Genomic DNA, 930,383 nt, shown 5'->3' with positions numbered 1-930,383 from the left:
ATTTCGATATTTTATATATTTTTCCATATCATGAGCACGTAAGCATCCATAAATAGTAGGCACAGCAACGGAATTTTTACAAGCGTCTATCATGTATACATGTGTTCATAGGTCAAGAGAATGGATTCTGACGAATGCATATAGACATTCGTAGGGTCTTAACAATGAAAGATGAATATTATCGAGAGCGAATCGTCGCGATGGCAGGGGCAAATCCTAATTCGAAACTCGGACGAGTTTCACTGGTGGAAATTCAACGAATCCTTGCAGTTTCTAACGCTTCGCGCGATCTTCCACGAAAAGCAACGTCGATCGCCATGGAACTATCGCGAGGTGCGGAAGCAAGCCGAGTTTACGATCGCGACTTTTTCTTCGGCTTTATAGCATGGCATCCGAGTCTCGGTCAGTGGACTGGAGCCATCACGAGAGTAGAAGGAAGCCTGCCAAGGAGAACGAGAAAATTTTCCCTCAGCATCCGCGATCCTCTGTTCCCTATTTCCGATCTAATATGCTATCCGCGAGAAGAACGATCGCGTACAACAAGCGAATATTTTTTATCAGATCGGCAAGCAAATTCCTTCGTAATCTACGATACCTTAAACGTGCTCGTGGCAGAATGATCGACAATTCCTTCGATATCTTGCACGCTGGTATTCGCGTTACGTTAACGCTGCATTAAAGTGACGTAATATTTATGCAAGTTATTTGTCGGAATGATATTTTTAGTTACGAAGCGTTCGCTCGTGAAACGTCGACCTTTCCAGACAGTACGAACGCTTTGTAAACTACCGACATTAATCATCGCGCGTACAGGCTGTTTCAAAATAACAAGCGAGAACCGGCGATGAATCGGTCGATCTGTCAGTTGATACGTTCAATAGATTTCAAGCAAATTACTCGATGAATTAATTTGGGCACTTTGTCGAGTTTAGCGAATGCTTTTTATTCAGCGAATGCAACCTTTCATATTTTCATTCATAATAATGTTATAATCTTTCTCCAGTCTCGTCAAGTACACAGTGGAATTTAATATGAATTACTGAAAATTTGTTATGAACTGTTTTGAATAATTTAAAATATGTTCCTAGAAGAAAGTGGTTGCCTGCTACAGCCACGTTTGTTCAAAGCAAGCGTTCGAAGTGAAAATCGTTCGTTCCGATAAATTCGAACGCACCTTCTCACGATTTTTTCTCATTATTTTCTTCGCTCTCTACTGCCAAGAATGCAAAGGAAATTAATCGGCAAGCAGATATATTTATTCCATGATTAGTTATCGAGACACTGAACTCTTAAGATAATTAATATTGGGTTAGCAACTAAGTGATTGCGGATTTTGTCAATACCACCACTTTTTTCCGCGAGGAGGGGAAGATGTTATTACGCATATCCATTAATGTGTTACTGGGTTATATGGGAGTTGGTAGATGGCACTAAAAGTACCTCCTTTATCCGTCCTTTTAACCTTACAAGCTCCAACCCCGGAACTGCCTTATGGCATTACTTCAGAGTTAGCCTAATTTAGTAACGTTCCTGTACAAGAATGCCATCTAGTGACAAAATTCGTAATTTTGTTATTTCAATTCTTACATTAAAAGCGACAATTTGTTACATTTCTGCAGTGTCTGTCAATAATTATTTCTTTTTAAATAAATCATAACGGACGTGAATAGAAACTAGTTTTACGTAGTATCTGTTTTATAATAAATATACATATGAGATGGATTAAACGTGTGGGTTTGTTTGATAAAGAAACGAACGGTAGAATTTGTAATAGTCAGTTGTATTAAAATCAATACAAATACAAGAGATAGTGTATGTCAGTTATAATCGTCGTTCGCTTAACGCTATTATGCCGATCGAAAAAATAATAACAATAATATCCTAGGGAACACGTTTATACATCGGCGGACGTTACCACAAAAAGTTAACCTTCTTATGTAACTCCGGCTGAAGATTACAAGAAACGGCAATAACAATCTGTTCTGAATTCACTTGCCTTTAGACTTTTTAAACCAAAACAATCGTTAATATTCAAAGGTACAATAATATGATTCTCTCTCATTCCATTTAAACTTTTTTCGATATATAAAAAATAGCCACTTTTTGTTGTTTGTATCAATATTCGAAAGGCATCTGTGATTAAAGTTCGTATAGATCGTTTCATGTTCTTACTATTGTTCGTATATATTCGTACACTTGTATAATAACTTATATAAGTAAAAATAATTTATATAAATTTATAGGAAAATTAGTAGTTGGGTTACGACTCAGCCTTCTTACTACAATCCAAGTATCAACTTTACGTGACAGGTGCATGGAAAATTGTTTAAATCAAGAGTGGAGAAAATCTTTGCGCCTTGTAGCTTCCATATTTTACGATAGTCTACGCATAATCGCACTGGATCATTTCTCTTTTTAACTACAACTATCGGACTCGTATATTCGGACAAGGAGAGCTGAACGACCCCATCGCGCAGACACTCATCCAACTGTTTATTTACCTTACTCTTAAGATAATCGACGTGCTCGATAAACCAGTTCGTTACGTTTCGCTACAATCGATCTTTTGATTTTACATTCTTCGGTCATCAAAGAAGAAATTGGCAGGTACGCAAAAAAATACAAGGAAAGAACGGCAACACATCCAAACCAGCTGAAGCGAGCAAAACCCTCGTACAAAGAAGACTAAAAAGAAAACATCTCACTAATCTCACTAAAGAAATAAAATAGTCAAACTCGAAGATGGTATCCCGCTGGGGAGAGCCATCCACATGATATTCAGCAATTGAGTTAGAAAAATTTACCAAATGTCCAGCTGGACAAATTGTAAAGTATAAATTAAATGATAATAATAATAATTCTGCGATCCCTCAAACGATCGTTTTTAACCGTTGTACACTTATCATCGAGGCTAAACTGCCGCTGTTACGAGATATTTACAGAGTCTGCATTCGTCGCGTAAGTTCAACTTCGCGACGCACTAGTTTAAGTTCGCGTTGCATAGGTTACATATCGCGGTTCATTCCCGCAATCTTATTCTCAACGCTAGAATTGATTGTAATTTTAATAAATATTAAAAAAAAAAAATTCCCGCAATCTTTAGAATCGTGCACTCCCATCATATTTTAGTGTATATATTATACAACATTGTACAATGTACAATATTTGTTTCAGAGGGGATACGTTTTTCGTAACTCGTACTCGCGTTATCAACCTCGCTGCGACTTCGATACTTAAGCGACATAATCCGTGCAAATGAAATGCGTCACTATCCGTGTAAATTATATTTCTCATATCTGGAATATTTAGATTTCTGTTTCTTAAAACGTATGAATTCCTTAATTATTACAAACGTAATATATTTTTATACAGACGTTAATTCTTTTTTTTGTTTTAATTTTTCCATCGAGACAACGATCTACAGTGAGATCCGTTATAACGAGATGTAATAAAGTGCACGCGTACCGAGCGAAAATTCAATGTCGATTTTCTCGGAAACAAAGCCTCAAACGAAAAATTGTTATTCTATATTTTCGACTTCTTTTTTCACGTAGAATCACCCCCTTTCCGCTTGTACCACCAGTTACCAACCACCCTGTATAAGACTATTATTTCGATTTTGATTGTTATTTAGTTACGATCGTAGATATAATGTTAATGGATATACGCGATCCTAGATTCTACAATATTAGTTTCATGAAATCTTAGAGCTGAATCACCGATATTCGGCGTACCTGTGGCATCTCCAAATGTGGCAAAGGTCAGCTAAAGATGAGACGCTGTGGGCGTCTAATATTGAATTTTAATACATCACTGACAACGAATATCCCGGTAAATCTATGTCGCATCGATTTAGTAGAACACTTATTTTCCAGCTTGGTAAAAAAATTCGAAACGAGCGAACAACGTTCCAACATATAAAAATATTTCATGCGTCTTATATAATATTTCTTTTACATAATAACGTTCAAAAATTACCATCGATAATTCATTTACTTTAATAACGAATATTCAAATGCTTCTGCTATCTAAATTTAATGCAACTGGGAAAAAGGAATGGAATAATTATTTATCAGATATACGAATCGAACGATCTTTCGAAAGAATTGCGAAAGGTTAAAAGACGAAAGAAGTAAAAGAAAAAGCTATCAAATACTGTTTACATTTTCGACGACAACGAACTCGAAATAGCAAAGTCAACCTGTTTTTATTAAAAAACCATTGTCGATTAAAGAGCTGCTCGTTCATTCGTTTTTGCGGTCAACGTGTGTTTTCTCGCGTTTCACAGCACTTCGTTCTTTTCCACGTAGCATAAAATCTGCGCATGCGTGAAAAATAGATGAACGGTATCTAGCAATAAGTGTAATTCACGTCATATTTTATGTCAAGAACATATGACTGTAACAAATCTCACGTTATTGAAGACTACGAAACCTTTCTAATTTTCGTAACGAAACGTCCAAACCATGTCACATCAATTTAATTGTTATTCGATAGAAATATATTTTTTTTTTATTTATTTACATTTTACAATTTGTCCAGTAGGACATTTGGTAAAATATTATAGCTTAGTGGTATAATAATATAATATGTGGATGGCTATCCCCAGTGGAATACCATCTTCGAATTTGATTGATTTATTTCTTTAATGTGGTAAGTGTTTGTATGTTAGGTTATGTCCTTTGTGAGATCTGTTGGGTGTTTCCTTTTTAATCTTCTTTTAATCTTTTTTAATTTTCTTTCGATAGAAATGTGACACTAAAGGCCTAATTTTTTAACGATCCAACTATCAAACACAAAACGCTCGAAGGTAATTGCAACGACCACCAAAGATATTTGCATCTTTTCTTACCGTCCAACGAAGCGTTCCCTTAGGTTCCATACGTTTCGTTTGGACAGCGGCAAATTTTTGTCATCATACATGAAGCTATATATTATTAAATGATACGAAATTAAATATGTTTGGAATTGCAAAAGACGAGTTACGAGAAATGTAATCTAAGACCAGATAAAAAGTAGAAATAAACCTTAGAAGAGCAAACGAGTATAGTAAAATATTAACGATGGATTTGATATATATACAGGGTGGTTGGTAACTGGTGGTACAAGCGGAAAGGGGGTGATTCTACGCGAAAAAGGAAGTCGAAAATATAGAATAAAAATTTTTTTTAATTTTTTTTTTTTTTAATTTTTCCATCGAGACAACGATCTACATAACGAGACGTGATAAAGTGCACGCGTACCGAGCGAAAATTCAAAGTCGATTTTCTCGAAAACAAAGCGTCAAACGAAAAATTTTTATTCCATATTTTCGACTTCTTTTTTCGCGTAGAATCACCCCCTTTCCGCTTGTACCACCAGTTACCAATCACCCTGTATAATACAAATAATAAAAAAAGTACGAATAAATAAATTCACGTGGTCGAACGGTTGGCCTTATTTAAATTTCATTGGAATCGTTGGAATCATTTTACAAATATGAAGTGCGATGTCAGGTGAACTTGAAGCAATTTCACGGAGGATCCACTCCAAACATCTATCGATTTTATATTCAGCTGGAATGAAGAGGCACTACCCGCTAGACCTAAACGCTAGATTCAATTAGTTATCTAAACTAAGTAATATTCACTTATTTATAATACTTACTTATAAATTATACTTATCTATAATAAGTATTAACTTATTATAAATAATCAGCCATGTCACTGCGCCACGCCAGAAAAATTACTGAAAATTCTCAACGCGAGAATTGATTGTAATTTTAACAAATAAATACAAAAAAAAAAAATATTCAGCTGGAAAACGTGAAAATCGAGCGAGGAAGACGGGGATAAAGACGGTTGAGAATAATTAGAAAAGTCGTCGACTGACACGACCGTAGTTCATGATCTTGAGCGGCATTCTTGAGTCGTGGGAGTCCTTCGCATAATTAACGCAACAAAAGAATGCAACGGTGAAAGAGAAGCTTAGAAAAAGAAGAGCACAAAGGGGCGCGAGGGAGAAGGATGGAAACGACCGCGTCGGCAAAGAGACGCGAGATGAGGAAGGGAGCAGCCTTAAAGAGAAAAGGGAAAAAAAAAGAAATACGAAACGAAGACGGGATACGAGCGACATAATTAATGATTTCACCGTAATAATTAGCGTTTTCACTGATGTTGAATCGCTCGTACATCCTTCCTCGTACTATCGTGTTTACTCTCGCTTCGAGTATAACGGTACCTGCGAAAAATTTTGCTCATTGCCTCGACATAGATTGTATGTAACGTCAATTCATATTAAAGACAGGATGTGTGCAGGTCTTCAGTCCGTACCCTCAATTATCCCAGGGACCCACCATAAACCTAAACTTTGTAAATTTATTATTTCTGTTATCTGTTTATAAGTGGTCCTTGAAACAGCCCTTACTTCCGTCCTTTCTAATTACGGTGAAAGCAGGTAGTTACTTAATGAGGAAAACCCAATACTTGAATAACGAAAAAGCTGGCTTATCTCATAAACAATATTACCTACTAGCCGTATTGATACCCTCATTCTTCCTAACGGAAGGCGCGAACGAAGAATCTGCATTGTTAATTTAAAAGGGCACCGAACTTTCCTCCGTAATGAGACAGGAACACCTAGGGAAGAAATAGACAAAACCATCGAACAGTGAATATCTCTCCGATCTGTGTAAACCTGTGCTGTGAAATAAAGACAATAACTGTATTACGACTCAGATAGTTTTGTTTCATCAAACAACCCCTAAGTTTACGTGACACGTACGTCGTCCATATCTTCCGAAATCATTTTTCTTTCACGCAACAGTTTTCTACCACGTTACACTTACAGAATAGTAGGAAAAGGAAGCATACGTAGAAAATATAATTATGATGTTAATCAGTAGGTAATGTAAAAGAGACAGTTCAGCGAAATTTTTCTTATTATATTCGTAAAAACTGAATATCAATTGTATAGTAAGGATCGTCATCGAGCGACGATGAAACACGGGAAACGTTAAAAGGTTTGTCGTGTATCGTAAAATGTAAGAATGCGTAGAATGGTCGAAGATGCTTCGGGCTATGTGTAGTTTTGAATTGAATGGGCTGCCGGGTGTGAAACTTGCTGAGCACATGCACATTATCGGCAGGATCTTGGCCTCGCATTTTAATTATATCGAGAATGTGTCGCATAGTACTTTCTCTCGTCGTTTTAACAATCGTTAACTTCATGTATTAGACCTCCTATATAGATAGACCTTCTATGAATCACTTAGTTTTCATCGTCTAGCGATTTCAGAAATGAAATTTCACATCCTAAGAATCAACTGCAGGATCATCGTGAAATTCGATCTTTGAATGGCTCGTTAAAGCTCGAAGCTGCAAATATAAAATAGAAATTTGATGGAAACGAATAAATTTTAATCGACGAAGTTAGCGCGACTGAAAATTAAAATGTCACAAAAGGTAAAGTAAATTGGTATTTCAAGCAGCAGTTTCTTCTTATAACCGGAGGATACCGTGCGATCGGATCGCCTACTTCTACGTGAAATTTCCGGGAATTTAATGATATTTCTTTTACCTTCTATCCCGAACGTAACAAACTGTAGAAACTTATTTGGATAATAATATATCTTACTTCGTAAGCGTTTTACCATCGAACAATGGAAATTAACTTTCGAAGAACTGCGAAAGGAAACGGCTAAATTCGAAACAGCAGCGATTAAACCGTGGGTTAGAACAATTTTCTTAGAATGAAGAGTTACGTAAAACATCGTGCACTGTGTTCGATACACCGATGAGGCACACAGTACGAGACACTCGATGCGTGTAAAAGCGTTTTCCGCAACTGTGATCCACATTATAGAATAAAGGTGGGTGCAACGTCTAACGGAATGCCGTAGATACCACCCACGACCGAGATCACTAACATTTCACATATGGCCGTTATCCAAGGGTAATTTTCGCAACGTGGGAATCCGCGACCTTTTGGTTCTGCATTCGCCTCGATTGATCGCATCTGAATAGCGGGAAAAAGATATTTCGCAAAGGGGATTCCACGAGAAGAAAATCACGAGGATCAAGACGATTAAAGATCCGGTTGCTTAGACGAGTCTAAACAATTAAAATAATTTTAGGAGAACAAATTTAGAAATAACATGAAAATATTTAAAATGCAATGGAATACAGAGTGTTCAATGACGAATTTGTTTTAGAGATGAAAAAGCTCGCTGTTCTATTCGATAAAAGCGTTTTTCAGATATACTGTATATACTTTCACTCGTAAATGGATCATTTTTCATTTTCACTTGTAAATCATTTTTCCGGAGATATTCGCGTCTTGTATCACGGACTACCCTTTAACTCGAAACAGATTGAACATTAACTTGAAACAAAAATTGTTGTTTGAGTTTATTCATATAGATGTAAATTGAAAATATCGTACGTTAAATATCATAATATAATAGTCACCCTACTAACCTCACTAAAGAAATGAAATAGTCAAACTCGAAGATGCTATCCCTCTGAGGTTAGCTATCCACATGTTATTTTTTATTTATTTATTTATTTAAATTTTACAATTTGTCCAGTAGGAGATTTGGTAAAATATTATAGCGGTATATTAATATAACATGTGAGTGGCTACCCCCAGCGGGGTACCATCATCGTGTTTGTTAGGTTATGTCCTTTGTGAGATCTGTTGGGTGTTTCCTTTTTAATCTTCTTTTTATGCTTGATATGTCGACCGTTTCCGCTGCCAGCCGGTTCATGTTATTTAGCAATTAAGCTAGAAAAATTTACCGAATGTTCAGCTGGACAAATTGTAAAGTGCAAATTAAATAATTAAAAAAAAATAATAATAATATAATAGTAGTATTTTGCTGAGTGTATAGTGATTTGATTCTTTGATATTGAAGACGAAAGTGAAGAGAATTTTAATTTTTTTTTAAAAAAGATTATCTTCCCTGTTGTCGCGTTAGAGAACCAGTCTTTCAGCGAATGAACATATTCGCGATATACCGTTCCCACTTGGCATTTTCTCGATCGAAAAGAAAACGCAATAGAACGTTTTATATAAGAAAAAATACGTCTTAATGTCACATTTTATTGCTATGCACTTTCATCGTTCCGCGTATCTACTCTGCACGTAACAATCGCTTTAAACATGATCGATTGGGATTTCACTGTAACTCCATTTAAATTATACAAGAAACGACCACAATTTACGTAATGTTTTCCCCTTAAAGCGTGCAAAAGTAACGATTATCTTCTCACAGAAACGTGAGAATAAAAACGTAAACATTTACACTTATATCCGTAATTTTGTGACACAATCGTTTTCTATTCCAAATTACCAATAACGTTATTAACCTGTTCCTTGCCGTTTTATTTACTGTTTCCATATTTATCACAGTTTAGGTAATTTTCTACTTTCTCTTTCAATTTTAACGTTTTACTATTATCGTGTTCTCAAATATTCAATACTATTTTCTTTAGATCATATCTCTAACTCATTATTATTTTATCAATTTGTTCATCTCAAATTTTTAATCACAATCATACTATACGTATGTATTTTTTCTTTTCACGTTAAACATTTATTACTCTTATTTCTCGTTTGTTCGAGATTCTCTACTTTCGTCCTGTGCTTTTATTGGGTTGGCAATTAAGTAATTGCGGATTTTGTCAATACCACCTAGTGACAAAACCTACAATCACTTAGTTGCCAACCCAATAGTTTTCTCAAGTTATTTGACAAATAAACGGCTCGCTTAACGTTGACAGGATCGCTTCTTGTATTTTGCCATTTCGATCGGACGCGAATACGTTTGGGGGAGAGGTGGTGTAGCAATCACGAGGCTGTGCACAGCACTTTCTATTTGGAACGTTTCAACGCGATACAATTTCACTTGTTCCGCGGTATTTCGCCCGTGACTTGGTCGACGATCTTAACGATCGCCACATCGTCGCGGTCACGTCGATCGAATCTCACCGAACAAAGAAAGAAGAAAAAAACTCGACAGAAAATGGCAAAAAAAAAAGAAAGAAATCCTTTATGTAGGAAATATGCACGCCGTTCCGGGTTCACGGCTGTGGGACGACGCTGGTCACGCGATTCACGCGGTCGGATAATAATAATTAACCGTAAGAGAACGAACCTTCTTTGAAGGGCTGCAGGAAGTCGCGAGAGGAGTCGTTAACGAACCTACGTTTCTGATTACGCTTCTTACGCATACGCATTGTCCAAGCCGACCAGATAAGAAACACAAAGAAAGCGCAATAATAATTACGGTATTTAAAAATATCACGAATTGTATTGTACGTCTATACCGAATGTAGAAATGGACCGATGTTTATTCCTGACGTAAGTATCATGTGTATAATCGATGACTCGTATTTTGATGGACATTTAATTATGATTACTAATCATCGTTGAGCGTAGCAAGCAAGAATGAAATATAATTTATTGTTATTTCGCTCGCTCATTGTATGTAATTGAAATTAGACGTTCTTGATATTGATTTATCGTTGAAAACAATTTTTGTTATCGTCGTTAGCGAATAATCATCGATGCACACGAGTGACATTTTGCTGAGCGATCCCGCTGCGATCGCATGTCCGTCTGTATTGTTCTTAATAGGAAAACAAAGAAATGCATACAGGGTCGCAGCATTCAGAGTAATATCTTACATGAACACAACTGCGTTAATCCACTAATGAAATTAAATACGCAATTACATTTTAAAACATACATATGTATATAATAATAATATTTATTGTAGTTGCAGTCCCCAGAGATTCATAGAATGGACTTGATTTGCAAAAGCTCTTGCACTTACTCATCCCTCCACATTGCGATCATACCGCAATCCATTTATATCCTATATGTATAGCAATAGTCATTTAATTAAACAATTTCCGCTATTTACGAAATAATATGAACAGTGCTTTATATTCTTCGGCGAGAAATAAGACACGTTTACGATTAAATAACAACAGCTTACCTTAACAACAATGAAAATTTTCTTTCATTAATTATACATGCTGCATTGTGATAATTAAAAAGAATGCGATCTTGTTAACGGCCGTAAGAGATAAATAAATCTGTGTACACACGTACTGGAATCGCGTCTTTTTAAAAATATTCTTTTGTATGAAACGGCTTCGCACGCCAAGTAATTCAGTTTGTTATAAGAGAAAGTGATCACGAGTTTTATACATTACGGTAATGCCTAGCCTCTAATACAGGGCTCCGAACTTGGCGTCTATTCTATTCTATTGTCATAAATTATTGTTGCTACTTACTTCGGAAAAGGGAAGAAAAGAATTTATAAAAAGAATTTAGAGCGTTTTGTGTTAACTTTCCGCCACGTCTTGCGTTCGCTTTCATATCGTAAATTTGCTGAATTGCAAAGGCAGCCATGAATATGGTAACCTGTTACCAAAACAATAGAAAAATATACTTTCTTTATATGCGTTATTTTATATATATATATGTCAGATAAATTCTTTTATTCTTGCCAGACTTCTTGAAACAGCATTTGGTTCCATGTTTACCGATTTAAAGGAAAACGAGGCAAAATTTTTCAATTATTTGTTCAATATGCGTACTTAAAATATGTAAATATGCAGAAAACGTTTGGACGTAACATTCTATCAAAGCAGAGATTGCATATTAAGTATCAAAACAAAATAGATATTAACAGATTAAGTAATAGTTAGTTAGATCAAGTTAAGTTAGATCAAGTAACAAAACAAAATAAATATTGATTTATACAGTATTAGACCAGAAAATATATAATACAATATTAGTAATAGATAATATTTGAATCAATATTTCCATTAAATAAGGAAGGACAGACACAAATATCTCTATACCAGAAATATATTAGTAAATATTTAATGAACAAAATTGCATTACAAGAATGTGTAAATATACATATGCAATTGCATAGTTACAATTTGTCCTTTTTGATATTACACATTAATAAGTTTATAGAAGCAGTGCTAAATATGAAATAAGCATAAAAAAAAGTAAAGTAAAATAACTCTATCAATACTACCAATTTTACTAAACATTTCCGATAGATTGTACTCTTAAAATAGCTTGGAACTTCCTCCACGAAGTCTCAACACTAAATGGAGTGTGGACTCTTTCTGGATGTTATAATCTGAAAGAGTTCTTCCATCTTCTAGTTGTTTGCCAGCAAAGATCAAACGCTGCTGGTCTGGAGGAATACCCTCTTTGTCCTGAATTTTAGCCTTAACATTCTCTATTGTGTCAGATGCTTCAACTTCCAAGGTAATGGTTTTACCAGTAAGTGTTTTTACAAAGATCTGCATTCCTCCGCGAAGTCTCAACACTAAATGGAGTGTAGACTCCTTTTGGATGTTATAATCTGAAAGAGTTCTTCCATCTTCTAGTTGTTTGCCAGCAAAGATCAAACGCTGCTGGTCTGGAGGAATACCCTCTTTGTCTTGGATCTTAGCCTTCACATTCTCTATTGTGTCAGAAGCTTCTACTTCCAAGGTAATGGTTTTACCAGTAAGTGTTTTGACAAAGATCTGCATTCCTCCGCGAAGTCTCAACACTAAATGGAGCGTGGACTCTTTCTGGATGTTATAATCTGAAAGAGTTCTTCCATCTTCTAGTTGTTTGCCAGCAAAGATCAAACGCTGCTGGTCTGGAGGAATACCTTCTTTGTCTTGGATCTTAGCTTTCACATTCTCTATTGTGTCAGAAGCTTCAACTTCAAGAGTAATAGTTTTTCCTGTTAACGTTTTAACGAAGATCTGCATGTTGGTAGATCTGAAAACTATATAAAGAAACAATGAAGAAAATAGACATAAGCATCACAAGATTAATGACATGGGATGATAATGGTGTAACAGAAATTTAAATTCTTGTTTGTTAAAGGAAGATGGAAAGAATAAATATTTTTTGTATGATGTTACTCTATTGAAATATTGTTATTTTCTTGAAGAATTTGTATATTACTCTTCAAATATTGCCTTGTTTATATAATAATAACATATGATTTAAAATTAAACATTTGGTTAACACTAAGTAGTGGATTAATAATGTATCAAAATGGTGTCTTAATCGGAGTCGCAAAAAGATCGAACAATATACAAGAAGTGGAATGTCACTATGTAACTCTTAATTGGATGGAATTCTTGGAATAATATATATATATATATGTCATAAAAGGAACAAGCTTTTGCATTAGATTTGTAAATGAACTGTTTTTTGTAATGTAATGGAATGTAATCGATGTTACATGACGCAGTTGGAAGCCGATTTAGGAAAATGTTAATAAATTCAAATGCTGCAAATGCAAAATGAAGACTTAACAATAGAATTGAAAAATATTGATTATTTGACAACTTATTAAGATTCTTATGCACAATTACAAAAAAAAACTATGCAATATACTTACACGCTTCCAAATAATTCTTAAAGCAAGTTAAGTTCTTCAAAAAGTCAGATTCCGACGAACGTTGTCTTTGGTAGACAATATAGTAAAGTAAGCCAGAGAAAGGGACGTGAAATGACGTAAAACATACATATATGTAGATCCTAGGTATTTAATACCACATATGTCTCTGATATTACTAAACGTAAGTTTTAAATTCCCTAGCCTGAAGCGGTAGAAAACTATAAAAAAAATTTGAATATTGTAAAATTAATTATTCTTCTCTTAGAAAAATCTTGTATACAAGTTATTGCGAATGTAATAAATTTAAATGTTTAAGTAAGTTCCAAAGTTAACATTCATGAAAGCAATTAAATTTGATATATTTGTCATGAAACAAATATATTTGAGATATTTTTAAAATTTTCCAAATCTTACATATTGGGAACCTATCTCATACACACACATACAGACATACATATTTTCGAAAAATATCATTTCCAATTGTCCAAAATCATTACAAATGAAATATACAAACGCAAATTATACATTCCAATATACAATGGTAAATTGAAAAACTATAGACCAAAATTTGTTCACAACAAACAATATTCAAATATACTTTATGATACAGTAAATAAGAGGTGATACAGACAAACCATTTATGCCAAGGATGTATTTATAATTGTTTAATGAACATAAATGCGTTACAAGAACATGTAGTTACATATAATTGGGTCAATACAACTTGCTAATCTTGTCATTACACATGAATAAATAAAGAATATAGACTCATATAGTGATAGCAAGTAGTAGCGAATATGAAATATACATAAAGAAGTAATATAATGGAGCTGTCAATACTATCAATTTCACTAAACACAGCCGATCGACTTTTGTATCAAGGCAGATTAAGGACATAACTCTTTATCATTTTACTAACTGCAGCACAGGTTCACCTTGTTCTTAGAAAGATTAGCATCTTCAATGACAAATCGAAGTAACCAATCTTTATGTGAAATATGGTGCTCCATAGAGTAAATGTGGTTTCCCCCTCGAAGTCTTAAAACCAAATGTAATGTAGACTCCTTTTGGATGTTATAATCTGAAAGAGTTCTTCCATCTTCTAGTTGTTTGCCAGCAAAGATCAAACGCTGCTGGTCTGGAGGAATACCCTCTTTGTCTTGGATCTTAGCCTTCACATTCTCTATTGTGTCAGAAGCTTCTACTTCCAAGGTAATGGTTTTACCAGTAAGTGTTTTGACAAAGATCTGCATTCCTCCGCGAAGTCTCAACACTAAATGGAGCGTGGACTCTTTCTGGATGTTATAATCTGAAAGAGTTCTTCCATCTTCTAGTTGTTTGCCAGCAAAGATCAAACGCTGCTGGTCTGGAGGAATACCCTCTTTGTCTTGGATCTTAGCCTTCACATTCTCTATTGTGTCAGAAGCTTCTACTTCCAAGGTAATGGTTTTACCAGTAAGTGTTTTGACAAAGATCTGCATTCCTCCGCGAAGTCTCAACACTAAATGGAGCGTGGACTCTTTCTGGATGTTATAATCTGAAAGAGTTCTTCCATCTTCTAGTTGTTTGCCAGCAAAGATCAAACGCTGCTGGTCTGGAGGAATACCTTCTTTGTCTTGGATCTTAGCTTTCACATTCTCTATTGTGTCAGAAGCTTCAACTTCAAGAGTAATAGTTTTTCCTGTTAACGTTTTAACGAAGATCTGCATGTTGGTAGATCTGGGAAACTGTACAAAAAGACAAAAACAGTGTATTAATATACAATATTACAAAAAAATGTGCTGTGGTAGTAAATCCTAAAATAAACATTTTGTAAGCATAACATTTTGTATATCTTTTTAATTTATAAAAACATTAATCAAATTTTGTTAAACAAAATGATGGCATCACAGAATATCGATTATTTGAAAACTCACCTAATATTTTTTTACATAGATATGGAAGAAACAGCTGTTATATTTATACTTTTTGCAGTAATTTATAACACAAATTAGATAGATATTTGCAACACAAGTCGATTTAAGTTTCTTTGATAAACAACTATAGAAAAACATTCGAAGGGTGATTCACACTAAACAATGTTAAATAATGTACAACTTGTACATATATACATATTTGTCAAATTATAGATTCTAAATTCCCTACATTGAAACGTTGTAGTTAGGTATTACAGACGCATTTGGTGGGAAATAAAGATTTTGATGTGGGCTTGCGTGGATCAGGGCCGGCGCAAGACAGGTTCAGCGCTTTCGCCGGAACCCGGGCTCGCGTTTCGAAAGGCCCCGCGGTCTACGAAAAGTACCCAATTAAAAAACACCTATTTTGATTAACTTTTTACAGAATGATGATACCATTAACAGATGCAAAATATTTTTTTAGTAGCGATGATTCAGTTTAAAGGAGTGACAAAAATCATCAAAGTTCAGTGTAACTCCACAAAGTCCTCATATCCTGGAAACTACTTTAGATAAAAATCCAGGCGCTTTCAGAGAAATGTACTTTTAGAGAAATTAAACTACATCAATAGCTTTTGCAAAAGTCATATATAATTGCAGATTTTATACTTTCATTGAATATTTTGCCCCTCGAAAGCGAATTATGGATGTGAAAAAATATTACTTGGATTTGTTTATAAAACTGCTTATAAAAATATATAATATGTAACAGCATTTGTAAATAAATAATTCCTCGTTATAAAATTTAAATGTAGGATTTGAATGTGTATTCAAGCCCGCGAAATTTTTGAAGTTGGCCCCAGAGAAAGTCACGCCGGCCCTGGTATACATCATAGAATTCTAATAAGAGACAGTGAAAATAGAAGAGAGAGAGAGAGAAGAGGAACAATATTCCATGTATCTTTTACCGTACCGCGTACCGCGGCCACGTTCGGCGACTGATGGTCGTCTTGAGCTCAAGTTCATTATCACAAATCGCAAACAAGTACAATTGGGCAGGATGACGGCAAATTGTTTAATTACGACTGTAAACTTTAATTGCAATTTTACGGATTTTCCCGAAGTTCCAGAGGGACGGCTCCGGTGTCCTTTCATCTCCGACACGGCCATCCTGACTATCACACGTCCCCGTGTGTAACTAAAGTATTGAGTTCTTCCAATATTAGATTCGGTACAAATAACGTTATTTACAACTGAACTAAATCAAGGGTCCGGTTTAACAGCAAATTTTGTTCGGGGTTTGGTAACAAGAGGAATAAGAGAGACAAATTAATGGCGTCATGATTGGTATTCAAATGCCAGTTGTATCCTGCAGGTTGTTAGTCTGGTCGCAATGACATGATGCACCATTTTTCATTTCGCACCCACGTGAGTCTCGTTTTCTGGATCGCACGACCGCCCGATGGTACGTTTAACCCGTTGCTCGGCCTTCCTGGCCTTTCTTATGTTATTGCCCCGAGCTCGTGTGGAGTCCCTCACAAATGGGGTGTATCACACGGCCACCTTGAGCTTTCCTGTATTATTGCCCGGAGCTCGTGCGGGGTTCCTCGTAAATGGGGTGTACCACACGGCCACCAGGAGCTTTCCTGTGTTATTCTGCTAGGGGGGAGGGGGGCGGTGTCGTGCTTCTGATCCTCCGAGATCGGGGTACTCATATCGCCATGGTCACTGTTCTCGCCATCGGTACAGACGTCCAATTCCGCTGGGATACAGCTATCTGACATTTTTCGCAACCTGTCATGACTATATTTAGAGGATCGTTTACCACCTACCGTTTTCAACCCGTACCTATCCCCTTCCAAGATTTCTGTTATTACAAAAGGGCCCTTGAATTTTGGATTTAATTTAGTTTGATTTTATTTCCTCGTTTTCGCGTAATGCAGAATCACCAGGATTAAACCTAACTACTTTAGCTTTAGTTTTGTCAAATCCACCTTTATCGTACCTAGCACTAATTTCTAGGTTCTCTATTGCTTGTTGTCTTACATCAAAGATATCTACTTCTCTCTCTTCGATATTATCGGGTATCAATGAGTCTGTGGCGGATCGGTATCAACAGGACGCCGACAGGTCGAGGCATCAACGCGGCGCAACACCTCCCGGGCGATCCGCGGGTACCAACCGCCAACACTAGAGGGCTACGACGACAACGAGTCTGTCTGTCTCCCTCTACGTCTAAGGCAGGGACTACCGGGCACAGCCTTACTGACGAGTCCATCGGTAGTCCCGGGACGAAACACAACTCTCACTCTCTTTTCATCCGCCTCAAGTCATAAGGTCTTTGCTGTCCTATCAATAAATGGTTCCGATGGACTCGATTTAATCGCGCGGTTGGTGGTGCAATTCAAAGCCAACTGTATTTTGCCGATCGCGTCTAGCCACGATCGCCCAGTCGTTTCTACCGTTGTAAACATACTTTTTGGCGTGTGCATCATACGCTCTACCTGCCCATTGGCCCTACTCGCACCGGTTGCTATTAAGTGGAGTTTAATGTGTCTACCTTGACAAAAATTCTTGAAATTCTTTGCCCGTAAAACATCTTCCTTGATCCGTTATTATCCGGCAGGGACTGCCGAATAAAAATATAGCATACTTGGGTACTTTAACGGTACTAAGGGAATCTACTTTACGAGTATGATGCAGATGTGCGAATTTAGTGAAGCTGTCGACCAAAGCAATGACATATTCTTTCGAATCACTTTTACTACTTAGTTTGCCCGTTAGATCCACGCGAACGGAATGCCAAGATATGCTGGTCTTAGGAATAGGATGTAGTTCAGCTAGTATTTTACCTGAACTAGCCCTCGAAACTCGGCGAGCATGACAGTTCTCAACGAATTTACGAACATGTTTCGCCATTCCTTCGAACCAGTAATACTCGTACAGTTTCTCGAGCGTTTTATCCCAATCTAAGTGCATAGTTGACTGTTGCACATGGTTAATGACGGGCCACCTAAAACCTCACGGGGCAATGGGCAAGGAAAGAGTTCTGCCCTTTCTTTGTCCTTTACGATAAAGGGTACCAGATCGTAATTCATACGCATTTGCGACATCTTCCGCGAGCTCATCACTTTGTAGTTTAGTGACGATTTCTGAAATTTGAGGATCCCGACGTTATTCCGTTAACAGCCAATCTTCTGAGGTCTCGGTCAGATTAATTTCTTCTCCTTGACTTTGACTATGACTATGACTTTGATCAATGTCTATGGGATTCCGCGGGAAGAAATCTACGTGAGCCATTCATTCACCTCCTCGATACACAATGTCAACATTACTAGTTTGTAAGTAAGTTTCACCTTATTATCAGATGCCTTCACGGGACTGCAACCAGTGACAACAAGAAATTCTCTTTCATGTAATTAGTAGCGGAAATGTTTAATAGCGCTTAAAAATTGCTAACGTCTATAGTCCATATGAATGATACTTAGATCCCGCAGGGCTAGTTCTTATACGCTCATATTCTATTACTCTATTGTTACCTTCCGTCTTGTGCATTAAAATAGCCCCATATCCATCCGAACTAGCGTCTATCTGGAGTTCTCTCGGATCGTTCGGCTCAAATACCATTAACACCGGCGCGTCAGTCAGGACAGAAGTTACCTTTTGCCTTATTTTTCATGCCTATCCCTCCAAGTTCTGTTTTTCTTACCGGGGGTAAGTGCATACATGGGTTTCATTACCTGTGAAGATTTAGGGACGAATTTTCGGAAATAAAAAGGCTAGACCTAGGAGCTGTCTATGCTGTGTGACGGTCGTTGGTTCCGATAAAGAACTCAAGGTTTGTATTTTACCCGGATTGGGTCGAACTTCTCCGCTATGAATTGCATGTCCCAAATAGAGCACCGACGTGTTTGGAACGGAGCATTTAGAAAAATTAGAAGAAACTGCGGCATTTACGAGGGTATTTAATACGGTGTACGATCTTTCTAGAGCTTGATCCATGGAGTGGGCAATGATTAGAACGTCGTCCAAATAGACAACAACGTGCGAATGACACGTTGGCTGCCATACGTGTTCTCAAGGATCACCTCTCGTTTCGTTTATTCGCAACACCAAAACCACCAGCCGCTGCCGAATACAACGAAGGAAAGTGTGGTACAGATCACTTCGACCAAGTGGTTTCTTATGTCACCACAATTAGAAAAGGGTCAAATGGTATAGAAAACTTGGCATGCGACTCCTTCTGAGGATTTCTATGGTAAACGCTTTGATGGTTTAAAAAGAATGGCAACCAGGAAGAAATTAGAATATTCGGATAAGTATTAGTTGCAAAATTATTAGGGTTGTCAAAAATGCAAAATCCCTGTTTTCGATGGAGTCAGCGTAATATCGCCGTTCGGAACGACGATTCCGAAAGAAACACTAAGCGCGCACGCAACCATGTTATGCAAATAAAAGACGTCGAGTGGACCGAACAAAGACACAAAAGAATTTGAAGAAAACAACAATTTATTGTCCAAATCGTCCTACGAGGGTAGCCAATGCTGTATACTTCCTAGAATTAGAATGAATAAGGATTTGGCGAAACCCGCTGGCCATGTCCAGACCAATAAAACATCTTGCTTTCGCAATCTCGCGACTTGATCCGCAATAAGGGGTAAAGGATACCGGTCCGCGACCGTATTTTTATTTAGTTCTCGAAAATCTACCAATCATCTATCCGAACCGTCGTTCGTCTTCACGAGTAACATGGGGCTCGCGAACGGTGGATTACCAGGCCTCGTGATTTTTGGCTCTGGTTAATTCGCTTATCCTCTCACGTACTATTCTGTGCTCTTCCTCGCGAAGTCTATTAGGGTTCCTTGCACGGTGATGTTAGGATCAATTGATTGTATTTCTAACTGGCCTGTATTTACGCGAGTACGTAGGAAGCCCGTAACGAATGAATCTTTGGATCTTCTAAAAGGAAGATTAATCGACTTTTATCTCTACCACGTACGCCATTGTCAACTTCGTTAACATCGATCTCGTCTTCGGCGGTTTTATTACAGGCATTAATTATTTGTCTTACACATAGCGAGGCTATTTTGTGTAATATTACGTGAAAGCCTTGACTTAAAATTTCACGATCGATCGCGATATCATAATTTAAAATAACCGTCAGCGAGGACATGACGAATTTATCTCTAATGTAAAACCACTAACACCTGCAGCGGACAAGAGTTGAGATGTAGCAATGTTTCTCATTCCTCGCATTACTACTATATCGATCTGTAGCGGCACTCGACACAGCACAAATACGGCTACTCGACATAAACAACTAACGGACGACGGTAGCGCAGTGCTTAGCGCATTAGGTTACGAACGTTCGGAACGCGGGATCGAATCCCGGCGATCGAAGTCCGATTTTTATTCCACGGTTCTAAATAGGAAGAAAATATAGCAGTACCCCCAGCAGCGACATCTACAGCCACCAGCCGCGCAATCATCACGGACTCGACTCATCCTCTACAGATATCGTTCTTTTGCCAGAAAATCTCAAGACCACGGATTCTTTAATCAGCGAACACTCGGCTCCCAAAAATCGGGGTAAAATGGAAACGACTCAACCGGATGACTCGATCCACCAGTTGATGCTTCCACTATGTAGAAATCGATTCGACGCTCGTTATTGAGATTATATTCAGGGCACTGCTTTCTAAGGATTTTTCTCCGTAATCAAATTGACAGCTGCGCATCATGCAGCGAAATCGGTCGTAAGCTCTTGCAGTGTTATAACCAGCACTGATCCCACTTCTGATGTCGGAGTCAGGTTGACACTTTGGCACTTTCTATGAACCTTTACTTACTTTACCGTCGTGGATGTGGTTAGTATTTATCAGTACGAATACGGGCACTACAAGAGGTTATGAGTAACGGCAATAGGATGTCCGAGACGATGGTGACAACGAATCCAGGTTCGATAACGAATCCACGGTCCACGGGATGACCAGTATCGTCGTGACTTACTCGGCAATTCGCTCAACGACTAACTAAAAATTCTCTCAATCCAGATGAACCTACCCTTATATACTCCTGTCCCCGCTCCTCGGGTCAATCCTTGTTTTTAAGGAGTGTCATCAAATCATTCCGTACCTCTGTCAGGTACGCGGTCCTTCCGTGAACGTGGCTAGGTCTGGTGACCCGTTCTGTCACCTTAAACCTGAACCCATCGTCGTAACGCCAGGTTGGAACATTAAAAGTTGTTTTCCTTATTTTTATTGCTTAAACATTAAAATCTTGATTATGGTGATTGGAGGTTTTTCCCAGCATTCCCGACAGAAAGTCCCGCTGTCCTTCCATCTCCTTATATATATATATATATATATATATATTTTATATATCATATATATATATATATATATATATATATATATATATATATATATATATATATATATAATATGATATAATATGTATAATGTAATATAACATAATGCTACAGCGTTTTACTATTCGCATCGCGAGAGAACTTTATCACAAAATAAATTTATAAAATGTTACAAACGGTTGAATTTTCCTGCAGAAACCCTGTGTGAGTTGTTTCACATATTGAAGAACTGCGTACTTACTTGTAAAAATAATTTCATTATAATCCGCGAAGATTAATACCGGGGCAGGGTATACGCCACAAGGTGTAGGATGCCATAAAGTAACGGTTACTTAGGACTTTAGACTATACTGTTTACGACAGCAATTGTCCTTCTACCAAATATTATACCCATATCCATTTATTATACCCAGGAAGTAAATGTCGGATTAGGACTGTGGCCACTTGAACCGAAGTAATGAACGGATTAGGAGTTTCCGAATATTGCAAATCTGAAGCAGAACGTTATGGAAATTCCGGTAAGAATTGTAGGAAGACGATGTCGAGCTAGAGATATTACGAAAACTCGATTAGAACATCTTAGCAAGCATCTATTGTCATTTTCTCTTTTATTATATCTGTTAATAATATATTGTAATTTTTTGTCGTTCTCTTTGACTCTCTAGACTGCGCAGCAGTTTTTACTGATATTTTAAACAACGTGTTAATATTGCCAAGTAAAAAGGGATGAAATAAGAATTCCTTCAAAAGCGGCATAATTTTCGGAGCTGAGTAAATAAGAGATATATTTTCAGGCTGTACCTAGCGAGCGTCCTTTCTTTTACACAGTAAGGGACGGAGCATCGGTGAAATTTGATTGGTCGACAACATGCCCACTCTGCACAGTGGATGCCTTCTAGTGCATTGAAGGAGTATATTGCTGCCGGGTACTGTGGGTAGGGATAAGATTTGTAAAAAACAGGTAGTAACTTCCCGGTACGTACCAGCAGCAAGATTCAGTATTAGACTGACGGTCGAAGAGTTTGTGTGGCTCGTTCGTACGATTGCGCAGTTTTAGTAAATCTAAAAATATAAAATATACAAGACTAAGATATTAAATATTTGTCAAGATTCCATTTGAAGAGTTGGGGTGCTGTTGAAGCGGAACGTCAACATCTGATATTCGTAAGTTTTGTCTGTAATATATTTCTGTTTGATCAATTGTACACGTACAATATTTCTTAAGTCATTTACAATTAGTAGATATTTCAATTTCTTTTTCTTTTAAATGGGTTCGAAGGTGCATTAGATTACAATTTGGATAAAATGATTCCTGCAAATCACTTCCAACACTTAATGGAACATGATTCAGAATCTTCAGAAAATGAAGATTCACATTCATCGTTTGATTCAATTTCATCTATTGATTCAAATTCATCGATTGAATCAACTTCAACGATTGATTCAATTACATCAGATGATGGAATATCGGCGGATGAGTTTGCCGTACCATCGGGATCTTCAGCAAGTGTGATTGATTCAACATCACCGATACAGTCGACGGCATCAATGTCGCCGGTTCCATCCACTTCGCATGGCATCGAAGAAAATAACGATGATTATCGTTTTGAAGCAAGTAGACGTTGGAGTTTTCGAAGTTGGCCTAAATCTTTCATTGACCCTGTCAGTCTTGCAGCTGCAGGATTCTATTATACGGGTGAAATAGATAGAGTGAAATGCTTTGAATGTGAATTGGTGGTAAATGACTGGACAGACGGTGATATTCCAATGCAGATTCATGAGATGCGTTCTCCAGAGTGCAGATTTATCCGCAGTGAACATTGTGATAATGTACCAATTGGAGTAGATCCTGATAAAGTTCTACGGACAGAACGAAGAAATAGAAATATAACTTGTCGTTATGGTTTACAATATCATGAGTCATTTGATTTTAATGACCATCAATTTTTACGACATTTAAGGTACCCAACGGCATATGAACTTAGCCGTTTGGGACTACAATATGTTAAGAAAGCTAAAAATTTGAAATATGTTACTTACGAATCCAGACTAAATTCATTCGAATCATGGCCTACATATATGAAACAGACAAGTGAAGAATTAGCCGATGCAGGCTTCTACTACACCGGAGTACATGATTTCACTACCTGTTTCCATTGTGGAAATACTAAAGCTGGTTGGAGAGATGAAGTTCCATGGGAAGAGCATGCAATTTTGTCTCCCAGATGTTGTTATTTATTAATAGTACGGGGCTGGGAATATGTTAATAAAATAGCAGGCGAGAAGATATATGAAACTTGTGCAGAAGTAAGTACAAAAAATTAAACCCTGAACCATATGTATAATTAATAATTCAGATATATACTTATTGTTACGTCGCGTAACCCTCTACCTAGCCCAGGCCACACACCGCGGGCAAGATGGCAACCAGATCTCTTCGGATACTCACTACGTACCCTCAATAGTCTCAAGTACCTTCCTTAAATCTCAGGAATTTCCTAGTCGAGGTCCTTTAAACCAAACAAACGTCTGTTTCCGAAGCATTTCTAAAGACCATTGTCTACCACGGCTTGACAAGGGAAAGTTAGTTTTTCTCACACATGATGCAACTTTCCTCCCGCGAACCACTTTCTCTCGAGGGCAGTTAAGACCCTTCGTTTAACCAATTAACAACGAAGCCTATTTCCCTCACTCTCTTAACTAAAATCGTCACCAACAAATCCGATGGTCCCGTGCACTAGACACACCCATATTTAGCTTTCCTTCGCCACAGCATCGTCTCCGAACATCTCTGATTTTACATCTTTCGAACGGTCAACATCCTTTAACCGGGTATACACACCCGTAGATCAGTCACTCACTCATCTCGTACATACGCACCAGCGTAACTGTCTTCGTTATAAGTTGTTGGAATAAACGGTGAAATGTAACTTACTATGCTGTCATATGCATTTAACCACCTCTGTTATCTTAACCGAAACAGGGGAACGACTACTTCGCGGCGTCGATTAACCGAATCGTAGCGAGAATTTACGCCTCTCGCTGACGCGTTTTCCTCGCGACCGCGTCTCTCCGCGAACGGTTGTAACACTTATGTACATTATAATTATTTCAGGCACCGATAGAAATTGCAGATGAGAATCCGGAGAGATCCAATAGTGAAAATGATAGCAATGAAATGACCCTCCGAGAGAAACTTGGTAAGTAATTAAAATAAAAACATAGATTGATCACAAATTCGTCAATTTGTATGAAATCCGTATACATATAATCAATTTTATTATGTATTATATTTAAATATACTGTTTACTATTTTAGCTTCCCTGGAGAAACAAAATCAGGCATTGAAAGATGCTCGTTCGTGTAAAGTTTGCACGGAACGGGAATCGACGATTAGTTTTTTACCTTGTGGGCATTTAGCAACTTGCCAGTATTGTTCACTTGCTTTCAAAAAATGCATAATTTGCGGAAATAATATTAAAGCCATTAGACGTATATTTTTGGCATAATGCATGCACATGTGTAAATTAGCTTATTCATATCTCTCGAATAAATTATCTTTATAATTTTTTAAAAATGACATACACACATTAACATGTTTGGTATAATGTATCGTTAAACTAAATGTATATGTCAGGAAATGATAAAATATTTTATTTTTAGTACTATTTCTACAGTAATTAGTAAACAGAAACATAATATTAAACTAATCAACTTAATTGGTGTCTAAGACGCATCGAATGCAAGATGCTAGAGAACAATAAAGAAAAATTAGAAAAACTAATCAAATACATTTTTTCTGCATATTTTTGGATTTTTTTGTATTTTAAGTGTTACTTAGATAAACATTAATTTGTATTATGTATCTTATTTTATCCGAATATAGGTAACTTTTTCTGCATCTAATTAATTGTTCTTTGTTTTATTCTCCTTATTGTTAGTAAAAATATATATATATTTCAACTCATAAAAATCATAGCTTACTTTTTCTTTTATTTATACTTTCATTGTTTATGCTTTGCGTTCAATCTTCTTTATTTAAAAGTAGCTGCTGCAGGAAAAAGATCAAAGACAAAAGCATTTAACACTGAAGGAGAAACTATCAAAGGCTAAATCTGATAAAGATAGCAGCTCATATGCACTGGTATACACGCACTTATGTTCCTAAATTCCCTATGATTAAGTTAAAATTACATATAATTATTAAATAAGATCAAAACAATATTGTGCAGACAATGGTAAAAATGAATCAGTTGGATCAAATGTAGAATAGTGAATTAAGTACGTGGGAGAAAATATTTATATCGTCTTTCGGAAAAAAATGCGAATCGAATGAAAAGCGAGATTTTCGAACTGTAGAAATGAAAAAGAATGTAAATGTTGCAAACGAAAACGGAGAAAGTTGTTATATAGAATTATTCTATTATTGCATAGAAAATCATTGAAAAATGTTTAGAGTAATCTTTATATATTAATTTATAATAGAACCTTGAATTTTTCGATATACCACATTTTATTTTATTCGCAAGTTGTTTTCTTGGATGTTATAGTTTTTCAGATGCTGTTTAAAGCTGTTATTGCATTGGTTTGGCTTTTGAAATTCAATTGATTCATACAGATTAGTTTTATATGCTGTGTATTTCACCACCTTGTACAGCCATTTACAATACACGGGATACTTAGATGAAGAGGACGTGACGGACGGGGAAAAGAAGAAGAGGATCTCAAGGACCTGCACCAACGCTGGATGTAGGAACCAACATGACATTTATCTCAACAAAAGCCAGTTTAGATTTCCAGCTCAGAATATTTGGTGTCTAAGACGCATCGAATGCAAGATGCTAGAGAACAATAAAGAAAAATTAGAAAAACAAGCGAAATGAGAATAAACGGATACCGTAGACACGCCGCTACATTCTACACGAATATAAACAGCTGCTAGAAAATTCCATTATGAAAATGACGGACTCACTTTAGCAATTTCAGGATTGTTAGTAACAAAACATAGACATATCGTCAATTTTAATGGTTTTACTTCGTCGATACTTTTTTTGGCATTTGTTGTCAGACGAGAACGTTTCAATCGGTATTTTTCAAGATATTACTGCTTTTCAAGCTTAGTATATTGCGCTTTGCCCGAATATCTTTATTCTTCGTTTTTACTATCATCTAGTGCATACGCAATTAACACTTTTAATGCCAAACGATGGTATATTGTTGCAAGGAACATTTGCGAAAATGATTATATATATATATATAGTATGATATAATATGTATGATGTAATATAACATAATGCTACAGCGTTTTACTATTCGCATCGCGAGAGAACTTTATAACAAAGTAAATTTATAAAATGTTACAAACGGTTGAATTTTCCTGCAGAAACCCTGTGTGAGTTGTTTCACATATTGAAACACTGCGTACTTACTTGTAAAAATAATTTCATTATAATCCGCGATGACTAGTACCGGGGCAGGGTATACGCCACAAGGTGTAGGATGCCATAAAGTAACGGTTACCTAGGACTTTAGACTATACTGTTTACGACAGCAATTGTCCTTCTACCAAATATTATACCCATATCCATTTATTATACCCAGGAAGTAAATGTCGGATTAGGACTGTGGCCACTTGAACCGAAGTAATGAACGGATTAGGAGTTTCCGAATATTGCAAATATGAAGCAGAACGTTATGGAAATTCCGATAAGAATTGTAGGAAGACGATGTCGAGCTAGAGATATTACGAAAACTCGATTAGAACATCTTAGCAAGCATCTATTGTCATTTTCTCTTTTATTATATCTGTTAATAATATATTGTAATTTTTTGTCGTTCTCTTTGACTCTCTAGACTGCGCAGCAGTTTTTACTGATATTTTAAACAACGTGTTAATATTGCCAAGTAAAAGTGGATGAAATAAGAATTCCTTCAAAAGCGGCATAATTTTCGGAGGTGAGTGAATAAGAGATATACTTTCACGCTGTACCTAGGGAGCGTCCTTTACTTTACACAGTGCAGTACAGTTCAGTAAGGGGCGGAGCATCGGTGAAATTTGATTGGTCAACGACATGCCCACTCTGCACAGTGGATGCCTTGTAGTGCATTGGAGGAGTCTATTGCTGCCGGCTACTGTGGGTAGGGATAAGATTTGTAGCAAACAGGTAGTAGCTTCCCGGTACGTACCAGCAGCAAGATTCAGTATTAGACTGACGGTCGAAGAGTTTGTGTGGCTCGTTCGTACGATTGCGCAGTTTTAGTAAATTTAAAAATATAAAATATACAAGACTAAGATATTAAATATTTGTCAAGATTCCATTTGAAGAGTTGGGGTGCTGTTGAAGCGGAACGTCAACATCTGATATTCGTAAGTTTTGTCTGTAATATATTTCTGTTTGATCAATTGTACACGTACAATATTTCTTAAGTCATTTCCAATTAGTAGATATTTCAAATTCTTTTTCTTTTAAATAGGTTCGAAGGTGCATTAAGGTGCAATAAAATGCTTAATGTTAATTACTACCAATACTTAATGGGACATGGGCCAGAATCCGGCCCTAGTCAAGACGATCATTCAACTTTGCCGGTTGATTCAATATCGGCGGATCAGTTTGCCGTACCATCGGGACCTTCAGCAAGGGTGATTGATTCAACATCAGTGGTACAGTCGACGGCATCAACGTCGCCTATTTATTCATTGCAACAGATTTATTCAACTCCAATAGCTCATATATTGCCGCTGGTTGATCCAACGTCGCCGGATCGTCCAATGTCCCCGGCTCCATCCACGCCGCGTGTTATGGAATTTGAAGCAGTAAGACCTTGGAGTTCTGGATGTTGGCCTGAATCTTTCATTGACCCTGCCAGTCTTGCAACTGCAGGATTTCACCATACCGATCAAATAGATACGGTTCACTGTTTTGAATGTCACTTGGTAAATCCCCAAGCAGACGGTGCTACTCCCATGCATATTCATGTGAAGCGTTCTCCAGAGTGCAGATTTATCCGCAATGAACATTGTGATAATGTACCAGGCCAGGAGTTATATGAAATTTCTGAAGAAGTAAGTACAAAAACTTAAACCCTGAGCAATATATATAATTAACAATGTGTATAATTAATAATTCCAATATATACTTATGTACATTATAATTATTTCAGGCACCAGTGGAAATTACAGATGAGAATCCTGAGAGATCCAATAATGATAATGTTAGTAATGAAACGATTCTCCTTGAAAAACTTGGTAAGTAATAAAAATGAAAACATAGATTGATTACAAATTCGTTAATTTGTATGAAATCCGTATACATATAATAAATTTTATTATGTATTATATTTAAATATACTGTTTACTATTTTAGCTTCCCTGGAAGAAGAAAATCGGGCATTGAAAGATGCTCGTTCGTGTAAAGTTTGCACGAGACGAGAAGCTATAATTACTTTTTTACCGTGTGGGCATTTAGCAACTTGCCAGTATTGTGCGCCTGCCTTTCGAAGGTGCATAATTTGCCGAAAACGGATTAGAGTAATTAACCGTATAGTTTTGGCGTAATGCATGCACATGTGTAAATTAGCTTATTCATATCTCTCGAATAAATTATGTTTATAATTTTGTAAAAATGACATACACACATTAATATGTTTGGTATAATGTATCGTTAAACTAAGTGTATATGTCAGGAAATGATAAAATATTTTATTTTTAGTACTATTTCTACAGTAATTACTAAACAGAAACAGAATATTAAACTAGTCAAATACATTTTTTCTGTATATTTTTCGCTTTTTTTGTATTTTAACTTTTTTTGTTACTTAAGTAACATTAATTTGTATTATGTATTTTATTTTATCTGAATAAAGTTAACTCCTTTCGCATCTAACTAATTGTTCTTTGTTTTATTCCCCTTATTATTAGTGAAATGAAATTGTATTATATATATACACACACGCATATATATTACCAGTTACCTATTCAAATATTACGCTATGCATAGTGTTGAAATTTGAATTACGCGGCGTTTATTTCAAATGGCTTGAAGTTATGAATATACAATATAATTGAACATTACTGAACCGTTGTGTTACATATGAATCTGGCCTAATATTTAGCGATATCAATATGCAATTTAGAAGCGAAATTTGAAATCACGTTCACATACCTGAAATGTCAAATACATCTATATATTGGTCAAAAATTCGATGCGAGTACTATAGCAAGGAGTGAATAATTCAAGGCGTGAATTCAAATTACAGGAAATACGCTATTGGAAAACTTTAAGTTTAGTCGTTAAAAGTCACGATAAATTAAAAGGTTTTCATTCAGCCATGCGAGGTTATTAAAAAATGTTTTGTTTTCTAATTGAAAATTTCAAGCAGATCTCTATAAAAGAAGCTATGCTTACATCTTAATATGTAGTTATCTCGAATTTTTCGCGCACTTTATTGAACAAAGCGGTTCAGCGATCCGTACCAATATATATAATATAAACTCCTCAGTAACCGCTAAATAAGATAATATATTGATAATAGAAAAAGAGTCGTCTTTTTACTTAAGAAGATTTTAAATTTGTTTTAAATATAAAAAGTTTAGATATCTCACATACAAGTTTAATTTTGAGATAATTGAGAATAAAGCTTCTTCACAAAAATCATATTTAAAGTATTAGTACAACTTTTGAAATTTTAAATGTAAATTGTTAAATTTTAAATTTTAAATATTCATTCGAAAATACGTTTTCGAAAAATTGTTAGTGTAAATTGGATCTACAAGAACATAAAATAATTAAGAATAGCAAGCAATTATATATAATGGATGCTTGTAATCTTGTGAATAAGAAAAAAGAACAATCGGTTCTGTACGCTTCATTTCCGGAAATGAGTAACCTATGTTGTGCAATTTGCGAAATTGATTTTCTTGAAGTTCATGATGCATCGGCGAAATCAAATTTTCATTGGCAAACAATTAAGTGCCGGTAAGTCGAGGGCAAATTCTGCGAATCAAAAATTTTCTATTATATAATATTATCTTAATAATGATCTTTATATTTTACTAACAATAAAATTTTAGATTACTTATTCATTTAATATCTGACGTTATTGCTTCACCAGTAATGGGTACAGAAAGATATATATTTGTTATAACGCATAAACAATTTTCTCAAAATGGTAGATTGGAACAAATTTTAAGAAATTTTAAACTAGTGGTATGTTCATGACACAAATCTTTATTCACTCTAAATATATTATTTCAATAATAAACTGGTTTTTATTCCTGTCAGTATCAAGGATCAAGACCAGTTACTACAGAAGTTTATAAAAGTTGTCTTAGGTATACCATGCAAACTAAGATAGCTCCTTTGTGGAATAAAGTTGATGATTATTTTGTTCAAGGAAAAAATTTTTATAACTTTATAGAAGGAACTAGAGCATTAAAATTAGATGTACTTATAGAGGGTAATAAAAAATCTAATTTTGTTCTTCGTCTAACTAATATTAAAAAGTGTGAAATATATTAACATTAAAAAGTTTTTAGATAGAAAAATGTGTTTGCAACTTCATGCAGAAATACTTAAAATTCCATATATAAAACTTGAAGACTATCTTTCACCATCTATTATATCACATTTTTTAGCAGACCCTAAAGGATACGTCGATTTATCTCGTTATAATCTTCCATTTGTATATGTATTACCAAGGTAACAATAATTTATTTCATTTAGTGGAATATATATGGGATATACATGTATATTTGGTTTAAAATAAAATTTTTTCATTTTTGTAGTACAAAGAAAGCCAAACTATTATCTGTGTCTAAAGAACTTCCAGCAAAATGTGCTTTTAAAGATTATGACCAATTACGTAGACACTGGAAAAATATGGTATAAATGACAATACCTATGTTTATTCATCTTGCAATTTACTTTCAAATATATCTTTGTATAACGTTTTAGTATGGATATTATTTACCAAAAAATAAAGGTGGAATTTTATTTTATGAAATTAAATTTTTGATTTCCAAATCCAAGGTTTTTACATATCCTCATATGTGTGTAGCAAGTAGTCCATTAGAAATTATTCCAAATAGAGAGAAAGAATCTACAATTACACAGTTTTTATCTGATATACTTATGAAATTACCTGCAGTTTGTGGTAAACGGCTACAGATATCCAAGGATACCCCATTTGATACAGTGAGTTACACAGAATATTTAATAATTTCTATTCGATAGTCGTAAATAAAATCTATTCTCCATTATATATACAGAAATCTTTAAATATAAAGTCAAGTAATGCATCACCAAAGGACACAGGATTAAGTACACACCTTAAGGAAAAGGAGAATATCGTCTCACAATTAGAATTGTCTGATAAATATATAGATGGGTTGACAAAAGATGTAAATGCTGCTATATCATTAAGAACACAATTAACTAAAATTCATCAAATTCATCAAAAATTAAACAACAGGGATGCGAAAGAAAATCAAAGTGGTACTAAGATAATAATATACCTGTACAAATATACCTAAAAATTGTAATTACTTGAGTTATAAAATAAATTTCATAGGTTTTCAATGTTTAAATACTATTCAAAATTCATCTATAGAAAATGTGGAAAATAATTTGAACACAGTTAATACAGTTAATACATCAAGAAAACCAAATTTTAAGGTATCAGAGGAAAGATCAATTTCTACATACTTTAAAATTCAAAACATGAATTCTTATGCTAAGACAAAAGGGGCATCTTATTCTCCCTTTTCTATATAAAATATATTTTATCTTTCATTGTTTTTGCTTCACTTACAATCTTAAATTAGACATGTAATGTTTAGCAGTTATCCTTCTACAAAAATTATAACTACCTTGAAACAGAGATCGTATTGTCTTGTGCATAGAGTGTTTACTTAGGACAGTGGCCACCTAACAGAGTTATTGTACACATTAGGAATATTGCAAATCTGAAGCAGAACGTTATGGAAATTCCGGTAAGAATTGTAGGAAGACAATGTCGAGCTAGAGATATTACGAAAACTCGATTAGAACATCTTAGCAAGCATCTATTGTCATTTTCTCTTTTATTATATCTGTTAATAATATATTGTAATTTTTTGTCGTTCTCTTTGACTCTCTAGACTGCGCAGCAGTTTTTACTGGTATTTTAAACAACGTGTTAATATTGCCAAGTAAAAGTGGATGAAATAAGAATTCCTTCAAAAGCGGCATAATTTTCGGAGGTGAGTGAATAAGAGATATACTTTCACGCTGTACCTAGGGAGCATCCTTTACTTTACACAGTGCAGTACAGTTCAGTAAGGGGCGGAGCATCGGTGAAATTTGATTGGTCGACAACATGCCCACTCTGCACAGTGGATGCCTTGTAGTGCATTGGAGGAGTCTATTGCTGCCGGCTACTGTGGGTAGGGATAAGATTTGTAGCAAACAGGTAGTAGCTTCCCGGTACGTACCAGCAGCAAGATTCAGTATTAGACTGACGGTCGAAGAGTTTGTGTGGCTCGTTCGTACGATTGCGCAGTTTTAGTAAATTTAAAAATATAAAATATACAAGACTAAGATATTAAATATTTGTCAAGATTCCATTTGAAGAGTTGGGGTGCTGTTGAAGCGGAACGTCAACATCTGATATTCGTAAGTTTTGTTTGTAATATATTTCTGTTTGATCAATTGTACACGTACAATATTTCTTAAGTCATTTCCAATTAGTAGATATTTCAAATTCTTTTTCTTTTAAATAGGTTCGAAGGTGCATTAACGTGCAATAAAATGCTTAATGTTAATTACTACCAATACTTAATGGGACATGGGCCAGAATCCGGCCCTAGTCAAGACGATCATTCAACTTTGCCGGTTGATTCAATATCGGCGGATCAGGTTGCCGTAACATCGGGACCTTCAGCAAGGGTGATTGATTCAACATCAGTGGTACAGTCGACGGCATCAACGTCGCCTATTTATTCATTGCAACAGATTTATTCAACTCCAATAGCTCATATATTGCCGCTGGTTGATCCAACGTCGCCGGATCGTCCAATGTCCCCGGCTCCATCCACGCCGCGTGATATGGAATATTGTTTTGAAGCAGTAAGACCTTGGAGTTCTGGATGTTGGCCTGAATCTTTCATTGATCCTGCCAGTCTTGCAACTGCAGGATTTCACCATACCGATCAAAATGATACGGTTCACTGTTTTGAATGTCACTTGGTAAATCCCCAAGCAGACGATGCTACTCCCATGCATATTCATGTGAAGCGTTCTGCAGAGTGCAGATTTATCCGCAATGAACATTGTGATAATGTACCAGGCCAGGAGTTATATGAAATTTCTGAAGAAGTAAGTACAAAAACTTAAACCCTGAGCAATATATATAATTAACAATGTGTATAATTAATAATTCCAATATATACTTATGTACATTATAATTATTTCAGGCACCAGTGGAAATTACAGATGAGAATCCTGAGAGATCCAATAATGATAATGTTAGTAATGAAACGATTCTCCTTGAAGAACTTGGTAAGTAATAAAAATGAAAACATAGATTGATTACAAATTCGTTAATTTGTATGAAATCCGTATACATATAATAAATTTAATTGTGTATTATATTTAAATATACTGTTTACTATTTTAGCTTCCCTGGAAGAAGAAAATCGGGCATTGAAAGATGCTCGTTCGTGTAAAGTTTGTACGAGACGAGAAGCTGTAATTACTTTTTTACCGTGTGGGCATTTAGCAACTTGCCAGTATTGTGCGCCTGCCTTTCGAAGGTGCATAATTTGCCGAAAACGGATTACAGCAATTAACCGTATAGTTTTGGCGTAATGCATGCACATGTGTAAATTAGCTTATTCATATCTCTCGAATAAATTATGTTTATAATTTTGTAAAAATGACATACACACATTAATATGTTTGGTATAATGTATCGTTAAACTAAGTGTATATGTCAGGAAATGATAAAATATTTTATTTTTAGTACTATTTCTACAGTAATTACTAAACAGAAACAGAATATTAAACTAGTCAAATACATTTTTTCTGTATAATTTTGGCTTTTTTTGTATTTTAACTTTTTTTATTACTTAAGTAACATTAATTTGTATTATGTATTTTATTTTATCTGAATAAAGTTAACTCCTTTCGCATCTAACTAATTGTTCTTTGTTTTATTCCCCTTATTGTTAGTGAAATGAAATTGTATTATATATATACACACACACACGCACACACGCACGCACGCACGCACGTACGCACGCACGCACACACACACACGCACACACACGCACGCACGCACACGCACACGCTCATATGTGTGTAGCAAGTAATCCATTAGAAATTATTCCAAATAGAGAGAAAGAATCTACAATTACACAGTTTTTATCTGCTATACTTATGAAATTACCTGCAGTTTGTGGTAAACGGCTACAGATATCCAAGGATACCCCATTTGATACAGTGAGTTACACAGAATATTTAATAATTTCTATTCGATAGTCGTAAATAAAATCTATTCTCCATTATATATACAGAAATCTTTAAATATAAAGTCAAGTAATGCATCACCAAAGGACAGAGGATTAAGTACACACCTTAAGGAAAAGGAGAATATCGTCTCACAATTAGAATTGTCTGATAAATATATAGGTGGGTTGACAAAAGATGTAAATGCTGCTATATCATTAAGAACACGATTAACTAAAATTCATCAAATTCAACAAAAATTAAACAACAGGGATGTGAAAGAAAATCAAAGTGGTACTAAGATAATAATATACCTGTACAAATATACCTAAAAATTGTAATTACTTGAGTTATAAAATAAATTTCATAGGTTTTCAATGTTTAAATACTATTCAAAATTCATCTATACAAAATGTGGAAAATAATTTGAACACAGTTAATACAGTTAATACATCAAGAAAACCAAATTTTACGGTATCAGAGGAAAGATCAATTTCTACATACTTTAAAATTCAAAACATGAATTCTTATGCTAAGACAAAAGGGGCATCTTATTCTCCCTTTTCTATATAAAATATATTTTATCTTTCATTGTTTTTGCTTCACTTACAATCTTAAATTAGACATGTAATGTTTAGCAGTTATCCTTCTACAAAAATTATAACTACCTTGAAACAGAGATCGTATTGTCTTGTGCATAGTGTTTATTTAAGACGGTGGCCACCTAACAGAGTTATTGTACACATTAGGAATATTGCAAATCTGAAGCAGAACGTTATGGAAATTGCGGTAAGAATTGCAGGAAGACGATGTCGAGCTAGAGATATTACGAAAACTCGATTAGAACATCTTAGCAAGCCTCTATTGTCATTTTCTCTTTTATTATATCTGTTAATAATATATTGTAATTTTTTGTCGTTCTCTTTGACTCTCTAGACTGCGCAGCAGTTTTTACTGATATTTTAAACAAAGTGTTCATATTGCCAAGTAAAAATGGATGAAATAAGAATTCCTTCAAAAGCGGCATAATTTTCGGAGGTGAGTGAATAAGAGATATACTTTCACGCTGTACCTAGCGAGCGTCCTTTATTTTACACAGTGCAGTACAGTTCAGTAAGGGGCGGAGCATCGGTGAAATTTGATTGGTCGACGACATGCCCACTCTGCACAGTGGATGCCTTGTAGTGCATTCGAGGAGTCTATTGCTGCCGGCTACTGTGGGTAGGGATAAGATTTTGTAGCAAACAGGTAGTAGCTTCCCGGTACGTACCAGCAGCAAGATTCAGTATTAGACTGACGGTCGAAGAGTTTGTGTGGCTCGTTTGCTCGATTGCGCAGTTTTAGTAAATCTAAAAATATAAAATATACAAGACTAAGATATTAAATATTTGTCAAGATTCCATTTGAAGAGTTGGGGTGCTGTTGAAGCGGAACGTCAACATCTGATATTCGTAAGTTTTGTCTGTAATATATTTCTGTTTGATCAATTGTACATGTACAATATTTCTTAAGTCATTTCCAATTAGTAGATATTTCAAATTCTTTTTCTTTTAAATAGGTTCGAAGGTGCATTAAGGTGCAATAAAATGTCTACTATGAATTACTTCGAATACTTAATGAGATATGATGCAGAATCTCCTGTTGACCAAGATGATGATTCAACTTTGTCGGTTGATTCAATATCGGCGGATGAGTTTGCCGTACCATCGGGATCTTCAGCAAGTGTGATTGATTCAACATCACCGATACAGTCGACGTCATCAATGTCGCCGGTTCCATCCACTTCACATGGCATCGAAGAAAATAACGATGATTATCGTTTTGAAGCAAGTAGACGTTGGAGTTTTCGAAGTTGCCCTAAAATTTCCGTTGACCCTGTCAGTCTTGCAGCTGCTGGATTCTATTATACGGGTGAAATAGATATAGTGAGGTGCTTTGAATGTCAAGTGATGGTAAATGACTGGTCAGACGGTGATATTCCAATGCAGATTCATGAGATGTGTTCTCCAGAGTGCAGATTTATCCGGAATGAACATTGTGATAATGTACCAGTTGGAGTAGATCCTGATATAGTTCTACTGACAAAACGAAGAAATAGAAATATAACTTGTCGTTATGGTTTACAATATCTTGAGTCATTTGATTTTAATGACCATCAATTTTTACGATATTTAAGGTGCCCAACGGCGTATGAACTTAGTCGTTTGGGACTACAAGAAGTTAAAAAAGCAGAAAATGTGGAATATGCTACTTACGAATCCAGATTAAATTCATTCGAATCATGGCCTACATATATGAAACAGACAAGTGAAGATTTAGCCGATGCGGGATTCTACTACACCAAAATATATGATTTCACTACCTGTTACCATTGTGGGATTGGTATAGGAAATTGGAGACCAGAAGAAGTTCCATGGGAAGAGCATGCAATTTTGTCTCCCAGCTGTTGTTATTTATTAGCAGTACGGGGCTGGGAATATGTTAATAGCGTAATAGGCCATAAGATATATGAAACTCCTGGAGAAGTAAGTACAAAAACTTAAACCCTGAACAATATATATAATTAACAACAAATAATTAATAATTCCAATATATACTTATGTACATTATAATTATTTCAGGCACCGATAGAAATTGCAGATGGGAATCCGGAGAGATCCAATAGTGAAAATGATAGTAATGAAATGACCCTCCGAGAGAAAATTGGTAAGTAATTAAAATGAAAACATAGATTGATCACAAATTCGTTAATTTGTATGAAATCCGTATACATATAATCAATTTTATTATGTATTATATTTAAATATACTGTTTATTATTTTAGCTTCCCTGGAAGAAGAAAATCAGGCATTGAAGAATGCTCGTTCGTGTAAAGTTTGCATGGAACGGGAATCGACGATTAGTTTTTTGCCTTGTGGGCATTTAGCAACTTGCCAGTATTGTTCACTTGCTTTCAAAAAATGCATAATTTGCGGAAATAATATTAAAGCCATTAGACGTATATTTTGGACATAATGCATGCACATGTGTAAATTAGCTTATTCATATCTCTCGAATAAATTATCTTTATAATTTTGTAAAAATGACATACACACATTAATACGTTTGGTATAATGTATCGTTAAACTAAGTGTATATGTCAGGAAATGATAAAATATTTTATTTTTAGTACTATTTCTACAGTAATTACTAAACAGAAACATAATATTAAGCTAGTCAAATACATTTTTTCTGTATATTTTTGGCTTTTTTTGTATTTTAACTTTTTTTGTTACTTAGGTAAACATTAATTTGTATTATGTATTTTATTTTATCTGAATAAAGTTAACTCCTTCCGCATCTAAGTAATTGTTCTTTGTTTTATTTCCCTTATTGTTAGTAAAATATATATATATATATATAAATTGTTACGTTTTGTCTGGCTCGTTTTGGTTGCGTTGCCGTTAATTTTTGAATTTAGACTAAATTGTAGTATTGTCTGTTATTTAATGCGATTTGAAATTAAACTCCACGTTTCGGCTAACCTGCTATGCGCCGGAATACTAGCACGGGAGGGGGGGGGGGGGGGGATTAAAGTCGGTGAAAATAAATGTTCGCTTAATCCTGCTATATTATTAGACAAATATTCTTCACAAAAATGTTTATTCGTATTCTAATTGGATATTGACAGAATAGTCGTTGAAATTTCGAATGCTCGGAGTTACAATCGTTCGCAATACGTTTCGCTCTTATTAATTACAAGATTTTAATTTCGATAGATTTTCGATAGTTACAAAGTGACAAATACAAACACGTCGATTTACAAGACTAACAAGAATTAGAAACTAATAAAAAAAAGAACTAAAAGCTAAAGAACTAAAGGACTAATGAACCTAAAAGCTGAGAGCAAAACTAAGAGCTAAAGGAATTAAGAGCTGAAAACTAAGGAACTGAAGAATTAAAAAACAAGGAATTGAGAAATTAAGAGCTAGAGGAATTAAGAATTAATCGCTATGAACAAGAAATTACTTGCCAGGAAATGGCAACTGATCGCCAAGAACCAAGGAGTTAATCACCCAAAACTGAGGAATTAACTACTCTAAAACTAAGCAATTATTACCGCTTCTTCTATGCCGCTACGCTTATTTATATTTAGATCTACCGTGGAGGGGTTGTCATATGACGGGTTATTCCGTAGGGGTTGCGAGATTCGAATTTGGTTTATATACAAATTGTTAAAATTTATTTAAATTTCAAATTGGAACGCTCACTCGCGCTATTGGTAGTTTTAGCCTACGTTGCGGCGCGTGCGCAGAGCGGGACGTGACAATATATATATATGTCGGAGATGAAATGAAAAGCCGGAGCCTTCCCTATGCAATTTTGAGGAAGCCTTTTAATGCTTTAGTTTAGATTTTATTGTAACTGTAATTAAGTAATTGTCATCTGTAATTGTTTGACATTTGTGAAAAGTGAAAGTGGGTTCGAGGTGACAACTGGTCGCTGAACGTAGCCACGGTCACGGGATAAACGTTTTGCTTCATGAAGACAGAAATTGCCTAGTATCGGCGTTTGGATCTTTCTCGATGTTTCCAAAGAGTATACAACAAACTTTTGACAGATATTGCTTAGCAACAACGTTTGGAACCTTCTCGATGTTTCCAGCGAGAACATAACAAACAAATGCAGTCGTATAACGAAAAAGATTTTAATCAGATATTCATTCGTGAGATTGCCTTGGAAAGTGATACATCGAGTAATTTACCGAGTGATTCAGCAAACGTATTTTTGTGTTATAAAATTGTTTAAAGTTTTCCCGTTGACCGTGGATTCGTTTGAACCCCGAATCTTTGTTTAAAGCATAAATTAAATTTAATATTTGTAAATTTATCAATCGTTAATTTTCATTATTCGTTAAATTAGTAATTCGTAAGATATATTATTCGTTCCTATTATTGTTCGATAAAACTTATTATTCTTTAATATAATTACTAATTAATTTATCATTTGTTAATTAATCATATCATTTACAAAAATTCATTATTCATAATATTTTGTAAAACCCTGTTTGTTCGTGTAAATATATTCTCTGTTTTGTAAAACGATGGCTAATTCAAATGAAGAAACATTTCGTAATACAAATTCTAATGATAACCCGACATATATATATGCCGAAGATGAAAGGAAAACCGGAGCCTTCCCTTTGCAATTTTGAGGAAGCCTTCTAATGCTTTAGCCTAAATTTTATCATAACTGTAATTAAGCAATTGTCATTTGTAATTGTTTGATACTTGTGAAAGCGAAAGTGGGCTCGAGGTGACAACTGGTCGCCGAACGTAGTCACGGTCACGAGATAAACGTTTTGCCTGACGAAGGTGTGAATCGGTTGTATTGTTCTCTCTAGAAATCACATAGAATTGTACTTTAGAGATGTCGATATAATGGGACACACGTTGTATTAGGAATCAATCTCTAGACAGAAACTGCCTAGCAACGACGATTGGAACCTTCTCGATGCCTCCAGCGAGCATATAACAAACAAATGCAGTCGTATAGCGAAAAAGATTTTCATCGGATATTCATTCGTGCGATCGCCTTGGAAAGTGATACATCGAGCAATTTACCGAGTGTCTCGGCAATCGTATTTTTGTGTTTAAAATTATTCTACGCATAGTAAAGAGTTATCCCGTTGATCGTGGATTCGTTTGAACCCCGGAACATTGTTAATAGCGTTAATTAAATTCATTATTCGTAAAACCTATCAATCGTTAATCTCATTATTCGTTCCTCTTATTGTTCGTTAAACTTATTATTCTTTAATCTAATTATTAGTTAAACTTATCGTTTGTTAATCTTATCATTTATTAAACTCATTATTCATAATATTTTGTAAAATCTTGTTTATTCGCGTAAATATATTCTCTGTTTCGTAAAACAATGGCTAATTCAAACGAAGAATCATTACGCGCCTTAAATTCTAATGATAACCCGACATATATATATATATATATATATTTCAACTCATAAAAATCATAGCTTACTTTTTCTTTTATTTATACTTTCATTGTTTATGCTTTGCGTTCAATCTTCTTTATTTAAAAGTAGCTGCTGCAGGAAAAAGATCAAAGACAAAAGCATTTAACACTGAAGGAGAAACTATCAAAGGCTAAATCTGATAAAGATAGCAGCTCATATGCACTGGTATACACGCACTTATGTTCCGAAATTCCGTATGATTAAGTTAAAATTACATATAATTATTAAATAAGATCAAAACAATATTGTGCAGACAATGGTAAAAATGAATCAGTTGGATCAAATGTAGAACAGTGAATTAAGTACGTGGGAGAAAATATTTATATCGTCCTTCGGAAAAAAATGCGAATCGAATGAAAAGCGAGATTTTCGAACTGTAGAAATGAAAAAGAATGTAAATGTTGCAAACGAAAACGGAGAAAGTTGTTATATAGAATTATTCTATTATTGCATAGAAAATCATTGAAAAATGTTTAGAGTAATCTTTATATATTAATTTATAATAGAACCTTGAATTTTTCGATATACCACATTTTATTTTATTCGCAAGTTGTTTTCTTGGATGTTATAGTTTTTCAGATGCTGTTTAAAGCTGTTATTGCATTGGTTTGGCTTTTGAAATTCAATTGATTCATACAGATTAGTTTTATATGCTGTGTATTTCACCACCTTGTACAGCCATTTGCAACACACGGGATACTTAGATGAAGAGGACGTGACGGACGGGGAAAAGAAGAAGAGGATCTCAAGGACCTGCACCAACGCTGGATGTAGGAACCAACATGACATTTATCTCAACAAAAGCCAGTTTAGATTTCCAGCTCAGAATATTTGGTGTCTAAGACGCATCGAATGCAAGATGCTAGAGAACAATAAAGAAAAATTAGAAAAACAAGCGAAATGAGAATAAACGGATACCGTAGACACGCCGCTACATTCTACACGAATATAAACAGCTGCTAGAAAATTCCATTATGAAAATGACGGACTCACTTTAGCAATTTCAGGATTGTTAGTAACAAAACATAGACATATCGTCAATTTTAATGGTTTTACTTCGTCGATACTTTTTTTGGCATTTGTTGTCAGACGAGAACGTTTCAATCGGTATTTTTCAAGATATTACTGCTTTTCAAGCTTAGTATATTGCGCTTTGCCCGAATATCTTTATTCTTCGTTTTTACTATCATCTAGTGCATACGCAATTAACACTTTTAATGCCAAACGATGGTATATTGTTGCAAGGAACATTTGCGAAAATGATTACATATATGTCGGAGAAGCGTCAGGAATAGGGTTGGGGGCGTTCGATAAACCTTCAGGGGAATTGGCCATCGTTGTGGTGTCACAAGGGTACGGTCTGCTAATACGAGAATGAACACTACTGACGCGACAATCAACAGCAGTGGCTGGGCACTTGCGATGCTAGTAACGTTGGTCTTAGGCTCGATAACGAATCCACGGTTAACGGGGTGATAGATATACTTGCTCTAACTCAAACGTGTACTACTCACTGATCGTAAGGCGCTACTCCCTTCGTCGATCAGATCTCAAAAAAGAATGAATGTATCCAAGGACACAAGATCATCGGACTCGTCGAGTATAGCCCTCGTCCCGAAAGTAAGGGAAATTGACGTCTCTATCAATTGGTCAATTTGGGACAATTTGGGCTGCCTGCCCATTTGGAAAATCTTAATTACCGAAAAAACCCAGGTTTTGTACCGGGTCCTCAGGCTAGCTGTACTCGTGCCGTGCAAGTGCCTCAACCTCTGGTATTCATTGTCCGAAAGACCCGTTAGAATGTTTTACTGTCAGGAACCTCTATGGTTATTTCTCTTAATGAGGGTCATACTTTCGCTCTATATCTTTGTTTGACGAAGCACCCGTCCCGTTGACCACAGCTACGTTCGGCGGCTGATGATCGCCTTGAGCCCAAGTTTATTATCCCAAACCGCGAACAAGTACCATTGGGCAAAATGACGACAAATTGTTTAATTACAACTGTAAGCTTTAATTACAATTCTACGGATTTTCCCGAAGTTCCAGAGGGGAGGTTTCGGTGTCCTTTCATCTCCGACATATGATATAATATGTATGATGTAATATAACATAATGCTACAGCGTTTTACTATTCGCATCGCGAGAGAACTTTATAACAAAATAAATTTATAAAATGTTACAAACGGTTGAATTTTCCTGCAGAAACCCTGTGTGAGTAGTTTCACATATTGAAGAACTGCGTACTTACTTGTAAAAATAATTTCATTATAATCCGCGATGACTAGTACCGGGGCAGGGTATACGCCACAAGGTGTAGGATGCCATTAAGTAACGGTTACCTAAGACTTTAGACTATACTGTTTACAACAGCAATTGTCCTTCTACCAAATATTACACCCATATCCATTTATTATACCCAGGAAGTAAATGTCGGATTAGGACTGTGGCCACTTGAACCGAAGTAATGAACGGATTAGGAGTTTCCGAATATTGCAAATATGAAGCAGAACGTTATGGAAATTCCGGTAAGAATTGTAGGAAGACGATGTCGAGCTAGAGATATTACGAAAACTCGATTAGAACATCTTAGCAAGCATCTATTGTCATTTTCTCTTTTATTATATCTGTTAATAATATATTGTAATTCTTTGTCGTTCTCTTTGACTCTCTAGACTGCGCAGCAGTTTTTACTGGTATTTTAAACAACGTGTTAATATTGCCAAGTAAAAGTGGATGAAATAAGAATTCCTTCAAAAGCGGCATAATTTTCGGAGCTGAGTAAATAAGAGATATATTTTCACGCTGTACCTAGCGAGCGTCCTTTCTTTTACACAGTAAGGGACGGAGCATCGGTGAAATTTGATTGGTCGACAACATGCCCACTCTGCACAGTGGATGCCTTATAAATAAATAACAATTCCTTCAGAAGCGGCATAATTTTCGGAGGTGAGTAAGTAAGAAATATTATCTGTGTCTAAAGAACTTCCAGCAAAATGTGCTTTTAAAGATTATATGACCAATTAGGTAGACATTGGAAAAATATGGTATAAATGATAATACCTATGTTTATTCATCTTGCAATTTACTTTCAAATATATCTTTGTATATATATGTATGTATAACGTTTTAGTATGGATATTATTTACCAAAAAATAAAGGTGGAATTTTATTTTATGAAATTAAATTTTTGATTTCCAAATCCAAGGTTTTTACATATCCTCATATGTGTGTAGCAAGTAGTCCATTAGAAATTATTCCAAATAGAGAGAAAGAATCTACAATTACACATTTTTTATCTGCTATACTTATGAAATTACCTGCAGTTTGTGGTAAACGGCTACAGATATCCAAGGATACCCCATTTGATACAGTGAGTTACACAGAATATTTAATAATTTCTATTCGATAGTCGTAAATAAAATCTATTCTCCATTATATATACAGAAATCTTTAAATATAAAGTCAAGTAATGCATCACCAAAGGACACAGGATTAAGTACACACCTTAAGGAAAAGGAGAATATCGTCTCACAATTAGAATTGTCTGATAAATATATAGATGGGTTGACAAAAGATGTAAATGCTGCTATATCATTAAGAACACGATTAACTAAAATTCATCAAATTCATCAAAAATTAAACAACAGGGATGTGAAAGAAAATCAAAGTGGTACTAAGATAATAATATACCTGTACAAATATACCTAAAAATTGTAATTACTTGAGTTATAAAATAAATTTCATAGGTATTCAATGTTTAAATACTATGCAAAATTCATGTATACAAAATGTGGAAAATAATTTGAACACAGTTAATACAGTTAATACATCAAGAAACCCAAATTTTACGGTATCAGAGGAAAGATCAATTTCTACATACTTTAAAATTCAAAACATGAATTCTTATGCTAAGACAAAAGGGGCATCTTATTCTCCCTTTTCTATGTAAAATATATTTTATCTTTCATTGTTTTTGCTTCACTTACAATCTTAAATTAGACATGTAATGTTTAGCAGTTATCCTTCTACAAAAATTATAACTACCTTGAAACAGAGATCGTATTGTCTTGTGCATAGAGTGTTTACTTAGGACGGTGGCCACCTAACAGAGTTATTGTACACATTAGGAATATTGCAAATCTGAAGCAGAACGTTATGGAAATTCCGGTAAGAATTGTAGGAAGACGATGTCGAGCTAGAGATATTACGAAAACTCGATTAGAACATCTTAGCAAGCATCTATTGTCATTTTCTCTTTTATTATATCTGTTAATAATATATTGTAATTTTTTGTCGTTCTCTTTGACTCTCTAGACTGCGCAGCAGTTTTTACTGATATTTTAAACAACGTGTTAATATTGCCAAGTAAAAGTGGATGAAATAAGAATTCCTTCAAAAGCGGCATAATTTTCGGAGGTGAGTGAATAAGAGATATACTTTCACGCTGTACCTAGGGAGCGTCCTTTACTTTACACAGTGCAGTACAGTTCAGTAAGGGGCGGAGCATCGGTGAAATTTGATTGGTCGACGACATGCCCACTCTGCACAGTGGATGCCTTGTAGTGCATTGGAGGAGTCTATTGCTGCCGGCTACTGTGGGTAGGGATAAGATTTGTAGCAAACAGGTAGTAGCTTCCCGGTACGTACCAGCAGCAAGATTCAGTATTAGACTGACGGTCGAAGAGTTTGTGTGGCTCGTTCGTACGATTGCGCAGTTTTAGTAAATTTAAAAATATAAAATATACAAGACTAAGATATTAAATATTTGTCAAGATTCCATTTGAAGAGTTGGGGTGCTGTTGAAGCGGAACGTCAACATCTGATATTCGTAAGTTTTGTCTGTAATATATTTCTGTTTGATCAATTGTACACGTACAATATTTCTTAAGTCATTTCCAATTAGTAGATATTTCAAATTCTTTTTCTTTTAAATAGGTTCGAAGGTGCATTAAGGTGCAATAAAATGCTTAATGTTAATTACTACCAATACTTAATGGGACATGGGCCAGAATCCGGCCCTAGTCAAGACGATCATTCAACTTTGCCGGTTGATTCAATATCGGCGGATCAGTTTGCCGTACCATCGGGACCTTCAGCAAGGGTGATTGATTCAACATCAGTGGTACAGTCGACGGCATCAACGTCGCCTATTTATTCATTGCAACAGATTTATTCAACTCCAATAGCTCATATATTGCCGCTGGTTGATCCAACGTCGCCGGATCGTCCAATGTCCCCGGCTCCATCCACGCCGCGTGTTATGGAATTTGAAGCAGTAAGACCTTGGAGTTCTGGATGTTGGCCTGAATCTTTCATTGACCCTGCCAGTCTTGCAACTGCAGGATTTCACCATACCGATCAAATAGATACGGTTCACTGTTTTGAATGTCACTTGGTAAATCCCCAAGCAGACGATGCTACTCCCATGCATATTCATGTGAAGCGTTCTGCAGAGTGCAGATTTATCCGCAATGAACATTGTGATAATGTACCAGGCCAGGAGTTATATGAAATTTCTGAAGAAGTAAGTACAAAAACTTAAACCCTGAGCAATATATATAATTAACAATGTGTATAATTAATAATTCCAATATATACTTATGTACATTATAATTATTTCAGGCACCAGTGGAAATTACAGATGAGAATCCTGAGAGATCCAATAATGATAATGTTAGTAATGAAACGATTCTCCTTGAAAAACTTGGTAAGTAATAAAAATGAAAACATAGATTGATTACAAATTCGTTAATTTGTATGAAATCCGTATACATATAATAAATTTAATTATGTATTATATTTAAATATACTGTTTACTATTTTAGCTTCCCTGGAAGAAGAAAATCGGGCATTGAAAGATGCTCGTTCGTGTAAAGTTTGCACGAGACGAGAAGCTATAATTACTTTTTTACCGTGTGGGCATTTAGCAACTTGCCAGTATTGTGCGCCTGCCTTTCGAAGGTGCATAATTTGCCGAAAACGGATTAGAGTAATTAACCGTATAGTTTTGGCGTAATGCATGCACATGTGTAAATTAGCTTATTCATATCTCTCGAATAAATTATGTTTATAATTTTGTAAAAATGACATACACACATTAATATGTTTGGTATAATGTATCGTTAAACTAAGTGTATATGTCAGGAAATGATAAAATATTTTATTTTTAGTACTATTTCTACAGTAATTACTAAACAGAAACAGAATATTAAACTAGTCAAATACATTTTTTCTGTATATTTTTGTTTTTTTTTTGTATTTTAACTTTTTTTGTTACTTAAGTAACATTAATTTGTATTATGTATTTTATTTTATCTGAATAAAGTTAACTCCTTTCGCATCTAACTAATTGTTCTTTGTTTTATTCCCCTTATTATTAGTGAAATGAAATTGTATTATATATATACACACACGCATATATATTACCAGTTACCTATTCAAATATTACGCTATGCATAGTGTTGAAATTTGAATTACGCGGCGTTTATTTCAAATGGCTTGAAGTTATGAATATACAATATAATTGAACATTACTGAACCGTTGTGTTACATATGAATCTGGCCTAATATTTAGCGATATCAATATGCAATTTAGAAGCGAAATTTGAAATCACGTTCACATACCTGAAATGTCAAATACATCTATATATTGGTCAAAAATTCGATGCGAGTACTATAGCAAGGAGTGAATAATTCAAGGCGTGAATTCAAATTACAGGAAATACGCTATTGGAAAACTTTAAGTTTAGTCGTTAAAAGTCACGATAAATTAAAAGGTTTTCATTCAGCCATGCGAGGTTATTAAAAAATGTTTTGTTTTCTAATTGAAAATTTCAAGCAGATCTCTATAAAAGAAGCTATGCTTACATCTTAATATGTAGTTATCTCGAATTTTTCGCGCACTTTATTGAACAAAGCGGTTCAGCGATCCGTACCAATATATATAATATAAACTCCTCAGTAACCGCTAAATAAGATAATATATTGATAATAGAAAAAGAGTCGTCTTTTTACTTAAGAAGATTTTAAATTTGTTTTAAATATAAAAAGTTTAGATATCTCACATACAAGTTTAATTTTGAGATAATTGAGAATAAAGCTTCTTCACAAAAATCATATTTAAAGTATTAGTACAACTTTTGAAATTTTAAATGTAAATTGTTAAATTTTAAATTTTAAATATTCATTCGAAAATACGTTTTCGAAAAATTGTTAGTGTAAATTGGATCTACAAGAACATAAAATAATTAAGAATAGCAAGCAATTATATATAATGGATGCTTGTAATCTTGTGAATAAGAAAAAAGAACAATCGGTTCTGTACGCTTCATTTCCGGAAATGAGTAACCTATGTTGTGCAATTTGCGAAATTGATTTTCTTGAAGTTCATGATGCATCGGCGAAATCAAATTTTCATTGGCAAACAATTAAGTGCCGGTAAGTCGAGGGCAAATTCTGCGAATCAAAAATTTTCTATTATATAATATTATCTTAATAATGATCTTTATATTTTACTAACAATAAAATTTTAGATTACTTATTCATTTAATATCTGACGTTATTGCTTCACCAGTAATGGGTACAGAAAGATATATATTTGTTATAACGCATAAACAATTTTCTCAAAATGGTAGATTGGAACAAATTTTAAGAAATTTTAAACTAGTGGTATGTTCATGACACAAATCTTTATTCACTCTAAATATATTATTTCAATAATAAACTGGTTTTTATTCCTGTCAGTATCAAGGATCAAGACCAGTTACTACAGAAGTTTATAAAAGTTGTCTTAGGTATACCATGCAAACTAAGATAGCTCCTTTGTGGAATAAAGTTGATGATTATTTTGTTCAAGGAAAAAATTTTTATAACTTTATAGAAGGAACTAGAGCATTAAAATTAGATGTACTTATAGAGGGTAATAAAAAATCTAATTTTGTTCTTCGTCTAACTAATATTAAAAAGTGTGAAATATATTAACATTAAAAAGTTTTTAGATAGAAAAATGTGTTTGCAACTTCATGCAGAAATACTTAAAATTCCATATATAAAACTTGAAGACTATCTTTCACCATCTATTATATCACATTTTTTAGCAGACCCTAAAGGATACGTCGATTTATCTCGTTATAATCTTCCATTTGTATATGTATTACCAAGGTAACAATAATTTATTTCATTTAGTGGAATATATATGGGATATACATGTATATTTGGTTTAAAATAAAATTTTTTCATTTTTGTAGTACAAAGAAAGCCAAACTATTATCTGTGTCTAAAGAACTTCCAGCAAAATGTGCTTTTAAAGATTATGACCAATTACGTAGACACTGGAAAAATATGGTATAAATGACAATACCTATGTTTATTCATCTTGCAATTTACTTTCAAATATATCTTTGTATAACGTTTTAGTATGGATATTATTTACCAAAAAATAAAGGTGGAATTTTATTTTATGAAATTAAATTTTTGATTTCCAAATCCAAGGTTTTTACATATCCTCATATGTGTGTAGCAAGTAGTCCATTAGAAATTATTCCAAATAGAGAGAAAGAATCTACAATTACACAGTTTTTATCTGATATACTTATGAAATTACCTGCAGTTTGTGGTAAACGGCTACAGATATCCAAGGATACCCCATTTGATACAGTGAGTTACACAGAATATTTAATAATTTCTATTCGATAGTCGTAAATAAAATCTATTCTCCATTATATATACAGAAATCTTTAAATATAAAGTCAAGTAATGCATCACCAAAGGACACAGGATTAAGTACACACCTTAAGGAAAAGGAGAATATCGTCTCACAATTAGAATTGTCTGATAAATATATAGATGGGTTGACAAAAGATGTAAATGCTGCTATATCATTAAGAACACGATTAACTAAAATTCATCAAATTCATCAAAAATTAAACAACAGGGATGTGAAAGAAAATCAAAGTGGTACTAAGATAATAATATACCTGTACAAATATACCTAAAAATTGTAATTACTTGAGTTATAAAATAAATTTCATAGGTATTCAATGTTTAAATACTATGCAAAATTCATGTATACAAAATGTGGAAAATAATTTGAACACAGTTAACACAGTTAACACATCAAGAAACCCAAATTTTACGGTATCAGAGGAAAGAACAATTTCTACATACTTTAAAATTCAAAACATGAATTCTTATGCTAAGACAAAAGGGGTATCTTACTCTCCATTTTCTATGTAAAATATATTTTATCTTTCATTGTTTATGCTTCGCTTATAATCTTCCCTTTTTAAAAATAGCTACCGCAGGAAAAAGATCAAAGACAAAAACATTTAACACTGAAGGAGAAACTATCAAAAGCTAAATCTGATAAAGATAGCAGCTCATCTGCACTGGTATACACGCACTTATGTTCCTAAATTCCGTATGATTAAGTTAAAATTACATATAATTATTAAATAAGATCAAAACAATATTGTGCAGACAATGGTAAAAATGAATCAGTTGGATCAAATGAAGAATAGTGAATTGAGCGATTGGCTAAAAGAGCGTTCAATTCCACATAATTCTAAAGGAAAGAAAAGTGTACTTATTAATAAAGTATTATCGCACATCAAGAATACAACAATTTTACAGCCATTCCGTATGTAAATGTATCTTTATAAGCAAAAATAGAAATGTATCATATGTGTTCTTAAGGGTACTAAGTTAGTATAAAAAATAATACTAATATGCTATAACATAACATATTATATTTTTACATTTATACATTAAAGCAGCTTTAGTATATAACAAATAAAATGATAATATGTAATTAGATATAATTAATAAAAGGTAATAAATTCGTTTTGTATCACAGATTTTTTATGATCTGTTTATCACTTCTAATATAGCTTTTCTGTCAGCTTCATTTTTTATACCAATTTCAATTAAATCTTCATTAGTTAAAGTCATAAACAAATCAATGTCAACCTGAAATAAATGTACAATATTAATTTATAATAAAATTTTATACATATATATATATAACACATAATTTAATAATATATTTACTTCTTGTTCGAGAAATATAGGCACGTATTGACCTAATCCGTAATGTTTTAATAAAACGAACATTTTTGCTTCTTCTGAATTTAAAATCATTCCTCTTGGAGGTGTCTTGTAACGTGGTGGTGTTGGTGTATTTTCCCCAAATACATTTTCATCATTCATATTTGGAGGAATATTTTGTTGGCGCAATGGACTAAATTCAGGCACATATTCAAGAGTAGTATCAAGATCTTCTTTGTATTGAATATTTAAATCTTGTGGCCGAATGGACTGTAATCTTTGCAAACAATACAGTTAAATTAAAGTATCATATTTATTTTCTACATAATGTAGAGCAATAACTAATATACCTCTGCAAAGGTAGTTCGCTTACATTCTTTCCACTTCTCGAACAAGTTAGCATTATTTCATCTTCATTTACAAATAACTGTTTATCTTTTGTTTCATCTTTTATATTGAAATTAATTTCCTCATTATGTTTATTTTGTGTAAAATATATATTTGGAGATGTAGGTAACAGTTCGTTCAGATTGCAAGTCAAAGTGGGTGAAATTAAACTAGTCTGAACGCTTTCTGAATGATTTGTCTCTAAACTTAATGCACAAGGTTTTGAAAGCTTATTTGGATCTTTTATGACATTGTTGTTACAGTTGACATTATTGCACATTGTAGTATCAAATGTAACTAACGGTATCTTATGAACATTTAAAGGAGACTTATTACTATTATTTTTGTTCACTAGTTTGGAAAGACTTAAACAGTCCTTGTTATCTGGTTCATTTTCTATAAGAATGTTATCTGAGTTATCATTCCAATAATCTTCTGTGTCAAAATATTTTGCCAAATTTTTTATTTCTGGCACTATCGACTGCTTCATCGTACTATAAGTATAGTCATCTATTTGAAAATTAATGGTAAAACTGAATAAAAACTCTACCAGCAATATTATGCATCGTTATCGTATCAATTTTAAACAAAATGTAATATCTTACTACTTTTTGAAACATTAAATCCTAATTCTATTAATCTAAAAAATAAATTTTTATCATTTTTCATAGCTGCAATGCAAAGTGGTGTAACATCATCATTTAGAGAATTCAATAGTGCTGATGGGCATGCTTCATATATAGTTTCAAACATATCTCTATTTATTGCAGCTGCCAATCCAAAAACAGACATGCCTACAAACGAACAGAAATAAGGAATTTACTGATATAACAATATTATATATTTTCACACAATACATTAATTGTTTACCTAAATCAGTTGATTCATTCACATTAGCATTTTTTTGTAAAAGATATTTAACCATTTTAATTTTTCTATTGCGTATTGCTAGCATTAATGGTGTCCAACCAAATTTATTTTTTCTATCAATAATATGACAGCAATCATGTTTTCGAAAAATTTCTTTTGTGATATCAATACAACCATTTGCTGCACTAATGTGTAATAAATTTTCTCCGTAACTGTTCACCTTATTCAGCGTGTATTCTGAAAATCGAAAACTAAATGTCGAAATGTGTCTTTCTTAATTAATTGTATGAAACTAAAGAAAATAGCATAATAGCATTAAATATTCATGAGGATAAATTATTGCATAATATGTAGTTATATAATTATACACATAATTTAATACCCCCTTTTTGTAACGCTTTTATGACTTCCCACTCCATAGTTTTTTTCAAATAAAAATTTCCTCTTTTATGATAACTTGTTTGTAATTTGATCTTCCGTAACTATTATTGATACTATTATATATTACCCGATTCTTAATTTACGCCAATTTGTACAAAAACACAGTATTTAACAATATATCTTTAACATATTATTGTATTCATTTATCAAATTAAACATTGAAAGTGACCTACAAATATGGTTTTATATTTTGTTTGATTTGTTTGTAAGTTCCTGTACTTGAATGTATTGTCTACTATGAATTAGATAATTCAATTATATAATATAAAAATAGTTTTAAATGAAATAACAAAAGTGCTTGTATTTAAAAATTGTATTACAATCGAAAGTCTGTTTCATTTGTCTGCGATGTTGTTTCATTTTTGATAATTTTCGCCAAAACTCTTTTAGTTTTGTCCCGAAACAAAAGTGTCTTTTTTACTAGTAATATGGTGGCAGCACGGTCTCATAAAATGTGACGTGCATGATAATTTCTGACAGTATTTGAATTTCATTTTTCAAATCATATGTCTATTCGGCTCAAAAAGCCAATTATTTCATAAAATTACAAAGCACCACAGTCATTCTTGTTCCTATAACCTGTGAGCAACGAATTAAACGTGGTTTGTTGTAATATAACGTGCAATTTACAGCGATAAACTTTTACCGAATGTGAGTTATTCTTTGTTATGTACATTTCCAAAGTTTAGTTTTTTTTGTTTCTAATCAAAATAAAAGGAATTCGGTCCGCATTATCAATTTGTAATTGCATGATTTTGTCTAAAATTTCAATCATTTTTTCGCGGTGTAAGTTTTTGCTAGGTTAACTTTCAGACGACGCCGAGATTATATTTTTCGGGGTGGGGGCACTAATTAAGAGAATGTGGTTGGGGGAGATGAGTACGTATCGTTACCGTTAGTGGTCAATTTTCCCGAATCTTTATTAACTTTGGATCTACACGTTGTACTTTCAATTAAATGCGCGTATGTTGAATTCTCCTTTACTTTTTTTATAAAAAACCACGGTTTAGTCAATTTCATTATAGCAATATGGAAACACTGATTTCCTGTCACTGTATCATAAATTCTTTCATATACAATATCATTTACAAGTTTTGTTCGAATCATATATAATTTATTGTTTAGAATGGGAAGCAGTGGTCAATTGTATAGCCTGTCTTGGGGAGAGTTTAGTTCATCACTTGCTTCTGCGGTACAATTATTAAGAGGTCATGGAGATCTGGTTGATGTTACATTAGCTGCTGGTGGACGCAGTTTCCCTGCACATAAAATTGTTCTTTGTGCAGCTAGTCCTTTTTTATTGGATTTATTAAAGGTTCTAATATTATTAGTACATTGAACGTTTTATAGAATGTCATCTATAACTTTGAAATATTATAATTTGCTTTTAAATTTATTTTCCATAAACAGAGCACACCATGTCAACATCCAGTAGTTATGTTAGCTGGTATAGGAGCAGATGATTTGGAATCATTGTTGGAGTTTGTGTATCGTGGTGAAGTGAGCGTAGAACCTTCTCAATTACCCTCACTCCTTCAAGCTGCTCATTGTCTTTGTATTCATGGATTAACACCTCCTACTATATTGACTGAGGTATGTGTTATAATCAAAATATAATAATATAATAATAGTATTTTATTGAAGTATTCATATCGTATAATTTTTATATTATATAATTATCAATTTTTATATATTTGTCTATGTTTTAATTAAGTATATATTTATTAATCGATAGTAATTCTTATGCATTTATGTAAAAGGATGATTCATATCTTTATTCATTTAGAATGGGGAAGAGGTGCCTGTATCAGCAATACCAACAGCAAATGAAACTTTATCAAAAGAAAGCATTAGTCCATATTTTCCATTGAAACGAAGAAAGAAAAGAAGAAAGTCATCTTCATCTTCTGGAAAATGGCCACGTAATGCCAATACTGCTGATAATGAAAATAGGACTATAGATGGAAGTGATAATAGCCGTTCAGCTAATTATGAGCATAAAGATGAAGATAATACAGAACATGGTGATGATACAGGTAAGAAATATTTAGCTTTTTATATTGCAATGTATTTTGTAATTATTGTATTTCTTAAACTTATTGAAAATATATATTTAAATTCTCATTTTGTATTTAATATTCACTTAGAATAATAAGAAATATCATTTTATTACTATATATTTTACACAGTTTTCTTTTTCTCATCACATTGAACTGAGTTGATCATTATATTATTGTGTATATTTAATGATCAGTTTAGTGATAAATTTTAACAAGAATGGATATGCGATATTTACTTGTGTTCTGTGTCCGGTATATTATTTTCATTATTTATTAATGTATTTTTGGAGTATGATCCATAAATGTTTAAAGCTTCTTTTAAGCTTTTCTATATTAGAACGGACACAAGCACAACCATCAATCGGGTTGAACTGCGTCTAATCAATCATGTTACATGTTATAACGATTCAAAAATTTCAGATACAAAAATCAGTTCAGCCCTGCATGGTAATATTGTGTTTGTGTCTGTTAACAGCAAACGATCGGTTGGAATATTCGAATCACCGAAGTTGTCACTCGCCACGTGCTCAAGAAGCGCAGCCGGTATCGACAGAAAATTCTCAGACAGGAACACATCAGGATCAAATATCGGACAATGAATCGCACCTTCACACTTTAATGCCAATGCAGCCATATTCTCCACTACATATACCGCAATTTCCTGGTCCCTTAAATATGGGCTTTCCTCCTGGTATACCACTCCCACTAGTTACTCAGGGTACAACTGCTGGAACAGCGTCTTGTGGGCTGACAGGCAATATGAATTTGTCTAAAATACGTGGTGCATCCGACTGTCCAGGCGTTTGTCCATTATGTGGTGCTACGTTACGGCAAGCGAGAAATTTACGTAGACACCTATTATCCTCTTGCAAATATCGATTTAGTAGTAATCCGGTTCAGAGTTCCCCAGCTGATACAATGATGATAGAAGTAAAGCCTGAAGTCGAGTTATCGAGTTACAATGAGCAGTCAATGACGTATGGAACTGATAGTGGAAGTAGTACCTGTGAGCAAATAATTTGTAAGCCCAGCCCACTTCCTTCGCCAACATCACAGGGACCGAATGTTGTTTCCCCTCGAAGCAATGTTCCGTCTCCAACTATCGCTAGATGAATGTACAGAAAGAAATTGGAAGCGAAGATATAATGCGAACAGGATGTTTCCACTCTGTTATTGTGATTTAGGAACTGTTCTGTTTCTTGTCGCTAATTCGTCTTATAACGTATGTTACAAATTTACTTTAAGCAAGCGTATTCTTTTTTTACTTATCGCTTTAATGTACTTATGCGAATTTATGTTCAAACTATTGTTTGCGTTGTTTAAGGAAAGAAATAACGAATTGATATCGTTTTGTAAAATTCATCAGAATGAATTGATTGTTATATTATACGAATAATTTATTTCATACTCTTATTTTATTATTTTTTTATCGAATCTTTCTTGTTACGATTGGTACGAAATTAACTTGAAACAGGACGTTTAAAACGAAGTTAAAGTATGCAAAAATCTTCCACGTTAGTAAGTAAGAACAGTATCTTTAGGGTTAATGGGAATAGTCGATGAAAAATTATGCCTAGTGAAAGCGGTGGTATAAGAATATTGCAAAATACTTCTAAATTTTCGATATCCTTCAAATATTCACTCACGCAATAACTATGTGTGATCAGTTTTATATAAACTTATTGAATTACAAATCTATCTTCGAAGCTTATTTTTCTCATTTCTTTTGCCAATAAAATATCAAATTAATATTTTAACATATGCGCAAGTAGAATTCGGATTTCTGTTGTTGTACGTATGTGTTTGAAAAGAAGTGGTGTCAATAATCAAACACAGTATCAATAATAATATTGAGGTTTAAACGAAATCTCACTTTTATTCACTTTTGTAATAAGGACATTAATGAACAGAAATTCCGGTTTCTACTTAAATAACTTATATATGTGTACATTTTTTATGTTTTTAAAATATTGGCATGCGTTTTATTTAGAATATCAGAATCGATTATTAGGTATAAAAAAACTCGACAACATGAATTATACTTAACTAATAAATAACGGACTCATTTGACAGGATAGCAAAGGGTTATTTTATCATAGACTGTATACTTTTAAATAAAAGAATCTCTACAGGTCATAGTCTTTCGAGCTGTTTTTGCAAATATTTTCTGTACATGGCCTTTTTGTACGTACTGTACGTAATTATTTATTTATGACTATTAACCCATTTTTATGGAATCGCAATATGATCGTCTTAGCGGTAAATAAAACAAATGATCAGAACAATAAACATACAGATTAATATCCAGGATATAAACTTGTTTAATTACTGCCTATTGTTATGGTGATCTTTTTCAGGTGTCTTTGAATGTGTATAGATTTGACGGAATTAATTTTAGGAGATGGATTGTCCAAAGCACGAAGCATGTCAGATCAGCCGGCGTCGTGTCCACTTTGCGGGGCGATTTTGCGTCAATCACGAAATTTAAGAAGGCATTTAGAACTTCTACACTTTGGATTCGGTAGCAATAACAAATCAGGTGTCCACATGAGACACCGGAGGGCCGATAGAAATAGCGATCTTGTACGATCGACGCTTGCATCTATTTGTCCACCCCATATAACAAGAACGGATTACTCAAGAGTTGTAGAGAATACCGATTTGTCGACGTTAACGTCTTTATCCATTGCTTCGACAGCCAATTCCAGCGCATCGAATGCCAGCCTTGCAGGTGAATGCTTAGCAGCTTGAGATAGAAAAGAGGAGGAACGATTGATACAATTACTTTCGATAGTTGATCACATAAGGGATAATAACAGCTACTTTGCAAGTAAATTGAAGGAAATAATGGAATACGGGAACAAAGCAGCATGAGGTTAAGAATGTTAAGAGGAAGACAGAAAGTAATATTGTATCGATCTTCCTATGGTGTCAAGTTTCCTGTAACTGTAGAATGTTTTCTTACGATTAATTTACTTGTATGTATAGTAGGGTAAAGCGTACAACCTCTGTATATTTCAATTTATTTGTCATTATGTGTTGAGAGATTGTAAGTTATTTTTTAGTTATTATATTGTAAATGTAATTGAACAAGAAACAAAATACAAGTATTTATGTTAAAAATGTTGTTAATTATTTTGTTTCATTTCTTTTATAATACTATGTTTACTTAAAATGATTGTTATGTATAACGTACTACTATATCATTAAATGCATATATTAAGTAACATTTATAAAACTAATACATAATTTACATAATGAAAGAAACATTATTCTTAAATATGTAAATCTTATTTCAATTTTTTTATATTAAGTTACGAATAATGAAGAAGCATGCAAGTAGCTGGTAGAAGCGAAGGATTTTAATTAAACACTAAGATGGTTTATAATATAACAATTTCATGAGAATGTAATTCAAATTTAATTCAAATTTTAATTAATTTGTCTTTTGATCTTTCTTAAATCGCAAAGATTCCACGATAATATATGTACGTATTTATAATATACCGTAATGATAGAAAAATTGTGAAATCGTGAAATTTGTTTAGAAAATAAGCTTTCTACAATTGTATATTATCAATCAATGGAATACAACTTCCAGAAAAAGATGTACGGTTTCGGTTTCTTGTTTTTTCTGTTCGAAGTATGTTTCGTATGAATTATATAAATGTAAAATCATCAAGCGACATATAAGAAAAACTGATATTCTTATGTTTTTGTAAACAGGAGGTTTGATGGGATCAGGTGTACTGGGAAGCGGTGATCAAAGTGCTAACTCTACTCTGGTCTCGGTGTCAAGCTCAAGCACAGCTTGTATTGCCTCTGCCAATAATGGAATTTACTCATCAGACGGTAGTGCCAGTATGCTAAATTGCTTATTACCATCGTTACCATCTTTGCCTTCTCTATCATCTCCGCACGACGTGTTTCGACACGGTGAAATGTTGCGAGTTGGTATTGCGTATCACGATTCCTCGAGGCAACATCCGAAGCAATCACAGCGCACTGATGTCACTTAACTTTCTTCAACGTACAGTGTTCTTTCGCCTTAAATATCAATTCGAATTAGAAGTTATCTTATTATCGCAAAGCTGACTATGTCAAATCTCGTCGCGTTTCAGTAATGAAGGATATATTAAAAATTGTACAAGTACTTAATGTGAGAAATGTAAAGAACGAAGGAAAACTTGGAAACTCCGTGCTTCGCTGTTATACATTTTTTGCTGTTGCTTTAGAATTTTGTAAATTATTATATTTTACAGCGATATACGGAAGATTAAAATTGTACGACACGTGAGTCGCAGAACTGTATCAATGTATCTTTGAAAGTTTAGTACGTGATGTTATTTATTTAAGAAATAAAACTTACAGTCGATATTGAATTTTGTTAAATTTTTACAACGAATGTTTATATTCGATGGAAATAATTACAGCCGTCCAATCCAAGAAGTTATATTTTCCCGTTCTACTATTGCTATCGTGACGCACGTTACGGTTTATGTTTTTGGTGTTTGAACAGATAATTGGATTGTTAGCCAGAAAAGCAGGACTTTTAAAAATTAACAAAGACGAAATAGTGTTACTTCGATTGGGTTTAATTCTTGTAAATATAAATAGGACGCAATGTAAGTATGCATAATAAAAGTATAATGATACATTAAAAATACAGGATTTTTGGATAAATAAATATTATTAAGTTTAAGGTATCAAAAAGTGAATTAATTTTGTTTTCCTCGGTTAACAGTCTAACGTTAATTACATATTTATAAATGTTTGGCTATAGATAGAAAGGTTCGTAAAATGCAAGAAAAAGATAAAATAAGGTAGCATACTAATTGTATCTAATGTTAGAGCAACGATACATGTACCAAATGAAACTTAGACTCCATACAACGTCTGTTCTAAGTATTAATTTTGAGTAAACACCTGCCTGCGGTATATCGTGTAATTAAATACTAATACTAATACTGGCAACAGTTCAATAGCAACAAATATGAGGATTTTGAACAAGTTATTAAATGAAGAAATTATAAAAGGAAAGAGAATTATCGATTGTATACATATAAAAATACATTGTACATTTTCTATACAAATACATTTTTCAGAAGGGAAAAAATCTATCTAAGTAATATACGAGTATGAAATTCTATTCCCTAATTTCTATTTGCGCGCGCGATTCAAATCTCGTGCACTCGTATTACGATTATTTTATTTCGATGACAACGTTATAGAATAATTTCTCTTGTAGACGGACAACCAATTATAGAGAGAGAGAAAGAGAGAGAGAGAGAGAGAGAGAGAGAGAGAGAGAGAAAGAGAGAGAGAGACTACGAATTTATTATATAAATCTATGTTGTAAGTTCACGTCGTTGTGAATAACAGTAACAATGGCAGTGAAACGCTCTTAGCGTGCTTGTGTCTTCTAAAAATATTCAGCCGTGTCTCTAAGTATCGAGCTATTATCTCGCAATTTTACAAAAGTTCTTGTAAAATCTTCCGTTAAATCAACGATATAATGGAAGTAATTTGTATCGTTCACACGATGAGATTCATTTCCTCCGTATGATGTCCTATACGTCCTATAACAAATGGCCAATTTCTTTTCGAGATCCTTTCCAATTCTCCCCGTAAGAGATTCAGAAGATCGTCGAGATATCGCAGATCATGTACGTCCTGTCGTAGTTTGCTGGTATCGGACGAGATGTCTGCCATTTTCTGTTCGTCACACTGAAAAATACAGTAACAAGAAAATTTATGCTTCCAATTTTGATCTTATGTACTTTCCAAGGATTTTCGAGTGACATATATTTTCAAAAACAATTACTTGAAAGTTCTTTCGAAGATTAGATATGTCTCGACAAATGTCTTTGTTGCTAGCTTGAAGTTTCCTTATTTTGTTTTGAAGATGAATTAAATGTTCTTTCTCGAGAACTCCCGGCATATTCTCATCCGTTTCAATGGTCAAGGCCAGCCTGGTCAATTGATCGTGTGAGGACGTGCTGTCGTGAAAACTATCTTCCTCAAGAAGAACCATAGCTTTCTCGGGATTTGTGTCGAGTACTTCAAGAATCGATACCACCTCATTGGTAGTAGAACGTTGTCCCTGTAGAAAAGTAAACAAAAAAAAAAAAAAAGAAAAAAACAAATGAATAAATAAACGAACAAACAGAAGAGAAAAATAATTGTTCATTGATACAGTCTATAAGGAAAAGAAATTAAAGTAGCAAATTAGATTTTTGAAAAACTAATTTTCACTATAGCTAGTAATTTCTGAATCAAAGTTTTTAAATTGACAAAAAATCAATTATTTTCAGATGAAATTTATGGAAAATCAACATATACATGTTAGTGATATACATCTTTCGTTTGATAGGAAATTAACAGAAAAAGACATTACTTCTTCTTCTTTCTTCTTCTTTCAATTCTTCTTGAAATTATTTTCTACGCTTGTTAGTACATTATTTAATAAATATCGTATTTTCCCATTCTTCTTTTAGAAAATTACTTTTCATACAAAATTCACGAGTAATTGAACATTAGGAAACGAGAAGAGGCATAGTTACGATCCAAAAATTTCTACCATATTTCCAAAAAATGTCCACTTTTTTTCAACAAATTAGTATCTACTTTCACCAACTGAATAACTTTCTCTACTTAATATAGCAAAAAATAGAACCTGTGTGTTATCGAGTTTGTAATTCGTCGTTGCCAACTCGTCACTGAGACAGAGAGGAGGAGTGCTTTGCATATTCGAGGTGTGGGTATTGGAGCTCGAATCGTTGCTCTGGATACCGGAAGTGTCTTCGAACGGAGTCGTTTCAGAGCAACCGCTAAAAGAGTCGCGTGTCTCCATCTTGCCACTGTTCTCCCATGTGTCATTCAATCTCTCGCAACTGGATCTCTTGCTGAACGAATAATCGGACACGTTCAGACTGCTTGAATAATCGGACATGTCTTCCGTTTTCGTTTCGTTTTTATCGTTTATCGTCCCGTTGTCCCCGTTATAGATTCGTTCATATTTTTTCCAACGATGCAAGTCAATTATCGGTACCACTATTTCCTTCGGATTGGGATTCGTGAAAGTTTTCATTTGCATTCCACCTGACGAAATGTTTTAAGATAGAATATACATTCCATTTACATGAACTCACTTTAACTTATACGTACATTAACTTTGAATTCCAATTTTAATTTAATCTACTTACTGTTTAACTCTTGCAATTTCTGTTATATACATATATTACATACATATGTTATGTTTTACGTATGTTTCATACGTGCGACCAGCGAAAATTTATCTCTAGTGATCTCGATATTTAGATTAGAATTCGAGACAATAAGTCTCATTACGCGGACATGAAATTACCGACGAGGAGCCGCGCTAGTATATCGAGCGAACGAAATGAATTATTTTCCTAACTTGATTTTCCTAACGAAGACAAATGTTCGAGAATGCAGATAATTCTAATCGCCCTAACGTCTCCATAATCGTACAAAAATTCATTCGTTACGACCATATCCAGATACTATACGAAGGCTATTCAAAATTTACAAATCGAAAATAAGCGATCATTTATACGTCAATGATCGATCGAGCGGAAGATTACAGAAAAGATATTTTATTAGGAATAATCAGAAGCGTTTCACGGGATGTCCAAGTTTCATCGAGAATACGAACGTATTTGACAAACGATCGAGGGCATTGCGGAACAAGTTTAAGAGCACAGCCGTTCGAACGAAAGTACGTCTAACGAGCATGAAGCGAACCGATTTCACATATTGGTAAACCGCGAAACTTTATTAGGTCAGACACAATAGCCGGGTTATATTCAAGTTAGCTGATGGCGGGTCCGCATTGGAACAAGTTTGTTGCGCGATCCGCTGTTGCACGCTCTGCGAATGTCGAACCGGCACGAGCACTCTTTCTCTCTCTCTCTCTCTCTTTCTTTCTTGTTGTTTCCCGCATTCTTCTGAACAGCAAGATACATACCATCTTGGTTGGAGTCGATAAGACAGTCCAACTGGTGGCGGTAGTGAGACGTCTTCCATGGATTATTTGTCACGTCTCTCATTTGAGAGATCGACAAGTAGCGGGGCGACGGCGCTAGTATTCGGTACTTCTGAGATCTGACCAGCCTTTCCGGTGTGTAGCACGTGCCGTGCGAGTCCTGCGACTTCGGGTTCGAATCGTCCGAATATCGTGTCTCGTCTTCCGCTAGAAATGGCGCGATGTCCTACAATTTCATCGATCTGCTTAAATTTGATCGTTCTCCGCGAGAAGGATTGTCATCGGTTACGTGTAAACGTACATATTTAGAAAGAAATATCGAAGTTCGCAAGAGAAAGCGCTGATAGCGCCAACTCGGAAGCTGTTATAGACACTCGCGACACCACGGGGTAGATATTATAATAGAAAACGATCTGTGTTTTGAGTTATTGTATCGTCGGATGAAAATTTCTCGATTCTATCAAGAGGCTTTGTTCATTTGTTGCGTAATTACTTGTAACGATAGTTGCGACAATTACTCGGGAATAAAACATCTCTGAAGAAGTGAAATGATGTCAACTTACCGCTTTTTTCTTAATCGCATCTAGCTCGATAAGATTCACGTCCCAATCTTCGTTAATTAACGACGTAAGTTCTATTTTCTCGTAATTACCGTTGCATTCTTGTTTGAATTCCTGCGCAAGGACATAACTTTCGCTGTCGTCAGAATCTATGCAGGAAAACATCGATTCCGACGATCCCACCGATCGACGATCTTTGCTACGAGTTGATCTAGGCGATTTTAGATCGTCCTCGTTGCTCAACCACCATCCAAAATCATCCTGTCTCAACATCTCTCTAAGCTTCGTATCGCCACTGTTTCTTCCTTTTAGACAAAACATCGTTAGACGAGCTATGTTTGATGGGATTTCTCTTCGCCGATTTTCCGATACTTTACGATACAGCGAAGATACGTTACATTAAATCTGGAATGGACAAGATTATCGAACGTTAATTCAAATTTATCGAAAAAAAAGTACGATTCCTCGATGATTTACGTTTCATATGAACACATAGCCAATTTTCTAGGCAGTCCTTATTTTAATAACGTTACTTAATAATAATTTAATAATGTACTTTTATACGATATTCAATGGGTTTTTAATTTTTACGTAATACGTAGGTTCATACGTAATACGAGTTATTAAGGTGCTGTCTCTCTGCTTTAGAAAAAGAATGACTCTTTACTACGACTATTGCTGCAATTACTACGATATACGTATATGAAACATCTTTTCGTAAGTTCAGATATAATTTTCATCTCGTACTTTGCTCGGATATTATTCAAGAATAAAACGCGGCTATCTACGAAATGACATCATTATTACATTATGTTAATGGCGTTTTACTAATGAAGAACTTCACTTCACTCTCCTATCTTCTTTCAAACGTATCTCTCTCAAAGTAAGTTATGTCCTTTATTTCAGTAGTCTTATCAACACCGAATTACGTACACATGTACATTATCTGTCTGGGTCAGCGTATTCATCGACGCATTTACAGAGAGAATTTCAGCCAATAATTTCTATTCGCTTTATCTAGCTTCCATGATGTAATCAGAGAACAAATTCCTCCATCCAATTTATACTTGACGCTTCGCATCGAGCAACTTTACAGGAAACGACGTTTCTCGCTTGTTTTTCCTATTTACCATTGCAAACGTTATCGGGCCGACGAACGACGAACAGTTGGTCAAAGATTAAAACCGTGTCTTAAACTGTCTTGATAATTCTAGCACTAATCGAACGATAAAGTAGAATTCTCTATTTCTCCGAATCTCTGTCAGAGGACAAATAGTTCGTTTTATAATTCGCCGATTCTTTCCACTGTAATTTCTCAACCAAATAAGACAACTTCGTGTCCAAGCGGACAAACCAAATAGATAAAGAGGTTAGGTTAACGGGTCACTAACTGAAATTTCGTTTCGATAAATCAAGTTCTACCATAAGCTCGCAACGCGGAGAAGGGAAATTGCGTAGATTCGAACTAGAAACTTAGACGAGAGAATCCATCAACGAGTGAGCCATTATACGTACACTTGCTCGGCTTCTGTATCGGCGACTCGAACACTCGACGTACAACCGGGAACGTCAAACCATCGATAAGTCGAGCGTTCTATGGCCAAGTTTCGCATGAATCGTGTCGAATTGAACCACGTTGCTCGAGACTTCGAACTGTACCAGCCGCGCGAGAATTATACGCGAGTTAGAGCCATCGCAGCCGCGTGCCTCGATCACGACTCTGATCTCGTAATCTAAAACGCGTTGCTTTGACAGCCGTACGAAGCGCCGTTTCAGTTCGACTGTCTCTATGAAACACCGATTTTCTTGACCACTGGTCGCCATGGGGACGCTAATTTAATAACCCAACGGTTCTCGTTTCGTGTCGTCGCGTTCGCCAGCGTTTAGAGCGACCGCGCGTCGATTAACGTCGCATGTTCGTTGGTATCTCGCTCGTTCCCGTGATTCATTTATGCAGACCGATGACTAGATTCAGTCGCGAGAGCAGAGACACCGGCGATGTGAGATTTGTGCACGCGTATGGTTAGATAGTTGGGTTTTTGTACGGAGTATTCGATGACTCGGTTGGTAAATCGACAGGGATCGAACGTGCAGCGAATTAGTGGAGAGCAGTGGCGTGGATGTTGCGAGTTGGTGTCGCGAGTGGAATACGCGTAGCTGTGTTCGACGAAACGTTTCTTATTATAATCGGTCGAGTTTATGTTTCAATTTAGAAATTCTAACGTTTTTTACGGCATTTTGCGTAACATAGTGTTGCATATTTCGACTTGTCCTTTCATTAATCTTTACTTGTTAACGTTATTTTCTTTTTAAATTATACAACGTTGCATAAAAGCATTCTTTGATCAATAACTAAGCTGATGTACGAACGACGAAGAATTTCTTATCACGATCAAGGAAGCAGCAACATAAGTGTATCTCTAATTCTCAGCATGTCTTCTATTTTATATAATGTTTGACATTAGTATAGAGAAACCGAAGTTTTTCACTGGTTATTATCCGTAACTTATACAGCCAGTTGATTTATCGAGAAACAGATTATATTTGCAATTCTAATCTTATCGTCGCCTATTTATTTCGCACTATGTAAATGAACGTAATCCAGATATGTTCTACATATAAAAGAGACATTAATCGTCTTAACGTTTTACGTAAACGGCACATACGTATATATATATATATCTCTGTTTATTTAATCAGATTCATTTGAATTCATCCTTATCTTGAGCTTCCAATTCACATTTCCTCATGGACGCGTGCACAGGCATAAAAAAGCACTGATCAGGCATCGTAAAACACTGATCTTCATCTTTCGTCTTGCGATTTTTCCACTCGGCGATTAGTTTGTATTATTAACTACGCTCATTATTTACGTTACGCTGGCCAAGGAGAAGTTGTCACGTGCGAATTCAATGGCACGAAAGTACACACACGAAACGGCGTTCGCGTCCGATCATCATAAAATTAATCAAAGAAACTTATATCGATGCAATCACAGTTCGTACGTATTCGTCTGAATGAGGCTTCATCGTCTTCGACGAGCAACGATCGCCAGCAACCGTAAAATCTTCGGTTCATGCACTGACCCATACCACGTTTTTCCTCGAGTTATAACATAGTTCAGCCAATGGTGAATGTCGGTATTTGTTTTCGATATGGCCTAAATAAATATTGCGATAGCGAGAAATTATTTTTTACTGTTACTCACCTATCAATTCGTATTTGCGGGAGTACATTTTCTTGCGATAACACGATGACCCGGCTCTCGCGATACGAGTTTCCTGTCGACAATAAGTCAAAGCAGTGGTAATTCGAACTTCGTAGATACGAGCGTGAGCAGCAGTTACCCTTCAGATGGTCAGATCTGTTTTGTAAACACACATTTTATCTTCACAAGCTATTCTATGTACTGGACACGTCTTTAATTCACGTGAGATACGACGAGTGAAAACTTTAAAGTTGCTCGTGGCAGAAATACGACGATGTACTGGGAGAAATCTAGTCAGACAATATTCAAGCGTTAGAGATATTTTGCTAATGATCGTATTTGTGAATAACATCGTGCGACATGTAATTATATTATTTGCGATATAATCGTATCTCAATTGCATATTTCAATTTACATTCTATTTAATTAATTATATATTTATATACAGGATGATCCATAACATGTGGAACAATTGGGCACGGGGTAATTCTATGTGAAAAAATAAGTTGAAAATATGGAATAAAAAGGTTTTCATACGACGCTTTGTTTCTGAGAAAATTGCCATACATTCGAAAATAAATAAAAATTGCGAAATAACATTTTTCCGTCTAAGCCTCCACTTTCAAGCAAATAATGTTTCAACATGTTTGTTTAGTTAAGAATTGTTCTGTTACACTTTAACGAATTTTTAAAATGAAAAGAATATAATAAAAATATAATAAGTATTCGTACAGTTACCGTTCTATGCGATGAAACGTACGTAGATGCTTTAAAAAATAATCTACATCAAAGTGCATAAAAAGAATGGGTTTGACAGACAATGTTATCGTGACGTAAGATAACGATACAAAGCATAATGCTGCTAATATGCGAGTGTGGTACTTGTATAATGTTTACAAACACTTAAAAACACGTCCACAACAACCAGATGTAAATATCATTGAAAATATTTGGGACCACCTGAAACGAAAAGATACAGAGTTACCATATTTCAGCAAGAAATGATTTAAAGAAGGTTCTTGTAGAAGAATGGAAAAATATTTCAAGCAAAGTACTCATCTGTTTGATAAATTCACTACCACGACGGCTTCAAGCCATAATAAAATCAAAAGGAAACCCCATTGAGTATTAAAATGATCAAACCTAGCGATTTCCTCTCTTAGATATTAGGCGAGTCTTACTCTTTTCCTACTATACTATAACTGTATGAATATTAATCACGCATATATTTTTGCCATTTGTTAGATACTTGTTAATATCTCCGCAAAGAATATAGGTTTCCCCTTTTTTTTATGAAAATTATTTTGCGGCTTGGTAAGAATATATACGTATTTTTTATTTGCTAAAATTTCGCTGATAGACGATGTTCTACAATATTTTTGTTGAAATTAATTACTGTACGAATACATTTTACACCGACTGTACCATTTTTACATATGAAAAAATATTATTTACATTTTTCGAGTTGCTTTCACAGGTAGTTTAACATCCTGTTGATTATTTTTCTTGTTCGATTCGGAATTAGCTAATCAAAATTTCGAACTTGATTTTCTCGGAAATGTCACGTGAAAAAATGTTATTTTTTCTCGCAGAACCGCCTTGCACCAACTTGTACCATTAGTTACGGACCAATTTGCAAATATGATTACTCGTTATTAGTTGTTATACATTACATTATATGTATATTTTATTTTATATTTTATATCATATTCAATAAATACACACCTTTCATCAACATTTGCACAGATTTCGTTCTGCTATCACTACGCTTTATCTTTTCGGACGGATGTGACATTTCTTCGTCGCGCGCAACATTTTTGTTACGAAATTACAAACGAACGACACTGCGACACAAAATTGTGATGTACATCGAACAACAATAAGAGCGAACGACTCATGCGTTGATTGAGTCGTGATATATATCAGTGGATATATACAATTGAACAACAGGTTGTAAGGTTCTCGTGTTTCGAAATTTTATCGTGTCACCGTGACGTGAGTTTTCATAATAAACAATGCGATTAATTAGAGACATTTATCTAATAACTATTACCACGAGGAGAACTCTAATCGTACTGGCTCGCGTATATCTGCAATGGCGAAGAGATATACTTACTCTTTCACGCGATAGCATCGAGTTTCATGATTGAAACTAGTATACTTAAAAAAAAAAAAGAAACGACTAGGTAATTGTTGTGTAGATTGTTTCAGAACAGTGAGTGTGAGATATGTCCATTAGTATCATCGATAGCAAAGCTTAAAAATGTTTAACCGAAAGGAAAAATTAATACTCGATGAAGCATACACGTATTTGAGATGATTTCGCACGCGTTGAATTTTTATGTATGCATAAATATTAATGTTTCATTAAAAACGGTAGTCACAGTCGTTATAAAGCTTTCTAATATTAAGACCTGAAATGAACATATAATCAATTTTTTATTTCTAAAGTAGCTCTTGTGTAAGAAATATAATTTATGCACATATCCTTATTTTGCAATTTTCGTTAGGTTCTACATTTCATTTTCGTAGTACCAGTAGTTTTTGCAGTCATATGGAAATATTATTAGATGGTACGAAATTTGATGTAACAAGATTAACACGGACCTGATCAGGCCCAGTCTTCGGCTTCAAAATTTAATTTAAAGTAAATTTTTATATCATCTGACTTTATGTAAATTCTTATATTATCCGATTAATCAGTTTCTCAATTTTTGTTAATATAAGAATTTACGTAAAGTTAGACGGGCAAAAGTAACAACAATGAACGTGTAACTTTAAATTAAATTTTGAAACCGGTCATTTGATCGGGCCTGTTAAGGTTAGTGTTAATCTATGTATTAATGTACAAAATAAAAAATTGTATTAAAAAATTTGCACAACGATTCTAGCTTTTCAATCGAATGATATGTCGTAACGAATTTCTAAATAACTACGACGATAATTATACATCTCTCTGGTTCCAAATCAGATCATATTACAATCTTATAACGTAATGGAATTCCGGTTTCTAAAATTTTTTCTCTGGTCACGAAACACTATGCACTAGTTCGTTTTGTAAATCAAACAGACGTTGATTAATAACTTAGATAATGTCGCCCGAAATGTTATTACACGTATTGCAATCCCTTTGTATTCATCCTCACAGTCGAAGTAATTTTCTTAACAAATAATTTCCTCCACGTTTCTACGCTACTTAATTTCTATTTCCTATCGAAACACGCCTGCTGCTACTTACTGCTTTGATAATAAAAACACAATTACGCAAATTCACTTTTCCACAGCACAGACCAGTTGAAATTTCAATGAAATACGCCAGGATACCACGGAGTTATGCAAAGCTGACATGGCGCGCGCGAGGCGCGAAGCGCGAGTGATAACGCGAGGTAGATTGTCTTTCCAATTTTACCGTTTTCTAACAGTCAGCTTGTGGTCTAGGGGTACGAATCACCACCGTAGATCCGACATGTGGATACAAACGGGTATTCGAGACTACACGCTGATTTTCGTTTTTTTCCGGGGGACTTTTTCGGTCAAAGGTTGACCTGTATCGATGGGCAAGAAGTTGCGCTAAACAGTTGAATTTTAATTCGCTTTTTAGGACGAATATTCATAAGCGTGACGTCAAAAGGCCTTGATCAGTAATAAAAAGGTGCATCAGCGATAACGTTATCGATACTGTCGTTGCAATTCGATATAACGGGTGTTTCGTGAAATTCAACCGCATGCTCCTTTTATTCTTCCAGCGTGTAGAAATGGACCTGGTCTTATTTAAATATACGTGCTTGCTAATTAATGTTTCCGCACTTAACGTATTACGTGTCACTTGTACCGTCTTTGGCCGACAAAACCGTTGAAGTTTCTCCATTGAAACGTTCTCATCTCAGTGTACGTAAAGCAAGGGATGATATGCATCGTGGTTTACATGGAAAGTTCGTGTGGTATAGAATGGGTCAGATGTAACTATTCCACTGTAACTAATTAATTAAAACTGTGGATGAAACGAAAGGAAGTTACATTATTGGTTTTATATATACTACCTACATAGAAATTGTATTATAATGAAGAGAAGCGATACATTGATCATTTCTATACTTCCTAAGTAGTCGCGATTATCCAAATATGTATCATCTATTTGTTGTTGCAGTTTCACGACGATTATACTTCTAGAAGTAAATATTTTACTTTAGGCACCTTATGCACAAGCAATCTTTCTATAAAATCATGATTAGTTGACTTTGCCCTATCATAATATCGAAGCGATTATCTTCTGCACGATAAGGGGGATTAAATCAAGTGTGATTCATGGAACGTGTCGAGAAGCCACGTGGTTGCATGTTGCGGTTTGGTATAAAATGTAGAATGTTATTCTCTGGTGCAAAATGAAACTCAATCAGAGGACGTAATTACTTACATAAGAAAATCGTTCGCACCAGTTTCATTCTTGTATCAAGATAATATCGACGGTGATATGTTAGTTCTTGATTTTTAAAACAATTGGTTTGACGCACTAGATGTATCTTTAATTCCGATTTATTTAATAAAATATACATGCTTGTAGGTAGCGTAATATATGTAAAGTTTGAAAGGGAGGTTACTATGCTAAAGTTTTAATAAAGGAAAATATGTATCTAATAAAGTTCCGAATTTAAGTTAAGAATCTCGAGTTTAGAATAATAACCGAGTACTCGCTATGTATGTATTTTCATATTATCTCGTATTATTAGAAATTGAATGCGTTTTCTAATATGAGCATCCGAAGAATTTAATATAATATGAGCGATATTTAAGTTTATAACTATGTACGTATAGCGTTGCATCTTATGCAGCTTTTCACGTTAAATTCCAATATAATAGTAAAGATATTGTAATTACTAATCTAATCCTCCAACAGCTAATGTTAGGAATATTACGAAGATTTACTATATTATTGGCTCATCATACAACTCTCAAAATGCAAGTCTGAATGTATTTTTATTTTTTACAGTGTATTTCGTTTCTTTAAAACTGAATAGATTCGATTTATTAAAATGTTATAATATTATAATATTATCGATTTTGCTTCTTGCGTAAAAAATTTAAATTTTAAATGTCGTCATAAAAAAGAAGTTCAAAGGATTCAGGTTAAAAGACCAAATAGCCCATGCTATCGGATTTTCTCGTCCTCATTTTTCATAGAGAATTTGATATAAATGCAGTCTAATATTAGCCAAAAAGGAAAACAGAACTCTGTCGTATTAAAATTTCACATTTTGCTCTTTATCAAAGAATAAAACACACAAATGAATGTATGACGTTAAAAACGCATTTCTTATTCTAATAAGGTTAGTTTTCAAATTAATGTTTATTCATTTGTCTCTGTTTATTTGTCAAATTCGCTAATTGTATTTTGATATTTCGTATTTCGATATCCTACAATTTTGTATAATTTGGAAGGTATAACATTTAAATAAAAAACTGTATCGTTTTATTTTCAAAATTTTTTGGAAGTCTTCGTAAAAAATAAAGTTTTATGATTATATTGTATCCTGTAATTTCGTTAAACAAATTTTATTGGAATTTTTATAGTTTTCAAAACAAAGAGTGACGGTGATTACTGAAAAATTTTTTCGTAAAAAGAATATTCGTTCTAATTTATGGAAACGTGTATTTAATCATGTTTTATAGACAACATAAATATTTCAGTGTTATTCTGACTTTTAGAGAACATTTTTATTACACGGAAGAAAATATATGTGTCCATTACCATTATTACGCATTTTACTGTCTTTTTCATATAAAATAGAATAAAGCACAAAACATATGTATGTCATATATTTAATGAAATAAAAAATTTTCGGTTTATCTATCCATATACTACTAATTCAAATAACAATAACCTACCTGTAACAATATCATACCTGTTATGTGGTAGTACGTAAAAATTCAATTTCACAACGGTCGAAATACGATAGCGTTCTATTTCACAATACTAAAAACGTTTCTTAAATCCTGGCGCCACTTCACACTACGAAAGATTTAAAATGCAAACTGACATAAAAGTTGAAATCAAAACATAAAAGATAAGCAGTGATAAATAAGAAGTAACCTGTCTTCCTTCCGGCATACTTTGCACCAAATGGGTCCATTAAAACACTTAAAATCTTGCGATATGGGAACACAATAAATCCACGTTTAGCAATGACACGGTTTAAAGATGCTGCTGCACGGTGAAGTCGATAACGGGTCACGCGAATGCTACACGATCGATACATCGAAACGATGATTGCACAAGTCGCGAAATTCCGACGCGAAGGGTTAAACGTTGTAGGAAAATCGAAAGATCGACGAACTTTCGAACGAACGATGAAGAAATCGCTTGGTAAGGAGCGCACTTCCGGCTTCTTAAGGCGCATGTACACAAATATGGCGTCTTGGTGGAGGACGGTGGTGAGTGTACGCGACGACGTGGGGTTTGGCGGGGTTTGTCGGATCGATAGCGCGCATGAGAGTGCGCGAACACCTACGTCGGTGATCGTCGCGACCTGGCCGCCACCGTGAGTCGAGTATCCGGCGAGTATTTCCCGATGTCAATAGCGTACGTGCGTCCGAGTGACGAGCACCGGAGCCGGTAGCTCGTCGACGAGATTCCAGTCGGTCGTGTGTGCCCATTTCGCGCGTTTCTTCGCTTAAGTACCCGTCGGTTTCCTTCATTTGGATCGTGCTTCGATAGAGAGCCGATCATCCGGACCTGTTCGCCGCGAGTGTATAAGGTTATGTTCACGGTGGTTACGCGCGGAAGTATCGCGGAAGCCGGTATGGAGTCTCGTTGAAAGTGATATGTCCGTGATGTCACGAGGCTCGCCCTGGTGCCTCGACGCACCAGGGACGAGAAAATCCATGCTTTTTCTAACCATCGCCATCCTCTTCGGCTTGTTGTCGCGAGGCGTCGTTGCCGAGAAGAGTAAAAAATGTAAGTAACTGTTCACGCTATATCGACTGCTTTTCTTCACTTTTTTCTTTTTACCGGTTTCCCCGCCTGTAATTATTTTGCGTGTATCATATCGTCAGGACAAGTGGGATTAGTATTGTTTTAGAGCCGAGATGCAGTTTGAATGTTCCGTGTCATGCGCTTCGGAACTCACTCTCTGAAGTTGTCGCGATTTATCACAGATTTCCATCACGTTTTTGAATGACAATACGATTTATTCCAAACCGTTTTATTGTTACCATAACTGATGTATTTTTTAATTGCATTTTAATTTCATTTTTTATCAATGCTTTGCATTCATTTGATTTAAGTGATTATAGGTTAGAAATTTCGATACAAATTGGATGTTTTTGTTAGCAAGTTGTTTAAAAAAATCTTTTTCGTTAAAAAAGTGTCGCGTTCTATCTGATTCACTTCGTTCAGTAAATGCCAGACCACTTTGCTCTTGAACATAATCGTTCTGATATATTACTTGGTAATTAATGCAAATAATACGCTTATCGTGAAAAGTTTAGATTAGAAAGTTGCGGGTATTCATAGATACAGTCAGAGAAAAGAAGTTAAATTATTCTCGAACTTTGATTAAAATAGTGCAATTGAAAGAAAGTATTTAGTTTTATCCTATCTCGAACTTGTTTATTTTGATACTGATTGAATAGATATCTTTTTACTCTGTATAAATCTTTTGCAAGAGGACAATGCTCATGAAATAAATCTGTTCATTCACCTTGTGCAAAATTCTTTTTCTTTCTTATTGTATTCAACGGTTGCTCCCGTTGTTTCTGTGCTATCACCAAAACCACGTGGGAAGAGGCTATGTATACTTTGTATGTCGTTCGCGTTTCTTTATATACTATCACCATTTAATACAATTTTACAATATGAAGAACGCGTGCTTTAAATTGGTATGTAATTATTTATTTGTATTAATTAAAAGAAGGATGCCTATTAATTAATTTAGAAATACTTTATTTATTACGTCGTATTATTATGCTAAAATTTATTTGAAAATTGATTTTATATACGAACGTGCACTTTTGATAATTAAAAACTGGCTGATTGTAATATTATGAATGTTTTTACGAGATGAAAATAATTATGACCACATAAAATCACATGATGCATGATTTATGAAAAATCAAACCTGTTGCTAATGAGTAGAAAAGCAAATTTTACTATGTTATATGTCAAAGGGTTGGCTAAAAGTGGGTTTCCAGTCTAAAAGAACTTTGACTTCTTTATTGAACTGGTTGCGTGCAACGTATATCGATCAGTTGCACGTTTGTTCAGCCGTTACTATTATACTTCGCTTTACGACTGTTCGACCATTGTAATTGCCGAAGCTTGCTATTATGTTGCTTATTGAATGTTAACAACCTAAGTTATAATTTTTAATTCTCCATTGATTTAATTCATAACTATTCGCATGAATGGATTGTTAGAGTTCCATGAATGAAAATATTACAAGCTATGAGAAGCTTGATCTATTTGCTTTTATAGACTTTATTTTTATGAAAAAGTGCAAAATTTATATTTATGATAATATAAAATCTATGATTTAACTAAAACTTGTCATTCGTAGTATAAATTTTCCATATCGTTAATAACAAATCTAACATATTAAAGAGATTTTAATAAATTCGATTCTAACTATATCCGTGATATTATCAGTAGACTTTATTACCTCTGCTTATATTTCATGAAGCGAAGCGGATTAAGTACCGACGAAGATTGTAGATGTTATCGAAAGGGGATGATAGGTACATTGTGCGTGATCTTAATATAGGTAATCTTGATTTATTAATACGATTGCCAATGCAGGATGAAAAAAGGTGATTAGACGCAATGGAAGCGGGCAAAAAGAAAGCTATTTAATGGGTGACTCTAATGCGAGTCTTGAATATTAATGTTGCATAAGCATTATCCAAAGTTGCACTTTACTTCTTTGTAGAACATTTAGTGCTTACTTTACATGCATTTAGTCGACGTAACCTGTGGTAAAATTTCATGTTAATTTTAAGTTTCTCGAGCGTTTGCTACCATGAAGCATTATGCAAAATAAATAGGCATTACACCGAAGACGTATTGCGATGATAATCTTATTTAATCTAACGTTTCTTGGTACTATCCTTCTTTCCATTTGTATTTAGTTTGCTTTAGTAAAACAACGTAGGAAAACTTTGTGGTAAATGTGCGTATAATGTTCCAACGTGGGTTAATATTTTTAACGTTTCTATTGTTAAATATGAAATGTCTAACGAACGTCAATATTCACCAATTATTATAGAAATACGATAGTTATGTTTCCTAATATTATCTTTTATAATTATATTCCCTCTCTTTATTATTTTCTATTTAATTACATATGTCAAACTGAGAAGTCTTCTTAATGGAAGAATATTGAAGTCAATAAGTTTTCATACATATCGTTTGACTTATATAAGTACAATATCTTCTGACGTTTCAACGTACAATTGATGTATTGGAAAAATCAGTTGTTAAAATGTAATATCTCCCAATCATATCGGATAATTGAAAGTACGTTGTGACAGAGCTTAAAGATCGATGAGGAAGTCAATCATATTCTTCTTCCGCTAACTTATTATGTGTTCGGTACTAAGTGCAGATTTGTCTTGGTATCTTTATTTAGGAACGCTTCGAGATTAAAGAGCGTGGAACAGCGAAATGAGAAGGAAAGCATTCAAATAGCAATTTCATTCTGGTAATCATTTCAACCTTACTTATACAGATATACCGAACGAAATTTTTATATGAGAATTTTTTCCATCGTTTTGATGTCTATGATCGACCGTGTAAATATCCTCGCATATTCCTCATTCAAAAATACTGAACATTGTTCTGTATCTATATAATCGTTTTAAAGAAGAATAGTTTTCAAATTTGTTATATCATTGAGCTAAATGAATAAGCAAATACAATAGCGCTTGACAGTTTAAAATTGGAAAAATTGTAGATACGAAGAAGCATTATAAACTTTACAAAACAAAATTGTACTTTGCAAAACCAACGAATAAATATAACGTATATTCTAGCGTAGGTATGGGACGTAATAAATATGTCTAGTACAAAAGTTACTGACTTAAATAAGTATGTAGCAATTTAAAATATCCTTTTAGCCGCTACTGTATTTATTTCAGAATCATAGCGTATATACATATGTACGTAACCGTATTTTCTTCTACGCTTCATGTTAAACTCAATTCCTTCCCTTCATTTCCTTTGTTATTAACTGTTCAATTGCTCGTTGGGTTCAATTGCTTCTAGTATATCACTCGGTTTGCTCTCCTTTGTTTCAGTTGTTTCGTTAATTTCAGCCCTCATCTCGAGGATTCCCCCTTTCCGGACCGTAATAAACTTTCGTCTGTTTCCTCCAGCTTTCCTTATACATTTTATGCATGCTCAAAGCTTTTCCGTCCGCCGAAATCCTACGCGTCGCTTATCATTTTCGTCCCCTGTGGCCGGAATAATAAAGGAAATGATAAAATCTTCTTCTCATTATTCGAAGAATTATTTATTAATCGACCAACACGAAATTTCCATAAACATACTCGAGTACGATCGTTTTAGTTTCATCGTTTCCGGCCTCTATTCGATTTTTTAATCGTTTCATTCGATTAAGCCTTTACGCTTTGTCTGATCATAGTGTACTTTGAAATTTATACGCATTTTATTTACTGGGAGTTCACAGCGAAACAAAGCACTGTGTACGCGTTAAGTTTGAATGAAAATTTATTTCGAAGAACGACAACGCTATATATTATAGATCGCTTTGAAAGACGTGATATATTGTTTTCGTGTGCATGAACAGAGGTATTCTCTCGTTCGATGTTTTATTATTTCTGTAGGATGCGAGCGAGTTAAACCAAACGTCATTGCAAATGATCACTCGTAGGATTAATCGTTGTTTCGTATTTAGTTATTTAATAAAATACATTCGTTTGTTCAATTCTTCGATATATCTATACCGGAATTGTAAGTAATTTGTATTGATAATGCATTTTCGTAGCGAAAACTGAAGGCTCTTGATAGCTTTTACCAGATACCAATGTACTACAATATCGGTAAATAATCAGCTGTAAGAATCCTCTCTCGATGAAGCAAAACGAATTCAGCGGAAACATCGTTAAATCGGAACTGTGTGACTCGATTGGATAAAAATGCGCTAGAAAAACTGGTCGATTAGCAGAATTCCTACACGGAATAATTGATTGAAACGTACAATTAGCTATCTCACGGATAGAAGTCTCCGGTGAATCATCGATCTTTCATCCGACGAAAGACTTCTCTGATGAATAAAATTGCAAAGAAGGGAACAAATCTTACTCGTTTACCTTCTGTCTATCCATCGAGTTTATCTGCACTGCCATAACTCTGCACTATCCTGTAGACTGCAGACTAGTGTAGACCAAAGGGAAACTTGGTTTCTTCCAACAGAAGGGAAAACTGTACCCGCCCCTCGTATATTTTCGGAGACGCTGGTGTGAAATTATAGTGGCTTTGCTATAGGTCTTGGTAAACGAGCGAGCTGTCATGCGAAAATTGCTGTAATCACGCCAAAGTTGCCGGAACAACGTTAATTGTTTGCTCCAACGGTAGCAGGAAGATTACTGCGTTGCCGCGGCCAGTATACGACGAACGTGACACGGACCGATAAACGAAGCTAATTACGACAGTCAAATTAGCTCGGACGAACAGCCATACCGCACTGATTTGGCGGTCATGTATGATCGATCAATGTCCATATACTGTCGATCGAAACGTACGCCTATCATAATTACTAATATCCCTTGTTATTGCTTCCTACGAAGGACCATAGTTTTCGGTGCATCGGTGATCAAATATTACTCTCGAATATACTCATAATGCTGTTTCAACTTGTCTTATGGTAAATTGGATATCTTTTAATCCGATATTATATAATAATGAATACACAAACGATATCTCCGTTTGAAGTTATTCAAGGAGTTTGTTAAAGGTACTGCTAACGTAATTGAATAAAAAGGAAATTGTTTCCAAGTTATCTGTAACTTGGTAAAATAGGTACTTAGGGGCTGTTGTAGTTCTTAATGAGAGTATAAGAGCATAAATTTAATTTAGTAGGTACACGGTACACTGGCTCATGAAAGTACTTGAATACTTATCGTGGCAAACTTTATGTCCATACTGTATTTGTTATATTTCGAAACATTTTGAAAGTTCATTAGTACTGTAATCAGATGCATCGTGATTATATCAATAACATTTGAAATTAATCCGGAAATAGATTGCAAGATGTTTGTGGCATACGTGTAATTAGTAAAAAATTGTTGCAGCGTGAATAACCATCCTAAGAATATCATACGCGTTAAGTACGGTCCCACTGAATATCGAGGATTATTTAATAAAACGAATAGAGTTGACTGTTCAAATACTTTTTTGTGAACTCTGCGAGATACATATACAGGGTGGTTGGTAACTGATGGTACAAGCGGAAAGGGGATGATTCTACGCGAAAAAGGAGGTCGAAAATATAGAATAAAAATTAAAAAAAAATTTTTTTTTTTTAATTTTTCCATCGAGACAACGATCTACAGTGAGATCCGTTATAACGAGACGAGATAAAGTGCACGCGTACCGAGCGAAAATTCAAAGTCGATTTTCTCGAAAACAAAGCCTCAAACGAAAAATGTTTATTCTATATTTTCGACTTTTTTTTTCGCGTAGAATCACCGCCTTTCCGCTTGTACCACCAGTTACTAACCACCCTGTATACTTGTACTAAATGCTTATAATTCCTGCACATTGGTTATATTTGTATAATGTTGTGTTGGCAATTAAGTGATTGCGGATTTTGTCATTACCACCTAATGGTAAAAAAATATAATCGCTAATAAACATATAGTGGATGTGACTTTAAATAAATGAACAAATAAATGAATAGAAATGGATACAAAAGGACGATAGAACCTTCGAACAGATTTAATATTTCTTCGGTAAACGTATATGTTTGCTATTACGATCGTGTCAACATTTTACGGAAATAATCCTGTCAGTTTTCTTTAAATTTCTCCTATGCAACCAATTTTCAACAAGAATTTCCAGATCTTAGAATAGAATCAGGGTTTCTTTCGAAAAAAAACTAAGCGAACGTGACATAGTTTTCAGTATCTCGGACATAAATCGGAAGAAAGCCTTTCGTTTCATCTAAAAGAACTCGATCAGCTTTGATCGGTAGACGTTCAGTCTAAAGCATAGCTTTTTGTGCGACCGCTCTCTCCCATGTGGCATCGATTTTCCTGCGGTCCGCATAGATTTTCACCTTTGTAGAAAGTGTCGTGCACTCAACGGCGAGGCCACTGCTTTTCTCTTCGTCCGAAGCACTCTTGCTCCATATTTGCACGCGGTCTTCAAGTGTTCATCCTTCTGTCTTACATCTACCTGCTCCTGTGTCTGTACTTGTTCAAGTACCAAAACCTCGAACCTAGAGCTCTCCTTTGGTGCACGTTGATCATAGATTTATCGATCGCGAAAGTCGTTTCTCTCATCGATGAGATGCTGTGACGAAATAGTGTTAAATAGCATTTTTCTGTATAAATAGACTTGATAGTGTATATTGTTCTTTATATGTGCAATTTCTTTTTTATTTTAGGATGCTTTTTAAAAGTTTCTTGACTCTCAATCTTAATTACAATTTCCTAGTCTATGATTATTCAATCTTTGTTTTTAAATTGGAATGTTATTGTTTAAAATCGATGATTGAAGCGATTATATTTTTCCAACTTTTAACTTTCTTTCGCAGAAGCGTTTTTACGGATGTTTTATCAAAGTTGTCTACATAAGCAGCATAATTTATACAAGTAACTATTAATTATTAATTTCAAAATTCTTTATACATATTTAGTATGTATTTGAAAAGGTATTTTTAAAGAGATACATATTACGATGGAAGATTGAAGTATCGCGATACTCGCAAATTGATAGATCTATCAGTCGTTGTAAATAATTATCGATACCTGTATGTATCTCTTTCCTATATCCGACAGGTGTTACGTTTCTCGCGTTTCGTTCCATAGATAGTTAATAAATACAGGATTTATTTCTTAAGTACTGTAACGAGTTAAATTCTCCGTTGTTCGTGATATCGTAAGTGTCGTGTAAAGCCAAAGTGGGCTTTTAAACTCTAGTTGAGATTAAACTACCTATCGTGATGCCGCCTTTAAGCTTGGCTTAAACTTTAAGCTTTGGCAGAGAACCTCTATGTAAATAGTTTTGATTGATAATGGACTAAGAGAAACATCGTGATAGATTTAGTATAAAGGAGAAACTAGCCACGTTCAAGTTTCCGCGAACTATGATAAACAAGCGATGCGATCGAATTGTTAGATTATTATCGTTGCGCTATATTCGATAAGGGAATAGATAATAGTTATGAATTTGTATTATATCGGAAGAAGACTAAACGGACAAAGAAATTTTTATCCTCAAAAATTACGACTCTGTCGATGATTGAGAAAATTTTAAGACCAGAACGCCAAATTCGCTCGATTGAAAAATGTTCCGGGCAATAAAGTCGCAAGCGTCGTTTTTTCGAACACAGACAATTTCTCTTTCGCACGGCGAACATCGGTGGCAGAACCGTATACTCCTGTTTCTTACTCTCTCTTTCTCTCTTTCTGTAGCCTTTCCGTGGTTACCCTTGTCACTGTCTGGCGGCTTGATTTCTTGCTAAACTCTGCCGGCAAGAAACTTCGCATCCGGGAAGGAGTGACTCGCTCTTTCCCCATTTACTTATCCCCTGGGATAGTCGCGGTGGTCCAGACTGTGCATCACCGGCGACAACGGTCCTTCGACTTGGCAAAATTCCACTCAATTTCCGTGGAATTCACGTGCGACCGACAGACCGCGAAATTCTACGTAAGATGATGGTCGTTGAGTTATGAGCGATCGCGGTTGTCATTTTTCTTCTTCCTCTTTTTAACCGTTTTTGCTTCGACCGAGTGATGTTTTGCATGATTCCGATTCACCAAAGATAAATTCGGTCGTAATAGATCGCCGATGTTCCTATTCGTAGAATACGGACAAAATTTCTTGAAATTTAAATGTAAAATGTAACCTGCAAAGTTCTGCTATTCTTCTAAATCTTATATCTAACTTTTTCACGAATCTTTAACGCCCTTTCATCTTTAATTAATTTCCAATTAAATCAACTACAATTATGTCTACCTTATTTTATTTTCGACCATCTGCTTGGGCCACGCCAGATTACTCGAGGAAAGTAGTCTCGATCGACAAACGTAGTTTCATGTTTTTATCATTCAACTGCTCAATTCCTATATCGTAAATATTTTAGTCTCTCCTAATGGTTTGAGCAAAGAGTGTAGAAAATTTCTCCAACTTTAAATAAACGATCTAAATTTTATGTGATATATACTACAAGAAGTTAATTCTGCTCATCAATTCCAACACCATCGACTCGTATGTGCTTTGGTAACATTTGTATATTGTTAATAAAAATCGATCAAAGTGTCTATGAGCGCCAGTATGTCACTTTCAGTTCGAAAATAACAAGGAACGGGTTTCGCTCGTACGCATGGTAGCGATGTTTTTCTCTCTGGTAAAACACTTTGCTCGCATTAAAAATGAAACGATTCTTGTGTGCGACGTTGAAAGAAAGCGGGTCGCTCGCAACAGTCACGACAGTCGATGATTCCCACAAGCCGCGTTCCGAAATGGATTTAAGCCTGCCGGTAGTGTGGTGAGTTTCGTCAAATTGAAAGCCACCAAGTTGTAACTCGAAGTAGCGGCTTCTCCAATCGTTATAACGAAATGTAGTGCGGGAATTACTAACAGCAACGGCCGATTGCTAGCAGCACTGCGGTACCTCACCTGTCGCTTTCTCGGTTTCCTCTCTTTGTGCGGCAGCCACCTCAATTACCGAGGCTGTTCGTATCGGTAACTTCGAGACGGCCAATCTGCCTCGACGCGACGAATCAATTGAGAGGTTGCTAGAGCCCGCAGAATGTTTGGACCCTCACCAAAGTTCAAGGGAATTCCGTACCTATCTCGTTAGTTGTTATTTTTCAGCCTATGAGTGATTCTGTCAATTAATCAGATTTTTCCAATCTCTTGTATCGAATATCATTTATATCGTATGTTACAAATCGTGTAGTTAAAAATTAAGAAACTTTGATCCACGAACGTTCAATTAACGATGATTGCCATGCGAACGTAGGAATGTTATACGGAATATCGATCAGAAGCTTTTTTTCCTGTATCAGGAATATTCTCCTAACGTTAATGTTACGAAGTATTTACAGGAAATAATTGCAGAATAAAATAAGTTGAACCGCCTTTAAGGGTAAATTGATAGAATTCGTGGACGTTCGTGTCTATCGGTAATTTTCTGTTTTAGAAATAAAACTGTTGTTGCAAAAATCCAGCTTTCTCACGTTGGTTCGTCTAAATCGAATAGCACGCCGAGATAGTTAAATTGGTAGCTACTTTGTTCGTATTTTGCGAATTAATTCGTTTACTTCGGAACGAAGGAATAGTAATTAGATCAACTACTTGTTGAAAGTACATAGAAATAATGGAAAGCCACGGGAAAGGAAATTAAATTTATAATTTAATTGAGTTCAACGTTCTATTCGTATTATCTTTTAAAATTTTTCAAATGTTCAAAGGCTGAAAAAACCTTTGTACACATCAAAATGTACGCTATTAGAAGTATTTAACTAATGGAAATGTTCTCCTGCATTGCATTTACTTAGTTTAATACAACTATACATAATAATCCGAGCTTTATGTATAACTACGATCCGTAGCCTGATGGTAACGTCGGATGAAACTTCGTACCATAGAAAAATACAGTGAAAAGTTGCCGGTTTTTATCCTGAAAAAAAAGTAGAACGGAATACCTATATAATCTTTACGTATTAAACCATTATATTTTTTCCTTTTCTCTTCGCTTTGCTCTTCCTTCTTTATATGCACTGGCGCGTACCGGTGCATTGTGAGCTCTGGCATAGTTATTCTTTTGGGAGCGATATTCCTACTTGCAAGGGAAATATGAAAAAGATTTTATATTTTTTCGATCTATCATTGAAATATATTTTATGCACCGTTGCAGCTAGCTTCTTCGCATTGTAAATAATGCTGTAAAATTTCAGATAAACATTTGTTTCTCCTAACGATACGATATTATTTATTCAAAAGTTTCTACTTTGCTAATAATAGTAACGAAATTTTCATCATCCTGAAATTCTGTTTGATAATTACGTCTCATAATGGGGCAAATGGTATCGCATTGTATGTGTGCAAGTTCTACAGATTCGTCGTAGTAATTTTATATTCTACTCTCTATATTTTTAGAGATAGAATGAGGTTATTTCGTAAGAATTTTTCCACTGCTTAAGTGAAATATTTTAAGATTATAAATTAAATTACAGAATGTTAGCTTTTATCGTATAATTGTTATTCCTTTTGTTCATAAATGAAAGCATCTTTTTTTTACGAATGGATCAGATTTAAAAGTAAAAATAAAAATGGCTTGTAAATTACGGGAGATTCTTAAAGAACCCCAACGTGTACTACACTTTATGAAATTTTAATTTAAATACTTGAGGTTGAAATTCCCAGCAACGTCACGTATACACACATTCCTAGCATAGATGCGTATGGATGCTCTGGACGGGTTACGCAATTCACATCTCCCTGACCTAGTATATTGGCATACAAGCGTAGCAAATATTAAAGGAATTTGTCCCCTTTTACGTAAATAGATTCTTATGTACATACTTATCAAATGTTTGACATTTTCTCATTTTGCTGTTTCTAATTTTACCTTTATGTCAATCCGCTGATTTCTTCGGAATAAAAATGTCTTTAATCGCATGTTTTTTCTCCTCAATTAATTAGCAGAACATTCTTGAATGGTCTAAGATATATTTAATAATGAAATTCAAAGGAAAAGCTTCCCCTCTTTTCGAATGCGTAATAAACTTAATTACGAAGCGAGATTAACCACGTGTTCATGAACATAAAATTCTAAAGATGAATACTCTCGAGAAATATTAAAACTGAAAGCGGCAACGATACATTGTCTCATTTGATGTGTTTGCAAAAATATATTACGTCACGCTGGAGTAATGTTTTAATAAAATCGAAAGTACCAGACAACAGCCGAATATACGTGCCGTAGTGTTTTCAAACTACCAGTTTATCTCAGCTTATCCTCTTTATTTAACTAGATTAACGATCCGCTATGAAAGAGAAGTATGATCGACAGAGTCTTGCGAAGTATGTATCGCGTGAATAACTTAGGCCGAGTTACTCATCCGTGCGAACATTCTCGAAAAGTGTATTGACGTCATTACTAAGCAAGTATTTACTTCGTTTCATTCACGTTTCATTCGGTATTCATAGAAAGCTGTGGATCTGACGTTCGTAGCGGCGCAAAGAGAGCGCAGAACGTTTTCCTCAACAGGCGGCAGAAAGTTAAGAGGGTCGAAGAGTGGTTTGAGGGAGGGGGCAAGGTTGGAAATTGAGACTGCATCTATCATCCTGAAGCTACCTCAAAGAAACCGAGACGTCTCGGTCGAAGGAGGTAGCTCGGCTAAGGTAAATGTTGTCTCACCTTGCCTACTGGGCGTACGAGGGCAATGCAAACAGATCCTACGGCCATATTTAACGTTTCCTCGGTGCTACCAGGACTGAGTACTCAACAGGACAGCGCCAAGGTACCGAAAGATTTCGCTCATGATTTTTTGCGCTGTCGAATCTTGACTAGCACCTCCGTACAACCTGTCAGTTCGTTACAATCTTCCGGAAGCCCGTCAATCAATTTCTCGGCTACGCCCTAGGTCGACGTACAGAGAGAAGATAGGAGATGGATTTTAAATAAAAGCATCTGCATGTTTCAAAGAACGTTTAATAATGTATGGCTTTCACCATATGTATCTTACGTGTTCACGTCATAGGTTTCTAGCGTTCATGGTTATAGGAGAAGCGAAATATTGTTTACTCTTAACCATGAAAATTTCATCGTTTTCCTGTTGCTAATATTATTTAACGAGCAGCTCGAATGGCATGGACGCGAGGAACGAAGTCTAGCGAATTAAGCAGGAGAATGAAACGAGTTGATTTCGACGATTCTTCAGTTTGGGTTTTAAATTGTCTGGTTTTTAAAGATCTTTCGTACGCTTTCGTTAAACTTTCTTTTGTTTAAACCTTCGCTTAAACATGTCGACCGTTTATCAAGTTATTTGATATTGTACGTACATTTTGTTAGAAAAGTTTTGGAAGTATGAAAATACAGGCGATTAGTTTAAATTAATTCTAAAAGTTTCACTTCCTCTACTTTGGACTATTTGTCTTGTGAAATCGAGTTTTTTGTCCTGTTTCAAATGTTCACTGTACCATATATATATATATATATATATATATATATATATATATAGAATATCGTGGAGGTTAACCGTGATCCATTTATATTTTCCATGTGAACAATCTCGACTAAATGCCATCTTAATTCTTTCTATCTCTCTGTACCTGTTCGATACATCTCGCCATATATTTCAAGTGTCTTTCTCACGAACGAAGAGACCAACGGTTAAGTATCTTCAGATGTGGAACAGTGACAAGAAAAACCAGGGTCCACAGACAAATGGTTCATGGACTCGAAATGGGTTTCCAATGTTAGTAGATACGACTCTATTTCACGTTTCAATGAGAACATAATTTTGTCTCAAAGTATAACCAATCAATTGGTTTCGCTTTTATTTATAGAATCGTTTATTTTTTTTTTCTTTTTTACTGGATATAATTCTAAATAATTGTTTGTTTGCTTAAATTTTCGATGGTCAGTAAAATATTTACTACGTGCAACGCGTCCACGTCGCAGGATTATTATAAACAGCGTTAATTTTCTGACGATGCCGCAGTAATTAAGAATTTAATTATTAAAATTACCGTATTATCGTAACATTACATTTATTTATTTATTTAGATTTATTACTTTGTTGAGCAATAGTATGTATCGAGTCGTATTAAAATTTATTTGGACGTATGAATAATTTGAACCGATTTACCGGGATATTTTTTACAACGATGTTTTCTCTGTACTTATAATTCATTTGAATATTCAAATTAAAGCACAACAAATACGCAGAGACCTTTTTCGCGATCAGTAGCAGCCAAATGTAAAATTTAATTTGTTTAAGTAATTCAAGAAACTTGTAAAACGTATTGATGTTTAAAATACTGCGAACTAGGACATTCATAAAACTCTGCTTATTTGATGAGCCAATTAATTATGCATTTGAAGCGAAGTATGGATATTTTAATATAATACGTTACAATTGCAAAGGTGAAATTGTACAAATATTATAGAATTGTAAAAATATATTTCTCCAAAATTAGAGAAAGATTCTAACGAAAAATCAACGGTGCTTCAAATAGTTTTGCGTTTTAAATTATATGAAACGAGGAAATTACGCTTTTAGTTTATTGGAGATATGGTCGTCTATTAATAATTAATTACAATAATACGATGGATCTTGCATATTATGTATTGGAATTACTATTGATAATACTATCAATTAATTCGTGATATCAATCTCATTAAAATGTAACGTATATTAAGTGCTGAAATTAATAGTGGCGTAGGTTCAGCTCATTGTTATTTGCCATGAAATAGCGTTTTCACTTCATCGTATTAAAAAGCTCTCTATATACCTTTTAAAACTACGAAATTTATGAATATTATTATCGCACACAATTACACACCACGTAAACGTTAGACAACTATAATTTTATTTCTCGATTTTGTGATCTTCAATTCCCACTTAATCCGTATATCGAACATCAATAACTCCGGTCATTCCCATCCACTCAATCGGACGTTTCGTATCAGCGTTTAAGCTGCAAGATCTAAAAATATACAAAAGCGAGTTACGGAGTTATCGATTTCTCTTTCTTCATTTGCGTGCTCCCGCCGTCTGTGCTTTTGTCTTTTTGAGCTGTTTGTCCTTTTCGAACCTTCCGGCAATTCGGAACAGTGCGCGTCAGAAGCAGACCCTTTCATCCGTGCCGTGGGTATTATCGCGCACGCCATCTGCACCTACAACCCTTTCCCGGTTGGTTTGTACCCTCTCTTTCTCTCTCTCTCTCTCTCCTTCTCTCCCTTTCTCTCATGCGAGCTTCCAACCACCTACACACTTCCGTTTTTCCGGCGCAACCCTTCTACCACCCCTTTCCTCGTTCCGTGGCTGTACTCGAAACGATGTAGCCTTGTGCACGAGCAGCACGTTCAATAGATATCAAATGATCAATGAGACACTCGTCGAAAATATACGAGAAAGTTATGTCCCACCGAATTCGTGATCCAGCAAGGACGCACGACGCGAGTACGAGATTAGAAATATTGAATAATGAAACGGGCGTGAGAAGATCAGGTTCTTTTGATCCTTGTCACGCAGTGATATCCGTATAATGAACTCTGAATACTGATTGCGAGTCAATTGGATAGTGGATCACGTCATTATTCTTTTGCAGTCTGTGAGAAAGTTTGCTATATTTGAATCATATTTGGCTACGCGTGCTATTCTCCCCTTTTTAAAGTTTGACTGGTCGATTTGGATAATTTATGAATGACTCGCTTGTATTTTAATTTTTGTATGATTTAAATGACAGCCGCAAGTAGAGAGCGTACACATTTCGTGCATCTGGAGTCTTTTATTTTCTTTATTTTCTGGTTTTGTTTTTTTTTTTTTTTTTGTTGGGTATTGTCACTGAAATTTGTATCATTTTTTATATATGCACGTGTAGTTATAATATATCTGTATCTGCTTTTCAACATTGACAAACACAACAGGTACTTCTTCATTCAACGTGTAGAATTTCTAGACGAAACTCGGGATTCATAAGTATTTGCGTCATTCATTTTCACTTCAATTATCTCCTGTTGGATTTGGAAAATGTCTCGAACTCTTATCTGATCGCGGCCGTAGTATCAAGACGCGAAGAAACAAATCGAATAACTGTAATGCCATTTACTGGAATGGCAAGGACGAAGGAAGAGGCAGAGAGGTCTATGGGAAAATTCATCCTCCTGGAACGGTCCTACGATCTTGCTATATCCTGTCGAGCGATAAATTCAATATGTCTTCTCCGATACCCCTTGAGAACCAGCCATTCGTACGTAGAAGATACGGCACTGCTGACACGCATCAAACATTTATCTGTGTGTATGCGATCACACATTTCCCGTGCCTATGTTATTCCAAAATAGTCAAAAAAATCCGTCCTTGTATTTTATGTACACATACGTATATTTTTTTGTAATGGATCAAATTTATTGAGGCCATTATTATATATTCATATAAAATTTATATCAAATAATCATAAATTAAGTCGAACTAGTTAGTTTGTAACGTAACTTTAACGTAACTATAATTATCTGAAATATTATGAAATATGTAATGGTATATTTCATATTTTGAAACAATTATAATATACGTAATAATTTTTATAAATGTTCGTTCTAACTTAAGAAACATCTTTTGTAACTTAATGCTAATCGAACGAATATAATGCTAAAAGAGAGTCAAGAGAAGGCAGTTGGTAAAGTTTTCAGTTATTTCTCTCACAGCCTTTTACATTTATCGTGATATATATATGTATATATAAAACACATAAATTATGAGGATATTTATAAATTAATAAAAGATTAAATAAGGGAAATGAAAAGTGAAAAGCAAATGAAGTTAAAAATAAAACGTTGCAATTGTTAGATAATTACCGTATATACCTATGTTCGTGCTTCATATCCTAACAGTGACGGTGGCCGTGCGAGCTAAACTCAATGCTCGTACGGTTACCGGGAATTATTCTGAGGTTCGTGAGTTCGAAACCAAAGTTGGGTTCGAATTCTCGTAACGAAAAAGACGATGATGGATTTTCCTTCCACAGGTTTTTTCCGGAGTCTTGTTTAGTACCCAGAAAATTCCCTTCAATCTGTTTATCTTGTAACCACAGTCTTGCCCATAGTCTAGGTGTTTATATAAATAACGCCCTGAGCAGAAAGGCTGTGAGAATAAAGTCCGGCTTTACCGCCTTCTGCGACTTTCGCGGCGCTATCAATCGCTGTAGAAATGCAGATTGCGAAGTCACAACTTCTTTTTTTGTTTAACAACATTTTTAATAACTATTCCCGTTGCTACTCTCAAGTTCGTATGACCCGAATTTCTAAATATTTGGTTTTAGTATTCCATACAATTTTACTACATTCTGAGTATTCCATGCTTTCCGCGAATAAAGTATTCCAAAATGAAAAAAAAGAGAAAGAAAAATTTTTAAAGAGGTGTAGAAGTGAAGAAGAGATGAGAAGAAGCAGAGTTAATAACTATTCCGATTTATGCCGATGATAATTAACAATTAAAGTCTGATTTGTACAAAAACGATTTTTACAGAAAAGAAGGGACAGAGGATATGTAAAAAAAAATGTTAGACTTAATAAAATATGTATGCAACTTGTTGCTAATGATAACTGTGTCATTGTAACTTTTATTATTATTACTATTAGGCGTTATTGGTGTAATGCATATTGCATTATAATAATATAGTATATTGTGACGATATAAATATTATTTTATACAAAAAAATAAAATAAAATATAATTTATATATTCGGTAGATGCTTAGCAGCGGTATGTACGTTAAAACTTATGTGTGATAGGTGGTAGCGCAGGTTAAGTCGCTGTCTGCAATTCGTAGGACGACGGTTCGATTCCTCGGTCTTCGTGTTTTAGGTTTTCTTAGGTGTTTAAGGTTTTTTCAGGGGTTTTCTCAGTTCTGTTCTTTCTCCTTCATTCACTTTCGTAAATAAACCCACAGCTAAGCTCCATACATACGTTATCAGTTGTATGTATAGGCGTTCCCTATCTGTGGAGATAAATCAGCTGGTAATATTCGCTATATTTGCAGAGTTATTTCAATTATTCTGGGAATACGCAAAGCCAGTTACATTTTTTTTCTTTTTTTCTACATGGATCATTCAAAATTAATTTGGCATATTTTAAACTTGTTTTCGATGAATTAAATTTTTTTTCTATTTTAATTCTCTAAAAAATAAAATTATTTGCGTTATGGTCTCGTAACACATATCCATATCGCTCAGTTTGTTACGTTTCATTAATTACGTAAATTAAAGCGAGTAAATAGGAATTTATTTGAAAGAAGCAGGGTCGTGTAAAACACGAATTGCCAGAACTCTACCTAAAAATGATGATTAAATTATTGCAGTTAAATTTAGTAAATCAAAATTGATTTAAGAGCAAAGTGTATATCTTCAACAAAGTACTTGCAATCTCTAATATGAACAAATATAATAAAACATTACTCAAGTTCAATATATTTCAAGTTCATCTTATAGAATGTTCAACAGATCGTCAGTTATGAAATCCTAAAAAATTATTTCAATAATTGAATACTCGATTGGGACCTTAAAAAGCACGCGTCTCTTAACAAACCGTTATTTGATGCCGAATCGAGCTGCGAGCGTTGTTAACCATCTGGCGAGATTGAATAAACTATTTTTCCTCTGCCGTATAAATTACTCGTTCCATCATAGCAACAGTTAGATCGGTCTAGCCTCGGTATGCAGAAATATGCCGGTGCGCGGAATAAGGCAATTAATGTTGAACCAGTTTGAAGTTACCCGGAATGAAATAGGATTACCCAGCAATTGTACCCGATCTACAAATACATTTCTCTCTATTTGCGTTGCCGCTCTCGGTGCTACAACGCGCACAGGCTACCTACTATTTCTACTTTCTCCGTGGATCTTAGAAATATGCGTAATTAAGACACTCAAATGGTTGTGCGCTCGAGAGATACTCGTGCGGTCACTGGGACTATACACGCGCGTACACTACGCCGACAAGTTTTCGTTGTGCAACAAACACAGCGTAAGGTTTTACCACCGACACAATTAATTACGAGCAGAACACTTTAATTACATAGAAATTATTCAAGAGATCCTGTTCGCCGAGCGTGCATCTCATTTTTATCGCGATGAAAATCATTTGAAACGCTGTTCGACCGACCAGCTGTAATTTCAACCGTATTACAAGAGATTTAGTATTTTATTGTTTCATTAGTTAATTGTGTAGACACATACGCGAATTTTTCGCAACTTGATTGGAAAGTGTTATATACCTGTATTGTTTTAATGGATCCGTTAGAAGTAGTGTAGTATAGTGACCGTCAAAAGTATTCGGTTTAACGTTGAAATATCGTTGATATAACGATTTTGGAAACGATGATTCGTTGCACAATATGGCACGATGGTTTGCAAAACCGCAAACCGTTATCAGATTTTTCGTAAAAAGAAATTATGCTAATGTATTATTTAAATCGACACAGAAATATCTAATTAAGGATTAGTAGAAGACTATAGAAAGCTATTCTGCTATAATTGCGTTATGTAATAAATAAGATCGCTCTTCTCTTTATGAAAATAATTGAACTGGAATTTCGATGCAAAGATGCTTCCAATTTTCTTCGACAGTTGCTAGCTATTTAAAATACATCACATCTTCATATACGTTGCATTTAGATGGGAATAAAATTGCTCAGATTCGCCGTGCGCTGTCTAAAAATCTGGAAAACTTTATCGCGAAACATTTGAAAACAGATTGCATAAGTACGAGTAGATGGAATCTTGAGTTTTCCGATTTCATCGCGCCTTTCTCCGTCGCGTTTCCTGAAAATGCCCGTCGTCTACGTTGCCTCTACGGCGAGATATTTGCAAACTTTGTTTAACCGTTTTATCGAAAATTGAAGTTACACAGAGAAACACAGTTCTGTCCGGCAAGTTCGCACGCCGCGGCCACGAAAACCGTTTTGTAATATGTGTTACATAAATTTGAGGTAAACCGTATACAATAGCAGAAACTCAGTAACAACATGAATACTAAATTTACGGTTTGCTACAGTTTTCACTGGGAATTGTATTACGCGTTACGCTTTCGACGAACTTCACTAATATTCCCTGCTGAACTGTAGTCCATTCCTGAGACTAATTGCTTCGGTTTCAACGGCTACCGTTAATCCTGCTTAGAAGGAACGTATTCTGCTATATATTTCGTTCTTCCATCGTAAATATGTTATTGTTATTTATTCTACTTAAGATCGCGACAAACATTTTTCATCGCCATTAGCGATCGCGCTATAAGAATATAAAAAAAAATACGGAAAGTGTAAAATAATGGCAAGGCTGGTTACAAACTTAAGTAATGCTATCTATGCGTTTTGAAGAACATGTATCATGTGTAGTACAATTACTATACGATACAGTATAATTAACCTAAACTTAAATTAATACGATACAATGTGTGTTAGAGCTAAGTCGCTAGCTCACAGTATCGCAATTGATGATACAGATTAATATGTTTGAGGAAATAAAGAAGATTCTCACGGATTGTACATATGTGTTTGCACAAACGGGTGGTCGTCTCGTAGATCTTTCACATTTTAATGGCTTTACGCGCAGGCATTTTTACGACGCTGATGCTTTAGCCGACGATATCTATGGTGCTGCTATTTTAATCGTACTTTATGATTACTTTTTTTTTACCATGACATCGGCATCTAGATGGTATTGGAAATGTTTTTATGAATTACGAAGATATTGCAGATATTAATCTAACACATCTAAAGCTACGATATATTCAAATTCTCTAGCGGTTTGGTGTTTTATTGATTTTTGAATGTTTTAGGATTGCTGAGTATTTTTTGCATAAATAAAAATGATATGATTTTGTATGTATAATATGTAATAATAAATATGCCTACTATATTAATATTTGGTTAATAAAACAGATTAACTAGCAAGTGTTCCAAAGGATTATGCATATCACGGTTCTGCTTATCTATTTTTATTCTTCGTCGCACATATTTGAATCTACTATACAATTTCACCTATATACATAGATAGAATACGAGAAGATTCCATACGATATTTCTACGATATGTTGCATAATCGTACTTTTATTTTTATAATTGAAAATAATTACCCCTACGCTTCTACGTACAATTCCTACATTTCTTACGATTTATTAAAAATGTACACCGTCACCATTCTACAATTTGTACATTAAAATTATTCAAACAGTGAATTACCCAAGCAATCTTCTGCCAGCCAATTTTTCTCTTCTCAAACTGTTTGAAATGGATTCCTCCTGCGCTCGTACAGTGAGAGGTATTCAGTCGAAGAACAATCGCGGTATGTGGTATGTGGTCGTGGTAGAAAATGTGAAGGAATTCGTCAAGTCGGCAGAGGGAATCCGCGAAAATTTCCTGTGAGAAGCGATAAGATGTAATAATCGCTTCTTCCGTGAAGGCGGCAGGCACATACACGTAGTCGGTTATAGAACATCGGCGGTGTAATAACCTCCGTGGCCCAGATACGAGAGAAAAATCGAAGTCGACGACAGACATATTGGATGCTCGAAAGATACTTCCGTTTCGGTGTTTTTGTCCTACTTCTTACATCGGTGGCTCGATCCCGACATCCAAATATCAATTCTTTCGGGACACACGTGCGCCGTACCGCCGGGATCGATACGATTCGAGGCTGCATAATCTCTCGCGCGACAATGCACCTTTTCTCTGGTCGACGCTGTTCGAACCAACCCCCCGGATAACGTGGAAATGCGACGTATACCGCCGTTCTTCAATCTATCTCGTCCCGCTTTCGGGATAGAATAAATGGCGATGGAATCGGTGAATGTGGAGCGCTTAGGACGCCTGTGATCTGCAATCTTTTGGTGTCTCTTGTTTCGATGATATGTTTCTATGTTTATAGATCGTAATCGTGGCATGTTGATGTCTAGTAGAATTTCTATTATTATTTCTAATAATACGTGTATAAACACGGTGATAAAATCTGCTCCTAATATTATTTTCGAGACGTTGAACTCGTAGTCAAGGTGGGAAATTTAGATCAGAAGATGAGTCAGAGAGAAAATAAATGAATCAACAAGTTATCAACGACGATTAATTATATCGTAGCAACAATATTCGTAGCAACGATCGCAAACTTGTTTCACGACGATTTCAAATATATCGTGTCAAATATATCATATTTTTTTATTAATATAAATTTCGATAAAATCATAGAAATTGAAAGTTTCATTAAGCATTCAGCCATTTCGTTAACTTCCGTTCGTTCTATGCTCTCGCTTTTTCTATCCTTATTTCTTTACATCTTCGATAACAGCGGATCTTTCATTCTCGTAAGGAAACTAATCATAGTTCAATTAAAATCGATATCGAATACCCGGAAAATTTGTCGTACGAAGAAAACGAAGCCGGAGAAATCGTTATTGGCCTCGGATATTCTCGTATCGATGCCCCCACGCCAACGTATTTCCGTTTCGATTTTACCAAACTTTTTACCGTTCGATTCGATCGGTGTGTACGTGTACACAGCACACCGTTACAACGTGGAAAAGAGCAGTATCGTTTTGTTTCATCGTGCACGATTAGTCCGCACCCCAAACCCCGTTGTCTGCGACTTGCATTCATTGGGTTTATCGGATCGTAAGCCTGACATCCATGCGCCTAAATTAGCGTTACACAATAATTTAGCCGTTTCGAAAGCTCATGCTCATTCTCGTGCTCGTTGTTCGTTAATTCTTTACGCATTTATTTATCTCGATCGCATTCACCGCGTTTATCCTGGGATTACCTGTGCCATTTGTTCGCGGCTTGTCCTATTCCTGGCTGTGCTTTCTAGTGCATGGCTTTGTAGAAAATAGAATCTAATTTTGCGCGGGCACGGCAGTGCCTCGCAGTTATTGTTTATCGTTGTAATTCAATTCGCGCGTTCGTAGGTTCAAAACACGATAATCTCCCGTGTTTGCACTTTATTCAACTGTCGAGAAGATTAAACTCGTAGGAGATTGAGATCGATATTTTTGTTTTTTATCGTGCGATAATTGTGCGCAAAGACAGTACAAAGAATTAAATATTACATGCTAACGATAAATAAAATGAAGCGAAGCAAAATAAAATTGAAATAGAAAGAGTGAAAATTTAGTTATCGATTCATATTTAATCGCCCGTAAACAAACCTGTTTTTTTAATAGTTTGAAGTATTTATTAAGAAATAAGATTGTTTCTTGCAAGCTAAAAAAGAATCATATTTAAAGTATAAAATTATTCAAATTTATAAATTCGAATAAACATGACGTAGATGATCTAGATTAAAGCGCCATTATTCGAAACTCTTACGATAATCCTATCGCTCTTTGAATATATTTTTCCATGTATTTATCACTCAGTTGACCAATATAGCATTAATTTGCAGCTTTATATCGACCACGTTAATTATGCAACGATCAACAAATTTAGATTCATCTCTTTGACGAATTATTTAATTCGTTGTTCAAAATTCCCGCACAATTTTCCACGGTTTCGCCATGTATCATAATTGGTGTCAGTGACATTTAAAAATTTACACTTTGGCTTAGTGAAATTGCCTTATTCTTCTTTCTTTTGTCCTTCTCTTTTTTTGACTAAAAGTTGAAGACCGCGCGATCATTAAAAACTGCTACGGCTGCCATTTAAAACGTCGGTCTGGTTGTAATTGTCGGAATAAGGGGGATAGAGTAACGGCAGATAAATGAATTAGAGGTTGAATGAATAATCTTCAGGGTGCCTACGAAAGTAGTCTATACTCTAGCTGTGCGGCACTTAGTTGCATGTTCCTTTTTTTTACTTTCTCTAACTCTACTTCCTTCTTTATTTTACACTTTCTCTCTCTTTGTCTCTCCCTCTCTGTTTCTCCCTTCTTCTTCTTCTGTATCGTCCAACTACTCTCGAATAAGTTAGCGGACACCATTGTCTGAAAAGTTGCATTGAATTGCAAACTCGGTTGAGGCTTCCTTATCAGAATTAACTCATACGAAACTTTCGTTTCGTCGTGAAATCAATGTCTTGTAAATATCGTGCAGCCTGTATCCTCGCAGTTCGCTCGTCGACGTACGATTATGAAAATCTTTAATATCAAAGTTAGCAAGATGGTCCAGCCTGATATGTTAAAAAACACTTGATATATTCTAAACTTCGTCGAATAACATTTTTTATAATTCCGCTGTATCTTCTCCTACAGGAACTTAGAATTATCTTGCTATCACTCAACTTTCAAGAAATAATTCTCTTTCGATCGGCGAATTAACCTTTTACGCTCCTTTTCCCCCCGCTTCCTTTTCGTTACCAAACAAGTGTTTTATGGAGAGCACGTCCGTTTCACTCTCGTGTCTCGTCTCTTTTCCCCTCAACACGATCGTATTCTCGCACGAATAAGCGTGATTGCCTGAACGTTTAATTCTAATTAAACAATCGTCAGCCGGACGGTTAATGACCGAAATTGGCCGCTATTCGCTTAAAATACAACACCGGTGTCCATCAACGAGCAACGTGGATTCTGTTCGAAGAGCTTTCTCCTTTTCTCTACGAGAAATATATTCATTCTCTTTCTTCCTATCCGTTGGCAAATTCATTTCGCGCTGTCCTCTTTTCGCGTACTTCGATAGGATACTAAGTGTGTTTTGGAAATTTAAACGCTGCTACTATGATCATTAAATGGTTGTTCCAACATTCGATATCAGAATGTGGCGACCTGTTCGCTGAAATGAATCGAAGCTTGACGATCGTCGTAATTGGTGCTATCATCAATTTCATTATTGAAAATATAATTTGCAAGATAAAAAGTCAGAGCATAGGTTAATTATCTATCGACTATCGGGAAGGTTACTGGACATCTTTCAATCATATTTATATATCGCAAATATAATCTATAATTATAACACACAATTATAAAAATAGAAGCAGAAATTTATTTCGCTTAAGTATTAAATATTATAGCAAGCATTTTACCTGGGATATTCTTTACATTTCACCGCGTTATGCTCATTCCGCGAATTTCTCTGCTTCTACGTTTCCCATAATTGCATAAGGATCCGCGATCTAATGATTACTCGTAGAAGAAGAAAGGGTACATTTGATAAACCTGGTAGACGCGAAGAACGTCTGCCTTGCCGAAGAATACGTCATGTTGACGAATCCTCCGAGCAAGTACATTAATATTACGACGCTTTTACGGTTCATAAATTCCTTGATTCAACCTCGAAATGAAGATGAAGGATAGTTATTCGGATAGTTCCACCGCTTCCATAGTTTCATCCTCGTTGAAACACGTTACCATTAACTAAGCATTTCCAGCAAACTTGGAGTAGTGCTTTCGTGTTAATGTACAGCTGGATAATTCAATCGCGTTTCGCAGGGAAAATTTCCAGCTATCGTCGATCTCGCAGGGTAAAATTATACAACGTCTTATCTCCACCCTTTTATTAATTCTAATTCCACGTGAAATGCTCCTCCCTTACATTTACCTTTTTTATTCCACGTATTTACGTTTGCAGCGTGTACGATTCGTTCGAAGATGCCGATGGTGTAGGATTTTCGATTGGTTTCGAATCGACCATTGTGGGAATATATCGATAGGAAGGAGGTGGTCTGTTGGGTTAACCTGATTGGTATATTGCTCCTGTGGGATATTCGCTCGGGTCAATCGATGTAGGTACCGTGTCTAAAAGCACAATACCACTTTGCTTGCTTGCTGCTATTTCTCTCCCTTTTTTCTCCACTTTTCCATCCTCGCGATGCCTCTTCACAGGGTATATCATCGAGGTTTTCCAGGAAGTTTTCGCAGAGAATGATTTCCGCGCGAACTTTTCGCCTGATTACGCTCCGCCGAAACATACGTACGCGCATATTTTGTAATCCTGATTTATGCAGAAGTCGTATTTACGGTTAGTCTCGTGAGAAAGTTAGACGTTTATGAGAATATTTGATACTTGCAGCATGGTAGAGTTTGTTCGAATGTCGTTTAATTTACGGACGTTGATCATTATGGATAATTACCGTGGAGAAATATGGAAGAAAAAATGTATTATTACGTTACTACACGAGGAATGAACACTCGACAGTATTAGTCGAGTATCTTTTATGTGAAACATTTTCAACTTGATAAAAGAATATGTAAGTTACTTTGTTTATATTTATGTACCTAACGTTATTACATTTACGTAATCTTCGCACGTTGTTTCACTGTTTGATTCGCTAGGAAGTATAGGAATTAGAAAACGAATCAACGAATTAAGAATCTCAATTACAATTTTAAATACAATTTTTTGATATCAAGATAGAACGACGTTAATATTTCGAACGCCTATTGCAAATTCATAGGGAAATTAATGGAAACCTGGATATAAGTATATAAGTAGGCTAAACAATGTCTGAGCTTTTAGGCAAGCCATTATGTACATACATATAGCATCTAAAGAAAGTATGAAAAGAAAATAAAAGTAAAGACGAAGAAAGTACACGTAAAAGAAAAATCTTTCGTCGTTGAGAAAGAAGAAAACCATTAAATCCTGTTCCGAGACACGCGTTTCAGAAAGTCAGTAACACTCAGCAACAGAGAAATAAAGTGGCGCTTTTGAGCACAGTAAGATCGATACGTACGGCAATATGTGCCGACACTTTGTCGGTACACTCGAGGCGAAGTAGCGTCACGAATTGGCGGGAAAGTGGTAGAAACCGATTTATCGTGCTTCGAAACGTCAGTGCATTAAGTAATATCCTGAAGAGATTTATAGCTGCAGGTGCACCGGCTCGATTCGTAAGGGTACGTCTCTGGGGTAACAACTCTGCATCTCCGCTTCCGTCTTACCCCAGGAAATAAAGTTCCTGTTCAGGAGATGAACCGAGGAAATCTGAAGAAGTTTTCCTTATCGTGTACCGACGCCGCTGCAACCGGATTCCTCGCCAACTCCCCTTACTCCTCACACGCATATATTATGAAACACGCGAAATCAAATCTCTCCACCTCTCCTCCGTCTTCGATTTTCTATATGTTGTTGCCAAATTTTTTTTGTTTTCTTACTTTTCTATTCTCGGTGTGTTTCTGAGAAATTGCGTATGTCACATAAGATGCAAAGGGAAGCAAAGATGGCACTTGAAATAAAATCGATAAAGATACTGCGAAGTTTAAGCGAAGACCAGAGAGAGAGGGAGAGAGAGAGAGAGAGAGAATGAAGTTTTGGTAAGAAATAACAAAATCGTATAAATTCGTTGGATATAATATGAAGGTTGCATACATCCATATTTGTGCCATGACTTCTTACTGTTCTTGTCTCTGTGAGTTGACAACTTGACAGTTTATATTTTCGAGTAACTATTATTAAAGAGGTACTATGGGAAAGTTGGGTTAATTGCTTATTTGAACCGTCAATGTTGAACATATAATTTATTCATCTAACGAGTGTTATGTGCTATTAGAAGAAATTAAAGCTTGTTCCTTTCAAAGAAGATTCTGATTAAAAATATGATCAAGTTAATTAGTTAAATATACGACGGAAATAATATTCTCGTAAAAACGGTATTCGAGAGATTATTGCTCTGTATATTTGTTTCTAAATGTTGGTTATCAAATAATTGTTTTTTGATATATTAAAACACCTACTGGAGTTAGTACAATCATCAATTTGGTTTATTTAATGCACACAATCTTTTTTATAATAAGCGATAAGCCAAGTAATGGGGAAAATTAAGACCATAAAAGAATCTAAAGTTAGTTACATGCTACGTGTCACAAGTTACATGCTACGTGTCACAAGTTACATTAATTCCGTGTAAAACACACGTATATTTGAATTTCATACGATCGTATTACAGTCATAGTAACATAGAATTAGTTCATAACATACTGTATCTTAGAAACTGGTGTTCAGCGAAAAATGGAAAATACCAGATTCTCGCTTTACGAAATTCACGTACCGCAGAATTTGAAGTTAAAATAAGTTGGCGCTTAATATAAACACGATAGAGGATATTTCAATAAATTGAAATCGTCGATATTCTTGCGGCGGACGTTTTTCACGGCGTGCGAGGCTGTGAAAATCGTGAATTCCGTTCTTGTGCATGATTCAAACCTCCTCACGTCACATGGAAAAGTTGCGGAAGTGGCTAAATTTGCCGGTGACCCCGTATCCGTTCCTTTTACGCATACGTAAGTATTTCCACTTCCACGGCTCCAGCTCTTCTTTCACCGTGTTTCCAGGCAAAATTCACGGAGTTTAAAAAGTTGCGATAGTTTAACGAGATCAGGAACACTTGCAGCAAGACCTGGGTATTAAGATAATCCGATAACTCCTGATACAGTTTTAGCTGACAACGTTGGCCGATATCTAAATTTAGTTTTATTTCGATTCTTTTTTTTTTTTTCTTTTCGAGAGCGATCGTTTTATCTTCACGGGATAGAAGTTATTTCGAAGAAGGATATGTACAATAAGTTTGCGTATCGAACAGTTCGGTCGAACTTCTTGCGGCGGTTTAGGAGTTAGTATCGAAACGTTTCAAAAGAAGTTGAAATATATTGAAATTAGATGTCAAAGAGATGTTAAATATTATTTTCTTTGTTCCGCATTTAACTATCTTTATTTATTTAACTATCTTATACCGCATTTGAATATCTGTGCGATTTTAAATTTCCTCGTTATTCAATCTATCGCTTACGATGTACGAAATTGTGCGCACTGAATAAATAAAATTTATGTTTCTACTAGCTACGGTAAACGTTGTAATATATTAACCAGTTGCTGTTACGACCTCTTTGAAAAGCGAGCTAAAATGTGTCGTAAGAAGTAAGCGATGTCGAGTATATTCGTCAAGCACAAAGTACGTGTGGCTGTTATGATATATTTCCTTAATTTTCATGTTCTATTCTTTAATTTTTCTAGAGACAGGGCTCGTCATAACACAAAATATTGCCATTTCTTCGTGACGAGTATATTCGTCAAAAACACTAACTGTTTAAAAGAAACAAACGTACGAAGGAATAATTTTTCGAATATTGATAATTAATTCACAATTCAATATTTTGCGCAATGAAACGCTTTGTTTTATCACTGTCAAAAATGGTAGACAGAATCGTGATCTTGTGTATCGAATTTCATAAATCCGTGACTGGAACGTATCAGGTGTCGTAAGAAATGTATGAAGCTATTTTTCTACTAGAATCAATACCGTTGAAACGGCACAAATATTTTAATGCTGAAAGATCGTGAGATGATACAATAAATAGCTGTTCGTGCACGTTGCATCTGCACATTTCATCAGGAAGCTTGCATGGTTCAAGACGGGATATTGAAGTTTCGAATGTTCGTAGAATTAATAGGAAGCAATAGAGAGAAATAGGCGTTCCCTGTAAATCGTATAAATTTCAGCCAGTAATAATATTTCTCGTATCATTTAAAAAGTTACTTGGAATCTCTCCAAATTTCTAAACGAGATTGAACTGGACTTTTATACATGTACAAAGAAATGATAGCATAGCATATATAAATTAATAAATTAACAGAATTAATCGATAGACAACATCGAGGAGAAAATAAAAAAATTCTTCTGAAATTGACTGCGTGTCATTAAAGTCTATGGCGCATTTAGCGTGACTGTTTCCACAGGTCTAATGTAATTAATAATTCATCGATGCAGTCTGGCACAAAGACAATGAACTTTCTTCCGATGGTTTAATTCGTTTGCAGAGAAAGGGTAATTAAGTTGGCGGGATAAAAAAATCTGCCCCTCTTTCTTCTTCTCCTTGCTTTTTCTCTCTCCTCTCATCGTTATTCCTCAGCCACGATGTTCACGGCTTCCCGTAGAATTATGTCGTTAGCCGTTGTAACGCAAGAAGCACTATATTTCACTTTTTATTGTCTAAAGAACCGGCGGTTTTGTTGTTCTCAAGCGTTCGCGTCAATTAATGGCAAAGGTGGCATTTTTAACGTTTCCTGCGCCACAATGGTTAGTACGTCAAGCTGTCTGCTTTCCCTTTCTCTCATGAACATTCATAAAGCGCAAAAAATCCCGGACGAACTGGAACTCTTTCGTTTTCCATCGAATCAAAAGCTAGTGCATGGAAGTAAGCTTAAATATGGTTCGAACGAGCTTGTAAAATAACGAATCAATCGTTACTCTCAAGTACGATATTAATACGGTTGCTAGATCGTATTTTTATAACGTGATTATATTAATTTCTCTGAACCTTCGACCGATGATTACCGTATAAAGATCTGTCTATAAATTTTGACGAATTTAAAGAAACATTTACAGTACGTTAAAGATATGGATTTTCATAAACGTCATTTGTATCCGCAAACTATACACTACACGCTGTATATAATACATACGTATGTAAGTTAATTGCACATAACGATGTTTGTCTGAAAGAAACAGTATCGTTACGCTGTACGTGTCTGTACATCCATTATACATACATACGTACGTGTAAAGCAACCTTTAGACACAGTAGTCTTGCTATCTATATTGTATCTTAACACAACTCAGATATCACCGTATATATACGCATCTTATACGCCAGTCACACAGGATTAATTTACCGCGTAACGTGTACATTATTGTAATCTACGCGGCGGCAGCTTCATTGTCACAGTAATACGGTCACGTCAACAGTCTGTGTCTCTCCTTCGTGATGCTCCGTTCCCTTTCTCTGTTCCCTGTACACCGCGACAATTTACATAGAACGTTTTCACCGACGTTAAAATAATCCAAGCGATCCAAGATGGGCAACACGGCAAGCTGCGTCCGAATCGGAGAATCTTCGACCGATAGCAAACTGTCAGATAGCAAACTCAAATCGGAACGAACGAAGATGACGCTGTCTGACGTAGATGGAACACAGTCGCGATGAAACGACGCCTGGCTGCGAAACAATTCCTATCACAGATCGTCGAGTCAGCGGCAAAACGCGGGTCGCCCGAGGGGTTTCGAATGAGAACGGGGGGATGGAAGGAGTCCTTCAGGACTTCGACAAGCCGGTACCGGCGCAGCAGCCAGAGTTATGATCCCACAATATCCTCCTATGATTGGATCCTCGCAACTTTCTTGGTCGGCCTTTTTTCTCTTGATACCCCCACTCGTCCTTGTTCGCCCGCAGAACTTACTTACCTTCCCTTCCTCGTTCTTATCTGCCTTTCTCCCGTACTCCTCTTCTTCTTGGTCCTCGCAACGAAGGAAGGCCTCTTTACCAACCACTTCACGTTCAACCTCCCAGCGATGACGTTTCCTCTCTGTTCTTTCTTTCTTTTTGTTCCTTTTTCTTTTTTTTTTTTTTTTTTTGATCCCGCGGTTCGTTCCAGCGGAAAGTTCGCAAGCGGCGAACAGAGTCGCGAGCTTCCTGGTTCTTGCATAAATCTGCCCTATCGCGACCACGGTAACTCCTGCTCGTTTTTGTAATCTTGTATACGCGAAGAGAGGACCATATTCTCCAGCCAGCCGGCTGAAAGTTGGCTGAAGTAGATTCACCGCGATTTAAGGCCGGCTCGAATGGCTCCTGGAAAACAGACCATCGACCCCGGCGAGCTTGAATTTTGTTATAACGCGCGAACATATTTTTTCAAGTGGTTGACCGTACGTTTTGTTCAAGAGGAAGAAGGAGTTTGAAGATCGGATCCTGCTTTGAAGCGAGATATCGTATTTTTTGAAACGTATAATAAAGCAATGAATCATTAGCGCTACAGATTTCAAGGATATATTAGGAATAAATTTTATAAAAATCGCTAAGCGAATACAATTGACAATCGTCATTTGGTCTCTTTTACTTATATCGAAAGTTAAATAATAGTGACGCGTATATTGATAATTATAGAATTTTAATATATGTTTGAACACGGTGACACGCGCTGTTCTAAGTATCTGAATAATTTATTTTAGCTTTCAAGTCTATCGTAAAATGCAGTTACATTAAAATAACATATTCATGTCTTATTTGTACTAATATTTCTATGATTCTATTTACCATTTTAATTTCTTTGCTTATTTATTCAAAAGATTACGACGTTATATTGGATTAAGAAAGTTCTGAAAAATCTTATTATTCTTCAAGTTTCGTCGATCCAATGATTCAGTGTCGATACACATGGAAATGGCTATTAGCTTCAAATTAATCATTACCTAATCGCCAATCTTTTCCCAAAAAAATAACTCGACAAATGATCGAACATTATTGGAGAATAGTGCGTGAATTGTTAGACGATTATGTCCAATCGAGGGGGTTGTCTGCGTCGATATAAGAGGACTGTTTGGCCCTTTCGAACAGAGCCAGCACATGGAGTAGAAAATTAAACAAAAAAAAAAAAAAAACCGTCATGATCCCTTTCAACGAGAGGCAATCACGAAGGCTTAGGCCAACGGCTCGGTCTTTCATAACTGGTCTGGGTCTAAGGACCAGCAGCTGGTCTGCGAGTTCCTTTTCATCGAGGATTTAATATCACCTTATAGACACCGAATTCTCTTATTCCATTCCAAACTTCTTCGTCAATTTCTCCTTACAAGTTGCCACTTTGTTCTTTCTCAATATCCTGTTCTATCGATCCTTTGCATTCTGTCCTATTGTTTATCGAATTCCAGAGAAAATAAATTGACAAATGTTTTCTCGCCTCAGCTTAAATTTCGTGTCCCTTATCTTTCGAAATAATTATAGTCGATATGCTTTTTATGTAAAACGAATCGACGGTGCTATGTACGTAGTTCTATGTATTTTTACACATTTATGGCAAATCATTTTTTCACCTACGATCATAGAAATATATTGTGACGTATAAACGAAAATAAAACTTTGAAATTGATTTTGCAAGTATCGCTTTTCTTCTGTTTTTTTAATATAATTGCGAGTCTTAGAAGGAAAGTAATATATTTGACAAACCTTTCCCATCCGCACAGGATCAGTGATATTGTCAATATTTATCGATATTGTCACTGAAGAGTTCGCGTTGAACATCGACGAAGACTTAAATATCGTAGAAAGCATTGGGAATACGGACAATGTTATTAACAGAATTATTATTCGCGGATTGCTTAACGACGAATATTCCAAAATTCAGCATTGCTCCTTCAGATTCACCGTTGAAGCATCAAATTCCCCGGGAGAATTCGTTACGAGAGTTGGTTAACAACCCGAGCTGGTTATCACGTTTCCAATAAAATCGTCGGTCCGTGATTCATAAAACATTTTATCGCAGAAACCATGGAGCCCATCGAATCGATGTCGCTTGCCTTCGTATTTAAATAACGAAGTTTCTTCGACCACCTTAGCCGTAGTTCGTTCGACGCTGGAATACAAAGGGAAATCGTGCAGAAAAGGACCACGTTGGAAGTTAACGGCCTTGCCGAAACAACGCGAATTAAACGAACTACCCCACGAAACGCGCGAGCGTAAGGAACTCGATAAACACGCCGGAAGTTTCGCGGCTGCGTTTCCGAACCGATCGGCCTTTTGCCTCGTCGTAATCTCGTTTCTATACCGACATCGTCGGCAAATTGTTTCCGCCAGTTCGACGGATAACGGATCGAGCTACAGCTTCTGCGTACTTCGTGGCAACTGGCGGAAGTTTCACCGGTGCAGCTTTTACGCTGCAACGATGCTTGTTCGTTCTCCACTCTGGATAAATTGGATATGGTGCCTCGTGTCGTTGCGGTTTACTGCCGCGATTTAGGATTTTCGATATCACAGTGTATGTTGAATAACGACGCGAGTGCAATATCAGCAAAGGGTACTGTGGGTAGCGAGGACAATATTCAACAAGATTTATATTTTTACGAATTTGATTAGAAAGATGGGACGTAAGTGGGAAATTCTCTTTCCCATTGAATATCGCGCAGAGAGAATTATAGTTCAGGAGATTTATATCTTGTCGGCAACTAAGTGATTGCGGATTTTGTCATTAGGTGGTATTGACAGAATCCGCAATCACTTAGTTGCCAACCCAGTATATCTTTATATCGCGTGTATCCCGTGAAATTTTGAATTTTTGAGAATTTTAGAATTGAGAATATCGTGAATTGAGAAATATTTAGCGGGTAATTTGAATTTTGTAAAAATTTGTATATTCGGCTTTATACGTTGAATTTTATCGAGTCGGAGATCGTTCTATTTCTTTTCTTTTTTTCTTTTGCTAATCGAAAGATTCTTTCTTGTATATAATACCATCGGAGCAATGTAAATATTCTACGAAGTAGATCTGTACGAACCGTAGAAGAGACGATGAATGGAACGAATGGAAGATGAAAAGTTCAAGATAACGCACTGTGGTAGAAAGATTCGCAAGGTAATAAATTTTAAATTTCGAAACGAAATCAGGTTTTATCAAGATTGTCGTGTGTCGCTCAACAATGTGCAGGCAATTTCGCGAGTTATTGGCCTACTATTTCTCATCCAAGAGCGACGTACTGACGCCAAACCAGCAACTTTGTCTTGCTCGGAAACTTTATTTGTTCCACTATCAAACTTGTTACTGTTACTTAAGGAAATTTATTATCCTGGAATCCTGTAACTTGTAAAATTTCATTAATTAATGTTACTTTAATTGCGCAAGGTGAATCAGGTGTGGCAATATTTTCCGAACATAAACGTACGGTATGCTACCGCTGAAGAAGATCTGGCTGACGAGATGTACTTAAATTGCAAAATTACGTATAAATAAAAGATTGCAATGTCTTTATCCTTTATAATAATCGTAGCTACGTATGAACAAATATCGTATCGTTACAGTTCAATGAATTTTTACAAGCCAACATATAACAATAAATCTAATCGTTAAATCTTAGTCGACGAGCTTTCTATCTCCGGATACGTTAATTCTTTAATTACAAATTTTTTTTTTCAAATTTATATTCGAATTTTACAATACCCGGTTCACCTCTTCGCCAAATTAAAATAATCAGACGCGAGTGAAATCGGACGCGAAAGTAAATAGGAAGATTCGCCGATATAGAAACTATACAATCCCGAAAATCCTTAATTTCCTCGTGAGCATGTTTTCTTTCCTCGTACTTGTAAAATGATGGCATACTTTCAGGAGCATCATCGACACGTGTTTTCGTCCTTTTACCAATCCGTACGCGAGTTTACCGCGCGTTCGATCGTAAAATCGTGGCGTCTTCCCTCGTAAACGTTACTATGGAAAGGGCTTCCTTTCCATAGCGGCTGGAGAAAAGAGAAAAAAAGATAGAGTCAAGGGTTAACAGCCACGTTCGTAAGATGATCGGTACACTTTTTATCGTGGCTGGTCGGCGTTAACCGGCGTACGCTCCTTAAACAACTTCCGCGAATAGTAGTTGTAATTAGCAATAAAGCAGCAATTGCTTCCGTGTTTTCAGCGAAGTGTAACGCGTACAACCCCTTGGTGAAAGTATTCACCGTGGCGCGATAATGCTGTAGCTGCATCGTGAACGCGATAAAGAAATTCTAGGGGATGATGTATAGGAGAAAAATTTTGTCGAAGGTAGCTAAAGCCTCTAGACGAGTAATTCGAGCCTTTCTCGAAGTAAAGCAGCGACTAAGTGGTAACTTGCAGCGCTAAAGCACGAGAAACACGAGAAAAGTGGAACGCCAAGGGTACGGTGTTGAAATAACCGCGTGCGAGGGCGGTTGGCCGTGGGTAATATCTTAATGTCGGTAAGTGTAACGTTATATTTCCGTGAAACGCACGCTGTCTCTGTGTTCAGGTCGGTTTATAAGAGCGAAAGAACATTTTCTGTTATTTCTATTGTTGTTCGCGTTGCGGATGGAACGGGAATGGAAAAAATGTTTCTACGATCGACTGTTTGCTATGCAAACACCTTTAACTTGTGTTTTTCATCTTTTAAAAGTTCGAAAGCGTTCAGCCCTTTGTCATAATAGAAACGATTGTCCTTTCCTTCTTTCTAAATTTACGGTACATTCTGTCATTTGTGTTCTTCTTTTTTAGAATTTCCTTCATAAACGGAAGGAATCGTATTCCGTCGTACATAGCTCGTCGCTACGCTCTGATATTTAGGAAATTGTAGAGATAGCTGTTCGGAATTTTAGTTGGCCGTCCGTTTATGTGGCGGACAGGCCCATTTCTCTCATTAGAAAATTCCGAATTACCGGTCCTCCCAGGGCTGTAATTCGGAATTTGAGTGGGTGTCCGTTTATGACACGGACAGGCCCATTCCTGTCGTCAGGAAATTCCAAATTACATGTCCTCCCAGGGCGGTAAACGTAATGACTGGAGGCCAGGAAAAACCCAGGAAAGGACCAGCCGGAAGGGCACGGTGGGGAGAAGAAATCCAATGGCGGGAGGAGAGAATCAGGAACGGGGGAGTTGAGTTCATCTGCAACCATCGGACAGTACAGACTCAGGACGATAGTAGTCCTCACTTAGTTCGGTTAAGTGCTACAACTAGTAGAAATAAAGTGCCGTCTAAATCTAACACTCGAGTTATTTCATCTCCTGCACCTTGAACGTTAAGTCATTCGAGGTATGCGATATCGACCGATCGGTTTGACCTGACCGGTTGCTCTTTAGTCGATAATACGCAACAACAGCTGCTATGAGAAAATGGCATATTAACGAAGCATAACAGGTTCATAAATTGATACGTATTAGACGTAGTAGTAAATAAACTGACGAAGATTAAACAGCAACGATCGATCGATTCGTCGTTTTGTTATAGTTAAATACATGCGACAAATTTATAGAGTCGAATATAAAGAATTTGAATGTTAGAACTGCGCACTGTCAAACAGCAGTTAATAAAAAGTGTGATAAAGTTTAACGAATGTTCTAGACTGATCTTTTACTAACTCGTATGAAATATTCACACTGTTTTAATTCAAATATTTTTTATGAATACCGGTTCGATTAAATATTCAGAGAGCTTAAAAGAGTTGCAATATCACTTTTCGACCTGGTTCTACGATTCCGTTTAATATTTCACGCTTCTAACAGCAGCGACGCCGAACAACCCCAGTGAACCAATTACTTTTTAAAGCACATTGAACACGTTTTAGCCAAGCTTTTCATATTCTTCCTACCGATTCTATTCTTCCTTCAGTCGTATCTATAAACAAAATTTATATCTCCATTTACATTCCGTTTACACTTTTGATCGTATTCATAAAACGAATTGGATTATTAGTTAGCAAAATACAAAGATCAAGAGAGTGAAATATCCTTTATCCGTGTGTTTCGCACGAGCTGCGTCAACAACGAGAGAAATTCCGGCCGTTTCTTTGTGACAAAGCTCATTATTGCAACGCGATAGTTATCTCTATTTTCGCCTGGATTAATTACCAACGGCGACCAAAACGTCAGTTAAGGGAAAATTATTCAGATAAGAAAGCGCATTCGGCGGGGGCGCAGAGTGCAAGCTCGTTAATCAAAATTGCCTTGTGGCGCGTTCGCTATTATTCGCGAGGTGGTACGACACCGGATGTAACTGACACGCAGAGTAAGGTCTCCGTTTTCCGGATCGAAACGAAATTACATTATACCCGTTCTGTAGCCGGCCTGTCATTGCGCGATTATGCGACCTTTCCACCTTCCCAGTGTCAGCCCCTTTCTCTTTCGTTCTATGCGGCGCAAAATCGACGACGAAATGCCGTGTTTCCACGTGCCCCAGCCACGGTGTGCTTCAGACAGCTCGCTGCGTGTATTAATCATGTCGTGGCGGAAGTATGGCGCTCATCCGGATCGCGCCTCTTCTCTGTTAATCCCGCTTCAAGTTATCGAAGAGTATTTGGACTCTTATCAGCGTGCCTCGCAGTCGTCTTAAGCGCCTGCTCGCTGCTCTTAGTCTGCAAGTCTTTGCTTTGGATTTCGCTACGACAGGGGTTTAATAATCTCTGGTGAAATAAATTTGCTGGAAGGGCGACGCCGGTATCACCAAGCGGTCTTATAGAATTTTGAATCAAGAAAATAGCAAGGAGAACGTCTTAAGTAGCTTTTAGTTTCAAATTGCAATTATAAACGAGAAGCTAATTAAAGAGATCGCTTATTTCAAGCGAGATACAATTCAAAGGAATGATCTTAGAAGTACGTAGGATTATAGTAGAATTTCGAGATGATAATAGCGATGATAATACTAAATCGACTTTGTCGCGTGTCCAAATAATTGTTTATATGTATATCAGATAGAATATGACTTAAAGAGATACGAAAAATTCGTATTATGTTCCGTGACAGGCGATTAATTCACATTAACGTGTATTATATCGCTACGCTATATTAACCAAACATAACGTTTAAACAGTTTCTTTTTTACTGCCAAAGCTAAAAGATTCTTTGAGCATGGCTTTCTTTCTCTCTTTTCTCCAGACCGAGCTATCGTAATACCCTCTCTGGGAGAGAGCAACGTTTTCTTGGGACCCGCGCTTTCCGGCTAAGAATCGTATAGATATAGACGAAAAATATGTACGCAATACAGGCTGTTATCGAATTTTTTATCAAGATGCCCCGGTTCCCAGGAGCCAGAGTGAATTCGGGAGAAACGTTGTTACATAGATCACTGTGACTGGATTTCCTCTCGCGAGAGTACGTCTCGTATCCTTGGGCGTGGCATCGGGAATTCCGCTACACGATGTGCATAATGCATGCCTGATACGTGCCGGTGTTATGATATTTTTCATGACAGAGCCGGGAAAACGATGTTACTCGCACGTGCATTGAAACCCTTGACGGATCGCTCCACCTCGTGCTTCCGCTGCTGCTCTGATCCTTTCGTCGCGGCGAATAACCGGCTCTGCTTTGGATCTTATCCGTAGTTAAACGGTTTTACTGGACTTTCGGTGGCAGAATACGCTGTACGCGATTATACCTTTCGATTCGACGTGGAACGCTAAGAATCTTCTTCGCGAACATATTCCATTTACATCTTGTTAGAGTTTCGAATTTTTTATTTGTTTTAATATATCGTGGGGTTGATTTACGAATTTCTTGTTCTATGGATCTGTCTATGGCTGAGGTAGCTATCATATTGTTTCTCTTATTCAGTTTTCGAAAGCTCGTGCAAACTAGACCAGAGTAGAACAACAGATTTGCATGGACAATTCTTCTAACAGTGTCTTAAATTTGATTGCTGTTTTTACTTTGATATTCGTTGCTGGTTATATCGCATAAGCGGTATACAGCGTTAGATAATATGATTTGGGAGTTAGGACCTCGAACTGCAATTTTACATCAGCATTTTCGCAATCGTCGATAATCGGCCCTGTATCGATCGATAGTAACGAAAAGACGAAGCGAAAGAAAGCAAAAAGAACAAGTTCAGAAACTAAAAATGTTGTAAAAACGTAGGAACTCTCTAAAGTCGTCTTTACATTTGCATCAAAATATCGTATGTATTTAACGTTTATTTACGTACAATTTGCCTGCACGATCGTTTCATGATTAAACGCGATTTAGTATGTCGAGTCTGCAGCAAAAAACCAATATTATTAACAAACTAGGTAGAAGTGGAACAAACGTTTCTTATCTTTTTGGCTTCGTTAATATCAACGAATTCTGGACTATGGTCTCGTGTTTGTAGAAATCAACACACTGTAATCCGATTTACAATGCAGCTTCATGAACTTCAAAGCAAACAGAACTGAAATTCTAATTGGTGTTACGGTTTAATACCTTTGTAAGCTGACCGGTAGAAATAACAATATCGTTCTAAACTGCCCATTAGGAGAAAACTGCAACTATCTTAACAAGATCATGCGACAAATATTTTATAGTTTTTCTAAACGATGTATACATTCCCCTAGAATTTTATAGAAAAATCACGAGAGCATTTTCAACGTTCAGTATGTTGCGAATCGACGTTGCATTATTAATATTATTCGCCTGTGGTTTAAAAATATGCTTGTGCGTGAAATATTGAACGAGGTAAAAGGAGGATGTTAAAAAATGGCTATTTGTGGCATCGCCCGGAGTTGAAAAATTCATACAGGATCTTCAAGAGCATCTCCGAAACAACAAAAAGTGTCCGCGTCACTTTCCTGAAAAACGATGCGAAATTTGTTAAAAATGAATCCAAACATGCGATTATGATAGTGACCGAACTCGCCTAACCATAATCGTTACAATTCATCTTCGTCTTCTTCGGCTATGGACCTGTTTTCAAAGTACTAGGATATTAGCAGTTGAATCAATGGAAGGTTGGAATCGAGCAAAACCAAAATACCATAATATCATTGCTACGTGCGAACATCGATTTTGCATGGACATGTCTGTGCAAGAATTTCTGCTAATCCGATTTTACTTTTATCCATCTGTATGAAGGATCACCTCCTATACGAAGTACTGTGAGATGGTGTGACGTTAGTGAAAAACGTGGCTGATTGTTTGTAAACGTTGTTAAGATATGTTAATGTTGTCAAAGAGTGTTGTGAGCGTTACCAAGGTTTGTTAAGGGAAAAATGAGCTTAGTAATGCTGTCAGAGTTGAATTAATCGTGGTCGAGAGAAGTTTATCGTGTTGCTGTGACGTAGAAATAGTGATAAGCGAATTCGTGAAACGCGATATTATATTCGATTTTGTGAGAGTGTAACGATATTGTGTTTATCATACTGTCTTTTCTGTTAATTTATAATAAACATTCCTACAGTACTTTTAAACTACCAGTGTATCGATAATGTGATTTTGTTTTTGATAAAATGCTATTATTTCATTCCACATCGGTCTGATGCTCTTGACAATTAGTGCAACGAAGAGAATCTCTTGTTACGGATTCAATACTAATTGTAACATAAGATCGTTTACATGATACGTATAACCATTTCTCCGATTGTAAGAAGACGAACTAACGTTACAGTGACAAACATCACAGTTCTCATAGCAACATCCCGACGTTTTCCAGCGAAGCAATGATATTAAATGTATCGCATGAATTTCTCAGTTTCAGACGATCCCAGAAACGTCCATTCTTCAACGTCCTCCTTCGTTAAGATTTTCCAATAAACGTAAATAAGTAGTTGATATCGTAATATTAGGTTGTCCAAAAAGTTTCTTATAACGAAATAATAGACGCATGTTTTTTGTTTTATATTAGTTTATTGAATTATGCACGAACGTAATAATAGAAACAGAACGAAATGGATCATACCTAATTCAATAAAACAATATAAAACAGAAATTGTTGTTCATCTATTATCACCTATTATGAAACGACAAAAACTTTTCGGACAACCTAATACTTGGCCAACGTATGTGGCTAAGGAGCTGCTCGAAGCGTCGCTAATCCCCGCAAACCGAACGATTCCGATCGGCCATTCAATTTGATTCGGATCGGCCGCAACTAGCACGGATATCGCGATCCCAGGCTGCGAGGAATTCACGCCCGGAGCGAGGTTCGTCCCAGAATGTCGCCGACTAATTATCGATTATCTATCGCGAACTGTTAGATCCGTTGAACCGACCAGGTGTAATCTTCGCAGTATCCGGCCACCGACCATCGGCGTGACTATCCACGGCTGGATCCTTTATCTGGCGAATGGAAATCATTTCCGTTCTTGTCCTCTCTGCTCCTTGTCGCGCTCGTGCTACCGATTCATGTGCGCGAGTGTTTCCGCTCCGACTGAACGCCTCGTTGTGGAAAACTGTCCCTTTGGGACAGTTGTAAATCGCGATCGTTGGGAACCGCTTCTTGATTGCGCGCCGTTTGCCAGCTCTGTTAAACGACCTCGATTCTCTATATCGAACAACCGAGGAATACGAGAATCGGCGTGTGTGTGCAGCAGCGTGTTTCGACTGGCAGAGAATGTTCTCCGTTCGAACGAGAGTTTGTTGCATGTAATTGATTAAGCTGATACAACGACGGAGACAAGGGAGGAAATTTATTTGTGGCACCGTCTCGGTAGGTGCGGCCTAATGTTTGCGAGATTACGTTGGATTTATTCGAGGCATGTTGGTGTTTGCGAGGGATGCATACGGTTGTTTCGTGAATTTCTCGCCTGCGTGATAAACCGCGTAGCTGTCCTTCGACTTTGAAAATGCGGCTTGAACGAAAGTGTTCCAACGTTTAATTAGGTTTCTCAGCGCGATATCGTTAGTTACGTAGACTCTTACGTACTGATTAGTATCGATCATTCAGTTGTTAAATCGTTGAATGCTAATTATTCCTATTCTCTCGGTAGCAAGACTCTATAATTCGCAAGAACAAACATGTTGTAATTCGTCGTCTGGTGCTGATCATTTGGTTAGTACAATTGTTAAGTAGCAGAAGTTAAGAATCCTTAAATTTTTTAATCATTTAGGTTCACTTAACTCTAAATAGCAGAATTGTTCGTCCTCTACAAATTGCAACATGTTCTTGCGAATTATCAAAGTCTTGCTACCAAGAGAATAGAAATAACGGAGAGTTCGCCAAAGATCGATATAAAAGTGATATAAAGGGAAAAGATAAATTGATAATTCGTGGAATAAATAATCCGCCGTATTCCGCATGGGATATACAACATACATCCTTTTTAACTAAAACAATTGCTTCTTGCTTTTTAAACATTTACGTCGTTCGCCGCTCCAACTTCTCAATTATCCAGTTATCTTCCGTGTACAGTTGTAGGGGCCTGCATGTCGTCGACTACTTAATTTCCTCACCTGGATCCCTTCATCCCCTAGAGACTCGTCGACAGGCTGCAGTTGCATCGCGGACGCGTAGTAGTTGCGCGCCACGGTAGGTCGGCCACGGAAAAACTGAGAAACTACGAGAACGAACTATTAAACGCTCGACCTAGCCCCAATCGAAGTTGTGTGCACGCGTGGCCGGTTATAAAGTTTGCTGTTCGTCGCTGTGCATACGAACGAGAATCCTAGAAATACGATTATTCCTGATCGCTATACAGGTGCTTTTCCATTGGACGCTGGGATAACGTGTACTCACGGACGTGAGCGAACACGCGTGTACCTCGTCTACTTGATTACCTTTCTCGCGTACAGAATGCAAATTCGTTAGATCAAGGGTTCTGCGTTTTAAATGATGAAAGTACACGATAGACTGGTTTATTTCGCTAGCGTCGATTGTTTTCTCGCGTACGCTAACGCACGTAAGTATCCGGCCATTTTAGTCGATTTATGGCAACAGTACATGAACGTTAGTAAACTGTATGAAACTGATAACACTGTGAATATTTATTGGAATTCGTTCTTTTACGATGATAATCAGAATACGAAAGTTAAGCAGAATATCGTATTGTCTGGTCGTGTTTCAGGTTTTCTTGTATTTAAGATAAATGTACAAATTAAATAATTTTGGTATTAGGTTGTCCGAGAAGCGTCTTTCTTTCGCAAACGTGTTTTTTACAACAGTGCACCTTTGTACAAACGTGAAACTAGGTCCGTGAAATGTCGCGGTGTTTATCTCAACGGAACAAAATGTACGTAATTCGACAAAATAATACAAAATAAAAAACGTCTATCATTTGCTCATAAAACGAAAGAGACTTATCGCACAACCTAATGCATTTTACGTAGCAACGTCCTAATATATTATTTTAGAATGTACGAGAATTAAGATTGCAATTCGATTTAATTTATAACGTTGATGTATTATATTATGTAACTACTTTTAATACATTTAATGCTTTCGATTAAATGTTATGACAAAAATAGCAAATTTATCCGACGTAAGTCTTCCGATATCTTATGCTTATAAATGTTTCTTCTTTGTTACAGGTGAGTCTATTATTTTGCAAATGTTCATAATTAAGTTGAAGCTCAGCGTGTAAGTACGAGAATGCAAATTACTATAATAGACAGATATTGATAATACGTTGAGAAATGCGTTCTTCGGGAAACTATAACATACAGTGACGAGTTTATAAATAATAACGAGTGTATAAATATTTTTGATAATTTAATTGAAATTATTCTGTGTTTATGCACGTCGAGTTTGTTCCCTTATCTTCGAATACATATCACAGTTTCGCCAATATTTTATTCTACGTTATAATAATTTACAGATAATCAATACGTATTTTAGCAAAATATTTCTATTTATTTTTATCTTAAAAAATGCGAATTTTATTTAATACTCGTTCTTAGACCTAATCAACCATTCTATACGCGGTACAGATTATTTATTCTTATCTTCTATAACAGATTATTTGTAAATTTTCGACAATGAACCCCTTGCTTCTTAACTTCGAATTAATGCACGAAATATTCGAGGCGGTAAAAACTTCCGAGGTGTTAGTTTCCTCTGATTTCACGAGAGCATTAGCGCGCAGTTGGCTGCAAAAAGCTGCGGCAACGTGTCCGGCCTCTTCTTTTTCCTTTCGCGTTTAAGCTGCCGTTAAACAGGGTTTGCACCTTCGTTAGGGTTTACAGAGAACTCAGAGTTGCAATTGACGCCTTCGCCCCTCTACAAAGCCGAGGTGTCGCCGTTCAAAGAACCATTTTTGACTTGGCGAACTAAACTGGCCACAATTTACGTTAAAACAGCTAATTATTTCGTTCGTATGAAAAAACACGCAGGGCAGAATCGCGAAACTGTAGCGAACTGGGTCGAGCGTTTGTTTAAAGTTCGAGTGTTTAGGTGGACGAACAACAGGAAGATCGGGAAAAACGAAGAGAGAGAAACTATTTGTTCGATCATCATCGAGTTACGTTCTTTCGTTTAATGTTGTTTTCAATTGTGTAGGATCGAGCATCGTTATAACGAGAGAGGAAGAAATAAAACTCTTTGCCCATTCATTAGCGTTGATTTTTATCGACGTAGCTCTCTACAGTCTTCGAAATTTCATTACAGTTACAACGAAACACGACCGTATCGATTATGAATTTGAAACCAATCTGAAAATTGTAAGATATTTATTGCAAGCTTAAATAGTATAATCAAAGTATTTGAACAATTATCAATTGCATCAAACAAACCGTAATATTTAGTAAGACTATCATTAGCGTTAATTAAAGTTAATTAATAAGATGGTATTAAACGTGTTAGTTTGTTTAATAAAGAGACGCGTGATAACGTTGTAATAATCAATTATATTAAAAAGTCACTTCAAGTACAAGTACAGAGATAGCGTAAGTCGATTATAACTGTCGTCCGTATGATAATTCGCTACACTGTCTCGCTTTCTAAACTGGTCTTACAGAGAATGTTCGTCGTCTATTTATATTGATCGGTGGAGCAACAGAAAGCTCAAATTTGATTCCGGTTGACGATTACAAATAACGGCGATATTGTTTTGTCCGGAGTTGTTGTTTACCTTTAAATCTCGTAAATCGAAACGGTGTTGATATTCCTCCGAGGCACAACAACTCTCAGTTCCAATCGTCCTATGACTCATGTGCCGCTACAACCATACTGCAACTGATCTCCTATTACGCGTATCTTTAAACAACAAATATCTTGCAACTTCTCGTCGTGTCTCGTTACAACGTTAACGAAACTTCGTATAATTACAACAATAATATAATCATCGTGAAAATACTCTACGTTAATCGTTGCAATATTTTCGCCAACAGTTGTCACTTTTACTCGCGATTTTGTAATTACGTTGCATCTTCACCAAGAGACAAATGCCCAGGAACTGATCAAATGTATATTTTGTTCAAACGACCCAGAGACATCGAACGGGGAAAATTCGATCTTTCGAACCATCGATTCTTATCAAACTTAATGATCGTTCGAAGAGATCGTCGGAAATTCTCAACGAACAGGAGCAAAACATGAAAATGAAACGCGTCTATGCGTCTATACGTACACAATGACCGTATAGGTGTGTAATTTTCTGGCGTTATCGCAAACCAACAGCCACGTGAGTCGACGTTGAAATAGCGGATACCAGCACGCTCGTCTACCGTTGTGACAATGGCAATTCCGTGTTAAATCGCGATTCACCCTCCATAAATCGCGAGAAAGTTCTCGAAGCTACGAATTCGCGCTAAATAACGTTTCATCGGCTGGGTGGGAATAAAACGGCGCGGGAAACGTCGCGACGAGCTACGTACGGCTTGCCATCAAACCGGTCAGGCTTGCCATCTATCTATGGTTTGAGAGTTTCCCGTTGGATAATTATTTCATGTAATTGGAGACGAGGGAATTTCATACTTGTTAGTTATGCCGTTGCGCTGATATTTACCCTGTTGTGATTCACGCGGTTACGTGGCTGACGCGTCCGTTCGCGATGAAACGCTCGGAACAGACAGAAATTTCGACGACACGTAGTTCGACATTAAGAGCCCGATGCAATTACGAGATTCAACTTTGATTTGTATTACGCGTTTGTCTATTTATTTCTCAAATGTATTAATATTTCCTCGTCTATTTATCATGCCAAATCGTGCTTTCAAAGGTCTTTCATGTTTTCAACACGTAAGTTACTTTACGTACAGTGATTCGCTAATTCGTGTATTTTTGGCCAGAAGTTGCGGTGTTTGCCAGACTTCGCGGCTGGTAAACGTTTAAGCCCGGAAGCTTTTAACGATAAAACGCATTTACCTTAACTGCGTCGATCTACGACTAATTTATTCGTATCTCATTTGCGTTGCGAAATTTCATTGAGAATGTTGCGGCTTAAATTATTAAAGTCAATCGAAGTAGCGTATAAAGTAGCTTTTAGATCCACGTTACTTACCTAAGCATTCGTCGCGATACAGTCGTTTCGTTTTAGTCTTGCCTTTACAGCTTGTAGCAGAGTCTCGTAAATTCTTTTCCAGTCGTTCAAGTATTATCGGGAATCCGATCGATTTTATACCATAGATATCGCGATTTGCGCTACTTCAAATTCGTTTCCTTCTTTTCTTACTTTCGATCTTCCGTAAACGCATAAAAATCCGCAATCCGATTATCTGTTCCAATCGAGACGTTACATTTGCTCGGTTCTTTCAATTTTTATCGACAAAGAACTTATATCTCGATTTTATTCTTCCGGTTCACTGATAAGGAACACCAGAACGCGATAAACACGAACATCGTGAATTATTCGTATTATCACGAGTATCATTCGTCTACGAATTCCTTGGAATACAGATTTTGTTCGTGAAACCCCTATTAACGAAGAGGAGGGTTGCCCAGCGCGCGTTTCACCTCGCGGGGGAGTCACTGGCCACATTTCCGAGACGCGTTTACAAAGTCCGCCATTAATTCTCGTGCTCGAGATCAGCGTACGGTTACGCGAGTCACGCGATGCGGATTCTGTCTTCGGGAAGAGAAGGAAACATTTACGACACGCGGAAAATCAACGATATGCTGTACGTCTCGGAGAAGTATGTTAACGCGGTGATAAAGGCCAAGCTAGGAATAGTTCGCGTAGATTTTCGCCAGAACGAAGATCGATCAAGGCTACTTGCGAAACGCGTTCGAAGAAACAGTTCGCTCGTTTGTTACTGCACCGAGGCAGAGTTTATAGGAAGAAATTTTTACCATGATAATTATTCGAATTAATCAACTATTCGAAATATCTGGTTGGCGAATAAATTTGTTCGCGGAATATGTTCATCGTCGGTTCGTTACGGCATTACAACGAAAATCAAAGAGACAGAGAGTTTAAATAGTCGTCACGTGGTTCAATATTTTTCCGAAAGGAAATATTTTTCTGCTCGTAATAGAAATAAAAATATTTTCACCATTCGATTGTTTCTACGCTGGAATTTATTTTTATCTGCGACGCGTATGCAAAAACTCGAACATTCAAAGTCTTCGTTCCCCTTTCGTCATCGTTTTCCTCGCTAATTTTACACGATACCTGGCTACGTATTTTACACGCCTGTATCTCTTCACTACCGTCACGTGCTTATGGAACAACATCGAAACTCCAACGCCAGGAATATTGCGATAGAATGCAGGTCAAATGCGACCACGATGGCGTTTCAGCGTTTTTTGACCCGCGAGAAGAGGTCGGATACACGAACAACATCCAGGATTAGCTGTTCCGATAAATCGCACATCGAAACGGGCCAAACTGCGATTTGGGTTTCGGCTTAACGACGAGAACCGCGATAATGCGTGAAAGCCTACAGAATTCTGACTGCTCGTTTTTCTAATTGAATTTTAGAATTCCTCGCACCGTGTTCGTATCGGTGAACGATCGATGTCACGTACATCTGAGGAATTTTTGCAAAATAATGAATATAACGTTCCTCTTTCACGCCCAATTGCCGTTTCATCGGTCGTGGGATTTGGTTTGGTAGAAGAGTTCCGTTACGATGGCACAGATCGGTCCTTCCTTCGGTTTTTGTATTTTTATTTCGTTTTTTCATGGCTTTCGATAAATCCTACGAACAGAATTATAAGAAGGATCAACGATAAGTCGTGAAAATTTGACAGCCAAAAGACTGGGATGTTTAAGAAATGAAAAAAAGTTGAAATATGAGAAAGTTGTGAAAAAATTGATTGATTTGTTTATTACTTATTTCGAGGTCATATGAACTCGAATATTTATTATTGCGTCGCTTGTTAGTCAAATTACATTAATTTATAAGAATTAAAAGTCACAAATTGAAAGGAATAAAGGCAATTTGCATGGACCAGCAAAAAGGTGATAATCGAATAAAATTTGATTAACGATAGATTTTATTTAAATGGGTTTAATAACTTTGGAAAGACGATGTAACTGCAAATTTACTTTTATGAATAAAGCAGTGCAATCAAATTTTAGATTGCACTATGAAGCAATAGAAATATTCTCATAGGTAACGCATAGGTAACGGTATTTAAGAAACATAAATATTCATGAAGCGAGGCAATAAATGTTAATGAAATAGGAATATTCTAAAGATCGTGTTTTACAATTTTCTATAGCTGGAAAATTGCAAGAAGGTAAAATAAGTAAAAACGATATTTCTCTTCAAGCCACGTTTCTGTTCATTATCTTGTTTCATGTATGTATGGTTTGAAAGAGTAATATGTAAAAATTGTTGAACACAGAAAGGATTGAAGCATCTGTACGTAACGATAAAACAAAGATTTTATATATATATATGTGTGTGTGTGTATAGGACAAAGAGAGAATTTTACGTGGTAGTTGTATTTTATCGCAGTAGAAATGTTTGCATTTGACGTACGTGTATCGAACATTGTGAATATTGAAAAAGAAAGATACCGGGGAGCTTACTGTAAAAGAAATGATACATATTTCAAAAGTGTTCAATATCTGATCGAATACTTTTTCCGAACGTTGCACTTTGCCATCAGTTTCTTTCTATTTCTATTAAACAAGAATTTATTTTGCAAAGCTTAAGCGTTTAACAATTAAAGCTTTCTGCTCGAGAAAAGATCGGAAGAGATATTACGGTCTTTTCTTTTTTTACCGTGTCGGCGTTATTTCCATCCACGAGAACGCGTAATTTATATCCACGAGAATATTTTCAGCAAGCATTTCGTAAATAATAGGATCGAAGTAAACGATAACAATTACCCAGGAAATATTTGCAAGTGTAATAAATACGTTTCTCATCCAGCCGTATCCTCTGAAAAATCAAAATCCATTCGACTGTCAAAACGACGTATAAAACAAGTAGCAGGAATTTTGTTTGCCGTGGACTCGATGCTATTTATGCACACGGGGGGTCTGTATCATGGCTAGACAGGGAATAACGCGAGCTCGGCACACGTACGCGCAGCGAAGCTTCTACGTATGTGGTGCGCATCCGGCCAGGAACTACCTTCGCCATTTCCGGACGATGCATCATTGGAGCCCGATAAAGTTTGCGAGTCGGCGAAACTCGTGGCGGTAACTGGAAACCGAGGCCTCGGCTTTAGGCGAAACAAAAAGGACACGACCGATATCTGGGCTCCGGAGGGTGAAAATTTCGGCCCGGCTCCATGACCCGACGCTTCCGGCGACACCGCGACACGATTTATGGATAATTTTCCTCGCTATATCATCTTCTAGATCAAAGTATTATTTTTCGTCGCTTCCGTTTCTCTCCCTGTCCTCCTCTCCCTCTCTCTGTCTCTTTCTAACAAACTTTACACGCGATGAATATCGATGCGAGTTGCGGGATGCTTTGCCATCGTTTGGAACAGCAGCTCGAGCGTAGCGAGATTCGTCGTAGACCGAAGGCATCACACGGCGAGTGTCAATCGCTTAGGATTATCTGTATTTTTGTAGTTTCGAGCGGTTCACGAAATACGGATCATCGATTGTCTATTGCTCCTTCTCTCGTCCTTACGTATATTCGACGATTTTCGTTCAGCTATTAGCTACCACGCAAGTACAAAAGCATCTTGCTGTAACATTCTCTTCATGAATTCTTTTCTCCTCGGACGATAGAATAATTTCGAAAGTACGGGCAAATCATCGATGAAACTGACGTACGAGGAAAAAGGAGAATTCATCGCGGTGCTGTGTTCCAACTTTATCCTCTGCTCTGAACATGTAGAAACAAACTTTTTCACGAATTAACTAGCAGCGGAGCCGCGCTCGAAAGTTGTGTGAAATGGAGCGTCTCAAGGCCTGGCATCGGTCGTTCGTTTCTCTGAACGGGACGCCGAGTGGCCCGGACAAAAAGCGACGGTTCAAGCAGGATTCCACCGGGACGAAAATTCGCGTAGGTCGAGCTGCAACGAGACGAAACAGAATAGAAAAGGGATCTCCCCGGAAAAACGAGCGAAAAGGGACAAAGACAGCTTGTTACACGGTCCGACTGGTTTTCGCAAACAGGAACACGAGCGCAGGGCAGTTTCGACTAGCCGGGCCGATCCTTTCTCGAATCTCCTCTCTTTAAACTGCCTCTTAACGAGTGGGAAGAAGCACGTTGAAAGACGAACGTTGCAGTCACACGTGGCTCGGTGGTCTGATCGATAATCCCCAAGTAGCTGGCCCAGAAGCGAAATAAAGAAAGGCTAAGGGAGGAAGAGGCTTTCTTGACTAACGATCGTTTCTCGTGACGGAGCGCGATACAAGGATGCGCGAAATAGCTGGACGTGAAACAGAGAAGAAAGAGGAAAGGGGTGGAGAGTGAGTTAACGGGGGTTAGACAGTGGAGGATAAAGGGTGGGTCGACCGAGTGAGATTGGATGAGCCTGGATAATTAGCAAAACAGCGGAACTCGGTCGTTAGTGGCTCCTTCCTGCGATGTTCCTCTGTCGTCTGCAGACTGCCGATGATTGAGCACAATACGCGGCTGATTTCAGCTCCCTGTCCTTTTGCCCGATGTTTTCGCCGCTTTGTCCTCTCCTCTTATACGTTTATCGTTCAACGTGCCGCAGCTGTTATGCTTGTAATTCGTCGATCTGTAGAGCAGCCTTTCGTTTCCGACTGTCAAGGATTAGAAATTTCGTCTCTGGAAGCAGAGAAAATTTATTCCGAATCAAAGAAATCTTCCTCGAGACACCGCCAGGTCTCGCAAAAGTCGGCTATGATTTCGTATATTTCACATGCAGAAATTATTCGGCCGTAGCACAAAGAGACTTTTGAAAGACGAGGAAATTGGCGCGCTATTCGCAGATGCGAACAGGCCAGGAATAATCCCGAAATGAACCATTAAACGTTAAAGGGACAATGGAAAGCACGTAAATCGCGTTCCGCGAGTAATATCCTCGAAACTTTAAATTCAAATTATACTTGAGAAAACGCGTCACAAACGGGATTCGTTTCGACGATGAACCGCGTGCGAGGGATGGATTTAATTGCGTATTCCTGTCATAACGCGAAATTAGCATTCCTGTTTCTCGCGTCCGCTCTAGAAACACCGAATCTACGAGTACGTACACATACGCGCGTCAGTTTCGATAACGCAGCCATCGATTGGTCGTGTCGGCGAGCGTAACCTCGATTTATTCATCGTTTCACTTCGGAAACGTCGTTTATCTTCGCGCTGCTTTTAATTCCTATTCACTGTTTCGTATTCCTCGTTTAAAACGACCTAGTTCTTCCTTTCTTTCCGCGTTTTCCTTCTCTTTATCGTTGCTCGACGAGACAAAGGTCGAGCATACTTGTAATACAGTTTCTGGCCATCGAATCGGAGCCAGCAATTAGGATTTCCTTTTAACGAAAAGAGTCTTTCTTTTTACGAAGAAAAGTAAAAGAAAAACGTAGAAGAAAAGAATTTGAATTTGTTGTTCTTTCAGTGACGACCAGGTCAGACAGATAAGACTTCGTTGCGATAAGATTAAGGAAGATTCGCTTATTTTATTAGTAACAGTCTTCGAAGTGAATTTTCTTAACATCCAAATCTTAAGGATTTAATTGTTGAATTTTATCCGTTTCACAAGATCTATCGTACTAATTCGTTGATTAGGGTTTTCTACGGTTTTAGGGTAATTACATTTCTCTAGTCGGGGTCATCTTTATTCCGGCGATTCCATCTGCGCAAACAATCGCTCCGTTGAAGGATTTAAGGGATTACAGGAGAAGGACGACACGCGAAAGAGGCGGTCCACCGTTGACCAGCCTTTTCTCTGTAGATCTATCAAGAAAAATCTCAGTAGAATATCCACGTTCCGTCTTCACGGCGATAGTCGTTTCATAGACACCGTGTATTTTACGAGAACCATGAAACTTGTAGGAATACGAAGAACACACGTGTTCCATGCATATTTCTATGTGTCTGATTTTTTGGATGAACTTTCTTGGTTGTGTTCTTCATAATGAGATTCTTACAATGATTAGTTATACTATGTAAGTTACGTTTATCGTTACGTTCATATTGTCTGATAAAATATCGTTTTACATTTGATTTTTTGGAGGTTTGTTGCTACTTTAGATTTTAAAGCTTGAAACGCGTAGCTTCGAAGAACGCAGACACACTTGCTGGCTTAGGAAACTCGAGAATATAATTATCGATAATGTGAAAATTGTCTTTTCTATTATTTTCACAGATAAAAGTTGGATCACGTTCACATACAATGTACACATGCAATATTCACATGCGATGTAGAAAGAAATACACAGCATAAGTCGCGATAGTTTCCCTAAAATGTAATGTCCGATCTTGAATGCTTGATTTCGATGGAACAGTGACTTCTGACTATGACAGTACCAAAATTTTATCCTACAACTTACCATTCCAGATAAATCTCACTGTTATTCTCATTATGAAACTACGTACAGCTTGCATACGCTGCATACAAGCTGCAGCTCGTGTGTCGTTCTGATTGAGAATCACTGTGCGCCCCGCTGCTTAGGCTAACCTCCTTTCGCTCGTGTAAGGAGGTTTGCTCGCGTGCAGGGGTATCTTGGCGGATATTTAATTATCAATAACTAAAGAACAAAGCCGAAAACGCAATTTTTGTATTCCTGATTTTCGTCTTATTTCGACGTCAAGAATAATCCCTTAAATTATGTAAAATCAGTAGCCGAGTAGTACTCTGTACAAGTAGTTAACCCAATGTACGCGTGTACATATATTAGGTTGTCTGAAAAGTTTCTTTCGTTCTATGAGGAAATAATAGACGCACAACGTTTTTTGTTTTATATTATTTTGTCGAATTACGTACGATCCATTTTGTTCTGTTGAGATAAACACCGCGACATTTCATAGACTTGGTTTCACGTTTCTATGAAGCTGCACTGTTGTAAAAAACACGTTCGCGAAAGAAAGACACTTTCCCGACAACCTAATATCTCAAACGCTCATGTCTCAAACGCTCGATAAAAAGATATCTGTCTTTGAAAACAGATTAGACAGAAAGGAGATGAAAATGAAAGACGAATGTCCAGGAAATAGAAAAGCAACGTATTTTTCCAGCAGTCACGGACAGGAGTGAAAAGAAACGCTCGGTTGAACGGACCACGAGCAACTTAATCCGACGTGGAGACGAAAAAGCGTTTCCACGCGGTTAACAATCTCTGGTAAGCGGAATCATATCTCGGAGGATGCTATTTCAAATGCAAACCGGGTTTCCGTGCTTCGGTTCGTAAGGGCTATTGCGATTCTGGATGCGCCACGACCCGGTTGATTTCAGATCCCTGTCGGATCGATGGTACGAGCAGGAATGGCGCGAACGAGATATTAATTTGCAGCATTCGAGCGTCCTCCCATTCTAGTGGCCCAGACTTAATTATTCTGCCAATCTGTCTGCATATTGGACCGAGCGAAGACGAGGATTCGACGATACGTAATTATCGAGGATTGTTCACGGTGGTGTGCCGCTGTAACGTTAATTGCTAACGTGCCCGCCACCATGCCAAGATGTTGATTGGAAATTTCCGTTCTACTGGATTTTCCATTTTTTTTTGCCTGGGCCATGTTTACCATGTTCCAAGGTTTCTTTCGATTTACAGCACAGGAAGAAATTCACGCGAAACTTGAGATCCGAATTGCAATGTTTAAACGCGATTCTACCGTATAGAGTTGGATCGTATCGATATGAAAAAATTACTTTACTCGATGTGGCATGGAATGTTACGGGGAAATCTAAATCGTACAGTCCCTTTGATCGCCGATATCTGGTTAAATTAATTTCAGTAATTTTATATGGGAATTATTTCGCGCTTATCGAAATTTCGTGATTATGTATGTAACAATGGGATAGCAGGGACAGCGACAATAATTTTCTGCATTAGCGACAAAGCTATCGTCGACAATTCCCAAACGGAGATAAATTAAACGCAAACGACATTTAGTCTGTATTGCTATTGTTACAGTTACGATTTTATTGGACCTGATGATGGTAATAAACGTTATATTAATTCCATATACTAACCTAAGAGTATTTTGATAAACGAAGAATTCGTGGTTATCGAATTTCTGTACAACGTTTCCTTTCTAGCGTCCTTCGTATTCGATACTATCCGAAAACTATTTCATTATTTTCCTATTTTAACGGAGGAATTCTGAAATATCTCGACATTACATTCATAACTGTACAGTACATGTTATTAGTTTGCAAATCATACGAGGATTTCTTGTTCATACATATTCAATATTTATTGCTTGAAAACCTAAATCTTGCAATAATATCTTAATTAGAATATCACGTTGTATCTAATACTATTAGATTGGCGAGAAACGAATCGTTGATCGATATTCAGATCTTTCAGTCGTTACGATCGAGATATGTTTTAATCTCTTTACATGTATAGACCTTTTTTATATGACAAACTCAATGACAAAATCCAACGCGCCTCTTACTTTATCTTTGCTCGAACTCGAATGAAACGATTCAGCCTCCGCTGGGCGAAGATTAATCGGCGGTTCGTCTAATCGCGTTTAATCGATTAGCCTCTGTCACCTTCTTACAAATTTGCACGCCAGACAATAAATAAATCAGACGCAAGTATCAATCAGCGGAATTCATGGCTGTTCCCCTTTCGTTTTCCACGAGGTTGCATAGATTCCCAAGTTGGGCAGAGAGTTATCCGGTGCGCGAGGCACATGGTTTTCGGGTTTTACGTGGAAACGTAATGCCGAAGCTGGTCGTTACTAGAAATCACCGTTTGTCGTTGGTTTGCTGCAATCCGGTTCATCGTGTAAACGTGTAACACGCTCGATTAATCCATTCCATACTGTGCCCTGTTAACAACGTTGACGCTGCGGTCGTCACGATTTGTCGATTCTGTAATCGAATAATTCCGATCGTGTAGTTCTACCTCTTTCTGAACGTACTCCCTCGATTTTCTCTTTCTTTCTTTCGCGTTTATTTATTGTTACGCGCGCACGACGTTAGACACGTACAGAATGGGCGGAAAACCAGCGAATGCTTTAAAACGACAATACTTTTTATTCACTTTACACGCTACGAAACGATATATTTGTACAACGTGGTGGAGAATAGCTGGCCAGAAGACCTTCAAGCGTCTATTTTTACTGCAACTAATTTTAACAAAATTCCTTTGAATAATTAGGAGGACGAGAGGATAGTGAATTTATAAGACACCTTCAAACTAACTACGTTATCGAGCGTGTGGCGAGCGATGCAGTTTAGGAAAACAAGTTAGTCAACGTGGTGATAAGTTTGGAACTTTCTTGAAAATCATAAGTTACGAGTCGCTCCCTGTTCTCAATCGATTAACTTTATCCTGACACAACTTTTTTTTATTGATAAAACTAACTGAGATAAATGAAATATCCTCTGTACGTATTAACAAGATACCTTGTTTCGCATAAAACGACGGAATTTTCGAAATTTCCTCGTCAATTGCTTCGTTCGCTGTAAATAAACGCTCGAAGGAACAGACGATAGACAGTCAACGTCAGCAACTAACGTTTCGTCTTTACTTGGAAGGTTTGACGGTCAGATCGAAGAAAATTGAACGACGTCAGCGACATGGAGCCTGTGGCGGATTTCAAGTTTGAAGAAGCTTTCCTCCAGACTACTTGCGCTGGCCGTCCTTCTTCCGGCCACTCCTGAAACAATTTAAGTACCGTTCCACAGTGTTCGTCCGAGAGTTTCTTAACTGTCGAACCTAAAGTGCAAATAGACATCTCGAAAAGTTGGCGAGCACCGGCTCTCAGTGTGTAATCCGAGAATAAAATCATTTTTGCCACCGTGTCGATTAGTCGTTGATTAATCGACGAATGATTCGAACGTGATCGCTCGTTTTTTGCCCGATTAAATGTTTATTGAATTTACGGACGGCGGAATTTACGAGGAAAAATCTGTGCAAATTTCATATAGCTTTCGGATTCGGCCAATGCATTTATCAAAAAGATGATTAAATTTGTAGTAGCCTCTGAATTATCGGATATCGTTATTTCTTTTTAATAGTAGACTGGAAAATTGAAAAAATTGCTGTTCGCTAAAAAGAATTAAACGATCGAATATCTATTTAGTTGACAGAACGGTATTGTTATCAAAATGAGTGGAACATATTCGAGTATATTACGGATGATTTTTATAACCGGTATACTTCTTGCTAATGTCGAACATGACGTTCTATAAAATACTATGAAAGTTGCCTTCGTGGCTAAATGGCTTATTTTCGCTAGCTTCCGCGTAATCCATGTTCTCTTTTCCGTGCATATATTTCGTTAAAAAATATTGAAATCCATTGAATAAAAGAACGCTAGCCCGTTGTTTCGTCTTCCCTGTACAACACAGAAATTGGCAAAGTTTGTATTTGTTACGAGCTCCTTAATTTCGATAGGAAGTCCAACATTTCCATGAAAGAGGAATTGATAAATTACCATTGTCATACACGAGTACGTATAACTATATCGAGGTACTAACATAAGCTGAGAAAGAAACGTAAGCAACATAAGCCATATATAATACAAATATAAGCATAACGTTTTAACAAACTTAGTACAACTTTTCCGCAAATTTCAATGCCTGTCTATCGACGTTAAATAGTCGATTCTTTCAATTTCGACGAATTAAATTCCACACACACACACAAACAGGCGTGCCTTCAAACACCGTTATAAAATTCCCAGCGAAACGTAATTTCCAACGAATCCATTGATCCAGCAGTGTGGCGTAGTTGCCGCCAATTATAAACTCGCAGTCGACAAACAGATTCATGCGACAATGACGTTATACAGCTACGAAGCAGCAGCAAAAAAGCTGTGGCTCGCTAAAGCGTAATTAAAACACGGTCAACTTCCAAACAATAGAATTTTCCCTGCCGCGGATTCGTTTCACCGACGAGAGCGTCACTTCGTCAAGTATTCGTTCATTTTCTCCTGGACTCGCTGATCAGCTGAAAACGTGTTGGGCTGTCGCGTCTCGCGCAAGACGAGAATTGTGCTAACGAAATTTCTTTCTCCTCCCGTGTCGCTTCGTTGCATTCCCTTTTTTTTTTTTTTTTTTTTTTTTTTTCATTTAATTCCCAGCATCACGAAGATACGAGCGTAGCCAGCGAGCGAAGCGGTTCTCACTGCCGGTGTAATTTGTCGCATAATCGTACCGATGTACAAATCCCGTTGTTCCTCTCGCTTTCTGCTGCTCTTCGCCAGCCCACAACCACCTAGCTGTATATTAATTACGCGCTCTTCCGAACACGGCCGACTGGACACGCTGTACGCGCTCGCCCGTATTTTCGGTCAAATCGTAAAACAACGCCAGCGTGCAACAATGGCCCTGATTTATTTCAGTAATTTAACTAACGCACCAAAACCGGTGGCCTGTCTCGGCCGTCGTTTCACGACCCATCGGATACACACGTTCTTTTTTTTTTGTTTTCAACCCTCTACGATCCTCCTTCTGTTACGCGTTCCGCCTTCGCACCGAGTCGAAACCAGGTCGAATATTACAGTCTGTCGGCGAATTAAAAGTGTATTTTACGACTGGACACGTGCTGTATGAAACGCCGATGTCGACAACCTCGCCGGTACCATCGGGATCGTACAATACGATATAAACAGCACCCTGTTCGTGACTAAGATTTCGATGCGTTGGACAGAGAATAGCGGAGAGTAGTGTCGCGTGTTTGTTTACTACCTTCGTATAAATACGTGTAAAGGGTATTTGTGGTGAATATCGGGAAGATTTGTGGAGTGATTTTATGACGGGTAATGGTAGGATGGTATCGCAGCATTGTTGCTGGCATGTTTACGATAAAATCGTGACACGTTTGGATATTGTGGTGTCGCGTGTTTGTTTCATAGGTTCGTATAAATACGCGTAAAGGGTGTTTGTAGCGAATACCGGGAAGATTTGTGGAGTGATTTTAAGATGTGTAATGGTAGAATGGTATCGCAGCATTGTCTTTGGGATGTTTACGATCGAATCGTGAGAAGTTTGGATATCGTTGATGTGAGTATCGAGCGTCGTTAAAACGACGAATCGTACAGCTTCCGTTCTTGCTGGTGTTTCCGATCAGCTTATTGACAGAAACGTTCTTAACCAATTAATCGGATTGTTTATTAATTGGAAACTTCTGTAGTCGTATAATTAAAAGTTATATCGTGATATTTGAGAGCTATCGGATTATTACGAAAGCCAATATTGAGTGAACGCATCAGTGGCTGGCAAGGGAGGAACCATTACAAGCAACAGAAGCGGAACAGCAAATGTTTAACTTTCAAACATCATCGTAAAGTAGTTTTTCAAGAGGAAATCTTTCCTCCTAATAGTTATGTAAGTTTCATTACGTGCAACGTGATGCGAAACTCAGCTGTTGAAGAATTCATCTAATTCGTTACCTAATATCGTTTGGTAATTACGAAAGTACTCCAAGTCAAAGATTTAAAAGTGACAAATTTATCGTTTATGGCTTACATTTACGTAACAACGACGGGAAACTATTTTTCCAAAGTAGTGCACATCGAACCGTTAGATGGAGCTGGTAGTTGCGAACGTCGTTAAGCAGAATTCAATTGATGCGCGAAACTCGAAACTTCGAATATCTCGGAACGAAAAATACACCACTTGAACAACTTTCACGATCACAGGAACATTCCTTATCGACGAGTACCAAGTTCGATGGAACACACATTCGAACAAACGTTACGATACCCTACGCGAAACGTCAGGAAATATGTGGCCGATTGACAACCAGGTATAATCTTAAATTAACGTAAGAAATGTCAGAAAGAAACGTTTAATCGTTGGAGGAGGATGTTTTCGCAAATTGAAGCGCCTATTTCGAATTGACTAACGAGCGAAGCTACTTTATACAGCTGCTCTATATCTATAGAGTAATTTCTTTCATTCGGTTGCTCGAAAAGCTCCGGCCAGTCTTCAGAGATGGCAATCTACGGACGCTTTTTTCCCAGCGTCGGCAATTAGTCGTTGATATGACTGGTTAGAGGACGAAGGCACGACCCTTGAGAACGTCCTCCGTGTTCTCTCCGAGGATCGAATTATCTGCTTAATGGCTGGTAATTGCTGCGGAGCTGCACTTACCGCAGCTACTGCTACTCGCGTTTGCAATTCGAACCTTCGTTCGAGGGACAGCCGCTCTTCTGTCTCGTCGTTAGAACGGTCTAACCAAATTTTCGAACTTTCCAGAAGCCCCGACTCGTCCTCTTTTATTTCGTAATTACCGTTCTTTTTGTTTTTTGTTCCTTTTTTTTTTTACATCTCCGCGCGTGTATTATTACTTTCACTAAGGTCGACAAGAAAGTCGTGGAACAGACTTACACGCTACCGCCTGGAAAGCATCCGGACACTTTGATAAATTTGTTGTAATATATTTTTACGGAATTTCATATTTTTACTAATATAACTATTTGTGTAATATAATAACAAAGATATAAAGATAATCCGTGTAAAGATTGATTTCACTTAGGGGAGATCGTAACAGCTGCTCCGCTTTCGATATTCTTTATATTTCTCTGTATCACGTGTATTTTATATATTCTCGAATTTTTCAATCTTTCATAAAATGTTCAAAATCCGACAAAATTGCAAGAGTTTCTATACAGACTCGCGAAACTATTCAAACACTTGTAGATACCTTTGATGACCTATTGCGCGTGTAATACGAAACATTTTGAAATTAGCATTCGTACGAGACTGGACAGCTGAAATCTGAAACTGCAGGTCTTCTCGAGCAAGTGAAATACACGTAACGAAAAACCAAAAGCACGACGTCCATCGATCATCGTGAAAGCTTAAGATCCAGATAAGCAATTCGACGATCCTCGATTAATTGAAAATTAACATCGAACACCTCGATAACGATAAAATATATTAAATCCGACGAAACAGGAAAACTCCACGAGAAAGAAAACAAATTTTTTTTCAATTTTTCCGGTTGTTTTAAAACGATTGACAGGATATCTCAACTAAGGAGAGTAGAACCGTTAATCGCAAAGTCCACCTATACTATCGTAAAATGCAAAGCGTTGGACCGATTCGCTTGCTATCCAAACGATCGGAGTTTAGACAGGCCGATCGTGGCACTCGCTGTTCGTGTATGCAATCCGTTGCAGGTAAAGGAGCGTCTGTGTTCGTTAATTCCACGGTGGCGAGGTTCGTTCGTTAATCTCGACCGCCTTTTCCAGGTTCAGCTCAGTGGCCCACGGCATAGGACAATAACGCGGTTGATTGTAATAGGAGCCTCTGATGCTGGTATTAGAGGCTCATTGTTCCGCATAAGCGGCCTCCCCATCCGCGTCTTCTCCTTCAACTTATTCCCATTTCTAACGTCGATCTATGTTTCTTTTTAGCTCACTATATATAACAGAAATTTTGTTTACTCGTGGGAATGAAATTATAGTTTATTACGGTTTCTCATGTTTTTTATTTGAACAGCGAGAATCTATAATTGCCGTGAATAAACTGTGTACGATGGGTGTGCGATGGAAGAGTAATAAAATACTGCAGTGATAAATAAATAAAATAAAATATGAAAAAGCGTAGCTACACGTGTGTAATGTAAAAATCAATTCGGCATGTCGGCTTTTTAATTGCACCGGTCGGAATTCGTACTTTTAATAATAAAACACCGATATCACTATTAACGACTTTCCTCGATTTTAATTACTTGGTCCTAGTTCGACAGATCACTTGTTATTTCAACTTATTGTTAGAATTATTATTATTCTTTTCTGTTTTGTAAAAATTGATAAAGGTATAATATCTCTTTAATTGAGTTCGCTTAATTATCAAAATAGGTAAATCGATAAGACCAAAAACGTGTAAAAACGAAAGTACTTGTACGGTTTAAAATATTGTTCGTCCTGAAAACAACCGATTATTTTTCCTATTATTAAAACCAAACTCAAATCAAGAAAGACGAAAATGGAGACAAATATCTAAAATTGGAAGAAGCCACGAAACTGCATAATTGTTTTAGTCACCTCAATCGTTTACCCTTCCGCATTCATAAAACACATTATAAATTATATAATTATATATTTATAAATTACACATTAGAGAGAGTATGGACTTATGGCGGGACCAACTTATTCAACATCCTAATACGAATCGAACACTTGGAACCAAAAATTGGTGGTTCGAAACTCGCTTTAAAATCCCAGGTCTGCATGCAATTTGTATACTTCTCGTTTTTACGATACTTTCGTATATGATTCTCTGTTTACAAAATCCACTGTTTTCAATTCTCATAATGGGTTTTTTGAAAAAATATACAACAACAAAAATCAATATCTTTCTATATTAATTTTTCAATACATCATAAATATGAGCAAATTGGTAGCAAAATATAAATAAACAGTATTTATCTATAACATAATCCAGCTCTAAAAAAAGTATAAATTTTACTATACGTGACTTTGGCAAACGTGACATTGAGTCAAGACAAATGCATCACAGTCGTCCGAGGGTTAAACTGTAGGTCCAAAGGTAATTCCTGCAACTGTACCAAGATCATTGTTTCCCGCTGCAAGGCATTAGGATACTAACTTTCAGATGCCGAAAACGTAGCTTTCCATGTGCCTCAAAGTACCAGAGCCTTTGTTCGTGCGTGTTGTTCGACGCAAAGTAGTCGCAGCTAATCAACCAGCAGTCGATGCGATCGTAAATGACAAATGCAAAGGAAATAAACTCGCAACCAAACACGTCTGGTTCGCAAGATTTCAACGTAAGTATACGCTGCAATTACAGAAAAGGGGGAGATCTCAGTCGGGGTTTTCCCACGGTAAGAAAATCGCAGCAGCGTCGCTCTATTCATCGCGTTGCGCACGCTCTGCCGCTTTCGCCGATAATCCATTGTGCGAAGCCACGCGAGTATTTCGCGATGAATCGCGTTTTATGTTCGTGTATTCATACCGTCTCTCAGCGGCAGTCGAGGAAGAGGATACTTATCAAGATAGCGTGATATAGACGAGAAGAAGGAAGCGGAGAGATCGCTGCAGCCTGTTGACCCGTATTCGCCGCCTCTTAAACGGAATCTCCTGTTTCGTCGACCCGCCAGCCAACCTCCAACCCCTCGAACTTGATTCTACGCTGTGCCGACTCGTTCTTACCAAATGTTTCCACTCCTTCGAATGTCGTAGCAATGTCGTTCGCATATTTCGGGTGCTTTGGTTTCTACGACGCCAGGCATCCTTTTTGTGTACATCTCACGCGGACCTTGACCTTCCTTCCTGCTTTGGAAGTCTGCCACCTTCGAGTTAAATATCATATAGCCTCGCGCTTCTTCGAACGATGTCTCGAGACTCCCTGAGGCGAGATTTATAAACATTTTATTTACGATTTACCGGAAGATTGATACAAGAAAAGTATCTATTTCGAGGTATCTGCTGAAATTGATATTGAAAGTGAGATATTTACTGGGAATGACGTGGATTCACACGTTAGCGATAATCGGAAAGGGAATCTAAAACGACGCGAATTCAGGTGAGCGGCAGCGAATGTGTTAATATCGAAATACAAATCGTAAATTCTCCCTGTATCACGCTAATTTTCATAAAATCGTAACCCGACAAAAAGTTTCTTCGTATCGCGTGTAGAACATACCGCGGGATCTATATAATTGTCAATTGCCTTATATGAAATGAAATTATGATCCACATCAATATTCATGCAGCGATCGACTGTAATGTCGTATAATGAGATAGTTGTAACGCGATAAATATTCCATTACCATTGTCTCATCCATTGTATTCTGACTGTTCTATTGTTATCTGTCTATTCGAAAGATATGGGTTCCGATAATTACTGTCGTCGATGTATACTTTACATTGAATTTCATTAAGCGCAGGAAATATCAAATATTGATCGATCAATATATGTATGTATAATCTGACGGATTTGATTCTCATCTGACATAATATTACATGATCGTACGTTAAATTTTATTCGACAATCGGAAGCTGACATTTCAGCTTGGATCGTTCAAATTGTCGCGATTATCGAAACTCTGACGTTCTCGTTGTTTGTTTATATGCGATTAAAGGAGCATCTCATATTTGTGTTGCCTTACAAAAACACATTTGCGAAGATATTTCTAAGAGTAACGCAGAAAATAACATTCAGACTTTTATTCAAAATTTTATTGTATCAAGGTTGTCCGAAAAGTTTCTTTCGTTTTATGGGGAAATAATAAACGCACAAATGTTTGTTGGTTTATATTATTTTGTCGAATTACGTACGATTCATTTTATTCTGTCGAGATAAACACCGCGACATTTCACAGACTTGGTTTCACGTTTGTACGAAGATGCACCTTTTGGACAACCTAATATTATATTTTTTTACATTATTACGTATAACAAGCTGATATATCAACGAGAGCTTATCTTATTACAGATGATATCAGTATGCGATCATATAAGTTTTATTTAATTCTGTTATTCTTTGAATTACGAGCGATCACTTTGTCAATTCGATAAAATTTACCGTCTTAATTTCTTATTTCAAAATCAATTTCGCGAAGATAGACACTTTGCCATTTGATTTGATAACGGAGCTGAATCTAACAAGCCTTTGTGGTCCATTTTAGCGTTAGGACGATATTTCCGATATTATTTCCAGGAGTTTTGATTTTTCTTTGCCTTTGAGATTCCTAAGCTGTCAAACGTGCCTGAAATTCCAACTGTATGAAACTGGATTCCTTATGCTCCCATGATTGCTATTCCTCGTGCTATTATTATTATTATTATTATTACTATTATCATCATTATCATTACCATTATCACTATTATTATTATTATTATTACTACTATTATTATTATTATTATTATTATTCGGGCCACACGCTCAAGGTATGTACACTTGCAATATTCTTCGGTAGTGTCAAGTCTTCGGATAAAAGTATTTTTTTTAATTGCACGCTGTGATATTTTCTGTTTATTAAAACTTCGTCCCTCAGCCATAATAGTTTCATTCTATTTACGTAAATATCAGTCGTGGGTTTAAATAATGTCACTGTTGACAAACACAGAATTTATGAAATACAGCTTAATATTAACAATGTATACAAAAGTGTAGTATACGCACGAAAAAAGATTACGTTGCTGTAGCTTAATCCATTTGCCAGGGGAACGAAGCCGCAAGGAGTTAAACGAGAACACAGTTCATTATCATATCGTCAGTGGAAATACGTGCGTTTTCACGAGTAACGAGCAACACGAGCACCTAACGATTTAACGAAAGTCGCGATAACGAACCGAATGTCAACAGAGCGATTGGATTTTTTCCACAGTTCGAACGAAATCCTAAAATCTTAAAATCCCAAAGAAAGAAACTCTGAAACCGATTCCTCCGCTGTCTCTTGCTCTGATACACGTTTCGTTATCGTATTTTAAATACGATCCATACAAAAAGTGAACTAATCGAAGCCGGTGAATCGGGAAACGTTAACGCGAATCCAAGAACATAATCGGGTCTGATTGTGTCTGAGAGAGAGAGAGAGAGAGAGAGCGGATCGTTTGTGAAACATTCATTAAATCGAAGCTACACAATGGCCAAGTTGCAAACGCGCAGTACGCTTTACAATCTTACATGTAACAGTTTCGCAAAGTGCCTTTAAGCGTTTCCATTACCCGACTGTATTCAATCCAACTCGATTCTCAAAGCGTATTTATCAAATAAGTGTTATCGCGCACTTTGTGCGACTTAGCGTGGAACAGGAATATCGAATTGAACCCTTGAAATCAGTGAAACGCAAGGTTCTCTTCCAAACGTTTCTCATAGGTAACGTTCTCCTGTGGTTATCTCACTGATTGAAAATTCCTAATGTTTTCTCCTGTGATTCGCTTATGCAAAGTGATTTAATATATAAATACTGTAGGATCTTCACTACATTTAGTTTATTTGCAGTAAATGGATTAAACAGATGTTGGTGGAACAGGAAACGATGGTTGTTTAACGCGAACTAATTACAATAACGTATTACAATTAAGACAACTAGATAGTTAATTTGCATCTCTCGTCACCACGCATCCAACGCTCTCTCACGCGGACCACACTCTCTCGACAACGCAATTCGTACCCTCTGACTTCTCGATTCACAATGACTGTTAATTCGTTTCTGTCCCTCAGCAACCCCTTGTCTTTTGTCTCAGCTTCACGTCTTTTGTCCTAGCCCCACCGCGCACGTGTTCCGTACCCGCTTGTTTATAATTTTCCCGACACCCCCAGGCTCCTCGTCCACGATACTGCAATGCTATAAAAACTTCTCTGTCGTCACGGCGATAAATCAATAACGATTTATAGAATGGGAATAACATGGCACTCCCGTTTTAGAAAAAAGATAAAGAGCACAGCAACTTCGAGTACAGCAACACGCTATCTTGTTAATCAAATTTATCGCAATCTTTGTTTAACGCGTTCTGTTTACTGCTTTCTGTTTACGTCTCGTCTCGCATCGGTGATCGACGCGCGACAAATGTTTTCAGCAGCAAATGTATAGCACGTAACCGCTCATGCGATCATTATTATTCTTCGATAGCGCAGATATTAAGAAAGAATAATAAAAAAAATGCATCTGCGGAAAAAATGTAGCATCTTCGTTGACGAGAATTTAAAAAATGATTATGATCGTATTAGGACGAGTGATATTGAAGCATGGCAAGCGATAGTAAGCTCAGTCGTTAGTATAATCTTCACGAAGCGTCGTTATCATTTTTTGTACCTTTGATCTTCGTAAATTCTCGATCAACTTCCTTCACATCTTCTTCGTAGCATGTTCCACGTTGTCGGCCAGGTCATCGTGCGTTGCTTTTCTTTCTTCTCATTTCTCTTTACTTTTGCATGTGGAAAAGTCACGATCGTGACACGCATTCCCACAGATTCGATTTCACACACACCATCTCAAGCCATTTCACCGAAAGAGTTCAATTTTACCATCGTGCACCGAGTTGCCTTTCGCCAGACGATAAACATACGCATCAGATCTTTTCTCAAACCAAACAAAACGTCGAAAGCACAGCTAAATACGCTTTTAAACATCGAGAACCGGATGATGAAACGAAATACTACGATACACCAGCATCGAAACTTGGAAACTCGGTGTGGCAAGAACGAAACACCGAATCCAATTCGGCTCGCAAACAGTTAACCCGCGTACAAGCAAAAACAATCGTTCAACTCGCGGCCTGGTTCTTTCGACCTATCTACCGGCCGAAGGTTCGCTTTAATCCGCTAACTTTGTTCTCGGCGAATCCTCTTCTCGCCACTTGCGCTTTCCGCGTTTCATTGGATTAGGTCTCCGTACACCGTTTCAAGATTACCCGCGTGCGAGAGTTTTCAGAATTTTACTCTACACCGTATCCTCGGCTACGAGCTCCCATCGAAACAATTGCCAGCGAGAGCGAGATCAAGAGAAGGAGAAGGAGAGAGAGAGAGAGAAAGAGATGTTTTTGTTACAGTTGAACGTTTGCAATAACGCTAGGCGGCTTGCTTAAACTACACGTGTGTACACGGAGTGTGGCGATGCGTGTCTCGTTGCCAGCGTGATCTCACGAAACCGAGCCGACAATCTCATCTCTGCAGGAACACACGCCACTCCTTCTCTGCACACAAGGTAGAAGGGCCGATACTTGAAGCTCCTTAATTAACGTCTCTAACAACGTTGCACGTCCTTGCAGCGTAACTGGCTCGGTTACTGGAGCGAACACGAGCCAAGAGTTTGGATATCGAGCGTGTTCGAGTGGAGTTGTTAGGGTGGCGCGAAACTTCCCTTAAACCTTTCGTTACGTGATCGCTCGGCTGACGATCTTTCTGGTTGGCGTCGCGTCGCGTCGTACACGCCGTTGTCTTTTTCCTTCGCCGTTTTCTTCTCGCCTTTTTCTTCTTCCGCCTTGTATTCGCACGAAGCTTCAGGTCTGCCGAGCGAGCGCAATAGGAGCGATGTTTCTAGCGGTTGTTGGTCGAAGAAGGACTCGCTACACGGCGCAGCGAGAAACCAACGGTGGGATTGAATGTTATTTCCTGGCGAGATTGGAAAGAATTAAGCGAGGAACAAGCGTGGTCTGAGTTTACTTGCAGGTTGATGGATCGGATCCGAATTCGACGAGTTTCTCGTTACTTGGTCGGGGAAGAAAGTTTTAGTCGAACGTTTGGTAGCGTGTTGGTGTTCAACGATGGAATTATTTATTTGTATATTTCGTGTTCGCCAGAGAACTACCATTAAGCTACGTGTAATCAGCGTGTAAAACATAAGGACGCGCCGCAAGGAGAGAAGAATAAACGACGCACCTGGCAGGTTTATGTAAACGAAGGCAGCGTCGCGTTTTGTTTTCTTTTTTATTTCTTTTTTTTTTTTTAAGAGAGTTCAATCCATGAATTTTGGACAACGGGTGTCGTAACGTTAGCAGAGCTGTCGAATTTTTATCGACGATTGTTCACTGGCTGGATGGTAACTCGCCTGAATAAATTAACAGAAACTGGCGGGGGTAGTTGGAAGGTGCGAGTCGTGAACGAAATTTATCGCCGTGGCTCGGGTCTCGCGTGCATCGTAAAGAAAAATTCTATGCATTCGCAATGAATGACCGTGAAACGGAGTAATAACAACGTTCTATCCTTTCTCTCATTTCCGCCTTGTCCATCGTTTAGATCGTTCGCGGAAATTGAAAGAGATGTGTCGTTGATCGGCTCTGCATACGTTTCGCCGTTCCTCGAACAAAGATCATTTTTTATTAGATCTTCATGAGAAGTTGTTCCGACTTTTTATTAATTCATCAGAATTTTATTGGCCAGAGTAAATAGTCTTTTTTATTTTCATCTGAATTTTGATTTCTATGTGATTGATAATCGTTGCAAATAAATTGTTTAGTCCTGCAACTTATAAAGTTATAATTGAACAATGTAAATATATAGTGTACATGGTATAAAGATGAAAAGATAAAATGTAAAAATCGAAGGGATTCTTCAAGGTTGGATAACAGAAGGAGAATAAACGAAGAATTGGTTAAATCTCTTATTTGAAGAATATTCGTTTTTATGAAAAATGGTGCATAGAAACAGTAGCATTCATTTATGAAATTGAAATTCAAGCAATGATACGTTCAAAATTTCATCTAACAGTATCAAAGATGAAAGTAAGATCTCGCTTTTTAAGATATTTCGTATTATCCTGTGTATCGTATTATCTTGTACTGCCATAAATCTATCGTTTCTACATTACATTATAAATATTAATTCCTTTTTTATAAAAGGTAACATACAAACAATTCTAATCGAACGTTACAGCTGTTAAAATGTCCAAGACAAAAATCCATCTTTTTTTAAAAACGATATGCAAAATTTGCCAGAAATTAAGAGAACTGATACTCAGAACTTGGAAAAAAGATGTGTATCTGGATTCGAATAATTTTCCTTCCGACATTTTCACGTGTATTAGCTGTTATTAAAAAGCAATTGGAGCATAAGCGTTCGTTCATCGAAATGTATTTCCGGTCAAATTGCACAAACGATACGCGTACGTTAAATAGCCTGTGTCGGTGGAATATGTAAAATTGCACACGAAATTTGTCGAGCGAACAGTTACAGTTCCGCATTATTCAAAGGGGCGGCGTTCACATTGTGAATTTCGCAGTGATTAAAACGGTCGGCAGCGGCGCGTTGCTCGCTTTTTCGAAATTATTAACGAGGAAATTTGACAGGAAAAATCTTGGCCGGACGACATGTACGAAAGCTCGGCCAATAATTTAACTCCGCTTGGCCGCGCCGCGTCGCATAATTCAGATAATCTGACGCGATTATTCATCGTCCCTTCGGATACCTTCCATCTAGTACGTCCCGTGTAATTTCTCTTTCCTTCTCACGAGCCTCCTTCCTTCGCCATATTTCCTTTCCTCGTGTCTACTCCCACCAGATTATCCTTTTTCTTTCAACTTTCTTCGTTACGTCTCTTTGTTTCTCATCTGTCTCGCGTTACGTCTTTTACTCTACGTCTTCTCCCCTTCCTTCTTATATCTACATCGGTTTTCCTTCGTTTTCCAACATTTATTGCTAAAAGATCGTCCGTTTTCTCTCTTCTTACCTGAATCGCCCGGAAATTAATTGCGATTTTCAAAAATTTACCTTCGTACACCGGATATTATCGACTCATTTGATGTGCCATTTCAAAGCAGAGATGTCACTGTATCATTTATTGGTCACGCTTTTGCTTTTGTCATTCATCTCTTATCGGCTCTGTTTGTCAACGCAACCATAGACAATGTGCAGATTTGCATAACTTTTTTATGCGAGTCGAAGCGCAGCTAAAATAGCACGAAATATTAATTTTCCGTTTGGCTTGTAATTTGGGCGTAGTTTTGGTTCTAAATGTTCCAACGTGACGACAAAAGTAAGATAACGAAAAGATCGTGGAAAAGTTTCGGCGGTCGATGACGACGCGTTAAAAGAAATTGTCGAGGAGAATTCTCGTTCGTCGGTTCGTGAAATTGGGAAAAGTGCATTAAGTCTAATGGATCTTGTTTTGATTAAATAAATTTATTTTGAAGAACACAAACCGGAATACCATGATGTAAAAACCGCAACTTATTTCCGGACCACCCGACGCTAAAATATACATCGATGAAATGTGGCTCCTTTGCAAAGCGAAAAGAAAAAAACAGTAGAAGGAAAATTTCCGTCGCAAGAAAAACTCTCGTTTGTTACACTTGAATATCACAGTCGTTAACATCACAAAATAAAGGATCAACGATAAATTTATCATTTTGTTATTCCCACAGCGTATCTTCTCTGTTTTCCATTGCTCCCTTTCACAACATTTCTCCTGCTTTCCGAACTTGACTAAAACTTACTCTTTTCTCTTATCTTACTTCTTTTTTTTTTTAAGATTCCAGCAGTCGAATTCTTTCGAAAGACTTCCTTTTCCCTGGAACAGTTCTCTCTTCGATTCTGTACTTCTTTAGCTTTTTATCTGCCACTTTTCTTACGTCAACTTCTTTTTTACTTTTATCCCAGCTTTTTACTAAATTCTTCGCTTCTACTTCTTCTTCGTACTTTTTCCTCGTCGTTTGTTCCAACCAATCGTTCCTTCTCGCCTTACTTTCCTTCTTTTGCTTTGTGTTGCGCAATGTCTGACGCGACCGTCTCAGAATGCCTTCCCTCGCACATATGCGAAAGTGCATTCGATCATGCCATTACGGTCGCATTTATGCGAAAATGTGATTTTACGATGTACAACGATTGAAAGAACACGTTAGTGCCTTTCTGCACGCGGTTGCCTACGTCGTAAAGTAAAATTACATCGATAATCAATTTTCTATTAAGATGGAAAATTCTGTTGAATACGTTAGCTGGATAAATTAATTCCGTGCCATTTTTACGCGAACCTAATCGCATTTATTTACGAACATGATCAATTTGTATGAGATTGCTTGCAGCGGCGTTATCGACGCGTTGCAAGTTATAGGTTTTAAATTTTTACCTGGAGTTTTACAATTTCATGGCAAACAGGATCGGCTGCTTTGCAATCTTCAAAATTTACCGAAATTCATCGAAGAGAGTAAATTCTGTCTTCTAAACGCTACGTTCCTAATTTTCCATGTTTTTACAGCTTCGATAAGCTATTAAACTATCTAACTTTGCGAAAATTACTCAACTTTTGCTACTTGCTCACTCTGACAGATGCTACGCTCCACACGAACACTCGAAATACACGAACATTCGAAATACGACAAACAAGACGCATTGAAATAAACAAAATTACGTTTTTGAAGATTATCTACGTTTACGTTCTAAAAAGATCCGGTCCCATACAATCGCCAACTAGTTTAAAAAAAGAAAAAAAAAATTCATAAAAATCGTTTACTGTCATTGTTGTTACACGAGAATCCTTAAGAAAGTTAAAGTTAAGCAAAGTTAACAAGAAAAGAGTATTTGCCCGTAGATTTCATTATCTCGCAGTGGTTGATAATGAAAGAGCACGAGATTTGCCAACAACTCAATGTACATGCACTCACGATCCGTTCGTAACAAGAAAAACCGATCGTAGGGACGATCGAAAATTTCCATATGCGCCTGTCGAGCTTATTCCTGGAGACCAACGGGAACGATCTCGGGGCCACTTTTCCCCCGCAGCGACAGGAGAAAGAGGAGCACGGCGTTTGAAAATGTCTCGTAACGCTGCGTATGGCAGGCGTTTGCGTGTGCTATCTCGAAGGCGAATTTCTTCGTGATAAAATCCAGGGAAACACGAATCCGCTCGTCGGGGAGCCAGCCCGCCTGGAAAATGCGATTCTCTGTGAAAAATCTTCTTGGAAAACTTCCGCTGCCGGCGTGGCTTTGCGCATTTTTGGACGAGATTCGCAACCGGCTCTGCTGCTCAACCGACTTATTCCACGAAATCGCAGATCAAAACGTTCTTTCTTTTTCCAGCGATCCTTGGATTCAGCTTTACGAAAATTCGTCGACGATCGTTGAAATTTCGAGGGATTTTTCGCGCTTCTTATCATCTACGTTTAATATCAATTAATGCCAACAGCGCATAATGTCCATTAAATTACTCTACTACTAAATCACCGCACGTAATTGATTAATCGTTACAGCTAATTTGCATATTAATTTTGATATACAGGGAGGGGTGTTTGAACCTCCACTACTCTACTACCTGCGATATCTGCGCGTATGGCAGCAGCGTAAACTATTGTAATTCCTCGTTCTCTTCGCTAAACGATCAATCGAGTACACAAAAATTGTATTGTTAGCCGAGTCGTGGTTTTTATTGCAAAATATCTTGCTGTGTCTGTGACACGTTCGCCCGCAAAGAAAACTTTTATCACACTGTCAATCCTTTGTACGATATTGTAAATGGCGATCGTTTTTCATTTTTATTTGAGTAACAGAAAAATCGACAAAGGAAAACGTTGACATACGAACTGCATTATTCGCGCTATTATATCATTTGCAAGTTTTAAACAGCTAACAATGCATCTGTTTCGATTAAGAATTTTTTATCTATCACACTGTGTCACGACTTATGGCGAAAAGATTGTTTCGAGCAGATTTTAGTAGACAGTTGCGATATAAAATAAATGAAAAAACACAGTTTTTGTTAAACGACCAGCCAGTCGATAGCGCCGTGCGATGTAGTTTGGTTGGCGAAGTACGAAGTTTACAGTAGTCGTTAGAGTATCTCTAAGGCGATTACGAAACTATTCCCGGACGAAAAATGTTACCAGAAAATCCCTCTCTGTTTTAGAGTAGCGCTTGCAAAAATTTGCCGCGCTCTACACGGCCATTAAAAATGAACCTGTCATTCGAGATAGGGGGGAATTTTTTGCAGATATAAATGTTCCAGATGAAGAAGCGTATCATGCGAACGAGATGGATTATTTTATGCATGATTCCTTAATGAACAGCATTTATTGCAGTCGGTGCTCTGGCTGCAATTCAAAGTAGTCTGTGTAAAGTATGAAAATTTTTAACGACCGACCCGTTGGAAAATGCCAGTATCATGGAATATTCTGAATGTATTTGAATTTAAGCAGCATTTTAATTATATTTCATATATACGAAGTTATATCAATAATCTTCCTTCATATTTGCTGGCTTTCGGTCGTCTGGAAAAGCTCGTTTCGTTTCTGATAATTAGACTGTGAACTTTTACGCATTTATGGAAGGAAATTTCAAAGTTCAAAATTACACGAAATATACGTAATATGAAAAAAAAAATACAAAAGTACAATGCTTTCTGTGATACTTGTTGGATAAAGTAATTTTCTACCCGACTTTCTACTTTTTTAATTATATTCTCAGAAATATGAATTTTCATAAAAATCCGCGGTCTACTGATAATCGATATTTAAATTCTGTTATACGCTCCATAAGATAAATGTCCTTTCCTGTTAATAACTTCACTTTATTCTCAATTTTCTATTCGCATATTCGCAATCTGATCATGTCCTTGTCGTTGATTATACTTGAAACAGACATTGCTGGACAGAGTTTCATTCTTGAATTCAAAGGCTAAAGATGGCTTGCTATATAAATGTTTAACAGGAGAATGGCAAATAAAGTCGCGTCGCTTGAACAACAGATGGAAATTACTCGATCTACGAGGTAATTGTTAGTTGTTAGTCGTCAATGAAACATCAAACTCTGCGAAAGCAATTAGATTTCCAATCAGAGTTAGTCAATATCTGAAGCGTTCTGGCTTCGTTCAGTCCAGTGAACAATTAGGTTCAACTTACAGTTCCAGGAGACAAACAATTGTTAATCGATTAATGGTTGGTAGTCAATTACTCTGTGCCAAATCGAAAGGAGGACTGATCTTTTATAGAGCTCGTTATATCGAACATTCATCGAGTACGCGTGCAATTTTATTTATTAAAAAATACTTTCAACCAAGTGGAGACAAATCGCACGTAACACAAAATTTTGTATATACATCAATTTTTAGCAATTTAATTTACAAATAAAATGTATCAATTTTTCACAAATAAACGGTACTGGAACGTCTCTTTTATTGTATAATAAAGTCACATATTTCTATCCTTGTTACTCACACGTCGACGAACGAAGTTATTTTGCATAAATATCCGCCGTCTAGTTGTGACTTTAGTAGTAGACTTTAAACTACAAGTAGAGTACCGATGTTCATGCAAATTTGCATCTTTATCAACACACGACTAATGAAATGGGGCCAGTGTAGAAATCATTGAATCGTTCACTAAGTAAAATAACGAGTATTACATTTTGAATATTTCGTGTATCTTTTCGTATTATGTGCATCTTATGCAATTCTGCATTTTTTAATTTTCTATAAATAAAAATCCTCAGTCTAGTTATAAGTTACATTTACACGTTAGATTTAATATCTTTTAAATGTTTATTCAGCGATTTCTCATTTTTGTAATTACATCGTTATCATAGCTAAGAAACAATATATATATTGTTTATTGCTCGTGTAACGCAATAATAACGTGTACAGAAGAAAAATATATAATGGTGTCGCGGTTAGTTCCTTAGTAAATTGAAGTTGAAATTTATACTGTAATTTGGAGAGCGGAACAGGTTTCCCTGGCGCATAGAGATTCTCAAAGTATTGTAAACAAACAAAGTTCGTAAGCACTTGGAATCGACTTGCTAGTTCTCAGTTGTGTGTTGCCAGGCACAAGAGACGGTCAGATTTCGAAAATATATAACACGATAGTACAATAAATGTCGTAGAAGATACATTGCTGGTAGAAAGTTCCCAACGAACTCGATATTTATTGCTGGTTTCTAGATTAATGATAATGAAGCGACAAGTTTCTGTAATTTCCAACATTTGCAGGTGAGTTATATTTAAAGATCGTAATTGTGATTAAGAGGGAAATATTTATGTTTGGTATTTATGTTCAATTAACAAATTCGACTAAGTGAGAATTATGGAAAGTATCTCTATTTCTTCCGTAATGTATTAGGTCGTCCGAAAAGTTTCTATCGTTTTATAAGGAAATAATGGATGCACAATATTTTTCGTCTTATATTATTTTCTCGAATTACGTATGATCCATTTTGTTCTATCAAAATAAAGATCACAACGTTCGACAGATTAGGTCTCATGTTTGTATAAAGATGCATCGTTGTAAAAGACGTGTCTGTAAAAGAAAGACACTTTTCGAACAACCTAATACTACAATTTTCAAATTTTATTTCGACTGTTAATTAGAAACTAAGCTAAATTGAATTTTTAGAGTATAAACTTACGCGTGAGCTTTTTTCAATGTAGAAGTTTCTTATGTTTTTTTACAAGCTGTAACCAGACTACGGATATTTATACAAATTCATATTCTTACGAATAGAAGTAGAGAAATAGAACCTAAGCGGAGACTTGCTTACTAAATATTATTTTATATTACAACTCTACTTTGAATATTTTATGTAGATACTTCTGTATGTCGCATACATTCTTGAATTTTAGATTTCCCATAAATGCATAAAAATTCACATTCTACTCGCGACAAAAGAACGATCGCTTGGAAAATGTCCAAAGGTCTTCGGCAAAGGTGAAACTGCTTATTATCCGAGACCAACGGAACACATACCAAACGTTTCTTATTGCTTCGTTCTTTTTTTGTGTTTTTATCTTCCTCGAGACAATTTACAATTTGTTCGTGAGAACATTCGAGAAACTGGTATAACGAATTGGAATAATAGATAGGTATATTCCTGATGTTTCATGTCTTAGTGTTACATTTGTCTCTCGAAAATTGTGTCGTATTGTAACTCCTGTAGTACTATGCGTATAATTAACCATCGATTCGTGCATTTATTTTACCATTAATATTATTATTTATCATAATATAGAAAAAATAGTTGGATACATTCGTTCGTAGATCATCGAGTTCGTAGATCTCAGTTGATCGGATCATTGGGACTTTTCTCACATTGAGTTTCCTCGCGATAAATGTAGAATATAAGTTGTTTATTAATAGATTTGAATAATCTTCTAATCTTCTTTTTATCTCGCAGCAAAACGTGTTGCTGTATGTTCAACTGATTCCACTTGAATCATTTAGATCCTCGTTCTTAACGTATCAAGGAGTATTAATTACCATAAGACAAATTATTGATTGCAAAGCTTCTATTTTTTTAAACGTTGCTCCTGCTCTGCTGTACCCAGAGTTCGATTCCGTAGGTTCAGTTAGGTTCGATAATGATTTTGTGTAACAGAAAATTATTCATTATATTCGTTTTTCAGTTTCTTCTTAAATTCGATAGCCGATGCTTCTTGATTTTATATTAATCCGCTCTTTTATTTTCTGCACGTCGTTGTTTCATAAATTAGCGATCTAACCGATCAGGGAAAAAGAACGTCGAGAGTGGAGGAAAATTTCTTTGGACGTTGGCGACGTAATTTCCTTGTCTTTGGTGGAAATAAAATAGGAGAAAGTAGGTATACCGGGAAGGTAACCGGTGACATTTTAGAGCACGTGGAGGGTGGAAAAAGTTTCGAGTGTTCTTGCACGGAATATCTTCTCGGGCCAGCGTGATGAGAATAGGAGCAATAAGAGAAGATCGTTGAACTCGTTCCAAAAGTTCGTCGCGCCTCGATTTTGTTTTCCACTCGGGCCGACATTAAATTTTCAATTATCAGAGGACCGCGTCTGCTTATTCTCTCAATTACGAGCTCGCGGCGATGTCTGAAATCGTATTGCCGTCTGCTACAAGATCTGCTGGTAGAAAGAGTTATCCATGGCCTGCAAAGTGCTTCGGTGCTCTCAGCTGGAAACCATGGTTTCAACAAGCCTCGTAATTTCCCCTGATTGCATTTTCGAAGGCCATGAAGAAATTAATATCGGTGGAAATTCGTATAAAGGTTCCTTCTTCGTTTGCCAGCTGCTAGTTGTTTACGTGTATCGACGTAACTCGATCTTTCTTACAAAATATCTCTTCTACGAATAGTATTTTACTGATTTATTTTATTTACTTTATTTTTTTATTTACTCGAAGACGTTAGTTTGAGGTAAAATGGGCGGAATTTTGCGAAATTTTCGTTCCAATTGCGATCGTTCCAGCCTTAATTTATTCATTTTATCTTAATAAAAATATCGTTTCGCAAGTTTCCATCGGACCACGTCGAGTCGTAAAAATCATGAAAATCGAAGTTGACCTGCCGGTCTCCAATGGACTGATTGACCAAAGAAAAGGGTCATTTACTAAAAGATAGCCTTGCAAAGCGCATCGTTCTACAGTTAAAGTTATCTTTGTACTCATTTTGAAAAGTAAAGCGAACTTGAAGCGCTTTTACATTATGCGTTATGTTGCTTTTCGATATCAATATCCTCCGAAAAATATTCCTCATTCTGTGAATTCTAAATAATCTCTAGAATATGTTCACAAGTAATCCCCGATTGATTATTTTAAATAATGTGTGAAAACTACGACGTATCAAATATTCGCTCTCGAGTTCAACAAAAATATGTACATTTCTCTCTGTTGTTTCGGAGAAACAATGGAACCGTGGAAACGAGATGTCAAATTTAAGGCGAGGCACAAAGACAGGCAGAAGAATGCAACAAATGGAACGGAGGGCCATCACTTTGAAGTTCGCTGTTGCATCGTTCATTTCACTTTATGCGCTGACTGAAATCCAGATAAACGATAAATCTGCCTTGGCTTTCCAGCTTCTCCGTATTTTATCCCTTTGTCACGATATTCTATTCTCTTCTCCCGGAACATTGGAAATCAACCGGAAGGATTACTTCGTCTTCAAGTTCTTCTATTTTTCCTACTCCAACGGTCGATTTCTTCGAATTCCTATGAATGAATCCCTGTCTCTCCATTCACGTCTAAGTATAAAGGTCGGATGGAAAAATCTATTCTATTTCGTAAAATGTGGCTTACAGGATCTCCATACATTGTCTCTGCTCGACCCAACTTCCTAATTTTCTACTCAAATAATCGAACAAATTTAATCGAAGTATATTTTCTCTCGCTCTAATCCAAATAGAAATTTCTCGATTGTCGATTGGATTGTTAAACGTTCGCAGAAGCGAAATTAGCTAATAGCGTGTGTCCATCTGGCAATATGAAAGCCTATTTAAATCAAGCAGAATTTATCAGAGTACAGTGTGAGTCGGTTTATCCGAACCGCGTTTTATGCGATCCAGCCTTTGTTTGTCGTTAGCTGTACGAACTCGTAACTGACCCCCTATTGTCCGAACTACGCTCAACCGTGCTTTCAATTACACGCGCGCGTATTCAGAAGTGGCGCGTGTCCACGCGTTTTGTCCGAGCTGACATATAATTTAACGCAGTGTGCGTCGAAATTATTATTCAATCTCAGATATCGAAACACGTGACAACAACTGGTGGCGGTAGCAAGAGAGTCTCTGTTATCCGAGCTAATCGGTTACACGAAATACTTTCACTCTCAACCGGTTTCTTATAAACGAAACATCTACCGTGTTCCAATGAACATATCACTGAGAAGCGAATTGGCGATAACAGTTCTTTAATTTTCGTGTCAAATTCGATTGCATTTCAACTGTTCAGAAATCAGACGAAATTTACCCGGTTCAACATGCTCGAATCTCTAACGATTAGATACCGCGAAATTTATCATCGACCAGTGTATACGTACACAGAGGCAAATCGCAAAGTCAGATGTTCGAATCACGAACGTCATACGCGTGAGACGCTTTTCCTACCTAAAAATGACTGCATTGAAGTTGAACGATGCTGCGAGTACACGACGTGAACGTATCAAGGACCGTTATCAGATCGCGGACGCGTAATAACTTCGAGAAAGAAAGGAAAAGCAAGGGGAATAAAAAAAAAAAAGAGCGAAGAGAAAAAAAGAAGAAACTGATTTCAGGATAGCGATGCCGTTTCATTCCGGCAGGAGATCCTTGGCGGAATCGGGCCAGCCCAGGGGGGATCCAGGCGGATGAATAGCCAGCCAGATAAAATCGCCGGGATTAAAGTGTCGCTCTCGTTGCAGTCGATCGCAATCTGTAACGATGCAGCGGCTCTGTTCGACGCCGTGGAGAACAGGGTTGCATCGTTCCGGAAGAGGGCAGTATCGGTGGAGCGTACGGGCACGTTCCACTGCTGGGAGTCGCGTCGATTGCGAATTCGAGCGTCGAACACTCGTAACTAACGATCCGGCACGGGATAAACGCCGTTAAAGCACGCGTTCCACGACTTTATTATCGGATCCTTTAGATACGAGACTGGAAATCCGGCGTTAACGACTCCTCGAATAGATACGAGCGAGTTACCGTGCACGCGAGACCCGATGTTTCTACGTGGCTGGAAAAACGTCGCGTCGATGAGAATATTTCGGCGGATCGATGGCATGCGATTCGAAAGTGTAACGCGACACGCGAAGATAAGCGTTCGACAGGGATATACGCGACAGGCTTTAGGTTTCTGCCGGATGAGAGATGGCTTCGGATAGGGACAAATTCATGCGACAGGTTTTATGATGAGATTCGCAACGCCGAGTCTGTCTACGTAGTTTCTTTTCTACTTCGGACAGACTACGTACAGTCACGGACTGACTGTAAAAGTACGTTTCTTTTTATCGGTGACAATTCTCAGGGCTTCAGTGGCGAACGACGAACGAGCTTAGTTTTGCTGAAAATTAATTTGCAGTCGTATATTTAATATTATAATTAAATATGCGGGCGTAATTATATCGATGGAATAAAAACGTACAATCGAACATGAGGTGATTCCGTACGATAAAATAGAAAGAAAATATAGAATGCAATTTTCTCGTCTCAGATTTGTTTCCGAGAAAACCGATTTTGGAAATATCTTTGACGTACGCGAACTTGGCTGGTTACCGACTATGCACGAGCAAACGATCGCAAGAAGGTTATGCGAAAATAAATGAAAAATGTGGAATACAATTTTTACGTCTGACGCTTCATTTTCAAAAATGTGGTGTTCGTTCGTGTTCAATTAACGATCGGTCTAGTACACGCGTACGATAGATTTTCGAATTTACTTTGCTCGGAAACAAAGCGGATTATGAAAAACACTTATCCTACGTGTTTTACTTACTTTCACACGTAGAATAATATTCTACCGATTATTTTCTCTCATTTAGCCCGGAATTAGCAAAGTTCAAGTACATACGCTCGATAAACTGTTAAACTCGTTTTTCCCGAAAACTAGGGCCACTGGTCGAAGAAGTTTTATTCTAAACATATGTTCCTTCTTGTTTTTTAATACGAGATCGCCTCACGATCTGTATATCTCTTTCGCGAGTGGGACAAAAACAACGGAAAGGAATCAGATAAACGCGTTTTTGACCGACTTGTTGTTATTTTATTATTCACGTATATTATTTTATTACTATTCGAGAACTACTCGGCGATTTTGCCATCACGTTTCCGACTGCGAGAGACTTTTCGTTTCGAGAGGGAAAAGGAGACGTGGAAACGGAAGGGCGATGACGCGAGACGTGAAAAGCACTTGGAATTTTCACATCAGCCCGGTGAATCCCGTTTTGAACCAACCAGTTATCGTATAATAAAGCAGCGACATTACGCTGGAACGATTTTATGCAAAAATATGCTGAAAAGCGATAACTTTTAGTCGACGTTTCAAGGTACTGCGATGCAGATTCGGCATTCCAAAATTAGAATAATTTCGAAACTTTCTTAATGAAAAATGCATAAAGATCTTTTAGTTCGATTGCCAGTTATCGTACAGTTAAATCTGTAAATCATATTATCTAACAATCAGGTATTAAAGATATTCTAGGTATCAAGTATTAAAGTCTACAAAGAAACTTTGTTATATTGAAAAGGGCTAACTTAAGAAGGTGAAATATCATTTAAAAAAGGTATGGGAAGCATAGAATTCCAAGTACCTTAAATCTTACATTAGGTTGTCCGAAAAGTTTCTTTCATTTTACAAGACGATAATAGATAAACAATAATTTCTGTTTTATATTACTTTATCGAATTAGGTATGATCCATTTCGTTCTGCTTCTAATATTACGTTCGTGCATAATTCAATAAACTAATATAAAACAAAAAACATTGTGCGTCTATTATTTCCTTATAAAACGAAAGAAACTTTTCAGACGACCTAATACTCAAGCTAAACCTAAAGCTAACGTAAAACTCACGTTGAACTCTCTCATTTCTGTTTAAAACTGTAATTATTATTTTTCTTATTTTAACCATCTCTCTTGCCTTCTCCAATGATCCCTCTCGATATATCGAAGTTTAAAAAAGATCGCAGATACCTACAAATCTTGCAACGTTACCAAAGCTTTGCGAATGTCTTGCACTCTCCGCACACGCAATCTACGATCACGTTCGCCAGCGAGTACAAACCTTCAGATGAACCAACGAAGATCGGCGCTGCTTTGTGCCCAAAGAAACGCGTTTGGGTGAAATTCATCCAGCTCTCTCAACGTACCGACCAACTATCGTACTCGTTTCTTCAATCGCACACGATTCGATTGCGTTTCGCACGCCCCTGGGCGCCACGTCGTTGCTTTCGCCAACGGATATCCGGACGAGGTGGCTCGAGCATCGGCCTGCGTTTCGAGATTTCGTTACGCGCCTTCTTCCTTCTATGTACCGAAGTGTGGGCGAAAAGCAGGGAGAAACGAGTCAGAGGATTGTTTGCGGTTTCGAGGGAAGACGCTCGTAAGGGTTGCAACGCGCAGTGGCTTCTCGTCTTTAATTCGATGGCCGTAGGGAAGATTCGAGATTCGATTAGCAGCGAGGGAACATATGGTCGCGCTCTCTGTTCGACGAACGATGATTGGCGTATTGTTCACATTTTGATTGCCACGCCGAAATCACATGTTTCGCTGAGCACACCGCGGGAGTATTTTTATTATTCAAAGCATATAATGGCAAAATAATAATAAATTGATGATGTAAGACAACATTCTTCCCCAATGGACCAATGGATAGCGACATATTATAACAAGGCTTCGTTTATTTCAACAGACCATTCGCATTCGTTATTTCGTCATAAGCAAAACCTGCAGAATATATTGTTGAAACGTGTAGAAGATATTAGCAAACGGTATTTGCTCATTCTATATACAGGGTGGTTGGTAACTGGTGGTACAAGCGGAAAGGGGGTGATTCTACGCGAAAAAAGAAGTCGAAAATATAGAATAAAAATTGTTCGTTTGAGGTACGCGTGCACTTTATCTCATCTCTTTATAACGGATCTCACTGTAGATCGTTGTCTCGATGGAAAAATTAAAAAAAAAGATTTTTATTCTTCTTTTTCGCGTAGAATCACCCTCTTTCCGCTTGTACCACCAGTTACCAACCACCCTGTATAATAGTGTAGTATCGCAAACTATTATGATTAGTTTATTAATAATAAATGAATTAGACAGATGTTAATTAAGCAGAAACAATGGTTATCTAACATGAATTAATCGTAACGACGTATTATAATTAAGACAATTAGATAATTAATTAACAACTCTCGTCAACGTAAATTCAACTCCCTCTTAACAACGCTAACAACCCTATCTCGACAACGCAATCCGCATTCTCTGACTTCTCAACTCATACTGCTGTTAATTCGTTTATCGTCCGCTAGCAACCCCTTGTCTTTTGTCTCAACCTCACATCTCTTGTCTTAGCTCTACTATGCACATGCTCAGCAACCGCTTGTTTATAATTCGCACCTCAGCAACCGCTTGTTTACAATCCCCCCAGGCCCCTCGTCCACGATACTACAATAGTAAGGTATGTGCACATTTCTAACTTCAATTATCTAAGGTTTGTTTATAATAATATTCGTAGATTACCGCTCAAACGTATGGACGCAAAGACAGTGCACTGTTAGATGCAAGACTTGTTCTCATTTTCTTTTATTGATGTTCTAATAAAAATGTTTAATTGTTCGATGGGGCACTTTTTATTTCAAAGTATCTTCTATTTATCGGTTGTATTCAAAATGCCCTGACTGTCTATTTTCATTCAATTTTTACAATTGTAAGAAGTTCAAGCGCTCCGGTCACCAATGACCCACGTGGCAGTCAAAGTGTTAACGCGTAATAACACGTTGCTCACGAAAGTATTCGTACAGCTGTCGTTAAGTTCGATGAATCGTTATTATCATTGGAGGGAACGTTTAGAAATTTCCTCAGCAATATAGTGACACTCAAGTAACGTGATCGTATTTTTCAACTTCACAGAATTCACAAGTATAGAAATTATATATATCGTTCAGACAAGTATTGCTTGTATATGTACAATTTTGTAAAAGTTTATGATACCATCGAGAAAATCGATGTACTCTTTGTCTATACAAAATCCTAGTTACGTGCTTCTTGCATCTGGGAATATCGCAGATATTTGAACAACTGAAATACGTCTTGCAGCAAGTTCCGAACGATGAATAAGAAAAGGCGATATAATTGTAGCACAAGTATTACATTGTAAATGGTTTAAGGGAACAGAACCAACAGCCGATAGTTTCCTGTTTAGTTTTAAGATCAGCAGACGATGCCGAGCTGGTAATCACGCGCAGCGAACGTTTCTTTTTATCTAACAATAAAATAATAATTCGATCTCCCGTAATAGTCATCCGCTCTGTCATCTCTATACAACGAAACAGTTCCAAGAAGAAGAACAGAGGGGACCCACAGAGACTGTCTAAATTGTTTATACGAGGATGGATGTAATTTATCAATTAATTTGGTAGAAAGTGTGTCTTGGTCAGAGCTCTGGAAATTACGCGGCTGTTCGCGGTAAGCGTTTTCGTTGCCGCACTCTGACCATGTAAGGTGTATTACGTGTGAATTACTGACATCAATTTAGGGGACGTGCTGCGAGAAGATGAACGGCGGAGGAGGTGGTTGGATTACGGATACACGTACCCTGAGAAAGTCACTGCGTATCGTGCAATTTACATGCGCCACGCGGTCTAATCCAGCTGCTGCTGGGTTTACACTTGATTGAATCATAACCAGCCAAGTGGTTTACAGCCGGCTAGGGTGCATTTTGCCCTGGGTGCAACAAATTAGCTTCTGCCTCAGTTCCACGGAGCTACACCACCTTTAACGACAACATATTTTCGGGATGTAGGATGCAAACGAATTTCAACGTTAATCGTTGCGCGAATTTTACGATGCAGGTTTAAAACTACAAAAATATGCAGAATACGTATATGTAAAAATATTGTATGAAATATTCAGAGTGAAATATTCAAAGTACTCGTTTAATACACCAGCGTGAAAAATTAAAGGATCATTAAATTCTCGACGAAAAATTCTCCACGTTCAAACTGTTGTAACTTCGTGAACAAAAAGTCCCACGACAATCTGGCTGAGCTCGTTTTAAAGCTTCCAGCTTGCTTCTTCGCGATCCCGTGTTTCCTTCTTTTTACGTTATGTTTGTACATGATGTAACGACTGGCAAGGCGAAAGTATATTCTTTTCGGCAATTTTACATCTTCCAATGATCGCTTCTTCCAATGATGGGATGTAAAAAGTTTCCTTCGGGGTTCGTTTCGAAATGCCTTTGTAAAGCTAAATTTCCCCTTTTCTTCGCAAACTAAAAAGTTTCATGCAACTATGATCCTTTTCTGTCATTATATCATATTTTAAGTGAAAAGTGAACTGTCGGATTTGTATCTCGTGTGTCGTATGCGTGTGTGTATGTGTGCGTGTAATGCAATGAAATATCTTTGCCCAATTCTGTCGGAATTTTTCTTGTATTACTACACGCACAGTATACGTACTAAATACGCACACAATACATGCACTAAACATACGCGCTACACACGCACGAGGTACAAGTCCGACTCCTGGTGTACTTTGGGTTCGCTTTTCATTGAAAGCGCGATAAATTGGCGAAAAGGAATCGTATCTCGAGCTACTCGAGGCTGTTTTAGAGAGAAAGACGTTGCTTTACGAAGGTATCTTAAAACGAATCCCGCAGAAAATTTGTCAAACGCCGTGCAATTGGAATTCGAAGAAAAAGTACCTTCGCTTTTCCACCCGCTGTATGACGCAAAAACATAATCCGAAAAGATACGAACACATAGCCGCGAAACAGTAAGCTTCAAGCTTTAAAATGAGTCCAGCCAGATCGCCGTGTGATATTTTTGCGCTAAGTTACAACTGTTCGTTCGTCGACAACTTTTCGTCGAGAATTTAATGGTCCTTTAATTTTGCACGTTCTGGCGTACTTGTAATATCGGTCGATATTGTTGATGTTTTCGTGAATATCATGTAACTTCGCACCGTAAATTTGCAGTTCGTTGAAGACGTGGGGATATCGAAGGTGCGTTTGGTACGAACAGAAAATTGCATGTCAAAGACGTCAAGGCGATGACATAACCTTTCAGTTTTTCTATTGCGACATACGCGCATCGATCCGACAGATGTCTGTCCCTTTTGATAAGAGTCAGTTCATTTGGCTTGACAGTTTGGAGTACGTACGTCGAGAAATGGGACCACCTACATCACGTCATAAACGCGGCAAATCATAGTAGAAATTGCACTGTGTTTGTTAGGCTGAATTCTCTTCTCGTTATGAAACGTTCAGCGCTCGTAAAAATTGGAATAAAAGAAAGGCGTTTTAATAATTCGATCGATGTTCGAAATTGATAAGCAGTGTAACAAAATGATTTAATAGCTTTCTATAATTATTTTCTCTAGAGCAGATCTTCTAAGAAGATAAAGTCGACGATGTTTTTCGTTATCTTTGTAAACGGCCATTATTTTCTGAAGCTAACAGGGAATATTCCATACTGAAATCAAATGGACGTGAGTTGAGGGAAAAGACGATATGTTGAAAGTAAACATCATTTTCTTATGGTTCAGTGGAGTCTTTTATCAATATTGATCGAGAGCACTCTAGTTTCTAAAGATATGTTTTTTAAATCTAACGACAATCTTGCAAAGTAAATGAACCAGTTCGGTATAAGTGTGTTATCTCGTCCATAGATACCATCGCGATAACATAAATACGAGTTAATGAAAATTATATAATTATTTCTTTAGCACTTCGCAAGTGTTCTACTTCGAAATTCAACAGTTTGTTCACCTTCTATCGTAATTTTCTAATTTTTCAAGTATTTGAATACTTGTTTCTAGGATATAACAATTTATATAAAATTCAATTAAATATGTCCATGTTCGTATACAAATTCTATATCGTTGTCGTTGTCTTTATTTTGTCGGTGTAGTCTCGTTTCTTTATTTCGCTAAATTTATGTGAAAACCTGAGTACGTATATACCCACAATATATAATATTTCTTTTATGCTTTCACAAACGTAAGCGTAGAGAAGACAACGACATAGCTTTTCCGCTTTTATTTCACCTTTCTAGTCATACATATCTAAAATATTTTCACCGTCACACATAAAATCGAACCGCAACAAGTCGTTTGCGAAACACGCGTGCACAATCCATCGAAATAACAATTCGTGTTTCAAAAATACCGGCTTTGGCACTCGTAACGCTGTTCGAAACCGTTTCAGTTTGCCGCGAAGGCATTCTCTAAATTTCAATCCACCAGCGTCAGGTACGACGACGCCCGTTGGCCCCCGGAAAATCGTCAAGCAATATTCAAGCAATATCTCTGCCTGTTCCGAACAATGAATCCAGAATTCGTGAAACGTTCACCCATCGGCTAGGACAAACCATCGATCACGTTCCCTCAGGCTATCCAGAGAAAAACCGCCCGATCGAACTATTAAGAGTCAATAGAAGCTCGACGAATTATGCTCTTCAAGCGTGACTGCTTTATTTTTCGCAGTGGATGGGAGATTGGACGACGTGAAAGATCGAGTTCTCGTTAATCGGGATTTACGAAGAATCTTTAAAGAACACGAACTGCATTTACCGTACGTTAAAAAGGGCTGATCAACTCTTAGACAGAGTTAATACGATTAGCGGATCTTTTGTCAAATACTCCTATTTATTTCCCTTAATAGAAATTATAGATTAATTCTTCGCGTTTGTCCATTCTCAGCTATTGCAACAGAGAATTATTCTGATTATACGTTAGATATTTTAGCTTCATAATAGAGCACACAAATTGTGGCTGTGGATATAACGCGTAAGATCTTAATCACGTTATTTGGTAATGACCTATGTATAACCACCGAAAGAGGAAATTTAATAAGTAGGTTATTAAAATGTAAGCGATAATCAGCCCTTAGACGTTAGAGGCTTGTGTGTGATTTTTTACAGAAATACAATCTCCATGGTTAAGTAGATATCTTCATAAGTACAATAATTATTATGTAATCCAATATAATATGCTAATGTAATCCAAAATGTGCTCAGAGAGAGAGGGAGAGAGAGAGTGTGAGGTTTGTACAGCTGTATAAACCTCACCTGAAGCTCTGGGTAAGCTTAAATAAAAGAAAGATATTTTAACCTGAATTTCGTAAAATTTGGCGTATGAAAGACGCGAAGTATAGTACTCCTGTGTCTATGTTTTTCTTATCTTTTGCACGTTGAATTTGATGAAAACTAAAACTGAAGTATTTTTTAAACCAAGTATTTTCCCACACGAGTACTTCGGATTACGTTCGGGATTTCGCGAGGAGAATTAAAAATCACATCCATTGGTGTATAAAAACATATAGAGTTCCATGTAAAAAAATATCGATGGTTATGGAATCGCGTAAAATAATTTTCTTGAGAAAAAGTTCTTTCGCCGTTGCACGTGCGCCGTAAAGTAGCGTAACTTTGTCCTGAGAAGATTTTCATGCAACAATAAGTAAGGCACATACTTAGGATTATTACTTTCAAATAATTTTCTATATATTACCTAAATAATCGTTCGTATTACAACAATTTGAAATTATTCCGTGACAATGATTCCGGATGGCGAATGGTACGTTTTAAATGGGAAACTCGAATTCGTTTGGAATCAATGACAGAACTACAAGTAGGTTAGACGATCGAACAGTTCGTAGCTTTGTTCGAACGATGTATAAAGGGAGATAAAGTTACGAAACGCTCGTGATCGCACTGGCCAGAGGATTTTTAATTAAATCGTGCAAACACGGGAAAATTATCGGGCAAACACGATGAAAATAAGCATAAAGTTGGAGGGAGAGAGATGAAAATGGTAGACGTAGGAAGGTAAACGATTCTGCTTTCTTTCTCGCTCTCATGGAGTGAATGAAAGTCACGTTTTCCATTTTATAGCAATTGTAAGCTTACGATACACGTTTGCAATATACATGTTTGTTTTCTGTTATACGCGAAAGAATTGCACCGGCTTTGGAAATTTCTTTTGGTATTACGTGCAAATTGCAGAAAAATATTGCAGTGGACGTGTACTAATGGTCATTTTTATAACGCTCTGTGAAGTTGATCAAAAGGCGAAAGAAGAAACATAACACGAAGCCGTATGCAAATCTGCTGCTACAATTTATACAGACGTATCTTTACTTTACAAAATACGAAGAAGTTTATTAAATACAATGTTTAAGTTGGGATTGTTCAAAGTTCCTACGTTTCACAGTAATTCCGACCTTTGCTACATTCTATCGAATTTCTACAATTATTATTCAGCGAATTATTTAAACAATTTTAATTACTTCCACGCGTACACAGTTGTACGCGATGTATTTGGCTTGCACTCCAATTTTTCAATTAAACATTTTTATTGCGTCGTGAGAAATTGTATGAAATATCAAATGTTTGTACGCGGTATTCAGTTATTATCCGCGCTATGTTTCTGTATATATTTGCATTTACAAAATTGTACCCCATCGTTTATTCTGTTTTTTACAATCACAGCGAACAACGATCGTAGAAAACCGGCGTACAATCTAAATTCTCTCTCGAATTTCAAGCTTTATACAAAACTTCTGCTATGATAATAGTACGCGGTTCGTTTTCATTCTCAACTAACTCACAGTTAAATCCACTGTTTTACTTACCAAGCGATATATTAAAAATTAAAAAACGAATAAACATAGACATATCGTATTTTTCCACGTGATCCCTCCAATGACAGAAATAACGGAACACTTCGTGACGGATAAACCAAATTTCCCTATCGGTCTAATAATTCGAATAACCAACGTTCTACCGCAATCAGTGTCTGAATAAACACGAACAGCTCCATACGCGTTCCTCGCCGTTTCTTCTCTCACCACACGCCCTAAGAACCCTCGTTATCGATCAGTCAACGAAATGGCGAGCCATCGATCGGGTCCTTTTTCTTATGTTCTACTACTTGCGGTTGCCGTTCCAAGACGAAGTATAACGCGGCCTTAACTGCGGAGCCCAAGTGGAAGGAACTGAGAGCAAGTGTCGTCGAAGAAGGAAGTCCGCAGCCCGTCCTTTTGTACGATCGCAGGAAGAAGTTTGCGATCGAAGAACGTCAATCGACTCGAGTTGCCGCGCGGCAACTTTTCGAAACTTTTACGAGCAGGAGGAGCTGCGACCACTTGATGCCCGTACCAAAGTGGTTACACACTTTCAGGAAGCTATTATCGAAGAGTCGACGTTGTCGAGCGATTCCGAACCCGAAACCACGACACGTTTTCCCTTTCCCTGTGGGCCCTGTCTTTCTTATTGTATCTTTCTTGTAAAATTATTTCGTCGATCGATCGTACGTTACCGCCTGAGCGAAGGAAGATTCCGAATCGATCGTTTCTGCCTTTCAACGCTTTCGACTCGTTTATCTTTGACTTCGGCGTGGGTAGATTAATTTTGAGCAGCGAAGTTCTCAGCGCTAATATCAGTAGGAATTTCGAAATCGAAGATAGAGATTTGTGTTTCGGTATAGTGGGCAACGCGTAGCGAGAAAGTGGTGAGTCGAAACGGAAAGGTTTTTCATGGAAAAACTTACGTTAATGTTTGATTCGTAATGTTTGACTCGATCTTTTTTTATTTAAGATCGCACGAACCGCTGTTTCTGGTCATTGGCGATTAATAAAATACGTAACAGGAATATAGGAGAAACGAAGTGTAAGATGCAACGAGGCAAGATGGAAATTTAAATAACAAATATCTATACGTTTGAACGTATGTGTATCATGCACAGTGCAATTACAGATATAGTTATACGGAACAATACAGTGCGATTAACCCAAATTTCAATTAATATCATACAGTGTATGTTAGAACTAAGCGGTAGCTTATATCATTTAATACAAATACGAATGATACAAATTAATACGCACGAGAAAATAGGGAAGATTTTCGCAATGCTTTTTATGATTTATGCTTGGATCTTATTTGGGAGGCTAAATTTAATTTTGTGTTGGGAACGTTAGTGCAATTGAAACGATGATTTACAGATAGAATATAGTTAGAGTGATTGCTTATTTCGCTCATTTTTGGTTGCAAGGCGAAAGCGTTCTTATTTAAACTTCTACGTAAGAAACTTATAGAAATGTTAGTTTCTTTATTCTTTGTGGAAAAATCGATTAAAAATATTCGTTGCTAATGTTTATCGATAGGTATAAATTAGTTTTACATATCGTAACTGTGATATTGATTTGTATACTTGTATGTATTGTAATTACGTATCTTTTTTAATGAATCTTTATCAATTTTATATTTATCTACACGTGGGTATTAAATTAGCATAAACTAGCAAATTAATTTATTACGTGCTACAAAATCAAGCATAAACGTTTTTCATGATTTTATCGAGTAGTATAACAGTTGTATGTTTTGTTAGTTTCAAAATTTTTCATCGATGAAAATGTTATAGATAATGAACGTCATTAAAGAATTGTTAAGAAATGTACGTCATCTTCACTCATCATCATACACACTAATATATATTTTTATTATATTTCGAAGCATTTTACTAGATTTTTCATTTACTTCGTTTCGGAACAGATTGTTTTATACATTTTGAAACTATGTACGTCCTATTCGTTCCTGCGATGCGAAACTTGAAAAATGTGTTCCAACTATCCGCAATAAATCGTTTCCTCTTATCCCCATAAATTCGTGCCCTCCTAAATCCTATCCGAATGAATTCGATACATGGAACACGGTCGAGTTACAGTCTAATAAAATAAAACGGCGATGCAAGCAGATTAAGACGAATGAATTATTAAACGATGCGCGGATTTCCTTATACGTGGTAATTATGAAAGATCGCTGATCACGATCGAATTTCAAACCGAGTTTTATGAAAAGCAGTTGGAGAAATTATGCGAAATTAAGACGTCCATGCGAGAAGAAAATTTTGCTAAGTTGTTTTGTATCGACGCAGATAAAACGGAGAAAAGTTTATGCGTTGCGATATTAAACTGTTTAACGTTTTCAACGCAGCATTTCGATATAGCTTCTACCTATTATCTTGATATCTGCATTCTACCGCTACTTTGCGAAACCGAGTCTAACGATAAACAGTCTTTCGTACTTGTTATAACGAATACACAAAACAATTTACTATGAGGCAGTATGTGTATTCATTATATACGTAATAAAGTACATAAAACACATAAAAATATAAAACGATACAATACATAAAAATAAATACATAAAATAAAATACATAAAACGATTTATTACTGGACTGCGGATGTTTGTGCAATCACGACGAATTCAACGTTGCAAAAATTCGCGGAGTACACGTAATATAAAAAAACACGGAAAATATCCAAATCGCAGTCAATCTCATTACTATTCCTAATATTTATTTTTATGCCCGAAGCAAATCCTTGTTAAGCTTTGTTTCTTAAAAAAATATGAATTTGTATAAATATCCGTAGTCTAGTTTTTATTATAAAAGCAAAATTAATTTATATCTGTAATTTTCCAGCTATGGTAATTTTATTCGAATTTCTTTCCACGAAAAATCTGCTTCTTTTCTATCTTCGTGTAAGCAATCTTGCCTGAATCATGGTTGACGTTTTCCATCGTGGAAAGTGTATGACGTCGGTGTTTTTCGCCAGCAGAGTGTGCAGGTGACGCGTGTACATTTTTGTAGGGAGACGGTTGAGATGAAAGTGAGGGCTACATCATGTTCGTAGAGGGTGACCTACCCTTAACAAGCGTAATTGGAGCAGGTGGTCGGCCGTGGCTGCGGTTTCTCTGCATACGTAACTACCCAAAGGTATTCTACCCCCTGCAGCGGCTGGCCACCCTTGTTGACCATCCGCCCCGCCTTTACACCCCTGCGATCTTTCGCGGCTTAACAAATCGAGTCATCATAATTTCATCGCGCGAGTATCAAAAATGAGCCGCGATCGTTGTCAATCAATTAAACATTTGGAAATCACCACGTTTGGACTGAACCAGCTATCGAAATAGTCTTATGCTAATAACGTCTTTTCATAGTGTTCGGTATTAAGAATTGAACCTATAGCATGCTGCATTTAGCGTCATCTAAACAACTAAATCACTAAACAATAAAGTAAAGTGCAATTGTTCAATTGTAACAGCTTTGGGTACATAAATATGTATTAATTAATTAGAAGCTACGAGATTCGTTTTGAACAGTGTCAAAGACACGTGACATGAGGATATATTAGGATACGATGTACCAAAAAGAATGGGTCGAAGATTATGCTTATGTTTATGTTTAATATGCTTTAATCCAAGTTGAGGTTTATATTAAGTTTACTTTTGATTTTAATTCCAATTCGGTCAAATTATAAGGGTAGCAAGGTAGTAAGATTAGCATATAAGATAATGTAAGATAAAATAAATAGAGATATAACTGGAAACTATTTGAGGTGAGATAACATGGATCACGAATAAGTAAATAATAATAAATAATAATAAAGTGGTATAAAATGTCGATTTATTTTACATCCATAAATTTACTTTTTAACTGTAGAGGTAAAGAATATTTACTTTAATAGTCCTTTACTCGACTAATTTTTTACATTGAAGATGTAGACAAATTTAATTAGAATGTTTCATGGTTTAATTCGATTTTTATACTCTATACGAAATAATAGCGGTACTTGTGATACTAAATTCATACATTATAACGCGTTTTGCATTGTGGCCGTTCATTTCGCTTCTCACGGTCTCTTCCCTTTTCATCAGTATCACCCCTGATCGGAACATTTGTAACGTGAAAATTTCAATAACGCATTTGTGCACGTTGAGTTTGTATTATTGCAGCGTTCATCGTAGCTTCGTGCAAATCCGTGGTTGCTTTGATCGCAACTGAGAAAGGAAAGGGTGTATCCATGAGGAAATCGAACTTTGTTAATAAATGGATAGTGTCGGATCCAAGCCCAATGAACAAGTTTCCCTCTTTTCCATTCCATATTACCTTTTTAACGTGCTTTTTTATGCCCCTTATCAACAAGTTCCTCTAACTGGTTCCTCTTCCGATTTAACAACGATACGATGTGGTATAGGTATTTTAAGATGAATATCATTTGTTCTTTTTCATGTGTATGTATGTTGTGTACATATTCTAGACTTATGATGGATAATACTTAAAAAATGATTTCTATTACTTCTTTTGGGTTTCTAATTTTATTAAATGATAAATGCTATTAAACGACATTTAATGCAATACTTTGTATACTTGTTTAAAATTGAGAGAGTTATATATTCTATTCGGTGGAAAATATATTTATCTCTATTTATAATCTAAAATAAACGTTCAGAATTTTGAATAATAGGATCTGTTGTATTTTGCATTTATCTTTATTAAAATAGTTTCATCAAATCAAAATTTGTCTCTCACAAATAAATGCTTAATAAAATAGAATTTGTTAGAGTTCTGCGATAAAAGTATCAAGCAGGTGTTCTAATACGCATGACAAGCAATGTATGCTATATGAGTTTAAAAAATAGTGAAACATTTAGAAACGAGAAGCGAGTGAAACTGAACATTGAACCGACCGAGCTTTTGTATTCGCATGTTAATGTTAATGTTAATGTATAGACCTGTCATTTAAAAATGGCAAAATAATACAAATATAAATGTCTGAAATTCCTAATTCATTTTATTCTTTGTTACAATCAAGCATTGTCGCATAGTATAGGTTTACAGACGAGCTAGAATATTAATACGGAATCGCACAGTACACGGTATGTGCGTAACGTTGGAAGCAAAAGGAAAAGCAAACGTGACGTCCAATGGTACACGATCATTGGGAGCCACAAGGTAAGCTTTCGTGGACGAATCAATGTATGGTTAACACCAAGGAAAGCGTGGACGAACCAATCCCATACGATCACTGGAAGCCACTCGGGTCAGGATGGTAAATCTCATAACTTGCTATCGCATGATAACCACTCCGAGTGGTAAAGGTACTTCGATATAGAACACCCGTTAGTTCAACAACTTTAGGACAGATGTATGAAACGGACTACATGAATGATGAAACATAACGAATTAGAGAAACGAATGAAGAAATAAGGACAAGCGACATCACGTCACAAGTCACATTATATTTCAAATATAATTCTAATTTTAATTACTGATAGATAAATAGGTAGATTACTGTCACTTCCTAGTGTATATCTATGGATATGAATATATTAATTACAGGTAGATATCATTGCTAGAAAAATGATATAATTGAGAAAATTATTACTAATTATTATTAAGAAGAATCTTATTATCTAACGATGAAACAATTTCTTTCTCTGATAATTAAGATGGTAGTCTGTAATAAAACATTGTTTATATGTGTTTCTTAGTATCAAGAAAATGAGTAAAATAATTTCGTGATACTGTGAGATTCCTTTCGACGATACGTTTACAGCTGTCGCAGAGGAAACATCGAAAATTTATACATTTAGATAATTATATTTCTGATACCTCTATCGACAGTGAAATGCATATATTAAATATTGGAACCTTCGAAAGTAGCAAATATCTTCGTCCGTATCGTAAACTGTAGCACGTTCTGTTCGAAACAAATATATTCCTCGATTTTACGTATCGAGACACGAGTTGAATAGTCTTGCACGGAAGTGTCTGACAGTATATATCGAACAATATTAGCAAAGTTGTTTCGAAGAGGAATTGAACTACATCTTGCTGAATATCAGAGTAACGACTAAACCTGGCTAAAACTTTCGACTGAAGCACAGAAGCTCCAGATTTCACCATCTTATATACTCCAAATACTCAGTGAAATTAGTAGCAGAGTAAGCTCGGATATGTCGAGATCTTACTATGATATATCGCAGAGATTGCACTCATTTTTTTTTTCTTTAAAGAACACGCTAACCTGAACATTACACATTTCAGCTCCGTCGTTTTCCAATTACGTTCTTTTCTAACCGCTTTGCAATCACGGACGAGATATCTCGTCAGTCTGTTTCTCTGTAATTACAACTCGCGCCCTAATAACCGAACACGCGGGATATCTCGTCCGTGTCGTCGCACGAACGATATTGCGTCGCGGAATAATTCGTCAGTGGCCATCGTACGAACAATATCGTGTCGCGAGATATCTTGCTGGCGAAACGGCTGAATTTGCAGTGTTTTTAGATTGTCGTTTTACGTAATATATTAATTGATTGAATAATAATTATGCTTAATGTCATAATGATGACAACGACGAATTAATTATATCCGATTATTATATCGGCGTATTGGATTACGTTACTTGCTGTGCTCAACTAAATTATACATTTTTAGATACATATATATAAATTTATTATATATAGATAGAATCATATACAAAAATACAAATTTACGCTTTTACAATTTTCACAGGGGAAGAACGACTTGAATTTTTCGATTGGTTTTCGACTTCGATGGTATACAGGTCTCTAATGATACGTATAAAATGTTAGATGTAGTTATTTGGCAACTTTAAAGATATAAATAATTAGACCTATATATATAAGAAAAAAATTCACTTGGAGAGACACACGGAACGGTAGGTGATATTTTTCCGGAAGAAATTCTTCTAACGAGGTTTCAACGTAATTCTCATTATTTTTAATGGAATCATGTATTTTTCATACTTTAGTCCATTCGTGCCGGCATTCTCTACGAAAGAGTAATTAACCTATTCGTGTCGAAAAATTGTTAATTTAGCAGATATTTGAACTTCAATTTGCGAAATTTAACGAGTAGAAGACAAAGAGAACGCAAACACAGAAACAAGGCTTCCTATCATTCCTCGGCTTCCATATATTAAATTTAACGAATTAAAGAACATCAATTTCAAACATCAATACATTCAAAAATATTAAACTATGCATGGTATGCTGCTGAATTAGTTGCCTGTCGCGAAACATTTTTTAACGCCAATCAATTAATTTTCCCGCATGATGTACAAGAGGAAGAGAAAGTTCACGTGTAATAAATAATCGTTTATTGCGTGTTCATGGTGCCGAACTTATTTGTATTTTAATCGAATGTACGATAATCATCGCCGCCATCATCATCACGATCATGCACGCTGTTACCGCGATAAAATTGCACCGAGAGAAAAACGCCAGGGAACAGGGAATTGACCCGAAGCCCTTCGTATTACCAGCCGCGTACTTACCATACTTTCCAACAACACTGATTCGAATGTTGCTCGTGCTTAAGCTACACATAGAAATTTACATCATATCGCGTACAACTTGAATTACTTGCATCTTTAAAGTTACCAGATAACTACATCTAATATTTTATACGTATCGTTAGAAAGATCTATATGCTAAGAGCATGCGAAAGCTCGTCGAAAACGAAGCCTACGAAGGCCGTGCTGGAGGCAAGCCAGTTTTACCGAACGAAGAAACACTTCTTACTCTTCTATGACGTTAAGGTCGGCGTAATTTAAAAGCGAACAGCTTCGCTTTTCCGACATCGGTCCATGATTCTCGTTCTGTTCGATTAACTAACTGTAATCTCTCACTTGCAATCGGAAACTGCTACGTTCGTCGGTATCACCAAGCAATTCCCCGAAACAATCAAACAACGAAGTATACACAGACCCGCGTCCACGAATCGATCCTGTTGAAACTGTCCAAGCGACATCGGGACACAAACAGCGATACACGTCGACCGTCGGGTTTCCGGAAACGTAGTTGCCAGTGACACGCTCGAGTCACGTGTTTTCCCAGGTGGTTGTATACCTGTCGGGGCAGATTCAACCGAGCAAACGAGTCGAGGAAACTCCTTAACGCAGCCAGGACAAAAGCAATTAGAGTCGACTGTCCAGAAAGAGAGAGAGAGAGAGAGAGAGAGAGAGAGAGAGAGAGAGGAGCTGGGAACGATTCCCAGCGACTTCGAATTCAGCGTGAACCACCGGTGAGTTCCCCTCTCGCGACGTTCGTACCGACGAAAGGGAACTCTAGACGGCGAGGCTCGATAATGTCTCGGAAAGTGAGTGGGTAATTTGATTGCACCCTAAGATACCGGAACAGGAAGCTGATGGAGTTTCGGAGCAGTCCCTCCACTCTGTCATCCCCTACCACTTCTGTCTCTTTCTGCTTGTCCTCTTCTGCCTCTCGCTGTTCGCCCTTTCCTCGACCTCTGTCAGTCACCGTTAACTTTAAATCAACTCTTCCGCGCTGATAAACGCGCACATCTCGTAAAAATCGTTCAACCACCGATGAAATCGCGCCAGACTTATGGCGGTCGGAAGTATTCTTGGATAAGGGATGAGATGGGATAAGATGGGTAGTTTGCGGCTCTAACGAAATTGTTAAGTGATTGTGAGTCTGTTTTCTTCTCGCGCCCTCTGTAATGAGTTTCGCGAGCTTCAGAGGAGCTTCCGTTTTCCGGCTTTCTTGGTCCTTTTTTCGTTTCTTTGTTTCGTCGTTGTTAGACGATCGGAGGAGATATGGAGGGGAAAGTCACTGGGATTTTCTATTTCGCCAAATTGTTTGTTTATTTATTTGCCAGTTGACTGTAATTTAACGTTTCGCTTTATTTCTACTGAAAATAAATTGTTTCGTATTTTACGCTTGGGAGAACTAAAATCGACCTGTTTGCGAAATTGATTTGTCTTTGTCAACTTTTAATCTGAGACTCGTAGTCTGATTAAAGGATGAAACGTTCATTAAATTAAGCTCCTTTCTATTATAACATTCGCGGTTACTGATATTTGTAATCAGACTGCGGATCTTTATGTAGTTCTATGTTTGAACATAATTAAAGAAATGGAATTTAAATAGAAATTTGTTTCGTTTACTGAATATCATACTAAGTGGTCTACCTTAATTTTGTATATATCTTTGCAATCTGTTTATAGTATACACTATTTACATAAATTCATGTACATATGAAAAATGAAAAACTACGAAAGTATAGGAAATGTATGTAATATATAAAAATATGTCAAATCTTCGTAACATTTTGTAAGTGAAACAGATCTCTGTTAGGCTTCCATTCCTTTAGTTCTGTTTTTGAAAATATGAATATACACCGACACTGTGACAATCGTTTGTTATTTAAAACACGCGGAACACACAGATACCGTGATAATGACATTAAACTTACAAAAGACTGAAGTTGGCATCTGCATAAATTCCGTGCTTTGACGTGCTGCATAATCATCATTATGTTAATAACTTATGACATTATTCCTCATTAAGAATTGATTGCTATAATCTAATAGTAATTTCCCTATTAAGTATTATCTCCTCTAATAATAAATGTTGATAATTAATTGGTCGCTCGTTATTCTGCATAGCATCATGATTATTACTTTACGCTGACAAGCAATCACGGCTGGTTATTTATAGACTCGTACTACTTACCGCGCAAATGAATTCGTAAACGAAGCATTGGATATAATCTATATGGAAAATTGTTAATATTATTAATTATTCATCCTCTTTGTTGTTTCGCACGTATATTACAATTAAAACGATATATTATATCTAAATGAAATTAAAGTTATCATCAGACAGTTAGACCGAGATTTAGTGACTATGAGGTTTTTGTTAAACACGTTCGCAGGAAAGTTCTGTTTCTGAAAAAGAAATTGATATAATTTACGTTTGCAAAGACTAGACCATCCAACTGAAATTAATTTGTTCTTACCAATTTCTAATTTCCTAACTATCGTGTACACTGATTGGGAGAGGACCAGTTTGAAAGGTTAATCATCTTCGAGCTGAATATTTTCCACCCACGAAACATACAATTTCTCGTGCATAATTCTATCGTAGTAAGTGAGAAATAATCTATCTATATATCAGCGCGTATCAAATAAGAAAGCCGTGTCCGCACTCAAGATATAGCAGTTTATATCTCCGAATCTATGTGAGATTGATGCCTGTTGATATCTTTAAATACTAAAAGTCATGTTTCTCAAAGCCTCATACGCCTGTTCGAATTAACGCGGCAGCATTGCAATTCGCAATAATTGGCGTGTCCACTATTCATCACCAACAGCCCACACATACGTTTCTCGACCTGCCACCAATTCGACACGTTTCTAAACCGTGAAAGCTTTAGGAGTCAGCGCGGAACCGCGAAAAGCACGATCGTAGCCGCAACCCTTTCGAATTCCTTGCTCACTACGACGATAATTTGTACGCTACGGCGTCGCAGTTTGCCTCTTTGGTCCTTTGAACTTTTGGCTCATCGATCCACCAGCTATTCCCATCGGGGACGTGTATTCGTTGAGATGAGAAGATCACGAACGAAAGGCTTGAAAACGTTGCTCGTCGTGATGGAACGTATAAAGGAAAACGGGCCACGGCCGCGCCATAGAAAACTGATTCGACCGCCGCCCAAGCGATTTCCTCTTCACGACCAACTCTTCGTAAACACTTAAGAGGCCCGCGTTCCGAACTATTTGCCCGCAACGGTCGAGCACGCGGCGAAATTCCCGTGGATTTCGAGGCTTATATACAGCGTTCGACCCGCGCGATTGCTTCTCGTTCCTCGCCGTTACCCCCGATCGATGCTCCGAAGCTCTGCTGTCGCTTTTGCCGGAGAAAGATGTTGTTCCTCTTGCACCAGCTTCGTGAAATTGATTGTACACCAAACAGAGGAGAATACGAATTTGTATTTCGTGTGATTTGCAATTTTACGCCGTCTTTCCTTGGGATAAATTTTTACCAAGTTTCATAGCGATTTGCTTTTAATATTCCGACGTCGAGTATTTCTGTGATATAAAATTCTAGCATTGTACGTACGTGTACGGGTTGTTTCGTTTAACTGGAAACGGTAGAATGCGAGGGATTACAGCTATAAAAGAAGAAAACGTTTTAACAAAAGCTATTTGGATCGAAAGGGGATATCATATGTAGTAAATTATTATTTTTTCGTTTTTCGTAGATACAGCAGCTGGGGAGATTTTTAGGTCAATTTCAATTTTTCGAATAGAACGACGCTTCTCTATAAGAAAGATATTAACTTATAATATGTATATCGAGAAATTATTAATTTAACAGATATTTTAACTTTAATTCGTCAAAGTGTAACGTATGAAGAATAAGGACAACGTGAACGTAAAAATACAACTTTGTTCTCTCTTTGTCTTTCATATTGTACATTTGGCAAGTTAGAGTCGAAATATTTGCTAGATTAATATTTACTTTACCTTTTTTTCATAGTGAATGATATGATGGATCGATGGATTCCATTTGAACGAATGAATTTAACCTTAAAATATTCCCCAATGTTGGACATGAAAAAAGATAATTTTCGCCATACGATGTGGCTGTACGAATCGAACAGTTTTTGTTAAAACATTTTTTTTGATAACTTTGTCCCCTCGTGAGATATTTTAGCGTTTCCATTTAAACAGAACATCCTGTATATTCATTTATCGTTACTTACTTAAAGAGAGTTTATTTATTGTACAAATCGGACCACTGTAGAGTACCTTTCCGGGAATTCATGAACTTTTCTGGAGACGGATACAGTGCATTTTTCCACTTACTTAAACTTCAATAAGGGAACACCTAAAGTACCGTGGAGAATTTTTCCTGCTGTACTTTCAACACTTCTTCTATCGGTCCTGAAAGGAATTTTTGTTGGTCTTTGATGAATTTTTCTTCGGATTAAACTAACTTCTCCGTACTTTGCGAAACTTCTTGGAACTTGGGATTTGGAAACATTGAATTCTGAATCGAACTATTTCTCACAAATTGCGATCGATTCATCGTGCTGGAAATTTATGTTATCTTTCGAATTCTATATGTTACTCTTTTTTTTTTAAGAATATCGCAGTTCATTTCGCGGTAAAATTTTAAGAGCGTGGAGAATAAGAATCGTAGAATAATCTCATTCTTAATCTTATCGTTAACGGGACACGTGGGTAATTTTCGATCAAATTGTATTATTTTTCTGTCATTGGGATATTTTTTAAATTTAGTTTTTACACGTGAGAAACGAAGATGAAACAGGCACATGTATCGTTAATCTATTAATGAATTAATAACACTTTATTTGAATTTTAATACGTTTTAATCCGCTGAACTCAATATTTATGCAGTTGACATTTTCAAGTAACCGTGTGTTATTTATATGTTTCAGGTAAGTCGTCATTATTAAAAATATTCATGGTCCGGATGTTGGTGTTAGTAGCAGCTTGCAAAACTTTTGCAATTAGTCCATCGTATATACAGGCGTATGTATAAGCTTTTAACATGTTACTTTCATTACGAAATTACGTATCGAACACGAATTTTAATTTAATTTCGTTATACAAACTTCATTATACTTTAGTAAAAAATATCGCGGAGAACAGGTGCAACGTAGGATATAATATACATACTAACATATTTTTACAGAAATTACGTATCGGACACGAATTTTAATTTAATTTCGTTATGCTAACTTCATTACATTCGGGTAAAAAATATTCCAGAAAACAGAAGCTGTAATTTAGAATATAATATATAGTAACAAATTTTCACAGAAATTACGTATCGGACACGAATTTTAATTTAATTTCGTTGTATCAATTTCATCACGCTTCGGTAAAAAATATTCAAGAAAATAAAAGGTACAATGTAAAATACAACAGTAACATCAAATTTTCTCGTTCGTACGTTTTTAACAAGTATTTTCTTCCCTTTCTCCCCTGCAATCTTCGTAGTTAACATCCTCCTTTCAATTTTTACGATTTCATATTACATTCTCCTTTCGAAACTCTTTCTCGATCGCGTGCCTGTTTCTTTGCGCCTCTTATCGCCAAAGCTTCGTCTCGGTAGTTCAATTGTCGCATCACAATAACTCGGGCAAAAACGTTCATCGGAAACTCGGCACTTTGAAAGGTTTTTAACATACCCGATACGTTAGAGCGTAATATTTCGTTGAAGAAACGAAATGGCTTCTAAAAAGTAGCTACACATTATCGGTGACGGTGAATTAAATTTGTTCTCATAGAGAAAGCATTTGCATTCTATAGGTATGCGAGACGAAATGAGAAAAAGAACCGACAAAGCTACGAATAAAGAGTAAAATGTTTTATTGGTGAAACTGTACGACAATTTTCTGCGCGCTATATTTTGCCATCGCTCATCATGATTTCACGCTTTTCCTTCGTTATTTCAAATCAAATAAAAGGCTAATTTTGTTAGTTAACTGACAATGTACTAAATTTTAACACTGCCTCCCCGTAAAAAATAGAAACCACGGTGTATCCTGCTCTTCTCCTGTATCTTCGTAAAAGAATTGAGATAGAGAAAGATCGCGTAAAATAATTGAAGAATACAAGTAACGACATGATGAAATGATACTAGTACGCCAACTATGTAATAACATCACAGTATTTCTGCGAGGAAAAGATATTTACAAAGAAAATATAATGCTTGCTCCGTGCTGCTGCAATTCTACAGCGCGACCATTCTACATTCTAATCTCGTGAAAGGTAACTGTAATTACTCTTACCCTTCTGTGTTTCGCTTCCTTAACAATAATGAAATTTAGACGCGTAGGTAACCTCGTTCTAAGTCTGACGTTTCCATTGAAAGCAACGAAACACAAGTCTTAAAGAACCAAGGAGAAAAATTAATTAACGCCCGCGAGTGAACGCGCTTTCCTCGCATTTGTTCCTTTCCGTTGCATTCCACGAAGGCCGGGCAAAAGCGAGAAAAAGCGGAAGAAAGAAAAAGAAGGGAAATTGTTGGAAATTCGAAAGGACGAGTAACTGGAAGAAAACACCGGCCATCTGTTTGACATGAGCGAGGGAGGGAAAACGTTTCCCCTATCCTTTTCTTCGCGTTTTTTCGCTCGGTTGCATGCTTTTGACAAATACGAATGCGAATTTCTCTCCTTGATCGCTGATCTCGTGGAATACACCGTTCGTAAATATTTCACAGTTAAAGGAAATCCTCTCGGGACGACGACGCTTTTGTCTTCTTTTCATTCGGCCCTGTTTCTACTGGTAACTGTCCCTTTAACGATCGAAATCTTTGTACTCGCGAATTTCTCTTTTTTTCCTTCGTTCCCTTCGTGTCCACGAATTTCCTTTCACGTTTCCGGATTGGCTGTCCGTTTCAATGCTTCTCCACGCTCGTAAATCGAATGAAAGGCGTATTCCGGATATTCAGATGCTTACACGTAACGAGGAAAAGTTCGTATCTTGCTGTAATCCTTGAACGAACGAATCTTCTTTCGATGGTAGGGTTACATAGAGTATAGTTCTAGCAACGTGGAAAAAAAATTGGAAAATGTTTGGCGAGATTAGAATTAGCATTTAGAGAGATTAGAGAATGCATAACCGAATCTTTCATTTCTATGTTACGTCTGTTACACGGAGTTCAAGATTTAGATATATCCGTAACGTATGCATGTACGGTGACTGGCGAAAAATATTTAAATATTTATAGAGATTTCTTATGAACGTTTTGGACGCGTTGTAGAAAACATTTTGAAATTTAATGAACGCCGTAACGAGACACGACTCTCGTGATTACGCTCGCAAAATTCTAAATAAATTTTAGAACGTTCGCGGAATTTGCTAGATTTTGTACAAACAATTTCATGGTAGATGTCCAATTATTTTGTTTTTAGTGGTAACATAGGTACCTATGCGCGTATATTGTACGATACAAGAACAATTTTCACGCTACTGTGAATAATAATTTAAACATTATCGTCAGTTCTTAATATTAAAATTATCGACAGTTAAAACGGTTTATATCAAAACCAGTCAAAATGACTGGTCTTTAAAAAATACGCAACAATAGAATATTTTTCTATTCATTGGTTTATTACTTTCTTACAGAAGGATGCTTCCCATGCTAAGTAGTACATTTTTCACATTATTAACTGATCTAGGACCATGATCCTTAAACGAGGGTTGGTACGTTTATAAAATTGTGACAACAGTCATTTCAACATACATTTGTTATGGTAGTCCTAGTGTTAATTAAATTTCCGTGCCAAGGCAAGAACCATCCATATTCAGTTTGCTTTTAAAACATTTCACTTTGTGTGCGCGTCCAATTTATCAGAAAGGAAGCGAGTAATTACGCATTGAAATAATCTGGAGAAGAAGAAAAATGCAAGTAACGAGAGAGAAATCAGAAGGTGTTTGTTTCGCGTAACAGAGATTTTATGTTCAATTATTCTTATCACCGTTGTAGTCGAGAAAGACGGGGGTAGTTTCCGCACAGTGTCAGGAACAAATGGCGGCAGCGTTCTTGAAGCTCGTTACAAGTTCGAGTCAGTTAATTTGTTATTTGCGCTTTGCTTCTTTCCCCATTCAGGTATACGCATTCGCCTCGCTGTGAAGCCCGCATTGAACCTCCAACCAGTGATTTAATTTATCGCATCCAGCTACAGCCGTTATAACGTTATTTAATGAAAATTCTATCGTCTCTTCTTATTTATCTTTGAACGTCGCACCTGATCACCTGGACGCGTCAAAATCAAATTCCTGGTATTTTTTAGTTTTCCTTCCTTTTCTTTTTTTTTTTTTTGCTTTTTTAACGTTTCAAGTAATACGACTTTGGCAATTTTTTCCTACGATGCTACGAACAGATTGATATTTAACATAGAAAGCTTCAGAAACTTCATGAATCGTCTACGATTACTCTTTTCATAGCGAGCTTCTAAGAACGCACGTGTATGACTAATAGGAGGAAGAAAAACGGCGATAGATTTTGCGTAAATCTTTTTTCCCCGAGATTTCGTGACCACGCAAATTAAAACGCACTCTATTGATTTCTACTTGGCGTGATTCATAAATTAAGAGGCATAAATAAACGCTTTGCTGGCAAAAGATCGTAAGCTCGATAAGCGGAGACAATTTAAAAGACTCGACGCCACTGTTGCAAGCTTTTATTCATCAGTATTCATGAATTTAACAAGGCCGAGAATTTGAATTACACATTGTATGCATACTTTTATCCTTGAAAAAGAAAAAAAGTTGATTAAGTATACATGTTTCGCGAAGCTGATAAGCGTAACGACCAAGCAGGTCAAAGTGGCGTACATGACATAGAAAATGTGTAAAAGGTTGCGTTCTTTCACTTTATAAATTTCATTACAGAGGGTTCATTAAATCAAAGGCCTCTTTGAACGTAATGAAAAGCAGAGGAGAGCGTGAGTCGCAATTAACAGCTAATAAATCGAAGTTAACGAAGGCGAAATCGTAGAACGCTCGAGAGAAAAGCGTCTGAATGTCCTTTCCTCGCATCTTAATGAATATCGAAGCGGAAACTACTAGATGTAAAGGCAGCTAATTAGTTTTCGCATAACGATAATTTCTGTTGCGTAGAACGCGTACATCTGTACATATATTACGTCGGCCAGGTGGAAATAATCGATCTGTAACATTGTTCAAAAAGGCGTTTTATTACCAGCAGCGAAAATGCAGAACAAATATAGAGCAAAATGTTTTTACGAGTAATTTATGTACACAATTTGAAGATTTTCGGAGTTGAAAAAAGCATATATGAAAAAATGTATATTAGTCTCTTTGATCTTTGAAAAATATAAGTGCGATTGTTCAATTCCCAATACAATCGTATTTATATGAATACGTATAAACACAATCGTATTATACACCAATATTATGGAATATTTATTATATGAATATTTATTTACGAATACAGTCATATTTGCATTTATATGATTGTATAACGGCATAGTCAGTGAAAACAGACAGTACAATAAACACACACTGATACATAGCTATGTGTATAATATTAATTGAAATTCTTTAAAATATCGTTTTTGGAATACAAAATGAAAAATCTACTGGGTTGGCAACTAAGTGATTGTGGATTTTGTCAATAGGTGGTATCGATAAAATCCGCAATCACTTAGTTGCCAACCCAATAATTTTCCAGTCACTTTAACGACTCGGTGTAAATACTGAAAACTTGATAAAACGCTTCGGTTGCTCTCAATTTGAGAATAATTGATCGTAGCAAATAGAGATGGCAGCAGATTAAGAAATTCGGCTGACAAGTAAGAGCGACGTTAATTCGAATTAAAGGAAAAATGGTAAACGTAAGCGATTCGCTGGCATAACAAACCAATTACTATACGTATTTATTTTCTTTGTTCGTACGATAAGATGCCGACGAACGAATAAAGTAACGACGAAACAATTAAACGAATTTTGGATTGCACAAGTCGGTCGACTGGAAGCCTGGTTACCAAGAATAGGCGCGATAACATCGGAAAATATAATCGTTTCCTTAATGGCAGAAAAATAATTAAAACACCTTTCGGTTAGCCGCGAGATCGTTTTAAAATTCGTTCTTTTTAAGCGGAAAATTGGATTAGCGAAAGCGGAGAATATCGTGAAGAGGTGACGAGATTAAGAAGTCGGCCGTGCAGGGGGTGGCAAAGGGGTGGAAGTCCGCGGTAAATCTCGTTTCAAGAGCGTCACGAACGAGTCACACTTTCCGCCGTTCTACTCCATTGTGGCTTAATCTTTCTCCAAGGCCCTTATGCGTTTGCCCCATTTAATTGTGTAGCGTATTCTGGTACCCGCATTCAGTGCGGTTTCACGTTTAAGAAAAGCTAATGGGATACTTAAGGAAAACTATAGTGAGATTGGTAAATGACGAGGTAAAATGGAATGGTAACAGAGCGACGTTTTGATCAGTAGTCCATTCGGATCAAATTGGCGAAAGCAACAATCGGTATATTTACACGGATACAATAAAACGCTAATGGTACTGTTTTTCCGGATTCGCTAAACTTTTATTTATTGGGTTGTCCGAAAAGTTTCTTTCGTTTGATAAAGTGATAATATGACGATGAACGACAATTTCTGTTTTATATTATTTTATTGAATTAGGTATGATCCATTTCGTTGTATTTCTATTATCATGTTCGTGCATAATTCAATAAACTAACATAAAACAAAAAACATTGTGCGTCTATTGTTTCCTTATAAAACGAAAGAACTTTTCGGACAACCAATAGTTGTATGGGCGATGGATTGTAAGACGGTGGAACACGCAAGTAACGTATAAATAAATAGGTAGCGTTAAAATATTTAAATATAAACAATCCAAGAAATATCCAAAATATCCTATTTTATTTACAATTTCGTGTATCACAAATTTCTACTTAAATGTTCCGTTGCTCTCCAATTGTTTTTCTAAAAATATGAATTTGAATAAACATCGGCAGTCTGTTCGTAAGAATTACAGCGTCTAACGCCTGTAAATCTTTCGTCGACAGATTGCGTGCTACGAAGACGGCAGAACTTAATCTCCGTCCCTTCGAGTTTCGAAGAATACTCTAAGACAGAGGAAGATTAACAATACTCTGCTCGCACATCCATTTTAATCGTTTTCGACACAGCGTGCCGGGAGAACGCGACGAACATCAAATATTGATAGCACAATAACCCGACTGCTAACAGTGTAAAGCCGTGGTTCTTTGCATTCCGGAGGGTTAACACCCCTTTCGTCGTAAATTTTGAATGCGCCAGGCGTAAATCTTGCCGCCCGGTTTCTCGCGTATTATGAGAATAACGAAAGAGAGGTACAGTCGAGGAGGGTAGCATCGAAAAGAGCCGTTTCGGCGCGCATCTTGCTTGGGATATAAAGAACGCTTAGAATTCACGATGTACATTACCATTTAAGCTTGGAGGTGCTAGTTCGCCAACAGCTTCCTCGCATGCACGAGAATTAATATTTACCATGATGTTACCGGGCTGCTGTTTTCGTTGTTCGTGGTTCGATCGTTAATCCCTGTTTGGGCTTAACGTTGCTCGTCGAACTGCTCGCAGTTTGTTCACGAATCGTTCGAGAGTTTCCAGAACCTGCTTATCTTTCTGTGCTTTCGTACAGCGAATGAAAGGTTCTAAGGAATAAGGAGGTTTCAGGCAAAGTTGTGTTTCGAGATAGCCGATCCCGATGCTTTGTTTCGTTAATAATAGTCGAGTACCAATAGAATACCTCTCGAAACTATTGAGATATGTATAATTTTGTGTGCTAGACTAGATTAGCCGCGTAGTAGTGACACACGTTTGTGAGTATGAGTGTGTACAGCGTCTCGAAAAACAGATGAATGTAGCTGTTCCATTGGCAGCGTGGTATAGAAGATGGTGAGACAAAGAGAGTGCTGAGACGCGTGCAGATGTATATCGACGAAGATCCTGGAAATCATTTATTAAATAAATCTAAAACTATTTTAATATGAATTCTAAGTGTAACCTTAGCGTTTCTTTACTTTTATTTCGGCAATTAAGATCCACAATTCTCAACAGAAACAATGGCGAGAGAGGTTCATTGTTAGCGAGGAACGAATGACGACAAAATATTTATTAATTTTAGTCTGAAAGAAAAATGACGTAATAGTAAAAAAAAAATTCTGGCGTCCTTTTTCTATTTATCGGGTTTCCTCTTGACAGAGAGTATTGAAAGAAATACATTAAACATATAGAGAAACTTACACGTTATAAGGAAAGATCGTAAGAAAATTGTTGCAAAATTTGTGCAAAAATATGTGTATATATATGTTTTAACGTATCTTCGAATTTTTATACAAAACAATTATTCTCGATAATTTTCCTCAGTTTTATGGCGTGTTTTTTTTTTGTGCATATATAGTATATAAAGACTATCAATAGCTTTCAGCTTTGTTCTTATTTTCAAAAACGAAAGATTTATGAGCCTCGCTGTATTTTTTTAACGCATACGAATAACCATTGAACGTGTATTTTAACATTTTGTACGATTGAATTTAAAACTCTGAATTCGTTGTTGTTGATTTTGAAATGGAAAATCCAGCGATTTTGAATGCATTTTGCCAGTTATAAATGAAGGGCGCACCACGTTTCGCTTGAAAAGGAACGGGTCATATTTAACAAGCAATTAAACGAGGAAAGAGCGTTTGAATAGAAATGCTCTATTTCCGTTTAATTTTTCCTTCGTTCTATCCAATTATTGCGGCACGAGGTTGGTAATTTATTGACATAAACAGTCCAGTCTATAGATTTTAAAACCCCAATGAAACCTTTTAATTTGTCTGTTACGAATAAAGTCTAAATAAAACTTATTTTCTCATTTTTCTAGAAAAAAAAAAGAAAAAAAGAAAAAAGAAAATAACTGGCAGGGCTAGTTTTCGATACGAGTTCTCCAATCTATCGTATTAAAAGCTAGCGCCAATAATGTTTCACTTTGATTCGTAAGATATAACAACAAACGAACTACGTCCGCTCGTTACAGCAATCAGCGTCTTTTTCTACTGTCTGCGACCATCAGCTCAACCAGACGTCCTTTTTCTCGCGTATCGAAGGATCCATTAAGCGCAAAGACCGCAGACTGCGCAACAATTTCCCTGATTGAACAAGCTCAGTCTCATTGGCCAGGCAAAAAGTTCGGCAGCAGCTTAATCGATGACGGTGCGAGCACTGAAAAACAATTCCTAAGATAAATTCTTGTATGTTCCGTGGGTTCTGCGTGTATCAGCCAGCGGGTTTTTCCTTCATCGTGGACGGTATAATAGAGGGCTCTCTTAACAGGCAGCCATTTAAATAATTGCAAGCTTGCAAAGACTATGGACGTTTCTCCCCGATGTCATCGACGTTCGATGCGTCGCTTCGCCGTGGCTATTACACACGATTAATTCGCCAAGGCTTCTTCTCGGACGTGAAATTGCGGTCAATGAACGGCGCGTTGAAATTCGATTTGGTGAAACCACATCGTCACCTTCTGTCGCGTTTGCTTAGGGCTTTCCTTCGTTCAGTATCGTCCGATAGGAATTTAAAGGGAATGTAAGACGATGAAGAAATGACAAGTTAGCTTGGAAATTGTTGCTAAAATAGCGTATCGAATTCACAGGGAAAGAACATGATAAGAGTTCGTTTCAGCTGACTGTTTTATTTTAGTGTTACTTTATCAGCAAAGAGAATTATTGTAATGTGAAACAGCTGAAAATGGGAGGTTCAGTCAGGTCTGAAGATATAGTTCGTGAAGCTTTTTAAACTTGCAGTCACGCCTTTAACACTGGAACTACCGATAGTTAACACGACGCTATTTCTACCGAAACCAGTCAAAATGACTGGTCTTTAAGAAATACGTAATAATAGAATATTTTTATATTTATTGATTTATTACTTTCTTACAGAAGGAATTCCATTTTATGTAGTACATTTTTCGTATTATTAATGGTCCACCTGAGACCATCATCCCGAAACGAGGGTTGACAAATTTGTAAAATTGTAGAACCAGTCGTTTTGACTGGTGTGATATCTCTGGCGTTAGCATCTAGCGATCTAGCGATCGATCCGGAATTTTCCTGATAACTGGTATCATCACATCGAATAATACGCAGTACAAATTTTAAAAACGCGTGGCAAGTTGTAGAAAACGAAGAAACTGGTTAATTGGGGTTCGATAAACAGATCGCAGGGTCCTTTTACACTTTGACATGTACCAGTCATTTTGACTGGTATCGGTATAAATAGTCTCTATACGAACTTATTTTCAATTTGAATATATAAAAGACAAAATAAAATTCGTCATATTATTCTTTTAGTTATCGTTGCGAAAGTCATCAGATCACAGCGGAAAAAAGTATAACATGAAGTAGAAATTTTAAAATAAAATTTGACTGGTGTGGTAGTTTTAATGTTAACAGTCGTTGAGACGAACAATAGTCTTTGAATTACGAGGGTGAAGTACGTATTTAGCCCTAAACGTAAATAGCATAAATACAACGTTAGCAAATAAATATACGAAAAAACAAAATGATACTATCGTCTACGTATTTCAAATTATAGTAAATTCTCCCTTGTCCGAGCTAAGAGCGAAACAAAACTGTTCAAATTTCATTTATTCAAATATGGATTAAGATTAATTGACAGATTCTGTAACTGTCTCTGGAGCGTACATCTTCTTGGCTGCTGAATGCCACAATTTTTCCAATATAAGTAACTGCTGTTACATTCTTTTTGTACTTCGAACCATTTCGAAGCTCTTTCTCGAATGCCGCGAATACTTCGGCAGAAAAAGGCAGGTCCCATTATTGCTTTTGTGTGCTGTTTCCATTTGTATAAAATCGTCATTATTACCGTCTTTATCGCAATGAAACCATTTCATTGCATTAGTATATTTAAGGTTTTCCTACCGTTGCCAGCATCTCAGGTATCTACGTGCTTTAGATAATATTCACTATGGCGTTTTTGTTTTTTAATACTTCGACCATGGCTTTTCCAGCATCGCGTATTTTTGCTAATTCACGTTGCACTTACATCGCTTCTCAGTTTTTTAATTATATCGTATTTCGTTCCTACAGCGTTACAACGCTGTTAGTTTCATACTAAATTCATATAATTAGAATTCACTGGATAGAATAAAGAATAAAGAATATATTGCATACGAACACTAACAAAATACATAAATATTTGAAACTTGAAATATTTGAGATATATACTTCAAAATATTCGAAAAATGTCCAGCGTAAAAGCAGCTTGCAAAGAAGGAAAAGAGAAAATTCCATATATCGTTGGCCGATCTAAAAAATAACAACGCTTATCGTGATTATTGTTACGCTTTGGCGAGTAATGAATTTCCACTGACATTTTTACTAACAGTGACCAATATTACGCGCCATTTACTGTTCGATTCTGAAACGAGATTTCCAGCGACGATACGTGTTCCGTGTATCAAGAGAACTGGAAAAACTAGGCACGCGTGTATTTCTGTTTCGGCGAGTGCAATTTAATCGCACGACCACGTCCCGTATTACGCGAAGAAAACAAATTAGCGAGCCGATTTTACGTTCGACAGAAAGGGGTGGTGAACACGCGCGCGAGAACGAATGGCGCGAGCTGCATTCGAAAGTGACAAGTTGTTGATTGAAATTATTTGGTTACGAAGATGGTTAACAGAGAGCTAGAAGGATTTGAACGTTAATAGCTTCGAAAGTTTTGAGCGAATTTCGTTTGAGTTGGCAGAATTACAAATTTTAGTTGATTGGAGTCGAGTTGAAATTTTGGTTGACTGAGGGGAAGTTGAAACGGGACGCTTTAAAGTTGGCAGGTAGTTCGCGAGATGAAGAAATTGACGTTGGAAATACATTATCGGCAAAATTCGCATATTCGTCGATAACACGAAATAGCTAAATAAATGACACAACCATCTTTAGAATTCTAAAGACATTCATTTTTAAGTAATCAATGAAAAGCATAAGTTTCCGAAGTATATCGACAACGAAGAGCTACGAATTTTAAAAAATATTTCATTAAAGTAACTTGTTAATCTTACTCTTTCAATCGTCGAGGGCTATCGAAAAATCTTCGCTATCTCACATACTTCTTACGCTAGAAAACATCGTAAGAATTTTCTATCATTTTTCGAACTGGCTTGAAATATAATTGTAAGACGTTTAAAAGAATCAGAGATAATTCAGACATAAATAATAAATGGTTTGTTTATCAATTTCGAATAAATTTCAAGTAACATATATTACTAGACTAAATAAATTATTTATATTAGCAATTAAATTACCGAAATTTTGTTTTCACGAAAATTGTTACGTTCTTTCCTTTACCATAGCTGTAACTCTTACATGTAGCATACTTATTTGCATACCAGACGTACTTACGTGCTACAGTTTCTGTGTTCGCGTAATACTTGATTGCAATAAGTTAAAAAAATTCATATGAACAAGTGCGAACAATGTGTTAAAAGTTGTCGACGTTACGAAGAAAATGTGAGGCTGTTGAAGGTTTTGTTACAACTCATCGTACGCCACGTACCATTTTTAGAAACTGGCTGTCGTCGCCACGTCACCTGAGACCGCCGTTCTGAAACTTACATCAGCGTTACACGTGCAAGTTAGAAATTAAAAATCGCACGATTCGCGTATACCGCCACGCTCACCCGACCCGTGTTCATTTTCTAATTAACGTAGTTCCGAAGTTTCAGCCCGTAACTTTTTACAAAATGTAACTGGCCGTTGTAATAAATTCAGACGTGATCCAGCTCTCTGTCGCCAACTTCATGAATAAAATTTCAATATTACATTCAACGCTGTCGATGTTCATACCTTCGTGCACGGCAAATCATGCTGCCTGCTACGAACGAAAATACGAAAGACTGGAAAAGGAGCTGTCGGAATTTCGTCGCAAGCGCAAAGCGAATGGGGATTATTTTGCATCCACAACATTTCATTTACATGCGTCGTAAGTAGACTGCGAATGTTTATGCATTTATGGAAAACTTTTGGCTGCAAAATTTTATAGAATTTCCGCGTAATATGCGATAGGTGTATGAAATATGCGCACGGTAAGATACACTGTATAATGTGTAATACGCGAAACGATTTTCTATTTGGGTGATTCAAAATATACAGGGTGGTTGGTAACTGGTCGTACAAGCGGACAGGGGGTGATTCTATGCGAAAAAAGAAGTGGAAAATATAGAATACAAATTTTTCGTTTGAGGCTTTGTTTTCGAGAAAATCGACTTTGAATTTTCGCTCGGTACGCGTGCGGTTGTCTCTTTTTAAATTTTTATTCTATATTTTCGACTTCTTTTTCGCGTAGAATCACCCCCTTTCCGATTGTACCACCAGTTACCAACCTAACCCCGTATATCGTATCCTCTTGATCACTTTGATAAAAATATGAATTTGCATCAACGTCCGTGGTCTGTTCACAAGACATCGCTCTCACGTATCACGCGTATATCGGAAAATCGAATGAAAACTATATTCATCGCGAAGCCAACTTGAAACCAATTATAAAACAGATTATAGAACGCCTATGTGACAGAACGCATTTTCCCACGGCGAGGTGTTAAAGAAAGTAAACTCGTTTCGCGCTTCCTCGAAAGTTTCCGGAACGACTGCAAAGTCGTCTGGCGAATTCATCTAAAATCTATTGGTATCATTAGCCGTGAATGTTCGCGGGTACACGCGGATATTAATTAAAAGAGGGTGCGAATGGAGAGAGAGAAAGGGTTCTTTTTCTTTTTTCCTTCTTTCCGGCGAAAGTACACGTGTCCGTGTGCAGGGGTGACGAAGAATAAAAGGAGAGAGCAATGGAAGGGGCGAAATGTACGAGTAGTTCGTGCCCGACTCTTCACCGGTTCTCGTCACTCTACATTTTCCTCTTTGAACTAAATTCTTTGTTAATTATACGGTCGACTGCTTCGTCGTTAAATTCAAGCCTCGAATTGCGCCCGGCTTCCACGACCTGGCCCTGCTCAAATCCCGTTATGGAGACCGACTTTTTATCCAACTAACGATGACGGGCGAGAAATTTGCAATTTCAAACCTACCATCTATCCATTGATCAAAAATCCTTTGCCGGAGTTTAACGCCCGTAATTTCAGCCATTCTGTCAGCGAGATCATCCAAAAATACAATTATAGGTCGACTTATATTTTATACGGCACGGCGGCTCGTCACGTAACGATAACGTCACGTGCCGGTCGCTGACGGATAAGCGTGAACGGTCTGGTTTAACTCTTCAAGTGTTCGCACATTTCCATAAAACGTGTCCCCAGGCGTAAAAAAAGAGAAGAAAATGGCAAAGTTAAATAAAACACAGTTATCGTTACATCGCGTCGCACGTCGAACACAGAGCCCGTGTTTCACGAATTTTTCGTTTCGACGACATTTGTATCGACGACAGCCGTATTTAGGATCAGTGCAGACGCGTAACGAGAAATACGACAGCGTCATATGTCTTTCTTTGTTTTCTTCAATTAAAAACAACGAAGACAAACGCGTGACGTAGCAGGAACGTAGGATCAAAAAGTCGCTCGTCTGTAAGGGTTCAAGGGTACCCTTAAGAGGTTAAAACGCGTGTTTCAACGTCCTGCCGTGGATGTGTCGGCACCGTTGCGTACGTAACGTTCCGGCACGAATACGCTAGATTATAACAGTATCTTATAAGAATGGTCGTCAAAAGGGAACCGTGCTATAGCCGCGCAATACCGATACGGATAATGTAAATTATAAATCGACGTTATTTCGTCGAAAAATATTGGTTTCGTCGTTGGTTACACCGTTTTCTGTTATCTTTTAGCGGGAAACATCGGATAAATTAGCAGTTTTCTCTTCTATCGAAATCTTTTGTAAGCGTGTCGAAAATATTGAGCGAATATTTGCATATAAATTCTATATGTATCAGAAGAAAAGAAAAATTCGTGCAAACATACTCGTTTGGGATGCTACGTCGAACTGAACTTCATGTTCTATGTTACATCGTTCGAAATTATTTTTACCGATTTTTTTACAGGATGTAGTTTAATTAACGATGCAATTTCGTGTAATTTCATTTGAATAAAACGAGAGCAAGAAGGACAGCTAGCCGACAGCCGTTCGTCTTCGTTTTTAATAAACTTTCTTCAGAGCTTGCATTTAAATTTAAATTCAAATTTCCTTGCAACCTTAAGCGCCGCCATACTTTTACCCTACGAGCTGCTTTCTCCTCCTCGACGAAGATGCAACCGTATCGATGCTTTTTTCTCGCCAGTAAACCACTACAATCGCGCTCGATGGATTAATCGTAGTTGAATGATCCGATCACGGATCGAGAAAAGTTTATGCCAATCTTCGTCTCACTGCCCATCGTGTGTTATATTAGGTTGTCCGAAAAGTTTGTTTCGTTTCATAAGGTGGTAATGGGTGAACAACAATTTCTGTTTTATATTATTTTATTGAATTAGGTATAATTCATTTCGTTATATTTCTATTATGATGTTCGTGCATAATTCAATAAACTAATATAAAACAAAAAACATTGTGCGTCTATTATTTCCTTATAAAACGAAAGAATCTTTTCGGACAACCTGATATTATCGACGAGTTATCTGGAATGATGGCGTATGTATCAAAATTCTGTTTCGAAATATTCCAAGTTGAAACTCTCTTTTGTTTGTAGAATCGTGATACTTATGAAGAGACTGTAAAATCGATAGCGTACAAACTTCATTTCTGATATGGAATAAAGTGATATCGTAAGAAACGATTATTTTACGTGCAGTAAAAGATGACGAAAACGATTTAAAACATGATTCTGAACGCCTGTTGTTGCGAATAGCGGGATTTCGCATTACGTTGCAACATTGAAAGTAACCATATCTGTGCAATATTTCGTCAGAAGTACGTTTAAGTAGACGTAAAGCAATGAAACAGGTGTAGAAGTTTTTAAAAATATTTATTGAACGAAAGACAGATACGAGAATAAGATTACGTTCGTAGTTTAATTTGATGCCAAATTATATTTTTTTTTTTTTAATTTTTCATATTTTTACTAAAATTTAATTGGCAATTTTTCCTAACTGTACGACATTTTCTGTCTCCAGAAACGATAATAAGCTTTCAAAATCCCGAATCTTGCCACTTTTTAACGTAATTACAGGAGCAAGCTCGTACGAGTATTCGAAGCACAAAGTTGACTTCCGGTGAAAGTTAAAATTCCCTTAAAAATATTTCCATCTGTAATTTAGGATATGTTAAATCGAGAATGTACGTTTCTCGAGAAATGGCGAGATAAATCAATAGCATCCGGTGATGGTAGGATCACTAGACGCGGCTGAAACATTGATGATCCGATGATGAGTCGAAGTAATAGAAGATCGATATCCGTTCTGAGTTGGTGCGAGGGAATTCTTCGCGACATCGAAACAAGTTGGTAAATTAACACATCGGATTTCTGCACACGCGGGGACCGTGTGGCCTGCGGAACTTCCGATCGGCCCAGAACTGTGTACCATCCGCCACGAGTTTCCCTGTGGCAAAGTTTCTTACCGCGGTAGCCTTCGGCGCTGGTACCAGAGAAAAAGAGAACACGCGGAAAATGGAAGGAGAGACGCGCGATAATCGATGTACCGTGACAAGGTTTTAACGCGCGCAACTGTCTATTAGAAGTGAGAAACTCAATTTTGGATTGTCACGGTGATTCGTTAGTTCGTTGACAAATATACAGTTCAGAGAAAAATCAGCGAAGGCAACAACATTTTTAATTTAGTTTCGTTCGGTTTGAAACAACAGAAATGGGATCGGATTGGAATGGAGCGACAGAAAAAGAAGTACGCAAATCTTATGTAAATGTCGTATGTAAAAAGCAAGTACAAATGTGATAGTTTGAAGACAACGCTCATTGTTAATAATCTATAATTGTCTCTGTAATTCCCAGTTCGTTTGTACATCTGCAATTTGTTTATTTTGTTGGTTTGAATCGAATATCAGTCAAGTGGAGGGCTAGTCACGCTTTTTTCTAAAAATGTTAAAAAATAAAAGGAAAATTGATAAAATATTCTGAAAGAAATTCCTAGCAACTACGTTCGTTGTCGTAGACCGTTTGATGAAGTTGCAATAAGTATGAAATAACGCTCTAGATAACCGTGCGTCATGATCGTATTATTGGTTGAATTATCGGGCATTCAATGTAAGAGACTTGAAAACGTGAGAATCACGTTTGGTAAAGTGAAGATATTATTCTTACTAAGCACCCTGAGGAAGAAGTTATGGAGCAAGTCCTAATACTTGGTCGTGCTTCTACCCGTGGAGGTTGTAGAACTGGTAAAATATGAGGAGATTATTTGGCAATCAAAGAACAGTCTACTTAAGAGATTCATAAAAGTGTGCCAGAGAAAAACGACAAAGAAAGTGTAGAAAAGATGTGGCAACTTCTGAAAAATAGTTATTACCATTCTCGGTTCAACAACGCTACGAACCAAGAAATATATGTACGCTCATAAATTGTCATTTTCAAGCAGTACTTATAAAAAGATCGTTAGTCGCGATTGAGAAAAGATCGAAGTCGAAATTTGCTGTTTCAAAAGCACGGCTTATCGAAATTAAATTCCGAAAGTAATACAAAGGGATGGACGAAAATTGTACAATTGTTAAAAACAGAATTGATAAACAAAGAGGATCGCTTGTTGATTACGTACAAATATTGAAACTCTGGTATACGGTGTTAATATGAAATAATAATAAATTCGCTTACACACGTGAAATTACTAATTTTTGCAAACGACAATGTAAAGTTACCATTGCGACGAACAGATAAATTCGAATAATTAAAAAGATTTTCAAACTCTGTGTTTGCGCGAAAGTGTTTATTTGAATTTGAAAAAGGGATATCATTATAGTAAATCCCGTGCTAAACTCCAGGTACATTGGTCGCGTCTGAAATTAAAGCTATAAAGTTGTAACACATGTGTAACATTGCGTGACGCAAACATCGCATCGTGCGACTAATACAGACTTTATTATTTCAGCGTAAGAGCGGGTCTGACAGAGTATGACTCATTCTACTGTCGCCAGGCATAAAATCTTTAACGCGCTTGAATAATTAAAACACGAATTTAATCCTACTCTTTTCCCATGCGGAAATAATGTTGCAGCTTCCATAGAACGAGTTCGTTACATTGTATAATAAAACACGGCGTTGTTATTTCTTCTTTAATTTTTCAGTTTTCCTATTCCTGATAAACTCGATGGTAAAACGAAAGTAAACTTAAACGAAGGAATATTTACGAAAGAGAAAGCGTGAAACGTTTCATTTTAATGAAAGAAATCGAAAAACTTGCTACGCTGATAACTCGATTACCGTAACTGTTCATCGACAATATTCTTATCTTTCACACAGCTTCAAAATTATGCAACTTGAAGGTAAAGAACGTATCGAATAACAAAACACTGCGTAAAATTGACAATTTCGCTATCGCGTGCGAACGTTTAAAAACAGTGACTCTATTACCTCGATTATACGATAAAGGACTTTTATTCGTAGTTTAATAATGAAATTATATTTAAAATAGGCAAACGAGGGAGATCTTCCGAGAGGTGGTTTATTTCCTCTAACAATCGTATTAATCCTATCGAACCGGCTTACGTAACAGCTACACCAATTAATTGCTTCCACGATATTTCATATCCATTGATTTAATACTTTCCCGAGTCGGTGGAGTGTATTATTTATAGCGGAGGTTGCAGAGTAACCCGGTTATTTTTAGGGAAATTTATGCCGCTGTATTCATGAATTTATTTAAATTCATTTGTAACGGCGTACAATAAATTGAACCGGTTAATCGAGCGCTCTCGCGATTCAGAACGTCAAAGGACGAAATTTCAATATTATCTCTGAGATACGTAGCCTGATACAACGTGAACCGTTTGTATGCCAGTATTTTCAAGTACACTCGGCCGTGTCTTATCATGAAATCCTGTGGAACCAACGTGACGTATGTTTTCATTGACGTGGCCGTTTCGATTCATCAGCTTTTGACCCAGAGAAGATGGCCACTTCATGCACCGCGTTCATTTCGCGAACTCGAATCAATGCGCGGCTGCTTCTTCTTTCGGTCTAACTTTAAGCCAAGAACTACCATTCAATGCGGTTTTTCAAGATATCTTGAGATTTCGTTGAAACTTGTTCGCGAAAAGTCGTTAATTGTACAACGTGAATATTTTAACAATGTACAACGTTATTGAATATTTTTATTGTTAGTACTATTGTTATTATTGTTAACATTACTACTATTGTTATTTTTATTATTGAAGAAATTGAAATCTTCACGAAGAGAAACTATTTTGCAACACGCTGTGTGTTCGATACTACAGGACGAATTATAAATATATTATTCTTTTTATTTATATTGAGCAGAAATCAGAACGTCTCAAATATATTAAGTAATTTAGTAGAAATCTGATTAAATTATAATTTATTTAACTGTACTTTAAATATCGGTATTATAAATTCTAGGAATTAAGATAGACAATGTCAATACCTAAGGCATTCATTATCAATAAAATATTTATACCAGTGATCAGATTGCAGATTTTGAGAAATGATTAAATAACTTAACTATGCACAATAGCTTGAAGATTCAAGAGTAAAATGTTATCGAATAATGGAAGAAGAAAACTTATTTACAGCATCTTTTTCAATTAATTTAGCTGTTCGCAGATATTTGCCCCACTGTATGGTCAGTACTTTAAATTTATGACTCCTAACTGTTCAATTCCATAAAACTTATTCTGTATCTGTTAGTCGTTGTTGTAATTTCACGTTGCCAACTTCTACTACTCACATCTTGCTTTTGCTTTTCAATTATGAAACTTTTAAAATAGTTAACTCCTCTTGTTTTATACGTCTTTTTTGCGATCGATTAGTTTGGTTAGTAAAATTAATTAGTCGAGGCATTTTTAACTTTTTCTGATAGAGTAGCAAAAGAAATTGTTCTTTGATTATTAGCATTAAAATGTTTATATTTAAAAAGAATGTTGTACAACCTTTGTTTGCAAATGAGAATTTCCAAATTTTAAGACAAATTACCAGCCTCGGACGTATCTAATTTTTCTGCTATAAAAATTTAATAATTTTTCTAACATCTCTAGTCTCTAGATGGAGGTAGGAAAATACAAACAAGCGTTGTTTATCCCAGCACCATACAACGGTTCCTTCCTTATTTAATCGCAAGTGTTACTAAGTGAAATTGATTTTCTTCGTCTGAAAAGTTACTTTTCTTCAGTTGCGCCATTGTTGCACTGGAACGGCAATATGTATTATTGGAGAGAAAACATCACATACAATAGGCTTCCATTTATCTGGACTTGTCAGGGAACAAACAGTTTATATAATTGAAGCTGATATAATACACAGAAGTTCACATTCAGATAAATGAATTGGTCCAAGAAACTTACGAACCTGTAAAATAACAAAAAATTAGTCGAACACAGTGTGGATCCCACGATGTTGATCTTTATTTTGCAAAAAATTGCCAATCTTAGAATAGAACTATTCTTACATTATAAAATTATTGAAAGTACCAATGTCACACTTCCGTTTTGGGCTTGTAGTTATTTTCCAAGGAATTTCCAAACCGCTTGACTAAAAAAAAAAAAAAAAAAAAAAAAAACAATAGAGCTGAAAAATAATAAATCAAAATAAATCTCTTGAAATAATAAATCTAAAGAAAGTTACTCGTGACAAATATACTAACGTTATAAATACTTTTGCCAGAAACAACACGAAGAAATAGATGTTCCTGATAGAAATGAAGCTAGCTTTTTCTTTTTAAATGAAATGGCACGACATGGCTCAATTTCATCAGCAGAATTCGGTGAATCGGACATCAACTGCAGTTTCTTTCCAACAAATGTAGTTATACAAATAAGACGACAATAGCAACGCGTGACGATGCGAGAGAGCTGTGCTCGCCTCTATGCCGTTTCGCTAGTCGTGTTTCCAATTCTGCAGCACGGAAAAGCGTATTAGGGTTACTCTCTGCAGTCGAATCCGCAACATTTCTTTGAAGCATTTCCTGCAGGGAGGACGGCAAGTTCCGCGACGAAGATTTGCAATTCCGCTCGTCTCGTGGGCTACACGGTCGTCTTCGATGTCGCTTCGTCAGTGGCCGTGAAGAATTTAAAATCCTCTGGCCGATGGACACGAAGTTTCGCGTTAGGCAGAGAGACACTTCGTTCACCGGGTTTTTTCGTCACCACGTCCACTATTATACACGGGCTGTATGAGGTTGACGGGTGACCGGCCACGGCGTTAGCAGATTTCTGTCCACGAAATTAGGTGTTCGCTGAGTGAAAAGCGCCGTTGATGACGGTTGCAATTGTCTCGCAAATTGGCTAACCAACCCTCTTAATTTGCGTACTGAATTCTGGCTGCACAATGTTAGGCGTTTATGTCTAATAACTTAATGCAACGCCCGCATAACGAGCTTTCATTCAAGTTCATTCGCTCGTAGTTGTACGATATTGCGTGTCGTTATAATACACGTGGTGTGAAAATTATAATTAGGTAGGACTTCGAAATTTGTAGGAAGTTACGTTTCTGAAGTATAACGAGTTACAGCGGTGATAAACGCCCATTACTATATCATGGATAAGGAAATATTTGAAAAGGTACATATAGTACAATATGGAAAAGGTACAAGGGGAAAGGTAAAAGTAGTTGAAAATTAACAATGCGCCTTCGACCACGAAAGAATTACTACCGGTGCGTATGTGTGTTAGTATTTTCTGCATATATCGTATAATTTACATAAATACATTTATGGAAGAAAGTGGAGATATTTTACGAAGACAATGTTATTGCCCCATTTTCTACTGTTTTAAAATATTTATATACCGGATGAAGAATGAACTAAATAGAAAAAAGGATGGTTTCCTGCGTAGCTATGCGAAGTAATGTTCGTTTCGTTTCATTTTTCAATTTCTAAAATTTCAACATCTCCTTGATTAAACAGTTACTTTTGCGTGTTTCCAACGTTATTTACCGTCCGGTGCGCCCAGAAAGTTTTCCATTGCGACGTTATATTCTCGGAGATTATTTCACGTTGGTAATACAATACTTCGAGATTCATTTTGTTTCAGTTAGATCGCGGTTAATGCGCGTCTCGTTACGAACGTAATGTTCAACGTTACTGTCGCACGTGTTTATGCGATTGTACGTCGTCGAAAAATATAGCATCGTAGAACATTTTCGTATAGCAGTTTTTTTTTACGACATCATCGTAATTACTTTTGTCGTCCGTTATTTTTCAACGATATTGTCCCACATTTTTATTTTCCTCTCATTCGCACGCAAACTGCGGATGCAGTTACACACAGGCAGCGAAACCAACGCAAATGTCAAACTCACGCAGAAAAAAGTTTTTTCAAACAACTATCGTTTTTTAAATGTTCGTGCAAGTTCGTGCAAGTACGAGCGTTACACATATTTTTTTTTTGCCAATTCTATCTATTTATTTCTGTTTTGTATTCGGTTATCGGGGAAAAATTGCGATCGGAATGGACAGGACCGTAGCAAAGGATGTCCCTTAATTCCCGTGTATTTTTATTAAATCGATTTCACGCTCTATTCTGTTGAAATTTCACGCAGTTTCTGACAGGTTGATGACGGTTTGAAAAATAAATTGCTGTCGTGAGATACGCAATAATTAAAATAATTATTGGAAAAAATTATCGTTCTTGCTGTTTTGTATATTTTGCTATTTTGTCGATGTTTTATGAACTCTTACAGTTACGTTTCATCATGATGCTTCTCAAAGATGACTAGAGAGATGACTAGTTTCAAATGACAAAAAGAAGATGACTAGAAAAGATGACTAGTTTCGAGCAAATAATGATTACAAGTTATATTTTATTCTTCCCAATTATATGTCTATATTATGTACATATATTCGCCATATTTACACACATATTTACGCACGCTTAAACGTTAATGTTACTATTATTTATTCTTCCTAATGAAATAAATATCGTAAGCTCGTACAATTTTTCAGAAGATAAATGATAGAAGACAGATGTTTCAATGAAATTCTCGTTAGGATAATTACTATTTATCATGGTAAGGCAAATTATACATTATGGAACTCTCGGGAAAATAGGTGAACAAAACGCAATTAAAAATTGAATCAAATTTACATTATTATTCCCATGTTTCATCGCGGTTTGTAGTTTCAACAGTTGTAATACGAATGTATTCATCAAAATCCTATTATCTGTTGTATTTATTCTATTCTATTTTCTGTTTTATTTATTTCATTATTCGCTACACAACAAAGTTAACATCTCCTTGCTCCGCAAATGATCAGTATCTATTAGTGTAAACTTCCTAAGAATCTCGAAAACTCCCGATACTAACGAACAGAGATGTGAACCAACAAGTACCTAATTAAAGTAACGCTGACGCGTACAATGGCCACAGAAGGCATTTGTACGTACCTCTGCTCTCCAACGAAGAGTTTTTTCTATTAGATTCTACATTTTATTTCCGTAGTATCAAATTTTGTGAACGTATGAGTTGTTCTACTACTAAACGATACGAATGTAAATAATATTTTATTATACTTGTATCTAATTAATTATTGTACAAAGTCAGTGTGAAAAGTATTCGTACAGTAATTAATATCAACAGAAATATCGCAAGACATTGTTTCTGAACAAAATTTTAATAAAATAAAAAATATGTACATATTCTTACGAGCGCGCGGAATAATTTTCATAAAAAAGAAGATGAAATATGTATACCCTTTGTGAAGATATTAACAAATATCTAAAAAATGGCAAAAATATATGCGTAATAAGTATTCACACAGTTACAGTTTGCTAAGAACAAATAATAAGACTTCTACTTTATATCTAAGAGGAAATCGTTAGTTTTAATTGTATTAATGCTTAATGGGGTTTCCTTCTGATTTTATTATGGCTCGAAGCCGTAGTGGCATTGAATTTATCAAATCGATGAGAATTCTGCTTGAAATATTTGTCCATTCTTCTAAAAGAGTCCTCTTCAAATTATTTCTCGAGAAAACATGTTGATTCCGTATTTTTCGTTTCAAATGGTCTCGTATATTTTCGATAATGTTAATGAGATTGCGAAGTTGTTTTTAAGTGTTCCCGAACATTATACAAGAACCACTCTCGCGTATTACTATCATTATACTTTGGATCTCCTATCTTTCATCAGGTCGGAGTTGCCTTTCAAACCCATTTCCTTCTGCACTTTGACGCAGATTATTTTTTAAAACATCCGTGTACATTTTATCTCACGAAGCGGTAACTATACGGATTCTATCTTTACCATTTGCCAGATATTTATTAATATTACATTCTTTTTCTCTGAAAATTAATCCGGACGCTCCAATGTATATGTTATACATCTCTTATTCCTCAGAATGTTGTTACTAAACGATGTTCTACAATAAGAGGACTGTTTTACACGAAGAATCGTCTTTACCTTAACTGTAAATACGATAAATAAATGCAACAGTATACGAATGCCTCTTGTAGCCACTGTACTGGAAGCTTTCAACAAAGACAAAAGCACACGCGCCGAAAATTCCGCCCTTTCATCCACGAAAAAGCATCGACGTTTGCATAGGAAAAGAGCGTGATAAAAGGGCGTGCTAGGCCGTCCGCGTATCGAGCCCTTCCGGCGGCCATAAAAGGCCAAGACAATCATGAGGAACAGCACGACGATTCCATTTAACGGGCGAAGCGGCCAGACCCGGTTATGCACACAGAAACGCGTATCCCCCTTGCACATACTGTGCGTGGCGCGAGCTGCCTCACGGACACACCCTGTATTGCGATACTCTCGTAAAACCAGCCTGTATCTTTTCCCTCATTAACTTGCCTCTACAATGAGCGTGGGTGTCGGCGTAGTACGTCGTGATCCTTTCAACCCCCGTCTATCCACACCCTTCTAGTGATGGCAGCGCGCATGCGCGTCGTCCGACCGCGGAGTCGGTTCGCGCGTAAAATCGCGCCGACCGGTGGCGATCAGTCGCGCGTAATACAGCGCGGGGTGCGGTTCGTCGTGTTCGTTTCACATCGAAAGGTTACGTCCGCGTATTCGTATCTCATTCTCGTACGGCGTTTAACCTTCGCGCTTGTTTCCCCTCGACTTTCTCGGGTCGTTCGTGATCGTGCGTCGTTGCCGCGCGACTTTGGTCGCGTTTCGGATTCATGGCTTCGATTTCTTCGCTCGTATGTATCTGCTGCGCGTGACGAAAAATAAGAAGAAGAATGTGGTTGACGGGAGGCTCGTGCGCCTTCCTGCTTCTGGCACTGACATTGTGCCAGGGCCTGGTCCAGGCGAAGAACGACAACTGTGAGTAACTTTTTAATATCTGTGTTGTATGAGACGATTTTATGTTTGCCGGTACTCTATGGTTACACAAAGGGGCAACGAAGGGAGAGCGTTTCTCGTTGGACGTTTGGTCGACAAGTGGTTGCAAGAGGGACGAGGATAGGGGTTGTCAGGGTTGCGAAGGTGTATAGGTTGTCGTAAGGGTTGTACGAGGGATTAGAGACTGAGGTGTGGTTTGTTGGGTAAGCGGGCAGTTTTTCACCAGCTAAAATAGGAAAAGAGTAACGAGGGTGAACGACCGTGAATATATCTTTGGATAGGTATGCGATAATACACTTAGAATTCTTTAATCTTCTCATGCGCTTCGTACATATTTCTATCTGGATATCTTTGGATAATCACAATTTTTAGTCAGATGCCGATATGGGTGTAGTGTTAAAGGAAATATCTGTAAACGAGTAAAGTCGGTGCTTTTGGATTTGTATCTACGGTAATTGCGCATGGCTGGCTGCAATGAACTATATAACTTTGGAACATAAAGGTTGATAATTTTCGTGACTGGCGAAAATTTCATTTGCCGCAGATAATATGTCATTTAGTTATCGATTATCTGCTGAATAATATATTATGTTGTTAATTTCGAATTATCGATATTTTGGAACATACAAGTTATGAAAATGAATTTTTCTTTTTTATTTCGAACGTGTACGTTCAAATTATTTTCGGTGTTACCGAGTTTCGTTTGTTTCTACGTATGATGTGTTTATCAACAAAATTTAGCCTGCGAAGTATAATACGCAGTTTTTGTTAGGATTGGCTGAGTAGTAAAGATCCGAATGATAAGTATCCACTGTTTACTAAGCATTTATTTTACTAAATGCGACGCGTAAATGATACGGTCGTGTTATTGTAACGTATCTATTCAATATCTGTCAAATGAAAAGTACTGTGTGAAACGTATCGCTTGTATACGTACTACTTGTATCATTGATTGACATTTTTGTTTATTTACCGATAATTTCAAAACAGTAAAATATGATAAATTCTCATATAGTCGCAAATATCAAGTAACCGTACCAAAAAGAGGTAAACGCAGTACCGTGAAAGATAAGAAAGCAACACACACATTTGATATAATCGTAATTAAAATAAAAGGTTTCATGCATTTCGAATTAAAGTCATTTAACAATACCCACTGCGAAATTTTTGCGGAAAAAACTAAAGAATTACAGTAAAAAAAAAAAAGTAAAGAGTTACAGTTGCGTACAAGGATGGATCCTTGTAAAATTTTGTCCATATTTGAAATTAGAAAATATACATTTCAAATTATTCGTCTAAATACGAAACGAGACATATTTTTAGTATATTTTTGTCATTATAATCTGTAAGTTTCTCATTATACAACTTACAAAAGAAAATGTTTTCTTTCTAAATACATATTTCTCTTGATTATCTCGCAAAAATTTTGAATTCGATACGAGATAACCAGCGCAAGATCACGTTATTTTTTGTGTCAACAATAAAACTGATGTATGCAAATATACGCAAGAAATTACAACGTTCTCGCACCGCTGTTGAACGAACTTCTATTAACTTAGAAAGGAGGGAAGTTTTTGTTTCGAGCAGATACAAGTTTACGTCCCAAAAGTTGTCCGGCAAGTCTGAAACAGATCGCACTCTTTACGTAACGCAGCTTTCGCTTCTCTGCGCTTGTTGTCCTGGATCCAGCATGTTTAGAACAAAACATCAGAATTTATGTCTGTCTATTCTAGTACAGAAACTTTCTCGTAAGATTATTTCAGAAATTCTACGACTATACGTATAAACTTATGTTAGCTGTTCGATGCAGATCTTTTATCTTTATTGCTATACTATTCGCATATCTTCATTATATATTTATATATTATATTATTCTGTTTATATATATTTGTGTGTAAAATAAGCTGTAGTATTAGGTTGTCCGAAATGTTTCTTTCATTTTATGAGGAAATAATAGACGTACAATGTTTTTTGTTTTATATTATTTTGTTGAATTACGTACATTTTTATTCTGTTGAGATAAACACCGCGACATTTCACAGACTTGGTTTTACGTTTGTTGTAAAAAATACGTTTGCGAAAGAAGGACACTTTCCGGACAACCTAATACTTTCGAAGCATTGCATGTTGTGAATAATTATTTTAGGACATTTTTATTAAAATGGCATTTATAATCGATATTCTAACGTTCTTTTGATTAATTGCACCAGGCTTGGCCATTATTTAAGTAACATCTGAAAGAAGTAAGTTGATTATGTAATCGATTTTCCGAGACTTTGCTATCAAGTATCTTTTTCATTCTTTTTTATCATGACATAGCACTTAATAGTTGACTTATCAGCTGATATATCGCGAAAAAAGAATAGACTTAGAATAGTGGCCAAAGAAATAACGAGATGATTTTCGCATCTCCTAAACTAGTCCACCAACAAAAAGGTCGGTATGATCTTTGAGTCTTTTCACGCTACAATCTTTTATTCAAAGAATTTTACTCTTATTAAATCACTCTGTATACTACCTCATTACCTTATTCGATTACTTTCATAAATAAACTTGTACACATAGGACGTCTCATTTAATTTCGTCATTCGAAGTCTTCTTGTTATATTTCAAATTCTGATCTTTTTACGTGCCGTTTCCTTCACTGTACCATACGATAGTGCAAGAACGCAGACAAAATATTTCATACGATCTTAATAACTTGGAAGAATTTATTGTTATACATATATATAATACACGTATATCAAATAAGCACTCTGTAATATATCCAATTATTTTAAATATACTTATACAATGTTACATTTTTCGATCGTGTCGTACTTAGCCTCCTTCCAATGCTTTAATCGCTTTTAAATAACTCACGTCTACCAGACGACGGAATATATCCCGAAACGTTATTTCCGTAATTTAAAACACCACTTTAAATCACCAACAAAGCATTGCTGAATGCGATCGCCTTGTGGTCAGACACGAAACCACGTTTCCTCAGCAGGATAGATTTCGCTGGATTTAGCGAAGGAAAAGCTTCTTGCTATTATACTTATCTGAAAACAAAGCCGGTCCAAGCGATCTTCTTTCCATCCAACGTGATTAAATCCATGGTATCTGCCGCGTGGCACCCGCGTGTTGTCGTGTAATTCCGCGAAGCCGCTTTAACCGCGGCAACAGTCGTCCGAGAATAGATTAACGGCTGACGATCCGTTGTTCGGGCAAATTTTCCTCGCGCATTGCACCCGAGATTACGGTATTTCATCGTCGACAAAGCGTTTTGGCCATACGTAGAGAGAGAAAGGGGGGGGGGAGAGAGAGAGAGAGATAAACCAATCCTGGCGCGATCTATTCAGCAAGATTTACGCCGGTATCTACAACGAACACGGAACCTCAACGAGATATTTGCAGCCACATTTGCATGAATGATTAGGCTCGATGCAGTGACCCGGCTTTGTCGCGCCGCAATTTCCCGCGCGTTTTACCCGCAAACCGAATTATTTGAGAAGGCGCAGACGAGCGGATCGAGTCGCGACGATGCCTGGACTCGGTGCAGATGAGCGAGTTCTGTCACACGATATCGCGTCGGCGTTTTTCGCCACCCGTTATCAGTTCTCTTTCGAATGTCACGAGGTATTCGCGGGTAGGAAAGATCCGGGACGACGAATTTTTGCGAGCTTACGACTCGTCGCATCGAGTACGCCACGCGGTGGACAAGAATCGAAATGATCGTTGCTCGATCATCAGATCATCAGAAGTGTGTAAGTAATGTAAACGTGGACGATAATTCCCTGCAAGATTGATAGAGGATTAGTAGAAATCATTCGTACGTCGGAATCTGATCAATCGAAAGTTAGTTCACTTATTCGTCATACAGTCCTGTTTGTTAATTCTTGTCAAACAGTGTTTCGTTACACATTAGATATTTTTTTTTCTTTTTTGAGAATTTGAGCAAAAATATGTATAATTTTAATTCGTTATGTGTAATTAATTTTCGATTTAAAAGTCTCGTTCTTTCTGCAAGAAACAATTAGAAAGAGAAAAGCGATTTGAAACATTTCTGTAACTTTGATCGTCCTGTGTCAAGGAGATAAAGAATTTTTTTCTCCTACGAACTGCTACATTGGATGTTGTATATTTTTTTCACGAAATCTATTCGTAATCTCGACTTGGTCGAAGAGAGAATTTCTGACTACATTTATTCCAAGAACATTTTTAAACTTACGCAAAACTCTGTTCTTTATTAAATATCAGCACAAAGTGGAAAGGAGAATAAATGATTTTTGCATGACACGTATGAAAGGATGAAAAGATCGTTCCCGGCATCGACACTGTTTGCTTAAACGTCACCGTGTGTGGTTAGACAAAGAAATAAATATTCAAGATATCTCAGCCGAGCCATGCAGTAGGGAAAATATCAACAAAGATCCGACAAGCAGACTTTTACTCACGTCGGATCCCCTGATATCAAGTTTCAGAAAAACTGCGTATTATATGCATTTTTGTATGTTTGACCCGAATCCTCGTTTAGATGCCGCACTGTGCATCGTCGCGATTCTAAACGTTCGTTTGAACTTCCTGTCAGTGTATAATTGATTGCTGTAAACTGAGCATACAGTGCAAAAGCGTGAAGTGCTTAGGTATCTGATAATCAATACGGAATTTTAATCCTTCAACGCAGTGACGTTTACCTGAAAATGATTTTTGAACATGACCAAATACTGGGTCAGATTTTCTCTCATTTCTCGAACGATCGTGTTCGAGTATTTTATAAATAATTTTGTCACTGCTGTATTCTTTTATAAAATATTCAACCGGCTATAAAGCGATATCGGAAACATCTCGAGGAAACAGTTTGCCCTACATTCTGAACACTATACATTCATACTCTAGGATTATTATGAAATACATATGTAGGTTAAAAGTTATTTATAAAAGATACAATGGAAGTTGTCTGCTTTCGCACGACTAAACGTCGATTCCTGTCCATTGGAGCTCTTAGTTCTCGCATAATATATTTCCATAGAATCTTTATCATATTCCTTTCACCGGAAAGAAAACTGAAACGAACTTAAGAAAGATTTTCTTTCTTTTTCGCGCTCCTCCGATAAACCCAAATTCTCCGCTAACGTTGTACTATATATCCCCAAGCAACTCCTTCGAACTGAGTATTACACTTCAAAGCGAGTACGCCGTAAAACGCGCAGCGAAAAGAAACTCGAACAATATCGAGAGTCTCCTTCGAGCGATCCCCGTTGAGGTTCGTCGTTGAATCAGGTTGTGAGTTGCTCTCGAGTCGATATCTTAGTACATAGCGCGGAGCGTCGATCACGAGTCTCGAGGAATCATCTCGGTCCCCTTTCTCGCAGCGATAACATTGTTTCCGGTCGTAGTCGCGTGGCCAACGTCTTCAGGATCAGATAAAAGGCAGACTCTATCGCGAAACTCGGTGCCAGACAGAAAAATTTGTTGGCGCGAGCAACGATCGGTCGAGACCGGTCTTCGCTCGCAGCCAAAGTGCTCCTCGCGGCTTAATATGATAGCGCTCGGTTGCCGCTCAGACGAGCCGTGCCGCGCTCGAAGAGAGAGTAATATTGATCGACGGAGTAGCGGACTTACATCGTCCCAAGAGGGAGCGAGTAGAGAGAAGGGAAGGGTGGTGGTGAGCATGCGAGGGTGGGTCGCGCTCGAGGGTGCCACGGCAAGGGTGCGACAGAGAAGAGGAACAGCGGTGAGAGAGCGGGAAGAGTTGGGGTAAAAGGGGTGGGGATTGGTGGTTGCTGAAGGGTCGAAGGGCCAACGCGCACGACCATGGCCAAAGGGTGCTCTCTCTATCTGCCTTTCTTTCCCCTTCTTCGTCTCTCATTCTCGGTTCTTCTCCTTCTCTCTTTCTCCTCCTACGCGTCCCGTTTTTGCCCCCTTTTTTTCGCTCGTTCTCTCTATTTCCCATTCCCTTGCTGTTCCTCCACGTCCCTCACCTGGTTTGTTTTGCACGCGACTTTTCGTGGAACCTGAAGTTCTTTGTAGTTAGGTCTCAAAGTTCCCTTTTGGGAGGCCGTTTCTTCATACCGGTGTACGAGCGATTTAATTTTTTTCTTCCTTCTGTCTCTGTCTTTATCTACCGTTTCTCTTTTTTCCTCTCTTTCCGTTGTCCTTCCGATTGCCAGAGCCTTTACGTGTCTCCCTCCCGCTTCTCGTTCGGTTTTATTACACCGGAACTTTCGTCATCTTTATTTGCCTCCTGGAAATTTGATAGTCTCGCAGCGAGGGTGGTTTGCTGCGTCGGAAGGGCCGAAGGAACGCGAGATTCTCCTCCGGGAAATGTTTCGTAGATTCCCCGTTGCCACGGGCCGGAAGGCGACTTTCGTCGGGGAAGCTTTTTCCCTTGGCCAGAGAGATTTATGAGCGTGGAGGTCGGGCCGACGTTTCGGGAGCGGCCGTGCGAATTTACGCGTCGAAGCCGCGTCGTTAATACCCGCCACGGTACTTCTGCGTCGATTATGCGACGCCCATGCTTCACTACACGTGAATTATGGCTGGCCACGCGTGTCCATCGGCTGTTTGAATTAAACGTATGAAAGCTGCGCGATTAATAACCGTGATTAATCTCGTCGAAGTCGTTTAATAGCGTTGCGAGAGCTTCGTCGTGCGATACGTAAAGTCTCTCTATAGGAATCGCCGAACCGTGAAATTCGAAAGTCAATGTTGGTTTCACGATTTGTGGCAGCGATCGTTGATTTTGCCTGAAGCTCTTCCAAGTTCAATCGCTTTTTCTTCCATGTAGAATACGCGACGCGTGATTCACATTGAACCCAGCAATTCGCTGGAATGTCTATTGTAATAATATATTCAACGGAATCTTTGAATATGTAATAGTTGAAAATTAAATGAAAAAAGGAAGTGCAATGAACCAAGTCCGTAATTTAGTGTCGCGTATATCGATACTCTCCTTCGTTTCATACTTCCGCCTTTAACAAATTAATTCTGAATATTCAATTAATATATACGTATTTGAATAGCATCAGAATCGATTAAGCTTTGTACGAATAATTAGAATCTAATGGAATACATGTAATACATACGTATAGGTAATAATATGTTGTTGATTAAAGTTATTTAATATAGGCACACGATTAATTTATTAATTGATAAATCGTTCGGAATACTATACTTATGTATTAAAATTAAAAGAGGAACTACGCGTATGAACTGTATGCTAATGAATATCGTATAGAGTAAAATATTAATATAATTTACCTATTACATTTAATGAATTTGGAGTATTTAGAATTATTTTAGAATATCTCATACCGACGATACTTTGTTGTTGAAAATCGTAATTTTATAGCATAAATAATTTTATTACGTATCAGGTACTTCGTTCAAAAATGAACAAATAATTTCGACATGATTATTACGCGGATGAGATTAATATGGCCGAGTAACGCATTCACGAGGATAATTTTAAAATGATACTTCTTAGTGTTCTCGTTGGAATTGTACCAGCAACGGAGGATAAAAGATAATTTTTGGAGCGACGAACGTTTTCTAGGACACGAACAGAGTTTCTCTATAGAACGAGAGAGAATTCTTTTCTCTATCTAAATATTTGCCTTTTCCGCTCGTTTTCTTTTATATTAGAACTCTGTAATTCCGCCGGTCAACTTCAATTGGAGATAAAACGTTTGAGATAATAAATATCTCTTAAATATGAAATTAATTAATTATTAAATGACTGTTTATTTGCGCAGATAACGTTGTTTGTGGGAAATACTATATTTTTGATCGAGATAAATTTCATTTGTATATCAAGCGTTATATAATGTATGATTAATGATACATTCTGACGTAATGATTGATATTTGACGTTGTTACTTATCAAATGTTCAACAGTGTCGAACATATACCGAATACTTCTACTTATTCGCTCGAACTTATTGGACCAAAGACAACATACGTATAATGCGAAGAAACTGTAAAACGAATTGGGTTGTTAAGATTATTTCAAAATTATTATAATGCCATATTGTTACATCTTTATATAATCTACGTAATAATGGAGTTAAAATTGTGGTTTATAAAATACCTAACTGTAGCAAAAATATTCAATTTATTAGAAAGAGCATAGCCTTCGTAACTACACAAATTACGACAAACAATTTTCCAATATACCTTCCTTAACTATTAAATTCCAGCAAGCAATTTTCCGATACCTCGTTTTATTTAGGAAATATTGATTTTTATCTAGAAAATTTTGAATGTGTATTTTATAGCAAATATCAAGAAACAATTTTTCGGTTTCGGTTTTCGCGAACGTTTCGTAACACGATATGATTGAGAATATAGTGCAATTGAATTCTAAAATTAGCGATCTGCTCGTATGTATCGTATGCATCGTTAACAGAGTCTAATATCGTTATGATGTAATACAGTCAATTTTTAATTCGTCATCGTTGTGAATCAACGAACTATAAATACTAGGACATATTATAATCATTTCAGAATGGAGAATAATCATCTGAACGCTCTCTGGTATGTCAAATCGTGCTAAGCTTGCTTAAAATATAAATAAAATGTAGTGCTGCATTCTGGAAATGGATAAACCGTGTAACACGAATGAATAATACGAAGCATTTTCTCATACGATTGCATTCGCGGCAGAAGTAAATTCGAATGAACGGGTGATAGAATCGCCGTAGAATCGATATTTCCTGAAAAACGATAGCTTTATTTATATCAGAGGTTATCAAGGTATTGGGAATATCGACGTTAAAGAATTGCGCAAAGATGTTTGCACAATACGAACAACTATTTGCATAACTGGTTCGGACAGCACAGATTTAGAGGCACGCTTGTCCTTTTACATTCATCAAATAATTAACGAAAGATATATTTGCGGTATCTTCGAATATAAAGCGAGTAATAAATTTTCTCACCTTTCATCGCTTAACACATGTTTCTCGAAGCATGTCGTAAAAGTGTTACAGGTAAACATAATTAAAAAAACATCATCAGACTTTCGAACAATTCACGCAGTTCGGTTTCCTCTCGCATAAATAAGCTAAAAAATGCAAAACCAATATATTATAACGTTTAATGTCACGTGTAGCGTACAGATTTATTATTGAAATATTTTTCCACGTAAAAACATTTTTACATTCGTTTAGCAAGAGAAACAAGCAACGTAATTTTAACCATATCTTATTAGCTTCGAAGAACTGAGCTGCTATACGAATACGTGACATGTTGGTTTGATAAAATCCTTCGTAAGGTATTTTGCTCTAACATATTCTGCAATGGATATTGATATCACGATTATTGGCGCGCGTCGTATATTTTCCTCTCGATCTCCCTCGCGAATCTTCGCGTTCACGAATTCGGATCGACCTAGTCGCAAAACGAAGCGTCCCATTGCGAATAATCGCGTGGAGACGGTTAACCATCTGTTGCTCTAATTCCACCGTTCTTCCTCGATTCATCTCATTTGCGAAACCTTCGAAATTGTCGCGAAATCCAGCGATCTGCAACAGAAGTCAGGCTCGTTTCCTTCTTGAGCGGAGCGACGCACCCTTTTATCGCCAATCTTGCTCGGAGTTCCCCCGAGAATGTTCTCGGCCCACATTCGAGCACGAGCTCGCAGCTGCAACCACGCCATGCGGAAAACTATCTCGCGCCTTTGGCCCCGATAGCCCCGAGCGACACGAGCGAAAACTTTTCAATCGAGTTTCTTCGCGGCCCATCCCCAACGCCCAATGCTGGTCGCCATTCTTCTTTTTTTTTTTTTCTTATTTTTACGCCCGTCCAGCCGAAACGAACGCTCTGCGACACCGACTTCCAGCCGTGAAATTGCCGCGCGAGCGAGTTTTATCGAATTCGCGAATTAATTCGCTCCCCTGTGCGCGTTACGATTCATTTGTTCCGTAAGTTGGATCTGGCTGTAACGAAATTGGGGTGGAAAATGGCACGATAGGCCGAGGAAGATTCTTCCGAGTGTTGGAACTTAAGGCGAATGGTTGTGGGTGGCTAGGAATTGGAAATAGTTTCGAAGCAGAAGGAATTTAAGTTGCTTTGTACGGTGTGTAACTTCGTTTTGTAGCTTAATCTTGTGTTTTGGATTTATTGGAAATAGCTGCGCGTGCCGAGCGCTGCTCGAGTTTCTTTTCTCTCTTTTAATTAATATTTCAACAATAAATTTGAAAACCATCCAGGAAACGTTCACGTTGTTGCGAAAAGAAATTGATTCTTCGCGTGTTCCCCGTTAAAATTGTTAAAAATTATTGAACTACCAGGCAAAAAAATTCCTTAAGTTAAGAGGAGGTGGCAAGTGGATGATTGAGTTTATGGGTGTTTGAGAAGTGGGCAGCCTCACGTTATTTTCTCTAGGATGTTGAAGAATATGCAAAATTTGCTCCACGTACTATGAGACTTTCTTTTATACATATGTATATTTTTTTACATGTATGTATAGACAGTAATGGAAACCAGCCTTTTAAATAAATCCAGAACAAGCGTAGTTATGTAAAAATATCGATTGTTTCAATAAATTGTAGAAATTGAATCATTTGGAAACTACTTCAGTAGTTACTCTATTTATGGTTCAAGTCTTTTCTACAATTATTTATTTTTCCTTTAGTTTTGTACCGAATTTTGCAATGCTTGCATGATCGCTGCGAAACAATTATTATTACAGTCTCCTTATCTAATCTTTTAGAATTTATATCTCAACATAATTGATAAATTGTTCAGAATGCTTTTACGATTCTGAAGTATCAAATCTCAACATAGGCGATTGAGTTATTTAAAGAACGTGCACGTTAAAATAGATATATTTTAAAAGCTATCGTAATGGTAATAACAAATTTTCAATTTACACAGAGCAAGTTCCTATCTCACGATACGTTCAGACTGAAGCTAATATCAATAATTTTACAATACGAACGAAGAGAATATTAATGTAATATCGTGATATAATGTGTTTAAAAAGAGTGGACAATAGAGATGTTAATCAGACAGAAAAAGACGATTGTTGTTCAACCTGAACTATTCACGCCAAACGCACAGAAAACAGCGCAATCCACACTCTCTCGGCAACGCCACTCGCAACCTCTGCTTTTCGACTCGCACGCTGCTTTTCGACTCGCACGCTGCTTTTCGACTCACTCTCTGGTCGTTGCCGCATTCTGTTGTCTTTTTCCTAGGCCCAACGCACACGTGTTTTGCAGACGCTCGTGGCCAGGGTCACGTAGGTCTTTTCCACGAAACTATGCACTTGAAAAGACCGATGACACATTGATGGGCCCGACGGCGCCTCGGCTCTCGCGACATTGTTCATAGTTCGCCCGATATTTCTTAGGCCTTTCGTCCACGATACTACATTAATTTCTCAAAAATTTATCATTTAAGTACTGGCAGATAACATTCAACCCTCGAAAAGTCATTTTCAAATAAACACATCAAATAATAAAAAAAAGTATCAGAAGTGAAAACACAGTCGTACGTACCTATTTGTTAAAATAGCGCTACTTAGTGCCATAATTCGACAAGACTGAAATCGATTTTGCATATCGTCCTCGTTTGTCGACTGGTAGAACATTTTAAGCCACTTCACTCGATACTCGTTGTACTACTTTTTTCTACATACTTTTCGACATCATATAATGTTCATGCACGTAACCACTGTTAGAAATTCTTTCCTTTTCCTTTTGTACGTTTTATCGCATCGGATCCGGTAGACCGTAGTTAATCGCAGATGCATCGAAATCGAATTCGAGCTATTATCCTAGCGATGCGCGAATCAATCGGTCGTCAATCGATTGGATAATTCGACCTAGCTTGCCAACAGCCAGGACAGACATCAGGCCCCGATGTCTGGTGCACTTGAGTGGATTTAAAAGTCGATAAAATCGTTTCTTATCGATGCAACCCGTTTACGAGCAACGAAACGGCAAAAACTTTTACAGTCGATTTTAACTGTAATCTGTTCCCTGGAAAAGTTTTAAGGAACGAGTGAAATATTCGAGCTAATTCTCTGGATGCAACTCGTTTACATATAATGAACAAATTTATTCGCACATGCACATTACGTTTCATTGCATTATGCTTTAAATTCGCAAGGTTTAAAGGTTTCATATAATCCGAAAGAATTTTCATTCTGTTCGATGTAAAGTATAAAATTGACTACAATTGAGTGCGAAATAATATCGATATAGTTATGAAATATTACGTATATTTAATTATTTATTTGTAGTATATGATGCGATGTAACGATTAAGAAGACTTCTTTTTCTTTTTTTAAATGGGGGAAACCTTCATGGCTACCCGCGTCCTCTGGGGGGAGGACGCAGGGTGGCGCCGAATTTTTACCGGCTAAAATTCCCATGATGGCTGCTTGAACAATTAGGAAGACTGTAATTTAATTAACCCTCTATAATGCAAATTCTTCTTGTGAAAATTTACAACTATCAAAAATGTTATTATGCAGGAAACGGTTATTAACCTTGAAGCTACAGTGGAGTACAAATGCACCTAAAAACGAAATTAAATTGAGAGGATGTCGATATCGGTATGTCACTTCAAAATTACACGGCGTTATAGAAGGTTAAAATTAAGATTGAATTTTAACATTGATTTTAATGTCTGCCTGGTACAATATTAGCTGCCATAGGTCAACGACTCGTGTGACGAACCTTTCTTCCTGTTTCATTTGCGCTTCTCTTGCTCTCTCTCTCTTTTTTTTTTAAATATCTCTCTTACATATGCCAGACAGTTAATTTTTTATTAAGTCTGCCATTTTTCTCAAAGTTAAGATCTCGTTTAATAAAACCAACGGTGTGTCCGAATAGAAAGAAACTAAAAAAAAAAAAAAAAGAAAAAAAGATATCTTCTGTACAATTATCAATCTCGTTTTAATCCGTCGGTTATCTCATTTTACAATCATTTTCTTCTTTCAGACCAAATAAGCGACGTGTGCAAGAAGAATTATATGCGAGATCTCTACAGGAAAATAGACGGGGCTGTCCTGATGTCACAGCTCGAGAAGGATCTGGACTGTACCATCACCTTCCAAACGCATAGTATCCTTCAGCGGTTCATGCTACGCTTCGACCAACTGCAATTGGACTGCAACGATCACCTCTACATCTACGATGGTGCACATGCGGTCAGCAGTTACAAGGTAAGTCCCAGCGTTCCATTTCAAAGCGGTATTCTATGAGCTACTGGTTACTCGGACTTCATAGTCGATCCGTCGTGGCGAAACGTAATTCCGATCTGCATCCAAATTGGTATGCCAAAGCTGGATGTATGTAATATCGGCGCTTAGTTGTGAATTTGCATCCGCAGGAAACAGTTTTCGGACGTACAGCCGAATAGTTATTGTTTGTTGTTCGTTTCCTGTGAAATGTCTATGCTTTCCGGGGGAATGGATAATTATTTGAGGACGAGTTTAGGAAATACTCGTCCACAAGTACGAATTCGTTTCATAAATAATTGTAGTAAACTATTTTAGCAGCAGTTTGTTTCGAAAGAATTAGATTCAGGTTGATGAACGACCACGATCATCGAATTTATTGCCATCCTTGTACGTATGAGAAAAGATGGAAGAAGCGAAGGTTACGAAGAAAAAGATTGATGCTACCGTTTTCTAAAATTTGACACGCAATTCGGATTGATAAAAGAAGAAAATCTAGCAACCGAATTATTTTGCTAATTCTACCCGACTTAATTATTATCTCTAAATTAATAAAATAGTATGCTCAATTGGGAAATATTATTCAGAATGTTAATGAATTCCAAACGAAGAAAACAAAAGGAGACGTTCACGCGCGTCTCTCTACCAATTACTTTCGACTTGGTAAACAACGATGAAAAGGTTCATTCACGTAAATAGCACTTCCTCTAATCAGTGTACGATGGTCGCCGCTAATAATGACTAATGCGAAGTCAGAGGATGAAACGTGACTTTTTGTCCCCGATTAACGTTTCCAAGCATAATTGCCTTCATCGATCAAAAGATAAAGCGGTAATTGCAGTAAGGAACGACGTTATTTTTCCATGATTGCCGTCAGGGATAATGGCATCCTACCGGTAGGGACCAAGTTTCAGATGTGAGGGCTATTTTAATATACTCCCATTCCATTATAAATTCCGAGCATGGCCTAAGCCGTAGAGACGCTGGAAACTTACACCATTAATCAAGATTCGTCCCTTGATGGAAGGAAAGTATGCTTCGTTTGCTTGTTCCTTTGTTCGGCATTTTCCTTTCTTGATCGACATTTTCGTTTCATGATCGACAGGCAATTTGATTTGATATTATTCATGGATAACGCCGAGGTTCGTGATTCGACGAACAATCGTACAACGCTTTTTACAGATTTGTCGGTGATGTTCTTCGAATCGATTTTGGGAATTGATGTAAATCAAGCGCCCTAGATATTTTAACCACCGCTAATGTCTTAAATGTGACACGCGTTCTAAATATTTTAGGAATCTCAGGTAACCTAAATGTCAAGTGATATAGCTATGTATCTGAGCTACCTCGGTTATCCTCGATATTTCAGAAATACTAGATATCCTTGTTATTTTAGAAAGCAATATAGGTCTCTTAGCTATCTGTATGGTCATATTTGCAAAAGCTTTCCGAACTAATGGGAGCTGAGAAGAGATGGAGCGGCGAGAACACGATGAGATATTTAACCTAACCGAAGGTGTAGATTCCTTTCAGGTTAAAAATCACTTTCCAGGGAAGTTTGTTTCACGGTTCTTAGCGCAATCAGTTCTCGATGAATCGTCCCGGAATCGTGTTCAGTTTCCCAAGAAATGCATTATTGTTTCAATCTGATGGTTTTATCAAACGTGGCGTGAAATACAAGCGGAGAAAGGCGATAATGAGTTTCGGCTTGAAAAATAGAAGCTCCGTCGGGTAAATGAGAAATGAGCGCAACAACCGTGAGCATTGTTTTCTTTTTCTTTCTTTTCTTTTTTCTTTTCTCTATCGTGGGTTTGAACTCTCACAAAGGAGGACATTTTGTGAGTTGGTCACGCGATATCGCAATTTCCTGTGGATTAAAAACTGTAATGTTGAGAATTGTTTTAGTTGTACCTTTGGATCGACCCAAATATTTAATAGTAGGTTTTGTGTCCTACGTTTATTTGTTTCTCGTGCATATTTTCCTATTTAACATGAAATTACGATTAACGATGCGATGTAATCAGTAATAATAATCATGCTATTTTTATACCTAAATTCTAACAATAATTCCTTTCAATACCAACTAATAGTACATAGAAAAAAAGAAAATTGGTTTTAATTAACAGCTGATAAGGAAGCTCTCGACGATCATAAGATGGTAACTCCAAACATTTGAACGGTATAGTGCATGTACCTGCGTACGTACATGAAAAGTATGCATAGAAACGCGTATAATAACGAAACGGGAGAGAAGCGAGAGAGCAACACAATTTTGCATAATGGCAGATTAACTTTAATCTTTTTTATGATCTACTCAGTATCCTGTTAGGCGTACTATTTATTACTATCTCTGGCTTTTTCTCTCATTTTCTTCTTCTATTTTCTTAAGCGCGTCGGTCTTTGTCCACCGTAAACTTTCCGCGTTTTTCGCCTTAATTTCTCGTACAACACTCGTCTCTCTCGGCGATTGAATCGAGACCGCGACTCGCGAGAGGATTTCGCTGGAAAACTCCCGAAATGTGGCGCGTAAATGAGAACGAGTTACCGAGGTAATGTGGCCAATTGGATCTTCGTGGCGCGCTTTTATTTCGAAAGGAGGCCAACAACCTCCGGTGATTTGCAGTATGCGATGGAATTTGGATCGGTGCTCGTTTATACCCAATGTGCAGTATCACCGAAGAACATTCGAACGTTTGCTCATGTTTAGCACGACATAGGCTAATTCCGAAAAAGACGAACCTCGTTTTCGTAAACGTTTGGAACTTAGACTTAGAAACTTGGTCCTTAGACTTTAGATTCGTGAAACTGGAATCCCCGAAACTTCGTGAAATCTTGAAAATTTGCAAACTTGAAATGATTAATTGTCTTAATCTTTTTCTCTGCTTATTTTCTCAGAAACTGGGATCTAAACAAATTCTTTTCAGAACATCGGATTATTTTTTCTCATTGTAAACGATCGTAATGGACCGATGATACCGTTTGAAATAGATAAATTGACTCGATAAGTCTTCGGTTAATTAAAGTATGAAATACACGAAATCTCTTACCAACATTTGTTTATGATACTCATTATTTAAATCTTCACTTATCCCCTCAATATTTCCCAGCCCTACGGTGAACTACCCCAAATTGTCCTGAAATTTCCCCTGTGGCTGACAGTGGGTTTAATACATGGGGGAATTATTCTTTCATGAGGCGATCGATTGTCGGAGAGTTTTCCGTTTGAATCAAATATTCCGAACTGTGCACGAATCTTCGAATTCTTTCACAGTTCATCTGTAATTTCATATTATTTACTTCTTTAGTTTCATTGTATCGTACCATTTTATAATGCGTTTCTTTGTATTCGAATCAAGATATTAAATCTGATAAAATATTCAGTTAGTTGTAAACTTCCTAATATCGTAAGTAATTGTATTTAAAAATCCCGTATACCCTCGTATTGTTTTATTTCCCTTCCTATCTTCTCGTTTTTTTTTTAAATATAATGGAATTCCTAAATTCGATACAATCAAAATATACCTTGAATATATACACTGATAATAATAAGAATGTCCCCAGGGTTTCACAAACTTTGTCATTCTATTCTATAGATATAATCAAGCGAAAACATTATTCCATATACATAAATATTCCGAAAGCATATATATTATATTAGCATTACTTTTACCACAATTCGTAATATCTTTTTACTTCATTTTTTAATTAAACGACAACTATGCAACTTATTATTCCTAAAGTAGTACTGTAATTATCTTATTGTTTGACCATTCCACTTGTACTATAATTAATTACGAAAATCTAACAATCGCGATATGAAGATAATTTTCAAAAATTATTCTCGAATTATTCATTAATCATTAAATAAAAAAAGTCTTAAAATCATCCACGAAACATATGTTATTTGTCCCATTCATCTTACACGCGAGAATAAACAACATCGATGTGTTCAATTAAATAAAAGAATCGCTTTACTGTTCGTCATACAGATCGATCGCAAGCATCCGGACAAATCCTTTTCCGACACGGGACACTTGCGACAGAATTCCACGATGAATTATCGACCAAAATCGGGACAAAAATACGAAGGGATGTTTCTCTTAAGAACGCCTGCGCGATGTTCAAGCCACGACATATCGACTTTTCGTGTGTTCCATCTTTCATAGATAGCAGGGACACGATAAACGTCGAAAACTGGACCGTATGATTATTTCTATTCTATTGAAATGTCTCTTTATTTGTAAATAGAACGAAAATCCTATTACAATCGATGGAATCACGAAAACGATAATCGTTTCAAAAAATGAGATAAGTATAGGCTGCAAGTAAATATACAAACAGCATGCAACCTATATATAACATATTCAACTACACCATAACATGTACAAGCGATTATGGTTCCTTATGAAAATGTAAGAAGAAAATATAAAGTGAAAGTTTATTACGTGATGCTTCGCTTTCGAGACAATTGCATTTGAAAATTTCTCAAGCATATTTGATCGTGGCTAATTATCACTTGGATGCGAGCAAACAATCAACAGGAAGCAAGCAGCAGGGAAAATGTCGAGTATGATCTCCATTTTCATGAAAATAGAACTTGAACGTGTTTAGTTAAGAATTGGCCTATACACACGCGTCATAGATTTACAAATTTATTTTTCTCAAAAGCAGATTGTCTTCCGATAAAATTTTATTCTACACTTTCGATTTATTTTCACACGTAGAACAACGTTCTGTCGGTTATTTATCCTTGCCCAGTCCGGGATTAACCAGGTTCAAGTATACTTGATAAATTGTCAAACTCGATTTTCTCGAAATAGAAGCGTCGTATGAAAAAATGTTACTCTATAATTTCGCCTTATTTTTTCGTAAGGAATCACTTCATGTCTACTTGTACATTGTATTCGATCGTATCTTGTATGGCATTTGTATTTACCCAGAAAAATTTTGTTTTTAAGGTTTCACCAGTACGTTTATCGACGCGTTTTAATGTCTGGATACAAATTCTTTTGTTGAACTCTACCTTTACTCATAGTTTTTTAAAAGTGTACGTGTTAATGGAGAATTTTATTACACTTCGGTTAACATTTCAAACAAGTTGTCGGTGAAAAGCGACTGTTTACGATATCGTTTCAACTCTTAGGTTTTGATAAATAACAATGGTACGATGTCGTTCGAAAAAGTAACGGTAACCATGATTTCTTATCGAATAGAATATCGTTTATAGCTATTTTCGTTCTTACAATTTATTACCAAACCAGGATAAGTATCGACTGATTTTTGTCCAAATATTTTTTGCCTGGAAAAGTCGTAGCGACTGTTACGTTGAGAAGACCGCTCAAGACTATGAAGGAAAAAAGAGGAACACGATTAGACAGAAGGCACAAAGCACGTTGCGAGACAAAATATTCTCGCGTTGCACGTGTCTTTTGCGTTGTAACGCTGAGCGCGAACGAAATCCGCTTGCGAAAAGAGACGCGAGCTGTCGCCGCGGAGACGGCCGGATTTAGCAGCTATTTGGACAGCACAATGGGACATCATAGAGACGTTTTACGCGCGGTAATATCCTGGCTGTCACCATGACGACAGAGCTTGCGTAATGGCTGTATTCTTGTTACCTACGGGGTTCCTGATGGAAAAATATGCGTGCGACCGTCGATTTGGTTCGCAGGGTTTCGCGACATCCATTGCCTTTCGATTGCTGTTGTTTAAGGAAAATTACCTCAAGGCCTTTCAAGTTTCATAAATAGATGTTCCTGTAAATATCAAGTAGGATATCTAGAATATACAGGATGACTCAGTGAAAATTATCACTTGATATAATTCGTTATCTGTGACATTTGTCAAAAAATATTTGGCCTGAAATTTATTGGATTTGTGGAATCTGGACAGAGGAGTACATTTTGACTTTTTAATACTTCATTAGTTTGGCGGATATCGTAACTTTAATTTGTCAAATTTAACGTTTAAAAGAGGAGCCAACGCGCGAGGTGGTATTTTTATGTTCACGTTGTCTTTGTTTTTCGTACGTTAAATTTGGCAAATTAAAGTTAAAGTATCTGCTAAACTACTGACTTTCCAGCGTAAGCAGGTTAATACTTTTTTGTAGAGAATATTCAGTTGGATAGACTAATGTTATACAAAATATACGGTGCCATTTAAAAAACTCAGTTACTTGAATGAATAATAAAAAGTACATATAAAGTATTGAAAAATCAAAGTATACTCATCTAACCAGGTTTCTTAAATGCAATAAATTTCACTTCAAAAGCCTTAAAAATTTAAACTAAGTATTCCTCGACTCAAATGTCTAAATACTTTTTTTTTATAGAGAGTGAGAAAGTACACCGAGAGTGATTTATGAAAAATTATAAAGTTCAATTTAAAAAAGGAGTACAATTGCACTTTGCAAATAGACTGTTGCATCTCAAAAAAAGCTAATACGGTAATATGATAGAGCCTGTTAAATAATGCAAATCTCCTCTTCTATGATTTTTCTCTAACTTGGAATAGAGTTGTAGCCTGTCCCAATTACTAGAAACATCCTGTATACGTATAACGTGACTCATTTAATATTAGAGCCGAAAGTTACGCTATTGATGTTAGAGATACGAAGAAACGTCAAGCTAAATGACGCATTTGTTGAAACGAAACAAATGTTATGACTAAAAAAAGAAAATCTTTTTTTCGCCCCTCATTTTAAATCATCGTCTCTTCTTTCTAAACGAGATACATTTTTATTACTATAATTTACATATTTCAAATTACCATACGAAAGATGTTTATATCTATATATAGTTTATCACTGTAAGATTGCAGCCGTTAAATTTCATTTGCGTGTAATCTTGCCTGAATAATTTTGTATCGTATTTATATACCGCGAGGATTATCAAAAATGTATTTCTTCCTATCTAGAAATGGGAAGAAGATAGTTCCACAAGCACAAAACTTTCTCTAAGGCCGTTGATAATATAAATCATGAACTGCTAAATCCGTACAAGTCAATACAAGTACTTGACCATTATTACTCTCAAAGAAGAATCAACAAGTTTCCTTCAAATTATAGTGGACACGCCTATTCGGCGTGCTTTTAGAGTTCATCTTCTTGCAATTAACTATATATACGCGTGTCCAGCACACGTGTACATACTCTCGAAATAATGATCCGTGGGCCATTATTGCGCCACATATGACCTCTGCTTAAATCTCCGTGCATTTTAATGAAGCATAAGCGATCTCGTTTCTTGCCGAGATATACTACGATGCTACGACGAATATTCAGTTGCATTCGCTAGGTGATCTTATCAACACGAACGACGCGAGTCTGCTACATTTCTGCTAGTTATATTTTCGAATTTATCGTGATATCCGATTTACATATCGTTATCACGAATTCCTATATCACGAAGGAATCTGGTCGTTGAATTCTTGCCCCCTTCGCGACAAACGTAAAGCCTTCAGTATTACAGACGTCGGAATCTTGTTGGAAGTTCTATACGAGTACATTTGTGGCAAGATTCTATTTACATAGATTTAAAATTCTCTATATACTGTATATATATGTATATAGATTAATTAATTTATTTTCAAGTTTACCAAAGAATTATTTTAAATCACGATAAATATAATTATGGTGAAAATATTATTTTTCTCATTTCTTAGCTTCATCCCTTGAAATTCTTCTCTCGATGTTCTTTCAACATACGAATAAACTATTTTGCGTTCTGACATTTTTGCAGTGAGCATATATATGTACATATAATTAATTATAGAGATATTCGTGTATGCAAATAATGAAATTCGAAATTGTAGGCTGTCGTGCTGGTAGAAAAACTTCACCGATAAGCATCGTTAGTATCGATTATGTTTCTGAATTATCATCGTCATTATCTTGAAAGCTAGTCGAAAAATACGTACATAAATCGAACGAAGATTAACGTTTCGATCGAAACATTAATTTTCTTCCACCGCACAAAGCGATGGGAGTTTCAAGAAGAAAGTAAATGAAGTTAGCTTTTCATCTCTATTTCTGTCTCATATTCTACGTTACGAGTTACGTCGGAATTATGTTGAAAGAAACTTTACGTTATCGGTTTCGTTTCTCATTCGGTCGGACAAAAGGAGTCTTTGAGGGTTTCTTTTTCATTCCGCTTCTATTCATATATGACAAGACTTCGTCGGTGGCCGGCTTTGCGACTTTTCACGAGGTTACATATTGCATTTGCCGAGAGTATCCGTCAATCTTGTCGTTTTAACGATCCGGACGCTGTCAATAAATCAAGCATCGTGTAAGTACGAGATTGAACCATTAGTTAGAATTATGAAATTAATTGATCGAATCCTTCGTAAGCCATTTGTACTTAGAGTTCAGAAGGATATTTGTTTTTGTCACGAACTTTATAATTTAGCGTGGCAAGACGATGAAATTTATTACGAATTCTCTTCTGATAGAAAATTTTCTATTAGAAGAGAAGACCATGATAGTACGAATAATTCAAATTCGATGGATTTCCTTGTTTTATTCGCAGCATCTATTTTTAATTATTCACTGAACCCTATAGTATCTTAATACGAAGTTATGGTTCTTGCGATTGCTATGAATTTCAGGTTATTCCTTTCAAGAGCTATTTATACGCTCGATAATTTGATTCGCAAGAAGAATAAATTTAAAATTATTTTTAAAATAGTATTTAAAAACAGGTAAAAGTATGTAAAAATCGTATTTACGAAACATATTGCTTACTTTGCAAGCAACTTATTGAATCTTCTTCATTATTTTTCGAATCTTTAACGCTTGGATCAGTCGTTTAATCGCTTGCTTTTTACGTTGAAGATCAATTATCCATTCTAGGAAATTACAAGCGCGACTGGGAATTTCCAATTCCAACAGTTACTTCCTGCAGGACACTAAGCTACATAAAAAATAAAATTCTGTTCGTATCAAACGTTTGAATTTATAAAGAGGAAAACACATGAAAATTGCGCAACGTATTATTCGTTGAATGTTAAGTGAACCTGTACTATCCCACTTGTGTACAGTTTACACTATATACATCGACTATTAATGACCACTGAGGCATAGCATATTATTTGCTTGGAATTGAATTACGTGCGCTTTATGAAATACCGTCTTCGTCGAGTAAATAAAACATTAAATACAGTGACATTAACTGTCGGTACAGCAACTAGATATTTTAATGTTATCGATATACATATTATTGATCGAGCTTATATCGAGCTATTTTATCGACTAATCGTATAAATTAGGTTATCATTAAATGATGATTAAATTTCGATGTGTATACTTCTATATATATATATAAGTTACACAGATCGTAGAAATGTATCGAAGAAGAAACTCGTAACTTATTCTAATAAGATTCGTACGGTAGCACTGCATGAAGCAAATATGAAAATGTTTTATTTAAGCATTAGTGAACTGTGTTACGAATAAAAAGGCGTCCGATTGAATACATCAGAGGGAAAACTTGATACTTTATTCACGGAGATAGGATCAAACAAGTGGTTTTCCTTGAATAAACAGCTATTCCTTAAGGAATACGCAGTTTTTTCAACTAACATATCTATCACGAGCAATACAAAATATACATTGTATTGTATTCAAGAGCTTAATATTTTATTCAAAGCTTAATAATAATTACAATAATTGCGATAGTAAGGCGGATTCTAACTGTATGCCAGTAGTTAGCGTATTACATGCATTTTGAAACTATATCAGCAGCTAATTTCACTTCTATTTCTGCTGTTGTTGTTTTATTATTTAAAGTCGTAACAACTGCCTTGTTACAGACTATTATCTGCGTTAAAACAACGCACCTGTACGTTCTCGTTTTTGCTGCAGGTCCTGCTATACCCTAAGGCTGCTGGCGATGTGTTGTTCTTAAGGCAAACATGGCATTACATACTCGTATTAATAGCGAAATAATTAATGGATATTAAAGGAAACGCGGAACTATAACTACCGCTTTTATTCATTTTCATAAAGAAAGATTAAAATTGAAATGTTATTAAACCGTAAAGGTATACGCATAGATTATTAAAGGATAGCAAATTAATAGCCACATAAAGCCGAGCTGCATCATTTTCTCATTTTCGTCTAAAGTTAATCACGTCGTATTAAATATGCGATAATCGCATCAAATTTGGATGGTAAAAGGGGGAGAATAATTAAAGTTGATTTTTACTTTCTCGCCGGCAGGCTGAGTCGCAAAGTTCCACAGGGGTGTTGGGAAGGGGGCAGGGAGCATTATCGGAAATTGCTTAAGAAACTTCTTAATAACAACTTTCTCAGGTATTAACACAAATTATTTTCAACTTTTTAGTATTAGGTTACTTAGCACGAAATCTTTTTAAAGCCTCTATACGATGTAACGCTTATATCAAGTTCGTCTTAACGTCTGCCAGTAAACAAAGTGGAAACAATAGAAAAAGCAGATTGACGAGATCGAAGATCATGTCGTGACGTTATTCGAAGCAAAACAGATATTTCAAATAAGCGATAGGCCGATTCGATGATCGTGGAATATCGACAAAAACCCGATTAATGGAACGTTCCAAAAAATTTGCAAAAAAATGTCAACAATAAGTTTGAAGTATAAAGAGAAGTATCAATGAAGAGATATTAATAATTTCTAACACTAAATCTAACACTGATGATTTCACAATATAATTGAAATCATCGCGGAATCTAAAAGAGATATTAAAATATTGTGTAACCAGGAAAACAACTATAACGATTCAAACATCGTCTTTTTCTCCGTCATACTTCTGTCCTATTCTATAGCGATATACGTTCGATGCTTACTGACTTTATTATTCTGCGCATCACGTTTCTCATTCTCTTCCCGTGTTGGTATTTATACGTCCATCGAGAGGAACACTGACCTACGTAATCCCCACTGCCTTCCACGTTCCGACCTATTCTCGGTATTCGTTCACGGTCAAAAGTATAAAAGATGAGAGGCGATAGCGACACGAGAATACACTTGAACAGTTTACGATTTGACGATGGCTGGACGCGGTAATTCTCGTTCGGCTGCTCAGAAATGTGCTCTTCTGATGTTCCTTGTCGTCAGTCAGGTAACAGGAAGAGGTAAGAGATTTGGTTTACGCGAAATTGTTTGGTGATGTGTTTGGTATCAATAGTTATCGTTGTGACTTAAGTATGTATAAGTGGTAAAATGTATAAGTGGAGACATTTTTGGGACCTACGTCGCGCTACTGTGAAATCGTTTATGCGAAACGATCGAGGATTGTTACGGGACGATTATTGCAAACACGGCGACCACGGCGATTATTCATACCGCAATTTTTTAACTTCAGCTTCGCTCTGACTTTTAATCTTCTATTAAGTTCAAGTTAAAGTGAAGCTGAAGTTAAAAAATTGCGGTGTGAATAATCACCGTGATCATACGATCAGTGCTATAGGAGTGGTCTCACTAAATACATGTACATACATATAGGCTTACTAATGTAATGGATAATTGGTTATGTAAACAATACTTAGGAAAATGTACGTTTGCAATAAATGTCGTGTAACTTCCATATACATTTTCACATTTGTCTGAAACTCTGTAACAATGTAATGACGATAGACTTACCATGTCGAGGTTAAACAAAATCATTTACACAACGCACATAATATACTCAGAAGTTGTCAAATATTGTCGAACATTATCAAACAAAGTTTTTAGATATTCTCGTGAGTCACTGTACGTTCAACGTTAAAGAATTTGAAACGTGAATCGTACTTGAAGCTCGAAGGTCACGTTCTGCTTGTCTCACTGCTCTCCGCCTCCGCAAATCAACGAGTTTCACGCAATCATTTCACTCACTTTGACCACCTTTCGTTCCCAAAGAGGTTTGCGATAAAACCAAGTGTCCTGGTCCACTGAGATACTATGAGGCAATCGGCTGTACTCCCGTCTACGCGAATTCTGGCGATTGTTGTGCGGAATCGTACAACTGCAGTCATCTGGATAATTTGTCACGCGATAAATGTTACGCGAATGGAAACGAATACAGCCTTGGGGAGAAGCTGAAGCCCGAGGACGCTAATCCTTGCGACATTGGTTGTACATGTAGATCTTACCGTGATGTGTAAGTATATTTACGTTGGCCGCCATAATTGCGAATGTAGTTAACTTCTGTAACGTTTTGACGAGGTGAAATATGACAGATTCTGTTGAAACATTTCGAGTTATCGGTATATTTTACGACTTGTGAATCTAAACGTTTAATAATAAGATTCACGACAGAAAAAACCCAAAGCCAGTGAAAATGACAGAGTTTAGATATTGTGTAATGACAAGGTTCTTGCGGATGCCGATTTAATACGAAGAAATAAGAAGAAAATAAAAAGAAGATTTTTTTCATATGATTCTTTTATTAAATTTATATCAAAATTAAAATTACATCAAATTTATTAAGCATGCTTGAACATGGCTAATTCCAGACTGGACAAGGATAAATAACCGACAGGACGTTGATCTACATGTGAAGATAAATCGAAAGAGTGGAATAAAGTTTTATCGGAAGACAGGGTGTCTTTTGAGAAAAATAAATTTTTAAATTTATCATACGCGTATAATTTACATCTAACCATATTCAGGATCCATTTTCTTGAAAATCTGCCCTTAAACAGAAATATTATTTGACATTTCTTACTTATTTTCGCATGTACAATAATTTCCTGTCGATTGTTTACTCATAACCAGCTGATAATCAACCAAATTCAAGTATAATTTACAAAATTTCAAACTCGATTTTCTCGAGAACGAAGAATCACATGCAGAAGCTTTATTCTGACATTTTTCTTTCTATTTTCTACACGTTATTCGGCAACACCTTGTACAATCTGATATAGTTCAGTTTTGCAACCAAAGTGTTTCGTTCCTTCGACGCTAATAAGGGGAAATAGTTTCGGCAAATCTGTCATGTACACTACCACTGTTAAGCTTTTAAGGAGCATTAAAGCAATTTTATTTCATTTTATTTCATAAACAGTGCGGACTTCATATGCGCGGCCGTAGATTGTGCATTTATTACGCCGAAAGAAAACTGTTTCTTTAGACACGATCGCGATAAATGTTGTCCAGATACGACGCCGACGTGTTGTGAGTAAACAAAGTAAATTAAGATTAAATTTAGATAATCATATTCTTTAATCAAAATTTGACTATTTAGACTCGAAAGAAGACGAAATAGCGACTTGTGTGGTTGATGGTGTAACTTACCGCGAGGGACAACATTTTAGTTCAATATCTAATCCGGACCTGAGTTGCATCTGCATGCCGGGATATACAGGTACAAAACAATAATTGACACCCAGATTTAATTCTTACCATGTAAATTTGATATTTCTTTAATTCTACCTTCTAAACTAGCCTTACAATCTGTGACAGAGAGAGAGAGAGAGAGAGAGAGAGAGAGATTGGAGTGTTGTTACATCGTTTTAATATTAGAATCTCTGCAATTTCGATGAGTAGATTAAAACTTCCAACAAAAAAGCTGGTTAGAAAATTACGCCTCGAATTTATAACATAAATTCAACGTTTAGGTGAAGACGTCGAGCCCTTCTGTAAGAAACCGAATCGTGACTATTGCTCCCCTCTGTTCCGAAACGCCGAAAGTATTCATGAGAAATGTGCACCAATGTTTTACGCAGATCAAAATCCACAAAAGGATTGCAGCTATGCTTTTAGATGTCGTAAGTTTAAAAAAGAAATATTATGTAGAAATTATTTTTTTCAACTGATTAATGTGTACATACACATACAAGAAAAGGCTATACTTTATAAAATTACTTCGTTTTCGCAGAAGATACAGGCGACACTGTTATTCATAATCATGCTAAGTCGGCGGATGTTTCTGACGAAGGTACGTGTATTCGTTAAAATTACAGTCTTATTCGCAACATAGTCTTTTGGATGAAATCCTTGAAAACTCTAATACACTAACGTGTAACTTTATTCGCAATTGCATCAATTAACGTACTAACAATTGCGTAAGCATGTCTAATATCTTCGAATTATAAGGACAATATTTTTATGCTATGAACCTGAAAAAGTTTTAAACAACAACATATCTGCAGTTCGGACACCACATAAAATTTAGGCGACGTTCTTTCAGATCTACTAATATCAAACTCTTTAGATCGAGATTTAACAGATTTAGGGGGACCATAGATATTAACTGCGGTATTCGAAAATTAAAATTTAATTGCTACATTTTTACGTTTTACTTTCACTTAATTACTTCTCAACATGGGATATTATACATTAATAGAGGGTTTTTCTTAAATCACGTAATGAAAATTTTATAAACAAGGAAGTGAAAGTTGTTTTAACGTCATTCTCCAGTGTTACACCGTCAGTATCTTTCTCTATGCCGATGATTAAGTTGAGATTAATTTTTAGAAAGACGTCGCTTAACTTAACCAGTTGAGACAAAAATGTATGAATAATTAAAACAATTTCATCGACTAACCTAATATTAATAATTGGGCGATTGATCGGTCAAGTATGGTGCATGCGTGTAACAACAAGATAGTTACCAGTGATAATTTGATATTACAGAGCACAAGATTTGTCGATTTGGTAATATGACGATGCACTTAGGCGACGAGTTGAGTCAAGGAACCAGCTATAGTTCCAATTGCGTAAAATGCGTGTGCGAGGTGCCTCCGTTCCCGACGTGCCGAAGACTTGCGGACAATGATTGTCCGTCGCAATTTGGAGGTATATTGATTTCGGCACCAAACGTGTAACGTCTCATATTCAGGGATGTGAACGGTTACCACCAGTTATAATAATAGTACAAATAAAGCTATAATCATCCAGACATTGTAATCGAAATGCAATTAATAATTCCAAGTTGGAAAAAATGAAAAAATATATAAAATAAATAATTTTGAAATTGAAGAGTAATTCATTAGTCGACGTAAGATTGCCAGACATCTTCAGAAACCCGATTAATACCAGAACCGTATGTAAATCTTACAAAGAAATGTCAATAATATGAAATTCATATTTTAACGAAACTCGTCAGTGAGACGCTCTTGATTATTTTCAAAGCAAAGCGTTAGCGAGGTCATCGTAGAATCTAATGAAAGTGTTTACGAAACAAGCCGAAAGTATGTGACACCGAGGAAGAAGATACTACAATTCACACATCGTGCTTTTCCTCTGTCATAGTCTATGACGACACTTGCAGACTTTACTATTCTACGTATCACGTTTCTCATTCCCCTCTCGTGTCCCTGTTTTCATGTCCATCGTGAAGAACACTAATCAACGGAACCCCTACCTTACTCCGCAGACCGAATTATCCTCGGTGCTCGTTCACGGTCAATAGTATAAAAGAGAGACAATTGCGACACGGGAACACATTTGCACAGTTTGCGATTTGACGATGGTTAGACAGTGTAATTCCAGTTTGATCGTTCAGAAATGTGTTCTTCTGATGACCGTAGTCGTCATTCATGGAACCGGAGGAGGTAGGAAGTTGACTTACGAGAAATTGTTTGACACGATATGCTTGACATCGGTAGTTCTGATCCAATCTGATTCGACGTTTTCCTGTGAATTACGTTTGCAATAAATATCTTATATCTTCGATATATCTTTTCAGGTTTCATTCACATTTCTCCAATCTAGTCACGATGGTCGTATCATGTTGCATGTCATACAGAATCATATATTCGTGTATCGCTGTAGAGGAGTTCATGACATTATTTGCCATGGCTTCGTAGGGTGATTCTACGCCTGTATATCGGTAGAGGTCTACAAAATTGATTCTGACCTGCATTGGCCGAGCATAGAATTCAAGGCTTCTTTTTATTGCATTCTACCCTACTCGTCGTGGGAATCAAATAATTGTATATAATCGAAATTATAGATCGTAAATGAACCGTTCTTTTGGAAATAGAACTGATGATAATTGCAATAGTGTTGTTTGTATATTATAATGGTGGATCTGGACTATCTACGTACCACTGCAGATTCCATTTTCCCTACATAAGACAACAAGATGTGAGTACGTTACAAATAAAGCGAGCTCTGAAACTTTGCTTCGAAGCATCTTTTTCCAAGGTAGCTCGATTGAGTTGCGACCGATGTTTCCATTAAAACTTTTGTTCTTTCTGTATATAAGTAAAATACACATGCAATAAAATCAATTTTACTTTGAATTTCAAGTTCAAGGTCAATTTTGTAACTACTACCTTTTACACATGTCCACCGATTCAGAGATGTAGAATTAGCTCCCAAAACCATGACAAATAATTCGGTTACTCGGTTACGGTTAATCGCACGTGAAACTGAAAGGTTACGTTCTGCTTGTCTTATTGCGTTCCACCTCCGCAACTAAACCAGTTTCCTGGTAATCGTCTCGCTCAAATTGGCCACATTTTGTTCCAAAGAGATCTGCGATAAAAGAAAGTGTCGCGGTCCACTGAGAGTCTATGAGAGCCTCGGTTGTACTCCTGTCTACGCGAAACCCAACGATTGTTGCGCGGAATCCTACGATTGCAGTCACCTGGACAATTTGCCACGGGATAAATGTTACGCTAACGGTCACGAATACAGCATTGGGCAGATGCTGAGGAGCGAGGACTCTAATCCTTGCGACATAGGTTGTGTATGTAATACGACTCTCGATGGCCTGTAAGTATATTTGCGATGTTAGTCGTATTTACGAATATAGTTCACTTCCGTGACGTTTCGCCGGAATAAGTTATGACAAATCCAATTAAAACAGTTCGAGCAATTAAGTATTTGAATATTTTTGCACGTTCGTGGAGGAAGCACGATTCCACTGTGATCTCGTTTAATAAAAGGAATTATAATTAATTAATGTTTGGCATTAAACACTTATTAACAACTTCATAACTTAACTCAGTTCGAAGTAACTGTACGTAATCTTTATGTCATTCGATGTAATTTAATGTCACATAGAAAATCTTTACATAATTCTGTCAATCTGAATGATAGAAATTAATTCCCGTAAATTTATCGTGTGTACTGGTACTTTTATGTTTCTAGGGATTATTCAAGCGATATAACACGTCATTTTATTTTGTGAACAGCGCGGCGTTTGTATGTAAACCTGTATATTGTGAACATTTACCGGCGGAAGGAAATTATTACTTCAGATACACACATGATAGTTGCTGTCGGAATGCAACACAGATTTGTCGTAAGTGAATCGGTTAAATTAAGATTAAATGTAGGTGATCTCGGTTTCAGTGAATACGTACATCTCAAATGGAATTTAAATCTTAATTTAATCACTTTTAAGATTATCGCTTTTGATCAAAAGTGAAATAATTCTCCAAATATCTGTACTTGTTTAATTTGACTGTCTTAAAATACATTTCACTTTGCGCTTATCATCGTTCCGATTAAGAAGAGGAAACTGTCTTCTCTGAATGATTCACTGGTAGTATTGTCTATCCCAAAAGTATTCTGCTATTTTATTCCTAAGTTGAAATCATTTTTTAACAAAACAACGACAGTTTATATACTTGCTTTAGTCAAAGACGGAGAAGAAAGGCCAACGTGTGAAGTGGACGATAATACTTATTACGATGGAGATCTCTTTGAAACAAAATGCAATCGGGACCTGCGGTGTATCTGTATGCCTGGATACATAGGTATGAAACAAACAGTAACATTTTTTCCTCATGTCCCCGGAAAAATTGACTTCATACGGATTTATGGTTTCAAGTTATACAGCTTTACGTTAACTTTCACACGAAGCTCTCACGTTGTAAATTTTCCACCTAGGGAAACTTCGTAATTTCAGAAAACTAGAGAGATTGAAATTTATATGTCTTTAATATCAGAACCACTTCGATCTTCAAGTACAAACAGGACTTGCATCGAAAGCCGTTTAAATTAAGTACAAATTGCTTGTTTAGGCGAAAATGTCGAGCCCTTTTGTAAGAAACGCAATCGCAGAGGTTGTTCCATTCTGTTCGGAAGTCCTTTCCTAGTTCGCCGGATGTGCGCACCTATGTTCGTCCACGGCCAGAATCCACATAGAGATTGCAGCAACTTTTTCAGATGTCGTAAGTTTATAAGAGAAATATCGTCTGTAAATTGTTTCTTCCTACCGATGGAAGTATATATATAGCAACTATGCTGGGGAAAAATGCACCTTATAACGTTACTTCCTTTTCGCAGCGAGCAGAAAGGATATCGTTATTCGTAACTATAGCAACATTGAGTTCGCAAAAGTTGCAAAGGAAGGTACTTACGTGTGTTCGTAAAAGATGCATTCTTACCTGTATTACATAATTTTTCATACATTCTTACCAGTAGTTGCTTTTTCTGTACTTGCAATTAAATAATTGGCATCGATTTCTAAGGAAGAGATGTTGCTTAACTTAATAGCATGTAATCTGAAAGCACTAATTTAAAAATTAGCTCTTGGCACGCACTAAAAGCGACTTTTAATCAGGACCACCTGATAGCTACCAATTAAAACAATTTTATCATCGACTAACCCGATACTTATCATTAGGCAATTTGATCAGTCAGGTGAGGTGCATCTTTGTACAAACAGGATAACTATCGACAGTAATTTCATTGTGATATTACAGAAGGCAAGGTTTGTCGATTTGGTAACATGACAATGCGCATAAACGACGAATTGAGTCGAAGAGCCATCCATGATCGCGATTGCATGCAGTGCGTGTGCGAGGTGCCTCCGTTCCTGACGTGTCAACGACTTCGGGACGAAAAACGTTGTCAGATACAGTACCAAGATGTAGTGATCTCGGTATCGAACCATATGGTGTAACGTCCCATGTATTGCCACGTAAACAATTATCGTCAGTTGTAACAGTGCTACAAATAAAGCTTTAGCCATTGATATAATTCTGTCCGGCAGCGCTCAAGTCCAATTTAATCAGCAAGTTTGATGATTAGTCTTTCGTAGTCGGATGTCGCTACAGTGACAGCGTTAAAAATTTGTTTTCAAATATTTATTAACTCAAACTTGCTTCGACTAGATCGGCTAGTTTGAAAAATACAAAAATATATAACACGAAGAATTTTTAATTCAGAGAGAAAGTAAAAGTAGCTGACAGACGATTGTGGAGCATCGTCGAAAAGCCGATTAATCAAACGATATAAAAATCTTTCATAGAAATATCAATAATGTAAGTTTGAAGTCTAAAGAAAGCAAATTATTGATTAAATCATTGCGGAATCTAAAGGAAATCAACCAAACATCGTCCCTTTTTTCTGTTACATTCGTCAACGATATGCATATCGCTGTTCCGGTGCACCAATGACCGTAGAAAAGGTAACTTTTTTAAGAACCAAAGGAAGCCAATTTCATTTAGGAAAGCTCCTAATTAAATAATGACGGGAATGTTTTAGAATGTTGCGATAAATAAGATTGTTTGCACTCTCTAGTTACTTTTAAGTATGTCTGCGACGCAATTAGCACTTACGTTATCGTTGCTACGAACGTCTCAATATTGCGACGCCTAAATTTTCCCGCGTAAAGAACGATGGCTTGCATTTTCAGTTCTCGTATTTTACGCTGGAAGTTTGAGACGATTTTTACGCCACCTTTCTTAAGAGTTTTCCACTTTGAGACGCACGCCCAGAAACTTTGAAAAGCCCTCAGTCTGGAGTGAACAGTGGAGCGTGCGGTAATTAGGAAAAAATATCAAGGTCGCGAATACTATAGTAGCTACTATACACTATCTACTAGTTACTAGTAGATTATATATCAGTTGTTACTGAACGTAGTAGCGTTTTGAAGATTTACCTTTACCTTTTGCCTATCACGTCGGTAAAATAGCACGCGATAGTAATCAAAACGTTGTATCAATTATTGTGCATGCACTCATGTTTCCCCCTCTCTTGTGCATCCCTACCACTGGCGGTAGTTCGACTAGCAAAAAGCTCGAGGGGCGAACAGTTGAGTTCGAGCTACGAATGCGCACAGTTGTGAACGAAGATATCAAAGTGGCAGACTTTTGTTGTCTCTGCGAGTAAGCTTCGCGCAATAACGACGTTACTGCGATCTAGAGATGTTGTAATTGTAAAATTGTAAAATTTGTACGTACAGTGAAAATATTAGTAGTCCGAGACTAGTAACGAATTTATCTCAACATCTGCAAATTTCCATTTTTTACGTCATTATTGCATTGGAAGCTTGCATACGATGCTTCCAGATTTTAGTATTTTACATTATACGCATCACGTTTCTCGTTCCCCTCCTGCACTCTATGGCCATCGAGAAGAACACCGACCTAGAGAATCTCCACCTCCTTCCAGGATTTGAATATCCTCGGTATTCGTTCGTAATCGATAATGTAAAAGAGTCAAAGAGAAATAGTTGTCTAACTTGCAATTGTCTAGTTTGCAATTTGACGATGGCTAGACACGGTAATTCTCGTTTCGTCTACGTTTGCTATAAATATCTTCCTTTATATGTACATGCTTTCAAATTTGATTCACACTCTGCTAGTTTAACCACGTATCATCGTTAATCATATCACGGCACTGAATCATTTGCACATAATACACATAATACACATATTCACAGAACGTTTTCAAATATTTTCGTCGACCACCGCGCATAATACACACACCCTTCAATGTACAAAAATGAAATCGAAACGTCGTATCGTACGTGAAACTCGAAGGTTACGTTCTGTCTGTCTCATTCTGCTTGTTTTCCACCTCCACAAATCGACGAGTTTCGTGTCATCGTCTCACTCGCTTTGGCCGAGTTCTGTTCCAAAGAGATCTGCGATAAAACAGAGTGTAGCGGTCCACTGAGAGTCTACGACTCTTCTCAGCTGTGTACACCTATCTACGTGAATTCCAATGATCGTTGTGTGCAGGCAACAACTGTAATCACTTGAACAATTTATCACGCGATAAATGTTAGCCGAACGGCCACGAACACAGCATTGGTAAGAAGCTGAGACCCCAGGACTCTGATTCTTGACGCAGGTTGTAAATGTGGTAAATCTTTCAATGGTTTGTAAGTGTATTTGCGCTGCTAGACGTAATAGACGAATTTTGCGAGAGGAATTATGACAGAGTCAATAAAACAGTTCGGGTGATCAACCATTGGAATATTTTTAGCACAAGTCGTTGGGGCATGATTATATGATGACCTCGTTTGCTTTCAAGGAAAGAAATTATAGTTAATTACCGTTTGACAGTGAACGTGTATTAATAGCTTAACAATCTAACTAACTTTATGTGATCTTTATGTCATTTGATATAATTTAATTTTGTATAGGAAATCTTTACACAATTGTGTCAATCTTAACAACAGAAAATACTTTCCACAGATTTATCGTGTATTCTTTCATTTTTAAGTTCTTAGGGCATATCGAAACAACATAACACGACATATTATTTTCTTAGCAATGCTGCCTTTTCATGTAAACCTGTAGATTGTGGACTTTCTTCATTGAAAGAAAATTGTTTCTTCAAATATGTATTATACATGGTAATTGCTGTACATGGAAACGGTATTGTCTCGAGTGAATTAGTTAAATTAAATCCACAAAGTAATTGCTCCTATGATTTCAAACGTCGTAGGTTTCTAAGGAAAATATCGTCTAGAAATTATTTCTTCCTACGTAACAACTACTCCGGCAAAAGGATGTACTTTATAAAGTTACCTTTATTTCGCAGAAAGCACAACCGATATTGTTATTCATAACTATGGCAACGCTGAGTCCGCAGAAGTTCCAGAGGAACGTACTTACGCGTGTTCGTCACAAAAGCATTTTAACTTCTTCATATATTTTTACCAGTAGTTCCTTTTTCTCTAAATGCAATTCAATTGAGGTCGACTCTCAAAGCAAATGTTTAACTTCGCTAATGAAAGGGGTTTTAATCAGTATGATCATCAGGCATCTATCAAACTGCCAATCAAATCAAATATAGTTTGGTAATTAAAACAATTTTATCGACTAACCTAATATTACCTAATCATTACGCAATCGATCAGTCAGTAATGATCGACGGTAATTTCATCGTGATATTGCAGAACACAAAATTTGTCAATTTGTAACATGGTGATGCACTTAGGCAACGGATTGTGTCAGAACACATTCAATTGCATGAAATGCTTGTGCGAGCTACCTCCATTCCCGACGTGCCAGACTTCCGAGCAACGAACGCGGTATAAATCAGTACGCAAGTGTACAAGCTTCGTCTATGAACCAGTAATGTACACAATTATCGTCAGTTGTAACAGTTCCACAAATAAGGCTGTATACTATCTGAAATATTCCAGCCTGAAAGTACTTAAGTCTACTTAATTATCAAATTAAATTTTAGAATTCCTATGAAAATGTTGAGCGTAGCGTCTGTATTAAGTTTCTTATCTAGCACGTATCTCAATTTATTACCTCGTTTAATTCTGTGAGTTGAAATAAGAACTATAAGCAAGTTAAAATAAGAAAACCTTGGTAATTCTATAGTAACCGTGGCTGAATTACGTCAACCGAGCAGTGTGTAACTGTGAAATCTTTAACGTAACAGTAACCGCTAATGAATTATAAGTCGAAGAGACTATAAATAAATAAATAAGTAAGAAGAAGAAGAAGAAGAAGAAGGAACGATACGTTTCTCTAGAATTTTATCTGCGAATCAAGAAAACTTGAAAACGGCATGAAGATATTTGTAGACTTCTATTCCCTCTTGAAAATTTCTACCTTAAGATATAAAATACCGGGACCTTTGTCGCGTTGAAAGAAGCATCGTTGAGGCTTCGATATAGCCATCGATGATGCGAGCGATGATAACACCGATCGAAAGTTTCGACGATATCGTTTTCACGAAATTGCTCCACGCTCGCCATAAGATCTCGTAAGTTTGCCGGAAGTGGTGTATGGCGCGTGAGGACGTGTGACCAAAATGGCGGAAGAAGTGAAGCTATGAGGGAGCGAAAGTTGCTGGCTACGCCATCGTTGTCACGTTAGGTCGATCGAATTTATGTTAGTTGGTCCCGAGTATTATGAGCATCGGTTCGATTACCAACGTAGTCGATATGTATGTATATCACGAACCGTGGCAAAGTAACATTTCCAAGTCATGCTATTATCCTTGTTGTTGCTTGTTCAGCAACATTGTCCACGCGGCGTTCGTGATAAAATTGATTATTGACGATAACTAGACCAAGTTTCTTTGTTGGATAATGCAAAATAATACGAAAATTATTTCATGTGCCGCTTTTGTTATAATATATCGGTAATGGATATGAGCGTTGCTAAAAGTTTCCGGCCGAGTTATAATTCTGTTTCAGTTGAAATTATGTATTAATCAAACTTTTTTCGCAAGCAATTTAACTTCTCGCAAGTTTCAGCTCAGCTATTGGATACATGACAAATTTTTCCATGAATAGCAGCACATGATGCACGTGGACCAGGAAAAAATTCCATGTACTTGCTAACGCATTGAAACGATACGTTTCTTAAAATATTTCTGTAAATCTTTTTATAAGCATTTACGTGTCGAATGTGTAAGAAGTATCAGACACTCATGGTTCGTAATATTCAAACTATTATGAAAATTTGTTTTGTGCACAACGCTGTATGAATACTAAAACGAAATAGTAACTTTTATACATAATTTTATACGGAACAAAAATTTGTCCCACTCTCTTACTTTTCAAATATCAGAAACAAATTTTCAAGGCAATTCGCATATGTGCGAAGCTTCTTCGAGGCGGAACGACAACGTTGCCTTTTGTATCTTATCCCTTCATGCATATTTCAGTCTTGCTCCGCGTAGTGTTCGTATTTTCCCTTCCTTCTCTTTCCTTTTTTCTTGCATTTTTTTTTTTTTTTTTTTTTTTTTTTTTAGATACCTGAACACACGGTCGAACCTTTGCACATCTTATCTGATTCGAACCTTTTTCGTCTGCGTTATTCGATTTGCTTATTCCTCTTTTCCAGTGCTTCTTTGCTTTCTCACCCTTGTCATATTCTTGGTCTTTTTATCGTTACACGGTTGATAAAATTCCAATAGGGACTTTCCTTAACAAAAGCCGGAAAATGTCTTCGAAGTATATTTGATTTTACAATCAATCAATCTCATCTACATCCAACAACCAGTGGCAACAACGAAATATATATTTGAGATAATATTTAATTCTTTATTCCACGGGTGTTTGTATAATTTGTCAAAGTGGGTCTTTGAAAATCTAATCAAATTAACTAAAATTTAGATTTATATTCGGCAACATAATTGAGAGGATTATTCCTAGAATTATTTCTACTCGACGATATTATTATTCTATGTTAGAGTTTCAAATTCGATAATAGACGAAACTATTTCGCTCGATGCTTAACAAATTATGAAAAACGAGAATCGACGAATCAATTTATTTGTACACCGTTGAACGTATCGTAGTTTAAAATGTCTCATCTCTGTCGATCATTGATGCAATTCGAAGAATTATTCAGTAACGTTTGGAAAATCTTCTAGAATAAAACTCAAGTGCGACGAAACAATTAACTAGAAAAAAAATCAACGATTAATCACCGATCAATACCGACGAACATTATTTCGCCGCTACGAGCCAATCAGCGTCATCAACGAAAATGTATTAATGACCGATGCCTGTGGTCGCATTAGCTCGTCGAGTACGCGTGTTTCCGATCGACAAGCTTGTGTACACGCGAGCACACGCTGCCATCCAGTTCTCTTTCGGGTATAAATTAACCGCGACAATAGCAGGATTAGTCTGGTGCTCGTTGCACGGACTCTATTATCCAACTTCGGTCAAATCTGTTTCTGGCTAGCACGATCTAAATGTGAATCGGCCGATCCATCAACTAATCAATTCGGCTGACGCGTTTCTTACGACGTGTTTCGATTCGCGTTACGAGTTGGCTACCTCGATCGACGCGGAACGAGCAAACGTTGCCATGAACATTTCAATCGGAACAATGTTTCCGTCAGTTCAAGCTATGAATTAACGTCCACGCAGATACAAATGACGGGCCGGATATCCCTTGGGGAACCTCCGTGGCCAATAAAGCGAAAGGAACTCTCGCCTCTATTGAGACAATCGCGTTTCTGTCAGTCAGATGGTCGCTGCTAAAATGATCATCCGAATCTGCAGCGCAACGATGGCTGCATATAAATAAAGGAGTGATTGATTCGGATTAATTACGATGGCTACCTACAGACACGATGATCTCGCGTATGTGACATTTCGCTACTAGCATCGTTGCTTGCACGAGGAAATTCGTTTATTCGTGTATTTGCAGAATTTATCGAGTTAGCTAAAGATATCATAGCTGAAATGTTCTGATTTATATATTTTTCTTTTTCCTTTTTCCATTTGTTTTAACGACTTACAGTAATGGCATTTTGCGCTTTGTAGTAAATATTGAAAAGTAAGTAAATTAGTCGATATTAAATTAGTTAGCGAGATTTAATTTTCCAAATTTGAAGTTAGAGATGAGAAACGAGATTATACCAATTTATCCAGAGAGATTTTGATATATTTTCAGAATTTCAGCCAATTAAAACATGTTTTGTAATTGCCAACAGCTGCGAATCCCTCGTGTGTTTAATGATGCCCGTCCGTTCATCATCTGTTTTTCCTAATCTCTTTTATGCGTGTATTTATTCATCATTGGAGATATCTTATAGCGCGAGCCATCTCTTAATTCTCCTCGTTCGTACGCTTAAGCTTCCGCCAAGTTGGCAGGCCTCGCCGACTCGAAGAAGATCGGGTCTCGAGATGCAATTATGATAAACCTGAAAGCTTCTTTCGAGAGCTTTTCAACGGTATCGCGGTCTCACAAAAGAGATGACCGTGCCGAGACCGTTTTGACTCGGCCGCGTTTTAATCTATATCGCTCTCTATTTCCTGTTCCCTTTATTCCCCGGCTGCCACGCCGCGTGATGAGCTTTCGACTCTCGAGAACACTCGCGTGAAAAACGCTCTCCATTCCTGTTACGACAGATTTGTCGAATCCATACGAGAAAAGGCGGAAATTTATTCGAACTTGCTCTAACGAGATCAATATGATCGAACTTTATCCACAAAATTTTGAGTAGATATACGTACATCGATCATCGATGTATCGAAACTGCATTACAAATTAAAATTATCTTGAAACATTTAATCAGTACCATGGTAACCAAGCTCCATGTCGATTAATAATTCCATTTACATATTATCGTTCTATTCGATTCCTTTCCTTTTATAATAAATTTGGATACAATCCTAAAAATAATTTAAATTTATCCGTTCTTACCAAATTTTCAAGTAAACATTACAACCTTTTGTTTTATTCTACATGCATCTTCACTTGTTTATTAGTCAACGTAACTAAAATACGTAGCATAAAATACAACTTGTCCAAATGTTTTTACAGTTTTTTTAATTGAAAATGTATTGTAACGTATTACGTCGATATCAATCATCTTTTATTTTTAATCGGAAATTGCTTGAAAATTTTACACGTGAATATTCGCTATCGATTAAATCTGTCATCATCACGTGGATGACAAGGTTTTCTCGTTGGCATAATTTCGTCGGTGACGTATAAGCACGATGGTGTTCTGCGTTGCTTGTGCAACGGGTCGCTTTTATCTAAAGCAGTGGCAAACCGCATTCTCCCTGTATTTCGAGCATATAATACGATTCTTATGCGCATATGGTATCGCGGAGCTTATATTGGAGAAATGTGTCCCCGGACACCGATCACTCGGGGCTGAAGAATGAAACTCCCATACTTCAAAAGAGAATATTATTTCCTTGCAATCAACTTATAGACCAAGTGGGTATTACATAAATGCAGAGAAGTGGGAAGGAGAATTTTGTTTCGAAAATAAATGCTCCAAGATATCATACCTGTACGACGAATTTATATTTTCACAAAAGCTCGTGTCAGGAGTACAATAGAATTACACTTTGGCTAGAAACTTTTGGCACATATTCTTCACAATTAATCCATCGTCACTAGTAATCAAATTTGTATACTTCAAACAATCGCATGTTATTTTTCGATAACAATTTAAAGCTTCTTTGTCTTTTCGCTCTATGGTTCATGGTATTTCAATTTCTATTCGATACGTCGTTACGATTCGTTAATTTATGACATAATTCAACTGCACTTATACCAGAAATAAAATGGGAATTATCTGAAACCGTCACACTATCGCTATATTTGACTCGACCGTATCTGAAAAGTTATCTGAGTGGCGTCGTTTCCCAAGTTGGATCGATATTCGGCTGGACACGAATATCGTCAGGGTATTGTTCCGGCTGAAAAATCGATTAATGCTACACGCCTGTTTCCCTAAAGAAATATCTCACGTGACCTACATGCGTTCCAGCGAAAGAAGGATTCCACTGTTTGCGCGCGCTCTACAATACATCCTCGTCCCCGACAGGCTTCACCCTGCTTTCGAACCTCCTCGAAGCCGGCTTAAGGCGGCATTGTCGTAAGCTCGAGGCTCTTTTGCCCATCTTCTTCCGCGCAAAGAACAGAGAGAAGAGGCCCTCTCCTTCGACGCTCCAGTGCTATTCTATTTGCCTGGAATACATTGGATGCTATGTAAATGCAGATTAGGCGGTCCAGTTTTGGCTCGAGGCTCTTCATCGCTGGCACCCGATTTCCCTTCGTTCTGTGCTTTCACGTCGTTCAGCCCACCGCCCCTGTCGAGATGTATCGAATCTCTTGGCTTCTTTTCGCCCTGATCCGACTTTTCGCGCGGTCACATGGACCCCTTAGCCTTTGTCCGCAAGGATCCGGAATCGTAGTGGCGGACAGTCACTTTGTGCGAACTTTCTTGTTGCGAAGCGACCACGCTTCGGGTGTCGCTGCCTTTGCTACAGACCTTTGTTCCACACCTTTGTTCGACATCTGTAATTAGAGGACAAATGAAATGGGATAAAAGCGACGCTAACTTTCGTCGCTGCTTGCAACGTCTGCCCTCTGAACATAGCAAGGTGAGAGGATTGGATGCTGACAAGCGATTTGTTGTTTGACATATTCGTGGTTCTTCTGGTTTCCCACGTTTCGCGCACCTTTCAGTCCACTTTAGTCACAAAATAGAAATCAATCGGAGCGATGTGTACACTACTAACAAGATTGATGGAACGTAATATCATTCGCCAAGGAGAGATCACTGTACCAATTGCGCCTAGTTGCAAATGGTTAGCTGATGCCTGGCGATCTTTGTTTTTCATATACATAAACTGTTTTTATATAAATACTACAGTTGTTTTGGCTCTAACTGAGATGACTTTTGTGTGACTTGTATGACAAATGAACCGCGATACTGTCATTTTGAAAGACATTGACGCTTTGTGGCGGCTCTCTATTCTATCGGTTCTTATTATTAGCGAGATCTATAGCTACGTTGAATTTTCAAAATTGTCTAATCGTTCCATTTATACAAGTACAGTGGCTGACGAAAGTATTCGAACAGTCGTAGAAATCGTTTACGAATGTATCATACGTGTTATGTGTTCCACATATGGAAGCTGCAAGCCTAGCTACGATACAGTTTCCTGCGTTTTTAAAAGTCCCTGAAACCGGACGATTTATTAGAAAGGAAAAGTGCAATTTGAATTTTCGTTAGACAGAAGTCGGGCATAAAGAAAAAATTGGCCTTCCAAGCGATTGTCGGTGCAACAGCTTGTCAAAACCTGTTACGCGCAAATTATCTTATGAAATTTACAGGTCATCATTGTTCGGATTAGCATTTACGTGGGTTTCGATATTATTCGTACTTGAAAGCAGAAAAAAACTGGACCTTTAAAAACTAATTTGAATATCGTGTTCTCCTTGACACGAATCTGAAATCTTTCAACTACAGAAGGTCGATCGCATCTATTTATTCCTTTATTAATAGAACGAAGAAATCGAGGATTACTGTAAGTTTCTAAAAACTAATTAAGTGTTGAAACATTTAAGTGCGTATTGTGTAACTAATTATACAGATACTTATGGTATAATTTATTATACATAAGTTAGTTTCATTTCTATGTTACGATGAGATTTCTAATGATTGTCGTATTAGCGTAGAAAATAATTGGAATTCTAATAAATGAAAAATAGTTCACCCTAATCGCCGTGGTGGTTTTGTCATGTTTTACGTTAAATAAATATTTAAGATATTAACATCAAAAACGCGTTATCCGCTCTTGCTGAAACTCGTAAGTACTAGGTTGTCCGAAAAGTTTCTTCTGTTTCATAAGATGATAACAGATAATTTCTGTTTTATATTATTTTATTGAATTAGGTATGATCTATTTCGTTATATTTCTATTATTATGTTCGTGCATAATTCAATAAAGTAATATAAAACAAAAAGCTATTATTTCCTTATAAAACGAAAGAAATTTTTCGGACGACCTAACATATGATATCGATCTAATTATCAAATTGGCGAAACTAACATTTTATATAACATACGATAGAAAAACATGGAGCAATTTCTTAGTCATCTGTTACCGATCTTCAACAGGTAACCTAAATCAACTGGAATCAAACATTTTCTTTACAAATATCCAACGTTCCAAATAGTGGAAAACTCTCTCCTCCGCAAGATTTCCACACGAGTCAAAGTACTTAGAAGCTGAAATCTCTTTTTAATTAAAGTTCTGCATACTTTACGACCGTGCATTTACTTATTAGCAAAGCAAAGCCCATTGACGAGGATGCGGTGAAGACCGGAATGAAATCCGAATTCCGCGTCCTTTTATAAAATTTGGAAGTTCCCTGGTATACTCCGGAAGACTGAATGGCGGCTTCGCGACTCGAAAACTTGAAAGACTTGAAAAGGGAGCGGATGGATTACTCTGACGATGCGGAATTTTCAGAAAATCGATATTTCCACCATGGGTCTGACTGCTTGAAATCATCGAAAATGCGCGAGGAGAGAGCGCAGCGTTGTCGAAAACTCGTGGAAACGTGGCCATGGTTGAAGAAACGAATTGCTCGGGAATTTTTGAAAATTGAACGACGAGAAGGAAAGAAACAAGAGGTTCTCTTTGGTGAAATGGACGAGGCCCTCCACGACCAGACACGTTGAGGACCATCGAGAATATTGCTGGCGGAGTAACGTTGCAATTAGACGGCAAACCAGAGGTAGCAATGGAAGAAACGATACCGTAACTCGCGATAAAGTCGCTCGTAACGTCGAGATCGTTGTTCTGATTGCCGAGCGAAAATTTTCGATTGGTCTACGTCGACGTTCCACGCCAGCCTAGCGAGCGTTTCGTGGTCCTGAAAATCTTGCTAGATTTTAGATTTTGTTGGATTCTAGGAAAACGATACGCATTTTTCCTTAAAATCTCACCATTAAATGATTAGAAACGTATCCTGGTGAAACAGGCTCTCTCGTATCCGGCCCTACTGTAAACCGCCTGTGTTTGAACAATGAAATCCAAAAGTGACTTTACACCTTACAAATAAGAGGTTCGTGTGATATTCACTTAGCTGCAGGTTCTCTTGCCTATGTTTGTTATGTTACCTGTTTCGTATACATATCGCGTTGGCAACTAAATGATTGCGGTTTTTGTCATTACCACCTAATGACAAAAATATTTTGTATTCCATTTGGACTTACGCCAACATCTTCGAAGCTCCGCCTGATAAACTAACATGGATGGAAAAATAGCATCAGCTGAAAGTCTCATACTTAGACGAATTTTGAATTTGTGCAAGATACGCGCGAAAGGCTGTGAATAAATTTCGCGCCTTGAAATACAAATTTAACGATTCAAAGTTTACTACGTATATATTTTTAATCTGTTCATATTTATATAGATATTGGAAGGAAATAGGGCAGACGGAAATTGTCGGGAGAACTTATTTCAGGGAATGAAATTGACATTCATTTAGAAGAGGGCGAAGAGAGACAACCAGCTTTCGGTTAATCAATTAACGTTCAGAGTGCTTCCGTCGAATTACCGAGCAATTAAACCTAAGATGCACAGTTTCAAGATGCAGAAAATTATTAATAAACTGTCGTATTATCTGTCTGTTACTCGTTAAAACAAGATAATTCGCAACTACTTCGATCTTGTAAGACTGTTTTTACTAGTTCTGTAAATGACTTCGAGGGTATTGAACTTGTGCGATATTTAAAATTCTAGCTGAAACTTCGCACAATCCGGTAAAATGACTGTGAAAATCCAGTCCTATGATAAAACCATACGTTTTTCAAAATGATTTTATTACAGCGACGTGTACCGTAACAACAGATATATGAAATTTTGCTGCTTTGACAAATGGAAAATTGTAATTAAAGTTTTTGCATCGGAAGCAGTGTTCGAGAGCAGTGGCATTAATCTGGAAAATATTCCGCGAGCCACGTTATGCAATTTCGTGCTGTGGGAGCTTTCAATTTGAAAAATTAATCTTAGGACGAAAGCACTCGTACAGAGACGCGCTATAGAGAAGCGCTGGCGAATACGGAAAATTTAATTTGCTCGCGAAATACTCGAAAGATCTTCGTACGGCAGATTAAACCACGGAAAGGTAGTCAAAGGATGCTTGAAAGCGGTTAAAAGGGTTCGCGACATCCGACTTTCTTGCGTATGCTGCATCTAATCTGTACGAAAAACACGGACAACCTCCGGCCTGTTTATTTTTAATTACGACGAAAGCTGTTATCTTTCGCGTTGAAAGACTTTGTCGCGGAAGAGTCGATGCTACATTATTACAATATTCCTCTAATGAGTTATATTAGCACCAAAGTTCATACATAGTCTGCGACTGCAATCTTTTTCGATATTAAAGGTTTTAGATTTGAGGTTCTGCAGTCTACATTTTCTCTCGTAGTTTTCCGAGATTTATGGTTAACTCGACTTTTGTATCTTTATCGTGTTAAAGTATTATGCATTTCATATTTTTATTCTTATCGTACGCAGCTTTAACGTCCAAAGGACATTATTTTACAAAATTTGTTACAAACATGGCGATACAATTATTTATAATTTCCTTAAACCATTAGGTTGCATTCTTTTAGATGCGAATACACTGGATTGTATGTAGCTTCTGTGAGCTCGTAGAGTAGCACATAACACGACAATAAAAGGAAAAAACCTGCGTAATCGCAGTCCAACGATTAGTTCGGCTCTTTGCTCGTCAAATAAAGGACATTGCCATTTCAGGCATATTATACATTTTACTATGAAGTTGTTCTTTAGTCGATATTAAAATACTCGGATGATAGATGCAAGAATACTATCAAATAATCCAAAAAATAATCAAATGTCCAGATACTGTTAAGCGGCAGCGTAAGTGAAACTATGAAATTGTGTATGCGTAATATTACAACAAAAAGATGAAAATTCATCGAGCATCAAAGTCCTAACGTTAACGATACCAAAACAACGACAAAGAGAAAACAGGAACAGTCGAAATGACCACACCCAATCAACAGGGTCTAGCGCTAACCTATTAAAAGTGGTAGGAACTCGTTCAAGCTGCCTCAAACATAACAGCTTCATTTTCAACACAGAACAATCTCACTGAATGTTTCATGTACACAGTTAGAGCGGTTGGCACGGATTTAATGTTCGTTAGTTTAATTCGTTAGCCGAATAGCTTAGCGTTAATAGCGGTGGAAGCGTCAGAAGATAACAGGCCGATCTCAAACTGTTTCAACGTGGCTATAAAGCGGCAAACATCGTGGTAGATGTCCAATTTTAAGCGAGTCCGTCGAGTTGGCGTGACTTCAACTTTTCTCCGGTAAAACTCTTATCTAAGGCACGTCTAGGAAATGGCCTATATTCCGCTGTGTTTCGTGCACGGCATAAATTGTTTCATCGCCATGAATATATCCTCGAAGTTCGTCGTTAAGTGACGAACCGCGTTAGAACTACAGATGGTGGGAATATTGAAAAAATTTCGGCATGCGGGCGCCGTCTATGTTTGAACGTGCAATCGATCGGAGAATCTAGAACGAACAGTTTAATCGGCTTACTGGATATTGGAAATCGAGTAGATTTTTACCGTCTCATGTTTATTTTAATCTAGTAATTCTCCTGTTACTTCGCTCGCTATATTGAGTTCTCAATGAGTTTCAAACAAAAGGATATGAAAATATTAGAAATAAGGCAGTTCTCGTCGCTTTCTTCCGTCTCGTTTCTGGTCATCTCTCTATATTTCAGCTGCTATCTTGAGTTTTCAATGTTACTTCATTCGTGGTATAAAATTTGATGTAACATTTTAAACGATATAGGGATATTGGAAATCGAACAGATTTTAATAGTCTTATGTTTGCTTTAATCGTGTAATTCTCTTCTATGTCGTTCACCATATCGAGTACTCGATTTTCATTTATCGTTGGTAAAGTTTACCAACTCGTAATAAAAACGTTTAGCTCTCGTAATAAAAACGTATAACGATGTATAACGTATATTGCGCGTATGAAGAAATAGAAATTGATTACAGGGTATAAAAACATGATTGAATGCGAAACGCGTGCGTAGGAGGATCGCAATCACAGTACGCGTAGGAGATAATGATATTTTATAAAGAAATATCGATCGAAACGGTACACAAAACATTGTATGATGAAGAATATTGTGCTGGAATGATATATTTCAGAAAGAAAATAAACACAATTAGCAGGAGATTGTTAAAACAAATATAAATCTCGATGGGAAATTAATCCTGTATTTCTTATTATACAATTCTATTTTTCTTATTATTGTGATAAATATTATTATCACTAATAGTAAATATTCTCATGCATCCTTTATATTTCTCAAAAATTTATTTCACATATCGTAGAATGCAATTGCTGCAATGAAAATCAACGGCAATTATTATTTGGTAATGTTGAAGTGGTCACCACTTCTAAGAGAACTCTACATCTGTTTTTTTTTCTTTTTTTTGTTTTTCTCAAGCACTGAAACCATCGATAGCGTATAGACAATAGACTGGAACGAAGGCAGACTATAGACAGTAGACAGGCGACGATGGCTTCGGGGTTTTCAGTTATAGGGTAACGCTGCTGATCTGGACCAGCTCAAATTATGTTCCTGCTTGTACTTACATTTCTGTATTAAAATATATTTTCTACTTTACAATTAATCCACGCGTTCCTCTGTTCATACATCTAATAACCTCAACAGGTAAATTTGTTATTCGCATAAAATTGTATTTTACGAAACGCGTATAACTTATCGATATAAAAACGTATTTATTTTTTGATATTCGCAAGAATTTGATTAGGGTAAAAATTTGTCATTCTCCTACAATTTTTTTGTCTTTCATAAATTTGCTATTCCATGAAAACTGGAACTTTCACAGAGATGTATGTATTTTTCGCTACTCTGGAAATTCATCATACTCTCCAAAATTCCGTAGTCACGCCATGTACAGGGTGTCAGTTTAAAAATTGAATACGTTCCCCGAAATTTTGCTTCAGTAGATATTCCAATTCATCAATCCAGAAATCTACGATTCCACGGAAGATCTACGCTCGTAGGGAATACAATTGTGCGAAAGTTCAACTTCTTCTGAATCGTGATTTTACGGTCGTACGAAAATTTGTCGTTAAAACAATTCATCATCGTGGCGATATTTTATTTCCCATGGCGATACGAATTACCATTTTGCAATCTTCTCTTTATACTTTCCGTTATCCGCGAATTTCAAAGCCGACACTCGTATCAATAATTCTAACCAACGATAGGTACGTTTCATCGTTTCAAAAGTTCATTGCCTTCACATTTTTTACCGATTGCTTTTCAAATTGTACGAAACTTCCTTTCCTTAGACATTCAAATTGCGAATTATCCGTCAATAATCACCTTAACCCTTTGCACTCCGAGTTTTATTTCAATTTCGTTACCAACGCCTTTAAGCGTTTTATTTGAAACTTACTTTAACTAAAAAGTAAGACAATTTAAATAAACAAAGGAAGAAACAAATTCCTGGAAGAATGTCGAGTAGGACTCGACAAAGGATCTTGTAAAATAAAAACTGATGTCGAGTCACACCCGACGTAGGACTGCAAAGGATTAAAACCCCAATAAACTCACCGTTGCTTCCAACTTTCACTTTCTAACGATCCACAAATTATTATTCTAAAAAATCAGCTCTCGAACGAGCGATAGTAAATCCTTGCATCGGCAATTCGAAGTTGCGAGAATGAACATTGGCGATGAAGGGCACTCGTCAGCCGTCGATTTCCAAAGTTTCCCCGAGTTTTCGAGAGGAATGTGTTCGTAAGAGCGCGAATGCGCGGTGCTTACCGCTTCGTGTCGCATGATCGATGACGCTTGTCATCGAAGTTGGCAGGTGGCGGCGCAGTGACATGCGGTCCAATTGCGGCCACATTATTAAACCACCGGCCATCAATGCACGTAGCCTTAATACGCCGGAATGTACAGTTTGTACCCTGCAAATAGACCGTTTAGATCGGTTGCAGCGTGGCTTTGGCGGGAATTCGCGACGTACGACGATCCCTTTGCAATAACGTAATTGCAAATTGAGTCGAGTATCCCCCTCCACTCGCACCAGCAACAGCTGCAAGCCGCGTTTAATCGTCACGGTTGTTCCGCACCTGATTGAAACTGCTTGCACAGCGAATCCGTGTAACTTCCGTCGATTATCCTTAGATAGAGAATCGTTAGATCGTTGAAATGCTACCGCGTTAAATATTCTATGCAAACGCGACAGTTGTTTCAGAAACTTCTCCCAGAAAGATCATCGAGGGCGGGGAGGGAATTTTCTGGCGAATAGAAATTTTACGAAGCGATATGCAAAATAGCAGAGACAACGGACGAATGTCCGTGTACGACGTGATACGAGTAATTGAAAAAATTGCTGAATATTCGCAACTATCGCAATCGGTAATTATCAATCTGTGGATGTTAATGAAAATTCGTATTTTTATAAGAGCTAATTGAAAGAATAGTTCGTTGTCCGTTAAACGTCGAATGGAATATCGCACGTTGAATATTTCGCGTATTTTCGCCTGTTATGTGTATTCTATATTCGTTTTTGCGTCTTGAGATTCTCCATAAAAATTCGCAGCCTATCGATTGTAAATTTGAAAAAGATATCCGTCCGTTGTATCGATAAATAAATAATTTATTTCGTTGAAAGAATATTTTGTTTTGTTTGCCTGCTTACGGAGAAACGATTAATCTTAGTTTAAATGGAAGACAATTATCATCGGATCATTTAAAATAATCACAGGACGAAACGTTTTAGACTTCATCGATATCTTCATTTAAACGACGAAATTGAAGTGACAAATCTTGTCGTTGCCACAACGAAGTTTTGATGCTTTCAAGTTAATTAAGTTCTACGTTTTATCTCGAAGGTAGGAGAGGAAAAAAAGTTAAACGAGTTCGCGTGTAGTGATCTGCAAACAAGCGAGGCTCGTAGAGGCGCAAAAGTTACTTAAACAGATCAGAACCATGATGCCATTACTTTGTAACTTAAGTTACAAGCCATATGAAGTTTGCTCATGCTTCTTGAACGTAGTCACAGTTTGAGATTGCTTGATATTCTTAGTATGCAAGCTCGTTTAATTCACTTTTTCCTTTTTCTCGGTTCTCTCGTTTCTGCGTCGAAACGAAGGCGTACAAATTTGTTTAAAATACAAACGCATATACGAAATCGTTCTAATGTTATAAATGACAAAGTTATGGAACGTATTACGCATAGATTTACAAACTGAAAAAAGTCCAGATAAAATTCAATACATAGCCGTGAAAAATTCAATCTTCGTCAAGTTTAGGTACGAAAATGTAGATATTCAATAAGAAGGATGTGATTTATCTTGATCAAACATAATTAAGAATTATGCTGTTCATAAGTATCCAGATATTTTGGTCGATTTGTAAAAGAGAAATTGGCTTCACTTTGATTCTTATTTATTACCTATTTCTATCGTTTATATAAGTCACAAAAGAAGGAAGATACGGTAATGGTAAAATTTACACGACGAATAAACACTTTCCATAAGAATTTCATGATGAAAAACACGAAGGATTCCAAGAAACATTTTTTAAAGAACTTACTTTGTAAAGTTGATGGTCGGTATGCTAAGGGTTGTATATCATTTCCAGTTAATTGCATAGATACACATACGCTAACTTCAAGTTAGCAGCAACTATAGACCTTTGCACGAAAATGAAAGATTTACAGATCCCTTCCATGTTCATTTTCATCGCACGCCACTAAGGAATAAAACTTGTTTCTCTTTTCAGCGTACGTACGCAACATGAAATTCTGAAACTAATCGCACGTAAAACCTTATGGCAATTAAAATCGACTTTTCGCCAGACTTTGCGAAAAATTGAAACATATTTTCTGTTCATTCGTGGAACGTTTGCCGGGGAATCGGTGTTAAATCGCTTCCGAGAGGATCGGCACGCGCGCGGTCGACCACCAACAACAGGATTCCGCAATGTTCGAAACAGAATAAAACCTTCAGGATTGAAAGCGATAAATTCGAGATACGTGCAGTCGCTGGCTGCATATTTCCCGTGGAAAACGGCCGGCAATAATTTTAAGTTTTGTCGCGACCGCATTTGTTACAGTCAACCGTACGAACCAAGCAATTTGTAACGGGTTGTAACGTAACGGAGGCGTCATTACACGTTGTTTTCGCGTCGTTTCGTGAGATTTAATGAACGAGATGGACGATATGAACCTTCCTTCTCCTCCTCTTCCTCCATAACCATAATAACGTGGTTACGACGATCAAATTAAGTTTATCGATTTTGGCAGCATTCAGTGCTAACAATTTATAGAACCCTGTCAATAAGCATTATCGAAATAGCCAGATGAAAGCGTTAACATACTAACTTACCAGTAGATGTTCCTCTTACTTGGTTAATTTTCGTCGCGATGGATATTGATAAGCGTGAGCGAAACGTATTGATTATTTTTCAATCGTCATATATATCGTTAAGCTGAGATATACGAAGTATAAATTGCATATGTACAAATGCACTTACGTACATCATCTGAAGTAAAACGTTACCTACGTGTCTTTCTTTTTTTTTTTTTTTTTTTTTAGAGCATTATATGTACGGGAGAAACGTCGATATCGTATATCGCTTAAAATATTTCCTGTTGTATTAGCTGTTATATTTCGTCCACGTAGAACTGGGAGAAAGCTTCTCTCTTTTTCTTTTTTCTACTTATTTAATGAATCAAGTGACTCAAATTGGTGAGAATGAATTCTGATTACGTAACGAAATACGTTCGTGGGCGAGTCTCGTTTTAAATATACGTGATCGCGAGGGAAACGAGAATTCTGCGAGCAATTGTTCGTGACTAATCGCAAGCGATAACAGAGAATTACTCTTCCAACCACTTTTTTACTAATCGTCGGTCAAGATTTAGTGGCTGAATTTCGCAGTTAGCGACTTGTGAAGCGGTATCGGCGTTGGGGTATCAGTTTCCGGTGTTTCGCGTGAAAAAACCGCGTTCTATCCGGCATCGACGATTCAACGCGATTCTCGATTGGACGCGTAAGTCGGCGCACTTGAGGCGAGAATATATAAATCTGGAATTCGACTCGAGCTTCCACCGTGCTTTGCAGCGAAGAAAATATGGACACTTTCGTGGCGATGATACGAGTATCGAGTGAAAATTCGGCCGCTGTCAACCAAAGACGCTACCCTATCTCTCAGACTGTCGCTTCAAACGGTTGTTTCCGAGACGATGGAACAGGGCGCGACAAAATTTATTGCAACAGAAAAGAAGGCGACGACTGTGTCACGTGGCTGTTGTGATTCCATTTCGTATCGATTTCATGGCTCGACGATAGTTATATCACGAGAAATAAATAAAATACGACGAGGAAGAAATAAAAATTGATCCTTAGTAGGTTAAAATGATACAAATCTGTCGACATGATAGCAGTTTCGTAAAAGAAAAGCAGAAAGTTGATGAAAGATCGTAGAGAATTGTAAGAACAATACGTACAGAACGATTGTTTATTTCCATTTCATATATTCACGTATCGTATCGTATTATTTACAGTACGGCTTGATAGTTGCCTGAGTCAGTTCTCCTGCGAGAAAATTTTATAAGATCAGCGCAAAATCTCTAGCAAAATCCGTTTCGCTGGAAGCTCACGATAGTTCTGGTAATATTGTAGGTCTCAGCCACTCTGAATCAGAGATAGTGAGCGTTAATTACTTTAGTAATTAGTAACTGCTGCCGAGGATGGTGACGAAGCTACCTCGCGAAAGAACGAATAAATCTAATAATATCAGGAACTCCCTCGCCAACCATCTTTTCGTTTCACGTTAGCGAGTTGATCCTAATCGGAGAAATTTTGTTACGACATTGCCAGGCTTAGAGAGATACCGTTTATCACATCCCTTCGTTATTCGCTTATCTCGTACATATATTGTATATGCCTCGTTAAACGTTGACATATTTGCATTTTTTTTATAGTTTACGCAGCAATCTTAAACTAAAATCTTGAAAAAATTGAATCTCTCGGTGAAACTCGTGTTATTTGCGATAAAGTGAAATTAAAACTTTTACACAGTTTTTTTTTTTTTTTTGATTAGATATTCTGTATTGCGTTTGTTTTAATAGCTTGAGAAAAAGAAGTAGAATTTAATATCTTGAAAATGAAGTAGATTACAGAAATGTGAGTACACGCGTATTGCATGGGACTATTTTAAGCGGAGGAGTATGTTAATTTTAGTGGAAAGTGTTCAGCATACGAAACACATTCTAAAGTGAAATAGCCGTAAGAAGGGAAGGAGTTGAAGGTATTTTCTTTTTATCAGGCTCGCATCTTCGCTTTGAAGAAGTGGAATTCTATCTAATTTAAATTCTTCTTTGATTCTTAATCTAAATGTAAATTATTTCGACGTGCAAGAAACACTTACAAAGGGAAGGCTAATTTTAAAACACTTGTCTCTTACAGAAACGTAGTGTACTTGTTTTTAAGTAACGTTTCTATACCAAGAAATTATAGCGTCAAATGAAGTGATAAAGGGCTACTTTCTATTCTTTTGAATTACATTTTGTCGTCCGAATAAAAGAAGGTTTTCAATTGATTTCTCTATTTTGCTAGGGCAAATTTAGTTTCTTTATTTCGTATATCTATCGTTCACATTATCATTCAAAGTATGCGCCATTCAAACATTCTTTTCCAACATTTTCAACATTCTAACCCAGATATTCAACTCTTTTTATACCAATTTCTTAAAGGGTTTGATACAAATTTTTAGATAATTTATTTTCATAAAATTAACATCCTACGAGACAATACAAGTATACGTATCATATTCTTCAATGAACGTTTAACTCCAAATCTGACAATATTAATTGACTCGGTTGCAAAGAATGGTAGACGTGATTTATCGTGTTCAACGTCTGAAGCTTCCAAATTCTTACTGCTTCGAATAAAAAAGGAGAATTTCACTCTGCAAGCGAGTGGTCGTAAAAATTTCACGCGGAAAAGCCACTCGAGTAAACAACGGTATCGTAAATAAAGAGACAAACATTCGTTACACAAACATTTTTCCTTTCCTCCAATTACCACTTCCGATTTATGTTTCGCGCGGTCAGTTCCAAAGTTACCGGTAGTGTACGTTGTAAACGCTTTCTGCTGTTTACAGCGCAATAAAAAAAGAAAAGAAAAAAGAGCAGCTGAATGGGAGAAAGGGTGGAAGAAAGAAAAACGAAAAAATCAGTCGTGGACGATTTGCTAAAAGTTTTACGATGCCGCGTGGAACATTTAGCCGGTTTGCACGATTCTCGGCTTGCCGCTTCGCGAACATTCATCGTAGCCGCTGGAATTATTCATGAATGATACCGTAACTTTCGTTTTAAGATTAAATTTATGCCTCGCTGCCACGCTTCGCTGAGAAACTCGCGCGCAAAGTAATCGCTCATAGATTCAATATTAAATACCGACGCGGAAATAGCTGCATAATGTCTTTAAGGATGGTTTATACCTACGAATGGCTGTACTAACCGGAGGAAAATACGAGCTTACTGGCCAACGACAATAACTCTGTGCTCTTATAAAGCGTGCGCATGTAATGGAAGAATGCGTTGCAAGATAGCGAACCGATAAGCTTACGCTTGTTTCTGTATATCCGTGATTTTCGTTTTACGGTTATTCCTACAGTGAACGCAATATAAAGTAGCTACTGCTAATCTTTTTCGAATCGCAACACTTCGACATCGACACTTTTAACTTTTTCCCTACAAATTTCTACTTTTGCTGGGAATTTATATTTGCATATTTACGATTAGAAGTGTCGCAAAATTTAAAAAACCTAAATAAAATATACGACGTATATTATGATTTGCTATTACTATTTAAGTATTCGGAGAGCTGTCGTTTTAAATGGATATTTTACCATGCAACGATATGTGGGATAAGCTCGCGGTGATTTGTTTGTCGGTATATTCCTTTTGCTAAAATTCGTTTATTGCCAAAAAGTTGACATATTAGATTTATGAAAATGATGATTTTAACGCTGCTAGACGCATACAGATTTTTTAATAAAGCGAGGGCTCTGGTATAAACATATACAGGGTGGTTGGTAACTGGTGGTACAAGCGGAAAGGGGGTGATTCTACGCGAAAAAAGAAGTCGAAAATATGGAATAAAAATTTTTTTTTAATTTTTCTATCGAGACAACGATCTACAGTGAGATCCGTTATAACGTACCGCACGCGTACCGAGCGAAAATTCAAAGTCGATTTTCTCGAAAACAAAGCCTCGAACGAAAAATTTTTATTCTATATTTTCGACTTCTTTTTTCGCGTAGAGTCACCCCCTTTCCGCTTGTACCACCAGTTACCAACCACCCTGTATAGGTCATTATTGTCAATAGTTATTATAATCTTCCTATGTCTAAATAGTAGTATGTAATATAACAATAAATAATTGTATCAACTTGGCAAAATGATGCAATTTTTTAGACGTGATTTGTTGCTCATACATAATAATATATAAAAAAAAAAAAGGAAGGAGGTATACGCTTGGTCTATCATATATTTAAGTTCGGGTTTTCTCGGGATAGTATAAGTTGTAAATTTAAGGTATAAACTAAGAATCGTAAGAGTGCTGGGGAAGAGAGAAAGAGACAGAGAGAGTGTAAGTAAGAGTGTATGCCTTGGTGACGTCAAAACTAAATGAGTAAAGGAGTGGGAGAAGGGTGCGAAGGTTGAGGGTCAGCATTTTTGTGATCTGGGAAGACCGAAGTTGTGAGCCGAGTGTTAGAATAAGACGTACGAAGATATAACTTCAAATAAAACTAAACTTCACTTCAAATAGAACATCTTTTTTTGTCCTTACTCTAGACTATTTAGATACTACGTACATAGTAAAATTTCTATTCGTTAGGAAGCAAACAGAACTATCGGAACAACCTAATCGTAAAAGGCTCTCAGATTAGAAACTTTAATAGAAAATTCCTCCCACACTTCGTAGTATTTATGCAGATCTTTCAGTTATCTCAACAGCTGTATTTTAACGTCGTGTTTGAAAGGTTAAAAAAAGGGAGCAAAAAAAAAAAAAAGAAAGAAAAGAGCAAAAGGAAAAACGAAACGAAAAAAAGAATATTCCGAACGTACGAGCCATCCATAGCAGCAATCCCATAGAAAATCCCGGCTGTCTGGGTTACAGTGCAACTCGTAAAAGTCTGGATGCAACGCGTGGTACAACAAGCCCGTTTTTCGCGGCAATTTCGCGCTGGAATACTCGCGGCAATATTTTTATTGCTTTCCACGTTAACAGCGAACGATGGTAGCCAGCAACAGCCGAAGTATAGAATGCATGCATGACGCCATTGCCAATAATAAAAGGATCATTATTGACGATCGACTGCGAGAGAGCAGAGTTGCAATTTTCCACTGTACGAAGTACGGTTAATTTTTCCTGGTGTCCGGAAATTTGGCACCATTGACGCGACTGTATAACACGTGATTTTTCGCTCTTGACGCGCCACAGGGCACTGCGTGGAACGTGGTACGTGGCCCGATTTTTGCTGATGAATCCATTCGTCAGAATTAGCGGAGATTTGTCGGCTAATTTAGCTGCGGTGTTTGTATTCAATAAGAAGTGCAGTAGTTAATTTGAATTTGGAAACTTGACTCTTTCTAAACGGATCTTTCATTTAGCAATAAACACGATGATACGATAGTAATATATGCTGCATCGAGTAGAGGCTACGTTTGCATCGAATGTTTACTGGAAACAAAAAAAAGAACAAAGACACCAAACCTTGGAAAGTAACAGGTTTTTCGAAGAGAAATTTGTCGTAACCAAAGGAACAAAATATGAGAGTCTAGAAAATTTGTTATACAGGAAACTGTAATATTTTCCAGTCAAGATATCAGCGTCTTGTCAACAATGCTGTCATCGTTTGCGATTATTGTTTTTAGATCACTATCCAGTAGAAACACGCCAGGACGATAAAATATATATTTCGAAATTACCGTGTATTTCAACTTACTTCTACTCTTGATAAGCCGAATAAAACGAAAGCAACATTCACTCTGCGAAATTTGAATGAGCGGAACGTGGTGCACGCGCGATCTTCATAATTCGATCGCGTAATAATATTTCCAATTAAAGTCACTTTAGCCGTGAAAATTCGTTTCGTTTAAGCCGATGCAACAACAGTGCAGGAACATCGTGAGAATTTCAACGCATACATATATGCGCGTATGCGCGTGAATTTTAATTATTTTGGTTTGGTGGACGCGAGGAAGTGTTTATTCCCGCGTCTCGAAACGAGCTAGCACCAGAGATAATTAAATATGGATTATCTGACGCACGTTCGAGCACTCGCTCGTCGCGCTAATTGGACCAGAAAGAAGACAGTTATCGTACGATGGACAAAACGATATTTCACGATAACGAAGCCATGGAAATAACGTATCAGAAGCGAATTGTTAGCACGGTGATCTCTAATTTTATTGTTAGAACGGTGGCTTCATTGAACGTAAAATAGCTATTATTATAACTTGTGGTATATTAAATAGATATTAATTCCCAAAATTAATTTTTGAATTTGCATTAAGAATTTTCTAGAACTAGCGAGATTAGTAAAAGATAAAATATATCGTCGTACAATGAAAATAAGGAAATAAAAACTTCCTTTATTTCCTTTCAGGTAGTCTCCAAGGGACAACTCTTTGGAGCAAAGGATTGTAAAATAAAGAAGGACTCTGCGCGTAGAAAAATTTTATTTAATATCACGATCGCTCTATATATATCTTTCCCTGTGCGATTATTAAAAACACCTGTTTGTCGTATCTGCGACGAAATAAAATCGACGTTCTTATGTTCTTTTATTTTTTTTTTCTTTTTTTGTATATATAATAATACGCTGCAAGTAGATCACGGAATTCTATGCATTTATACGAAGTTTGAAAATGCGAAATTGCACAGAATGCACATAACGCGAAGAAATTTATTACGATATTCAAAGTATAGTGCTTTTTGCAATACTCGGCGGGTAAAACAATTTTTCACCAAGCTTCTACGTTATTAATTGTGTTGTCAAAAATATGAATTCGCATAAAAAGTCGCCACCTACTATCGCGTTCTACCATCCGAAAATTCGCACTCCAGAACTGTCGTGTCTCTCTCCATCGATTTCGCTGTGTAAAGTCTTTTTTTTCTGCTATCCTGGGTTCCGCACCGGCTGTTTCCGCGTTTTCTCGTTAAGTCGTAAGACGCAACAAGTGTTGGACGGATTATGTCTTGAGGCAAACAAACGAGATCACCGTGCCAGGATAATTCTTCGTCCGAGTTAATTAATTAACTCGGGAATTGGTTGGTGCAAGCGGTGCGTTGCGCGGTCTCGCCATCCCATGGGGTTTGCTTTCTCGTATCGGATCGAGTGCGTTGAACGCTCACGAGATTGTTCGTCGGATTAATTGCGGCTTTATTTCGCCGCGAGATCCTTTTTCCGATTCGTCGAATGGCGCGGGTTTAAACTGGTTTTTAGCGAGGTCGCGGATATATAAATCATTTTTAAACATGTTTGCGTTAAATTCGTTTACGACTGTGTTTTTTTCTTTTTTTTTATTTAACCTTCTGTGTCTTGTTGGCGAGGGTGAAAAATTTACATGGAAACTCACTACGGGGGAAGAACATTGCAAGTCGTATTTTCTGCTTCTTCCAGGAGAGCGATTTTAAAATTCATTTCACACAAACGCTGTTTTGCTTAAATTTACCTTGCAACGTACTGTTATTTCTGCCGTTTCCTTGTGGCGAGTAAACTCATCTCGAAGTTAAATCGCCTGTTTCTTGAAAATCAAACGTCAAGTGTATTGCAGGAAGACTTCCGTATAACGCGCCGAAGATATTACAACTGCTGTTTTCATATAACGCGATTCTTCGTACAACGCGTGAAACACACGTAATAAAACCAGATAATAGATTCATTGGAAAGATCGAGTCTGTGAACTGGTCGAAACTGCGAAACTGATCCAAAAATTGAAAATGAATATTTACTTCCGCCAAAACGAAGACGTTGGAATGTGATGTTGGAAGTAAAAGTATTTTTCTATTTAAAAAATCTTAAAAAACACAATACATAAATTCGTATAATTATATCTTTATTAAATTCCAACAAAATAAAAGATTTTTTACATACATTAATAATATCTTCTTCCTAATCAACTTCGTATAAATGTCGTTTAATTTTTAAAACACAGTCCTACTTGATAAAACATAGAAAATAAAAGTTTGCATGACAGCAATCATCTTAAACATGTTACCTTAAATTATGCGCGTTATAGTAGAAAAATTCTTATACAACACGATTTCATATAGCGCGTAACGTTACACGGCAGTGTACTGTATATACGTAGACAATGAAATTAAAAAATTTAGAGAAAGTCAGTCAGTTTGGCTTCGCGAAATTTCGTACGTTCATTTACTTTGATATTCTACGAATATGAGATACAAAGGCTGATAAAAGAAAAACGCGTCATTGGATAATAAAGGTGTGATTTTTACAGTCACTGTATTCAAATACTTCCATCCGCATTTCAACGAATGAAAACAATTGCTCTCTTGACTCGTGGCAACCTGATGATTGTCGACAGTTTACACGAATCGCTCAAATGCGACAGTTTCGAGCCGGTTTGTCACGTTGGTCGTCGCGACACGTCCAATCGCGTTCTAACAAGCGTGAAACGAGAACGTTGTTCTTCTTTGAACGTATTTCTGTGTATGCAAGTGTGCGAAGACCGTCGCATTCAACGGCTGGCGTTTCTTTTGTTTTCCAGGCAGACCTGTCCTGCCAGAACACGAAGCAGTCCGTGGGCGCGATTTATACGCGCACGAACTTCGTGACACTGAAATACGTCACCGACTCGTGGGGCACCATCTCGAACGGCTTCCGTCTCGTTATCACCGCCGTCAAGGATCCAAGTGAGTACATTTCTCCATGTGATAATTCCTTCGTTCTTTTGTGTCTCGGGCGCCTGTCTTGCCTCCGCGTTATCTGATACGCGCGCAAAAGTTTTCTTCGCTCGCAGTTTTCGTCGTTCTACGCGTTATCGTGGAAATGGTAGACGCGCGACGACGCGTTAGTTGCGTTTTAAACGTCACGGAATTGTTTTATTTAGCAGAGCCAAGTAATGAAAATCACGTCGCTGCTCGACAATGATTGAGTGTCACGACTCGACAAATTTCAAATTTGCTTTTACTAATTTAGACGTCCACGTTATTTTTCTATTTCAGTAATTTCAGTCGTCGGGCCTTAAATCAGTTTTGCGTGAGAAGGCAGAGTTGTTACTTTTTCCCCTGTCAACCAATGTTTTATAACAACAGCGGCTTGTCTTCGGTTGTTTCGCGGAAGTTCGTAGCGCTTTCGCAAGTAGTGTGTCTCGTACTATGTCAGCCGTACAATGTCGTTGAAATGACTGGCGAAGATTTCTTTGTAAAATTTGGGAAGCCTCTTCCCTAAAATGTAGATTTTTCAAGTTATGCCATTGTCGTTGGCAAACAGCGACGTGTAAAAATTGCACGGACGCAACATTATCGAGGAAACGTAAATGGAGCAAGTTATCGTTTTTCCAAAGTACAAGAAATGTATTGGGATAATAAATTCGAGGCATAAGAAGAAGTTCTAGAAGAGAAAGTAGTTTATTAAAGCAGCATGGGATACTTCTGTCTTTTGAATTTCGTAAAACTGTAGGTTCCACATCGAGGAAGAAATAAAAACGAAAAAGATATGAACTAAATTCTTGAAATTCTTGTTCACGATTGCAATGTGAATTTAATGGAATTTAGCGATGTAAATGGACCAGGAAGAATCAGAAATAAAATGTTGCGTTAATGGACGTTTCCTTCCGTCATTTATAAATAATGGTTTACGTCATTTCACGCATGGAGTTATCGCTATAAAATTATCTGTTGAATAAAAATATCAGTTTGAAGCTATGGTGTCCGTTTTGACTATTCAAGTTTTACCGGTTTATTCCACGCTAAATTCGTATTAAAATCCTACAGGAAGAGAGATGAAATGAGAAATTATGGAACAAACCCTTCATGACGAGTTCTGCTCATTAAAAATTCCTGAGCTCCTTATTAAAGTCTATTTATCTGTAGTTACAAGTATTACGTCTCAATTTTTGTCATTTACAGCGAACAAAAGAAATTACGCAGAGAAGAAATAATAATGTCTTGCGAATTCAAGCCGAACCGAGGGAAAGATGTCTGATTAAAGAACGAAATGAACCACGAAGCTTTCGTTTCGAATGACTTTCTGAAAGGAAATTAAACGACCGTTTCTCTCTTTCTTCGCTCCGTGACAGCTTTTTTCGAGTGTGTTCTACTTCAGTTGGTTCGACTTAATGAAGTGCTTAATGCACCGTGATTAAGCGAAAGAGCGAAGTACGAATGAAGAAAGGAGAAACACGTTATAAAATACTCTCCATTCCTTCGATAATAACGGGATATTGTCGACTTCGTTTGTCGTACCGTTTGCTAAAGAGACGTTCTTGAAAATCGTAATCTATATAATGGCTTTTATTAGTAACGATATGGCGATAATTTTCACGTTTGACTATTAAACTGAATGGAAAATGTAAGAAATGTGGGAACTAGTAAGCAAGATATAAAATGCCCTGCACTATTTTTCAAAGTTGAAGAATACTTCACGTTACAGTCTCCGAGACGTTTCTTTAAATTTAATATCGTTACACTACCTGTATCGATTTATCCGCAATATCTACTCTTAAAATTAAAAATTAAAAATAATTAAAAAATCGTAAAATTCGATTAAAAAGACAGTATTTCGTGTATAAGTTGCATTGTGCGTTGCATTATTATTATTAATCTGGTTCCGTTTCATGATAGTGCAGTGGCTCGTCATGGGGCGACTGTAGCTGTTTTTCTCGAAAACAAACGAAATAAAGTGTCGCACCAGCCACTCTGTTCGCCAGATTTAGCACCGCGCAATTACTCTCCGTCTCCGCGGCTTCAAGTAACAACGAAGGGCAAACGTTATGACAGCATTTAAGACATCAAGAAGATCGTGACGAGTATTCTCAAAGTAAATGCACAAAAAGACACGCAAGAATTATTTGGCGCGTTAGATAACAGCGCAGATGGTTGTATCGCCTCAGGAAGAGAGCGTTTTGAACAAAATAAAATATTTTCCTCAAAACGATAGCTCTGTTATTTTTAGAAATTTCTACTATCTTCGGAACAGACCCGTTAGAGTCTTCCGGCGATAAAACAGATCTTTGTCTCACCTGGTTTTCCTTATACATTTTCCATAGACGTATCGCTGGAACAAAAGAGCCAATTACACAAGCAGAGACAAACTTCGGTGAATAAATAAACCGGCGCACAATTATAATTCAACGGGATGAGAATAAATGAAACAGTAAATTAACGACGCTTCCTATTAACGGTCCTCAAATTACCGGCCACTCGTTATTTCGTGCCATGGTCTCAATGCTGCTCTCGGTAATTTTAAATTAACAGCAACGCCATGGCGAAAGATAATACCGTCATCCGGCTGTGTAAAATTCCCCCCTTTTCTCTCTCTGGCCACCGTGGAAACGCTAAGATCTCCTGAAATTGCCGCGGAAATTCTGATGCTCTGTAGCACTGCGATAAATTAAGGTCGCAAGGCTGGCTATCCGCGAATTTTCCTCTATATACGCGCTTGAAAAGTGCCAGCCGAAATGATAGAGAAAAGAAAACTGCTTGCTACGCTGCGTCTGGCCAACGTGTGTTCTCTTCTACGGATTAGCTGCTGTGCGTGCTTCCTCTACTAATCTTCGTGTTCTTGCTCATTTTCGCCGACTGTCGACTTTATAAAGTAATATCAAGTCACACTCGTGACATGGATTAAGGATCAAGTGCTTGAAACGAGTGCAGCTTGTACTTGCATTCGAAATTAAGGTTAACATCGAACTTTCATTCCAAACTGTAGTCATTCCACACCACCCCTTTATTTTCTTAACTTTAACAGAGTTAACCGTATCTCGTAGACAGATTATTGCAGATATTCAAATAGAAATATTTAAAATCGTTGGACACGTGGACGAATGGTGTATATAATTCTATTATACTTACTGTTGCCAGATCTCTAAATAAATAATATAAACGTGCAATCTATTGATTTTATAATATTGTTTTCATATTGGTTAATATTGTTTTCAATTTATAATTCGTTATTAATCTATACGCATTGTGTACTGTAATTGCAAATGGAGCAAGTGCCTGGATATTTGCTAGGAATGACATTAAAGTTATCAATTTCGTAATGAGCATACAAGCGTATCAAAAATTCCATTCATTTTCATTTTTTTTTTCTTTTCGTTCCTTTTGTTTAATACCGAAAAATATCCTGTAACGTTCTCTCGATTCGATAATTTTAATAGCAATTATATAATTCAACATAGCATTATGTTATATGCAGTTGACAAGCAGCTATAACATGGATTAGTATAACTTATGCAATAAATTGCGTATTTAGTGAAATTAATGGGAACACGCGACATTTAGATGACAGAATATTCAGCGCAAATATTGCACATTATATCGAATAATATTCTGAAAACAGATAATTATTATTTACATATCGCGAGAAATTTCGACGTCCGCTAGCTGTACGTTAAACTATTAATAAATAAGTATAATTGAATAGATAAATGACTAAGATAAACGATGTTATTAGTCAGAATATTCGAGTTATGGTATTTTAGAAACTTGCCAGTTTTTTCTTTTTTAATTATTAGACGCGTAAAATAAAATTTCTTAAACATTGAACAAATTCTCGAAATCTTCGTAAAATTAAACAAAACTTGGTCAAGACCATCTGCGTCGTGGAACGAAATTTTTGAAAATACGGTACGTAGGTGGGATAGTATTTATTATGCGTAACGCCTCGAAAAATGCTGAATTTATACAAGGTATAGCAATATATTACGAATTCAGGATACGCGTTTTAACACATACTCTTTAAAATTCACATGTTGCTTGAATAATTCATTATATGACACAGTGAAAACTCAACGATCGTTATTTAGTTGAAATCATTCATTGATATAGACCGTGTCAAAGAATAAACGTTTCAGCGAGCGAAACAAATGTTTTAACAGGTGAAGCCAACAGAGGTGGAATTTAAATACTTCAGTAACAACAAGAATTACTTCCAAGTTTACTATACGAAGCGAACATCTATCGTTTGCCAGAACTTGAATATTTCGATTTGACGCGTTATTATTTTTACAATCGGAAGCAGCATCGAAAACTTGCATTTCCAATATTCTCGCATTTCCTGTCCAATAATAATTAACGTAGCATAATTTTATACTCCTGGCTGTGAACTAAATGTAGAAAACTGAATTAATGAATACTTTAGAACGCGTAGACAACTGAATGAACAAATACCCTGATTGTTATACTACTAATTAAGGCTCACGGTGTACATAAATAGATAGTGTTTCGTCGAAAAGACAATAACAGGTCAGTGTGAAGTATTTAAAAGCTCCATATAGCTATCAAAACGATGTTCACGAATGTAGACAAGCGGCAGGCCCATTGTCCGATTCGCGTTTGGCATAACGCGATGCTCTGTACGATGTGCAATTCGAGAAATTCCAAACTGTCCGGAATCACGAAAGCTTCCTGCTCAGACATGACGGGCTGTGTTGCAGCGCGAGCAAGGAATTGTTGCTGATAATATTAGCGCGATTCAACGCGTCGCGTTTTGCGGTTTGTACCGTGTCGGAATCACACGATATTCACGTGATTAATGTTGTTACTATTATTGCAACTCGTTATAAGTTTTTTCACTATTCTCTTAAACGGAAATATACAGCTCTTTCTGTACAGGTAGGCGATCTTATCGTATAAAAAACAAAGAGAAAGGTGACGTGGTATTTTTGTGTTTATATTTTATTCTTTTCTTCCGTCTTTCGACTGACTTTTCGGTGATATGAAATAGTATAGTGTTAGAAAAATAATAATTCAAATCCACTCGGAGCTAAATGTGCGACTTTAAAGTTATTCCATCAAAGGCAAAAAAACTTTCTACGTCGTCACGTCTTCTTATTTTCCTTGCCACTTTTAAGGAAAATAGGATCATATACGATCGTTAGTCAGTCAAGACACACACACACACACAGAAAAAAGCACGTGAATCATTAAGAGGCACGATGCATTTTCGGTTCAGCGCTGTTTTAATTGAAAAATCAATCCAGAGCTCAACCGGACCCCGTTAAGCCGGCCGGCATCGATTACCTATTTTTCACGTAAAGCTTTTCATACGATGTCTATAAAACACTGCATTAACGGAGTAATTTGTCGGACGCCAGACGAAAGCCGGGGGTTTTTAGTCTTTCATGATCGAAAGGTTCCGAGCGCGTATCCCCTTCGAAATTCGGTTCGAAACGTTGAAGTCGCTCACGGAATTCCGCGGGTATCGTGAAATTATTAACAAGCTTCGTCGTTGAAATTACGGCGTGTCGTTAATTTTATTCCATTTTGCATGCAAATGAGCCATAGCGAGAGGAATATCGGCGAACTTCGTTCACTATTCGTCCACGAGTTTCGCTCGTCTCGAAGCTCGGTTAGCTGAAGCTTTAGAAAGCGTGACACGCCGCATTATTTCCCGGTTTATCACTTGCTCTTGTTGTTGCTCCCTTCGACTCGACTCGCGTATCCATCTTTTTCAATATGTATATTCGTTTTTAGAATGATTAATGTCGAGAATGGAAACACGCGCGCAACCGTAGATAGTTTATATGGGAATCAAAGATGAAAGCAGTGGGCGCGAGTTGGCCGGACATTAGCAAAATTGATACGAGGAGATATTTGATGAAAAGATACAAAGACGACCAGCTAGAGTTGAAATGAAAATGCTGTGAGGAAAAAATAGTTTCACACGTGTGTGTAGAGCGTAGGCGATGAATGATATTGTAGATAAGTGAGATAATATTTTACTAAAATATTAACTAAATAAAAATATTAAATAAATAGAAATTTAAATATATATATATAGAATATAAATATTTAAGACATTACAATGGCATAGTGCCCAGATTTAATGTTAGAATGATGTGTTAATTCGTCTTTTTTGCGGACCCACAAACACGTTAATATCAACTTGCGTAACCTATGCGTAACGCATGTTCCCTTCCGAACTACTTGTATTTTCCATCGAGCGAAGGCTTTTGTTTTCGTTCTGTACGTTCGATATTATTTTAGAACGAAATCGCCCGTTTACTATACTAAATAAATAAATTACTATACATGAAACTAGCTTCTGTCCGCAATTTTGTTCGTAATATCAATATACGGAACAATTTTTGAGCAGATGAATTTCTATAAATGAGATACCTACATATTTTTTATATCAACAACTAGGTTATTCTCCGTTGTAAAAATAGAAAGAGAAAAATCATAAAGAGATTCGATTTCAGAAGAAGCACGATGTAAACAGTAACCATCGTTATTTCATCTGTATGAAACATGGGAGCGTATGATGCCAGCTCAGATACCAGGCTATTTCTCAGGTTCTACGAAATGGAACGAGATGAAACGTAGCCTATTTTCTTATCTAACTCCAAACTCCGTTCCATAGATTTCACGCGATGCGAGTACAAACAGACAAACAAACGGTCGGACAAAAATTCCAAAACTTAGTATTCTCCACTACATAGCTCATAAGATGTTTCTCGATAACAATCTTCTCTATCTTTTTATATTCAACGCACAGACACAAACCTTCTACCGCTTTATCACATACATTTTCCATCGTATACATCTAACAAATTCTATCTGCAAACAAATCAATCTCGATAACGAACAACCACCTGCGTTTTAAAAGAAACATTTCTCAAACACCTCATTATGATCTCCTCCGAGTGCCATAACTCATCTAAAACGACGCGCTCTCACGATCGAATTTAAAGTTACCAGGTACAAACCTTCTTAACTATGTCCGCAACGAACTTTTCCTCGTGCCATCGGAACGCGTTAAACGGATCATGAAGCCATCGACGCTGTACTTTCGAAATTGTTAAGATGGATCGCAGCCAGTTTAGACGGTCTCATCCTATTATTCAAAAGCGGGCCCGGCGCCGAGCGCCATGCATTTTCGTAACAGATGATCGCGCGGATAAGCGTCGAAACGGCGCCATTAAAACGCCACCATCAATCAGAAAACTAGCGTGTCGAGAAGGTGGCCGCGCCGCTGCCAACGACTTGGCTCGATAAGATGCGGCGACATGTTCGATAAGTTGCCTCTATCCGCGCCGAAGACAAACGACGAATCTTAATCCTCGCGCCCTGCCGCGACTTCAATCGACGAGGACGATTCAACGCGTGCCGACGCGTTTCACTTCCGCTCCTCTGTTTCTCTCGCGTTTCCTCTGTCTGTCCTCGATCGGTTCTTTCCACTTCTCCTCCTTTCTTCAAGGATTCAATTCTTGGACACACTTTCAATCTTCTCCGCTTCTATCGGCAAGTCGCGTATCGATTTCGTCGCCTTGCTTTCAATATTACCCGCTCGTGACATTCTTGCATTCGCTTTTACCTGTTCTTCACGCCTACACAGTTACCGGGTCAAATAGAATTATTTGTCGAACTTTTGCCGCGTGAATTTCCGTGTATTTCTATATGGAGCTTGTTAAACCTTTTTCATTCGCGACCCGAGTTACGTACACAAAAAGGTACATAAAATGGATGTACATCGAAAGATTGATCGATAATAGATGAAAGAAGTTAAATTTTAAACGATTCTTTGCTGTATTTATGATTTGATTACTCGTTATCACTTGTTGGGACAAACCTAAGGTATTTCGATGAGAGAAATATGCTTCTTTATCTTTGCGTAAAGAATTAAATCGTAAACGATGAAGACGTTGTTTTGTAATATTTAGATACGTAGTGTAAAATGTTATAAGCGTGTTTATGGCCATTTTAGAAATTGCTGAAAATTCTGTCTCAATTGCTAGAAAAAACCCGTTGAAACGATCTTTTAAGAAGCTGGTGTTCTACGCCGATGTTGATGAGTAACTCGGCGAATTTTGTATGATCTTTTAATGACAAATGATTGACATTTCTTGTTTCATTGGTGCGTGGCAGTTGCAAAGATTTTCACGACCCTGTAGTTTTGAAAACACTGATACAGAATGTAGGAGGTGCATGTTCGGAAAATTAACGCTCAATATCGCTGCATCCTTTCGGTCATTTTCAACTGAAGAAATTTCTCAAATTAGAAATATGAAAGAACGTTGAAAAATCGTTTGATTTAGTGGGAGAAATCTAATAAAATACTTGATTTTTCTTGAAATTGTCCGTTATGGAGATTTTAATACTAATAAGTATCTTAGTCGATTTTAGTTAAAATGAGCTCGAAACTGAAATATCGTTGAGATGGCAAATGATAAAGATGAGAGATAAATTATTTAGTAGAGTATTAAAATATGTCAGAGTCAACGTTATTTTTTGCCCGAAAATATCACGAAGTAGAATGGATCCAGAAACAACAATACGATAGCCAGGCTTTACAAATATTGAGTGTACGGAAAGACAAAGATCAATAGTCACAAACCAATTAATCTCTCGACCTCCTCTGGCTGATTCTTTTATTTCGCTGTCAATCAATCTCTGTGGTGTTATTCCGTGGTTATTGAATCGATCTTTTCTTTTGTCGAACAAATACGAACAAATATATAATAAATATACGAATTTCCTTTATTTGAAAAAATAGAAGTAAGAAAGTAGTATTCGAATAATCAAGTTTATCAATAAAAATTATATTCGTATTATTGATCTCGTTCATCGTATTGTTTGTATAAAATGATACGACACGAACAAATAAATTAGACAAATTTTTCCATCGTATTTTTACCAAATGCATATACAGTATCAAAATCGTTTTCCTACAAATCGAGTTCCAAATTCTGGTCTTTTTATATATTTAATATTATGATATGCTAATAAATATGCTACCATAGTGACTGATATTATTAGCAGGGAATTTTATAAGTCACTAGTTGTTGCAAGTTACTAATTATTATCACTGCTCATAAATTTGTCTTGTATTACAGTAACAAGGCACAGTTTGTTAACAAAATACATGAAGTTCAAAGAGTAAAGTTTTCAAAACTAGAAGTAAGCCGATTGTCCTACTTCATTGTGCCCTTATTTGACGGAACTTTGTAACTGAAAATTTATTACTTGTCGATTCATTAGTACTATCACACCCAGTTCTATTTTTATATGATTTTGATTTAATACCACTCTAAAAAAAACACACACACAATTCATTTCTCTTTTTATACGATTTAATTCGATCTAACGCAGTTCAAATAGCGCTTCTCCAAAAATGTCCATTTGAATTCAACACTGTACATTCGAAACTTTTTTCGATATATTTTTTTTCCTCGGTTTACACTCTGATTTTAGTTTATGTTTCTCTTGGAATTCAATCACCGACTGGCGGCGATTTTTTACCATTTTATTTTCCACGTTATTGGAAAAAGCATATAACCTACTGCATCCGCTACAAAATGACAACATTGAGTCCCAGTAAGTAACCTGAAAATTCCCAATTTTCTTTTCAATACATACATCAGTTCTGGTTTCTTATTTCGTGCTTGAAGTTACTGTCGATCGAGAAAAATTGAAATCCCGAACGTTCATCTAAATATAATTGTCTTAAAAGTTCACATAATAAAAAGTATGTTTCGGTGGATAAAAATTGAATAAAGAGGTAAATAAAGGTCTTTTTACTATTTTTTCGTATGTATTCTATGCTTCTTACACGTTTTTCTCGTGAAAAACAAGACCGAAATAGTATTATTAATATGATTATTTTACACGCAAGAGAATCTTAGTGCCATTTAAGCTATGTTACACGTATCCAATACTTTTCAGGAAATATTTAACTCAAGAATATTAAGACTTTGAATGTCTTATCTGTGATAACAAACAGTATGAGTATGATCTTTATGATTAAAAGCGTTTCAAAGTTTTGAGTATGTGTGTGCTGAAATCGAATCACTTTGAGGCAAAAATCTACGAAGTAACGAAGAGAGATTGCTTGCTCTGTTCAATTATTCTCTCTCGCGCTTTACTTTCTCCCGGGAATATTATAGATTCGTGTAAATATTTGAAATTAAATTTCTGGTGAATTGAATTGTTTGATCAGAAAATATGAACTGATAAGTGAAGAACCAACATACACACGGACCGGAGTATCGTAATCACATTATAGAATTTTCTGATAAAAGTGTAAAAGGAAATAAAATTTAATACGTGCGTGTCTTCTTACTGAATAATGAATTAATAACAATAATAACAATGCAATATATCGTTTCTTTTGATGAAACTATTCTCGATTACGCGTGTTCGATCAATTTAACTAAATTTCATTTCTAATTGACGATTTGAAAAACATTTTTTCTTTTTTTCTGATAATTCACAATTTGAATCGTACTTTTTATATTAGTTTCACGTACATTTTTCATTTATATAAGGAACAGTTGTTCAAAAGGAATAAGCGATATTTTTCTCCGAGTTTCGCGATAAAACTTTGAAGGGACATTGAATATTCTATGGGATTAAGCTCATAGTTAAGAAGCTTAGCCTTTTCATTGCTCTTATTACTCTGTTGCCAGTTATTTCGTTTTTAAAATTTTATCTTCTTGCGAAAGCTCTCTGATCTTCAATGAATATTGTCATATTCACGATATTTTTTCGAAAGATATTTCGTTTCGTCCGACTTTAATCTTACCAACGTTTCATTTCTGTTTATGAATATATTTCTTTTTCAATGAACCTTCACGTGTATAATGATAAATTTCAAATATTCGTATTTTTCCCTCCACAATATCAAGCATTGCATAGTTGTGTGTTAAATAAATAATTATCCGATATGAAATATACTTTTCAGTGCGGTAATTCTGCAATCTATTAATAATACAGTAACAAATTAACTTTATGTAAGTTATATAGGAGCTTCAGAATATAGAAAGTTTTCAAGGAAGGTAGTGCTTATTCAAAAAGCTTTAAAATAAAATATTGAAGAAGTAATATTAATAATAGTTATTTGTAAATATTTTTCAGCTAAGAAGCACAACACATTATTTAACAAATATTTAAAGGAAAGCAAAAGCTCATTAAAGAGTTAAATCCTCAGGCTCCTCAAAATTCTCTTAAGCGGTGAAACGTCCAATTAATTATCTCATAGAAGATTCGTTAAATGAATTGTTAATGAACTGCTAAATCCAGCCTGAAGCCATTAACAGCTCTACATTTTCTCTCGTATTCGTCTTACTTTTACAATTTCTTACGTTAAAACAGATAACCGTTTTACTGCATTTCTTTTTGCATCGTTGAAAGAGAATAATCTAATGTACATACATCGCGTAAAAAGAACATTACAATCACAAAAAACGAATAATTTTCTTACCAATTCGATTTATGTTACTGCAAATGTTGTAATAGATCTTTTTGCAAATAATTATTCCAATCTTTTTCTTATCTCTAGTACGAGTCAGTTGTTGTTCGAAGGAATAAGTTGCTATAATTAACTACAGTTCATAATCTACAAATATGCAATGCGACAGACTACTAATTCTATCGTGATCTTTAGTTTTATTAATCGTAATTCGCACTTTTCTTACGTTATTATTTCTGATGGAATAAAAGTAAGAAAATTTAATGAAATTTCCCAAATACTTTATGAGGTAGTACATGAAAAATATATGCAGAATTTTTATGGCTGAAGTGGTAGGTGGTTTACATCGATATACACGAAATGTCGACGGAACCATAAAATTGTCGCGATAGCTTTAAAGCTCTTGGAGATTACTTGTTCCATGCTCTCCGTATTTTCAGCGTTATCTTGCAGTCTATGTATATGACATAATCTATGATTTACTAAATACGTTCTGTTAATATCCTGCAAGAAAATTCACAGTGGCACATGAAATTATTACGGAACTTTTTACGACCTTCCTGGCCACATTTTACGAACTGTTTTTACCTTACGATCTTCTTTGCGTACGCATTAAGGGATAATGAAGAACGTTCAAAAACTAACGTGTATTACGATACAAACAAACTGCATAAACCTGATGTTTCTTGGATTTTTTTATACCTCCGTATCGATATTATCTCAAACGCATTCGATGATCTTTAATAAAAATTGTAGATGCAATCAACTCACCGATGGATAAAGAAGTAAAAGGTACGAACAACCCTATAAAATACGTGCACCCCTGGGTGGAAATAGAGAATAGAAGCTAGTCGAGGTATCCGATCGTGGTATCAGACTTGGATACGATGCGAGTTATCGATGAATGAAATTCTTAGCGCTTCCCCGAGACTATCGGAGAAAGCAATTCCCGACGATCTCTTGAGGATACGTCGGCTATACTTCATCCGCTGTTTTATACCGCATAAACTACAAGCAGTCGCGTTGGATCGTCGAATTCTTTCGAGATCCATTAAAGGATACGTGGATCCTTATATCTCGTTCCGGCATCAAATTACGGGTTACCTTTTTCGAGTATCTTTGAATGCTTCGTTGACATCGTGTGCTTCTCTTTTTGTCAGAGTAACAGAAGTAGAAAAGATTGTGGAGGGGTGGAGGGCGGAAGAAGACACAAGACGTTTCGTTGTAATTTCGATAAGGTAGATAATGAGAAGAGCGATCCAAAGGATTCGAAGAGGAGTCTCTCGTACCGTATACCGTGGCCTGCTTCGACTTAATTGACTCAAACCCCTGGAGGATTATCTATGAGTTTCGCCTTCCTAGCCTTAATCCTTTGGTTAGAGCCAATTCGCTTGGTCTCCTGTACACATCGCCAACAGGATAGGCACAGACTGGCTAATCTCGAAGGGATGTTGCGGAAGACGCGTGAGGAATTAATGATGTTGATGGATGGTGGAGGATTAAGCGGTGAAATGTACAAGAATCGATGCGAATGGAGCTAGTCTCAGGCTCTTGCACAGTTTACGTGCAAAGTTTATGTATCATATTCTATACAAATTTGTATAAAGTAGAGCCATCGTTAAACGTTCTATTATTTCAATCTACCAGTTATCGAAGAACATAATGCCTGCTGTATGTCTGTTATAACGTGTTGTTATATGTATTTGAGCAAATGAAACAGCAAATGAAAAATGACCAGCGTGTATCATTCTCCCATGTCAAAGATTTAGATAGCACAGCGATCAATAAATATGGCTTTCTTAGATATTAATTAGATATTAGCCGCAGCAATCGTAACGAATAAAATGAATTTTCGTCATTATACCTGTGAATGCTAGTATAGGTTGTCCGAAAGCTTCCTTTCGTTTTATGAGGAAATAATAGACGCGCAACGTTTTTTGTTTTATATTATTTTGTCCAATTACGTACGATGCATTTTGTTCTGTTGAGATAAACACCGCGATATTTCACACATTTGGTTTCACGTTCGTATGAAGGTGCATTGTTGGAACAAACATGTTTGCGAAAGAAAGACACTTTCCGGACAACCTACTATCATCTGACCTACGATAACGGAAAGAAATAACGTTCGTCGGCTCGATGACTCGACAAGAATAATCGAAGACTCTGAATATTTCAGAAATTACACGTCAAATTTTGTCGATACCTCGGGATCTTATTGAGATATTCGATCCGCGGTAACGAAGGCCATTTTCTTGAGAATACACGTTGTTCGTTGTCGTCGCCTTATTATTTATCCAACGATGTTGCGCTTCACGGTGTCTATACAAATTGCGAGATCAGTAATTCAATTACGAAAATCGTGGAAGATAAACCTCCTGCGCGAATACCGGTTCCGATCTCTTTGAAATCGATACCGCTAATGCAATATTAATCTGACCTGGCGCTGTACCGGCCGAATACAGATCCGTTGGGAAATAATTACAATGGAATCCGGTGGTTAACAGAAAAGGGACGTCAGGACGGTCGCCGGCATAACGGCGGTAATTAATTTTATACTTGCCCGTTATCTGTCTATTGTGGCCTGTAATGGGACTGCCGACAAACGGCGTAATGTGTGCGCTTCAGCTGACACACGGTCGATTAATTGGACTTTACATACCACCGGGTTTACCTGCGTACATGGAAACGTCTTGAATTCCACAAAGCGCTTCGCGTGTTTGACTCTGCATCCCTTGTAACGTAAGCGTAGGCAGCCGTGCACTATGAAGTAGAAATACTTCATTTCATGCCGTAATTCGTTGAAACGTTTCTTTTCGTTGCATCGAGTCTATGTTTTCTAATAGATTTATTACACAGGGTAGCCCAGTTTCATCGGTTCATACGTTATCGATATATTCTATAGGTTGAGATAAGAAACAAATTTTGTACGAAGATATGTCATTGGAATCATCGTTAATAGTTGTAACAGCAAACGACGGTATATTAAAATGTGCAGGCGTAATAACGAACGCGTATGAATAGACGAGAAATATTTACACGTAATATTAATCAGACGGTATGATAATTCTAACCAGTAATAAACGAGAACTTCAAAGAGTAATAAATCCAATTTTTTTGCTGATTTTGCGTTGATAGGATTGGTGAAACGAAACCGTGGTTGGAGTTGTAGAAGTACTATGACACCTTTTGATTACTACCTGGTATAAATGTTCCTCATCTATTCATACTCTGCGTCGTGATAACGCTCGTTGCCGCTCGTTTCGTAGATTTTTCTTTGTTGTAACTCTGAAACGATGTTTCCAATGACGTATATTTATATGACATTTTGTTTCTTATTTTAACCTATAGAATATACTGGCAACGTATGAGCGGAGAAACTTCATAATCGATATTTAATTAAAGCAGCATATATTCATATTTAAATATTTCTTTTTCCTAAAAAAGATATCAGATCCTATAGGTATCAAATACTATGTTCAATACTTTTATACATTCAATACTTTTCTGCAGCACCGTGGAAATGAACGAAGTATAGAAGAATAGCTGGAAGTCTTACTTTCCAATATTACTAAGAACGCAGAATGGGGTCGGATAAAATTTGCTTTGCGTTGTATGAAAAGATATCGCCCTTTATCTTCAACCTAATCGCAGGCAAAGATTTGGAAAATAGCGTTTATAAAATGTAACGAATCCTATATGCGTTCTAATCCAATCTCTTCATTTCCAACTTTCCTTTCTTCATTACCAATAAACGATAGAATACGCTACGTTCGCTCCACTCGTTTCATACTCTCCACTCACGATATCGCGATAAATACAAAAATCGGCGCGATCGAGTATGAGTTTCGCTCTTCGAACATAGAAACGTCGCAAATGATGCGAAAGGCCAGCAGTTTTCGAAAGAAACGACAAGCCATTTTCGATATCGATACGAAAGATACTCGATATTCGCGATCGTAAAAAGAAAGAGCGTGATTCTGTCGTCCCGGGCGAATGGGAATTATCGTGCCTTGGTTTAAAGGACGATTCCGGGCATAAACGAATCACGGTTCATTCATGAAAACGAGTCGCGTGCTTGCGCATCGCGTGAATTTGAAAAAATGGACAGAGCATCGGGAATATTCGAAACATACTTGTACAACACGATAGCGTGTTCGAGCGTCGTTTCGATAAACTTTTGATGTAGGCGCTCTCGCGAGAAAAGGGAACAGCCCATCCATTTTAACGTCGAGTCATGGCGAAAGACGACACGATACAAATTCCTGTCGATGCGATGACAAGCTGCATCAAAGCTCGGTTCCGTTCCCCTCTGTAGTAAATTGGACTTCTCTGTCGAGCTTTTCTCCTTTGACTTTCGTCAACCGAATGAGCGCGGCGAAGTTATTTTACGTCTAAGAACGAACGACACTGTTGCTTTCTTCGCTTGATTTTAAACAATTCGATTTACTTCTTCCATCAAGCCGTGGACGTGTCTGCGACTTTTGTTTCACTAACGCGTCGCGATATTTCCAAAGGAAGGAAAATGTTTTATCGCGATAAATTAAAAATATTTGTCACGAAATTATTTGTATTTATATACGTATCAATACAATTATTATTAATGAATTTCTAAAAGGAATTAAAAATATCAAAACATTTAGCTGGCAAAAATATCGCGATAGAATTACATCGTGAATTACGAAATTTTTCATTTAATTTTCCCAACGCCAAGAAGATAGTAGGACAGTATCGATGCTTACGAAGAAGAGGAGATTTTCCAGATATTAATATAATACAGTAGAATCTCGATTATCCGACGTGATGTGCACCGAACTTGCCTCGGGTAATCGAATACTCCGATAATATGGAACGGTGCATGGCTGTTAATAACAATCCCTGCAATAAAATTGTACGAATCATTTCGATAATATATTATTGTACGTGTATCTAAGCTTAATTAACTATTTAATTGATCAAAAGCTTGATTACCCTTTATGCAAAACTTTGGAAAAAGATTATGGTAAAGATATGGCAAAGTTCAAAACACCTCGGAACAATACAAAACTTTGACTAAAGGGGACTCGCATAATCAAGATTTTACGTAGATATGTAACTTTTGTAACATTGTATTTGTTCGCGTTGTTTTATTTTCTCGCGTCGATTCTAATCTAAATTTATTATTTTTTTTTTATTTGAATGAATTTTCCAATCAATTCTCATTGAGAATTATAAGTAAATTATTCTGGCGTGGTACTATGTCGTGTTTAATAAGTGTTTATCGTGTGTTTGATTCTAAATATCTTCCCATTGAACGGAATTTAAATTGCGCGTAAATACGTATATTCAAGGAACAGAGTAAAATCTTCGGAGAAAAGGTGCATCAAAATTAAATCATTTTTAGGAATAGAGAACAGGAAGAACATGAACAGTTCTTGGTAAACTGCCGCAGTGTAATTTAACATGCGCGACAGGGGGTTCGCTGGAAAAACGACACGAGCATTGCACACACTCGTGCTGATTCAGGGTTAAGCAGAAAGCCGGTGGAACAAGGCACGGTGATTCGATTACCACGTCGTCGATCCGAAACGCGCTTTTGCACGCAACGTTTGTCTTAAATCGCCTGGCGACGCGATGCACCCTCATTCGATAAGCGGGCACAACCCTTCCATCATGGCCGCAGAGTCACCCCACGTCAACTAGCGTAGCTAATGGCCGAACGAGGGAAAGAAACGAGTGTTTCGAGCATGTTTGCGATATTTTGCGTGAAAAATGTCGGACAGAAATGTAAACGCCTGATTCTTACCGTAAATTAGATATACCTTTTCATTTTTAAATCGTTAAAGAACGCGAATGCCAGTCGCTTCAGGATTGTAAATAACAGGGGAAAATATTGGATAGTATTAGTATTATGCTGTTATATAATACACGAGATTAATGAAGCTTTTACGCGTAATATTGGCGTAACGATAGTACGTGAAATATGAATATAAACATGAACGATAGAAACGTTTATATTTGTATTATTAATGCATTGACGTTGGGAATTTCATTGAAATTACAATATGCGCCGCGCCGAGCTATTTTGTCACTTTGACGTGTCAGGATTCACAATGAAACGGATAGTGTACGAAGTGCTAAAAACAAGATATTTCGTTTTCTATCGACTAGAATATTTTATAGAGCGATATATCTCGTTTCTCGACGTCATCGCGTTAACGGATATAAATAATAAATTATTAAATATCAAACTTTCACGATAGCAAACATACCACGAGTCATTTTTCCGCACTAACGTTTTATAAATATTGCAACGTCTCGGAGCGCACCTGAAACTATGAGTAAATTTTCAGGCAAACTTGAAACTGAAAATAAATCAGTCGTAGTTAAAGGAAAGGAAAGTGATTTCTCTATTTCTCTGTCGCATTGCGCGCGTTGCACCCTTTGCACGCGAGTGCGCGCTGTTCAACGATTCACGGTCCCGTGCACGTGCTTTGCAAGGCGATGATGGGCCAACCTAGACGCAGAATTAGGCTGAAGAGCGGAGGGATGATTTCCATAGGGATGCCTCCCATACGTATCCATCAAGCCGGCACTCTGGCGCAACCTTTGTGCCCGGGTTTCAGAGTTCTCGGTGGTCGTGCACGGTTTCCGGCGCAGCCTGTACGCGTCAGAATTCCACCACCGTTGCCCCGTTACGAGCAACTAATGTGTTTATGCATTTGCCCAACGCTTCGGTAGCACGGAGCAGCGACGTGTACGCGCGAGAGCCTCGACACGCGTCTCTGCGTCTCGCGATTCGTGTAAACGTCAGGATTCTAATGTATCGTTGATGAATTACCCCGGTCAACCATGCGCCTCGCAAAATCAGAAAAAGAGACGATGTATCTTACTTCCGGTGGATGTTTCGACACGATTGTCCATTCGTTGGTTATTTCGCTTTTCTTCCTCCGTCTTTTTATTTCGTATTATGAATTTATTTGATAAAAGAGTTAACTGTAACACGGAAACAGAATACAAAGAATACAACGTATGCCGGTGAATACAAAGTAAGAGCGTACGTATGAACATGACGGGGTGGCTCTCGTTAGAATAACTCAATGGTGAAACAAAGAAACAAAAGACAAATTCATCTCGTCCTCGATGGCAAAGCAACATGCATACGACGAAACCCATCGTTGAATGTGATCGTTGAATAACGATACTGTTAGAATTCGTCTATTGTTTTGCATGATTTTGGTTGAGAAATAGCCGTCATAAATGGTTAAAATTTTATTGATTACTGGTAGCCATTGTCGATAACACAGATCGCTTTTCATTATAAATAAGCGTTATCGGCAATGAAAAGATTTTTTGGCTATTGATAACCAGTATTGATGGAGATTTTTGTTGGTTACCATTATCGACGACGGCAGTTGCTTTTGATTAGCGATAACATTCGTTATTCGATCAGTCCGATTGAAACTTGCTCAACACTGCTGATCAGTATCGGTTTGCACATCCTTTATGAATGTGCACTGTGCACGAATCATACAGGAGCGACGAACATGACGCGAGCATTAACGTTCATAGTGTTCATTGTTAGTCGGTTTTGCAATTCGTGAACACGATGGACCACGCTCCGGCTGGTACTCACCTCGAAAATGGATTTTATGTGCCGAAACGCGGCATGTTGCGTCGTTTGAAAGTTAACAGCCGTATCTCTGACACGATTGTTCCGACTATTTTTATTTGTTCACGCTGGATGCTTATATTCTCTATGTTTCTTTCCATTACCGCTGTTATCGTTATTAAAACAAATTTGAAAACGCCAGATGTCTGTTGAAAAAGGTAAATTAAATTTCTCAAACAGTCCTTGCTTTTTAATAATAAATAAAATCCAATTACGATTGTTTGTTTCATTTCGAAAAACATTTATTTGAAAATAAACGTGAAATAGATTGTATCGAATTCATCGCATCGTAATTTACGTGTAGATCGATTAAATAGATAGAGGAAAATTATCTTTGAATAATTACTTTGTACTCAATGATTTTCATTGATTTTATTTAAATGTATCCACGAAATTATTACAAACTTGTTTGCGATCATCGATTCCTTATCGTATCGTCCATTGTCCCGTTCTACTTGTAAAAATTGTGAAACACGTCAGATAAGATTTCGCCGGATTCTAGAACTTGAAAATTCAATTTTCTTCGGACGTCCAAGAAACTGGATTCCGCAAACACTTTTCTAGTTGCTAGTTTTAAGCTTATGAAGAAACCATTCTCTTCAAACGAATATTATTCAGATTGATCCTTCGCGAAAATAAGTTTTCAAGGAGCGAAAAATTGAATTTTCTTTGGACTTCTCGAGTAACTAGATTCTGCGAACATATTTCTATTCGCAAATGGAAAGATTTTGATGTTTATGAGAAAACTGTTGCTTGAAATGAACGGTTGTGTGTATGTGTGTGTGTGTGTGTGTGTTCCCAGTACGAAATTCTACTCGGAAGTTATAAATGGCGGTCGATAAACGAAAGAGAGGGTTTTCGGTGAAAAGAACAGTGAGCAAAGAGCATGGAGGAACGAGGGCATAGTTGGAATACCTCGGAAAATGCGAATTGTTGAATTCGCACAACAACAAGCTACGTTTGTTGGTGTTCTCAAATAATTCGAAGAATGCGCGGAATCCACAATGCCAGGCATTCCTAGCTAACGCGACGAAGATCAGTCTTTTTATGGAAGCATAAAAGATTTATAGAAACTGAATCTCGTAAATTTACGTGCCTCTTCAAATCACTATTCAACGTGCAATAATTATATTGTTTGCGCTTTATGATTATTTACATTAATGTCTCTATACGAATAAATATTTTTTTATATCAGAATGAATAAGTACGTTCGTGGTATACTTGTTTAGTATATTACAAGAATTTCAAATAATACTTGTATTCAACAAGCTTTAAAGCCATCTTCCAACTAATTTGTTAATAAATTAATTGCAAGGGAAATTTGGCAACCCGGAAATTCAAAAAGCTACGAAACATCAGTGTACAAGTATGCGAATCTATTTTTCGTTGGTGTCGTGATGTGAAATAGGATTAATTATACAATATATTAGCGTTTTTTTTTAAGGAATTATTCAGGGATACTTTGATAGTTTTTATCGTTATCAAACAATGAGATATCGTACTTTAAGAAAAACTGAATTTTCATTCCAACCTGGATTATTTCATTATTTGTGAAATTTAGGAATTTAGGAACACGCGGAAGAAAATAACGCGTCTATATAGAATACGAAGTTTTGTTTTAGTTTCACCGGAGTTCAGATGGATTTGGGCAGTATAAACGTGAAGTGTTGTGCTATACTAGGATATGCGTGACATGATGAGGGTATCGCGCGGAAATGAAGAGCCAGTTTAGTCGAGTTAGTTAACATTCAGTTGCGTAGGAGTCGCGCAGTTGGAAAATCTGACAGTTAATTAAGTGCTAAATATAAAATTAGTTGTTTTAAACTTCAACAAAGTGAAACTCAACTGCACGTATTCATTGTTAATGCTGTTTAAAGTACAGTTATGAAGCCGGCAGTTAAATTGCAGTTGAATAGTTTAGCAGGGATCATCCAGTTTATCTGTCATCTACACCGTTCTAATTTTCTAACTTAAAAAGTTAGAATCTTCATTTTCTTAGTTTTCCAGATGAAAACGAAAGATCGTTTTGCCAAAATTTACGGTTTAATCGTTGGTCGATTTATTACAAGGAAAAAATACAACGCAACGTAATTTTTTCCTAAGACCCAAATCGAGTAGATTATTTCCTTAACGCCATTATTTACGTTGTTATCGTGATTCGTTTGACGGTTCGTTATATCCATTCACACGCAAGGTTGTTCCCTGATTATCACGAATATAGCCAGAAAGCGATGGTTGCACGTATACGTAGGAAGAAAGTTCCTAATCGAGGCGATGAACAGATCTTGCCCGGCCTGTGGTGGCCCTTGATTTCGCGTTTAATTCTACTCGAATATACCGTGGACCAGAAAGGGAGGAAGAGCCGTAGCTGCGATGGGAGCGTATCTCGGATCTCGTCGAGGAAACGCGGCTGCGTTCTTTCATTATGGCGCGTTGTTCTTTTGTCGGGGACAATCGGAGCCAGACGAGGGATTCTGACGGCTCGTTGTCGGGGAAACTTGCGACTACGAATCGGTGAAGCGAGAAATTGGGACACGCTGCAGGACGCGGAATGGACTCGCAGATTACGCGCCGCGCACCGAGAACGAAACTCCAGTTCGTTCGCTTTCTCAACGTGATTTTTAATTTTAAAAAATCAGCAACGTTAGAAATACAGATTTACAATAAATTTACAGGCGGATTATATCTTTCTTGGTCATACCGAATACTAAAAGAAGAGGATTTACAATTTCAAAAGTTTAGGATATTTGGAAAGCGGATGTTTCACTATTTCTAATGGAATAGAATATCGTAATCATCTACGGCTTCGTAGAGTTACTTAATAAGCTTAACTTATTTGTAACAAATAACGTGGTTGAATCACATTAAATTATTTATTATTATTACGCTCACGTTCATGCTGTATATATACAACGTTTGATATTAGAATCAAAAGTCTCAAGTATTGACACGAAACTACGTACCAAGTATACTTCTACAAACATACTGGTGTACGACTAAATAAACCTTACAATCAACTACATCACGTGTCATTAAACAAGACGAAACATCGACTTCCACAGATTGCAATAAAAAGAAAAAAGAAAACTATCTGTGTGAAAACAGTGCGAATGAAATCAGAGCAACGATGTCAAAATTTCATTTGTTGTCGAAACATCGATTGGAATATGGATCGTTAAATGGCAACGAGGAATTGAAATTGTGGCAGCCTTTAAAATGACTGTATTTTACAACGATGCCGATGACGCTTTCAATCCGTCGGACAAATACACGTCGAATATTCGGTGTTTCTCTATAAGCGTGATTAGAAACGGGAGCATCGATCCGCGTGTAATATTCACGCGTTATAATATCAACGAAATCACGTACCTACATTAGGCGAACAATATTTCGTCGTTATGAGCTCCATTGATCCATTAGCCGTTTCAGTTTACCACGACGCGCAAATAGGAAAATAATGACTTGTATACTGTGTACAAGTATATAGTGTGTTAAAATGTCGTACAATTGCTTTATTTAATGCCATAAAAGTAACACTGTCAACTGTTTGCATTCGAAATCACAAATTGACGAAAGTAACTGGCTGTAATTTCTGAACTGGATGCATCACAGTTTCGTATTTGAAGTAAAAACAAATTAATTTTGAACAAGTATTCTCGAAGTATAGAAAACTATGCTCGGGTTAACCAAATGGATTCTTCGGTACTTTTAAATGTTCAGAAAAGTGACAATACATTAGAACGTAGAATTATCTGTCACTAGACTGCGTATTTTTATTTATTTGCGCGAAACGTACATGATACGAAAAAATACATATAATGTCCGAAATACAGTGCTTTCTACGATACTTGCTAGGTAAAACTATTTTCCACTGAGATTCTACCTTTTTTAATTAAATATTGAAAAACATGAATTTACATAAAAATTCGTGGTCTACCTATGACATTATAAGATTTGAAAAAAGAAGAAGCATATTTTGATTGTACATAACAAACAGTAAAATTTGTTATAATAAATGACTACGTTAGTACGAAATGTCGAAAGATTTATATACCTATTCTACTCGTCTAAAATAAAGAATATATCCCGCGCTCTGACGCTCAAACGCGTATTTTCAAACTTTTTTTCGTATCACACGTAAGATATTTTTCGAAAATAAATGAAACAACTAAAAACGACAGTATCACATTTGTTTTAACTTTAACGCGTCCAGCTGTCGTGAATACGAGACCAAACCAGGAATAACGTCTCCTGGGGACATAATTTTAAACCGTCAGGCAGAAATTTTCTGCCCTTCTATAGGGCAATATTTTATAATCTACAGTAGGACGAATCTGATCATCGATACGTCGAAAACATTCGCTGCCATTTCGTTTACAGCGAAAATACGATCATGAAGTAAAGATAGAGTGTAAAAGATTTTATGATATTAAGATTTTACCAAAACCGAAGATAATTCGAAACTTTGAATTTTTATGTTAACTTCTTTATATTGGATATTTAAAAATTGCGGAAATTAAATACTGCGATATTAAAATGCGAAATCTTTGCTATTCATCACATGCCGGTGTTTCTCCGAATTTCACGAAAGAATTTCAGACTTTTTCAATTCTGGTTTTCTGAGATGCTTCTGGGAAAGGAATACCGTGAAAGTTTCCATTTTTTCGGAGGGCAATAAACGTGGTCGCAAAATTTGTATCTTTCATTGTCTTTTTTTTTTTTTATTATGAATTATTGTTTTTATGTGAATGAGGGAGGCAAGAAAGTGGTTGTACAAAAATGACTTCTAAGAGCAAATGCAAATTGAGTTACTCTTCGGAAGTAAAATATTCAGTAGATAAAGTTACGTGAATTATTCGTAATAAGACTCGAAATTCCTAACTGCTCTGTACAGTGTTGAAATTACATGATATACCATTATGCAGACGACTCGTACGTTTCACATTGTTTCATAATCCGGAGAATATAATTGGACGTGAGAAGTAGCGTGCAGAGGTCACTTCTCCATTTAGAAACGGTATGATGTGCGATTAATTAATTCAATTAGCTTAAGCCGCGACACAAGCGTCAAGATAGAGGTCCGTTGCCGAAGATATACCAAAATGGCTTTACAAATTTCTTATACGTTACCTGGTATTAGATATTGTTTAAACATTTTCATTCAGATAGTTATGTAAATGGAGAGTGACTTGTTATTTGAGGGTATAAATAAAAAACATCAGAAATAAGTTATTCGTTATTTGCACAAGGCTGAATATATTATTTAAAATAACGAAATTAATTATTATTCATAAACACAATTTTATTTTGTGCTCATTATTTCTTATTTACCGATCGTCGAGCAAAAATTATTTCTACGCAAATATAACATTTCAATCAGAGAGATTACTGCAGATTGCAATTTGTAATTTTCACATTCCGGCAACTTGTTCGAAAAGCGAATAAATTTAAAAGCAAGTGTGAACTGCGATGTCTATTGAAAAATTAGCATATAAATTTCACAAATTTTACATTACACAAAATAAAATAGATAAGGCAAAACTTAAAACTATTTATTTATATATTATCTGTCCTCCAAGTAAATTCATAGAAAAAATAAAATTTCATTTGCGATAAGGAAAATGGAAATAAATTATATTTGGCATTGTGCAAATATTTAAATATGAAATCTAATTCCTATTCTCTATTAAAATATTATTTATCATTTAATAGATAAATACAATTTTGTCCAATATTAACGTTACCGTGTTATCGCGACAAATTATCATCAAATTACTTCATTTCTGAAACAAAATTTCTGAAATGGAAGATTAATTGAATAATATTTTTTAGCTGGTAATTTATAAAAAAGCCGTACGATTTTTTCACGATCATTTCACATTTACACTTACACATAATATCGTATAGAAATAATAAGTAAGCAGTATAAAATTAATTATTAAAATTTTGTATCATATATTCCACAAGAGATATAATACAAAAAGATAAAAATTTTATATTAATTAGCGCTTAATTAATTATTATTGTGGTATCGATATTTTAGATAGTCTCCGCTGCTCGTTAACGTATTTTGATGTTAGTCGACCAAGAGGTTTAACCGCAATACAAGTAGATAATAACCAATGGGACTGTAATTAAATCCAGTAAGCGGATTTGTAGACGGTATATCAATAAATGCAGAATGGCCATAGTAAGTCACTACACGATTGTTAATAGTAGAATGCTTGAATCGTTTTACGAGCTATATACGTACGATTGTTTATGAAATGCGAAATGTAATATACCTGTACATCGAATTCGATACTGTTCTTACAAATTTTATTATATACCTGTATGTTATCTCAATATTTATTTCTATTATCCTTTTTTGCTTTATTGAAGATGCAAAGGCTATACGTATAAACACGAATGACAATATGATTTATAAGGATTTCTTATTGCTTCGCATTTCATTTTGTATTTAAGTATATCTTAGTGGTAAAACACATTCTAGACACTTTCCCCATTTTATAACAATTTCCCCAATTGAACATAATATATCTTATCAACGTATAAATTAATATAAATGAACATCATCACGAAGCTTTAAAATTAACTGTCTAAAGTCGCGTAATTTTTTTTTCTTTCTTTTCTTTAAATAGACAGAGTATTCAATCCTCACAGAGAATTTCTAGCAATTATGATGTTTTATTTCAGTTTAAATTGTATCTTCGTTTGATCTAGAATTCTATGTTAGTTGAGTCTGTCGCGTAGATCCAATGTATTTTAATGTCTTCTTAGTTTTCGAAGATGATCTGATTTGTTAAGAAGCTGGGTGATTAGAGGATTGGAACTGAAATTTCTTCTTTGATTATTGTTATTTCTAAATTCCTATGCGCGCTTTCGTTCATTACGTATCAACAGGCATCGCCTGTTGTGCTAAGTCGACTGCAAATGTTTGTGCATTTTTCGATAATTTAAGACTCTAAAAATCTACAGAATGCATATAATATACAAAAATATATATATGACATTCAATAAACAAAACAAATTTCTATTTAGATTTCATTCCTCCAATTATGATGGTGAAAATATAAAATTGCACAAACCTGCGCAGTGTATAATAAATAAGCCTTAGCGTCTCAGACTAAAATCGTCGAAGGGTCTCTCAACGTTAGTGATGCTGACTCTGTCCCACAGTCGAATCCTACAAATCCATTTTAGCATGACACTCTACGTGTAAGATAAACTTAGACTTATACGTTTACCTACGAGTCAATAGAACCGCTGCATTCTTCCTTTAAATCGAAAGAAAAATCACAATCATCTACTATGAAAGTGAAAGAGAAAAGGTAAAAAGATGAGAAAGAGGAATGCCATAGCCTACAACTCACTCTCTACCCAAAACAAGACATCAATCCCCAATTTCATATGCCTTTCCCGACACACGTTCGACGGCTGGATGAAACGACCCGAAATTCCCTCACGATCCAGCCACTACGTGCATCGTCGTTAATTAACCATCGAAACGATCGACGAGGCTCGCTAATCCCGCGAAAGAAAATGACGCCCCGATCGGTCGTTTATGTAGGGAGATCATGAGATTCTCGTTTCGCGGAGGGGAAAACAGGAAATGAATAAAACATAGGATATTAGTCGACGATCAATTCGTTGGTAGATTATACCGTTTCCAGCCATTTCCACGGCGTAATGGCGTCGGAACGACGCGAAGCTATTGGAATGTTAGCGTTGTAAGAGCGGCATTCGCGGTGGCCCGTTAGCAGGCATTAGTATCGCGGCATCGGATGCTAATCGATGAAAACAACGCGAACGACAGGGGAGGTTGGCCGTGGCAGCGGTGGAAACGGCGCTGTTTAACTTTCCCGATTGCCTAATAATTTAACGCTGGGCAACGGGCGAATGCGATGCAATTTGCTCGACACACTGAATGAAATTAACAGTAGTCGCAGTTGAGCAAATCGGCTCGCGTACGAACGTTCCGTTCTGTAATGACGCGGACTTGGCTGCGATTGTATTATACGCGAGTGTATGCGTGTGTGTGTGTTGTTCGCGCAACGAACAGTCGATTCGATGCGGCTAGCGTTAACAATCGAATCCCACGATCGATTAACGCTTTTCATCGCGAAGAAGCTCGCGTAAACGTATCGTTGGCCGATTGAATGGAACATCGTTGTTCTCTTTGGGCCGTGAAGGTGCATGTTAAAGTGATTTTCAGTGAAAGTGATAGATATTGCATTGTGTGACTTTCAAATAATTTTTCTGTGAATGGTTTCAGATTTTTTGCAGGTTTTTGAAAGCTTCCCTTGAGCGTTTTTTTATTAGAGCGAGTCAAACGTATTTCCATTTGTTGTCAATCAAATTTGTTAGAAATATCTTTCGGGTAAACTGAAAACAAATTCCAAATAATTCAAATACCGTAGGCCTGATTTATGGACCACCCAGTATACCTGCGTGCAACACGTTCCAATCGAGCTGAAAGTTTCGCGCGTTCAACGATATACGAGATCATACTTCTAACAAACATCTAATTTGACTTATAGTTTCTAAGAGATACGCGTAATGCATCTGCTGAACAATTGATAATATTCTAGCGTTATTTATCGAACAATTTATTTATTATAAATTCGCGCTATTTTTTGACAGGAAATACGTCGGACAGAAGAAAGCAGATAATATAACGAGAATTTGGTGATATTTGTTAAGATCGCAGTGTGTACCAAAGCTATAGTTATTGCTGACGATATTCCATGAGAGTGATAAGGCTTTGGTCCTGTCATAGAAACTACGATATTGACATTGAAGATGAATCGCCGTATTTTCGCCCTATTCTCAACGATACGGTGATACCGTCTTTTCAGCTTTAGCTCGGATGCACTTTATATTTCGACTTTCCTTTATGCTTGGATCAGAGCAGACGCGTCGTATGTCACCCTGCTTTGTCCTTAAACTGGCAGCCCCTTCAGTATAATACGAGCAAAATTGAATGAACGAAATTAAAATGTAGTTTATCTTGGAGAATATGCAACTATTTTTCCTGTCTATGTAATTACATAAGTATACTTTGAAGGAGGTTTTATCATAACCGATTCCCTTGATCTTCAGAGAAATTAAAAAAAATTAGAACGTATAAGGAACGTATCAAAATCTTTAACAAGTAGCCTAAGTGGAATTTACTGAAAAATAAATTTTCTATGATGTTCATATTAGAAATGGCAGACAAATTTTAATATGCTCTGCTAGAAAGAAAGTGTACTTTGTTATCTTATCTTTTTCATATAAAGACGTAGGATACTTTAATACGAATTTTAACGTCGTTGAAATCATAAATTCACAAGTGAGATCAATCTAAAATATTAGATAACTATTTTTTGAAATAATTTTTCGTTAAATGCGTAACATACATTTCGTCGTTTTATGGATTTTATGCATGACGTAATAAATAATAATATTTATACTGTATAGTAGGTCATCTTATTGTATGTATAAGTATACAAATTATCTTTGTATATAACAAACATTAAACATTAAAAATTCTGAATCTATTCATCTTGAACGAAAACGTGTTACATATTCGCTTACGAATTTGATAAGCTGGTCCAGTCGTTAATTGTAATTCTAAAACAAGCTGGTTAATGTTTAAGAGATGGATGCAGCAATTCACGATCGCCTAACGTAAAATCAGAGTCTGCGATCTATCTAATTTATTTACAAAATTTATGAGGTTCGAAACTTAAACCCTGCTAGACTTTTAAGTGGGGTAGTTCCGGAGTCCATAATACCCCATAGAAAGTCAACGAGCCCCAAGCGAATCCTCGTTGGTCGAATCGCAATCGCAGTGAAATATATATAGTCTTGCTGAAAACTCCATTCACGTTCCAAGTTTGAGAGTTCTATTTGATGGGAAATATATTTCAGATTTTTGTCAATTTCCGTTTAGATCGATAGATATTTTTACATACGATATTGACTAATCGTACATTCTAATAATGATTTAGTTTCTCTTCGATTTGATTTATTCTTATTTGTACTTACTTCTTTCTTTTAACAAAAAAAAACTGTTTTGTTCTTTGATTTATTCTTTTTTACTTGGTTTCGATTAAAGTCTGTAAAATTTGTAAGACGTTTATTGAAGCGGTGCTTAAGTTAAGATCTCACTAAATATCGAGATTTACTAACGTAATTGATAAATAATAAGTTTCAATAATCTTGCGTATAATCTATATGTATTTGGTCGTCCAGAAAGTGTCTTTCTTTTACAGACACGTCTTTTACAACGATGTATCTTTATACAAACATGAAACCTAATCTGTCGAACGTTGTGATCTTTATTTTAATAGATCAAAATGTATCATACGTAATTCGATAAAATAATATAAAACGGAAAATGTTGTGCATCCATTATTTCCTTATAAAACGAAAGAAACTTTTTGGACGACCTACTATTATTAAATTCGTTTTAAACGACCTATCGTGTCGTATGGCATACGAAGAACAGTAATATATTAAGAAAAATTTTCTACTTCTACTTAAATACTTTCGTGTCAGACGCTGCAGGTATAATTGAGATACTCAAAGAGAAATATCATTTGGGAAAAAGCTTGAATGTTAAAAATCTTGTGAAGGAAGAAAGTCCATAACGAACCTCATTTTACATTCGCTTTATTCTGATGTTCGAGGGCTACTAATGCGACATCGTACATCAGAGTAATTTTCATACAGTCTGTTCTTTTAATGCAGAAAGTGGCTGTACTTCGTCATCGGTTAAATATTATTTCATAAAGGTACAGGAGAAATCGGTTGAAAGTGAAATACGAAAGAACATTCTCCAACTCGAATTGGACATATTTTCGATTCATTTACGATTCTATAATTCGAATTAACTGAGAAACATCGTCGTCATAATGGCAGCCTAATTAATAATCGAACGATCTAACGCAAACATTCGCGTTTTTTCCCAAAGTGCTTTCAGCACGTCGCGTTGCGTTGCGTCGCGTCGCACAAAGCCATTATCGAGCAAAGCGTTGTAAAAACTTCGATAGAGTCGGCTGGATCGATTGCTCGCACGAACGACGAATAATTGACGCGCCAAGTTAAACAGAGGGAGGTTTAGAAACGCCGAAAGTACGATTGCTGGCACGCGAGCATTTGTTTCATGTTCGTGACGAAAGTATTTAATTAGCCTTCAATGGAAACTAATGTAATCTTCGCGAATAAATGCGATAAAAATTCGAACGTAAAGTTGTTTCATCAAAAACTTTTCGTTCTTGAAATTTAAATAGCATTGTCATACAAGTAAGAAATATTTGGATACGAGTTATTTATCGATTTATTTCGATACGAGTTCATGACTCGTGTAATCTTGCTATAAGAAGAGAAAAATGCAGGAGAAATTAACTCCATGTCGAACTGATCTTTTTTCTTTCACTTTTAGGATGCGAATCACACTGTTTTTGCTTTTGAAATTTAAACTTTTGAAATTTAGTTTAATGGAAGATAATTTTCAATTACGAATTAATGCGACGATCTAATGAAATTACGAACAATTTCAGAAAAGGACTCGTCAATTGTGAATCGGTTGAGGCGAAGCGTCAAATTAGTATTTTCGTAAGTGCAACAGCGGATACAAGTTGCGTATAATAATTATCGGAGAAATTGGACAGTTAGACTATAGAATTGGCTAGATAATTAGTAAAAAATAAATATCGCTATAACCGATGAAACGGTTGGACTAGAAATTTTCCTTGAAAAATTGTCAGTTGATAGAGATGAAGCGAAATTGACTAGATTAACTGGCTTTTAACTTTCGAATATTTCTCTCACACTGTCCATCGACGAAACAATATTTACAAATGACATTTAAACTGTTCTTCCAAATGACATCGAGCGATCGATTTTTATTGGAGAAGTAAATTTGAAAACATTACGCATAGTATAAGATGTACAAGAAACATATAAATCGTTGCAACAATTACGAAAATTCGGTTCTCATTCGCCATACTTATTCCATGTTACAAACATCTCTGAACTTTAGAATTTGACAAATGAAAGTTTCAGCAAACGAACGACTAACGTACTTTGCACCTTTAGTAATCATTCGCTGAGAATTGCTCTTCGCGACAAATAAATTCGTTCCGTCGAAGGGTATATCGCGCAAGATTTGTAGACGAATGTTCGTCCCTTTTTAATCACGATGAAACACGCCGCGCTCTGCCATCTTCTTCTTCTTCTACTACTTCTTCTTCTTCTTCTTCTTCTCTGCCCCCGCTCCTTCTTCTTATCCTATGAAACGATTCGAATCTGACCGAACGGAAGAGCGAAAGAGCAAGATAAAAGCGAAAAGAATTTCAACTATTAAATTATAGAAAATTACGCTTCCCTGGACGTCGCGATGTCGGACCCTGCTTTTTCTTCCAGTCGTTTCTCTCGCGCCAATCCTTTAACCCTCCGTTTCTCCTTTTATTACCTTTGATTCCGGACCAACTCCACCCCTTCCCGCAGGGGGTTATAATTGCGAACGGGGACCAAAGCGATCGTTACCCCCTTCCTATCCCCCCTCCAGCCCTCCATTCCTTCGACGACCGCTTTGTTATGATCGGTCCAAGTTATAGCTCCCTTCGTCGGCGCGTTTCTCGATCGGGAATAACTGACCACCGCGTATTTTTCGTTTTATCTTCACCTGCCGACGCTCGTCGGAGGCTAAATTTATTTTCTTGTTGCTTCCATTCGATCGTAATTTTAACTGGTACCATTAAGTGGCAGTTATCGTGCTGCTCTGATTTATACTTGGAAATTAGTTTTTCTTTTCTTTCTTTTTTTTTTTTTCAAATGAAGCTATTAGCTTCTTAATGAATTCTTAATGAACGTACAGGACTCGTTTCTTTGGCAAAGTGAATTTAATTCGTCGAAGGGTTCAGATTGGGCCCACTGATCGCAACTGGATATTTGTAAAGTTAGATATACTTGGATGAAAGTTAACTGGTCACTCTAGACAGTGTTATTCGGCGTTGAGTGATAACAGGAAGAGATTAGTTATTTTTTGTTGTAATAAAACGAAGCAATATTTTTCCAGTCGCTGCTCCTTCTCCAATCTTCTCTATTTTGTCATATTGTCATGCACGATACACACAGAGAAGTCTCGTTTACGTATTCTTTGGATGTTCATCTTTTTCGAAAGTTTAATATGAAGAGGTGAAAAGTACAAATAGTGAGATATTAATGAGACAGTTGATCAAACCTTCGGTCGATTAAATATTAGGTTGTTCGAAAAGTTTCTTTCCTTTTATAAGGAAATAATACACGCACAATGTTTTTGTTTTATATTAGTGTATTGAATTATGCACGAACATAATAATAGAAATATAACGAAATGGATCGTATCATACCTAATTCATTGAAATAATATAAAACAGAAATTGTTGTTCATCTATTGTCACCTTATGAAAGAAACTTTTCGGACAACCCAATAGTTGACGAAAAATGTTTCTTATAATTTTAACATTGAACATTGAACATCCATCAATCCTTTCGTGTTATCCGAGTTTTGGATCATTCTAATGCTGTACCCCTAACTCTATCATTACGATATTATATTACAATTATTATGCTACGAAAGGATGAAAAAGTAACAGAAAAATAATCGTAGAATTCATAAATCAGAGTAAACATGATTTACCGATTCCTTCTGGATCGTGCGCGTGCTTCTTCGACAATTTGACATTTTTTCAACTGGTTAGAATTTTCATTTTGCAATCTCGTTCTCTCTGAAATCCAAATTTTCATAATAACGAAATGTAGTGTAGCAGCAATCGATCAACAGTATCATCGGGCTGCTTGTTAAAACAACCCAGTCATCGGTGATTGGGATATCAAAGCAATTATTCAAATCGCGCGTTAATATCAACGTTGGCCCCTAATATTCTCGTTAATATTAACGCGTCGAACTAATTATAGCGGGCCACGTCGTGGCGATCAATTCATTTTGCCTAATCGCGTTAGATCGACAGAAACATTATACGAAATGAGTCGGAACCAGACGCAAGACAGACGTTGAATATCAAAATGCAAGTTCGTGTAATTAGTCGATCCGCGGCGTGCTCCCGCTTTGCGTTTCACTCGAATTCGTTCTTTATTGTTCAATCGCGTGTGTCGCTCGACTAATGATTCGTTGCAATTCGGCTAATTAGTTCGAATTTCCTGTCAACGTGGATAGAACAGTTACAATTTACGCGTAATCGCATCGCATACTTCGATAGATGACGAAGCAACTTTTCTAAACTGTCTCTTTCTGATCGTTAGACTGCGGTCCCTTACGCATTTTTATATTTTCATGAACGTAAATAAAGAAAGAGAATCTAAATGTCCTTTAGTCGTGAAACTTCGCTTTCCAAGCAAATCTTTCATTTTACGTACAATTTATCCGCGAAAATAACTCAGGATCGCGAAATATCGAACGTATACGGTGGATAAGAAAAACGTGGCAAAAATTATACAATAAATTTTAAAGCCAACACGAAAGTCTTCGATGAAAATTTATTTACAGTGCTTCGTATTAATATTCCGATATTTCGAGAATTTTCAATGTGATTTATCTCGTTCTTTCTTTGTTAGCAAAAGTACGTATATTAAATAAATAGAACATATGTTGTATGGTTAATTCTTAAGTATATTTCTCTATATTCAACAACGATATTTGTTTCAATTTATTAAAAAAACAGTCAGCTAGTTAACTATTATAGACAAACGCGTACAACAATAGCGTGTGGCACATGACAATGTCCGGATATTAATAGGAATCGCTGTATTTACATCAGAATTTCACCGCAACGCTCGTTTATTTCTATCCGAAACTTTTTCAATTTTCATTTTCTCGTCAACGATGTTTTCAACGATGAATATTTTCTTCATTCCCAGAGCACACCTGCAAGGACTTCCGATGCACCCAGAACGAATTTTGCATCGAGACGGACCTCCTTTGTGACGGCGTGAATCATTGCGGCGATGGCTCCGATGAGGCTACCTCCACCCTCTGTGCCAGTAAGTTCTAATTACCAGCGATTCATTCTAGAGACCCTCCCCAGCCCGGCGGCAGACTGCGGCTCTTTCATATTTCAAATGAAATACGCCACCGGCAAATTGATTTGTAATCGAACCGCGATCGGGCGCGGCGACGAGGAAACGCCGAATTCTTCCCCGAAATGCTCAAATTAATTTTCCACCGGTGTCTTTCTTAAGATTGTAACGATCGGCGACGCCACAATGGCATCTTGTGATTTTCAGCGATTATTCGCGTTTTGGAAACTCTTCGCAGAATTATTAGCTCCCGGTGCAAGTTGCTCAAGTTACAGAAATTGCCGGTCGTTACAATGTTATTCGGATTCGTAAACTCGAATTTTCCATGCACATAATATTAGGTTCTCCTTTTACTTTCAAATGAAATCTAAGAACGCGGCAACGCTACCTTTTCAGGTAGAAGCTTGTACAGAGTGTATATTGCTATCACGAAAATTATTCGTAGAATCATAATGTTCTCAAGCTCTACTAGTATTTATAATAGGACAAATACATTTGTTTTGTCGTAGACAAGTTTAATGATCACGAGCTTGCACGTTAGATGGAACTACGAATAAGATGATATCACGTTGAAGGTTTTCTTAATTGCAATTGATTCCTGGTCTGAACGATCGTCGTAGTAATATCCACAATAAACTGATAATTTGTTGTGGTTGCGTACAACGGGAATTTCAAAGAAAAACAAAATATAGGAAAACGATAAAACAGCGAATTGTCCAGGTCAGCGTTCGCCTTTTCACGGCAAGCATTTTAATCAATTTCTGTTCCCGTCAATCGACGGCATTTCATTCCTTTTGCGTGGCAAATCTATTTTAACATGAACCCTATCGATTATGGTTCACGTTTCAGACGATTGATTGAAACAGCCTCGTGTTAATCCTACAGTCGAGTGGTAGTTTATTCGAAAGTATTAAAGGAATTTAATACGCAAGTTAATTATTTTATGTTGATTAAGTATTATAACAGCAATTGTTGTATATTGTACAATTCGTATTATTTTCAGAGGAAAATTCCATGTTCGATTATTATTATTAGTTTGCTCTTTCGAATCATTTTTTATTTGGCGAAAAAAATCGATTCTTCTTTGACATATTCAATCTTTTTCTTATATTACAAAAATTCCATCTATTCGAATATTTCGTTACGGAGCGTAGAACGTCAGTGTGGTTTCACGTGAAATTTCCTTTTCTTTTTTTTTATCGTTTTCACGATGGTAATAGCATGTCGCCCGATCCCTAATGATAAAAAGTATACAGTACACGCTATCGATCTCTCAATTCAACGAAACTGCGTGTACTTTTCGTTGTCAGAGGGCGGTTTCTCTGCCGCCTGTTCTCTTGAACACATTGTACAACGCCCAAGGGAATTAATTCTCTTCCGTTGTCAGTTGACTTGGCACCTGGCAGCAAGATGAACTGCCATTGCTGTTTTAATCGGGAAAAGGGAACATCCCCGCGCGTAAATGGCTATTTTGATGGTGAACTTGATGTTTGAAAATTAAAAGAATGAGAAATTGAAATATTCGTCTGTAGATACGTTACTAACTATACAGTGCACAGTTACGTCTTTTATCACTTGTTCGCTAAGATACCTGGGCTTACGGATTTTTATTGTAATAATGGTAAATAACAATAAGAAAGATCGAAGATAGATTTTGTCAAGTTAAAAATTGTATTACGTTAAAAGTAAAAATATAAAGCAATTTGATACGATATATGTAGATTATTATTCAAAATTTTCTTTTTAATATCATCTTACAGAGCAGCAATTGAATGGAAGATGAAGTTACACTAAGGAGAAAATATATCGTCAGCAATTGTACGAAATAAATTGTGTTTTTACTCAGTTAGGTGAATGCTACATACTTTTTGCAGAAATTACGTATTTTAACATAATCTATTATGTTACTGATTATTTTTCACACATTTTCATTTTTCTGTACAGAGCTTAGATATATATGTTTATAGACCATTTAGAATTATTATATGAAACATAGAGAATTATCACAAAATTAATTGCTGTAAGACCAATATTATTTATAAATAAAAACGATATGGTAATCTATCTTTAATTCACCATTGTATACAGGGTGTCCTAAAATCTTGGGGACAAACTTTAGAAGCGTGTACTCATGAAAACAAGCAAAAAAGTCTTAACAAACATGGCTCGAAGAACCATTTGTTTCGGATTTACGTTTCCTACTTCAAGTCTCTAAGACAATATTTAAACACAAGGTTTCCCTGAACGTGGATTGGACGTGCTTGGCCTGTGACATGGCAGCCTCGTTCACCCGATTTAAATCCCTTGTACTTCCATCTGTGGACACTTAAAAACCTGGCGTATAACAATCCAGTTGTTTTGTCAAATTAGTCGATACAACGCATCAAAAACTGCTGTCAAGAAGTAAAAGAAATTCCAGGTATTTTATTACTTTTTTATTATATTATTATTGATATCGTTGGAATATGTGTTACGTTCTGAGAAAACGTATCCAAGTGTGTGCGTTGAAATGCGTGCGTGTATTGAAAAATAAACAAACATTCATTTCAACATTTTCCGAAATTCATTTTCATTCATTCATTTATGTTTTATCTTTTCTCAAACGACAACCATATCTCTGCATCCACTAAAGTTTCACACTCGAGATTCGGCATATAAATTTCTCATTAAAAATAAACAAACACGTGTTTGAGCGTTTTTCGAAATTCAGCATCTGAACGGTGCTCAAACAGAGGACAATAAACATAAATTCGAACACTGTGCGGGCGAAGCCATGAACGGTCAGCTGGTTAGAAACAAATCTGTTAATAGATTATGTTGTGCAGTTTCGTAGTAAACAACATCGGTTTCTCTTTTCTGTATTTCAGACTCCGAGGCATCGACGATCCTGGGCATGCAGACGATCTGGTTCGTGGTCGCGCTCGTTTTTCTGATCCTGAGCGTGGCAGGCCTGGTCACAGTGGCGGTCCTCTGCTTCTGCAGGCAACGCGCCGCAACCCCGAGGCATCCCCATAACGCGCACAACGCCCAGACTCATCCTCCAGTCAGCTTCCCATGTGAGTCACAAAAAGCACACTCGTTCGCGTCTCCACGCGGCCCATTCTCCTTCTTGTGTCGTTGCTTGGTCGTTGCTTGGTCGTTGCTCGATGTGCATTCACCCTTCCGTTCGACCATCAGGCAGTCCGCTGGATTATTCACCCTCTCCCCTTTCATTCTCAGTTTTTCGTCCCTTCGACAATGAAATTCTCTGCGTTTCACGAGTCGTGCGGGAAAGTCGTCGAGAAGAGAGGTTGGGCAAGCTCCAAAACGATTTTCCTCGATCCTCTAAACTACAAGAGAATTGAAAACGCAGGTGGCGGAGGCCAGGCTTTCGTGTATTTTCTTTTTTCGAGGTTTTTCGTTCCAGTTCGTTTGCGTTTGTTAGAGAAGCAAGGAAATCGCGAGTTGCTGGTGGGTAAATCGAGATGCCTTTTATCTAAGGAATTGCAGATCGCGCGGAGAAAATTGAGTAAGGTGAAGTCAGCGAAAACGTAGATAGAGAATACGAGACTTGATATTTGATTTGATTTTTAAAGGGAACAAGTAGCGAATGTACAACTTAAGAAGATAAATTGTTTTCAGTTGGTTTTTAGTTTTCTTCACGTTGAAATTAAACTACGTGGTTACTCTATGATTTAGCAAACGGTTGTGTTTGTTTTGTTCCCGCTGGGTAACCATTTTTATACCTTTCACGTTGTTCCTGCTGTTTTGAAGGATCTATAAAGAATCAGATTTGATAAATTGCCTGGTAGTTGGGAGTCGTGTGAAAGAAAAGCCATACATTACTCCTCGACAAAAGTACCACGACATTTCTTAACCATCTATTACGTTATACTTATAGCTTGCAAATTGCATACTAATGTCTCTATGTTTTTTAAACGTAATTTTATTTCCTTTCCATTGTGCCATTATGCCTCGTACATTGTTAGCCCATCATCCTAGCTCCACTCGATTCACGTAAGTACCATTGTTAATTTTCAAATTTTAGATCAAAGTAGGAAACTGATAACTGCGAGGAGAAATCTTTTCCTCTAAGTCGAGAAAATTTTGTTTATGGATGTGCAAATTTTTCGGAGAAAATCTGTTGAATTTTCTCGAACGAACTTGAACTTTGACAGACTTTTTGATATTTGCAAAAATACACCAGTTCTTCTTTTACCAAATTTCCCCGCGGAAGAAAAATCAAGGAACCAGATTTTTATTTCATTGCGGCGTACCATTCTAGTTTTATTTTTTATAATAATTGGAAGTAGGAGGGAGAATGGAGCCACGTTCTGGGGTATTAATTTAATCTCTGACCGGTTGAGCGAGATTACGTTTAATTAGCTTCTAAGACATGCCTTGAGACGGGTCGAGCCAATAAATGAAGGATGCACGGCCGCGTTTGTAGCTCGTAAACTGTGTATAATTCGACACGGTGAACGTGATACAGAAATAGCATGCACAGTTTTAATGGTGCATCCCGTATTAATTCATCAAAGGGGCGACTAATTAGTTTGGCGCAAGATTAATTTATCAGGCACGAGGAGCTAAACTCGATGAAAGGTCACGCATGAAAGCTGTTCGTAATTCACGTGGAATATTTAATTTTTTCGATGAAAGGACTAAATTGAAAGGATCAAGGGAACCTATTATACATTTTGTTTCGGTAATTTATCTTGGGTGTGATTTCAAAATAAAATTACCTTCGAATTTAAAGTTATTATTAATTTACCATGTATTTGACGTTGAGCGAATGAAAAATACTCTTTAAGATTGATAATAAATAATAATATTTAATATTAAAGAATAAAGAGACTGTCGATCATTTTTACATATATATTTTAATCTTCTGTTATTTATTCGATCAAGTTTCATTAATCGAATTTCTTTCACAGTATTATCGAAGAAACGAGAGTGTACAAATAATAATGGAGACAAAATGAAAAGCGATACTTTGAAATTGATTTCCATAAATCAAATGTTCATCGTAGAATACACACAATGCTCGTCGTCATTAACGAGCCAAGTGAAATATTTGTCTCTATGTTTTTTCTTATTTCTATGCCTGTCACCGCGCTATAGTTTCAATTTTACCTATATGAATTTTATCTACGGTATTCTCTGACTTGGAAAGTGGCGTTTGAGATCTGAAAATCACCATCACGAATGATAAGAAACTAAATCTCTTCGAAACGTCAAACATAAATCGAGCGATGTATTTCTAATTGAAACGTCGAATCGTCTTAAACTGGTCTAATTACATCAAGGAAGTTAATCAATTTGCGCTTCTGAGAATTACATGGTCCCTTAGATCCCGTATAAGTTTGGTTGGTAGTTTCAGTTACATTTCCTTGTCTCTCCTAATTGTTTATTACCCGACTCCGCTTCTGCAGTCGTAGTATGCTTTAGAATTTAGTGCAACGGAGTTGGTAATGCAGTGCAGAAATTGGTGCACCTGAGGCTACACTACACAGCATTTAATAATAGGTTTCCTTGAGTTGAGAATACAGAACCGTCGTACGTATTAGATTAGGTTCTCGCGTTGTGTTTCATTGTTACTTCGAGAAAGTGCTTCATTTTCACTGATAGGAACATCGCGATGGATTATTTTTTAGTTAACATCGACTATACTATTTTCCACGTTCGTCTACACTTGCGTGCAATTTGCTGTTTAAAGCAGACACCTGACGTATGATTTATATTTCTTTATTCTACGGAAATATTATATTCGAAAGATTCGAATTTGTAGTTTAAAACAAATAAAACAAATGTATATCTCAGAAGGAAAATGTAATTGTACAGGAACTTTCTTTTCTCAGCAATTTTCGCTACAATTTCCATTCACGTATTTGAATTTCGTTTGAGAAAATTTCGAATCGCATCGACGTTCTTCGAGATCATGATAAGTCACATTTCATTTAAATATTACATTCGATAACCAAACGATAAATTAGTCGACGATCCACGAGAAAGCAATTGAAGTGAAGCGAGAGTTAAAGTCATCTCGGTAAGGAATAAATCTTTTCTTGACTTTGTAAAAGCGGTAATTTAAGAGGTTGCAGAGCTTCACTTCTCCATTTACTTTGACTACGAATTCGCCAGAACGTGTATTTCATTTGGTAATACAGACGAACGCGAAACCGCCGCTGCTTCCTTGAAAATTTATCCTTACCGTTGCGTGCAAATACAAAGCAAACGAACGTCTGAGCGATAAATATGTTTGCAACCGATCATAAATTTGAACATTCACTCTCCCCGCTTTCTACCTTGTATTTTGATTATCTGCTTACTTTTTTCTTCCTCTGTTTCTTTCGCCCTCCTGTAATCTCTGTATTAACCTCGCGAGTTTCTTGGCCAAATTTATTATTTCTCGTATCCTTCGAACGGAAATTACAGCAGTGGGAAAAGCAACGTGTGCCGAGTAATATATTACGGGGACATATTTTATGGGTTCGTGTAAAATGGCCGGCGATACGTGTCTAATAGATTCCCGACGCGACAAAGCGTTCTTTATTTCGCCACTGGTGAAATACCAGGCGACTGGCAAATAATAGCAGTGGAATCACGTGAAATTGATGCTACGCGGCTGTATTATTCGGAAGGTGGCCGCGTGACGCTCAATAAGAGGAAAATATTAGTAGCCGAGGGATAATAAAAGAATAAGCTGCGAACAACTATTAGGTTGTCCGAAAAGTTTCTTTCGTTTTATAAGAAAATAACAGACGCATAATGTTTTTTGTTTTATATTAGTTTATTGAATTATGCACGAACGTAATAATAGAAATAGATCGACCTAGTTCAATAAAATAATATAAAACAGAAATTGTTGTTCATCTATTATCGCCTTATGAAACGAAAGAGACTTTCCGGACAACCTAATACATATAAAAACAATTCCGCGATAATTCTGTGTTTTCTACACTTTGTGCCCGGTGAAAGACGTTTTAGTTAGAGGAAGCGTAAGTAGGAAAAGGAAAATTAAGTCGACTTGCTATGTTTGTTAAAACTGTAAAGACAATAGATGGTAGAATAAAACATGAAACACACGGAATTTTTAAATTATGTGTTGTTGTATACGACGAACGTGGAAATTTTTGCCAGGACAATTGGAAAGAAAGGAATCTTTCCCTGCACGCAATATCCAACAGTAATCGTTTTAAACGATCTATGAACTAGGTGAGCAAATTTATTAAAGTCACGTATTTATATAGGTTGATTGTTGTAACTTTATTTTCTCTACTATTTATTATTCTCTATTATTTTCTCTTTTATTTTACGATTGCAGTAAGTAATAGAAATATACAACAGCGAAATAGTAAAGTATGAATGAAAGAAATAAGATAAGAAAGTAGTAATAACATAAACTCGTAACAAATTCCGAGCATGAAGTTTTAAAAAAATTACGAAAGTATCAAGCCGATTCATCACATCGAACATCAATCAAAGGGGCAATTAAAGTCCCATTGTTCTACATCTTGGTGTGGTAGTTCTGACAACTTGCTATACTTTTATATACTTCGGATACTTTTCAAAAATAAAAAATGTTTGAAAGAAAATGTTCGAAACAGATCAATCTTATAGATGTCGAATTGATTTTTGAAAACTTATTTATTATTCCTGCATTCTCTTTTCTCAACTTAAGTATACCTGATGGATCAGATTTAATTCTGCTTTTATAAACTCGAAGTGAATATCTATCGAAAAGCGCAGAAAACAAAGAAAAAAGATAATCAGATCGACAGTTAAATTAATGGATGTTGTAAAAAGTATTATGGTAATATGATTGTTTAATTCAATGGGAATATTGAATGCCAATATTCTATAATTTGGTGCATCGATTATCACAATTCTATTAATACAGTATCGATGTTATTTTCATTGATACTGATTATAACGGACATGATTGTACCTAATCTTATCATGGCATTGGAAACATATTACGCATAGCTATCGTAATCACATTTGATTGCCTATTGCTGTATTTATATGCATTAAACCATTGTTACGCGAACAGAGACTGCCTGATGGATTATAAATATTTCTGCATCCGCTAAGCTTTCGCTAATTTTATTCCCACTGCGCTCAAAATGTCATTATTGACGATATTGAATGACTAACGATATATTGTGTATCGCTAATTAGCTTTACGCTTCGAATATCAGCAAAATGTTGAATGGATTCTAACAAATACGACATAACGTTAAGTATAATTTTGAATACTTTGAATACTATCGTTAATGACGTAAAATTATTTTCATAATAAAGGATCTTCAAGTTACTAAAATATTTAATTTTCAAATGACCTACCACGGTTTTTAATAATATTCTACTCGTACGAAATTTATATATTTAATATATGTTGGGAGAATATTATTAGTGTCACATAAGTAAATTAAGAATTATAATTAGAATTTAATATTGCTCGATATAAATTATCTCTAAAAGTCGTACTTTTGCTTCTTCGAAGCAAATCGCATTTTGGAAAGTATTTATTGGTGTCCATTATCTGTTATTAAACTTATGATTCAAGAATTTAACTCTAAAGTCTTTAAACACATTTTGAGCATGAAATCTTCAAAACGCACTACCTTTCATAAATTTCTAATAATCTTTAAAATTATAAGTTACGATTCATGAGCTTTGCTTCAAGAACGTACCATCGTTCTTAGACTCGTCAATCGTTGCTTATATTTATTTATTTCTACATATTATTACCTATTGTACGTATATTTATATTAAACGTGCTGTGTTTCGTGAATTCGCAATAACCTGTCATAAATATTTTTCTGTGCTTCGTTGTTTTATTACAGCACAATGTATAACATGTTAACGTTATACCTACACGGGTACAGTATGAAATATCGATATTTATACACAATTTATGTACAAAAGGAACGAAGCGGAAGAAAAGAAATTTGCATGATCAAAAAAACTTACAGTCGAGTAGATAAAGTAAAACAAAAGAATAAACGATCTTCCATCTATATAATCGAGATCAGATATACAGGGTGGTTGGTAACTGGTGGTACAAGCGGAAAGGGGGTGATTCTACGAATCACGAACAAAGAAGTCGAAAATATAGAATAAAAATCTTTTTTTTAATTTTTTTTTTTAATTTTTCCATCGAGATCCGTTATAACGAGACGTGATAAAGTGCACGCGTACCGAGCGAAAATTCAAAGTCGATTTTCTCGAAAACAAAGCCTCGAACGAAAAATTTTTATTCTATATTTTCGACTTCTTTTTTCACGTAGAATCACCCCCTTTCCGCTCGTATCACCCTGTATAAATATTGTATTCATTATTTCAGAAGACAGACCAATAGAATAAAGTACAAAATACATGTACGCGTGAATAGCGTTATTTTCTCATGAAATTCCGCAATATGCGATTGAAACCACAGAAACGATATCATCGGCGATCCACCATCGACCGTACGTTTGCAATTTTGCAAAAAATTACACCACCTTATAAATCTCATTGCCGCCTACTCTTTCTCTTTCTCTTTCTTCTTCTCTTCTTTTTTATTACAATCTGAATCGATCGAAATTGCAAATGGCGAGTGTCGGTGTTTCACGGAGTAAATAATCGGCGGTTATTACGGCGAACCTGCGGCATGCATCATTTCGTAAACGGCGCGACATAACGGCCGAACTGGCCAGTGCATTTTAAGTTCGTGGCAATTAATAACGCATTGTCGTGTATTGTAATGCATATTGCACGGAGTTAAGCGTAACGTATGATCGACCGCAAATTCATTTTTCACTGTGATATGCGATCGCTCGGATACGTACACACGCGGAGGTGGCAATATCGTGACGGTAAATATTAACCGGTTATATGTATCGAGCGAGCAATCGGCATTAATTCGAAGATCGGTGCCTGTTGGCAAAGAGTTACGACGAAGTCGTGTGTATCGCGACGTTTGCGATTCGTTGCGCGAAAATCCATCTATCGCTAGATACGATTGCAGGTTTCCATTAGAAGTTTGCGCAGTTAATTGCATAAATTTGAACTTGTTTAAATCCTTCGCCTCGAACGACCAGTCTGATTCAATATATTGCAAGTGTCCAAACGATGGCAATAACGTTGTATATAAAATATACAACAAATCTGAATTGAATCGTACGTGAAGATTTCGAGGGACATTTTGAGGCTTTTTTGTAAGAAATGTTACATCAGAATGAGATTTTTTGTATTTTATTATTCAGTCGTAAAACTAAAATACGTAGAATTCAACGAGATATTAGGTTGTCCGGAAAGTTTCTTTCGTTTCATACGGTGATAATAGATAAACAACGATCTCTGTTTTATATTATTTTATTGAATTAGGTATCATCCATTTCGTTATATTTCTATTATTATGTTCGTGAATAATTCAGTAAACTAATATAAAACAAAAAACATGGTGCGTCTGTTATTTCCTTATAAAACGAAAGAAACTTTTCGGACAACCTAATACATAGAGATGTGTACGTGCATATATACGCTTCTTAATGCAAGACTAGAAGTTGAAATGGAGAATAAGGCAAGTGACGAGAATGAAGGAATCCGCGACATTGGCTTGGAAATAAAGTGGAAAGAAAGGAATATGAAGGTATAACAAATTTAATAATATCTCGGTATTTTCATAAATACTATAGCATACTTTATAAAGAAATAATACTATGGAACTTGCGAACCAAGCACGAAGAACTTTTCCACAGATAGAAATTACATTTTATACCGCGACGAAGAATTTCGATAAAACTTTGATCCCAAATTAATGACTCGGCTTCGGACGCTTAATTGCCAATAAAACCTGCTTAATCCTCGACGCTTTGATTTTCTTTCACACGCAGCAACCTTGATCAATGGATCGAATGAAGTAGCTTTGTTCGTTTAATGAAAGTTTCACCTTTACTAACCAGCGCAGGTAACCATTGACCCACACCGCAACGATGGAGCGTGGAGGAACGTGATCAACGAACTCGATCGCCATATTTTCAGTGCTAACCTCGGCTCTTTATTTACCGAGAATGCAGTTATTTGGGTCGGCACCGCGAACTACCGGGTCAGGAAAGCCGTGCAACGAAATTAAAGAACCTGTAGAACGGAATAAAGGGTGGTCGTTGCAGAAGGTTCCCGGAGCAATAAAACGTACGGCGGCGTTTTCATTAAATGATCGATCGCGATGTATCCGCGCCAGTGCTCTCAGTTTGTGATATCGTTAGCCGCGTTGTTCCCAGTCCTTTCGAAACGTTCTCCTTCCATCTAGTCGTTTGCTTCGTCGTCGCGCATTACAATGTTCGTTTGTCAGAATAATTGAGGATTCTAAGCAGAACTGAAACATTCTATGAGCAATACGTTGCGATTGTTTCGGCAAATCTCCTCGAGCTTCTGATCAATAGCGCGTATTGTAGAGGACCTGTACAGGGCATCCCGAATTTAAATGTGAAAAATTCGGGAACGCGGAGGCAACCGATTAATTAAGAAAAAGAATCCTTTTGAGATTTGCATCGTTTCTACTGCATTTTGAAGAAAATCGCGAGAAAGGAAACGAAAACGTTTACGTTTCTTCGCTTGTTTATTTGTATTTATTTATTCGTGTTATCATCTGTTTAACGAAGGTTTAATATCAAATATTATCAAAGCAACATGCAACTGCGATTAGAACGGTTGTCGTTAGAAGTAATGATTGCATTGCTGCACCAGCATTTTGAATTGATAGATAAGAGTAATAAATGAAAAAACGAGAACGTTTTTGTTTCTTCTGTAGCGAGTTTGTCCAAAATAGAGGAAAAAACGAGTGGATCTCCAAAGAACTTTCTCTTTGTTTACCGGTCCTCTACGCTCTACCGAAATTTTGACATTTAAATTTGAGACACCCTATATAAGAAAGATAGTCGGCAGCGAATACTTTCTAATTTCTTTCATTGATTTACTAGTACAATAATACTGTATATCGTTATGGTAATAATTATGAAAGTTTTTATTGTTTATCGATCGTTTACGATATTCATGCACTAGAACCGAAGAAAGTTTAACAACGGAATAGGATCAAGTTTTACATCTTCTCTTGAAAAAAGTTTAGCAACTCACGATGGAACTTTTGTAGCAAACAAACTTTTCATCCTGCCGCGGAAATATTAAAAGGGGAACGAGGAAAGGGAGGAGTGGAAAATCAACGTTTCGTTTCTTTGTCATTGTTTTAGTTCGGTTGGTTATCGTTCGGTTTGAGCAGAAGAACTTGGAAAATGGGCGGAACTTGTTAAAAGTTTCTTTTGTAAAACAGCGCAAAAAAGTCGGGAATAATAGAAACAGGGAAAAAACTGGGTAAATAAAAGTTCGTAACAACGAGAGAAAGCGGACCAATCGACAATGGATGATTAATTAATTCAGCCTCTATTCTGGACAAAGCTGCTTCTATTTAAAAAATAAGCGAAACATTTAGAACAGCAACTTCGGAAATTATTTATATCACGAATCCAGAGAAATTCATACGTATGCAAATTAAGTATATTCTACTCAAATCTCTAATAAAATTTCTGATAAACGAATTTCACATTTTTCTTATATATTTTCCGATAAAATTTCAGACGCTATAAAATCTGTACTCGAATATTATATACGATGATGGTTCAACGATTGAAAGAAGAACGCATCGTGTATCACTAGTTCCATCTCTCTCCAGCAAAACTCAATTTTCTCCATTTTCTACGATTCTAATCAACAAGTTCCATTCGCATATTACTTGCTTCTTCACTCGAGTTCTCTCGCTACGATATCCTCGATACTTGCAATCAAAAACATACACACGCGCGCACACACACTTACCACTCAATATCGCTCCGGTTCAACAAGTTTGATATTCTTCCAACCAAAACACCCACGCTCTTCAACCGCCATCGTTCGTACTGTTTGTTCGTTAAACGTATTCGGGACAACGAGTGTGTGTATCCCCTCGAAAAAGAACTTCCGTGATTCGTGCGTGCATAGAGCCTGTGTATCATTGAATTTCCTGACGGTCTATCGATCGGACAGGCTGTCGGTCCGGCGAAAGGACCGTGGAAGACCGTGGCGAAAGCGGCGAAGGCGGCACGAAACGAAGGAAACGTTTGTCGGAGATTAAAAGACAGCCGGCCTCGAGCCTTAATTTCCGTCCCGCGAATAATTCAGCCCGACTATAGTCTGCTTCCCCGGTCGGCGAATAGGTGAGACATTATCCGGCGTCGCGAGACGTTAATAAATCTTGCAATGGCCCGTTGCCCGTTATCAACTCGCTGCGCTCCATTAAATCGGAACGTTGCGTTGCAACGAACCTCTTCCCACCGAACCTGGCCCATTGCGAACCCTTCTCCGCGGTTCCTCGTATTTCTCTGTCTTTCGCCGCCGATTCTTCTTCCCTCTTCATCGCGCCGTCGCTTCGATCTGCGCGATCAGCGGCCGGCAAACGCGAGGAAAATGTAAATAACCCTTCGACCGCCTACCGAAATGAAATGTAAATGGACCGCGCCCATCAAGGCCACGGGATGGGAGTGAATTATTATACTGGGATATAAGCGCGGAGAAATGGTAAGATGTCTCGTATCGATCATTTTTGACCGATGGTACTCGACGACGTCTTAATCGGCCGTTTTGTATCATTGTGACGAAGGTTTATAGGGAGAGACGGATGGGATGAAATTGTTTGGTTCAGGTTGTTTCCATTGGATAGTCCGATAGAGTGATAGATACGGATTGAACAGGTCTTTACAATATATTTTATTTGTTGTATTTTTGTTATCATTCGTAAGATATCGAGAATGAAATTTTAATGGCAATGGTATCTGGACTTGATAGAAATCGATACTTCGACATCTGCGACTTATCCGCGCTGACTTCATTTTCTGATTAACTAAGTTTGTCAGATGGAGATATATTTACTCGAGATTTGCTATATTTTCAATATTTCAATAATAAACGTACAAATAATGTTATTTATAAAACTAAGGAATAATTTGTAAGTTATTTCTAAAAAAAAAGTAATTATTTTATAATTAATGTCTAGATGGGGGCTAGGTATTGTACTAATTAAATTGTACTAATATCAATTACGTCTAATTCTAACATTAATTACATTTTAAAAGGATCGAATCATTCGGGAACATTGTTCGTTAATTTCATTCGATTGTAGCGTTCTCTTTTGTAGTGTTCAGGCGTAGAAGCAAATCGACCCGGTAATGGCCGGGTTACTGGGTCGTGTTCTTGTTTGTTTATCAGCCGTCTCTTGGCCGCTCGAAATCTCGTGGATTCCAGCTCAGTAGAATTTACAGAGTCGCTGGCTGCTGTGCCGCTTTCAGCTTAACCTAAATTTTTCGTCACCGTTGAAAAAGCTTGCTATCGCTACTATCAATGATATTGTTTGTGGAAACGGAACGAAGAATTAAGAGCCGAGACAGCATCCGCTCCAAGTAGGCTGACCTTAATACTATCTTTTCGCAGGAAGTTGTTTCTCGTAGAAATGTAGATTTTTATGTCGATGCATTTCACATCTATCAGAATATATATGTGAAAATAAACAATAATAAAATACGTGAAACAATGATTTTCATTGCGATTAATCATTATAAATAACCATAACTTCTTCGGTTACTGATAAACGGTATTATAAAGCTAATTTCCTTCGTCCGTAACATTTACTAGTAACCAAAACAATTTCCATCGTTTATATTGGTTAACGTGAACACTCAAAAATTAATATTTTTTAATTACATCATATTTTTACCAATCTCTTTAACATCGCTGACTTTCATTTAAATAAAAGGTAGTTTTTACTCAATGATCTTCTAAATTAAAATCCCAAAGAATGCTACTTGTAGTCTATAAACAGTACATAGATAAATAATATATTTGTTATCCTTACGAACTACAAGAAACTTTTATTTTTCCTCCGAATACAAGAAAATATCAATATCCATCGACAGATCACAGTGAAAACGCTTGAAACTCCTGAAAACCAGCATCACAGCCGAAAAGTAAAATGATTATTAAAGATTATGCCGTGAGGCATTAGCCCGCGATCCATAAAGAGGAAACGAACGTTCGAATGAGAATTTCGTACGTAAAATCACGCGATCGACGGTCCGCCGTGTCTAGACGGATTGCGTGCAAATTATCGACCGATAATCGCGTCGCATTATGCCTTATTACAAGAGATCGGACACGAGTATGCGACCGCGAGCGCAATTTGTTTGCGGCTGTTTCACGATAACCGGCTGGCCCAACGAGCTTTCATTTATAACAGGCAACCGGTTGTACGGTGGTCCGTGAGGGTACGTTCGCTGTTTGAGGCCGACCAACCAAACGAAACGACCTCGCGCTTTTTCGCGTTCGCCGTCGACCGACGTTGTTTCCGCTGAACGATCGCCTCTACCGTCACAGCGACGTGCGGTCGCGTCCCATCGTATCGCTGAACCGTGAACGCATTTATTCGCCGGATGACGCGCACTTTCCTACCATTTCGTCCCATTTCGTCGAATCTCGCATTCCACCGCCTCGTTTTACCCGGCAAACGTTTGTAAAACGTCATACGAGGCAAGGTGGATATGCTCGTTTTCTAACGGAGATACGAGGAGGGGAGGAGAAAGGAGGTTGTTGCTTGTGGAGAAATTATTATTGCGCGGGTAATAGAGGGCGAAGAGGAGACGTCGGGCTTCTGGAAGCCGGAAAATAGTGAAACTGAGTATTTAGTAGAATAGTGAAATTAAGATAAATAGAGAATTTGATCGCTCAGCGATATTGTTCGATGTAAATTAAATGTAACTGTATTTGCTAAGGTTAGAACTAAATACGGTTTTTTTTTTTTTTGAATTTGATATTATCGGAGTTTGAAAAGATTTAAATAGGGAAACTTAATAGAAGAAGATAGCGAATTGTAAAGTGTAGATGAGAAAATAAGATATCTCGTTATATCGTAAAATGTAATAAGAAAAGATATCACTGATCGATTGCCGAAAGGTAATTGTTTATTTTTGTCTAAATCTTTGTCTAAATCTAATTCGTCTAATTTGTCTAAATTATTTTGTCTAAATGAAAGATGGATAGTGTAATAAGCTTGTTCGCATTTTTTTAAAGTCGCATCTGAGATCGTCGTGTAACATTTATTTAATCAACGATGTACGTGTTATTTCGTGCCATTTAAGTAATTTATTATCATTAAGCAATTTATCCACTCTATCTCTTGAAAGTTTTTAAAGAAAATAATTATGCGAATAATTGTTTCTTTTTCATTCGACATTGTATTGTTTTTATCGGTTTATAGTTTGTAATTCTTAAATCCTAGGGAAGTTGACTTTTTGTTTGCCACTCAATTTGATTAACAGTTCGCTTGTTATTTGCGACATAGCCAGTGGCGAAATTCTGTGTTTGTTCGTGAAATAGCGTTATTGGTGGACGCACGAGAGTGAAATCCAATTCGTATTTAATTTTATCGCCATACCCAATAACGTGTTATTTGATTACCCTTCGTGTTTAACGCGAACTGCTTGCTCGTGCCTGATCACCACATCTGATTCCACTTCGTAGTCGTGTAATTCATATAATTCGATCATGTAATTCGATTTGCTCATGAAACCTATAAACTAGTCAAAAAAGCTACACAGAATTTGTACAAGTTTCACCTAAAAACAAAAGAATATTTATGTAAATATACGTAGTTGCAGTATTATCAGACTTTTGTTATATTCGAAAATATTGATATGTAAAATATTGACAATAAATACATACTACTACTATGCATACAGGTATATTTACATAAATTCAAACAAAATGTTACGAAAAATACGATCTTGCTTAATTTACTTTATTTGAACCTGAGAAATGGTATATAGTATAGAGTATAGTATAGAGAAATACCTGAGAAATAGTATAGTAGTATAGGCACATTTTGTGACACCATTTTCAGTTTAACCGAATAACATTTGCAAAGTTCTGTTTCGTACACTTTGCTTTTGAAATTTCGTAATGTAGAATTATAAGCAATTAATATGCATTGCACGTAATTTTCAGCAAAGTTGCGAAATCTGATTAGATAGCTTTCAAGCTACACAGAGTGCGGTCGAATATCATGTACATGTTACGAACAAAAATAAGAAGAAAATATAGAATACAGTTTTTTCGTATGATGTTTCGTTCTCCAGAATTTTCAGTTTGGCAATTTTATCAAATATACGTGAGCTAATTCTGGACTGAACAACTGATGAGCGAATAATCGACAGGACGTTGTTCTACATGTGAAAATAAGTCGAAAGTGTAGAATAAAATTTGTCTGCAAGATGATTTATTTAAGAAAAGGAAACTCGAAAATTTACTAAACAAACAAACCTTTTTCACATTTTTTCCTTATTCTTGCGTCTAGGATAATCTTCTATTGATCGTTTACTCATCTCCAGCCGGTTGTTAGCCAAGTTTAAGCGTGCTTGACAAATTTTCAAACTTGATTTTCTAGAAAACGAAGCGTCATATGAGAAAGTGATATTCTACGTTTCTTTTTCTTATTTTCCATAAGGAATCGCCTGTTTGTACATGTTATTCGATCGCACCCTGTATATATGTAGGGCCCGATGAATATAAAACAAGCTATAAAACGTAAAAGTAATAAGAGTCAATCGAAAACGTTCGTGATATCGTTACTGGCCTTCTTTTAATTTTATCTGACTCAGCAGCTGAGATATAAAATCGAATAAATACAATAAAAAATTATGAAAACGCATCCAAGGATGGTAGTAATTTTTGTAATCAAAAGAATGTCAGAAAGTGCACGCAAATGATTCCCAAGGCACAAAGTGTCAACATGCGACCGTCAATCCAGGTCAAAAGTAAATTCAGCCCCTGAAAGTTTCTCCAGGAACGAAACTCCCTTGCGATGACTAGCAACCACGCTGCCATTGCCTACCGTTGCCACAGCAGCAATCCGCATGGTTGGAAAAATGCGAAGAAGCTGGCTAATAGGCCGGAGGAAGTCGGAAGAAACTGGGAATGAAAGAAGCGTTGCTTGACAAGCAATGCCGGACACTGAGCTCTGGCCTCGTTCCAGCAGAGCATCGACCGTTTGCAACCCTGTTTCTTCGTTCGTTCGAACTGGGTAGACAGGCCAGAGATCTCTTTGTTTTCTTCCTCATTTTAAATTTAAAAACTTCCTTTCTATTACCTTAAGATCTGCTTCCCTTCTTTCCTACTTCTGTCAAGGGATTTGTTGATAAAGCTTCGTTTAACCTTTAAGAAATAACGAGTGCCGGCGATCTTTGGTAAATTAGAGGATTTTCAGCCATTAATTAAGTATTCACAATCAACACTTATTACGTTCTTCTCTTTAGGGAAGAATTACTTTCTTCAACAACGAATTTTTTTCTTTTTTTGCTATGTAAGTCGTCCTAATTAATAATTAATAATAGTAGGTAATATGTGAATCAATTTTAGGATTAATTTTTAAAGGTAATATATGCTGAAAGTTAAACAACATAATTTTTTAGACGGGAAAAGGATTTGTTCGATGAGCTTAAAAAGACGAGGCGCTCGGAAAGATTAAACACTGATTCGCGGCAGTTCTTGTATCGTAACGAATCGTCAAATTAAAAAGCTGTCCGACTATCGACGTTTAATTGGAAAAGTAACGCGATATAGATTAATTCGAAGACTCTTTTGTCTATGGTGATATTGTCGAAAATAACGAGGTGGTGGAGTCTGGTCGGTTAATTGGCAATTTAATGTTTTATTTATTTATAACGATGGAGCCTGGCAATGGAGAAATTTTCAACCGAAATTCGTTGATCCTGGTACTAGTTAGACGTGTTATGTCGGGACGATTTGCACAGACAGAATTGCGAAATAGAATTCCGGGATATTCCGGGGAAATCTGCAATTTCCTATTTGTGATGTTTGGCGGAGAGAACGAGATTATGCTTTCCTTTCCTGTTATGAATTTTGAAACAGCTAAAACGGGCGAGAACGGGTAATGTTACATCAATCTTCATACGATATTTTTCACGATATTCGACTTTCACCCGAATAAAGACATAGAGAGGAATATATATAAGGTAACGAAAAGCATAATTCTGTTCAGGGAACGTAATAATATTTATTGAAAGGATAATTTTATTTATTTAAAACGTAGAGAATATTCGAATAAATAAAATTGTTTTGTTAACAGAAACAAAAAGATTAATAGGATATATAAATAAAATGTATATTACGCGAAACTACGTATCCTATTGTAATAAAATGCCGGAGATATGAGAAATGTTATTTAGTATAATAAACAAAGTAAAACAAGATAGCATAAAATAAAATTTCATATTTAAAGGGAAGAAAGTGAACGTTTCAGATTTCATTCTATTCATTTCGATGGAATTGGTATTTTTTAAAATGCGGTAAGAAGGGTATTTTTCCAGCATTCAGTATCTTCCTCCGCATATTTTTAACAAGCTATGTAATTCTTTTTGCGCCGTTTCGATATTGGACAAAGCATTATCCCCTCTGTTTCCATGTTATATAAGCGGTTTCTTCTGGAAAATTCAAACAACCGATAGAAACTGTATTTATTATTCCTCCTTTGAATGGATTTAAATTGCAGAAACTGTCGCGTATATTTCAACTATATAATTTACATACGCATTTACGAATGACGATCGTCTTTTATTATATAATACATTTCTGAGTTTCCGAAAAATGTCTACTATCTCAATATCATTGGTTGCATTGACGTCGATAATTCTTTTATCAGTTTAGAATTCGTCTTAATCTAACTCATAATTCAGAAATTAAAGAATCAAAAGGTAAGGACTTATCGTCTTTGCAAATACTTCTGCATGGTGTAACGATTGTACAAGTCAGTTTTATCATAACGTACATATTAATTTTTAAAAATCAATTTAATCGCGACAAAATATTCAATCGTACGTGAATACATGGTACTATTCTAGTAGCACTAGAAGGCATAAAGTCTTCGCGAGATCTACAATTTTTCTAGAATTTTGTAATTAAATTACATTTTGTATGAAACGATCAAGTATTCGGATATTTTCGAACTGTAGTACGCGCGCGTTTCGTAAAAGGAAAATTCCTCTTTTTTTGACGAATTTGCAAGAAACTTGTTGATGTAACTACTTCAAGAAAAACTCTACATCTTTATTTATGTACATCCGTGACCTGTAGACTGCTATTACGCAGAAATATTCTAAAAAGATACGGTACATATTATTGTACTCTTAAGTATACATTATGTTTTGGTTTGCAAGGTCTAGGAACAAAGGAACTAATAAAATCTATTTCTATTTATGTTTTCTGTAGCCTCAAGGTAAAACTATAAGCTTAACTTTTTTTGGTAATGTCTTTTGCTATAAATAACACTATAACACAATAACACTAAGAAAGTAAGGATCTGAATCAGCATAAATTTATACATTATACTTATACCTTTAATTATTTCAATATACATTTCTATTACAAATTCATCCATTAGTTTTTCAATCAGTCAACCTCAAGCTCAACAAAACTAATTACAATAATCACACTTATCTAAGATTTTGACAAATTCTTTACAACCGATCTTTCACTTCATTTCCGCTATTAAAATTCCCACGACGTCACATTAAGATCATCGAGACACGGTTTATCACGTACAGTTATTCTTTATTATACATTTACATCACGCCATTAGTAAACCCGTTTATTTTCATTTTTATTGCATCTTGATGCATCGAGAAAGGGCTGGAAAGCGGACCGTCATTACATCGGCTCGTTTATCACAAAAATTATCCCTCTATCGTTTCCCTCTTGGCATGTCGTGGTTTCAACCCTTCATTTTTGTCCAAGCAAGCATTTTCTGGCTGTGTTTTCAGTGCTTGAAATTTCGGCATATAAAGTCAGCGGTTACCTTGGCCAGCAATTGGTAGATGACGATAATTGAGCACACAACGCGTAATTGGAACAGACAAAGCCATTTCTCGAAACGAACGTAAAAGTGTTTTTGGCAATTGACATTCAACGTACGTTCTACACTCTACGGGAAAGTACGTGTCTACGAGCCGCATACTAAGCGAGAATTTCACCTTCTAGCGGCGGAAACACGCGTCCACTTTCACGGCCACATCCGAAACTAATATTTCCAGGCATCATTTTTATCGTCATACGCCACTTTCGGCTGTTTTATATTCTAACAACTGTTTGATTTCTAATTAATTATTATTTATAAATCGCTTTTATGTAATATTGTACGTTATAACGATTGTGATCTGTAAATAATTAATCTGATCTCTCGAACCAAAAATTCCATCAGAAGGTAAAATGTGTTCTTTTTTTTTTTAACGAGAATACAAGAACAAAAAGTTAAAATTTTTTAAATATCCAGAAACTTAAAATATTTGTTTTGATATTTCAAATGAAATATGAATTGTTGCTGGATATAATGTTCGAGTAACTGACATACCATGCGACATACCATGTCAATTAGAGCAATTATAAGTTGATGTATGTATTTGTCGTGTATGTACTAGGATCGGGAGAACATGGTAGGTTCACGTGATTAACTTCAATGACACTGAAGATTGCCTTCAGTGGCGCGCAAACTTCCTCTTATGTATTGTGAACAATAATTAACTAGATTTTATCAAGTAGATATGAACGTGAATCCAAAATTGTTTCCTTTCGCTGAAAACAATTGCTGCAATCCTAACAATTATTTCTTTGATATACGCTACTAAAGTAATGGATCTATTACTAAAAATTATTGAAGTAGGAAAGATAATTAAGAAAAAAACAAGATAAATGGACGACAAATTATAAGATTACACGCAGTCACGATAATAGATAACATAAAATAAAAAATAGGATTACGCCTAAATTAGGCTAAACGATTTTCTAATCATTCATACAATAAATAAATTCATAAAAAGTTACTTCTTACAAGTAACGAATTTTATAAAAATATAATAAATTCTTCCTATTGGTTATATTTTCGTACAACTAATTATAATTTAACAATTTTATAACAACTTCGATGAAAATCGAAGAAAGTTCGAAGAACGATCGCTGAAAGCGCTGTCTGACTCATCGATTCACGGTTTCCATAACAACACTACGTTATCTACGAAATCACACGCGAGTGTCATCATCGATTTCCGTCGGCTGCGCTCCGCTTTCGGTCGCGCGCCTGCGCCAGTCATATCGACAGACTCGCGATTTGTTCACGTCGAATCTTCCGGCGTTGTTTCTACACCGTTACAGATTCCAGCTCGTAGACAATAGTCCCATTGAACACTGGGGCGTCGTTTCCCGTTATCGTTCTTTCCGCTGATCAATTTCGCGAATCGGCAGTCAGTGACGCTTCCAAAAAGCGCGAACACTAGCGTAGACTAATATCGGCAACAGCGTGCTTCAATTCGTCATCGGCTCGACCTTTGTCGAGGCAGTCGCGATCGAGCGGTGGCGGCGCGTCTATCGATCGTCACGTGCATACGTCGTCACAGCCAGGTAATTAGACGAGTCGGGTCTGGCATGCCCCTCTTTAAGAATTCAGAGCTCGTGCGGCCAGTGGTACGTGCTGATCGAGCGGAAAGTTTCCCTTGCGACTGGCTGACGCACGAACCGCTTACTAGTTTCGTCTCGGCAGTCGAGTGAAACCGGCCCTAACGGCCGTCAGTCTTCAGTCTTGCCGGTGGAGGACCACTGGACCAGTCAACAGACTCAACATGGAACACCTGACAACGTGGAAAATGTTTTACGTTTGTGTATTGGCCATCTCTCTGATGGTTCGTCCGTCCACTGGCTCGCAAATGCAGCCGCTCGTCGTCAGCAACTCGTTGGACGAAGGTGTCGCCAAGGACTACTTTATAGGACCGTGTCTGGTGAACACGAATCAAACTTGCCCTGATAAAGAGGTGACGTTCTTCTTATACACGCAAAGAAATCCCGATGCGGGTCAGCAGATCATGGTCGACGAGAAGCGCTCGAATTTGAAACGAATCCATTTCGAACCTTCGAACCCTACCAAGATCCTGATACACGGTTACGATTCTGACATGGCACTGTCTTACCTAGTGGACGTGCGAAACGAATATCTGAAAACCTATGACTACAATGTGATAGCCATGGATTGGCATCGTCTAGCTACGGCACCCTGCTATCCCATCGTTGTGCAAAACGTGCCACACGTGGGCGATTGTTTGGCCCAGCTGGTGCAGAGATTGAGGGACGTGGGTGCGGACGATATCCACGTGATCGGCTTTAGTCTGGGTGCTCACGTGCCCGCGTTCGCGGCTAGAGCTCTCAGACCGTACAAGATGTCAAGGATAACGGGTTTAGATCCTGCCATGCCGTTGTTTGTCACCGTGGAGAATGACTACAAATTAGACCCGTCGGACGCGGTCTTCGTCGATGTCTTTCATACGAACGCGTTCATTCAGGGCAAGGTGGAGATGAGCGGGCACATAGATTTCTATATGAACGGTGGGATCAACCAGCCAGGTTGTTGGGACAATTGGAAGCCTTTCGAGTGTGATCATCACAGATCCGTGATGTATTTCGCCGAGTCCATCAATTCGGATGTAGGTTTCTGGGGCTGGAAATGCGGAGGATTTTCTTTTTATCTGCTTGGCCTGTGTCCTCCCAGGTACCCGGCCGTTTTGGCTGGCGACAAGGTGGATAAGAAGAGCAGAGGCTTTCATCTGGTGAGAACGAACGGGCACAAACCGTACGCCATGGGAAATTTCAGCGTGAACCGGTTAGATATGTATACGTAAGGTCGACGAAGTGTCGAGCGTTACTGTCGCGAGATACAACTCGTACGATAAATCGAAGAATGTACGACGTGAGACTTTCGGATGCGATTCTGCTCTCTGATTGCGGAGCATAAAGAGGACACGTGCGTGAGACGAAGCGGTTGCTGCTGCAAGCGGGCACCAACGATGTGTCCCTCCGGCAAATTGTCACGGTGAGCGTGAGAGTTGACTGAAAAACGTGTTCCGTGTCAAGGTCAGGGTATCTCGAGCACCTGGTGCTCCGCTAATCGATACTGTGTTCGGCGTAGAGAAAGAAATGGGGCTAACCGGCTATAAGCCCGTTTAGGAGTTGATTCGTATCGATGACGCGCGCGAAACGGATGAACAAACTATCGGCTCGAAAGTTTCGATAAAACGAAATCTTCTCTGGGAAGATTAAACTTGGACATTTCGAAGCATTTCTCGGGCAAATTTTTGTGTGAAATACATTAATATCAAACATCTTTTTACTTTCGCCAAAGTGATTAGGATCGTGGATTTGAACTTATATATCGTGGTTAGGGGATATCGGTTCGTTGCATCGGTTTGACGAATAAAAATCAGTGGTTTGATTGGAATTGTGAACATCGTTGTAAGCTTTTTACGTAACAATGTGCATCGAATGGATCTTTACGAGATATTATCCAACTTATATCTAATCTTACGTGTAACACGCGCATAAGTTACAGCTACATTAGTGAGATTTATCGAAGAAACTTGATTTCGAAAATATATGCAAAATATATATTGAATATATGCAAATATAAAAGAATTTAATTTCAGCGTAACATATGTAAAGGATTACATATTTATGTAAAAATTACATATGTAAATTGTAACATTACATATGTAATTACATATAAAAATTACATATGTAAAGGATTATAAATAAGCTGAATTTTATTAATATCGTTTGAAATATTGATAAACGAGTTGCACGTAATCTGTTATTTGTTGATAGAGGCGTAGTCATTTAGCGAGATTTTGTATCTATATTTATGGATTGTCGTCGAAATAATGATACAAAAATATTATTTTGTATAAAATAAGAGAGGTTATTTATTCCTTATATCATTTACTTTGGATTCTCATATTTCAGTCATTTATTGTATTTATCATATCGAAAATTCTTTATTTTCATCCAGTGTTATTAATTGCTATCAATTTACTAAAATATTTAAAGCGATTAATAATATACGATTTATATTTATTTATTTGTTACATTTAACTTAGATCGTAAAATTACGTTATCATCGGAGATATTATTTTTGATACCAGAAAATTCCAAGGCAAACATTACGTCCGATAGTAATGATATGGCTGTTACTACAAAAAAATACGTATCGATTAAATGTAACTCGCATGAAACATAAAAATGATTTATTTGTTTATCTATTTACTGAATTTTCCTATGATCCTCTAAACTTTTCCAACGTAGTTCCACTCTCACCTTTATGAACAATTTTTCAAATTCTGTGAACAACGCACCTTTGATATAAAATTGAAGTATGGAAATACACGTGTTAATGAAAATTTGTTTATAATTGTCTAGAATTTTTGAAAACAGACAAATATGTGTGAGTGGAAAACGACTACGGGCTTTAGTAATATTTAAAGCGTTTGTGAATGTAATAATGCCTTAAGTGTATTGTAAATATATTATATTGTTTGCAATGCCTTCCTATAGTTCTGAATAATATCATAGGAAAAAATATAGGTGTAGATTACATGATTTTATACATTTCAGTACTTTTGTATTAACACGTAAAATTATAATTATTATTCTTCTAGAATATTTCAAATTGATTTCTCAATAAAAAAAAAAGGCAAATGATAAGAGATTACACAATTAAGAAGTTAATCTTATCAATAACCTGTTTTCATCTTTTCTACGGTAAAAAGTCTGTCTAGATGTAATTATATATCTGTGATCAGATTAATGATTAAATATCTATTTGATTCGGGAATTAGAGCAACATAGATTGCAATCTAATTAATTAGTGGTATTCTATATTGATTACGATTCTTCATATTGATATTACATTAATTCGAAAGTTCTCAAAAGGAATAGAAATACACCTAAAATGAAAAGATATTACCAAAGCTACTCGATAATCTATATAAATAATATTTGTAATAACGTTTAACATGTAATATCTATTTAAATTATGCGTAGCGTAATATTATATAAGTTTCATCGAAAATAAATGATGAATCAGAATTCAGCCACGTTTGATTTTTCAACAACTCCACTATTAAAAAATTAAAAATTCATTAGAATCGATACATTTTCAGTAAAGATTCTTCGCCAATGAAATATAAAATCATTTATCCATATCTAAAAAAATACTGCAATCTTCTCGAATTAATAAATTGCTGTGTTATAAACATATTTTTTTATCTTCGAAAACTGTCTGGATATTCGAAAACACACTAATCGATAGACGACACAAAAAGCGGGACAAGATAAGATTTCTATATTAGGAATATTCCAATTGTGACAATGCTTTAGTGAAGTCTAATTCCCACGATATAAAATCCATTAATAACAAATGACAATTGTTATCTTAGTCGAGTGACAAATCCAGACACGTTCTACTCGGTCATTTATTTCCTATCTACGTAACGTTGTACGGGGTGTCCCATTGTTTTTTCTGCAAAACCGTTCAAAAATATTTTCCTAATAATAAGAATTTTAAAAATGTCATATAAAACAAAAATTGATAAATGCGTTATTAACCTGTTAACTGGATCATCCCTTAACCAGAAACTTTTACTAACTTTTTACTAATTATAAAAATGTATTAATTAATCAAGACACGAAAAAGTCAACTCCAGTTATATTAATTATAACATAATTTATCATTAACGCGAATGAATTGACACGTAAAAGGATAGGAAATCCCCAAATGTAGTATTGTTTTTGAAAAAAAAATAATCCGTATATTTAACTCGTTTTCCCTCTTTAAACAGTTAAACAATTATTAACAGCAACACGAGTTATTGATCATTTTTCCTGCAATGTTTTATAATGTGGCGAATATCGAACGTTCGTACGATTCTAAAAAGAATTTATTACTTGAACAGAGTCCGGTGCAAAGACCTTAGAAGATCTAAAGGACCAGAAGCCTTACTGCATGATCCTGTTAGTTTCTTTAAAGCCGACTTTAAGACAAAACGGTTCGTCATGCTCTATAAGTCGCAGGTGAAACGTTTCAAGAGTCAAAGGCTGTGCGAGAGAGGCTTCGATTAATTTTGTCGCTTACATACCGGGGTCAGATTTCCTGATTATATTATGTTTATTAATGCCATTTTATGTAAATCAACGATAAGTATAATGCTCACTATCTTAACTTTAATAAGTTTTATATCGCGTGTTCTACAGCAAATTTATTACTACGATTAAATTAATGAAATTTGCTATTGCATATTAAAATAATTGAAACGAATGAATAAATTCCAATTTAATCGTACTATTTGCAAACGCAGTAATAGTAACAATAGCGATAATTAACATACGTGTAATCTTAGAGTAGATTACAAGAATTAATATATTTAGCAAGTAAATGTATTTACCAAGTTTTTAGAACGATTTTAAAATATAAGTATGTCATAAAAGTAAAATCAAATTTTATAGTAATAAACAAAAAGTGTATGGTGTCGAGTGCCAATTATGACTTTCCTTTAAATAATCTAATTGAAAATTTAACAATTTTTCTCTCTAAAGTAACATAAACCATTTCATTTGTACAGTGTTAGAACATTCAAATTGAATCATCACCAATTCGAATATTAAACAAACGGAAAGCACGTTTTGGAAGTTGGATTGTATCCAAACAATTCGTTAGTAACTAACGAGGCTCTCGTTAGCCGGTACGTGATGGCAAAGACTATAAGAACCGGCTCGAAAAAAAAAAGAGAAAGAATTCAGGACACCGACTAATTCATTAAAAAATCCGATTGTTACAAATTGAAATTACATAACATAGTTTAAGCAACAGGTAAAGGATTTTCATTTATTCTAAAACGAAAATAATTTAAAACTAGAAACTCTTTTTCTAAGGAAAATAATCCTAATTAGTTTTGAGTAATATTTCAGCAACTAAAATTATAAAGTTTACAAACAAAAATTGTATAAAGTATACAAATTCTAATATTCAATTCTAATATTATATCTTAAATTAACGTTGTAATCTTCTACTTCTCGAATTTTTAACATTCATTGGTAACATCTCAAAAAATGTTGTTTCATACGTAAACTGTATACAGTTCGGGAAAATGGGATTAATCGATTAATTGTAGCTTGATAATAATAGTTGTTTAAGGATGAATTATTAAGTAACCTACTTATTAAACGAGCTCAAGAATTAGATCGTGTATCTCTCGTCTATTTACAGTTATTTTTTCAAATTTTATCTTCATTTTCTGCAATCGTGACACACATCTGTATTACATCTCACATATCTATCTAGAAAATCTAGGTTATTTTCTCTTTTCAGTATATCTTTAAATGGAGCAAGATCCATCTACATATTGAAATCTCTCTGAATATTTTCTTCTGTAAAATACGCGATCGTTTGATCGAAAACTTACGGTATAACATTTTATATCAAAATGACGCACTCTGCAGTTTAAATTCACGTGGAAGATATCAGAATAGCATTGAAACTAGAAACAACGCGATGCAAGAATAGATTATGTAATCAAAAAGTTCGCGCGCGCACGTAAATAGCTGGTAAAAACGTCAGTTTGTACGTAGAAGGTATTGTAATGTATTCAAATGCATGCAAATGCTGGCTTTGCTTGAAACGTGAATATCACTAAAAGTAGGTATAACAACATAATTACTTAAAGAGTGCACACATCGTGATGAAAAGAACTCGTATTAGGTGAAATTTCAGATATTTAAACGTAGTTATTCGCCAAAGCGGAGTGTAATCTATGCATTTGGATCTTGCTTTTCATCGGAAATGGTAAATTGTTAATTCAATCTTTGGGTAGTCGATCGGTTCAGATTCCTTTTTTTTTTTTTTTTTTTATGAGAAATACAATTTTTCAACAGAAACAAAATTATTAAATCGACATACAATGTGGGTTTTTGTGGATTGTCGAGGAAAGTTTTCAAATTTTAGTTGACATTTGTGAAACACCCTGTTTAATCCAGTTACATATAAAATATACAAAAATGCACAGAATAAAATAGTACGACAAACGTTCCAATATTTACTCCCGAGGAATGTGCACATTTCGTATCATTAATGCAACGTTTTTAGATCTGTTTATTTTTTCTAGTAACGTCATGTTACACGAGATCGTGCGACTCGAAATAAGCATACTTCTGGTTCATTTAAATGAATGGGAAATTAGTAGGTCTGGAAAAGTGATAAAACGTTGTGTGTACCGCAGCGTAAGCTGCGAATTAAATTTTTTAAATGAACCACGATACGTTCGCAGGTTTGTTCCTGGTATATCTGAGAATATTTGAAACGTTCTTATCAATGTGTTCAAACCGACTATTAGGTTTATGTATGCAAGATTTTTGTTACTTCTTGCGATTTGTTTATTTGTTTATTTCCTTTCCTGCTTATTTCCTTGTTAATTTCTATGAACATATAATTTATTTTTATCAGAGCACGATAGATAAAATATCGATAGCGACATACAAACAAGAAGAAAGAAAAAAGAAAACTAAAATTGGAAGTTCGTTTTCTCTTTCTTCGCAATAAAATGGTTTGTACCATGCTTTCGCGGATTATAAATTGAGAATCGTAAAATTTGACGGAGACACGAAAAATCTCGGTATTCAGTGCGATGTACCGCAATCTTCGGTAAATTATGACAGATTTATGAAACGCATAGTTGTCCGATATTCACTAAGATACTCGAAATTCCTTAAATTTTCTTCGATCGAGAAACTCGCCCAAGGTATTCGATGAATAACGTTCTTGGATTAAAAGTTGGGTGAATTATTTATATTGTAAGAGGTATATATATATATATATCTTTCTCTCTTATCTATGATTTAAAACTTCGTTCGAATGCGCGCGCAATACAAAGACTTAAGAAGCTTAAGAACTTTCTGAAATATGGTTTTCAAGATATAACACAGATTGATAGAAGGTGTTTCTCCAGGATGAAAAGATGGCTCCTTTAAAGAACAGAAAGTTTTTCAATTTCGAGCAATGAAATACCGGATAATCATATTAATTATGCAAACATTACAAGTTTATATCAAAGCTGGCACGTCGCGTCGTAAAACGAGTCTCATTCTATCGTTTATTATCCTTTCGTTGTCAAAGATTGGTTGATAAACTATATCATTAATAGACATAGTTAGGATAATAAAGAAATGCAAATTTAATAAAGAAAGCAATTTATCACCAAATGCCACACGTTCCTTTCTTTCAGTAACAAAGTGTATTTAAAAAATTTCAACTGCTACGATTTAGTAAAATACAAATATAGCTTCTGGTAGATTATATCGATTTACGAGCTATTCTACTAATTATTGAAACGTTCTAATTTTTTAACTTACTAATGTATTTTATTTCACATCATAAAATCAACAAATTATTTAATCGCGATAGCTTTCCAAAATTAGTCAGATAACGATAACATGTTCAAGAACTAAAGCAGTTAGATGGATAGTTTACGTTTAAAAATTCTCTCCACTTCCATCATCTACTGGCACTGCCATTGACCTCTGACACGTTATAAATGGAGGCACCTCGCATTTACATTTCAAGTCAACCGTCCACATATCGACCGGTTCCGGTTCAAATTCCTCACCTACGCGCTTCGTATCATTATAAAATCGGCACGTTTTGGTTTCTGTAAAAACCAATATAATAAAATTAACATCATTGATTGCATTCACATAATAACTTCACAGTAAAATAAGTGAGACGAGTACCAAATGCCAAGAAAGTGTCAACGAGCTGCGTTTAATTCTTTGATTTTTGCCAACAGCATTAAATAATCGTATTAAATGATCACCTCATGTCTATGCTATGAAATTCTACATCAGATCTGTCTCATATGAAAACTGAATGATAAACAGATTGGTCAAGTTCAAATTTCTATGATGATGATGAAATACGGAATCGATGAATCCTATTTGAATATCATTTCGAGAAATGCAGGTAGGGAGACATTAGAAATGACGTTACAGGTTGAAACACATTCTCAAAGCCACTTACCTCCCGCAGAAACCGACATAACGTTGTTAAATTCCTCGATATCGACGTTCTTTAAGTCCGCTGCAAAAACAAAATTAATTCTGTAACATAGATTTCTCTTACGAGGAAGTTTTCGAAATGAATAATTACTTGAGAAAGATAACTGTTGGAAGTTACAGTACTTTACCTCTTAATAACTGAAATAAGTACTATTCGTTCGGAAAATTTGGTATCGACCAGAAAAATGACGTCGAAGTCTGCCCATAAGCAGCTTTGAAAATGGGTACAAATGATACTTTTTTCTAATTATTTGTACATTTTGGCTTTTTTCTAAGTACATATAAGTGAAATAATTTTTGTTCACCATATACGATTTTATGTATCCACGCACGCTAATGTTTTTCTAATTTTTCTACTAATCTGGAAAATCTTACTTAATAGAAATTTTAATTAATAGAATGTTTCTCACTGTTTCAAATTTCAGTTCATAACATACTTTCTCAATCTGCGTAATGATTCTAAAGCTTTATTTTTTAATTATAATTATTTTTTAATTACCCAAACGCAATTTCAGCATGTGGTAGGATAGAAAAATAAAAAAATGTTTCACGTCCACCATCGTAATTGAAACCCGAGCATTATCCCAATTCTAGTTATTACATTTGTTTGCATTTATCTTGAGAATTCCGAAAAGTAAACAAAAATTACGAAAATATATCATTCGTAACCATTTTCGGAGCTGCTTATGACGGACTTGGACGCTATCTCCCAAATTTTCCCAGTAAATGGCACTCAGTTCAGTTATTAGGCGGTAGCTAGTATTGTAACTTCCAAAATTCATTTTTTTTTTTTTTACAACTAATTAGTCGTCTAGGAAACATTTTATAGAAAATTAATACTTCTGATGCAGAGAACGGATTAAAGGATTAAACACGTGTTTCCAATTGTGAACTTACGGCCCATATATACAGGTTGATAGCAATGATATCTTGGTAACATAAGAAACAGAGGTAACCACTTGTCATGAACTTGGGCAGCAGCACTCGTGAACAGAGCAGAGCACGGATCACGGTTCAATTGCTGACAGTAAGGCTCGATATTCTCACCTAAAAGAACATTTAATTATGTTTCATTTTTTTACTGATAAATTAGATACCAATTACTTCGTTGCACACATTTCAGCTTTTCTTTCATGTTATACCTGTGTATCCCTCCATGCAGAGACACAACAACTTTGGATTAGCGTTTGGATAGAAAAACTCCCCGGCCTCGTAAACTTTACCGTCAACGGTACAAGTTGTATTATCTGTTTCTTCCATATCTAAAAAACACAATCAAAATCAGAGATCTTTACATTCCGTCTTTTCAGTGATATTCATAAGAATATGAATTTGCATAAGTATCCGCAGTGCAACTATTCTACTGCTGCAGCGGTTCGTAACCTTTTGTTTATCATTGACCCCCTGTAAATGATTCTTTGTTATCAAAATCTCAATCCGTAACGTGCCAAATGCACATGTATATTTAAAACACTCGTCAATTGCACATTAACAACTATCAAATTCATAGAGAAGAGTTCTATTACGAGTAAATGCACATGCCAAATACTTTTCATTCGAATAAAACAGCAATAATTTGCATGTGTGAGAACTTCATGGCCACGAGTTGAGAACCGCTGTCCTGCTTCATTATTCAAAGAAAATAGAATTTGCTTTTAAACAACGACCAGCATAAAATGGATTACAAATTATGTTAATATCGATACTTCTGAACATATTTGATCTTTCTTATTACAATCTTAATTTATTGTATTTAGTTTACTCACCGCAAAATGGATCTCCGCAACAAAGACCATGCGTTCTTCTGTACAAACAACCCTTTTCCTCGGTACTATTACAATCGTTTAATCTCTCGCATTCGAAAAAGGCACTGCTCACACAATAAAAGTATTCTTTTAGTTCCAGTAATGCGTGTTCATGGATTTTCAAATGATAATATATTCACAAACAATTTTTGTCATAGTTCGAATACTCTCATAACTTGCGGTATGTAACCATTAAAAGTACTAATACATATACAGATCCCAACAGAATATATTTATAGTGTGAATAACATCGTGGATTTTCCGAATAACCCAATACAAAGATCGAATTATTATATCTGATAAACAGGATTATGAAGGATTAGATTCGATTCAGATTTATTTGATGTACATTGAACTTGAACCAATCACTGATCGTTAGGATCGCCAAAGCTAATGTACTTACGTATCTCTGAACATCGTACATGTGCAATTCCTGTCGCAAGGATTGCTATCCTCAGGTCTCAACGTCTCTCCGACACTGTATTCGTTGCCATTCACATAGCATTTATCCCGTGACAAATTGTTCAGATGACTGCAATTGTATGCTTCCGCACAACAGTCGTTGGGATTCGCGTAAATAGGAGTACAGCCAATCCCCTTGTAATATCTCACAATCAGTTCACCGGGACAATTTACTTCATTGCAGTTCTCTTTATCAATGAAACATGAAGAAAGTGAACGAAATAATTAGAAGAAGTTCACTGATTTGCGCAGCGAAACAAGCAGAATAAAAGTAATACGTATAAAATATACTTAGCATAGGAATTTAATAGCTTCTTACATTTTTTACAAAACGATACAATTAGATCGATGAAAATTTGTCGTTTTACTCGAACGAAATACACAAATACGCAAAATCGTATCATCTATGCAGACGTGTTATGTGAAACTTTTCGCACAGTGCGCTATATATAAGTTTCAATTCACATTTCAAGTATTTACACGAACCTCCTGTATATTTTCATCGGACGATGTAAAGTAACGATTTATATAACACGATAAAAAAAGCGTAAAACTATCTTGCGCAGAAATCACACATTTTTCAAACAATATTCCTGTGCGCAAGAATAAATTATCGTTCTATATTTTGCATATGAGAAGAATACCGTACAAGAACCAAGATACACCGTTGCTGGCCGACATAAGAATCAAACCATTATAATAACCATCGGTACGAAGTATATCGCTAAGATACATTTCGTAAATAAATTTCTCACCTTCTCCTGTCACTTGAACAGCTACTAGGAACATCAGAAGAACGCATTTTCCAATGATTGAACGCGAATTATTACCGAGCCCGGCCATCTTCAGATCGTGAACTCTACACGCGTATTCTCCTGGCACCATCGCCGCCCGCCTTTTATATGCAGCTTCGACGTGAATAAATAGCTGAAATAGCTGGTACTATGGAAGGGAGTGGATATTACCTAAGTCAGCATTCTTCTTAATGAGCTGAAGAACTTGTTATTACTGTTAATCAACTGAATTACGTCACAAAATATTAGATAAATGAAAATAAAACGTTTATCATCGAAGAAAGTAATGCAGACTTACACAGAAATTTTTAGTCACAGTCAGAATAGGATAGTGGTGGTAATTATGCCTGTAGAGCGTTGCGCACTTCACGGATGTCAAGGATTTTCGAGTGTATTGTTAATGTCGGAGTCCAAAGTAAATGTGTCGATCGCACGCTTCAACTTGTTACGGACTTAGTTGTTCTTCGTTAATATTCATACACATTACGTACATCATGACAACACTGATGAAGGAATATATTAAAAATTCTTCGACGAATGACCTGAAATATTCACGCATGTGTATTGATAATTTTTTATCAATTTTTAAGAAGTGGTCTTGTGTATCAACAACGAGGGTAACTTGCACACGTTTTCTACATTACCAAACCAAGTCAACATAGTTGTTCCAAGTTCCCTACGTTGTCTATATTCATCGTCCGATTAGCGTGTCGTCACATTTTGTCTTCTCTGTGATGGAATTACCATCGTTAAATGTGTCGTTAGTAAAGTACATTAAGCGCGTGTCTAATAAACGAGGAAGAAAATTGGTAAGAACCAATCGAATTTCATTCTATATCTGGATTTTTGCCGAAAAGAGTATTAATTTCATTGATGATACGAATTTGATTGGCAAGATTATACGAAAAGATTCGCTATGAAATTTTACTTGAAACATCTATCTAATATGAAAATTGTACGGTAAACAGATTCTTCAGTAAACGGATTTGTCAGTAAACAAATTGCGTAACATAGACCATGCGTTCTTCCGTATAGATTTTTCTCCAGTAGATTTGTTCTTATGGGTATATTTTCAAGCCATTGTTTACGACAAAACAGCAAACTTTATGGAAGAACTTCGAGATAAAATAATACGTACATGTAGAGAAGTAAATCCATCAAGTTTATTTGCTTCTACACATCGAAATCATTTTATTTACTGAAAGGCGCGAGAAGCGTCGTGTTATTTAAACACTTATTATAAACACAAATAAACGTACGACGGATACGAGATCCAATGTACAATTCCATGTAAAAATGTTGAAGTGACTCTTTGATAATTTCTACTATTACAATTTGTTGACAACGCTAACGTTATGATAAACATCTGACTTAACGTCGTATTACATCAAATTTCCTTGATATTCGCGTAAATAGAAATTCTGACAATCGGATGGCTTATAATGTCTGACAATCAGTGGATCGGGACATTTTGTTTCATTGCGATCCTCTTTATGAACGAAACGTGTCCGAAGTGGACGATACGATTAGAAATTCACAAAAAAGATGAAACAAAGAGAATAAAAATCTTTGTGTATCTGTTAAACAATAGCGTATATAAAAGATACTTAGAAGAAAGATTCATGAAAATTACTTGTTTAGGTAAAACAATACCACGCTACCATTTCAAAGTCATTTGAAATTTCCGTCACGTTGCAAATACTTGTAAAATCTTGTTATAAATGGAAGCACGTAAATGTGTACGTGAAACTTATCGCGCAGTGTAACATTTTCCATTTCATCAAACAACGCCTTATCAATTATCAAATATTTACACGAACCTCGTGTCTATTTTCATGAAACGATGTATTAAAATAACATGGTAATCAAGTATGTACAATCGTGTGGAAAAACCTAGCAAATTCGTTATTTGTGTATATTACGTATACGCAATTATAATCATAAACAGTCTGTTCAATTTATTTGGAAATGTTCGAATATCTCGGAAGGAGAGATTAAAAATATCTTATTATCTTACGACAAGCAGAAATTTCGTAGTAAAATCCGTTTGCAGCGAATTCAATTTTCATAACTCGTATCAGTGAGAATTACTTTCAGGATCGACGTGCATCGATATATTGTTCTTTCATATAATATTTTGACACGAATTCTTTATAACTGTATGAGTTACAGAACAGATGAGTTACAGAAATGAAAAACAAGAAAAGTATGAAACTAATTATCATATTATATTATATTATTTAATGTATGGAAAGAACATGCTCAATGTACCTAGGTACCTCGCTGCTGCACAACTTGAGGGTTAAGTCATTAAGGTAATCGATGGTACCAAGTATATCAGCGAGATAATTTTCCTAAATAAACTTCTTACTTCGTGAATTATTTTCGAGCCCAGCCATCGTTAGATCATGCACTCTGCACACGTATTCTCTTATCGCGATCGTCTTTCGTCTTTTGTATGGAGCTTCGACAGTGGATGAATATCACGAATAGATGGAACCGTGGAACAGAGATATTACCTAGACCAGTATATTTTTTATGAGCTAAAGGACTGTTTAGTCTAGTTATTCAACTAAAATATGTTATAGAATATTGTGTTAAATGAATGCTTATCAGTGGATAAAATGTTTATCAGTGAAGGAAATAGCGCATGCTTGTATAGAAATGTTTAATCACTATCAGGCTGGGATTGTGTTGGTAATTATGCAGAGTATGGCGCACCACGCGGATTTCTACGATTTTGGAGTCTCTGTTTGAGGTAATGGATTTATTACGTGCGTTGTTGTCCTTTGGCGACATTAATACAGATTAGATACCATTAATGAATTAAAAATTCTTGAGTGAATGAGTATGAAGCATCTATATCGGTAATTTATTAAGAAAAAAAAATTTCAGCTGCTACGATTTAGTAAAATCAACAGCTTTTGGTAGATTATATCGATTTACCAGCTATTCTACTAATCACTGAAACGTTCTAATTTTTTAACTTACTAATGCGTTTTATTTCACATCATAAAATCAACAAATTATTTAAACGCGATAGCTTTCGAAAATTAGCCAGATAACGATAACATGTCCAAGAACTAAAGCAGTTAGATAGATAGTTTAAGTTTAAAAATGATCTCGACTTTAGTCTTCTTCTGACGATGGCGTTGTCATGTAGCACGTCAAATATGGAGGCACCTCGCAAACGCATTTCATGTCGGCAGACCAAACCTCGATTGGTTGTTCATTGCTCAATTCCTCGCCTATGTGCAGCATCAGATTACCGTGCCGGCACATTACCTTTCCTGTAAGATCAATATGATGGAATTGGTATCGTTAATTGTCTTGTTAGTAAAGTAAATTAGGCGAGTATCTAAATGATCATGGAAGGATACTGAATAGGATAGATTGAGTTTTCTTCTTTTCCTGGATTTTCGCCGACGATGGTATTAAACGTTCGTACTGAATGATCAGCTGATTATTTTACAATGATGACTTTATTGACGAGATTACGCGAAAAGATTAGCTATGAACTCCTATATAGAACTTGCTTCACATTGAAACTGAAAGGTAGATAGATCAGTGAAATTAAAACTTTTATAATGATAAACTAGAGAATTAGTGAATCTTATTATGTAATGTTATTTTGAGAATTTCAAATAAGGAAGCATGAAAGATAATGTTACACGTTGAAGCACATTATTTTCAACGTCGCGTACCTTCTGCAGGGACTGATGTAGTGCTGTCATGTTTAGAAATAACGGAGTCGTTTGGACTTGCTGCAAAAACAAAATTAATTCTAGAAATACATTTATCATAGGGAAAATTGATGTTTCTTTCAGAAAATAACGATTTAACTCTGTCGTGGTACTTGAATTTTTGCATCTTAATTTAGGTTTCCTATGAATCGATAAAAAGACTTTTCGTTTCACATCAATTTGATTTAAAACGTTCTCTAACGATAGAGAGATAAGACTCGGTCGAAAATGAAATTAAAAGGAGACTTTAAAAATATGCTTGTTAAGGAGACTTTTAAATAATGCTTTAAAAATATTGTTAATTTACTCTAGCTTAAGATTTATGAAATTTTCTAACATTACAAAGACATGATTCGGTAAAAAATAATCGACCAAAACGTAGAAGGCTGAAAAACACGTGACCACTTACGATATCTATAAAAGGTTATAGGACAAAAATGATTAAACAGGAAAAACACAGGTATTGACTTGTCATGAACTTGGACAGCAGCTACATCGAACAGAGCAGAGCACGGATCACGGTTCAGTTGCTGACAGAAAGGCTCGATATTCTGACCTAAACGAAAATTTAATTATATCTCATTTTTTTACTGATAAATTAGATACCAATTACTTCGTTACATACATTTCAGCTTTTCTTTCATATTATACCTGTGTATCCCTCCATGCAAAGACACAACAACTTTGGATTAGCGTTTGGATAGAAGAATTCCCCGGCCTTATAAACTTTACCATCGACGTTACAAGTTGTATTATCTCCTTCTTCATCTAGAAAACGCAATCAGAACCATAGATCTTTATATTCCATCTTTTCAGTGATATTCATAAGAATATGAATTTACATGAATATTCACAGTCTAACAATCATATTACTGAATTACTTAAAGAAAATTGGGCGTGCTTTTAAATGTAGATATTTTCCTTATCGCAATCGTAATTTATTGTGTTTAATTTACTCACTGCAAAATGGAAATCCACAACAAAGACCATGTATCCTCCTGTATGAACATCTTTCCTCTATACCAAAACAACTTCTTAATTGCTCGCATTGGAAAAAGGCACTGTTCACACAATAAAAATATTCTTTTAGTTAATCTTATTTAGTTCCAGTAATACGTGTTCATGAAATTTCAAATGATTCCCACAAGACATATCAAATATATTCATAAATGATTTTTGTCATAATTCGAATGCTCTCATGACTTGCGGTATGTAACCATTAAAAGTACTAATACATATACAGATCCCAACAGAATATATTGATAGTGTGAATAACGTTGTGAATTGTCCGAATCACTCGATACAAAAGTTGAACTACTATGTCTTATGAGCAAAGCCGTATGAAGGATTAGATTTGATTTGGATCTGTCTGCGCGTATTGAACTTGCACCCAATAGTAATTGTTACGATCGTCAAAGCTAATGTACTTACGTATTTTCGAACTGTGTACACATACAATTCCTGTCGCAAGGATTGCTGTCCTCGGGATTCAGCATCTCCCCGACACTGTATTCGTGGCCATTCACATAGCATTTATCCCGTGACAAATTGTCCAGGTGACTACAATCGTATGCTTCCGCGCAACAGTCGTTAGGATTCGCGTAAATAGGAGTACAGCCAATCCCCTTGTAATGTCTCACAATCAATTGACCAGGACAATTTGCTTCATTGCAGTCCTCTTTATTAACGAACCATGACCAGAGTAAGCGAAATAATTACCAGGAATTCATTGATTCGCGCAGGTGAAAAATGTTGCAGCAAACAAAATAAAACTCCTTATACATATATATCTTTTAAACAATAATATACAAGTAAAACACTAAGAATAAAAATTTACTGGGTTTCCGTGTTGTATAGAGTGGTAAAATTAAAATAAAAAATAAAATTAGATTAAATTAACAGAAATCTCTGTCACGCCAAAGAGCGTAGAATCTTACTGTAAATGTATACATATATATGTACTCATATGTTAGCTTTATGGCACAATGCGATAGAATGGAACTTCGTTTATGTGAACTTTATTTATGTAATCGAAATTTTAGTAGTGCCTGATTAATTGAACTTTATCTGAGATCCTATTATCTGAATTGCCGTAAATGAAAATTCGCTTATTTGAACGTCTAACAATAAGATGAAAAACAAGGAAAGAAGATATACTACGTTCCTTATTTTTGTTTTCCTTGTCTTATATACTGCAGTTTTAATTAAAAACTGCATCGGTTAATGTATAAAAAGATCACCTTGAAATCTAAGGTACGTCCACTGAGATAAAATTTTCAACCATCGAAAGATAGAGCTCTTGAAACGAAGTAAATTGTACTTGAAATGTTTTGTCGAATAATGAATAGTTTACGAGATAATAATGCGTGGGTAGATTTAAACGAGGCACTCTGCATTTGAGAGTAAATGTTCCGTGGAATCCTCATGTATGAACATGAACTGCTGCTATTAATTGAACGAAAAATCGTAGGTGGTGAGGACGTACTTCTTCGACAAGTTCGTATATCTACTGTATCAAACTTATTTTAATTTACACATGCATTTTGACCGTTCTCTGAACGACATGTTATCAGTTATCGAGTATTTATGCGAACCTCTTGTATATTTTCATCGAATGATGTAAGATAACATGATAATCAAGTGCAAACGATCATGTGCTAAAGTCTCGTAAATTCGTTATTTCTACGTATTATGCGTACGCGATTATAACGAAGTACAAGCGTGTTCGTTTTATTTACAAATATGCGAATCTCTTGGAAACTACGAGTGAAATGATCAACATCTTTTGCTACATAACGACAAGATAAATCGTAGTCAAATTTGATTGCAATGAAATTCATAACAGTAGCAATTAATTTCAAAATTGATCTACTACATCGATTTACTACAAAATAGAAAACTACCAGTTTCGGAGAAATATGATATTAAAATTATCGTTCTATATTTCGTGTGTGGAAAGAACTCGCTCAAAGTATCCCGTTGCTAGGCAATATATAAGGCTTAAATCATTATGACAATCAGTGGTACGAAGTGTATCAGATTATTTTTTATAAATAAACTTCTTACCTTGTCCTGTCACTTGAACAATTATTAGGAACATCAGAAGAACGCATTTTCCAATGATTGAACTTGAATTATTATCGAATACAGCCATCGTCAGATCGTGAACTCCGTACGCGTATTCTCCCGTCACCACCGCCTTCCGTCTTTTATATGTAGCTTTGGCCGTGAATGTATACCAGGAATAGCTCGAACTATGGAAGGGAGTGGATATTACCGCGGTCGACGTTCTTTTCCATAAACTTAAGAAGTAGTTGTTATAGTTAATCAACTGAAACGCGTCACTGAATATTAGATAAAGAAAAATAAAATGTTTATCAGCGAAAGTAGTAAGGCAGTCTTACACAGAAATTTGTAATCACAGCCAGGTAAGAATTGTGTTGGTAAATACATGTATAGAATGTGACGCACCTCATGAATTTCAATGATTTTGGAGTCTGTTTTCGAGGTCGACGTCCAAAATAATTACGTCGATCGCACGCTTGAACTTGTTACGTACGTTGTTGTTCTTTGGCAACGTTAATACACATTACATTATCACGCTACCAATAGCGGAGTGCATTGAACATTCTTGAATAATTGATCTCAAGTATTTGTATTGGTAATTTATTACCAAACACCGTACACTCATTGTGGAGGGAAGAGATTTTTAAAAATGTCAGTTTCCTTGATTTATTCAAATACACAAGCCTTTGATAAAGTATGTCGATCTATGAATCATTCCAATAAACCATTGGAACGTCCTAATTTTCTACTAAACTAAAGCATCTTACTTCACGTTATAACATCTGCACGTTATTCAAATGCGATTCATTACAGAATATTGGCCGAATGACAGTAAAAAATAATTCAGTGATTAAAATAATAATACGTACATACATACGTATATGCATATATACATATATATTTATTTTTCGTTTGGAAATTCTATAGATCACTAACAAAATGAAACACTTGCTCTTGAACTTTCTTACACGTCACAACTGGAGGCACCTCGCACACGCATGTTACAAGGGGATGATTAACCATGTGATTTGATGGTTGGTCCAAGCTCAATTCGTCGCCTATGTGCATCATAACATTACCATGCCGGCACATTCTGTTTCCTGTGAGAGTAATATGATAGAATTACTATCGTTAACTATCTTGTTTATCGCAGGTTTTACGATAGTAAGTTAGCTGTTGAACTGTTTTAATTATTAAACGTTTTCTGTTTCAATCGTTAGCTGTCAGATTAACAAATTATAATTGCACATAGAACAGTATATTTATTGATATGTATTTTTGTATTTTCTGTCCGCGAAACTAATTAATCCAAATAAATAATTTAGTAAATAATAAAAATTTGTCCCTTCGTTTATTACGTTTCAGTTCAAATAGTTCTATTTCGATAAGCCCAAAAACATCTTCGATTATGTCTCGTACAGAATTCGAAGTAAATTTAACATATTCTGATCAGTATTCAGAACCTCTGGAATTGTTATGTTACAAGTTAAAACACATTACTCTCAACGTCACGTACCTTTCTCAGAAACGGACGAAGTGCTGTCGTGTTTACGAATAATGGCGTCGCTTGATTCCGCTACGAAAACACAGTTAATACTATAAAGTACATTTCTTTTAAAGGAAATTAATACTTCCTCCCGAAAATAACGATTTAACTCTGGCGCGATATTTGAATTTTTCTATCTGAGTCTCAGGTCTCGTGTCAATCGAGACTTGAAGAAAATTTGATAAAAATGAATTTGAAAAAAGATTGTTAATGTTATCAATTGATTTTAATCAAACGTTCACCATGTTATCCTCAGACTTGTGAAATCTTCTATCTTTAGGAAAACATAATTCGATAAAAAATCCAAAAACCGTCGAAGGGTTAAACACGTGTTTCTTATTGTGAACTTACGGTATCTGTAAAAGGGTATTGGACAAATAAAATTTGCACGCGTAAACCAGATGGGTGTATATTTGTCATGAACTTTGTCAGCATCGTCCGCGAACATAGGAGAGCAAGGATCATGCTTCATTTCTTGACAGAAGGGCTCGATATTTTCACCTAAAACAGAATATAAATAAATTCAATTTCTGAATTATACAGCAAATATCAATTACTTTATCATAGACATTTTAATTTCTCGTTCATATTATACCTGTGTATCCATCCAAGCAGACACACATCAGTTCCGGATTAGAGTTTGGATTGAAAAACTGTCCGGCCCGATATACTTTTCCGTCAACATTACAAATCGCATCTGATTTTCCTATATCTATGATAAAAAAATACAGTCAAAGCTACATAATAACTCCGTAGCTTCCATCTTGTCAATTATATTCGTGATAATATAAATTTGCATAAATATTTGTATTATATCCGACATGTTATACTATTAAATTATCCAAAGAAAACAGGGCTTGCTTCTAACATTAAACAATAATTTGTGGAAAACGAATTATACTTTTGAGATAATGTAAAGTACCCAACACTCTCAAAATTGTTTAATCTCTCTCATCACAATCCTGATTTATTGAATTTTCTTTACTCACCACAAAATGGATCATCGCAACAAATACCATGGATCCTTCTGTACAAACAACTTTCTTCTTCTGCACGATCGCAAGTTTTTCTCTTAACACATGCGAAATTGGCACTGTTCACGCAATAAAAATAACCTTTTTGTTAATTTCAACGCGTGTTGACAAAGAGAATAATTCGTATAAGGCACATAGCATATTCATAAAGGACTTCTGTAAAAGTTTGAATCCTTTCACGCGCTACTACGTATAATTTATACGTAGTACTATATAGTCGTCGAATACTAATACATAGAAAGATTCCAACAGAATATACCGATATCGATATTGTGAAAAACATTACGGGTTTTGTCAATCACCCAGTACAAAGATTGAAATACTATATCTTGTGAGAACGACTATGCTAAGTTAGATGCGATTCGGATTTATCGCTACATATTCAACTTTAATCCATCACTAATTGCTACGATCGTCGAAGCTAAAATGTAAGTATTTACTCATTGTTGGAGTGTGTACACGTGCAATTCCTGTCGCAAGGATTGCTATCCTCAGGTCTCAACGTCTCTCCGACACTGTATTCGTGGCCATTCACATAGCATTTATCCCGTGACCAATTGTCCAGGTGACTGCAATCGTACGCTTCCGCGCAATTGTCGTTGGGATTCACGTAAATAGGAGTGCAACCAAGCGCCTTGTAATATCTCAGAGGACCGGGACACTTTATCTCGCTGCTGTTCTCTTCGGAAACTAAACTTCGCCAAGATGAACGATACGATTACGAGAAACTCGCCGGTTCACTATGGTAAAAACTAGTGAAATGAGCAGAGTAAAAATCCCAACATACCATTCCGAGCAATAATAAATATAGAAGAATCGCATATTTAATAAAAATTTCATCTTTTGCGCTGTATAAATCGATCCGATGAAATTAATGGAAATTTCTTATTTAAATAAAAAGACGCTTTAAAAGACTTTTAATTCCCTGTTGCGTGGAACAGGTATCTCGTTGCTTGACAGCGTAAGGGTTAATGATAACCAAGTTAATGATAACTACTTAAGTTATAATGGAGATCAATAGTTTAAGCGTATTACCAAGCAACTCTTTGCAAGTGCTATGTAACCCTCTGTGAAGAGCGTTTAGGGCTTAATAAATGTACTTAATAAAAGAGCCTTTGAAGATAAACTCCTTACCTTGTCCTGTTACTTGAACGGCGATTAAGAACGTCAGAAGAACACATGTTTGAATGATCGAATACCGTTTATTACCGAGCCCTGCCATCGTCAAATCGTGAACTTTGCACAAAGTCTAATGCGATCGTCTTTCGTCTTTTATATGTAGTTCTGATCGCGAATGTATAGCAGGAATAGCTGGAACTCTGGAAGGGAGTGGGGTTACCTAGGTCAGCGTTCTTCTCAATGGACTTAAGAACTAATCATTATGGTTTATCAACTGAAATACGTCGTTGTATTTATATTCGAAATGAAAATAAAATTGTTTATCAATGAAAAGTGTCAGGCAGACTTGTACAAAAATTGTTAATCGCTATCAGGTTAAGATTGTATTGGTAATTACGTAGGATGTGGTGGAAATCGGAAATCGAAACAGTTTCGGATTAGATCGTGGGTTGAAGTACTGTCCGGCAACATAAACTCGTCGTCGATGCTACAAATCGCACGTGGTTCTATCTCTAGAAACACAATGAAAACCAGGAAACTTTCTAAGTTTCGTCTTTTCAATTACATTCGTGAAAGTATTAGGTTGTCCGAAAAGCTTCTTTCGTTTTATAAGGAAATAATAGACGCACAATGTTTTTTGTTTTATACTAGTTTCTTGAATTATGCACGAACATAATAATAGAAATATAACGAAATGGATCATACCTAATTCAATAAAATAATATAAAACAGAAATTGTTGTTCATCTATTATCACCTTATGAAACGAAAGAAACTTTCCCGACAACCTAATATAAATTCACATAAATACCCGTAACCTAACAGTCATGTAGTATCAGTCATGTAGTAGTCATGTGTATGTAGTAGAAAGCCTAAATGCCGACAAGCCCATCAATGTATCGTCACTCCTTCAATCGAATAGTTACGTGGAAAAAGACCTACGTGGCCCTGGCCACGAACGGTTACGGAACACGTGCGTGATGGGGCTATGAGAAAAGACAAAGGGATGCTAAGGAAGAAAAACGAATTAGCAGTCAGTGTGAGTTGAGAAATCAGGGAGTCTGAATTGCATTGTCGAGAGAGTGTGGTCCGCGTGAAAGAGAGCGTTGGAACCGCGGTGACGAGAGTTGTGAATTATCTATTTAGTTGTTTTACTTATAGCACGTTATTGTATTTAGTTCACGTTAAATAACCATCGTTTCCTGCTTAATCCATTTTAAATAAACTAATAAATAAAATCCTATAGTCATAGATGCCACTCTTAATCAGGTCTTAACACATTTTCAGTTTCCAACAGAATATATTGATATTACGTGAAGAACGTAAACAAAATTGAATTAATTCTATCTCACGAGCAAGACTATGAAGGATTAGATTTGATTCGGATCTGTTTGTACGTATCAAACGTCAACCCATCACTAATTGTTACGATCATCGAAGTTGATGTACTTACGTATCTCTGTGCTGCGTACACGTACAATTTCTATCGCAACCGTTTGTTGTTTTCCAACGATTTAACATCTCCCCGATGCTATACTCGTTGCCATTCACATAGCATTTATCCCGTGATAAATTGTCCAGGTGACAGCAATCGCATGATTGCGCGCATCTGTCGTTGAGATTCGCTCGGACAGCAGTACAACCGACCGCCTTGTACCATCCCAGAGGAGAAGAACATTTTGTTTCACTGTAGTTCTCTGTCGAAACGGAACGTGGCTAAAATATATCAAACGATTTCGACAAATTCACAATTCGTAAAAAGTACTAAGCAGAATAAAAATGCCGATATACCATTGAAACAAGGATACATACATATAAGAATATTTACAATTAAAATGTAATTTTCTATTCTGGACAAAATGATGCAATAAAATAGATGAAAATTGTTTTGCGTAAATCGAAATTGATGAAAATACTCGTTTAAATAAAAGATATTTTTATTTAAAAGGCCATCGGTGTTAAGAGATTTTGGATTTCTTCTTGCGTCAAAAATACGTACAACTTTATGGTCAATACTGTAGTTTCACCGCAAATGAGCTCTGTTGCAAGAAATAATTCTCATTTCCTTACATACGTGTTATCTCGAAGGTTACAAAGTCTCTGTTATCTTGTGAAAACGAAACTCGTTGTGAAATCCGCTTGCAATGTATTTAATATTCATAATTAATGTCAGTGAGAATCAACTGCGATATTATTAGACCATACCCTACTTTTATATCATTTCCTCGCATGACTTGTTTATAATAGTAACTGATGGAGTATAAAAATGGCACAGAAATAGTTTTGCCACGGTATGAAACCGAAATTATTGTTCTATGTTTCGTGTATGGAAAGAGTACCCTCGATGTATCCAGATACGGCATTGACAGGCAGCGTAAGGGTTGAGTTATAATGATGAGCAGTAGTTCAAGCGTATCATCAAGTAAGTCTTTGTAAATAAACTTCTTACCTTCTCCTGTCACTTGAACAGCTGCTAAGGGCATCAGAAGAACGCGTTTTTCAATGATTGAATTATTACCGAGTTCGGTCATCGTCAAATCGTGTATGAATACTAAGAATAGCACGAAGAAAGTAAAGATTCAGCATTCTTTCTGATAGCCTTAAGAACTTGTTATTATAGTTATCTAATAATAAATAGGAGGTAGAATATTAGACGAATGAAAATAATACGTTTATGTGCGAAAAAAGCAAGACAGACTGATACAGAAATTTTTAATTACTATCGAGCCAGAATTTTATTGCTAATTATGTTGATTAATTACATATATCAAAAATTTTAAAATATCGTCGTATAAATTGAAATTTCATTGAATCTTGCATCTTCTACCTACATACAAACTAAAACTTGTGATGTGGTTTTCTAATTATGAGATGCAGTATAGCACCGAATTTATGACTGTGAAAGCTTCACCGCTGCGCTACGAATATCTTACGTTAGTCAGACGAATCCTAATTTATTTTTCTTCCAAAACCGTAAGCTGACTAAATTAATTCAGTGTATCATTACTTACGTGATTTTCCAAATGGCAACGATCGTCGGTTCATTTTCTTAACTACAGGATCGGCTTGCTGCCGACTCGGCAACGACACCTTGCACAAGGTGGTTATTTTCTGGTCGGTCGCGTTTGGAAACGTAATCCGCCAGCAGATAGTTATGAAAATTTAATAGAGTAACGAGGAGCAAGTACAAAGCTGATGATGGATATCGGGCAATCGGATAATGAGCGCTTCGCCGTTAATGAGCTTACTCGTAATTGCGCGTCGGCCCTCTCACCGCTTCAAATAATTGTTATTCGCTGTTCGTACACACGTGGACAATAACGATAATCGATCGCGGGCTACTGCCTTGGATGGCGATTGTTTCGCTTGAAATTTATTTATCCACCAAAGACGTCCACGGTTAATTAACACAGATGGCCTTAAGGAAAGGCACGTCCGTGAAATTATGGTAATTAGCACGACAAACAACCGATCTGGCGCCGCTGTTGCTCTCTCATTCCGAGCCAATCTTGTCTCTCTCAACATATTTATGTCGCGTAAACCGCTCCTACACGATTATTATCGACGATTATGACAAATGTATAGTCTATGGGACCTTTGGATCGGACCTTCTAATCTACGAAACGTTCGCAAATTAATAAATAAATTAAAGAGTTGCGGCAATAAGAAGGCGACGTTATTTTATGCTTCGTACAGAGCTATGACCGACGATGGATTGCCTCGTATATCTTATGCCTTAGGAAATTTCATATAATATATCCTTGAAGGACAACAACCAAAAGCAGGAAGTAACGTGTATCGTGCTTCTTGTTCGAAAATTTAGCGCGTCGACCGCAAAATGAGCCGCTCTTTACACGGCCTCTTATCATCGAGTCGTTTTTCGCGTCTGTCAGCCATTCACACGGTTTCGAGATACACGTTCTCGGGAGTTGTCGAATTCTAAAGGAAAATTAAACGAACACGTCTGCATGTTTGCAAACTTCAGAGAATGCTGGACTTAGCCGGCGCCTCTCTGCGCTATATGAACGCGTTGTATTTCACGTCTGGTCTCAGACAGTTTATCCCGACTAATAACTTCCGCGAACGCAACTATGCCGGTTTCCTTTCAGCTCTCTGGTTAACTACTAGGTGGCATTTTTAATTTAACGCTACCAGCAGCTGCACAAAGCCGCTTTAAAGCTGGAAATCGCGTGATAACTCTGAGAAGCAGTAGAAATATGCGAAATCCGAGCGGCCCAACTTTCCAGAATCTTGCTTTATTACGCCACTGTTCTCTGATGCGTCAAATAAACATTGCGATAGTATGATCTCAACGATGCATGTTACACAGACAAGTAATTTACTGTCACTAGTTTCGCGTGGCAAATTAATGTGCAGAAACTTACGCGTATCTAACGGTTTGCAACTATAGCAAAAGCGAACAAATAACTGCGATTTATCGAATAATTGTAGAGATCGTTAAACTGATATTTGAATTTTTATATTTTATATTTTCTATCTTGTATTTTACCTATCGATTCTCTTGTTAATCATTGATATATTTGCTTTTATGCTGTGAGCTTTTAAAATTTCGCATAAACACGCTCGTTATTTCCTAAGATAGTCGACGTTGCAAATTAAAAGAGAAAGGGTTTCAAGAGAATCGTGTTCCAAGTTCACAGTGTGTATCTCTTGTTCGCATGTGTAACGGAGAATTTGAAACAGCCGCGGCGAATCAACGATTTCGGAATCGTATGAAAAATCATCTGCTTTTTCACGCTGATGCACAAATCCGAAAGTTCTGAGCAGATAACTTTGAAATAGGGTACAGCATATTGGAACAAAAAACTTGCAACGCAAATAACCCATGCCAGAACTTTCAAACGTATTTTACGTCAAATCGGTTTTCATTTTCCGAACACGTTTTCTCCGGGTAAGCCAAAAACAAAAAAACAGAGAGGGGAAAAAAAACAGGGAAAACGGAACGAGAAAAAATGTACTCCGACGAAGAAGCGATGCAATGAAACGCTCGTCGATCATCGACCTTTCGATGGTGTATTCATACGAACCATCCCAGTGAACATTTACAACGGACCGTACCCATCGAAATAAAAATCGAGGGCTGACGGAAACGCGAAAGTAATTAGTTCTCCGTGTCACCGCGCTCGTGCAAATCGATACTCGGTATTTCGAGGACGGCTGCTAAATTTACTCGGTCAATTCGGCTTGAACGCGACCCGGTCGAGTCGCGACTCATTTTCCCTATTTCTATCACCACCTTTTTTCCCTTCTTCGTTCCTGCCGATCACTTGTTTTATTCCTTTCTTTTTTTCCTGATAGGGGGAAAGAGGGTGGTGAAATTGATTTGCCGATTTTGCAACCGATTCTAGCGTTTAAAAAATAGTCAGTTTGAAACACGAGAGAACATGCTAGTGAAAAAGCTCGATCCACCGTGCACGCTGGCTTTTAGCATTTTATTTTGGATTTTCATTGTAAAAACATGCTCCTGAAGAGTAGTAGGGTGGCTTTTTTTTTGGTTTTCGATAAATCAGAAATAAATGCATGGTTCCTTTATCGTTGCTACAGGTGGAGAAAAGAAATTTTTTTTTTTTTTTTTTGGAAAGATCGTAATAATTTTATAAATAGAAAATTACGAAAGTATCTATACAGAAGCGTAGAAAATTGAGAGAAGCTTTTATCGTGTTTCATATTATTGGTGTCACGCAAAATGAACGTTTCCGATAAATGAAGTTTACCTAGTTTAACGACGTTCACGCCAACACGTTGCACGCGTATCCTGACGTGTACTTGGTCTTTTTTAATAGCTTCCTTCCGTTAAACGAGAACATGCACTTAGTTTGTCGATAACATTCCACTTCGGGGTTGGGTTCCCATGTCAATAGCAAGCAATCTCGCGTAGTGTAGTCCGGGATAAATCCAGAATAGTTTCACGCTTATCGAGTTAGCCGGTGTCTTTGTTTTCAAAAGAAAGCTGGGAGTTTGTATGATGGCGATACGACGGAAGTTTGTACACGAATGTGGTACACTAACTGTGATTAGAATTTCAAAATGAAAATATTCTTTTATCGTGAATTTTATTGGAGAAAAAGAAAACCCATTTGAATCGATGATTTGGCAAAATCGTTCCTCTCATTTCTCTTTTATTAATTAATTATTCAGTACCGTAATCAGCCGCTTCTCATTTTTCTCTTTCGATCCAGATCACTTTCCCATTTCACGGCTAAAAATTCAATAGTTGTTCATACGAACACAGCTAGTCATTCGCGTTATTGCTTCTGCTGGAATTTTCAGATTTCCACGCTGTCTGAAAAAAGATACGAGACGAGACGAGAAACGTTATTCTTTAATCAATCGCTTGATCTTTTTCATTCTATTTTCCCTTCGATGGCTTTTATTCTCACCTTTATGTATATCGAATTTACAAAAATTTAAAAAGACTCATTTCGATTTTATAATACCGATCGCCCGAGTGTTTTCGAAAACTAACTTACTTTTAAAACAAACACGAAGAAAGATGCTGAAATAATATTAAATTCTCTGTTATGACGTGTTTTTTCATGCAACGTAATTTCAAGTTGGGAGATTATTCGGATATAATAGGGAACATTGTTAATTGTACGATAACAATATTAAATTCTCTTCTCTGTATGTTTGCCCAATTATTTAAAACTCCATTATTCTCTGCATATTGTTTCGAGTATCTGAAAACGCTTTTCGTTCTCTCCACCCCCGACAATTCGATTTCACGAGAATTATGATGCGGAGGTCGTACGTTCAATGCTTTGAATCACGTTTCGCAGGTCGCTGTGCCATCTTGAAACGGCGGTTTGCACGGAGCAGACCGCGCGACGCCTGCTATAAAAATGGCAGATGCGTTCCGTGCCGACTAAACAAAAGCAATGAACGCCGGAGACATGACAAATACGCGTCTAAAACTTGTATGAACTCGCGCAAGTTCGCCAGTCCTCTTCCTCGTCACGTTCAACGCATATATCCGATCGCCAGACGTTTCCTCCACCGTTCGCAAGTCATGGCACGTTAAACGCATTCTTGTCGAAAGGGCTTTGCCTCGAAAAATTATGCTCGACCCGCTTTTGCTTAGCGATGGAACCAAATTCGACCAGATTCGAATATTTGTATTTGTAAATTCGAATCAGATCCAATTCGAAAGTTCAATTTCTTAAGATTCGAGTAGTATGCGACAGACTTCGTTGCTCAGGGAATTCATAAAAGTTGATAGAATTCGTTGTATTTGTGAAGTATTCCATGGTATTTGCAAAGTTTCGAGAATTTATTTTCGACTACTCCGATACTTGAACGAATCGAACATTTTTACGAAGAGCTATCGAATCGCGAGAGTGAGAAACGTATTGTGGATCGTTTCTTCTTCTTCTAAGAAATTTAGGAAAATTACGCGGAATTATAAACGATGAAAGGGATTCCCATAAATTTTATTTTTCAAATCAAATGAAATTTTTTACGCTTGTAATTATTTGAGAACGATAGCGGTGAAAGATAATTTCAATCGAACAGAATGTTTCTGATAAGGTGCTCGTCAAGTTTCGAGTCTGTTCGATTAGCATTCGATTCTACTTGCGATCTATCTTTTTTTATATCGTGAGATACTTACAGATCGGTTCCGATCGCGTTTAGGTTTTTTATACATATGCATCTCAAATATGAATTAACATTAAAACAATATAAAAAGACCAGAGAATATTTAAAAAATCAAACTTGGTGCAACATAGAAACTAACAAAATAATTCAAGTCATCACGTTGAACCAATTGGTCAAATACTTTACCTTCATACATACTCAAACACAAGTTAATATATTTATCAATGCGTTAATTCTATGACAATTTAATATGTACAGGGTGTCACAGTTTTTTCCAACAGGTGTATCACCATATTTCATTTGCAAAATTACGAAACAAAACTGTTTGTAAACATAGGCTCTTAGATGTTTTATTATAACAAAAATATGAAATGATAACTGGCTGACATTTTATCGATACAGCATAAGAACACATTGTCGACTCGATATGATATCGGTTATTATTATTATGACATCATATCGATCTGATATGTTTACACCAACTGCAATGTTTACTCGCTGAGGTTGTTGCTTTGGTCAACAAGTACGATAATGGTTATGCGATCTCAGCGATGCGCAGTTCAAGGAGGATCAATTCCTTCGCTCCTAAGAGCGCCAGTAATCAATGGATTTTCACTTGTTGACAACTGTGAAAGAGAAAGTTTATCGAATACGAGTTACGTAAGACGCGTGAGAAATTAATTCTGAGAATCCGTAACGTGTTTGTAGCAATTGAAAGGGAAAAACTACCAAAATAAAAACATTAGCAATACAATAGATCCTATTTTCCGTAGATATCAGTCCTGCATAATAATGGACAATTTGAAACGGAATTATAACGAGATCCGATGATCTGTTCTTCTTGTATTTCTATTATAATTTTTTAATAAAACGTTTGAGAGTCTGCGTTAATGTACTGTTTTTTCGACCATTCGCGGAGAGACGCGATCGCGAGAAAGCACGTCAAATGATCGATCCCCTGATTTCTGTTACGATAATAGGGGTGGTTCAATCGAGGTTACACTGAATTAACAGGTATAAATTAATGTTTATTCCAACAACTTTGTAAAGAAGATAATTACACAGATACGTATGTACAAGTTAAGTAAGCGATTGATTTAATAAACCTGGCAATCACATGTTGACTATTCTAACGATGAAGAATAAGTGAGGTACAGTGACGATGCTGTGTCGGAGGAAAGCTAGTCGTAGGTGGGTCTAATCTACAAGAAAGAGCTGATTTGTCAAGAGCAAGGTTTCATTGGGAGAGTGAGGGAAATACTTAGCTGTCAATTGATTAATTTTCTAGGTTGGTTGGTGAGGAAGGAAAGAGTTGCTAGTGGGAAGCATCATACGTGAGAAAACTAATTTTCCCGTAGTAACAATAAGCTTTAGAAACGATTCAGTAAAGAGATGTTTGTTCGGTCTGAAGGACCTTAGCTAGCAAATTCCTGAGATTTATGATGGGTCCTTAAGACTATTGAGGGTACGCAGCAAGGATGGGCGGACATCTGGTTCCCATCTTGCCCGCGGTGTCTGGCCTGGTCCAGGTAGTGTCGCCCGACGTAACATATACCGTGTTTCCTTATTTTACCTCATATGATATGCTGGTAAAGTATTGCGTAAAAAGACTAGTACACCTTGTACACTTAATAAGCTTAATAATAATAACAGGATAACGTTAAATATATTAACAACAATACGTACATTTAATATCTATAATCAACAAATAAATATACCATAATTATAATCAGAGTTACTTATAACGAATTAAATTCTAGAATACACCTGAGAAGGTAGACTTTACTTTGAGAAAAGAAAAGGGAAACAAAAAAAAACACAGGAATATTTAACGTGATAATAGAAAGAGAATACAAAATGAGAAATAAACGCATTTCGAACCGAAATCGGAAGAGATGCAGGTGCTATGGCGGGACTGATGTGTTTTACGGAATTCCAGTGCAACAGATGTACGGATCGAACGGAGCGAGCGCAGGCCTACCGGTGGGCATGACCACGTTGAAGGGCACCACGGGCACGCTGGGAGCGCTGGGGACCTACGGCTCGGCCCTCGGATCGGGGGTAACGGGTGCCACGACCCTGCCGCGGCCGGGAAACTGGCTGCGCCCTGCGGGCCTCAGGCACGGGCACAGCGCGGCCCGGGTCCGCCTCTACTGCCAGGCAAAGTGAGGAGCCACGGTTCCGACAGGTAACTAAATCAAACCGTAAATCAGTAATTACAGTAGAATCATCCATAACGCGCCAGATATATCGCTGCTTGACACTGATAATACGACTTAAAAAATGTAAATTTTGGAGGAGAGGAGACAAAGCGTTGTTCTGAAACTAGAGACAGATTGATAGCGACATATGAAAAACTGATGGCACTATGAATATGTTGTTTTACGTGATAAAAATAGGAATATAACGTAGCCATTGTATCGAATAAACGAAGCAAATTTGAGATTTTTGGAGTTGTACCATTATCAATGTCGAACAGCGATGTACAGGCTGACGAAAATATTTGAACAAAAATACACTAGGAGCGGCGATACGTAATACGATATATCGTAACAAAATATTTCGGAAATCGTTTTATATAATATGATATAATTTTTGTTTTGTGCTGTTGTTTCTTTCTTTAAACCATTGTCAGAGCGAGTTGATTGCTTGGATAAAGAAAGCGTGTGTCAATGACTGCAGTCGACTCGCAGACCGTAGGACGCGGATACAACGTTTGAAAATCGCTTTTACGCTAAACAAAAGTCTATGGATATCCATTGCATCAGTACAGCCTCTTCATTATCTTCTTTTTTTATTTTTTATCTTTCTTCAGCCTCGCACACATTTTTCCTTCGTTCAAGACGTTCTATTCCGCGCTGCAGCCAGTGTCGCGCGTCCTACTCGTTTCTGCAATTGCTGCGAACGTTTAGAATTCCTTTTCTTCACTGCGTTCATTTAATTCGAGTCGATAATTTAATACGCGAGTATATCGATCCTTAAAAATGAATGCCGTGGATGGTTTGTCGGAGACGACTGTTTTCTCCGCGATCTTTCGAAGATAAAATTCTAATTAAAAGACTGAGAAGGACTGCTCTTGGTTTGATCATCAAGAGAACTTTCAAAGGACCAAGGGAAGAAAAGTCCTCCACAACATTCACAACATCATGGTTACTGATATGTTCGCAGCCGAACAAATCGCCGAGCCGATTTAACAATTTGAAACTATTTATGATTACATGTACACCTAACACGTTAAGCGTAAAATCCACCAGCTACTGGCACACACCCTTTATGGATGTATTATAAATATTGACGTTATGTATACGAAATATTCTGAAATTTCAGTAGCACTGTTGCGAGACACTGCGGATTTGTATGCATTTGTAGATGAAATTTCATGGTGTACAGCATATACACGTGATGTGTAAAAATATGTAAATATCCAAAATATAATATTTTCTATGATATTCAGTCAGGTAAAACAATATTCTACGCAGGTTTCATTTTTTCAATTATATTCATAAAAATATGAATTTGTATAAACGTCTGCAGTATAGTAACCATCCTGTTCAGAATAGAAAGTTATCAATGAAATTACTTAATCCTTTTTCTTCGAAGAAAAATATGACGAAAAATTTCGAGGAAATATGAAAACAATTAGAAGGGGTCGTAACTAATGTTCTGTCACGCAAGGTTTATTGAAGAGTATAAACATAGTGTACATTAATTTTCAAAGTCGATGTAAAGGAATGCGTTGAATCTCAAAGTAATGCACTTCGTGTGCGTTTAGATTGAAATTCATACATTGTACAATGGTACCTAAAAAATTCTGCTCAGAACACAGTAACAAGATTAAAATTGTTTTAGCTTTCGGATCCTGCTCGCTTTTTAAATGAATGTTTGCGTTAATGTCAGTCATACTTCACAGTCTCGTGACGTTTAATTAAATTTTTAATTTAATTTCGTTTCGCAGCTTATCACATAAGTATTATGTGATATTGCTTAAGCGATCCATCAATGGTTATGATGCAATACATAAAACGAAGAAATTGCTTATAAAACAATATTGACATTTTATTAGCCGATAACAACACCCTGACACTAATATAAGTCTATAAAACATTGATAACGTAATGTTGCAATATCTTAACTAGAAATTTCTCCATATCTATTTGAATTAAATAATACCTTTCTTTTTTAAATCAAAATTACTTCAGCATCAATTATATTCTTAGCAGAGTTTTATTATATTTTAAAATATACATATGTACATTTCTAATCTATAAATATACATATATAAACTAATTCAACTTGGAGAAATGTAATTCAATTAATAAAATGTTTTTGTAGCGACATCTCCTCCAGCCAAAAAGACGAATGGTTTGTGTAGGTAAGTCGATCAAATTGTTATTAAAACTACTCTTCGTACTATAAATAACTTCAACGTCTAAACGTACAGAAACCTGAAATAGTGCTGCCTTTTCAACTCTCCGGCCTCTCGCGCAAAACCAAAAAGCATGTACCGCGAAAAATAAACTCGCAATTTACACCGGCAATAAAAAATTTCCCCCATTGTCCATCCCCGCGGACATCTTGTTCGATTTCGTCCTTCCAATACAAGCGGCATCGACGAACAAAGCCAGCGTATAGAAACCACCAGCTATCATAAAACGATAAAAACACGAGCCAAACAACTTCGTTCCTCCCTTCCCTATCACACGTCCACTTTGTACAATCGCGCCGTACAAACGCACTTATTCATCCACTCCGTTCCCAATCTGGCTCGCGAAAAGAAAATAACACCTTTTTCCTCCCTCTCGCGTCTTCCACGAGCACATCCACCCAGCCGCACGTACAATCTCGATCGGCACGATTACACCGAGCGGAAAGCATGAAACCGCGTTAAAGAATTTTACAAAACGTAGAGTTCGCTGGCACATTCCCTTCGAAAAAGGCAGCACGAGCTTTAAGAGCCCCCGCGCAATAGCGACAATTCGTCGCGCGCCAGTTTCGGTCGTTGTCGTTCGCGTAATGCAACGAAACAATTTTATCTCTGTACCTACGCGCACTTGGCAAGAAAACCGCTTACATAGGTCGGTGCGGCCGAATAACACGTACAGGCGAATATAGGGTGATTTCTTATGAAAAAAGTAAGAGAAAGAGATAGAACAAGATCTTTTCATATGACGCTTTGTTTTCGAGAAGATCGAGCTTGAAAGTTTGCCAGGTTTACACGAACTTGGCCAATCACCGATCCAGTTAGCAGGAAATTGTTCTACGCGCGAAAACGAATGAAAAATGTGAAATAAAATTTCCGTTTAAGATTTCGTTCGTAAAAAGATAGAGTCTGATCGTGTTCAGTTAACAATTAGTCTTCTAAACGCGTATGATAAATTTTCAAAAGAAACAACAAATTTCAAAGAGACAAAACATTCTGTGGATAAATTTTAGTCCACATTCTGAATTTATTTCCGCGTAGAATATCGTCCTGTCGACTATTTGTTATCCACTAGTGCGCGGATAGGCTCAATTTCATAAGGCCGATGACAAAATGAAAACAGATCGCTCGTTATCCAGTTGCCACACCTCGAAAACGAAACAATCGTGCAGCAGTCGCGTGGTCAAATACGCGCACGTACCCGTACAGGCAAATGTCTCTTTCGCGAGCGACTAGTCGTCGATAGTGTGCGGAGGGCTCTAAAGGCAATTTTCGCAATTGACCGTGTGCGTGTTGATTGTTGTTGGTACGAACAGAGGCAGGCCTGGACCAGAGCCCGCAGGGTGAACCGGTGCGGTGGTGCCCTCACCGCCCCCTCCCCCCGGGGACGTGACGACGCCATGCGTCGCATCGTTCCTATTCACATCGGTCGCGTGTTACCGGCGAACATCTTGGCATGCCACGCAACTCCCCAACCACCCTTTCACCTCCACCGAACGGATCGGCGAGCTTCCCGCCTCGATCAGCCCCGGATCGAGCCCTACGAAGCCGACCAGCAAGCAGAAATCACGCGGTGCGTGTACGCGGCTGAAAGTCGCTGCTGCAGATCGTCGAACGTTGCACGTAGGTCTGAACGGACACCGAGTTCATCGATGGAACTCGTGCCTTCCGACCTGTCTGATTCTACGCGTTTCGCCGCGCGTTCTTTGAGTCGCTACCGAGTTGAGTGGAAACTCGCTTGGAGATGGAGACGAACGGGGCGAATGGCATCGGCACGATGCGAGGCGTGGACACGTGATCCGACGGATAATTGGACAAAAATTTCGTTTCAGCGCGAATATACGTTGTACGTGTGCGTGTAGTTATTGGAGAGGGAAGAAAGTATGCTGAGAGTGCAAATACGTCGAGAGTAAGTATGCTGAGAGTGAGACTAGGAAAGGGGAAAGGAGTCATCGATGCACAGCCAGGGAACAACCGGAGATTCGTTCTCGCGGTACACGTGTGCGTAGTCGTTTGTTCTTTTATTTAACCGATCGTTGAGTTTTACGTAATCTAGTCACGTGAATAGCCGGCTGTCTCCTCGGTACCGATTTTATGAAAACGGTACTCTGGATACACGTGCATTCTCTCGTGAGTGGTGGAAATTTTGCGATGGGAGCGACGTGTTTTCAATTCCGGCGATTATCGCGATCTAATACGTAAATTCGATGTTTTCTATTGAAAATTGAAACACGCCCGTTACGTACCAGTTAGCTCCGGGGATATCGAAATTTGCAGAAGAGAAATAATTCGTGGAAAAATTGTCATTGCAAAATAGTACGTGTATCATAAGAGAAAATTGAATGCACGCTCGAGGAGATTTTTTTAATTTTTCACGCTCCCAAGCGCAAAGTTTCCGCGCTGCAATCTCCGCGACAAAATCCACTGTCAACGTTTGATCAACGTCGACGCCGGAAAGCGATATGGCCCCTGAACCGCGTTTTCCATCGGCCGCCGTTACTTCGGATTGACGTCAGCCATGTGCACGCGGCAAAGGGTGAATTACATAGGTAATATTGATCGGGCCGAAAGGCAGAGGAAACGTTTCACGGAAAATCGTTACCGTGGGACACGCTGATGTGTGCATGCGGGTGCAGTACGTGTGTTACGTGTCGCGCGTTATGTGTGTGTGGTTAAATTGCGTCGATGCGTGAGTGTCGCGGGGCGAAAAATCGCGAGCACAAGCCGCGGCTGAAATTATCACAACGGGCCTCGGACACGGAGGGGAAAGATTGATAAAAAATTACGTTCTGCACGCTGGCATTTCTCTTCGCGTAAATGAAAAAAGAAAAAGAGAAAAGGTAAGAAATCGAAAGAAACGAAGAGAATAGAAAGAAACTGTAGCTAGTCGGGAGAAATCTAAATGGATGGAAATTAATTAGTCAACTGTGGTTTATCGTTTGAGATTCGTTATTCGTGCGTGTAGTTTTCATCGTTCTCAGTTTTCCGTCGCAATCGCGTCGTTGATTTCACGACATCTGTCGATCGAACGACATTAGTTCCTACAATGTTTCTTAGCTCGTAGACGAACGATAGGGTAAGAGCCGAGGCACGCTTTACGAAGAATGATTGCGACAAGACTGCTAGCACCTCGCGCGGTGTGAATTGCACAGGAGTTATAGTAAACGATAAAAGCAGATTTACGAGACACGAAATGATAAACGGCGCAGAGAGCGGGAACGTGTGAAGGAACGTGGGTTTTTTTTAACCGAATATTTAAAGAGCTTCTGCATCGAAACATTCGGATTTGAGAGCTTATTTTGGCAGTTGGATATTCTCTATTTTCAAGCTGACAGAAAAATATGACGTAAATCTTTCTCGGCTTTGCTTTTTTTAACATCTTCGCTGTTATAGAAAATGTTCAAAATAGTTTCAATTGATAAAAATGTAACTTCGCTACGTTCTTCGTTGGGATTCCAAAAATATAGAGATTTGAAAAATAATTTTTGTCGAATGATCGACTACGCTTCGATTAAATGGTTACTAACGAAAATAACGGATTTGGGAAATTGGCGAGAAAAAAAGTATTTCAGAAATTGAAATTGAAATTATTTTCACTTTCTGACTGAGACGAATGAAACGTACTTCGGAAATCGTACGATATGCGTTCGATATACCGACAAGTTCGAAGACCAATAATTGGAAAATCGATTATCTTGTAATTACACGTGATTTATGTTATAGCGCGTATTATTGGATTAATTGACAGGAAACTGAGGTGACGCGTGTTAAAGATTTATTCGGCATCGGTGTAGCTTCGCTGTACAAAGAGAAATATTAATTCGACGCGCGTGTTTGCTACACGAACTTTGATATTGCTATTACTTTAGTATGCAGAGTAAATCTCCGTACATTTGAAATGACAATCGCTGTAGCGCATATTTAGCAATGTTATCGCTCAGAGTATACTAAATGACAAGAACAACGATGTTGTTATAAACTTTTCCGATACGTCAATTATTCGTAGATCGGAATAGACCAACCGTACCATAGAAAAATAATTGAACATTGGACGATCACGACGAGAACCATCCACAAATAACGACTGAATCCCTATTTTATACTACGATAACGATAACAATTTTCTTGAATTGCTTAATTTATTGCACAAATGTAAATTAATCGCACAAAATTTTTATACCAATCGCGACGATTAACGAGTAAGAAAACGTAACGAGCGTACCCAGAGGCGACATAGAAAAATCATTCTTGTAGTTGAAACGGAAAATAATTTCTATGGTATGATTTCATTCCGTCAACTTTTCGAAGTATTTTTACACTATACAAATCAGAACGAGATCCTTTCACTGCCTTTTACGGGGACAATAAATAAAATTCGTCGTAAAGTGTCGAACCAGCAAGGGATGCCTTCTCTATCGTTTCGTCGTGCGGCCGTTTTAATTTTACAATCAACGCTATACGGAGCGAAATGCAAGCGTGAGAAATCGTACTCGTATACATGTAACATATTTGTATCTATTAAATAGCCGTTCAGCTTTGTGCCGTCTCCATAGATTACAGATACAAAAAGCATATATAGTTATAGAAGTTATAGTTGCGAGAGAAAGATGGTAGTCGAATGAATGGGAGTGCGAACAATAGAAATATGGCGTGTGTACGAAAGAACGAGTATATAAATAATACAAGAGAGTTTTTAAATATCGACATTAGCACGAAATCTATATCACAAGAATTAAAGTAAATCACCGATCAATGGGATTGCCAGTTTATGTTTGACGCGATCGACAACACGTCGATCGATAAGAAACGAATTGTAAGTACTTGAAAGGGTAAGATTCGTCGATGCTATCTGCTAAACTGGAACGTACGAAAAATGACGATCAGGATTATGTGGGATTAATTATTGTCGAATCTTTTTACTTGGATTATTCAAAGATTCTCGGCTATTGTTTCACGTAAAATAGAAATTAGCTGGAAAATTAGTTCGAAAAGGCGTTCTTATATCGAATCAAGAATATTCAAAGATAATAAAATAAATACTTGATATTTTTGTATTGAAGTTCGAACATTCCTTGAAACATTTGATTACCGTCGATGTGATCTGTCGAGCTGAGAAGAGATTACATAAAATTGAAAGGATTTAAAGCGCCACATAATCCTGACGTATAGTATCGACGAACAAAGAAAAGAAGAAAAGTATCCACTGTTTCTCGTAGCCAGACTGATCCTTCCGGCTCTAATCTTAGCTACTTTCTCACTTGTACGCTTAACGAGATGCGCCGATATGGTTCAACAGCGCGAGACGATATCGATTTCCAGGAAACGAAAGGGGAAAAATGTGGCGAAGGACGAGAAGAAAGTGCGTGCGGTCGTGAGAGATGAAAAATTCCAAAGAGCGAGGGAAAAAACAGATTGACGAAGAATGAGGAGAGCGTGGAATAAAGAAATGAGAGAATGAATGTCGGGCAGAAAGATGTGAGTGGATGAATTCGCAGTCCTTTGCGGCTGATGGCCGCGATTAGGCTAAGCGAGTAGGTAAGACGTTCCGATTAGTTGGATTCGGACACACGGAAGCTAGCTAAAACTGCCATGAGGGAAATGATGTAGAGAAATGGACGTAAGTGAATTTTAGTGAAAAATCGACCACTGCCTTGATGCATTTCTTACTTCGCCGAAACTGATACATCTTCGATCGAGTTTCCGATCTAAATTGGAATTTCTTTGAAAACGTCATTTGTAAATATATTTTGATCTTTTTCATCATATCGTGTTTCGTGCAAATACGATGTATTTTTCCTTTAATTAATTAACAAACCTTTATTTCTAAAAGTATTGTAGAAAATGAACCTAAAAGATTGAAATTTAAAGCACAATTTTAGGGGGAAACAATTTTCTGCTCTCGCTATAGTACTATTTTAAACATAATCGTACGGACAGTACAAAGAAAATCTTTCCATGTTCATTTTTATATTGATTTTAAAACTATTAATGTTAAATACATATTTATACATAATTCTTATTATAAATACGTTTGATTAGATTGAATTTAAAAATGTGTCAGGGAAGTGGTTTAGTTTGCATGTATAAAGGGGTAATTTTGAGTCTGTGCCCTAAACAAAAGAATGTCTCGAAATCTTTTCTTGATTTCTCTTCTCGAAGAAACGAACTCAATTAACACGTTAATCACGTTCTTTGTCGTTTTATCGTATATGAAATTTTTAAATCAATTGAAACAGCTCCCTAATTGAGCTCCAATGATTCGGATATGTTCGCGTCGTCGAGCTACATGTGTTTTCGCAAAAATTTCTAAAACGAAAATTCACAGCAAACTTATACCTTTATATTTCGATAACAGTCTCGATGTATCAATGAAATATTCAATTTGTCGTAAATCGTGCTGTCATTTCAAATCTTCCAGCTATCATTCAAAATTCCTCGAATCGTTACAACTCATTATTATCTCATTATTACTTGGCGATCGTGATCGTCGACATGTCCCGACAACATTATTTCCTCTTTATGCCTGACGATCACGCACCGCCAGGCTTCGCACAATTTAAAAGCAAACAACCGCAAGAACATTTACCACGTGTAATATCGCAGGAAATAAAGGGTTATTAAAGCACCAAAGCTCTATTATCCGTATATTTCAAAGCGATATCATCGGCAACATGAAGGACTAAGGGCTATCATAAATATAATTCGACCGCGAATAAGCGACGGGTAAATGCTTCTTTCTACAAAGAAAACACGCGTCAAAGCAATGTATCTTCCTGTAAATTGAAATTCGAAATCGTGTCAGAGGACTTTTTTATTGCAAATATCTACGAAGATGGTAAATATACTTTCGAATATGTTTCACGAATGCTGTGAATTCAAGTTTTAAAGATTTTTGTAAAATCCATCCGAATAAACATTCACTTTAGATTAGAACAATTTTCTCGCGTATTCTGCGCTTGCTTTCATTCGCTATGCGATTGCTTTAATTCTGAGTTGAATATATTGAGTCGTCCCATAGGTAACATGGCTTTCTCACGGTTATGCTCGAAACGATGAGAATTGGAATAGAAAGCTCCATGGAAAAAGATAGGGAATTATAAAAAATACGAGAAAATTCAACGCTGTTCGATTGCCAATATTTTTTATTTCCTAATAAATTTGATTTTTATTTAATAGTAATACGAGAACCAACGACCGTATTATTTATGGGATGACCCAATGCATCTGTCATGGTGTCATGTTAGGCGAATGTATATACAGTTATAATGGTACGTGGAACGTTTTTCGTTTTATATTTTTCTATTGCGTTTTTATCATTGTAACAATGTAAGTTAGCATTTCTTGAATTCATTTGGATACAAGCGAAATTTCGCTTTTGAAGAATCCTTTTTTATTCGTTTTTAAAGAATCCTTTTAACAACTGTCGTAAAAATCAATTTGGGAGAAAGACTACGACATTAAGGAAATTTAAGACGAAGAAAATAGATCCAAAGATACTACAAAGATATAATTAATTTTATTTTTTAATAAAATGATTTATACTATTTAATACTATATAATGCTATTAAAGAGAAAAGGAATGAAAAATTTGTTAGATGCGCCAAATAAATGAAATGGGCATTTAATCGTTTAAATTGGCGTGTTATCAGGTTCGTATTCATTCGCCTAACGATACCTGGATAAAATCGTAGAAAAGACTGTACGTCTTAATGAATATTGGGTATTAGTGAAATTTCTCAACTATCGAAAACAAGGGAAACGTTAAAAATCTTTAGAATAAATTGGTTGCTACGAATCTAGATGATTTGTTGTAACGTAACTTCTCTTAGGATATTCAAGAAGGTACGAGGTAACCGTAAAAATGAGCGACGTCGATTTGTAAAATCTGTCGATAGCTCTTAGAGCGAATCATTCGATTGCTTCGAGCGCAATCCTAGTAAAAATGCAACAATACACGCGTTCTTTCAAAACTACAAATCAATGTAGTTGTAGAAAATTATGGCTCTGAACAATGAAATTTCATACCAGAGTATACGCGACGCTAATATCGTTCCGTTTAACTAAATAACAATTTTAATTAGATAATATTGGAAAAGATTGAAACGTCACCAGAAAAGGGCTAATATTAAGAATTCGTGGTGAGAAAACAGTGACAACGTTAGCACATTTGAAATACGCGCTATGAACTTATGGCATGCGGAGAAAATCAGATGAGAACTTATCGATAGGACCAAATGTCACATTGATTCGAACTCGAATCTTTTTATCAATCTTCGTATCCAAACATAGTAAATATTAATTTCCATACTTTAAATTTGTTAGTCGTTGACGTAAAAGGAAGTATGTACAGATTATTTCGATCGATTGGAATCGAGTGGATGGTGTCCGAAGTTAGTCGGCAAAGGTGGTTTCTGTAAATTTCGCTTTGTGAATTGACCAGAAATCCACGTAACTATCGTCGGTAACATAGAATTTGTAGGCTATATTGTATTCTGTTCTTCATTTATTTAAAAATATTGCATGCTATAAAATCGAGCCTTGTCTTTAAGGAGAATGGAAATACTCGATAACGAAGTCATCGAGACGCTGCACCCGATTATCAATAAATAACGTTCAAATTTGTTTTTTAATACTTACAATGAACATCTGGAATGCATCAAATAGATTGAAAATGCATTTTGAGAAACGTGATGCATCTAAAATAAGCGTTGCGAAAATATTTTCAATGTGATCAATTTTCAAAAAGCCGCACAATACAAAAGTGCTGCGAAACTTTTGATAGATGTAATTGTACCAAAAGAAAAAAATTTTCCTGCATTTCGTAGAACAATGCTTGGTGCAATTAAATATCTCTGTGTTACAATTCTTCGTGTCCCTTTCCGTAGTTTCTCACAGGCGAAAGAACGATCATTAATTAAAAAGAATGTTTCGTCGCTACTTTTGCCGTAAAGAAATATCGTTCGTCGGATTGCCGAATAAATTGGAAAATTGTTGTTCATGAAAGGCATGTGTGCGTGTTTAAACGAATGCTGCTATTAGTGGAGTAAAGGGCGTATTTTCACGAGTTGGGGTAACGTCTAATATTTATTTCTTTAAGAAAAGAATAAGCGGACAATAATAATCCATCGTTTACGAGCGATTATACTTATGCAGAAATCAGCATCATCCACTATTACAAACGTTTCATTCAAAACATCATGGTTATTGTAACATAAAAACATTGCCATTAAAAAAATTATCATATTCATTGATTGTCATATGCACTTTGTTCCAATGATATGCATTTCACAACAGAACAAATTAATGCGAATGATCTTTGTTAAAATCGTATGCCCTTTGAAGAGAATTTTACATATGCGAAAATGAAATGCAATGGCAGACATGATCAATGTATATCTTCTTAGATGAACGTTTTACGATGTATAATTCCACATTTTTCCGATATTTTCGCCATTTAAATGTAACTATTTCATCGTTGAACGTTTACCCTTTTATCGTAAAAATGTACACAAACAGACTTCCAGCTGTATTCGGAGGAGACAATATGAATCATTTCGACTCTGAAGGAAACTACGGAGTTCTGTACTTAAAGATAACATCATTCGTAAACTTATTCTTATCTAGCCTAGCATTGTCATATCTTCACCACGAGAAAGCATTGGCCGTCATCAATGTCATCCTACGCATAATGCGATATTTTGAACATTTGTATTTGTATGGTTATTCCATGTTCGAAGCTCACCGAACGCAAAATTTGAGATTATAACAGTCCCATGAATGTTTGTTAAACCAAAGAATTGCTTGTAATTTGTAGGCCGTCTGTCACGTTTTTCGACTAAAGTGTATTTACCATTTAATTGTAAAACGAGCAAACATCATATACTGTTAACCGAAAGAATGTTGTTTCTTATATTAAAGCCATTGGGGCTAGGCATTGGGCCAATCTTTGACTTAAGTCAATGTTTCCCAACCTTTGTCGAGTCCGAGACTATCTTTCATAATAGAAATGAATCGTACAAACAATGTCTAACCTTCGATCTCGTTAGACATGCACGAGAGGGAATTTTTAAATACGATAAGAAACTAACATTAAGTTTTGCCATAATTTCAAAATTAGATATTAAGTCTGTTCTTTTCATATACCAAGAATCAGTGTTACGAGTATTAATATAATATTGCGATATAATTGTATTAAAACAAATAAATGTGAAAATTTTCATAATAAAATATTTTATAAGGACAAACAGGTTGGGAATCCGGAGCTTAGGCAAACTACGCGTCGCCTAGTGGTGCCCTCTAAATCTTGACGCCTTCGTTAGTTTCTGTAATTGATTCGATCTATCATATTCGATGTCTATCGTAACAACTGTAAAGGCGACAAAATACAATCTCTTCGAGGGCACCAAAACGCCTATCGTCGGTCCAGCTCGTATACTTTAACTGTTTCTCAACTATACACATAGTAATATGTATGTTATTTGTTCGTTGATGGCTGTTCGTACGAAAAAGATACAATATTCGCGTTTACAGTGCAACAACGTGGAGCAATGACCTAATAATAAGTAACGGGAAACAATACAATAATTTTTCATACTGTTTTTACTTTTTACTACTATGATTACGTACGACTGTGTAATGTTATTCTTATCATGTATTATACGATATATCGAGCTGCATGCGTATCAGATACGCACATTCTGAGGAACATCTGAGAATACACGCGTACCGACGTACATATTACGCTCTACTACGTACTAAATAGTTTATATCTATAGCTGTTGCAAAGGATTCGCTACATTACGACGTAACTATTATGCGTGAGAGATAGGACATTTCGTCTGTGCATATGTATGTACGAGTATATGTGCGTGTGCTGTGTATCCGCTGGTGTAAAGTTGAAGCAAGGGGAAAGGAATGAACGAGTCACACGAAAACGAACAACCAATTTCTCGTGGTAACCTGTGCGCGTATAAGTATTCCAAGCGATTCGCTCGATGAACGTAGAACGACTGAGAGAAGCGATAAAACGCATATTATTTCCCGATTAAACGAGAAACGGCGATAATCATACTTGATACCGATTTCCTTTTCTGACCTGGCCCACGGACCGACTTGGAATCAAAAAAATCATCGATCTTAAATAACAAACGCGAAAGATGAATTTGCCTCGGAGCAGTGTTTCATGTGACGTTTGTTCCATGCAGGATGTAAACGTTGATAATGATCGCGATTTTTGAATGTCTGTTCCGCTGACATGCGATATAAAAGGTTACTTCCGTGCGAAAGGATCTCATAAAATTCGTGTCGCGTCCTACGATGAAACCAAAGGTCGCCACCCTGTATCGCGTAACATGCTTTCAGTGTAAATCGTTTTATAGGTTAGGTTTGAAATCTCCTCTTGGCGTGAAACGAAAAGAGCTCGGACTGACGACTTCTCATTGCTGCAATTTGCGCGGGTTTGCAAGGCTCAAGTTGTACATTATAATTGCACCGAGGAGATTTACGGGTTAAGAGAACATTAACGAATTCAATTGTCTTCTAGAAATCTTCGGTCGTTGATTCAAATCGATTTACATATCTCTCCGAACACTGCGTACATATCAAAACGATATTTATCGAATGTATCGCGTTCGTACAAATTAGAAATAACATCGTAGCGCCGTGAACACGTCGAAATAAAATAACATGGAAATATAGTATATCCCGTGATGTACAAGAGATGCAAAACCTTGTAGAACTGCCAAAACCGGCACGCGACAGTCTTTAAAGTATCGAACCTTCCATTTGACATCGTACGGGTTGATGTAACTGCCGAACGAAAGCGCCTACGTATAAACAGGTAAGTCGAACCGAAGAAATATAAAGTGCATAAACGAGGCGCACGATCACCAGATATTGTACGTAGTTTCTAAGTACGTGCGTGTTGCAACGATATCTAAATGCCATATCAATACCTGTCTGCACGTATCACCGTGTGACAGTAATTAATTGCAGGTCACCGAACTGCGATAAGAGTGATGCGACACTTGCATTTTCATATTATTTTGTCAATCACTGATTACGTATCCCCCAGAGGTCGAGAGTCGAATCTTCGTCTCTTGGCTCTTTACTCGGCAAAGAATGCAAGAGTTCGTTCGTCGCTTTCTCAAAACGTGTGAATTTTGATGTAACGTCGTTGTAATAAAGACATAATGGAAATTGGGGTGGACGCATCGTATGTTTAACTTTAAATGCGAAGCAATAGATGGCTCCTTGATACGCGTGATTATGGTCGGAATTTTGACGAGGCGAGTCGATAGCTCATAGCAATTATTGTATAACGATAGTAGTACTATGTGTCAGATCGATCACGCGATCGAGCAGCCAAGGCGATTGAGAGCGAACTGGGAACTTTGAGCCGCTTGGTAATTTCAGTGCTAAAAAACAAAAAAAAAGCAAAAAAAATACAAGAAAGAACACTAATTATATCCATAACTATCCTATATACCTAAAACCAAAAAAAAAGATAACCAAAGCATTGTAACCTTCTAGAGGCAAAGAAGAAATAGAGAAGTACCTAATCTTGTATGGTTTAGTTCGACCACTGATTTGTCCGTGTGTGTTCGTTATTGAAATATGTTTCTTTAGTAAAAAAATGCTTAAAAATCTAAATCTGACTATTTACTACTTTCCATATCCTTTACACCTACGTTAATCCTTCGAGGTGTAGGAAGTGAAATAATGAACAAGGCAGATATGAAATGAACCAACTGAATATGTCAAAGGAATATTTGCTATGGTCATGTGCCCGGAATATAAATCAAAATATACTACGGTGCTTAATAGATATAAAAGATATAATATATATAATAGATATTTAAAAAAAATCAATTTCCAATTTTGGGGCAAAAAGTATTGAAATACTATACAATTGTTACAGGATATATGTAAAATATATTCTATCTTGGAACAATAGGTATATTGGAATATCTTAATAGTTTTATATAAAACATCTTTAATCCTTTATGAATATTACAAAATTGTTTACACTTCCAATATTCAATATCATCCATGCATAAAATTGATTTTCCACCAGACTGTTGATCGTGTTGTCGATCAAAAACTATATCGCTAATATATTAAAGAGAAGGGAAAGTTTGAGTAATATAAATGTGCGATTTAATCTGACATATAGCCGCGAAAAGGTAAACGTGTATTGATCGTAGATAATAATGCATAAATTCCACGTCCCTTTCAGAAATCACGAATTGTAAGGGCAACGCCTGTAGGCGATTGCCGGTAAGATACCTATACCAGATAAAGCTAAATCTGGTATCTCACAACACTATGAAATTCGATATTTGGCCACTGCGAATATCCTTTAACGCTGTTTTAACGCTATATTTGATGAAATCGATACTTTTGCCAAAGTAGATAAAATCACGAAAATATATCATACTATCCGCATAAATGTTTTTCTTCATTTCAATAATACGTTCGCAAGAATGGAAGTAGAAATAATTTATATCTCTCGCGATATTATCTATCGTAATTTGTAATACTACACTGTTTTGGAGAAGCTAGTATCGATAATACGTTGATAAACAAAATACTATAACAAACTGAACGATTAAAATACGTATAATACGTAATTAACATTGCAAATTAAAATTTACTTTACTAATACATTAATATAAATTACTGTTTTATAATCTTCATAAACCTACTAGTAAAGAACCAAAAAAATTATATTACATTTATAAAGTCGCGCAGAGGAAGATAACACGAATATGAATGTTGAAAGTGCGAATGGTCAGAGACGAACGTCGTAACATTTTCACGTTTATCGTAAAAATCTAACATCTGTGAAACTTCTGATTTACTTGGCATAACGAGTAGAGGAAATTTATGAAAATTACGACAGACAATATGTACCAGATATTCCTTCTATCTGTCAAAGCTTAGGGTAGCGTAACCGCTAAGTGTGAGGGTAAATGGTGAGGGGTGGGAGGTGAGCAAAGAGTCGTACTCGGTGGTGGCTCGACACTTCGGTTCAGTTCGCTCGCGGCGCTCACACCGTTCGTGTTTCTCGTCGGTCGTCCTGGTTTCCTTTTGGAACGGTTTTATCGTCACGACCGTCACTCGAAAGGGACCCGTTTTCGTACATACGTAGGTGAATAAGCGCGTGTAAAACGTGGACAACCACGCAGAAAACAAATACGAAGAAAACGACGGAAGTGATACTAACGCAGCGAGGCGTCTTTGTTTACGAGCGACCGGTACAACATCGAAATTGGCGGGAGTGAGATAGAAAGAGAAAGAGAGAGAGGAGAGAGAGAGAGCGCGCGCGAAAGGACTTTATCCTGCGACGGTGCAACAAGTGAACGTTGACACGTGGAAAAATCGCAAACGAATCTGATATTTCGACGGTCGTTGAAAGTCTCGCGTACGATGTGTCAGTTCGATAAAGGGTGAACGTGGTTGTGTTTCTCGATTTCGATACGTTCGTTTCATTTTCCGACACGCGAATCGGTTCCGTTTGAGCGCCCGGCGTGTTTCGATAATCGAATAATCGAATCTATCGATCGACTGTATTCGGTGTGCGTATTCGCGACGTTTCCCTCGCGGTGTGTAATCGCGGTCGGATTTTTTGGTTACGTTTCGCGCGGCAAACGGCGGGAAAAATGAACGTCGATTCGAACGACTGGAGCTCGCGAGTGGCCGACACGCGCGATTCGAAATGATATCCGCGGCGTCGATGGAAACAGAAGACACCAGGATAAAAGTGCAAACCACGAGCGAACCGTGGCGGTTCACCAACGAATGTCGAGCGTTGTGATCGGCGTGAAATCGTCCCACGATTCGTTCAGTGCCGAAGACTAGTTAAGAATTTTGCTGTTTCCCCTTTGATTTACGAACCGCGTGTGCGTGAATGGTCGCCTTTGTTCGACGATATCGCGAATTGCGAATATTCTCGTGAATCATGGCTGTTCGAATGCTCCGCTCTTCTTTAATGTTACGAAGCCTCTTCTTCCTCTTGTTGCTCCTGTGGAACCTGAATGCCGCGCATGCTGCTCGTGGATTTAGACACAACACGAGGCATGGTAAGTCCTTTTGTTTGTTTTTGTCGGTATTTTCTTTCTCTCTTTTTTTACTTTACTGGAACTGGGTAAACAGAGCGCTGACGACGCAGCTAAAGTTTTTTCTCGGGATACATATGTATACCATCCAGAATTGTTTATGTGATGGATGGTAAGGTTTAGAGCATATTACGTATTATAATTTCTTTCGTATTTAATAATGTATGAATCGAACATTATTGTCATTATAATTTATATTTTCTATATTTCTTCTTGTTTTTCTTTTTAACTCTCTAATGAGTATTTTACTTATTTATACAAATAAATATTGTACTTGATCACAGTTTATCATTTTGATTAAAAAATTAGCAATCGATAACTGCACTAAATAGACTATTTTGGGTACATATGTATATTATTTCGCTATAATTACCCCTTGCACATTTATGTCCAGTTATCTTCCCATTCAATGTCAATAATAGTCTGAAATTGCATTATAAATTGCCACCAAGCATTCATTAAATATCGCAAAGTATTCTGCAATTTCGTCTTACGGATCTTATATCAACATCGTCACGTACGTTATACATAAGCAATAAAAAGATAATACTTCATTGCCGTTTCTTTTTATTAGTCATATTACTTTCGATAACGATGACATTGTTCCGATTCCCGCATAATGACCGCTTTATTTTTTAATACGATTCATCACCAGTGTCACGAACTTTCCCGCGTAACAATGAATGATTACAGTTCTTTTCCTCTTATTTCGCGTTAGACATTTTTAGGAATTTTTTACGAATTAGGAAATTTTTTAGCGAATTTTTCTCGATCAATCCGCGCGAAATTTAAACTTCACACTGTTTCACTTTGTTTTCGCTGAACACGAAGGATGAAAGCATCGTTCATCCTCTGTGTTGCTCCAAAGTGAAACAGAGCAAATTCGGCTTTAAACATTATATATCATTTCTTCTCTCTCTCTCTCTTCCCTATTATAAACTTATATTGCTCGAACGTAAAGAAATTGAATTCTACGAATTATTTTCGATATCTTGCTTTCGAGCAGGCTTGTCAATTATAAATGCCATAAGTACCATTTTCCTCACATTCCTAAAAAAGCTTTGTCGCTATTTTGGCATCGATAGCGGCACAGCTTGAAAAAATGTGAATTCGAGAGGAGATGCTCCGTAAAATTTACGAAGAAATCTTCACGAGTTACTGTTTACGAAAGCAGTACAGTACAATACCTTCCATTCGTAGCATCACACTACAATTGATGAGTCAGTATTGTTAAACTAAGGCCAGGTTGATAACGATATAAATAATAATTTTGCCGTCTAACGCCAAATTGACGGAATTATAAATATACCTATCGTTTTACGCGATAAAGATAGAAACATAATGTAGATCTCCTATCCGACAAAAGCAAATTTGAAACTTCTTTGTAGTCGTGCCACTGTTGTTGCCAGGTAGCGATATTATTACTAGCGAAAGAGGTGAACGAACTCATTACCCGGTTTAATACATTTTTGACAGATTACGATTTAGACTAGTGACGTGATACAGTGTTATTTGCATAACGTAGATTTGCACAACACGCTAAGCATAATGCACATGAATCGCCGTTTATCCGTAATGTCTCAGATGTTATGTAGACAGGCGAGTGCAACGGCACTCGACGAGATCAAGATAGAAGCTTTTTATTGCCGCGGTACAAAATCATTCCTTCGAAACGTATTTGCGCCCGTTCCTTCCAGCTCAAGCGTGCGCCTCGTTACGCGAATAATTTTTTACAGTTATTGTGACAGTTTTACGGGCTTTTTTCCGAAGCGCGCACGCGTGTAGGCTTTTATTTCATCCTGCTGCAATTTCTGCGTAAATTCCATTTTAAACGTACGTTTTCCTATTTTTCAAATGTCGCAGGCGAAAGGATAGGTAATATCGTAACGATGGACTTTCGTTTGTTTTACATTTTGAAATAGGTATGATCTTATGCGTTATAAGCTACATTACGTAATTTTACAATTTCTTTTTTTTTTTTATATATATATATGGATAGGTAGATGCGAAAGATTTTAAATAGCTCCATTTTCTAATAGGCCGTTTCCTTTTTCATCTCACACTATAGTCATATCCTACGGTAATCAATTCCGTGAAACCTTGAACCTTTAATCTTCTAAACATCCACCGAATGGTTTCTGCGTAATATCCGTAATAACTTCCGCAGCACCTAACCTCCCGCCTTTAATTGAAGCCTTCAACGTCTCGTCTGTACCAACATCTGCCTTGTTTGAACTAGAGCTCCCCTGTAGCTCCTTTTTAACGGCCCAGTTTTCAAGGTGTACAGGCTTCTCTTAGGTTAAAAACACGAGGCAATTAAGGACTCGAGAAAGGAAGAAAATCGTACATTGGCAGTTTTATAGAAATTTGTTAGATTCGTAGTCGATGAATTATTAGAAACTCGATTTGGACGAAGAATTTTTAACCATTTCAGCCATGTTATATAAAGAAAGAAGCAAACTATCGATTAAATCATTTTGCAGTATCCAATACGAATACCTATATATTGCATTACAAATCAAGCAAGTTGGTATGCCGATTATCATCATAAATTCTTCAAAGATTGAAAGAATTATGTCAGAAGCGAAGCATGTAGATTGGTATTTTCGTGTAGCATGAAAAATATTTCATGACCGCGTACACTTTCGTTGGAAAAGTATATCTGGTACGAGAAACGATACTGAGAACGTCAAACATATTTTTCCAAATTATGTCGATTGGTCGCCAAGTTTTAACGTCATTCCCATCTCAGTGATGATAATTTCGCAGTTTAATATAAAGTAAAAAATATGTAAAAATCAATCGTCAATTCATAGAAATTCTGAGACTGACGCGTGTACTTAACTCAAACTCGTTCTAAAAATTTGTGGACGAATGCTCGCGGTGTGGTCTTTTAAAATATGGGTGAAAATTTAGACGAATCACAACGACTGCGACCTCGTAAAACACACGTCTGCTCCAAGAATATTAAGTGTCAGGACATTCCGTGCCTCCCGCCTCTTTGCTCTATATTTAGCAGCAACTACATCGAATCGGTATAGGGTGGAACGCGAGCGCATCCTTTGCGCGATATCTAGCGCGATCGAAGACGAAGGTTATCGATTATTTTTCACACCGATGCTCGGTAATACGAGACTGGTAAAATAGACATGTTGGACACCTTGATCGTGAACTTGGACGTACACTGAGTCATGGTAAATATTTAGTTACTATATAAAACCGTTTTGTGTATATATTGCGCGGCTTGTAACGAAATATGTAAAGAATATGAAAAATATAAAAAATGTAAAATTTGATAATTACTCCAATGACTATAATGTTTATATTGGTACAATTTGAGACAAATTTGGAAATTCGTATAGGGATTATAATATATTTATTACCAGTAAGAAAAATAGTAATGATAAGCATTAGTATAATGAGTGATAAAGATCGTCTCGGCGAATACACATCGAGGTTGATTAATATAGCGGATAATCGACTATTTAAATACTTCTATGAGTATGGAAATTCTTCCCAAAAATATCGTGTATTAAACATTTGTAAGAAATTTATATCGAACCTTATTGTTTAAATATTATTTTCGATAATCAAAAATTTGAATATTGTAGTATTTTAAATATTCGTTGGAATGCATTAGGAAATGATTAATTATTAATTATTGTTACAATTATTAATTCGACACGTATAAAAGCACATAAGAGGTAATTTTAATAGAAATGTTGTAGAATTAAAACTACGCGCGTTGCAATTATCAAGAAACTACCGTAATAAAATTTGCTGTTCTTGGAACTACTTTCTTTTCATCTCTCGAAAAACTTGATCGAAAGTTGCAGTTTTAATAGCTCGGATGCAAACTGGCAATTATCGCGCTACTTCGAAAAGCAATAAATACGAATAACGTTCAATAATTAGCCATTTGACGTTCATAAAGCTTCCTACACAGCGATCCTAATCAACTTCCAATCTTCCTATCGATGAATACGTGAAATACGAACTGAATGCATAATATCATTACTTTTGTCAGCCTGTATATAGCCCTTTTTGTACTACAAAAATGATCATATAAGTTCATCAAATGTTCATATATACTACAAAGATTCTCTACTATTTACTACTTCGATCATCCAATTCTAATAATTTCCTCTTATTATTAAAATAATAGTCAAAAGTTTAAACACTACCAAATACGAAATAAAATCGAAGATAATATCAAACTTGGAGATATAACAAACGAACTGTTAATTAGCATCACTACGTTCTCGTAATCATCTTCTTTTCTCGTGGTTTCCCGAAAAATGTGCTCTAGAGTGGCATTTTTAGTGGGTCAGACGCAACCGCGTAACTATCATTGCTTCGTGAAACGATAAATAAGAGTAACACGCGATAATTAACGTTCACGGAGGGTTAGTCAAGCGAGATCGATCGATCGTATACACACAGATAGCGGTTGCTCTGGCAAGCCGCTGCCGCCGCCGCCGCCGCGATCGAATCTTCAAGATATCGAAAGATCGAGCTGGCACTCGTCGGCCCGCCCATGTATCGCTTCCTGTTTCTCTAATCGGGCTGATCGTTTCTCTTTACACCCGATATTAATGTCTATGCAATAGCCGACGTAAAACCGTAACTGCATATCTTCCAAGCTGTTATTATCATTACTATTATTACTATTATTATTCACGCGACAGACGATTGCCGAGGTGCAAGCTGTCCAGGAAACCAGATTCTTCTTCATGGTAAGTAAGATGATTGAGAGATATACATAAAATGCGATGAGTTTAATGAAATAATGAAACGAGGCAATTGTTGTTGTGACTGTAAAACACTAATGTTATTCGATATTCATGTAATACAAACGTTTAGAAGATTTACGACGTTTTCTTACGTTTGTAATACAATTTTGCATATTTTACGTTTGGTTAATAGTTTAATGGCCATCGAGTTTATTCTATTCGATATATTTGAATCAGTACTTCGGTCGTTAGAATTGTAACAGTAACTTGTGAGTTATCAAGCTGTCCTTATCATTGAGAACAAGACTATTGATTTATAAACTCTCGTAATTAATTACGCTACAGCCTGCATTACCCGAGCTAACGGGAACACAAAATTGTACGAATGATAGAATTTTTGGAATAATAGAACAATCACATTTCTGATATGAAATTTTATTTGTTCAAGTACAGATTGAGCACAATTGATAGTTTCCTTAAATATTTATGCATCCCATATCCTGTTTCCTGCCACGTAATTTTTCCAACATGAGTAACTGTATAGAGTCACGTTCTTTTTGTACTTTGAACTATCGAATATCCTCAAATGCCACGAATACTTCGGCATAAGAAGATATTTATTGTCACTTTCGTTTCCATTTTTGTGCACAATCGTCGTTATTATCGTCCTTTTCGCAATGCAATCATTTCATTAGGTCAGTGTATTTAAAGTTTTTCTACCGCTGCCAGCATCTGAGGAATCTACGCGGCTTAGATAATTTTTAATATCATTTTTTCTCTTTGTAATGTCTGTGATCTTACCTTTCCCAACACAGTAAATTTTTGCTAGTTCTGTCGTAATTACACAGTTTCGAGTTTTGTAATTTTGTCGCACTTTGTTTCCATAGTTAGAACGCTATTAGTTTCATACTAAATTCTTATAATCGGAATTCGCTCGATCGAATAAAGGGAAGTTTACGTTATATTTGAACATTGATAAAATATAAAAAGAAGGCATCTATTATTGGCAAGTATTATGTTCGGATGATAGAACGTTTGGATATTAGGAAATTCGAATAAGGGAGACTACTGTATATAAATCTATAATAATCTAGTAATGTAAAAAGTTATGAACGTATGTGTTTGATAGTGGAAAATTTGGGACTTTCAGTAATTTCTTCTCGATTAAACACTTAATTGCGGTTTAATGTGAACATAGTATCTAATGCACTTATGGATGGATGTGGGTTAATTGCGCGGCATTGCATCGTATATCATTGCGGTTTTCGTCGTTTTATTACGCTTGCATTGTATAACGTTGTCATTACGATGCTTATAAGGAAGCTCGTAATTTTCTCCTTTTTGATTCGAAGTCTAATTATCTTCCGTGCGTTACTCAAACATCGTAAAATGATAATTGAAATTTCTCGATACGTATTTTGCTTGAATTAATACGACCAGTATGTAAATTACACCTATAATATTAAACTCGCATTTTTATGATACTTTGAAGCCATTTTAACGACATTCTTAATTATTTAATTCGCCGACTTACCGGCAAGAACAAATAATTTACAGTTAATCGATTCCTATATTACTCGATTATTACTTTAGAAGTTTGTTTAACATATGACTTCAGTTTACCACAGAAACGATCAAATATATAGTAAATGAAACTCATTCGTCATTTAAACAGTAACATATATTATTGCTATGTTTCTTAACGAGGTAATTTACTACAATACGTTTCACAACGAGGTTGTGTACCTTGTAATTGCTAATTTGTACCCTTTGACAAAATTCACATACCGTTACTATAAATCTATCAATGTGTCGACAGCCTGGATGCCTATGAACGATAGTATCGTACATATACGTATTCAGAAATCCGCGAAATACACTTTCCCTGACATAAATAACGGTTGAAATACAGTGAATGAGGCATGCAAGCCATTGGAAGCGTGGCTAACAGAGAATGGATTGAAACGAATTTTAAACTCGAGTGAAATCATTGGTTCGTCTTTAAACGCGCGGTACGATAACAGTTTTACAACAGGATACGGTCTCTCCTCGTCTGAAACGGCGCTGTTTCGCGAACAACCGGGCGTTTACGTCGATTCGCCGGAGCGAACGATTAAATTCGCCCTTTCGCCGAAACTAATTAAATTAATGATCCCTCTGCGAGAACACCGACTGCCCGTTTAGATATCGTGCAATACACTTGGTATATACACGTCCCGATCGCTAACCAAGACATGGGCTGGAGCCGCGAGTTTTTCGTTTCAACTATGTCCGTACAAACGGCGCTATTCTACTGACTCGTGCTATAAATTCGCTCATATCTCCTGATATTGGTTCTCGCGCCCATTCGGCGTTAGTTAATTGTTATTCGTTGCACTGGTTGCTCGATCGCGATGTTTTAATTTCATTTGACGATGAATATGATCTCTGATAGGCGTGCGTCTGGTGAAAAGCTTGGTGGTTTGATAAATACCAAAGTATTGGTAGGATGTGAATAAACGAGCTAATAAGGGGATAAAGATCGAATGGAAGCTTGGTTCAGTGTGTATATGTTTGTTGCAAAATGTTCTCTTTGCTGTCAGGTTGTTTAACTGGTCGTTTAGAAGGGGAAGAAAAATAAATCTGATAGATATGTTCTGCTCGTAATTGCGATAGTAGCGAAAGAATCTTCGAATACGATATCTAGTACATTGAGAGTACGCAGTTCAGAAAGTGTACGCAAGTTCTCTACAGAATTCATTTTGTGGCAAGGTTCATCGTGTGGCACATAAACGTTCGACGAAGAAGCATCGTGACTTTCTTCAATATTCGCTGTAACAATCATAATGAGATCGTCGATAGTATGATTGTAAAAAATTTTATAAGGTGCAATTTTAATAAGAGATAATTCTAATGTTCTAGCCACTTGTAACACAATTTTTTGCAAAGTCTTTCTTTCAGTCAAAAGAACAGTGCTCTTAGTTAATACAGGAATACTTGGTAAAGAAGAATTTTTCCTAAACATTAACCGTTACAATCGAAGGATTCGTAATAAAAATGATTCTCGGCCATGTCTATCTATTTCCATTTCTTTTTCTTTTTCCCGTCAGTGTCACAACTATCATAGAAAATCTTTAAAAGAGGTCTTACTAAATTCATCTTTGTCTCTATTATTATTTCAACGAAAGATCTACTCCGTAGAACACAATTTATCACTTCAGTCTTCGCTTATTCCTAGTCGGTCTCTTATTTGCGGTCAAACAGCTTCTAGGCAGAAATAAGATAAAATGTTCATAGAAATCTATCTTGGTGATCCTGGTTCGCTAAACGGGCGGCTTAGAAGTGTATCTCAGAAGATTACCAGCGTCTCGGTTCGCTTGTATTATCGTGTGCGGTTGTGGGAAAAAGGAGCGAGAAATTATGAGCGCCATATCTAACGGTGATTAAAATATTCCGCGTAAAGCACCGGCACTCGCGTATCCAGCGTTTTTGCCGGGTCGCGAGCAAGCAAATCACCGCTGGTCGCTCGAAATAATTTCATTCTCGTCTTGCGTATATCGCTCTCGTTTTGTTCCTGTTTAAATGCCGTCGCGCTGGGCATGCAAAGTAACACTGCCGACGTGTATGTACGTGCCCGGCGTGCTGGAGGGTTCAGGGAGAAACTCTGCCTCGTGCCCTTCCTTGGTGTATTTAAGGGAATGCCAGGCTTGACCGTGACAAGGGCGATCGCCTTGAACTTTGCCCTCTTAGAACCTCGGACATCCCGATCAAATCGAATTCGCCTTCTGTGGGAAGATTCGTCAAAACGTGTTCACTCTTCCGAGATTTATTTGTCGTCGAGCAAGCGTGTACGTATTTGGAATAAAATTGAACACGGTACAGGAACTATCAGATATGCGAAAGATTCTTTTTTTTCAATTCTCTTTTATTTATACGTGATACATATATGCGTTATAGATTAATTAAACGAAATATATTTCCTCCATTTTGTAAAGAAAAAATTACACCGGCACATTTTTGGATTTCTCCAATGTTTCGAAAGTGCTGTCCGGTTAAAGAGTGCTGCATCGATCGTCGTGCAGTCGGTGTCAAATCTGCGGAAGAACTTTCCAGCTGAGGTTAAGGACAGTGATTCGAGCCACATACGGTCTAGCGTCGTCGATGTCGTTCATCGCGGTCACTGTTTCCCTTACGAGATTATTGTCGCAATCGATCATGAAGTTGGCGTTTCAGATAGATCAATAGACATAAAAAAGGCGGGAAGCGATGTCGATTAAAAATAATTGCACGTGAACGCTTGGAAAAAAGCTTAAGGTAGACAATGAAGACCATTTTCCATAGAAATGAAGGATTTTGCATTTGGCCGTTAACGGTGGAGTAAAACAAGTGGCGGCACAGTCATTGCCAATGCTCCAAATGCCAATTTCACCGCTTTCTGTACGATCATGGCCTAACGAATAGGAAATAACCCAAACCAATTGAAATGCATACACAGTAAGCCACGGCAATAGGTTAAGAGTACCAAATTTTAAAGAAGGTATCGTCGAAATCCAGGAAAATGTTACATGTCAACAGGATGAATTTTTTTTATACCTTATTTGCGTGAAAAATGATCCTTACCTCGGCTCAACGAGTTCACAAATCACTAAAAAAGTGTGTTTCTAGCCAAGTATTTTATGGTTCAGATACTATAGCAGAGTCAAAGTTTTAATGTAACTTCGATGACTGTGCTGTGTCTTTTTATTGTGCTCGAAACTATAGAAAGCGTGTAGTTTGGAACTTAGTATTTGCGCAAACTGCCATATCCTGCAGCAGTGCTGTTTATACAGCAGCAACTTTGCCACCGCTGTACACGCAACTGTTCTTTGATCATTATTTGCACGCGGTTGCCTCTATGGTAGATACGCTATACCTGCAATCTTACGTTCTTTATGCGGAACGATGAAATATTTGAAAAAATGCTGTAAAGGTATTTCAGTTTGCTCAAACAAATTCTTCCAGCGTGAAATATGATAGCTGAGAATTATTTTTTAGAATAATCATTGCAGATAGTATACTTATGATCGTATTCTGTTGAGCGTTTGTAATTGTATGCATCTGGTGGTTATTTGAAGCTACATGTATGAATACAGATTTTTGTTAATTCGAATATTATTATTCGTGTGATTTCGTATAAATTTAACTTGAAGTTAATGAATGGATATTTGATTATCAAAAATATGAAAATATTTTATGAATAGAAATTTGTGGGCTATTTATAATTAATTATCTTTATGAAAGATTTAGAATGATCTTGTAGAAATAGAGATACTATGAATATTAATATAAATATTATGAGATACAACTTTTGGGTTTTTCGTTTAATTCAACTACGAGTTTGTAGCTTCGTCTAAATATTCAAACAGGACGTCAAATTTTGAAGGGAATGCGGCTGCACGAGATATTTCTAAACAGAAATCCATCGACTGCGCAAGTTGGGAATTGTAAACTTACAGAACATGCCACTGTATCCTAAGTATACAATGTACTTACCTACAGGCACCCTATTGCAGTTGACAAAGAGTAAACTTCCTTTTTTAAGAAAATTACCTTGAAGAACTGTACGTAAAAGATCACTCTAAATTCCTTGTAAAAAATATACTGACAATGTATTGATAATATAAATAACACAATGGTATGAATAAATTGATAGTAAAAGATTAAAAAGTCCATGCATTTAAAAAATTTACGATTATTTAGATAAAAGGTGTATTTGAAATAGAAAACGAAATATTAAGAATTTTGTTATTTTTTGACATTCGAGTGTTATCAGAAATATCAAACTGAAAATTGAAATTACATTTTGCGATTGAAAGACGAATTTTTTTTTTTTAAGGAATGTTATTGTTACTTTAGGAATACATACTCGCAGTGAAATAAGAGAGAAATGTTTTATATTCCAGCTGTACCATAAAATTCCCATTTCCGACGTAATTGTTTGATGAAAAGAACCAGTTTCACGGACAAGGTTCGATGAAATTGCTTTTCGATGCAGTCGACTATGGAATCACGTTTATTATGAGCATAGCAAGGGCACGCCCACGCTTATGATAAAATGAATGTTCAAGCAAGATCGTATAGTTCCTTGCTCAAACGTGACCCTTTTACCAATTTAAATATTCCTGAATTAAACGAATGCGGATTTTCGATTCAGTTTGATTATTCGACACGAAAAGAATTCACTTCGTTCGATTTAAAGTGTTTAATCAGTGAACCCATCCTTATTTAATTCTTCGGAATATTATAAGATACATGATCTTAAGCAAATAAGGAAACTCAATTAAAAACGAAATTAAGAAAAATTAAGGGAATGAAAGAATTTAATAGCACTTGCAGCGTGAATTTAGTAAAATATGAGAGCATAGAAGGGTCGGCAACAGTGATTGTCTCGATTATTTCATTTCCTTTTGTTCTTGCTCAGCCTTTATTGTACAGCCAAGAAACGTGATATGCATTCGCAAGAAATGAATGTTCGTACATTTACATTTCTTATTTGAGTTGTTGTTTGGTATAATCAGTGAATGTTAAATTTAATTTCTTGCGGATTTTTTATAGAATCAGTTGTCATAAAGTTATAAAGCTTCTGAGGTATGATTAACAAATTTTTAATTACATATTCTTCTTAAGATTCGATAATTCAGATAACTTGGATTTTTATTCAACTTAAATTCTTATTAAATTCGCTTTGTTTCTGACTTTTAGTTGAACAAAGATCTTTTATTATAAATTTATAATTGAACGTCCGTGATAAAAGAAAGGATCGTTTTCGTTGAAATTAACCTTTTCTCTGAATAATTTATTTAATTACTTTTTTACATATATACATACTCGTATAGTAAAATACTTTTATTTATAAGTAATAGTTTACTAAATGAGACTTTTATATTTCGATGAAATATTTCATTTCACTTATTATAATTTTCCGTAATAAATCTTTGCCACCATTTTATCGGTTATTATGTGGCAAAATAAAATACGTTTCAATTTTAATGTTGTGTGTCTTTTCTCTACGTTGTATACTCCTTTAATCTGTTTCATTAATTAAATTCATTAAGAGTTATTTACGAGGGGTGAAACATTGATTACAAAAGACAATCTATAAAATAAAGGATTAAAAAGAAATATGACATACTTGATCATGTACGAAGCGATAGCTTGAAAAAAGCAATAGTTAAAATAAAGAGAACATTACAGTTCTTTCTAGTTCAAAGGTTATCAGTCGCTCTGTTGACCCTTGCACTCGCATTTTATGTTATTTGGATATGTAATATCGATTAACATAAATTTTTACTTTTCAATTAACTGTGATAGGCGATTCTGACATTTCAATATAAAGTGTCGTAATTTAAATTTTTCTTTAATTATTTGATATTTTGTGGTGAACATTTTATATCAATTTTGATAGTTTCTAATTTGTGAAAGAAAAATCTCAGATACTATTTTTGTGTAACGAGACATTTTTCCATTCTTTGCTGAAAATATACAAAAATAACGTTACGTAAAATATAGAGTATTAAGCATTTTAGAGATACCATCATCAAATAAAAATATCTAGAAAAGTGCAAATACAATGCATGGTTAGATTAATGCGGTAAAAAGAGAAAGTATACTATTATATAATAGTACGCGATATGCTTAAATAGGATTAGATATGCTTAGGCTCGTCGATTACAGGAGCTGTGCAGCATGCAAAATTCCATGTTGTATGTTAACATTTTTATGATACGAAGCGGAACATGCATATTGTAATTATATTTACGTGCATGCAGAAGTAGAAGAAAAATTGAAATATCTATTATGTACTTTATTTGTAAGTACACGTGAATATTAATAATTTCAAACGGAACGAATGTTATAAACAAATCTTACAGTGATATCGGTATCCCATCGTGCTGTTTTGATTAAATATCCCATTCCTGTATTAATCAACCGGTTTTCTTAGTTAGCGAGAATTGTAGATGACAGCCGATGAAAACTATATCCTTTCTATTCTCGTTATTCATAAATGGAAAAATTGCCGAAGAAGAAGAAAAGTTATCCATATCGAAATATTGAATATATAATGTATTATTCAATAGTTATTAGTCTCATTGGAACGGATAATTAATTTCAGTAAGCAAAAGATTGTCTGTAAAAATTTGAGAAAGTTTAATGTTCGTTTAAACAAATATTTGTGTTCCATCGATATATTTATTAACAATGAAGTTATTAAAATTCTTTAGTATTAGAAAAATTAAAATGTTTCTTTAAACAATTTAATTATTCATTTAATATTCTATAATTAATATGATTGTTTTTAAAGATAGACGTTTACAAATAGATAGTAACGTTTACAAATGGAATCTTTTCTAACAATTATTCAGACCTCTTGTGAGGATCAAATTTGAAGCACAGATTTCTCTTCGTTATCAATTACTGTAAGTTTAACCTGATCTTCATGCTATTTCGTTACGTCCAAGCCTAAATGATTTATGAGATTTGCCACCCTCTGGCACAGTTCATGGCACTATAATCCCCGTTTGCTGTTGTGGCTATAACATCTTCATTTTTCTCGATTCACAATGCACTTGACTAATGGATTTCATCCAGCAATTTTATTGTTCGTTGAAAGATAAGCAATCCTCAAAACGCGCGTGTAATTTTGGTTATTTCTTGACAGACTGCTGTTTCAGGGGTATAACAAATGAATTCGGTATAAAAGTAGATAGTTCGCAAATTACAATGCATTTCGACAAGACAGAAATATAATTTTAAACAGACGTATACCGATAGTTTCGTTTAAACGAATTTAATTATTCATTTTTATTTGATACTTCACTGATATTTTTAAACAGTGTAAATATTATCTAATTTCTCACAGAATAAAAGAACTCCTTTTATTGTCAATAATTAATATTAATATTTTAATATTTTTCATTATTCATAACCGTATCCTAATCTCTTGGCGTTTCATATTATTCAAATTGATCTGTTCACTTTAATGATACCGTACATGTACTCGTTTTTACGTAAATCGTACCTCAACGCTTTAATGTTTCTCCAATTTGCAACACTCTCGAAACGTGTTAAATTTTGTACGCTCATAAGATAGTAAACGTAGGTATATCGTAACCGAATCATCACAGACGAGGCACAGAACGAATCAATCGGAATATTCCTCGGTTCGTTTCGCTCGTCGTTTCACGCTGCTCGCCTCGTAAACTTTGTTAAACCGTCTATTTCACGCAGCATCGTTAGCAGCATCGTAGGGCAAGACGGAGAGAGAAAAGATCAGCCCCTAACATCCGGCAAGTTGTCGATCTTTTCCCCTAACGCCTTTATTCGTCACACCTCCGCTTTTGTATATGGAACGTCGCGAGACCGGGTATTTTTGTCTCTTCTCTCCTACTAAATCGTGATACCTACGCGTGTGTTCTGTGACCAGGTCTAGCTGCCCGTTTCACGTATCCAGAGGCTGTCGTGTCGAGTTTCACCAGACCATTAATCGTTCGGTCTTTCGAACAATATGGATATTTTCGTTTGCGCGGAGCGTAATAACTCGGCATTAGTCTAATTACCATTCTAAATCGATCGGCGAGTCTAGATAGCGTTCATTGTTCTACTCTACGCCATGAAGATTTATTCGCTGGATGACATTCGTCGTACACCTTGCCACCCTGATCGTGGTCGAGATATCATTAAAGTGTCGTTTGTAAACGTCAGATTTATGTTAGATCGAGCTCGAGCGGCCGGATTGCCTTCTTTGAAATTGAGATTAATTTTCATGCTGGCCTTTGTAGACCTCTCCGTCAGGCGATGATTGCATTTTGTCCCTTAAGATTTCCAGGCTAAAAATAACTGCAGTCGTTCACTAGTTTTTTGCTCTGTTAAACGCGCTCTAATTGCAGTTGGAATAATTTGCAATGTGAAAAACAAATATTACGCGATGATAAGTATTATATTATATTTCTTGTGCTGAAATCTTCCTTCCGATACTCTCAAATTCCACCTATACGTATTTAATCTGACTTCGCAATTCATTTCCCTAACTTACTATTTTTTAGCCACAGACTATTTCGAAGTTCGTTGAAACATTGAAATTCTTCCAGGAAATTTTTAATTCCAACGACGTATGAAAATTTCCGCAGGCGAAACGTCTAAAGACTTGCAATTACGACAGTTTATACCAAAACTATCTCTGAAAGTTCCAATCAGTATCTACGTCCTGTGTTACTACATCAATTTCCTCATCTGGCAATTTTTCCTTGCCAACGCCAATTTCCTCCCACGATCTACCGTGGAAACGCATTGAAAAGCAGGCAATTTCCTCAAGTCCCGCAATAGCTTCCCTAACGCAGAAACACCCAGCGCGTTTGCCAGCATGCGTTCGTGGAAAATTAGAAGCAGTTAGTTTCCCGGTAGGGAGTCCGTGATCGAGACATCTCGAAACGCGGTAGAACCGTGGCTCGCCTGTTATTATTTATGGTTTAAAGTCGGAATAGTAATAGCCGTGATTCATAGCGCTTGAAGCCGACAGCTTCGTCCGGCGACTGTCACCGATTGCAATGTCGCATTAAGCGGGCAAAATCCGGGCCCGTAAGTAGAAGCTATTTATACCGATCCACGATGAGCCCAGTGCCGTATACACTTATTTCTTAGCTACCTTCCTCTTATCTCTGCTTCTCTTCGTTCCGTTGTCGTTGTCTTTTGAAAAGCACGAGTACTCTCTCCACGCTTCCTCTTTATCTGTCTAGCTTGAAAACGGTTCATGGTGAATCGGATGGGTCCAACAGCAAACAGGTAACTCGAGATAGTATTTAAGTGCTTCTGGAAAAGCGTTTTGTAGATTTCTCCCTTTTCTTTCCCTTTATTTTTTTCTTTTTTCACTAAGAATTCCAGTGCTTTGAAATTTAGTTTAACAGTGTAAATTTTGTTTCTTTACGACCCATATTTTATTGCAAGTCGAGTGTAATAGGATAACGTATCCTGTTCATTTTTCTGCTTGAATTTCCTTTATGACGCTGCAATACAAGACGATAGTGTCTCAAAGGGTGGGCAAAAAGACGACGCTACAACCCGGAAGTGAAACACGTTTCTGACAACTACCTGTGAGTGTCATCAAGGTGTACCATGAGAGTACCGCGCAATTAACACGAGATATGCCTCCAACGTGTATCCTCGTGCCGAGTAGTGTTATATCAGAGTCCCTGGCTTATATCGTCGTATAAAGTGTTGCGAGCCTCTCTGGTTTTCCAGCGTTCCACTTCTCCATACACCGTTATCATATGATTCCGCTCAACTTCAGAGAAAAATTGCTTGGAAATTATTTGAAATTATAGAAAATAAGCACTGCGTGGAAACATTTTTTAATCAGGCTGAAGCAAGGATGTCACTGATTGCTTTCAAACAACTGTATCGTTCATTTTATCTTAACTCGTAATTAGTCGTATCAGAACACGTAATCGTAGCAGATGTATTTCTTAATGGAATTTATTGTATTTACATGCCTATATACCGACCTTCTAGCGTATGACAAAGTTTCATTCGATTTATATACCGCGAGATCAAAAATAAAAGTTAATAAAGAATAACAAAATCATATGTTTTTAAAGATTTACGTTCTTGAATTACATAGTAACTAATGTAAAAAGGAATTCGTAGGTATAAAGTTACGTAGTAGTAGTAGATTTGCGAACAAAAATATACACGCATACGGAAAAATAAATTCATCATACGAAAATGATGTGTAGGAGCAAATTCTAAAACGTTCGTTTTTTTCTCTCCTTGGCTTTGGCTTGCGAGTAAATAGGGCGACCGTTCGTTTGAGATGAAATCACGCTCAGCTTTTTATTTGAATCTACCGGAAGTTGAAGGTGGGCGAGCAATGAAGGGGAATCCTTGCCCGTAAAACTTGTAGAGGCGCGCTTCGTAAATAGGCATCTTACCGAGACAGGAAGTCTTGCCAGATGCTGATCGTCTTTCTCGCACGATGCCATTGCAATCGCGTTCATTGCCTGAACAATACTCTATCGAATTTTAATTGATAAAATGTTAATTTCTAAAAAATTATTCTAATAGTTGATAAAAGATTATTTAATAATTTTATTCAAATAAATTCGCTTATTGCGATTTCTATAAATTACCTTTCTTTGCCATAACAAGAATTAGCTGTTCTGACGATCACCCTTATTCTATGTGCCTATTCGTAAATCGAGACTCGGTAATAGTAACATCATCGACCGAATATGCAAAATAACCGACCAATTCGTCTTCTTTGATGATCCGAATTCAAAATGTACGAAAGTTGTACTCGTGAACTGAGACAAAAATTTGTCTGTCTTTGTACGACACTATTATATATTACATGTTATACATTTATTGTTGTCATATCGTACTCTCGTTTGCGTGAAATTTTATGGAACTTTTATCGTTTTTACCGTTACGGAACGTTTATCTTGCTATGCTTCTAATATTTTATTCCGAAAAAGAGATTTTTACCCGCCGATAAAGTTTACTGTTATAACATAGAGAATATTCGAATTCTACGTTTAATCCGAGCATGAAATTCTCAAATTATAAAACTTATTAGAAACGAAATGGTAAAAGAAGGTAGAAAAGTAGCGCTGTGAATGAAACGCAAGGGAAAGCAGCGCAAAGCAGTAAATTAGCGTATAAGGGAAATCTATCTATCGCTTTATTCTCGAAACGACTATAAATGCACGACGCAGCATCTGATACGAAGTGACGAGTACCTCAATTGTCGGTAATTTCTGTCTGGATTTATGCGAGATGCGTGCGGTCTGCACGCGTTCTCGCGTCCTCGCGCGCATCCTTTTTAGGGATATCGCTCGCGCGATTCTCCAGGAAGATTACCAGCCCTGTTACCTGCGTGTTGCCGATCGTTATCGGGCTTCATCGGAATTCCGCTACGCGTCCGTGGCACAATTTGTACGTTCCGACAAAGCTGGACGGCGTTTTGTTAACGATAAGATCTCCTAACGATAGTAGCTCATCCTTGCCGTCGTTCCTCTCTTATCGTCCTTGGTATATCGACGACAAAATTGTTTAGAATGTAAAATATGGGGTAGATTCCCCTCCGAGGACCTGTACGTGCTTCAGAAGCACGTTGTTTCTCTCGGAAGAATTATGGAAATCGGTAGACAGATTCGGTAGCTCTTTGTAGAATTTTATTAGGTGTGGCATGCAGTTCATAAATATTTTGTAGATTTTCTCAGCGAGGAATATTAATATCGAGAAGAAGGTACTTTAAATTCAAATACATGCTGCTTCTTATGATTAATGTCTTCGTTGCTTTTTTTTCGGAAATCATGGTTTTTTTAATTTCTCACAAGTTCTATGTGTGTAAGTAATTATATAATATGTCTGTACGATGTTTACACTATTTGTATGCCAAGTTTACTATTTCTACCCAATTTAAATCTTTATCTCCCGCCATTCCGCATCTTTCTATCGCGTGTTCCAAAGATTCATCTTCCTCACTACGTAACCTACATTTCCTTTCTGTGTATTCTGCCCTTATATCTACATATCCTAGATTCATTGGCCATTCTAAAACTCGCTCTCAGTTTTAACTCATTTTCATGTTTTCTTACGTTTTTTCTTAAATATTCAGGCGAGTCCTCGTTATTGTTTCTCCGATTTTCTTTGCATACTTTGTCCATCTTAAATATTATATCTACTTCTCTTTCTTGTTACTTCATATCGCCGCTTCTTTGCCCTAATTTTCTTCAAGCTTCTCCTCCTAATTGTTTCTACACACAACCATCCTCTTAGCGAACTGGCAAGATTTAAATTCGAGTATTTATTCTTCAATTACACCGATCACCACATTTTCCGCTTAAACGTTATAACGTTTCCATAGAAGACGAGAGATGTTGCGTAGTTTATCAGAAATAATTGAACTCTTGCATAACCGTACTTACAACTTTAAAATCGCATGCTGACATCAAAACCGTAATCGTGCACGAAAATCACCAGCATGTCTCTGCTGTAAAGGTAAGCCACAAAGGAAACATTACAACATCATCGTGTCAGCAAACATTCGTAAAACGGTGTATACGTGTAATGTCACGCAGATAGTCTGCTATAAATCTACTTTAACATTCATCAGTCACGATAGACTCGACAGGATATAGACACGTCGCTGAATAGCGAGTAACACGATTCTCCCTTGAAGAAACGTGTAAAATTGATGTTGTTAACGAGGCTTATCGTCTCCTTTTCCACTAGTTTAGTGGCAATTCAAACGACATTAACGAATGCTCTCGATATGGTAAATCATCGTACAACGTTGTTAAAGGTCTCGTAGCCTTAGCGATTGAATTTCGAAAGGCAAGCGAAAAGTTGAAAGATGTACGAAGATTTGCTTTTAAAATATTCGAAGTAACTGCTACTAATAACATTTGAACCAGAGAATCGTGAACTATTTTTCTTAATGGTAGTACCAACTATTCGTCTTTATCATTATCATATTGTTCTTACCGTATTAGGGATAGCCTAAAAATAATTAATAAACAATTCAGATAAAGAACCATTTTCTATTAAACTAAGAGAAAAGAGAGAAAAATTAAAAAGATCGATGCTCGATGATTTCGATCGAATTAGATGCAATCCTCGATACATGATACCAACATGTACATTACAACTTATTTTCTGAAGATTGAAAGCCAAGGACTTTCGTCCTCCAACTCTTTAAGAAGCATGTACTTACGTATTACTTGCAGGTTTTCCTTATACGGGGAAAACGAAATATTAAAGAAACGCAACTATAGTCCCTTTAGAAAAAGCTGCTTCGAATATAAAACAGTATCTCCAACGGACAGATATTTTAATATTTATCGAAGCTCAAACAGAATTTCTAGGTAATTGGAGTTCTACCAAAGATCACGACCCTAAACGAGTTAAAGAATCGTCGAACGTCAGTAGGGAGGAGCAGCTCTGAAAGTGAAGGCTGTCAGTTCGGAATGTAACACCTTCTCGCGTGACTGGAAGGTATCGAGGTGATGGTACGCGAGCAGCAGAATAAAAATGTCCATTCGGACGTTCGATTGCCCGGTCGTTCAACTTCTTTCATTTCTATTCTTCTTCGTCGCCTTCACTGACGCCCACTCATCCGAAATTGCACCTTGAAGATCACGGGCGCCTACTCGCTCTCCTTTCTCCCCCTTTTCGTTTCTTTTTTCTCCCATAGTTTCTTCTTTTGACGTTTCGCTTCCCTGAGGCGCCACTCGCGAGAGAACCGGAAACGTCGGCGAAAGATAACTGGTCCTAATTTTACAGCACACGCAGAAATCATACGGCCTGTTGCTCGTCCAAAGCGCCGTTATTAGTTGCTTGGTGACGACTCTCTTCGTGCTTCATAAATAATGCGATTCACGCGGTACAATTGTTCTTTCACGAAACGTTTGTCTTTCGCGTGCTTGATGCTAAACGTTGCGCTTCTTAAGCGTTTTTCAGGGCATCTGAGTGTCTGTGATTTGCATGAAAGTACCGGGTTTGAAAGCTGCGTACCCCGAACAAATGGCCACGAGGTTTCTTTCAAAATTCCTTATCAAGTTCAACAACGTTCGAAATTCTTTTCACGTACCGAATTCTTGATTTATGAAAACATAGAGAACAGAACAGATAGAATGTTCATTTAAAAAATAGAAACTATTCAATTAGCGCAGATTAGATCAGTTTTAATGAACTTACCTGTGTTTTAACTTTCTGTAAAGTACATACGTTTGAAATACTTAATGAACGAAGAAAATGAATAATTGCTTTGATCTTACACATTCTTTTTAATTCTCAAGCGTTATAATCAGTTTACTACTTATCCTCGTTCTTTCAACTTTAGTCGTTTCACGACTGCCCTACGAGTCTTCATATAATTCCAGGAATCTGCTGAAAATCCTCCAAACGTATAAATTACAAATGCAAACCAAATGTTAACTCGTTATCACCCCGCATACAAAGCATTTCGTTCAGAAACGCGTAATGCATCTTCCCACGCGATGCCTCGTACTAGCGCATCAATCAACAAATAATTGCACGCGTAATTGTAGCTGTACGTGTAACATCGTATCCTCAGTGCTCGATCAACGTTAGTCGTCCGACTCATTCTCCCCTTTATAGCAATTTCGTCAGTTTATCCTCTTCTTTCTGCAATGCAATTAATAGCGTACACTTATTAGCGCCGGCACGCGCTCTTTACTTCGTATGGTTCGCCGGTCGTGAGTCGGATAAAACATATAGTCGGTTTTTGTATTGGGTCAGAAACGCATCGAGGGCTACGATAACTAAAGTCGAGGCTAAGGCCAAGGCTCTTTAAGGCAACATGTTCCTCTCTTCCACATGCCAACTACGGTCAGAGAACCGAAGATATTCCCTTCTTTTCTTCCCCCGACTGGATCGTCGACGACGCGAAAACAAAAAGCGGTCGATCTTCCTTTTGCCGCTTGGGGAAACGACAGGCAATTATTAATTAACACTGGCCTCGGAACCGGTAAACCTACACCAAGTAGATACTAATTTATGGCTACTTAATTTTTCAGCGTTTCCTTGCTCGGTTTAATGAAATTGTTTGGAAGGATTGATGACGAACGCTCGGTTTGTTGATGACGGCGCGCGAAAACCTTGTCGTGGCGATGTGCTTCGCGTTTCGATGAATTATAAGTTTGGATTATAATACACGGAGGTTTGTGTAACTGATCGAGTGGCCGGAAAGATTAAGGGAATGAGAAGGTTTGTTTGTTCGCTGCTGGGGTCTTTTGAACTGCTAACTCCAGTGTCGATGATCTATTTAAAGGCGCGTAGTTCGTGCTTAAACAAGCAGAGATGAAACGAAATTCGGCTGCAATTAGTCTCTACCGTTGCTAGATGAATTTTATTAGTTTTGCACGAAACTGGTACGATTTAGTTGGGAAGAAAAGAAAGGTAATTGATCTGTGTTGAAAATCGAATTTAAAAGATTGCAATTTATAATTGAGTAGGCTCTTTTGAATATTATTTTTGATAATTGAATTATGAAGAGAGCAAATAAGATTGTTTTATTATTCTTTGAGCGGTGTCATTAAGAAACTAGCGAGAAAATAAAAACTTTGGTTAATAGAAATCACAGAGAAAACTATAGTTTCATAATTACACAAGCATTGGTACAGCTTATTTGCTTTCTTTCACAAATATCTTACGATCTGATTAATATTCGCTGCTTCTGGAAATGAACTATTTGTTTCAAGTTGAAAAGTACAAATTTCTCTCCTCGAAGAGTTATCAGACTTTATTTAATTTCATAAACTTGAAACCGGATGTTCACCGGTGTAAAAATTCCAGCAATCCATAAAGATACGATGTTCTTTTATGAAAATAGTTGTTCGTAATTTCCTGGTAGCGGTGTTAATTAATAGAGTCTGCCGTGTCAGCGAATGTAAATAAGATCGAAGTGATCGCTACGATAAGATCTCGCTATACAGGCTAGTTACAACTTTGCTTATGTTGCTCCTATTGCAAGCGTAAAAGGATCGACATGTGTTTAATGCAGTATTAAAGCATTGTGAACGTTTGTAAAGCGCGTCCAATTTGCTCGTGTAAAAGCAATAAGAACTTAATGACGAATATAGATATCAATGGATACGAAGTATATGAACTAAAATATAATTTTTATGTAGAGTTAAAAATTTAGCTTCTTAGTTATATTAAAAAAAAATAACTTATTTTTTTAGTATAGTTACTTTCTTAAATTACTGATTTTAATACAGACGAGGCATTTTTACATATAGGGAGATTTAAATTTCTCAGCCTTTCAATAGTAGAATTTATTATAAAATATAGTGTTGATAAATTATTTCTATTTTTAATTATAATTTCTATTTTCAACAAAAATTCATTAGAATTCGTTTAATACGCAACATAATATGAAATGCAAAGGAATACGTAAATGAACGTAAAACGGCAGAAAGTACCTACTTAAATCTCAATATGTGTCTGATTTTTATCCATAATATCCGATTGCTGGTGATGGGAAAAATTCATGTTTGGAATATTTTACGATTGATGCAAAGTGGTTGAGAACTTGTAAATCTGGTTTAAGCGAGTACTTTCACGCAAAAATGATGCAGAAGTTCGATGAGCGGCAGTCATATCGCATTCCTGACCGATACTTTACACAGCAAATCTGAATCGTTGGAAAACATTCGAACGAGGTTAATAACTGTCGTGAAATGAATTTTTTATGTAACTCGTGTCTTTCATAAAAACGACGAGATACATAAAATCAGAAAACTATAAGACAACTGCGGTAAAGTCGTTGAGTAAGTTTTTAAGTGCGCGAGAACCTTTTATCTGCTCTTTCCACGTTCTCAGGAACTTTAATAAGTTGTTACGTTCCAGCTGTAACTAGTTTTAATCGCTTTATTTACAAGTTTGTCGAGATTCAATGTTAGGTGTACGGAGTATCAATTCTGGAACAGCTTTGATAGCATTTCAACATAAAATCTTAGACGTACAATTATGAGGATAATTTTGTCACTTACGAACGCATATATGTAAATATACGAAACCAAATATAATAGCAGACATTACAAATATGTAATAATGTAACTAAATATAATATTAAAAGTAAAACATATCGATAGAATGTGATACAGGAACTTTGAGGAATATAATATTCTACGTTGTCCAAGGATTATTCTTATTCTATTCGTAACGTCACATTCAGAATGAAAATTGAATCGTGCAATATGTTTTTTTTTTCTTTGTCAATTCGTCACGTGCGTGTGGAATGAGCGCAACTCATAAAAAATGTTGCAATTCCCACGTAGTCCGGATTTCACGTAGGATGAGGGTAAGAAATAAAATTTAAAAATAAGTAAGGAATCGTAGTAAGTTTTCGAAAGGAAGCACATAAAGGATAACGTAAATGCTACTCCCAGTTCCAATATCTCCTGTACGTTGTTCAACTAGAAAGATAAAACAAGAAAGCCACGCAGTCTTTTCACCGAAATACCACTTTTCAAAATACGTATTGCTTTCACATGGTAGCTGTCAAGTTGGGACATATTTCTATCTACGAGAAATTTGAAACTTCTCTTGCAACTTTGACGTACAAATGGCCCATAAATACGATAAGCTGGCTTTTTGCTGTGAATTATGTCCCCGAGATAAGCGTTCTGACGATACGTTCATCGTTTCGATGTTTCTAATACAGAATTTGTGAAACTAGGAATACATATAGCTGAAACCCAAGATTTTCTCCACAAATGTATTTTATTTATCTTTGCGATATCGTAATCTATATCGGAAAAGAAAAAAGAATTAAATATTTATTTTTCCCTTTACTTTGATTAATTTAATCTGATGTATTTAAAATTTGTCAGATAGTCGTAGATTAAAATCAGAACTTAAGCAATGAAATTTCTAAATTAGACACATGAGAGTATAATTAAAATTTTATAGAAATTGTATTTATTAGTTTGATATAACATTGTCGTTAAATATCTCTTTTTTTTTAATTTCGAAAATTTTCAAAAATTCAAGCAAGAACCTGTATCTAATTTCAATAAGATTCTAAATGAAAAGCTTCAAAATTAATTCAAAGATCGGCAATCGTTATTTATTATTCCAATAGAATCATTACCGGAGATTTTCTTTGAAGTTCGTAAGATCATTTAATTAGTTATCAATCACAAAATAATTTATTACAGCACCGCAGCGCGTTAATTTCGCGGTCGCTTTTCAATTCTCGCGGCTCGACAAGAGGTTCGCGTGCAAAAGCCGCGCAAGTTAAAGCAGTCGACACTTGAAATATTAATGTACCCGCTGCATAATTAATTATCCGTTCGACTTGGTGAACTGTGGCTGGTTTTGTAAAAATAATAATACCGGCGAAAAATTATTGCCCATGTTCGGCATAAATATTATCTGTCAGGATAATTCTTTGATTCGTCCAAAGGGAAACTGTGCGTAGTGGTGTCGATGAGGTAATTAAGAGTGAACAAACTGCTGCTAAGCATGCAATTAAGAGCATTAAGTGACGTTGGGGGACTCCTCAAAGAGAAAGACTTCTTTTTCCTCCGCTAAATTGAGCAGTGCGCAATAATCTTTCTTCTACCATAGATTATATTAAATTACAATCGAATTATAGTTTATACAACGCAATATAAATTTTGGTATTGTTCCTTGCTTCTAGAAAATGATAATATCAACGTTATTGTCAGAATCTTTTAAAAATAGAAATAAGCAGAACCTTCATTCTAGTCGAAGCTCTTTCGAATCTTCGTATTTTAATTCCAATCTCGTTGGAACTAGCGAAACGATTCACGTTTTAAGAAAAAACAAAAGACGAAGGCAGATGAAATATTTAATTTTTTCGTAGGCGATCGCTTTCTCGCGGGAAGATGCCATAATTGAAAATGTTTATTCGCGCTGATGGTCAATTACGTTACATTGTGTACATGCGACTACAGCTTATCCGGAAACTGGCTGCAAAACCGTGGAACGACGAGGTTTAAACTGGCGATTTACAACGTGTCTCCTCCGGCATTGAATGTTACATTGTAGTGAAGGCGTCAGCGGTTTGATAAGTGTGTGACGGTTGAAAAGAAATCGCGATTCACGGCGGAGGATCGAATCCTTTGTCGGGTCCATGATTAAAGTGCTGGTTCGATGAAAGGGATGTTCCACCCTGATCGAACCTGTCACGCCGTGACGCCATTTATCGAAGACACGACTTTAAAGAAACTATCAGGAGGCTACTTCCTTCTACCGAGGCAAAGAATAATGCATTATGTTATCGATAGCTTCACAGAAAATAAATGCATATAACGTGGAGTTGGAAGGAAGATGTAGCTTAAGGAATGCGGATCTGATTGGTTATTTCTTATAGATCCGACACAATCATAAAGATAAGCACACGTGTTGGCTGAAAGTATCACATATTACAAATAAAACAATGTAACAATGTTTGACAGTGAACTATATAGAACAGTACCTGTCTTACTCCTGTGTCATCCTGCTAGTCATCTTTCCGACTCCGCAGTATATTAATCTTATGGTATTGCCGTTATACACTTAACAGAGGTTGTTCTACTCTGTAAAACATGTCTGTTTAAGTAGTTTATTCGTGAAAAACAACTTGATTAGTAATTCTAGAATTATTTATAAGAGATACTATTTATACTTATTTCCCTTTGGTAATAAATTTTGACGTATACCTGTCCAATAACATTGTAGACAGATTCGAAAAATCAGCTATTGATCTTATGTAAGTTGTGTCTGAAGTTTCCAATCCGTTAAGATGCACGTGCAATGTCGAGCAATGTGTGAGGTCCGGTTCAGGTTATATAATCGGAGTGAAATGATACACCGAATCGAGATCTATATCCGCCGATCAATCTGTCTGCCGTACCATCTGAAATATTAACGTGTCACGGGCATACGAATTGAATTAAAACAGTTGTCGAAGGAATCGACAGAGTGATCAATAATGGGTCGATGTATGAACGATCGCGTCACTACAGCTTGAATGAAGTGGCACATACCGATCCAGTACTTGGATGGAAAGATCTGTTGGGCACAATGATCGATTGTACAGTTAAGAGTTGGGATAGTCGAAGAATTCTTAGAAATTTTTTGTAATAATAATTTTTCAATACTTATCTAAATATTTTGTTTAATTGTTATTTAAATTATTTAGAAAAATAGTATTTTCTCCAGTGCAGTAAAATTAGTTCATTTCGGTTAGTTTTATCCCTTTCTATCATCATGTCTATCATCATATCATGTCTATCAAATAACCAATTAATTAGTATGAGATTTTTAGAGAGTTCCATCCTAATTAGAAGTGTGAACATCTCGTTAAAACTTCCATGTATCTCATTAAAACTCCCATAGACTCTCAAGAGGTCACTACCCTTATCACTGTACGAACCAATCTTCTCATAGAAAAATGTACGAGTGTTTGATTTATCAGCCTGGGAAACACTCGACATGGGGAAAAACAGGTCCCCATTTCTCATATCGATTATAAAAATTTCACACACACACGGGCACAGAAACCTGTAAAAAATACAAGCATACGATGATTGTCACACGGTGCACGTAATCGATTACCCGTGGAATGCAATTACCGGGGATGAATTTTTGTTTTGCGATCTTTTTCTCTTGTTCCTAAGTTATGTCGTACGTTCAGCTTTTGTCTATGATATTCTGCTGTTAGCGGCGCAAGAAATTTAGAATATTTCAAAGAACTTGAAGAATTTCATTAACATGGAATTTTATAGAATTTCATTAATAAAAAATTCCGTAGAATTTCAGAAATTCTTTATAGGAACCTAATGATATTTATGTCGCCATTGTTGGAAACTTTTATTTTCATATTTCAATTAATAGAGTATAGATGTTTATATAGAAATGATATAAAACGTATCGTCATAGTAAGAAATAATTGCGAGTAGTTTGTTTCATAGCTTTATAGTCGCCATTACTTTTATTATCAGTCCACTGAAAATGTAATTTATACGTGGTCGTAATCCTCTTCACAGTTTACTGCGATTGGGCGTGGAGACACGTGGATACGTCTGCGTTGCGGTATATAAACTGAGCTATAGATTTCATACGATCTTTCGTCTGCCATAAAGAAAGAAGAAACAGAGTCCTCAAAATTCTACGATGTTCAACTTGAAAATGTATTAGTGACTGCAATTAACGTGTATTCTATAAATCTACAAATATTTAAATAGTATATACATGCTTAATTTCCCATAGTTACATTAGTTAGCGCTGGTAATTAGTAGGAAACCAGTTAAATATTTATTAGCGAATTAATACACTTTTGTATAATTCTACAGTCTATTTCTTTTAGAAAACTTGGACATTTCTTACATTGCTTTTTTATTAGTTAGAAGCGATTGTATATTGTTGAATATTTCCAAGTTGCCTCTTGTATCTTTGAATTTGGTGTAGTAGCAAGGTAGATTCAGCGATGTGTTTTTCCATAAGATGCGAATGTACAACGTTGGAGTGACCTATCGTGTTACTTCCAGTTCTTTTCTTGTGAAAGCTACTATTGGCCTTACTTTGTATGTGTTTCTCCTGGATTTACGTAAGAAGATGTTGTGGTTTTGCCAGAAGTTATCCCATTCTTCGCTCATTATTTTTACGAGGCGTTTGTCTTTGTTGCCAGTTAGCTACGAACAATATAGTTAAATTCTAACTAAAGTGCTCCGAAATCGTTGATTTTCTCAACAAACCTATTGTTACGCGATTCGTTGTTCTTTCCTCTCAGCTTTCAACCAAAGAATCACCCTAACCGATTGTGTAACTAGAAATGACCCCAACGAATCGTTCGCAGGAGCCACAGTTTCGTCCTTCTCGACGAATAGAAAGCAATCTTTGTCGACGCTGGCCAGCATCGATGGTTCCATCGGTTCTCGTTCTTATAGCGGCCGTGGATCCCCAAACGGCTGCTAAGAACGGCGCGACCATTAATATTGCGCCTCGTTAATCTTGCGGAGAGCGAGGCTGATTAATCGAAAGAACGGTTCGCCGACTGGCCGGCATTAATTATCCTTCACGGACAGCTTTTCATTTTCGGCCCGATATTCGCCGCGGGACGCCACTTATACGACTTCCCGGCTACGATAATCGATTTCTCGCGGCACAGGGACGCACCTGTAACTCGGCCGGCCGCGTAAATCAGCGCCGCGGCGTCAGAACCCGTATATAAATAACCGTAATCGCGGCAGCAACCTTTGACGACAATATTGATGGCGATGATCATCCACTCGCGGCTGGTAAAAGTTGCGTGATATTTTAATGATTTAATTAGGTGAAATTCCGAGCTGCGTGCGGAGAAATGCGGGTGTCGTTTATGAAAGAGACGTGTTACAAGTTGCTCGCGAATGAGAGGATAAAGTCGTGGATTGTTGCTCGAGGCAACAAAGGTTTTCGAGAATTCATTGGTGTTTTGTAATTGTAAAAAATTTGTTACGTAATTGGCAGAGTATTTTAATGTGCTTTTGGTAATTATGATAATTATTTCACACGTTTACGTTATTGGTTTCTTTCTTAAAGATCTCGTCAATACGCAGATAATTTAATCATACGTATGGTAGAAAATTTGATGAATCGTCACGGAAATAAAATCTTTAATGTCGACCAAGAAATAACTAATGATTCTGAAATAAAGCTAGTAATTTTTTAATTAAACTTTTTCCCTTATACTACTTGCAGAATAATCTTAAGGAAATAAAATGTACAACTTTCTCTCATAAAGAAAACGCGTTTTTAAAAGTAACTTACGCGCCATTTTCATGTGCAAGTACAAAGTGCTATTACCTTAAATCGCCATCGTAATGACGTACCACGTAACATCGATATCAAACGAAATTTGCGAAGCTGGATAAGCGACATATGCGTGCACTTACCCCGACAAATTACCTTTAATAAACACGGGGATACATTAACGCGACACCGCGTACAAAAGCGTTTGAAGCTGCCCGATGACAGTGTGCAGCTCCCAGCAGTTTGAATGCAGGAAATTGACTTTGTCAGTCTCGAGTGGTCGCGACCGCTTCTTTTCAGTGTCAATAGAGTGCCTGTAAAAACGAGCCAGTCGCGGCCAGGATCTCACAGCCAATACTTAAGAATCAGCGAGAAAAACTTTGTCAATCAAACTGTTTGCTAAGGTGAAATTTGTCACCGTTAACAAAAATCATTGATACGAGTGTACCAATTTTTTATCGCAATATGTATAGAATTCAAACAATTTATGTAACTTTCATATAATTTTGTGAATTTTGTATTTACACCGTTATATCCTTTTTAAGGCGAACAGAAAGGTAGGACGATCGATAGGTGTTCCATAATTTCTATGGGTTTTGTTATCAAACAGTTGTCACTGAAGAATAAAAATTGAGTCCCTCAAAAATGAGCCTAAAGATTCTATTTCTTTCACGAACAATTTTCAACAATCCGTAAACGCATCAGAATGATACGATAGTCGAAAAGTTATTTTCAGCGACATTCACGTTCAATCTTTCGAGATCGGTTACATAGATATTCGATAGTAGGATGTCTTCGTTGGGGGCAAGTCCGCGGTTCAGGCGTTCGAGATAGTTGGTATGTCGCTGGCGGCGGCGCCATTGTCTGATAATTAACATAGCAGACAGCTGTGGGTAGGCATACGCGAGATTTTGCATCCGTGCGGATCGACTATGCGCGCGAACTACGCCTCGTTTGGAATTTACGAACGCGTGACAGTCGCGTCGCGGAATCGCGTTTACGAGATTGCGTTTTCATTGACGCCACTCATTCACGGGACAAACACGCCTGCACGAACTGGAACGTCGCTTTAACTGCTGAATGAAACGTTTCGCAACAGGCGGTAGACTCAGCTCGACATCGCAATAACGTACGGCGAATTATTTATGTATTTTGGCTCGAACGACCGGAGGCGGTACGTAGGTTCCACCGAGAAAGAGAATAGATCGTTGTTAATGGTATTTTTTAATAGCTGCGTTTCGGTTTATGTCTATTTGAGGCGAGGAAATACGGAGGTTGGGACGATAAATGATGTTACGCGTAACTGACACGTGGTATTGAAGATGTGAAAATTAAATGACGGATGATATTTCTGCGAGTAGGATGGATGCCAAACTAGCAATCAGATTCGATAATTAGAGGCGGATTCAGAGATTGTCTTGTAGAGATTGGTTGTATTGTTTTATGCCGTTTAAAAGGGACGTTAATTTGAAGTTTCTCAAGATTAATACGTATTTTATAGCTGTATGAATTACGATTACCACCTGTGTTCAAGAAGAATTCGTTTCAAACATCGACTGTCGGATCTGTGACTTACGATTCAGCTGATCGTGAATAGCTAAATAGATAAATCCCACGAGGAAGGATACGCGTTTAAACACTTTCTCCAATCTTGCTAACAGGAAGAAAGTCCCGAAACCGATCTCCATTAGGATCAACAGGTACTTTCAAGAACTCAACATTCTTCTTCCATTCCTCCCATTCCAATCCATTCTCCATTCCTCTATGGACTTAGAAACTCATTCTGAAACTATTTGTGAAACCGCAATAATATACGAAATCGCAAGTAATAGCTTTATTGTAGACTTTAGTGTTAATCTTAAAGTAAATAAAAGTCGTATTAACTCAGCAACTCATAAATAAACTCATAAATAAAAGAAGAAAGAAATAACTATTAGAATCGAACAAGTAGTTAAAAATGATATGTAGAAGTTTCTAAAATCAAAGGAACTTGCTATAACGTATATGCAGAATGTACACGCGCATTTTAGATGTACAACATGCTAGAAATAGGTTTATCGTTCTATTCACTACTTCTTTTGCCGCGTAAGCGCCGGATTGATTTGGTTATGTATGTATCATACGTACATACGTTGCGATATTATCGCGAGCCGACGAAACGGGTTCACGTGCTGACTTACGCACATCCCCGGTCGTACTTTCGTGACTTTCATTCATATAAATGCATGGGAGCGGCGATAGCTAAAAGCGAGTGGGTTTTACAGTAGCTAGAGAGGATGACGTGTGGCATAGCGAAACAATAAAGTATCGCTCTGTCTCGGCTCACTATGCATATCCTTATGCGGCAACATGTTATTCCAGAGACGATGGTGTTTTATTACCTGTGATTTATTGCAATATTTACCAACGATTACGATTGCAACATTGTCTTTCATATCGTTCTTCTTTCTTTCGTTGACCGGCTCTATCATCGAATAACAGAACTCTCTCTATTGATTTATTCGTTCATTGATCCGCGATCCGGTTGAAGAGAAGTTACGAAATGTTTACGTTTCCTTTGCACAGTTGATTGTACTCTAACTTCAATCAATACAATTTTTAAACTCGTCCAAAAAATACCTACTTTCTCATAAGTTAGTTAGGTACTCTAATCTTAAAGAGGTGTCAATGAGAACAAATAATAATTTGTTACACTGATATATTTACGTATAAGTGGTAATAATAATAACAATAATAATAATAAGGTTCGGAAATATAATGCGACACGAGACGCTACAATATGCCGCTATTCTGTTCACCTGTCCATTTACGACAAGAGACTATCGAATACCAAAAAGTGTCGATAAATTGTTTTACGAAAGTTTGTAAGAGAACGAAATTTCTTCTACCTGGCAAGGAGACAGTTCCATGTTGCAAAGTTTTCCCTTATCGCGACGGCCAAAAGAAGAGAGTGAAAGAGCGGAAACGCGATAACATCCATACATTCATCATTCCTGGTAACCGGGACTAGACCGTCGTCCCAACGCACATGACGTGATAACGGTCGTAGCCCCTGGCTCTAGGTACGATAAGTTAATATACAAACACCGAGTCCCTCAGCATCCTCGTTTCCTGATCTACATCTCTAAGCTAACTTATTAGAACGACCCAGGGTTCGGATCCTAGGGTTCGGTCGGTACGAGAGATTACGTCAGAGATGCAGGAGCTTCGAACGTATGTCGGTCAGTGGCTCGAGATCTTATTTTTCTTTCGATTCTCCATGGTTCCCCTTCCGTGGAGGAGACCCAACGGTAGAACACGAATGAAACAAGCCACGGGCACCGGGACCATTAGTCATAAGGACCACCGTGCGAGACCATTCGTGGCCCATCGTCATATGGGCCAAACCTCTGCAGGATATTTTGTAAACGCGTTATCGTGAACACGAAAATCTGGCTTCCCCTTTGACAGACCCTTCGAAGATGACCCATCTCTCGAGCTTTCCCTTTTTTTCGTACAAGAGATCGGTGAGGTTTGGGAAGATTCCTTTTCGCTTTCAGCTTTGCTCATTTAGCGGGCCATAAATCGCACGACAGTGTCATGTGACAGTCGGAGTATTCTTGAAAAATAGCGAAGCATCCTCTTGATATTTTTAACCGTACTGCGACCTTCGCCGTCCGATAGTATTCTCTTTTCTTTGTTGAACTTTCTCATATCTGAAGAATTAGGTACACGTATATTGTAAATAGTTATACAGAGTACTGGAGTCTTTAGATTTTGTTTAAACAATTATGTTTAATAAAGATTAGATACATTTTTTAAGAAACAATAGAATGGGAAATTACGATTGCATAGAAAAGATGCATTTTATGTTATTAATTTTTTATTATCAAACTATTTTTATTATGCACTTTCTTCTTTGCTACTGGAATATGATTTCCTGAAATTCAACCTCGCTCGACTTCAAACGTAATACAGTCGTAGCACATACAACAACCCCTGGGAGTTTTTTCCTCTTGTTGGCTATACGCGATCGGTTTGATCGTGAATAGAACAATTTAGCATAGGACAATGAGCTCGTAACCAGCTAAACGAACCGTAAACGTGAGTCATAGTATCCTCGATCTCCTACTCTACGCCCGTGCGCCGGTATATTTTAGTGCCATTAGTATTTTTGATGATTCAGTTCACCGTGTTCCGCGGTAATTCATGGTACAGGGAACGCGAGGTTTGATGTCATCAGGTTGCTGTTTTCGATGAAAATAGGCTAGTTTTCTGGTCTACATAAATTTATAGTCTCTCGCGGCATAATTTAGTGGCATCGTTTTTCGACTACATGTGTTACTTCATCTTTGCTTTTTCCGTTAAATGATGCGTGAAATTTTGAGTTTAATATATTGCGATCTTTTTCACCTTCACCGTTAAAAATAATTGAGTTTCAAACAAATTGTTCCGAAGCCAGAGAATACGATAAAATATACAAGATTTAGTTATGTTTCTTATTGATGTTCTCTGTTATTTAATGAAGTGTATATTAATGTTATTTGATAGTATGTAAGTTCCTAGTTTGTAGCAACCTGTTGAACAAGTTCAATCGCTCCTTAATCTACTCATCATACGACTCACAACGTTGCAGACATATACAGAGTGTCCACGAGGAACACAGTTCTTTCATAGTCGTAAAGAAATTAAAAATATAATTAAGTATATATTAAAGCTATATATGTGAAATATGAAAACCAAATATATATAGTAATAGGAAAAAAAATCTATACGATATACGCGGGTCGAATACAATATTTTACATTATAATTCATCAAAAATTGTGAAAGAATCATAAAAGGTACAAAAATTATTTGTAATATATTGTTTGATTAATAAGATCATCAGTAAAATTTGGAATCAATCAGTGTTTCATGAGCGCCATGTACCTTGTAAAAGATTGTTCAGCCGGTTTCGAACGCACTGTAAAACTTGTTTTCACACTGCATCCACATCAGTTTCTATTATGAATTATGTTCACGTCAAACAAATCCGATTATAGCTTTCGTATACGTAACTGCGTAATGAATCAGAGAAAATCCAATATACTTGGCAGTTTATGATACTTGCTACGGTTATATAGAATATGATATTATCCACATCTTATTCTCGCCATTTTTCACCTTAATAAGCATAATCTTCGTTATATTATAAAAATCTCCGCTCGTAAATTACGTTTTCCATTATCAAATTGGTGGAGAGTAACCCGATGTCGGATAAATGGAGTTTCACCGTACGAAGAACTAAAATCTTACTCGTCTCTAACGATTCGTTGAACCTACCCTTGAACAGAATCTAACCTCGTCCATTTCAAGTGTTTCGGCTATCCATCGGTATCTTCCTCTCCGCGTCTTCCGGACTTGCATGCAAATCACGCGGTCTGCCCAATAGACGCTCGTCTCCTTCTGTTTTCATCGTGTTGGTCGCCGTGGTTGCGTAGGTTTGTTCACGAACGTGGACACGTGCGCCGCCGGAAAGATGGAACAGGGTTATTTCTGTCGTCATCAGTCACTCGTGCCGGGCTTAAGTCCCTGGCGCACGGGCTCACCAGGAGAAAGGGAGTAAAACAGGCCTGTTCACCGGCAAGACACAACACAATGCCGCTACCACGGATTTGTTTCTTTTCCAGAGCTTTTGTACACGCGCACGGTCCGCTCGCGAGTCGTTCGTGCAGAAGCGAGTCTCAATTCGACAAAGCTATTAGGTTTAGCGGAAAATTCCGTCTAATTTAGGCCGGAGCCACACGAGATTTGAAACGCCGTCCGTTACGTGACGTCCGTTGTAGAAATATGTATATTGTCGACGCACGTTCTTAGCGTGTGGGCTGGGAATATACAACAATATTCCACAACGGACGTCACGCAACGAACAGCGTTCCAACGCTCGTGTTCAATGTCTCGGTCTTAAGGCAAAAGTAGAATAAAAAATACGTTTCGTATTGCGTTATCATAGCACATTGGTATGTATCAAATATTATAAGATATTCTATAGAAATAATTTTCTGTAAAAATATCGGAACACCAACAATTCAATCAAAGCGAAATCTCTCGTTCCTTTCATAGGAACGTTGCGATTGAGATACACGAAATCCAACATACAAGTGAAAAATCATACGAATAACGGCTCCTTCGCATTCTCCAGAAATTTAGGAAATTTTCTAGCAGAAAAATAAGATTCGGTCAAAAATGACACACTTGATTCAATAGGGATAAATATCGAAAATTACAAATATCGAATGTTCCAGTACGCTCTAGTACGAATATCGCATTGGTACGGCAAAGTCATCGTAACTCTACCCTGTTACAATTTATCGGTGTAGTCGAAAGCAAAAAGATTCATTCAATGAGCGTGATTAATACCGGACGTTCGATAAATGACGCGTCGGAAGCGAGCACGAGATTTCGATAACGGTTGCGAATCAAGCAACATACGCCTAACTACCGCTGAGATCGTGAGCGAGATCATCGTTGTCTCGGAGGCATTCATCGATTATCGTGAATCGCGGTTGCGTTCTCCAGCTACGATTTCATCCCGATAGGCCTGTTTCTTTGTGGTAACCACGGCGGTTGAGAATTCTATGGGAGAAGGGAGAAACTGACCTGACTGTTCTTTTCAGATAAGATCGAACGAAAGCGGGAAGCGTCGAACGTAGGCGTGACTCCCGTTGACACGGGAAAAGAGGCAACGGGACCAGGAAATCGAGCGTAGCTCCGATCGAAATCGTTGATTCGCGTGGTCGTTCTCGGTGAATCAGCACTACGCTTGCTTGTTAGTGAGAAAATGCGTCCGCGAAGCAACGATTAGGAAATTTTATTGATCGAGATACGTGACATTGCTGAAGTGGCTTTAAAACACAATCTCTTTTTTTTTTTTTTAGTGGAACTTTAAAGTATTAGATTAAGTTTTTATTTCAGTGTAATTTAGGTCATTGTTCGTATGAAGAGAGAGTAAATATTGTATGGAGGGAAGAAGCAGATGTTAAAAGAAATTGTAAGCTACGTTGTAATCACGTATTGCTTAACATCTTGCATTAATGAGAAAATGAAATCCCAATAACAATCAAAATTTCTTTAAGTCGCTAAGTATTATAAAGAGTATGTAGGTTTACTTTGGATATCTCTCTTTCTTTGTGTATAAGTTTTAAAATCGCATCAACTGCGTCTATGTAGTTATCGGCGACGATAATGTGAGCAGAAAGAGATTTACTAGTTAGATTTTGCTAAATAACGAGACGTCTTTCAGAGAGGAGAAAACGTTTCAGACTTAATTTCTATCGCAGAGACTTTCACATGAAGTTCCTTTGATCTGCTATTTGTTGGGAGAGTAATTGGATTTAGGGCAATTCGACAATTGTAGATGTCGCAGATTGGCGGGTTAGCTTTGGATGTTTTATATGAAGACTGTAAGGAAAAAACATAATAAGTTTGTCTTAATTTTCTGATATTTTTTGGCTATGAAGAGAAAGTATCTTAGTATGAAATTGAAATAGAAACATTCAAATCTTCCATAAACACATGAATATCGGCAATCTAATAATGACATATCCGTGACATCCTTTCGCAAAGATACGAATCTTCGGTATTCTTCATTTTCTACATCGCACGTACCTTCCGTAATTCGCGAATTACAAAAGATGCGTGGAGCTTTGGCGCGCGATTCGTATATTCTCCAGCGGGTAACACGTGAAACGGCACATTTGCATTTCAAAGCGACTCGTTTCACTCTCCGATTCCTTCTCGTCGTTCGATCGGGTCGATACACGGCGCGCGCAGTGCGCGCTGCATAATTTACACCCGGCAGAATCATTAACCAGCAACCGCAAAAATTCGCTCTCTCTCATCTGATATCATAGAATAGTCGCTGCTAAGTCGAGAAAGCAATAACTTCACTCGTGGGTGTTGGCTTTAAATTAAACGGCTGTCACTGTATGAAGATCGATCGCGTCGGACAATTTCTCTGCACAAAGAGAATCTCAGCTATAGTGTATATAAAAGTTACAATAAGAGGCAATAAATTAATACTATTCGTAAGTGAAAATGTAGATCCTAGATTAAATTTCTTCAGACATAATAAAGCATCTTTCTATTCCTTTCTGTGTGAAAAACGAGTTTACTGTCAAGTGTTGCACTACAATATGCGACAATATTGGCTATGAACATAATAAAAAAAGAAATATAATACATTACTTAGCATAGTTTCTTTTTTTTTTTTTATTTTAACGTGGAGGAAATCCGCACGGACACCAGGTCGCTTCTGGGAAAAAGCGGCGTGGTAGTGCCGGACTCCAACCGACAAAACCTCCACGATGACCGTCCCGGCTGCGATCGAAAGGGACCCGGGAACCGGACTTAGCATAGTTTCTACGATATTTTCAATTTTGATCTAATAATACTCTAAATATCAAAGAAGACAAAGCTAGAAATAAGATTGCGTGATCCTATCATAGCATGATAAAACGTAGTTTATTTGCAAACAGACCCTGAAATAAGATGAATGCAAAATATTTATAAGTTCAGATTAGTACTAGAATCCAAATTATCTGTTATCTCATTTGAGGCACTTAATTATGGTACAGAATTCTTTAAGAATTATTTATTTGATCTTAGCACAAGATAAACTGTCCTTGTGGCATTCTTAAAATGAACACGATTCTTTCTTTCAATTTGTTATTTTTTATCTTTATTTCAAATAAAATTCGCTCGCAAGCCTATCCAATATAAACGAAAAACATGTCGAAGTGAAAAGTAGGATAAAATAGAATGAGTTAAAGCGTTACGTAAATACTTACGCATAAGCCATTCGAAGAACACCGAGGGACACCCAAGATGTGTATAATGATAACCACGGTATCATACAACGTTCTACGATTGTCAATTAGAAACGTAGAGACTGAAACAAAACCAAGAGACTTGACAGTTCTGACAGAATTTTAGGATCCTTATCCTCTCGGGTTTTATCTAGACGTTCGAACGTGTACGCTTTGATGCCTAATCGCCTTTATGACATATACTTCTTTCGTCGATTGCGCCATGGGTTCCACGTAGAATAGCTTTCGTTTCGTCTTTGGTCGTTCAAGGCGACGATCGCTCGTCACGTTGCTTTGACACGGTACAAGCTCGCGTGTCGATTATTATTTACGCGCGTTTAACCTGTTCAGCCGTCCAGGATAGTCAGGAACCTGTTCACCGATGCACGTTGTCACTCCCGACGCTGCATCTGTCCGCGGTAACTTGTTCGCTCGTGTGCAACTGGTTCCGTGCTGTGAGCTCTGTCATAACCTGTCACTATATACCTACAGCATCCACTATACCATATATCCTAAGGAAATTACGAGATAGATTGTCCGCTTGTATCCTCGATATCGAGGAATTTCTTCAAATGTCATTCGTGTAGCAAGTTTCTCTTCATCTGCGTGAAATTTCACGTTTAATGCTACAGCTGATTGGAAGCTGCATTCATGGCGAGGAATATACTTAGGATCGATTAATTAATGATTGTCGATAATGTTGCAAAGAATTTGTTAGTGACAGGGTAGTCATGACATTCGCATAGAGCATTAGCGGCCACCGACACTTTCGGGATCAGGCAGTCGAAGTCCACTGGCTGTCGATGACGAGACCCAGGTATTTCATTTGCGATCCCACCTGGACGGTTTCGCCTGCCATGTTTATGCATAGGCCGGGCGGTGGGGTCCCTCGCCGCTTCTTGTCGAAGAACCAGATGGCCTCTGACTTCGCAGGGGAGATCCTCAGGCCCAGTCCTGATTGCGCACGGCACGGATTGCGCAGGCCGTTGCAATTTCGCCGATGCGCAGTGTCTCGTGCCAGCCACGACCCCCGACCAGGACCAGGGTGTCGTTCGCGTAGCACACCATGGCCGCGCCTGGGGGCAGCGCAGTACCTCGTCGTATGCAATGTTCCATAGTATCGGTCCCAGCACCGAGCCCTGCGGGACTCCGCGTTCGACAGGTCGCCTTTCCTCTCCCTCCTTGCTGATGTAGCAAATCCACCTATCGTCGAGATAGGCCCGGATCGGCCGGACGAGGTAGCTGGGAACCTCGAAGTGCTCCAGGGTCGTCAGTATCCTGTTCCGCGGCATGGAGTTAAACGCGTTGACGATGTCCAGGGAAACCGCCAGCGCCACGTTGTTTCGGAAAACTCTGCCAGGCACGGTCCTCCGCGTTTTTTATTTCCTTCTGCAGCGAGCGCCGTAGCACGCGGTACGCCCGGTAGCGCGAGGAGACTTCTTCTTCGTCGCGTCGTCGCCAGCGGCGGGCCCTTAGGTACTGTCTTCGGGCCCGGACGCATCTCGTCCTCAGCTCCGCGATGTCAGGGTTCCACCAGTAGACTGCCCTGCTTCCTTTAACGTTTCCTCCTGCGTACTCTTGAGGTTGCGAGATGTCTCGACAACCTTGGTCATCTCTGCGGCCCGACGGATCAGTTCCGCTCCTATGTCTGCTGTAGTAACGGTTCTCATCTCTTGGGCTAGATCGTCTCTCGTTCCTTCGGTCCGCGGGTTCTCCGCGCCCAGTGTGGGGTGGGAGGGCCCCTCTTTTGTCAGGGCCGCCCTCGTCATGCTCCTGATGCTGACGTGTGACGGCTCGGTTTCGCCCCCTCCTCCGACGGTTTCCCCTACCTCCTTATCTTCCGCCACCGTTGCGTCCTTTTTCGCCATTGGGCGCAAATGTGGCCGCTTCCTTCGCGCTTGCTGCTCCGCTAGTCGCGGCGCGCTTTGACACATGTGTCAATATGGCTGCATCTGTGTGGTTCCTCGGGTAGCCCGTGTGGCGGCTCTGTTGTCACGCGTCCCAATGTGGTTACCCCTCCGTCATAACCTCGCACTCGGTTTACCTCCGCCTTTAGCGCCTTTCTACACCAGATTTCGTGGGTTCCTACACCCGCTTTGCATTCACGGACGCTAGTTCTTCACTCTGGTTACTTTCCTTGCCTGAATTCTCCAGTTTTCCGGAGATTTCGGGTAAGCTCACGGCTCCGTCCTCTCTGTGTCTGCTCCACTACACAGTCACCCTCGAACTCCCAGGGTAGTCATGACATGGCAGACGAGTAAAATTTATCGTGTAAGTTAGCACCGTACAAGTAATATAAATTACAAATGCAACTTGCATACGTTGAGCAAATCTTCAAAATAATTTATTTCAAATAACAAACGCAAAAATTTCTTGTTCTAAACATTTACATTATTTCTTTCACGAAGAATTTAACTACATATTCTCTCAATCGTAGTAATTATGCTGATAATAATAGATTACTTAGTACACTGTATTTTGCCTGCTGACTTTAGATGTCACGTTTATCATATGTTTATCAGTTCGAGGTTTCGCAATTTATTTTATTTTATTTATTATTTAATTTCTAGGACAATCCGCGCTGTATGGAACAAATAAGAGCCTAAAAAATAGCGGCCTCTTCCCATCGACATTCAATGTGGCCGCAAAGGCTGACATCTTCGTCAACGCAACTTGCGGTGAAGAAGGGCCAGAAACATTTTGCAAACCTTCCGAATCGTCGAGATGCGCGGTTTGCGATGCCAGGAGTCCGGATCCAGGCAAGAAACATAATATTAGCAACATACTGGACTCGAGTCCTGGAAAGTGGTGGCAGAGTCCAACCCTTGCCAGAGGAGAACACTACGAATACGTGACGATAGCTTTGGATCTTAAACAGGTAAGATGGCTTTAAGATGATAAACAGTGATTTTTGTTCTATAGTTTCGTAAGGCATTTTTATAAATTTTCTATGTTCAAACCGATTGGCATTGAAATTTTTAATTCAAAGTAATCTTCGTGACGAATTGGTCATCAGTTCTCTAGAAATCTGAACATTAGTTCTTTGTTTATTAACATTACAATATCTGTTTGTTTGTATCTTTGACAAATTTTGTTATCATCTTTTATTTTGTCTTCGAAACGTTTGAAAAATAGTTTATTATCATAGCATGTTCAGGTGTGGACAGGAGGCATAAAAGCAATGGATAAGATTTGTACGAACATGCGTTCTATTTGACGTTGCCTCAAATTTATAGCCACTTTGTATCCCGATAATCTGCAACTGCTTACCTTCGTAGAAGTTGTTCGACATGTCCTCGCTCTGTATTACACGGCACACACACGCAATTTTTGAAAAATCGCGAAATTCTTTGATACGACGACTGCAAACTTTCATACAGACCGATCATTTCGAGCACCTTTTACACAGGTAAGCAATCACGGATTACCGAAGCACAAGAACGGCTGTAACTATGGAGCAAGGTTAGGGCACGTGTTCGTACGAACCTTTTTCATTGTTTGCGTGCTTGCTGTTCACTGCTAAAGTGGGTCCCACGTGTTATGGTACAACTTGTATATCAAAACGAGTCTGAATGTGATTACGTACCAATCTTTTCTCTTTTAATTGAAATTTAATATCCACGCAAGTTGCGATTTAAAGTTCAGTACACGATTGCAGCAGCAACGAAATTGAGATCTAAATCGCGTTGAAAAAAAAAAGAAAAAGCGGACATGGAAACAGTTCGTTCAGTTATCTACAACGTGTAAATCGTCTGGCCAACTTCTATATAGCCTTCTGTTAAGGCGCGCCGCAGGATTAAAATACCCCTCTCAATCTCATCACTACCACCAACGCGTAAACTTAACTCCGTAGCAACGTTGCTTGTTTCGAAGGTAGGAAAGGAAAGACAATGCCGGGCTACCCCAGCCGCCGCGTGATCCCGTGAGAAAAGCGAGTTTCATTATTCAAACAAGCCTGTATTCCAAACGATTTATTCCCCTCGCGTCGCCTCTTCGGCTTTCGGCGAGCAAAACTCAAGCGGCCGCCTTACATTACGCCGCCATTAAAGGGTCGTGTAGCGGACGCTGAAGAGAGGTTCCTTGTCCCTTCCGAAAAATCGTAAAGTCGCTTTTTCCCTGTTCGTTAGGCTCGTTTCTCGGATTGTGCCCGATCCTCTACGAATTTATGTTCCCTACGAACCGCGTGGCGGCGGCGGCTCGGCTGAAAAGAGAGCTCCGGGGAAAGGAGGTTAGAGAAGAACGTCAACTCTGGGAAAAAGAGAAGGTGGAGGCTATGCCGATTACGCGAAGCAGAGCGAACGAAGATAGACAGATAGGATGACTGGATAGAGAAGGGCAATGGTTACTTTCTGGTCCCTTTCTTGGAATTTCGCATGCAGCGAGCAACGGGTATACCTGGGGAGCGGGTCCCGCAGCAAATTGCGGGCGGCGCTGGCGAAAAACGCTTTAACGAGCAACACGGCCCTTCTTAGATTCCCTTGGTAATAAGGACGCGACGCAATCGAGAAAGTGGGAGGGTCGGATATTCTAGGACAAACAACTTTTCCGTTAACTACAGTCGGTTAGAAAAGTCTACGTACATTCCTTAAGTGGAAAATATTATGGTAAAAATCGTTGGCTCTACGAACTTTTTTGGTAAATTACAGTATACATATCGTTAAACCGTAACACGATTTATTCACTTTCGTTTTTATTGAGGGAGAGGAAGTAAAAGAATGTGACATGTGTCGTTGCGAAAATTACATACACCTGTTATACTTGCATAAAATCATAAAAATAGTAGACTTAATATTATACTAATATCTTATGGATCTTCTGTAAGCACCAAGAATAGCCTGCTGTTTCCTTGCCATTGATAGAATTAGGCCTCGTAATTAGTGTAACTTCATGTCAAGAGTTTTACGAGTTAAATATTTGAATCCTTCAAATTCCTTTTAGAAATATAAATATTCTATTTTATTGTAAACAGGTTAGCCCCTTTTTCATGTATAAGCGAAATGTCGCAAGGTACAAAATTAATGCCAATATGATAATTATCTAAATATCTAATCCGCTTCGGAGAACTTTCTCTACGTTTAATATAAAGGAAGATATAGAGTCGCGGAAGAAGTTTATGCTTCCAGTAAATTGGTTTGTTAAATTTGACAATCTGGTGATAACATCGGTACGTTCGTAACGAGAAGTACACAATTGAGTGTGAACGTATGAGAATGCCTGACCTTTCTAACAGGCACATTGATATTAATTCTCTCAAGAATTCTCTCGAGAAGTTGCAATGTTCAGTAAACACGTAATATCTAAATGGTTTATATGATCAAGTTTATACGCATAATATGCTAATATGAATAATATTTTCTCCTAATAATTTCTCAGCTTTACTTAAATTTTCCCGAGTGTTCCAATGCTTACGAGCGGGGGTGTAGCTGTAGCTGCTACTTGTTTTTGCTTTTCCCTTTTCGATTAGGCTGCGCGATCGCGCATGCATACAATACGTATATATATCGAGTAATTTATTCTTGTTGTTGGTGTTGTCGGTACTGGGAGTCACAAATGATGCTCGTTAGAGGTGAAACCGTTCGCGACCGACATAATCGCCACCGCCGTTTTAACGCGATATTAATCACAGTAATCAGCCCAGTCTTGGTCAACGTATAATCATCCCAGACGCTCGGGCGTGCTAGAGAACTTTTTAAAAATGTAATCTGCAACGCCTCATCTCGTTCTCGGATCCTCCATCTTCTAAAATATTTCGAAATAGCCACGTGTAGAAATTTGGATCGTGAACACATTGATTTTCGTTCATATGTTCCTTGATTTATGTCGTAAAGGTATTGGATTACAAACGGTCCGGCAGGGACGCTGGGATTAATACATTTGAATTGTAAATTAGCTTCTTAACCAAGCAAATGAGACTTCTTGTAGGTCAATCTTTTTCATCAGATCTAATTTCTGCGATAAAAAAGATTGGATTTCGTGCGCTCAACGATGAATTAATTTAATCTAGATCGTGGATCGGATAGTTGTTTCTAAAATCTTGATAATAAAATAATGAAAATGTTGCGACAAAGTGATTGCTCGCTTAGCCTTTGGCCACGTACAAGTCACATAGCGAACTAGGTAAAATGTTATGAACCATTTTCTTCGAAATTACTGCTGAAAGAAATCTACGGATTTCTTCTTTTTTAGATTAAATAGAATAAGGGAGCTAGCTATTTTAGGCGTAATAAATTTTACGATGGAATTTCCAAGCGAACAAAGCTCCGCCTAATTTTTCTTTTAAATGGTCAGTCCCCGTTTCGTATATAATTTACTACACGACTTCTCGACTTTTACTTATAATATAATTTATTCTAACTTATTAATTCTCCAACTATTAACCTTCGTTATTCATTAATTATTTATTTCCCTACAAAATGTCTGCACGAACAGACAGTCGTCTCAATACACACTTAATCATAGCAAAGTTTCCTAACTTAATTATTCAAGCATAAAATGCAAATATTGAAATGCAGTAGTGAAGAGGGATCGTTTAATAATTATAATGGTCATCGTTCAGAGTATTACGACCATCTAGTCAAATTAACGAGTACCTAATTATCGTACAGCAGTCCTATCTGAGAAACAACTATTACGTTAATATCAAAATAAAAATTCAACAGCATTGAGATGGAGTAACGTACGCGTTAAGATATGTAGACGAAATCTTGGCGTGTAATTAGAGGATGGTTCGGAGTATTCGTCTCTAATTGGATACTGATTGCGAAGCTAATCCTTCCTGGGCAAGATATCTTTGACGAATAATCGTGGAATGTCGTATCGGCTGTAGGTGATTTCTCTGTAATAATTAATTAAAAGGCTTCGTTAACGAATGTCTTTAATACGATGTTTGCGAAGATCGAGCTGTTATTAATAGTCACAGAGAATGTGCTGAGAAAAATATATCGATGATTGATGAAGCATTTGCAAGCATCTAGCTCTTCAACGACGCATTAATTAAATTTTTTATCTGGAAATTACGGTGAGAAATGGATGGTAGATAGTTTATGAGAAGGATGAAAAGAATAATTGCGTTAGACAGCAGAGGATAAGTGTTTTAGATTTTCTTATGTATTCTATTTATCATGTTACTGTAAATGAAATTTATTTCAGTCAAATATTTCCATTATAGCTACTTTTCTTAGCTAGTTTTCTTCAGGGAGGTCTTAGATATTGATTTACTTTATTAAAGTACTAGTTACACAGTATACATATCTCTTAAGTAAATGAAATTTTATTCAGATTTGTAATTATTAAACTATATAATTTCTACCATTCTATCGATACGTGTCTCATAGACTTACGTCTTTTATCCGAAGAAGAAAATAGTAAAATTTTTCTCATATTATATTAAATATTAAGAAGATCAAAATTATTAATCCAACGAATTCGTAACGAGTCGTCAATTACCCGAATATTTCAACCTGAACTGCGATCATGTAACTACAATTACATCTTTCACAAATTACATCTTTCACAAGGGTACAGATATTAAATATTAAAAGGTACGCCACGGAAAGGGTGAGTTACCATACATCATCGAACCGTCGAACTTTCGAGCTCGCCTCTAGTCCCTGCCAGGCTCTCTATAAAATGACCATGTACACCGAGGTTCGTCGTGATATTTTTAAATTACGGTCCACGTGTATCAGGAGTGATTATGCTAATCGGTGGATAAGCAGGCCGCGGCGGTCATATTTATGATCCTCGTTAACGTTCATTGCGCTTATTAATTTTACGAGCGGTCGTCGTTTGTTCACGATTGTTTTCTTTCGTCTGGTAACCAGCCAACATCCCGAATCAATGTTGTATCATTGTACTCCACGAACGTTGCGATTATTACCTGTAACGATTGGCAATCATGATATCCAGCTATGGATATTTTTATCGATCCAATTAAACTTTCATTAGCATAACGGTGTAATTAACGAAACCCGAAGGGGATAGGGAAGCTTACGAAACTCTGTTTGTCGAAATGTTGGAATTAAGACATCCGCTACCGGACTATAAGAAATTTCGTTTCAATTTCCCACGAGAAAAATAGAAGAAACCTCGTTCGATTTCATCGGAGATGCTTCTGTACAGCAACTACAATGACAGACTTTATACGTCTGGTCCGCTGTTCCAACACGTTTTTCTAGTTATTTTAACTGTTCAGTATTCAGTGAAATGTGATCAGTTCTTTGCTCGAGCAGTATTTCATTATTATATTAATATATCTCATATCGATTTCAATGATCTTGGAATATATCGTCAGGGTCAGCATTCTGAATATTTTGGATAATTTTCAGCTTGTAAATTAGAAGATAATAAAGCAACGGGCTTGTACCTAGATGAATGTTTCGAAAAGTACCATTCTAATAAATTATAATGACATAGTTTCAAAAATATTTTTATCTTCATCGCCTCTTCAAAGCGTGACAGTTTGGAGAACGCATATAGATCTTGGGTGAGTGGAGAGGAAAAGAGTTTATTTTGTAAAACCAGCGGAAGGACATTTGAACATGAAACATTTGGAACATTTGAGAGAAATGTACGAAGAAATTGATGGAACAAGCCTGGTGGAAAGAATACTAGAGCGAGAAGGAAAAGCGGAAGCAGCCGAATGGCTAAAAAAGATAGAAAGGAAAAAAAAGAAAAGAGGCGGACGAAAGATGATGAAAGAGGGCTGTGCAAAGTGTGAAATACAAGTAGCAACCAACGAAATATACTTTAAGGTAGTTTTAAGGAACAAGGGCGCTTTATAGCAAACCAAAGACAGTTTTGCAATACAAAAAGCGATTGGATCACCAAAGAAATAATTACATAGGGCAAGTTCGACAACAAGTGGGATAAAGATAACGTATGCATTGTCATCTATGTAATCAAGTTCAATCTCTGCGCTAATAAGTTGAAGTTGAACAAACTATATATAACTTTATCGCCATTTTATTATTTCAACAGCTTTTGCAAGAAATCTACTCACAGTCTAGTGTCATATACATGCGTGTAACGTAAAGACGTTTGCAACATTACGTGAAATTATTTTTACTTCTTCCTTAAATGGCGGTAACGAACTTGTTAAAAACGCCGGTGGTCGTAATAAAATAGATTTTACTCGCACATATATTTTTCTCAACTACAAACTCCTTCTCCAGATTCCTGCAATTAGTATCACCCTCGGGATTCACGTTAACCGATGCGACACCGTTTTCCTTCGTGAATACAGCGACAAACGACGCTTAATATATTCGCGGAGTTGCGGGAGCCTGACATTCCGTGCATTTCTTTCGAGTCGCTGGCTCATTTTAAATTTAACTTCTGTTTGCGCTACTGATTGGCATGACAGCACACCGAGAGATCAGAGCTCGACCCGGCCGCCCACGCGGACACGCTCGGCAAAATAAATTAATTTGTTCCTACCTAAAATGGTCCTGTTGATGGACTACCTATTATCTCGTCGTGGATGGCCCGGTTGGTGGAACATGTTGCACAATTACTAGACGGATACAAATGATCGTCGAAAGATCGAGAAAGAAAGGAGCGTCGGTTATTTCGGTGACAGAAAAATGTGGTATGTTTCTTACCAAGAATTCAATACTGCATACTATATCCAGACATTTGTTTAATCTTTACAAGATGCAACTTATATTACAAGATGCCTGCACTAAGTTTATCGTTTAATTTATTATTATATTTAGCGTATTACATTTATTTCATTGTTGCAGTATAATTGTAATTTTCAATATAATTACATTTAACCAGTTGCTCGATACTGGAGAATTTGAGAAAAGGCAAATCTTATGTTTGAATTTACCAGCAAGTGATGTCGTTTGTTTCTTCTTAGAAATACAACAACATCAATAATTTGTACATTTATCTAGCTGCACGTTTTTTAAATTATGTTCTTCGATTCGTGGTGCATCGAATGTCGGAATTTTATCGAGTTTGGGAATCATAATGTGTAAGGTTAGGTATCTTATTACAGCTTATGTGAAAGTATGAAAAATTGATGAAACTTTCTTTGTTATACAACTGGGTAGCGCGTTTCACCTGTATAGATGATATTAAAGAAATTGTAAGAAATACGTATGTAGAAAGTGCGTGTTTGGTAGAGTGATTTTACAATAAAACACGATGAGTAATTGTCTTGAGAGTAACTGTCGAGAAATGAGAAAGTATTTATATCGTAATTTAAAAAAATGCGACTGGCCATGTGATCATTTCAAACTTTCAATTCAGGATATGATGTTAGAGGTTACAAAATGCTAAATGTTACGATGGTTGAAAAATATGCTGGAGAGAATAAAAGATACCAATTATAAATGTCCTTGTAATACTGTGTGTCTATTTCGATGTGTAATTATTAATTCATTAATTTTGTAACTCTTAAATTACAACAATTAAATGACGATAACTATCTTTTCTTATAATTAGACTCTTCATATCATCATACTAATATTGATAAACAGAAAAGTTAATTATTTTCTCCCGACAATCTTACCAATATAATCCCTAAATTCACTTCGAGGAACATCTCTCTTCCCATTAAAACTGACTCACGCCGACCCATAAAACGCTCCGAACATCTCTGAAACACTCATCCAGTGTAATCTCAACTTATTGCTTTGGCCTTTTATGCGACGTAGTAACAGCCACGCCAAGTAGTTCAAATGCCCACAAACGCGGCCGAAGTACCAGCAAAGTGTCATTCGATGGAAAAGTAGGACGTCAGGAAGCGAGTATGCGGAATCGATTTTACGGTGTAACGAAGGACCAGAGGCTGGAACGGAGACGTCGTAACCCTTCGGGGCGTAGGGTCGAGTCGAAAGTGAAAAGAGGCAGCGAGTGGCACTCGACTCAGGTCGGCAGGACGCCATCGAAATCTTTCATTGTTCACGGATTAACGAGTCGTGTCAGGCTCCCTCCGATGCCTCGTGTTCAAGGTCCTCGAACCTGGCCGCTCGTCTTCGAACCACTGAATGAATCATCTCCTCTGGCCGGAGAGAAGAATGGAGAAAGACGAAGAAGTCGCGTAAATAATACCCCGTAGGGCAAGGAAGATCGGTTCTCGAGCGGGTCAGATTTGTTCGTTTTTCGACTGGATGATGCGGCCTGTAACACAAGCGAGGTACCCTTCTTTATCAGAGTTACGCGATCTCGTGCGAATCATGTCTACCACAGTGTGATACTTGGAACCCAGTTTTGGAACTCGAGCAGCTGGTCCTACTTTATCTTCGCCATTATGAATTTTTAGTAGTATCGACTAGAGATTCGAAATAACAGTTACTTTAATCACATTTTTGGTAAAGGGTCATTGACTAAAAATTAATTTTTATTTCGATGGACGCCAGTTATCAATAAATCGCGAAAATATTTCTCAAAAAGAAAAAAAATGAAATGATTCAAAAACTTATTTTTAATTCTACTGATTAGGAATAACCATTCTGACTGATTACCATTATCAGATAAGAGTAATTTATTTTTGGTTACTAATAACTATTGTCAATGGCCGGAATTTTAGTTTGATTACCGATAATCATTATCGATGGCGAAAAATTCTTTTGGTTACCGCTAATCGATGTCGGCGACAAAAATTTTTTCTGATTACGTTCGACAATCGTCAAATTTTATTAAATAAGATATCGTATTAAGACTTGTACATTTTATTGAGTTAAAAAAATGGTATTAAAATATATAAAACAAAGAATAGGATAAACTGTTGGTACGATATTTTTATTAAGCCTTATATTAATATTGTACTTCAGTATCGTCTGTTCTATTCTTTGTTTCGTATATTTTCATACCGTTTTGTCGCTTAATAAAATATATAAGTTTTATAATTCATTTTTTTATGTTGTCAATGAACACGTACTAATCATCAGTAATGTTAATAACAATTGACAATATCCGAATATAAACAGAAAAAATTTGTGCCATCGATAATGGTCATCGGTAACGAAAATCAGATTCTGGCCTTCGATAATTATAATGCTTACTAATAACCATAAAGAATTCCGGTCGTTTATATTGGTTACTGGTAATCAAAATTAAATTCCCGTCATCGATAACGGTTATTTGTACCAAAAATAAAATTCCCTTCATCGATAATGATTGCCGGTAACCAAACAAATTTTAGTCATTTATAATGGTTATTCGTAAGCAAAACCTTTTAATTCAAGATATTATCTCTTATGCCGTAACTTCAAACATTTTTTATGACAGTTACGTCTGATATTAACCTAAATTAAATACAATCATGAACGTTCACCATGGCACATCCTTTGTAAGAAAGGAAATTATTAAAGTTAAATAAGAGGAACTAAGAATTTTACTATAGCAAAACCGACAAATAAATATACATCGGATAAATAGAAAAAACACTATATCATAGCGTTTGAAGTCACTTTTATATCATGAACTGGTTCAAAAGAAAATCGTCAATTCCGCCTGCTATCGTTAATATTTAAGATCAGAGTAAAATTGTAGCGAGATCTTAATTTTTCAATCGCGATTCTCTTCGCGTCACGCGTTTCAAATAAATCATCTTCCCCGTGTCCGTATAAAAGTTCCGAGCTTACGGTGAATTAAAAAAGTAACGAGTGCATTTTTTCCCCGGGTCCGGCACGGATGATCATTAATAACAAGAAAGTACCTCCACCCGGGACAGAAAGCTTGCGCGATCAAAGTGTGTCAGGCGATCAGTCAGAAGGGACTTTTTACTGCACGAAACGGTTTAAGAGGCCGCACGGCGGTTCTTTGATTTTGGCCGGCGTGCGCGGACACCATGGCACGTTACGAATTTACCTCGTAATTCAATTCCCACGGCCACTGGCGATAATTACAGACCGCGGTGCTGAACCTTCGCGTACCACCGTGCCGTGTGGCCATCTTTTTGCTCTTTCAACTGACTACAGGTGATTCTGCTCCGTGTTCTCCACGACCAACCGCTCCTTTTCTTCCTGCTTTCTTTCGGTCGGGTCTCTTATTCTTCTCTTTTCTTTTCTTAGCCTCTTTTTCTTCTTTCTTTTATGTGCTCACTTTGGTACTTCTTACCTGCTTTTACAGCGTTGCCCTCATTCACGCCTTTACCTACAGTCTCGTTCTCTTGCTTCTTTTTTCTTCTTCGTTTATCTTCTTTACTACTTACAATTAGCTTCTTCTCGCTCCACTCCTCGTTACTTCTCTCTCTCTCTCCCCGCGTTTCTTTCATAAATTTGTATGTTTTTGTTTCTTGAAATAATCTAGAATATTAACCCTTTTATTCTTTTTAACCTTTCTGTCATCGTTCTCTTGTTTATCATCAGTTTTTTTGCTAGTTTTGTTTATTACCAAAACCAGTAAAATTTCGCTAACCATAATGTTTTACAATCTCAAAATATCATTCCGCCAGTTGTCCGATCTCGCTTGACATTTAACATCTCATTATACTTGATAAAGTAGAAAATTCGAACTTTATTTAATTCCACTTGTCAATTTGAGATACAATTTGCCCTAATAACTTTATTCCATAATCTCGTCGTTTCTTCTTCGCTATATTAATTTCCACGCATATTTCTCTGTTATCATTTCTTACTTCTTTCTTCTCTGTTCCTCTCGCTCCTTTTCTTACTTTCTTACTCCTTTCTTCAATTTATTTCCCCCCTCAGCCTCTCTCTACCCTCTGCACAAATTTTATCTCTCATCCAATCTCCCGTTACTTTTTATTTCATTTCTTGTCCTCCCATTCGTTCCCCATTTTCTGCCGCAGCTTCTGTCATTGTACCTCTTGCACACCGTACTTCTCTTCCTGGTCTCTCCCTATCCCCGGCTATTGGCGGTGCACGCGGCAGAACAGCGTGAATTATTATCTCGAGCCGCAGTCGAACTGAGGTAGAACTCGTTATTAAGATATTTCGGAGCCCGTGATATTATCCGCGGCCCCTTGTCGATCCTTTGCCGACCAGAAGAGGAAATGACCCACCGTTCGATTGTAGCAACATGCTGGTAAAGAAAACGAAGAACGCGGAAGTTCAGTGATCATCAAGTACTTGTCGATTACTGCAGGCTCCGTTATTTCATGTGTTATTCCTCCTCCTCCTCCTCTCTCTCTCTCTCTCTCTCTCTTCATCTCTCTGTTTACTTTATTTATTTTTTCATAGCCCTCCCCTCCGGGTTAAAACGCTCTTCTAGTTACGTTTCTTGTTGGTTTAGACTTATGATCTACTTTTCCGCCCACCAGGCTTAATATCTTTCGTACTTAACATCCTTCTTCCTCTATTTTGAAGAGTTTTAGTTATTTTGCTCCTTTATAATGAAAGGTTTGTTCGTTTATGGAAAGAAAGTTCTGATAGATCGTACTTTCTTTCTTTCATCGTGTGAAATCTCGATTAGTATCATACGTACATAGAGTGTCTCCTGTTTTTCCAGAAAACGACGTCGATATACTCTGTGCATAAGAACGAGGAGAAAATGTCACATGAACAACTGATTTGATCTTAAGAAAGCTCGGACAGCTTTGAACAGCGCCGCGTACAATTAGCGCTGTGTGCGAGATTCACAAAAATTTGTCAGGTGTCCGGAAAAGTTCAAAGCGGACGCGCTACGTTTGCCGGCCACCATAACAGCTGTCCAATTAGCGCGTTCGAGGCCGCCATAAATTCCTGTTCGATGAGCGGCGTTCTTTCCCGTAATAACCCATGGGGGAAGGGCTGTTTCCCGGGAAGTAACTCGCCACCCACTTTGGACCACCGTTTTCGTCGGCTGGAAGCGCGAACAGAGAGGCGGAAACTGCGAAAGGAAACCACGAAAAAATTAACCGGTATCAAGAGATGGTAACGACTTCGTGACCGGCCGCGGAGCTTGAAAATGTGAGAAAATCGAGGGCGCGAGCTGGTTGGCGATAAATCAATAGAATCTTCTGGTTCACCAGCCGAAAGACTGCTTCGGGGAAGACATACCTATCGACCGTAATAAAAGAAACTTTTCTTGACTGGATATATTGCATCTCTAAATATGTATAATTCGAGGCTACACTGATTTATAATGGGCATTAGGATCGTTTATGTGGATGAACTCGCGCGTGAATATGCGCACGTTGCCTCGATATTTGCGCACGATCGTGACCAGTTTCCACTTGTCCAGGTGAAAACGGTTCGACGCTGATGAATCGACCGGAACTAATCCTTCAGCTTTGATGACGGACTGGTAAACGCGATGCTTGCCGGTTGAGCATCTTGCAGGTTCAACTAGAAGTTAACCAAAGAAAGTACAATGACAGTACGTACAATGAAATGAACATTCACGAAGTTTCGACAGTTCAGTTATACGAGTAAATGGATTTACGAAGAACGGGAAACCGCAAACACAGGTTCTCTTATCGCACAGCTATCGTTCATTCACAATAAGTTTTAAGAGAAGCTTTGCGAAATTGGCATCGCCAAGTGCAAAGTAAGAAACGAACAGTATTCGTTTATCCGCATTTATCCAATGAAAATGTTCGTTTGTATATCCTTCAAAATAAGATGATGACCATCTGAAAAGAAATTTGTCATCAGCACCTCCATGAACATTTTTCATTGATTTGTAAGTGGGATGTGACTGTTTCATGATTTGTCCACGTTTGTCCTGATCCAAATTTTCGTTTGTCCATTTTTCAAAAAAAGAGTCGCTCGCGTTACAATTTCCATCGTACGTTCCCCTGTTTAACACGTTGACAGCCATAGACGTCGATGATTCGCGTTACTAAACTTTTTCGAGCGATTAAAATCAGATAAATTCGATGGATTAAAAAAATCTTCAAGGTGTAGATAACATTGTCAGAAGAAAATAAGCGAATACAGCGTAATATCTTGGAGAAAGTAAACGTTAGTACGTGAAGTATATTCGAATCTATTGCGGCTCCCAGGACGGAATATATAAAATTCGCGTGGCAGTCAACGTGTTAACTTGATCTATACCTGCTACGTCGCGCATGTACACACGATCAAGCGACTTCACGGCAATTAAGCTCATACCGCACCACACGGCTTCTGGTTATTTTTAAACTGGTTTCCACGATGCACACGACACAGGGAACGTAAACGGTTCTGTTGCATTAAATAATTGCATTGGAACGAGAGAATGAGAGGGTGCAGCCACGACGTCACGAGGCGATTATTTCACCTGACGTTCGACCTGTTCGCGCCGTTTCCTTCGTCTTTTAATCGCTCGAAGGCAAGCGAGCCGAAGCGCTTTCGTGCTCCGTCGAACGTGTTATGCAGTTTTCCAACGATACTATCTTGTAATCCATATAGGAACACGCGGTGAATTGCATTTGAGATTGGTTTCTTCAATATGGTATGGTGACCTCGCGTGACCAATCAAATATAAAAATCATTCAAAAAAACGAATTCTTTTTCAACATGGCATCGTTGTGAGCGCCACAGCACGTTATCTGGTACTGAGTCGAGCATTACACTCGTGTACTCTTAATTTAGTTACCTTAGGAAATCGATTTCCAATAAACACAATTTAAATATCGCTTATTTTTGTAAATCTTTCAATTCGTATTTGATTCTCTTATACTAGAAATAAAAATTTTCTATTAGAAATGTAAATGTGGAAAAACTGACGAGTTTAAGAATTATGATTCGTCATAAAAAGAGATTTAGTAAAAATCAGCGAATAAATGCAAGGAAAACGTTTAAATTCCGAAATGGTCGTATCCGATATAGCACGTGTGTGCAGCATCGAAAATCCGCGGAAATATTCCTTGCAGGTATTCTTCAGAAATTATGCAGCACATTTTCCATCAAGTTTGACACAGTGCGCATATTTTGATAAGACTTCTACAGAATATTCTCCATGATACCCTGTATATATATATATATATATATATATATATATATATATATATATATATATATATATATATACAATTAACTAAACAAAATAAATATAAATGCTAAGTGTCTTCAACCTCGTGTCTGATGAAGCTACGTACTTGCTTTTCAATCCTCTCATTACTACCAAGATTTGATATATCTCCAAAACGTAAACCAAAGAGACAAAGAAGGAAATATCACGAAGTACACATTCGCATCGCGAATCAACATGTCGTTAATGTATATCGAGGCAGTCGGGATATTATTCGTTTTCGCTGTAATCGAAGGCGCGAGGGTTTGCAGCATGGATGCAGGATAAAGCAACGCTAGACAGAGACGGCTAACAAAGAATAAATGCAGTACATAGCGGGCCGTTTATGGAGGAGGCCTTGTGTCGCGCCGCAGGTATACTGGAGCAGGTATTTACCCGCGCAGGTTGTACACGGTACCTGCATACTTTCGGCTCCTCCGGCACCGAGTCGATCGTTCGTACAAGTATTCACGGCGTGGTTCCTCGAGCCAGGGAACGGTACGAAAAAGAAAGGTGAACGCTTGAAGATCCACAGGAGTGGAACATCCTTTTCGCTCGAAATGCTGATTCTGGTGCGAAGATCGATTGAATCTCTTGGTGGGAGCGTAATCGAGGTACCTCTGAATTTTTTTGCCGAGAGAGAATTTGGGTACCATGAGTATCTTGCTATACCGCAAATATAAATGTATGAATATACCGTACAATATAAAGTAAACACCAGTTTACATATTCTAATATTGTCTCACGATGTCATCACGTTTTTGGAGTCCAAGATCAGCCGAAGACGTGTTCAAATGTATTTTTTCGTTCGCTGCAAGACCCAATAGAGAAAGACACACGTTTCTCGGATAAAAATACCGGTGGCGTGTTTGTTGAATATTAAGAAGTACTATGATAAAGTTGTTAGAATTTCATTATTTCACATAAATTCTGAAACATGAATTCTTCGTAGCCTTTAACATTCGACAAACTTCACTCGTCGAAATTTAAAAGCCCAGAATTCCAATTATAAAACTCCTAAATAACGAACGAGAGGAAATTATATCCGATACGAGAACGTTTAAGGAGGCAAGCAATTAACAGTTAAAAGTAACGAAACATCGTCGGTAAATTGACGATTTCATCGGTCGTGGTCCTGGTAACGGTTGACGAGGAAGCGTGCCCGTGTTCCAGTCGCAAAATTCTCGTGAAAGCGAATCGAGTCGTAAAATCGACTGCCCAGGACCACCCAAAGCCCGAGATAATACGTTTCTTTGGACTTTCTCGGGTGATGAAGGCGATTTCGCTGGTAACGAACAGCCGCGGCCCGTGAAACGGCTGAAAAGGCCCTGCACCCCCTTTATGCCGTGCACAATACATACAATAAATTAGACAGCGTCACGATTGATAATTAACCGGCAACGTAAACGACCCTTTAAAGTTCTTGCGCCCGGCTTGGCTCGTATATTCTGTAACAAGCATGATTTTTGGCATTGTTTGTTAACTCGAATGGCCCGCAGAAAGCCGAGTAATTAAGAGATCGTTTAAATGATTTTCTCGTTTGCTACAAGTATTCGACTCTTCGAAGAGGATCAACGTGATACAATGGACAGAGTTGTTAAATACGTTTAACTACATACGAGCATAACGAGCTAACAGCGTGGAAGATATATGAAAGGGTTGCGATGTGTGTAAAACATGAAATTGGAAAGTATGATTTATGGAAGAGTTTATGAGAGTTGTCTTGGGTGTAGAGACTGTAGGGAACTAGGTTGAGTCCATCATTTTTTTTCCTTTTTTTTTTCCTATTGCACACAAATTTACCACAAAAATATAATTATTAACATATGCTAACATGTTAGATATGTTTAAAAAAATATCTTTCAATTTCCTACAAATTAACAAAGACTGTCGTGATCTTATCAATGATACTTTGACGAGTCGTATATTTAATTTTAAACGAATAAATGTCATACGAGATATATATATTTGTTGGTTCCACAAAAGGATAGTCATATTGTTTTTCATCATTATTTTATCACTTATGTATTTCATTCATTTATACGTTGATTTTAAAATCTCATTTACAATATAGTCATTCATGTATCGTTAATAGAGATCGACTAAAATATCCACATATTTACACATATGTAGATTAAATTATGAACAAATTATAGAAGAAGAAACAACATTCTGTCACAAACGAGAGAATGAAAAGGATATAGAACTGAATGGCGAACAGTTTTCCGGATACTGTTGCGTAACGCACTACACTGTTCGCTCCTGTACACGCGCTCAGAGGAGCACTGCAAAAGATTAATGATCCTAAGTGGGACCCGCCGTTTGGTCTCCTATTCGACGGAAGTTTATATCGGATCGAGACGCGGGCACTTCCTCGTGTCCAGGCTAATTTCGCCACTCACATACGTAGCTGCTAATGCACACATACTCGCCAAGATTTCTAGTTAACGTTTAGAATCGTGCGCGCGTTTGCGGTTCACGCGAATTACTTTTGGCAATGGTGCCATCGCGAAACCAGGTCCAAGCCAAGATCACGTTGGCAAGAGACCAGGACGTGGAATTTCCGTGGCAGACCGCGCGGAGTCCGCTCGTCGATTTTGCATCCGCGGATTTCATGGTAAACGCGGATCACCGCGTTATGAAGAACCCCAAAGGTCTCGACAATTCGCTACTTGGAAATCTCTGACAAATTTCGAGGATGATAAATTGTTTTATCCATTTTCTGATGGAGTTATCGATCTTCAATTGACAGATCGTGATCAGGAGGAAAGTTGCAAAGGTTCTTTCGCAGCTGACTAGTCCAGGAATCTTTAATTAGAAATGGAAATGGTTCATCGCACTTTATGTACGATTTACCTGTTACACACCTTGTTTTGATGGGAATCGCAGGCTACCACCTTTCGATTCACTGAACGCATGTACGTGCGCGTAAAACAACCAGACTTAGAGCGATATCGCGTTACCAATATAGAAGGTGGACGTATTAATTGCAGATGGATTTAAGGTAACACGAGACGACATAATCCGATTATGAGGCTCATGTCGACTAGACGTCAGTTTCGACGACAAGGATTTCTGGTTGAATATAAGGTTACGAGATCTTGCGGTTTGCTACATCGTCGATGTTCTTCCTTTTTCCTTTCGTATTGTGATCGAAGTTTTTCCACGTTTATTCGATGGATTACGAAAACGCTTGAATACTTCGATTCGAGACGTTGTTTTAAACTTAACTGCGGTTTGGATATCGTACGTAAAATTTAATTTAACGAGCTTCAATCTAAAATTCGTATCGCATCAACGCTAGTAATTTAAATATTCATTATAATTTTATATTTATATAATAATTAAATATTCTTAAATAAGATCTTGTATCCCATTTTAAAGTTACGCTTAACTTAAAATTTCTCTCAAATTCGAATTCGTTTATTGTCGCAAAAAGTCTGTCTCGAAAAGATAAAATATCCAAGAATACTGTCGGACTTACACGATAAAATGGAGCTATTACTCGGATTACACAAGTCAGAAATCGTATCAATACGGAATCCAGATAATCAAAAATAACATCGAACTTGGATTGAAATAAAAATTACGTTTCATCTTGAATGTATTTTCCAACGATGTGCCGGCACTCGTGATAAACGTTCTTCAGGCTCCGTTCCGCGTGCTTGTACCACACGGAACAAGAAGAAGAAGAAGACGAAGAAGAAGGCAAGGGGCGAGAGTTGGCAGAAGAGCTAGAAAGGTTGTATCGTAAACAGATCTCGCGTCACGTTGTTATCCGCGATAGCATCTCGAGAAGCGACACCTCCGCGAAACGTGGCTTTATACGCGTGTCCGCTCAACTCCACGCGAACGTTTCACGCGTGTCGCCGACAATAAGCGTCGTACGATCGTTTACCAGCGCTACCTACTATTTGTATCGCGTTGTATCCAGCTGGTCGTCCGAAGGGTTTGTGCGAGATTGTAATCATTTTTGTTAAGGCTAGCAACCGAAGAACAAGACTGGAGAAGGAAAGAGGAGTAATTGGAATTTTTCTTTTAAATAGATATATACATCTGTGATAACATCGTGATTTTTCTCTCCGAAACACTGCAAATTAATTATTAGCGATTAGCATTGATGTTTAGGATGTGATAATCTGATACGAAATTATGCTTTGCGAATTTGAATGTTTCTCTGTTACATGAAATAAAACTCGTTTCGGTTTTTATGGACAATTTAATTCATAGTTTGAAGTTGTATGAAACGTATAATTTAGAGTTTATCCTTTTTAATGCGTTCATAGCGTGTCCTCTCTGAATTAAGAATCTTCTTGAATCAATAATTGAAATGGATGAAATGGATATTAAGTGATGTTTGCAGAAGATGAATAAAAATTGAGTTTGTATCTTTTTAAATATTGAGTTATTAAAAGTGTGAAAATTAATTGAAACGCAAAGTTACATTAATTTCACTCATTCTATTTAAATATCATATTTCATATATAATTAATAATAATAATAATAATAAAATATTCTATTTCATATAAATATCATATATCATATATCAAACATTAAAGCGAAATGTTATCTAAATTAGAAATACGAAATTCTATTAACGCATTCTCTTGTCAGTTAGATAATGTCGCTTTTTCTGCAACAATTATCGGCATTCCATATTTAGCGTATCTTAAATCGTAATATGTAACCATTATATATACTTAGCTATGCCTAATACGTTTCAAGATAAAGCAAATCTATTTACATATATACATAATTGGCTATCAATTGGAACAATATGTTTATTTCTATCTCTTACTTCGTTTTATCTTCTAATAACTTCGAGCATTGAAGAAAGAACGTAGTATGCGTAATACGAAAGATGTAAAACATAATTTCTAATTGTTAACTTTTTGTGAAAGAGATTAAAAGAGAATCCTGATATTTTACCACGCTTCAATGAAGAAATCCAGGCGAAGTATATACCTACATTAATATATTAGCATATTCCTATTTTGCTTTAAAATTTGCATAAGCGATTGGTCTTCGTTTCAAGAAAAATATCTATACCTCGATACATATATTGTAGAAAATTAAAGAATGAAAATGCGATTTCCACAAAATTTTTCGAAGCAGTATTTTGATACGTATCACTCAATCCAACACAGATTATTATTCCAGCTACCTAGAAATCCATCAGTCACTTTGCCTACTTTCAATTTAATTGCTATTTCAACATCTACGATAACTCCTATTTTTCAATAACGTTAGCTAATTCCACAGAAGAAACTTTCTTCCTAATGTTCAAAATTGTATGATCCACATCGAACCAAAAATCCGCAGATTTCAGTCAGAAATATTCGAAAGTGAAAAGAAGCGGGTCGTGGTAAACGTGTATCGTTCCCAGTGTTTCTTACGAGCGATGGTGTCGGGCATCCCTTTATGGGTGCGTCGCAAGACCGTAAGACCCCCGCTGAAGCGAGGCTAAGGGGCACCACTAATAAATTGGCATTGTGCGCTATCTTGCAAGGTCCGTAAATGGGGTGCAGCGAGGTGCAGCGGCAAGAAAGTTTACCGGACAGACGGTTCCTGGAGCCGGTAAGGCTTGAAGTGCTCCTCTTTGCGTGGCCGAGACTCGTTCCTCAGGGTCGGGGTTTCATCGAAGAAAGGGCGACGCTTGTCGTTATTAGAATTCTTGGACGCTTTGGTTTTCAAGGAATCGGCCGTGGTTTCTTCTCGTCGAAAATACCTTCCTAGACTCTTAGTATAGTAATAGTAATGCACATTTCAAATTGGAATGTATAGCGTTGCGCAAAAACCTTGCACCAAATTGTTTTGTTATGGTAACTGAATTTATTTTTAGGCGTTTTTAAGTATTTTTGCTACGTTTCTTTCACATATAACAGTACTACTTATACATCTGCACCGCTATCTACTACAAAATAATAACATTCGTTCTTTCACTTAACGTATCCCTAGACGATCAGTAATGTTGTTAATATTTCAAAGTTCTCGACGAAGATTCAATTTGTCGATAAATATTGAAAATATTGCATTGACAGTATCGATCCTTTTAATTGAGAATCTTGAAATATAGAAAATATATGTATTGATAGTCTAAAGGCACTCTTATATTCTTCTCAAAAATTTCCCTTCAGTGTATCGCAATTAACACGAAATGTCAAGTGTGCGAAGTAAATTACAAAATCATGTACACTTGTTTTCTCTCTTTCATTAAGCAATTCGAATCTTCTTTTTCTCCAACAAAATTTTTATTGAAGATTATAATACACGTACACAGGAAAATACGATGATCTTTGCTCTACAATAATCGTGCAATATACAAATATGAAATGTATTTTCTGTTATTATTAAAATCTTTGCACAGCTTTCTTTACAAAATCTTTACACAACAAAGGACTTTTCCCTCTCGAAGTAAAGTTCTAAATAAGAGAAACAACAGGAAGTACAAACGAAAGTGTGAAAATTGCTTAATTGTACTTTGGAAATATAGATACAAATTACAGATTCAGGATAGCTCACGCGAATCTCTCGGCTGAAAATTGCCAGTGCATTATCGGCATAAGACTTTTTGCTCCTTTCGGCTTACCCTTTGCGCGAGCGTGTTCACGCGGTCAGAAAATAGCGATTGCTTATGTATTCAGAATATCTGCCCTACACCGAGAATAGAGCGTGCAATTTACTTTAGCGTTATATCATCCAGCGCGTGAAAACAAAAGTACAGGGGCGTAGAAAACGAATGAATGGTCGGAATGATGCGGCAGTTCATCTCTCTTTGTAAGTTACCGATGAAATTGCCAACGATGAGGAACGTTCCAAGCATAGACGCGCATGCAGTTTTCCGCCAAAGAGCCAACCGCCGAAGATAATAATATTTGTAATGTGTAATTTATGATGCGGAATATTAGGTCGTTCCAGACGAGATAGTTGAATTTTTCATAACACTTTCAATATCTCTAGCTTTATTGAAAATAATATTAATCAAAGCGTAATCCATCAATTTCAATACACTTTGATCATCGTAAAACGTATTACGATTAAAGTGATCATTCGAACGTTGTCGATGATTTTTCCATTTATTTTTTAATGTTCTCTCGCCTAGCATAACAGCATCATATTATTTATTTTGTTAATTCAACACGAAGCGTTTTCGGTCGCGTTATTTCTTTAAAAACTTGTATTGCTATCAAAAACTGGAAGGAAATTATTAAAGAAAGAATGAAAATTCGAAGTAATAAAATTTGTATTAGACGGTTAAAAATATTCAACGTGCCAAGTAAAGTAGAAGAAGAAGATCGATCAAGATTCGATACAATTACGATTGAACATTGTAACATTGTAACAGATATAATTTTACTTGAAGCTTTCAGCCAAAGGTTTTTAAGTACAGAAATTTGATTAGTAGGTTCGTTTATCAGGTTAACGAATAAAATTTATAGTGTCGCACGATCATTCTATAAGATTTATTGCGATTGTAAAAATATCGTCGTGAGCTTTAAGAATACTCAACGCGATGGATTTGAACAAGGTGCTAAGAAAGTTCCTCGGTTCCGCCACCTATAATTAGTGTATTTAGATATTGGCATGATTTACGCGGCCAGTCGCGGACAATTTGAGAGCTCACAGTCTGCGAATTCGGAAGTGGAGGCACTTTGTCAAGCAAAAAGAACACAGTTGACTTTTAGATGTGTTTTAGATTTATATTTATCGTGCTGAAATGAGGATAATAAAAATGACACTTACGGTTTGAATGGTACGAACTCTTTACGGCTGTGTCATTGGCCAGAAAATATTTATACGAATGAAATTAGACGATTGATGGCACTCGTGATTGCGATTATGGAGCGATTCGAGCATAGGGTGCAAACATTACCCGCTGAAACGCGAAATGACGATCATAAACTGCATCATAAAGCGGATGGAAATGTTGAATCGTGACAACATTCATTTTCTACACAGAGTTTAAGTATATGCTTATTATATATGATAGTTCGATCTTAACGAAATCAATACAAATTTTGGGTATATAACACGAATAGCAATTTCGTTTTGTGGTAGCCAAAAATTGTTTTTGTATCGACTTAATTTTTAAATTTAATTTGTTAGCTTGTTGTCCTTCGTACTGCTTCTGTTATAAGAAAAAAGCATATTTGAAAAATATCATTTCACCTGAAAAATAATTTTGTGTAACCTTTAAAATTTCCTCGCGATAAGTGTGATCAGAAATTCACTCCTCAACCAAATCACGATTACGAATGGATTCCACTAAAAAGAAGCACTTTATAGGAGAGAAAAATTATATAACAACGTAATACAATACCTTCTTGACACGGAACGATCAAAATTACAGGTTGTTTTGAATCTTTTTTTTAATTGCATTTTATAGAAAGAGAGAAATTTTTAAATAGGAAATTAAAATTTGACGTATCTTTTCTCAAATTCTCCATATTTACTATATATTTACAAACACTGTTTCACAAAAATTGACAACCAAAAGAATGACAAACGATTTTTTCTAATCCTCTTTCGGTTTTCGAGAAATTATTGCTTACGTTTGTATTACATATAGACCAATGATATCATCGAATAATACGATCAAAGTCGAGCAGTGATTATTTCGATTTCTGTCCACTGTATGCCGCTCTGTACGACGCGGTTAATTGTAAACAGTTCCGCGGATCTAATTAGCTACCATATGGTGTCTCTCTGACGACTGCTTGACTAATTCTCAGGGTAATCTTCGTGTCGTAAATTGTTCCGAGAAGATGCGACCTCCGAGTCAAAATGCAATTTGTGTATCATTTGAGGTCGTAATTGGACTGCGGTTAATTTTGTACGCGAACATTGCGTTTACACACAAATGCTTTAAAAGCGCGTGGATACGTATGTTGTGAAAAATTATGGTGCCAGAAAAATTTTGTTGAGAGTCGTTGAGATTCGTGGTACAATAGACAAGATTCTCTTATTCCTCGAAATTGAGTACTTTGTAGCTTGTTTTGTAAGAGGTGTCGTTTGTAATTAAATAGAAATATCTGTTTGCAAAAAGTATCGGTCCATACAGAGTTTGAGTTAATGAAATTTTCTATATGACAAGGAAATCTTTAATTCTGATCATTTTATCAAATTTCTAAAGAGTTAAAAATTTCCTAAATTTGTTTGTCTTCGTTTCTGATATTGTAAGTAGCAATAAATAGTTAGCATATAGTTCTAAATAGTTATAATCATAGTATAATAATAAATAGTATAGATAGTTTGTATATAGCGATATTAAACTATTATCCATATTGAATGTTTATGTTTTATACGTAAACGTAAAATTTGCACCTACTAAATTTCGTAGAGGAATTCATTCAAAGTAACTTCATAAAATACCAGTTACAAGCAAATTTAAGAAACATATCGTATAAAATACAATTGTGAACAGCATTCGCGATGCTCCATGTCCGACCGAAACATAATCTCGATCGCAACGGTGAGCCGTAGCTTGAGACTTGCCAGTACACCTGTATAACCGTACAATCGACGATAAAATCTCTTCCATTACAACGCAATCTGGCTCGATCTACACGCGTTCTTAGCGAAGGATCGAGTCTGATCGCCGACTCACGGCCCGACGCCGATCCGGTCATTATTGACTTTCTTCATCTCCTGAGCTTCCACTATAAAGCCATTTCTGTCATTCGATGCTAATACCGGCCGCATCCTTACAAGGCTGCGTCGATGTGTTCGAGCTCGAACGAAGGCGACTAGTCGTCGACCCGATCGTGGGAGCCTTCCCTTGGACGTGGTGCCCGCTTCTTCGGACCACGAGAATTCCGCTCTTCCTCTGGCAGCCTGACAAAAAAATCGTGTTTCTCGGATGCTTGAAGCGAGATCGAGCGTGACTTTTGCGGTCGTAGTCACTTTTAATTTTCTTCGAACCGATCACAACCACTTCTTTCCTCCTTTGGTCGAACCCTTTCCACGCGTTTGACCGTAACTTTTACGAGGGATTCCGGAAATGTCGAACTTTTTGAAAGGAATTTGTGTTCTAGATCAGCTAATGTTTGATACGTTCGTTATTGATACAAGTTCTATCAGATACGCTAAATGTACATATAATTCTCGTATAGGATTTACTTCCTGGTTACAAAGCTATGTAAGTATCGTATACTTTAAAGATGACACAATTCAAGCGAGTTCCTCGGGAGAAGCGAGAAGCGATTTGAAAGATCATAAGAAAGTTACATTTAACAAACGTATGATGTTGGCGAAAGTAATGGATTTTGGGAAACAACGATGAAATAAAAATGATATTTCATTTTTCTAATTTTTAAGATTTATGTTTGATAAGCGCATTATTTGCGAATTATTGTAAAAATATTTTCTGATTCATCTCACGTTTCAACATTGTTACGTGTATATTGTAAAGCTATCAACTTCAAAGAAATTTAGAAAATCTTTAAAAGGTTGTCCACTTTAAATTCTCATAAAAATAAGCATGTATCTTTTCTAACATTATTTTTGTTACATCTTTGTTCAAAGTTAATTCAAAGATTAATAAGTTTCAAGTTTATTTTACGCTACTTCTTTATTAAAACACAAACAACAATTGTACTAGTCCTATGTAATTTATGTATTTTTTGTGAATATAATAAGACCTATTATATTCCTCCCCCTTTTTTCGTCAATTTCTACCGCAAAAATTCTGGAGAAGAGTAGAAGATAATAAAGAATAATTTTATATACTGGCGTGTTCGACGCAATCTGAGCGAAGTGCTTCTATGAAGCTGTGAGTGCAACATAATCGAAGTCTTCATGGTAGTGCGCTGCGGAAAGGTCGCGTTGGATAGGGTGCGTTAAGCATACAGCCCTTGACGTGTTTTCTTGCAGGGTCATCCAATCGAGCTTACTACTATTTACACTGAGGCAAACCCATCGAAGATAAACGTGCTGGCCCTTGAACCGAGAAGACCGGTTCGAAGCACTTTTTTCACACGATCCGTTGAAAATTAAAGTGCTTACTTGATAACTTCATGAAGTCCTCCATTATCGATTCTCGACAAATTCTCTGCATTCTTCTCTAAGAATATATCACGATGTATTTACCGTTTTCGTTATTTGCATGGCCGATAAAAAAATTTCGCTGTGCAAAGAGAGATTCTTTCCTTCCTCAATTTTTATACTTTGACATTTTACATGTCCGACAAATTTATTTCGTTAGATATCTCGATGAAAGTTTTCTGGTATTTTGCGATCGTATTCTCTTTTTAATGCAAATGCGATTGAATTGAATTACAATAAGTAGCGCGAAATATTTCGAGCAATCTTGGTTATTTTGACAAACAGCAAAATGATTGAACAACAACGACTGTCATCCGTAAAACACCAAACGTCGTTCCATTCGAACCGAAACGACAGCGTAGAAATCATGTTTGTTTTCTCCGCGTTCACCGACGTCCGTCGACATCCGAGATGGCGAAGAAAATCCAATATATACCCCGGTTGCTTGTATAGAAAGCGTCAACCTTGAACTCCGAATACACTGTCGGCTTCTACACGACCTACCCCATGACGAGGCACGCGATGCTGATAGCAGAGTCGAAGAAGCAGACGAACACGTGCAGCCAGTGTAAATATTTAGCCTTCGGAACGTTTGCACGCCGTGCTGTGTGTGTCGTACTTTTCCTCTTCGCTTCTGCTTCGTCTTCTTCGTAAGTTCGTTGCGAGATTTCGGGACGCGCACGTTGCGTCCGTAAATACCGACGGCGCGGCTGCATCGCTTCGTAAATGGATTTAAAAACGATTTCGTGGCGTGGCGGACTTTTGATCGATGCGTCCCGTTGTTGTATTAAATCGTGTTAGCCCTTTCGATGATTAGTAATCAATTATAACGCACTATATACGCAAGGCATATACGTACAGATAGGTAGAAACATTAATCTACATTCAAATAAACACACAACTCTCAACGGTAAATCTCATGGTCATCTAACTCTGACGTAGAAAGCTTCGCCAATTCCACGTCCGCTTTATCTCCACAAACTTTTCGATATTTCAAAAACTATGTCCAATGGATCGGTCAAGGTATATTTTGACAGTCTTTAATACGATTGAAAGAATGTGATTGATCAATTCATTGAAAAAGTTGTATCTACGTTGTCAGATCGTACTTTACGATCAGCGCGTTTCGATGTAAAACGTTCCAGTCCAGAAATCTCTAATTCTCATAGAAATCTTCTAATGTTTTTAAAAACTGAAACTAAAGGAAGAGACGAAGGTCTGATTTAAAACAGGCTGCCTCGGCTTCAATATTAACGAGCAGATTTCCATGATTCGACTAGTTGGAAGGATCTGCTACATGCACAGACCGAGCAAGAGGATCGGATAATTGAAGTCCGCTTCCTCGGGATTCGGATCGAGCGTCCCGGACGAAGTCCTTAGAAGGAAGCGGACCCCGCCGGTATCGCGGACATGCGATCTGTCTTTATGGTCCGAAAGTGGGCGTCGGTCTGGCCTCACAATGCCAGCGTAACGACGACACAACGAGGACAACGACAACGACAAAGACGGACCCGACGAGAGAATGAGGGACTCCTGTCTTGTTAACCCGACGAAACAGGGCGACGCGTGTCTGCTCGGCGACACAACGTCCACCGTTGAGACGCGATAGCCCTCGTGAGTTACTGTTCCATTCGACAAATTATTAAAAGGATGAGAAATGTTGGGTGGCTACGAGTTTTTTGTCTTTATGGAGACTCGTTTACCAAGTAAAAGAATATTGTAATTCTTCGTACTGTTTATTACTCGTTAATTCGCGGTATAATTTCCATTATCATTTGCAACTTTTTTCCATCTTAATGGCAGCTTGTGTATTTCTTTGTGGTAAAACGATTCGTCCTTGAAAGCGAAACACTCATCCAGTGGCTGTTAGACATCTCCATCTTCGTAATACGTTTTTTCCATTTAACTACTTAACGACCATACACGTGTTAACAGGCTTTCAAATTTCTGTCTACTTTCCTTCATCTTGTGTTAACACGCTCCTACTTTATCGGTTGAATTTATGCAAAACTGAGAATACTCGCGTGCCAGTTCCATTGAGGCTTACTGAGCGACACTTGGCAGATTTTATTCCGCCAACTACCATCAAAGGAAGTCTTTGCAGGCAAAGTGCGTTCGCAAAAGACTGACAAAAAAGATCCGTGAAGAATCGAGGCATCGTTGCAAAGATTGCAGCCCACTCTTATGCATTGTACCATGTTTGCATCTGTACCACACCATAAGTGATACATACAGATTAATTGTAAAAATCCAAGTATACAATGTGCTTTATAAAGACATTTCTCCTTGTAAGGAACATCGAATATTTGCCTCGCAATTTCTCATCCTATCGCTTTTTTTTCTGTTTTAAACATGATGCGTTATTGGGTATGTTAATCAGTCGCTAAATCTATCAATTTTTGCAAAATATTTCGGTCCTTAAGGGGTTAAAAAATATTGTATAAGAGGTTGTCAATAATTACATACCTCGTTTGAAATAATTAAACTCAGTTCTTATACTGGATAGTAATCGATTGAATTCAACTTGGTAATCTTAAATCTTGAATGTGACTGCTAGAGTACAGTGATTCAGAAGTATATGATTAGAATGGTTAGGATGTACGAAGAGAAAGTGCAGATATTCAAATTGATACTGTCATAACTAGTAATAGTGTTTTAATTCTAACGCAATAAAACATGTCGCTTTCTTTGCAAACATTGCTACAGGAAACACTATTTTCTAACAAAATAACAAGATTCGTATATCCTGTGGAGTAACGCGAACGACGATCGCGAATTGTTATTTGTTAGCACCGCGGGAAACGTGGCACAGCCGGAAACGTGGCACAGCCAGATGGATCGTGAGTAATTCAACCACGTGGATTATTCCACACGATTCCTGCGTGCTTGAAATTAATTATCCAGTAGAAAATTCACCAGACTCCGCAGGGATTCTGGCAAACTGCAGGGTATCTATGGTTCTCTGTCCTCTAACTCCCTTTCCGCCGTTACACACTGAAATGAAATGGCTCGGCATATCGTAGGTATTCTGTGTACCATTGGCGATTCTCTCTGAAAGACGAAACACCACGTCAAACGATTAAAATATTTTGCATTTTGATGCAATTTTTCGATATCCTCACGCTAGAAAGTATCGAAGTTATGGAAATATTTGATTTATCGCTGTAACAGTTCTGAACTTAAAATCTTTATGGCGATCTTGCTGCATTAGGAATTGTTAGAAATTATAATGCTATATATTATATAAATATACTTTATTGGGAATAAATGAATATAATATCTAATAAGTCATAAATTCTGTCTGTTCAGGTGTATCAAATAGAGTACGTAATTGTGAAGGCAGCAAATTCACCAAGGCCGGCCGCATGGATTTTGGAGAAATCTATCGATGGTGAAAATTTCCAACCGTGGCAGTATTACGCACCAAGCGATGAAGAATGTTGGACGCGGTATTCTGTGCCGCCTGTTACCGGAAAACCTATTTACATCGGGGACGACGATGTGATATGTACCAGCGTCTTTTCCAGGCAGACTCCTATGGAAAACGGAGAGGTAAGGGCGCTACTATCTTTATTCGTATTTTTGGCTATGTGAACAAATCTTAGACCACCCAACGAATAAATATTTTTCCTTTACAAATAAATATAAAGATACTCGATGAAAATTGTTAAAAATTGATTCATTTGAAATAATACTTTAGATGAGTTTCTTTTATGCTCTCGATAACAAATTTATTTTTATTTATGTACGTTGATTATTTCAATAACATCGAAAATATTTCTCTCCTTATTTCTGTACGTATTCCAACTGTACAAATAATTTTGTACACAGTAATGTCTATTAATGTTTGATTAATTTAAATTATCTCTCGCTGTATATCTACTCTACTCTATTGTCAGAAACCTCAATTAGGAAAAAAAACAATCAGATAAAAAATAGATTAAATTTCACGATCGTCGATCGTTTCGTCGAGAAACAAAGGTGTGTAATTATTTACGCGCGAAATCGGCTGTTATTTCCGTGTTAACGCGGTAGCTGTCCAGAGCCAGATCATTAATTATCGTTCGTCCCATGCAATCGCTGGTGTAATTACATGATTGGATGATTAGTCGGCTGACGCTTTGACGAGCAATACGAGTGGCTGCTTGGCTGCTTGGGGGAAGGAAACATTTCTTCCAAGGAATTTCCGCTGAACTCGCAGACTTTTTCTCCCTCAGTATCTTCTCGATCGAATTATACACTCGACCTTAAGTTATAAAGTAATTTCAGCGCGATTGAAACGCTCTGGTAGAAATGGAACGTTTTCCAGGTGAAATTGGTCGATCGTTGCTCGTTACAGGTGACACTTCGTTACTTTCTCGATGGGACTGGTTCGTAGCATGCGACTGTTTTTGCTGATTAGAGTTGGAATTGCAAGTACTTTCTGGAATCTTGCACGATAATTTGCCAAATAGTAATATTTACGATCTAGCATTTGACAAGTTGTAAACTGTACACTTCTGTTATTTAATTGTTTCACCGTTTTGCTCAAATAGGATAGCTGGTTCGTAATTTGTAATAATATTAACGAACTGACATTTTATAAGTTGACAAGTTATAAATTGTAAACATTCGTTACATAATGGTTATACTATTTTGCGTCAAGTAGTTTGTAATTTGTACAATTCACTCATAGAACTTTATTTCTTTTATCAGAAACGATTAAATTTGTTACTGTTGTACGAAAGAATTTATCAGCACTTGTAATTCGTAACTTGAGACATGTAAAACTTTAAGAATCATTTTAATAATATTTTACTATTATTCGTTCAAGTGTGGAAGAGAAACCTTATAGTTGTGTTGCACATAGCGAAACTGTAGGGATGTGTTGTCAAAATGACAGAGTTTCTTTGACACTACAATAGCATTATTAATAGCATTAACAGCATTAGGTTAACGTCATAATACGATATCGATTCAGAGGCAAATCTCATATCTACCGTGTGCATTCTGTCCAATGTACCTTCAAATTTCCTATGAATATATAAAAATCCGCCGATTATTCATCGGCCAAAAATTCTCCCTTTCCGTGTACGCAGCAGTTCAATTTCATTGTCGGAAAACTTATCACGGATGTGAAAATACGAGAAGCATCTATCTGGAAGGGAATTAGCAAACTTCTCGGAAGAGCAAACAGATAATTAGAGCTTACAGCCGTGCACGAGGCGGTGCGCACGAGATCGGTTTTGTGCAAACTGGAAGGTGGTTGAGAAAAGGAAGAGGACAGCGAGATCGATGGTGGAAAGAGAGGGAAAGGGAGAACGAATCGATGATACAAAAACGGCGATCCCTACATTCCGGCCATGTATGGTGTATGCTTGCCTTATATGGGGCTATCACGTACGCACCTCCTATGGGGGGTTGCCAGTTTTACGCTTCTGTACGCGGCTACGGATCGACCAGGAAAAAAATCGGAAAGCGAGGAACAGCGAATCGGCCGAACGGTGTACGTCATGGGAGAAACAGCTGTCACAATTTCGGGGGAATCATTGTTCAATTTAAGGAAAGGTGGACAATGTCGAATGGATCTTAGTTGACTTTCGAAAAGAATCGTTGGTTGATTTTTTATCTACAGTGGCTGTGAAAAGTATTTGTACGAGCATTGTATTTATCGCAGCTAGAATGCGGATTTTATACACAATTCGTGTTATGGAGAATATAATTAAAGAAGTAGAAGCTCGGTGGAAAATTGTTTAATTGCCGGGAATCATAGAAATTTATACTTTGGAAATTTTATATATTGTACATTCTGTGCGATCTTGCACTTTCAAATTTCCTACAAATATTATACAATGTAATTGTGATAATAACATAGTAATGGAAGAATTTCTACGATTCGATTTTCTTCGCTTGATTTGCTTCAAAAAATAAATGGCAGAATTACAGAGATTGTTGAAAAGCTTCGGTCAAATTGTTGAAAAATATAGAAAAGTAAGAATGCGAACACTGAAGTGTATCGTGTATAGACTTGCCACTCAACATGCTAATTAGGTCCACGTATATTAAACTTGGTATTATTTAACAGTACTTTCATACGATTGTAGAAATATCATACTACGAAAATGAAATGTAGAATTCGATAAAATAGATCACTTCATCGGAAAATAAGGCTATGTGCGAATACTTTCTGTAGTCACTCTGTATTAGTTGAGTTCTGTGAAATGATCGTTTGTAGGATAATCATTCGAGAAATCTGGGAGTTCCAGGGGAACTTTACGCGAATCTTTTCGATAAACGAAAGATTCGTGAGTCGAATTTGCTATTATAGAAAGCTTTGAGCGGAGAATTAACTATAAATAAAAAATTGAGAATTTATTTTGATCATGGAGGATTTTGATCGGTTAAATGTATTTTTTCGCTTTAGTGATAAAGCAATATGAAGGATTCTTACACGAAATATTACGTACTAAATCATGTAACCAGGTAAAAAAATGTTCGAAAAAAATTAGGCATAGGAAAGTGTAGGCGCGTCTATTCTGGAAGCCATGTAATTGTTCCATATTAGGAGCCGCGGAATGCCATTTATGGAACTCGTTTTCTACTTAACGCGCGGCACCATTCACAAATGATTTACTCCTTCGATTTCAGCGTTCTCTTAGATTTAGTGCTGTAATCAAACGTTTGTATTTCTTATTATCGATCGCCGATGTCGTTTCTGCAGGTAGTTTACGTCGATCCGTTCGTAATACGGGAACAAATTGGATATCTTTCTTGTTTCTATAGAACATTATTGTAAAAAATTTTATGGATCTGCATCTGATCTAGATTTTATGGATCGGATATTATCGTAATTTTCTTTGCGTCTTCCTCGTGTTCGTACACAACGTAAAACATAATCAGGATTATTCGTCTTAGATTTTAATGGAACTTAAGAATACTAAAACTCAGTTATTTCACCAAGTCGAAATATAAAACAGGGAAGTACTTGAATTTAAAATTAATCGAAATAATTTTACGTACAACTCCCGTCATTTGATAAAAGTAACTGCTAATTAGAGCATACAGTTGCTTGTAATATAATTAAATATCAAAGCTGTTGAACTACTCTTCCGACAAAATACTAACCACTCGATCGATTTCCCAACGAGTTGAAAGATCTCTACAAATTTTAATAAACACAAACTTTTCGATAAACCATAATGTACCTAAATTAAGGAATAATTTTGTTCTGTGTATATTCAATCAACGATATCTCCCTTTAGATCCATACTCACCTGGTGAACGGTAGACCTGGTGCCCTGAATCACAGCACGACCCTTCAGGAATTCACGCAGGCCAGATACGTACGGCTTCGGCTTCAGGGTCTTCGACGAAGTGGAGAGACGATCGCGGATAAAAGGCGCGCGTTTTACTCGATTAAAGAAATCAACATTGGCGGAAGATGTGTGTGTTCCGGCCACGCGGCAAGATGTCGTTACAGCGTCCAACACGGGGTAAGTGCGAGAATAATTTATAACGAAAGAAATGCTGATAATAAAAATCGCAGAATAAAAATAGTAGAATAATGTTAATGTATCGTGGGAATAGTCTAGTTTACAATGTCACGTTTGATTTTTATGGTGATTTTTGTGGAGGGTGGAAGACTTTGACTCGTTCTTGATCGAGGATAAGTCAGGTGTTGATAATATACGATTTTCGTAACTGTGAATTCTGATTTATCAACGTGTATATGTATTTAGCTTGTCAACGGATGTATTGGCCATACGCGAAAGTAACGACATTACGCTATATTAAGGATATCGATTTGGAACAGATACGAATTTTATGCTTTACAAGTTATCCCGGTACAAGTTACGAGCCCCATAATTCACACGTTGACTCGTGCTAAATTAAAAGTCGTAAAATTTACACATTGACTCCCGACGGATTACAAGTTTTGCAATTAACACATTTGCCTCGAACCTGTTGTAAGGTTTCCCATCGAGAAACAACCGGATCTTCTTCGACCAACGCTAAGAGTCTTTTATTCGACGCATCTTGATGGATATTTCACGAAGAGTTTAATTCGAAAGTTACATTAAATTAAAATTGGATAAAACCTGAAAAATTAGCTACTAAATTGCATCTCTCCTTCTCTCTTTCTCTCTCTTTCTTCCTATTTATTGGAATAAATTTATTATCTAATACGTCATTTTCACTCCGTGATTAGTATAGAAAATTAGATAGAAGTAGGAACCAACAGATAGGACTAGTAATGGAAACAGCTATCGCATATTATAATAAAATTATAATCTATCGAGAAAAGGAAGAAAGTTTAGAAAGCAAACCACGAGATTTTATTCTCTTGTAGACAGTCCTTTCTAAAGTTAGATATCGCGAATATCTGCGATTGGGAGGGGCGGCTACCGAGGTGCGGGAAATAAATCTGTCGGAAATGCCATAAACTTGTCAGACCTTCGTCTACCGCCGCTGCTAATGGCAGGATCGCCTTCGTTTCGAGTCGGTTGCCTGTTAGAAACCGTCGGTCCTCCGCAGGGGACTACTGTACGTTAAGTTTCTTGCACGATCGCGCGGGAGTCGCTCCAAATTTCCCAGCGTCGTTAACTTTTTTCACGTTCCGTGCTACTAATGAGAGCTAGAGGTTGCGGAAGTTACCGCGGAAAGAACACGAGACCGAATCTGCAGGATAGAACAGCAGCATTTAAAGATTTATGTTTGTCGAAGAATGTCTTTACATGCTTCCTTTCCAACCTTATTTTTCCTTCATTTACATACATCGTATTCAACTGGTAAAATCAATGAAGTTTCATCTTTTTCCTGATTGAAGATATTTCAGACACGGATTTATCACTTAACGTTTCGTACAGCACGCGAGATGCAACTGTCGTTAGGTTTGAAACGTTTCTATTAGGCGCATGCACAAGTTTTAGTCCTTCTTTTTGCAATTTTCTTTTATTTATACATAATTACACGTGTGCTTTATAAATTAATGTTCGAAATATTTCCCCTCATTTCGTACGACTTTCTCGAGCTTCGTGGCGAAAAAATGACGTTTCGTTTATCTGCAACATTTCGAAAGTGCTGTCCGACTAAAGAGCGCTGCATCGACCTGAATAAACGGTAATCTGTCGGTGTCAAATCCGAAGAATACGCCGCGCGCGCAAGAACTTTTCACCTCGCGCCGTTGTTTCGCGAGATTATTGTCACCAAACGATCATGAAATCGACGTTTCAAATAGATCAATACCGACCGAAAAGTTGCAGAACAAGACAGGAGATTATATCAATTAAAAGTAATTATACACGAACGCTTGGAAAACGACTGAAACTTTTGCGTACATCTGATATCATAAAGTTGAATTACAAATGTAAGATTACTATTATTTTCAGATGGTAGCTGTAATCGTTTAATTGTAAAACAAGAAGACGTTCATCGCACGTTATTAACGTTAATTATAGTCATTAAGCCAAATAATAATACATCGAGCACGATATTACCAACAACGTTGTGTTGGTCAAAAATCTTTGTCGATTATTTCAAGCATAAAATAAAAATACATATTTCACCGTCTATTTAAGCAATTCGATTAGAACAGTCACGATAAATAGGTTCAAATTTTCCATTATCCAACAAACTAGCGAAAGTGAAAAAGAGGTGGAGAAGAAAAATCAATTCTTCTCCTCCCTGCGTTTCATAATTTCTTCATAACGGCGATTGCATAAGAAAGTAATAATTGTCTGTGCAAGATTAATTATTCTCCTAAAGAAAGACACGTTCCCAGGATGGCAAAATGATGCAGACCGTGCAATAGGAATCCTGCATACTATTAATGTCCACGAATGGGCACATTGGCGAAGTCGAGCTTTAACAGTCGTGATCTTTGAACGTGCTGAAAGAGGGGACCGGGACCTGTTGTTAATTGTTGCGAAACATTTCTTCGCAGTGCATTAATCAGCCTCGCGGGTGTCACGCAGTTTCACCTTTCAGAAGTAATAAAATTAGAAAGAAATGATCGGTCGGTGTCTTGGTCCGTGTCAAAGGGCCTGCCGTTATTCTCACGTTCCATTATTCTTGTATTTCTGTAGCTGAGTGTTGTGTGCATGGGTGATCGATGCTCGATGTTGAACTCGACTCGTTATCGAGTCACTCGAGCGAGTTCTAACTGGGTTTTAGTTCAAGGATCGTGCTGGGAATTATGGCGGATGTTTTATGGATGTGTTTTCTGCTTTAGGGAAAAGAAGGCGAAGGAAAGGTGTACATATTTTCACGATGGTTCTTGCGGTCGATTTTTCTATCTTAACGATGCCAGATATCAATTTTTCGTTAACTATATTTCCTTATTTATATCTGACGTTTGTTTCCAGTCCAAAGAATTACAGAACGTTTAAAGAGAAAAAGCTTCAATTTCATAATTATTCCTTCTATCGTAGTATGCTTTCAGTACTGAACGATGATATCGGTCGTAAATGAAAAAATGATACGAATGGAATCAAACTACTCAGTTAATAATTTTACGTTAAGTTCATCTAGACAGGATAATAGGGATAGCTTCTAGATATTAATACCTAATTAATACCTGGTCCTAGGTATAAGTATCGTCATCGTTTAAACTGATTACAAACTCGGTAAACACGTGTTCGATTACTGTGTTATCAATACCATTTACATTTCCATATTTCATTCCCTCTGTCATTAGTATCGTTGTACTTTTTGCGTGTAGTAGCTGTTTGATTCGCGGTGATACATCAAAAGGGTTAATGATCGAGGAACATGACGGTGACTTCTTTCGAACATCGAATAACGAGGGCCATGAATCGTCTAAGAAATTCAGGTGGCGATATCAGGTTTTTACCGCAAACACCATTCGCTCGACAACGAATTCGACTCGATTAGAATGAACTTTTGGCAATGCTCACCACGATAAATTGAATTAGTTTTTGGGCGGGTCCGGCGCAGCACGCGGACGACGATTGGCACGTAGACCGAATAGCGATCGCATTGCTGAATACGAAGCCATCGGTCGAGCATTCGAAATATTTTCCAGTTACGTCTCAATCAAATTGTCATCTTCGATCATATAACGTTGATATTCGTCAGCTTCATCCTCTCGCCTTTGCTCTTCTAATCACGAAATATCGCTTTCGCGTTTATGCTCCGGCTTCTTAGTCATGCAGTGTCGATGAACGAAAAATCATAAATTATCACAGCTACAGTTGCAACATTTTTATTTATCCTTTAATCGAACTGTGATTATATCGTGGAAATTCGCAGCTTCGTTTTCTCTCAGATTTTCTGTGTCGTAAATTCTCGTAGAAGTAATCACCGATAGAAATGTTTTTTAAATTTCAAATTATTCAAATCTTGCCTTTCTTATTGCTAACATAACTTGTCCTGTTGTGGTAACGTTCATATGGTTTTAGTATTCAGTTTTTAAGCTTCCTAAGCGGAGAAATATCTTTTTGCAATAGAGATAATTGCGTAGAGATTTATTTTATTTAACCGTTACTTTTCTCGTTAGGCGTCGTTTTTTAAACGGTATTTATATTAAACAATTATTGTGCTGTCCACAAACATCACGCTCGATTCTTATACACAGCTTGCTTCGATGCTAATTAAGTCCTCGGTACATCGATCTCAGTAAATCACTAGATAATATGCTTCATTGTAGCAGTCATTAACCGTTTCCCGCGGTGCGTCTATTCTCATGAATGACAATGGTCATTAATGAAAACACAATGAAGTCTGTGATGCGTCGTAAAAAATGTAAATTACGATTTGCTGCTCGCATCTGGTGCTCAGAATATCTCCGGCTTGCCATATAAACACGTCTCGTAAAGTCTTATCGTTTATAGGTTTGTAATTCTGCTCGTAGAGTACGATCGCTGTTCACAGTGGATCTTTAATAATTTATTAAGATCACGTGCTGGATGAAGACGCGCGGTTGATGGAGAAGTCCGATAAATTACGTTATCCGTAATTCATTCGATCGATTTTCCATATTTTTCTAATCTACTACGTAACCATAGATTACTCTAATTTGGACTAAGAAGCAAGAAACACTGCTATCTTTTCTTCAACTTTCGGCGAATATATAATATTTAACTTAGAACAACTTTATCAATATAATTATTTTCTCGCGGCAAGAAAACATATTTTCCTATTTCTTGATCAATTGCCAGTAGAATAATGGAACAAGAAATTAATATCACATTTTCTCTCTGCGATAATATTAAAAAGAGAAATCGGTAAATTTAAACGGAGGAAACATGGGGTTAACCCAACGCGTGGTCTTGTCACTTAAAACTGAGCGTCGTATACATTGGATCACGTTTTCCACACTAAAGTGTATAATATTATGTAAATTAAATGTAATAATATTATTTACTACCATGATAGTAGCTTCTCTAACTGACCGATGGTGAACGATCAAACCAACAGTTTAACAATCCTCATTCAACAGTATTTTCATTGAACTGAATTTGTAATTTGTACTTAAGCAAGCCTTAAATAACATTATTATTATTAAACAGTCAGATTCACTGAAAGTCTCGAGATAGATGAACATTGTTAGAAAAATCTATGCTTAACGAATGGGAATTTTATTACGAAAAATGATTTTAACGTTAAACACGTAGAAACATATATTTTTATTCGAAAATGTTTCCGGTCTTAGATCGCGATAGAGGAACGTGGAATTTCGTTGCGAGAGTCTTAATTTTGTAATAAAAAATGTAACGTTTCCCTATTAGAAGTATCTTTTATTCAAAGTTCAAGGAACTACGATTCTCTGAAATTTTTAACAAGCTTCTACTATCTGGTTGAACAATACACCTGGGAAACGACCTACGTGCGCGAAAACTCACGGGTCTTCGTCTCAGAAATTACGCTAGTTGGAATAAGAACCGCGAGCCAGTCGAAACCGCGTGCGAATTAATGTTTTCGATAACGCGTTCGGTTATCTTAACGGTCCTATAAATTCTCGAACGTCACATCTTTGTGATTGCGTGGCTGTACTATGTCTCCTACCCGAGCGCAATACCGGATATCTGTATCGCCAGTCATAAAGAAGCATCCTCGTTGCAGCGACCGTGTCGCGATTTATAAAGCACGCTTGTACCCCGTGCGATATCCATTACGCCTTCCGCGTTAATTGATTCGACGATCGTGGAAAAATGGCTGGAAAGCGGAAATGCGATATCGCTCAGCCACTTCACTTTTTCGGTTTCAAGGAATTAGCAGCGAGATATTCGTTTCTTGGAAACGTAACAACAGAGAAGGATTGCCTTTCCCTTCTTTTTCAGATATCGTCAAGTGGCGTGAACTTATCGTTCGTCATAGACAAACTTGAAATTTATTATTATTCGGTATTAAATAATTAATATTAACACTGGCGTTACGAGCGAAATACACTAATCATAGTACACAATTTTCTACGTTCTTTGCATTCCGGATACTTCACAAATAATATACGCAATGAATACTTTACGAATCAAATACCAGCTATTTCCATATCGTCTAGTATATTTATCGAAAGAAACATCAAAATCTACTAACACTGAAGCGAAGGTTTGCTTGAAGACCGTATTAGTCGTAAACACGTAGAAAAATCGGATACCTAGACGTTTAACCAGTAATACTAAACCGAGAAGATTAACAAGTTTCCATTAAGAGGTGGTATTGTTTCTCAGCATCAAGAATGCGAATGCGAGCGCCACACGTGCGGCGAAAGATGCGAAAAATGCTGTCCCATGTACAATCAGATTCCGTGGAAACCTGGCACAGCTGCGAAGGGCTTTCACTGTGAGAAATGCAACTGCAATGGACATGCAACCTCGTGCAGATATGATCAGGATGTGGCCGACAGAAGAATGTCTATGGACATTCGTGGGAAATTTCGCGGCGGTGGTGTCTGCATTAATTGCACAGTAAGCCCGAATTTCACGAGAGAAATATCGTCGAATGAAATTGCCGATACATCGTCAATTTGTTTTGCGAATGTGACTGTCGATGACGAAAGGAATGCTGCACGAATCTGTTTGTTTATATATGTGTCTTACGTAGAAAGTGACCAGCATACGTATGAACAGCATTGTCTGATCCTATGAATGTAAATTACGCTTTTATTCGTTGTGCGATACGTTGTGCTTTTGTTGTGGGAATTTATTTCTTTGCGATTAGTAATGTAGTTATAGTTGTGTGTATATATATATATGTATATGTGTGTGTTACGAGAAAGGAATTTGGGACTCTGTAAATGCTTTAATCAGAGCTGCTTCTACCTTCGATCTTTGTTTCAAAATCGGCATCTATACTGTGCTTCTTGTCAAACTTTATGAATATTGTTCCTAATATTCTTCCTATTATTGTTCTTATATTATTTCTAATATTTAAATTTCGAAGCAACTAAACATAGAACACCTTGCGACGCGTATAGAGTTTCCAACATCTGTGCTAACGTCCCTTGTAAAATGATTTGTTTCAGGAACACACGGCTGGAATCAATTGCGAGAAGTGTCAGGTTAATTATTACAGGCCGAACGGGGTTGCCCCTGATGATCCTGAACCTTGCGTACCGTGCGACTGCAACGTACACGGTAGCACGGGTTACTGCACCCCGGATGACTCGTACGTTCATATGGGAAAGGTAGGCACGTGTTCGTACGATGATCTTTCGTTTTGTCTACAGGAAATTTATTCGCAATTTGAACCTGGTAAATACTCGATGAATTTTTAGGTGTTACATTGTCCACGATAAAATTTCACATTTATACAGAAATCAAAAAGAACAAAATTACGAAAACTTCTTCCTTCTTTACGTCTGTCAGCTACTTTCGCAGAAACAAACTCTGCGTTTCGTCGTCGATACCTTAAACATTTCGCTATTATCGTTGGCCAAATCAATCTTGATCGAGTTAAACACCGATCGTGTTTCAGGTAGCAGGCGCTTGTGATTGCAAACCGGGTTATTCGGGATACAAGTGCGACCAGTGTGCAGCCGGTTATCGTCAGTTTCCTGATTGCATGCCATGTCCGTGCGATTCCCGCGGGATCCTCCCGTCTCACGACTGCGAGGGGGACTGCCTCTGCAAGGCGAACGTCGCTGGCGAGTTGTGCGACCAGTGCAAACCGGGACACTTTGCGCTGACTAAGGAAAATCTCGATGGATGCCTTCCGTGTTACTGTTTCGGCGTTAGCGATCATTGTGGAACCGCTAAATTATCTTATTCCACAGTGAGTAGATCATAGATGTTATTGATTTTTATTCGAACACTGATTAGCTAGATAATGCTGGATGATGCAATTTGAAACGTAATAGAATATAAGTTAGTCGAATAAACGAAGAACAGTGTTGAAGAATTTCGACGAATGTAATTAGGAAGTTGAATGTCGCGAGTGTGAATTAGTTTCGAGGGACTCTGAAGGAAGAGTTAGTTGTAGGTTCCAGCGGCTGTATTGAATTATAACGTGAAAATGTATTGATATTTTTGTTAGATGCCTAATGTATTACAAGCGACAGTAAACAAGTAAATACGTACGAGTAAACGATTGAATTTTAAAACCGTGGAACGAAATCTATAAAATTCACAGTCGAAACGTAATGCTCCCTATTTGGTGAGACCAAGAAGATTTGTTCTACGAGCCATTGAAAGCTCAGAAAGCGTAGTTCTAGACTAAGGACGTTCACGAATATCAAATAAACGACGCTAGTTATTCTCTTGCATGGCGATGCACGACCACGCGCCGCAGCGAACAACGTTGTTTCGTGAAACAAATATTGTTGGAGTTAGAATGGAGAGTCTTCCCACACTCCGTGTATTCTCCAGACCTGACTCCATCGGACTACTACCTTTTCCAGTCAATACAGCACGCACTGGGAGGTACGCGCTTCATAAACGTCGCAGGAGTGGAAAAAATAGTTGATGGGTGGATCGATTCGAAAAATAAATACTCCATCGTCGTGGCATGCAACTCTTGTCTCGGAAAGTTGGGCAAAAGTTGTAGAAAACGAAGGAAGAGATTCCGATTAACGTAACGCCTTTGATTTTCCTGGAGCAAATGCATGTTTAGCGAGAAAAGTGAAATTTCCCTCGAAACTAATTCACGCTCTTGATACTCGAAGAAATAGAAAGTTATATTTCCCAAGAGTTAAGAGATAGAAGAACGAATATGCGTATGAACACAGACAAGAATTAAGTGCAACGTGTAGTAATGAAATATACATTTAATTACACTGCAAGGCGAAAGTAATTAAAATTGTCTCGAGACAACTCCCTCGTTTGAACACTCGAGATTTAACAGAGATGCGACGCGCTCCGGTTTCACGACGAACCGGATAAATGGACAATAACTGCATTTATCTACTCACGAGCCAACGACAAGTCCGCAATTACTTTGTCGCGCGACAACTCTTCTGCGTCGCGTGTATCCAGCGAAACGGGCAGAAACTTAATAGTACGTTGTTATCGTTTTAACGGGAAAGAGGAAAATTAAATCGAACGCAGTTTCATAAGGCAACAGCTGTGAATTACACTTCGCACTTAACTGCTTAACTTAACTTAGAGCAACTACTGATCAGTTAATTTTGCAATTATTTCACGTAATTATTTTCTAATCGTAATATTCTGAAGCGTATCATTTCTTTTATTCAAATTCCTGTTATTTATTCGATTTACGTCTCGAATTCTACATTCTGTGTAACAATTTTCATTTAACATCGAAGATGTCGAATCGCATCACACCTTAGGTTACGTTTTATTTAGATAGTTTTCAAACGTCTCAACGATTAGCCCTAGGTTTTCGAATTCTCAAATACCTGAAATCCTCGAATCTCTCAAAAGTTAATCGCTTCAATGAGATTGAAGAGCATTTGACGGGTCGCGTTTCAATTAATCCGATGACTATTTATATGTAGGAAAAAATTTCTCAGCAAAGAGAAAGTCCATTCTCGTCGATTAATTTCAGATATCCTCGCTGGAGAATTGGTTGGTGACCGATGTAAATGCAACTCGTGCCATTGTTCCTATTTTGGACACGGATAATGGGTGGCTGACGATCGCAGCGTTCGACGTCGAATACGATAGTCCTTTCTGGTTAGCTCCACGGATTTATTGCGGTAATCGACTATCGTCTTACGGCAGCAATCTTACTTACTCTGTCAGCTGGGTCGTTATGCGCGGTGACACCAGTGGAAGACCGACTACAGGGCCTAACGTTGTTCTAGTCGTAAGTATACCGTCTTTCACGTATGAGTAATAGCGTGAGAAAGTGTTCACTGAAATTTGTTTGAGGGAACAAATCGTTCTACGATCAAATAGAAGGATATAGTAATAATTAAAATCGCGTAGTAAAAATAATTTCATCGGTCTTTTATCATGTAATAGGAGAACTCTTGAGGTTTACATGATTTTAAATTTACTCATTCTAATGGATTATTTATTTCGGTATAATTGGATATATTTATATGTAAAATAAGGAATTACTTTTGTTATGATGAAATATTTATTTATGCAAATATAATATTCATAAGCTAATGATCCTTGGAAGAGGATGCGATCCTAAATATGTAAATGAATTAAAAAAGAAACGTTCTTTGATATTCCACGATGTATCGTAACAACGTTTCGAATTTGTCTTGTTATTTTTTTTTTTTTTTTTCTTGTTACCAGGTATTCTCGAATTTCTAAATTACTATTCGACATTGAACACCGCGTCTCCTTGGTTAGAAAATATTGCAGACACTTCGAGATACGAGAGCCTAACAGACCACCCTGTGCATCTCTTCCTCTCGCATCCGTTTTAAGTTGTTTGTTTGCCCCCAAAAGGTAGATTACGATGATTAGCTTTTCTTTTTTTGAATTAATCTCCTCGTCTTGTTTCCTCGTAGGGTAATAATGGCATGCGAATAGCTTACGGCGAGGAACAATATAATGGCCAGGAAGCAGAGATCACCGTGCCTCTACGCGAAGACGGCTGGTACCATGTACGTGGTGAGATTCAAGATATTCCTACCAGGCTGAGAAGAACCGAATTTCGCGGAGACGCTGTTACCAGGATACAAATGATGAAGGTCCTTGCGGATTTAAAGTATCTCATGATAAGGGCGCAGTATCACTCCGAACAGATCGAAGGAAGGTGCGTAAATCGATGATCCAAAGAAAATAAAATTACTTATTATCTACATAGTCCATTTGCTTCTTTTGTTTTTCTTTTTATTTAGTTTTATAATTTTTACGATGTTTCATTAAGCGACAGCTTTAACATAGTACGCATGTTTAATTTTATTGGAAAAAGTAGTATAGCATCTTATTGCTCAAACACTGTTTGAGGTTAGAAATATTTGTTGGATGTAACGAATTATTGAGGTTAGAAATATTTGTTGGATGTAACGAATTATTGAGGTTAGAAATATTTGTTGGATGTAACGTATTATTTATTCTTGATTTATTGAAATATTTTATATGGCAATTCATGTTATTTTAGCGATTCAAAAAACTAGTTGTAAAACTTCTACGATAAACTTGTGTTTTGGTTGTCTTAACTTATACTTAATTTAAAATTCGCGCCATTCACGCTATACACGGACATTGTTATCACGAGAGAAGAGAAATTTCTCAAATTCGACAATTACGACAGGTTTAAATGAAGTATTTTCCTTGCGTTTCAGTCTACAATCGGCGGTTGTGTCAGTCGGAGATATTTCATCCAGTGGCGAGAATAATAATTTGGTGGAGAAGTGCGAATGCCCCGAGGGATACACGGGTCTATCGTGCGAAAATTGTGCATGGGGCTACGTAAAATTGATCCAAAATGGGTCCGATCATCAGAATCATCACGTATGCGTGAAATGCGACTGTAATGGGCACGCGAGTACTTGTGACCTTGTTCTTGGGGAATGCACAGTGAGTATTTCCGTATCTACTTTGTAATTTTTAATTCTATTTGGTAAACCATATTTCGCAATGTATAATGTATAATTTTCGAGTCGGAAATTATGAAAAAAACCAATGCAAAGAGTACAGCTTGAAAGTAAATATTGTCTAAACAATGTAATAAAAGGTTAGTATAGAATGTAGCGTTTATGAGAGAGATAACTTGTTTTTATAATCAGTATAAATACAGGAGTTTATTCGTGTCCGGTCAACAATGTGTTAACATTAGAAAGGGTATGTAGATATATTTTGACTCGTAGATATATTCAATTATTCATTAATATTCGAAAAAAAAGTAAAATTACTATATTCCTAGCCTAGTATCTGTATGTATGTGATATTCATAGCATAGACATCAACCAAAATTCATTTGCATAGATTCCTACCTTATCTTCCTTAATACTATAACCAACTAATGGTAATGAAGAAAGTACATGGTAAATTTATGAAAGATTTATCTCAAAAGAGAAGATATCGACTTTATCGACGGTTAATATACAGGGTGGTTGGTAACTGGTGGTACAAGCGGAAGGGGGATGATTCTACGCGAAAAAAGAAGTCGAAAATATGGAATAAAAATTCTTTTTTAATTTTTTTTTCAATTTTTTTTTTTTAATTTTTCCACCAGGACAACGATCTACAGTGAGATCCGTTATAACGAGACGTGATAAAGTGCACGCGTACCGGACGAAAATTCAAAGTCGATTTTCCCGAAAACAAAGCCTCGAACGAAAAATCTTTATTCTATATTTTCGACTTCTTTTTCCGCGTAGAATCACCCCCTTTCCGCTTGTACCACCAGTTATCAACCACCCTGTATATATATTTCGAATTTTCTATCAAAATAATTTAAATTTGTTACATTCGATTTCAATTTTCCTTTTCTTTACTTTTTCATTTAAGAGAATGCCACTTAATCAACAACTTAAAAATATCGTAACATAACTAACAATAGACAAAAACAATTTTTTGTATTTTACAAGTAAATGTAATGTTTCTTTTTTCTCTAGAAATCACTTAGGTACTTAGATAATTAAAACTTTTTTAATTTTGTTCGATAGACCTGTGAACATAACACAGTGGGTCCAAAATGCGATCGTTGTGCACCTGGTTTTTACGGCATCGCTCTAACGGGCACATCAGATGATTGCAAAAGGTGTGCCTGTCCACTTTTAATCGAGACCAACAATTTTAGTCCAAATTGTCAGCTGGATGACCCTACTGATATCGATAGTGGATATGTATGCACGCAATGTCCAAAGGGTTATACTGGCGATCACTGTGAAAGGTAAATGCTCATAACTATGTAACAGGAGAGCGATATAAAATCGAGCAATTAGCCTGGTTAATTTTTTTAAATTCAACTTTGAATATTGCACAGAATAATCAAAATTCTTACGCATTATACTATACATCATACCATATACTATACTCTATATTATACTGCACGCTGTATCATACACCGTAATGTACCTAATTTATTCTGATTTGAAATACAAATCACTCAAAAATATAATTCATAAGCGAATTTGGCGAATTACAAGCAAATTGCTTAGCTTGTCCAAAATGTGTACCCAACCGATTTAAATAACTCAACTTTACCCGATTTATCATTTAATTAATTTTTTAAGTATAAAATGTGCTACAATATGTTGTTATAATTTCAACAACGTTAAACTTCTAATAAAATGTTTTCCTATTTACTACGTTAAATAGCATTATCCTTAAAAATCTATGACATTTTTTTTTTTTTTTTTTCTAAAAATTTGACAAAATTCCGTCGATATTAATCAACGTGAAAGAATAACGATAACTAAATTGAGATTTCACTTTGTTCCGAAAGCTGTGACATAGGATTCTTCGGAAATCCTCTGATACCTGGTGGCACATGCGAGCCGTGTTTTTGCGGCGGCGGCCCCTGCGATCAGGAAACAGGACGCTGCTTGGAGTGTCGCGGTAACACGGAAGGCTGGAAATGCGACAAATGTAAACCAGCTCATTACGGAAATCCTTTGGAACAGAACTGCTTGCGTGAGTATCATCTGTTACTTCTGGTTCGTTATTTCATCAATGTTAGCACGCGATATCTCGTGAATATCGAACGTTCTTACTTTCGTCTCTAAATGTTCTCTAACGTTTTACAGTAGTTCACAACCTGTATATTCTACCTATTTCTAAGGAGAATCATCACTAAAGTTTAAATCAGCGTTATTGTAATTAATAGAAATTAACAATTCGATACGTTATTAAACGAAATTGTTAAATCAGTCGCTGGTGCCAATTCAGGTTAAACATTCAATGAATTATTTACTAAGAATTCGTCGACTCTACCTTAACAAAATTATTTTCCCATTGTTCAATTCAATATCTCTCGATGAAAACATATAATTAACGACAATATAAAAAAAAGATCGTGTCCATTTATTAAAACTCATCTCGTGGTATCGTGTTTTGTTAGTTGATTAAAATATCTATTAAAATATTCTCTGCTCTTCACGAGCTATCTAAACACGAAAATCTCACGTTTGCAGCCTGTAACTGCGATCCTCTGGGCACCAGTTCCATCGAATGCGACGAGAAGAGCGGTCAGTGTCCCTGCAAGCCTTTGTTCGAGGGTCGTGACTGCTCCTCTTGCATCGAAGGTTACGGGAACGTGACTGCAGGTTGCCGAGAATGTGACTGCGACGTGGGTGCCCTCGACGAGATCTGCGATCCTGTAACCGGCGAATGCAGGTGCACGGAAGGTGTCCTTGGCTTCCGGTGTGACCACTGTGACATCGACCATTACGGATTGTCCACGGAAGGCTGCAACGGTGCGTACTATTCTACTTTCGCAACAATGATTTTGCATGAACGCTATAATAAAAATTTGTAAGATCTTTAAAACTCCGGAAAGATTTCTTAAATTTCTAAAAATTCCAAAATTTATCCGAACGTTCTGTTCGCATTTTTTGTTTTAAATTACCCAACTTTTTTATTTGATCTCGCGGCGGCTATCGCCAAAGGGTTGAAGTCACGAACGGAGGAACGTCTTTTTTATTACCTTAAGGAGGAGCGTCCGCGTAACGCACATAGTACGCGCAACAGGTAGCGACAGAGCAACGAACGAGCAGCGTAAAGGTTGCTGGAGGTAGGAAGCGCCGTAGCTTCGCTGTCGAGGAACGCGAGCAAGAGTGATGCATAACGCCCGATCTTGTTTCAACTAAGCCGCGGATGTTTATCTCGGAGCTCCCTTAAGTACGGGCCACTTATCCAGCACGGGCAACGGTCATGAGTCGAGAATGTTACTTGAGATTTACAAGAGTCGAACCACCCTTGCCCGTACAGCGCTCCTGACGTATAATCTGTTTAGCTTAGTTTTAATTTACGACCGCGATTTCCGTCTGTAGCACCGTTTCGCCTTGCATGCTTTTCACCAGTTACTGTTTCGTGCTTGAAATTCTTGGCAAGAGGTGAAGGGACGCGGTTTGCAAAGTTCTCAATGAATTTCCTTTCCATTCGACCAACGAGATAAACGTGACATTTTTTTGTTTTGATCGATGCAAGGATTTTCGTGATGATAACGCGTGAGAAATGACCGTAAATGAAGCGATTAACAATCTATAGGGAACAAGTGATCGTCGCGATCGCATTGACGAAACTTGATTGATATACGAAAACGTATTAGCAATGAAAACGTATATCGTATAGAAACGAGTTCTCTCCAGGAATAAAATTTCTACTTTGCACAAAAGTGGAGAAGTGTTCGTTTCTATGCCTAACTTTCTATGCCTAATACTCAAGAGTTACAAGATATTTATTCCTTCGAGTAACTTCGATGAAGACATGGAAGACCGGCTTGATAGATCAAGCAGCCTAAAAAATCCCATAAATCGTAATCATGCGATGCGAGGTCGAATGCTCATGTAAATGCGCTTAAGGCTTCTCTTTGCTCGTCATCGCCGATCTAACCGTGGATCGTGATAGTTGCGTAATCCACGGCCACTCGTGTTCGGAGATCCCGTTACTCGAATGATCGATCGATCCACCCATCGCAAGCACGAGATCAATGTAGTCACTGTGCCATTTATGTGGCTTTTTCCGCCACACTTTTGCCGCTGTCCGGATCTTTCGACAAATCACTACGAATAGTGGAAAAATGTTTTGATCGGTTCTATGGAGTAGACGAAGAATTCAGAACGAAGGAAAATTAGATGTATGTTAAATTTTATATCGTTAGGAAATTTATTAAATTATTATTCGTTGACTATTGTCGTTAACTTCCTTAGCAGAATATAATTAGAATTTCTTTAAGATAAATCAGGAAAATAAGGGTCTTTTGATAAGAGCGATCTATCGACTGTTCAGATCTTTTTTAACGTAGCGGAAAATTATTTATGAAGATACATTGAGAAAGTACGTGGCGTGATAGAGTTGTTAGATCATTGGACGTCTTACTAATAGCAGCCAGTGCTTCTCCGCGTGGATAGTCGTACGAGTAAATACTTGTGTAATTACTGATTCGTAGCAATCGTTTATTTTACTACAGCTTTGTAAGAAATCTTTTAATTTCTCAGTATAAATGTTCTGGTGCTGCACTATCAGTTTAATTCCTATTCACGTCACATTTACGTTCGCAGACTTCGTCCTGTGTAAAACAACGACGAAACATCTTAACAACCAATTACGTCTGTATAAGATTCAAAATACTGTCAAAATACTATCGGTTTTTATTTTCCTAAGTGCGCTGACACGTTTTTCAAACCGGATAATATCTACTATAATGTATGATTCATTTATGACGATGTATTTTTAATAAATTATTTTAGGCTCGCAATTGCCTCGATAAATAATTTCAAGAATTATTCCTCGATGATCCATAAAAGCGTTCGCAGCCCCTGAACGTTCTCCCCGATGGCTTTCCACCATAGAGCCTGGAACCCACGCAAAAGAAAAGGAATTTATTGTTTCGTGTTCTCGCAACTTATCCATGGCAAGAAAGTGCGAAATCGAATCCTTATTTACGATTAGTCGAAACAGCGGCCAGGACACCGTATCTCACAACCGCGTCGAGATACGGGGACAGATATCGTAAGATATGGCGCGCCATACACGAGACACGAGCCTCTGGCTTGCTTTAGCTCATTCCATTCGAGCCGCCACTTGCCTGAGATGTTAATTAGCTTTCTGCGACTACGACGATACGCAACTTTCTTCTTTCTCGCGTTCAAACGATTCCCATCTCACGTTACTACCGTACGCACGAATACCGTAAAGTATGCAAATAATTCTATGAATCAAACTCGGATTTTGGGCTGACTTACGGCTTCAAATTTTTTCAACATACAAGATAATATCGCGCGGTTAACTTATAATCGTAAACTCATTTTTTTTTTTTTTTTTTTGTAACTAATTTTTCTATAACTCTAACAAACGATTCTTCGTTAACTTCTATCTTCTATTCTTGATCGTTATCTTAACGAATACAAAAGTCCGATCGAACAAACCTTTTACCGCTAATCTGGGTCAATTATCGCGTTTCATAGGAAAACAGCAGGTGTTCCAATGGTCTATAGACGAGAATGTACGTAAAACTGAAGACTCTAACGCGTATATACACTACGTGGCAGTATACACAGTACTACGTAGTACTTGGAATTATAGCCTGGCGAAGTCGTTTATTAAAGGTTCATAACTGAAACATCAGATTTTCACTCGGTGTATATTCTACACCAATTACCCCCTCGCATATGTAATTTTATTCTGCTATCGGAAAAACTGCTGATTTTATCCTCGAATTTCGTCTGTTCGTCTTACTCTATCGTTAATGAATTTTCGAGATGAAACCGGTGGCTCATTTGCCTAGGAAAAAAAGAGGACGTTTCTTATCCTCGCCGAGCTGCATAAATGCACCCGGAACTCGTTAGCGGCTGCACGTTTCCCAGATCCGCTAATCAGGCAGAATTATGCTAAGGTTAATCGCCGTTCGCCAGTAGATAGATCGGACGCGTACGGTTAGCAGAGGCAAAGATCGGTCTCAGCGTAAATCAATCCGCGTATCTCGGACGTAGCCTCTCTTTAAAACGTCTTTAGTCAGGCTTACGCGGCAATTAAACGTGGGCAGAGGTGTTTAGGTCGCGGTGCGATAACCGAGCCGCTTAATAATCTCTGTACGTCGTCCTGTATGCAAATCAAACGTCAATCATGCTTCCATCGAAGCACGAAAATGTCGTAAACACTGCTCATAAGCATCTAGATATTTTGATCGATTTGTACTTTATTAGCAATGATGCGTGAAATCCACTAAGATATAGGAAATTAAATTAATGCACATTAGCAAACTGTGGATTTCTGCGTATTTATGGGGAATTTTAAGGTGCAGGGATTTACGTAATATTGCACATGACATGGACGAATATATAAATTGTTTACGATAAAATATTTCCTACGCAATAGGTATTTCTGGGCAAATCTAAGTCTCCTTAAAACACTCGTTGGAATTTATACTTCAATTTATTTTTCATTTATATTTATATCTGTGACCTATATATATATAATACATAGTTATTATATACATTAATATATACATATATATAATAAATAATAATAATATATAATAAATAAAAAATATAAAAATAAATAAATATATAATGAATATAATAATAAAATATATATAGTTAATATATATATACGGGGTGGTTGGTAACTGGTGGTACAAGCGGAAAGGGGGTGATTCTAGACGAACAAAGAAGTCAAAAATATAGAATAAAAATCTTTTTTTTTTAATTTTTTCTTTTTAATTTTTCCATCGAGATCCGTCATAACGAGACGTGATAAAGTGCACGCGTACCGAGCGAAAATTCAAAGTCGATTTTCTCGAAAACAAAGCCTCGAACGAAAAATTGTTATTCTATATTTTCGACCCCTTTTTTCGCGTAGAATCACCCCCTTTCCGCTTGTACCACCAGTTACCAACCACCCTGTATATTAACTAGCATATGTATACATATGTATATGTTAATTGCAACTCTCCCTACTTTGTTACCTCATATACCAAGGATTTTACTATTATTTTCCGTGTAAATGAATAAATAAATACAATACAACACTTGGAGGGCGAAACAAATCTCTATATTTCCGTTTCACTATCTCACAAAAGCAAAAATCAGCGCGAACACACCCGTGTTGTGTATCGCTTATTGAAGTTCCTGTCGTCGTTAACTCCGCGTCAAACCTTCGTAACATCGTATCTGTTCGCGGTATACTATCGTTGGAAAAATAGCAAATGCGTCTACTCGTGCTGTAAACTTTAACCATCATGAAAAATGCAGCAAACAAACAAGACCTGGATCGTTATTTTTTAACACATTGTACACGCCTGTGCCAGTAGAGACAAGCAGGCCGAAACGCTAAACAGCGAGCCAACAACTGATAGCCGCGCACAGCAGGGACAACACGCCACGAAAACGTAGCTGAACCACCGTTTCACGTTCACGGAAATGATGAAAACTGCCGCTGCTTGCATTGTGCTCTCTGCTATACACAGAAGTTTATACGATGCCCGAAGCGTAGATTCGATCGTGCCTACCGTAATGTTTCGTGCATGCGAGCGGTGGTCAGCAGATAGCAGAGGATCATTTCCACAAAGCACCGGGGCCCGGGGCTTGTTCCAAGTCCAAGCTATGATCCAGAGACTCCGGTGAACTTTACAAGTGGACGCGAGTTCGCATTTCACGACGCGATACACGGCAATAACGGAATGGCGAACCTTCGAGTATTCGTGTCGTTCTCGCAATCGTTCGCCATTGGCGTTTCGAGAGTCGTGGAACGTGTCCGCGAATGAATTTTTCTCGGATCGAATCGATATCGCGAGAATGCAACGTTTACGTGGAGTACCTTTTTGAAATGAGAAATTATGTTCATCGTGGATGTACGATGTAATCGTAAAGTTAAACGATCGCCATTGAAAAAGTTCTATTAGAAACGGATGTTTGGGACAGCGATGATATACGAGCTATCGATGCTTCGTTTCAATGTCATTATTCATTTATCCGTGTGCTTAAAGAAATTCTAGTTACCCGGCAACATTCAGAGGGAAAATTCAGATTCTTTACAGCGAGATTTGTTTCGTTAATTCGCTGTGTTTGATAAAGAAACGCTTTCTTGTCGAGTACTCGCGAATGTATGTTTTGTAGAGAAGTCGTTTGTCTCGAAATATCGTGATTTCTCACTTTCATCTGGAAATTACATCGATAGGAAGCGTGAAATACGCGAATAAGTGAAGGTATAGAAAATAGAGATGCATAGATACGTTCGAAGCCACGAGCTACGAATGTGGCCACAGACTCAGGTCTAAGAAGAAACAACGAAATACCTCGATTTCATCGAAGCAAATAAAAATTCGTAAAATCGACAGTGAGTCGATTCGAAGAAAAAAATTCGAAGGAATCTCGATTTCCTTGTAGCAAGATTTAACCAGTTAGTATTACACTCGCGATGAAGAAATGGCAATATTTCCTGTTATGACGAGTATACTCGTCGTGCGTAGAAAGTAGCTACAATCTGCTGTTTAAATTGCAGTAGATTTCAGTAATAAAATTAAAAAATACAACAGTCGTCTCATTACGAATTAATTTTATATCATAGCAACCACACATACCCTGCGTTTAACGAGTATACTCGTCATCGCTTACGTTTTACGACGCATTTTACGTACACACCGTGCAAAGTGATCGCAACAGCTAACTGGTTAAATCGCTCGAATTCCTTCGGGTAACTCATAATCAAACCAAATCACTCGCGTTTGTTAAATGCACGAGCAACATGTTGCACAGTCGTTACGATCTACGTTGCTCGATTAAACATTTGAAAAATCAAAATTTCTCCTCATCAACGAGACACGAATACAAAGGCAACGGCATACCATCGAATCGTGCTTTTAATCTCCACCCAGTTTTCGAGGGCCGCTCCCAACGTACGAATCTCGCTCGACTCGAAACTCGAGCCTCGAAACCGGCGTGCAACTACAATGCTACTCGCGAGGGGGTCGACGATTATCGTGGCAACCGTCTCGATAGCTGGTTTGACGTTTTCGCGGTTCTCGAGTTTCCATCCGGATCCAGTCGATCTCTCACGGAGCGAGACTCGCAGTCCACCCACGCTCGATCCTGATCGAGGATCTAAGTATTTACACAGTACAACGGCGAACTTTCTGAATGGCCAGCTTCGCAAAAACAGCGGCAATATGCATCGGTACATTTTATTTATTATTTCATCGTACACGAGATGCCAGGATTTTTATATCTGTCAATAAAATAAAATTTGTCAATAGAATCTACGAGTAGAAGTAAAAGGAGAACGTTACGTAAGTGTATAGATTATTTGAGCGTGTATTATACTACGGTTATGGGAAAAATATGAAATATGGAAGAAATGATAATAGAATCGTTATGAGATAAAGAACGATTGATAAATTGTATTTATGTGTTATGTATCTGTGTATTCGATCCGCGCGAAGTATCACGAAGTATCTGTGCCGTGTAGTAGGCAAACTACCGTTTACGCAATTGGAAATAGATGTAAATGAAGGTTACCAGTACGGATTTACAAGAATTTAATCCACAAGAAGAAATCCGCGAAAGAAAGAACGATAGTGCGCGTTTATACATTTTTGCTATACGTACGAGTGGTTTAAGTCTTTTCAGTAATGTCGTGTTTACGCATCGTTTTACTACTTAGTTTTACATTTCGTTCGGATTCTAATAGCGGCACTTAAACGAAATCAAGAGATTATTTGAAACTGTCCGACTTGTTTCTCCTATCGAGCACCGAGCACTCGTATCATTATCGAATGAGATTGAAAAAACTCGGTGATTTATCCTATCTATTGGTCTGCTAATCCCCGCGCGATCTGGTTCTCATCAGCAAGCGTAGGCAGCTATCATCGGAAATCCCAGTCATATACTTCTGATCATGGCACAGGGTATCTTATCGTGCTCGCGCCAGCAGAAAGATCGAACTGTCAGGAAAAAGTGCAACGTACACGAGATTATCGACAGACAGCCAGGCGTGGAACTGGACGAAGAAGAGAAACGACGTAGATCGACTGATTGTAAGACGTTTCAAATAAAACAAGGTAATCGTCCGAAGCCTAAAGGATTTGGAAACGGTAAACAAAGTTAGCTGCGAAATTGTATCGCTATTACAGAGCTTCGATTGTAAAATCCTGTGGTGTTCTTGTTGCAGGATTTGCGAATTTGATTATACGTTATATGATTATTACGCAAGCTACAACATATCGTATTGGGTTAGAGTAATAACAAACGAAAGATTTATCTTAAAATTGTATAAGTAGTTAAAATTGTCAAGATAACATTTATCGCATAATTATAAATGTAATTATTTGTTATAACAAGAGGGAGAATCAGTGCGCATTTACATTTCTTTCAGATACAATCTATTTTACGCAAAATGTCTAGAAAAATCCCATTATTTTACGTCTTCTTTATTGCTTAGACATTTTTCATTTTGTGGAAGCAACTTATTTCTCAACTAGAACATTTTTGCAAACAAAATTGTTTATTATTTCATTCGGACTAATTATTTCATCTTTACCATCTTTGTTATAGCAAGAGGGAGAATCAGTGCGCATGGAGAAATATCCTTTTGCATTTACATTTCTTTCAGATACAATCTATTTTACGCAAAATGTCTAGAAAAATCCCATTATTTTACGTCTTCTTTATTGCTTAGACATTTTTCATTTTGTGGAAGCAACTTATTTCTCAACTAGAACATTTTTGCAAACAAAATTGTTTATTATTTCATTCGGACTAATTATTTCATCTTTACCATCTTTGTTATAGCAAGAGGGAGAATCAGTGCGCATGGAGAAATATCCTTTTGCATTTACATTTCTTTCAGATACAATCTATTTTACGCAAAATGTCTAGAAAAATCCCATTATTTTACGTCTTCTTTATTGCTTAGACATTTTTCATTTTGCGGAAGCAACTTATTTCTCAACTAGAAAATTTTTGCAAACAAAATTGTTTATTATTTCATTCGGACTAATTATTTCATCTTTGCCATCATTTTCGTATCGAGTAAAAAGCATGTATATATAGTACAACAACAGAAGCTTCCCTAACGGCTAAGATATTTCGTAAAAATGCAAAAGTGCAACTTACGTTCAGGCTAGATCGTCCATCGAGTCTTACGATCGGTAGATCACTTTTGGTAGATCGTTCGCAGCAGAAGCGCCGCTTAAAGCCGTCAGTAAGTCATTTCTTACGCGGTGTTCGAGGGGGTCGCAGAAGAAAAGACGGGCTTCCTACCATTCTCGAGCACGCCTTATCGATCGTACTGCACGATAAAACGTCATTCCCTTTTTAAATCGCCGCCGATATACAATACGAAGTGGCGGCGATCCTCTGGACCGATAACGGCTTCTGTATAAGGACCCTCGCGGACAGTGACACGGAGGCGACATTTCGTGGCCGTTCTTGCTGCCGCCTCCTCTTGTTCGCGCGCTTTCCCCGCGCCGCGACCGACCCGTGCTTAGGAGCCGGACCGCTCTTTCACTCTCGATCCACGCCGCAAAAACTCGACGAAACCGCGGAATGCTGTCTACCAATACAAGCTTCTATCCTCCGGTGTATAGATTTTCGATGTCCCGACGTATCATCATTGTTTGGCGAAACCGATGGATCATACCACTCGCGTGTTCATTGATTTATGTGGGTTAGTTAAGAGGTGGCATGTTACACGAGCATCTCGTATACAGTTTGATCGCGGCTTTTTTCGCAATAGACGAACGAGGACGAATAGATCGCTGCGAGTAGATTGTTCGATTGCGAAACGACGATAGACGGATATTACCACCAACTTTCAAAAATATAGGTTAACGAGTACGTGGCTGCAACTTCGATATTATTAATCCATTGTCATATAAGATCGCTTTCGAAAGGGAAGAAAAAGTTCGATAAGCGAGCATACGTAGCAGGGTGCATTTGTTATTACACCAAATTCGTCGAAAGAAATATGAAAAATCGAACACCTATCTAAAAGCCAGGGTAATTACGGCGCCAGTTCGAGAGAAAGATTGTCAGCATCTTTTCTTTTTCTCTTTATTACCCTTAAAGTTACTTTATTGCTTGTTATCGTTCCGCTTCTCGACGACCAAGCACAGCTCTTTAATACGCGCCCTTATCAATTCCAGCGATCGTCCCGCGAAGTGGAAAATAGTTACGATTATTATCGTGGTGGAAGATTGAAAGCTTCCTCGATCGATTTCCAAGCACCTTGTCCCAGGCAGAACGCATCGATTTCGTACGTCATTTGCACTGAATATCGGAAAGTCGTCGCTATCAGATTTAATTGGTGTTTCTCGATCGTTTTCCCTTCTTATCCGCTGACTCCCGCTGTATCCAAAGACGTGGCATTCTACGTGGTGCGAGTCCTCTTAGCGAGCACGTACGCTCGCTAATGATGCAATCGGCCCATCAGATACCTCGACCGGCTGCCTTCCTCCTCCTGCTCCTTATTTCCTCGCTGCTTGCTCCTTAACTCCTTATATACCCACCTGACTGTACTAGTCCTGATCGTCTAGACTCTAAAGTCTAGAGAACGCGTGGGTTGTAAGTGCAACGGGTGATCGTCTAGTTACTTGCATTTTTATCCATTTAGCTGTGAATCACAGTTGCTGATATTTTAAGATTTCTAACGTATTTTTAAGTCTCGACTGGATAATTGCAACCTGCTTTGGATCAATGAAAATGTTGTAAAGTATTATATTGAAAATAATCGAACGACGACGATGGGATTACACTTCCGTTGTAATCTCTAAGCGAGCTCTGTTTTTCCGTTGTATCGGGTTAACAAACAATAAATATGTAATTTGTCTCGTTGCAAAGACATTCTTCTTCCACTCGCCTCCTTGCAATTGTTCGTCCCAAATTTTACCGCAGTCAGACTCTTTGACTTTGTTCGTTTGCGTACGTATTTTAGAATAACGAAGAGATTCGTCAATTAGGTTCGTGAAAGCGTCCATTCAAATGTACGTAACTCGAACGACGTAAACTGTTTGGGAGAATTTTTAGTTTCCGCGAGTTAGATGTATATTGGATAAATGTCGTTCTATTCTATCGAAGGAAGATCGGTGGTCTCCTGTATCGTCCACGCGACTCGTAACCTCATCCGCTGCAATCGAGCACCCGTGAAAACACTACACGCGATGGAACATGCACCGGCAAAGATTACGCTTTGTCGAGTTTTGTCCCCGTGATTCTTTCACTTGTCTGATTTATCTGACGGCGAAGGCTCGGATTTATGTGGCGTGACAGAGCCCGATTACGTAATTAACAGAGCGTTTTGAAACACCCGATAGAAACTGTTGCGACTCAACACCTGGCCGCGCAACGTGTTCAGGATTCCTGGTACGAGAGCCGAGGCAAATAACGTTAATCTATCGGCTAGTGTCAGACGATTGCGAGATTTCATTCATGAAATCTCCCGGAACTCCTGTAATCTTCGTAAACGATTAGGCGAGAAGCTAGAGCCACGGGACAGAGAAACAAAGACGCAGATATCGATGCAACGCGAAGGATTTTCATTCTTAAAACAGCGATTAGTTTACAGATGGCTTCTTGAACCCTGGCAATCCAATCGGATTAATTACGAATCGCTATTTATTCGATGACTTATTTATAGCTGTGAGGAGTCGCGTGAAGCAGCGAGAAATCATACGGCGGCGATATTTTCAGCGGCTGATGGAAATCACGGAGTTCCTACGAAAACGATATGTACATATCCAGCAAGCAAATCACGCGCGAAATTGACTCGATCTTTCTGTTTATAATATCCCGCGTATCTGGCGTTGATTAAATTCCAATGGTACGAAGAATTCATTAAGAGATCGCGTTGCCTAGATCCCTGAGAAGTTATGTTCTCTCTATGTATATAGTTAACGTGGAGATTTATCAGAGATTCTCCTTTTTTATGTCGTTAATATTAGAAAATAATTGGTAGACGATGATTAATTGAATCTAATTATCTGAGATTTTTGTTACACGTGTTTGATTATTTTTTGTTCGATAAATATGTAAATACATATGAGTCACGAAGTCGCGAAACATGTCAACTGAGATTCAAAAATTACTCGCTCGGCCGGGCAAAAAACGCATTATCATAACTGGTACAAATTCATTGGGTGGAACGTTTTTTATGTCGACGAACCTGTAAGAAACAAACTAACCTCGAGTTCTTTTTAAATTTGCATTAGAGGCAGATAAGCGGAATTTGAAATTAAAATTTCGTGCTACCCCTCTTTATGTGCTGTTGATCATTCGACTTTAAACTTCAAGCCGATTGTCAAGCCCTCTGGAATCGCTAAAATAACAAAAGAAGTTTACGTACGATCAAATTTTTTTATTCTCCTCGAATTTTAATTCGCATAAAATAAATATAAATTGAACGCGTAAGAAACGAAAATTTTGTATTTTAATTATGAACAAATGATTGGCACGATCATTCCGTAAGATAATTTGAATTGAAAATTGGATATTTAGTAACTTCTTATCAGAGAACACTTAATACACAGTGACTTACCAAAGTATGTGAACGCTCGTTGTTGAAAATTTTCATGAATATATCACGTGTATCATACGAAACTTTTTGAAACTTTAATAATTTACAACGAAATACGATTATCATGACGATATTATATAAATGAAGAAACGCTTTAAAAGCAATCGGTTTATCTTGTTCCTGTAAAATATAAGACCTATTACTTTCGCAATTATCCAATATACTCGTCTACACACCCTACTGGTTTCCACTTCGCGGCTCCTAGGCCATAATAATTAAATGGTGGAAAAAAGCTTCGACAAAGAGAAAGAAATAGTGCGTCGATAACATTCCACGATAATTATACACGCCCATTAGCCTTTTGATTAAGCGGAAACATCGAATGATACCGAGTAGAGAGATCTCGTAACATCTCTAGCTTAATTTGTTGGCAAAAATATTGTTCCGTTAGACGCTGTTCGTTGGCAATTAGTTAAGGATGAATTAAAACACCATTCACGGTTTATCTAAATCGTTATATCGCTCTGTTATAGATCGTTTCTAATTCTATTACCGTATACATGTATCTAAGCTATGTATGGTTTTGTTTCATTTCATGTCTCTCTTTGGATGTATGAAAATTATCTTCCGTGAGATATATCCGCAAAATCATTTTCAGGATTGAAATGAGAAAGATTTCTTCATTAACGTTCACTGTCGTATTAACTATCAACGTATTTCGTATTATGTGGAACAATTTCATCAGTGGTGCATAGTTTCCTTATTTTTTCAATCTTTCAAGCTGTACTCGTAGCTTAGGAAATTCCAGTTATTCAGAACAATGATTATTGACAGCAGAAATTATGTTACTCAAAGAACTCAAAGTTCTTTACAAACGTTGGTAAGCGAAACCTACGTGCCTTTTGCAGCAATAAAGATGGACCCATGGAAAAATTACATTACCATATTATAATTACATTAATATACTCAATTCCAACAATCGACAGGATCATCTTAGCCTCTTCTATCGATCTCCAACGGAACCATCGTATAACCATACAAAAGTTACAATACTAAGTGCAACCAGCAACTCCGATACAACAAATATATTCAATTCTAACGATACCATAGCATCTCTGAAAATCAACAGAATTATTCTTTTCCATCTGTGCTCATCCTTGGCAAAACCATCGTATGACTCAGTCCTCGAACATGGCATCTTCGATCCCCTGTGTCTCGCGCAAACTTGCAAAAGCACCTCACAACCCGAAGAATACACCCTCGGTGTGTGCAGCTGCTCGAAAGATCAAAGGATTCCGATAGTTGCCCCTAGTTCCACTTGGATATCTCCCTCGTTGCGTCCATTGATCGGCCACGTTTCTCCAAGTAGTTCCTAGTCTCCTCCAGAGATAGGCGTACGTATGCTGATTTCATGCGTGTAAGCACGACTAAAAGCCATTCTAGCACCTGCGGGTGGTCCCCCGCATACCGCGATCTTGTAGCCAATCAATTTCTGTACATCCCGGCAATTTCCATAAACTGGACGTTGATCTCGAGTAAAAGGCGATGCTGCCGTTGCCTCGTTTTGCTCCTGCCGCGTGTACGCGCGGCTACGAGCACTACACACGCTCCGAGCTTACTTGAGAGGGACATCCGCTTCGTTTTATCTCGAACACATGGCATTCCATTCATCGGTACACGCAACGGCAACGATTGCTTCGTTTGTCGCGTATTAATCCCCGGAGAAAACTGTTCGAGCCGATCTGCGATTTGTTGCGCGATAGTTAGAGGATTGTAGTGGTTGGTTCTTGAGCAAATTGTTCCTGGACTAGTCGTGTTCTATTTTTCAATGCCTTTCGAAGTGGTTGCTTCAAAATGGGCCAAGGGTACAATAACGAACGTAATTATCTTGATCGTTGTTTGTTATTTTAGTACTCTTAATCTTTGGATTCCGATTTGTGATACTTTCGTTAGAACGTTAAAAATAGAAGTTTCGTCATTGTATTTCTGTATTTCTTAAGAAACTGTGATACATGATAATTTTGTATCTAGTCACATTTCGTATGTATTCCTTCTTGTTTCCTCTTGAAATTATTGAAATAATCAGATTACTCGAAGTCACATGGCTAGAGTTCAAGCTATTTGTCTAATACGAACGAGGCTTTGGCTTCTAATGCTATTATAAAATTCTAAAAACAGTTTCGAACATTTCGCTCTGCACTAGCAATTAAATCCCTACCCAGTTGCACATAGAAACTTCGTTAACGTATGATGTATACTTAATCACCTCTCCTTTCTTCTACTTTCACAACTCACCTCGCTTCATATTTCTTCATACCTAATCTCACAGACTATCTAAAAATCATTCGTTTACATTTCTTCGTCGGTGGACGAACGTTAGATCGGTATCTTTGACCCCTTCAGGGTCCCCTAAACAAGTTGCCGATCCGTAGTTTACGAGCAAAACCAATTGACACAGCTCAGCTTGAATTATTAACTCGAACAGCAGAGAGCCGGTTGACTATTAGCCTATCAGAGCTATCTCTCATTAACCATAGCAGCTTCAGCAGTTAACACGATAAAGCGAGCAATCCGAGTAACAGATCGTGGCACATCCACTGCTGGCGGAGGATATCGATTCAAGAGCTAATTCAATTTGTTATCGACTTGCCAACTTGCAGCGCTGTTGATCGTAATGAATGACGAGATTTAACAAATGCATCGTACTTAATCAGGCCTTCGTGATCAGCGAACAATAACCGCGATTACTTTTCTCACTGGTAACATTGGATGTGCAACGTTGCTTAAGAGCAGATGTTTCGATTGGAAAAAAGTTCTTTTTTATCGGAGATACAACGGGATTAATTAAGAATGGCAAATAAGTTTCATAGAAGCTAAGACGAAGATGGAAACTTTTCACCAAGATTATTCACTTCCAATTAAAAGGTTACAATGATTGTCATGCAAGCGGTTTAACTGAAATAGTAAAAGTGTATATGTACTCGTGAAAAGTATCCTGTGGTTTGATCAAGAAAATCTATGCTATGAACGTAGGATAATTGGCGCTGTAGCTCTTGCCACGAGTCATTTATTCTACAACTGGCGAGCAGAGTAATCGTATTAAAACAGTAAACCACCTCGCAGTTGTTACATAAAATATGAAATTAATAATTTGTAGATGTTTGGAGAAGATGTTAATAGTAGTATTATCTATACTTTATATAATCGTTTTTCATTTAAAGCAAGTGTAATACTTTCTTTTCGATGAGAAAAATCATTTAAATGCCTATGTAATAGATAAATGAAAGTTATTTAAATTCACCAATAAAATATCAATTGACAACATGGAATATGATTCAAAAATTGTTTTTGTTTTTAGAAATGTTTTTTCTGAATTTCTATTCTGTACATATATGTAATTTGTAAATATCTACTATAAAAGAAGTCTCTACTATAAAAGAAGAAATTGGAAACAACTTACTTTGGATCAGCAAAACGAAATTGTATGCCTTTTTCTTAAATTGCGTTTTCTGCCAGCAATTGTCACATTATGTAGAAAAAAGAATTTAGCTACATTATCGAACATAAGTATTAGTATATCCACTTGTCATATTTATTATATAATTCTAACAAATTTTACTTTATTTGCTGTTTTTCGTTACAACGCATATTTTATATAAATGGGATAATACATTTATGATAAAATAACTAGAAAGTAAAGCAATGGAAAGCTAATATTTATGTTAAATAATATAAATATAAATATTAATATATATATATAAATAAATATATATATAAATATTAATATAAATATAAATATTAATAAGTGTGCTGGTATTTACTTATAGCCGGCAATGTATGTTTACCGCGGAAGGGCCCCGTGCCGTTCGCAGTACATTTCCCCTCTTCTCATATATTCACATGTTTCCCCCACCATCAGAGATGAGACAAACAAGATGAGGGACGCTTATTATTAGTGTTTCACTGGCTTCTTTAATAATGCATTCTGGATCTCCATACTCTGGTATATTATACTTAATTATTAACGATTTGAAATTAGAAAATCCTTTTATCAACTTTAAGAAGGCATGTTGAAGAATATCACACATTAAGTAAACAAAATTCTAACTGAACGGAAGCTATAATTAAGGTTATGTGTAGCCATACGTTAATAACTTTGCTATAAAATACAAGCTTTTAGTAAGAGGTAATTAGATCACTTATCAAAATTTAAAATATATGAGAGATAATTTGCTTATTTCTTAATCACTGCATAACGTCTGTAATTAATAATACAACAAATGGAACTTCCTATGCTACAGCATTTTAAGTTTGAATTAAATTTGCAACGTATGGCGATGATTAGTATGGCAACATGGCTATGGGAACAATCACATATCAAAAATAAAATACAAGAATTTTTAATATTTGAGTATGAAGAATGCGAGAATCAGAGTAATGAGAAGAAGTGGCATGATATAACAAAATTAATATTAAAACAGATAGACTCATATATATTACATTCTATATTGAAGATCGAATTAACTCACATAATAAAATCTATAGGAGAGAAGATATTTAACTGGTATGAGTATATTCGTAAGAATATTGAATATGGTAAAAAAGAATCAGCAATTAATTATATTGAGAAAATATATTGGACTCATTATGGATCAATAGATGAGGTAAAGATATTAAAATCATTTTGGATAGATAACCCAAGACTAAATATTGCTACAGTTTATGATATGGCATGTGAGTATGCTTTAGAAGAAAATATCCATAGTTTATGGGAACAAATGCCAAGAATGGTGCAAAATAAATGTCGTAAAAATACATATACGGAATATAAGAGTCTTATATTAGCATATTGGCGATGTTGTAGGGATGGAAATTTATCGCTATTTATTAGATATCTTGAAACAGCAGTACATTCAGGAGGGACATATATGTATAATCATTTATATAATAGATATCATTCGGTAGAAGAGAATATGTTTAGATGGTCAGTCTATGGAGGATATAGCAAGGCTGTAGAATATTTTTGGGATAAGTTAAATGAGGAAGAAAGAAACAGAAATGTAGCTAGTGGTATACAAATATCTGTTACTAGCCATATTTCTGATTATACAACCATGGGGGAATCTTGTCATAGACAAGAAAAGTATGTAGAAATATGTATATTTCTTATAAATCAAGTGAGAACAGATAATAAGAGAAAGACTATAGCTCGTATTGTATATGATTCATTTGAGGATGATATATATGTATGTAGCATTTTAAGAATGATATCACCCATGTGGCCATGGCAAGATTTTCTTGGACAAATATTAGACGAATTAGAGGCAGCTTTGAAAGCGCAAAATAATGGCTATACAGGTTTAAATTTGTTATATGTGATTATATCTTGCATGAAAAGAGATTATAATTTAGGGTATGTAATAGAAAATAGTAAGTATGGAATGATACTACATGAAGTATGGCATAAAATCCCTGCATGCTTAAAATCAAAGATAGCTGAGACAGATCCATATTTAGATCTCATACAGGATTTATTAGGGATTTGGCACTTATCAAGCATAAAGTTAATAATTAATGCTCCGGAGATGACACAATGGAGAAAAAAATTATTAGAATCTGGATATATAATATGTATAAGGATAGGAAAGCTAATAAGGCTAGGACAATATGAATTATTAAATCAATTCACAGAGGAAGTATTAGTTTTTGAAAAAGAGAAGAAGCTTTTTAAACAAGCCATTAATATATGGGATTATTTCATAAATATAGACGAATATGATTTGGCAGATAAATTATTAGATTGGCAATCTGATTCCATAGAAGAGAAGGAAGAGCTTAAGAGTAAGATAAATCATGTAGGGCTTTGTCTAAATTTTATAAAAGCTGATAAATACGAATTAGCAGATAAGTTGCTAGATTGGAAATTTTCTACAAAAAAAGCAATACAAATTTGTAAGGATAATTTTACAGACGATGAATCTTCATATAATTATATTTATACACTATGGGCAGTAGAAAAAGAACATATAGAAATAGCACGAAAGAAATCTCATAAGTTTTTATACTGGTTTTTACACTCAGAAGAAGAGATAGTATGGTTTAAGAGACAGAAGTTAGTAAATGACCGATTAGAAGAAAGACTTTGCGAGTTCTTTATAAAAGATAATTATTTTGAAACAATTGAGTATTTTTTAGATTGGTGTTTATTATCAAAAAAGGAAATACAAAAGTTAAAGCAAGTACTAGTAAATAGGAATATGTTTAAAAAATGTAACTGCAATATGATGTGGAATTATATAGATATAGCAGAGAAATTTATTAAATGGGCTTTCGATGAAGAGGCAGAAAGGACAAAGTTTATTAGACAATTTATGTTATCAAATGAGGGTATAGTGTGTTGTGCTGGTTTTATAGCAGGGGGAGGTGAAAGCATAACTGGCAACGATATACCAACATTCCACGAAACAATTATTAGATTTAATAACTTTATCGATTTTTGGATCAAACCTCTAAAGAACCTTGATGAAATGAAAGATAAATTAAAAGACTATATATGTTGCTATGGTACAGATAAAAATATGGGAAAATATGAAATATTTATGCATTTATTAGACAATGTAGATCTAACTAATGAGGGGATAGACTAGTAATATGAATATATAATTATCAAATTGTTAAGTAGTATTAGGTGGTACATATATCACAGACTAATAAGCCAGAAGTAATAGAGTTACTAATAAGCGAGCCTATTAATAATCAATGAATTAATATTTTTAATTATTACACGGTGGAAGTAATTTGATACAGAACAATGTCAAGGTACTGTGGAGAGCAATGTGCTTTATTATCAGAATAAACATCAACTATACATTCTCCATTAAAGTCACGATTTTTCTTAAATTTCTTCCTTAATGCAGTGATCTTTAAATTAAGTATGGAATATATATTTTTAATAGAAATATGACACTGCTAAAACGCTGGTATTTAAAACTACAAAATGGAAATTATAATTAATAAAGAAATACTATCAAAGAATGGTAATATATTTATAGAATTGTGTATTTTATAATTCGTATATATATGGAAAATATTCTATTACTTCCACAAACATTATTTTTCCTTTTAATGTTAGATTTAAGAGGCACGAAAAGAAATCTCAGTATGCAATTGTTTAAAAAAATCTCAGCTATATTATTTCTTAAGACTTATAAGATAACTGATTTTTTCTGACGAAGAAAACGAATCTTGTTTACACGTAGTATTTACTGTAGCGAATAAATAGGAAATAGAAAATAGATGCAAAGGCACGCAGCGTGTTTAAACCATAACGAATCTAAAAGATAGAGACATGACTCACTGATAATACAGATTTTATGCAGCCTCCGCATTTCTTCCTTGTAAATTGCAACACGACCTTACTCTACCGTGTTTCACCTCAGGAATAACCACTTACAATGACATCTTGAAAGGTACGATTGTATTTCATAGCGACAGTCAATGACTGTGAATTCATTTTGTAAGTCAGTGGTAGGAAGAAGGAAATGAGATGTTTCAGGAAATCACGAGAATATAAATAATGAATGGAATGCAGTACGCATTGTGCTCAGTATTCTTGTTTGGTGTAAATGTTAGACTCGGACTTATAAAATGTAAAAGTTTGATGGTTGAAAGGAAGAGACTGTAGATTCGGGAACACGTGCAGAATATTTTATAGTATTTTATAACATGTATTCAATGGACTACGTGCAGCTTCTAGCAGTTTTAGACTCCCATTTTTCAGTAATTCAAAGTCACTTCTATTGTTAATACTTTTATTTTATATATATTTTTCAAAGAAATCTATTTTTTAATAAATATTCAAAATATGTATGCTATATGCATATTCTATTTATTATATATTAGTTTTATTAAGTTATTTGTTAAACAGGAGTTTAGGATTTAATAAACAATAATGTATTATCTTTCTTTTTATGTATTATCAAGTGTTTAACATGCTATTAAACGATTCGATATTCAACATACTTACTTGGACTTAATTAATTACTATATAAATCTTATTACAAATACAATGATATTTACACATGCTTTTGTAGCCACTGGCATATATCAAACATTGTCAGTTCCAGATTAATTAAAAAAATGAACCATTCCTAGTTCTTCATACTCTATTTAATAAACATACTCAAATTCAACATAATACGACTATCGTCGAACCATGAAATCGATGCAGAATGGATTCGCAATAAATTTCAATAAATTTTTTTACAGCCTGTCTCATCGTTTGTGAAACAACTGTTTATAGTGACACTCGCTGGAGGTACACTCGTGACATTAATTCACAAACCTATAATTATAACATTTACCAGATTGAGAAATATATCAAATGTCCAAATGGTGAATCATACACACTGCGTTTATAAAAAAAAAAAAAAAAAAAAACAGAGTCTGACAGATACGATTGCGATTTCATTCAACCGAATTCGTTTTGATTTGATTCGAATCATCGTAATGAAAGGGTTCGTGTTTTCCGAACACGGAGTGCACGTGTGTTGTTCGCCGCAAAGTACGGTAGGAGCTCGACTCGAGTTGCAGGTTTATAAATTCTCGCCTCCAGTGCGCCAACTTACGCGCCGAGTCAAGAGGTCAAATCGTCGATACCAGGTAGAACGCAAGTTTTTCGCGTAGAACATCGGAAACTGATACACCAGCGTCAATACCGCCTCATAAGTGAAATTCAGCCTCTAAATCTAAAAAAAAAAAAAAAAAAAAATAAAAAAGATGGTTGGACAAGTACAATTCGCTCAGTTGTATCGTTCAGTCACGATATATGAAGTACGAGTTACGTAATTACGAAGGATAGCCTGGAGAATTTGTAGAATTTTGATATATAATTTCATAGTCGGTTATATTATTGATTTAATTTATGTATAACAAATTATAGTTTCAAAATTGCTGAAATTTTCATAACGCAAACTTCTAAAATTATGATTATATCGAATTTCTAAATATAAATCATACTTCCATCCTTTATCCTATGAACCTTACCAACTGATTACACAAAGCAACAAAAATAAAAATGTAAATATGTACTTACGTACGTCTATGATTTGCTTAATCTAGAACACTTATCGATCGTTCCATTGTCCACTAGATTTCATGTCCGCGTTTCCTCTATACTTTGACAGGATTCTTATTACATTGTTTCAGCGAGTTGGGAGAATTTCGAAATACTCCCATAGAACGCGGTACAGCCCCTCCATATCTCCGGCCGGTGCTTTCGCGCCTGAACCGCACGATTTATACTCTGACCTATGTATAAGCTGCGATTTATGCCCTGTGCACTTCCACTCTACCCATCGTCGTTTAGATCGAGCTGAATGCTGTGGTAATTTGCCACAAGATATCCCGAGTGCATTGTTTTGGAACGCTCGATAATCGGGGCGAAGCCTCGCGGCGGGATTCATATTCTGACTCATCTATGCTCGTTTTGTCTATTTTTGAAAGCTTTGTTTCTCTCTTCTCTCTTTTCTTTCTCCAGTCATCAGTTAATTTAGTATTCTAGATTTGTGAGAGTCATCTGTTCAAATAAAAAAATTCCGGGAGTTGAAACATTCTGTTTACGATTCTTCTCTGAAAGCAATTTATTCGTTAAAAAATTATCGAAATGTTTGTAAAGATATAAGTCCATAGATATTTGGTAGTAGTCGTAGTAATCGAAGAACAGCGATTCGTTGATCGAAAGTTAAAAACGATGGTAACGTAATCGAATCTATAACGTTAGACCGCGTGATTTCGCTAAATTTACTACCGCGTGCTATAATAATGCGATTGACGACGCCTACACGATCCGGTCGATGGTTAATTTACAGGGTGGTAACGTGGTACGCGTTACTAGAAAATAATTCCACCTACGCGGAGGCGGCGAGCGCCAGAGCTCGAGCTCTCGCGAGAGGGTGGCACGCATAGCGTATACACAGTGGCATGGAATCTGGTTTTTAGTGGCCGACTTTTAACTTCTTTTTTTAGCGCCACGGGTGTTGTTGAGGCAAACGAATAACTTTTCAACCGGATCGAATCTCTTAGTTTTTCTTCCTTCTAGCCCTGTCTTTGTGATGTGTATGTTTTCTTAAACTAGCGAACGCTAGTTGGAGCGCGATCTTTCTGATCGGACGTTCAAAGATTTGTTTGAAACTGAGGGAATACAAGATAATATTTATGACACGTGGATAATGTTGTTTGGAAGACAACCTTCTTTCTTTATTTTGTTAGATAAACAAGGGACGTTTCGTACATTTTTAGCGATGTATTTCCGTACACTTGTTTATAAACTTATTGTCTTCCTCGTTTCGTATCACTTGTATGTCGCTCTTTGAAAAACTCTATTGACTGCCGATTAAATGTTTCAAAAAAAAGCATCTGTTGTCTTTTGACCCACAGTATATACGTATAAGGCACAGAAAACGTTAGATTCTTCAGAAAGCTCAAATAGACTACTACAATTTTAAACTCCTCCTTTCATTTCGAAATGTTTACTTCAAGAAAGTGTCGTTTGTTTCATGAGGTCATCGATGATTCATACGCAAACTGTACAGTGTTTCTTCAAACAGAAGTTTGTGTACTGGATAATACAGGTAAACTATAGGAGAAAAATATTTTTCTATCGGTCAAATACTTTTATCTATTTTTACGTAAATATAGGAAAAGAATTTTCCTGCTGAATTTTTTATTAAAAGATATTACAAACTTTATTTAATAAATATATTGATAAACGGATGTTTATGCGTATATGAGAAATTTAAAGATGGAAACATTTACAAAATTCACGTAACAACGCATAAATATGTTAAATATACTGTTAAATGAATGTAACAAGCTTTTGAGATTCCATTTCTTTAATTATCCTCATAAAGGTATAAGTTTATCCAAATATCCACGATCTATTAATAAATATTTCAGAAATTTTTCAAGTATTGGTAAAAGACCATAATAAAATACGTCTGCTTATGGAACGTACGATAGCCAACTCATAATTACATATAATTTAGATATATAATTGATATAATTTTAATTTTTAACTTTAATTTTCGCCGTCGACGTTAAGTCAGTAGTTAATCTAAGTCTACATTAATGTTGAAGAGACAAAACACGCGTTCAGGTACTTAGAACGTACCTGATCATCGCAGGCGAACCACGTAATGCGACCCCAGCTCGGGGCTAAACGCGTATATCAAGTAGCCGGGGAATGTCGAGATTTCCACTCTTTTCTCTTTTCTCTCGACAGACTGGAAGGCTGCGAGTCGTTTATTCGTTCGCCACTGTCCCCGGTAGCAACGAGAGCAGACGAGCGTGTGGCGACCGCCGCTATCAGATCCATTATAAATCCATGGCAGAGCATCCAGCGAAATGATTTAATGCTACACGAGTCCGCGAATTTTATTTTGCACGCCGTCCGCGATAGACCATTTCCATGCAAATACGCGAGCTACACGCGGCCGATTGGAAATCTGTTTTGATGCTTTTGACGTTCGCAAGGGCACGTGTCAGCGAGCTATGTTCGATCCTTTGGTTAATTGTTCTTTGATCAATTGCCGATTAACGGGGACTGATTAACGAGGAGGATTAACGAGGGAAATAGGAATTTCCCTACCCTAGGGAAATAGGAATTTATTGTTGAGAGGGCAAAGGAGGATCGTACAAAACTATTGATTACTTCGAATTAATAGATAATCGTTCTAATGAGATCGCTTTTGAAAAAATAGTAAAACTATTAAAATGTGCGCTATTATATTCTATTTGTAAGATAAGTACTGTAGATGTAGATACTATATAGTACCTACTATATAGTAATGGTAAGTACAATAACAGAACAGAACAGAAAAGTATGTGGTTACTTTAATATTCTACGACAGAAATAGAATTTTCTAAGCAATTAAAGTTTCACTTTAATTTTAATTATGATTACATCTTTTGTAGATGTTATTGTTGAAATTTTTGGTTCTCTACACTTTTCATATTTTCGGTACACATCCCTGGTGGTTTTCCTAGAACCTTCATAAAACTTTGACAATGAGTGATTATATGCATGTACAGCGAGAGTAATAAAAGGCTAAGTAGAGATCGGTGATATTCTCATGTCAGATTTTGCACGATCGTTTTAGCTTTGTTGTACGACATTCCTATAAAAGAAAAACGATTCACAAGTAATCGACAGATACACTTATTTATTTATTCACTTATATATGTGTATAAATATACATATATATGTTCCTGTGTATCATCATAAGAGATCACTCATCAACATTCTGAACCTCTAATGCTATTCCAAAGGAAATATGTATATATATGTACATATGTATGTATATAACATTATTAGAATAACATTAGAGGTTCAGAATGTTGATGAGTTATCTCTGAAAATGGAGAACAAATTTATATGGTGACAGCATTTATTGACCTTTGTGAGATCTATATACGATATAAAGTAGTAAAATATTATGGCTAACAGGTCCTTTATTCATAATTTTTGATGGAATAGTCAAACTGCAATCAACGTCGAATTAACAGCTGTCCTTAATAATCGCAGTTCCTTCTTTTCCTATTTTTAAAATTCTAGGAAAATTAGAATGTGTACATAGTCAAAGCAATGCTATTAAAGGGATAATATAATTTATACTTATCTGTAATTAATATATTTGTTTTTCTCTTCCTGTTTGCATGTGCCAACGTAGAGAAATAACCTGAAACGGCCAATAAATTTCGCTTATTCCCTCTCTTACTGACATGGTCAAATATTTCTTGGTTTTGTGGTTGTGTGTGTGTGTGGTTGGTGTATTTGGTTTTGTGGTTGAAAAATTTTACAACGATGTCCTGGGCTACCTGTATGTAGACATTAGCCGACTAACATGCAAAAGCGAACACGGCGTTCTTATGGAAAAATAAGAACAAAATATAGAATACAATTGTTTATTCTCGGTTTAATTTTCGAGAAAATTGAATTCGAAATTTTAGCGAGTATACTTGGACATGACTAGTTGCGCACTCAACAAGACTAAATAATCGACAGTAGGACATTCTGCATGCGAGAATTCATCCAAGTCTTCGTATGTACATGCGTATGATAAATTTTCAAATTTATTTTTCTCGGAAACAAAACGTCTCGTGAAAAATTGGAAAAATTTGAAAAGAGTAAGAATATGTCTAAACAAATTGTTTTATTTCTTCTATATATATACTATATGTAATAACGCAAATCCTGGGGGTAAATCAGACGATCGGTTCTAGAAAATCGAGTTTATTTTGGGAATAAATTAAAATAAATACACTAACAGTTAATAACAAATTTACTACAAATTTTACCTGGAAAATCGAGGATCTATTTCCTAAATTCTAAATTACCGTTATTCTCTCGTGATCTAATCTATGCAACAGAATGGCTGCCTCCGTAGCAAAGCAAAAGTAAAAATGTCGGTCAGCGGGTAGTTTGAATTCTATAGAATTTACATATATATGTATGAGAAATAATAAAATATAAATAAATAAACATATATACATATTTCATTATTTATTAAATTTTATATTCAGGCAATCACGTCATGTCCGTTTTTACATGTTATTCGGCCGAACTCTGTATAATATGTCCGTTTTCCGGTTTTCCTCAACGAGAGGCGAAATTCACAAGAGTGCTCAAGGGCGTGCCGATATGAAACGAGTAAAACTGCGAATGATAATGGCGCTCTTGAACGTGCCACGGCAAATAAAGTGATTCACGAGAACGATGTTTGGATCAGACTGCCGAGAGTCGTTTACGCGGTTGTTTTAAAATAGAATGGCCACGTGCTGAACGATATCACGAGGCCTTAGGTAAGAGTTACATGGTGGAACACGTAAGAAAGGTACGGAACGTGCGTTAGAAAATTGAAATAGAATTTAGAGGAAATGGGTCGGAGATGTATCGAAAGTCGCGTGTATTTTTCTTCGAGTAAAAATCGTTCGGGAGTTGATTTCTGCAGATTGCGGAAAATGGTATTTTAAAAATGTCTTAGGTAACGTAATGATAGATCTATGTCTATGTACAGGGTACAGTCTTTACAACACGTATAAGCGTGCACGAGGTGATTTTATATGAAAAAATAAGAACAATATAGGGAAAAATTTTGTTCTTATTTAAGACTTAGTTAACGGAAATATCGAGTTTAAAGATTTATCAAGTATACTTGAACATGGCTAACTACGGACTAGATAGGACTAAATAATCGACAGTAGGTCGTTCTACGTATGAAAACAAAATTGAAAATGTAGAATGAAGCTTTTTCCACAGACGTTTTGTTCCCGAAAAAATTCCGAAAAAGCCTTAACCATGTTCAAGCATACTTGATAAATCTTCAAACTGGATTTTCTCGAAAATCGAAAACTAAACTTAAATAGAAAAATCTTATTCCATATTTTGTTTTTATTTTTTCATAAGAAATCACCTCCAGCACAGTTTGTACATGTTATTTGCCCTCACCTTGTATGTAGCTTGTTGTCAATAAGATTCTTTCAAATACTTATACACTACACTGAATCGTCACACAATCATTAATTGTAGACTGTAGTTTAAAGTTACTGGATTACGTTAAATGGATGGAGTTACATAATACTAAAGGTATTTAGGTTAAAATACAATCTGTATTGATTGCGACTACTATTTCTATAGTTCGTCTACTGGTCAACTCAAGTACGTCGTAAATACTGAAGAGTTGAAGTTAACAGCGATCCGCAGCAATCCGTTTTGAACATAATATTTATCATGATATATACTATAGTAAATAAATAGAGTTCTTTGCATCTATCATATGCTTTAATAGCAGGTAAATACTCTGTTTACCTGCGGAAATTTTCGGTTGCGGATAGATTATAACCAGCAAATTGTATTTAGCTCTATACTCAATAACCGCAATGATCGCCGCCAATTCACAGTAGAAAAACAAGGAGAAATTAATGTTTCGCGAAAATAATTTGGTGCCTAAGGTAGTAAGCATAGTTAATAAATATGTATATAAATAAATATGTATATGTATATAATAAATTTCCTTCCTTTCTTCAAGAACTTCTCGTCAAAGATGGATTTCTGCCTGAGCTATATCTATTGATCGTCGTACGAAAGTTTTTGCTCTTAATTAGCTGTTTTCGTAGCTGAGATGAATGACGTAATTAAAGAGAGAATAATCAAGAATCAATGTTATCGAGGAATATCAGCTTCTCTTCCGGCAGGTCTACTGGCCTGCCGACCTGCAATGATTTACTCCGATCGATAATATGATATGCAAATTATATTCGTATGGTAGAGATTGGTTACCCGTACCGCAAAAGATTTAAGCGGTTTCCACACAGAATATTTAAACTGGCTTATGTCGGTTGATCTGCACAATTTGTAGATGTTATAGAATGACGCAACCACGCTTCTCGAAAACTTGATGAAACGGAAACTGTAGAGAATCGACAGGGTACAACGTTCAAGTTAGAATCGATTTGAGGAGAAAAATTGGAATCTTATCTTTTGTAAATAATGACGCTACAAATGAATTTTTATGTTTATCAGGAGAGACTTACGATGTTTGTAAACACTTGCATAGAGGGATATTGGAGTATTGTGACTTTTAGTAGGTATCAAATAAATCTGAAAGTTAATTTAATTTCAATTTCAATCTTGCTAAAGTTAAATTTATGAATTACAGAAATGAATATTATGAAAATTAGTTTTAAGAAATGGAAAGGACGAAGTGTTCGTTATTTAGGTTTCTGGTGTGATGCTTCAGTTGGAATAAATAATAACAGAAAAAATAATTCTTCGTGAAAATTAAGTTGCTTTATGCCTTACATACTTTCCATTTCCATATTGTATTTCCACTGCCATTCTTTCTTTTGACATTTCACAGATGACAGCTGCTTAGAAACAAGATGAGAAAGTGTGTCGCTCGCAATGACATTCTCAATTTAATTTTTACCTGTTTCAATTTTACGCGTTAAACGTTCATGTCTTATCGAGTGAAAAGGTCACTACATCGTGTTGTAAGCACGATTTCAACATCATAAGACTTTGTTTCTCCCAAAGACTTCAATCGCGACACTCGAGAAAGTGTCTCTAGTAAATCCCATGAAAAACATTGTGTTTTTAACTTTCTGCATAAATGAATATTTTGCTGCAGGTAGATATTACTCGAGTCGTAAATTCCCCTTATGTAACATGCTAGCGACATATTCCTTGTCAAAGTTCCACGAATAACTTTTCATTCACAGAGGTAATGATATGTGCTTTACTAACCCTCCACCTGCATACTGCATCGTTTCCGAACAGTAATTTTATGTAACGCTTCAAAGAATCAAGGTAACATGTAACAATAAAAAGTGTTGCATGATATTCTGGAAGCTTGAAAGAGTATTCGAGAATTTTGGTGGATTTTTTGAAGCACAGAAACCTAAAAAAACCTGCATGAACGACCCAGTATGCAGACAACGCGACGTCAGTAAAAATAAGGTTGCTGACGGAGTGTTAGCTTCATGAAAATATATCTCCGTTAATTTAGATCAGCAATGAAATAATATGAAAAACGATACTGTACTGCGTGCAAAAAAAAAGAAGAATAATTACAAAGAGATACTAAAGATACAAACACGCATAAGATATAAAAATACAAATGATATTCAATATCAAGCTCGTTCTACCATTCGACTCAAACAAAGCTACCATACGAGACACAGACTGCTCTCTGTGAAGACTCGCGCGTTTCACTATTCTTCTCACAAATCATTTTCCACGAATCATCCTTTCCATCGAGTTGTAAATCGACAGGAGAGGTTAAAAAGAGAGCGGGAGGGAAGAAAAGAAGAAGAAACAGCTTCTTAATGAAGAGGAAGCCGCGTTGTTCGATGATGTATTCTCTGTATACATTGTTTGCACATCTACGTCTATAATTGCGCCCTGCTGCCTACGCCGATCGCAATATCATCGTCCAGCGATTCAATCCACCCACGTGGAACGTGCTGCTGGTACGGCGTCTAGGCGAGCTTGAAACGATCATATTTTCATGGTGGCACGGGATCGAGCGCTACGTGGGTAGCTGATCTCCATCAAATCAATAATTATCGATACGTGGCAATAATTGTATATCACTGCTTAATACCTGTATACCGTTTCGGCCTTAATAACATTCCACTTACAAATGGACCGTTCATCGGTCGAATCTTATCCGAGTGCATCTCAGTGGCACTCAAATCACTGGCTTTCATTCATCCGGCTGTTTTATTTATTACTCGCTCGCGTGCCCATCGTTTTCCCCGCGTTGCATCGTTACACCCTTGTAATTAACCCGGCTGTGATCGATATTGATTAAAAATATCGACGCAACCGCGGGAATTCATCGAAGCCTTTTAATAATCTGGACACGGGTCGACGTATGTTGGGTGTGGTTAAGGTAATCGTGGTTAGAATGCTGAGAAGTAGTTTCGCAGATTGGAAATTACGTATAACGTAAAATGCAGATTTCATTAAAAGCTTGTTGAATTCAAATGAAATTAATAATAGAATTTAAATACTTGATGTAAATATTGCGTAATACACGTGTAGCGATTCTGTTTTATTTTACCGACTAGCTTTTCCCCGCGATACTTGATAGTTTAATTGTGTTAAGCAACTCTATTTTATACAGGGTGGTTGGTAACTGGTGGTACAAGCGGAAAGGGGATGGATTCTACGCGAAAAAAGAAGTCGAAAATATAGAATAAAAATTTTTTTTATTTCTTTTTGTTTTTTTTTAAATTATAACGAGACCTGATAAAATGCACGCGTACCGAGCGAAAATTCAAAGTCGATTTTCTCGAAAACAAAGCCTCAAACGAAAAATTGTTATTCTATATTTTCGACTTCTTTTTTCGCGTAGAATCACCCCCTTTCCGCTTGTACCACCAGTTACCAACCACCCTGTATAATAGATTTATTGATACCCTATCCTTGGAAACATTATATTTTATAATACGCGAAGATTCGATTTGAAGTTTAAACCGTTTGACTTTTAGATATCACGACGCTTCCAAGGAATAAAATAAGCTCGAAACGTTACTAGAAAGTAATTAAAACTGTCGGAAGCTATCATTTCGTTTGGAACCTTTGATTATACAAATTGTTGATCATGCGTAAAAAAAATTCTACTTCGATCGACATACGTTTAGATCTTTTCGTTAGACGACTGCAGAAGCGAGATACAGGTTTCGAGTAAACTTCTTAACGCCTCTGTCTAATCTATTCTAGATGTTTCCAGTGGCTTGCAAGTAGCTTCACAAATCTTTCTTGTGTGTTTAAGATTGTTATTCTGCATGAATTGCAAAATTTCGATCGTCCGCCCCCCTAATAATTAATCAGAATTAATTATCAGGCTTTGTGCGTTCCTGTGATATTTTTACTTGGAATTACTTCCCGAATAATTTAAAGCTTTTCACGCTCGTTCCAAGACACCCTGTATATTCAACCATTTCGTGCCAACGACGTAGAATTTGGTCATGTCAATTTTCGAAGATAAACCTCGTTAATCACTCGTATCGTGTGCTCCTGCGTTAGACCTTGTTGATAATACATGGACAGGAACGAAGGAGGAAGAAAAGTTGATTGCCACTGTTCTCGGCAATCATTTTGTTCTTTCTGTCCCTTTTCACGGGTCGCTTCTTGGTGCAAATCTGTCAGCACCATAATAGGTTGCGATCCGCTATTTAAAATATCGGCAAATATATGGGCATAATATGCAGATGTCTGCATCACGAGGATACGCTCGTCGTTCAGCTCTTTTCTTCTTCTTTGCCCGATACCGTGGTTATCTTGCAACGCGGAGACGCTATATGGGTTTGGTTTTTGTATTTTCACCTCAAAACGATATAGTTTAACAGGACTTAAAATAAAGCAAAATTTGAAATTATTACATTTATTTGAAGATCATGATACGGAAATTAAACTTTAGAAATCTCCTCCGCCACGACACGCTACAATTAAGATATTTTTCAAAAATTCTTTTAGAGCAACTAGAATAACCATAATAAATGTTCGTTCCAACGATTTCCAGATTCCTTCGCACATTCGTAGGTATTTTCATTTCGATTCTCTGCCTTTCTCTCTCATAATACGTACATACATAATACGATGATAAATAATAAATAACGCACAAGTTTATGTAATTTTATAAACTATATACAGGGTGGTTGGTAACTGGTGGTACAAGCGGAAAGGGGGTGGATTCTACGCGAAAAAAGAAGTCGAAAATATAGAATAAGAATTTAAAAAAATTTTTTTTTTTTTAATTTTTCCATCTAGACAACGATCTACAGTGAGATCCGTTATAACGAGACGTGATGAAGTGCACGCGTACCGAGCGAAAATTCAATGTCGAGTTTCCCGAAAACAAAGCCTCGAACGAAAAATTTTTATTCTATATTTTCGACCCCTTTTTTCGCGTAGAATCACCCCCTTTCCGCTTGTACCACCAGTTACCAACCACCCTGTATAATCTCGATAGCGGATTATTAATTCTATCGCCGGGAAATGATTGTTACATATCGTATATTTTTAATGAAAACACGAAATTCCACAGACACATGAATATGAACGTTATGTATCGTCTGTACAAATTTATTGCAACGGCAATGTATTGCAACAGTCTGAAGAATTGGAATGAGCATATAGCTTGTACCAAGCATTACTCTCCATTTCGAGTCATAGTTTACGCTTTGCAGTAATTGAAACACGCCGAAACGCTCGCTGATAGAGCAGAGACGTCTGCGGATCGGGCAAAGCAGTGACCGCGAATCACATTCGACGATAACTCAGAAGAAGGCAGGGCAACATATAATGCTGCTCTGTATGTTTTATGTATGAGAACAAGATTACTCGGGTACCACCCACTTACTAAGTGCTACTACGAGCCATTGCTGGTACAGAGGAGCGAGATACCGCGCGCTTACAGAACAAGAGACAATACCGATCGATCTTGAATCAATCGTTTCGCAACGATCGAGATTAATAGCCAAGCTTGTCGAGCAAATGCTTTCTGTTCAACAAGCTTCAATTTTGCGGCTGTTATATAGATACGTGAAACGTAATTGAAAATATCTCAACACGGTTCAAAGGACTAGATGATTCATCTCCGGTATATCTGTTTGGAAGATGTTTTGCGTGATATATCGGAAGTTGACGCTTTACGAACATTTCGTTCGGTTAACACATTCAGTGCGGTGCACTATGCGGTATACATACAAAAGATGTATATTCATTTGTGGAAAGTGTTCGTTGCAATTATCAATAAAGAGAAGAGAAGCCAATAAATAGATTTTTTTGCATTTATATTTCCCCTATAGCATTATTTTTTTAACTGCAAACAGAACAGAGATATAGTTTGTTCTATTTGCACGAATTTATATAATATATCTACATGTACAGGGTGTTAATAAATATATGGGATATTTTTGCAGAGTCGATTCTAAACATCGAAACATGAAAGTGCATGTGCAAAAATTCCACGTTAATAGCAATCTAGTTTTAGACAATCATAGTGTCTTTTTTTTTTATTTATTAATATTTACAAACAATTCTCGCATTGAGAATTTTCAGTAATTTTTTCTGGCGTGGCGCAGTGACATGGTTAATTATTTATAATAAGTTAATACTTGTTATAGATAAGTATAATTCATAAGTAAGTGTTATATTACCAGTACTTGACATGACAATTTTACTTAGTTGGCAACACCGGAACGCAACTGAGTGTCTTAATACCTGCTCATTTGTTCGAAATTGTAAAGGATAACTGTCGCTTACCTGACTGTGTATATTTGATGTGGCGAACCCTTATCTATTTTATTGATTTTCTGTCCTCAATTTGTGCTGATTTTCGTGGAACATAAGGATGCAATCGAGTTGATCCAAAGGTCAACTATTCGGAATATAAATATATAATAAAACCAAAAAAATATAAACAAATATATTTATTTATTTATTTATTTATTTGTTTATTTATTTATTTATTTATTTATTTATTTATTTATTTATTTATTTATATTTTGTATTTTGTAAATATTTTATATTTATTTATTTACTATAATTCCAAAAGACAGAAAATTGGAAGAAAATTTTCGCAGAAAAATTATATGTGCAATTAAAAATTATGTATCAGTCGCCTGGATGAAATTTCATAAATATGTCGAGGACCAATCGCTAGTGTCCAAATGACGACCAATAGCCTTAGCTTTCCTTAAAATTGGAAGCTCATTGGCTATAGTACTTAGTTTATCGCATGTGTTTGTCAGGTATAAGGAGCTACCCCCACCATAGTAAATAGGGGTAGTTGAAACCTTCGAAAATGTAAATAGCAAATTACACTTAGACAAAACTTCACTTAAGAAGCATCTGTCTTAAGAGTAAGACTACAGTAGTCTTTACACTAAAGTGTCATACTGTGTTTTCAAACAAATCAGTTTTTTAAACAAACCTGTGCATTCCTACGAGAAATATTTCTACTCATGGCAACAGAAAACGCAGGAAATCTTAACAACGTTGATTATCAGGTATTTATTAGAACATATTAAATATTAATATAGTATATTATCCCTTTTAGTATAACTAACTTGCAATCTAGTTTACACTATACTTGGTAACATTTTTTTCGTCTAATTTCTAACTGTACGTTGATTAAGCAAGTGTCCGGATTCGTTTGAGTAACAATTAACAGCGTTCAAACAGAATTCGGTTACACAAACTATAGCAAACAATCAAACTAGACACTCGAAACTTGCCCGATTTTAATCTTCAACATATTATTAAAACCTCGACCACAACACCGCGAATTCGACTTCTTATTGACTGAAATTTGAATATGAAATGTTGTAGATGTTAGCGATCTTCGACGATCCCGTTGCATTGTCGCAAATGGAGAACATTCTACTTAATGCAGAGTTCTACGGTCTTGAACTACCCAATACGGATGAAATTCAAACATCGCCAACAGTGGAGGACTATAAGGAGGTCGAAAATGATAACGAACACCAGAATGAAGTTTATATCGCGCCCAAGCAGAATAAACAAAAGCACGTTTTCGCAGTACCGAAAATCTACAACTGCTTGTACTGTGAGAAGCGATTCTACAACAAAAAGGCGATTCGTAAACATCAGCTGAAACACGCAGAGGAGCAACTACGTTGTACTCGCTGTGGTCTGCGAACACATAATATCGAAATTCTTCGCCGACATACTATATACTTTCATTGCATCCGTTACAAATACAGCACAGTTGGTACAGCACCAATATAGGAATAATTTTCAGTTATTTAGAATCTCAATTAATGGATCTCGATCCATTGTTCATATATTTTAATCCTTCTATAAAAATTATACTAAACGTTTTAGTATTAGCGATTCTCGTTGGTTTTTAAAAGAAAATGTTGTTCTGTCTGGAATTTTAAATATTTATGAACGTTTCTATATGTATCACACCACAGAAGAAAATGTAATCGATAATTGAAAGTTATAATCATTTTTTATATCATAAACTAAAATAGTCCGGTAGAATTTATTGTTATTCAGCATTTATGCTATGTTTAGACTTTTCGATTTACATTTATATCTATAACTTGCCTAAATTCAATAATTATTGTGGTATAGTAAGTAGAGTCCAGTGAAGCATTTCGTACTAAACCATCTTCATGATAATGTAGTTTTTTAAAATCAAATATTTTTGTAACCATCTTTTAAATAAACAATAGTGTCCTACTTAAATATTAATTTTACACTCTCAACACATGTGATTTAAAGTAATTAACAAAGAAATACATTTTTTGCTCAAACTATTTTATATTACTCATATATATTGTATATACATAAAACTGCTGATGTATTTTTTATAATGTTTGTAAAGAATTCTCTTTAATAACAGACATTTTCTCAATATTTCATTCCGATTGTTTTTTATTTCGAAAAAACGAAAGAAAAGTTATCTTTGTAGACTGAATGTGAAAAGAGCCTATGCAACATGCACGTGAATCATGTTGAGTAATTTGAGTCGGAAAACAGACAAATAATGATAACTGGTAGAAATCCGAGGCTCTAGTACTTCTTTAAAAGAGCTGATAAAATAAACGACAAAGATGATGTCGATATTTGTAACATTTGAGGATGTTTAAAATAACTGACTTAACAAGAAAAAATTCTGATTCGTAGCTATTGACAAATTGAATAATTTTCTATAAAATAAAACTTAAATAATATTGAAAATTCATATTAATGTTTTATTTACTACAGTTCTTGGATAATATTTTACCAAATCGTACTTCATTTTAGTTACAAAATTTCCTAATACTGATTGATTGTATGTTTTAATTTTATCGCGAAGGTACCTTTTTCTGAAAAAGTTTTCTCTAATGCAACGGGGGCGTGCTACGCTTTAAACGTTAGCCAGCAAACGTGATACAGTCGAAAAGGGGTTGATTCTAAGAGTAAATCGAAGATATAAAATGAAATAATCGATAGGAAGAACGCAGAATTTAAAATTGTTCGTGGGGTGACTCATTTAAGGAAAAATTGAACATTCTTCATTGAAAATTCTTAATTAAATACGTATAATATTTATTTTTCTGAAAACGGGGCCTTAAATAAAAATATCCTAGTAGATTCTTTTTATTTATTTTAGTAGATTTTTACTTATTAATTAATTAATTTATTTATTGAGATAACTTGTCGTTGGTTTGTTCATTCGCACCTGAACGCTGAGTGGTCAAGTTTACGCAAGCTAAAGTAATTTCTAAACTCGATTTCGTCAAAAGCATGAAATTTTATTCTCTATTTTCGATTGACGTTCTCGCATAGGAAAGTCGCTGTTTGATTGATTATTATAATAAAATTTGTAACCTTGTTCTAAATTATGTTAGGGAATTTTAAAAGGCGCAGGAATTTTAAAAAGTAACAACAATTTTCTACACAAATTTGTATCTTTATTTCATTGAAAGTTGGAACAAACAGAGATACATCATTTTATTATGCACAATAATATATTTAATTCGAATAAATTCTAAAATGTACTTAAAATGTCTAAAAAACTAACAATGTACAGTCGAACAGTGTCTTTATTATAAAATATATGGACGTTCTAAAATTAAAAATGTTAATTCATCCAAAGTTGCACACGAAATTGTAACATATCTTACAACATTTCGCGACTCTAATTTACCAATCCTAATTTATTAAAAAATAAATCTCCAAGTGGACAAAAATACCCACACACCCTTTATCTAACAGTCTTGCACATGATCTATAGTATATAACAAAACAATTTGTGTTTTTTGAACCATAATTTTGAAACGAATCCTCGTTTGCATACAGAGCACCAGTGGAGTTTCTTCAGTTGATGAATCATGTGTCTTCTGTAGATAGTAGGATGAAAAAATACTTTGCGGCAGTAATAACACTGATAAGTCTTGGGCTTCAAGAACACGAAGTCTGATTCATCTTTCTTTGCCGGGGTATTTTCCTGGTTTCCGGGGATGTCTTTCTGGTTTCCGGGGGTGCCTTTCTGGTTTCCCGGGGTCTCGTTCTGGTTTCCCGGGGTCTCGTTCTGGTTTCCCGGGGTCTTTTTCGGGTTTTCCGGGGTGTCTTTCTCAGTCATTCTTGTGTAAAACAGATGATACATCGATGACGTTATGTTGGCGATATCTTCTCTGTGAATTCTGTCCATTCTTTTGTCTTCAAGATGGTTCTGTTGTATCTCCTCAAAGTCGTTCAGTCGTATCGAATAATCAAATCTTCTCGTTCTCCTTCTCTTTATCATGAAAGAAATAGCCCTTGTGTCGGCTAATGGCAGACTCGATCTGACTGGAGGCACGTTATCCCTCTGTAATACAAAAAATATTTCATTGTTAATTATTAATATTAATTCGAATGTTTAAATAATTAAGATTGAACAATAGCACTTACTTCTCCTTCTGGCCACATCTTCTTGAAGTTGAATTCATTCAAACCATGCATTTTTGCAGTTTCTAGCAATACTTGACCAGACTTGTAAGATTGATGCACGTCGAGTTCAGCTGGACGAGTTCGTTCAACGTACATATTAAATCAAATGTTCAAGTTGAAATGAGCACATATCGGCTGTCAAATGTTCTTATACAGATTCCTGCCGAATTGCTATTGGTGATTACCGAATGACATTGGTTTCATTGGTGGTTTAAGGGTTGCTACTAAGTTTTGCGAATGAGGAGACTAAGCAGCAAATCCTTGCCCCTGCTGCAGTACTGGAGGGGATACGCAGGTAGGTGGGGCAACAGTTTATATGTGTCTTGGAAGGTGTTTTAGGTGACGTAGTAGTAGTCTCGTGTCTAACAAGCCTGAACCGACATTCCTTACCGAAAATTCTATACTGATAGAATAATGACACCATCCGTATGAAATTTATTAAACATATATGGTTTAGTTACACGATTGCAAGATGTTGGAATAAATTTATATTCATGCTGCACACAGTTTAAAATTTGTTAATTTATTATAAACAAAAAAAGTTCTTGTAGTGAATATTAATATACAATGCAGCACACATTCCATTCTACAAGGAGGAAATAAGGAAAGCTGCGTCCCTTTGTAGCATATTGTTAGAACTGGTCAGCATCGCCCCTGACAGAGAACCCAGTGTATCCCATGTTCCGATGATTATTCGCACATCCATTTTACAGATTTCAAACTTATCAAATTTTCAATTTTCTAAACTTTAATCAAATTGTTTAATTTAATTAATTGTCGATCGACATTCCAATGAAGATCGTTTGCGCAAGCTCTGCTCGCTCGCAAATCATTCATATTTATGCTCGAACGTGCGACGGCTAATTGATTTTTGAACAAGGCAAGCAGCAAGTTGCGATGCTAATAATTATTGCAAATCGATGGACGATCGTAAAGTCGACGAACCGCGCCGATAACGAATCTCGCTCGCGTTAATGAAGAAGTCCTCAGAGATATATTACACGCGTAGACACGCGTCGCATCCAGTACACATGGTCTTGATAACGATTAGATTCGAATACGTTTGATTACATACTCGGTTCGATGACTTAAGTACCAATATCGCGTGTCTTTCTCTATGTCTGTATCGAAATAGCGATGAATGTTAATTGGAACGAATGTTTATGACGGAATATTGACGTATTTGGTGGATAAAATTAATTTGTGCCTTTTGGACCAAGTATTTTTCAATTATGGATAATTTATATGAGAATATGGTATAGCTAATTTTAAGAAGGGAGTTTCTTTCGTCGATAGATATTGTTAGAATCTTGTAGCGACGATAACGAGTTCGTTTGGATATTTCTGTATGTTTTAGGATCGTTTTATCTCAATTATTATCTGCTATTGCTATTTTTAAATATAGTTAAAAATATAATAGACAGAGAATTGGATAGCTAGTAGATGTGGAATAGTAAAATAATAGTAAAATGAAGCTATATGCTGATGAGTATTGTTAACAGATTGCAGCACAATTTATAATATTATTACCACTATCATATATTGTTATATTCACAAGGGATCGAAATCGTAGAAAAATTGTACGTAGAAATTTTGCTTCGCATATAGGGAAATATTAGGTAGCTTTAAGGAAATTTTCTATGTAATTCTGTAAGCAACCAGACATTACCGCAATTACAGACATCTGCATAGATAAGGAGATTAACGTACGCTGCTGAGCTTCGTGTAATGCCACGTAAAATTTAGTCAGCACGGAGGAAATAAGTAAATCGCGAAGGGATTACATTTATGGAAGTAGAAATCTCAGGAGGAGAACAGCCGTTTCGATTCTTTCTGATACTTTATAGCATCGTAGAAGCAAATAGATTTTAAAATGCAAACAATCTACGAGATTTGAAAGCTGCACGGGAGCTTAATGACAAATTCTAAATTAGAATGGATAGACAATAAAAGCTAATGGTCCAAAATTAAATTTACATACGAATTAACTATTATTATTAATTATTATATTTAAAATAATTAATTCTTGAATAGGTAAATAAATAGGTAAATAATAATTTATAAAAATTTATAAATAATAATTAAATAGGTAAATAGTAACAAATAATATTTCGTACAGTATGATGTACAAAAATATTGCGTGTAAAATCATTTTTGTTCTTTTTACAAGAATTATATAATGGTTGGTCGGACGGGTGATAAAGTTTACGGTGGATTGTTTAAACATTTTTATTGGAACACGGGGTATTGTAATTGCTGCATATACTTTCTCTAAGCGATAAAATGAACATTACATGCAACGTAAGAGTGACTATAAATTAGACATAAAATTGAGTAAAATGTATGGTTATCGTCTCGTGTTACATGTGTTTCTACTTGAAATAACGCCCCTTTATGGTACATAATTGAATGTACCATTCGCTAAAATAAATGATCAATAATATACCATAGTTTCGGTTTAATATATTTCATCGCATAGGGCGTATTTTAGGAAAAATATATATGAATTTTGATTGCAAGATCATTGACATACTGTTTGATTGAAAGTAACTCAGCAAAGAATGACCTATATCGATACACATTGTTAAGAAAATCGTAAGGCGCGAAGCACGAACCGAAAGCTCGAACGTCCGTTCGAACGATCGCCGTAACCAAGCAACCAGCGGTACAATGCACGCTACGCGTGCTATAGCAGCGACCTTCTCGAACGAGCCTGCGAGTAAGTACAAACGTAAACCGGACGAGTAAACACGAAACAACTCGTGTGCAAGAAAGAAACGAATGGCGAAGCGAAAACAGATGCATCGAACAGGAAATACAGAGAGAAAGAGAGAGAGAGAGAGAGAGAGAGAGAGAGAAGAAAAGAAAGAAATTTCAAAGAAGAGGAAGAAGAAAATATCCACGAGACGAGAACGACACAGACGAGTTTCAGAGCCTGGGGGCGAGATCCGGCCGACAGAATTTTCCGTCTGGTGTAGAGGACGATCTAGGAATGCGCAGCGAGAACACTATTAAAGCACGTAGAAGGCAGTGGAGCTCGTAGATAGATCCTCTCCACGGCAATCACCTGCTGGGTGGTCTGACGGATCGCCACCGGCCATCTCTCGTGTAACTCCCTCGTATGTTCGTATTAAGTCATTTTGCCGCATGATCGTCCAGCCCTGGCGGTGCTTCGTTCCGTCAATAAGTCCCCGGAAGGATGAACCATTTCGAAAGAGATCGAACTCTTCATTGTGAGAAACCATCCTGTCGTCGCGTGCAAGTCGATGGTTGACTCATGTTTCTTTTACAAATACCTGTCAACGTGAATGATATACAGGTAATGTTTTAAGGAAAGGTCCTGAGAGAAGGATCAGTGCGGTAGGAAATATGTAGGTGTAGGCCAGTATTTCTTAAACTATTGTTATAGGATTTGCCGTCTACTACCGTCATAAAACCTCTCAGTAGGAAAAACTTGCCCGGAAATATTTTGAAAGTATTAATTTTCGTGTATGTGTTCATCAGAGATAATGACCACCGTTCAAACGATGCAAATTGTAATTCACAGCAGACTCTTTCTGATTGAAATGTTGTATTTGCATAAAACTAGAATTGTTCATCGGTCGATGAATAATAGATAAAGATAATAAAATTTGTAGATAATTTTTTGAAAATTAATCATTATTCAAAAATTGTCAAATAATGTATTTTGCCTCGTTTAAGTAACGAACGACCTATTTTTAGCTTTTACTCATTAAGAAGGTATGCTCAGAAAGTTTGGACATGCCACTATATTTTAGTCTACAGGTACCCTAAACTGTACTGTACACAGTAAGAAAGCAATTATAGTTTACAACTTAGGACGAAATCTGTTCTTTCGGAGCCTGCAATATAACTCCCTCGAAGGTGTGCTATTATACTATTATTATGCTATTGCAAGAATAGAATATTCAATGCTTTGCAGGCACATTTGAAAATTCCAAGTGTAGTTGGATAATCCCGGTGTAAACCTCGAAGCTTAAAACTCATTATACCAGTTGCGCATAATTTCCGAGAAATCCTTCATAAAAAGTGATGCATTTTTACGACATATGTCGGATTATTATTATTATTATTTCCATAATAGTATCATTATCGTATTTATTATTTATTTTTATACTTATCTATAATAAGTTATAAAATTAGAAGAAATTCTCGATCATCTCCTGGTATGCCACATTGTACAGCCAAAAATCGCCTATGGTGTTGCTTCGCTTACTGGGAGTGCCAGACGTTTCGTAATGGGTTAAAATTCGTGTTTTTAGTGGCAGATGATGAAAAAGCAGAGTATGCGTAATATAGGCGAACGTGTCGACGAGTCGGTTACAAAGGATCGTCGACGGCTCGTTAAAAAAGGGTAGATCGTGGTGTTTAGAGAGATTCTTGATCGTTCCATCGCCAAGAGCTGCGTCTGAACAGAGGCTCGGATTATGGTCTAAAATTTATGAAACGCTTCTGATACCGTCATTACTGACTTATTGTCCGACAAATTTTCGCTGCCCTTGCGAGAAAAATTTGTATAAAAGACCTTAGACTGTTATTGTCTTAAACCATTTCTAATTTTAAGCTATTGTCGCGATCTATTTATCGTATTATTGTTGTTATTATATTACATAATTTGTTATGTAACATATCACTTAGTTTTTAAGTTTTCCAGTTAAATTATAATTATTAATTGATCGCTCAATTATTCTTTTTTATTTTCTTTTCTCTTTCATTGTACTAATGGGTTTATATATGAGGTGGTATAGATCGTGCTAAGTGCTGCACTCTGCTGGTGTATATGATTTTCTTCCAACCATCCGGATCGCTGGCTTCTTCTCCTCTAGGAGTCGTGAAAAACGGTATATATGTATATATACATGGATGCCAGACTTTGAACCTGGGCCTTGAGTGTTTGTAGCTAATTACACTAATCATAGCGCTACCTTCCGAGCTACAAACTGTTGCAAAGTGTCGAGGGTCATTGCCTATATATATATATATATATATATCGAATAAAATAAAATCAAATAATGAAACAACCACATTTGCGCTATCTGCACTATCCTAGGAACCAAGCATTAGTCATATAAACATTCTCGCGAATACGAAAGATAATAGTCTCATTGGAAAAGGCAGTCGATCGCGAAATTATGCGAACGTACCTGTTGATGATGTGCTGGTACGAGCGGGCGTAATTACTCTCATTATCGAGTCAGCGTAGTAGGAATGCAGATACACGTGGGCGCGAGTGGAAAGAATAGAAAAAGGAAGAAGAGGCGCGTTCGTCGGTCTTGACGTATTTATCAATAAGTTTATTAATGACACTAGCGGCAGAATACTGGATACCCGATTGGACGCAAGGCTATATAATTACTGAATTCTACACGAATGAACGCAAATTTCTTGGTCGCTAAGCGTGGGCTCCTTCTTTGGCAACCCTAATCAAGGCGAGCTCTCCTCTGAAATCATTATGGCAGAACTAATTCGAAATTGAAGGATTAGTGGAACTTTCTCTTTACATTGTTGTCGGATGTCTGTCACGCTAATTAGAGGGTATAAAAGAAAATGTTGGAAGTAAAAGTTTATGAAGTTTATCTATTTCTTGTTTTATGAATAAAATAAATTTTATTTTGTATTCTAAAAACAAGAATTTACTAGAATTTACACAATTAGAACGTAAGAAAATGTGAACAGTTTACAGCTAGCTATGTCGTTTATGGGGGGTTATGCGATTGGAGTTAGGTTCTATTCTAAAGAAATATTTTAGAAATGTGTTTTTAAAATCTGGCTTCATAAATAATAGCAAAACTAAATCTTGTTTTTAAATTTGTATTAATATGTGCGAGGATTTTCTTTCTAATCTGCTAGGTACGATGCATAGTTACTGTAGCTCATTCTACTGACTCGTTCGCTCACCGTTAACTTTTTCATTTGTCTTGCTTCACATTTTTCTTGTCCTCACAACGTTTTATAACAATGTTAACAATATACGGATAGAATATATAGTCTTTATTTTTGATACGCCAGTGTCAGATATCAGTTGTTGCTTTTCGTTAAAATAAATATATCATTATTAGATGCTTTTTCGAACATATCGATCGGTATTCTTATAATTTTCTAGTCTTCAACCTGAACCTCAAGATGTAGCTTCAAAATAGAAAACGTAGTGCAATTTGAAAAATTTGAGTGCGAAAATTGTGACCTTGGTCTATGTATCGTGCCAAGCTTTAAGGGGATATTCTGGTCTAGAGACATAAACTTCGGGCGACTTTTGACGCTCTGTACAAGCGAAACAAAAAATATTTTTGCTATCCTCCTTTTTAGCATTTGTTTATTGATATTTCGAGATTATGTAAAAAATTCATTGAAAAAAAAAACTCAATATCTAAAAAGTTATGAGCTGGCAAAGTGGGTGCTGCCAAAAAAATGGGGTGTCGTGGCGTGCACGATATCAACCCTTCTGGTCATTTGAAACAAAAAAAGCGAACAGATTCTTAATTAGTATGGATGCCGCTATCGTCTGAATCTTGGAAAAGTCAATACAACATTTTTTCACAAAATGACGGCCGTTTGAAAAAAAAATTTCTTATTTCGCACGTTTTTTTGACAATTCCGAACATTAAAAAGATAGTAATATTAATGATTTTGAGCTGAGCGTGGTCCGGACGATAGAGGAGTATATAAGGGATATTCAGACAAAAATTTAAAATAAATCTGTTCATTAGAACTTGAGATATCGTGTACGCCAACTCGAAAAAAGTAGTCTCGAGAAAAACGCATTTAAAGTTTTGAGACAAGTTTACTCGGAAGAAGATTAAAAAGGAAACACCCAACAGACCTCACAGAGGACATAACTTAACATACAAATACTCACCACACTAAAGAAATAAATCAATCAAATTCGAAGATGGTATCCCACTGGGGCTAGCCATCCACATGTTATATTGTTATACCACTAAGCTACAATATGTTACAAAATGTCCTACTGGACAAATTGTAAAATGTAAATAAATAAATAAATAAATAAATAAATAAATAAATAAATAAAAGTTTACTCGGACGTCTACCGTCTACTGTTCATTTGTTCTGGTCAGACCGAAGCAGATGCTGCGTCACAGAAATGGCTGTAACTCATAAAATAATTGAAATTTTGAAAAATCCTTTTAAGAGCATATTCTTGAACGTCTAAATTTTGAAAATATGAAAAAAATTTTTCGATTTTTTCAAATTTCTGGACCAGAATATCCCCTTAAAATATATCACACTCAATTGTATTATTTATTAATTATTAAAGTAAATTATTAACGTTAAAGTATATACATCATATTTTTAAGAAAAATTATGTTAATTTAATTATCAAAAACTTCATTCCAATGTGCTTGCGTAGAAAACAGCATTAAAAATCAGCGTCTGAATTCTGCCGTAAGGAGAAACAGCTCAAAATTCAGCTATACCTAAGAGATTATGAAAATATAAATATCGAAAAAGGAAACAGAAAGTAGAGTAAAAGAGTTTTATTCGTATTTCAATATTTTTCAAGATGCATACCGATGTATTCGATTTTTAAATATTATTCATTTTCCTTCTATTCTTTCAGGTGAGTATCACTTTTGGTAACGTTGAAAATCTACATTGATCACACACGTGCACGACCTTCTGAGTAAGTGTAATTTTTATTTTTTCTTATAATTTTAGTTTTTAAAGATAAAATTAATGAAATTTAAATTTAAAAATAGAAAATATGCTCCTTCGAAAATTACTTGTGACCTTGGTGAAGATCGTTAGTTTTAATGAGGCAAACGGTCAGAACTATAGTAAATGACGATAATTCTTCAGGTAGTCTAGGACTTTCTCCAAAGAATCTTTTCTTCCTCCCTTTGACTCGTAAAATCCACTAAAGCATGTTTATCACTAGTTCACGAGCAAGTTATGCTCGTTTTAAAGCGTATGCAAATGAGGAAATTAGGATGCGTTTGACAGAGTTTCGTTGTAGCAAGTATTGAAAATCTAACCAGTGAAAAGAAAATGATGCACAAAAATCGCGGTAAAATAAACAATTTCATAATAATTATAATTGAATAATTCGTGCATTCAAACTTGTTTTAAAATATCCAAAGTTCTGTATTCTCTTGTGAAGCTACTACTTCTCTTTGATCTGAAAGAAAAAGCGGCAAAAATAAATATTTTGAGCAGAAGCAAACAATCGGTTGAACAAATTTCAGTTTCATATTACGCGTTATTACGTAACACTGCGTAATATAAATATGCATCTTAAAGAAACATAACGAACGAAGTTGTAACAGCGAATGAATTGAGTTTATGGGGCAAACGTTAGCCTAGTGATCTTGAAAGGGCACGTACACAGCTTCAGACACGGCCGACGAAGAGGAACAAGGCATTCTTTGATCGTATTCGCGTGGACATACGTCGAGACTAACGCACTTTTTCCAAGATACGTCCACGTACAGACATACCTCTTCTTTTTTTTTTTTTTTTTTTAAAGCAATCTGGTTTTAGTTGCAAGTTTGTTTCAAATTATCAATACTTTCTTTTACAATCTCTTTAATGAAAGCCGAAACATATGGAATCTTCTTTCGTTATTTATCGTAATTGTTACACCAAGTAATATTTTGCATCTCGAAATCTGTGATAAAATATAAGGAGATGTACTTTATGGAAAAGAATCTTTTTTATCAGAAAACAATTTCAACCACGTATTGCGAAATGTAATTTGTACGCTACAGTACGATAAGCTTGTACAATACCGGAAGATCGAACACGGAAACCATATCTGCCGGCACCGCCTCCTTATTAATGAAATCGTATGATCAACCAAGCCCAGCTTTGGTACGACCGGTACTTATACGATATAAAAATTAATTCCATCTTGTTAAACGACCCACGAAGTAGTCGAAGCTTCTGTCTTCTAGAGTGATATCGATGCACCTGCGTTTCACTCTTGCTCTTTCCTTTCTCTTACCCTCTGCTACATCCTACGAGACGAAAACACCATCTGTGAATCCATATCGTCGCTCAAAGTAGTCGAATATTCATAGGACATTTTGGAATTGTTTCCACGAGACGCAAGCTGAATTCTGTCAATTTATCATCACTGGGGGTAGCCATCCACATGCTATATTGCTATATCACTAAGCTATAATATTTTACCAAATGTCCTACTGGACAAATTGTAAAATGTAAATAAATAAATAATAAAAAAAAATTTATCATTGTCACATAATATAACGTTTTATTTATAAAGTATAACAAAGTTCGTTTCTTTCTAGTGTCTTTTAGTTCCAGGGTTTATCACAGAATATTTAGCTTGCCTTTCATACTTCGTTTTACATTGCTAATTAGCTTGCTATCTATCTATAGTAATTTTTTCAAAAGACGACCTTCATTTTTTCACAAACGTGGTATTCTAAATCTACGTATTTCAATTTACTTAATATGCGCGAATCGATAAATGCATATACGTGCATATGTATATGCGCGAGTACCATTAAGATTTATGAATAATGAATATGCATAAATCTCAGCGGCATAGTAAACAGCGTTTGTACGAGTGGAAATCTACTCTATAGCAGTTTCATGAGTGACATATTCAAACGGAATCTTGCTTCTTCATCGCACACGTGAAATGTCTTGACTGACAATCGAGCGTTTTATCCGTTCAACGAAACTGTATGGCGATGTTTATAGAAAGCTCGTAAATTCACGTATCAATCTTGATCGCCTGTCTTCGCTATTCTATTTTAACCCAATTACACCGACGATATTCCATCCCTCTGTCACAGCCACGTATCTCAAGACGAGACACCGCGACAACCGCAACGTAAATCCTCTGCCTTTACGACGACGGTCTTCAAAACCGTCATCGTTCGTGTTTTTTCACGCCGATGTCCCTAATGGTTCTCTCGGCGTCTAGCCATCAATGTCGTAGCCTCGTGATTCACGACTAGGCCCAGACAAGCAACGTAAAGTCGCGGTCGCGTTGCCAAACACTCGAATGAGAAACACAGGCAGGTGATCTCATCGCGGAAGTACCAACGAAGATTTTGTATTCCGAACCGTGTGGGCTCTATAAAACTAACCGTGCCCACGCGGCCTGTCCATTACGTGCGGCGTCGTCCACCGTCAGATACTCATCGTCACGTAGCCAGGCCACCTGTGCCACCATGAATATCCCATAAAATCGCCTTTTGCTTTTCTTTCGAGCTTGCCGCTCTGGGAGTGTCAGCCTTCGCAGTTTCTGATTCTCGGTTCGTGTTCTCGCGAAACAAAAGACACCCAGGGACGTCTTGTCTTGAGATAGGTCTTGGAGAGTGGCGTAAGTAAGGCTGGGACCACACGAGCCTTGCAACGACGTCCGTTGCGTGACACGCGTTGTGCAAACACGTTGCTTCCACGAACAACGCAGGTTCGATAATATGTGGATTTCTTTTCTCATCGATTTTCCTTCTACATTTATTTCCGATCAATTTATTCAGCGTATCTTTCCAATCTTTTTCATCCTGGCGAATAAGAGAGAAGCTCTCCACCGTGGGCTAGCGGACCTCGACGTCCTGCCACTGCTATGCCTACAATTTTCTTCGTAGAATGGACCAACGTCAATTCGAAACTGACTAGCCTGAACTCGTTCGTGATATCTTCTCACACGTGCGAATTCGTTCGTGTGACTACATAATACTTTGCAAGTCGCCCATGCGTGCAAGAAGCAATGGCAGTGAATTCAAAACACATAACGAACCGTTATGGAGCTTGGAAAAATCGAACGTGTCTCTGTCAGTTACATAGCTACGGTTCCATTATTTGGCGCGTAAAAATAAATGAGTTCGTTATCTTCTTCTTCCTCGAACAGTTCGTCAACTGCTTGAATTCGATATTGCTGCCCGATACATACGGCAGTGATTTGAGAAAGGCAGTTCGCATCGAATCGTCTTATACCGAAGAATATAAAGAATGAATATAACAATCGTAAATTTTGAATAGAAATGCAGAATATGCGCGTGCAGTGGAAAGATATAAATGCGTGTACGTATTTCAGCGTTCATGGATTTCACCCTACGCGGTCAGTCGATGTCCCTAAACGCCGTGTAGTTTGAGGAAGCATCGTACGTATATATATCGCCGTATATCGGAGTCCATACACGAGCGACATGCATCACTGTCAACGCTATGTAACTTGTAACATGCGTAACTTTTTCCCAAACGCATTTATGTTAAAACAGACGTTAGATTTCGTAGACGTACGTTCTGTATCGTATTAATTCGTGTAGCAAGCCACACGACATTTGTAGGACGCGCCGCTTCCTCCGACGATTTCGTTCGCAAACGTTTTCGGACTTCTTTATTGCCAATCATTGCTAATGCAAAACGCTTCCTTTGCGTATCTTCTTTCGCGTATTTTGCATTTCGTAGACGATGTTACCCCGGTAGTTCTGTCTGGAAGGATCTTCGAATTTCTTTATTGTCGACTATTGTTATTACAAAAGGGCTTCTTTTTTGGAATATCCGTGTAAATAAGATTGTTTTGCAGTTTCTATCGCACCCCGAAGACAATTCATATTTGAAAAAAATTGTTTTTATTGAGTGTCATAACGCGATAAAGAACGAAGTGGTAGATGGAACAGTAAATAAAATATAGAAATATCAGTATTGTCGCGTTCTGAAATATTTGCAAGTAATTACAGTAAATTTAATTATTTAAATTATAGTATCAGATAGAGATAGAGATACGGTAGGAGCTGTCGGTTATCCCAGCAGTAAATATTGTGGATATACATTTGCCTGTGAGACACAAGCCAGTACATTGTCTGTATTGTCAACGTATGATCGTCAGTTGATCTTTATGCTGTACACCAACATGTGAAAACATAAGCGTAGTCGGTTTTATCAATTCAGAGGAGACGCGGAACATTGCCCGATTACGCAATGGTGAAACCATAACTGAAAAGCGGTGTCTTGCGCGATTGCTAAATCAACGATTTGTCACATTAAAAGACGAACGTGCAAAATTTCGAGGAAGAAGATATCTGCACAAGTGATGTTCCCAAGCATTCTGAAGCATTCACAGCATCACAGATAGTCATCGGATGGTACAGAGCACATCGTCAACGAGATACTCCTGAGGAATTATTAATTTTAACAAAGATACGCAATCCAGCAGCTCGAGAAGATCGCACGAACAAAGATGATTCAGACACGTGTACGTAATACATGGAATATGTACAAACATCAGAATTTTTCATGCAGAATGTAGTTAAACGTGAGTCGTTCGATTATCTAAAAAATTCGATTACATTCGAACTGAATTATTTAGTTCGGATAATCGGGATTCTACTATATTATGATATAAATTACAAGAAAATTTTAAATCTCCAACGATGTATTTATATACTTTTACGTATCCCCTCTCCTTCAGGAAAGGCTCATGGATACGCCACTGGCTGTACATCCGTACAATTCTATACGTGCGTACTACTTTTACGCGCGTACGAAACAACGTCCGTTACAACGGGCGTCGTTGCGACGTTCGTGTGGCCGCAGCCTAAAGGTTCCTCTGGAGAACGTTCGCCGAGCGAACAGGTTCAGATTTCGGAAAAAATCCTTTCGATTTATGCTCATTGACGGCGACTGCCGGCTTCGTGAAACAGAATAGACGGAGAGGCGTGGCCGTGGGATTCACGATGCTTGCCGAGAAAACGGCTGATATTTATTAGGTAGCTGAGACCGATCGAACACTCTTACGTCGATACTTGAACGATGTGTCGAGGATTTTTAAATTCTGATGTTTGTCGTACGCTCGATACGATACGAGGATTGCGAGATAGTGTTAGTTGTTTAGGATTACTTGACGAAAGAATCGTAGTCGAAATGATATTGCAAGAGAAAAATATTTCTCATTCAAAATATATTTGAATATATTTCTGGTATATTTGAATCAAAAGTATCGCGATATTTTCTGTGATTTGTTGAATCGTAGACAGCGACAGTGTAGCTCTTTAAAAGTCTACGATAATACGAATGAAATTTTTGCATGTATACTATGAACTATCAATTAAGAACGACTTTGCACAATGCAGATTTGTTAAATAACAACCGTAGAAGATAATGCGTCCAAGTTACTCGAGTATCTAAACAAATTTCCAACCAAGATTTTAATTATAAATATATCACGACTAAATCATTCAACCATTTAACATTTTCTCTACTGATCTGTCTCAACGACTGAAGAACTTGCAACTTTCTCCACCTCTTTATCTTACAATCGAAACTTCATAAATATCAAAAAATATTTAGTCGTTGTTTCAAATAAAATTGTATTTACGTATCTAGTAGTTTGAATAACACTACTAAAGGGTAAACTTGCCTTGAAGACCAGCGAACAGTATTCTCGTCGGTATCAATGGAGCTCAATGAATCACCGAGCCATTAAGTTACTCGCTCTCTCACTGGCGCGGCGGATAGGTGAGCGGCACAATGTAAATGCCGATTTTTCTCTTTTTTATGCTTGATTACAACAAGTGTTTGCTCACGCAATGTGCGAGGGCTTTAACCCGGAGAGTAGACGGCCACGTAGGCAGATGAAAGATGCGGTGCACGTTACACGAACGTCGCCCTCATCTAGGTGACGATTCATGAATCTCAGAATAAATCGCGCGAGAGTAATATGCGGCCACATAAACGCCACACTAAATTGTGCGCTATAAATCGTTGTATTTAGCAAAAGCTGTTATAATAACATAGCCTGGAAGCATGCGTATCTATGCGTTAGAACGGTGTTCCCGATAAAAAGTAACTACGAGGATGGTGAATGGGTGTAGTCGAGAGTTAATCGGTGTAATAAAACTTAAGTTTAATCAGAGAAAATAATTAGACGGTGCGGTGTACGTATAATTTATAATTCAACGGACGAGTAACAAAATTTCTGTAAAAACTTTGCGCGTTGCAAATGTGATAGAAATTTTTGAAAGCTGGAAATTATTACGTTCGCTTTTGGAATTTATTTTTCTTTCGAAAACGATCAATGAAATTCTTAAGAGAAGTCTTAAGAGAAATATTTTTTATTTACTTGTGACCAGAATAAAACCACCTGTTTGACAGGTGGATGCGTGTGCAATGACCGTCGTTTCTCCGTTACCGTGAATGATACAAAGCGATCAGTCTCTCGTTAATTGAATGCAACGATGCTCGTCGTGTTGCGTTGGCTGCACAAATGCACAGTGGGTGTTTCATTGTGAGAGCTTTATGAACTTATCTCAGGTGGTCCATGACATGGTCAAGGAAACTGCAAGGTGCTGGATGCATGGATACGCGGACTGAAAGAATACGGGAAGAGACTTGATTGGATAATTAATGAACCGTGCGAGCTTGGTCGCTGGAGGGAGCGTGTTTATTGGTTCGTTACGAGTACATCGTTGACAAGCGTAATAGCCACTTTATCTGCGAAAACTGGACGTTCTTCCATGGTATTAACTCGATTACCGTGTACAAAGCGTTCACAAAACATACCTGTACACTGCTATTAAAAAGCTAGGGGCATCTCTTTACGTCAAATTAAAATGAGGCGCAAATCTCCAAACACTTCTCAGTTTCTCGCTGAGAATTTAATATTACATTAAACTTCTTGCAAGTGTAAAATCTCGTTCTATTGAGTTTCTAATATAATAGGATACTTATCGAATTTCCATGCAAATTCGTATTTTTATAAAGCTTCATGTTTCATCCGTTGAATATTATAACTAGTACTATACTTTCGATATCTTGTATATTTTTGCAATTTAAAGTTTCTCAAAAATGCATAGAAATCTACGGTGTGGTTATAATAGATTGTTTAAAACGACGCAGATTTTTATCTGTTTTATCTGCGCTTTGTTATAAGGTAGCAAAAAGCGTATATAGTAAAGAGACACGTAATTTGATTGAAAAAAAAAAAGAAAGAAAAAGCCGAGTTGATCTCCGCATTTGCTCTATATCTTTGTTTTAAGAAAGAAAATTCATCGCGATGTCTGATTATATCCTTCTTAATAAAGATTGCTATGACGTATATTTTTTTACTGCCGAAGTAGCTGAATTATCGAGAACAGTTTCACGTGTCTGCAGATTTTCAGCACAAATAAGATATACTTCTCATGATTCGACCAAGTAAAATAGATTTAAAGCTTCATTAGGAGAAATTAAATAGTTTCGAATCGCATCGAATTTAAAGTTTCCATGTTCTAAGATACTTGATACAGTGGAACACGTTTGTACTCGTACAACATCGTTGGATAATGAATAATCACACTGACAAGAATTCTTACGCAAAGTGAGCTGCACGTAATAATGGTCGGCTGCGTGAACGCAAGTCTCAAAGAAGGTAAGTCCATTGTCGGTAGAGTGGCTCAAACGAAATAAATCGGGCGGTTTGAATACGATAGGGAACGGGGCCGTAAGTTACAGTGAATTAAACCATTCTTCATATCGTGACATATTTTACATCCTGCTATCATAACGTCGGTTAATCATTGCTCAGCCAGGTGTAATTTATTGTTACGCTGGCAAAAATGCGAACGCCATAACGGTACGAGTGTATTTTTCCTTTGTAAAGTATGGTTCCGAGTACCGCCTAACTATGCTAATTTCAATCGTAACTCACATACGGTACAATTACGAATGTATTCATTCATAAAATTGATTCAGTGTTAACAACAGAGGAATATGGAGGGCAGATAAAGTGATGTATGCGTTGGTGCCTTATCTTTACTTCCTCTTCGCTCTGCCTTTTACTTCTTTCGTGTCAAACCGATTCCGCGTGTTCGGCATCAGAAACGTCGAATATTTGTCATCTGAAGATATCTGCATTTAGACACCGTGTATATTGGTCAATTTTTATTATTGAACGAATTCGAGGAGCAGGATTCACCGACGAATAATGCGACTTTAAATGAATTTATTTTACCTTCGATCGTTCTTTCATCTACCCAACTTTATCTACTCTGTATCGATCATTTTCATTTACGGAGAAGTATTAACCCACTTATACCGAGAAGCTATTAGTTTAGCAGATATCTTAACTTCAGTTCGTCGAATTCAACCGCTTCGCATCTTTCCTTCTCTTTCGCTCGTTAAACTTGACAAATGGAAGTTGAAGTATATGATAAACCGATGGTCTTTCGATACAAATAGGCTAATAGCTTCTCCCGGGGAGAATATCCAGCTGGATGGACCAATCTTACAAAAACGATACGGCGCTATTTAAAAAGATGCTTTCAGCATCTGAAAAAGTCAGATTTAATATCTCGAAACGTACAAAGCATTGAAGGATCAAGTTATCTGACATTCGTCCGATCAGGCACGTCGAATACGATCAATTCAAACGCCTTTTGACAAAGTTTTTCTTACTGACTCGTCCCGTATATCTAAACTCATGAAGTTATAATCATTTAGAGCGAACAATTTTGGCTACGATCATGGCTATTGAATCTTCGCATCTGCAACGCTCAAGGTCTCCTTAAAATCTTTCGCGATCCCGTTCGCTAATGGTTAAAGAACAAAAGAGAAAAAACAGACGTCTAGTCCGGCGCGCAATCAACACTCGATAAAGGTTTATCGCAGCGAACGCGAAGCTCGTGTATTTTTTCGTCTATGTTAAACGGCTGATGGAACTGTTGCGAGCCGTGTCGCATTCCAGCCGGTTCCTCAGCAGCTCAGCTGAAATTCTCGGCAGCCTAGATGCCGGAAGCGAAATCCGAGCGGTACGCTCGTGAGCGCGTAATTAACGGGAGTTCCTGAACAGCGAGAGAATACGTAGTATGTAAGTACTGGCGGTCGATATCTCGCGACCTCTCTCGGCCGACCGCCATCGGATCCGCGCTCAACATCGCACAGCCATACAGAAGCGAAAAGAAGAACCGAGTCTTACGAAACGAGATCCTGGCAACCGCATTCGTAATGCACCGAGCATTAAAGGCAGTTTATAAATATGCAACGAATGTACACACGTGTACCTGAGCGAGAAAAAACGATCGATCAATATTTATGCGAACACGCGGTTGCGTTTGGGCATCGAGCGGGTTAATTCGAACGTCATCGGAGGATGAAAAAAAAAGTCCTTTTTTAGACGCGGTCCTTATTGTAATTCTTCATTTACGATCGTTACTTAAATATAATTAGGATCCTGATGATCATTCGAATGCACACGCGATGATTCTAACAATTGGGTTAAACGATAAAAAAAAAAAAATATGTAAGTGATCCAATATCGTTTAGTGAGATATGGATATGTTTTATTTTTTTCACAAATTTTTAAGAAAGTACTTAATTTCATTATTAAACGTTTTAACGATTGCATCTTAGCACATCTCGGTGATTGTTTAAATACGAGTGTCGAACAACTAAACGATGTTTTAGGAACAGGCAAGAAACGTTTAAAGAATACTTGGAAAGTAACGGCGAAACTATAAGACTAACTATAATATTCTTTTTAGAACGGAATTCTACTAGAATTCTTTTTTCCAACGGAGAAAGTTAAAAGAGCGGTACCAGTTAGTTTGAAATGTTTTACCTCCTTGCAAGCATTAGAAATTTATCTTTGCACTAGTGCGAAATACATCATCTTCTTATCTAACAGCTAAACAATCGATAACAAGGCACCGCAGTGCTCGGTTCGACCTACTTTTCTAATATCAACACTGGACGTTTTAAACGGCAAGCTTACTCAGTGGCTACGTGCCTTTACTGACTGAAATAATTCTTTTTTTTTTTTTTTTACGTAGCTTGAAAAACTAATTGCGATTTTATAAACTTTATTCGGTATTTATATATTGTACGATCTCAGTGTTGCGATAATTTACGAAATAATGCGATTACTTTACGATTTACACCGCTTACAGATATTATAGTATATTCCACGATCAAGAAAAAAGATTTTTCTAACAAAAGAGGAATAGCGTTAGAATTGTTATTACATTTTCTAATTCTTTTTTCAACACTATACATATCCACAAGAAAATACACGAGCTTCCAACGATAATACACGTGCTGAATATTTTTGCAATTTGCTAGAATCTCTGGAAATAGAAAGTGTGCACATACTTGCATCACTCCACACACGTATATCAATGAAGATAAACCAGATATCACACTGCAAAGTCTATTCTTCCTCGTCTCGTGCAATTGCTCTCATTGAATGAATTTATCAATAACGTTATCGAAACTTCAAAAGCATCACGCGTCTTATCGATTACCAGAAATATCTTAACGTTTTGTTATCACGTTCCATTATTACATATATCTGAACGTGCCAAAGATACTGTTCTCGAAATTTATTCCCTTAAAATCTATTACCATTTTCATCGTTTGTTCCTCGTAAGGAGGAAACATTTTCGTATCCTTCGTATCCTTCTCTTCCTGGTCGCAATGAAAAAGCTGCGGCGCCTGGATCGCACCACGAGACGTATTGTTTACGCGCGCGTGGCGTAACCCTAAGGAGTGCGCAGAGCTTTTAAAGCAGGAAGGGGGCGAGGAAAAACGGGAGCATCGGATCCCACGACAGATCCTCTCCGATCCAGAGAGACAAGCGAGTCGCGTATACACCCACGTGCGCCGGTCGACGAGGTACGGAGAAGAGATTCGGGTTTCCCGCATGAAGGAGGAGGACGCGAGCCGCGAGACGAAGAAGAAGAGGAAAAGAGGAGAGGGCAAAGGCGGCTAATGGTAATGGTAGCAAGTCAGTGTCTCTCGGTCCGCCGTCGAAGCCGGTACATATTCACCTCGTCGTGGTCCACGTATGCACTCGGTCGCTTTTTCCTCGCGGTTTCGCGATATTTCGAAAGAGGGTCTCGATCGATCGTGTCCTCTCTCCGCTTGCAAGCGTTCACCTTTCGAAGAGGAACCGGCGGTCTCGTCGATCGACCGAGGACGGGTTCTTCGATCGAGTAGCTCTTTTTCTCTTCCGGTCAGCGAGCTCTCCCTTTCGCGATCTCTCCCCGTTGGAACCTTTCGATCCGACCTTTGGCGCCGTGGCTCTTCTCGCCCCTATGAATCTTTCATCGGCGCTCCCTGGCTGAAAGTGTCGACGGCCCTGTGAGTCGAAATCCTCGCCGATTTTTACGCGTAACAGGAGCGTCTCTCGTGGACACCGCTGGAGATCGCACGACGGCCCCCGAGGGAATGCGCGCAAGAAACGGCCACCGCCTGGAACGAGATTTCGTAGATCCGCGCAACCTCCTTTCTTGGTTGCCGTAAAAAAGAAAAGAAAAGAAAAGAAAAAAAAGAAACTAGCATGATTTATGAGTCGCGTCAATCGCAGCGGCTGATCCACGCCGCCAGCTAACACGCGTCCGTCGCTCGTTCCTCGAATCGAATATTGGACCGATGGTTGCCATCTTCGCGTTATCTGTGCTCTGACGAACGAGGAATCGGCCAAGAGACTCGATAAGTGATTACAAAGTCGAAATGAACCTGTTCTCGTGATACGGTTGAGGATCAAACGCGCTGTTACTTTCGAGGTTCCGTTGCCAGGTAGCGTTATTAGAAACTGATATTCCGATAGTATCCAGTTAGATGGTAACAAGTTGAGTGATATATTTTATTGAAACGAGAGGTGATCAAATTAGAATTATTTAACGAATGTAAAAGCTTGTCGAAGAATGTCACGGGGTTCGATTATTAAAGACTCTTGCAACGAGCAAGTGGATAAACTTAAACGTGGTCGCGAAGTCGAAGCTACTTCGTAAAGATAAGTCTACGAATAATTTGCAATAAGTTAGAACGATAAATAATAATGGAAGAACGTCGTGAACGATAGTTACGGAAAAGCCAGTGCCTTAATAGTATTTCTTCTCGCAATAAATCAGTGAACGAACATAGTGATAAATTCAAGTTAATGATTGTTAAACTATTTTCAAAGCAAACCTATTTGATAAAAGATCTCGAAACAACTTGACTTCGAAGACAACGCGGACAACGATCGCAGAGTTACATTTGTCCTTCGAATCGCCGTCGCAAGTGCAATTACGAGACAAACCTGCCTGTTGAAGAAATTATTATTATTATTATCAGTGACTCGGGTTAGGCCAGGATTTTGCTTCGCGACGACGCAATATACGAAGACAAACGCTGATCGTAAATCTGAAATCGTGCTCACGAGCCTAATTAAAAAGCGAACTTGTCCATTGAAGAACGTCTCGAATTACCATGATCGAAGACACGTGTTTCAACAGTGATTTCTTTGCAACGAATCGATGAATGCACTCAGGTTATCGTTATCGCGTTAGTTATATTTACTTCTTAAACCGTCCTCGCAAGTCCGGCTTATTTACGAAAAAATTCCTCCGACGAATACCATCAAACGATTCGCGATCGACGAAATAATCAACGAACAATAATCGCAAACTTGAATCTATTTTTAAATCACCCTCGTAATTTTCTAACGAAAATCCGCTTACCCTAGAACATCTCGAGTTAACGATATCAAGAGCGAATTAATATCTCAACAGCGTTGGCGTTCGCCACGAATTAACGAACAAATCGAGACGGTGATCTCACAACTCCATCGAAATCGCGTCGAATCGCTATCGAAATTTTCGCGCTGCTTGCAACGAGCCAGCGTGCAAACTCGAGCGTTAATAGCAAAATAAAAAGTCACTCGAATCGTCGTTACAACTTGTATCCAAGAAATCACCAAACTATCAGAAACTGTGAAAATATCGAGAGAGAAATATCAGCAAGATCAATTGTACCAGCCGAAATCGCGTCAAAAGAGAAGATCCATCGCGCGTTCAGCAAGCGCACCCTTGTTCTCCAATCCGTTTATCAAGGTCGACATTCTCGAAGCCGATCCATTGCTCGGAGATGACAGCGTGATGATAGAGGCGCGGAGGAACGTGCCGGTGCTTCCTGTGAGCATGGGGTAGAAATGTACCCCGGAAGGTCAGCGTGGACCCGGGGCGTCCTGGCCCTCGGAGTAGGGGCCCTGTTTCTGCTGGCATGGCGGATCGACACGGCCGGCGACGCGTTGTCTACGTCCACGCCGATCGATTCGGACAGGAACTATTTCAGCGTGGCTGTCGCGTCGTCCCGATCGAGCAGTCGGCGCGACATCCACGGGAAAAAAGAGGAACGGCCGAGCGACGGGTCGGGAATCGAGGGGCAGGATCGACAGGCTTCCAGCCAGGATTATTCAGCGACCGACCAAGAAACGCGGACCCCGACCGACGTCCATCGGAATGCCGAACCTGACGGGGAACACGAGGCCAGCTATTCGGAGGAGATCTCGCTTCCGTGGTCGGATCCTCGAAGAAACGAACGTCCGAAGAGTTATTTGCGCGGAACGTCGCGTCCGACGAGAGATTTCGCGACAACCGATGGAGGATCGGCGACGAGCTTCGCGGAATCGTCGGATTTCGTGGGAAGCGACGCGTCGGGAAGTTACACGGCCGATAAGTCGCCTGTAAGAAATTTGGAGAGCGGCGATGGAAAGAACGAGGTAGACGGAGAAGCTACGAGTTTTTCGATCGCGAGTTCACTCGCACCGCGGAATGTGGTGAAAAACGATGGTGACGCTGATAGGAAATCCAAGAGTCACGTGGTGGAACCGAGCAGAAGTACAGAGGACGAAGGTAATTCTAGATCAGCGGCTTATTCTATCGAGAAGCCGCTTCCGTCGTCCAACTTCGACAAAAATGATCTCGTAGAAAACGCAGAAGGCAATCGCGTGTCGATAGATGGTTTAACAAGAAGCTCGTTTCTATGGTGGAATGTTGAAAGGAATGATAAAAATGACGGTGGATCGAAGAGTTATTTGGTTGAAGGGTTACATCCGTCGTGGAGTTTCGTGAGAAATGATCGGAGAAACGACGATCGAAAGTCGGTAAGTTATTCGGTGCCAAGTTCCTTTCCAATATGGCATGTGAAAAGGAATGACGGCGAATCAAAGAATTACGCGGTGGACAGCTCGCTTCCGTCGTGGAGACTAGAGAAAAAATATGGGATAAAAGATGAACACGATGGTGGTTTAACGAGTTACGCGGTGGAAAAGTCATTTCCGCTATTGGCTTCTGAAAGAAGCGATTACATCGGCAATGAGAATAATGGCGCGTTGACGAGTTATTTGGATGAATCTCTTTCGTTGCAGAATCTGAGGAAAAACACGGGAAACGAAGATAATTACGGATCGATGTATTTCGCGGGAAATCCTATGGTTTCTGTAGAAAATGAAGATAATTACGAATCTATAAGCGATCCGTGGAACGGCGCAATTTCATCGCGGGATTTAAAAGAAGAAACCGATAACGCGTACGATAAAGGTAATGGAAAATCAATTAATCGCGGTGTAAAAGTGTCATTAACTGGCGAGGGAAACGATCGTTCGTACAACGATTATACATCGACAGGCTATTCTCGTGAAAATTCGCTTCTTCCATCGGATTCTAAAAAGATCGATCTGATAGAAAATAAGCGTGGACCGGTGTACGGCTCAATTACGAGGAAAAGCGAAAATTATTGGAATGAAAACTCCCTTCGGTTATCGAATGCTGAAAATATCGAGCTCATAGAAAATAACCGCAGACCGAGGAAGATCTCAATTACAAAGAGGGGCGATCTCGCGTTGAAAGATCCAAAGAGACGAACGAACGATAATGATGAGGCGAATTATACGATGTTTAGGAGCGAGGAAGCTGGAAACACGAGCGAGCAGGATGAGACTCGGTTTTCGAAGGATGACGAAGAGACCCGCGACGCGTTCAATGGCTCGGCTGTCGGTGAAAGGAGCGACGTTAAAGAGAATTTGTCGCACCGAGTGAATGGGCAATCGATGAATGAAGTCGGGAAGAGTTTGGGGCGAAGTTACTACTCGGACGCGGGCAACAGCCTTTCGCTAACCTTGCACGGGCAACGCGGTGAAAACGATGACGAAATCCATGGTCTGGCAAAAATGGAAAGTACTGCTATCTCCACGCGATATTCTCACTCCCTGCAGAGCGAATTAAACCACGAATTAATCTCCGTAAGCGACGTCGAAAGCCGGACGCAACGAAAACTTCTTTCGTACGATGTATCGTCTTCGGCTTCTAAATCGAACGAGAAAAAAGAAATTCTTTCGAATATAAATAACGAAGATCCTCGTCATCGAAATGACCGATCAATCTCGACGGAATCTCGATTCGACCGCAGGGTCGAAAGGAAGCTAAACGTCGGATTCTCGGACGAGCTCGTCGCTGATTTCCATAATTCCGACCAGCTATCCGGCTTTGAAAAGGCAGACAGGGAAGAAGAATATAAACGAGACGAGGAATCGATCTCGGGATCGGCCGATTCCTCCCGAGCCAAGCCGCCTGTTCTCGCTGGAATGCAGAAGGACCGTGTGCTTTTTTTTCGCGAGTATCACGGGCCGACTCGATCTTCCGCAAAGACGTCCGAGACGTTCAGAAGCCGTAAAGGTCGAACGGTGGAACGGAATCGCGAGAACATCCTTGAAAGAGGAACGCGCGAGACGAGATCTCGCGATCGATCGCCTCCGGCCATCGATCCTTCCGTGGATTTTCGTGAGATGGACGCGGCGCAAGGTTACGCCGAGACACTCGCCGGATACGAAATAACGGATCGTCGAGATCGCCACGATGCGAACGTTCGTGAAGCCGGTCCTGCTTCCTCTCCGCTTCGTGGAAGCGGCCAATTGTTTGACGAACAGATAACGATGGTCCCTCCGGTGACCGATAAGTCGAACGCGGTGCAAGAATCGGCAGGCGAAAAGACTTTCGGTAAATTGAATTTACGCGATGGTTTCGCGGATATACGAAAGGATGGAAGGAGATTGGAGTGGGCAGACGGGATGTTGTTTGATACGAATAAAGTGCAACAGTTGGCGGATGAACAGGTAGATAGGAATATTCTCAGCGGAAAATTCTCCGGTCCGAGCGAAACGCCATGGTTCGAGGGTAAAAACGTATCCGAACGATTAAATTGGCACGGCGACTCGTGGAACGATCGAAGATTCGAAGTGGATTCGAGAGATGGAAGATCGTATAGTTTCTTGGAACTAAGACAATCCGAGAAGGATGAAACGTGGCAGAAATTTTCAAACGTTCGAGGACTTGCAACTAGATCGCCAGATACGAAATCGTCGGATTCTACGGTTACGATACAAAATCTTGGAAGGGAAGACGAATCCGAAGAATCGAATTTGCTTAATGAGTTTTCGAAGGATGAAAAATTTGGCACGAAAGTCGCGACGAAAGATCAGCAATTATCTTCATCGTTCTTTCGGAAGGATGATTTGCACCGTGAGAAACAGTCGATTATTCGTCGAAAGAGATACACGAATTACTATTCGCCGCAGTCTGCCACCCCCATGGCATACGTGCACATTCAACCGGCGTATCCGGTACCAACGGCACCAGCTGCGAACCGGAAGTGCGTACAGTGTATGTTTGTTTACAAACCGTGTTCTTCGCCACCTAGACCTCCGCCATTTAAGAATGCTTTTCCGACGAATAAATATCAGGATTTGGCACTAAACTGGCATGGACTTAAATACGGTGAGTAACAGAAGGTTAAACGTGAAATTTTTATTACTTTCGATACGTTTTCATCCAGCTAATCATCTAGTCAATTATATGTAGAAATATATTTGCGAGGGAAGAAGAAATTTTGTGCGTATTATTGTAATGGAATTGAATATTACTACAAATTAAACAGTCGTGTCAAAAATGTTATCAGTGTTGATTATATAGTTGATAGAGCGTGTTGCATCGAGGTAGGAATCTCGCGAGAACGTTGATTTCATCTGTTTCTTCGTTTACTCAAGGCATTGAAAGGAAAGGATTTACGGTGTTTGAATGGAGTACGCGTGTAGAATCTTCTCTTGGAAAAAACGAATATGTTTGGTAGAAATAGGAAAAAGGATTGGTGAACGTGAAAACGATTCTGTGGTTATGAAGATAGGAGTTGTTAGGAAGAATTGTGAACTAGAAATAAAAGTTTGAGTGGAAACGTTTCTCATTGAACGTACAGGTGGAGAATACAGTTGCGTGCAATTAAACTAAATGTCAGATTTGTAATAAACTTGCAGCTAACATGTAACAGATAATTAAATTCTAGAATAGCTTTTCTAGGGTGTGAAGTTTTCTAAGGTCTCTAGCGTACATTCTCCTTTTAAACTTTCCATTTCGTATGATATCCATGTCGTAGATAATAAAAATCTTGCAGGATAGTAAACTAAAATTCCAAGTTGTTCCTTGTAGCTTTTATCGCGGATAATACCGAGTGCATAATAATTAACATGAAACGTTAAACGTCATGCTCTATCTAAATGCACGTCTAAAACAACATTCTAATAACAAAGTTACGTAATCCTCCAATGTTCGTCCGAATTATTTATTTATTTATTAGGCATATAATACAGCAGGAGACAATAAATATAGAAGTTACAATGTTGCAAAAGTTAAGTTACGAGTACAACAGAACAGGAATAGATAAATAGATAGAAAAAGATATTGCATTAACGATTGTTTGAGCGTTAACTATCGTAAACGCCGAACGTCTAAACCTGTGAAAGGAGACATAGAAGAAATCAACTCGATCAGACATTACATTAGCATAGCACATATCCTGGTAATCGCGTCGCTGTTTCTAATATCGTTCACGAAGAATTCAACCCGGAAAGCCATAGTATTACGCAAAGAACGCGAACATGCGTTAAAATTTACAACCTGAGGAAGCCGAGGGCAATCAACGAGATTATTTATAACCTTGAATTAAAAAAAAGAATATCGGCTATCTTGTTCCTGTTCTCCAACGTGATCGTAATATTCAATTTATGAAGTATGGGATCATTATAAAATTATGGTCGCGGCTGTATACCGAACAACCAAACGCACGTGACAGAAAGCACAAGAATTCATGCTGTATTTTTTTCTACAATTTTCGTCCGCTTAGATCGATCGTGAAAGACCATATGACGCTAGCATATTCCAAATGGGATAAAATCGAAGAGTTGTAGACGATTCTAAGGGCGGCAGGATTTTTAAAATGCCAATAAAATCTGATTAAAACACAAAAACGTATCATTATATATCGGTTATTTTTAAAATTTGTAAAATTGCGGCGTTTGCCGCTAATGGTCTAAGAAAAATGCATTACACGAAAATACAGTGCTAAATCATATCAGGCGGGCTAATCATCTCTCTTTTCCTCGCAGAAGAAAATGCACGTGACTTTACAGCGGAAGTCTGCTTGTACCGCGCTCGACCAACGAACCTTAATTACGCTTTTTCCGTACGTTCACGGGGGTCGCAAAATTCGTTGAACGTATAAAACGTCGCTAGAGCATATCCCCTGGCGTTGATTGCAATTTATTGCTGCACCAGGTTCATTCCTAGAAAAACCGCGCCGACGAAACATCGCTCGGTTAATGAGCCGCGTTCGAGGCTCCTCAAGTTCGCCGCGAGGGTCGAAGGTCGAATCTCCGATCGACCTAACACGAGCGGCCGTGCCTTCACTCGACTTCCGTTTTCTCGGTCGGAGGAACCCTGAAGTACGGTTCGTTTCGCTAGGTTTGCATTTCTACGTCTTCCGATTACTATGTTTTTCAGACTTTTTTTAAACATTCATTCTGTAAAACTTCTGTAACTTTTCAATGTCTCTGATAAAAGTAGGAATCCGACTGTAACTTTTCGTCGAATAGTTGAATATCTCATCTTTCGTTTTATCCAGCTATCAAATAATTTTGATGGGACTCTAAGGGATTTCCAGATTTTGAAAGAATCTTGCTAGAATTTCCAAAGGATTTTAAAAACCTTCTATATGATTTCTGTGCAATTTTAAGGAAGCATTTGTTGTCAAAATTAATAAAAAAAAAAGTAGCGGAGAACTTTCGATACGTTTTTCTATCTTACTTAGTACATCCTGATACGATTTTGACTATAAACTTGTCCGTTGAAAAATATATAAGCTATATGCTCGAGACAGAACTTGTTTATTGGTTCTTATCGTTGGCATTTCAATACCCTGAAGAGGTACGGTAACGATTACACCGTGGGGTAGAGGAAACGAACGAGAGGAGGAAAAACGTAAATGGAAAGAAAAGTTCCACGCAAAGGTATTTGCGTAGGCACGTACCATTGAAGAACGACGAAGGAACTAAAAATATCGGCATATCAACGTGTCGGCAGATGTACGTGTGCATTCGCACGCAGAAAAGTGCGTGATGTCTGAGCAAAAGTGTGTTCAAGTAGAGATGGGATCGAGAGAATCGCAAGCGCTTAATAAAACACATTGTCCGAATAATTCCAAAAGTCATTGTACCGCTTGCAAACAATTCGAGAAACATACTTTTTGCACTGATCATATCGAAGGATAAGAGAAATAGTAAAAGCAATCGTATTATTAATTTGTAGATAAGATATCGACTAACGAATGAGGATAAAAGTAAAATGAAATATTTTTCTGTGTAACGCATAAGAAATGATGGATTTCACTCTGTCACTATCTTTCTCAAAATCATTTTTCTTTCTCCTTTCGTTTAAATTTGTATAGTATAAGCCATCTCGTCGGTTTCATAGCAGAGTGACACACTTTACCCTTTATATTTATTGAGTTATCTGTTCTCAATTGGTATGGATTTGGTAAAAAATAGCGAAATCGTTCGATAAGAAGTTTATTGTATCGCAGACCTAGATCACCTAATTAGAACACCGATGCACATAAAAATCGAGGCTTGTTTGATCTGTAGGCACAGCAATTATATACAAACTTAATTAAACATTTATATTATACGAACATAACGACACATGAATATAATTAATAATTTTAAAAACTTAAAAGACAAAATAGATTAAAGTTAAATAAACCAAATAATTGTTGTAAGGTTTCAGTTCGTATAATTATTGTTCTCGTTCGAGTAAATCAAATGTAGCAGTCGGAACAGATATCCCGATCTGAGTAAGAGTTAATTCAATTTTTAATATAAAAGAAACTCACGTTTCTATTATTCCAACATCTTTGTCTCCGTATTAGTTCAGTTACGGCAGGTTCTACTGTATTTTGAAATACTTGCCAGTTTTTCCAAATTACATGGCTGGTTTTTTACCAACCACCATCGCTGTTATTTAAAATACTTTCACGCTACTGCTATACGACTAGTTTTTTGCTCGCATAGCACGAACTCCGGCATGGATTCCCATTAATTACGTCACGAATGCGGTTAATGACCGGTATCAATCACAAGAACGTACAACATAATCGAATTGAACACGATTCTTTGCGATCGTTGGTAGAAATGCACGGTCCTGGTGGCCTCGGTGAGGATCTTGTTCGCCGTCTTTTAATTAACGCCATTCCCATCAGCTAATATTAATTGAGTTTTTTATTTAGTATATGTAACGTTCCATCTATTATTACGAGATAAATTTTTTGCTAGTTTTACAGATTGCACGTAATACTCAGCAATTTTATTGTAGTATTGGACGAACATTAGGTTCATTTACTTGATTATGCAATTTTCAGATGCTTCTTAGTAATTGATATTGAATTTTGAAACCGTGAGACATTTTCAAACACATATTTGATTTATCAGATTGGACTAAAAGCTTTTTTGTTTCTTCCAATCGAAATGTCCATTTAAGTTTATCAGGTTCTTTTCTCTTAAGAAAAATAATTTTCTTACGTGTTTCCTGATCTTCTTTGATTTTATGAAATCTTAAAACAATTCTGATATATATCACATTCTTTTCGATATTTTTTAGATCAATTATAAGGTCGAGATTATTATATCTGAAACGTTATATGACATTTTTCACATACTACTACCTCGTTGTATACAAAAATGATCATAATCCGTAAATTGTAATATTATGCTTCAATGAATTTGGAAGACATTGCCAATGCTTCCTCGACATACTTATAATTTTTAGCCTAACTTCTTCCTTAACGAACATCCAAGACTTCGTTCTTATGTCTCGAAAGTTATGAATCGACACAATATCAGCCGCAATGACACGATAGAGTACCTAACTAATTATCTTTGCGTACGTATTTTTGCAATGTTATACCGTGACAGATATCACGATCTACTATTTATCGGGTACGACGCATGGTTTCCGACCTTTCTCGTTCTACTATACACAGATTCCAGATGCTATCTGATAAGAGATATCGAAATTGACATCGTTATTTGTATAGCGCGGTACAAAGAAGCGATGCACGTGTTGCAAGGATATTTGTAATTAAACTCGTCGTGGTCGCTTTGATCAAAGTTTGAAAAATACCAAGTATCGGCTACACGTGCATTTTCGAAAGATGAAACTTGGAACGAGCAATTACTCGTATCCATAATTAGTGACTGGTTATACATCATCGCCGATAGCAAAATCTTATGTTTTAATTACAAACTTAGCGGATGATATACGGAACGAGTACTAGAAATCTTTGTCTCGATTTAATAAATTATTAAACGTTCAAGTATAAAAGTTAACGATAGGTGGCTATCTTAATGTTTCGTTATCGTCCGTACTATTATTAGATATGACATCTTTTTTCCTTAGTTGAAAGTAGCGAGAAAAGTTCAGGTTTGATAATAGCGTTTGTTAAACTAGATTTGTCATCGTATTGGAAATATTTTAGCAATTACATCACGAAGTAGAAGAGATTCAAAATAACAGTTGTTTTAAACATTTTCTGGCAAAAGATCATCGAGTAACAATTAATTTCTCTTAAGAAGAATTATTTAAATGGAAGCCAATTACTGATAAACCTCGATGAAATTTCTCAAAAAGGAAATGATTAAAGAATATTAACTTTCAATTGTTCTCGCTACGATAACCATTATAAATAATCAAAATTTTGGTAGTAACCAATATAAATGATCGGAATTCTTCTCGGTTATTATATTATCGATAATCAAAATAAAATTCGATAATGGTTACCGGTAACCAAAAAGAAAAAGAAAAATTCCAATCATTCATACGGTTTACTGGTAACGAAAATTAAATTCCCCTTATCTATAACGATTATCGGTAATAAAAAAAAATGTTTGATTAAAGATATTATCTCTTATAGCATAACATTAAAATTTTATCTTATAGAAATTACGATCTCCGCTAAGTAGTCGTATTTATTTTAAAATATCTTAATTAACATTTGAAAGTTACTATAACGAAAGAGTCAAATAATTATCTGAAGTTTTATGGGAAGTAACAATCTTTTACTAATTTGTAACGCGTATTATTAACGTCACCTTAGTCAGATCATAGCGCAAGAAGATTACCGCTGAGGCTGCGTGAATACCGTGCGAATATTCGCAATGTTGCATGGCCACCCGTGTCAGGGTGGTCATCCACGTGCACTGGCCTTCGAGGAAGGCCTCGTAACGCGCTCTTTATTAGCGCACTGCTTGCATACCTTTATTAACATTCCGACCGGCGACGATGTAACTTGTCGATACGAGGATGGGCTGATGATCGGAGCCAGAACAGAGTTTTATGCCTCTCGATTATTAATGGCAACGAGTGGTGAATCTTCGAGCACTGTTACATCGTATAACCATCCACTAGGAACTCGTAAAAATAAATTTCTTGATTTAACAATGACGAAGAATTAACGGTAACGGGAAAAAGCGTCAACTACGTTGCTCACACTGTCTTTTATTAAGCACAGTATCTTAGCATACGATAGCATCGACAAAAGTTTATCGAAAAATTGCGAAGAAACGTAAAATTTATAGGGGTTTTAGAGCTTTTGCTTCGTTGTCAAAATAATCGCTGAACAATTGGTCGTACTCTTCGAGGAGAATCAGAGAAAGGAAAATTCATCGTAAGCCGACGAGCATATCTAACGCGTTAACAGACTTGCCTTGACTCAGAAGAATACATAGATTTTAAGTTTTATATTAACATCTACTTGATGTAGCTACTCGGGCTTCATTTTTTACCATAGTAACTGCTCGAAAAGTCCACATTAAAAATGGTAATTTTCCTCGTAAAATTTTAATTATAATTACATGGTACCACGAAAGATCAACATGTGAAATTGCCGCACTAAAAATAAGTGTTAAAAATAATGAGATATAGTGACTTTCGTCGAACTAGAATTACCTGTAATTCTAGAGACGATGGAGGAGAAAAAACATTGGTGTCTAGACGCATCCGCACACGATCTCGTTTTTTCTTTCGTTCTATCGTTATTTCCATGATTTGAACCAACCACCGGCTTCTGATTTCTGAACTCGTTTTGTATATTTGTTAACGTCATAAAAAGCCGAAGAATGCGAATGAGACCAAATATTATAGAAATTATTATGCGAGTAGGAAGGAAACAATTTATAGGCTACTTAACATAAGAGTCTTATTACAAACTACTTTAATACAAAATTGTTGTTGAAATTTTCTTTCTACTCCCTATCGTTTTAATTGTATTTTCCGATCGTCGTATCCTCGCAACGAGCCGTCTTGCATTCGCTCGCTCATTATATCCATACGCATGAAATTTAATCATCGTTAATAACCGATAATTAACTACACATATAAGCCAATAACTATCTATAGAACCGCGCGTAACAATTACGGTTAAGCATTGTCGCTGTAAGAAAAAGAAACTTTGCCATTTCAATTCTCACACATTCTACCAACGTTTCTTCTAATCAACGTCCGTCAGGTCGTCAAAGCATCACGCGAGACGATAAGCGTAATTTACAACGATATTACGGCACCCTCGAACCCTTTACCCCTTTTCTAGCCTCACTACCTCTATTTACTCTTATTTTACGCCGTAAATTTATTCCTGGTTTGCTCAAACATATACGCACGCACAACGCACACACACACGCGCGCATCGTCGTAGGTCTGGTCTTTCCTCCTCTTTTCTTATTTCCTCTGCAATAAACGCGCTCGAGATGTTCGCTCGCGGTATTTCATCGCTTCCTGCCGTAACCTTTTCAGCAAGACAGCGGACTTGGCCCACGTGCACCAGGTATGTACAACGGGACTCTTGTGAAAATGTGATTTACGGCTTGATTACCAGTCGTATCGCGCTCTTGCTTTCCCTTCGTGCCCGTGTAGACGCGTTGCTGTCACGTGGATTTGTCGGACGCCGCGAAAATACCAACAACGAGGTAGAATCGAGGAAATCGCTCTTGGAATTCGACACTGTAGTCGATCGAACGAGAAGAGTCAGAAAGTACAAACAAAACGGTCGCGTGATATTCACGTGATCGATGCCGCTGTAGTTATTAGCTGCCAGGTATCACCGTTTGTAGAAAAACCTGTAGTGGAATTGCCTTAAGCCGATTTTACGCTGCGTCACTTTGGAGGCACACAGCGGATTTCGCTTCTCTTTTCAACAGGCGGATGAAAAGAAAGATGAAAGCAGTCGTCAGACCCTTGGCTCAGCCGAATTAATCCCTTAACCTAGGATTTACGTTCGAGAATTTTGGTTCGAAAATGTAAACAAGCTATTATATCAAACCAAACGTAAATATTACGGGCATAGTACGTAGCAGATGATCGGGCCAAATATAATATACAGGGTGGTTGGTAACTGGTGGTACAAGCGGAAAGGGGGTGATTCTACGCGGAAAAAGAAGTCGAAAATATAGAATAAAAATTTTTCGTTTGAGGCTTTGTTTTCGAGAAAATCGATCTCACTGTAGATCGTTGTCTCGATGGAAAAATTAAAAAAAAATTAAAAAAAAATTTTTATTCTATATTTTCGACTTCTTTATTCGCGTAAAATCACCCCCTTTCCGCTTGTGCCACCAGTTACCAACCACCCTGTATATTATGTTTGGCCCGATCATCGTACTACGGGCTATACCCGTAGTTGTAGGTTAAGGGGTTAATAATGTTTTTAGCAACCAAACTGTGACCCAGCTTTGCCTCGCACATGTATCGAGCACGTGCACTTGTTTACATCTACTGACTCGTCACGTTACACCGACCGTAGGTGCAAATTGCAATGCACAACGAGTGCTGCAAATGTAAACCTTTGATCTCAAATAACGAGCCTGATTCGCCAATGTAGAACTGCATTTATCTGAACCTGTAGGAAGACAAACAGTTTATAGAATCGGAGTTCATGTAATAGGAGCTTACGCAAATGAATTCGACTGGCGGAAGTTCAAATCGTTAACTAAAATTTGGTTACAATAAATAATGGTAATAACAGGAATTTTTATTCCTGCATCGTATTTTATGCGAGTTTGTATGCAAATTTATTTTCTCGTATTTCAATCGCGAATAGAAAAGTGAAGCCTAAGCAGGGATGTGTTTCACCTATTTAATGTTATATAACGAGTACTGTATTTTGGATATTTCATGTGAATTCTACTCGTAAACTGGTCAGAATTAAGAGAAGAATTTCAAAAATGTCAGGTATGTCAAGTATAAATTGTATTCCAAACAATTAGTTACCAAATCCCTTGTTCTTACATATTTATCTTATATCTTTCTAATATGATGGAACAACGAACCCTTTTTTAATGTAATACGTATACGTCGAAATAATTAAAATAATTTGTTAAAAAACATTGAGCCTATAGTCGTATATAGATGCAAGTCACGGAGAAAGATATACATATTTCACTTATCTGTATGATACTTTTTAATTACATAGTGCTGAATTAACAATCGTATAATTGGTAATAACAGCTGTTTCCTCCCGATTTTCGTGTGGTAGATGATTAGATGTTACCGCCGGTGCATGATTAACCAGGATAAAATGCCATTTATCATGCTTTCACTGGAATATCGAATCAAAGATACTCGGCGCATTAGCAATTCAATCGAATCGATCTCGCTCGTGCGTGTATCATTTCAACGCGTTGACAGCTGTTATTCGTTTTATCCGTGAAATAACGTCTCCGAAGCTTATGTAACGAGGTTGTAACTACCTTGTTTGTGCCACTTCCATACAACACCAGATTCCTCTAGCGACAGAGAAGGACATTTGCAAATAAATAACGCAAGTAATATAATTACTGTTTAAGAATGAAACTAGTTATCGATCAAAATTGTTAGGATGTTCGATACTTAGTTGGAAATTATACATTCGTAGATCTTACAGAAACGAATTATAGCTCGCTGAATGAGATTTCACACGGGCTACTTTCAATTTGAATAAAATTTAATCGAATAGAATAAAACGAATTGGATGTTGCTCGATAAATTTGTTATAGCAATATTCTGTCGACATTGTACGTGCATATATTTCAATTTAATAGATTCAATTAGCCAGGATTTTTAATTATTCTAATTAAAAATTTGACTCGGTGCTGACTATCAGAACGCAGAAGTTTTTAAATCATTTCATTCATCGAAATACAAGCCTTAGTTCATCAATCACTTCGTCAAACCTCTCGAAAGCTCGCAAATCCCTCTGCTACAGTCTTAAACGCTCTCAATCAATCCCTTCACCAGTCTAAACAAATCCGATTGTATTTCTCTTCTCTAACGAGGCATCAGGCGTATTCTGTCGATGAATCGATCGACAGACGCAACGAAAATAGCTTCGGTGTGCTATTTATGCAAGAATGGTTGCAACGTAGAAAGTGTCAAAACAACGACGACGACGACAATTAAACAGAAACTATCACGAATAAACAGAAGGAAAGTTACTTTGGTAGAAAACAGTTGCACGACGTGTGCAATGGGAAAAAAATAAGAGAACGAGTTGTTTCAAGGTTCAGACAGAGTCTCCTAATTCAGGATAAGGACAAAAAATTCGTGCAGCCAACGTTTTTACCGTAGTATATCGTGTTTAACGGGTGTGTGTAGACTTTCGTGACTGACTGTAGATCGTAGATGCACGAAAGCGTGGAATCAGGAAAAGAAGACGAGGAAGAGTTTACTCGCAGGCTCCTCGGAGGCTGCCGCTTGTTTCCTTCGCTCGCAACATACAATGCAATCCGTTGCAACGACGCAACACGCCCGAGGCAGTGCAACGCAACCTGCGGCCGCTTTGAACTGTTCTTGCAGCTTGTAGATACATATATGTATAACGTGTCTCGTGGTATCTCCGACAGTCGTGTCCAGCCAAACACGAGAAGTCGAATTTCCTTCCACCTTGGCAGGAATTTCGGTGCTCCTTCTCCTCGGTAACTAGCTCCTGAATTATATTTTTTTATTGTTCGATAACGCAACTGGTCCCTTAATGTATAAATTTTTCTTCGGTTTACCGATAGAAAACGATGAGATTTCTTTGCGATAAAGATAATTCACGATCGAAATGGACGTGATGAAAAATGGATAAAATATTTAGTAGATATTTAATATATTAAATATCGTTCTTAACGCGAGGTTTTATGTATTACGCGTTAAACGTAAAATATTTGAACTGAAAAAGTAGCAGCCAACGAATTTTTCTCTCATTGAATCGGTTCAAATCGACTCGTAACATTACGCACATTACATGATTCATACTGATTACAATACAGTGAAAAGGTTTCGTTTTACTTTTTCGATTTATTTTTAATAGAAATATCCGCTTCTTTGGTTTCCCTTACGCGTCACGTAATTCCACGCAACGCGCAATTTACACTTCCTTAGATCGTCTAAACGACGACATCGTAGAAAGTACTTTGAATTGCTAAACAACGTCACCTTTACTTTCAAACGCTTCAACTGTACGTGTAATATCCATCGTAAACTGAAAATCCTCGCTAGGGCGTATTATTCATGACACATTACAACCCCTAACACGGGAAACTTATTTTACCATTTAATCTCAGTGATCTGGCTCTGAATAACATCATCCATCCTTGACTGAAAGAAAAGAGGTAGAAAAAGGATACAATATCATCTTCCTCAATAATTTACCATCAACTCCATTTCTTACGTTATACGCAATCTTTATTCTGAACGGCGCCAGGTACTCTCGGAATCGTACTTATAGCACTGGCATTTATAATTATGTAAATCAGCTTCGATTAAACCAGCGAGTCCGTGTTTTCCTTCCTTCGTGTTTCTCTTTTCCTCTTTCGTCCTCTCGTCCCGAAGCCGCGACGCATCCCGCTCTTTTTCCTTCCGCGAGAGAATGAATGGAGGCACGCGTGTTATTTCGTAATCTGTGGCCAAGATCACCCTGTAAATTTCGGCACCAACTACGTTACTGAAATTCCATTTGGCGACCGGACTCGCGTCTTCCTCTCTTCTCGCCTCTACGTGTATCTCAATCGGCTTATTTCATCTTCTACGGTCCTAGGGATAATGACCACCCGATGCACAGTGGTCGTGATTTACAGCAGAGAGAAGAAGAAAGTGAAGGATTACGCTTATTTGCAAATTTACCTTTGCTTCTGCCGTTTCGAAGCGCTAATACTATCGCGCACCTATTTAAAAGTGACCGTTTGTTTTTTTACCGAATTATGGCTGAGTCACCCATCGGAAGCGTATTATTGTTGCACTCTTTGACTCGACTAATCCTTTGCGTCTGACTTATTAATCTTACAACCTTTTGTCACGAAGTAAGAGAAGTTTCGAAAAGTTTGCGAAAATGTTTGAAAAGTTTTCGGGAGTTTCGTAAAGTGTAGTTTGAATATCAGATGATCTCTTCCTGGTGATTTCTTGTTTCTTTATTGTAGCTTTTAAGGTAGAAAGTTAGTTTAAATAAAGTTACTGTCTAACGCATCAGTGCATGATGGTTTAGCATGGTTTAGCCACCCTAAGACACCTTCTTCTCTTAAGTTCTCAGAAAATATATTCAGATATCGTCAAACATATCTGATAGATATACGCTATAATATATCAGGTACGAGGAATTCTTTCTTAACTTTTCGAATTTCTTCAAATCTTTATCTAAAACCTATGCCAACTGTAATTCACAAAATTATATCTTTGCCTTCAGGTCGCGTACTATCCTTGCGGTGGCACTCAATAATCTTTTCTATAATTCTTCGAATTCTTTTAAACGATCTTCTCTTACCATAATAATTAAGTGAATAAATAATTCGTAAATTTTGATCCATGTCTCGTTCCTTGGTACCAAAGGATTTCATCTTAAGTAATAAACAACAATAGAAGAAAAAGAGATTTTCATTTGCACTTGGGTAGAGGGATTTTTCTTCCAACCATCCGGACCGCTCTCTCTCTCTCTCTCTCTCTCTCTCTTCTTTTCTTCTAGGAATCGTAAAAAACGGAACCTAGGATGCCGGAATTCTAACCTGGGTCTTGAAGGTTAGTAACCAACTACGCTAATGACCACGCTACAGTCGTTCGGCTAAAGACAAGGTCACTGTGTAATAAACCACAGAATAGGAACCGTTGGAAAATTTTGTTGTCGAGTGCCGCTACAAATGATCAAACGTTGTTAAGAATTATTTTACAGAACGGAAAATCGATCTAAAATGTCTCGATAGTTTTCTTATCCTACCAACGCGTTAAAAATCCTCAACGACGATCGTAGAAACGTCAACTTCGTTAGAAATCATTCGAGGCTGCTATTTTGTTTCGATTTTCACCAAACTGCGGACAGCAACCTCAGCACGCTGCCCGGTTCACATGGTCAATTGAACTTTACGTTCAAGACAGATCGTTGGAGCTGCAATGGTGTGCAGCATTTTCAGGTGATTCGTATCCCGGAAAGAGCAAAGATCAGGAAAAAGCACGGCAAACAAGCGGCGAATCGACATAAGTCTACATCTGACTATCTGGATATCCGTCTTCTTCTTTTCACGAGCGCCCATAGATTTCGTGTTTCCTACTATTCTGCTCGTGTACGTAACCATCACGGTCTCGAACACGTTCACGCTGACTCTCGCATCAGATCTGGCTACACGTGTTATTATTCAATAACAGGTGTAATGCCAGCCAGCACTATGCGCCTCTAATCCAGCCGCGTGCGAGGCAAACAAAACGTAGATGCACCACCGGATACCACGGCCGGTTATTATCTGCATACGTGAGAGTACTGGCAGTTTATACCTTGTGTTATATGGTATATGGTATGGTATATGCATACAAGGTGTTCCAGTATCGTAAGATATATTATTTTTGCAATTACGCTGCAGCTATGCTACAATCCTTGAATTCGTACGTTTCAATTTAACCCTCGTTTTAACAAACGAAAAGTGATTTAAAGAGATGAACATAAAACTGAAACGAGAAATCGCGTGTATCAATGAGACTTTATCACGTATTTTTCATATTTTGTTCAAGACGAAGATATCTTTTAAATACCTTAATTAATTATCTCAATTATTCAAAGATATTTACCATACAATTTCCTTTTTCTTTCTGTACGTTCTATGTTTGAAAGCGTTGCATATACAGTGCATTCTTACCTTTATCCCATCGGGTGAATTCTGGTTATAGGAATTCAGTATGAAATTTATAGCGTTCTAGTTATCGGAGTAAAATACGACATAATTTGGAAACTTGAAAATGGAATAAGCGCGACAGACTTAGGAAGAATACATGGTATTGGAATAGCCACGATCGCAGATATTAAAAAACAAAAATATGATATCGAAAATTAGCATATCCTGGGCAAATTTTATATTTCCAGAAAACAGCACCAATCATCTTACTTATTATATACTTACTTACATACCTTCTTCGATATTCCACGCTCGTTCGTACAAAGTTTATCACGCGATATTTCCTACATTCCATCGTGTCCGCCACACGCCCCCAATCTCTCGCCATTACTTGCAAACGCCCAACTGCCATCGATTTCCAGCTTTTCGATGTTCTCTCTATCGGAGCAACGAAACAAGAGATAAAAGCGAATCAGCCGGATACGCGTCGCATAAATAATTCCACGCGTGTATTCCATAGTGACGAAGATCGCGATATTCCGCATCGGAAACCCACGACCGGCGAGCGTAATTAAGTATGAGCAATTAAACAGTGAGTCGTGCGTCTATCCTTCGTCTCGTTATTCCACGAAACGCACGTTGAAATCCGCATGTCGATTAATCGCGTTGTCGTTGTTATCAAGGATAGTTTTTAGGGGAGAAGGTGAAGCAATTTAACGAAGAGTAACGTTGGCGTATGCAAAGCTCTTGTCGTTTATTAGGATATCGTCTTATCGCATTTCCCGCTGGAATCGCCTGATGAAGATGATAACATCAGCTGTTTAATCGTATAGAAGCCGAGATTAATTGGTCGATCGATAAAGAGAGAGAGAGAGAGAGAGAGAGAGAGAGAGAGAGAGAAAGAGAGAATGAGGTTTTAGAAATGGGATAGCGAGAAAACTGGAATTCCGAGGAAAGGCAGAAAGGCTACAAAAAATATTTGTACATATCCTCATTTTCAAATAAAATGTTTTCTTTCTTAATCAGATTTCACATTTCATTTTCATAAACTTTCGTAGTCATATGAAAACGAAACGAAGCTTAATGAGTTAACTCATGAAGAGTCGACCGTTGAGGTAACATTTCATTCGCAATTTTTTTTCAATCAACATACATTATCAAATTCTACTTTCGAACAATGTTGCTACGGAAAAGAACTCTAAAGAATCGTTTGCTATTTTTATCGATCTTATTTCTTCTGGCTAAACTTTCATCTATTATTTATATACTATTTGAAATATAAATTGAAATATGAGCCATTGTAATGTTATAATTAATGAGTTCTTAAAGTGTTAATAAAACAAATGGCATGAAACTTAATGTATTCGGTCTTAATATAGATACATACGCAATTAATTAATATATAAATGCGATAATAAATACAATGACGTACTTCTGTAACCACTGTACAAGTTGAGATTTTTCTTGACTAAGTCGTTAAGGGCGAATTTTCAACGTTGTTTTAGTATGCTGCTATTTCGAATTGCGAGTTTTGCGAACGAGAAAATAACACGTTATTAGCTGTATAATCTTGGTTAGGGCAGATCAAACGTTGCAACCGTCTTTTTACGTTTAACCCTTAACACCGCAAGTGTGTTTCTCAAACACCACCGATGTGCGGCGCTCTATTCCAAATGTGCTTCTCAAGCACCACCGATGTGCGGCGCTTTATTCTAAATGTGCCTCTCAAACACCATCAATGTGCGACACTCTATTCCAAATGTATTTTTGGGTCTTTATTGCCAATTGTTTACAAATAAAAAATAATACTCCTCGGTGAGTACTGTGAGATCTGTGAACCTGTGTTTTAAAAAATTCCACACATTACTCAATTATAATTAATATAAACATTGTAATCAAAATTATATTACTTCTCAGATGAATAAAGTAAAAGATAAAATAAAATCTGACACTTAAAAACTTGCAAGTCGAAGTATGATGAGAATAAGTTGGAGTTGCCGGTCGATATTGACGATTAAAAGTCGAAACGTTAAGGGTTAATCGTAGATAGATCTCGAGTACAGAAACGAATCTTGACCCTCGACAATGGAAGAGTCAATGAGGAAGTCTCATTGCTGGGTGAAAGAGAATACTAGATTCGCGATGGGAACGAGAAGTAAACCACTAGCCGACGAAAACGGTTTAACCTAGCGTGATGTAATTTTCTTATCAACCTACTCTCTGAGTTATGAGATAATTATACGTTGCGCTATCTTTGGTGAGAGATACGTAAATGCGTCAACATTTTATGCATTTTACGATTGTCAGAGCTGTTATAAATTATAAGCGATCAGGAGAACTGATACTCGAGTGCTCTAAGTGATTATTAGAGTCGAATTTATTTGATGTTTGAATAATTTCATAAGAATTTTTCAATGAAACAGAATTCCCTTTTTCGTTTGTGACACGTGTTACAGATAAGTTGGTATTGTACAGGGTGTCACATTTTAATCGATCCACGCAAATATTTCCTAATTATTATTACATTGTACATTATTCGAAAAAGCGTTTCAAATAAAACTTGTCCTGTTTCGAAGGGGATAATTCTTTGATAATTATCTACAATAATTATTATATGAAATAACTTCGTGCACTAAGTAGTTCCATAACGAATCGAAATGTCGTAGTAAAAATCGTATGGAAAGGCTAAGATTAAGAAGAACAGAACCGTAAAATTTGCTGATCGCGAGTGAATTGCTTTCGAAATTACAGAGACGTTCCTCATCGAGAATACTTAAAATCAAGTTCACATAAATTAATCGCACACTGCCTGCCCACAATTTGACCTATTTATAATTCCCATAAATTCTCTTATTCGCTGTGTACGGCGGCAAGTAGGAAAAGAGATGATTCACTTACTATTATACCGCTAACATCGCATATTACTATGCTACTTAATGTTCGATAATTTTCTAAATATACATAAATTACTACACTCTCTACGAATACGGCGTTTCACATCCCCATTTGTTTAACCTTCATCCAGTTCATCGATCCTCTATACGAGCCCGGAGTAACAGAATTACTAAATCGTTACGGAAAGCGTATAGAATCACATGAAAATTACAGCGATTAAATAAAAGAATTACGCGTAACTACAATTTCACGCGACTAACACGAAACCTCGTATAATTAATTTAATATCTTTATCAAATCGAACGTACTTTACTGCCAGCTTCATACACTCGTACAAACACGCGAAAATAAAAGTTAATTATCAAACGGTAAGCAATCCTCTACACGCGCTTCTCACCGTTTCTCGAAAAATCGCGGTTGCTCGAGTCGCGATGCGCCGAAACGCGCGCTAATCTCACGCTATCAAATTTTCGTTTCTCGGCAATTTTTAATCAAAATCGTCTCGCGTTTCCTTCTTCCGAGATTGCTGCGGTGGCCCGTGTTCTTTTTTCTTTTTTTTTTCTCCTCCTCCTCCTCTTCGTTCCTCGTGGTTAACCGCGATTCACCGTCCGGTTCCCATAATCCGAAATTACAGGCGGCCCAGCCTCGCGATGCACGCACGCATTACATGCATGCATAATGCGTTATGCTACGGGGGACCGCGCCGATACAGGCTATCTCCGGTACAAATGCCCCTCGAAAGCTTATTAGCCGATCGAGCCTTTGAAACGGCAAAAAGAGAGAGACAAAGGAATAATAAATGAATGGAAAAGATAAAAAGGAATAGATCGTCGGGCGTGTGGAAGTTCCCTTTGGGAAGAACTTCGCTATCCTCGTTCTCATCTTGTTGTTGGATACTTTTGACAGTGAATTAAAAGATCGAATAAGATAAATGGATAATGACGAGGAGAAGCTTGTTAGGTTAAAACGCTTTCGACAGAGAGAACGCTGGTATTGGTTCAAGTAATTGAGAAATCACGTAGGTAAACCGTGGATACGTCCTGTGCGGTGTTTGGTGGCTTGGAGTGTTCAAGATGCTGCTCAAGTTGGATGTTTGATAAAGATAACCGCACTGCATTTCTCTTTGCTTTTTCTTTTTTCGTTTCCCCGCGTTTGTTTTAGGATTATTCGTGGAATGTTTGCTCGCACGAAATTCGAAACACCGCGCTCTAAGGTGATCCGTTTCTGCTTCTTTCACAGAACGCGACTTGTTCGATCGTTCTCCATGCTTTCAATTTGACGAATACGTGGCTGTGGATATTAATTGAAGGAAAGTTCAAGTTGCTACGTGTAATCGCGATAGGAAATATGAAGTATGATCTCTTCTTCTAACAAACTTATTCAAATGAAGAAGAAAAGTATGTTGAGTGTAATTACATGGAGAAGTACCTAGTACCAAGAAATTCATAACATGTAGTAACATTTATAGGTATTGTTAATAATGAAACGGCAATTGTACATCAGAGATTATTTGAAACACATTTCAAGCAGTCAGGTAGTCATTACACCATACAGTTTATTAAAGCAACCTCGACTTCTTTATTTCACAAATTACGAAGTACAGAAGACACTGGTGCACCTTTTCGTTGCATAAATACGTTCCAATGAATCCTCAGCATTAAAACACATACTAATTACGCGATAGTTAAACGTAAGGATAATTACGTATTTCAAAATTCTGACCGAAATTCAAGATCATTACAACGTCGAATTAAAATTAAAACATTAACTACCCACCACCTGCTTTAGCATACCGCTTTATCGGGGAGGAATTAACGAGAGCAATTTACCGTCCAAATACAGTTCAGACACAGAAGCTCGTAAAATTCATTTATCTTACAGTACATAAAAGCGTACTTAAAATATTTTCCATGGCGCAACAAAGGGAAAAAGACGAAACGTGCAGTATTATAAGTAACTGCGCTTGCACCGATCGTTTAGAGCTTACTTATAAACTCTTACCTCTATTCATTTACATAATACGTAAAAATGAAATTTGGCTCGCTTACATCGGCTGACGAACAGAGAATCTGTAATTATACGCTAAGCTCAATAATAAAATTTGCTTGTTTTGGAAAATTAGCATTTATATTATATGTTAAACCATAAAGAAAAAGCCACGTCCGGCCGAACGTAGCAATTTGTTATCTACGTACATAGTTGGAAAATCTGCATTTATACGACCATCCCGAAGCATAGACACAAATAACCGTAGCAGGTGTTAAGTGTTGCTAGCATTAGGAAAAACGTATAACGATCGATCCGTGTAAGACGTCCGTTCAATAGAGAACGTCAGTTTAACGAGGCACTTAGGTTATATAGATAGAGGCGGCGCAACGCGTAACAATTTAAATTACAATGTCCCGCAAAACTGATAGCGTAAGGGGAAGGAGAAATTAAGTTATCTATTACCGGGGTCGTAAACTATTCGCGGTTATCTCAATTGAACTGGCCGTTATCGATCGATTTAACAATTTAATGCCGTCGTTATTCGAACGACAACGGATGGTCCACGAGGATATAGACATTTCGCGATGATTCGACTCTTAGAAGTCCATCGTTCTTCGTTGAATGTAAGAAAATTTGGAACATCGATGAGATTTTCTGGTTGTCTATTTACGAATGTGAGAAACATAAAGATATTGTATATTTGCTTCTTTCATTGGAAAAAAGCAATTCTTCGGTATAGTTGTCAAAGGACATAGGGAACATAATATTAGAAACACCTCTGAAATAATCTAACATACAATTGAAAATATTAGAATAAGTAATCTTTGTGTCGCTGGAAGCACATTTGGAAAAATGTAAATAGAACTTTTTCTTTTGATAAAAAATTGTAATTGTAGAAATTACATAAGGAAGAAAGATAAATTGTTTAATGAAAGATCAGAGGAAGGGGGAAAAATTCGAAAGATAAATAAAATAACGCGTAGAAAAATTTGTCTCAACAAGATTATTTCATTTGATTCTCGAAAAAGAATTTTATTTGCTCGATCCACAAGGAAACTATTTCCTTATCCGGATATCTCTGCTCGTACGTATACCTACAAACGTATTCAATTTATGCTGACATAACGCGTGGCTTATCGTGAAAAGGCATACAATTTTTCACACTGGCGTGGCGCCATTCTACTTCAATATTAATCTAGAATAACGTTCAAAGCGGATACCATAATCAAGAAGATGGCAAATAATTCGCACGACACGTGTTAGTCATGGGGTCAATGAGAAAGGTCTACCTCATCGAATCGCGCAATTGGGTCAAGTAACACTATCAATTATCATTTCATGAAACAATCAATTTAATTTGAATGATGATTGATATTCCTTCGCTTCGCATCATTGGGTGTACGATTAAGATTAAATGGAAGGTTTTCGTCGTAGTATTTTGATAGAACGTAAAGGATAAAAATAATATGGAAGATAAAAACAAAAAGAAATCGGTATTCCTTTTTTTTCCCTTAGACTTCTCTGATGAAGTAATTAAGATAGATAGATAGATTTGTCAGTCAGTCATCGTATAACACGGTTAATTCGTTCCGTGTTGTATCGAAATCGTGTTAAGAGAAACTTGTTCTATACGAGGATTGTCCAAGTCCACTGAGTCTTGCCATATGGAAATCTTATTGCGAGAATATCGTGTTGTAGAGGAGGACTGTCGCAATTTTTCCATCGAAACCGTGTTTCCGGAGTTCCGTGTTACACGAGGGTTCGATGTATTCCAACCTTGTATCCTTAAGATAGCACTTGGATTACGATTTTTATGAACTTCTCGGTATCGCACGTAACTTACTACTACAAACATCACAGTTATACTACTACGGTGATGATCAACAACATTTTTCTTTCCAACTTTAATCTCCATCCTTGCTTCTTATCTCTTTGGTTTCCTGCAACTAGGTTATCTGCTTCGATTAAATAATTAATAAATTGAAATTGATAAAAGCATAAGCAAAATCCTCCGATAATAAAAAGAAACAAATGGATTCGGTCGCATATTCGTTCTTTATATCTTGGATTATCTACTCTGTTTAAAATTAACTCACTGATTGTCTGGCAATATTTAAACGTGATCTCTATAGATGACTTACGAGCGATTTGATAAATGCACGTTTCATTATAATCGTTCTTTATATTTTCTACCAGTAAAACGGAACCAGTGGTCTTTTTATTCGTAAAATCATCAACTGGCTGATTCATCGTGTTCCATTACCGGGTATATTGACGTAACACATGCGAGGTCACTTCTCAAGTCGACTAATAGGCAACTGAAATTAATTAAGATCGAAGGCAGGATAAAAGTGCGCAATGGCAAACTACTTTCAAAGTAGATCGCTTTGCCTCTACCTACAACACAAACTAAGAACCAAAGGACGAATTGTATCAGGCATAATAGCTGTCTTTATATATTTTTTCTTCAGGCAATACCGACACGATTTATTTCGCAACATGAATCTTCCAAAGATTCTGTGTCTTAATTTTTACATTTACGTTCGTTTAAATTTTTTTGCAAGAAGCAAATAAATTGTTAATTGAACCTTAAAAAGCAATTATAACATAATAACATTAAACTGATCGAACGACACGATTTTATTTTAAGATGTTAGCTATCACCTATCAAGAAGATATTCTGAAAACCTTGATCGTTGTAATCTGCTAAAAATTAACTACTTCCATATTCTTTATCATCCTCATTATCATAAATTATTCTAGTGCCATAGAACAGCCAATAAACGGATGATACAACTCGATAATATTTTCTACTTTCAAATACGTATACCTTTTATAATTCTATATTTTTATTTCCTTTAATAAAACGTTAGATCTGTAAATAAAATTATTCTGAGAATCGTAATTGCCCTAACATACTAAAAGCAAATTAGTTTCGTATATAAATCCTCGCTTCAAATTATTCTATTTCAAGAAACATGGTCACCGTTATCCTCTATATTCTGTATGTTGGTAATTACCTTTGTCTTTCATAACTGAAAAGTTAGACCGGTTTTACACGGAGATAAACGTACTGAACGCCTACGGAATACGCATGCACATCAATAGAAGCGTTCGCGCGACGATTCTCGTGAGACGTGGTATCGCGATGCTCATTTCGTGTATCCTGGCGACGATACCTCTCCTACGAAGGCGACAAACGAAACAAATTAAATATTTTCTTCGTATACAATCGCACGCACGAGTGTGTGTGACAAATTGCATGTCAGCACAGCGGGAGCGAAAGAAACTTTTTAGAAAAACTGAACGCGCTAGCTCCGCCTCTTACTTGAACGCGTATGACAGTGATCGAATTACATACTTTTTACATGTTCACCTTAACAACAATACCGCTATACCTCTCCATTTTTCAATATAAAATTTCCAAAACAGTTTCGCATCGTATATTAATGTTTCTTTTTTAATTTCTAAGAAAATTTTCACTGTAATAGATGGAGACGTTATCTTGGCGATGGATTGATACAGAGATCACGTGTTAAATATGGAAAGTTTGAGGCTTGACATCCCGACTTCGATATCGCTAGATCTCGCCATATTTCAATATAAGATATCCCACACCGTTTCACATCGTACGTTAGTTTTTTAAAAACTCCAAAGAAGATTTTCGCCGTAATAAATGGGAACGTTAGCTTGGCTTTCATACACAAATTACGTGTTAAATATGGAAACTTCGAGGCTCGATATCTCGACTTTAATACCGCCAAGCCTCCATATTCTTTTATCCAACATTTTCAATACAATCTCGCGTCGTATATTAGTCTTTTTGAAAAATTCCTAAGACAATTTTCACCGCGATAAATGGAAAGGTTATCTTGTCTACGCTTTCATACACAGATTACGTGTTAAATATGGAAACTTTGAGGCTCGATATCTCAACTTTGGTACCGCTAAGCTTCTTTAAACTTTAACCACGTGAAACTCATTTTCTCGCAGAAATACCTTAAAATAAACGGCGATGTTCACAATGGTGCGTAGCTCGGGATACGCGTATTTGCAAATACGCACCGCTGTGAACCCGGCCATAGTATCCGCCGGCGAAATTTCGGCCTGCATCAAAAACTCGTCTCTACTCTCTGCTCTTAAGTGAGCTGCCACGCGTTAGTAAAAGGAGGCGGACCACAGAAAAGAACATACGCAAGGTAGATCATACACTCGACAGGTGGTCGCAATTATTACGCTCTGCTGTCAGCTACATGCGCAACACCCCCACACAAACGTAGCTTTCCACAAGCGTAGGTATCTACGCGTCGGCTGACAAGCGACTACGGAATGACCAGTCGTGTAAACGCGTAATATGACACGCGAAATCGTTTCCAGGTATCGAATTACCAGGAATTGGAAGTAAAGAAGCCACGGGACCGCAAGGTGCACCGCGATGGGGTGCTGGACCGGTCTCGTATCGAACGGTTGGCCTATGCCATGTGGGAGATCGCGGATTTTCGAACGTCGTTTCACATTGTAACCGGTGTAGAACGATTTATGTGTTGGCTTATATCGGCTGGATACAGAAAAGAATGCCGTAGGATGATGTACGGTGTGGTTGCGTTGGTGGCAAACGTGTTTCGTTGGCGTAGACACGCTTTCGTGAGGTGAACTTTTGCATTGTGTTTTTTTTTTTTTTGCAGTTCAGTTCAGAGAAGTTCGAGGATGTTTTAAGTACGAAGCAAATGGATTTTGAGGCTCCGGTGGCAAAGGTGGCGATTGTTCGCGACAGCTTTTAGGGTGGTCGTAAAACGTTGCCATTCGATCTTTTTGGAGGTCCTCTTTTTAAATTTCCTTTGTCTTTTATCATCGCCTAGGCATAGGTCTTGGTTCGTTTTTTATCCGTTATATTGTAGAAAAAAGAACTTAGGAAACAGATGAACAAATTTAGTATAAATGTTGTTTTCCTATCTCATTCTAGAGATTGAAAAATCGACGTAAACGAATAGTGGAAAGAACCACGGCTACGTTGCGCTTATAATAATATGCCAATTAACGCGTACAACTTTCTAAACACACATAGATCGCTAATCGCTGACACAGAAATTACCAAAGCTCGGCACGTCGTGTCGGTATAATTAATAATCCATCGATGCTTTTTGAGAAGACAATTCACGCAACAACGCTGCTACCCGAGAGGAACATTAATCTACTTGATCGTTTGAAAGAGTATGTTGATTCGACTGATGCATCTGATCGTTTTAATGTCGTTAATGACATGCTTGAAAAATGATGCGTGAAATTATCGAAGCGAAACTCGCACTGGCGTGAACGCGAGTGTTATTAGACACGAGTTGGTTTGCACATTTCATTTAATGATCCTGGCTTTTAAAAGGAAGATTGATTTGCCCGATCGTACGATTCAGGATGCTGTGTACGTCTGATTAAATTATTTTCAATTCACCGACGTGATCTTAATTAACATTAAACGACGGTAATAAACATTCTGCAAAAGCGACTACAAAATTTAACTTGCAGCAGGTTCGTCTTTTATTTTTAAACGCTTTTCTTTATCAGTTTGCCTTGCCAAGCTTATTAGATATGTCATGTTCAAGATCTATAAAGAAGTCATCAAGATTTTTCTACACATCTGCGAGAAATCATAAATCGATGAAACAAGAATTAAAAGTAAGAAAATATTTGGCACCGGCTATTGAGAATCGTTTCCAAGCTCTGTAAAAAAGATTCCCCAAGGTTTGTCGGTAATTCTCTCCCATCAAATACGAAAATTGTAGAATAATCGCTAAAATTGTATATCGATAGAACAACAATTCAGAACGAGATTAAAAATGTTGAGAAACGTCGTACACAAATATGTTCGCTCGGTGGGGAATAACGTTCAACTTGGTCAACTATTTTTGAGATAGAAGTCATAGGAAAAGCGTAATTCATAGGCGACTAATAGGCTCGTTAGGTTTCTCAGAGCGGAAAGAGAAGATGGTGGAAGGAGGGAATCAACGCCAGTAATGTCGGCCAGCGTTAGATTCTACATAGAAAGCGACGCGCGAGGAGCTCATTAATGCTTAAAAATATCGGTAGAACGTTTTGCTTTCTGGCCATGAAACGAACATGACGAGGTCGTTGATTAATCGCGTGTCAATTTACCGTCGACGACAGACGATTTACACGGCGAAACGGTGAGTCAGCGTTTGTCCCATTTGAAATTCAAAACGATCGCGCGGATATGCGCTCGAAGACTAAACGTCGAGCCGAGGAATTTCTTGATCGAAATCGTTTCTACCTTTTACGTGCTCTAAAACATATTGTTCTAAAATTTTAGACAACGACAAATATATGTACATTTAGTTGATTTACAACTTGTTGAAGCAGTATCGAAGATACAAACATCAGTACACTGTTTGCAACTTCTTCTGTTAAAAGTTACAACATGAAAATTAAAACTGCTATGTATAATACGTACAGTAAAAACTAATATTTCTATAAATATTTCTTAACAACATCTTAATCTAACGCAATAAAAAGGCGTAACGATAATCGCGTATTGATCGGATCGTTTATTTGAAACGTAGTGCCAGTCTAGTTTTTTGAAGAAACTAAGAAAATGAAAAATGTACTATTTTCACGTGAACTTTTTGCTTCTAAACAATTTATAATTTCAATCTCGAAACATTCGTCTGTTTTAATCAGTTTTCCTTAATCGATGGAACTACATAATATTTTATTTTGAAAGCAACGTAAGTCCATTTCCTGTAATCTGTATCCTGTCCAAACAGTGGAGACACTAGTAATTAGAAACAAATGATAGCGAATGTAATCCTAACCCTTGTATCTGATATAATATAGCATATACGGATGTGAACAAGTTTTTTATATACGTTTTAGTAATATTCTGGTAAATTATTATTACATTTGTTAAATTAGTATTACTGAGATTAAATTTAATTGTTACAATTAAATGTAATTATTGTTACATTTCAAGTATTATTAAATTAATAATACTTTTACATTCATATCGGGTCGTATCGAAGTGCAAACCTAAGATCGAAGAAGGTACATGTTGTTGTTATCTTGCTTTCGTCTCTCGCAATGAACAACCTGGTGTTAATATTAAAATTATGATAGTGGTACAGGAGGTACGTTTATTGCAGTTTAACACACTAATGTTATAAGAATTTTAATTCATTTAATTCTATTCTATTTATTTTCAAGTATCGTAGAGACGTTTCGAAACAGAAGTATGGAACATAAATTTTAAACAATTAAAATTTGATAAATTTATATAATTTACTATCTTTGCAAGTTCAAGCCCATTCATAGCTATGAAAAACGATATTAGTCGAGTTAATTCTGAACAAAAATATTTCTATAAAAATATGAATTTACATTTACTTAAACACATAGAGACACGTGGATAAACCAAATGGACCGTATCGCCAGTTTTCATTCGATGGAAACGCAAACACCTAAATATTTCAAAATCAAAGAAAAAATGTACTTACGCCACTTTCGAAATAAACGCTGCAATCGTACCAAACTTAACTCAATTCAACAATTCAACTCAATATCCATTAGTTCAATCGTTCGATCTACAACGTACCTACTCTAAAACTTCAACTTTCGCCGCAGCTGTAGAAAGATTGCAGCCATCGTTAAAATTTTGCATTTTCTGGGCGAATAAAGCACCGCTTCGTGGCAAAAGCAATCTCGAATGCGAACGAGTTCGAGAGGTGTTTCCTCTCATGGTTCCAGCGAACTCGAATTACGAGCGTATAATTTCTCGACGCTGCGCTCGCTTGCGTTCATGTACCCTTTACGAGTTATTATCTCGCTTGCAGTATGGCGGGCGAGATACAAGAATAAGGGGAAACAAAAGTATAGAAATTGAAGGGGCCCGTGTGTCGATCGAAAAAATTACCATGATCGTTACCACGCTTTTACTCGATCTTTGAAATATCGCTTTCTGTATTTTAATATAGATATTTATAGCCACGCTTCAAGCGTGAAAGCGCGATTTTCGTTCGTGATAAAGTTTACCTTCAATTTTAATTTCTTAACTCACCGAACGTAGGGTTTAAAGACTTCCTTTCAAAATTTTCAAATATTCCTTATCTACCGTTATATTCAAGTAAAAGATGTATTATATTACTCTATAAAATGACGAAAAAATCGAAACGCGGTAATGTTATTTTCCACGGAGTTTAAAGCCTTCCTTTATAACTTTCCAAATATTTGTTATTCATCGTTGTATTCAATATACGTATTTAAGAAATTACGAATAAATGGAATTAATTTTATAATCGTCTTATCGTGATATAACGCGATTAAAATGATTTTTAAATGTCAACATACGATGATAAAACTGGTGTCTACGTTATAATAATCAAACGTTGTAAAAGTACAAAGCCCTTCGTTTTTTCTTGGCTGGAATTTGTATTACCTTTTAATTAATGGGATGCGCGTAATCTTCGGTAATGATATTATGGAACTAGAGAAAAATTGATTAAAACATAATTACTTCCGGCAAAACGAGTTCGTAACACGTCGCGCTTGGGACAACGCGGCGATCGATCGATCGTAACTTAATCGAAACGCGATCCAGCCCACCTAGACACGCTGTCCTTGTAATAGAGATCAATAACTGATGATGACTCTAATCGTTTCATCTTAATCGATACAAATTTTCCGTATCTGCTTGCCAATCATAATTTCTTTACGGTTGATCGCATTAGTCTTATTGTATAAAAAAGTATTTGCCTATATGTGTGTGTGTGTGTATGTGTGTGTTTGTATAATGTGCACCCACGTTACGTAAACAGGATTATGTTTATGTAGTCCTCGTGCAACGCGAGAAGAAAGTTACATTACCGGCTTTTAACGAGAGGAAATAGCTAAACAGAGAGTTATTTCACAGCGAAACTATCTAGTTAGTCAAATCAGCTAATTCTCTCGAACTGACACTTATTTAATTATACCGCATATTTCGATCAATTTCAAGTTTCCTTCGTTCGTGCTGCTTTCGATTAACATTTGACCCGAACACCGGCAAACGAGATTTTACTTTCTTGAAATTAAATTCCATGTACGAATCTTGCAACAAAATTTATTTCAATATACATTTATTTCAACTGAGAATTTATGTCAAGGTTCTGATCAATTTTCAAAATTTCGTTTATCGATTGAACGAACTTTTTCAAGTTCGCCTAAGATTCACGAAAAGAATTTAAATCGTCGATCGAATTTGCTGTCAGACAGTTAGGATCCTGGAAACAGTATACCGTTGTTTAGAACAGAACATTTTACACCAGCGCGAAGGAAGAAAGAAGAAGAATTAAAATTAATTAACATCGGAATAAAATGTTATTTATGCCTTTCTATCCGCGGTATTTAACGCTGACATGCTGCAGACACTCCGAAATTGATCTGAAAGTAAAATCTTATATACGCCTTTCTATGCGCGGCATTCAATGCTGACACGCAGTGCTAGACACTCCAGTAAAGCAAACTCGAATGAAAATAAATCTGTCAATAAGGTAAACGTGTGAATTAGTAAGATTGGTCATTAAATGGCACGATCAACCTTTCCTCCTTCCATTAACATCGCACACGAGAGAAACCAAAAGGTTGCAAACGTTTTCTTCAAACAGCCCGTATCCACCCACGTTCGTTTTATAGGGGAACCAATAGGCAAGATGCAACTAACACGCCTTCTACAACGCGCCTTATTGTCCGCTGTCAGCGTTACGACTGTCGAACAGCGTTTCCGCGCGGAATACAACACCCAGTTCTACCGGGCGTGCATTTAATTAAAACGACACCTTCGCTTTCTCCGGGGGCAGGATAACGTGATCCAGCCGTGAACGTTATCCAAGTGGTGGTAAACAGTTTCATTGAGCGTTAAAACCCACGGAGGGTATGTTGCTCTATTTTTGTTTTACGACGTCCCGAGTTTCGCGAGTCGGATAATTCTTCGAACATACGAGATCTTCAGTTGAATTAAATCGGTAATTTTATCCTTAGGAATTTTATACGTTCGTAATTAATTTAAACATCGCGGAATTTCTCTTTTTTTTTTTTTTAATTTTTCCATCGAGACAAGGGTCTACAGTGAGATCCGTTATAACGAGACGTGATAAAGTGCGCGCGTACCGAGCGAATATTCAAAGTCGATTTTCTCGAGAACAAAGCCTCAAACGAAAAATTGTTATTCTATATTTTCGACTTCTTTTTTCGCGTAGAATCACTCCCTTTCCGCTTGTACCACCAGTTACCAACCACCCTGTATATTTTCTGATTTTTTTTCAAATTTGAACGGTGTTATCGCGATAGCCGAGTCTCATAACTACACTGCGGATTACATATGCGTTTACGCAACATTCAAAGATGCAAAGATGCACAGAATTGCACACGATATGCAGAAATATATAAAATATTCATATCTAGTGCGTATTGAGGTTGAATGAGAGTGTGTATGGAAAATTATCAATGTAAATCAATCTGAATTTTATAGCCGACAGGCAAAATTTACTAAAACACATATATACATAAAATATCCAAAATACGGTATCTGGTAGACTACGTAGTAGACGAAACAAACCTCTGCATAGGTTTCACTTTTTCGAGATTATTTTAACAAAAATATAGATTTACATGAAAATCTGCAGTCTACTTGTAATAGTATCAGTGAAATATCAAAGTGTTTCGTATAGCGCATATAGCGGGTGATTTATATTCACGAGCGTACATTTCCAGATAATAGTATCGAATAGTATTGAAAACAACGATACGAAATGGGTTATTTCAAATAGTTATAGCAGCAGTTTAATGTCTCTTCTATGGGCTTACAAAACTTCCTCTTTACGTCCTAACCAAGATTTAAAACACCAGTGCACATAAAAGAATTGCGCTTTATTTTCCACTGTTACTGCCCCGTTTGAAATTGTCGCCATGAAATAAATATAATTCTGTATCGTCGTCATCGGTAGCAGCATCATTGACACGTTCCACACTACTACGTACACTCGACGTGTTCAATATCGAGTACATACTAAAAGTGTTTCGACAGAAAAATAATAATTAAAGCAAGAAGAAAATAAATTTAACTTATTTCTGCATAAATTTCTTTTGTGCGCTCAAAAGCAAATATGTTTGACGATAGATGATGGAAAAGTAATATTTGTTAACTTAAGTAATAATTGTTAACTAGTGAAAAGCTTTCATACGCTTTCAAACTGTACTCAACGACAAATTTCCAAACGAAGCTCCTCACATTTGTACCATAAAGCCACCCACATGATAATCAAACAGCTAAAAAATGCTACCAAATGGACAAATTGTGAATGTGAAATATTAAAAAAAAAGAAAAACATTTGTACGAATATGCCCGTCTTCTGCTTTTAATAAAATATTTTACACTGTTATCGATAGACGTCGTTCCATATTAATCGGCTACAATTATCCTATATCATGTTTCAATTACAAATAAAATCTACTGGTGTGCGCAACAGAATTAGCGAACCTAATTGTAAATAATTAACAATCTTTCTATTGCTTTGCGTAAACGAAAATCGATTGAAGCGGTCGGTTAGTATCTATCGGTTGTAAAACGAAATCATTCATCGACGCGGATTTGCTGCAACCTGGCGAACCGGTGCGGAACAACGGGAGACCACCTGCGCGTTTCTGCCATTTGGTGCCGTGCAAGGATGAATGAAAAACGAGCATCGCACACGTGCAAACTGCTCGTACAACGGTGTACACGTGGTAATAAAGGCGCACCACGAACGGGTGTATCGCGTCGAACGTTTGGCACTTATATATGGACCGACGCGGCTACGTGGGCAGAAGAAGAAGAAGCGGGGTCAATAAAAAGCAAAGAAGTGTCTGCGAGGAAAGCACGAGTGGGAAAGGGTAGAACGAAGGAAGAAAGCAGAACGCGGAGAACTCTCGAGCATGTAAATTGCACGGTGCGTCCACTGTATCCGATTTTAATGCGACTCGATAACTTTCTGATTTTTCTGTCTTTGGATCCTTGCGATTCTATTATTGATTTACTTGAGAGCAGTCTTGCGAGAATATGGCATAGTTATTAGGTTGGGAATGTGCAATGTGAAAAAATATATCGTCTACAAACGGATATTCTTTGTCGAAGAATATGGAAAATACGTACGCGTATCTGTACTTTTTCGTTGAATTTCGTATCTTTATAGGTCATTATATAAACATAGGTCAGCATATTTGTTTAATGCGAAATACTAAAATACAGTTTAATCTATTCTTAATATAAAATTGAATTATATATTACGATTGGGGTTACTTTATTTTCAGAAAAGATATTACTTAAATTTGTATTGCGATAACGGGATATAGTTTATTGTTAAAGTAATTTACTACGCTAGAAATAAATGTATGAGTCACACATTATCGAACGTTATTTTTAGAACATTGAAAAAACAGCACGTCCTCCTTTTTTTCTATTGGTAGATATGTTTCATGCATCCAGCTTACTGACTAGATAAGTTAACCACAAGGTTGTTTCTCTTATTTGATATTCGCATGTAAACTAGATATATTCGCATGTAACTAAGGAATTACGTGACCGGAAAAGGAAGTATCGATAACAGAAGTAGAAATTTACGCATTGCACGGAAAAATTACTTCGACAGAGCTGAAAAATTCATATCAAAGAGTCGATAAATTAACTCCGATACATCCTGCATTCGAGAGATACAGAAAGCAGAATTACGAATTTATTTGTTCGCACTGATCGGGCTTCACGATTTTGTTTTCATTTTAAATTACTTCCTTTAAATTCCAATACTGATAAATTACGTCTCTCTTTCTCTCTTTCGATATAAATTGTATTAAAATTAAAATACACGTACAAAAAGGATGAAACTATCGCAAAATGAGGGAGAAGAAAGACAATCAAGTAGGCAACATAGACAACGAGTAAACAGCCGAAAAGGAAATCCGCAGCATCTGCGCGAATTTCGTAACTGCTTCTCTCGAGACTGTTTATCGTTGTTGGATAATGAGCTGTCGGCAAAGATAAATTCGCGGAACACACAAACAGTCGGCTTGATAGCTCGGTGCACGGCGCACCTTAGACACGCGTGCATTTATTTATACGCGTGAAGCAGACCGGTGCACGGGATGCAGAAATCATGCACTTTTAGCCAAACTCGATAAAATTCCATACTCTTTCCCGCTGCCTCGAATACCTGAACGTGAGCGGCTGGTTCGGTTGTTCCTGCAGGGCTCATATCTTTGACAGTCTCGAACGTGTCACACTCGCAAAGTATGGAGCACTCGCTGCAATTCGAAACTCCAGATTCGTTTCATATCAAAAGAACGTTCGTAGTAGAGGTTCTGCGTTTTGACGGTTCTCTTTTCAGGTTTCAGAGAAATATTAATAACCACGAGTAGAATGAGGGAGAAAGCGAAAATTTACATATCTCTTGATTTACAACGAGAAAACGTATCCTAACTCAGTACAGTTTCTTACTTTTGAGTGGCGTTATTCAAAGTTTGTCTGCAAACTGCAACCATTCATTGCCACACCGGAGATGTAACGGATATCCAGCTATTTCCGTGAATAGCGATCAATATAGGAAAGCAATTCCACGAAACTACCAGTTGAAACAAAGTTTGGAATTTGTCAGTTCGAAAAGATTGAGCCGGAAGGGATCGGAAGATGAAGAAGAAAATGATCGAGGAATATCAATCGCTCGGTTATTCGAAAATTTATTAATTGGGATAATCGAGATCCTATTGTATCACGTTTAGTATGATATCGGCAATTGTCCTAACGCTAGGCGGTATGAACGAAGATGTACACAGGAGCGTACATGGGTATGGCTTAACTAGGCTCGTTGTCATCGTGAGATATAACCGCGTAGATCTCGACTGCAGACGAGCTAATGGTATTCAGGAAAGTTTTACCTGCAATTTAAAGCGTCCCGTCCTCGACGAATCAGTCAAAGGGGAACGGGAAACCTCTAGATCCGGCAGATTTACGCTTTTACAGAGGCTCGTATCTTCGTGCGACCTTTGAGCGCTCGTTCCGACTGCGTAGAACGATGTTTGAGTACGTCGTGAAGAACGAGCGAAATCTCGTGTAGAGACTCGTGTAATCTGGAAAAACACGTGTCTCGTGGGAACAGGCTATCGAGGAACGTGCGTGTCTTGCCGCATTGACATTTTGATAAGTGCTGGGATTGGTTGGAAATAGAACGAGTTTCTATAGTCCAATAGGATCTCGTTCGTTCGAATCAATTAGTTCTAAAGCGAGCCGATAATCTAATTTTTCGCATAACTAAATAAGAGAATCATTACCATTGCTAGAGGAGTAGCACAGCAGGGAGATGGAAAATTTTTCAGAAAATTAATTTAGAATAATAAGTTTGGAATATAGAATTGTCATTGATTATTTTTATAGCGATCCGTGTGAAATTGTTCAGTGAGTCGAAATTAAATACCCACTACTTATCCAGTGAATAAATCAGACTTTACATGAATTCACAGTCTGAAATAGGAAGTGATCGCAGTGATTAATGATGCTTTGCAAAATAGCCTTATAGAACTTATCAGTCCAACACTGTATTGCCTCGAGATTACACATCAGACGATTCTAATGTATGCAATGGCTAAGATTCTATCTCGCAACCGGCAATTCCCTACAAAAACCACAGCCTCCACTTGCTGATTCTATTTCCTTGTACATCCTATTTTTCCCTTACTATAATCACATTACAATTCCACCCGAAGCTTATTGAATACCTCGATAAATCAATCACGAATAATCAATTGACCTTATCCTCTTGCTCGGTGGATCGTCGATGGCCTTCGTTAGCGTAACGAACAAAAGAGAATCGCACTTGAACTGTTGATGCAATAAAGAAAACATACTTAGGGTTATCAATTTAAAGGATGATCGATATCACTTACAATTAAGGCGGCGTTACCATCAGTATCCAGCTGATGCTTCAGCTTTGTAACGAGTGCGGTTATTTATTTATTTACAACCGCCATGCCAGGCTGAATACCGTGTGGGATTAAAGACACGAGATCATTATTTATGCTTTAGCCACGGTTACGCGGTCCGAAGCTAAACTGGACGTCGCGTCATGGCTGCTTGAATTAATCATATGTCACTTGTCTACCGGTATTCCTAGCTGCGAGTCCTTCCTTTTTATTTCTCTCTTTTTTTCTTTCCTCTTTTTGCGAGAAGATGATTAAGACTTCTCTGGAAGTGTATCTGTTCGTTGAACGATAGGTAAAATTGCGAAAGCCTGTTGCAAGCGACACGTCAATGAAATTATTACTCGGCTGATTTCTAAATCGTGTTTTATAGAAATATGTAACTTGAATATACTTCTTTATTTTTGCGTTATAAGCGAAGTGAATAGGTAGTTATTGGCTATTTATTGGTGTAAGAATAAAAGGAAATTTTACTGTTAAATGTGAGAAGTTCAGAATCATTAGCGAATCGTGTTTCGAACATTGATAGATGAGTTGATACATCAAACTTGCCACATACGTACTGTAAGCTTTTCAGACTACCACAGGTGCTGGTAATCATATTTTTAATATTCCTGTATTTTATACTTTACGCGACAGATATTAGATACGTACAAAATCGTGAAAAACAATATGAGATATTTCAATTAAAGGAGGAAATTAACTAGAGGAAATTAAAAAGTTGAGAGAAACAGAATGTGGAAAGAAATATCTGTTTAACGTTGTTGCAGTGATCTCATCGACTATCTCGCCTCTGACTAGACCGATTACAAGTTACAAGTATTATTTCATCGTCTGACACTGGTGACCAAATTGAATTTAAATCTGCACTACCTGCTCACGATTTATGGTTGCGTCGCAAAAATTCCTCGTTGAATGGTCTTTCTTCTTTTTCGTCACGAGACAGCAGCCGTGAAAGTGCCAACCAAGGCTTAAATCGTTTGAATACAATACAACATTCGTCGTGGTGGCATTGCTAATTGCGAAATGCGATCGATCGCGCATCAGCAAACACTAGTCATGCATGACTAGGATCCAGACTGAATAGATGCTGATCACGATATGTATAGATCTGTATGTATATTGTTACCTGTGAAATGAATGGAAGACATATTTCTCTTGGCGTGATCTCACAGGTTGAGAATGAAATGTGAATTATCAATGTGGAACAGAGTTAATGAAAGAGTTATTATTCTATTTTATACTTTGACATACAGTTTTCATCTAAACATTGAAGAGAACTCGTTTAAGTGAAGGGACTATAAATTACTTTTTCGCGACTCTTTGTTAAATTTAGCAAATGGAAGATAAATAAAAAAAAAAAAAAAAAAAAGAAAGGAAGAGATTGCAAGAAGTAGAAAGAAGTTATTGAACATGAAATTATACAAAATGCGAATACTAAATTAACGCGTTTTACTGCGAGCATCTTGAAGTACTTTTACGATCTGCATGTGATATCGATTCATACGAAACACGAATTAGAGATCACGAAATTTTGAAACGAAAGTTTTATAACAATCCACAAGTACAGTGTGTAAAGATTCCATAAGATGGTATTCTGTAGATGTTAAGAATTCAATCGACAACGAACGTGTTAACAATACTATCAATACTATCGTAAATAAAATTTACGTTCAAGATCGATGTTCATTTTAATTTCAAATTTTTCTAATTCATAAAATTTAATATTAAACATAAATCGTAGAATATGTACATCGAAACATTCAAGTATTCTATGAATATCTTCTATTGTATGAGTCTTCTTAACTATTTTCAGGGTGTCGATGTAATCCTATTGGTTCGATAACCACTGCGTGCGACATCGTAACAGGACAATGCCAATGCAAGCCCCATGTGACTGGCAGACAATGCGATCAATGTATGGTGAGTAGATCGCAATAAACATAAGTGGAAATTTATGTGTCTCGTTCCACCTCTTAAAATTGCTTTCACTCCCATTTTCTCGCAATAGATAAAAATTGATACGATTGAGAAAAATAGATAAAGTGATTTTGTATTCCACGAATATGTCAAGAATCGTTTGAATCGCAACTCGTCTCTCAACTTAAGATCATGAAATTCCATTTGCGTATTATACGAAAAACGTGTATACGAAACTCTAGAGACATCGCTTTCTGAAATTTAATACGTCAGAATTACTATAGAATTGCTGCAACTATTATTTCACTAACCGATTAACACATTCGAAGTCGTTACTAGAATCTGATTAAACGCTATGAAGTTTATTATTTGCAATCAGTCTTTTCTATTTTCTCATCTTGTTAAGATTGGTTTCTGGGGTTTGCCAACGGGAGCAGGATGCGCTCCTTGTGGTTGCGATCCTATAGGAGCGTATAATTCTTCCTGTCACGATAGTATGGGACAATGCTACTGTAAACCAGGAGTAGGTGGCACACGTTGCGATGTTTGTCTACCTGGATATTATGGATACTCATCAAACGGATGTCAAGGTACATTTTATAATACGATGCTAATAATTTTAATATATATAAATAATTTTATACGTTTCAATGTACAAACAAAATCCGGAAACGAAGAAATGAAAATGAAGGAAAAGTATGAATTTTTTATAGTCATATGGAAATGCTACTAAATAATACGAAATTTGATATAATTGGATTTAATTAATCAGTATGTAAATGCTATCACATCCTTCACACGTTTTCACATAATTCCCATCAATTTTTTATTTTTAGTTTGCGATTCGTGTGTGCGACCAGGTCACGTTTGTGATCCTGACACAGGTCGCTGTGTGTGTCCAACCTTGACCTTCGGTGAACATTGCGACAGATGCAGATCAGGTTCCTGGGACTTGGTCCCAGGAGTTGGTTGCAGGCCCTGTGCGTGCACCCTTGGTTCCATGAAACCTCAGTGCGACCATCAAGGGCAATGTCCTTGTAGAATCGGCTACGATGGTCTTAGGTGTGAGAAATGCGCGAAAGGTTACTATGGTTATCCTAGGTGTCGACCTTGCAGCTGCAACGTAGCGGGTACCTTGCAGTGTGATGATGAAACTTGCGATTGCAATGATAAAGGGCAGTGTCCTTGCAAGGTATCAAGTTTAACGCATCTTTAAGTGGAATTTTTTAAATATCTAAATTCTTATTATGACTTACAAGACATTGTAGATGATCCGTCAAAAAATTTAGAAAATTAATCTTTGAGTTTTTGATACAATCGAAGCATATAGTTTTTTGTGGAAATATATTCGGTCAGTTTCTTACGTTACACAGAAATTGTACGTTTGTTATTTAGGAATACGTGGTCGGAAGACAGTGTAGTCAATGCAAAGAAGGTACGTTCGGTTTAGCACTGGACAATCCGAAAGGTTGCACCGAATGTTTTTGTTTCGGAAGAACGACCTCCTGTCAACAAGCTGGTCTTAGTTGGGGACAGAGGAGATTGACACGACCACGAACTCTTTACGTCAATGACACTATCAATGATATAATAGTAAGCATCGTAGTATTACGCAAAATAATTTCTACGGAAAATTCTTGTTCTTGTTCAGCTAAATCTTTGTCATTTAATCTTGTAAGAATAAAATTTGTATATTACGCACGTGCAGTGTAAATCTAAATATTCGACATACGTATGCGTATCATTTCGAGAAGAAATTTATCAAATTCAAATTAATTTCTTTTCCATCGATCTCTCTTTCAGATATAATTACATTAGAAATAGAAAAGTTATTATTGCTGTTATTAAAATATTACCAATACTGTAATATGAATAGAATGAAAAAATAATTATTAAGATATTTCTCTATTTATACAGGTTTCTAAATTTAGATCACGAGTGTTTTTATCTCCTATTAACGGTGGTTTAAACATGACCAATGGACTTTCGACGATCCCTGACACTGGAGGTGATGTGACGATACCATCGCATTTGTATTATAATTATCCTCTCTATTGGATGCTACCCGAATCTTTTCTTGGTGATAAGGTAACTTCAAATGTCTCGAAAAACACTTGAACATTTCATTGAATTTTACATTACGCGACAAACAAGTGGCCACACAATGCTAAAAGATGTCTTAACGTAATTCATAATTTTAGGTTGTATCCTACGGAGGATTTTTAAGATTCACAACTTCGACAGAAGGTGGAATACCTTTAAGATCAACTTTTCAATATCCGATCGTGCAACTGCAAGGAAACCGTAAAATTGTCTTAGAATACTATTTACCCGTACCTTCGGATAGCAATCATTACGAAGTCAGGTAATATTGAATTCCAATTAGTAATTAACATAATCTTAATTTGATATTCTAACAAGGAATTAATGACTGCTTTTATTTCGTTTCGATAACGAAATGATACGAATTGACGGTATTTTTAGATTTCACGAGTCCCTATGGCAATTACAAAATAGGCCAGACTATAAAGTCACGAGAGAGGTTCTTATGGTCGCTTTGCAAAATTTGCAATACATTCTGGTAAAAGCCTCCGATAATGCGGAATTTACAAGAACGACGTATGTAAACTTTATCATCGAAGTTACTTCTTGTTTTTCCTATTTTCTTCTTTTTTCTTCCCTTATGTAAATTATTTAACATTTATTTAAAATCGAGAAAATTCTTAGAATATCGAAAAATTGTCTTTATTCGACGATATTTAATACAAGATCTCTCTTCTTAAACCTGTGTTAACGTAATTCCCTTTAACTTGCAAAATTAAGTATTTGTGAAATTCTTTCACTGTATTTTTGCTTTATAAAATGTCAAATTATTGTATTATTATATTAAATTTTAGCTTGCACGAAGCTTCTATAGACGCTGCAGTTTTAACGCCTATGCATATACCGCAACTTGCAACCGGTGTCGAGATTTGCAAATGCCCCCCGAAATATAACAGCACGTCCTGTCAAGATCCGAGTATCGGACACTATCGATGGTACAACAACACAACCGTCACATCGACCATTGTTATCAACCTTATTGGAGAAGCAATACCTTGCCAGTGTAACGGAAGATCTGATATTTGCGATATAGAAACAGGGCATTGCTTGGTAAGATAGTCGACTTGAATTCTACCAACTGCACTTTAAGAAGGAATCATTCAGCTGTGTCTCTTGTGTGCAAAAATTGTCATGTTTTATACCAGGATGAATGCTAGACTTCTTTCTATAACTTATAGACAAAGTTTATATTTTATGAACTAAAATAATTAAATGGAATTTTCAATAGACATGTTATTTAGAATAGTAAAAAAATATTAAAGAATACAATAAAGTCATTGTTTCAGATTTAGACGAATGTAACTAACAAAATATAAATAAAATCTCAATATATACATATTATATGCTAAGTCTCTGAAATAAAACCGAACATTTTTGCTACAGAATTGCCGAGAGAATACCGCAGGACCAAGATGCGATATTTGCTCAGACAGTTTCTACGGCCATCCAGACTTTGGCTGTAAACCGTGTCCTTGCCCACAAGCAGATAAAAGATTCTCAAATACTTGCATGGTTCTTGCCAATACGGAAGCAATTTGTGTTTGCAAACCTGGTACGTACCTTCAACGCATCGCAGAAGAATTCCTCTATACAAATTTTAATTGCAAATATATAATAACATTTATCAGAAACTAACTCAATCGTTGAACCAAAGAAGCGTTATTTTTGTTGATGTGAATCATGCGAGAGAGAAGAGCCCTTTCTAAATTGAAATAAATTCAATTGTATCTCTATTTTTGACGTTAGAAATATTTGCTTAATTTTGCATATCCAGAGAGGATATACTTTCGGAGGAAAATGTATTTTATATTCTTTATATGCGCAGGTTACACCGGTAGAAAATGCGAACGGTGTTCTTCCGGATATTATGGATTCCCGCACCTTCCTGGTGGCAAATGTATACCGTGCAATTGCAACCCCGCTGGAAGTTTGAACGATGAATGTGATACGGAAACAGGACAATGTAGGTGCAGAGCTGGTTCTACGGGTCGTGATTGCTCTGAATGTACTGCGTATCGTCACGTCTATATAAATAACGTTTGCACGTGTAAGTGAAAAATGCGAAAACCTTGTTCGTTTAAATTTATCGAAATTTTTCTTTCTTTTTTTTTTTTCTTTTCTATGATGTTCGAGTAGACATTTTTTTAATTTTAAAATTAATTAAATTTTTGTTAAATCGTTGATATTATTTTGCATTAGCGTGCAACGATAATTGTACCGGTATACTGCTCGACACTGTGGCTGCACTTTCGCAAGAATTAGCAGAAAGCACCACTCATATAGCCAATGGTTATATTCCTCCTCCATGGGAAGATTTGTCTTACATTGACTCCAACATAACAACGTTTCTAGATGAAATAAATCTTCGAAATAGACTGAGGCAAAGAATGAGAGATGTACCCTGGCATGAGTATAGAAATCTTATGAAATACCTTGAAATGTTGCTCAGAACTGTATGTATTCAATTCTAATTTCATACTTATTCAAATTATACTGATTAAATATTTATTCTTAGAGCCTTGAATATTATTTATTCGTAAAGGAAATAGCTCGTAATCGATGGTAAATTTTTTTATATGAATATTAATAATATTTTAATATTTTAGGCGAACGAACGCGCTCTGCGCGCAGATACTGTAAAATCAAAGACCAGTGATTTAGAAAATAACATATTTAGCGCAAAGATCGAAGCGGAAAATCTGCGAAAATATATAGAAGGTACTTGCCTTAAATAAAATATTCTTATACACAAATTTTTCATTTTATATAAATCTATATATACCTATAATAAGATTTTTCATTTTTCTAGATACAATTACGTTGTTGAATCAATATACAAATGAGAACAAAAGAGTAGAAATAAAAAAAGCATTGAACACAGCAAAAATGATTTTGAACGGTATAAAAGAACTAAATCTAGCAAAGAAGACAATGGAAATAGAACGTTTTCTCGAGTTAGTACTTTTAACAACTTTTTCACATAGATACCGCATTGATTACTCCAGCTTAATTCCATTCACAACAAATATTCTATTATTATAATAAAATCCAACTTTATTACGTCAAAATCATTGGTTCAATATTTATATAATAATTTTTGAAAATTTTTGAAAATTACAGGGACGTCGCAGAATACACTGATTGGTTAAATTCCTTGTACGATGCAACAGGGCCATTAGCAACCGCTCAAAACAATGCTGAAGAATATTCTATCAAACTAACTGACATGCGGAACATCATAGAAAACACGATGGAAACGCTGTTCACATACGATGGTTTATACAACAATATTAATCAAACATATCAGGAAGCCAAAAATTACTGTAGCGAGATCGACATGTTACGGAGCACAATTAATGCGTCTCTTACCGAGGGGGAAAAGCTGATTGATGAAACGCGTAGTTTTATCGTCAATTTTCAAAATAATGTTCAAGTATGTACAAGTACAATAAATTAGCTTACAGACGATTTGGTAGAAATGTAAATTTAATTAATTATTTTAATATTGGTTACAATTACAAGTAACGATATCATCGGTATCTCGAGAAACATCTGAAAAGAAGACATATTAAATTACAGGACCTTCCGGAACTGCGAAACAAATTAACATACTGGTTTGATAAATTGAGTATGAAAGAAGAACTACTGTATAGATTAAATTACGAATATAACGACACATACGTGATACCCGCGATTGCACATGTGAAGAATTTATCGAACTACGTTGATCAGTATGTCAGGTAAGAGAAAATTATTTAGTTTTGTTCTTATACTTTTATATTCATATTATTTTATCGTCGCGTTAATTAATATTTAGATAGTCAAGCAAATATCGTTATATATCAAGTCAAAGAAAAACAAAATGAAAATATAGTATATTAATTTTAATTAGTATTTGTGAATGTTAATTGCTATTACTAAAATGTATCTGTATTTGTAAAAGTATTTATGAAGATATTTAAACAATTTAAAGCTATAGTAGGTAAACACAATTTATATCGAGAGGGAAAGATAAAATAATAATTCGTTGTTTTATATTTTTAAAACATCTCGACGTACTTGATTATTAAAATACTTGAATATTTAAAACAATACTGAACAATTTTTTCGCACTGGTCCTGTATATATATTTGACAAATACGTAACACAGTGTAAATGTGTATAACGCGGTAGAAATACGTGTTGTAAAAATAATATATAAATCTCTGCACGAGAACTTGGAAATACTCGGGACTTAAATTAAAAGCAAAACAAAACGAAATCGTATGAAATATGAAGACAGTTCCAGTTGCGAATTAATAATCGTTATTTAGTAGTACGCTTTTACTTTATGTAATTGACGATCGATAACTTGATAAAGTGCAACTTGGCGTTTCTGCCGAGCAGTCTGTTTTCCGAGACAAAAAACATCGCAGCTAGCCCGCTGAAGGCCAGTCAAGCATACAAGAATATCGTCGATAACATAAGAACTGCAAATATAACAGCAACGGCAGCTAAAGATATTTCTGAAGACACGTACAATAAGGTAAGGGGACGCTTTGTAGTCATAGTGATTTAAAAAATAGTCTACTTCACAATTATAACGTATTATCAGATATTTCCCGATGGCCCAAAATCACAATCGCTGTTGGATAGCGCTAAAGAAATATTGCTGGCATCGTCCAAGCAGCAAAATAGTGCAAACAGACATGGAAAGTTAGTACAAAACGCGAGTGATGGATTGGAATTGCAAAAGGAGGCTGTGAACATTTTGAAAAATACTCTCAATAGTACTGGAATTAGGGATAATCAAGTCAATATAAAATTGCAAACATTGCAAGATGACAGTAAGAAATGTAAGTTCATTTTCTAGCAGTGATCCATTTCTTTTCCTTTTTTAATATTTATACATAGCTATGACTTCAATAACCGCAATAAAGATGTGAGGTTTTTTACTGATCGTTGTGATCATAAAGTATTTGTATTTTGATATACTATATCTATACTTTTTAGAACAAGTTATTTACTTTTGAGCTGTGATTGAAAGTTCTTAATTAAAGACCCTTATAGTAATTAATTTTATCTTGAATTAAATCTTGATTTTTTGGAATTGGCAATAAGATATGTGTTTATTAAAAGTTTCTATTGAAACATCCGTATGTTGCTTTCAGTGCGTGAAAATGTTGAAAATATATTAAACGACAACGAGAAGGTGTTAGAAAGTATTAAAACCTCGCAAAAACTTATTGGAGATTACAAAGAAGGGATTGCTAATATATTAAAACCAAAATTGTACGATTTAAAAAGAGAAGGCGATTCCGAAATCAGTTTAGCCAGCGAGAAATGTAAGATTTATTATATTTTTCTTCATGCTACGTATAGTATACGTTTCTATATTTAGCTTATCATACAATCATCTAAAAAAATTGTTTCAGTGACAGAAGCACTGAGTAACATGAAAAAAGCAGATGCAAAATTAATAAGTTTATCAAATGCGGCGGTAAAAAGGAAAAATGAATTTGATAAATGGAACGATACGTTGACTACAAAATTACAGAATCTCAAAGACAAAATCGCAGAAGCTAGAAACACCGCTGACGGAGTAATCATGATACTATAATTTTTTGAATATATTATCTTTTTATACTTTTGCCAAATAAATTTTTAAATGAAATGTTTTTCTTTAGATTCGCGTTTCTTTAAAATCAGCAGAAGGAAAAGAATGCAGCCGATCCTACAGACCACCCACATTACAGCCATCATCAATGAATTCGATTATCATGACCTTTGCACTTCCAAAAGGGAAAAAGGAAGGCCCCCTATTTTATTTGCCAAGCAGCATAAATGTAAGCATATTGCTCGAGTTAAATACGAAATTAAATACATTATGAAATACGAAACGTGAAATACCTTTGCTATGTTTCTCTTGTTCATACAGGATGATTTCCTTGCCCTGGAGATCATTGACAGGAGAGTGAGATTTATGTGGAATGTTGGAGGAGGAACAGGTATTCTTACACACCCTGAAGTGATACAAAGTGGCGATCTTCTAGATGATAGATTCTGGTATCGTATTGAAGCTGAAAGGTATGTTATTTGAAGTATTATATGTATCATCCGACGTTAGCTTTTAATAAGTTTTTCTTATAAGAAATTACATTATATCGGAAAAATCATGTAATTAATTTTATGTAATTTCTTTATAACAGCATTTGAATAAAATTCAATTCCACAAGATAATAGAAGTGCGAATAATTGAAAAATAAAGTACGATATCTGTTATAAAATTATTTTCGAAATTATATTATATACACTTCAATAGAATTTCAAAACCGAATGAGGAAATTAGAATAGCGCATTTCACTAGAGGAAAATAACATTTATATTGAACTATTAACACTTTGTTCCTTTTTTCATCTACCTTACTTAAATAATATAATAAATAAAGTCTTTGTCTGCCGATATCTATAATACTTTTGTCTATGTATTAACTGTTTACTAAAATTTATCATCCATTATCTATATCACGTGCAAGAAATTGAATGAATTTTTATGAGAAATTGAAATGATTTTCAGGGTTCGTCACTTGGGCAAATTATATGTACGAAAACAAGCGTCGACAACCAAAGAACATCCACCCATAAAGAATTCGACGGACTCTGAATACGGCCGCTTTGATATTACCAGTTCAGATCGTGTTTGGATAGGAAAAATTCCCATAACAGAACGTAGAAGAACCGAGCTCATTGCGTCTAATGGTCTTCCAGCATGTGTACACCAAGTTATTCTAGATGGAAAGCCTATAGGTCTTTGGAATTTCATTACAACTGCGCCAGATATGGCCTGTGAAGCATGTGTGGAAGGGTAATTATTAAAAAGTTCGAAATTTCATTTAGTTTTTAGATATACGAAGATGACTATTTACCTTAATGTTATAGAGTGGAAGATGTCAAGGATGATATAGCATACAGTTTCAATGGAGAAGGATATGCGGTCAGAAATAGGGTTTCTTCAGGACCATATAATAAATATTCGTTTGGAGTATCGATTAGTTTCCGAACTTACGACGAGAATGCGTTGCTATTTTTGGCAATTAATCCAGACAACGTACGTGATATTCACATATCATTTATTTTGAATAAATGTAAATTCTATCGTGTCTCTTTCATTATATCGTTATTATTACCAAATTCAATTATTATACTTTTGATAATTGTCCTGTTTCTCTTAAAAATCAATTTCATTTTTATCCACAACAGAACCAACACATCATGATATTCCTGCGAGAAGGAAAAGTGATTCTGCACATTGGTTACGGTGGTAATGTTAGCATGGAGATGTCCTCAAACTTTAAGTATAACAACGGGAACTGGACAAAAGTGGATGCATTTAGATATTATCAATTACGTAAAACGGTTGAAAAATGTAGCTTGAGTGTAGGAGGAGAAAACGATAAAAGGATAGGCGCACCTACACCTCAACCCAAAAAAGAGGACATCCCTGATTTCATTCAGGCTAAATATTATATCGGTGGTGTTCCACCAAGTTTTCGCGCGGAAAAACTAATCCTGCCGTCTCAAGTTTCCTTCTTTGGCTGTATGTCTAATATCATCGTTGAAGAGGGCTATGATCCAATGGCAGAACAGTATCATGGTGTCGAGCCTACCTGTGCAAATAAGGTAAATAACTTAATTATGAAAAATGGATACCTTCTATCTAGATGTTAAAAATAAGTAAATTCCTACTGGTTGAGATCTCCTTAATTATAAAATAGAATATTGTGGGATATTTTGTTCAGCTATTCTATGAAAAAAATATGCATACATTTTATTTGTAGTAAATTTTCTGTATTGTAAAAAACTAGGAACCACTTAAATAGTCAAGGAATTAAGAAACAATTCCTATAAAAGGAAAATTTATTACTCACTTTTAAAACATTTATCGTTCCCTTTAATGTTGGACAAAGAATTTTAATTTAAGTAAAACAGTTCGTACATAAATAAAAAATAAATTTTTATTTTTGCAGCCATTAAGGATCGTAGGATTTTACGGAGATGGGTATTTACAACATGTATCATACACACTGCGTAAAATAAACTCCACAATGAGTTTCTCTTTTAGAACAATGCAGGAAAACGCTGTACTCCTTCTTTCTACATTCGAAGGACAAGAAGAACGTATGCCTCCTATACGACACATGAACGACGACTCAATTGTAAGTAAAATAATATCGTTATTCTTCTATACGAAAAACTTTTTGCATCGAAATTAAATGAAATAAACGTAATGCAAGGCATTTAATTTAATTCTTCAATATTATATATTTAATATCATATCTGATACAATATCATATACAATATTTGTACGATAAAATATGATCATATTGTGTTTTGGGGAGGTAATATAATGAACGAAATTCGTCAAAATTCTCCAAGTAAATATTGAGATCACGATCCATGTTTCTAACTTACAATGTCATTTATTCTTTTAGAAAAAAAGTTACTATTCCATATGCATAATCAATGGGCAAGTGCAAGTGCGTTTAAATGCTGGAAGAGGGGAGCTCACTTTACAATCGAATGACACTTTTAATGACGGGAGATATCACTCAGTAACAGTAATTAAAAGACGAAAAGATATCGAATTGCGAATAGACGACGCTTATCAGAGCGCAGGTAAATTACCCACCAGTGCGGCTATTAAAGCTCCCGAAGAAAGTGGAGGACTATTCTTCGGAGGTTTACCAGTGCTTATTAACAATACCAACATGATTTCCACCACCACGCCTTTGTATGGAACGATTAAAGACGCGATATTTAATGACGAGTAAGTTAAATACAACAAATTTTACAATATTCCGTATTTTCAAAAATGCAAAGGGTATTAAAAAATAATAACTCAAAAATTTGCATCCATGTGATTGCAATATTTAATAAACTAAATAAGAAATATTCATTAAATTATTTCTTTTTATAGCATTGTTCGTTTTGATGAAGCCATTAGTTTTGAACATGCATTAATTGGTCGTTCCGGACCAAGCATGGGAAAAGACCCTCCTACGTATACACCATCAGCATCGCTGTCAAGGGGAATGTCTACCCAACCGGAAGGGTGTCAAAAAGTGCCGTATTATTCTTTGGAAGCTGGTGCCCTCAAATTTGGAGACAAACCAAACAGTCACACGCAACTTTATCTAAATTTTAAAAAATTTTGGGAGAAGAAGTATGCAATAGAATTTGATTTCAGGACATACTATCCAAATGGACTGCTGTTTATTACTCCAGTATGTGGAAATTATTTATAGCTTTTACAAACAGCATATATTTAAGAATCGGGCCCTTGCCTGGCCTTGATTGACCAAGCTTGTCGATTGCCTTGCCATACCTAATATCCATATAAGCCCTTACACTATAGAATATTACTAATTAATATATCTCTTTTAATTCATAGGGCCTTAGACCAAAACACTATCTCATGGTCGTGATACGAGATGGACAGCTTTTACTCTTGGTGAAAAGCAAGCAGAAGAAAGAAATACTGTTTAAAACACCGTTTAATGACGGTAATTGGCATCATGTAGTGATCAGTCATGACGAGCGGAAGTTGACATTGCTCGTGGATTCTCAAACACCACGCACGATTAAAGTGCCAAGAAAAATTGGACTAGCTTCTATGATGTATATTGGAGGCCTGCCTGAAAGTGGAACACCCATACCTGAACAAGTCGTAGTTAAACTTGAAACTCTCAAAGGTTGTATCAGAGGGTTGAGGATCAATGGCAACGTATATGATATGGTTGGTTCTACGAGTAGGGCCTATCAAGTGGGACAGTGTTTCCCAAATGTTGAAAGTGGGGCTTATTTCCAGGATGAAGCATATGCCATATACAGTAAGATATCAAAGTTATCGGTTTATAAAAATGAATATCACACAAAAATAAAATTAGATCATAGTGATGAGTGAAATGTTTCTCTTTTACAGAGCGGAACTTTGAATTAGGTGCTGTACTCGAACTTCAGTTGGAATTTAGAACATCAGAATTGTCGGGTGTTTTGCTTTCTATAACGGCACCCGGCAATTCGCCTTCATTATCATTAGAGCTGAATAATGGTAAAGTGATTATGTCGGGTGATCTAGGAGATAACAATCCGTTATATGTAGAGCAACGTTTCAATAGTCCATACACGATCTGTGACAATCGGTGGCACAGAATACAAGCAGTTTATAACGACGAAGAATTGGCACTGAAAGTCGATGAGTTGGATCAGAAGTATGGCCTTCCAGCTAACGTCAATTATCATATAATGGATGCCACAGTTTCTCGCCCTCTATACATTGGTGGTTTGCCAGGTTAGACATACTTATCAACCTCCTTCTATTTAATTATATTCCATTAAAAAATATAATAAAAACAATTTACTATTATATTTATAAATGTGAATGAATAACATATAATTTTGCTCCAGCCTCTGCTCCAAAAGGAACATTAATAACAAGGGATCATTTCAACGGATGTATAAGAAATGTAATGATAGGGGGAGAAAGACGAGATTGGACAGACATGGATGAATTGCACAATATTCACTTGAGCTCCTGCCCAGTACAATGATAATCAGTACAATGTGTGAACTCCTCTGAGTCATTTAATTTTGTTCCAAAGACTGTTCAAAGGACGCACAATGCTCGAAAGGTTTCTATGAACTGTGTTCAATACAATTTCACACTGGGATCAAGTGCCATATCATGATGGAAATTCTTTAATCATTAAGACATAAGGTTAAACGAAGCCAAGAGATGCTAGCATGCAAACGCATGAAGTTTACATTGATGTTTCTCAAACTTGTTTTTATTATTTTAAAGTTCTACGATAACAAATTTTTATACAATATTAATGAAACTTCCTTATTCTTTTATATGTATCTCTTTCTGATATATTTATATAAAAAGTATGTTCAGAAAAAATGATATATAATGAATATAATGTGAAAAGAATAAGCTAATATTTATAATTTGTACATAACAGATTTTACATTTACCTAATTCAACTAAAATTTTCTTAAATAAATTTTTACCATATATAAAAAAAAATGAACTTTCTCAACATATACCAAAAAAATTTAACTTAATTTACATGCATTATATGTATACTATTTGATAAATCAATGTTGAATCACTAATTAATTATTATTTAAGCATTTATTTTGGAAATTATTAACAAAAAAGGAATTATACATTTATTTAATTTACTATTCTACTAAAATAAATCGATTAACATTATTTTAAAAATTTAGAAGTTATCTATTCAATGAATATTGTATTTAAAAAATAGTTTAAAAAATTGTGACATATATACTTACAAAATAATAATACGAGGTAGAAGCAATTCGTTACACTTATATTGCCATTCCACAATAAGTATTTTAATAATAATATTCATATCACTCCCCTTTTAAAGATGCAATTAACAAATGAATATCTTCCCGCACTTTTATACAAATCTATATATTAACGAATACAACGTACATCAAAACTTAAATTGAAAATAAAAAGTTATAAAATATTAACTTGACGAAAAGATCATAGTTCATAATATAAATTGGAATTAACTTAATTATAAACATGAAAGATTTTAGTTTATAATTTAATGTTAGTATATTGGAAGATCAATGTACGACGTAGTAAAAATTCAAACGATTATCCGCCATTGAAACGTTTTCTAGAACTTATTTCACGATATGTATTTCACGATAATTTTGCAAAACATAGTTTGAGAAACAATTTTTAAAGCATTAACAAATTATGGCACAAATTCGCGTCGAATTGTATCATAGACCTGATATGCAAAATAAATGTCATAACATACGTGTAAGTAGCAAGATCACTGCCATATAGTTTAATTGTAATTCATCTGTAAGTCAGAAAACAATTGTACATCAGTATTTAAAGCTATTTATTATCGTTAATGTAAGAGCAAATAGCGATTTCGATCGAGAGCGCAGCGTGGAACATGAGATGACACTCGATCGAAATCGTATATTTTTTAAAAAGGAAAGGATAAGAACGAACGAAATGGGATTATTTTGTACTGTTATAGCGGTAGTAAGGTATCGAATTGTAATATTTAAGATGATTAGAAACGGAAGAAAAGTCATGTTTAACACCCTGTAATAAAGTGCCCTTAATGAATTAAATATATATATATAGGGAGAAATGTTCTTCACAAGAATATTTTAATATTTATGTCTAGTATTTTTCTTATTCGTTGAAATGTAATATATTATACATATGCAGAAAAATTAACAATGACGCCTTCGCTATTGTGTATAAAATATATAACAATGAGAAAGTATGGTTATTTAATTCACCCTCTTCTGTACTCCAAAGGTTATATATACATTTACATTACACAACCAATTAAGACAAAGAAGACACATTTAGTTCCATTAGATATATATTCACAGATGAAGACTCAAGAATAAAAGTCTATTGGAAAGTGGGTTATTAAATTTTATTGATGACATTCGCTGCAAGATGCTAACAGTAAAATATGACCCAAATTTTGACTTGACGTACTCAATAAATATACATATATCATTGAGTAGTAGATTCATTTATGCGTATATAAAAACATAATATTTACAGACATGGATAAATCGACAAAGTTTTCAGTTTTCACTTCTTTCATTTATGACAATAAAAATGAAGGATTATTACATAAAAGTAATCGTTTATTAATAGTAAGCGCGATTATTTATATCCCATTTTTTCCTATCTCTGTTTTTCGTTTCATTGTTTATCACGCCGATTGCCAACAGCTCACTAATAATATTTCTCTGCTTCGAAAAATATAAATATCAAGCACAAGCAATCATCCTCCCTTCCTACAGTTACACATCCTTTTTTCGAACTTTCTCTTACTGTTTGTAGCTTTTCTTACTATTTTCAATCCCTTCTCCACAAGCCGGTGTTCCTCCGTTGATTCTTAAGATTAGTGACTATTATATCGTTATTCATAAATCTTCATTCACTGTTCGTTCACATTGTTATCGTAGCTTTTAACGCGACTTATGTCTTCAAATCTTATAATTCATCTTACGGCGTTTACTTATTTTCGCGTTCAATATTGTCAAGTCGGACTGTTTTCGGAGACTGAGGCTCACAAAAATTTCTCTATTCATCATTTTTTACGGCGATACACGCAATAGATTTACAATACAAGAGAATAGAATATAACGAACTCCTTTGGATATCTACGATCGACGGATTCTTTTCTTATTTGACGTAAAATTTGTTTTGCAAGTCCCTTCATTACACAAATCATCTACCTTGAACGTGAGCTTGAATAAAATAATCTCGGGACGATTGAACCAAATATTGCATCATTGCGAATTAAAAATATATTTTTCGCGATTATAATTGTGAAGAACATGAAATTCGATATGTTGCATAATTACTTAAGAATAATCAATACGGTCGTGTTCTGCTATGCCATTGCAGAATATAGGGGGGTCTATTGTTCCAGTGAACCAATCCAAATATTGTTTTTTCTTTTCTTCTTCTTCTTTCTTATGACATTATCGCTTTAAATTCCATGCACAGACCCATAAAATTAAAAAATACATTCTACAAATATTGGACAAGTAAAAAATTGATAAACGCTATAATATACACGCTAAACATAATTTAAATAAAGAATTCGAGAACAAAATTCTACAACAGATAGACCCTCCATATTTCTGTACAAAAATTGTATTTTACCTCTATCTAGTTTCTATTCATTCGTCCTACCGGCGTATTACGAAAAACGGATTGCATACACGTTAAAAAAATTGAATTGTCAAGATGGAAGATCAGTGCCAGTCCCACACGAACGGCGGACAGTTATAATTTATGGCACAATAAATAAATAGTTCTTTCGTTATTACGTTATTATGCTAATTATCCTTCATGTACAATACAAGAACCGCATGTTTCGTTTCGCTTGAAATTGGACTGACACGTTCCATTAGGAAATGAGAAACATACTAAAAAGAAAGAAAAATAAAAAAAGGAAAGAAAGAGAACGATTACCATCCGAAAAAATAAGATCCATATACTGTTTACAAAATTCACGAGAGTAATTACCCAACTTATAAACGGGTTAAACATTAGTCTGTTTGATTAAAATTTCCAACAATATACTAAGACAATTTATAAATAAATCATTAACACTCTCTTTCCAGGGACTCTTTTCTCAATTTCAAGGAACGCAGACTATGGACACTGAATTAGAATTATTTAGGCCTAGGACACATTCAAATAAATTAATTAAAGTAAAGATAACTTTAAATACAAACAAAATTTTTGTTGTTTTAGTTAAATTATTGTTGTTCTATATTCCAAGCCATCTTCTGCTTTCCTCTTACAATGATCGAAACTATCATAAGATTTTAAACTGTTCGATACATCGTAAAGAATAAGTATGTATTGCGCGCAGGAAAGAAAAATAGCAATTCAATCAAAGATTTCACCAGTTCGTGGCCGTTTTCAATATCCAGACACTTCCTATCAGTTACCAAAATTATTACTGTTCACTCAAGAAACGAACTTTTGGTACTGTTTGGTACGGTCTCATTCTCTCTCCCTTCTCAAATCCTTGCAAGTTTCTAATCTTACACCGATACACACTTCACAAAACTCGCTTCAAGATATTCAAATCAACGAGGCATTATATAAATTATATTCGATGGTACCTATACTGTAAAGGAAAAACATCCTCGCACAACATCAATTACATTCAGATCGATCTTAAGGCTGATTTGGTATTTTCTTTCACTAATCAGAATCAACTTATATATTTACAAATCCACATTATTATTATTTTTTACCTTTTTCGTTTGTCCGTGAGCTGGTATTTTTCAACACTTTTCAGCAAACGAATTACATTATCTACGTACGCTGCTGCAACCATTAACGGCTGCGAAAATCTCATGGTCAACGAGGAATCATTAATTCACCTTTGACGATGATATACATTAAACAAAAAAATGTTTTAAGACAGTTACAATGAATCGTACGCAACAATGTTGGTTTAAAATCATTTGGAAAAAATATCGAAGAGACTTCTACAAATGAAATTTTCATTCAAAACAATCATTTTATTCTGATTAATATTATTTTAGTTTTGTTAAATAGAAATTAATCAAATACAAAAATCACATTGAGAAATTCGAATCTTTTTCTAGACTCTGTCAAAAATATATTCAAATTAATGATCCTCTATTTACGTTTAGTAATTTATAAAAGTTAATGGTACTACGATAATAATAATAATTATAATAATAATAATAATTAAGAGCAGTTTTAATTTACGCGTAAGAGAAATATGTGCGAATTACTTTATGTAATATAAAGACGAAATGTTCGTTCGACACTTATGAAAGCCTTGCCTCTCTTTTAGCAAAAAAGAAGAAACAATTTTATAAGAAAAATTAATTAATACCTTTTATCAATCAGTCACAACTTTCATTTACAACACAATAGCTTACATGATTACAAGGCGATTATACGTCAGAAGTTAGTCCGCAAAGATATTAGATACTGACAACAAACCATTCCTATTAATTAGATATTGATAAACTTATGACACAGTGATTGATGCCAACGTTAACTTAAAAACAAAACAAAACAAGAAGTAAAACAAAAGAAAAATATAAAAAGAAAAGATACAACAAATTACAAAAAACGAAACATACGTGGTAACATTGCGCCGTTCAATATGGTGTGCGATCGTAAAAAACGCTAGAAATGATTGCACACCCGTCTCTGTGAGTCAGCATCAATCATTTGTCTTTATAAAATTGACTAAAAACGCAACGTTTGCATTAATTTAATATGGGCCTGTATTAAAATAGTAACTATGAACAACAGAGGGCATAGTAGCATTAAATGTGACACATGTGTAAAACTATATGACGAGAGGCATGTCTTTCTTGTTCGGCAAATTCACCTTTTTACCTTGCCAAAGGCTGTTGTGTATCGTAAAGGCATCTATGGTCACAGTTAGATGCTTTGTGTGTACTTGAGAAAAGCATTTTGCTCCTGAATTGTATCTAAAAACAAAGAATTATATTATAAATTTATTATATACATTATTGTGCTCACAAGAGTTACATAGTATATATATTCAATTCACGTGATTATGCAAATGGTACATACGAGAAAAAGGTTTTCATATTTTTCAATGTCCTTGCTTAATAACATGGTATTACAATGTAGAATGAGATCATAGAATTACATCTACAATAAGAATCTAAAAATAAAAGTCTATGATAACAAACTTACTTGAAAAATTTGTCGAACATTTTATCCATAACTTGCTTCGGTCCAGTACCATATAACTTTGAAACTTCTTCTCTATCTGGGCAGTATGAGTAGAGAGCCCGGAATTGGCAGCCAGCATCTCGAAATAAGATAAGAAAATGCTTGCTTTCTGATCTTGCAATTTCGTCCAAAACTCTTCTCTTTGCTTCCTTATTTACCGTTCCCGGAAATACACAATACTCCACAGCGTTTAGCATAATGCCACGATTTGACTTGGTGGTTGGTTGTTTATACAATCTCGGACCTATTGACAAAGAGGAACCAATCTCATAAAGTTTACGCAATATAAATTTCATCAGTGAGTAATTGCTTGCTTAACAAGTTAATTTAACAAGATTTTCCACGTGGAGAATTTAAGGGTATTCCATATCTCCTAAAAAAAGAACATTTCTTCATAAAAATGGCAACAAATTTCAACTTATAAATTATGAATTCTTACATTTGTACCTGAGTAGTAAATAAATGAAATTTTGTAACTAAATTTCTTAAAATCCTTACCATTATAGTCCATCATCGAACTTGGTGTACTACTGATATCGCTGCTACCATCATCGAACACGCGTCTCTTGGTCATCAAACCGGGAGGTAAAGAACCAGGTCCTGATGGCGACGGAAGATGCCTCATGCTACCCATGCCCGGACTCGGTGCTCTCCTAGGAGGTGTAGCTCTGCCCAGTCCGCTGTCCGTATCTGTGTATCGACACATCATACCGTCTTGATCACTACTCGAACCTGCGAACGCAAGCTCGGTATATGAAGATAGAAATAAAAAAAAAAGACTCGAACGTATGTGTCCGTCCACGAGATAAAGGACTAGAGATACGGCCTTTCAACAGTCAGTCCAATGTATAATACGTTTATACCCATCCAAGCAAGAGGAATTTGAACGGAATCAATTTTATTAATTACTAAACAGTTACTAAACAGTTAGTCCCTGATACGGATTGTGAGATATTAGTCACTTGTTAGACTTACGAAGGACCTTCAAGAGTATCCATCTTCATAGCTTGCGTCCAATATAAAAACTTTGAAAAATATATATCATACAAATATTAAAAATTTGTTTTCTTTTTAATTCTATGTATCGTCTAAGTTGTTCAAATAAAACAGTAAAACTTTTCATGATTCTAAGATAATCTAAGGAACTATTTATTTGAGGAATTTCGAAAACCATAACGATCCCGACAATTTGACTCAGATACTATTTTATCTAACACTTTGTAAAACGCGACGAAAAAACAGTGGACAATTTCATTTGTGGTAAAACATATGATTGCTAGTAGTAATTTTGCGATTTTAGCGGACAAACGAAGCATAACAAATTCATCTATAGACAGTATAATCCGTTAAATGCAGTAGTAAATGTATTAACTCATGCAGCACTTATGAGCTCTATTGAGAAATATAATGCTCTTCGCTAAGATGAATTTACTATGCTATATTACCATAATACCTGGAAATAAAAATAGAGAGGAATGACAGAACAAATACATATTCAACATAAGTGATGGATAAGATGATACAGGACCTAAATGTGAGTCAGAGTGAAAGGTTATTATATGGAAACTGGAACCACCAACAATAATCTGAAAAACACTGAAAACATTGGTACCCATAACCAGTGCTGTACAACAATAAGCCCAACAAGCATCAACTTAAATTTAACTGCAGCAAATGAGTTATCCTGTGAATGAGAATCAAAATTTTATCTGCTCATAGAGGAACATTTTAAGAAGTAAAGACAATTTAAAAAAAAAAAGAGGCTGGGAAGCGCTTATGTATCATTTATCTCTCAAGCAATAGAATATAAACATAGCAGATAGAATTTCGAACACATCTAAACAATGTGCTGTTGGTGTATGCGTGTAAGTATATCACTGCCACCTGTGCTCCGATCTGCCACCATGCGACTACGTGTATGCTATGTAGCCTACAAAAAATTGGAACGGTGTACGGGACACGTAAAATATACTTTTGCACGATAGAAGGGGGATTAAACGTATTCCAAGTCACTGGTGCTTCTTACCACACAAATTCATCAAGGAATTAGACTTTCTCCCCTTAAAGTTTTGGTAACTCGGGTATTTAGGCCTGCCTCTAACCTGTTGCTGAGGCTCCTGCACATCTGCAATAATGCAATGTTTACCTTGTTACATTCCAAACGCTATGTACGATCAAAGATTAATAGTAGGGGATGCTTCAATCGTACGTCATTGCATCAGGGGCAGAGTCTAACTACGAGCCATGTCCACTAGGAACATCAAAAACTCAAGGTAGCCAGTGCAGGTTGGTGCAGAACAATGTTGCGTTCCAACTGAAAGATGTCTACTATAAGGCGCTACTTAAAAATAAAGTCATACCCTTAAGTAACCTTACTTAGGTAATTTGAAGAATAATCAAATGCTAATGAAATATTCAACATTGTAAGATTCATACGTAGCTGCCCATACCAGTGATACATCCTGCAACGAGTCTACTTTCATCAAGCCAAACGTTTAAAGGAACATGATTTAAGGCATTCTTTCTATAAACAATATTCAACCCACCTCTAGATGTTTTGTAGGAACCACGTCGACCAAGTTGATTCATACTTCGACAAGGGGAGGAACCTCTACCGTCGTCGGGTGAATCTACGGAAGATACTAAAATAGGGTACCTCTATTACAATCAGTTAGTTCCTCTCCAAGACGATACTAAATACTATATATGTTCTTAAGAATATGTTTTGCTACGACATTACATTAATAAACAGATATTTTAAATAAATTTGAAGCATGCAAAATTGTACGAAAAGAAAAGTGCCATAATATATATATATATATATCATTCACACGTTAAAAATGAATAATTTTGAAAAAAAATATTGAACACAATATATCGTCAAGTATTTTCCATTCTTGCTTATATATATTTGATACAATAATATTGCATTTTTTCTGTTATATATGAAGTATATATGTTACAACTAATTAATTTGGGAATATTTCCATAAATTTTGCCGTCAAATATTAGAAGCAGCAAGTATAAACAAAACACTCCAATCAGCATGTTAATAATCATAGGACGACATTTAATATTCCAATAATTTGTTACTTGTTTAGTTCTTCTTATGCAAAGCTAACAAATATATATATATGTGATGTTTTAGATATATACGCGAGTCAGAGAGTGTGTGTTGTGCATACCCCTGAGACTGCCGCCCCGATAAAGAGGGCCGGAACGTCGTTCATCGAAATGGGCAGCAGTGAGACTGTCCTGCGAGCCTCGGTAGTAATCTCGCCTCATCGTCGGAGAAGTCAGCGACGCTACAGTAAGTGTGTTAGTGCAAAACAATCAGCTCGAAATTTCTTTACTATTCTAGTTTATTCAAATGAGTATCTAGGTAATGTATGAGATCAGTTCGCTGTGTAATGTTTCCGTCTGGAACGATCGACGGATAAACTAGTATAGCCGAAAAAATTTAGAGCTTATGGAATTGTGACTGGGTGAGCTCCCATAAAACAAAAGAAAACAAGAAAATCAGTATGAAAAACACGACGTTACCAAAGAAAAAAAAATTAGATCTTTCGGACTTGAATTTTCGCCATGCAAAAAATAAATGCAATTACATTACAACACTAAAAAACTGTTACTATTAGATTATAATAAAGGAGTATACTTGTTACGATAGCAGTGGTAACTGTTATCTTGGAGGTGACTTAATACATGTGCAGTAATATATGTTAAAATATGTTGGTCATTACATTATATAAATAACAATCATTTTAACTATATGTATCCTATTTAACTTCCTCTCCAAGAAACACTGATCATTGCAGTGAATAATTGTTTCACTACCAAATGTTAGATTCGTTATTATACCTGTACTTAGATTAGAAGAGGAACCCTTCTTTCCACGGCTCGGCGTAAGAGCTCCAGAATCCAACTCCGTACCAGCATCCACATGAATCGTTTTGGGTCGAGGTCGAGTTGTTGCAGTCTTGTTACGCAATTTCGTTGGTTTTATTGTATTAAGAAGTTCTTTATCGATAACCTTGCCCTAAGCAATAGTAACAATTTCTAGCAATTAATTCAATTAAAACACTATTGATGACAGAAAACTTAGAAAGAGCACTCACTTCTCTTTCTGCCTCTTCTATTGCTTTCTTTACTTTATGTTGTTCTAAAATAGCTGCCCTTCGTTGCCTTTCCTCTTCCTTTTTACGAGCTCTTTCTTCTGCTTTCAATTTTTCTTGTTCTCGACGAGCTTGCGCTTCTACCTCTTTTCTCTCTTTCATCTCTTCTTGTTGCTGCCTTCTTTGTAATGATAAGAGCATTATACGTTCTTTTTTCCGTTCCATTTCATCAAGAGAATTCTACAACAATATTCCAATAACGTGTATGTAAGGTAAAAGAAGAAAAAAAGATTGTACAGCGACAAAATTCATGCGAAGTTTATCGCATAACTTACTGGATCAGGATTTGCTAATTGATTTCCAATTATTAAACCAACTCCAGATTGTCGACTCTCTGCACTCATCTCGTGCCGTTCTCGTTGCTTTTCTCTTTCCCCTTCTCTTTGTATTTCTCTATCTCTAATTTCTTGCCGTTGGAAGTCTCTCTCGTCTATCTGACGCTGCTTTTCTCGATCAGAATCTCGTTGAATTTCCAGCTGTTTCTGCCTATCCATAACAATCGCAGAAGGAGAGTCAGGACGCATCGTAAAATCTTCACTGTCAACATATGAAGATACGCCTCTTTCCTAAAGAAACAAAAATTACATATTTATCATATACATAACACGTCCTGTATACGAATTCTAAAATTTTAAAATTATCATTACATATTTACCTTTTTAGGGGATGTCCTTTTCACTCTAAGGGTTGGTTTTGGTTTCTTCGGTGCGTCATTATCAAAGCAGATATAAAATCCTTTTTCACCAGCATCCGTTGGATCTAAAGGTGTTACCTCTGGTGTACCTGATGGAGATGGTGTGGCTTCTCTTAATGATGGATGGGGTTGAAATGAATTACGTGATATTGAGGGTCTAGTTGGTGATGGAATTCTATATGTGCGGCTGCCGGACGTGATGTTTAAACCTCTTATACCTTGTGTAAGCTCATCATCATTTCCTTTAAAACACATGAATGAGTGAACAAAAAGAGGATGAAAACAAAAACATAAACGTAATGAAATTTTTGAAGATATTACACGTGATATGTTTTTAGGTGAATGGAAAAAAAAAACACTTACCAATAAATGATATATTCTGAGGCTTCATGTCATCAACAGGTGGAGCTGGAACAGGTGCATGCATTGCAGTAATTTGTCTTTTTTCGGTAGGGCTTTCACACTTAATCGGTATATGATGTACAGTTGGCCTTTTTGGTTCAGGACTTTCACTCATTAACTGACTTATTCGATGAACCTACATAACAAAATTGAGGATAGAAAATTTGGTAGCGACAATATTAATATAATATATAAACTATCAAACTGTCACAAATAAACGAACCTTATAATGATAACTATACGAATTAGTAAAACTGGATGAATGAAAAAACTGCATTTTTGGTTGTATAAATCTTTTAAAAAGGCAGGTAATTTAAAAAAGGGAGAGGTGCGCTCGAACGTCGAAACTTCAATCCGAGGAGCGTCTGCTATACTAGGTGTGAAGAGAGTATCTATAAATGTGCATTACATCACTAACTGGTTCCATGACAGTTTCTTACATATACACATACATGTATGAAGCAATTCATTTACTATCTAATTGACCAAAAAAGTAGCGAATAATATACAATCTTAACAATAAAACAAAACTTCTCTGTTAGTTTAAATTACTATTATGAAAATATATATAGTTATTTATTTTTTTTTTTGCATACTTAAAATATGGATTTTATTTAAAATACATTAATTAAAACAAAGCTTGATAAATTGGACTTCAAGAATTTAAGATATATTTTAATATTGCTTCCATAAACAAAAAAAAATTTAAATAATACTTACATAAAAATAGAAATAAAAATTTTTCCTTGTGAATTATTCAAAAAAGTAAAAATCAAATCATTATACTCACAGCATTGCGATGTTGTGGACTAGCAGAAGATGGTGGTGTTTGATTAAAGATAGATGTAGATGATGGATATGTAGGACCAGGATGACTCATTTGATTATTACAAAGACTATGATCTCCACCATTGAGGTACCTCGGTTCTTGAGGAGTATCATGTAGAACAAATCCTTTCTGTTGAGGTGGATGCGTTCCCCAATTTCGTGTATCTTGATATAAGCGCATATCTTGTTGATAAGCTACACAAAGTTTTGAAAGATTTATGTTAAAAATTATGAAAACATCAATAGATTAAATCTTAGGCTGTTATAATGTACATACGTGTTGGTTGAGTACTATATCGTGGATCCATTGACTGTTGATAGCCCACAGCAGCCATTTCATTTGCTAAGCTTTGAGTTGGAGGTGGTTGACCCCACATTCGTCTTTGCAATTGGGGTTGATCATGTAGATAGAACTGAGATTGCTGAGTATCTTGTAATTTGGATGTTAATGGATTTATAGGCGCCATTCCAAAATTCTAAACAGGAAAGGAAAAAAGATATAAATGTTTTAGATGTTATTAAAAAATAGCTAAATTAAGGAACTGGAAAATAGTACATACTTGCATATGTTGTTGACTAAGACTTTGCAACTGCTGAAACTGTTGCTGTATTTGCTGTTGATGCTGTGTCATTAAATGCTGCTGCTGTATTTGATTTTGCTGATTTGCTAAACGTTGTATATCAGCTTGTATTTCACTAAGACTGTTATTCATTCTGCGAAAAGGTGTACATATTCTTTTTCAACAGATTTGATAAAACGAAATCTTTGTATATTATATAATGAAAATGTATACTAACTGTGATATAGATTGATGATATTGCTCAAGATCCATGTTCTCAATATCTGGAGTGCGTCTTGTTTCAATAAATGGGGCGTTACCGTCATGCTCTAACCATTTATGTTCAACATCCCGAACATCCTCACTAATTTCCTATGATCATTGGTACAAATATTGAATGATTATTTGGAATATGTAAAGAATGTATTCTCTCATAATATTAATATACTGCACACCTACAGGTACATTAGTTATTTTGTATTTTATCCATTTCTCAATATCTAATAATTAATGACAATCTTGCAACATAATATATGTATATCTTTTGACATATGCACAAATATTTCAATTAAAAATAAATAATATACTTGTAGATGTATAAGTAAACTGGAGTTTAATGTGTGTGAACAATATAATATTATTGGTGATCATTTAAATTGAAGATCCGTAATATTGATGACCTAAAGCTTAGAGTCAGTTTATAAGTCATATTTTTCTATAATAATTTTAAGAGCTGAAATTGCCTTTCAATGCGACTTTCCCTTGAAGTAGTAGATAAGATTACAATAAACACAGACCAATGTCTACAATTAACTACTGTAAAAATGTACACATATAACAATAGATCAGTCCAGTTCAAAGTATTCATACATACATCACATATGTATTCCAATGTAAGATTGGTTTTGTTAATGTTTTTGTGCTAAAGTATGTTTAGAACACAAGTGTAAAACCACCACCACAAACAATAAGTTCAAATCAAATTTCAAACACGTCTCTATAGATTTTTATCCAGGGAGTGTTTAGTACTGTACCATGCGTTCCGAGAGCGATATTGTACAAAATTGCATTGAAACGTGGGAACAGAGTAGCAAACTTGATCAAAGACCACAGAATGCATTGAGACTGTTTCGTTTTCCTCTATGACTAAATGTAAGCAACGATAAGCAGAATAATCATACGTTGTTAAAAAAAAGACTCAATTGAAATTATTTTTTGATTAAAAGAAATTATAGAAAGCACATTTTCTATCTTACTTGCAGCGTACTAAGGCAATTATTATTATTATTGCTCTTTACTTGTTTCTTATATTAAGAATTAAAAATAAGAGATCAAAGTCCTTTTAATGATATCTTTAAAAGCAAAAGTACAAAAGAAGTTAACGAATGTCTAGAAGCCATACATAAGCCATGTATGTAAATTGCTAGACGAATCAGCAAATATTTCTCTTTCAAATGTTCATCTACAGGAACACTGTTGTATAATATCGTACCTTGAGCGAGAAGGGTCTCTGTGGTTTTTCTTGAGAGGGTTGTTGGGTTACGGGGGTCGTCTCGGAAACACTTGTCGGGGTCTCCCCCGAAGATCCGGAGGTTACAGGAGTGGGGGGACCAATTTCAGCCGGACTGTCCCCCCCAGACGTTGATGAAGAGGGAGATTTAACCTTACCCTGCAACCAGCCCAAGCACCGTGCCTTGTTAAGTACTTGGAGTCCGCATATGCTGAGTCCAATATGTCATCAACCACCACACCATGGTCGGACTTCTCCGCAGCCAAATATATACGTTACATTCAAGCACTAAACGCCAAAGCCAATTCAAAGACTTGCAAATACTTAATTGCCAATAGCTTTCTTCGCTATTGCACGACTGAATAATTCTTTTTAAGTAAGTACGATAGAACTTCCGTAGTGCACAATGTTCCCAACTAAAGTGAATGAGTAAATACGTATCTGTTTATCTGATTACTTGAAGAACTTGAAAAAGAAACATAGAATTTTTACTGCCTTTATCTTCTACATTCTCAGATATAAATTATCTTTTACTAGGAATTACAATTCTTATAATTTGATTTCGTCTATATTTAAGATTTTTCAGTTTTTCTAAATTTAATATCGATAGATGAGAAGTAAGTCAATTTGAATATAACTTTCTCGGTTAAAAGTTGCTAATTACTAATGTAAAACATGCATACCGTCACCAAATTAATTTAAACGATTACTTGTTTATTACTCACATTACTTATTTAGAGATATTTTTACATAAACATGTATAAAGCGGAGGAACGAGAACGGCATCCAAGGAACTGATAATCTATTTTATTATACAAAGTGTGTAGTCTACGTTCAATTTTATAATTCTGTAATAATAGAACTTTATCATATCAGCATGCACTTACCACCAAGTACAGCTGAAAGATAAGAAAGAAAAACGTATTACAATAGTTTAGCTGGCAATAAAGATTATCTGCATTAACCATGATAGGCATCAAAATTATATCACATTTGCAACTACACACAAAGATTCATTGCTCCAGAAGCTAATGATATGACAGAAATATAGATGTTACGGAAAGAAATTAACAAGTATCGAAAAATATGCGGCATTTACCTGAAATAAAACATTATTATCGCAAGCTCACTTACAACGCTACTTCACAGTAATTGAATATAGTAATACAGCCAGTTATAAAATCAAATAAACGTTATAGAAGCAAATATATAATAAATATCGAATTGCTTGTGGATCTAAACAAATTTCGTTACAGAAGAAAAAGAAACTGTTCGACGTTCGATACAATATAATTATGCATTGCTCTATACTAAACACCCGTGGCAAAATTTCAAATACCTCATGGCTGTATTCAATGCTCTGTTTCGTTTCGATTTATCTCCTTTCCCCTACTCTTGTACGAGAACAATCGAAGATTAATTCCTCCGGGATACTAAGTATAATTAGAAACGAGAAAACGAAGCACATATACGCTCTCTAAAAATACTTATTCTCATATCTTATCAATGATGCATCTTCCAATGAAAGAAACAAATCATTAAAGAGGCCATGAAAGTGATCTGGCTGAAATTCGATCGTGAGACTTTAAAAAATGGGAAACGCGAAGTTCGCGATCATCTTTTCGAGCGTAATCACGTATTTTACCTTCGTGACAGCTTGCAGGAACGCAGCTTTGCCCACTTTCTGCCGTTGTTTCGACATCACGACTTCCATCCTCCTCTTCTCGTTTTCTATGTGGCGTCGTTTCTCCTCCAACTTCAATCTAATATTATTCAGTTGTGAGGCCATAATCGTGTTACCTCCGTTCTCGTCTGCTAGCACGATTACATCGTTTATTCCATTAATATAGGAGGAACTATCTAAGTCATGCGCTTCTTCAAATAATAAATACATACCAACAGAATGTTGTTCCATCTGTTGAGATTGTTGGTTGCTCTGTTGCTGCCACGTGGTCGTATTCGGTAACGTGGCGAACGTCGTTTTCTTCTCACCATTCCTATTACCATTGGTCTGACCAAGTTTCTTATTCGACAGATTCGACTTGCTGTCGTCGCGTTCTTGTTCCGTGTAGGTCAAGTTGATCCCTTTCTCAGAGCTCTGCCTGCTTAAATTCGCGAAGCTGGCTAACTTGGACGTATCCCCGTCCGAATTAACGTTCTCGCTGGAATGTAAAATTTGCTTGAGCGCGACGTTGTCCAAGCTAGAATTTGAGGTCTGCCTTCTTAATCTCGGCGGTTCTTCCTTATCGTATCCGTTATCTGATAAAATATGCTGCACTCCGCTACCATACACATCCTGAACGCTAGATCTTGCTGGTAGTGTCGGCTCTGTGGTGCTCCGTTTGCCAATGTGCGCGCCGACCTCCTTGTCTGGATTTCTGCCGAAGTTGTGTAAATTGTCCTGCACAAGAAACGTCGTCACTCGATCGTTCCCTTTTACTTCTTTTGAATCTGAATAATTGATATCACGTTGGCAGTGATCACTCACCTGAGATCCACCAAAGTTCTCAATGGTCAGCTGAGAGTCATCCGAAACACTGTTACGCCTTGATCGTCGGCCAGCATACGAGCTTCTCCTCTGTTCTTCCCAATTGCTTGGCCGACCAGCGGCATCTACTCTAGTTATAGATTTCTCGTCTGCTACGGAACTTAACGTAGGGATGCCTTTGCCACGGTGGACTACGAAACTTTCTTCGCTCCCTGCTCGTCTGTGAAACAATCATAAATCAGAGATAGTAGAATAATTTTCAACGCTTTGATCAGTGTTTGCTATTCACTGATTTCGTATCGAATGCTGATAAAGGATAAATTATATTTGATTTATGATTACGTAGCTCTAAGTCTGAAGAAACGAAGCTACAGCGTGTTAGTGTTCGTATTAAACATTGTTAGAAATACGGTCTGCCTGTGTTCACGGAGTGTGAATCAATATTACAAGGAAATGGATTAACAGTTGACTACTAAGAAACTTATGCATTCCGAAAGCGATAAATGTCGTTTGTCGTTCCATATTTTTTGCTAATCTTTATAACATTAGACTATGATCTCTTTACGACAGAGTCTAGCCTTTTCTGAAACGAGAAGAATAAAGATCTGTCTTGCGATATTTTGACCGAATATGCTCTGTATTCTTTTTAAGGATCGTCATACGAAGAGTAGAATATTGAGAATTGTTAGGATTACTTTCGAAATAAGTATAAAAATGAAGCGTGAAAACCTACCTGTCGTCGTGAGAATAATTTTCGGCAGTTTGTTGCAGTGATTGTGACTTCTTGACAGAGGAGGATGACGGTGCTTTTGCAACTAGAAAATAATTCAATGCTATAGCGATCGCTTACGTATGTACCTAAATGATATCAATATCTAAATCAATAATCACTCCTGACGTGTAGGACAATAGAAGTTCAGAAGGATCCTTTAATCGGTGTGAAAACATTAAGTTGCATCATGATACACCGAATGAAACTCACGTGCGAAATTTCTATACACTATCCGGCAACATTGTCCAACATTGGCGATCGGCCACTGTGCTGTGGCTGCAAGAAAATCGATCGTAACAAATAAATCGTGATCGCGTCACGGATGAAAATTTGTCGCCAGACTATAGAAATTTCGGGACGCACGAGTTTCAGAAACCAATATGTCTATTGAACAAAAGCTAATGTTATCATACACTGGAAAAATGTACACTCGTCAGATGGGTAAAACGGTTAATTAGAGCTAACAGACTAATCTCTAGCTGTGTCTAATCGTCGTGGTAATGTGTCACACAAAAAGAAAGTCGACCAAACCCATTCAAAACGAACGAAACAAGGGGGGCAGAAATAAAAATAGGTACAAGGATCACCGAGCAGACACAGAAATACAAAACACGCAATAACGTAGACGATGTACGTTGCAAAACAAGTATACCAACTTAATATGGAGTGGATATATTAATGAATCGTTGAGATTTCTTCCTGTATCAGTGAATATGATATAAGACAAAGAGGAGGCATCATGCAGAACGAAAGGAACGGAAAGCTAACGACAACGCAAGCGGCAACCAAACGATGAGAACGAACGTTTATTAATACTTATTTTTTTTTTAATCACAAAAATGCGCAAACACGTATTCTTCATGCAGTCCTAATAGTTAGAAGATCGCTACTCCATCATGGCATTAAATGGTACGCAAAATAATACGATTAGTAAGAAGCAGAGTGCGCCTAATAGTTATCTGCGCTTTGTTACATAGCTAAATCTAAACATCTGGCCACGTTTTAAATGCAGAACGCATTTTTCATTCGCTTGTTTTTCCTTTTTTTTTCTTTTCTTTCTCTTCCCTCTGTCTCTTTTTTTTTTTTTTTTAATTAATTATCATTAGTAGTAGTATTCTTTTACACGTGATAAAAATATGGACACATTTTGAAACAACTCGTTCGATCGTTCCTGAGTCGAAGTACGTATTTTACTTTCAGCTTGTTTCAGTTAACGTCCTTCTTATGCGTAGGATACAGACACGCGATAATATTGTTACTACAACGATGACAAATCCGTCAATGGAACAAAAATCGAGACGTACTGTGCGATCTTGGAGAAAAGATTAGACACGTAAAAAGATCGTGGATATCGTTCCATCGTTCCCGAAATCATTAGGAAACCAGTTATTAAGAAAAGTAACTCTACCGTACAATACCTGCGCGAACATTGAAATACCATTTTTTACGTGATTTACGACTTAAAAGTCAATTAGCGACGTCGAGTTTAATCCATCACGTTGTTCGAAAAGTTCGTAGCGTTTCTAACAATCGATATGAAATTCAGCTGTTCTTCGCGAGATCAGAAGAAAATTTTATGAGAAACTTCTCTTAAATAACGAAATGCTTAATTGGACGAAATATTGTTCGTAGTACGTTAAATATAATGATCAAAGGAAACGATCAATTTACTGGGAAATTTATTTCGAAGTGATCAATAGAGAAAGCTTTTTTGTTCGATAAAACAACGTTGATCCTACTTGTGGGGATTACTATTACAACAACAGTTATTTAAGAGAATTCATTGTTAAGAAGAAAAATGAAAAGTTTAAGAAGAAATATTCGCGATGTTATCCAATAGAAAATCCCCATTTCCTCCCTTTGAATATGCTACAAATTTTTCGAACAACTCAATGGTATAATAATTTGATTCTAGAGAAATTAGTTTAATTAGTTTAATTTATCATTAACTATGAGTCCTTATACTTTAATCGTCAAACTCATTTTAACAATAATATCTCTTTGTGCATTGATAATTACATTTGTTTCCTCTATATACAGAGTGTTTCAGGTTTCCTCGATGAGATACAAACATAGACTAGCAATTACCTGATTTAACAAGTTCTAGCAAGAATACAAAATAATGATATTCTAATGATAGAATGTTCTTCTTATCTTTACCGATAGAACGTGGTACAGTTTAACAGAGAAAACCTGAATCCGCTCAGTATGGCAAATCTACCTTTTATTCTAAAATTCGCGCACGTATTCACAGTACCTTTGTCACTCCATACTCAAAGGAAAGGGAAAATGCGTCGCATTTAAAATGTAGTAAATCTAAAGAAGACCAAAAACGGAAAACCAAGAAAGTTAAATTAAGATAGAATGAAATATTACAAAGTTGAAAAAAAAAAATAAAAATAAAATAAGAAGGAACCATCGAAGAACAAACGACAAACTCGACAGGTTGATGATCCCTCGGAAGACCTGAACCTTTTTCATACTCTTTCTCTTTTTCTTTTTTTGCGTTCGATTTTCTTTTTTTTTTTTTTTTTTTTCATTCGAACCGACACGTCAGTCGGCGAAACGCGATTCAGAGAAGACCACCTAGTTTCATGATTTTTGGTTGTTTGGTAACGTGTGGGTACCTGTGAAGCCTGGCGCGGATACGGAGAGGTTGCTTCTCAGATCAGGTATCGGAGCTATAGACTGTGGCAGACTTCTTTTATGAGCTACGCCATGACTATTGCGCGGGCAGGCTGCACCCGTCACCGCACCGTATTCGTTCATTGGCAACCGGAAGTTGACGAAAGAAGAAGGCGAGGATAGCGTTGTTGTCAAGCATCAAGAAGGTTACGCCATAGAAATATATGGAAATATTACAGTTTTACATTAAGTGATATAATTACGTGGAGGATCGTCGCTGTTGATTTGTTCTTTCTTTCTTTTTTCTTTTTCTTTTTTTTTTTCTCTTGCAATTGTTTCTCCTTTCTTTAAAGTAAATTTTATTATTAATCGTGAAACAATATATAATTCGACTTAATTTTTGTCTTGCATATATCCGTCTAAAAAGATACAGATGCGTTTATTAGTCGCTGCTAAGGACCTGGATCTCGAGACTGGGAACGAGTGTGTGTACTGACACTGATAAAAAGCGTGATACCGTTCCAACTGCGAGCAATATTCCGTTTCGTTGATTTACGATTCGTTAGATAGTAACAGGATACGAAATTGTATACAGATAGCGTGTGGGGTATTAGAAAAATTCTGTCGCGCGTTGTTTTCCAGGATAGAACAGAGCATCGAAACAGCAACGTGATACACTTATTATAACTTATTGAAAATAATTCTTGGCTCTTTAGAATAGTCATAAAAATGTGTATGTGTGTACGCGTGAGTCTAGATTTTGTTTGTTCAAAATTAATAATAATTTAGTAACTCTTAGTAATCTTAAATCGAAGAAATGAATTAAGATCACTGTATCGTTCGTTACTTAACCGCGTGTACAGAAAGAAGCATAAATCATCTATCTTTAGCACCGAAGATAGTTGGTTTATTTCTTCCAGTCTGCTCACTGATAAAACTTTCAAGCTTTTCGTCGGTAGCGTAGAATGAATTACACGAAGCTTACACGCTTATTGAACATAGTTATGAGACAAAACTTTGCTAAGACGTTTTCTTAACCTTATGATACGTGCGTAACAAATTTTGTACAAATATACAAGTACAGATTGCTCGCAACAGAAGCGGAATTCCATGGAAAAAAAGTATAATTAAAAATAAATTATAGAACGGGTAAGTCCAATACAGAATGTACGCAGCCTTCACCAATCACATTAATCCGATACCAAAATTCATTAGCCCTTCCTGATCAAAGGATGCGTTCATAGTGTCGAACAAGTCTCTCCAATGCTTTTTAATCGGGAATCGCCATTCTCGTCTTGAATACTTTACGTACCATCTAAGAACTGCATCGCCCTTTCCTCGCCTGGATAACGTACACATTTCGCCGGATGAATTTCCAATACGTTGTACATGTCCGCCAAGAAAACGACTAAATTTTGCTTCATGCACCTGGTATAGAAAAACGAATTATTTAAATGACCTGAGAAACTTTGCTGTATGTGCTAGTCGTTGCTAACAACGCTGGAGTAAACCACGTTTCACGATGCTAATCAAAATTAACATTACTAAGGTTTTTTATGGAGAAAGTTCAATTGAAAGAATTTGATCGATATAAAGTTCATGTAGAACAACGAGATTGAACTTCATTTAAGAATAATATAAATTAGGTAGATGTTGACGAAAAAAGTCACCTTCGATTTGCATAATTTTTTAATATGCTGTCGCAGGTCATTCTGTGTAGTATCGCGAGGGTATTATTTGGGTGAGACCGTTTATTAAAAAGTTATTATCAAAACAATTTATATTTAATAGAGTGTGAGTAACAGAGGCTTATTTTCTTAGGTAACCCACGCCTAATCCAAACGCATTTCTAATTGATACCACTCTATCAAAATACAAAATAATTTTACTTTCTTTTATAAATAGATAATTTGTAATAAAAAAAAAATAAAGCTCTTTTTTAGAACAACTTTTTAACAGACGGCGACCCTCAAAACTTTCGCAACGCTGCTTAGAGCAACGACCCTAAGAACATATTAGAAAATGATGGAAATCGAAGGTCCTCTTGCAAATAATTATCGTATATTACAAAGAAGATTAAGCACATTAATACTACTGGCTACAGGAGAATTGATTCCCTTTCGATAGATCTAACATTCTTCCGAAATAATACTAAGCTAATTGATAGAACCAGTTACCATTGAGAAACTTATATTTTCCAGTTTGCATGTCGAGTTACTATAAAAAGCTCGAAAAGCTAAAAGTAATAAAAAGCGAAGTGAAAGTTAAAAATCTCACGATCTTCGATTAATCTGCGACTCTTACCCCCTCATATACGTCACGTCTTCGGGTAGCATATGAAAAATGGAATAGGGTAAGCATCGGTTACAAAACGCGTGGACCAGCGACAAGTTGTGCAGCGCGTCCGCGACCGACGGTCTCTTCGACACCCTGATGTCCATCCAATTGAGCTCGCCGGGGCAGTAGAAGGCCACAACGGCGGCAAGGCCGACACCATCGCATAACGATTGGAAGTCCTTGGCAGCTGGCAGTTCTGGCAGTCGCGTTTTATCACCAGCACCTTCCTCCGCCTGGATCTTGGCAATCAACGCGTTTGACGCGTGGCTGATCCAGAGAAGAAGTCCTTTCTCGTGGTCCGCTGGCACATCCACCTCCGCCTGAGGGTCGAACCGCCGGATCGCCGAAACTACTCGATCTCCAGTCACTACTTCCTTCGCGTACAAGACCATCAGGCCCTCTATCACAGCCATATGCGCGGACTGCAAAGAGATATACGACTGTCAGATTCTATCGTGGACAGAATATTTAATGGAAAGAGAATTTATTTGAAAGATTTTATAGCAGCTGCTATACTCTGTAATTTACGTAGATGTTAATACCAAGAGAAGGAGAGTGGAAAGGAGGCGAGAAATAACAGGACCAAAGGGAGTACTGTGTGCAATATAAATCAGAGGACGGTATGAGCATAGTACGGAGAAATAAGTTACAAGGATTATTGTAAAACAAGTCCATTGTGTGGCCTTCTGGCACCTCGAATTACAATAAATGTCTATCTGTTTTATAGTGGTTGTAGCATAGTTATAATAGGCCATAAGAGGAACTCGATTTACAATTATTTTCCCTGTTGCCTTGCGCTCAATTGACATTTATTTTACCCTTCATAAATCTTTTATATTCAGATGTGTCGCGTGGTTACGTATGTATGTTATATGTGATTTATTGTGCGTTCGTTAGGACAGCAAACTGATACGGTTTTAACAGAGATAGATCAATCGGAATTTTATTCATACGGCATTGTAATTAGAGTTTTGTATGTTTAAAGATGGTATGGGGAACAAATTAGATTTTTTTGTTGAATATTCTTTATTTTCTGACGACTAAGATTTCGAAGGAAATATCTACGCGTAACTATCTATTTGATGTTTCATTTCCCAGATTATAATAGATTTAGTAATAATAATAACAGTAGATTTCTAAATAATTAAAAGTATATTTTTTCCTTGATTTATTCAAAGCTTGACAGTTTCTCGTACTTCCAGTTTTAACGTCGAATAGACATTATCTTACAGTTTCGGAATTTTTTTCTCAAGTATTTTATGCTAATACCATTTTCGTTCGCGTATCATCACGATCGCGTGTTTAGAGCGCGGTCGTAAAAATTCGCGAAAGTGCAACCGAAAAAGTTCACTTCATCTTACCATCTTGAGTGGTGAATTTTGAATGAGAATCGTTTCGGTGAGTTGAGTATTGTTTGGCTCCGCGAGGTAAACACCCTTTCTGGCCAGGGCTTGGAGAATACCGCAATGATTCTGATTGTGATAATTTGGATCCGAATAGATGTTCGCCAGCGCCAAACAGTATAGTTCCGCATTGGAAAGTGCGTGGACGATCTGCGGCTTCAGGTGTTCTTGGTTCTGAAATGAAACATTTTAATAAAGTTGTGCGAGTTGTCTACGAACGACAAACAACTTCGATAAATCTTGTCTCTTTATGAAAATTGCTTACACAGAGGAAAAAACACACCTCGGAATGTCCGTCATAATTCTTACTAGATAAAACAAATCTCCCTGTGAAGATATACGCTTGTACAAAAATCCGCAATCTAATAATTATCCATTCGAACGTAGCCAATATTGAAAAAATAAAACAAGAATTTCAGACGCAATTTACTCAATTCTCATGAACCGTTTCCTATAAAAGAAAAAAAGAAAGAAACCTCTTAAATTATGAAAAGGAAACAAAAAAATTTCTAAGCAACAAAAACTCAAATTAAAAGAAGGAAAGCGGAGAAAGGAAGAAAATAGCGGCTGCAGAGAAATCAGGTTCGTGTCAAAGCAGATCTGCTCGTAGCGGCAGCTCGAAACACAATACCCTGTGTCGCATAGGTTGGCCGCAACCGCATAAGAATATCCGGCAGGCACGACGAGCAAATATTAGTATTCCGTAATTTCCGGCGTAGTGCGCGGAAATGCGAAGAACTCGAGACGATGCATCGTAGTAACGGAAATACACTGGTCGTCGCTATTGTCGCTGAACTATCGCGGAACAACACGCGCCACGCGTCTAACCAACCAGGATAACGCTTGTAAAAGAAGGAAGAAAACATGCAGAATGCAAGAGAAAGAAATTTGAATAATTTCCCTTGAAACGTGAAAATTCTGTTCGTTAAAGTATGAGATAAAGTTTGCTAAAGGGTGAGATTGGAACATAAAAGTTCGAGATTTCTGATGAAGGTCGCGTTCTTATGGCTATTCCTTGATACGAAGACATTGTCAAACTTGTAACACGTAGCATAAATTTAAATTGTAGTTTTTGGTCTTTGATAGGTTAATTGGATAATTAACGACGTTACCATGAATACTTATCATTTCACGATAATCTCGGTTCACCTAGATTTCAAGATGCCCGCAAACTAGATCGCGAATATCCAGATACCTTTACTCGAATCGTCAACTCCAAGCGGACTTGAAGCGTCGCCGCGAAAACTCGTTTCTCTCTTTACGATTCTGCCTCGTACAGAAAAGAAATTGGGACAGAATTGATGTTTCGTCGGTCAGCGGAGCTTCGGTCGAGACAACTTTACGATAGAAACGTGAGGTTCTTGCGGTTTGTTCCAAGTTCCATATACGTACAGCACAGAAAAAGTTAATCCCTTTCCGATTGTTACTGCCTCTCGCTTTATATGCCATACAAACATGTTTTTTTTACTTTAAGTTACTTTTCGAAATGTGGAAATAACACCGTGGTGTTTGGTTGAATACTCAACAGGGGAAGCATTAAGTATGGAATATTTAATTATTACGTTTGCAATAGTTTTACGTCCTTTATCATTATCTCTTTATTAGCTAATAAATAATTCATATTCGTTAAGAAGCGACATAAATATGATAATTCGACATCTTATATCTTTTACAAGTTACATAAAATTAATCACTTTTTACCACATTAAAATTAATTTAAAAAAACCATAAAAAGCCCAAAAATTTGATATGTTAAATAATTTGCTATACAAAGAATTACTATTGAAAAAAATTATACAACTGTCTGATTTATTTCGAATGCTTAATGTAAATTACTTTGGCGACTATTAAATACATATTAAAGATTTCTTTTAAAAAAAAGTACATCAAACAGTAAATAAAAGATAAATGGTTTCTAAAGTATACCTAAGTATATATATCTTGCGAATTTTATTTTTTCAATCTTTTCGTGCGACGCGTCTTACTGAAAAGAGGAAAACACGACGTCATCTATCTAAAAGATAATTACCGCTATGATTTACGCTACATTAATTCCTTACGTAGGCACTTGAAATGACTGAAATAGCCCCCGCTGGCTGTATATATATAACGGCCAATTAAATCTGCTCTTGGACCATAAAAAAAAAGTGGCTCGAAAAATCGATCGTAGTTAAAAGTCTGTTGAAAACGAGCGAGCGAGCAAGTCACTGATCTGAAATAAGTAGAAAGTATTACGTACATTATTTTGCCAATCATTGGAACTTACGCAATCGCTAGCCCGAATCTACACTTGCTAGTACAATTTTACGAACTTCGCTTTTTCCAACGGGAGGAACTCGCAAATCAGCTGTAACAAAAGATAAATCGGCGAGACACAATAGGGAAGGAGAAAAAACGGAAGAACAATCGAAACGATCGATTATCAGATGCTCAGGCTCCGTTCGCACAGGTGAAGAAAGCCGCGACAACTACTCGTTGAAGATGAGCCAGACTCTGGTCTCTATTGTTTCTTCCAGAGAGTCGTAATCATCGTCGGATTACACCTTTGACTTTAAAGGGAAAGCCGAGACTCGGCAACTGGTTATCCGAACGAACGAAAGTTCAAGTGTGAAAAGGATGCGACTAGCTTGCAGATGGTTCATAAGGAAGAGTTATAAGGAAGAAAGAGGAGAGTTCTTGCCGGTTAATCAAGCGATACCGGAGAGATCGTGACTAGAGGCTGAAACATCTATTGTGGCTGAATTCATTATCCTGGAACAAAGAGTACCACGGATCGAAAGTATTTGGTCTTGTCGATGGTTAACGTCTAAAAATGAGGCTCGTGTGTGCATTTTGATTATCAAATTAATTAAATATTGCTTTTACGTTGTAATTGCGTGGTAGGGCAGGAACAGTGAACGAGAACAACAAACGACGAAGATGCGCCTTCTCCTTGTGCCGAACGTTTCTGTAATTTAACGACCAAAGAAATACGAATTCCTCGGATATTCGAACGAGCTGACAATTTCCCTAGTCTCTGTCTGAACAAATGAAATTTAATATCATGGAACGCGTTCTCGCGTTAAAAATTCATGTAGTTCAGTGGACAAAAAATATGGGTTTCCCAGATATTAAAAACGAACTGACGATTTCCTTGATCTCTATTTGAACAAATGAAATTTAATATCGGAGAAACGATTGCTCTATTACTCGGATGATCTATCGTACGAACATTTCTGTCTTCTTATTAGCTCGGATACGGGAGGCTCTAGCGCGCTTTCGAGTAGAACCGTTCGATAGCACTTTCCAAGTTCAAGGGTCTCACCTGGCGGCGCCGGAACACCTTGAACAGCTCCCTCTCGGTCGTGAATTTCGAGCGTCTCGAAACAAAGAATCGATAGCTAGCTATTAATTGATTCCGCTTAACGAAACGGCGATGGTCCTCGGCTAAATAATACATCCTGCGATCGAGTCGACAAGGCACAAAAGAAACGTATAAATCAACGCGAACGCTCGTCACGGTACTTCCATGATTTACTGATCGCAGAGAAAGAGGTCGGCTGCGGACGATCGCGCGGTAATTCAATTGCCTTAACTGGATCAACCACACAACCGAAGCTTTCGTGTGTGCATTGTACGTGGAATGCCAGATACGGTTGTGAAGTAACAGTGTAACAATCGATATCAGTTTGTTTACTTTTACGATACAAGGAATAATTACTCCAAGCGATTACCTATCCTTCGCGCTCTAACGTTATTACTAGTTTCGATATACAATTTTCCTCGATTGCTCGATTAAATTGTACTTCAAACTCGCCGTGATGTTTATTATTTCTATGTAGGGTAATCCAGTAAGAATTAGCACCGTGAATACCTTTGGCATCGCGAGAGTAGGACGAGGAGTTCTCGAGCAAAAATTGTTTGATATTTCCTTGTTGAAATGGCTACATTTCGAATGCAGAATTATTTCCATACGGCGTTGTGCCATGACGAACTATATCGTAGTGATCGATAGGGGCGTTGTTCGTTTCACACGACGAAATATTTCGTCTTGCACGGTGATTTGTACCTTTTCATGACGTTCCATGTTTCGTGTAAAAATCTTTCGCGCCAACGAGAGATGAGATTATTTACGTAAAAGAGAGGCACTTGCACGCGGAATTGAAAATATCTGGACGTTTTCAAAACTCGCGAAAACGGAGAATTCTTTGTTACGACTAATATGCTGCCTCGAGTTTTCCTTCCGCGTTCGCCGCGTATTACACGGGTCCACCTCGTTCGTCATATCTATGATAAGCAATCTCTCGTTATAACAGATATCCGTGTCATTTCCGAGAAACTTTCCCGAGATTTCGCCGTTCATTATCGAAGTTCGGCGGAAGAATACTTTTCACGGATCTTTATTAGCGTTTGCCGAGTAAAACGCCCAACGACTTTGCGTATACCTTTCACGATGCCAGCAACGGTTTTCTCCGTCACGAAATAACGACGTGTGCCACAAAAGAGTTTTCAGCACGCGTTAAAAATCGCGGAAGAAACCGAGCTACCGCCATTGAGAACCGACATGCCCACCGGGTGTCTTCTCTGAGTTGTCGAATGATACGCGGCACTTAGAAAAATTAGAATTTAACCGAAAACGACGATACTTTAAGAATCAAGTAGCTAGACGGAGGTCCTGTCTTCTATCAGCGAATACGACTGATACTTTGATTCTGTTCTCGGAACACTGCTGTTTTAATTGAATGTTTCTGTCGAAAGTTCTTGTAAAGTTAATTAGTCTCGAGTTAAGTGAGTTGAAAAAGTCCGTAGTAGAACCAAAGACAAACTTTCAGTAAAAAAAACACGTAGTTTGTGACGTAATAATTGCTTGAAGATAAAGGAGGGATCATTAATTACGTTGATCAGAAAATTCCAAGTTTAGATTAATCGGAGAAGTTGTAGCTGAAATTTTCAATAATCAATCTTTAACGTGATTGGTAAAAATATTTATACAGTTTGTGATCGACCAACTCTAAAATAACAGAAACGCAAGGGATCGTTTATCACGTTGATCAGAAGATGGTAAGTTTAGATTAAATCGAAAAGTTGTATGTGATATTTCCAACAACTAATCTTCGACGTGATTCATTTATTTATTATTATTCGTTATTGCATTTCAGTCAATCGACAACTTATTTCGACGCTGTAGAACTGTTCGGTTTCGTTGTTAAAATATTCTCCCTGTGTTTTCAGAACTCGATTCTTACAATCGGTATTCAATTTCTGTCCTGTCGTAATTCAAATTGGCGTTAATAAGAATCCGCGCGTCTCTGTATCGATTATAACGTCAACTGTGGCAGGTGTCTGGTAAAAAATCAGCTCTACTTACCTCATTATCGATATAATACGGATCACGAAGGTTTTCTGGCACTCGGTTGTTGTACGCCTTCGACAAGAGCCATTTTACGGAGGCACGTTGTTTGGCCTGCAACAATGAAAAACAAGAGAAAATCAATAATTATCACTTGGAACGTTCGAGATCGACGTTTGCACTGTCGATAGACAATGACGAATGAATGTAACAAAAACGAAGTACGCGATCGCACTGTTTAGATTTTGCGTCGAAAAGTCCCAGTGCATTTGAAAGCTACGAACGACTGACGGTACTTTGTATCTCATTGTTATCTTCTCAATAATTTTTATTGGACAAAACTCGAAATATTTATAAATTAATAGTATACATATATAATAATATAGACGTATTTCATAAGAATAACAAGTATGACGAGCGCTATTGCGCCGCTTGTTTTTCTTCGCAATCGATCAAGACAAGCGTTGCCGTATTGTTCGAGATTCTTCAACCCTATTTTTTTAAAGACCTCTGGGACTCAAACGGTTAATATTTTTCCATCTTAAAAACCATCGATCTAACTATAAACATATACACACGTACTGCTTGATTTGACACGTTTGATCGAAGAAGATTAACAATATAAAAATGTAATAGCCGCAATAACAACGCGTTGTTCCTTCGTTTCCAAATTCCATGTATTTTAATCATTTTTCCCACTTTCTTCCAATCTCTAAATAAATAAGATAAGATTTGCAAATTACAGACGAATATGTAAGAACATTTGCAACAAGATCGGACGCATCGCAGCTTATTCTGTCTAAGGGTTTGTGTATCGTTTAAAACGTTCCTGTCTATGGCTGTGTAATATTATCTATAGATTACAGAGGATTAAAACATCTTCCTTGCAACAAGGTTGTAAGGTTCAACGACTATCCAGCAGGTGGTACGCTTTCATCGCACTTTTATACCTTCGTGCCTCGTACACTTTCCTTCTAACAATAAGATAAGGCACTTCACCAGCCACTCGAGACGCTTCTTCGCGCCTTATTGTATGGTAAATCTTCAAGCACCGCGCCCTTTTCTAGAATCGAGAGCTGCCCTAACGTGCCTGACCCGACAGACAAATAATTTTTAAGGAAAGTACATACATACGTAATATACCTTCAATGTGTCGCAGCCAAGCGAATGGCGCATAATTCGTCGATTCGTTTCAACGACGGATATATCCGTTGTGACAGGCAATTAATAGCGCTACTTTGGCAACGCAGTACGAGTTTGTAAATTTCCCGTTTTGCATAATTTCTATCGTCGTATCGAATACAAGGTACGTGAAAAATGGGCAAAAATGTTTGTTTGCCAGTCGACGTAGACTAAAATCAATGTCATCAACGAGAAAGATAAAAATCTTGTCGCGTTTGTGAAAGATGCTCTACCAGTCCTGACCAAATGATCGGTTTCGATATTTCATTTAAAATTGTACATTCGTTATGTTATTTCTGTTGTTCGTCTAACTTCATGTAAATTCTTGTATTATCCGATTAATCAATTTCTCAATTTTTATTGATACAACGATGTCCGCTTCGCGATAACAGGATTAATCACGATTACAGCAACAATTACGTCACTCGTCAATTACGGAGACCGATACAATCGTACGATACAAGTATTTTGAGCGAGGAAGAGCGTCGATTTATAACATTGGGCGAGGCTCGGGAATGTGTGCAAGTTAAAGGGGTCAACGAAGTCCGGCCAATCATTGTTATCGACCCAGCACAAGCATTGTTAGTTATACAGTAGTCATCCTTCCTTTCGTGATAGACGACCCTGAACGGCGCCTTATGTCCCATTTCGTGCGCGGGATGCAACGGAAGCTTCTCCCGTTCCAGGTCGCTCGTGAAAATCCCAAGACGGTGGGAAATTGTTATTTTGTTCGGAAAGTAACAGCGAGAGAGATGGCTCTTTGGAAGCAAATTCACCTCTGTTTTTATTACCTTGGTTTCTGATATACCCATCGCTAACAAGGGAAGATCATCCAACTCGCAGATTCGACAAATTATGAAACTTTGGGAATATGTAGACGATATATTGATACGTATTACGCAATTATTTTTCTTTTTTGCTATGTAAATTCACTCTAAGAGGGTGACATTGATCTCTGAAAATCCAGTTATTTTCGAATTTTACGTTATAGCTTCCCTAGAACGTTGATAAACTTTTTTGCCAAATGACGGTCCTCGTTAGAAGAAGTAACTTTTGTCTGGGAATCCTTTTTCTATCTTTTGTAGTTCGCGAATCGAAAGGTAAAATCGGAAAATGGATTTTCAAGGGTCAATATCACCCTCTTTGGGCCAAAAAAGGGTCAAAAAAGATTGCGTGATACATATCTATATATCGTCTACATATTCTCAAAGTTTCATAGTTTTTCCAAGTTACAAGTTGGGAGTCTTGCCTTGCAGGTTGAAAATATTTATTTATTTTTATACTTGTACTTATTATATACGATATTTACACGTACATGGATATGTATATATTCGTATTTATATTTACTTATTAACGATACTTTGTAAATTATTGTTAAATGTTTTGAACGATTAAAATGCGAGTTTAATAATTCGTCGTCTGAATTGTCAATCCACTAGATAAGATTAAATCGTTATCTTTCTTCCTTAACTTATTTTTGTTAAATACATTCCAAGGCTGTACTTTCATTAAATACATACTCTAAATAATTAACAATCGATATAAAACAAATTACGATATAATTAATTTTACAACATCAGGCTGCATTGCAATTGGAACTGGTGAAAGTTTGAATTAAGCAAAATCTCAATAATCAGACACGATTACGTTAGATTTTTCGAACCAAATGAATTAAGCCTTCGAACGAAAGACTCGGCGTATCAAATGAATAGCAAATTTGATAATTACACAGAGATAAGTCTCGGTTTTAAGCAAACTGCGCGAAAGATAGCAAAAACGGGTCATAACCACTTTGAAAAGATATCGAAATAGACTGAAAGAACCTGCCAAGTTTCAAACGAGCACGATATTCAATATACATCCTCTCTCGTCCTTTGGAACAAGTTTGAACGACGAAGGCTACCAGAATCGTGAAATATTCTCCTCCCAAAGGAATATGTTGCGTTATGTACATTCATGACGGCTACTCTATGTTAGATTTGTTGTAGCTCGTATCTTTGATGCTTAAGATAACGCTGGAGAACAAGAAAAATATAGATAAAACATATAAACACGACGGTCTTCTTTTTTTCCAAATTATTAGTAGTAATTCATTCCAAATTATTAGGAAAGTAGTTTTTCCATCGTGAAAGGGACAAATTGAAAATTAAAAGATATAAATGATGTTGTGAAATAAATAAATTATCTAGATATAAAGAAAATTGATTGGAACAATTTTTATCTAGTACTTTTTAATTCCTGTCGTTGAATTAAAAAAGAAAAAAATCTTCGATGGAGAAGTATCGCAGTGTCTATTCGGAAAAGGCACGTTAAAAGCTAAAGGAACTAATTACAAAACTGTAATCGCGCAGTAATTTCAGTTCTGCCATTCCAGAGTGGAATTTCTGCTGCATAACGATGACGATTCTCCGTTTACAATCTACCGGATGATCGCTTGCGGACGATATCTCTCGCACACTCATTCAACTTGACCAGTAATTTCAAGGAAGAGCGAGGAATGCAGAAACTCGGAGGCCTGCAAAAGTCGGGAGTGGCCGTACGAAATAGTAATGGCACTTCTGCTATGCAAATGAATGTTGAACGAAGGAGTTTCTAATGCCTTTTACAGAGACGATGACGTAGCGACGTAACCATTAGGAACTATCGATAAGAATAAATTCCTATAACACAATATCCTTTTTATTGTCAGGATATGACTGTGCTTTTTAATTTAGTATCTTGCCTCTTACGTTGATACGCAGAACCGAGGAAATAATTTTACGTAATTATTTTCGAATAATTAGAACTTCTGAAGATATCGCTTCTTTATCCTCGATACTAAATATTTTTATTCACAGAGATATTACATATATACATTCCATTTACTATCTAAATTACTATTTACAATTTGTATAAATTGTATGATCTCGTACGTTTTATTCCATTTCAGATTTACCTGTTACCTGCATAAATTATGTCTGTGCATGGATAAACGTCGGGTAAACTGTCTTCTACGATGCGGACTAGCAGGGCAGCTGTTTATCTCAAATCTAAATACACGCGTATGAATGTAGTCGAGTACGAATACGAAAGCGCATTAGGCTTACTACGATATACAGAGAATATTTAATATATCACATCCCTGTTACAAAACTGACGTACAGCGAGCATTAAAGCGACGTTACAGTAGAACTATCAGCATGAGAAAATTCGTTTGAATTCTTTGCGTTAATAACTTAGAAGATAATAACGGAAATGATAGAAACGAGAATGATTAGCCCTTAATAGCTTGAAACGATCCGAGTCTTATTACGTTTCGTTTTTTAAAAGGCATCGATCCAATAATTCATTTGCCTCGTCAAAGTACGTAAAAGTGACACGATTAATTACGCGAAACATCGTTGCTTTTATTTCGTAATATTCGCTTAATAACGTGGCTGGCACGATATTGCATTACGCTTGATTAAATGCACTTCAACCACGAACATCCAAGTATTTTTTGTACACGTTACGGTACCAAAGTAATCAATTGCTAACTTCTCTGCTAATTATTAGTAACGGAAAGAATATCGATCGGCGTAATAATTTTCTTCAAGACAAAAAGAGTTCCATTATCGCTGATATAATTGAATCTCCATAGACTGAAGCGGTATCGAAGTCCTTGGCCTGACTGGTTTTCACTTTTCTTTCGAACAGCAGGACACTAACGCAAAGAATAACACGAGATCGACGTTTTCGCGATCATGCGACTTCGCGGTGGAAATAAACAAAGCAATAGCGTAAGTTTTTCTTCGATGTTCGAGTATCGATTGATCAAGTCGAATTATACGATATCAGCTTGTTAGTGTGCAACGCATCGTAACGCGTTAAATCAATCGAACAATCTGAACGAACAGATTCTACGGTGCCCTTAGACGATCAATAATACGTATTGTCAATATTTCAAGATCCTCAACGAAAATGAAGTTTGTCAATAAATACTGACGATATCGTATTGACAATGCGTATTGATCCTTTTAGTTAAGAATCTTTAAATATTGACAAATATATATCGATAGCCGGGTGCACCCTTACACGTCTGATCGAGACAAATTGTTGTTAACATTGAGAGTAAAGAGAAATTAAGTAAAAGAGAACAGAAGAAGAAATTATTCTTCAAGAATATTCTTGAATATTCTTATTCAAGAATAGCAAGAAACATTTGATTTGGTTTCCTAATGCAAGACTCATCTTAACAAACGAAAATTGGAAAGGCATACCGAACACAAATTAATGTAATTCGAAACGTACGTTAAACGTAAATTAATCTATTTACGTTTTATTATAAATATCTTGTATTTATTTTAACTAGTCTGCAATCTGGCTTATCATAAAAAGCAACGAGAGATATTTCTAGCCGACGGTAGATAATAATTTATCAATAATTCAAATAATAATATTTATTATCAACCAGATAATAATATTTATGAGTCGTTGTTTTCAATGAAAATTGCGTATAATCGAGAAAGGTGTGACACGATCCGCCGAGGTACGAATAATTCTCGAAAAATTATCAATTTTATCTGGAATAGGGAACATACTAAATAAACCGTGAAAGTGCATATCACCGACCGTAAACTCCCAGGAAATTCGCGCGAGATATCCCGCGGCAGGCGAAAATTTCCATTACGAGACTCGATAGCAGAACGAAATCGTAAGATGCAATATAAGAATAGATGAATGGATGGTTAAACTTCTCCTAATTTCTCTCTCTCTCTCTTTTTCTCTCTCGGTAATTATTGTTCAGATTAAAAGATTGGTAATATCAATATTTAGATTAATTTTTATTTTCTCTTCATTAATTCTGTATATTTATTTCTTTATGCACTATGCATATACTTTTTTTATATTTATTAAACAACTATATATTTATTTCTTATTTTATTTATTCCAATACACTACATAAATACATACGTAAATTCAAAGTACAAGATAAAATGAAGTTGTTGAAAATGTAACAATCTCATCCACTGTGCAGGATTAATAAAGCATGCATTACTAACTAAGTGCCTGAAACAAGATAACAGTCTTTCCATGAGATGCTCGGTTCAAGGATATTTTCGCTTAAATCTCCGACACCAAAGCCCGTGCAAAAATCAATTCTTATCCGGGAGAACGTAATTCCGCGTACGAATGAAAAATGCAACGAGGCAAGAAGCGAACGATCCTTGAAGCTTCGGCAGATCGCACGGCGAGCAAAACCTACGAAAGTGGGAAACACGGGGCGCAATAAAAAGAAATCCTTGAATGTCCACGTTAGCCAACGTGTTCTTCAAACGGGCACCTTGGTTCTGTTACACAACCGTGTCACATATAGGCATGGCTGTTCGAGTGGAATAACGATCTATATTCTGTACAATCTGCTCGAATAAATATTCGAGTCACGGATCGCCGTCAAACGGATCGTCATCGATCGCGATCACGTAACTTCGTCGATCTTTAATAGATGAGCTCGTAATTTTACAGAAGCTTGAAGCTTCGTAACTTATAAATTGAGCGTACGATGCGCGAAAGAGCTAAACAGGGGAAATTTCACGTAAAAGTCACGTAAAGGCTGTCGACGTTGAAGATCGACAAAAATTCGACGGAGAGCTCTTCGACATATCAACAGCTTGTTACTTCGGATAAAAAAGCAGGAAATTTGAGGCTGAAACGTGTCTTTACGTTTGCTGTAAGCGATATGTGTTAGCGATTAAGTTAAAATACGCGACGAGAGCTGACGTCGTTTATCGTTTATCTCGACATCGTTCGTGTACTCAATGACCTAATTTTGTCTTGCGTTTCCGCGTAATTAGTTTTAGAATCGAACTGCATTTCGTAATATTTAATATATCAACGAGAGTTATTTTCCTTCCGTTTCTTTCCATCGTTCCCTTTAATACTTTAATCGAATCTTCTTCTTCTTCTTCTTCTTCTTCTTCTAATTGCTGCAGTGCTGCTGTAATCAGGACAGAAGCGATACGCACTCCTCGCTGCTGCAATCTGTGAGATTCACATAATGTGACAAAACTCTGGCTGAACTAGTTCTATGTTGGAATTTTACTACACTGGTGTTCAAAGTAAATGATGGTCCGTAGTTTACAAAACTCGTTTCCTTTATAATCGTAATTTGAGAATTAAAATTTGAGAATTAAAATTAAATACTAAATTTCAATGAAAACATTGAAACAATATAGGACAAGGTTTAATTCCCTTTCTCTAATAAACTAGTAAAAAGTATTGCAAATTTTAATGCGATAAAAGAGAATAATAATAAAATGAATAACAGAACTATAAACATATAATTTAATATACTAGCAATAATTTTTTATAGTTATATTCTATTATTTACCACAATTATATCTACCATATTATATTTACAATCATATTTATCCTGTTTACTATTCACTTTACCATTCCGTTATCCGTTATCATATTTGTAATGATTCACTTAACTTCACTTAACTAAAAATAAAAATTGAACATACGATCGGTTCGATATATTGTTAAACACTCGGAATGTAACACCGTTTTCAGTATTCGTATTAATTCTATTCCGAAGATGAGGATGCAATATATAACCAGACTTTCTAAGTAAGAAGACTGATCCCGTGCAACATTAAATTCTTTCCACATAAGGATGTGTTGTAATTTGTTGCAGCAAAATTACACGAAAGTATTCCTACAGCGTACGTATACAATTAACAGTAATTGCCCGACTTTTCTAGGCGAACGTATATATACCATGATGTGTACCATGTAATAGCACGATGAAAGCTATCAGAAACATTACCAATCTGCCGAACAGTCCGGACATAGAACGCTCCTATAAAATGAAAAAGAGCTCGAGCTTTCCAAGTAAGTTGGCCGGTAGCGAGGAGTAGAAAAATATTTTTCCTCGGGGCGATGGAAGCGGTAGCAACGGATGTTTGCTACGCTCGTGCATTCGTTGCGAGTTGCACGTGCTCCGCACAGAAGCATTAACGCGCGGAGAAAACGGGCACGCGAGCGCGCGCGCCACGTTTACGCTCGTCTATAAAAAGAAGCCATGTCATCGCTAACAACTAGTTGTCATACGACATCGAGCATAGCGTTACAGACTGCAAAAAGAGAGAAAGAAAGAGAGAGAGAGAGAGAGAGAGAGAGAGAGAGGTTCGATCGAATTCATCGAGACACCGGTTTCGATTCAACGATCAGCGCGACGAAGAAATCACAAGACTATGTCACGACGCATCGTTAGACTCTGTTGTACTCAATCGAGCTTGGACTGTTAGAGACGTTTTTCTACTTGAAAATGCTTCTAAAGAGGGATCGTAGGATGATTTGGGGCGAATGAAGCTTACAATGAGAGAATCTATCGTGCCATTCTTTTTCCCTTTCTCCTCGTTTTCGTTCTCCTTTTTTCCTTTCTATTTTTGGTTATAACAAGTCGGAGTTTTAGAAAATGTTGCTGCAAGACTGATTTTTATTCATTCAATTTATGGCTCATACATATATATTGGATACGCTAGATGACGATCCAAGCGTACGTTGAAATTACAAAAGTAGCTCTATTTTTTATGTGATTTGGAGCAGGTGAAATAGTTACGACAAATCGTATAAATTCAACTAAAATAATAATAAGAAATGCTTGCCGGATATCGTATGCTTTAACATTTATTTAGTATCAAATTCATGTTTCGATACGCGACACATTTACCATACGCTTATCTACCATGCTAGTAGCATAGAAAATGTTCCGTGACCCATTGTACGTTGATCTTTAAACAGTTTAAAGTAAGTAGAAGAGAGGAAATGTTACTTAAACAGAAGAGAACGAGGTTTGTTATTTTACGCCACATTCGTGGAAAGCATTTAGAATTTACACTTTCTATACTCTTTAAATATTGTCACACGTACAGTACCCACGTTTAATTAAGTGGAAATAAAGTATTCTGGGAAAAGCGTTACAGCAGAAACGAAGTTAGTAAAAATCATACTTCGCAAAATAGAAATGCGTACAATGTACTGACCCGACGCTACTATAAATCATTATAACGACTAACTTTGCATTTTGGATTTAGTCTTTGTTACCTCGATATCAACGATCGTGTCGTGTAGAATTTTGCTCGACAATATCTTTTTGAAAAATAATTTCATAAATATAAAGCAAGATAGGCTGCAGGACCCGACTCCCGAATGTGAAGTTCACTTTGTACGCAAAATAATTGTACGCTAACCCTCTCAAATTACATCTATCTCGAGCAAAGTATCTTAACTTAAACACGCAATTACACGCAAATAAAAGTCACGCTTGACAATTAAACAAAAATTCATTAAGAAGAAAAAACTCGCAACTTCTTCCTCGAATAAGTCGAGAGAAAAAAATTCTTGTCAAAATGTTAAAAATCAGAATGTTAAAGAAATCCTGAGCGTGTCACGGACGAAACAAAAATCGCATTGCACTGTAATCGTTCATCTTATCGAGGCTTGTGCCTATTACGATCTTTCTGCGCAATTAATCACGACCTATCTAAGTATGTACGTATTTCTATATCTTAATTTACTATGCAGATTACTGTTGTAATACATTTATAGTAGAAATGTATATATTTCTACTTGTCGGTGTTTGGTATTTCGTTTCTGTTCTGATTGGATAAAGTATTGGGTTGGCAACTAAGTGATTGCGGATTTTATCATTAGGCGGTAATGACAAAATCCGCAATCACTTAGTTGCCAACCCAATAAAAGCGAAAGCCGCTTTAAGTAAAAGCATCGGTCGGCTTTAATAATTTTGAAACTGACGAAATTCTGTTGCAGAGCCTGCCGGCTCTTTTATACAGATTCATGTCAAGATGCACTTTGTGAACGTTCAGCGACGACGGCACACCGAAGAGACGCATAGACGCACATATAATGGGGCTGTGACGAGAGTGCCAACATCCATTTTAATAATTTTGAAAAGGAGTAATTCGAAAGCGCAGCTTAATCTGCGAGACATCAGTAAGATTGCGAAACGTGCCCACCTTGACGCGGATTACGTGGACGTTAAAATCTCTGCCAAGTATACTTTAAACGCGATATTTTTTAACACATAATACGGTACGGTACGGCCATACAGTAGCGCACTTATCTGTTTAAGACCTATGACCTAACCGCCCATGTCGAGAAATAGGCGTGTTACGGCTTAAAAATAACTTCCACGTTACCTCCTTAATGAGGCCACGTAATTCCACGCAAACCGATTCTCTAAAACAAAACGTTCGACAATGAAGTTGCAATCGACACGTAGAAAGACAGAAATAACCGACATTTCACAATTTCCTCTATTATCGTTCTATGGAAATAGGAGGAACGACAAAGTAGCTTTTAATACGCGTTACACGTATCGAGCACAAATTGCGAAATAACGGCAAACATCGTATATTATTTATTATATGATGGATGATTTACGCTGCAAATTATTTTACATTCGAATGGAATTCGATTTGCCACGTACTTTTTTGTTCTTTAGGTTTTGGATCGTTTCACTTTTCGGAATTTCATCCCCACAGTGTTCAGGAAATTCAGACTTTTTGAAGGAATTCAACGTCGGAGGCCACCCCTCGAGAAAAAAAGAAAGGAATTGAAAGGCTCTGTCACGTTGTTTGCACGAGCGCAGCCCTCCTGTTAGTCAATTCAGCGAAAACACGAAAGAGGTGGAGAAGAAACAAGAAGAAAGCGAAGAAAAAAGAGCCGGATGGGAAGGGTTGACAGAAAGAGCTTTTTTGCCGGGATGCTATCGTTCAATCAAACAAACGTCCGACTTCCTGTCGTCGTCGCAATTCCGCTCTTTGTCCTGAAATTTCGCGCACGTCCATCGAAGAAAAAGCTGTTCTACGCAAAAACATAACATCCGATCGACATGTTAACCCCCGACTGCACTCGAACCTCCCTGCTATCCGCAAGATCTATGATCCGTATGTTCTACTATCCAAGAGTTCCCCTATCTAAACGTTTTATTTTTATTAACGGAACAATATTTTTGGATTCTGTCCTCTTCTGTCATACAGGGTGAGTAAATAAGGAGTACCGTCTATGGCTCTATGGAGACAGGTTTTTAACGAATTATGTCGCACTTGAAGGAACTCGTCGGGTGGATGCAATTTTATTTTTTTATACCTTGTATTTTCTGCGACATCAAGATGACCTCGCTTTCTTTGATAGTCGTCGTATATATTTTATCACATTACTCGATTCAACTGGACATTCTTTACAAAAGAGTATTAACCTATTTGCACCGGAGAGCCGTTAGTTCGACAGATATTTTATCTGTCTAATTTGTCAAATTTAACACATGGGAGAGAAAGACAGCGCAAACACAGGGTTACCGTTTCACGTTTTTGCCCATCTTTCATACGTTAAATTTATACTTGCGCAAATGTCAATTCTACTTCCGGGGGGGGGGGGGGGGGGGAGTAATTCGTACAAAATAAGGCATGTTTTTGTGAATTATTTGTGACGATAAATTAGCCGCAAATTTGCGCAAAATCGGCTAATTTATCCCTTCAAAGTGTTCCGAAAAAGTGAAAAATTGAAATTTCGAAAAACCCTCCCAGCGTTACCTGGGGAAAACTGTTAGCTAACGAATGAACTTTGATTTTTTGATTTCAGATGATCCAGCGCCAAGCTATGAGCAATTCTACCTTTTTCCGAGACACGTCCGAATAATTACTGCCATTGCCGTATTTTTTAATATTTCTGCGTGAAAATTTTACACAATATTCTTCGAATGTCATACTTTAGTATACTATTGGTTTTAATAAAGAGATTTTAACTGTGTCGTCACAAATAATTCATAAAAACTCGAGATAAGTTTACGCGAATATGCTCCGATGTCGAGTGTCCAAGTCGTAGGAGAAGGTTAAAGGACAAATTACGTAATGCACTCTAACGACACGAAACTTGTGGGTTTGGCTTTAGATCATAGTAAGCTACGGTATATAACTAAGCAGCTTATTACGAATGTACACCATCCAAGTAGGAAAATGACGCTTACACGAAAACAAGGTTGAATTGCTCCTTCCTTCTGCGTTCATTGTTGAACCGAGCTTGAAATTTGACGAGGTGCCCGGTATGTTGGGATCGTACGATCGTTTCACGGTTTTGCAAAGCTTCTGTTGCGTGGGCAAACACACGAAGATCGTGTGGGTTGGAAGTCCAAGTCTCGCCAACGCTAGTTTTGCTACGGTTTCCAAGGCTAAGCCGTGAGGGAGAAAAAAAAGCAGGCGAGAGAGCATGTACGAAGAAAGGCGACCAAACGAGCACTCAGAATTTTATGACATCGCAAACACGTGCGAGTAACTGAGAATTACATCTAAATTGCTCTTATAAACGATATTCAAGGAGAATTTTATGGCCAGAAGGAAGCCGGCGCGATTCTCGATAGATATAATGGAATAAGATATTATAGCAAGATGCGTACAGTGTTATTATTTATAAAGAGCAAAGTTATATCGTGCATAGTTTATAAAATTTGCATTACGAGCGTAACAGATAAAATTCAATAGGCGAATAAAGTGTGGAAAAATGTTATTCCAACGTAACGAATACAGGTGATTGCATTGAATTAGCGTCTCTTTTACTATCAGAATCGTTTGGGTAAAATTGGAAAAGTGATTATTATAAATTACTCGTAACGAGTCGTAATCGTGAAACAAGAAGTTGCATAAATATTTTATAAAATATCTCTGCTGTTCGATACGAGATGATTTGAAAATTCATTTTGACTTTTTCCTTCTGTTCCGGATAACATCGTCCGATGCTAATTAGATAGACATTAATTAAACTAAATTACTCGTTTAAATGCGACTAGAATTTAAATCGACGTTTAATTGAAATCCAGACGTTTAAATTCGAATTGAATTCAAATTGGACATTACGGTAACAACTTTTGAATTTTATTCCTCTGGCATAACTAATTCAGTTCATAATTCATAAGAGTTCACATGTTCGTCAAAAATATCTTAATTAGTATCGAGTTACCACTTATATCAAGCCTGGTAATAAACAAACGATCGTTGTTACACGGCTAATTTCTACTAACATCAAGTAGAATATCGCGTAACATTGTGCCAGTATCGTTTGAAGCAGTCTCTCTCGTAACATTCTATTCGCTGTAATTATGATCGCGATACAAGTTCAAAGTCGAATGTAACAGGTTACGCTAATTCTACCCATAACGAGCCAATTTAAGGTAATACGATATCAACTACGTTTCATGAAAAATAATAAAAGTTTTATCAAAAACTTCGCAAGTTTACAAACGATAAAAACATCAAAATAAAGTGTCTTAATAACGTAACGAGTCATATAAATTATCGCGTAAAATCGATGATAAACACGGTACGTTCTCTTCGTAATAATAACGAAACGTTGTAATTATTTTCCGTGGGACAAAATTATGTATTATCGTTCATTTACTTCATTAGCTATGTACAAAGACTGGTTGAAATAATAAATAATTCATTATGACCGTAAGGTTCGTATTCTTACAGCTACTAATTATATCCTGCCCTTTGGATTAAACTTAATTAATGAAATAGATTGCTAAATTAAATTCGACTAACATTAATTTAGTTACTTAGCTTGCCCCTTGTCAATTTTCATATTATAATTTGTATAATATAATTTATTACTTGTTCGTTAATTTAATCGTTAACTGTAATTCTTGTATGCGCGCAACATACATTACAAATTCAATTCCACTCATCTAAATTCAATAATTCTGTAATTCTGAATACTACATATCCCCTCTCATCCGAGGCAACAACTCGGTTTAATCTGAAATAACGTCGTTCTCAGACAACGTTACCACCAATAAAAATACTCGAATACTCGTGCGTCTGGTGAAACGCAGCAATATATACGTTCTTACGTACACGTAGACATAAATGCGAATTCCTATCAAATTACGACCTTTACACATCGTAGCTGTTACTTGAGAAACTTGTAATACTCTATTATGCAATATTAAGTTGAACAGTGAACGCACCGTTCCAAACAAACTCTCTCGAATCTGCCCGTTTACGACAAGCATTCAACTTATTTCCAGCTACGTTAAAGTCAAAAGATACATCATACAAGGTACAAATATGCCGCTGATAAAATCGATAACGTATCTTTAAGTTTGTCCACCGGAGAAGACGAGTCAGCTCGTTGCTCGTTTCGTTTCACCATCGACTCTGGTAATACAAAAATAGCATAAGCAAATTCGTCACTCTAACGATTAACTAGATCAGCATCTGTAGTAACAAGGAAATGAAAATGAATTTTACAACTACAGCCTATAAATTGGGATTGCAACTTTCTGCCAGAGTATCGCACGATCTCGATACATTTCCATTTCACCATAGCGATCAAAGATTGATCTAACGTCGGAGATGCAGCGTTAATAAAATCAACTCTTATTCCTCAAGGCATTCACTTCCAACTCCATCGCGAATCAACAATAGCTGGAATAACACGAAACCTTTAAACCACCTTTCGTATCCATTAGCAGGCGATCGCTCCCTTCGTTCCAGCGCCTGGACGAGGAAAGATCAGCGGGAGGATCCTGCACTAGGAATCGCTGCCGGTTGGAAGAAAAACTTGGCCGCAAAAGAGCAAATCGGAGCACGAAACCGAGATTCTAGCCTCGGCTAGAAATTCCGAGTACGTTGACCGAGCACGCGAGCGCGCGCAACTTTCATGCCGCGCCATTGCTGTAGGTCAGTTACCTGTTTCTCGTTGGACGTTTAGCTAATGCACGCAGCTTCGTAATCCGAGGCTTCCCTCGTAACCGCGAAGATTAAAATTATGTACACCGTACGGCGGAAAAAGAGCGTTCCCTCGCTTAGGAACGTCTTACCATCGTTCGCCGATGTTGCGGGGAAACAGGAAGCGTACGCGGTGCCCGGTTTCTTCTAACAATGTGGCACGCGTTTAAAAATAGACGAACCTTTGACGTAACATGTTCAGCATTTGGAATTCACGACTTGAGACAGACCGCTGAACGTTGTACGCGTTGAGAATTAGACAAGATTCCGGCTGTTTAGCTGAACAACTCTCACACTCGATCGTATCGTAGCTCGTGGCTCAAAATTTATGATACAGGCGAAGCGAGGGCGGTTAATAACGAGTGAAGATAAGACGAAAATCGAGAGTAAAAAGATTGCGTTGACGGACCGCGAGAATTATTCTATCCCAGAAGATCCACTTTGGAAACTTGTCCATTTGTTAATTATTACGAACACGTTAATAGTAACGACGCGATGTAACCAACATTTTTGTTAAAAAAGGAAAGAAAATCGAAGATGGTAGAGTACTTGTTCGTTTTCTTTGGCAAAATGACATGGACAGGACTCGTTTCTTTTTATATAGGCTCTTATATGAACTAAGATCGCGAGTCTATGAAAGAAACGATAACTACGCAGCAATATTTGACCTTCTGGATTTCATAAAAATGAACGTAACTTCGCAGCGAAGTTTCTGTTGCTTGAGAAATTGCGTAGCGAAATTGCGCTTTCAAATTTTTCATTTAAGAGAGAATGGTAGGCGATGAGAAGATCGACGGGCCAGAGTTTGTCTGTTTAGAATCCTGGCAAAACCGGAAGAATTTGCTGAGCTTGCTTACAAACTGGTAATCGGTTCGTGGTTAACGGTAACGAGAGTCCTTTTCCAGTCACGGTAATTACTGTCTGTAGCTCGGCGAGCTGCATGCATCGGCAGATTCGTGGGCCAGCGTGGCCGATCGATCGGAACAATTAGTCGTAAGACGACATCCACCACGTTTACGGCTCAATAAATAAAATACATCAGTTTTTCAGGCTCGTGTTTTATATTTTGTTTATGGAACAATAAAACCTCGGCCACGAGCAAAACGAACAATTCTTCGTAACTATAAAACACAAGCAGTTGAGGCAAAGGAAAAAGAGGCGAAAGAACGACGATTAATCAAACGTAATTAAATAATAAAAAGTGGAGCTGCAATTATCGAGAAGACTGTAAACGATAGTTACACATACCGGGTGTATGATAACATGTGGAATCCGCTTTAGGAGAGGATAGCAAGCATCGTGAAAGATTCATACGAAGATACGTCCTATCTGGCCTTGTTTCAAAGTTACAGCCATTTTTGTGCCTTGGTAATCCGCAACTGTTTACCTTCGTAAAAACATGCTCGAAATGGCTGCCCTCGATCTGTATGCAACCTTGCAATCACCGTATCAAAGAATTTCGCCATCTTTCAAAAATTCCACGTGTACGTAGAATGATACAGACCGAGGGTACTCGTTTCGAGCACCTTCTGAATGAACGTAAGCAATTGCGGATTATCGAAACACAAAAATAGCTATGGAACAATATCAGATAGAAGACACGTTCGTATGTACTTTTTCTACTGTTTTGTGTTGAAGTTGGTCCCACGTGTTGTACGTGGCCCCACTGTATTGTATGTGCTTCGAGATATTAATTAGAAAATATCCTTCGAGAATAAATGTATTCTCTGAGATAAATACAAGAAACTGAACTACCGGTGTCATTAAGTGTTATCAGACGAAACGGATAATTATTAACATTAAAACGATACACTTTTATGTATTTTGTCGCGTCATAAATTTCACGAAAAACCTCGGCGCGTAACTTTTATATGAGATGATTGATAATCGAAATAAATAACAATTATTCCTGATGTTTTTTTTCTACTGATAATTTATTTAGCGACGATATATTTCACGTTCGTGTGAAAAGAATAATTAAGATAACAAATAGGAACGGAATATCTAATGTGAAACGTCAATTCGAAAACGTAAAACATCTCTTTTGATATACAGGCGAATGTTAATGCGGGATTGTTTCTGCTGCACTGTGTCCCCTTGACGAATTTTTTTTCTCCCGTTCAAAAGAAGGACAGGAAAAGAGAGGGGAAAAAATTGAACGAACGCGTTCAAAAGTAAACGCGACTTTGCAATTTGCATACCTGTCGTGTTGCCAAAATCGATAGCCGACCAACGAAACCAAAGGACACGGAATCCCTGACGCTGCCACGCATCGCTCCTTTTACGTATCGTACACACAACGTTATCGAGAACAGAAAAAGACAACGACGTGGGCAGCTATACAGCCACTGAATATTAAACAATTTTATTCGAACGACAACTCACCATCGCTAAGCTGACACCGTTCGAAAAAAGGCGTTGCAGAGATTCCATTGTAATTGGAATGGACTGTGCTACACGAGATAATTAAAGATTAAGAAATTAGTTCAAACGAGTTAATTAATTACTTAGTGCTATTATTATTAGCGTGCAGAAGTCTCGAACCATCTACGATAGCGAATTCATAATGTTAACTAATGATATTTTGGAGAAATATTTCCACACGATGGTACGTAGAAACAAATGGTTGGATATTTCCTTTGTAAATTTATATTTATAACGCACAGTAACGTAATAAGCTTTCTTTAACGCGCAAACGATTATAATTAAATTTATAATTAAAAGTTATAAATTCACAATTAGAAACGTAAAAACTAAAAACAGATGTAAAGTATCCAGCGCCGATAAAAATAAAAGTATGAACTGCTTTTTAGAAACGCGAGTTGCTCATCTACCGTACACGTGTCTGACTTATTAATTTTAAAAAGGTCCTTAAAATCAGCATCAGAACGAAACAGTGAAATTTTGTTCAAATGATCGTCTTATCAAGACTTTCTCTAAATTACAAGTATAGACGTTAATTTATGTAAACTTATACATACTTACAATTAATCAGAAACTAACATTATTTAGAGAGGATAATTAGTAACATAAATTTATCATTTCTCAACTTGCGAAACTCGTTCGAGTCCCGTTATTTTTCCTCTCTATAACGTACGTCCGTATACAAAGCAATACGATTTGAAAAGTCATACTTTCTACTGGTCAAATGTAGAGTAAAATAGTTGAACTGAATTCGTAATTCTTTTTTGTTACACTTTATCGCACGTGTACGTACAACAATGCCAAACGTAATTACAATTCCGCGGTAAAATAAATTCCGGATGCGTAGTTTAAAAATACATTTCCGCGGATCAAAGTGAAAAATATTTGCAATGTCGGGATAACGAGTAAGTACCATTCCTGGATTCTTTCATTGCGACCTATTCGAAAGATAAACTATGTAATAAGGAAGAGAAACGGTTCGTGAAGCGCTTGTCACGCGACGTCTACCTTCACCGAACCACGAAACGCAGTTCGCTCCAGTTGTATCACTCATCCTATATCTTAAAGCGATAAATATTAACAATTTTATCTGTCATGTAACAAGCAGACACTTCAAACAATTTTTCCAGAGCTCGATCATGTATCGAGACACTAGAAAATATCGCGTTTACAAAAAGTAAAACAATCGATAGATTTAAAAAGCAAGACATCGCTTGAGTCGAGTAACGACGAATAGCTTCAGATGTGAAGTATTATACGTGGAGTATACGGAAGTATACAGAAGAGCAGCATAGAAAGTAGTACGTTCGGTGAGTTTTATGTAAAAGAGAATATTTCTTTGTTAAATATCGAGCAAAGAGACTTCAAATCCCTGCAAAGCTTGATAGCTGCCTAAAAAGAAGCATAAAACTACACTCAAGCGCGGAGAAAGTAGAACATGTTCTTTAAATTTTATGTAAAACAGCCATTAGCTACCTAGATAGCTTGTTTTTCAAATTAGGCGTAGTCGTGTTTTCCACGTCCATGAAAATGAAAAAAGTTTCGATTTCAAGAAATATAAGATCGTTTCGCTACTTAACATTCCACCTTTTTGCACCTGAGTGTGTTTAACCTTATTAACCAGCGTATTATTCCTTTTAGAATCGTTCCATAACTGAGTTTCGTTTCACAAAAAAGGAAAAAGAAGAAAAAATGAAATATCTCGTTTCACCTTGTCGATTATCAGTTTATTACAGTATCTAGTACTTTTGACACGAGTACTTTTATATTTTCGTCAGATACAGTACGAAATACGAGCATCGTGGTAGCTTCAGATTCAACAACACTGCGATATTCAACGGTAAGAGAATAATTCATTTTCCCGAAAAAATAAAGAGAGAAAAACTGAAATTAACTCGCTGGTCAAAAGGTTAACCCTTTGCGGTCATGTGCCAGATCAGATTCGACATTTCATTACGTCCGATTCTGTTCAGTTGCAAGAATATTCTACAAAATATATTTTCCTATGTGCTTAACTATCTCATGCGCTGCACACGTACATACATGCGGATGATAACAAGACTTAACGAGGTGCTAAAACATCGTGTCAAAGATAGAGACACGCTTATGAACGTATACAATAATTGCGTTAAATGAGCCGGTACGTTAACGTAAATTAAATATTAAATAACTACATCGTAGACAAAATCGAAATTTTACAAAGTCGCGCACAGGAACGTCTCTATTCAATGAAAACGGACGCACGCGAACACTGACAAAAATAACATATATCTAAATAAAACACAGTTAAATTATCACCTACGTTTGAAAGTATCTTATCCAAATACTATCTCAATTATCTTTCCAAAGACGAACCGGTTGGGATAAAATGTCGAATGCTGCTCGGACCGCAAAAGGTTGATCAGCCCATCTAGCAACAATTACCTTCCTTAAAACCGCATTTGCGCCAGAAAGTTGGTCCTCCGCCCGACTCTTCACCCATTCGAAAACGAGCAAATCGCAGAATCAGATGGAGCACGCGGTACGCGACTCGACGTGAAAACGCTCCAAGCCATTCCAGAACCTCCATCACCACGGTGTTGCCGGTACACGCGACGCGCGCGAGAAACGACCAAACGATTTCTACGAAAAATCGCAGCGATCGACGGATTATCGCTCGAGATCGCCGTGCCGATCGATCGACGCACGAATGGCGAGGAGCAAAGATAAGAGAAAGAAAAAGTCTGGGCGTTAATCGGTTGCGTAACCGATCGATTTCTGAAACTGTAACGTGATTTGCAACTTTCCCGGAGGGTTCAACGTTCTTACCAAAACGAGCCTGAGTATCCAAATCATCCAGACGGAACAAGCTTGTTGCGCGCAAAAGTCTCCGGTGCTCCGGACGCAGGCGGCTCGTTACTTTTCCGGAAACGCGTGCATCTTCGTCGAGTTACCGGACGCGGAGGCGTCGCGTTTCCCTTTATGCTACGCGTTTATCGATCGGTTACACGTAACGGCGGACGAGGACGCGGGGTAGGTCGAAGAAAACGACGAAAACGGATGAAAGGGAGGAACTGGAGGCACGCGAGAAGACAGACGGCCGAAGGAGAGACCGGAGAAAGACTGGTTGAGTTCCAACGAACGAGCCAACGAACGAGCCAACGAAAGAACTTCGCACTGTTTCGTATGTGGATCGCGATACACGCACCGATGACCACGTTAACTATTTAACGTGCGGTTGTTAAGCACATTACACAACGAAGACCGAGCAACGAATAGGTAGATCGGTGGCTGGATGAGCGCGAGCAACGTCGTTCCTATGGGTGAAGAACACCTTACAGTGTGTAAATACAGGGTGCGATTGTGCGGTGTGGCTATAGGTACGGCTAGGCGAGAGGTGATTGCTCGCGTGAACATAAAGGGAGAATTCGATACGGAGCTTCTCTGTTCTCTCTGGCAATTCTTCGAGGAAATCGGTTTCAAGAAATCGCTAAGTACGCGTGAACTTGACTGAGAATTGGTCGTTGTGCAACGCGTCGCGCGAGATCATTTGAATATACGGAGTGTGCGATTTTTATTTATCGTTGCAAATAAATATTTCGAAAATATACCGGGTATACTGGTCTGTTTTTATGGTACAAATAATGGGATCACGGAGGTGCCAATTCAATTTTCTTATTCTTGATCAGCGTCGTATTTTATTATAAAATCTTCGCCTCGTTCGTAACGTTAATGTCGAACCACCCTGTAGAAGAAAGTGCTGCAGAAAACTGGATACAAATGCGAATTAAGGATAGTCATAAGATAACTTTCAACCTTCCATCTGTATGTCATTTGGAGTTTTCCTGGTAAAACAATTCAATTCGTTCGTGATTTATTAATCGTTTAACACAATCTTACGATTATGCGAACAATTTTCATATATACTTGAAAGATATTCTAGAGATCGCTTAATTACAAAGCTAATTCGACGTGTCAAAGCACGAGTGTAAATAAAATAATCAAATTACCACCACTGTATCGTAAACGTTTTACAGAATCGCTAATCGGAGAATACAGTTTCAATCTGGCACAGCATGCTCTGTGTCGGGGTTAACGCGAAGCAGCAGTATAACACGTGCATGAAAATTGAATAGCATTGTTCGCAAAAGGCGCATCGACCGGCTGATCAAGGCTATTTTAACTTCCTAACGAGATTAGGGATACACACCTTCCCTGTGGAATTCTGATCAAACTACCGCTTCGGTTCAACAACCTCTATAACACGCTATAAATTTGTTTGATAAATTAGCGATCAGCGTTCGGTGTCTGAGACTAGATTCGAACAAATTCGATTATCTGGATACGCGGAAGAAAATATTCATCGTTATACTTCATCGTTTCTCTAATAATTTTCGAGACACGAAAGATCGAAATACTCGGTGAAATCTGAAAATTAAGTTATAGGAAAAATATTCGAAGCAAAATGGTATTTCTCACTAACCAGGAAAGAACCACTAACATGTATTCTATTCAATTTCAAAAATATAACCGTATATATGTCTGTTAATGAATTGAAAAGAAGGGTCCTATAATCGATAGCGTCGAGACTGAAAATTACGTGTCCCTGACGTAATAAAAAAAGCTATATAAAATCAGAAGCATATCCTTCGTTAACAATAAATGAGTTGATAACATTTGCTTAATCGTAGGTATAAAACCACGATATTTTGTATTAAGTAAAAGAAATCCTACTAGTTATTAATATCGAAACAATTGTCAGATAAGCTGATATGAAAATAATTTACTTCCTATTTGCAATAATAAAAAATATATTTGAATCGAAATGTGGTCTTTCGCTGACAATAAACGAGTCGATAACGTCTTCTTAACTTCAAATATTATATTTTTCTTCAGATAAGTTACATCGCTCGGTATGTTACGTACCATAAAAGAACATAAAAATCTTTGAATCATCGCAATCGGAATGATAATACCGTTATCCCGTGCGAGATAAATCGCGTGGCACATGAAACGATGACTGGCGAACAAGGCGTATAAGTGTTGAGAATCGTATACGCCAGGCGCATAACTTGCAACGTGAGCCATGTATCGGTTCTCCAGAAGAGAATCGCGTGTGCCGATGCGTTTCACGTCCGATTAACGCGCATAAGCTGCAAAACTCGGCATCTGGCCGTCGACTTTCTACTTTCCTCTCGTCGAATTACCGGGACACTGATGGGTGGCCCACCGGTTTGGTTCCCCGCGGCACCACTTCTCGTCGAACCGGTCACGACCAAACCAATAACCGAATTGCAACGAAAGTGCTTCCAGTGATTTTCGCGTAGGATCGAGGACGAACGAAAGGTAAATATCGCTTTTCATCGTGCTCGAAAATGAAACGTGAAAGCGACTTATTGGGACAAGATCTCGTCTTGCAATATTCGGTCTTCTGCCGGTGATTGATTTCTTTGCTATATTTTAATTTCATCTTTTTTCTTTTCTTTTTTTTACGACCAGGGCTCTTTACAGGTAAATCAATGCACACCGCATTATGAAATAATATCGGTATTGAGATTAATTTTGAAAATAGCAGTAGCTGTAATGCTCTTATATAAAGTTTACACAAGGACACGTAAGTACTCGTATAATTTAGGGGCATCTACGTAAGTTTAAACCGTATTCAATGAGGCTTTCTTACATCGTAGCGAGGAATCGACGAATGTATTCGATTTATCTTCTTCGATGCCAGGGAAAGTTGTCTATTTTTCCTTTTGTCTTCTCCGAGAATTTTTACACATTCGTATTATTTTGATTTTAAATCTGTGTCGTATGGATCTTGTCAATTCTTTAAATACATTTTTAGTTTTAATTACGTTTGAGGAAATTATCAACGAATCTGTTTCATGATTATTTTACTATACGAACAGTTATAATTTTCTGTTTATCGTGCATCATTTTTCTACGAAATAAATATTTGTATTTGCGTGTAGGCGTTTCTAAAAAACAGGTCCATTTGTTCACATGTATTATACTGATAACGATATCGTATTTAGCTTCCCACTTGTTTTCTTATCTTTTTACTTTCGAAGGAAATTATTTATGAAAATGCACTGATATTTAAACGATTAATGAAACTACGTTTCATAATTTTACTTAGGTATATCAGAGTGAAATTGATATTCTCCATAATTTCTGCGTCAATAAACGTTGGGAAAAATTAAATGCTTTAAGTTGCCTGTTAAAAGTGAATCGAACATTCAATTTTCGGAACTAATTTCAAACAAAGCCTCGATTACCACAAATTTTATCTTAAATATAATTCGTATTCCAAATAGTATAATTATGATTTAATATAATACTATATCTTCAGTATTAATAAACATGTTTCCTACAATTTAGTACTGGTACACTTTGCTATAGCATTTAAGAGTACGTTCTAAAATTCAGCGGAAGTTTGCGAATTCATTAATTAAGGACTGTTCTTTTTCGTTGATTTTTAAGAATGACTTTTAAGATAACGAATTCCAAGAGAAGGCTAAAAATCGATGTAAAAGAAGCAAAAAAAGAAAGGAGTGATCGCGAACAAATGGCCGGAAATTCTAACTGATCGTATCTATGATTCTTGTTCTCCTTCTTCGTTCGATGCAATGATCGTTTCGAGTCAGCACTGTCTGACCATGGCTAGCTCTTCGTTAATTACAACGGGTTAATGACCGACGATTTCATACTCCACGGTAAGGAAGTGTGTCTTCTGGATGTCTTAATACGTCAGTAACTTCTTGGATATTCGATGTTTCGTTAAAAGCAGAGTGCGAAAGCTTTTACAAAAACTTGTGGAACAGGTGTAATAACACTTCGTTTGTGAAAATAATTGCGAGAATCCGATTAACAACTGTTCGAACAAATATAGCCTACCTATTACAACGTACTTAATTATTATTTCATACCTATTTATTCGAATATGAAAATTTGCATAGAATTTATCCTCTTTCGTTCTATCGTTTTATTCGTTCATTTTCTTCAATAATAAGAATGTTCTTGGTTTTTTGGTTTCACGCAGCAATCGAGGACGCTAGAATCCCCACCGTTTTGCAACTTCAGCTGCGACGCTGCACTGCAGCAAGTGCCTCGATCGCAGCGTCTGTAGTCCGCGTCCTTAACGTAACAAAGGAGAATGTTAAAAAAATGGCCATTTTTCAACCTTCATGCGAACGAAGAATTCCGAGAAAACATTCAAGAGCGTCTCTCAAAGAACGAAACAGGTTGCTAGCATACTGGCATAGCTACGATAACTTACGTTATCCGAAATGTGATGGTGAAGTTGAAAAAAATGAGAGCAAAGGTGAAAAAGCGGCAGCGATCTCACTTATCTATGCGTTACACTTAATCTTCGTTTCCTTCGAATTCTGAACCAGCTACAGAATAATTTCCATCTATCTCGACATGATAATTTTTCAGAAATTCGACTGACAAATCAATGGATGTTGGAAATCCAGCAAATCTGAAGTACATTCAAATCGTTGCTACGTGAGAAGGATATTACGGTAGGTTCGTACTTCGAATTTGGCCGATTCCAAACTTCAATTGACTCACCAGCAGAATCTCTAAAGAATTATTTCCTAGATGGATCGATAGCAAAGAAAGATGAAGGTTAAAGCGTAACATCTGGGTAAGTTCGATCGTTGTCACTTTTTCTCGTCTCCGCACCCGTTTCTTTCAACTTTCCCATCACGTTCCAGACTAAATGCTAATCACGTTGCGACTTGAGCGATGCTCTTAAACATCGTCACGAATTTTCAAGAAAACTCGAACTATCATCGTTCGCAAGGAGATTTAAAATTGCCCACTTCTCAACACCCTCGTTTTCTCGTATCTTCAGAGGTTAAATACAAAAGTCGTAGAAAGTCTCCGAATGATTTGCTTCGTGGTTCCTTCGAAAGAAACTCGCGGCCTGTCTCGGCGTTTCGTAAAGCGCTGCGACTCTGTCAGATCATTGAGATGGTAACAGTGCGCGATTTGGCAGCTTCGCGCTTCTAACAACGCAATCGCTCGCTTCTTGCGCGCGTTACATCATTAGAGATACACATAAACCTGCGGAATCGCACAGCATCGACCGAGAATGACGTAAAATCGCAACCAGTCGCGTCGCTCGTCCGCATCGCACCTTACATGGTCAAGATCTTAGGCCTATTGGAACACAGGAACGATTTTCTCTACTTTCTATAGTCGATATATATCCCCGTCGATGAGTCAATAACCTGAATTGCATCATTGCAAAATGCAACTGCACATGGCGCGTGTGCAACCGCACTTACGATCGACCACGAACACGAGCGCTGCTCTGACTTGCTTGGTGCACGTGCGCGCACGCGTGCACGCGACACGCATCGTAATATGCATATCGCGCGTTTATACGTATACGGATCGGTCACGCTGCCATGGGATAACTTCCTTTGTTGGTTAGACACGCGTTAAATTAAACAGCTACGTACTCCATTTAGAAGGTAAAACGAGGGACGATTAACGGGCAAGGAGAAACTGCGGACATCTGGCTTCCATAATTAATGAAAACGGTGAATCTGGCGTGAAGATGCGACACCAGATACCGAGGATGTCACTGAGGCGAGGCTATCTAGCGATTATCCGCTGTTGGACGACTATGGATCGAAAGCTGGAAGGGAAGCGAGCAATTCAGTAACTGGCGGAAACTCGGTGATTACGAACGTGTATTTGTAATATCTAAAACAGGCTGCTCTGTCGATCGATCAGACCGCAAAGTGGATGCTCGCGTTTTCGCCTGACATCTCTGGTACGAGATTTGTTTCGTCGTTGATAATAACCGGTAGATGTTTTTCGATGGAATTTTTTGCAGCTTTCGAGAACTTGGTTGAAGAACGTGCGGTGCTTATCAAAACGAGGAAAAATGTCATGAACATTAGTCTGGATGTTATTAGTCTGGAAATTATTACCCACTTAGGAATGCTATGTGACAAGTAGACTGCGGACTTCTACGCGTTCTTATATCTTTATGATCGTGACCACAGAAATGGAACTTAGATTGAAGATGGTTTCATCGATTAAATAACATAATACTACTCTGCATATTTTATATACTTTATGATAATCTTATTTGTATGATGAGCGTCTGTTATTGTCAAATAAATTGGTACAGTATAAGATCCTCAACTACTGAATAAGTCGAATCTAATTGAAAACTTGTCGCTGTCAATATTGTATTATACCTTGACAATAATTCAGTAAATTATCGAAAGTGAAATCGTAGATAGTCGTCTTGGTTCACTGGCGCGACATGCTGGTTTGCACCTGTACTCGTTGCAGTACTCGTTTAGCTAAAAGGGAACATGATTTTGGCTCCGTTTTGTCTTGGTTCTGACGCGAATAGAAACCGAGAGTTCTCTCTCCCCTTGTGACCGCGTCAAGTGCTGTCTGGCAAGTCAGCTGGCACAACAGCGTACGCACAAAAACCAGTGCGTACGATGAGTCACCACGAACTTGCAGTAGCGGCGACAGGCCACGCTTTTCGACCGACGTGTTTCAAACAAGGCGAAAGCTCAGCGACGGAAATGTTTTAATTCGCGGAAGAAGCAGAACGAACGGAGGGAGAGAAAGTCGAATTTCTGCGTACCATCGTTTGCTCTCGTTCAATGCAGCTTTGTGAAACGCTTTCGTTACCGTAAACAAGGTGAGATGGTAGGAACACAGCGAAACGAATATCCAGTTATTTTCAAATTGTATAGTTTCCTACTTTCCGCCGTTTCCTTCTCTATTCGGAAAGAAAAGTTCATTCACTTGCATTTTTCTTCTATTTATTATTTTTAAACCATTTTAATTACCTTTACCGCAAAGAAACAGCGTACAGTTACTTTAACATATTGTTTTCTGATGGTATTTTCTTAATTATATTTTTTTACCTATTTTTCGAGTTGATCCAATTTTCAGACGAGTCTCTCATTTTCTGTCACTAATTCCAACATCAGATTAATTTCAATTTAATTTAATCAATCAGATCCAAATACAAAGTCTGTGATTCAACTAAATAAGAACTAGAAAAATCAAGGACTTCACGGAAAAATCGACAAAGGACGTAATATATATTTCAAACCAATATAAATATTTTAATTTTTACGTTACGCAATAAGATATTCTAAAAACCTGCAAATTTTTCCCCGGTTTACATTATATATTCATATGTCTGGCTAAGAATTTTAGTTTCACTGCTATCTTAATTAACGTTGATACTTTTTAGGTCGTATCGCAACTTAGTATTTAACGTGATATTAAAAAAGGTGGATCAATGAACGATCTAGTATAAATCACGTTATACGCCTTTCTCTTCTGCGACGGGAGCACGAACAGCGGGGTCTTTCCACTTTGCTGGAATATACCTATGCTGCGGTTAAAGCGATAACGATAAGCTCATGCAAATACTGTCGCCCGCAAATTGTGTCTTATTTCATTTTTGATAATGCTTCCTAGAAAGATAAGATAGGATTACTCGTAAGGCTATCGTTCAGCTTACGCACACATACGAGTACATACACTGGTACTTCTTCTAAGAAATAAAAACACCGTGTATAATGAAACAAATCGCGTTCCCAGTTCCTTACATAATCTAAAACGTGTCACTTATTTCTATTCGGTTGGCAACTAAGTGATTGCGGATTTTGTCAATACCACCTAATGACAAAATCCGCAATCACTTAGTTGCCAACCCAATATATAATTTGTCACGTGAAAACAATTATATTCCTAATTTTCATACGTATTCTATCCGTCACAAAGGATTTGAAACTTGGGTACGGATATGCATACGTATCTCAATGATCTACTACATCAAATTTCTTAATTTTTACGCTTATTAACTCCCCTCCCTTCCAGTTACTCTATGCGTCACTATGACGCGGTTGGGTGGAGACAAGTCGTTTTACGTTTGCAAAAAATTGGATACAGGTAGGTAGTTACGTAAAACTTGTAATTTAATCGATTACCGATAAAGGAGTACCTCATCTTCCATTTTATTATTTCTTACTATTATCTAATTTTATCTTCTATTATTTTATTACATCGTATAGTTATTTTCACACAATACGAATCATTGATATATTGTTATCGTCCTTTGTATCAAATGTCGATAGAAAATACGGAAAAGGAATGCGATGAATCGATAGAAATAAGGAATCTTCGAATAATGGATATTGAGAAATACCCGGAAGCATTGAAAACACGTGGCATGAAGTAATCTTAGTAGATTCGGATAAAACATTTTAGATTAGAAACAACTGGTCTTTTTCTAAACGAGACGTTATATAGAAGTAATATCTGCGAATCGAATTGCACGAATTTATTTCCGCCTCGAGATGGCTAGACTCGAGTTATCTCCGATGATACACGACCCTATCACACAAACGTCATTCGTTAAATAAATCTTGCGGTAACTGGTTTGATGGGATGAGCAATAGGTTGGTTTGATATGGAAGTTGCGATATCTACTACTGATTTCGTTTGATTTATTTAAAGTTCAAATGTAAGTCGTGAATATACCATATGGAAGAAAGCAAGAAAACTTGTTTAAAAAAAGAGCAAACTTGTTTTATTTCATTTTCGCTTGTGTACATAACGTGGAACTGAAATACACATATGTGTATATGTGAAAATATGTGTGTAACGTGTATATGTGCATATGTGTTAATATATTTGTAATGAAATAATTAATTTAAATAACGTATCAACTTGCTTCTATCACACACGGCTCATAATTATCTCATATTTTCTCGTAATTGCTTGAAAGCATGAACGTGACACCAATGATTATTCAAAAGACGCTAATTACCCCGTTATTCGTCAAAATGCTAGCTTTTCGGCCAGCTTATTTTAGAAACATCATAAACGCGCGCTTTTTTCCAAACGCTTCGTACAATGTTTCATGCGAGCTAAATAATTAAGAGACTAAAAACCCGACACGAACGATAGAACTTTATATCTGCAATTCGCGATTCGACGTTTCTGTTTCCATCGTGCTAGAAACGAAACAATTTGACAGAGAGCGGTTTAGTTCGAGCTTTCACATAAAAATATAGAAATTCAAGATTATACGCATACGATGATTTAATAAAAATCGCAGGTACCTCTCAACGTGTGAATTCTAAAGACGATCCAGACAGAAACTTTACGTCTGAACAGCCTGATCAATCACAAGTACGATAAACGTCGATCCTCTCTCGGGCCTAACGAGCAAATTAATTTGCGCAATACCGGAAACACGATCACGTAATCGAAACACAAGTCGTTGCGAGCGTAGTGATCGACTGTATGTAAGATAGCCAAGCAGAGTTCGTTTTAATACGTGAAACTCGGAGGATAAGCACAGTACGGTGTTCGTACACCTACTACGTGCACCCACGCGATCATTTGCACAAAATACGGGTAACTTGGAAAGTTGAAGGTGATCTTCTATCGTGGTAGCACTTTCATGGCGGAACCGATCGAAATGTGATCGCCATTTTGTAACAATTTATGCGAATTATAGCGAAGGGAAGGGCACGCGACGGACCTTCGTCGCGGAGAAGATGAAACAGCAAAATGAAGTCACCACTGTGAGCAATCTGTATGTTTTCTGCACGTTTTTTTTTTCAAGGAAAATAACAAATTACATGGGCGAGAGCGAAAGTTTACCTTGACATTTGTATTATCGTGGAAAAGCAGATAGAAGAGCAGGTTTGAGGTTTCCATTATATCGCTCTAAATATAATTGTCTAGGTGTAATTATACTTAAGTACTCAATTATATAGATAGTTCTAGAGTTAAATATCAAGCCTGTATGATATATTGTATGATTGTATAATTTCAGCTCTTCGTTTTTCAAACCTCGTATATTTTATTGTTTCACGTGACTTCTACGTTTTTCCGAAAAACAATGATCTATTTCCGAAGTATTCAGAAACGACGGCAAATAATCAATCTTCGACCAGCCTCTCGTTTTTCTTAAATCGAACATTCAAAAAGTTGTTTTGTATTGCTTTAGCTGTTCCAGACGTTGCTTTACTCTAGCGTGTGAAGCAATTTGAGAAACCCATAAGACAATGGACGTTTCTTTTCATTTTAACAACAATAACATAAAGAGTAAAAGGTTCTGTAAGGGCTTGCTTCTTTTGGAACACGTACCTACACCGCTAGAACAAGCCAGAACAATAATTTGAGGACCAGGACTCGAACAGAAGGGTGACTATACCCTCTTGAGACTGCAAGTTGTTCCAGACTTGCCTGTTTGAGACAATTACTTGGACCCTGAGAACAAGCTAGAACAAAGATTCGAAGATCAGCAGACAAATATAAGAGTAACTCTACTCTCGCTTCGACGACTTCCAAGTTGATAAAAAGTCGTCAACGCAAGAGCAAAGTCGCCTCTGTTATTCGTGTCCCGATCTTCAAACTGTCTAATCTAAGCACTTGCTCCAAAAGAAAAACCTTTCGCCATCGTTGTTAAAATGAAGAGAAACGCCCATCGCTTTATCGAGTCGGTTTTTTTTAAAAATTATCTCCTAAGCCAGATACGATATCGAAATAATACTTTAGAACAATGTTTAGAACGACCAGAATCAATCCTGAACAACCTTTAAATATTCGATCTTCGAAAGGTACTTCTGAGAAGCTGGTCGAAAATTCACATCTTGTGATTCTTTCTGAAATCTTCTCGGATAGATCACTATTTCTTTGGAACAACGTCGAACAGCCTGGATTAAGAAGAAAAGATACGAGATGTAAAATACCGGTGACTAACTTTAGTTTTAAATCCTTTTTTAAGAAATTAAACGTCTTTTACATGAGCGTAGAATTCGTTGTTAAGTCCAATTCCATTGTCTTTTCTTGTTCCCTCAGCTACGCGAATACTCCTTTGCAACGTACGAAACAGAAGAGGAAAAAGAAGGTTTTAGAATGTAGTTGTACCAATTTGCTTTCACCGATCCTGCAAATGTTCGTCGCTTCTGTACGAGGCGATGACGGGGTGACGATTCGAAGAGAACTCGAGAAATTCGAGTAAATGTTGGCGAAACTGCTAGAAAGAGCACTGTGCCAGAAAAGAAGCACTCGAACGAACCGACGCACAACGGTACGACTTTTCAGAATTTATTTCAAAGCACCCACTCTGATATCTCAGCTAGATCGTTAAAGAAGCCGTTTCAGGCATAGAATCATTATATAGTATGCACGCTGAAAGGCACGGAAGAGCCAATTCGAAATTCCTCCATCCTATGAATTTTGCCGCCTCGACCGTCTTTTACTACTCTTCTCGCTTCTCGTCCAACGTTTGCTCCATGATTCCTTAATTTTTTTTACAAATTGTACAATCCTAATTTCAATAAATTGCGCGAAAGTCGTCGGAAAGAACTGAAAGAACTGAACAAAAGATCGCCGAACACAGAAAGAAACTGGGTCACGCGAGTAAGAAACAAAGTACGATGCTGTAAATTCGATAACACTCAGGAAACGATAGAGTACAGAAGAAAACTCAAGGGAAAATACTGAGAGAAAAACTAGTCGGGGAGGATAACAATAGAATACAAGGATCCATAGAGTGAAACATAGAGAGGTATCAGGGATATGGAAATGTTTGAAAGCGCCGAGTATTTCAAGATGAACACTCGTCAATCGACTAAACGGATAATATGAGAATTAAGCGTGGCAAGAAACTTAGCGCAGGCAACAGAAACCGGGATAAGAAACAAAACAGAAAAAAAGCCTGTCACGCCGGATGTGTAATAGGAACGACGTATTAAGCAAATGCTCCATGTACGAGCGAATTAGGTCAACATACGAAAAAACAGCGAGTGGGCAGAAACAGCAAGAACAAATACAGAGAGATAAATATGAGAACTAACGAACTTTATGGAAGGAAGCAAGAAAATAAGGGCACTATGCCTGGAGGAGCAAGTCCACATGCGATAACGTCCCAAAGAAACCTCAAGGAAACCTCAAGGAAACCTCAATCCTCAAAGAAACCGAATACCAGTAATAATGGGTATAAAATAGTAAACATAAAGCGAGCTGTGATAAAGAGATATATTATAAGGTATTTTGTTGGCAACTAAATGATTGCGGATTTCGTCATTAGGCGATATTCACAAAATTCGCAATCACTTAGTTGCCAACCCAATATTATAGTGTGATAGATAACGAATAGACCGCGGATTTTCGGGCAAACCCATACTGTTGAGAATATTGAATTTAGAATATTTCATTGAGAAAATAAAACCTTGGTAGGAAAAGTGTTTCGCTTATGAAGTATTATATAGAGAGCATTACACTTTGAGTACTTTACATATATTTCCGTATTATGTGCATTCTGTGCAATTTTGCGGTTTCACACTTCCTATAAACGCATAAACATCCGCAGTCTAATAATGAGTCATGACAAAGCAAAGCTGGAATATATTATAATATAAGATAGTAGGGTAAGACTTACAATTATTTGATAAGCTAAATAGATTATTAAGTGAAATAACTGCAACATAAAGGTAAAAGAAAGCCAAGCAACCGTGCGCTTACGTAAACAAAGATTGTAGCAGGCTACGAGCCTCGTTAGAATAAACAATATACAATACGATACGAATTTGAATAAATTCGAAAGCACTTGAAATTCCAAAGATATTCGTCGTAATAACTTTCCGCGTTCAGGCATAATTCTTTTCGTAAATTTTAATGTCTTAATTGTAATAAGTGCAAGTATCCAAAAAAAAACCTGGAAGAAAGTTATTAAATAATCCTTCAGACTGAAATGCAATCTTACTTTCTAGAAATTCTAATTTGAATAAATTTCGCGATATCTAAGATTCTAATAAGACTTTCTTAAAAAAAAAAAACCTAGCGAAACTCTGCAGTAAATTATCCGTAAGGAGACCAGATATGTTGTCACGGATGAATAAAAAGTGCTGGAAAGCGTTGATCAGCGTTACCAAACAAGGAAGCGGCTGGTTCTCACATTTCGATCCGCCTACAAGGATCACAAAGGTCTCACGGTGAGACTGAACAAGAATTCTCGAACGTTTAATTCTTTTAATTTCGCGAAACGATGATTTCTTCGTAAAAAGACGAAAAAAAATACCCAGCATCTATTTTCATTGCTTCTGTTTACAGGATTTTTTCACCGAGATAACGAAAATTAGCGCGAACAAGCTTAGAAGCGGAAGCGCCTGCTGATCGATATATAGAACGAAGTTGTTTATTTTTAACAGCAGTTCGAGCAACGTGAAAACTTATCAAACACTGAGAAAGTTTAAAAATATTTAGTATACCGTAAGTCGAACGAATTTAACAATTTTAATCAGTCTCTATCTTCTTATTGGGAAATATCTTCCTCGATATGTTCGAAGAACATAAAGAAACGCCCATATAACTCTAAATAGCGATACGTACGTATCTATCACTTAAAGAAAAGTAAGAAAATACACGTTATCAGAGTTTCCAGCAAGCAGACACGACGCCAGAGACGAAAAGAATTCTTTGCAAGCTTCTTCGTAAATCTCGTGATTCACGAATATTTAATTAGCATTTCACCGAGTGATAAACAATTCCAACCATTTCAAACGTCACATTCGTAGTAATAATAAAGTAATAATAAAGGGTTAACGTAAAGTTAAAAGAAAGATTATATGTAAAATAATACTTTAAGCAAATGTCTCTCATTTGAAACACTTAACGACTACGACCAGGATTTGCTATAATTATATCTACTTTTATTCTGAAACTTCTCGCAACTTTTAATTCTGTAACGTTCTAAAACATATGCTATAATTCTTTATAAAAGACTACTCTTTCGAGATATTGGAATAAGTGGTGCACGGTTTAGTCGTTGCAGCTCGAAAGCTTACCAAAAAGGCATCGCTGTCTTCCACAGTCCGTAGCCAGATCCTTTGAACAAAGTCTTTGTTCTTCGGTAACGCGACGTCGTCGCGTCGCTTGCCATTGGGAAAACTATCTCACGCACCCTCTAAACAGTCGTATCATCGCCAACACCTCATAGCACTCAGAGCACGGCGACTTCGAGTCGCCGGCTATCGACTTTCCAAACATTCACTCAAGCACCCTACCGGAGTTTTTATCGAGCCCTCGGCCCAGTTATAAATTACGGTAAAGTTAAATAGCAACGGCCGTACGTACAGGATGCGGCCAAATAACATGTACAGGCACGAGATGATCCCTTATGAAAAGATAAGAACGAAATATGGAATACAATTTTTTCATTTGAGCTTTAGCTTTCGAGAAAATCGAGTTTGGAAATTTACCAAATATACTTGAACATGCCACATGTTATTCGGTGACACCCTGTATGTGTCAATCGAATTTTTCGTGCATGAGACTTATAATCCATCAACCGAACGAAGATTGAAGACAAACGATTCCTTATAAATTGATTGGTTTTTACAAAATTTCACTATATTAATGGTATTGTTTCAATCCTAATAGCTATCACTAATAAGTTAGTTACAATTTCTACGAAATTGTTATTAGAAGGTTCTATATTACTTTATTTCGATAAAAGGCAACATCGAAGAAAAATATGCGTATTGATGGAGCAGTGAAACGCTGAACTGCGAAAGGTATAGTGTTGCTACTATTTTCAGGCGTAGTGTATTCGTGCGATATTACTTTTACCTCGGGCTACCTGGTCCATTTTCTAAAAACGAATTTACAGTATATCACACAGCGAATAAAACGAAGAACGGAAATGGAAACGGAATGCACAATATAAAACAAAACGCGTTGAAGTCGGAAAAGTTGGCGAATGTATATAATCTGGGCGCATGATCTTGATATTTCTAACAATGAAGAAAAGCGTAATAATGGTTACCACGTTTAATTACGGGAGGGTTAACTCGATAAAGAGAAAAAAGAAGAAGTAAAATAATAAGAGGTATTTTAAGAATTCATCCTATCATCATTTATCTCTGCATCCGTCGTTCAACGTTCTAATTAACCTTACAAGACGTTCATTTAAATTCTTCGCAGTTACTATGAATATCATGCTCCGTTATACAATCGTAAAAGTTTCCATGTTTTTCTCTCTCTCTCTTTCTGAAAAGCTTCTCGTCGACAAATTCGCTATATCTACGTCGTTGACCACACCTCGTCGATCGATTTTAAATATATTTTTTTCTTCATAGACATACACGTATGATGAGGAAAAATTTCTAATTTTTAAAAACGGTGAAACTTCAACAAAGGAAATCGATTAATTTCTATTAGAGCTTGATCTTGCCGTTATTAATACGCGCTAGAATCATTTCTCAATTAATACAATCGATAAAATCCATCGATCGTAAAATCGAAAGGGAAAAACGCAACTTTCGAAAGCCTTTTTTTCCATCTAACACCTGATCAAAAACTCATTAATACGAAATTATTGCGTCGATCGATCACCACCCACGTTCGTTAAACCGGTCATTGTTGAAGTAACGAGAGATTAGAGTGTCTAGTCTACACATTCATAGGCGACAACGCGGCCAGGGAGACGGCGGCGCGACGTTACGCCCAGAGAACTTTATTTATCAAACCATTGCGATTTCTTGTAACATCCTGACTGGTTTGCAAAAGTAGATACCCCGAACGTCATTCCGAACCTACGCGTTCACCATATCAATCCACGCAGAACCGAAAGGAAGTGCGAGATGCACGCAGACACGCGAAGCGTACGACTACACTAGCTCTTGTATGTTGAATACGTGATCACCCTGTTAATTAGTTGTGCAACGAGTCGACAACACCCAGAACATTGAAAATCTTTCGAAGCGTATAGAAAATTACACCGTGGCGATCTATGGGAACGCTTTAAAAGCGCCAGCTTACATGCGGTTCGTTTTCTCGAGAATACAGAATGGACAAGCAACGCAAAGTGCCATTTTACGTTTACAACCGAAGGGCTCACACGCGACGAAGGCAAAACTCCTGTCAGATTTCCTCGATTTATCGGATGAAACAATCTGGTAATCAGAGGCGAAGCGAAATACGATGAAATCGGTAAGAAAATAAAACTTGATTGGTTTTACAAGAATAATTACAAGCATAAAATTTGTTCACTTGTTTCTCGCCATTGTTAAACGAGCAGATTCGTTCTTGTGCTTCTGTCAGCGAAATACTCATTTTATTGGACTTTGGCAATGGTAGCATTCTTAGACGTTGCTTCGCCGCATACCGAATCTTCAGTCTTCTCGACTGAATGTGGATAATAACTTGCACACCTCTATCAGAATTCCAGTAAATTGTCCTTTCTTTTTCCCTATATAAAATATCTCCCTTGCTGAGAAACCGGCGAGGATCCTTTGTTACCTTCGAGTAAAACCAACCTTAAAGAAGCAAAAAGTCTCGTTTGCCCTAACGCTGGTAGCAGAACATAAATCGACAATGCCGCATTGCTAAAAATGACACCATTCACGATCATTACTGTTCAGACACCGTGACCATTTCACGGTTTGAGAGCGAAATCTTGTCCTTGACATTATTGTCCTTCGTCACTGCGGTCATACGACGAGCAGTTCTAGTAAACAAGTGAGAATAACGAAATTACGTACATTGCATCCGAAATATGTTCCTTAGCTCGAAACACGTCACGTACTAGTATTAACACGCGGTTGCAATCTCGCTCATAAATCTAATTATGGTAGCTTGTGACCTCGAACAGTACATTGAACTAGAAACTCTTGCTACGAAGAGTTATTAAGATTATTGGAGTGTAATTTATCTTAATTCTATCGAAGCACACTTTATATTATTTATTAGAGCAATTTTACACTGTAATATTCATTAGTTAACAGATAAGAACAAATTGCTGTGTGTAAAGTGTGACACGTAAGGTTCTCTAGAGTATCGAAGAAATTGAAATAATAAAATTCGATATCGGAGATGGAATGTCCGTGTAACAAAAATTCATACGTTCGTATCATTATCATTTGCAAATGTCTAAAAATGAAAAATGCTATTCAACAGTGATAACGTTATACAAAGATAACATTGCTACTATCGAAGAAATTGAAATAATAAAATTCGATATCGGAGATGGAATGTCCGTGTAACAAAAATTCATACGTTCGTATCATTATCATTTGCAAATGTCTAAAAATGAAAAATGCTATTCAACAACGATAACATCGTTGCAACAAACAAATTGAATAATGGATGTAGATTAACGTGTTTGCAATTCATGAATCACGTAGTAGCGAAGAAAATTAACAAAACTTTTCGAGTGAATCTTTCACAACTTCGTCAATACGTTATTTTAACGTTCAATTTTATACCGAACGAAAAACACAATTGCAAAAGCATATATTTTTACGATCTCGAATTTACAAGCACTTATTTTTACGATCTCGATCTACGAGCTGACTTTTTCCACGCGTAAACTACTGCGTTTCCCGGCGCGACGACTGCCAATGAATCACGGAAACATCGTAGTAGTTGCAGATTTCTTTCATCGATCAACGATAAACGTCGACCGTGTAACGGATATACATTTAACCGATAACCTGTGCAACCGAAGTTGCTTCAGCGAACAACTACCAGATACAACCGATATCGCGAAATTTCCTTCGAAACTATCTCGTATCGCAATCGTTATTAATTTTCTACGCGGCCTAGTTTTCTCTTAAATCGAGCAAGTAACACTAGACAACGTGCATAAATAAACGCGTTAAATATACGCCGTTAGTTTAGTCAACAATCTTGCAAATTAATGGCGAAGATTTCGAACCGTGTTCGTTATATGAAACCTGATTTCGATATCCTGCTCGCGTTTAATTTATTTCTATACACCAGTTATATCGTGCAGATAAAATCATTGACGAAAGATACCGCTTTACAGGAAACGTATACGGTGGTCTGAAAGAAAGGCTGAATAATTTCATGTAAAATCAAAATCATCGTAGATAAAAGGTTTGCTAGAAACGTACGTCCTACTTTTGATACTTTTTAAACGCTAGTTTAATTTGCAGCGATTTTCCTGTCCAACTGTGAAGCGGTAATCCTCGAGCGATCAATTTCAGGCAAACTTTTATAATTTGCTTAATATCATGCTCCACCTAAAGGCTTCGTCTCATCTCCAACTCAACGTCATGAAACCTACGTAGCTACGTACTTTATACTTTCACGTTGCAGTCACGGTCAAAAATTTCAAAAATTTCGCGTTCGGACGTTGCAAAGCGAAGTTAGAAGATAAGTTTTCCGCAAGATCGTTCGATAAGAAACACTATCGGGGAAGGGAAGGGAAGATTAATAACCGCTGTAATCCGGTAGTCTACATTGTGTCTAGCGTGATACTATAGATAGAGAATCTCGTAACTTACGTAAATGGTGGTTACGGTCGCGTTTCTAACCATATCTCTGACGTCGTCTATTTCCCGTCTAGATGTTCCAGGCGTCGTGGTGGGCGCCAGCATCACTTCGCTAGCCATCCTAGAAACTGTTGTTTGTTTCGAGAACGTCACCGGCAATGCCACTGTGCACAGTACGACATCGACACTTTCCAAAAACTCATCGAACCACGGCGATGATTTACGAACGTTGCTTACGAAATCACTAAATTCCGACACTTTCAACCTCGAATTATTTAAAAACCCGCCGTTCCATAGTGAACCGCGATTTTTCCTTCTTTCACGTAGAAAATCATTAATTGCACGTAAACTATTAATTACACGTACAAAACGATATTACCAGTTTCTTGTCTCTTCGTGAAATATCTCCAAAAATATAATTTCTATTTAATAAATTTTCCATCGTGCATACATTTTTAATCAATTTTACACGTAGCAACTCCTTTTATCTTCATATCGAACTCGAGCAGCGAAAATTAGAAAACCATCAAAATTCCACAGACGACAGTGCTAAGTACTCTTTCGTATTCTGACTATTTCTGAATTTACATCGTAACAAGGAAGTTCGTGTGGAAGGTCATCGGGGATCGAACACGATAGCGTAGAAAAGATTTATATAAAATATTGGTCTGTAGAGATTCGTACTCGTAATTTCCGTCGTAACAAAGTCGAGTGCATTCCTGCGATATAATATCGGAGTGAATCAAATTTCACGTGGCAAGGAGCCAGAGACTGATCTTAACGCAGTCGTCGCTGCAAAACTGATTCAACCGTGGCGTCGCATAAAAGAACGATACCCGTTTGGTACATTGTCATTCCTTCCCGCGTATATCTAGCACCGCTGCTATCCATGATTTACATTACAAAATACGGCGGAGAAACGGGCACGAGGGAAGCAAACACAGACAAAAATATAAAGATACTATCGATCCTGAAGCTTCTCTGAACGTGTCCTTTTTCCACTATATCGACCATACAGAAATCTGCTTGGTCAATTGCGCGAGATTGCGCGATCTTCGAATAGTCACGAGAATTGAATAAAAACCGAAACCGAACACTGGCACAGTTATAATAGAATCACTTTCGATCCATCAGCTTCTCTGAATATCCTCGGTTCGATTACGCAAGATTCTCCTTTATCGACCGCACATTTTAGTAATCTTCGATGACGTAAAAAATGATGTAAAAAAAAGCGAACTTGGAACTTTTAACGAAGCCACGTTAAACTCTACGTAAACGTCAATCGCTATTAAAATCAAGCTTCCATTATAATTTTCCAACAAGCCGATAATTTCAAGCGTTGTACACACGATCCTGATGAACTGTGTCTATTTTCCCTGGGAAATCGTTAAATGTCCGTGGGGAAATCGACGGGCCGTTAATCAGCGTGGCGCGCCGAGCTGCTAGAGAACGGAACTGACCGCGAATACCAGAAGTGTTCCGAGTTTGGAGCGAGACTAGAGGCGAAACGTGGCTTCATTCTCTTTCTCGGTGTATGCCAGGCAAGAGAGGAGCGAAAGAGAGCTCGTGTATGTGTTTGTGTGTGTGTGTGCGCGTGTGGAGAGGACTCTATGGTGGTGGCTGCGTGAGTCAGCTGGCGTGCTCCTCTAGGCCTCGTGCACTCGCACGAATATCGTTAGGTCTGTGACGCTGGAAACCGGAGGGGGAAGGCGAATCATTGTGATTCACATATGTAGTAAGTCGATTGGCGGTAGGTTGCAGAAGAAGGCGTCTTTTCACAAGGGACGTGACTGGACGAGATGCTCTTCCTTTCGTACCAGTACCGCAGCAGAGTATAGCGAAGGACGCCAGGAAACGAGAAAATCGTTCTTAATCGAGAGACCGTAAATTACGGCCCGTAATGAACCGCGAGGGCAGCGGTTCGAGGAAAACTGCTGCGAACGAGTCTACCCTGAACAGACGATGAGAAATTTCTTCGCTCGATCGTATCGGGTAGAGTCGAAAGTGCGTAGATGTTAATTTTCCGTTTGCTTTTGTCGATGTCGAATCGTGAGAGAAAGCGGTACGATAAGATTGATTCTCAGTGGAATTTGTTTGACAGGTTGTTGCAGGGAAATTTAGGACGTAGGCGTTGTCCGGACTGTAGATTTTTCGTGCGTTTTTAAATGTGACGAGATACGCGACGTATGAAGATACGGAATTATACAGAAAGGAAATCATTTTTATGCATTTTCGGTGATTTACTTCGCCATGAAATAAAAGATAATACACCGCATAATAATTTTGTTCGTCTGTTGTATAATATTAACGTCATACATTTATAATATGCAAAAGTACATCGCATGCAAGCGCGCGCGCGTTATATGTACATGAAGCTTGTAACACACATATGTAGAAGTACGTGATCTCGCTAAAAACCAAAATGAATAGACTTTAAAATTTCTGTAACTAACGTAAAGAAAGGAATTTCATTCCATCATCGGAACAGGATTTTTCCTTGAAGGGGAAACGAGCATCCTCTCTTTAATAGCATAGCATGATATAAACGAGTATGAACACCGTATAGCTTTCAGTTAATAGAAATACATTTGTTATTCCCCCCTTTGCAAATCCATCGTTCCTTAAATAGTCGATAGAAATATACTTCCCAGCGGGAATCAAAGTTAGCAGAAAATAAGTGTTGCTTGCTGCGATTAGTTATACCTGTAGCTACCTGAGTAACTCTGTATGCACTGCAATTAGTTATTCTGTTACCGAGAAACTCCGCAACCACTGTAATTAACTATTTCTCTGTCGAAATTCGGAAAACTTTGTAGCTGTGTTACCGGAAACCTACTCGTTTAATACTCTCAAAATACATGAAATTAAAAGCAACGTTACTTTGTGACGTTGCACGCTGCTGAACGATGACTTTTCTCAACATCGTTAAACTGAAATTTCGCATCACGTTCGCCAATATGTTCTTCGAATAAAAATGCGAGGTAAAAACGCCACGATCTTACAACGTAATACAAACGAACAATATAAAAATGATTTTGCACAAATTCGCCGAATTAAGAAATGCAACAACACTCGACAGCAAACTTTCCAACGGTTTCTGTCCCGTGATCCGCTACACAAAGACTCTGTCCTTCGCAAGAGACGATCGCCAGATGTCGAAAATGTTAATAGCATATTTGCAATTAGCCTAAGGATCCGTTATAAATCTTAGAATTCTCTAGCTAAGGTTCTTCAAACGAACAAATAGTCTTTGTCTTCGTATTCTCTAAATGCTAGCAACTTTCTCTCGAAGACGGTTAGCATCTTTCCTCAACCATCAACTTAGAGATTAACCAATTCACAACGACTTCCATTTCCCTCATTTTCCTAACGAAAGCTTTCACAGGCATTCGACAAAGTATGGTATGAAGGGCTACTATACAAACTTTAAAAAATCCTACCACACCCCTACCACTCCATCCTAAAATCCTACCTAACCAATAGACAATTCATGGTTAAATGCTTAGACACCACTTCTGCAACATTCCCAATAGAATCTGGCATACCCCAAGGTAGTGTCCTCGGACCCCTACTGTTCTCCATCTACACTGCTGACTTACCTATATCAAACGAGATAACAATAGCAACATTTGCTGACGACACAGCGTTATTAGCAACCAACGCAGACCCGGCAATTGCCTCATCCATTCTCCAGCGATGTCTCGACTCCATGGAAAAGTGGTTTCATGAATGGGGCTTCAAAATTAACGAAAAAAAATCCTCACATGTAACCTTCACGCTCCGAAAACAAACCTGCCCCCAGATCACCATTAACAACACAATAATTCCTAGCAAGGACTCAGTCAGATATCTGGGCATGACCCTGGACAGGAGGCTAACTTGGAAAAACATATCTCAGATAAAACGAAGCAACTAAAGGACAAACTAAAAAAATTCTATTGGCTCACGGGCCGACGCTCCAAACTAAACATACAGAATAAAATTACCCTCTACAAGACCGTAATAAAACCTGTCTGGACCTACAGACTCCAACTATGGGGAACAGCAAGCAACTCCAACATTGAAATACTTCAACGCTTTCAATCGAAAACGCTAGGATCCCTAATTGATGCACCTTGGTATGTTACCAACGAAACAATACATCGCGACCTCAAGATACCCACAGTCAAAGAGGAAATAGCAAAATATAGCGACAGATATAGCAAAAGAGTCAACAAACACCGAAACCCCCTAATCACTGGACTACTTGATACGACGGACCAGATCCGCAGGCTGAAGAGACACTACCAGCTAGACCTAAACGATAAATTCAACTAGTTATTTAAATTAAGTAACATTTACTTATTTACAATACCTACGTACAAATTATACTTATCTATAATAAGTGTCAACTTATTATAAATAATTAGCCATGTTACTGCGCCACGCCAGAAAAATTACTGAAAATTCTCAACGCGAGAATTGATTGTAATTTTAATAAATATTAGAAAAAAAAAAGACGAAGGCTTTCCTCGAAGAATCCGATGATCTTGTATTCTTAGACACACCTCGTTATAATTTTCCTCTACAATATTCTCGTGACGGAAAGTCAGTTGGTAGTTAATTAGAATTCCTTGACGCATCTTGAGCAATCATCATCCGAACTTGTATCGCGCACTCTTCTGAACGCTATCGTAACGCATCGTCTAGAAATCGAGTTGTAACCGCGAAGTACGAACCGCTAAGTATAATCGTGAGCTCTACGTAAAGTGTACATCGAGAGTATTGTTAATAAATATACTTATATATAAATTATACTTTAGTCTTTCTTCAGCACCTATCACGACCTATCCACCTCAGAAATATACGTTGTATATTTTTCCTACAACGGTTTAATAACGTTTTTATGCTACGACTCTCAACTTCGTGCTATACACAGCGAAGAATTCTTTTGTGAAACGTACTAAACATTATAATAATAATAAAGTTACTTTCACACGAAGTTTAAACAGACAGTAGAGTTTGTAAACCACGCTATACTCCATGCTTCTATGTTTCTTTGCGATTGGAAACTTCTGGAAGCTATTTTAACTTTTCGCAAACTTCTACTGGCAAAAGAATGTGTGTATGAAAAAGCATGGTGATCTCGTTTTTTGGAGAAGCTTACTACACGAGAATATTACAGAATTGCGTGCATCGGTTCCCTCTTGAGTACAAGCGTGAACGACTTATTTAATCCCATCACGTTTCTCTATAGCATGGAACCTCGCCTGATGATTTACTGTCATGGAACACTGCTGAGTATTTGAACGTGAAATACATATGTACGTCGTTATCTCCTGAATTGCGATGAAGTTATACATACATACTAATTTCCATGTAAACGAATGATCTTATTCTCTCTTTCCCAAGGAAATACTTTAGAACGTAATAATAAGGATTTGATTCACAAATTATACCATTTAATTCATTTCATTTTCAATTACAGGAAATTTATACCAGTTTTTACGACAAGCGAGATTTTACAAATCTTTTTCCTTTCCTCACATTTCTAATTTTCTTACAGTTCTTTGATTCCATTACAGCGACGCGTGAAAATTTGTAATTAAAAAAACCTGGAAGTATTCGCTTCTGTGATAAGTTACAATACAAAATTTGGGGAAAATACCTTCGACTCTAACAGAGCTTGACTATTTACTATGCTCATGTATATTTACTGTTCGTCAACCTTTTTGATACAACATCAACTAAAAGAGCAATGATAAATTTCCTATCGGATTTTGTATTTCATACGAACAACGCATTTTCAAACGTAGTTAGTTTATTCGAAATTATTTTAATTACATCCGTTAATGTATCCAAAATTGTGTCAGTAAATTAAGTGCTCTTAAACGCTGTAAGGCGAGAAATTCTTTCCTGAATCACGAACTACGAACGATTCGTTATATGTAAAATTTAAATAATGCTCTAGGTGAACGAAGATGCTAAAACATAATGGTGTCCATCACGCTTTTTTACAATTTTGTTTAACACGCGATGAACTTGATTATGAATACGAAATGAAAGTTAAAGAAGCCTGACTAGAAAATGAGAGACCATTAAAAAACTAACGGATACATATTATTACCGCATAGTGTGCATAAACGATTGGATAAGTAGGTAAAACAGTAAATTATTGTTGACAATCGTTCCCATCCTTGACAATCGTATTGTATAACGGCCGTGATGACGATCGTCCATCATCCAATTAAAGAAAGGCCTAACATCAAACATTAAGATTCTCCAATGAGTTCGTTATACGAGAGAATATTGCTATGCCGTTAACGTTATTTATTATGGTAAAATAAATGAAATAGGATAAAACGATATAAATAGAACAATTAATTTACCAATTGAGCAATAGTATGGAATTAAAGCAACTATTTATTTATTTCTCCTTCATTTTTCTATTCTTATTCTATTTTTTAAATCAATGTTTACGAAACTCAGTTTAAAAGCTTAATAGTTATTAAAACTATCGATTAAAAAATTGTTGAGTTACAAAACAGAATCATATTGATTGCCTATCATAAAAATTGTAATTTAATGAGCAGAATTACACTGTGAAAGAAATGAAAAATGTATATTTTCGATTGATGAAAAAACGAATAAGAAATTACGTCTAAATTAATGTTGCAACCTACTGCATCCATAAAATATTAGAAATTCAACATGATTAATAAGATAGCAGACATTTCAGCAAATTAACAGCTTATTTATCTGAACCAATTCTCAAATATTATCAGGAAATCTTGTTTGCTCTGAAAGCGTACGTTGCCATAAATTTCGCATACGTACATATATCTAATATCCTGAACTAAACGCTCGTTCAACTAACTGAGAAGGTTAAAGAACAAAGACTAAGGAAACAGTGTGTAGTTACAAGCTACGAGCAAAGAAACCTAACTAGCAGTAAACTTCGCCGTGCTATGTTTGCCTATTGTTCTACTAGTGGCAACATTGTAGCTAACGTTATTACGTCTCATCCTATGATTGCTATCATTAGTAATCCTATTATCATTCTTCGCAATTTAATAATGTAAATATGATAAATATGTAACAGTGCGATAAAAAGCACAGCAGAATATTGCAAGTACAGCTGCATCGTAAATGTACCTCGTTCAACGGAACAAAATACATGGAGATTTTCATTGGCAATTTTACGACATGTTCTCGAAAAAGCAGGTTATTTTTGAGTCAGAATTTTAACACATCGCCGGCGATACCATTCATCGCTTCTACCATATACTATCGTTCATGAGCGCTTATCCGCTTACGCTTCCGCTAAAAAAGAGTTTCAGACTGTTTATTCTATGGGAAGGGAGGTTGGATCTTTTTAATGGAAAAAAATAAAATAGATATTTCAGCTTTGATATACACCACCGCTCAAATACATCCGAACACTTTGGCAAATTTGTGATAATAGCACGTTGAGTCGTATCTACCGAGCTTTTTCTACCTAATGGCGAATTGATGACTGAAAGCGGTACTTATCGCCTTCTTACAGAGCTAGAAAATTACAAGTTGAAACTCTCTGAAGAGAATTAACAATAATAATATACATTTAATCGTAACGCCCCTCGTTCGAAAAAAATTATACTGTCATCGACTCTATGGAACGTAATATGAGCTGGAAAAAGATGTTCGCGTATCTATACTGCGTATATTGGTATCTTTACGTTATCTAATGCAGGTGAATAAACTACACTGCGTTATCAAGTAAACTTTGTACGTTTTGCAGGAGAAGCTAAATCAAGAAGCGTATCGAAAAGTAAACACGCGTAATCAGGAAATTTTATGTTACTACACAGTCACGTTTTATTTTATTTATTGTTTTTATTGAAAGATCAATTACATCGTGCTCTATAGAATTTAACTCTTGATTCGTGTTTATACACGCACGCATCATGTTTTCATTCATTTACAAATATATCCGAGTTAGTTTCTCTTTCTACCTTTGATATCGAAATGTTAATACTCTGTGATGCTAATTTGAACTTTATCTTCGTAAACCTTGTTTTATTTACTTATCACCTCTATGATATTTTATTATTATCTCGTCGTAACAATACCGAACGATTTATTTATAGCAACTATTGATTTCCAGTTCCCACGTCGCGATGACATAAACCGTAGTAATCAACTATGATTTCGTTTTCTTGGAAAATAGTTATCCTTAAAATCGAAATATCGAATAATGTTCAAAACGTTCAAAATTCTTAGTAAAGTTAACAAAAGTCGAGTATACCTCTGTTACGTCCGGTGACAATTTGCGTAGCCCGGAATTCATCCCTCGGTCGAGGCGGCCACTCGCTATGTTAATATAACTAGTTGCACCATAATAATCATAAAGAACTGCCGTAAAACTAAACATTTCGATGTGACCGTTAAGGCCGTTAAGTGGCATAAAACAACTACGGGTCAAGATGTTCTGTATAGTTATTGCTCCACCAAATGAAAGTGGGGAAACGTTTTCCTATTTTTCCCGGAATTTTCACCCGTAAGCGACAGGTGGTGGGGCAACCAACACCCAGCACGTGACAGCATCATCACCGAACTTTACTGGATCTACAACTATAGATCAGTCAACATCTCTGCGCTGGGTTCACTACTTTAACTCAGTCGACATATATTCGTTAACTATATCTGTTTTTGATAACTCATCTAATTAATATATACATACACACAACGAGCGTAATTATCTTGTCTACAATTGTTGTTGGAATAAAGAATACATTACAACCTGTTACCTCAGCGTTGTAATTAATTCAACTACCTTTGTTATCTTCAACGAATTAGGGGATCGATCAGTTTCGATTGTAAAATCGTAACGGGAATTTACGATTCCTGTTGACGCGCTTCTTGGGATCGCGTCTCTCCGCGAATGGTCGACAAAACAGCTTTTAAATAATTCAACGAAACTCGCTATGAGAATAATATTTAACGGTTTCGTTTAAACAAACGAAGGGATTAGCCAGCGCGTGGAAATGTTGTTCTCTGCGCTAATGCATCATTTATCACGTGAATAAAGGTTTCAATTCTTAATTGAACCGATCGCTCGAAAGGCTTTTCTCTATGTTGGTGACCTTTGTTCGAGTCTAGCGATTTATCTTCGCGCAGCCTCCGAAGCTACACCATGCAGCACAGGATGTACCAAACACTGTAAATGCACGCGTACAACACAACAACAACAACCTATCCCATGCCCCGACGCCTCTACCATTTACGAGTTCTACATGACGCTGATATCTCGCGTTTGCCTTCGCCACCCACGCAACCTTCGTCGTATTTTTCTCAGTCACGGATTACTGGATTTCGAAATTGAAAAGAAAGGCGCGCTTCGTGGCCTGAACCGTCGCGATTTTTGTCGAAAATACGATCTTTGAAAATTCCATGACTTTTCTGCACATGCGGCTTTACGAAAATAGCGGATAAGCCGATGGAGTAAGTCCCTTGAAAGCTATTTATTATTGTTAACTATGCAATTCTACTAACTATTGGTTAAGTGAAAAAAAAATAAAACTCGGACGTAGAATGTTAAAAATCATGATTACTCAAATTTTCTAATCTCAAACATGCTGAAATCTAGGAAATCGCAAAGGTAATTGTATTTTTCTACGATCTCGATACTTACGTGTGTTACATTAAATTAAATGTTTAGTTACTATTTAAATTATCGTATATACCGAGAATAATTTCAAGGAACAACTACACCTACGAGTATCCATTCGAGAGAAGAAAACACAAATTCGACATTCAAAGTTATCTTATATAATACAAATACAAAGGCGAGCGTCTCGCAAGGATGAAACCAACGCAATATGAATCGCAGCATCGTGTAACGTGTGAGAAGCGAGTCGGTCACAGGCATCCAAGGCATACATCATGAACGTTTCGATTACCCTACAAGGTATCGTCAAGGTGTACCACGGCGATTTTCCTCTTGGAAAGATAGCTCGTCAGAGTTGACCGTGGAGGCGATTGTTAATGTAAAACGTCCCGGAAAAGCCTCGATAGTAAGTAGTTCTAGTCTAGAGAGAGCACTGGTCGTGACCAAACGTGATCGATCAGTCAAGATCATTGGAGCAAGCACAGCTTTATTTAGACTGGCGGATACAATGACATCGGCTAGTCGCAATTAACCATCTATAGCTGGATTTTTGTACGCTATGACATTATGTGTCCAAGAGTAGAGTGTGCTCGATTTTATTCTCTTCGTCGTGACACCGTTCGTGATACGAGAAGAAAACGAGTTTTCAAATGGAGATGAACGCTGAACGGATTTAACGTGTCTTTCTCCTTTTTTCATCTCGGTGTAAAATAAACGACGATATGGGAATGGACGAAGATTGTTTGATTTTTGGAATATGGCAAATGGAGCTGGATATTGGTAATCCTACGAAGTCGATTTTTGGTGACGGTGCGATGATACGATTCTCTGATGCAACAGTTTCTTTTTGTTAATTTTTTGGCGAGGTATAATTTGGCCAAGTTTGTCCAAACACAATTCTCATCGTAGCTTCCTTCTTGAAAGATTTCGCGTTGCGACGAAAAAGAACATGCGGCGCTGACGCGAACATTTTTTATTTGATCACAACTTTTTTTTTCGACAAACGGACAAACGAGAACATTGGACAAATCGTAAACACACGAGTACCAATAAAAATTTGCACTTGGAAATTCCAAAACTCACGAATATATCAAATATACACCCAACCTGAATGCGTACAGACGCAATTTTGACATACGAAGATCCACCAAACTCGCGTAACCTACAGCAAATTTCTACGTGTTATCATTCAAATTATCCGCGCGAAGATAAGTCGAGTGCTCGCTCGGTGCTCGTCCGACTTTAAGTATGTAATTCCCAAGTTAAATAGCTTTGCAGAAACTCAAACGAGAGTATCGAAGTGATACGTTTCCATTAATCTCCTCTCGGTCACGTTGCAGAGAATCTGGCGATGTACCTAACACACTGAACGTGCAAACGGACTATTCGAATGCAAACGCCATTCAGTTTTTATTACCCGCTACCAAGAAGAGAGTGAAAAAATGTTCAGAAAGTAAATAGCGTAGGCTATTTATAGGAAACGAAGGATGAATACGATTCCAAGCTCTGAATGAAGTCATTCGACCGTGTGAAACGATGATGATGCCCAGTGAGACGAGACCGAACGATTTTAAATACTAACTCCTTTCAGCAATGTGCCTTTGAATATCGTCTCAGCCATTCTCTCGTCTTTAAGTCTTTTCTCTCAAACGTCCAAGTCATCAGAGTCTCGGATTAGCAATCGATTCCCAAATCACCCTATATAATATATGAGATATTTGATCATTTGGATTATATTTTGCATCGTGTATAAGCTTTTTATTCCTAAGACGACAAATTTCATTTTTTGCTTCATTTTTAATAGGATTGGCAACGGTTGCTAAGGCTTCGTGATGTTGCCAGAATATTTTCTCCGACACGGCGCGGAGTTATGCGACACACCTTAGATTAGGTACTTTGTTTCCGCAACATTAATCAGCGGAAACAATTTAAGTCTTAAAGATCCTTCTAGATAGCATCGTCTATAGCAGCTTACATACTTCTGCACGCAACGCTATATTAATAAAGGCACGTACTAAAATATTTAGAAAGATGTACGAACATTTCTGATAACGTCTATATAGCGAGACTGTAAAAAGTGCATACTTTTTAATTTAATACAAAAAGCAAGCTAATTGTTTGATGTCTATTTGGTGTACGATAGTGAAGAAATGGCAGAATGAATGAAATATTAATTCCAATGAAATTTGATACATTAATGAGAAATTAACAAATATTTGTCAAAAGTGCCGTAATAAATAAATAAAGAGTGCCGTGTAATATTTTTACTTGGAAAGAGGAATATTAAATTTCTATAATCTAACATATTCTTCGTGAGATACTTCAAAAATTATCGGATACTACTCCGCTTTCAACAAATATAAATTAAATTTGTACATGGTGGAATATGTTACGTGGAGAGCAAAGTGCCTTCGATCGCATATTTTTTTAAATATTTTACAAAATTCTATTGAAATTGTAGCGTGGTGGTTCACGTGGTTGCTCTCTAAATTCTAACAAACCATTTGTTATTAAATTGGGCAATCTCTAAATTTGGAACAAGTGCATTGTGAAAATCACTTTCTTCCATTAATTTCACTTTATTTAGATCGAAGCATACGTGTGTCAAACCATAGACGATCGGTGCTATACACTTTGTTTCTACGTGTACTCTCACAGTTTTCACTCCGGGATAATTAAATGAAATAATGCAAAATAATTCCGCGCGCTAATGAATAATTTTCACAGAAACGAACGAGAACGATCAACACTCGTCTCTCCAACACCAGTTTCTCGATATTTCACAGCTGTGCATGGCGGAATAATTACAGCTGTTATCCAACGACCAATGAACCTATACAGACGAATCTACTTACGTCTAAACACGTCGTCATGTGCAATAACGTCTTTATCATCGATCGTCATGCTACCGAATTAATGGAGCCATCCGATAACACGGATTTCAATCTCAATCTTCAATCATAGTTACACATCGCTTGATCCGTGTAACACGTACGTCCTAAATTATACCAAATATTATGTCAGACATGAAGTTTATCAGACGACATTGATTAGGCAAAATTATTGCGACGCGACAGTCGTAATTGACGAAAGAACAGAGTCATGCATTAAATACGAACATTCATAGCATGTGAACAATTTATATTTTTTATCCGAAGAAGGAAAACAGGCTTCCGCGAACGATTCGATGTTTAAAGACACTTAAATAGTATTTACAGATTACCTGCAATTGTATAATTAGCTTCTAACAGATTACAGCACTTCGTCATTTGAAATATAAAACGTGAAAGACCACTGTGGAAATGAGACAATCTACACGACTGAAGATTTAAGGAATAATTATATCTTGATCTTTTAAATGGCACAAATTTCTAATTTCCAAGTAGTCATAGTTTTACAGTAATTTTAACCAACGCTGATCACAAATGTTCGATTACTTTCGTCAGTCAGCGTAAATATATGCAGCACAGCTGTGATATCGTACAAGTTTTTTTTCACAAAAATCGATGAATCATCGATAGTCGATTTACACTCCTTTCGCATGCCCGTCGTGTTTCCATTGCCAAGACAGTTTTCCAAAAGTTCGCGCGACTAAAATCGAATTAATCAACGTTTAAGAGGGAATTTCTTTCACAGCCGAGGAAAGAATGATCGCTTGGCAAAAGTCCGTCGTCGCTTTCTTGCGGCACGACAACCAGCTACATTTCTGACACCTTTTTCTAAAAAGGAACCGAAAGAACACGGCTGTTCGTTTGGGCACAGGCCAAGCTTGACCATCGATAACGAGGTCACTATGATGCCTACATATTGATTGTTTATTGCTACGGGTTTGCGCAAGCTGCCATGTGCCAGGATTAACGGTGCAACGAAACCGCACAGAACAATGGGAAGCTCGACTCTCAGATAGAATGGATACCTAAGTAGTTGAAGAAAACGTTGATCACGATGAAACGTACCGGGTCTCGCGTTTCGAATATTTTTATCACGTGTGCTTCGTGGCTCGATAACGATTTAACGCGCCGAAGGAATAATTTGTAGAGCTGGTTTTCAATTAAATGTATTGCCACAGAAATTTTAAATAATTGAAATTGGAGTTATACTCGCGGAGAGAATCGACAATTCGACTACAAAGATTTCAGCAAACGAAACGAATGAAAGTAGAGGAATCTGTTTAAAATTTATTTTTCTTTTCGATAAAGTTATTATTGAGTTTCATCGTAAAATGATCAGTTGGCAGTTTCATTTTTATTTTAATTTCTTATAATCGTCTCTTTCGTTTTATAAGGAAATAATGCACAAGATCTTTTGCTTTGTATTATTTTATTGAATTATGTATGACCCATTTCTGTTGATTCTGCTGGAACAAAATCGATCATACATAATTCAATAAAATAATATAAAACAGAAAATGTCGCGCATTTATTATTTCCTTGAACGAAGGAAACTATTGGGACAACCTAATACATCGAAAATCGATTTTTCATCTAAAGTGATCGATGGGGGCGACGAAAATTTATCTTCAAAATTATATTTACAGAGGTAGAGAAAATTATATCGCGAAAGGAAATTGGTTACGTATAGTACACAGGATATCCACCTATTTTTAATTTTTCATTTATCAATGTTATTTTTCCCGTGGCATAAATTTATATCGTAAGCTTATCTCGGTATCTCGTGATACGATGTTCTAAAAATTTTATAATTTCTCTTTAGCTATCGTATGCATATATCACCATGTAACACAATTCTAATCAGTTCGACGTGTCTGCGTAACCCAGTTACCTAGTATTCTTGAGTGCACGAGCATAAAAGGCAGTCCAAGGAATAAATAGCGACGTGTATGCAAATATTCTAGATGCCTTTTTACCCAACGAAATATAAAACATGAGAGAATGAGAATAAAACTCTGAAAGTATTTGCAATACTTGCGATAGAAAAGCTGCTTGACTTCCTTTTTTTTTTTTTGCAAAATGAAAGATGTAAAAATCACTACTAAAGAAAGTTATTTATTTACAACTTGTTCGAAATATTTCTACGAGTTTCTCTATTATACTGTGATGAAACGAACGTCAGACCAGTTACGGGTTAACGGCAAGTAAATAACATTTTTTTTTTTTCAACAAAGTTTAGTAACGGCTATTATGCTATTTTCTCGAACGTAAAACAGAATTAAGCAATACTAAAATATGCAAATTCTACTTGAAGTAAATCATCGTTCAACGTTTCTTTTTAATAGGAAAAAGCAAATTATTCCCAGCAGACTTAGAATTACACCACAACTGACACACTCTCGCCTTATAACTACAAATCAGCCAAATAAATGAAATCACTGTAACTGTATTCCGTCTGCGAATCATCTTCTTAACTGTAGTAACGTCTCCCGACAGAAAATTAAATTTAGTCTCCCAGACATGTCTGAATCATCAAAACCATTGCGGAAAATCTTCCTTACTTTCTCAAAGATATTAATTTCTATCACCAAGTATGATATTGCAAACTACCAACTTAGCTTTAACATACACTGTACCCTATTAATTTAAGCTTAAGTTAATCGTACTGCTATTTTACCGTGTATATATATCTATGTGTGTATGTGTGTTCAAAATGTATGGTTGCTATTAGTTTTAGTAATAGTAATTCACTTATTGTATCTTACGTTCATCTTTGTACATTCTCGTTCCGTTAATCGCGATCGCTAATGACCATAAAAGTAGGTTGACGCGTCCTTAAGTAAAATAAATAATAATAATAAATCAGCGTTCACAGTGAGTACGAACGGGAAGATCGGGTTTCTAGGAACACGACGTTTCCAAACGCTGTTCCAAGGACGAGTTTCTCGCGCCACTTCATTCGAAGTCAGCGACAGTGGCGTAATTAAACTGATAATTACGAGCGTGCGTCGCGATTCTTGGAGATCCTGCACGCCGCACCGTGCCAAAAAAAGTCTCCTGTGGCTGGAGGAGGTGGTTCTCCGCGCAGGTACAGGCTCGTTTTACCGTGCAATAAATAACCTTGCGTACAGGAAACGACGCCATATTCGTCATAGCGTCGCAGCTCGGGAATAGCTTTCGTACGACAGTCTGCCACGGCTACCCGTAAACGAGCACGTGAAATACCAAGTGTACAGAAAGTGTACAGAAGAATTTTGGTTTTTCGTACAAGAGTAATTTTCACGGATTTTGCTGTGATCTATCAGATAGATACCTTAAAATTTGTATCGAGTGAATTATTGGTCTCTTGCAATCATATAACGCGTAATTATTAATTCAAAATCAAGATTAAGCATTAATCGAAATTAGTCTCTGTGATCCTTCTAAATTATCGAGATAATTAATGATACGGAAAAGACGAAGATGGAACGTCTCTTTGGTAGCAAACATATCGTTTTTAATCCCGCTACGGTCCTAAAACTTATCTGTCTATTGATATTTTAATAAGATCGAAACTTGAGAAATTGTTTACTTAAGAACACGATCGAGTTCAAAGTAACACCGACGTTCAGAAGAATACAACTCTAGATAGATGCTCCACTCATGTAGCAGAGAATTGTACCAATTTAAATTTTGTCATAGATTATTCCGTCTCTTTCAATTCATTAATATTCCCAAATAATCTGTTGCCTTTGTAAGCAGTCTGTTTTATAGACACAAGATGATCGGTTCTCAACAATTCTCCATATCGTTCAATTCTGACAAACTGATACAGGCTGATGCAAAAGTGGAATATTCGTGTGATATGCCTTCTCTAGTTAGACATTAAACGCAAAAGCAAGCCAAAATAAATAACAAACATCGAACAAACATGTACGATAGAAGAAAATATGGCAGAATATTTATAGACAAAATAAGATTTAGTTTGTAACTAGTTTATAGAAATTCAATGGCTGTTTCATGGCATTGCATTACTATCACAAATATCATATCTGATGTATCTATCGACATATAAGTTATTATTTATTAATTTTATTTGTTAGTACATTAAGCGATATTTTATATTGGCACATTCTTGCCTTTACCACGCCATAAATTACACGGGCCGGTTGAATGCCATGTTTAGCTGAGTATCGCGTCTGCATTTCATTAATCGTAAGTAAATTATGAAGCAATCCTGTTCCTGGTACGTTTGAATATTAATTAAGTTATCGATTTCTACATGTCTCTATAACATTGATTTTACATGGTCTTAATGACACAGGTTATTATTAACTTTCATTAAGCACATAATAAGTATGACACGAATCAGATGTTATCGAAGAGATATTACCATTCTATTATCGCAAGTATACTTGATGCTTAAGAAGAATATAATCTAATGAACGATACTTGTCGAGGTATGATTAATACAAATCCCATACTCATTTTCCCATTGAACTTCGACAAAATTCGTAACGTACGATGCTTCTTAAATACTTCGCTCAAGGTACATAGCACAGTAGATATACGCTATCGTTTTCTTTTCATTTCACCATCCGTACCACACGTCGATCTTCTTTTATTGCACTTACAAGAAATAACGAAACAAAGCGAAACGCCGTAGAAGAACTTTATTAATCTAGAAGAATATTACTACGTAGTATGAATCATCGTCGACTCTACATCAAATGCATTAAACGCGATAATTATACATTCGCTAAACGTATCACGAAGCATTTCCCCATAATACGTATTTCAACTCCAACGACGAAAATAACAGCTTCAGCGAACAGTCCTCTGTAGGTCACTGATGACCCACGTGCCAAAGAATGCGGTGATGGTCTAACCGAGTATTTGGAATCGATTAAATCCTGACTAATTCAAATCCATCCATCGAATAAATACAATACATGTACATGTATTAAATTTCAGAAATAGATTTTGTAATAAAATTATTTGTTACAGTATGAAGTACGTAACGATAATTAATAGAGATGCAATCAAGTTAAGCCGATCGAACGTTAAAATAATATTCAACGAGATAGTCGCCCTGATCGTGGCTATTGCACGCAAAGATCTCCACGTGTAGCTTCAGACTCCATTAATTACAAATAATTGGAATATGATACAAGAACGAGTAAGCTTGTAACGAGCCTTGGACACGAGGCGTTGCGCAGAGATATCTTTTCATTGATCGAACGTTATGCTCTCTTCTCCTATGGTCGAATTAGTCTGTTCGCAACGACAACAGCCTCCGGGAAGATCATCTTCGTATTATAAATTATTTACGAGAAATTTCGATAGTCTCTGCAAATTCGAATTAATGAAAAATAAATTAACAGTAACGCGAACACTCTATTTAGTTCTGTACATTTTTCTTTTCTCTGAATCGCGTGTGTCTTGTATATAAATTTCAGCATACAGTTAGTAGAATTTTAGCATAGAATTCACAATGATAACGTTACGTTCGTAAAACGAAATCATTACTGAAAAGTGTAGTATAAATAAATATCGATATTAAAAATAACTGTAATATTTCCTGATCGTTTCTTAGAAAATTGATTTGCATTTTATTTCGTTTGTAATTTGTGTTTGTGATGTTAATTTAAATAATCGTATAGCGATGGATGGTCGCAATGTTTGATTTACATATTTACAGATAAACATGAAATTTAATCTTTTTTCTCATTTGTTGAAATCCTTGAGAAGACTTCAAGGCCATTCTTCTCCTTTTTAGTCGATGAAAATATATTTTTCATTGTATCAAGTTTATTATACTATAAAAATGAATTCCTCGCGCTAGATAGCATGCACTTTTTTAACAATGTTTTCTGACATGTTATCGTGAGCATTGAAGATTAATTAGTCACAGCTCTGAGTTTGAAATAGTGAATCTCATGCTACGTCCCACAAAATAATATAACAAGAAATTTTGAAATACGAAAAAGTAGTTGGGAACCGCTGACTCATACACGAATTAATAACAAACGTGTCAGCGGTATCAATAAATGATATGTTGCAAAATTGTGAACAAAAATAAATGTTAATGTCTGTGAGTAAAATTCATGCTGGAATAATTTACAAATCTAATAAAAGAATATAATTTAAAATCTAATTTTTTAATAAAAATACATTGTTCTTAAAATTTAATAAATAAATTTCTGTGATTATTTATTAGAAATATCAGTTTTAATATAGCGCTTCGCTCAAACTAAGGAACTACCTTATACATAGAATAACATATATGATCTGCAGTAATTATGACTTAATACTTATTTCAAGTAGTTTTATATGGAAATATTCTTCTAGCACAAATATATGCATGTACGAACATACAATGAAAAGTTTTATATATGTAATTAGGAAACAGTACCATAAAATGAAGCTGAATAAATTTTCAAGTCTATTTAGCTTTTCAAAATATGTATGTATTATGTACTTTGAGGAACGTATAGAAATATAGGAAATTAAAAAACAAATTACACTATTCTACTCTATTTCTTCAAAAATGAATTTTATGATCGTTCCAATGAATCTGTGATTCTTTTGATAGGAAACTAATATTATCTAAGCACCACCTATCAAAGATAGGATTTCAAAGGACACATCTGTGATAAAAAGTTGTCTGAATAAAAATGTACAAATTTCGACATAAAGAAAATATGTAAAAAAAATTATACGTAGAAGTTTATAATGTTCCTAGTACTTTACAAGAATCTGCTATACATTAATGACATACTTTTTACCAAAAATTTAATACCGATATTTTGGAAAATACAGCGTATAGAAAATTATACAAGATACGAAATACAAGACAACGACTATTTCTTTATCAGATGAAACCTAATTTGAAATCAATCAAACGAACAACTTTGAACGTGTCAATTCATTTTGCAGACTAGTAACTTAAAATAAAATCAACGCTATTATTGTCTAAACAATAGCACCTATGTCACTTGTATTTCTTACATTACATATACTGCAATATAAATATACATTGCTCTCTTTCTTATCTACAACTATTACCATTTATATTATTTACAACAAAGTAACGTCATACCAATTACATTTGTCAAGCTTCTAATCTGCAAAATGATAATTTTTGTAAATATTCAGTGATATAGCCATAATAGAGTTTAGAAGTAAAAGTAGAACATGTATAAATACCTGACGGGAATCGTAGGCATCAGAGAAGTGTTCGGATTCGGCTCCGTCGTGGTGTTGCTCGCCGGCAGGGCCCTTACGTCGATCGTCACCCGCGTTACGATCCATTGCGTCGAAAACATGGACGACCGTATCGGGCACGCCGTCACACGTCCGATCCTTCGTCCTCGGGGCAGATTCCTCTGTTTTGCCCTTAACGAAGAGGCGCGTGATCGCACTCCACATTCAACGAAATCACAGCATTCGCGACGGCTGCAGCGACGATCCGATCGAACGGGTCCTTGTTCTCGTCATAGCCGGCGAGACAATGCGTTCAAAGTATTTCGCGTTACTCGACACACGCACGCCAATATTTCTTCCGTCACGGGATCATCGGGCACGTTTACGAATTTACGTCGAACAATTCGAACACTCCGTTTGACGAACGCGAAGGTTAGGTGGCACAAATACCGCTAAATTTTTCTCGAAGTAAGGTTAGATTGTGCGCTTCGACAACAGCAATATCACTTACGAGTAAATTATCCGCGTTAAAACGATGCCGTGTTCGATTTTCAGTCCATTTTGTATCACTCACCTACCAATCATCGATTTACGTATAACATTTACAGTAAGATCGGTAACCAGAAAATTGAAATGATCACAGGCTACTTTATGGCTCGTGCCGGAACATACACAAGGCTGCAATAGACACGATGTTTTGAAACTTCAAATAGCGTTCTTTGGACAAGCAGCGCCGTACGCAGAGCAGTTAAAAGTTACAGTCGAAATAATGCCGGCTCACGATAAAACACTGCAAAGGATGAACAGTAGCAGTTAAGGACACTCTTCTATCGTGTCTACCGTGGACCCTGCTATTTTTGTCAGCAAGAGTCGTCGCGCGTTCCGCACTCCTCGGGTAATGTGCGAGCTTCTCTATCGATTTTGCGCGAAACAGCGGAAAAACCAACTACAGGTATTCAATTCAAAATTACAGAAGCATATCACCAAAGAAATTTGGATACGTCTTGAAATTCAGCTTCCTCGAGAGGTGTCTCCGGTGGTCGATTCACTCGATGGGTGTTGCAAAAATGGTATTGGCACCTGTAAAAGGGGCGTACCTCGCGCGACTCTTATTTCCTTCAAATAAATGACGAATGTGTGTGTTCTCGTTCTTTGAACTCAAATTCACAATGTGCTTTTTATCCGTTTCATCAAATTTTCTCATATAATTAAACTAAGATCTGGATATTCGGATTTTCGTTGACAGCGGCACGAAAGCACACGAGAAGACTACTGTCGTACACAGCTCAAACTTCGCACTAGCACCACTAACGATTCGTTGGTTTTTCACAATCGTTACTATCTGTTTCCCATGCGAGACGCTCGAAAATCACAGTCGCATATGCCGATGCACGTGAATTCTCAAGCAAGAAACATTGTCAGCACGAAAAATCGTCATTTCGTATGAACATCAAGCCCACGGCACGTTCGCCGTCCATCGTGAAAACGATCATCGATTTGAAGCGAGAATATCGCTTAACGATATATCGAAACGTATTCGAGAGTGGTCGCCATGTTCTTCCCAGTCGAATTAATTCACGACAACGATATTTTCTAAGAACTATGATTTAGTTCTTTATTTTATGTTTTAAATGTGCGAGAGATACTCAGTTTCATAGATAGTTGGCGGTTAATGTATATTTTGATGAAAATTGAAAGATTTTCAAATAGTCTATCGATTGAAAACGAGTTAATTTTAAATATGCTGTAACCAAGTATGATCGAACTTGATTGGTCGAAATGCAGTTTGAAAAATCTCGTGCCTATCTGAATCGTCGAATAATGAACATCGTAGTGACAACGGGTTTTCTTTAGATCTAATCTAAAAGCGTCTAGCAGATTTGTTATCAACTTCTCAAGATGCAACAATGAAACCGGTTTCCATCGTAATTGGTATGTCACGTTTTATATACTAAATATACATGCATTTTCACACCATTGCAAATCAAAGTAAATTATACAATAAATATTTACTGGACTATGTATGAAATAATTTATATTACGTATTAAGTTATTTATATGATATTCAGAATTTAATTATTTCATTAATTCATAGTACATAACGTTCAAAACATTTAAAATTCTGTTTAAAACTGATTTCCTATGTAAAATTATCGTGGGGCGTACATGCAGTGCCACCTATCAGCAGACAGACTAACTTATTTAGTATAGATATTTAAATAAAAATGTCGTCTCGAACATTCGGAATTCAATAAATACAAAAATTCAAATTATCAATACCAATACCTATTACATATTTCAAAAAATGGTTTATTCGTTACTTTTATCATGATATTATCAACGTCTGATCGGTACTAGATCCATTGTTGTTAACGTAAATATGAGCAATATACAAATTGCATATAATCGCTACCCAATCGTCAAAACATTCATACTTTTAGTGTTCTTTGTTATGAATTGTTAGAATTATACATTTTTCTTAGTATCTATCATCATGAATTGTTAAAATTCATTATAACAAACGATATTAATATTTGTCACGTCCTTTTGTATAAAGTTGAATTAGGAAAACGTTCGTTTTTGTCAAGTTTGTAATGTTGCGCTTTGTGGCTGTTACTCATGATCATGTAAATTAAATTAGATTTGCAGCTAAGTAGAGTAACTTTAACCTTTTAACTAAGATATATTTCCTCAGTACGAATCATTAAGTTGATTAAAAGATACTGTTACCAATAAGACATATTCAAAATGATTCACGTACTTAATAGAGGCATGGTAATAAAAAAGAAAGAACTGACACAAGTACATTGTACATATTATGTAGTATGCATTATAGAACGTATTTACAACGATATATTTACATTGTCATTACAAAAGTTGTGTTAATAATACCACAGACTATATATATTCATCGATTGATTTGTGATCGCATCCACGAACGCATTCACGCACCCACGAGCTAAAATGGACTATGCTTCATTCCCATTCACACGGTTAAACGCTCGTTAAACGCCATTAAACAACGCTGACACATATCTCGAGCAGCGGCGGCACCACATTCGAATCTTGCGTCGGAATAATTTATAAAACTTTTAATCTCACGCGTCAATTAAGTATGACTATAACGTAACTCTCGTACGTTTTCTAAGAGCTTGTAAAAAATAGAAATCTATACAAAAAAAAGGGGGGAAAATAAAGAAAGGAAGAAGACAGAAGAAAAGGAAGAACAAAACTGTGCGATTATCGTTCGATTGTATGATTAATCGATTGATTGCGTTAAACGCGTACGTTTCAAAATGGAGTCAACGCATAATTTTGAAATGCGCGAACAATACCGACTTGCATGTGGGACGCAAAGTAAAAAGCACGAGATTTTGGAAAATATGTACTTTCGCCTCGATTGAAAAATATTCGCATATGATGTTTATTTCGTTCGACAAATCTGATTCTCTGTCGCATTATAATTACGATACTACAAAATCGTACTAAAGAATTGTCCACTTTCTATATACTTATATGTATATAAATTTACACTTTACATACATGTACATAGAAAGTTGAGTTACTAGGGTGTGTAAGTATGTACAGGGTGGTTCGGTAACTGTCGCCATGTTAATCCTCTATAACGAAATTTAAATTGAAAATTGATGTGTATCTTTTCTGTCATCGTTTTACTTACTTCTATCGCTATATCCTTTATTTTTACTTTACTTACTATCACTGTATCGTTGCATATTGAAATTTAGACTTCGTTGGAATAATTATCGTATAATAAAATAATAATATTATATATAACAAATTGCAAGCAACGTCGATTCTTTTTTCTTAAAGAGAAATGAAACAAAGAATTCTTGTTATAGAGGATTAATATCCCTCGGAACGAGGAAGCTAGAGAAAAATATTTCATTTATAATAATTATATAGCAGAAAAGATTTAGTCATATAATTCTTATTCCGCATTCCGCTTGTTCTATATGTATAATCGTCTAGGTATTGCTAATTGAATTAAGCAATTATCTGTAATTACAAAAGTTAAGTGTTATATTAACCTTCGATTGGTATTGTTGGCCCATAGGTAATCGCTACAGTTTAAATTAGATTTGAATTGGGTTAATTCATTTTAACTCGTATCTTATATCTTACGCGATCAACACTACTCACGGCCTTTGTCACATAAGATAGAAAATTCAAATTAAAGAGGAAGTACGTGCTTTCAAATTAAATAACTTAATGCAGACTATTGTAAGTTAGGTTGGAGCTACGTCACAGCGATATTTTATATCATCGCAGTTGAGGATAAAATTCCGTTTTTCTTCGGTATATTCATTCAAATTCTTGAGTATTTCAATTTCATGAATAATGAAAATTAATCAAACTCGCAATCCTTAAGAAGAAGAATAAATAACAAATAAATTCTTCGTATTATAGAGTTATCATAATATCCTACTATAACACTTGATTTCGCCGTATCTTTTCTATCGTGCTATCTTCGATAGATAAACTCTTTCCCATTCTTCGTAATTTCAATGATATTTAAGGTGACAATTAACCGACTACTCTGTGGAATGTTTTATACGATAAGTAGCGAGACTTTTCGTAAATGAGAGATTCTCGGATGAAAATTATTAATTCTTGATTCTTCAGCGCAATCCGTTGATCGATCAGAAGCCAACAACCGACAAACCTGTCTTAAGAATCAATTCGCTTTTGCGCGAGGGATCTGTCACTTGCTGGATTCATGGATTATCTTATGAAACAACCTGTACACATACGAATCTGCTACGAGTATTACACACGGTGCTCTTATTCTCTCGGTCAGACGCATTACTTACAAACATAAATAAGTCTAATTACAAGAAAAAAAAAAAAAGATATCTTTTTCCTTTTCGTGTCGGCTTGCGTACATAGAGGCCTTCGACGAGCGAACGGAAGAACGCGAACACAAATGTGTTTTTCAAAACAACGACAGATCAAATACGTAGAAACTCACCGAACAACCGCGTTCTCTTTGTTTCATTTTTTCTCAGACTATAATATCGGAAGTTTGACTTCGTTAAATTAATATCACTAAACGATATATTAACCGATCGAATGTTTGAACATTAAATGAGATATCTGAGTTGATTAAAAGAAAACAAAAAAAAAAAAAAGGAAAATAAAAAAAGAAAGGAAGAAAGAGAAAGAAGGAAGGAAAAGGTAGAAAGAAAGAAACGATTCGAAGCATCGGTTGATAACCCCGATCGTTACGGACATATGTATATTACAATGTATCCACTAAAACCGGATAAAAATCACGTGTCGGAGTCGCAGGTATTCGTCGATCGTTTTTGTTCCCATTCAATTATTCACTTTTTCCAGCGACGAAAATTATTACGATCGTTAGTACGGAAGCACTTGTTTCGAGAAATTACACTATCTACTAGTCGAAATTTGGCACCAGACGACCGATGATTTTCTTGCGACGCTTGAAATCCGCCATCGATCAGCGTTTGTCGTTCACGTCCAACACAGGCGAACAGGCACTGCAGTTTTGTTTCGTCGAACCGAGAATCGAGCGGAATTTTGAGCGACAACAGCTTAATTCGAACGTCGAATTGCACTCTGAGCAATTGAGAAAATCATACGAACTTAGAACGCAGTGTAAGAATTTTCAAAGATCAAACGACTATCGAACGATTTAATTTCTTTCAGGAATAATAATATGTGATTTTATAATTATACAGAGTGCTTTAGCGTTTGCCATTATTTAACGTTCTAACGATTGCAAACTCTGAGAATCTTCGATGAGACATATCAGCGAAATAAAAATCGTTCGCACGGACGAATAGGTGAATGAATAAAGAAAAGGAATAATTGCATAACGCTAGATACTCGTCTCGATCTCTCCATCGATCGAATTAAGAACTGTCGATCGATTCTACTCGGAAAATTCAGCCGCACAGCTCGCTTTGCGTTCGATTTATCGTCGTTTCGAACGCGCTGTCCGCACATGTATACATCTTGCTAATCCCGGACGATCAATGGCAACCGCAGCTCTTGACGACCATGTTTTTGTACTTCTTCAGTATAACGTTGCTTTCGTCGAGGAAATACAGCACGGAGATCGGCGAGAGCTTGGTGGGCGCGCAGCAAGGCTTTGGTACCTTACCAGGGCTAACCAGATGCACCAACGTTTGGACGATCGCGTGATTGGTCGCGTTCATATGAGCGTTCAAAGGGAAATTGCATTCGCCGCTGCAATAATATGCGTCGTATCCGTCCGGTGCTATGATCCAGTCCTGCAAAATAAATATTCATATCGATCATCGATAAGTACGCGGCAAACTACGAGTCCCGATGATCGTGTAGCACATGATTGCATCAAATATGCGTATTATTACGCCTCTTCGCGTAACTTACCTGCCACTTCAGGTCCCTGAAGCTCACGTACAACGTTTGAATTTTACAGGTCCTCGAGTTGTATTGTACGCCTGGATCTGGAAAATGATAACGATTACCGGTTGTTCATCGTTATTTCTTACAGTTAGCGATGTCTTGGTAAAGTACGAATCAAAGAACACGCGTATTTCTTACGTATTAAGAGAGGAATTCAAATTCATCAAAATTGCGGGTTACGAGCTTCTTTGTTTCTCTAATTATTAAATACAGACGTATGCACTTCGACGACTTCTATCCAGATAGAGACATTACAGTTTCAACTGTTTTTACGTTACACCGCCTGTTTCTGTGTATGGTCTTATTAAAAATTTTTGTTGCACTGCGCTCCGAGTAAGAGAATAGGCTGTCAATTACGAGGCTATTAAACAGAGTACACGCACAAGTTGTTAAACTAAGGTGTTTATGTTAAAATGTCTAACCGGCATTACGCTAGTACAATTTAGAGGTAGAACTATTGAAACAAAAACGACTTTAACGCGCAATCAGGACAAGGTAAAATACAGATTTGGATCGATCTTTCTTTGTACATTACGGTTAAATCGAATCTTTTTCAATGAGAAAAAATTCCTCTTTCGATGTTACTCTAAAATACGAAAGATGGAGATGGAAATGATAGATTTACTGATTCATCGGACGTTACCTTCCGGACTTACCGGTGTACGGATTATTCCGATAATCCAAACTCGAGGACTCGCTCTTCTTTCTTCTCCTGGCATCTCGTTTCTGTCGTACTTTCGATTCTCTGATGCCAGAACTCTTAAAGTAACCCACCATAAAGGGTTGCTTGTCAGGGTCGCCTCTGAACCCGACGATCCCAATGTCCTCTGGTCTCATTTCGTGTACTAAAAACACAATGATATTCGTTTTGATAATTACGCGATAATATACGCGATTACTCGGTGCATTTACTATCGTCCAGTCGTTAAACAGGTTTAATTTGCTTGCAACTTAACAACGCTAAATTCTCCGACGATAGTTGCAAATGTTTTTATTTTTAGGACAAAATTTGGAAACTTATAACGCTATGGAAACTAAGATGTAGGAAATATTTTATTCGAACGTTAGAGACTTTTACTGGCACAAAATTCTCTAAGAGCGCTAACCGACTCCGATCGAAACGATGTAAATGTTTAAAAATTCGTCAAAGCGTAAAACGTAATAAAGTAATATAATATATAAACATAATAAAGAATAAAGACCGACAATTATTTCCCGAGAACCCTTGGCTAATTAGAAACGTTGACATTTGGATGGCAAAAATGGGCAGAAAAGATGCTAAAGCGATTTAACTTTTACAAGATCACGCATTTCGACGCACTGTTTAAAGTATTGCCGAAGAACTTTATAAGAAAAGAGGTTTCTTTTTTTTGCCATGATCGCCTTCAGGCCAATCGGCAATGTAACTCACGAGGAAACGTTCCAATTTGGCGATACCCAATTACCCCGTTTGATTCGATAAGTGGAATGCACGCGTGAACGATTACGATTCGCGCGCATGTTTGTTAGAATGGCCTACCAGCAGTTGGAATTATTAATAGGCAACCTTCAGGAATATTAACTATTTAAGAATCTCGAGTCGGCGGTGTGTCAGCTGGTTCTCGATAGCATGATCGAGGGAGCCGTTCACTTGGCCGATATAGGCGACAGTTCATGGTTTCCCAACACGTTGGCCCTGCAATTAAGTGGCCGCTGCCTCGCACCGTTTGCACGTTTAATTAATTGATCGTTCTGTCAGCTGACATGCTGATCGATCGATTATTCTTAATTATCGTCACGCGGCACGCATGAAACGCGGAGAGGCGGCCGCGTACAGAAATTTCAGGGTATAAGACACGGCCGTGGTGGAAACGCGTGGAACCCGACATGATCGTAGACTCGTTTCGTAATGTATATCGGAACTGAAAAGAAGTTATGGTACTTGTTTATCATAATTATATCGGAGCTGCTTTAATTATTCATGCGGTAATAATTATACTTCTGTCCTAACAGTTTGCGGTGTGACAAAAATAAAGCCGTTTTACATGAATTACCATGAAGTGTCGCAACTTGGATCTGCACATTAGTGATATTAATGTCAAGAATATTATTTCCATGCCGCGATAGTGACACCAGATTGGAACGGAACCCCTCGTGAAAGTATAGGATCGTATTTTCAGCCGGGAAATTTGCACCTTCGGCAGTAAATAACAGCGTACGGTCGTTATCGGTATTAATTTAGAACGTGTTGCGACCATATAAATTTCTCTTATCGCTCACAGATGATGCGTGTTACAGGACTTTGAGAAAATCTAGTTTCGATAATACCTACTTTCCAATCGATATGGTTAGTTAATGCGGTATAATTGAACGGTTACTTGAAAATAACAAATGAGTTTTAACAATTGCGGTAAATAAAAGACACGGCTGTGTGTTATGATAGTAAGGTGTGTAACGCGTGGACGTGTCCTGTAGTACAATAAATTAATCGAAACAAATATATGCTATTCTTCTAGGAACGTAAAACGATCACCGAAAGGAAAAAACGGTGATCTCGCTATCGATTCACTGCACAGCTTCGTTCTACGAGAATTCTCTTTTTCTCGCACTCGCCGATACGCTAATTATCTTATCCGACCTTACGTTATTAATGAAATCACGTAAGACTACTTTAGCGATCGTTAATATGCCAAGAAGCGAGCCCCAATCAGTGGAGAGGTCAAACGTTCGATAAAATCAGCGATTCGACTTCAAACCACAGCTTCGATTCTCATCCGCAACCTGTACGCGTGCCATACAAATCGTTCGTTCCACCGGTAATAAAGCAGAAAACGCATTCTCGGCGGCTCGATCGGCGAAACAATGACGCGCGGAAACAACGAGGCAGAAATGCAGAAAAGGAAAAAAGGAGAACGAAGAAGCGTTGAGGCGTAGAATCGGTTTGTCGCGACACGACGGCCAGGATGATTTTTCAAGCGGCATCGATTCGCATTCGGCTCGCGCAGTTTTCGCGCGATATCGAAATTCGAACGAAAGGACACGCGTGTACGTGCGAACGATCCAAACGGTCTCATTGCGGAGGCCCGTAGCCGTCGGCTCGTCTCCGCGAGCCAGCATTGCCGTGTATGCAAATGATCCCTCTTACGAGCACGACCGTACCGAGTTCGAGAAAGCTAGTAAATTGGCTCGCAGGAATGCGCATTTGCCGTGATTGCAGCGGACACCTGCTGCTGCACTTTGCGCGCCGTTACAGAATCGACTGGCTACCAGCTTGTCGACGAACCTCCGCTTGCCGAATGCACGTGGCGAATTCGATTGAATTATGCCGTCTCTTTCTCCAGGAACGCCGAGTTTCGTTATACGGCTTTATTTAGCACCAAAGAACGCAGACTGCCGATATTTACGCAGACGTGGATTTTTACGAATATAATGTAAAAATTGGCAATCGTAAGAAATTCTGATTTTCCGCTGTGACTGTTTCTGATAGAAAGAGGAGCATCTGGATGGTAGAAGAAGCAGTTGATACAAAGGATATAAAAATATGTCGCACCGAACACGATGGTAGCAACGATAGAACGAGTCGAGCAACAACGATTGTGAGAAGTGGTTTTCATGCGCCTGTAGCGGGATTATGAATTAAAACGCAAAAGAAATTTGAGCTGCCAAGAAAAGCATTAGCAAAATTACGCGCGTTATACGTGAGAGCGTATAAACAAAGTAAAATAAACGTAGTTCGGATAAACGGCTGTCTGATCGCATGACTCGGTGCGCTGCAATTGATTAATAAGGAAAAGGGAATTAACGATAATTTAAAATAAGAACTGCGAGTTAATTATATCTCGTTATATCTAGGAACAGGCATATTGATCCAAGGAACATTTAGAAAGTAAATTTTAATAACGGTATTACGATAGGTACGAGGTTTTTGGTACGTTTAATATGCGCGTGGAAACTGAACCGTAAGAATACGTAATTCGTTATGATTGCTATTCTCGGAATTGCAGGAATACGAATTTCGTGCAGTTTCTGAATAGAAGACGCGTGTTGTGCGCATTTGACGACACTGTCGTGTCTCTTAGAATAATCTAATTTTTGAAATTGGCTGTAGAAACTCTCTGATCGTTCTAAAAATAACATTGGTGATTTATAAAATAATTTGAAAGAGTCACAAAGTCGAGAAATTTATCGAAACACAAATGAAACAATTAATAGGCGAATGCAAAGTTATAAAAATGAAGATTTGCAACTGATAATTTTAAATAAATCGTCTCGTTTCCTATCGTAGTTTTTGATACTCGAACAGGATCTTCATCGAAGCCATTTCCAGAAATCTTACACTTTCAGAGTTTCGATATTGTTATCTGATAACTTGTATCTTTTAACAATGCGAATAGCTTCGTAAATTATAAATAATGTAATAATTTATCCAATCTTACAAAGATATATTAAAATTGCGATTAGACGATGATGGTACGCAGAAAACGTGTGAAATTCGTGGAACTGTAATTCCAGGCGACTAATGCGCCGCTGATTATACGTCTTTCACGGATTCTTCGATCCGCGTATCCTTCTGATCCAGTTTCCATATATTAAGAGTAATAAAAAGCAAATTTCTTGGCGTGTCCTCTTGCTGCCGGAGGTTCAAGGATAAAACGATTCCCTACAAAGGGGCAGTCCTAGATCAACCGGCAACGCTTTCGCAATGCTTTCAACAGTCAAGGACGTGGAGGAACCTTGCTCATCTCGCGATTCGTTTCAATCAAAAATTATCAACTCTCGAGGACGCGTTTCACGCGATCTAAAAACGTGTGCCAGTGTCCTAACATGGTATCAGGCTCCCTTCTAAATTTCTCCCTTCGAAAATAAGTATACAGAATTTCATGTAGGAAAATTTTCAAATCTTTGAAACAAAGACATTTTCCTGAAAAGAGGAGATTTTTTGATACCATCCAGTTATAGCTAAATCCTGTAGGAAATTAGCAAATAAAAATTGCAATTACTAGCAATCATGAACACAATTATAATTTCTCCATTTGTTACTCTTAACTGCTACTAAATAATTCAATTTATATATTTGTAACTACGAAATGTTATGTCGCATCGAAATAGAGTTTGTTAATTTTATTTAGAAACTAGAGGGTGTACCTGATATTAAAAACATCTGTCTTCTCTAGTGATCTCAACTTTTGTAATCCCGTCATCGGAATATGCAACTATGCAAATAATATCTTCGATCGAGCCGATCTCTTCTCTGAATCTTGCTATAAGCTAAGGCGATCGACGTTGCAATTATTTAACTCCTACAGTGTCATTATCATTTAACTTTCTTCGTCCGTCTTTTTTTCTTTTATATATATATATATATATATATATATATATATATATATATATATATATATATCGTTCTCAAATTTTCTCCTACATTTATATCTGTTTTTCGTTTTCTTCGTCGTACATCTATTATCCATTATCGTAACTCATTTTCTTCCTTGTACTCGTAAGTCTGATTTGTTAAATAAATAAATCTGTCTACCAAGCTGGTTGCGATAAAGTTAAAAAAACAATCGAGTCGTCGAAAAGATTAAAGATCGTCGTACAAACAGAGGGAAAAGTGTAAAGCACGTAACATCAGCACAGCTGGCATACATTCCACGCACAAGTCAAATACCTTTGTCATTGCTCTGTTAATGGCCCGATAGTGACTCTATTACCGCTGAATTAGCATCGCAATAAGTACGAGTAAAACACACAGCATTAACGCTATCGTCACGATCGTCCGTTCTTAGGTGGAGTTTTCTACAGTTCTCTCAGCCATAGATAATCTTTTCTCCCGCTCTCTCTCTTTCTCTCTCTCTCTCTCTTTCCCACTCAATACCTTGATTGTCCAATAAAACGACGATCGTGGACATTTCTCTCAAACGGCGTATAAAATCTGCTCTCTCGGAGCCCGTGGAAAAGATCACCGGAAGAAGAGAGAAACCGAGTACGGTATTCTTGAATCTTCGCTAACCGCAGCCTCCACTAGCCCATTCCCCGACAAATACGACGATCGCCAAACATTTATTTACCCACGAACATCTTTTCAAACACCCGCGCCAACGATGTGGAAACTGCCGATAAACCAACAACATCATGGCCAAATAATAATATTATTACGGCTATTTAAATAAATATACATAGCTGGGATCGCGAAAAGTGAGCGTATTACGCTGTTTGGTAACAAAATTGCAAACATTACTTCGTCATGTTGATAAACCGACGTCGTCGTTACCAAATATCATAATCGTCGAATCGTAATACTTTGCTAGACTAATATTTTTGAGTGATTTTTATGAACCAATACTCCCGTGATTAATATATATATATATATATATATATTATATATATATAATATATATCAACGTGATTGATACGATAAAGATATTATTACTATCGTTCGCACGAACGTATCCTTCGATCGGTACTATCATACAGAAAATCACGCAGTTAGGTAAGAAAATTCTGAAAACTTGCCGACGAGAATCTTCGAAACACGTAGGAATGAGACGATACGTTCTAATGAGATCGCGAGTTTCTATAACAGATCACGGCGTTAGGAAAGATGCACGAACTTTCTAAAATCAACGATCATCGTCTCTGCCTTGAAATTTCGATGGGACGATAAAAATCGGCTGGATAAATCCGAAGGCATCTGACAAAGGCTCGTTTTCGTTTCGCGGTGATAGCAAGGTGTCGCAAGTCTCAAGAGCGAGCGAGCGAGCGACCGAGCACGCAGTTAGACGCACACGCGTGGGCGTATCACGCGGAGGTGTGTAGCCGGTCTTTAGAAGCGGAGAGATAGCCGCGGCTATACTTTCGAAAGCATCTGGTTTTCTGCAACCGGAGGAAACTTCCTCTGGCCAGGAGGCGGACGGTGAGGAGCCGCGCGCGCGTCCGCGTCACGGCGAACCAGTGCAAACAAACCGAGGGGCTCTTAACCAAACGAGACGAAGTAGAAGAAGAAGTAGAAGAAGAAGAAGAAGAAGAAGAAGAAGAAGAAGGAGAAGAAGCAGAACACGAAGAGGAAGGAGAAGGAGAAGATGAAGAAGAGGGAGAAGAAAAAGTAGGAGAGGAGCGTAGAGTATGCGTGCGAATGCGTGTCGCAAGAGGGACGCGCCTGCAGGGGATAGAACGGGAGAAAAAGAGGGATCAACGCGAGGGATTGGGAGGAGACGAACCGAGTGGACAAGACGAACCAAAGAGGAGCCAAAAGTCAAAGGAAGAGAAAGACGTCGCGCAGGGAATAAGAGAAGGAGAAACAGCGAGAGGGAAGAATTACCGAGGAACGGAATCGTGGCTCTTTCGATGTATGCAACGTATACCTGTGGATACGTGAACGCGCGCAGAGGTGTGCGCCTCCGATCTTGTGTTTTATATTGAATGATCAAAGATAAACCGGTTGTGCTCGCGAAGGAGAGGAGCAGAGAAGCAGAGAGGAGTGAGAAAGAGAGAAAATATACAGGTGCGAGGAGGGTAAGAGGAGGATCGACGTGGGGAGAGAGAGAAACCGGTGAGGAGGAAGAGGAGGAGGCGTATGGAGGTGAGAGAGGCAAGCAACGAAATGATCTAGGCGCGGCAAACAACAAACTGTACGCACGAATACATAGGCATTTCAAGCTCTCGCGTATACATGACCGTCCCAATGCCTCGTTCTCGTGCTGAAACGTGCCTCGTTTAATATCCACGATGTCGTTATGGCAGACCTCTCAAGTGTTACCTGCGCGTATCGCGCCGAGGATACAACGATTACAAGCTAGACACGCGCCGTTCCTCCAAGATCACCAACACTGATTCTTAACTCTGTTTACCACCGAACCAACGTCTCCAATAAACGTTTGCTAATGTTCGCGATCATTCGCATTGAAACACTTGCCAAGTATCCTCTCCACGAAGCAAATGTTTGCGAGCAAAAGCCCATTCGCAGAGAGGAGATCAAGCGCATCGTAAATAGATTCGAATCTGACTAGAAAGTTCCATGCATTTCGTACGTACGTACGTACTTGGAAGGAAAAAAGGATACGTTCGAACTGTAACGTGAGAAAGTAGGAGCAATAGAGAAACACGAGCCATGTCTTCGAGTATGATCGAACCTTGACCAAGTAGATTTCAATTTATTAAGAGTACTTTAACCAGAAATACACGCGTATAAGTATGTATGTCATTTTTCTTACTTCTAGTTTACGACGTTTCTTATCTTTACAGTACAAGCGTATTACTTTTACATAATATTTCACATAATAATATGTAAATATACGTGAGAGGTACGTTTTCCAAGTTTACAAATATTCATTCTGAGATTCGAAATCAGCTTGTTTGTTGTTCATATTCGTTGTAAATTCGTAAGGTGAAACGTTATCTAGAAACGAAGAGTATCTTCTACTTCTACTAATTCTACGAGTATCTTGTACCGAAATTACCGAAATTAACTTGCATCGAAATTAATCCCAGCCATACGTATACGTGTTTCGTAGAACAAAACGATCGTTCCTCGGAACATGGGCAACGATTAATGGTAATGCTATCATCAACACGTTGTTGCGAATGCTTTCAACTGTTTATACTTGCTTAAGGCTTGAGGTACATTTACACGTGACACTAAATCGTGACTTTACAGTCATGACACTGAATGTTAGAGCAGTACATTCTACTGCTGCCTCCCTCCCTTCCTCTTCGAGAGGAAAGTCATGACTTTGTGCCACGTGGAAACGTACCATTTACTGCCCTTGCGTTCTTCGCGTTTCCATGGAAGCAAATTCACGTTAGCAAACGTCAGCAATTTTTTAATGCTTTTTATGTATTTGGCTTACTTCTCTGTTTGTCTGTCTGTCTGAGTGTAATTTTTGTAAACGAAATTTCACCCACTTCCAGACCAGCTAGAAAGCTGAAATTTGGAACACACGCTCATTTCCGACGACGTTACGATATAATTTCAGAAAATTGACAATTTCTTTTATTGAAAATAACAGTCTGCCGGCGACTGTTAATTAGCCGAGTAGAAATCTGAGAGAATCTTATCTCACAGTGATGAAAGAGTAAAAAATAGAAATTAAAAACAAAAAATAAAAAAATAATCACTTTCATTTAAAAGCGTGTACTAAAAAGAAAAGAATAATTTTCCTCGTCAGGTATCGTCAGCACACCTGTTAATCATAGAATAGAATATCGTTGAATCGTTGGTCTCGAGATCGCTAAACAAATAAAAATCTAAACTATTAGATTTCTAATTTATATATTTTTCGCGATTGACGATCATAAATCGCCCGGTTCTTTTCGTTGGACGTTTTTCAATCATCTTCGTCGGCGACGAAAACTGAGCGAAACGATGAAATAGGTTTCAAAGTTCGAAATTCTGCCGACAAGGGATTTAAACTGAGACATCAAATGGAAGATGCTGGGTTGAACATTCGCCTGATGCTTGTTAGTCACTGCCACCGTCTGACTTTTATTCCCTCTTCTTTCCACATTTATTTCGTCTTTTCTTTTCTTTTCTTTTTTTTTTTGCTTTTTGTTTGAGCTTCTTTTCGTAGAAGAATCGGTCTTCGAATCTCGGGAACAAGATGAATCGTGGTTTTTAAGTAGTGCTTGAGGGAAGATGTTGGTTCCAAGTGAAGTATTTAACGGCCCTGTTAGTTCTTTTCCAGCATAGAATACGCGAAGCACATACAGACAGAGTGGAGTGTTTGATGCTCGTACCCTTGTATGCATAAAATCTCAACATCAAAAGTCGAATCGGTAGGAAAATAGATACTGGTTCCTTTTTAATCATAGAATGTTAAATAATTCGATGGTTCTCGTTAAAGTTAAGGATGCTGAATGATCGATAGAATTTCACAAAAAGCACTGCGTCGTTATTACAGCGATTATGTTGTTACTGTTTTGTGCGCGAAGAAATTCAATTTCCGATTGATCGCCATAAAGAGAAAGGATAATCGTTAATAGCTTGGTAGAAGACTAGATGCTTCGATTCCGACAACTGGATAGGCAGGGATCGGTGTAATTATTTCGCTGGATCGTTTCAGGCCTGAAACGATAATTTAATTTCACGTTGCAACGTGTATTCCCGCTAGACTGACAGGAGTTTTGCAAGAAAATTAGGTGGAACGCGATATAAAGCATTCTAGCATTATTCAATTATTCAACAATCGTGATCCAATTACTGCGTCGATGTCGGTAATCCAAGGCGCCCTATCTCGATCTTTCCTTCGGAATATCGAACGCAACCGGCACTTATTCAACGCGATCGATTTATTCTACAACGTGTAACAACAAAACGGATTGCAAGCCAACCAGTACAGATAAAACTCCATTGACGAATAGATCGTACAAGGTTATTCGCTCGTATCGACCAACCACGCTCGAATTTCCATCGATGTACAAAGAATTACGTACGTACGCGCACGAGAGCGTGTCGAAGATTTCTCTTTAACGTAGAAATAAATACAATTCGGAGGCCAAGTAACGATCAACGATGCAGAATTGATCAAGCAACGTCGACATGGAAATAATCGAAGCAAACATAGTTAAAGAGCGATGAGAAGGATTTTAATGAACGTTCAACGCGAACCTTCTCGAGATCCTATTCATCCGACGAGTCGATAGCTCCATAAACGAAGCCTGATACGAAGATCATCGACGAATCTCATCTCTGGCACTCGAATATACCGAGAAAACACATGTTCGTCGGGAATATTAGTCCGAGATCTCTGTAGCTGGTTGTATTTCGTACGTTATCCCGGTGAGATTTAATCGGCCAAGGCTACCACCGTTCCCAGATCGGTGAGGAGATCTGGCTCGACGACCGTGCAAAGAAACGAAAATCATCAATGATCTAAAGCTCATCGGTTCGTGGACCAGCCAACAGGTGTAGCTTATCTAAAGAATCAAATCAAGGTAATCTTCCCTCGTACGCCTCGTGACGATTCTCATCTAAGATTCGGTGGCAGAATTGGATTCAGGGGCGTCCTTATCTCACCATCTGGGTCTTCACTCCGTTCACGTATATCGTTCTCCGTCTCTCTCGTATAGTCTCACAGCCGGACTTTGTCCGTTCCTCGGGCTAAATCCCACGCACGCACATCTCGCCAGTATAGGAAGACAAGACGACGCCACGGCTTGGCCTCTTGTCGATGATGTATTCGTGCTGGCTAGCAGTAGGAAGGACCTCGAGTGACGCACGAAAATTCGCAAGAAGCGAGCAAGATCTACGTCCTCGATTCGCAAACCATCCACTCCCTCCATTTCCCTCTGCGTTTCGTTTCTCGTCGTCTCGTTACGTTTCGTTTCGTATCAACGTTTCCTCGTTTCATACTAAAAATCTTAACGTTTCCAGTTTCTCGCGGGTCTATCGCGAACTATCGTATTTCTATATAAGCTATTTATAAAGAAGACTGTCTCCGTCTGTCAGGATAAATGAAATGAAGAATGAAATATTAATGTTCGCCGAGGAAATGAATAAATTGAACGAAAGATAGAAGATCAATTTCGTCGGAAATAAATTTATTCGTCGGATACGCCTCAATTACGTCTAACAAGTACATCGCTGTCGCATAGAAGACGTGGAAAAAATCGCTTGAACCAGACGTACGAGCGCTCTCGAGGCATCGATCTGGCGCATAACTCGCGCGTAGAAAATAATCAGTGACAAATAGAAAATAATCGGTGACAAATAGAAAATAATTGTGGGTATATTCCACGAAACGGACTGCACGTGCACGAGCGAGCTCCGAGGAAGAGAAATGGACCGGAAAGGTGGAAAGGCCCGAGGCCTGATACGAAGCCATCGCTAGCCGATCGGTCGCGTACAGGACCGAAGGCACAGCGTGCGAGAGCAAGGAACGCTTTTCAGCATGGGAGTGAGAGCGTGGAACAGGTGTACGCTCGAGAAAGCATATACCTGTACACATCCGCGGAGACTGCCTTCTCTGCTCTGCCAGGTGTACAAGAAATGCCCGGAATTCACCGCGTCGAACTTCTGACCCCGAAGCGTTTATTAGCCACGATCTATTGCTCAATAGGAAGCGTGCGCCGCGTCTTGTTACTCGTTAGTCGAACACCGGCTCTGCGTACACCATCCTACGATCCTTTCGTGTCCTTTCACGTAAGCAGAGACGCTTTCGAATTTATGTGAATCGTTTTATCGAAAATATCGTGTTGATACTTTTACGAATTTTCACGAAACGGAGACAATTCGCGTAATCGAAGTTGAGGATCTTGGATCATAGAACAAAAGTCTGAATGCGCGAACGAAAGAATATTGAAAGATAACGTTCACAGCGACATTTTGAAAGGATATATCCAGCGATGTAGAACTTTAGGATTCGAGACCGCGTTTCGTTTGACTTACAGGGAACAAAGTAGCTGTGAAGAAGAAGTAGCTGTTAAGCTAGCAGTACGAAGCTATCTTTTTCGTCAAAGTCGATTAAGAAATTCTCGATAATCTTCTACCCAAAAGATCAACAACCCCATAAAAAAAAATGAATATTTGAAAATTTCGAGTTAAATATGCATATAAATGGCACATTCACATGTTTGCACGCTCAATTACTGGACACTGAAGCTTAGCAAAACCCACAGGATGGACTGTTTCTGCGATGTTCCGCAGACTATCGAAAGATAAATCACAGGCAGAATATTTTAAAATTAGCCTCCTATGTTATATCGAAAATAATTTCTCATTTCGATTACATTGTGCTCCAAAGATTTGCCTATAAATTTCCATAAATGCAACAGTTACCAACCGAACTTATTCAAAACCTTTTTCTACTTAAATAAACAATATTTTACGAACTATCGCGATTTAAAAAGGTATTGTATAGATGATCATTATATTGCGATATTACCATAGAGCATTAAACTATTCGATATTTCTATCATTTTCATTAAAAACTTCCTCTGTTTGATCGAAAGTCAACGAATAGACTTCAGTAGACGCGTAATGTAAGGAAAGCCATAAATAGAAGATCATAAAACTTTGTACAGCACAGAAGTAGTAATTGCAAGATAGTAAATTTTTACTCACCAGAACGATCTGCGGGATGTACTGACAGATACAATCCCTTGTTTCCATCAGGATTATTCACCCAATGATCGAGAGGCTCGCTAACGTTTAATGTCAACCACCCCTCTTTTCCTGTCGTCGTATTCACTGCATCTACGTATTGCAACTCCCTTGTCCTACAACATGAAAAATACAGTCGTATATAATACGACGAATACAGCAACTGTGAAAATTTCTATTAAAAGTATGTATATTATTTATCGTAACGAGGCTTAAGGCATCGCTACTTCGCCAGTGTTTCCAATATTTTCTTTTTTTTTTTTGTTTTGTAACTTTGTCTATAAAAGATATAAAATTGATTCAAAAGATTTATTTAACTTTGTCGTCTTAATATTCGGATTATTCGGATTGGCGATTACTTGGAAATTTCGAAATGTTCGACGTAACTGGATTTATAACAAATATCGATTTGTTATAAATATATCAGAATTGTGACTATTATATATTTAAATCTTAACGGAAGCCTAGTATTAAGGCAAAGTAGCCGAGCAAAATAATATGTAAAACAGAGTTAAGTTTTCAAAACAGTATGTGTCAAAGATTCTATTCTAGTGGTAATGTTACCTTCTGACTAACAATAAGCTCTAAGCATTGCAACGCATTAACCGCTAAATGCTCGGTGTCACTAATATCCCTGCGATTTTCCTTGCATACATCAAGGAAAACTCGCGTTACTCATTACGTTAACACGCAGTTGTGTGGACATCATACGGACAACACACGTCACATGGAAATTATCTCGCTGATCAAAACAAACATCTTCCATCCTCGCACCTCTACAAAATTTTTACGCTTCTTCAAACGAAACTTCAAATATTTTCTCACTCTATGCAAAAACTATGAATTGTTAATAGACACTATTAGCTGCGCTGTTCGCTACACGGCTGCTCCTAAATACCTGAACGTCTTGGTCGGTTTTTAGTAATAATATCTACGCGAATGTTACGAAAGTAGGAAAATTAATAGTTTAAATGATATTCATCGTCTGCTATATTTACCATCTATTTCCGAAAGCCACGAATTAGAAATCGATGTTACTTTTTAACGACGATCCCAAAAGATACAGAGATATGGTAATGGTAAATTTTATTTTTTTCCTTCGAACGTTTCAAAATATTTACCGATATTGTCCGTCTCGATTAGTATCTAAGGACATAACGTGAAACGAATAAGGCTAAAAAATAAGAAACGAATACCCGTTTGTGGTCTTAACATATTCGTATCTGAAGATGTTAAAGTTATCATTGAAGATGTAATAGGATGCTTGACATATTATACACTGAAATTTTCTATCAAAGTACTCTTTCCATTATCGCAATATCTCTAAAGTGTAACGTTACATCGAAATACGTCTAACAATTTTTGCTGATAATAAAAATTAAATCTTGTCCATGGGGCATACAAAATACGTACGTGTCAGATAAAATACGTTAAAACAGAAAAATATATTCTGCTATATACGAGTATAACGATAGCAGAAAATAGGGTAATCGTAGATGCTATTATCGATCAAGAAACGATCGGATACATTTAAGCGATAACGTACATATGTATATCCTGACAATTAGCGATAATAGCAAAGTGTGTTAATTGGCAAACACCAAGATTCAACAGCAGATGGTCAAAGACGTATATTGTTTCTCTATCGTTGCACGGCTTTGAATCGCGCAATTCATCGATAAAATCGATCAATAGAAAACCACTGATTCTTACGTAAGCACGCTAACCGTGATATACATCGTACTACGAAGCATATACGACTATTTGCCATAATTCGTCCTCGATCGTGACTCGACAATTCGCGCAAATCTATCTTGCACGTGGCTCGTGTCAATATGATTTCAGCGAAACACACTAATCATTGTTCATTGAGCGAACGGGCTCATCTCCGATCTCCACGGTCAAAGACATTCCTTAAACGACGCATTTATCTTTTTCCCGGGACTGATTATCGTTCCCATAATTGAATAATTGAGAACGCTAAAACTGTATACAGACGCAGGACGAACGTTCCCGCATAAATTTATCACCGGAGATTGTACGCATTATCCATTTTCTTTCCGTCTTTTTCCCTTTCTTTTATCTCGGTTTGTTCGTTTACGGTTTGTTTACGCGTGGAAGAATTTTTAATAAATTACGAAGCTCTTGCTACATCGAAGTATCGTGATATTATTCTACGCTAAATATTTATTAATTCTCTCGGACGTTCCAGGATTTTCTTCTTTCCTTTAATCTCGATCGATTTGACATTATCTTTAATAGCTTCGAGGTACGTGTAACGAGTTTTATGTCTCGCACGTTATTGCAGATTCACAATGTGCTTGCCAATTTATTAGAATTTACTCGACCCTAAGGTTCCCGTTGATCTCGATTTATTTAAAATTATTTTTCTGTTTAAAAGAAGATTCACAATGTGCTCGCCAGTTTATTAGAATTCACTCGACTCTAAGGTTGTAAAATTTGTTTCCCTCCCGTCGATCTCGATTTATTTAAAATTATTTTTCTGTTTAAAAGAAGATTCACAATGTGCTCGCCAGTTTATTAGAATTCACTCGACTCTAAGGTTGTAAAATTTGTTTCCCTCCCGTCGATCTCGATTTATTTAAAAATATTTTTCTCTTTAAACGAAGAAGAAATTTGGTATTAGTTTCGAACGGATGATTAATAATTTCACAGCGAATTCTAAAATGTATTGATGTTCTTGGAAATAATTGATATACGTTTTGTTTCACGTTCACGATAACGTATTGTTGGCGATACGAAATGTTTGTTTACTGAAATTAATTCTCTTAATGTGTTGTAACAGATGCGGCTGTTAAATTGTTTTCCTTCGGCCGAGTGTGAATTCCTGAATTGCAAAGCGTAGAATTGAATACATTTCAGCCTCGCAGCTGTGCATTCATAAACGTAAGCATTGATGAAGATGTCTCGCGATTATCAATCAACTTTTAGCTTTCCTGAGGTATTATGTATATTTGAATTTCAAAGTGCAGCCGTTACATTGTGATAAACAGGCACAAAGACAAACATCAATTTTTTCCGCGGCAAATTGAATACCATCGCTCGATGATAAATACCGATTGAATCTTAACAATTTCTTGAATGCGAAGCGTGAATAGATAAACGATCGGTGAAAAATGATAAAAACGCGTGTGATAGAGATAAATTCAGAATGAAAACAAAATATTGAAACAAAATAGCGGTATCAAATTGCGGAATTATAATTATCGTAAAATTTCAATTACGTTTAATACGCGTGCACGAGTGTATATATAAATATGTACATACGCTAAAATAAGATACAATAATTGGCAGCGATTGTAAAACTGCGATAACAGCGTTATCAGAACGGTACACGTAATTCAATATGATCATCTAATGCATTTATAATCACATTTATGCTAGGATATTACTGTATTTGTTACTATTGCGTTATTAATCATTCGAAATTCAGTAATGCGACGCGTAACTCATTTTGATGAATTTTTCACTTCTACTTATTACGATTAATAGGAATTACAGAAGTATTAGACAAATATTTCGACAAGTAACAATGTATATGATAAATTTATAGAATATTCTATTACATTCTACTTATAGAGTACTCCGTTTATATTAAATTAATACGATATAAATAAAGTTAAAATGAGAAGGACAAAAATGGAACAATTGATCTTTCCAACTAAACGAATACGACACGTGAACCCCATAAACCGGCGAAACGGAGCGAGAACAGCCGTCCAAGAAACGGCGGCAAGCGAGAAAAATTTATGAATTGCTAATTGAGACTAAAAGCACGAGACCCTGAAGCTCGTTACGGCAAGTGTCACTGTCTGACTTTCGTCAGAGAAGTCCTCTTATCATGGTCCAGAGACAGCTGACGCGGCCTGGTATCCCTACCACAGGAGAACTCTTATGGAAACCTGGTGCGCACACGTAAGAAACCAGAGTCGCCAGCTTGTCTCGGCTGGACCAGAAGGTGGAGGAGGATAAAGAGGTGGAGGAGGATGCGTCACGCATCGAGTTTGACGGAAGAAGCCGAAGAAGAAAGAGTAGAAGGAGGAGAAGGAAGAGGAGGTGGAGTGGCTGCGTGCGTGTAACTGCGTAGGCACACCAAGTAACTCGTGCTCTTAACTCCTCGCTCGGAGCCCGTCTCCACGGCTAATTTACCTCAATTTACGGAATAGCGTTTCCTGTCGGGGGCCTGTATATCGGTCAGGTCACAGTACCAAAGTCTACGGAAGTATCAGACAGGGATGGCTCTAGACTAGCTGTCGCCATCCGCTATACGGTCTTTCTCGTCTGAGAAGCGGACACGTGGACGCGAACCGAGCAGCTTGCGTTGCTTGCTGAAACCGTCGGTCTGTAGCGTCTATCGAGATAAATCGTCCTTTCGAGAGATCCAATTCAACGGGGATAAGAATGAAGAAGGGGGAAAGATGAAGAAGAATAAGAAGAAGATAAGAGATAATCGAACGAAAGTACGATACAAGGAACGAGAAGAGTCGATGAAAAGATCATTGTCAACTTTGAAATACCGTACCTACGCACAGGAGCTCGTCAAGACTAGACTGAAATATCAAATACCTGAACCGTAGAAACAACTGAGATGATCGAACAACATGATGTTATTTGCGCGATGATTGAACAAGTTCAGAGTTAAGAAATTGTCAGGAGCTAGCGTCTCTTCGAAATAGTTGAAATTAAAGGAGTAGAGAATATTTTGAGAATAGTATCGCGGTGTAACTTTTGAATTACAGGTGGTCGAAAATAGTAGGTAGCTTTAGAACATTTCGTTTTACCTGTGCAGCGTTTATGCTTAAAAGGAATCAGAGAAGACACAAAATTCGCGTTTACCTTTTCACAGGTAAGGATTTTCAACGTTCGAGGGTTAAATGTAACAAAGGAAGAATGGGAAATTTAACGGAAGGATGGACACCTGTAGAGAACGAGGCAAAATATACGTATCTGATCGTTTATTGACTAATTTCATCTAATATCCGTAATAAAAAATGTATCATTGCTATGGAATGACCCAATATATAAGAAATATGGCGTAATATAGTCGGTGGTTCTAGAAAGGAATCGGTCGTTATTCGTGCGCCGCTAGACGGCCCTGGATATGAATGAGAAAGGTAGAATCGACGAAAGACGAGTGGGCTGGTCCCCGAAACTCTCACAGGTAGAACAAATACCTGAGATTTTTTCGGCGACTTAAGGACGGCCTAATTAGAGGCACGATGACGATGTCAAAAACCACGGACTTTGCCTGAAGGAACACGAAATTGGTCTAGCCACCCACCCGGGTGGGATCTGCCTCACCAACGTCGGAAGAAGACAGAAGAGAAAGAGTACCGTTTTTCCACCATGCCCCTTCCCCGTTCTCCTCTTCGCCCTACTCGCTAGTTAAAGGTCACCTCAAACCTATCAGTCACCCTTACTCACCCCGAAATAGTAGCCAGTCAGAGCTGGCTGCAGGTAGGAACAATACCTGAAACACTTTTCCCAGAAACGGGACATTCCAATTAACACGATAATGACATTCAGGGAAAGAACACATTCCATTGCAAGCTCGTAAGGAAAAATACGTAATTCGGCGTCTTTGAATTTGTTGCCTCGAACAAGGTGTAAGGTGTGGGAAAAATTAGTTACGATTTTTAAACAACATTCCTTCGATGGCACGTGTTTCGAGGATACAGCGATAGAAAACCTCTGTTTCCTCTGAAAACCACTGAAGAAAAATTTTGTTTATGTATATAAAACGGATTTTAATTGAAATATGACTCTAGCGGGACAATTAGCATTGCGAAAGTAATTTTGAGGGTACTACGTTTTAGCATTAATGGTCTTATTCCATCTACTTTTAACGCATAACGAGCTCTCTAATATATATTACGTTTTACTGCGAAGAAAATCGCCTTTAAAAATTTATCGCCATTGGCATTAGGTACATTCCTGTGAAATTCTCGCCAAATCGCACTAAAAGAATTAGTTTAACGTTTTCACTTCTTGCGTGGAAAGTTAGAATGTTGAAAGCAAATACGTCATTCTTTCTTATCGAAGAAACTAATAAGAAAATTAATAATGCAATTTGCCGACTACTTTTTCGACTCGATAAGACATTCTAAATTATCGGAACAAAGATCCGAACGACCGTGGCAACTATTACGATAAAAGTCCCGTATATCTTGGCTCTTAAAGAGTTAGAAAGAGCCACATACTTAAAGGACACCTCGTATAATCCTCGCTGAAAGCAGATTATCCCTAACTTTGAACTGACAGCCCGAGTAAATCGCGTCACATGCAAACAAGCCCCTTTTACAAGACTCACCCGTCTTCGGTTCTCAAGACCCGGTAGGCTGTGATCATGTACGATCCGCGATTCCTCCGATTCTTCACGTCCATGCTGCGATAGAGCCTGAGCTCTGCACTGATTATGTGCTCCCCCGGTGGTACCTCGGAGACGTCAAACCATAGCCTTTTGCCGCGCTCATGCCTCACTCCCGGAACATGATGATCTGCAGATCGAGAAAAAGCGTCTCATTAACCGATGACGACCGAGCGAATCTGACGAAACGAAACGTAAACGTAGATTTACGACGGGATTGTCGAATGGCAATTAGCTGGTTCACCCGGGGTAAAGCGCTTTTACTCATTATCCTTCGGCCGGATACCGATAGCTGAGATAACTTTTGTAAACATCCTTTCGACGATTCCCTTCGTAAAAGCGTCCATCGTTGGATCTTAAGAAAAAAGAGATTTTTTTTGTCGTTCACGATGTTAGGAAACGATAGTACGATGGTATAATGCATCGGTATAGGCGTGTAATGGGGCCGTGAGCCGCGAGAAAAGGGAAATAAATAAAGCGCATCGTTACTTATCGCAGATACGTAACATCGAAATGACTGGAAAGCGAAGAATAATAGGAAGGTACTTAGGTTTACAATACTTTCGGGGAAAGTAACGGAGAATAACGCTGTGCTGCCTATTAAGCTAACAATTTCGCTTCTATGGACACTGTCGATGTACTAGAGACTACTTTGGTCATAAAGAGCACACATTTTTTTTTAAATATAGCTGTTAACATAGTTTTGTACATATCTTGCATCATAAGAATTAGAACCTGAAATATCGTCGAAACTGTTAATTGTAGCGGAAAATGTTTCGAACGAACGTTAAATGAACAGCAGGAGTATAATTTTCTGTGATTAGATTCTTTATTAGTTAACTAAAAAGTATGAAAGCCAAATATGTATTAATTATAAAAATTGCTTCTTTACAAATTCCTATAGCGCATATATAAATTAACATATTCCTATATTATGTATCAACATAGATCACTATAGTTGCAAACTTTTCTCTCGCCTAATATAAAACTGGAATATTATGTTCGTAATGTTTAATTATTATAAATATTCGTTTCTGTAAATATTCTTAGCGAAATAGAAAATTATATCGTCGATACGATACATACGCTTCGTTGTTTTCCTTTTGCGCAACTACCTCGCTTAAGAGTAATTATCCTTTTATTTCGAGGTAGACCTCTTCTCCTTATCTCCCTGTTCAACCACGAAAGGTAAAACTTTAGAAAACAGCGGAAAAGGTAAAATGCCGATAATCTCCGTAAACTGAGTAACCTGTTCGTTTACGATAAATTTCGAACCGAAGCACCGGCCCAAACTTGTCTTCCCTAATTGTCTACCTAGACATTGCCTAAATTCCTCTACAACCGTTCCATTCTCCGAATATCGGTCTACAATGCACCTTTGGAAATATATCGTTGCTGTCGTACAAGTTCCTTGACAAAGCATAGCAGAACTACCAAAAGCAACGAACGATCAACAAATATTTTGATCGTATAAGAAACGCAAGATTCAAAATCAAAACGTAGCTTCGATATAAGCTTCTCCCTTTTTTTTCCAAATCCGCATTATTAAATTCTCGCTATCGTAAAAATTACCATTCCGTTATTAGCTTCTCGCAAGCACAGTAGGAAAGATTAAAATTCCACTCGATCATTCAAACAACGTAACAACGCGCGTAAAACGTAACCTGTTACTTGCGATCTAGATTGCGAAACCCTTAATTAATATCCTGCCGGGAACAAAAACAAGAAAAGGACGAAAAAGATGAAGAGAAAGCGACTAAAAGAGAAGAGGAGGAGAACAGAGTCGGATATAGCACGACTCGACTTCGCAACGAGGCTCGGTCAGCCGGTAGGAAAAAAGAGTATCGTTCCAAGTAGCGATTCGACTTTCAGCAAACATCGATCAACCAGGTTCCAGCAAAGCCCCCGACCCGCCAGCAGCCAACGGTAATTCCATCGTTCACGCTAAACTGGTTGCAAATCAATTTTCCCCGAAACAACGAACCGAGCTCGTCCCAGTCACATCTTAATCCCGGAGCGATCTGGCTGGCGGTACGGCCTCGAAACGGGGATCGGCAGATCGTCGAAACGTGGACGAAGAAGAGGAAGAGGGCGGATGGCCAGTGCACGGGCAGCAGGCAGCCTATAGCCGACACCGATAACCAGCTATCCTCGTTCCGGCACGAGATCGATAAGGGAATCGTTACCTCCGTAAATGAGAGGCCCCCAGAACGAGCCGTGGACAATTCGCAGCGTGAAATCGTCCTTTTTTCTACCGCCAAAGCGAGCGCCTCGAACAGAGAGCAAAAGGGAAGCCAGCAGTAGGTACCCTTCCTCCGCTATGGTTGGAGGACTGTGGCCCTTAAGTAATGCCTAATGTTTCTCCCGAGGAGGCCGACTCACGGGAGGTGGGGGACTAGAACGAGGAGCACAAGCGAACGAGAAAGCCGAAAAGAAGAGAGGAGGGAACGATGGGCAGAGAGGGGTAGGGGGAGGGGAGGGCATAAAAATTTGTTTTGTTTTTCTCTTCGGACGGTCGCATTCCAACGGCACCTGATTGCCGCGAGCCGAGCTGGACCCCTCGGCTCTCGGGGTGGTCCCGAATAGCTTGGGACCATCCTGGACCGCTCCACGACCGACTGGACTTTTGTTTTTTACCCCACCAACCACCTCTTTCTCTTCTACGTCTTCGGTCCTCCTCTGACAGAGTCCTCTCTTGTACACCTACAAATACTCTTCTCCTCTTCGTCTTCTCGTCTTCTCCAACTCTAATCACTCTCTCGAAAGGCCTCTCTCCTCTCCTCTTCTCGCATCTTCTCGCATCTTGTCTCTCGTTCCTCCGCGCCTAACATACACGCGAGAACTTGGAAAGAGAAAGAGAGAGGGCGGACTAAAACGGACTAAACGAACTCAGGGTCCCTCTTTTCACATAGGAACGCTCCTTGTTCGTTCTTGCGATATTTTCCTGGAAATATCCGTGGGCCGTTTCTCGGAGATCCGTCGTTTCGCGGGCTGATCGACGATGAGTCGATCCACCCGTTCTATGCTCAGTTCGACAACTTTCGACCACGAGTCCGGCTGGATTATTAGTTCGCAGTAACGCAGCGACCGGATGCTCCTTTCGGATCATTCGAACACATCGACCGTGGGAATACCGTCTCTTCCTCTGTGCCCGCTGCCGCCGCGCTGCGTTTAAAGGCTTACGCATAGCTTGCATAATTGTGCTCCGATCGATCGTCACAGTGGAAGATGCAAATCACGTCGGTTTAATCGATTTAGAAAGCTTCGACAAGCAACGAATTCATCTTTGCTCAATGCGTGAGATTTGTATGAAACTTAGTTTTGGCTATTCCAGAGAGAATCTTAAAACGTTAAATGTCAGTGTCCTTTTTCTGGAATTTTTATAGAATTTTAGAAATTTTTATTGCCTTAGGATTTCACCAAAATAGGATCACACGGTATCTAATTAGAATATTTTTAACGATGCAGTCAAACTCATCGGACTTAAGGAATTAGAAATTCACAAATGTACAAGGTTTCGCCAATTTTACAAAGATCCTCGTACAAATCCCATAACTTACGTAACTTACGTGCGATTAAACGAAAAAGATTTCATCGAACGTAGGAGCTCCGCTCTGTAATGTCACGAACCTTCCTCTCCTCGTTATCGCGTCAACCGTAAACGGTTAAGGCGATCACGAAGCATCGCCTTAAATCTACATCTTGGCAATTTATTCCTAAACCTTGCTTTTGTTTCCTCGCAAAAGTATTCGTCTCTTACAAATACAAATCTCCAAGACAAAGTAGAAAACGCGTACCCACCGACAGTGCCATTTTTCTGTTTTCTTGAGCTGATGGTAATTCTTCAGCGAAAGACGAGATCTAATCGAAAATATTTCAAAGCACCGCCTCGTAAACCCCGTAACCTGCGTGAAATCTCATCGGGACAGTTTCACCAACTCGGAAAGGAGTTAAAGAGCCGACACAGAGGAACGAAGCATAGTACGAACAAATGGAGGCACGAAGAGGAAACCGAAACTCAACAGCCGTCGCACACGTCGCGTCGGGCCTAATCATTAGTCTAACTACGAACAGAGGGAACGGTGCTCGCGGCATTCGCCACTTTTACACAGTGCGCAGAAACAACGAACGATCCATCCATCTCGTTCTGGCATGTTTCCCCTTCCTCTTCTTTCCCCTCTTCGTCTTCTTCCTCTTCTTCTACTTCTGCTTCTCCTTCACCGGACCTCCCTTCTTCCTCTTGTCTGGCCTGTTGAAGGAGCCGCCCTCGGCGGAAGATAGATAGATAGGGAGAGAAAGAGGTCCTGGGAAAGAAAGAAGCAAAAGGAGCAGCCAGGATGAGCCAGGGCACCCAAGTTGAGACATTTTTACCTGCCCGCGGCTTCACGTGGGGAGAGATATTGACTCGTCTTCCCCGTTCGACTATCCACGCGATTTGGCGGAACAGAGAGGGCAGATGGGGAAACTTTGTATAATATATGGGCCGCACCGCGACTCCGCACGTACGTGTGAGCACACGCCTACAAAATTCGTCCAGATGCACGTACCCCGAAAGGATCGGCCTACAGCGGCCCATAAATCGGACGATACTTTTTAGGGGAGTACGCGATTCCCTCTCTGACAAATGGAAAGATCATGAGGACTAATTATACGAGCAATTAATATTAGCTCGTCCTCTACGCGATGTCGAGTTTCTTAAATAAACGTTCGGCTCTTATTTGTTAATACATTTTTTAATGGAACTTTCGTTCGGAGGTTTGAGCAATTTGTAAAACAACGGTAGAGGAACTATATTGAGTTGTTGGAAAATACGATAAATGGAAACGAACGACCATGCAACGATCTACTCTTAAAACACACTGTACTTTTTCTGTTTTTATACTGTTTCGCGACATAGAGGTCCGGCCCGTTAGCTGAATAAATAAATTGAAATAGAATTGAAACTTGTTGCGCTTGTGATCAAAATTTATTTAATAATTTAATAGACAGTTTTTTCAAAACTCTGAATCATGTGTTTCAACTTTCAATAATTACGTGCCTCTGTGGGGACAAAATATTGGACATTAACGATTTTGTTTGACAAGTAGAATGGACAAATGCTTTCGTAAAGCTGAATTATGCGACTGACTTGGAATCTCGATTCGCTGTGAAATTTACGGCGACTCGCGGCGAGAAATGAAAATTATTGAGTCGCGTAGAGTATGTAAATTTTCTTTTCAGAAAAATCAATTAGGTGCGGTATAAAAATCCGCAGGGAGAAATTTATGAAATTATTTATGAGACGTTCCTTTCGCAACAGATACCAAGTTCGACTGGACATGTAATGATGTTTCTAGTTTGGTCCGTCTGTCAATAAATTAGCATCTCATAGACCATCGTACAAAAAGGCCAAGAACAAACAGCCTCTAAAAAATGATGGCAAAACATATTTCTCTAAATATCGATGACTTTGTAATCATCACGGGAACTGCAGGTTTATTCCAAACTGAAGGACGAACATTTAAACATTAAAAAATATATATATATATAATTACATAATTATTTAACAATATATATTTAATAATTATGTAACATATATTTCTAATATTATATATATATATAATTGCGTGATGTCTTATTAAAAGAAATTAAGTCATCGTAGAACACCGTTATAGCCCCTCTTTAATACTTGCAAATTTACGTAATTTTTACGTTTACGTGCTGCTTTTTCTTACGTTTGCCACGTGTCAAATTGACACAAATTGACAACAAACGAGGGTGAGTTCGATCGTACTTTAACGAGCGGCAGAATTTCGGACGATCCTGCCATCCCGTGCAAAACTGCTGGTAACTGGACTTGCCGGTACAGTAGCAAGTTCCATTCAGATCGATTTTTTGGCCGTTAGTAACGCGCGTACGTGTAACAAACAATACGGGAAGGAACATGAACGAGGATAAAACAAGTATAAACCAGAAAACCGACGTACGATGGAAAGAGAGACGGGACGAGAAGAGATTCTGTAAAGGGGGTAAGGGGGCTAGCAATGGCAATCAATTAAGACTCGCTGGGCGTCGTATAACGTAATAACGCGTTTTAATTTATGCTGGTTTTTATCGGACGCCCGGAGTTCCCAGTACTGGGTTGGGTACATATGTCGAATAAGTTATGGTTATGGGTATCAATTTATATGCATGCCGCATATCGCGTCGAAGAGCCTAGAACGTTTCTCACCGCGAGCCACGGCATGAGACGTCTCGGAGATAAAGCAGGAGGGACAGATAAGCGTGAAAGAGAAAGAGGGACCAACAACTTTCCGAGAACTGTTCGACCGCGCTTCTTCTGCCACCCTCGCGAACGGACGCGACTCCTCCGTAGGACCTCGAAACAGATCTGAGACCGATCTCAGCCTCGAGATCACAGAACACCTTGTCTTTTTTCCTACATCGAACCCAACACCGATGTTTCTAATGCAAAAATTTGTACCGCGATTTTACTTACAAATCCGCGTTGAATTTTGAATTATCATCTTACTCGAGGAACTACGAGTTCGAGCGTTCAGTTTTGCTTCGTTATGGCAGTCTCTCGCAGACTGTAGACAAGAGATTACGTTTTCTTATGTCTCTCAATCAATTTTGTGCAATTTTGCTTATATCTGCGAGGTTAGATTTTAATTCTTCAGGGAGTTAGATGTTGATACTTGAGAGTTGCGCGTAGATTTGTCGTCGTTTTGGATTTCGCTGTTTGCTCGAATTCTCTTCCGTTTCGATGAAATACGTGAGTTTTGCAGCGAGGGAAGTTGGTGGAATTTTTGAAGCTTTCGACGACAGTTATTTTTATTATTTAACTCAATGCTCGAAAACTATATATAGATGCGACATCATTTTAATTTTGCTGTTTGCTTGAGTTCCTTCTCGTTCCAATCTAGTGCGTAATAGTAGTTAACGGGCTTATTAAATTTTTTTAACAGATTTTCAGTTCTTGCTGCAGGAATTGCTTTTGGAAAAATCGATGTGATGATAGTTACGTAAATGTAGATTTAATGCTATTTCGAATTACGCTGTTTAAATTCCTTCCCCATTTACAGCTCTCCCGAACAGTATGAATTAGTATGAACAATGTAGTGAGTAAATCTTATATCGTAATCAACTTGAGAATTGTTCGGAGTTTTTGAAAGGGTTGTTCTCAGGGAAACTGATGTTTGAGAATTATATGCAGATTTATCGCAATTTTGGACATTCGTTTCAATTATTTCCACGAATTCATCGCGAAAAAGACACGTTTCAATCTTTTTCCTGGTATAATTTTATTTGATGAATGGCAATTGAATTGGTTCTTAGATCTACATAGAAGAAATTCTTCTTCTCTGACAGTAATGTTTCTCGAGAACTCACTTAGTTGCAATTCGAGTCTCTATCGTATTCTCTGAAACATATTGAAACTGTAAATGTTTTCTTCTATGGATTGTAAACACTTCACATGACTGAGCGATCATCATTTCGAAAATGATTTACAGAAAAACATTATTTCCTCAAATAACTCGCAGTTTCCTCTCGGGGCTCTCTGCTTCTTTTTCGAACTGTCATAACAAATTTTACCAATCGATTACGATCGTTTGAGAAGACAAACAAAATTGTTTCAAATTCTCAATAAATATCTCGATTTTCGTAAAATTTCATCGTCAAGTTCGATCATCCTTTAACTTGGCGATTTCTCAAATTTAAGTATTCCTTTTTCCTAAGGATATTCCGCCTATACGTGTTTGTTACGCGACGAATCAAATGCCAAGTCCTTGAAAAAGTTCCTATTCTTCTTGCACTTAGTTCTCAGGAATTCATTTATTCGCGGTGAATGGACTTTTCGCTGTACTTCCTCAGACATGTTAGAATTATGGATTATCTTCGCGTCTCTGCCAGCGAGGGGCAACGTTTTTCTTTCTCCTCTTCAATTTATTCTATCACCGCGATTTGATGAATTGCACTTGCTAAGAATTCTAATTTCCCCGTCAGACCTCTTCTTTATTGAACATTAGTTTTCAAGCATCCCGGATACGTGTTAGAATTTTAGATATTTCCCGTTTCTTCCTGCTATTTCGGTATCTTCTTCCTCTCTGCGATTCAACGAACTTCGCTCGCTGTTGGCGAAATATTTCAACTTCATAAAACAGCTTCCTCTTCTTATCCCTGCTGTTTTTATTCAACGAACTTCAGTTTTTGTTTTCCGTATCGTATTTCCTGAAAATTTACCGAGGGTATTGAGTTTCCAAGAAACCTATCAAACGTTGAAATTTTTAGACGCGTCTTTACTCGGAAAAGTACAAGCACATCTTCTTAAAAGCTTCGTACAAAACACACAGCAATTGAAATTGTCTCGACCGATCGAATGGGTCTTTTCTCTTCGATGTGAGAAAGATAAACGCGAGGCTTCGATTCCGCTTTACATTCCTCCTTTTCGTCTGCGTCAGCTAGAGCGAGGAAACTTCTTATTCTACCCAGCAATCATTTCTCCATTTCAGCGCGTCAATCTTTTCGCGATTCTTTTAAAAACCCTTCAAAAATTCTTAGAAGGATGCAGCATAATTCCTCGGGATGAACGAGAGGTGGCGAAGCGTGAAGAACGCCATTCGATGGATTAATGTTTATCGCGCTAGATCAGGCGTGCGTATCCGTTGTGTGCTATAAAACAATTTCTACGGAATTTTCGTGCGAATACCAGCTATGCAAAACTATCAATTTCCCAGCCTTCCGCGTTTATCTCGTCGCTTTATTCATACGACCTCGAACTCGAGCGAACGCTCGCATGTAAACTCGTTCGTATTTGCATCTTGATGTGCACCGAGCCTGCAGGGGGAAGGTCAGGTAACGAAGATCCAACATCGGCGATGATCATCGGTCCCACCTCTCCCCGTTCAGACTACAATTTCGTCACTTTCGCGTTTTATGCCTTTATTCTACGAACTCGTTTTAAAAAAAGTCTTCCTCGAACCGCACGGCCTCCGGCAACTGTCCGCATAAATTTGCACGATCGGGAAACTTGCAAAACCGACTCGTCCCGCGCGCGAATGCTTCGCTTCCTGCGTGTGTCAATTAGCACAACAAGCTCGCCGCTCGTCTAATGAGCGCGAATCGAAGAAATAACAACGCGTTCGCTTTTGCAAATTGCTCGTGTAACAGATCGAGCGCGGTTTTTACAGTTTACGTTAAATCGTTGTATCGTGTGCCGGAGGTAATTTCTCTTCTCTTTTTCTCTCTTTTTTTTTTTTTTTTTTTTTTTTAATTCATCGTGGATCGAAAGTCAGCTGACATCGAATTACATTCAAATCGGATTATTTATCGTCGAATCGAACGTTTTCTCGAAGCCTGTTGTATAGCCGAGAGCACAGAAGAAACACGTATACAAGAACTTATGTACTTTACTTATGTATTTATCGAGCACAATGATAAAATATACATAAATACGATCGGAGATACAACGAGCATATTTCTCTGGGCAATTTAAATTTTCAAGCAGATAGAATATAAAAAAAAAGAGGAGGAAAAAAAGCGCTAATCTCTCAGCCACTTTTCTGATCCGACACAGTCATTTTCCTAATTTGCATGTTAATTACAAAATTCCTTCCGTTCCTAATTATCATATCAGATTTCTATCAATCCGCCAACGAAGAACCGCTCGTTCAGCGTATGTATCGTTTATTTCCCTGATTTCTCGTCAATAACTAACTGTTCGAATTTTCATCGGCTGGCCACCGATGAAAATCATTCGTTGCACGAACAAACGGAAACATCGACCAAATACCACAGCCACATGCGTTCAACGTATAAAGACGAATAAATATGAAAATAAATCGCGATAACCGAAGCGATAATTTCCATATTTCTTTCTTATTACGAACAGCGGCTCTCCCATTGATATTTTCAGTTACGAACACGGTTAACAGTTTCGGTGGATTATGTCCCAGGTAAAATCTTATCTCTCCGGGAATCTTCTTCGCGACAGGCGAATGAAACATCGCCTTTTCTGAACCGTATATTCCCTAACCTTCCCCTTAGGTAGAGCCTAACGTAGAGGAAAACGTAATACGGCGTGAAAGTGCTTTAGCTCGGTGGCTGAAAATATTGGGAACGAGATGCAGAAAGATACGATTGATTTCGTTTGATCTAAGGCCGGTGGAAATTTTTGCATACAACCGTTCTGAATATTTATACAGGAATATCGTTTCCACTCGTAACGTTATAGAATATAAAAATGCGAAGCGATCGGAGAAATCTTTTACGAACAAACAGCCAACGAGATAGAGTTAAGTGACGCAAGCACGTAACAGTTTCTTCGTATATTTCGAATCTATAAATAAGATGGTATCCTTCCGTATCGGATGAATCTACAAAGAACAGTAGAGTTTAACAGCATCGGAGCATTAATTAATACATACGTTTCATTTACAGTTACTCCGACGAGTATCTCACTTTACATATTCCGCTAATCCTTTAGGCCATCGTAATTAAAGCGTGTTCCCAAGAGAATAATGTTTCGTTAGAAAGGCTTAACCGGTCGAAATATTTGAACGTAATAACTCGATATAATCGGGCGTTAAGCGTATGACAACAATTAAATGAAACGATTAAATTCTGACTATATTTTCGCGCGTGACGAACGAGAATCTACTCGCGTGTTCGGCAGGCGATTTCCGCGAGGCGCGTCCTTAAATTTCACGGAAAGGGGACGAAATTGCATCGAAGAAAGGCTGAATTCCGAGAAATACCTGTCCTTCATTCATTCACTCGTCACAAATTACCATTCTCCTTCCACTCGTGTCACGATCGTCGAACGCGGAACAATTTACGATACCACTGTGTGCCGTCTTTCGGGAAAGGAGCTGCTCTCCTCCGAGGTAGGGAATTCCCCTTTGCGAGGTTCGTTGAACCGAATATGTCAGACTGCGAGATTTATCCCGTATGAATAATTTACTGCCAACGCGGACAGTGATATCTCTCGATACCGCCGTATGCCGAGCTAACGCAACGATTTCTAAACGGTTTTATCTGCATTTAAGTATAATTAACGATCTCCTTTTTTAATAATTCTAGGTTAAAGTATGAATTTTCATTTGAATATGGTTACCGATCTATTTGGGTAATCGTCGTCATCGTGCGAGCGACAGTGATTGATGGTATTCTGAAAAGCAATTATGTTATTGTCAGTGATCTCTTTGAATAATCGAGCGTTACGATAGGCGTCTTAATTTGGATATAGAGTCGCCGGTATTTCTCGAATAATCGTAAATTAAGTAGAGATTTAAATGGAAATGTAGTTGGTTTCTACGAATAATAGTAATCACGTTTTATACAAGTACATATAAGATATAATTGATCCATTCTTCGAATGATTAAGAACCGAGTCTCGATTTAAATACCTATGGTAATTAACGATACGATGATAATAATCGTACATCGAAGGACAAGTAGCGTTTTAGTTTTTAGGATTAGTAATTCGTTTTTACGACCACGAGCCAGAATACGCGAGCTTTCGTTCGAGGGCAACTAGTCATTTCTTTCTGACCTCTTATAACTCTGAACTGAAATCCTTATGTGGCTGTGTAACATTAAACAGCTCAACGCTTTCAACGAATAAGGATGGATAAGTATCCCGTAACGAATCAAATCTATGTCCGCTGCAAAATAAAAATTTCCTAATGGAAAATTAATCCAGAACAAGGTAGAATATTATATACGTTTAAATATATAAATTTTCTCACCATTCGAACCGCTCACTCCGTGATTTAATCAATCTCGACAAAGTATTTATATAACGTTGCATGGAGAAGGAGCTGAGACAACGTTGAAACGACGTGGACGGGTATCGTGTATGAAAATTCGAGGTTTAAATTGGGCGCAGGATGGCCCGGTCCCCTAATAAAAGCGGACCAGAAACGTGGCAATTTCACGCGTTAGCCTCGATTGACTCGGATCGTTTTCGTGATCACGAATCTGCTACAACCGGCCTGACGTCCCCTCGTCCGATTTCACACATCGGGAACGTGTTCGTGGTGTCCTTGTAATTTATCTTCTTCGAACTTTCTAGAAGAATTCACGATACTGAACGTATAAGCAACGATAGGAAAAGAGAGAGGTGGCGGCGGCCAAATGAAACGGCGACGAAAAGAGATTCCGGCCGAGTAGAAAGTTCTATGATGAGGCCCATTTGCATAAGTCGATAGTAACGAAAGTGGAAACTGCCTGGCTGTTCTTGTCCCCGCTGTTTTTCCACAACATCCGCACCGATTTCGATCATCCGAACGCGCGTGACATAACCGAAGAGTTATGTCCGGGACTTGGTCGAAGAATTCACAATGGGCGGTCTACGTGAACGGTTAGCTGTTGGAACCTTACGGGAAATATCTCCTCGAATAGAAAGTTCCAGCCGGCCGTTCCGGCTTTCCGTAATCCTTGAAATTTCAAGATTTCGATAGCAAGATTCGTCGATGTTTGCCAATCCGCTGTTCTTTCAAGTCGTTGCCAATTGTTCGGGTAGGTCCAAGCTTCGATCGAAGCATCGTTGTGTCGTAGGTTGCTCACAAGTTCGCCGGAGCATGCAATACGTTGTTCAAGTTATTCGTATTCTTGTCGTTTGTGGTGTGTTTGTTACACGAATAGTTGACACGCATTTCGTTGCTGATTAAGTATATCGTTCCTTGACATTGTCGCCGATTGTTCGAGCAGGTGGAAATTTCAATCGGCATTCTCGGATTGCAGGCTGCTCACGAATTCGTCGGAGTATAGAGTGAGATGTTTAAGATATTGGTCGTTTGTTGTTACAAATTTTGTTGCTAATTAGGTGATATATATTGTTTCTTGACAGCGTCGCTGATCGTTCGAGTATTATTCTTACGTTCACTTCGAAAAAAAGATTCGTCAGTGATATTTTTAAACAGATATGATGAAACTTATTTTCAAATCTCGCATTGTCGAATAAGAAGATCATATTTCCGAAATTCTTTGGAAATATGTATTTTCATAAATACCTGGTCAAATATGTATATAATTCGAGCAATTGACAAGGTGCTAAATGAACAAATAATTTAGCAGGTGAATGCATCAGTCTTTTTAATAGTCGCAGCCGATTCTTTCGGTAGCTTAGAGACGCAGATCTTGCGACATTAAGCAGTTTAACAAACGATGAAGTTTAGAAATGAATTCCAATCGATCCAGTTAATCGAGTCGATAATTCTCCGATTATCTCACAAGCAAGAAGCTTCCTTTTTGATAAGTGTTTTTAAAAATACCTATTCAAATATAATCTGTTCGATTTAATATTTGCCCGATATCTTCTATTTAACAACTGAATTCTTCGTGGCGATTTTGTAATTTAATTTCCGATGGGCGAGTATAAATTTGATTAAGGCCGAGATTTCACGCCTTGTTCGCAGCTTTCAAACGCAATTTGAAATTTCTTCAGCAGGTGTTTGCCATGCTTTTTAGCTCGATGTGCCTTACTTAAAGCAGAACGAAGCGGAGGCAATGCTTTATCGGATAAGACATCAATTTTCGAATCTTTTCATCGATCGATCGTACATAAATTTGTCAATTTATCTCGGAAGAATCCTGTAACGCTTAATGAAATTCCCGACGTTGAACGTGTTTTCTTAACTTGTAGCTTGTGAAATTATACTGTTTTTCGCGTGACGTCACGGCTTCGTAGAAATCGATATGCCTTCAAATTTTATTATCTTCTCCGACTCTCGATGAATATGCATGCGGAAGCACAGATTTGCGCGAAACAGGTTCGCGTCTGAAACGCGACAACAAGAGAACGCAAACAGAGGATTCGACCAATGGAAATGCATTTCTTTCTTTTTCCTTCTGACTGCCATTAACATAAATAACCCGTATATGAAAATCAATGTTATCGGACTACTTTTAATATCTATTTTTAGGCAACGAACTGACGCTGCTCGATGTTCTATTTTTAAGATCTCCGGCAAATCCGAGCAAAATAAATTTGAATTCCGAATACCTTATCGCGTACTCGGTCAGTGATGTACAATTTTGGATAAAATTGAACTACGTATTTCATGTTAAGAAATAATTAAATGGGAAACATTGTCGTAAAATCGTAATTAAATATATTGCATTAGTTATCAGGAGGAAAAAATCAGGAGCTGGTTACGCGGACTGTTCGGATGAAAATGATCGATATTCAAACGTTACACGCGCCATACTGATTAGTAATAAAATACACAAGTGAAAATATCCTTTCAATGGCAATTAAGATATACGATAAAATCCACGCGCATTTTTCAGTTTACGTACACGCGGCATGGATCAGTTTACTATTCCTTGGCGGATATTATGGGTCGAGAACCCACAGAACAACCACGGAAATCGGTGTTCTACTTTTAAACTGGTAGGATCTAGTCGTAATATATCGTAACCTAACAGGATACCGATGATAATCGCTATAATTTCTCTTACATTTCTTTCGTTCAATTCTACGTTTCGCGTTACGACAACGGGGAACGATTATTTACTCGATTAACTGGTATTTTGCATATTTCAAAAGATAACGACGAATGTGGGTTTTTGTAAGATTTACACGATTCTAGAAAGTGATTAATCACTGGATTGCACGTACTTATGCACTAAATATATGTCACAGTATGCAAATAAGGTACGTGACATATGAAGATGTAATATATGAACGTACGTCGAAAGAAATATGTCGGAGTATGGAAAAAATGCGTGAGATACGCAACGAGTGTATGGAATATTGAAAATTGGAGTGTTAAGATTCTTTGTTATCTGCACGTTACGACTATAATTTAAATTCCAACAAATTGTAAACATTTCTCAGCCTTGATTAATCGGTGACTTCGATCGGTTAAAATTAACACAACGAAAGCATATTCTACGACTTCTGTTCGCTTCTTAGCAAGTTCATCTACTATTTCAAATTTCAGACTCGCGATACAGTTTTGGAATTTCTCTTGGGCATCGTTCTTAGTTCGATACTACTAGCGATATGATACATCTCTCGATATTATTTAATAATCGTGTGCAATATCGTTAATAAAACTCGATATAGGGTATAAAACGTAGAATATTTAGCTACACACAATATCTTCTCACTGTAGGTTTCTTCAAAAGTTCGCTATAAATAATATTCAATTTTACAAAATAGTTACGACGAAAGTACGCGAAGTACTTTACGAAGTAATGTACTTTAAGGTACAATAGTCTTCTCACAGAAGCATATAACGACAAATACGTAGGAAACTTATCTGGCGAAATGTGAAAATTAAGACCCTCTACAGATAAAACATCCTTCGTCCAGGTTTCACTTTATCAAGAATTTTCTGTATAAATATGCATTTGCATACGTATAAATATTCACAGTATGTCGTAATAATCGCTGTATGCATATTCTCATCATAAATCGCGTCAAATGTAATCTACATAACGAATAAAGAAATACACTTTTGTGGGTAACTGCAAAGGATTAAAACGCAACGCACGATGAAACGGGCCATCGGTTCTATCGGATCGATCAATTTTTTGACGAATCAAGGACTTTTGATCCATTCGCTGTTTCAGTATCAAGATAATTTTTTAGGTTTCTCGTCGAACGAGGTTTCTCGTTCCTTTCAACATCCTGTAAGACTGCGAAAAATAACCGAAATTCCAAATGTTTTTTAACGAAAATCAACCGTAGCGAACACGTTGAGAAACCGAACGAGTCTTTGGATAATCGCGATCAGGTTGTTCGCTGGACGATATTCGAGAACCAGCAGAGGATCTGCCAAAGTCACCGAAGAAACGCTAGACGAGCATTCCTTGCCGCAGAATGCTCACACCCACGAGAACTGCTTCTAAACCGGTAGAATCCAGTTGGTAAAGCGATTTATAATCCCGAAGTAAACTCATACAGTGTGTTAATTATATCGATCGGTGGTGAAATGATTTTTAAAGTATCTCTGAATTCTAAATCCGTCGATTGAAGAACCAGTTCTCGCGCCAATTCCACCATTTCTCGCTTTTCCGCCGTTGATTCTTCCTTTCGTCGAAGCCACGGTTTCGCAGCCAAAGCTTTCCAACGCGAAATTCAAAATTAGCAAAGAATAATTCATTTTATCTCGCCCGATAATGAAATGAGTACGATCAGCATACCTTTAACGGTACAAAAATAAGAAAACTAATCAGAGATAATCTACTTAGGTAAATTGGTAGTCAGCGAGTTAACGTTATTCTTTGTGTTTCTTTTATTCACGTTCTCTCTTAATTTCCCTCGACACTGAGTTTCAAAAAATATACCTTAGGTGTCGCGTATCCATTTTGAGAGATACAAAAAAGTAAATGCAAATTATCATATTTGATACGTTCAATCGCGTCAATTGATAACATAAATTACATAAATTATATAAATTATCGCTGTTAATTTCAAGCTTAGCGAGATACGCATTGTAACGAAACTTTAACATTATTTTATTCAATTAATTAGTAATCGGAAATTCGCTGACAACGTTACAACTTATAATTGCTATAGATAAATTATTCGGCGCTGGTATAATAGGAAAATTGAATAGCACAGTGTCGAACGAAGAAAAAAGTTTCAAAGATACACGAGCATGTAAATTGCGAGATACACGGCGTTGTAAAAGATTAGACGAATACGGTAAATTATAGTACGATTAGAAACGTAGCGGCCTAAACAAGGATTACGTCCCCGTAGAGGCTGCGTGAAATGAAAATCAGATCTCGACGGCAGCCTGCGCGGCACGCAAACTAGACGCATACCATCGGAAAACGCGTTCGCGGAACCTGTTAACCTCCGAGGCCGAGAGAAGAGAATTCATTCTGACTGATTCCAATGGATTCCGACAGTGGTTGGGGCACGCCATGAGAGACAAAAGAGACGTCATCCAGAATATCTCGAGCATTAGAACGACGACGTCGTCGCTGACGACAAATGTCGGCTCTCCTTCCGCCAAGCTCTTCCTACGTCCACGTACGCGTACTGTACGTACACGAGAAACTTACATACGCAACGACTACGAGTAATAATGACGATCGAGCCGCGTAAACGCGATGACACAAACGAAAAGAAGCGTGTGCACGCACACGGCACACGGCACACCAGGCAACAGTAGCGTATACGTACGTACAAATGTAAGTACGTATAGAGAGAAAGAGAGGAAAAGACAGAATAATGACTTACTGTGCGCGGCAAAGGTCATGATGACGTCGCTCTGGTCGATGGCCCTGAGATCCTGACCGGTGAGGTCGAACTCGCCGGCCCTACGTTGCTGCTCGCCGATCGGCTTCTCGTCTTCGTCCTCGCCGAGAGCATTCTTGTATATGTCCAAGAGAAACTTGGGCGCCGACCTCTTGACCTGTGGCGGCCTACCGGCCGTATTCCTTGGCCGATCCGGTAATCCAAGAAGATTCAATATCTCGTGTTCAACTTCGCGTTTCTCCCGCTGGCTAACCACTCTGTGGACGATCGTTTGGTCGAAACCGTTGTCGACGTAGAGGCCGCTCATCCTGTCTGCGGCGGCGGTGCTCGTCAGCCCGGCGAGGATCGTACCGAGGATCAGCAGGGGCGCGAGACGGCGCGGCGACATCTCAGCGCGTCTTTCCGCTCGAGACCGACACGGGCCGGAAGGCACCATTCTACCTCCCGCCGCTTCCACCACCACCTCCACCAGCACCACCTTCCCCTACGCCACCGCCTCCTCCTCCTCCTACGTCGGCGTTCGCACGACGACGACGTCGTCGTCGTCGTCGTCGTTCCTATCGAGCCACCAACGTGGACGCCGAGTGGGACCGCCGCCGAGGCGATCGAGCCGCGATCCAGATGCCGCGGAATCGATCGATCCTGATCGATCGATGTGTCCCCGGATCGCTATGCGACGACACCGCGCACTCTCCTTATATCTTCTTATATACCGCCTTATATCGTCTCGACGCGCCACTATACGAACCTCCAACTTACGGAATACCGTCAAACTTCTTTCGTTATCTTTCGCCTCTTCTCCCTCTTATACCGTTACTTAGTACGATTTTTCTTCTCTTTCTTCGTTTCGATCACTCGGTCCAAGTCGTTGTTCGCTAAATTAACAATGAACGTAACGAAACAGACGACACGTTTATCCGTCTATTTAGTAGTTCGTCTCACGATATTCCCCGACCTCAACACTGATCGACTTTTCTCTTGCCACTGTTCAAAGTATCCACGCGTAGTATCGCTCGATCGAACTCGATCCACTCGAAGCTTATCCGATCGTTCCGTTCCGTGCTTCCTCTCGCTACTGCGATCGAGGATCGATAAAAAGACACATAGTAGCGCGCACTTTGTCCGTGAAGCGATTTAAAAGATACACGGGGCGCATGTTCGCGAAACGCGCACACGGCTGATTCTCGAGACCGTCTCGGTGACCAGCGGTGACCACTGCCGCTGACTCCCGCGATGCCAGTGCCAGTCTGTTTGTCTGGCCCGTGCCGTGCACCTCCTCGTCGTCGCTGCTCCTCCGCGAGGCCTCACCACCGCCTCCCAGGGCCGTACCGCTCCTCCGACAGAGCCACGCCTCGCTTTACCTTCCTCTCTGCCTTTGCCTCTAGCTCGCTCGCTCGCGTCTCGCCTCGCCTCGTTTCGCCTCGCTTCGCTTCGCCTCGCCTCGCCTCGCCTCGCCTCGCCGCGCCGCGCCTCGCCTCGCCTCACCGCCACTCGCCACAACTCGCCTCGCCTCGCTTCGACTCACCTCGCACTGCTTTTGCCTTGCCACGCCGCGCCGGTAGCCACGCGTACATACTGATCCTTTCCTCTTTTTCCGCCGTCCAGTTGGTTTCTTCGCTCGTTTCGATCTTCTCCGCGTTTCGTTTCGTTTCTTTTCTCAACCCTCTTGCACCATTCGACCGATATCGATCGCGCTATCTTGCGAATAAGTTTCAAGTTACCCACGCTGACGATTTCTAGTTAGCGTAGCTTGTATGTAGGTGTAATTTCTCTTTCTTAAACGGTAACACGTTTGGTAGTGGGACAAACGAAGTTCTGTAAGTGAATCTTGCGAGTTTTACAAGCTCTAGTCGATCGTTTTATTAAACGTGAAATTATAAACTCTCGTAGAAGCTGGGTATGCAACAAGAATCTATAAATCTACGGACTGTCACGACCGTTAATTCGCCGATATCGTCAGGAAATCGCGCCAAAACGTCCCACCAGGTTTCTCTGCGTTTCTCTTCTCTGATTTTCCTTTTGTATCGTAGGATCATCGGACCAGAAACGGCGCGATCCGCGCTTAATCGAGTTTACGAACGAGATATCGCGGTAAAAGTCGTGAAAACGAAAACGAGTTTCGAACGAAGCGAAAAATGAAAAAATGTAGCGAAATGCTGACGAACGCCGGACCTTGTACGACTAACTGGCAAAGTGTCACCGTACGCAACGATCGTCCTGGTATCGAGGTCCACTCGACGACTATTAAGTAACAGGACGAGGTTTGATCAGACGCGTGTGCGTGTAACACGTTAAATAAGAAAAGGGGAAAGTATCGAAGCATTCGATCGTTCTGTAAACCGCATGTCGTCTCGCGATAACGTTCCATATCCAAGAGAGAACGTATCGCCGTGACGGAGATGCTAGTGATAAAGAGAGCCGCGAAAATGAAGGATAGCCGATGGTAACGTGAAAATGTTCTGTTCACGATTAGATTGTTCGCCAAGCGTATACACGCGAGTGTATTATGGTGTTGCGTACAACGCTTGTCGCACGCCTAACGCGGCATTCATGGAATGTTGCATGTAATACCAGATGTTTGCAAGGTTCCGAAGAGGTTCGCGGACGCGTGTTACAATGTAACTATTACGTAATGGAAGGCTGATGTTGTTTGAACACGGAGAACGGCAGCTAACACTCAGCATTTAATCTAAGTATGTACGTACTTAAGTACGTACGTCCACGACGCGCAAAATTTCTGCAACCAGTCGCTTCGACACAACTCTGCGAGCATGCGACGATTGTAAATTTGATTTACTTTCACTGGGGATCGCTCGCGACCTTTTTGTGCGTGGCTCGATTGTTAAAAATATCAAATGCAAGGGAAAACACGGCAATGGAACGTGGCTTGGACGTTGATTATAACGAAGGAAGAGATTTAGGTAACTCCGAAAAATTGGACTTTAATTTACGGATCATCTCTGGTAATAGTCGTGCTATCTACTGTTTTAATTTGAATATATTTATACGACATCTTTAACTGATCTTTTCCTTCTTTACTTTTTATTCTGTCGTTACGCGCTATTCCTTAGCGACGTCTTTCCATTTGCTTTCTTTTATTTCGATAAAAAAACGTAATAAAACTTTCGGAAGAAGAATATTCTTCTTTGAAATAGTAATATATATATATAATATAAATTTTTAGCGATAAATTGGTCGTGTCAATTCCTGTAATCCAAAAACCAGTTCCTTTCTTTTTTTTTTTTTTTCTTTTCGATAGACGAACGAGTAACCGAAACGACGATTATAAAATGAAACGCGTTTTGTTTAAACGATTGCGTAAAACGGAACGCATCTCGTTTAACGACACATCGATGTCGTTTAACGCTCCAAAAAGAACGAATTCGTTGCTTTCACCGGGCGAAATAAATTTCTTCGCTTCTTCTCAGATGGACGCGCAACTTTCGGAAGTGTAACGATCGCCGTTAAAAAAAAAAAGAAAATAAGATTCCTCGTTCGAACTGTTCGAACAGATTCATATGTAATAGGGAAAGAGTACAGCAACGCGTCGAATTATATCCACTTTTCCTCGTTCGCTTTTACGATCACCACATACATAATCGTGAAACTGCCAAAGATAACTTTCCACTCGTATATCTACACGAAAAAAAAAAAAAAAGAAAAAGAAAAAGAAACGAAAGGAGAGAAAAAAGAAACGATACAAAACGAGAACTAAATGAAAGGCAGACATTTTACAAATTAAATATGCGCACAATAACCGATCGATAACACGAAAAGATAGGAAGAAACGAAACGAACGATTCGCAATTCGTATAGGTTTTCGCGAGGAAACTTTTCTTCCGGGCCGATCCACTGAATTTTCGAAGACATTTGCACGTCCCTGGGTCATAGAGATAGGACCGCCCCTGCCGAAGAAGTAGGCGGCGTTCACCAGCCCTGATCGTTGGTATTACTCGGCACTCTAACGTGGTGCCGGAGATCAGGGTTAGCGAAGAAACGGCATGCGATGGCGGCCGACCGAACCTCAACATTCTTCCACTTTTTCAACCCCCTGGATCTTTATCAGCTCGCCATCCAGACCAGTTGCGCCACAATTTCCGCCCGATAACCGCGCTGCACCGTAACCGCTGCCGATACTTTCCACCGGTGAAAACTGTCCTTCGTTTCCGGCCCGGTTAATGGAAGAACGCGTGCGTGAAAAATTCGCTTGAAAGCCTACGGATGTAACAGGTTGCACGACAAATAGAGGTTGCCTCGGTTAATGCACAACTACGGCGAAGAATCTGTTTACAGGCTGTTACAGGTAACACAGCGGTACGGTATGCAGCGGTTGACACGAAAGTTGGCCGTACGAGAAATTCCTTTCGAAGATGCGCGCCTCGATGGCATTCAACCTTTGGAGATATTTATTTTTGGAAACGCCTCGTCTTACTCGGTACCTCGATTTAGATAGCGTGAGAGAAATATTTGATATACGGCGATTCGTTAATTTCACCACGTTGACAATGAACGTACGTATTTGCGCCTCGTATTCCGCCGTCAGATCTCCTGTTACATGTGACGATTTTGATCGAAGATTTCGTCGTACAGAAAATTGGCGAGGATCACGGACGAATGATACGCGAAAATACGAAAGACAGTTAACGGGAAAATACGCGAAGGTAGTATACGGTGGACTTTTTGAAAAACATCATTTTTTTTATTAAACTGAAATTGCATAAAAGGATAGATCATACAGAGGATTTTCGAAAAATATCGTTTATTTGATGTCTGTTTTATCGATTGACGATTATTTACACACGTGTTTGAAAGAAAAATTGCCGATTTTTAGAACGTATCAACGTACGACTCGTAATACGAGAACAGGCGATGATTAGCTCTTAGTATAAATTTTTTACGTGTCCGGCTAAACAATTCGTTCTCCGTCATAAATTACCTACAACATGAAATCTATTACGTACATATTTCTATTCAATTTCTTGTTTATTAGAAGAAACTGTACCTACGTTACATCGAATTATACGGCTATCATAAATCATCATGCAAAACGTTCTAAGTAGCTCGTAACTATATAACCACTAAAGCGCTACAAACATTTTTGCAAAAGTTACAGCCCATAAAGTCAACAAGAAAACATTTGCGCTCCTCGGCATAGGAAGACGAACAACTGGAAAGAATTCCACCTTACGAACCATCTAAGTATACCTGTCCCCTCGAGTGAATTTAAACGATCGAAAAAATCAGCGATCGCGAGTATCGTGTTCTCATAGAGAATTTTTAATAGAGGCACAGAAGAAAAAATAAGTCGCGTGTCATATTTATGCGCAACCGGCCATAAACGTAGAAGGGGTCGGGGTGGGCGGACGACGGTGAAAGCGAATCGGAGACGGTAGTATCATTAATCTGCCAATAAAGCCAGCGCAAGGCTTACAATATCCAGTTTGTTGTAAGAGATATTTGTTTACTCGACACAATTTCTTCGGTTGGTAGACACTTGCAGTCTGACAAAACGAAATTAAAAAAGAAAGAGGAAAAAGGGAAGGTCCGATTTTGACTGTGTGTTTCGGCTTCTAGAAGATACGTACATACAGATGTGTGTATGTATATGTTTACCTATACCATCTAACATTTTCGTGTTACACCTATCTAAATAGATTTTCTCGCCAGTGAATAATGCGCGAGCAAATAGAAATTTAGCGAGTATTTTTAAACTTGGTATCAAGAGATTTTATTTGTTTACTTCGAAACCACCCGTTCCTTTCTATCCAGACACGGCCTTACGGCGCTGCTCTAACGAGAAAGTGTAACTGTGATTTTTGTTGAAACGTTCAACAGTAACTGCGATTTTGTTCTGAAATCGTCGACCAAATCGTTAACGCGCCAACGTTCGTTTCGTGGATCTCTCGCGAATGAATTATATCCATTAATTGAGATAACTTCATAAACGAATAATAATTGGAATTCGTTTGGCTCTTGCGAAACTTTTGACAAAATACGTCGTTTCGATGCAACGGTATTGATCCGTCGTGTCAAAGAAACGATTTTATAAACGTACGAAGTTCAAACAATTTATTAGTACGTATTTCTATTATCTGCTCTTATAAATAAATTATTACTTCTCTGGTATTCTATAAACACTGGATAATAAGCATCTCACGAGGAGACGATCTAAATTAATTAGCTCCAAAGACGAATTTATTAGGGCTGGAAATATAATTGTTTCTCGCTTGTATTCGCTTATGATATATTTATGAATATTAAATAAGATAGATATCACGATATTTTATAACGACTGAAAAAAATAATCTGCATAACAGATACACATATGTGATCGTTCTATCTTTAGTTGAAATTGTACTTAAAGAAAAACCCAACATGTATTAGTATGTGTGTGATTTCCGATCGCCACGTCGCTGCAATACTACAACGAATTTCGTTGCTTCGTTACGTTGAATTATTTACCAAAAAGGTATAACGAGTACGATAGAAACGTTTGCTCGACGAGAAAATTTCCCAAAATGAAGAATCAGCAACAAGAGTACACGTAATACGGCGGTTTAACAGCTTCATTTTTATAGCTACGACAGCAAAGTTTTACACGTTCGCGCAAACAACCTGGCCGATTGCGTGCGACAAACATTAAGCACATACCAACGTGCTTCTTACAGGTGTCGGACACCACGCATACCGTCCGTTTATTCCGCAATGTTCGGATCTCAATTCCACAGAGATAATCCTGAAAGTATCTGCAAAGGTGAGGGAAGGAGATACCATTATCGATGCATACCGGCTCACCCAATAAAACGTTGGTAGCTTACAGCCCTGGATCGTCATTCTGCACGTCCGTGGATGAAACTCTTGGAGAAAAGCAAGAGATGCTGCAGTTCACTCTACTTCTCTCTTCCTCTCTCGTCCAGTACGTTCTCTTTCTCCACTGACCAACAGCAACGGAATAAATAAAGTAAATAGAGGAATATAGGAGGTAAATAAAAAATGTGGCAGCAGAGAAGAGAGACAGAGAAAGAGAGAGAGACAGAGACAAGGAGAGAAAGAGAGAGAGAGAGAGAGAGAGTGGAGTGTGTGCGAGGAAAGAGGGAGGGAGGTAAGGAGAAAAAGAGAGTTAAAGGGAAAGAAGGAGAGGAAAGAAGAGAGGAAGGGAGAGTGCCCTCAGGGCGAATTCCCGTCGAGCATCGGCCGCTGCAGAATCCAGAGGTGCGTTCACCGGGGAAATCCCTCCCTCGGAGATTATCCTCCTGAAGAAAACTCGACGACTGTGCATTTTTAACGCGCGCCGTGTACGACCGCGTGTTCCTTTATTTACAATTGCGTTTTCTTAAGCGCACTTCACTCTTCTTTCGTCGCATTTTTAGAAAAGTGATATTTACGTCCGGCAAAACTAACGATAGATTGTACACTTGAAATTGTACAAGATTTGTACGAGACAAAGTTGTAACTTTGAAACTTCTTTAATCGATGGACGAACGCGTAAAATGCGAAAGACAATTTCACTCGTCAGCTTTAATTCAATATTACTATTATTACGTGATATAAGTAGGTTTAATAGGTGAAGCGAATGATAATAATTATTATAATTTTACTCGGTTATTCATTTTATTAATTTTGATCGAGTTATAAAATTGATTATCATACGGTAATTTCGATTTTTTGGAAGAGAGTCCAAAAGGATGGCATCCGATACAACATCCATATAATATATTTATCATAAAATAAACAAAATACTCCGTTTAGATTCATTCTTACGCTGTTGCATACAAACGATAGGCATCTACCGAGAAAAACTCTCCTGGCCGAAATTACGGCCCATTAACACGACGAGAGACGGAACGCCACAAGGATCGCAGTTGATCAGGAATAGATCTGAACAATGGTATTTGAACGAGACCGGAAACTAGGTTCCCGTAACCAATCTGAAAGTTCGAGAAGAAGTCAAAAAGGATAGAATCGGCGATGACGAATTCAAGCACACAGAGAAGCGATCGCTCGTACCGTAACGTACGACATATCTTTTCTCAGAAATCATCTCGAAGCGATCTACCAGTGAACGGTCGTCTTTCTCTCTCTGTCTCTCTGTCGAGTCGGGCCGGCATCTCGTGTGTCCCTGTTGCGTTAGTTGGCCAGGTCGGTGCCAGGGAGTCTACCAGCGATAACCAGCTGCGCGTCGTACCGGTAGACTGCCTGCTGCCTCCGGCTGCTCCGGGGACCCTGGGACCGGTTATACTTGACCCAGCGGTTTACACGCGCTTGCCGCCGTCAGCACCACCACCGCCGAGGCCGGATCGCACCGCTACCGAAACACGTACCTACATTGCCTGGACAAACTCCACCACACTCAGCTAGTTTCTTCTCTTTCTCTCCCTCTGTTCTTCCAGCTTTCTCTCTTTTCTATCTTTTTCTCTCTCGCACGATCAACGATCTCCGTCGGACCGATACACGCTACCTCAATCCGCTTCACCCCACTCTGGCACACCCTGCTCTCTCTCTCTCTCTCTCTCTCTCTCTCTCTCTCTCTCTCTCTCTCTCTCTCTCTCTCTCTCTCTCTCTCTCTCTCTCTCTCTCTCTCTCTCTCTCTCTCTCTCTCTCTCTCTTTTTCTTTATCTTTCACTCTCTCCCCCTCCCTCTCACTCTGAATATCTGTACGCTTATTTTTGCATATAAAGAATTCAATGATTTTTTTGTGAAGTTATTAGAGTGTCCTCCTGGAGATGAATCGCCAGCATCGAATTTAGTTGGATCTCAGAATCGAAAGAAAATGATAAAAAAGCCTAATACGATACCTTCTGTTTTTAAACTCGAACGATACGGTTGCCTTAGTTGTTCATATTTTCATACGATGAATTTCGTAATCGAATATTCGTAGATGTATGTGAATATATGAAATCAAGTGTGTGATTTAATAACACATGTGTATGAAATTAATGTTTATGGATGTTAAATTTGTAAGATTTCCGAAATTTTGGAATAACTATCAGCATCATCGATTGCAGTCTGGAGTACGAGACATTTATAAATAGTATGATAACATTATCTTAAAACTATATACAATACGATATACTTCTTACGGTAGTTCGTTCACTTAACGTATTTTTCCATAAATTTACGATGGAATTCACTTCGTAACGAGTCGTTTATGAACACATCGTGCTTCTTTTTCGGTTCCGAACGAGCACAGTTCTTGAATACAACATCATCATCCCATCTTCGTCTGACTTTCATATCTGTTCTTCCACTTTGAGAAGAATAACTTAATAAAGGATTTCCAGAAAGTATGTTCTCCATTCTTATTCTTTCCTCTTCCTGTCTTTTCTCCATTTCCTGGAAAATAAAGAAAATAAAATAACGTAAAAGCTTTAGAAGAAACATAATATTGAATTTACATATCAAATGTAAACATGAATATAAAAACTTTGCCTTCTTAGCTTGCTCCGCTGCTCTCTCCTTCTTAATACGTTGCAATTCGGCTAAAAGAGCAGCAGTATCATCTTCGTCACTTTCTGACTCTGAATCATCATCGTCAAGAGGATCATCTGCATCTAAACTTGCTGTAGGTACTTGATCAATTTTCTGCCTTTTAGCAGCACTTGTCGTGGACGTTTCTCTAGGTGGTTCTATCATACGGCGGTTAGAACTTTTATCCTTTTCCCTCTCACGTTCACGGTCCTCTAATTCCTTGCGAAAATCACGGTTTCGCAATTCCTCGATTGTTCCTTGTCCATGTTCCCTACAAATGAAATTCATTAATTTCGGCAAATGCAAATAAGTAAGGTTATGTTTGTTTGTTCACTTGATTAAAAAAGTTACATAAAATATCTTAAATAAAGATCACAGTACACAAATTTTTTTGAAAATATTATAAAGTACAATATAATACCTGTATTTCAATTTTGTATGAGACGGTAAATCTCTGCTGCTGTATTGTTTTGAGATTGCACTTAAATCTTTTTCACCACGTCCTTGTCCTCCTCTAGCAGGTTCAAACGTGGGTCTCGCGGCCGTAGTCATTTTGTTTGAAAATTAGCCAGTACTTTTCGATGTAAAACTCAATCTTTGTTTCTTGAATATGTTTCGTAAGTTTTCAAAACACAGCTGATCATCCAACAAGTCTGAATCAAACCAATTCGTACCGTATATGGAGATGGCGTAAACTGTTACATTTTAGTTTCTTTATTAGCCGCATGTCGCAGAACACGAAATTCCTCAACGCGCATGCGTATCTAGCGACCACTACGTCACTCTACAGCCGGCGACAGAAGCTGTCATTAAGCCGCTACACATTCGAATGGAAAGGAATGCAAGGAGTAAACAGAAACGAGTAAAAAGGAAACAACAGCACGTATACGATCGTGATCGTAATTGCGAGAAAAATTTATGATAAAAATGGCTCGTGCGTTATATCGTTAGGAATGTTACTATCGTAATATTTAATATTATATGTTTATTATTACTGTAACCATTAATAGCAGTAACACAGTTTTCTGTTTGGTAAACACTATACTATTATTATACAATTTGTTTCTTTCACTATGTGGGCTTAATTTAATAGGACTAAATTACAAATACAATAATATATGTACATCATTTTCATAAAATATACAAAAAATATAATTTTATACATATATATTTTTATATTTTAAATTATTAAATTTGTATAAGAAAATTTAATAATATGTACATCAATTAATATTTTATTATTCGATTTATGATAGAAATGTACGAACAGTGGCTTTAATTTCTTGTCGACACATTAGGCAATATGTAAGAGATGATGCACAGTAAGCACAAGTTGCTAAGTGTCCGCAAGGTAAAAATACAATTGCTATTTCTCGATCCATGCAAATTTTACATAAACGAGCTTCTTTTAATTTTCTATTTTCTTCTTTCAAAGTTACTACAACAGTAGACAGTACATTTCGTTAAATTAAATATATAATAAAATTTATTATATGAATATGGATTTAATTCAAATCAATTAATTCAATTTATGATCAATCTTTCTTTGTATTTTTATTACTTACTAATTTCCTTTAAGTTAGCCTTTTTATCGGTATTACTTTTATCATTGGATATTACAGAGTCTGTACCTTCAATTTGCACTGTTTCCTGAAATAAATATAATGTAGATAAGTGTGCAATGGAATTATTAATTATACACATGACATAAAATATATATAGTTAAGAATATAAGAATATGTGCTTACTTCTTTAAAAAGTGGAGATATATCCTGACCTGTTATTTTATTTACATAATCTTGCCCTTGAACCATTAATAAATAGCAGCATTTAGAAAACCACTTTGCATGTTGCTCCCAAGGATCATTTTCTGGTTCCCAATCTTTTAAACCAACTCCACAGTAGTAACAGAAAGTTTGATCACCTTTTCCAATATAGTAAAAGCCTGCATCTGCTAACTGTTCCTTCCTTTGTGGTATAGATTTTGGCCATGTTGCAAATGTGTGTAGTCTAGCATCGTAACTAGCATATTCAGGATGTACTGGACTCTTAGTTCTTCCTAGACCTAAACAGCTACATTTAGCTGTAGTTGATAATTTTAATTCCATTGAAAAACTATGGTTATTAGGACCAGATATAGGTCGATATTCTAAACCATAAAACCAGATATATTTCTGCTTTGTGGTCTTGGCAGTATAACTGTACCAAAGTATACTCTAATTGTTATATTAACACAATTCATATTGCAAATAAGTCTACAACTTGCAGACCATCTCTGATCAACCATGGAAATATCATCTTATACCCATTTACATATCTCTATTTGATATTCAAAACATCTCTAAATCTATGAAAAAAAAATTGCAATTGTTAAATAGGATATTAATCGTAATTGAGTCAATTTTATTGAAATATTATTGACTTATAAATTATTTTTTCTATCATAAGTATTTTTCATAGTTTCAGTTTCATGTTATTAATAAAAATACGTATAGTTTAATTTAATTCAAAGTCTATTTTCTACATTGCATATATTTGTCTATTATAAGTCTATTTGCACATAATGGAATCGTGCAACATATGGAATATGCATATTTAAATAAATGCCGCCTTGAACGTACGATCGTGTTGTACATTTATGGAACATACCATCGACATTTGATAAAAAAGAAGGAAGGGGGAAGAACTCCAAACTTGAACTCCAAATGCCACTACACTTCGTAACTGATGGAGTATTGTGGACTTTTCTCAGTATATAACGTTGAAATAACGCAGGCTATGTATCGCATACAAACGAGAACTTCCGACAACTTTCTCTTTCCCTCTCTTAATTCATCAGAGTTTATCAGGCTCATGCTCTATCCACCATGTATCTGTGTAACGTTATCGTTTGTATGGCCCGCATTTCAACGAACTTCTCTTGTTATGCACTGATATAACACTGTGTACGTATCATATCGTATACAATATCTAGACATAGCGGACACTGATATATATAATGATATGTACACTCAAGGCGAGGCTGTCTCGATACGAGCAAATAGGGCGATTGTCGGTCTTTTGACGAGATCAAAGGTGCTCGCAATTCCTTACTTGCTTTGCCTTAACACGTATTGAACAACTTCGTCGATACTCCGCCTCGCGTACTTTGCTACTTGGCAGCGCGAGTCAATTCAAATGAGACAGCTATCGAGTGAGGCAACCTTGTGTCGTACAGGTCAGCCTCGCACTGTCAGTAGTCCGTACTCTGTACTCTGAACTTTAGTACTGTAGTCTGTTCTGTACTCTATATTCTACGAGATCCCGCGCCCGCGAAGCATCTTAATCGCAACCATATCGTAGCTTTAGTGCATAGCGCCACTATCGTTCGACTGGCGTACTTCATAACTATGTGTACTTTTAACATAGAAGTTCTAGGTAGAAATCTGTGTATAAGTACTTTACTCTCCTATCCTCCTCTTTACCCTCGCAGTACGTCGTGTCGTGTCTATTAATGACAAAATGTAGATTCTGCAAGGGCGATGGAGAATACAGGAGAGTGAAGTACGCTAGTCGAACGATAGTGACGCTACATACTAAAGCTACAATATGGCTGTGATCAAGTTGCTCTACAATCACAATCAATAGTATATACAATAAGAGTACACATAATAATACATATCAGTATCGTGGCATGAACATACCTATATCACCATGTTCGTACATAAAGATATTCGAAACTTAATCCACATTAAGATAAAAAGTACCAAAAGTATGTATTATTATTGTTGATGTTATTATAAATATCTTGGGAATCTAACCGAGAAACGGTTATATGTATAGGGAAAAATTGTTCAGAATTAATACATATTTGAAAATCCTTAAAATTGATAAAGTTAAATTATATATTGGAAATAGTAGAAATCTATAATGGATCTTTTTCTTCTTTTCAGAACGTATACTTTTCTAATGTCCTTGCCTAGAAGAAACGTGCTATTCATCCTCTGTTTTAATTTCAACTTTGGTGATATAATTAGTTTTAACTGACTTTAGTTATATTATTTCGTCGAAGCAATTTATATACGAAATAAGCCAAAACATGCAAGTAAGTAAACTTTAAACTTATTATCGTCTTACAATTTATTTAATTTAATAAACAAATTATTTTATTTGCGCAGTATGATTTAATGCAATCACTGTCTAAGAAATACTTTATATATTTTCATAAATCCATTACATATCTAATAAATAAATCTGAATTTTTTCAAAGCAAGTTTTATATTTCCACTGTTTCTATTCATTAAAATTATGATTACACTAATATTACTTACATAGTTGCAACATTTATTTTCATGCATCATTCAACTTTATCATTGAATTTAGACACTTATTATATTCTTCTCTCTCTCACATGCATCCATAATTCAAAATATTTCCATATTATAAAATTTCATATCGAATGTAAATTACGACAGTCATATATTTTGTGCAATATATTATATGTCATGGTCAAACTTACATTTAAGTCATCATCAAAGTAGACTTTAACATATCATTGGACAGCATTCGGACTTTTATTTATAAATATTTTTGCAACTAAAGAGGCACTGTATCTTGAAACATATTTTTTAAAATTTCATTTAATAAATTTGCAACATGGCAAACTTTTATTAATCAAAATCATATATATATATACACATATAATATGCAAAGAGAAGCAATAATTATTAATTGTATTTTATATTCAACTCATCTTTAAGAATATTTCTGATATAATTTTCATTTGATTATGTGTCTAACACATAATTAACTTTTATCTTTATATACGTATATTTGAATAAAATTCTTAATAATTTTAAATAATTCGTAATTATTGCCTCACTTATTTGTAGAGAGTTTTAGCTTTCTTGAATTTACAAGTGCAAAAGCAATAAATTTGATAAAATTTAATAACACTGGTCCAACTTAACTTTGTGCTAAAAAAATCAATGTGTTATTATGCGTATGAAATATAGTTATTTCTTAAATGTAGTTATTCTTTTAATAAACAATTCATAGCTTAGTAAACATAACTCTTTCTATTTCTAATAGTATTATTTGCTATCTTAAATATAGTTAAGACAAATATCAACATATATTTCCAAATATTCAGACGCATTACTGTGCGATCTAATTTATGCTATAGCTAGACTACTAGTGCAGTCTGAATAAAAGAAATAATTTGCAATGGCACATAAGTTTTACAACATTCCAGTCAAGTATTTTTATTATTTCGTAATTTATCCACCATGTAAATGAACTCTACTAAAACATAAATCTAATAGTTTTCATTTACATATTATATAGTTCTTCACTCAGCATTTTTTTTGTAGTGTAAGAGCTGTATACGCATTTTTAAAATTGCAATTTTGAAAGTAAAATAGTTTGTAATAATTGTAACAATAAAAATAAAAAATGAAATAATTAATTTTATGTTCAATATTCAATACAATGTTCAAGTTATTGAGTAAGCTCTTAAAATTATTAATGCATAATTATATTCTGTGTTTATACAATAATTTACTTTCTACAGCACAATCGTAATCACAATCTCACCAGACTTCAAAATGAATAATTTTTTGTGGTTATTTAAATATACATTTATTATAAATTCTATTCTTTGCTTGCACAAATGTCACATAAACAGTTTTTTTGTACTACCAAAATTGCAAATGTATGACAATCACATAACATAATATAATTTGAACATAAAATTCTAATATCAAATAATATATATTTATAAAGATAAATAATAATATTTAATTATCAAAACAATATTTTATATGTACTAATTACAATTATATACAAATTGAGTACCCATAATAGCACATAAATTCTGCAAAATTTTTTAGCCTGAATTCTATAATGCAATTAATATCTTTTTTTTATACATATGATAATTAGCAAAATTTGATCAACTAGAAGAAATAAGATTTATATAAAACAAATTTTTTCTACTGTTTATTTAGTTTGGTGATATTTTATGTGCAATAAATTAAAAAATTTCAAATTTCTGTATTCTTATGTATAGCTAATTTTGAAAAAAATAATATGCTGTATAAATATAATAAAGTGTTATTCCCTATCAAAATCCTATTATAAGAGAGATATATCGAAGAAATTCGCACATAATATAAAACAAAAATTTGTTGAAACACTTGTTACGAAAAATTTTGTTAAGTACATCGTCCATAAAATTTTATTATATTATTAATCAAAATGAGGAGATATTATAAAAACTTCGTATAGAAGATACTGAAGAAAAATTTGTAATTAAAACTTAATTTTTTATTAGTCGTTATCATATAAAAGCGTAAAAAAAATATATGAAGATTCAAATGTTTAAATTTCTTAAAATGTTATGACATCACAAAATATTCTCCTCTTCTCGATTAAATAATAACATTTCCATAAATATAGAATAATTGCTAGCTACATGTTTACATAATACATATATATATGTAGAATAAATTATACAAATATATACAAATTAAGTCCTACACATTTTAACATATTCTAATGTACAAATCATTGAATTCTTGCAGAATATATACGCATGTATAAATGCCCCTTTAGGTGCTCGACACCAAAATATACTACATTTAATTAGATTTAAATGTATCTGTAATATTTCTAATATATAGAAAACATATATTTTTTTAATATAGATGATTATAAATCTTGTAACTAGCAAAAATGTAGTGAATCTTTTATGGAAATAAAAAAATGTCAGTAGTATTCTTTTTACTTCTTATCTTCATGCCTCTATAATATTTCAATTGACGTAATTATTTAAGAAAAACAAAACATGTAATAAATATATGAAAATATGGCAGTGATTAGATATTAAGAACCTTTTGTAATATTAGGCCTTGAGATAATTTATAGTTTTATATTGATCAAAGAGAATAATAGATACGCATCTATTATGAAATGATCTCCTAAACTAAATATTTTAGCATTTTTCCCATTCTATCAAATAGAGCAGAAAAGATCTTATTATTCACCATTTAGACTCGAATAAATGATAAAGAAATTAATAATATAAAGCACATATATACGCATTTTATAAAAAGAAATAAATTTGATTATAACAAATAAAAAATTTAAGTAAATATGCAGTAATAGTCTTACTTACAGTCGTAGTGGCAATATTCATTCATTAATCACTTGTAACAGAAGTACTTTTGAGCATATGCGAATTAATTATGGGTTAATATGACCCAATTTATATCATTCACTTATAACAAAATGTGCATTAAAAATAAAGCTAATTTAATTGCAAATGATTTCATTTCAATGACCTCTTATCTTAAGCTGTACTTGTGTGATTACTAGCACCACTGATAGCACTAAATAAAGCAGCGCTGTTACGTTTAAAATTTCCAACTTGTTCATCAGGCCAAATAGGTTCACCAAGTAATGATGACAAATTTTGGCAAAGTTTCTGATAATTCTCACGTAACACTTCTTGATATTCATGCTGATCAGATGTAATCAACTTACTATTTATTTGCAGAGCTGTGTAACATATTTTAACAAATTCTCTGAAAATCAGATAATTCCAATTAATAAATTTTGTGTGTGAAATGTAATATACTTTGAAAATGCAATGATTGTGTGTGTGTGTGTGCGCGCGCGTGTGTGTGTACATACGCGAGATATATTTTTTAAAAAACATACCTGAAAACATCTTTTAGTTCTTCAACTTTATCATCTGGATATTGTGGAGACAGTGCAGGATCTAAAAATGCGGAAGCGTATGCGAGTGGTCCAGCATTTACTGTAACACATATACTTCCTTGTAATCTTAATTGCAATTTTTTCACGTCTGTTGGTCCTATAAGAGCTACATCTTCTAATTCTTGGACACGTTGTCGCATTTCATCTAAAGCGACTTCAATTGGACTCAGTTCCATTATTCGTTTTTCAATAACTAAAATACGTTTTTTAATGTATGGAAAAGAATATTGTGCTGAAATCATAAAATATGCTATCACGTATATATCTATAAATAATATGGTACATAATAATGAAGTAAACTTACTTGTAAGAATTGTTCTACGTTTCCATTGTTCTTCTGGAATACCTCTGGCTTTTCCTTCTTTAGTGAATGGAGTTTCAAACATAAAACATGATATATTATGATTCTGTTCAAACTCTGTTTGTCTTGTTTCTAACTCATATTTTTCGAAATAAGGTGTAACGTGTGTCACTTGAATATACGCTATTTTTGAATCTAGTTCGGTTATGTCGATAGGTATAGAATCCATTATCATTTTAACATTTTCTGAGCCAAATTTTTCAGAGTAGAGATGATGGAGACGTTCTGAAATTTCAGATAAAGATGTAACTTTTGGTTCTTTATAAATGTACTCTTGCCCATTTTCATCCTCAAAATATGCCTAAAAAACATTTATTACAAATTATACATACAAAATGTAATGAAATAACATTATAATATTGGCTATTAATAATATTTACTGTGCCAAAAAATGCAACTCTATAAAATCTTCCAAGAAGTCTTTTTCCGGACTTTGTAACTTCAACAATTTTATTACAGGCTTGTGCCAAATGAGAATAACAATTTGCTAAAGCTTCATAATTTCTTTTCGCTTCGTACATAGGAACTATTAATCTGTACAAATGTCCAAGAAGTTCAAATCGTTCTGCTTTCTCTAACATCTCAGCACAAAGTTCTAATTGTTCAAGAAGTATATATTCGTTGTAATGAATATCTTGCACGCCTAAAATAATGCTAGTGTTTATAAAATTTTATATTTAAAAATAAACAATTGATTTCCAAATAATTCACCAACATTAAAAAATTCCAGTAACAATTTTTAAATCGAAATTCAAAGTAAAAAGTGCATTAAAAACAAAATGTTATAATTCCAATATAAATTAATAGCTCTAACAAGAAACAATAAAGAAATAGATGAAAAGAAGAAAGGAATGTAAAAAATAATAGAAACGTAACATAATACAAACATGTGCAAAACATACAAATCTCACCAGCATCAAGTTTAAGACTGCATTCATCTCTAGAGATATTTTCAGAAATCTTGTCAAAGGCTTCTGCACCCCATGTATGAACTTTTCTCAATTTTAAATACTCTGCTATTAATGCGGCAATATGTAATTGACAACAAGCAGCCTAAAAGTGATATAGCATAAAGATATTAAGTTATTTAAAAAAAATTTTTAATGTATACCTCTGAAAAATTTCCATCTCTTGCGTGATTTCTAGCCATAGTTTCTAACCATGTATGTCTCAATTCAGGTGTACTGGCATAAGAATTAGCCAAACTATGTTGTAGGTCTACCAACATTTCAGGATCATTGTTATGTTCTCTCATTTGAGCTGTGGCCATCAAAACAGTCCTAATTCTTTTATTCAGATCTTTAACTTCAACTGGAAAACCAGTACCCTTCATCACTTTATCAGAAGAAGCATAGCTATTTATTAATGATAATGATTCTTGAAACCTTGAATTATTTAATCCAATAACATTTCCAAGCATTTGAGAAACAGATATAATTACCTATTTACATAAATATAAAGTATTAACATTTTTAAAGCATAATCAGACTTAATGCAATGTATAAAAGGGAAAATTATTTTCGTCATATACTTACTTGTAAGTGAACCCTAGTTAGTCCTTTCCTACTGGTGAACTCAAAATTGCTTCTCATAAGAAGATAAAGTAAAGCACAAGATTCCTGCCGAATGGAACTTAACTTACTATTACAACAACGTAATAATTCGTAACATAAACGTCCACATAATACGGCATTTCCTATAAGAATAATAATATCTAGTTAATTAAAATGAGACAGTATAATTTATTAAATATTTAACTGTTTTTTATTTACACCCAATAGAATCAGACTCAACTGTTAAAATTCATACCTTGAAATAGAATTATAGAATAATTATTTAAAAAGGCTCTGAAACTGGCAAAAACGTGCCGTAGTAAGGTTTCAGACTGTCCAACTTGCAAAAACGATAAATATATACTAAATACTTTCTGCATTATGGGATTATCACCATCTGCTGTTAGAAGCACATCCTATACAAAAAAAAGAAGAAAAACCAAATATAACACAGATAAATATTTCTAAATTATGACATATGTATAAGTGGAAAATTTCTTTTATACCTTAAAATGAATACAAAATAATCCTAAACAATCCAATGCAATTAGACCAACTTCTGTCGCCATATTCGCTTCTAATAAAGCTTGATGCACTTTCCCACTATCGCTTTCAACAAGATTTTCCCGTGCAGTAGTATTATGTGGTTGTAAAGTACTAGTAGCGGGTCCATCGTTAGAAAAATCTGGAGGTGCCATTCTAGCTGGTAATGTCATTGCTTTCACTGTTCGAGGTTTTCCAGAACTATTTACCATGTTTGCAGCTATTTGCCTTTTCCCAATATATTTAAAATGATGAAGGCTCATTCTGAAATAAAGAATGAACATAATAACGCCTATTCTGCACTAGAAGTAACTTTTATGTTTAACTCGACATTAACTTACTCAATTACTGTAAAGAAACTTAAAATTTCACAATCGCTGCATTGTTGCCACCAAGCAATAACTTGATGATCACCTAAGTATTTTATTACAAATAGAAAACAAAGTAAAATATCCTTAACTTCCGACGACTGCAATTTATCGCATCTAGGTGACGATTGTGTAACACTTAAAGAACGAGAATGTCTTTTTTTTTCGCCAGTACCATTTTCGATAGGTTCACGAATAATAGTAGTTTCTTGAGATATATTCGATTGAGAAGCACCAGATATTGTTGATGTATCTGATTCTATACTAGTACAGGAATATCCATTAACTAATCCTTGGCCTGCTATGGCTGCGAAGTATGTAGAATCTCGTAAATGCATAGACGCCCTTATTGGAGATTGAGTTTCCAAATGTAATGTAAGCCTACATATATTTTTTTATGTAGATTGTTTCTCTTATTTTTTTATTTATCTTAAGCAAATATGATACTGAAAAATTTGTTTACCTATGTATTGATTTTGGAGTTCCAGTGGTCGCAGTAGTACTCGCGGTATCTTTATTTGCCAAAAATGAACTACTAGTTGATATTCTATTTGTGCCATTTTGCCTAACTTCTGTTTTACTGTTATCATGTATGGATTGCAATCGATGTAGATTTTCCAATACAATACCTAGCCATGGTATGTAAGTGGATGCTATTCTACTTAATTGACCCTGTAATAATAAAATTACATTATTTTAGAATTAAATTTACTTAAATATTTGTACTTACTTTGAAAACATTAATTATATCAAAAGTACAATATATGTAAGATATCATATTAGAATAAAAATACAGAGGTAGAAATAAATAAAAGCAATTTACCTTATTCTGATATCTATCATCAAGTTCATGCTTTGCCATTAAATCTCTTAATGTAGATATTGCCACTTTACGAATTTGTACAATTTCATTTAAGGAGGTTCTAACTTCTTGCATTAACAGTCCAACTAAGAAATGATGTTTGCAAAAATCTTCTGACAAACAATATTCATTTATTAAATCTGTAATGAATATTTCAAATTGATAAACTTATTTGATTTACTATAATTTTAGATAATATGAAAATAGAAAAACATGTACATACAAGGATCACCTAAATATAGGAAAAATTGAATGAAATTACAGTAGCTTAAATGAAATTTTTTCATTAGTTTGCTATCGACAATATTGATTATTTTATAGGTACTTAATATTTAAGTGAAAAAGATCTTTTATCTGAAATTACCTATTGATTAATTATGTGAATATTACTAATTATAACCATGATTTTGTAAAACGTTTGCAAATTCATGCAGTTTTTTTACATTAAATATTTTTAAATAGCAAATATGTATTAAAATAAAAATAAGAAGTTTTGCATAAAAGTATAAAATATAACATAAAATTTATGTGAGTGTGTAAATCTATATATTCTATATTGCAAAGTTCAGTACTTCATAAATTCCATTTGACAATTTTCAGTGCATTTAAATATAATGAAACAGGCTTGCATAGCAACAAATAAGAATGCCATGAAAGTATTTTCTAAACATCTACTGATTGATAGTGATTAATAATAAGAAAATTGTATGCAACTCCCACTCACTATGGCTACGGTAACAAATCACAATAAAGATGGGAGTGTATGACTTAACATACCATCACATTCTGGATCACTCTCTGTATCTTCTAAATAAAGCATAAAATGATTATATTTACGAAACATTAGGCATCAAATATAATATAGTAGTAGTTAATTTTACCTTTGGAAATGATTCGTGATTGCATCATTGGTAAATTGAAAGACACATAATGCTCGTGTGAACAAATTATTTGCAAGAATGTAAATTTAAAATCATGTAGTGTACGTTGATCTCCAGGAGAGAAATTGTCCATGTATGAATTTATTAAACGGAAAACGAACCCACGATCCATAAATGTAAGGCATCGCTATTTTAAGATATGAAGAATTAATGATTATTTAAAAAAATCTATTTTTATATAATAATAAAATACTATCATTAACAATTACAGTATGAGACTTTATAAAACTTATGCTTATCATTTGCTGTATTATCTTTACTCTAAAAAAAATATTTAACCTGTAAATAATATATAGCATTTACTTACTTTTAAAAATTGTGCAAGACTTTTGTTTAATTCATGTGTTTCAACTGGCATCTCTTTATATTTGTTCATAAGATAAGGCATAATAACTTCCACTAAATTTCGAATTTTTTCATGATATTCTTTTGAAAATCTTTCATTTCTATGCATCTGTAAAAGATGTTAATTGATTTATACTTTCTAATAAATTATATTTTTTATATTATTACAAAACATACTTTTATCCTTCCTGTCGAAAGCAAATGCTGTGCCATACTCTTAATCATTATTTCAAAAAAGAAACTGGAATGATGCATAAATTTATTTACTACTAGAAAGTCAGTATTACTTGGCTGCAATAATGTAGGAAGATGTTTTCCTAATTGTTCATGAACTGTTATAATACCATTTCCTTGAGAAGGTGGCACAAAAACAAACTGTAAAAGATAATGATATAAAATTTACTAGTAAAATTAATCAATTCTATTAGTAATATTTACCTTAATATAAGCCTGAAGTGTTTCTTTCCTACCAGCTTCATGCACCATATTTATGAAATGTATTAAAACTCTTATAATATACCATCCAACTTCTTCATTTGTAGTACATGTTAACAATGTAAATAACTGATTCAATATAGTAGGAAGAAATGTAATAACTGTAACTAATTGTACTGCATGAGCAGCTTTTAATATTTTGCATGTTTCCGAATCCGCTGGTACCGCTCCTAGTTTTGTATCTAGGATGCGTTCCATATGAGCAAATAAATTATGTAAATGTACATCACGTGTGAATACAGTTGAAATCAATTGAAATGCTACTGTAAATACCGGTCGTTGAGAATCAACCCATATAATTTCCGGTCCAGCATTCTAGAACAACGAAAAATTTATCTTTAAGATATTAAACGCGATAGCTATAAATGATTATCATATTTTATTATTTTTTTGAATTAATAAAATATAAATATATAACGTCATTTTATTTTTACCCCTTTTCCTAGTCCTAGAGGTTGTATTGAAAGATATCCTGGCGGTAAATGTGTTGCAACAGGTAGTGCTTGTACATTCATATCCATATCCACATTTAATCTATGTAAGATATACAAAATTAATACAAATAATACAAGATTTGATTAGAAAGTTTACTTTGTAAATATAATATCTCATATTTATATAGTATACAATTATAATTACATATCAGTGTTTTATTAGTGATATATAAATCGTAATTCCTAACATTATCATACCTTCCTTTATGCAACAATGGAGACCAAGCATAACCAACACAATTTTCAACACCATTTTCTTTTTTCTTGTTCATATCACAACTTATGTGGTAAAAAGAAAAGAGTAAATGATGCTTGGCATGAAGTTTTGATGGTAACCTTATTTTAATTTCTTCATACCAAGAAGGAACTGCATTATGATGTAAAACTGCGCAAGATGCTCGTAAACATAAAAGTGGAGCACCAGGTCTTCCATATATACACTATTATGAAAAAATCCGAAAAGTATTAGCAATAATTTAATAATCTATGAAATAACATATTCTACATACCCTTAAAGGTGTGGCATTTTCACAATCATTGTCTCGTAATTCAATAACGCACGCAATGTTTCTAGCTCTGGTAAATATTTTTTGAGTATCAAAGCAAAGAGTTTGCGGATATACATAAAGATGGTTAATATAAGTTGTGTATGGATGAACATCTTTCTCTGAAGTACTTTCAAACTCTGCGATCTCAAGAGTTGGTTCAGATATTGGCGGTAATGGAAATGGCTTTAAAGCTGCTAAAGATGTAGATAATGTATCTGTAAAGAAAAAATGAAAATTAGATTTTATTATTCAAGTTTATACATAGTAAAAAAAATGTTATTCTCCAGATACATACTGTCAGGTAAATCTGTAATTGACTCAATTCTTATTTTCAACCAACCAGGTATCACAGTCAATTTACTAAGTTTTTCAGGCCTATAATAAAAAATATCAAAATATATATCATATATACCTTACTATATATTATATATGCATACTTTCTATACTCTGAAAGGAGTTTGAGTAATTCTTCATCTTTTATTTTATTTCCTTCTTGCCTATATATTGCAGGAAAGTCTGATGATGTATCTAATTCATTACTATATAACCTAAATAATGGTCTGGCAGCCCAAGCAAACGGCATTCTATAATTTCCCAATCTAAAAAATTTATAATTTTTTGGACAAAATTTTACAATGTACAGAAAAATATACAGGTTAAAAATGTAACTACATATAAACTTACCTTTGGCAACATGCTCTAACTTGTTTATGTACTTTTAAACCTAATCGTGGATCTTTTGTAGCCCTTAAATATGGTTCAGAAGTTTGGCATATATTCCCTTGTAATATTTTATCTATTCTTACAACCAAAAATATATCAGGGTGCGGATTACTAATACTAAATATGGCCTATAAAAATATACACTGCTATTAGTAAACTACACAATGATATTAACATTATTGTTAAAAATTTGTTACTTTAGAAAAAGAAAGAACAAACCTGTTTTGGATATTTAATCCAATCTAGTGGTATATTTTTCAGATCATCTGGTAGTTTAATATTTTCTGTAGATTCTGTCATAATACCTACAGGACTTAATTCTTTTACTATTCCTTGAACAACCTCATGATTGATATCAAAATGAAAATTTTCAGTTAGCTTCCTGCCATTTCTTGCATCATAAAGACTTAGTGTAGTTTGATATGGTTCCACCTGACATAATGATTCTTTCTCATCTATTGGTGCTTGTAATCTAAATTTAAGACTTTCACATTTTACAAAAATTCTCTGCCCAAATTGTTCTTTGTATGGATCAATATTCTGTTCATTACAAGTGCCTGGTTGTTGTTTAATATGTGGAATATGAGGATAAATACTAAACAATTGTTTGCGACATTCTCGTCTCGCTAATGCAATACTAGTATCTGTTTCCCTAGAATACTTTATCAGTTGTGGATTCATACTTTGTTCTAAGCCTTTGAGCGTTCCATAAACCTACAAATAATACAATAAACTCAAGTGGAATTATATGTAAAGAAGTACACTTACAACATTGGAAACAATGCTTATTTCTACTTTTAATACCTGCATAGGTTGAGGAGAAGGAGGAGGTGTATTGCACGCTCTCTCTAACGAAGCAGCACGTTTTTCTTCTTGCTGCTTATAATGCTGTAATACTGAGCTTAACTTTAATAACCAATCCTGCATATCTGTTTCATTGTCTGCTGCTAATGTGTACGATTTATGAGTCCCGCTCATTCTTAATTCAAAACAATACCTTCCACGTTTTGGATTTCTAATAACTTCAGTGCAAAAATCCATTACTATCGTCAGTTTAGCTTCACCCTTTTTTTCATCTTTAAAAAGTTCAAGAATGTATGTGCCATCAACTTCTTGACGAAGATGACAAAACCTTCTCTTAAATGATTTTGAACCAATATTTGCAAACATGCGGTCACTACTACCAATTTCTGGTCCTTTCATTAAATAGCCTTCCTTTGTTATTCCATTACTCTTTGTTAATTCCTAATAAAATTGAACAAGTTGTTTTAATTTCTTATTTCTCCCTTATAAATTTATTATCTTAATTTCTCATAGGTCTATAATGATAATCAGAAATAATAATAGATGAATTTAATAAATGTTGTAAAAGCGATATTTAACATTATTTTCTTACAGAAAAATTACATGAAAAAGATAATATTAAAATATCTTGACCTAAACGTTAGATTCACTTAATTATCCAAATTAAGCATATGCACTTACTTATAATACTTATAAATTATACCTATCTATAATAAGTATTAACTTATTGTAAATAAACAGCCATGTCACTGCGCCACGCCAGAAAAATTACTGAAAATTCTCAACGCGAGAATTGATTGTAATTTCAACAAATAAATAAAAAAAAAAAAAATATTTTTTGCTATTTGTGTATAAAATATAATGTAAAAGATAATATATTTAATATACAAATCTTATTTATCCAAATATAATGCAAGTAAATGATATTTTAATAAGAAATATCATAATCCAACCTTCAAAAAGTTCATATTAGAAGCAAAATATTTTACCTCATCAACTTGGTCTACTTCTGTATCAATTTCATACACTTCATCTTTTAGATCATCTATTTTTGCTATTCTAAAAAATAAGAAAATACATATAAGCTACAACAATATATTTTATATTTTATGAAATAAAATTTTGCAATAATAAAATATTATTTATAGTCAAGTTTTATATTTATACTTAGGTAACTCAAGATAAGTTCCACTATATGCTGAATATTTATAATGTATGAGATTCCAATTAGATGTGTAACTCCGTAAACATTCTTTTGTAAGAAGATTCTCTTCCCCTTCCTCATTATCTGAAGTTTGTGGTATAGTTGGTACAAGAGTACGATATCTTCTAGGTAATACCACTTGCTACATTAGAAAGAGGATATTAAAACAATTAAAAAAATACTTAAAATTAAATAATTTATTTCAGTAAACTTTTTAGTAATAAGATTAAAAATATACATTATTATATATTATGGACAATAGACACTAAGTTCGACATTACACTTTTTAAATAATAAATTTAAAAAGTAGATTCCAAAAATTGCATGATATTAAACATCCTGTGCATGGTCCTATCTGATAACTTATCTGTCCCTGCAACGGATGTAAGTGTTTCAGAATAGATAAGAAATAGTAAGTTAAAACTCACTGAAATATCATCCCTAGGGTATAGCAGGAGTTCTCTCTGAGGGTCGTTTTGTAATAAAGTTTTATTCTTTAATACAAAAGTTTCAAAATCTATGGGTTCTACTAGATGTGGCTTATTCTGAAATTAAAACATTTTCTTAAAATAAATAATACAAATTAAGAAAGATATGTATACATATGTTGATTTAAATTACTTTGATATTGTAATAAGAATTATTTAAAAAATTTGAAATAAAGATAAACAGCAACAGTAAACTATATAGAAGGCTATAATCTACATACATTAAAACTTGTAACATAAACTTTAAAAATTAAATATTACTTTGTCAATACTTATTATGACAATACGACAGGTCAAATAATTGCTTTTAAGAATAATGTAATTTATTTTTAATTCAAGGTAATAATTAATGAATAATGAATCAAGGTATTACAAGATACCATAAATGGACATGTTTCAGTGTGAATAACATTATCCTTAAAAAACCAGAATTTCATGTCTCAACCCTACTATGATAAAATAAAAAATAACGTTCCAAAAATATAACTAAATTGTTGATTCGACGTTATTTTATCTCTTCTTTAGCTTGAAATATTTATAGTTAGCCCTGTCCAGTTGACAGCAATTATCATGAATAATGAATTAACGATATTATGAAGGTCCTGATAAATGACTGCAGAGAGAACATATTTTCACTGGTATCAATTGTTGCATATTTGTTATTCAGAAAATAATGTAAAAATATATGCAGAAAATCATGCGGCAAAATGTATCGTGCCGAAAAACCTACCTGTACGGTACTCTCTCGTACTACCTGAGAGACGGTTTCTCGTAATTGAGCGGCCATGCCCGGTTTACCCAGGCCACGGGTAAACTTCCTTTCGCTCATCTTTGTTGATGACACATTGATCTCATCACCTTACGCCAACGAGGACAATCACGATCATCACGCGAACTCATTACACTGGGTAATATTAAACATTCGTTATTGTCGCAGCCATATTTACGCGGCTTCTAAACTCACGTCGTAGCAACGCATGACAGTTCTCCCTATGCAGTTTACAGCGTACAGCAACGTAATACATACATCGTTGCAACTATATCCGGTATATATGCTTACATACAAAATATGTACTATTTAATCACGCTCTAGCCTACATAACGTTGCACTTATGCATATGTAATACAGTCTTAACTCCCTGAATAAAGTTAAGTAGAGTCAAACAATTTTTAAAATTTTTACATATTTTATATATGCAATAAATTTGACTTGTTAATTTTAGAACAATTTTGTTTATGGGCTCTTAATATAAATACGAAAATATGTTTTATATGTTATAATTCTAATAATAAAAAGAATTTTGTTTTCTTCTATATCCTTGTTTATAAAGTAATCTTGAAAATCTCAATGAAACATTTACCTGCATATACATATGTGAAAGTCACGATTAAAGAAATTGTACTGTATACTATATGGTATTGTGATTATTAATTATTTCATTTAAAATTGTAATGTATTAAATTTTTGTATTTAATCTTATACTTTAACAAATTATTTTTTCTTATCTTCTTTACTATGTTATACCTCATAAGATATTTCTACTGGTTATGTCATTCAAAATACTTAAATTATATCTGATTCTATAGATATAAAGTAATCTTGTTAATTATGTGAATAACGTGAAATGCCAGCAATGCCGCATGCTTAAAATTACGGCGTGAGGTCAAACGTCTATCTACAGTAACGTTTGTAATTTGGTAGCGTCTGCTGTAAATACCAAATAGTATACAAATTTTTATTTTCCTTGAAGTTATAATCTTTTATCGAACGAACGATTATATGAATTTTGATGCATATTTGGTCAAGTGCGTGTTAATTGTAAATAATTATCGAATATTTATTGATATTTAGGTTTACAAGAAAACTGGCTTAATTTAAGGTGTTAATGCATTAGATTATGGATGACGAACTAGAAGACAAGATTTTATATCAGGTGACATAAAAATAATTTAAAAGATATAATGTTTTCTTCTTTTTAGAAAAATTCGTTCGATCTACGATTTCTGTATTCTGTTTAGTATTCAAAAATAGTCTCGATTGATTGCTTTTGAATCTTTGTAATATACTTTAAGTAGAAAGTAATATAAGTTTATTCTTTTATTAGAAAGAAATATTCATAGATTATGATATACTTGACTATTTGAAATTTATGATTTCTTTATAATAACAGCTATTATCAATAATTTTGTATTTTTGTTATTGTGCAATAGACATATGTATCATACATGAAGCTAGTATCAAAGTTTGCAGTGGGTATTCCCACAGGATTAAATGCTGGCATAAATTCTCCTTTAGGCTATTTTTGGAGAATCATGAGAGTCTATGCATTGAAGCCAGAAGTATTAATTTGTGGTGCAGTTTTGGCAGTAATTCTATTTTATATACAAACTATTGATATATGGAGCCGATCACTACTAGGAAAAATCCAATATACACTTGGTCGTACTACATCGAAAGTAAATGAACTAGAGAATAAGCTATATAATAATATATTATACAAATAGGACTAATTAGCATTATACTTATGTAATTAAATATGATATATATTAGTTGAAAAAATTACTTAATTATTTGTTGCTCAAAGCATTACAAAAGAGAAATAAACATTTGCATCGTGTCTTATTATCTTTAGGTATCAAAACTACCATTTTTGGTTAATGATTCTGTAAATAATGGGATGAAGCTGAGTTGGGAATTAAAACAAGGACACATTGCTGCATATGCTATTCAAGGTCATAGAGCTCGTATGGAAGATCGTTTTGTCGTAAATGAAGATATGAACAATACAGGTGTATCTTTATTTGCAATATTTGATGGACATGGTGGAGAAGTAAGTTCAAAAAGATCAGACACATGAGTCTATTTAATAGGAACTTAATCAATTATTCAATCAATTGTTCAAATAGGATATTTTTTAATGATTACTTATCATTTTTACTTGACTTTACATAATTACTTATCACATAACATTATCATTTTCAAATTTCTAAATTTATGATGTTATATGACTATTATCTTCCAAAATTGCAGATTAGAAACACAGGAATAAGGTAAATAATGATAAAGTTATACAGAGATAATATGGAAATATGGAAATAGATTTTATTAATATCATAATATATTCATATACTTATGTATTTTATGAGTTAATATATATCAATTATTTAGAACACCATTATAGATTATAGAATAACATAAAATATCATTATGTTTATGTTATATAATAGCTTAGCTTATATAGAAAAATTTAAAAATTACTACAGCAGTGCATGTAATAATAAGACAAAAAATTAAATGTCCTTCATACACCAATATCTTTAGCAAATGACTCAACAATATGTAAATAATAAATAAATGAAAAATTTTTTTACTTATGGTAAAACAGATTATTAAGATATATTTAATATATTATATTACTATTGTTAGTTTTACTTTAAATAGTATGAAATATTTCAATGATAGTATACCAATGATATGCCAATATTTTAAACATATTTATTACTTATAAATGTAAAATGCTGACATATGTTTTTATTTCTTAATAGTTTGCAGCAAATTATGCACGTGATAAACTTATTCCAAACATTAATAAAAAAGTGATTGAATTAAAAGATATGATAGCTGGTAAAGCAACACACATATCAGAAGACATAAAGGAAAATGAAGAAACAGAGAAGAAAGAGGAAAAAAGTAATGCAGATCACATTGAACGCAAAAAATCTTTTCGTAAAACTGTAAGCACTTCTTTAACAGATGATTGTATGAAAAAAAATGTTGATGTAACTGATCCAGAATTACTTGATAAATTGGATAGCTTGTCAAGACCAATAACAAGAGAGGTATGATTGATATTAAATTTGATATCTTTTAAAATGGTAAATGTATAAAACAGTATTTTTTGTTTTAACTGTAAGGTAAAACCATGTAGAACAGTGGAAAAGCCACCAAAAGTGGATATTACAAATTACTTGGATGGAAATAAAATAAACTATGGTAGATTACTAACTGATGAAGTATTGGCCGTAGATAAATTATTAGTTGAGGCTGCAAAGAAAAATATGGATGTAGCTGGTAATTATCTTTTTACAATTTATATACTTTATTTATTCAGATTTAAAAATAACTTTTATAAATGTATAATACAGGTACAACTGCTTTAATTGCTCTCTTAGAAGACAATAAATTAATTGTAGCAAATGTTGGAGATTCAAGAGGTGTAATGTGTGATGGAAAAGGAAATGCCATACCTTTATCCTTTGACCATAAGCCGCAACAAGTATATAATTTTATTTATATAAATTGCTTAGGTCTTATGTAATAAATTTATGTTATTTAATAGTAAATATATTTTTTCATTTGTGAAAATAATTTTTAGGAAAGAGAAAGAAGGAGAATTAACAAAGCTGGTGGTTTAGTAACATTTAATGGTGTATGGAGAGTTGCTGGTATATTAGCAACTTCTCGAGCTTTGGGAGATTATCCATTAAAAGATAAAAAATTAGTGATTGCTGATCCTGATATTTTGACTTTTGATCTAAGTGACCATAATCCGATGTTTATCGTCCTGGCATCAGACGGTTTATGGGATACTTTTACAAATGAAGAGGCTGTCGCGTTTATTAAGGAACGTATAAACGAACCACATTTTGGTGCAAAAAGTATCACATTACAAAGTTATTACAGGTAATACAATTCGATCCTACGATCTTTACAAATATTGATTTAAATCAGATTTTTATTATGTATTTGTCTTTTTAACATATAGGGGTTCTGCAGACAATATAACTGTAGTTGTAATTAATTTGAAGGATCGTAAATACAGCATATCAGAGATCAAATAGAATCAATAATCTTTTAATTATACAACGAATTTATGTTTTTTCCAAAGATATTCTAGATTTATTAATTACTCATTAACGAATAGTAAGTGTAAATTTCTCTCTCTCATTTGTGTAATACAGAAATATGATGTTTCAGTCTTTATTAAAATGTTTCCCTTTTTATATAGTCAATTTTAGTTTTGTTATAATATCATATACATTTTTATGTATTGTATATTTAATGTGTTACAATACGTATGAAATATCCCTCTTTTATCTATAAAATTTAAACAAGTGCAATATTTTCTTTTACCTCGTATGTTTTTGAAATTAAATATGTTTGTATCATATGTTATTAAATTTATCCTCTGAAATATCTATTTTTCTATTTCACAGCAAGTACAGAATTCATATATACTTATGCATGTTATTTATGCATTTTGTAATAATGGTCTATATATATACATACAATACTATAAAGTTACAACATAGTACAAACGTGAACATATAATATTTATTTTTGTATAAATTTGAATGAATGAATTTCGTAAATGAGTAATTTGAAAAATCACATTTGGATATGTTACATAAAATAACTACTAACATTTAATATAACACTTTATACTTAAATGACTAATGATCGTTTAAATGTAAAAAATTCTGTACATTGAAAGTAATAAGTAATAAAAGTATAATATAAATACATAAAATTTAGTTCTAATTTTTAATGTTGTTAACAAAAAGTTTTTATTGGGAACTTAATAACAGTTACAACGTCATATTATCTAATATGAGATAAATTATAATATATCATCATCTTCAATTTCTAACAAAATATTAATGAAATTATGAGTTCTGTTACAATTACAATATACACGTATAAATTTTATATTACCAAAATTCTTTTTATTCATATAATACATACAAAATTATATACTAGATATTTTTAAATTGTATACTTTACTTTATTATATAAAAGTTGAAGCACAGAAAATTTTATAGTGTTCAAATAAATACATTTTGCTGTTTATAAAGTGCGACCAAAATTGATCTTAAATATTATACTACAAAATATTTATTCATTAAAAATTAATTCCATGTTTGAAAGTGTATACATATTTAGGTATCACATGATGTTAAATTTTCATATTTTTGATGTAACAAGCAGTTAGTAAGCTATAAACTAGCCATTTTTTTATGTTTTTAGTCAATTCTATAAAAATGTAGATATATTTATATTAGATTGTAGTATAAATCTCATTATTATTTGAATACAAATTCAACTATTAGCCACATAGAATAACATAACATTAAAATAATTTGTTTAAGTATATGTAGAAATAGTAATATTTTTCGTCATTTTATAAAATTTTTAATTGTATATAACTTCGAACTATAAAACATCATTGAATATTTTTGATAAAATTTTATCTATTGTTCCTATGCACTTTATATAATTTTGAAATTGTGAAAGTTTTTATTATTAACATAGGTAATATTATAAATTCTATAAAATCGAAAATGTATTAATGCAATCATACATAATGTAAATCAATATAAAAATCTGTTTGTTTTTCTTTCATATACTTATGTTAATAAACAATTTTTACATTCCTGGATTTAAATTTTAGCTTTATGAATTACCAACATATTTTTAAAATAAATAATGTATAAAGTTATAATCAAGTTTTTATATTTAAATATTCAATTTGATTTTTGTTCATTTTTGTAAATTTACGATATACAATGGCATACAAAAGTTCCCGGCGAAGTAGATCTTTTAGTATACAGTATATACCAAAATAGACATCTAAAAAATTTTTAAGCAATATTAGATACATGTGTATCGCAAATAAGAGAAAACAATATGTCAAATAAACACTATTATATTGTGTGTTACAGTTATCTAAAAATTGTAAAGCTAGCATGTTTAAAAATTTCCAGTCAGTATCCAATATACCCAAGATCCAATATTAATTAAAAGTTTTTAGATATCACTGTTGTAATGTGTGGTGAAAACTATCTGACTGAAAACTTTTGCATGCCATTGGAGACATATCACTATATATTAAGATCATCACATGCATTATCTGTTAAAGAAGGCAAAAATATTTTAAGGACATGAGTGTTCTTAATTTTTTATATTTTTATCAAGTCCAACTAATAAGTAATTTTTTCTATTGTACAGTTTGAGAATAAATAAATAAATAAATATTACACATAGTATACTTTATGTTTAAAATTAATTTATTTCAAATATGTGTATGTTTGTGTACTTAAATTATTTTTAACGCATAATTATTAAAATAATTTAACTATTTACGAGACTTAATACATATTATTATTAATTTTTTTCATTGGTGTAAAAAGTAAGTAAGTACATTCTGTGTTGTTTGTAAAATTAAATATCTTTTTATTTGTGATTTGAATATACTCTTTACAGAAAAATTCGTTTATATCAAAATTATATTATATTAACAATGTGAATAGATCACTCATGTCCAAAAAATGTAACTATAAGTAATATATACAGTATTTTAATTATTTGATATAAATTATTTTATTATTCAATTACTAGTACTTTGAAATAGTACTAGTTTAAGTCAAATGTAGATATTGAATGAATGGTTGTATTTTATGTACGAATGGATCATTTTTGATGTTATATATACATTATTTATATCGTAGATTTTGTTAATTGCTGATTAAATGTCAACCAAGAAATTCAAAGTCTTCATCAGATGTATCATATTGTGGATCTATATGTTCAAAATCTACAACTATAACAAAGAATTACTAAGACGGACTACAATAAATGAAATTTCGAATTATTTAATCCTTTAGTAAAATTTTCCTTTTTTTTTGTTAATGTTATATCAACTTCAAAATACTTACAAGTTGAAGTTGCTGTAGCTTCTGAAGCTATGTCTTCAATTGGTGACCATTGTGCTAATCTTTCTGCACATAATTCAAGTAAAGGTTGCTTTTCTGGTGTTATTAATTCTTCCTGAATAGATTTGCATAAAGATTTAAAGTCCTTTTCAGTTGCGCAAAAGAAACACTGAAATGGAACGTTATTCTTTTACTTCATAAAAATATATTTTATTTTATAAATTGCTTAATTCTCTGACTAATTTTTAAAAAACAAAAATTAATTATATACTAACAAGTGCTACAGAAGGGTCTATTCCCATGATAGGTATACGACTAGAAGATTTACAATGGTAGGTAGCATCCATTTCAATCTCTTCCTCTTCTAGTTTTTTGCCAACACTACCCGATCTTTGTGTTGTATGAGGATCTAAATAAATTACTTCATTTTCTGCAAATGCAAAATTGTAATTTGTGTACATTTTCATTGTATCTTTTTTTAATTTGATAATTCTATTTTTATATGTATACATACCAACACATCCTATGAAATATAGTGCAAGATTAGGTTTTCCTCCTATTACTCCTAGAGATTGTGGAATTTTGAATGAAGTCTGAAAAATTATAGGTATGAATATATTATCCTTAACTTCATTCATATTTCACTCCAATTTTAGCCATTCATGCAAGAATTGATTTCTTTATTACTTTAAGACCGTTAATGTAGATTGGATTAATCTCGCTTAATCCAAGGCGAAGAGGTATTAAAAGTAATAAAGGTTTCCATTGGCTAGGTGCTTTCAATGGTACAGCACCATCAGCTTCCACTGTTGTTCCTCCTTCTACTCTACATTGCTTTACTATAAATGTTTAATTATATGATACAGTTTAATGTTTAAAAATTTATTAAAATTTATTAAATAATAGACATATTAAAATGAAGAGTTTTGATTACTTACAAATGTCATTAACTATTAATGTATTATCCAAAGCAACGTGTATTGTAATTGAACTCCATTCATCAAACACAACTAATTTTCTAAAAATTGAAATTTGATAAAATATCAAATCTTATATTAGAAATATTTAAAATATAATAAATATGTACTTTAATACTTGTGCTATTGTGTTGGGTCCAAACCATTGTCCAACTTCTTTTCCTTCTGATGCTCCCATTGATGCAATTTGATGAATAGAGAAAGCAGCAGTTCGTTTGTCTTCAAAACGTTCTAGAATTTTCAGGTACGTACTGTTTCTAGTTTCTGCAGTCCATTGCCAATCTCTACCTATTTTTAATTTTTTAACATTTAAAAATTAAATATTTACAATTTATATAACTATAATTATCAATATTTTATTTTAGGAACCATTATTATGTTACAAAATGATTTAATTGATAGATTTTATTGATGCAATTATGAACAACTAAGTATTTAAAATTGTTATAAGAACATTAAACGTAAAGTAATAAAATTATTAGATTCAAATTAACAATTACCTAAATGTAATATAATTAAAGCTTGACCAAGAACCATTTGACCACATCTTAACATACAACCCCAACCTTTGTCGGATGTAAATGTAGAATTGTAACCGCCAATAGGCACAAAATTTTTTCGGTAAGTAAACCATAACTTGGATCTTATATCCCTACGAATTATGTCCAGTTCTGAAATTTAAGATCTTACATATCTAATTTATTATAGATCTCTTTACTGTAACTGTGTATTAGACCTCTTATGGCATTATATTTTTTCCCAAGAATCCATACTGGTTCATCTGTTTGTGGTATATCCTCTGGTTCGTCTGAAATATTTTGTGTGAAAAGGCTGTCCATTCTCACAGTATTCGCAAATACTATCTATGTCACTTAAAATTCTTCAATGTATCATAAAGATAAAATGTTTTGTTACTCTATAATTATACAAAAGAGAAAGTACAGCTTTTTTCTACAAGAAAAAAAGAAGCAATTGCAATAAGGTTAAATATTTGTCAAAGAATGACATTCTACATACAATGCATAGTACAACCACCTTCAACTTGGTAAACCAGCATTCGTCATTGCTCATTGAGCGAAGAATTCATTGCTTTTGCAACTAACAAATATAGTATGTACTAGTATTAACTTTAACAAAATGTCAATAATATCATATCAGCAACACAGCTGATTAACAAAGATCTCGAGGTTAGTGCAATAACCGAGAACAGCTTGAATTTTAATATTGTATAATGTATAAATAACATATATAAAACTTTATTTTGATGCAAAATATTTCGTTTCCAAAATAATAAGATATGAAATATGCTCTTTACGTCCAAGCAAGCACATAGTAATTCCCTGTATCTGACATCTTTTTCATTCCACTTCGCAAAAATATATATTTTGAATACTCCTTCTTTACGCTAGATGGCATACATTCTCATACGAAGTATATATATACTCTCACATACTTACCTCGTCTGTGAATCCAAGTCAATGATCTAACTACCTACTTACCAAAGTTAGTAAAGTTAACAGAAATAAAAATGCTTCTTTTATTACACACCCATATAAATATACTCATGTGTAATACTACATTGTATAAATTTATTTAAATTAAATAAATAAAGATTAGAATAAATAAAGAATAAACAAAGAAATTTTATTTTTTATTAACTAAAAATTTGTCCATTGATTTATATTCCTTACTACAGCATAATGAAAATGTTTTCAATATCTGAGATCTTTTTTATAAAAATTTATTTAGACACGATCTCATTGAAACTATTTTTACTTATCCATATTATTATAATAAACTTTCACTGTTTATTTAATATAAATTATAAAGCATCGATAATTTTATGAAGATATAATGAAAAGTATAAGTATACGCACGTATTCTTGTATAACACAGTAGTTAGTAAATAAAGTAATGTATTTGCACGAAATATTTTACATTTGTGAAATAATACAAGGTATCGAATGTCAACGACGATAATACAATCAACCGGAAATATTTACGAATTATTACACGCATTGACATTGCATAATATTCGGACTATCACAAGTGCAATGGAATACTCTGATTGGTGCATGACAGATCAAATTTCCAGTCTCTTGTATGATCAACTTCTACCTGTACAGTTGACTACTTACCCACTTAACGTTTCTGTTTATTTCGATCGGTGGTATTTAACGTGCAACTTTTACAGGTTTTCCTATTGGCCTTTGAATAATGTAATAAACATATTTCGTATTTTTTTTATGACAATAGTATTATATAGTGATTTAGTTTCTTTACTTTTCGGTTGTAAATTTGTGAATAAGTGGTAACTAAAGCTTTTGTGACATTGATGAATTTGATTGCAAGGATTAAAAATTGTAAGTAAATAATAAAGATAGAACATAAGATAATAAATTTTTAATTTCATTATTATAAGAGAATTATAATACTAATATAAATATGTAACATATTTATAACGTATGTAATACATTAATTTAAAAATGTTGAAATAATTATTGTTATGTACAATTTTTAAGATACATATTACCAGAAGAGGAAATCTTTGATATTACACATAACTTACTGTAAATTAGAATCTGAAATTCGATAACACGAACCAATTGTATTTGTTCAAGATTTTCTAGTTGTAAAAGTAGGTCAAATTAAATTGACCTTTAATAAAAGTTCTTTATAGTTTAAACATGTATAGTTACTTACAAATCTAATGCAGCATATTTAAAAGGTTATCATAAATTTATTTGTTTTTTCAATAACTAACAAGTAATGAAGAAATATTAAATAAAATTATTTATTTATATACTACTCTAAATTAAAATTAATATATGATAAAATCAAATAAATTACATAAGCTACAAATAAGTCTTTAAGCATGACTACCAAATTAAATTTTGTGCATAAATTTTATTCCGTTAAGATCGATATAACCGATTTTAGATCGAATACCTTTGATCAAATACCACGATGGTTTTTTTTTAATAATAAAGTCTATCGTAGCGTTGTTACCTTTCGTAAACTGGATTTCCTTGAGACTTTCTACAGGTATTGTAACAGATCTTATACGTATATAAATCTTTGTATGAATAATTATTTTCCAAGATAAATATAACGATTTTCGTTGTGGAAAATCATGAATCGTATTTAGTTCTCTTACGCAATAATAAAAATTATAGTTGTACATTACTATATTAAAATTATTAATAAATATTGTGCTTCTGATACATTATTGCACAATATGCTTAACAAATTTTAATTGCCTTGTATATCGTTATCTTATTTATTCAGAGAAATACATACATTACTTTTTTTGAAATAATGCTTTAAAAAGATCATGTTATTCGTATCATTCATAATTTATCAGCATCAACAATATGAAAATTTGCATCTGTAAATGAATAATCTAACAATGATCAGTTATTAGGTATACCACGGTACATAATCATTTGTATAGTACCTTTGTATAGCAACTCGACTCGGAAATACGTGCAATATGACTCATTATAGTTCATAATTCATGAAGTTTTTTGTTCTTCTATTTTTCGCGATGTTGAGGATATTACGAGATAAATTGCTCGGAGGACACAATTATATTATATAATTGCAGTAATCATCGTGTAATGAACTCTAGTATTCAAATAGGATTCTAATGTAATGCGATGGGTATAATTGATTTCTTTTCATCACTTTTATATTTACATTTGTATATATATTTTTCGTTATAAATCCTTAAAACTTTCTTTAAAATTTGTTCTTGTCTGTTTTTTGTTGTATAGCGAAATTACCTGAATTTAATACAAAATTAAATTAAATAACTATAAACATGTGCATTGCGAAATAACAAATTAAACTTTAAGTAACTTATAATAAAATACATAACAAATTTGAAACAAAAATTCCATTCCTTTCATTCGTCTATATTTCAATTGTACAATAAGTAGCTTAACAAATCAACTAATCTGAAGAGCAATCAGATCTGATGTATAGCAAAAACTATGGCGAGCGTAATACGAGATTAATGTAAACGCGTAAATGTATGCAAAAGCAGGCATTCTCAATAGGTTTGACTACTTACAATTAGTTCCAATTGCACAAGAGGAATATCCTGTAAATCGAATCTATGATCCAGTATGCGCGATCCAATATGCAACTAGTATGTGATCCACAACCGCAGCATTTCTAAACTTACAGCTCTTTACTTTCACTTGATCCAGAAGTTAACAAGTGTGAATTCTTGTCACTTTCAGTTTGATAGATATTATAATACCGATGGAAGATATATAATAAAATGTATAGTAAGACGTAGGCAGTGAATTTAATATTCGAATTACACATATGCCTTATTGCAAAATTAATAGATTCAATCGAATTCATTTGAATTAAGGTTGAAAGAAATACATGAAAAAAAAAATTTATCAAACAAGCGATCACGAAGCTGTCCGATAAATGGCAAAAAATCCTCGAAAGCAACGGTACGTGCTATTTAATGAACAACACTGATTCCACAAAAATACATCGCTCTTAAATTTTTCTTAAATTTTGTTACGTACATTCTGAATGACACAAGAAAAATTCATTAGACAAACGAATCAAATAGAAGCTATCTATATTCGGCGTTATGGACGATTAAACTTTCGAATAATAGGTAAATTATCTTTCTACGTACACGTTTAATTGTTCCTTCTTTATCAAATTTTATCTGAACGCATATGCAGCGGTTCCATAAAACTTTGAAGCAGAACGTACGAAATGAAAGTGACGCGACATGCGATCAATAATCTCCAAACGTTCAGTTGAAAGAGTAGTCCTATCGTTCGGATCATGATAATCATTTCAGACACGATCGCGAGCACACCTCATTGACACCGCTAGGATTAAAAGTCTTTACCGTTTATGGATAACTCGCGTATTTTAGTGCAAAACGCAAAGACATCTGTTGTGCGGGAATAACGAGTATATTTAGATATAGCGTAAAAATTAGTAAATTAAATTAATATGATCGAACTTAGATCGAGATACTAAAATCACAGTGACACTAAAGTATGTTATAGTCGATTCTAAAAATATATTAATCGTAATAAAAACAAAAAGAATTCTATTGATCACCTTTAAGTTTCTTAGAAAATCGCGATATGTGTCGAACACAGTTACTATAAATATCATCTGGAACAATTCTCAAGCTATTCTTTGTTATCGGCAGATCTCGATGGATCTGTTTTTGTTAAATAACAGAACAGGAAGTGGCTTCAGTTGAATTGTGAATACGCAGGTTGGTAATAAAAAACCATATATTTTTATCGTGAATATAATCGAAACATCAAACTAACACCATTAAACGTGTTCAAGAGGTGCACGTGTGTCACAACTGTTGCTTTGCGTAACAGGTTGTCGCGATACATACGGCGAAATGCCTTGGGAATATGTCAATAGAATGCCTATGGATACTGATGTGCTTGAAAGATTAATTTTATATTCGGATAAGGTATCGTAATACACAACAATTTGTTGAATTGTACAAGAGAGTTGGAAAATATCTTTAATCGCGGTATATTAAAATGCACTGCACTGAAAGGTTGCAACGTAGCCTGTGTTACCTTCTGTAGAATGGGAAGAAAAAATAACTTTGAAATCACTATTTCATTAAAGATTTGAATATCGTCGCTTTGTTACATTTCTGAAACAGCATAAGTTGATTGTATTGTTCTGTGTATATATATTTATAATGTATATAACTGTCTGCTAAGATACGAAACTTTCTACTTTCGAAATATTACTAGGTCACTGCTGTTAGCGAAATTCTTCCTCGATATTGGTACTTATGTATATTTGTTTATATAATTGTATGTATTATTCTAGTTGTAGCACATCATAAAACTTACCATTTTTAAAAGTGATGAACATGTTCATAATATGCTAAAAATTATTTTAAGTTAAATCTCCTTTTAAAAAACTGTTTTACGATGCTATATTTATTACTTTTCGTGCATCATTCATTCCAAATTAATATAATTCACAAGAAGCTAGATAGATAGTTTGTTGAAAAATTTATATAATTTGTGCCATTCTTAAATTAAAAATCTATAGCTTATAATGTCCTAAAGTATTTTTTAATCTTATGTTTAATCCTATTATTTTGCAGATATTTTTCGAGTATACCAATAGTTTATTATGTTACGTGTTTCAGTATCAGAAATAATTAATTTAAATTTTCAATAATATCTACATAGTTTGAAAGAAGTAACAATAAGAAGTTATAATGAATACTTAAAAGTGCCATTAAAGTATTAATTATCTTCGTTGGAAAAATGTAATAAATTTCGAGTTAGATTTTAACCCATTATCTCATTGTAAATATGTAAAGAGGGATACGTTTTATAATTGTTTTATAGTTCTGTAAACCAAGCTTCTCTGACAATAAACTGCATTTGAAATCGGTAACCTTTCAGGAAACGATGGAGAGAAAGAAATCCTCGGTTGAGACTGTCAAGGATACAAAATACGGAACGTGAGTATTGCAGCTTTCCATCTGATTGCTCCATTCCATCATAATTGATGACTTTTTACGCATATTTTTGCGTTGAACATTACGTTTATTTATTTCTCATGGGATTGCTAACAATTTTACAAAATCATCTCCTTAGTTGTATGTCATTGTTTAAAGATCGTTAACTGTTTAAGAAATTATAGAAATTGTACTTTCGAAATGCAAAATGTTAGAATTTATAACACTGGCAATTTTCTAGCGTCAAATACGAAGATGAACTCATACCATCCTGGAAGTTTTGGAAAAAAAGACGATACGTAGTTGGAGTATTAGCATTTTTTGGATTTTTTACGTCCTACATTCTTCGTGTAAATTTAAGCGTAGCCATTGTCGCAATGACCGCGAAGGTTCACAAAATCGATAAAAATGGAACCGAATATTTTGTAAGTGATTAAATTCTAAGTCGTTAATTCTAATCCTATTCATTTTTAGAATATTTAACTTCGTTTTTAATTTGCATACTTAAATGTAGGTGTACATATGCGAATATTATGTAAATAAAAAAAAATATCAGTAAAAATTTGTCGATAAATAGCACGAAATTCAAATGAAACAATGGTTGCGATAAGTTATATTAATAGATTTACAATATGACTTTAGTGATGATATGTCAATGCGTAAGATTAGTACAAAGAATATTTTTTATCAGTTGTGAAATAATTATCTGACATGATTATGCACGCATTATCTTTATCATAATAGGTATATCAAAGAGGATTTGTAAATATATAATTCTGTTTTATTGCTCTTTTTATATAATGCGTACTCAGAAACTCGTGCATTTAAGATCTCCGTTTAACGCTACATTAATATAAAAATTTATTTTGATTTGTATTTTTTCTCGTAAACTTTGTATTTTTTTCTGTAAACTCGTATTTTTTCTTTTAATTAAAAATAAACTAAAATCAAGCGAAAAGTTTAACATGTTAAAAACTATTAGTATCTATAAAAGATAAATACAACAGTGACTATTTACTGTTTGATATTTAGAAGCTTAAAAAAATATACTATTACACCAGACAAACGAATCATACATTAACTTTGATCACTTTTAAATGTATTCAGAGTATCATTTACAGGAACAAGAATTCGACTGGGATTCGAAAACACAAGGGCTGGTTTTAAGTTCCTTTTTCTACGGATACATAAGTACTCAATTACTGGGAGGATGGCTTGGCGCACGTATTGGCGGAAAAAGAGTTTTTGGTATTGGAATCGCCACTACAGCTTTTCTTACAATTATCACACCACCCCTAGCCAGAATGAGCGTTTACATTTTGGTTGCTTTGCGAATAGTGGAAGGAATTTGCGAGGTAAGCCATATTAAAATTATGATATTAAGTATAAATAAATTCTTTTTATCTAGATAAATTTTTCTTATTGCTTTTTAATAATACGTACGCATAATAATAATATATATACGTTCAATTGTGTATTAATTAACATTTTTTAAAATTATTAGTTAAATCTTTACTTTAACTTAACATATTGATCCTGAAAAATAATGATCTGTTCTTAAGAATGACTTCATTTATTAATCCTTCACTCCTGTTCTTAGAATAATATCTTTTATTTTGCACTAGGAGCCTTTTACTCCATTCATTGGAGAGAAAAAGAAATAAGATAATACTGGAATGTTGGAAATATATATTGACTTATAAAAATGTCACATAACCCGTTTAACATCTTCCAAAACATATTTCTCATCCTTTTTTAAGTTCCTAATAATCTCATATTTTATATCAAAGATAAAAAGTGAGACATAATAAGTATATTTTGCAGATAGGATGTCAAGTAGAAAACACACTCAATATGCAGGGTTAGTCGAGACAAGTAACCGATAAATACAGAAATCCGGTTTCTCGTGACTCACCCTGTATACAAAGCAAATATTTTTACACATACGTTATACGTATCCAAATTCACTATTATAGATGTGTACAAAATACACTATCATACATTCATTTATGCATATTATTTATTACTCGTATCTGTTATTCTGTTTTAATAAATAGTAAAAATACGACAAAATAACAATAAACTTTCGGAATAACTATTAAGTAAATTTTTTTTTATCTTGTAGGTTTTGATTGCTCGAATAATTTCTAATCATTTGAATTTAGGGTGTAACATATCCTTGCATACATGCAATATGGGCACAGTGGGCACCTCCCTTGGAAAGATCAAAATTAGCGACTCTTGCATTCTCCGGAAGTTTCTTTGGAACTGTATTTGCTATGCCGGTTGCCGGTTTAATGGCTGAACACCTTGGCTGGGCTTCTGTTTTTTACGTTTTTGGAGCAGCAGGTCTTGTTTGGTTTTTTTACTGGTGGATAATCGTGAAGGATAAACCGGAGGACGATACATCTATTTCTGAAGCTGAACTTGAATATATTAAAAGTAGCCTTGGAAATGCGAATAAAGAAGAGGTAAGATTGCGTTAAGAAATAACATGATATAACAGAACAGTTTTTATGCTCTTTTACACTTCCTCGAAAGATTAAAAAATTTGAATAATTAGATAATTCACTTTCAGAAATTGTATCATTTTGTACCGCCCTATTTTCAATAATTTTCGTATTGTCAATAATTTTTTATAGAGAACTTTTTTTTAGTTAATTTGCTTTGCTAAATTTTTATGTGTCATTATTATTAATATATACATAATGTTATATTTTTACATTTTATTTATAGAATTCTTTTAATATATAGAAATTTATATATTATATATATATATATATATATATATATATATATATATATATATATATATGTATTATATTATATTTTTATATAGAAAATTACACATCCATGGAAAGCTATGCTCACATCTCCACCAGTTTGGGCAATCGTTGCAGCTCATTTTAGCGAAAATTGGGGTTTTTACACCATGCTTACTCAGTTACCGACATTTATGAATGGTTCGATCAATTGAACGTTTATTTAATGAATATAAATTATATACTCTGTCCTAAATATAATTTTCTTTTAGATGTACTGGATTTCAAATTGGATAAAACTGGATATTTATCTGCACTACCGTATCTAGCTATGACTCTCGTTGTTCAATTTTCTGGACACTTAGCAGATTATCTCAGAACAGAGAAAATCCTATCGACTACGCAGGTCTGTTATTAAATACTTATAAATAATTTTTATTTCAAACAAACTTATTTTTTATCTTGTTTCCAGTCCCCCCTTCCCTCAAAAACATTTCAAAATAAAATATTTAATTAACACACTATTTATATTTTATTAATTTTAATATATTGTTTTCGAGTACTTTTTCAAGTGTCACGTAATACAAATATGAAATACAATAAAAATCTCACGATTAAAGTATTTATTTTATTTCAGGTGCGTAAGTTATTTAATTGCGGAGCTTTTGTATTTCAAACGATATTCATGACTTGTACAGGTTTTATCTTAACGCCAACGGGGGTGGTTATTTGTATCACTATAGCAGTTGGCCTTGGTGGCTTTGCTTGGTCCGGCTTTGGGTAATTTTTTTCGAATTCCGAATATAAAATACGATATAGTATATACATATCATACGATATATATATATGCCAGGAAAACTGAGGATTTATTTATTTACAATACCATATAATATAACAAGTTGAATGAATTGAATTATGTATCTTATATAAATTATGATTTTACTTTAAGAATTCATTAATTACATATCTCATTTTATAAATACATTAACTCCATATTTAACTCTATAAAATATATTATTACATTATATAAATATTCTTTTATAGAGTAAATCATTTGGATATTGCTCCTAAGCATGCCAGTGTGCTTATGGGAATAGGAAATACTGTTGCTACCTTACCTGGAGTTGTGAGCCCTATTATTACTGGATATATTGTCCAAAATAAAGTAGGTTTAAATCATAATATATTTATATAACTTTGTGTTAAATCATACTTGCCATTAGCTATAACACTATAAAATCAATTAATAATTATTAATTAGTAATTAACGGATGTTAAAAAAACTAATGAGATTGGAACATATTTCATAGAGTGCTGCAGAATGGAGGATAGTTTTTATTATTGCTGGTGCAGTTTATTTGATAGGAGCTGTGATATATGGTTTATACGCATCTGGTGAAAAACAAAGTTGGGCAGAAAGAAGTGATGAAGAATCAAAGAGATCTTATGATAATCCAGCAATGGAAATAGATAATTTGTAGTATGAAACAAATTAAATTTACTAACAGTTACATCAGTATTTATAATATATGTATATAATATACATGAATGTCTGGCTCGAAGCTAAAGTAGTTGTGATTATTTTTATTGAGGTAGTTGTGATTATTTTATTATACATTAATATAATACACATGAATAACTTTTTTTCTACTTTTTGATTTAAACAATTCTTTATAAACGAACAAAATTTTATAAAATTCTTTTCATATATATGTATGAATATAGTGTAGAATAACAGTATTTATATCATGACACATAAAACATTCTTTAATATTTGATACTTGCCAACAAAAATATAAATGTATATTTAAATGTAATGTGGTTCTATATTTATAGTATTTAAATAAAATAATTGTTATCAAAACAATTAAATGATTAAAAAAATTTATTTATATATAAGTTATTGTTTGTATGTACATTTTAAAAAGAAAAAATTTATATAAAGAATTTCTAATTGAACATTTTATTTTACGAAAATAAATAACTATTAACAATAGATAATAATCTTCGTAAAAAATGATGTAGAATAATGACTACATTATAATCTAGATAATATATAACTAACAATTTATAACAGTTAGTTACATAGAAATAAAAAAAACAAAGAATGTTGATATGTAAATTGTGCAAATCTTTCTTACCCTGTTTGTAGCAGATTTTTAACAAAAAAATTTATCTAATACGTTACTTATGCATTTCATTAAAAAAATCATTATGATCGATACAAATGCTTAAAAAAAGAAATAATTTATGGAAAACAAAAACTTATAACTTATACTAGCTTATATACCGTTATATATAACGTTAACTGCATATGTTAGAAATTATGACATGTAACAATTTCTACGGTCAGTCAATGATTGGTAGACCAATGATCTTACGGAAGTGATAGAAAATAAACAAACCTGCCATACAACTGAGGAATAAGGAACGAGATATTTTCATGTGACGTTGATCTTATTCATCAATTACACAATTAAAATTGGATGAATTAATAAATAAATTCTTTTAAAATTTGTAGTATAAAGATTTTTATCGTTAAGAGGTAAATGAAAAAATATATTTTTTTAAATTATCATAAAATGTATATCTCAGCTTGGATGTAAGTATAACCTATTTTATAGTAGTCGAGTTTTAACTATCTTTTTTACAAAAATGTTTACAAATACGTTTATAAGACACTGTGCTCATTAAAACTAATAAGTATGATATTAAAGCCATTTAAATAGACTACTACAGCATTGCATAGAGGTTATGTACAAACATATTAATTCTTAACGAAAATTATACTACTACGAAATTATTTTAATGTTATATTTATATAGAATATTAAGAAAAGATATAAACCCTTTTATAAATAATTTGAATTGATCAATAACAATCTGAAACATGGTAATATAAAAGCTATATATAAACTTCAATAAGCATATTTTGATATAAATATATACAAAATACATAAAAAGAAAAATGTGAAGAATATATTCAAAGAAAATAAATATATTTATATATATACTACATATATGTATATATATCTTAATAGTTGATAATATCTAATAAATGTGTATGTATGTTTAATAAAACAATATAATTTTTTGGTAACTAATTTGTTAAAAGCTTATATTTATATAATATGTTTATATGTTATATGCTTACATATATTTACAGATGTCATTAACTTTTCAACAAATCATATTGGATGCTAAAAAATTAGTGATTAGAATATCAGATCATGAAAATACAGCAGATAATTTAATAAGCGAAATAGAATCAGTTTGTGGTCAAATTGCTAATATGAAGCAGGTAAACAATTTATTTATATAATATAACAATTTAATCAAAAAATTCACAGACATACATAAGTAAAATAAAAGATATCAAAGTATAATAAAGTGAAAACTTATTCTTTTAGATTTTTAACACGATTCTTTATTATAAAACTATATAAAGTTCATCTTTTATACTTTTTTTAATGCATTTACAGTATCAAGAAGAAGTAGAGATCCTTAACACTGAAGCAAAACAGAGGCCACATATACAGTTAATCTCGGGAATACAGAGAGAAATCAAGCACTTGCAAGAATTACAAGCTGAAAATAAGGAATTGAAAAAGGCATTAGAAGACCATCACCATGCTCTTGAATTAATTATGTCTAAATACAGGCAACAGACAGCATCTTTATTGCGTCTCTGCAAAACAGATCTTTCTACATTACATAATGCGAAATATGCCAACGTAAGCATAAACATTATACATACAATTATGTATTACATTATTGTATCAAAATGAATGTTTTTTATTATATAGAATACGTTAAAATTTTAATATTTAATAATTAAAATTTATTACTACTGACCAAAAGTCATCATACTAAATGTATGAAATTCAAGTTCATTAATTCTATTAAAATTCTTTTTATGTAGTTTATTAATACTTATGAATGATTCTTCTATGAAATTACAGATAATTACTAATCAAGCAGAAAAGATTAATGAAATGGCAGCAGTAATGAAAACTGCAGTTGCTTTGGACGAAGAAAATGAAATGAAAGAGAAAGAGGTATATAGTACTTTAAAAGAAGAAAATACTACCTTGCGAGAAATAGTTAATATTGCAAATAAGTATTGCACCCTAAATAAGGAAACTGAAGTAGATAGTAAGACTGTACAAACTGACCCAGTAGTATGCTGAAAGTTACAATTTATATTTCTCTTATATGAATTTCGTATTTTATTTATTTCATATTTTATAATATAATTAATATTAGAAAAAAGATGTATTACTTATATACAATAAAATGCGCATATAAAAAAAAGTACAATTTGAATACATTAAATTGTTTTAATGAATTTTACAAAAATATAGTTTTGAATGTTGTTTCATTTAACATAAAATTGTCAAATTATATTTTATATCATGATTACCGCCGTTAATAAAACAATTGCACTTTTACGTCAAAAGATATATTTGTATTCTATGATTTAGAGTATTACAATTATGATCGTGTGACCACAGTCGTATAAGACCGTTTATATTTTATATGACTATAATTGCAACATTCGAATACTTCTTCATTTGCGCACGCGCGCAGGAAGTTTAGTAATAACAGGTACACTTTCCCTAGGGGAAAGATATCTTTCCTCTGGAACATTTCGGGAATTTGCGTTTTATTAACTACTAGAGTATACATAATGTAAAAACTTAATAAACTTGAATTAAAAATATCGTACATTCGTGCGCGGTATTTAATGTTCTTATTTAACACACTTGACTATAGTATCATATGTGGTTATATACGCATATGTAACGTATATATATAATAACTATATAACCATAGTTCCATCTATATTCTGTTCGTGTTCTGTTCTCTCATAGTACTGTCGTTAATGTGCATTGTGAGTTTGTGAGATGCTAGCCAGCTACGTTTAAAGAAAGCATAGGTTGGTGTGGGTGTGCAACTGCTGGAAGGCAGCCGCACAAGTGAAAGGGTGATGGCAAGGAGGAGTGGTGATTTTCAGTGATCTTTAACAAATGGCTCTGTCCGAAGTGCACAATTTGGCTGCAATTATCAGCAACAATGGTTTTACTGTTAGCAAGGTAAGCAACTGCGGCTCCGACTTCATTTCTGAAAAAGTGACGTTCATTTTCCTTTACTGCAAAGTATAAAGTAATAATTCCAACATAACGTCCAAAAAGGCGTAATTTTGTTGTTTAAAAAATCTCATTTAGATCAATGAGAGAAGAAAACGTTTAATATGCGATATGAAGACTATAATTTTGATTATAATCATTTAATAATTTAATTGTGATAAAAACGATTCGATTTTAGTTCGTTGTCGATGTATACGATACGTAATTATGCTTATAATAGATTTTAATTTAAAATTGTTGCTTCTGAGATGAAGTCATAAATGAAGGAGTAAATTTATTCTGATGAATTTAAAGTTAGTGTTATAATAATGGTTTTCATGTATAGAATCATGTTAATGTATTTTAATAATTATCTTTTAACACACTAGTCTATATTATAATACTTAATAATTATGAGATTGTAGGAACAAAGATTCATGTAACTACTAATAGTCTCATATTATTAAAATATAATAAAGGGTTTAAACTGTCTTGAGTCAAATGCAACTACTTTTTTTTTTATAGAATAATGTGGTTGACCGCAATATCAACATGTTGGAACCACGAAACAGTTATCCAGCTGACAGATGTAATACAGAATATAATTATTGGAACTACGACTTAATGGAATGTAATACACAAAAAAATGTAAGGAACTTAAAAATAGTAACTGATTTTTATATGTAAAATTACTTTTTTATATTTGATAGAGTTATATAAAAAGGTCGTTTTAAATTAAAAGAAATAAACATGTAACTTACATCACATTTGAAATATTGTAAAATATTCTGTATATGTATATATTTTAGTGGGCTATATATTACTTCGTTTTAAATATTTCCATTACATTACTTTATAATGCATTATATGTCTTTTTCATAAAATGATATATTTATATGTTTAAATACAAGTATTTGAAAATAATATATTGCTTTTGTATAATATTAAGAACTTGTTCAGTTTTAAAATTAAATATTTTTACTTATCACATATTTTACTTAGAATAACCTATATGTATACAGAAAGGAAATTTCATTTTATTCTATTTAAATTAAATATAAAAGTTGAACTTACATATTTATTTTTACCTATATATTTTATGTCTATGAAAATAAAAGATTTAAATTCAGTAACAAAATATTTTATATAATTTATATATTTTAGTATTATCTGTGATTAAATATAAATGTTAAATACATTACTTGAAGATTCTTTGAAAACAATGAAAAAGATTGTATTATAATACTAATTTAATCTTTTTTAATTATTTACTTATATAGATGAATGTAGAAGATGAAGATAGTCAGGATTTAAACAATCCTATGGTCAATGATTTAGTGTCAAAAATTCTTGATGATGATTCAATTGTTGGTGACAACGCTCACAATATTAGTTATAATGGCAATATTCAATATTATTCAGATACTCAATCCTGTATTATGGAAAATAGTACAGATCCTAATTTTACTATGGATCGTTTCAACATGCATTCAACATTTAATAAATTGCAGAATAATGTTTCTAATAATGTTAAACCTGAATGTAATTATAACAATCTCTGTGGAGAACTCAAAACATTGAGTCTCAATACATGTGTAGGACAAGTATCAGATCAAGGAAATTTATATAACAATGGGATTGGTGCATATCCTAATACGTATCCTTCTGATTCACAATCGTATGTATTACGTCCAAATAGTGAAAATTGCTGTGTTAGTGGAAATACTATGCCTTTATGCAATGATTTATTAACAACTACAAATGAGACAAACACAAGTAAACAGTCTAACTGGACAGAAAATTTATCAACACCAGGATGCACATCAGATCTATTTGGAAATTATCAGCGAATACAAAATTGCACAAACCCAGATCTTAATTTGAACATGGCTCTAACATTGGCACTAGATTCACCTGATCCAATTACTCTGAATGAATTGGAATATCATAATAATATTGGACAGAATGGAACTGCTAATACATATAATAATCCAACACCTTCTATGCATGAATTATACAGCATGACTGCCAATAATCAAAGTTATAGACCAAGTTCAGCAATGACTGATTTGAGTATTGATTCTGGCTTTCTTTCAAATTCTCCATTACAACATTTTTCTCCGGCTGATACAAATTTGCATAATTGTTTTGGGAATAATATACAACGGAGTAATGCTAATGATTATAAGGATTTACATGACTCAAGTAGATTAAGCATGGCAAATATCTCCATACCAAATGAGCAACTTCAATTTTTGCAACAACAAGCTCGTAGCTACAAGTTAAATCAAGCTGTGGACCAAGAATTTAAACAACTAATCGACTATTATCCAAGTGTAAGCGACTTCACCACATCATCGATTAATAATTTAGACACAAACGAAAATTGTCTTACTAATAATGATTATAGAATTGATAATAATTTACTGAAAATTATCAGTCCAAAATCAAAGACTATTGAATCTAAGACATATTCACCAATTGGATTTCCAAAAAATCTAAGTTCGCGTAACACCCACCAGTCAATTGCAAAATATGGATATCACAATTATCAACATTACACTGCCAATAACGGCGAGACTTTAAAAATGTTACCACAAAGTTCCACATCTTATCAGGACTTGAAGCAGCCTAATAGTACTAATACCTATAAGATGGAAGGATTTGATCTTACCAAAGATATAGCTTTTCCTTCAGTAAGTCATCTGACTAATCAAATCGCAGGGTCTTCAGTGAACAAAGATACTTTTAATTATCTCATGAAACAACGACATCACATGCCAAGAATACAAAATAGTCCTGGTATTCCATCTGCTGATGTCCTCTTTAATTCAGGAATAGTACCAAATCCTGGTACAGTAAGATCTGGAGTATTCCCACCAGTAATGCCAGTTCCTGTACCACTTCCAGTTCCACGTCTATTTTCTGTACTCTATGGTGGAGGCCTGAGCCTTAGAAATGGAAGTGGAGCAGCTAGACGTACAGCACCTTCAAGCATATTGCACTTCAGACTAGAGCAAACTTACGAACAATTTAAACAATTAGAGAAAGAACGAAAGAAATGTGAAGCTGGGTTAGCTGCTCATTTTCCTGGCAAGAGAGTGACAAGTGCAAATAATATACCTATTCCTCGCCTTCAAGGAAATCCATCACGTGTCGATCGTTTAATCATTGATTATTTGAGGGAGCATGCACGCGTCATAACTTTGATTGCAAAGGTAATTATAAACCTTTTTGCTTTCTTGGTAATAAAAATGTATTAAATAATATACAATAATATACTCCTTAAACAGATGGAACGTTTGCGTGGGACCACGATGAATCAACGCGTGCATAAAGCTATGGAGTATTGGTTAGAAGCAATAAAATTTGTCCAAGAATGTCGTAAACGAGAAATCGCAAATGCTACTAAACGCCAGAAAGAGAACCCACCGTGCATTCTTGTATACAACGATAATGGTATGTTCATAGCATATTCAATTGCATATTCAACTATAGATCTAGTTACAGTCCCATGGAATTGTAACCCATTACTTTTTAAATCTTTTTTAAAGCTTGTAAACATTGAATATTTTTGTTACTAAAGTAGCAATAGAGAAAACTTTTATATTTAAACTATTGATTTATGTTTACAGATATATTAACATTGGCAGCCAGTGTCTACGAATTGACGAAGGCATCTCGATATGCAAGAACTGGTATGTATAACGCATTACAAGCTACATTATTATATGATTTGGATATAGAAAAGAAAGTCGTGGAAACTTCTAAAGATCCAGTTCTTGTGATAAAACGTAATGAAAGTCAGATAGCAGGTGACGTTGGCGATTATTCAAACTGTACCTAGCAAGATTTTGAAAGCCGCTTTTCCATTTTGTGCGACAAAACATAGATCCAGTCCAGCAGCTTTTTACTTACGTATTCTGCGTTACGTTAATGAAAAGCTTTTGCTGGCGTTTATCATAATTTTATCGCTGAGACAAAAAAATGCCGCCCACTAATTGCGAAGTTTTCAAAGCATCATACGGAAAAGTACGCGTACTTGCGTCGAAATAGGAAAATCGTATGCGTGTCTACTTTTTACAAGTTAATATTATAGGAACTCCATAGTTTTCTACTGTACATATTTTTATCCTACAGTCTTGAGAGTGTCAGTTCTCGGTATACAATACTTGTGATCCAGTTATCTATCGTACATATGTCGCACTTTCAAGTGATTTTGCTTGTTCTTTGCTAATGTACTAATGAAAAGAAAACTTACGAACGTCGATATTTTTATCTTTGGGTATGTTGTCTTGCGTATTTCACATTGCCAAAGATAATCATTTCAAATTTATTGAGGATCCGATACTCGTAGAAAGGAAAAACGGAGAACAAGATTGCTCAGACGTACTAAAAGAAATATAAAAAAAGAAAAAAAGAAAAAGAGAAAAAAGGAACGTTCGCCAGAATCTCCGACTATTACTCGTTTGCGTATGTGTCATAGGCTAGATAATATAGGCTAAATTTTATCAATATATTTGTTCAGAGTGCTAGGCAGTAATTTCTTAGACTAGTTCAATGTGGCCTTCCTTAAATGTGTGACCCAAGATGTATATCAGGTAGTCAAAATACATCTCGAAAACTTCGAATATTTCGAAAAATTGAAGATGCGATGCGGCAATTTAAATTTCAGATCGGGTGAGCTTTTCTCAATCTGTGAAATATGTGTAGCCTTTGATCTGATTCGGTATATAGATATATATATATAATAGATATATATACAACGCAAATGATGTCCATTATACTACACATAAATCTTTGTTAAAAGAGAGGACTTTTCTAACGCATACTCGCTACACGCATACACAAAAGCGTGCTCTGGCGTAACATTTACGCACAGCACATAGTCACAGTTACGTGTAAAATAAAATACAAAATATTCGTGTATATAATTACACACATATACGTGGGATATTATATATGTACGTATACCTATACGTATACATGTCTATGTGTGTACGTGCACATACCTATGTGCAAGTATACGTACAACTTGTATAAGGTATATAGAAAATTTTTAACGTGCATACGTGAGACACAAAACTATTCCTACATACTTACTACATGTACGTTCTAGGCAAGTTAATTAGCTCTATAACGGCCGACTTGCAAAGTTCAGCATTTCCTCTACTCAATATTGAGTAATCTCTTTCATACTGATGATTTGTCAAGCTCAGGATATTTTAACGTTCCAACGTGCGTATGTACAATTTCGTACGAATTCGTTTTATTATAATTTAAGCCGCGATATAATCGCGCAAGTTCGAGCTCCACGAAAGCATCGAACGTCGTTCCGTTCTACGTTCTTGAGATGCTTGAACGACGATTATTTCCGTATTCCTATGAAATTATAAAACAGGTATTCGCACAACGACGAGCAAGAGTACTCCGTATTAGAAAAAAAAAGGGGGGGAAAAAAGAAAATGTGAATCTATATAGTGTCCAACACGTAGAGATGACAGTATGACGAGATAACGAAACTTAGGTGCAACATTTTTGCTGTCTGAAGGTCTAACTTTCTTAATATCTAAGCTGTATCAATCGGCCTGTATTGTGATTAGAAATACTCATAAAATCGGTTGTTGGTTATCGAATATCGGTGAAGCTTTAATATAATCATCTCTGTACATATGTCCGTTAACTCCCATTTAAGCTGCATTGTGTACGTAGTGATTCCCAATGATAAAAGGGGGAGAAAAACGGTGTGTTGGATTAATTTCTCCGGTACTTCTATATCAATCTTAGGCAGGAGAGACATTAGTAGCGAAGTATTTAATTTAGTTTCTAGCGATAGTTGTTGTTATGGATACAATTTTCTGGCTGTCTTTGTTGCCGATCACATTAACGAAATAACGTTTCAGATTTTCGACTACATTGTTCCTCTATATTGGCGCGTTTCGCAAAATTCTTGAAGCTTTACAAAAAGATTTTATATCGGTATCGTATTTCTCCTTTGCTCGAGACCACTCGCGTATCGACTGATAATTTTATCAATTATATCTATTTATTTTTACAACTTGAAAGATACAAATTTGAATTTCACCGATGGAAACGTGATTTTTAAAGAATGACTATTATGTAACGTGAAACTGAGTTTCTTGATTGTTTTAGCCACTTGGACGAACGCGTTTTCATACGGGTCGGTATCGAGGAAGCAGAAATAAAGTTTATTGACTTTACACGTAGACACAAAGTTTCAAACGATATAATTACATGGTGAATTATTAAAAGGAAGATATAGGAGGCGTCGCGTCTTCGAACTTACTGTACTGAAATGAAAGCAATCGCTCGGCTGCAAAGACAAGCTTTTAACGGAGAAGGGCCCGGTACTATCCAGTCTTGCGAAAGGTGCAAGATATACATACAGACTGTTAACTCGCTTTTACATAGCGCTTACACATAATCATTGGGGACCATGTCGAGCATCGTCTCCACGTATATCAGCATATCTGTGAACCTCATTTTTCATTAACACGAAGGGACATTTGCATTTCTTCGCAACTTCGTTGTTTGTCTTTCCTTCTTCTTTGTTTCTTTCCTTCTTTCTCTTTTCCTCTTTTCTTCCTCACTTATTCGTTTCATCTAATTTCAGGAGTGGACAGTACGTGAACTTAAAACCCATTACCTTTACGTTGATGCTCTTTCGTTTACGTTTCACTTTGTCCCCTGCTCTTTTCTTCCCTTCTCTGAAAACGACGAAGGCAACGAAGGAGAGACGCGTGTGGTCTGGAAGAGAGTCACACGGCGACGTTCGCTCTCTTCTTTTTTCTTTTCCATTTCAATAATCAAACGGGACAAACGATGAAACACGTGTCCGGGGACGTGTCGAAAGTATAGTCTTAGCGAAAATTTAATGGGAACGTAAGAAAGAAAAAAGAAAAAAATACGAAAAATATATGTCTTTGTTAGGGTAAGGTAGATTGCCGAATGGCTCATTAAAAAAAGGAGTTGGTACAATGAAAAAGGAAAAAGATTACTTTTGCTTGCGTTATGTACATCCAAGAACGTGATAAAGGGAAACGAGTTTTTATAGCTCTGTTTAGGCTGAAGAAGAAAGCAAGCAGTGCTTTACAGAATTTCCTTCCGCATTTGTCAACGTGTTTATATTGTAACTGTGATATATATAATGCCAATTTGTACATAACTTAACGCCGAGGAACTTACTCTCGCGGTAAGAACACGATGAACGCAGTCAAATCTTGTTACTTTCTTCTTCTTTAACGTCGACGTTTCTTTCCTGTTCTCGACATTTTCGCTTCAGCCAGTTGCTTTTACCGCTGTTCTACGCTATAACTTGGAATGTGATATCGATAGATAAATATACACGTCCAATTATAACTGTGAGGTATCGGCTAGAAACATTCTCTTCGAAAAATTTTGAAACCATCGAGATATACGTTGGCGATATTCGCGCTCATATCGCGAATCGTTTTTTAATAAATGTTTCATTTAACATTTAACCCATGGTACTTAGCCAGAACAATTGCCAATATCGTGCAATCATCCGAATTATCTATGCTAGTACACTCGATCTCTTCAAAGGCTTCTTGTAGCTTTCGTGAATAAAGTGTCGCGATATAATTTTTCTCGCTATTTCTTCTAGTCTAAAAAACGTTATGTGATAACCCATTTTCTTTTTTTTTTTTTTTAAATATTCATGTTCGACTTCGGTTTGCATTTTATCAACGTTTCAATTTATCAATAAGTAAGACAGTAAAATGTCCATTATCTGAACTAAGTACAGGAGACAAAAGCGTTTGGAAAAATAAATATTCACATAATAATCAGTATTTAGCATATCGGTTTGCGTACTATCGTTAAGACGAGGTTGTAATTTATATATTCGGTATAATATGAAAATTTATCGGTATTATTCAATTCTAAATGTTTCAGACAAAATGAAAAAATATGAAACTTATGAATCTTAAACGTCTATTTGGTTCAACGTACATAAATTTTCTATCGAAAATATGAATACCGTGGCACGTAATTGATTTAAAATATTTTGAACGATAACTTCGAATATTCGTAAGAGAATGTTTAGACAAAGGAAATTCTACTGTGCACGGTCCATTATCTTTTGCCATTTCTATCGCGATATCTATCCTAATTTCCAATACGCATACGTAATTCATAGGAAGCTGTTAACGTAAAAGGATAATAATACGATATGAATAATGATTATGTTATTTTTCACGTTGATCAGCATACTGCATTGTTCGTCGCGGAAACATTGGAATCTCGTTAATCGTAACACAGAGAAGCGGATGCTTTTTATCAAAATTCTGTAAAATTATAGGAAATATCTTTTGCCAGCTGCAACTTCTTCAAACGTTGCGGATGAATTTCACTTGCATAGAAAAAGGAGAATAGAAGAGATCACTTAAGAAAGAGTAGCGCCATTTGCATTCGTCCAGCTTCTTCTATGCGTGTACAACTTCTGTTTTCTTCTTCCTGTTGGAAAAGAACACGAATGAAGCTTTCTCTCGCGTGAAGTTACATATTATATATATATACATATTATATGTGCATGCGCACGTATTCAGTGATTACCTCGTATCGTATTTACCTTACGCAGCATCATTAAGAATAGGAACACTATCTGTACAGATACGTGTTTGACAATCCTATTTAAATTTGCATGTGATATTATAAACTACCTATAATAGCTAAATATATATGTATCCAGCGCGTGTACATGTACTGGTACAGGTTGTTTCACTGATATCGCTAATGATACTTTTCTTTCAAATGAACCTTTTTGTTCCATTGAACTTTCGACCGTAAACGTCCGAGTTGCTTCTAATTGAAATAGTCGGTGAAATTTCGGTTTCGGAGAAAATGATTGAATTTTTATAAATCGAGATTATTTCCGATTCGGACAATCAGTTTGTGTGTTGAAATTAACACGCGTTATAATCAATAAATAAAAAGAAATCGCATGAAAAAGCAGGTTTTATCGGATTAGTTGCATACTGGTACAAGTATGTCTGATAATATACTGTCTGTTTCTCCTTGCTACCTGATCTCTTGCCAGTCTTCTCTTACATTAGGTCTTCTCGCGCTGCTATATTTTGCAGTTTTGTACATACTTGTACTTTACCTAACGTTGATATTATTTACCGAATAATTCGATGTGTCGTAAAAGCTAAAATTACGTTCTAAGTAATAAAAGGTATGCGTGTGTATGCGTGTATGTGCGTGCGTGTAAAATTAGCGAAACATCCTGTACATTCCGTATATGTACGTTCACATGCTCGTGTATGTGAGTATACAACTAATTTTGCGAACGCTCACGAGGCAACAAGGAGTTACATAGGAAAAGTCTTAATCGTCCATACAGAGATGTATATAAAGCAGACAAAGTAATAACGAAGAGAAGTAGACAAGAAACCGACCAATGTTTAACTCACGAGACTCTCAAGACGTTAAGTGGGTATTCATAAGACTCAACTATTTCTTTGCCGATAGATACATAGGATGTTAATCGCGAAATCGTTCCGCTTATATTGCGATAATATTCGCCCAAAATTCCGAATGATAATTAGGATCAGTACAGGGTCCGGATAATTCATTTTCAATCGTATAAGTAATCGCTATACGAATTAACTTAGCGCGCAACACTAGACAGTGTTTAATTTCGTTTATTACGTATTTTGTACGACTGATATCGAGGTCAGTATCGATTTTTGTGTTCAATTTTTTTCTTTTTTCTTTCTTTCAAACGTACAATTCAATTTTATAAATCGTTAGTGTTTTATAATTTGACGTGATTCGTCTTCGATCGTCTAATTTCGAGATACACTCCGAAAACGCGTGTTCTACGATCCTTCTTATCTTAGTATTCCTCGTTTGATTAGAATTTCGAAATAGAACAGGCAATATTAAATATCGTTGTCACCTTGGATTTTCAATTTTCTAATGTACAATTTTCACTTATCGAATTTACGATTGCATTTCCCTTTTCCTTCAAGCTTATTCCATACGCTTACGTTAATCTCGAATAGTATTCATTTCATTCATTGCTGACGTTTAAACAAAAAGCTGTCGAACAACTAGCCATTTTTCCTTTGAAATTGTTTTCACTGCCAAAATTGCTTTGATTTCTTTGTGATTATTTTTCTATTGTAAGAAAGATACTAGTACAGTCATGTTCACGCATTTTTGCATCTAGAATTCTTTGACATATTTTTGGCTATAATAACTTATTTGTAAAAATCTAAAACGCTGGAAAAAATTCCGAATTCATGCCTTTCTGTCAGTTTGCAATTATTCTTTCGCAATTGCTCTGATTTTAGTTTGTTGCAAATCTATCTTCGGGAATAGATTTCTATTCCTGAGATCTCGAATAACGTAACTCTCGTAAACCGGAATTATTTCACCTCGGATTGCCTATCGTTTTCTTAAATCTGACACGTGCTACACTGTGACCATGGCACAAAACGTATATCGACGAGATCAATAAGCAGCACACGCCAAAATTGGTGTGTCGCTGTTTTCATATATTTCCCGAGGCAAATAGCAAACTTGTTAATCTGATATTTATGTATTTTACAACACTCGTTTCCTTCCTATTCTTTACTTATACCTTACTGTACATATACTTCTACTCTTTATCCTAATACTGTAAAATAACTTTCAAGTGTTCAAGCATCTCGTTAATTTGCGTACTTCGTTAGACACGGAACATTATTGGGTAATTTTATAAGAATTTCTAGCTACGTTTTTTAATAGGATAAATATATTAAGTTTAATAGATATTATAAACGATATTAAATACTGTCTCGAGCTGATATTTTTATTTTCAAGCGTGTAGATTTTTATTTCAAAGTAGCCAGAGTCAGTTGGTCCAGGTCATTCCAATTGGCGAGTGTCAATTACTTTGCACTTGTTAGTCTTCGTTTCGTTCTCGATTCGTTGTAGCATTCGTCAGTGCACGAATTGCCTGAACGTTAACTCTTACCCACGTTTATTCTATGAATATCACGGTGTTTAGTTCCACGTGAAATTGAATTAAGTTCCCATATAATTCGATTAAAATAGTTCGATATATAGTCAATAAAGGTGTCGCGGTTATCGATCGCTGAGCAATTTACACCATTGATTAATAATACGATAGTAATCGACCAATAGAACAATTTCGCCATGGAAAACATTTAACTGTTTGGCACTAATGGAAACGCGATGCGTTCAAAACTACCCATTTCTACAAAGTGAACATGTATGCCTAAGATATACACACACCTACGTAACGTGGATGAATTATGGGTGTTTGCCCATTTAAAAGGCAATATTTTTCTTGGAACGATCCTCGATCGTATATAGACGGAATGCTATTGATAGTATTTGTACGATAGTTAACGATTTTTATCGCGTACCTTCGAACGCCAGTACAGCTTCAGAGGAACTTTAAAGATGGTGCAAAGAATCGTATTTACGTAATATAATTACCGTGACAACAGTTTCGTTTTTCCATGTAATCTTCGACAATGTATACGCTTTAACGATCGTGTAAAATTTAGCTTGATCGTAATCTGTAATTTTCTGTCTCTATGACGAGTGTGCGTTACATAGCAGATTCGATTTTCTTTTACTACGATTTTTCCAATCAAATTATTTCCACACGATTGATAAAGTATTAAAATGTACGAGGAAAACTATCGAGCTTTTGAAAACGTATTAAAAGCTATCTAAAATCTCCAAATTTTATCATCAGCACGTCGAATAGACAATTATTCTTCGTAACCGGGATCGTTGTTAATGATACATTAACGACTCATTGGTATTTCTAGTACTCACGACTCATTAGTATTAGCTTCTGTAATAAAGTCAACATCCTCAAGAATGTCTGCAATATCTTGCATACTTATATTTTCTGTTTTATCCCGTTACTCGTTAGAGCGATCGGTATGATCTTTCGGTTTTCTGGTTCTACTGGCGCTCATGATTTTCATGTAGAAACTGTATTACGAAACACAAATATCTAAAGTAAGAATGATCGTATTAAATTAAGAAAGAGATTTCTAAATCGTATTATACACACTACCGTCACGTCAGCGGAGAGGGGATGGCGATTTCGCAAGTTGAGGATTGTCGTTATAGGTAACGAAGCTTCAGTTAGATCCGAGTTACTTAATTTCGGAATATTTCGTTTTAATTTGCATTCTATGTCTCGCGCGATAAATACGATCGTCGGTCGTGTTCGTCGTCTTTTTATCTCGTAAATTAAAATAATACCTTGAAAATTAAGTAAAGTAAATCGATGGAAACTCTTGTGGACCTCACAAATCCCAATGATTCCAATCAAGAGTTAAATTAAAAATCTGTAAAATATGGAAACAAGGGAAGGGATAACGACAAGTATATAATAACAAGTTCAATATGCAATAAGTGTACGTTCAAAGGAAAAGATACTAATATAGAGAAAAAAAAAAAGAAATTGTACGTAGGTAACATAGTATTGGAGGATGTATTGTTCGTGTTAGAATGACTAGCTCTGTCGAAGCCTCTGTATTTAATATCGGTGTGACTTTACCTTTCTTTGGCACCCGATAAAGAAAGAGGCGGTTCTGCTACAGCTTAGAAAGTTTCTAATATTAGGTGTGACAAACTAGCGATAGGTATTTTATTTGTTTCCGCCTAGAAGCTTCCTAAGAGCTTGACTCGACAAGTTCGAGGTGCTGGAACTTTCAAATATTCTTGAAAGCCGCGAATTTAGTGGATTCGAAAATTAACTTCGCTCTCGACGACATCGTTTGAGAGACTTTGAGAGGACGACGCGTCCCTTTCCTTGCAACTTTTTTTGTAGTTTTTATTATTACACGTAGATAAACATAGAGGCCTATCGCGTGTGCAACTTGTTTCGAAATTATTGGTATAGATTGCCAATATAAGGCAATATACCTTTCGAGAAAGGTTGCTATGGAGAGCGAGTAAAAAGTATTTATTTCTTATTTATAGGTATGTCGTTAACGCGTATCTATTTCTCTCTCTACCTTCCTTTACCATCTTTCGTCATTTATAAAAACGTGGTCGAAATTGAATACTTAATATACTGTTTTTTAAATTATATAATCGAACAAATATTTTATCGAGATAAATAAATCTTTGGAAATAACGACGATTGTATTGTGCATTATATAACAATACATCGATAATTACATTATGCGATAATGTAATTCAAGGTAAATAAACCGGTGGGAAGATTAAGTTGATCTATGAACCTATTGACGTTGAAAAATCTTTTTACGTAAACCTTTTTACACAGTCGGTCAATCTGTACTTATAATTCGAAGCCTCGGTGCAAACTTCTAGTGTATTTGTGCTTTTGCTACTATCTTCCTATCCGTCAGTCGGTAACTTAGTAATAATTTAGTAATAATAACGTTAAGTCATTGTTTGGCGGCTAGCGACTCAGAAACGTTTTTATCGAATGTTTGTACGATTTGTACGATTGATTCCATTCGAAACTTACACTCGATCGTATCGAACTCTCGAGATCTGAAACTACATGTCTCACGCGTTCATCCACTCGAATAAACAACTTCTCTAGTGCAGTAATTGAAGCACATGTATATGTATAAAAAAAAACATTATCTTATCTCGGAGATCGATAAAATATTCAGTTGGAAAATCGACTAATCCACGGTGTTAGCAATTTCGTACTTTTCGAATCAACGATTGTAAATCGTTCTATCAGAAGATATCGATGAGCTCTCATAACCTCGTGTACAACAATCGAATAGAATTACTCGATCGATGAAATATCGAACGTCGTGTTATCGATGTGAAAAATAGATAGACTCGAGAAGCAAACGCCGAGAACTTACGTATGAGTATTTCTGATACTATGAGAAGTCAAGGACCGTAGGGAACACATATAATCACAAAGATACAGAGAGAATCTGTAATTCCTGATTAGGAAAGAAGGTAGTAAAGTTTAGTTACTTCGATGTTAGCGATAGTTCGCAAAGATTCGAAAGAGATAATAGTCGAGTAGAGTTGTGAACGAGAAGACGAAGTCGATAATTAGTAACGATTAGTAAACGATTAATAGATAAATAACATATTACACGTACATATGCATATACATATATGTGGACATTTACGTGAGTAATTCGTAGTAAAACGTCGGAAACGGACGATTAGATAAATTAGATGATATTTGTACGCGTGTACAAGGAAAGGAAAATTTGTGAAATTCGAAATAGCCGGTGAACACGGCGTTTAGGGAAATTTCGCTGTTAGGAGACGGACAAATCTTAGATATCGTTTAATATTCGATGTCAAACCTCTGGCGAGATTCGCTACTTTGCCGCTGATACTCGAGTCACTGTTTGCTCGTTGATGCATCTATTATCGAGAACTCTTTGGAGATTATCGACGCTGACGAGCAACGATGAGTTAGTTCAAATTCTTAGTATAATTCTCCGCTAATCCTAGACGCGTATACTATAATTTTTTATTCGTGCAATACGCGTCGATGGGAGTGGTGCGTTTAATTGTAAATAATCGGAGCGATCTTTTTTCGACGTTTCTCTCGTTCGAGAGAACGTTAAAAAAATGAAATTACGCGACAATTATACGCGTTTCGTCAACGATCCTTCCTCGTTTCTTTTTCGTTTGTCTCTTTGATTTTATCGCCTGTGGTATTCTTTTTTTTTTGTTTTTTTTGTTTTCTCTTTTACTTTTTACTTTTTTTTATATATATATATATATATCGACTTAGCTTAAGGATTTCATATTTACGATAATTCATAGAATAATTCCTTGATAGGATATCGTGTTATTGTCGATCAAAGAAACACGTTAAAACTGAAATATTTTCCTTCGTTTTCGTTGCTTAACAACAATGAACAAAACGGAAATACACGTTTCGCATCTTACCGATGTTTCAAACGCATTTTGCCAAAGTTTTATTCCTGCTTTCCTTCGTTAATCGATTTAGCTAATTTACTGTATTTAATCGGTATAGGTAATTATATTAGAAAAGTTATATTTATTTTCCTTTCGATTATACCAGTGATGATTGTTTGAACGTTGTTTGCGCACCGTAACACGTCACATATCGATGATTGATGACGAGTGTCAGCGTTGTCTTGCCAGTAGGTTGATGATTAACGTAATTCTACTTGTTTCGCGTTGAACGAAAAAAAAAAAAAGAAAAAAAGAAAAAAAGAAAAACAGAAGAAAAAGGAAGGAAACAAGTAAAACGCAATCGTTGAGAATCATTCGTGTCGTTAAAAGGAGATATCACAACTATTGATAGATTTAATGCAAATGGATAATTATATATCTTCTTGTCTATGGGGTCGGGGCTAAACGATAAATGGAAGACGATTCAGAAAATTCGTTTCTTTCTTCCGTTGAACGTATTGCAAAGGAACATTGTCCGCGTAGTAACACTAGAAAGTTTTCTAGCTTAATAATGCTTTCGCGTAAGCGACGATAATATTCTATTCCAACGCGTTCGACGTTATTAGCCGAAGAAACGAATTTTTCAATTTCACGTTTTCTCTTCGCTTTCGAGCTACTATCGCGAGATACTAGCTTTATATGATGTATATGTATATATGATGGACAAACAGAGAAAAAGAAAAAAAATGGACACAATCGTATGCAAAATTGCATAAGTGGTAAGAGCAGTGAAGGATTGTCGCTTTCGCCGCTAATATCTAAACTATGGATCGCTGCTACGGATCCTCAATCAAATTCAGCGATCGAATGTCGCAATCATCGGTACGCTTCAGTGTCCAGGAAAATGAAAAAACGAGGGGGGAGTGGGGGGATGAAAAAAAACGAAAAAAAAAAAAAGAGAAGACAGAGGAGGAGACGTATAAAATAAAAGCAGCGTTGTATCGCCGATGTTTAGAATGTTCAGCGAGTAATTTAGATCGCAGGTTGAAAGTTCTCAGGGAAATGCAACCAGAAGAGAGGCACGTAAGCATAAGAAATGCTCGGCCTGATCGATATTCTTTCCTGGTGCTGACGAAGGATCTCGATAATTGGAGAAAATCTCAATGAAAATGTGACGAGGCGGCTGTTACTGAAATTTCAATGGAAACAAAAACAATTCCACGTAACTGAGTCATCGATATAAAAATCAATTCTCGGAACGTTCTTCGTATCCTGAGTTTTTCCACCTTGGTCATTTTTGGTGACGCCAGAATGAGACGTTCCACGAGGAACGAACGTTGATACCAACGGGAGAACCGATATTCTTGGTCCTAACGCTCTCTACTATATCATTGCCTCGTTATTTCTCACTGCTACTCTTTTCTACTTTTTTATATTTTACATGGTTTACACGATAGAACAGATTTTGTACGTTGTAATATTTCTTAACGGTTACACAAGAGCGATCGAGACTACGTAAACCGAAGATAGTTACGAGAGACATGGAACATTCTGTTTCGACGACACGATTTCTCATAACGAATTGTCGAGATCCTTCGGGATCCAGCTTTTCGCCGCCTCATCGAACGAGAAAAGGAAGTGCGATCTCCTGGCCATCATATTATACGCGTAGGTTCGTTCGTTCGTACGAAGACAATCGTTTTACTTCGAAAAGTAAAAAGAAAAAAAGAAAAAAAGACAAAAAAGAAAACAAAAAAAAAAAGGTATTCCAAACTTCAGGGTAACGGGTCAACGATGGTCGAGTATTATCGAGAAATTAAACAAATAATGAAAGAGAGATAATAATTAAACAAATAATAAAGATGAAGTCTAAATAAACATCGACATCGCGAAGAGAATACTGCTTGGTTTGCGGACCATTAAATACCAAATACTATACAACGATCGCGTTACAATAGTTATTTAACATAGATTTGCAACGCTAGGGAGGATAGCGACGGTTGAAGACGATTTCTCCTTCATCGGAATAAAGTCTACTTCGACGAGGAAGCGTGATCGAAATCCAAACGCCGGATTTCTTTACCGTTTTTGCGGTTGTCGGTTAGTAAATTTGATTGAGGACGTCATTTGTAAGGAATCACCTGTAGATTCGCGTGCGTTTCTCTAGTGGTAACTCGAAGATCGATTAGCTTTTTCTTACTAGCACATTTTTCCTAATAACGATCAAGGTAGAAACGAGAGAGAAAGAGAGAAACAGAGAGAGAGAGAGAGAGAATGCGAGTTCGGTCTTAGAAAACTCGTCGCGCAAATCGATCCTGGATACTGTTACAGACGTACGGTCTGGAGGGGGGTTTTATTTTTTTTTCTTTTTAAGAAAAAGAACTTGACCTTTTACACGGCTGCAAAAGTTCCTCGATCGCGAAAGAAGACCTCAATTCGGTTTTTCGTTTCTTCTATTTTCCTCCGTTCGAACCTAAGCGAAAGAAAGAATTTCACTTTTCATCGCCGCTTATAAGATTCTTGTACTTCTGACTGTTTCTAAAGGATCGCAAATCCGGTATCGACGCTCTTGAAGAAGAATTTTGAGTGTCTTATTTTTAGACGTACATCTCAGAAAGGTTGGGCAAAAATTTCGGCGTAAATGCGTAAGTCAGAGCGCGAAAGGAAGTATTTATGTAAATATATGTGCATGAAGGAATTCCAAAGTACTTTGGAGGTGTTCCGCGTAAGTTTCGATACACGCGTACACTCTATTTTACTATCAGTTACCATAAGATTTTCAGAGTCGCTTAAAGATGTTTAAAGGACGGAAATTAGCACAAATATTTTTACTAATCTCTTATCTTCGTTGTATTTACTATTAACGTTATTACTATTTTATTTATTTTTCGCTACAGTCTCGCTATTTCGATGTTTGCGATATTTGATCTTAATGCTACGTTAAATTATATTTATAAAGATACGTATTTCTATGAACGTATTTTCTTATTTTAACATGTACAACATGTAAAAGTGGTTTACAATTTTTGTCCAACTTTTTTGAAACGCCTCGCAGAGAGGAATAATTATTTTTCGCGTAACGATCTCAGTGATTTTTATTAGCTACGAAAAATTTCACTCGATCACTACACTAGTCTATCATCGCTTACGTAGCTTCCATAGGCCGAAATACAGAGCTCGATTTTATCGTGTTTCGAACATATCGGAAAATCCTCGGAATTCGCGTGCTATCAAGGTTGCACTTTGCTCGTGAAGCATCGCATAATCTCTTGTCACTTGCCACGAAGAAAAGAAATACGCAGCAGGTGCAGAACGTTTCGGGTCTAATTATTTGCTCACGCGCGTACGTACACGCGGCAGACGTTTACTATTCGCCTGCGATTCCATTACGACGGATGCTCGTCGAATTTTGAACGTCTCGCGTGCTACACGTGGATACGTGTCACAGACAAAAACAAAGTGCAGATTTTGTCATGACGTTCGATCATAGAACGCGAATCTGTGCTTCGATGTACGAGCCCCGAGCGATTAGAATTATGTCGAGCCGTTTACACTTAAATAGCGAATTCTGCTATCTCGCGCGGTGCTTAAAATTTGACTGAACATTAACATTGCGTCCATGTGTATCAAATTTTAAGCAAACAAAGTATCACAACGTATGTAGATAATATCGCGGAAGAAATTAAACGAAAAAAAAAAAAAGTAAGAGAGAGAAAGATATGTAATGGAAAAATATATAAGCGTGGTCGAACGAGGAGATGAAAAATAAAAAAAAGAAAGAACAGTGCTCAAATCTTAAATGGCTATGCGTCTCGGCGTGCATCAATTTTTAACAAGTCATGCGTGCAGAACATTATACATTCACACATATACACACACGTACGTACATACATACGCTAAAGACTGTAGAGATTCTTGAAAAAAAACGACGGTAACTCCCACCTTCTGTAAACTGCACAAAATAATTTTTTTACGGATGCATTAATATTCGTGTAAATGTGTTGTTATTTACGACAGTGCCAGCGAATCGCAAAACACGAGAAAGAGGAGGAAAAAGAAAAGATACGTTCATTCACTCTCGTCGTCGTTTTTTCGCAAGCGATCGTGTACGTTTGCCTATACCCGATGAATCTTTATATTCGTTACGCTTAACTCGTATCAACGTTGTGTTACTCTACGACTGTTTTTTAAAAGAGAAAAGGTTCGTGTCAGGAGACTAATTGCGATAAAGTACACTATATACTGCCGGAAAAAAAAAGAGAGAGAATCATTAACCGAGGTATATCATCAATAATTTTAGCCCAAGCGATGACGCTCGATTCGCAGATGTTGTATGGGACGAATTAGAACAATGGTACAATAAAAGTGGTTTTTACTAGAATTCCATTACAAATTTCTTATTTGTGTTCCCGAAATCTCTCGGATAATCGATTAAATCTCAACTGAAGCGTTTTTGATTGATATTATTTACCGATATTGCTTGCAGATTCGAATATTTTCATATTACTCGAGAAAGCATTTTTTAACGACTTTTTCAAATGTCACTTACTAGCATACGGTTCTTCTTCTTTCTTTTTTTTATTGCGTACATATAAACAATTTAAGACCTTTAAAGCGACAAACAGAAAAAGAAACTTATAAATATTAGAAAGAGAAGGAAAAGAAGAAACAATTTGACCAATTTTTAATATCAACGCGTACGCTTTTGCTTCAGCATCGATTAGTTTCGTAATTTTCCGTTTGCGTTTGAGCTTATTTCTCTCGTATTATTTGTTTACGTGTGACAAAACGAAAACAAAAGGTTTGCTCGAATCGAAGACGAGGCAACGGCAATAATAATGATTGGCGCACGTGTCGTGTCTGATCGACTCTCTAGCTTGTTCGTTTGTTCAACTTCTTCGATGCTTTTGGGCTGTGATTTTACAACGCTAATAACCCAAAAAGGTCGCATTATTTATTCTCAAGTGAAACTGAATCGACAATCCAACTAAATCAGAGAGAACTCTTAAGGACTTTAAAACGACGTTTTCTTATTAGCCCTTTCTTCGACGTTTAGACAAGAGAATTCTTCGGCATCCTTTAACATAAGCGCCAGTGAATAGATGTTTACCGCGATAACGTGGATCGTACAGTGTTCCGGGTAAACGTAATAGTATATGGATGATCGTGAAAAAATTTGTCGGAATGTGAGAAAAAAGGGACGTTGGAAAATATAAAGGAAAAGAACGAGGGCCAGAGCAGAGAAGCAAATAGCGTAACAGATGCGCGAGCTTGGATATGAGAGAGAAGGAAAGAAAATTAAATCTGTCGTTCTTAGTGTTTTTTATATATATATTATATATGTTTACGTTTCAATGTACACTACGAATCGTATTAATGATACGTATATGATAATATAACAATAATATATATTATATACATATATATATTATATATATATATATGAATGATATATCGTTAAATGGGCTGTGGTAGAAACCTTTATATACTTTATACACCAGACGAGTCGGATCCTCTTGTTTCGTTTGTCTTTCGAGAGAAATGAACAATTACTGGCTATAACGGAAGGAAATACAAAGGAAAAAAACAAGAACGAAACGAACAAAATGATCGAAAAGTATAGATAGAGGCAAGACGTATATGTGCACACGAGAAAGAGAAAGAAAAAGAGAGATACGGCATCATTTTACAAAGACGCTTCAGTCGTTTGAGTGCGTAGCCACTTGTCCTATATTCTGTCACACAACGATTACCTTGCACAAAATGTACCTAATTATACTTAAATAGTAGGATCCGTCTTAATGATTGTCAATAATATTGTACCTACCGTACCCGTGGACACGGGCAAATTATGATATTAGACTTTAAGGCTGTAAGGCGTAACTACGATTAGATAGAAAACCCAGTCGCTAAACAAACTGTATAACTGTGATGCACCTGCTTCGAAGGAAACTCCTCGAATTCTGTAACGAGTATAAATGCAGAATGCTAGTTTTCGTACTTAGTAAAAAATATTGTTGCGATGCCCATTGTTTTAGGTCTTTCCTTTCTCCTCTCCTTCGAAACTGTATTTCTTTTCTTTCGTACTAGTTTAATTTCAAGAGACAGACGTTTCTAATGGAAACTGTTTGACCAGTGACTACTTATAGCATTGCAAATATGTAACACATAACCTCTCTGTGTAATATTGACATTTAGAAGCTTTTTTTGCGATGTTGTTACCTGAAAGAATACTTAGATAATAATATACATTAATTCTAGAGAATATTAGCGTTAATTGTACGCACGATGTTTTCCATGACGTTGAGAAGAAAACTTCCGACGAGTTTTCGTATAATATCGTTTTAAGGAATCGGGCATTAATCGTTTTGTTGTATCGATAGATTCGTTGTTCTTCTGTTTTGATTAGTCTAAAAAAACATACTTGTTCTTTTCTTTTTAATCGTTTTGCTGTTTTCGATTCTTAAAAAAGAAAAAAAAAACACGAAAGTAAGCATGCACAATCGCAAATCCCTTCTAAATTACTTCTCGTCGTAAAGTAAACGTATATATCATCTTCGAAGCAGCGTGCACGAATAATCGTTCATATGAATGTCATAGCCTTAGTTTCGCTAGTTGAGAAGAAGAAAGAATGTTTTAGATCCTTGCTCAATAAATAAAATATTAATTTCGATGTCACAAATTATATACCGATATTAATTTTAAGTTAGATTCCCAAAGCAAAACAACGTCGACCATTTTTGCGAAACGAATCGAATTGAATATACGTACAGTTTAACATGTAAGTACACGTGCATAGTAATATGCCTAATATGAGCAACGGATTTTCGTATTCTCGTTATCGATAATTAGATGAATGAAGTAGTTGTCCGGTCGACATCTATCAACGAATCGTTTCTTTCCGATTTTTAATTTGCGTAATTCATTCGCGTCAGCATTTTCGAGTAAACGTCGCGAAGTTTGTCTTGCGTGCGTGTCTAAAATTGCATTCTTAAACTCGCGCCGATTTCCGTCGATTTCCGCTCACTCTTTCAAGAAATGACAAAAAGGATTCGCCGGAGGGTTCCAAACGAAACATTTGTCTCGCAAAGTTGGACACACACAGGACCATGTTTTCGTAAAAGTAGAGATAAGACCTGAGCTTAATGTATTCTCTCGTGAAACCATGTATAAAACTCCTGTTTGTACCTTACTAGTTTACTATGACGCTATTATAGATTACGTATAGAGGAATTGAAAGTGAAAGAAAAAAGCGGTCGAATAAATAAGATGAAAACAAGAGAGCGCGCGAGAGAGAAAGAGCGAACGAGCGAGCGAAAGAACGAGAGACAAAACAGATAAAGAGATAGGAATGTTTAGTGTCCATTTGAAGATCACGTTAAGTCCTTTATTTTTCGCTACGAAGCGACGAAAAATTAGTGTTAGTATAATTAGTAACAAAAAATGCATATAATTATCGTGCTTTCGCTTCGAGAATGTTTCATAATTCTGATTAGATTGTTTTGTGGCGCATCAAATATAACGCCGTTTGGTGAAAGACTATATCAGCAAGGCTGGTGATTAGACTCCGATTAGTTTCCTTCTTTATGTTAAACATGTTAACGGTTTAGCAAATGTGTTTTACTGAAAGTGTCCTTCCTATGTAAATTTACTTGTTTGTCCTCATAAATTATAAATAAATAATATCTTTCGTGTTCACGTATCTGCAGTCCTTTAAATTTAATTCTTCTCCGAAATAAGTGATGCTGATGGAAAGGTACGTAATAAATACTACTAATAAATACTACTTCTTCGAAATATGCATATAAATTTAATTAATCTGCATAAAAATAATTATAACATAATTACATTTTCTTGATTGAATTATTTTTCTCTTATCTAAAAAATGATAGAATGAAAAGAAACTCGATTCATTTAAGAATTAAAACAAATAATCTTTTATATCAATGGTAATTGAATCAAATAAATTAACGATATAATGAAAGAAGATAAAATTATAGAAAGGTATAAGAAAAATTAGATTTTCAAATATAAATACACAATTTAGTAGTCCGTGCTCTTTTTATCATTATTTATTACATTTCAAATTGTAGTAAAAACATTATAAATAATTTAAATAAGCAATATAAATAAATAAACAAAATTTGTAAGGTATAATATAATAATAAAAAATTTGAGTTTGATTTGAAGCTTTTTCCTCCTTCATGCTCTTTACTCATTAATACACTTTGTACATTTTAACAACATACAATGTAAATACAATAGGAAACATAATTTTTGTAATAATAAAACAAATTATACTTCTTAAATTTCTAATTATTGCATCAAAGTCGTATAATTTGCTATTAGTATTACTGTAATTATTGCCGTTTAACAATTCCGTTATGAAAAACTATAGAATACTTGAAGACGAGATAATTTAACAACAGTGTAATAAAGAAATATAATATATAAAAATATATACAGGGTGTCCCAACGACTGTGATTCTACGTAAAAAATGAAGTTGAAAATATAGAATAAAATTTTTTCATATGACTCTACACTTTCCAGAAAATTGGATTCGAAAATTTTGTAAGTAAACTTGACTAATTCCGGACTGAGCAAAAGCAAATAATCAACCGGAAATTATTCTATATTTGAAAATAAGTTAAAAATGTAAAATAACATTTTTTCATAAGCTATTTTGTTTTCTTGTTTTAAAAGATAAATTTGGAAATTTATTATACGAATGTAAGTTAATAACTAAACATGTTCAAATTCTATTTTCTAGAAAACTGAAACGGAAAGATTGTATTTTGTATTTTTGTATTTTATACTTCTTTTCTCATATAGAATAACTTCCTGCTGATTGTTTGCTCATACCTAGTCCTTAATTAGCCAAGTTTAAATATATTTAATTTTCAAACTTGATTTTCTGAAAATGAAGAGTCATACGAAAAAATTTTATTGTATATTTTCGACTTGTTTTTTGACGTAAAATCACCCTATTGCCGATTATATTATAGTCGTTAAGGCACCAGGTATATAATTACAAAGATTGTGTAAGAGTCATCAATAAGGCAAATGTGAAGAAACTTAGTTCGCTGCAGAATAGTAATATACAAACATTTATATAAATATCATGTACAAAATGTTTTATATGGCAGCGATATGATCAAAATTAGATAAATCTCAATTAGATTAATTACTATACAAAGTAAGTTGTATATGTGTGTGTATGGTATATACAGATAGTACCTATTATTATTATATGCTAAATAAAGCTAAATATGACCATATATTATACAATACCGCGGATATATTTGGTTGGATATTCAATACACACAGTAATTTGTATATGTATTCTTATGTGACTATTGAATTATGTAATATAACATAATTGAACCCAAAATATTGATCATGATAGTATTAATCTTGATTATGCATAATAAAGGTCTAAATCTGTAATACTGAATTAAAACCATTCCGAACATTGAGGATTTCGAGAACATAAATAACAATTTATTTTAATGAAACATATTAATAAATTCAACATAATTGTCATAAAAATTAACTTCACATTAAATAGAATCTCACGAATTTTATATTTAAAAATATATAAAAAGCAAACAGAAGGAAATTTTAGTCTAAAGAATCAGTATTAAGATTTGAGTTTTTTCTCTGCTATTTTACTTTTACTATAAATGATAATATTACTGTGTATATAATATGTATTTGTTTCGTATAAGCTTTATTCTCGATGTTTAAAAAATACGCATCTTATAAAAAGAACAAAATAATTTTATTGTAATTTGATTGTAATAACTAAAATAAGCTTCCAAGAAAAAATAATTTACTTATACGCAACAAGTAACGAACATATTTAGCAATGATTTGTTTAATAAAGTTAATAATAAGAAATTTCCTATCTTTGGCATTTAGGCTAAAGAATCTAACCAAATCGTTCTGAAAAATATCTATTTATACATAATAACTTAATGAATACCAAATAATAGTAACAATGATAGAATAATTTTTTGTACTAATTAATTTGGGTCTTTTTTATCATGATTCATAATTAGACTGTTTGTTTTCTTTAATTTCATAAAAATGATCTAAGAATATGAATTCGATAGGATTTTATGAGATATACTTATAATTGTAACTTACAAATTATAAGGCAGATTATATACTTCTATCAATAATAATCAACGTCATAAAGTGAAGAACATACTAGTTTTTCAAACTCTGTTTACGTTAGAAACAATTTGAGTCTAGTAATAAATACTGTTTGCTTTAAACATAAATGTAAATTTCTAATTGTTTCAACTCTCTTAATTATTGATAATTTTATCATTCTTTTTATAGTACATTGTCCTTAAATCCTCAAAACAAAACAAGATTTTCTGTTTATCACATTACATAATATCACCTACTACATAATGTTATATGATAAATTGTATCAAAGTTTATGTTCATGTAATATATTTTTATACACATATGCACAAGATGAAATTCAAGAAATATATGTATGTATAACCATTTCGACATTATCGATATATATTTGCACAAATCTCAAAGTGCAAAATAAAAGACGTATATCAATTTTAAAAAATGTCAACTGCTTGTTTTTGAATTTTTAAATTATTCTATGATTTAAAATGAGCACTCATAAAAAAAATATTAATTTTGTTTACTGTTATTCTAATACTATAATTGAAAAAAGATAGTATGTATCACAATTAACAATTGAGATAGGGTATCTACCTCTGACTTACACTCTGACGTTAAAATATTAGTAGCATTATTACTAATATTTTATTAATAGAGCTCTGCCTTTTATACATTATTGATAATTGATTGTAATATCATATTGAAGATGATTCAGCATTTAATCCTGTTAAGATATTGTAATGTTGCTGTAAACGTTTTAAATTAGCTGTTAAACAGGCATTTTCTGTGTATAGATGTTTTACTAATATATCATTTCGTGTCAATTGTTCAGCCTGTGGAAAATGATAAAGAAATTAAAAATATGTTTAATCAAAAATTTTATATTGAACTAAATCAGTGTTAGTTAAGAATGATATACAAGAACATCAAAAATCATAAAAAAAATTGTAAAAATTATGTACCTGCTCTGCATTTGTTTCAAATTCTCTTTGAAGTCTTTCTTGAGTACTACGAAGAAGACATTGTAATTCAGATATCTCTGCTTGGTGTTGAGACATAATATCTGAAATAATAGCAACTTAATATTGTAACATATATAATTATTTAAATAAGATCGTAAAAGACTTACGTTGTAATACACGTTCAGTGTGGTATTGCTGTTTCTTCAAACATTCTTGCAATTGATTTTTTTTACGCTCTTGTGCCTGAAGTTTCATACTTAAATTTTGCAATATATTGATGTTTATACAAGCTACTTGTGCATCATTTCGCATGCATTGACAATTTGGCGCTTTTAAATTTTGCAACTTCGAAGTATTCTGCAGAAAATAATATTCTGCATTGTGATGATAATGGGGATATATTTGGTGCAGGTTACAATTATCATCATCTAAATTATCTTTCGATAGTCGTGGAGTAAAGTCATTTGACGAGGTCGAAGATTCCAGAATTTTATTAAATTTATATTCTTCAGGAAGGTTGTGAATATTATCGATACATTGAGCTAACTTCAAAACCGAATCACTGGATGGTTGAATATTGAACGAATCATTAGGTACATAATTTGATCGTGTAAATAAAGACGGAAAAATTAATTCATCTGTAACTTGTACAGACATATCAGTCATTATAGGTCGTTCTAAGGATTTTATTTTCTCGTGTAAATTTTTAATCTCTTTGTCTTTTTGGGATATTTCTTCTTCCATTTGTGCTTTCCATTTTTCGAATTCTTCTTCAAGATCTAAGTACTGTATAAAAAAAGTATACATACAAATAAACAGAGTAAACTATAATTATGATTTAGTGAATCATAATTATTTAATAATAAATTTTAAAAATAAAAGACTTTAAGAAGTTAAAATATTTTTTCTGATTAGAGAATTAAAGGAAAAACTACAATGATAAACAAAATAAAATTATTTATATGCATAACAAAAATAGAAAAATTGTATCTTACTTGTTGTTCTAAATTAAACTTTTCTTCAATTGGAGATAGACGTCCACCATTCTTTACTTTGTCTACTGGACTAATTAATTCTTCATACTCAGCCATTTTAGCTATAAGTTCTGAAAATTTCTCATCACTAATTTTTTGTTCCTGCTCAAAAAGTTGTCTTTCTTCCTCCAATTTAGCAGTCCAGTAATCTTCACACTCTTCGTATTCTACTCTTAACATATCAAGACTTCTTTCTAATTCTGCACATTGTTCAATCAATTGTTTTTTTTCAGTAGCATGAGTTGCTTCAAGTTCTTTCAACTTCAAATTTAAGGAAACACTTTCAGATGAGTCACTTTTTATTAAGCTTGAATTAGTTCTTGTACTAACTTCATTTGTAATCTTTGCGCATTGAGTGATCAAAACATCTTTTTCCTTATTTGATTTTGAATGATCAGCATTTATGTACTCTTCTTTACGAGGAGGATAATCTCTAAGACTTGAAACTTTGTTATGTGATGAACTTTTCATATCTTGATTACTAAAATAATCAACATCACAATTATTATCATTATTATTGGATGTTACTACCCGTTTAATAGAAACGGAATTCTTGTGTCTGGGAATTACAAAATCACTCGTTTTTTCTTCACATTCTGTTTCTATCTCAGATGCGATGCTTTTGATAAATTCAGTCTCTTTGAAAAATTGTGTATTTGAATTCGATTGTAATCCTATGATCATTCCTGATATTTCATCTTTAAATGCACAGTTTTCTGAAGTACACTTGTTATTATTTACTAAAATACTTTTTAATTGTTTTATAACTATATCTTTAAATCGTTTTAAATCTATCTTTTTACAATTTTGCGCATTCTCTTCTTCATTGGATTTATAAGATGGCTGTATTGATAAAATGGAACATATATAAATAGGCGAGTACTATCAAATATCTAAATTAAAGGATATAAATTATTAATTGTTACTTACAGATGTGGAATGTTTTAAAACAACATCTAAATCATCTTCTTCGATTATAAATGTTTCTTTACCTGAAAATATATTATACATTAATTTTATTGTGCTAAAAAATAAACATAAATGAAATGTATAGAAATGTATAGAGTTATTCTTACTTTCAGTTTCATTTGACTGTATATTCTTTGCTGTATGATTGCCAGGAAGGTTATTCTGTCTGCAATAACTAAAAGAAATTAATCTTATCTTTATTTATATTACTGAAGTATCTTTTTTATAATTTTTCATTCTGTATCTTCACCTTACCTTGTATCTTTATTATGACGATCATGCTGTTTTAAACTGTCTAGTTCTGCTGTAAGTTCATCGTTTTGATCTCGTAAAAGAACTGTTTCTGAATGCAACTGTTTGATACGCTCTACCAAATACATAACTTCTTGTTGATATTTTATCTCTATATTTTGCGACTAGAATTACCAATGATATATGAATATGCAAAAAAATTAAATTATTTCTTTTATTTATAAAAATTTGTTTACTTGTGTACCTCATCATGCTCTGCTGCCAACATTTTTATTTGAGTTAAGAATTCATTGTTTGATTGCTTAAGTTTTTCTATTTGACTACGAAGATTCTCATTTTCAGTTTCTAAAACTTGATTCTCTTGTAACGTATTTACAAACTTATTTCTAATCTCGTGATTCTCTTTTTGCAACATCTGTATTTGGTCATCCTTTGATTTCAAAACACTAGCACTCATTTCTCGCTCAGAACTCAATTGGTTTGAAAGATCTTGTATAGTTTCAGCATGTCGTTGTTCAATTTGTTTTCGTAAATTTTGAACAATTTCTTCTTGTCGAACATGTTGCTCATCAATCTCTTGCGCAAGAGTGTTTGCTCGTTCATTAGCTTCTATGATATCAACACGCAGCTTTTCCTTCTCACCATTTATATTCTCTATTACGAGGCTAAAAATGTAAGAACATTTTCATTAATTAAATTTTTTCTGTTTAAAATATTTATTTATGTAAGTTATAGTACTTACTTTAAACTGTGTAATTCTTCTTGATATAGTATAAGAACATCTCGTAATAACATTATATGAGATCGAATGGCAGAGTGACCTAATGAGTCATTAAAATTTTTCAATTCATCACATAAACTACTTGTTAAGTCAGTTAAAGAAATATCAGATGTTTTAAAATTTCCATCCGTTAATAACGATGTACTTGTAATATTTGAAAGTTTCCATGTATCCAGAAAAGTATTATTCCTTGTAAAACTATTATTTAACAAATAGAAATAAAATATTCAATAAAAATTTCATAAAATAATAAAATTGTAATAAGAAAAGCATAACAATGAAAGTTATATTAACATTGATAATTATGATGTAGTACCTAGTTTTGCGAGAAGCATGTATATCATAGTTTCGTTTTCTAAAATCCAATTTAGTTAATTCATTTGTAGACTGTTTATTCTTATCTAGTGTTAATTGATCTTCCATTGCCTTATTTTGAAATATAACAAGAAATTCATCCAAATTAATTAATCCATCACAATTCTGATCAAGTTTTTCAAAAATGCACTGTGATATCTGTGCAAAATAATATTTTATATGTCACTTTAAATTATATATTTTTATATTAGAGAAATGAATGTAACAAAAAATTTTAATTATAGTAAACTATTGATTATGAAAGTAATTGATAGAGCTCCTTATTTTACATATATATATATACGTGTTAAATGTATACTGATCCGCGAGATTTTTGTTACACAAATACCCATATATTATTTTAACATACATATGTGTAGTAACATATTTGTATTGTTTGTAATATACTTGTAGAAACATACTTGTTTCGGAAGAGCTGGGATTCCTAAACAATTAGATATAAAAAAGATTGTTGCAGAATCTACATTTTCTTTCAAACAGGTATTTATTTTTTCCCATAAACATTTTAGTCTATTCTCATCCACTGCCACGCCTAAAAATTAATAACACATAAACACATTAAAACATAAAAAAAGATAACAAGTAATGTAAGCATTGTAATTACCTGTTTTTCCATTTAAAAAATCTACATTAGAGCTAGAATTATTAGGTGGTAATTTATTATCTACAACATGTGGATTTGCGTCATTTTGTGATTCTATTATATTATCTTTTTCTGTCTGTGTAACTGAATCTTGTGTCTTGCCTAATAGAGTTAATAAAGCAGCTCTAAATTCTTGGAATGATATAGATTGCTTTTCTTGTTTATGTTGTTGAATGCATGATTTTAATTCTTCACTCTGTTCCGTCAGGTGTAACTTATGGCATAAACTGAACCAGTTATCCTCTTGTAGTTCAGTTTCTCCTTTTGTTAAACAACTTTGAAACACAGCGTAAAGCTGTTGTTCATAAGGATCATTGTTGTGTTCATCCATGGCATCCTTTCATTGTCTTTTTTATATGTTATAAAGTATGGTAGATCTATAATTATATTACATATAATATTTAACATAAGTACTGAATAAAATTCTTAAAAACTAAAAAAAAAAAGTAAATAGCAATATAACTCAGATTTTGTAACAATTTTAGAAATCTGGCAAAGGTATTTTAAAATATATTGCTTTATTGATCATTATTAACATTAATATAATGAATATTATTTAATTAAATAAATCTTAATTATCAAATTAATCAATTTAGCCCGTTGAAGTCAATTAATAATAAAAAGACGAAGAAATTCTTTGAACAATTAAAATATACGTATTTAATCGAATAACATAGGTTTGTACATTAACCTAAAAAGTGTATTTGAAAATAGTAGTTTACAATATGTACAAGAAATTAGCTGTACAAATTTATATGTATTAATGATTTGCGTGAGAAATAAATCATTAAAAAGTATAATGTTAGCCTTTCATTATTTTTACGTTGCGCAATAAATATGTTGCAAAGTGAATTATATCTGTAACAAGATAATAACGATATCTAATAATGATATCATATGCGAGTTATTCTACTCGAAATTAAAGAACTAATAATTTGAAAATAATAAAATATTTTATTATAATTTTTCATTATGTATAGAAAATTAAACAACCAAATCATAAAATAATTATTAACCTACCATTAAATTATATAGTAGAACTTCATCTATGTGAACTCATCGGGGGACAAACAGCTCATACTCATAACATAACTGGAGTTCATATAATAGGAGTTCACTGTTTCTCCCCACTACCTATGATTTTTCGCTCATATAATAGGAATTTACGTTCAGATAAGCAAATTAAATTGGCAGGAGTTCATTTAATTGGGCACTATATAGATTTTGTTATAATAAATGGTGTTCGTATAAGTGGAATTCCATTGTAAGGTTCGTTTCACAAATCACGCATACACATCTCTATCTATCCATTTATATACATATCGAAATAGGAAGGAGTATGCAGCATCAAAATATATTCCATATTTATATTGTACTATTTTTAATTTCAAATTTAATCCGACAGTTTCTCCGAAAGTTTGAAACTTCCCCTGATGTCATACGATTTAAAAAAAAAGATAAACACAATTTAAATATATCGAATCACAATAATAAACGATAGATGGCAGTATATTTCATAGTTAACGATTTCATAATAATAATTGAAATACATATACATAAATATATTTATAAATTACTCTTTATCATTTTATGAGAAAACATTACATCTATTATGTTATTCATTATATATATATTTACATAGCTTATTTTACGATGAGTACATATCAAGATTAGTAATAAGTATTATTGAATTTATTAATAAAGTTTCTACTTTTAAAATGGATTCACGTAAATCATTACTAACCATTTACATATTATTATAAGGTATAGAAAATTATCATAAAATATCAATGTAATTTAAACGTAGTTTTACGATATAGTTCAAAATAATTGCACAAAAATAAATAAATTTAGTATGAAATATTTGCTCCATATGTACTGTATATTTCCAAGAATTAAAATAACATGCTTAGGTGTGATTATTAAAATAATATAGAAAATGTAAAATTGAAAATATATTGAAAAAATAGGATGTATTTTATTAACAATATATTACTTTTACGTTACCATAAATTATTTTTTATACACATGCAACACCTTCCACAAAATTTATATATTTTATAATTAATTACACCATTTCGCTTTATAAAAGGCAGAATGCATAAAATTTAATATATTTTTATTTTCTTCGCAAGAAATTGTTCTGACTAGTAAGTTACATATCTAGTAACATATTATTTCCGGAACTAAAATCGTCACTCGTTAATTAGCGGGAACTTTGGCGGCAATGTCAAGAACGGTTCTGTCAGTAATACTCGGGTGTACATGACTGTTGGATGTTATTGTATTTAAAGTGAAAAATGGGTATCACTGGTCTACTTCCATTTTTAGAAAAAGCCTCTAAAAGAATAAATGTTGAACAATTTTCCGGTGGTACTGTTGCTATTGATTCTTATTGTTGGTTGCATAAAGGCGTATTTTCTTGTGCTGATAAACTGTCAATGGGACATCCAACAGACGCGTAAGAAAATTTACATTGTTTAACTATATTGTTTACTGACACAAGTAATTGTTTAATTATAATTCTATTTCAGATATGTTCATTATTGTATGAAGTTTATACATATGTTGTTATCTTATAAAATAAGACCAATACTTGTATTTGATGGAAGACATTTGCCTGCTAAAGCACAAACCGAAGTAAAACGACGAGAGTATGTATAACTAAGTTTCTTTTGAATATTTGAAATAAAAATTCTATAAAATTTAGGAAATTTTTAAAATGATAATTAATGTTAAATTACAAAATTTATTAATTTTACATGTTTATTTAATACGGATAGTTTAACATTGTAATTAAATATATTAAAAAATTGAATTAATTTGAATTAATAATTAAATTGTTATAATAAGTATTTTTGAAACTTAGTATTATAATTGTCCGCATAGATATATAATAATTCAGTTGAATAGAAGATATCATTAACTGCATTGTTTAGTTTATTCAGAGACATGAAAATAACTGCAAAATGTTTCGAATGAATTTAAATTATATATTAAAAGCATCACAATATGGAAAATTACAAAAATAATATTTAACCATTGTTTTTTACATTCTATACTTTTTACCAACATTATATGTTTAATAAATAATTTGTTCGTAAACTTTGTATAATATATTCCTCTTGGTATCTTACAACGCTCATTTAAAACATTTTTTACATCATTCATAGTTTTCAATATATTTATGTATTTATAGATAAATCTAATACAATATGAGATAATGTAATATTCAGTTTCTTTAATATAATATATTCATGTGCTTATATAGAAATAGACAGGCAAATCGTCGCAAAGGTATTGAACTAATGCAGATGGGACAACATGCAGAGGGAAGAAATTTATTGAGAAGGTCCATAGATGTTACACATGAAATGGCTTTAGAGTTGATCAAACAATGCCATGAAATGAATATTGATTGTATTGTAGCACCATATGAAGCAGATGCACAGTTAGCATACCTTAACATCAATGGAATTGCTGATGTTGTTATCACCGAAGATAGTGATTTAATACTATTTGGTTGTAAAAAGGTTCGTATTTTTCCTATATGATTGAAATATTTTCAAAAATTTTATATAATTGATTTTATACACTTATAATTGATTTAAGTATAAAAATAAATAAATATATATGATTTTATGTGATATCCTAAATTTCAAAAATACATTTACTTCACACATTTTATATTGCAGGTATTGTTCAAAATGGATTTAACTGGTAATGGTCTTTTAGTTGACCAAGAACAATTACATCTTGCAATGGAAATACCTTCTAAACATTTTAATATGGATGACTTCTGCTATATGTGTATTCTATCAGGCTGTGATTACTTACCATCTCTTCCTGGTATTGGGTTAAATAAAGCACGAAAGTTTATAAAACTAAATAAAGACTGTGATATACACAAAGTAAATATTTTTACATGTATATCTACAAATTTTTTTAATTTGAGGATAAAATACTTAAGTATAAATATATATTTATTTTCATAGGCTTTAACTCGTTTAGGATCTTACTTAAATATGAAATCTTTAGTTGTTACAAAAGAGTATAGAGATTCATTTACATTGGCAGTTATCACTTTCAAGCATCAGTTAGTGTTTTGTCCTTTAAAAAGGAAACAAGTTCGTTTAAATCCACCTACATCTGATGTAACAGAAGAACAATTATATTATGCCGGTCTAGAAATAGATCCAGATATTGCATTGCAGCTTGCACTTGGAAACTGTGATCCTTTTACTCTAAAAACACTTCATAATTTTAATCCTGATAAAATAAAGGTAAATATTGTCAATAAAATTATTTCAGAGAGCATAATTTTCTTGTTAACATAAGAATAAACATTAGACGTGTTAGATATTAAATATATAAATATGTATGATAAGTATTAATAAAACGTTGAATATCATCAAATTTGGAATTTTCTAGAATAAAGTTAATAAATGCAACATTTGGACACAGAAAGCAGGACTATCTCAACATATTAGTATTTGGTCAAAAGAATATAAATTAGTACAAAATCAATTGCAAGACACTTGTCAAGGAAAGAAGCTAACAGATTGGTGTACTGTTAATTCAGAAGCAATTCTTCAGACAAATCGTTTAAGAAGATCTATTTTTGTAAAACAGCAAGATAGTTCTGGTATGAAATTTATTTTTATATTATTATAAACAATAGTATAATAGTTATTGTATAAATATAAAGATAAATAATTGAATATATCTAAGTATAACTTAAAAAGCTGGCAAAAGATAAATGATTATATAATTATTACAGAACACGAACAACTAAATCAAAAGGAAATTTTAGATATATATAAATCTACAAATACAATGGATATTGAAAATAATCTAGATACAAGTAGTCTTACTCCTAGCGAAGATAAAGTATCTCCTGTTTTAATTAGAAAACAAAATTTATTTTCAAAACGTTCATCTAGTATCAAAACTTCTCCAAGCCTTTTATCTTCTAGTAAAAGTCGAATAAACGGAAGGAATATGCGTATCAGGCGAACAATTATAGATGAAGGAACTGTTACAGAAAGTAAATTCTTTGTTAAGGATAATACTCACGAAAATTATACTCCAATAGATAATGAAATTACGAACTCAAATGAAATTTCATTAAAAAAAGAAAACATGGAAGTAAATAAAAATAACCACACAAACAATATTAATTTAAAACTTTTAATGTTAAATGAGGAAGTGGGGAAGGATGATCGTATGGATATTGATGAAGAGCATAAAGCACCAATTACAAATGCATCAAATGAGTGCAAAAATATTGAACCCTTAAACACTTCTAATTGTGATTTAGGAACATCACATTTAGATGTTTCAATGAATGAAAATATTGCAAAAAATGCTAATAAAAACGAATTACACAATTTAAATACTTCATTGACAACGTTGGAATTTAACATAGATTCCGACTTCTTAATTCGACAAGAAGATATAAATACTTCAAATAGCTTATTCACGTGGTCTGATACAAAAATATCCACACAAACAAGTAATAAAATAAAACAAAACAAAAGTAGAAGTTCTTCAAATTTTCGCACAGTAAGTATCATTTTATAAGCGATAATTCATAGAAACTAAGAAGTGACATTAAATCAGATTAAAACAACGCAAATGTTTATTAAAGTTAGAAAAAGGTAATATTAGAAAATAATCAAGAATATTTGCATAGTTGCTTTAACTACTGATTAATTTTTAGTATGAACACAAATCACATATATGTTATTTTATAGTTGTGCGTAGAGGTATATCGCCCGAACTTTTTTCGTCCCATCCCAAACTGATACTCGAGACGATATGCGCATCTCTACACAATTGTATCTTTCAACATTTTGTATCTCACTCTCTTTCTCTCTCTTTCACACACACAGGTTCTAAAAAGTAAAATGAACACGACAAACGGTACACGGCGAAGCCAACAGTTACAATCACCAGTACAAAGGCAACAAAGTTTATTAAGTATGTATGGGTTTGAAAAAAAAAGTAAGTTTAATATGTCAAAATTTTGAAACTTTTTTTTCTAATTTAACTAACTATACTGTTCGTTTATAGTATTACATTCATTAACACATTAAAGTTACTAATTGTAAAACAAATGTGTGCTGTGCTACATTTTTTGTAATAATTTTTAACTTATTAATTACTGCAAAAAAGATATGTATGAAGAATACTCAAGAGATTTTAATACAGATTTTATCGTAACTATAATATAATATAGATAACAATTTGTTATAAATATACTTTTATATACATACAATGTACATATATTTTTTTTAAAGTAAATTCTTTTTACAATTTCATTTGTTTGTCATACTTGAATCCTCCCATGGTCGTGGTATACGAACGTTTTCCCAATTATCAATATCCAAGGTCTAGAAATATCAAGCTAAATGTAATTATGACTTACTGATTATTTCATATAAATTTGTGTATACCATATAATGTAATTTGTATATAATATATGTATTATAACAAAGTATAAAGTTTTCTACAACTATTTAATATATTAATACAACTTGATATATTTATTTATTAAATTTGTATAATGTAATTTTAATATTAGTCAGTTGTTTCTATAGACATAACACATGTAATTCATGTGTTTTATATACTAAGCTTGATCATATTTGTCATCAATCTTATTTGCATTTTTTATTTGTGAATAAAAATGTATATCCTTGTTCCTAATTTTAACACACATACAGTTTCTGTGTATAATTAACATAACTTAAAATAAAAGGATAAAATCGTAAATTTACTTTTGTGTCAATTTGTCATAAATTCCTTAAATGTGTATAAGGATACAGTTTGTTACTCTCAAAAAGAATAGTTAAAATTTGATTATTTTCTGTAATGATTATTAACTGTTAATAGACATTTAAGGATATGAAGGAATTTTGATCCAATATATTAATAAACAAGAAATTATAACACGTTTTTGAGTTGAAATTACCCTATTTTCATATAAAAAGTTTAAAAATAGTACAATTCTCAAATTAGTAAAAATGGAATTTTTCAAATATTTAATATATAGGTATTTTATTTAATAAAAATAATCAGTTTACTTACTTCTATTAGCTTATATTCCTCTTCAAGAGTACGACTTTTTTTCATTTCAATACCTCGTTTTTTAGTTTCTATTTTCAAATCGTAGGATGTAACTTTTGGATACTTATATCTGAAGAAATGAAAATAATTTAGTTAATAACATTAAATTATACAATACAAAATTTAAGATTGTAGCATTAAAGTACATACTTTAGGCTTACAAATTCCTGAATAAAAAATGTACCTCCTATAACAAGTATCATAAATGGTAAAAATTGCCAAAAACGTTTTTGCTTCATTGTATTAAAGGTTATGTTCTTATATATATGTCGGTACGAAATCTATAAATTATAGGTATTATTTGTTACGTATATACATTGCTATTATTATTTCAAATATATGAAGTTATATATTTTTGAAGGTATTAAAATATTATGGATCAAAACTATAAAATATCAAAAGTTATTATGAATGATGTATAAAAGAAATTATGTATGCATGCAAGTATTCACTCAAATGTTTACTAGCGCTTTTTTATAAAATTTAAGGCTATATGTTAAAATCGACATATTTTAAAGTAAGTATTACTTTATATAATAATTGTATTAAACTTTAAATAATACTTTATATAATAAGCAATTTTAAAAAAAAAATATCCATAATTGGACGAGTAGTAGTATGTACGTATATAGAATGATTATCATCGTATAGAAATGAAACTTTATACAAATATATTATATATATTATTTTGATCTTTCTTATATTAATACAATCATTTATTTATGTAATCCTACTACTATGAAAGGCTAATAATAATACCATAATATTGTTTGTATTATTTTCTTAATTTACAATGAATTCAAATCAATAACACATTTTACCTCGCCATACACACAAAATAAAATTCACCAAAATACATATATCGATTTGCGTGGATCTTTTAAGTAAATGTGAAAGGAGTGATGATTATAATTAAATTATTTTAGTTTGATAACTAAATAAATTTGCCGATAATATTAATTCGATAACAACAAGTTAACATAGTTCAAGTGATTATTGACGAACAAACGAAATGATTTTAATTTTATATCTCACTACAGGTTAAGCTGACATAGAAGATTTTTATTTGTTTTAATTTGAAAATTATTTCTATATATCAGAAATAGGAGAAATTGCAAAATGAACATTTTGCCAGGGACGGCATCTCTTCTCGAAGAACTTGACAGTACGTAATTATGTTACAATTGTACATTTGTTAGGTTATATCAGTGTGTTATTACAGTTTCGCACTTTATTCTTTAATTAATAATTTTTATAATCGCTATATTTATAAAAGCAAATTATTATACAGTGTAATACAAATGTTTTCTTTTGTCACGGGAAATTGTATTAATTAAATCTAGAGCTGTATTATTCATATGTATATCTTTTTAAACCTTCGCAAATGATGAAATTTTTGATAAAATATAATACATTTTGTTTATTTTAATCTCTACTTTGATAAAAGTTATTTTCATTACTATGATATATTATATATAATTCTGGTCTAGAAAAACTTATGGTTTTACTAAGAGATGGCAGAACTTTAATTGGATATCTTAGAAGTGTTGATCAATTTGCTAATATTGTACTTCATCGTACAATTGAAAGAATTCATGTTGGCAAAGAATATGGAGACATCCCAAGAGGAATTTTTATTGTCAGAGGAGAAAATGTTGTCCTTTTGGGAGAAATAGTAATGTCGTTATATAAAAATCTTTTATTTAAAAAAACATATATTAGACTTCTTAACGAAACAATATAATTCTTATTATAGGACAGAGACAAAGAAAGAGATTTACCATTGACTGAAGTATCTGTTGATGATATCTTGGATGCACAAAGACGAGAGCAAGAATTAAAACAAGACCAGAAACGACTAATAAATAAAACTCTGAAGGAACGAGGTTTATCATATATTCCAGATATGGGTCATGATGATATGTTCTGACCCATATCCACATCCTTGACTACCAATACTTTATCATCAACATCTTCACATAATTCTGAAACATGTGATACATGTTATACTTCGCTTTCTTTCTGATAATATTTAAAGGGGACAACTTGTGAGATGTGAATATATCACATAATTGTGAAGATAAAAAGAATAATTATATCCTACAATAGAATAATAATAATGTATATCCTACAATTTCTTTATAAAACTATGATATAATAGTACAATTCAAATTTGACATATGAGATGTCAATAATATAAGAATTTATATAGTTTTAGTTTTATTACATTAACCCCGTATTTAGTGTGGAATATGTATCCACTATAATTGTATTGTACTTTTAAAAATCTTCAAACTTCTACTATATACAAAAATTATATTTAAATAGAAATCTATTATAATTAATAGATAGTCTTTTACTGACTATATTAAATACATAAATGAACATATTGATTACATTTACAGATTTCTAGTAATTACATATATATTTTTCTATGATCAGTTTTACATATCTTGCTTTGTATAAAGAATTCTTGTTTCAATAATTCCCTTGTATTTCAAACTAAAAATAAAGACGAATACACAATATAAAGATTTGATTCAATATAAAAGTCATGTGTATAAAATTTATATATTACATGTTTAATAAATTTACAGAATATATTTCTTTAAAAATGTAAATCCACATTATGATCCAAAATATTTTATTTAGAAAATCCATATATATATATAAAACCTAATTCTCAAATCATAAGTAGATAATGCGAGATAAAATATTTCATATTTTACAATTTTTTGGCAATTAGAGTTTCTTTCCTATATTTGTTTATATAATACTAAATATGGTATTATGTTTGACAATTAATGATATGGAATGAATTATTTAAATCTGTACAATATATATATATTATATTGTACTACATATATCAACAAATGTATTATATATATAAATATATTAATAAAATGAGTTTACAGTCATTGTATCCTATTTTTTATTATCTATAAAAGACCTCATGTATGTGAGATCCGTTATAACGAGACGTGATAAAGTGCACGCGTACCGAGCGAAAATTCAAAGTCGATTTTCTCGAAAACACAGCTTCAAACGAAAAATTTTTATTCTATATTTTCGACTTCTTTTTTTGCGTAGAATCACCCCCTTTCCTCTTGTACCACCAGTTACCAACCACCCTGTATAATAATTGAATTATTATTAATGCTATATATTAAAAAGTACACTGAAAGTAATAGTGTTATCAAATTTCACAAACTTATATAGTTACGTAATTTATTGAAAGTTTAATATGAAATTTAAGTGTATCTATAGTCAATGTACTTTATGCAAAAGAGTTTATTCATATATAATGAATAATTTAGCAAAATATATAATATATAAACTTTAAGAAAGTACATAAATTAAATGAAATAGTACAAAACTATTCACCGTATATTATGAATTTGAATGTATCACATGTCGATATATTTTAATCTTTATTATAGAAATACAGAAGTAATGGAAGTTTTAAAAAATAGAAAGTTATATAATGAAAGTAAACTTTAAAATTTTGTTTTCATACCGTTCATAAGCAAACCTATTGATATCATAAGTTTTTATATTAATATCTCTTTTCAAAGTAAAAGGTATTATTAAAACGAAAAAGTGTGCATAAAGATATGTATAGAAATCAATATATTATTAATGTCATAATACGTTTAAACACGTTGATTTTGGTATATATCGTGATTATATCACTTTGTCAAAATGAAGTTTCTTGAAATGTGTCTTTTATTTTTACAGAATTTAATGTTGATTCGCTTAATTGTTTATTTCTGAAACCTTGTCCTTGTATGTTTCTTAATTTTCTAGATTCTTTTATTGATTTCTTAGAATCATTACGCTGTAAACTAGTTGCTCGTTTTCTTGGCGAACTTGCCACTTCCTCATTCTTTTCCGACGAATTCGCGCTATTAGTACTACCAGATGCAATACCAGAAGTATCAGATTCAGGTTGATTTCCATTTAAACAACAAAGTAAGCTTTCAGAAAGGCCATCCTCATTTAAAATATTTAAGTCGGATTCTGATTGTTCGAAGTCTCCAGTACGCGACGAAAAACTGAGATCAACAGGACTAGCAGTTAACACACTTCTAGACAATAAATATTCCCTAAATGTGCTTGTTATAGACATTGTACTTTGTTGTTTGATTGTGTAATAGTCATCGGTAATTGATGTAACAAATCTTCTTTTCTCTGTCGTATTTTTGTTTAAATTTTCTTTATCTTCCAAGTCAATAACTTCGTTGTATACAATTTCGCTGTCTGTGTTATTGGGCTTTTGAGATTCTTCTAGAATTGAAGTACAATTTATTGGACCAATAACATCAAGGTTTGGACCATGTATGTTATTACTCTGTTGATTCCAACTATTATTGACAGAAGCGAGATTACATAGGTTTGATCCAGAAACCATCATTACTGGTTTTCTAGATCGGGGTGTCATCATTGTTTCCTGTAATTAATATAGAATATTACTAGTTTGAATTTGTAGTAAATTCACAATTATATATGTCGGGTTTGTCAGGTTGGCGCTGGTTCTTGGGGCGCGTTGTGTTTCTTCATTAGGACCTGCCATTGTAGTTGTTCAAAGAGGTTTTTATTTACAATGATATGTACAGGTGTTATTTAAACAAGGTTTAACTGTATAACGTAAAAGTCTCTCTTAAATAACAATGTTTCTCAAGTTTAACGAATCCACGGTCAACGGGATAACTTTTTGTACATTTGGATTTTAGCTATACTTGAAATGACATTTGCTATGACGTACGGTATCTTTTTGACTGATAGACTGACGTTGTGAATCAACTCTCCAAGGTGATCATACGAATAAAAGACTGACACGACCACACTTGTCAATTGCATATTGATCAGGGTTATCAACAAAATTCCAGGCAGCGTTATTAGGCTGATTCGCGTAGAGCCGTCGGGACTTGTTTGTTAATACAACGCGTGTCCTTCAACATTAGTACTACTACGTTCATCCTATGACCGTGGCTACGTTCGGTGACCAGTAGTGTCACCTTAACCTCAAGTCCACTGTTATAATACTATAATGATTAGCTTAAACAAACAGTTTAACCCAAAGTATTGAGAATCTTCCCCAAATTCCAAAAGAAAGGCCTGTTATCCCTACATCTCCGACATATATATAAATTATAAAGAAAGTAAACAATGGTAAAAAGAAACATATAAAATAATGATATTAGGGATAATATTATAAATTCATACCTGCATAGCTTTTGTCATTTTAGTAGCACTTTGCGTAATTGGGCTCATGCTCTTATCATTGTTAGTAATAGGAGTTAACATGTAGTCATTAGTAACTAAGCTTTTGCGTAATAAATTTGATGGCGTTGATGTGTGGGCAACATATACATTCCAAAGTCTATTCTTCACAATAGGAGACAAATGAACACATGCATTATCAGAGTGTGATTCCATTTTTGAATGTTCCACTGCTTTCTTGTTCTCTTCGCTATACTTAGCTATAGATATCATTTCTGTATGAGTTGCTTCTGACACTGAAAATGTAGGTTCTGAACTTTGTCTATATAATTCATTTTGACTTGTTTCATACAAAGTACTCTGAGAAGAATACATATCTGGTGGTTCACTGAGTTGTCTAGATAATCTACCAGTGTTAATTGCAGTATTATTCTCCCCTCTTAATTCCTTGTTAGAATCTTGCAAAGATATGTTCGCGTTACTTGACTTTGAATTTATAGATTCATCTATATATGATCCTTTATCAGATTTATTTATATTCCAATCATGATATTGAACTATTTGTTCCTCGTTTATATTTACAAATTTCATCAATATAGCCTTCCTCTTGTCTTTATAACTCCTTAATGTGGGAGTATTAAGACTACCAGTACTATTACTAATATGTTTAGTATGAAGAAGGCTTTCATTATTTGTATCATAATTTTCCATGCTAAGCTCATCATCTGATTTGCTAAGTAATACTTTTGTTTGAAGTAATGATTTTTCTAGATTCTGTGTAGTTAAAAACATGCAAATAAAATATATTAATCATGGAGTGCTATTATAAGTATAATTATATGTTATAAAATTAGTGTGCTGTTATGAACTTAAGAAGTATTGGCCAAAAAAAATTATTTTATTCTATATATATATATATCTTACCGATGACAATATATTTTCTTCACTATTTGATCTAGTGATATTACAACCTATATTAATATCAAATTTTTTATGCCCCAATATCTTTTTCTGGAATATGTGTTTTTTAATTGAATCTCCAAGACTTTTAGTTCGAAAATGTTTAACTTGTCTTGGTGTACCTTGACCATTTTCTTTATTAAATTGTTTTACAAGCCTACGTTTTTTAGCTGACTCTGGCATAGCTTGTATGTGAGCATACAGTTGTGCTAATGCTGCCTGAGTATCTTGCGTAGAATTTGCCTTTGCTGTTAATTTATGATCCACAAAACTGAATACTGTGTGCGCTGTACCTGTTGTATCTGGTATAGATTCATTTAACTGTAATAAAAGATAATTACAAGTTATTAGGTATTTAACAATTTTGGAAAGAGAAAAGAAAAACTTACATCTATATTTTTAGGGCTTAGTAATTTTCTTTCTTGCTCTACCCAATATGCTCTGATATCTGTAGCTAGTTTTGGTGGAATTTCAAATAGTTCATTTTCTTTTTTAATCATGAAGGCAACTAAACATGATAAATTTTGAGAATTGATATGTAAAGCTTCTGGTGATAATTTTCTTGGACACATTAAGTGTGGTGTAAAAAGTGTAGCAAGGCTATCACAGTTCATTTTATTATTAGATTCAAAACTAGCTGTTTTATTCAGAAGATTCAAGACATACTTAAGTAAAACTCTGTTTATAGATGGTAGAAGTAATAAAAGTAGTTGCAGAGATCTTAATAACCTTGCATCATTCCCACTTAAATCAGAACTACATAACTCTAAAATCAATAAAAGTAGACCTTAAAATAAACTATGACAATAAAAAAATCAAGTATGATTTAGTTAATTTCTTACCAGCAATTTGACAATGTGCAGGATAATGCAAATCTGATAACAATGGCTCTGGTAATTCAGCCAAAAATCCTTTTAATACTGATGCACAATCATGTACACTGTATCGGCCATCATTAAGATTCAATGGAATGCCTTGATACAATGCAGTTTTTAAATCTTGTTGCCTTGTTAACTTACCAGTACGTCGAAATATACCTTCTTGTATAATATCTTAAAATTTGTTCAACATGGAAATAAAGGAAAAACAAATTATTTAAACATTTTCCAAACAATATAAATGTATACAGTATACTGCATTATATTTTTACTTACTTTGTTCTTTAGATAAATATTCTATCAACTGTTTTACTTGATTTATTCCATCTTCAGATAAGCTAGCACCTTCGACTCCTTTTTGTAAATTAATTGTTGACTTAGGTTTCTTTGAGAAGCTTAAGAGACCCCACTTTTTCAACTTTGTCTTTTCATTGATGCAATCATTGCTGTATATATATACATAACAATAAATTAAAAAGTTTATAGATTTTATTTTATATAAACAAACAGAGTACCAAATTGTAAAATCAACTTCTAAATTCAAACTTTAATAACATTAATTATCTTACTCCTCAGTATTGAGGTCCAATTCAAAAGATAGATGCATTTTGACGAGAGTGTGAAATTGTTCTGGATTGACTTTTCGCATTCTAAAAGCCAATTTACCATCCACACCATCGTTAAAATCTTCCATTGTCAATTCCACAATAACGACAATTTAAACACGTTCTGACATCTTTAAATTGTATACACACGTTCGTTGCCGTTTCGTTAACGGCGGTTATTTTCATTCTGACTGAATGACTTCTGTTTCATTATAAATAACATGTTCATGTATATACAAATCATCTTTTATAAAATAATTACAATAATTAATCAATATAAAAGACAAATCATAACGTAATAGTATCTTCGTTCATTCGTATTTCTTTTACGTATCCATTCAACCAATCCAACTACACGATATTAACAGCAAAGTAGTAATGGTTTTATAGTAAGACAAAACTAAATCTATTTCTTAGCACCATCTAGTGGTATATACAAAAAATAGACAGGTATTATATGTATATTTAATTTATCCCTTGATATTTATAAATAATACAACACAATTTCACTTTGTAAAGATAAGCAGTAGCCGAAAATTGAATGATTTAATGAAATATATTTTTGAATACATATATTGTTAATATAAACACTATTTAATCTTTTATGATAGAGATGATTTCTTGCTCAAATTTTGGTACTTCTAAAAATACTAAAAAAGGAAGTGTGATTAAATATCAAAGACATATAACAAATTTTAAAACAAAGAATTACGTATTGTATACGTACATATTTACAATTAAAGGCTATTATTTTCAATGAATCTTTTATGATAATTCAATATTTATATCACATCGCAATAATATTATGTTAAAACAATCCAATGTATGTATATGTCTTTTGAAAAATATTTTGATAAAAAGATTTAGGAAAGTTTGAAAATATTTTTTTTTGGCTATGTGTGGAATAAGAATATAAAAATGTTAATATTATAATGTCAATGGAATAACTGTAATTTAATCTTTTTTTCATTTAGGAAAAAAAGGCAGTTGGTATTAAATGTTTTGGAAATTTAAATAGTAAATGTTAATTTTATTTCAAATACCTTTTCATATTTTTTCAATTTAATGATATTACAAGTGTTATCAGAATCAGTAATTGTCAACTTTTAAATAATCAGTTGGCAATAGCCCAAAATAAATCTTATATTTAAACACAACGTAAGCATATCAGAATAAAGGACGACAATCCTATTTTAAATAATTAAATACAACCATTAAACGATTTATAGTTGATACATTAACCGAATTATATTAATCGGTGACTTATACATCTTTTTTGTCAAGGTAAACATGTTTTCTGATTCATCGGCTCGAATAGAAATTAATTCTTTTCGATTGTTTAAAGTTTAAACGATTCTCCGTGATTTCTTTGGTTACCGATTGCTAGATAATATTTTAGAAAGAATAAGAATGTTATGTAGAAAAACTTGTGATAACGAAAAGCAAGGTTGGCAGACGTAAAACACCTGTGACGAGTATTAGTTGAATGGAACGTGGAAGGGATAACATGGCCACCGCCTGGTGACGTTCGTTCGCCGTCGCCGTTGCAATATCAAATGCTTCGAAAAACAGCTGGTAAACATTTATCAGTGTAAGTTACGTAGTTTTCACGCGGAAAACGCGTATTATATTCAGTGAGGAGTATAAAGCACGATGATGAACATGTGGAAAGTGCGGGAATTAATGGATAAGGCGTAAGTACAATTAAGTCAGTTACACGCGATCTAACCTTGCTTTTACTTTTTTCAACGCATTCCACTCTACTTCCTTCAATACGCTGCACGATTTTTCATTTATCCCTAATGTTGCTGTCACTGATAGTCACTTCGATTACATTGTTTAACGCATCATTCATGCGTATGAATGTGGAACCTGTTTAATTCTTTCTTTTCTCGTTTAATCTGGTATTCGCGGAAGATAAATAAAAGATTGTCTGCACTTATTTTCGAACAAGTTTTACTCATGAGCCTTCATAGTAGATTGATATATCGTATACTTAGATAGATTGCAAAAAAACGTTTATTTACTTGGTCGAATATAAACTTTCACATCAAATAATAACAAATTGCATAGAATTGATGAAAATAATGTTACTATAAAAGGATGAAATAATATACATTATACGTTTCATTCATAATACGAATAATACGATAGCGTTCGTTTATCTGATACTTTCTTTTATTATTACTGTCCTTGTTGTACTTTTTATAAAATTTGCTAGCTTTCATAAACATCTTTTTATTTATATATCTTGTTATCATGTTAATGTAAAGCATCATATATTTTCGGATGTAAATTGCAATCTTTTAGGAAATGTATTACGATAAATTGCATTGGTGTAACTCTAATTACATAATATATCTATTTTTGTATTATACGATAAATTTGCACGAAGATACCATCTGTAATTATCTTTTTTCCTTATTTTCTACTCTTGTATTTTTGTGTTTTAAAAGATATTTGAAATTTTTAATATTATTAGAATTGTTCCTTTTTTTCATTTGATAAGAACGTACGAACAAAAAGAACAATGTTTTACTACAATAGCGACTGGAATTAGACGATAAGCTGTCCACACAAGCTCACGAACAGGTTACACTCCATGATAAGCAAGACTACCCGTTGAGAAAGTCTTGCATATTTTAAGAGGAAGGAAATGAGATATTGATAAAGTGCCAGTTTTCTTCGGTAAAAAATGATCTATAATATCTATCAATAATAGTAATTAATATTTATAACAACAGAAATACATCACGAATTGCATATACATTAATTATTGTCCGTTATGTCTATTTTCAAATGCATAAAAACTGTTACCGAATATCGATAAAAAAGTTTTGCAAAAACTTCGAAGATTATATTCTAGATTACTTATTATTATGTTAATTTGTAATTTTTTTAGTTTCTTCTGTTCAAAACAATATCAGATTCTTGTGTATGATCTTCACATCGTTAAGTTTCGCTTTCGTGTAGTTGTATTCAATGCGCGTGTAAAATATTCATAAAAAATTGAAAGTATAAGAAATTTACTTCGTCACGAACATTACATTTCTTTTCCTTTCCTTTTTCCTGTGTAACTACGAAATACAAGTATTGTTCTTACACCAATTCTTATTACATTCCATGTACATGATCATAGTGTTGAATCGGTTAATGGTTCTCAAACACTACTAGTATCTATCCGTTTTTATTTTATGCTATCCTTTGATTCTTTCACTTCTATCGCTTTTAAAACAACACCAAAGCGTAGTTCTTAATACGTAGTTACCGCTTGAATTTATTATTTCTTTGAAATGATAACTACACGTAGTTTCGCTCATGGTATCACGATCGAAAACGTGAGATTCTTCACGATCTGTGAAAATCGAGAAGCGGAAGGACACTATTATCTCTAACAGCTCTTTCTGAATACAAATGTAACCTGTAACTGTATATAACTATATACGCGAAGATGTCTGATTCCAAACACGATTGTTATTACTCATGATGAACAGTTAATTTTTTAAATACCAGGCAACTCATGTTCTTCATTATTTTTATTATTAAACAGAGGACATGTGTGCAAGTTCAATTATTAAGTCTATAGGAATAGTAAAGTTATTTATTACAGTAAAAAATGTGCTTATTATTCCTTCGGTTTTTTGCCAGATTATTATGTTAAATACTTTTTAAATATTAATAATAATAATGAATGAGTTGTTAAAAACAAATCATAATGCTTACATTTTTATCATTTATAGATATATCACATTTTACTTAATACTTTAAAATAAAAATAAGAGTTTACAAAAAAAAGGATAGATATCTTTTTATGTAGATATTTTTAAGTCTCGACAAAAGTATTACATAATCGAATGTTTGTGCTCAATGTCCTTCTGTACCTGTCGTTTTGATACTTTCTATGTATACAACAAAAACATGATAAGATAGATCGTTTTCACCTGTAATAGAACTTTCGATTTCAAAATGAACGCAAGAAATTTAAACTGCACTATCATTTCTTGTTCAGAAGAAGTTCAGAAGAAGATAAATAAAAGTAAGATAACATTTTGGATGTATAACTGTATACTTCGATAACGATCGCGACACTAAAAATTCAATCGTAAAAATTGGTATGGTCTTTTTTGTTGTGTGTATATATATATATATATACACATATATATATGTCATGTGTACTTCGCGCATTTTAATAGCATACAAAATTGTCTTGCGTAAAAGAATGTATCTTGATTTGATCAATTTCATTTGCAACAAAGAGTTGAATTTCATGAAAACAATCTTTTTTCACAATACAAATATCGGAATTCCGTACCATGAAACATATGTTACTGAAAGTTAAAAACAAAAGTATTGTATGCAAGCAAAGGCGTAAAAATATTGCGCAATTAACAGGTGTTCATACAATCCACGTGAACACAGTGAAAGTAATTTTACTTTAGAATTAATAGTATTATCATATATTGTATATTGTAATATCTCATACGATCTATTTGAAACTATTAATACATCATAAAATATATACGTTATTGTATATATTTGTACTAATGAAAATAAAAATGATATTACAGGACTAATGTAGTTATGAATTACACGGAAACAGAAGCCAAAGTTCGAGAGGCAACAAATGACGATGCTTGGGGCCCAACCGGTATAAATTTTTATGTTTAAAGAAATATTTAAACAAATATTTGTCAATTATTATGGAGTTGTAAATGTTTAAATTACATTTGTCCAAACATATTGTACAAGTTGTACGTTATAATGCGATGGTGAATGCTTAATGTTATGAAGGCAAAATGATAGTTATTGATCCAATGTTATTTTTGCTGACAGTATAGTATTTTTATGCACAAGGAATTCTGTAAGATATACATAAATCGGTATTTTCGTTAAATAAAAAATAATAAGTAAAATTACTTTTGTTCTAAATACTGAAAATGCTAATAATATTACATAACTTTTGATTCTTAATAATTGAATAAAAAATTAATTAATTATATTGGCAATTGCAATTTCATCTTTAACAATTTATATTAATTGTCATATATTACATTATTAATTGTTATATATTTAAAATTCACTTTCATTATGCAAAAGTAAGGTAGTCAAAAATAATTGCATAAAAATTGGATTTTATACACTTCTGTATTTGACAGTTATCACTTGCGCATTTTTTCATGCAATAAATGTGTAACTAAAATTACGAATATTAACTTTATGTTTACTGGTAAATATAATTTTTGTTTCTTATTAATTATTTCGTTAGTTATTGTTTCAAGACTTATTAAAGTTTCTTATGCTAAACTCTATTAAACTATTCTGCCGACTTTTTAATAATTTTATCCATTGTTGAAGTTCGACATGTGGTAAAATTAATTCTACCGCATGTTATTACTTTAGGTGCAATGATGCAAGAACTGGCTCAGGCTACATTCACATATGAGCAATTTCCTGAGGTAATGTCCATGCTGTGGAAAAGGATGTTGCAAGAAAATAAACGGAATTGGCGCCGAACGTACAAGGTAAATCCGTTTCTGTTATATATATATTTAATTCGTGTTATGTTAATAAATATATAGGTATTTTATCAACAAAAATTATATGAAAGGTTTAATGAAAATTTTATTATAAATAAATAAAAGTAAAAAAATATATAACTATTAATAATACAATCTTATTAATATTCAGTAATATCCAATGATATGTTACATCAATGTTTATATATTTCTTTTACTTTTGTAAAATTTTTGCTAGTACCTTTATTTAATTAATTAATTCTATTTTCTTATTTTCAGTCTCTTTTGTTATTGAATTACCTAGTTCGCAATGGGTCAGAACGAGTGGTCACATCATCTAGAGAACATATTTATGACCTCAGGTCTTTAGAAAATTATACATGTATCGATGAATTTGGAAAAGATCAGGGGATTAATATTAGGCATAAAGTCAGAGAATTGATTGATTTTATTCAGGATGATGATAAATTAAGGGAAGAAAGAAAAAAAGCTAAGAAAAATAAAGATAAATATGTAGGTTTATCAAGTGAAGCAATGGGTATGAGATTTGGTGGTGGGGATAGATGGACAGATAGGTTAAAATGGGATAAAACTAATACTGATTCATATAATGATTGGGATCGAGACAGTAGAGGAAAAGGTTTTGAGGATACAAATAATAGGTGAATATAAAGTTTTATGTTTTCATTAGTAATAATCAAATATCTTTAATATTGTTTATTTTCATCTTTTTGTAATAGCGATGACGGTGAAAGAGAAGATTCTGATAATGATGTTCATCCCAGTCCAAAAAGAGGAGGAAGAGAATACAGGGATACAATGGATAGCATGGATCGCGTTAATAAAGCTATTACATCTACAACTTCAACAAATGCTTCTCCAGCAAGAGTGACAAGAACTATTAAAAAGGTAGATTTAGGGGCTGCAGCAAATTATGGAAGAGAACAATCTAATGTAAGTAAAAAAGTGTTAGATAAAAGAGATTACTGATTTTATAACAATTTATGTTGAAAATTCTAACTTAAATTTACAGAATGGTATATCTGGATCACAAAATAGTTCTTTATCTACTAAACAGAAGAATAAAAATGATATTCTAAATGATATTTTTGATGCTCAAAATGAGAATAATACCAAATCAGCTGTCGATGATGATGATGATTTTAATCCAAGAGCAAATACTCAACCTAGTGTACAAACTCAAAATGCAAATACAGATTTTGGGGATTTTACTAGTGCATTTGGCAGTCCTACAGTAAAAACGAAAGATAATAGCGACGAATTTGCAGATTTTACATCAGCTTTTAACTCTTCTGTTACAATATCTAATCCCCCAGCGCAGCCACAACTGCCACAGACACAAGTAAATTTAATAGGCGCAACAATACCAAATATTAATAGTTCAGTAACAGATAATGTAAATAATGCGATGTTTATCAATGCCCAATCATTAAGCACTTCTTTTACAACTATGCCTTCTACAAATACACTTCCCCAAAGTTCTAGTATGAGTAGTAATCTACTTGATACTTTACAACCACAAATACTTAATAACCAGCAATCATTGAACAATAATACAGGTACATTATACACAATCATTCAATAACATTGAGTTATTACACGCTAATAAATATTTAATTATTTTAATACAAAATGATTATTTTATAGCAGCTTCAAATTCAGATCTTTTATCGGACTTAGATAGCTTAAATTCTTTGACTACTGGCTCTATGGATAGGCGGGTAAATAATACCAACAATACTAATCTCTTTTTAAACATGAATTCAACACCTGCCACAGCTAGCCATGGAGGTAAATATACATTACTTACTAATTTAAATGCAACTATGATTTTATGATTTAGTAATATTAACAATGTACTTTAAATTTTGATGAATACACTTTAGTATTACCTTATCATGAAATCAAGATATCTGTAAATCTTTATTTAGAAAACAATATTTTTATACATTTTCTTTTTTATTGCTCTTTTTATTGCTATTTATCCATAAATTTTTTAATTTGGAGGAAATTATGAATTTTTGTTGCAAAATTTTGCGTATGCTTTAGTATTGAAGATATATTTGAAGATAATGTAATGTCCCCAAGAAAGTCTTTCCTTGCAGCAACCAAGGTGGAAAAAAGCATCACTTCAGCTGAAAATCTTTCAAAATGTGCTGCAATTCGACTTTTGGAAGAATTGTGTTCCATGGGTCCTATCAAAAGTCATAATAACTTGGAAAAGCTGAAATCATATATTTCTGAATATATTAAATTTTTACCGGGTCCACTTACTCCACAAAACTACTGCAATCTCGATTTTTATCCAGAAATTGATTCTATGTTACATGGAAAAGTTTTAGAAGAAATTATCGAAAAATTCGATCATAATTGGCCATTACAAGGAAATATTTTAGATCCAGTACTTAAGCAATTGATGATTATTGATGGTGCTACATTACCAATATTAGCCGAGTCTTTGATTGCTTTAGTTTTTGCTTTGAAAGAAACAGAAAATGAGAGAAACATTTTTATCATTTCAATAATTTTGGAACAATTAGTGAAAAGTGATTCTTTGTTTTCCGCAATAGTAAATGCATGCAAATATCGAATTCGCAACGTGATTCAAGAAGAAGAATTTAATGAAACATGGCGAAATGTGGTGCAAATTTTAATCTCGTTACCTAATCGCATAGCTAATAAATTGAAAGATAAAATATTTGATAGTTTTCTACCTCAAACATATCTTAAAATTATAAGCTTCCATATTGCTCGTGCAATATCCTTCATAAATATTGGACTACATTATGATATCAAACCAGAATTAAAATTACTCTCAGTTTTAATTAGTAAACTGATAATCACTACAAAGTCAGAGAATTTATTATCATTTACTAATATTTTAGCAGAATGGTGTTTTGAAAATAAAAATAATGAACGAGATTTCATTCAAAATATACTAGAAATTCTAGATACATCTAGCATAGAACCAGTAGCTGTACTATTTTTGAAACATTGCGATGTAAATCTTGGAGTCCATAAAATTTTTGGTGATGTATTATTAAATTCAAATTGGAAATATACATTAACAACGAAAATTCCTTTAATGTGTTATTATAATGATGACAGTTTAGTAATAAATTTAATCTCATACCTAGCACAATTTTTAGATAAAAATGGTATTTTGATCGAATTACTTATGAAACTTTTAGATGTATGGGGTGATAAAAGTGCTTTAAATCATACCTCTATAGAGCAACATAAATATATTACGAAATTAATTATTACGTGCGTAAGAAAATCTAAAAGTTATTTAAGCAAGGATGATAAAGATAATATTCAAAGATTATTGTTCTCTGGTATATCTATTCATCTCGAATCTACACATATTATTTTAAGAGCAATAGGGATGTCCGTTGGTGAAATTTTCACTGACGAATTATCTGAGTCAGATACTGCACCAAAGCTTTCTTTCGAATATAATAATATGCCTGGCGAAGTAATAGATTTAGTACAATCTTTAAAAAACTTAGCTTTGGGAACAAAAAACGTAAAGAAGGAAGAAGATATTAAAAAGGGTAAACTAATTGTTAAAGATATTGAGTTTAACACATTGGGTGATAAGAAATTGTATGAATTAGGTGTTGAATGTAATGTTTTACCTAAACTAAGTACAAAAATAGTAGATAATAATAAAGCTGAGCAAATCACGGTTATAGCAAGTTCAAACGTACCGACTGTGTTCGGTAAACAAATCTTGGAAGATTTTGCAAAAGATAAAAACAATATTAAAAGTGATGCAGAATTGGATAGTGACGACGATTTAGTACCATATGATATGTCTCATGATACAAAAGCTAGTGAAAAATTACGACCAGCATACTTGCGGGATCTACGTGATAATTTAGTAAATGAAAAAAGTTCTTCAAATCCAGATGTTTTTTCAGAGTCCTTAGAAGTTTGTGAAGAACTTATATTATCACAATTACCAAATGATGATGTATCTTTTGCAATTGAATTATTAGAACTTCTTGTTACACTTAAAGAATCCTGTTATGTAGAAAATTTTGAATTATTAACATTCAAAGCTTGTGTAGCTATAATGACTGTCTATCCCAAAGAATGTGCTAAATTTTTATGCGAGCAGTTTTATTTGCCAGTAGATAAATATTCTGTAAGTCAACGATTATTTTTCCTTGATATATTGGCAGAATCAGCAAGAAGATTATCAACTATTTCAATTCACGAGAATAAGGAAGATACAATTAACGAGCCTAAAATAAAACAGAGAACAAGAGAAACTTCGAACAAAGTGTCACTTTTCATTAATACAGAGAAAAGTCAACAATACAAGATATTATACAGTGATGACTTTGATGACTTTGCAAAGTCGGAAGATCAAATGAAAAATTGGCAGGAAATTGTTGATAGAAGAATTGAATCAAATACAAAAAGATACGCTCATAGTACAAAAGCACTCAAAACATTTAAGAATAAATTTGGAAACGTTGCATCTTCATTTTTTTATCCATTACTTCATGGCTTTGGTAAACAAGATACTTGTTTGAACAGTGGGTTACAAATTTTCACAGATCAAGAAAATATTTTACTAATTCGATTTTTGAAAACTTTGTCTACTATAATGATAGCAGCACAGAATTGTTTATTAGCCCCTAAAATGGGTAAAGAAATATTAGAATTATCATGGATTCTGAGATTCCATGATCAAGCAAAAGTTAGAATCGCAGTGATAGAAAATATTGCAGCTGTAATTATTGCAATACCAAAATATACGATTATAAATGAATTATTTGAAACCATTATTGAAATACGATTGTGGCTTTTAGATCTATCTCAAAATATAATCAATGGTGATCATGACAAAGAATGTAGGAGTTTAGGTACTCAAGTAGTGTCTTTGATTGATTCTATTATAGGTTCGACATTCAATACATAGTTATTAATAAGATTTAAACATTATATTTATACAAACGTTTTTTAAAAATTATATATTTTGCATGTCATTACGAGTACAATGTATAAGGTAAAACATTAATTTATATAATGAACATAACTTTTTTATTTGCTCTGTTATATATTACTTGTGAATGAGAATTAAGCTATTATTTAAGAAATGTAATTTATGTCACACTATATATTTTATATAATTTTTCATAATTGATTTTTTCGACAATATTGTAATAATTTAATATTATGCATTAAATAAACAAGATACAAATATTTTTATCTATTACTAACTTCTAACGATTTTAATCTATTTTATTATTTAATAAGTTAATTATATGTAAATGTGATAATAAAATAAAATATTAAGTAGACATATTACTAAAACTAAAACAATTGTTATATTCAGGAACTATTGGATTATCGCCAGTTACAAATCTTCTTACTCCTACATCTACTAATTCCAAAAATCAAACATCAAATAATGCCTCCATACAAGTTGGTTCTACATGGGCTGGTTCAGGATTAAATATAGATCTTGATAATATAATGGGAAGTAAAGTTAAACAAACAGGACCAGCACCAACAATGAATCAATTAGCAAGCAATAGTCCACAACATCAAACCAAACTTATGAGTAAGTAACTTATATGTAAAACTTATTTTTTTAATTGACTTTATGATTAGAACAGTATCATATATATATATATATATATATAGTATTAGTATCAATACCTTTCATCAAATATACAGTGATAGTATCTATTATATTGTCTCTTTCAGTGTTATTATAAAACGTTTTCATAACTATAAATATTATAAATATATATAAATGAAGTGTTGTATATATATATGAAACATCTGAACCTCTCTGTTAATCTCTAAAATTTTGGTATATGACAATTTATAGTGTATAGTAAAATATATTTTGAGAAAGATTCATAAAAATAAACATGTTATCAGTAAATATGATTATTTTAGCAACACCAATGGGATATACATCACCAATGATTCAACCGCAACAACAGAAACAACAACATGTAAATCCAGCATTTTTTCCTGCATTTCAATGAAACCTTTTTAATAAATAAAAACTAATATTAGCAAAAGCAGAAGGCATACATGAAATAACTTGGAATTAAAAACAACCAAGGCTTGTTGTAAACAATCTATTTATTTAATAAAAACGGAGATAAATTTTCTATTTTCTGGGAAAAGCAGTCTAATTATACAGGGTGCAACTGTAAACAATTGCATATTGTAAATGTCAAAACAAAATGGTCAATGAAATATATATTGCATAATCATGTGTTCACAAGCAGTCAAAAAAAGAAGTATTTCAATTTCTGGATTTCATACATTTTAAGTTAAATGGTTTGTCTATATTTTGTCATGAATTTCATTACAATTATTTTACTTAAAAGTACAATAGAAATTACAATTTATTGAAAACTAAATTGCATATGATCACGATGAGTGGTACATAAAATACGTGATTAATCTAACATTCAGAGCAGCTCTATAGATATATTTGTTAAACTAATAATTCTAGATTATATCTGTTCCCCCAAGTAACATTCCATAATACGAATGTTGTACTTTTTTGATGAATATTTATGTTACTTGCAAATCGTGTGGGAACAAATCAGGCAGACTTGTCTTATCTTTTATACATAATGTAAATTGAACGAATCAAGATTATGCCTTACATAATGTATCATAATTAACGTATGCATGAAAGTGAATTATAGAGTATATATACTCGAGAAAATGCAAGTATAAAGCATTCTGTTTAAATTCTTTAAATTAAAGAACAGAATATGCTTTAACAGGGGTTGAATGTAGAGAACAGAATTAGTGCTAATTTTAAAAAACTGTATTTACATTGGCGATTTAAAATGTAAGAATGGTTTCACTTTTCTATTATAACTATACTAACTAATTCGTCTACGAAAAACAAAACAGATGCAATAACGTTGCTAATAATAAGTGCTTCCCTACAATAATTAGTTTTGCACTAAAGAGAATGATATAAAATTAGTATTATAATATTAGTATTACAAAAATTAGATATGTACATGAAAGTGTAATGCAGGATACGAAGTTTTATTGTCTTTGAAAGAAGCACAAATCAGCGCATTGGGACATTTTTTGCGTTTCAAAAGCGCTCCACTCAGCATGATGATTCAATAATATTATATGTTTATGGTCCATTGTAAAATATTTAAGGACTTTGTAGTTACGTAATTATATAGTTATAAAAAATTTAATCATCTTTGTGATTGAATAATGATATTCTACAATTTTTGTAAAATAGGTAAAGAAAGTAATTAATTAAATAGCATTTCCTTAGTTCTTTGTTACTTAACAATGAAGAAATGCATATCTTTTAAGATTATTGTTAATGGGATTATAAAGGAAAACAGATAATTATTAATAATTAGGGATTAGTTAATAGATTATTAAGAATCGTTTAATTTTATGTATGCTGTTTATTATCAGTGATTTGATATATCTTTGCTGCATGATACTGAAATATATCTTAGAATAATTTGTTATAGAATGTTTAGATATTGAAATATTTATTCGTGAGAGAATGTTGGAAAAATTGTTTGCATGCTGTATTTGTTGGTTTTATTTACTATGATATATATGTGATGTATATTACACATATATTTGATGTAGCTAAATTTTTATTTCACAGTTATATATTTCGATATATTAGATATTATATTTGTCTGTTATTTATTGAATAAATTAAATTCATAAAATATTTCAGAATTTGCAGCAAAGTGGGATTTTATATTTACATATGTTTTGGAATGAATGATTTAGATAATCTATTGCTTATATACTACTCTATATATTAGTATCTATAGAACAGGTGCCCCTCAAAAACTTATTCCATGTGGTTGAAAGTATTCCATCTGTATTAGAATTTTATTATTGCGTTATCAAATTTCGTTCAAGTCATCTCATAAAGTTGATGTGGAATTAACTTACAGGCTTCTATGCGAATATCAGAGACTGAATCTTGTAAGGGAAAAATGATCCTTTACATTTTCCATTATTTGTGTATTTTATATAAAGCGTACTATTTGACGTAGATGGGAATATATTTTTAAAGTATTAAAATATACATACATATGTATGTGTTAATATACATATATATATATGTATTATTGTACAAATATAAACAATTATAGTCAATATAAATAAGAACGGCATTACCATCAGTTGAACCATGTGAATATTAATATAGAGAGGCATGATTACAGTCTAGAATTACAGAGGCCTTTGTAAAGTCAAATTGGATGAAAATGAAGGTCATGGAAGTAAAATAAACCTTTTTTTGTTAGCAAATAAATTTTATAAATTTGTACACAGAATATTGGGGAATCGTTATATAAAATTTTATTGAATCTAAATTTGAAAAATAGGAAGTAAAAATATCATTTTATTGAAATACATGTTACTAATTCCTATTTACGTATGTATTATATTTTTATGCTACTTGCGCGCGATGATATTGTTCATTGTACGTTTTACGAATATAACTTAATAACTTCATTATATTGTTTGTTACAAATAAAGTTGTATAAAATTAGCAATGTTCTGCTGTATATCTATGAAATGAATTACAGCTATCGGCTAATTTAAATTAACTTAAAAATAGTTTTTATTGTTAAATATTGTACACACATGTATATCTATAAAGTTGCATTTAATATCAAAGAACATTTAAAATATGAAATACTAAATTGAAACTATTAAGCAATACGTACACGTACTGGTACATATCAATATTAATCGCGCGTGTAGAATATATGGCTACTTACATATGCCTTACGATTTTATGTAAAGATATTACAGACTTGAAAATTATTGTTCCTCTGGTGAAATTCAGGACAGTTATTACGTCATTTATATTATACACGTACGGTATATACATACGAATGAAAACCAATAGCTCACTTGTCGATTTTTGACTGAATATTGTTTACAGTAGTCGCGGTAATTGTAATTATTAATTCCAGTATTTATACTTACATCACAATTTTATCGTTATTAAATGCTCATTGGTGCTGGTGTTAATATGAATTGTTAACTATTTTTTTTTCATTTTTAACATAATGTACCTCTTCCTTATGTTTGAACTGTCCAATTTATCATCCTGCCTACTTTAATATTTTGCTCCAAATTGTATTTTTATTCATTCTTGATATAAAATTTGATTTTGACCATTTTGTATATGGAGTTCTTTATATTTAATTATCTTTTATTATGCACTTTTATAATTACTTTCACAGATATATATCTTCGTTCCTTAATAAGTTTTTTACGATAGTATAATTTAAAGATTTTTTTAAAGTATAATTTTATTTTATGTTTATTTTAAAAGAGAAAACATAAAAAGATTTTAAGATATATTTCTTAAGCGTAAATTAAAGAATTATTTGAGATATCTATTGACATAATTTATAAAAAATAATAGTTTGTTCAGTATACATAGAATTAGTAATAAGTTGGACAAACATAATAGACAAACACTAATACTGTTTTTACAATGTATGAAAAATTAATTCTACTTAACTGAAAAAAATAATGAATTAAATATAACATCACATTAAAAATATATAATTATATCAATTATAAAAATTGGTCCTTGAACTTTACTTGAATTATACATATATCAGTTTCCAGGATTTAATTAGTTTATTGTTTAATTTTATTTAAGAAAAACTTAAATATATTGTAATGTAGTATATATATACATATAAATTTATTCCTAATACTATATATACTAAAATAAAGATACAGGAAATTAAAATATAATGGAAACATAATATATACTACATATATATATATGTAATTTATGTTATAAAAGATTATATTTTACAGTTTTTTTCTTTATAAAATAATACATATATTTAAAGAAAATCAGGGGATCAATATATGCAATATATGGAAAATATTTCTATAAATTATAAACCTAATCGTCAATTCTCTCTTTTAATGTAATTTTATAATAAGAATATACCATTAAAAATGAAGTAAATGATGAATTGCTAAATCTTTTGCTAGTTTTTTTAAGAGACAAAACATTTAACTGAACATTTCAATTCAACTTATAATTTACAGTGATATGAATAAGGAAATCTGGTTATAACGATTATATCATTATAATTACATAAAAGTAATATATAAGTTTTCATTCATTTTCATTTATACTTTTTGATTTCTTTTTTTTCTTTTTCTTTACTGGCTCTTCAGTTTCTTCTTGTACTCCATTTTCGACAAATCCGTTTTCCTTTCCATTCTCTAAAATCTCACTTTTTCTCTTTTTATCTTTCTTCTTTTTCTTTTTAGACGATTCTTGTTCCATACTTGCAATTACTTGTGCAGCTTCTTCTAAAGCTTCTTTCATTACATCTATATTTTTCTTAGGTACTTCTCCAGTTTCATAAAATTTCAATCTATCCTCTACTTGTTGTCGTAATTTTTCACCAAATACTTTAGTTGGTGTATCAGTAAAGCAATCAATTCTTGATGCTATGGAACATTTATTTGCAAGATATCTTGAAATTCTACCCTTATTTTTTGTACCTGCACGTCCTATAAAAGTTGAATGGAATAATAGACCATATTTTGGAGTATTACCTCTAGTTTTTAAAGCCCTAAATAAGGCCTTTTCCGCCCCCAATATTTGTACAGTAGAGGCAGGATATTTGGCTAAGTTTGTAAGAGATCCAGCATGTGCTATTAATCTGGCTCCTACTTGGTCACCTATTAACGTAGCTAAATTTGGCGCAACTCCTGCCATTTTAGAACTTAAATATTCTGCTAATTGTTTTCTGTAATCAGCCAAAGCAATAACACGTGCTGCAAACATTTCAATATTAAGAAGATCAACAGGACTGATATCCATTCCCATAGATGATTTGGATGCATCAATAATTGCTTGAGCTTTGGCACTGTCCATAACAATTTCTTCCAAAGCTTCTAACTTTTCATTTGTAAGTTCTTTTCGGTTTTTTATTAATTTTGCAACTTTGGCATACATATAATTCTCAGGAACTATTTTTACAAGCTCTGGAAAATGATAACTGTACCATTCCCTGTAAGTAATACATATGTAATTAATAAACTTTGAAAGTATAATGGGATACCTTATATGTACGAATTTAAAAATTAAGTTGACTTATGCTCTTTTTAAATAATTACCTTATTCGCATACTAAATGTATTGACATCTTTGTCCAATTGGTCTAACAGAGCTATGCTTTGTATAATCATATTATCCACACGATTGACATTGAATTTAACTTTAGCTCTAGAATAACTATGACCAAGTCCAAGTTGTGCAATTCCAGAACTTTTAGCAGTGAAACCTTTCACTAAATTATGAAAATGAAACCTTATCCCTCTAATAATTTCTGGTATGGCACCAATATGATCACACTTTATATCTAGTGCTTCAGTAATGCTAGCTCCGAGTTTTGGATCCGCTACTCCAAGCACAACTTTGTTTTTCTTTCCAGATTTTGGTATACTTGAGTCTATAAATAACTGTAAATCTTCTGGAACAATTCCTTCAGAGACACTATTTATATTTTCTAGAGCTGCTAAAGCAGTTTTAAAAGGTGAAAATGCAACTAGTTTTACAACTGAATGAAAACGAGACAAATCTGTGACAGATGCTTCAACTTGAGGCAGTAACATTCCTACCTCTTCAAATTCCTTGACAGAAAAAATGGCATAGCCAGCAGCATGCTCAAATAAAATAAAAAGCTTCGACTGAAACAAAAAATTTTTATGTACAGTTAAAATTACAAAATATATATATATATATAAATTGTTCAAAACAGAACTCCACAATTGATAGAATTATAGGTGAAAGATTAATAAAACATTTTATATTTTATTATTTAAATATTTTATAATAAATATATTAAAAAAGAACTGAATTCACATGTGAAAAAAATCTATTATACAAGTGTATTTATACAAATATCTGTTATAAAAATGACATGTTTAATAGTTTATGTTATATAGTACACGTATGTTATATATTCTTATAATATAAAAACTAAAAACACACAATTCATTGAAGAAACTTCAAGAGTTTCTATATCTCTGTACTCTTTTAAGTAAATTTTGTTTATCATATTTGTATCAAATATCTATCGAAACTTATTATTTTTTTATGATTCATACTTTTTAATATAAATAATATGAAGATTTACTCTAGTTTTATTAACAATTTTGAATATAATTATTACATTCAGTAATACTACATTAAACTTAAAATATTTTTTCGTAAAAAGTACAAATAATTTTGAGAAAGATATATTAATTATTAAAATTAATTTAAGGACACAGTTAAAACATTAACTTACCATGGTTTTCTTAAGTTATATTCCACTCACTATTTCTATATAACTATTACAAGAAGCGAATGCACATTAAGAGGGTTAGAAAACGACCATGTGTTCCGGAAATAATACGAAGAGAAATATGGAGCTATCAGTACTTCCTGAGATTCAAACGTTTGCCGAATGTTCCATACACATATATATTTTTTAAGTCGCTAATTAAAATTGAATAATAGTTGCTTTTACATAATACATTCTTAAATAGCACAATCAAATAGAATTATATTTTCGAATTTTTCTTGTATACATTTCTATTCATAATTAAGTTCAGCAACGTATATTAAAGTGTTCTCTTTTATGTTATGTATGAAAGTGAATGTCTGTATTTTCGTTTCTGATATTTAGGTTCCATTTAAATAAGTTTTTAACTAGTGTTTAACTAATAGTTAAAAATATAAAAATTTATATTGATATTGAAAATAAGTATATTATAAATCGATTATTAAGAGTAATAATAGTTTTCTAAAATGTAATTGAATGGTTTATTGTTTGCAGGTTATGTTTAGTTTACATTATTTTGTATATATATTTTTCATAAATTTCTTTTTCTTTTAAGAATGGAATCTCGGACAGAGTTTAAAATAAAATCTCCGCCAACTGATGCAATTTCAGCAGTAGAATTTGGACCTAATTCAACACAATTCCTTCTTGTTTCCTCTTGGGACAGTACAGTGCGGCTGTATGACATTCATGCAAATACTATGAGATTAAAATATAATCATGATTTGCCAGTTTTAGATGTTGCATTTCAGGTAATTACAAATTTATCAAATATCCTTGTGCTTTATAAATTTTTATATATTCATAAGATAAACAAGTTGGAAAGTGTTATAGTAATATCTAATGATATGTTATATTTGTATATTTGAAGCAAAAAGGAGGATTGGATAAAATATAATATTTAAAATACAAAGATACACAACAAATTGAAAGTATTTATATGATAAGAAAAATGTATGCAGGAATAAAAGAAGAAAATTCTATATATTTAAATATATTATGCATTATTATATTTCACATTGAATATTTCTCAATTATTATAAAAATTTCTATTTTTAGAACTAGCATAATAAAGAATGTTTCTTTAACAGGATGCTGTTCATGCTTATAGTGGTGGTTTAGGAAATACATTAAAGATGTATGATATCAATAGTAATACTGGTATTAACACTTCTATATTTTTATCTTTATTCATGTTCAATATAATGTAGAAAAATCATAATAAAAATCCCTTTATAGAATCAGTTATGGGAACACATGATAAACCAATTAGGAAAATTGAATATTGTGCTGCAGTAAATGCAATATTAACTGGTGGGTGGGATGCAGCAGTGAAACTTTGGGATCCCAGAACACCCACTTGTGTAGGTAGTTATTTACAACCTGATGTCGTTCTTGCCTTGTCTGTATGCGGAGATAAATTTGTAGTAGGTACAGCTAAACGCAAAGTTTGTATTTGGGATCTGAGAAATATGGCTGGTATGTTTCAAAGACGTGAAAGCAGTTTGAAGTACCAGACACGTTGTATTAAAGGTTTTCCTAATGAACAGGTAGGTTTGATATTTAAAAAAAGATAAATTTAAAGATTGTATAAATACTGTTTTGTTTTAATTTAATATTAATATTAGATTTTATATATGTTTAATTCTTAATAACTTTTAGGGATATGTTCTTAGTAGTATAGAGGGCCGTGTTGCTGTTGAATACCTTGATACAACACCAGAAGCACAGAAAAAGAAATATGCTTTTAAATGTCATAGGATAAAGGAAAACAATGTGGAGCACATATATCCAGTGAATGCTATTAGTTTTCATTCAACTTATAATACATTTGCAACTGGTGGTTCAGATGGTTATGTAAATATTTGGGATGGTTTTAACAAAAAACGTTTATGTCAGTTTCACAGATATAATGCTGGTGTTGCTGCACTTAGTTTTAGCCATGATGGTTCTGTGCTTGCCATAGGAGTATCATATTTGAATGAAGCTGAAATACCACCAGGTGGAAATGATGAGAGAGAAATTTATATAAGATATGTGAATGACCAAGAAACTAAACCAAAATAATATTGTGTTATTGTACAAAGTTTTTTACAGGAAAAATAGATTAAAAATTTTTTAATTATATTCTGCTTTATTAAAGCAGTAAAAACTGGATGTTAAAGCTTTTTCACAGAAATTAATAACCATTTGTAATATATATAATAACAGTGTTCTATTTTACATTTTTATATCTTAAACAATTGACTGATAATTAGAAGCAAAATCTACAAACGAGGTAATATCTGTTCAGAATTACGAGACTAGTCAAATTTTAATAAAATATTTTTTGTAAACATTATTTTGTTTATTTAAGATAATAATAGACTTATTCAGCATTATTTTACATATTAAATATTTGTAAATTTTATTGTTCATTTCATCATCTATTATATTATTCTCTTCCTTCTTATTATTGATAATAATTATTACTAATAGTACTAGAATAGTACTAGAATAGTACTTATTAAGTGTTTGAGTAAAGCGTTTTATTCAAATTATAATATATTTTAATAAAAATAAAATATTATATATTATAGTATACAATATATCTATTACAAAAGTATTAATTAACGCATTATGTTAAACAATTTAATGAAAAATCTACTTAAAGAAAAACGTAATTCTTAAACTTATTTTATTAAGCCACTAAGATTAAATCAAACAACAGTGTTTTATACACACACACTTCAAGTTAGATGTACATAGTATTAAAATAAGTTGGAGCAATATAAACATACAAGATAATTATAAATAATTTTATAAAAGAGACATGAGGTACAAATAATTTTTCCATTAATTTGCTCCTTTATAAATAATTGTGCTATTTATTAATACACATACGTATATATTGCACATTATATTTACGAAATTATTGTCACAACTCAGTTGATGTTAATAGAATGCTGCAATACTATACACAAATTTAGTATGTATTACTATTTAGTTAATAGAGTTATCATTCATTTACTATTACATTAACGATTGTACGTATTACACATATCTGTAGTTTAATGCGAAAAAATGTAGATGTTTGTTGTATTTCTTAAAGTTATTTGAAGTTATTTGAAATTGAGAAAAGATACGTTTATTCTTTTTATTATAGATGAAAGAACAAACTTGTTAGGGCAATTGCATTGACGCTATTTGCTCATATTGCAAATAAACTAAATGTTAATACTTGCGTAATATATAATTTCATTTTTTAGTGATTTATAGTATATGCCTATATGAGACATGCATTTTTAGCAGTTTAACAGATTTTATAACACTTCAGTTAACAATATCTACATTAACAATTTGTACTAGCATCTTCTGTTTTTTGAATATGTTCTTTGATATATTTTACAATTCTTTTACATGATCATAAATATATACGTGTACACAAGATATTTGACAGATTTCTGTACAAACTCTATTAGTACATAACTGTTATTAACAATAGAATATTATAACAAACTTTGAGCGCAAGTCTACCACAAATTCTGTATTTCAAAGAGCTGTTTAGCAGATAAAAATATATTTACTTGTTTTTCTAATTAGATGCCCTATGTTAATATATAATTAGCTACTTTTGTTGCTTTTTATGTTTTTGATGAAGTATTTTCAGAAATTATGAGTTTTCTTAACGCATCACGGATTGAATCATGTGTTGCAAAACTAATTCCTACAGCAATTGGGCCTTTCACCCAATTCATGCTCAATCCTTTATAGAAGGCCATTATACCTTCTTCTCTGAAAATGATAAAAGATCACATATAAAACATTTTTGTTTACAATGCAATCAAATTTACTTATTTATGCAACAATTTTTATTACTTTATACAGATATCAGTTTACTACATTTGTAAACATATATTCTATATTTTAAATAACACGAATATCACACTTATAATTGTAATTCTTATGAAATTATATTAGAATTCAATTTGATGTTAGTAATTTTTAGGCAAAACTAAAAATTATGTAAGAGCAACAATCTTAAACTCACTTGTAAATTTTTGTGACAGTTGAGGTAATTGTGTGATAATGCTGGCTGTTCATCGGGCCATGGATTGCTGAGGTCTGCATTCTTCTCCGTACGATGTCCAAAGGGTAGCTGCTAGTCTGAGCAACCATTCCGGCAATGGCGCCGCAAATCAGTGATGTCGAGAAGCCAGGAATAGCCACCGTGTGCACTGTTCATCGACATGTAGCCATCATCGAACATGAAGCACGTACTTGAAAAACACCGCCATCGGACTTGTCTCGACAAGCGTCGCTATTAAAGTAAGTACTGTCCCAATATCGGGAAACAGCCCCGATGTGCCCCACGGGTACCCTGCTTTACGATCATACACGAGCCACTCTCGTTCGTATAAATCACGATTTTTTTTCTGCGCGTAAGCACTGTCACGACGTAGAATAAGCCTGTAAAAGAATTGACTTACCATTTAATAAGTTCCTGAGTAGATCATAGGTGAAGAAACTGCAACCAGCATAAGGAATGACACCAAGTAACGTTGCAGTAAAGCCACGGTAATAGGCCAATATTCCTTCTTCCACGTAAATGCGTACAAAAATTTGTCGCAATGTTTTATATTCAGCCTTTTGTGTCACAGCCATTCTTGCTCTCATCAAATCCAGGGGGTAAGTTGTGCCTTGTGATGTTATACCCGCTAATGAACCAGCAAGAAAGTTTAGTCCAGGTTTTTCTCTATAAAGAACAAAAAAGTTTTTGTATATGTCATTGCAAATATATTACTAATAAAATTTAGCATAGTTGTAAAATTTGCAAAAGATTTGTAGATTAGTTTAAAAAATTAATTATATTTAAAAATATGACATTAAGCACTATGTGGTTATATTATATCCTATACATATATTCATGTTGTTTTAATTTAATTATAATTTTTCTGTTTTACCTTTCCGACCCATTTATTCCCAGAATCCTTTTCCATTGCTCATGGGCTGTGAATTGAACAGCAGAATATGGAACTATTCTAACCATAGTTGCACTATTCCCACGCCACAAACTTAATAAACCTTCTGTTTTAAGAGTATTTACTAAAAATCTGACCGCCGCTTTTGCCGAAAATGGTTGATTTGAGATTTGGAAGTTTATTTTCGTGCGATCTAGAGGTGCTATTGTAGTTTTTGCTAATGCTCCTGCAATAGCACCTGATACCAAGCTTGTCCATACTCTTTGTGTATTTGATAAACCATCGCTCCCAACCTTTTTTTCTTGTTTCTTCTGAAATACACAATTTAATGTTGTGTATGATATAGCTGAATATCAGATTTTCCACTGACTGAAATCAGATATGCAATGAAATGCAAATTTATAAAATATAATTGAATTGGAATATAATTTAATATATTCATTGGATCTTAGTTGAAATGCAATACACAACAAATTTTATATTTTATAATTTTGAACTGATTTCAATATAATAAACCAAATAAAAATTCAGATGAGTATTTTATTTTACATTTAATATAAAAAGATATGCGTGTATGTATAATCTTTACATAAATATTCAACAAATTATTTTATTACTTACTGTTGTATGTACATCTTGTTTTTCCATTGAAAGAGGTGATGGACTTTGTAACACTTGCTTTGTTGAGTTTGACAAAACAGACATTTATATCCCTTCAATAACTATTGGCTATAATTGATAGAACAAATTTCTTAAGTACATTCTCTTATAATGTGGATGATTTTACTTAAATTGCTTTATTAAAGAGTATTTCTGCAGATTTTTCTGTAAAAAGACAGAATATTTTATAAAAATTATGTAATTGTGTACAAATATTTAAAGTAAAGAAATAAAAAATGTGACCTATGGATATATATTGAATACAAGATTTACTTTTGCTATTTTTATCAAAAAAAACTTAATTGCATTAATTAATTATTTCGATATTGGAACTATATTGTAATTATATTTTATTATTGATAATATAACACATTAAAATTAATTTTATTATCTGTAGTAGTTATATAGTCATATGTTAGATAATTCTGCATCTAAATACCTAAACGAAAGTTACATGTACATCTATATCTGTACAAGAGATTGAGAATATAAATATAGATATACAATACATGTATATTTAATATTTATAGTTCAACGTGGTTAGGTACTTTATAAGTAGATTATATTCTATTCACATATTTATCCTTTTGTTGAATGTACAAGGACTCAATAAGAGAAAGCCTTGTGCTATTTTTTAAACCTTACGGAATTGGTGCATCTACTGAAACTGTTTTTCATAAATAAATTTATTATTTTTCAAAGTGATTAATACAAATATTTTGTTATTTTTATATAGAGGTCAATCTTTACATTCATGATATTAAAAGCAATATATATAAAAAATTTAAATTAATATAAAAAAGTTAATATTTTTTTAGTCTCAGCAATTAATATATTGTATTATATACATAGCAATATAATCTTGTACAAGTAAATAGAAATTGTTAATTACATAAAATGCAATTTGATATACAAATCTCTGCAAATTAATCCTAAATATATATTTATCACTTAATCACATACAATATTTTTTAAGTTTTATCAAAATAGTAAATAAAATTTATGATATTTAGAAACTACTTTATATTTTTCTGTATTGTTTAAACAAATATTTATATTTAATTCAATAGGAGAGTATAATTTTTATTATCATTACAATTCTTATCTTTTCATTCATTAATTTTCATATTTAAACAATTTGTCAATTAAATATTTCATTGTAGCAAATATTTAATTATCTTGTATTACGAATTAAATTTTTTCTACTCTAATGATCGTACCTGTGATTAATGATACTTATCTTACCTAACTATAATTTACTAGCTATACATATATCAAAGAACCAATGAAATTACGTAATGTGTATTATTACTAAATTATTAAATAAACTATTTGAATATCGTCATAGTTAATTACGAAAAATGATTCTACTGCACAACTATTATAACGTAATATGTATAATTTATATACGTGCGAAAATACGATATTGTGACTTTTAATTGCACGGATGAATTGACATGATAAAGTAAACATTTGATTAATTAATTTATTGCATTTATCTTTTTATATAATTGCATGCGAATAATGGGCGAGGTAACGTGTTATTTTTAAATTCTACATCTGTACCTTTAAACGAATTTGAATTCCTTTAAAAGCATTTTCCACTGTAATCTATATTATGTTACTTTATAAATATGCAAGGTATAAAATAAATACTATCTGACAAACTTATATATAATAAAGTAAAAATATAAACAATAAAACTGTTATACGTTACATTTTTCAGTTGTGTAAAAAAACAGTCGAGTGATTTATCAGATTCTGTTTCTTGAAAAAATAATGAATGCGAACGGAACATTCAACATCGATTAAAGTACTTCACATTATTAAATAAATATTACAAAAGTTTGAAGTAAATATTACTCCAATGGTTTTATACGCGCAACTGATACCAAACTGTAGATACATCATAACATTGCCTTTATTAAATACATACGTACGTAATGCACACTAACATAATGTATTCACATATGCACAAGTCTTATAGAGTCTTCTGATTAAGAATGGAACAATATTTCTACGTGTGACGATGTGACCTTTCGGTATATTCGGTTCATCTTTATAGATGGCGCTATAAAACAATGTGAATATGTATTCAGAAATTTAAATTCTTATCATTTAAAGTATTTACACTCTCGAATACATATATGTATACATACATATTTTCTTGTTAGTTCTTGCAGAATTATTAAGTTTATCACAAAGGATGTAAAACTAAATTTAGATAATGAAGGTTCACATGTGTATAAATTGCGACTGGATTTAATACAGCTGCATGCGTAAAAACATATGTTTATGTATGTACATTCGTCAATATTTGTCACTAATATATCAAAGTATGTTAACTATCTCATTTATATCATCATTTTTTAAAAGTTTTGTCTCGTTAAATAAATTTTAATGTCAATAATAAAAGTAATATCAAATGTTAAATTTAGATTTATATTATAAACGTAATTACATAATTTACATTGGAAAAATTATCAATTTTAAATATCTAATTGCAAAGTTTGAAGTGTCTTATACACTCCTTAGTTGAAAAGTTTAATTTGAAAGAACATTGAATATAAAGGTATAGAGAGAAAACAACGTTGCTCAAGTAGAAACCTGTTATATGCATTTTCTTTATACGTACGTTAGCGACCTCTAAGCACTATATATAAAGCACTTTATGTAATATCTGCACTCTCTATTGATATCTATTTTTCGAATTTATGATAAAGTTATTAAATGTTATCAAAATGAAATAATTTATTTCTATAAAATTATGTAACAAACATGATAATGTCTACCTTAATCATTTTTTAAGAGTTTAAACATATACATAATCAAGGAATATTACTTTTATTATGAAAACGTAATATCAAAGAAAATTAAATTTATTATAAACATTTTTATATTAAGTTCGAAATTTAAATTTTGGATATTTACGTTAATATAATACTACGACGTAAATACTAACTTTATCTTGATTTATATTCCTTAGTTCCAAATATCATCGTATTAGCGCCATGTCGTATAAAGTTTCAGCGGGAGTTTATCGGTTAGGATAAATAATTGTTTATTTGTGAATTATTTTAATATCTTGAAAAGTTTATTTATGCAGAAAGCAATGTATTTTCTTTCAACAGGGAATCTTCCACCGTTTATTCGACACTACATGGGTATTGGTGAGTTAGGATTACTAACGTACTAACGTCTTTCTTTTTTAAATACGCAGAATCAGATGTTATTTATATAATAAATTTTAGATAATGTTTGTATTAATATATAGGTTATTTCTTTATTATGAATTGAATATTACAAGCAATAGGTCATTTAAATATTAAAAGAAAGTAAAGTATATCAAATGTATTTCTAAATTATTTGTCCTTTAATATTAAATAGATGTTACAGATTATATAAAAACATTGTACACATTATATTATGAATGTACTGTCAGTTTCAAATGATATTAATTCTTACTGGAACTTTTATATTATTAGTTATAAAGTAACATGTGTAAACAACAATAGTTTTTAAAAAGAAGAATATAAATAATAATTTTCTATAATAGTATGAAATAATAAAATTCTTCATAATACAATGTGACTCTGACAATGGATTAGCTTAAAAGGGTTAAATATTTCGTAAATGAATGGTTATTTCTAAAATGATAAGAAGGAATTATTATTTTCGATGTAATTTCCAATTTCCGATCAATTATGTGGTCAAAGACTATTTATATGTTAGCTAGTGTCAATGATCCTAACGACCTAAGCTCTTCAAGTTTCAACAATAACTAAATTATGACGAATTAGGTTAATTTCATTACTTTTGAATTAAATTCATTGAATTAATCAATTTTAAGTATTGAAAAATAAAGCAAGGTCAAAATATAATTTTACATTGAAATAAACTGCCCTAAAATATGAAAAGGAATAATAAATTACATTAAAGGCTTCAAAATATCAAGACATTTACTAAAGAAAATTTAAAAATTATTTTGAAAAAATGTGTAAAATAATCCAAAACGGAGCGAGAAGGAATTAATTTGTATACTAATGATTCAGTTTTTTGTTGTTGCGAAAATTTCGGTATTCTGTTGTATTTAAGTAAGATCAATGTTTCGCGTAGAGGAATAGGTTAGAAAATAGAGAATAGAGAAAGATAGCACGGTAGATGTTACGTCGTTGACGAGCTTCAAAGATCCGGTCTGTTATCATTGGAATTTTAAAAGGCCGCCTCCTCGTCAACTTGGATTTATTCGAATTAAAACCCTGCAGGACCGCACGCCGTCTGTCTACCTGATAATGTTTTCTCCTTGTGGGCAGGAGCGGCCACTATGTTTTTCATCCTTGTTTGGAAATCAAATTTTGAAAGAAATTCTAATACTCGAATTTTGTAAATTAATACAGAACTATTGAATTTATCATCTAACGGGGAAACTCGTCACATTCTTTTTCGATAGAAATTATATTAAATGATCAGTTTAGTATAAACTCTAACCTCATTCTTTTGGGTACGATACACGCAACATTTGATAATTTACAACAACGTTGACAAATATCGAAATTACCTATAGTTAAAAGATTTCTTAAAATTATAAAGAGATACTTACAACACGCTTCGAAACAAATCATCCATTGTTGTCACAATTTAACGAAGATTTAAACTCGTTAGCCTTCTGGTTTCTGAACGATTAATCTCGACGATGTTTTTGTGTTTTCATTGGTACTGATAATAAATACTCAAGAAAACGCGATTGTAAAGCGTTAGATACGTTATCAGTTAGCGGACTTGCCAGAGATAGGCATTTATAGTGTTCTGTAGTCGACTACCAACATTGAAATTGCATTATAGAAGTTGGATCAGCCATTTAAAGTCGTACAAACCCGTAGCAACCACTGACGATTGATTTCCAATGAGAACACGCGTAGAGTTAAAGGAAATGGAAACAGGCATTACACAAACGTTCGGAGCGTAACAAGATTAATTCCATAACTATGGAAAATGTACAGAAGTTTTATTAAGAAAAATGAAACACTGAGACGAAGAGATTTTAAGAAATATTTGTTTACCATTAATACGTCTGTAAATTTAACATAATAGAAGTTCTACTTCTGTCTTAATATAGTAATACCCTTTATTAATTACATTTGTTTTACGTATAGCAAGATGAGTAAGCGATTGAATCTGAATCTAATTTTGGCAAGTCTATCAAATTCGCGAAAAAAAAAAGGAAACACTTTTAACTCTTGCAATTTGAATAATCACTGTTCTTATCTAACGCACTTAGCTCCAGAAAAAAATTTCTCTTCAATTTCTTATATATACTTTCCATGATCTTTTATATCAAGCTTTATATTTTTACATTACGACAATATTCTTATCTCTGCTGCAACGAAAACATCCGTGGTTAACGAAACAATGATAAAAGTCTTGTAATATACAACTGATAGTTTTACAATCGCTTTTGTTTTTCAATAATGTCGCAATAAGTCTCAAGATATATCTACCGAAAATAAAGGCTAAAGTTAAAAGCTAGGAAAATCTCGCATACTTCCACCACTCCTCATCTATACGTCTTACATCAACGTTAAATCTTTTTTCTAACCACTTTCTTCAGATCTATAGGCTTAGTTCCATAAAATTTCGCCCCAATTCTTCGTGCTTCCTATAACTCTACGTTACTCTGTACTCTTTCCATTACGATTCTGTCTACCGCAATAAGATAATAGATACATACAATAAAAACATTTCTAATTTATGAAACAACGATAAATCTTTCCGCATGACGTCACCGATAGTTTCAATATAGTTTCATAATAAATTTCTCGATATCTTCCTTGTTATATAAGAAGCGTAATAAAGGCCTAGGAAAATTTTCCACGCTTCCACATACTCGTTGCATGGTTTTTTTTTCTCCTATTAAATTTTTCTCTGGCCGAGTCCTCTCCCACCTTATCTCGCATTCATTATTTCCGTTCTAGTTCGTAGGCCAAGAACATTGGTTCGCCTTTCGAAAAATCCGATTTTTCTCGAACGATGGATTTCCCCGAATGGTCAGAGGACGTGGGGCACCTTTTCGAGCGTATCCTTACCTGGTGGTTCGGTGTCTACGCTGGACTTTGCTTTATGCGGACACTTTATGCCCCCGATTGCGAACGACACCGGAACGCTCTCAAGTCCTCGGCACCGATCGGGGATCCTTTTCCGATCGCAAAACAACGAGAGCGGTTTTAATTTAAGGTTCCGAGAAGGCCGGGAACTGCGTTTCCTTTATTGGGCTCTACGAGCTGGCGGCACGTTTTAATAATCGTGTTCTAGACGACGAGCATTCTCGTAAACCAGATCCGTTTTTATGCATGAATCTTATCGGCTCCTCGGGCCAGTTGACTCACGGTGGACTCGTCTTCTGCACGTGGAATGTTCATCGGCTGATTGAAAATTTAAATCGAACACCGGACAGATATCGACCGTTCATCGTACGAAAATCTAAACGAATAAACGTTCCACCGTTCTTCGAGGAATCTCGGCTGTGGATGCTCCAGCGCCGGCTCTGGGGCTTTGCAAGATCGGGCATGAAATTTAATTGATCATTTTTTAATGTAGGAATTTAGGTAATTCAGTGACCGAGCGGCAGTTTGTATCTGGCTCAGTTTTGAGAAGTTTTTTTTTTTTCTTTAAGGCAATGATATTTAGGGGAATTTTGAAAGAGACGAGATCGTTTTTAAAAATGTCTCCGATTTAATTCGCTTAATTTATTCTTATGCAGCGAATGATTCTATGAAAGATATGGAGATATGTAATTATCGCGATATCACAAGTTTATAGTCGTTTAAGTTTATAGACAGCCGTGGAGATACGTAAATAAGATTTTGGATTGCGATCCGCTTGTTACGAATAAACACAGTTGTAACAAATTGTCCTAGTGAGTCGACGTTATTAAATCTTATTTTACGAGCATTCTCAAATAACAGAGAGATACGGTACTTTTTATGACGACGGAAGAACTGATTATTTTTATCAGAAATTAAAATGTTCACTTGCAGCGAAATTGTCTAGAGGAATGACGTAAAATTCACAGATTATAGTGACACATAACGTGCAACAAAACGATATTAACGCATTGCGCATATAACAGATAACTTGAGAAATAAACTACCAGGCTTCTCTTGCACAATTCTTTACTCATAACATTAACGTTGCACGTTGTAGATTACAAACCTTCGTGTTTCATAATTTCATAATTTTGGGGACCAGACGACTTGTAATTAACAGTTAATTTAATCGTTTCTGCTTTTGAAAATTACAAGCTACGTCATCACTCTATTTGTAAAATATATAAAATATATATATAAATATATAAAATTCATAAGCTACAACTTGCGATTTGTAATATTATTAAATGGTTGGTTAATTATCGCGCAACGATACTTTCCACGTGTCCTGATATTTGTCTTTACGTCTATCGTATCACGGGTTTTTATCATCTATTTTTGAACATGTGGAGACACATAGATACTGAATTTCCTAAGGAGATAAAATCTGACAATATTTACTCGAGGATTGTCCAAGATTGTCAGCGTATGGAATTTGTGCAGTAGTCGTTACACAAGGAAGGATTAAGTGATATTTCGTATTTTTGTGATACACGAGATTTAAGATCGTATCATATAAAAAGATAATTATAAACTCTTTACAAGGCGATAACGATTTATTTGATATTTAGTAGATACACCCATCTGTATCACTTTTCCATTTCAAAAAGTACTATGAAGTACTATAAAGTACTATACAGCAATGATTAAATTGCTACTATGATAATAATAATCGCGAAAATAATACAAAGCTAGCTACATACGTGCGACTATCGCAAAATATGGATTCTATTCGTTTATACGCTTCTTTCAAAATTCTATCATTTAATGAAGAATTTTTCTATCCACATATACAGGGTGTCCGAAGAGATCGGAACAAAACTTATTAACGAGGTCAAGTACAAAAACATGTTCTTCTTTTGTGTACTTTACTTTATTATTTTTTGACAATTTCTAAGTTTTCAATAACAACGAATTGTTAATTTTTTATCGAATAAAAACGTAATTCTTCCTCGTTTTGTTTTACCTTTTCTTCGTTAAATTTATAATAGGAGCATATTTACACCACGGTCGACGTGTATACTCGTCGTTGCCTGATTTTACCTGTGCACCCTGTAAGGTATCTTCGAAACCAAACTCCGCAGTTAACAGGGTAGCAGTAAATACACCTGTGTCTGTCTGCTGCGATTCTGCGTAAGAGCGAGTCGTAAGGATAACTTTCCCGCAAATCTTTGAACCCTTTCATAACCCTTTCATTAAACATTTTCGGACACGAGCTTCTATCAACTTCTTGTTTCCCTTTACTCGACCCTAACGATACGTAGCGTACGCTTTGTCCCGACCTCTTCAGACACCCTGTATAATATGTCCATACGCTTTGAGCGTTTCATATTTCATAAAAATTGATCGTTAAATCGTTGATTTCTCCGATGAATCCGATGAAACGAACTGTACTCGTTTTTGGCGGACGCGTTTGGTTAAAACGTACATGTGCGCTACGTAGCTCTGTTGTATGTGTGTGCGGTCAGGGGTCAGAAGTCAAGACACGAAGCGAGATGGAGGTCGAAAACAATTTAATGACTGGAAATGGCGGTCTCGGGAAGATTAGCACTGCAAACGTGGATGGTGAAACGACGAGAGTAGAGACAAATACAATGCCGAGAAATATCGGCAATCGGTGCGGTCTCATTTGGTCTTTAAACGTTCCGTAAAAAGAGCTGGACACGATTTACGTTTGATTATAGCCTTGACTCGGGTCAAAAGTCGGTACGAAATGACTATCGATACGAGATGGCAGCGACCAACTCTGGAGATTATAGGTAATGACTAATAATATACTTCGAATCTACGATGGAATCGTCTGTTCTTCTTGTAAAGGGCGTTGAAACGCACGATAAAGCTCCCTTCTGACCGACATATAAGATCCAACAGTTAATAATTCACGGCTGATAAGCCGTGTTCACCTGTGATTGATACTCGAGGCTGGTTCTTGCGTAATTCTATCTTTACGAGAAGTGGCTTAAAAGTTCGATGCACGATCAATTGAAATTGGTTGCACTCTGTGTGTCGTAATTAAATAATTTCTGGTTGTATCGGTTCTGTGTCACTTTGATATTATAATCACTACGTATCTAATTAGAGATCTATCTATCTATCTACGTAACGGTCGTATATCTATTTAGATAGTAATTTAAATTGTTAATAAATTAAATAGTTAATAATTTAAATAGAAAATCCAAGCTTATCGCTAATTCTGTAGATCTTTATGTTATACGTTATTTTCATATATAATTCATTTTATGAATTTTCCGTGTATTACATTAAAATGGAATATTTATGCGATGCAACGATCGCATACGTTTTTTTACGACCTTTTGTATCGTAACGCGAACCATGTACTGTTGTACGAGTACAAACCTTTTCTCGAACCAATGGAATTCGAAAGCGGGACGAAGACTGGATATACATTTTGCTAATTCAATCGTTGCTCGTGTATTTCCATTGATATCGATGTCACGCGGTTTTGCATAAAATATCGATTTATATTCAATTCGTTACTCTCTAGTCGAACCGAGTCGATTGGGCCAAAGTAATTGATGTCTGCCATTTTCATTATTTCTTTTTCATTTTCTCTGCTTGCAGCTAGTGTAAATACGTGCGTGGATATATGCGTGTCCGAAGTTTCTGTTCAACATCCTGCGTATAACTCTAACGAGAAAGACGAACATCTTAACGCGATGTCGAGTGAAAATATGATTTTACTCCCTCTCTCTCTCTCTCGTTTGTTCATTATTATTTTGTTAGAAAAAAAAAAAAAAAAAAAAAGAAAAGAAAAACAGCGGGAAGTTATATCTTACCTTAGTTAAATCCATCTACGTACTTATGCAAAAGTGCTTACACCTCACTTTGCTTAAGAATTAAAGATGATACGAATCATGTTGCTTTTCGATCTTCATGTCATTTTTTCGCAACTATCTCGATACTTACGAATCAAGCTGTACGTACCACTATCGAGACAGGTGGGAGCTGGCGTTCGGATAAATGAATTCAATCAGCAAAAGTTCATTTAATCGAGCGTTAAAACCAAAGCTTCGTACAAATGAATGCTTCGACCATTGTTCGACTGTATAAACTGCATGTTTCCGGATAAGTTGCGACACGCAGTCAAATGGAGCTCTCACTGTGACGAAACACCCGAAATAGAACGCCTTTTTCTTCGCCTTTTATAAAAATGTGTCTTATCCTTTACTCGAGAACAATGCTAAACTTGGTAGGCGACTTTGACTCAGTCGCTCACTTCTACCGTTTCTGGTCGTACGGCCGATCGATTCGCATTGATCGGATTGATTCATCGTCCGGTCCGGAACGGGACAGGGACAGCGCGAGATCGTCGTTGCCGCCGTTCCCGTCCTCCTTCTTGATCCTATATTCCAAGATGGCCGCCAGTTTGTGCGCGCGAGCGAGCGGAGGCTGCGGTGCAAAAAAGGACGAGCGTAATAACGTAGTATCGTTAATGGCTGGGCAATTTCAGCGTGTACGAGTGGCCCCTCTTCCTCTCTCGTTCTTTCCTCGCCGACGCGGTGTATCGTTCTTTCCGACTCGATCTTTTTTCTTTTCGTCGTTCTTGCCGCTCTCCGAAGGCGCGGCAACCACCTCCACGCGCTCCCCTTGGCACCCCTTCTTTTGTGCCACGGCATCGTTCGTCGTGGAAGTGCACGGCGGACCGGTCGCCGAAAACTGATCCGCACCGACCGAACCGATTCCAAGCGTTTAACTGGTTAGCCGTTTTTGACGAGTATACTCGTCATGAAGAAACGGCGATATCTTGTATTACGACGAATATACTCGTCATGAAGAAACGGCGATATTTTGTATTACGACGAATATACTCGTCATGAAAAAACGGCAATGTTTTGTATTACGACGAATATACTCGTCATGAAGAAACGGCGATGTTTCGTATTATGACGAATATACTCGTCATGAAGAAACGGCGATATTTCGTATTACGACGAGTATACTCGTCGTGCGTAAAGAAGGAAAAAATAAAACAGTCGTTTCGTTGCAACTTAATTCCGTGTTATGACAGCCACGCACACTCCGTGTTCGACGAGTATACTCGTCATCGCGTACTCTTCGCGACACGCTTTAGGTACACGCTTTTCGAGCAGGTCGCAACAGCCGACTGGTTAATGGCACGAGTCACCCTTTTTATCCGCAACCGTTTCGTCACCGGTCTGTCTCCTTTTGCCTTTTCGTTGAGCCGCCTCTCTTTGCGCTGAACCATTGGCATCTCCTCTCTTCGATTCTCCTTACGCACTCATCGATTTTTGGCAACGAGACCCGCGTATTTCGTTGGCCGCAAACGCGTGTTAGGACACTTATACCTTTCTTGCAAGATTCTAACGAAGTCTGCTTTATTTCTACATACTTTTGTATACTTCGTTGTAAGGATCGTGCGATTCGAACGAGATAACGAGGAATTGTTATAAACTGATCGTAACATGAACGTCGACAGAAGCATGAAATTTATGTTACATAGTTACTTTTAAGAGCATTTGGAGCTTAACTTTAAGCTTCTTTTAAAAGATTGTCTCTAAGCTTTATTTTATTTCATCAATTGTTACAAAAGAGTAGGAATTACTTGCCCTTCTCATGGAACGTTAGTTAATGTACTTTAAGATTACGCACATATCGTTAATTTCATACATTTTTGTACATAACACTGATAAATACAAGTTGATCGAAATCATGTTCATTTAGGTATTCTGCGAGGTAAAAGTTACCGACAATCATCAGAAATTGATATTCTTTCCTGATATCGAATTATCAATTTGCTTTTTAATCGTAAAAAATATTTTACAATTAATCGTTATAATAATTAGCACCAACGTTATTACTATAATTCCACGATGTATGATTCATTTGGTACGAAGGTCGTTTAAGCAATACCACCTATTCTCGTAATTGTAATAGAATGAGATTCTGGTGATTGTTTCTTCTTTTATACTTCTCTTGGCATTGACGCTTATGCTGAGATATGCAGGACTACAACTATCAAGGAATATTTCAATTTCTCAACCATTTACCAAGAAATAATGGCGAGTACCAACACAAAAGCGTACACACATAAGCACATTTAATGAAATTGTTGCTTGTTTTGGCCTTTGATAAATAACATTTTTTAAAAGACAGTGTTGCAGGCATAGTGTTATTTAAATTCCTATATTATTTGTTCAGAATTTAATAACAAAATTAAAACCAGTATAAAAATAGAGAAATAAAATATCTCGTTTATTTCCTATTTATCTTCCATTCATATTTATTCAACATTTATTATCTCAATTTTTATTTGTTTACTAATCTCTAGTCCTTATCGCTAATAGAGAAGACTGTGCAAATAAATGTCTATTTAATTGAAAAGATATTTAAAATACATTTAATTGACTAAGTATCGTATTAAGCTATCAACATTGATCATTCGAAAGATTAGTTCAAACAGCATTTCATTTTTTATCGATTCTTCTTCTTAAAAAGTATCCGATGTTCGGTGCACGAATGTTACCCGTTTTTTTTTTTTTTCAAAATTTAAAACCATTGATCGTCGTTAATTACTCAGGCGATCCATTGAGTATTGGCAGACCAGTGAGTAATGGTCGAATTTTTCTCCTTGTCAGTTCGTTTGTTTCACTTGGCGACTCTCGAAAAACGAGGACTGGCATACTCGAATTGTACGAGACAGACGTATCTACGTGTTCGGCCTGACGAATATTTTACACACGAAAGCTTTAAATACAATTAGCGTCTCGTTTTTCAGGAGAAACGTTTCAGCTTTTTCTTTTTTTCATTTTTCCTCGCGAGGACATGTTTTCGGATTTTTGTTTCGCTCCGCTTCCGACAGCGTTATAGGTAACGCGAACTATAAACAACACGAGTGAAAGCAGTTTACGCGAAAACAACCGTGTTATATCATTGCTTACTTTGATTCTTAAAATTTCATAATATCGCTGTGGATAAATTTCTTCAATCCTTTTCCTGTCTTGTAAATATAGAATATTGAAAATAAATTGATATCAACGATAAGTATCGAAATCGAACGATATGAAAGATAAATGCACGTAAATCGCGTCTTTCTGGTTACTTGAATAATCGTTCAAATTTCATTATCAGATCGAAAAAATATCGCATCGTTCGAATTATTTATCGTTCACGCATTGCGCTGATATCTGAAATATCGTTTCCATGATAATTACGATGTGTTCCATTTTGTTGTTTAAAAATTCTTACCTATACTTATATATGTATATACAGGGTGGTTGGTAACTGGTGGTCGAAAAATAAGTCGAAAACATAGAATAAAAACTTTTCGTTCGAGGCTTTGTTTTCGAGAAAATCGACTTTGAATTTTCGCTCGGTACGCGCGCACTTTATCGCGTCTCGTTATAACGGATCTCACTGTAGATCGTTGTCTCGATGAAAAAATTAAAAAAAAATTTTTATTCTATATTTTCGAATTCCTTTTTCGCGTAGAATCACCCCCTTTCCGCTTGTACCACCAGTTACCAACCACACTGTATACGTATGTGTAACAATAGGTAAGAATATGGCGAAATTTACTCGAACCTTACAATTAGTCGATATCGATTAGGCACCTAATGCTACGGGTTCTCAGGAACTTTTCAGAATTTCCATGACTAATTTGATCCCAGCGCAAAGTTATTCCCTTTATTACCAGGTTATTACACAGCGAAGAAACATGAAAGTCGCCTGGAACAATAAAAAAACTTGAAAAAAAAGACCAATTTCTTTTATGCTTTACGATGGAATATTTAAGTGCGTTATTAACTACCGCTTAAACGTCGTGCAAGTTTTTTCTCCCGGAAGTCAAACGCCTCCCGAAAACTTTTATAGGGTGCTTTATCCTTGTACAAATGGGATAAGTTGTGGAAATTTTAGGGAACTTCCTTGTCGTTCGCTATCTTTCATAAGGAGGCGCAAGTTCGTATTACGTTTGATCAAGTTTCATTCATTACCTCGGCCGTGTTCTCGAAATTGCTGTAATTCTTATTTATTTAATTCAGCTTCGTTCCAATTCTCTAACTTTCTAACAACGATGATGATGATGAGCGTACTTTTCGTTTGCATACTTTTCGTACCGGTGCGATTCGGTTTTTATCGTGAAAACACGCTACGAGATGATTCGACATTATGACTTGGAGACTGCGATATCGATAGAACGATACAATAAAGCCGCAACAGGTCATTAGGTTCGATCGACGTGTAATGCGTTGTGCAGAATAGGTTGCGAGAACCCTCCGAAATTGTACGGTGTTGGAGGGTCTTTGCAGGCGCGCAGGGAACTAATCGAAAACATATTTACCGATTAAGCCGCCAGTACTCGCAGCCTTTTCATGATCAGATTGAATCGTCAGAAATATACGATTATTTGGTCCGTAATGATGGCCTGCGCTTATTACGAACGACGTTGGAAACAATTCACATTTTCTATCCCTTTCGTAATTCGATCGAACGAATTTAATGAAACGCGAGAGCGAGTATCTAAATGTTACGGGGCACGAGCAACATAAATTCTCCGATCAGAAACTCGAATTACATTAGGTTATATACTTTTGTAATCTTAAAAACCTATTACGATGGAAAAACGCTAGAATTAAGAAATACGATTAAGAAACGTGCAGCTAACGATAAAATTGTCAACGACAGATTTAATTTAACGTTCTGTTCGTACTGCGAGGCAACGTCCGGAAAGTATTACCGTATTCTTTCGTCTAATTCTGTACGTGGCTACTACGAAATTGGTATCTATTAAGTAAAACAGCATTTTTACAATTACGCGTTCGTGAATCATGCGAACTTTTTATTCCTTATGAAAGTTGCCCTGGTTTTATGAAAGACACTTCGTCCGAACGTTCTTCCAGCACCTTTTATTTACTACCATTTCATAGCCAACAAACGTGCTCGTCATTTCTTTTTTACTCTCATTGCGTACGCGTCTAGTCGCGATAAAAATGTCTTCTCTTTCTCCTTCTTATTCGTCGAACCCCGAAAACACCTTCGTAAAGGGTTACGCGGATGTAACTTCACCTTAGCCTTCACGTGGCAAACCTTCTACGTCGTAAATGTCCAATTTCTCGAGATACGCCAATCGCAAATTTAAATCGAACATTTAAATTTGCAAGTGACATCTCTCGAGAGTAACATCGTTCGTACGTTCTTGCATACCTGGCCGATTCGTAAACTCCAGTCCCTGGACCGCAGTTAACACTGCAAAGTAAAGATCTGGCTTTCGGTTACGTGTACATGCAGTTGGCGACAGCGAGATCTCGTAAGGGTCGGCCGAACAGGACCGAAAACCAAGAGCTTGTGAGCCGAAGCGATCCGAAAGGGTGTCTGTGACTCGGCTCGTTCGTAAATGAGCTTTGTGCCCTTTCGAACCTCGTGTACGTACACACATACGTAGGTGCAGCGAGCCGTAATAACACATGTAGCCGTTAGACTATGGCAATAGGACTACTTGGACTATACACGGGTATACTTGGACGCGATGCTGAGATTAACCGTGCAGGCGCGATTACGATACGCCAGTATCCGATTGGTCGGTGGTTCGTCGAACAGCATGGGCGGAGCAACTGTAATGAGTTTCTAGCTTAGTACTCTCCTGCTTCGTTCCTCTTGTTCCCTCTCTCTCTCTCTCTCTCTCTCTCTCTCTCTACGTTTCTCCCTATCTCTGTCTCTGTCTTTGTCTCTTTTGCTCTTCGCCGTCTGCCCTTTCTCTATCTCTTTTCGTTCACCCACCGTTTGCCGTCGCGTCTCGCTCGTACTTGCAACGCGTCATCTTTATGCACGCGTACACCGGCCATTTCGACACGTGAACGCACGCGATTACGCGCGTAGTGTTTCTTGGTTCGCGTCGTCTCTCCCCTTTGTCTCCGCCCTGAAGTTGTTCCGCGCCTCGTTTGTCCTGGCTCAGTTCACCGAGCCTTCTCTCTATGCGTTCTTCGTCGAATAATTTTCGAATTACGGCCAGAGAGCGTTCGACGTTTCACGGGCTGGCGTTCCGATCGTGAAAACGGCGTTCATTAGCGACTGGGATACTTGACAAGATAAATTCGCTTCGTTATATAGAAGAGGCTGGCTCTCGATGATCGTCGGTCGGCATCGTGGTTGCTCTCTCTCTCTCTCTCTCTGTCTTGGTCTTTCTCTCTGATCGTTGTGAATTTTTTACGTCTCGGTGGAAATCCGCGTTTCGTAGAAGCGTCCCGCGTGTTCTTTCCTTGCCAGATAGCCGTGGCTTTTTGTATTTTAATCATCGTGTTAACCAGCGGTCGTAATACGGATAATTGTAGGTGGTTAAGTATCTTCTAATATGGTTCTAACGTATTTCAGCAGAATTTAGTTATTATCCAGAACGTTTATCTGATTATATCGTTAGGTTGTTTCAATAGTTTCTTTCGTTTTGTAAGGAAATAACAGACACATAGTGACAGGGCAGTCTATTCAAGCTAACCGTAATAAAATAATGTAAAATAAAAAATGTTGTGCATCTGTTATTTCCTCGTAAAACGAAAGGAACCTTTGGGACTCGTATTATTGTGCCTTGGAATACCAACGTTGTTTTGGTTTGTTAGGTTCAAGGGTAAACAAACTGCGGACAAAATATTGCTGTTATTTGTAATCATCAACCGGAGTCACATTTAAACTCTTTATAATAACAACTGTAGTTATAAATAGACGAGCGTGGTCTCTGGGACAGTCTAATAATAGAGTAATTAGCGAGTAGAGGATTAATTGAATTGTTTCGAGCGAGCCACGATTACGACCAGTGTACACTATTTTTGTACTATAATCGACCATTACAATTGTATCACTTGTCTCTTTATTAAACAAATCGACACGTTTAATATCCATCTCACTAATATAAATACGAACCTGTCTAAGATTGGACGTTCTGAATTATGATTTCGAAACGACTGAAATAGAAATTCCAATTTATTGCTTAATTAAATATTCAGACGAAATTAAATATTATTACGCAGAGGAAAGCGTGGGAAAGTAACGTGGAAAATATCATAGTTATTCTCGTTGAGATATGTGTGTCAAGTATCTTACGGTAGCGAATTGTAAAATGTATTGGTAAAGCTGCGGTAATCTGAGAAATATTTTTATGGCACATTCAGTGCCATTGCGGCGATTACTTTCCGTAATGACGCATCATTCCACCCTCTACGTGCTCAACTCCGTAATAGACTTCGCTTGGTTGGTTATTCCTAAGGAAGAGAACAGCGATTTTTAAATATCTACGCTATACGATATAACAATAATCTTCGGTTTATTTAAACAAGAGTATTTTAACGCTAGTTTTACGGGGCGCGTGATTTTGACGCATTTTGTACTTCACTTCAGGAGAATTACACGAACCGATTTATATTTTTCTTTTACCATTTCTACTGATTTTTATCCATTTAACGAGACGAATATATATCGAAATTCATTTTCTTCAAAGCGTCCTAGTTTTCTATGCCTATTTCTGCGGATACTGCGTCGATTTGATTCAATCGAAATCCGTCCGTAACCGTAGCGTTAAAAAGTAACGTAAAACTCGCAAGTATGCGTGTACGTAATATCAACAAACAGAAGTATCTAGATGCTAATAAATTCCCAGGGATAAAAGAGACAAACTCGATGCCCACGACAAGACAACACAATTTTACAGATTAATTTTTCAAATTCAGCCGGTCCAATGAAACTGGAAATACTGTCGTTCGCGCAACAGAATCCGATGTCTGTACGTAAGCCGAAATTTGTCACTCGTTAAACCGCGTAATCGATAAACCACAGCGTGAGAAGACCCAGGCGTTAGCTGTTTAATCGATAAAAAGATCTCGTCGTAGTATGAAACGCGATAACGTTTTATTTTGCCGATCGCTCGCGCCTCTGCCTCGTCCCGAATATAACATATAGGTACTATCGTTGATTTAAAATCGATGCTGAATAATGGATCGCAGGCAAAAACGAGCGAAAAGCAATCCGCCCGGGGCAATCGGTTTTTCGGTTAAATTTCATTTCGCTGGAACTTTATGTCAGCGCCGCTTATTGCAACCGTTGAATATTTAAACGTACCCTCCACCGCGATCACCGTATCTCATCGCTTTTGTACGGTTCTTCGGCCCTGGCGAATATAATTCGCCGGTAACGCGAGGTTAATTATTCCAACTTATGATCAGACGAAATCGCTTGGTTCCGCGGCCACGCGGATTTCAGTTTCGGATTGAAAGTAGGGGGTTGCGTCCGTTCACGGGTAATTTCGTGAGTCGACGCAAACGTTTTAGGTACCCGCTTGCAGCCGGTATTAAAGTTGCTTGATACGAAGCCGGGCGAATAATCGGGCACAACTTTAGTCGTCCTTCGCTATTAAACCCGTCTGCGTTTCGTTGCTTTTTCATTCCGGCCTGCTATTTCACCTTCTCTCTGAGAGATAGTCGAGTCGGGGTACGAGGGAGGCGGTGCCTGCATCAAAATGGCAACAGGGAGGAAATTGAACGAAGGATGAAGGAAAGGAAGAGAAAAAGAGAAGGGCGAGGAGAAAGGAAGGAGAGAAGATAGGAAGGAAGGAAAAGAGATTCTAGAGATCGTTCTAGTCGGGATTTTTGTTGAAACGCGGATTAACATGTTCTATCCTTTGTTGATACTGTTGCACGCGCCTCTAGCCGCTTCCTTCTTTCTTAATTTCCGTCCCGGCTCTTTTACACGCGTTCTCGCGTTTCATGCTCGTTGCTCTCTTTTACGACTTCTGAAAATCGATGTCGACACGAGGAATTTGTGAATTATTTAAGAGTGCTCGTTGCCGCGCGGCCCCGTTGTTGGCCTAATACGAATGAGCCGCTATCCTTGTCGACTCTGCATTCTTCATGAGAATCGCATTGTGCGCTCCGCCTAAAACGGACGTGAGAAACGCTCGACGTTTCCCCTTTCTTCTTCTTCTTCGTTTTCTTCTCCTTTCTACTTTGGTGTTTCTGTAACATCTTCTTTCTCTTCTTCTTCTTCCTCCACTTCGTTCTCCTCTTCATCCCTCACCGACCTCTTGCGATAGTCATGGCGTGGCTTTCGTAGTCGAGTAAACGAGACGAACGTTTGTCGTTCTTCCTTGCGGCTAGACTTCACGCTAATGGAAAAATGATATCGTTGTTTGCCTGGAAATCGCTTAAGACGTGGCTAGGTTTTTCAGAGAAGAATTTATCTTTATGATAGGAATGATTTGAGACGACCAAATAGAAGCTACGTACGTTTCTTTCGATGGAAATTTTTTCATACAGATTCCATGTATCGCGAACCAACGATGTTTAATCCGAGCTTCCTATCCGCTTGCTTCTCTCATTCTTACGAAGCAACAACAAGGTTTTATGATACGAGATATTCGTTAAATCGGTAGCCACGGAGACATCCTTTCATCGATGAAAAATTACTTTTCTTCAAAGCCTTTCTATCTGCTATATTAGATTTACATTCAGCCACGTAATGCATTTTGCAAAGATAATCTACGAGAAAACGTTCGTATATTTTTTCTAAAGCCTACAAATTACGAACAGCTACGTAAACTCCAATTTTGACTCGATCGTCGTTAACGCTAATCTTACCAGGCCCGGTCTCTTCTTATTTCTTCTTATTTCTTTCGTTCGTCCAACTTTATGTAAATTCTTATATTATCCGCTAGATCAATTTCTCAATTTTCTGTTAATATGAGAATTTACATAAAGTTAGACGAACGAACGAAATAACAACGAACGTGGAATTTTAAGTTAAATTTTGAATCGGGCCTGGTAAGATCAACGTCAAGTCTCGCTTTATTCGGTGAAATCACGAGGAAACGCGTGCCTCGACAGTGATTTCCTCGGTCGCGGAACCTTCCGCAAACTCCTTCATCCCCGATGGTATCGTATCCAAGCTGTGAGGAGCGTAACCATCGTAAGCTCGGTGCGCCGTAGAAAAAGAAAGGCCACGGGCCTAATCGCGTTAGATGCTCGGTCTCGCCATCTTGCTTTCTGGTCACGTATCACCGTAAAACAAAGGAACATTGAGCGTGCGCGCGGCCAGAATACGCGCCTTAATATTTAATCCCTCATTATCGGGACTGGGTCCGAGCTTTTGAGACAATTGGCAGTTTTACTGTCCAATAAGAATCCTCGGACGTATATTGGTCGAGGTGTTACGATCATGCGTGCCGATGTTTCATTCCACCGTCACAGAAGATTCATGGCGGCTGTTTTAGAACCGGCCAACACGATGCCGTACTTCGATTAGACGTCGGCGAATGTCGGTGGAATTAACGACCGTTAGTTAGGAAATTGTTATTTAATCGCTGGAAGAACGAGATCCATCGAAATCTTTCTACTCTGAGGCGATGATTCTTTTTCCATTTTATTATTATTAAACGAAGGAAACGAAGATAACAGGGTAGAAAGACGAAGAAAAGAGCGTTTGATCGAGCGGAGAAATATCTGGCGGATTGGAGTTTGTAAAACAGAGTGAAGAAGAGAGACGACATGGAAATCGAGTAAGAAATTCCAATATCTCTGGGAGCAATTGACAGTTACAGTGTTCGATAAAGTTGCCTGATGGCGATGGTGGAACTGGTACGAACACGCGCGTTAGTCACACGGATATAACAGATCAACTATGGCGAAGATCGATCCACGTATTTCAATATCATTGCCAGTTTCTTCCTCTGCGTTTTCTTCTTATACGTGATATTTAAATCCAAATTTCCAGTAATCGTATTATCTAAAAAAATTCCCCTACAACACGATTTTCTATAACGCGAATTCATATTGTACAGCGTGTAGCGTATTAACCGCGTTGTACGGTAGTCTGATACTGTACGTTATCTAATAGCTTGTTCCTTAACGAGCTAATAATAGAAATTAACGATAATATTCTGTTCTCGCGATATAACGCTGATATTCCACCGTTGCTAAGGTTCGTTCAAAACGTGAGATCTTGCGAGTACTTTAAACGTCATGACGATTAGACGGATGAAAAGTCATGATGCAGGATGACGGAAAGCGAGCGTTGTCGTTGTTATTGCGTTTGTAGACCCATAATGCTTACGGTACTGTCCCTGACCCGAGAGACTCGCAATAATGAAATTGGAGTTGTTGCTGACTGGGGCGAGGTTGAACGTGGAACGCATACCCGTTGAAATATCACTGCTTTTGCAAAAGGTGGAACAACTAGTCGGATGGCCGGGGAAAGGAGGGGAGCGAAACGAATAGAGAGAGAAACGGAAAGGCAGTGTGATCGAGTACCGGACATTGTGCGGTATAATGAAAACATGGCCGCCACCTGGAAATCCCCGATGGCACTGCTTTGAAGAGAGGTCGAGCGAAACACTCGTAAAATACTCTTCGAAAGGAAAACAAGTTGCGATTGGTCAAACTTGAAACGACGTTGTTAAATGTAGATAACCGATTTTTTACTTCATCATCTGCAGAGAGAGAGGATTTACTTTCTATCGTACGTTGAATATTTTTCTTAGAACCTTCAGAAACATTTGGTCGAACGAGCTTTTGAGAATATCGAGCATTTTAATTACCTTTAATTGTATTTTCATTTCTTGAATGTATTTGGCATTGATTTATCTAGTTTGGTATTTATCTAATTTGTGATCAGGTAACTAATGCAAAGCGATCAAAAGAACGTGAACAGATATCTCACGAACGTTTCATTTGCGCGAATCGTTTTACGCTTAACGAAGGGGAAATATTTTCGAAAATCTATGTTACCTGCCTAACGTTATGTAACAGATAGGATTTAAAAAACAACACTGTATACGTATACGTATAGTGTAGCATTAAATATACACTGTTTCCATCTGCGACAATAAAGGGGTCGATTTTTTAAAGACGAAATCACATCCCCACATTTTCTTCATCGATTATTTAATCGGCCGTAGCCATTTTTACGTCCACTAAAAAGCGCTCGTCCCTTCTGCAGTCGTGAGTCCCTGGACGATCGCTGCCCCACTAGTGTGGATCGAAATAAGAAGGCAATAATTTTATTTTTCAATCTGTGCGGTAGAGAAACGAAAAGAAACGGCTTTCATAAAAATACCAATTTCCCAAGGAAATTCACGATCTTCTAAAAGATTGCCGCAAATCATTCGTGTCATTAATAGCCGGAAGTATCTTCGAAGAAATCGTAAATATAGCCATTAGTATTTAATAAAAATTGTGCCGTAGGTATTCCTATTCGAAATAGCTGTACAAACATGTACCGAAGAATATCTGAAAAATTTGGAATTATTTGAAATATTATTGAATCGATAAATATATCTATCTGTAGGATTTTTGGAATATTAGGATTATTATTTGAAAGATTAGAATTTCATTTCTAATATATACAGCAATTTCGTTGTTTTTTTTTTTGTTCATTTAATTCTAATAATAATCCCAATTTATTTTTCTTAATCTGTACATTGACGCTTCTTTCGTTAACGCATGAAAGAAGATCGAATTTACTATAGAAATTATATTGATAGCTAATATGGTTTATCTCTTTCGACAAAGAGTTAATCGTATTATCAGCTTTAACTAAAAAAGACTCCTAAAACTATGAATTTCAAGTTAACAACAGAGACGATTAAAATTGTTCAAAATACTTGAGTTTCGTGTGTGAGGAATGGACAATCTGTAAGTGAAGCGACGTGACAATAGTGTTACAAGATATACCTGCCTAATAGTAATTTTCGTGGACTACCGTCGTTAATCCGATTTCCTATAAAAGAGAAGTACGCTGGCACGTCCTCGAGTGAATTTCATGGAGCTCGAAATTAAATAGAATTTAATCTCGGGACATGGCTGTATCCTAGTCTCGGCAGAAGTCTGGTTTACGTCACCCGTAACCACTTAGCGTATTGGAGTTTGATTTATTTTCCGAGGCAAACTGCCGCCTAGGGAGGGTAGCCACCCTCTGGATAGGCTCTATTGTATTTCTATTAAGTCTTGGGCTCGTTCTTTCGCCCCGCACGTTTGTTCGCTATCGCCATCATATTTTCTGATATTCCATTCTCAGCCGCAGCTATCGCCGATTGCTCTCGCACCAAATATTAATTCTCAAATATCGTTGCTCGATAATTTCTTTCTCCGACCGTTTTCATCGCGTTTTTCGAACGTTTCGAGAAATTAGCGACCGGAACCGAGTTTGGAACCGAGTACACCGACGAATATAGAAAATAGGAAATATTTGTGAAAATTTTGTGTTCGAACATTAACAGCGAATTTAATGTAAAACAGTAACGTAAACATTTTTTTGAAAATTGCGTCACAAGGAGATTTAGCGCGCAACTAGTAACAACTCGGTGGAACAAGATATAAAACGTGCGATCAAATATGAACATTTGATAATTATTACACTGGAGGAATTTATTTCTGACATTCACCAGCCAATTTCTATATTTCCAAAATCTTTCTTTTTCTAACATTTTTCGTAGCTTCTTAAAACTCGCCCCCTTATTTGCAGAATTACGCCATCGAGTTAAGACTTTAATTAATTACGATACGATTTGATGAACAGCCAACCGAATAAGACTTTTTGTGGGTGATTTAGGAGAACGAAGCATGTACTCCGTAGAAAGGGGTGCCGCGTTATAAATCCACCATAACGGATTAATTCCATCGTATCTCGAGAACGCCAACGTATTTATACCCACGTTACTTATACGCGCTACGTCGCGAGTTAAGTTATCCGAAACATTTATCCGCTTGTTAATATAACTTTGCAGTCGAACGTTGCATTTCTAATCCGTTTCTCTAAAATTATCGATATCCATACATTATACGATATAAACGTATACGCGTTTCCCATAGAAAATATATTCAGCTGTATACGATTGACAATTCGAATATTCGGAAATAATCTTTATAACGATAGAAACAAAAAAAGAAGAAGAAATACAGCATTTCTCGTTAAATAGAAATTTTAATTAAAAATGGTGGATAAGAAAATTAAATTCGATCAGAAGTAATGCAATTACCTCGCTTGGATAAACGGCTATGGTATAATGATTAAGAAGGAGGGGAATAAGTCGTTTCTACACGGACAGCTTGCCGGCGGGAATTAAGCATTCTTTTATCTTCTTACAGCGTCTTTTACGCGTCTCAGCTTGAACTTGCTCTTAATCAATCAAAAAATCATGAGCGTATAAATCACAAAGCGACGGTGTGATACAAATTATAAATATTCTTTTTTTTTTTTTGCTTTGTTTCTCCGTCGATCTCGATTCGTAGGATATCGCGTAATCAATGAAAAATTTATAATCTGATTTTGTAAACGAAAATGAAACTTTCAATGCAGGTAAAATTTTGTAAACGATTTTTTTCTTGTCAGTGTCTTCTATTTTAAATATCCTTTTAAATATCAATGTAGGTAAATTTATGCGCATCTACGGCAGATGGGAAAGATAACAGCTTGTTCGTGCTATTCTTTATTCACGTAGCTACGTTCTTATCCGCGTTCGTATCAAAATAATGGAATACAATAGGAAATCTAGGCAAGGTATGAGAAGAACAAAGTCATTCTCACTTTGTTCATTCACACTCCGTGACGAACGACTGGGATACTTTTTTCATTTAATTATCTTGCCGCTAATTACCGTAAATTACACATACGGTAGCGTGTACAACTGGAAGTCGTTAATGCGATAATCATTACATCGCGCTGCTAGTATAATTCCATACTGACATCCTGATAGCTGATTAGGATTTTTTCACCTCGGTAATTTAGCGTAAGAATGTTTGATTTCTGATAAATCTGTTGATGGTTTTCCAACGATACCTACGATCCTTTCGTCGCCAATTCTTTTGTATTCTTTCGCGATAACAGATCTTCATCTTTATCTATTCGCTACGAAACGACAATCGGTAGCTTGCTTTCGCGAGAAACTGACAATTTCAATATTTACAAAGAGAGACTATGATCATCCTCCGATTTTCATTCAGAGCGTAACAGATTCTAGTCACATTGCTGCAGCGATATTACCGAAATAAAGCTTCCACGGGTTCAATTTTTGGAAACGAATACTACGCTTTACCATATGCTCACGTAGCTATCGGAATACCTTTTTCTAATTACCGATTTATCAATTTTAACGTGTCACCGATTACCAAAAACTTCGTACAAATTCCGCTCGTTACCTTCGTTCAATTACACGTCGGCCGTAACAATTTTTGGAAATTTCGTTTTCATAACGAGACGTCCTCATTGGTCGAACTGAGCCTGCCAGTTAAAGACCATTAAAGGCTGGTTACTGAACGAGAGCGGTGGTCCGTGGATAAATCGCGAAAAGAAATCGACGCGGAGCATGCGAGCTGCTCGAACGTCCCGGTATCGCGAACGATAACAACGGCCGTTTGGGGGCGGAAGGGAATGCGGTCGGTGATAAACTCCTCGGTAGACAGAATACAGATCGAAAGTCTACCAGCTAACCAAGTTATCCAGGCCCCCACTGTGTTCTTGCTGCCACTTTCCCTCCATTTGGAAAATCCCTTGGCACTAAATAAATGTTTCACCCTGGTCGGCCTGGCCTCGGTATATTTGTATGCGGTGTTGCGCCACCGATACTGCACCCTGTCTATACATAGACTTTCCACGGCAGGCTCCCGTACAATCTCACCGGTTTCATACGGTTGCGGGAACAATGCCAGAACACAGAGGTGTTCGTAAGAAGTACGAGCTTATCGTTTCCTGCCTGAGAAAGAGTTCACCGGGAAAGATTAATTCGTTAGCCGAGTTCGTTCTTGCAGCATCTCTTTGGGATTGGATATCTTCGATCGACGTTTGCTTTAGTTTTTATTCATTTCTTTTACTTTTCATAGTTCTTCTCTTCTTGTCTGGTTTCTCAAACACCAAGTTTGACGTCTCTCGTAGTCAATATTTTAGTGTCGGTTAATTCATTAGTCAAGTTGTTACTTTGCTTATTTTCTTTACTCGTTTACGTTTCTATAGCGATTTTAAGCGCTCTGATAGCTTTCGTCACGCACGTGTAGCCCTCCACTCGATTTCATCCCCAAGTTTCAGCTGGTTCCGAGTACCATCGGTGATCGTCGACGTTGAAGCGAATCGAATAAACGATAAATTTTCTCGCTGCAGCGTGAATCTAAAAGAGACAAGATGCGTAATTTTCCTTCTATGTCTGTCTATCCTTCCTCTTCAATTCTCGAACATTCTTCAAGAATTTTATACAACATTCTTTATACAACATTTTTTCTTTGTCCGATTCGAGACACTTGAATCTGAGAGATCTATCGAACTTCGTTTAATTCATTTCTAGAATTTCAGAAATATTCGAATCACTTCGTACTGTATCTGCTCGAAGACTCGACGAATTCCTCGATCTTCGCTACAAACAACGTACCAGACAGCTTTTCTTTTTTAATTTCCATCGGCATGAAAATTTATCCGTGCTCCTCTGTGGATCGCAAAGAAAGGTGGATAACAGCATCGCAGTTGATTCGATCAACCGGTAACCTCAAACGCGATATCTCTTCCTGTATATGAGACCTATCTCCCACCGTCTTCTTGGCATAAAACTTTTTCTTTGAATGTTTTACGAACATATTCGCCGACCGTCACAAACTCGTAGGATCTTATAGGAGCCCCTTCAGGGCGATCCTCGGCTCGCCGAGGAACTTTAAAGTTCCGCATCCGATCTGGAAATCTGGATCGGAAATCCGCGGGGAGAAGGAAAACTTCCTTCCATTTGTCGTATAGTCTGCGCAGGATAATTCAGAGATACGTCGATTTTCCATTCCTCCGCGGTGTACCTGGCCCTGTTACGGTTGAATCTTTTAGGGGATATAAAACCGTGTCAAAAGAGCTTTTCTATCGCGCGTCATTGTCCATCGACGTTCTTCGGAACGGTAAAATTAACTTTCTCTATTTTAGGCTCGTCGCGCGACTAAATCCAAGTTACTTTAATTGATTCGTTGCCGATTAATCGACGAGGGTGAAGCGTTAAAGAGCTTTGAAAATTTCAAGTGCAATTTTGATTTAGAAGTACGAATCTCTCGCATCGTCTTGCAAATATTTGATGGTAAGCTCGTCCATTTTTAGATTTTGAGAAATATCGTTAGTTACGAGGCAGATCGAAGGGGGTGCGATATATTTTGAAGAAGAAAGATCGTGTGAAAGAGGGTAAATAATATTCTAACGATACCTTTTTACATTCGACGCTATAGCGTTGAACAAACATAAAGTTGGATCTTTTCAACTTTAAAGGGATGTTATTTTACGAGACACGTGGCTAAAGTGTCTGGAATCTTCCCATCTGTGGAAAGATTAATACACACTATCGATTTTATATTTTCTAGCTGTCGTTCCTATTTTTCCTTGGCTATACGTTTAAACGGCATCTGCTACGTTATACAAATTTTCGTCGCAATGTGCAATGTGTGTCGTTAAAAATAATTTTATCGTTATCTCTATCGCACGGTATCGAATTTGAAGAAATATTTTTCCATGACGAATCACGCGATACGATACTCGAAGTTCTGTGAAAATTCGTATTATTATTACGAAGCCGATCGGAGTTGTATCGTGTGCTTGATATTATTTACCCGAGAGAAATCAAAATTTCTTTTCCTCGGCGCTTGTTTCAAAGCGTTCTGTGCATGACTCAGAAACACGTGACGCTTAAACGTAGTAAAATTTCACGTAATGGTAATACGATGCTGCGAAGCATTTCGGATTCGCGCGTTCTTTTCGTTCGCCAGCTTTCCGCAAAGCGTGCTAGATTCCAACATTAAAAGATCGTGGATTGCGAAAATTGTCCGAACCGAATTACTTCGTACTTTGCTAAATTGCTTATTGCCTAAGAGAACGATTTCTTGAAGGGTTTCTATCGCGATTATAGCCAGGAGTTATTGCAGGCCGGCAGAGAACTCGTAAAGCCTGTTGCGAAAAATAATCACCCGTAAATCAAAAGCGCCTGTTAAGACTGAAAATTCCAGATCGCGAACCGCCTGTAATTGTATAAACAGTTTTCTTTTAAACAGTAGCATGAAAAACATAATTTATACAGTTTGTGGCCAATTGGTCGGCCAGTGAAAGTAGAATATCGCGATAAAATGGTAGCGGTAAATAAGAGGATATCGTAATAGCGCAATTTATTTTTACTAATCTCGTTCATTCGGTCGATGTTGCTTGCAACGCAACACTTCATTTGCCATTTTTTTGTCCATTCTGTAACATTACAGTTGCGAAAAGGAATCTCACAGGTGGATTAACATCTTCGAGTGAACGTATTTTTACTGTTTCTCCTTTCGTTAAATTTTATAGTTTCTCGAAGATGGAAGAAACTAAAGTATTAGATTGTTTCGACAGTGTCTCTTTTACGAACACGCCTTTTACAACAATGTATTTTTATACAAACGTAAAACCTAATCTGTCAAACGTTGTGGTCTTTATAATGGTCCTAATGGAAGAAACTGGATTGGAACAATATTTCTAGTAGCTACTGTGATTATTCCAATTTCTCACGTTCTTACAGCGAACTTCGATTTTTTAAAGCGTTTACTATCCTAAAAGATTTTTCGTACGTTGACAAAACGACAAGCAAATTTACGTCTTTCGATAATGTTACGTTCGCGCAATTCCTGCAAATTATTCCGCTGCTTGCTTCTCAATGGATTCATAGCCGTAACAAGCACTTGTTCAGAGTTATTCTTTCGCCTTCTTACATGCAGTCCATTGTCATCCTCTGGTACATCATTTTTACATCCTTCCAAGATTCTTTCTTTGCATCACCATACAATCGCGATATCCTGTTCGACACGTACAAGCGCAAGAACTCCGTGCAATCGGCGCACAATGAAAATCCCTCGAACCGCTCGGTTCACGCACACGCGCCGTTCATTGTCACGTGTTTCACATCGTGCAACATGGCAAATTCGCGCGGTGCAACATCCTTTCATCCCTTCTACGTCAAATTAATCATCCGCTGCTCGACCTTCTCATGGCGGAGTTCTCGTCGCGACAGTTGCACCGACGCGATAATTCCCTTTTTTCCTGTCCCGGTCTTTTCGTCCCTGCAACCTGTAACCGAGACCCGTGGCAACCGGATTTACACGAAGAGCGTGCCGGTAACGAGCTTGTAACACTTGCGCTACCATAGACAAATCCATCGTGGCCCCTCGCCGATATACAATTTCACAACAAGCCAATCGTTCGAGTCGACCACACGCCGCTCGTCAAGTGGTTGTTCGCTCCATGAACCTTGCGAGAGCGACAAAGCGTCTGCTCTCCCTTTTGCTGCGACCATCGGCAACCCTCTCAACTCCCCGGGGATCGACGACCGAGAATCATAACATTTTCGCGTAGGACGTAGGTGTCGTGCAGTCACCAGTTCTCACATGGGCGCGCTGTAACGAAATTGATGTCTCTGTTTCGTATCACGTTTCGGCTGTGACCGCCCCCTCCCAGGAAAGGGGGCTACGTTCCTTGATTATGCCCTTGATGCTGGGGGCTGGTCGAGTTCATCGAGAGAGAGAGAGAGAGAGAGAGAGAAGACTCGAGCGGCTTTTGATTAACATCGACATGCGTTGGATGTTGCTCGCGAACGTCGTCTTTGTTCAACGTGTAAAAGAATCGGTGGATTTTTGTTCTTCTTCCCGTGGAGGCGAACAACTGACGAGTCTGTAAACTAATTTTTTGTCGAGCGACGTGTTACGTTAAGTGGTAGAATGGAGAAGTAAGATACTGCGGTGGGACTTCGGTTACACGAATTAATTGGGGGAAACAGGAACGTTCGGACGAGGAAATTTTCGGATGATAGAACGGCGAAGATACTTTTCTCGTGCGTATTTTTGCGAACGCGAATATCGATACGAATGATCAGATTAAATACTGAACGTATACCCTATTCGATCTTATTTTCGAGTTATAGCGACTTTCTTCTTAAACAGACTGTATCTGCATATCTTTGCGAGAGGCCATTTAAAATGACCTGTTTGTATCGGAACACAAAACTGGAGACGGTTTATCGTTCATCGCTTTACTCCGTCCGTTTCTCTAGTCGTTGCTTGCACATCGTGACTTATGTGAAATTAGTTGCATCTAATCAATTAATTCATCTAAATAGTTGCATAACTACTTGCATCTTTCGATAGAATGATTCCAATGTAGAGCTCGCTATAATTCGTGAACAAGGTTGAACAGAGCGTACGTTTAGACAAATTCTTTCTATTATTTTCATGCGCAGAATCCACTGTTGAAACGATTCCTCGATACTACAGAACATCCTAGTGGATATTTTTCTTCGCGATATCGACGAATATTTATGAAAATACACAGGGCCAGGACGGTCTACGAAAATTATCTGCGATCATCGATGAGCCAAGAGAGATTTTTGTCTCTGGCTATTCTGTCAATAGAAAGTGAAGTAGCAAATTTTGATGATGTTATCAAAGATTTGGCGTTGGAAAAAGCGAGAAAAATTATTTAATATTATTATTGGATTGTATAATTATTTATTCGTCTTATAAAAAATATAAAATATGTAACAGCATTTGTAAATAAATAATTCCTCGTTGTAAAATTTAAGTGTAGGATTTGAATATGTATTCAGGCCCCGCAAAATTTTTGGAACCCCGCAAAAGGTCACGCGGGCCCTAAAAATATTTACGTATGTACGTACGTAGCTTCTCCAGTGTTCGACGTGTTTGAAAATGTTGTATTTTGGCTAAAGATTAGGTAGAATTGAATGGAATAGATATCGTGCCGCTCGCGATACGACCAAAGTGAATTTATATTTTTCTCTCATCGAAACAACGCGTCAGGGTCATCGATATAAAGCACCTACCTATCAGTTTCTCATTGATGCACCGGTCGTCGGTGGTTTTCCCTTCTGTCGTTGTACAGTTTCCCATTGATGCAGCGGGTACGCACGCCGGCGTGCACCCTCTTTCGATCTAATCAATTATTTACTATTGCCAGTGTTCCGTTGCGAGATAAATATTCTCTCTACGTAATGCGAACTTGAATCAAAGGACAACGGGGAGAAGTGTACGTGTATGCAAGCGCAGCAGACGATTACAAAAACGTGTAACGAGCGTCTCCGGGCCACGAGGGACCAATACGTACCAACAGGGAGACTTCGAAAGATTTTCCTGCAATTAACTTTTTTTCCGAGCAGCGACGAATTTACAAGATGAAATCACCGTAGGTGGATTCTAGAGTTAACAAACAAACGGATCAATTTTTCGTTACGCGTTACGAACGCTGTAGAGTTTTATCGAAAAATTAATACGCGCGTGTACTTGTTCGTATTAATTTTTGTGTGCGTCGATATTTTTTCTTTTTTTTTTTTTAGACACAACGATACTCGCGTCAATGTTCTTTGAAAAATCTTCGTAAATAGTACGCGTCTATAATTTTCACGGAGACTTAAACAGATTACACCGCGAATAAATTGGAATTGCTTTAGGTTTAATTCAACGTCCATTCTATTTTAATAAAGCTCATTCCTGCTAGAGTTAAACGTAACGTTTCGAACTCTGTACGTTTATGTAAGTTTTCAACGTATCCTCCGGACTTCTTCGTTTATAAAAGAGACAGGAGAACGAAGATGCGTTTAGAACAAAAGTACTGACAAATCTGTCTTCCGACGTTTATCGATTCTACCCTATCTTCGAATTCTCGTATTATATTCACCCATCAATTATACAGATATACATATAATATCTAGGATATCGAACTCGTTCGCAAAACTGTGCCGCGCAACGTTCCTTCTGCCTGTAACTCGTGCAAAATTCTTTCATCGCATACCGCGTCCCACGGCACGGCGAAAACACAGCGATTATTGCGCGAATCACTCCCACGTTTCCGGGCTTAAAACTCCGGGTGTTGTGAATAAAAAATAACCCTTTTGGAGAGGGCACGCATACAGCTGGTTTTCCACGTCGTCGCGTCTTTCATCCAGCAACAGGACAGCCCCGGTCAAACCCCTTGATTTCCCTCTTTCTCCCTCTGTGTTTGCCCCGCTATCTAACCTTTTCGTCGCACTCTGTTGCCGTCTCTGTCGCGACGCTATCGCAGGATTTGTAAGCGTTTCCAAAAGGGTGGAATGAATTATTCCGGCGTCGGTGAAAACGCCTAAGTGACACGCGGACGTCTGACATCCAAATTGATCCTCTCGATCGGAACGGATCGAGTTGGGAGGAGGATGGGCCTCGCTTTGCCCTCCAGAGGGAACAAACGTTGGGCTTCACAGAGGAGAGGTTGGCGCGAGTAAGCCGGCTTCCTTGCATAATTCGCAACCGCCCACGGAACCCCATTAATCTCTGAACGCACGAATCAATGTAAATCGAACTGCTTGTTTGTCTATAATTTTCCATCCTCCCTGTCCCTTCCCTCCCTTTCTTTCGCGATCGTCGTCCATGCCAATAAAACATTCTACGAAGTTGAATTAGCGGCGCTCGCCAGTTTTAGCTGCATTCGTACCAGGCCTCTGTTCGCCTTTCGCACAGCTTTCTGCTCGCCGGATACGAAGATCGGCGTTTCGTTAAGTGGTCGTTATTTTTGCCGGTTCTGATAGGCGCTGTGCATGCAGTCGCCTGATCAGTCGTTGATTCGTTAGACAAATTACGTTAAGATAAACACGAGGGTAGATGATTGATCGAGAAGTCTTCCAGAGATCGCCGAGTGCAAGAGTCGAATACGAACGTCGAACGTCGAGTATGGAACGATTGTTCCGCGTTTGTGTTCGGTAAATGCGAAAGCCGCGTTTCGCCGCAGTAATTTGATTTGCATAAATTAGCAATGTGATGTAAGAAAGATTTTGGTGGCTCGGATAAAGAATAGGTGGAAAATCTTCTTATCGATTTTAAGTAGTTTGCTTTTTGTTTTATTGTATTTTATTTTAAGCGAACTTTTTAAACTAGTCGCGCATATTAGAGAAATTAAATTGCTTCATTGGCGATGATAAATCGATCGCGGTACATATAACTGCGTTCCCCGTCTCCTTTTTCTTCTCTTTTTTTCCTTTTATTTTTTTACGACGGCGTTACTTCGAAACGTTTACGTTGCGGTCGAATTGCCACTTCTGCACATTTTTAATGCTCACCGCGCGGGTGACGATATCCATTTCCCGAAGGGTAAAGTAGCTCGTCGATTCTTAGTATCGTTGTTGAAACGTGTTTACACCTTCCGTCCCCGCTGTTCGCGTTCGCTTTTCATCGCACGGAACAGTATTGCAAAGTGTCATTTCGAATGAACAACCAACGATGCTTTATCGAAATAGAGTGTTATTACTTGAAAGCGATTCCTGAATAATCGATCGAGTCGTTCATTTGAATACCGTTTCGTAAAATCAAATTGAACGATAATTCGATTGACTGCGGAAAATGTTATGCAATTTATAATATATCGTACAACTGACGCTACGATATTTTATCATCGATTTTGCTATTTTTACAAATGCACGCCAAGTAAAACGTTCGCTCTTTGCCAGGAGAAATGTCCAGAAAACGATACAGCTGCCAGTGCTGAAAATAATTGTTCCAATCGATCGTTCTTCTTATTTTGTAAATAATCGACTATTTACGGTGTAACGTGCAACGATATAATCACGCGCGAATCAACTGAAAATTTAAGAACGTACGTAGATACAACTTGTAAATTACATCGCGTTACCTCGTACAATATCGAAGTTTCTTTCGGCCGATGTAAAGAAACGAATACGAAAAGAATTCAACTATAATATTCAAGTTAGTTTTAAACTCTGCGTTTCTAATCCCAGTTTCCAATCCAATTTCCCTAGGTAGATACTTCCTAGTTTTACAAATCTACATAGAATTAACGTACAATTTAGAAAATAATTGATAATCGACAACAGATCGTTATCTTATACGATCGATTCGTGTTTTACCGTATTTCATAGAACGTTCGACGATGCTGTAAATAACGCGAAATACGTAGGTAGAAACCTCTTTGAATGGTATATACGCGTTGAAACTGCGTAATAATGTGCGGCCTCGGCCATTAGAAAAGAAACGGCAATGCAAAAGGCGAGAAGGTAAGACTTAAGTCGTCGTTTCGTCACTATGTGTGCGGCAAATTATTTCGTTGCCATTACCGCCAGTACCGCAATGTTTATTGCGCAACGGCACACTGTTCGTCGATTACCCCTCAAATGAATTGCCAATCGAAATTACTGTTTCTACGAAACGAAGCGTATTCGCCTGATGCGTTTTGCTCGTTTGACCATCGACGCGATACGAAACCGTGTCAACTGTTTGATTTATTTTAAATGGATAGGTTGTTCGCTTAGTATGGGTTTGCCTTGGAAATGAAAAATTAATACGCTGTACAAAAGCAAAAAGAAAATAATTTTTCTTCCCTTCGAATTTCTTCCCTTTCGTTCGAATCTTATTTTTTAGTATTAGGTCGTGTGAAAAATTTCTTTCGTTTCATAAGGAAATAACGGACGCACGACATTTTCCGTTTTATATTATTCTATCGAATTACGTAGGATCCATTTTGTTTTATCAAAATAAAAATCGCAATGTTTGAGAAATTAGGTTTCATGTTTGTATAAAGATGCGTCGTTGTAAAAGGCGTGTCTGTAAAAGAAAGACACTTTTCGGGCAGCCTAATAATATGGGAAAAGTATCGTATCTGTTTCGTCAGTTGTGATTATGAAAATACGAGTCTGCATAAACATTCGCAGCTGTTCATCGGTGTAAAAGAATTTTTATTCTCAATACAGGGATCTTTGTTCTCGAAACAATTTTCAAACGAAGTAATTCTCGGTGCAATATTCGAACGATGAAATGCACGTTTAAATAACATTTCGAGTTCTCGTAAAAGTAACTTTTTCACTGGTTCTCCTACTATTTCGATATTCCCTTAGAAATAGATAATATTAATAGTTAGAATTTCGATGATGGTACGCTTAAACGAAAGAAACAAAAAGAGTCCTCGTGATTTTATTTCTTAAGACATTTGTGTATCGCGATAGAAGACATTCGCGTTCTGATTCTTCTGTCTCTTCCGGATCGAGATTAGACGGCAATATATAGGTACACGAACGAAGAATTACGTTACGATAATAAATTCTACCGTTTAACGTAACTATCCATACGATTATTCGTACGCAGAGTATTGTTTTCATAGATTCAGTGAAATTTGTCCAATTTTCTACGTAGCCGGGACGCGTCGTTTCCTTTTGGTTTTAATTTTGCCCGAGTTTAGCGAAGATCCAATCAAAGTACACGGTTTAATAAGCCACGCTTCGGCTTGCGAAGTGATAAAGTCGTTCGATAAGACAAGGAAAATGGCGGGGCGAGTTTGTAGACGGTCACCATTTTAAATTGGCTCGTATATAAGGAGGTGGCTGCGCGTCGTGCGACTACAGGAGACACCAATACTTTCGTCAGGTTGTAGAAACTATCGATCAATAACGAACAAACTTCTTTTTTACTCGTAACGTCGACCGGTTCTCTGAAAAATAACGTTTCAAGAGTCACGTGGAAATTGAAATAAAATTCGATTAGCCGACCACTTAAGTATACTCTTATGCTATTTCGATCCATAGAAAAAGAATACTCTGCAAAAAATCCTATTTATTTCTATTATTGTCATACAACGGCAGCAAGTTTTCACTTCTCCTTCCTCTTCGCATCTCCATTATTTTAAGTTGTCTCTCCAGTGCCGCGTCATCGACGATGCAAGTAGGTTGGTAGATACAAAATTATCATCAAACGAGTAACGAAGATCCTTCGCTATTCGTACTGATCCAGCAGATAGGTGGAAAGCGTCAGGAATTTTGTAAAAGCGCTATTTTCTCGTTCAACTGTGCAAAACGCGCCGATGATATCCAACGCGATGTGTCCTCCCATATCCATAGGTATAGTTTCAGTAAAACCGTGGAAAAAGAATACTTTTAGTCTTCTTCCAGCTACCTCCACATAATTGATCAAAGCCTAAGTCAAATCCAAGTACAAGCTAAAATAAGAATCATTATAAGAATCATATAAGGAACTATCTTCGTTCGACTTGAGTTTTACGACCTTCCTCCTACGCTTTTTAAGAAAATTCCTGTAGTAACGTTTCTCACGCACCTTCTGAAAATTACCTAACGATCATTCGTCTTCGTCTCTCTACTCTCTAAATGCCAGCTCGACTCTCTTCGAAATCCCAACTTGCCTTCGTTCACTCGCTCGTGCAACGAAACGTACGGCGATCAGGTCCGCGAAACGCAGCTACGCGTAAATACGCGTGGAGCGGCGGACTCGACTGTCTAATCGGAAATCTGCGACGCCATCGTGTTTCATCGAACGGATCATCGGATAAATCGAAGAGCGTGCGAAAGAGCCGGGGCCTGTTCGCTCAACTTTCTGGTTGGAGAAGAAGATGCGAATGCGAACGTAGAGTTGGCCTCGAGCCTCGAGCATCGGGTTGTTCGGTGCTCCGTGCCGGAAGGCCGAGGGGGGAATTGGCGTGGCTGGCCTTTTGCTCGATGCTTTAGGCTGCATTCTGCGAGCTGCGCATACCTAGCTGCACAACACGGGGCGAACTCCATCGCAACAGCGCGATAAAAGCGTCGTGGCCGCGAGCAGAAGAAGGCGGTGGAGGAAAGCTGCGAGAGAGCGCGAGCAGCGAAGGACGAGAAGGGATCGTTGGGAAGAACGGCGAGGAGAAAAGGTGGAACGAAGAGGAAAAAAGGGAAGAATGGGTGGAAGAGGCGTCGAGGGGAAGGCGTGGAGGGGACCAAAAGGATATTCGTCGTAATTAAGTCCCTCCGCTTCTTGAACGCTGCGCGGCACGTTTCTGCAGCGAGACGAGGGAACACGGGCGGTGGAGGTGCACGTTGGAAGAAAAGGCGCGGAGGCCGAGGAAGGGGCGGCAAGAAGGACGAAGGACGAAGGAGAGAAGGAACGCGCAACGGTGGTACCCTGTGCCGCGGTGGGACGAAGAAACGACGAGGAATCGGGAGTAGGAGAGAAAAAAGGAGGCACGACGATCGGGCAATAAATAATATAGGAGAAAAAGGCGATCGCCTGCAACATTCTGCTCAAATGTTAAATAGGTATCAATTTAACGCTGCCCAATCGGCGAACAGGTAGGCGGAACCTGCTGGAACACGATTGGACCACGGCGTCGTGGTAGGCGATACCACGCGTCGGGACGCGGGGTCGTGGCTCGAGTCGTCGCAGAACCGTGGTAGGGATGAATCATTTGGTTTCTCTGGTTCCCTCACAACGTCCCGTCTCTCTCGTCGCGACCGACCTGGATTCACGTCCCAACTCACCACGGACCGAGTTCCGTGTACGGAAAACACAGCCCTTTCGAGCACCACGTGAGCTACTCTCTGCTCGTCTTTCTGCCTCCGTTCCACCCTACCTACGTCTTCTTCGCTATCTTTTCTTTTCTTTCTTTTCCTCTTAGATCTCACGATCGATCCGTCTTTTCTCTCCCCCGTGATTCGTCGACCGCGTGATTTCCGATGGACCGAGGGTACCGAGCAGATCGAAGGTCCAGGCAGTCGCCGCAACGTTCGTCTCAGCGGGACCGCGCTCTGTGATTTTTCGTTTATTCCTGCGTTCCACGAACAGCTGACTCTGAGGGTTTTTAGCGTCCAAGTGTGTTAAGACAGCGAGGCGAACGGTAGCGGGACTAAAAGTGTCGCGGACTGACTATCGGTGTGATCTGGTGCCCAGTTGACTATAACGTGGATGAAAACGGCCGAGCGTCAACGGTGTTCTGCGAGTGAAGTTTATCCGTGTCGTAAGTTTTGACATTGACAAGTACTCGGAGCCCGCGTACACGGACAACATGGCCGTCAGGCGAACCGGAGTACGCGATAGCCCGAACGACGGATGAAAGTGCATCGATCCGTCGATTTCAATCGTACGAGTGAAAACTTTGTAACGCGTAGCTAGTCGACAATTCGAGTGCCACTGCACCACGGATATCGAGTTTCGTAACGCGGAAGCTTCGCGTCCAAAACGACAGTTCGATACGCCGAGCACGGATAACTGACGGAGCGGCGCAGGATGAGTATTCGAAGCAGCTTCCGGTGAGCTATAAGTTTCCCAGACTTTCCAACCATCTAGCCAGCAGGATCATCGTCGATACGGCCGAGAGGATCATGTCGGTTCACGGCGACAGCGACGTGGACGCGACGGAGGAGATCAACGTGGATGACTCCGACTCCGGAAGTTGCAGTCCGCGTAATTACGCCACCGACAATCGTCGGCTGGAGCACTCGGAATACTCGAATTCCCCGCCTCCCAGCCAAACCAGTTCGAGAACGTTGCAAAACGAGTCACCCAGGAGTCACCCGTTCAGTATAAGCCGTCTGCTGGGCGAAAATCGACCGCAGAATCCCAAGAGTCCTTCGTCGGAAGATCTGGACAGCGATAAGGAGAGGAAATGGTCTTGGGAGGAGGGCAACAATAACGGGGGCTCGTCGATGACCTTGGACGATGGCAGAGGATCCTGGGGTCACGAGATGGAAGAAAAATTGTCGGAGAAGGACGACGACGACACCGGAAGTACACCGGAGACGCAGATGAATTCAACGTCGTCGGTTCATTGCACGAGCGCGGCGGATCTATTGGCGCCGTTCAGACTTTTCCCCACCGGATCCGGTCTCATATACACCGGCGGAGGCGTAATAAGGGTTCCTGCTCATCGACCACCCGGTGCTAATGGGACGGCAACGGGTGCACTGCCGGCACAGGCGTTGATACCACCTTGGAGTTTACAAGCTCTTCAGCATAGTCAACAACAAGCGGCGGCGGCCGGTCTTCACAGGGCAAGCTTGTTGGCAAACCTGGCCGCACATCCGCTTCAGGGACACCCACACCTCAAGGATAGGCTAGCAGGTAAGGGGACTGTGGAGTCGGAAATTTACGGTTCCCAATGGAATTCCGGGGATTAGTCGACGTGTCGTGTTAAATTATCCGATTGGCAAACAGAGGCAACGGCACGATATTCTCTAGAATTTTGATTTTACTCGTTCGTCGGTCGAGAACTTTGCTTTTCCATCGGAATTCTTCTTCTTTCGAATGTCGATCATCGATCGTTGATAGGAGGCGCGTAACGCGTCAAAGCGACGTACAACGCGTTAGGTGTATCGATCGTCGTTCAGTGTCTTCAGAATCGTAGAATTCTTTTATCACGGATTAGTTTCAAACGTCTTTTTCCTTCCAGATGGACGATATCCTTCTTCGTAAAGAATGTTAATACGTTGCGTTTGACAGTGACATTAGTAACGCGTGGGTATTAAAATTGTCAACAGTCGCTCTTTAAATCGAAAGTGGCGACTGTGTATCTTCCTGATGTTATTTTTTGATCTTTGTAAAAGCTGTATGGCAGTTTTTAGCGTCGAAACTTTTTAATTTTCAATTACTTCCATCAACTCTGATCTTTGTATCGATTCGGTTCTCAACGATCGTCGCTATTCCGAGTTCTATTTACCTTCCCTTTCAGCGGGATGCCACTAGAATATCGAAAAATGCTTGCGCGTAAAGGGAGTAATCAAACGTTCCCCCAAAGAAGAAATAATATTATCTACTATTTAACAACTGTGTTTGTTCTTAATCGACGCGTACACGTCTTTCGGACGAATTAATTTCATTTTCTGTCACTCGAAGTAATAGCGGTGTATCTTCGATCTTATTACAAACCTATACCACATACGTGTTCAAGACAATTTTAACGTATGATGTAACGATAAAGTATCTTCATATTTTTAAAGTATTAAAAGGGACACGATACACCCACTTTTACACCGAGTATTCGCCAATATCGAATATTTCTGAGCAGCTTGATTTTCTTGAGAAATCGATAACGAGAGTTACACCGCTATTATGCCGAAGCACTCGTGTCACGAGTATTATCAGTTCACGTCATTTAATCTGGGCTTTAAACAACGGAAATAAGCTGGACGTTTTTATCAGGCTGGAAACAAACATGAAAGGCGATAATAGCGCATAAAACGACGTAATTAAAATTATAGGTGTTCCAATTAAATTCTATCTCTAAATATTATGTCCCCAGCCCCCTCCCCCCTGTTAACTTCTATTAACGTCTAAATACGTACTTCTCTCGTTTAAATCTTTTAATCGGTACGTGTTCTCATTTATCTTACATAATGTACTTATATATACCTTTTGTATCTGCAGTGAATATTTCGTATCTACAAAACGAGAATTTATTTCCACTAAAATAAGCTAAATGTAGAAACATGTCACGGATGAAATTGAATCTCGTTCCACTTTATAAACGTCACCGAATCTATGCTACGTTTCTCTCTAAAACGACACTCGTTTAATTACCAATTCGAAATATATTTTTGTATCGTTATTGCCTGCTTCGGATAATTTAATTTGCCACAGATGAGTAAATTTCCTATCGCCGAAACGTCGTTATTAATTGCTTCGACTTTGCGATAGATACAAAATCGTAGGCCAGAAATCTGGCAAACGACGAACAGTGCCATTCTCGGCGCGACGAGCTGCCAATTCCTTTGCCTTTGCTGCCACGGACCTTGATTTTTCTTCGTCAACCGCATTTTCTGATTGTAACAATAGCATTATTACTCTCTAGTTACGCGATTTTACCACTCTGTGCACCTTGATGCAAAAGAGAAATAGCTTCGTTCCTAGCGAACTGCGGTTTCTCCACGGTGCTCGGCGATCGTGGACGCAAGATAACGGAGATGTCAATGCGTGCAACGACGATTTCCACCTCATCGCGGATAATACAGGAGCCTACGGTTAGTTTTAACGTTAATTTAGCTAATCGTTTTTTAAGGATTCCACGAAACGATTCCTCAAAATGACGACGTCGCTTGAATTTCACGTGACTTTCGTTTGTTGGATCCCTCGGTTAAAGTAACTGACGTATTTAAAGATGCAAATATTTATATATCGGATGGTTGTACTTAGCTGTAGAGCAATCTGAGAAGAAAATTAAATAACTCGTTACTGTTATAAATTATTATTATAGAAAACATGCAAAAATGTACAGAGTACTTATAGTAAAGGAAGAAATGTGTAAAATATTCAAAATAAAGTACCGTAGTATAGAGAAATGAAGAAAATATTATATTAGATCGTCGGAAAAGTTTCTTTCGTTTTATAAGGAAATAATAGGTGTACAATATTTCCCGTTTTATATTATTTTATCGAATTACGTATGATCCATTTTGTTCTATCAAAATAAAGATTACAACGTTAGGTTTCATGTTTGTATAAAGATAAAAAGAGTTTTTATTTTCAAAGCAGGGATCTTTGTTCTCGAAGCAATTTTCAAACAAAGTAATTCTCGGTGCAATATTCGAACGATGAAGTGCCCTTTTAAATAACAATGCGAGTTCTCATGAAAATAACTTTTACACCGGTTCTCCTAATATTTCGATATTCCCTTAGAAATAGAAAAGAACATTCTTCCGCACATAATTCGATACATCTGTTTCTAATTTTACATTTCACCGAAGAATGATCTTGCCATTCGGACGGAAATCCAATTGAGTTTCTCTAGAACCTCGGCAAGTCTACTTCCGAACGATCAAACGACGCAAAAATGCAATACGCGAAAGTAAAATTCGCTAATTTCCTATCTATACCAATTAGTTAAAAACGACTGATACAGCAGCTGCTTATTACCCGCGTTATCTTGTCGCTACTTTCGTTTCCAGTCTCTTCGCGTAAAACTAACTACTCGCGCGAATTACGCGCCTCGCCGATTGCCGATCGTTGCGGCAGGAACCGCGAAAGGTATTTCAGTGTATAGGAAAAATTCGGAAATTTCCGCGACTTATCGAACTCTTGCAAATTTCATGTAATTTCGTATCGTAGAAAACGCTCGCTAAGATATTAAAGCGCAACAATTCGAGGACCATAGCAGGAGCAGAGACGAAACGAACGTGCGAGTTTGCCGAATAATTCATCGATCTCGTTCTTTGATCCTTTTTCTCAGTCATAAGGTTCACTCGAATTCCGATAGAAGACGACTGGATTTCTACCAGAAGCGACCTTTCGATATATACTTGTAATTATGCCACGTACTGAAATATGTAGCGGTTGGTCATAGAAAATGCAAGAAACTTTCTGCTCCGCCCAGATGCAATTCTCTCCAGCTCGTACATTGCATCCAGATACGTCATCAATAAAGAAGCGCGATATCCGTACGATTCATACACTTAGGAAAATCCTGGCTTATTATTAATTCCGATCCCCGTGGATTCGAGGAAAGCAGCGAACGGAGTGTCGAAATGTAGCCGAATATAGAAGACACGATGCTGGTACACGTAGATCGTAGGAATCGGCGTCTCTGCTCGGGATATGACTTTCTCTAATTGGACTCGTGTATCTTGAGACCACCAGCCGGTCGAACGCGTAGGTGGCTGAACATCGTTAGGATGATGGCTAATCCTCGTGTAGTCGATATCAATTATGAATCTCACCGCGGGAATTATTCAATCGACCCCGTCGTTACGATTAGCCGTATCCGAATCGTCGAATATATACGTACGTGTATATACGTACGTACACACACGTAGAGAATATACGTTTATATACTTAAGCAGCGTATAGAAGTATCTCGTGTATGCGCGGTCGTCGCTATGACATTTTAATGGCGTGCAGACAAGTTGAAGTCTTCGCGTTACTTCGAACCCGCTCGATAAACCCTGGCGATTCCTTTTTTCTCGCTTTCTCGCGCGGACCACCGTCTCCGTGACTTCGCTGAAAGGTAACGCGCCACGGGAACCAGTCGCCGAGCAACGAACCGTTGCCTTTTATCTAACGACCGTTTCCGCTAACGAGACGCGTTAGTTAATTCGAACGCCCGGTTCGGACGATAACGAGAAATCGAGTTCGATGGATGCCTTTGGTGGAATGCCCGGCCGTTCTTCCTTTTGCTGACATTTCGATATCGCTGAAATGAAATGGACGAGCGAGATGTTAGGTTTGGATGCTTGGATTATTAACCGTTTGTAACGTCGTGTGCTCTCCAAGTTACCAGTACGTGTCTATTTGTTTATTTCAGCCTAGAATGGCCTAGAAATTGGACACGGTGGTACGCGTACGAAATATAAAAGCAGGCTAAAACTAGACGCAGTTGTACGTCCAGTTTATCTACAGCGCGAACAAAAGAAAGTTTCGAGGGAATTAACGCTAACCTTACCAGGCTCGGTGGAACGACCGGTTTCAAAATTGAATTAAAAATTCCGCGTTCCTTGTTATTTCTTTCGTTCGTCTAACTTCACGTAAATTCTTATATTAACAAACATTGAGAAATTGATTAATCGAACGATATAAGGATTTACATGAAGTTGCACGGACGAAAGAAATAACAAGGAGCGCGCAATTTTTAATTGAATTTTGTAACCGGTCGTTGAATCGCGCCTGGTAAGGTCGGCGTTAAAAATGAATTTACGAGACAAGGCATTTGACACGAGCGACCAACGGATAGATACAATTAGATAATAAACCGAGTGGGTATTTATACAAGTTGGTCTTCTCATTGCAACAGAGTTAAAGAAACTTGAATATAGCGAATAAATGTTCCAACCACAATCTTATTTGGCTACTTTCTATGTTTTTGCACGTTCTACGTTCTTCCGCGTCTCAGTTCCCTGTAAATTTCTATCTATACAGTTTACATATAATACAAATGGACTAGGATAGACGACTATTTCCAACACACTGTAGGAAGAGACTACGTACACATTTGTCTACGTAGCAGATATGAAAAGTATTAATAATCTAACGAGACGAATACCATTTTTAAAAACCTGTCAATTGCGAATGGCTGAAACATAAGCAAGTCAAATGTTCAACGACGATCCGTTTCTCCGGCATTTTACCGAAGGAATAAAATGCCTGGCTGCTTCAACTTCACGGTATCTAAGATAAGATTAGCTGAATCAGTTAAGTTTCGTTAATATCGTTTGTTTTCGCCTAATTGCAAGGCAAATTCTTCGCACTGCAGCTAAATAATTCTACCTCGTCGTACGTTCAGTTGATCCATTTCGCTTGCACGTGTGCCTTAAACTACAGCGAACGGGACAATCGAATGTTGGCGATCGTGGGTATCGAACGGTGTCGATCGACGATTTTTCCATTGAAACGTGGGAAAGAAATTATTCCCTTGGTCCGCTTGACATCGCGAAAGCTATCGTCGCTGCGTCAAAATCTAACGGTATCGACGTAATTCTACGGTTTAATAGCGCGACTATGGGAAAAGAGGGAGAATTTATCAGACTCGTTTAAATTATCGCGGTCATTATCAATAACCGATTCACATGACTTTTCGAGTATTCCTATCGTCGTTATTAATTCTCGTAGTATATATCGGACATTTTGCGAGTAAGACGATTCATTTTCGAAATCATTGACGTATCAAACGTTTCTACGTATGCCAAACCGTACGATCACGTAACAAAATCACGTGGCTGTCTTTCAAATTTGTATGGAAATTCAGGCGAAATTAAAACAGCATTAACAATAAAAGTAAAATTCATTGGGAAAATTTCGTTTAATTTAGTCGTAAGTCAAGCGGTTAATAAGATACTTTAATATTCAACTAACAGAAATGGTACTTTTCATATTCATCTGGCTTCTGAACGTCGACGTTGCGTTGATATGTTTCGTTTAAACATTTTTGTAATACTATTTTCTTCTCTTTCTCTTCTTTTAGTATTACAATCACGAGAAAGAATCTCAAGGATTCGCCTAATATTTCCGCCGTTACTATTTTTTCTAGCGTAACGGGCGTTCGTAAAATGTTTATCATTCCGACAGATTTTTGTCCACTTGTAACGAAACGGTATCGTCGTTTCGTTGCTCGATTTTTAACGCACCGATCGTCTCTCTCACGAAGCCGGTACAAAGCGGCTTGAAAATGTGTGTGAAAAATGTAGCGGCTCGCCTTCTTCTAGTTCTTGACATTTCAGCCCTTAATTCTACATCAGGTTCACGGTTACGGAAAATTTCAGGCGTTCAAAACGTTTTCGGAGCAATTATCGTAAAAGTTGTTCTATAAAATTTTGTCGGGATTATACGGAGCCGAGCGAACAGTTGGGTGGTTAGCGGCCGCACAAGGCAATTTACGTTCAGAGAAACAATCTTGCCGATTTGACAGGATGGTTTCTCTAATTGTAAGTCAAAACTCTTCGACCCTGCGGGCAACGGCAGTGTAAAACTGAACGCTCTGGGGCGCCAGTGTGTAGAAACAGGATCGTATAAATGCAACTTGTGTATCGAGGTGAAATTTCACTTTATCTCGTTCATCGTTCCCTGTCCTTCGGCTCTTTTTTACTTGGAATTTTGTTACCTTTCATCGGCCGGCTCTTACGGAAATTTCATGGTTCCAACTGGTATATACACGCTGCTCGCAGCAGTTCCAGCATCGCGTATAATATTCCACGTTTTCAAGGAGCAAATCGAAGAAATAATCGACGGGCCAATTTGTTCAATTGGTCAAACAACGAATGAATAGAAATCGAATCTCTGATCGTTACATCTACGATTTTATTTCTTCGGTTTGAGTCTCAAATCGAAAAACAAGAAAATATATTACGCTTCTACGTTTATATGATATTGAGACGCGCCAGTGACTTTTCATCGAAACGACAAACGTGAGCGTCGATTCTGACGTTATGATAATTCATTAAATTTCATCGCTTTGAGATGTCAAGGTGCAATCGACGCGTATGGAATTATCCGTTTCGATATTATAAACAAAAGTACGAATTTCATTAGCTTTCAGATTACCTTTGTAGTATTTTCTGTAAATTTTAATTTCCATCGGTAACGCACCCTCGTTCCACGAACGTCTCAAGCATTTTTGAGAGATTCTTTCTCGAATCAAATAAAAATTACGTGGTCGTAGAATGTCCGATTACTGGTTGATTAAACGAGTAACACGGGATAAAAGGAATCGTTTCGGCGATGAAAATGTGAATAAATTTCAAAGAAATTAGAAACTCGAAATAGCAAATTTAAACGGAGGAGAATTATCGTTCTTTAATAAAGTATCAACGTAACATAAGAAGCATCTATTCTTGACACTGCTAGGACCTTCGGGTTCATTATACATTTAAGAAATTCCCATCGTGAGTATACACGAATTCCATTTTCGGATTAATTTATAATACACGAGCATAAATGAAGCAATAGCGAAGTTGTACAATCTATTTTGAAAAGAAACATAAAATATTAACCAGCTTGATATCGGAGAGGTTTGCAATTTTTCAGAGAAATAACGATTGCAATTATTAAGAAGCGCAAGGGAAGGATAGGAAAGGATACTGAAACGTTTCAAGAAAAGAATTCAGCGAGAAGAAGACGTTTAGAGGAAAAATACATGGCAATACGTACCTCGATTTAATCCTATCAATATCAAAGTATTACAATGTGAAATTATTCAGCAAGAAAAAGATAGAAAATAAAAAATAAATCCCGCTTTAGCTTAATTCGTTCGAATTTAAAACATTTTGTACAGACATGAAATATTCCAATATTCATCGTATAAAACCTGGATTTTTTCCAACTTGGAACTTTTTTTTCCAATCGAAGGAAAGAAAGATAAAATCTCAAGTGCTTTTGATCCGATTTTACCCATAACGAAGATCGTCGTTTAACGTTTGTACGATCAAATAGCTCGCAACATATACAAACGTATAGTTGCGCGTACGTCACTGGGATACGCGGAATAAGATAAATCGCATGTTATTCGTGAATCTCCAAAGTAGATGTTTCGAGCCACGTTAGGTGTGAGTGCATCTTCGGTGTTGGCCGACTCGTAGCCATAAAAGGTGCAACAATTTGCTTCTCCCAGGCAAAAAGCTGAATCGAGTTTGAGCCACAGTAGGATGAAAACGTTGCCACCTGCGTGCACTCAAATATCGTCTCCAACATATATATTGGTTTTTCGATTTTTTGATAATCGAACGCTTCCCAATCTTCGAGAAACGACCAATTCGGCTATGGTTATTATAGCGATAAAATAGTTTCAAAGCTGTAAACATTCGTAGCGATTTGGCTTTAGAGACACGAAGATATCTTATAGCGCGAAAGGAATTGTTTCTCTGTTCGTCACGTGGAAAATACGCGCGTTATTTTCTTCGAATATTAACGTATCGCGTATCGAAGAGCTGACACCAGCGTTGAAAGTTTTGCGTCTATATGGAACGAAGAATTTTATTTAAAAGGAATTTTTAAGCTGAAATCGTCGATCCTGACGGTTCATACGCCTCGGATTAAAAGAATACGAGGACGACGATGGTTTGGCAAAGCTGCGTCGAATTTTTCTTATACAGATAACAGTTCGTAAAATCATGGGAAATTCGATATTAGCGTGAGTCACTGGTGAATTTGATAAGGAACTGGTCCAAAACAGCCTAACTATATGTAAATTTGAATACACGTTTACAAATGTTGCACAACCAGTTTCTGCTGCGTGATTTCTTAGACCTGCTGCTGCATTCGGTGTATCATCGTGTTATTGCATGTATGAACATCGTGTGTTTCAGTTTCCTTTTGTAACACGCAACCATCATTTTAGATCACCGTTTATAACTTTCCGATAACATTACCATCGTACGTAATTTCATTACGCGTACATAAATAACGGTAAGATAATAAATTTGTTTAATTCAGAGACAGAGTAAGCAGATTTAAAAAAGAAACTTGCGATTGTCACTGTGTTTCTATATACCATAATTCTCTTGTTTCTTGTATTATTCGTGGAATCGGCGACAGAATCAACAATTACCATTAGAGACCCCTAGCTTTCCATCCGGACGCCAGCTCGGTGTAGATTTCTCCGTTCTCGGAATCGATTAACAACGATTGAACGTAAAACACGCGGTAACTTGGATAATTTATTAAAACGATATATTCACGAACAGGTTAGGTGTTCGTTTTATCTGGTCCGAAAGAATGCGTGGCTGTCGAAAGCGTTTGCTGACAGCATGGTTAATGCGTTATTTAACCTGTTAACTGAGTCATTTTTCAAACGGAGATTCCTTTCGGACACGGAAGGAAAAATTGTAACACAGGCAAGATGACGTTCTACGTAATTAGGCCACGTGAAACTTAGAAATTATACGTGTAACAGCGTCTACCTGTAACGCGTACAATTTATTTATTTATCAACGTGCGTGCGTAAATATCGGCACGTTCGTTGATTTCGTACCGAACGCGATAATTGACTGCGATTATCAGAGAGACGATTAATCGGTGAACATTTGGCCAAATAACGCCACTGAATCGTGTACTCGTAAAAACTTGATTAAACTTCCATCTTGACCAGTTAATCGCCTCTGACGAGTATACTCGTGGTCGTTTGTATTTGTTTACGCGCTCCACGACCTAATCCCATGAGACATCCGTGAAGCTAAATTAAGAAACTGGTTAAACCTTTCTTAATCGATTTACGTAATTTTCCAGCTGAATAGCTACTCGGAAAGAGAAAGAAGAAGAAGAAGAAAATATGCTCCGTCTGAAAAACTCGTAGAAAAATACAGCGAAAAATGACATTTAAGGTAGGAATTTCTTGCAAGTTCGAAGAAACGACAACATCCCCGGGGATTTATCATCCCTCGTAATGATCAACCAGTATCATTTCCATCAACGAGCGATCCAACACCGACAGAAACAAAATGAATGAAAAAAGGAGAAAGGTCAGAGAAAATAGTGGAGCCTTGGAGATCTCGCTGCTCTGTTCCCTCGGTCCTTGCTGTGGGAGTTCCAATTCGGTAGCCGAATGTCCGTGCGGCTACCGATAGAGTTTGGTCGAAAATTAAAAACGACACACCACATTCACGACATGTATACACGCACGCGATAGAATTCGTACACATTCGTGGCTGGACTTCGATTTCATCGAAGAAGTATGGGGGCCGAGGCGTTCGTGGCGGCTGTAACGGCAGCGGGATTCTGGTTTTCAGGTTTCGGTCACGCGATGTCTTTTTTCTCTGTTCCCGGTACCCGGTTATCTTCTGCCCCAGGCGATCCTCAGGACGTCCATTTTACTCTCTTTTAGCTCGGTGTCCCTTCTACGCGGCCTTCTACTTACTACCGATGGTCCCGGGCGTTTTCACCGCTTTCGATCCATCGCGCAACGTGCTCCCCTCGGTTCCCCCAGCTTGTCGCCAGCAAATCGTTCGACAAGTCGATCGCCACGGTAATCGTCGACAGGCCGCGGATTTTCACGCATTTAACAGGAAACTCGGACCTCGCAAGTGCGAAATGCACGTAACGCGAAACAATGCGTGACGCATCCAAGGTACACGGTGCCTGCTTTCTATTACGTTCGCTGGGTAAAACGATCTTCCATCGTGGTCCTACTTTCTCAGTCGCGTTCTCGGAAGTACGAATTTGCATAAAGATTCGCGGTCTGGTCATCAGCGAGCCACGGATTCGCTGTACCTTTTAGAATGACGAAAACGAGGTAAGTTCGACGGGCTGAGAGGTTCCCGGCGAATGATTTGGATAAACGCCGTTGGAAAATGTGCGAAAGCACATATTTTGCAAAGATTTAGCATCGCGTTGTTTCACGTACCGCGGTTTCCAGGGCAAATAAATTGTAATAAATATAAATAAAATTGACGTGGTCGATCATTCTTTGTGTATTCTCGGTTCGATGTTATTGGTTCTTTGAAGAGAGAAGATTAAAAACTGAATTCGGACAGGTGCTGAGCTAACGCGTTCGCATTGTACGAGATTTGCTTAACCGCTATGAGAATAATCGTATTTCGAATGTTTTCAATTTAGACAAATTACTGTGGAAAAGTACCTACTCGCCGGAAACGACGTTGATCATTGACATTCTGCCTTTAAACGCTGAACGATGACAATTACCACACCAGGTATCTGGTAAGAGCATCGAGATAAACAGGCGTATCTAATTTTACGTGATCTACGTGATTACGTGATAACCCGGACAAACGTACGTAGATATTTTCGCACGACTGGAACGAAATATGTTAAAACGTACCGTTAAGATAGAAAGGATTTCGATGTAACAAGAAAAATTTCCATTGTGTTGTTGCAAAAGAATGAGCCACAAGACGGAAATAACGCAGTAGTACACAGAAGTCGTGTTTTTCTTTGACAAGATGAGGTACGGTAGTCGTGGATTTGAAGTTTCTTGCGTCGGTGCGGCTGTACATTTCTTCGCAACATTGGCCATGGGCCGGAAAAATGTTTCCCAGTATTCGCGTAATTTCTACTTGAGCAACTTGCTTGCTTCGGTGTTATTAGACAACCATTTCATTTCTTGAGTCTCGTTTAACACGAAAAACTACTGACCTGTACGATACTTTGATCTAGAACAGATAAAGTCCATTTTATGTTATTTCATTTTTACACGATTCACAATAGCATGAAAAATGTACTAGAAGCTTTTACAGTGATAATGATGTAGTAAATATCAGAGAGAAAAATAAATAAAACGTATCTACGTCATCGTCGATGCGGTGCAATCGATATTTGGTTTTTAAGCAAAACTTTTCTTCGTTAAAACGTTTTTTTTTTCAATGTCACTTTGTTAAAATATTAATATCGAAGCTTTAAAGGCACTAAAATATCAGCGCTAAGAGTTTACTTTGTCGAACTGCGTTTCCATAACATTAACTTTTCTATAGTAGACAAATTTCACTATGTCATATTTGATATATTTTTTTTCTTTTTTTACAAATATGCGAACGATGCCATTTTTCTAGAAAATCGGCTTTGTAACGAATAATCGGTACACTTCGAAAGAATAAATTTTCCCTTCGTCGTCCATCACGCGAAGCAAATGTCGAGACTTAATCAGCCGGATTTTCTTTTTTTTTTTCGAATGCAATTCGCCTGAGTTCTGGTAACTCATTACGCACTTGTAAGGGTGTAAACATGCCAGACTTTCACGTGCTTTACTCACTCGAATGCGAGAACGAATACCGTAATTACAGGTGGAATTTGCTTCCGCTGCGTCGCCTACACGAATCATTTACCGAAATCCGAATGCTTCTCTCTCGATACTCACCTGTTCTCTGTTAAATGTCAGTACTTTAATGTTGCTCAATTATATTTCTCTCGTGCAAGAGACAAATTTCGAAATAAATTGCAGCCACTCGATATTTTCACCATATTTACTTACAATTTTCTATATTTTCGTATACCTACATACCTCTATAGTAACACGATAAATTTTCTAGAAAATTTTCCTCGTTCCACTTCTACAAGCTTTATTTATTTATTTATTTATCTATTTTTTATTTTCACATCTTCCGATAAGATATCAGCGACTGCGATTACACGTATTCTATAAACACAGTTAGTCCAATTACTGCCGTTAATAAGTGAATAATTATTTAGCGAATCACTACACTTTCGTATACTTCTATAAACGATGAAAAAGATGCATTTCCTTTAGGGAACTTGGACTTTTCCTACATTCTGTTCCATCAATTAAAAACGAACGCGTACTATAAATTCTATTAGCGTGCTAGTTATCACATATAAAAATACTTTGATTTTGTGTAAAATTAGAATTTCGTACTGCGCTTCGCGTTACTTTATTCCTAAGATTACATTATTAGTCATTATCGCGATCAACAGCCCTTTATGCGACAATCAGACGTTGCTCGAATCGCTTCGAACAAACAGAATCACAAGTGTGTCATCTAATCATAGCGAAAGTTGGAGATCCAAGAATCTCTGAAAATATTCGATCGTCAACCTTCCGTGTCAACGATTGCACAATGCCGCCGGTACGGTAACCACTTGGCATCAAGCAGGCTGAAACGAAGGTAATTTTTCCTTCAAGCGGCTAATAAGATTCCTCTTGATTCGCCAGCGAAACATGAGAAACAATCCGGATCCGTGAAACCGCTAAAGCGGCAATAGAGTAAGGACGTCAGGTGCGCCCATAGAGAGCCAGGTCTGGGTTGCCCTAGAAACGATAATTATTCAAACCGGTATTACGTAGTAATTAATCTGGAGGCAGATTAGTGCCGGGCAACGCCACGGTGGGCGTTGACTGATCGAGTTAGCGTTGAGTTAGGGATTTCGCTGCTCGAGCTTGGCAGCCCCCGGAAAGTCGGCTATGCTCGTCCATCATCACCCTGTTTCCACCAGAACGAGCCGTACGTAGCCGGGCTCGGAGACCGGGGCGTTACATAATTAACGTGACTTCAGTTTAATTTTGCTGCAGACAATTAGCGCGACGAGCCATTCACCTTGGCTAAAGTCTCACGATGATTCCGCTTGCAGCAGAACGTTTGGACGCTCTCTCGCCTCTTTCGTCGGTGACATTCGCTCGAGCTTCTTCGCATCGCGCCGATATCTGTCGCCTCTGTTTTCCGCGTTTATTTACGGAGATCTTGCGCGACACGATGCGAGTCCGAAGAAAGTACATTCGTTTCGATTTTGGAATCTTTGGCTGGCTAAGAGCTAAGCTTGGACGATGATAAATAATTTTGCGATTTGCCTTTGTACGATACTTAAACGATGCTTTGTTATAGTCGGCATACTTTGCTGTAGATAGCATACTCGATGTTTATATTCGGCTTATATTCGATCGATTATATCTCGGGACGAAGATGTTTTCTACGCTACTAGAAAATGCTTCCCACTTTGCTGGATGAGATTCAGGCTAGAAAAATATTATTACGCGGCTGCGGAATCGATAACGATATTCAGCTTATATTTAAAATCGTGTCGTTTCACTTATTCGCGAATTGTCTCGGAAATTTCCTTGGAAATTTCGCTCTTTTGTGCGAAGGAGTTGGAAAGTTCATGCCGCCTGGCAATGATACAAAGTTTCTTTATTTATTCCTAAGCGATGACTTGGAAATTGTTTTATGATATCGTAGTTGTTCTTGACGGATAGGAACTGCACAATTTTGTCCAATACATTAGGTATAGAGCATTATCAATTACTATGGCATGTAGGTGTAATGTTATCAAATGCGAATATAACTATGACGAATAAACATATCTGAAAGCCTCATCTTCCATAACTGTGTCAAATACGTACACACATTGCCACTCGCCTTCAATTCTACGCACACGAAATGTATTCGAAACGTATGCCGTCGAGATATTCTTCGCTATAATAAATTAAGGATCGATCGATGGTCACTTGGGAGCTGAAAACAAAGGGAGAATCTCGTTCTTCGACCACGAAATATACGAGAAATCGGGAGAAAAGCCTCATTTTTAAAAGTCCGAAAGCTTGAAATTAACAATTTTCTGTTCCAGCTATTCGTAAAAGAAATCCTTCATTGATGTCGAAAGATAATCGAAGAGTGACCGTAGAAAACGCTGTAAGCGGAAAAATTGAAAAACCTTGACTTTTTCTAGAGAAATGTTCTACGTACTGATGAGAATACTATAGCGTAGAATTCAAGTGCAATTTCCCTTCAAAAATATTTGTCGATAACGTTGGAAGATGGTGTTACGACATCGTCTCTACAGAGAAAGATATTAGAAAGCGTCAACAAAATTTTATTCGTCGTCTCTTTCGCTTTTGCACACACGAAACACGAGCTTTCTTTTTTCCTCCCGAGAAACTTGCTCCTCGGCGCTTTTCTACGAGCGTTCTTCGACCATCAACGAATTATCTGAAATTAAATTCAACTTTTCCCTGGAATTCGACGTCAAAAATTATTTCCAATCGTAAAGAAAAAAGAAAAATGAAACAAAGCAGAGCAGAGCGAAGTAGAACAAAAAAGAACGCATCGTCGCGTATCTTTCGATCACGATGACCATTCGCTGAAAAAACGGCACTGCGAACGGTTGCGCGAACACCGCGTGCCGGTTCACCCAGGCATCGGCAACGCGTGCTTTCTGCCATATCATTCGCGATTTTTCGGTGTCCCTGGAGAAATCGCGGGATTTGCCGGCAGGTCTTCGCCAACGTCAGAGTAAATTTCGCTAGACCCCGATCCGTGCCACCCTGCAACCCATCATAACAGTATAGATTATTCGCGCACAGGTCGGATCGATCAATGATGTACGCAGATCCGATTCGCCTTTCCTTCTCGCGCCCTTAACAATCCCCGGAGGAGCGGTTCATCGTTTTCACTTCCACTTCTTTCCCGATATAATATATGGATAGTGGCGTACGTCGGAACAAATTCTGACTGAAATTCGCCGCACAAATCGCAACAGGGCGATGGGAGTTATTTGATGGTCTCGCGCGATTCAGGTTCGGATGCTGGCAAATTTCCGGATTTCCAGCCATATGGACGTTAACGTTTACAAGTCCGTGTTCGTGGAAAACTGGTCGTTCTATAAGGAAGTGAGTATAAGGAGTAATTTTTTTTTTTTTTTTTTATTTAAAATTTCACATTCACAATTTGTCCAATTTGGACATTTGGTAGAATTTTTTTATCTGTAGTAAGGAGTAATGACTCGAAAGGATCGAAGTAGAGCATTTGGGTTTAACGATTTCGTCCTGCCTTCTTCTCTTTGCTATTTACGCCTCGTATTGTAACAGTTACGGAATTATGAAATTCCGAGTTATGATTATGATTATTAATTCCGAATTATGAAATTGCGAGTTACTATTAGCTCTTGCATGGGAATGCGTTATAATTTATATATACAGGGTGTAACAGAATACGTGCGACCCGCTTGGAAAGCTGATCATACGCCTAGTAAACAATGAAAAAGTTCGCGTAAGCGTATGTCGTATCTGCGTTTGCCAGATGTAACGAATTTCCTGTTTTGATTTTCTCTTATCTAATTAGATTACAGAAGATGCTCAGAACGATCACTTTGCGTTTCAAGGCAAGCCTGTAGACGTCTCGTCGTCGATCCGGTTACGTTCTGAATGATTCCTGGTGTTTCTCGAATTTGTCCAGAGAGCTTGTTCAGCTCCGAACCTTCGTATCCCGATATTTTCAACAGTCCACAAACGGTTTGTAAAGTTTGTCGTGTCTCATAAACGAAGATCGATACGGTGTACGTTCGTATGAATGTTTTTTCACTGTTTTTAGCACTGTACAATATACACAATTTACACAGTTTACAGTTTATACGATTTAATCTACATACATAGCGTAGTTTATAATTTCCATTTCCCATTAATTTTTTAATTTTCCATACGTACGTAACGTAGAGGACATTTTTCGCAAATATCAGGAGAAATAACCATCTCCTGGATAGTTAGATAGAAAAAAACATATTTGTTTCTTCGTTCAAACACGTTTGATACATATTATTGTAATATTGTTATTCTATGAAATATGATGTAAGCAGGAAGTGGTGCTGAGACGAAGGACGAAGATTGTTCTAATAATAAAATAAAGGAAATATTATCCTGTAAACTGAAATCGGATAGCGACCACGAAGAGAATATAAATTTATACGTTCGGAACAGTCGACCAACGTTCAATGTGAAAATACAGGAAAAACTCGTTCTCGCGTATAGATAAACACGAGGTAACATACAAGCGGTACGGTTACGATACGTTTAGGATATGTACGACGAAGCAGCATCTTGGGGGGTAACTTTGAATAATACAACAGTTTCGCTCATATTTAAGGCGAATAAAGTGAAATGAGCACGAGAGAAGCACGAACGCTAAAAGCCACTCCAATGAAATTCGGTTTACTTAAGTACGGAATTGTCTGCGTGTAAAACTATGTTCGTTAAAAATGACGCAAAAGTCGTCAAGATATTCCGACGCTTGATGGTTGATCGTTTTAATAATTTTCGTCGCGAGATAAAACAAATTTTAAGCAATCGGCAATATTTTTCATATGTGGATACTCGCAGCGATTTTTTATATTAAATTTGTCTTGATCGATTGTCTTTAAAAATACATTGAAAATGATAAAAATTCGTACAGTATATAGGATACATATAGTTAAATAAAATTCGAATACGATAACCGAAAGGATGGGAAATTATTTTGCAACTCGAAATGCTTTTATAATCTTTAACTTTACTTTACTTCGACTTTAACTTTACTAAACTTTAAAGGGATCACGTAGCCGAATCTTTTTTTCGGTAGGGACACCATTGTCGGTGTTTCCTGTATCTTTAACAGATGATATTACGCTTCCTAGGTATCTTTCTCCTTTCTTTGTCTTTCTATGCCCTCTTTTCCACTTTTCTCTTTCAATCTCGAAATATACGACAAATGTAATGAAAAAGCTTCGACGCAAAATATATACAGGGTGCGGCCGAATAACGCGTACAAACGAGCACGAGGCGATTCCTCGTGAAAAAATACGAACATAGTATGGAAATAAATTCTTCCATTTAAGGTTCAGTTTTCGAAAAAATCGAGTTCGAAGATTTATCAAGTATACATTAACGTGGCTAATTATCGACTGGATATGAGTGAACGATCGATAGAATGTCATCGTGGAAACATATAGAAAAGGAAACAACACCTTCCTATAGGCACAAAATTATTTTATCCAAATTTATGTATTATCAATAATTGTAAATTATTATAACGTATACATACTATATATGTACTATAATAGTATCATAATGTATGTACGGTAGTTTCTCGTCTGATGTATCGTACACAGTTCGGTAGCCAGCGGAGGACGAGAGGCACTTGCGGATTAAAAGGTTGTTCAATCGATGAAAATTGCCACGAGGGCCATCGTAACGCGGAAACTCGTAGGCTAAAGGCAGTGAGTTTTATCGCGAGCACGTGGGGGCTTGCTTAATTTTATGCGATTTTTTATCGACGCCTCGTAATATCGATAATGCAAGGCACTGCTGCTTCGTCTCTCTCTCTTTTTCTCTCTCTCCACCCTCCTGCCCCTACGCGGTTCGTACGTAGGTCGAAGGGTGGTTTATATCAAGTTATAGGAGTTTGAGAAATGATCGCCGCATCGGAGTCTACTATCCTTTCTTTCATCCTTCGATCGAACCAAACCAACAGAAGAGCGCATTCGAAAGTTCTTAACTTCGCCCCCTGTTAATCTTTCATTTCCTTCGGGCACGAGCGAGAAACTCATTCGAATTTGGAGTTTATCTTTTGGTAATTTTTAAACATCGTTCCTGATCGACGATAAGCGACGATTTCGTCAATGATGCAGCGCTACTGCGTAGACAGCTATTCGATGTAAAAGCTGTTGCACAGAGGGCAATTTAAAAAAATCGATGGAAACGCTAAATTGTTTAAAATGCTCTGGGCTATGAATTATATACAGTAGTTCTAACTTTTCATTCGTCGTCGTTCTGACAAAATCTGCCATTCGGTTGAAACAACGTATGGGAAAACACTCGTACGTACTGGAAATCAACGAAGAATTTTCGAGCAAAGACCTGGTTACCAGGAACCTCGATCGTCGACGCCAAGTTGTATTTAAACAGACCTTTAGAATCGGTCACACACGCGCGTAATCTCCAAGCTACCATCGGTCACGTCCTTTTAAATCGCTCTAAATACAAATCGACTCTCGCAACGAGTAACCGCGTCGAAGAGACATTAGGCGAAAATGTCTGCGACGAAGGAATCCTCCTTCCTGAAGGATGTATCGCTGCTCGCGTTGTTGTCGCTAATAAGCACAAAGATGCGACATGGGAAACCCGTATAGAAAAAGAGGTAGAAAAGAAGAGGAAGAGAAGAAGACAGCGATGTTCTTGTTCTTGAAACATCGATCAACTTGCGTTTCTCTCATATTTATCCTGCCATCTGGATCATAGAAACGCGAAAATCTCGACGAATCTCGAAGGTTGCGGAGAAGTTCTTGTCTTGTAGCGAGTTGTCCCCTTTTTTGCGTGATACGACGAGACACAACGCGAGAAGCCCGATCTAGAAGAAGCAGAACTTTCCTACGGATACTTCGTTCCTACTGCAACTCTTTTTTTTCTTTCTTCCTTTTTTTAACATTCCTCGAAGTGTGGAAATAAATTCTAAAGACCGCTAAACACTCTCGCTATTACAGCCGCCCTTAAGCAATTTTCTCGATTGGAACTACATCGGCTTTTACATTCCTGGAAACGTTTAGTTTTCATTTGCCTGGTTAAGTATATACTAACAAAGCACCGCCACTGCCATTACTGTAACAGCGGCGCGGTTATCCCTGCGCTTCGCAGCCTCGCTATCAGCGACGCACGCCTTCCACGTTCAACCGCGATTCCTTGAAAAGCTTTAATCAACCATCCAATACTGTCTTACCTTGGAGAATACGGAATACGCTGTGAGAATGAATAAAAGTACCGTTAAACGTTTAAAAAACGCAACTCGCAGTAACGTAACGACCAACCCCGATTAAGTCAGAATTAGCCATCGAACGTAATCCGAATCTTTGTCATCCGTCGAATAATCGCTGCTACTCTCTGCTATAGCGTTCAAAGTGTTGAACAAATGACGATGACGTTACGTTCATTGCTAACTCGGATCGTCGGATAAAAATTACTGGAAACTCTTCGGGGCACCGAAGACTCTTTGAAAACGGGAATAACCAGGTGAAAATGTCGTACGGTGTTTTGCCTGCTTCGTAGATGTTTGTTGAGAAATACGCAAAAATATGCAAAGTAACGCGGTGTTTCTGCTATACGGCGTGTACCGAGGATGAACCAAGTCTTCGTTTAGGCTGGATTTTTTAGTTGCGCTCGTAAATATCTACACGAATGTACGTAAACGTTTACGGTCTCGTTAGTAACTAAATGGAAGAAACATGTGTATCACGAGTAGCAAAACGAGTATCTTCCAGTCGACAACACGGTGAAAGGAATGGAAAAATTGAGGAAACTGATTAAGACTGTTTCGACGAAAACTGGGAAATTTAAGCGCACGAAGAACGGAAGATCGCGCGTGTAAAAACACGAGTTACGTGGCGTGCAACGTAAAACAAGAAGAGGCAAGATACACATATGGAGAAACGAAGAGCGAGAGAAAGAAGAAACGAGCCTGCGAGAAGATGGATAGGAGAACAAGGAGAAAGAGAGGAACGAAGAGAGGGAAAAGCATAGTATACCAAACGTAGACGTTGCGTACGAGAAGCGAGGGGTGGCTAAAGGATAATTTTATAGGGCGGATATATGTCTTCCAGGAATCCGTTTAAAGCCATTTAGCCGTCTGTTATGTTGGTTCAATTACGTTGCTCGTAGGTACTACGTTGTATCGGAACAAAGCGTTTTCTAAATACATACGTGGCTACCGTGACTGAAGCGAGCCGAGAATACGATAACCTTTCATAATGTACGCTGCTTCGTAAAGGTTCATACGGCGGATAGTATTGCGCCTGAAATTACACGTCCAAAATGGATTGCCAAGGTAAGCGCGTGGATGTACGTGGATGTTGCACAAGCCGTTGTTCCAGCAGGATTCTCCAGCGTATTTTTGTCCCGGCAACCGATGCGAATCGAATTCGACGGATTCGTTTCAATTTTCTTCGCTGTCAGCTCCTGAAGAGCTGCTTGGAATTCGATGGAACGAGAGATATCAGGTTGGCGCACCAGATGCTGAAACTGATTGTATTCTTCCTTTACGAAAGCATTTTGATCGAATCGACGTCGTTGATGAGTTTTCTCCCACCTTTTTCTTTTCTTCTTTTTTAATTTGATACGACGATACAATGTAAGACGGCGCGTTGTAATAACAAGAAACGCAACGATAGTTCGTAGAAATAGCACGCGTGCAAATGGTAAATATGGTAAAATCGAAAGTGGACATCTTCGACGCGAATAATTAACGTAAGAAACGAGGAGATAGTTCGTGGAGACGGAAAGTGAATGTTAAAAGTTCTACAATCTGCTGTTTAAGCAGGACTTTGTCAAATAAACGGGGATCGTTCTTATCGATCGAAAAGTTCATAAATTAATCTAATTAAAAGGAAGAAAGAAAGAAAACGATACTTTAAAGAAATCGTACTCGAATTCGATGTTCAAACTCTTCTGGCTTCTCTCGCAGCGACGGCAGTGACCACTGTCACTGCGAGGAATCCGCGGTGCGCAGAAAACAATTTACTTTGAAGGCCGCAAACTCTATTACCGAGCAAAACGTGCTCGGTAAAATAATGACTTTCTCTAGCCCGGTGTCACAGCTCGCCATTGCATCATCAAATGGCTTTAACTTGACTCATTCCTGGTCGTCGGTGCATGGGCAAAGGTTGTGCCTCAAGCTCAGTAGGTCATCGAGGATGAAACCGAGATCTGGTTAAGCTTCTTTTACGTCTATCGTTCGTCGAACACGCGCAAAGTCTCCTTTCACCTCGCCTTATCAGAAGTATCGTACTTGCGAAATGCAATCGATTTAAGTGGTATCGCTCTTTTAGAATCGCCATATTTCGTCACGATCGAAACTGCAAGTAGTTAACCGTCAACGATCAGAATTTTGTTCGCCTCCTGTAGCGGCGAACGGTCGTCATCTGGTAACAAGAAGGATCGTAATCGAAGACCACGGGTGTACGATGCGATAAGTTCATCTTTGCGACTTTCCTGTCGTTCGATGACAGAAAGAAAACGTCGTAATTTCTTATTTACGTGCTACCTTCGAGTCGGTATATCCGTGTTACAAAAATACACGTACACACGTAAAATTTCAAACGTACGCGAACAAGGTATTTCAAGATTCGTAATTTCTTATTAAATTATTATAATATACAGGGTGGTTGGTAACTGGTGGTACAAGCGGAAAGAGGGTGATTCTACGCGAAAAAAGAAGTCGAAAATATAGAATAAAAATGTTTCGTTTAAGGCTTTGTTTTCGAGAAAATCGGCTTTGAATTTTCGCTCGGTACGCGTGCACTTTACGGATTTCACTGTAGATTTAAAAAAAAATTTTTTTTAATTTTTATTCTATTTCGACTTCTTTTTTTCTAATTTTTTTTTCTAATTTTCGACTTCTTTTTTCGCGTAGAATCACCCCCTTTCCGCTTGTACCACCAGTTATCAACCACCCTGTATTATAGTAGGGAGGATAAAACGCGTAGAAATTCAAACGAGATAAAAATCAAACAAGAGTCATCGTCGCTTCCAATTTCACTTGTTTTTCGTTAATCGCGCTTATCGCTTAGTAAAAAAGTGTAGCGGACAAGGTACAAAATACCTGGAAATATTCGAATCGAGAACGTTTCAACCAGCAATATGTCGGAAGGACGAATATAACGATTGTTGGAAACAGGGTAAAAGTTAAGTACCTTCGTTGCGCGAACAGAACTTCACCGTTGGTACGAAGGCGTACACTGTTTCTCTGAGAACATCGCGCGCGCGCGCGCGCGCTCCTTGCCTCTTTTTATTTATGCCGGCCATTTTGCGGCACGACGAGACGCCATCTTGTTTTTATGGCCACCCCTCAGGCAACGTCGTCCAACCCTCGTTCTATCCGCATGCAGATACGAATCCCCCGGCATTTTATCTTCGAAACTCGTTTTAGCCTTTGTCGTTGTTCATCGGACCAACCGAAAAGACCTGCGAATTCAACTTCACCAAGGCCGTCTTCCGTTACAAATTCCAGGAAGAATCGTCCGCGAAGATGGAACAGGATGAAAACGAGCGCTCTCCTTTGTTTTATTCACCGTTGATCCGTCGATCTGTCCTGATTACATTTTTAAAGACATTCTTGCTTCCCTGCGAGTCACTTACTCTTAAGGTTGGTGCCCACCCTCTCTTGCTCCTCCACCTCGCCGACTACGGTTTCCCGTATTTCCAGGACTTCTATAAACCTACACCTTTTAAGAGCAGCCACTGTTCCAGGAGATGAGTTTCGACAGCGTGATTTTTAGCATTGCGGTTACGAAAGTAACGGTGTTCCAAGGACTCGCTCGTTATCTTCCTTTGTCGTTGATCCTATCTCGCTTGTTCGTATACGATCGGGTAAAATTGAATATGATCGCGCTACGACGCGCTTCCTTCCTTCTTCGAGCACGAAAATCTGCCTGCGTGTTTCGCCCGCACGGTAATTTGCAACGACGGTAACTTCGACGGAGGTAGCTGGTAAAAGGAATTGTTTAGAAAAGCGCTTATTAATAGCGAGTCGTTTCACTCGTGTTTTACGTTTCAGGAGAATTCGTGGCGTTCCGTTTCTCTACGCTTTCGAAGTACACGTCTCGCCGTTGAATTCAGACGATAACCCTTGAAATTGAAATTTTTATCAAGTACCATTTACGACTGTTGTAAATGTTGCGAGCGACGCGCGTGAACGAACGCGTCGCGTGTGCAATAAGAATTATGGCGTTTTATATTCATGTAGCTATTAAACTTTGAAATTCAGATCTTATCGTACGCTATGCTCGTTATTAAGTATGATCTAAATACGTGTAAGCTAGGAACATGCTACATGTTCTAATTAACAACGTCTGTCAGAGTATGTAGGTTTCATAGAATACGGAACATTGTATTTCCATTAAATAGAACATCGATGTACGTTGATACAGTCGGTACTCGTTTACATGATTACTCGTGTCTTCCAGTGCAATTACGTAACGCGACACCCTTGCGTCGATGCTCGCCTCAGCTACGTCTATTGAATTTTATTTTATGACAACGTATTCGTATGCGCTTCGAAGAAAGAAAGATGAAAACGATAACTGGAAATTATTATCCGATATTTACCGGCTTTCGATCTACTAGAATCCAAAAGATCAAATATATTATTTCGTTCCCGTGAAACAATTGAGCTAATTGATAGAAGGAAAAGCGCCACTGCCAATAGCTAATTACGGAAGAACAACGTTTCAAGAACACGAGGTAACTTAGGGCTGTTTGACGCTAGAAATACCGCACCAGTCGAAATGACTGGTTCTACAATTTTATATAATAAATATGTCAACCGTCGTTTAGGGATCGTAATCTCAGATGGATTAATAATACCAAAAGTGTACTACATAGCATAGAATTCCTTCTGTAAGAAAGTAATAAATCGATAAATATAAAAATATTTTATTGTTACGTATTTCTTAAAGACCAGTTATTTTGACGGGTTTTGGTAGAAACAGTTTCGCGTTAGCTATCGGTAGTTCTAGTGTTAAACATCTGAGAAAAACGTGGTTTCCGAGGTGTTCGCGAGTAACACACTTAGCTACGCGCAGTACCGTGTTACGTAACACCTATGCATGTAAATATACGGTTTAATTTTCAGTCTCGGTTATGAAATATTTATAACGTTGATTAAGAAAAATGAAAATTTATTACTTTCGCTTTTACCATCGTAAAATGACGCTAACGTGTAACGCAGAAGCGCGTTTCGCGAGCTCGTCGCTCGTCGATTTCACAGATTTCGATCGCCACTGTGAAACCTGTCCGCGCCTCAGCCCGTTTTTAAAGAAATCGAAGGCTCGCTAACGCCAACCGCAAAGTATAAAGAATTCAGCCAGGACCAAGGATCAACTCTAATTTAGCCTGTCTCGGAGGCCGTCTTTTACGAACATTTTACGCATGTCCATAAACCGTCAACTTTACGATTAAACTTACGGTCAACCCCCTGCAACCCTAGTTTCCCTCGGTTCGCGTGCTTCTTGCCATATTTTTATTCGAACGTACGCGAATTTTCCTTTTCCTTTCTCCTTTCTTTTTTCATCTTTCTCTCGCTCTCGCTCTCCTTTTCCCTTTCTCGGTCGTTCTTCCTACTATTCCTGGTAATGGGTTCTCGTCGTCGCTTAAAACCATTGCTTTCTAGAGGCGTTCGAACGTTACCACGTTACGACTTAACGCTGTCGTAAGGTTACATCGTCAGGGTAAATACTTCGACCGCAAAGACTCGTCGTCGTGGTATTTTAACCAAAATTGCGCGGTAACAGGCCTGCCAAGGCGAAGTCAGCTACAACTATCGGACAAGTTTTAGCAGCCAGACTGTCGTTAGACACGCTAACGACGAGACTCGGTACGTGATATTCCGGCGGAGCCACGAAAAACAACACCGGACGGATTATTGTTGGTACGCACGAACAAACGTGTTCGCTTCTTCTTCCTACGTTCTCCCTTTTCCCTCTGTTTCTTCCTCGTTTTCTTCGCTTTTGCATCTTTCGAACGGACGCGCGATTCCTCTCGGCAGAATCTCGATCGCCTTCGTACAGTTGCTTCCTGCAATAGCTTTCGACGTCGCCCGATCGTAAGGTCTCATCGAGGTCGATTCGTATCTGTATCCGTACGACGTTTCTCCGTATCGCTGTCGCAATGTTTACAACGATCCCTGCGAAATGTTCGAATCTTTCGTCGTTTAATTGTCCGGAACTGGAGGAACGTAGGGGCTCGATCGATGTCTCGATATTGTCCGATGCGAAAAGTTCTTTGTAATATCGAAAAATCCTCGTTTCTTTTCTCCTTTTCCCTCGCCTCTTATCGGCTTTCCGAGTTACGAATTAAGAAATTTCTACGTCTTAATAAAAAGGAGAAGGAGATTGGGGCATAAACGGTGTGGAGGATCGTGGCGGACTTAAACGACGATAAAATGTTGAGCAGCGAGATACAAGTGAAGAAAACAACTGTCTTTTAGGACACAGAGCATCGGCAACACCTGCGTTAAGAGGTGGACAAGACGAGGGACACACGAAACGAGCGAACAAGTCGTTTCTCACCGAAAAACCGCTCGGGCCCCGTTTTTATTAATCGAGCAACAAAAATCCTTCCCTCGACCCCGATAATTTCCAGCGTCTCATTAGGCCTCCGGATTTATCGTAACAAGTCGTCCCGGCTCGATCTGGCTTTCCAATTCGTAAATTCGAAGTTCCCTATCGTGGTAGGAGCAACGATCGTCGGTAGCGTGCGTGCGTCCGGCTATTCTACGAAAGTAATTACGAATGAATTACAAGAGAGATGGCAAACCGTGTGCCAGTACACAGCATGATAATGTAACGGAGAGTATAATGACCGGTACGCGATTATCGTCCTAATAAGCCAGAGTGACGCAAGAAAGTCTCCTTCTGTCTGTCTCTGTCTATCTGTTTGTCTGTCTGTCTCTCTATCTTTTTCTCTCTATCTTGCTATGTTTCGCTGGTTGAACAAGAACGTGAGAGGCCAATGAGCGGTTACAGAAGTCAGATGGTTGAGCAAAGTCCTTTGAAAAAGGAGACGAGACGCTGGATAAGGCGCGAAGAATGATCTTGTCCTTCTACCATCGGCCAAAGTTACCCACGGTTTCCCATAGATGCTCGAAATTAGGTTTCGTGAAATGAACTTGAGAAGTTTATTATTATCCCTCGTCTATTATGCTTAATGCCGAGTTCTACGTTCTCCATCCATAGCAGCTCGATTAGCAGCTCAGACTTTGTCTTTGGTTGATCATTTTTCAGCGACTGTACTTACTTTGTCCCTTTGCCTGCTTGTCTTCCTTCCTCTTTTGTTCTTTTTTTCTTTTTTTTTTGTATGTATGTGTGTGTGAATCTTTTGTAATTTAATCGGTGTCCATGGACTGTATCTATGGAAAGTAATTCGTGAAATGATCGTAAAACCGAGCGAGTCGAGTAGCAACTGTACGTTTGAAACGAAGAAAGTTCGTCCTCTTCCTCGAGACACATTAAGCACACGTATAAAAGTAACACCGTGTACTTTTGTGATACCGTCGAAAGAGAAATATTGTTGGAATTCGACCGGATCGATTTTCATATTACCGTAATAAAAAATGAAATTGTCCTGGAGGAGACGTAAAAATTATTGCCGGTATATTTAACACACTTTCGTTCGGAAGTACTCGACGCTTAGAAAATTTGAGGAATAAACTTGCGTTATGTTTGGATACGAGAGAATATTTATAGGTGGGATATTTCGCCACAACACGCGATTTTTAAAGCATTTTTTGGGACTTTTTTTACGGGAAAAAATTGTCATAAGAGGAAAAGTGTTCTCTTAGAGTTACTACAATTCTCGTCATTCTATTTCAAAAAGCCAAGCTAGAAGAAACGAAAAAAGTATTTTTAACTAAGATGAAGTTGATCGTAATACGTAAAACTAAAAAGGTAGTTAACAACCAAAAAAAAAAAAAAACAAAAGGAAAAATAGCGTCTAATGCTCTAGAAATAAAATAAAAAGACGTCTTCTAAGTACGTAGGGAAAAATTGCGTTAACAAGCGAGAACTCTAAACTCAACTCAAGATTATTTAATTACAATAATTATTCTCATGATTAGTAGAAACATACGCGTGCTTCTTATAAAATTGATATTGACTCTGATTGAGATAAGCCGTGATACAATCATCATACATAAACGATTCTAACTTAAACACAAAGACATAAAGAAATTGCAATGTTTGAAAAAGCAGATACACAATAAAAACAAACGATTACAATATAATTTAGATTAGAAATTTGCAAAAGGTTGATAATACAGTAGTAATAATAATAATAATTTTACTCGTACCTTAGGCTTATTGCTTGGATTACAACGAGATTATTAGATTCTTATTGCTAATTTCTTACACTAATTGTCACTTTTAGTTACATACTACTCCTATATTACTATTATACGTTATACTACTACATATTACTATATATACGTTATATTATTATATTATACGTTATACTACTATATATTACTGTACATACGTTACATTATTATATTATACATTATATTACTATATATTACTATATATACGTTATATTATTATATTGTACATTATATTACTATTTATTACTATATATACGTTATATTATTATAATATATGTTATACTACTATATATTACTATATATACGTTATGTTATTATATTATACGTTATACTACTATATATTACTGTATATACGTTATATTATTACATTATACGTTATACTACTATATATTACTATATATACGTTATATTACTATTTTATCGTGTTATATTATATCGTATTTTATATTATTATATTTCTAAACGATTAATATCTATCTTTTTTAGTGTGTACTTTAGAACTTGATAATTCTAGCGTTCAGGTTTGAGCATTTGCGAAATATTCCAATACTTTCATGACGATTCTCTGATTAAATTCCAATAATTCCTACTAATACTTGATATTCGATGTTACGATTATACAAAAAGGAACATCGGTGATCGAATTCTGCTTTAAATAACTGCGATAAATTCCGCCCCTATGGAAATCAGTTTATCATGTCTATCGAGACGCGCATCGGGGCAATCCGTGTCTCAATTAGCACTCTCCGCTGTGTATATTTATATTCTAATTGAGCAGGCATTATCGACGAGATTATTTCGTGTCTCGTTCGGAAGTTGCGCGTACCGGATCGTATTTTTGGACGGAGCTGAAGCGTCGGTAAAAGGACAGCGTTCTAGGTGACGGAGAAGAAGGGATGGATAATGGAATAATATCCACCTGATGGCCGTTTACCCTTTAACGATGATTCCTCGGGTTTCGAGCAAACTGCGAGAGAGCAGTTACGTGTCAAATTGAATTTCACGGGAAATTTTCCGCGTCCCGCCATTTTCTGCCTCTCCACCGTAGGAACACCGCTAGGATCATTATCGTACTAATCATTAATTTCAAAGCCGAGCTTCCCACGTTGATGTTCAATGGCCGCTGCGATCTACCATCGCGCCGGTGTTACCATGCAAATTACTAAATTTCCGAATTTCGATCTCGTCGCTGGCAATTTCTACAACGGTCCCGATCGAGTTAGTTGTTCGCCACTTATTTTCTTCTTCTTTCCTTTTTTCTTTTTTTTTTGCGTAAAGCAGAAACTTTCAGCGAGAAACGATCGATATCTAGTTTGCATTAACTGGAAACGTTCGTAAACCTCCTACGAACTCGTTATAACTTGAAGATTGCGTATCTTTTTTACGTTTTTGGCTGGACGATGTTACTAATAATTTTCTCTTTTTACAGAGTCGTAATTTTTGTTCTGCCATCTCGAGCGCAAAAATACCAACACGAGAGAAATTATATCTTCACTTTTCATTAAATTTTATTTCGCGTTTGATATATCCGTGTTTATATCGAGGTTTATTTATCGCGATAACGGAACGTTAGTCGCTATAAAAATAAACGTTTAAAATTATTATAGAAAATTCTTTCACCGTACTCGCTTTCAATTACTTTATTTACACGCTCCTCGAATTATCTTATTTATTCGGCTACATTTTACGTCCGTTCATCCATAAAAAAGAAACAAAGAATAAATTTGGTGGAAAGAGCAGGCCACATTTTACCACTTTCGATTATTAATTCTCTTTTATTACGCCGGAGTGTAACGATTTAATCGAGGATATCGGAGCTTTAATCGGCCGCTATCTTTATTACGTATCTGTGACGGAAACTCGTTGTCAAGAGTGGCTTTCGCGATATTCCGTAAAAATGCGCAATCTTTTCCATATTTTAGCAACATCTGGGCCACGTTCTCCCTCTGCCACGCTATACAGGGTGTTTCCGAATTACACGTCAATCAAGCAAACAGTGGCAGAGTATTCTATAGATAAATAACGTGATAACCAGGACACATGTATAAAACGAGAAAGCCAATACGTTTAATCTTCAATTACATCATATTTATTCCAATATACATCTATACATATTTAACAGTTCGAAGGATGGTAAGCTGGATCGAGTTAATCGATTTGAACGTGTCAACCTGACTTCGTACACCGCGGATGTTTATGCAAATTCGTATTTTCATAAGCTACGACTAAAGAAACGAAAGAAAGCAAAGCGCGTAACACGTAAGTTTATCGGATAACGAATAAGTCGCTCGGATTATTTTCTACCGCTGTGTGCGCGATTCGCTTCCACCTTTCAATCACCCTGTATACGAGCTATTCCGAGCGATTTTACAGAAAGCTTACGCGTCCCTATCTCTTCTGTATCTGCGAGTTTATCAGCTCTTTTAATAATTGCCCGTATACGGTATTTCGTGTGACACCTTTTACGACGAATGCAATTGCAGAGATCGTTTGGAAGGTCGTATTAAAACGCGACGATTCCGCGCAGATAAACGTTGTTTAGATGCACGCGATCCTTTCATCGAACCGATGAAATTGCTCGTTTTAATCACACCGCGAATATACCAGGGCCAGGCTTCTCTCCCTCACGAATGCTCGATGAATGTGAGAGATTTGACGCGATTTTGTCGTGTGATTTTCACTACACGGCCGCTGCAATTACGGGAACAGTGATTATGCGGGATAATTGGAAATCATTTTTGCTTACTTTGCATAGGAGAATGAAAATTGGCATGAAAAATTATTGGCGCGGTGAACGCTATAATTTGATTTACTGCGCGCCTTAGGGCGATTCCAGAGGTCAGATCTGCAGTTCCACGGAATCGACGTTTTATTATGGTCCAGCGTGATTTCATTTTCCGACGAATAAAAAATAGTTGGACGGAACATCAACGATCGAATGGACAGACAAGCGAAAGACATTGGGCATCTCTGTTTCGACGAAAGATCATATTTTATAAATATCACGAATTTCCTAATCAAGGATTTCATCTTCCACTGCTATGGTTAGATAGAGACAGGTGTATTTAACAATAATCAGAATCGAATTACGTAATCGTAGAGTATTCAATCTCATTTATAGGTTCGTACGATTTAGTAATTATTAGTTTCGTACATAGTGCTTATACAAATTCATACTTTTATAAACGCGTCTAGAGGAATGGAAATTAAATGGAAATTCATCTCACCTTTTGAATATTAGAGTACTTTGCTTTGGATATTTTATATATCTTTGTACATTCTTAAATTAAACTTGCGGATAGTTCCATGGAAAGAGCTTGCGCTAGGAAAATCATTTCGACGAACTTTCAACCCTCTACCTTTATCATTACGACAGTTGTTGGCCTAAACACGATTTACAGTCTGCGCTTGATTTCTTTTGTTCTACCTTATAGAAAATTATCAGAAAACCCGAAATACCACAACAATAAGAATTACATGCCTGGGAATTTTTCCAGAATTTTTGATCAAATTCTCAATTTTCAAAAAAAAAAAAAACTTTCTCGGTCGAAAAATCTGAAGAATCGGCCTGCTATGTAACACACTATGATCGCAGTATCTCAGATTTCTTTTATAATCCTTTGTAGAGCAGAAGAAAAGAAATGAAGCGTAAACTGTAAACCATGTTCAGCTGGATAACTACCCTAATAACAGGGGTAAGACTTTGTCGAAATGGTTTTCCTAGAAAGCTGTTTCGATAAACGTGTCACAAGTCTAATTCGGTTTAGTGGCACTTTTATCGTGCTTGTTCGGCTCTTTCCCTCTGGTATCCGCGGTTTATTTCGTTCAATATGCCATATCTTGCACGCTAGTCCGCAAACCGTGAACATTAGAAGAAAATCTTCGGCATCTTCTCCTTGTTATCACATCTAACGCGTACGAATCGATCGATAAATTACATCTCGTCGCATCCTTCGCTTCCTTGACACGTGATAAGAACCGAACGCCGTTTTCAATCTAGAAATTGCCATGCTCGTAGGATAAAGAGAAAGAGATAATTGCGATGGACGCGCAAAGAAAAGTATCTCTAATTTATAACTGAGAAAAATATCGGAAGAAAACGACCAGCGACTTTTCCACTTGGAATCTTGTAATGTATTTATCACATTCTTCATTCTCGTTACTATGTACATACCGCGTATCATGTTTCGACGTATTAAATCTACGGGTATGCATATCGCATTAAATACGCTCTCTGTTATTCATGCGCTATTACTACGATAGATAAATGCTTAATGATGTCGATAGTCACGCTTCAAAGCGAACCAAGTACGGCAAACGATACAATGTTCCAGTGCGTGTATTCGAATTTCGCTAATGAAGCTAAATTGAAGCTAAATAATAAAAACAAAGGGAAAAAAAAGAAGGAAAGAAAAGAAGAGAAATGAAGAAAAAGGCGCACGTGACGTATTAACTGTACACGTAAATCTAAATCGATCTTGATATACAGGGTGGTTGGTAACTGGTGGTACAAGCGGAAAGGGGGCGATTCTACGCGAAAAAAGAAGTCGAAAATATAGAATAAACATTTTTCCTTTGAGGCTTTGTTTTCGAGAAAATCGACTTTGAATTTTCGCTTGGTACGCGTGCACTTATCGTTATAACGGATCTCACTGTAGATCGTTGTCTCGATTGACGTTATCTTTTTGATTTTAAAAATTTTTAAATTTTTAAATTTTTAAATTTTTAAATTTTTAAATTTTTAAATTTTTAAATTTTTAAATTTTTAAATTTTTAAATTTTTAAACTTTTAAATTTTTAAATTTTTAAATTTTTAAATTTTTAAATTTATATTCTATATTTTCGACTACTTTTTTCTTGTAGAATCGCCCTTTGCGCTTGTACCACCAGTTACCAACCACCCTGTGTTTGAGTTTCGCCTCATAGTTGCTATTTTCGCTTCGTGTTTTCATCCAATTATTGTTATTTACTTGTCATTTATTTATCACGCTATTACCGTCCGTAGTAATCTCTGCTTTCGAGCATATCTGTTGTCCAACGTATATTACGTTAATAAAACAGGATGTTTCTTTGTGTAACGATACTTTACGAAACCATCTTACACATAGCGGATTATTAATGTCGTAGATCGTCAATATGGAAATCAACCATGCGAAAGACATTACGTACGAAAGCGTCTTTGCCACGTTCGAGTGATTCGACCGCGCGGCAAACCGGGTCTAACGTTCACTCGACGTGAATTATTATTCGATTCAACTCAATCGAGCTAGTTTGTATCTGACAAGCCGATGAACGATGATAATTTGATTAATTTCGCATACGTGCATATACGATTTATCGACTTGTCTCCGATCTCAGTCTTCTCCTCCGTCAAGCTTTATTTCTGCACCATCATGGATTATTAAAAGATTCGTTAACGTTTCTCCTTCGTTTTCCAATTGTCTTTCGAATATATTATTTTCACGACTTACTCGCGTAACTCGACCTACAGGTGCAAATTACTCGCATACTTAGTTATACAGGGTGGTTGGTAACTGAAAAGGGGGTGATTCTACGCGACAAAAGAAGTCGAAAATATAGAATAAAAATTTAAAAATTAAGATATTTAGATTAAAACAATTAAAAAAATAAGGTCAATCGAGACAACGATCTACAGTGAGATCCGTTCCAACGAGACGCGATAAAGTGCACGCGTACCGAGCGAATATTCAAAGTCGATTTTCTCGAAAACAAAGCCTCGAACGAAAAATTTGTATTCTATATTTTCGACTTATTTTTTCGCGTAGAATCACCCCCTTTCCGCTTGTACCACCAATTACCACCCTGTATATTATTTTATATCTTATTTTATTCTTTACTTTGCCTACTGTACTTCGCCTCTATTTGATCTACCGATACATTCTCAACCCCTACAGCTACTACACGAAGTTTCTAGCAAAGTGCATGATAATTTATTGAAAAAAGTGGATGCTGTTGACAGCGAAGGTGAAAACCCGACAGAACCTGTGCATCCGCTTAATATGCACATCCGATCGATCGAAAGCAACGACCGTTGTACATTGGAATAGAATTTCTTAAAAATATACCAAGACCTTATAATCAGCGTGTACCTCTGCAAGAAAGCGATATTTCTACGAGTTGCTTCCGATCCAACCGACGCGTACAATAATTAACCAGAATGAACGGCGTTTCGATAAGCGGGAATCTCGTGTGCGAGTTTCAGCGGCGATTTACGCGGCTAGTTTCGCATAAGTGGACGATAAAGCTTCATTTTGATTTCACCTTCGTGCGCTCGACGGTATGTTTGCGCGGGTCCAGGTAATGGAAGTGGCGCGATGCTATCGGTCTAACGGTAATTTTATTAATACCCTTCCACTGAATTGCAATGCACCTGCTGCCACGGCCGACTACAAAGATCGCGTTACAATTTGCACCGGCCGGCAAATCGTTCCGTGTAACTCGTAAGCCTCGCTTTTTACGATTTTATAATCGTTACCCAAAGCGAGCGAGCCATTGCTTTTGCGCCCGGCGTTCACGCGCGCGCGCTATCGTAAGTAATTCGCGCGGAGCCACGTAACTCGACGTCGCCACTTTATCCTGGAATTTCAACGCTTGTTTTGCTTGGTCGGAACGATGCCTGAACCATACGCTTTCAAGCGGTTTACACGGTGCGGGCAATTGCGTTGGCGTTTAACATTTTTCGAGATCGACGCTTTTCGCGAATCGTGCGTTCGTTCGGAGGCTTACTCCTCGGTGAGAAAACGTCGTGCCACGGATAAAAGGTCTCGGTATAATTTATTACGAAGTGAAATCTTGTCGGATAATGTAGAAAGCATCTTAACCGATACGCAATAAATTATTGCCAATTGCCATAGAAATTTGTTAACCGTACGCTGTTTATTTCATTGGCAGTTTAGATAGGTTTATGGAGATATATCGTTACAAAGTAATCGGAGTATCGTGTTTTTGCATTTGGCGCTTCGAAGAAAGTACGATGGAACGTTGTTGGAACTTTCGGACGATCGTTGAACTACGAAAAACGAACGGAGACAACGTTTGCAAATTTCTGTTAAATGTTTTATAAACGCAAAATGACTGAGACTGGAGTTTAAAAAGAAGACTAGATCGCGTGGAAAGGTTGCACTGTGCGGTAACTTAATGTACATTTTTCAATCTATTTACGTTTGTATCTTAATTAGAAATTATGATCGTAAAAATACAGCTATAGGGAAAAAATATCGTTTTAAAAAAATTGTCAAACCGATAAGAGCTATACTCGTCTAATGAACTAAAGCTCTCGGAACAAAGAATATTCGTTGAACGATAGCATGATTTGAAATTGTGCGAAACTATGGCTATATTGTGATATAGAAAAATTGATTCCCTTTACGAAGCTATTTTGCGACGTTTTTTTATCTTATTCCCTATATTTGTATAGAGTGATCGATCATAATTCGTTCTATTTTTGGAACGTCCCTGATCTATGATACGAAATCGCATTAAAGCGGATTTATTGACGCTTTACGATAACATTTTGCTCTCTTGCTTAGTTATCGTTTACAACCGTAACAGGGTCGTTATAAATTATACGTCGTTAACATTTCTTTTCTACTCTACCAGTGTCAGTGGTTCGTAATTGAAAGAAAATTATAAAGCAATTATTAGCTAAACGTTGCGAGCAATTTCTAAAGTGTCACGCCGTCAGCTAAAATACAAAATTATGTCAAGCATCGAATCGCGAGGAAACGTCAGTTATTCGAATATCGATTATCCAGACGCTAATTACGCGGAAATCCGATTACCTATCGTTGGTTTTCATTTCTCTTTCTTATTTTTGTTTCCGACAGTAGCCGGAGCGTTTCCAAGGAGGATCGGCCATCCTTACCAAAACAGGACGCCACCGAAGAGAAAGAAGCCGAGGACAAGCTTCACCAGGTTGCAGATCGCCGAACTGGAGAAACGTTTTCACAAACAGAAGTATCTGGCGTCGGCCGAACGAGCAGCCTTGGCTAAAACTTTGAAAATGACGGATGCGCAAGTGAAAACCTGGTTTCAGAACAGGCGGACAAAGTGGAGGTGAGTTCTCGACATTCATAGCGTAGGTATTTGTAGCTCTGTTATACTTAACCGAGTACAACACGAACTTTAAAACGAGTCATCGCCCGAGACGAAAGAGACGGGTCAATGGCAAATTCGAAATGCAAATCATTAAAGACGGAAAAAGAAGGAAAAGCTGGAATTAGGTATCGTACCCGGACTGCTAAACGTTTCTCCTTTTTTGATATTTTGTAAAGACAAAAGTCGGATCCATTTTTTGATGGAAATGAACGATTCTGAAAATTCTGCTTGCGAACAACCGGCAGACAATTTCGCCGCTTAGCAGAGGCGTCTATCTTCTTAGGAAAATAACGCGAACTTAATCCATTGCTCGCGATTCAGATGCACAGGGAGTAAGCGACACGGTAACTTAAGAGCATCGAGCAAATTCTAAGAAAGGTATCGCCAAGATCGATGAGTACGTCGCGCGTCGACAGGTCGATCGAAAATTGTTACGCCTTAGACAAATTGTTGCTCGTTCTGGATCCTTGCACGACCTGAACTCTCCTTCCTCCCCTCGAAAGAAAAAGGAGTCCAACGGAATATTTTGCAGTCTATCGTAGCAGTTCCAAAAACTGTCCCTACAAACATACCGCTATAAATAGCAGGATACCGATGAAACTACCTGACTTCCGGTTTCTAACACGTCGAATAGGCGAAGCCGAATGTTGGTGTTGCGATTTATCAAATCTCGGCGTTCGAGACGAACCGAAAGTGAAAACGCGAGGTGGAAACCTCGGAATGTTAATAGCGGGTTAGCAGCGTTCTGCGGCCGCGTATCGGCGAGGACGCATCGAAAGTCGAGTGTATTGGAGTCTCTTCAAGATAACGGAGGACGAAAACACGTCATTTAGATAAAACGAGGCCCGTTCGTGGCGCGGGTCGCCCGATATCAGGGGCGTCTACGCGGCGAGACGAGCCCAGAGGCATTTCTCCGGGGGTGCGACTCGTTCTCCTCTTCTTCCTTCCTTAATAGTCGCTTCTCTTCGAGTAGGATTTCTAAAAGCATCCCGCTGCCGTGTCCTTGGCTCGTTCCGGGAAGTATTAGGATAGAAAGATGACTATACTTTGAGAGTAGTTTAGAGGGTTTAGACGAACAACGGTGTCTCTGTCTGCGCAGGTTTTGAAGGAACCAGCAAGGATCGAGGACTGGTGCCTTTTAGTTCTACTCGATCTGTCATCGAACGAGACTGCTGATAAAGGACGCCACTTATTCCAAGGTGTGCACTAGGTCGTTTCAAGTTTCTAGTTAGTTCGGACATTTCTAAAATGGGACACTCTTAAAATGGGACATTCTTAAAATGGTTTTTTCTAACCTTTTTATTGCGTTTAGGTATGGTTTCCTCTACGCGTAACGAGCTTCAGTATTTCGCGCATTTATTTACGATCGCTGGTGTTACACAGTCGAATCGGTAAAATTTTTTTATCCAACGACGATTGTTGTATATGCGATGGATGGGATTGCGAGTTTCTGACGTCTCGTTTTACGACGAAAGGGATAAGAGATTATCGCGTATATCTTGGTTAGAAGTCAACAGACATTAAATAGACGTAAAATACGGTATATTATTACATTTATATATATATATATTTATGAGTACATTTATAGAATAATCCGTAGAAGGAACGCGTACTAGCGATATTTATGTACGCGAATGATTTATTAAACCGCGAAACTTCAAGACGCCCGGTGCCATCGTCCCGCTTACTTTCATCAAGCTCGATAAAATTCTTCATCTTGAAAAATATCGAGTGTAACAACCGAATGATCTAAATTTCCTGCGAGAGTTTTATACGCCGTTTTACGGCCAACGATCCACGGAGTTTTGTGTGCCGTTACCTCTCGCATTGTTCCAGGAGCCATAGAGCAATAAAGGGGCAAATAGGTAAAAACGAGGAATGTAAAACGCGGCCGATAAAAAGCGGAAGAGAACGCCTTCAGAAGGTTCATAACGATCTAATAAGAGATCGATAACAGGACTCGCTGCAAAAACGGTTCGATGCCGTTGTGCATCGGGATCTCGGTTTCTTGTCCTTACCAGCGATATTGCATTTGTCGTAAAGCGCGCAGAAATGAAAATTACGCTTCTTACTCGGAAACCAGGCGATGGTAATTTTCTTTCTCGCTAGAACGCGAGTATCGTCGATCGCGAAACGGTGAATTGTAACGTGTCTTCCTATTTCTATTCTACGACAAGAAGGACAGAGAACGGCAGAAATAGAAGAAACGAAAAATTCGAAACAAATATCGCAATCGATAGACGAATTTCAATTCACGGGTTTCGTAGTCATTTTTCTGTCGATGATCGATGGTTTCCGAGAGAACGCTTGGAACGTCACTCGGAATGCGGTTTCAATGGACAGAGTTTGAGATTCTTCGTGAAGAATTCGATAAAATTCAAATGGAATTCGACGAAACTGGTAATTCAATATCTTACAAGGCGTTGATAAAAGAGAATGTAAGATTCTATGGTCGCTCATTTGTTGACAAAAATCCGCGAAGAAAAGTAATTAAAAAAAAAAAAGTGTATTTTTATACGATTATTGTTTTATTCTCTATCCTTTACGTTCTGTCCTGTAACTGGTGCTTGCCAATCTATTGGTCAAGTCTTTTACGTTTATTAAACATTTCTTATCCTCCTCATGAAACACGTTTTCCGACCGTAGAAATGAAATTTAATGAATTTGTCTTTTTTTTCTTCTGCGAATACGACAGGCTTCTCTTAATAATTTCTTCCGTTTCATCGTGCGATCTCCATCCTGGTTCAACGATTCGTTCAACAAGTTGCGTTAAAAGGTACGAGTTGAAATTTTACAAGTCTTTTTATTACGTAGTCGACGTGGTCGTTGGAGGAACGAGCACGAAATTCAATTTATACGGCGACGATGTGTGTTATCTGTCTCAATGTGTTCAGAAATGGTAACGCAGTGACAGATACATTCGTCTAGATGTCTCGCCAAATTAAATTTACATCTGAACGACGAGTGAATCATAATTAATCTTGAACATGGAATTATATGGCGGAACAGCCGTTGAATAAATTGGGACATTTCGAGGAGCGACGTGGTTCGGATGTCCGTCTGAATAAAAACTATAGCAAACGTCGTTCGACATACAGGTTTCTTCCTAAGTTTAATTAACATCGATAAATAAATAACAAAGATAATTTAATTAATTAGCAAAATATACACGTTGTGCCTCCAACAGAGAATTAACGATATTACAGTGAAATTTCGTATCGAATAAAGAAACGCTATTAACACCGATTCTATCAATGCTCTTCGTTATAGGGAATCGTTGTAATATCTTGAAACTGTGCAATTCCTCGGACTAAACTACTTTTAACTCGACCATCCGCAAACTATTCACGATTGACAATTCTTGTACGTGACCGAATTTACGAGCCTGAGAGATAGCGAGCAAACTTACTAATGCGCACAGAAAATAGCAACGACTCGAGTTGAACGTTCCTGCTGATGGATTTGGTCCACGCAAACTCTCCTTTCCTCGAGAGGATACTTTGCAGAGTTTGATGACCTGCGCCTGTCCTTTGATTTAAAAAACAAGCTGTATCTGTAACAGTCGATTCAACGTACGAATAGGTCGCCGTGTCTAAAGAGGCGAAAATATATTTAATTGCATAATGTTGCAATTACGAATCGACGTAACGAAACGAAGAAAGAAGAGAAAAAAGGAGACATAAAAGAGAAAAAATTCACGTTCCTTCCTCCACCCTTGGATCAGCACATCCGCGACGTGGTCCAGCGAGCAGCTGCGTTTAAAGTAACGAGATGACTGTAGGCAGAGATGAGATAACTTCGTCTCAATAATTCAGATACCTAACAGCTTAGCCCTGTCCCGTACATAATGCAGTCTATCCTCCCCATCGTGCTGCCTCGTCCGCCCCTGCTTTGACTGCCAACTCTCTTCCCCACCTCCTGGTGGATCGCACCCCCTCGTCGTCTCACATTGAACCAGTCCGGTTGCAGACTCTTCCTCGGGCTTCTTGCAACGGCTTTTAAAGTGTCAAACCCTCGAATCCGCGATTTGAATCGTTTCGATCCGCCGCACTCCGCCCCACAGCCATTCACCTTGTTAAACATTCATCGTTCCCTGTGTTGGATCACGGCTGTAACCGGTCGAACACGAACACGAACACCAGCGCCATTGCGAAAACGACTCGTTTCCTTTTCCGGATGGAAATCCTCGCGGAACGAAAGAACGCCCGTGTTTCTATTCTGCTCTCGTGCCTCTTCCACGAATCGTTTTTCGTCGATCCGATCGAGAACACCTCCGTCGCGAGTACTGTCTTTAACCAGTTAGCTGTATTCGACGAGTATACTCGCGGTGAAGAAACGACGATATTTTGCGTCACGACGAGCCTTGTCGGTAGTAAAATTAAAAAATAAAACAGTCGTTTCGTTACAACTTAATTCTGTATCGTAACAGCCACGCGTACTCTGTGTCTGACGAGTATACTCGTCGTCGCTTGCTCTTTGCGACGCCTTTTACGTACACGCCTTTCAACGTCTTCAAACGAGTCGCAACAGCCAACTGGTTGATATCGCTTCGAGTCCTTCGATTTCTCCCATGTATATAAAATTATTTCTATGGTTTCTATGGCGTAGGATGTCGTAAAAGTGACTGAGGCAGCGTGGCGAAGTTTGACGATGAACACGGAATTATTTACGACCGTGTCAGAAAGCAACGACGAAATTTGCTCAAAGTCAACGTTCTTAAAAACCGTTTAAGAGAAACAACGCACTACGGAATCGATATATCTGCAATTCGTAACGCGTTGCTCGACAACGAAGAGAACGTACGTGAGAAACATTTCAAATCGTTTAAACCAAAGGTGTCACGTTAAATGGGATGCTATTTGCATTTGCGCAATTTCATACGAAATAATTGAATAACGAACGCTACAGATTTCCGATGGTAACTGACGATACAATCAGCAACAGACGATATTATACAAAAAAATAAAGTAGAAAATATACACTGAGACTCGTTCGTACGAGGCTTTACTCTCAGGAATATCGACGATAAATTATCCACGTGGATCTGTGTATTTATGCTCCATCCACTGCATACGCGGATTTTCCAAATTTATTTCTCCTCCGATTCGGTGTTCAACGTGCGATTCTGTACGGAAAACTTGTTCCTCCAAGTCTCACAAGTCTGACGAATAATCAGAGAAATTAATCACAAGATTCGCAATTGCTCGTTGCCGATGAAACTGAAAATGGAAAAGACGCGTACGGATAAAGTTAATCGTATCGCGGTATATTCGCGACGAACGATAAAATCAAGTTTAGAATACTTGTTCGCCAAGTGTTGGCCAAAAGTTATACTTGACGATAGGGGGATAACGATAAGAGTAATGTGTCCCAGGTTGCGAGAGAATACAGTTATGCCAGCCGCAGTGAATGGGGCGAGGCTGCGTCGGGGCTGCAAAATGTAATCGGCACGGCGCCCTCAATTATTAATTGCTAACCGCGTTAATTACTTGCACGGGTGTAGGCGCGGCTGTCACTGGAACAACGGCGTAGCCACGGATAGATTTTCCAACGGGAACAAACCAAACGTTAATCGAGTTCGTCGACCGTTAACCCTTCGTTAGCTGAAATTTTCCCTTAATTCTAAGGCAACAGTGATAATCGATCTGCATTCTTTTACGTTCGATACGAAAATTGGGAAAAGACGATTTTCTGAAAGATTGCTCGCTTTAGTTGCAATGTTTCTCAAGCTCAAATGGAATTTTTCATTAATTTTTGTATCTCGTGAATTTCCACGAAACCAATGTATGGAGAAAATTGATATAAAGGAGACAATTGATACGTGATAAAAGAAAATTACTGGAAATGCGAGTGGATTTGAGCGAATCCGGGAACAAAAAAGCAAAAAGATGGAACTTAACGAGATACTTTTCGATCTTTGATAGATCGAATCACGGTATAATTAACGAGGAGACTCGTTAGTTAACTGCCACTGGTCTTTAGAGGTGTGCACGGATTGCGTAAGGAAACCAGTTTTGAGAAATTTCAACTACCGTACAAAGTATCGTAATCGTCTTGCGGACATTATATATCTATTCTTTCGTAATTAATTGTTGAATTAATATCTAGAAGAATAATAAACCAGGTCCGATGCTAAAATTTGTTTTTGATCGTTTAACGATTTCGTTAAATTCTCCAACACGTGTTACGCAACATACAACAGAAATTTCCCTAAAAATTTATTCGTTTGCTCGCTCAAGATCACAATTACACCAGACTTCGTCTCCAACATTTGACAACCGTGTTTTTATATTATCTTTTAACGTACGTACTCTGACGAGCTTTTAAAAAAATCCAATGTACCCGGTTCCATTCGTAACAGTATCGGCAACGACTTTGAAACGTATCTCTGGCGTTCAATAGCGAGATAATATTTCAACGATTTGATACTTAAACCCTCCGATAAATATCACGGAATCAGGCCGTCTAAAGTGTAACTACGAGATTTACTTTCTCCCCACTCGGGTCAAAACTGTACCGAGTCCTGTCCCGTTGCTCCTGTTTCCTTCGTTTTCCCCGATATCCTATCACACGCATTTAATAACTTTCAGAAGAGTGAAATTGCAAATCGTTTGGAAAGCTGGCAGAACGCGGAGAGATAACGCGAGTGCAAGGCTTTCCTACAATTATCGAGCGGGTATTAACGAGACGAAAATAAACGAACTCGATCGGATGTTGATTGCGGCTGAGAAGTGCTGTTATCTGGAATCTCTGCTCGACATCGTCGACTGTGCTAGTCGTTAATCGTGCAACAACCGATCGAGTTGTGTCCCGATTCAACCGACTCGTTCCGTGATACACGGGCTACCGAGGAGTTCTATACGCCCTCCGTTCTCTATCCACGGAAAGATGAACGAGGAAAGAGAAGAAGCTGAGATCGTTCCACGCTGAGATAAACAAAGGTACAACGAAACCGTTTAATTACCGACGACCGGAGATTAACTCTAATGGAACGACGGTGTTTCGTGGCTCGTATGGAAGCGGCATCGCGGCACTCTGATTGGCCGCGTTATCCAGTCTGGCGCCTTTCAGACTCAGGGACATTCTCGGTCAGATCTCGTTGCCGAACGAAGATCTTTCAACGCTAGGAGAATTTATCGCCCATAGGCTGGTTAAATTCGTAAAAGGTATACTTGGGACTTGGAGAACCGACGATGAGTAATAGGCCGATTATGGCAATTCGATCGCGATTCTTCCGATCCTCGTTGTTTGTTAGACGAGTCTGTTACGCGGTAAGGTTCGAGCAGAGTTTGGTCGATAATTACGCAAGAATTTTCCAAAGAAGAAAATAAAAGATTTCCATAAAAGCTTCGACCTAAGTGACGTTGCCAACAAGTCGACCATTTTCTGCTACCCTAATAGACTTAGTGCTAGAAAACAGACACTCACGAGCCACCCCTGAGCGAGCTGGCGCTGCACCACCGACGAATCGAATTAACTTTATTACGTTTGTCTTCTGTTTTCCGCTCCAACGACCGCCAGTCTCTTTCCACTGTCCCGGCTCTCCTCGCAGCCGTTTCTCCGATCTCGTATCGTCTTTTCTACAACACTCCAGCAACCCCCGCCACCCTATCGTTTAACTGGCTGGATCTCGCAAGCATAATTCGGTACACTATGTACCTATGTAACGACAGTAACTTTGATTTTAAAGCTTTGCCTAATCTTCCGTTTTATCCGTTTTCGGAGGACTTGACACGTTGCAAAATGGGAATATCGCAGCGAGAGTATGAAAAAATTCGACGATTTCAAAGATCAGCAAACTTTTCAAACCGTAAAGCTTCGGAATTTCGGAATTCGAGAACTCGACAGCTCGCAGATTTAATATTCGAAAATTTAGGAGCTGGAGAATGTTTACCTTTCGCAACTTGGAAGTCTAAGAAGTTGCAAGTTGAAAGCTTCCTAAAAGTTAATTCCATAATTTGTTTAATACGCGTTTTAGCATCATCTCGTCTATAAACACCACGTTGTACTGAAAAATAATTTATACCGGAATTGCAAGCACGCAGTGAAATACTTCCAGCAGTAGGAATAACGTTAAACGAGCGTCAGTTTGTATGAAATATCCGAGGATATCTCATATTAAACCTAAGAACCAAGTGCAATACTTGTACGAACTTCACGAACGTTCACAATTTTCTTCCGTTGTCTCCACGAGGGACGCTCGATCATTTTCAATCTTTCCATCTGTTTTAGGAGGCAAACGGCGGAAGAAAGAGAGGCCGAGAGGCAGGCGGCGAATCGGTTGATGCTGTCCCTTCAAGCCGAGGCGCTTGGAAAAGTGGCTTATCCCGCAACAGTGCCGAACCATCCAGCGGGAACCACCGTTCCCAGTTTAGACAGACAACAAGCACCCACTGCTCTGACCCATCCTGTGGGTCAGTGGGCCTCGCCGTACGGTCCACCACAGCCTCTAGCCGAACCGATTTGTTGAACCAGGATAATCGACGCGGATTCAAAGACTCTTGCCGAGTGAAACTTGTTACGTATCAATCGTGTCACATTTCTACGATAGAATAGTTGTACGTTTTCTAGGACCGGTGCGACTCTTGTCGTTGCAGTCTCGTTGCCGTGGTGCAGTGCTTCGAACGATGGTACATTCCCCGCGTTATTTCCTCGATATTTCCAAAGAACAACCACTGACCATGGCTGGAAACGCGAAGCAAAACTCGTTCTTGTAAAGGGCGAATCGAACGCTGTTTGGATATCAGGAGACGTTGCGCGGCGAATTGTCGAAACAGGAGACGAGTTTTCAAAAATACAACGCCGAAGCACGAGAAAGCGGTTTCAAGATTTCGCAATAGAATCGAATTACCATGGCCAGCGTTCGCGATCGGAATCCGATAGAAAACCTGTGGGCAGTTTTGGGAAGAAAAGTTCACGATCAACAGGAGTCGCCGATAGAATACGTCAGCGAACTTGGAAAGAGAAATAAAATCAGCGTAGGCGAATACTCGAGACGAAACTTTCGATAAATTAGCGGACGGTGTACCTAGAGGATTAATTAGTAGCAATCAAAAGTAAAGAAAAATCCATTGAATGGAAACTTAACGAAATTAGCATCGAATTTGTATTTTTTCACAGGCGAAAACACAAGTTTTGTACATTCAGTTTCGCTTTACATTCTAAATATATATCAACGATTTTCTTTCAATACGATGAAAAATCTACAAATAGGCTCGCGTTTATAATTATTCACGTCACTGTGTCTCTCTTCGTGTCCACCGTAGAGATACGAAGACGAAGTACGCGAGTCATGCGTTAACCGTGCGATGTGAGAATAGAAAGAGAACGCCACGTACAGGCCTTTTCTGTTCTTGTCTAATCAGACATGCATCAGACCGCTCGTTGATCGGTGGTGTTACACTTACATATTTACTGTACGAATGTGCATGCTTTATTAGCTGTTAGACAAGGAACGAGCAGCCTCTATGCAGCGTTCGCGCACCCTATCTTCGCATCTCTGTTATGTTTTGCCAATTGCTTTACAAGGAATAACAGAATAACAAAGCAGACTTCGCAGCGAGATGGCAACGACAAAAGTCGCGCATCTGCGACCGGGCCTTACTGCGAAAATAGCAGTCGTTCACACTTGAAAACGTTAACAGAAAGAGGGCTGGAATAGCTTACTCAATTCGTATTTTTATCTTCGTCTCCTTCCAGTTTTCTTTAGACGTGTTTGAAACTTGTAGTGAGATTTGCTGTTAAATTTGATTTAGTACGTTTTCGATGGAAACGATGGAGCGAGTAGCTTTTGTTTAATTTCGAACGAACATTTGTTGTTAAATGATAGTATTTGATGTGAGGGAAAGATGGAAACTTGAAATGTAATTATAGTTGATAACGTGGAAATATATATCGCGAATGTTGTTGGATATTAATTGTTCTTTTTCGTTCGATCTCTGTATCCGCATGTTTAAATGTCCTTTTATACACAACGTTTCTTCAGTCGGCGGATTACGAAAACCATACTGAGATTATTAGAGCCTCCGAAATTTCATAGTAGATAGCTCGACGAATAATGATATACTTTTCATTTATTTTCATATCAAAACGCACGATATTTTTTGAAATGTCACAGTGACGTTCAACACGCTCCAATTTGAGAATGTATAGAAAGAATCGACAAACGCAACGAGCGATTTCAAACCGAATCTCTGAAATCTCAGGAATATGTTCCACTTTATTTATATCGACCTGTATCAAATATGAACGATAAAATGGCAAGGCGAATCGTCACTGTAATTCCATCAATCTCGAGTTTAACACGCGACAATTTCTTCTCTATTACGAATCTATTAGTCGTATAAATACACGCGCACTCACACGTGTAACGGGAATTTAAAAAATTTTCCAAAACGACAACTAATCGCAGTGCGCTAATTTGACGTGGCATTATTGACAGAGAGAAGAAGTCAGAGAGATCGAACGAAAAAGAGCATCAGAGGCCAGCAGTCGTCTTAATTGCGCTATTTCTAGGTAGTATCAACGTCTTACCGTCACGACGGCCAATTTTATCGACGTACTTAATTAACGAACCGAGGGGACTGATAGGGAGCTAAAAAAGAAACTTAAATAATTACGGATTGCTCTCGTTTTTTCGCCATCGCCACCCCTGTGAGCTCGCTCCGCGGAAATTTACCCTCGTCAAACAGACACGATACGCAGGGACACCGAAAGAAAGTAGAAACATAGAAAGGAGAAGAGGAAAGGCGAAGAGTGAGATCCGGACAGCTTCCGAAGTTCGCGAAATTCTTCGATAGGCGATGGAATTAACCCTTTCGACGACGGCTGATGGCCATCTTCTGCAGTACGTCGACTCTTTTTAATCCCTTTTAGGACCAGATTTTTTATCTTGTTTTTATCTTTTGTAACATAAAAATGGTACAGTCATCGGATATCAACAATTAAATCATCGCCACCTGCTAACTAGCGATTCGCATTTTGCGCTGTACGTACGCATTTTTAAAAATCTCAAAATTCGGAAATTGCAACTATCGTAGAAGGAGGCGAGGTTTAACGAATATCAGCGTAGTCTTTTACCTTCGTTTAACATTTTTTCCTAGAGTATACATCTCGTCCGCGTCGTTCCGCTTGCGAAGAGATCTCGTACACCGTACGATGTCCTGTTCCTCAATGTCAAACAACTTTTGTAACCGCATTCGATTGAAATTAAAGACGAAAAAGAAATTGAAAGGTAGGATATTAAGGAATGAACAAAAAGATCTCGTCGTTAAAAGAGTTGAAACTATATTATCCAAGAATTTCGTCTTACCGATACTTTAACGCAGCAATAATCGAAGGCGTCGCAAAACACGATTTATGTATACAATGCAATATCATTGACCGGAAGCCTCCTCCTCGGTGCATCTTTCGAACGACGCAGCTTAATTGAAAGATCCGCACGACATATCTGTGTATATATTAGCGCGATAGTTTGTAATTAAAAACATTACGATGTATGTACGATATTAATCCGTTTCTGCGATCGACTTGGCGACAGCGTTTTGTTTCGAACATTAGACGTGCACACATGTACTTACACATCATACAAATACAGGAAGAAGATAGTAGATATTAGGTGTACGAGAGAATTTTATGCTTTTACGAAGAGAACGTTCCCTTTGATTTTTCGTTGACGACAATCTCAATATCGTTGTTTGCGCGTTTCGACCCAATGAATTTTTTTATTTCTGTATCACAAACTTTACACGGCCTTTGTTTTGACAAATTTTTGTTATTTCTCGTCAAGTACGAAAGAAATTAGTTCGGTAGCTTCAATAGCGTTTATTGTACGATTGTACGATTTATTCCATACAAATAAGCGAAAAAGAAAAAATAGCAACCGTGGAAAGAACTTTATTAAGAAAGTCAATTTTTAATACTTTAATCCGGCAGTAAGGGAACAAAGCTGAATGAGTTTAAGCGTATTGTTTGTAACATTGAATTTGGAAGTTATATTTCGATTAAGTGTTAGGAAAATGAACGTTCCTCGCATTTTTTTTTCCTTCTTATCTTTCAACCGAAGTTACATCCTCGGTCTTGCTTCCATTCCAAGCCACACGGAAAATTGTGAACGACATTCCATTTTTTAAAGATTCGAATTACCGAGGAACGGGTCGCACTGTCTCGAACCGAGACAATCCTACAAATTGTAACACTTGAAGAGCGAAAAAATTCTTTCTTACGTCTAATGCACAAATTACCATGTACGTGTATGTGAAGATCACATGGGAAAACTATAGGTCACATTTTCTATTTTTTTATAGGGAACGATATCGAAAAGTTCTAAAAATATTTATTTCCATAACACAGCCACGTTGTTGATTTCTTACCTTTCATAAATCCTATTTTCCATCTATTTCTACCGATTTCTGGATGATACATATCCGTCAAACTAGCTGATCATCATCTTCTTCAACCGCGTCGTGTCAAAATTCTCTCCTTTTAGTCATCAAACAGCGTAAACGTGGAAAAAAAATCAACAAAGAATGGACTTATCACATTTTTCTCGTGTGATCGCTATATCCTACAACTGTGCAACTATACAAACACATACACCCTGTACAATATTATTTTCTTAGGAATACAAAAAATCGTAAAGAGTAATTAAGAATGTACTATCGCGAAAAGATATTGTAAGTTATAAATAAATATATATATATAATGTATAATATATATGTATATATGATATGATATATATATCATATATATTATATCTATATATATCGCTACCACTAAGGTTCGTCGTCGAAATAGAGCGTGTAAGCCGTCTAATTAGGTACGTAATATTTATGTTAAGAGCAACCGTAGAATTATCGATCGTAGAGAACGATGTGATGTTATATAAGTACGTGTAACGTTGTATATAATTGACAAATAGAAGTAATACATATACATATACATATACATATATATATATATATATTATACATAAAATGATTCAACTGGTACGCGTATACGTTGATTGTACGAAACTTCACGAAATCATAATAAGCGAACACATGATAGAATATTAGAAAATCCTTGGCTTAGTAATTTATTTGTTAAACAACCGACTCTTAACATACGATTGTTGATGATATTACCGTCTAATTTTCCGTTCTCCGTCGAATCGTTCAACGCCGATACCGATTACGTACGTTTCATTTTCGTAGGTAACACCATGTTAATGTAAGATAAGAGAAATAATCAGCGAAACAACCACGAATGATCCGAATAAATCGTTCTTTTTCGCAAAAAGGTGATCGTTTCTGTCCATTTGGCACTTGGATTTCTTCAGATTTCTCCGCTTGAACGCATCTCGTCCGGCCCGCGACACACGACTCATGATTTCTTCAACGCCTGGATACATTTTATAAGGTAGACTGTATATATTTTTTCAATTGTATCGCACAGAATAAATTTATATGACCCAACGTGAACGAGCGAATAGTTTTCTGCTACGACGAATCATTTGTATGTATGGAACCCGTTTCGTGAGAGGGAGAAGGTCCTGCACGATCACGATGTTTGTTTCTCGTGATCGAGGAACCCTAGGATCGACGTTACGAAAGAACCGGAAGTTTCGCGTGTTACCAGGCGTCACGGATTGCTCTCACATTGTAACATCTCTCACCCCTCTGCACGGTAAAACGGTGCAATTTCGTTGTAAATCGACCATGAGAGGGAAAAAGAGAGTGGCCACTAAATGACAGAGTAGCAAACGCTCGTTGAAAAACGATTCCGTGAAATTCATTTTCTACAGAATTCGAACTGTCACTTACACGTGAATCGCAGTTGTGTATTTCTCAGATCGATTCGATGGATCAACGTTGGCTCTATTTTTGCTCGGTTATAAAACATATACGATCTCCGTGTTTTTCCATTTTTCTGTTTTACCGTTCCACTTCGAATTACAGGTGCAGTTTGTCCGCTTCGTGTCCTGTCAATGTTTGCCTAAATTCGCCGAAGAAAATAGTTACGTTTCGTTGTTACCTTTCACGGATGATAGTGTTTACCATCTATCGTTTTTGATATACGCCAGAGAAGAATCGCATAGAGCTGAGTGAGCTCCATTGATCATGGAAAACTTAATTACGATCGAGCGTCAGTGAAATATAAATCGAATCAGGAATCACGCTCGACAACAAAACTATTTCAGCTTTAATCTGCGATCGTTAATGGAATTATATATCGCTCGAAGCTGTCACATAATGCTCATCCATTGCAAATGAGTCGTAATAAAGCTGATTCGGCAACGTTAAATAAATTTTCATCCTTCTTATATTAAACATCTTCGAAATTCGATATCATTAATTTTTCTCTTATTTCTTCTCCATTTTCATTGTATCGTTCCTTAACTATATCCAGCAAACACGTACACAGTTGCTTCTTTCTCTCTCCCCCTCTATCTCTATCTATCTATCTATCTCTCTATCTCTCTTTCTCTGTTTCTCTGTTTCTCGTCCTCTCTGATCACCCTAATCGTTGTCTTTCCGCAGCGAATTATCCCACTTGAGCTAGGAGAGCTGCTAGTGCCGGATGTGGCCACGTTTACTGCCTATAATTGCAGAGAAGACGCGGCGCGCCGTTCCGCCCAATTATTTGGGGACAAATGCCCGCCAAAAAAGAAGCCTTCGACTCGTCCGCCGGGCTAAGGACGTCTCTCGGTGGATCGTCAGAAAATTATTTATGACGGAAAAATAATTGCCGGTACGTTTTACTTTCCGCCCCCTATTTCTTATTTTCTTTTAATTTGCTCCACACATATAGACGACAGATACGACTATTTTAACTTGCACCGATATACCTAGAGAATACTCGTGAGAATGTTGGTCTCCTTGAGGAATATGATGAAATAAAGAATGTCTGATAAATGAGGAACGTCTGTAGTGGTTTTTAATGATAAACTGTTGCGTATTGTTGTACGCATGATCTTAATGGACAGCCTTCTGCGGATAAATAAAACTGCTCGAGATATTGAGATTAATAAAGGAACTAAAAAATAATGACTTTCCTTGGGTACTATTGAACCAACGATAAATTACTAGTAAAATTTATTTCGATATAAAATAATACGAGAGAAGTGAAATTGTAAATTTAATAGAGATATTAATATATGTGTATATTGAAAAGTAAACATGCGTTTTAAACGATACTGGAACGTGTAGTAACTGCCTTACGTATTTCGTCTTGACAGAGGAAATTGAAAGTGAATCGTTTCCGGTCGGTCATCGTTGACTCTGTCTTCCGAAACTCTCATGATTGTGCGTCAAGCGCCCTGTAATCTTGTCCACCGAGATATTCCTGTGGTTTTTCTAGTTTTTAACGTAGTCGGCGGTATCCAATTACGCGGTTCCACAAAGTCTCTTTTAAAGACCAAAAGATCCGATAGGTATTAGTGTTACACGAGAACTAAATTGACATTAATCTGAAAAAACATCAGAAAATTTCGTTACCAATTACAGCAAAATTGTATCCAACTGAACTTTATACAAGGATATTCCCAATTCTATTTATACATACATTTATATATATACAGGGTGGCTGGTAACTGACGGTACAAGCGGAAAGAAGAAAAAAGAAGTCGAAAATATAGAATAAACATTTTTTTTTTTTAATTTTTCCATCGAGACAACGATCTACAGTGAGATCCGTTATAACGAGACGCGATAAAGTGCGCGCGTACCGAGCGAAAATTCAAAGTCGATTTTCTCGAAAACAAAGCCTCAAAGGAAAAATGTTTATTCTATATTTTCGACTTATTTTTTCGCGTAGAATCGCCCCCTTTCCGCTTGTACCACCAGTTACCAACCACCCTGTATATGTAAATCTTATTAACATGTATGTATATCATGCACGATCGAAATAAACTCCCTTGCAAGGCAAAATAATTCCCTGGTAAGGAATAAAATATAGCTTTTATAATTCATTTTATTTACTTTCATGCACAGATGTATCTAAAATATGCAATTGTATTTTCTCTCTCAAACGAAACACTGTACCTGCAACTACGATGATCGATGCACAGCGGTGCGCGAAACTTTCAAAATCCAAATGAATCTTTCACCTTCTATTACAAAAACGATATTCAAAATTATTTTTACCAATAATCGTATAGAACATTAATTCCAAAACTCGATCGCATCGAAACAACCCGTCCAATCTGAAAGAAAAGAATTTATTCGAAAGATAAAGCGAAAGAGGTTCAATTCTGCGAAATTAGAAACTTCAAACAAAGCTAGAAATATAGAATAGTCCTTTATATGTACAATGGTAGCAACATAGCGACGCGTATACGCATATACAATCGTACGCGTGCGTTATTTCGTGTGTATTTTACAGACGAAATTGGAGGGGCGGCTCGAATTAAAAACTAATCCAATATTAGCTTCGGCCTGGCGAGGCGATACGATGCTCAACAATTATTTCCTCCCCTGTGTTTCCACGCACGCTGCAAAACCATCCCCTCAGCTCCGCCTATATGTATCGTTGGCCGCAAAGAAGGGAGCAGTTGCGAGAATTATTCATCTGTAAAATGCGATCGGTGGTATTTACGACAAACGATTTATAGTTACGCGTTTACATCTTTAGAATCTTCTATTTATACATACGTATATTTATTGGCAAGAAGAATAGCAAGAGCAATGAATTCTGGATGAACGGTAAAGCATTCCTTAATATCGACGTTCGAGTTGATTAATTCTTTTCTGATCGACAATCGTGTAACTGTATAGAATACCATAACCGAGACCGACTAGATACTTGCAATATCGAAAAGGAAAGTTGGAAATAAAAAACAAATTTAATCGGAAACCTCGAGGCTTCGTTGAAGCAATGGCTTTCGACAAGCTGAATTTGCAAACGAATACCAGTCAGATCTTAAAAACTGGTACATTCAATGGATGATACTATGATATAACGTAACGTGCGCAGGATATGACTCGAAACTATGCATGATAAATAAACTGAAATGTGAATGAAGTTCTAAGCAAGATGAATCTTGCAAACGTTAATCTTTGTTATCAATAGAGAGGACAGTCGGCAGCTCCGAATCATCCAAAGATATTAATTACCTCGTCGCCGTCGAGAGTGTACAGATAAACATAATTAAAACATAAAACATAAATAGATTGCTCGAAAAATTGCCCCCAGTTTTCATTTAATCTATCAACCTGTTTCGTCAACTTTATCTTATACGCGATATATAATACACGCGTCTATAATTTCGCGTCGTGAATACGCAAAAATTAATAACGAGAGATACGAATTACAAATTTGCATATCGTAAACGCAAGAATCAAATATACAGAAGGTTTACTATAGAAAACTTGAAGTTTAATGAAGAAAAGAAAAAGCCGATACGGGTCACAGCGATCCAGTACAATATGTGTACAAAATGCAGCGATCAAGAATAAAAATTGCAAATCTTCAGTTTTTAATGCTCAATAAATGCTGGATAAAAGCATTAATCCCGATATAGGCATGAGAGATTAACCTGCCAGAAGACTGTCGCGCATATCGGAACGGCTCGAAATTCTCTAGCGGGGTTGAAATTTTTATCACTCATCATGCAACCTCATCTTTTTTTTACTCTTTCTCTCTCTCTCTCTCTCTCTCTCTTTCTCTTTCCTTTTTTCGGGTAGACACTGTGCATAGATCATAACGGGCACGCACATATACGCGAGACCCGGGTGAAACGCGTTTATAAAATCATGAGGAGTACGCTGCACGGGATATTTACGCAACCGGCGTAAATTTATTGCGATTGCGCTTTAGCGGAGTCGCGGAAACCGAGTTGGAGAACGCTTTTTTTCCGGTCGTCCAGGGAGACGCCTGATCCCGGATGAAAACGATCAGACGAGCTTCGTGGAAATTGATCACTTTTATGAAAAATGAATGGAAATCGATTCGACGATTTTACAACACATCAAAAACATCGTTTCGCCTCTAATAATGTACTTCCGGTACATTTTCATCGCCAGAAGCGTGTTAACGAAAATGTCCTGACTTGTCGACAAGAAGATCGTATTATCACTTCGTTCGCGAATCTGTCGTTTAATTGGCGAAAGCGTTAAGGATTAATAACGTAGGCATAGCATGCTTATTTTCATCCTTTGGCGAAGGATATTAACTTGTTCCTTTTTTATCAACCTGTTCACGTAGGTACGTAACGTTTAGTATAGACGAGGGAGACAGGATCGTCTCTATCCACTACAAAAACGATTAACCGGCTTGCACGCCAGATCCGATCAATTTTCGTAGTCATTAGCTGTTGCACGCATTTTCTAAAACACTGTGCCTAAACGGTGTTCGTTTCCTGCCCATAAAAAGTGGCCAACTTTCGTCGCTGTCTTTATTTCCGATCGTTTGCGGTCGACATCGTAGACAGAGCGAGCACAGACGGTGTGTTAAAAAATCGAGAACGCTCGTGTCCCTTTTTTCTTCCCCTCGCTCCACAAACGATAGCTGCGATTAAATTTTGTCGTAGGAATCGAAAAATCAACCACTCCCGAACGACTTATCTTTCGACCGTCTGAAACGTAAACCGTTAACACGACCTCTGAAGGATCGAGAAAAACCGTGCATCCAACGTGAAAATAATAAAGGCAACGAGCGAGTACGACGTCAGGATGGAATTGGGCTCGTCAAACGGTTTTTTCCCCCGCGTGGTTTCGCGCTTTTTCGTGTTCGGTACCACGAAGGCTCCCTTGTCGGGCGACAAACGACAGCCGACAGACGACAGCACGAAAAAGACGACCTACCACGCACTAGAAGGCGCTCCCATTTAGGATGATTGCCCCGATTTTATGTATTTATACGCGTACTGTTACAACAGCACACCGCTTTCTATAGCTGATATTCGTTTCCGTGGCGCGGGTCAAGCACGAGTTTAAAATTCCTAACGCGACGCGATAGCCCGCTGAAATATCATGCCGGATTTCCGCGCGCTGCCATCCATTGCGAAACAAGCCGATGTGAAATATGCACGAGACGCGGAACAAGAATCTGAACGCAAGTGTTATCAGAGGACTCTTTCACGTTCGTACAGCGACTCGGTGATTTTCAACAGTTGGCTGTTTTTGACGAGTATACTCGTCATGAAGAAATGGCGATGTTTCGTGTCACGATGAGCCCTGTCTGCTCAAGAAAATGAAAAAATAAAGCAGTCGATTCGTTACGACTCAACTCTGTATTACAACGGTCACGCGTACTCTACGCTCGACGAGTATATTCGTCGCATTTTAGCTACACGCTTTTCAAAGAGGTGGCAACGGCTGAGCGGTTAATCGGTCTCCTCACCCTTTCAAATCACGAGATGGATTTAGAACCGCTGTTTCCGGCAGATCCGTCGTATTTATCGATCTTTTCTTTTCTTTTTGATCTTACGCGCTAATCCACATAGCGCACCTTTATACGTTTTATCGTAAAAATGTCAGCGATTAAAGCTTCCCGTGTGAAAAAGATTTTCTTTTCCTGAGATAGACGTTCGATCGTTGAATAAATTTAATTGGGAATAAATTTCAAGGAAAGTGAAAATTAGAGAAATGATACACGGTAAGACGGAAAGTAGGAAGGAATCGTACTTATACACGCACACGCGTCCGTATAAAGGAGCATTATCAGGAAATACAGTGGCCGTGCATGCGTATTGCAGGCACGCCAGGCACCACCCTATAAAGGACATTGGCGTAGGGTTCTTCGGTTATTCCCAGAGGTATTAAGAGAGAAAAGCGTTTCGCATGGGCACGTGGCGGTGTGTGGTTGCTCCATGACTGGTTGGAGGAAGAGGGTCACCTATGGTTGCTGGTACACCCAGTCCCATGGTACGGTGACGACGCTTTAATATTTAATGCGATTAAACTCATTTCGACCCGCCTCCCGTAATTGGTTTCTGATTAACAGCCAAGTTTTAAGTGCATTGCCCGTGCATGATAGTTATACGCGTCCTGACGCTATCAACTAATAACCGTGAGTGCTCTCCTGTCTGTAATGTGAACGCTCGCACGTGAACCGCCATTATTCTTGCATTTATAATTAGCCTTGCATTTTATTAATTGCACCGCTGGCTCGTGTTCGCCCACGAAAATTAGCGGGGAAATTTTCGATTAACGCCAATCGGCCAAATAATTGACACAGAGCCATCGATTATTTCTTTCTTTCGTCGGCTGGTCAGCTTCGGAAAACAACCATACTCTCATAATCAATTTCGCGACAAAGGACACACAGAGATTAACAGAATATTCGCGGTTGCGCAATTTTTCATTGAAATATCGATTTTGATTTTCAGATTCGAGGAAGACGGGAACAAAAAATCTTCGATTCGAAATTTTCGGCCTAGCTAAATTTTGATAGATGATATTACGCGTAAAGACGTAGAAATTTATTTGAAAAATTCTCTACATAGACACCACCTTGTGTATATGTTTCTCGTTTCACGAGAGAAAGAAGAAATCTTATTATCTGTTATGTCAAATAAATATTCAGCCTTAATTGCTCAACGAAAATACAAGATCCCCTGTATCGTCGAACTCGACAGTCGTAATGTCGAAACCAGTAATTCCCCTCGTTCCTGGCGACGATGTTTCGTATCTTGTATTCGGTGTATAGCGAAAATAGAAAGTCTCCAAATTCAGGCGGTGAATTGCAGTTGGAGATAAGTTGTCCATAGGGATAATCCATGGACTCAGCAGGTGTCTCTATTCGCCAGGGTTTCACTCCATCTTCCGTTGACAGACAAAATCCCCTACGGCGTGCAGTACCAGGCCACCGCGATCTATCCTATTGACCGTCTGTCCAATTAGGACAGCGAAAACTTAATTAACCGATCGGATGGGCCCGATGAAAACTGGATGCGCCGCGGATGCCCGCGAGGAGAACTCGATAATTAATACAAATCCAGATATGCTGGCGGTCCAATAAAAACAATTTGCCCGTTAACCATGATTGATGAACGATTACGCTTTAAATCGAGCCGTATATCAGCGCGGAGGCGAACTATACACGGGATTGAATAATTGATGCCGATCGACGATAGGAACCGGCTGTAATCGAACCAGCGGAAATAGATACGAATGAAAATCGTTGGAAGACAAGTTGTACCGAAGCAATAGCACGGACGAGGCAAGAAAAAGCGCGTCACGCAAAGTTCAGCGACACTCGATTCCACAAACACCGTCGTCGTTCTTTTCGCACTTTGAAACAGAACCAAATCAAATTTAGAATTCGGCAAGATAAAACAGGACGAAAGTAAGACGTTTTAGAAGCGCATCCTGGAAATGAGCGGGGTATCGGTTGGTTTCCATTTCGAGTTTTTGATCGTGTTAGTCAGGTTGGTTAAAAAAATAAATATGTATCCTTTGCGACTTGACGTTTGTTCCATTTGTTATCGCGTATTGAGACAAAACACGATTTTGTTCCGTTTCCAGAAATACAGCATACCCTTAATGTTAGTCACAGCAGGCCAAATTACAAACACGTTAAAGTGATAGACTGTTATTTAATTTTTTCTACTTTCTCTATTTGTATTTTTCTTAATTTCTATTTACGATTTATCCGAGTCCAATTCAGATCGAGCAAACGAATTATTTGCGATTATTTCGGTCCTCGCCTTCGAGGATCGTAAGTCACGCGTGGATCGCGCGTTTACGTTTCTCGAAAGGAAGAAAATTAAAGGATTAGGGTAGAGGTAATTAAAGAGGCGATCGCAAGGTGTCGGTTAGAGTCGCTCTTTATTCGATAATACGTATAATCCGGAATTAATTAAAATCTGTTACGACGACAAGAATAACATCAATAATTAGTAATTGTTATTAACTGGAGTAAGCTGTCGATGGAAATAATCGGTGATTGTATTTTCAGAGAAGCTCTTTTTTCCAGAAACAAGCAGATCGCAAGGTACCTGAAACAGCTGTAAGGAATTCAGATTTTCGTTTATGATACAAAATAGTTCATTAAGAAACTCATGCTAGTGCGATAAATACAGAAATATTCATTTGCAACAAATTTATCCAAATACAAGAATATATCATGGTTTTAATATTTCACGAGTAATTTCGTTGCTAAACAATGCTCGATTTTTCTTCCTTTCCGACATCGCTTACTTGGTAGTTAATATTTCCTTGAAGCAGCAATTTCAGCTTCTGTAGCTCGCAATTAGCAAGGACGTTATTCGATTGGCTTATATACTTGTTGATCGCATTTACTATTTCCTTAAATATTGATGTCTTTTCATTTGTCCAGTCGGGAATACTGAAGTGGTACGACTGACACGTAACCGTCATTACGGTCAGCGACAAGATGAACAGAATTAAAACACGAGCGTTACCCATCTGTAAGAATCAGAAAAATACATTCGTCAAACTATAGAGAGAAAATATTTCATCGGCGAAACGGAGAATTTCAAAATGACGATATGTACAATAGTTAATTGCTTTTATTTTCGCCGGACTTTTCGCTCTTATTTTCGAAAGAACCTTGCGAATATGAGTTTTGAAACATACGACGAACATGATGAAAGTTTGACATCGTTACGGATTTAATCGAAGCCACGAAAGTTGCTGTATCGCGTAAACCAAATACTGTTGTACCGTTTCATAAATCGAAACGAAAGCGTACTACTATAGACTATGGATTGCTATCGGGCTTATTTCTTGGCGGCAGATTCGAATTAGTTGCTTTTTCTACGATCCAGCCAATGGAAAAGGCAGCTTTATCCGCCGATGTGCAGCGAGCGCGAACGTAAAACAATGGACACAGTCGAAGCGTCACGGATGACTTGTTGGATCAACGATCCGTTCCACGTCCGACAATTTAAAGTCCCATAGGCCAGACTGTTCGATGCCCGCGATCACCTGTTTTACTTTTACGTAATTTACTTTGATAACGCAACGAATGCGACGTAGCTGGTACACGAGCGAGAAGAAAATTAGTTTTCAATTGAAATTCTCGTTCCATCCTTTTTTTTTTTTTTTTATTATCGAAATATTAAAAATTAAACGAAAGAAAGAAAACTTTGTAAAATGCTTTTTGATGAATGCACGAATTGACGTACGTGATCGCTATCAACGAAATAAATATAGTTGCGTCGAGAGAGATTTCATTTCACGAATCGGCATCGGCTGTCTATTAGCGAAACGAGGCAACGTTCTTCCGTAACTTTCTATCTTTCTCTCAGAAAATTGCCGTAAACCACGCTTTACGACATTTTGCACACGTTTTTACGCTATCGACGAAATACAGAAGGAAAATGCCGAGTTCTTAAGCAACGATTTACAATCGAACATGGTATTGCACGTGATGCAACGAGGAATTAAACGGAACAATTGGCCATTGTGAAACTCGCCGGCGCAATTTTCGCCCCGTGCAAACGAAATCGCCGATGGAACGTCGCGAAGTATAATGGACGTGGTCGTGTGCACGGGACAACTTGAATACGATGGAAATTTAATTACGAAGCGCGCAGATTTAATTGCAATATCTTCGCTTAAATCTTTTGCTATCGACATCCTAATTTGTTCGTTTAACGACCACTCTGCAACATTTATTTCCAGGTACCGCGCTATCGCAGGATTTTTATTCTATCGCTATACGCATAATACTATGCTGTTACTATGATTTATCGGAAAATAATGTCGATTTTCGTCGTAGCGTTTTAATCGTAGGACAAACGATTGGGTCGTCGCTTTTCCTATTGAGAAATAATGTAAAGTGATTGACCGAATAATAGAAGATATTCGACCGGTATATACTTTATCTTCTTATACCAAATTATTCGATTATTCTTTATTATTATTCGATTTGTTCTTTCAGAGCTTTGAAATTTTCCTCCACTCTCTGTTTGATTAATCGATACACAGAATATTCGCATACAGTTTACGATGCATCTTTCCGGATCCTAATCGTCGTGTCGCGACTCCATTCAATTTACTGACCGGCTACTTGATCGCTGAATTTTATTCGAAACTTCTCATCGTACACGCGATTCTGTAAATTTACGAGGAAACTTCGATATGGGAAGGCGAACTTTGAAAATATTCGATGACTACGCGCACAACGAACTCATTCCATTCGTCGTTTTCCAAATTAGCTGACCGACTGCTGCTCGATCGGCTAGTTAATCTCGCGAAATGATAAACGTGAAAGGAGAAAGACGGCTGTCGAATGTTACCGTGCATTTACTTAATATTCACGCGTCTCAATCGAAACTGCTTTAATGGCTACTCGTCTGGAAGTCGATTCCTCTTGCAAACGCTTCGGAAGGCCCGTGGAAGAAAGAGAACGAAGAAGAACCAGTCGTTTATCTGGCCGTTCGCCGACATCTACGTACACGCGGCGTCACGTGAGGTTTTTTCGAAAAATTTTAGAGTACCCTCGTACATTTCCACGTGCTAATTTTAAAGGAACCATTAACGCTACCCGCGTCCCCGGTCATTAAGATAAGAGTAAGTGCTACTAAGTGTCCCGTGGATAAGAGACGTGACCAGCATCTCTGTCGCATAGAGACGAGCCATTTTCGAGCGTGTCATCAAAACGACGCGAAACAGGTCCCCGTGTTTCGCATTGTTCGATCTTGCACGATGACGGCGAGTATAAGATGTGTGGCGGATCGGTATCAATAGGACGCAGACAGGTCGAGGCATCTCCTCCCGGGCGATCCGGACGAAACGCTTTTCATCCGCCACATTGGTGACCACCGACAACGAACACACACCTTTGGAGAAGAAGTCAGAGAAAAAGGAGCCAACCACCGACGACGAACACGCCAAGCAGGTGACCGGATACGAGACGACGACCAAGCCAGGAAGTGATGTAGCCATTGCAATAGTTCATGGGCATCACCTCCAGCAGCACGTCAGAGAAAAAGACAACCATCTCGTCCCCGCGACGATCAGCCTTCCATCATCGACGACGAGCCATTCCCTCTAACTTGTATCGCGCTATATAGCTTTGGGGTCACGCTATAGCGCTAGGGGGAGGCTGTGTGGCGGATCGGTATCAATAGGTCGCAGACAAGTCGAGGCATCAACGTGGCGCAACACCTCCCGGGCGATCCGCTGGTACCAACCGCCAATACTAGAGGGCTACGACGACAACGAGTCTGTCTAACTCGCTAGCGGTCGAATATACGAGCGATTGAAATACCGCACCTAGCGAGACTCCCTCTAAGTCTAAGGCAGGGACTACCGGGCATAGCCTTACTGACGAGTCCACCGGTAGTCCCGGGACGAAACGCACGACTCTCTTTTCATCCGCCACAGATGGAACGTTCATTCCAGCGAAGGATTTGGTGGCCGATTAAGCTGTTCCGAATATGAATTCATTTAAACGAGAAACCCTAAGCAGAGCAGAGAATCGATGAACTCACGCTCTACTTATAAACCGGAAATTTATAGTATGTTGGCTAGCAGTAAACCAGGTGCTTACGTATTTCTTATTCGACACATTCAGATAAATGGAATATCGGAGTGGTCTCTATGATTCTCCCGTGAGAATTCAATTGCTACGAGTCCCTTGCGTATGAATTGATTATAAAATTCAAAAATTTGGAAAAATTGATTTTTTTATTTGTTTATGGAGGATCTTGCGTCGCAGAGTCGGGTATAGCGTAATTTGAATGAAATCGATCACAAACATTAGATATTTACGATAGATATCTTAAGAGATAAATAGCATTTCTATTTTTCTTCGCAACTGATTTTCTTCCTTTTACAAAAATGTTTCTACTCTCCTGGTTACTTCGACAATCTCGACGATTCTCGTTACATCTGTCTGGCTCGATCGAAGATTATTTTTTGTTACAATCGCGTGCAATTTATTGTTTCGACGATCATTAGCTTCGCTCGTCTTGCTTCAATAAAAGTACATTTATTACGTATTATTTTGCATTCTGACGGCTCTATTATCCGCACGCGGTTCCTTAAATTTGCTTCACGAGAAACGTAGTCCAATTTCCTTGATTGTATTCCCTCTTGCTTTTTCTTACCTCGCTGTATCTCGCCAAAAAGCTGTTTTGAAATAACGTTTCTATCCTACCTGTTAAGGAAATTCGAGGATTTGGAAATACAAATAATTGACTATATTTCACACACAACAGCTATACATCTATATTACACTCTGAAGAACGTCTTGCACGCACGCTTGTCACCAACCGACTATCCAGAATCTTCTAACGGCAGTCTTTTGTCTCAACTAAGACCTGGACGCCCTCTGTGACCCTTACACACACACTCTCATGTACAGTGTAAATGTATCACTTCCCTAACACTACCTTGTATAATTTTATGTAATTTATTAATTATGTAAAGACTAAGTAATTTTGTGTTCATTCGAGATTCATTTTTATCGCGAAGTTAAACTTGAATGATCAAGATGCTCGATTTCGAAGAATTCTTACTAACGAGTAACGACAACGATAAATGAAACACATTTCTACTATATTTCATCGAAATTTTTCACAAATATCTAGAGTCCCTGATTTTTATTACAAACACTTGATCGATATAAGCGAATGAATTAAAATAACTCGGTCTTTAAAGGATGTTCTTTGCCATTGTCGGAAATTAGGAGATCTCGTATAATTGTTGCACGCGATAACCGAGTTATCGATGCGGACGAAACAACGAAAATGTGGCCGTATTCTTATTACGCAATATGGATAGAACATAGACTAAGCAGATAACTAAGTCCCAGATCATCCGCATCAGATTCATTCGCGATAGAAATACCATGTAGACGTCCCATATAATTGTAATTTAGATTTCGTTTGCTTTACATTATGAGATAAGGTAGATGTTATCTTGCGAATTATTTAAAGTGCGAGATACGCAGGCAAACAAAATTCTAATATTTAAATACCACGTTCTCACGAAACAGATATTTTAAAATTGAACAAATATAAATGGAAAATGTATTCGCGATAGAAATGATAGGGCTAATGTTACCTTAAAAGCTCTGATACAACGTCCCAACGTCTGGCAAACACCGGAAGCACCTCGAAGAGCACAATATTGCAAATTCAAGATACTGTGAACCATGATCCTTGCAGGCTGCTTTATATAAGGAAATTCTCTCATACCCTTCGTTCGTAAAACTATTAAAACACCACCCCTTCTCTTAGTCGTTTATACGATATTATTAAAAGTTTGGGGTTAGATTGGGGTTAGGTTGGGGTTAGGTTGGGTAGGTAGTTCCTATCAATAAGTGATAACGAAAGCAACAAAGTCGCTAATTATCGTTAGGTAACATCATCATAGTGAGCTCAGCAAACCGTAGGAAATTTTATAATAAATCCTTATTGAGAAGCAAGAAGTTTCTAAGGGGTCATTAAAACTGTGGCGGATCGGTATCAATAGGACGCAGACAGGTCGAGGGATCAACGCGGCGCAACACCTCCCGGGCGATCCGCTGGTACCAACCGCCAACACTAGAGGGCTACGACGATAACGAGTCTGTCTAACTCGCTAGCGGTCGAATATACGAGCGATTGAAATACCGCACCTAGCGAGACTCCCCTACGTCTAAGGCAGGGACTACCGGGCATAGCCTTACTGACGAGTCCACCCGGGACGAAACGCACGACTCTTTTTTCATCCGCCACAAAACCTTAAAATAATCGTCTCGCTGATAGTTGCCGAAAGAACAAACGATACATACGGAAAATTTGATTTTAAGACAATGGAATGAATACTCCTGCGAAAATGTGATTTTCTCGATGATTTGCAACTGTCAGAAACCTTTTCTATCTTTTATATTTTTTAATCAAGTGCGATAACTGACTGTTAGGTTTGACAAACGTTATATTCGTGGGTATTAAATAATATATCTGATCGAATAAAGGCTACAAAGTGGAAGATAACATATATAAAAGTAAAGATATAAAATAAATGAACAAATTTAGAAAATGATGCCTGGCTGCAGATTTCTATTTAAAAATCTATCAAAGGGAAGAAAACGATCGTCTTAATCAGGTATCATTGGCTAATTGAATGTAATAATAATATACACAGGGGAACTCGAATTACGAAAAATGAAACCTGGCGGGTTCGTCGCATTAACCTTGCGATGTATCTTTCATTCGGCCAACGCGTCCTTTGTTCTCTTGGATGAATCTTTTTGATGAAGAAATTTCAAATAAAGACAAGGAAGACGATTGTCTGATGATTACGAGATAAAAAGTGGAGAAATATTTTACTCAAATCATGGATCCAAAATTTATCTAATCGAATAGAAAATAGAAAGTAGTAGAATTGTTTTTGAAAGTGTTAAAATTCTGAAAACTTTCCAACAAAACTAATATGAATCCAACAGGTTTTTATTTTCAGCGATATGGGTTCAACGATTGAGCAATACCCCATTATATGATTTCTGCGTATACTCAACATACACAAGTTTGGCTGTATATTATTATTATGTCATCCGACAATATATAATGCGTTGAACCACATTGAACGATAAGATTTCCAATAAAAAAATTGTCAATTTTTTAAAATATATCGCCATCGAAATTAATCGCCAAATATATTCCAAATATCAGTTTTCTAACTGGTCTGGAAGTGGATGAAATTTTGCTTACAAAATTTCACCAACCAGATAGAGAAACAGACAAGTAAGCTAGATAAAAGCGACTAAAGATCAATGTCATCAATTTTATCAATCAATTTAAAAATCATTTCACAGAAAAATGTATATAATATTATAGGTATTAATGTTAAATAATCTTATAGGTATTAAAGATGTTAATAAGTATATTCCTTTTAAGAACAAAATCAAAATTTTGATGTTATATGTACTTAAAATTTATTGTTAGGACCATTTTATTATTTCAATGGATAGTGCGCCTAGTGCAATAAATAAATACATATATACATACATACATACAATATCATTTTATTATTTCAAATTAATTAAACTTGTTAACATGATCTTCTTATCTAACTAAGATATTACATTTAAATAAATTATTGTTCTTTTATATATAGAATTAATTTAAACAATAAATTAAATATCCAAATAACTTATCATATCAGGACTGTCATTAATAGTCATTTTTTAATAGTCATTAATAGTCATTAATAGTCACATCATTTTCTGGTAGTATATATATCTACATATATATATGTGCTATTCATATAAATAAATAAATTAAAAGGATGTCATAATAACATTGTCAATGAATGCAATCAAATGTTCGTTAAACTAAATCCAATCTAGACAAATTAAAATATTAAATATAGAAAATTTAATGAATTGTAGTCCTATGTAAAAAATAGATACAGGAAAAGTACTCTGTTTATTGTTTAACAATAACCTTTATTTTTCAATCATTGATAAAAGCTTCATGTATAAAACAGATCTTCCATACGATCGTAATATCTTTAAGGTACACTCAGTCTCCAAAATCTACTATCATATTCTTTCCAACTGAGAGTTACATTTCTTACACACATTCATGTTAGAAAATAGTCAAAAACATGAACTTTATGTCACTTTTATAAAGAATATCAAGAATTTAAAAATATTTCAAACTTGAATCAATTAAAAATCACGCTATAATCCTGGTACAATGAAGCAGTTCTTAAATTCTTTACACGAGCTACTACTATTAAGTTGAATAAACTTAAACTTTATCAAACAGTGATATTTTAAGAACATGATATCAAAAGACAAAATTCGTGATCTTCGTTATGCGTTCTTATTATGCGTACACATACTACTGAGTATTCATTCATTTACAATTATGAAAACATGTTTCATAAAAGGAATTACATTAATTGTCCTATCCATTGTGTTAACAAGCCTGTGCTAATGTTTTCATCTACTAAGAATATTCGTACAGCTTTCTATGGCACAATCTAAAATATAAAGTCAATGGATGATTTTAATATCACAATAAACTCATCTAGAAAACTAAACAAATAATTTTGAATAAGTTTACAATCATATAATATGGCGCTGCATTGTGCCTAAGCATCTTAAATTAAAATTATAATCTATCTTTTTCTTTCTACTAAAGAGGAGCTTAAACATGGTCTTCCTTTAAAAAAAGATTAAATCTAAATATATATATATAATATTGAGTTGCAAACTGTACCTGCATTTCTAATTGAAAATTCTATAATTTATGCATTTTTTACAAATTTCATATAAAACATAAAATTATTATTATATATATTTGCACGACCTATATTTGGAATAAATTCATAATTAATAGTTTAAGAATTGCATCTCCTAAAAAATTTTTAAACTCACGCAACGTATATTAAACAATTCTTCTTTACCAAATAATTTTGTAAATTAAGATTATAATTACTTATGCATTAATTATTTCAGTCCACTATACAAAGTATTATAAAAACAAATTAAATAAATTCTTTGTACTTCTATATCCTATACCTTATAAAATAAGGAAACTCTAAAATAAATCATTCATAGTTATATAAACGTAAAAGCATAAAAATAGAATGGTGAACAGTTGCCCACAACTTCTTAAAAATAGATTCAACTCTAAGTTCAAGCCTAGTTTACTTATTTATGTTTGATTTTACTATATACCTATCTAAATTAATAAAAAAATATAAATTTTACGTATATAAAATGTGATATATACGTTCCAATAATTTGTCTTTTATAACTTTAATGAAATACTACATATTCTGTATTTACATTAAAAGTATAGTTAGATCATCACCTCATGAAAATTTTAATATTATCTCATCTACCATTTTTTATCAGTTTACAACCCAATATTTTTATCAGCGTCAGTATATAGAATACTATCTTTGGTTAGCTCATCTATACATGTTTTAATTGTAATAATGCTCTTTAAAAAAGATAGTATTACTTTCTAAAAATTAATTTGTAACACGAAACTAATATTTTTGTAAGTTTAAAAATGTTTGATACGTTCGTTTTGTTGCTTACATAATCCTGTAATGACAAATTGAAAATATTGCAGTATTTTGATGGTGTAAACAAGCTGATTAATCAAACATATTATCTTGTCATTAATATCATCCAAAATGTTACATGACACCTTCATTGTACACAGTGCACATTGAAAAATATTCAGTCTATTTTCACACATCACTTGAGAAAGAGTCATTCATTGTCAAGTTAGCTGAAGAATTTCTACTATCAGCTGAATTCATTGCAATATAACGTCTTCTAAGTATTTCTTGTAAATCATTGCATGGACTGTTGTCACGCTTTATACGAAGTGGTCGTCCTCCAGGTGATCTAAGAAAATATACACCAATAATATACACCATTCATTTATAAACCAATACAATTTATAACTGTATTAACAAATAATTATAAATGTAAAACATAATTTACCTAGAAATTGGCTTTAATTTAATGCTGTCAATGTCCTTCAATACGTCTGTCATAGATGTTTGAGAAGCAAATGGGCCTCTTTTGCGATCTTCAACTTTATAATCTTGTAAACTTGCTCTTCTTGCAATATGAGGAGTTGGTGGTGGTAGTGGTGGTGGTGGTGGAGGTGGGGGTGGTTGATTTGACTCTATTATATTTTCACTATCCATTCCATTTGTTAAAGAACCAGTAGATGTATCTGCACAAAACTTTAGTTAAAATAGGTTTGAAACATAAATAATGAAAAAGATATTATATATATACATACGCCTAGATTGTTTATTACTTTTAACTATTGCTGAAACTTGTTCCCTAAGTTCCTGAAGCTCCTGTTCCAGAGCAAGTAATCGAACTTCAGATCCAAAACTAATAGGCTCCAATAAATCTGGCCTGACATTAGACATTCTAATATTGAAACATTATCAAATTAATCTGTTGAATTAGTGGAAAAAAGAAATTCAATAAATGTATATAGAAACCTTGCAGGACCATATCCATTTGTATCTGCATAATTATTACTACTTTCTTCGTTAATCATAGAACTTGTCATTGAATGTAAAGGTGTAACACTGACATATATTTTTGGTGGGGGTTTCAAAGGTAACATTGAACCAATTCTACGAACAATGCTCCTTCTTTTTCCATAATATTTTGGTGGTTCATTTATCTAAAACAAATATTAAAATTTTGTTTATTTAGAAGTAGATAAAATTGTTAATGAATGAAAAAGTATAATTAAATTTCTTTTAAATATCAATTTAAAATAAGAATGCATTTCATATAAATTTGTTAAATATTATCAGTTAATGAATTGCATGGTTAGTAACACATGGTAATCATATACATACTCGCTTTCTATACAACAAAAAATAATTTCTTACCTTCGACATTATTTTTCGTTTTTCTATTTTTTATTTTGCTATCCAACTATTGAAATGAAATACTAATGTATACCGAACATTTAATAGAGTATATCAGGGCCATCCAAAATTCGAAATTAAAATAGCTTTCTTACCACTGACACAAGGCCAACATCTGACGACAGGTTGTCGTAACTCGAAAGTGCAAACTCCAATGAAAAGCGGCTTTAAGTAAAACAATTGCAGTGCAATTACAGTTTTTATAGCAAAATTCACTACAATCCTTGTTTATTCTTCTTTGTATCTGTAATTGCAATCATAAAATATTCTTTGTATATACCAATATTAATTACAAATTAGTAATTTCTTAGAATATGATATTGCTGTCCATACACTTAATATTGTGTTTCATTTATTTTTATTATTTTCCAAAATCATAATATTTATTCGTAATAATAATTATAGATAAAGGAATGAAAAATTCCTTATACAATTTATAATAAATAATTATTATTTATAATACTAATTAAATAAAATAATTTGTAAAATATCGATAGTAATTAATAACCAGGAATTTTTAATATCAACGGTTGAAGTTATGATACTGTTACTGTTACAATAAATTATTATTTTCAAATAAATTAAATACTTTACAAAAATCTTCATGTTTTTCTAATTCTAATATCATATTCATGAACAAAATTTAAAAATTTCATGGATTAAAATATTAAATGAATGAAATTAATAATTTAATTTAAGAAATATTTACATGAAAAATATGTACTTCCAATATCCAATCATTTAAGGAAAATTCTTTGTAACAGTAATTTTATTTGTATTTGTTAATATCACGTTCTATTTCTGTACCAAAAACTTTTAACACATTTGTATCATATACATATGTTTGCTCCTCTTTTTCCCATATGATAAACAACAAACAAATCATGTATATGTGTATATAAATATAAATATAAATATAATATATATATATATATATATATATATATATATATATATATATATATATATATATATATATATATATATATATATATATATATATATATATATATATATATATATATATATATATATATATATATATATATATATATATATATATATATATACATCAATTTGTATACATATACACATACACACACACAATCGATCTATGCAAAATAGTAGCTAGTTTAATATACAATAAACTTTGTAATGTCCATTTTGGCATTCATCATACAAACTTTATACGGTAATTGCAGAACACAGATACTTATTATATACTTATTTATATAATATTTACATTTACAATCAAAGTCACATTCTACAGGATTGACCCAGTATAATTTAGGATATATGTGTATATCCCAAATTGATTTGATTTAAAACATATGTATTTCTTGTGCATTCTATATGGCACATAATAAATCCAAATTTTTATATTATAGCATTAAAATTATTTTACAGAATATGCAATATAATTTGTAAACATGTTACAAATAGAAAACAGAGTATACATACATATATAGTTTTAAGGAAATTAAGATGCTACGAATTTCTAATCACTATTTGATCTATTACCACTTCCATTGTTATTAACTTTCTATATGACATGTATATACATTGTTATTTATACAATTTTATGTACATATAAGGCATAGATTAATAAATAAATTTAAATGAACAAAAATTTTTGTGTTGCAATTGTTTCAATAATATTGTTATAGAAAAAAATGGATAGTTTCAAAGAATGATATCAGTAAGTTTTATATTTACCAACTTCTTTCCTTAACAAAATATAGCATGTATGTACTTTAAGAAAGTCAGTGTAGTACTACTGTATTTAAGAAAACGATTCACTTTTATAATCTTAATTAGAAATTATTTGTTAACCATTATTTCTTATATTCTTATTTAGAATACGAGTTAAAATTACACTGTAAACAAATAGTGTAATATATATTATTTGTCAAAATATTCATTTACATTGTTACTCATGGCACATATTTTAAGTACAAAAACATGAGAAAACAAACCTGCAATTACAATAATGAAAATTATAATCCTTTACCTATGGAAAAAAACAATATACCATCATTGTACTGTCGTAGTGCACAAGAAATATGCTATGTTTAAATGGTATATATAAAATTTACATTCATTAGAACCTTAACAGAATATTCTGTCACAACCTCATTAGGATAAATGGTTTGCGCAGACTGTTTATCTGTATCATACAGTTTCTCTTTTTCTTATAATTTCACTAAGTTATTTCAAATAAAAAATGAAATGAAATCAAATTTTTTCATAAGCACCAGTTTAACAGACTTTAAGTATTGTTCTGATATAATCTGGTCATCATATCACTTTTTCATTAGATAACTAATTCTTTCCTAAAATGGATTTCATATAAAAACATTAAAGCTCACTGCATACATGTTCAAATTTTGTGCAAAAATATCAAATGTAGTATGAATGGGATTGCCAGGCTTGTTGGAGTGAGAAATTTGTTCACAGTGTCTTTTAATATATATATCCGATCTTGAAACCTAAAAGTTTTCATTATAATTCATCGTCGATATGTTTACTTTTGTGTTTTTGTACATCGACTTTCTTACTTTTAACTTCGTTTGTATATTTTTGACTATGTTGCAATTTATTTTCATCTACAGAATTATAATTTGAATTGGAAGTTTCTAGTTCTTGTTGAATATCAATGGACTTTGTATTCCCTTCTTCTTTGGATATTTGAGTTTTACATTCTTTAGGCAGTTTAGAAGGTATAATTTTATAATTATTTAATTGTGGATCAACCACTTCTTTTTCAATCTTTTGTAATACTTCACTATTATCTTTTCCTATTGTTTTAATATTCTGAGAACTTGTTTGTGCATCCGTTACTTGGAAATCATTGTCAGTAAGTAAAGATTCTTTGTGTGCTTGTTTGTCAGCACTATTATTATTAGTAACTGTTTCTTTAAAGTCGATATTATTTGATTGTACATTTTCTAAAGAATTTGTAATTTTAATAAAATCCACCAAAGAATCTATATTTTTTGTAAAGTCTTCAATTTTATTTTTTATAAATTCAATTTGATATTTTATTCTATTTTTTAATGTATCAGCTTTACTTTGATTTTGAGAGGAAACATTCAAAACTACTTTATTTGAATTAACTGCTTCTTTACTTGTATTATCTGCTATGTCTCTTGAAACATCAATATGTTCTTGCAATTTTCGAATACTATCTTGTTCTGAATTTTTCACAGCTTTTTCTATTTCTGTTAATATAAAATGTTCAAAGTCTTCAAATTTTCCTACTTTGACATCTTCATTTCTTTTAGATATTTTAGAAATATCATTAGATTTCATTTCTGACTTACTACTTTCATTGTTATCCATTATAAATTCTGTGATCACGGAATCTTGCTCCTTAGGTTTTTTTAATACATCCAATTTTTCAAAATTTTTCAGATCTTTCTGCCAATTATCAATTATCGTATCATAATAAGAATTTTTATCTATCATCGACTTTTCTAAACTTTCTTGCGCTCCATCAGCTAATATTTCACGATATTTTTTATGCACGGCTTTATTAACACGATCTAACAAGGCAAGATGCTCTCTAATAATTTCATCTTCCATGTCAAAAATACCTGGTAACAACTGTCTCAGAAACTTAAAAATACCAGCTTGCGCGATATTAAGTTCGAAAATCTTGAACAATTGTTCAGTATTTGGACTCCCAGATCGCATTGTCTGCAATATTGTTGTAACCTTTTTCATATTTAAAACCATAATATCCATTTTTGTTAACAAATATTGTTTCAACAATTTTTGTTTGATAAAATCCATTAATTGGTCCATTTTCATAATGGACGGATTTGGTACAACTACAGCTAATTCTTTTAAGAACCACGCAACTTTATCTCGTAAAGATACTTTTAATATAGTACCATCCCCACCTCGTGACTTTACTATCCAATTGTAATAACTTTCTAATATAAAACTTCTGATTTGTAAACCTGCTTTCTGTTTTACATCCAAATATATATGGTTAACAAAAACTTCTTTCAATTGTCGCCATTGTTTCTCTATTAACGTGTTATCCTCCGATTCTTTCGTAAGTGGAACAGATATGTACGACGAACTGATTCTTACTTCTCCGCCAAGAGAATCTTTGATTATTTCAGCACGTAGATCGTAAAAATAGATTATGTCCTTTTCTTCTCCTTCGTGTCTAAGCTCAGGAACCAGATCCAAATTTGTCCCACTGCTTGAAGATGTCTGTTGTAAAAAAATATCTCTCGAAGTTTAGTTTCATTTTACAATTGCATAGAATAAATGAAAAATATGATTTTAGAAAATTATATATATAACGACTAATGATCCGAAATACAAATTGCTACGAATGCACTCCTAAATTATTGCATAATAAAATAAAAAAGGTAATAAGAACATAAGAAAAATATAATATATATAGTAAATATAGAAATCAAACAATTTAATATCTTAAAAAGTATAAAAACTCAAATAACAATTTTCATTACATAATGTTAAGCGTAAGTAAAAAATATCTTTATATCAATATAAATATCGCAAACAATAAGAAAATATTTTTCTAAATAATTAAATATCGGTTTTTATGACTAATTTGAGAATAATGAATATTTTCATCTTATATATAGATATTATATATATATATTACATTATATTGTATTATATTATATTATATTATATTATATTATTTTATATTATATATATATATATTATATTATATATATTATATATATATACATATAAACACACACATAATATAACATATTCGTAATACGAATGGGAGACCCTTTCTATAGTAAAATAATCATGAAAATATATATAACCAATAACTTAATACCGCTTCATGTGAATAAAAATCCAAAGGAGAACATACTCAATGATAATAACTGCAAAACACCAAGAAATACAGACCTGTGGTGTCATTTGTCGTGTAAGAAAAGATTTTAACGATCCCTTTAACCGTTCGAACATTGATAAATCGGTGGGTGCTTTCAGTTGTGCATCTTCTTTTGAAAAGAAATTGCCTAGTAGAAACAAAGCAGGTCACATATTTGAAACAATAATAGCAAGAAGCATATAATAGGACAAAAGAGTTACAATATCCTACCAAGAGTAACTGTAAGATCACCGTTTGCCACGGCAATTGCTTTTAATAGCTCAGAAGCCTCCATGCTAAACAAAAATACAACGGGAATAGTTACGTCGTCCACTTCTTTTCCATCTCCTGACATTGCAAATATAGGCGAAGTTGCAGCACTAGAACCATCTACATTATCCAACACTATTCCAGCAACAGCACCTGCTTGTTGAATTCGTCTTGCCTGCAATAATATTGAAATAATTAAATAAAAATTGTTTCAAAATACATTCACAATATGGATGGAATTTGTTTACCTTTTCTATAAACATACAGTTACCCCGACCCATTATTGCTATCTTGCCTGCAAGTTTATCTGCATTATGAAGATCGGTGCATGCAGCAGATGGAAATGTAAAAACAACTTTCGCGGTTACTTTATTTAAACCCTGTAATTCTAATCCAAATTGCGCTGGTCCAGCTAACAGAGTAATTATTTGAGGTGGATTCGTGTTTGGTTTTACAAATGTGACAGCTTGCGGTTTAGCTTCAGTTTGTTGGGATTGCATTTTACTTATTTCAACCATTTCTTGCATAAATAATAAACCTTCTTCAGAATCCTGCGGTGTTTTTGCCTATAAAATAAATATAAATACTTTTACTTTGTAAATTAATAAGATTATAATAAGTAAAATGTTTAAGTATATTGATAAATACAAAGAAACTTTGCTTTACATTAGAAAATGTATGCAACAGTTGAACACGTCCATCTGCCAAAGTTAAAGCCGTTATTCCCATATCACTCAACAGCCTTAAATGTTCCCAATTATTTGCCTACAATAGAAAATAATAAGTTTTAGTGAGTATTTAATACTTCTGTTTAATACAAGTGTACCTTTACCTGAAATTGTGCAGCGCTTAATCTTCTTTTTAATGCATGCCTTGGATACACGTCTTCAACCATGTTTCTCAAAGGCTGTCTTACTGATGCAGGAAATAGGTGCAGACTATTAGGGCAAGTACGGTCCATTTCATCCACATGTACGATATCTCGCTCAAAATCTTGCTTCATTTTATAAATTATAGACATTAGTTATACTTTAACCTAATATTTTCATGTTATTACATAATTTTTATTTTTTGCAGTTTAATCATTTATACTTACCGAAGAAATATTAGTTCTTATAGAAGCAAGTGTTAATGGCAATAGATGTCCCTCGGTTGTAAAAATAAATTCATCCAAATCTAAAAGTAGTTCGCCTGGCTCCGCGAATAACAGAAATAAGTATTTAAAAGTTTCTGATAATACAAAGCTATCCATTGTATCATCATGCTTATTAGTTCTAACATCTGATACAGCTGCATAACCACATGGTACTCTGGCATAAGTTTGCAGACTTTTGAGTACCTTACGGCCAACTCCTAAATAATAATGATCGCCAGTAGCACGATACAGGAAGTACGTTGATTCTAAAAATTCTGGCCTTAACGGATGATGCCCCCAGTGTACCTAATTATAAATTAAGAAACATATGTATCAATATTAAATTACAGTTTATTTATTCACACAAAAAGATAATAGATGTATTAATAACCTGAAAGTCAGTAGTAAATGCTTCTGGTATAAAATTATGTCTCTGCATAACTTGATATAACATTTCATGCGTTTCTACAGCTGGTTTGATATCACCTTTTAGCACCTATAACAGTAAAATAAAAACAGTAAAAACAGTAAAAGTCAAACATTTATAGACATAAAAACCAAAAAGATAAAAGGCTACCTGCAAACCAGGCCAAAAGGCCAATAAAGCATCCATAAAATTTTTCGAGTTCGTATTTGGCCTGTGCATATGTACATCCAATAACATTGGTCCTTGGCTTACATACTTCATTACTGCTTGATAATGTTTATTGAACCGCCCAAGATATTTTTCATCACCTATATTATGACCAAAAATTTAATTATATTACAATATATTTCGTAGTAAGTTATAAAACTACAAATAATGTAACAACAATTACCCAATAAAATGTATGCTTTAAGGCAATACTCATAGTAGGAATCTATACCTGCTCCTACACCAGAATCTCTTCTTACCCAATCACCGGAATGTACATTTAACACAGACCCCATTAAATCAGTACCACGATGACGCATTCTCCATAAAACATCCATCGCTTTTTGCGCTTTTTCCTATTACATGTAATATTACTATTATAGATAAAATTTTCTTACCACTTTTATAAAATATTACAAAACATCATACTTCAAAAATTGGTTCTCCTGTTAACCTTGACAATGCTGCCATTTCTAAAATCATACTACCTGCACAAGCAGTACATGTTTCTCGTGATACTTCCAAAGGTACACCTTTCATACCATACTTTAAATTTATCTAAAAAAAGATTGTTTTAATAAGTATTTTTTGAAGAATACCCTTTTATATATAATTACAATTAATTAAAGTATTATTACTCTGCCATATGGTATCCCTGTAGTTGTATTAAATGCAGGTAAAAATCTATATCCTAAATCTTTGGCCAAATTTAGAAGTTCACCTCTATACCATGGCATTATATCAGCTCTTTGTTGTAAATATTCTGCTAGTATGTGACCACTCAGAAGACCACTGTTAAATAAATTATTTTAGAAAGTATTAATTATTGAACAAATAAATATCTATATAAACTGTGGCAATATAAACAGCTGTTAAACATCGTACCCCAGCATTCTAATATTAGTTTCAAATAGAGAAACAATAACATCAGTGTCAAAGCTAACATCTCTGACAACAAGTTTAACTGCATGTTCAAATTCCTCTAAATCTCCTAATACCTAATACATATTAAATGGACAAAAATTAATTTAATATACATTTTGTTAAATATATCATTTTAATATAAGAAATATATGTAAACATTTTCTTACCACCAAAGTATCTAAGGTATCAACCAATGTAAGCGAAAAACTGAAAATATTATGCAAAAACGGATATATAGTCTTTTAATAAATATTTTGATAATAAATGTTACAATTAATACTAAAATACTAATACTACTTGTTGATATTAAAATATAGTAAATCGCCTTTATTTAAAATATAATCTATAAAAACAAGTTATTTTCCAAATTTTTATTTTGCTCTAATATAAGAAATAAATTTTTGTTCTTACTTTCCCAATGTAGAATCTATATCACCTCTGTTTGGTTCTGATCCTCTGTATCTTCCTTTACAACTTAATGGCATTAATTCATCAGCAGGATATGCATTATCCTTGAACACATATTTATAAATAAATAAATTATAAACTAAGTATATAAATTACAAAACACTAACTTTACCTGTTTTAATAATTTCTTAAAATATAACTTATACATCTAATTTACAAACATTAAACAATTATATATATACAAAGCCTGACAATACATTTTACATTTACTATTTTACCAACTTTATATTTTATACATTTTATTAAAATTTTGAGATATTCATTTTATTTATTTTTTACTAAGAATTTATAAAACTATGTAAAACAAACTTTTTTGTATAAACTTTACCATATAAGCATTATATGCATGACAAAACATATCCCTTGCTTCTTCCCTATAAGTAAATATAAAAAGTTATTATTTTTGTATGGATGTTATTACTTTTATATGTTCATACAAACTTTAATGCTTCCCGTTCTTCTTTACTCATATATTCCAATGGGTCATCTTCAGATGCAACTAACAATGCTTGTATGCTGCATCCAAACATTAGTAATCCCCAAATAAGTAAATCACAAGCCATTTTCCTTTGCATTACAAAATATACTCCTTTTGATGTCAAGATTTTGTATTTGTAATAGCACACATTGTTTTTTATTGTATTTTGTAATTTATTTTGTCAGAGTATCATTATTGCATGATAACAAAATAATGTGCTCTAGTGCAAATTGTATATGCACCAATCTAACACGTTTGTTACTGATAACTTTATCTTCCTGTCTTCTGTAGCATTTTTTGGTAATTATCATACAAGCACCATAAATTTAATAAAAATACATATTATCACTAATAAAAAAGAAATTTACACTATTTAATTATTAACATTTACTAAACGTAGTTTTAAATATATGTAGAAGAATTAGCAATTGAAAAGTTAAAATAAATGTGTATTACTACTTGTTTTAGGTTATACAAGTTCTTGATTATTTTTGAAGCAGGTTGGTGATGTGTCAAAATATGACTGGCAAATAGTAGCAGAAATATGTAGGTTTAAATACGATACAAAAAGAGATAAATGGGCAAGAATAACAGCTGATTGCGTATTTTCATCAAGGCCAGGTGATGTGGCTACTGTCAGTTTGATGTTCAAACGATTTTCCACCTTGGACTATGATATATACGTGTAGGTTACACACCATATGTTTCGTAATTTATCGTACGAATTGTGTCTAATAAAATTTTTCTAGAATTAATTTGATATAATTATTCTGTAAGCTGTGTGTTAAAAAATCTCAACAAAATGTAGTAGATTATTCATAAACAAGATAATAGCATTTTTTCTGAAAAGCTAACCTCCTAAAGTAAAGTGCAATTGAATAGGAGAAATCACGTGACTGTCACTCAATTTATCATAATAAATCTTAAATTTAAATTCTTATAATCTATTTTTACAGCGTGGAAAATTAATCCAATAATTTTCATTTTACCCATATTTTCTTGCTTTAGATATCATAACGAGAACAATTATAAAATTATTATTTTCGTAATAGAATATAGTCGTATTGAACTGTGTCTTGAGATTAGAGTATGCATAAGTCGGTAAAAGCCGGCATCAAGAGTAACGTGCAAGGAACTTTTAACACAAAACCTTGACAACAAAATCATAATTTTTTCAAATTATTTCAATTAATAAAACGATCGGATAATATTCTTAAAAAATGAAACTTTTAACACATAATATGTTAACTTCAAAATGCTTGAAAGGTGTAACTGTTGGATATCCTCTTGGGATTGTCGTAAGTTTTACATCTATATACAATTTTAAGGTTAATTTAAATAAACCAATTAAAACATTTTATAATAACGTAATTTGCATTAGTAAGGAAGGACTTTTTACATAAACTTTCAGGCGAAAGGTATTAAAGTGTCAGAAGTAGATTTTAATCCAGAATTTATTGCAAGAATAATTCCAAAACTTGATTGGGCTACACTTTGGAAAGCTGCAGAAAGTGTAAGTTATTACACTTTTAAATAAAATTGCTAAAGATCTTTAATATACAAAATAGTATTAGTACTTATGTCTATATTTCTTATTATATTGAATATCATATCAAACATATAGGAGCTTGTGCTATATAGTTTGCTTTTAATAGTTAGTATAATTTTAAAAATAAAGCTTTTAATATATCAAAAAAAATGTTGATTTACTCACTAAAAATTTAAAACAAGAACTCATAAACTTTTAGTAAAATATTTTTATTATTTGTTTTATGTACAAGTAATAAAGATACAAATTTGATAGCATATATATGTTAATAATAATATACTCTAATTATTAATGCAGATAGGACATGTTGGAGAATTACCACAGACTTTGATTCAAGATTTTGAAACAAATGAGGAATTTTTAAAAATGGTTCATCATATATTATTGGAAGTTGAAGTCATTAATGGAGACCTACTGTGTCCAGAATCTGGCAGAAAATTCCCTATTAACGATGGTATACCAAATATGCTCTTAAACGAAGATGAAGTTTAATGATTGATATTGCAGTAATCAAATTAGACGCCATCTGTATCTTTTCTTTTTACAAGTACTAGACATTTATATGTTGTACATAAAATGTTTTATTCTTTTTTATAACATATATAATTTAATTTGATATCTTTGTTATTATAATTAGTATAAAATGATGTAATATAAAATCACTAATTAACTATATAAAAGTTATAGTAAATTAAATAAATATGTAAAATTAATCCTATTACTCTATTTTAACATCTTGTTTAATAATTTCATGTTATACGTCAATATCTAATAGTTTATAGAATAAGATATATATATGTTATCTATATATATATCATTATCATATGGATATAAAGAATGAAATATTATAAGCTGATAAAATATCTCCCTCTCTTTATTAAATAAATTATTACATAAGAAGACTGATTATGAATATCTTTATTGTACAGATATGTGTAAATACAATGAAATACAACTTTGCATTATTGCAATATTCAGTATACATCTGTATATAATATGATGTTTATATTGCTAGTTATGGGTTGTTTTTTAATTCTGTTTCAAGTGTATTAATCATTTAGTTTAAAGTACTTAGGACAAAATCCTTAAAGCTAAACATGATTTTTGGCATTATTATAGTGACTATATTAAACACAAAATAATTCTGAAAATACCTAGATATATAGCTTTTTTATGTATTCACATTGCATAAAATCTGTTAAAAATAGTTTTGTTTCTGCAAATAAAATAACATGTATATGAGAAAAATCGCGTGGAACTTGAAATCTTAATCGAGAAATAGGGCAACTCCATTAATACATAACATTATTGTTGGCATACAATGAATATCTTATGTTAGTGAATATCTTATGTTATTAATATAACAAAAACTCATACCAGATTAACAAATCTCATATGATAAAATACATATGATACAAATCTCATATGATAAATATTATTTTAATGCTAGTATAACTTTGCTAATCTATTGCACACAACCCTCTATAACATCTAATTCATGAAAATGAATGAAAAATTATTTATTTTATGTTAGCTCATAAGGAAATATCTTGCAAAACGAATCTTTTGGATGGAAGAGTTGATAGAAACAAATTTGGCATTTTACATTATTAACTAATAGTTACTCCACAGCAATACATCTCACACACAACTCCAAATCACTATATATTTTACACAGAATACCTAATTGCGTTTGAGAGAATGAGTTTCATGTTGAAATTTTGAATTACAGTAATTAGCTAATCGAAGAATTTATTTATTCCAGTTAATGTTACTTTCTGCATATGTGGCAATACTCAAAATATAGTCAAAATAGATTATTTTATCCCTCCTAGTTTCTTCTCAAGTTAAAAAGCTATAAAAATAGCTCTCAACTAATGTTTCAGCCACAGCCCATCTGTTATTAATTTTTATTCACATATTAGATTTTCTCAAAGGCAGGATTATTTTGAATTAAGCTATGAAAATACTTCTGTACATTCATTTAACTATAGCATATATAAAGCTTTTTTTCTTGTTTAGTTTATCATTAGAAACCCTTTTTTGGTTATAGCCTATATCATATTAATCATATGTAATAATGACCTTGAAATTTGCATCATGGATATGCCGTTTGTATTTCACATCTATCATATATAGTAATACGATTCAAAACATACATAGTATACAAAATTAATAATTTTCCAAATATTTTTCATATAATTAATTTCTTTATATCTTACATTTACTCCAAATACTTTCTAATACTGAATATGTTGTAGATTTATGATTTTCATTATAAATTTTACAGTTATAATAAAGAAAATCTAATCTAATTGTAAAAATTAATAATCTTAAGGATTTCAATATTGAAATGTAAATTATAAAGATTTCTGAATTACAGTTTACATTTGTCTGTCTAAAGAACTTTAATAGTTTCTTTTACTTTTTGTGTATAACTTTAATAGGATGTGCATAATTTGCAAAACATGTCTATATTAAAAAATTAAGTAAGGACATTAAAGTTGTCCACAAATACTTTAAAATATTTGTAAGCTAAATTATTATAAAGAAAAACTACCAATATACAAACTACATTACAAAATATTTTTTAAATTTACATTTAATTTTTAAATATTTTAACATTCCATTTTTTTAAATCACGGCAATTGTTTACATCAAATTTAGAAAACAAATGTACTATATCCTAATTGAAATAATATTATCATGGAATTAATTACTATTGCTATTACAAGTATTTATTTAGTACGTTGCATATAAGTTAATATTATTAAAAACTTTGTTTTTATTTGCAAAAAAATTGATTTCAATTACTTTGTGTTCAATACAATGTTCAAATAATTTAAAATATTCCAAATTTTTTAAATTATCTGCGAACATCTAGAGACTTGGTCATATTTATATATATTAAAAATGACAAGATATGTCATAAATGGAAGCATTACGATTTTCCAAAATTGATAATGCATGCTAATGATGATGTATTTTTTAAATCACTTAAAATATGTATATCTAAGTAAATTTGAACACTCCTTTACATATACTTTCATGAATATGCACAATGAGTTACAAAGGTCTACATACACCTATTGAATTATGACACTAAAACACACTTTGTCACAAAATTATTTATACTTACATATCAATACAAAATAATATGTATAAACTTTAAATAATATGTATTTCTAAAATGAATTAAAAACATTAAAACATTTAACTTATAAGAATTTTGAAATAAATTTACATCAAAGTTTACAAAACTTTTAATTTTATCA

The 930,383-nt window shown here is 36.1% G+C and overlaps 39 protein-coding genes and 4 long non-coding RNA genes across 133 annotated transcripts; 22 read left to right on the top strand and 21 right to left on the bottom strand.

The window, feature by feature from the left end:
* The first annotated feature begins 1,603 nt into the window (after window positions 1–1,603).
* LOC126869774 (uncharacterized) lies at window positions 1,604–5,186 on the top strand. 2 transcript variants are annotated; one of them, XR_007690995.1, is made up of 3 exons: window positions 1,604–1,812; window positions 1,886–4,653; window positions 4,749–5,186. It is a non-coding gene; the product is annotated as an uncharacterized LOC126869774 (long non-coding RNA). The 2 variants fall into 2 exon arrangements; XR_007690994.1 differs by having other exon boundaries at window positions 1,604–4,653.
* A 6,675-nt stretch (window positions 5,187–11,861) lies between these two features.
* On the bottom strand, window positions 11,862–15,171 carry LOC126869773 (polyubiquitin-B-like). Its single transcript, XM_050626715.1, is given in 2 exon segments — window positions 11,862–12,931; window positions 14,313–15,171. Coding segments are annotated over 2 exon segments (1,671 nt in total). The 5' UTR covers window positions 15,127–15,171; the 3' UTR covers window positions 11,862–12,074.
* Window positions 15,172–23,184: 8,013 nt separating this feature from the next.
* On the top strand, window positions 23,185–25,390 carry LOC126869886 (E3 ubiquitin-protein ligase XIAP-like). The gene has a single exon (XM_050627035.1). It carries the CDS (start codon window positions 23,231–23,233, stop codon window positions 24,005–24,007), a length of 777 nt encoding a protein of 258 aa, XP_050482992.1. The 5' UTR covers window positions 23,185–23,230; the 3' UTR covers window positions 24,008–25,390.
* A 4,307-nt stretch (window positions 25,391–29,697) lies between these two features.
* Window positions 29,698–51,035, top strand: LOC126869866 (uncharacterized protein C18orf63-like). 6 transcript variants are annotated; one of them, XM_050626971.1, is made up of 12 exons: window positions 29,700–30,657; window positions 30,753–30,888; window positions 30,964–31,138; window positions 31,218–31,380; window positions 31,467–31,563; window positions 31,636–31,875; window positions 35,235–35,349; window positions 44,741–44,851; window positions 44,928–45,001; window positions 50,296–50,388; window positions 50,475–50,570; window positions 50,659–51,035. In XM_050626971.1, exons 1-12 carry the CDS (start codon window positions 30,494–30,496, stop codon window positions 50,824–50,826), a joined length of 1,632 nt encoding a protein of 543 aa, XP_050482928.1. In that variant the 5' UTR covers window positions 29,700–30,493; the 3' UTR covers window positions 50,827–51,035. The 6 variants fall into 6 exon arrangements, with proteins under 6 accessions (XP_050482931.1, XP_050482932.1, XP_050482930.1 ...); XM_050626974.1 differs by lacking the exons at window positions 44,741–44,851; window positions 44,928–45,001 and adding an exon at window positions 35,537–35,610 and having other exon boundaries at window positions 29,698–30,657; window positions 35,235–35,460; XM_050626975.1 differs by lacking the exons at window positions 35,235–35,349; window positions 44,741–44,851 and adding an exon at window positions 31,950–32,175 and having other exon boundaries at window positions 29,698–30,657.
* On the bottom strand, window positions 33,936–36,415 carry LOC126869895 (uncharacterized). The gene is made up of 3 exons (XR_007691044.1): window positions 36,239–36,415; window positions 34,118–34,161; window positions 33,936–34,027 (listed from the first exon to the last, which is right to left on the bottom strand). It is a non-coding gene; the product is annotated as an uncharacterized LOC126869895 (long non-coding RNA).
* On the top strand, window positions 47,653–50,205 carry LOC126869874 (uncharacterized protein C18orf63-like). The gene is made up of 7 exons (XM_050627005.1): window positions 47,653–48,618; window positions 48,714–48,849; window positions 48,925–49,099; window positions 49,179–49,341; window positions 49,428–49,524; window positions 49,597–49,836; window positions 49,911–50,205. Exons 1-7 carry the CDS (start codon window positions 48,455–48,457, stop codon window positions 50,172–50,174), a joined length of 1,239 nt encoding a protein of 412 aa, XP_050482962.1. The 5' UTR covers window positions 47,653–48,454; the 3' UTR covers window positions 50,175–50,205.
* Window positions 50,908–53,236, bottom strand: LOC126869871 (uncharacterized). The gene is made up of 7 exons (XM_050626998.1): window positions 53,097–53,236; window positions 52,865–53,017; window positions 52,483–52,719; window positions 52,218–52,406; window positions 51,576–52,122; window positions 51,229–51,502; window positions 50,908–51,147 (listed from the first exon to the last, which is right to left on the bottom strand). The coding sequence occupies exons 2-7, from the start codon at window positions 52,899–52,901 to the stop codon at window positions 51,040–51,042; spliced, it is 1,392 nt and encodes a 463-aa protein (XP_050482955.1). The 5' UTR covers window positions 52,902–53,017; window positions 53,097–53,236; the 3' UTR covers window positions 50,908–51,039.
* A 190-nt stretch (window positions 53,237–53,426) lies between these two features.
* On the top strand, window positions 53,427–59,365 carry LOC126869873 (transcription factor GAGA). 4 transcript variants are annotated; one of them, XM_050627004.1, is made up of 6 exons: window positions 53,427–53,574; window positions 54,049–54,238; window positions 54,334–54,516; window positions 54,710–54,959; window positions 57,382–57,714; window positions 58,710–59,365. In XM_050627004.1, exons 2-6 carry the CDS (start codon window positions 54,050–54,052, stop codon window positions 59,000–59,002), a joined length of 1,248 nt encoding a protein of 415 aa, XP_050482961.1. In that variant the 5' UTR covers window positions 53,427–53,574; window position 54,049; the 3' UTR covers window positions 59,003–59,365. The 4 variants fall into 4 exon arrangements, with proteins under 4 accessions (XP_050482961.1, XP_050482958.1, XP_050482960.1 ...); XM_050627001.1 differs by lacking the exons at window positions 57,382–57,714; window positions 58,710–59,365 and adding an exon at window positions 55,459–57,124; XM_050627003.1 differs by lacking the exons at window positions 53,427–53,574; window positions 57,382–57,714; window positions 58,710–59,365 and adding exons at window positions 53,596–53,802; window positions 55,459–57,124.
* Window positions 59,366–60,300: 935 nt separating this feature from the next.
* On the bottom strand, window positions 60,301–73,132 carry LOC126869869 (uncharacterized). Of its 11 annotated transcripts, none has more exons than XM_050626985.1 (8): window positions 72,848–73,132; window positions 72,643–72,766; window positions 66,760–67,049; window positions 63,555–63,956; window positions 62,974–63,217; window positions 61,660–62,084; window positions 60,808–61,086; window positions 60,301–60,710 (listed from the first exon to the last, which is right to left on the bottom strand). In XM_050626985.1, the coding sequence occupies exons 4-8, from the start codon at window positions 63,870–63,872 to the stop codon at window positions 60,519–60,521; spliced, it is 1,458 nt and encodes a 485-aa protein (XP_050482942.1). In that variant the 5' UTR covers window positions 63,873–63,956; window positions 66,760–67,049; window positions 72,643–72,766; window positions 72,848–73,132; the 3' UTR covers window positions 60,301–60,518. The 11 variants fall into 11 exon arrangements, with proteins under 11 accessions (XP_050482942.1, XP_050482945.1, XP_050482940.1 ...); XM_050626988.1 differs by having other exon boundaries at window positions 66,760–66,915; XM_050626983.1 differs by having other exon boundaries at window positions 72,660–72,766.
* Window positions 66,999–67,602, top strand: LOC126869894 (uncharacterized). The gene is made up of 2 exons (XR_007691043.1): window positions 66,999–67,121; window positions 67,208–67,602. It is a non-coding gene; the product is annotated as an uncharacterized LOC126869894 (long non-coding RNA).
* A 193-nt stretch (window positions 73,133–73,325) lies between the features above and the next one.
* LOC126869876 (uncharacterized) lies at window positions 73,326–361,702 on the top strand. 4 transcript variants are annotated; one of them, XR_007691041.1, is made up of 8 exons: window positions 73,326–73,711; window positions 211,550–211,773; window positions 258,047–258,191; window positions 292,256–292,378; window positions 295,282–295,470; window positions 346,571–346,819; window positions 348,964–349,003; window positions 350,368–361,702. XR_007691041.1 is itself a non-coding variant. In XM_050627012.1 (8 exons), the coding sequence occupies exons 1-7, from the start codon at window positions 73,579–73,581 to the stop codon at window positions 349,001–349,003; spliced, it is 1,095 nt and encodes a 364-aa protein (XP_050482969.1). In that variant the 5' UTR covers window positions 73,326–73,578; the 3' UTR covers window positions 350,368–361,702. The 4 variants fall into 4 exon arrangements, 3 of the variants coding, with proteins under 3 accessions (XP_050482969.1, XP_050482971.1, XP_050482970.1); XM_050627012.1 differs by having other exon boundaries at window positions 346,579–346,819; XM_050627013.1 differs by lacking the exon at window positions 73,326–73,711 and adding an exon at window positions 198,196–198,593 and having other exon boundaries at window positions 346,579–346,819.
* On the top strand, window positions 222,735–226,730 carry LOC126869883 (BMP-binding endothelial regulator protein-like). Its single transcript, XM_050627029.1, has 7 exons — window positions 222,735–222,901; window positions 223,668–223,908; window positions 224,815–224,924; window positions 224,995–225,114; window positions 225,368–225,517; window positions 225,628–225,687; window positions 226,386–226,730. Exons 1-7 carry the CDS (start codon window positions 222,817–222,819, stop codon window positions 226,574–226,576), a joined length of 957 nt encoding a protein of 318 aa, XP_050482986.1. The 5' UTR covers window positions 222,735–222,816; the 3' UTR covers window positions 226,577–226,730.
* On the top strand, window positions 227,139–422,894 carry LOC126869877 (uncharacterized). 5 transcript variants are annotated; one of them, XM_050627016.1, is made up of 7 exons: window positions 227,139–227,305; window positions 228,230–228,473; window positions 228,896–229,005; window positions 229,343–229,462; window positions 229,730–229,879; window positions 229,995–230,060; window positions 422,605–422,894. In XM_050627016.1, exons 1-7 carry the CDS (start codon window positions 227,221–227,223, stop codon window positions 422,877–422,879), a joined length of 1,050 nt encoding a protein of 349 aa, XP_050482973.1. In that variant the 5' UTR covers window positions 227,139–227,220; the 3' UTR covers window positions 422,880–422,894. The 5 variants fall into 5 exon arrangements, with proteins under 5 accessions (XP_050482973.1, XP_050482972.1, XP_050482977.1 ...); XM_050627015.1 differs by having other exon boundaries at window positions 229,325–229,462; XM_050627020.1 differs by lacking the exon at window positions 422,605–422,894 and adding an exon at window positions 230,414–230,690 and having other exon boundaries at window positions 229,325–229,462; window positions 229,995–230,056.
* Window positions 312,882–317,001, top strand: LOC126869878 (lipase member H-like). Its single transcript, XM_050627021.1, has one exon. The coding sequence runs from the start codon at window positions 315,142–315,144 to the stop codon at window positions 316,189–316,191; it is 1,050 nt and encodes a 349-aa protein (XP_050482978.1). The 5' UTR covers window positions 312,882–315,141; the 3' UTR covers window positions 316,192–317,001.
* LOC126869880 (uncharacterized) lies at window positions 322,566–339,560 on the bottom strand. Of its 2 annotated transcripts, none has more exons than XM_050627027.1 (7): window positions 339,464–339,560; window positions 325,655–325,901; window positions 325,213–325,316; window positions 324,589–324,708; window positions 324,344–324,493; window positions 323,409–323,468; window positions 322,566–323,040 (listed from the first exon to the last, which is right to left on the bottom strand). In XM_050627027.1, exons 1-7 carry the CDS (start codon window positions 339,543–339,545, stop codon window positions 322,865–322,867), a joined length of 939 nt encoding a protein of 312 aa, XP_050482984.1. In that variant the 5' UTR covers window positions 339,546–339,560; the 3' UTR covers window positions 322,566–322,864. The 2 variants fall into 2 exon arrangements, with proteins under 2 accessions (XP_050482984.1, XP_050482983.1); XM_050627026.1 differs by lacking the exon at window positions 339,464–339,560 and adding an exon at window positions 326,469–326,699.
* On the bottom strand, window positions 329,357–337,749 carry LOC126869884 (sushi, nidogen and EGF-like domain-containing protein 1). Of its 4 annotated transcripts, none has more exons than XM_050627032.1 (7): window positions 337,031–337,133; window positions 336,337–336,586; window positions 335,852–335,955; window positions 335,458–335,574; window positions 330,660–330,806; window positions 330,212–330,271; window positions 329,357–329,797 (listed from the first exon to the last, which is right to left on the bottom strand). In XM_050627032.1, exons 1-7 carry the CDS (start codon window positions 337,116–337,118, stop codon window positions 329,637–329,639), a joined length of 927 nt encoding a protein of 308 aa, XP_050482989.1. In that variant the 5' UTR covers window positions 337,119–337,133; the 3' UTR covers window positions 329,357–329,636. The 4 variants fall into 4 exon arrangements, with proteins under 4 accessions (XP_050482989.1, XP_050482990.1, XP_050482991.1 ...); XM_050627033.1 differs by lacking the exons at window positions 335,458–335,574; window positions 335,852–335,955; window positions 336,337–336,586; window positions 337,031–337,133 and adding exons at window positions 330,902–331,018; window positions 331,211–331,311; window positions 331,682–331,928; window positions 333,317–333,479; XM_050627034.1 differs by lacking the exon at window positions 329,357–329,797 and adding an exon at window positions 329,804–330,055.
* Window positions 363,016–562,881, top strand: LOC126869857 (laminin subunit alpha-1). Of its 4 annotated transcripts, XM_050626915.1 has the most exons (43): window positions 363,016–364,134; window positions 404,580–404,887; window positions 433,252–433,494; window positions 437,184–437,414; window positions 443,610–443,846; window positions 444,404–444,565; window positions 444,856–445,152; window positions 446,884–447,144; window positions 447,806–448,053; window positions 448,586–448,820; window positions 449,912–450,138; window positions 450,694–450,881; window positions 451,382–451,663; window positions 548,349–548,455; window positions 548,859–549,042; window positions 549,289–549,644; window positions 549,848–550,045; window positions 550,370–550,540; window positions 550,654–550,817; window positions 550,937–551,071; window positions 551,350–551,605; window positions 551,939–552,107; window positions 552,381–552,602; window positions 552,755–553,008; window positions 553,162–553,273; window positions 553,365–553,509; window positions 553,676–553,988; window positions 554,135–554,295; window positions 554,942–555,080; window positions 555,150–555,390; window positions 555,706–555,879; window positions 555,970–556,136; window positions 556,222–556,380; window positions 556,473–556,621; window positions 557,111–557,398; window positions 557,473–557,641; window positions 557,794–558,213; window positions 558,561–558,749; window positions 559,026–559,360; window positions 559,511–559,817; window positions 559,985–560,423; window positions 560,516–560,884; window positions 561,001–562,881. In XM_050626915.1, the coding sequence occupies exons 1-43, from the start codon at window positions 364,014–364,016 to the stop codon at window positions 561,141–561,143; spliced, it is 9,675 nt and encodes a 3,224-aa protein (XP_050482872.1). In that variant the 5' UTR covers window positions 363,016–364,013; the 3' UTR covers window positions 561,144–562,881. The 4 variants fall into 4 exon arrangements, with proteins under 4 accessions (XP_050482872.1, XP_050482873.1, XP_050482874.1 ...); XM_050626916.1 differs by lacking the exon at window positions 443,610–443,846 and having other exon boundaries at window positions 363,018–364,134; XM_050626917.1 differs by lacking the exons at window positions 363,016–364,134; window positions 404,580–404,887; window positions 433,252–433,494; window positions 437,184–437,414; window positions 443,610–443,846 and having other exon boundaries at window positions 444,443–444,565; window positions 444,860–445,152.
* LOC126869893 (uncharacterized) lies at window positions 373,444–391,869 on the bottom strand. The gene is made up of 3 exons (XR_007691042.1): window positions 391,028–391,869; window positions 390,113–390,956; window positions 373,444–389,989 (listed from the first exon to the last, which is right to left on the bottom strand). It is a non-coding gene; the product is annotated as an uncharacterized LOC126869893 (long non-coding RNA).
* Window positions 467,322–471,289, top strand: LOC126869864 (uncharacterized). 3 transcript variants are annotated; one of them, XM_050626964.1, is made up of 2 exons: window positions 467,322–467,601; window positions 467,717–471,289. In XM_050626964.1, the coding sequence occupies exon 2, from the start codon at window positions 467,747–467,749 to the stop codon at window positions 470,060–470,062; it is 2,316 nt and encodes a 771-aa protein (XP_050482921.1). In that variant the 5' UTR covers window positions 467,322–467,601; window positions 467,717–467,746; the 3' UTR covers window positions 470,063–471,289. The 3 variants fall into 3 exon arrangements, with proteins under 3 accessions (XP_050482921.1, XP_050482922.1, XP_050482923.1); XM_050626965.1 differs by having other exon boundaries at window positions 467,323–467,418; window positions 467,961–471,289; XM_050626966.1 differs by lacking the exon at window positions 467,322–467,601 and having other exon boundaries at window positions 468,065–468,205; window positions 468,280–471,289.
* Window positions 562,882–563,020: 139 nt separating the features above from the next.
* Window positions 563,021–649,895, bottom strand: LOC126869859 (patronin). 31 transcript variants are annotated; one of them, XM_050626923.1, is made up of 27 exons: window positions 648,404–649,894; window positions 590,038–590,133; window positions 584,649–584,864; window positions 583,255–583,709; window positions 582,263–582,378; window positions 580,953–581,063; window positions 578,287–578,368; window positions 577,554–577,773; window positions 576,962–577,466; window positions 576,711–576,880; window positions 575,953–575,964; window positions 575,048–575,224; window positions 573,794–573,927; window positions 573,556–573,730; window positions 573,273–573,471; window positions 572,958–573,190; window positions 572,129–572,303; window positions 571,727–572,007; window positions 571,347–571,637; window positions 571,015–571,251; window positions 570,758–570,935; window positions 570,082–570,201; window positions 569,443–569,538; window positions 568,923–569,021; window positions 567,395–567,628; window positions 566,858–567,140; window positions 563,021–566,625 (listed from the first exon to the last, which is right to left on the bottom strand). In XM_050626923.1, the coding sequence occupies exons 1-27, from the start codon at window positions 648,623–648,625 to the stop codon at window positions 566,481–566,483; spliced, it is 5,262 nt and encodes a 1,753-aa protein (XP_050482880.1). In that variant the 5' UTR covers window positions 648,626–649,894; the 3' UTR covers window positions 563,021–566,480. The 31 variants fall into 31 exon arrangements, with proteins under 31 accessions (XP_050482880.1, XP_050482887.1, XP_050482883.1 ...); XM_050626930.1 differs by having other exon boundaries at window positions 567,395–567,586; XM_050626926.1 differs by having other exon boundaries at window positions 569,443–569,526.
* Window positions 649,896–651,207: 1,312 nt separating this feature from the next.
* Window positions 651,208–692,739, bottom strand: LOC126869872 (protein 60A). Its single transcript, XM_050627000.1, has 6 exons — window positions 691,484–692,739; window positions 674,242–674,428; window positions 667,872–668,026; window positions 655,492–655,680; window positions 654,800–654,876; window positions 651,208–654,678 (listed from the first exon to the last, which is right to left on the bottom strand). The coding sequence occupies exons 1-6, from the start codon at window positions 691,935–691,937 to the stop codon at window positions 654,418–654,420; spliced, it is 1,323 nt and encodes a 440-aa protein (XP_050482957.1). The 5' UTR covers window positions 691,938–692,739; the 3' UTR covers window positions 651,208–654,417.
* A 7,761-nt stretch (window positions 692,740–700,500) lies between these two features.
* On the bottom strand, window positions 700,501–701,799 carry LOC126869887 (spliceosome-associated protein CWC15 homolog). The gene is made up of 3 exons (XM_050627036.1): window positions 701,391–701,799; window positions 700,931–701,240; window positions 700,501–700,834 (listed from the first exon to the last, which is right to left on the bottom strand). The coding sequence occupies exons 1-3, from the start codon at window positions 701,519–701,521 to the stop codon at window positions 700,592–700,594; spliced, it is 684 nt and encodes a 227-aa protein (XP_050482993.1). The 5' UTR covers window positions 701,522–701,799; the 3' UTR covers window positions 700,501–700,591.
* Window positions 701,800–701,934: 135 nt separating this feature from the next.
* On the bottom strand, window positions 701,935–704,674 carry LOC126869533 (baculoviral IAP repeat-containing protein 8-like). Its single transcript, XM_050626184.1, is given in 6 exon segments — window positions 701,935–702,407; window positions 702,535–702,619; window positions 702,718–703,130; window positions 703,133–703,310; window positions 704,414–704,577; window positions 704,653–704,674. Coding segments are annotated over 6 exon segments (1,053 nt in total). The 3' UTR covers window positions 701,935–702,216.
* LOC126869870 (protein phosphatase 1L) lies at window positions 703,310–724,899 on the top strand. 5 transcript variants are annotated; one of them, XM_050626994.1, is made up of 11 exons: window positions 703,310–704,720; window positions 704,902–705,053; window positions 719,397–719,505; window positions 720,312–720,393; window positions 720,671–720,916; window positions 721,093–721,290; window positions 722,006–722,299; window positions 722,375–722,531; window positions 722,606–722,736; window positions 722,836–723,143; window positions 723,226–724,899. In XM_050626994.1, exons 4-11 carry the CDS (start codon window positions 720,358–720,360, stop codon window positions 723,299–723,301), a joined length of 1,446 nt encoding a protein of 481 aa, XP_050482951.1. In that variant the 5' UTR covers window positions 703,310–704,720; window positions 704,902–705,053; window positions 719,397–719,505; window positions 720,312–720,357; the 3' UTR covers window positions 723,302–724,899. The 5 variants fall into 5 exon arrangements, 4 of the variants coding, with proteins under 4 accessions (XP_050482951.1, XP_050482952.1, XP_050482953.1 ...); XM_050626995.1 differs by lacking the exon at window positions 719,397–719,505 and having other exon boundaries at window positions 704,902–705,049; XM_050626996.1 differs by lacking the exon at window positions 719,397–719,505.
* LOC126869858 (dedicator of cytokinesis protein 9) lies at window positions 705,071–719,337 on the bottom strand. 4 transcript variants are annotated; one of them, XM_050626919.1, is made up of 29 exons: window positions 719,190–719,337; window positions 718,400–718,516; window positions 717,935–718,113; window positions 717,757–717,826; window positions 716,768–717,208; window positions 716,183–716,677; window positions 715,925–716,091; window positions 715,678–715,839; window positions 715,536–715,615; window positions 715,202–715,455; window positions 714,891–715,132; window positions 714,633–714,732; window positions 714,142–714,513; window positions 713,881–714,078; window positions 713,666–713,812; window positions 713,299–713,485; window positions 713,195–713,224; window positions 712,379–712,557; window positions 712,019–712,227; window positions 711,529–711,936; window positions 711,151–711,451; window positions 710,901–711,060; window positions 710,627–710,787; window positions 710,203–710,532; window positions 709,994–710,144; window positions 709,472–709,734; window positions 709,035–709,392; window positions 708,671–708,962; window positions 705,071–708,534 (listed from the first exon to the last, which is right to left on the bottom strand). In XM_050626919.1, exons 1-29 carry the CDS (start codon window positions 719,286–719,288, stop codon window positions 708,300–708,302), a joined length of 6,387 nt encoding a protein of 2,128 aa, XP_050482876.1. In that variant the 5' UTR covers window positions 719,289–719,337; the 3' UTR covers window positions 705,071–708,299. The 4 variants fall into 4 exon arrangements, with proteins under 4 accessions (XP_050482876.1, XP_050482877.1, XP_050482878.1 ...); XM_050626920.1 differs by having other exon boundaries at window positions 710,003–710,144; XM_050626921.1 differs by lacking the exon at window positions 713,195–713,224.
* Window positions 724,327–728,527, bottom strand: LOC126869875 (cysteine protease ATG4B). 5 transcript variants are annotated; one of them, XM_050627009.1, is made up of 10 exons: window positions 728,167–728,527; window positions 727,886–728,065; window positions 727,650–727,820; window positions 727,260–727,437; window positions 727,111–727,190; window positions 726,860–727,011; window positions 726,687–726,765; window positions 726,448–726,602; window positions 726,176–726,341; window positions 724,327–725,090 (listed from the first exon to the last, which is right to left on the bottom strand). In XM_050627009.1, the coding sequence occupies exons 2-10, from the start codon at window positions 727,986–727,988 to the stop codon at window positions 724,963–724,965; spliced, it is 1,212 nt and encodes a 403-aa protein (XP_050482966.1). In that variant the 5' UTR covers window positions 727,989–728,065; window positions 728,167–728,527; the 3' UTR covers window positions 724,327–724,962. The 5 variants fall into 5 exon arrangements, with proteins under 5 accessions (XP_050482966.1, XP_050482964.1, XP_050482963.1 ...); XM_050627007.1 differs by having other exon boundaries at window positions 727,886–728,100; window positions 728,167–728,526; XM_050627006.1 differs by having other exon boundaries at window positions 727,886–728,100; window positions 728,185–728,526.
* A 404-nt stretch (window positions 728,528–728,931) lies between these two features.
* On the top strand, window positions 728,932–738,063 carry LOC126869867 (vesicular glutamate transporter 1). Of its 3 annotated transcripts, XM_050626976.1 has the most exons (11): window positions 731,957–732,418; window positions 732,496–732,631; window positions 733,596–733,654; window positions 733,893–734,076; window positions 734,773–735,006; window positions 735,817–736,122; window positions 736,491–736,614; window positions 736,686–736,819; window positions 737,051–737,193; window positions 737,458–737,578; window positions 737,724–738,063. In XM_050626976.1, exons 2-11 carry the CDS (start codon window positions 732,557–732,559, stop codon window positions 737,892–737,894), a joined length of 1,551 nt encoding a protein of 516 aa, XP_050482933.1. In that variant the 5' UTR covers window positions 731,957–732,418; window positions 732,496–732,556; the 3' UTR covers window positions 737,895–738,063. The 3 variants fall into 3 exon arrangements, with proteins under 3 accessions (XP_050482935.1, XP_050482933.1, XP_050482934.1); XM_050626978.1 differs by lacking the exons at window positions 731,957–732,418; window positions 732,496–732,631 and adding an exon at window positions 728,932–729,512; XM_050626977.1 differs by lacking the exon at window positions 732,496–732,631 and having other exon boundaries at window positions 731,959–732,418.
* Window positions 738,064–738,762: 699 nt separating this feature from the next.
* Window positions 738,763–740,747, top strand: LOC126869888 (FGFR1 oncogene partner 2 homolog). 2 transcript variants are annotated; one of them, XM_050627038.1, is made up of 4 exons: window positions 738,763–739,015; window positions 739,579–739,713; window positions 739,895–740,146; window positions 740,375–740,747. In XM_050627038.1, exons 2-4 carry the CDS (start codon window positions 739,579–739,581, stop codon window positions 740,600–740,602), a joined length of 615 nt encoding a protein of 204 aa, XP_050482995.1. In that variant the 5' UTR covers window positions 738,763–739,015; the 3' UTR covers window positions 740,603–740,747. The 2 variants fall into 2 exon arrangements, with proteins under 2 accessions (XP_050482995.1, XP_050482994.1); XM_050627037.1 differs by having other exon boundaries at window positions 738,767–738,958.
* A 117-nt stretch (window positions 740,748–740,864) lies between these two features.
* Window positions 740,865–764,141, top strand: LOC126869863 (meiosis-specific coiled-coil domain-containing protein MEIOC-like). Its single transcript, XM_050626963.1, has 5 exons — window positions 740,865–741,508; window positions 742,067–742,189; window positions 742,822–744,759; window positions 744,835–745,000; window positions 745,177–764,141. Exons 1-5 carry the CDS (start codon window positions 741,443–741,445, stop codon window positions 745,386–745,388), a joined length of 2,505 nt encoding a protein of 834 aa, XP_050482920.1. The 5' UTR covers window positions 740,865–741,442; the 3' UTR covers window positions 745,389–764,141.
* LOC126869861 (blastoderm-specific protein 25D) lies at window positions 760,352–773,093 on the bottom strand. Of its 2 annotated transcripts, none has more exons than XM_050626961.1 (13): window positions 772,629–773,093; window positions 771,570–771,985; window positions 771,367–771,497; window positions 770,907–771,103; window positions 770,552–770,788; window positions 770,054–770,474; window positions 769,813–769,973; window positions 769,665–769,723; window positions 769,519–769,580; window positions 768,550–769,431; window positions 767,722–768,340; window positions 767,555–767,655; window positions 760,352–767,425 (listed from the first exon to the last, which is right to left on the bottom strand). In XM_050626961.1, the coding sequence occupies exons 2-13, from the start codon at window positions 771,937–771,939 to the stop codon at window positions 767,288–767,290; spliced, it is 3,378 nt and encodes a 1,125-aa protein (XP_050482918.1). In that variant the 5' UTR covers window positions 771,940–771,985; window positions 772,629–773,093; the 3' UTR covers window positions 760,352–767,287. The 2 variants fall into 2 exon arrangements, with proteins under 2 accessions (XP_050482918.1, XP_050482916.1); XM_050626959.1 differs by having other exon boundaries at window positions 769,665–769,732; window positions 772,629–773,092.
* Window positions 773,094–773,623: 530 nt separating this feature from the next.
* Window positions 773,624–779,904, top strand: LOC126869865 (exonuclease 1). Of its 2 annotated transcripts, none has more exons than XM_050626968.1 (9): window positions 773,624–774,069; window positions 774,143–774,262; window positions 774,880–775,141; window positions 775,304–775,519; window positions 775,604–775,891; window positions 776,040–776,253; window positions 776,389–777,173; window positions 777,503–777,614; window positions 779,780–779,904. In XM_050626968.1, exons 1-9 carry the CDS (start codon window positions 773,909–773,911, stop codon window positions 779,782–779,784), a joined length of 2,163 nt encoding a protein of 720 aa, XP_050482925.1. In that variant the 5' UTR covers window positions 773,624–773,908; the 3' UTR covers window positions 779,785–779,904. The 2 variants fall into 2 exon arrangements, with proteins under 2 accessions (XP_050482925.1, XP_050482924.1); XM_050626967.1 differs by lacking the exon at window positions 779,780–779,904 and adding an exon at window positions 777,684–777,931.
* LOC126869892 (cytochrome c oxidase assembly protein COX16 homolog, mitochondrial) lies at window positions 777,789–780,169 on the bottom strand. 2 transcript variants are annotated; one of them, XM_050627041.1, is made up of 4 exons: window positions 780,116–780,169; window positions 778,890–779,020; window positions 778,701–778,809; window positions 777,789–778,017 (listed from the first exon to the last, which is right to left on the bottom strand). In XM_050627041.1, the coding sequence occupies exons 1-4, from the start codon at window positions 780,152–780,154 to the stop codon at window positions 777,940–777,942; spliced, it is 357 nt and encodes a 118-aa protein (XP_050482998.1). In that variant the 5' UTR covers window positions 780,155–780,169; the 3' UTR covers window positions 777,789–777,939. The 2 variants fall into 2 exon arrangements, with proteins under 2 accessions (XP_050482998.1, XP_050482999.1); XM_050627042.1 differs by having other exon boundaries at window positions 777,789–778,003.
* On the top strand, window positions 779,514–781,657 carry LOC126869891 (U6 snRNA-associated Sm-like protein LSm1). Its single transcript, XM_050627040.1, has 3 exons — window positions 779,514–779,904; window positions 780,230–780,414; window positions 780,496–781,657. Exons 1-3 carry the CDS (start codon window positions 779,859–779,861, stop codon window positions 780,667–780,669), a joined length of 405 nt encoding a protein of 134 aa, XP_050482997.1. The 5' UTR covers window positions 779,514–779,858; the 3' UTR covers window positions 780,670–781,657.
* Window positions 781,658–782,352: 695 nt separating this feature from the next.
* LOC126869862 (uncharacterized) lies at window positions 782,353–786,810 on the bottom strand. The gene is made up of 7 exons (XM_050626962.1): window positions 786,370–786,810; window positions 786,077–786,246; window positions 785,765–785,974; window positions 785,312–785,688; window positions 784,887–785,243; window positions 783,966–784,736; window positions 782,353–783,189 (listed from the first exon to the last, which is right to left on the bottom strand). Exons 1-7 carry the CDS (start codon window positions 786,492–786,494, stop codon window positions 782,437–782,439), a joined length of 2,763 nt encoding a protein of 920 aa, XP_050482919.1. The 5' UTR covers window positions 786,495–786,810; the 3' UTR covers window positions 782,353–782,436.
* A 752-nt stretch (window positions 786,811–787,562) lies between these two features.
* LOC126869860 (uncharacterized) lies at window positions 787,563–796,965 on the top strand. Of its 2 annotated transcripts, none has more exons than XM_050626958.1 (8): window positions 787,563–788,099; window positions 790,974–791,053; window positions 791,806–791,927; window positions 792,201–792,583; window positions 792,662–792,875; window positions 792,955–793,501; window positions 793,593–793,733; window positions 794,048–796,965. In XM_050626958.1, exons 1-8 carry the CDS (start codon window positions 788,059–788,061, stop codon window positions 796,876–796,878), a joined length of 4,359 nt encoding a protein of 1,452 aa, XP_050482915.1. In that variant the 5' UTR covers window positions 787,563–788,058; the 3' UTR covers window positions 796,879–796,965. The 2 variants fall into 2 exon arrangements, with proteins under 2 accessions (XP_050482915.1, XP_050482914.1); XM_050626957.1 differs by having other exon boundaries at window positions 787,565–788,099; window positions 793,590–793,733.
* Window positions 796,966–801,735: 4,770 nt separating this feature from the next.
* LOC126869868 (nucleolar protein 56) lies at window positions 801,736–804,418 on the bottom strand. Its single transcript, XM_050626980.1, has 3 exons — window positions 804,286–804,418; window positions 803,112–803,683; window positions 801,736–803,005 (listed from the first exon to the last, which is right to left on the bottom strand). Exons 1-3 carry the CDS (start codon window positions 804,286–804,288, stop codon window positions 802,099–802,101), a joined length of 1,482 nt encoding a protein of 493 aa, XP_050482937.1. The 5' UTR covers window positions 804,289–804,418; the 3' UTR covers window positions 801,736–802,098.
* A 152-nt stretch (window positions 804,419–804,570) lies between these two features.
* On the top strand, window positions 804,571–806,738 carry LOC126869882 (mitotic checkpoint protein BUB3). The gene is made up of 5 exons (XM_050627028.1): window positions 804,571–804,790; window positions 804,878–805,073; window positions 805,413–805,482; window positions 805,561–805,871; window positions 805,984–806,738. The coding sequence occupies exons 2-5, from the start codon at window positions 804,879–804,881 to the stop codon at window positions 806,386–806,388; spliced, it is 981 nt and encodes a 326-aa protein (XP_050482985.1). The 5' UTR covers window positions 804,571–804,790; window position 804,878; the 3' UTR covers window positions 806,389–806,738.
* A 920-nt stretch (window positions 806,739–807,658) lies between these two features.
* LOC126869879 (mitochondrial coenzyme A transporter SLC25A42) lies at window positions 807,659–814,803 on the bottom strand. Of its 4 annotated transcripts, none has more exons than XM_050627024.1 (6): window positions 814,543–814,803; window positions 809,904–810,107; window positions 809,265–809,593; window positions 808,791–809,056; window positions 808,352–808,538; window positions 807,659–808,095 (listed from the first exon to the last, which is right to left on the bottom strand). In XM_050627024.1, exons 2-6 carry the CDS (start codon window positions 809,985–809,987, stop codon window positions 807,945–807,947), a joined length of 1,017 nt encoding a protein of 338 aa, XP_050482981.1. In that variant the 5' UTR covers window positions 809,988–810,107; window positions 814,543–814,803; the 3' UTR covers window positions 807,659–807,944. The 4 variants fall into 4 exon arrangements, with proteins under 4 accessions (XP_050482981.1, XP_050482980.1, XP_050482979.1 ...); XM_050627023.1 differs by lacking the exon at window positions 814,543–814,803 and adding an exon at window positions 811,883–812,012; XM_050627022.1 differs by lacking the exon at window positions 814,543–814,803 and adding an exon at window positions 811,660–811,876.
* On the top strand, window positions 812,175–897,922 carry LOC126869889 (T-cell leukemia homeobox protein 3-like). The gene is made up of 3 exons (XM_050627039.1): window positions 812,175–813,112; window positions 884,192–884,420; window positions 892,695–897,922. Exons 1-3 carry the CDS (start codon window positions 813,043–813,045, stop codon window positions 892,930–892,932), a joined length of 537 nt encoding a protein of 178 aa, XP_050482996.1. The 5' UTR covers window positions 812,175–813,042; the 3' UTR covers window positions 892,933–897,922.
* Window positions 897,923–906,194: 8,272 nt separating this feature from the next.
* Window positions 906,195–911,556, bottom strand: LOC126869184 (pro-corazonin-like). The gene is made up of 3 exons (XM_050625391.1): window positions 911,423–911,556; window positions 906,584–906,811; window positions 906,195–906,390 (listed from the first exon to the last, which is right to left on the bottom strand). The coding sequence occupies exons 1-3, from the start codon at window positions 911,552–911,554 to the stop codon at window positions 906,280–906,282; spliced, it is 471 nt and encodes a 156-aa protein (XP_050481348.1). The 5' UTR covers window positions 911,555–911,556; the 3' UTR covers window positions 906,195–906,279.
* A 1,787-nt stretch (window positions 911,557–913,343) lies between these two features.
* Window positions 913,344–917,167, bottom strand: LOC126869269 (mitochondrial fission regulator 2-like). 4 transcript variants are annotated; one of them, XM_050625569.1, is made up of 5 exons: window positions 916,736–917,167; window positions 916,334–916,521; window positions 916,123–916,244; window positions 915,816–916,053; window positions 913,344–915,716 (listed from the first exon to the last, which is right to left on the bottom strand). In XM_050625569.1, the coding sequence occupies exons 1-5, from the start codon at window positions 916,742–916,744 to the stop codon at window positions 915,557–915,559; spliced, it is 717 nt and encodes a 238-aa protein (XP_050481526.1). In that variant the 5' UTR covers window positions 916,745–917,167; the 3' UTR covers window positions 913,344–915,556. The 4 variants fall into 4 exon arrangements, with proteins under 4 accessions (XP_050481526.1, XP_050481527.1, XP_050481528.1 ...); XM_050625570.1 differs by having other exon boundaries at window positions 916,141–916,259; window positions 916,736–917,126; XM_050625571.1 differs by having other exon boundaries at window positions 916,123–916,259; window positions 916,870–917,107.
* Window positions 917,168–917,889: 722 nt separating this feature from the next.
* Window positions 917,890–925,665, bottom strand: LOC126869266 (ER degradation-enhancing alpha-mannosidase-like protein 3). The gene is made up of 17 exons (XM_050625560.1): window positions 925,523–925,665; window positions 925,410–925,455; window positions 925,025–925,125; window positions 924,781–924,820; window positions 924,575–924,687; window positions 924,328–924,481; window positions 924,119–924,247; window positions 923,874–924,045; window positions 923,633–923,790; window positions 923,447–923,551; window positions 923,017–923,361; window positions 922,753–922,917; window positions 922,587–922,685; window positions 922,169–922,486; window positions 921,882–922,095; window positions 921,686–921,798; window positions 917,890–921,001 (listed from the first exon to the last, which is right to left on the bottom strand). The coding sequence occupies exons 1-17, from the start codon at window positions 925,654–925,656 to the stop codon at window positions 919,277–919,279; spliced, it is 4,131 nt and encodes a 1,376-aa protein (XP_050481517.1). The 5' UTR covers window positions 925,657–925,665; the 3' UTR covers window positions 917,890–919,276.
* Window positions 925,666–926,708: 1,043 nt separating this feature from the next.
* On the top strand, window positions 926,709–927,826 carry LOC126869270 (multifunctional methyltransferase subunit TRM112-like protein). 2 transcript variants are annotated; one of them, XM_050625573.1, is made up of 3 exons: window positions 926,709–926,857; window positions 926,971–927,072; window positions 927,406–927,826. In XM_050625573.1, exons 1-3 carry the CDS (start codon window positions 926,780–926,782, stop codon window positions 927,598–927,600), a joined length of 375 nt encoding a protein of 124 aa, XP_050481530.1. In that variant the 5' UTR covers window positions 926,709–926,779; the 3' UTR covers window positions 927,601–927,826. The 2 variants fall into 2 exon arrangements, with proteins under 2 accessions (XP_050481530.1, XP_050481529.1); XM_050625572.1 differs by having other exon boundaries at window positions 926,741–926,887.
* Window positions 927,827–930,383: the final 2,557 nt, after the last annotated feature.

This window comes from Bombus huntii, chromosome 9 (assembly GCF_024542735.1).
Source record: "Bombus huntii isolate Logan2020A chromosome 9, iyBomHunt1.1, whole genome shotgun sequence".
NCBI lineage: Eukaryota > Metazoa > Arthropoda > Insecta > Hymenoptera > Apidae > Bombus > Bombus huntii.
Note: the sequence above shows the minus strand (reverse complement) of the source record. Positions and strands in the feature narration are given on the sequence as shown.

Bases quoted from the DNA above. Each gene is read 5' to 3' on its own strand.
- LOC126869887 (XM_050627036.1), bottom strand. From the start codon at position 701,521: ATGACTACGGCCGCGAGACCCACGTTTGAACCTGCTAGAGGAGGACAA. The intron at 701,241-701,390 runs GTATTATATTGT...TTTCATTTGTAG, and splicing joins CATACAAAATTGAAATACAG to GGAACATGGACAAGGAACAA. The intron at 700,835-700,930 runs GCAAAGTTTTTA...TTTATTTTCCAG, and splicing joins CAGCGGAGCAAGCTAAGAAG to GAAATGGAGAAAAGACAGGA.
- LOC126869859 (XM_050626923.1), bottom strand. From the start codon at position 648,625: ATGTGGAGTGCGATCACGCGCCTCTTCGTTAAGGGCAAAACAGAGGAA. The intron at 570,202-570,757 runs GTATAATAACGA...CACTTACTGTAG, and splicing joins CTCTTCTAATCTAAGTACAG to CGTCGCTGACTTCTCCGACG. The intron at 567,629-568,922 runs GTAAGAAGCACC...TTGCGTTCGCAG, and splicing joins TTCCTTGATGAATTTGTGTG to GTTCGAGTAGTGATCAAGAC.
- LOC126869888 (XM_050627038.1), top strand. From the start codon at position 739,579: ATGTCATTAACTTTTCAACAAATCATATTGGATGCTAAAAAATTAGTG. The intron at 739,714-739,894 runs GTAAACAATTTA...ATGCATTTACAG, and splicing joins AAATTGCTAATATGAAGCAG to TATCAAGAAGAAGTAGAGAT. The intron at 740,147-740,374 runs GTAAGCATAAAC...ATGAAATTACAG, and splicing joins ATAATGCGAAATATGCCAAC to ATAATTACTAATCAAGCAGA.
- LOC126869269 (XM_050625568.1), bottom strand. The intron at 916,054-916,122 runs GTATGTATATAT...AGTTTTGTGCAG, and splicing joins AAGTAATAAACAATCTAGGC to ATACATCTACTGGTTCTTTA. The intron at 915,717-915,815 runs GTAAATTATGTT...ATATTTTCTTAG, and splicing joins AAATTAAAGCCAATTTCTAG to ATCACCTGGAGGACGACCAC.
- LOC126869880 (XM_050627026.1), bottom strand. From the start codon at position 326,598: ATGGTGCCAGGAGAATACGCGTGTAGAGTTCACGATCTGAAGATGGCC. The intron at 324,709-325,212 runs GTGAGTAAACTA...TGTGTTTTTTAG, and splicing joins TTGCGGAGATCCATTTTGCG to ATATGGAAGAAACAGATAAT. The intron at 324,494-324,588 runs GTATAACATGAA...ATGTTCTTTTAG, and splicing joins CTGCATGGAGGGATACACAG to GTGAGAATATCGAGCCTTAC.
- LOC126869184 (XM_050625391.1), bottom strand. From the start codon at position 911,554: ATGAGAGAATTTCCTTATATAAAGCAGCCTGCAAGGATCATGGTTCAC. The intron at 906,812-911,422 runs GTAACATTAGCC...TGATTCTTACAG, and splicing joins GTTGTATCAGAGCTTTTAAG to ATGGGTAACGCTCGTGTTTT. The intron at 906,391-906,583 runs GTAAGCGATGTC...AATTCCTTACAG, and splicing joins AAGGAAATATTAACTACCAA to CTGTTTCAGGTACCTTGCGA.
- LOC126869868 (XM_050626980.1), bottom strand. The intron at 803,006-803,111 runs GTAATTATTTAA...TATTACTTACAG, and splicing joins ACATTTAGTATGCGAATAAG to GGAATGGTACAGTTATCATT.
- LOC126869867 (XM_050626976.1), top strand. From the start codon at position 732,557: ATGCCTTGGGAATATGTCAATAGAATGCCTATGGATACTGATGTGCTT. The intron at 732,632-733,595 runs GTATCGTAATAC...GTAACCTTTCAG, and splicing joins TAATTTTATATTCGGATAAG to GAAACGATGGAGAGAAAGAA. The intron at 736,820-737,050 runs GTCTGTTATTAA...ATTTTATTTCAG, and splicing joins AAATCCTATCGACTACGCAG to GTGCGTAAGTTATTTAATTG.
- LOC126869858 (XM_050626919.1), bottom strand. From the start codon at position 719,288: ATGAGCGAAAGGAAGTTTACCCGTGGCCTGGGTAAACCGGGCATGGCC. The intron at 714,514-714,632 runs GTAAAAATAAAA...TCGTTGTTCTAG, and splicing joins CTCTAGGACTAGGAAAAGGG to AATGCTGGACCGGAAATTAT. The intron at 710,533-710,626 runs GTAAGTATATGA...TTATGTAAATAG, and splicing joins TAACTAGGGTTCACTTACAA to GTAATTATATCTGTTTCTCA.
- LOC126869876 (XM_050627012.1), top strand. From the start codon at position 73,579: ATGTCCGTGATGTCACGAGGCTCGCCCTGGTGCCTCGACGCACCAGGG. The intron at 258,192-292,255 runs GTGAGTACATTT...CTTCATTCCCAG, and splicing joins CACCGCCGTCAAGGATCCAA to AGCACACCTGCAAGGACTTC. The intron at 292,379-295,281 runs GTAAGTTCTAAT...TCTGTATTTCAG, and splicing joins TACCTCCACCCTCTGTGCCA to ACTCCGAGGCATCGACGATC.
- LOC126869864 (XM_050626964.1), top strand. From the start codon at position 467,747: ATGGCGATGATTAGTATGGCAACATGGCTATGGGAACAATCACATATC.
- LOC126869861 (XM_050626959.1), bottom strand. From the start codon at position 771,939: ATGGATGAACACAACAATGATCCTTATGAACAACAGCTTTACGCTGTG. The intron at 770,789-770,906 runs GTACTACATCAT...GTTAAATAATAG, and splicing joins CATGCTTCTCGCAAAACTAG to TTTTACAAGGAATAATACTT. The intron at 767,656-767,721 runs GTAAGTCTTTTA...CTATTATTTCAG, and splicing joins CACTGAACGTGTATTACAAC to ATATTATGTCTCAACACCAA.
- LOC126869872 (XM_050627000.1), bottom strand. From the start codon at position 691,937: ATGGTGCCTTCCGGCCCGTGTCGGTCTCGAGCGGAAAGACGCGCTGAG. The intron at 655,681-667,871 runs GTGAGTAAAAAT...TTGTGTTTTTAG, and splicing joins ACATCCCGCAGATCGTTCTG to TACACGAAATGAGACCAGAG. The intron at 654,679-654,799 runs GTAAGTTACGCG...TTTATTTTGCAG, and splicing joins TCAGGGACCTGAAGTGGCAG to GACTGGATCATAGCACCGGA.
- LOC126869869 (XM_050626992.1), bottom strand. From the start codon at position 63,872: ATGTTTTGTCTAAAAGGAAGAAACAGTGGCGATACGAAGCTTAGAGAG. The intron at 62,085-62,973 runs GTATGTATCTTG...ACATTTCGTCAG, and splicing joins TATCGACTCCAACCAAGATG to GTGGAATGCAAATGAAAACT. The intron at 61,087-61,659 runs GTTCTATTTTTT...ACTTTTCTACAG, and splicing joins ACAAACTCGATAACACACAG to GGACAACGTTCTACTACCAA.
- LOC126869874 (XM_050627005.1), top strand. From the start codon at position 48,455: ATGGATGCTTGTAATCTTGTGAATAAGAAAAAAGAACAATCGGTTCTG. The intron at 49,342-49,427 runs GTAACAATAATT...TCATTTTTGTAG, and splicing joins TTTGTATATGTATTACCAAG to TACAAAGAAAGCCAAACTAT. The intron at 49,525-49,596 runs GTATAAATGACA...ATAACGTTTTAG, and splicing joins GTAGACACTGGAAAAATATG to TATGGATATTATTTACCAAA.
- LOC126869877 (XM_050627015.1), top strand. From the start codon at position 227,221: ATGGTTAGACAGTGTAATTCCAGTTTGATCGTTCAGAAATGTGTTCTT. The intron at 229,880-229,994 runs GTAAGTTTATAA...TCCTTTTCGCAG, and splicing joins CAGCAACTTTTTCAGATGTC to CGAGCAGAAAGGATATCGTT. The intron at 230,061-422,604 runs GTACTTACGTGT...AAGACGAAGAAG, and splicing joins CGCAAAAGTTGCAAAGGAAG to AAGGCAAGGGGCGAGAGTTG.
- LOC126869889 (XM_050627039.1), top strand. From the start codon at position 813,043: ATGCAGAAAGCAATGTATTTTCTTTCAACAGGGAATCTTCCACCGTTT. The intron at 813,113-884,191 runs GTGAGTTAGGAT...TGTTTCCGACAG, and splicing joins TCGACACTACATGGGTATTG to TAGCCGGAGCGTTTCCAAGG. The intron at 884,421-892,694 runs GTGAGTTCTCGA...CATCTGTTTTAG, and splicing joins AACAGGCGGACAAAGTGGAG to GAGGCAAACGGCGGAAGAAA.
- LOC126869270 (XM_050625572.1), top strand. From the start codon at position 926,780: ATGAAACTTTTAACACATAATATGTTAACTTCAAAATGCTTGAAAGGT. The intron at 926,888-926,970 runs GTTAATTTAAAT...ATAAACTTTCAG, and splicing joins CATCTATATACAATTTTAAG to GCGAAAGGTATTAAAGTGTC. The intron at 927,073-927,405 runs GTAAGTTATTAC...TTATTAATGCAG, and splicing joins TTTGGAAAGCTGCAGAAAGT to ATAGGACATGTTGGAGAATT.
- LOC126869883 (XM_050627029.1), top strand. From the start codon at position 222,817: ATGGCTGGACGCGGTAATTCTCGTTCGGCTGCTCAGAAATGTGCTCTT. The intron at 224,925-224,994 runs GTGAGTAAACAA...TTGACTATTTAG, and splicing joins AGATACGACGCCGACGTGTT to ACTCGAAAGAAGACGAAATA. The intron at 225,518-225,627 runs GTAAGTTTAAAA...TCGTTTTCGCAG, and splicing joins CAGCTATGCTTTTAGATGTC to AAGATACAGGCGACACTGTT.
- LOC126869891 (XM_050627040.1), top strand. From the start codon at position 779,859: ATGAACATTTTGCCAGGGACGGCATCTCTTCTCGAAGAACTTGACA. The intron at 779,905-780,229 runs GTACGTAATTAT...ATTCTGGTCTAG, and splicing joins TCTTCTCGAAGAACTTGACA to AAAAACTTATGGTTTTACTA. The intron at 780,415-780,495 runs GTAATGTCGTTA...TTCTTATTATAG, and splicing joins TTGTCCTTTTGGGAGAAATA to GACAGAGACAAAGAAAGAGA.
- LOC126869865 (XM_050626967.1), top strand. From the start codon at position 773,909: ATGGGTATCACTGGTCTACTTCCATTTTTAGAAAAAGCCTCTAAAAGA. The intron at 777,174-777,502 runs GTAAGTATCATT...TCACACACACAG, and splicing joins GTTCTTCAAATTTTCGCACA to GTTCTAAAAAGTAAAATGAA. The intron at 777,615-777,683 runs GTAAGTTTAATA...GTTCGTTTATAG, and splicing joins GTATGGGTTTGAAAAAAAAA to TATTACATTCATTAACACAT.
- LOC126869886 (XM_050627035.1), top strand. From the start codon at position 23,231: ATGTCGCCGGTTCCATCCACTTCGCATGGCATCGAAGAAAATAACGAT.
- LOC126869871 (XM_050626998.1), bottom strand. From the start codon at position 52,901: ATGGAGTGGGAAGTCATAAAAGCGTTACAAAAAGGGG. The intron at 51,503-51,575 runs GTATATTAGTTA...TTGTTTGCAAAG, and splicing joins AGCGAACTACCTTTGCAGAG to ATTACAGTCCATTCGGCCAC. The intron at 51,148-51,228 runs GTAAATATATTA...CATTTATTTCAG, and splicing joins CTATATTTCTCGAACAAGAA to GTTGACATTGATTTGTTTAT.
- LOC126869884 (XM_050627030.1), bottom strand. From the start codon at position 337,118: ATGGCAGGGCTCGGTAATAAACGGTATTCGATCATTCAAACATGTGTT. The intron at 335,956-336,336 runs GTAAATACTTAC...TTGCGTGAACAG, and splicing joins TGTACACACTCCAACAATGA to TGCCAATTTCGCATGTGTTA. The intron at 334,893-335,213 runs GTAAGTTCACAA...GTGTTTTCGTAG, and splicing joins AATACCCTTTTACAGATACC to CGGAATCAAGCGACGCCATT.
- LOC126869863 (XM_050626963.1), top strand. From the start codon at position 741,443: ATGGCTCTGTCCGAAGTGCACAATTTGGCTGCAATTATCAGCAACAAT. The intron at 744,760-744,834 runs GTAATTATAAAC...CTCCTTAAACAG, and splicing joins TCATAACTTTGATTGCAAAG to ATGGAACGTTTGCGTGGGAC. The intron at 745,001-745,176 runs GTATGTTCATAG...TTATGTTTACAG, and splicing joins TCTTGTATACAACGATAATG to ATATATTAACATTGGCAGCC.
- LOC126869870 (XM_050626995.1), top strand. From the start codon at position 720,358: ATGGATGACGAACTAGAAGACAAGATTTTATATCAG. The intron at 720,394-720,670 runs GTGACATAAAAA...ATTGTGCAATAG, and splicing joins AAGACAAGATTTTATATCAG to ACATATGTATCATACATGAA. The intron at 722,737-722,835 runs GTATATAATTTT...AATAATTTTTAG, and splicing joins TTGACCATAAGCCGCAACAA to GAAAGAGAAAGAAGGAGAAT.
- LOC126869875 (XM_050627009.1), bottom strand. From the start codon at position 727,988: ATGGACAGCCTTTTCACACAAAATATTTCAGACGAACCAGAGGATATA. The intron at 727,012-727,110 runs GTAAGTAATCAA...AAACATTTATAG, and splicing joins ATTAATAGTTAATGACATTT to TAAAGCAATGTAGAGTAGAA. The intron at 726,342-726,447 runs GTTAGTATATAA...GTTCCATTTCAG, and splicing joins TAGACCCTTCTGTAGCACTT to TGTTTCTTTTGCGCAACTGA.
- LOC126869879 (XM_050627024.1), bottom strand. From the start codon at position 809,987: ATGTCTGTTTTGTCAAACTCAACAAAGCAAGTGTTACAAAGTCCATCA. The intron at 809,594-809,903 runs GTAAGTAATAAA...TGTGTATTTCAG, and splicing joins AACAAGATGTACATACAACA to AAGAAACAAGAAAAAAAGGT. The intron at 809,057-809,264 runs GTAAAACAGAAA...TGTTCTTTATAG, and splicing joins GGAATAAATGGGTCGGAAAG to AGAAAAACCTGGACTAAACT.
- LOC126869266 (XM_050625560.1), bottom strand. From the start codon at position 925,656: ATGCAAAGGAAAATGGCTTGTGATTTACTTATTTGGGGATTACTAATG. The intron at 924,248-924,327 runs GTAATAATACTT...ATCTTTTTTTAG, and splicing joins CAGGGATACCATATGGCAGA to ATAAATTTAAAGTATGGTAT. The intron at 923,791-923,873 runs GTAATTGTTGTT...GTCATAATATAG, and splicing joins TAAAGCATACATTTTATTGG to GTGATGAAAAATATCTTGGG.
- LOC126869892 (XM_050627041.1), bottom strand. From the start codon at position 780,154: ATGTATTATATTTTATCAAAAATTTCATCATTTGCGAAG. The intron at 779,021-780,115 runs GTTTAAAAAGAT...TATAATTTATAG, and splicing joins AAATTTCATCATTTGCGAAG to ATTTCGTACCGACATATATA. The intron at 778,810-778,889 runs GTATGTACTTTA...TCATTTCTTCAG, and splicing joins CAGGAATTTGTAAGCCTAAA to ATATAAGTATCCAAAAGTTA.
- LOC126869857 (XM_050626914.1), top strand. From the start codon at position 509,339: ATGTACCCCGGAAGGTCAGCGTGGACCCGGGGCGTCCTGGCCCTCGGA. The intron at 550,818-550,936 runs GTAATATTGAAT...CGGTATTTTTAG, and splicing joins AGCAATCATTACGAAGTCAG to ATTTCACGAGTCCCTATGGC. The intron at 551,606-551,938 runs GTAAGATAGTCG...TTTTTGCTACAG, and splicing joins TAGAAACAGGGCATTGCTTG to AATTGCCGAGAGAATACCGC.
- LOC126869878 (XM_050627021.1), top strand. From the start codon at position 315,142: ATGGAACACCTGACAACGTGGAAAATGTTTTACGTTTGTGTATTGGCC.
- LOC126869873 (XM_050627001.1), top strand. From the start codon at position 54,050: ATGGGAAGCAGTGGTCAATTGTATAGCCTGTCTTGGGGAGAGTTTAGT. The intron at 54,239-54,333 runs GTTCTAATATTA...TTCCATAAACAG, and splicing joins TTTTATTGGATTTATTAAAG to AGCACACCATGTCAACATCC. The intron at 54,517-54,709 runs GTATGTGTTATA...TTATTCATTTAG, and splicing joins CTCCTACTATATTGACTGAG to AATGGGGAAGAGGTGCCTGT.
- LOC126869882 (XM_050627028.1), top strand. From the start codon at position 804,879: ATGGAATCTCGGACAGAGTTTAAAATAAAATCTCCGCCAACTGATGCA. The intron at 805,074-805,412 runs GTAATTACAAAT...TTTCTTTAACAG, and splicing joins TTTTAGATGTTGCATTTCAG to GATGCTGTTCATGCTTATAG. The intron at 805,483-805,560 runs GTATTAACACTT...ATCCCTTTATAG, and splicing joins TGATATCAATAGTAATACTG to AATCAGTTATGGGAACACAT.
- LOC126869862 (XM_050626962.1), bottom strand. From the start codon at position 786,494: ATGGAAGATTTTAACGATGGTGTGGATGGTAAATTGGCTTTTAGAATG. The intron at 785,975-786,076 runs GTAAGTAAAAAT...ACAAATTTTAAG, and splicing joins ATATTTATCTAAAGAACAAA to ATATTATACAAGAAGGTATA. The intron at 785,244-785,311 runs GTAAGTTTTTCT...CTTTTATTACAG, and splicing joins TAAGCCCTAAAAATATAGAT to TTAAATGAATCTATACCAGA.
- LOC126869860 (XM_050626957.1), top strand. From the start codon at position 788,059: ATGATGAACATGTGGAAAGTGCGGGAATTAATGGATAAGGC. The intron at 791,054-791,805 runs GTATAAATTTTT...TTATTACTTTAG, and splicing joins CGATGCTTGGGGCCCAACCG to GTGCAATGATGCAAGAACTG. The intron at 793,734-794,047 runs GTAAATATACAT...CTTTCCTTGCAG, and splicing joins TGCCACAGCTAGCCATGGAG to CAACCAAGGTGGAAAAAAGC.
- LOC126869866 (XM_050626974.1), top strand. From the start codon at position 30,494: ATGGATGCTTGTAATCTTGTGAATAAGAAAAAAGAACAATCGGTTCTG. The intron at 31,139-31,217 runs GTAATAAAAAAT...AAAAGTTTTTAG, and splicing joins ATTAGATGTACTTATAGAGG to ATAGAAAAATGTGTTTGCAA. The intron at 31,564-31,635 runs GTATAAATGACA...ATAACGTTTTAG, and splicing joins GTAGACACTGGAAAAATATG to TATGGATATTATTTACCAAA.